This window comes from Equus asinus, chromosome 10, assembly GCF_041296235.1.
Source record: "Equus asinus isolate D_3611 breed Donkey chromosome 10, EquAss-T2T_v2, whole genome shotgun sequence".
Taxonomy (NCBI): Eukaryota; Metazoa; Chordata; class Mammalia; order Perissodactyla; family Equidae; genus Equus; species Equus asinus.
This window is the reverse complement of record NC_091799.1, coordinates 91,992,985-93,146,417: the sequence shown is the minus strand read 5'-3', so window position 1 is coordinate 93,146,417 and position 1,153,433 is coordinate 91,992,985. Positions and strand designations below refer to the sequence as shown.

At 34.8% G+C, this 1,153,433-nt stretch overlaps 1 protein-coding gene across 6 annotated transcripts; it reads right to left on the bottom strand.

Moving 5' to 3' along the window:
• Positions 1-200,838: 200,838 nt before the first annotated feature.
• Positions 200,839-1,110,197, bottom strand: CDH18 (cadherin 18). Of its 6 annotated transcripts, none has more exons than XM_044779466.2 (13): positions 1,109,863-1,110,197; positions 849,415-849,479; positions 507,343-507,826; positions 430,663-430,957; positions 404,636-404,755; positions 325,088-325,255; positions 301,788-301,975; positions 284,786-285,039; positions 273,390-273,526; positions 243,789-243,910; positions 232,589-232,706; positions 211,579-211,830; positions 200,846-203,262 (listed from the first exon to the last, which is right to left on the bottom strand). In XM_044779466.2, the coding sequence occupies exons 3-13, from the start codon at positions 507,568-507,570 to the stop codon at positions 202,772-202,774; spliced, it is 2,373 nt and encodes a 790-aa protein (XP_044635401.1). In that variant the 5' UTR covers positions 507,571-507,826; positions 849,415-849,479; positions 1,109,863-1,110,197; the 3' UTR covers positions 200,846-202,771. The 6 variants fall into 6 exon arrangements, with proteins under 6 accessions (XP_070375945.1, XP_044635401.1, XP_044635403.1 ...); XM_044779468.2 differs by having other exon boundaries at positions 202,421-203,262; positions 211,579-211,724; XM_070519846.1 differs by having other exon boundaries at positions 202,421-203,262; positions 211,579-211,721.
• Positions 1,110,198-1,153,433: the final 43,236 nt, after the last annotated feature.

Below are 1,153,433 nucleotides of genomic sequence, written 5' to 3'. Positions count from 1 at the left end.
TTGCAAAAAAATAGAAATCTAATATAAACTATCTTAAACAATCAATTATTTAAAATAAGAAAAGTTCTGGCTACTGGATTGATCAATTAATATTTAAATTTTCTAAGTATTTTTCCTTCTTTCTTTCCTTTTTTTTGCTGAGGAAGATTAGCCCTGAGCCAACATCTGTGCCAATCTTCCTGTATTTTGTATGTGGGTCACCACCACAACATGGCTAACAAGTTGTTTAGGTCCATACCTGGGACCTAAACCCCTGAACCCAGGCCACTGAAGTGGAGCACACAGAACTTAAACACTACTCCACAGGTCCAGACCCTGGTTGTAAATATTTTCAACAACCAGTCCCCCCAACCCATGTTATCCTTGGCACTCCTCAGCTTCTTGGATTTATCCCCAGTTACCTTATTTCATGATCACAAGATGATTACAGAAATTGCAGGGCTTAAATCCTGACATGGGACTGCTCAAATAAAATTATGTATGTTTCTTCCTTCTTTAACTTTGAAGAGTGAGTAAACATTCTCCAGAAGCTCCCTAGGTAACTTCCGCTTGTGTCTCTGGTCAACATTATGGAACATGCTCCTATATGCCTGCTCAAATCAATTACTAGCAAGAGGAATGCGATATTCATTGGCAGGAGGAATGGAACCAAAATGATTGGATTAAACTAGTGCTTTTTAATCTTCACTAGGAATCACAATCGTCTAAGGAGTTATTGTAAAAAGTGTAGGAACTCAGGGCTTGCCTCCAAAAATTCTCATATGTTTACTTAGGGTCAGGTCTGTGAATTAGTATTTTTTTAAAATCTCTTCAGATAAATCTAGGAAAAACCACTATCTTTGACCCATTGGGTCTTCCATGAGCAGGATATTATTGTCTCCTACCTTGAGGGATATACACCAAACAAATCTTGGGTTCTAATAGAAAAAAGAATGGAAAAATTAACTTCAGCAAGGAGCTAAAAATTCTATCACAGAGAACATAGAATGAGAAAAACAGCTTTTGAGGAAACAAACAGAGCCAGGACAGATGTTTTAAATGAGTTAATAAATAACAGAGGAGACATTTTAACAATATTAATCCTTCTGATGCATGAGCAGAGGATATCTTTCCATTTGTTTGTCTTCAATTTCTTTCATCAAAGTCTTATAGTTTTCCATGTACAGATCTTTCACTGTCTTGTTTAAATTTATTCTTGAATATTTTATTCCTTTTGATGCAATTGTGAATGGGAATTTCTTTCTTTGTTTATCTCAGATATCTCGTTGTTTGCTTATAGAAACGCACTTGATTTCCATATGTTGATTTTATATCTCGTAACTTTACCGAATTTGTTGATTATTTCCAACAGATTTTTGGTTCAGTCTTTAGAATTTTCTCTATATAAAATCATACCATCTTTAAATAAAGATGATTTTACTTCTTCCTTTCCAATTTAGATGCCTTTTATTTCTTTATCTTGCCTAATTGCTCTGGCTAGAGCTTCCAGTACTATGTTGAATAAGAGTGATGAGAGTAAGCACCCTAGTCTTGTTCCTAGTCTTAGAGGAAAAGCTTTCAGCCTTTCACAGTTGAGTATGATGTTAGCTGTGGGCCTGTCATATATTGCCTTTGTTATGTTGAGGTATGTTCCTTCGATACTCAATTTTCTGAGGGCTTTTACCATGAAGGGATTTTGTATTTTGTCAAGTGCTTTTTCTGCACCTATTGAAATTATCAAAATTTCATTCTATTAATGTGTGCATCTCAATTATTTATTTGCATATGTTGAACAATCCTTGCATCCAGGTATGACTCCCACTTGGTCATGGTATATGATCCTTTTAATGTACTGTTGAATTTAGTTTATAATATTTTGTTGAGGATTTTTACGTCTATATTCATCAGGGATATTGGTCTGTAGTTTTCTTGTAGTGTCCAGATGACTTTGGTATCAGAGTAATGCTGGCCTCATAAAATGAGTTTGGGAGTGTTTCCTCTTCTTCAACTTTCTGAAAGACTTTGAGAAGGATTGGCATTCATTCTTCTTTAAGTATTTGGTAGAAATCAACAGTAAAACCATCTGGTCTTGGGCTTTTCTTTCCTGGGAAGTTTTCGATTATTGATCCAATTTCCTTACTCATTATTGATCTGTTCATGTTTTCTATTTCTTCATAATTCAGTCTTGGTATATTGTATGTCTGTAGGAATTTATCCATTTCCTCTATGGAAGAAACAATATTTTGAAATGTCCATAATACCCAAAGCCATCAATAGATTCAATGCAATCTCTATCAAAATTCCCATGGCATTTTTCACAGAAATAGAAAAAAAATCTTAAAATTTTCATGGGACCACAAAAGACCCCAAATAGACAAAGCAATCCTGACAAAGAAGAACAAAGCTGGAGGCATCACACTTCCTGATTTCAAACTATACTATGAAGCTATAGTAATCAAAAAAGTGTGGTACTGGCATAAAAATAAACACATAGATCAATGGAACAGAATCAAGAGCCCAGAAATTAACCCTTGCATATGCAGTCTACCAATATTTGACAAGAGAGCCAAGATTGCTCAATGCGTAAAGGCTAGCCTCTTCAATAAATGGTGTTGGGAAAAGTGAATAACAACATGCAGCATCATAAAATTAAATTCCTATCTTACATCACTCACAAAAATTAACTCAAAATGGATTAAAGACTTAAACATAAGGCCTAAAGCTGTGAAACTCCTATAAGAGAACATAGGGGAAAAGCTCCTTGGCTTTGATCTGGGCAACAATTTTTTGGATATGACACCAAAAGCACAGCAACAAAAGCAAACTTAAATAAGTGGGACCACATCAATCTAAAAACGTTCTGCACAGCACATGAAAAAGTCAGCGAAATGACAAGGGAACCTTCAAAATGGAAGAAAATATTTGAAAATCATAAATCTGATAAGAAGTTTATATCTAGAAGATTAAGGAGCTCATACAACTCAATAGCAAAGACAAATGAAAAATCTGATTAAAAAATGGACAGGGTAACTGAATAGATATTTTTCCAAAGACATCCAAATGGCCAACAGGTAAGTGAAAAAATGCTTTAGCATCACTAATCATCAGGTAAATTAAAATAAAAAACACAATGAAAAGTTACTTCACACCAGTTAGAATGGTGTGAAGAGACAACAGGTATTGGCAAGGATGTGGAGAAAGGAAATCCTTGTTTACTATCGGTAGGAATGTAAATTGGTTCAGCCACTATGGAAAACAGTATGGAGATGCCTCAAAAAATTAGAAATAGAACTACCATGTGATACAGCAATTTTACTTCTGGGTATATATCCAAAGGAAATGAAAAGAGGATATCAAAAAGATAACTGCACTTGCATGTTTATTGTAGCATTATTCACAATAGCCAAGATATGAAAATAACATAAGTGACCATCAATGAATGAATGGATAAAGACGTGACACACACACACACGCATGCACACATGGAATATCATTCAGCCATGAGAAAGAAGGAAATCCTTTCATTTGTGACAACATGGATGGACTTGAGGGCATTATGCTAAGTGAGATATATCAGATAGAGAAGGACAAATACTGTATAATGTCACTTATACATGAAATCTGAAAAAGTCAAACTCATAGAAACAGAGAGTAGAATGGTGGTTACCAGTCAATGTGGAGTCATGGGTGAGGGGATGGGTCAAATGGTACAAATATGCAGTTGGAAGATGAATGAATTCTGGGGGTCTAATGCACAGTATTGTAATTATAGTTAATTCTGTATTATATATTTGAAAGTTACTAGGAGACTAGACCTTAAATGTTTTCACCACAAAAAAAAATGATAATGATGTGATATGATGCAGGTATTAGCTAACACTACTGGTGGTGACCACATTGCAGTGTAGAAGTGTATCAGATCAACACATTGTAACCTTAAACTTACACAATGTTGCATGTCAATTATATTTCAATAATAAAAAGAATGGAAAAAAATATTTTAAAACCAGTTTCTGAAACATGGTATCATGTTGCTTTGGCCAATTTTCTATCCTTCTTATTATCACTATCAGTATGAATATTTTTTAAAAAAGGGAAAACAGAGGAGAGGTAAAGTAGAGAATTTACCACCAAGATGGGGGGAGTATATGAGGCTGAAAACAAACCAAGAACATTAGCACAAAACGAAAGAACGGCAAATAATCAGGTAGAATCTGGCATTTAATAGCCCAGGAGTAAAGTAGTGGTTGACAGCACACATAAATCTCCCAAACCTTATTTCAACAAGAACACCCACTGCCAGAATTCAACGACTGGGTTAGCTGCTCCTTCCATTATTGTTTCCTTTCTAAACATCAGCAGCTCCCTCTCTGTATACGTAATGTTAATGCTACCTTTCCTACCATTTCTCGCATCATTGGAGTACATGCTTCTTCACACAATACCCCAGGGTCATTTTATTATCAAGCAAAAGGGATTTATATCCTGAAAAACAAACAGAATGGTGATGGTAACACACACCTCCACTCGCACTGTAATAGATGCAGCAGAATTAAAGATTCTTGAGACTTTCAGAGCTGAGACAGTGGTTAATGACATCCCCATCAGGGTTAAATATTGACATACACCATCTGTTTGGAAAGAATTCAAAGAAATTTCAAAAATTCATGTAACTTAGCATGATAAAAAATTAAATAGAAATTATGTGCAGAAATTGGAGAGCTAAGAATTAGGGCAGAAAATAATTAAGATGGAGTCAAGAAAGAGAAACATGCACAAAATGAATAAATATATGAATAATGAGGAATATTCAAAAGAGTCTATGGACACAGGCAAGGCTAGAAATTAGAAATTATCCCTGGCTCTGTGTGTGTGTGTGTGTGTGTGTGTGTGTGTGTGTGTGTGAAGAAGAAAATGTTAAATTATTATTAAAATCTGTGATGTTATACAATTATACATTTTTATTCTTAATAAATGTATCTACACCTTTGAACCTTTTTATGCTCTTTTATCTTTTGAATAATGAGGATTCAGACATAATAAAGTCACTATTTAAAACTTTTTCTAATAATAAATTCTCCTTTAATACATCAGGAAACCACATCAAAAGTTCTGTTTTGTTAAGATACAAAAATCCTCAAGACCAACATAGGCTCAAAAATCTGACACTTATAACAAGGATATGAATTTTCTACCTATTTCATTTCTAGCTCTCCTTTTGCATTTTCTTTGTGAAATATTTTGCATCCATATTTCCTGTTTTTACAGTTAAGATATTTATCTCTTTTAAACTGTTTAGTCTTAAATTAATGATATTTTAACAATTAGATGAAATAAATCACCTGCACATATTTCTTCAAAAGTAGCATTCAGCATGAGGTAAGCATTTACTACGTTAAAGGAAACCACATATGAAGCAAAACATATAAAAACGATAATAGAGATAAAGTTCACCCTGCTGGAACATAAATCTGCATTAATTCAATTTCATTTAAAGACAAAAAAGAAAGAAAAGAAAGACTATACTATATGTTTATTATATTGTTATTTACAAAAGCTTTATTTGAGGACATATCTAAATATCCATTCAAAAGAATTATGGTATATCTTTATGGAGGAATCTGATAGGGTCATTTGTGAGACATTTTTAGGGTGATGTTGAGTGACAATTCTGGAGTGACATGACATGGAGTGAAATCTGGGTTTGCTACGTACTAGAAACATGACCTCGACACATTGTATACACATCTATGCCTCGCTCTTTGTCCTAAAATGAGGGAGAAGAGTAAGTACTCACTGTCACCTATGGTGGTATAAGGAGTAGTACTGTTAGTCCCAAAAGGCAGGTCGTCACAGACTACTTAATGATAGAAGAAAATGCTCATGACATAACGTGAAATGAAACAACAGAATGATGGAATAGATCAGGACCTTGTCAAATTTCAATTACTTACTTCTTTAAGCTGGAATATATGCTTCTTTGAATATACCTCTTGAAAACGTATATATTTATGTTTATGCTTTAAAACATAATAACTAGAACATCATTTCAGAACACAGAAACCAAGCCCAGTTGAAAAGTTTGTGTGTATATTACTCTTTATTTTTTCCATTTGTGGCAAAAATATCAAGTGACATCTAGACACTACACTTTTTCAGCCATCAGTTAAGAATAGGATTTGTTCACGTGTCCAAGCTGTTCAGTGAAACACAGCATAGCTCCCTTATTTTTCTTCAAGAGTTTACTAAAGTCTCACAGTCAAGCCCTTTGCTCACTAAGAGGTGGTTCTGGTAAATGGTGTTTTGAGACCATTTATTACCTCCAATGGGGCATAAACATTTGACCACAGAGCCATCCAAAATCATAACTCTATCACGTCACTTGAGGCAAGTTCAGTGGACAGGTCACCCCATATTCTTCAGTATAAAGAGTAAACAAGGAAGTAGAATTTCTAGAAAAAGTGAGTTTCCATAGTTGTATATAAATACTTCATGATATCTACCCTTGTTAAACTATGTTTAATGGTTCTTCATATAATTTGGCTAAGAGCCACAGTTTTTAAAACTATCTTTTCATGTACACATACACAAAAATTAAATGCTTGGTAAGTCTCAGGAGATCTTCACGGAGATTTGCCTGAGGTTCCCGTGTGAGCCTTATAGTCTACACGTAAACAAAGAGGCAGAGATACACTCAGGAATGTGGCATTTATGTGAGAGATGCAAGCCTGAATAATCGGCTTAATTCAAACCTTTCATAATTCAAATCTTATCCTAATAAAGTCTGTCAGATGTTTATTTCAGCTAAAGTAGTGGAATCATGTGTCAACAGTATGAAAACTGTTTGCAATTTCTTGAGCCTGACAACTTCAAAATTAATTAGTTTTTGACAAAAATTTTAATGTCTAGGGATTCACGTTATTCCAAATGTTGTGCCTAGAGCTGTGCTTGATATTTTATAATATACTAATGCAAATTGGCCTAAGTCAATTTCTCATAAAACGCAAGTGGCAATGCATATGAACTTGACCAAAAGGGAAAATAGAAAAATACTAACAATGGTTATATCTGGAAGATAGGATTAAACAAGGCTTCTATTTTTTTATAGCTAGCTCTTTTTTGGGTGGTTATTTTCCAATTAATTATACAAATTAAAGCATTTTATTAAGTGTTGGATAAATAGAAATAAAAAGCTAAATGGAATTTAAGAGTAGCCTAACCAGGATATTCAGTATATTATATTCTGTGAAATGCACAGACACACACATACACAAACTAACATGTAATGAGAGATGTCACTTTTCAATGAAGATTTTTAGAAGTATCTGTCCCTATACAGTTAAGATATTGAGAATTTCACTGTTAAGCATCATGATCTTTAGTACCTCTTGTCTGTTTCTGAAATATTTTTCCCTACATCAACTTTCACAACCACTGCCTAGTTTCTAGAGTAAACAAGTTATACCTATAAATAATACTTCTAGTGTGGATGTCAATGGTAATTACATGCTCCATGCTGAAAATTTTAGGACACTTGCTTCCATTATTTCCTGTGCACTGATGTCAATTTTCCTCTGTAGAGGTGTTCAAATGGTTATAAGTGTTTTTATACCCACGTGTAAAAATTATATTTGTGTACACATAACCACACAGCCACAGAAACTCTGTCCAAGATGTAAAAAGTCTTAGAATCTTAGGCATCAAAATGTTTTTCGTGGTGATCTATTTCAAGTCTTATTCATTGTGACACACTGAAGAGAAAACAGAAATATGCACTACTGACCAATGGGGATTTCATAAGGCAGTTAGGATAATGGCAGAAAGGGACTTGGAAAGAATCCACCAATTGGGCGATTTGCTGCTAGGAAAACTTTCCTTCCCATCCACTGGAGAACCACCTGGAGACCAAATCAAGAGATTCTACTTAATCTTTTCTCCTAATCTATGTGATCCTGGATCTACTTGGAAACAGCCAAGTGTATAGTAATTAAGGTCAGTGCCAGTGTCTTCGCACTACATGTTTTCACTGATCTTAGTTTTGAACAGCAGAAGAGTCTACAGCTGTGACTACCTTTCTGAATCTCTGTTAGAAACATGCATTTATCAGTACCCTGGGAAAACTGTCGAGCAGAGTGTAGTACGACAACATTCCTTTAGTTTTAAAATTCTTTGAATTTGAACAAAATGAGAAGAGCATTCCAGACACTCAGACAAATTCCTAGACCAAGACAATTTTTCTCCCTCTGATTTCCTCCTATTGGCAAATCTACACACCTACCCTACTTTCTCCTAGTCCTGTCCTAGATCCAACACTTATTCTGGATTAAATAACTTCTGTTTTCTTTTTCAGTAATCAAGAGAACCACCTTCACTATCCACTATACAGTGTTATATAATATATATTATATAATATATAGTATTTTTTTTCACTCTTCCCAGAGGAAGCCCAATCTCACGGGATCTCGGGAGTTCTAATGGGGCCAGCAGAGGAGTCCTAGGATAAGAAACACCTCAGTGCCCCTAGTGCTGGAAGTACCTGATCTCAGACTCTTGCCTTTAAGGAGTCTGGCTCATACTACCTATCACACAAACTCCAGTATTTTGGATGCCCTGCCTCCCCTCATCAATCAGAGTCACTGTGCTATGGTGCTTTACCCCAGAAGCCCGACCAGATGTGGAGAGACTGTCTCTGGCCTAAAGGCTGTACAGGGGAGGGACCACCTGACACAGAAGCTGGAAGTGAACTGTGAGTGCATGGGCTTCAAATCTGTAGCTTTCCAAGAACCAGAAAGGCCAGGGGCAATGATTTGGGCATCTGGCAGCAGCTGGGGCCCTAGATTGATATCTGCCAAGGTCAAAGGCTGTAGTAAGCTAAATGTGCTGTTCCATTCTAATATGTAGCATATATAGCATATACATTTTTCTTCACATTCTTCAACCATAACACTTTGCTACAGATTAAATGCAGACGCAGAGTGACAATACAGCAGTTTTCTATTATGCCAGGCACTAGAAAGAATTGCAAAGATAAAACAGTGACATTCGGTTCACCAAATTTTTTTGTTTTGGAAAATGTAATTATTTTCCACAAAAAATAATCCAAGATGACACTCATTTATCATCGATTCTCTCTATATACATAATTGCTATTTGCATTTAAAAATTGAGTAGGAGGTATAAAACCATAAAAAAAAAACAAAAAAGAGGTTTAATTCTACGTGTTGAAAATAAGAGAAGAGACTCCTCTCCTTCCTTTTCTTAGACTTTTTACTTTAGAAAGCTTGCAACTATAAGTTCTTTTTTTGTCTCTGAAATTTATGTAAACCCTTTTAAAAGCTAAATAAACCTCTTGCTGGCTTTAGAACTCAGGACTGTCTTTTTCAAGAACCTGGGAACCATCCCTTTGAAATGTGATCATCAACGAGATAGAGCCCCTGTGTCTCAGTTCTATGGGAGGGCCAGAGCCTAACTTCCACGGGAGCCTCTCTCCAAGTTGCAGTACAGTCATGTGTCACTTAAGGAAGGGGATAGTTCTGAGAAATGTGTGGTTAGACAATTTCGTAGTTGTGTGAACATCATAGAGTGCATTCACACACACCTAGATGCAATAGCCTATTGCACACCGAAGCTGTATGGTACTGACCTAAGGGGACTCCATCATATAGGCAGTCCTTTGTTGACCGAAAGCTGTTATGTGATGCATAGCTGTACTAGATTTTGTGATATTTTTCCATTGTATAAAGACTTAATGGTCATTGCAGGTTACCAAGTGAATCTAAGATGACCTAAGAGCGCCAAATGTTCCGTTACTTTAGGACTAGTTGTGGTTCATCTTGAGGACCTGTATGTAATGGATTGTAGTTGCCTGGCTTTATAGACAGGTGAGATTGCCTTCCGCCTTTGCGTCTCTCAGCAGACAGCTTGTGATGCTCATCGCTTTCTGGCCTAATGCTCATTCAATAATAAAATTATTTTCTTTCTCTCCTACCTTTGGAGAGCTTTCTGGGTTGCGAGGAGATTTGGTTTTAATTACATTTCTCTAACAAAATAAAATCATTATGGAATTTAACGGCAATCCTTTTCTGTTGTTTATTTTACATGAAATTAATATTCTCAGATTTTACAAGGAAGTATGTTGGTCGGGGGGAAGGTGAGGAAGGGAGGGGTAGACTTTCCATTTCACAATGCTCAGCTTCTTCTGTTGGTTTCATCAATACTCAAAAGTAGAGCTTAAGGCACCCTGAGAGTTTGTCTTCTTTCTCTCTTCCGTTTTCATTTAAAAGTTCCATTTCCTTTGCCCTTATGGTCCCTGCTCAGGTTGACCATTATTATCTGTCTTTCTCTTCATTTTGAGATTGTCTTGAAAAGTCTATTTGGCTGTTAGATTCACTAGATCCTCAAGTTTCCTTTTCATTCCCCCGTGGGTTGGCGTGTGCAAAACCCTCAATGCATATCATCTGCTGGTCTTAAATTGGTCACCTTCAGTGAGTACCTCTTGGCTCTGGGGGGATTTTCTCACTCACAGGAGGATAAGTGGCCCATTTGCTTGGGTCTGCTTTCTTCTGCACAGATGCTTACTGAATATATGCAGTCATCTGTCAGCGGGTTATTTTGTTTGTTTAATTATCTTAGTTACTTTGTTTAAGGGGGGAAATCAGGGAGCTCAAATGCGTTAAAAATCTAAGCTGACACCACTACCATCTGCCCAGTATCCTCAAGTCTTCAGTTTTATTGAGGAAACTGGTGTCTTTTTCTTCTGAAATTTAATAATTTCTTCATATTTTATATCTCCTAACTTCTCCTTTACTGTCTTTTGACAGTGATTTCCTGTTTCTTTTTCCAAAAGCTCAGGCCACTCTGATTTTTTTCCCCTTGTAAGAGGTGTGATTTTTATAGCTGAAGGCAGAAATCTTCCTTTTTATTATTAATATTCTTTAAGAAATTTTTGGTCTATTTCTTTAATTCTTTGCTGAAATTCACTATCTCTATTTTACTTAAATTTTTTCCAGTTCAAATATCTCATTTATTTTTTCTATTTAATGTTTTACTCTTTCTGCATTGTTATTTTCTTAAGCTTTTCTTCATATCACTGATGATGGCTTCAGTGTTATTGATTTAATTCTGTGTGCTTCAAATGCAGTTTATATCACTACTGCTTTTATTATTATTTAATTTATTTCCTATAATCCTTCAATGTATTTGTCATGTCCTTTATGGTTTTATCAAAATTAAGATTATTCTGCAATCTCTGTATTGTCTATGTTAACAGATATTTGTTAAAGGCTATATTTTTTAAAATAAAATCATGATTTTTATACAAATATAATTTGAATAAATATCAAAGATTTGTTTAACTTATTAATTAATGAGGGAACCAGTAAGATGTCACAGTTGGTTCAAAGGAAAACACACACACACATAAACACAAACACATATATTTGGGCCATTAGCGGTACTGAAATAAACTTACAAATAGATACAAAATTTGTCAGTATCCACAGGGCAGGAATGAATTGTATGCCATTGGCATTTCTAGAGACTAGAATCATTTGCATTACTATCAGCTTTCTACATAGATTGCTAAAATAACTCAAAGACAATGAAAAGCAGAGATAATCCTGAAAGGTACAACAGATAGGACATTCAAAAACTTTTGTTCATTTTTAAGTTTTTCCCAATTTAGAAAAAAAAATCAAGAAGTACTTGCCTTAATACTTTCCATGTTTTGAAATAATTGTTATAAATACTTTTTTACATTTTTTCTTGATTATTATTCCCCCTCCTTTTTCTTTTCTTAAATATGTATGGCGTACTCCATGCAGATTGAGATAGGAAAATATTCTATCCCTCTATATAATATTATATCCCTCTATATTTCACATTAGTTATTAAAATGTCTAGGTTATTTTAACTGTGTTTTATATTCATTTCACTTTACTAGGTGTCAGAGAGAGACAGAGAGATGAAAAACACCCTCCTACTTCTCCATCTTTTAAATCAGCGTCTAAGTGGTTCAGCAATCTTATATTATAAAGACAGAAGCCAATACAGAAATTTACCTTCTATTTTGTATTGGCTTTGTAATGTTTTTACAAAGCTTCTTTTACCCCTAGCTTCTTAACTGTTAGCTATTGGAAGAGTAATCTATCTCTTCAATATATGACCATGGCTCCTTTATACCTGCAAATCCCCATTTTGTTAGGACCAATGAAAATTACATACAGATACAATTGGAGTTGAGGAACTGGGAGCTGTCTTTCAGGATGCATGTAAGAAATAGCCTTTCAGTTAAAAATAGTAATTCTCTTCTTGTTTAAGTGGCAAGTCTTGGGATTGACAGCTTTGATTACTCCTAAAGAGGAAAAGTCCTCCTGTATTATTTGGAGTAGAGAGAATAATTCAAATATTGAGCTTAAGGTGGTACCTAATTCCTGAGCTGCTGAATAAGTGTTGGGAGGGCAGCCTGTGCTTTTGAAGAGGACATAGACATAAATCCGATGGACCACCCTTCTGTTGTAGAAGTCTACATAATTATTTTCTTTTTCCCTACCTGCTGAAGCCCACAACTTCAGTTCAGTCCATGACTAGAAATATATTTACAGGTCTACACATTCTACAGATAAAACAGATTTATTCAGCTGCACTGCACATTTAATATCTGCTATACCAAAGTATTTATACTCTATCTGAGAAAAACACTCATAGGAGTTGTTTATAAAGCTTTGAATCATGAAGTTGTGAAACATTTGGATTATGTGGATTAAAAAAATTATAAATTCAATGAAATAAAATCCCCAAAGCTATTCTCGCAATCTTTCTAAGATTCATAAACCATTTTTAAACATAATAATGTTAATATAACCTCTTTCACTATGAAGGAGCATCTGCTAAATGTTTCCAGGAAGGAAAGAAAGAACTTGGGGTGATTTGGGAGCATAGCACGAAATCAATGCCAATACAATATTGCCTGTGTAAGAGCTAATAGGAAAATCGGTTCACACGCACATTCACCAGAGAATGTTTGAAAATTTCTTATAAAATCCAGATTATGACTGCAGAAGATGATAGTCAAAGGAGATTTTGCACCTTCAAAGATACATTTTTACACTGTTCTTTTATACATAAAAGAGTTGAAATTAAACATCTAAAGCTATAAATACGATTCTTAAAAGATTACATTCTATTACATTTCACTTTAATCATTTGAATCAAATAAATTGATGTATTGAGCAATACATCTTTGATATAGGTAAAATATTAATCACATGCAAAGTACAGACATATGCTAATAAAGCCTACTCTCACGCACACATACATACACACACACTCACAATCACATTTATTTGGTTTGCTTCATATTCAACTACGCAGCAGCACTAAAAATTGAAAAGGGCGCCCATAATTGTAACAAACACTTCACAGAAACAAGCTCTTTGGAATAGCATATGGCGTCTTAATTCAAATTCACTACAGGATAAGGAAAGCGCTTCACAATGGAGCATAATGGAAAATAAATAGGTATCTAGGGGTTTTTAAGTATAAGAAAAGACTTTTGGATAAGAAGATAAAGATATACTTAAACACATGAGGCAGGCTACACATCTTTCTCCCCTTGGAAGGAAATATCCTAGGAATATTTTAGTTTCATCATTACACATTTAGCTGCACTTCCTCTCCTTTTCATTCTTTTTTCTTTTTATTGCAGTAATATTGGTTTATATCATTATATAAATTTCAGGTGGATATAATTATATTTCAGTTTCTGTGTAGATTACATCATGTTCGCCACCCAAAGACTATTACAATCCATCACCATACACATGTGCCTAACCACACCTTTAGCCCTCATTGTTTTTTCGTACTTTTATACTTTCTCTCTCATTTTTTTGTTTTCATCAGGCACACTGCTGGGTGCTAGGGATATAAGCCCCTACCCTCAGGAGGTGTTTATTCTGTCAACCCAGTAATGAAGAATTGTATGAATTCAGTAATTTAAGATATAAGACCACCGTAACATGAGGCAGTTTTAACAACATATTTTTTTCTTTAACAATATGCAAGTGAAGTTATAAATGTGTTATTTAAGGTTTCTATAGTTTGTTTTTTTATATGGAAAATGAGGTTGGCCCCCACCCTGACAACCTGGCAGAGTTGCTATCAATTTTACTGCAGAAAAACACCATTATACGTCAATGTAGTTTGGGTCATTGTAAGTACAATACATAGGTGATGAGTTGTAATGATAAATAGTTGTACAGCTTTACATGCCTCCACAAGCATTGTGCTAGAAGTCATCTGGAAAAGCAAAATAGAGATGAATATTTTCAATCTGGTTGAGAAAAAATATAATCATAGTAAGTTGAGAACTGTCACAAAACCATATAAAAACCCCCCTAAGATCTAAGATTTTTTATGAGATCTTTAAATTGCTTGCATAAAAGTCACCTGTTTTCCTGGTTAAAGTGTTGGTTCCTGTGCCCTGATGTGGATTTACTGAGTTAGCATTTTTAACAAGATTGCTAATAGGTTTAAGTACTGACAAACACTTAGCTAAATTCTGGGAGCTTCTTAACTGTGCTAGGAACACCCATTGTGGAAAACAGATCTGTGAAAGACCTTTGAGGACATACTCAAGCTCTCCCAGGTTCAATGTCCTCCCTCGATATACACGCTGGCTCTCCAGGAAGTTGCTTTATTTCAGTGATTAATTGTCAAGGCGAAGCTGGACCTGCTGCTCCATATAGTTAGGAAAGCTCAGGCCTCGATGGCCCTGGTGTTCTGTGGGTTGGCCTTCTCTTAGGGACTCTTATGATCACCTCACGGTCCCCCCTTATCTCTTGCTTTGACTGGACACCTCTGAATGGTCCCTCAGCAATGCTCTTCTGCGTGGGCTGTGGATTAAAATCTCTCCCCTCTGTTTCCTCTGTCACTCTATTGACATTTTCAAAGGAGCATTCTTTTACATAACCACAATTCAATTACCACCCTCAGAAATATCATATTTATACAATACTGTGATCTAGTACGCAATCTGTGCTCAGATTCATGAAATTATCCTCATAATGAACTTGATAGGCATGTCTCATTGTTTGATTCAGGATCCAAGCAAGGGTTAATGTTATTTTGGTTTATCATGCCTCTTTATTCTCCTTGAATATAGGTCAGTTCCTCAGCTTCTTTTCTTTTTTTCTTTCTTGACACTGACGTTTCTGTAAAGTCTAGGTTAATTCTTTTGCAGAGCAATGTGACTGAATTGTTTATTTGAAGCGCAGCTTGTCAGACTCGTGTAATTTTGTCCTCAGTGTCCTGTGTAGTCAAAGTATGTTCGGGTAGAACTACTGAGCAGGAGGGCTGGACAGTTAGATTTAAGCAGGGCTGGGATTTTTGTCAACAGAATATTATTGGGGAAGAAAGGAGAGCGCGAATTGGGGTAATTCTAAGGGCTTCGTAAGAATCAACCATTGAATCTAAGCTGGTAAGGAGGAAAATGAGAACAGGGAGGGAGTTGTAGATAGGGATAAGTTGCTGAAGATAGTTACCTGGCGTTCTCTAGCAAACAAAGGAATTTAAGAATTTAATATCAATTCCTTTTTTGTTTTTTGAGGAAGATTAGCCCTGAGTTAACATCCACCACCAATCCTCCTCTTTTTGCTGAAGAAGCTTGGCCCTGAGCTAACATCCGTGCCCATCTTCCTCTATTTTATATGTGGAATGCCTGCCAGATCCTGGCTTGACAAGCAGTGGGTAGGTCCACACCCGGGATCGGAACCAGCGCACCGTGCAGTGCTGAAGTGGAGCATGTGAACTTATCCACCAAGCCATGGGGCCAGCCCCAATATCAATTCCTTTTGTACTTGGGGAATTCCAAAATCTTTCTGATAAATTGATATTTTATAGGTTTCTTCTGTGTCTATCTATACGTAAATATTATGTATATATAATCCTTGTCATTTTAAGTGATATTTTGAGATGGGGATTATATATAGACAGGTAGATAGATAATTGTACTAACCACATATTAGTAATAGTCCCACTATTATTATTACTATTATTATCTACTATTATTATCACTAACAATTGCTGGATAAATGTGTCTGATTATTCCAATCATTAGACATTCCAAATAAAGTATTGCACTCCTCATAGCCCCATTTTGGAAACATATATGGGCCTTTTTCCCTTTTAATGGGTTAAAAAAATTCTGAACTCTCTACAAGTAAACCAGAAAAACACTCGTTAGATTGATTCGAATATTTATATTGTAACATGTGAGCCTACATAGAGAACTAAGGATAAAGCATTCACTCTCTGTTCTTCTGGCTATATATTCCTATGGAACACATTTTTTTATGGTATTAATCTTAATATTCATCCTTGATCAGGCAATTGACCTTCAAAAGTCTGTAAGAAAAGATAAACAGTGGTTAGGGTTCTGCTAAGCAAGTAGGCAATACTGAAACATCAATCAATGCCCAATCTGGTAACTTCTTTAGTTGGTTTGTCCCTTTAAGATATTTGTGTAAAAGATATACATTTCGATATTGTTAGCTGTTTGGAGCACATAATAATCCTGGCTTTCAAATCAGTTATTAGTAGTTAACTCTCCTATTGCCGGAGCTTCAGGAAGCATCAAGAATTGTCTTATTTGGGTTTAGTCACTGTTCACCATGGCATTTCCAGAAATAATGTGTCAAAAAGTTCTACATAGCTATTAATTATGGCTTTATTATTGGCTGAGAAAGAGCTATAGAGATGCTAGCAAACACGGTTGAATGCAATCATCACCATTTCTGCAAACTGACTTTGTCTTTACCACTGGACTTCGTCCTTGGTAGTTGCAGGCGTATAGACATTTCCTCAGGCAGCAGAAACTCAGGCGTGTGCTGAAGCAGGCCTCTTTTACCATAGCCATAGCTGTGTGGAAGATATGGCAATTAAGTGATATTCTTTAACTTGGTGTGTGTCTTATTCATGAGATTTCAGCAAATCAAAAAAATATCACATTTTTTCTTTTTCCCTGGACAATTCTATATCTGACTTACTGCAAAGTGGTCTCCTAGCATCTCACAAAATTCAGTCCCACTCTAAATGACTGTATGACAGTTTTCTCATGTGCATCGTGATGAAGAACCAAGCAGTCCAGAAGCTTGCTATTCACAAGAAGGGAATGGATGGAAGGCATGGGGCAGCACTCGCCCATGTCCCTCACCTGATGTAGGTGAGAAACAAGTTCAGAAGCCTTAGTAAATGCTCATGTGAAAAGAAGAGAGGCTCTTTGGAATTTCTGCTGCCGTCTTACAAGAATCTGCTCCTAATATATCAATCTCCAGTTTTTCTACCACCTTCATGAAAGGTCATAAGAATGACCCCGGCTATGAAGGTTTTCCTAGCTTCCTTTCCACTTAATTAAAACCAAATTTGAGAAAAACAACATAAAATTATTTAGAACAGGAGTGATGCTTTTACGTGTAATGAGGTAAGTTGTTCAGCTATCAGATGACTTTCTGAATTTGACTAAATTTAGATCATGATCTTTATATTGCAACTATGACAGATTGCTGTAACAAGAAGAAGGGAGGAGGAGGAGGAAGAGGTGGAAAAGGGGGAGGAGGAAGAAGAAGAGAGCCAGGAGGAAGAGCAGGAAGAAGAGGAAGAGGAGGAAGAGAAGAGGGAGGAGGAGGAGAACGAGCAGAAAGAAGACGAGGAGGAGGAGGAGGATGAGGAAGAGCAGGAGGGAGAGGAGGAGGAGGAGGAGGAGGAGGGAGAGCAGGAGGGAGAGGAGGAGCAGGTTGGAGAGGAGCTAGGAGATAGGCAGGAGGAGAAGGGGAAGTTGCTGTTTTATTTCAGGTTCATTATTTCTCTTCTATGCGAGAAATTGTACTTGGTAAAAAAAAGATAATAAAAGACAGGAAACCCTGCTTTGATGGAGCCTCCATTCTAGAGGAGAGAGAGAAATTAAACAATTATTTAAATACATAAATATGTTATTGTTTGTGCTAATTACTGTAAAGAATATAAAAGAGAAAATTACAGAGAGTGACTTTTGAAGGAAAGCTTCTTTAAAAGGTGTTCGGGGCAGGTAAGACCTGTTTAAGAAGACGACCTCTGAGCTGGGATGTGACAAATGAGAAGGAGTCAACCACATGGAGTTCTGGAAAAGAGTGTTTTCAGCACTCACATTTTGTGTTGATCAAGAATTGAACATGAAGAGGTGGAAGACGGAAGAGCATACATGCTGAGAGGAGGAGTAACATGAGGATATGGGGCGAGGAAGGCCAGGACGAGTTCCTGGAGAACCTTGAAGGCTGTGCAGGGGAAGAAGTTTGACACACTTGAGTTATTCTAAGTGCAACAGGGACACATTTGATGGTGGTTTTGTTTTCTAGTTTTAGCAGAGGGCTGATAACATATGATTTCTCTTTCAAAAGAATCATTATTGCTACTTTTTAAGAAGGGGAAGGATAGTTTGGGACTCTTTTAGATATGTTTTAGCAAAGTAAGAACTGGAGCTGTGTTCTTGGTTGGTAAAAGAGGAATTAACGATACAAGAGCTATTTAAAAATGCATTTTGGAGTTTTAAGCCAAAGGTACTTTTTAGTGTATTAAATATGGGTCAAGGATTGAGGAGAAGGAGAAAACAAGAATGAATTTTGGATTTTAGGTAGAAAGCAACTGGATATATAATCTTGACATTAAAGGGAGAAGAAATAGTGGGGGTTGAGGGAGCCATTTAGAAAGGACGCACACAGTTTGAAGTGTGAACTGACATCTAAGAAGAGATATCAATTGGGAAACATTAGGGAAGAGGTTGGCAGATGGGTATATGAAATTAGGAGTCATTAGAACGCTTGCTCATAACATTTTAATGTAATTTTAGATTTTGTTTTGCAAATAAACATATGTATGAAAAGTAAATGTAGTATGAATGCCTTGATGTTATTTGTTATATTTTAGTAATATTAGCATTGGTCATATTTCTAGAATGTGCCAGCTAGTGATTGTCTTCTTAAAATGTTCCACTTGCCTTTCATTGCGGCTTCTGGATATGTTGGTTAGACTAGATACCAATCTTTTTGGAGCTGTATGCTGCAATATGTTTTGGACATGATTTGATAAGAGAAAAAAGGATTTGGTACTACTTGGTGAGAGAAGGACATGAACATTTATTTACTGAGAAGTATTTAAAAGAAGTGATCATTTACTATGAAAAAAGACTGAATTATTCAAAGATAAAATATTACAAGAATCAGATGATTTATGGTGATAATGTATTTACTTATCTGGTTTAGAAGTAATAATTTTACTATACAAAACTTAATCTAAAAATTTTTATCCAAAATAATAAGAAAATGTTCTACAAAAATAATATTCATTACTAATCTTTTGTTGTATTTCTAAAACGAAAGTCACACACATATATCCAGGTTTTAACGGATTTTCTCCTAGAGTCATACTACAAGCCTTTACATATGCTTCTAGAATATGCATTTTAATTACTGCATAATATTCCATTCTTTATCTGTATCATACTTTATTTAAATACTTATCTTGACTATATACGTTTGTTTCTGATGCTTTCCTTCTATTATACATAATGATAATTACAATTATAAAACACTTTGCATACTCTTTAGATTAAATCCTTTGGATAAGTTATTGCAAGCACAATTACTGGGACAAAGGGTTATTTGATAACTATCCCCAAATTACCCTTCAGAGAAGAGAGCAGCAAATAAGAAAATCTGAGAAACAGCAGAATTTCTTACAAAAACTTAGTTATTGAGAAAAAAAGAAAAAAAACAGCCAAATTTAATTTTCATATCTTCTCTACACACTAAATAAGTATTATTTGTTAATTTAGAGTAATTTGTTTAATTGTATTTATCAAATGCTTTCTTAATCTGAGTTACCTGGAAAGTGAAATCTGAGGCAGAGATCTTCAGCGCTATCGCCTCACTAACCATACAAACCTAGAGAACACGAGAAGGGAACCGGAAAGGAAGAAAGGAGGGAGGCACGACACAGGAGGGCTGTATCAAGGTGCATGCTACTGTGAGTGAGCATTGTCCAAACCACAGTCTCATATCATGTTAGCCATGTAAAGTATGTCTCAGGAACACCAATCATGGGAGAGAAAGGGAGAAGGATTTACCTACTGCGTCTGCTCTTCCATTAGTAAGAGACATATCCTCTTTCTATTAACTCCTCCACCCTCCCAGGTAGTAATATAAGTGGTTCACGTAACGGCATGAAGGATGAGACCTAGGAAATCAGTTGAGAAGCATGCTGAACTGTCATGAAGTCAGGTGTAGTCAGGCTGCACCTGTGTCCACAAAGAGCTAATTAGGGCAGCTGGAACAACAGATAGGCGAGGCAAAATAGATGTAAAATGCTGTATTTGATGTATCTGATGCAGTTTACTCCCTGTATCCCAGGGCCCACTCATTCTCTCTATTGTAGTAGGATCCCATGGTTACAATATGTCAATTCCATTTTTACGAGAAGAAGCCCTCACTTATTTTACCAGAGTAGGAGTGAAAGTTCAATTAACCACAGCATGCCCTTCAAGGTAGCAGCCATACACAATAACTGAAAGACTTTAGACTGCGACATTCCCCATCGTTGCAGCTGGCTGCAGGCTGTAATTAGCATCCATCACCTCCTTCTGCTCCACCACAGGTTCTAGATCACCCTAAGTCGTGGTCAGCAATTTGCCTGGTCTTGATTACTTCCTATTAGAGATATTTAGACCTCAATCCCCCATACGACAAAATTCTTCATTACCTTGAACTTAAGTGTGCATATTTCAAGCACTCCCTGGAGCATTCAAGGGATGCTTGGAGTTTAAGATTCTCAGGCTTGTCATCCGTATGCCCCGTTCCAGGTTTCAGTCTCACTCATTTCTTTTCCAGAGTGCCCTGACTTTGACATAGCAGATCTGTCAAAGCTTCTTTGCAGGTCATCCACATTTTTACTTTGAACTTGGGTCTGATTTTCAGTACAGACTTGTCCATAGCTATAGAAGATGAGGATCTGTGTAAAAGTTACATTAGAGATCTATGTCTTCCTAATTTGGTTGAATTTTGCTGCTCCTAGCCTAAGATTTTTATTTTCAAAGATTTTCAATCAGGCAACCGAAGCCAGTCTTCCTTATACTTATTTCTCCCAAACTGGTCAAGTGCACAGCAAGTGGACATGACAGTGGTTCACTTTCCTCCTTACACCATCCTACTTAAGTTCAAGTGAAAACTACAATAGTTGTGATGCCATTGAATGCTAGAGTTTATCACCACGCACTTACCTCCTTCATTTAGATCCCCATTGCTCTTCTGCTTGTTAGTAACTCAAGTGCAAACTGTCGTCCTGAGGATCTGCTCTATGGGGTTATTTCTGCTACCAATTGTCTTTGCATGGGTTACCTACAAAGTAGAATGTGAAATAAAGGACGTGTGTGCTGTTACTTTACTAGGACATATAATTCCATGGAGTAAGAGTCAAAGATCCCATTTTGAGCTGTTCACAGTGTTGCTCAGTCCCAACGAAACTGCAAAAAATGTATCTCAGGACTCTCAGCTGGGGAACAGAGAGGGGAGGAATTTGTCTCCGGGATCCCATTTCCTATCCATCTAAGTTTCATTTCACATGACTTTGACTTCACAATCTCAGATCATATGTGTTTGAATACCAAGCAAGTTCGCATAGTGATGTCAGAAAGAACTCTGGAACAAGAAGCATATGCCATTGAAGTACAGCATGGTATCTCAGGTGGTGACTGAGGGAAGAAGTTTGGAGCCCACCCAGAGATGCTTACCATAGCAACATCTAGAACAAGAGATGGGTGAGGAAGAGAGGATCAGAAATGGCACAAGATGTGCCTCATTCAAGTGGTTTTTGAGTTGAAGAGTACTATATTGCAGAGCTGAGAATTGAGTTTAGACTACACAAAGCTGAATATTATGAACTTGTACCATTTTTTAAAATTTGTCAATCTCATCCCAAGGCATTGTCCATTTGGGATGGGATGGAGTGGGACAGTTACATAAATTCATCATTGAAGAACTCTCTCAGAGGTTTGTTCCAAAATAAAAGTGCAGAATGATGGCTGCATGGAAGATTTCACTAAAAAAGTAGAGCTTCTACAAACATGAGATGAGATCTGAAGAAAATAGAATGTGAAATGAGAACAAAAGAAGGGCATTTACAGAAAACCTTGGACAATGGTAATAAATTTATAAAAGTAGGATATATTCTCAAGTGGTGTTATGTTAAAAATAGAACAGTCCAGCCAAACTACCAATTTGAATTTTTATTTTGTAAGTGAATATTGTTAGAAAAGAGTTAAACTTTTCTATATTTAGAGGACTAAAGGACAGAATTAGATCACACAACTTGTGGGACAGGTTGTGTTTAAATTTAATCAGTGTAAAATTCTGGGCAGAAGCGAATGCCAAGAGAACAAGCAAATTGTCATCAGCAGAACCACCCTTGATGCATTTGCTCATAAAATAAAATAATCTATTTATCCCGTTTTTGAGGCAAAACATTATATGGTTAAATGTTAGAAGTAATCTGTTTTCTTAAAAGTCCTGTTGTACCATGATTTATACCTTACCATTAAAATTTTAAAAATTGTTTATTTTTTTAGAAGATCTCAACAATTTGGGGCCTTAGAGCATAATTATTTTTTGTAGGTCAAACAAAGAAGAGAATGCCTCTATCTCTATTACAACCATGAAAAAAAATTTGTCTTCAACTTGTTAATAAAGACTGTGGAGTGGGGACAATCTATATTGTTTGCCGTACCTCAAATACAAACATCAGTTGGAATTTAAATATCCTTCTGTGTAAGGTTTGCCTAATGAAATGTAAATTCATGTGGTGGTATCAGAATAATATTTTTAATCTTTTATTTCTGTTAAGTATTAAGACTTCTTGCTGTAAAATCTAGATATAGGGTCTCATGATCCATTGCCACTATGTTGTTTCGTCAAGTGACTTAACTTGTCAGCTTTCTAGCCAATAACCCACATACATTTCATCTAGAATGTAGAATGTAGACTGTTACCATTAATGACTTGTAACATATTGACACAAAGAACAAAAATACATTGCCTTTAGAAGAAGAAAACATTTTATAGAGAGAAAGCATTAGTTTCTGAGTCCCTTGGGAGACAGTGAAGAAAGGAAAAAAGGTAAGAAAGTAGTGTAGATGAGAAGAATACTTCAGTCTAATTTTCTCTTAGGAGTGGTAGCGTAGGCATAGAAACATCCTGTCTTTTTGCCCAGTTTAGCATGGTTTTACATGTTGGTGCCCTCCAAAGCCCCTGACCACGGAGGACCAAGAACTTGCTTACATCACTGGGGCTAGCACAAGTGGTTTCCCTGACAATCCACACGCCCTTGTCACTGGATCATTTGAATGATCCCACATGCAGCACAGGCACTTTGGGAGGAGGATGGGGAGCTGTCAGGGATTGTCACCTACCTCATGCTGTGGTTTTCAAGGAGAAACGATTCCATTTCCCACTCTGATCCATATCTGAGTAGATTCCAGCTGGAAGCTTTAAAACTTGAGATGCCTGAAAATAGGACACAGTCTTTGTCTATGGAGAGATCTGGGACTTAAAGGAGGAGAATGAAGTTATGCAAAAGAGAAGCCAAAATACAGCAGTGAAGATGGTTGGAATCCCTGGGATTTTTGGCACTGTGAGTCCCTGACATTCTATAGGAAAGGCCTCCAGCCGTGGGCATCAGTATGGTTTGGATGCATGTATGAAGGAGGGCCTGAGTGAGGTGTCATCCACAGAGGGCTTGAGGATTAAGTACGTGAAAGAAGGAGCCAGACAGAAAGACTATAAGCAGCTTGGGGACCATCAGGGAAATTCTTCTCACAGTCGGCTGAGAGGGACATGAAACCTTCCTCTTTTTAACGGCAATGTGATTCTATGGTCATTGCCTGCTTCCTGCATAAGGGGTCTTCGGTTAAATACATTTCTCAGACTTTTATACCCCGTATGTTAAAATAGCATGGTAAGTTATATCAGGTATTTAAAAAAGGATGTTGATTTAAATTTTACTTTCTTCCATGGTTATAGAGAAATTACATTGATTAGAAATTTTTACAAATCACTAGGAGGATTTTATAAATTGTTCATTATTGTTGTTATTGTAATATTTTGAATCGATTCCTATTTACACATATTTTAGCCAATATGACCAAGTCCTAAACAATTGACATAAATATATCGAGTGTTAATTCAAAATCTCAACTACCTAGAAAATAGTGTACTGCAAGGAAAACTTATTATGAAAGCAGTGTTTTTCATTTTCTAGAACTTATCAAATTGTTACAAGCATTGCTCAATTTTCATTAGTTGAATGAAAATTATCGTCTTTACTTATCATATCTTGAAGAACTATCCATATCCTCATTTTAAGTAATTTTTCATCTTTTTGTGAGAAAAGTATATAATTGAATAGCATACATTCCTATGCTGTCCTTGAGATATATTTTGATTCAAACTGTGTGCATCAATTTTTATCATATTAATTATATCATGACCTATACTCCTTTTACTACATATTAAGTTAGCATACCAAAGTGCAACAGGTCCACAGTTAAATAAAATATTTGAAAATATATATGTAATGTTATTTTTCTAGATAGAATCAGCTATATCAGAATAAAGGCCCCTTACTCTGATATTGGATTACACAAATAAATTGCATCAAAACAAAAGAAAATGATCCCTTCCCTTTATACTAGAACAGTTACAGGGAAGATCCTTATCAGGCTGCCTGATCACGTGCTCATCCCTGAATTGGTCACACGAGTGGGGGATGTGGGTGATGGAATTGGCCACTGGATTCAATGCTTTACCAGAAAAAAATCTGAATGAAAGATAGAAGTTCTCTAACAAATAGAAGGTGATATTATACATGTACAAATGTGAGAGGGAAGAGTGTTGGGCAGTCAAACGACAGCAATGGTGTTCAGTCAAGTGACTTAACCTCATCTCCAAACCAATAACCTATCCACCCGCAGTTCACCAAGAATGTAGACTGTCGGCTCCCACCATTAGTGACTGCAATAGTGGATTACCGTAAAGAATAAATGCTACACTGCAAATTAGAAGAAGAAGCATTTCATAGGGACAAAGCACTGCTGCCTCAGATAAGCACAGTAAATGCATATTCATGTTGTGACTGTAGGGGAGGAAGACATTTCCTCTTCCCAAATGTGGGTTCGTCTGGCTGAAGAAGGAATTAAATTCACATGAGACAGAATAGCAAGAGAAAATTAAACAAAGCTTTATGAGGAACTATGGCCAGGGGCCTTTCTTCCCGAAGGAAGAAAGGGCACTGAAGAAGTGGAGTGCACATAGTGGTTATATACCCCCAAACAGGGTGTTTCACACGTGATTGAAATGTCCCTCCTACAATAGTCACAAGATTTCTCTGTCGGCACAGTGCTTGATGGACACAGCAGGTAATGGTCTGCTATCTCAGAGGGCATAGCAGGAGGCTAGTCGATTGTCTGGAGCTGGGCATCACAGGTGAGCGCAGCAATCAGTTCCTAGCCTAAGGAAGGATGCTTAATCCTTACAGAAATGCCAACGTTGGGAGGGGGAGGGAAGTCAGTTACAGGAAGTTACCAGAGAAGCACAATAAAATGCAGATTTAAGTCTTTGCCTTTGGTATTGATTAAGAGTTTCTAGAGAGAAGGTCATCTCCTTTCTTCTTCCTGGTACAGAGAGGTAGGCACCTTTACAGATAGAGATTTACCTTACAAATGTAAATGTGTCCTAACAAAGGGCAAGTTCCATTCCTCAGAGCCTCCTTCCCTGTCCCAGTTTATCAAAAGCAATCAGCCTCAAATAATCCTGATGCCAAAGAGACATATCTTGGGGTGGCCAATTTCAGGTCCCTACATGACTATTCTCTTTAATAATAAGGCAGAACTCAGAGAGAATGCAGAGGTGGAGCCTGAGAGGGGTGGCAGGGAAGAGCAATACCCAGAGCATGACTGGAATAGAATTAATTGTTCCAAAGGAGCTGAGATTAAGAACTCCATGACTAAATGAATGTAAATGAGCATATAGGTACATATTTTATGATAGAATAACAGCTCAATTTTAACTGTAGAAAGAATAATTAAATAGGACACTGAAAGAGTTACATCTCCTCAGCTATTTAAAGTGCTTTCTGAGTCACCAGGCAGCATAGCACTTCATATTTCCTAAAGGACAGAGCATATCCTTGATAAAGGATCTTTCATTCATGAAGCAGTTGGCAAAGTTAATATTCGGGCTTCAGAAAGAGAGTCCAAAGATAGTCTATCAAATTGAATGAGTCGATGGGACCACCCACTCAGGAATTCATTTGCCCACCTAATTCAATGATTTATTTTTTTCTCCCAACTCAACACAGTTGAGGCCAAAATACCTTCTTTCTAATATCAAAAGCGTATAGTACATAATGTGGATAATGCACATTAAATGATACTTTTCAATGGCTTTTAGTTTTAAGACTTCTTTTGCTCTATTTGACCTTCTATCTCATAGTCACAACATTGCCATGACTAGCAAATGGTCCTTTTTTATTGCTATAATCATTGAGGCTATGCCATATGCTTTCTAACGGATGAACATGAAAAAAGTAAAACTAATCACAAATTAGTTTCAGGGATACTGTTCTTGGCATAGAATAGACTCCATGAATCTTTTGAAGCTATTTCAACTCACAATGTACCAGCTTTTGTAGATTTAACTCTCAGCCTATCCTATATTTTCCTGACCTTGAACACTTATTAACATTTTATGATTCTGGAATAGTACTTACTCCATAACGACCATACTCTTTTATGATCTATTATAATAATAGATTACACAATTATTTTATAGGATAATATATTAAAATCCTCTGAATTTTTAAAAAGCCTTTGAGCAAAATGTGAATAGGTCTAACAAGGTAAAAGAAATGACCTAGTTATGTTTGCTTAAACTCTGCCGTGTCTCAACAAAAGGGACACCTGAGTCAGCAAAATCTATCACTAAGATGAAAGACTCCTTCTCAGCCCACCAATGACTGTCCTCTATCTTTGGGCTGGTAAGAGGAATTAGTGTCTCTGTTTCTACAAAGAAACCATTCCTTCTTATCTCTATCCTAATAATTAACACACTTACATAACGCGAGTATTAAATTTTCTTTTGTTTTAAATAAAAATGTGTTTCAAAACAAAGACCAGAGCCTCATAACGATTCTTAGCCTTTTAATATGATATACAGCTACTAATATTGAATTTCATAATCTCTAGGAAATGAGCATAAATCTTAGAAGTTGGCTAAGATTCTTTCTGGCTTCATGGTTTGGTTTCAGGAGAGTGAAATGCAGTAGGTTCAAAGCCGTCTCTGGAGGAAACAGAGCAATAAAATTGTTAATCATGTTTGTGGCAAGCAGAAATGCAAAGCCTCTGAAATTATCAGAAGACTTACATCTAAATGAGCATAAAGATGAAATAGATAGAGGTGCATAAAATATTCCAGGGACTTTTTACTATTATGTTCATTAGAGTTCCAGCTTAATGCATGCTTTATTGCCCAGAAATTCATTTCATTTGCATTTTAACTGGGTTTTAGTCAAGTTAATCCTTTTTCTTCCCTGGCTAAGAAACTATTCAGCAACTACAGCAAAATACTGAAAGAAGAGAAAGAAATTGAAATAGGCTACTTATATTAAAACTTAAATTTGTCATAGTTTACTAAAGAAAAGAGGTGTCTATACCAAGTTCACTAGATCACGTTATTTTAACACCAAAATTGTCTTGTGTATTAGACACTTGTCTGTTAGATGACAATAAATTTTATTCATTTATGCTAAAGACTTAATATCAAAGGAGACTGAGTTAAATTCAACATCTCATTTTTACAGGAGTAAAACCTATACAACAATCACACATCTAGAAGCGTGCAATTAATTTTCACAAACCGCAATGTGTAATACCATGCATCATTTAAGCAGTTGTGTAAACAAAAGAGCTTTTTAAGTTGTATTTTGATAGTGCATGCCCCCAGTTCAGTAATATGTTGGTCTAACAGAAAGAGAAAACTTTTTTTTTCATGACAAAAGTGAGCTCATTTCCTAAATCCTAATGATTCGAAGGTCCACATGGAAAAAAATAGTTTAGTCTATGTGACAGTATATTAAAAAATAAAGTGAAGGCAGCACCTTAGTAAAATGGCCCCTTTGGGCAAACAAACATCTTAGCAAATCCCATAGAAAGCAAAACCAGTAAGAGGGGAACAAACCAAGCCTTCAGACAAACGGAAATGTTCTTCATTATTTATTTTGAAATATTTAACATATATATTTATAAAACAAAATATAGTGTTTTGAGCATAACTATCCCATATCTATGGAGAACCATCTCTAAATTTCCTTTTAATAAAACTTTCTTTTAAAATCTGTGCTCTTTCTCAAGGAAGCCTGAAAATTTGTTTTCTCCCTCACTAACATGTGAGAGATTCCTCCAGTTTACTTGCCCTAAGCCATCATTTCAAATTTGGGATGACTTCTTATAATGTTTGTTGATAGTAGATGGTCTGTTTGGAAGGTTTGCTGCTGTTAAGTGCTATATTAAAGGAAAGTTTTTGGAGCTGTCAATCATTTCAACCATGAATCAGTAATGGTAGATTTGGGGAAAGCCTTACTTTCTTTTCCAGTCTACCATTGCCTTAAGAAAACGGTTTTGAAAGATTAACAGATGTTAAACAGAAAGCCATGTTTTTCATCCATCTTCGTTCCTGCTGATTGATTGTAGACACAGAGGCAAGGAATTTAAAAGAAAACAAAGCCAATCCAGTGAGTGTTAGATGATCTTTACGAACCAATTGATTTCCAGCACATTCCTGGTCATAGGTGAAACACAGTCCTTATTCTAGTTATAGCTCTATTCCTATTGAGAAGCTGATGGAAACATCTATTAACCAAAATGAAAGCATTTCCACTTTAATTTATGGAAGGATGGACTTCCATTGATTAATAAGAGAATTTATTAAAAAACATGCATTTATCTTTGCTGTTGTTTTTATAGGAGTGACTCCTGTTTAAAATGTACATAATTATGTTAGTCAGTAAAGGTACATTATCATCAAGCTAATTGTCCTAAAATTCTGATTGAAAACAGCCTGAAACTACATTACACTAACTTCATTACATTTTTAAATGGTTTAACTCTATCTATCCATCTATCTATGGATTCATCTATTTATAGGATTAGCAATTTACGAGATTTGCATCTACCTTTTATTTTCAAATTTTGCTTGACCCTGTATCCCATGGTCTCACAACTTTCTACAAAATGAAAATATCTCTGCTAATATTATCTTCATATATCTTTCTAATGTGGGAAGTTGAGGTGAATTTTGTAAGACAAGTGCACTTCTTGTGAGACTAGAGACAGAGAGAGAGACAGAGACAGAGAACAAAGGTATAAAAACCAAGTCAGGAATAAAAAAAGAGAATACAAACAACTTATGCCAGCGTTTGAAACTCTAGATGTAATAGACACATATTTATAAAAAATTAACCTTCAAAAGCAGATGAAAGAAGAAATAGAAAACCTGAATATTATAGGCTTATTATAGTTAAAGAAATTGCATTAATAATCAAAATAATCAAACACATACAGGCACAGACAGCTTAGATGATCTCATCGCTAAGTTTTATCAACCATTTAAGGTACAAGTAATTCCAATATTTTATAAATTATTCTAGATAGTTGAAAAAGAGAAATCATGTTCCTTGTCATTTTAGAAAGCTAGCAAAAACTTTTATACCAGAAACTGAAAAGACAGTTTTAAATAAGAAAATTACAGTGTAATAATATTGATGAACAAATGTGAAAATAAGCTCTGAAAATATCAGTAAACCAAATCCAACAATGTACTCAAAGAATAGTACATTTTGACCCAGTTTGATTAAATGTCCATAATGGTTGGTTTAACAACAACAATCTACTGATGTAACAGATATAACTTGTAGATAAAGGTGTATGTTTCAGTTTTTTACTTTTGGGAAAGTTATTTAAGTATTTGCTCATTAATATTTCTTGTAAATATTCTGATTCTTAAATTATTTATGCTTAAGTAATCCTATATAAAGAAATATCATAGAAACAAAATATATTCACTTAAAGTAACATTTGATTATATCTATATGTATCAATGTATTTGTATAAGAAAACATATGCAGTAAGTCTTCAATAATTTTATAGAACTTCATAATATTTAATAAACATTACTGAGCTTATATCTTTTAGTGAATGTAACATATGCAATAGAAAATGAGTCCCCAAAATTGTAAAATCTGAGATATGTTCAAGGGGTTTATGTTTTCTTTATATCCTAAAATCTTTCATTGAAAAACAAATCACTCTATAATTATTATCAAAGAAAAATGTCATTCAAATAATGTTTCCAAAACTATGACTAAAGTTAATCATTAATATTAGCATATGAGAAAGAACAATTAAGTAAACTTCTACAGTTCAAACATAAATCTGTTTTTCAAGGAAAAGATCTTATCCAAATTTGAAATCAATAGAGGTATTTCCAAAGTCCATGGCAAAGTGTCACCTTTAATGCTGTGTAGACTGTGTTGGAAGGAAATTATTACAATACTAATTTTATGCTCCCTGTTATAAGCAGATTTGAACAACTGCAGACATTTCCTGAGAAGGCCTGTCCCTATATTATTTATTGCATAGGGAGTTAAAGAAAAAGAGGGCTTGCTTTCTTTAGGAAGGTAGATACCACTAAAGTTAATTTCCATTTCCATTTCTGCCACTCAGATCTATCAATCAAAATAAATACTTCATCATTTGGAAAAAATGTGTGTGAGGAGTTAGTATTGGTAAAAAAAAAAAAAAAAAGCTTCTTCCTAGACGCCAAGACTGGGAAGAAAATATGCCACTCCAACAGTTTGCTACTGATGTGGATCAGGGCTGCCCCAGGGAGAGAAGCCCAAGGCATCCCGGCCTACACGTGATCTGTATGAACCGATTCATATCTACAGTTAGGAGACCACACAATAACCAGATCCCACCTGCACTGATACGATTTAATGATTTTTTACATCATCTTTCCTTTGTCTAGTAAAAATAAATCACGTACCCATGCCTTATAAATTTAGCCCTAACCCTCAAGACATTGCAGCCCTTCACTGCCTGTGGGTCCTGGCCCCATGCTATTCTCTGAATAAAGGAGCACTACTACCAGACCTTGAGAGTGAAAGAAACCTTTCTTTCCACTCTTTGGCTTGCCGAGCCCGCATCACTACCACATAAGCTAATTGTTTGCATCAGATTTGTTTATAATTGTGCTTTTTCTCAGCAAAAGATTGATAAATTCTGTCAACAACTATTTTGCCAAATTGACAACTAATATCACCATTATTTTACTCATAAAATGCTTTTAAAAACTTGGGCATGCTTCATGTTGTATTTTAAAGTCCAAGACCTCTGAGAAATTTTACAGAAAAATAGGTAAGCTATAGCATAAAGGAATAGAAAAGGCATTGGTCCATGCAAACAAAAACTCAGACTGGATTTAAGTGTTTTTAAAGTTATAGGTGGTATTCAGAAAATCAGAAGAAATGAAGAAGAATAAAACATAAAAGAATGTGCCAGATAATGTACAATACAATTACCCCAGGGCCAAAATTAACTTAGCAAAATAGAATTATAATGGAACATATTTTAACTTAAGATTTTACTAAATTAAAAAATCACTTAAGGGCCAGCGGGGTGGTGCAGCAGTTAGGTTCAAACGCTCTGCTTCGGTGGCTTGAGGTTCACTGGTTCACATCCCAGGTGTGGAACTATGCACCACTTACCAAGCCACGCTGTGGCAGATGTGCCATATATAAAGCTGAAGAAGATGGGCACAGGTGTTAGCTCAGGGGCAGTCTTTCTCAGCAAAAAGAGGAGGATTGGCAGCAGATGCTAGCTTAGGGCTAAACTTTCTCAAAAAAAAAATCACTTATAATATTAATATTTGTTATTCAAAATTTTTCCAAAGTGGGCCTCTAAGTTAAAACTAGGGCACAATTCAGTGTATCATGATATGCTCTTAGCAGCAAAAGTTGACTACAAATCAAGTTAAAAGGTAAACTTTGCTTGGAAATAGAAATATTTCTAAATTAATATTTAATAATTTTTGATAAGTAAAGGCCTTAATCACTTTTAAATCCTAAAAACAATGTTAAACCAAAATACTTCATACTATAATGAAATAGAAAAAACATTTCTGTACTTTGGATTAATTAAATGTTTAACCCCAACATTATAGTCATGGAAAAAAATAAAAATTAAAAAGTTTACATAACAAATTTTTTTCCTCCACGAAGAATCTTATGGAATTTAAATAACCTTGCAGATTCCTGCTATTGGACACTATAATAAAGGTATTCAGTTTAAGAAGAATGAAAGTTATATGTGCCATGATAGGATAAAAAAAGAAGTTAAATCTCTTTTTATTCTATGTTCAGAGAGAATGACTAACCAGTGATGCTGATCAGGAAACAGAAATTTGGCAAGGAAATTAGCACACATATCCTCTTGGAGCCTATAGTTAATGCCTGAAACTGAGAATTGAAGAGTTTTGCAGACTTGCTGATTTGTAGCTGTCTTTGTTTTGGTAGTGGGGATGAGAAGAGGAAAATATTCTGCAGAGAGAAATGACAGTTGCCTCAGCCTGGCTGTAGATCTTATTCATCATCAACTCTTTATTTTATGCCTAATTCTGTCTGATCTCTGTGCAATAAGTTGGTGGGAAAGACAGTGTAGAAATATGAGTTCTCTAGAAATCAAATCGAAGATGCCTTGACATCTAGATAGTATTTAGTAAAATCATATGTAATCTTATGATTTTCTTGTATAAATAAGTTAATTTCTCTAAATTTATTGACTAAGAATTCAATGGCTATTTCAACCAGGGAATAGTCCAGTCCCTCGCAGGATTGAGTCAAAAATGTTTTATAATATGAAATCAAATGTAAAAACATGATAGAAAAAATAACAATAGTTTAGACAGAATTGATATCCTGTTACCAACAAGACCTCATTTAGAAAACAATCTCAGATTTCTGTCCAGCAGTGCTGCAGGTACTTCTAGTTCTCAATTTTCTGTGCACATGGGGGGCCTACATTTCTCAATTCCCTTGAGGTTAGTGGGATACTTGTCCAGTACTCACCAACGGGCTGTTGACAAAAGTGACCTGTGCCATTTTAGGATGAGATATTTAAGAAGAAGTGTGAGATTTCTGTGTTCTCTCTTAGGCCTCTGTGGCATTTAAGAGTCCATGTTTTGAAACAGAGGAGCAACACAGTAGAAGCAACTGAATTACGGAGGCACCACATGAATACAGCTATCCGAAAAGTTACCAAACTCAGACTGTATTTTGCATGAGCAAGAAATACACCTCTGCTGAATTAAGCTACTGATATTTGCTTTTGCAATGCAACCTGGTCTATCTTGACTAATCAAATGTCTCAATTCCAGAAGATTTATTTCAGTCTTGCAATCTGTTTTGCTCACCCCGGGCCCTCAATTTGATGACATTTAATCCATTTCAACAAGTATTAATTTTGTTACTCAAATATATTATGTAAAGTGTAGCCATAAAAAAGGCCACTCTTTATAAAGGATAATGCTTATGATGGAATATCTAGAACAAATTAAGGCCATGACATGAAGTTGTTTTCAAGTCCTTGGCCATTCCAGTAACTTCTGAGCTATAATATATTCCACAACCTTGAATAGAATATCCTTCTCCATTCTTTATATTTATTAGGATAGTTCCTGATCATTAATCCTGAAAGGTTTCTATGACAGAAGCAGACAAGTATGATGATTTTAGTGATCCAAAGTACAAAAGCGAAATGGAGTGTTCAATAGATAAACTATCTAAAGGATCTATCTGTTACAGGTTTTGTATCTATCAATCTCTCCATGTTATTTGCTCAGCTCTTGAAATATCGTCATCTGTTACTTGCAGCACATCTGCCTTCATAGGCAGGAATATTTCTATTCCTAGTACTCATTGTTCAGCCTCTAAAGCACAAGGTCCCTGATTTTTAGCCATTAGTGTAAAAATGCACAAATCTGACTTGACAGTAACAAGTATGCTTCTGGCGAGGCTATTTTCTCTCTGAAAAATCGATGTTTGATATACAATTTAAAAAGTTACTAAATTGTGGAAATATTTGGTAGTGAGAGCATTTCCAAATTTCTTTTTTTCCTCCCCAAATCCCCCCAGAACATAGTTGTATATTTTAGTTGTGTGCCCTTATAGTTGTGGCATGTGGGATGCCGCCTCAACATGGCCTAATGAGCAGTGCCCTGTCTGTGCCCAGTATCCAAACCTTGGGCCCCCAAAGTGGAGCGTGTGAACTTATCCACTAGGAAACAGGGCCAGCTCCCTCCAAATTTCTTATGTGGTATATACAGAGATTCTACTGAAGCAGACCTGTCATTGAACAAACATGCCTCTTTTACAGGAGAGCTAAGAACTTGAACTAGAAGAGTCCTGTTATGGTTTTATTTTTTGAAGAGTGAGAAAGACATCAGTTTTCATAAAAAAATTTCCCATCATCTTTTTGTCCTCATCTATAGGGAAAACAAAAACAATAACAAAAAGATGATCAAGATGGGTCCTATAACTTGATGGACTCTGTGTCCCCGTAACCAGAGTTTTGAGATGAAATATCAGGTTCACCTAAAGTAATGAATGCTCCTTGCATATCTTGCATGGAAACATGGTCCCTTGTTTCAAAACAGAGACACATATGATTAGAATAAATTCCATATTTGCTCATTCTGCACATAGGAATGAGAACAAGGAGGTGACAGTGTCTGCAGGCATGCTGTAACCTCAGTGGCATGCCTCAGTGGAGATGTTAAGGCAGTGGAAATGGGCTAGATATGAGCTAATGGCATTAATAAATTTTTAGACAAGTCTTTATCTTGGAGACCCGATCAACACAAGACAACAAACCATTTTTGGACAGAGCAGACAAAGTTTTCTAAATAGGGGACCTCTTGGAATTATGCATGCGGTAGGATGTGGTTCTTCTGTTCTGGATAAACTATCTAACTTCTGCCTAGGAGGCTGGGAAACACAATCTAGGTTAGAATGATGGCTGGATTGAATTAAAGAGATGGCTCCAATTTCCACATAAATTGAAAAAAATAGAAAGTCAAGGTAAACTTTGTTAAGAAAACAGATATAGAATGTTAATATAACAACATTAGATAGACTGGTAGATCTTTGAAACCACAAATTTAAATCCAAACATCCTACAATTGTAGGCAAAATCCTTAAAGCATTCCTCAGGATTGATTCAAGATTAGTGTTGGATGGGTGAGTCTTGAGTGTGTAGTGAAAAGATCTTAATCCTCGAAACAACCAGTCAGTCAAGGCTTTTAGAAATCTATGTCATAGAAACTGATGGGCAAAATGGAGGTAGTATTTAGGTAAAGGAAATTTCATAACATGCAGTAGTGTGGTATTTCTAACTAAAAGATACTAGAGAAGCTGGTTTTTTAAAAAGAAAAATGGAAATAAGATACCTATTCTTAACTTGAAAATTATGCTAGGAAGCTAATAACATGCGTTGATAAAGCTAGGTGTATTTAATGACTCATTTTACTTGTATTCATTATTTGATTATTAGATATGACTCAAATTTACTTGTATTCATTATTTGCTTATTATAGGTGTGATTATTATAGATGTGATTATTATTTTTAGATATATTTTAACTTACATCATGTCTTATTCTAAAATAGATTTTAAAGCGACTTGCAAAAACACATCATATAAAATAAAATGACATATCCTAAATCTAGGAGTGGAAGAAGTTTGGCAAATAAGGGTTAGGACAGTTTGGATTCAAAAAATGTTATATATACATCTAGGCACCTTCAGTGGATGAATATCTTATATCTTAGCTCCAGGCTTTCTAGCAACTGTCTCAGAAATTTATAATTCATACAATTCACCAGACTCATAAGGTTAAAAAAATTATTTTCCCTGTAGCATTCTACTTTTTTACACTAAGACTCAGAAGGAATTTCTCACATGAGTCTTCAAGTAGACATGAATAATGTAAGCAACAATGTGCTCAAAAGACATGATAAGAAATGAATATTAAATATGAAGTGCCTTCATTCTATAGAAGACTAACATTAATCATGAGAAGTGATAATATTCAAACAGAACTGGTATGACTCAAACACACAGAATGCATTTAATGCTGTCCTGCATGCCATTTTCTCCCAAGGATATGACGTTTTTCCTTAGGGATGATTAATGGGTAAAAGATGATGTATTTTCCAATAACTCTTTTTTGAACCCCTAATAATGGATGTCCTCTGATTGGAACCCCTCGCCTTTATTTTCACTTAAAATGTAGGTAACCTGAAATCTTTAATGCACAATGGAATATTTTATTCCAAACTTATTTAGTGTTGGCTTACATTATAGAATAACAAAGAGCATTAGGGGGCTTATCCAAATTTGGGGGTCTGAAGATTTTACATACTTGGACACTTCTTTACACAAATATATCCAAAAATCTCATTTTTCTAAGTTAAAGAGATTGCGATCATGTGAACACATTGCTGAGACCTCACCCAAGACATTGAAGGGCTCATGAGAGTTGGGATGTAGCTCAAACTTAATTAGCTATAGGTCTGTCCCCGAGTGCATTAAAAGTCCTCTTGACATTATTATTTTCAGAAGCACCTTCTGCTGCTTTCTTTGTGATGAAGTTGTGGGGAATCACAGGCGAAGAAAATGGTTGAAAAAGTCATTCTAATATTGGTGTGAAAAATTGTAGACATTAGGTAAAAACTAAGAAAACACTCTGAATAAACTAAAGGCCTTAGTGAATAATAATGTATCAGTATTGCTTTATTATTGGTAACAAAATAGCCATACAAAAGGAAGGTCTTAATAACAGAGGAAGTTTTCAGGGGGAGAGAATATATACGAGAACTCTCTGTATTGTCTGCTCAACTTTTCTGTATATCAACAACTCTTCTAAAAAATATAGTCTATTAATAAAAAATATTAAGGTAATTGCACTCAATAATAAAAAGATAAATAATCTAATAAAAAACGTCAAAGTATTTTAATAGATATTTATCTAAAGTTGTACAAAAGGCCAGTAAGCACATGAAAAGGGGCCCAAAATTAGTTAGGGTGATGCAAATCAAAACCACAATTTTATACAAATTCACACTCACCAGAATGGCTATAATAAATGAGACAAGGTGATAGTTACTTTTACACATCTATTTGACTGAATCAAGGATGCCCAGATATCTGATTAAACATCATTTCTGGATGTATCTCTGAAGGTGTTTCTGGATGAGATTACCATTTGAATTAATGGACTCAGTAAAGTAGATGGCCCTCTCCAATGTGAATGGGTATCATCCAATCTATTAAGGGATGGAATAGATCAAAAGGCCTAGAAAGTTGGAATTCGCCCCATTTTTCCTGCCTCGCTGCTTGAGCTGGGACTTCTCATCTCATCTTCCCCTACCCTTGGACTGAGATTTACATCATGGTTCTCAGGTCTTTGGAATCAGACTGGATTATGCCACAGCTTTCCTGGGTCTCCAGCTTGCAGACAGCAGGTCACAGGTTTTTCGGTACCCATAATTGCATAAGTTAATTCCTTATAAGAAATCTCTTTCTATATGCTTTTGGTTCTGTTTCTCTGGAGAACTCCAATACAGACAGTAACAAGTGTTGACATAGATGAAGAGAAATTGGAACCTGCATACATTGCAGGTGGAAAAGCAAATTGGTGTAGCTACATTAAAAAACTGTTTGACTCTTCCACCTTAGTCAGGACTATTCCTGTTGTGGGGGTTCTTTTTATCCAGTTTTCAGTTTTATACCCAGTGTAATTTTTGCAAAGTAGTTGTAACCTGGTTGTGTTCATGGGGAGAGATGAGTTCAGAGTCTGCTTATGCCACCAGCAGCATTATACACAATAGCCAAGACTCGGAAGCAACCTAGGTGCCCATCAAGGGACGAATGGATAAAGAAGATGTGATATTTATACACAATGGAATACTACTCAGCCGTAAGAAATGATGAAATCTGGCCATTTGTGACAGCATGGATGATCCTTGAGGGTAGTATGTTGAGTGAAATTAATCAGAGGGACAAAGTCAAATACTGTATGATCTCACTCATAAGTAGAAGACAAAAACAACGACAAACAAACGCATAGCAATGGAGATTGGATTGGTGGTGACCATAGGGGAAGAGGGGGAGGGAAAAAGGGGTGACTAGGCTCACATGTGAGGGGATGGACTGCAATTAGTTTTTGGGTGGTGAACTTGATGTTATCTACAAAGAATTAGAAATATATTATGATGTACATCTGAAAGCTATATAATGTTGTAACCCAATGTTACTGCAATTAAAAAAATAAAAAATTTTTAAAAAACTGTTTGGCAGTTTAAAAATAGAGTTGCCATATAATCGAGAAATTCCAATCCTAAGCATCTAGCCAAGAAACAGGAAAACATATGTCCACACAAAAATCAGTTGCTTTTCTATACTCCAATAATGAACTTACAGAAAGAGAACTCATGAATACAATTCCATTCACAGTCGCAACTAAAGGAATAAAGTACCTAGGAATATATTTGACCAAGGAGGTAAAGGGCTTATACAATGAAACTTATAAGACATTACTGAAGCAATTGATGATGACATAAACAGGCGGAAAGAGATTCCATGCACATGGATTGGAAGAATAAACATATTTAAAATGTCCATACTTCCCAAAGCAATCTACAGATTCAATGCAATCCCAATCAAAATCCCAATGACATTCTTCATGGAAATAGAACAAAGAATCCTAAAATTCATATGGGGCAACCAAAGACCCTGAATTGCTAAGGCACTCCTGAGAAAAAAGAACAAAGCTAGAGGCATCACAATCCCTGACTTCAAAATGTACTACAAAGCCATAGTGATCAAAATGGCATGGTACTGGTACAAAAACAGGCACATAGATCAATGGAACAGAACTGAAAGCCCAGAAATACAACCACACATCTATGGACAGCTAATCTTCGATAAAGGTGCCAAGAACACAGAATGGAGAAAATACAGTCTTTCAGTAAATGGTGTTGGGAAAACTGGTAGCCACACGCAAAAGAATGAAGATAGACCATTATCTCACGCCATACACAATAATAAACTCAAAATGGATCAAAGACTTAAATCATGAAATCATAACACTTCTGGAAGATAATATAGGTAGTACACTCTTTGACATGAACTAAAAAGGATCTTTTCGAAAACCGTATCTTCTCAGACAAGGGAAACAACAAAAAATAAATAAGTGGGAATCCATCTGACTAAAGAGCTTCTGCAAGGCAAAAGAAACTAGAATGAAAACAAAGAGACAACTCACCAATTGCAAATAATGTATCTAAGTGTTTAATCTCTGTAATATAAAAGGAAGTCTCACAACTGAATAATAACGAACACAAACAACCTGATCAAAAAATGAGCAGAGGATATGAACATTTTTCCAAAGAAGATATACAGATGGCCAATAAACGCATGAAAAGATGTTCACCATCACTAATCATCAAGGAAATGCAAATCAAAACTACACTAAGATACTACCTTGCATCTGTTAAAATGGCTATAATCACTAAGACTAAAAATAAGAAATGTTGGAGAAGGTGTGGAGAGAAGGCAACACTCATACACTGCTGGTGGGAATGCACACTGGTGCAGCCACTATGGAAAACTGTATAGAGATTCCTCAAAATACTAAAAGTAGAACTACCATACGATCCAGCTATCCCACTAGTGGGTATCTACCCAAATAATTTGAAATCAACAATCCAAAGTAACATATGCACCCGTGTTCATTGCAGCACTATTCACAATAGCCAAGACATGGAAATATTCCAAGTGAACATCGACTGATGAGTGCATAAAGATGATGTGGTGTATGTGTATATATACACTGGAATACTACTCAGCCAGAAAAAAAAGACAGATTCATCCCATTTTCAATAACATGGAAGGACCTGGAGGGAATTATGCTTAGCAAAATAAGCCAGACTGAGAAAGACAAAGACCAGATGATTTCACTCATATGTGGAATATGAACAAAGCCATGGACAAAAGAAAACAGTTCAGTGGTTACCAGGGGAAGGGTGTTGGGGGGGAGGGGCGGGCACAGGGAGTGAAGGGGAGCACTCGTGTGGTGAAAGTCAAGAAATAAGGTACAATTGAAATCTCACATTGATATAAACTATTATGAACTCAAAATAAAAAAAGAGATAGAATGAAAAAATAAATAAATAAACAAACCCCAACAGTGCCTATTAAGTATTATGCTCAAGAAAATCACTAAGTCCCTCCCGTCATCAATCCTCTTTCACATTATTGCAATAGATGGAACATTAAAAACTTGCTAAGTTCCCTTGAAATGTTCCCAAAAATAAGTTCCCCAAAATGGTTCCAGCCTTTTGTGTAATGTGATGGCTGGAGAACGGCTGACCTGTCTCGAAGGAGGGAATGAATCCCTGACTGAATGTCTAACCCCTAACTGTATCTGCTCAAAGTCTAAATACAAAGACATCCACTACTTCCCACTAGAAAAGACTTACCGCCATTAGGAAAACACTCTCTTCCACTCTGCGTACCAAGGCTGGGCTAGATTCAAGGATATATAATGTAATTATACATTAATTTTAAGAAAAAACTACAAAATTGATTATGAAAGTGACTACATATTTAAAAATGAGAAAAAAATCACAACACTTTAAACTTTTAAAAGTCTCAAAAATTCAAAAGCTAGAAAAAAATAGCATATTTTTACTAATTAGTTGCCTGACATGCCTCTATATCAGTTTTTTCAGTGATTTTTTGGCTACGTACTGATAACCCTCTACTATGAAAATGTTTTATAATATTTTCTTTAAGAGAAATAGAAAAATATTTCATCCTTTCCTTTAATATAATTGATATATTTTTATTATTTATACTGATGGTTTACAAAAGTTGCTTTTGGCCTCATAATGAATTTTTTATAATATCATATAACTTTTTGCAATTGTTACTAAATTTAGGAAAATCCCTATCAAACATTTTCGATATATGAAGTGTAAGATTTGAAGGTGTTTCAAAATTTCCTCTTCAGCGACTAATCTGAAGTATTCACTCATTAACTACTTTGTTTTTAATATCTTCATGGAAATGATATTTTGTTAGTTTTATGTTACCCCCTTTGGTGTTGGTCTTGTATGTCAAATGAATCATATTTTTAAATTTTTGACGTATGTTCTTATGATTCTTTTACATAAATGGATTCACAAAAGCCAAACGTTATTCATTAACTGTTTTTGGAAGTTATCCCTTTGTCTTAATGAATTACTCTATTTAATATTACCTAATTTTTTCTTACAATTTACTTCTTAATATCAAAATGTTTTCTATTGATTACACCACTTGCATTTATCATTATTATTTCATATTCCACTTATCTTTATTTTTTATTTTTCTGTCAGGAAGATTGATCCTGAGCCAGCATCTGTTGCCCATCTTCCTCTATTTTATGTGGAATGCTTTCACTTAAAATGTGGCTTGACAAGTAGTACGTATGTCCTTGGTTGTGATCTGAACCCGCGAACCCTGGGCCACCGAAGCAGAGCACACAAACTTAACCACTACACCACTGGGCTGGGTCCTATATTCCACTTGTCTTTTTAATCTAAGTATTTTCTACTGTTCTTCAATAAACAAATAGGATACCTTTCATAAGTGTCCAAATCAAGCATCTGTTATTTCATGTTTTATTAAAACATTCAAAATGTTTTTTAGAATTGCAGTTGAATGACACATTTGAACTATGTCAACTTTTTGAATAAATTGAGCATTTTATTTGTGTTTTGGTTTCACTTCTTAGATTTTGAAAATATGTTTTGGAATGTTTAAAATGGTTTTCGTCCCATATTGCAAAGCCTGAACAGCTTTATAGTGGGCAGATAATCCCATTACACTTAAAAAATTAAAAAACCAAATTGGCAGCTAGATGAGCTTGTAGGAAGAATACGTAAAAAATTGCAAGGTAGCAAGAGCCAACAAATTTAGGTACTGGAAAGGCAACTTTTCTCCAATTAGATCAAGAGAATGAATGGCATAAGCACATGTTATATAAATCCTTGGTTTCACAACTTTGTATGAGTCAGAAGTCCAGGCGTAGAAGTGTTTCTGGAAGACATTCCAACATCAGGAAGCTTGGCAGTAACTTAAAAATAGATGGAAGTTACTCTGAACGTAAATGCATCAGCCTAAATCCTAACTAACTGTGCCCCAAATCGTCTCCCCTTTGCTAGATCTCCAAATAACCATAGCCACTTCAAAGTCACCCACGAGATGAGAACTGTGCAAACTAGGCGCCAAAGTTTAAAGAGGCAGCATTCTTAAACAATTATGGTCAAAATCTTTTCTTTTGCATATTTTATAAAAATGTGCTTCTGTGAATCCATTGCCAGGATCACTTAGCTTCAGAGCAATGAGCTGTAGGGAGTGAAGGGTCACTCATGAGAAAAAGGGAGGAATCTTATAAGCAGAGACTGAAGTGAATGTGGTCAAATATGAATATACTTAAACAGTATTTTGAGTAAGGATTAAAGAGAACTGGAGTAACCCTGGAATAGGCTCTAGGAGTCTTTGTATCTTGAGAAATTTTTACTACAGCATTTAATCTAAAAGAATTCCCTATTAGGTGAAATGGAGAGGAGATTGCACCTGACTTCGGCAGCCGTGGGTAGGTGTATTAGAATTTTATTGTTGTTCTCTATTAGTTTTCTAAAGCTGCATGACAAATTACTAAAAAAAGTAGCGCCCTAAAACAACACACATTTGTCATTTCACATTATACGTGGGTAAGGAATCCAGGCACAGTTTAGCTGGCCCTTGGCTCAGGGTCACACATGGTTGCAATAAAGTTGCCAGCTGAGCTTCATTCTCATCTGGAGGCTAAACCAGAAAATAATCTGTTACCAGGTCCGCTGAGGGTGCTGTCAATATTCACTTCCTTGTGGCTGTATGACTGTGGTCTTCAGCACCTAACAGTCAGCTGCAGTTCTTTGCTGTGTGGTCCTCTCCATAGGCAATTCACGGCAGGGACGATTGCTCCTTGAAGGCCAGCAGGAGACTCTCACTGTCTCTGCTCTGCTAACAGAGAGTCTTATATAGAGTAAGATGTGGTCATGGGCGTGACATCCCGTCACTGGCATGTTTCATGAGAAGCAGGTCACAGTTCCTACCCATACCCAGGAGGAGGGGATTATATAGTGTGTAGCACCAGGGTAAGGAGATATAAGGGGATGTCTCAGAATTCTTCCTACTAAAGTATGGAGATTATTGATTCACAGTAAGTTTGTGGTTGTTTAAAAAAACTACCTGATAGTAACAGGCACCATACAGCTAGCCAGTGATATTAGGGGCTTAAAATCTGATTAAGTTTGAGGGGAAGAAGTCAAGTTTGAGGAGCATTTGACATCTGTTAGCGAAAACAGAGAATCCTTATGGAATGAGAGCACCTGAAATCTCACCCCATATTTTCTTACTTTTCTTTTGACTTTATTAAAAATATTATATACATTTTAATTTAAATTCCGCTTTTATAGGATATCAATAAGAATACAGTCTTCTTCTTGAACAGCTTGACCATGGCACGTTGATATTTGAGAAAAAAATACAATTGTGATGGTTATTTCACCAAGAGGACCTGTGAATAATATTAAGTGCAAGGATCTGTAAATACTGCCTCACTATTTCCTTGAAGAAATCAAAATGAAATCTGAGTAGAGAGGTTGTATAAGAAACGCAAAGAGTATTGTGGAAACAAAGTTAATGGAATAGTTGATTCTGCTCATATGTGTCCTAGCAGCTTTCAAATGGAGATGAAATTTAGATTGAATTCTTAGGATGGGATAAATGGTGAAAAAGTGGTAAGAGAGTATTACAGAAAAAGGAATTAGGATGTGTAATGGCTAGTAGATTGAAAGAAAACATCTTACTTGAGGTATATTGAAGAGTTAATTGTGATTTATGTTTAGGAATTAGAGGAAAAGTGTAATAGATTTAACTGTTAAGCTAGATTGGAGGCAGTTCAAGAAAAAGAAAACATTTTCAGGTATAGAGTAGAAATGTATACCTTAGACAATAGGATTTGTGTTAAGCAGTGGCTGGATAATATCTATATACTAAAAAGGCAATTAATTAGCATAGGAATAATACCTAGAAAAGATGGATTTGCAAGTAGGGAAAAATTAAAAAGTAATAGGTATTTATATTTTTGTCTAGAGAAAGTTAAGGAGCAATAAAAAGTTGCCATTGCCTGATAGCTGAAGAATTCCTTAATGATATTAGAGAGGTAATGGGCTACATTGAATAGTTGAAAAAGCACTGAAGTTATAACCAGGAAGATGGAAAGGGAAAGGGAAAAGTTTTTCTGCATGCAAAGAATACCTGAATCTAGTCAATATCTAGTCTTAGCCATGTGTAACGAATGACTACTGGAATTTCCAGTAGTTAACATGAAGAATTTTAAGGCAAGTTCCCATGGATTTCTGTGTTGCATTTACGTGGGTGGCCAGAAGTAATATCTGTCAGGAGTTCTGTTCATAGATGATGAAGGAGTGGAAAAAAAAAGTCACTGTCAGTTGGGAGGAAGAGGAAGAATAACTACGGGTAATATTGAGCTGGAAGACAGTTACTTGGCTGCATGGAGCAAGTCAGAGGGAAGCATCGAGGATAACCCTTATGTTTGCAGCTTGAGCAAATCAGGACTGGCAATGTCGTAAACAGAGAGAGACTCAAAAGAGGATGAGCAAATGTGGTGGGCACCTACTGCTGATATTTAGGAACATACATCTAAAAGATTGGACTTGAAAGAGAAAACTTCTGATTCAAGATTGATAAAAGAATGAGATGCAGTTATGGTTTAAAATGAATCTGCTAGAATAACAAGTTTTTTTATTTAGCTTTCAAAAATTACCTTTGCAAGGGTGAAAACGTCTTTTTTTGTATTGTTTTATTTATAAAAGAATTTATATTATTTTTATATCCTTATTGGGTTAAATGAGGAAAAAGTGGGAGTGATTACATCGAAGTGGATGAGAATATTGAACCTTCCGTGAAACCTTGGTTTAGAACTTAAGTGAGTATACACAATTCTCTACAACAAAGACTTTAACAAGTGCATCCTTTAGAATGCACATACTCTGAAGATTACATGCTATAGTCTGCTTTGGCTGTCTATCGCTGTGTGACAAACCACCCCAATATTTAATGATTTAAAGCAGGGGATGGCAAACTATGACCCATGGGCCAAATCCTGCTTATGGTTTCTTTATACAGCCTGCGAGTGAACGGTCAATTTTACATTTTTAAAGTATTGCAAAAACCCCACACAAAACAGAAAGAAATGTCTGACAGGGGCCGGCCCAGTGGCACAGCGCTTAAGTGCACACGCTCTACTTCAGCGGCCCAGGGTTCGCAGGTTGGGGTCCCAGGTGTGGACATAACACCGCTTGGCATGCCATGCTGTGGTAGGCATCCCACATATAAAGTAGAGGAAGATGGGCATGGATGTCAGCTCAGGGGCAGTCTTCCTCAGCGAAAAGAGAAAGATTGGCAGCAGTTAGCTCAGGGCCAAGCTTCCTCAAAAGAAAAAAAAATCTGACAAAAATCATATGTGGTCCCCATATACACTTTTACATAAACATTTGCTGACAACTGGCCTAACATATCCACACGTGTTCATCATGATTTTGCAGATCAGGCAGGGCTTGACAGGGGTGGCTCCTCACTCCTAGCTGGAGTGGCTAAAACAGGACTGGAGTGTCCAAAATGGCTTCAGTCACATGACCAGCTGTGGGTTCCTGATGTTGGCTTGGAAGCTTAGCTGGAGCTGCCAACTGGAAGGGCTGGGGACTGGGAATTCTTTTGGAACTCTCAGTTGAGAGGGCTTGTATATCTGGACCCCTCACTTTCCATGGGCTTTTAGGGCCTCTTCCTGTTGCTATTTGAGCTTCCTCACAACATGGCATTTGAGTTTTAAAAAAAGAGCATTCCAAGAGAGGTGACAGCAGGGGATGCAGATTTCTTGAGACCCAGCCTCAGAAGTTACAGAGCAGCCCTTTCAATCCTTTCTGTTGGTTGAAGACCATCACATTACAAGCCACCCTCAAAGGGGAAGGGAACTAGAACTCACCTCTTGATGGAAGGCATTGCAAAGACTATCCCTCTTTAATTTTCCAAACAGTCCTCAGAGTAAATCTATTATTGCAAACTCTAAATAAAGCAGGAGAATTTTACACAATTTAACAAATAAGATGGAATTCAGTTTTGGTGAGAAGATTCAGAACATATAAGGGTAATCTGACTTTTATGGTGTTATGTAAGTATTTCTAGATTCTCAGGCTTTCTCCATTTTTTTTTTTTGATTCTAAAAAAGAGTAAAAGCTAATCCACTACTTTGAATTTGTGCAATAACTTGTTTCAACAACTTCTCCATTTATTTTTTTCTTAAGTCTCAAGTAAAGGATAAATCACAAAATTTGGAATTATAATTTTATATTAACATACTAGAGAGGTATTTCTGTCAAGATTTGATATGACATTTGGAACTTAAAAGTTACATGAGGGTGTATATTAGCTCAGGAATTGGTAAGACTAAAAACAGAAATTCAGAGACAAAATACCAACAGTTCATAGTACAGATTGCACAGTAAGTCACAAGACAGAAAATTATTAAGGGCGATTAGATATCCTTGTGAAAATTAAGGGTTTAAAATTCAAGTTTCTTTATTAAATATCTATATTTTTAGGTTGTAGACTTTTATGCTTTTCTTTAAAGTTGTTATATGTAATTTCTGTATCAATTAATAGTAATGGTGATAAATTTATGGAAAGGATATTTAAATATTTTCTTTTTTAAGCATGTTACACGAAATTATGAAGTATGTTGTTAGTAAGTTGGGTTTGTGCTGGACCTTAAAACAAAAAAGAAAATCACTGTTACTTATCAAAATAATTTTTTCTGCTAACATGACGAGTTTTACATTTGTGTAAAGTCATAATTCCTATTTTCTATAGTTGAGAAGTAGAACTCATTTTTAAATAATACAATTTAAAGTATACATTGGAAATACACACACACAGAAATGTTTGTGTTGTGTGTATCCCTAAGAAGAAGTGTACCTATGAACAAAAAATTAAATATCACATAGATAGTATTAATACGTTTCTTATTAAAATTCAATAGAGAGAAAGTTATTGATTTGCACACTAATCAATTAGCCTGCCACAGTTCCATATCTGCCAGCAGAAGACTCGAGACTCCTGGGTCAGAGACAAAGGACTGTATTATTATACTAGAGCAGGCGACATGAGCTTCATATTCATGTTGTTCCCCATGCACCACAAATCCCATGGAAGCAAGGCAGGTGAGCCTAGATGGATGCTGCAAATGTGATGTGTATCACAACTGAGGAGCCCTGAGCTTAGGAAACAACAAACGTTTATAATGAGATGCCAGCAAATCTGCCCAAACTTTGTCCAGCGGGAAGATGCTATCTTTGTTAAACTTTAACATACCTTCCTTCTGCTCTTGAGGGAGATAGTATCTCTCGTCTTATAAGGTTATTCATTATACAAACATCCATAAAAAGGTAGTCTAGAAAAAGGCTATCAGTGTCTCTGGTCACATGATGTGCAGAAATGCGAGAGACCCAGGGAAAATTGTCTTCCAATATAGATTATAGTCCTCTTACTCTTCAGTTTAAAACAAGAAATGTGTGTTTGTGCATATAAATACATGATACAATCATTTAATTTTCTAAAAAGATGGGGATTTGATGAATAGCAATAGCAGTATAAACTCATAAATTTAAATCAACCCTGGATATTGGGCTTTCACATTAATATATTAGCCTCATTACTGTAGAAATGTAATCTTGGAATATCTACCTCTATCTTAGGTCACTACTATATTTAAAAAATTGCTTCCCCTATTGGTAGAATAGTTTTAAAATTCAATGGAATTTTTCTTATGGGATATGGATTAATGAGTTGGAAGTGTATTGACTCTGAATATCTGATTTGGAATCACTTTATGGAAATTAGATTGACAATAATAATGTAATAAATTATCATTTGTAGGAAATTAAACCTAACTAGTCACCTAGACCAGTTGAACTACTGATTAGTGAACAAATATATGATTTTCTTATAGTTTGCTTCAATTCGTCTATGGAATATGTGTTTGAACAAAAAGAAAAGTAAGGGAGAAGCTGGAGAATGTTTATGTGATTTTGTGTCTTCTAAAATTAGTGTGACGATATAATTTATTGTCCAAACCAAATCATTTTGAAAATGTAAGAGGATGATCTTAATTATTATACATTAGATATAAACCTGGATTCCGTTAAATAGGCCAGGATGTAGAACTACTCCACTTATAATCTCAAAATTATATCACCATTAATATGATTTGATTTTTGCTGTAAAGGATCTCACATAGATATTTAATATCAATGGATGTGGGGTTCTTATTAGAAAAGTCTGGAAATGACAAACATTTTAAAGGAGGTGTCACGTCTTTAGTATATATTAGAGAATTAAGAAGATTCAATGTTTCCTTATTTCTCCCTATCCCAGTTCACTTCAACTCTGTTTGAATATTCATAGCTTACATCACAAATTCCATGTTTATTGCGCACTTTTCTGTGCCAAGAACTGTGCTGTGAACTTCCCATTAATTGTTTCATTTAATCCTTACTCCATTCTGTCATAGCAGTTCCATTATCTTCATTATTTTATAGGTAAATAAACTAAGCCTCAGAAGACTAAGTGATATGCTCAAAGGCCCACAGTGCATGGGGGTGGAGCCAAGCTTCGAACCCAGTCAGTCTGACTCTGCAATCTGTTTTTAACAGCTGTACTGTGTGTGATGTATGTACTGTCTTAGTATCAGCAGGTCAACTTTGTTACTCAGTTTGAGATGGATAATCACTAGGGAAAAGCACGAGCAATTTTAGTGTTTAATCAATAGATGGTGGGGAAATAGTTGGCCATTTAAATTAGTTCATTTAGCACAAAGCAGGCGCAGAACAGGTTTCTCCTGCTATCTGAAAGTTTGTTTTATGCCACTTTGCTTTTAGGAAAGACCTACACTAGTACCTGTTTTTGCTAACCAAAAGAAATACGAAGAGGATTTTTGCTTTTACAAAAAAAAGACAAAAAGCAAAAATAGCGTTTAGCATTAGTTTTACGGGAGCTCTATAGAGGCTAAGTAGTCAAGCATACGGTCGTATTTCAAGACCTCCACATTAGCCACAGCAGACGATGGACCTCGACCTTAGTCATCAAGACAGGTGGACACAGAAGAAGGTGTAGATATTGGTGATCTGCTTGCCCTGATGGATTCAGATGACTACGTGATGTTAATAGATTATCCTCTTACTCTCTCTCCCACACTCTAATCTTCTATACTTCTCACCACCCCAAATCCTGACGATCCAGCCTAACACACCATCATCACCACCGCCACCTCTCAGCCTTCGAGTGTGCTCGCTGTCTTCTTAATTCTGGTAAGTGAACACCGCACATATGTTATTTCTGCTTTATATAGGCTGTGTATTTATCATATAATTCCTGCTTTTACTATATGTTAGTGCTATTTTAGATTTTATGTGTTATTTGGTATGATTTGGTAGGAGTCTGGGAATGCTAAAAATCATTTTCTATATAAATTAATGGTAATGGCTTCTTTGCTTTACACCATTTCACTTATGAAAGTTTCATAGGATCTCTCGACTTTCGAATAGTGGGGGAAATCTCTAGTGACAAAGATGCACTCAGCCATGGATATTGATGAGCCAAAGTGAGTTGAAATGACTAAGTTGTTTGATTTTTTTGCTTTAAACTAGACATAGTTTCTCCAGATTCTGAAATATGGATCTCGTTACTTAGGTTTACCAGCTGAATCATATTTTGATAGTGAATGTGGAAAATTTAGCCAGTGACGAAAAGATAAAATCTACCTGTGGGAAAGAAAAAAAGTGAAATCCTCTTGAAATCACCCATTAGTTTTCTGCCCCCTCTATTTATGCTGATTTAGACCTTAATCTGGTGGATAAGACCATGAAATCAAGATGAGAACTTACAAACCTGAGTCAGTTAATGGAGAATTTTATGTGTATATTCACTGCTCACTACGACTAGGTCTAGAGAGTTAGTCTTTCACTTAGCTTCAAACACTTGAGAAGAAATCACAACAGAGCCCAGTCCAGATGGCTAATAGTCTATGAGAAGAATACCAACATGGGCATCAATGGACAAACCAAAACAGAGCTTTGATCATAAGGACACCATACAAGGGGGATGAGGAGTAAGGGGAAAATTCTTCTTCTTTGTGGTCTCAAATTAACATCTGTTCAAATTAGATCCATTAGGAATGCATGTTGCTTCATGGGGTCAAACTAGGGTCTGATTAAGTAATTTGATCACTCCGAATGCTCAATTTCAACTAGAGAGTGATAAAGGAACAGATAGGAGCTGCCTCTCCTCCTGCAAAAAGTACGTACTACTCTGAGCTCCACATCTTGACATCTATGTAGAAAACTATATTGGAAACTAAACCTGAAATAATATGATTCTGACATAAAAGAGACTTAAAATCACTAAGTCTAACCAAAAAGCAGGTAGATCAATTGGGACTGACCTCCCTTCCTTGGAGACAACCCTATTAATAAAACACATCTGTAGCCAGAAGAGGACCAGAACAAGCACAATTATGGTGCAGCTTGTACTCAGTCTCATCAAAGACACTTCTAGTACTATTATCCCTTGAACCTGACACCTACTTTTAACATTTCCCTCCATAATTCATAACCCAAAGTAATCTGTACCACTTTCTTTATCTCATGACTTTGTTAGATATACACATAACATTTAAAAGTGATTCTGTTATCTATTATTTCAGTAAAAATTCTCATCTGAGCAAAGATGGAGCTTGCGGATATAAAGGTGATGATTGACAGAGTCTCCACACTGAAGGTGATCATAGTCTTGATGGAAAATTAACTCAGCAATTACCATTTTGCATGTTAAGTGCTGTAATAATGCTGTGCATAGGATCGAGGGAACAGATGTGCAAGATTTCCCATGAGAGATCATGTTTAACTGAGTTTTGTAGTATTAGGTTATTCATACAGAATTGGGAGAGCTGCGTTTTATTAAAAGGCACTAGTCTATACGATATAAATGCATGATACTAGAATTTAAGTTTCACAACAAAGTTGGGATCTCTTTTATTTACTAAAGTATCCCAAGCCTATAAAATTGTCTGACATGAAGTAGGCATTTGATTAATATTTCTTGAATGAATGACAAAATATGGTGAATTTGAGCAACCACAGTTAGTTTGATAGTGCCGAAGAAGAGCTATTGGGGACAAAGCTGTCTCTGCAGCATAACGATAGAAGGCAGAAGGTGATGGTAGATAGAAAGGGCCAGGTCAATGTCCAGGCCTGTGTTTTGTTGGTGGTTACCTCTCTCTGAATTGGCAAATAAACTTGGCTCTGCAGAGTTAGAGGTGGAAAGTTAAAGATAAAGGGAATAAGACAAAAAACTTCCTCTACTCTATGATTCCTCAGATCTGGAAACTTTACTGGGTCTTCAATAACCGCAGAAGTTGTTCAGAATCAGAGGAATCTATTAAGAAACCATGATGCTTCCATAGTTTTAATTCTGTCACTTAGTAGGCTATAACTTTATTGGGATTACAAGTGAAAATTAGAGCTATAGGAATCTTCATTATTTAAATGTGTTTTTTCCCCTTATTTAAACAACAAAGGGGCAAATGTGCCATAGCAAGCTATGTGAACTTTATTCTTAAATTGATGGAGACCCATAGAATAATTTCAAGCAGAGGACTGGTATATTCAATTTCATATTCAAGGACAGTGAATCTAATTACAGTGCACAGGTGAAACTGAGGGGAATCCAAATAGAGGAAATGGAGTGAAGCACATTCATTAGCTTATTCTTGAACGACATGTATTGACTACTGAATATATGTGATAATCTGTGCTAGCCACAGGGATCCAGGTGAGAACAAGGCAAATAATCTCCATGTTTGTAAGGTTTATAGTCTAGAGGGGCAGAGATATACTGAACTACTGAGATTAAGTCTGATGAATGCTAAAACCAAGTGGAAATAGAGAACACAATGAGAGTATGACAGAATAATCTAAAGTCTTATATGAAGATATAAAATAAGTATATAATAAGATATAAATTTCAGTAGAAGTTACCTAGATGGAGGAGAGGAAGAGGGTCCCAGGAAAAAGGTATAGCACAAGAGGCGACCTTAAGAAAAGAAATGAACAGCAATGACTGAATTACATATAGTGTGGGGGGGAACTAGTGAGGGATGAAACTGGAGAAATAGACTGAGAAGAATGTAGAATTTTTTCTGAAGTCAAAGAAATGCTATTAGAAGAAGGGCAAAAGGGAAAAATGAATGAATGTAGAGCAAGTTTTTAAAAGCTGGGACTAGGTTAGACAAGGATTGAGTGAGAAGTGATAGAAAGAGGTAAAGGACTTTTAGATATGTTGGTGTTAGAATCAACATGTATGCAAATTGGTGATTGGAATGAGAGTGAGTTAAAACTTGACTTGGATATTAAAGGGGGAACAGAACTAATCATAGAGACTTGTAAAGAAGACAGATATGTTTTGAACATAGTGAGTCTAAGATAACCGAGTTGAGAAGATGTTAAATAATCAAACCGTAAGAGTGCAGAAGTTAGAGTAAGGTATAGATCGATTTGAAAGTCTTTGATACACTGATGTAAATCTTTTTAATGGCAAATGTTTAGATTAATTAGCAAAACATATAAAATGACAAGGAAATAGTGCCTCAGACAAAACTGGGAATCCAAAACACCTGCAATAAAGAGGGCTAAGGAATAGACATAGATGTTCACAATGGGTCCTCCAGAGAAACAGAAATAGGAGACATATATATATATAACATTATATATAACTCTCTTCTATATCTATCAACTATCTATCTATCTATCTATCTATCTATAAATCTATCTGTATATCTATCTAGAGATTGACACATTTGTATATATATATATACCTACATATATATATATGTAGATGGGTCTGTTTCTCATGAGAGCTCTTTTTCTGGCTTGCAGACATCCACCTTCTTGCTATTCCTCACATGGCCTGTCTGTAGTGCATGTGTTGGTGGAGAAAGAAAGAGAGAAGGAGCTCTCTGCTGTGTCTTCTTATAAGGACACTAAACAAATCTACATCTCTCTCTATATATAGATGAATATATATATAAAGAAATTGACTCCTCAAATGATTTTGCAGGCTGGCAACTTTGTAATTTGCATTGTGCTCAACAGGCAGGAGATTCACATAACAGTTGATGTTTCATTCTTAAGTTCAAAGGCTGGAAACTCAGAATTTCTGTGTTGCAGTCTTGACATGCAATTCCTTTTTCTTTGGCAAATCTCTCTGGTTTGGCTGAGTCCCATCCATATTATGGAGAGTAATCTGCTTTACTCAAAGTCAACCAATTGTCAGTGTTAATTACTTTTAAAAAATACCTTTACAGCAACATCTAGTCTCATGTTTGACAAAAAAACTGTGCTCTTAATCTAGCCAGGTTGACATGTAAAATTGACCATCACAAGGGCACATCATGATAGAAGAAGGAAACGGGATATCTTGGTCCACCGAGGCCAAGAGTGAGCATTTGGAGGAGAGAGTGGTCAAAAGTGTTGAAGAATCCTGAAAGGCCAAGTAATTCAAGTACTAATAAGCATTCTTTGAATTTATGCATGTTAGTGAGCAATAGTAAGAGCTTAGAGCGCCAGAATGTAAAGCTTGATATAAGGCACCAGCCACGGAGATGGACAGATTTGAGAGAGCTTATTTGGTAGCATCTATGGGACTCTAATGAATGATTGAGGCTGGTGATGGAGAGGAAAACATCAAGGATAGCCCCTGGTGTTAGCCTTGGTGATCAAGCTGAATGTAATTCACTAAGCATCAAATGCAGGAGGTAGATAGATATGGGAAGACAGAGGGTAAATCATGTGTTCAGTTTGAAATATATCAAATTGTACCTACTTGTGGAAGATCTACTGGAGGCCACTCAGCTTTGGGAATTAATGAGCTTAGACAGAGAGGTATGTTAGAATAAAAAAGAGAAGAGGAAAAGGCCATTGTCTGGGGACAAAAAACATTAAGGAATGGGTAAAGGAAAAGATAGAAAAAGGCGGAGATGAAAATCCTTTTTATTCTCTGTGCTGTCATATTGTGCTGGAACTACAAGTATTTACTTTATTAAAACCCACATTATGGAGGAGATATAAGTCTCTATCAGTATGCAAATAATAAAAAATATTATGAAATATTACTTCATAATAAAAATAAGCAACTCACTCAAATTGCTTGTTAAAAGATTGAGTTTAAAAGACAATTTTTCCTTGCTCTAATAGTTAGATTTTAATGTCTTAATTTCGAGAAACTTGATGTGGTATATAGAATAATGCCTCTTCCTCAGGTGTACACACCCTAATCCCTGGAACCAGTGAATATGTTACTTTCAATGACAAAAATTAGCTTTGTCCATAGAATTAAGGTTTCCTTAAAATAGATTATCCTGAATTATTTGGATGGGTCCAATATGAGTAAGCTCATGGTCTCATGCAGTGAAGAAGAAGGAGGGAGAGTCAGTAAGAGAAAGACAAGGATAGAAGAAGAGGCAAGAGAAATCACAGCGTGAGAAGGATTCAACTCACCATTGTATGTTTGAAGATGCAAAAGGGGGTCATGGCCTTCATTTGACAACCTGCAAGGAAATAAGAATACAAATAGAACCTCCAAGAAAGAAGGTAGCCCTGCCATCACCTAGATTTTAGCTGAGTGATACTGTGTCAGAACTATGAGTAATAAATACAAATTGTTTTTAAGCCTTTAAATTTGTAATAATTTATTATGGCAGCAATAGAAAAATAACATATGTATATTTAGTTTATTTTTATGGACAACACGTTATGCTTATGATATACCAAATAGTAGAGAGAGGAAAAATGTTAATTAAATACGAATGCTGGCTGACACAAATTGGCAATCATGCCACTCCTATCTTACACTATGTGTGATGAAAAGTGCACGATAGTGCAAAATTTTCTGAGAATAATCCATACATAATGTGATTTTATATCAGAAATTTTATTTAGTAGAAGGAAGACATAATTCCATTTGTTCTAAAGTTTTGAAGAACAACCAAAGCCACAGTCTTGATAATCAGGATAGCACAATTGTTTATGGCATATAGTTTATCATGTCTAACAAACTCTCGCTACAATGAAATAGTGCAGCCAATTCCATTTTTCAGCAATAATAAGTTTTTGTTTTACCCCAGGGTTCTTGGACCAATTCACTCAAGTATAGATTGAAATGAACTTCAGGTCCTCAGATTCTTAGACCTATGATACTGAAGTCATTTCCTCTATATAACATGTTGGCCTTTCTTCTTTTTTTCATTTTCTGTACCCTGTATTATTTATATCATACTTGTCCAAAATAGAGAATACTGGCTACTTTTTATTAGGGAAATAAATCATTGCTGAGAAGTTGGTGTACAGAATATTTAGCTCATTTTAGTCTATTTGCCTGGAATTACACTGTGAAATTGAACTGTGTGAAGACAGATTAGTCTAAGTTCATCTTCATCGTAACATTTATAGGACAAGAAATGACACCAAATGTTAATATTTAAGGCTCAGTGTGTTTTCACTGCAGGCGATGAAGTCAACATGATTTACTTTTCACTTTATTTTTAAAACCACTAAGAACTTCACAACATTTGAAAAGAGTGGTTTTCACCAGTTTATGGAAACAATGGCCCATTATTTCTATTCTTCATAAATTCTATCTTCAATATCTCTTTTTTATCTCATACTGTCAATGATTTATTCTTTCTAGGTAGGAAAAAATGAGCTGTCAAAAAAATCCCATCATTTTTCCTTTACTTTGTGCAAATCAAGACATGAAAACTTAATTTATTTAAAAATGTGAATACAGCCCGTCTCGCTAACTAAGGCAAAGTTAAATAAAACTCTGGCTTTCCAGAAGAAGTATAGAAATTTCTTTTTTATTTCTACACGTACTTTCCCACACTACCAAATATGACCTTATTAGATCCTTTGTTCAGAGTGGTTTACAAATAATTTAATGTATTATAATTGATATATTTATCTGTTGGGTTTTCTGAAGTTATAATAAAGATTTCAGAATTTGACCTCTCCCTCAAAGAACTTGCCATCAAGCTCAAATGAAAAGAGAAATATATAAAATGAATTTGTAATCTTCGATGATATATAGTCATAGATATTAAGGTCTATTCTATTAGAAAGACAGAGCTTGTGTAGCTAAGAATTTATCATGGTTTTTAAACCCAGGCAAAGAAAATTAAATAAAGTAGATGAAGGAAACCATTAGATTTTTTCCAGCAAAGTCACTCACTGGATTAATTCTAAGTTGATGCGCTTGTAACACCTAAGCAAGCCCTTTCTGCAATGTTTATCCTAGGACATTGACAGGTAACTCTAGATGTCTGTCTCTCCCTTGTGGCTTCTCTAGGTCACATTTATATTTTCTTTTCCTTTGGATCCCTGGTACTTAGCATAAAGCAACCCTTATATTGTATTCTCAATATATGTTTTGGAAAAGCCTTATGCTAACCCAGGCTTAGAGTTAGGGTGGAATTTGAACCACAGGTTTACCAGGACCCTGGAGATACTTTGTGAGCCTTGAGACAAGGAGCAGCTTGTTGTACAATCTCATATACACAGACTGGTGTACCTTCCTTGTCTTGGATTCATGGATCTCTTTAGGTCAAGTTCTCTTCGGGAATTGTGAAATTCTGATCATCACACCAGGGATCTCTGGTCTAGTTCCACAGGAAGAAAATAAAGTCCTGCAGTCATTCTTTCTGTCCAAAAACCCAGACAGTCCAAGAATTGGGACCAATCCTCTGGTTCTACCTGCTCCCACAGCTGCTCTGCTAGTTCAGGTGTTCTGTGTTTGACTTATAGATGGAAGTTAGGGAGACAGGCATGAGAAGGGGGCAGCCATCTTTCTAGAACCACCTCTCCTTCTTCAATGTCTCAGCTCTTTCTAATTTTTAAAAAATATATCCCACTTCTGCTTTCATCCATCTTTTGCAATTTATAAAATCTGACCAAATAAATTTTGATTTAAAATATATGCTATTGTTTGACATGGACTCTACCAAACTCATTATGTTGCAACAATACATTTAGGAGTGATTTGCCCAGTTGTAACTAAGGAGGAAAGGCCAAAGCCTTATAAGTAATACTCTACAAACACCCACATTACATTCCAGGTTTTCAAAGGAAGTTCAGAAATAAAGGAAAGAAGGGGGCTACAGTCAACATCGTGTTCATGAAAGAGATGATAAAGCCCTGTATGACTTTATGCTCTCCCACCACAAATCCTGAATTCCTGAAATCCTACATTCTACTACTACTTTTTCACCCACCCTAAATCACTTTAGAAACTCTGCCTTATTGTCTGACCATCTAGCACATCAGCAGCAGCTGCTGGATGCAACCTTCCCCCCTGCTTGAATGTGTATTGCTACTTAAGCTACCTGACCAGCTTCGCCTGAGCCTCAAGGTAGGCAAAAGAAAAATGAAGACATTTAAGGGGACTAGCCAACTGAGAGAAAAATTATAAGTGATCTCTCTTAGGAGGTAATATCAGACCTACTGAAGTAGAGCCAGATGAAAAAACAACGACAACATTAAATTAAAATAATAAGAGCTTTCTGAGAGCTTTGGAAATTCATTTATTAAGGATTATTCTGTTGACACTGAAGGGGAAGAGGGTATGAGTACAAAATTTAATTAGCGATTTAGATAGGGATCAGAAATTTCTCAGTAAAGAGCCAGATAGTAAATAGTTCAGTTCTTGCTGGCAGTAAGGTCTCTATTGTAACTATTTAACTCAGAGGAAAACAGTCATATTCAATACAGAAATGAACAAGCATGGCTATGTTCTAATAAAACTTTATTAACACACACAGGCAGGGGGCCAGACTTGACGATTGAGCTGTAGATTATCAAGCTGTGAACCAGATGAACAAGAAATGAACATATCAAAGCCATGGAAATCCTGGAGGAAAACAAAACTTTTGAGTTTTGGAGACCAGAACCAGAAAATCTTAAAAAATATTCCAGAAAGTGGAGTAAAAGCTGGCTCTAATATTAGAGGAAAATCCTTTTGTCTTGAAGATAAGCCTAGGTCTACAGGTTGATTTTACTAGTAACAGTGGAAATCTGAAAGGAGCTGGATGGACATCTTAAACTATGAGATAGGAGGGTTATGGATTAAATGCCAAGAATCCTGTGACCAGATAGCAATCTTTAGATTTTCTTTCTTTGTTTTTTTTTTAAATCTAGAACATAGATGTTTTAGTTTCCTTAGGGCTGCCATAACAAAATACCACAGATGGGTGACTTAACAGAAATTTATTTTCTCACAGTTTAGGCTGGGTGGCCCAGGACAAGGTCCAACAGGGTCTGTTTCTCATGAGAGCTCTTTTTCTGCCTTGCGGACATCCACCTTCTTGCTATTCCTCACATGGCCTGTCTGTAGTGCATGTGTTGGTGGAGAAAGAAAGAGAGAAGGAGCTCTCTGCTGTGTCTTCTTATAAGGACACTAAACCTGTCAGATCCAGGCCCCACTGTTATGACAGTGTTTAACCTTAATTACTGTCTTAGAGCCCCATCTCCGAATACTGCCACTCTGAGGGTTAATCTTCAACATATGAATTTGGCAGGGGGAAAAGTGCATAAACATCAATCCATAACAGTACAGATATTGTAAACAGGTAGTACTAGAAAGAAAAGAACTGTGTAATTAGTGTTAACTAAAACATTTGAAAAAGGGAAGACAAATCTTAAAGTAAAACTTAGTCAAGGCTTGGAGCTAAATATAGTATTTTAGCAAAGCCTTAGTTTTGTAGGATATGGAAATGGACAAAAGAAAAAATATTAACTTAAAAATCTCTTTGGTAAGTAGGTGTTTAAGGGAAACATTTTAAATGGCTCATTTGATGTAGTAGTTTTGGTTGTGTTGGGGAGAGTAAATATAGGGGAGAATATAGATATCTTTTGTGCCTGTAATAACATAGAAATATCTACTTTGTTATGATCTTTGAGATAGTATGCAAATTAGAAAGAAAGGTACAGGAGAAATTACCAATAAATATGGAGACAAAATAGGGTAAATAGCAAGTTGATCAAATCTGAAATAAGAAGATTTAATAACAGAAGAACACAATGTAAAATAATAAATCTGAATATAGAAAGAAAACAATGTTACATAAGATTGATCTAAGTGCTCATCACTAAATTCCCTGAAAATAATTTGTCACATAGCTTTTTAAAAACTCATTTCTTTTTTTTTTATTGAGGAAGATTAGCCCTGAGCTAACATCTGCCACCAAGCCTCCTGTTTTTGCTGAGGAAGACTGGCCCTGAGCTAACATCCGTGCCCATCTTCCTCTACTTTATATGTGGGACGCCTGCCACAGCATGGCTTGCCAAGTGGTGTCTAGGTCCACACCTGGGATCCGAACTGGCCATCCCCAGGCTGCCAAACTGGAATGTGTGAACTTAACCTCTGTGCCACTGGGCCAGCCCCTAAAAACTCATTTTTATATTGTTTACAAGGAACATTAAGAAACGAAATGCTCAGGAAAGCATAAAAATAAAAGGTGTGGCTAAGACAGATATTATATAGCTTTAAATTTATATATAAGTTTAAAAAGTTAAAAGTATGAAATAGCATTGATAGTAGTGTCCATTAACGGTCATAACACTACCAAAACAAAGTACCATCAACAAGGTGGCCTAAAATTACAACAGAAATTGATTCTTTCAGAGTTCTGGAGACTAGAAGTATGAAACCAGTGTCAGCAGGCCCGTGCTCCTTCTGAGTCTTAGGGAAGAACCTTTCCTTGCCTCTTCCTAGTTTCTGGTGGTTGCTACAATCCTTGGAGTTCACTGGCTTGTAGAGTCATCACTCCAATTCCTGCCTCCATCATCATAGTATGTTCTCCCTCTGTGTCTGAGTGGGGCCACCATAATCCAGTAGGACGTCATTTTGATTATATTGCAAAGACCGTATTTCCAAATAAGGTCGCATTCACAGGGTTGAGGGTTAGAGCTTCACCATGTCTTTTCAGGAAACACATTCAGCTAAGAACAGTTGTTAAAGGTGTTCTTTCTCAGTGATGGAGCTTGTGAGTGTTCCACATTCTTTATTTGGACCTGATGATAATTTGTGAAATGTCCACAAGGAATATAAATCAATGGGAATTAAAGATTGCCCTTTAGAAACAAGTTGAAAAGATTCACATAAGATTTGAATATGATTCTTTAATCATATATAACTGATTTGTGAAAGTTACACATATGCTTTCAATATGAATAGAGGAGACAAAAATATGCCAACTTGAGATTAATCTGCAGTATGAATTTGGTGCACAGCATTCAAGTCTTTCCCAAAAACAGAAAAGAAAAGAGACTATAGCCCTCCCCACCACATCTGATATGCCATCATTTAAATGGAGAGTAATTATTATGTGGCCTTGCTTGTAAATTGATGAGCTGTAATGGAGAGAATTTAGGATTTATCTTCCTAGACTCTCCCTTTATAAAATATAGATGATATTCTTGCAAGTTACTATTTGCTAAGACTCCCCATGTTCCTGCATTGGGCAGTTTTTCAAATTGTAGTACATGGCCAAAATTCATAATTGTCAGATTGAAAGGAAACAGCACTTACCTTTTTTATGAAAATAAGTTCATTTTTTTATTTTTGGTGTGGAAGATGGGCCCTGAGCTAACATCTGTTGGCAGTCTTCCTCTTCTTGCTTGAGGAAGATTGTCCGTAAGCTAACATCTGTGCTAATCTCCCTCTATTTTCTACGTGCAATGCCACCACAGCATGGCTTGATGAGTGGTGTGCAGGTTCATGCCCCGGATCTGAACCCACAAACCCCAGGTCGCTGAATCAGAGCACATACATCTAACTGCTGCATCACTGAGTCAGCCCCAAAAGTTCCATTTTTAAAGTCTCATGTACTGTTTCCCCAAAATTTGGTTTTTGGACATTAACTAACTTTCTTGGATGCTAAGTACTATTAGTTGACAGCAACTGTGTAATTTCCAAATCCATAAGAAGCAAACTCTGTCTTTTTGGTAATATGATTTATAATTTTACTGTCTTTAGAGAATTTCAGTAAAAGGGAAGCAATAAGAGAAGATAATTTAAGGGGATTAATAATTTTTCAAATGCCAGAGGCCAAATTATAATCAAGTTTTCATACATTTAGTTAATTAACACTTGGAAACAGACTTAATTTATGTGGAACTTAGAGTACTGTTAATAGGTTAGACACGTGTAATTGCCTCTAGTACCTATAATCATCTTGATGCATAATTTGCATGGATTAGGATGAAGATAAATGATCTGGAAAAGCATTAGAATTCCAAAAATCTTGCTAAATGTTCATACCAATGTTCAGGTCCCTTGAAGAGCACTCCAGTCTGTTCATTTTTAAGAGCCCTATAACTATTTCTCAATAAGATAAAGTAAACTTCCCGCTATAATTGATGTCAACATTGTATTAAATAACAGGAATCTACTTGTTATTTATAGAACGCAGTGAAGAGATAAAAATAAATTACGTTTCAGAAAAGCTTAACAAAGTCCTATTATGTTCAATAAAATGTGGAAAAAATATAAAGCTCACTTGTTGCTCTTAAAAAGTGTACATGTAGTTGGTAAGATAAGATTTGTTCAACAGTAAATAAAATGTGTGCTGACTCAATGAGACAATGTCTACAAACCAGAGACGATAAAGAAATGTTAACTCTTTTAAAAGTATCTGGAAGAGTTATATACTTGTAGTTCTTGTTATGGTCTGCATTTTTGATATCAGAAATGCCGGCTCATGTATTATCTCATTCAAAGGTAACACTTTGAGTAAAGGAGATATTCTAATCTGAATGAATTCTAGAAGTTTCCATCTAAGAAATAAACCACTCTAATATATTCTACATAAGTTGTTCCTCATTGCAGCGGGTGAAATTCTCTTCATATTCTGTCATATTTCTAATTCTTCCTTCTCTTTGTCATTTTAATAAGAACCAAAAAATCCTTTAAGAAATATCTAACCTGTTTCTATCTTTTCAAGTTAACCTTAAAAACCTGGTTGGTTTTAAAAACTTTTTAAAGGATAACTTTGATCTATTTATAACTTCTACACTTTCCAGTTTTCATCTTGAAATTAATGGAGCCGTGCCCTACTTTTTATTTCTCCTCAAAATTTTACCATCTTTTTTCTTTTTTTAACAACTGGTCTAGAATTAAACAGATCTCCATTTGGACTCCTGCTTCGTCACTTCCCAAAATATTCAACTATTACTACCCACTCTCTCCCTTCTTCTCCAGGATTAGAGTCTTGTGCCGCATTATGTTTTAGAAAGAAAAACCTCAGACTAAATTTAAAACAATGTTTTTTCGTTAGTTACCTCATGTCAGTGAGCAGAAAAGAGACAGAAAAAAAAATAACAAGTAGACAGTCCTCAGGCAGAAATCTCCACGCTCTCTCCTCCTCTCTGCCTGCAGAATTCCAGAAAAGATGAAGTTTGCTTTGCATATTGAGCCTGTCGTCTTTATTTCTCAAGAATTTAGCATGATCTTGATATCATTTGGGGCAAGAAGACTCCCAGGAATAGCAGGAAGAATTTCAGAATGAGAGCACAGTGTGAAGTCTCCAGACTCCTTGTCTGACTTTCTGTTTCTCCATGTTACCTCCCTTTTGTGTGGAGCCATTATGGCTTGTCTTTGAACTGAACTATAGTCAGTTCAGAAGCCTCTGCTGTCTTCGTTTAGGATCACAAACTGAACTGGTCTGTCTGCTACCCCTCTTCTGCCATTAATATTTAATCTACAATTATCTGTATGGAGAATGAATGTTCTGTTTTTTGTTTGATTTTGTTGTCTAGGCTAGATCAAGTTAATACAGACACCTTGCTTTCCGGGAGCGGAGTCCCACTCCTGCTGTTTGTGTTCTGTTATTATGGTCCTGCTCTGTGAAACAGATTTTTGAAAAAATGGAAATGGTACGCATGGGATGGCCTGAAATTGTATGGATTGTCAAGCACAAATTTATCTCCAGTCACATCACCTAGTCAGGAACTAAAGGCTGGTAACGGAGGCACACATGCTTTCTCTGACCCTCCAGTCACTGCCTTAAACTCTCCCTGTACCCATGAACTGCTCTGAGAGACTCTTAAGGCTCTCTCCATAAAGACCTAGAATAAGAAACTCAGAATGCTCAGGGTAGTATCTAATTGTTTGTTAGATATGGACCACTTGAGTAACTGGAAATATTAGCTTCACCATATGAAATTGCTGATTTTATAGATAAAAATGGCTAACAACAATTTCATAAAATTTAAATTAATAGATCAAAAATGAAATCATTCCTTAGAGTAAGTCTAGGCAGCCAAACTTGAGAGTTGAGGAATTGTTTGAATTGCTAATCTAGCAAGAAATTTATTAGATCATAAAAGAACCAAGTATTATTCAAAGGTCACTTTGTTTAGATTTCTGGGATTCCTAGTAAAGAGCAACAACAACAATGATTTTCAAGCTTCGTTCAAAAGCCTAGAAGACAAGTGTTCATTTTCACCTTCCTGTAACAGTTTAGGCAAGGAGGAAAGGATTATTCTATGGAATCCAAATCAGGCTGAATGAAACCCACCATCAGAGTCTCTAAGACCTGCATGACACATAGAGACCAAAATATCTCAGGGCTTCTGATAGAGACTGAGAACCCACTGAGCAAATACTGACCATAGGATACTTAGCGGATTTTACTTTGTAATTGTTCTAGTTTAATGTTGCCTTGTAGAAAGACCTTTCCTTCCCATTCCCAAAAGGAACACCTCCACCCCAACTGTCTCCTCTGTCAATATGGCGGTGATAGCTGCTATCCACTGATTCCTAGCACACCAAAAATGAATTATATTTTCCTTAAATCCACTGCTAATTCTGTTATACTGGGAGTCATACCAAATATTACAAATCATCCCATAAATTATGATACGCAAATGCACTCACAAAGTGGGGAATGATCAAGATCTAATCGCTCCTACTCTAAGTAGCCATTTATATTAGTGCCCATGAATTTAAGTGTATCTCCCTCTAACACAAAATACGCTTGCAAACTGAAAAATAGCCCATAGCAAGAGCCTTTGATAGCTCGCTCAAGTCACTATGCTAGTTCTCCTTGTGTCAAAAAATAATGCAGCCCACACTTCCTTCATGCCATGAGGTAATCCAGCTATAAGAGAAAATTAGTTCTCAGAAAAAGTGTCCTGACATTTTTCTCAATCTCTGTAAGCTAGTTGCCCACATTTGTTCTGAATAAAGAAGGTAAAAGTACATTTGTAACAGCAAAGCATTACGGCTATATGAATTACTAGACTGTGTATTTTCTTCTCACTGTATGCAGGACATGCCAGTAAAGGACACAGCCTTAATTTAAAATTTTAATATGTGCTATTTATTTCCATAACAGAGGCACAAGGTATAACTATGTGATAAGCTTTTATTTCTAAACTCCTATGATATAATATTTCTTTCCAAATACACGACTGCCTTCATAAAAGTCTCCATAAAAGAGCATATGTAAGCCCAACTATCGTGTCATGGTTTGGAGGGTTATACTCCGCTTTGGAAGGGACTTCAAATCCTATGGAATATTATTTTTCATGTTTTCGTTGGAGACAAAGCTTGACTTGGAGAGTAGAATTGATTGTCAGAATGAGCCCAATTTGATTTCAAATGAATCTATTGTGTCAGGGTGATATAAACTATCATTTAAAAAATTGACAATAAAACAAGTAAACTGATTTTTCCATGGTTTTCATGCTAAAAAATGAATCCTCTTCTATTTTCCAACTGTGTAAAACTTTTATTTATATCAAATTTACTAGAATTATATGGACTTGGTCTTATCTTCATTCCAGAGGAGATAAAATATTGCCATTTTTGATGAACCACTATTATCAAATACAGTTTGGGAATGGTCATTTAATCTGTTATATATCTCTTTGCCCAAATGTATTACGTCTATTTCTCTTTAACCTTAATTTTGAAAATGACTATCAAAAATTCCTTTCTTTCCTCTTAAAATCTGACACATTTTACTATTATAAGTTTCATCTCCAGCGTCAATAATAAATAACTTGAGCACTCAATTTTGTTCTATTAATAATTTTAACTCTAAATGTCATGTCCTATGGAAAATGCCTCAGTTTTTTGTTGGCCCACAGCAAGCAATCTTACGACTTCAACACTCAATGTTTAATTCTAAATGACATTTCATCACTTACATTTTTATAAACTTTTTATTTTAGTTTTAGATTTACAGAAAAATGGCAAGATAGTACAGAAAGTTACCAATTACCACATACCTAATTTCCTCTATTATGAGCATCTCACATTGGTATGGTACATGTGTCACAATTGATGAACCAATGTCTGCATTTTTATTAATTAAAGTCCATTTTTTATTTTTATTATTATTTCTTTACTTTTAACCTATTTTTTTTCTCTTTCAGGATCTCATCCAGGATATCACAACACGTGAGGTCATCTTGCCTCCTTAGGCTCATTTTGGATGTGGTCATTTTCAGACTTTGCTTGTTTTTGATGACTTTGAAAGTTTTGAGGAGTACCAGTCAGTTATTTTGTAGAGTATCTCTCAATTGGGATTTGTCTGACGTTCTTTTCATGATTAGTGGTTGTGGGGTTTTGGGGAGGAAAACCACAAAGGAAAATGACATTCTCATCTCATCATATCAAAGGGGTACATTGTCAACAGAAATTACCACTGCTAATGTTAGCTCTTACCATCTTGCTGAGGTTGTGTTTGTCAGGTTTCTGCACTGTAAAATTACACCTTTTTTCTCCTTTTCCACGCTGTACTTTTTGGAAGGAAACCACTATGCACAGCTCACACTTCAGGAGAGGGGAGCTATGCTCCACCTCTGTGAGGATGATGTGTCTATATAAATTGATTGGGATTTTCTGCATGGGAAGTTAGTCTATTCTCCTCTGTCTGTCTGTTTACTTATTTAATCGTTTATAACAGCATGAACTTATGGTTGTTTATTTTATACTTTGGGTTAATCCAATATGATTTCATTAATTTTGATGCTCAAATTATTCCATCCTTGTCCATTGGGAGCTCTTTCAATTGATACCTATGTCTCTCTGACATATCCTCATTTGTGTGTGTGTGTGTGTGTATGTCTGTGCGTGTGTGTATGTGTTTAAACTCTTCCTTACTTAGGGTCATGAGAAGATGTTCTAGTCTCATCTTATATATTTCCTGCTCCAGTCCTAGAATCAGCTCTTTTTCCAAGGAGCACTAGTTCGTTTTATTGAAAAATAGTATTACAAAACAAAATTTGGGCACAAGGTTTGTTCATTGTTACTGGTGACATCATTTATTTTTTAAAAGTTCTTATTATATTATTGACAACAGTATAATAAATTATGTGATGGTTTTGGCCTAATACAGTCAGATAGATATCTTATATGAAGGAAAGAGCTATTATTGTGAATGCATGCTATGTGATGTTGTGTAATGCAACTGATTTTTCATATATTGCTTTCTACAGTAACTAGGCAATGAGAGATCTTTCTTTGATCTTCTATTTGTTGTTTTAAACAATGAGATGTTTCCAGTCTGAAAGACTATAATTGCCTTTCTTTATCATCCCCCAATTCACACTTAACACAGAAATTACACAAGAAATATATATAAAACAACAGCTATTGAAAATTTCCACAAAATAATAAAGCATTGACGTATGTTTTCCATATTGAAATTTGGGCTATGTTTGGGATTACTCAGGCTATTGTGTGTCATAGTGAATTTTGGTAGGACATTGCTTATCTTTTGAAATCCACTGTCTAGGGAGACATAATATCTGGAAGAAGGCAAAGTAAAAGTGAGCTACCTGAACAGGATTCCTTTTTCCCATCATGATTAGTAAGAACAAAATACCTAGCAACTTGTGGGATTATTGAATTATATATTCAATAATTATATACACACACATGTGTATTTATATACATGTATACACATGCATGCATACACACACACTGTCAATCACTTTAAATTTTAAATTTGTTCCAAAGTCACAATAGCTTAGTAAGGCTATCCCTTGTTATACCATGAACCATAACAAAACACTATTTTTTTGTTACCAGTAATTTTTTTTTTCTATTTTTTAGCTGATAATGTAGGATATTCTAGGAAAGAAAGGTCATCTTGACATCTTCCAAGAAACACTCTGTACTGGATCAAATATAGTGATTATAATAAAGAGGGGGAAAACTGTATCAGAGAGGATTTGAACAATAAATGTCACTAAAAGTGGTAAAATATCGTCAAAAATAGCATGTATACAATTTAGAGTATTTTGTCTAAGGAATAGCAAAATTGAGAATGTATATGCAGTTTAGACGATCTTTAGATCAGCCCAATTATATCAATTGCTGCCTAGGATGCTGAGAAAGTCACCCACTGCTCATGAAAGTTAAAAAAAATAGGCAAGTAAGCATGCAAATACGGTAAATGATCATTCAGTCCATCACAGTGGACACATAATGGAAAGGACATGATCAACGTGGAGTGGTGTTTTGTCTGTAGGCAGTGGCTTGATTACTATAGGACAATAGGAGAAAATGAATCATATGACGTATTCCTTTTCTAGGACTGACATAAAAAAGTAAACTGAGTAGATAAACAACGAAACTTTACTGACTCGTACTTTTGGAGGCTATAGATCCAAGACGAAGATGTTAGCAGGGTTGATTTCTTCTGAGGGCTGTGAAGAAGAATCTGTTTCACGCCTCTCCCCTAGCTTCTGGGTGTTTGCTGGCAATCTTGACATTCCTTGACTTGTAGATGCATCGCCCCAATCTCTGCCTTCATGTTCACATGAACTTCTCCCTGTGTGGCATTCTATATGGGTATCCATGTCCAAATTTCCTCTTTTTAGAAAGACACTAATCATGTAGTATTAGGGGCCCACTCTACTTCAGTATGACCTCATCTTAACTAATTACATCTGAAGTAACTCTATTTCCAAATAAAGTCACATTCTGAGGTACTGGGGGTTAGGACTTCAACATTTAAATTATGGGGACACACAGTTCAACCCATAACAGATGCTTAATCCTGAAATTAGGTCTGCCTTTAGTCTTTCTGAGAAAGTCATTCCAACACCCTGTTTTCATAACATCATAGGTTACATAAATTAGTGAAATATTAAATATAAACTATTGCTTTAGTCAAATGGAAATTTGTCTGCCTAACACATTAGCTGAACTTTGGTACTTTTTTATTTCTGTGCACACATGTTCTTTTTTTTCCCCCCAAACAAGTTGGTTTGCAAGTTAAGTTAGGGATATTCATGTGAACATATGCATCAGTGCAGTAATGAACTAATATATTTTCTAGCCAGCTAAGAATTTGGAGTTCTGGCTTATATCTAAAGAATTTCTTTGAGCTAAGAAACAGGATATTTTTTGTTCTCATTAGCAAAAGCTATCTGTAAAAAGCTTGTCTTCAATAAGGATCAGCTTTAACTTTTATTCAATTTTCATTTCAATGTTCTCCTTCACACAACCAAAGAATCATATAACCTAATATCAAGTAATCTTGCATATACACACAGGATTGAAATCTAGGAATTGTGATATAATTTGAAAGTTTAAGATAGGATGCCTTAGAATAATGTAAAAGACTTCATAAATGATTCTAATTTTAGGAGGAAAGAGCTTTGATCTTGTAAGAAAAAAATCAATGTATTTTTTTCTGGCATTATGGTTTTCTAAATTTTTTAGCTATGCTCTGTGTTTACTTCAAAATGAATTCCAGGTGCTTTGTGATGATGTGGAATAGTTATTAATGCTAAAATAGCTCAATTTAGAGTCACATGAGAATTTCTTTGAAGAACAGCTTAAAAATAATAAACAAGGGAGAGGTTTAAAATGGACCCATCAGGAAGGTGGATACAATCATATTTTATGCCTGAATCAAATGTTTGTCTCTAATCTTCCAAGAATCCAACCTAAAATAGAAAACTTCATTAATTATATAATTAATCATGTCCACTGTGTAAAGATATATTCTTGGTGCAGAATTTAGAAAGAAATTTGATCCTTGGACTTTCATATTATTTTCAAAAATGTCTTTAAATTTGGCACAGTTGACATTATTGAACTATTCATTCACCACATCAAAATATTGATTAATGGTGTACTATATGAGAGATACTGTATTGACAGCTGATTACCATAAAGCACAAGATCAGCAAAGGTCCTTATTTATAGAACCTGAAATCAGCCTACCAGGCAACACTGCTAGGTTGGTTGTAAAGCAGTTTTACTGAAGAAATATGGCAGGTAGCACTTATGAGGGGTTCATAGATTAGCCTTGAGGAGTCAATGCAAACTTCCCAAAGTAAATTCTCTACACTGATATCTAAGGCAATCTCTTTGTAAAGGAGGTTGGGAGGGTTGGAGATTATTCCTGCACTGGGAACAGCCAGAAGTCAGAGAGAACTGCCTTGTGGAGGAGATGGGATTAGGTGATTGCTGTCATCCCTTGCAATTCCAAGACATTCTCATGCAAATGAAACTGTCCTTGGTAGAAGAGATAATATCCTAGTAATGAAAGTAGACTGTGTTTAAAAGTGTTGTTCCCTTCTTGAGGCACCTGTTTAGTGTAAAACTATCATTGTTCTGGATGCATTTGGAGTGCAAAACAACTAAGAGTTTGAGAACTAGCATAAGCAGAAAACTGCAGGTAAGAATAAAATATAAGAGTTATAGTTTTGAGACTGAACATGGGAGCTGAGTTGTGATAAAAATGGTACCATGACCCATCCTCCAGCCAAGTGAGTGTATGTCTTCTGCATAAGCTCAAAACCCTGAAGAAAATGAGCATTTTATAGTAAAACCCAGCCAGGGCTCAAGACTCCTTTTCCTCATTTTCCTAAGCATTGCTTACCTGCTTATCACCAATTCTTTTACTGCAAGGAAATATGAAATCACCTAATTTCTCGTCACATCCACAGTTTGGATCCTGGGTTTGGAAAGCATTGTTGAGATCCCAAAGGTCAGTCTCTACTTGTCTATGTCCACAAATTGTCATCTCGATAGAGACAATATGACTGGGCATCTACCTACCTTAAAACTGAAAATCTGCATAGTATGACTCAGTAAGTATACGTGTGTGTTTATTCATTTTACTGTGATTGCACAGAAATATATGATGAGGGATTAATATTGTATATTGATTTTTGATGTCCACAATATGAAGAGATGTATAGTAGTTGTCACGATTATGACCTCTGCTTTTTCTCGTTAAGTGGGAATCAATGTCTTGTTCTGCTGGTTGGCATCTGCAAAGTGGGCCAAGAAGCAAAGAGAGCTTCTCCCATCTAGGAGAAGATTCCTTCTCCCCAGCACTGGAGGAGAAATAGCCAACATGTGGTTTACTAATGATGAACATTATTTTTTCTTTGCCTTCATACAGCTGTGGTTAAAAAGTATAAAGAACAGTTTCCTCTGGGTGGAAAATACTCTTTGTCAGGTCTTGAGAATATGTTCTGAAATAGTGCCCGTGTGTGTGTGTGTGTGTGTGCACACACACATATGTGTACTATATTTAGTAAGGAGGTATAGTTTTAAAAGCATCTTTATTTTTGTTTTTCATCCAGCGTCCCTCAACTCTATTCTGAGGCTGTACTCTATCCTGTTCCAACCCAGGAAAACCCCAGCAAACTCCTTAATTTCTTGCCTTATTCATAGGAAGTAAAATGTTATACAGTAATTTTAGGTCATAAACACGGTAACCTAAAGTGACCAGTCCTGGGTCATCAGTTCAAAACTGTGAACTTTAAACTTACCCTAATGCAACTTGCTAACCCTTTTCACAGCTTGGGGCTGTTATCCTTAATGGTAAATACAAATTAAAACTAAGAGGCTACATGAGCCCTGCTGCAAATAAGCGGAGAGACTCCCCCATTGCTTTTCTTAGAGCATTTACTTTAGCAAACTTGTAAGACCTTACTCTGTCACTCTGAAATGTACGTAAATCTTTTTAAAAACTAAATTAGCCTCACATCAGCTTTATGACCTAGGAATGTCTTTCTCAGTGACCTAGGAACCATTCCTTTCAAATGTGATCATCAAATAACATAGAGCCCCAATTCCTGTGGGAGGAGCTTAAATGCTGAGGGTGCCTGGCTGCAAGTTGCACACATATTTCCTATCATAAAGATAGGAGAAGTTTATTGTTCCTTTGGATGAAGCCAATTAGCTAAGAAGAGATCACTCCAATTACCGTGTGAATTTAGGATGATCTATATGTGACAAATAATGTGCTCTCAGGTCTATATAACATGAATGTGATGTGCCATGTCTGCTTGGCTATCTATATAAATGGGGACAATTTTATGTGATCTTTGCAATCTTTCAGCAGATTGCCTGGGATGTGCATCACATTCCAGTTTAAGCCTTGTTCAGCAATAAAATTGTTTTATTTCTCTTCTACCTTTCTGAGAAAGTTTTTGGGGGTGAGAGGAGATTTTGTTTTAAGTTATGTTTCTCCAACACTATATACTGGCTCCTTGAACTGGGGGAGGCGAGTAAATGTCCTTTTCCCTGTATCTTAGTGTTTCTCCTCCTTGTTCGGCTGTTAACCGCAGGGCAAGGTCAAGTGGAGCAATACAGTGAATAAACAGCTATTCCCAGGTGGGTTTGCTGGCAAGATGGCCTTAGACTCTCTTGTCTTGGCCAATGGTCAATGCTAACCTTTTCTCTCAACTGGAAACTTTCAGTACTATTTGTCCTGGGCCATGCTTCTGGCTAGCCCTGTATTCCTCAGTCCTTGTATTCATGTATGCTTAGTACGACCATGTTCCCCATAGAATTCTAGAAACAGGGGATAGGACAGTGAATAGAACAGACAAAACCCTGCCTTCGTGAATCTAATATTCTAATTTTAGATGCCATTATGGGTTTTTAAAAGATAAACTGAGGCATTATTAAAGTTTTAAGAGTTTGTTTGAATCAGGCAGTGCCAAACCAGAAGTGGTTAGGTATGCTCCACTGATAGAAGCTGGGGAAAGACTTTTAAAGAGAAAAAGCAGAAGTAAAGTGAGATAATTATTAATTGGCTATAGCTTAAAGTCTATAGTTGGCTGTTTGTGATTGGTTGTCTTAAGATTTCGATTTTGAAACCTTGAGGGACTTACAGGTTTCTATTTTAATTTGCTTAAGAAGGCTGCCATGGCATTAGAGCCACCTGTCTAATGGCCTCCTTGCTTAATTTGATAGGGCTAAGAGGAAAAGAAATTAAGAAGAGGAGGGAAATATGAGTTAGTGGGGAACACAGGACAATTCCAGGTCAGGTGGATAGATCTTAACTTTAGTCTGGGGAAGGTAGTACTCCTTACATTCTACAAGATTTCTTTTCATCATTCACTTTAAATTAAGTAGAATTCTAGGCTTAAAAATGTTCAATCACTAATTAAGAATTAAACCACACTGGTCATGTTAAGAATAGAAGCAATAGAAGGGCAAGGGAGGAAGGAACCGAATGTTTCTTCTCATTGAGATTGATGTATTAAAGTCATTTGCTTAAATTAGGAAAGTTAATGCATGAGCATTCCATGTTTTATACACAAGAAGAAAGAATCAAGATTCTGAGGGTCTTGAAAGATTACAAAGCAGGTACGGCGTAATGAAAGTAATGGAGAAACAGAGCAGGAGGAACATAAACCTACCGTTAGAGGCTGTATATTGAAATGTAGCATTTCAAATTTGAGCTGTGTCCTCCAATGACAATATCCTGGCTATTCATAAAGAAGTAATAACTGTAGAACTACCACTGAGGAAGAAGAGTGGGGGGCTTTGGATGGTGTATTAGTTTGCTAGTACCACGGAATCAGTGGCTTAAACCACAGAAATGTATTTTCTCACAGTTCTGGAAGCTAGTAGTATAAGATCAAGGTGATGGCAGGGATCTGTTCCTGGAGCCTCTCTTTAGCTTGTAGAAGTCTGTCTTCCCTCTTCATCTTCATATATCCTGTTATGCATTGAACTGTGCCCTTCCCAACACCCCAATTCATGTTGAGGCCCCAAACCCCACTGTGATAGGGCCTTTATGGATGGAATTTTAAGGTTAAATGAAGTCATAGGGTGCGGCTCTAATCCAAAAGGAAGAGGAAGGGACACCAGAGTTCTCTCAGAAGAGAGGCCTTGTGAGGACTCAGCAACAAGGCAGACTGCAAGCCAGAAAGAGATTGAATTGGCCAACGCATTGATCTCAGACTTTGAACCTCCAGAACTGAGAGAACAAATTTCTTTTGTTTAAGCCACCCAGTCCATGGCATTTTGTCATGGCAACTCGAGCAGACTACAACATGCTATTCTTTCTGTATGCGTGTCTGTGTTTAAATTTTCTCTTCCTATAAATATACCAGTTATATTGGATTATAACTTCTAAAGTTAAGATCTATCCACCTGACCTGGAATTGTCCTGTGTTCCCCACTAACGTTTTAACTTAAATATCCCTTTAAAGGCTCCTTGTCAAAATACTATCACATTCTGAGGTGCTAGGGATTATAATTTCAACATATGAATTTTGGGGGGACACAGTCCAGCCCATGAGAGATGATAAGGAATATTGTGTTGTGATTCGCAGTTATTTTTCACTCTATCTCATACCATGTTTCCCTATAAGTGGAGCATATTTCCAATTGACTTTATCCATGAGACTTCACTGGCTGATGGAATGTAGGCAGATGAAATATACTACATTCATGCCAAACCAGAACCTTTCAATGCACTTACACGTTTTCTCTGCCTCTTGAAATTCTGCCCCCTGCCATGCATACAACATGTCCTAAATAAGGATTTCTCCTTCAGCATGTATTTTGGAATGAGAAGGCAGATGAAGCCAAGCATCACCAGCAGAAGCCAGCCAAGCAACATCTGATCTGCAGCCATCCTTTGAAGTGAACAATAAAAACACGTTTGTTTGTGTAAGCCCTAAAATATTTGTGTTGTTTGTTTCCCTAGCAAGAACTGACTGAAGAGGAAACGTGTACAAATACGGCGAGCAGCCACAGCAAACACCTAAAATATATGGCATAGGCTTTCATTCTGGATACCAACTCAGAGCAAAAGGCTATTGAAGTTCGCAACCGTGTTATGTATCAGAGAAGCTCTGAGTACGACCGTCACCTGTAATAACTTGGAAGGCAGAAAACTTGTCAAATAAATTTGTGGCTTTGGAAAATGAGGTTTTACCCAAGAAAGAATATTGGCAGCATGAATTGTTCATTATTAGATGCATTAGATAAATAATGCATAAATTAGATTGGCTCAGGAAAAAAAGCCTGCTTACAAGCACGGTTTTTAAAAAATGAGAGAATCTAGGATATCAAGACTATAAGAATCTGAAGAAACAACTCCTTCTTAATTCTAGCCAGTAAAAGAACCTCCAAACAAAAATCAAGGATGTGGTCATCATATTCTGTGTTAAAATATATGATTGGATTCAGGTTGCACTTAGAAATTTTATTCAATTAAATAAAATGGCTCTAGGGAAGAAAGCAAGGATATTATCCCATGGAAGCCTGGGAAACCCATGATATCTCTAATCAGATAGAAAGACGTGTCTACATGCATTTGAAGCTGACTGGAATCAACTAGTAAAATATTTTTAAAAATTGAATGTGCTGTAATGCCTAAAATCCTACCAGTCTAGATTAAGGAATATTGTGACTGTTCAAGATAAAAATACACCCCTTGGGATCCCAAATTACTAGGTATAGGAAACATACTTAGAAGACCGCTTAATCCCCTCAAAGTGAATATTCTTCATTTCTTTTCAAATATATCCAAGGAGGTTGATAGACAAGAAATAGCTTTCCATAGGACAGAGTCAAGAGCCATGGAGAATACCTCAGGCAGCTCCTCCTATAGGGTAAACAAGACTCTAATGAAGGAATAGTTCATGTCTCAAGAATAGAGAGACTTCACAACTTTTGCCTGGTCTTCAGAACTGCTATTGGCCAGTGACTTACATATATCTACTGTTTCCTGTTTTCCAGATGTGACAATTTATTGTAGGTGTCTTATTACTGTTTCACCCTTGTATGCTTTGTGCATGTGTCTGTGTATGTGATGGAAACAAGCACGATCTTATCCTTTCAGTTCACAGATGTTGAATCAAGTGAAACTGCATCCTGACCTCACACAGATGATGAAGCCCCAAATTTTAAGTCTGATAGAATAATTGAATGAAGAATTTGGAGCTCTTGGAGGGGGTGACTTTAACTGCATGAAGGGAAAACAAATGTTTTTCACCAAAGGGGTAGACTGTGGATGAATGTAATAATTGTTCACAGTTCTCTGTTCTCTCTCTACTCTTGCCATGCTTCTCTGGGTGTTGGATATACTTTAATGACTTAGGGCTTAACCACATAACTTGTTTAGGCCAACGATGTGTGAACAGACAGAACTTTCTCCACATCTGTTCAGAAGCATTCAACGCACTGGTGTGATTTGGCTCTGTTTCATTTTATTCCTACACTCACCCTTGAGAATAGCACATCCCAGATATGGGCAGTTCTTTTGGCCTAGGTTCAAGAATAGAACTCATTAAAGAAGAGCAGAGTCCAGAAATACCATAGCGCATGTACAATCTCCAAAAAAAAGCTTGTGTTGCTGTAACTGTGATTTGAGGTGATTACTTCAACAAAACATGGTTAAAACAGATAAATCATCCAAACAACCATTCAGGCACAAATTCAAGAAGATGTGTCTTGTTTAGGTGAAGAGAAAGTCAACGTCTAAGGAAATGAGTAGTAATGACCAAGAGTTAATAAAATCTTGTCAAAGAAGAGTCCTTGAATTTTGTTGTATAACCAGATGTCATGAACAAAAGGAAAAAATAAAGCTGTATGTTTTGAAACAGGCCAAAAAAAGTGCCATTAAAACTCAGGGTGACTTGTCTGGAGTGTGGGAGAGTAGAAAGACCCTCCACCTGAGTTTACAATAGATAATGCAGGATTCTTGGGTGAGAGCAGAGTTTCTGCGGGTTCTTTATGAATACCTACTTATATCAGCCTTTAGGTTTAAAAATAGAGCAGCAGTTATACTTCAAAGAGCAGGTTTCTGACTCTGGGTCTTGAGGTCTTAAAAATCGACCTTCCAACTATGTTATGAATTCTGAAAGTGTCATTTTTGCTTAAATGCATGATTACCTATGATTCTTGCTAGTCTGACTCTTGTTTAAACCTTGTATCTATGTGCCAAGCTTTCATTGTTCTACAGCATAGAGTCTAAAGTGATCAGTACTGTTTTCCTTGGTGATGTATTAGCATCATTAAAGTGAAACGACACACTGAGTCTGAAAAGAAAGAGAGAAATGCATATCTCTTGCCTTGGTTTCCTCTGTTTTCAAAGCATTGTGCTTCCAGTTTTGCAGAAAAAAAATAGCTGAAAAAAGACTTTAAACGTTTTTGTTTGTTTTTTTATTTGATAACCCATTCTATACAAAAATCTATATTCACATAAATTTTGATTACTCTTAGCCAAAAGTTAATCATAACAAGAGTTGACTTTTCACCAGAGTCCCTTCTCTTGAAAGATCAAGGAAATTTTATTAGATCAAGCTTCATGCATAGACTGTGTTGGAAGCAAACTTTCTTTATGAAGTTCTTCGGTTATGATAGCCAAGGCACCTGGGAGACCTACATACCTTATCTCGGGATATTTCAGCCATTAGTAATCCTAATGTAAGAACAATTACCTATAAAATACATTTCAAATCAAAGATGGTGAACAGTGGATAAGGAGTATGAACAGAGTGAAGTTGTTGAGTAGGAAATCAGCAGTGGAAGGAATGTCCATAGAGGCAGATAATTTGGTTGTATGGAAATAAAAGTAAGAAAAACTTATGTTCATGGAAATAAAACTAAGGAAAACTTAGGTTCATGTGTTAAACTTGGATAAGGGAGACATTAGCTTGACTGTGTTGATATCACCATGTTGGAGGAAAAGCTCTCATGTGGGGTTAGAAAACTACAAGCCAGTAAGATACAGCACATCCAGTGTCCAAACTGAATGCAGTTGACAAGCTGAGCTGGTGTCTTTGAAATTGAGCTTTCCTCACAAAACTGACAATTAGAACTAGCTGTAGCCAAAAACAATGACCTTATAAGAAATGAAAGTATGTCACAGACCCTGCCAGAGATGATGCTAAGATGTCCTGCTAAAACTAAAAGGGTCTAGTCTTTAAGTAACCTGGTAAGTTTCTCACGATGATGTAGCCATAAACTTTAGTGATGTGATAGGAGCAAAACCAGCTTGTCCTAGAAGAAAGAGCAAAAGAATGATGACAGAGGAAATACAAATTTTTAAAGAAAAGTAGTTAGATACAAAGTCCTTTGGAATGCAACAACAAAAAAAGGAAAATTTATTTGATAGCCAATTATATTTCCTTGACTTTTATTAGCTTATTAATTACTCCGATGAAGCACAAGCCTACTTAAAAATTACCTTGTTATATATTAAAATAGGAAAGCAAATTTAAGCACGGTAACAGAAAGATTTAAGTAAAATTTAAAGCTTTTAAACTTCTATATCTTTCAAATTAGTCATTGGTTTTTATTTGTAGTGTTTATGTTTTAATATTCATAAGGAGAAGTCCATGAAAAATATTAAACCTTGAATATTTAGAATAAAGATGCCTAAGCAGATGACTTACTGTTATCTTTTGAAGCTAATATTTTTAAAGATTTTTTTGTTCAAACATAAAACAATTTTACTACTCAGTATATTAAACCTTTTTAATCTTTAAAAGATATATATATTTAAAAAGCTTTATTGAAATATAATTTACATAACATAAAACTTACCTGTTTTAAATATATGATTCAATGATTTTTAGTATATTTACAGAGTTGTGCAGCCATTAACATAATCTAATTTAGAAAATTTTCATCACCTGAAATGAAATCTTGTGCCTTTTATCAGTCACTTCCTTCTCCCCTCACTAAGCCCCAATCCATGGCAGCCACAGCTTTACATTGTGTCTATAGATTTGTCAATTTCATATGAATATCTGGAAATGTATATGAATAGAATCATACAGTATGTAGTCTTTTGTGATTGGCTCTTTTCACATGGCATAATGTTGTAGCATGTATCAGTACTCCATTCCTTTTTATTGCCAAATAGACGTATCACATTTAATTTATACATGCATCAGTTGATGGATATTTGTTCTGATTTCTTGATAATTATGAATAATGCTGTTATGGCCATTCATGTACAAGTTTTATGTAGATATATGATTTTATTTCTCTTTAGTAGATATCTAGACTGGAATTGCTAGCTCATACAGTAATTATATATGCAATGTAGAAATACATTTTTATGAGTGAATTTTCTTTTTGTGAGATTACAGAAAAACGAAACCACTCTCCCCCAAAAATCTGCAGAATAATTTTTTCCGAGAAACTTTATAGGACATTTTCAATCACCCATAGCAATCTTGATGTACTTTTGAAATTTTTTTAAAAAAAGGAAAATTAAGGAATCAATTCAGAAACTCTTAAGTTTCAAATCTAAGATGGTGGCTTCTGCCAAACACACATTTTTGTCAAAATAGCATTTGTACTTGCTGCAGGTTCTCTGAAAACCTAAATGACAAAAATGATCACGTAAGGTAGTAATTTTGTAATTTTTTGGCTGAGTGGCCCTGAGTCTATTGGCACCCAACAGTGAGGAAAATTATTTATAAACAGCCATATCACATGCTAGACCAAAGTTTTGTACTGCCTCAAACTTTAAAAGTATTGCAAGAGTGTTAGTGTGACAAAGACTTTCCTTTCTTGGTCAATTTTTACCAAATCCAATTTAAAAGTTAACTTTTTTCCTAATAAAATCAATCTCATTATATAGCATACTATTATTTTTATGCATCATTACCGATTTATTAAAAAAGTGTCTTGAGGTAGTATATAAACCAAAAGGGTGTAAAGACTTTTTTTCAACATTGATATATTTAAAGGTATTATAGCGAAAATCTCCTAAGGTTGGAAACATAGAAATCTTTTTACTTTATAAAATATACGTAGTTCTATAAAATGAGGAATTATAACCGTCCACTTACCAGATTCCAAACCAGTGACTGACTAACCACAACAGATACTGGTTACCTAATTCTATTCATTCATTTTTGAGGGGCAAATCTCTTTTTAAAGTCCTTTCTTTTATTTTAGTGAACTGAGTTGACGCTAGTGATGGGAAGAGAGGAAAAACAATGTTTACTTATTTTCTCCATGCTTTAGGCATTATTTGTTACATTAAATACATTATCCTGATTTTCAAGATTAGTAGGTCCCTAGCGGCAAGGTCAAAAACGTAATCCAGTGAAAGGCCATATATCAGAAATGGGATTTGTTGCAAGAGTTTGAAAATAAAGCAGAATTTGCCCTAAGGTGTATATATTTGTACTTAGATAAGATAGGCAATTTATTTTGAATTTCAAAAGTCAGTAAAATTGGTCTGAGAATGATGTTTCTCAACTGGGAGCGATAAATCAACAAGATTGAGGAGAAGACTCAATCTCCTCTCAAATTAAGTCGCAAGACTGAAGGCTAGTTAGGATGCAGCCAGGGAAAGGCATGTCAAAGGTGTTGACGTTGTTGACCTGGGTGTTGGTGGTGACTATCTAAAATGCAATGTAGAAATCATGCCAGTATCACTAAGGCTTTCATACTGATGACAAGAAGTGCAATTGAAAAATCCTATTCTCCATTAAATCATCAAAATAATTTTTCCACAAAACAATGCCTGTTTATTTTCAAACTCCTCAAGTCATATACATTAGGAATCTACAGCTCTTTGTATATCAATTATACCTCAATAAAGTGATTTAGCATTTCTTAAAAACCAAACTCAAATTTTTCGGCTATTGATTTGTTATGAAGTAAATGCTATTTATTCGTTAGAAAAAAGCATTGCTTAGTGAGTACGAAAAACTTTCTTAAATGCTTCTTGCCTTCTTCCTGTTCACTCATGATTAATTCATCTCCAATGCCTGTGTTCTCTCTCTCTTTGATATTTACTTCAAATCTCTTTATTTCAATATACAATGTCATGCTCTAACATGTCTACCAATACTTCTTATTTATTCATAAATCTAAAGCACCAACATTTCAATGGCTTTAAATAGAAAGTTTTACAAAGATAGATGTAATATCATGAAATCATGAATTATATAATATATGCAATATATATGGTTCATAATGATTTTTTACTTTCCCTTAGAATTGCACAGGAGCAATTTCTATTTGTCTCAGGGTTTTCGGCTAATCAATTTTCTCTACTTTTGACTCTTCATTCCAATTAGAGATTTTTAACCTGTAATACATTAATGATAATTACAGATATTAAGCTATTTTTTTATTCATCATCTTTTTCTCTTTGTGTTATTTCTTAACATGAACACACACACAAAAACAAATAAAAGCCAAACTCTAGCACAGATGTTTTAACCTTAGATACTTAGGGATGGGCATGTGAAAATAAATCAATGCCTTGAAATGATTTTCTGAATTTGTATTGTATTCCCTTTGGAAACGGTTCCACAGTTTTCATAAGATTTGCATTGGTTAGTGCTCCAGCCATCTGATTCTACTTTGAGGAATTCAAGAAGCTGTGCTGGTTTATTTTATTTATTCATTTATTTATATACTTAGAGAATAAATACTCCAATTAATGTCTAACCATTTAAAAATTATAAAGCAGTTCACTGAAAAATTCTTAAATATTTTCCTTTTAGAAAAAATCAAGGATCTTACTTTAGTGAATACTAAATTCTTCCAGATTGCTTTTTCTTTCTTTGCTCTCTGTTGGAATCTGGCAATTCTACTCGAATGTCATTGAGATTGCAGCAATTAGCTTTCTTTTATTTCAGAACAGATGTTCTAAGTGTTGGGTTCATTTGACATGGGTTGGGATTGCGATATCACAGCTGTTATAATTTAATTCTGGTTAGGTCAAAGGCTTCATCATTATCAGCTCAAAATATTCATACACTATAATAAAACATACACGTATTTCCAATTAGATTGAGTTTCACTTTGTCATGGTACATTGTAAACTCTACAGTCTCCCACTGCCACATATGGTAGTATGGGCTATACTTTGACAAGTCAATATTCATTTCCATGATTACAATATGAAGAGTTTTGTTTGTACACATAACAATCATTACTGTTTGATTTTTATTACAATACTGAGAGCAGCTGATTGAAAACAGCAGGAAAGATATGTTTCTGCATTACTGTCTTATTTCCAGACAAGGGACACTCTAAGAACCTGTCTATATAACCAATTGTCTGAATATTTTCTTGTTAGCCACAAAAAATTGATATATAATTTCTAAAAACCTGTATTGTTCACCTATCACTATTCAAGTTTCTAAATCAGAGAGAAGTTGATAATTAATTTTGAACAATACCAGATTCAATTCAAAAGGGCTGTTTGTAGGATGAACATCCACAAATGATTAATTTCCATCTCAAACAAAAATAATATCAACTGCTTTGAAATAGATCATTCCTAACCTAAATAAGTTAGTGCAATCTAATTTAGTGATTAGGATTGTTAATATAATTGAATTGACTGCAATTTTCTGATTATTTCAGTCTTAACCACTGAATCAGATCCAATCTATGTTGACACAATCCATTTGTGACAAGTGGCTATTACTATAGCTAAAGGAACAATTCTGTGTTTTAAGGAAGGGCTACTTTTACCATTCTACAAGAGCTTTAACTATGCAGTGCTAGATTAGTATACTTGTTTATATAATGGAAATATAAGATAAAAAAATGTACTAATTTCCCTTCGTATGGGGAGATAGAAGATGCAACTGGGTCAAGTATACTATTAGCCCATTTGAGTGAAGCACTTGAATAGTGTTCATTTTGACAGCAACCATAATTGGGACACTTTGTAAGAAAGCATTGTTGCTCTCTGTGAGGTAAACTACTAAAAATGCGGTAAATTGTCCAGTGATGAGGGACGAGGCTGTAACAGAATTGCCGGGAAAGCATTCTAAAATATCCTGTCTTTCACCTCTCTCCTTCCAACAAAAATGATCATTCTCTGAGGTATATTGCAACATGGGACATTAATTGGTTTAGACATTAATTGACTTGTATGTGCCGTGCGTTCATACTCTTTCTTAATATTACCCAGATAAATTATGAAAGGGACTCCTTGAACTTGTGAAGACACGATGCATGGGTAATCCCTGGATTCCACCTCACAAGGGGTAGGTAATATGCAGTCTTCTTCTACATAGTCCCTGGAATCACCAGAGAGCGGGAATAGTTAGCTTGAGTCACAATCTGTTACTTATATTGATATCTTTCAACAACACACCCCTCCCACCCCCACAACCATCCCTATCACCACCCACATACACATACATGCACATCTTCTGAGAAGCACTCTTTCAAAAATCCTTTAGTTTTCATTGACAACAATTAATATCATTGATTAATTCCTCAAAACACTTAAAACTATTTATATATTCAGCCTTTAGCAACCTCAGGATCCTGGCATAAGTGCGTTATCGATGTTGACAAATACGTTTTTTGAAATTTTATATTTATGTCCTCTCTAACTTTATCTCTCTTTTTCTAATTCTGTCCCTATCATCCAGTTGTTCAAGTCTATCCTCTGCCGTTGGAGGTCGGTGAGGCACATTCTCACTCTCTTATCCTACAAAGTGTCTCTGCAATCTGAAAGCTATCCCTGCTTTTTATACTCGGAGTTTTCTTACATTCTCAAGGAGCTTGCTTCTTGCTATGATATATTAAATCAAGTTCTTCCTTCCTAATACATCTTGCCTATCTCCCATCCAAGAATATAGATTCTTCCTAGGATATTATCATTAAAATATAATGATAATAATGAAAATAAATAAAATTCTCCCTCTTGACAGTAAATTGATTTCCATCTTATACCTTATTTTTCTAGGTCTCCTCGTTGGCATACTTCTTGAGAGTATTGTCACCCATATTCGCTCAACTTTTGAATCTGCCTTTTACTTATCCGTCCCCCATTGGCTAAATGCAGCTTCTACCATCTATTTTATTCAGTATCTTATTGCCAAATCAATTGGCAATTCCTCACACTTCATCTTATTAAATATTTCAACAGAAACCACTCTTTCTCTTGCAATAATCTCTCTTGCATTCTGGGAAATGATACGCTTCCTTTTTCTATTTAACATGTGTGGTTCATTCAACTTTACCAGTCTCTTCTTCTCATTTCCATATCTCATTGGCATACCCTAGATCTTTGTTTTCTTATCTTTTATACTCTCTCCTTAGGTGAAATAAGCATGATGCTGCTTTACTCAACATGCTATGTTGATGTTTTCTAATTTTAACTCTTTCTCCTAGATTTTTCCTCTGAGCTTCAATCTCGTTTATTTAAATCTCTGCTTGATATCTCCATGTAGATGTCTCTCATGCATCGGAAACATGTAAGCAGAAATCCTGACTCCTCTTCTCAAATCTGTTTGCTCTTGAGCAAACCGTATATCAGAAAATTCTGCCAGAATTCATCCAGTTATTCAGGGAAGAAAAGTTTGAGCCCTTTTGCACTCCTATCTCCCCTTCAGCCAGTATATCCAAGGTTCAATATTTCTTATATTTAAAAAAATATTTTATCTATAATATGTCCACTTTCTCTGATCTCGATTGTCACCATCCTGGTCATATGGGTTATTTCAATAGCCTTCTAACTCAAACACTAATATTTGTCGTGATTCTTCCAATCCATTCTCAACAGTGTAGCCAGAATAATGCTTTTACATTAATAACCAGATAATATTATTTTCAATTTAAATGCTGTCTTTTGTATTTAGAATAAAATGTGTACTCTACCTCAGGCTATTAAAGCCTGCTTGATCTTTCCCCGTTTACCACTTAGATCTCATCTCAATAGCATTCTCCAATTCTATTATAGTCTAGGCAAACTGTCTTGTTTCTTCCACATGCCAAAATTTTTCTCATTATTTTACATTTTTCTCTGCCTTGTAAAACTTCCCCTACTCTTTGTTTAATGTGACCATGCTCATTGGTTTTCTGGTTACAATCTCAACATAATTATTAAGAGTGTCCCCTTTTCCCTCAGAAATGGCTCAGTTTGGACAAATTCTTTACTAAACTTGTTTTTGCAAAGCAAACTATTATTATTTTTCAAATCTCAAAATAAATGTCACTTCATCAGAAAACTTGTCTGACGATCTTTTATAAAACTTTCCCCAATTAACAGAATCTTATGCCTTATTCTGTTTCTCCTTTAAGCAAATATTTTAATTACCGTATATCTCATTAAGTTTATATAAGACTAGAAGACCCAGAATTATTTTAAATACCTCTAGGAAAGCAGCAACATTGCCAGACTAAGATACATTGCTTTTCTATCACTCGTAATTTTCATTGTAAGCTTTCTGAAAGAATGCTTTGAATCTTAGTCAACATTTCTCACTCTTGTACATATAAACAACATAATTATAAGCAAAATAAATTGACGAAAGTATCCCTAACCCTTCCTTGAATGCACAGTTCAAATTCTCCAGTTTTCATTTTGATTCACAATAATTGCTATCCATATTTTCCACACAATGTTGCCCTCCATTCTATGAAGAGAGTTGACAAATGCAGAGAAGGAAGGAAACCATTTTTTTCCCCCCAAAGATTACTTTATCATTGTTTCCTGGGTTTTAAACTAAACCACTGGCACACATTTTCAAGTCTTGGTATTGGCACTTTCTTAATTTTAGCATAAGTTGTCAATAACCAGGACTTCTATTCCTCCAAATAGTCTTGAAATATCTTGTGCAGTGAAATGTCAATGGGAGTAGATTTCCAGATCGACCTCTAACAACTAGACATGCTATCACATGAGCTTATTCTCTAATTGTACACACCTATGTCAACACCAAGTAGAGCTGCCTCATCACTTTTGCTTCCTACGAACTTCAGTCAGTTCTAATCCTTCTTTCTTCCCCTGAGCCCTGTAGACATCTCTTCCTCTCATTTGCAAGTTGAAGGAAAAGTCTCTTTCTTTTATGCTAATTAATTAAATAATTAATTAATATGAGAGGCACTAATATGCCTGTGAATTCCTTTCCCCTAAGGGCTGAGACAGTTTGTCAAATAATACACCTGACTCCACTGATATAATGACATGTGAACAACCCGATTAAATGTGCCCATAGGCAGACAGTGACAATTACTTCGACTTTGTACTCAGAGACTGCTGCCTGGACCACAGCAACAGAAGGCGCTATTAATGAGACAATGGATACTAAGTTCAGAGATGTTACAGTGCAAAATATAAATGTGCATTTTAGGATTGGTAAAGTAAAAGATATCATTTGTTGACATTTTTCATTGGTCAACTGCCCCTTCGGACTGAAAGTCACATCAGGCTGTGTCTATTTTGTTCACCACCTTGAACAGCAAGATGAAGTTAGTGCCTGCTATGTATTAATTTCTGCGTATGCATTTGTTGAATAAATGTATAAATGAACCCACATCTTGGAAAACGTCCACAAATTGCTAATTTGTTTTATGTAGTTGCTCCTCCACATGCCTGTCTGGGTGAGCAATGTTGGACAGGTTTCCGAGAGACCAAAGAAAAGACCCAGAGACAGTGAATGGACATGTGGGTTTATTGGGAGTTACAGGGAAGGTCCAGTGGCGGCTGGCTGGACAGCAACGTGCACCAACTACCGCCCCCTGAGAGAAGCTGGCTTAAGTAGGCACAGGAACGAAGGCTGCATGCTTGCCAAGGGGGATCATCCCTGTATGACCTGCATTCCAAGGACCAGAGCCCCCTACCACCAGCACCCGAGGGCCTCTGTGTTGCCTCAGACTGTGAGGGTCTTGGTGCTAACTCTCCCATGAGAAAGCAGCTGGGTTGACCAAGCCCAGGACTGTTATCTTCATGAGTCCTGGCACATAGCCCAGACAGGAGCCTCAAGGACACATGATTTTTAAAGGGGCACACCAGCTAATGCCCCTACAGTAGTGAAATTAGAAAAAGCACTAACTAAAGTGAAACCATCTCAATGGTAGCGCTACAAATTTTCTTAGATAAAATTTAATTTTTTAGTGATAAGGATCTACTATGAAAAGCAAATAGTCAAGTACTCTCCTTCTATATATATTTTATAGTCAAATATTGTCAAATAGTTAAGTATTATATATAGTAAAGTGCTATATATAATGACTATTTGGCTATATTTGACTATAAAATATATTTTTATATATATGTAGATATATAGATAAATGAATGTAAAGATAAATAGGTATATAGTTTTATTAAACTTCAGCATAAGCCTTCCAATCAAAATTTGGAAATTTAACGGCTAATGTTATAAAATATTTTTACCTTATAAAACTGCCATAGAGACACTTTTAAATTCTACTCATTAATGTAACTTTGTAAACTGGAAGAATCTAGTTATATCACATAAAGGAATCAAAAACAATATGAAAATTTTGTCCCAGAAAAGTTTTGTGAATGTTTTGTAATTGCGATACATTGCTTTCTATTTAAAACTCTAATAGTTGTAAGCTTTGTTTTAAAAAATTGGCAGTTGGAATTTTACAACCAGTGGGGACTGGTGAATTCTCACAGAAAGATGTGTTTTGTTGTGTACTTAATGATACATCTTCTCTCACCTCACAGAAGAGAAACTGCAGGGTTTTACCCTGACAATGTCACAGCTGTTTCAAATTCCCGCACTTAGTCAGTTCCCAGCTTTTATAGCTTGTGCAGCTGTCAGCAGCAATGGCTTTTTCTTTGTTAGGCAAGGAAATGTCTAAACTTATAATTAGACCTCGGTTATGAAAATGTAACTAGTTAATCACAGCTTTCATTAGGGCTTTTTGCATTCCAAAGGGATTTGAACATAGCCAAGAGTGGTGGAATACACCAAATAAATTGAACTATTTGAATTATTTTAGAGTTTATTTTCTAATTCACATAAAAATGTACTTCTTTACCATATGACCCATAATTATCATCTGAACTAATATTTAATATATTTTAATTATCAAAAATGTTTACATCACCTGTAACATCATTGTTCCAACTTGACCCCCTTTCTGGAATTATTTTAATTACATCACTGAGATATGTCTAAACAAATAATAGTAACAATTTATAACCATATAGCCATCAGAACATTGTCATACTAAAGTACATTAGTAGATTATATTAATATAAAAAAACTACAAAAATAATGAATTTTAAATTAAAATTGAAATTTAATATGACGGTTTATGTTGCTTAAAGGTAAATTATTGTTAAGTTTCAGATTACATTGAGTTAATTAAGTCTAGGTAAAGTGTGATTTCTCAATTTTCCACTTCTTTCCTCTAATGAAAGTTTCTGAAACTTTCATTACTGTGGAATGACCTTGTGCCACTTGTATTTCATTCACACTAGCTTCATTCATGAATTAAGTCTGACTTATTTTTTTTTTTTATTAACATTGCTATTTGAAGGTACCAGCATAATTTTAAAGGTGTATCAAAGGATACAGGGGCTGGCCCCATGGCTGAGTGGTGAAGTAGGTGCAATCTGCTTTGGAGGCCTGGGATTCATGGGTTCGGATCCTGCGTGTGGCCCTACATGCTGCTCATCAAGCCATGCTGTGGCAGCATCCCACATAGAAGAACTAGAATGACCTACAACTGTGATATATAACTAGGTACTGGGGCTTTGCGGAGAAAAAAATAAAAAGAGGGAGATTGGCAATAGATGTTAGCTCAGGGCTAGTTTTCCTCACACACACACACAAAAACCCAAAAGACAAAAAACAAAAACAAAATTTATCAAAGGATACAAAGATAACTTGGCAGAATTTTGTTAAAAGATGGTTACTTAAATCATGTAAAATACACTCAAAGGAAATTTTAAATTATCCTCCAAACAAAGATGAATTCAATTAAAACATTTGCAGATAACTTATAGGTCTCTAGGAATTTGTCCGGAAGCCACAAGCTTCTTTTATCTTCTGCCAGTTTTTAATCACTAAAATGGCTTTTCTACTTTTTATAGGCACATTGAATCCATTGACATTCTACACTTCCTAATCAGGCAGCGTTTTCTTCTCTTCCTGTCCAGCTTAGGTTTCAGAAATCACAAGTTCAATGACTGTATTGAAAATACTATAAGCCCCTTTACCCCTTTTTACCTTTCTGTTTGTTTTTCACTTGATGAATAAAAGGAAAGCAATGGAATATATTGGAGTATATGAAGAATCCATCTGGTTTAAAAGTAATACAGGCCGACCTTGTTTTTCCCAAAGGGCCCATTGTGCCCTGTTGAGCATGCATTGTACATCTGCTTTAAACATTTACTATGTCCCAAAGACAAGAATGATGCCCTCAAAGATAGGGATGTAGCGTCCCCCCATATTGGCATTTCTTTAAGGATAAGCACCTCTTCCTGGAAACTCAGGATTAATTACACACCTGCTGTGCTCACCTTGTGACCACTGACGTGCTGTGCCAGCTAAGCATCTAGTGACAGTAGTAGAAGAGATATTCCTGTCATATGTGATCTATGCTTGTTGTTCCAAGACAGCATATAACCACTCTGTACATTCCACTTCTTCAGGGTGTGCTTCCTCCCTTGGGGAAGTGAGCCCCTCCCCCCCCACTGGCTATAGACCTCCAACCTGGCTGATAATAAACTGACCCCGATTTTGATTTATAGATTGATTATGGATTATTTGTGTCAATTACGGATTTGCTTATTTGGCAATCCGCTAACTGTGGCTGAACTCAGCTTTCTATTTTTTCCAGGTGAGAGTTAATGGAGAAAATTTCACCAAAGCCGGAAAAGTTCTGATCACAAAACCCAGATGAGCCCAACACACCAAGAGGTTCTACTAATTTTCCCAGGTCAACTCAGGCTTTGAAATTACTTTTTGAAAATGTCCTGTTCTTCTGTAATCTCTCCTTCAAGACGCACAAGGTCAATATATTCTTCTGTCACCTAAATCATAGATACTATAGTAACAATCGGAAAAAGCCAATCCCTTCCGTCTTCCTTCTACAAATATACGAACACAAAAGCATTCCTACATCTTCAACATCCTCTGCTCCTTTATTCCTGTTTCATTAAAGCAGGGGTTGGCAAAATGCAACCCATGGGCCAAAAATGGTATGCCACCTATTTTGGCAAATAGAGTTTTATTGGAGTACAGCAATGCCCATTCTTTGACCTATTGTGGATGTCTGCTTTCCTGATAAAATGGCAAAGTCAAGTAGTTTTAACAGAGGCTGTTCCTCAAAGCCTAAAATGTTCACATTTTACGGAAAAAGTTTGCCAATTTTCACTAAAGCAACTAACAATTCTCATGTAATGTTGAACTTTAAAATATTCCTTTTGGACTTCAACTTCATCAATCCTCTCAAGAACTTTTTGAATTTATAATACATTTATTTCATTTTATGTTCAGACATTTTCTCCAGAGTAGATCCTGTTTCCTTTTAACTACCCTCAAATGTCTCTTATTTAAAACAGCAACAACGACAATCATCAACCAACTGACCCTTGACTATATATCTCCCTGTAGCTGTCATAATTATCTCTTCTTCTTTCAAGCCAGCATTCTTCAAATTGCTTTATTCCTGACAGCTATGGTTATCACTTCCCATTAACTCCTCTGCTCAGTATAATGTGGGTCTAATTTCCAACTTCAACCTAAACAATTGATGTTAAGCTCACTTGCAGCCTCCATCACCTAAGAAATTGTTGCCAGTCTTTTCTACTCATCAGAATCACCTGGAGGGCTTGGTAAACACATTGCCAAGCACAGATAGTTTACTAAAATAAATTTGTAAGTAGCTGCCTGAAAACTGACTTTTTCCATCACAGTAAGCAGGTAGAACAGAGTAGTGGGGAGAAAAGGGTAGTCTCTCCACTGGGCAGAATTTATTTGCGTGTCTATAGACACTTATTTGCAAGTCCCACTGATTGCCTACAATGTATATAATTGTAAAGCAGCTCAAAGACAAAGAAAGCCCAGGGCCCTCACTGAATCAGAATCAGAATCAGAATCAGACAACTCAGAAGAAAGTGCTCTAAACAATGCATAGTTTCCCTTTGAACCACAAAGTTTTTCCTATGGCTTTCCTACCCCAATTTTTAAACCATTTTTTAGAGTGATTATTTGATTGTGACTGTCTTGCATTCCTACACAAAATTGAGTTTTCTAAGAGCACAAATCCAATCATTTTTGTCCATCCCTTCATCCCAGCATAGTGTTAACACAGTGCCTTAAACACAATAGGTGCTCAGTAAATATTATTTAAAGGAACAATAACCATATTGAGCCCATTGAAATTGTTGAGTGCAAATTTAACTAATATTAATTGATAACATTAACTCCATTCAACTCTTGACAAAGAATATGAATATAAGGATGATAAAATAGCAGTTGACAGAATAGATGAAAAACAATAAAACTAATAAGGAAAGTTAATATATTGAGGTATATAAGGAAGCCCTTTTGGTTTAAAATTGACTTGGCCTGAACTTGTTTTTCCAGAACGGCCTGACTTATGGCCTGTCAGGCATGCATTGTACGTCTGCTTTAAAAACTAAACAGTATCCCAAAGCAAAGAATGTTGCCTTCAGTGATAGAGATGGTTACCTTCCTTCCATATCTGCCTTTCTTTGACGATAAGATTTCTTTCCCAGAAACTAGGGTCAAATTGACCTGCTAAATATGCAGCAAACTATCTGGAGACTGTAGTAAAAGAAGAAAAGAAAGGTATTCCTGTCATGTTTGATGTATGTTTTTTGTTCCAAAACAGTACATAACCATGCTGTATCTCTCACTTTTCCAAAGTGATTTCTTCCCTGATGGAGGTTACACTTCTGGTCTACAGTCCTCAGATTGGCTCATATAATAAACACACCTCATTTTTAATCTTAGATTGATTATCAGTTACTTGTATTGACACGTTAATGTCTAAGATCATGGCTTTTAGAGTTAGACAGGTTCAATCTAGCTCTGCTATTTATACACACACACATTTAACACTCAGTGGCCAACTAAATGATCTTATGCCAACTATATAAGCAGAAAATAAAAAATGAAACTATCATATATCCCAACACGTGACTTTACTGTAACAACCAATTTCTTATTTCTAAATTGGAAATCTAATTTAGAGTTACAATTTACAAAAAAGCATTTTGTTTTCATGCATTCGTAATTAGATATGACAAGCTTTGTGACAAACGTTCATGTTATTGAAGATTCTTATTCAACAGTGATAAATATTCTAAAGGTTAAGCAAGAGTTGTCAAACATCTACAATAACAGGTAAACAGAGCACAGGCAGATACAGCTGTGTGACTATCTTCCACCTACACGGAAAGACATGCCTAAGTTGTTGCTTTGTCTCCTTATTCATCATTCCCACCAATTTGTACCTTTGTATATCCCCTACCCACTGTCAAGGAGAAACAAAGCCTGACACCAGGTAAAGACAGTAAGACAGATTTTACTCAGTACTACTGCGAAAAGGAAGAGGCCTCAGTGTAACTTGGGTTCAACTCTGATCTGTGCAGAGGTGGCTGGGTATTTTCAAGGGAGAATGAGGGAGTAGACAGGGGGAATGGCAGCAAAACAATTTATGGAAGTAGAAAACTACAAAAAAAATGTAAAAGTTCAATAAGATAAGACTATCTGTGTGTGCTAACTGGGACTTATCAAAGTTAGGTTCCTACACTCCCTTAGAGACTGGGAGACAGGGGTCCCATCTTTCTTGATGATTACATTTATAAGGGATAGCTTTCAGGTCCTTGAGAAAGATACTTTTGGGTTGTAAAATATACATGTAAATCTTAAGGGGAAAGAGGAAGGATTTGCAATTGCAGGTTTTCTAAAGTTCATGTTCTAAAAAGTAGTCTAAGAAATAGATCTGTGGTCTATTGTCTGGTGTTGGCTGGAACAAACAGTAAATTCTCTTGGCAGCTTTGAGCTTTCCCAGGCAGGAACTCAAGGATGGCTGAGTTGTCCAAGGACATGGCCTTAGGTCGTTAGAAACCGTGCTAGAGTTGGGTGAGGGTGGGGACGTTGAGGGAGGCTTTCCTGCCAAGAGTTTTTGTAGTTCTCATCGCTCTTTATTTATTCCTTTGCCAGTTCTGCTGTATATCTGTAGTGGTTAGAATGAAAGTTATGTACTTTATTTTAAATAGTGAGGAAACTTCCTGAAATTATGTGAAGACAAAAACCTACTTTTATCTAGAGCTATATTCTAAACCATCAACTTCTTCTAAAGGAAGGTTTGTTTACTCTCTTGTTTGTTTCTTTGCTGAGTACCCGCAAACTGAACCTGAAGGGGTAATTCAGAAGAGGGGCTTCCATTAATAAATTTGTTTGTATATTTGGGAAAATTATTTGAATGTCACAGAATAAATTTAGGACAAAGTTATGAGAAGAAAATAGGTGGCAAGGCAATGAAAGGAGCTAAGGAGACAGTGAGAAATTAGTGATACTGACCCTGATATCAGTTTCCCTACATTAAACCCAGCATATATGGGGTTAAAACCAAAATATTCTTTCCCTGCTTACTCCCTGGCTTCCTGGCTCCTGAATCCACTATCCTCCATGGAGACAGACACCACCAAGGACAAACACCTGGGTTCATTATCTCCTCCCCACAAGAAGATAGAGGCTGGTGGGAAAGCTGCTGAGGCTCCCTCCTCTCTGCAAGTAGTCTCAAGGCCAAACACAGGCTGGTGGCAAAACTCCATCCACCAAGGCCATATGCTCCTCCTCCCTTCGCTAAAACCCCAAATAAAAACCCTTCCTTTTAGCTTCTCAGAGAGTTTGGGATTTCAGCATTAGCTGCCCTCTCTCCTTGCTCGGTGCTGTGCAATAATAAAATTCCTACTTTTTTCCACTACACCCAGTATCAGAGATTGGCTTGCTGTGCAACAAGTGAGTGAACTCACTTCAGGTTTGATATCATTAGGTCACTAATTCAGTTCACAGTCAGTTTTATACTTTACATAGGGTAGTCAAATCTGTCTAACAACCATAATCTTCCTGGAATTGTCAACAAAATGCTTGAGTTGTCTGTGTGTGTGTGTATAAACAAATTAAGATAAAAAAGATTTAAGCTTCAGTTCTGGACCAATGTTCTGTGAGATGTAATAACACGCTTGGTATTCTAGCAATCCACAAAGGGCCAATAGCTGAAAAATAATCACAAAAAATAATGGTGATTATTTTTCAGTGGTCTATGGAGTGGCTGTGTGGTTCAGCTGAGTTTGGTCCCACTTAGGCTTGCTGTTGTTTCTGCGTGGTGGGTTTGCTGGGAGGTGGCGATTTGTGCTTATTCTTGCTTGATGACTCAACGCTCTTCCTCCTGTCTCTGCTATCCCTCAGCTGGCTGGTCTGGGTTTGCTCTCAAAGTGAAGGCAGAGAATGGAAGCATGCAAAAACTCTTGAGACCCAGGCTCAGAACAGGCACAGTGTAACTTCTACCACATTTTCTTAGTCAAAGCAAGTCAAACTTTTGAGAAATAGACCCCTCTTCGTGAGAGAAACTGTAAAGTTATATTTTAAAGGATGCAGAAATAATAGGACCATTTTCAATCAACAAATACAACCTGAAATAGGAACTGTATGCACTGTTATTAATACCTTAACTAATACAGGAAGTGGTGTCTTGTATTGGGCTTCCTATCAATGGTTCAAGAGAGTTCAACTCTGCATTCATTGACAGAAAGCTGATAGCCTCAGATTATCCAAGGTGGAAGTATTAACATTAAAGAAATAATCAAATACAACAAATCAGGCCTTTTTTGTTTGTTATTTTGTTTTGTTTTATTTGTGGATGTCTCGTTGTTAAATATTTGCCAGCATACTATTGGATTCGTCCATTACCAAAAATCTAAAATTTATGGCATAGTATTTGGGAGATGGGAGACACAAATAAACAAATAAAATTGGAGTTTGAAAAGTTAGAGATTCAGATGAGGAAGTTGAAAAAAATGGTAAAACGGAAGCCTCTGAAGCCTCTAGATATTGTTGAAGTGATTTTAAACCCTGAAGATAATGGCATGCAGTGACTATTATAGGTTTTTACAAGATAGAAATGAGCAGAGACAAGAGTTGGCTAGTTTTTGAAGAAAATAGTTTCCAGAGATGGAAGGCTTTATGAGACTGGAATCATTGCAGTCTGGATCCATTAAAGAGCATGAGATAAGATTGACCAATTTTTTAGCAACAAAGATCCAATGAAACTTCTCAACTTAAAGACATGACAGCTTTGCAGCCTCCAGCTGTCATAAAGCCCAAGCACTTTGCTGTAACATGCAGTACTCTTCATGTTGCGTCTCCTTCTCTCCTTTCTAGTAGTATTTTTTCCCTACCTTAACTTCAGTTATTCCAAAGGACTTTGTGTAAAGTGATCATTTATCACTTATGAGCTTTTTGACGAATAATGTTTCTCTTTGGAATGTCATCTTTTCAAACCCTAAACTGCTAAAACAGTTATTCTGAGGATGACACAATTTGTCTTGTCTAAAATTATTTTCTGGCCATCCATGAATAATTTAGGTAATTTTATAACAATATATTATATTGAAAAGTTGTCTTGAATATTTTTCCCACTAGTTTCAGAGTTTCATAAAGGTTGGGCCTGTCCCAAATTCATTGTTGGCTGTAGAGAAGAACATACATTAGATACTCAATAAATATCTGCTGAATTAAAAAATTAGAGATAATGTATATGAAAGTATTTCAAATATGTTATTTTACCATACTTTTACAATAAGAAAAAAAAACCACTACCAAAATTTGTTGTATTGTGTCACTATTTTATAATAAAAAAAGAAAAAACAGAAGGAAAAATATATATATATTATATTAAGATACTGATATATAATTTATATTAATATATTATATATTATATGACATGTAATAAAATATATAGTATATAATAAATTAATATATTGTATGTTAATACATAAATAAATTAATATATAAATATAACAAGAAAGGAAAAAAAAACCAAAATCCAATAGTGACAATTGTTATAAGCAATTGATTGCAAACAGATTCAAATCTGAGAAATGTTAAAACATGAAAAAAACGGTTGTTCTGTAATCAAGATATTATTAATGTCATAAGGATTGCCTGGCCCCTCAAAAAAGGAATGAGCTTCATTCAACAAACATAGAATTTAATTTTATATGCTTATCTTTTCAAATAAAAGAAAAGCAGTTTATGTTATTAGAAAATATGAGTACTTATAGCAACATTGAAATGAAATATTTCAAATCAGATGTATACATCAAAGACAGAGATGTGCTATATTTGTAAACATTTATACATTTGCAAATACATGAAGTGTATATTACATGCATTCAGTTCAATGTCTTCACATTTCAATGCCATTTAAAAGTGAACAGTTTGAATGTATTGAATTTTAAAATGACATATAATGCACTCCTTGACTCTAATGGATAATCATTAGCAGGTTTTAAAATGTGCATTATCAGGTTGCAGTCTATATTTTTTCCTAAATGATGGAATTAGTTCTACTGCCTCATTGTAATTGAGGTGAGTAGAGGAGAAAAGTTTTGCAGAAATGCAAATAGTAATTGAGTTGCTGCTGTGAATCTTCCACAGCAAATAACAAATCCACTGGAAATCTGATTCCATGAAGGTAAGCAATGTTTGCTGTGATTTTCATATAAAATCCTTGAAATACCCAGCTGCTACTTTTTATTTAATTGCATAATTTGTTTCATAACTAGTTTTTCCTTCATTTTCCACAAAATTTCAATTCTAAAAGAAATGCTCTGAGGTACTAACCGTGGTACAAATCCCATTAGTTTTCAGGCTTTCATTTGCCACACAAAGTTCAAGTTGAAGGAAAAAGAAAAATCCAACTGGTTGATGGGATGGCAATATTCATAAAGTATCTATATGTGATCTTCACTTTCTAAATGATTCTCAGGAAATTAGTACTGTTTGAAATATTCTGAGGACATTAAAGGAATTTTCAACATGCTATACTGGCATGATTTTGTTCATTCTCCCAAGAAATACAGAACAGCAACAAAAAAAGGAAAAATAGCTAATTTGGGAATATTTTTTACAAAAGGATCTGAGTGTACAAAGATTTTTTATTTTTGAGCATTTTAAAATATATTTTTGAGCATTATTTTGATCATTTTAGATCACTAAATTTATTTTTTCTTTTAGTAATTGAATGTGCATATCTTTTTAATGCATTGTAGTAATTGAATATGCATAGTTATTGAATATGTGTATATAAGTAATTGTAATACACACACAGACATATAGGTATACAGATAAACAAGTACACAGATCCCCTTGGACATATGAACACGCACACAGATTCAAATACATGCTGTAAAACAAAGCTGAATCCTGCTCTGAATAATGTAGAAATGTGAATTTTGCTTCCAAAAGTAATCATGAGTGTTACAGACAGTCTAAAACCCAGCAAGTGTATGGAAAAAAAAAAGCCACTCAGGAAAATTCTTAATATAATACTTAAAAGTTCAGATATTTTATATTTTGCAGATATGATTATAATTTTGCGATGCAAATTGTTTCCTTCAAATTCCTTATTTCTTTAAGTCTCTAAGAGTAAAAGTCAAGAGCAATCACTATATATCTTAATCTCTAAGTGTAAATGTAACACGCTGTTAAATTTAATATAGGCGTAAGTTTAGGATATGGTCTTTATAGCACAGAGGGTGTTAAAAGATTAAGGAGCCAGGTCATACTGGCCAGATTCCAATATCCATGAAGTTGTGATTACGTAGATTATGGGACTGTACTTTTAAATAAAACCACCATACATGTGAGACAGCCCTTTAGTCCAGAGCAGAGAGGTCTACGCTGGGACAGTGTGCTACATCAGACTCCACATGGTGGCTTGTCCACCACACTGCCTCAAGTTTCAGGTTGTCTGCTTTAACTGGAATGAAACAATACACTATCAAGTAAGGAAAAATTCTTCATTAACTGTTAATTCAAGGTTCTAAGACCTCTGATTAAATCTTGTTTAGCAAAGAGTGGAACTATGTGGAAATGAGCTTTCTGCAGGTATGTAAAGTTGATAAGAAATTCCCCAGAGCAAGGAACATTGATTATAAGGGAAAGTTTGTGTAGGTTTAGTTACGATAAACTACAAATGAAAATAGGAAATTCAAAACAAAAGAGAGGATGGTTCCTAGGTGATCAATGTTGCATACACAATAGGTTTGGTTCAAGTCTATTTTTTTAAATAGATTAACAAGGAGGGATTGTAATTAATTCTACAAAACTCATAGTCTTTACCTATGTTTATGGTGATATTTCACATCTAGGGTTGAAAAATCAAGCAAAATGCAAACAAATATAGATAATTAGGAGTAACAATTCAGTATTTAATGTGTGAAGCATTCAAACATAAACATATATTCTGTTTATTAGAACACATTTTCAATTTTTGCTATGATTATGTAGGGGAGCAGAATTTGTTACCCCCAAATGTGTCTCTCTGGCTTGTTTATTTTTTTATTTATTTTTTATTTTTATTTTTTTAAAGATTTTTATTTTTTCCTTTTTCTCCCCAAAGCCCCCAGTACATAGTTGTATATTCTTCGTTGTGGGTCCTTCTAGTTGTGGCATGTGGGATGCTGCCTCAGCGTGGCTTGACGAGCAGTGCCATGTCCACACCCAGGATTCGAACCAACGAAACACTGGGCCGCCTGCAGCGGAGGTGCGAAATTAACCACGCGGCCATGGGGCCAGCCCCTGGCTTGTTTATTTTTAAGAACAAAAGACTCAGGAAGAAACTTTGACCTTCCCCCTAACTGCCTAAAAGAATTTAAGATAGGAAACCCATTACAGGAGGGAGTTATCATCATAGATAACTATAATATAACATCAACTGGAGTGGTCGACAGAGTGATACCTACTTTGATCATCACCCATTTGATCAAAGTCCTCTCCATGTCTCATTGTCTCTGCAAGGCATGGCAAACACTGGTTTACCAAACATTTGCTTTTCCGTCTCCATGTGAATTGCCTTACTCCCCTTTGAAGTCCCAAACCACTATTCCCAACATCATCCTTTGTCTTCAGCTGAAGATGGTATTTAAAGTGGTGGCTTTGGCCATTTTGGTGAGTTACTCAGTAACATGTATACATGGTTTCTCCCATGCATATGTGTTATTACATTTATTTGATTTTCTTCTGTTGTCTCAAGTCAATTTAATTTAGACCAGCCAGAAGAACCTAGAATAGTAGAGGAATATTTCTTCCTCCCCTTCAGTTATCCAGAATATTTTTTTATTGTATCACAAATGAATAAAAGAAAATCTTATCTGAAACCTAGAAAGAAGTGAGTTAATTGGAAATAGGCTAAATTCAACTCACAATCTAGCTATATGTTAAAGCAGAAATCCATATAGAACATACATAGAATAATAGAAGTTTTAAATTTTATACTTTTAGTACAAAATCTGCTTGTTTATTTCATTCAAGTAAAAGTAGAGCATTAGTGAGAGGAAACACAGCAAAAGTCTGACACAAGGGAGATTAGCAGATTATCACAATTTGGGTTCTCAAGAATCAGTTTCCAGATGCTTGATTGGAACAGCCAGCTGAAAACCAAAACAATCCAAACAATGTGATTCTTTGGCTATAGCTTCCAGAAAGACTTATGCAAATGAAGAGAGGGCTTCATTTATGGGAATCAGAGCTATAGATACTGAAGAGCAATACCTGATGAAGACAACCAGAAGCCGGCCCAAATAAAGAAGGACATTTGATTTGGGCCATCAGAACAGCAGTAATTCATTGAGATAATACTCCAGAGTTACTCCCCAGGGGAAGAAATATTTGCCTAAGAACAGAGGAATCAGAGAAAAGAGAATTGCTTTTCTTCCCTTCCTTAATATCATCCCATAAGACCTCAACTAAAAAGAATGTTGGACTCTTGGCATCTTGACCTGTTTTTACCTTTTTCTTTCTTAGAAGCTTGCTCGTTAATCCTTAGTACCCAAGGAACATGAGTACTTATAAGTGTTACCAGTTTAACAATGCTATAGGTGAAAATGTTTTCCTATAAAATAAGAGCAGAGAGGCAATGTCTATATTTATTCTTTGAGGATATTGACCTACTGAATAACAATAACCATTACGGAAGTCCTTGTAAAAGAATCCAATTTTTAGTGATCTAAGATTATGTATAGAAATATAAATAATGTATAGGATAGACTAAGTGCAGGACAGTAAGGAAGACAGATTTAGTTTTCTCTAGTCACTGCCTTCTAATATGCACTGTCTTACTCTTTCCTCAACCTTTAAATATATCTAGGACAGACTCCAAATTGGTTTACATTTTAAGCTATAAGGATATTCTTTGTCCAAGTCAATCTATCTAAAAATACCACCCAACATCCAGTTAAAAGTAGCTGCCAGCCCTCTAAGCTCAAGGACCAGAAGAGGAATTTTGTAAATAGTAAACAGAATTTAATATTGTAAGTCATTATATATGTATAAAGATGGAACGTTTATACGTGGAGCCATATATACTAAGCCTCCATTGTGCCTTACTTAATCTGCCCAGAATTCTTTACACAAACTCAATAGACTTTAAAAGAAAATGTTGTAAGCAAATATCATTAATCAACAATATGATTTTTGGCCAATGTAAAATTTACCATCAAGATACTGCTAGCATCCTCTCTAACATGTTCCTATTATAGGACACAGTAGAAAGGGTATTGATGAACACGTATCAAATTCTGAGCTTTAGTTTTATCTTTTAAAAAACGGGACATTTCTTTGTAATCTTGAAACTCTCTCAAAAAGAATTGCTTTTTAAATAATATTTGTTTCCATTAAACTTCATTTTAAATAATCAGTTTTCTACCATGTACTGTCTATTTTTTTATGTTAATATATTTCAAAACTTTCCTTGTATTCAGTCCTGGCAGTCAAGAATACTGTGCTTAGCTTTAATGGTATCTTATTATTGCTCTGTTTCTTTTCCTCAATGTGAGTTAAAGGAAATGATGAAATGACCAAAGAATCAAGTGTGTTCAACCCCAAGAAGTTCTTGAAATTTCTTCCAACAATCAGTAGTTTCCACGTTTCTGCCCTGTTCATAGTGACATTGATAGAACACCTCCCATGACCTGACGCCACCTCCTGACTTCCAGAAAGGGAATATTAGAGATGCAGGGTTATTTTCCTCTGAATGTGTTCCAGACAATGAATACTGTTGACTTCATTGAAAATGATAATCCAGTCCCTTATTTAAAACTGGGAAATAAAGTGACTGAGAATGATTACCCTTTAATTAAAGTTTAACTTCTAGTGACCAATTTGATGGGAATCAATACAACAGCGGGACAGTCTTTCTTGACATAATTACCCCGCCTTGCTGCAATTATATTGCATTTATAATCTTGCCTGTTTATATGCTGTTAGAATTGTGTAGGGTGCTTTTGCCTGAATTCCAATGAGGATATATATTTTTTTAATTTCCATTTTTAAGATCTCTGCATCAGCACCTGGCTCATACTGCACTTATCTGGGAATAAGAGTTTCATCGGATGAGAAACTATCTGAGTAGGTATTAAAGGGTGCATCTATAGTTACCTTTGGTAACACACAGCCAAATTAAATGAAGCCTATTGTCGCATTGAAGCCAGCACACTATAATTTAAAACAGAAAGTGAACAATAAATGTCCATTATCAAGATGAAACCAGAGAGTAAAAATCACTATTCGTGGTTGATAGTTTTGTGCCTTTCTATTTTTAGTTTAATGAGATCTAAAATGTGAATGAACCTACCTTTAAGAATATTTGAGATAAAAATGAATTTGCATAACGAGTCATGACAAACAGGAAAACTACATGCATTCCTGATCATTTTTTAATGCAAACTACATAAGGATATATTATAATTAAAAAATTCACGATAATAGATTTTTATATTATAGCTACTGCAATTAAAATAAAGGCCAAAACAAATCTGGTGGCTGCATATCCTTATGAACTTGCACATTAAGTGCTAATTAATAGTACGTGATAGACAAGTTTTAAGTCAAAATTTGAATGCTTTCCATGCATTAATACCTCTAAAAGTATAAGTCCTTATTTGGTGGGTAGATTAACAGAAATAAAGTCCCATTCTTTCTCTTTATAGAGTTAGAAATAGCAATACCCATGGTCAGACAAATTCCACTCCAAATTTCTATTCCAGCCATTCAGTTTAATTTAAATTAAAAACAATGATTAAGACAATCGAATTAGGAAGTTCGTGTTTCAATTGCCTTTTGCCTGTCTTCTCAACCAAGGAAATTAGAATCACTTTTAATGTGAAGAGAAAACTACCAAAACAAAATTAAACCTGGAATGTCAATTCATTGTCGTACGTACAAAATCTCTATGAATGTCTCAGCTTATCAGTTTCCTCTTTGTTTAGTTATTAATTTATTCAAATAATATTCCTCAAATACATTTTCTTCTGAATAGGACATCTAAAGGCATAGAATATTTAGCTCTTTTAGCATCTTTTTGGAATGCATTGGATTTGTACTAATATTTTCCTATTCGTGGACACCAAAAAATATTCACAACACATGCAATTTATTTTATATGTGCTTATCATCCTTGATAAAGCACAAAGAATAATTTATTCATTTATAGTTTCAGAAATAGCATTTCTACAATTTATTTCTGACTTTTTTTCCCTCTTCTTTGGTCATCATATTCTTTTCTTTCTAATACAACTTTTTTTTAAGAGAGAAAGACATATTTCACACCCATGCTTCCATAGTAGTGATTTTTCCACTTTCCTGAAGTACTACTCCAGAAGACTTGCCAGATTCTCTATGCCCCCCACTCCAGAAAATCTTCTCCAAGATAGAAGTTTGTCGAAAGAACACTAGTGTAGGAATTTCAGTCCTCGCCCCCCCTTTTTTTTGAGTCATCCCTGTCTTCTAGGCCATCCCGAACAGAAGTGTTGTTCTTGGTGGGTTTTAACAATCCGTTTACGGGAAGATCTAGAGACTTATTCTGCCATTAGCTTTATCAATATTAAAATAATATTTTGTTTTCATTGACCCATCTTCTATCTTATTTCTTGTAGCTTCTAGTTTATTCTATTGCTTCTGTCATTTAAAAATTACCTGTCCTGCAGTGTTTTGAGAGTTACTCACTTCCATATTCATTGCTACAATTTGCAATTTTTATTTAAGTCCTATAAATATCTGTCAATTTTTATCAAGGTAATTATAAATGTTTTTATATTCCTCATGATATAAACAGATGATATAAGCAGATATTCCAATAGATTATATTAATAAAATACCTATTTGACAATTATCTACTTACAGATAATTTCTTTTATTGTGAACTATTGTATAATGATATTTTAGGATTTCTTGACTCTGGTTGTTCAACATGTTTAGTTTTTAGTTAATTCCATATCATTTAAATTATATTTTTGCAATATGCTCTAATATATGGAAAATCCAATCTATGTTTATTTTTTAAATAATATTTCCAAATTTTAAAATATTTTTCCATATAACCTTTGAAATAGTTGGTTAAATTCAATAGTCAGTTAAATTCAAGTATTTGTTTTTCTTTACATTTTTCCTTCCTACTTTTTCCTTTATTTCTTTCCTTCCTACTTTCTCTCATTTTTAAAAATACTGATTGACTGCCTATAACATCTCACTTGCTGATGTGGACAATTGCGAGACAATGATGGAAACATATAAAGCCCATGCATTCTAGGAGCTTTATTTCTAATGGAAAAGGAATGCCAGTTGGGGTAGATTATGGAGGATCTTGAATGCCTGAAGCTTGATTGCAGCAGACGTCACCAAATCATTTGTGGAATATTCCAAAACCAAATCTATCATATGTGAAGTCTTTGGGCATTATCAGGTACTCCACCTGCAAGGTCGTGAGCTTGACAGTACACTTCAGCAGTCTTGATGATTCTTCCCTCCACCCATTTCACTCTCTAAGCCAGTTCCAGCCACCAAGTTAAACACCATGAGCAAAACCAGCCTTGGCCAGAACATGAGCAAGTGTGATCTTTCGGGTTGGTTTGGAATCAGTGAACTGGAGCTGATAGGAGAGTCTATTTCCAGTTGTTGTTGGCCACTCAGCAGGTTTGCCCTGTCAGGGGAAAATTTTGCTTCAGCAGGGAATCCAGTGAAAGATCACAGTGACCATTGTCTATGAGAAGGGGAGAGAGCTCTACAGCAAAGACATTCATGAGTTGGTGGCAGGCAAGATTAGGAAGAAGATTAAGGAGGATGACACTACAGTCGATGCCATTCTCACCCTAAAGATGATCTCTGCCAAGTATTTGAAGTCCTATCACAACTTTAGCAAGTGGGGCACCCTAAGTGATATCGAACTTGAAGCGAGTTTGCTCACCCATTTCACAACAAGCCAATCTGACACTGGGGGTAGCGAAAGAAAGTAGGAATTTTATTATTGCACAGTGCTGAGCAAGGAGAGAGGGCAGCTAACACGGAAATCCCAAACTCCCCAAAAAGCTAAAAGGAAAGGTTTTTATTTGGGGTTTTAGGGAGGGTAAGGGGACCATATGGCCTTGCCAACTGGAGCTTTGCCACCAGCCTGTTTGGCCTTGAGACTACTTGCAGAAAGGAGGTAGCCTGTGACCCTGCTGCTCAGCAGCTTTCCCACCAGCCTGTATCTCCTTGCAGGGAGGAGATAATGAATCCAGGTGCTTGTCCTTGGCTGTGTCTGTCTCCAGGGATGATAGTAGATTCTGGAGCCAGGAAGCCAGGGAGTAAACAGAGAAATAGTGTTTTGGTTTTAGCTCCATATATGCTGGGTTTAATGTAGGGGAACTGATATCAGGGTCGGTATCATGAGTGTGAGTCAGCCTTGTGTGATCTGTTTGGTAAACCATTACATCAATAATGAGTCTCTTTCAGATGAGAAAACTAATTCCTTTCTCACTTCCAAACCCTTTATTTCCTCCCCTGCCTCCTCTGCTCTCCACAAATAAATAATTGGGGAAGAAAAAGCACAGTAAGGCATAGAAAGATCAGAGGCGTTTAATCCTCACAACCCTATGAGGTGGGCATTATTTTCCCCATTTAACAGTTAAGCAAACTGAGGGTCAGTGATATGGAAGCTAAGAATAACTGGTCTGAGGCCAGCAACTGGTGAGGGACACAGCTGGGATGGGAACATGACTCTCAGGGACCCAAGTATTTGCTCAAAGTTACAGTGAAGTGCCCTCCACTTAATCCAACTCACCAGCTCCAAATCACGGAAAGAGAAAGATTGTAGTGAACGTGCCATGAAAGGTATCCATGAGGAGAACTGTTAAAGGCAGAAGGGCCGGACAGCACTTCTGTGGTTGTCTTTTGCACAAGTGTCCTGGGAGTTTTCAGTAGAAAGTCTGCTGAGATGGATGGGGGAAGGGATTTTAAAGTGGTTCAAAACAGTCAGAAGACTTGGCTGTGCTCTCCTTCTTCCAAAGCAAGTTCTTTATCGTCAACCAACCAACAAGTGTTTAATGACGCCGAGCATTGTATTGGGTACGCTGTACTAAGTGTAAATACAATGATATAGACACAGTCTCTGTCAGTTCATGGTGCAAGATTTAATCTTTCTCAGGAATTACTCCATGGTTAAAAATCAAATCTGGACTTAGTTGTGAGTATCATAATGAACATTCTTTAAAGTTAATATTTTTTTTAAAAAAAACTACATCCCAGATTTATCGTGATATAAAATTTCTTCTTAGTATTAACTTCATTGTTATTAATAAAGAAGATTTACTTTTGTTAAATTCACCTTACATTCTCCTCTTCTGTGTTTTGAATAAAGATTTTTTTGAAAAAGAAATTTTAAAAAGTTAGGAAGTGGAAGAGCAGTTATCTGGGTAAGAGCTCTAGATGACTAAGAAAGCTTAGCTCACCTCCCGGACATTTTTATTAAATTTGGAGAGAACAACAAAAAGAACCACGTTTCCACGTAAGACGTCATTGCCTTCCAGAAGAGGGAGTCAGGACCACGGAGAGAGGTCTAGACTGGAGACATTTCTTCACCGGAAAATTCAGCATCCACTCAGGGCAATATCCAGGAAAATAGATGCTACACAAGTACTTATTAAGTGCAATAGTGCTACAAAAATGTCACCTGGGTCCCATGAGCACACCTAATATGACCCGCTGGCCTAGCCTGGCGTGCCTCCTGGCTGTGCTCTCCTCATTCCAACATGCAGTGTATGCAGCTCTTTTTCAGAGGGCTGCATTAAGGCTACTGAACCCACATTCAAGGACACCAGGAAGTGCCAGGGAATCACACCCTAGAAGGGTGGCTTTGAGCTCATCACTGACAGGTGCCACTGTGTGATGCTCAGCTTCCGTGTCTTGAGGACAGACAACTCCCGAGTCTTAATTTGGACAGCTCTGAGTCTTAATTTATACTTCGCATTGATCAGGTAGATGGTAATCTGCCTGACTCTTCTCCTGCTTCTCCTGTCCTTTCCTAGTTTCTCTTGGAAGCACTTCTTTAATAAATCACTTGCAAACAAATTTTCATCTTAGATACTGCTTCTGGTAAACCCAAACAAAGACATTGTAAATGTATATTAAACTGAACTACATATTAAATTATTTCCTTCCTCTTACTAAATAAATGTTATGGCTTCCAATTGCACATAGAATAAAGACCTAAATTCATCATTTTTCCTGTGCTATTCAGATGATTTGGCTATAGCTTATGTAGTCTCACCCACCTTTTGCCCTTCTCCCTCTCTCTCACTAGATTTCAGCAATACTGGTGTTTTGTGGCATAGTGAGACACATAAAGCCCTTTCTAAACTCAAAGCCTGTGTATATACTATTTTTTCTGCCTCTTCATCGTGCACATCATAAACATCACATCTTGAGTACGTCTAGGGTGAGTTACATTATTGTTCCCAATTATTCTCTTTCTCCCTGTAGGGATACTGTTAATTTCCATCCTTGCCATGTCTCCCTATAGGCAGAAGGCATTTCTACACCCATCCTTAGTGTTGACCATGTGATTTGCTTTATCCAGTGAAATGTGAATAGACTCAATGCACTCCTTTTCTGAGAAGAAGCTTTAAATGAGCTTAAATGATTTGTTTCATCTTCTTGTTCCTGTCTTCTGCCCTGAGAAAATGTCTAATCCTTCAGCCTGGTCCCACAATGAAAAGGGCTGTGCAGACAACCAGAGTGAAGCAAAGGCCAAAAAAGGCCTCAGAGGCTAGCAGAACCAGGCAGAACCCAGCAGAGTCACCAGCAACAGCTGAATGAGAAACTAATTTTCGGTTTTTTGAGCCATCAAATTTTTACATTGTTTCTGTATCAAAACCTGACTAACAAGAAATTTCTACCAGGATTCAAATTCAGCTGTAGCATCCAAACCTACTGTATCTACTGAACCTGGAAGTTAGTAAAACAATGGTGGTGAGTATTTGTTGAAAACTACAAAAATTATGAGCACAAACCAATAGCTGGCCTTTTGTTGAGAAAGGATTAAAAGAAGGGAGTGCAGAATTTATGGAACTTGTAGGATTGGAAAAATGAACGGATTCTTGTAAATTATGTGTAAAAAATTTGAAAAGTTCTATTATTTACAAAGGCCTATTAAGACTCAGAATAAGACTCCGGAGGAAAATGAATTCAAAAGACTGTCTACTATGCTCTTTGTTAAGATAATTGATGACCTTAATGTGGCCCACCAATACTTATTTTAGCTGCACAAAATGGCTCAGGGAAATAAGAATGGGGCTATAGTCCCACAGAAGCCTAATAGGCTCAAAGTATTTCTAACCAAGTTGAAAGAGAAAGAGAAAAAGAAACATCAAGAAAGATTCTCAAAGAGAATCATAGATATGACTATTGGCATGTGATTCTGCATGAAATCAACTAGATTTTTAAATTTTGTTGATTTTTAAAAATCAAAAATGACAATGCTATATATTCCACTAAGCTGTCGGATGATTAAGAGAGACTGTGACTGTTTGATATTAAAAATGATATTTTGTGTGGATTACTTTCTATCTCCAACAGGTTCGAATTAAAAAAAATTCTCAGTTTCTAGTGATGATATTCTCCAAACTTCAGATGTGGACAAGAAGTGGAAAAGAGAGGATCTCCCAGAGGGCAGGAGCAAGAGCCACAGAAAACAAGGGGCAAGGTACGTGTTCCAAGGAGCACAGGGAATTCATGGGCCTAATCAGGGAACATTCCTTGCCCACAGGGAGTGGGACCCCAGGATATCATCCCAGTGGTATTTCAGAATTGCTATAGACTATTTATCTTTTCTTGTCTGAATGAGTTCATTTTGGCTATTCTGGATTATTGTCTATTGTATTTGAGAAGAGTTAGATAATTTGTATTTTTGGTTGCTAGCCACCTGAATGAGAAGGAGATTCATCTGGGACTGAGGTAGGTTAAAAATCCCTGGACTTTGAGCCTCAAATCATGATTGGATGAAACTTTTGGAGTTAATTCCCTGCAGAAGGGAAGAGTATATTTTCATGTAGAAGAGAAATGGATATTTATGACTAAGAAAGCAGACTGTGCCATATTATGTTATTTTCTCCAATTATCTCCTCCTTCCCCTGTAAGAGTATTTTATATCTCATCTTTGCCATGTCCCATTGTCAGGTTTGGCTATGTGCCTTTCTTTTCCCAGTGGATTATGTATATGTCATATCTAAAGTTTAAATGTGTCTTTGTGGATTGGTCCAACCTTTTTTTCTTGACTTCTTCATCAGAATAGGGCTGCTTCTTCTGCTTGAAATCCAGAATATGAAGACATAAGGAGCAGAGCCAAATAGACTCACTGCCAATTTGCAAACTCATGAGTGAAAGATAAGTGTCTGTGATTGTAACCACAGAGACTGTTACTACAGAAAAATCTTTTTTATAGACCAGTCTATCTGATAATAATTTTTGCTCTCATATTAGCTTGTATCTTTTTTGTTTGTTTTATTGTAGTTCTTACCTAGATGTATAATTATTTTATCCACTTATGCATTTCTTACTTTAATTGTATCACCCACTAGACTACATGTTCAATGAAGATGAACTGCTCTTTTCATTGTGATCCTAAAGCCTAGCACAGTTACATAGCAGATATGCAAAAATATTTGTTGAAGTAAGGCATAATTAAAACAATCTTCTCTTTCAGAGTGATATCACTCATATGGAAATACATATTATTAATACACACCACTCACTTAGAAGTTAGCAGTGTATTAAAGCAACTCTTCAAGGTTCGTCTTTCATTTTGTTTTGATTTGGATATGTTTCAACTTTATTTGCATATATAGAGTTCAAGGTCTTTAAGGGCAGTGACCGTGTCTCATATATCTAATATTATTTGTATTCCCACACGCAAAGAACTTTTTAACAGTTTAAAAATGTTATTGATTATTTTTACTCTGAAAATAAAGCTGGCTAGTCTCTCTGATATCATGTGCCTGCAGATGCTTTAACAGGATTCATTTTTTTCTGATCGTCATCCCTAGAATTTCCCCGGATATGAAAGAGAAGCATCTCACTGAAGTGATTATCAACTGACATGAAGAAATATTATGTCTCTTCTCTGAAGCACTTTCTTCATTGCTTCAGTTGTTTCTTTGTTCTTTATCATTCATGGCCGTTCTGAGTCTTTTGGGCTTCCACTCATTCCATTATGGAATTCTGAATACTTCTTTCACTAGGATCTCAGCCCCTGTAGAGAAACAAGCTGGTAGAATAATGACTGGTTATGCTTTCTGATGATATCAACCAATCGTTTATGAACCACACCATGTTCACATCGCAGATCAAATAACATTTTTCTTCTTTTATATATTTCAGCTAGGGGTGGAAATACATATATATATATTTTCTAATAAGACTCAGCTAAATATTCTCAAGTTTCTCCAGTCAAACTGGTCTTCTTCTGCATGTACACATATAAGTACGGATTTATATTATCTGAATAATAAAATATGCCAGCATTGCTGAAATTTGTACGTGTCTTTAGGTTTCTAGCTTTGCACAAATTAATTCATGTGGTCTTCCCAAGAACTCTATGAGATAGATACAAGTAGAACCATTTTAGAGATAAGAACTAAAAATTATAGAATTTAAATAAGGTTTCTAAAGTCATGCCATGCACTTATACAAGCTGTGACCCAAACTAGTGAATTCTATACGAAATTTAAAGATCTTTTGATAAGTCCACTTGCGGCACTATTCACAATTTTTACTATAGGTAAATCTTCATGGAAATCATTGCAATAATCTTTGCTTAGCAGAGGAGGAAGAAAAGTTTACCATTTTCATTAAATAGAAGGATCTTGAACATTGAAGTAATTTACCTGAGATAGACTGAATTTCTATTCTTACTAAACAAAAAACCAACTAGATGTTCCTCTCTTAGAGAAATATATTCATACCTGTCCAGTTGACCATGTGTTTTGTTTTAGTCAATAAAATATGTATGGTGGTAAAATATACCACTTCTAGGCAGAAGCCTTCTGAGGCAGCACGTGGATCATTGCGTTCTCTTCCTTTTGCCTCTGAGATTGTGGAAGCCTGTGTTTACACTGAGGTCCCATCAACCTTGATCCTTACTGATTTCAGTGACCTGTGATTGGCATGCAGAATGTGTGCCCCATAACCTTTTTTTTAAGCTATTAAATTTGAATATTTCTTTATTATAATAGCATGACTCAACCAATCAAGATAACAGAGAACATTTTTTTGAAAGTTCACGTAAATGTACATAAAATTTGTGATCATCAAAATAAACTCTCTAAATCTCAAATGAATATATTATTGTAAAGCTGGGTGTGCTAAATTTGGACAGAGACCATGTTGCACTGTGCCTTCTTAACCTCGATATCCTATGGCATAGTGCTTGATGTAAAATATTGAAAATTAATTTATTTTTTATTTATTTAGATTAAATATAATCAAGTGTGCTATTGCAATGTGTGGTATTGCATACACTATGAGTGTCAAATTTTAGAAAATAAGTATAGATCTTAAGAATGGTAAAATAGATGAAAATGCATTTATTTATAAAATAACCAAATCACATCTCAAGGACGCTTCCTCACGCATGCTGAATATGTTTTCATGAATATACATAAACAGGAAAAAATCTACATCCAAACTTTGGTTACATGAAATAGGAGAACTCTCGTTGTAAAAATTACTCAGTGAATTATAATTTACTAAAACACTCATACATACAAACATATTTTAAATAAAATTTATCCCAAAATACAAAATGCTCTAAATAAGACTCTGAACATGTCTATTGAGACAGAAGTGTTATGAACTTTGAATGCATAAATTAGTTTTCAAGGCTTCAATGGCTATTAATAATTTGTTTTTAATTTAAAATATATTAGTACCATTTAAAAAAAATCAAAATGGCTTTCCTAAATCACAAATATGCCCTATACAATATACATAACTTCTGTTCAAGAAATACATGAGCCTGTCGTCTCCATGAAAAAAGGTAATCAATCATTTTGCCAGGCTTTATCAATGTAAATTTTCCCAAATGAGTTTAGTCAATTGAAGAATAATGAGTTATGTATTTACAGGCAACTCAAATAGACAGAATCTGTGTTGCTGAATAGTCCTCAATGAAAATAGTTGCAACAAAAGATACTGGAAATTGTGTTGCCTATGGTGCCTCTGATCATTAACCTGTGGATGTTAGGAACCACTCACCACGATAGACGTGGTCTTTTTGACAGGAAGCTAGAGAATTATGAAGATATAAACATCATTATTAAATCATGCTTCAATATGAGCGTAGGAGAAGTAAATATTAATGAGCCTTTTGTGAATAAGAGATTAATTTACTGTCAAACAGACATTCTTTTCATAGGAAAAAGGCAGACTCATAGAAATAAAAAGTCTACGCCATAGGCAAATGCCTCTGAAGTACAATTAAATGACATTACTATTGAACACAGCAGTGGTAACTCCAGAGGGATTTTGATCCATTGCCTTAGTACTTGCAAAATGAGAAATGTTTGCTGGTCACTGTCTTGCTTTCTGTTTCTCCCAGAAGGTACTGTGTCTGCTAAGTCCCGCGGACTTCTGCGTTTGTGCTTTTGCTTCTGTGAAACTGTCTAATATCAAGCCCTTATGTCAATGCCTCTGCATGTCATGCAGGATTCTACATTTTTTTTTTCTTTTCATCACAAAGTTCAAAAGTTTTTTGAAATTTTATATCCTTTCGCCAGATAAATGGGCATACACTAAGACCCTTCTCACAGGTATTTTCAAGGAATTCACAAAAACCCATGAAGTCCATTCATGTATCATTAAAGAAATCCTTGATTTGGTGGTATCAACTTTGTGTGTTTTTTTTGAGGAAGGTTTAGCCCTGAGCTAACATCTGCTGCCAATCCTCCTTCTTTGCTGACGAAGCGTGGCCCTGAGCCAACATCTGTGCCCTATTCCTCTACTTTATAGGTGAGACCCCTGCCACAGCATGGCTTGACAAGCAGCGTGTAGGTCCACACCTGGGATCCAAACCAGTGAACCCCAGGCTGATGAAGCATAACGTGTGAACCTAACTGCTGCGCCACCATGGTGGCCTCTCCACTATTTTTTAATCCTGTTCAGGTACTTGGCTAACTGTTAATGTGAAGTTCAACCCCCAGACCCAGGATGCTTGGGATGACTCTGGATTTTCACTCTTGTAGCACTGACATGCAGGTTATAATGAATTGAAAGAAATATGAAATAATAACAGTTAGGTTTTGCCTGGTTCTCAGAATTTTTCACTGGGACACCTCTGATTGAGGAGTTGCAGTTTCACTGGCAGGTATGGCCTTGGCCTGTGTGGCCAGAGGGTCTGTATGCAAAACATGGTATGTAAAGAAGTCTAGAAGGGAGAAATAAATTCCCTGAGCTGGAGTGGTCTTTACCTGCTTCAAGCTTGCCTCTTTTCAACAAGAGAGGGAACCAGTAGGGTGAAGTGCCTGGGAAACTATGCTTGACATATTGTGGGACATCCCAATCCAACTCTTTTTCTCTGAGTTGCTTTGCTTTCTTTACAGTCTCTAAAGCTAAATAAGCTGGTGTAAGGAACATATTGCCAGCTCCAGTGGTCTAGTGGTTACAATTTGGTGCCCTGACTGCTGTGGCCCTGGTTTGATTCCTGGTCAAGGAACCACACAGCCCATTTGTGTATTATCACACTGTGGCAGCGGCATGTTGCCGTGATGCTGAAAGCTATGTCACTGGTATTTCAAATTCCAGTAGGGTCACCCATGATGGACAGGTTTCAGCAAGGCTTCTAGATTAGACAGATTAGGAAGAAGGACATGGCCATCTACTTCCAAAAAAAATTGGCCACGAAAACCCTGTGAATAGCAGCAGAGCATTGTCTGATAGCGCACCAGAAGGTGAGAAGAAGGCTCAAAAAGACTGGGTAGTGTTCCGCTGTGCCGTACACGGGGTCCCTAGGAGTTGGAATCAACTCCAAGACGTTAACAACAAAGGAACACATGTCCTCAATGAATCTTTTGGTCAATTCTAAACCAATTCTAAACCTAAATCCACTGATACAGATGCGATGGTCCTGTAGAAACTTTTAAATACAAGAATGCCAGTTCTCCCAAATATGTCTCTTTTGAAATTCCCCAGACATATTTTGGAATTTTAAATTTTTAAAGTCCATGCTAATAGTACTATACACACTTTCTTATATTTCTAGGATGAGTGAAATTATGCTGCAGGATTGTATTAGGGATGTATCTACTAATTCCCAGATCCACCTTCCATACTAATAAAACTGTTCACTCCAGAAACGCGCTGAAATACTGAGAAATTGCAGAGTTGGTTGAAGCCTGATAAATCCAGCTCCTTTTTCCTGAAATCTGACCTACAGTGGAAAGGGGGGATATCCTGGCAGTGAGAGATGCAGTGGAAGGGTCCTGATAGCTTGAGAGGCCAGAGCAGCTGTGACAGGTTTGCGCCATCGTGAGGAAGAAGTGCAGACTGTGAATATCAGAAGTTAAGACAGACCGAGTTCAGGGAGAAACTGCAATTTCAGTAGACAAATGTCGAGAATCTAATAAAAGTGAGAAGGAGAGAGAACAAGAAGGAGAAAGAGAACAAGAACGAGTGCTTAGCTATTTCCTAGAGATGAATGCTTTTCCTTATGACTTTCCAGTTTCCTATTACAGATACTCTTACTATAAAACATCTTTCACTTAACACTGCCTGAGTCTATCTCTGTTTCTGTAATTGGGGAAAAAAGAGTCTTACTATAAAAAAAAGTCATTTTATGAAATAGTTTGTGTTTGTGTTGGATCTTTAAAGTCAAAAACTGAGAAGCCTGAGTGAATTACAATGGTGTCTAAAGGAAATCATTTTAATAGGCCTTGCTCATTAAAATGTTTTTCAGTGTAATAAATGCCACTCTGAGCAACACTATGGTAACAGCCATCAATCTTTGTTTTTGACTTAGTAAAGAGACATATCTGTTTTTTAATTCTTTTTCTTCCTATTGAATCCTTGGTTTCCTTCAATATACAGAAATTATAGAGCTGATTATACTCGATTGCAGTTATTTCTTGATATATGATATTGTAATTATTTAGTTATTTGTCTCTCTTTATAAATGGGTGGTATGTTTCTCATGGACAAGATGATCTCATTTATTTTGATGTGTGCAGAATTAGCACAGGGCCTAACAGATAGAAGATGCTTATGCAATATTTATTGAATGAATAAATTATTTGTCCTATTTGTAAATTTATAAACACATTTTTAGTACTCATTTCTAGGGAATTCATTTCAAAATATAGCTTTTTTACACAAATGGAAAAAAATAGGTTACTATTCATAGACATACAGGTGTGAAGAAACGAAATGGGGAAGGAAACACATACCAGGAAGTTATTTTTCTTTTCCATCCGCTAGGAAACTTTGGCACTCATTCTCAACATTTCATTCTCCACAGGAGAATATATATTTTATTCCTTGTCTTCCTCCACGTAGTTCAACAAACAATGGAGTTTGTGTCAATCACTTCCTGGTTGGAGACTTTTCTGAAACAGTGCATGAGCAATATTTTAATAAATAAAGAATCCATCCAGCTTACCTACTTTATATATATATCTCACGAAGAAATCCAGACAAGGCAACCTTTTTTAGTGAGATCAATGTTAACGAGTTTAACCTTTTCACTCCTGCAAAAGTCGAAGGAAATCAAGAAAATGAGATCTTTACAAGTGATGACCTAGAAACAATATTTTTTGGGGAGGAAAGGAGGATTGTGTTGATTCATACATGTAAAAAATTTATCTTATAAGTAGTTTAAAAAAATTTTCTCTATTGCAATGAGTAGTAATGAAAATTTAACTCTAATTAACAATGTAGACCTTTATGATTATGTTGATTTATATTCCACTAGTTCTAGTCTATTCCACTATTCCACTATTACTATTGCCAAGCTTAATAAACCTGATAGTACTCTGTCTTAAAAGCCAAGAAGGTTAAAAGAGTAAAACAAAGCAAAAAAGAGGTAAAGACATTGTTGAAATTCAGGGCGACTCATTATAGTTAAAAATAAAATATAATTTTATTAAAATTAAAGCAGAAGGTCATTAGGTATGCAAACATTGTATGAGAAATATGGAAGCTCTGGAGATTTGTTGCCCCAATTACTCTCAAAGAATGTACTCCTAAGCAATGTGAAGGTGGGTCCAGTGGCTTTACATTCTTAACGCTTATCTTCTTCTCTGTTTCTCATATTTTCTTCCCAAGAGGGAAGCCAATGCTTAATAAAGTGTGTGTATTCGATGTAAGACACACATGAGTAGTGTGCTGGTAACTGACTTTGGAAGAGGAAAAGCCCTGTATAAAGCTTTGCAGCACCTCCACAGGTACACACAGAGACAATATTGTAGCTTCATTTTGACCAAATTCTAACTCATGTTTTGCTGATTTAGTATGTTGCTTCTTATAAATAAAGGGAAAATATTGTAGAGTTTAGTCAATTCCAATTACCTGGTGTTAAAAGATAAACTGAGGCATGTTAAAAATTTTAGAGATTTATTTGAGCAAAAATAGATTTGAATCAGGAGCATCCAGTCTAGCAGATAGAAAGGAGCTCCAAGGAGCTTCATAAAGTCAGAGACTTTTTTTTTTTTGAGGAAGATTGGCCCTGAGCTAACATCTGTGCTCATCTTTCTCTGTTTTATATGTGGGACACCTGCCGCAGAATGACTTGTTAAGCGGTGCACAGGTCCGTGTCCGGGATCCAAACCAGCAAACCCCGGGGCACCAAAGTGGAATGTGCAAACTTAACCCCTATGCCACAAAGTTATTGCAAAGTTACTTTCCTTTAGGAGATGTCAGGAGTTTATCCAGCAGATTACCTAACTGGTGCTGATCAGGTGATTCCTGACTGACTGCTTTGAGATATACAAATAGCCAATAGACACATGAAAAGGTGTTCAACATCATTAATTATTAGAGAAATGCAAATTGAAACTGCAAGGAGGTATCACCTCAACAAATCACAACGGCTATTACTAAAAAGACAAGAAATAATAAGTATTGGAGAGGACGTGGAGAAAAGAGAACCCTTATACATTGCTGGGGGAATGTAATTGGTGCAGTCACTATGGAAAACAGTATGGAGATTTCTTAAAAAATTAAAAGTAGAAATACCATATGATCCAGCTATTCAACTTCTGGGTACTTATCCAAAGAACATGAAAACACTAACTTGAAGCGATATATACACTCCTGTTTCATTACAGCAATATTCACAATAGCCAAGACTTGGAAGCAACATAAGTGCCCATCAACAGATAAATGGATAAAGAAGATATATATACAACGGATTACTACTCAGCCTTAAAAAAAGACAAAATTGTGCTATTTTCGACAACATGGGTGGATGTTGAGGGTATTATGCTAAACAAAATAAGTCAGAGAGAGAAAGACAATTACTGTATGATTTCACTGATATGTGGAAGATAAACAAACAAACAAATACACAGATATTTAGAAGAGACTGGTGATTACCAGAGAGAAAAGGATGGGGTGAGTGCCAACAGGGTAAAGGAACATGTGTGTATGGTGATGGATGGAAACTAGACTTTTGGCGATGAACATGAGGCAGTCTATAGAGCAGCCGAAATATAATGATGTACACATGAAATTTACGTAACGTTATAAACCAATGTGACCTCAATTAAATAAATATGTAACTAAGTAAATAAATAACTAAGTAAGTAAATAAATAAATAAGTAAATTAGAAAGATTCTGTTTCTGGGAGAGTTGAGGCCAATTAAGCTTCAGTTTTGTGATGAGGGACTTAGCATAAGTGACCTCCTTTTGGGCCTGCTCTCTTGTTTTTAACACTAGAAGAGTTTAATTTTTGGAGAAGAGTTGCTACAAGTACTTTTTATATCCATTCCACTTTCATTTTATCGAATATCTAATTTCTTTCTGACTATGAATTAAGATCCATTACCAAGATAAAAACATGATGAACTCTAAGTTTCAATGCAGGAAATTTAGGAAAGACTTATTATTAAGAATAAAATATATCTACATATTAAAGGTAACTGGAAAATAACTGGTTGAAAATGCACATCTCCAATTTTCTTTCTTTTCTCAATTTGTAGGGTTATTGTATTATGCAGTTAAAACAGTACAATACTTTTTGAAGTAGCTTTCAAATGTAGACAAATTTGCTTTTTAATCACGTACAATGGTTTAATCCAATTTTACCATTTACTGAATTAATTTTTAACTCAGTATAAAATTCCTTAAATGTTAGCACATGATTAAATAGCAATTTAAATGAAAAGTGATTGCAAAATACCTTTTAGTTCTTAGGAGAAACTTTTTTTTCAACTTAGTGTCTTGAAAGTAGGGCTTAGAAAGCAGAAGTGTGGTTTCAATGATGTTTTATATTTTATATTCTTTTAATCTGCTTTTGATTAAGTTGAAAACTATATACAGTTCACAAATAAACATGTGAACATGTGAAATATTGTAGGATATATAAGCATAAAATAAACTTATCTCTAGATTACCAAAAGCGATATATTAGAGCAAATTAATAATAAACAAAAATCAGAAAAGTTTTGTTTTCCACATCATTAAGAATATCTTCAACAGGACGGCTGTGTTCTATCTTTCCCAGTATATGGTTGGCTGACTTTTTTTAAATCTCCAAGTAGATGTGTTTTTTGGATCATAAATAACCTGCAGCTTTGGAAAAAGCAATAACCTGACTTCTATCAGAGTCTTACTTCATTGCACTCGTTTCCTTCTGCATGGCCCTAAGATGAGGAGCTCAGACTTGGGTAGGAAATGTTTCCATTTTCTTATATTATAGTTTTATCTGTAATTTCAGGAACTGATGTAATTTTTTTTAAAAAAAGTCACATATTTTTCCGCTGGAGATGTTAGATAATGTAAGTGCATGCTCCGTTCACAATTGAGAACTTAGTTTCTTTGCCTTGCAGCCTTCAGATGTTGTAAATCCACATATTTCTTTACTATTACAGTACCCAGAAATTCTGTCCAGCATTATTTTTGGGTTTCCTTACAGAACTTTCCTTCATTGCTGAAAATCACCTGTAAAGCCCTCTGCTGCTCCATGTTATTGACGCCTTCTTGCATACTAAAAACGTGTTCTCTTTATCATTATGGGAAGATAAGAATTGCATCTTTGGACAAATTGAAAAGGGTGCTCCCTTCTGGCAAGGCTAATATAAGGGCTTATGAAGCTAAGCCTGGGCTGGAATTTACTCCTCGGCTGGGCACTAAGGTGCATTGAACCACATGGACAAGTGGCCCAGTCTTCTAAGTATTATTTATAACATACTGTAGCTTTGAGAAAAATCTTTTCTGTAGCCTGATTTTTAAACTGGCTACTATATGGCTGGGGAGTACTGGAGTAATGTCAACAAATGAGTGACAAGTATCCAAGCATCTCTGATACAACTCATAACTTTTCTCTAAATAATTCAAATTTGATGACTTCAGGAACCTGAGAGGTCTTCACATGCTTGCTAAAAAAAAAAAAAAGAGAGGAAAAAGACAAAGACACTTCTATTTTGAAGGGACTACAGCTTTTTATTTAAAGAAGATAAATTTTATTTGCTTCTACCACTGCTTAGGAGAGAGCTGCGTAGGGGTAAATTTCTCCTTTCCTCCATCTTTAACTCACCAGTCACTTGGAAACCAAAGTGCAGAATACCTTACATTTGCCCTTCTAGATCTACCATCCCTCACCCTGTCCCCCTTCTCCATCCTGCTTCCTGCCCTGTGAATCTGACCTCTGTGCACTGTAACTGTGAAATTTCTCACTCTGTAGTTTCTGATGGTGTTTGGCCAAATGGTACCCAAAGCAGGAAATGAGGCCAAGGAGTTTATTCCCAGTCTGTGCTGGCAGTTGCTTCCAGCTGGCCGAGGTCCAACTGAAGGTCAAATTCGCTGTTACTACATGACTCTCCTCTGCCATATAATAACCCCATTTCCTCCAGTACCAGGGATCTGGTGCCTACAATCCTATAAATAGTGCATGAGCTGTAATATCAGCAACTATTTGAGGTACCGTGTATACACACATGAATAGGATTTTGGTACATAGTCTTGGAAATCTTATGATATCATGAAACAAAATATTATAATATCCATTTAAGTATTGAGATATGTAATATAATAATTTTTTCTATTATGAGGAGATGGGAAACAAACATTAAGAAGGAGAATTCTTTTTTAAAGCAATGAGATTTTCACTTTTTATTCTTGAATTTGTATGATTTCCTCCTCTTTAATAGCATTGTTAGAAACCTGATACTTTAGGTTTAATAGACATGAAAGCCATTTGACGTTCGAATGATGCATAAACTCTTTCCTACCTTAAAAAATGAGTGTTCTTTTTGGATACATAAAGTATTGAATGAGATTATATATATTGTTGTTATTTTGATAATTTGTCATTTATTATGGATCCATGACTATTGGGGAACTTTGAACCATTGGTGCTTGTAGATATATAATAACTATAAAATATATTCTTGTATTTAATTCACTGAAGACTACTTTAGTCACTTAGAGCTGCCTGAATTGTGCATTATCAGGTTTTTATGTATGATTTCAAATTAGATATAAAATAGTAAGTGGACTGAAAGTCAACTACAAATCTGTAGTCACCAAGTCTGGCATTAAGGTACATTTTATAGCATGGAAGATATTCTTTTTAAATTACATGCAAATGATAGTCAACATTCCTAATTTTACTCTAAGTTCCCAAGATACACTTTTCAAATCTATTTCTGGAATTTTCTTACTTCTTTATAAGTATGTACTGTACCTGATTTCTGGAGTTAAACATGCAAGCAGCAAGTTTTGCACCTTTTAATTTTTGCACTTTTGAGACCTTTGTTCTTTAGAAGCCTTAACCTACTGGGGATGCAATGTACATAAATGTTTATAATAATATCTGATTTGTACTAAAATAGAGGTGAAAAGCCTATGGGAACAATAACAAGCAATAAATGTACAGTATTAAAAATAAAGTTTGCACTCCCACCAGCAGTGTATGATGGTTCCCTTCTCTCCACATCCTCTCCAACATTTGTTGTTTCCTGTCTTGTTAATTATAGCCATTCTGACCGGAGTGAGGTGATATCTCATTGTAGTTTTGATGTGCATTTCCCTGATAGCTGATGATGTTGAACATCTTTTCATGTACCTGTTGGCCATCCGTATATCTTCTTTGGAGAAATCTCTGTTCAGATCTTTTGCCCATTTTTTAATTGGGTTGCTGGTTTTTTTGTTGTTGAGATGTTCTTTGTATATTTTGGATATTAACCCCTTATCTGATATATGGTTTGCAAATATCTTCTCCCAATTGTTAGCTTGTCTTTTCATTTTGTTGATGGTTTCCTTTGTTGTGCAGAAGCCTTTTAGTTTGATATAGTCCCATTTATTCATTTTTTCTTTTATTTCCCTTGCCCAGTCAGACACGGTACTTGAAAATATGCTGTTAAGACCGATGTCAAAGAGCATATTGCCTACGTTTTCTTCTAGAAGTTTCATGGTTTGGGGTCTTACATTCAAGTTTTTAATCCATTTTGAGTTGATTTTTGTGCATGGTGTAAGGTCATGGTCTACTTTCATTCTTTTTCATGTGGTGCAGCCACTATGGAAAGCAGTATGGAGTATCCTCAAAAAATTAATAGATCTACCATATGATCCAGCTATTCAACTGCTGGGTATTTATCCAAAGAACTTGAAAACACAAATGCGTAAAGATACCTGCACCCCTATGTTCATTGCAGGATTATTCACAATAGCCAAGACTTGGAAGCAACCTAGGTGCCCAAAAAGGGATGAATGGATAAAGATGTGATATATACACATAATGGAATACTATTCAGCCATAAAAGAAATGATGAAATCTGACCATTTCTCACAACATGGATGGACCTTGAAGGTATTATGCTAAGTGAAATAAGTCAGAGCAAGAACGTCAACTACCATATGACCTCACTCATAAGTAGAAGATAATAACAAGGACAAACAAACACATAGCAACAGAGATTGGATTGGTGCTTACCACCGGGGAGAGAAAGAGGGGGAAGGGCAAAAGGGGTGATTAGACACACGTGTGTGGTGATGGACTATAATTAGTTTTTGGGTGGTGAACATGATGTAACCTACACAGAATTTGATATATATTATGATGTACACCTGAAAGCTATATAAAGTTATAATCCAATGTTACTGCAATAAAAATAAATAAATAAATAAAAATAAAGTTTACAGAACAAAACTCCAATAGTGGACTCAAGAAATGAAGCTTGGCTTACTTGAAATTATTGGCTAGTGACCTAGAATCTACCAGATGTAATAAAAAATAGAAATTATACCTTGTCTTTAACCTGAATTGACTGAGAAGTATTTCCCTAGACTTGCACACTCAACAAGTATTGGAGAAAGGGTAAGGTAATATATTCTGCCTGAACAGTCTAAAAGGATGAACTGAAATTTGGGAATGAAGAGACCAGTGATGAATATTCATGTCACAGTGAACTACTGGAGCAAAACATAGAAGGATGAGACTGGACACTGTTTTTGGAAAATTACACATAAAATCAATTTTAGGAGTGCATACATTGCAAAGGGAGGAGCAATGAGAATGTTAGTATCAACTGCCACAATATAAGGAATGTTCTGTGTAAATTATAATATGCTGAATAAATGTTATGTATTTCAATTATTTACATCAAAAGATTACTGTAAAGATTAAATCGAATAGCATAAATCATTTCCATTTGATCCTAGTTTCCATTTGATCCTAGGAACTGATGACAGATGATGTAGAATATTTACGTTGGAGTTTTACGAGTCAATGGGAGAGGAAAGTAAGGATATTTTTCCATCCATCTTAATTGAAGGATGCTCAATAAGAATATTATTTTCTGGCATTTTTGACCTGTTTTATGCATTGACAAAAGCATATTTCTGCCACTAAAGGAAGGCTTCAGGCAAAGAAATGCAGATGATAGCATTTGGAAGTCAGTGCAGTGAAATGCTAAGGACCAATAACCAGCATATGAGCAGTGCCCCACCAGTGCTGGCCACATACCCCTTTCTTTGGAAAAACTTTATATAAGTACTTGCTACATATACACTAATTTAGAAATAGAGAAATTAAATGCAGGCACAAATGACATAGCAAAACAATTAAATATATCTGCAGATTTTTCTTAAGTTGCCTTTTAAAAATTATTTTAGGTTGAGTTTTTTTTAATAGAAATATTTATTTGAAGATGTTTTAGTAGACTTTGTTATCCATTAACATATATACTTGATTTCCTGGTCATTATTAACGCACAGCAAAAAAATAGATTTGAAGTCTTCAAAATGTCTTAGAGATATTTTTATGGTATATGACAGTGTAGTCATTTCTTTTCTTTTTAATCAAGATTATTTCTTTGCTCTATCTCTTTACGATAAAAAACTTTCCTCTATTTCCTAACTTGGGTGTTTTTCACATATAATTTGCTAGAGCTTTTTGTTGGCGTTGATTCCCCCTCCCTCTAGCCTACTTATTCTCAAATCACTCACAATAGTCACTCAAACATTCCACACAATTACATTATTCAATATAAACATTATACAAAACCGACAATGTGACCATCCAGGAAAAAGAAATAAAGAGCTGTAAATTATGTTTTTACATCCTTATGGAAATTTCTAATCATGATATTTGAAATTTTAAGACATATTGGTAAGTTTTTCATCTGACTGGAAGTAGGAACAAGGCCAGATGATGTTTACGTTTTATATAATGAGTATGTTTTCACTCAAAATTAATGATTGTTTAAATATAATTTTGTATTATTCAACATGACACAAGAAGTAGAATTTCCATATGTGTTAAAATTTTCTGATAAGGAAACTCTAATCGTTGAGTTTATAAGAGAATATGAGTTGCAATTTTTAGTTGCAAATAGTGGGAATTTACTCAGGCTGACTTGAATAGAAAAACAATCAGATAGGAAAATATCAGATATTTTATATAATCAAGGAAAGACTGGAGAGCCAAGCTTAGGAAAAGGCAACAGTAGACAGCTCTGAGGGCTATGCATAAAAAATTACTCAACAGGGGCCAGCCCGTGGCCAAGTGGGTAAGTTTGCGTGCTCTGCTGCTGGCGGCCCAGTGTTTCGTCGGTTCGAATCCTGGGCACGGACATGGTACTGCTCATCAAGCCACACTGAGGTGGTGTGCCACATGCCACAACTAGAAGGACCCACAACTAACAGTATACAACTATGTACCGGGGGCTTTGAGGAGAAAAAGGAAAAATATAAAATCTATAAAAAAAAAATTACTCTACAATCCCACTAAGGAGCCTCCACCACAAGTAATGAACTTCTGTCTATTTGTTTCATTGAATGATGTATCTCATGATTGAAAATCCCAGGAGAATGAGTCAGATTGATTTAATTTAAGTCTTTCACCTCCTGTCTATGTGAAGGAACTAATACTGTACTGAAAGGGAAAATTATAATTCTCTAGAAGGAAATCAGGCTACTGTATCAAAATACAAACAAATGGATACTAGATCATAGATAAAGAAAAAAGTCTTCTTACATGAAAAAGAACTTGAATCCTCTTCCTGAAACTAAAACCTAAGCCAATTAAATATGAAATAGAAGAACTAAGAATAGTTCTTATTTGAGTAGAAGACTTAAGCCAATTAAATATGTAAACCCCAACTCTTAATGTAATATCCTTGGGGAAAGGGGACAAATTTAGAAGCAGGTTCTTCTGTGGTAATGGACTGAGGTTAAAAGCGGTTCATGATAAATATCCAAAACCTGTTTAAGACATGAGCTAGTATGAGTAAGAGCCACTATGTTGATTGCATCTATAATTCTGTCACGGTATTGAGGGTTAGAATCCTAACACTTTGGCTCTTCCTTGGCCTGGAAAAATGGTTGATATTGCATATATTTTACATCTTGTGTATTGCATGGAGAAAAATGCCCAGATCATGAAAGTCATCTACCATGGGAACAGGGAATAGGGATTATGGGAACAAAGATGGAAGAGTTAAATTCTGGATTTTGTTGCCATTTCTGTTTTCCCTTTTATTCACATCCACAATGAAAAAAAATGAATTCTTTTTAAATTACTCAACAAAAATGATTCAGTTGAAACCTGTGGATATTCATGCAAATCTTATTTCTGGTCTTCAGATAAGTATAAAATGGGCACAAATTGGTCATGTTCTTGCATCCAGGCCTATGTAATATGATACTGCAGATTCTTTCCTGAAGAATTGGAATCTATTTCTTTACCCATTGAACCTGGGTATGACTTGCTTTGGCCAATGAGACATCAGCAAACATGAAATAAGTAAAAGTTTGGAAAGCACTTGCACACTGGACATTCTCTTTTGTTGCTCCTGGATCTTGAATACATGAACCAACACATGAACAACTCTGAGCTACCTTGTTGGGTGATGAAAGACACATAACCTAGTTGTACCTTCCACCTCAACCAACAACCAGCCAACCTCTAGAAGCAAAACTGCTTCATTAACCATCAGCTGAACACAAGTGCTTGAGTGAATCCAGCTAAGCAACCAAGTGATTCTGGCCCCAATTGCCAATGTGGGAAATCAGGGGCAAAATAAATAGCTGTTGTTTAAAGCCACTAAATTTTGGGATGGTTTGTTTTACAGGAAAAACTGACTTTATACAATCTGTTATGGGTTGAACTGTGTCCCCACAAAATCCCTATGTAGAAGTCCCAACACCTAGAACCTCAGAATCTGAACTTATTTGGAAAAAGGATTGTTGCAGATATAATTACTTAGGTATATAGGTCACAGTGGAATAAGAAAAGTCCCCAAGCCAATATGACTGGTGTCGTTATAAAAGGGGGAAATTTGGACGTGCACTCAGGGAGAATGCCATGTGAAGATGAAGGTAAAGACACTCAGAGAGATGTTTCTACAAGCCAAGGAATGCAAAAGATTGCTAGCAAACTACAAGAAACTAAGGGAGAAGTGTGGAACCAATGCTTGCTCACAGCTCTCAGAAGGAAGCAACCCTACCAACACTTTGTTCTCAGATGTCTAGCTCCAGAACTGTGAAACAATAAAATTCTCTTTTTTAACTCATCTATTTTATGGTACTTTATTATGGCTGCCCTACCAACTAAGACACAAGCTAAACTTATTTTTTCCCTGAAATCTTTTTCGTTACTATTTTGTCTGCCCAGAGAATTTTCTCACTTTCTCTTGTATTCAAATACAAGAAATAGCTCTACTGTTGCCTTATCAGAGATTCTTTGACCACATAATACAAATTGTCCTTCCTCCGAACACTCTCTATGGTCTACTTTTATTTTCTCCATTATACTTATTTCTATCTGAAGTTACTTATAATCTTTATTTACCTAGATTTTAATTTCTTCTACCAAAAAAATTAGCTCTATGGGAGCATACCCTTGTAATGTCTTTTTTATTACTGTATCCACAAGACTTAGCATATAGCATGTCCTTAATAAATATTAATTACATAAAATAATACTTAGAAAAGCCAGAGAGCATTTAAATAGGTTATCTCATAATTAAACTTTTAACCTTGTAAGATATTTTCCTTCAAATAAACTCTGGAATAACTTCATCATTTGCACAGAATATGATTGTTTCCTTAGAAATCCAGTAGAATTTACATATAATTTATTAGTTATATAGCTAGAAGATCAGTCTTTGGGTTTTCTTTTCTCACTTCTTACAGATAATTTTCTCCTAACCATTGAGAGGCACAAATATAGTCTCTAGAATAATTAAAATATTACTAATTGGGATATAAAGTGAGAGTCAACAATTGACAAAATTGAATCCAGAATAAGTTCCAGAAAGGCCTGAGGGATGCTGGGAAAAGAGATTAGACGTTAACAATGAACTAGAAAGAGTGAAGAATAGGAGAAGAATAATCCTTTGCATCCCTTCATCCTCACTAAGATTAAATAAGAGACATCTGAGGACAAATGAAGGTGAAGGGAGATGGTGGGTGACATTGGAGAAGAGGGTAGTGGAAGTAAGATAGGAGCAGCCAGAGGATCATGCTAAAAGAAAAAACAGAGTCAGAATTGGCACACTATTAAACACCACCTGGACTATATCCTCCTAGTGGGAAATAGAAGCGATACTGTAGATTCAATAATTTTCACGTCTGTGAACACCACACACAGCCACACAGATGGTAGTTCTTGACATGGACATTTCACTGTTGCCTGCTTGATTCCTATGAATCTTTCAAGAAAAAAATCACCTTCTCTCTCTCTGTCTAAATGACCCTCTTTCAAAATCTCTCCTTTGAAATGGCTCAGGATGTTTCAAACATCTGCCCAAAAACAAGTTGAGTTCCTGAACACCCAGAGGAGTTGTTGTAGAGTAAAAAATGAAGCTAGAGTGGATTAAGATTGTAAACATACAAACATCATTATGTTTCTAGTATATGCATAATAACTATTTGGATAACAATGGGAAGAAGACGTCATTTTAAAAAGATACTGATCCTCTTAGCACAAAAGAAAATGTACAGATTGGTCCATGACCATCAGTTCTGCTCTTTCAAACTATGTAGTCTTCTCTTGAAGCAGCTATATACAGAGATGGTAATAAAATAATTCATTTTAATTTAGAGATTGAGCCCATTCAGAGATATGAGATATGACACGGAATGATAGTTACTCCCTCTCTACATCTTACCCCATTAGGTAGAAGTAAAATGCATTTACCCAAAAATAATTCAATCCCAAAATTGTAACCATACTTTATCTTAGAAGCTTTTAAAAATTACCACCTAGAACTAATGCAGTACTCTCTGATCCACTGTAGTCCAAATATCTCCATTTTTAAAGATACTCTTTATGTTGAAATCGCATACCATGATGGCTATTTTTATTAGTTTTGCAGAACAGAGGTGCCATCAAGCTAAAGGACTATTAAAACCTCTTCCTCATGAATCCATATACACTAGAAGTACTTTAGAGATTATGTGGTTGTGAAGAAGGAAGTGTACATTAAAAGTAAAAATTTAAAAAAATTATATTTCATCTATGTATATCTGTATATATAATATACATATTATATTTGTATATATCTATATATACTATACACAAATTTGATATATATAATTCAATATATACTGAATACACACACACAATTCCATCTTTAGCCTTCACAACAGATTTAATAATTTTATGATCTATTTTGAGGGATTATAAACAATTGGATAGGCCCATTCTTACAATGGTACAGTATAAACCAATTTAAGAATAAATTGCAAGACATTATATTATAAATTTTACTTTACTGGTGCAGCCCAATGGACTCCTTCTTGGAAACTACAGCTTTAGCCATAGAAATGTTGAGAGTATCCTCCAGTATTTGATTATTACTTATTAAATTTTATTTATGTCCTACTCTATTCCCCAAGTAGAAATTTTTAAGAACAGAAGTAGAAGTTCTAATATTCACTCCTCTCACACAGGTTTATTGCATATAACCCCAAGGATCCTACCTCAAAAAGATATAATCTCAAAAACATCCTGTCCTTTTGAGAACATAATTTTTAATTTTAGAGAATTGTTTAAACCACCATGCAATTTTAAAGCATATTTTGGGTTGCATAACTACTAGTATGTAAGAAATTAGTGTCACTCATATTTGCTGAAGGTCACTAGTTTAATTCATTAAAAATCTAGATGGGTCACTTCAAACCAAATCAGATTAACAGTTTTGTGCATGTGTGTGTATTTTGTCAAAAGTTAAAATTTAAAATCTATTGCTGTTTTAAAAAACAACAGTACATTTTTATTATGGCTTGCTATAAAAAGGCTCTCCTTAAGATTCTTCATTTCTAAAAACCTCTTCATTTATTTGTTTTTTTGTCCTTACCAAAGCTTGTGAAAATTAAAATTACACACACACACATGCACACACACACACACACAGGAAACAGACGTATAGATACAGCTATAAATATATAGATATAGATACAGATATGACATTTTAGAGAGCATTGATGTAGATTCTGGCATTTTTGAAGGACAAACATAACAATAGCCATTACTACAGAAGTGATACCTTTAATCTGGACTACAGATTTATTATGGAAAATCTAGTATATGACCTTCAAACTAGTATTTCTATATCTTCAGTGTATAGCTTATAAAACTGTAACATACCTATTGCTTACTAGGATGAACTCAGATCAAAACAATTTGAAAAATTTCAGTTATTTCCCAGTCTTTATAGCTTATAGCATTTATAAAATCCATCCTAGCCTATGTCCACAAGAGTGACTATAGCTGCCATCTTTATAATGATAAACAGTAGGAAAATCAGTTATGACTTATTGACACTTTGTTCTGCACAGTTAGAGAGGCTGTCAGACTGCACCTGGAGAGCAAGTTTCCTTTAATAATGCATGTAAACAACATGGAGATGCCTCACAGCAGGTAGGCATTGGAGGGAGTCATATGTAGGGATAAGAATAACCAGTCTATCTTTTACACTATTCTAAAACTATGAGATTTAGCTAATATTTCTTGGTAGGAACATTTTGCTGGATCCCCATTGTCTACTTAGTTTGAAATACTGACGTGAGATTTATATATTGCCTTACCTTTGTAAATAACACCCAGATAGGAAGGAAAGGGACCTGAATTAGGTAATAGCAATAAAAAATTGAGAAATATTTTAATATAAGAATACTTACAAAATCATAGTCTTCTGCATTTGGTCATTGTTTTGCTACATTGCAGAAGAAGAAGAAGAAATTCAGGGCAAGTTGAAGGTTTCAAATTCTGTAACTCAGTACATGATAATGCTAGGCACTAGTACATAAATTGCACTAGGAAGTGCATAATTTAGGGGGAAATGTCTTGCTTTTATATTTGTTGAAATGTGAGTTTGACATTTTGGTGTGATGCCTGGTTGCCAAAGATGATCCTAATAAATAATATTAATTGGCTTCTTTGTTCATGTCACTGTGCTGTGTGCTACCATCACTACTAGCATCATTGCCACCACTACAAACACAGATGAAGAATAGGTAAAAATATATTTAACAATTGAACATCTGTACAGAGATTAAACAGAATGAAATCATTGAATGATGAGCAGTGCCTGCTGGCATAGCCTATTGGTCTCTAAGTCCAGAGACTGAACTATCAGTATGGGTAGGAATTTAGATTCTGTAGGAAAATGTGAACTGTGATGGATAACAGGAAACTTATACATTAAAGCAACCCCATAGTGATATTCCAATTCATGGAGAAGAGGCTGAACAAGACTAAGAAGACCACTCCCATTGCCACAGCTGATAAGTCCAAAGCTGCATGCTTAGCTGGTGTGGATGGAGGCCCACCCTTGAGAACCCAGCCAAGCAGCACAGTGTTCCAGGGAGGAATTTTTATATCACTTGTGAATGATAGGAAAGGTCTCCCCGTACAAAATATGGTTCAAAATGGGGTTTGTTGGAGGCGACCATAAGCTGGAAAAGGAAAGAAAAAAAAGAACTTCCCACTCACAAAAAGCTTGCCAATGACATTTTTCAAATCAAAAGAAGAAAAGAAATATCCCCCCAAATTGGCAAATAAGATAAATCATTTAATTAGAAAAGAAGTCTAAGGCATGTTGATAAACACTTAAACAAGTTTATTGTGGGATACAGTAAAAAAACAGGAGAATAATAGCATCCATAAACTTGAACAGTAAGTTAAATAACACAATTAGATAGATTTGAACCAAGAAGTGGATATGAAAAAAGTCAAGTACAGGAGGAAATATTTTTATTGAAACAAGAAATTCAACATATGGGCTATATTATCCTGCTTAGTCCTCCCGAAAATGCAGCTCTCTTGTTGATCAGATGTTGAGATTGAGGCACTGGAGGTTAAGGGCAATAGTCAACATCATATAACTAGAGGGGACAGAGGTCGGATGCTAACTCAGGTGTCACCGATTCCAAAACCCATGTTATTTCCAAAGCTCTATTACCTTCCTGTGGCATAAAATTAAGTTGAATTTATAGGACTAGAGCTTATACACGCAGTCTCCATATATACTCTTGGAAAATCCCAGTTAACAGAGTCTAGAAAATGCATAATAACAATGAAAAGCCTTATGCATCTCTACTCTCGTAACACCTATTCAAAACCTGGTTAAGCACACAAAGGAAAATAGGAATCATCTTGCATATTTTAACCTTCACAATGTTTTGAGCTTTTCTTTATTCCAGCCACTAGGCTAAAAGCTGAAGGACAGATTGAGCAAAATAGATACCATCCTTTTATAAGCCCACAGTCTCAGAAGGAGGCGAGATACTAAGAAAAATAATTTTGAAATAAAGTTACAAATGTAGTGAGTGTTATATAAAATACAAGAGGCAACACAATGAAACAGAGCTCACTTGCATGAACCCTAGAAGGTTTTGTAGTAGAAAATGCTCAATCTTGATGCCTTTGGGGTGAAAATAGTAAATATGAGTTCATAGACTGTGTATGAGGAGGCTGAATCAAAATGACATTGGTGAATACTGTCCCTGGGACTCTAATAATAATGTAGCAATTATGGAACATATCCAGCTCCCTTAACAGGAAAAACAGATGATATATCTAAGCAAAAAGCAAGAGATGATTAAACCTGTCCTGTCAGGTTAAGTTCAGAGAAGTATTGCCATCAGTTATAGCTCAAAAAAGACTATGAATAATAGAGTAACTTTCCGAAACTGAGGAAAGGAATGATGAAGGGGCAAAAGTTAGGGCATTATGAACAAATATGTGGATGGAGTTTCTTCTGAGTAAGGACAGCATCATGAATTTTTTAAAAGAGTTTTAAACCATGAGTTATCGATAGGAAAGAATGTTATTAGTGCAAAGGAGTATTGCGTTTGTTGTTTGAAATTGGGGCCCTGTAAAAACTGTGAGAAGTGCACTGGCAGTGCATTACAAAAAAAAAAAAAAAAAACCCACAGATGAAAGCCAACTTAATGTAAAGGGAGTACGGTAAACCAATTTGAACAGGAAAGTGAGAATATGAAATAGTTTCTGTTGATTTTCTTTTGAAAGAAAACACTTTTGGAAAGGAAAATTATTGGTTTTAGTGCAACGGTGTGATGGTGTCACAGGCAGGGAAGAGAAAATGCAACAAGAAAGAAGGGAGCTATATAATTTCAGTACAGTCATTATCTTTAGTTAGAAATTTGCAAAGGTGGCTTTTAAGTAAAAAGAAATTGACCATTAAAGAACGGTGTAAATGATTGCAAGTCTAAACAAATCCTTCTGAAAGAAATCTTGAAGAGCTTTCAAAGGAATAAATAGTATCCTAAACAGAAAATGATCTCATGAAAAAATGTTTTATTATTCTTCTTTCTCCTTCACTCTTGTTCTTTCTCCTTTTCTCTCTCACACCACCACCATACACCCTGACACACCAACACCCACATGCACATACATTCAAAATTCAAATGCAGTTTTCCTTAAGGAATATCCCTTAAAAGCCTATTTCAAATTTAAAAAAAAAGTGATATAATCGTTATAAGATCTCCAGTTTTAAAATAGTATAACTACTGTTTGATAAATGCATATTTTCATTAAATGGGAATATTTGACTAACACTTCCTAACTTAAAGTTATCTTAAAACCATTATGGGAAGCAGAATATTCGTCCCCCTAAAATGCCCATGTCCTAATCTCCAGAACCTCTGAATGCATCCGATTGCATAGCAAAGGGGAAGAAAGGTTGCTATATGACTGACTTTAAAACAGGGTGATTAAGTGGTCTCGGATTTGCAGGGTTAAAGCAAGAAGGCAGATGAGATGGGGATGTTGGAGTCCCTGTGGTCCTGGTGGTGCCCTCTCACAGCTACTCTCCTCAATCATCACAGATGAAGCAGCTTGAGCTGGGCCTTGAGATGCAGTGGTCCAGCCTGAAACAGAGTGAGGGGCCTTCCTGGAGAGTTGGTGGCTGGGGGGGGGGGTGGGGGGGTGCGGTGAACAGTGACAGAGTTATAGCATGCAGGTGCTGCTGGTGATGGAAATGCAGCCTTTGCACTAGGACAATAGGAGAGGAGAATAGAGGAGGTCACTATTCCTTCATTTTTATCTGCAGAAGAGCAGGCTATTGGTGCAATCTGAACCCCACACAGTGAAAGAATGGCCTCTGCCCCAGAAGAGGAAGCTGATGCACTTCTTGTTTGGGGACCATAGAGCTCAGATGGCTCTCAGGGCTCCTGAGGAGCTGGGAACTGGTTGATTCAGCATTGCCTAGTTCGAGGGGGTAGGAAAGAAAAGTTTAGGTAGTAAAAGAATCCCCAGGGCTGGTGAGGGAAGGATATTGGCTCAGGGAAGCCTGGGGTATCAGGGAGAGAGAAAGCCTTTCCAGAACGCAACTCTGGCGTGGACCAAAGCAGGGGCGGGAGCCTGGTCCTGTGCTGGCCCTACTTCTGGATTGGAGAAAGTTGTCTCACCCTGCCTGTCCCTTGGCTTTCTCTGCCGGCCATGAAGATCCACCCCAACCCATCACAACTTGAGTGCAACTCCTGGAGCTAAATGGCCTGGGTTCAAATCCTGGGTCTACTCTTTAGCAGCCTTAACACCTTTGGCAAGGTAGTGAATCTCTTGGTGGTTCTATATGAGGGGCGTCAGCATCTTCAGCTTTGTGCTTTGGTTTCTTTCTGAGAACAGGAGGTGGAGGGTGGGAAGTTGGTGAACAGAACTCAAATTAATAAGTTACTCTAGCACAAGTGAAATATATGGTTTCATATTAAAGAAATCAAATACTTTTAGTCATACAAGTGTACCTTGGTGAATATCTGATATTTGCCAAGAATAATAAAATGGTCTCAGCCTTTGAGAGATCAGATCTGTAAAAAAGAAATAAAGACATGATGGAAATGATTTATGATATAGTGTTTACTTGCTACCTGTAAAGCTTTATAATCTAAAAAAAATAAGTAAAATTTATTTTTTTTCAATTACAGTATCATTACAAATTTTGACCAGATAAGGCTACAAATAATCAATTTTATGACATGTGAAAAAAAGGGGTGAGCCATAGATTTCAAAGATGAATTGATATCATTGAATACTTTAATTAGTGTGGTAGACAGTCTCTACAATAACCCCCAATGATTTCTCTATCCTGGATTCATGTCCTTGTGTAGCATCGGCCCCTTGAGTGTGGCCTGGACTTATTTGACAAACTTTTAAAGATGAGAATACCATATAAATGATGGAATGCCATTTCTGAAAACAGGTTAAAGGAAAAAAGACTGTGCTTTTCATCTTGGTAACTCTCTCATTTATATGGAAAGAGAGAACAGAGAACAAGCAGGAAGGAATATTCAAAGATGTAAATGGTGGGTCATTTCCCAGGTTTTAATACAGAGATGAATCTCTGGTAGGACAGATAATATATTCACATCTAGACACATATTAACAAAAATGCAACTGTTGGGAAGAGAAAAAGGATGTTTAATTTTGAAAATGAAGAAAAATAGAAACAAAGGAAATTGGATCAAGCTAATAAATGTCAGGCAAAGAGAAAAAACAAACTTTGGTAAATGCAAAATTAAAAGATAAAAATAATTATATCAATCAACACAACAATGTTATCGGTTTTAAGTATATTATATATTATATATATATTAATATATATGTATTATATATTAGATGTATGTGTGTGTCTTTAATTTGCCTAATCTAGACAGAGTATCTGAGATTGGTTTAAACATTTGTAAAAGTACCAACTCAAAACGATATTCTACTATATAATTCTCTTGTAGTTTTATAGTTTAGAATCTTGAAAAAGGGTAGTGTCCAGGCGGGGGAAAATCCTCTTCTTCCCTCCTTGTGTTCTTATGGCTGGACTAACAGTAAAATTGACACAAGACCAGATTAACAGGAGAAAAACCCAGTTCAATACTTACGTATTGGAGATCATAGAGAAATGATAATTGAAGAGTAAACAAAGCAGGCAATATATATATATATATCTTTTACACAAAGAAACAATAAAGTTGTGAAGAATTGATGGGACAAAGAAACTTAGGTTTGGGGGAGGTGATTAATGAAGAATTTAAGCAGAGTTGAGGCTTGAGGTAGTAAATCTGCAGGGTTCATTTCTGCAGGCTTCTCAGCCCTGAATGCCCCGCAGTGATCAGCAGGCAGGGTGAGCACCTTCCACAGGAGAGATTATTTCCTGCTTTCAGGGAAACAGAGACAGGAGGTTGAGAATACCCTTTTTACTTCTCAAGTAACTTTCATTCAAAATAAAATAATCAATATGCCATTGTGAGATATTTTGGGGTGGCCTGCCCTCGGCCCCAATAGTAGTAATTCTAAATGTTTTATATATTAGCAAATCTTGATTTTTAAAAAAATAAAGATTAGAGCACTACAAATTTAGAAAAATAATAAGATAAATAACTTTGGCATGTCATGTTCAAAATCCTATATATAATAATAATCAGTTTTATAGAACTTTTGGAAAGAATTATAACTCATATTGAAGTGGTATTGTTACCTGTAGTAAGAGAACATGTTTATCATACAACTAATAAAAATTTCCAAGATATTAATTAATGCTGAAACATATTGAATAAAATCTGAAAATCCACAGCTGAACAAAAAACAAGTGGAAGAATCAACAGCCTAATAACAGAAGCTACCTCCTTAACCTGGAAAAATATAATCATCCCAAATTAACAAAAAACACTCTGCATCATGATGGAATGCTGGCAGCATTACCTTTGAAGTTGAGAATAAATAAACTAGCTTACTATCATCACTCTTAGTTTTCTTTCGTAAGTTTATCCAATATAATGAGCATTACATAAAAGCAGGAATTATGAGCAGGATTGTATTGTACAAGAAACATTAGTTTTCATATATATTAGAAAATATAGTTAGAACACTGACTGGGTGGGAATATTCCCTTAGAAAGAAGTAACTGAAAAAACCTTAAACTATCTAGGTATAACCCAAATAAGAAATGTTAGGGGTTTTTATGAAGTGAATTATAGTTTTACAATATAAGAGATAATTGTATGTGTGTGTAGAGTCAGAGAGAGCAAAAGAGAAACACTAATAAATGTCTGACATGGAAAATTAAAGAATGTCCAACAAAGAAACAGATTGTGAGAGAAAGATATGTAAAAAGAAGAAAAATGAGAGAGAGCAACAGAAAAGGAGAGAGAAAATGAGAAAGGGGGAGAAGGAGGAATAGACGCTATTAAGAGAAAATCACAGAAAAAGGTTGTGATTGGACAGAATGTGATAATAAAAGGAGATCTCTTCAATTGATGGGAAAGAGTTTTATGTTTTATTCTTTTTTTAATTTTAATATTATAATTTTTCTGTTTTTTAATTTTTATTTTTTTCGGATGTACATCATATTTCAAATTCTGTATACATTACATCATGTTCACCACCCGAACATTAATTATAGTGCATCCCCTCACATGTGAGCCTAATCACCCTTTTTGCCCTCTCCCCTCCCCTAAAGGTAACCACCAGTCCAATCTCCAATGCTATGTGTTTTTTTTTTGTCGTTTTTATCTTCTACTTATGAGTGAGATCATATGGTATTTGACTTTCTCCCTCTTACTTATTTCACTCAGCTTAATACCCTCAAGGTCCATCCATGTTGTCACAAATGGCCTGCTTTCGTCATTTCTTATGGCTGAGTAGTAGTCTATCGTGTATAAATACCACATCTTCTTTAACCATTCGTCCCTTGATGGGCACCTAGGTTGCTTCCATGTCTTGGCTATTGTGTATAATGCCGCAATGTACATAGGGTTGCAAGAATCTTTATGCCTTCGTGTTTTCAAGTTCTTTGGATAAATACCCAGCAGTGGGATAGCTGGATCATATAGTAGATCTATCCTTAATTTTCTGAGGGTACTCCATATTGCTTTCCATAGTGGCTGCACCAGTTTGCACTGCCACCAGCAGTGAACAAGGGTTCCCTTCTCTCCACACTCTCTCCAACATTTGTCGTTTCTTGTCTTGTTAATTATAGCCATTCTGACCGGAGTGAGGTGATACCTCATTGTAGTTTTGATTTGCATTTCTCTGATAGCGTTTTATTCTTAGATTCTGAATTTCGCAAATTTTGTAGTAACTATGCATCAATTTTACAATTCAAAAAATAAATAGGATAAGTTTTAAAACAAAACAAAGTTGCAAATTTTGTCAAATGCATCAAAAAATAGTTGTATAAAATCAAAAAATGGCAAGAAATGAAAGACCTGAGTAGCAAGATTTACATGAGCACATAAACAAGAAGAAATTACAAGACTGCAGGAATTTATAAGATGCAGTGTTTCCTTAGGTAAACATTCTCAGATCTGCTTGCAAAGTTTGAATCTTGTCGCGTAATTAACTTACATGAGGAGGCAGAAGGGGAAATGAGTTTGCCCAGGTGGACATTTTCACCCAGAGCCGAAGACATTATTAGGCATAAACGTATACACACATCTTCTCATTTGGAGCGTCAGTTCTAGTTAATTTGGTTTATGGCTCTGCTTTAGAGAAATGACAGTCCTCAAATAGAGATTAGATGCACTGTAATAAGTTCTTTACTGTAATTTAATACTTTCTAGGAGGATTTGATTCCCCAATTGGTTCATCTGCAGGTTTTGTTTATCAAGATGTATGCAAGATCTTGTAAACAAGTCACTACCGCCCCCACTGAATGAACTTTCAAAGGAACATTTACAGGAATATTTATAGACACATAAAAGCTGTGAAGGAGAGGGCATCATCTCTTCTCTGTAACTTCTTATCGTAAAATGATCTCATATTGATTTACATGTTAATAGACCTATTTGTAATCTTCATGGAATAATTCTAAGCTTCAAAAAACATGCAAATCTAAGGTTATCATTGGACAGAACTATTCAATATTGAATTTGAAGTAGGAGGAATATTATCAATGATTATATTTCAAAACATTCAAAATACTTGATGTGGAAGAATACCATCTAAATGAGAGAGCCCCAGCTGGGGCCCCTTAAGCTTGTCTCCCTATCATCTCTCCTCTTTTGTAACCACTTGTGAGGTCTATTTAGCCTGTGCTGCACATTTATTTCAGCAGCTGTGTTAATCCTAATGAGCAGATGTAAGAAACTGATCCTTTATGATATACTCACAACAGCTTTCAATAAAGCAAGAAAATAAAATTAGACAATTCTGACCTCTGAATGAGCTTTAAAAAGGTAAAGAGAAGAAAGCCAGAAAGTTGGAGGAATGATGGATAGTGGAAGTCATCTTAGAAATGTTATATATGAAGTACCCATAGGGAAATACAGCTGGAAATGTGCAGACAAACAAGGTCTGTGATTCAGCAGAAAAATCTGCTTGGAGTTCATGATTTAAAGACAATACTTATTTCTTATTGTTTTCCACTTTATTTATTACCTCCAAAATAAGTTAATGCAACATACTGTGGGATCGTTATGAGGATGATTAAGATATTTTATACTTGACAAATTAAAGAAACTAATTTAAAAGGCACTGAAAGTGGGCCCATCATATATTATAAAGAGATTGCTGCCTTTTAAAATGCAAGACCTAAGGAAGAGAAAATTAAAGTCAAAATTCTCTACTCTGACACTTTTCTATAACTTAGAAAAATCATACTCCACTTCATTTAGTTGAGGAGAGGCAAGCATTTTTTAATGTTTAACTTCTCAGACCACACTCAACGTTAAATCTGTGCTTTAACCTGCACCTCTGGGCTCTCAGTTCTATGAAATGCTGCTCTTCTGCAAATGCCTGCACCGAAAATGAATTTTCTCTTCCTTTTCAACTCAATTCACTTAGAGCAGCGGTTACAGGGGAGAGGGAGAGGAAAATGTCACAAAAGTACTGAGTGTAGAAGAAGCTTAATGAGGAACCACAGGGGGTGGGGAGAAGGGGTCAGATTAAAACAGGAGACTGGGGGCAATTTCTCTCCCTGCACTTTGCACTTCTCTTGTGACCTAGCAAATTGCTAAGACGTTTGACATGGGGACCCAGGTATTTTATCATGTATATTTAAAAAAAAAAATTACTAAAAGTGATGAAGAGAAATTTAAAACCTCTCCTTAAGAAACATTTTCTGTATATTTAGTCCACTCGGAGAAACTGAAAGTAATCACAGTCTCTCTAAATTGCAGAGTACATACAAAAGTGACAATATAGTTGGTCTTACGAAGATAATAAATGACACAATAAAATACATGATGTGATAAATATAGAGAGTTCACAGAAAGTGAAACTATTCAACCCTAATTTGTACCGCCATTTTTTTAAATCAATAAGTAAGAAAAATGATACTCTACATATAAAGGAATAAACGCTACATAGGTGAGGGAACCACAGCTATGGCATCCTCCCGTGTATTTGTGTGTGAGCATCTGTGTATGGTGTGCTTCTCTTAGAATGAATGATATGGTTAAGTATGGGTGAGTGTGCATTGAACAGGGGAGCATCTGTGAATAAACTTTCTAGTTAACGTAGTTGTTGAATTTAACAATCTTTGCTCACAAGAGCCCTAATCTCTCATCCATAAAACATTCTTTCTAACCTCAAGATAATTGGTATGGAAAATCCATGGGACCTAAGATCTCTACTGAACTGATACTATGTACCAATTTTTCCTTTTCACCAGAACAAATGGGACTAGTAAATCATGACTACTGACAAATATCCACTGACCCTCTGCTATCAGCAGCCTCATTTCTCCCTGATTCTAACAGGCGAAATGATTATAACCGTTAGTTGCTAAAACAACAGTACCATCTCTCAGAGCTCCACAGGAGTTCCTTTCCAGTCCTTATTCCAAGAGGCCCCTTTAGCAGTCATTGTCAATTTATAATATCATCATATCACTATAACGTGATGAGTGTTTGGGTTTACTAAAAAGCCTTGTAAGGCAATGCAAATAAATAGGTATGTAATGCCGGTAAATTTTCTTCCACAAAACAAGAAGTGCATTTTGCTTTTGTGGTTGAAACTATGAAATACACTCGATGCTGGTGCCAAAGTCTGATAATAGCAATCTGCCTTATATGTTGGTGAAAATTACTGATTTTTGAAGACAATTTCTTTTAGATCATAAAGTACTTATTCCTAATACAGCAAATTTCTCCCTGAGGTCAAATGAAATTCTTATATTTTACAAGTAAGTTTTAAATTTACTTGTCAATTTTACTCTACCTCAATGATGATTGTTTTTGAACCAGTTCTGCCAAGCACACTGTTCTTTCCATATGTGTTCTAAGGAATAATATCTGGAAATATTTTTTTCTTTGACTGTTGTTTAGGGATCAACTTTGCTTTCTCTTGTTCATATTTGTAGATTTAGAAATATATACATCTTTGCTTCTCATAAGGAGTTTGTAAATGTCCATCTTATGAATTTCAAACTGATGCCACAGTACAAGCAATATTACAGTTTGAAATTCTCTTAAATTTTGGGAATTGCCACCCACTGTTCCCTAAAAGAATTCAATTGTAGACTGGAAAGTCACCTTCTATTATCTCCTTTCTTACCACCATTTTGGTCGTTGTTAAATGGGAGTTCTCAGCCTTAAGAACTTTCAGAAAACAAAGAAAAAAATTAAAACTTTCCATCATTGGTTTGCATTTCCCTGATGATTAGCGATGATGAACATCTTTTCATGTGTCTATTGGCCATATTCATATCTTCTTTTGAGAAATGTCTGTTTATGTCCTCTGCCCATTTTTTGATCGGTTGTTTGTTTTTTTGTTGCTAATCAGTGTGAGTTCTTTGTATATTATGGAGATTAACCCTTTGTCAGATAAGTGGCTTGTAAATATTTTTTCCCAATTAGTGAGCTGTTTTTTTGTTTCAATCCTGTTTTCCCTTGCCTTGAAGAAGCTCTTTAGTCTGATGAAGTCCCATTTGTTTATTCTTTCTATTGTTTCCCTCAACTGAGGAGTTACAGTGTCCGAAAAGGTTCTTTTGAAACTGATGTCAAAGAGTGTACTGCCTATATTCTCTTCCAAAAGACTTATTGTCTCAGGCCTAATCTTTAGGTCTTTGATCCATTTTGAGTTTATTTTGGTGTGTGGTGAAAAAGAATGGTCAATTTTCAATCTTTTGCATGTGGCTGTCCAAAACTTTCCATCATTGGGCAAGAGACTGAAGCAATGCAGAAAATATCTGGATATTGTTAAGAATTACTGTTGAAAGAGAATAGTAGGTTTATGAAACCCTTTGATTGATGACTATCTCTTGGTCTTCTGATTTCAATCCTGATATAATCAAAAATTTCTGAGCATATTCTGTTCCAGAAAAAAGTAGGCACTCCATAGTCTGAGAGATACAATAATAGAAGTTTTAAGCTGGAAGAACTAATTGATGATCTCTAAATAAACACTGAGAATGGAAAAAACACCACTAAAGAGAGAGAATGGCAAAACTAAGTCACAATCCTTGATTTAATGAATCACAGATTGATGAGAGTGGCAAGATATCAGAATAGATTGTTTTATGAATGGTTTCTGAGTCCTTACAATGTATTAGATAATGGTTAAAAATTATGTTGGTCCACTCTAAGAATTCCTGCACAATTAACCCAATATTTAAAAAGGAAGACAAAAGGTGTAGTGTATACTGATTTTCATAGCCTTTGAAAAAAATCTTTGTTTTTCTTTATGGAGAAGATGGAGAAATATTTGTTGGCTGATCGTAAAGTTAGGATAAAAACATAGATTTTTCATATAGAAATTTCCATATCTCTGGAAATTTGCTGACTTTTAAAAAAATTAGATAAAACAATTTTATAGTCTTGTGGTAAAGGATAAATGATGAAGAATTTTAAAAAATACTTAAAAGTCACAATAGTTCGAAAAGATTTTCATCATTAAATATTAAACCACACCTTTAAACAAGTTAAACAAAAATAATGTAGTGTCTTAATAGTAATAGAAAATATGTTACAGTGCAGAATAAAGAGTCTCAAAATACATTCTAGTATGCATAGGAATTTAATATATAATAGGACAGTATTTTATTTCTGTGGGAATAGCACTTTTGCTGAAAAAATAGTCTATGTATCTGGAAACATGTGTTTGGAATTTTGCTTCTTACCATAGAGAAATCAATGTAAATTTTATGAAAGGTAAAATACTTAAAAAAGAATCAAGAGTAAAAAATAAATGTTAGTGAGATAAATGCAAACACTAGGGAGAGGGAGATTTAGAAGTAAGAGAAGAAACCCTGAAGCAAAGATATATAATGTTTGACTATACAAAGCTTCATACTTTTTAATTTAAATTATACTGTTACATAGCTTCAGAATAAAGTGATTAGTAAATGCTTAATAGAGATACAATTTTGATATTTATATTATCTAAACACCTGTTACTAATTAAGAAAAAGATACAGTGTGATAAAAAATAATTGGCAAAAGATTTGAATTTATGAAAAGGGATAGTCAAAGAGAATCCTCCAGCTGCCAAGAAGCCTAAGGAAAGATGCTCAATCTTAGAGCTTGTGAAAGAAATTGAATAAAAATAACAGTGAAATAGACTTCCTATACTTAGGAAAAATTGAATAAATAATAACACCCAGTGCCTGCAGGAATGTGACATTCTCATCCATTGCTGTTGGAAATGTACATTGGTAGAGTAGTTTTTAAAAGCAATCTGATAGTAGCAATTAAAATTAAAACATATATACGTTAGTCATAAACTCCACTTCATACAAGAATCTATAAAAATGAAAGCATCACTATGTAAAATTATATAGTGATGAGGCTGACCCCATGGGCTAGTGGTTAGTACCTTCCGCTTCAGTGGCCTGGGTTTGTTCCCCAGGCCCGGACGTATACCACTTGTCAGTGCCCATGTTGTGGCGGTGACCCACATACAAAATACAGGAAGACTGGCACAGATGTTAGCTCAGGGCGAATCTTCCTCAAGCAAAATAGATGAAGATGAGCAATAGATGTTAACTCAGGGCAAATCTTCCATGGCAAAAAAAGAATATATATACATATAATGATTATTTTGGCATCTTTAGTAGCAGCAGAAAGCTGGGAATTCTGGAATATCCATCAGTGGGAAAAGGTTACATAAACATTGGTTCATTTTAATGGGAAACATTATACAGTTATTAAATATATATATGTAATCAGCAGGCTTGGAGGCATTTTTATGATATTTTCTTAAGTGAGAAATACAGCATAAGAGAAGATAATACAGAATGATATCATGTTTACTCCCAAATCCTCATATATAGAGAGAAAGTGAAGTGTCAACATCAAAAATGCAATGACTTGAGCGATGAGAATGTAGAGTATCAAAGATAAGGAAGAAAAAAAAAAGACCACTGAATAATGGATTACTGCATCATTATGAAGTTTAAATAGATGTTACATGTCAATAATTTTATGAAAATATTGTAAATATATAAAAAATAAATGTGTACATGATAAAGACTAAAAATTGACATTGACAAATGAAATGTTTGACTACACAGAATGAAAATCTACATAATTTTCTGAAAGCATTTCTGCTTTTTTAAAGCAGTTTTGTATTATAGTATCAAAGCTAAGTAATAATGGAAAAAACATTGTACAATGTGTTTATGTCTTCAGGCAGAATGGAAAGTTTCCACTGCAGCACTCACTGCTTCTCAATCTTTTTCAATGCCATGAACACAATTATAGATGTAATAGCACACCTGTTAATTATCCAAAACTTGAAGAGGTAGCTAATACCTGTTGAACTTATTAAACCATTATTTAAATAAAATACAGAAATACATGGATAAAACTTTCGAATTAGTTTTGATATTGGAAAACAACATTACAGGATTAGAGTGTTGGGTGAATAACATAGGAAAAGACAGAGGGAGTTCTAGCTGGAGGCTGTGGGTCCACAAGGATTAGATTTGCTCAGAAAGAAGACTTCTTTTATAGACTTGTTGAAACCAGATCAGTTTGTAGCGGGCACCTTTTCCCGAATCATAAGGCTGCTGTCATTAGAAACCAGCTATGGCAGTGCTCCCACATGACCCATGTCAGAGTACATCCCCCAAGTCAGCTGTAAATTCAGAATAAGCATGGCAGAAGGCTGCACACAGGACCCTGTAGAATGGCTTTTGCCACATTGGGCTCCTGTTCCCATCTTCCCTGGCAAGCCCTTGTCTCCAAATGTAACTCGGAACTTGATAAAGTTCGTGAGTTTCTGCTAGGTGAGTCTTCTCATGAAGATCTTGGCCCTCACCAGCAATAAAACCTTTTGTTTTCCTCATTTTGGTTTTCAAGAACACATTTCTGTTTATGGAAGAAGATACCATTATTTGCCGATAATTTCTAATGCTAATATTACTTTTTTTTCAAATTTTTATGGTCATTCCAATAAAAATAGAGTTGAAAGAGTGGGATTAGAGTTTGTATTCACATTTTGATCAGGAGTCATCTCAGCCAAACTTCTTTGAATATCTGTGTTGGAGACATGACATCATTTTCTGTAGGGAAATGATATTTTAATCATTTTTTCAGCATCGAGTTTTTGGCTTATGATATTACCCAGGGTGCATCTTATATCCTTTATATGGTTCAAGTGAAGTACTATAAACAGACATTTACTAGATAATAAAGAACGGAAATAAGGGGCTGGCCCCGTGGCATAGTTGTTAAGCTCGCATGCTCTGCTTCAGCTGCCCAGGGTTCATGCTTTCAGGCCTACGCACTGCTCATCAAGCTATGCTATGGTGGCATCCCACATACAAAATAGAGGAAGATTGGCCAGATGTTGCCTCAGGGCCAATCTTCCTCAGTTCCCCGCCCCCCCCAAAAAATGGAAATAAGCAAGGGAGTATCTCTTGTTTCCAGCTGTGCTAGCTTAATGTACACCTTAGATAATCAAAGAGAAAACTGATTGACTATTTTAATGTAGTAAAAGCTGCTTCTAAATATATATGTACATATATGTATGTATACATATGTATGTGTGCGTATATATATTTTGACTACACGAATTATCTGAGATAAGAGTATTTAGCCTCTCAGAATTGGAGTGAATCTTACCAGTCATTAGGGTCAGGCACTCTCCCACAACAGTAACATGTTTTATATCATCCCTGACATTTGAGAATTAGACTTTCTTTTGAAACAACACAATTACCAGGAGGTATGACTTTAAGAAGCATACATTTCTAATGTTAAAGAGCACTTAAATCTTTTTAATGTTGAAATATTTTCTCCCTTTGAACTTCTGTCCATCTGTCCCAATTCATTTAGTTGAGACATCCAAAGTTCATCTGTTGCCTTATTTGAAAATCATTGCATTGCAGTAGATCTCAGGTCTTCACTTTTCTGTAGGAGAAGCAGTTAAAATAATTGAATATTTTTATCTACTTCTCATACAATATGTTTGCCGTCCAACACCTATCCTCACAATTCTGTATTCTATGGTTTTCTTAAACTGTAGTAATCAGATTTGGAAGTGCATGGGTCTTAAGCCATGCATGGTTCTCAAGACAACCTTGAGATCAGGAAAGTGGGGAACAGAAACATGGTAGCTTGAATAATGATCCCTTAAATGATACATAAAACCTGATCCCTGGAACCTGTTAATGTTACTTTATATGGAAAGAAAGGATTTTGCAAATGTTATTCAGGTAATGATTTTACAAGGGGGGCATTCACCCAGCCAGGACTTAAATGCAATCACACGTACCCTTATGAGAAGGAGGGAGAGGGAGATTTGACAAAGAACAGAGAAGAGAAGCAGCACTGTGATGGAAGAAAAGGGAAACAGAGCCAGAGAGAGAAGATGTTATACCACTGTGTTGTGGGCTGAATTGTGGCACCCACAAATTTACATGTTGAAGCTCTAACTCCCAATAACTCAGAATGTGACTATATTTGAAGATAGGGCTTTTAAAGAGGTAATTAGGTTAAAATGGGGTCATGGAAGCAAGCCCTAATCCAATAGAACTGATGTCCTTATAAAAAGAGAGATTAGGTCACAGAGAGAGAGACACCAGGCACATAATATGCACAGGGACATGCATGTGAGGACACAGTAAAAAGGAAGATGTGTGCAAGTCAAAGAGAGAGGCCTTAAGGGAAACCAAACCTGCTGACACCTTGGTCTTAGACTTTAGCCTTCTAAGTTGAGCAGAAATGCACTTCTGTTGTTTAAGCCACCCCATGTGTGGCATTTTGCTGTGGCAGCCTTAACAAACTAAGACAGATCGGTTTTGAAGCTAGAGAAAGGGGCCACGGGCCAAGGATTACAAGAAATGCTGCTTTAGATGCTGGAAAAAGACAAGGACGTAGTCTTTCCTCTCTGGTCTCTGGAGAGCATGCCCGACTCTGCTGATACTTTGATTTCTGCTCAGTGAGGCTCTAGAAGTGTGAGAATAAATTTCTGCTCTTTTAAGCCAGCAAGTTTGTGGTAATTGGTTACAGCAGCCACAGAAACGAATATAGGTAATACACTAGAAATAGACAGCTTTGACTCAGAGACACAAACAGGCCTGAAAGAATGGGTTCCCAGGGAAGATAGAACAGAATAATCCGAAATTCAAGCACAATCTGAACGTGATTAGCATACAAATAGAACAAATGCTATTTTGTGGCAAAGATAAGATGTTTTATTGATGGAGTTGATCCTTGAATCTTGGGAAAGATGGGGACATTTTCAAGTGTGAGTGCAATTTGAATTAATATCCATGCCTGTTGCCAAGGTTTAGGTTCAGAGACAGTGCTTTGGGGAAAGAGATTCATCAAATGCTTATGAGATGTCAGAAGCCCATCCGTCCAGACAAATTTAGGAATGATTCTGCCTCCCAGGTTGATAACTGTCAGGCAAACAGAAAATAACAACAGAGGTTCTTCATAAAGAGAAATTTAGTGAATACTGACACCACAAATGCATCTTTTAAGATGCAGGATTAGGGGCCGGTCCTGTGGCCAAGTGGTTAAGTTCGCATGCTCCACTTCCATGGCCCACGGTTTTGCGGGTTCAGATCCCGGGCACGGACATGGAACCACTCATTAGGCCATGTTGAGGTGGAGTCCCACATACCACAACTAGAGGGATGCACAACTAAAACATACAACTAGGTACTGGGGTGACTTGGGGAGAAAAAGCAGAAAAAAAGAATAAAGAAGATTGGCAAGAGTTGTTAGTTCAGGTGCCAATCATTAAAAAAAACCCAATAAGATGCAAGATTAATCCCAAAGAATGCCACCACTCATGAGTCTTAGGTTATCGATTTCTATTCAGACTGAAGGCTCTTGGGCCACCACTGATAGAGGTGAAGAGGGTGGGGAGACTATGAGTCTATGACTTCTCATTTTGACAAAAATCTATTAACGCAGTCAGGATCCATGGGGATTTTCCAGCCCGTGTCTCCCCTTGTTGAACTATCTTCAGCTGAATTTTTCACATCAACTACTGTCAATTTGAGCCTCACTCATAAATTTTTGAGACTCAAAGGCTTATATTTACATCATTGCTCTAACAGTCATTTGTGTTCTTCAAATATATTTCTGGCTCTCCATCTTCAACAGGCATGGTCAGATTGTACTTCCCTTCACTTCTGGAGTTCGATGTGACCATATGATTTGCTCTGACAAATGAAAGTGACCAGATGGAACCCTGAGTTGCAACGATTCCATTTGCTGTCTAGGAAATCATGATGCATGGAGTGTTAGGCACCCTGAGACTTGGTCTTTCAAGAAGGAAGAGGCAGAGCAGAGCCTTCTCCAAGCTATTCTTGATGGAAATGTGAGAGCAAGAGAAAAATAGTGAGATTTTTAATTTACTGAGATGCTGAGTTTGTTTGTTATAGTAAAATAAACTAAGCTAGGCTGAATAATTCACACTGCTAAAAATTTTTATTTTTGATTTTAGGCTACAATTCTAAATTAATAAAATTATTTTTCTTATAATCATGTAATTACTCATTTTAGCACTTATTGAAAATAATATATTTTATATGCACATTTTTCTGTTTTTAATCACATTCTATTTAGTGGAATCATAGTTCATATTGAAAAACATCCATTGAATACAATTATAGCTTCAAAGCACTTTTATAGACTCCTCAGAAGTAAAGGAGAAACCTTGTACATGCTTTATTGAAATCAGTAGCATCAGATTTTTTTAAACGACTCACATCTATTCACTTCCTTTAATAAAAAGAAAATATTAACTTTGCTCCAGGTAGCTTTCTTTGAGTTAGAGATAAAGGTTTTGTAAAATTGTGTTTTATTTTATGTGTCATATCTATAGAAAGAATATCAAAGTAAATAATCTCTGATTCTCCAATCTTTGTCTCTGCATCTCTCTGTTTCTGGCTGTCCCTCTGTTTTTCTCTTCACACCCACAACATACACACCCAGGGACATGCATACTCATACATCTATTGACATAGACTAGTTCCTATATCTGATCACAGCAAAAGGGAGTCATAAGGATGAGGACCATATCCACCTTGTTTACTCTTTCATACCAATGTATTTTCAAGGCTTAGCACAGGAGGGAAGGAAGAAAGCAGGGAGGAGCAAGAGAGGGAACAGAAGAAAGGAGAGAAGTTTGGAGGCAGGAAGAATTTGTTTGAATTCCACAACAAGAACACAGGAAAAACAGGGTGGGAAGAACATGGGTCGAGTGTGCTCAGCAGGACTTTATTTGACACACACATCTATATTTTTTAAGGTATTTAATCCTTTCTTTAAGGTTTTGCAATACTAGTTAGATCTAAATTACACAACCTCTTAAAAAAGTCTCAGCATTGGTGTTTCTAGAAAACAGCTACAGTAGGTAAATTGGGTTTTACAAATAATTTAATACTTTTTTTCAGTTTTTGGTGAGTAAAATTATCCCTGAGCTAACATCTGTCACCAATCTTCCTCTATTTTGTATGTGGGATGCTGCCACAGCATGGCTTGATGAGCAGTGTGTAGGTTTGCTCCCGGGATCCAAACCCAAGAACCCTGAGCTGCTGAACTGGAGGATGCAGACTTGATCACTATACCATCGGGCCAGCTCCTAATCCTCTTTGATTCAGTCACACTCACACAAGTTTTGAATGGAGTGAAAGTAGAGAAAGGTCACCCTCTCAAGTTTTACCCTTGCATAAATTTAAGTATTGAGTGCAAAGGAAACAAAGTAAAAGATGTAGGCCAAACATTAAAAATCCTGCACAATTTCTGGATTTTATAATCATTTTGACCTCCCTGTTTTTTAACTTACAAATAAACCTGTTAATTTTTCTGCTTCTGGTATAGTAGCATAAATAATATATATTGAATAATTAAATGGCAAGATAAGTAATGTACACTGAATAATTACTTGAAGAAGTATATATAATACTAAACATCTAACAATTTAAATACACCAAATTTATTTTTGCTTTAGTGTTATTTTAAAGACATTAAAAAAAACCCTTTTTTTGAACTCAAGAAGACACATAATTCTTCAGTGTATATGATATCATCTTAAACTAAAAGTTAATAATGTAGAACTAAGACATAATACACCTCATGTACTAAACTGCCAGACTAGAATCATTGAGTTGAAGCAATTGCCATAGCTGTACAAACAGCTAAATACAAAAATATTGGCTTTTATAACAACAAAAAGGGAATTTCAAAGCAACATGAAAGATGTTCTTTTATGAAATATTAAAACATAATATTTTATTTATCTATAGAGGGAATTTCTGACACTCATAAATTGAAGCTCATTTCAAATTTTGTCATATTTAATGTATGTCATACATCATGTACTTTTAATTTATTTCAAGTCATGCCTCAATCCAAACAAAATGATATGCATTTTTAAAATTCTATTCTTAAAGAAGAAAACAATCAAGTGTAAACTTACAATTTGATATGCTAACCTTTTAAAACAAATTCTACGTTCATCACAGAATAAAAGTATGATGGGGAATTTTCTAATTTTTACCAGATAGCCTGTTATTCATAATGTTCTTCAACATGTTTTTCATTTAAAATAATTTCTTGAAGCTATTTTAAAAAGTTGCATAGAGGGCTCCATTGTTATTTTTTAGATGAGCCTCGTAGTCTATTCTTTGTATATACTGCAAAATATCAGTATTACAAGTCTTCTTTGCCTTAATTAATGCTTTGTGATTTCATCCACCTGGCTGATATAAAAAATGCTATTCCTCCTTTTTTAATCTTCAGTTTTCCAATATATTTTTCCCATACTTAATATATCATTGCTCATGCTTTTATTTTAAAATTTTCCAAATCAATTTGTTTTAGGTACATCCCTTATATAGGACAAAAATTTCAGATTAGTGTTGTTATTATTCTGAACTGAAATTTAATATATGAATCAAATGTTTCAATTTATTGATATGACAGTATGTTTGAAATTAGTTCCTTTTAAACTTTTATGCTCTGTTTTCTGTTTTTATAGTTTTTTTAACTTTTATTTTGTGACATGTTTTCTACTAGTTAACTTTATAATGATACGTTTATATAATAACTTTATCCATTAGGATTAAGCTCTCTATATTAGTTCCCTGGTATAAGCAGAGAATAAATATTTCCTTTAACTACATGATATGTCATAATGTTTACCTTTACAATATTTAATATTCTGATAATTATATTACTTTATTTTTCAACAAGAAGCGATCACCTTGGATTCCTGGCTATGACAGAGCCACCAATCAACACACGTTAATTTTCTACTTTATCTCATATTTTTATTAATTGCATCATTTCTATAGAGTCAATGCATATATAGACTATTCTATTCTGTCATTCAAGGATATATTTGTTTTAGTCTTATTTCTAAAGGTCCACATATTCAATACTTCCACCAATATCCTTGATGAAAACAAAAGATGAAAATTATTTTTGAAAACTTAGCTAACCAAATCCAATAACATACAAAAAAAGATAGTTTATCATGACCAAATGCAGTTTATTACAAGCATACAAAGTGATATAATACTTGAAAATTAATGCAATTTACCATTTCAGACAATTTATTAAAAACTCATATAATTACTTAAACATCTGACAAAATCCATCACTTATTCCTGAGTAAAAAAAATTTCTTAGCAAATGAAACATAGAAAGAAACTTCCTCAGCCTGATAAAAGGTATCTAGGAAAAAAAATTGATAGATAATTACATATTATATTAAATATGAAAGAATGAAGAGTTTTTTTCTCTGTTCTTGTGAATAAGACAGGATGTCTCTCTGACCATTTTTAATCAACATTATAATTGAGATTCCAGCCAGAGCAATAAGCCATGAAAAAAATCCAATGGTATTTACAAAAAAGGTACTAGAAGCAATGAATGAATGTGGTAAGATTGCTGGATAACATATGAAAGTATAAAAATTAACTGCATTATAAATACCAGCAAGAAACAACTGAATTAAAAATTTTAAATAACACAATTTATAATAGCAGCAAAGATTTGAAATAGTTGGGGAAATTTTGGTAAAATATGGGGAAAAATTGTACAGTGAAAATTACAAATCACTGATAAAGAAATCAGTGACCTAAAACACTGGACAGATATATTGAGGAGGCTTAATATTGTTAGGATGGCAATTCTCCCCTAATTAACCTATAGATTCAATTCAATCCCATTCAAAACCCCAGATTTTTATCTTTATTTTTGTGTAAATTGACAAACTGATTTTAAAATCCATATGGGCTATGAAGGACCTTTCATAGACAAAACAACTTTGAAGAAAAAAAAAAATTCGGAGGACCGATATTCCCTGAATTCTAGACGTATTTAAGAATGTGGTGGTTTTGTAAAGATAAAGGAATAAAATAATGAAACACAATGGAAATTCCATAAATAAGCCCCCCCACATATTTAGATAACTGATTTTTAATAAATGTACCAAGGCAATTCAGTGGAGAACGAATAGTCCTTTCAAGGACTGGTGGTGGAAACCTGGCTATCCATATGTCAAATTGAAACCTTGAATCATAGATTACGCCTCATAAAATTAACTTAAAATTGGTCACAGACCTAAATGTAAAGCCCAAGATTATATAAAAACATTAGAAAATGTTTATGAGCTTGGGTTAGGCAAATATGTTTTAGATAAAATACCATCAGAAGCACAACCTATAAGTGAATAAATTGACCAATCAGATTCATCAGCATTTAAAAAAACTTACAGTGACCAAAAGCAGAACAATGGTTGCCTAAGTACATGGGTTTGATGGATATGTTTATTTTTTTATTGGGATGATAATATCATTGCCGATAATTATGTCAAAATTTACCAAATTTTAAACTTTAAATATGTGTAGTTCATTGTATGTCAATTATGCCTCAGTAGTGATATTTTCAAAAATATACATTAAATAAGGGCCCCCTCAGACAAAACAAAATTTAGAAAGCCAAAAGAATTCATTATCTGGAGACCTGCACAACACTATAGAAAATATTACACACATTTCTTCAGGAGGAAGGATTATGATATCAAATGGAAATTTGAACTATACTAAAATTAGTAGTCCTGAGAATGGTGTAAAAAAAAAAGGTGGGTAAACATAGAACACATTTTTTTTTATTTTAAGTCTATGAAAATAATTTACTGTCTAAACAAAAGGAAATAATATATTGGGCTTATAACACATGCAGAAACAAAAGTGAATTAAAACTTCAAAAATTAGAAAGGAAGAAATGGAAATTTGCAACTGTAAACTCCTTAAACTAAATATGAGATGACGTATTATTTGAAGTCAGACTGGTGACAATTAAGGGAGATCATAATCCACAAAAACAGGAATATTGAGAAGGAATGCTAGAGGAGAAGAAGAATAATCAAGGATCGTGTTGTAATCACAAAAAATAGGGAAAAAGAATAAAAGAAGAGGCATGTTGAATGCTGTACAGACATTAATTAATATGAGGAATAAAAGTTGGCGTTAAGATTTAGCAATGAGGAAGTTATTGATGTCCTGGGTCAGAACTGTTTCTCCAGTGGTGGAGGCGATTGTCAGATCGGTGTGATCTGAAGAATGAAGGTGTGGTGAGTACATGTCACCCTTTCAAGAAACTCAGCATCAAAGGAGAATCGAGAGAGTGGAGATCACAGTGAGAAGTGTTGGAACCAAGTGAAGTTTAATTTCTTTTCAGTTTTGTTAAGATAGAAGAGAGCCGAATGATGGTGGAATTCAAGGAAATATGGGGGTAACTCACAAGAAAGTAGAGAAGATGGTATATGGAGCAGAAGTGGGTTAGCCTAAAATCAAGATAGGGCTACCTCCATAAAAATAGAGAACTAGGTGAGGCTGGATGTTGATAAAAATGTGCTTTTTGGTTTCCCTTTTTTTTGCAGGGGTGATGAGAAAGCTATTTTATTGGTGAGGTGATGGACGGAAGTATATACATGGACAAGATGCTAAAGAAGCACAGAAGAGCAGAATCCACCTTCCTGGGAGAATGAAAGGTTTCAGAGTTGATAATCCTGGGACTTGATAGATTAGCAAGAGGTACCAAGGAAGAGTAGAGGAAGCAGGTGTATAGAAGAGAAGAAACAGTCATTCGAGGCCATGGCAGATTGAATAACACATATCCTATAAAGTGAATAAATGTATGAATTCAAAGTATCATTCAAATATAAATAATATATAACTAATTTATTCTCTACTTAATTTATACTGTCTTATTTAGCTGTAACCAGCCTTAAGCAGCACTGTAGGTAGATTTTAAGGCAGTAAATAACATTAGTTTCCATTTTAAACTCAAATTTTTCCAGTCTCAACATGTTGTTTAATTTGTTACAATAATGTTACTTTGGCATGGCATAGTTTATAGACGAATCCATAGTTTAAAAATGAATCTCTCACTAGGCAAACAGCAAACAAGCTACCTCCCACAAAACTGAAGCAATGGACACCCTTCTACGGCCACCAGCACTGCCTCTTTGTGGTATTCTCTTTTAAACTGGAAGGAAGACTTAAGGAAAGCTATGGGACTCCTAGCTCTATTAATTATTATTTTTGTTATAAATAAATTATTTTAATACTGTTAACTTTACTTTTCTAACCTATAAAATAACATTTACTTGGCAAAGCTACTGTCAAGAAAAATTAACATAACTCACGTAGGTCTCTTGGAAAAGAATGGATCCTCAAAAAGTTAATTACCTTCTCATTCCTTTATAGAAATAACTTGGGTTACATTGTTTCTTTTTTTTAGAAACTCTGTCTAGTTCTAATATTCTATTATTGAAAATAATAAGATAGAAGAGAGAGAGGAAAGATATTGGAGAATAAATGGATCCCTTTTATCTCCCTTGGCAATGTTCCACGACTATAATTCCTTTAATGTAATGTAATCAAAGAAATAAAATTAGTGACTTGAAATTTTGGCAATTTCAAATTGTTTTGTATATGAGAAACTTCAGGGATAAAAGCATTAAATGAAAATGGTGGTGCAGATTTGTTTTCTTTTCCAAATGAAATAAATCAGGATTATTTCCACATCCAAGAAGTTCCATTTAAAAAGTGTATGTACACTATTTTAAAAAATTCATTTGCAGCTTAAAAACCACATTCTAAGAGACATTTTATTGAATTGATTAGAGCAATTTAAGTTGTCAACTACTCACCAGGTTAACGCAGTTCCTCAATGTTTACCCTGGGATTCCTGCCTCAGCTTTTGTTCTTTCTAGCAATATCGTTAGTGGATGTCATGCTAAGATTCATGACACAGAGCATGACAAGAGACAGTGCTACGAACACTTAGAAAGATCCAGTATTTCAAAAACCAGCAAAATATCCCAAAGTACTGTGTTCTTGCATGTAGAAACACAGAATATAAGACCTACGCTTACCAAAACTATTCCAAGAGTATATCATTTGGACATCTTATTTAAACCAAATTTCTTTGAAACAAGTTTCCACCTAAGTGTTCTTGGTTTATTAAAAGAGAAAAAAAAATTAAGTCCCCTTTACTTATAGAACTATTTTATAATTTTCCTTACTCCAATCTCATGCAATGTAACCACTTACTGATACTGTATAGATTTTAAGGTATACAGTAGACAAAATCTGTATTTAAGTATTGGTTCTACCATTAAATAACTGTACAATATAGACATCGTTTAACCCGAAGTTTCGACTAACGCAATCATAAAATGGCAAAGTGTAACTATAAATGTTGTTATAATTATTAAATATGAAAAGTGTTAAAGAAGGCTTTGCAAACTATGGGAATATTTATACATGTTGTTAATAGTAATATTATTAAATCTGTAGCAATATTCTACTTGCTAAGGTTCATGGAATAAATAATACGTGTCAGTCTCTAAAGCATAATATAGGAATTCAACCAGCCAGGTAAAGGGAGATCGTAGTTGACCAATTAACAGCAGGTAATAAATCTAGCAAAAGACTTGGTCACGGTAGCATATACTGGATGTAGGTTCCAAGGAAGCGCAAGGTACAAGGGTATGAGGTTGTTAGAATCAGGGATCAAAATGAGGAGAGCAGCAGCAAAACTGAGAATGTGAAGAACTGTTCCCCTCTGATAAATTTGAAATTCTCGCATTTCCCTGAAAAGGAGAGTGAATCACACAATGAAAGTAGGACATGAGTGGGTTTCAGTTGTGTGGGAATACAAAATATGTAGAGATAGATATGCAAGAAAATAGTCCTTAATAGACTATATTTTCTTAATATTAAAAATAAATCTTTGTTTACTAAATGCCAATTTCAGTTTCCTGTCTAATAATACCAGAGAATGACAATACAGGGCATCCCTAACAAGAGACTCCTTAGTTTGGATAAACGCCAGCAATGTTGTGAGGTCACGGTCTCCTTGAGGAACAACTCATGTATACTGATTCCTTCGATGCTAATAAAACATAGATTCCATTGAGAGCTATGTATTCCTATATACAAACCCTGAGTACTTTGAGTAGGAATTCTGAGATTAAAAAATTAGAAGACCACTGTGATAAGTAGACTCCAGGATGGCCACCACTAGTCTCTACCTCCTTTATTAGTTTTTTCTACTCCCCTCCCCTTGAGTTTGGCCTGGACTTATAGGCCTGAGTCACTTATAACTAATAAAATATAACAGAAGTGATATCATGTCACATCTTAGATTAGACTATAAAAAAATCTGTGGTTTTCATCTTGATTTGTCTCTCTCAATCTCTCAGACTGTTTGCCTTGGTAGAAGCCAATTGTTGTGCTGTGGGACAGCTGGCTGCCATTGAGTGAAACAGCTCTTTGCAGATGCCCAGGTAACAAGAAACTGCAGCCAGCAAACAATCATGAAGGTGAGCTTAGAAGGAGCTAATTTCCCTCCAGTTGAGCTTTTAGATATATCCAAAGCCCCTGCCAACAGTATCACTATAAAACCATAAGAGACCTTGAACCAGAGGGAATCGACTAATTGAAACCCGGATTCCTGACTCAGAAACTCAGAAGATAAATAGTTGCTGTCTTAAGCTTAAATTGTGAGATAATTTTTCATGCAGCAATAGATAACTACCAACCATGAGTTAAAACAAAGATATTTTTCATATGTCAATCCAGTGTTGTAAAAGGAGAAAAACTATGCTGATTTTGCTTCTTGATATCCTTCTCAGTGTTCACTCCCTAGCTCTAAATAGCAAACAGTGACTATGAGAATTTGGACAATGGAACACTGATTTAACATCATTATAACACCAGGAAAAGAAGTGATTGCAGAGACAAGCAGGAAATTGACCTCTGGAAGAGAGGCCAAAGGATTTATGCCATCAGAGAATATATGGCAGTCATCACTCTGAGAACACTCCTTGAAATGCAAGAAGTATTATATACCTCTTGGCTTATGCTGATATATTCAGGCTTCTTTTGAGATTATTAGTCCTAAATAACATTACCCACCAAAATATAAAATTCATTGTCAAAAAATTTTATCCTCCACAAGTTTAATTTTCTCTTGGTGACTTTTAAAAAAATTGACTGAAATTTGACTACTTAAATACGATCTTAGTGTCATTCAAGAATACCAATCCAAATACAAAAAGCAAATTAATTTAGGGGCTGGCCCCATGGTGTAGTGGTTGGTTTCAGTGTGCTCCATTTCAGCGACCCAGGTTCGTGGGTTCGGATCCTAGGCATGGACCTATACCACTTGTCAGCCATGCTGTGACAGTGACAAACATACAAAACAGATGAAGACTGCCACAGATGTTAGCTCAGGATGAATCTTCCTCAGAAAAAATAAAAATTGAATTAATTTAATAATCTCTCCTTGAACCATACTTTTTATATTAATATCCTCTTATTTCCATTATTTTCATTTTCAGTCTTGTTTTGAAAAATATTGCACTATTTTGTTTCTGTCAAAATGAAAAAAAAAACAAAACTAGTAACAGAAAGGAAAAAAATCTACATATCAACTGTCACAGAATTACAGATTACCAGTTTTGCAAAGGAATTTCCACAGGCCACTTTTGGCAAGGAACAATCATGAGATGTTGGTGAGCAATAATTTGACATATATGGAATAACTCTGCTGATGGTGACTTCTAAGTATGTAATCCATTTCATGGTTATAACGTTTAGATTTCTCACCATTAGGATAATCTTCATAGTTTTCATTTGGAAACTGCTTCCATATAGCTCCTTATTTTTCTCAAGAGGGTAATTCACACTGTCTGGTCTCTTTTCCTTACTCCTGGATTCAAATATTTTAAGGTAACACTTGTTTTGCATATATTTTCCTCAAGAAAAATTAGAATACTGGGAACTGAGAGCAATACTGTTTTCCAGAGTTGGTGACCACTGGAGATTTATCAAACATTACCATTTTTTTATTATCACATTATGCTGTCAATAATGATATGTAAGTTTCAGTTAGATATACTGGGTTTCTCAACACATTGTTGGCTCTTGTTATTCCTGCCAAGTAAATGTCCCAGGTCTTTTTTATGCCAATTACTACGGAGAAGACATACAGTGTTCTTGAACATGGGCAGGTTGTTTTAAAAATTTAACGCACCCTTAACAAATAACATTGCTATGGATTCCCATCAAAATTGAAGTTATCTGAGATTATGTAAATCTATATCGAGATTATGCCCATGATACATCTCTCAAAGCTTTCAGCCATCAATAATAGCATTCAAATTATACTTTAAAATCTTGGCCGACATATATGCTATGGGACATTTCAGAGACTGTCAATTCAAAATGAATCCCTTTTTCTAACAATTTCTACAACCTATTCAAATTTGAGTTTGCCATCAACCTATGTTACTTTTCAATTTAAGGCCCTGAAATCATACAAGGTCAAGCTTAGATTCAAACCCAAAACTGCATCCTGCAAGCATATCAGAGATTCTTTCTTCAGGTGACTTTCCTTGGATCTCTTTCTTCATCTGGAAACAAAACTAGAAGACAAGCAGAATAAAAATAAATAGAGAATTGCCAGATAGTGGTCTTGAAAGCAAAATTATGAAGTTCTAACAGCCTATTAAGAGAAGGAAGCCAGCTTGAGAATCAGTGGGATTACTATATAAAGAGGATGTAAATGAAGTTCTTTCACATAAAAGGGAAATTGCGAAGAGACGAAATAGATTTCTCTCAATTGCCTTGCCTGAGGAAAATGTCAGGGAAATTCCTACACTTGGATCATTCCTTGAAATGGGCAATTAGCCATATTATGCTGACTGGTGACATGCTTTTGTCAGTGATTTATAGTTTAACATAGATTAATCATTTATGTACTAAGTATGTCCAAATGCTCTTATTAAGCTATCAATTCTTTTTTGAAAATGTGGAATTCATATTATCTGGTACTTGCAATCAGACTTTACAAGTAGAAGGCGTTCATTTGAGTTGTTTTTATTCCATCTTTGAGAGGTGAAATGTCATAGATGATGTATCTTATTTCAAGGGAAAAGGTAGTACAGGAGAAACGCTGAATGTCATGTCATTTAGAAATTGCAAATAAATGTCATCCTTTGTCATGAATCATGTGATTATTTCTTGACTCTCCAGTCATTTAATTCACATATGAGATTGTCATACTTATTGGTAAACAGAAAAAAATATCAAAATCTTAGTTCCCCAAATATTCCTCATAGGATCTATATTAATTTTCATGCTATCCAGGTAAAATACATATAAGATTTACAATATAAATAATTAGCCACCTAGTTTCAAATATTAAACTGATATTAAAATATTAGTGGTCATAAATGTGTACTAACTACTCCTGTTGAAAGACAATTCTCAATGGATCTCTTGCATTTCTGATAATCTTGTGAAGAAGCGTTGACAGCTGTGTTCCATGTTATTTCATTTCAAGGATGTTTTTATAGCAAATAGCCTTGGAACATAAATATAGTTTCTCCTTCTGGAGCAATGGGCATATTTGTGTTTCCTGATCAGGATAATGAAAATAATGCCTCTCTCTAGGGAAATTCTGGGCAACTTTGCTCATAGTCCCCTTATAAATTGGGGGATTCCTAAACCTGGGATTCTTCAGCTGTGACTCAGGGTCACTGTGTATGCAGCTTCCAAGTGGGGTTCTGTATATTGCCCCGAGAGAACTGGGGCCACAGGCAAGGGGAACTGATGTGAACATGAAACTCATGCCACTCTCTGTGAGTAATAACCTTCTTTGTCTCCGACCTAGGTTTCTTGTGTTTTCTGCTAGCACCTTTGAAACTGGGATGCTAAATTTTTAGCTTTCAAAGAGATTAGAGCCTCAAACCTTCAGAGTTTTTGACAACTCCCTCAAGTTAAGACCTGTGCTGCATAACACTTCCTTTAGGTTTCAAACTATGCTTTCTGAACCATACCATATAACAGGTGGGACAAGAGTTCAGTTTTCTATTTTTCATCATGATACCAAGAGTTCAGTATTCATCACCAAACTATTATATTTACTGAGAACTATGCATAAAGCTGAGAACTCAAGCTTTTCATTTTTCTGAATCATGTCATTTTGTTATATTAAAACTTTCATGGGGCTTTATAGATGGAAAAGTAATTTTATATAAATTATCTAATTTAATCTTCTCTCAAAAACTAAGTAATATTATCACAAACAAATTTCTGATAAGAGAACGAGATTCAAAAATGTAGTAACCACATAGCCAGGGACACAGAGTTAATAAATGGTATCTTCTGATACCCAAAGCCTTGCCTTTTCTCCGTATCACAGGCTGGTTTTCTGTTGTTTTTTTTTTAATAACTCTATACTTTCTGATAATATATATGAAGAAATTGTCTAATATATACCTCCATAAAAGGATTCATGAGAATTTAGACAATCTACAGGATATTTTGGAATTATTTAGCACTATTATCAGAAGAATGCTATTTCTGGGAATACCTGGTATTTATGACAGTGAAAGCTATTGTTGAAAATTAAAAAAGTAAGGAGTCTGGCCCAGTGGCATAGTGCTTGAGTTTGTGCACTCCACTTCGGTGGTCCAGAGTTCGCCAGTTCCAATCTTGGGCATGGACCTACACACCGGCTCATCAAGCCATGCTGTGGCAGGCGTCCTACATATAAAATAGAGGAAAATGAGCACAGATTAGCTCTGGACCAATCTTTCTCAGCAAAAAGAGGACAACTGGTGGCAGATGCTAGCTCAGGGCTAATCCTCCTAAAAAAAAAAAAAAAGAAAATAGGAAATCATAAAAACGTTAATAAGAAAATATGCTATTTTAAATAATAAAGAGATGAATAATATTATAATAGTTTTATTATATTTTGAAATAAACGATGATGAAATGACTGTCTTAAAACTAGTGTGATATAAATAAAACAGTAGATGGAAAAGTTTTTTATCCTTAAATGTAATATTTAGAAAATAAGGAAATATTAACCTAAATGGTCAAGAAATTTAAAAAAAGAGCAACAAATTAACTCTTAGAAAATAGAAAAAGAAATAAGTTATTAGAGAAGAAATGAATAAAATAAAGAAAAAATATGGAGATACAAAGAAAAGAAGGAGGAGAAGAGGAGAAGGAGAAACCAAACTTGGTTCTTTGAAAGGAGTAATAGTATTTTTACAACCCCAAGACAAATTGAAAACTAAAGTACAGCTGAAATTAATAATATATGGAATATAAAATAGGCAGGATTACAGATTGAATAGATATTAAGTAGAAAAACATCTTGAAAGTAAACTGAAAATAAATAAATGGGTAATTTCCAGGAATGTATACATTACCAAACTTTCTCAATAAAAATATAAAACCTGAATTTCCTCATCAATACTAACAAAATTGAATCATCAGTTTAAATAGTAGTCACGGAAAAATCCATACACTCTGTCATTTTTATGAAATCATCAAGAAAAAGATTGTTCTAATTCTATAAAATTATTCTAGTTTATATAAAAGAGGAAAAAGCTTACCAAGTCACTTAATGATTCTAGTAAAATCTCCACCTCTTATTCTCTAGGTGATTGCTGATGACTCATAATCACATTCTCGATAAAAAAAAAAGGGGAAAGAGAGGCGAATTGAAAGGATGGTGCAAATCCTGTCTGTCAGAAATTATAAACTTGATCAGAAATTATAAACTTTCCCACGTGCTCCATAGTACATCTCAGCTGAGGACTCATTGAGCAGAAGAATGTCACAATAAGGTTAGGGAGCATACCCAAACAGTTTGGAAATATATTTCTTCTTGAAAGATCCTCTACTCCATCCTTGCAGTTGGGAGATGACTATGGTAGGAGTCTGGACTCACAAAATGTTGCCAATAATTGAATGCTTTAATTTCTTCTCTTTCTCTACGTTAATAGGAGGATCATAGTGGAAATTTCAATGACAGAAGTGTAGTGGAAATTACAGTTCAGTCTTTAAACATATATTCAAATTAATGTTCTTTTCCCCCCATGCAAAATGTTGGGCCCAACAGTAATATGGACGTTGGCAGTGAGATTCACACTTACTACTGGTTGCAGTATTTTATAGCATTTGCATTCCCCTGTGTCTGAACACTTCCAGAGTCTAATGGAACTCCAAAAATGAGCTATCCTTTTCTATCCACATAGAAACCATGTATGCATTTCTTCCTACATTAACTGATGATTCCTAATATTCCATCTGAGAACATTTCCCGCTTGCTGATTATTCTATGCAGGCCACAGCAGCTGAGTTTTAATTTAAAGCTATAGCCTTCCTATTATTTTGTCTGTAAAATCTGCTCTGTCTTCCTCTTTCAAGTTTCCATTCCCCTTAAGCCTTTCATTTCCTGCCATTTAGATATCCACCCAATCTGTGTATATTTTGTGTATTAGGGATAGAGTTAAAATAAAACTTCTTTTACTATTCATATCTGCTAATTTTATTTATTTTAAAGATGTGTTTTCTCTAGGAACTAAAATTTCGCTTGATCCGCTTCTGTATTGATGTCACTTTGTATTTTTCCATAGAATAGCTAATCTGGCTGGTTCACATATCCAGTTGTAATGACCTTATTCCAAGCTGAAGGCTCACTTAGATTAGTAACTCCAAGTCTCTTGGGCCTAGGCTATGACTGTTAATATTAATGCTAATGTGAAGAACTCCTATTTATTCAAGATCCAAACCTTATGACACCAAGCATTTCACTTGACAAAAAGCCTGTAAGTAAAACATGATTTGCCTCCATTGCCCACATAAGAAAACTGAGGCTCCAAGAATTGAAATAATATGACCAACTTAAAATACTTGGAAATAGAGCCAATATTTGGACTCAAATCCGCCTGATTTTAAATCATATGTGTCTTTATAACAATCCCCACTAGTATCTTTATTTTTATTTTCATCCATAAACAATTACATGTGTCTTTTTTTTCTGTATATTTAAAGATTCTATAGTCTTGACAATTATTTTTCAGATATGTTTGGGTATTTTTCATAGTGTTTACATATTAAATATATCCATGTACAGACTATTGTCCTATACAAATTGAAAATACCTTTCATGTTAATACAGAAATGAGACAGTTTGATGATTTTCATTGTCAGTAAACTACTTTTTGCTATGAAAAGTTTTGAAAGCATTAGGGACTTTTACTGAGACTCAAATAAATATATTTCTAATATCATCATTACTGTACTATTTTAATTGAGAAGTAGATGAGATTTAAGCATGTTTAATCCACCTCAGACCACTTTAATTTTTTTGATTATGACCTAGGAATCCTATGAAAGATAATGTATTATTTTCAGTAATTATTGATCTTTCCTTGATCTTGTCTCCAGCAACAGGCATTAAGTTGTACCAATTCAGTGTAAACTCCTTCCGGATGTTTCTCTAAAGTAAAACCATCAATCGGGATTGTCAGGAATAGTCTCTTAACTAATCAGAAAATCAGATGGTAACAAGTAAAACAAGGGATGGGTTTTCTTCCCATTAGATGTGTTCTTAAGTTGAGCAGAGTCGCCGTCAAAACTGAGCTATTAACACTCACCCTGGTTTCAAGATCCTTTCCTAGGCCACGATGGCAGATCAAATTACCTACTGTTACTACCATTTCCTATTACAATAATGTAACTATAGAAACCCTTCCCATGGATTTTCTGTTTTTCACTTAACAGTTGTGCCAAAGTAGGGTACATTCATACTTTGCTTTCAGAATGAGGTAACAATATGAGTTGATTTGACATGTAACTCTTAATGATTTACCAAACTATGTAATTCCAGACATTTTTATATCTTCCGGAGAGAGAAGTAAGTAAAGTCTGACTAAAGGTATCGTCTAAATGATTAGAAAAAGTTACTTGCAGAAATTTCCCAGGCTTACCTTCCATTGTGGCTTTTATTTCTCAGGATTCCTTCTGACTTCAAGGTTCAATGGTGGATATTTGGAAACACAAGCTTTAAAGTAACACTATGGTATTCTCTTTAATATAGCAATTTAAGGCTCGATTTAATATTTTTTCTCATGAAGCTGACCCATAATTTTTTGCTGAGGAGGTCTTTTGGATCTGCTGATAAATACTCCCTTGGTCCACTTCTGTGATATGGTTGAATAGCAATCTACTCAGGGAGAAATAATGGTTAGACCCTTGAACTCTCAGAAGAGAATTCAATCATTCATGCAACAAATATTTATTGAGTGTCGACCATATGCCAAACATACCATTCAGGTCACTTGCATTATATCAGTGAATAAAAAGACAAAAATATTTGCCTTTGTGAAGCATATCAGTAGGACTGCAGAAAGTTAAAAGAAAATACTGGGTCTGCAATTATCTTGCAACACAGAACATTCATCTCCAGGCCTTTCTCAAAACTTATATTCTCAAAAATAGAGCAACACAATATTTATCAAGCGCATGGTAGAGAGAAATAATCTTTGTATTAGTTTACTAGGGCTGCTGTAACAAACTACCACGAACTCGGTGGCTTTCACGGTGGCGGTGTATTGCCTCACAGCTCTGAAGGCTCGAAGTACAAGATCAAGGTGTTAGCTTTGGTTTCTTGTCTTGCAGAAACATCACCCCATCTGCCTTCATAATTGCATGGTGTTCTCCCTGTGTCTCCTCACATTGCCATGCCTCTATATGGATCTGTTTCTGTGTCCAAACTTCCCCTTTTTAGGTTACCGGCTGCACTGGATTAGGGCTCATTCACTCATTCCCAAGACACCATTTGAACTTGACTAGTTATATCTGCCCAGACCCTCTTCAAAATCAGTTTACAGTCTGAGATACTGATAGTTAGGACTTCAACATATGGATTTTCAGGGACACACTCAACTCATAACAGTGTTTATAGAAGAATATCTAGATAGGATTAAGTCATCTTGTGTGCTTGAACCATGGAAGTTGGCATCTGCCACCTCTCTAACTCCAACCACAGGAACAACTTTTCCTAGAACATGTTTTGACTTTATGGTATTATTCTAAATTAAGGGATTTTAGACAAAAATATACAAATCTTTGTCATATTTACTACAAGGAGTTTATGGGATAGTTATTAACTCTGCAATGGTGTCTAATGATGCAGCTGTGATGATGCATCTAGGACACTCTTTAGAGGTCTTGGTATTAAGAATATTCGTGGTCTTAAGATAAATATTTGATGGATATTTTTTGCTTATAGAAAATGTAATTTATATAACCAATAGTGATTTTGTCTTTTGGTTTCTGGAAACTACAATTATATACTTGATTTGACTGAGCTATTTTTCAGCAGTGTATTGGCCATGTACTAACATTTCTGTATTTATTTCTGTCTCCTTGCACTGATCTCTCTTTGCTCAACTATTTTTTATCCTGATGTAGTGTATACATTTTTCATAATGTTGTAACTCTCTTTTGGATAAAACAAGGTTTGTAAATAACATGATAATTATTCTAAATAAAATCACAATTGAACCTACATTATATGAGTAATGTACCATGTTTTCAGTAAATGTATGTGCAGAAACCTATTATTCATTTGCAAATTGTCTATTATCAAAACTTTGATAAACATTTTTACTATGCAATATATCCTTTTGGTATTTTAAATATGTGTTCACTCATGGCTGAAATAGTCCACTTAGTTTCAAATTTTTCTGGTTTTCTTTACAATTGCTTCCTTTTAAACAAGATGGGTCTTTTTTTAAAAAAGAAAAAACAAATTGGCACCTGAGCTAACAACTATTGCCAATCTTTTTTTTTTTCCTGTTTTTTCTCCCAAAATTCCCCTATTACACACCTGTATATTTCAGTTGTGAGTCCCTCTAGTTATGGCATGTGAAACGCCACCTCAGCATGGCCTAACAAGCAGTGCTATGTCCACGCCCAGGATCGGAACCAGTGAAGCCCTGGGCTGCTGAAGTGGAGCATGTGAACTTAACCACTCGGCCACAGGGCCGGCCCCAAGATGGGTCTTTATTCAGGATTGTGGAAAAACAATACATTTCTGCCCTTCTCAATAGACGATATCAGAGAAGAGTTAGAAAAGTACCTCCAGCACATTCCAGGAGCCATTAGTCCAATAGTTTCCACCTTCCTTCATATCATTTGGGACCAATGAGATGAATTCCTCTACCACTCAACACTCAAAGTCTTTACAAGTCTCTAAATATGTGACTCAGACATGCTTAAACACATCACAGCATCAAAATAGTAACTGCCAAGAAGGGCACAAGAGATGTAAGAGTGAACTTCCATTCATGTGCTGCATATCATTTTAAATTACATCTAACTAAACTCAAATGACATAATTACACACACATAGATGTGCATTATTAGATAAGTTCATATCCTAAACAATAAATTCTAACAATTATAAACACCCTAAATAGTCTTTTTTTAAATTAACTTTTTTAAATGTGAAAATAACATGCACCTGTGTGCTCAATGTAAAAATAAGAATACAATTGTGTCTAGAGTAAAAATGCTGCTCCCTATTATGTTCTTCTTGTATTTCTGCAAGCAGTTTAGAATATATCAATATTTTTTTTATTTATATGCATTGGTATTTAATGATCTTGATGTGTGAATGTCTATAGTTTTTTCATGATACTAATGGAGCAAAACTACTAATTGCCTTTTCAAGCAGCAATAAGGTGCTTGGTGATTCCTCCATTTCAAAACATTTGGATAAAACCACCATAATGTTACCTAATCAAAATCAAAACTTATTTATGGTTATCATTGATCTATTCCCTCCAACCCATTAGCTGCTCAATATTTATTGTGTGTTTACTATTTAATATGCTTTTCTTATTGTTACTATTCTCTTTTCTCTATTTTATTCTTGATCTAGCAAGTAATTTTAAATTACTATAATTCTTCCATTTCTAACATGTGGTAGATTTTATATTTTTTTAATCAAAATGCCAAATTAAACATTAACCATGCCTCTCAAAAAAAGACCTTCAGGAGGCCCACCCAGTGATGCAGTGGTTGAGTTCACACATTTCCCTTCAGCAACCCAGGGTTTGCTGGCTCAGATCCCGGGTACTGACCTATGCACTACTTGTCAAGCCATGCTGCGGCAGGCGTCCCACATATAAAGTGGGGGAAGATGGGCAGGGATGTTAGCTCAGGGCCAGTCTTCCTCAGCAAAAAGAGGAGATTTGGTGGCAGATGTTAGCTCAGGGCTAATCTTCCTCAAAAAAAGAAAAAGACCCTCACTTTTGCTTTCAAATCTCCAAATCACACCCTTTCATGTGTTTAGTTAGAATAATTAGTTGTTATATTTGTAAGCTAAAATTATGTTTTTTAATTTGTCTTCTTTTTTTGTAATTCTTAGATTTCAGTTTAGATTCATATAAATTTTTTAGATTTAACTGCAAATATTTCAGTTTCTGCTCACATTCTTTTTTGCATTCCTTTTTTCCCCCACTCTTTTAAGATCTTTTCTCATTTATTGTTATACTAACCAGGTTTTTTTTTTCCCCTCTCTGAATTATTTTCCTCAACCAATAAGTTATGTTGTCTTAGTCATTCCATATCTAAAATATATTTTTTTTACCCTTCTCGTTTATGATATAATAAAATACCACAAATGACATTGTTATGGGAGACATTTTTTGCTGAGTGGGTGAAATTAACCAGAGGGACAATCTAGTGAGGGGAAAGTAACTATACATAAGAAAAGAGGTTATTCAGGTAAGATAATAGAAAGAAAATAAATCAAGAGAGTGTATTCATGAGAACTGGAAATGTCAGCAAAACTTTACCCAGAAAAATGGCAAATATAAGATGATAAATCAAAACCACAAAAACAAAGAGCAGTAAGAAGCAGAAAGACAGAACCACTGCATGTTCTGTATTTCCCACCCCGCCCCCCTGGCTCAGCCTTGAACTGGTTAAAAATAAGGCAGGAACTCAGCAGGAGTCTTTAGGTAGGACTATATGTGTAGTCTCTCCTCTTGATGGCCCATCAAAGGAATACCCTGAAATGCATTATGTATACACATCAATTGCAATTGACCTGTCACTCCATTTTCCAGATGAGAAAACTGAAATTCAGAGTTAGTTAACAACTACCCCTAAATCATACAGGTGAACAGAATACCAGCTATTCAAAGAAGCACTTGGTCTTTGCAAAAGCAGCATTTAATATGAAGATAAACATTGACTTCCACAAGGTCAGATAATATAGTTTCAAACAATTATTACTTTTCCATCCTTTCTGCAGAACAAAGACAACATTTGACAGCAATCTCTCATGTCACTCAATGAGATCAGTAGCTTCTGAATACTTGGAAGTTTGGGAAAATATTGCAACTAAAGGAAAGTAACGATGTGTGATATAAGATCAAGTAAAAGGTAAAAGGATGCTTGAAACAACTCGCTTCAAAATATGAGAGATCTGTGGGACTATGCCTCTGGCTCGAAGAATTGCTGGAGGAAAAGTGTGATGAAAAACTACGTTCTCTGCTCCTTCAGTTCTTTCTTCAAGGAAGGCTCAACAAGCTGAAAATCGAAGGAAAGCCGTTCTTACCAGAGATTTCAATCAGGGAGTATGTCATAGGTGCTTGGATGCTGGCCCTATTCTCACCATCCTTTTTTCAGTAAAAGTCTTTTATGGATGATACAGATTTGAGGTGGGGAGGCTGGGGAACACTGTATTAAAAGGATTCAAATGTCAGTACACTTGCTATTAAAACTTCAAATCTTAGCAGTTGCAGATGCAACCTCAGTAGACTGTAATAAAATATATGAGCAAGAATGAACAAATAATAATTTTCATGTAGGCATGCTGCTATTCTTATTTATTTGTATCTATATATATATACATATATATATATACATATATAAAACCATCTGGATTGACATGTAACTATACAACTAATTAAACACACACAAAGTTCAAGCAGTATTATAGTCTGACAAATGATTGTTTGACATGGTTAAAAATTAAAATTGTGAACTGTAGAGTATGGGTCATTAGTTGGAATTTTGGGAGAGAGAGAGATGATGTTGAGCGGAAGGTAAGTTTTTATTATTTTTTTTAGTTTTAAATCAGATCATGCTCATTCAAGAAATGTATCTTTTCCTACCAAAAAAAAAGAATTAAATTATTCCACAGCTGAGGAAAGTTTGAGAATACTAAGAAAATTAAGGAGTAAAGGAAAAGAAGTTCACGAGGATAACCACAGAAAAAGTAATTTTCACAAAAAAGAGGAACTATGCATTTTAGAGAACGTATTTCTTAAATGCCAGGATGATCTGTGCTATGGAAAGTGTTAAGAAAAATCCACTGATTGAGCAAGTAGGGCTTGAAAATTTCGGTGACTGAGGTCTAAAACCCTGACATTAAATTGATGTGGCCCTTCTGATAGAGATTGCTACTGGACAAGAGTACGAGAGGATACAACAGAAATTGATGGATGCTGTACAACATGAGTACAAGGGAAAAAAACACGAATACATAATCAGTACATAGCACTTTTAAAATGGTTTTTGCTAAATCTCCATACAGAGTGCTTGGCAGCTAAAATTAAACCTACTTTATATACAACTGATATATAATTACTGTTTTTTGTGTTAACGATCTGTATATGGTTATCATTTTATGATATTGTTTTAGTAGTTATTCCTTCTCATTACAAAGGCCCTCAATTTATCTAGTCTTCAAATACTTATTAAGCATTTCTTACCTATTTGGAAGCCAGAACTGTGCTAATCCATCACTTTTGTTGAGATTCTAATGCCCAGAATGGGAAAAGTACCTGAGCAATATTCTTGAGGAGATGTTGCCTAAAACATCTTATCTGTCGGAGTGGAATACATATTTATAGTGTTATAAAAAAATCTCAGTTTAAAAGATAGTGGGAGGATATTCTCTCAATTTAGATACTCAAGAACTTAACTGCATTCTAGAAGCATGTACATGGTAAAATCCATGAGTGATCCCTTAATATGTTTTAAGTTCCTAAACAACTGCTTGGCAAAGGATGCTGTGTAGTCATTTTAATAAGATGGTCTAATGCCTTCAACTTTTTTCTTTTTCAGTGCTAAAATCTCAGATAGAAACAAAATATTGCCACAGCATAATGGGAGAAAAACACTGCCTTCTTAACCAGCTATGTGGTTTTAAACTGAGGCGAAACATATTATTCTCTAACACGTAACTTGACATTTTATTCCACTGTGTGCAGCACTGAAAAGTAGCTGGGTCTAAGCACACATGGTTAGTTTTCCCGGTTCTGCACGGGTGATTTGTTAAGACAAAATACTACTTATTAGAAATGGAGGATAGGGGCCTGCCTGGTGGTGCAGTGGTTAAGATCGCACGTTCTTCTTTAGCGGCAGGGATTTGCTGGTTCGGATCCCGGGTGCGGACATGGCACCACTTGTCAAGTCATGCTGTGGTAGGCGTCCCACATATAAAGTAGAGGAAGATGGACACGGATGTTAGCTCAGGGCCATTCTTCCTCAGCAAAAAGAGGAGATTTGGCGGCAGATGTTAGCTCAGGGCTAATCTTCCTCAAAAAGAAAAAAGAAAAAGAAATGGAGGATAAATTAAAGACAAGTTCTTGACATCTAAGCCAAAATCAGTTATGTTATGGTTAAACAAGGACACCAAACTCAAAAGAGAGAAAATTGAGGAATCATAGCGTTAGAAAAGATTCGTATAAGTGCATAGAATCATTATTTTTATTGGAATCAAGTTATAGGGAGTGGGTGGTGTGGGAGTGGGGAAGATGCTATGAGTAAGATGAACAGTACATATATTTTATTGAAGACTTACGTGTAACATGGCAAACTCTTGGATCCTGCACTTATATTAACCTCATTCCGTTTTTTTTATATTGAGGTTATGATAGTTTACAACATTGTGAAATTTCAGTTGTACATTACTATTTGTCAGTCATCTTATAGGTGCGCTCCCTCACCCTTTGTGCCCACTCCCCACCCCCCTTCTCCCTGGTAACCACTAATCTGTTTTATTTGTCCATGTGTCTATCTTCTACATGAGTGGAATCATACAGAGTTTGTCTTTCTCTATCTAGCTTACTTAGCCTAACATAATACCCTCAAGGTCCATCAATGTTGTGAACGGGCTGGTTTTATCATTTGTTATGGTTGAGTAGCATTCCATTGTATATATATACCATATCTTCTTCATCCAGTCATCAGTTGATGGGCACTTGGGTTGTTTCCACGTCTTGCCTATTGTGAATAGGGCTGCAATGAACATAGAGGGGCATAAGTCTCTTTGAATTGTTGATTTCAAGTTCTTTGGGTAGATACCTAGTAGTGGGATGTCTGGGCCATATGGTATTTCTACTTTTAATTTTTTGAGAAATCTCCATACTGTTTTCCACAGTGGCTGCATAAGTTTTCATTCCCACCAGCAGTGTATGAGGGTTCATTTTTCTCTACAACCTCTCCAACATTTGTTATTTTTTCTCTTAGTTATTATAGCCATTCTAACAGATATAAGGTGATATCTTAGTGTAGTTTTGATTTGCATTTCCCTGATGACCAGTGAAGATGAGCATCTATCCATGCGCCGATTGACCATCCATATGTCTTCTTTGGAGAAATGTCCGTTCATATCCCCTGCCCATTTTTTCATCAGGTTGTTTGATTTTTGTTGTTGAGTTGTGTGAGTTCTTTATATATCATGGAGATTAACCCTTGGGGGATATATGATTTGCAAATTTTTTTTCCCAGTTGGTGGGTTGTCTTTTCATTTCAATCCTGTTTTCCCTTGCCTTGTAGAAGCTCTTTAGTCTGATGAAGTCCCACTTATTTACCCTTTCTATCATTTCCTTTGTCCAAGTAGACATGGTATGCAAGAAGATCCTTTTAAGACTGACATCAAAGAGTGTACAGCCTATATTTTCTTCTAGGATTTTTATGGTTTCAGGTCTTACCTTCAAGTCTTTGATCCAGTTTGAGTTTATTTTTGTGAATTGCATAAGAGAATGTCTACTTTCATTCTTTTACATGTGGCTGTCCAGCTTTCCCAACACCATATGTTGAAAAGACATTCTTTTCTCCATCGTATGCCCTCAGCTCCTTTGTCGAAGATAAGCTGTCCATAGATGTGTGGTTTTATTTCTGGACCTTCAGTTCTGTTCCATTGATCTTTGTGCCTGTTTTTGTACCAGTACCATGCTGTTTTGATTACTATAGGTTTGTAGTATAATTTTAACTCAGGAATTTGTGATGCCTCTAGCTTGTTCTTTTTTCTCAGGATTGCTTTAGCAATTCGGGGTCTTTTCTTGCCCCATATGAATTTTAGGATTCTTTTTTCTATTTCTGTGAAGAATGCCATTGGGATTCTGATTGAGATTGCATTGAATCTGTAGATTGCTTTATGTAGTATGGACATTTTAACTATGTTTATTCTTCCAATCCATGTGCATGGAATGCCTTTCCATCTATGCTGTCATCAATTTCTTTCAGAAAAGTCTTGTAGTCTTCATTGTATAACCTCAATCTTTTTTTATGTGGCTTTCGGTGTATCAGCTACAACAGATCAACTTCTGAAAATGATTGACCATTACAGAATATTTTATCCAGTGAGCCTGCTGGAAAAGAAGCTATTTTACTCAAAAATAGCCTCCAACTAAAATTTCTAGTAAAAGTAATTTGCCATGGACCAACCACAGTCATTTCTGCCTAATACAGGGAAATTTGATATACTCTTCAGTGAAAGAGCACAGGTAGTGGATATGTCTGAAATCCACTGTTTGATTCCCTTGGAAATATTTCTGTCATCTAGGTACTATAAATCCTAATAGATTTGTTCATTTTGGAATGACAAAACCATACTGTCTTTTACTTTTAAATTAAGCTCTTATAATCCATGTCTGATTTGGTTTTTTCTTACTAGATCAAGAGAATGGAAGTAATTCTGTAGCAAATGCACCCTGCAGACCGAATCTATGGAATTCCAAATAAGTCTTTTGGAAAATTTAGTTAAATTCAATAGGTTGTTAGTGGAACAACTGGTTTGCAGTTCAACATTATCAATATGAACTATTTATGATTCTGACTAGAATTTTTTTCACATAAAGTTCATCCAGTTGAATAAGTTCAATTTTAAGCTACTATAAAACTGACTGAGCATTACTTTGACTGTCTTGAACATATATTTTCTTTCCTTCTAAATTTGGCTGTGCCATTTGGAGTTTTACACTTGATATTCTGTAAAATAAAATTGAAACATCTTTAACCATCTGGTAGTTTTGTGGATAATTTAACATAAATCCACATGTGGCAATTTATTTCAAAGTAGTTTCCATTAAACACTGATCTTTAAGTATTGGAACTCCATTTTTAAGTACAAATGTGTTGTAATTATACATCTCCAGTTGTCCATAGGCTTTACTATAATTGAGGTAATTACAGTCAATAAAAAGATAATTTGAGACTCTTTATCATTATGGAATTGCTGTTGCCTACATGAGGTGGGTAAAAAATGGTGACCCAATATATCCCCAGTTGCTGGAACCAGGGGAATATTTGAGAGGAGTACATAAAGATGGCTTTTTTCAGGTTTTATTCAGTTTAAATTTTCTTCTTCACTAGAAAAGACCTTGCAGCCTTTATAAACTCTCATAGCCCCTTGATAATTCTGATAGAGGGTGAGCTGTGTCAGAGAGGGCTAGTGAGGGCATTCGTAAGGGGTAGACAGCAAATTCACCATAATATACTTACTCACATCTAGAGTAAAAACATTCAAAAGTAATGAGCATTGGGAAAACATTTGCTATATCAACCGAGGAATTTCAAGAGAATATTATTTTTCTTTAATTAGTATAGACGGAATGATTCAAGGAAATGAGCAATTCATTTTGAATTGCTCTAGCAATCTAGCACACAGAAGAGCAGAACATTAAGTACCAGATAAAAATGACTTCAAAAAAGGTTGAAATAAATTCTTTCAAGTGCTATTGAGAATGGAAGAATTTCACATAGGAGCATGAACATGGACTTGACAGTAGAACCACAGTGCATATTCCTTGTAGTGAAGAGAGTTATGTAAAATGTGGGGTATTAACTCTCTTTACTATTAATGAGAAAATGGAAAGTTCAGAATTTGTCTAAATATCTTAGAACAACTAGGAAGTGGAAACATTTGAAAGCAGACAAATAAGAATTCAATAACACATATCTTTCCATCACTCTGCACAGACTTTGGATATATGCATGTGTGTGTTGGGGGGGGGGTCATGTAAATGCATACCCATCATATTCTCCCATTTTCGGCTTGGATATATATTATATATAATATATCTCCACATTGTAGATGCAACACAATCCATATAAGAAATTCCATGTTGAAATTTTCTTGACCAATGAATCATTTGCTATTCTGCAAAGATTCACCACTACCTTTGGCCTGCAAAATTCTGAGTAAAAAATACTTTGTATTGGATAAAGAGCAAATTTGTATTTAACCTGCTGTCTTTGTTTAATAGGACACTTTCAATTAAAAACAATAATAATGAAAATATATTCTTTCATTAGATAATAGTCCATAAAAATTTTTGCCTCATACACAATATCCTAGTTCTAAAAATAAATATCAGTGGAGCAATACAATATTTAATGTAGAAATTGTACAAGGTTATTTTTATAACAAGCTAAATATAATTATTATCAGCATATCAGAAGCCATTATCTGTACTCGAAATAGTGATGTGTTTGAAATTTGCACGAACTGTACAGTGCTTATATTAGCATAGTGGTATGAGTGTGTGTGTGAGACAGAGGATGTAAATAGTCCAATGACAATTATGACCTCTGTATATTTATTTACAATGATAAGTCCATTAACGATGATTATTCAAACAAATGAAATACTCCAAATGTAAGCAGAAAAAGATAAGGAGATAATTGTGCAAGGCAATTGCATTAGAAATCAGACTACCTAGGATTCTTAACTTACTTGCTGGTTGCCAGAAGATGAAAACAGAAAAAAGAATACTAATAATAAATACTTCCAAACTTTCCTGAATATTAATATACTACATTATAAATCATTAATAATGGATGGGGAGGAAATAGGAGATACTTATAAGCACTTTGGCTTAAATAATTGTAGTTGGGAAAATGGTTCGGAATCCCTATGGGGGAAAAATACATATAAAATACATATTGCTCAAAATATCATTATTACACAATGAAAATAACAATTACCTGTCTTCTCTTTTTTCCTGTAAATTGCACTTGTATCTCAAATAGATTTTGTCATTACTTACTTTCTTGGCACGTCTCCTTCAGTAGATGGTGCTTTGGTTTCAATGGGAGGGAGGTGATGGCCAGACACCTTTCTTTAGGTGAAGTTAGCAACTGTTGATGATTAATGATACACCTGTAAATTCATTCAAGGTTGCATAATTTTGACATTCGTAGATCATTTCTTCCTCTTTTTTATGCTGAACAATTTTGTAGAAATCTTTTTCCCATCACCTGTTATTTGGCTATTATTATTATTTGGTCATTATTATTATTTGGTCCTTTCAAGTTGGATCTCAAGCTCATTCTAGAGATTTTAGGTTTTATTTTTTTTACAGCTTTCTTGAAACATTATACATTTCTAAGCAGCCCCATTTCCTTTAGTTGGAAAGTATTAGTTTGAGGCCACAATTTGAGTACTTGAGACCCTCATTGCTAGTTGGTTGATCATCATTTTTTTGCCTTTATTCATACTCGGATTACTATTTTATTTAAAGATAAAAGACATGAATCCACACTGATACTTCCAATTTAAATTTAGTACTACAAGGATTTTGCTCACTTCTTTGATTTTACATTTATGTTTTCTTCTCCCCATGTTAAAAATCCTGTTCTCAACAGCACCAAAAGTAATGGATTTATAATTTCACATAACCATTCATTTTTATTATTCATTTTTATTCATTATTTTATTTATTTTATTAAAAAATGAATAAATCATTCATTTATTTTATTATAAATCTCAATACAACTGAATTGAAGCTTTTGTTCTTATTTTTTAAATTTATATTGTTGTTTTTATTTCTCCATGTTATATCCCATTATGGATATATATTCAAATTACCATCTTTTAAAATCACTTGTAATAATACTACTCTCTATGGATATAATAAGAAACAGAGATACATTTTGTTTCATTTATTCCCTTTAATTTTTATGATTTTTGATTGTTTTAATTTGATAATTATAAATATATAAAATATTTTAGCTAATTTAAAAGCAAAATCTATAAAACAAGAAATACGCAAGAAGTCACCATTTATCCCTTCTACTACATTCTCTCTCTTTACAAATAAGCGGTCATTTAAATATTTTTATTTTTATGATTTTTTTGCATTTTTATAGAAACATATATGAAGATGTATGTTTTATATATTTTGACAGTTGACTTATGTGCCCATTTCCCTTTATACGGTACGTTCTTGAAGGGATGAGCTGTTAATCATCTTTTTCTCAATGTCATTCCTAATTATCTTGCTATCAACACCACTTAATAGAGTGTGCACTATTTAGTAGGTGCTTAAAAAATGCTTCTGTTTTGAAAATGACTGAATCATTTCACACAGACACAACTTACGTAAAAGAGAATTACTTTGCAAGAACGTTTTATTAAGAGATTTCAGGGGATGTGAAAGCAAATTCATCCTCCTTTTTAATTTAAGGGTGAATTCAGCTAATTTGCTGGTCAGGGCAAATGGCTCTCCACCTTGACCCCAGCAGCCCTTTAAGAATGAGATCCTCTTCTGGGACTGGGAAATGCAGTGGTTTGTCCAAGAGTAGGAGAGTAGTAACTCATTTTCTAGGATATTCCAGGCAAAGCTGAACATAGGGTAAGTGATGCCAGAAGAGCAATTCACCTTTTAAGGAGGAACTTGGGTACATTATGCTTTAGGCCACACTTCAAATTTTTGAATGAAAAATTGATATGGAATAAGTTTAGATATACAGAAAATTTGCAAAGACAATACAGATAATTTACATAGACTTCTCACAGGTTTTCCTCTAATGTTAACCACACTTTAGTTTCACACACTTTGATTTTGAACACTATTATATTTGCAAATCTTTTTTCTATACTAAAATCTTAGGATTTCTTCCATAAAAATACCATTTTAAATGATGCTGGTATATGAAGATCATATCAGTAATTCAGCAGTGAAAATTTCTTGTAAAATGTGAAAGATGAACCTAATTTGTACGAAATCCAACTTTCCATTGAGTGACAATATAATGAACATCCTATTATCTATACCTTAGATTCCTGTCTTTATCTGCTCTGTCTCCTTGTCTATGATGAACCTAAAAGCTTAATGTGGAGAGAAGTCACGTATGGGGAAAGTCTTACACTCTATGATTTATACTTTTTTAAAAAACATTCACTCTCCTTCAAAAATATACAGAAAAATATACCTTTATTCCTAAAGGTCAAGTAACTTTTGGGATACAATATGCTATTATACCATGGTTTTTATATGGACACAGATACAATATTCGCCATTTATCAATTTGCTACTCCCATTATAATAGCATGATTCTCTGGCTTGTTCTCCAACCACAGTTGGAACAGGGCTCAAAGAGTCTTGATTGAAGGGCCCATGATGTAGCTTGAGCAATGAGGAAAGAAGATGCCCAAGTTAGCAGAAGAAATAAAACATCATGGTTTCAAACGATAGTACTTTTGATATATTTTCTGGAAAAACAAATAAATAAATATGGGATAATCTTCACCAGAATAATTCTCTTTATGCACAAGTTCTTTTATTTAAAATTACTAATCATCAGAGAAACAAGTAAATTCTTTCCTGAACAATCAGAGGTGAATTCATAAATGCTTTGATGTTTTCTTTCCTGATGATGTTCCTTGGCATGCAACCATGACATACATGCACCTATGAATATGTAGACCCTGTTTGCAATTGTACATAAATATTCATTTGTATATGTTTTATTATACTAAATCTTTAACCATAACCATATATTGCTGTCTTCAAAAGGAAAATGTCATCATGGTAATGACTAGTATTTGTGTGTGCATACAACTGAGAGAATTATGTGACCAATTACTTCCACAATGCATAGTGTGAAGATATTTTTATGACTTCGTCACATTTAATTTTTTTGTGCCAGTACTCTATTTTTAGGATTTATTTTTCTTCTTCTGCATTCTATTTGATAATGATAGTACATATATAGCCACTTTTCTAAAAACATCAAGTAAAAAACATGAACATAGTTTGCTCATGGTTAAATTTAACAATGAAGGAACATTAAAAATTATCCCTGTCCTAAAGGCAGGATGCTAATTTAATAGTCAATTAATGTGTTTGTTAATTTCCATTCTGAGGCCCATCATAGATGGTGAAAAGTTCCTCATTACAGAACATAATTACCCTCATTTTTTAAATGTCAGGTTCTGGGAATAATTTCTGTCAAATAACAGAATACAGTAAAAAGTATTTGATGAAATATATTCACTGTTCTGCTATGTATGGACAAAGGGATTACAGACTAACGTAAAAGATGTGGTCTTAATAGATCACAGCTTCTTATTTTAATATGATCCTGAAACTCATGCTACAATCCCTAACATACAAAGACACTCATACTAAGTCTTCTTTGAAGAAAAGTTGCCTGGATTAGACATTAGGAACTGATTTATGGCTTGTATTTTGATCCCAAGTTAATAAATATTAATTATTTTACTTTCTAAGAGAAATGCAGAGTACATAAATCAGCCTTTCACTGAGACAGAAATTCAGGTCTCAAATCTCAGCTTTGCCAGGAAAAGGAAAAAAAACTATAAGAACTTGGGGAATATTTTTTACCTGTCTAAATCCCTATGGAAAATATTAATACCTAACTCATCAAGTCATTAAGAGGATTAAGTAAACTAATCTTTCTATATTGTCTAGTACTTGATTAGTTTTCCAGAATGCAGAATGCTTCATGTCCCTTCTAACCCATTTCATTTACAACTAAGTTTTGGAACTAGGTCACTCAGACTGTTGAATATGCCCAGCATGTGCATTTTTCCCTATTTAAAACCCTCAAAGAATGTGGCTGTCTTCAATCACAGGTAGCCAGTGCTGAGCTCTGCCACGTCTGAAACACTGCAATTACAATGCCATAGAGTTTCACATTCTTCAACTGGGACCAGTAGACTGTGTGGCTACATTCTTAGCATTGCAGTGTTACCAAGTTTAAGAAATATTCAATTAATCAGAGGAGAAAAGTAACTAAACTTAATCTAAAAATGCTAAAGGCATAAAACATACCATGTTTAGGTATAAGACACATAAAACTGCCACTGCCACATGTATTAGTGATATTCATCTAGGACTAAATCTAAAATATCTCAGATACAGTCTGTGAGTAATTAAGTTATCCCAGACTTGAGAATGAAATTCAGTTGTGAACCATATGTGTGAACAAAGAGCATGAAATTGTTTATCCAACAGCCAACTGGCATCTACAAAAAACTGCACAAATTTTGGTATATAAGTGAAAAACTAGAGTTTACTTCCCACAGAAGGGAACATCTGTACTGAAAACAGGAGCAACAAACCCCAAACTGACAACAGTAAATGCTTCAATAGTGCAGTGAAGGAAAAGTCAAGTGAAGGTTGTGTTCAGCTTTCTTTGCTTTTTCCTCGTTCTAATTTATGTATTGCATTTCAATAAATAGTTTTGTTTGATGCTATCATTGATAAGCAATAAGATATATTAGAGTATATGAGGAAGTCATTTGGTTTAAAACTAAATTAAGCCTGATTTTGTTTTTCCAGAAGGGCCTGATATGGCCTACAGGGCATGCCTTGTACATCTGTTTAAACATTTACGATGTCTCAAAGCCAAGAATAATGCCCTTAAAGATAGAGTTGTCTCCCCCCATATCAGCATTTCTTTAAGGGTAAGCTTTCTTCCCAGGACCTGAGGATTAATTACTGACCTGCTTTAACTCACCTCGCGACCACCGACTTGCTAAGTTCACCTTATCGCCGCGGATGTGCTGTGCCGGCAAAGCATCTCGTGACTGTTGTAAAAGAGATAGTCTTGTCATATGTGATGTATGTTCCTTGTTCCAAGACAGTGTATAACCACTCTGTACACCCTGCTTCTTCGGAGTGCTTCCTTCCTCGGTGAAGGTCACTTACACGCTATAGTCCCCAAAGCTGGCTCATATAGTAAACTCACCCCAATTTTAATTTACAGATTGATAATGGATTATTTGCATTGACATCATGGAAGAATTCATCAACATTGTTAATTTTCCTCATTCGTTCACACACTCCTTACTTCTTTATGCCCTTTCATTTTTCTAATGTGGTCATACGACTCTATCTAGGAAAGTTTGTGAAAGACTCTTTGGAATTTAGGAGTTCTGAGAAAACTCATATGCAGTACTCCCACCAGTACATAAGGTTTAGTTGCTTAATGGTCTCATAATCCATTCAAGATGGTGAATTTGACATCTTAGTAAGCACCACTTACTACTTCAAGGAATTATACGTGACGTTGGATTGCACAGACGGCAGTGAGTAATTACTCATTTTTTGTCCTAACCTGAAAAGTAACCAGAGATACTGAAGAATCATTAACAATTTATGGCAAAATTAAGTCAAAATTTCAGAACAGATTCACAAGTTTCAGCATGCAGAGGTCATAAATAAATACTTGCATCTGACTATGGAGTGCAAACACTGAATTTTCGAGTGTTGTCAGGGAATCTGGAAATGAGCATGTCAATGAAAGAACTAAAGTTTCTAGGTGTGCATCCTTTGGAATATCCATTCTCTTTCATGGTACCGATGATTAAATGTTAAAAACAAAACACCATAAATTGAGTGAAGTCAGATAAGGCAATGAAAAGAAAAAGCTGTAGAATTTTTGAGATCTGAACTTACTTAGAGATCACATGGCTTACCATCCTCTTTAAAGATGAGTAGACACACTCAGTAATAATAAGAGTTGCATTACACCATGTAGCTTGTCATCAGGGAGATAGGACTACAGCCTTGTTTCTTGGTTTCAGTTTGATTTTTTTTTAATCCATCATGCTGCTTTCATATTATTATTTGACTATTTGGCAAGATACTATCAGCCATTAGGCATTTGGCCATTTATATTACATGCCTGCTATTTATGTTTGGAAGCTAAGTTAAATTGAAATTGAATCAGTGATGCAGAGAACCAGAATCCACAGTGTGAGAATGAAAAAGAGTTTTTCTTTAACCCAATCACTGTTAGGTAGCTTGTGAGTTTTCTTTCATTCCTAACTTTTACTTTCCTCTCCTGTAAAATAAAAAAAGAAAATAAACTACAAAAACAACTTTTCTGCCTATGTCAAAAGCTATTAATCATAGGTATTAATCAAAGTTATTTTTATAAGTTGTAAGGAGCTAGACAAATACTTTTTGCGATAATGATTATGTGACATTTCATAGGACTGGATACACCCTAAATTATTATAAAATAACAGATAGAAGTAACTGGAGTTCTGAAAAGGCAAATAAATTATGGAATATTGAGAGCAATCTCTAACACACACACGTAAACATCTATTTAATGAAAACTCTAAGAAATTGAATTATATGAGTGTACACAGAATTCCAACAGATACAGCATTTCCCATTGCATACTTTCATTCTCATTTCATAAAATGAAATCTCATTTTACTTCAGAATGGCCATTTTCCAACACTTGTGGATTAATATTGTCACTAGCTCCTCGGGGACACATAAAATGACATCCCATAAAAGTTTGACTTCTTTGGGCAGAGAGCCAAGTTTCTTATTCTGTTATTATGCAAGTGCTTTGAATTCCATTGTACAAATGCTTATGTAGCACAAGCTGACTATGATGGGTGACTAAATGAAATTGGCATTGGTTGACAAGGGATGACTTTCTCTCTTCTCTGCATGCTGTGGTGATTTAGTATTTATTCTAAAAGTTAGATCTTAAAGATCCAAGTGGAGATATTATTTATTGACCGTATTTTCCATCAGTAGTAGAGATACTCATTAACTTATTCCATGTAGAATATAAAATTGTAAAATATCTGACCTCTTAGTTCCATTCACTTTTCTGTTAAATAAATTTTAGTAGAAATTTTTGACATTTTGAGCGTGGTAATGGTTTAAAGAATATACACATAAGTCAAAACTCATCAAAATGAATATTTTAAACATGTGAACTCTGTTTTGTGTCAAGTATACCTCAATAAATTTGTAAACTTAAAAAAAAAGTTCAGTAGCCATTTGGAACCAAGTGAATTTAAGATTCTCATGATAGTTTTGCGGGTGGAAAAAAGACAGAACATAATAATTTATTTTGCTTGAACATAAATGATTTATTTAATTCATAGAATATTTGGAGATATAAACTAGATTTCCCTTTAGGCCTAAAACTGTGTCATACATGGCATCAGGTTATTTAAGCAGATTATGAAGAAAGGGAAGGAATGGGTGTATATTTGCTCATTCTTCCTAATGTCGAGGTTTGGGCGATTACTCAGATCTACACCATGGGTTGCTAAGTAGGGAGCAACACAGTAGCAAGACACAGTTTGTGTCTACTATCAATGAAGCCAAATAGGTTCTGCTTTTCTAATACACAAAATGTTTTTTCCTGTTTAACGAGTTTATTGGTTCATTTATTAAGTGAGCCTGTGCAAGAGTACTCTGAGGATACTACAATCAAGATCAATATATTTTGGTTTGGAAAGAAAATTTTTCCTCTTTTGATCTATGAATGGAGGGATTATCTCCAGAAAGTTCAAAACAGGACATAATTTTTAAGAATATGATAATGTTTAAAGATGGAATACACTAAGAGATGATACATTTTTCTAATGGCTGTATTGATCTATACCTATGCTGATTAACATGGTAGCCACTAGCCATGAACACAACTATGTAAATTTAAAATCAATTAAATTTAAATAAAATTAAAAGTTCAGTTTCTCAGTTGCACAATAGTATATGTGGCTTCTAGCTACCATGAAATTTTTATTATTGATGAATATTATATTGAATAGCACTATGACATAGTATCCAGAGGTAAATTATCAGTTATTTTGGTTACAGTGATACATTTTCAATAGAACATTTGACACTGTTGATTAGAAGGAAAAGCATATTAATTAATCCACCAAGTAAAGAAGGTTACGGGATAGAGCCTGCCTTTCCAACAAGGCAGTGTTCCTAAATTTCATAGCAAAGCCTCAATGAGAATAGGAATATTGCTAAGGGATAAAGCATTAAATACATTTCGTGAAAAACTGTTTAGAATACACATCAAAAATTTGACAGTTGATATTGTGCTGCCTTCATGCTTACAATGCCACAAAAGTCATCTTTCTACATATTATAATATGGAATTTTCTGACCATAAACATCGAGTGCTGGAATTAGTTGTTAAAGATGACATTTACGTAGAATCCAAATATAAATTGCAAGGAAACAGCTCCATATTTCAGGTAATTGAAAAAAGTTTGAGGGGCTGGCCCCGTGGCCGAGTGGTTAAGTTCGCGCGCTCCGCTGCAGGCGGCCCAGTGTTTCGTTGGTTCCATTCCTGGGCGCGGACACAGCACTGCTCATCAGACCACGCTGAGGCAGCGTCCCACATGCCACAACTAGAAGAAACCACAACGAAGAATATACAACTATGTACAGGGGGGCTTTGGGGAGAAAAAGGAAATAATAAAATCTTTAAAAAGAAAAAAGAAAAAAGTTTGAGAACTTGTTTTTATTTTAAATAATAAATTCTTTCATTTGTATTTTATTTAAAACTGTTTATTTTTGTTTAAAAAGGTACGCACTTATCCCCAACACACTTGTGTTCAGTAATACTGCTAATCTCTTTTTACTACTAAGTTGTTGCTTGATTTCCTCAGATGTTCTACTTAGACAATCAAATGTTCTCAAGAAAAGGCAGTTTTTTCCCTGCAGTTCTTGTCACTAAAAGTCTTTTTTTCATTTTTTCTTGTCAGGCCTTCCATATATTGAATAGCAGACTCACTAAATAGTGTCCTACTCTTGTTCCTAATAGATTTCACAATGAAAATAATTGTTTCTACCTTCATTTTAAGTAAAGAGGTTTCATTATGTCTCTTCTGTCCTTGGTTTCCGAAAAGGTTTTATCACGAAAGACTGTCGAAGTTTATCAGATCCTCCTTGCACATTTTTCGAGATTGTCATGCTTGTGCGTGACTGTGTATCTGTTCATAGCTTGACCCTAAGGGACACATGATATTGGCCTTATGTCAAAATCCCCCTTATCTCTGGCCCCAAAAAACTGAAGAGAAAGAATTAAATAGGTTAGCTGAGGCCTCCCTTGTCCTAATTGGTAAAGAACAGGAGACTATTTAAAATTCCATCCTTTGTGTTTTCAAAAACCAGACTGAACAGAAGAAAAATTGTCAAATAACAATATACTAAAATAATCAAGTACTAGAATTGAATTGCCCAATACAGTAGTCACTAGATACATATGGCTACTAAGCACTTGAAATGTGGCTACAATGTCTGAAGACTACATTTCATTTTTACTGGTGAGAATTTGGTGACTGAATTGAGATGTGTTTAAAGTGTAAAACCTACAGCCAGTTTAAAAATATAACAAAAAATAAAATAAAGTATTTTATTACTAGATATATATTGATTGTATATTGAAGTAATATTTTGATGTATTTGATATTTTTTGATATGAGTTAAATAAAATATATTGTCAAAATTAATTTTACCTGTTTCCTATCACTTGTTTTTAATGTGGAAATTAAAAAAATGTAAAATTACTCTTCTATATTTATATAAATACTCATATTTATACATTACTCTAACATTTAATTTCACACTGTATCTCCATTGGATAGCACCAGTGTAAAGACAGAGAAAACTAAACCTGATGCCTAAACCAACAGCCAGCAAAGCAAACAGACTATATTTGCATATAAACGGCGTGGCAGTATTTAAGGAGATTCAAGCTGAATCACATAAAAACTTTCTAGAGCTTAAAATCAACAACAAAAACCATAACAAAACAGATGAATTGGAGGGTGGCTGTGACTATCATATGGACAGAATATGGTGAACATGACGATCAATTTTTAAATTAGTGACCTCTGATACCAACTCAAAGACACATCTAAAAACTTAAAGTAAAAATACAGAGAGAAAAATATGAAGGAATAAGAGTTTCAATAACTCCTACACGTTAATAAAAATACTGTTATGACAAGAAAAGAAGCACATGGGAGAGAGAAATAGCTGAACAAATAATGGAATGCAATACATACAAGATGGAGAAATACTCATGCCTTTAGTGCAAAAGATTGAAATACTGAAAAATAATACAAACTTAGACAACACTGTGAATATCTTGAATTCAAGAAAATTTGATAAGCTGCTGAGAGAAAGAATAAATTATGAAAACGAAAAAAAAGAATAGACTATTTAGTATCAGAATTCTCACTTAAAATACTAAAAACTGGACTTGAACAGGACACCATCTAAAATTGCTACTGGAAAAAACATTTATTCTTTCTATTATATAACTAGCCACTTTTCAATATATAAAACATCACATCCCTTGAACTCAGAATAAATTTTCTTGCATACCCATGGAATATTTAAAAGAATATTTATCAAATCACTTGGCTACAATCTTTTAAATGTTCAAAAATTAAAGTCATATTCCCAGATCATAATACAATAAATTTAGAAATATGGTAATAAAAATATGACCTACCATATTACACACTTAGAATTTGAAAATACATGACTAGGTAACTCTTTATATTATTTTAATGGATGAATATACTACTGCATTAATTTATATGATTTAGCAGAGATTTGTGGTTGAAAATTGTAGGGAGTTCTAATTTTTCATATGTGTACACACATATATGTTCAGCACATGAAGAACTTGAGTATAGGAGATAAGAGGGGCCTCAAAGTTGAGCCTTCACACTCTTTTTGTGAAAGTAAAATTTTTACATGGATTCTTAAGTAAGGAGAATGCTCCCAAGGGAAGCATGAGCTATGATAAGAATTTCCCCTATGGAGTGATAGTAATCAACTATTGCGAATGCTAATTGCTTTACGACCCCCAAAGATCCTCACTAAAAGTTGGCTATTTGCCTCATTTACCTGAATGTTCCAAAAAAATAGAAACAAGTGATGGGAATAAATATATTCTCAACCTAAATTTATTGGACACGGCTCACCATTTCTTTTGCATTTACTTTCTTTTAATTTGAAGTTCGACACAATTATAACAACTGGTTTTCTTTTGAGATATAGCTGGCATGATTGGTCACGATCCTTGGAAGAATTGTTCTGAAATGAGAGTTTTAAAATAAGAATGTACAAATGCAAACTAATTCTCTTCCTGGCAACAAGGGAACACGATATCTTAAAAAACAAAAAAGTTTCTTTGCACAAAATACTTCAAATATTTGATAAAAAACAAAGACCTACTTTTAAAAGACACTGCTGAGCAGACAATTATATAAAGAAAATCTTCACAGGCTCAAAACAATGAAAAAGCATGGATCCAGGAAGCAAAACAAGTCCTCTAGCCAGCAGCTATCCTATGGGCTTCTGTCACTCACTGATGACCTGGAAATTATATTTTAAAGGACTACAGGGAGACGGGAGAAAAAGCTTATTGTCTCATGTAGGTTGGGAATTCAGATTAAAAACTTTCTCATAAATCTAGGATGAAGAAAAGTGAAACATCAGTGAAAGTAAGAATTAAGAAAAAAATCACACTGTAAAAGGACATAGGAATGAGAATAGTCCATCACAGTTTTGGGTCTCGATCTAAGCGAATTAGGTGAGATTAACAACAATCTGCCTCTACAAATTGGTAAAACATATCCTAGCTGTAAAGCAAGGTAGGAAAAGGACCAAAAATGCAAGCATCGTCAAACCAAACAGATTATTTACTTTGATATAGTTCCTGGTTGACAGTAACTCTAGTGCTGGACAAGACAACAACAACAAAAATCTTCCCTTAATCTACATATTCCAGTTTTTTATTAATTCACGGTGAATCACTTCAAATTTGGTGGTTTTCAATATCAACAATCATTTATTTTGCTCACAAATCTGCAATCGGGGCAGAATTTGTGGGGACCGCTAGTCTCTGCTCTTCAGACATCAGCAGGGTCACCTCAAAGACGAGAAGACCAAGGATTATGGAAATAAAAAATACTAATTAAAATAGCTACAATCTATATATTTAAATAAGCAGAAGTGCTTATTGAATGTATGATAGAAGAATGAGTGTATTAAAAATGACCAGTCACTCTTGGTTTCAGCTCTAACATGTAAGAATTTTGGAAATCATCACTCCTATTTTTATAAGAAGAAAAAATCTGAATAAACTAAAAATCAATGAATTTTCTTGGATCTGTCAGAGAAATGAGGCCTCAGGACAAACTGCCACACAGATATCCCGGGAGACATGCTGATACAAGGAGTAACAGCCAAAATTTGCTTGCCTGGATCAGAAGCCGTTGGAGTAAAAATTGGTAGGGACACTTAAATGGTCATTTTGACAAATTGCTAGAAGCTGATTGTGGACTAGCATGAGCATGAGAAAATCCTGAGGCCTCAGTCTTGGGGGGGTCTGCAATTTTGTGAGCTTTACCTATAAGAATTCCATTAGGTTCTTTCATTGAACAGCCCAGAAAGATTTCCTGCTGGCTTTAGCAAGGTGAGGGAAAAATTAACCATTGAGAAATAAACACAGAGCCTTCTTTGTAACAGGAGAAAAGGGAAAAAAAAAAGGTTTTATCAGCACTTTATCCTACCTAGGGGAAGAGCATTTATCTGACTCCATTCACCTCTAGGCTAAGGATAAGGGAGGGGGAAGCTAAGAAGCACTTCTGAAAAATTACAGCCCAGGACACAGAATAACCAAAAATGCCCAGATTTAATTATGAGATTGTAGGACACTTCCTGTTCCCCACATCTTACCACCTTATCAACAGGGCTATAGTATAATAACAGTGGATTACAATCTAAAGAGCTGCAAGACACAGACTCTTTTGAAGAAGGAGGTCAAAACAATAGGAAAGATGGAAACAAGAACAATAGAGGATTTTGTGTTCTCTGGCATGTGCAGGTAACACAAACAGTAAACAGCGTCCAATTCCTGACCAGATTAACACAGAACCTCACAGTAAAGGCCTACCTACCTGAGTTTCTGTTACCCAATCACTCATATCTGGCTCTCAACCAAAAGTTATTAGACATATTGAACGATAAGAAAAAAAACAATCTGAAGATACCAAGCAAGGCTCAGAATCAGACTCAGTTATGACAAAGTTTCTGGAATATAAAAGAATTACGATTAATACATTAAAAGTGTTAATGAAAAAAGTAGACATCAGGCAAAAACAGAAAGGCAATATAAGTCAAGAGATCCTGTGGATATTATAAGGATAACAAAGGAATATTATAAACACTCAACAAATTAGATGAAATGGAGCAATTCCTTAAAAGATGTAAACTAATGAAACTGACATGAGGAGAAACAGATAATTTCAATAGATATGTCTAATAGGAAATTTAATCAATAATTAATAAACTTCCAAAAAAGAAAGAACCAGAACCAGATGGTTTCACTGATAAATTCTACCGAATGCTTGGGGAATTAATGATAGTACTTGTTGACAATCTGTTCTAGAAAATAAAATCAGAGTGAGCACTTCAAAGCTCATTTTATGAGGTCTTCCTTACCCTAAGACTAAAACCAGATATTGCAAGAAAGGAAAACTACAGACTAATATATTTCTTGAACATAAATTCCAAAATCCTCAACAAAAAAGTAAATTGAATCCAATGTGGTCTATACAGTTCTGCCACGAACTATCCAGAGTTTGCACAGACTCTGCAGGTAAAGGGCACAGCCCCCAATAAGACTGCTCTCAATTCAGACACCAGCCACAAATTCAGGGGTCCCCATACCATCTGCACTTCTGACTAAATGGCTACAAATTCTAAGATTCCCTTAACTTCATCAGATTTTATAATTTAGTAGAGTAACTCACAGAACTCAGGAAAATGCTACATTTTCAATTACTATTTTACTATCAAGGATTCAAATTAAGAACTCTCAAATGAAGAGAACTATAGAGAGAAGCCTAGGAAGATCCCAAATGTGGAAGCATCATGTCCTCTCCTTGTTGAATCAGAACATGCCACCCTCCTGACACATCAAGGTGCTTACTACCAGAAAATTCAACTGAGTTTTAGTGTCAGAGTTTTTATTGGGTCTCATCATGTAGATACGATTGATTGAATTATTGTCTAAGTGACTGTACCCAATCTCCAGCCCCTTCCACTCCCTTCAGTTTAGGCTGATGTCACCTGGCTCAAAGATCCAACCCTCAAATCACATTGTTGGCCCTTCTGGCATGGTCAGCTCCCACCCTTTGTTCATCCTGAAACTATTTGGGGGCCTCTGTAAGTCATCTCATTAGCATAAATTAAGGAATGATCCTAAAGGCCCACCGTAAATAACAAAGACCCCCCCTATCACTCAGGAAATTCCAGAGGTTTAGAAGCTCCATCCCAAGAACCCAAGACAAAGACTACACAAAGTCTTTATTATACAGCAGTATACAAAATTACCAAGACCAAATGGGATTTACTTCTGATTTTCAAGATTATTCCAACATTAGAAAATCAGTCAACGGAATCTTTTATATAAACAGGCGAAAGAAGAAAAGCTATGTACCCATATAAATTGATGCAGGAAAAATATTTGACAAAATCTGACACCCTTTATGATGGTTAATTTTATGTATCAATTTGGAGAATTTTCCTTTTTATAAAGATTGGTACCTGAGCCAACAACTGTTGCCAATCTTCTTCTTTTCTGTTTTTTTTCTCCCCAAATCCCCCCAGTAAATAGCTGTATATTTTAGTTGTGGGTCCTTCTATTTGTGGCATGTCCTAATGAGCGATGCCATGTCCGCGCCCAGGATCTGAACCAGCAAAACCAGCAGAGGGCGTGAAGATAACCACTCGGCCATGGGGCCGGCCCCTGGAGAATGTTTTTAGATGAGATGGTGAACTTTGAGTAAACAGATTTCCTTCTCAGTGTGGGTTTCCTCATCCAATCAGCTGAAGGCCTGAGTAGAACAAAAAGACTAGCATCCTAGAGCAAGAGGTAACTCTCCAGCAGAATGTCCTTGGACTTCATCTATACGATTGGCATCCCAAGTCTCCAGCCTGCCACCCACACTGCAGATTTTGGACTCACCAGCTGCCATAATTGCTTGAGTTAATTCCTTACAATAAATCTCCTTCTGTCTCTCTGTCTCTCTTTCTCTCTCTCTCTCTCTCTATATACATATCCTATTGGTTCTGTTTCTCTAGAGAACCCTGACTAATACGCCCATTTATGAAAAACACCCTCAGCAAACTAGGAATAGGTGGGAAGTTCCTCAACTTTATAAATAACATCTACCAAAAAACCTAAATTTAACATACTTAATGGCGAGAAATGGGACACTTTCTCCCAAAAAACAACAAGGTAAGTTTGTAGAAAAGAATTAATGTAGTAAACCCAGGACTGCTTTCCTTACAAAGGCCTGCTTGCAATTTGCTCCTGGCTGTTATCTGAGAACTTGGATTTTGGGAGACTTCCCACAGTTTCCTATCTGGTAAGCATGGTTTACGTTACTTAAACTCTTTGTGCAAAAATATATGGTATATACTGAACATCTTCTTTACTTCTGGGAGTCTGGAATTTTGTTATGTGTAGGCAGAGGATGTATGCATGACCAGTCACCCATGAATACCTTGGGCATTGAACTCTAACAAGCTGCATAGCCAGTAATGTTTCATACCTTTTCTTTCAACTAGGTGAGCCATGGTACCAGGTCTCACCAAATAGAAAGTGAGTGGATCGGTCTGTCTTTTCCATGAAGGGAACTGGATTCAGAGGGTCCAGAAGATGACTCCATGACCTAAAGGATATCAGAGAAACAAAATGGAAGGTGACTGGATTCATGGGTCACTGCTTGGGAGACATGCAACTACATGTCAGGGACACTTACCTAGACTTTACCAGAGCAAGAAATAAACTTCTATTCTGATAAACCACCGACATTTGGACTCTTGTATGTTATAGCATAGTATTGCCCTAATAAATACAGATAAACCATTATAAGAGGGTGGGGGAAAGATTTGTATCTTGGAAGGCTAACATTTGAAAGTAAGGAAATCTTAATTCAAATGAGTTAAGTTTCAAACTTAAAATGGTTGATAAAGATCAATTTAAAAAGCCAAATAAAGCAGAAGGAATTTTAAAGAGCATGAAGCTGAGAGCAGAAATTAGGAAATTAAAAAGTATACTAGGGGAAGAAATATGAAAATTGAATATTATTCATTAAAAATGATAAAATTGGCAAAATTCTTTCAGGTTTGTTAAAAAGAAAAGGGGAGAGGCAAAAAAACATTTTAGGATAAAAAGGAAATAATGCAGATGCAGTAGATGCTAAAAAGTTTGTAAGACAATGTGAATATCTTCTTGCTAAAAATTTTAAAACAATAAATGTCCAGAAAAGTGTAGTTTTACCAAAACTCACTCAAGAAGGATTAGAAAATCTGAATATTCCTATAAGCATTAAACATTTGAATCAAGAATTAAAAATCTCACTCTTCTTCACTTTCCTCTCCCTCGATGTAGGCCCAGATAATTTTACAGATGAGTTCCATCAGGTTTTCAAAGAATGGATTTCTCAACTCTTATTCCAAATAATAAAACTATGGTAAAGGGCTCTAATTTTTATTCTGATGCTGGAATAACCTTGACATCAGAGTTAGAAAAGGCAATACGAAAAATTAAAACAGTAGGTAAATGGCATTCACAAATATAGATACAGAAAACGAAGTCAAAATACCAGCAAATTGAGTCCCTCAACTTTTATAAAAGAGTAATATATAATATATACTTTGGATCTCTTTTAGGAATGCAAAGTTTTATTAACATTTAAAAACTGTCAATTAACAGGCTAGAGGTGGAGTACTCAACCTAGCTAGATTTTCTCTCCTGGTGAGTGCACCCACTCCAAGACACTATGAGTGCCTTTTATGCAGAATTCCCTTGGTTGACATTAACCTGACTTTCTAGGAGATTCCTGAGAACTCTCCTTGAGTAGCAACTCACAAATACCAGAGTGTGAACATCAGAAACAATTGTTTCAACCAGGGACAATTCTTTGGTATGATTTTTGCTCCAAAGACCCTCCTCCTACCAGGATTACTGACAATGCTAAATGCTAAATGATAAATGTGCCAATGCTAAAATGTGAGCTTTCAAAAAAATATATTAGGGAGAAAAAAATCACGGAAGAAATTATTATTCAATCGAATTAAGGCACAAAGATAAATATTGCTGAAATTTTAAGGAAAAGCAAAAGACAAGATAGTGGCTACCATTGGGAGAGTAGAAAATAATGTTATTGGGCATATGCTCATAGGAGATTTAAATATATTAATTCTTTATTTATACATGTATAAATATTTATAAAATATGCATATATTTCATGACTAAAAATTGTCATGAACTAGTAAATCCGACTCTCATCAATGACTATTTTTTATCCCTTGAACACAGTCTCTTCCTGGTTCTTTAATGGTTAGGGAATCAATGACTACATTGATGATAAGTTCAGCAGTAGAGCACTCATGATTTGGTGCATTGGGCTCTTTCATAGCATGAGAATATATGTGTTTGGTAACCTCAGGGAGCCCTATTGCAATCTGAGAGCTCTTTCGGGGAATTACAGGGACTCTATCAAGTATCAAAGCACCAAGTTCTTACGCAATAAATAATAAACACCCAAATATAATAAATACTCAAAGATCACCCAATGCTTGGAAATTCTTAAACTGAATAGATACAATGCAGAATATCAAAGAAAACCTGGCGTCTCCTCCAAATTCTGTTTTCCTTTTCATCCTACTCATCACCCAGGGACACCTGATTGTTAATTGTTATTCACCCATTATTAATTGTGATAAGACTTCTCTACTGCTGTTTTTCTAGTTCAAAATATTTTGAAATATCTCAAAGTATTCATGGCTCAGGGTTGAAACTTTTCCAATCATTTTTCCTGGAAAAGCTTAATGTTCTGTGGGATGTAGGAAGAAGTCTTTCAAGGTAACTTCACATGGGATACATAGAAGATTCACAAGGAACTGGTAAATGTTATTATTTCTGTGCTTCTTGTAAGATCTTGTCTACTGCATGTTGTGACCTGGATCTGAGAACAACTGTAAATTTTATGTTCCCAGATTGAGGGTTAATTCCTCCTTTAATGATTTGATTTCGATTCCTAAAATTTCTCCCTCAATATTATATCAGGGTAGCTTTATTTTGTTTTATTCTTTCAATTAGTTTTATTTTATTTCTTTTTTGAGGAAGAATAGCCATGAGCTAACATCTGCAGCCAATCCTCCACTTTTTGCTGAGGCTTGACAAGTGGTGCATAGGTCTGTACCTGGGATCTGAACCGGCAAACCTGGGGCTGCTGAAGTGGAACATGAGAACTTAACCGCTGCACCACTGGGCCAGCCCCGGGTAACTTTATTTTTCCTTCCAGTTTCTAGCTGAAAATTCAGCCACTGCAGGCTTTCCTAAGGAGGGATCCTTGTTGAGTACTTTTTCCTATTACCAAGAATTTGCTTTCTAAAGGTCATACAGAAAGTGACTGCCATTACTTATCTGTCCTGCTTCGCTAAAGTCTTTTGTTGTAATAATATGGATAACATGGGGCATTTTCATTCCTCAAAGAGGTGTTTTTTTGTCCCCCTTTTTTCATTTGATTTGCCAAACTGACCTTTGCCAGCCCCAGTGCTTCATGATAGGCAAGTGTTTTTATTTAAAAGTATGACTGAGTACAATGAAATCCTTGCCTTTATGCTCTATAATGCCCCCTAAAGATTCTCAGTTCCCCCTTTGCCATGTGAGAAAATCTCCAACTCCAAATATTCTGACCTCCATCTACCCCTGGCTTTAATCTCCTAGGCATGGTCACTAGCATTTTATAACACAATTCCTTATTTACTTTTCCTTCCCTATGGTCAAGTTCTGTTCTATAGTAAGTAATATTGTCATAACCTTCATTTTGGGAAATAAAAAGTTCAGTTCCCCTACTACTTAATTTTTTCTTCCAAAAATTGAGTGTAACCTGGCTAGGCTTTAAGAAACCACTAGCTAAAAGCAGTGATGAAATGTTCTGGGAGTAACACTCTTGGGAAAATGTGCAATTTCACCAGCACTCTGATTTTTTTCTACTTCGCTTTTTAAATTCTCCTTTTGAACTTCTTCAATGGTCTTCCTGGTGTAAAGGCTGAATGAAAATTTGAGAGAATAGTCCTTTAACTAACTGACAGAAAAATAAGTAGCTACTGAAGAAGACTTCAGAGGGATTTCTGAAGAGTCCTAGATGTCAAATTCGTTTGTTGAAGCAAAATAAGATTTGGGAGAGAGAAAGCAAAAAGTGTGGAATTCTGTTATTTTACTTAATTAGTGATTCCTCCCTTTTTATGAACAAAAGATGAAGCTGCCATTTAACAGAGAGGGGCTGGTCTATGATTGGGACATAAAGGAAAGCAGAAATTCCCTCAAAATGTACTCTTGTTTCCAATAAAACCTGCCTTAATATTCTTAAGTTGCTCTGTGCTAATAAAATACAACAATGTTAACTTTCTCAAAAGGAAGTTATGTTTCATGAAAACAAATATTTCTTTTCCTATCTGTGGAATATGAACTTTTATGGTCTGGCAGGTGAAGGATTAACCTCTAAATAAATCACGTTTATTTTATTCAGTATCTCCTCAAATAGGAACATTCTTCTTTGATTGAAGTTGGAGAATAGACTCTATTCTCTATTTGGAGATATAACTCTATCAAAATTAATAATGTATGAATGAAAATTCACAACCTAGTGCCTCTGGGTTGTGTGTAGAATAAAGGGAAAAGTCGAATTTGAAGGAGATGGTTTTCTTCTAGACCCTGCTTCGTATCTACCCTATTTAAGAATTTCCGAGCACTGGATGATATTTAAGTGTTTATTATATTTGAGTATTTATTAATTATTGTATAATAACATGGTGTTATTAGACATGATAAGGTCCCTATAATTCCCTCAAAGAGCTCTCAGACATTATAGAATTATGTTTCCTTAATCATGCAAAATATACGTCATGGCTGGGGCCAACTCGGTGGTGTGGTGGTTAAGTTTGCACACTCCTCTTTGGTGGCCCAGGGTTCACAGGTTCAGATCCTAGCACCGCTCATCAAGCCATGCTGTGGCTGCATCCCACATAAAGCAGAGGAAGACTGGCAACAGATGTTAGCTCAGGGCCATTCTCTCTCAGACACAAAAAAAGAAAATAATATGCTTCATGGCTATGCTAGTGAGGTTTGTTTCTCTTGAAGTTTAAGTTTTCACAAACCTCCAAATATTCTTGCTCTAAATGGTTCAATTATATTTTTCAAAAAAATCATAAGAATTAAATTTCATGTTTTTAAAATAATCGTATCAACAAGAGAAACTGATTTGTACTAAAAAAGATGCTGAAACAAAGGGGAAGTTAAGAGTAAGTCTAATTTATAACACAATTCTAATTTATTAGTCTAATCTGATATTTAGATTTTTGTGTACTAAGGGTGTTAAAGGAAATCCAATACACATAGTGAAATATAGCAATTATAATCTCTTTTGTCTTCTGCATGATGAAAAGAAGGATCGAATGTGCTCAAACTAGAATGATTGTTTTCTTTTCCTGCTTGATGCAGAATACATCCCCATGCTAAGACTATGTTGAAACTTTGCAAAGCCTTCATAACTGTAATATACAATCCAAGTCACAATTTCCTGAGGGAAAGCTTGCGGGAGCAAGAAAGAAACCATAATAATAAGAGTACTCAATTTGCCAAGAATTTTACTCATTTCTATGTTTCACACATAGAATCACATCTGGTATTCATAACAACTTTGTGAGGTAAATATAAAGATATTGTTATTTCTATTTTAAACTAAAGGAGAATTAAAACAATGTTTAAATTTACATTTAAACTTATACAAGTAGTCATAGTCACAGATTTCTGACATGTTCTAAATCTTAGACTCCTTAACCTGAGGTTTTTTCTCCCTGGTTAATCTAGGTATAGATATTTTCAGGTAATATTTTCCAATTTAATATTTGAATTCAAGACATTGATTAGGAATCAAGAAAGCTGAGTCTTGACATGGTTTTTCCAAGACTATTTGCTGCAATAAAGCATTTCACTTTCCTGTATCACTCATTCCATCTAACTGAAAGTGAGACAGCTACGGATGGGAGGGACAGCTAATTTAAGACTGCGAAAATGAAAGAAAATGACAAATGTTGATGGGAGGCAAAGGAAAGAGTGTATATCTTTCCATGCCTTAGAATTCATAATCTGATGAGAATTTAGTGAAACACAAACGAAAAGAAGCTTGAGCATTGTATCTCAGCCTAAACTCTAGTTAGTGTTGTCCAATGGATTCTGACTCCCAGTGACCGTGTGTCCAGGAGAGTGAAGCCCTGCCTGGTCTTTTTGTGCCATTGTCTCACCTTCTGGTACTCTTTTAGACAATGTTCAACTGCTATTCATAGGGTTTTCATGGCCAAATGTTTTGGAAGTGGGTGGCCAGGTCCTTCTTCCTAGTCTGTCTTGGTCTGGAAGCTCCACTGACACCTGTCCCCCATGGATGACATTGCTGGTATTTAAAATACTGGTGGCAAAGCTTTCAGTGTCATAGCAACTCGCAGCTGCCACAGCATGACAATTGACAAACCAATCAAACTATTAGATAGTATTAAAAGAATGTGTAATGTGGTATTTTATTGATATGCTAATTGCCATTTATTATCATTGTATGACCATTGTGAAACTTACGTGCTATTGAAAAGAGAAAACTTCACTTAGGTGATGAAATTTTGGAGATTTATTCAGTGTTAGTTTTTCTGAAAAACCAATTTTCAAAGTTTTCTTTTAGTGAAGGGAAGGATATCCATGAAATTATACTTATTCTTTTGAAAATTATAATTATACTTTAAACTTTTAAAACATAATATTGAAGATGCTTTGTAAAGAGTAAAGCACTATTTTAATTTCAATGGCTCATAAAATAGGTCATCGAAGCCATTTAAAATATTAGAAATAAATTTTACATGAACAAAAATAACCTTTCGCCCCAGCTATCTTTGGAAGAATGAAGAAGGATGCCTTCCGGGAGACTGGAAATACATAGTGTTTTGAGAACTACAAAACCAAACCCCATCATGGATTGAAACCTCCAGCTCATAGGAAAGTGACTGTCACAGAGTACTTTTCTAAATGCAATTTTCTTTTATTATTTTATGGTGAGGAAGAGCATGATTAGCGACAGAGGGGGAGAAAATGCTTTGAAAATCAGAACCCTGAAAATAACATGATAACGACTTTCTGTTTCTGAAAAACATTTTCTTGAATTTGTTCTGAAAAATACATTAAATATAGCAATTACTCAAACATAGCCTTTCAAGGGTTGTAAAAAAAAAGGCAAGTGAATGTGAAAGAAGAAAAGGTGAGAAACAGAAGATATAAAAGAAGAGATTCCAGGCTGTCTACCTGTGATAATAACAAATCATTGAATCTTCATGTTGTATGATAGTCACTTTTTGAAAATAAATCCAAATGGAATTTTTATATCACGAAACATTAGAGTATGTGACATCTTTTGTGTTAATTATTAAAAACAATTTATTTAAAAATAACTGGTGTAGTTTTATTAAGGCATCAGTTTGGTCTTTGGTATTTGGATATTACTTCTTTTTACTTCAAAAATATTTTTATACCTATAACAGTACCTATAGAAGATAGACACATTTATCCAGTTAAGAATAAATTTATATGAATAAGTATTCTTCTCGAAAGTATCTCTCTTGCCCTCATTTTAATTTATTTTTACTAGGATGAATAACTTGATAAGATTAAGTGACTGCAACATTCAAACCCTGAAATGTAAATTAACTATGGCTCTTTTTTTTTTTTTTTACCTTCTCAAGATATATTCCTGAAATAGACAATTATCTTTTGGAAGTAATTAAAGTAGTCTAATATTTTTTTCTGTAGGTACACATAACTCTATAATCTTTCATTAATATATCTTTACAGAAGGATAGACATTAATGAAAGACTCAGTTTGCTAAAAGAGAAGTCTGATCATGGTCACTTTCCTGTTTGCGGGGGAAACAAACTCAATGACAGTGGTTAAAGAATAAGTTCCATTCAGTCACCTCAGATATAACTCTAACTTCTCTTAACATCATACATTATCATTATTTCCCTGCATGAATCCTCTATTCCACATAGAGAAATTTCCTTTTGTCCTTTTGTTTAAACTTCTTCCTCTGCTTCTGCCTCCCTCTGCACTTGTATCATTCCCCCCGTCCTATAGAGTAGTACATCAGTGTTCCACATCACTGACACAGTTTTGATGTGATCCTGCCACCTTTCCTAGCATTGTATCCAAGCCTATATTAGAACACTTGCCACTTTTTGCTACATATTACGTTGTCTATAGCTTTTTACAGGTCTAACTCTCAAGTGAGAGTCTAGTTTCGTTGATGATAACACCTATTACTAAGACATTTTTCTTTACATCCCTTTCGGTGCCTTCAATAGTATCTTACATATAGTGTGTGTTTAGAAAATCTTACTCTATTAATAAATGTTAGATTGTATGAATTTCTGTTTGAAACTAAGGCATTTGAAAAGGCACTTTGAATATAGAAGTAGATGATTTAGAGTAAAAATTTGATGCATTTTGACATAAGAAAAGATGCCTTGATGAAATTATTAGAGTGACACTAATTATTATAGCCCATTTTCTTACTTCCCAAGTTGATATCACCGGACAATAAGACTAAACCATCAGATGAACCCAGCTTAATCTATAGATGGCGTGTGCCTTCCCCATAGGATATAATTTCGCGAGACCTTGAATGCCTATTTTCTCCACTCGCTTTCACTTAAGACTTTAAAAAGGAATCATTACTGAAATAGGTGTGATGTCTTTGTAGTGTTGAAGGACAAAGATCCTTCATTTCCATAGATTCAGCAAAATGAATAAACGTAATCATTCCTCACTAGCCTAAGACCATTTTTTTTGCATCAATGCTTCAAAGAAAGATATGTTTTGTTGTTCTCTGATCTCTTCCCTTATTAAAAACAAAACACCTCACTACATCTTTCATAGGTATAAGTCAAAGTTAAAACACATCTTTTGACATGTTAAAAAGTGTTACTATTAATATTTTCATTTAAAAAATCTGTTTGGAATCTTTAAAAAAGGGAGTGAGTTGTGTGCTAGTATTATCTTCAAATGGTTGTCAGCTACTTTTGGCGGTAGAGTTCATGAGATTTGTACTATTATATCGCAAAAAGATTTACCTTCTGTAGATGAGGTAGAAAATAAAAGTTGAAATGGTTTTGTTTCCTTCAGATAATATTTAATTTGCCTTTAATCCTAAAGGACAAAAAAAAAAGAGAGAGAGAATTTGAATTTGAGTACATATCTCCCAAGAACTGTTCTGAGATTTGTTCTATTCTTGAAATTGAAAGCCAAGTAAGTTAATTGAATGCTACCATACCTTGAAGCTAAGCACAATTTGAGTTGGAAACAGGGCACTCTTCTCTCTTTCCAGAATAATCAGCTTTAGAGTTCTGATTTGTTGAATAGCTGTACATACTAATAAGCAGATGAAGACTTACCCCCAAAGTGTTGGATCTATGCACGTTCCAGTGTACCCATTACCACGCTCAGTTAACTTGTGCTTCTTGATGGCTGCTGAAATGAATGTCTACCTGAATTTCTGTTTGTTTACCCTATACATTCAACTAAACCAAACAGGAAGCAACAAATCAAACCTTTGGGTGCAGGTGTGTAAGAACAAATAAAACAATGACTAATTGTATATTTAAGCTATCTTTATATTGTTGAAAATGGTGGATTCAATACACTTCTCTCCTTCTACCCAGATTTCTGACTACGTTTTAGTACACTAAACATCGACATCAAAGCATTTCTTAGTATTTAATAGCCACATTGTGTCCATTGAATCATTATTTCTAAAATTTTAGATTTATAACTATTTGATAATTTTGTCCACCCTGTGTAACTACACCAGTGAATCAACTCCAGTCAGTGATAGCACTGAAGGTTAGTCCAAGGTTGGATACAAAATAAAGGCCAAAAACTGTTCATTAACTTCTAGCTAAATCTTCCATATGTTGGGTACTAAAATTTTGTATGTATTACTTATTTAAATCATATCACTATCCAAGTCACTGTTTTGAATATTCTTTTACATTCCAAATATTCTTCAAGAAGATATATGTGCATGCGTATATGTGTGTATACGGTTATGTGGATGTAATGTCTCTTAGAATATTTTCTTTTTTGAACCAGGTTATAGGAAAGTCACAACTTAACTCTGTATAGAGACTTATTTCAGTGATAGTTTCCTCTTCAATCTCCTCTTCAAATCTATGTTTGTACAGATTTGTCATAGAAACAATTTCTGATGAGAGATCTTTAGTGATTTCTGCAAGACCTATTAACTTAGTGTTTGCACAAAGAATATTTGGAATTTATAAATTCTCATAAGAAACACTTTGGATTAAAAAACTTGTAACTATGTATATTTCTTCTAATTTAGCAGCCACCGTTTTGTAGAGGGTCTGTCTGTAGAAATTTATCTTATTAGAACAAAGGAAATTGATTCAAAGTCATATTTTATTTAGATCTATAAATATCGACTAAGGCTTATAAAATGCACCAAGTCACATTAGTGATTCCATAGCTGATTCTATGTGGAAGCACATATGATTCCACAGCTGATTAACTGTGGCTAGTGAATGCTCAGAGTCAAGGAGCAAATTCTTTGCCCACTAAACACTGCGAATTTTCTTCTGACATTCACAAACTGCAGATTGTAAAACAAGGCATTGGGTGTTAAATGACCTCAGTCCATTTGCAGAGTATTTATATATCCTTATTTTTTTCTCGACTCAAAGTAGCAAAGAAAATAAAAATGAGACCCAATCCATACTTATAATACTGATATAATTGCCTTGTTTCAGAGTTCAAATAAAAATAATACTTGGAATGCTTTTATTAACAAAATTCTAAAATACATTAACATGGAAACATAATATTTCAAGCCTACAGAAGCTCCATTTTGCCTTCATATTAGATTTAATACTAGGGGCTTAGGAGCAATTTATTATAATTATAATGCATAATAAAAACTAGATGGGTCTAGGGTGCTTTTTCTGCAAAATCAGGGAAATATTTTACTACTCAAAACCATGCAGAGGTCCTTGGCTTTTACGTAAATGGTTAAATGTATACATACATTTTCATCTTTTAAACATTCATCTGCAAAGTTATAGATGAATATTAAAAAAATACAAAAACAAAACAAAGCCATGGATAGTTTATCAAAAATCTAAATCCAAAAGCCTAATAGACTTTGAAAATCTGGCTTTCCTAGTCCTCTGTGCATAGGAAAGTCGAAACACCAGGATCCACGGTACTTCTGGAAAGGTTTACCCTTCTTTCAGGATGACTGTAGTCCAGCATTAGCATAATAGAGTATGTGTTTCCAGAGGTTATTCCCCACAGCCCCTGAGTGTCTCTTTTGATGTAGCTTCATACTGGAATGCACGCCATTGAGATATAAAAAATGATAAAGCAGCATCTGGAAAGCTAAAATGTTGTAAAAAACTTAAATTACATTTTATTCCTCAGGCTTAAAACACAAATTGAGAATTATTCAAATTAAATTTACTTACTTCTCATACCTCAAAACTGTAAAATGATAGCAAAGGGCAGTTTCAAGCAGAGGCAAAATTCAAAATTTTGCGGATAAGTTGAATCAGACAGAAAATGTAATATCACTTTTGAAGACACTAGATTATGATAAATTTAAAGAGTAAAGAAAAAAAACTCCTCTTTGAAATAATTCTTAATTTGTGGGTTTCAGGATTCCAATTTATCTGAAATACATAAAGGTGGTCATTTTTGGAGAATAGGACCATTACACTATGAATTCTTATAAGACCAAGTGCAACCACAGCAAAATATTATCTAAACAACTTAGGGGGAAAAAGCAAAGAAATTCCATGAAAATTAGCTTATCATCTGGGAACATATCAAAATAATTAAACTTATGTATTATACGTTTAGTTAGCAGTTACTTCACCGTTGAAGGTTTTATGATATTCTCCCATGACAACGTAGTATTTTACTCCAAATGCATGTAACTATATATTTATAAGCTAACGGAATTAAAAATTAGATAGTATCTGCAAGCATTAATGTAACAGAACACGTTGCAGAGGGCAAAGCATTTTTACAGATGCTTATTGGTCCTCACACAGCCCTGTGAGGTAGGCAGGGCAGTTTTTGCCATCTTTATTTTGTAGGTAGGGATCTTGAAGCTCAGAGACTTTGGTGGAAATGTCCAAGGATAAGTGTGAATCTCCTACTTTTTGCTCCTAGTCCTACACATTTTCCTGTCTATCTCAAATATACAAGGGGCTAGTTATTCAGTGAAGTGGGGAATGTATGAACTTGTGTAAGGAACAAAGGTAAGTCAATCGTAAGTGTATGAATTTTAAGACTACATTGCTATCTTGTGAGGTACATATTTTTTATGACTGCCCATGTTATAAGCAAGCCAATCAGACTGAAGCAAAAACCAATAGCATAATTTTTGACAGCTAATTTTAGGTTTAGAAATGATCCAAACAGCTGATTTAAATGTACTAAAATAAAAGGATAAAAGAATAGAATTCTCTAACATTTTGCACAGGATAAAGTTTACAGCTGTTCTTGAAGTTAAATCTTTCCCTGACATATTGGATTATCTGAGTATGTCTTAAACTATTCATTGTATCCATTTAAAAAAAGGGGGTTCTCCTATTAAAATAAAGGGGGCAGGCAGGACAGAGACAGTAGTGCCCGTGCTTCAGAGCAGCACACAACTGGTGCACAGAAGTTGCATACATTATAGTTCAAGCAGCAAATCCCCATGCTCCATCAATTTTGTATGGAGAAAAGAAGTGGGGAGGGCAAATGAAACTTACATACAAGTCCATGATGGAGTGGTCTGGTATCCCGGGTACACCTCATGTAATTTAAATACAAGACAAAGCTAATGAGATCTGTCACCATAACAGAGTGTGGGTGTTGAGAGTCCACCCAGAAAAGTGGAAAAAAGAGATTGTGATTACCTTCACAAGTTTCATTTTGCAGTGTACCACCCCTAGAAATCAGAGTCGTAAGTGATTTTGAATCTTTCTGTTTAGTTTTGCTTTTTAAAAGAAACCACAAAATATTGAAACAAATATCATTGTTTGGCTTAATTCAGGTATTCTTAATTAAACAGTACCACAGACTTTATTGAGCAATTGAAAATATACACAAGGAACAATAGCTTTTTCTCTGTATTTTTTTTTTAATTTGACTTTCTTCCGATTAAATAACCCAGTTTCGATCATGAAAAGGGCACTTGTTTGTACAGTAGCTGTGCACAGCTTGCTCAGTTCCAAGTACTGTTTCCAGGCTTCTTCCTTGTCATTGCTGAGGTTATATCTCCACTTGCTCAGGAAGCAAATTCTAGAGTGTTCCAAGAATGGGCCCCCTAAGTTGTTCTTTCAGATTCTATTTCTCCATAGAGTTCAGCTAACTTTTTAAACTCAGGTCCCCAGTCTCCAAGGTAGTGATAATCCTGGTCTGATTGTGTTGTTGCTGAATCCAGGGAGCTGATCGACCCAGCTTCCGATCTCTGGCCCTCGTAGGCATAAGTCTGAAGAGAGTCATAAGGGGGAACGCTGGGATCTAGGTCGGCTTCTGCCAGTCTTTGCTTAATAAATTCCTGAACATCTATACTTTCCAGGGTGGACAATGTCTGGTGTCTGGGGGTGAGGTTCACTTCGGGTATGATATCTCTCCGGTACTTGAGCTCCTCAGCAGCGGACGGATTCCTCAAGGCTGTGATGTCAAAGGCCTCGGTGTCCTCCTCCCCGCCCCCCTCGTCATCATAGGTGACCACATTCTCCCGCACGTCCTCCTCGGAAATGATCAGGGGTTCTTTTTTGCTGCGTCTCAGGGTGATAAAAAGTACTACAATTGCTGAGGAAAAATGCAAAGAGGATGAAGAGTTAGACAAAAAAGAAGGAAACTCTTGAAGATTTGACATCAGCAATTTCCAACTCCTGTCGTCAATTACATTTCATTTCAGCTTGCAGTGTAACACAACCCTGGTCTCTGCACTCTTTGAATAACACTTCAAGATTTTTTAATATCTCAAAGAATGTAAAAAATGATTATCCCTACAAAACATTGGGAATCACTGATCTTATGCAGTCGGGATTCTTGGCTCGCATTGCAGTATAACCATTCAGTGTTTACGCAGAGGGACACAGATGATGGAAAAGCAATATGAGATTTTCACTGGAAAAATAATATTATGTGAGGTGGTCTACATGTAGATGCTTAACTTTTGTAGGGAGATACACTAAAGGCAGGATATTTTCGGTTTCTGTAAAATAGGAAGGAGCTCCTACATTAAACCCTTTACTTTTGGTGCTTTGTTGGAAATCAAAGCAGGAATATTTTATGTGGTTGATCTCTTTTGTCCATAATATTATCATGCATTAATAATTGCATTTCTATATCAAATTGCAAAAGATGTTATTTTATTTGTACACAATTTATGTTTCAGGAATTTTCCAGTTTGCACAATTCTCTTTACATGACTTCTTTACTTTTCCTTTTGTGTGTGTGTGTGTGTGTGTGTGTGTGTGTGTGTGTGTGTGTGAGAGAGAGAGAAAGATTGGCCCTAAGCTAATATATGTTGCCAATCTTCTTCTTTTTGCTTGAGAAGATTGTCCCTGAGCTAACATCTGTGCCACTCTTCCTCTATGTCATATGTGGGCCGCTGCCACAACATGACTTGATGAGTGGTGTCTAGGTCCATGCCTGGGATCTGAACATGCGAACCTTGGGCTGTCAAAGCAAAGGGTGCAAACCCCACCACCACACCACTGGGCCGGCCCTGGCTTTTGCCATTTTTAAAATGAGGAAACTGAGACTCAGCAAAGATTACATGAGTAACTATGATATAAAGTCTAAGATCACATAAATGGCAGGTGGAAGAGCTTGGGCCATGATCTACAACTTCTCACATCCAAAGTGACAATGTTTCCATTACCATATTCTGCATTATTTTAAAAATATGGAATAAGGAGCTAGGTGACCAGTATGACACGAGTCAGAATAACTTTACCAAATTCAGTGGATGAGTCCTTATTACTAGTATGCTCACAACCATTGGATGCATTGAGAGAAATGGGTCTTGCGTACTTTGCTTTGGCCATTTTTCAGTAGTTTCAGATCACTCTATTAAACCATTATTAAGTAGGAAGAATTACCTCACTTCCACTTTGTGCCATTAGGCCTCAAATCCTTTACTTCATCTCTACAGACTGTTCTCTTCTTGGCTAGCTGATATTCTAGGCTTTGTGATGATAGTTATTAGGTTCATTAGTATTTTAAACATTCTTTACAATATAATAATCAGAAGTACATTCATATGGCATGTATGGTTGTCAGATTTAGCAAATAATGCAGGACACCCAATGAAATATGAATTTAAAATGAATAAAAACAATAAAAATATATGTATATGTATTACATATGTATAACATGAGATGAATAACGAAAATATATGTATGTATATACACACACACATACATATAGTCAACTACGTCTCATGCAATATTTGGGACACACACATGCATATGCAAATACTATATGAACACATATATGAAATAGATGTATATGTTTGACAATATTATTGCATGGGACATACTTATGTTATATAATATAGCATAAAAAATATATATCATAAGTATATTATAGCATTATATATATATATAGCAGAAGTATGCCCCATGCAATATATCTGTAAGTATATATGTATGCATATATGTATATATATACACACAGACTTAGAGATCTACAGATATATATTTTATCTGAAATTCACATTTCTATACTGTATTTTGTCTATCTATTTATATCTCTATTTTGTATTTGATTCGGCAATCCTAATTATATGAAAGCTTTAACACATGGTTGTAAAACAAACACCAGCTTAGCCATCCCCTGATCAAGAACATTCCTGGCTCCCTCAAAACTGCCCTTTTACCCCTTACCTCTAAAAAGTAACTTTGATTCTTACTTCTGTTATTGTTTCTTTGCTTCTCTTTATAGTTTAACCCCTCTTGATGTCTACTCATAAACAATATAGATGAGCTTTGCCTGTATTTTACCTAGATACCAAAGTGTACATACCTCCTTAAGACTTGAAAATATGGAGAGGAAGAGAAATAGATTTTCAAGCCAGATGTGGAAAGGGTCATTATGAGAGAGAAGTCTACTATATGTCAAAAGAGATAGTCACAGTGCACTGTGAAGAAACTAATTTTGCAGAGAAAAGGCAAGTGGGAGCCTATGAGAATAAAGGCAAAAGAAGGTAAAACACCTTTAGCGAGGGTCAGAGAATCATGTGGAAAATTATGAAATAAGAGGGTCCTGACAAGGTAAGGGGAAAATGCAATGGGGGAGATTATGGCAGACACAGGGAAGCACTGAGTCACTGTGTTGGGAACAGAGTGATTACAGAGAGCTGAGAATGAAATGTGGATGCTATGCATGGCCCTGCGTCACAGATACTATGCTACAGAATAAAATAGTTTCCCATGCATGTTGCTTATGCTTCAAAGACATTTTTTAATATAGCTCTTTATTTGGGGGGTGGGGAGACCTTTGCTGAATGCAGTAAATATGCCTTAGTACCTCACTGTTTCCTTAGTGTAAATCCAGCCTCCAGCTTTCTAATCCAATGACCCAAGCAGCCTCCTCAAGTAACTCACTTCATTCTATTGAGAGGTTTAGATTTATCGTCCACTATCTACTTCTGCACATCTTTATGATTCAGTGAGGAGGCTGTTCTAGATTAAAATATCTATTTATAAGGACTGCCTAATTTATTATCGTAAAATTTCTTTTGTCAATAAATCAACCTATTTTTCTTTATGTTGACATGGTTGGTCGTTGATGTTAAGGGAATTTATGGGCATGCGTAACAGGGAGAATGTGATCAATACTGTTATTGAAGTATGGAGGTAATTTGCATCCTTCATCAATATTAGTATCATATTTTTCTAAAGAAACATAGGAGATAATGCTGGGTTTATTATTAAGATAGTTTATATTTGCTTATTCCCCCAAATTTAAGAAAATATTCTTGATATATTTTGACTCAAAATATAGGTACTAGTTAAGTTTGAACTTTGAGCTTTTATGTCTATCTCTTTTCCAGGTATAGATAGTTATTTGCCAGTGACCAAGGATTCCTAGATTTGTTACATACCTATTTAATATACAGATCAGCATATAATTAATCATACAATCAGAGATACTTTTAAAGGTGAAAGGGGATGTCATTTATAATTACATCAGGACATCAGGACAAATATGGACATATGGCCCCTCTAGTAAGAGGCAAATTCAAATCAACTCAGAGAAGACTTGGGAAACTAGATGAGAAGCTGTGCCCCTAATTAACTGCTTTCATTCGTGTCTGTTCAGTAGATGTTTCTGGAGCAGACGGCACAGAGTAGATACTCCATAAACAATTCTTATGTGGATGAACAAAAGAATAATCTCTGTGAAAGTGACAATGTGGGATTGTCTTAAGAGAATCTTCATGAATAGTAATAGCCTCACTAGAAAAATAATTTTAAAATATATTTTTTAAAATCAGCTTATGGTTACTAATAATACCAAACAATTAATTTTTTAATGTTTGAAAACCAAACTAAATATTTCCCCCCAAATCCCAAGACCAAATTTAAGACAATGAGTGAAGATAATAATTATGCATATAGATTTGAGAGTTAAATTCCTATTTAAAAACTGGCAGTCAGATGGGTATATTTAAATGACCCGTCCCCTGACAGTCTATCAAACCAGACATGAGAAACAAGGTACCTCTTCTTACAGTGGGTCATCTCAGAAAATATAATATGTTAGAGTCATGGTCTTATAAAAGGAATAAGAGATACAGAGCTTGTCCTTCTTTGTTCAAAATTATAAATGATTTCTGGTATTTTGAAGTTTGGTTATATTTTCTAGACTTAAACATGAACAAATTTTTTGAGATGTCTTTATTCTAATGAATATTTTATTCTTGGTTAGTGTATTTTTTTCTTCTCTTCTCTTCTCTTTGAGTTTTGCCAGGATTTTAAACCCACTTGGTTCCTTTTATTTAAGAAAATTAAAATGAATTTGTGTCATTAATTTATTTTAACCATAAAGGAATTCAAATTTGCAGAAATATTTTTCTAATTATTTTCTCATATATGTTATTTATTTCTGTATATTATCATTGCAGTGCTTGGAATACTATGGGGTTTCGAGTTTTCATAACTTAAACTGTCATACAACCTCCATGTGAACACATTATGTACTGACTCCCAACAGACTGCCCCCCCCAAATACTTTTCATAGCAGATTTTTTACTCCTAAATATTACTCAATTCTTTTTTATACCATCATATATTAGTAGTAAATTTGGTAGAATGAGGTGCCCCAAGTCAAGGAGATTACTTTTATTAGCTTCTTTAGTGCTATTGGTCACACCTGATAATGGCTCTTCTCACCGAAACTTACTTTTTCAAACCAAGGGGAGCCCACAAAGTCATTTAAGGCAGCTCTGATGACGAACAGGTTGGCAATTATCTCCTCACCAATTCCACTTCCTCTCCTAGTCCTTCTCTCTCCTCACACCAAATCCAGCCCGGTCCCCATCTATCAGGAAATATATATGCAAGAGTAGGAGCAACGTAGGTGGCGGACTCATCTAGGTCACCCGCTTATATGTGATGTGTGTGCTGAAAGAGTAGCTGGCAGAGGTCACATTCAGATCCTGATTCAACGATTTGTTGAGTTAAGTGTGATTAAGGTTTGATCTGCCAACTGCCCCGGTCCCCTTGGCAAGCGATGGGGTGAGATGGGGAAAGAAACGTCAGATCTCTGGAAGGGAAAGAGGACTATAGCTACCTGCTCCTCCAGCACCAAACTCTGATTGCATCCTGAAGGCCCACTTTAAATTCTCCCCTACCATCCCCAAAAAATGTAATCCTGATAGAAGATAACCCAACCCACAACATGCACATCTACAATTTAAAGTTGGGTCCATCGCTTTTCTAGCACCATTTTCAGATAATCAGTAAATACACAGCTGAAGTCTGACCATATTGTAAAATACTAAATCATATGTAACCTACAATAAAGCATAAATAAGCACCACAGAATTTTACAGATGACTAAGGTCCTTCTAGTTGAAAGTTTATTTTCACAGATTTGGAAACAGAAACAAGAGTCTGACTGAGTTGCCTGAGGTCATGTGGTTAATTAGTGGCACAACTAGCTCTGGGTTTATGCAATCGTACTCATTTTCACAAACAAATAGCTAATAGTTAAAATATTTTTCAATACTAAAATATTAATTTCACAATTTGTTTAGCTGTTAGGGTTGAGTGTTATTTCAAAATTACAAGTTCTAAAATAAAGTTGTGCAACCTCTGGTGTTGCAGAATTTTTTTTTCTTTGAAAATTATGAGCTTTCACAGTAACCAATATTATTTCAAAATTACAAATGACTAGATTCTAAGTCTGTTGGCTAAATATTTTCTGAATAACAATAAACCCTTGCAATGTCATGAAAAATATAAATTACATTATAAGTAATGTAATTTTGTTTAAACCCAAGCGTAGGAAATTATTCTATATCCTTTGGATAAAACTGCAAAACAAATTTGAGTTTCAGGAAAAATTGAAGGCATAGACGTATCAAATGGCAATCTTTGTTTCATTAGTCCTGAGGGATAGCATAAAATTTTTAAATGTCCTCTTGTTTACTCCAAAGGGGAAACGTTTTCATAAAATTGATTAAAGGAAAGTATTGTTTCATGAAATAATAAAATATTACTTTACATAATATACCTTACATGGTCCTGTATATTAACATTTTTCAATTACTTTTTAAACTTTTATCTTAGTTCACAAAATAGTTTTATGATGATAAATGAAAACAAAAGCCAAAGGTAACAACTGAACTATAGTTCCCCAACTGAACTATCTTTCAGAATAAGGACTCTAGAAGAATTTATATTAAAGTGATGGAGTTCTACTCTTTGTAGTTTAAGTTAGGAATTCTAGAGGAATTAATGTATGCAGTTATTTTATTTTATTTTTTTATTTGCTTTATGAGTTTTTGTTTTAATTTTCAAAGACAAAAGACGTTAATATGTTAATATCTAAAGAAAATAACATTGGTGACCAATCAATATATAAACAAATAAAATCTAGAAAGCGTGATTTTCCTGGCTTCCTTCTCCATCATGCTTTTACTATAAAAGACTATGTACTGCAAGGAAATAGTTCTTGTTATGGTATGTCCAATCTCCATGCTCCACGTTGCTAAGTGCAACTGATACTTTTTGCTATTCAATTTATTTAATTTCTGAGCAGCTTTTAACATTTTTGAATGTCTGTCCTCTTTAATACACATTTTTTCCTTTGACTCTCTGGACATTATACTTTACTAATTATCTTCCTTCTTTTCTGCCTTCTTCGATCTCTCTGGTATCTCATCCTTCTTGACTTAGCACATTGCAGTTTATCACAGCTCAGGCCTAGTCTTCTGTTTCTTTCTTTGTACCGTATTTTTTTGCTGTAGCGACTTCAACAAAGTGCACTTCTGGTGTCCCCCAGCTCAGGGGAAATCACGGCCCACACTCACCAAGAGATGAAAGGTGTTCTTTGACACTGTTCTAACTCAGCCACATGTTTACCCAAGACCATCTTTTTTGGGGAATTTTTTGCTGTGTCATTTTTGGCTCTTGGAAACTCGTTTTAAGAAAAAGACATTATGTTAGACACATTAGATATTTGCTCACTGACATGAAATTAGGAAAATTGCAGTTTTCATACAGAAACTCAGACACTTCCAGTAAATATTTAGTCAAGATTTTGATAAATATTTTCATCCAGGGATCTGCATCATGTTATCCAAGATCACTTTCGATTTCACTGAAACATCTTGACATTATCCACCTTCTTCCCCTCCGCTCTCAGTATGCAAGGCTAAATGTCGCTGTGTCTGAGCGAGACGATTGCATCGCCTTCCTAATCCGTCTGCCTGCATGTCTTTTGCCATCATGAGATCTATTCTCTACTTCATTCATAGGCATCCTTTATCAAAATGCAAAGTTTATGATGGGACTCTCTTGCTTTAAATCTCTCTTTACCCTCCTAGAACAAAGACTAGCATCTTTGCCGCGCCAGCGAAGCCCCAAACTATCCAAGTAAATATCCATTCTGCTTTTCAGCGTCATTCTACCTTGCTCTCCACCCGCTCTGTACCAGTAATTTGTCTTCCACCCCGGAAACAAAACAAGGAACATTTCTTGGAAGAAAATGTCTGTCTCACCAAAGCATGCAGTTTTGTTCTTTTTTTTTTTTTCATGTTTGCACAGAACTAAGAAAAGAGCAAAAGATAAGGCTGCTAAGAGAAAGGTAGAAGTTGGGGGAGACTGGAAAAAAATATGTGCCCACTTTGAACTATGGGGCAGAAAGATTCTTTACATGTGTCTTTCTTGTTATAAAAATCTAGATTCTCTGTCTTGTTTTAAACAGCAATGTTAAGAGTTTATAGTAATATCAGCTTCAAATGCGGTTGTGCGAAGATTTAGCCTATTAAAAAGATAATATATAATTAGAAAAAGTATTTTATTTTTTATTAAAATGAAATGTAATGCAAATCTGTAATGAAAAATTCTATTAAATTTAATAAAATTTAATATTTCTAAGGCCAAAATTATATAGATTTAGTACTTTAAAATTCCTCTAACATTGATGATTAAATAATATTTTAGACTGATAGAAGTTTCTACCAGAAATCTGTTTATTTGGTGTTCAGATTTATTGTAGAATGATATCACTTATGTTCTTTGAAATAAATTGTAAAATCCCTTTCAATATGGGATTCAGACTATTTAATATCAATTCTTTCTAAAATAGATTCTTTACAAAAAGATTGCTCTCAAAGTCTATCTTTTCCTCTATTTCAACTCTTTCATCACATTCGAATCAAATTATTTCTAGATTAACTATGGTATTGAGAAAGTTAATTAAAAGGACATCTGTGCAGCTGTGTTTTGTTATCCAAATTATGCGTTCCTAATTCTTAAGTTTTGTCAAAATGACTGTCCCTCTCTGTCTCTCTCTGTCTTTCTCTTTCCTAATGCACCACTGGCCATTGTAGGGTACCATCAGCATTGCCATCATACAACATTAGGATTTACAATGACTTACCCAGGAGAATGACAACACACAGAAGAATAGCGATTAAGGCTCCTGTACTCAAACCCGCCGAGGACAGGAACGCTTCTGCATGGCAGGTCCGCACGCGCCCATCTCTCTCGCATGCACAAACCCTGATGGTGAGGGTGCTGCTGCTGCTGAGAGAGGGGATTCCACCATCAGAGATCATAATGGGGAGATAATACACATCCTGAATAGTTCGACTAAATCTCCTCCGCCTTGTCAGAATGCTGGCTGTGTTATCTATGACAGACATAAGCAAAACAAAATGTACTTAGTAAAGTTGCCATTAAAGATTCACATTTCCTTCAATGGATTAAATGGCTATGTGTAATTTCTTTTTCAGTTCATGAAATGGACAAGGGAACATGACGAGGTGATTATTAAAGCATAACTAATATTGGTTCTCAAATTTAGAAATTATTTTAAAAGTTAATTGAGCCCAAACTAAAAGAGAGGGGAAATAGTGGAAGACAGAGGAGGGAGGAAGCAATAAACATTTTGGACATGGACATAATAGCCAAAGGATTAAAAAGGATAAAGATAGCTTAAAGCCAGTGGATCCTAAACTTTGGGAGGAGCCAGTAGTCCTCAACCCAAACCTGCTGACTCTGAATTTAATCTGTGTTTTTAAACTATTCAGGTGATACTAATGTACGAAAAGTTTAAGAACCACTGGTATAGACAACATATTTATGGAGACACCAGATCAATTGATAAAGCCTTTTAGACTTAGTCGTAATTTGAAGCACTCTTGTCGTAGTGGGCAAACCATGGTAAAATTAATGATGAATAAAATAGTTAATTCTATTTTCTATGTGCTTTTTAAAAGCTATGTACTATAGGAAATGCTTGCATGGTATATTTTGCTCAATTCACAAAACATTATAAGGGAGAGGATTTTAAATTCCTAACATTTTTGGGAAAATTATTTTTACTATAATTAATACTTTAAAAATAAATAACCTGAGTCCCAGAGGGTAAATTGCCCAAAATCACAGAGCTAGTGAATGATCAGGCTACAATCCCAATACATTCTAGAACTCTCTCAAAGCCACAATGTTGTACTGCCTCTTCTTCAGCAATTCACTTCCAACTGGTATTGATGACCTCAGGTGCACACAGGACATCATTATCTTGGCATCGTTATTCCCCATTCCAGGCCTATTAGTCAAAAGACCCTTCTGGTGAATACTTGGATGTGCAGCTCAGATCCACTGCATGGAAGGACTTGTTACCCTAGCTGTAAATCACGACCTGGCCCAAGGTCACACCCTTCTGGAATAGCACCTAATCAATGATTTATTGCTGCAAGGTTATAAAGGTTAAGACATTTCTGCTGAATGCAGACAATAATAAAGGGCGAGTTTTGTTCCAGAGCTTTCCCATGGGGTCAGCCACAGACACATTACAATTGCATGGCAGGTCGATTTCTCACTCTGCCCAACCATTCTTTCTGCTGAGGTCCACAGATGTTGATCCTAAGGGCACACATCCTGTCCTCTAAACTCCAATTCAGGGTCAGCTTCCCAGAGAATCAAACCTGTGACCTCACCTATGAGTTAATTACTTTTCGCTAAAAAGTAAGTGGATCATTAGACAATTATATTTAAAGATTCATTTTCTCATATAAATTTCTTTTATTTTGAAAATTGGAATTGTGTTACATATAAGTGTGTCTATGATAGTGGTGATATAATATCCTGCAGCTATATTCTCCTGATTGTACTTTGCCAAAGTAATGCAATAGAAAGATAATAGATTTTTCAAACATTAAATGTAAAACATAATAAAACACATGAATTATACATTACCTATATAAATTTTATATATATATACATATATACATACACACACATCCATCTGTCAATCTATCTATCCATCTGTCTACCTATCTATGTTGTTGGAGGTTTATTATGGAGTATAAATAATCTAACAAAGAACTGAAAAAGATTTTCTTACTTTGTAGAAGACGAACTATAAAATAGTATCAATGGTCTATTCCGAAGCAGGTTTCAGAATAGAGAAAGAAAACTAGAGAAATTGCAACGTGTGTCATATAAGAGTACAACAGTCACGCGTACTCTCCCAGAAAACTGAAGCTTTGAAGAAGCACAGCTATCAGGTGTAGGATGTTGCATCGTGATTAATACAAACTTGTCTATATGTACAATTTGTTATTTGTCTTTCAGGATAATTATCAGAAATGTTGCCTTTCAGTATAATTATCAGAAATGCAATCAGAAACAGGATCAGCGACAAGAAGAAAGTCAGAATACGTTTCTGGTGCAGTTTAAGTTAAATAGAAAGTTCTCAGACATGGAGACATAAAAATGTTCTTTCTTTTTTCCAACTGAAGCTTTGACTTTTGAAAAGAAAAGAGGATTCAGGAAGCAAAGATCTTCCCATCTAGAAAGGCTTAGCACAGCACAATAAGGAGCTCTTGACAAGGGATGTTGTGTACCTCACTGGAACTGCAAAAATGTGCTTAGCAGAAGACTCACTGACCTTGAACAAGAAAACTCTGAACTAAAATGAAAGGAGTAAGAAGATATATACACACATATGTAAACATACATATATACATATATGCATATATAATTTTGAATATATATATATATACAGAGAACAAATATATCTTGTTGAAACTGAAAAATTAGGTGACAAAAGCAGCAACAAATCTCTCAACTTGAAGTATAATGTTTAAGAAAATAAAAGTATTATAGAAAGTCTTGCATGACTTCCAAGTGGATAAAATAATTGAAATGAGCTGAATAAAAGGTAACCATAGCAGAATGGAACACCTGTGGATGAAAAATACCTATTATCAATGTCAAATAAAGGACAATCTCTAATAATGTGTACACAAGCTTGGTTCCTCATTCTGACACTCAGCAGTTTGGATGAAGACAGAAGCTTACAGAACACTTGGACATCAAGCTCATATAGCTAATACATTGAACTAGGATTTAAGGAGATTTTGAGCAGCTGGCACAAAGATCTTAAACTAACAAGACAACATGAAATCAGGATGTATGTTAGATGGCAAACTCTGAAAAGTATCAAATGGGAGAGCTCTTGAGTGAGATCTATTATTTTGAAACATATATATATCTGAATTTATATCAATATCTGATATATATATCATCAGATATATAGATATATATGTATCTATATCATCTGATATATATGTATCTATATCATCTGACATCTATATATGTATCATCTGAGATATATCAGAGAGAGAGATATATATACATATCTGAATGGAGCCATAAGGCAATAGAGAGGCCAAACAAGCTCGAACAGTCCCAGAAGCATTCAATAAAGGTATTGAATTTCTATGTATCTCTCTATTGAGAAGACTTAATTGGAATACTGTGCATATTTTGGGTTCTACTACATTCAAAGTGATACTTTAACCCAATGGAGTGTATTTAGAAGAGCTTGACTGAGATGGCAAAAGAGTTACAAAGGGGCGGGCCCAGTGGCGCAGTGGTTAAGTGCGCACCTTCCGCTGCTCGGCGGCCTGGGGTTCGCCCGTTCGGATCCCGAGTGCAGACATGGCACGGCTTGGCAAAAGCCGTGCTGTGGTAGGCGTCCCACGTATAAAATAGAGGAAGATGGGCATGGATGTTAGCTCAGGGCCAGTCTTCCTCAGGGAAAGGAGGATTGGCAGTAGTTAGCTCAGGGCTACTCTTCCTCAAAAAAAAAAAAAAAGTTACAAAAATATGTCATATGAAGAATCTTTGAAACTACATCATGTGAAAATTCTACATGTCACATATGAATTTAGGAGACCAAAGGATCTCAGATATTGTCCCGAAGTTGGGGAAAGTCTCTTAGTAATGACTGTCTTTCTGAATATAATCAATATATTCCTGATACTCTCAGCAACTATATCTTCAGTGTAATGTAGAAATAGCCTTGAACATGTTTTAATCTTTCAAAATAAATGACGGTACATTCTTTATTTTGTTATATATCCCATTTCTTGTGCAGAAAAGAATATGGGCACATAGAGGAGGACTGAGAGAGATTGTCATGCAGACATTTAATATCTGACTCCTATGGATATTTAAAAATATCACTGTGATGACTGTGAAAGAATTGAAATTTGGAGTCCTTTGAAAAGCAATAATAATAACAAAATTCATTCTTGTAGCTGGAGGAATTCCAGAGATTTTATAATTGACTGATAATTTTGTGGGGAGCTTTCACAAAAATAATTTAAGTGAAACGTATTATTGGATAGATAGATACACTTCTAATCTCTATATTTCTAAAGGACAGAAGGCTACAGATTAGGATAGCATAATACAAGTTTCATACTGCCTCTAGAATTCAGATATCATTTTCCTGAACTAATAATGTCATTATTTCTTTGTTCAGTATCTTGGAAAGTATTGAGAGATTCTAATCTCTGTGCCACTTTTGTAAACTTTAAAACAGTTTAATTTAAAATAAAGCATGTTTTTAAAATAATTCCTGGCGAAAAACAAATCCCATACTAAAGTCCAAAATTACTTGATATCTTGGAAAGTATTGAAAGTATGTATTCTTCAAAACCCTTAAATTATTAGATACTCTGTACTCTCTGCCATTTCAATGGATTCCTCGTTTGATAATGCAAGCGTAAAGATGTACTTTACCTGAAGCACAGCCTAGCAGATGATTAAGATAATATTTCTAAATGTATCAGAATAGCAAAAACATTTGGAATCTGCACATATGAATCTTTAACTGGTCTAAATTTTTTTTTAATCTGTTTGAAGAGAAAGCTGGTAAGCAATTTCCACCAGACAGATAAATACGCATGGCTTAATATTGTTTTCATTTTTTCCTAGTTTTCCAGCAGCAATAAGATCCATTCATAATTTAACCATTATCAGAGCCCAAGCATGAAACAAAATGCTCTTTTGCTTTCCTGCAAAGCTCCTTTCACATAATAGGTACTTGATAAATAACGATTTGAATTACACTCAGCAGGAGCTTGTCTTCTGTTACAGTTTTCTTCTTATGTTGACATGTATTAAGAAATTAAAACTAAAATGAGCTGGCATATCTTGTAAAACTTCAGCAGCATGATCTCCTCATGCTCTCTACTGAACGTTTATTCCTTCTTTCATGTTTCCTGACTTCCCTTTCTTTTAATCCTAGAATGGCTCTAATCTCAATTTTCAGATTCTGCCTGTACATTTAAGTTTGTAAACACCCTCCTGGCCTCATTTGTGTTTCTGCCAAACCACAAATGTATGATCCAGTATATCATTATTGTCTTATTTGTACCATGAAACGCCACCCCTTTGACCATCTGCCACACTTCTTGATAATCTTTAAATCCCAGACAAACGCAACCATCCATTGTCTAAGTTTTCTGTTTTCAGATTCATAAAAAATGCTGGTAAAATAGTTATAATCATCTAAATTGATGAGACCAAGTATGAAGAGAAACCAAGACTATACCCTCAAAGAAGATTAGTAATCGGCGTGTGACTATCTATACTTTATCAGATGTCATACAGTAGCTATTCTAAATTTATTTTGCCATTTTCTTTTGAGCCCTGTTCTCCCACTCACAGCAGAAAAATATCTCTTTCCAAAAAGAAGCTACCATCTATTACCAACATTTTAAGACCACATTTGAAACTGCGCAATTCTTTTTTGCTATTAATTACGTCTATCTGTGCTATACAAGACTCTGTATATTAGAGACCTAAAAAAAAGAGTATAAATACGTATTGAACAAAAATGTGAATCTTGAAGAATATCAGCAAATCTGCTCATGAATAACACATATTAATTTGCATAAGAGTGTAAATTTAGGTGGAGAGGGAAAGAAAAAAGAAAAAAGAAGCTGTTTAAAATAGAAATCCTACCCCAAATTCAAAGCAATTCATAAACATATCACAAAATCACAATAATATAATAAATACAGAAATTGCAGAAGTAGAGATAAAAGCAACAGTTTACCAAAAAAAAAAAAAAGTAATATGAACTCCAAGAGAAACCCTCCACCCATTATTTATCACATACCCTTAACAAACACTATTATTTTTAGTAGGGAATAAATGAGTCAAAGTAGAGAAATTACGTTTGAAGTCACTACAATCATCCACCACATAATGACGTTTCAGTCAACGACAGACCTCACATAGGAGGCTGGGCTCATAAGATTAGTACCATATAGCCTAGGTGTGGAGTAAGCTATACCATGTAGGTATGTGTACATACACTCTATGATGTTCGCATGGCGAAATCACCTAAGGATGCAATTCTCAGAATGCATCCCCATCATTAACAGACGCATGACTGGATATTTATAAACACTGAATGAAATTGTAAGGATAAATCCTTAGAGAGCTTTAAAAAGAGAACATATAATCTTATTTTTAAAACTGTTTGAAGTTTCCCCTGCCTGAAGGCAGAGGTGGAGCAGATGATGCCTGTAGCACTCTGTGGGTCTCAGCAAGGAGGGGATTAAGGCCCAAGAGCGTAACTTACATTTCACAAATAGAAAGCAACACAAAATGGCATGAAATAGTAAAATTTGCTATATTTTTATTTTGATTTTCTACTTTCAGGTTTTCAGCTTAGTGAATATGAGTCAGTTAGCCTTTTATTTTCACTGTGAGTAGCAGCATAAGAAGGTGAGAGCAGGTGTGGGCTGGCACACCTATTAGGAAAAAACATGTCAAAGTAAAGAAAAAATCAACAAGTTAAAAATAACTAAGGAGAGAATAAAAGCATATTTTTCTATCTAGAGCAAAAGATCCACTAAAATAAATCCTTACATCTACAGGTTCCAGTTGGAGTCAAGACTGCACACAGATTGATTGTTGCCTTCTCGGTAGTCAAGCTTTGAGTCTTTACCTTCGCGTAAAGAATAGTGTGATTCTATCAAGTGTGACTGGTTGAATGTTAGGAAGTGAAGACTGAGATTTGACTGGGAGGAGAAAGGAGATCCACGGTGGGAGAAAAACAACCTGGCCCAGCCTCATCACTGACAGTAGGTGAGTGACCCAGCAGGCACAGCTGCTCCCACGTCCACCAGAGGATGTTGGAGGCTTCATTTGTAGCCATATTCTCAGGACAGACTACGTGTGTGCTATTTTACTTAGGAATGGGAGAACTGCTAAATGGTCTCTTGAAGCCTGTGGATAAAGTGGAATTTTAAATGGCTATACTCTCGAGAGAAACTAAGCACATTACAACACCAGCTGTGATTTCTCATTTAAAGGACAAAAATAAACTATGCTACCAATCTGACGATGCCAAAGGAGTACAAAATCAACATAAAGTCTCTCATGGTTTCCAATATGTAGCAAACTAAATAACTGCGTTTCACTACCAATGGATTGTGAAAGCTGAAAAAAAAGGCCCCTAAAGACATCTTTTAACAGCTACATGGTCAAATTTGAAAATATCCCTTACCTTAAACTCAATGCATGTAAACTCAAAGTTAGATATCCTTTAGCAAACCCAAATAGCCACAAGGGGAAAAAAGCATTTTCCGACATTGCCTTTCAAGTATTTTGCCAAAAATCATGAAACAACTTACAAACAACATGCCTTTCATTTTGTGAAGTAGAAATGAATATTGCAAAGAAATAATAAAAAGTAATATAACCAAGGGAAAAAGACAATCTTCAAAATGCTGCAACAAGGTGAAAATGACAGTCTACAGAATTTTTTGTGTAATATGATTAAAATTGATAATTTTTAGTGGTTTGCTCATTATTTTAAAAAGAACGTGTTATTTGGACTCATTCATTTTTAAAGAATGGAAGTGTCTTCAAAAGGATGGAAAATATATATCTAAAGAAGAAAACCTAGAGACAAATATGAATAGTTGATGTTCTCAATAGCAAATGATCGATAAAATCGTAAGGATTTTCAAATTTGAAAGGCACATTGAATGTGATTTACAACCCTGCAAAAAGAGATACAAGTATATATACATAGTTATAAATGATCTCTTCCCCCACTAAAGTCTGTAAGACTTACAAATGCACTTGACAATTAGAATTAAGCCTAGGAATTAGACTGCCAAATCTCCTTGCTTCAAATAAAACCTAGTCCCTCCAGAGGCATCATAAAAATCAAGAAGCAGAACAGGCTTACCTTGTAGTCTAAAGATGATTTTATATTGGGGGATTAGGTTACACTTTTATTTTAGAAAATAAATGAAAAAAGCTATTGTATGCACTGACTCCTGATGTAAGCCTATATTCATAGACTTTGCAACATTATAGCTATAGTTGATTTGCTATAGATACTTCATTAAGAAGTTGAAATTATACAATGGATTTTTTGGAGCTAAAACGGAAAGTTTCCCTATCACAATTTAAAGAGAAGGTAGTTGTAAGAAAAACTACATTTAATCAGGAAACAGTTCATGCTTTTGTTGGTGTTTTAGAGTGGTATAATTTTAAAATGTTGTCACAAAAATTATCTTCTGGACTCTGGTTTTTAGTTTTAAATAAAATTGTGTTATTACCAATATATTAGCTAATGATAAAAATAAGGTCATTATCAAATAAACAATACACATCTTGTGGTATATGCTATAAAAAGAAAATAGAAATTCTAAACTTGGTTATGTTCCTAATCAAAGTCTTTAGTATTTAATAGGTAAGGGGCTATAATTCTTCCAGATAAATATTGAAGATTTCTGGTTAGTACAAATTTTTCTATCCACCAAAATTTACTACAAGAGCAGTGAAAGAATTAATGCTAAAACATCTTTTTATTATTATTATTACTATTTTTTGAGAAAGATTAGCCCTGAGCTAACATCTGCTGCCAATCCTCCTCTTTTTGCTGAGAAAGACTGGCCCTGAGCTAACATCCATGCCCATCTTCCTCTACTTTATATGTGGGATGCCTGCCACAGCATGGCTTGCCAACTGGTGCCTAGGTCCACATCCGGGATCCGAAACAGTGAACCCCGGGTGGCCCAAATGGAATGTGTAAATTTAACCACTGTGCTGGGCCGGCCCCTAGAACATCTTCTTTTTACAGTACAGAATATAGCACAATGCTTAATACTTAGTGCGTTGTCAATAGTGAATTAAAATGCCTGTGTCTCTGCTTTACCACATCTCCCTGGCTAGATTCTTCTAGCTGATGTTGCATTCTCTCATCTCTATGCTGTCTTCCTTCTCCACCTAATTGAGAAGTATTCTATGATTTGCTCTACCTGGTGGAACAGACTCTATCTTTTAAAAAGTCAGATCATGTTCCACCTCTTTTAACAATACAACTTTTAGGGATCTCAATCAAGTAACTCGTTTCACGGCCTTCGATTGCCAGTTACTTTTCATATCATCCTTGTTTCGCCAACTAGATGGCAAGTCCCTTGAAAGAAGGAACTGTGTGTCTTAATTCCTCGCATTCTGGATAGGTTAGCTCACTGCCTTAGAGACGGTAGACAGTGTGTATCACCATAAAGATTAAGTGGCAGGAGAAAAACCACATTAATTCAAGAGCTGACTACAGAATCTCTTTTAGAGAAAAAACATTGTTTCTAACAAGAGAGAGTACCAATGGTGATGAATATTAATATAGTTTGAGGCTGGAATAGAATATGCTGTACAGACTGCGTAAAATGTCAGGGAAGAGGATAGGACTGTGTGTATGTGTGTATTTCAGGTGTTTTTCTGCAGTTTTAATTAGATACAATAAACGAGTATATTCTTATTGAAAATCTTCAAAGTGTGTTTTATAGACATTTCTTAAGATCTATTATATTTTCTATGATATTATTATTATTGCTTTTAAATGGGACTACACTCTGCAGTCGTATCATTATTTCTTTTCAATGTTTAATCATATATTGTTTATTTTATACACTGTATTTATCTTTTAAGGCATTCTTATTTTATCTTATTTTCATTTGGCTGCCATAGCTCCAACTATTTTATCATGGAATTTTGTTATAATTGATACTTAGTTTTAATATTTTCTGAGGAATTTGGTATTTTAAAGTACTCTTCCATAATTGTCACATGGCCATTATCTTAGACAGGAAGAAGATTATTTTATTATAGTTTGTTTTTTCAAATGTCACTACAAGATAGTCCATTGGCTATTAGCTTGTAATTTTGTAAATGAATACTTCAGCACCATTCATTCTCTTTATAATTTAAACGCATTGTCTGTCAATTTGTAAAGTCATTTCCTTATCCATCAAGTTAGCGAATTTCTCTGGGATCTTATACATATTATTTCAATCTTAAATCCAAATATTCCTTCACTCAGGGTAATTTCTTCAGACACTTGATTATTATTTTTCTAACAATTTATTTATTTGATTTTTAGTTATCTACAATGTGCCCTTTATAACTTGTAGCACTTTATGTGTGATTTCAAATTCTTTAAATTTTGATCACTCTTCATAAGAATAAAGTAGTAATAATTGTATCTAACTCCGCTTCACAAAAGAAGAAACTGAGACACACAATAGTAGAGACTTGCCGTGGTCTCACCCATAATTAGCAGAGAAATCAGGTTTCAAACAGAGGCAACATGTTTTCAGAGTCTAACTAGGAAACATTCTTCTATGTTGCTTCTTTCTCTCTTTTCTTTTAATTTTACAAATGTTTATTTAAAATTTCCCTAGGTCGGGCACTGTGGTGGAGTTAGGAATACAGCAGCAAATAAGTCAGACAAAAATCCCTGTCCTCATGGAGCTTATGTCTAATGGGGACAGAGCCTCCAGTGTGACCAGTGCTATGTTTAGGGAGGTGCAGGTTATCATATGGGCACATTTGTCCTTTAAATAAATGAGTTTGCTTGGGCTGGTGATGGTTGGGTATTGAGTGTTGGGTAGCTGAAGTCCTGGCCAATTTGCTATTATGGGCATTAATTTTTTCCAGTTATGATTCCAAATGTAGATAGAGAGAGTGCTCCCAAGACTTCGATGAAAGGAGAAAGTGACTGGATGTTGGTAGATGATAGGAAACAGGAGACATAGCAAAATGCCACAAGATTCAAAAGAGCAAAGAGGGGGCCCAAGGACACTGACCCCACCTCCCAACTCAGCTTTGAGAGGGTGTGGAGAAAGGACTGTTCTTTAGGGCGGTGTTGCTTCCTCTTTCATCTTTCTGATCACTAATTCAGTTTGCAGCAGTGTTCATTTCAATTTTATCATCTTACCAGAAGTTTTATATTGGCCGTATTTTCATGCGTCAACCCAAAAAGTCTTGTTTAGATATTTAAGTATGACTTTCTCTTTCTAATATTAAGTACACCTCGATATATGCTAACTGCCTCTGTCCTTCTACTTACTTGACCCCTAAGAAATCCTACCCTCTGCCCCTTACTTAGAGTTCTGATTCCCAGGGATTCCTCCAGTATAGTAAGGGATAGTGGGTAGACTTGAGCCAGCACCTAAATAGCTTCTTGTGAATCTCTACGCCACTCTGCCTTAGAGGTGACTTTCAGGATCCATCAACAGGCCAATTTTATTTAGCTGGACATGTTACCTCAGTAAAGATTTAGAAGAAAGAATGAGCTTGAAATCAGTTCTTAGGCTATAATTTCTTTCAACTCTTCTCCCTTTTAGGTATCCACTAAGCTGGGCTTCTCTTTCACTGCACTCTGTACACCCAGATTTTTGGTAATAAATAGTTTGTACTTTAGGGAGAAGAAATGCAGCATGCTTGAAAGAGTAAGAAGGAAAATAAGAAACAGGAAAAAAAGGGAAAAATCAGTTGAAATGGCGACTAGCACAAAAAGTGACAACGCTGTATACCCCATTCTAATTCTCAGAAATTTTGGAGAGGATTTCAGTTTTGCTCATTTCACAGGAAGGGGTTCAGAACCAATTTTTATTAAATTTTAAAGAACATACGTCTGTAGCATATCAGTGAACATCTGGGCATCCCGCGTCTCAATAATAATTAGATTATTGCACAGGGTCCTTTCTTCCAAGCCCAGTTTATACCCCAACTATTTAATGAGACTGTTCCCAAATGACTCTTCTTTTACAAAATGTAGGTCTGAGTAGAATAGTAGATTTTTGACTGACCCATACTCTCCTTGATATCAAAGAGAAAGCCTGAAATACCCAAGAAAATATCTGTTTAATGGCATTAGAGAACTGCTGAGGCAAGATAACTAGAGGAGTTCAGATTCCCGAGAGGGGAAAATGTGGAACTGCTGATTACAGTGTATCTGCTTATGCCAGGAACTAACAAGAGGCTGGAATTCCAAGCTGAGGACAGAGAAACGGAAGGTTTCTTACAAGTCTCCTGGACCTGCAATCAGACTGGAAATTGATGGGCCTTAACCACATGGCTAATTTTCCCTGAAGATATTTGTTATTGAAAGTTTAAATTGGAAGCTAAATTGAAAATTGAACAGAAATCTCAAACTCCAAACGCAAAAGCTCTAGAAGATGAAGAAGAGCTTTTCTTGCCATCTCTTCACATTGAACAGACAATGATTAAATCAGAGTGAGTGGTCCTAGCACGCAAACAGGTTCTCAGTTGAAATCCCTAGAGGGTCATGCCCCGGAACAGGGACAAATCAGAGACCAACCAAAGCTAAACAAAACTGCAAATTAACTCCACTCTGATTAGATTACAGTATAATTGCCTCTCCAGCTGCGTGTCAGAGAAAATAGTGAATACTCTGAAGAAATATATTATCATGTAAGTCTCTTCTAGGTTGACACACTACATGTGGCACCCAACTGAAAAGTATTAGACGTATCAAGGAACAAAACCCTAGGACCCAATCCTGTCTCTCCAGTGCCTCTGACCAGAACAAAAACAAAAACCTGTCACCTTATTGAGATATTAAAGTTAGCTGACAATAATTGTAAAATCATTAAGATTAATATGTTCAAGAAAATAGAGGAAAAGATAGAAACATAAAAGGAAGGATGGAGAATTTCAGCAGAGATTTACATCTCTAAAGGGAGGAAATGGCCGTCCACCAAACCAGTGAGTGCCTGGACCACATGTTCTTTGAATGGATATATTTGCTTTGATAGGACTCTTCCTTCCTTGGGCATAACAGCTCCATGCTGGTGTTTTCTATCACTATAATCCCAGCATATGTCATGGTGAATAATAAAAAGTAGGACCCAAATAAACTTTTATATAAACACATTCAAGAAGACATTTGTTCTCCAATGTTTAGATAAATTAGCAGATTCTAAATTAATGAGGGATAAAACATATGGCAGGAAAGATCTAATGAAGATGGAGACGATCTGGAAAAACATGGAACATTGTCTTAAATTTGATTATTTAGCAAGCAGATCTGGTGGTAAATCTCATCAGGGTATGGATGGAAGAAGAAGATCCTCTCAGCTGGTATGAGGACATTAGCTAGCTTATATGATTCTAGGCATAAATAATATTAAGGTATCTGCCTCAGGGATAAGCTTAATATACATATACGAATAAGTTATAATAAATAAATAGGTGTTTTTTGTAACTGTTTCTAGTAGGAATTAGTCCAATAAAGTGTCAAGAAACACAAAAGGATTGAGATTTTACTATATCCACGTGCTAACAAGTTAGCCTGCTACAATTTTATGGATGCTGGCAGAAGTCCTAAGACTCCTGGATCAGACACAAAGGACTTTTATTACTCATGTCACAGCATATATTATGAGCTCTTATTCAGAACAGCCTTAGACAACAGAGTGTCCTTCTCCAGAGCGGAGGACAGATTCGTTTATTACCCCATATAATAAATATAATGACTACCTCTGGGTGGAAGTCCAGCCTGATTTTCTTGCACCCCATGATAGAAAATTGGGATTACCTAATTTAAGATTCTTCTGCTGTGAAGCAAACCCACTGCACACCCAGATTGCACCTGGGCCACCCCATGTCACTCCCTTGAGAATCTGGAGTCAGAGGAATCAGAGAAAACGTGAAGTTCATACTGCTCCCCATGTGATGAGAAATTAAGTCATGTATCTCTGACCCAGGAGTATTGAGCCTTCTGCTAGTATCTATAAAACTGTCAAGATGAACAGTTTAGCATGTAAGTAGGGTATAATCTCAACGTCAAAATGTGAATGCTATTATTCCACATCTTCAACAACTACTTGTTGTTGAACCATTGACAGTCCCAGATTTTGTTTTTATTTTTGGCCAAAGGAATGCATGTAACTATTACATTATTGTCTTTTCATTTTTATGATTAAAATCATTAACAGTTTTGAACATTCATATGTTTATTTACTATCTTTCTATTTCTTTTCTGTCAATTACTTATTACTATCCTTTAACTGTTTTGTTTCCTAAATGGAATGTTTATTTTATTTTGTGAGATGTTCTAAATGTATTCATGATACTAATCTTTACTTGTTTATATATATGGCTATATCTTACCCCAGGTTATGAGACCTGTTTTTAAATTATATTTAGGAATCATTCGATGCAGGAATATAGTAATTTTATCACATGTTCCAATATTTTATGAATGTGATGTTTGTATATTCTATAAGAAATCCTCTCCAACTCCAATTTTACAACATTAGTCCACTACATTTTCTTCTAAAATTCTTAAAATGCTGCTTGTTCAAGTGGTTCTTTAATTTCTGCATAATTTATTTTTGTGCATGTGTTTAAGGAATTCTAATTTTAGTTTCTCTAGATATATAGCTAGTTGGTCCCTTTTTATGTACTTTTTGGATTATCCTTCTGACAATGGTTAAAGATGTTACCTGTGGGGGCCAGCCCAGTGGCTTAGAGGTTAAGTTTACAGGCTCTGCTTTGGCAGCCCGGGGTTCGCCAATTCCATCCGGGGTGTGGGCCTATGTTGTGGCAGGAGTCCCACAGATAAAGTACAGGAAAATGCATATGGATGTTAGCTCAGGCCCAATCTTCCTCAGCAAAAAGAGGAGGATTGGCAGCAGGTGTTAGCTCAGGGCTAATCTTCCTCAAAAAAAAAAAAAAAAAGCAAGAAAAGAAATGCTACCTTTGCCTTCTGTCAAGTTCATATATTTATATATAGATTTAGATATCTAATCATTTCATTTCAGCTCTCTCAATTTGTTCTCCTCATCTATTTGTCTATTCCTATACTACTACATATTTAAGGAGTATGCCATTGTATGCCAGTCTCAGCATACCCATAATCCACAGCGGGGCTGGGTCAGCCCTTGTGATTCTTATTATAATTGCAAGATGCCCTTCAGCCACAACTATCAGGAAATTTTGAAAAAAAAATATTATTCACATTTCTTGGAAATTACAGGGCACCCCTGGGGCCACACAGTAAGGTCTTGGGTAGAGAGAGAAAGAGAGAGAGAGAGAGAACATATGGGCCTGGGGTTCTGCTTTTATTGAGGTCAAGAGTTGGGGCCTAGGGTATTGTGGGCTTGCTCTCTTTTGGAGTATTTAAAACGTGAGAGCAGGAATTTAAAGTGCAATAAGAGAAAAAACAAGTGGCCCAAACGGTCAGGTATCAAAATCAACCAAGAACTCTAAAGCAAAGGAGTCTATTTGGTGGGGCAAGGGGGAAATGGGGCTGGCTCTTTTATCTAGTCATGTGGCTGGCAATGTGTTTATTCAAGATAGCCATCTTTGAAGTGGATGCCTGTTGGAAGTGGCTGCTTGGCAATCAAAGCTTAAGTCAGGCACTTGCCTTCCGGAAAAAAAAAAAAGGAAAACCGACTTTCAGGGCTTGTACTTCATTCATCTTTATAATGTCTCAATATCTGTTAGGAAATGCCTCTTTTCTTCTCTAACTATACACCTTCCTCATAATCTTTTTCAATACATTCTTGCTTTCTTAATACTTTACCATTTGCATTTTATTAACAAATTATTGAATTCAGTTTATGATTAAAATTATATTTACCTTACAGATTAATATGAAAACTTGAGTATTCCGATTCACTAACATAGATATTCTATTTTTCTGGTATAGTTTTATATTTTAAGTAACATTGCTTTTTATAATGATGAAATTGAACATTACTTATTGGATATTTTTTCCTCTAATGATATTAGGTATTTTATTGATTTATTTTTGCCATTTTAAATTGTATCTGACTTGCTATTTATTCATATTTTTAAAAATAGAGGAAATTTATTTATTTGGGGCATTGATTAGTATTCCAAAAATTTGAGAATCTATTCTATTATTTCTTAAGATGTTTCCATAGATGCTCTTAAATTTTCATATAGACAATTTCATCATCTGTTGACAATGAGAATCTTGTGTTTTGTTTCTACTTATTATTGTTCTTATTTGTTTTCTTCATCTTTTTGAATTGAGGAGCACATTCAGTACAATGCTGATTAGTTGTAGTGACTGACGTTGTAGTAACCTTATCCTGAGACCAGAAGAATCGACCAGCTGAACCTGTCAGAAATTGCTGATTCTTAGAAATGTGAGCTAAATAAATGCTTTTTATTTTAAAACACCAAGTTTTGGATTTGTTTTCTTTTTTTAGTGATAGCTGTTTCTTATGAATCAATAGCTAAATATTTCTAACTTTTTATATCAAACTTCCCATCTCATTTTGAATTTGGTATATCTCTTGTAAGCAGCATATAACAATATATTTTTTTAAATATAATGAAATATCGTTGCTTAGGAATGATACTTAATCCGATTGTGATTATGGTATTTTGAACTAATTTCTACTTTTTTTTTTCATTTTCATGCTTCTGCTTTACATCTTTTATTCTCCTTTCTGAGCTTCTGTTCTATTGATGAAATAAGCCTTATTATTTAACTTTTCAAAATCTTTCCTTGCTTTGGAAATGACAGATTCTTATTCAGTGTTAACACTTCAAGTTTTAACATACGAAGTAAAACATTAATAAAATATTAAATAACATATGAAATAAAATATTATTAGTTTATTAATATTAATTGTGTTTTTTCTTTTCTATTATTTCTTGCAGAGATTCTGAAGGCCAAGGTTGATATCATATTTGCCAAAATTTTAGTAGATAAAAATAAAAAGTTTTTCCTTAAGTATTGGAAAAGGTCTTTAATAACTGTCCTTCCTTAATTCCTGATAGTTTACCACTTTTAACTAAATATAAAGTTGACAATAGGAAATTATTTTCCTTCAGTATTTTGAGGATATAATTTTTATCGACTTCTGTCACCTATTTTTTTTGAACCAGGAACCTACTTTAAATCTAACTGTCATCGCTTTTTATTATTCTGCCTTTTATTTTCGATAGTTTTAATTTTTTTAATTTAAAAAAGTGTTCTTATAATTTTTCTTTACTTTCATCTATCTGAGCTTTGTTTGCTTGAATTAATGAATTTTACGTTTGACTTGTTAAATCTCTTTGCACCCAGTCTAGATATTCTACTGCCTATTGATTTTTATTGTTCTCTCTCTGTATGTGTGCATGTGACTATACATATACATTTACTTGTTCATGTACAGATCTTCCTCGACTTACGATGGACTTAGATCCCAAAAAACCCATCATAAGCTGAAAATACTGTAAGTTGGAAATACTCTAAGTCGAAAATGCACTTAGTATACTCAACCTCCCGAACATCATAACTCAGCCTAGCCTACCTTAAACGTGCTAGAACACTTACATTAGCCCACAGTTAGGCAAAATCATCTAACACAAAGACTATTTTATAATAGAGTGTTAAATATCACATGCAATTTCTTGAATACTGTTCTAAAAGTGAAAAACAGAATGGCTGGCTGGGTACAGATGGTTGTAAGTGTGTCGGTTGTTCACCCTCGTGATCACGGGGCTGACTGGGAGCCTCAGCTCGCTGCCCCTGCCCAGCATCAGGAAAGAGTACCAAATTCATATCGCTAGTTCAGGAAAAGATCAAAATTCAAAGCAGAGTTTCTATTGAGTGTGTACTGCTTTTGCATCATTGTAAATTTGAAAAATCATTAAGGTGAACCATTGTAAGTTGGGGCCCATCTGTATATATGTGTATATATGTCTATATACAATTAAATTTTAAGTATATGGATGTAAATTTATATCTATATAGTTCTCTATAGATCTAAATTTATATATATTTCTATACATAGTGTTATATAATTTTCTACATATTCATAACTGTAGTTTATATATAATGTGTATACATACATGTGTATATATAATTAAATTTTAAATTTTTATTTCTGGATATATATTTACATATAGTTACGTATATAAAATTAAATTAAAAATATTTTCATATAGTCCTATGCAATTTTCTATTTACACAAATACTATAGTTTTATTTTGACAATTTTAAAAATTATTTTCATACAAATTTATTTTATTTCCTTGTTGTCTTATTTCATTTAATCACTTCTTGCTCTTTTTAGTAAAGATATTATTAATTTTTTTAATTTTGAGAACTCTAAACATACTTATATTAAAGTGTTTTTGTCATCATTTATATATTTTGTACCATTCAGAGTGCACTCATTTTCTGATTTCTCATTTCATTGACCTTCTTTTAATTATTTGGTTTTCAGGCTTATCACAAACAACAATATGTATTTCTCTCTCTTATTTTGGAAATGTCTTCTTCTCTCCACTCACTCTTTGCCACACAGCAATTTTAGAAATGCCACTAAACCAGTGGCTTCCCGGTCACTCATCCTGGCTTGAACGTGCTGTCTACTTTTTACTGTTCCCAGAATATGCAATTCTTGTAAGCAGTGAGCACAGAAGAATAATGGTTTTAATTTTTTTCTCCCAGATTTCTTTGTTTATGTTCTGGAGCAGATAAATATCTATTAACTCATATAATGCAATGCTCAAGCTACCAAGATCCAGCAGTCCTGGATTTGTGACTCTTACTCCTTTGTGTTTTTGTTCTGGTTGTCTAGAGAAGTATTTGTATATGCAGGAATGTATATATATATATATATATATATATATATATATATGTATATATTTATTTTGGTATGGCTATTCCACTTTTCATTTCATTTTTATACATTATTATCCATAGCTGCCTTGTGTTTGGAGAAAAGTTCATTTTGACTTAAACACTTTCACATACGGTATCATTAATTCTCGCAATGCTACAAAGTGGGTATTTCTAACCACAATTTATGGATGTAAAAACTGAGGTTCAGAGAGGTTAGGAGGCTTGTCTTATCTAGCGCAACCAAGTCTATTTACTCAAGCACATGTTTTCAGCTAGGTACTCGTATTACTGTTTCTCAGAAAATTGCTGTTTTTGCTATCTAAAAGAAATTATTTCTGTGTTATTTACAATTTCGTCAATTCTCAAAAATTTAAAAACTAGTCTTACAAAATGATTAAAACATCTTTTCCCTTATACAACTGTCCACAGGCCTCTCAGACTTGAGATGGTGCGGCTGATTTAAACATTCATATATATGGTTAAGATAAGTGTTAAGAAAAATTACATCAGCATTATAAACCCTTTTAAAAGTATGTATATATTTTGAGGGGAATTTCTTAAATATGAGTTCACAGCACTGGTTATGTTGTCAAATTACTGAATTAGGACCTTTTGAATATATTCATTAATTAAATCCACATATTCCAAATGTAATCATCTTGAATGAAGAAATTTTAGTCACTCAGGTAGGGTTTTAACAACGGTAAAATTCTCTTGTTTTTCTAAAATACTTTTGGAGTTATTTAGGTTAAATAGGTTGAATATAATATATCTTTAAATCTAAGTCAAATTTTCATTATACCATCAAATTAAAATTACTTTAAAAATGTAAAATAAAATCTTTAATGAAATGGAAAAAATTGAACTGAAATATAAGTATGGGTATCTAGATGTGATCTTAATCTACAGAATGTTGAATACTCCCCAAATTATGTAATTATTTGAGTACAGGAAAATATGAATTCATTTTTTACATATTTAGTATAGTTAATTATATTAAGTATATTTGAAATTATAGAATAGGATGGTCAAATGTAAATAAATACATACTAGTCAATTAAATACAATTTTCACACACAAACATGCACAAACACGTATTCCCACAAGGATCTGACCACAGGGCTAGTTGAAACAAGAGCGGCAAACAAGCTTTGTATTTTCATATAAACTTTGTAACGGCCACCCACAATTTGTTATCCTTGTTATAATTTAAAGAAGCTTAGGGATAATGGGAAAAATGTTTTAGTGGGCTGTCATTTAGTGATATTATTTTTCCTTACATTTGAAAATGCTTCTCCATGAAAGGTACAGAGAGGTAATTAAACGCTCACTCTAAAATATATGCACCATTGTTTCTTTCATGTGATTCTGAAGCAAGCGTTAAGTCCCAAATAACAGCATATTCATATAAACATGATCAAAGATAGTTTTGGGAAGAAGAAAATTGATGCTAACCAGAACACTGCACAGACTGAAAGGCTTAATCTTCCCCTTATGTACAGAAAGTAAATTTACACAACCTTGAGGAATCCACCAAATAAGAAACCTAGATCACAATGAATCTTTTCTTCTTATTAAATTCTTGTGTTCTTTTTTCCCACACAATACAGAAGGTTAAACAAAAATAATTCAAAAATTTCCAAAGCACTCTGCAATTATGCATATTTATCTACCCATATTTTGGAAAATATTCATAATAACAAGAGGAAATATAATTTGTACAGCACATCTTGATAGCCTTGCTAATGCAAGATGATTTCAAACATTACATTTCCTTTCCTAACTGTCCCTAGGACATATTTTTCATTTTTCCTAATTTAAATTTTTTCTACCTCCTAGCAGTTGCAGCAGCTCTCATAAACATGTTTGTCAGCTAAGATTTCTTCTAAAATTTGCCCAAGAGCATATTACATGTACATTTCTTGTTTAAAGGGATGCTTCTGTATAAAACTCAATGAAAGCTATTTGTACATATGGCTCAATTTTAAATACAAGCTATTCACAGATCATAACACATTAACATCAAACTGACTTTGAATGCTGACTTGCAAGCTGTTCATGGAATATAAGAATAAGACAGAAGTGATCAGATCTATTCCGTATCATGACAGTAAAGATACCACAGAGATCAAAAGATATAGGTATTCATGTTCACCTTCATTGTCCTTTAGAGTGAAATTTGGGTTTATAGACAGCCGTTCATCGAGAAAGAAGTTAAACCTCGGTCCATTGGCAAAATCATCTTTATCAGTGGCACTGATGGTATGAATAACCTAAAGAAAAAAACAAATACTAAATAGTAAATTTAATTTGGCTTACTATCTTGATTTTAATTATAACATTTTCAAGTGTTAACACAAAAACCTTTTTAAAAGACATCTTTATCCACTTTGAGTGTTTTCAAATTTATCTATTAAGAGTACCAGTTAATTTGCTATCCCTTGCATTCATTTTAGGAAACATATTATGGCACAATTTATAATCATCCACACTTATTTTCTACCACGGCACAAACATTTATACTTTTCTCCTTTATCACTCAGTACCTTGGGGCCAATTTGCTGTAAGATTTTGTAGGAACACCTGTTTGAGGAGACATGAAGTATTGTTTGCACAAATATAAATATCCCAGAGTTGATGCATAACAGCCTTGCAGTATATGCTGGTCTCAGTCAGTAAATGCGAAAGCAGTGGAGGCATATTTTTCTACTGTTTCAAGGGACCGTTGAGATCATAATCCAGCCCTTGTATTTTAGAGATGAGGAATTTGAGTCCCTGAAAGATTGTGATACACCTCAAATCTGTAAAATAGTGGCAGAGGCAAAACTATACCACTCAGAGCTTTTTTCAATACTTCTCTTCTCTAGAGGTTGAGAGAAAGCAATTCTGAAATTTGAACTTTACGCACATTAAGGAGCAGAGAAAGTTAGACTATATAAAGAAAATATTCCATGTGGCATAAGAGCAGAAGACAAATTCCAATAGCTATAGCCATTACGCTCTTAAAAAATAACTATCCAAACAGATAAGCAAGATAATATTTTCCTCTTTTAAAAATTAGTGTCCTACTGCTTCAGTGTCTGCTTTCCAGGTTTTCTTTAGAGAAATTCAAAACAAAGAGAGGTAAAATAGAGCCATAAAAAATAGTATTCCATATATGTGAAATATAGTATGTCCACTTCACAAACTGACATAATTTCTAAGACCATTTTATTTGATTTCAGCCATTTCAATATTTTACAAGTGAAATAATCCACCAGAATGAATCATAGTTAAAACCTAAACTCCTCTCCATGTATTGAGTCCTTTAGTTAGTGAGGAGAGGAGGAGGAATGTAAAACCACTGAGAAGCAGTGGTCAGTGAGAATAAAAGACCAGAAAGGCACATGTTTTCATGAAGCGAAAGTGAAGAAAGTCCTTCAGGATACGGATGTGATCAATTTCCTCCACACATTTACATAGCTCATTCCTTTATATCCTTTCCATCACGGCTCAAAATTTACTTTCTCAGCAAGAGATCCCGGGTAAAAGGCCCTCCCCGCACATCTCCCAAGAAGTCTCTATCCCTCTTCTCTTACGTCATTTCCCTCTGTATTACTTATTTATGAGCTGAAAATTTACACATATGCTTATTGTTTGGTTTCCTTGTCATTTAAAGTACAGGTAGTCTCTGGATCAATGTTTTTTCCGTTTATTGGTTTAGACTCTGAGTAGGAGAATAAATTGATGGATAATCAGAAGCAATTGGACCTTTTTCTCACAAGTGCATGAAAAGCTCCGTAAAGTTCAGAGTGTGCATGATCTGAGCAACATACCTACATTCTCCACATGTCAGTTACGTAATATAAAATTAAACTAAAAACAACATAAATGTTCAAGATTGTGTTCAGGGTTAGGTGAAATAAATATAGATTCCTCTTTTGGAAAATAAATGTCCTCTCACCCCCTCATCATTCATTGTGATTCTCCAACTTGCAGTTCTATTTTCTCCATGATACCTCATTACAAACTGACACGTGCAAGTTCACTTCTTATCCTAGAAGGTAATTTTGGATGGGATTGGTGGAGAACAATTAATTTAAATCAACTGAGCTATTTTATGTTTCCTGTTATTACTTCTTTGGGACAATCCTTTTCTTCTCATTTCAAAGTTAGTTTATAAGTTATTTTGAATTTTCTTAATATTTTTATAAACATGAGCTTATTCTATTTGTTAAACTCAAATATAATTCATATTGCATTGTGTTTACTGTATTTCTGTTATTTTTAGCACAAAAATCCTTTCCATTATTACACAGGTAATTTCAAATCTGCAGTTACCAAGAAGCTCACTGATGGCCAATTTCTCTTCCTCGGAAAGAGTTCTCAGTCTCATCTATACAGCAAATGATGAGTTGATGATACTACATTTTGTTTATGAGTGAACCATCCTGAACTCTTGTAGAATTGTTGGTCATACACCTATAATTAAATATTTTTCCATAATATTTCTGAGAAATGCTTCCAAAAACCTAGAATGTTGGTCTACTTTTATCTAGAACTCTGATATATTCTCTTGATGAGGAAGCTATATGCAATGTTTCTGTTTTACTAATCACTTTTTCTCTTTTATTAGGAAATAGATTTCCGTTTATTGTTTCCTCAGACTTTTATTAGGAAACATACCTAAGAAGTTCACATGTTTATGATTTTTAGAAGATTTAAACTTTGGGTAGATATCTAGAGCAGGTCTCCACCATCAATATTTTCTACCCTTTTGTCAGAATTACGATTCATCTGACTGTGCTCTCTGCGCTCTCTGTGCCGTTGCTTGTTGATGTACAATCCATAACAATTTATTTTCTGACTCTCATTCCTTCTAACTGAACTTAGATGTTTTCTATCATATACACATTATGTAATTAGTGCATCAAGTGTATGATTATTTTGAAATATCTGAGAGGAACACAGTTACAGATTTATTCTACCAAAGGGAGAAAGAAATCCAAATTGATAGTTGGTATTTATAAATAATTGCCAACAGAATTTTTTGATAATGCACATTAATAAGGATTGACTTTTGGCAGAAAGTGATTAGGACCAATTTTGTATTTCTTTTTTCAAATAAATTTATCCCCTTTTTAAAATATGTTTTCCATAGTCTATTACTTATAAGCTTCTTTATTAGGAAAAAAAGAAATACTGTCACAAATTTACACAAATTATGTGGTCTTCTATTAGGTAAATGAGCTAGTCCTAACTAAACATTTAGATTAAAAAGGAAGTTCTATAGAACACGAGGTATTTTCTTTAAATTAATCAATGAGTTTCTTTTATAATATAATCTCAAGTGGAATCATAAATTGATTTGCTGCTAACTTTTGTTAGTTAAATGAGCTTGATCTTTGACATGGTGTAAAACCTCTACGGATTTAGTTAATTTTTTTCATACAAAGTTGTATCATTAATAATTGGATGTGATGTGAGCAGAGGCTGGTGTTAGGTAATAAAATATTTTTTATATGTTATGCTTCCTAAGCTTACTTCTTAAAAAAGCGGTAAAATTTAATATGAATAAGATAGAAAGCATTTCCTTCATTTATTTTTCAAAGTTTCCAGGTGTGGGCACATCGCAATTATTTTCAATTCACTTTATTTTGGGAACTGACTTCAAATTTCATGTGTGCGTCATTTTCTTTTTAATATATTTTCATGAAAAGTGCCTAAAAGATATTTTTCAGAACAGTAAAATATATTGACTCAGAGAAATATATTGTTGCAGTTTATGCTGATACCTGCATTGACCTGAACTCGGCTGTTCTATGTGTTCTAAATCTCTGCTTTCATAAAAGACCAGTCTCTGCCATTGCCACATGCTGTTATGTTTAGATGCACAGCATCCATAATAGAAATGTCTGTGATTCTAAAGCAATTGTCATAGAAAGAGGAAGTATGGTACAGCTGGGCAGTACAAATACGCTTCAGAAAACCCACTCCACAAATTATTATTTCAAAAGAATTTCTTATTCCCACTCCAACAAAACACACAAAGGTTTTCCAGAAACGCTACCAACAGAAGGTTAAATGAGCCAAAGATTGCAAAATTAAGCAATAGAAACATTCAGACCATTTGTTCTGTAATGAGTTAATCAGACAAAATGATCAGACTGATTGGCAATGATTTGTTTAAATAGGGGTGCAATAAATAATATTTAAAAATGAGTCTTTTATCTCCTCAATGAAAAGTTTAAATTAATTTTCGTGAAACAGTTGGAACAAATGCTCAAGCAAAATAAAGACTGCAACTACCTTGTAATGACATCTAAAATCATACAATATTAAAGACAGCAATGATACTAAATAGGAATATAATTTTCGAACATAAAAAGAAGTAATCACATAACTAAATCTATATATGTTAGAACTTAGTGGTGCTAAGTCTAACGATTACTTTCTGAAAACAGTAACAGTTATATAAATAAGAGAGAAATACATTTAAATAGTTAATGGGGACCCACAGGAGAAAAAAGAGTTTGTCACAAATTTAGCCCTCTCTAAAAGTGGAATGACTTTTCATGTGAGGAGAATAAAGTAATCCACATTTAAAGGAATTTGAGACTTATCTAGTCATGTACTCATCTAATCTCAGGTTTGGAAGAGCCCTGAAATGTTGACAATTGTTCATTTTAGAGATGAAGAAAGCACTTGTCAATGCCATATAAATAATTTGTCAGAAATGCTACAGAGTTTAGGTGGTCAATGTAGAGGGTAAAACAGAAGGACCCAGGCTAGTAATGTCACACTGAGAGGAGAGCATGGCCTAGAGAGAATGTCTGAATAACTTTCACATGAGCAAGAAGTGGACAATATGGGAGGTCAGTGGAAATAGTCAAGGTCACAGGCCAAGAGGAAGACAGTGCAATCCAGAAAACTAAAGCTGGCATTTAAGATTCGGGAGCAGATGCTGACGTCAACAGGAGAAACATCAGCTGACTCAAGAACAATGGCTGAGTACCATTGGCCTAGATTTTCAGCGATTTCACCTACAAAGTTGGCTGTGGATTAGCAAGTGTGCATCACTCCTAATACAAAATCACATTTTGTCTTTGAAGTTTTGAAATTACCTTGAAGTCAAAATAAATTATTTATTTATACAAATTTTCAAAAAAGAATAAACTATCTAAAAAGAAAACATCTAAAAATGGCTGGTGTAATCATTAGCTTATGTTTGGACTTTTAATTTTTTATATCACATTTCAAATGATCCAGCTTTGAATCTTTTGAATAACCTATGAACCAAAGAAATAAAGATTCAGTGAAGAAAAGGACTTAAGTTTACTAAAGATTGTTATTTATAAATCAAGTAATTACTATTTAAGAAAGGTAACATTTACTTCTAGATATTTTATTCTATTAATATGATAGTGAATGGTATAGTGTTTAAGTTTCACCTTCTAGCTTTTTGTGATATAAAGAAATATAAGAAATACATCTATGTAGATCTTATATTTAGCAGAAGTGTTCATTTCATTCTTAAATTCTACTAGTGTATAGCAGTATTATCACTATTATTGTTAACGGATGTTGAACTTTACCAAAAGCTTTGGCTTCACCTATAAAAATAAATTTTAATTTTTCTCCTTTTCATTTTAAAGTATTATTTCTGGTGGATTATCTTTGACAATATTTTATTTATGATATTTCCATCTATGTTCTTGAGAAAGAATATCTATAATTCAGATTATAGCCTCAGGTTTTGATATCAAAGTTATGTTGTCATCATAAAAGTGGGTGGGAAATAGATTCCTCCTGTTTTCCTTTTTGATACAGTATATTTTCATTATCATTCCATTTAAATATTTTAAATTTTTATTACTTCGTTGACTCACAACTTATTTAGAAGTGCCTTGCTTTATTTCCAATGGACATTTTTAGCAATATTTTGAGTTAGTTTCTAGTTTCATTTTGTTTTAATAAAGAAAAATATTGAGGCCAATCCTTTGCAAATTAATAAAACGTGTTTTTTGGTTCTGTATATAGCAAATTTTTCATCAATGTTTTGTATAAATTTTGAAAGAATGCATAATCTGAAGCAGTTCAGTACAGTACTCTATATTTGTTAAATGGTAAAGTTTGTTAATTGTGATATTCAATTTTCAGTATCCTTACTAAAATTTTATGTGAATATTCTATCAGTTCTGGCAAAAGCATACTAAAATTCTCAACAAAATAATGGGCTTATCTATTTTTCTTTATATTTCTATCAATTTTTGCTTTGTTCATTTTGAGGCAATGTTGATAAGCATATAAAAATTTAAAATTGTTATTTCTACCTGCTACACTGTTTTGATCACAATGAATGTGCCTTTTTATATCTAGTAACTTTTCCTTTGATAAAGCTTGCCCATGTGTGTGTGCAGTTGGGTGAGTATGTATATAGCAATTATTCAAGTAGTTGTTTGGTGTATCTTTCCATACTTTTTCTTTCAAACTTTTTTCTTTATTATATTTATTATGCATCTCTCATAAACAACATTTAATTGACTTTGTTCTTATTTATTTTGACAAAAGGAGTATTTTAGTTTGAGTATTTAAGTGATTTTATTTTAACATAAATACTGACATATACTTCTTTAAATTTACATCATTTTATTTACTTTTTATTTTCCCCATATTCTATATTTATGTCTATTTGTTGATTTTTTTAATAAAAAAATTACCATGGCATCTACTTAGCTATTGTAATTTTGTGTAATAAAACTTTCAAATTTTATATTGTCTATTATGTGTTAAAAGACAAACTATATCTTAACAGCAAATATGAAAATTGATCATTCTCACTTTGAGCTTTGCAAACGTCACAGAACTTGATTATTTTGGATTACTTTAGAACTAGTAAATTCATTATAAACTTCGTATTTTATTAGGATTACATTTTAGTTTTGAAATATGCCCTTCTAGAATCCTTGAAGCCAAGTTGTATATGAAAAGCTTCTTTTGCCTTTACCTTTGTGTTGTAAAACATAATAAAGTAGAATAAAGTCACACACAACAATTTTGCAAGTGTGAATTATTTTAAAAATAAAAAATATTTTATAGCTTAATAAATACAATTAAGGTCAAGAAATAGAACTTTAAATATTGCCTTCTTTAGGATTAAGTATTTTTATTTTCAATTTCTATTAACTTGTTAGTTACATTGTCTTTTACTAATTTTATTACTTAAACTAGAAATTACAGCATGCATTCTTGACACATAATATTGATTATAAATTAGTAGTTTATCAATTTCCCTCAAATTTAAGGAGTTTAGAATATTTTTCCTTATTTATGATCTCTTGTTGCCCTGTATACTATGTATATTTTAAATCCTGGAATTTTTCTCTCTTTTTCTTTTGTGAGGAAGATTGGCTTAGGGCCAATCTATTTTGTATGTGGGATGCTGCCACAGCATGGCTTGATGAGCGTTGTGTAGGTCTGTGACTGGGATCTGAACCCACAAACTCTGGGCTGCCAAAGCAGAGTGCACAAACTTAACCACTATGCCACTGGGCAAGCCCCTAGAAAATGTTCTTTTGACTTCTATTCACTTATGAATAACCTAGTTTTAACAATATATTTATTAATTGCTTTGGTCATTAAGCATTCTTGCCCCTCCAAGCTACCAAAATGGTTATTTTCCTTTTTCACACAAGAAAAGCTTTAATGTGTGGCTTACGGTAACAAATTTTCACATTTATGTTTGCCTAAATATGAGTTTTAATTGTCTATTTTTGAGGAAGATTTTTGTTAGAAAGAGAATTCATGGTTGTCAGTTTTTACGTTGTGGCTCTTGGGAGTTACCTTTTCAGTGCTTTCTGGCTTTTATTTTTCCTGATGAAAAATCATCACTGGTGTGGTTCTTTTAAAGGCATTGATCTTTTCAAAAATGTTCATTTGATTTTACTTTTAATTAAGCTTTCTATATTATTATAATGATAGATTCATATGCAGTTGTAAGAGATACAGAGAGATGCTGTATACATTTACCCAATTTCCCCTACTGTTAACATCTTGCAAAACTATAATACGATGTCATAACCAGGATATTGACATTGGTGCAGTCAAGATACAGAACATTTTCTTCACCATAAGAATCCCCCATGCTGCCCTTTACAGCCAATACATGCTTCCCCGCCCCCTCTTCTCCTCCTTAACCTTTGATGTCATACATTATGAAAGCTTGGTGCTATTAGTTTCTTTTTTCTCACTCAGCAGAATTATCTGGAATTTCAGCCAGGTTTTTGCATTTATCAATTGTTTATTCCTTTTTATTGCTGAGAAGTATTCCATGATATGAATTCACTGCAGTTTAACCATTCACCCATTAAAAGATATCTGAGTTGTTTCCAGTTTGGATTCATTATGAATAAAACCTATATAAACATTCATGTAAAGTTTTTGTGTGTGAATATAAATCTTCATATCTCTCAGAAAAATGTCCTAAAGTGCCATTTCTGGAGTATATGGTAATTGTATGTTTAGTTTCTTAAGAAATTGCAAAAATGTATTTCAGAGTAGCTGTACCGTTTCACACTTCCACCAGTAATGTATCAATGACCAATTTCTCTGTATCTCCCCTGGATTCTTTGTCACTATTTTTCATTTGGCCCCACACATCTAACAGGTGTGTAATGATGTCTCATTGCAGCTTTAGTTTTCATTTGCCTAATCATTAGTGACGCTGAACAGCTTTTCATTTGTTTGTTTTCTATTTGTAAATCCTCTTGAGTGAAATGTCTGCTCATGTCTTCTGCCCATTTTTAAATTGCATTTCTTTTTAATGTTGAGTTTTGAGTATACTTTTTATATTCTAGGTATTAATCATTGATTGAATATTTGGTTTGCAAATATCTTCTCCTACTCTCTGTCTTGTCTTCTTTTCCTCTTCACAAGGTCTTTCACAAAGCAAAAAATTTTAACTTAATCAAGTCTAATTTATCGATGTTTTTCTTTTATGGATCATGCTTTTGGTGTCAAGTCTAAGAACTCTTCATTTCAGACTAGATTCATGTTATTTTTCTAAATGTATTTCTTCTCTTGCTGTTTTAATTTTATGAGTTTATTTCTGAAATTTTATTTTAATGCATCTAGGTGAAGTTATCTTTGTAGTCAGTCCCTTAGTTTTTTGTTTTTGTTTTTCTCCATGCTTCTTAAATGGTTAACTTGATGTATGCCATCAGTATGGAAAAATTTTCAGCCATGATCTACTCAAATATTACTTCTGCACAATTCAATTATTTAATATCCCTCTGGGAATTCAATAATTTATATGTTAGATCTGCATGTCCAATATGTCTTTCATATTCTTGTTTCTACTTTCTATCTTTTTTGTCTTTCCATGCTTCAACATGGATATTTTATTCTGACCTATTTTCCAATTCACTTATTTTCTCTTCAGCTATGTATAATCTGATATTATTACCAAGAATTGAGATCCCATATTCAGTGGCTATATTTTTTAAAATCTAAATTTCCATTTGAGTATTTAACATTTTTCTCATCAGTTGTTCTTTTATAATGTATGTCAAGAAAATAATTTTGCAATATGCACCTTCACTTCTGACATAACTGAAATGGATTTGGGTAACTCGTTCTTTTGCAATGTATGTCAAGAAAATAATTTCGTAATGTGTGCCTTCATTTATGACATAATTGAAATGGACTTGGGTAAGTAAAGAATTATATATATGTAACATAAAATTTATTGCTGCTTTTAAAATGCTGATATAGAAAACTATTTAAGCACCTGAAGTGATATCTTAATACATTGTTAAGAGTATAAAACATATAACCTATAAATACTTCCAAATATAATTTTCATCCATTTTGTCCTCATTCATATTTTCCAATTTTCTTGTGGACAATGAACATGAGAAAACTTCATGTAAAAAAGAGTCCTCCATTTATAAATATTTAAATACTTTCCCTGGGTTTATTAAAAACACATAAGCAATGATTACTTTAGTAAGTCGCTATTGCTTGTCCGTCATACACAAACACACAAGACAATGTTTCTCAGGACTATAATTTCATCACAATTTTCAGGGTGATTTAACGTAATTTGGGATGATATATTCATTCTGGTTTAGCAAAGATAGTAAAGCAGACTATTTGACTCAGCTGGACCTAGAGCCTTTCTACCTCTCTGGATTCATCTGAGGCAAACACACTTTAAGTTACCCTGCATGGAACGTATGCTTCTATTTAATTTCTTCCCCTTAAGTCTGGGTGTGGCTTCTGTTGGCCTTCTGACCAATAGAATGTAGGAAAAAGTATTTATATATCACTCACCTGATCATGTCACATTATACAAGACTGTCCAGTGAGACTGTCGGAGACTTACCAGAGAGACTTTCCTTACTTGTTTGATGAAGTAAGTGGCCATATTGGGGAAGCTCATATGGCAACAGACTGTGGGTGGCATCTCAAAACTCTAGGGAACATTGAAGAGCTGGGGAAAATCCTGAAGCTCTCAGTTCTAGAGATGAAAGTAACTGAATGCTACCAACCCCCATGTGAACTTGAAAGAGATCCCCAAGACTCAGGTAAGAACACGATTCTGATTGATACTTTGATTCCAGTCTTGTGAGACCCCTGGAAAGACCTAGCTGAGCCATGAGTAGAAATCTGACCTACAGAAACTGTGAGATAATGAATATGTGTTGTTTTAAGCTTCTAAGTTAGTGTAATTTTTTATACAACAGAGAAGACAAATGCATATCCCCTTCCAGTATCTCAATTGCCTTATGGCCTCAGGCACACTGGCTTTCTTTCCAAATTGCCATGTTCCTTTAACCCGCCGCCATGATACATCTAGACTCATGTCCCATGTTCAAGGTTTTCTCTCCATCCTTCACTCTCCCCACCTCCTTAATACATACACAGTCTTCACGTTGTTAAAACCTAATCATCTTTTAGTACCAATATCAGTCAATAGTCACTCATATGTCACTCCTTCAGACCCTTCAAAATAAACCAGGCCCCTCCCTCTTCCCTACTTTAGTCTCTAAGCTTTATTAGGACAGGGAAGTTCACTGTTTCCTCCTCATTTAATACAGGGCTGTATACAAAGTATTCAATATAATTTTATTGGTATGATGAATGTGTTCATGAATGAGTTCATTTTTTGAATTATGTTTGGGATCTGGAGAAAATGTATTTTCTATGATTCTCAAAAAAACCTACTTGGTACTTAAAATAAAGCTTTCTAAAATTATATTCGCTTAGCACAAAAGTAACACTGGGGGCTTTTGAGGATTATACCGAAGAATAATGGAAATAGAGCTGCTTGTTTTTCTTCCACTCAAATGACAGGAAGGAAACAATTAACTTACCTGGCCAGGCTTAGAATTTTCACAGACAACAATATCATATTCCCTGGCAAGTTCGGGTGGATTGTCATTGACATCCAGAACTCTAATGCCCACTGCGACATGGCTCAGCAAACCAGGATTGTCTGCAAAACACACAGGGATGTATTTAGTATTTCCGTGCACACTTCAGAGGTTTGGTTGAAAACAAATCTCCTTAATACTGTAGCTTGTCACTAGCCCCATATGCCGCAGCAGGGCTCTTGACAAAAGACAACTTAATGATGGCACTCTTTGCTAGAACTCATTAACTTACAGAAAAATGAAAAATGAACACCAAGGCATGACGCAAATGCTAAAATGATATTTTGTCATATCAAGGAAATTACATGTTATTCAGGAACTGTAGCGGGAGAAAGTTGTCAGAATTCACTGTCTGCTGTCGAGCTGAAGGCATGAACAATTGGTTTCATCATTAATCTAAGAAAAGCAGCTGGTAAAAAATTCACGTAAGTTTTAAAAAGTTCAAGGTTTCAAATCAAAATAAACTTGGAGAAAATAGAAAGTAAAGTTCTTTAAATAAAGGATCATTTTCCTCTTATAGGAGAATATATGGAGTGTGTGATGTTAAGTCATACTGGGGAAAAATAAAATTTAAATCAGCACTTAGCATGAATTCATATATAACTCTGGTAGATATCAAAATGTCAGAGTTAACACTTCAAAATAGGTTTTAAATGCAGTCTCCCCATTTTTCTGTAAGTTTATTAATTCTGAAATGTAAGAAAAAGGCAAATATTTGATTGATTTTACATGTCAAAGCTATAAATGCAGAATTCGTAGTGGGAAAATTAAATCTTTTTTTTTTATTGCTGACATTTCTGTCATTATCTGAAAAAAACCCAAAATTAAAATTATAATAACAGACTAACACATTAAAAAAAACTAGTGAAAAAAGATATAAAATTTACACAAATTTATCAAAGCAGAACACGAGAAGGCAAAAACTAACCAGACTCCTAATGAAAAAGAGAGAATAAATATATATACAGAAGATACTAAAAATAGTAAGAAAGTGGCTGGGTTAACAAGTGCCATATTTGTTTCTAAAAGAAATAGAAAATCAGAGTAGTACTCTAATAATAAATGAAACTCAATTTTTAGGTAAAAAAATAATTTTTCCAAAGAGAAAACAATCAGGCCTAGTTAATTTTACCTAAAGTTAAAGAACCAGGTAATTTTAGTCTTATACATCTTTTTTCCCAGAAAATAGAGGGAGAAGGAAATACTCTACAACTTTTTTTCTGTGGCCTGAAGACTTTGATATCAATAGCAGATGCTCCCACTCATGAGAGAGAAATTTCAATAACTTAAATAAAATAATAGCAAACTTAGTCCACTGGTGCGTAAAAAGAAAATCTATCTTTAGCAATTTAGTTCCAGGAATGCTTGTTTAATTCAGCATTAAAGGAAGGAAGGAAGGAAAGAAGAAAGGAAGGAAGGAAGGAAACAAATTTTAAAAAGTACAAAAATTATCCACAAACTTAACGAATCAAAAGAGGGACAAAAAAGCACAGATGTCACCTCAACACATATAGAAAAAACAAGAAATAAAACACAATATCCATACATTCTAAACAGTATAAAATAAAAACAAACAAAAGACTTGTTAGCAAACTAGAAATAGAACATGCCCTCTCAAGCTGATTAAGAATACATTAAACAAACAACAGGAATAAAAAACGACAATGTATATTATTCTTAGTGGTGAAAAACTAACGAGTCAATAAAAATACTGTAAGACACCTAGAAATAAAGCTAATAAAGTATATGAAACACCTACACACAGAACACTTTTTTGAATTTCATTAAAGATCTGAAGAAATTAACAGCTATATCATGGACGTGACTGGAAGACAAACTATCATGAAGTCAGCCTTTCCAAACTGATGTGTAAATTCAATGTAATTTAATACAAATCCAACGGGAATTGCTCCTAGAAATTGAAAGCTGATTCTAAGATTTCTAAGTACTAAGATTATTCAGACTTGTATAGAGCAGCTCAATAAAGGATACTTGCCCTACCATTTGTCAAGGCTTGTTATATAGTATTAGAACTTAAGACATTGTGCCAATGTCAAAAGATACACAAACAGAAACAGAGAACAGAACTCGGGCACAGGTCCATTACATAGAGAAATTTAACTTATAGTAACGATGTTACGGCAGACCAGGGGGGAAAGTACAGATTTATTAAAAATGGTTTTAGTAAAACTTGTTATCCATGTCTTCATCATCATTGTAAAATAGGCCATACATTATACTAAATCCAAAAATACATTTTAAATAATTAAGGACTTAAGTGTGTAAGGCAAAACCATACGCACTTTAGAGCAAATATTAACATATAATATATCAAGGTACAGGAAAGTTTTCAAAACACAAAATATACTAACTATAAAGAAAGCATTGATAAACTTGATTACATTAAAATGTGATATTTTTAAAATTTCTCCAAAGAGGAAAAAAATGTTACAACATGAGTGAAGATATTTGCAGTATATATAACTGACAGAAGATCTAATCTCTAATATATAATACAAAATATTGATTCAATAAGAGAAAAGAGCCAGCACAACATAAAAATGGGTAAAATTAACGACAAATATGTAACAGAAGAGGTAATGTAAATGGCAAATAAATATATGAAATGTTTTTCAATATCATTAGTATTTATAGAAATGCAGGTTAATCAAAATAAGTTACCGCTTAACACCAAGGAAACTGAGACATTATTAAGAAGTTTGACCACATTCCTCAAATGCTGGATTAGATATAGACCCATGGGAATGCCAGTAAATTAAAATGAACCACATGTAACAACTTGTGCAGTTGTATATTCTCACGTCCAAGATCCAGCAATTTCCCTGCCTTGTATCTGTGGGAAAACTCTTGAACCCATACGCCATCAGCACAATTAATAGGAACACCAACAGCAGGAAAATACAAATGTCTAACAACCGCTAAATAAATACACTAACTGTGATCCATTTATATCAGAGAGAAGATAAATGAATCGCAGCATGGCCACATGGGGATCAATCTTAGAAACAAAATGCTGATTAAAATATTTTCTCAGAAATGTCTCAGAAGACTGCATCCAAGTACAGTAAAATTTCGTAGAGCTGGAAAACAACACGCAAAATTAAATGATTTATTGTAAAACTAAATAAGATATTGTATATGACAATGTTATTAGTGACACTAATTCTTAAGTACAGCTATGTGTTAAAATTTGTTTATTATTAAACTTTGCAATATATTCTTTGTAGATTTGCATACTATGTTCAACATATAGAAAAAAGCTACAAAAACATCTTGAAAGTAATATAGTCTGTTAACAGCTTCATATATAATTAATATTGGCATTAAAAATATTTTTGTCTCTGCACAGTGAGTGATAATGTGATGCTTCTATATCATTATACTAAACAATTTAATATCATATAGAGAAAATAAATATATTCACTAATTTAAAGTTACTTAAATACTGATTTAAATATTTGCTTATTTATAGTGACTTCTGTTTATGAAGACAAGCCACCACTACAACTTTTATGGAAGCTAATATTGACCATTACTTGATTTTTCATAATATTTTAAAACTAAAAGATAACATTTAATCCAAGTTCTCATTTTGTAAGTTACAAAACTGAAGTTGACACGGTTTAAATGACTTATCTTGGCAAAACCAGGGTAATGATCTATTTCTCTTGCCTTACTATTGCCACTATATAAATATCTCTCTTCTGCTGTAAATATTATTTATGATTTTTTTCATGTATTCCTATATTTCTCAACTAGGTATTTGCTTACCTTTTAAGAGAAGAAAAAAGCAATCTGTTCTAGAAATCTAAGGAAAGAACAATTTTATTAGTTCTAATCATTGTATTAGAAGCCTTAATTGTCCCTGAGTAAATAGTTCTGTGCTCCTTTTCTGAGCACAGAGTCAGGAGCAATCTTCATGCAGTCAGAAAAAATGTTTCATAGGATAGGACAAAGGAAAGACTACATTTTAAGGAAGGACTAGTATAAAACAATAACTAAGCGTGTGACTATTCTCAATCTTCACTTTCTCACTGTTCCACCTCCGTCTTGCTCATGCTGTCCTCTGGAACTGGTATGGCCTTGTGCCCATTTCATTCTTGGGTACAGGAAGTTAAATCCTTCTAGACAGAAATAAACTCTCTCCATGTTGATTCAACATTATTTTACATCTTTAAAGTACAATTAATATTCCATCACTTAATGATTAAAAGTACTGTGTTGGGATCAGACAAATACCACTTTGTCTGTAGACTTCCTACCATTAAGTGTTCCTTGGAGAAGCTGAACTGAATCTAACCTCATTGTGGATGTGACTAATGATCTGCCCGACATGCACTGTCAGGGACAATCACAGGAGATACTGATAAAAAGATGTCAGAGTAAGCTTAATGGCATTACTGATGCAAATTGAATAATTGCTGTCTGTTTACTAGAAGTAGGACGATGTATAAAAACTGTAGCTTTAATTTCAGATAATTAGAGCTGAAAACCCACTGGAGCTTGTAGCCACTTGTGGCTTACCTGCATGCATTCTGGTATTTTCCGCTCAATAGTAAAATTAGCTAATTCTATATTAGTGACTTGGCAAGTTCGTTAGGTTTCTATTTTTTATTTCTCACAGTCCTTGGGTTAATATTTTACCCTTAAGTATCAATCACTTTACCTATAAAATGTGAATATATTCATGTGTGTTAGAAGCATTTTGTTATGACAAAAATTGGATAATGTCCCTGAAGTTCTTAATGCAACATTTCTGTTAATGCTATTATTATTTTCATTTTCATTCTTCATTTCTAGAAATCAATTTTAAGTCTTTATGATGGCAGAGTAAATAAAATACTTCAGAATCAGACAAATCCAAATGTGAATCCCCTTTCTATCACTCTTCGGGAACATAAACTTTGGAAAGTTATATATTATTTCTATGCCACAATTATTTAATCTGTAAGCTGGAATATGAGTTATTTGACTTGCCAAATTGTGTTTCTGAGAAACAATTAAGGAAGCTATGTAAACTTTAAAATACGAAACTTGGGAGAGAGCAGAATGCATATTTCAATCCTTTCTGAAAATCAAACACAAAACAGAAACAAAAAATAAAATATATACCATGATGACAATTCTATACATGTGATTTCCATCATGACCACACTATATAAAAATCATCCATGTTTTATGCAATATCAATGAAACAGGAGTTCACATCAGCAGAGTGTCCCCTATGGAGACAGTGATGACCATGAATGGTACTCCAGTGCAAAAGTAAGCTTGATGTTAAGATATTCAGAGGATTTTCTATAATTTGAGGAATAACTCATTTTATCCAGCAAATTCATTTGAAGAGTCTGATATGTACATACCACTATGATCGACTCTAGAGAACACAGAACAATGAAATAAACCACTCCTCTAGATTTCCCACTATCAATATGGAAGGGAGAAAAACTAAATATTGGTATTTTTTCCATTTTCTTTCTTTAAAATAGTGACTTAAGTGTTTAACTTAACTTTACCCCAAAGTCATTACTATTTAAATATGTGCCCCTCTGAAAAGCTAAATCATGTTCATTAGTATATATAGCACAGTTTACTAGATTTCTAAGTATTCACATTCTAAAGCTAGTATTAAATAGTTGTCAAATACATAAGCAGATCAGTGCAAATTTTCTTGTCAATATAATGTAGATTTCACAGATTATTTTCCTGACAATGTGGTTTTATTCTTCTTTATGAAAATTCACTCAAAATGAAAAACCTTATATCTTACTATAATAGTAAATTACACTGATGATGAATTTAATTAAATAATCACATTTACAGCTGTTTCATAAATGCCCATGCTTATAAAGATGTATTTATAAATTGTATTTTTTGGTCTGTGTTTTTTTGATTCTTATTAAAAGATTTCATTATAGGCATATACCTACAAATCAAAACAGTCTGTACTCTTGTGAATTGTCATGGTAGACTGATGCTAGAATATTTTAAAATGCTAGACTAATCTTTTGCTTATTAAAAAATATGTTTCTACCATATCCTTAAATAAATACATAAAAATAAGTTTTTCAAATAAGTATTCAAATGAAACAAATTTTCCACACAATATATTTATTTTGAAATGAAGACAGTTTTGCTATTTTTACTTGAATTTTAAAATCTTGCATATGAAAGTCATATTTAATTGTTAGAAAAACAACTGAGATAAAAGAATATAAATAATAAATAATAGAAAATCCTTAGTAATATAAGTATTTAATCTATTTAAGGATTACTTTATGGATAAAATTATCACCATGCCTGGTACGTGCCTGGTACCCTTATGTCCCTTTTCTCTCCTTCCTTCCTTCCTCATATCTCATGTAAATACTAATTGAAAAGTCAAATATTGTATGTAAAATAATTTAGCATAATGGATAAGTGAGAATATATGCCTGATATCTAATAGATTAACCCTAAAACATCTTTTCCTTATAGCCAAATAGAAACATTTAAAGTAAAACATTCTGTGAAGTGTATGTGATAGAAAATTGAACTGACCCTATACGTTTTAAATCATTTACTTCCTTCTTAATAGTTAAAAAAATCTGATACTCGTCTAGAAAACCTTAAAAAAATTGCAAAGCATTTAGAAACGTGTTATCTAAAATTCATTTCATGTACTTATCCAATTTTTTTATCAGTGTACTGTATAAAATCTTATTTCTTAACGGTCTGCTCATCAGAAAGATCCCAGATTGAAGGGAATTACTGTAAAACAAATCTTGACCATCTTAAGGACATTATTTCTTTCCCAGTTACTCATAAATCCTCCAATAATTCCCAATGTGTCTGTAGTATTATTGCCTGAGACTAACCGAGGTGGAAACTTCAAAAGTTTAAGTCATGTCTTTGATGTTAGGAATGAACACTGTCTTTGTTCTGTAGCCAGAGCTGTAAGGTCAAACTAATTCACCTCCAAGAATCACTGGGATGATGTAAGAATATGCTATTGATTATAAAATAAATTGAAAAACTTTATTTTCTTTTATCTCTTTTAAAATGCCACAATTGGCCCATTCAATTGTAAGAAAGAATATAACAAATGTCACATTTATTTTCTAATTCTTGTCATAATTCAGTTTTAACATTTATTTTCCAAGTTGGTCATTTCATCCATAATGCCTGTGAACTCTTCCAGCTTTCATCTTTGTAGAGTTTTCCAAATTCCTCTTGTGATCAACTATTGTGCTGTCCTTTGAAGTTATATTTGCAATTATATTTTTTGATGCTGCCTAGAACTTAACTAATAGAATGGATCACCATTTTACATTCTTTTTCTTTTTCTGGATGAGCAATGTAAGGATAATAAGAATTTTCTTACCAGATACAATTGGCATCTAAAAGTATTTTTTTATTACAACAAAACAGGAAAACAGGAAATCATTAATAAAAATGATGCATATATATTTTACACATTTGTATTAAAATATTTGAGTGCCCAATCATTCTCCAATCTCCAATCTCTGGATGTAGGGATAAGGCCTTATCTCTAAGAACTGAGATATCATTCAGCTGCTTGGGGTTAATGTCATCAGTCTTATAAAAAACACAAGCACAGGAGTGACATCAGCATCATGGCAGAGTGAACGTGCCCAGGATCCTCTCCCCTCCAGCATACAACAAAAGCAGACATCTATACTCCAACAGAGGACATCCTAACACAGCACAAAAAAGTCAGAGAGACAGCCATACGATGGAAGGCAGAGAGGCTGGAGGCCCCTTGGAGGAACTGGAATGGGGTAGGAGAGAACTTCACTGGTTCCCCTAAAGACTGCTATCCGTGACCATTGGAGGATCCGAGAGGGAATGAATGGGGGAGGGGACATTCATTCACAGGAACATGAAGGGCCCCTGAGGGCCCATGCAACCTACAGGGAAGACCTCTACTGGGGCGAGAGCTTTCATGGGGGATGACCTCATCAAGCACACACCCCAGAAGAGAAAATAGTGAGAGCAGAGTGAAAAAACACAGAGTGCATGCAGGAGAAAATGCCCTTCCCCTCACCTGCCTTGCACCTGCTCCACTGCCTGGGATCTCAGCTGAAGGCAGACAGCTCAGAATATGCAGCTCTTGACCCCCACCCAGTGGTGACAGGTGGTAATGTCAAACAAATAATATCAAGATACGTGAGATCCAAGCCACCTCCTCTAGAAATATCAAAAATTATCTCAAATCTTCAGATCAGAGAGTAAACAAGTATCCAGAATTCATTCCTGAGGACACAAAAATATGTAAGCTAAATGACAATGAATTCAAAATAGCTATCATCCAAAAACTCAATGAGGTAAAAGAGAATGTGGAGAAACAATTTAATGCGTTTGGGAGCTACTTCAGAAAAGAGATTGAAACTATAAACAAGAATCAATCTGTAATATTAGAGATGAAAGACACAATGGAAGACATAAAACAAAATACGGATTCCCTGATTACTCAAGTGGACATCATAGAGGCGTCATAGAGATCGAAGATAACACGTTGAAATGCTCCAGACAGAGGAAGAGAGAGAACAAAGACTAAAAAGAAATAAAGAAAGTCTCCAAGAAATATTTGACTCAACTAGGAAATGCAACATAAGAATTATAGGTATTCAAGAAGGAGAAGAGAAGGAGAATGGAGCAGAAAGACATAATAGCAGAGAACTTCCTAAACCTAGTGAAAGAGAGGAAATCCATGTGAAAGAGGCTACCATATCTCCTAGATATGTCAATGTAAAGAGACCTACTGCAAGGCATAAAATAGTAACACTGGCAAAAATGAGTGACAAAGAAAGAATACTAAGGGCAGCAAGGCAGAGGAAAATAACCTACAAAGAAGCCTCTATCAGGCTTTCAGTGGATTTCTCTGCAGAAACCATACAAGCTAGGAGAAAAAGGAAGGACATATTCAAATCCTTAAAAGACAAAAATTTTCAGGCAAGAATACTCTATCCACCAAAAATATCCTTCAGATATGATGGAGAAATAAAAACTTTCCCAGCCAAACAAAAACTAAGGGAGTTCATAGCCACTAGACCTCCCCCTACAAGAAATCCTCAAGAAGGCCCTCATGCCTGAAAAAGAAAACAAAAGGGGAGAAAGGGCACACAAAGCACAGAGTAAGGAGATAAACAGGTAGACAGAATCAGAATAGGATAGCAAATACTTAAGCATAATATTAAAGATAAAAGGAAGCAAAACACGAGAAACAAAGATAATCTTGTTATTTTAACCATAAACTCATAACCCAAGATGGAATAAGATGTGAGAAAAACAACTTAGAGGGGAGGAGGAAAGGTACTGAATTGGCTTAGACTAAGGAAATAAGAGGCCATCAGAAAAGGGACTACCTTATACATGAGATTCTGAATACAAACCTCATGGTAACCACTAAACAAAAAAGCAGAACAGAGATACAAATAATAAACAAGGAGAAAACAAAGAAATGCATCATAAAAAACTAGATAATTCAGTGGGTAGACCAAAACACCCAGGATGAGAAACAAATGAAATGCAGGAGAACTGGAAAATGAGTTATAAAATGAGAGCATTAAGAACTTATACATCAAGAATTAACATAAATGGATTCAATTCTCCAATAAAAAGACACAGAGTGGTGAGAAGGATTAAAGAAAAAGACTCAAAAATATGCTGCCTCCAGGAAACACATCTTGGTTCCAATGATAAACACAGGCTCAGAGTGAAGGGAGGGAAGACAATACTCCAAGCTAATGGTAAACAAAAGAAAGCAGGTGTCACAATACTTATATCAGACCAAGTAGACTTCAAGATAAGACAGATAAAGAGAGACAAAGAGGGGCAGTATATAATGATCAAAAGGACACTCCATCAAGAAGAAGTAACACATAAATATCTATGCACTCAACACAGGAGCACCAAAGTACATACAGCAACTATTAACAAACCTAAAAGAAAATATTAATAATAACACAATAATAGTAGGAGACCTCAATGCTCCACTCACGTCAATGGATAGATCATCCAGACAGAATATCAACAAGGAGACAGTGGAATTAAATGTAAAACTAAATCAGTTGGACTAATAGACATATATAGAACACTCCATCCAAAAACAGCAGAATACACATTCTTCTCCAGCACACATGGAACATTCTCAAGGGTAGATCATATGTTGGGAAAGAAGGCAAGCCTCAACAAATTTAAGAAAAGTGAAATAATAAGAAGCATCTTTTCCAATCAAAATGCTATAAAGCTAGAAATTAATTACAAGAAAAAAGCTGTGAAAGGGACAAAGATGTGGAAACTAAACAACAAGCTATTGAACAACCAATGGATCATTGAAGAAATTAAAGGAGAAATCAAAAAATATCTGGAGACAAACGAAAATGATAATATACCATACCAACCTATATGGGATGCAGTAAAATTTGTAGTACGAGGGAAATTCATTGCAATACAGGCACACCTTAACAAACAAGAAAAATTCCACATAAACAATTTCAAATTACACCTAACTGAATTCGAAAAAGAAGAACAAACAAGCCCAAAGTCGGCAGGAGAGAAACAATAAAAATCAGAGCAGAAAAAAATGGTATTGAAACAAAAAAGGCAGTAGAAATGATCAGTGAAACAAGACCTGGCTCTTTGAGAAGATAAATAAAATTGACAACCCCCTAGCCAGAGTTACAAAGAAAAAAAAAGACAAAGCTCAGATAAACAAAATTAAAAATGAAATGGGAGAGATAACAACAGACACAAAAGAAATACAACAGATTATGACTGTTCTATGAAAATCTGTATGCCAACAAAATGGACAATCTAGAGGAAATGGATAAATTCTTATACTCTTAAACCTTCTCAAAGCTGAATTAAGTAGAAACAGATAATCTGAATAGATCAGTAACAAGGAAAGAGATTGAACCAGTAATCAAAAACATCCCAAATAATAAAACCCCAGGACCAGACAGCTTCCCTGGGGAATTCTACCAAACTTCAGAGAGGATTTAACACCTATCCTGCTCAAGCTATTCCAAAAAATTAGGGATGATGGAACACTTCGTAACACATTCTACGAGGCCAGCATCACTCTGATACCAAAGCCTGACAAGGACAACACAAAAGAGGAAAACTACAGGCCAATATCGCTGATGACCATAGATGCAAAGATCCTCAACAAAATTTTGGCAACTCACATTCAGCAATACATCAAAAGGATCATACATCATGATCAAGTGGGATTTATGCCTGGGAAACAGGGTTGATTCAACATTCACAAATCCATCAATATGAAACACCACATCAACAAATTGAGGAATAAACACCACATGATCATCTCAGTAGATGCAGAGAAAGCAATTGACAAGATCCAACAACCATTTAGGATAAAAACTCTTAACAAAATGGGGATAGAAGGAAATTATCTGAACATAATAAAGGTCATATATGACAAACCCACAGCCAACATAATACTCAATGGACAAAAGCTGAAGACCATTCCCCTAAGAACAGGAATAAGACAAGGATGCCCTCTATCACCACTCTTATTTATATGGTACTGGAGTATTTGACCAGAGCAAGTAGGCAAGAGAAAAGAATAAAAGGAATCCAAATAGGGAGTGAAGATGTGAAACTCTCACTGTTTGCAGATGACAAGATCTTATATATAGAAAACCCCAAAGAATCCATCGGAAAACCAACGGAAATAGTTAACAACTACAGTAAAGTTGCAGGGTACAAAATCAACTTACAAAAATCAGTTGTTTTTCTATATTCTAATAACAAACTTATAGAAAGAGAACTCAAGAACACAATTCCATTTACAATTGCAACCAAAAGAATAAAGTACCTAGGAATAAATTTAACCAAGGAGAGAAGGGCTTATAAAATGAAAATTATAAGACATTACTGAAAGCAATTGATAATGACATAAAGAGATGGAAAGAGATTCCATACTTATGGATTGGAAGAGTAAACATAGTTAAAATGGCCATACTACCCAAAGCAATCTACAGATTCAATGCAATCCCAATCAGAATCCCAATGACATTCTTCATGGAAATAGAACAAAGAATCCTAAAATTCATATGGGGCAACCGAAGATCCTGAATTACTAAGGCAATCCTGAGAAAAAAGAACAAAGCTGGAGGCATCACACTCCCTGACTTCAAAATGTACTACAAAGCCATAGTGTTCAAAACAACATGGTACAGGTACAAAAAGAGGCACACAGATCAGTGGAACAGAACTGAAAGCCCAAACTAACACTGAACATCTACGGACAGCTAATCTTTGAAAAAAGCTGCCAAGAACATGCAATGGAGAAAATACAGTCTCTTCAACAAATGGTGTTGGGAAAACTGGACAGCCATATGCAAAAGAATGAACGTAGACAATTATCTCATGCCATACACAAAAATAAACTCAAAATGGATCATGACTTGAAGTCCTGAAACGATAAAATTCCTGGAAGATAATATAGGTAGTACACTCTTTGACATCGAACTTAAAAGGATCTTTTCGAATACCATGTCTTCTCAGACAAGGAAAACAAAAGAAAAAATAAACAAGTGGGAGTTCATTAGACTAAAGAGCTTCTGCAAGGCAAAAGAAGCTAGGATCAAAACAAAGAGACAACCCATCAATTGGGAGAAAATACTTGCAAATCATATATCTGACAAGAGTTTAATCTCCATAATGTATAATGAACTCTCACAACTGAACAATAAAAAACAAACAACCTGACCAAAAAATGGGCAGAGGGTATGAACAGATATTTTTCCGAAGAAGATATACAGATGGCCGATAAACACATCTAAAGACATTTAACATCATTATTCATCAGGGAAATGCAAATCAAAACTAAACTAAGATACTTAGTGTAGTATTACTCCTGTTAAAATGCCTATAATCCCAAAGACTAGAAATAACAAATTTTGGAGAGAGTGTGGAGAAAAGGGAACCCTGATACACTGCAGGTGGGAATGCAAACTGGTGCAGCCACTATTGAAAACAGTATGGAGAGTGCTCAAAAAACTAAAAATAGAACTACCATATGGCCCAGCTATCCCACTACTGAGTACCTACCCAAATAACTTGAAATCAACTATCTAAAGTAACATATGTACCCCTATGCTCATTGCAGCACTATTCACAATAGCAAAGGCGTGGAAACAATCCAAGTGCCTGTCGACTGGTGATTGGATAAAGAAGATGTGGTAAATATATAATGGAATACTGCTCACCCATAAAAAAGGCCAATTCATCCCATTTGCAACAACATGGAAAGAGCTGGAGGGAATTAGGCTAAGCAAAATAAGCCAACTGAGAAAGACAAAGACCAGATGATTTCACTCATATGTGGAATATGAAAAAACACATGGACAAAGAAAACAGTTCAGTGGTTACCAGGGGAAGGGGGGTGAGGGGTGGGCACAGGGGGTGAAGGAGAGCACTTACATGGTGACCGTCAAGAAATAATGTACAACTGAAATCTCACAGTGATGTAGACTATTATGAACTCAATAAAAAACCTAAAGCCCCCCAAAAACACAAGCACAGCATCATCTGTGAAGCTCAAAACTGATTTATTCCAAGTGAAGAAATAATAGGAAGATATATTCAAAACAGGTTAAATATAACAAAAATTTTGACTTTCTATGAAATTCTCTGAGATTTTATAATTATCTCATTTTTCTCCTAAATTGCAGCTTATTTTTAGCAAATCATTTTCATCATGTCTTAGGAAAACTTTCAACTCATGCTACACATATCCTGATTCCATTATGTACATTCTTTTGTGTAATATTTAAATAAATTACATAACTACAATGATAAGTTTAACAGGCTTTGAAGTTTAATTCAGGAAAGAAACTTCGTATTTTGGCCAGGAAATAGCACCTCATACCAGACTAGCCTGCATGTCTGACTAGCATGAATGACTATAAAACTGAACAAAATATATGAAGCTACTGTCCTCAGACCTGAAAGGCAGACAGCGAAAAACCATGCTCCGTGAGCAAAGAGACACACAAGCTGAGCCTAGGATTGCCTCCTGCTTTGATAACATATTCATCACGACCAAGTGAGATATATCTCTGGAAAGAAAGGCTGGTTGTTTAACATTTAAAAATCAATAAGCATAATTCACTACACACACATATAATTATTTCAATAGACAGAAAAAATCAACAAAACATAATACATATTTTTTGTTTAAAAAGGAAAAAACACACTCAGCAAACTAAGAGTACAAGGGACTTCCCTAACCTGGATAAATGCATGCACCAAAAATCTACAAGTGTCATCATTCTTATCAGTGAAAGATTGAGTGCCTTAACCTAAGTACCAAAAAAAAAGGCTGGGATGCATGCTCTTAGCACTTCTCTTAATCATCGTACTGAAGGTTATAGTCAGTGTAATTAGACAGAAGAAGAAATAAAAGTCATATCGATTGTAAAGTAAGAAACAAATCTATATTTCTTCACAGAGCGTGTGATGATCCATTTAGAAAAACCAAATAATCTACAAAAAGCTGTTAGAACTAATGAGTCAGCAATATCACAGGATACAAGTTTATATTAGCATTTCTTTCTATAACAAGAAAATAAATATTTAAATATTGAATTTATATAACATGAAAAACATGTAGCCAAATAAAATATGTTCAATATTTGCTGAAACCTATAAATATTACTAAGAGAAATTTAAAATATCTAGATAACTATAAATATAGTCACGGAGAGTCAAATGCTCATGCTTTCTAGAGAAAGTCTCACTAATTATTAGCATACAGTTGATTGTGGGCACCACCTAAGTAAGTTTTACATGAAATAAATCAGTTAAGAGAGTGAGTTTACTGAATGTATTTTAATGGTGCTTCAATAGTAAAATCATTTTCTAGATGTCTACATTTATAAAAAATCTCCAAAATGCATCCATATTCATATGCAAAATATTAGAACATGTTTTCTGTAGACTTTCTTTAAATTTTTACAATTTGCAGTAACATAAGAGCTGAAGCTTTAGGACAGTTAATGTAATCTTGGAACTGAATACAAACATGTTTTAAAGTGGAATTTTTCTGCATAAAATGAAATGTATTGGTTAAGAGAGCTGTAACTCAAATATTTAGGGTACATACTAATTTCTGGGTCAATAATTGATTGCAGTTATATATTTATTAAAAACACATGTTAAACCTTCTCTCTTTGAAAAACATTTGAGAACACTTCTAAGAATATATCAAATGCTCTTGGTATGTGCACCCAGGTATATACGTAGAGAAGTTTTTCTCATTTGCAATAGGAAGTACGTACAAATCATGTCATATCAGCAATATTAATCATACATGAAGCTACTAAAAACTGAAAACAACCCAAAGCTATTGGAAGTTGTATGCATGAGTTAAAATAGATTTATTTTCTCATCATAGTGAAAACGAATAAACTTCAGCTGTAGTTCTCCACGTGGATGAATCTTAAAAACACAGCAATGAGAAAAAAATTCACAAAAAGTGCATATTATATTAACCTATTTATATATATAATGCCCATGAGCCAATAAATATAAAGATGCAATTACATATATAAATATTGATATATAAATGGCCTAACTGTATTTGATAAAACTATAAAGAAAAGAATGGAACAAATAATACAAAATTCAGTATTGCTGAGCTCTGGGACAGCGAGGCATGTGTAAAGCTTATTCTTGGAAGTGGGTGGCTCTTAAATTGGCCTTCATTTGTAATTTAAACTGACCATATACTTAAGATATCAATACATTTAATATATATTGTAATGTCAATTGAAATGTATTTGGTCCAATTATTTAAATTTATCATATATTAATGAGGATCAATGTGTGCACACACAGCTACACCATATGTGAATATACATCTTCATTCATAACTTCAAATTATATTCTGATTACCAACTAAGCATAATTTTCATAGTTTTACTTAACAATGTCTTTCTTTATGGTTGTATAATTTGTATTTTTATAAAACTTTCTCTAAGCCAAAGTCATAGTGATGTTATCCTACATTTTATTTAAAGTTCAATGTTTATCTTTTATATACTGGGATTACTTATTTTGTATGGTTGTGAGGTAAATAAATAAATTTGCTTCCATTTGGATGGCCAGATGGCATCGCTCCGTCTTCACCTGTTTGTTGAAATGTTCATCCATTCTCCCCTTTAACCTGCAAACAACTCCGCCCTGTAGTAATTTGGTTATATGGTGCTCAACGAATATAGCTTGCAACAGCATAATTTTTCTTTTCAAAATTGCTATGCGGTTTACTATGTCATCAATGTTAACATATTTTTCTTCGTATGCTTGAAAATGATATATATTCTTTAAATTTATTGCAATATATATATATATAGCAAGTATCAAATGCTTTTATTTTATTCTTTGAAACACTTTGTCATTACTAACTCTTTTGTCTGCTTAATAAAATATTTCTGAGAGAAGTTTGTTAACGGTTTCCTCCAGGATTATGTTTGTGTTTATTTTGAAGACATTTTATTAGGTGTATACAAGTTTTTAATGGCCACATCACTCTGGTGACATATATGCATGTCAATATGGAGTGACCCTCTTATCATCATGATAGCTTTTTGTTTTAAAACATATTTTGTCTAATACTAACAGATCTGCCAGATTTCTTTTGGTTAATATTATATATTTTTATTGTATTCTTTTATTTTAAAACTTTCTATATCTTTATATCTCATATGTGCCTATTACAAGCAACACAAAGATCTTTTTTTTCTTTCTTATTTCACTTCGCTATGGTACTGTTGTCTTAACAGGAGAGTTTATTCTATTTACTTCACTTTGGTTATTAATATATACTTTTACCACTTTGTACTTCAAATTTGTCCTAATTTTTCTGTTTTTATCCTTTCTAATATTACTTTCCAGTATATTGTTTAAGGTTTCATTCTTATTACATTTTTCCTCTAATTTTAAATCTGCATATTAAATTTCCTTTATTTTTTTAACCCAGAAATCTTAACATGCTTGTAATACCTCTGGAAAATCTGAGAACAATCAACATTTTTACTCTCTTCCTGAGCACTATAATAATGTTTAAAAAATTTTTTTTATAATTTATGTTTTTTGAGGAAGATTAACCCTGAGATAACATCTGCCACCAATCCTCCTCTTTTTGCTGAACAAGACTGGCCCTGAGCTAACATTCATGCCCATCTTCCTCTGTTTTATGTGGGATGCCTGCCACAGCATGGCTCAACAAGTTGTGCGTAGGTCCTGGCGAACCCTGGGCCACTGAAGCAGAATGTGTGAACTTAACCGCTGTGCCACTGGTCCTGCCCCTATACTAACTTTTAAATGCTTTAATTCCAATCAAGTCTTTCACAACTTTATGTCTCTAAGTTATGGTGATGATAATGATGATGATGATGATAGTGATGCTTGTGTTTTGTTAATCTGTCAAATTTGACATTTTGTTATGTCTTTACAGAGAAAGGTTTCCTCATGTGTACCATTTTCTTTGTCATCATTTCTTAGTGAATCTTAGACTTTCTTTTTGAGATAATTTTCTTTCTTTCTAATGAATTTTTTAATAACAATGTAAACTTTCTCAATTTTGGTTGTTTGAAAATACTTCTTTTTTACATTTGTCACAGAGTTATTAAGAGTTATTAAGTTATTAAGGTGATCTGAAATGATATGTAAGCGCAGTGTACACAATTTCACATCTTCATCCCTCAACCCAGAACTGAAATGAAAACAGAAGCTATGCTTTATCTTTACTGTTTTTTGGCAGAATGGGTGTGTGTGTGTGCATGCATGTGTGTATGTGTGTGTATCTTGGTTCACCTATTATGAAAATGTCATGCTTTGGAACCTTAATTTATTTGGGAGTGTTTTATCTTACTTAAAAGACAGCTACATGGCATTATTTATGATTTAAAAGGAACAATCTTGCAGCTTTCTGGATAATAGATTAAAGGAGGCTGGGGTTGAGTCCAAAAGACAATTTAGGAAGCTATTTCAATACTCTAGGTGGGGGTGATGGTTGTTTGAACAGGGTGGGAGTGATGAAAATGGTACAAACTCGTTGACTTATAGGTATTTTTTAAAGTACAGCTGACAGAAGTTTCTGATGAATTGAAAGTGGAGCGTGAGAGAAAAAGAGCAGCCAGATACGACTCTGTGTGATTTACATAAGCAATCTGAAGACTATCCCATCATTATTGAGATGGATAAGACCTTTGGAGGAGCAGATTTACAGAGAAATTGGATTTTGAGGAAAAGATTTACTTGGATCTTGTTGAGTTTGAGACCTCTGAGAGGAGATACTAGGGTGGCTAATATGGAATTCAGGGAGAAAGTATCCAAGCTGTTGCAGATTTAAATTTGAGAGTTATCATTAATGTAGATGTTATAGAAATCCATTAGACTGAATGAGAGTACGTGAGCAATAACTCCAGATAGGTGCAAGGTCTGAAAATCAGGATGCCCCACAATTGAATGAATGGAGAGATAGGGAGGAACTAAACGGCACACAGAGATAGAAGAACCAGTGAAGGATGAAGAGAGTTAAGAGAATGTTGTATCCTTAAGCCAAAGAAACAATCTGCTTCTTGAAGGAGTTGTCAATTCTGCCAAATGCTGCTGCTTTGTTGAATAAATGGAGGAATGAGAATTATACTTTAGACTTTGCAATATGTAGGACAAGAGTAATTTTGGTGAAGTTGTAAGGACAAGAGTCTTTTTAGAGTGGATTTTAAAAAACACGAAAATAGCACAGACTGTGAATACAGATGACTTTTTCAAGTTTTTCAGTAAAAGGAATGGAATAATAGAGTTGTATCTGAAGGGAACCACTAGACTGAGGTAGGTTTTCAGTTTTTGTTTTCTTGAGTTAATTTTATTTCCAGATAATAAATAAAGCCTATTTTTGAAGATAGGAAAATTATATATCAGAGAGGGAAAAATGAAAATGCAGGAAAGAGCAAAACTAATTGGCAGGCAGTGTCTCAAAGTGAATCAGAAAGGACAGGATTTAGGGTGACTTAGAGGGGTGGCCATAAATATGGCATGGGGAGTTCATTCACAGTAACCTGAAGGAAGCCAGATTTATGTGGGAATAACACTCTTAGTACTAGTTAGGTTGGTAGATATGAAGGCAAGAATCTGTGGAAATCTTTTACTGATTGTTCTTATGTTGTAACATCAGAAAAGCAAGACTATGCGATGCATGCAAGGAAATTGGAAGAGGCATTGAAATTTGAGGAGAGAGGAAAATTATAAAATAAATACCTAACAGCAGTGTATATTAATTATTTCAGTTATTCGAGTTCCTTTGGAATAAACAAATTTGTTCTAATTCTTCTAGAATTTGATACTGAGATTACGATAGTGCCATTAGTAAACTCTTAAGTGCATTGACATATCATGTAAATGATGACAAAAGTTAGAATGTAGTAAATATTGTAAGTGCCTCACCAAACTCCTCGCCATGTGTAGAACCCAAGAGATTGGAATTGACTGCAAGTGAAAATGAAAATAAGGGCCTTGATGGTCTTGAGCCAATGTGGATAACCCCATACCTTTTGCCATAGTAATTAGTGCAATCAAGGGCACATTTCATGTATTAAATACAATTTTTAAAGACAGTGAATGGAGATTAGTTCAAAAAGACCTAATTGGAGCAACATTTTGAATGGTTATCCAAAGTGACAATTTATCTTACCCTGGCTGTAAAAGAGGATGAAAGTACCCTCAATTTATGGTGGCATTCATCCTGTTAATATATTACAAGTTATTATAGTACTTTTTGCTTGTTACTGTAATATAGCAATACTAAAGCAAAAGAAGAGATAAAAAGGAATGCAGAAAAGGAAAAATCACAGAGAAATGGAGATAGAGATCTGATCAGAGTAAGCCTGAAGCCTAATTATCTGAACTTTATACGTACATGGGCCAATAAATTTATTTTAAATCTTAGAAGAGACTGAATTATTTTTGGATATTTTGTAGCAATCTGTTACACAGCAACAGGGAACTAACACACTGATATACAAATGTATAAACAAATACTTCATAAAAGCATTTTATTTATTACTTTTGAACATTGGTTAAAGCAACACCAATTTCTTTGTGTGCTATTCCCTTTGTGTGCTAAGAAAAAAGTGCCAATTAGGATCCTTTTGTGTGCCAAGGGAAATTGCTAATATGAACACATTCTTGAAAGGCAAATTTCATCTATCAAAATAAGCACACTGACAATAGCAAAATAATGCGTAGAAGCTAAAGCTTCCATTACTCTTCAGTAATGGAATTTTGCACTGTTAGGTGCAGCTGCTAACAAAAATTAACTTCACACTAAAAGGCAACAAGGAATGAGTTCATAAAATCTAAATTTAATTTCCATCACCTGAAGTTAACAATTGGGTTAAATTAGAAATTTGTGAAGCCTAATCTTTGAGTATGTTTGCATGAGAATTGAGGAAAAAAACAAGAAAGATTCAATGAATAAAGAACATGTCAACATTGGTTTCTGAACTGAGTTATGTATATAATCCGTTTAGAGAAACAGTGAAACAGATCTGAAGCAAATACGATATCAATGCTCACAGCAGTGTTGTTTAATTTATGAACTCTGGTGAGAGCAGAACCTTTTGGACTCATCAAAAATTTGAAGTGACAAATAAAAACGGCAAGCAATAGGATATATTGGAGAATATGAGGAAGCCATTTGGTATAAACCTAATTCGGCCTGACCTTGTCTTTCCAAAAGGGCCTGACCGAGGCTGTTGAGCATGAATTGTATATCTGCTTTAGATATTCCCTATGGCAAGAACAAATGCCCTTGAGATAAAAGTGCAACCTCCCTCCCCCTCCCAACGTTGGCGTCTCCTTAAGGATTAAGCATCTTTCCTTAGGCTAGAAACTGATTGCTGTGCTCACCTGTGAATGAGTTCATAAAATCTAAATTTAATTTCCATCACCTGAAGTTAACAATTGGGTTAAATTAGAAATTTGTGAAGCCTAATCTTTGAGTATGTTTGCATGAGAATTGAGGAAAAAAACAAGAAAGAGCTCACCCAGCTCCAGACAATAGACTTGCCTCCTGCTACACCCACCAAGATCGCAGACCCACTACCTGCTGTGTCCATCAAGTGCTGTGCCAACAGGGCAATCTTGTGACTATTGTGGGAGGGACATTTCAATCATATGTGAAACACCCTGTTTGGGGGTATATAACCACTCTGTGCACCCCACTTCTTCGGTGCCCTTTCTTCCTTTGGGAAGAAAGGCCTCAGGCCATGGTCCTCAGATTTCAGCTCAGAATAAACTCACCCAAATTTTCATTTATAGATTGGTTATGGATTATTTTCATCAACAGAAGAAAGTAGCTTCTCCTCAATTTTGACTCCCTTGGAAATTCAACTGTTATGCAAGCAATGAATGAATGATAGAGTCCCATTTTGGTGTTTTAATCAGGTGGAATAAGTTCTCACATTTAGTACACAGAACAAGGAGAAATAGGATACTTTAGGTAAAATGGGAAATATAGAGTTTAGCAATCATTGAACTGTATAGTAATAAATTTGTTGGGCAGTTAAGGTAGGTAGAGAAATGAGGGGCAAAGAATATTCATGTGTTTAACAAAATTTCATTAAATAAGTTCTATGTGTCAGGAAATTTACTAAGTATTATGGAATACTATGATAAACAAATTTAAAATAAACCTGATTCCTAGACTTGAGTATTCATAATCGAGTAGAGCTGAAAAATATTACAATAAAATGTGATATGTGCTCTATTTAAGGCTAGTAAGTGATATTGCTAGATTTGAGACATGCATACAGGTAAAGCATAGAAGGGAAGGAGATATAAAATTTGCCTGAGAAGCTGAGGAAGATTTCACAGATGTTGTGACATTTGAAATAGTTCTTGAAAGCAAATAGGTGTTTATAAAGTAGAACAAAATGAGAAGAGGGCATTGAGAGATGAAAGGTTTACAAAATTTTTGAAAGAACACAGCATGTTTGAGTATTTGTAACTAAAAGCTTGATAATCACTTTTCAGAGGATTAAGCTGAGAACAGAGAGAGTCAAGTCTTATAAAGGAAAACCACATACTGTCTGATGTGGAGTTTATTTCTTAGGCATTCAGGACGTGTGTGTGTCTGTGCGTGTGTGCATGCCCATGGGATTAATATTAAATAGAGCTATGGCATACATCAAATTGTGATTGAAAATAATATTTCTTAAACTTAATTTACATTAGCATTGCATAGGTCAGAGGTTCTCAAATTTGAGCATGCATGAAAATCACCCAGAGGGCCTGATAGCCAGGATACTGGCCACAACCAGTTTCTAATTCATGGTGTACCCAGATATTTAGTCAAACATTATTCTGTGTGTTTCCCTGAGGGTGTTTTTCGATAAGATTAACATTTAAGTTGGTGGACTGAGTAAAGCAGATTGTTCTCTATCTTGTGAGGGGCCTCATCCAATCATGTGAAGACTGAATAGAACAAAAGCCTGATCCTCCCTCAAATGAGGGAGAATTCTCTTGCCTGATGGCCTTTAATCTGGGATACAGGCTCTCCCTGATTCTGACCTTTAGACTTGACCTGGGGCATTGGCTCTGAGGATTTTGAACTTCCCAGCCTCCACAGTTGCCTGAGCCAATTCCTTATAATAAATCTCTTTATTGGTTCTGAAGCCTATTGTTTCTGAGTCCTACAGTTCCTCTGCAGAACCCTGATTAAAACAGATATAGTTGGAAACAATGCATGCTAACCTTCACTCATCTATCACCTCAAGACTGAACCCATGCATTATCCTCTCTATGAAACCTTCACTGATCCTCTTAGAGAGATTAAACTACCATGGTTTCATGTTTTTCTAGCCCCTAAAATCTTTATTGTCACCTTAATTATCCATAATTCAATCATCTGCTTACCTTGTTTTCTGCTTTAGACTAAAATTCCTCAAAGGCAAAATAATGTCCTCAATATCCTTAGTACCTAAAATACGACATTGCTTAGAACATATTGTTTATTAATACATCCTGAGTGAGTTAATTAATGTATACTTTAGGATGGAAATGATAAAGTACATCCTATCAAAGAAGTCGAATAGTAGCTAAGAAAGTAGAAAATTCTTAGAGGAAAGAGAATGATTAATATAGTCAAATATCACCAAAAAAACTCAGACAGGGATAAGAAATGAAAGGTACTCATCAGATTTAGCTATTAGGAGGTGATGACCATAATGTCAGTTTCTGAAAAGCAGGGGGACTAAAAAGTTACATTATCTTGAGCTGAGTCATTAATAAGGAAATGGAAGGAGATGGGTGCTATTTACCCAAGAAAAATATATTAAGATCTATTTATTGAGTGCCTACTAGTGGCACTATTTTACTAGGGAGTCATATACAAGGAAAAGTAAGCCGTATCATACAAGTTTGGAAGAATATTTATTATCCAGTAAAAAGAATAACCCCCTCAAATTTTTACAGGTATTTTAGGGTCATGGTAAGCAGAATTCTAAAGATGGCAGCACACGATTCCCATGCATTAGTTATTCAACCAAACACTAACATAGGAACTACCGTTAAAGGATTTTGCAGATGTAATTAAAGTCTCAAGTCAGTTGATCTTCAAATACAGTGTTTATCTGGATGGGCCTGACCCAATCAGGTAGACACCACTGAAAGCACAGACTTTCTCCAGCTGGTGGCAGAAGAAGAAGTATTCAAAGCATGAGAAGGATATAATACCCCGTCGCCTTTCTAAAGAAGGTGAGTGCCACGTGAGAAGGGATACAGGCAGCCCCTAGGAGAGAAGTGCCCCAGCTAACAATGTGGGGAAAATGGAGACTTTGCATCTGCATTCTCAAGGAAGTGGACTGCTGAAGAGAAGAATGAACACTGAATCAGGTTCTTCCTGAGACTCTCCAGACAGGACCCCAGCCCAGCTGACCTATGACTTCAGTCTTGTCAAACCTTAACCAGGGAACCCAGCTGAACCCACTTGGACTTTTGACCTACAGAAATCGTGTGGTTATTTCTTATACAACAATGGAACAATGATGGAAATTACCAAATAGCTAAATTAGGGATTATGTAGAGACAAGGTATTGTTACCTGTAACAGAAATATTCCACAGGTATTTATTTAGAAAGTATGCTTCCCCTAGAACTATGATATGTGATGAGAGTACAACATTTTCTGTTTCCTTGATTGTAGATATTTATTGAATTTATCTAATTCTTCATGTATTCTTTAGAATCATGAAAATAGTCTAATATCCCAGAATAAATTTAAAAAATAAACCTCAATCAGTTAAAACACCTGACTAATATTTAGGTTCAATGAATATCAGCTTCCCTGGGAGGCCATAATAGAATGAGCATAGATCTAGGAACCAAAATATTTAGATTGATATTTTGTATGAGTCTTAGTTTCCTTATCTATAAAATGAGAATAATACATCTGTTCTCTCTATTTCACAGGAATTTTTGTTAGGATGCCATGTCTGTAAAAGTACAGCATTCAAGTGCAAGACAGCTACTAGTTATGTTTAGCAGCAGCAGTAAAAGGCATCATGGACCAGACCTGTTTTCTGCCTTCACCAGATTACTGGGCAGCTGAATAGTCACTTTGACCTAGAACTGTAGGACAAAAGAAGGCAGAGCCAAACACCATGTCCTTAAGAGCTACATTGCATTTGGGTCCTACCTGCCTGCTCAGAGGTCTCCCCACTATTTATATGACACCCTATACTCTCACAGTGGTCCTGAAGCATGAAGTCTGTTCACCTGGAAGAAGGGACATTGTGATTTTTTTGTTTTTGTTTTTTTGTGCACAGAGGTGCTTTGCTCTTATTCACTGTTAAATCGTGGTGCATTGCTTCATCTGCTAAGAGGGGCACCTTTCTCTTACTTGAACAACACCCTCATAAGGCTAGAAAAGTACTTTAAAACATTAACTTCCACATGTAATTCCACAGAACAGCCTCCTCAAACTTACATAAAGAAGATTTTAAAAATCTGATTTCAACTCTGCAAAAGACACTGTCAAAAGAATATCAAGACACAGAGTGTGAGAAAATATTTGCAAAATACATATCTGATAAAGGGCTGTTTCCGAAAGCATACAAAGAACTCTTAAAATGCACCTTTAAGAAAACAACCTGATTAAAATAATGGGCCAAGGACCTTAACAGATACCTCACCAAAGAAGACATACAGACAGCAAATAAACATGTGAAAAGATGCTTCAAATATATGTCATCTGGGAAATGCAAATGAAATGTCACTATATACCTATTAGAGTGGCCCAAATCTGGGGACACTGCAAAGGCCAAATGCTGACGAGGATGTGGAGCAATGGGAACTCTCATTCCTTGCTGGTGGGAATGCAGAACGGCACAGCCACTTTGGAAGATGCTTTGCCAGTTTCTTACATAACTAAATATACTCTTACCATATGATTCATTAATTGCACCTCTTGGTATTAACCTAAAGAAATTGAAAACTTCTGTCCATACAAAAATCTACACATGTGGTCCAGCCAAACAACAAAATATAACTGAGTGCTAAAAGGAAATGAGCTATCAAGCCATGGAAAGACTGGAGAATCCTTAAATGCTTATTACTAAGTGAAGAAGCCAGTCTGAAGAGCCTTCCTACTGTAAGATTCCAACTATACCACGTTCTGGAAAAGGCCAAACTGTGGAGCCAAGAAAAAGATCAGTGGTTACCATGGATTGGGGTGGGAAGAGATAAGTAAGCAGAGCTTACAGACTTTTAGTACAGTGAAAATACTCCATATGATATGATAATGATAAAAACATGTCATTATACATCTGTTCAAACTCATAGAACACCAGGAGTGAACCCTAAGTTAAACTACAGACTTTAGGTGATGATGATGTGTCAATGTAGGTTCATCGACTGAAGCAAAAGCATCACTCTGGTGGAGTCATGTTGATCGTGGAAGATGCTATACGTGTTTAGGTGCAGGAGGTATTTGGGAAATCTCTACTTACATTCAGTTTTGCTGTGAATCTAAAACTGCTCTAAAAAACTTAGGCCTCTAAAAAAAAATCTGGTTTAAAAAAAGCATCAAGTACATTTCCAAAACAGAATATACTAAAAAACACTTTGATAACTTAGCTGGTGTTGAGGTTTACAAACAATCGAAAGCTTGTAAACAATTGTACATGGAAGAGCTCCCAACAATATTTAACAGGCACTTAGGCCAAGCAATCAGTGCATGAATGGGCACTTTTCTAAACACATATCTCCCAGTATGACTATAAAAACTATTGCTCATTCTTTCTACATACCTGTTTATGATTAGGATTAAATTATATTTTAATAATCCTCATTGAGATGTCTCTAAGGCTTTTTTATTACCATCTATAAAATATAGGTAACACAATTTACTATACTGTTTGACTTAGTAGATATGTATTAACTCATTTCCCATATGAACTACTAGCAAATAGTAAAAGAAAAAAAAAGTACTTAAGAAGTACATATTTAAGATGTTACTTTAGTGAAAACGGGCATTTCCTTTGGTAATGATTGCAAATAATATAATTTTCATGGCAAACATGGACTCATGTGTATTTATAAATTAGTTTCTACTTGATGCAAATATTATTTGGACTGAGGTGAGATTTGGAAGCAAAGTATGGTTTCCGATTGAAATACCTCTAGAGTTGAGCTGAAGTCATTTTAAAATAAATGTCTGTTCTTTTCTGACAAATGAAATTCTCTCAAGGGGTTCTTCTCTTCCATCTTCAATACACTGAGCCTGTTGCCCAGAAGGGCTGCGCAAGCTTTTCTGAATCTTTTCAATGTTGTCATCACTTCTTGGGTACATGAATCTATTCATTTTTTTGTTTTTTCAACTAATTTTCAATGAGCCCTTATCATTTGACAGGCATTTAATTGTCCTTAAGTGCCTAAGAATGCAATTCTACACTTAGTCTAGTTATTTTTAAAATGAAAATTACCCAGAATGATCACGAATGAACCCACTCGTGTATTCTTTATAACACTCATTTAAAAGCAATAAGTGAGGGGCTGGCCCCGTGGCCGAGTGGTTAAGTTCGCGCGCTCCGCTGCAGGCGGCCCAGTGTTTCGTTGGTTCAAATCCTGGGCGTGGACATGGTACTGCTCATCAAACCACGCTGAGGCAGCGTCCCACATACCACAACTAGAAGGACCCACAATGAAGAATATACAACTATGTACCAGAGGGGCTTTGGGGAGAAAAAGGAAAAAAATAAAATCTTTAAAAAAAAAAAAAGTAATAAGTGAATGCTTATTTTCAAAAAGAATATTACGTTGAAAAAATTGTTTAAATGGAAGTCACTTGAGCTAATTTTGCAGATGCAAAACCCTGAAAAATTCAGGTAGAACAGAAAAGACAAGAGTAGTCTATTGATTTGTAACAAAGGATGTTATAAAAGTGCATAAGCCACAAGGGGCTATCACCCCACACCCACTAGAATGATTAAAATAAAAAATATATATAATAATAAATTAAATATAAATAAATTAGAACCCTCACACACTGCTTTGGGGAAAGTAAAGTGTAGTCACTTTGGAAAACAGTCTGTCAGTTCATCAAATGATTAAATATAGAGTTTCCATATGACCCAGCAATCTCACTCCTAGTTATATACCCAAGAAATGAAAATATGTCTACACAAAAACTTCTGTATTAATGCTCATAGCAGTATTATTTATAGTAGGTGAAAAGTGGAAACAGCCCAAATGTCTATCAAGGGATGAATGGATAAATAAAACAAGGTATATCCATACAATGGGATACTTTTTAGCAATAAGAAGGAATGAAGTACTAATACATGCTTCAATGCGGTTAAACATTGAAGACATTATGCTAAATGAAATAAGCCAGTTACAAAAGACGACATATTGTATAATTTTGCAATACGAAATGCCAATAATAGGAAAATTTATTGCTAGAGACTGAATGTTTATATTTCCCCAAATTTCTGATGTTGAAACTTAACCACCAGTTGATGGTATTAGGAGGTAGGGTCTTGGGGAGGTTATTAGGTCATGAGAGTAGAGCGCTCGTGAATGAAATTAGTGCCCTTATTAAAGGGACCCCAGAGAACTCCCTCGTCCTTCTACCATGTGAGGACATCCCTAGAAGACAGCCCCCCATGAACCAGGAAGCAGGTCCTCAGCAACACCAAATCTGCCTGTCCTTGATCTTGGACTTCCTAGTCTCTAGAACTGTGAGAAATAAATGTTTTTGAAACACCTAGTTTATGGTACTTTGTTATAGTAGCTTGAACAAACTAAGATATCTATAGAAACAAAAACTAGATTAGTGGCTTCCTGGGTTTAGGGTACAAGGGATGGGGGGCTGGGGACCAAAAGATGATGACTAAAGGATGTAGAATTTCTTTTTGGAGTAATGTAAATGTTCTAAAATTGATTGTGGTGATGGATGCATAACTCTGATTACACTAAAACCCACTGAATTGTATACTCTAAAAAGGTGAATTTTATGGTATTTGAATTATATCTAGATGAAACTTAAAAAAACTTTAATGTTTTATCCCTAAGGGCAAAAGAGAGAGAGAGCAAAATTTCGTTTTACATAACACTATTTTCTAATGTGAAATATTTCTAATTAATAATATATTTATGTTTCTCTCATGAATACATTGAAACCTTTCCCAAATGTATGCATAATTTTTGCACATGATTCTAAACTTGGGATAACTGGTCCCTTAGGTTTATTCCCAATATGTAAAGAAAGACTTCATTGTCATGACAATAGATCTATTTTCTTAGAGTTCTATCTTAGTTTCATTTGAACACAGTCATGTATATCCTCTTGAATTCAGAGATAATTACTGATATTTATGCTTGTTTTTTCTGAACTCAGGTGTTTACCACAATGCAATATTCTGGATGGGGATGGAACAAGAGTCTTACTCAGCTATATCTTATATACTACTCTTGAAGAAAGCTTAGACTTGCCTGCAGAAATTCCAACATTTATTCTTTTATTGTAAACTTTCTAAGTGTTAATTGAGGCTTGAGAAGGAGTATCACATTGACAAAAGTATTCCCATACAATGATAGATTTTCATTTCTTTTTCTTCTAAACTACTGTACGTGAAATCTTCTCCTTCTAACTCCTTGTTGGCTTAAGTAAGATATAAGCACATGACAGAGGAAGTCTCCCAATTACGAGGTCAACCAAATACTTTGACTCAGAGATGAGGATGAAGTGTTCTTTGATGCCAATTTTCCACCCCTATGGTGGGATTAAAGTAAAGAAAAAAGTATAAAAGCATTCACAGCATCTGGCAATGAGTTACTGTATCTAATACATTCTGTGCATTCTGCCAGATCCTGGGATCAAAAATAAAAATGGTGAGAGGGTTACTCTTGAGAAAATCTCAGTATGAGTTTTCCTGTACAAGTGGCATCTTTTTCTATGATACATTAAAGTTAGTGAGTTTACCTTTTTCTGAAGCAGCAACTGTGATGTTGTACCACGGAGTTTCCTCTCTATCAAGAAGCTTTGTAGTCTTAATGATCCCAGTGTTGGCATCAATGTTGAAAAATCGGTCATCTTCAGCATTGTACTCAATGAAGTACCTACAGAAAAAAAACAGACAAATCATTTTATTTGATGTTGTAATAAAGAAAATAAAATGGAACAAACAGCAGTATTAAATCAAATATATTTAAATATTTAAATGCATATTTTTAATTTTTATATTTGGCTCTTAAGATTTGCCTGGCAACTTCATATTTGCACAGAACTGACATCAACTATTTTTACCTGTCAGTTAATGCTTAGCTCAATTACTAATTCAAACAATTTTTTTTAAAAAGCCCACTTACTAAAATTCCATGAATAGAACAGTGGATTGTATCTAGCAGAAACACAGTGATTAATAAGGGGGAGACAAAATATAGGACATTGGAAGAAAAAAATAAATTGTCTTTAATGAAATTTCTGTTATAGGTACAAAATTTTTAGGATAACACGAGATGTCAGAGATTGATTTATCTTGGAGTTTCATTATAATTGAGATTTGAAGATAAATATAAAGTGAAAAACAAAACATTTTAGTCAATTGCTATTGTATCTCCATCACCTGGTGTTTAGTGAAAGAATGAGAAAATAAATAAATGGGAGGTAGCTTGCATTATTGGCCACAAATCTTCTTCCCTCTCCCATTGATGTAATTTTTCCTCATTCTCTCATGTTAAGTTTGACTTCCAGCTTTTTTTGGCAATAGAATGAGTTGAAAGTGATGGTGTCCTGTTCCATATTTGGGCCTGGGTTCAATGAAACTTTGCACATTTCCTCCTATACTCCGCCATTGCCATAAGAAGAACATGCCAGGCCTAGTCCAGTGGTCCCAGAAAGAAGATGAGAGACACAAGGGCAGAGTTGTCCCTGTTCATGTTCCCCATCCTAGAGTAGAACTACCTAGTAAATGAGCTGATGCATGATTGAATGCACTGGAGAGAAGCAGGGCTGGCAAACAAAAGCCAACCTACTTTAGCTGATGCTCAGCTAACTCACAGACACATACACTATGGTTATAAATTACTTTTTAAATATACTTATGACTTTTGGGATTTTACATTATTCAGGAGTAGTTACTTAACGTAAATATGAATAAATAATATAGTAAACAATCATCAGATGTTCTAGAAATGTTCCAATCTATTTATAAAACTACTTAAAGAGATGAGTGTTTTCTTCTTTCCTCAAAACTTTAATACTTCTCCCCTCTTCCTTAATCTCATCTCAAGTAAAATTTCCTCTAGATCTGAAGAATAAAAATTAATTGATCATGCAAAAAGTTCTAGTGGAAGAATATTTGAAATATATGGAACCTAAGTGCAAAGATCCAAATTAAAGAAAAGGCTTGACTTGGTTTAAAAACAAATGTATTGCTGACTTCAAGCTCTCTGGATAGATACCCAATAGCGGAATAGCTGGATCATATGGTAGTTCTATTTTTAATTTTTTGAGGAATTTCCATACTGTTTTCCATAGTGGCTGCACCAGTTTGCATTCCCACCAGCAGTGTATGAAGGTTCCTTTTTCTCCACAACCTCTCCAACATTTGTTACTATTTATTTTAGTCATTTTTGTCATTCTAATGAGTGTAAGGTGGATATCTATCCAGAGAGCTTGAAGTCAGCAATTCCAAAAGTCCTATGCACCCCGATGTTTATTGCAGCATCATTTACAATCGCCAAGATGTGGAAGCAACCTAAGTGCCCATCAACAGATGATTGGATAAAGAAGATGTGGTATATATATACAATGGAATACTACTCAGCTGTAAAAAAGGACAAAATCATCCCATTTGCAACAACATGGATGGACCTTGAGAGAATTATGTTAAGTGAAATAAGCCAGATAGAAAAGGGCAATCTCTGTATGACTCCACTCATATGAGGACTTTAAACCTGTGGACAAAGAGAACAGATTAGTGGCTACCAGGGGAAAGGGGGGGTGGGGGTAGGCACAAAGGGTGAAATGGTGCATCTACAACACGACTGACAGACAATAATATACAACTGAAATTTCACAAGATTGCAACCTATCATTAACTCAATAAAAAATTTTAAAAAATAAAAAAATAAAAACAAATGTAGGTTTCAGTGTGTCCAGGCAGACTGAATGAGATGGATGGCAAGGGAGTGGGGCAAGCAAGACGTGTAGCACATGTTGAAGAGTTTCTACTGTTTTAAGAAAGCAATGGGGAAATAGCAAGCAAAGGAAATAACAGATCTATCTATGATCTGGAAAAATCACAGTAGCTACTTTGAATCTTGAATTGTAGAAAGTTAAAAACAATTTTGGGAAAAAAATTATGACATCTTGGACAAAGGTGGAAAAAAAGAAGGAAATGGAAAGAAGTGTATAAAATAGTGCTATATATTAGATAGAACCTCTAGAACTTTTTGTTGGAGTGACATTAGTAAAAGGGAGAAATTACAATTGACTCGATTTTTGTGTGTTGTGTGTGTTTGATCTACACAAATTCTGTAATTGATAAGCCCAATACTGAGCTGGATAAAGAGGTAGGGGAAAAACTCCTTTTGGGAGAAAAAGAATTTGGGAGATATCAATGATTTTGATGTTTTGTGCTTTAGATGTCAATTAGATAAACATATAGAATAAAAAGCAGAGAATTAAATATGGGTGTAGAATTCAAATGTGCTTTCTGAACAGGAAATATAAATTTGAGATACATCAGTCTAAATTTAAAGTAATGAGAACAGTATAATCTCATCTAAAAGAGAATTGTAAGAGAAAAGGAAGTGAAAGATTAAGCGCTACAACACCTAACCTTTTGAGTGTAAAGCAGCCCAGCTTATATATGAAAGAAAGTACTAGCAAAAAGAAAGGAACAGCCCAGGAAGGAAGTGAAACTGGGAGAGTGATGTGTCATAGAAGCCAAGAAAGAAGAATATTTTAAATGGACAACTATAGTGAATTCTGTTAAGAAGTTGAGTGAGATTAGAAACAGTTAATTGGATTTGGCAAGATGGAGATCATTGGTTAACTTGAAAAGAGTAGTTTTAATAAAATACGAGAGGATGGGAGTTTTATTACAGTGGATTCAAGAGTATATTGAATGTGAGTATATGAGGGCTATGAGTCCTGACATTTTATTGGATACCATTCCCTGAGAAAGAGATCAGAAAATGGTGCCTCACGTCATCAGAGAAGTGGGATGGATAAATCAAATGTTCTGATATGGAAGATATTAAGCAGTGTCTTCAGTGAAAGGAATGATTATTTTGAAAGAAGGGAATATCCAAAAAGTTAAAATTCATGAGAAGGTGAGCAGGATTGGGTTCCAGAGCACAAATATAGAGATTTCCATTGAAAGCAATAGGGGCACTTCTTCCATTTTAGAATGAGTAAAATCTCAGACATTGGATAAATATATAGAATAGGTGATTGTAGTGATAAAAATATCACAAAATTCATCATAGTTTTTGGAACAGAGGAGTATAAGTGTAAGTGAAATACAACCCTATGTCTCTCATAGGAGGTGTAATGTGTTAACAGGGTATGTGGAACATATTGCTAAGATGTGAAAATTTATATGAACAAACATGGTAGAAGATATTAATAGCACCACGTAGACCAAAACTATAGAACACGCCAAGAAATCTAGGAGCTCATTTAGGGAAAATAACACCCAAAAAGAAACAAAATATATCACTTGTAAGTGTGTGATCAAAATAAGGAATTGACCACTGTGCATTGATTGTTCTAATAATAACTATACGTTTATTGAAGAAAGTTCAATATGAAAAAGCAATTTAAACAAGAAATACATATACAAAGCAAATTTGATTCAGAGAAGAGACACTATAAAATCTTCAGGATCCAGACACTACAGACGAGTGGGTAAATAGATCCAGATACTACAGAATAGTGGGAAAATGGTAGGTCATTGGGCTTTCCCAAAGCTTTAGGCCACGGTACACTGAAACTGATTTATTTCTTTGACTTCAGTTCACATCACAAAAAAACCCTTGTGATAATATCTCTTCCCAAGAGTCCTGAAGCTGAGGATGAGGGCTGAAGTGCTTAGGAGATATGAGAAGTCTTGTCACACGAAAGGATAGCATCCTTTAAAATGTAAGCAGTTGGCAACCTTGTTATTATATCATCTAAAGTTAGTTGCCATTAACCTGTCTTCAAGAAACTTTCCATTTTGGAGTACTCTAAGAACAATGGTTTCTGTATCTGAAAGTTGGGCTTAAAATTTAAACGTAATTTGACCTCAAAGTTTCCTGCAGCAACATTCAGCAAAGCTTGGATTATATTACTATAAATATACCCTATGAAATATAGCAGAACACGCCCCACTTTAGAAATCTGATCACTTTGGACCTGCCAATCTGGAAGAAAAGGCGGTTTCTTATTTTTTAAGCTAAATTAAGAATCTGAAAATGTGTAGGCTATTGGAGCAATCTTCCCTCTTTTAGACACTTCACATAGAGCTTTATAAGGTAAGTGCTAGTATTAGTGGTTAAGTACTTTTAGATTAAATATGCTTTTCATTTAGGTTAAAAAATAAAAGTTATGTTTAAACATTTTTAAAAATAGTAGGTATAATGCTAGGCATGTGTATCACACTCATGTAATTTACTTCTTAGCTTTCTCTGCCACCTAATTCTCTTGGGAAATCCATAATGTAAGGGTAAGATATTGGAGATTGCTTGGATCCAAAGAGTCTTATTCACAAAGTTGAAATTGAATTTTGACTCAAGGAGAACTAAATAGTTCTGCTTAACTAACCCTTGGATTTCTGCCTTAGAAATAGAAATAAAAACTCAGAAAAAGGGAAAACAGAAATGTGAGAGAAAAGAAACCATTCAAAACTATTTTAGGGGATTAAATATAGAATCATTCAATGCTCATTCTTTAAAATTAAGATGTGACATGGGTCCATAAAACTGTTTATCAAATAACAAAATAGATTTAAATATTCTCAGTAGGTGACTTTTCAAATAATTTTAATAATAAAACCTAATTGTTTCCTTTCACAAACCTTCAAAAAGTAAACCCATCTTAATACCTGATGAAGTTAATTATGAATATTTAGATATTTTTGCCAATGCTGTTATTAATTTGACAATTTCAGGGATATCCAGCAAGTTTAAAATCACATAACCATTTGCTTAGACAACATAGGCCCTAATTTGGGATTAATGAAAAAAATCTGAGAAAGTCTTGAGGATTATTTTTTAATGTTCTAGTCCACAGCTACCAAAAATAAACCAGTGTAAACAACACTTAGAGTATATACAAGCAAACAAGACATTTGAAGATATTCTTTAAATTCTCCTTTCCCCCTAATATAAGACTGAGAGTATAAGGATGATACGTAAGACAAAGAGGAAATACTTATACATGTATATGAGTTATTTACAAAAGCCATCCAATAAGAAGTAATATATGCTAACATTTACGGAGCACTTACAATGCACTACATCGTGCTTTAAGTGTTTTCTAAGTATCAGTTCATTGCATACTTAAGACAACTACGTGAGATAGGTAATTTTTTTTTTTTTTAAAGATTGGCACCTGAGCTAACAACTGTGGCCAATCTATTTTTTTCTCTTTCTGCTTTTTCTCCCCCAATCCCCCCAGTACATAGTTGTATATTTTAGTTGTGGGTCCTTCTAGCTGTGGCACGTGGGACGCCGCCTCAACGTGGCCTGATGAGTGGTGCCATGTCCACGTTCAGGATCTGAACCAGCGAAACCCTGGGCCGCCGCAGTGGAGTGCCTGAACTTAACCACTCAGCCACAGGGCTGGCCCCCAGGTAGGTAGTATTAATAGCCCCTTTTTACAGAGGAGGGAAGTGAGGCACAGTGTGATCGAGGATTTTATCCAACATCAAGGAGTTAGTTAATGCAAGGGATTAAAATGCAATTTGTCTACTAAGCAACATTTATAAGTTCCTTTATAAAAAAGTAGACAATATTTGAGGCTTTATCTATTCAAAAAATACTTATTTGAAGGAGTACAAGAAAGGAACAAGAGGCGTGCAAAAGAGAAAATAGCAAGATCTGAGAATTATTTAGACATATGATTTAGTTAGGAAAACAAGCAGAAAACAAAAAGGAAAGGAATATTTGCAAACTAATACAGTTGATGCACAGAGATTAAAATCAGAGGTCATAGTAAAATTCTAGGCCATATTGGGCTTCAGGAAAGACATTGTTTGATCAATCTTGAGGGCTGAGTAACAGTTAACTAAAGAGCTGAGCATCAGAGATTATTTAGAAAGTATGAAATATAATTTTATGTGAGACAGAAAGAGAGAGAGAGAAAGATATCTTAGATCTGGTTTCAGAAGTGGGGTGGCATTTTTCAGACCACTGTCCCTCTGGTGTTGGCTACTAGTCTAGTAAGAGAGAAAGAGAGAGAGAGAAGCTTTATGTTTTAGGCTGTAGATAGGATACAAACAGAAGTTCTCTCCTTCACCCACCCATTGGTGTGCAAATCAATATCACTGCTCCTATACACGGTGTTACACTTGAGTAATATGACCTTACTTTAAAACATTCTTAGGTGAGGAATAAGAATTCAATCCTATCGTCAATTAAGTCATTGAGAAAATGTAATTATTCTCTTTGTAGAAGAGATGACTAATGATATTTAGTGGGAAAAGTGCAACTCACAGTGCATTTTTGAAGGCTGAAATGCCTAGTTAGGAAAAGGAATAGCAAGAGTGTTTAATTCTCAGAGAGCTTTATACATGCCCTGGACTCTTGAAGACAGAAGAGGAAAGAAGAATGCATAGGGGGGCTTACCAGGAAGAAATTTTCCAATTTTCAGGTATTTCACAGTTAATAACCTCTTCAGGCCACTGAAAAACATCTACATTCTTTTCTTCTGTGTACAATAAGTTGCAGATCCTTGCCTTGATTTGTTCAGAAGGTAAGGATAAATTCTATGGAGCTTTCTTTCTAAAACAGATCCAGCATATTTCCTTCTGATTGCTTTAAAGTTATTATTCAAGGAAAATATTAGAAATTTTAACAATAAGTAAATGTATAGATAAATTCAGCTTACAGGTTAATGTGAAAAAAGTCAAGATGGGGAAATATAGTCATTCATGTAATTCATACTACAGCTCTTCATCCTATGAAAAATGCTAAGGGGGGACTTCAATAACTTTCTTTTTCTTGTACTAAATCAAGCAGTGCTATACGTCTTTGACTTTGCAATATGGAGAAGCTCTGAAATTAAGAACAGTTTTGTTCCCGAGGTGCTGGAGTTAACGTGAGACTTCACTCTCTTCAGCATCCCTTTTCCCCAGTGTATGAAATGCATCTACACAAATAGTAGACCCCAGGTCCTGGCATTTAATCCATGGCTTTCTGGACGTGTAAAACCTTCATCTGTTTCCTACTTTGTGATACTTGATGTCCGTAAATGCAGTTTTCAAAAATTACTATTACTAGTTGAAATATATGACAGGCAGCATATTGCGGCTTTAAAGAAACAGAGTTTTGGAGTAAAGCAAAACTGGATTTAAACTCTGAATCTGCCACTTTATTACCATGTAAACTTGGCCAAATTACTTTCTGAGCCTGTTTCTTCACCCGTAGAATGAGACTAATAATACAGAATTTTTAGGGTTCTTACAAGGGTTTTTGGCCTACAATATAAATCCCCTGACCCAGAGAGGGCAAACAATGAGTAGTCACTATTTTTAATAGTCACAGGATATATGGTCACATTACCAGAAAGTTCTCTAGCTTCTCACGCTCCACATAGGATTGCTCATCTCTCAATAGCTGATTAGGAAATTCCAAATTCCATTTGCAGAACGCTAGCGAGAGAGTGCAGCCTGTCTAAATCAAGGGCTTCTTCGCTGCTGGTAAACAGCCTGGTTCTGATTTTATTTTTGAAAATGGTGATGATTATATTGCTGCAAATTGCACATCCTCCTTTTGAGTTGAAAGAGACAAAACCTAGACATAGAACGCTCTTAGAAATCTGAAGAGTCTCACTAATAGTTTAGAAAATTGAAATACAAAGACTGAAGTCAGGAAGCTTTTCACAAATGCCTGGAAGACTCAAACTCCCTTTCATTATCAATTCTACAAACTTGGAGTTAATTGCATTTCAGGGCACATTGCAAGGTATATCTTTTCAGTGTGCATTTCCATAATTAGTACAAACATTTGATCCCTGAGAAAGGTGGAAGTATAAGGCTTGCTTTTGTGCTTGTTAATGTTTTCTGTTTTTTATTCACTGTTTGCACCTAGAGGCCCATGTGAATGACACATTTTTATAAAACCAAGAATAAATATTATGGAAATTATGCCCCCAAAGAGCCACTATGGAGCCTAATTATCTTAAGGCAGCTTAGAAGGATTCATTTCAGTTGTCTAACCAAAACAAAGCAGTAAGAATAATGCATATGCTAATAGATTCGTGTTCCTCAATGTTAGCATTTGGAGAAAATGTACTAATTATCTGCATCCCAACGACTGAGAAAGTATATGCAACATGTTCAATTAAATACTCTCAATAACATGGAACAATTACAGAGGCAATTAGTAATATCATAGGATAATCAATTATATACAATAATTTCTTTTATTAAATAAAACATATATTTTGAAATATTCACATGCCTATGCATGTATGTGAAACATACATACTGGTATTCACTTCCCAAAAATATGTTTTCAAAATTTCTTTCCATGAGTACTATTTTTACCAAGTTATCAGCCAATTTGGTTTACTCTGTGTCAGGGTTTCTCACTCTCATTTTGGACCAGATAATTCTTTGTTGTGGGGACTCTTCTGAGTGGGAGGATGTTCAGCATCACCCTGGTCTCTACCCCCAGAGAATAGCAGCCAGCATTCCTCCTCCAGTTGTGACAACCGAACACATCCTCTGACATCGCCAAATGTCCCCTGGTGGAGGGGATTTTGCCACTGAATGAGAAACACTGTTCTGTGTAGAATGGGTCAATTTATGTGTGTTGCAATACATAGAGCAACACTGAAAGAAGTTTGTCCTTGACCTCAAATTTCCTCCCTTGGCCTACCGTTTTGGCACATATATTCCAGTCGTCATAGCATTTTGAAAATTCATTATTATTAATTTTCAAATGCGTCTTCCTGTCATTGTTTTGATTAAAGTTACTCCTACATCTGTTTCCTTTTCTACCCCCATTGACATTGCTGCCAGACAACATTTCAACACATCAGCTTAGCAGCAAAGTCTTTTCATGATCTCTCTCTAGCTTCTCTCTACAACCTCATTCCCACACAAAGAACCTAAGCTCCTCAGAAACACAACAACTACAGTTCCCGTCTTTGTCCTTCAACGGTCTAATTCCCTAACTTGGGTTTTGAGCTTCAATTCATCTTCCTCAATTCACCTTGTCCAGAATAAGTTGGGCACACTTGCTCTGTGCACACATTTATGATACCTTTATCTCCCTTATCAAAGCATGTAATTATTTTCAAGTTTATTTCTCCACTGGACTTCAAGTTGCTCTGTGTGTGTGTGTGTGCATGCACGTGCTTAATTTCTTTATCATGAGAACTATTGTAATATTGACATGTGATATGTACTTTAAATATCACTTCTAAAAATGAACATACCTTCCACCTCTTTTAAGTAAAAATCACAGAATATATCCTTAGTATCAAATTTTAATTTTCAAAAGAAAGTCTTACTAATGTTTATCAAACATTTTCACATCAAACTAACAGCATGAAATGTTTTTATTCTCAAGAGGTGTTGGCTCCTTTGACAAAGAATGGCCACATTTCTAAATATCCTTTTAATGCTACAGTTTTTAATAGAGTTAGACAAATTTTACTTATTGTTAAGTATCAAAAATGTCATTTAAGTGTTGGCCCAGTTGCATAGTGGTTAAGTTCATGCGCTCAAGTTCGGCGGCCTGGGGTTCACGGGTTCGGATCCTGAGCTCAGACCTACATACCGCTCATCAAGCCATACTGTGGCGGCATTCCACATATAAAATAGAGGAAGATTGGCACATCTTTTAGTATGTCATGCAGGAAAGAGGATTAAAGCTTTCCTTACATAACCAGAGAGGTGTTCCTTTTTGTTTTTGTTTCAATTATGACAAAATCAAAGAGCTGCAGAAATGTATAAAACTCTTTAGTTACCCTGAATTTATACCCTTGGATAATCCTAAGGGCCTAAAAAGTTGGAAATCCTTAACACGTCTATCTCCTTTTTCTCATCATGTTCTTATTCTTACTCTCTTTACTTCTCATCCATTTTCCCAAAGGCTAAAATGGTAAACATTCCCCTCAGTATCTATGTTTGTAAAGGCTCTCAATTTCCTTTTACATAAGCATGATTGTTTCCATTTTTTAAAAATGCCTACCGCACCCATGCAATGAGAGAAACAATTTTCTGTACACAAATATATATACATTCAACGTCCTGTTCCATCTGTGAGTGCAGAAACAGCACCTTGTCAATCGGTAACCCCTCTGTCATATTGAGGGCAAGAGCAGGACGTTGCTTGAAGAATCAGGAAAGGCAGAGTATACAAGATAATATGCATAAACCCAGTTATAGAAATTGATCGCTGGGGGCCAGCCCAGTGGCCAAGAGGTTAAGTCTGCATGCTCCATTTTAGTGGCCCAGGGTTTCACTGGTTCGGATCCAGAGTATGGACCTAGCACTGCTCATCAGGCCATGCTGAGGCAGCATCCCAAATAGCTCAACAAGAAGGATCTACAACTAGAATATACAACTATGTACTGAGGGGCTTCAGGGAGAAGAAGAAGAACAAAAAAAAGAAGATTGGCAAGAGATGTTAGCTCAGGTTCCAATCTTTAAAAAACAAACAAAAGAAATTGATCTCCAAGGGATGAAAGTAGAAGTCAATAGTCTTAGTTGTTCAACCAGAAGAAAGCCCACAATGCTTGTGCACTCCATTGAATGCTGTATTTTAATGAATTTTTTGGTGAGGAAGATTGTCCCTGAGCTAACATCTGTGCCAACCTTCCTTCACTTTTTATGTGGGATGCTGCCACAGCACAGCTTGATGAGCAGTGTATAGGTCCACGCTTGGGATCCCAACCCACAAACCCCAGGCTGCTGAAGCAGAGTGCACAAACTTAACCACTATGCCACTGGACCGGCCTCAGCAACATGTATTGTTAATTTGATAGAAGCTCATCTGCTACATTACTCAGTTAAACAATCAGTTGATATAATTTTATTATATTAGTAGTAAAATAACATGGAAATAAAATATTTAAGTATTATTTTCTTCATTTTAAATTACTTGAAAGGCAATAAAAATGTTTTTACTTCTAAAAGGTGAAGAATACCATACCTTACTAAGCTGTTAGCACTGTCGGGATCTTGTGCCAAAACTGTGCCAACAACAGTCCCGATCTTGGCATTTTCATAGACTTCCATGATGTAGGAAGGCATGGAAAATAGTGGTGGTTCATCTACGTCTCCAACAATGATCTTCAGCATGGTAGCATCTTTAAAAGGACCCAAGTGAGAAAAGCGAAAATCAAGATGTGTATTTGCTCCTTCTATGTTGAGGGTATATGATTTCTTTTTCTCGTAGTTCAGCGGCTGTGGGGAAAAATAAAATAAGATTTCCAATATTATGATTGTCATCACTTTTCATAGGAGCATTTTTTTCCCATTTTTGAAAGAAACAAACATGGATAGATTTAAGTTAATCTCTTTTCTTTTAAAAACAAACTATGAAGTTTGTCGACAACATCTACAGCAGAAATCATGGAAACTGGAGTCAGAACCATTTGTGAGTTTTCACACAGCCATAAACATGATGGTAACTAGGTACAAAAGGATGTTTTCCATAGGCAAACAAATATTGCTTTTTAGAGATTCTCATTCTTAGTCTCTTCTAATAACTTCTTTATAGCTCCTCTTGAATTTACACTACTAATCTTAAAAATATTTGCTGCTAATTTGTTAAATTTACAATATAGACCATTTTGCACTGAATTTATCTTGTATCATTGATCTTTATCTCATCATCTGACTTTCACCTTGCTGGTTTTAAACATGGTATCTTACTTTAAAATCTGATAAATTTTTAAGTTTTCAATGTAACAATATTTTCTTGGAATTTTAGGAAAAGATTTTATAAAAACTTTTGAATTTCATTTTTGTTGTTTTAATTGTGTTAATTTTCTGTTTTGCTGGTAATGCTATTTCATGTATTTGTCTTTTTGTTCTTTTTCTTTATTATATTATGATTTGATCAACTTGGTTTTTAAATTATAGCTTTCTTTTTGTTTGTTCATACCATTTAATTTTTAGCTTTTAGTCTATATTAATAATTTCTCATAATCTTTTAGTTTTTTAACTATTTTTTAAAAATCATACAGTCAATATATTCTCTTTTTCTATTAATAACATATGATAGGAGTCATGAATTTGACTTAGCATACAATAATGAATGAAGTCAGTTTGATGTTTTGTCCCAAGGAATATATGGTTTATTGTAGCATATAAAGTAGTAAATAAACATTTACAGCACTGTATATTTAGTGCTATAAGTCATACTAGGTTTTATGGAAAACATAAGGATATAAATTCAGATACAGGGGTACATGTGACCAACTAGGTAATATTTCCAAGAGGAAGTCTCTTTTCAGATAAGAACTGAATATTTGGAAAGTGTTAAAATGATGCCTATAATAGGTTCTGTGATCCAAAATGAGCTCAGAGTTAGGACTGACAATGTCAAAACTCTCCATGGTGATGTTAGTACAGGTGATTCAGAGACCAGACATTTTTATTTTAAGCCTGGTGAAGTATCCATTGATGCTGGTCTCCCTAATTAATATCCATAAGAAGAAGCAGAAAAGATGTTTTTTTCATCCTTATTTTCTGCCACCGATTTTGCACTAGCCTGCCTCAATTTTGCAGTCTTCTTTGTTGACAGGACAGGAGAATGATCATTCCCTTTGGGGGAATTCAGATGTTTTCCTTTACCCTAAGGGCCCAGGAGAAGCAGATTTGAAAGTGTGCCCTCAATAGGATTTTATAAACAGAATGATCAGTTCTACTGATGATAACTTCCCTTATCTCTTCTGAATTGCCTCGGAAAATTGGCTTTCACATAGATTGCAAATTGCATAGAAGGAAAAACAACCATTTAATTTCCAAACCAGATATTAAAAATCTAGAACCTATAATACTTCTCAGGAACATGGATGAGACAGGGCCACTCTATTTTACAAGTTTTTCTAAGACAAAATAAAAATTCTAAAAATCTTAAAAACTCAAATTCTCAAAAGTGCACCATATATACAATACGTATACATTTATATATGTCAAAAAACTACGTATTTTAGATTTATATATGTTACAAAAGGGTTAATTGATTCTGCAGTTTATGACCCACCGATTGGGAGCCATTTGCTTCTGAGAGAATTTAAGCTATTAGTGATTTGCCAAGGTAACTAACATCCATCTTGTTTGGGGAATTGCACAACTCCTAGTTGGACCCACAAATTGACTGCACTTTTTCTTTCCTTACTCTTCTCTCCTTAAGATTAGTAAATGGGAATCTGTCTTTGACCAATTCTATAAATCTCATGCAAATTTAACTAACTTACACTAGAAATGGGACAGACTTGCTGTCTATCAGGAATTTGGTGGATGGATATGGTCCCCCTTGGTGCAGAGGAGCAGGGACTGTCGGAATCCGGGCATTTCACTCTTGAACAGCAACACCCTTAGCAGGTTTACCATTTGTTTAAGGACCATATCATCTTTTAGAGTCAACCTGCTGCATGTGGTAGATTTTATAATGACTAAGCTTCTTCTCTTTGAACATGAGTCTTTGAGACCTTAAAACTGAAAAATGGGATTTGTTTACTTTACTAGAGACGTTTAACATTCCTTTCTCATCATAACATAGGATTTCAAAACATTCATCTCCATTTATTCATTTTTGTAGGCTTTTACATTTTTCTGACTCTCAATGAAATTTGTGGAGGTAATTTTGGCCACTTCTACCCCATCAGATATTATCATCAAGCTGTGCATCCAATATGACAGGTATCTCTTTGTCCATTTTTTAGCAGATCCCTTGGCAAGTTAGATGTCATTTATCTTAACACTAACCTACCTACTGCTAAGGTGCAGGCTGTTTCTGTGGGCACATGGATTCATGTTTATGATCATCTCACATATCTTTAACTTCTCCAAGGCAGGGATAATCATTTTGAAGGACTTGTTTGCCAGGACTGGCAGATGGATGAATAGGGACCCATCTGGAGACACTAAGGAATGAAAGGATTATTTCAGGTTGGGACAGGAATTTAGAAACAGATAAACTATGTAAATAGAAGTAGTTTAACAACCTCATTTATGAAGAGAACCTGACAGTGCTGAATTGCAAGTATAGAAAAACTGGGAAGAAATTATACCCATTTATTAGAGAGAGTATATAATTTAAATTATGTTAATTCTTTGTTTTGTATTACAACTAAAATAGTATATAGAGATTGGATTAGGATTAGAATGATTATTTTTCCTATTATGGTAATCCTGGCAAAGCTTTCCAAATACTCATCATTCACACATTTTAAATCGCTCTTCCAGTAATTTCCTAGTAATCTTTTGCTTCTGGGAAACTAGAGGTCTATCTGTGGGTTTCACTTTCCTTAATTACCAGTAGATTTTTTTCTTTTACCTAAAAATAGATAAAAATAGTATACCAGGAGCAGTGAAAATTGTTCATCTAATACCTGGTTTTGATGAGAAGACAGTGGAGGAAAAAACTTAAAAGAAAGAAAAGAAAATTTATCCAAGTTATTGACGTACCATAGAAAGCAATAACATGAACTGTCTGGCTGAGAGTTTATAAAACACAAAACATACAGTTTTCCTGTCTTAAAACAAGACAAAAACAAATACAGAATAACTCCATAAACATGAGGCACACTATGAACTTGACAAGGGCAGCTGTAGAGCCAGACACTGCTTGTGAGCATGAGTTTTTTGTTTTGTTTTGTTTCTAGCTCTATATTAAAATGCCAACCGTTCATGCATGTAGCTCTTTTGGGCTGGATTCTGACAATAATCATTCAGATTGAACAGCAGATTAAAAGCCAAGCTAAAGAAAGAATTGGAGAAAGAGTTCTTCCTTTTAGAGCTACTTGAAGGCTGTTTGAAAGAGTAGGTTTCAGTCTTTGAGAATTTGTTTACCATTATTTACTCCATAAATTTTGCCTCATTGGGATATTTGGTGTTGGGGGTGGGGATTGATAATTTGAACAGAGTTAATCCCATTGAACAAAATTTCAGAGCTATGTCAAGTTTGTCTTTTTAAAATACTGCAAGTCCCACAACTAGAAGGACCTGCAAAGATATACAACTATGTACCGGGGGGTTTGGGAAATAAAGTAGGAAAAAAAAAAAAAAAAAGGAAGATTGGCAACAGTTGTTAGCCTAGGTGCCAATCTTTAAAAATAAAATAAAATAAAATAAAATACTGCAAGTCTGGATTACCATTTCAGTGTTTAATATGAGAAATAGGTAAGCATATGGCAAAAGTGTTCTACTGGAAAGCAATATATTAATGTTTAGGGATAAAAATTCCAGGAACATTATCAGATTCTTTTTTCATTTTTATAGAATTTGTTTTAGGATTAATTCCCTGGACCAGTCTCAGTTCTGGTTTAAGCTCTGTGAGTTGAAAAACAATTCCCACATGATGGACGCTCACACTTAAGTGCTATGATTAGTGTTGGCAAATTTAGTAAATTAAAATTATTTTAAGTGGAGTATGTGTCAATAATCACATGTGACATCCTTATACTAAGAAATTATTTACCATTTATCTGAAATTAAAATTTAATTAGGTGCCCTTTATCTAGCAACGCTAACTATGATACAATCATGAAGATCTTACTTGGCGATTAAATACATCAGCAATATGTAATTACCAGCAAATATAACATGGATATGTATTGGCTTTCACCTTTGAAAAAATCAAATCAGCTTTAACCATACGAAGTTGCTAATATCAACAGTGTATGACATACACAAAAGGTAATTTCATATATAGAATTTCATGATTCAGCCTAACATATTTGTTTTTCTAACACTGAACCATCCAAGCATTCCTGGAATAATCCCACTTGTGATGTGTTTTGTTTTACTCAAAGCTGTTTATAATGGTTTCTCAGATAGTCATAAATGAGGTTGCTTAATATTTGTATTGGTTTATTACATTTTTGTCTCAATGTAATTGTATTAATTTCCTAGTTGCCATAACAAATTACCATAAACTGGGTCCTTAAAACAACCGAAATTTATTCTCTGGCAGTTCTGGGGACCAGAAGTCTGAAATTTGGCAAGGCAGAGTTCTCTCTGGAGGGTTCCCGGGGAGAATCTGTTCCTCACCTTTTCTAATTTCTGTGACTACTTTGGCATTCTTGGTTGGGAATTCACTTCGCATCCTTATTCAACCACTTGCAGGATGAGACTCCAGGGTTAGGGTTGAGAAATCTCAGTGTTGCAGCAATGGACCATAAAGACTTCTTTCTGGGGAGACCTAGAAGATTTCCTAATTCATGCCCAGCACGGAGGCAGTGACCAGAGCTGTGAACTCAGAGGGCAGAACCACAGAATGTTATTCTCAGGACTTGAAACCTAATGGAATTTGCTGTGCTGGAAGGTAAACTTGTTTGGGACTAGCAACTTCTTTATTCCTTCTGTCTTCTTCCTTTTGGAATGTCAATGTCTATAACTATTATCCTATGCCTGTCGCACTGTTGTATTTTGGAAGCAGATAGCTTGTTTTCTAGTTTCACAGGTCCACAGATGAAGAATTTTGTCCTGGAATAGAACCTATCCAGAGTATCACCCATACCTAATTCAGATGATCTAGATGAGGTTTCAAACTTGTGATGATACTTAGATGAGATGTTGCACTTAGAATTGATTTTGTAATGAATTGAGACATTTATGGATGTTGGGATGGAGTGAATATATGTTATACACAGGATGGACGTGAATTTTTGAGGGTTAGAAGGCAGACTGGAGTGGGTTGAATGGCGGCACCCCAAAACATATGCTTATAGCAAAAGATGCAATTAGCTTATATAGTAAAAGATGAAAGGAGGAGCTTCTCCTGGATTATCCAGATGGGCGTTGAATCCAATGGCAACTGTCCTTAGGAGTGAGGCAGAGGGAGATTTAGCAGAGAAAACAGGATGAGGTAATGTGACCACAGAGGCAGAGATTAGAGTGAGGACGCCACAAGCCAAGGAATGCCTGCTGCCATCTGAAGCTGGAATGGATTCTCCCCTAGAGTCTATGGAAGAAGCGCAGCCTTTCTGACATCTGCCTTGACTTCAAACTTCTGGATGGCAGAAACGTGAGAGAATGCATCTGTTGTTTCAAGCTTCAGTTTGCTGTAATTTTTTACAGCAGCCCCAGGAAACTAGTATAAGATTTATTTGCTTTATATGAAAACAGTAGAAATTTCATTTTCTTTGTTTTTAGTGTGCCGAAAGTGTATAAATAGTATCAGAACTGGAGAGGTAGTTCATTCACAAGTTTCTTTTTTATATGGAAATCAGTTTATATGCATTTTCTTTTTCTTCGAAGTTGCTTTTAGCAACTTAGGCAAAAATATTCTTTACATGAAATTTGTGTAGAATTAAGAAATTGTTACCCTTTATTCTTGTTATTTATTTTCTCTAATTCCATCTGGGTTTCTCAATAAGATTAGTTAAGGTTTATTTGCTATATTGCTATAGTTCCAAAAAAATCAAAGTTTCTAAATTAAATATATTTCTGTTTTCTAACCTCCTTTTGTCTTATTAATTCATCTTCTGCTTTTATTCTCCCTTTCTATCTTCTAGTAATAGATTTAATTCATCTAATTTTATTTTATTTTCTGTCTTTAACATATTTAGGATTATGAATATACTGTGAGAAGTAGTTATTCTGTATGGTATGATTTCCATATATATTCTTTTTCCTTGTCATTTTTTTCCTAGAAATTCTGCAATTTTGCTGTGTATTTTTGTCTGTGACGTGCATGTTGTTGATGACAAAGATTACTGTTGTTGTGGTTATTGGTAAACTTCCAGGTTGAGGAAATTTTTTGTCTTCTAATTTTTATTAAATTTTTGTTGTATTGCATTCGGATGAGAGCATTTTACCTGTACTATTTTGACTTTTGGGCACTTATTGAGATATCCTTTGAAGACTGATATATGGTCAATTTTACTACATGTTCCATGAACACTTGAAATAAAATATAGAACTTCAGAATACAGAGATGTATATATATCAACCTCCTTATGAATTATGTTATTGAATTACTCACATTTTTAAAACTTACTTTGTTATGGACAGAAATAGGTGTATTATAGTCTCCTTCTACCTGTCTGGTCTTATACATAGCTTTTTGTATATATTGTAATACAAAAATATTGTACTACAATATTTTTATTATAATACACATATTAATATATTATTATTTTAATAAATACAACAATTAAGTTAATTATTATATAGAATTAAATTTATATATTTATAATACAAATATTGTATTACAATATTTGTGCATTGCTTTGTGAATGTTGTTGCTATGTAATATACTGCATAAATATCTACCCATATTGTGTACACATTGTCAAGTGCTCCCTTTAGAATTATAAGGTCTCTTCTGTATTTTTATGATTTCAACAAGATAGGCATTAAAATCACATTTCTTATTTCCTTTTTTATTACTCTTTTATTTTAATTTTAACGTCTTTGTTTCACATGTCTCCAGTTTTGTTGCATGAAGTTTTCATCTTTCTGTTTTTTACAAAATTTTACAGTTTTGTTCTAGTGACTAACTTTATGCTTTAAAATTTAGGTAATATGCTTAATCTGTGTTTCTTTTTTCTTTTTAGTGGGGAAGATGATTTACCCTGAGTTAACATCTGTGCTCATCTTCCTCCATTTTGTATGTGAGATGTGGCCACAGCATGGTTTGATAACCAGCGTGTAGGTCCGCACCTGGGATCAGAACCTGCGAACCCTGCCACCAAAGTGGAGTGCACAAACTTAATCACTATGTCACTGGGTTGGCCCTTGTGCTTCTTTTAATGATAATTATTAGTACTCTACATAAAAAAGTGATTTAAAAAAGTGTTTATTTTTTCTCCCACTTTGCTTACATATTATTAGCATTTTTTAACTCTGTACTCTTAAGTATGCTTATAGATCTAATATTTAAATCTTTGGCTTTGACTTATATTTTTTGATTCCTAGCTTTTACTATTGAAGCAATCCATGAGTTTATTTCACTTTTAATCTCACTTTCTTATTATAAGAGGTATTGTCTGTACATTTTTAGGACGCATATTGTTTACATTCTGATCCATCCCCCTGGTCCTGATGTTAATTGTCCCCAGTGTTCCGCTTGTAGTTTTCCTTTAGTACCCACAGCTATTTTCATTAGAGAATGTATTCCACAAGACCATATTCCCTCACTTATTTAATTTCAAAATTGTCTGCCTGTGATCTCCATGCTTGAAGGACAATGTAGTTGAACACAAAGCCTTTGATGCACATTTATTTTCTTGAGTCTCTGGTGTATTGCTCCATACATGGTTAAAAATAATCTCCCATGCAAAGATCTTCCTGACCCTCCTCCATCTTTGAAAAATTAGCCCTTTTATCTGTGAGCTCATAACAATTTAAGTAAACCTATGCCACTAGCATTTGACATCTGGCATTACAATAATGTTTCATGTCTACTCAGTTTTCCCTAAGAGAAGAACATTATCTAATTCATCTTCCTTTCCAGGTATCTGGCATAACTCCTAGTACATGGTGGGTGATTAATAGCTCTTCTTCAATCTCAAAATGCAGCTGTGTTTAGAGTACAGAAAAGTGCTATTTCGTGGTTTACATTTGAAAGATGAAAAATTCTATATTATTTCTAAAATACGAATAGGTAACACCTATGTGGGACCTAAACAATAAATATATATTAACTCATTTAATCATCATAACACTTCTGTGAGGTGTAATTGTTTCCCATGTACAAATGAGGAAATCAAGGCACAGAAAAGTTAAGAAATTTGTCCAGGGGCAATAGCCTATAAGTGGTATACTTAGGATTTGAACTCAGGCAATAGACTCTATAGTTTGTGCCCTTAAGCACTTTGCTATACTGTCGAAAATCTAATTAGCACATAAATAGTGTAATTTAACATTCCATATTAATGACTGTAGATGAACAGATTTTTAGTGGAATGTAATGAACTCCCTATTAGAAGACACATTCATGTATCAACCTTCCAAGTATTTCTAATAACATTGAAAATGAACTGATAACTTCATTAACTCCATTAATTCTGGCTACCAGAACTATGAGTACCTTTATAATTTCCATAATTCACAGACGCACAGACCTATGAAACTGAAATGCTTTTCATGCAAAATCCTTTATCAACTCTGCTCCTACTAGAACTGCTTATTCTGGTCTAATTTTAACTTCTCCAGGCAGTGGGGCTTCTCTCCCTTTTCTGTAGTTACTGCTCAAATATCCGAATGCACGTTGCTGTCAATGAGTTGACTTCAATTTTCATCTTATATTTTAGTTTCTTAATTCCATCCTATTACTCCTTGTAATTACTTTTACAATTCATTGCTCTTTCTAACTTATAAAATGATACTTTTCCCTCTTTAATATTAACATATTTCATATTATTGTGGATAGTTATCATCTTTCCCATCAATCTTTTTCCAGCCAGCTCTACATATTTGGGACTTTTTAATTGTTTCACATTAATCATTTCTACTATTCATTAAATCACACTAGTATATTCCTCCTCTAGAACTATATAATTATCATAAATAGAAGGATACTGAAAATAGCATTTAGCCAAGTTGCTCTATAACTCAATTCTTCTTGGAGTTGAAGGAGGTCTTAAAATTCTGTTTTCTTAAATAATAAGAGAAGAGACTCCTTATGATCTCTTCTTGGTTCAGTTTCTATATTGGATTCATCATCCAGGTTTTCGATTCCAGGAATAGGAGGATAATAAGGGGGTTGATATCAACAATTTTTTTTATGCCAGTTTTATTGCCCCAGAGCTAGCAAGGTTTTATGGAAGCTGGATGGATTTCCTTCATAGGTAGGGCTACTGAAACTTTGACATAGTTGATATCCTCCTGGTATTCTTTTTTTTGTCTTTTTTTGTTGCTAAGGAAGATTCACCCTGAGCTAACTTTTGTTATCAATCTTCTTCTTTTTTTTTTTTTGCCTGAGGAAGATTAGCCCTGAGCTAACATCTATGCAAATCTTCCTCTACCTTTTGTACATGGGTTGCTGCCACAGCACAGCTGGCGAGTGGTGTAGGTCGTCCAGGATCCAAACCCACGAACCCAGGATGCTGAAGTGGAGTGCATAACCTTAACCACTATTCCATGGGGCAGCCCTGGTATCAACATTTTAATACATGAGAAATGTCAATTCTACCATGCAAAAAATGGCCAGATCCTGGAATAGCGACTGACACTATTATTAATTTTTGTTTCTAAAAAAAAATGTAGATTCTGAATGATAGTATTTTGCCAAAACAAGAAAATGGCATCAATTTGAAAAATATTTCTTCAGCTTGGCTTTCTTAATATGCCACAGTGTTTGGTCCTTGTCAGAGGCCTTTACTGGCTGGTAGACATTTGGTGGAGACTAGAACACAGTATAAGCTTTCTTATTAAGCTTTCTTATTATAAATTTCTCTATGCAGAAGAGTGCAATGCTCATTCAACATGTATAATTCCAAGGATATCAATACAAATACATATAACATGTTTGCTTGCTGTCATTTTGAGGCTGGGAAAATAAATGGAAAGATTTTATTTCAAATAATAAAAACACATATATTATATAATATATATAAAGTATATTTATATATTACATAATATTTAGATATAATCATATACAAGCATGTATGTACGTGTGTGCATGTATGTGTGTGTATTCCAGTATATCCACACATATTAAAACTTACCAATAGCCTATGGATATGGTTAGCTTAACTCATGAGAATGCTTCAACAGATCATTAATTTCCAAGCAGTGCACAAATTATATTGTAGGAATATATGTGCTAAAACAATCAACATTCAAGGTACTTTCACTTGATCTATCCCTCCAGGTTCACAGCCATGCCTCTAGATGAACAATAAGAACCAAAGTTGCCCAATAGCAGGTCTCCCTCAAAACATATTACAAATATAGTAATGGATTTCATTGAATTGAAACTTATACTCTTCTCTCTTCAGCTTCCGACTACACAGGAGAGCTACTCTCCAGATATTAGAATCTTCTAAGAATAAAAATAGCATCTGGGTTGAGATTTTTGGTAATAAAATTCCTCATGAATGTTCAGTTCTTGTAAATAGTTCATTAGAATTAGAAACTTGTTTCTTCTTATGTACAAAGTATGCTCCAGCGTTTGCCTGGATGTGCATTTGCAATGGTTCAGGATGCCTTATTTATTGCTCTTCATGGTCTATAGCCCCAAACTTTAAAATCAAATGGCAAAGAACACCCTGATTCTTAATCTGTCATTCAATGTCAGGCAAAGTAATGACATAGAAAAATTAAATAAACATAATCCACTAAAAAAACAAAACTGTAGTTATTTGGAATAGACCTGGTAGTGTAATAGTTGAACACATTTCATATTTTTTCCCTTAAGATTGCCTTAAACTTTTAAAATGTACTTTTATAACTTATTATGTTTACTCTACGATCCATGTCAAATCATTTGTTAAATGATATGGTATAATGATCTTTTACACAATATAGAATATGAAAACTTAAAAAAAAGAAGTACCTGGTTGCAAAATGCTTAACTACTGTAGTAGACAGGGATACACGTGTGACAGACATAGATGCACATTCATGGGAATTATCAGTGCATTTGTAGTAAATTAAACAAAATAAAGTCTTCCTACTCTATCAGACCTAGAAAATTTAGGAGGGATATGGAATCGCTACATTTTCTAAAGCAAGAAATTTGTGAAATGCCTACTATGATATGTAAAACAGAAAAGATAATCTAAAGAAGAATATCTGTGACTGAAATACATCTGGAAATGTTGCACTACAAGGACAATATTGTACTTCAATTCTGAAAAAGAATCTTGTACAGAAGAAGGAAGAGGAAGTGGATTACCAAAAAACATGACTGACAGAATGTGCATGCGATATAATACACACAGGATATTTCATTCTTCGTGTTCTTACACGTGAACTGGATAACATGAAACAGAGGAGGACAGCAAAACAACCAAATGGAGTGGTCTGGAAAGTGTAATTAAAATTTGGTGCAAATAGACGAAGAAAGGAAGACAAGAAAAAAGGTAGATATTGAGGTATTATTGTAATTATTAGCCAGATACAGCTTAGAGTACTATTTTCACCTTATTTCATCTATTTTTTTATATTTATTTTTTGAGGGAGATTAGCCCTGAGATAACATCTGCTGCCAATCCTCCTCTTTTTGCCGAGGAAGACTGGCCCTGAGCTAACATCCATGCCCATCTTCCTCCACTTTGTGCGTGGGACACCTGCCACAGCACGGCTTGACAAGCAGAGTGTGGGTCTGCACCCGGGATCCGAACTGGCCCATCTCAGGCCACCAAAGCAGAATGTGCAAACTCAACTGCTGTGCCACTGGGCTGGCTCCTTATTTCATCTATTTTAATAATCATTTTGCAAAGTGCTTAAGTAAGAAAACTGAAGATTCAAACACTTGAGAAAATGTCACAGATCTCTTAAATGGCAGGCCAAAATTTACATTTGGTCTGACAGTACAGATCATATTTTCCACCCTTCTTCATTGACTGAAGACAAGTTTAAGAATTTTTTGGTTTAAATTAATAGGAATTGTATATGCAGTTAAATAAGCTTGAAAAAGAAAACTGATACTACAAACAGTATTGCCAAAAGTCTGGACAGCCAATAGGGTTGGAACCTCAAAATTAAAACAAAACAAAAAAAAGTTGGAGCCACTGCTATAAAGAGTGCCAATTGATATAGGGATCCCAAGAAGAGATTCTGAGGAAGGCTGTTAAGAAGTACATCCCTAGCTACAGAACTTTATGTCAGAAGAAAGAGTGCATCGACTTACATTCATCCTTATCTTTTTTCCCCTTTCCACCCAGTCAGGCTCCATTAAACAATGAATGAAAGTTATCAAAGTGTATTTACAATGTGCCACTTCATGGACCAGTGAATTTAACTTGGCAATTTTCTGATGAAAGAATGATATCGACAGGAATGTGCAGACGCTCCTGGAAACTGATTTATAGAATAGTGCTGATTTTGATCTTTGGGAAGATTAGCTGTTCTGCCTTGCTGGCTAAAGTGAACTGCCTTAGAGATTAAGTAAGGGACAGGTTTCAAAGGACTGTTTTATCCATTTCCTCCCATCTCAATGAGTACTTCTTAAAAGTTAAAGTCGATTGAGTTATATAGTTTAATTTTCAATTTGTAATTATTTGCAACATAAAATATATAACAATGAAGTAACTCTGAGACTGATAATCCTAATTTGAAGGATCAGAAAATCGATGAATGCAGACATTAATGTGCCTTAGAGAAAGAAAAGACTACATTAAAAATAAATTCAGGGAAAGAAGTGAAAGACAATTTGAAGTCGTTAATTGTCAAAATCATTTTTAGTACATCATCACTAACTGCCCTTTACACAATTGAGACAATTGTCTTCTTGAAAATACCTATTGTATGTGTGTGTGTGTGTGTGCACGCAATATAGAATGAAGAATATTAATTAAATATATATGCACACATATGTGCATATACCATTTTGCCTTCATTTCTCACAAATAACATCAAATTCATTGAGGCCACACAGGGTGGTAAGATACCCATCGTTCTCAATCCTATAATAAATACTTGTGTTTCAGATAAGGTGTATATTCAAACCATGTACCACCACCTTCACTTTTTGCAAATATGATGTAATTTCCTACTTTATAAAGACAATGTTGCTTAATAGGCAAGGACGTCCCCCTGCCACCACACACACACACACTCCAGCTAGATCATTGCAAATTTATCTTCAACCATTTACTTCTCCCTCCTGTTTGATTTTCTCAGGAAAGGTGGCATACTATTATGGGTTCTTTCCAGCTGTGATCAAGATTCTATACAGGGCCATCTTTACCTCAGTGCATCTTAGTAAATCAATGATCCTCTCTTTAGTGTCCTCAGTTTCTTGTCTCTATTGACCGTTTACCCATCTGCACAGAAATACACTTTCAGTCTTCCAACTTACAAGTAAAATCTTCATTTGATCATGTTCTCCTTTATTTGCTTCAAAATATTTCTCTTCTGCTTTATCACAAAGCTTCCCAAAGAAGATGGTGTGTTTCTCCTTTTTTTTTCCCTCCCATTTCATTGGTTCCCATTTTCTTTCCACTACAATAAATTTGTTCCTTTCTTGTTTTTGCAAAGAATAATTATATATTTTTCCATCTAAATATTTAAAAGGAGTAATTGTTCAGACTCTGAAGACAGACTCCTGAGTTCAGTTTTATTCAATGAATTTCTACTTAGGTATGATTCTTCATCTCTCTGTGACCAGTTTCTTTAGCTGTGATGCGGTATCTGTATCATTAGTGAGGATAGTAACACACTCTGTATCATAAGGTTCTAGTGAGATTTAAAGAAATGATAATAGGTGTACCGACTAAATAAAAACTTAGAAAAAGTGCTCAAAATCCGTCCTGACACAGAGGAAACACTTCACAAATGTAAGTTGCTGTTACTATTATTGTGATGATAATGATGATGATTATGATGAGCTAAAAACTACTAGTGACAATCACCCTGTCCTACCTTTTGCCAAATCCAATTCATATTTATAATCCTGTTTTTTTTTTAAGTTTCTAGGATATTTCAAATTTTTAATGACTATCTTCCTCCTGTATAGCCTTCCTTTGGAATTTCCAATGCGAAAATTCCTTTCTATTTTTTGAAATTTTCTTCCAAGACTTTATTGCTTTCTTGTCTTCTGTTTGTTTCTTAAACACTGGTGCTCCCTAGGATACCAATTTCACCTTTCAGAAAGAATTATTCACCCATTTACCTGGATTTACTTGAGTGGAGAAGCCAATCAAGGAATGAAAAGCAGGCAATCCTCTCTTCATCTTCTTTTTTTAATTAGTTAATGAATTTATTTAACATTGGTGGGGAGCTAGCGTCTATTGCCAATCTTCTTTCTTTTCTTCTTCTTCTCCCCGCAGCCCCCCAGTACATAGTTGTATATTGTAGTTGTAAGTCCTTCTAGTTCTGCTATGTGGGATGCTGCCCCAGCATGGCTTGATGAGCAGTGCTAGGTTCGCCCCCAGGATCTGGACAGGTGAAACCCTAGGCCACTGAAGCTGAGCGCGAACTTAACAACCCGGCCATGGGGCCGACCCCCTCTCTTCATCTTTTTATCTATGTTACATCCATTAATTGCTCTAATATTTATTGAATGCCTACTCTGTGTCAAAAAACATGCTAGACATTGGGAATGCAGTGATGAGTTAAATAATCTTGTCATCATGTCGTGTACATCAACAATTAATCAGAAATATGAACATCAAATGAGACTTTGTCTCATTTCCTGCTTAGGTACCATCAATCGTTCTCCATTGGGTAAAATTTAACAAGATCCTGTGTGCTCTTATACCTACTGACTTAGTCTCTCACTCTTTCTGCTCCAGAATCAATGATTTTACTTGGTTCCTTAACGTGCCATGTTCCACTCACCTCAGATTCTTGGTGCATTTTCTTTCCTCTTTATGGAATGCTCATCCTTATAACTCTTTACCTAACTACCTCTTAAGTTTCTTTCAGTTGTCTGTTCAACCATCACTGACTATCAGGCAGGATCAATACCCTAGATTTTGATTTCCCAATAGCACCGTGTAACTCTTCTTCATAGAACAGCTTTCATTATCTATCTAAGATGTATGTGATATTTGACTTATGTCTTTCCAGTTCCACAGATTGGAAGCTTTTTGTAGGCAGACACGAACTCTGGCTCTGCTTATCCTCACATGGTTCATGTGGAGCATAGCAATTGGCATGTAAGAGGCCCTCAAAATACACATATTTGTTAAATAAAGATATGAAAGTTGACTCTTTTTATTATCACATTTTTGACCCAGGTTTGACAATCTCTGGAAAGAAAGATTAAAATGAGAAAATATTTTAGGTGAAAACATCAATATTTTACATGGACCAGTGATGACCACTGCTCTGGAAGTATTTACTCACTCTAAGTTCTACTTTGCAGGCCCCTTTTGAAGTATCCGAAAGACAAGTTAGCCCTCAATTTTAAATCAATATAAAATTGTGATTATTGGAAGAATTAATGAGATTTTATATAGTGCAAATAGAAAAGTATATACGAAAGGCACAAATAGATAACTAAATAGATAGCTAGAAGATAGGATGGATAGATAGATGTAGATTGATACATTTCAATAACTACAATAGCACATCAGGATACACTTTCTCAGCCTATGTTCTGAACATACTCTACACTAGAATGATTTGGAGTACTTATTAAAAGGCCAATTCCTCAGCCCCACTCCAGTCTTTCTGAGTTAAAATATATGAAGCTAAGGCCTAGGGATCTCAATATTACTAGATTTCCAAGCTGAAATTGTTAAACATTTAAAGACTGAGACACATTGCATTAGGAGTTACACTAATGCTTCTTTGCTAATTGTCTGTGTTCCACTTCATTTCTACAAGGACACGGGCGTTATGTGCTCTTAAAAGCAAAAAGCAATAGATTCAGGCCAATGACAAATTCTTAGAAATAAAAAAAGACTGAGGGACAAGGTTAATGGTTTCACTAAAGCTGCCTTTATGGATCCACGACGGTCAAGCAAAATCCTGTCTCCTAATGCGTGTTAGCTAAGATGGTGAAGGTTTTTACAGTAGTTAGAAAAAAGTTTCTTAATGTCACTTAGATTAGTACAACATAAAGTAATGCCATTAATAGAACTAGCATTCATGATAAATCTGTTATTTGAAAACCAAGTTCGGGGGAGCATATTCATGGTGTATTCTACATCAGATCGTCCCTTATAACAAAATATATTTCCTAAGGGAAGATCCAAAGAGTCAGACAAAACCATAATTAAAATGAATACACATCTCAAAGAGAAAATATGTTATCATTTTAGTGACCTAGCAAAATGGATTATTCATACCTCTGCCAAATTTCCATTCATGGTAAAATGGCTGAGTTGCCTAAATCACTAACGGTATGTTCTTTTTACCTTCTTTAAGGAAAGGATCCCTTCTCTGGTCTCTTTGTCGGTGGAGATGGAGAAAATCCCGACACCATCACCGTTAATGATGGAGTATGTCATGTCAGCGTTTGAACCAGTGTCTGCATCATTGGCCTTGATTTTCCCAACAGCTGAACCAACTTGAGCTGACTCAGGAACATAGAGCTGATAGTGCTCTGAAAAACATTTCATATTAAACTTATTTGATGATAATAATCATATTACAAGAAATAATAATAATCATCCTAGCAATACAAATAATAATTAGAAATAATAATCTTACAAGAAAAAGACATGAAAATATTTAGACCACATATTCAAATGTATATTATATTAAGTAATGTATAAAACTGATTGGTTTTCAGATTTTAAATATTAGTATACTACCCAGTAATGAAATACTGGATTTATATAAATTTTAAAATATATTTAAAATAGTCTACAGGAAAATAATTTGTAGATATCTGGCTATAAAAATTTTTCTTGCTCTACATCCAGACGCAACAGAAAAATAGATAAGGGAGGTCAAGTTTGCATTTTATATTAATCTAGTATTAGTGTAATCCCCAATACAATTCTCCATCTGTGTACACTGTGAAGTTAAAATATAAAAGTGTGAGAACTTGGAGTTCAAAGTGAAACAGAGAAAATATAGGTTATTTGTGAATATGATTATTATTTTGATCAATAACCTTTAGTGAAATTTATAAGCCATGACAAAGAAAGAGTCTATATGTATATATGCATTCATTTATCACGTATTCCTGGTTAGCGTCTAAAAAGATTTTGAAGTGGTTTTATAATAAAGTCATAAATAAGATAAAGTTATTAAAATTAAAAAAAATGACCAAATTAAAGGATGGGAAAGTAAATATAATGACTACATAGAATGATGCAATATTTGTGATTAGCATTAATTTTGACTATATATTGTATAGCTGACAACATTAAAATACTACTGATTCTATAAATTTCATTATCTTATCTGCAGAAATATGTTTTTCATTATCTCCTGATACTAAATGTTTACACTAAAAAATAAAAAAAATTTCAAAGTATGTCCTGATACTAATTCCTGTAATGAGAGTTCAGATAAGTCTTCCTATAGGAACACATGAAATAGACATTAAGAAGCATAATGTCCATGTCATTACAACCGTTTTATTGATAACTTAGAAACTACTTATTAAACCAATTTCTTTATTATAGCAAATTTCAGACAGCAATATAAATAATAGGAACCTTGAATTAAAATGTAATTTTATAAAAGAATTTCAACCAAGACTAAACTAATAGTGATTTAACATTATACATGGATATAATCAGACTATATAGATAAGTGAATGAAAAGCCTCTATGAAAATAATTTCTCTGAGCCAATATTTTGTTAGTTGTGGTATGATAACAATTCTTTTGAAGTTAATATATCTGGTAAGTGTATGGAGTATTCTAATTTGCTTCTAAAGATACAATTGTATGTTTTAAAGTGCTATGTGTACATGCTAAGGATTGACTTGTGTGTGTACATGTGTCTGTGTTTATTCATTATTCAACAAAGATTTTTCCCAGTTGTACAAAAATTTGAGATGGTACTTGACATAAAATATTAATTTTTAGTTCAATGGTCCTCACCAACATAATATTTCCCAGGTATTTCCCACCCTCCACTGTGAAACACATGATCCCCTGAACTTAATCATGTGTTTTCATCAAGATCTGCCATTTTTCTAAAGACTCTATCCCTCTTGATACTGTTAATTGATCTGGGAAGAGCATGGCCCACATTTTTAAAGGATTTCACCGTTCTTTCTCACAGTAGATTGGTGAAAAGGTAGGCAGCTGATTCACAATGATGCAAAGAGAGTACATTCTCCAAAGTGTTCTAACTGGAAATAGGAAAGAATTTTAGTCTCTCTTTGGTGACAAGGCTATGAAATGCTGGCAATGGCCATGTTTCCAAAATTTATGTTGAAGAACTTAATCTAAGGACACAAATTCAGCATCAGAGAGAAGCCATAGTAATTTTCAGAATCCTTGAAAATATTACGATTTTCCTATGCAGCTACATAAAATAGGACTCAGTTCTGTTCAAAAATATACATAGACAAGTTACAAAATAAACAAGAATACACCTCATGATTTTTTCCTGAGATAGAAAGACTAGGAAGTCAAGTTCCTAAGTGCTATGATCTCTAAATTCCATTACTTCCCATCATATAAGACTCGCAAAGGACTTCCAGCTAGCTAAGACTGCAATGATGGCACTCACAATCAAAAGAATCTTAGTACACAGAGATAAATAAGTAAATCACAGAATTATTATGGTAGTAGTATTACAAAGCAGGTTGTTTCTACAAAGAAAGTTGCAAAAACCTGTACAAGTAGGTCATAAAGATTCATAGCCCAGAAAACTTTTAGGCTGCCTTACAAGAGGAAGCATATCCCTGGAAGAAGAAGATTATGTTAAAGGAAGAATTGATACTTGTCGATACATTCTAAGGACTGCAAGTATAGTAACTCTTCCGCATGCAAAATGGAGTATATTAAGATTAATACTTTAACATTTTCTACACTCTCCATATCGTTCAGAATTTATGAATTGTAAATTGTGAATTAACCTTCAGGAGGTAGCTTCTAAGATTGTCCCTGATGTTCCCTATATCAATGCCCTTGAGTAATCCCCTCGCCTCAATTTGCCTAGATACAGTGACTCACCTATAATGAGTTGATTATAGCAAAACTAATGGGATTTCAGTTCCAACATTAGATTATGAAAGAACTGTGGCTCCCGTTATGGGTACTCTCTTCCACTTTCTCTCAGATTGTTCCCATGGGGGAATCCGGATAGCTTGTTGTATTGAAGCCCTGTTGAGTGGACCATACAGCAAGGGACTAAAACCTGACAACAATCATGTTGGTAAGCTGGAAGCAGAAACCATCCCTGCATCACCCCAGGCAAGCCTTTGGATAAGACCGCAGCCCCTGATGCCAGATACACTGGGATCTCATGAACCTGAATCTGAAGCACCCAGCTAAGTCAAATCTAGATTCCTGATCTCCAGAAATTGTGACATAATAAATGTTGGCTGTTTAAAGCTGCTAAATTTGGACTGATTTGCAATACAGCAACAGATAATTCGCACAGAGCTCCACTGCAATTGTCAGTGATTTGCCAAATCCAATGGACACTTTTCAGTTCTTGTCATCCCGTGAGGAGATTACATTACACAAGCTGTGTAATCTTGTGGTGCTTTGTGTAATGTTTGGGGAAATTTAAACACAAACCGAAACAAAACAAAAATTCAAACAAACAAACAAAAAACATGATAATACATTTATGCTTGGAATACAGTATTGAAAATGTCTCAATCTCCAGATATTATTTTATAAAGAAATAAATGATTGCAGTCTCAGCTAGTGCCCAAGGTGAACCATTTATCATAAGCAAATTCTCAGCTCATTCTCTCAGAGGATACCATATCATCTAGTAATCACACTCCTTGGTCTTTACCCAAAGGAGCTGAAAACTTACCTCCACAAAAAAACCTACACATGCATGTTGATAGCAGCTTTATTCATAATGGCCAAAACTTGGAAGCCAGCAAGATGTCCTTCTGTGGTGAACAAATAAATAAACTGTGGGACATCTAGACAATGGAATATAATTGAGTGCTAAAAAGAAATGAACTACCAAGCCATGAAAAGACACGGAGGAACTTTAAATGTATATTACTAAATGAAAGAGGTCAATCTGAAAAGGCTACATACTGTTTGATTACAATTATATGACATTTTAGAAAAGGTAAAATATAAAAAAGACAATAAAAAGATCAGTAGTTGCCAGGGGTGGTGTGGGGAGAGATGAACAGGGGGATCACAGAGGATTTTTAGGACAGTGAAAATATTCTGTGTGATTCTATACTGGTGATCATTATACATGTGTCCAAATTCATAGACTATACAATATCAAGAGTTACCCTAAGTTAAACTATGGATTTTGTGTGATTATTATGGGTCAATGTAAATTCATCCTTGGTAAAAAGAAGTACAGGAGCTGGCCTAGTGGCATAGTGATAAAGTTCGTGTGCTCTGCTTCAGCAGCCTGGGGTTCACAGGTTCGGATCCTGGGCCTGGACCTACACACTGCTCATCAAGCCATGTTGTGGTGGCAACCCACATACAAAATAGAGGAAGATTGGCACAGATGTTAGCTCAGGGTCAATCTTCCTCACCAAAAAAAAAGTACAATTCTGGTGATTGATGTTGATAGTGGGGGAGGCTATGTAGATGTCAGGGCAGAGGACATATGGAAAATCTCTGCACCTCCTCTCAATTTTGATGTAAACCTAAAATTGCTCTAAAACACATAGTCTTAAAAAAAGAGGATTATCTTTTAGAAATAGTAATTAGGCATGAAAATGAAGATGCTATGATACAACTCAAAAGAATAATTCTAAGTATGCTGTATACTCTAAAAAGTGTATAATACAGACTGTAAAATGCCCCAAATTATTCAAACTGGTAAAACATACAATACTAAAGTACTCACAATGTCTCCTAATCACTATAAAATAGCTTATAGAGAATATTTCTTTGTAAATCAAAAGAAGTTTAGGATATTTTCCAGGAACACCTAAGGACTGAATGAATAGCCATATCTTTAAAAGAATACTCTAGGGGCTGGCCCCATGACTGAGTGGTTAAAAGTTCAGGACACGCCACTTCGTCGGCCTGGGTTCAGAGGTTCCGATCCTGAGTGTGGACCTATACCACTCCTCAGCTGTGCTGTGATGGCATCCCCCATATAAAGTAGAGGAAGATTGGCACAAATGTTAGTTCAAGGCAATTCTTCCTCACCAAAAAAAAAAAAAAAATTACTCTAAATTCCAGAAGAATGAATATGGTGAGCCTCGTTTCTTAAAATTAGCTGTATTGAGGTACACTTGATATAGAAAGAACTGTATGTATTTAATGTATACAATTTCCTGAGTCTGGACATATGCAAACACTGGCAAAATCATCACCAAAATCAATATAATAAGCATATCCATTACCTCCCAAAGCTCTCTTGTGTCCCTTTGCTTTGTTTTTTTTTTTTATAAGAACATTTAACATGCAATCTACTCTACTAACAAATTTTGAAGTGCACAACACTGTATTGTTAACCATGTGGCACAATAGATCTGCACAGCAGACCTCTAGAACATAATCATCTAGTATAACTGAAATTTATACCAAATTTATACCCATTGAACAACTCCTCATTTCCCACAGAACCTCTGCTCTTGACAAACACTACTGAATTCTATGTTTCTATGAGTTTAACAAATTTTGATACCTCGCAGAAGTAGAATCATGCAGTATTTGGCTTTCTGTGATGGACTTATTTTACTTAGCATAATGACCTCCAGGTCCATCCATGTCATACATGGCAGGATTTTCTTCTTTTTTAAGGTTGAATAATATTCCATTGTATATATAAACCAAAACAAACTAGGTATGGAAGGAAGGTGCCTCAACAGAATAAAGGCCCTATATGCTAAGCTCACAGCTAACATCATATAATGGTGAAAAATCAAAAATTTTTCTCTTAGATCTGGAAGATGGCAAGGTTGTCCAATCTCACCACTTCTGTTCAGCACTGTACTGGAAGTTCTAGCCAGAGAAATTAGAAAGAAAAAATACAAGGGATTCAATTAGAAAGGAAAAAGTGAAATTATTTATGTTTGCAGATGACATGATTTTACATGTAGAAAATTCTAAAATCTCTAGCCCCCCCAAAAAACTATTAGAATGAACAAATAAATTCAGTAAAGTTGCAGGATACAAAATCAACACACAAAAATTAGTTGTGTTTCTACACTAACAGAAAACCAACTAGAAAGGGAATTCAGAAAATAATCCCATTTACAATAGCATCGAAAAGAATAAAATACTTAGGAATAAACTTAACCAAGGAGGTGAAATCACTGTGTACTGGAAGTTACAAAACATTGATGAAAGAAATTGAACAAGACATGAATAAATGGAAAGACATTGTTAAAATGTCCATACTACCCAATGCAACCTACAGATTCAGTGCTGCTATCCTGATTAGAATTCCAGTAGCAATTTGTCACAGAAATAGAAAAAAATCTTAAAATTCATATGGAACTGCAAAAGACCCAGAACAGATATAAAGCAATCTTGAGAAAGAACAAAGCTGGAGGTTTCACACTTCCTGAGTTCAGAATATGTTACAAAGCTACAGTAAGTAAAATAGTATGGTACTGGCATAAAGATAGACATAGACCAATGAAACCGAACAGAGAGCCTAGAATTAAAGCCAAGCTTATAAGGTCAATCAATCTTTGATGAGGTGCTAATAGTAAAAAATGGGGAAAGGATAGTTTCTTCATCAAATGGCATTGAGGAAACTAGACTTACACCAGCAAAACAATGAAATTGGTCATAACTTTACACTATACACAAAAATCACGTCAAAATGAATTAAGAACTTAAATGCAAGACCTGCAAATGTAAAATTCCTAGAACAAAACATAGGGGAAATCCTTCTTGACATTGGTCTTGGCAATAGGTTCTTGGATATGACATAAATGCAGAGGCAACAAAAGCAAAAATAGCCAAGTGCATCAAACTAAAAAAGCTTACACACAGAAAAGGAGACAATAGTCAGAATGAAAAGACAACTACAGAATGGGAGAAAATATTTGCAAATCATGTATCTTCTAAGCAGATTATTTTCAAAATACATAAGGAATTCGTACAAGTCAATAGCAAAAACGAAAAACCTCGTTAAAAACGGGCAAAGGATTTGAGCAGAAATTTCTTCAAGGACATGCAAATAGCCAACAGGTTTATGAAAAGATGCTCAACATCATTAATTACCAACAAAGCAAATCAAAACTACAGTGAGAGATCACGTCACACTGTTAGGATTGCTATTATCAAAAAGTCAAAAGATAAAATGTGTTGGCAAAGTTGCAGAGAAATTGAAATCCTTATACACCGTTGGTGGGAATGAAAAACAGTGCAACCATTATGGAAAACAGTATGGAGGTTGCTCAGATAATTAAAAATAGAACTACCATATAATCTAGCAGTCTTACTTCTAGATATATATCCCAAAGAATTGAAATTAGGATCTCAAAGAAATAGCTGTATTCTCATATTTATTTCAGCATTATTCACAATGGCCAAGACATGGAAACAACCCAAGTGTCCACTCATATACAAATGAATAAAGAGCCTCTCTAATAAGATAAAATATATAGCAAAGGTGATATTCTGGTGAGAGAATTATAGAATTAATAGAAGATGAAATTGCAAAAAAGCCCTAGAAATATTATGATAAAAGGAGATGAACTCAATGAGCTTCGGATGTCTGATAATAAAGATCACCAAGAATATAAAAAATAGGGTTACTAGGAATTAAATAATTTTAAAGAAGCCAAGATCTTTGGGACTAAGATCTTTCTAGAGTAGAAAGTATATACTATAGGGCCTAGTATGCATTTAATGCTTAAGTATTTTATTAATATTTGTGTTTAACATAAATGTAAGTCACATGTACTTTTGTAACTTTAATCCTCCAATATAATACTTTTATGTCTTGTAACCTTTTTCGTATAATGTGACTGACCATGGGAGGAAGTATATAAAATTATTCCTAAATAACAAAATAGATCAGTCAAAACTTACTCTAAACACTAATTTTAACAGAAAAACATGCAAATACTAATCATGAAGAGATATACAGAATTAGCATTAAGAATTCTGATTACTGAGAGCCAACATTCCATAAATAATTAGGCATTATCAACTCGGAACAATAATAATAATAATAATAATAATAATAATACTTGAACCTTCAAGTTCACGTTACTTTCTGAGAATTGGTATCCTCTATAGGAGTAAAGAATACTTGGGAGAAATTATAAAGGTTATAGTTCAAAATGTATTTAAAAATTTTTGAGTAACAGCCTAAAGTTTTGCCTATCCATGAAATGACTCAATCACTTAGAAAGAATCAGTTTATTATCTAGAAAGAATGTGCTTTTACCTAAATAAGATTAACAAAGGTCATAACTCATAGAATCTTGGTATACAAGGTGAATGATCTTTTGCCTTTCTGTATTATTTTTACTCTGTAATTACTCTCTCTGGGAAAAAGAAACATACATCCATCTTGGATAATTTTACAGTACGGTCTAATCAGCATTTCTACTGTTGCCAAAAAATCCCTCAGAGTACTCTGCTCGAGTTCACAGAAAGGTTATACACTGTACGTGTTATTCCATTTCCAAGAGGATTAAAAAAAATTGCGATTAAGATTTCACACGCATGTATAAACACACACACATAAACATATATACCCACACAATATAAATTTGCAAAATATATAAAATATTGCATGTATGCTTGTTATATAGTATCTCCATTTATCTATTAGCTTGACAGAGTGGAGAGAGAAAAATCATGTATTCAATTCTCAGAAATAAATTTTATAATTGGGTTTGTTAGGACAAACACAAATTTAAGCCAAGAAACACAATTCTTAATTCTTCCTGTTGAAATTAAGAGGAGGGTTTTTTTCCCCAGCTCCCTTCCTTTTCTTAAAGCATTTACTACAGAAAACTTGTCATATATATGACCATATATATAAAATATATCTTGAATAGCTACAATGTATTTATGCATTTAAAAACTTCATAATATCATAGATATAATTATAGATCTAATTGATATAACGAAGAAATTGATTTAAACAATATCTGTTACAGAACGGATAATAAATGAATAACAAAGCCATAGGCAGGATAGAGGAGAAGCTGGGACTCAAATAACTAGAATGTAGGGCTCTACCTTGCCAAGATTTTTGCTCCAAGTCTCTATTTTCTGCTTCTTTCTGCAGAAAACTAAAAAAGAGATCGTTTTAAAAAAATAAAAAGTCAAGTCATTTAATACATTTTTTTAAAATCCAGGAATTCATTTTTCAAATTCTTCAGTAAGAAAACAGTCATATGGTTTACATGTAGCTCTGCTTTTATAAAAAATAATTATATTTAATAATTATGCTGCCCCAGTACGCGCATAGTAAATAACTTGGTATTCGCATACACAGTCTACAGCAGAACCACCCTAGTTATTGTTTGAATAGACTTCAACGATGAAAGGATTTTCTGTCTGAACTGTGGAGCAGTAAAGAATCACCGAAAAAGGGTCCTTCGTGGTAAAACAAATTTTTGCTTTGCTGAGGGCTGAAGTAGGTAATAACAATGTAAAATTATGTGATATGAAACCTCCTCCCAGAGCAAAAAAAGTGTCCCCATTTGCAGCTTTATATGTTGTACCGAGATGGGGAGATGGTTCGGCAGAGGAGTAAACTACAACCAGCCGACTGACTCACGCCATCTAGTAAGCTCTATTGCTGCGTCCATAGCTTTAGGATTTATTTTGGTCTTTATAATAAACAAATATCACCAGGATGTGTTTAGTTCTGGATGGCGTTTTAATATGAAAATATGTGGAAATATTTTAATCTGAGTTTAATCTTTTTTCTTTCCAACCATGGAAATTTTGTTTCAAAATGTTTATTTTATTATTTTTGTTATTTTTGAAGAGGTATTTACATTTCGTAGTTTTCCTCTCTGTCGTCTCCCACATAAAAAATACTACCTTGCTGCTTATTGTATAAACAGCTCTTTTTTCTTCATTTTTATATCATTGTTTTTATATTATTATGGGTCCATTTGATTTTTATTACATCCAAGACTGATCTTAATAAAGCATTTCCAGTTTTCTAGAACTCCTAATTTATTTTCTACATCTCCTTTTGCACATCACCATGGTTTCTGGTTTTTTAAAAATTATTTCAACAAAAATATATTTATATCAGAAACTTCAAGCTTTCTTTTACTTTTATATTGAAGCTATTTTTGTTTCTATTCTGTTAAAAATGATAATTAGTTTTCTAAAAAGAATATTTGGTGCACATAGTTGGTTTATCCCCAGATTTCTGGACATCTGTAAGATTATCTTGTTTTTTGTTGTAGAAATTTTATAAGCTCCTAACTTTTTGATTTTGGGACACAAAAGGTTTTTATAACCTTCTAATTTCATAAATTATATATAATAATTATTATTGTAACTATTATGCTTTTTAAATACCAGATAATTTTTTCCCTAATATATCTTTTTCTTAAAGAAATTTAATGTTTATGCAGTAATATTGATCAATCATTTTATGTTTAATGTCTTTGTTTTTTTAATCTTTCCCTCTTCTAATGCCATAAAATAATCTTGTATTTCTTTTTTTTCTTTCTTCCTTTTTTTTTTTTTTTTGGTGAGGAAGACTGGCACCAAACTAAGATCTGTTGCCAATCTTCCTACTTTTGCTTGAGAAAGATTGACCCTGAGCTAACACCTGTGACAATTTTCCTCTACTTTGTATGTAGGATGCTGCCACAGGATAGCTTGATGAGCAGTGTGTAGGTCTGTTCCCAGGACATGAACTCTGGGCTGCCAAAGCAGAGTGTATGAACTTAACCACTACACCACCCGGCTGGCCCTGGATTTGTTTTAAAGCATAAATAGCATATAAGTCTTTAATCAATTTGGTAAACCTTCAGGAGGTCAATTTACCTACTTTCACAAGGATGGCCAATGATAGCAATGCCTTTCACTTCCTAATATATTTTAATCTGTAACTTCAACTGGACATATACCACGCCCCAGGGTACACATGGCTCTAACAGTATTATTTGTCACTCCATCTTGGATATATACCCTGCCCCAGGGTATCCATGGAGCTGCTTCCTGAGTGCTCCACCAAGTCCCCCAGATCTATCTGTCAAACCAAACGGAGGTTGATATGTGTTTTGTCAGCCCTTTCCCAATTAATTTTTTTAAAGTTCTTAATTATTTATGAATTTGTATTCTTCCATATGAATTGTGGGGTCTAAATTGTTGACTCATTCAGTAAATGTCACTTGCCTTGTGCCAGCACAATTTCACTTAATTGAAATACAGTAAACAAAGCAGACAGAAATCCTCATGCACATGGAGTGTAGGTTCTCACGAGGGAGAGAGACAGCGGGCAAGATATGTAATAAAAATATGTGGTATATTACATAGTGATAATGCTAAGGATAAGAGATACAGCATGTTTATTAATCAGCTCTTTCTGTGTTGATTAATCACCAAAATATTTCAGTAGCTTACAACAACAAATATTTAATTCAGTCTTGCATTATATGACAACTATGACTGAGCTACAATTCTGCTTGCACAGCTGCAGTTCCAAATGAATTTTCATTCCAGTATATGAGTTGAGAAAGCAGTCATTGGGAGGGAAAGATTATGAACACAGAATGAAACCACTGAAGTGCATTTAAAGCTTCCCCTCAAACATGGCTTATGGCATGTCTGCTCATATTCCGATGGCCAAACAAAGTCATAGGTAAAGCACAAAGTTAAAGTAGCAGGGACATATATGCCACCTATAGGAAAGCATAAGAGAAGGAAAGGAACAAATAATATGAACATACAACACAATCTGTTCACAGTCCACTCTCTAGTCACAAATATCTGTACACCTCTTACAGCTAAAATCTACTTACTTGCTCCCTGACGCCCCAAATCTCTTTAAACAATGGCACCAGTCTTGAATTTCAAGGTCTTGTAATATAATCAAATCAGAATGTGGCTCTTCTTGACCCAGAGAGCACTGAATTAGGACAAATTATTTGCCCATCACAACTTCAACATATAATTGGGGATGAAAAAGGATAAAATGATAGAAATGAATACGCTATTTGAAAGAGAATGTCAGTAGTTCATAATAACTCAGAAATTATTCTCTTCAATCATTGCAAGCGTTTCTGTCCCTAAGGCTTATTTAGTGAACTCTTTACATTTGCATTGTTAGCCCTGAAAGTCATGAAATTTCTGATTTCTTCTTCTTCTTTTTCATGTCTATTAGAAAATAGACAATTTTTTTTTCTTAGCTCCTCTCCTGCTTGTAGTATCTTATCAAATGCGGTTAACAATCAACTTACACTACAGAGAGTCACTTTTAATACCTCTTCTCCTAAAAGTCATGGCTTCGTTAGGCACAATTTTCTGCCTTCCAAGCTATCCCAGGAAGGCGTTACCAAAGCAAACCAGTCATTTTCTATCATCCTGTAAGCTTCACTTTATACCGTTTTCTTCTTCAAACACAATTCCACATACTTCGCTGTTGTTGTGGTGGGTGGTGGTAGTGGTGACAGAAACTTGGCTTCTAGAGAGAGAGTATAGAATGCACAATCCCTTTGTTTATTAATCAACTTCTGCTGTATCAAGAGATAACGCCTGTATCTCAATGATTTTCAAATGCAGACATTATTTCTTCTCACTTTACATGAGAGCTCCGGCTTGGTGCTGCTCTGCTGGGTTCTGCTGTGCTCGCCTCTATCGAGCTTCACTGTCTTCTCATTAGGCTGAAGGAGTAGTTTCTTTCTAGGTTGTGTTGTTATCAGAGCAGAGGCCAAGAACAAGAGAAATTAAGCCAAACCAGGCAAGCTCATTAAGCTTTCCTCTCAAACGTGATTAAATGGCATTAATGACATTTACATGACATTTCACATGCCATTGACCAAGGCAAATTAATTGGTCATTCCCAAATTAAACGCGAAAATATCTTCTAGTTATAAGAGAGCACAGCAGAGGCAGTGAGAGAATGAATAATTGTGAAAAAAGATGAAATCTACCAGGGCAGGTAGGAGAAACATCAAGTACTTGAGGATGAGAAGTCAGTAAAATTCTATTCCAAACAGAATTCTCTAAGGAAGCAAGACAAATGAGAATGAATATTGTGTAATGATTGCAATCTCTGACACAAACATCTTAAGGAGTTTTCCGAAAAGGTTCTCTGAATAGTGAACTCATTCTCTTTGTTTTAATGTATCTTTATTTCATCCTCATATTGAATGCAATTTAGTAAGTTCAAGATTTCTAGAGAAAATTTTTTTTTGCCCTTCTCATCAATTGTGAAGATAATTCTCTATTGTAATCTGTACTCTATTTTTGTTGGTAAGAAGCCCACTATGTGTCACACTGTTTCGTCTTTGGTTTCAGAATTTTAAACCTAAACACAACACATCTAGGTGATAAGATTTTTCCACCTTCTTATGACTTCTTATGATTGTTTATATAATGATTAATATATGTATTTATTCTTTTTGGGGTTCTTTTGGTGAGGAAGATTGACCCTGAGCTAACATCTGTTGCCCATCTTCCTCTTTTTGCTTGAGGAAGATTGTGGCTGAGCTAACATCTGTGCCAATCTTCCTCCATTTTGTATGTGGGATGCTGCCACAGCATAGCTAGATGAGTAGTGTGTAGGTCTGCACCTGGGATTCAAACCTGTGAATCTGGGCCGCTAAAGCAGAGCATACGAACTTAATCACTAAGCCACCGGGCCAGCCCCTGTATTTATTCTTGAAAACTCTTAGTCCAGCCTTTTCTTTTTGTTTTTTGAATGCTGTCTCATCATTCTCTTTGGTGTCTTCATCTGAAACTCTTATTGTAGTACGTTGAAATTTTGTTTTCCTTATATATGTTTTGAGCCCTTTCTTTCCTTTTTTCTTCCAATTTTCTCTCTGAGGCATTCTGGCTAATTTCCTCAGATTTTCCTTGCAGTTTACTTACTCTATATTCAGTTTTATCAAATGTCCTATTTTCCTAGTTTGCTTGAGTTCTTAAAGTCAATGTCTATGTTGTGGCTTCTGTTGACTGATAAGCAGAGTTTTCCATTTTCCATTTCAGAGCAAGCCCTGGTTTCATGCCTGACATGTAACTTTAGTGATATTCTTAATAAATTCCTGTAATTATACACTTCTCCCTTTTCCAGGGCTAACAAGCTAAGATGCCAGCTCCTGGGGTCTACATCCTGCCTTATATTCCCTCTGGGCTTCCACAACATCAGCTTGCCAATTTGCCACTTGCTGTGCAGGTGTACTCACACCACTGCAGCCATGTGGAAGTATAAATTAAAGTCTATTGGGGGAGGGGGAATTACAATTCTATCAGTAGAAGAACAGGCATAATTCCCTAGACTCATCATTCTAGAGTATGATACTTAGGCTTCACTGAACTCTACGACAGAGCTCCAGTGGAAAGGAACCCTGACTCCTCTAATGTTCTCTATAGGTTCAGAGTCAGGGAGACAGGGAACACTGGCACACCTATGCAAATATGCAACAGAGGAAGCTCCCCAGCTAAAAAGGGGGCTGTGCTAGAAAGAAAGAGCCTCTGCAGCTGGTGCCAGCTTATAGACTATAGAGCTAGCTCATATCTACTGAGCCAGCTGCTTTCTAAACGACTGAAATCAATGTCCAGGCCCACTACAATGGGTCTCTCCTCATTACTCTAAATTTAAGTTTCTTTTTCATATTAGATACCTAATTGTTGTCAAAGCAAAATATTGGTAGTCTACACAACTATACTACAAACCTGGTTTACTCTTGGCAACTATAAAACACATTCATGGTGGGCCAACTTGTGGCACAGTGGTTAAGTGTGCACGTTCTGCTTTGGTGGCCTGGGGTTCACCAGTTTGGATCCCAGGTGCAGACACGGCACCACTTGGCAAGCCATGCTGTGGTAGGCATCCCACATATAAAGTAGAGGAAGATGGGCACGGATGTTAGGTCAGGGCCAGTCTTCCTCAGCAAAAAGAAGAGGATTGGCAGCAGATGTTCGTTCAGGGCTAATCTTCTCAAAAAAAATTGCTTTAGGGTAGAATTTTCTCTTATCCAACAATTAAATATATTGGAACAGTTATGATTTAAATGCCTGGATATGAAGCTTAGATTTGCTGAGATATAAGGTGGTACACTGGGAATCATTGAATTTTAGGTACCAAATTATTTGTAGTATAATAATAAAGTCTTTTTTTCCCCCCTTACTTTGAATATATGTGAATAATTTCTAAGTTATATTTTACCTAATTAGCAAATTTTAAAGATATCTTCAAATAGTGCTAGTATTGTCTATTTTAGTTTTAAGACTATGTAATTTTACATGGCATAGAGATACAGACATTGTTATTTCACATTTTTCTTTCTCAATGTACCATAATTTCATATGCCATATGTGATCCTTTTTTACATAATTTCTTAGACTGCATCACAAAATGCTAATGATTAACAAGTACATTTAAGAAAACTTGGTGGGAATAATAAAAGAGCATTTGGTTCATTGAAGCTCGTCCCTTTTAATACACTTTTCTCCCAGGATAGTATTGATGTTAATTGCTTTTAAAAGACCTTGTGTCTTCGCTTCCGTAACTTTGCCAGGTGAGCAAAGAAGTTATTCCCTAAGATTATCCCCAGGTCCCAGTCTACAAAAGCTGTAATCATTCTGATCAGTACGTTTTTCTGACTAATTACTATTTTTCTTACATGAATAGTATTTACTTGAGAAATGACTCCCTATATACGAGATATATATTTATTCATAGATGATTCTGGGGGAAAACTGATTGACATGTAAGTCTTTGGATACTGTGATGTCTAACTTATCCAGGATGACTGATATTATTGATACGATTAAGCAGAGAGTTTCTAAAGCTCTACTTTAAATTGTTTTATGCAGATACAGTTTACATTGGAAATGTTACTCTAAAATTGAAAAAAAAGATACACAAGGAATATGGGATTTTCCTGCATCCAAGAAACTTGTATTGAATATTGATCATTAAGAATTATATTAAGCTCTGCCTGCAATGTTTTTAACACATGAGTAAAGTAAATGACTAATTTGACAGCTATTTGAATGCCCCACATTAAAAGGACAGTTGTCCTATATCAGAATCTTCATGGTACTCTGGAATAATATCTTTAAAATTGCTTAACCCAACACATTCTGTGTTACCATATGTCAACATGCACTACTGCTAAGGTGATTATTCTGTAAAAAGTTTTTCCTCAAAGTAATGGTATGGTGGGCCACTTTTCTTTTTAACATTTTCTGAAGCATAAACATGACTGATAAAAAGTGGAAAGACAGTAACTGTATAAATTCTAATTGAAAATCATTCCTATTCTTTTTAGCATTCTGTAAAGAATTAGAAATTGATTTGTAAAGACTAACTAGTAACAAGAAAATCATTTCTAAGAAGTATATGCCTATGACCATAAACATACATATCTATACAAAACAGAGTAAGAGAAAAAGAATTAATCCCTAGCTTTGCTATAGCATGCAGCCATACAGATTGAAAACAAATCATAAAACAATTAACATGTTACGACTGGTAAGTTTCTAAAGAGAAAAACCTCAAATTATCTCAAAATGATTGACTTTAAAATTAGAAGAATGTCACAACCTTATTTATTTTTAGTTATTACCTTGTCTGAAAGAAATGTTTTCTCCAGTTCTATGTATCTTGTTTAATAGAATAAATATATAATAAAAGAATTTCGATTGTCTTTATTTTATATACTAAATTTTGTAACGTAAGATAAACATACTTTGTCTTTGTCGAGGCTGAATGAAAAAAATATTTATAACATGCCAATAATCTGTTTTCCTATTCATTAGGAAATTAGAGCTTTCTTTCAAAATTTATACTTTCAATTCAGCTATGTGGAATATCACATTGATATACTATTCATCTAAGTTTCTTCCACAATGTTTCAACTTAAACTTCAGTGGGATGGTCTTTCCAATCTGGATATGAGGGCGTGATATATATCTGACGAACTTCCCCATAGAATACAGCTATCAAAGCTACACAATACCCATAAAATGACTGTTTCAAGTCACTGGAACACATTCAATGTAGAAAGGCCTGGATGAGGTATGATCCTTGAGAGAAAAGAAGCATAACAGGGTGAGTTTTATATTCACAATGACTCAGTGCATTTGTAAATGTTCAGTGCTAGGGGAAAGAGTCCAAGAAGAAATTATATAGTTTGTGGAGACACAGGTTCATGTTCAGGGCTGGCACGGTAGATAAAATGAGAACAAAGGCTTAGAGAAGAAGAAATCTCAGAGAAATGAGCCAAAAAATCTGAATGCAATTTTCCTGTGGTAATGACAGATACGTACACTATAGTTGTACACATAGAGACTCCAAGAAACCAAGAGAAAGCAGAGCTGGAAGGCAAGGAACTAAGCAAAGGTTTCAGCAGCCATGAGTCACTGGGAATCCAAATTGGTAAACACTTGAGATTTCAGCTGATGCTAGAGAAAGATTAGTTTTCAGGAGTAAGAGCTTCCCAGGAACAAGGGAAAAATGAAATAGACTAGTTCTAACAAAATTAAACTAAATTCGGTAATCCAAGAAAATAATTCCACCCGCTCTGGAGGAAGATGACATAGTCAGAGACTTCTACAATTGTTTATACACAGTGTTCAATCAACAATTCCAAAGCATCTTTAAAAATGGAAAATGATCAAAACCGAGAAAAAAACAATCAATAAAATGACCAAGACCTGATTTTGATATTGTAGTTATCATAAAATAATTTTGAAATAACTATGATTAATGTGTTTAAAAAAATAGAAAAAAGGTGGAGATTTTTAGCAGGACTCAACAATAACCAATGATTTATATTTAATGCATCAAGTAAAAATTATAAAAGTTAAAAAATTCAATGCTGTAGGGTATATCTAAAAGATTTAATAGATGGGGTTAATTAAAGAATGAACACACTGGAAAAGAAGATTAGTGTACTAGAAGATGGGTCAATATAAAATATCCAGGTTAAAAAAGAGTAAAATATTTTAAATATATGGAAAAAAGACTAATAAACTGATGGTTAATAGTTAAAAGACCTAACATGCATCCTTTTGCAGAACCAGTGGGAGAGAAGTGAGAAAATAAGATAGAAGAAATATTTGAAGAAAGCTGAGCAAAGTTTCCCAGAACTAATAAAAGATAGCTTAAAAATTCCTTATAACTGAAAAGCAGATTTTTAAAAAAGTAAATACCTCCTAGGTGCATCATAGTTAAACTCCTGAAAACTAAATAGAAAGAATATCTTAAAATAAGAAACATCCTTTAAAGTAAAATAAAGTGATCTACAGTAAAGCAACAATAAGACTGATAGGTGTTTTTTCAACAGACAAGAGGGTAGTCAGCTGACAATTAAATTACGTCACTAATTATTGGAATAGGAAAAATTCTTCAAACTAGAATTCTACTCCCAGTGGAAATACCCCATTAAAAAAAAGTAGAAAAACAATGTTTAGTGAAAAACCAAAAAACAAAAAAGGAAAGAATACATTTACAGTAGCCCAGCACTAAAAGAAGCAGAAAGAGATTTTTTCTTAGAAAATTTAGAATTTCCTTTAGAAAAAAAAATTATTCTAGAAGGAAATAGAGAAATTCAGGAAAGGATAAATAGCACCAGAGAGGATAAATTATTATTGACTTAAAAATAATTCTTTACTATTTACAACAAATAAACTAATGATAATATTTTACAGGGCTTAATATATAAGATGACAAAAATAGCAAAAACCAAACAGGTATAACAGTGTTAAACAGTTAAAGTTGTTCATTTTTCAAGCTATAAAATTGCAATTTAAGATATAATGCAATAAATTGTAATAGAGTAAACATTAAAGAAAAATAAAAGAAAGCAAAATAAAAAAATGTTAATGGAGGAGAAAATGAATGGAGTGAAACACATGAATAAAATACAAATAAAATATGAAAGGAAAAAAAAAGGAAAGGAAAGAAAAAATTAAACAAACAGGAAGATGGTAGACAAATAGAAACTTATCAGTACTTTAATTATAAGTGCAGTAAATCAAATAATAAAAATTATAAAACCAGATTAAAATAAAACAAAACAACAAATACTTAGCTTAGTAGCTTACATGAAACTTTTAAAAAATAAGACCAATATAGTTTGAAAGTAAAATGATGGACAACATAACATTTAACCATTAATGAACAAAAAAGAAAACAAAAGTGTTTTATAGTTATATTAATATCAGGCAAATTGGACTTTAGTTATGAATCATTATTAAAGTTAAAGAGAGACATTTCACAATGAATTATTTTCAATCCAAAGGAGGATAACATAACCTTCAATCTGTGTACTCCAGTAATACGGTTTCAAACTATATCTAAACAAAACAAAACAAAAACTAATAGAAAAATAAAAGGATAAATCGAAAAATCCAGTATCGTAGTGGAAGACATTAATATACACCCCTCAATGGCTGACAATGAAAATTCTGTATAGCTATAGAAAACTGAAATGACATAATGAATAAACTTGAACTTATTTACATATGTAGAAATCTAACCCTGCAGCTGCAGAATTTACCTTCTTTTAAAGCACATAGAGATACTTATCTAAATCAAGTACATGCTAACATCTAAAGAAACCCTCTGCAAGTTTCAAAATATATGTCTGTAGCCATTAAAAAATAAACTAGATATCATTTTTTATAAGTATACTAGAGAAACTCTAGCTTGCTGATAATTAAAACATACACTCCACATTTTGATGGGTCAAAAGAGAAGTTTTCTTGTTCGTTTTTTAAAACTCCTGTTTCCAAGAAAATAAAGCTAAATATATTATATACCATTTAGATTTGTTTTCATGAAAATGAAAATGATAAATTAAAAACAGTGATCTTTCTTCTAAAATGTTTTGCTATCAACAAAATCATATCAATGTCGGTATCTTCATTTGTGATATTTTCTTTTTCACTGACATTAAAACTTACACAAACCAATTGAACAGCCTTCATTTTTAGCATTACGGGAAATATTGCCATCTATTGAATTTTTAGGACTCGCTCCTCCCAATGTTACATTGAATTATATCATCTCTAGTCATAAGCGGGCTTAATTTGTTGGATGACTTACAATTTGCAAGCATTTCAAGTTCTTGGGCAAGTTTTGTTAGGTAATCAAGCTTCTACTATTTTGTTGTGATCAGTTGGCATGTGTCATTCTTCTTTCCCCAACATGGTTATCTACTCTACAAGGGCAGTTATCAAAATACAGCTCCTCCCATTTAGGGTACGGAAGGTTTGCTTTATGAACTTTCATGAAAGTTATTGAATTTTACATGCAAACTCTTTATACAAAATAAAAGATGTCAGCGACTTTTTACATACCTAAGAATAAATTAAGCAATAACTATTAACATAGTTAAAACCAGAGAAGGAAATAGTAAGAAGCTTAAGAAGTAGAATAGATTCCTTTCAATAGAAGAACTAATATTGAGGAGTTTTATACCTTGAGATGTTTTTCTCTCAAGAACTAGGTATCCTTTGTGTCTTTAGATTAAGGATTCAAGCCACAAATGGGCTGATTTGTTCGCTTTCACTGTGAGTCTTACAAACAGCTCCCTTTCCTGACACTTTCCCGCCCACATGTCCGCATTACCGGGAATTGCTCATGGCTGTGCTCTTAGTTGGGCATGTATTATGCAGTATTTACCCTCCCCTACTGCCTCCCTGACACTGGCAGGCAACCTGCTTCAGCCTGCATCTTTATGTGCCTCATATCCTAGACCACTGAGCTTATAACTCCCTAGTGTAGAGACTTTGTAAAGCAAATTATTAGGCTAGTTCACTCTCTAGCTCTCAAACACTTACTCAAAGTCTATTTACTTTAAATTAAGATGCAAGATATAAAAAGCTGACTCACTTTCTCAGGCCATGGTAGATTAACAGAAGAAAGAAAAAGAAAAGAAAACAAATGCTTTGAGGGAAGGTTGTGCGAAGTTTTGAGTGACAGATGTTTATACTAGAGTCAGTGACAGTAATGGTGTAAGAATCATGGCTCAGACAGATGAAGAGAGAAAGAAGTCCGCAGGTGAACTGTAAAAACATCATATTTGAAAGAAAACAATTAGACTACTGGATCCATTTAATGCCTGGGTATGATCTTTATACAATTTGAACCGTCTATAAAATATCTGCATTTCATGGTGCTTCACGAATGCAAGTTCTCATAATATATCATTTTTTTCTCCAAGCAGTTTACAGAGTTTCCCATGATATAGCTAAGCATTTGGTGAGTTACAATGCTTCTGGGTAAATTAAAGAATATCGTACTGTAAGCCACTCTTGTCGTGGTGACATCATATCATTCTGAAAGCAGCAGTGTGTTAGCACATAATCAAATATCTTTTAAACAAACTAGAGTGTGAGGTTCTGGGTGTGCACCGCCTCCATTGCAAAACAATTAACATGCATCCTGCAGTGTGGCAGGATTGACATCTGTCAGTTATTCTGCATAGACCACTACTGATGGAAAAAGGTAGATCTTGTTAGATATCATGAGTTCGCTCAGAGAGTATTCATTTATTCTGTGTCCTTGTCAGGTAAAACAATTGTTTCACCATGAACTGATGCTTCAACAGTAACACTGTTATTAATCAAGTTACTAAAATTAGGAATACACTTCTCTACATTCATCGCAACTACAATTTTCTATTGATTTCTAAAACCAATTATAATGGACTTGTAAATTAAAAAAAATAGTTTATGGCGAGAAGGAGGAAGAGAAAGACCGGGAGACGCTATTTGTACCATGATCAAACATTTATTGAGTGTCTATTGTGTATACTTGAGTTTTCACTCTGCTGAAAACTATAATGTTAATATGCATCTCAAAAATAGTAGTGGTAGAATCTACTCAAAAATAATGTAGACAAGTTGGTGTTGAAAATTCTCATCAAGTTTACATTCAGTTGAGTTTAGTATTATGATTCACTACATCTTTAAGAAAATCTTTGAACTTCAATTTCCTCATACTATGAAATAATAGCACTTGTCTTATGGTGATATATTTGTATATGCATGTTGTGTGGACTAAGCGATAAAATAAATACAAAGTGTACTATAATTTGTAAAATAACTTAAAATTTAATTATATTTTATGGTTTAATATAATACAGATTTACCTATGATTTATAATTTTCTTTCAAGCATACGTTTTTCTTGGAGCACAGGCCACATGAAGGAACCACGTCACATAATCTTATTACTAGACGCAGTATTTTAAGGTGGTTTTACCTAACTGTGAATTTGACTTGTATGCTTCCTCACAATGGGAGTTTGCCAGAATACTTAAATTCAACTCATTCACTTAGTAATCATTTACCCAGGGATGGGCACTAATCCGAAGACTTAAGTTTACACAGACAACTTAAGCATTGTTCTTACTTGGACTTGTAGTGAGGAGATGCATACCTACAGAAATGCACATTACATGAAAGTGCATGGGACAGGGCCATGCAACAGGAAACAAGAATTAATTAACTCTCTGCTAATTCTGCAACAGAGTTCAGAGAAATTCATGAGAGGGTTTTAAACAAAGAAATATGAGTGTGGAGAATTCTGGGCTGAGTTAAGGATGTGTAAAGTGTTATTGCGTTTTAGGAACAGGCACTGATTCATTGTGGCTAGACCTGGAGTGTACTGAGAAACGTGAAGAGATAAAGCTGGGCGAGGCATTTGGCACTGACTTGTGAAGACCCTTCATCGATAGCACATTGTCTCCTTTATTATAGTTTTAACATCATGTGTGAGAAGGACATAAGGAACAGCTTCTCAACAGGGTTTTTATGATAATTAAAGATTATTCTATAAAATGTCATCCACAGCTCTGTTACATTAGAAATGCTGAAATATATTTCTTTCCTAGTCTGAAGATGTCATGAACACCATTTCGTTCCAAACTCACAGAACTGACACCTTCTCCCCATGAATTGCCTGCTGGTTTGAGTTCTCCACTCTCAAGGCACATATTCTATTCTGAGATCCTACTTTATTCTATCAGCTGTGCCCTGCTGTTGGATGGTGTGTGTGTGTGCATGTGTTTGTGTGCAGAGCATTCGTTCATAACATGAAGGATTTTTTAAAAATTTTAGTCACAAAAGGTACATGTGCAATTATTTTGTGTGAGTAGAATACCGATATCAAAATGTATTTTGAATATCTCCATAAAGATCTTAGAAACACACAACTACTTCCTCAAAGTCAGGATATCATTACTTAGCCCCACTACATCATTTTTAATATTTAACTGTGATGCCAACTGAAACACATATCTTTAACACAGAAACAATTATCTACCAGATTCAGGAGCCAATAGGTGGAGTGACTTCTTTAGCCCTGTGTATAGAAGGGAGACCATAAAGCATGAAAATAAAATATTCTCATTGAGATAATAATAACATGACATTATATTTTCAAGTATTTCATTGTGATTTACATAAATGAACAGTGATAAGGGCAAACCATAAGAAAAAGGTACATACTCTGAGGAAACCGTGGGGGGTTGTCGTTGACATCGGTCAGGGTGATGTTGACCGTTGTCGATCCTGAAAGCCCTCCAACTTGCCCAGCCATGTCTTTGGCTTGAATGACCACCGAGTAGTGTTCTCTGGCTTCTCTGTCCATATTATGTAAGGCAGTTCTAATAACTCCTGTAATACATATTTTAAACAAAACAATATGGATTATACATTAAATGAGAAGCAAGAGATTACATTACATTAAAAGAAATATCTCTCTCTCTTTTTCTGTTTTCAGAATTTTTTTTGTTTGTTTTTTGGTGAGGAAGATTGGCCCTGAGCTAACATCTGTGCCCAGCTTCCCCTATTTTATATGTGGGACATGACAACAGCAAGGCTTGATGAGCAGTGTGCAGGTTCTCATCTGGTGTCCAAACCCATGAACCCCTGGCTGCCGAAGCAGGGCATATGAACTTAACTATTATGCCATCAGGCCAGCTCCAAGAATTGTATTTTTAAATGAAATATTTTTGAGAGGAAGCTAGCCTTCTGAGACAAATAGTATCTTAACAATTGTACCCAAATCGTCACATTGAACCATTTATTTACACCACATGTTCCAAACCGTTCTATTAGTGGCAAATTAAGATACCCATCTCTTTGTGTTCTTTAGGGTGGATGGCCCCTAGAGGGTGGCCTTGCAGCCCGAGCTTTCCCCTTCTTCTGGTGTGCTGAACATTTCGCAACTTGTGCTCCTCACAAGTGTCCACTGAAATGATTTGAGCAGAGGTTAATTTTCCTCTTTTCAGAACAATTTATATAGCTTCCTGACAGGGTTATCAAAATGAGGCGATGGAAAACATTGAAAGAGTGTGGACACTTGAACAAAGATTGTAGGTGGGAGGCACTTTAACATTTATCAAGACTATGAAACTTACTGTTTTTGTCAGGAAATAACAACTCGAAGAACTAGCTTTAAGTACATAAGCAAACTAGGGAAAGTGATGAGATCGATTCCAAAAATCACACATTAAAGTCACATTCTTTGTCTGATAATAGTGCCAAAGGAGATATTTAACACGTTTTTCATGAATTAATACTTGGATTCAATAAAGAGATAAAAAAGTTATATATTCACATGTAATTATGCATAGTACACATACATGTAACACATAAATTACACCAACATGTAGTATACATGTAACACACATATAATTTACATAGCTTTGTCAATAGATCCTTTAATTTAAAACTGAAACGCATTTTCCAGAGGGTCAAACTTACCCTAGAACTATTAACTATGTCACAAAATTAAAAAATCGTCCTCATGTAGATGAACCATATTATAAATAAGTATAAATACATATGTATAATATACATTTGTATTATACATGCATATAAATTTGCAACTCCAAACATAGGTCAATATTTAACAATCACCTTTTTAAAAATCACCTTATTAAAAATATTTGGATCATGTCACTTTTGAGAAAGACACCAATGGTTTCAATCACTCACACACTTGACTATTGCGCAATTCATAGGATGACACCAATTATAATAACTGTTGACTATTGAATTTAACAAATACTTTTACAGATAACATCTTGATAAAATGAGAGAAAATAAGGTTGTAGGGGCCAGCCCGGTGGCACAGCGGTTAAGGGCACACATTCCGCTTCGGAGGCCCGCAGTTTGTCAGTTCGGATCCTGGGTGCAGACATGGCACCACTTCGCATGCCATGCTGTTGTAGGCATCACACGTATAAAGTAGAGGAAGATGGGCACGGATGTTAGCTCAGGGCCAGGCTTCCTCAGCAAAAAAAAAAAGAGGAGGCTTGGCAGCAGTTAGCTCAGGACTAATCTTCCTCAAAAAAAAAAAAAAAAAAAAAAGAGAAAGAAAAGAGGGTTGTATATTCAAGTTAAAAAATAGTCTTTTAAAAGTGGGAAGGATTCATCAGTCAGTAGTTTTGAGTATAGAACACTGAGCCACTACTTTTTTTTTTACCTAATTGATTGCCTGTATAATGTCTTTGAAAGAAGAACCTCAGGCATCAGGAAAAGAGATCCCACAACTTCCAAAATTTGTGAATACATAATTGTGGGAATGCAGGAAAACTTTCCTGAAGCTAAATAGAAATGAAAATTATTCTTATCAAAAAATTATAATAATGAGATAATAAATGATTCACCTAATTCATGTATATGAAAAAGCCTCAAGCATCCTTATTAAAAAGAACAATGCTTTATCACATAAGATAATTATATAAGAAGAAACTGAATTGATGCAGAAATGAACAGGCTAAGAATTTCTGAAAATATTTCATGAAACAAATGTATACTTTCCAATATTTGGAAAAAAAGTAAAGATGCCATTCTGAAAAGAATACATTGTAAATGGGAAATGCCTCTGGTGTGTAGCAGTATTAGATTATTGTCCAGGATAATGTTTTACAGTGAAATCATTAAAGCAATATTTGCAGGATATAAATATATAAAAGGAATATCCATCATTACAAAGTGAATGATGGATATTCCTTTTATACTATTTGAATGTCATTCATTCAAGAGGCTCAGAGAAGAGAAATCAGCACGACTTCTGTTTTATAGTACAGACTTTAATAACTCATTGCATTATCTCCCTTCTTTTATAATATAGCTGCTTCTGCCACAAAATGGAAAGAAAGTCGTCAGCAAAATTTGCCTTTGGAAAGAAAAGAGCACATCCAGAATTGACACATCCTTCTCAGAAATGATTGTCTAAGCATCCATTTAAATTTACAGTTCTCTTGAGGATAGCTCAGTTGCATGTACTTGGCTATGACCTCCCTTGAGGGCATATAGGTACCACTGGGAATGTTCAATCAAATTGCCATAGTAACATGAGCCTAGTATATAATAATCCTCCTCTAACACGTAGCCCAGATGCTTGTAATTGGGGTAGCCTAGAACACAGCCAATGCATAGTAACGTCTTTTTCGCTTTTAAATAGACTTTTTTTTTTCAGAGCAGTTTTAGGTCCAGAGCAAAATTCAGAAGAAAGTATAGACAGTTACCTTACTCCTCTCACCCAAACACACGGCCTCCTCTACTATTAACGTCACCCAAGGTCCATAGTTTACAGTAGGGTTCACTCTTGTTGTTATACCTTCTATGGGTTTGGACAAATGTGTAATGGCATGTATCCACCATCATAGTATCACACAGAATAAGTTAACTACCCTAAAATTCACCTCTGCTCAACTTATTCATCCCTCTCTCCTCTGAACCGTTGGCAACCACTGATCTTTTTACTGTCTACATAATTTTGCCTTTTCCAGAATGTCATATAATTGGAATCACACACTAGCCTTTTCAGATTGGCTTCTTTCTTCACAATAGGCATTTAAGGATCCTCCATGTCTTTTCGTGGCTTGATAGCTCATTTATTTTTAGTGCTAAATAATATTCCATTTTCTGGATGTATCAAACTTTGTTTATATATTCACGTACTGGAAGACATTTTCGATTTTTCTACATTTTGGTGATTATGAATAAAGCTGCTATAAACATCCATGTGCAGGTTTTTGTGTAGATAGAAGTTTTCAGCTCCTTTGAGTAAATATCAAGGAGTATGACTGCTAGATTTTATGGTTAAGAGTCTGTTTAGTTTTGTAAGAAACTGCAAACTGTCTTCCAAAGTGGCTGTCCTGTTTTACATTTCCACTAACAGCGAAGGAGAGCTCCTGTTGTTCACATCCTCATCAGCATTTGCTATTGTCTGTGTTTTGGATTTTGGCCATTGTATTGTGTAGTGCTATCTCATTGTTTGAATTTGTATTTCCATAACGGCGATAATATTGAACATTTTTTCATATTCTTATTTTCATACGTATGTCTTATTTGGTGAGGTGTCTGTTAAGGTCTTTTGCCCAGTGTTTTCTTATTGCTGAATTGTAAGAGTTCTCCGCATATTTTAGATGACAGTCCTTTATCAGATATGTCATTTGCAAATATTTTCTCCAAGGCTAAGACATGGATTCTCATTCTCTTGAGTGTCCTTCACAGTGCAGAAGTTTTTAATTTTTGAAGTCCAAATTATCAATTATTTCTTTCATGGATCATGACTTTGGGGTTGTATCTAAAAAATTATTGTCATACCCATGATCCTCTAGATTTTCTCCTATGTTATCTTCTAGGAAATTTATAGTTTTGTGTTTAGTACTTAGGTCTGTGATCTATTTTGAGTTACTTCTTGTTAAAAGTGTAACATCTGTCATCTTTTTGCATGTGGATGTCAATATTTTCCAGCAACATTTGTTGAAAAGACTGTCTTCTCCATTATATTATGTTTGCTCCTTTGTCAAAGAGTAGTTGACTCCATGTATGTGGGTCTGTTTTGGGACTCTCTATTCTGTCCCATTGATATATTTGTCTATTCTTCCATCAATATCACACCATCTTGATTACCATAGCTTTATAGTAAGTCTTGAAGTCAGGTAGTGTCAGTCCTTCATTTTTGTTCTTCTCCTTCAATACTGTGTTGGCTATTCTGAGTCTTTTGCCTCTATATACAAACTTTAGAATCAATTTGTCAATATCCACAAAATAACTTTCTGGGATTTTGATTGGTATTTCATTGACTCTATAGATAAAGCTGGGAAGAACTGACATCTTGGCAATATTGAGTCTTTCTATCTTTCCACATGGACTATCTCTCCATTTATTTAGTTCTTTGCTTCTTCCATTAGAGTTTTGTCGCTTTCCTGTTTTCCTCATATAGATTTTGTAACTTTTTTGTTAGATTTATATCTAAATATTTCTTTTGGGGGAAAGCTTACCTAAATGATATTGTATTTTTAAATTAAATTCCACTTGTTCATTGCTGGTATATAGGAAAGTGATTGGCTTTTATATATTATCCTTATATCCTGAAACCTTGCTAAAATGCTCAATGGTTCCTGGAGTTTTCCTAGATGCTATTGATTCCTTTGGATTTTCTACATAGACAACTATATCATCTGTGAACAAAGACAGTTTTATTTCTTCTTTACCAATATGCATAGCTTTTACTTCCTAAGAAATATTTTGTTGCTTTAGCTAGAACTTAAGTTATGATATTCTAAAGCAGTGGTGTGAGGGGACGTCTTCACCTCGTTCCTGATCTTAGTGGGGAAGCTTTCAGTTTCTTATCATTAAGTATGATGTTAGCTGTAGGTATTTTGTAGATAGTCTTGATTGATCAAGAAAGGATCATTTGAGGGGCCAGCCCCATGGCTGAGTGGTTAGGTTCACACACTCCACTTCAGCAGCCCGGGGTTTTGCTGGTTTGGATCCTGGGAGTGGACATGGCCCCACTCATCAGGCCATGGTGAGGCACTGTCCTACCTAGCACAACCAGAAGGACCTACAACTAGAATACACAACTATGTACTCGGGGGCTTTGGGGAGAAGAAGAAGAAGAAGAAGAAGAAGAAAAAAAAAAGATTGGCTACAGATGTTAGCTGAGGTGCCAATCTCCAAAACAAAAAAAAAGGAAGAAAGGACTAATTGAGAAGGATGAGGAAGAATCTCTCTATTCTTACTTTGCAGCACAGCAACTTTTAAAAACTGGGAATATACTTTTTAGCAGAAGAGCTCCTTAACACTTTTAAATAAGAATGCCTTTCCTAGTTCAGATTGTGGGTTTTTCAACAGTGAATGATATGTGGTGTCACTGAATGAATTATTTCTTAAGTAAATTTATTTCATTCATGTATTCTATCTGGATTGGTTAGTAAGATTAAAAATATATAAAATACTTTCTAATTTTACAGTTTAATGTACTGATATACTTCCTGATTGCTTGAAGCAGATGCATAACAATGGTTCAAGCAGGCTTTAACATCCCTTGTCCAAGATCACACCATTCTTCAGAATGCTGCTGGTCCTTTATCCCTCTCACTCACAGTTCATTTGGCAATCACATCCTCTCAATGATTGCCCCAACATCCATAACAACTACCACAGGTGATTCCAGTGCAAGTGGGTCAAGATCATACTTTGAAAAGCCACAATTAGATGAAATTTTACTATTATGTATTTATACATTTCTTCACTTTTTATCTCCATCTTGTCATGCCAATAAATGCAGAGATGTATGGGGATACACACATGCACACAGACAACAAATAATATACAATGATAATATACATTTTACAAAACTGTGAAGCCTAAACTCATGTATGAGACTTAGATAAACTATGTTTACACAGTGGAAGTAAGAAGAGATGATTCGTTTGGCCTTTTCTGCCGTGTATCCATGTACCCAGTAATTGTAATATAACTTATCTTTGTCATGCAAATAAACTTAATAAAGACATAGTACACGACCTTTTCATTAAGCAAATTTGTAAAGAAAAAAAAATACAGCAGCTAAATCAGTTACTATAAATTATTGTATTGTTCATTTGTTTAAAAATAAAGAAAATTCTCCTCTTTTCAATACATAGAAGGTAACTGGAAATGGCAAATTCTGAATGTTTGTCGGATATGCTTCACTAGCAATGTTTACTCCAAAAATTTTAAAAGGAATTGTTGCCTCTTATTCTCCTGTGATGCTGGGTTGAATCAACAGGATGTGATTACCGTTGCATCATTTTGTTTTGTTTCTTATTACTTTCCTGGTAAACAATTGTAGGTGCCCCACTGTCTGCAAACTACCTTCTGACTATTGCTTCTCAATCACCTTGATATGTTGGGGCTTGTACCTGGGAATTACTCTCTGCTGAATACAAGTTCATAACATTGAAAACTCATTTGTGGTTATAAACATTACTCGTTGAACCTGTCTCACTGGCCTACCCTATGTACTTGTTCCCTGACTGATGATATTCATATGTAGCAAGAGATCCTCAAGAATGTTTTCTTGCAATTTAATCAGTAAAAAGAATTTAAGATGGAAATGTGCAAACCTGGTTCATTAGATAATACCATAGAAGACTGCAGAATAAAATGCCTAAAAGACTAGGACAAATAAACAAGGAGGCACATTCAAATTCCTACAGAGACTTCCAAGGCACACATATATATTTATAAGAGGAATTGGTAAGTCTTCTTTCATGTATAAACTACACATATACATTTTGACTCAGTTGCTTATTTTGCTTCTTAATTTGCTCAATTGCTCATTCATTCAAAGGGTATCATGTCATTATGTAATGTCTATTAAAATATACTGGAGTCCCAGTGTTTCTCTAGTGGGGCAAAAGGGCTACTTAATAACAAAATCACATGGAATGCCAATTATTATGCAACTTCAGGGATGTCATCTTAGACCTACTGAATCAGAATCTGAAGGAGTGGGCCCAAGCATCAGTATTTGTGACAAGCTCTTTCCATGATTCTACTGATGGTCAAATTTGAGATATCCACCCAGAGTCGAGAACACATGATATCTGGCCTCAAGGTTCTCCTCTTTCCTTGGAGAATCTGTTTATTTAAAATAATTAATTGCTGAGAGGTTTAGAAGTTTCATTAACCATTTTCTATACAGTGACACAGCATTTTGACAGTAATAATCCATCTTTCCAACTGCCTGATTGTGGTGATCTAGGTACCTGGAAGATTCTTTATGTTAGCTATTCAATTGCTATTTGTTTCATCATTTAGTATATCATATGCTGTATCTATTCAGCTACACATTTTGAATGTTCCCTACTAACTTTGTAAAGATAATGTGCTTCCATAAATTCTTGTCTACATTGAAAGCAAAAACACTTAGACATTGAATCTATCCATCAGCAACACAGTTCAGACATCTGTTTGCTTCATTCATCACCAATTCAATGTATGCTGAATTTGTTTCTGCTTTGAATAAAATTTGGGGTATGGAGACATATATGACAGAGCTTACAACATTAGAATGTTATAATTAGAACATTGACTGATAGGGAAATAGATATGCAAATCTGGAAAGTTAAGTAATACAGAAAATACATTTTATTAAATGGCAAACAAAACCCAGACTTGAGAGGTCATAGTTATCAAAATGGACGAGCACAACCACAAAGTACTTTGGGAGAAGGGCATGTTTCTGGGATATGGAAGGATGGATGGAGAGGCAGAGTACCCACGGAAAGAGGATCTGACATGAACAAAGGTGTAGATCTGGAATCTGGATCTGGATCTGGAATGTGTATGGCTATGTAGACAAACTGGCTTCATTGGAAAATGATTGAGGAGAATAGTAGAGATTAGGTACTTAGTGATTAAAATACTCTGAATATTTGTACGTCTTGTTCCTTAAGTGACTGAATGTTGGAAAAGCTCTGTTTCTGCCCCTGTGGAAAGTCGAGACTGACTAAACTTCACTATTGGTCAGTTGTTACTGGCTGTGGCTGAGCAGATGCACAGTTATCTTTACAGTAACAGCACCTTCGAAACTCTAAATTTCCAGTGGGTAATGGACTAAACTTCACATTTTTATTTATATTTTTGCTATACAATTTATCTTATTTTTAAAGAAAATTGTATAATATATGATATGAAACATTGGCATCCCAGAATTTTTTTTTAAAAAGACATATTTAGCTTTAAGCCATGACTCATGGAATGAACAATCATAAATTCATGAAGGTAGACATTTTTATGCTTTAGTAGGAATATTCAATTTTTCCTCCTCTACACTTTTTCTCTTCCTACCATTAAAATTGATGATACAGCATTTTCTTTCTGCTGAGGAGAAAAGGAAGGAGAATTCACAGGTTTTGAGTATGGACTGTGACACAGCCACTCCCTTCAGGTATATATCTCATATATTTTTTTCCCATACATTCCGTAAAAGAGAAAGGTCAAAGTTTAAATAATTCTTCGTAGATCAGAAATTTCCAAAACCTGAAATATAACACAGGACTTCCTGACGTTAAAATCCTAATGCCACAGGTGTTAGCTCAAGTAATTAAGATCTGGAATCTTATAAAGTCTATAGGAGAAGCTTGGGATATTTTGAAAGAGAGAGCCAGAAAGAGAGCAAGAGAGACAGAGGAAGAGATAGAAAGAGGAACATCACCATAAAAGTAGGTATTACCTTCTCTAAGGATTTGGGGGCATAAATTGGACAGATTCAAAGAGAATGTAGCTGTATTGATACATCATTAAAGATACTTCTGATTTAGAATGTTTCATTTCCATCTTTCTATTTTTTTGCATTTTGTTTATTTTTTTATCTGTTATTAGTGTTTCAACGTGACCTAAAATTTCACAAGATCAGTCTACCTAGTTAACATACTTAATAACCACACTTAGGAAATCATAGGGCTGCTGGGGAATTTGTGAAGGCCAGATATTCTCTAGACTTTCAGACTTTCAGCATAACTACTCCATTCAGCAAAAATGTGCTGAGACAGGACCATATGGAGGAAAATAAACTATAAACTTCAAAAAAATTCTTATCTTGGAGTAAATTCCAATGGTGGTGATGATGATGATGATGATGATGATGATAGAACTACTGACAGTTATTAAGTATTTATTAAACATTAGGAAAAATGCATTATGTTGATCATCACACTAAAGCCTCACATCAATTACCTATGGAAGTTATTCATATGCTCCCCCTTTTATCAAAGAGAGATTGTAAGAACAGAAAGGTTAAGAAAATTGCCCAAGGACAGAAAGCTATGATAGAGCCAGTATCCAATCCATGCAACTAGAATTGCGTTGTCTGTTGTCACAAACACTACCTTCTGAGCTCTGCTTCTTTGTGAGTAACTCAGGGAAAATACTACCAAATATTGTGTAATAGATTTTGGAAGGATGTCTGCATCTTGGCAATGTGGTTTCAGAAGCAATCTCTGTTTTTTTTGGTCAGTTTCGGTTGTAATACCACTGGAATCAAAGTTCTGATTATAATCAAGGAGATGTCAAAAAGATGGCGAATAATCCTGGGGAACTGAAAGATCTGACTCCAAAAGCTAAGGATTCGGTCTTTTGTACAACAGAAGAAAGAGTAAGAAGCAGAAACTGAAGATTAATCTCGCTCCAAGACGCCATTAGCTGTTTATGGTCTTTTTGCGGGGAATCAAATACCAACAACACTAATCAGTGTTGGCCCATGACTACTTTGACCAATACAGTACAGTGGAAGTTTCATTATGGCAATTTTTGCCCCAGACTTAAGAGTCCTGGGAAGTTCTACCTTTGTCTATGCAAACTCAGAGCTCTCATGGAAATAGTCTAGTTACCCTGCTAAAGCGACCACATACAGAGGCTGTGAGATGGAAAGGGCAAGGGATCCGTCTGAGCCCGGTCCCCCAACTCTTCCCACAGAGGCGCTAGGCACATGGGTGAGCTCTTCTCTGAACCTCCATGAGTCCAGGTGTCAGGTGAATGCTACTGAGTAACTAAACTAATGCCACATGGGTCAAGAAATTGCCCAGATAATCCCTGCTCAACTTCTTGACTTCCAAAGTCACTGCTGTTTTGAAGGCTCTGAATTTTGGGGTAGTTTGCTACACAGCAATGGCATTCAAATGTGGAATATACATACACAGAGATACACACACACGCGTATGCATATACACATGATGCATGTCTACACAGACACATATATAGAAACATAAAAACATATACATACACATATTTATTCCTCACAGGGAAATAAATGATACTTAATATCTGGCTTTCTAGATCTACCCCTAACACCATTAAATCAAGATTATATATTTCCTAAATACTATTTTCTCTTCTCTCTCTCTGTCTCTATCTCTCATTCTTTCTCTCTCCCTGTCTCTCTCTACTCTTCTCTTCAGAACTGAAGTCCATACACACACACATATACATATACAGAAACACACATATATCAAATATTTCAGCTATAGTACGTGTAAATATATTTCATGAGTCCAGGCAAACACGATATTTGGAGGACAAAGAGAAGAGGGAAAACATAACTGATCTTCATATAATTGATTTTCAATGAATAATGAAGTTGTTAAGATTCTTATCATCTGGGAATTTGTACCCTGGGTAACAATAAGATTATCTATGATATTTATGGGATTTTTTTAATCAAGAGAATTAACAATATAATTTCAAATTTTTTTAATATCAAATAAAATATTTTATTAATAGATATTGAATGCAGAAATACTTTAACTTCAATATAAATGTATGCTTTGGAAAATAATAATAAAATAATTTTAAGAATCTAGAAATCTGAGCTCTGCTTCTTTGTGAGTAACTCAGGGAAAATACTACCAAATTTTGTGAAGTAGTTAACTATGATTTTCCTAAAATAGCTGTTCATGTGGTTTATAAAAATCTGATGGGCTCAAAAAGAAAACATAAATACGAAATATTAAGTTTATTGTGTAGATATATTACGCTTTATTAAAACATTAATGTATTTTTCTGTTATTTGGCTTCTCATTTTTTCTATAATTTATTTTTTTCCTCTTCATTTTTTTGCTTATGGTGGTTAAAATGAACTCGAAAAGGTAAAATGCTTTATATAGCATTTTTTTGTTCACAGCTACTACTTAAGAAAGGTCACTTAATATGACTGTATCAAAAACATACGGAATATTTGTTGTTGAGTCACCTATATTTAAAGCCATTTATTAAGAAAAAATACTAAAACATTGCTTTATAAATATACTCATACACCGACGACCATCTAGTTCTATTAGTCATGATATACTTGACAACATAGGCCCTAAGTTACTCAAAATTGACAATTTCTCCCCTAATACCAATTCACGTATTGTGTCAACAGCTTTCTTGAGTTTTAAAAGAAGGTTTTATTTCCCTTAGAGTATGGTTTTATTTTATAATGCATTATATGGTACTCCAATAATCTAAGAAGATATTGCCATTTTCAATAAGCCGTTTATAACATTATGCATGCTATACATTTGAATATATATATGCATATATTACATATACATGTTATATATGCCACATATAACAAATATGCAGTACTGAAACTCATATATCCAATCCCTAAAATTATCTTTAAGATTTTAAGGGTATGCATATGTATATGTTGTATTTCTTTTGGCACCTAATTTACCAAAGTGCCTTGGTGTTGAATCCTTAAGGCACTTGCAAAGAATTTAAGTGACTATTAAATTTTAGAGAATAAGAATTAGAATGTGGCCAGAATGGTTGTAGTGTATACAAGGAGCAGCATAAGAAAAGTGCCAATGTAATTGAAAAACAGAGTAAAGTAATCCCTAGGCTTTCAAGAATGCTCCAGCATTCTTACCGCCTTTGATCTCTTAAATACAAATCTAAAGTGAAAACATAACAAAATTAATCATTTAACCACAACACTACCTGTATTTTCCTACAAACCTTAAAAATGATAAAAGAGTAACATGTTTGGCAGTGATTGGAAGGAGATATTATACTGATTGTGTATCTCTGATTAATACACAATTTAATTTTAGATGTCTGTTATTAATTTACAAATTTATTATTAATTAATAATTTATCTGTCCATTGTGGTTCCAGTATTACTGAGAGGCAATATGGCGAGATCACGTGAACACGCAAACAAATTACAAATACCGCTTACAAGTACAGAGGCAGGTAACATAAAGTAATAGGAAGATTAAGTAGGTCAAAGAAACATGAAAATTTTATATAAAGAGTCTCATTTCTGGGAAATAAGTTTCCTCATGTGTTAATCTCTTGTCTGCTCAGTTTGGGTGCATGTTAGCATTTACTCGATGTAAGTGATGCAGTAAATTAATCTGGTGCCCTATTTAACTAGTGGCTAAATGGTAATAACAGAAGGTACAACATGGAAGAGTACTATATTCTAATTTAAATGATATTCTAAAAACATTTGAGTGCTTGTTGAGTTATGTAAATGTAAAATGCTGTTGTTTTTACTGCATGATAGCAAAATAGGATTCATTATTACTTGATAATCTGAGGCACACCAGCTGAATCCAGCAATATATGAAGAGGTTTTTGCTCCTTTGATGAAGAGAGTGAATAGAAAGCCCTTAATACTTGAAAGAAGTGTCTAGAAGAATTCTCTTATACGATTTGCAGAGTGGGACTTTTAATCAGTATCTGAATATTTTCATAGGAAAGGATTTCTATGAAAGAAAAAACAGCTAAGGAATAAACATTGAAAACTTGTTTTGCTCCACCAGGCTATACAATTTTACCGTGTTTTCCTAATATTTGGATCCGTGGAGTAATATGTTGTTGATTGGTTAAATTGAAACCATGGGAAAGGAAGGAATGATTGGAAACTAATAAATATGTCATTCTCAATTACTGGGAACATAGGATAATTTAACATGTTGCCCCAAAAAAGTATTTGTGTTAAAAAAAAAAAAAAAACAGATTATTGAGAATCGACTCCATGGTAGAAAAAAATGGAAAGTCATTATTTTGCATATGTTGATTAGAGATGTGAACCCCCAAATAGTAAAATCAGACAGATAAAGAAAAAAAGGTTCAGCCAAATATTAACTTTTACTTTATTTCCGCAGTGATGATAATACCAGATCATAAACTGGTAGATTAGTGAAAGCTAACAGGCATAGAAATTCTCAGAACTCTCCTTGTAATACCAGATCATAAACTGGTAGATTAGTGAAAGCTAACAGGCATAGAAATTCTCAGAACTCTCCTTGTATGTATTGTGACTAACATAAGCACCATTTTAATCTTTGCGTAACACATGATAGTACAGTACCTGTCATGTAAAAAATGAAAAGTATACAGTGCTTGAATTTCTGTTATTCTTGTGGCAAATCTCTGGAAAGAGTTGTCTATATACAGTATGAAACAGTCACTGGGGTGGAGATTTGGGTGCAGGATATTTATTAGGGATCAACAGCGAACAGAAGGATCAAGCCTGAATGGATAGAGGAAGACATTAGTCTGGGATGCAGGTGTGACAAAGTTCAGGCTAATGCAGCAATGATATATTGCCTGCTTGAGTGTCCGGCCTTGGGCTGAAATAGTTAGGTCTTTATCCATTCCCTTTCATCAGTCCCTGCAGGAAGGTCATCCCAGAAACCACATGACATCAGCAAGATGTCCATCAGCACGTGAAATAGATGTTGAAGTAGATGACAGCCGGGAGTGGGGTGCTGAATGCACTCCCCAAGGTGGGCTGTAAGTCCTTCCTTAAATGGGGCTCATGGTCGTGCATCTGTGTCCACCATGCAGTAATTCTAGTTTATCGCCCCTGATTTCCAGTTCGAGCCCCTCCAGTCCTGACTGAAGCTGTGTACTATACTGCAAATGTTCACATGATCTTACCTTCACTAGCTCTCCTGTTGTCAGATCCATTGGATAACGTCTGTCCTCATCTCACCATAAGCAAACTGGCCACCCTTCCTAAAGATGTCACTTTCTTCTCTCTCTCAATTTTACTCTCTTGTGTTTTGTATTGCCATAATACTAACTTAATTATTATCATTATAGCAATTTGCTTATTAATTTGGACAAGTGTTTGTCCTTTTCCACTAGAATAACAGTTCCACAAGGTCAAGGATTGTTGTTTGTTGTGTTTTCACTGCTGTGCCCTCACTGCCTAAAACAGTTCTGAACCCATAGCTGTCCTCAGTGAATCTTTCCTGAATGAATGGAGTGCTTCAAAATCCACAGAAATGCATCATAGTATCAAGTTTTTGGTTTAGAAAAAAACTAGAACAGATGTAAAACAAAGTTACCAAATTTATTTCCTTTGGATATTAAATGTATTAGCTTGCCATGGCTGCTATAATAAAGTACCATAAACCAGGAGGCTTAAAAACGAAAATGAATTGTCTCACAGCTCTGGAAGCCAGAAGTCTGAAATCAAGGTATTGGCAGGGTCGGTTCCTGCTGGGCTGTGAGGGATGCGTCTGTGCCAGGCCTCCCTCTTTGGCTTGTTGATGGCTGTTTTCATGCTCACATGGCATTCTCCCTGTATCTTCAAATCATCTTCTCCTGTGTGTATCTCTACGTCCAAGTGTCCCCTTTTGATAAGGACACCAGTCATATTGTATTATGGCCCACCCTCTACCTCACCTCAGTTTGACTATCTCTGTAAGGATCCTGTCTCCAATAAGGTCGCATTTTGAGGTACTGGAGGTTAGAAATTCAACATAAGAATTAAGGGATGGGGGCAATTCAACCTATGACTCTAAGCAAAAAAATAAATTATACCAAGAAAAAATAAATATATATTGAATATTTAAGCCTGTTCTTTGATCCTATATTAGTGAAATCCTTTAAGCAAAATTATGAGTTAGTTTGATCAAAGTGGGGCTGATAAAGGCACCCTAAGAACACAGATAAGAAAAAATGTGGAAGAACATTATGTAACAGAAAAGGTGGCGATGGATAAAGAGCTTTGTGTGGGCAGTCTGAGGGATGTAAGGATAGAAATTGTACAAGCATATGGTCATGGAGACTGGCTTTGAGTTCCTTTATCCCATGAGCTATAGAGTCATTCATTCCTTCAACTAGTAGTTACAGAATGCGCACTAGAATCCAGGCTCTGTCTCAGTGGCAGACAAAATCACTGCCCTCATGAAGCTGACAATCTAGAGAGGGCAGATAAGAGAAAAGAAAGTAAAGATAATTATCTACTTTTATATATAGCAGATTAGGTAGTTTTAATTGCTGGGGGGAGGGAATGAAGCATTTGGTTTGGGCTTACAGTTTTTTTCTTTTTTCTTGTGAGGAAGTTTGGCCCTGAGCTAACATCTGTGCCAATCTTCCTCCACTTTCTATGTGGGACGCCACCACAGCATGGCTTGATGAGTGGTGTGTAGGGCCATTGAAGCAGAGAGCATGAACTTAACCACTATGTCACTGGACCAGCCCTGGGCTTATAGTTTTAACCAGAACTGTAATAGTGGTTCGTTGGAGTTAGCTAGTACTGGCTTACACAGTTGATTGCTAAAATTGCAAGAATTTGGAGAGCCAGTTAGTAAATATAGCCATTACTAAAAATTAAATTACATAAATTTATAATTCAACATCATATTATAAAAATAAACCCTGAAAATTCATCACTTTCTAAGTGAATTACCATATTCTACTATTATTTATGCTCTTGATGTTATTGATGTCTATTTTAACTATATGACAGAAATACTATAAAACGACGTGCTACTGCTCATCCCTTCTCAACTTCAAATCCAGTAGTGTCATCCTGGTAATTTGAAAATTATTGGCAGTGGAACTATTTTCAACATGAAAGTCAGCAAATGCTACCAAATCAATCAGGTTTAATTTACCAATTTAGTGATTTTCTAGACTTGAGACAGGAAAGAAGCAAGTATAAGTAAAACATATTAAACTCAAACATGTAGCTATTACATTGTAGTAACACAAAAAGTTAAAGAAAAATTATCCTAACTAATTAAAACTATTGTTCACCTGAGCAGAAAAAAGAGGTTCATACAATTGATGAGCAAGTGAAGTTTGTATAAACATTTTTTATCTATATGTTAGAGTAAACAAAAATATCAACCAACACCCAAGCCAGAAATAAACTCCTTTGTCAATGACATGAGCAACTTCTTTGCTGAATCAGATAGTAATCAAGCATTTATTTACAGTAGGATTTTGTCAATATTCCTCGCATTGCAACAATAGGTTGTGTGTGGATGCAAGAGTGTGGCAAAAATCAATGCAAGCATTCTGTAAGAATCAATAGGCCTGTGGAATTTACAATACAGTATAATGTACATTTTATAAGTGTTTGCAAATTAGGTGCTACATATCTTTTATGTCAGTAAAATTTACAGTAAACATAAATACATGCATATATGTTTCTGGTTGTTAAATATTTACTAGCACACCACTGACTATTAGGGATAAATAGACTTGAAAGAGGTGAAAGATAAAATGTTGCAGGCAAAAAGAGTCACAAATTCAAATATTCTAAGGTGGGCGCTTTCCAGCTTGTTTCAGGGAAATCTGTGAGGTCAGCATCTCTAAAGCAAAAATAACAAGAAGAGGAGAGGAGATCAGAAAGATATGATGAGCTAGATCATTTATAGAAATATATATTATTGTAATGCTTTTGACTTTGACTCTGAATGAGATGGGAAGCCAGTGGCAGGTTTTGAGCAAAGGAATGAAAGATCTGATATATTTTAACATGTCTGCTTTGGCTGCTGTGTTGGGAATAGACGGGGTGGAACAAGGGTAGAATTAAGGAGATAGGTTAAGAAATAATTGTGATAAAGTTAGTTAAAAGAGGAGTGAGGAGATGTGGTCAGACACCAGGTATGTCTTGAAGGTAGTGTTTGCTGATGAAATAGATGAACAGTATGAACAAAAAACAGGAGGTGGTTGGAGTTCAGTAATTCAATTTTGGATGTGCTCTGTGATATGTGTCCTAGACACCCAGGCAGAGATGTTCACTTGGCACACAGTTTGGTGGTGTTTAGAGGAACAGTCCAAACTAACACTATAAATGTGGTCAGCATAGAGGTAACAATTAAAGCCATTAAGCCTGATGAGATTAGCAAAGGAATAAGTATATAAAAGAGGCTCAAACATTGAACACTGCCATACGCAGTGAGTTTGGGAGGAAAGGTGCAAGCAACACATAGCCCGTGATCATTGAGAAAGGAAGAAAACCAAGAGGGTGTGGCATCCTGGAAAAGTATTTCAAGGAAGAGAAACTGATCCAGTGTGACAAATCCGATTGTTAAGTCAAGTATGATGTGGCTTGAACATTTTTCATACACAAAATGAATTAGAGTCAGGGGCATTATCATGGGAAAGGTGGCAGCCAAATCTCAACTTCCTAGTAGATATGAAATAACGAAAAGGATCTGTGAGGCATTTTGGAGTAAATTTTTAAGGACAAGACAACTGATTAGAAGTGGAGTGTGACGGAAAGGGAATGATTCAAATGGCACTCAGGCATTTGGCTTAAGGACTTGGGTCAGTGGGGAGGCCCTCTACAAGATTAGAAGCGTAAGATAAAGATCAGTGAAGAGAGCGTTAATTCATGGCTATATTGACTTTTATGTGCTTAAGAGCTATCTATGTGGAAAAGACTGATGCATAGTCGAACACATGGCATTCAGCAGAAAGGTCTGGGTTGGCCAGTCAGGATAATAACAGTTATAAAGAGATGGCTGGATATAAACCCACTCTTGCCCAACGTAATGAAGAAAGGGCCACTTATTACAAGTATTGGTCTAAATTGCTCTCTGTTGAACCTTCAATTCTTGCACCATATACTAAAAACTTATCAATCAGGACAGAAAAATTTTATTTAAAAAAATGTAAGTGAGATAAAATCAATCTAATATTAAAGAATATAAAACCAAAAAAGGACTATTTTGACTGAAAATGACATTGCTTTCCTCCTTACATAAATACAGCTATGCAATGGACAGGATTGGCTGAATTACTCCTTTACGTGAGCACGGTATAAACCAGGTTTAATTGGAAAGTCCAATAACACTTCGACCATGCTGAATTTTCCTCAATCAAATTTGGAGGAACTTTTGCACAATATAAGGATCATTTAGAGATATTTAGAAAAGTAGACGACATGTCCCAAAAGGGGAAGAAAAAAGATTTGTAGAAAGAAAGTAATTTAAGAAGGGGGAAAGTAGATCTTTAAAACATTTTTTCAGTTACTGATTTAAACTGTTCATCCATATCCCCCTTCTGCCACTCACTTATGGTTATCAATCTGGTCCTTCCTTTGTGAAGCTATATCCTACAAGATAACTGCCAACTAGAACTAATATGATATATAAACTCTGTCCTATTGTAGCTTTGTATTTTTAATATTGTTTCTACATTCCTGAAGTAGCATACAGGGTTAGCAGAAGTGCATTATTTTTTGTTTTTTTTGTTTGTGCATGTGTACTCTTTTTGTTTTGTTTTTGCAGCTAAGGATGCTTTATTGTGTGAGGTAGACCAGAATCCTATACTTTGGGAGTGACTGCTTTGTAATTCTCATACCAGCATCTTTCTTCACCCAATTACCTGCCATTCAATACTTTTTCATTTTGTTTCTTATTAGGCGGACCGGGCAGAAAAAGAACTAGGCACCTAAGGCAGCCTCTGAAGTAACTAGAACAAACACTGCATTAATCAGTGCAATGTATTGCAGACTGAATATAAAGATCTGGTTTCCTGGAAATATTTGGGAATTCTTTGTATAAAGTTATTTAAAATTTGAAGAATGAGTTATATTAGAGAACAAGAGAATAATCAGACAGGATTATGGAACGAGGACTGAACTAGGAAGGGAATTAACATGGCAAATAATGACTGAGGAAGAAAGGCTAAATGAGGCATTGATTTAGTTATTTAGAGACTTTTCTATTAAAGTAAGCCCAGAAATCATATCACTTTTGTTGATTTAGCACCTTTCACTGTTTATTTTAACGTTATTCACTCTTTGGGTTCCAGAGAACCTATAAATGTCTTTCCAGGGATTCAAGTACCATTTATCAACGTTACTGCATGAGCTCACCAGGCAAGAGTTTACACATCTTGCTTTTCAGCATTTCTCTTTCAGAAATAATTCTAAAAGCAATGAACTAAAGAGAGAACACCAGATGTGAGTGTAGGTAAGCCATAAGCCTGAGATATTTTATGCAGATGGATAATTGAGAATGTGTATCAAGTGAGGATTTTGACATTTTCCCAGTTAATTTAGAAGCAGCAGCATGATATACTTGAAGATAACTCTTTTTAATTTTACTCCTTTCTGATGCCATTTGAGATCTAAACTGATTCTCAACTTGTCAATTTTTTCTTTGCTTTGTTACAAAAATGTCTATTCAAGCTCCTGAGTTTAAAATAAAATATTTTTACTTCTTAAGCTCTCCTTTGTAGTAACTTTAGCAAGGTCACTGGACCAGCCATTTCTCAAACTCTGAGGCTATTTTCAGGTTATAGGCTGAGTCAATAAACTTTATTATATAGAACAAAAATATTCAGAGCTTTGTTGAAGGGCTTAAGACGTGTCTTAAGAAATCTATCATTTTATTCATAAAAACTGAAGAGAAGATAATATTGTCTTTTTGAAACAATGAAGAATATAGCTAACCATCATCTAATACTACATTTAAAATCATCCAGATGCTTTTATTATTATCAAAATTTATATTTGTAATGGACTATTTAAAAAATATCCCTTATTCAGCCATAAATAAAGAATGAAATTTTGCCATTTGAGATAACATGGACGGACCTTGAGTGTATTATGCTAAATGAAATAAGTCAGATGGAGAACTCCACGTACCACGTGACCTCACTTATATGTGAAATCTAAAAATAACAAAACAAAAGACACCTCACTGCTACAGAGAACAGATTGGTGGTTGCCAGAGACAAGGTGTACGGGGTGGGCAAATTGGATGAAGGTTGTCACAAGGTAAAAACATCTAGTTATAAAATAAGTCGGGGATGCAATGTACAGCATGATAACTATAATTAATAATACTGTATTGCATATTTCAAAGTTGCTGATAAAGTAGATTTTAAAAATTCTCATCAGAAGAAACAAAATATTTGTAACTATGTATGGTGACAGATGTTAACTGGACTTATTGTGGTGATTACTTTGCAATAAATACAAATTTTGAATCTATGTTGTACACACAAAACCAATATAACGTTAGATGTCAATTATACCTCAATAAAAATAAAATAAAACATCTGTTATTTTCCTTTAATATGTGAAAGTATTTACTGTTTCTTTTCTCTATTTTTAGCTCCACTATTTGGTCATTAATTGCATGCTTTAGCCACTGGGGTTTTCTCTTAGCTACATTTGTAGACTAATTTGCAAAAACAACATACTTTGACAATATAGTATGGTGGAGGTCTAGGGGTCTGGAGTCAGCTGTCTGCATTCAAACCTTGGTTCCACCATTTCCTCAAAGGTAGCATGGAAACACCAATATTACATATTTTATCTGATTAATGTGAAATTACATTAATTAACGAAAACATTTACAACAGTGTGTATCACATAGTAAACACTCAATACAGTTATCATCTGCATTTTTAAGAAAAGTCATTTCTGTTTCTCCGTTTTGTTCAAAAATGGGCATTTTTTTTCCAGAGCAATTATGCAATTCACAGACTTCACAATTCCTGAACTGTTCTCTGACTTGTATTTTCCCCTAGAGAATTTAGAATGGTGAGCTATTTGTTTTGCTTACCTGAGCATCAGCAATATTTCAACCTGTAGTTCTGGAGGTTTGTAAATTATTTGTTTGCAATTCCAATTAGAAACACATCTTCTAACCCTGTTTTCTACAAGTTGACTACATTGAGCTTTTCTCATTCAAATGTACAGGAATTTTCCCTTCATTCTCTCTGATTTTCTTCCTGCTAATTCTAAAGCCTGTGTGCTACTCCCAAACCCAGCGCTATCTCTTTTCTTTAGAGTTTCATGCAATCCCACCTATAGTAGCAAGCTTTTATTATATACGATCATGAGTCTATTTATCTCTAGGGATGTGTGTATATACAGAATTATGAATACCTCCCATGTGCCAAGCATTATGTTAAATATGATTTTTGCAGCTATTTCATTTAATCATCTTATGACCCAGTTTCTTACTTATCAAAACTTAGATTTATAGAACACTTAAAAGTCTACCGTTTTCCATATTTTCTCTTTAATTTGAGAACCATCATTTAAGTAAAGAAGATGAACTTTACTGAATGTGTCCCACGCTCTCTGTATTCTGTAGCCACATGCCCTCCACTGAATGCCTTTGCATGCATTCTCCATTGACTGCTGTCTTTCTCTGCTTCCCAGCAGGCTGCAAAGATTCCTCTACTGCTGGAAGCTTCTAAGTAGAGAACACAGTGGGATATTGTACATAGTGGCCAGGGCAGCATATTCATTTACACAGCATTAATTGGCCTCCAGTGTGCTTACCAAGCTCCTCGCTCTAAATAAAGAAAATCATAAAATTTCCATATATCCTGGTCGCTGTGATATCTCTTTTCTCCATAGTAGATTTATTATACATTGCCTTCAGATTTTACATTGCAGCCCTGCCATCAAACAGAATTAATAACAAGGCAAAGGTATCAACACAATCTCTATACGTCAACAGACATGGAACACAGTCTATTTCTTCCAATTGCATTTTGTAAGTTAAAAGAACCAAATTCTAACAAATTAGAAATCACCAAAATAACTTAGTTAATTCATTTAATGAAGTAATTAATTCAGTGAGCTTTGATTGCATTATCACATATTAAGTGCTCAGAATACAAAAGTGTAGAGAAAATAGTGGCAAAAAAATGTGCTTACAGAGTAAATGGCTTGACTTTTCTTCTTTTACATGACATATCCACGTTAGCTCAACCTTGATTATTTCAAACACTCTTTTAAAAATGCATTTAAAGAATGAAGCATTGAGGGATGGGATATCTCCTAATTAATATTTAAATTATTTTCTGGATCCCAAAGTGTGTAAGCAAGTCCTGGCAGAAACAAGTCAGAGCCCCTGAGTGTGATAATACTGCTCCAGTAACGTCTTACTCACACTTTGAAACCTTGGTCAAATTCAAGACAAACCCCTTCCTAGAAGTATGCTTGTAAAGGCATGTAGGGATTTAAGTTAAAGTTCGTATTTTTCTCTTATCTAATATCATATTAAGCTATTTCTGCAGAACTGTTTATAAGTGTGAAAAAAAGCTTATGAATAACTATATTTTGATATATAACAATACTGTTATTTAATAGAGCAAGATGATTGTTTTCTTTTCTTTCCATTTCTACACTAGAACTCTAGGCAGTATTGAAAATAGTGTATCAATTGAACGCTTTAACTATATTCCCTGTATATTTAATTGGATGGAAAAATGGGGAATTATCTAACATTTGTCCTGGAAATGTAGAGAAGATCAGGATTTAGAAAAGGAGGGTAGGAATTAAGAATATTTAGATTCCTTCCTACTTTGCAGCATCTCTCTCCAATGTATAATATGTATTTTTTTATTCTAAATCTTTTACAACCTAATAAATATGTTCTATTTTATATAACAAACCAGAATATGTGGATTATCTTTGGTCCTCCTTGCCAAATTCTTAACTCTACTGATTCTGGGCATATACTGTAAGAAGAAAAATCTTTACACTCCATTGGGTTTATTCAGACACATTGGAAACTGGTTCAACACTATTTAACTTTACCCAGCAGTGCTTATGACAAAGTTCTACATGTAATACAAGTATGTGTAATACAGAATATATGCTCTTAAAAACTCAACAAAAAAAAAAGAAGAGAAAATAATATATCAATCAAGAACAGGAGCTCTGCAGACAGACTAAGTCCAAATGTTATTCTCATTGGTTAACAGTATGGCCTGAAGGAAATTACTTTTCTATGACTCAGTTTCCTCCTTTAGAAAATATAGACCAGGAGTTCCTATACTGTGATGGACAGCAGTTAGACTTTGGGTGGCGAAAACGATATAGTCTTCATAGACGTCAAAATGTAAGGATGTACACCTGAAATTTATATAATCTTATAAACCAATCTCAATGAAAAATGTAAAGATATTGGTTAAAGTAAAAGAAAATACACTAAACAAAACCAAAAAAAAGCATGGAGGGAGAAGCGATGGATTATAGTACAGATCGTGCTAGAGATGAGCAGATTACTGAGTTCCAGGCACACAGGGGAGACAGATTAATGCAAAATAAATAAAGGAGCTTCAGAAAAACAGCATGAAGCTGAACACTGGTCTACGGCTTATCACAGAAGGTAAGTCTAAATGTGTGTGGAAAATCAATTCTTTTCATTGAGGATGTTGATTTGAAAGTGATGTTATTTGCTTCTTTCCCTATTTCTTCATTTTGATTGTTTATCTTTCAGATAATTAAACATCATTTAAAAACTAGAAAACATCAATATGGTGGAATGTCTAATGCAGGTTGCTTACTCTGGCAAAAGGGCAAGGGCATGGTGCTGTTTTCTTAATAGTATGGATGATCATTGAAAATTATAAGTAAAAGAATTGATTCTTCTTGTCATGAAAAAAAAATAGCACGTGCAAAGCATTTAGAAAACTGCCAAGAAAAGCAGGAGAAACATCATAAGCAAAAGTTAGCATAGTTCTTATTGTTTTTATTATGTTATCGTATGTCAGGATGACCAAACAATATAATCAGTTTAGTGGGAAATATTCTTACAAAGATGTTTGGGTGAACATTGCTCTTACAATTTTTATAGTCTTTTAAAGTTTACGAAGTTTTGTAACATAAACAATCTGATTTTCAACTCAAAATGGCCCCCTGAGATGACAAGACAGGATATTTACACATTATTCTTAATTTATTGATGAGGACAAAGACACAAAATATCAAGTAATTCGTCTGGATTAGCTAATAAGTGTTTAGTGATTGTCTACTGACCATTGATGCCAGATTTATTTTTATAGAGCAAATGAACGATTGTAGCATGCTCCTTACATAGATTAGTAGGGCCACCTAACCAGAGTTACCTGTGGGAGCACTTTATGTTTTACTATAGGCAACTTTTTTGACATAAGTATATCAGATATCCTTATTGATGTGTGATCATCAGGTGATCCTCCTTAAATTATATAAAATAAAATTTACATATGCAAATACATATGGGAACTCTAAAAATTGTCTTGTTTTGGTTTGATTGCTATGTCAAAGATGTTGCTATTGTGATTTTTTTTTGGCAAGGAAGACTGACCCTAAGCTAACATACGTGCCAATCTTCCTCTATTTTTGTATGTGGGATGCCGCCTTAGGATTACAAGCTGCGAATTTACAAGTACACCCAGTTCTGGAGCTTAATTAATAAATATTAATCACCTCTTTAATGGTTCAAAAACCATGCACAAAATTCTTTTCCAACCCAAAATGCCTGATTCTTTTTTATTCACATGATCTGTTGTGAAAGCGTTTTACTTTATTTTCTATGTTTTGTAAATGTTCAGTTCACATGATGTATCTTGAGGGTATAAAGAAAGTTATTTATGATTTAAATTTTAATTATTTACGTTTAAAAAGTCTGACTAGCAATTCTCATACACACTGCTCTCTCTAATATCTAAGATGTGATATCAATATAAATTCAAACTATTTTCATTTATAAAGAAAAAGCTACATAAAATTGTGGAATTACCATAGTCACTAAAAAAACATCCACAACTCTGTGCCATACGTACTGTCTTTCATCTTCTGTCAGAATTTTCTCCTGCTATGGTCGTAGTTACTCACATGTTAGTAAAACATATCATTCAGAGAGAAAGAACAAGAAAGAAAGAAACTGAAATCATGACGATGTATATTCTTAGCCAAACCTCTACTCCTCTTGGCATTCTGAAGCCTACGTTTTCCTTTGTATCTTATCTACATAACTATGGATTTACCTTTTATAAGCAATGTTGAGTCTTCTCTTTCAGCCAGAAACGATAGAATAAATACCATCTCCTCTCAAGCAAAACTGAGAGAAAAGACTGAATCAAAACCATCTGTGCCTTTTCTCTTAATGGAGTTTTGCTCCTCTGGGGAATATTAAAGGAGAACTTTTGGAAATGTACAAATTGCTGGTAGATTGTTTTTATTCCTGTTTAGATTGGACATACTAATAACATTGCTGATGCGCCTAATCTGCCCCCTTATTTGATACCATACCTGTCTTGTCCTAGTCTCCACATTCTTGATTCAAATGTCTTGCTCTAATTGCTCTTTTAATTCCATAGCAATTACCACTTTCTAACATTCTACGTAGTTTTATTTTTATTATTTATTGTCTGTCTTCTCTTTACCACCCCCGACACCTAGAATGCAAGCCGGGTGGTCATGGATATGGACTTGTTTTGTTTGCTGATGTATTCCAAACACCTTAGTTGAATACTTGACATATAACAAGTTGTCAGTAAATACCTGCTAAATAAAAGAATAACTGAATAAATGACAGGATAATCGTTAATGATGTAGATAGCATAATAACCAGAAGCACCATAGTTTCTTTCAAAATTCTTAGACTTTTGATATTCAGAATGTAGCACTTGGATTCACAGCATCAGCACCACCTGGGAGCTTGCTGGAAGTGCAGACCCAGACCTGCCCATTCTGAATCTACATTTTCATTTACATCAAGCCTTCCTACCTTAACTGCACGTCGTTGAATAGAGACCACAATTGCTCCTCTCATGCAGCACATACAGTCATTTGTTAGTTTGTTCCTCTTTTGTCATATTTTATAGGAAGTAATTCCTCCCCAACCTTTCTCTCATCAATATTAGAGTAAGAGAGTAAGTGCATGTAGATCAAATATTTCTTTAGTGTGTTTAAATATTTACTTAATATTTTGCATGAACTATGCAAGTTAAAACAGTTCCTTTCCATCTAACTTGACTGATAAGAGACAGCTGAGAAAGTTATACACCACTTCATTTAGGTGCAAATTTTATTTTGAGCAAGTGATTACTGACTGTGGCTCCTGGGAAAGAGGGCAAAGTGAGGAAAGCAGTCACTTAGAACCCAAGTGAACTGACCACAGAAATGTTCTTATAGGGGAAAATCTACTCAACGCTGTAAAAGTGCCGTCCAAGCAACATAGCTTCCAGTGAGTAATCTTCAATGCAGCTGGAAAACCAAATGATAGAACCAGTCGTGGGAGGGAAGTGTAAATTTCTTCCTAATACTGTGGCATGTGTCATAGAAAACACATAAATACCATCTTAGCTTTACTTCACCAACAAATCCTAATGGGTAGGGGCCATAAGACAGATGAAAGCAATGTGTTCAAAACCCGTTTCTTGTGGTGTGTATCTAAATCACTCTGAATCACCTACATCTGGAAGCCTAAAGCTAGCAAAGCTACAATAAACAGAAAGCAGATAACTCATTAGAACTGCTCTTCTTTCTCCCTATAAAGTTGAGTTCAAGGTTCTTCTCTGAAATTGTGGGTCATAGCTAGGAAGAAGTTTTGATATAATTATCCTGTAGAAGTTGTGATAAAACAGATACTGAAATGCAGATCTTCTGTATGTGGATCCTCTGAAAAAAATCACAAAAATAGAAAAATTTTTATACAATAAAACAATAAAAAATAAATGAACAGGATATCTCTCTCTTTGCTTGGGTTTGTTATGGTCCCAAAAGTATCTTTGCTTCTCTAAGGCTGCCGAATCTCTGAAATAGTAATGCCAAGTTATATCAAACCAGCTTTCAACTCCCAACCTTGGCAAGGAATTTCAATAGCTTTTCATGAATAGTGTTCAGCCCCCAAGAGAAGTCATCCATACACCTAAGACAATTTCAGGCTGGCTTAGCACACTGGCCAAGAGCCCATTCTCTGAAATGAGAATGGCTGGGTTTGTATCAGGCTCTTTCACTTAATCCTTTGTGACTTGGTTAAATTACTTACCCTCCCTGTCCTTCAGTTTCCTGATCTGTAAAATAAGATAATAGCAGGGCCTTCTTCATAGTGTTATAGAGAGGACACAAGGAAATGAAACACAGAAAACGGTTAGAACAGTGTTTGCATTTGGTAACTACTCAATACATGTTATCTGCTGTTACTGTTGTTGTTAAAGATATAAGCAATAGGTTATAGGAAGTCAAATAAAGCAGGGTGTGAGACAAAAGTTGACTCTGAAAATTACATAGCGTGGTTAGAAACTGCTTCTGGGAAGGTTAGATTTGATCCCAGAAGAGAGAGAATGAACTATGGGCTTGTCTAAACAAAAGCTTTGCAGGCAGAAGTGATAGTAAACGCAAACTATCCAAAGCTAGAGGGAGCTGAAGAAGTGCAAGAACATGAGGAGTCAACGTGTCTGGGGAAGAATGTATATGGGGATGAAAGTAAAAGGAGAGCAGAGAGGTAGAGCAGTCTAAATCATGCAAGGCACTGCAAGCCCTTGAAATGGTATTGTCTTCCATTTTGTGGGAAGCATTGGGTGAGTTTTTGGTGGAGAAGGTATGGGAGGCCTTAGCCATAGGCTGAGCTCTGACATAAACAGTAGTGATTTATTTCTTGCTCATGTTACACATCCTTGGATATAGGTCAGCTGTAGTTCTGTGCCTCAAGCCAGAATGGAAGAGCAAGAGAGATGGAGGTGCTTCTGCTGGGAAGTGGCCCTATCACTGCCCTTCACATCTCATTACCCTACAAGTCACCAGGCCCAACATCTCCATAATATCAGAATGGGTATGCTTTCTCCTGAGAATCTCAAAGTAACAGGTATGGAGGTATATACACTTGAGAAAAAGAAAGGCACAGGCGAATGTAAACAATAATACCATCGATTAAATTAACATGAGTGTGTGAAGTTTTAAAGGATCCCTCAGTTGTTTTGTGGAGAATGCAATACATGGAAGCAAGAATAGAATCAGGAGACAAGATGGGATGATACTGAGATCGTGCATATAAGATGATCTAAGATATTAGAAATAGAGGTGAAATGAAGTGATTGGACTGAGGATAGATATTGAAGGCAGAGTTGAAGAGATTCACTGGTGGATTGGCTGAAAAGTGTGGGAGAAAGGAAAAACTCAGGATAACTTTTCATTTGTTTATCTGTTATTCTTTCTTTGTCCTGAGCAACTATAAGAATGGACTTATTTATTTAGGTGGAGAAGATTGGAATATAAACTAAAACACAGCCTATATAAGAAAAAACACATTCTGGGGCCAGCCTAGTGGTGTAGTGGTTAAGTTTGTCCCCTTCGCTTAAGCGGCCCAGGGTTCACAGGTTTGGATCCCCAGTGTGGACCTATGCACTGCTCATCAAGCCATGCTGCGGTGGTGACCCACATACAAAACAGAGGAAGATTGCCACAGATGTTAGCTCAGTGACAATCTTCCTCAAGCACAAAAGAGGAAGATTGGCAACAGATGTTAGCTGAGGGCCAATCTTCCTCACCAAAAAAGAAAAAAAGAAAAGAAAAGAAAAAACACATTAAAAAAACACAAAATTCATTATTGACTTTAAATTAAAAATTTAGAAGCAATAAACTATAGCATCAATACTGAAAAATTCAAATCAAATAAATGATGCAGAAAGCATGTTGAAGCTTTCTCATAAAGAACAAAGAAGAAGTTAAAAAAGAGCAGATATTAAGAAAAGCTGATACAGGGCCCAGATTTCACTATCTTATAAATGGCAAAAAAATCTTTAAAAATGACAAAATATAACACCTACAATGTTCAAGATAGAAGATGGGGAGGAAGAGGAAAAGATGGATGAGGATAAGGTGAAGGAGGAAACTTCCTAACTGGAAGACAATGGATTTTCCGATCAAAAATGCTCTTAGTTGAGAGTAAGAACTATAATAAAAGGGAACAGCCTTGAAAGTCACTACTGCAAGATTTTTTTTTTTTTTTATGATTTCAAGGTTAATTGCAGACTTTGTCATATTTACAACCCACCTCCCCAGGAAAGAAGTGTGGTCTCACAAGATAAAGATAGAAGAGTTATGATTCTCATTGACATTCCTAACGTAAGGACAAGAAATGCAAAATTTTGAATCCCTTAGGCTATTAGAGATTGATGCAATTTAAGCAGGGCTTTTGTAGTGGGCCCTGGAGGCCAGCCCCAAGCAGGCTGAGGCAATTTAGAAGCAGCAATCTCCTCTCTGCAGCAGTATTTACACAGGGAACAGGCCCAGTAAATTGGAGGGTCAATGTGCCTGAAAATCTAGGGCAACTCAGACAAGCCACGGATTGATCACTTCCCGCTGGCTCCGCTGCTGCATTCTCTTTGACTAGTTTTGCGTTGATGGTGATACACCACAGAGGACTGGGGGGCCCATCTATCGTTTTTGAAAATTCTAGTTTTACTTGACAGTCTGAGAAAATTGAGAAAATCAATACACTATTCTCATTAGATCGCTTAGGTGTGCATTTGTAATTGAAATATCTGAAACCCCAAAATACTCGAAAATTGAGTTATGCGGGCAGAAAAAGATGATATGATATGTTTTAAAGGTATCTGAGGACAGAACTATAAAACTGTTTATTGCAATAGAGTCTCAGATTCTGGAACCAGATCTCGACATATCTCAGCTAAATGGCATGTACAATTAGTTAATGTCTTAATTATACAGGGAAGAAGCCAGATTAGATATCCTGGAATGTCTCCTAAGTAACTAAATATTACTAATCAACTTTCACATTTTGCATGTTTTGCTGTTTGTTTTCGGATTCAGTTCTTGAACCAAAAACCAGGCTCTGCCTGATCAAACCTTCCTCTTTTGTCTTTTAACCCCGTAGCTATTCTATCGATGTTCACATCATTTTGGACATGAAATCTCTTTGTCTTTGATGCTGAATTATTTTATAAGCAGATGCGAATTTTTTTTCACTCATTTAAATAATGAATTAAAAAAGAAAACTTAGCTTTGAAACAACAATATAACACTTTTAGTTTTATGACTCCTAATATCCTCTTTCTCTCTCTTATTCTTTACAATACATTAAATTTTGTACATGCAGTGATTAAATCATTTATATATTGGTTTGCATGTAATGAAAAAATTTGCATTATTTTCTCACCCTAGTTATGTCTTCTTAACTTGTTTGCACATTTGACTTACTCTTCCAGCAAGGACAGTTTTATGGCAAAAGCTAAATTAGGAATTCACAGTGAAATACGTCTCAACCAGCGCCCCCCGCCCCAAGATATTTCCTTAATCTACAAATTTCCTCAAGAGTTTTCAATTAAGGCAGGAAGAAACAGCACATGACATGGAAATCTATAAACCACTTGATTTGACCTACACATTAACAAACCCACATAATAAATACTAATACTAAACCAGCTTCTTAGAAATCTTTGGATATCCACACAGAAAAGCTTTTGCTTCCAATACATTTGTAATCGTAAAACAAAAAAAGTCTTCCAACCAAGATAAACTAAAAATTTTCACTAACAAATAAATATGTAACTCCTCTTTTATGTTATCCCTCTAATATATACTTTCTAAATCGATGTGGGAAGGGTGAATGAAGGAAATATTTTCCAGAAAATATTGTAGGCATAAAGTTGCCAAAAAATATCTCTGGATTAAAAAAAAATAAAAGTATTTCAACAGCATTGCTTGTCAAAGACATTTTTTCCATAGCTAGTTATATAAGTAGTTCTAAAAAATTGTTAAAAATATCAAGACCTGAAGTAGAAAGACCTAAACACGATGTGGTCCATATAGATGCTGAAATACAATGATGTACATCTGAAATTTACACGTTACAAACTAATGTGACCTCAATAAAATGATTTTTTTTAAAAAGGGCCTGACCCTCAGTGTCAGCATCCCTCCTGTTCAGTGGTCAGCACACCCATCAGTAGCAACAGCACAAGAACCCAAGTTCTGTCAAAGAAGATGTTAAGGGAGAATAAAAACTTTAACCAGAGACAGGATTTCACCTAAAAGACTTTCCGAAATGGAAATTCCGTATGAGTCTCATAAAATTATAAGATAAAACATTTCCTTGTTTCTCTAACCTATGATGAGTAGCCCCTTGAGCACATTGAGGGACTAAGCTAAAAACATCACCCTATGTTTTTGTTTTCATTTGAAAGCATAAAAGTCTGTGATAAACTGATATAATAAAACAAGAGTTGTGGGTCAAACCCAGAAGATAATTGTAAGAACTTCAGAAACAGACAGGAATAAAGTTAGCTCTCTGTCGTGCTCTTTTATTAGCTCTGTGAATTCCCTTAACCTCTCAGAATCAGAGTTTCCTCATTTAAAGAATGGAAAAATAAGATAAAAATTTTTTGAGGTTTGACTAAATTAACTTATATAAAATTCTTTGTGAGGTTATAAAATTTATCTTGGAATAAGTAAGCACTTAATAAACCATAGCTATCAATGGTATTCATGTTGCTATTAACATTTTATTTAATTTTTCATACAATAAAAGATACCAGCCTTTTATGTGGTAATTATGACTTACTATTAGTTTCATTACTTAAATTTCATCTCTCTTTTTAACATTTTTATCATATTCACATAGTGAAAGCAAATGATTAAAGTATAATTTTCTTTAGAAGTTTTATTTTACTGGCAATTTTTATGTTATTAGCAGTGTCTATTTAATTTATTACTTCCTAATGACAGACCAAGAATATGATAGAAATTTACAAGAGGTTAATTTAGCAGAGTAGGGAGATTTAACTCAGGCTGATGGCTGAAAACAGTTAGGATGAGTTTCCAAAGAAGTCACCAGTTGAAGTGCCTCTGAGACCGATTAGAAAAGTAGACATTAGCCAGGTAAAGAAAATGGCGGAAGGAGTCAGGCAGTGGAGCGGCCATTCTACAGAGATGCGCAGCTATCATATAGTAGAGGAAATATTAGAGCAAAGAGAGTTTTTGTATGGATGGGAAACATGATCCCAGAAAGGCAAATGAGACACAGATCATAAGAGGGTCTGATATAAGCTGTAAAAAAATGTGACTTCTGAGGTGGCCCTGATGGCCTAGTGGTTAAAGTTCAGCACTCACCATTTTGGTGACCGGGGTTCGCTTCCCAGTCGCGAAACCACACCACCTGTCTGGTAGTTGCCATTCTGTGGTGGCGGCTTACACAGAAGAGCTAGAATGACTTACAACTAGGACACAACCATGTACTGGGGCTTTGGGGAGAGAGAAAAGAAAAGAGGAAGATTTGCAACAGATGTTAACTCAGGGCAAATCTTTCCCCGCACAAACAAAAACAAAGTATGAGTTTTATTTCTGAAGGTGCTGCTGGGGGAGGTCAAGATTGGTGTTTAAGAAGCAAAAATTGAAATGATTGGATTCTGATTTTTTTTTTTTTAAAGATTTTATTTTTTCCTTTTTTTCTCCCCAACGCCCCCCGGTACATAGTTGTGTATTCTTCGTTGTGGGTCCTTCTAGTTGTGGCATGTGGGACGCTGCCTCAGCGTGGTCTGATGAGCAGCGCCATGTCCGCCCCCAGGATTCGAACCAATGAAACACTGGGCCGCCTGCAGCGGAGCTCGCGAACTTAACCACTCGGCCACAGGGCCAGCACCTGGATTCTGATTTTTTGAAATATAAGTCTGGAATGTAGAATTATTTTCCAGATATAATATAATACTTTATATTAAAATGTAAAGTATAGATTGAGAATTCTGAGACCACTGGTAACAAAATCATTCAGAGGGACCATGAGGGCAAGATGCCATATGAGCTAAGGAGGTATCAGGAGTGGCAAAGAGGAGGCAAGTTACATCTATAATGAAGATTGGAAATAAATGTTTTCTTTAAGTGTAGACAAAGGATGCATTTCTTTTCAAGGAGAATTGCTAGATATTGAAATGCCTTCATACCTTAGGACAGTGGATTTTTGAATGACCTAGATTTGACTTGTAACCAGAAACCAAATTACTTCTACTCCCATTATCTCTTTACATCGGCTTTGCGGTCTAGTACTTTTTTATGATCCTGAATAAAACCTCAGATAAGCCCTACAGCTTTTCAGGCACTCCATACAACATATATTATAAATAGTTCATTGCTAAGGCATAAAAATTCCAGATCAGGATATTTATTACATAACAACAATCTGGTCAAGAATAGCAGACCCCAAGCTTGGATCTGCTCAAGGCCTGTAAACCTCCAATGAGACATGATCTAGATGGTTTTTTCTTGCTACATCATATTTTCTGTATTACCTAGTTAGCTGCTATTATAAAGCTCTCCAGAATCTGACCCAAAGGAAGTGGGGGACTCACTACAAGTAACACAATCGTACATGGCAGAGTTAGCCATAATCTTGGGTTGGTGCCTTCTCCATCACTGATGCAACCTTGCAGGATATGTCCCAGGGACTATTTTTGCAGACCTGCATTGGAGTTTACCTTGACGTAGACACTGCCCAAAACTTCTCCAGCACCTCACTTAGCACTTGTCTCTCATCCTTTGGGTCAAGGGAACCTAACGCTCCTCTCATTGTTGGTTATTTTAACCTTTTAGTCAGTCTCCTTGAGCAGAATCCCCAAGATTGTCTTATTTTGCTGTCCCCAGAGAGCGCATTCATCTTGCCGGAAGTGAAGGCTTGGCTTTCTCTCCCTGCCACCTTAGCCTATGGTGGTGTAGCCTCTCCTGTGGGCCCCTAGGGTCCTCAAGCTCTGGTGAGCATGTGACACGCTCCTGCTGTGACTGCCTTAGAACTTCCTTTACTTGGCTTAAACTGAAGGCTAGTGTTCCACGTCTTTGCCTGGGAAGAAATTGGAGGAAGTGGTTGATGGGCAGTACACTGCCAAAGTCCTGTAATAAGATCCTTTCTTCCACATTTTCAACCATCATTTCTCTTATAGGAGGCAGCTGTATGACTGATTAATGTCCCCCAAACGACACTTGAGTCATTTCTTTTGGAAGTGTTGTGTAGACATTTCCTACTTCTCATTAGCGAGGGATGAAACAGCACACTCTTGTCTTTCCTCAGCCTCTCTTCAGAGGCCTCTGTGGAAACTTGGAGACAGTAGGAGGAGGGTCACTTACAATCTGTTATAGGATCTTTAAAAATAAAATGTGTGTACTTTAATCCTAGTTGGATTCCTATGAGTTCTTTTGGGGGGTGGTGTCACGGGGAGGAGGGAAAAAATGACAAAATATCTATAATATTCTCCTGCTTCTCTTGTATTATGTAGCTAAAAATAATTCCTGCCTATATTATAGGCACTTGAAAATACTCTGAAATATGTAAATTATATGTGCATATATGAAATTGATTTATGTATATATGCGTGTATACATGTCTATGAATGTATATGTGTGCATATTTTGATTATGCTAAGACTATATAGACACACACTGGTATGTGTATGTATAGGTATATGATATTGTGCATATGTGTGTATGTATATGTGCATACATCTAGACACATTCCATGAAGGAGACAAGAAATAAATATCATTTACTCAAGAACAATTCCATTTCATCTTCCACAATCAACCACTGCATTAGATAATTGTATGCATTTGTATATTATAAACATTAAAGTTGTTGCATAATGGTGTATATATATATATTAAATAAGAGAGAGAGTTTATCTCTAAATCATGTCTTTCTTAAAATTGCTTTTGATTAATACTTGGGAAATAAATATATTATTTTGTTCATTAATATATTTTCTAATGTTTAAGTTCTGTTGTTGTATTTAAGTCAACGTTTTCTTCCTCGTATATTTAGTAAATTAACTCTCTGCATATTTTCTATACATGGGCAATGGCAGTGGCTACATCATGCTAATTAAGCACCACATTGGATATCTCCTCTGAAATTGTCCTTCCACATATTTGCTATAAACCTTTCAAACTGCAGGGAAAAGTGACAACAACCCCCAGAGCTACACGCTGTGATTGAGAGAATCAGTTATCCTGGTGTCACTGAAAGAAAATCAATTCATGTGTTCTGTCATCCTTAGAAAGTACTCTCTAACACGCTGTCAGCAATAAATTTTACAGGATTTCCCCAAAGTCTATTGCTCCTTCTATTTGGGATTAAGATGAAAGCAAATTGATTCTTCTCATACACAGAGGAAGCATGAGAAAAGAGATACTTTTAGTCTCCTCACTTCTTTTTTTTTACACTGACAGATTTCTCCTGGCTCATAAGGTAAGGTCCTCAGTAATTGAAATTCTGGCTGTGAAATATATTTAGACATAACCAACAAGAACGCAATTTCCCTTAGAGTTACCTTCCATGCAAGTAGGCAGAAAATTTATTTCTGAGTAACATATTTCTGAGTACATTGAAAAAAAAAAATAAGGCAACTCTGTCTAACATTTTAACTGGAATTGCTGCCAGGATATCATGTTTAATTTTATTTCACTACATCTCCCAAAATCTAGTGGTAATCATATTTTTGTCTTTTTCTTTAATTGAATGAACAAATTCAGAATCAGCAATTAAAATGTTTTAATAAACTTTTTCTTAAAATATAATTCCTTAATAGAGACAATATTTTAAATCAAACTAAGACAATTTGCAAAGAAACAGCCAACTATAGGTGGATTATGTTGCCATTTATGTTGCCACAAGTTCTATTGAGGCTGCCTATAAAGAAAGTGTGGAGATAGAAATACATTGTCTTCCTCTTTTGGGGCAGCATAGATATGTAGAGGAATTTAAGAGAACTATTTCAATTGAGTTAGAATTTGCTAAAGGTGTATAAATACATAAAATGCCAGGTGGGAGTGACCAAAGTTACCAAAGAAGAAAAGAAACAAGCACTCGAACAAAAATAGAAACTGATGAAATATTACAGAAAAAAATTAGATTTCTGTTGACAAATATGTGTATGTATGCTGAACACTCTTTTGACATTGGTACAGAGAATAACAAATGGAACTGACTTCTGTAAAGTATTATAGAGTGTCGAGTGCTAGGTTTGGTTCCAAGTAGAATACTAATGTCCAAATTAAAGATAGATGCTGCAGTGACATCAGCAACATAGCTGAATAAGGCATCCTTTGCAGTATCCCCCCTCAACAACAAGATATAGCATCCATCCATGGACAAAAGTGTCTTTGTGGGAGCTGTGGGATTCAGCACCATATGCAAAGGGACCCTGGAGGAATCTTACCTAGCCATGCACTGGGTAATAGGCATATAGACCTCCACCACAGCTGTGGACCCTGCAGTGGCCCATGACCTGGCTCCAGCCCCTCTCAGTCACTATCTGGGAGCCCCTGGAGAATACTGTCTTAGACAATCACCTCCAGGTGAGAGAGTCTCTGTGAAAGTCCAGGTTTCCAGCAGACAAGTTCCAGCACACCACTGGAGAAAAAAAATTATGAGTTTGGACACACTGGAGAGGGTAAGAGGAAGAGTCTAACTTTACCTGAGTCATCCCTCCCTCAAGGTGGCATAGCTCAGTGCCAGGTGAGACCTTCTAGGCCTGAGATTTCCCCACGGGGAAAAGTGAGGCATGTCAGTGAGTTCCTGGCTACCCCAGCTGCCAAGAGGCTTATTCCTCCCCGAACTCCCACCCCAATTCAGAGTGCTGAGTTATGAACTGCATGATTGGGGATGGGAAAAGGTTGAGAAAGCAGGAAATAGGACTATCAGAGAGCATTAAAAGGACATGGGTCCTACTAAATCCATCATAGACTCCAGCAAGAAGCCCACCAATGAGCCACTGGGGATGCCTCACCCATATTCCCTCAAATGGCCCTCAGGCACCCTTAGCACTAAACATGCCTCCCCCACCCTCAGAGCTGGATGTCTGTGCTCTCTCACAAAGGTGGCAAGAAGGAGCTTTGGCAGATGGCTAGTGAGCATGTGCAGAAAGCCAGCCCAAATCTGCAGGCCAGGAAGAGACCACAAGCTTGAGCTTTAGCTCACCCAAAAGGAGGCTGTCAGCACTTGCCCTGGTGCATTGTAGGATCTGGAGAAGGAATACAAGTTTAAGCACTCTGCCACAAGTGGGAGCAAGTTGTGTAAAGCTGGCATATCCACTGAAGGGCTTATAAAGCCTCAGCATCCCTAGTAAGGCTGACAGAAGGAATTTCTCTCCCAAGGTCATTGAGTAAAGACTGGAGGAGGTGATTACTACTGCAAATGCAAAGACAGCATCTCAAGACTTCAAGGAATGTGAAAAATCGAAGAAACAGGACATCACCAAAGGATCACAATAATCTTGCCAATAGCTGATCTCAAAGACATCTGCAATTTACCCAATAAAGAGTTCAAAATAACTGTTTAAAAGAAGCTAAATTAGCTACAAAAAAATATAGAAAGACAATTCGGCAAAATCAGGAAAGCAACATATAACAAAATGAGAAGTTTAACAGAGATAAAAATCATGAAAAAAGATTCTGGAGCTGAAGAATACAATGAAAGAAATGAAAACTGCAAAAAAAGAGAATCAACGGCAGAATCAATCAAGAATAATAAAAAAAAAGTGTGTATATTAGAAGACGGGAACTCTGAAATTATCCAGTCAGAAGAGAACAAAGTAAAACAAATGAAAGAATGAAGAAAGTCTCTGTGACGTATGGGAAAATACCAAAAGAAATAATCATCAAATTATTGGTGATTTAGAAGAAGAGAGGGAGAAGGAGCAGAAAATGTATTTAAAGAAACAATGGCTGAGAACTTTTCAAATCTGTGGAGTGATTTGGATATCCAAGTTCATGAAGGTCATGGGTCACCAAACAAATGTCATTTAAAGATATTTTCTCCAAGACACATTATAATAAAACTGTCAAAAATCAAAGATAAAGAGAATATCTTTTAAAAAATAACGCTTGTCACTTATAAGGAAAACACCATAAGGCTATCAGCAGATTTTCTAGAAGATTCTTACAGGTCAGGAGAGAATAGGATGATATATTTAAAGAGCTTGAAGAAGAAATTGTCAAGAATACTCTATCTGGCAAAGTTGTCATTCAGAAATGAAGAGGAGATAAAGACTTCTACAGAAAAACAAAAGCTGAGGGAGATCATCACCACCAGACCTGCCTTCCAAAAAATAAAGAGTTTCTCAAGCTGAAATGAAAGGACACTAACTAGTAACATGAAAATATACAATGCACTGTTAAAGGTAAGGAAACAGTCAAATTCAGAATACTCACATACTGTATTATGGTGGTATGATAAACACTTTAGTTGAAGGTTAAAGTACAAAAGTAGTTTAAAAATAACTATGGCTTCTATAATTTGTTAACTAATGCACAATATAAAAAGAGGTAAATTGTGATATCGAAAACATTAAAAAAAAAAAGGGAATCAAGGGTAGTGATCTTGTGTATGACTGAAGTTGTTATCAGCATTATACCTGTAGATATTTTATGTAAGCCTCATGGTAACCACAAAGCAAAAACCTATAGTAGAGTAGAAGAAACCTTCACAAAAGATGAAGGAAGGCAATCAAAGCACATCATTGTGGAAAATCATCAATTCATGAAGGAAGGCAGGAAGACAGGGAGAAAGGAACAAGGGAACTACATAACAGCCAAAAAACAATACAACAGTATTAGTAAGTTCTTACCTATCAGTAATTACTTTTAATGTAAATGGATTACATTCTCCAATCAAAAGGCAAAGAGTAGCTGGATGGGGAAAAAAAAATAGACCCAACTATATGTTGCCTGAAAGAGACTCACTTCAGCTTTAAGGGCCCACATAGGCTCAAAGTGAAGGGATGGATAAAGATATTCCATGCAAGTGGAAACCAAAGGAGAGCAGGAGTAGCTGCACTTACATCAGGAAAATATAGACTTTAAGCCAAAGTTGGTAACAAGAGACAAATAAAGCTGTAATATAATGATGAAGAGGTCAATTCATCAATAGGATATAACAATCATCAATAAATATGCACCCAACATCTCAGCACCTAAATATAGTAAGAAAATACTAACATATCTGAATGAGAAATAGACAACAATACTATAATATAGGGAACTTTAATATCCTACATTCAATATTGATAAGTTTTAGCAAATTTGAAAAGATTAAAATCATACCAAATAGCTTTTCCTACTACAATGGCATGAAACTAGCAATCAATAACAAGAGGAAAACTGAAAAAATCACAAATACGTGGAAATTACACAACACACGTCTGAACAACAAATCGATCAAAGAAGAAATAAAAAAGGAATTAAAAAAAAATCCTAAAACAAACAAAAATGGAACACAACATATCCAAACTTACGGAGTGCATTAAAAATAGCTCCAAGAGGGAAGTTTATAGAGATAAATGCCTATATCAAGAAAAAAGAAAGATCACAAAAATAACCTAACTTTATGCCTCAAAGAATTAGAAAAAGAACAAACTAAGCCCAAAGCTGGCAGAAGGAATGCAATAGCAAAGCAGGAAATAATGAAATAGAGACAAGGAAAACAATAGAACAAAATCAATAAAACCAAGTCAGTTTTTTGGAAAGATAAATAAGACTGACAAATCTTAAGCCTGACTAAGGAAAAAGGAGAAATTTCAAATAAATAAAATAAAAAATGAAAGCAGAGACATTACAGTTGATAACACAGAAATACAAAAGATCATAAGAGAGTACTATGAAGAATTATTCAGCAACAAATTGGATAACCTTGAAGAATGGATAAATTCCTAGAAGCACACAACCTACCAAGACTGAATTATGAAGAAATAGAAAATCTGAACAAGATGAATACGGGTAAGGAGATTGAATCACTAATCAAAAATTTCCCAAAAAAAGAAAAGCCCAGAGCCAGGTGGTTTCCCTGGTGAATTCTACCAAATATTTAAAGAGGAATTAACTCCTATCCTTCTTAAATACTTCCAAAAAACTGAAGAGGTGGGAACACGCACAAAATCATCTTACAGAGCCAGCATTACCTTGATACCAGAGCCAGAGAAGGACAATACCAGAAGGGAAAACTACAGGTCAACATCCCTAATAAATGTCTTTGTAAAAGTTCTTAACAAAATATTAGCAAACAAAATTCTACAGCACATTAAAGGATCATACACCATGATCAAGTGAGATTTATTCCTGGGGTGTGAGGATGGTTCAACATACACAAATCAATAAATGTGATATATCACATTAATAGAATGAAAAGTAAAAATAAGATGGTTATCTCAGTAAATGCAGAAAAAGCATTTTATAAAATGCAGCAACCTTTCATGATAAAAACTCTCAACAAATTGGGCATAGAAGGAATTTACCTCAACATAATAAAGCATATATATGACAAGCCCATAGCTAACATGATACTCAATGATGAAAATTTGAATTCTTTCCTCTAAGAGCAGGAACAAGACAAGGATACCTACTCCACCACTTTTATTCAATGTAGCACTGGAAGTCCTACCCAGAGCAATCGGGCAAGAAAAATAAACAAAATGCATCCAAGTTGGTAAGGAAGAAGTAAAATTGTGATGATATGATTTTATATATGGAAAATCCTAGAGACTTCACTAAAACGCTATTAGAACTAATCAACAAATTCAATAGAGTTGTAGGATGCAAAACCAACATACACAAATCTGTTGCATTTCTATACACTAACAACAAAAACATCTGAAAAAGAAACAAAGAAAACAATCCAATTCACAATAGCATCCAAAAAAATTACTTAGGAAGAAATTTAACCAAGGATGTGAAAGATCTGGAAACGGAAAACTAAAACACTGATGACAGGAATTGAAAGAGACACAAATAAATGGAAAGATATTCTGTGTTCGCGTATTGGAAGAATTTAATATTATTAAAATGTTCATATTACCCAAAGCATTCTAGAGATTCAACACAATCTCTATCAAATTTCCAATGTCATCTTTCACAAAGATAGAGAAAACAATCCTAAAATTCCTATGGAACCACAAAAAACCCTCAATAGCAAAGGAATCCTGAGAAAGAACAAAGTTGAAGGCAAACATTTCCTCATAAAATTATATTACAAAGCTAGAGTAAACAAAACAGTACAGTATAGGCATGAAAATAGACACATAGACCAGTGCAACAAAATCAAGATCCCAGAAATAAACCCTCACATATAGAGTCAACTAATATTTTACAAGAAAGCCAAGGATACTCAACTGAGAAAGGATAATCTCTCAACACGTGGTGTTGGGAAAATTGTATAGTCATATGCAGAATAATGAAATTGTACCCCTGTCTTACACTACTCACAAAAATTAACTCAAAATGGATTAAAGACTTAAACATAAGACCTGAAACCATAAAACTCCTAGAAGAAAACATAGGAAAAAAGCTCTTTGACATTGATCTTGGCAATGAGTTTTTGAATATGATACCAAAAGCATAAGCAATGAAAGAAAAGTTAGTAAGTGGGATTACATCAAATTAAAAAGCTTCCACACAGTAAAAGGAACAGTCAACAAAATGAAAAAAGTAACCTACAGAATGGGAAAAAAATTTTAAAATTATGTATTAGACAAGGGGTTAATATTCAAAATATTAAGGAACTCATATATCTTAATACCAAAAAAAAACTATTAAAAAGCCTAGAGGAACTGAATAGACATTTTTCCAAAGAAGACAAACAAATAGTCATCAAGTACAGAAAAACTGCTTGACATCACTAATCATCAAAAATACAAATCAAAACCACAGTGACATAAAATTTCACATCTCTTAGAATGGCTATCATCAAAAAGACAAGAGATGATAATTGCTGGCGAGGACATGGAGAAAAGGGAACACTTGCGCACTCTTGGTGGGAATGTAGAGCCACTATGGAAAACAGTATGGAGATTCCTCAAAAAAGGAAAAATAGGAATACCATACGATCCAGCATTTTTCACTTCTGGGTATACATCTAAAGGAAATGAAATCAGGATCTCAAAGAGCTATCTGTAGTCTCATGTCCATTACAATATTACTCACAATAGCCAATATATGGAAACAACGTAAGTGTTCATCTACAGATGAATGGTTAAAGAAGATGTGGTATATGTATATATGCGTCTATGTGTATATATGTACACACATACATACAATGGGGAGTTATTCAGTCATGAGAAAGAAGGAAATTCTGACATTTATGACAACATGGAGGAAACCTGAGGACAGTATGCTGTCTTAAGTCAGATAAGACAAATACTCTAAGACATCACTTACATGTGTAATATAAAAGAGCCAAACTAATAGAAACAGAGAGTAGAATGGTGGTAGCCAGAAGATGGAAGGTAGGGGAAATGGGGAGATGTTGGTTAAAGGGTACAAACTTCTAGTTATAAAAGATTAATAAGTCTGGGGAACTAATGTGCAGCATGGTGACTATAGTTAATAATATGGTATTATATTCTTAAATGTTGCTTAGAGAGTACATCTTGAATGTTCTCACCACAAAAAGGAAATGGTAATTATGTGAGATGATGGACGTATTAATTAACCCTACTGTGGTAATCATTTATCAATAAATACATGTATCAAATCATCACATTGTACACCTTACACTTTAAATAATGTTATATGTCAATTATGTCTCAATAAAGCTACAAAAAGATAGATGCCAATTTAGCTTTATGTGTGTGTGTGTATGTGTGTGTGTTATTAGTGAGTAATCATTTATTCTTACAACTACCTAGTAGCACGTATGGTTAAGATAATTATGATGAAAGAAACGCAAACAGCATGGTATGGGAATGAACACTCAGGACAATTAATATATTTTGAGGTTTGGAGAAATTAGCATTGGTCTTGACTCTTGAAGGATACGTAACATATTAAAAATCAAGGATAGGATAGCAATAATCATTTTTCTGTGAAATATATAAAAGCTAGATCAGAATTTAGTTAATTAAACCTGTACTCTCTTGTGCCATCTACCTAACTAGATCAAAATCTATATGTATACCTAAGAGCATTTTACTTGGGAGGAAATATATTTAACAAGGAAAAATGATAATTTGTATGGAAAATAATCATTTGACATGATAAATTTTAAAATAAATGAATCTGTATTGTGTGTAGAAGAAAAGAGATGCCAGTTTTAGAATAAAGGTGACCCTCCAAATAAACCTTTCAAAATAAATCCCACAATCAAGATTTGGTATCATCAATGCTTCATATAAAAGCCTTATAACGTATTCAAATACTCTTACAAAATAATGTTGTTTTTTAAGACATTATTTGAAATACAGATTAAAATTTATAATAGAACTATTTATCAATTTGTTCTAATAAATACGTTTTGGCATTGTTTGCTAACTGTAACCCATGGTCTCCAAAAATATTTAAAGATTTCATTTCTTTTAAATATTGTGAAGTTAAAAATAATTGATCTAAAAGATAGTTTTAGTTTTGCTGAACCAGCTTTAAATGCATTTTCCAACTGAAAGGCAAAGTATCATTCATTTCAATAGAATATCTTCTCTATCTACAAGAGAGTTGTGCTTTGAAACAACCTGAAAACCATTAACTATTCTCCTTATTCTGGGCAGCTCATGCTTCCTGGGCTAGGTGAGGAATGGCAATTTCCCCTGCAGGAGTTTGTCCTTTCTAATTCTTAGTAGAAAGTTTGCAGTTTGTCCTAAGGGACCGTCTGTCAGTCAACTGAGATTTTGAGCAAGAGGGCCTCTTACCATGTAGAACTCTTATCACTTGTGTAAGCACCCTACCCAGGGAAAATTGGCACTGGAGAGGATTGAGGAGGCTTTCTATCTAGAATTAGTCTATCTGATCATTAGAAGATTTCCTTCTTTCAGAACTGAAGCTACTTTTGCAAATATTTCTAAATTCATGTATGATTATTCTCCTGCATCAAAGTTATTTCTTGCTGTTACTTTAGTTCTTTTTGTACTGAAATTTAGCATCTACGTTTGCATTTATTTATCTAGATATGATCATTTTATGTGTGGTGTAGGAGCTCACAACATTACATTCTTCCCATCAATGAATGACAGCATGTACGTGTCACATCAACACATATGAAAGTTTTGTATAACACCTCATAATTTGTCAGGGAGGTGACTTACTACAACATTGGCTTTTGAGTAAAACAGTTTTGTGTCTCTGTGCAAGTTTCTTAATGGGACCTAGTTTTCCAGTCTCTTAAAGGGGAATAACAGCATGTACTTTCCAAGCCTTCGGTGATATTTACTTATGTAAAGTCCGCAAAACGTCTGTGAAGCTGTCTGGAATATAGAATGCCTCCATGGTGCTAGTTATTAGTACTTTTAATTATACAATTGCTGATAATAAATAGTACCAAGTATAAGTAAATTTCTTTGGTCTGGTACATTTATTTGATAATTATGAGCTTCTAAATAGTTTAACATCTGTCTTTTAGAAAATCAAGTTAATATTTTCAAGTCAAGTCAAATTCTTTCTAAATTCTATATTTAAATGACCAGAATGACTGTGTACAGAATGAGAAGTACCTGGGGGGGGGGGGGCTATAGTACTCAGCTCAGCGCCTTGTTAAGTTACTTTATTGTAAACTCTTTCTGGATTTTTATGGCATGACTTTGGATCAAAAATTCTTTGAAGCAAATAACTATCAAAATAGTTAAATTACTATGTGTGGATCTCGTATTAAATAAACAGTGAATGAGAAACAATCTAAAGCACTTGACAGTTTGATCATTATGAAATGAACTGTATCTGCAGAACATATTCCAAATATTTTCAAAGTATGACAAGTTGTTGAAAATTATGACAACCTAGTACCGTGCATATACTCATTCCTTATCAAATTTATTCCTTCTTAAGCTGTTGATGGTGTCAATATCACATTAGAAGCAGTTGAGAATTTTATGACAAAACTGGTTTTTTTTAGAGGGGAGCATTTAACTTCTTATCTTTCGAAGTTCTTACTTCCCACTATTCTTATTGTTATTGTCATACTGAAAAGATTGTTTAATCACTGTAAAAGAATTCAAAATATTAACGAGCTTTCTTGTGGTGATCATTTCTCAATATATACAAATATCAAATCATAATGTTGTACACCTAAAACCAACATTAACAGAGAGAAACTTTAGTTTTCAAATTTCTAAGTGGTTTCATGTCACACTTTTCACAAGAATTCTAACAGCATATTTATTAATTTTTTGGTTCTTATGAATAGTTTTAAAATGTAAATAAAATACATTTTCACCTCCTTATGAGCATTTCTCATCTTTCACAGTAAAGTACTGAGAGTGGATTGGTAAGGATTCCCAGAATGCAACAAGTGCAAACCAGCCAAAGAACAGAAGGCGGAACCAATAACTGTTTTCCATTTTTCTCTAAAAATGCAATTAAGTTTTCTGGCTTCCGCTTAGAATATACAAAGTTAGCAACAACATTGGTGTCACAAAAACAACAATAACAACAACGGCAAACATTGGCTAATCAAAAAAATAATAACTTTTTTGATCACTTCAGAGACTCGGGGTTGCAGGGGAAATTACAAGCTTGAGAAGGAAGATTGGATCTGCACATGAGTGAGGATTTAGAAGTTCTAAATAATTCTATCAACCAGCTTGAGTTATTTGATATTTATAGAATGCTCCACCCAGTAACAGAAAATATACATTCTTATCAAGTGCACATGGAACATTCAACAAGGCAGACCATAGAGCAGGGCCATAAAACAAATCTTAATACACTTACAAGAATTGAAATCATACAAAGTATGCTCTCACACTAACAACATTAAACTAGACATCAATAACAGATATCTGAAATATTCAAGAGTATTGTGAAATCGAACAATACGTTTCTAAATAACCCAGGAGTCAAAGAAGTAGCCACAAGGGAAATTAGAAAATAGTTTGAATTGAGTTAAAATTAAAACACACTATTTCAAAATTTGGGCAATGCAACTATAGGAGTGCACAGAGAGAAAGTTAATAGCAATAAAGGATTACATTAGAAAGAATAGAACAGTTCAAATCAACTATCTAAGATTCCACCTTGAGATAAGAAGTATAAGAGCAGATCAAACCTAAAATAAGCAGAAGGAAAGAAATCATAAGGGGCAAAAATCAATAAAATTTTCAAAAGAAAAATAAATAAAATAAAAAAGACAAAAAGCTGACTTTTTAAAAAATTCATAAAATGAATAAAACTCTAGAAAAACTGGCCATGAAAAAGAAGATACAAGTTACCAATATAATAAATAAAATATGGATATCACTCCAGATACTACAGAAATTAAACGGATAATAAGTAAATATATGAACAATTTTATTCCAAAAATGTAGATAGAATGGAAATTTCTTGAATGACACAAACTGCCAAAGCTCATTCCAGATAAAACAGATATCCTTAAAAGCCATAATTCTATTAAAGCAATTATATACGTAGCTAGCCTTTCAACAAAGAAACCCCAAAGCCCAACAGTTCCTCTGACAAATTCTATCAAAATTTAAAGAAATACAAAATAGTAAGTCTATACTAAATAATCTTCCAGAAAATAAAGTGAGGAATGCTTTCCAACTCACTTTAACACTGATGTCAAATCAAATGAAAACTCAACAAAAAATCAAAACTAGGGACCAATTTTTCACATGAACATAAATAGAAAAGTCTCAGTAAAATATTAGCAAGTCATAGAGAACAAAATATAAAAAGAATAATACATCATGATCAATGGAATTTTAACTCGGAATGTAACGTTGATTCAATATTTGAAAATTAACCAATGTGAATCATCATATCAATAGGCCAAACAAAGAAAATCAATATGGTCTTCTAAATAGGTACATAAATAGCACTTGATAAAATTCAGTACCAATTAATAATTAAAAAAACTCTTAGAAAACTCAGAATCGATGGAAGTTATTTGGTCATTTCACCAAAGAAGATATACAGTGGTGGAAAAAAATAATGAAAAGATGCTCAACTTCATTAGTCATTAATGAAAAGATAATTAAAACCATGATGGAATATAAGTATCTATTAGAATGGCTATAATTAAATTATTTTTAGAAATGGTATTATCGATTGCTTCCAAAGATATAAAGCAACTGAAACTCTCATATACTGATAGTGGGGAGGTAAAATCTTTCAGCCACTTTGGAAGCCCAGGGATATTTTCTTACAAAATTAAGTATATACCTACTATACAATTTAGCAATCCCACTACCAGGTATTTTCTCAAGGGAAGTAAAAACTTACGTTCATGCAAAAACCTGCATGTAAATGATTATAGTAATTTTATTAATAATTGGCAAAACCCCGACTATTCTTAACCTAGTAAATGAATAAACTATTATTTATCCTTATAATGGAATATCACTCAGAGATAAAAAGAAAAGAGTTACTGACACATTCACTGTGGATGATTCTAAATGCCTTTTGCTCACTGGAAAAATCCAGACTCATAAGACTATATACTGTATGAGTTCGTTTATATGATATTCTAGAAGAAAAGACAAAACTAAAAGGATAGAATACAGATCAGAGGCTACCAGGACCTGGGGTGAAAGGAATGGTTAACTCTCCAGGGACAGGTGGAAATTTTGTTCTACATGTTGATTACACTAGTGGCTACATGAGCACTTCTTGTCAAAACTTTCAGAAATGTTAATCAAAAAAATAAAAGAATTCTACTTTATGTAAATTATATCTCAATAAAAATAGAGTTACAACGTAGTTTTATTATTTTATATGGAGTCACATATTACTCAGATTTTTTGTCTCAGACTCTTGAAGTTATGAAGAATAAAGTTTTCAAAACATTCAACTTCACCATATATTTTATTGTATAAAGGTACAGAGATCCCCCATATACTCTTAGGCTCACTTAGGCATATATTTAACATTGTATAAAAGTACAGAGATTCCCCATATAACCTTAGGCTCACTGATGCATTCCCTCCCCCACCCCCGCCCCCGCAATGATGACTAACAACATCTCCTCCCAGTGCGATACATTTGTTAAAACTGATGAACCTACATTGACACATCATTACCATTCAAAGCCCAAAGTCTTCCAAAGTGGCTGTACCAGTTTTCGTTGTCACCATCAGTGAAAGAGGGTTCCTATTGCTCCATATTCACATTTGGTAATGTCAGTGTTTTAGATTTTGTGCATTCTAATAATGTGTAGTAGTATTGGATTGTTTTAATTTGCATTTCCCTGATGACATATAATGTGAGTTATAACATGTATTTATTTTGGCCAAAGTACAGAAACTAATTAAATAATGGATATGGATAAATATTAGATAAATATTGTGGATAAACTGAATTGGATTGGATAAATACGGATAAATATTTTGAGAAGAATTCCCTTAATAAATCAGTTTAAATAACATATAATCAATCTGCTAATCTCTTCTTTCATATGGAAAAAATCACTGTTTCCAAACTCTGGACTACCTGAAAATTCTGTAAATTTGCTTTATCTTTTAAGCTATTCATAAATGCTTTCAAAATTATCAGAATTCCATATTTATGGAACACAATTTAATGCAGTTCAACCTATAAAATATATTTCATCATCAAAAATTTTGCCCCTAGTTTGTAATGAGACATTAAATAGCAAATGACTGATTTTTTTAGGAGGAAAAATACATAATGTTTTATGATTCTGTTACTTAATCAATTATATAGTAAACTAAAAATATTTTCTTAGTTATTCTAAATGTTATAGTTTTAGAAATGCAAATAATATCTACCATTTAAAAATCTTGAGTAGTCATAATATTTTAAAAGTTTGAGAATTAATACATTTTGAGATACATATATGTCCCTACATATTTTCTCAGAGTGTAAGTAAGTCCACATAAATATAATTCCTCTGTAGGTAGTTTTTCTTGAAATAAATTATTTAAATAATAAATAAATACATCAGTATTACAGATATTTGGATTAGAGGAGAAAGGAATAGGTCAGAGACAAAAAACTACAAGTATCTTGAAGTTTTGGACTTGGAAAATAACTCATTTTCCAAGATGGTCAACATGACCTTGGCTCCCTGGTGTTATTCCTGTGATTATGTTATTTTAAGTTGTAACGAGATTTTGCAGGTGTAATTAAGCCTACTAAGCATTTGACCTTCTTCTGATAGGAGGGGTATGTAGGTAGGCTAACCTACCCAATCACCTGAGCCTTTTAAAATCAAAGAGATTTTTCTTGGACTGGTAGCTATAGTTGTAGTGAAAACAGAGAATTTTGAAGTTGAGAAGGATTTGACAGAAGAGAAGTATTTTGTTGCTAGATTTGAAGAGTAAGGGGGCATCTTCAGATGGAAGGGCCCTGAGAGTAGCCTCTCAGAGCTGAAAGTGTTCACTGGCTGTTGATCAGCAAGAAAACACGGGCCTCGGCCCTAAGATTGCCCAGAACTGGATTCAGCCAACCACCCAAATAAGCTCCCCCGCAGAGCCCCGGAGCCTCTGGGTTAGAGCCTAGTCAGCTGACACCTTGATTTCAGTTTTATGAAACTCTAAGCAGATAACCCAGTGAAGCCCATCTGGACTTCTGACCTAGAACTTTAAGAAAATACATGGTTATTGCTTCAAGCTTCTTAGTTTGTGGTAATTTATTAAGCAGCAACAGAAAACTAATACTAATAAAGTAATGGTGAAAAAAAAAGAGGAGATTGAGGATGCAAAACCCATTTCCTGCGGGAGGACAAAAAACAAAACAGTAGGAATTGTGACAAGCATATTGACTATATGATTATCCTTTAGGTTTTGAAAGAAATTCTACTATTATGTTTCTGTTTATTTGAACAGTACTTATTTTTGAATCCTTTTAATTTTTTTTTTTTTACTTTTTGGATTCCAATTAAATACACCAAACATATTACACACCACGTATTTTAAGATCATACAAGGATTGAAGTTCTTGGACAAATTCTATTTCTTAAGTTACTTTTGTAAAAAAGACAAAATGTAAATGATAGCATATAACATCCCTCAGTCTACTGAGAAATCAAAAAGAAATATGACGTCACATTTATAAAAGGTAGTTGATAGACCAGAAGACGTTTCTTTTAAAATAAAACAATATTCAAGTTTCTTCTCCTTTTTACTTATTTGCATTTCAAGAAAACTAGTGAGAGAATAGATTTTTGAAAAATTAGGTAAGTGAGGTTTAAATGCAAAGTCTCATATTGGTAGATAAATTATTGAAAATACATTGCAAAATGGAATGAAAATACAATAAAATACACAGAATGACCTGCAGAACTGGGTTTGGAAGAAAAAGACTTTATCGAAAGTAATTCCATGTTTTGGAGAAGAGGATGATTCTACAAGGAGAAATGAGACATCTCTAAGCCTGATTCAGAAATATGCAAACTCAGATGGACAGTGAGTAATGCACTTACCGCCTACCATCTGTCCGTAAGTTTAGGGATCACCTAAGGCTTTATCCCCCAACTCCCATTTTCAGAACCTGAGTTTAGACTGCAAATTTGGGAGAAGCCAAAATCCAGAGGGGATGACACAATAAGTCAGTGTTTTCAGTTACTTCACCTCAGGAGAAAAAAATAATTAATAATAAGCACATCTCAGCTTAAATTCAAATTCATGTGTGTGGAGACTCCCATGCCCACTGGGTGACTGAAAATATATGGGATCCAAGAAAATACAATCACCACTTTGGTTTACTTTTTCACTGATTTTTTTTCTTTTTACATGTTTTGAAATCTTGACTTTTTTTTACATATTGCATATTTACAGATGTTTTAAATCATATACAAGAGAGCATGTTCTTTCAAAAATAGGTCATTTTTTTACACATGAAAATATAAGCATTTACCCAGACTGTTCAAGATGCTATTATGTCTTTAGACTTTATCTTGATATGCTGGCATTTATTTCTAGCTAGCATATGCTACTCATGTGAATAGTGGTGCTGATGAAATGCCACATGGATATTTGGAGGAAAAAAAGAACAAATGGGTCACCGAGTCTCCCAGCGTGCTGTTCCTGACTGTGTGTAATAGAGGTAAATATCACCATACAAGAATTCGTGCTGTGACTCTATGCTGTAATGCCATAGATATGCAGTTTATCACTTGAAAAGTACATAATTGCACAGCTTGTATTATTTCTACATCCTAGCTCTAGAAGCTTGGAGTCCCCTCCCCTGTTTGATAAATTACTTAAAATGTCTTCTCCATTAACTATTTATTCTACCTTCCCTACACAATTCCGAATAGTATTATGAGCCATAAGCCAAATACCACTCTATCTGCCCTATTTTTCTCTATCCATGCATTAATTATGAGCTTTTGTTTTACCTGGGACACGTAAATTGTGTGAAATTAATGCAAAATGTGCAGAATGAAACAAAATATAGCTGTAACTAAAATTAGAGCACACTGCACTTACGCTTCCTTTCCACAACAAATCAAGCACTCTGTATGGGAGAATAAGGAGGCAAGCTTATCTAGCTGGCATATTTTAGAAACAATGCAAAGTGAACAAAAACAACTTGGGGAAATTGTTGAAAAAAAATTAGGGGAATGAATATATCTACTTTAATTCCCTATTTTGTTGTAACATTGGTGAGAAAAGATCTAAAACTCTGAGAAGCTGGAAATTACACGAAAGACCTCATCTAATAGTTTTGTGGGGGTTTTTTGGCAGATCTTTAAATATTACAATAATGCAACTGTATTAAAAGTAACAAAACTAATGCTTTCCAAGAATGATTCCTTTTATATTCCTAATGGGCATTTGGGTATTTTTGGAAACTTTCAAATGACAGAATTTTATCAGAGGAAAATACCATTGTGAGGAAACAAAATCGTTCTATCCTCTTGTATAATTATAATTCATAGTTTTATTTTTGCAGTGTTAAAATATACAAAATATATGTTGACACTAACTATTTTCAAATAAGTATGAATTTGCTCATCCCCTGTACCTTTAAATTTTACGAGAATTATCAAGTCTTTTTAAGCATATGAACATTGATTGAGGGAGTCTTCAGATTTTGAGTGCTAGTACATTTACATCCTAAATTCTTAGCCTGCTAGAGTGGGCGTGGGAACAATTTTAAGCCAAGACTCTCCTAAACCGAACTTTCCAAGTGACTACTGGAGGAAATTAAGCTTGAGAGATAATCTCTGAAGGATAGAAATGAGACCATTGTTTAATGAGTAAGGGTCAATGAGTAAGGAAATGGAAGCAACCACATCTCCCTCTGGAATATTTCGCTTTACATTATATGCTAAAGGCATTACTAAGTCTTGGGCTGAATAAATCTCTTTAACTTTGTTTAACTCCAATTCTCAATTTATTTGACCAGTGAACATTTTTTTCATTTCATTCATTTTCATTGACCATATTAATATTTCATATGAAATATTTTGAGAATTGATATTCTATGTCACAAAATGGAATTCTCTCAAGCAGATTTTCTTTAGCCTTGAATAAGGGGAACTTTATAAACGGGAAAAAAAAATGTTAGATACTCCAGTATTTTAACTTCTGCATATAGTTCATGGATTTGTTGAGAACAAAAAGACATTTAAAATTTAAAAGTAATAGTTATAATCAGTATTTAGACAAGTTTATTTCCTGAAATCGATTCTACAGAATGAATGCCAAATATGACATGGTCTATTGAACCATGCAATAGATCCGGGATAGAATTCAACAGTGGAATAAATTACTGAAGTAACAGAGTGCAAGAATTTCGAAGAAATGCATTAACCTCTGTGAAGTAACTTGCATTCAGCAACAAGTCATGGCATGTTAATCTAATGGAATCTTAAAAAATGTGGTGACCTTGATTTTAATAACGTATTTGACATGATCACTCTATTAGCCCTTTAGACAAATCAAGAAATTTGTTCCAGAGAAAATACTATTTAGGGACACTCAAAATATCCTACATTGATCTCCCATGATCACATTTTCTTATGGGAAAATTAATGTGAAACTCAAGATAAATTTCTAGCAGGATTTAGACAGACTTTTAAGGATTCATCAGTTCTGTAAAATTTATTATTTTATTTGTGATTAATATCTTGACATAGTTAGAAAGTTGATCAAATGTGTATACTATGCAAAATTGAGAGAAATTTCAGGTTCATTAAATCAAAATCCAATCTAGGTGGAAAAACTGACTATCTGAAAGGATGAAAAATAATGTGAAAATTCAAACCTAGGTATAAAGAAATCAACCGCATATTTTTCAAAATGGCTTCAATGTATGTGCAAAGACATTTCAAATGTTTAATTAACTATATAGTCAAAGTGAGTCTTTTCTGTGAAGTATTGCCATCAAAAATATTGATGCCATCATAGGTTGCATTGAAATAAGCTAACATTAATTGAACGTATCCTATGCATGAGACACAATGCTATATCCTTTACCACATTAAATCAGTTAATTCTCAAAACAAATCTGAGTTTGGAATCATTATCTCCATTTTAGAGCTCTTGAAACTAAGACAGAGAATTTCTGTAATTATCCTTGAAGGCAAGGATCATATCAGGTTCTTTTCTCTGTATATCCATACGTAGAAGAATAAATGACATAGAGTTAGGTATTCATAAATGATTGAAAGAATAAATGGCTTGAGAAAATCTAGACATGAGCAAGAAGATTGCCATAAGGTAGACAACTATCATGATAATTAATAACTGGTAGAACATTTCCATAAAAAAATTGTTAACATTTAAATGTTTATAAGGATAAACATTTAAAAAGAAGAAAACCTTAGAACTACACTATCACCTCTCAGGAATGTTGTAGAAAGAATTTACATAAAATTACTTAATTATGGTAAGTACGATCCATTTCATGTATGAAATAATACATTATATAATTATATAAACTATCTCAAAAATAAATTTAAAAAGTTCTACAGTTTGAATTTTTAGGTTCACTTTTGTTTTCTGGAGTAAAAATTACTTTATGTATACATAATAAACTGGGAATGGATTGTCAAATAACCAAAATACATTTGTATTTCATTTTCTAAAAAGATTTAACTTTAACATTATCAATTAATAGTCATATAGTGACTATGTGCGGCTCAATGTTTTTCTTTGTAGAATGGACGACTGAAAGACATCTGGTAGTTTAATAAATGCTTCTTCTTATCAGCAACTGTCAATTATGTTGGTTAGGCAACAGTTAATGTACAGGAATAGAATTCTGTGCTTCCAATTAAGTCATTATAGATTTTCATTTAAAAAGGCAAATTGTTTTGATCTTTAAATTTTCAAAGCTTAGGAAATACATGTTATGAATGAAAAGGAAGAACATATCAGGATATTAACATGAAAAACAGGTATTCTTCTGAAAATAGAAATTATTTGCACATGGAAATATGGTATTGGATAAGGGAACAGTGAGGAAGTTAACCTAAGAAAGAAGTGTGATTACACAATGGAAAGAATTATTATTATGGTAGCGAGAGTTTAAGAAATGTCTTGATAATACGGAGCTTTAGAATTTAAATATTTAGCAACAGATATTGTGATAGAATATGTCATACAAAGACCAGTGATTTTGTATGAAGAACATTATATTGCTATGCAGGGTGGGTTGAGAAAAGGGAGTCTCATTCAAGTTGATAGTATTTAGACTAGTGAGAAAAGCTAAGGAAGATGTAAGAATGACCTTTAAGAGAACTAAAACAAAAATTATCCATCTCATATTTTGCAAGAAAAATGGTATATTTTGATGACCCATCCTAGATGATGAATGCAAGGAAATAATCAAATATATCGCCCAATGTCTGCTCTGGGAGAACAGATGGAATATTACAACACAAGCCAACGAAGAAGACATGACTAGAAAATCATTTCAGGAGGAAGTTATAGCTGTTGTATTTGAGCATGCTGAGCTTGTGCTACCAGTAAAAATAAAATTTAAGGAAGTTGTTTTGTAAGTAGATAGAAATAGCTGTAGGTTAACTCTTCAAAAATCAATTTGATTGAAATCAATCTCCCAAAAGCAAATTGTTTTTTGGTAAAATGCTCTGCAACTGAAGAGAACTAGAATACTTCATGGTCACAAAACCGGTGAGATACAAGAAGTAAGGGCAAACACTGGGAAGAAGACGGAGATTCTGAGCTTATATGGGTCACTAGATGTAACAAAAGCTATTTGTACCCTTTCTAAGTTTCTGTTGAAGGACTGGGGAAGGTACACAAAGAAAGGGAGAAATGTACCAAAGAAAACTTTATTCTGTATCAAGTAAATCTTGAAGTCTAAAATTACGGTATGAATTAGCACTCAAATATGTTGTTTTAAAACGTTGAAACCATCAATCTCAATAAAGTTTCAAATGAAATTCTGATTCCTTAATCTGTTGCATTGGGATAAAATATATTTTCCTTTTTAAATTAGTAATTAAGATTTCTCTGAGAAAACCACTTTATCTCCCCAAACTAAATTGATAGATAACAGAAATAATAAAATAGTATAATATACGTTATAAGTGTAGAATTAACAAGAACATGTATTTATGATGACTCAAGTACTTCATATTTTATTGATACAAGTAGATCAAATTATATCTTACTATATAAAATAACAGTTTAATGAATTAAACATTCCATACTTTATTGTCAATATTATTTTGTTATTTGAAAATGAACAAATTTAAAATGTAATCAGCTAATTATTAAAATAGATTATGTGTTGGTCTCATTTTAAAAACATAAGAGCATCTTTCAGGATTTCAAAATCTAGCATTTTTCATGAGACTTATAATCATAATGTATGTTGTTTAGGTAATAGTGTATATAAGTATACACACATAAACTAGTTTAGTTTGCTGATCCTGAGTGGCATAAACACAGGAATAATATTCAAAGTAATTAAACATGCTTAAATATCATAATTACAGATAATGTATATAATATCCAGTATAAATAACAGATAAATGTATATATGTATATTTATTTTATTAAAGTATCTCCATATATTTTTACTTAAATATCCTGTTTTGCAAAGTTTTTATATTCGAATGTCCTCATATTAATGAATTATTTTTATCTTATATTAAAATTCAATTGATAGTTGTTCTAATCTTAATGTGGCTGATATACCAAACAGGCACCCTTACAAATGCCATTTACAATAGGAATTTACTCACTATGCTAGAGTACCATTTGGTTGTATTTATTACTCTCTAATTAACCATGTGACATGCACAATAATAATAAAATGATAAGTTTAAACATATTTTGGGTATTCAGTTTTACCAATAATAATAAAGCTAATCAAAAATTATAAAACATTTTCTTTCAAAATTATGGTTGGTTTATTGATTTCCTTGGGATAATGACAAGGACTTTGTCAATGTGAAAATATAAATTGAAATACTTAACATGAGACAAATTATCTGAAATGACTGCTGGGGTAATTGCAAATTAAAAACCCTTATGTGTATTTATATTTTACTTTTACTATGCTTTTTAAATGACAAATACTGGAATATTCTTTGTGAGTCTGTGAGTGTGTGGTCTTTGAATGCACTTGTGAAATCATTTGAATATATATGGTTATAATATTTTCACCCGAACTTTTAAATTGGTGTAAAGTCCTTATTAATATTCTATTAGATCCTATGATTCTCATTAGCATTGAAAAACAAATAAGATGATAATGACCTTCCATTTACTTTATATGTTTCTTTATTCTTGTAAGGCATTAGACTAGTATCATTGAAAGACCTGTTATAGTAATTTAAAATATAAATGCTATCTATTTAATTAATAAGAGATAACTGTCTATCAAGAATGGCTGCAGAGAATTATAGTTAGTATTATATGAAATAATTAAGACTTATCAGCCTAGCTCAGTTTTGAATAAAATAAGTGAAAGTCAAAGAGATAAGAGTGGTTTAAAAGATGTATGAATGAAAGGGATTTTTTTAAATAATTGAACAAAGTGTTGTAATGAATGATGTTTCTTAATTGTCAAAAATAAGATGTGAAGGTGACTGCAAGGTGCACTCACATTATAGTCTCTGACCGGGTGATATCTCAGCCATGAAGTGTTCTTACCAGTATAAACACTTGTTTCCTTGTAGTCACACTGCATTTATGTAAACAAATATTTTAGTAATATCAATTGTTTCTGGGTTTTTTTTTGAGGAAGATTAGCCTGAGCTAACTACTGCCAATCCTCCTCTTTTTGATGAGGAAGACTAGCCCTGAGCTAACATTCATGCCCATCTTCCTCCACTTTATACACAGGACGCCCACCACAGCATGGTGTTTGCCAAGTGGTGCCATGTCCTCACCCGGGATCCGAACCGGTGAACTCTGGGCCACTGAAGCAGAAGGTGTGAACTTAACCACTGCGCCACTGGACCAGCCTCCTCAATTGGTTTTAAACTAGCCATTTTGCTGTAAGCCATAATTTTTTTGTGAGGCTATATTTAAATAAGGAATAAAATAATATACCAAAAACTGAAGCATTAAATATGATTATTTTCCCACTCAGTAAGTTTTTCATGATGCCTTGAATATAACACACACTTTGTGTTTACATAGACATTCATACGACAAAATAACTAAATTTTCAGAACAGAACATTAAATCAAGCTTGGTTTGTGCAATCTTTTTTTTTTTTTTGAGGAAGATCAGCCCTGAGCTAACTGCTGCCAATCCTCTTCTTTTTGCTGAGGAAGACTGGCCCCAAGCTAACATCTGTGCCCATCTACCTCTACCTTATATGTGGGACGCCTACCATAGCATTGCTTGCCAAGCGGTGCCATGTCCACACCCGGGATCTGAACCAGTGAACCCCGGGCTGCCATAGCAGAACATGCGCACTTAACCACTGGACAACTGGGCCGGCCCCTGTGCAATCTTTATAATGGTTACATTGCCAGAGGAAAGGCAAGGAAAATATGTATTATTGGAAAATTTAATATATCCCAATAATGTATGTCTATAAATTTATTCATATATATATATATATATAAATAAATAAATAAATAAAAGGACCAAAGCAACAAGGTTATAGGATAACAAGAAGGACAAAGAAAAAAACCAAGTGGTGTATTCATTATTCAGCAATTATTTACTGTGTGCCTACTCTATGCCAGGCCTTGTAAAATTACAGCGAATATAGTGGTTAAAAACAATTGGCAGGGCTGTCCTGGTGGTGTAGTAGTTAAGTTTGCATACTCTGCTTCAGTGGCCCAGGGTTTGGATCCCAGGCATGGATCTACATACTGTTCATCAAGCCATCCTGTGGTGGCATCGTGCAGACAAAAAATAGAGGAAGATTGGCACAGATGTTAGCTCAGGCACAATCTTCTTCAAGCAAAAAGAGGAAGATTGGCAATAGCTGTTAGCTTAGAGCCGATCTTCCTCACAAAAAAAAAAGGAAAGAAAGAAAAAAAAGAATCAATTTCTATCTCCTGGACCTGAGTGCCTAGGTATCTGTGGGGATCTGATGGGGGCCTGAGATTTCCATGTCTAAGAAGTTCTCAGGCGATGCTGAATCTGCTGGTCTAGGGCCCAGCACGTTGTAAAGTGCTGAAATGGGAACCTCAACACATCTGGAAGTTACACTTGAAATGAGGTCCGAAAACTGAGCGGGAGTGAACTAGGGAAAGAGGGGAGGGGTAGATTTCCCATAGGTTTGGGGAGCAATACTCATAGAGTGAATTCTATACAAGGGAGTAGCAAGGAAGTACAAAAAGAAGCTTACGTCAGTAAACTCCACGAAGATAATGCATTTCATTAAAAATTGCTGAAAAAAATTTTTTCACATAAAATATGGAAAATATTTAATAGCTTAGGGTAATTAAAATTGTAAATGAGATATGGTTTCAATATAAAAATTTTAAGTAATAGCAAATTCTCTTAGTGAAAAGGGAAAAGAACATTACATAACCAGTATATATGCATAGATTTTAAGGAACACAAACACTTTCAATAAGGAAGGGTGAGGAATGTTAGCCAAAAGTTCATGTTGGTGCATTGAAGGGTGGTTAGATGTGTGGCTAGAGAATGAATCAAAGATCATGACATGAAGGGGGCCTCTGTGACATTTAGGACAAATTCAACTTTAATCTCTAAGGACTGGGCCATATTGAAGAATTGTAAGTAGCTGCATAACATGATAAAATATACATTAAAAAGCTCAATCTAGAGCAGTGACATCAGCATCATGGTGGAGTAAACGCTTCCCTTAGAGTCTCCTCTCTAGGATATAGTGAAAAAGACATTCATCAACCAATAGAGGACATTCATACAGTACAAAAGATGACTGAGAGATTCACACAGCCACATATCTGAAGGTGGAGGTGCTGGACCTCCCTCCTTCTGCCCCCAGCTCCAGGAGGCAGGGGAAGGTGGTAAGGGGATTTCCTCTCACTCTCAAGTGGTAGCAATCTAGAGCCTAGGACCTTGTGTGGCAGCTGGCACGGGACCCTGAGAGGAGAAGGGGGAAAAGTCAGCCTTCTGCAGGAACACTTGTGCTCTCAGAGCTGCCTGTGAGCCTGGGGTAATGCTCCACACCAAGGCAGCTAAGCAGTTATGTGGGCATCCACACCATACCAAGCAGCCCAACAGGCAGACAATGAGTGCAGAGTGGGGCCCATGGGGTCACACATGTGAAAGAAAGCACCTCTCGGCACCACCTGGTGCACCAGCTTGACCAGTCAGCCTGTGCATATGTGTGTAAAGCCATGGGCAATGGGCAAATGCAGACAGACCCTGTCAGCATAGCTTCCAGTGGACAGGAACACCTGGCAGGGGTCACAGAGGGCTCAGAAAACACAGCTCCTCCCCCCTCACCCAGTGGTGGCAGGTGGAGACTGCGACCAGAAACTACCAATATGTGATGGTAAAACCCCACCCCATCAAATAACATGAAGAGGTGTATTAACACTCTAGACCAGAACGAAAATGACAAGTACCCAGAAATCAATCCTCAGGTCACAGGAATTTACAATCTAAATGACAGAGAATTCAAAATAGCTATCATAAAGAAACTCAACAAGTTAAAGAAAACTCAGAAAGACAGTTTAATGATCTCAGGTATAAAATTAATGAACAGAGGGAATTGTTCCCAAAAGAGACTGAAATTATAAAAAAAGAAAACTCAGAAATGTTGGAGATGAAAACCACAATGAATGAAATTAAGAAAAATCCTGAGTCCTTAAAGAACAGAGCTGATATTCTGGAGCACAGAATCAGTAATTTAGAGGACAGAAATATAGAAATGCTGCAAATGGAGGAGAAAGAGCTAAAACTAAAAAGAAATGAGGAAATTCTCCAAGAAATATCTGACTCAATTAGGAAATGTGACATAAGGCTTAGATGTATTCCAGAGGGAAAAAGGAACAGAGAGCTTGTTCAAAGAAATAATAGCTGAGAACTTCCAAAACCTGTAAAAGGAGCTTGAATCACATGTAAATGAATTAATAGAACTCCTAATTACATCAATGTAAAAGGCCTTCTCCAAGGCATATATTAGTAAATCTGGCAAAGTCAATGACAAAGAAAAAATATTTAGGGCAACAACATAGAAGAAAATAACCTACAAAGGAACCTGAATCAGGCTTTCAGCAGATTTCTCAGCAGAAACCTTACAAGCCAGGAGAGAGTGGAATGATATATTCAAAATTCTGAAAGACAAACTTTCAGCCAAAAATAATCTATCTAGTGAAACTATCCTTCAGATACGATGGAGAAATAAAGACTTTCCCAGATAAACAAAACCTGAGGGAGTTCATCACCATAAGACCCCCCTACAATCAATGATGGAGGCCCTCATGCTTGAAAAAAAAGGAAAGGTTTACAAAGCCTTGAGCAAGGAGACACCTAGACAAACAAAATCAGAAAATTGCAGCTCTGCATCAGAACAGATTAGCAAACATTTAATTATAACCTTAAAGATAGAGGGAAGGAAAGCATCAAAAATAACTATTGTCTCTTCATTTTAATCATAAACTCACAACACAAAACGTAATAAGTTATGATAACAGTTTATTTAGACAAGGAAGAGGAAAGGGATGGAACTTGCTTAGACTAAGGAAATAAGAGGCTATCAGAAAATGGACTATCTCATCTACAAGATAATTTATAAAAACCTCACAGTAGCCAATAAACAAAAAATCAGAATAGAGACACAAATGATAAATAATGAGAAAACCATTATAGAGAAACACCAAACTGAAATGGCAGTCAGAAATACACAGGATGAGAAACAAGGAAAATACAGAAGGGGAAAACAAGTGATAATATGGCAGTATTAAGCCCTCAAATGTCAACAATCACTCTAAATGTAAATGGATTGAGTTCTCCAATCAAAAGCCACAGAGTGGATTACTGGTTAAGTTCAGTGCACTCCACTTCAGTGGCCCAGGGTCAGTTCCCGGGAATGGACCTACATGACTCGTAGGCAGCCTAGCTGTGGTGTTCATTCATGTACAAAATAGAGGAAGATTGGCGGAGATGTTAGCTCAGGGCAAATCTTCCTCAGCAAAGATAAAATAAAATAAATCCAGATAATAATATTACAGCATTTATAGAGTTGTTGTTAGAATTAAACTAAAGCACTTGGAAGAATGCTTTGAAAATAAATAATAACTTCCTTTTCCTAATGGGAGGGAACAACTCCTCTCATGGCAACCTGCTGATGTCTTCAGTATTGAGAAGATTCACTGGAGAAAACAATGAGTCATAACTCTTCATTTTCTCTGAAGTAAACTACCTGTGCTCACAATTTTTCTCTATACGATTCTCATAAGCATTTTAATCCTCAGAAATGTTAATGAAGGACCAAGTAATTTAGTACAATTTTCTTTACTGGTTGGTGGTTTTAATTCCTTTAAAGTTCTTTTTAAATTCAAGAGAGCTTATGAAAGGTAAACTCCACAGGAATAGTTACGTGGGTGAGAAAAATCAATACGATAATAATATAGATATTATCTGACAGAAAGATAAGAAGCTGTAAGAAATATGTTGCTGATACCTGTATTGAAAAACAGAAGCATAACTTTATAGGGAATAGAGATACTGTTAATGATAATATTTGATGGCACTATTTGTTTTTAATCTTCTGGTCAGGGGTATTTTAAATGCTAAGATTTTTAGACAAACTCTATTATTGTAGAAAATAGTAAAGAGTGATCAAAACAGTTATTTTCAGAAATGACTTTTCTTAAGAGACATATTACTTGGGACATAATTAAATGAGCCGTTTCTTTAGGTGATGCCCACTACATTCAGCCAAGAATAAGGGACGATTTAATTCATTTAACAGTAAGCAGTATTATGTTATGTTAAGGGATTTTTTTTTTTGATTTGAGACACTGAGTAGTTAAGTTCGCACGCTCTGCTGCAGGCAGCCCAGTGTTTCATCAGTTTGAATCCTGGGTGCGGACATGGCACTGCTCATCGAGCCAGGCTGAGGCGGTATCCGACATACCACAACTAGAAGGACCCACAACTATGAATATACAACTATGTACCAGGGGGCTTTGGGGAGAAAAAGGAAAAAAATAATAAAATCTTAAAAAAAGTATAAGTTAATAAAAAAAATATATATATATATATATATATATATATAATTGGATGATGAGTCTAAGTAATATTACCAGGAAAGTTGAAGCTGAACAAGCTGGGTCAAGTTCCATTCCAAATTTTATTAAATCCATCTCAGAGGGAGAACAGTTGTCCACTTCCCTCTTTTGGACACTTTACATCTGGAAGTATGAACATACTTATATAAAAACAGAAACACAAACACAAATTGGACTGCAGGGACCACCATATCAATAGGTCCAGTCTCCTCAATAGTCAGTACAAGGAAATATTTAATGTTTCCAGGCTATTTTCTTTTCTTTTCTTTTGCCTGAGCTAACATCGATTGCCAACATCGGGGATCTTCTTTTTGTATGTGGGTCGCCACCACAGCATGGCCACTGACAGACAAGTGGTGTAGGTCCATGTCCAGGAACCAAACCAAGACCACTGAAGCGGAGTGTGCTGAACTTAACCACTAGACCACCACGGCTGGCCCTCAGGCTATCTTCTCAAGCTGCACGTTCTCCCCACAATTCTCCACTGTTTTAAAGTCTGTTCTGAGCTATGGTGACTAAAAACTATAGAGGAAGTAACCAAAACCCTATTTAGAAAACTAAATAAAATATTTGTAATGAAAGTTAATGATGGAACGCAATAATTAAGAGTATTTTCCTTCATATGCCCATATATTTTGGATTTGCAAATTATCTGGCAACAAGAAAATAAGAAAAATGGTTTGGATATATTTTAAAACAGACTAAGGAAGTCTTGAAGAAGCAAAATACAATCTTTGATAATATTAATAGATATTTAGTATTCTTGAGTCTATATTTCACTAGCTTAACAATCATATTGCTACAGTAACCAGTACATAGATTCTCAAATTAATTCATAATTAATCTATATGTGTGGGGGAAGTAATCTTTATCTTTTATTCCTATTGCCTGCTACAGCCTCTGGCACTTTGTGGGAGATGAATGTTTATGAATGTTTATTGAATGTTAATGAATATTTATTGAATAAATGAATGACAAGAGCAACTATGCATGATTGATTACATAATGTAGTAAGGTGAGAAGGCTTAGGTGACACTTTAAGAAAGACATCTAGAGGAGAAATAAGGAAAAGAGCTCTTGCTACAGCTTGAGAACACTGCATAACAGCACCTAGGACAGGGTCTCAAACAGGAGGCTCAGGTAATTAGTGTTGATTGAACTCAGAGCTTTGTTCTTGTATTCCATTTGATTGCCTGTGGGACAACACAATATCTCTTTCCTGGTGTGTGACTGTGTGCACACATTCATGCATGCGCGTGTGAAAGGGATGAATAATAGAATCATAGCCCCAGCTCTGTGTGCGCATAGAAAGCAATGCAGCAATTTGCTGGAAGGAAACACTCATAATTATTTTTTTTCTGTATTGACATTCTGTCTCCAAACTAATGATTTGTTTATTGAACAAGGACACATAAGAGGCATAAATTGTGGTTATGTTGTATCTTTGCTACAAAGGATAATTTTTAAAATATCTCTGCAGTGTTAAATCTAAGGATGCAGGGCTCTTGAATATTAAATATCATCTTGCTATCCAGAAAGAGACCAATGAATGATTAGTGATCTGTTTATACAACAGAAATAGCTAGTCTACTCCATGTAAAATTTAAGAGACATTAAAAGCCTAAAAATGCATTCCATATTTTTTGCCTGACATACATTCAGTTATAAAAATAGTCACAAAATTGCAATTATTGTTCCAAAGTTCATTGACAATGATCCAGGGGCTTGTCCTTTACACAGGTTTCCACATTGCAATCAGCATCCTGGGGATGCAATCAGGAAGATGTTAGTGCCCTCCAAGTTGACGCTGTGGATTACTTCAACTCTAAAAGCCTAAGTCTGAAGTTATTGCAAGCACCAGGTACAGCACCCACTGACTGTGACTACAAGGTAAATTTCCTTATGTGTGTGAGGAAGATAAACAACTTCTGGAACTGAGTTCATCTTAACATTATAATCCAAACCTGGAATATAGCCTCAAACTTAAAAGTCAAAATATAGTTGATTGCACTGCTTTGTTTACCTACTGTCAAATAAGATTATATATTTTGACGTTTATTTATTTATCCATTGCTGCATCACTTTATTGCAATTAAATTATAATAATTCCTTGGTATATAAAGAGCTTCACATGTGTGTCTCTGTGTGCGTCTGTATGTGTATAAGTTCTCTAATAGTCACCTCTACCTTGACAGGAAATTAGGGGAGGCATTCTTATCCCCATTCTACATGAGAGAAAACTGAAGCTCAGGATTATGAAGTGACTTAACTGGGGCACATGGGGAGTATACCGTGGAGCAGAATGCAGCTCTCTCATCTGAATCTGGTTCCATGTTTGCTCCTCTATAAACTTGTACTTCCAGAGCTCACTAGTGATTTTTTCTTTTAGATGTTTTCTGTAATCAAAGAAAATACAGTATTGCATCCCATTCAAGTAACTGCCCCTTTAAAGTGAAACACTGGAAGCAAATTAAGAACCAGAATTTTTATTCGAATTTGGGGGATTTTTCTTAACCCACATAGTTTTCCATGTTCCCACACAAAAGACTATTTAATTACTAAAAGCAAATCAAGTGCTTTATTTCATAGATTTCAAAAATCAGGTAACTATGCAGGATCTGTGTTTCAGTTAGCCATAATAGATTATTCATTCTTGGGGTAACCGCATTCCTTGTAATATATAAATATCTTATGGGACAAGTCAGTCTCAGTCTCATTACTCTGTTTTGCTATGATCTAAAAATGGTTTAATAGGATGTGGTAGTCACGATTCCATGGAAGTTAATTAATTTTTAATCAAGACTATTAGCTTAAGTATAGATATTTTTCATCTCTCTAAAGTTTTCATGTAAATAAATTCTCCAAAAAGTTCTTTTTTTAAAGCTTGTATTTTGCTTTGGAGGTTAAAAATACATTCATGATTAATCTAGGAGGAATTGTACGTATCAGTATACTTTATTGGCAAGATATGCTACTGAGAATAAGGGGATGTTGCATAATCAACATAAGCTTTACTGACAGAGAGGGCTGAATTTGTCTAAACACTGTCACCACTGACAACATTTTTCAGTTGAATCCTGTCTTGAACTTGATTTATCATCTGTAAAGGGATCACAGGAGCCACCCAGTTGTTTCCAGTAAGACTGAACATATTTACTATTTATAAAAGTGGCTTCAAAAAAGGTCAAACACATTTGTCCTATTCTACTGGGAAAATGTGATGGACATTGCTCATTTGAACAACTGTGAGGGCCAGTTTGGAAGTTTGTTTTTGATTCCTGGTAAATTTTTTAAAATCCAAAAGGAAGATGCTTTCAGTAATTTAGATCCTGATGTTATTGCATTAACTGAACAAAACTTAACATTTCACAATCTTGCACATACAGGGAACGCAGCAAATACTGACTGAATGAATGAATCAGAATCTTACAATGAGTAATTTTGCTTTTGTATGAGTAATAGAAATAACTGAAGGCTCCAGTTGAAACACATGATATAATGCCTATTAAAAAAAGAAATGTCCAGAAAAGCAGAAAATATCACCTGTTTTAGGTTCTAAAAATATGACCTCTCTCTCACATGTCCCAATATTTACCAGTTGCTGTGGGTGATTCTATGACTTTTCAAATACAAAAGGAAATTAAATCACATGGTTTATTTGGAATGAGAATAATTAGGTATAGATCAATCTCAGTTGTGTATTTCACATAATTCATGTTAATAGAATGACATTAAATTGCTACATTATTTAAATTGTACTTTTAAATACAAATTTGCATATTAAATATGCATTCATTTTGACTGTAGGCATATTGGTTATCATAAGTGGTGTATATTTCAATACTTAACACATGATTTAAAGAATTCCATTTTACTAGTCAGGATGCTAGCAAACTATAGTATGGATCATTTTACTCAAGGTTTATTTATAAATCTGAGAATATTTTCTCACATATGATTGAAAATCATTAGAAGAAATCTGACACAGTGGTATAATTGAATACTCCTGAAAAAAGCCCCTAGCTTTTGAACAAAGGAATAAAATATAAGGCCAAAAGTTCAATATTTCTAGAATAAGAGAATACAAAAAAGTTTTTCAGCTCACAAGAAAAATGTAAAACCTTTCACTCTAATGACTCCCATGATGGGCATGGTAATAAAAAGGTTTTGTCAAGAATAGGAAACAAAAAAGTCATGTGGGCAGCCTTGAGTGTATTCCATGAGTTCCCAGAGAGGGAAAGAAGAGTCAATCCATCTAAGTCTCTTTTCTTTTTTAATCCTTTTTCTCCCCAAACCCCCCAGTACATAGTTGTATATTCTTAGTTGTGTGTCTTTCTAGTTGTGGCATGTGGGACGCCGCCTCAGCGTGGCTCGATGAGCAGTGCCATGTCCACGCCCAGGATTTGAACCAACGAAACACTGGGCCGCCTCAGCGTGTTAACACTCGGCCACGGGGCTGGCCCCCATCTAAGTCTTTATGGTGCTGGTTCAGTGACCCATTTTCATCTTCCTCAGATGAACATGGGCCCTGTCTAGGCAAGCAGTTTCTAGTCTTGTCTGCTTCAGGTCTCTTAGTCAGGGATGCCTTATGGATATCCACATGGAATCTTTCTTCTGTCCGTGGCAAGTGAGAACATTTTTAAATACTGCAGCTTCTTCATCTCAGATAAATTTTATCTATATCTGCTTATGTATGCCTGTCTTATTCAACTCAGGGACTATTTTATCAGTTCCTTAAAGAGCTGTATTCATTTGGGAACCAGAAACTCCAACCTATATTCCAGAACTGGTCACATTCTTGATAATGAGACTATATGGTGAAATGATTGACGTGGACCCATATTTTAAATTATGGAAGACTTCTGAAAATATATTATTTGTCTCATCTATTTTCCTAAGAATATTGTTACCATTTTTTAATTTTGCACATTGAGGTCAAAGACTTGCTATTGTTTAGTTTATAGCTCACTGCGTCATAATTTAGCAGATATATAGAAGAATAAAATCTATGATAGTAATCCTGGGAATCCAAGGGTCAAGAAAGAAATGGTTTTCCATATTGTATATGTCTAATTTGACTCAATAAATAACAAAATATTTCCAATAGTTTGAAAATGATCTTTAAAAAAACTAGATGGAGTGACATCAGCAACATGGTGGAGTGAGCTGTCCCCTGTTTGCCTCCCCCTTTTGAACTAAAACTAAACGGACATTCATTGACCAATGGAGGAAGCCCACACAGCACAACAGGACGTCTGAGAGGCACAGGCAGCTATACATCTGAGGGAGAATTGACTCGCCCTCTGGGAAGTGGTGGAGATAGGTGAGACTCCCTGCCCTCCCCTAGTAGCCCTGTGCATGCACAGGAATGCTTGCCAGCCTGGCATGAGTGCCCTTAAAGTGGGAATATGCATAGGGGTGACTGTAGGAAGAGATAGCAGTAGCCCTTAGTCCACTCATGATTCCTTTCCCAGTGAGGGAGAGCCGACTGTGACCCTGCTCCCGCTAGGATCCTGGTCTAGCAAGGAAGCCCCACCCACCAAGCACAGTGGGCCAGTGAGACCAAGAGCAGAGACAATAGCAGAGACACACCCTGGGGCAAGAGCACTCCAGACCCACAGCAGCGCCCATAGTACCCATCAGCCCTGAAAAAGGGAATATGCCCCAGGGCAACTGAAGGAAGAGGTGGTGGCAGTCCTTAGCCCAAATGTAATTGCCTTCCCCCTCCCCCAGGGGAGCCCCCCATGCCCCTGCAGCCCCAAGGAGTGGCCCTAGCTCATCCTGATGAGGAAGCTCCAGCCCCCATGCACAGTGGCCAGTGGGAACAAAAGCAGACACAGCAGCAGATCTACACACTGGGGCAAGTGAACTCCAGGCCCACGTGAGTGTCCATAGTACTGCTGAGCCCAAAAAGAGGGAATGTGCACCAGGTGACTGTAGGAAGAGGCCCCGTTAGCCCCAAGGAGCGGCCCTAGTTTGGTCCTGGTGAGGAAGCCCCACACACCAAGCACAGTGGCTGGTGGGACCGCAAGCAGAGACAGCAGCAGATGCACATGCTGGGGCAAGAGCACTCCAGGCCCATGCAAGTGCACATAGTACCTCTGAGCCCTGAAAGAAGGAATATGCCCTGGGGTGACTGTAGGAAGAAGCGGTGGCAGCCCTTAGTCTGCTGGTGATCACTTCCCTGGGGGGGGTGGAGCCCACTGTGCCCCTGCGGCCCCCAGGAATGGCCCTAGCTTTGTCCTGGGAGGGAGCCCCACCCACCAAGCACAGTCCCTCTAAGCCTCTGAACACTCTCCAGGCCAGCTGCATATTCTAGTCTCCAGCCCTACTCTCCAATACTTTCTCCCTTTTGCCCATTTAGAATCATCCTTTTTAATATTCCTGAAGAGAATGTGTTACAAATGTGAAAAATGGAAAATGTTGAGGCAACATAAAGATTGAGAACTACCCCTTAGATATAAAATGCTATATACTTAAGGAAGATCGGATAGAGAAAAACTAATTCTAAAAATCAAATCTATTTGCATGAGAAGTTCAACTTGCCTGACTCTTCAGTGAACTTGGAGAAGCCTGAGGTGTAAATATTATCTACAGTATTTACATACAGCCATCAAGTGCTTTAAACAAAATACTGTTCCTTTGGGTTTCCTGCCCTTATCAATCAGCTGCATCTAGTAGGCGATCAAACAGTCATCTGGAGAGAGCAGCTCCCCAGTGTTTGCAGGACTGCGGTGACGTGAACAATGAACCATTTTGACAGGCATAAGGCTGCTGCGGGATTTGTTTTCAAGTGACGGTATTAGAGGGAGCTGAGCATTTCGAGTGTGTAAAGGCAGTGTTAGTAAAACCCTAAGCAAAACCATAAATGCTCAGCTAGCAGAGGAAATGCCACATATAAGGCATCATAAATATTCATTCACATCAAGGAATGCATGAATAAATGCTTCGAGAATGTAGAACAAATTTCAACTGAGGTCCATAACTGTATTGCACTCACACACACACACACACATATACACATATAATTTATCATTATATAAAATTTATAATTATATATAATTTATAATTTTATATATATATCAGAGGGCTTTTCAAAGCTGTTTATATGACCTATTTGCATTTATTTTAATTTTCTGAGGCAAATCTCATGTACAGCTTCTTCGTAGGGAAGGATTGGGACCATAAAGCCCTCATTTCTTAAGACTTAAGTTACTCCTGCTACGGATGAATGCTTCACAAACTAAGAATGACAGTCTCCTGTGGGTCTTTTGCAAGCACAGGTGTGCCGATGGCAAAGCCTGCCCGTCAGTACATTTCGGTGGACTCCAGGGCCTGTGCATATATTTGTGTACCTGAATATTCCCAGTAGGAAGCACTTTTATTTTTTTCTCACAAGAACAGCCTGTGGGTCTTGTCACCATTATAACAGTTTCTCTACAATTCTCATTCAGTGCAAATCCTTAGTTACATTAGACTCAGAGGAAGAATTAGGAAATCATTGTTTTTTTTAGAAAAGAGTAAGAAATTTGAGAGACTCAAGTGGGGAAATATAGTGAGAAAAAAAGCTGAAGAAGGAAAACAAGCAAGGGTCAAGAAATGCAGATACAACAAATAGTGATTGTGGTGAGTAAATTATTGTAAATAAAAATTCTAACTGCTAGTAGAGATCAGAAAAGGATGAGAAATAAGCTAAAATATTAAAATGCTTAACTAAGCTGTGCATGTTTTGAGAAATAATTAGTTAGCAATGTGCGAAATGTATGTATTTTAAAAGTTGGCTAAGTGTCTCTGTGAAGGAAGGACATTATTCTTAGGAGAAAGCAATCTCCACTGTACTGTCACTTGGAGAAGAGTGGAGTCCCCTTGTAGGCATCAGATGAGCAAAAATGAGGTATAAGAAGGTCCATATTTCTCTGCATAACAATAGACTTTTTGTGGAACATTCTGGAAGATGTTGAAAACGTGGAAACAAGAAAAAGTGGCCTAAAGAGTGAAAGAGAGGGGACTCCTTTGAAATACAATGGCAGTTTAACTATCCTATAACAACAATTAATGAAGAACTTGTAATATTTAATTTCCTGCTTCAAGTTGATTACTTTCTGCAAGTTGGTAATTTCCCTCAACCTTCAGAAAATTCTGGTTCCCCTAGAATCCTGTGTTAGCAGTGTTTCGGGCAATGATGAAGTGGGGACTCTGTTCTCCAGCAGAAGTAGAGAGAAGATAGCAGCCCTTAGAGCTGAAATTGGGAGTTAGGACATGGCAAGCAAAGGATAAGTTCCTTCCCGCCTCTTCTTTTCACATCAGGAAGCTTCAGAAGACTCGGGACAACACTTTTCTTCCCACGCTTCCTGGGATGGCAGCTTGAGCCATTTATTTGGATTGAAAGCAAAGGCTTATCCCAAAAAGTTGGAAGAGTTAGGCACATAAGACCAAAGAAAAGGAAAATGAGAGAGAGAGAAGAAAAGAATAGAAAAAATAAATATTCTCAAAAATCACAATTTCATTATACTTTTCTGATTCAAATGTTCAACCTTTCTAAATCCAATATGTGAAAAACAGGAAAAGTTTTGAAAAATGAAGTAATGATGGTAATAACATAAAATGAGAGTTAAGAAAATTAGAAACTGGTGTTATTTGGTAAACCACCCTTGCCAAGTCATACTTTATTTCTATAAAAATAAATAGTGTTGCCTTCTGTACATCACACAATGCATTAATCATTACGGAAGATACAAAGATGAGTAAGAGAAGTTCTCAAGGAGTTTGCATTCTAGGAATTCAATTTTCAATTTTATACATATAAAACACTGATTCCTATCACTTTGATGGGGAAAGATATCACTAATGTTTTATAGTCAATGAGATTAGTTTTTTCCCTTTCTGGTAACAGCTGGTCAATTTTGTCACAAAAAGTTCATGTTTGCGAAAAAGCAGATTCAAATGGTTTCATTTCTTTGCTTGCTTAACAGCTTTAAGTTTAATTTACGCAACATAAAATTCACTTAAGTGTCCAATTCAAGTCGATTCAATTATATGGATCCATGTAAGGCTGTGATGACTAGTTTAACTGACTAACAAAGAGCACTAATCTATAATTTTGTTTCTTTACAACTATACTTATAGAATTAAATTTGATAGATATTATTAATTCTCTTCGTGTCAATGGGAGATGATGACCTCCTTGCTACCGAGTAGTAGAGTTATCTGACATCTATTGTGTCTGTAAGTACTTTGCTGCTTCTTGATGATAGCAAATTATTTTTCAGATATGCATTATCAATGGAGTACCAGAGAAAACTACCTTTGGTTCCATTGTCTGGTTCCCCAAAAATCAACGAGTAACATAACTTTTGATAATTCATTAAAATCAATATGAAAAATCTCCTCTTCCAGTTTTGTATTAGCACTAAAACTGTAAAATGGCTACTCCTATGCAGAAGGTAGTGTGCTTTCTCTGGAACATGGATTTGGGGTTGAGAGGAAGGAAAGCAATCCTGGCAGCCTGCTCTAGAGCTGCGTGGGCCGTGCACAGTGCTGTGAAGGTGTTTTTTCGGTTTGCAAAGCACATTTCACAAAGGTCTAGGTATCAGCATTGTATAGGTGTGCACATAAAAACAACCTAACCAGAGTGACTTCACTGCCAGTCTTTTGCTCAGCAATCTTTTACCTGTGACTTTTATCTTGTGTGTATGTCACATGATCACAAGATGGTTGCTGGACTTCCAATGATTACAGGTGTTTAAATCCAGACGAAGGGAAGCCCAAGGAAGGAAGCATTCATATCTATATGGAGATATCAAAATTTTCCTAGAAATCCCCAGTTGTCTTTCCTTTATTATTTATTTATTTATTTTTGAGGAAGATTAGCCCTGAGCTAATACCTACTGCCAATCCTCCTCTTTTTTGCTGAGGAACACTGGCCCTAAGCTAACATCTGTGCCCATCTTCCTCTACTTTATATGTGGGACGCCTACTGTAGCATGGCTTGACAGGTGACGCATATGTCCGCACCCGGGATCCGAACCAGTGAACCCTGGACCAACGAAGCAGGACGTGTGAACTTTACTGCAGCGCCACCGGGCAGGCCTCTTGTCTTTCCTTTATATCTCACTGATTAGAACTATGTCACAGTAACTAAAGGAAGGCTGGGAAATTTAGCTTTTTAATTATGTTGCTACACTGAACATAATCAGAGTTCTGATAGGAAGGTAAAATGTTGATCTTGAGTGGACCAACACTAGTGTCTACTATAGTTCTTTGATTCTTTATTTCTTAAACACTACTTAAAATGGACTTTTTGTGCTGTTAACCCCTATATATTCCACTGCAGTCCGGGAACTATTTAGAATTCTTCCCTAAAGAAGAGAAAGTGAGCTAATGTTTCTTTCAGTAAATTGATGATATGACACAGTTTTGAATTAATACATTCCATTTTTCTCTAAGAGGAACAAATTCTTTAGGACTGAGGCTACTAATTAGGTGCTTTTGTCTATTATGCAGTCAGTTGTAGGAAAATTATTTTAAAATGTATCTGTAATTATTTGCGCATGCAATTATTATTGTTATTTTCATTATATCAACTAGGAATGGGTTATGTAGATACTGTAGACCGTAATTTAAATATTTTAACTTTTTAGCTATTAATAAACATAAAATATTGCTTTTGGTAAAACAAAACTATTTTCAAGTAGATTTTCATATGGAATTATGTGAAATTAATATTGAAATCCATAAAACCTTTAAAGATGATTTATATCTTTTATCCAAACATACATAGCGAACTTCCACAAACAATTGTTTTGTTCATTGTTGAAATGAAATAAATTTAAAGAGGTTAAATAGAACCAACTGTTGATGAATTTAATTACCTCACTTACAATGGAGAAAGAATGTTGGAAACTTTGTTTTCAGTTAGATCCTAAGAAACTTAAGAAGGTCTTCCAGTGAGTGCATATTTATAGCTGATTGATTTCTGCTACAAGATGCTAAGGAAAGGTCATTTTCAAGAATCAAAGCTATTGTAGGTCAAGACCTGCACATTAATGACAACTGTTTCACAGAGAGCAAGCCAATTTATCTCAGCTAGAGACTATTCTGAATTGAGACAGTCAATTCTGAAGATAAAAGTTTGGTTGTTTTATCGTCTAACATTTCCTTTTAAATCATTATTCCAAATTTTCTAAATGTAGATTTCCCTTATTTATAATGTTTGTAAAAGCTTTCTTTAAAATATCTGAAAAGGAATTTAACTACATAAAAGTTGATAAATGGAACTTGCACCTGAAAAAGATTTGTATAGTTATGTGGACTAAAAAATTCTTCCAAACAAAATTATTATGTTTTTTACTTCAGATAAGACTATTTCAAACTCTTAGTCTGAGCACTACGTAATTTCAGATATTCTTCTCAATCTTAAGTGAAATAGAGGAGAACAAGAGAACTTTACTAAGTATCTACATTTTTTTCAAGGATGGGGCTAAGAGTACTGCGATAATTTTCCCATTGGATTTAGGCACTATCATTCTAAATTTATATATAAGGAAACAGAAGCATAGAATTTAAGTAACTTGATCAATTTACTATGATACTAAGTAACATCTTAGGATTTGACCATGAGGTATCATTTTGGAATAAACCTTGGTATTTTGGAAAAAGAATAAACATGAATTACTACATTATATTAATTAAACTATAACATGACAAAATATCTTAATCTGTTCATAGTCAGGTCAACTAAACAGTTTGTTTATTATATTTCCAACAGTGTCTTATAAAAATAAGTAATGATATTATCTGTGCCTTTAGAACTGAGAAGTACCGTTCAATGCAATGTGCTTTATTTGATGTCAAGTGTCCTGTGCCCTGTGGAACAGATGCTATTAGTGCAGAAGAATTTGACTGAGAAGAGATTTGAAACCCAATATCTACCCTTTTTTGACACGTAGCAGAAACTACTCTAATGCTAAAATATACTTGAAGTGTTGAAGAAAGCAATATCTGGTATGCTCTCCGTAGATAATTAACATGTAGTCTTTCTAGTCTTATTATTTTTATGTACCTGAAAATTAAATGTAGTATTTATCAACAGAAATGCTTTCAGCTGCTATATTTTCCAATTAAATATTCATTCTTTAATAAGTAAAAATATATAAAGATTATAATAAAAATGATTCACAAGTTAAAAAGTAAACACATCAATATTAAATGCATAAATGTCCTAAAAGTCTTTATTAGGTGTGTGGCAAAAAGCCACTGTACACATGATTTATGCAACACTAGTAGTGACCATTGCTGATGTGTATGTTTCATGCTATTTATCATCAAAATAGCTGATATTCACCATTGTTAGCATGTAAACGATCATAAATAAAGCTTAACTAAGATTTTGTAAAGCCGCATATCCCTCTGTTTTCCCTGATATCAGGTTTTAATCTAGGTTTCCATGTTTCCAGAGGTGACTATGAGGAGGACTCAACATATTTGTGTGAAATAGACACAGGCAGAACTTAACACATATGCAATATCTAAAATAAGGTGAAGTAATTCATAAGTTATTGACTATGAAATAGCTAGTAGAGAGAATCATAAATGGGTAGAAATGTCATGACCATTAAGAGATTTGCATTCTCAGTTAAAAATGGCACACCTGCCTCTTGTGTAATTCCCATTCTAAGATCCTAAAAAGATACATGGTGGATTTGTGGCTTTGTCTTTGAGCTAAGTCAAGAGAAGTAGTTCCTTTTTGTAGCATTGCAACTCAATCACTCAGCTTCTGCTGTCACCATCTGACAGAAATTCTGCAGTTTCTAAAGAGGTATAGAAAGCTTGAACACACTGATTTATTGATTTGAGAAAGATTAGACTTGAGCTAACATCTGCCACCAATCCTCCTCTTTTTGCTGAGGAAGACTGGCCCTGAGCTAACATCGTGCTCATCTTCCTCTATTTTATATGTGGGAGGCCTGCCCCAGCATGGCTTGACCAGTGGTGCCTAGGTCTGCACCCAGGATCCAAACCAGAGAACCCCGGGTCGCCAAAGCAAACTTAACTGCTACACCACCGGGCTGGCCCTTTGATTTATTTTTAGTCCAGTCTACCCTAGATTAACTGGACTAGGATTGAGATTAGTGTTAATAAACAACCAATGAGCCCAGATTTCTCTTGACTTTGGTTCTCTGCCACTTCATAAGGCTCACTCATTCAGCAGTCTTCCTCAAAATGCCTTGCTTGGGTTAGTTGTTTTCATGAACATTGAAATGGTTCTTTCACTTAATAAATCTAAAAGTATTTTCCTGCTGAATTAAAAATAATATATTCAAATAAAATTATCCTCATTAAGCCTACACTAATAAGCCTTCTTACATGATTCTGGCCAAATATATTATATGTCTTCTATATTTCATTGTTATCTCTAGTTTATTCTTTCATAGTCTGCATCTTTCAAATGGTAATGTTAAAATATCACTTTTTAATGGGCATTCCTCTTCTGTTGTTATACATTACGCAAACATCATGAAATAGTTACCTCAGCAAAACTTATTTAAAACAATAAATTATTCACAAGATTTATATTTCATCATCCTGATTTATGGAATTTCAATGTAAAACAATACAGACTTCATTAAACCAATTATGTACAATATAGTAACTCAAGAGTCACGCAATTCATTTCTCTGGATAACGTCATTCATAGACGGTTTACATAATAGAAAGCAAGTTTCATTGGCAGCTCATTATTGGAAATCATCGTAAGTACCCAAAGGTACATTTTAACAATGGAAACAAGGTGATCCAAAGTCCTGATCTTAACCATAAGCACTCACAATTCTATTTGGGCACAAACTTATTATATTTGTTTCATATTACAATTAGTCTGCATTGAAAGTAATAGGAAACATTTTGAAATAGAGTCATGACAAATGAGAGGATAGAAGAAAAGTTATACTATTAAAATGTACCTTTATAAGTAACTGCTATCCCAACACTTCTTGTGTAACATCCCATCCATGGCAACTGATTCTTTAGTTTTTACTGTTTTATCTGTATTTTATTCCAGTCATTTTAAGCAAGCACAATTTCAACTAAATTCATTCTGAGGATGTTTAATTACACAGTAATAGGTCTTTTAAGCATAAATTACCAAAAGATCTTGGCTTTGGAGAGAATAATGAGTATTTGGTTTTACAAGCCCACTTAGCACTTTCTACAGACAACTGTCTAAGAGATTTGCATATTTAAAGAATCTTTATACTAGGACATATCTTCAGAGATTCCCATGATGCTTCAGCCACTATAATATTGAAATTAAAATGTATCAACATGGAGACATGTAGTTCATTCAATAAATCATTTCGCTTAACGAAAGGAGCAAAGACTTGTAAGAGAAAGAAAATTTCATAGAGCAGTATTCCAATTGCAGTTTATTTATGTTCCAGATAAAATTTTGTTGTTTAATGAAGTACTTAATTGACCTATAATAAATATGTATAACCAAATGCAATTTTGTTTGACTATTATGTTACTAATATATTTTCTTCACTAAAGCACACACTACAGCAGAGTCCAACACTAGTCAAATCTCATCCTCGGTGGCTTGCTTTATCTATTCAAAGTGCATACACACATAGACACACAAACACACACACACACGCACTCAAACACATGAAAACATTGGTAATTGTTTTTTAACAAGTTCAACAAGTGTATGGAAATTTTTAATAAATCTATTTAATATGCCTATAACTCAGCAATACTCTATTAAGTAAATATAATATTTATTTATAAATAAACATTTGGCCATGTAAAGCGACAGTGAATGGACTAAAGCCATGTGTGTCTGCACATGCGTACATGTGTGTGCACGCATGCTCACGTATGTGCGTGTGTGATCTTAAACAAGGTAATTGGAACATAGCGTCCTTGTTTCTTTCCTCTAGGGAGATGCATATTTAAAGGGAAAAATATACTTCTTTCACTTACAAAACAACCACGGTTATTGGGAAAAAAGGACAAAATGAGCAATACTAAGATCAAACATTGTTTTAAGATTGACAAATAATTCTAAACCCTCCTACCAGAGCAAGAATGTGTACACGTACGTATGAACATTTTTGTCCCATAACCTTGATTATTTGGTTAATAAACCTTTTTACTTCTAAATATTTAATAATATCTTGGCACTAAAAGAATTTGCATATCTCATACTTATTTTAAGTCACATTATGTTATTTATTTTTATCATCTCCCAAGTTCTGTTTTTTACTTCATTTAATTATGTATGATCATTTATATTATACTTATAATGTATATGAGATATGGATACGTATGTATGTGTATATTATTCATTTACATATCTGTATACATTCTTCATTGTTTTCTTCTTAAATTATGGGAATTCAGAGGTTTTGCAGCATGTCTGAGATCTATTCTTACCCAGTGTACTTATGTGTTGAAGCACACCAGGCAAAGAAAGAAGGTAAGTCATCTGGTCAAATCTTCTTGTAAACATGATGACAACACTCCTAGTAAACAATCTGGTGGTATTAGGTATTGGGAGTATGCTGTTTAGAGCATCTTTTCAGGTGGATGTACTTGATTGCCTAAGATAATGGTTAACAAACCTGGAATCTATACACTTATGGATCAAGGTTCCCCGAAAAATGTGTTGTATGCTATGTATTTACATGATTATAAAGAGATGTTTATGACTAAACACGGCTCTATTTTGTGTTAGTTATGTTACTGTGTCCTTTACTTGAAGATCCCACATGTTAACCTGATTCAGAGTGTATCTAACATGACCAGAGGATGTAGGGAGATGCTGGAACATCCTGGATCTCTCTCTGCTTCATCTATGTCTCATGATACGTATATCTTTGAAATTATTCATAAAACTTGAGACATTTCTTACTGAACATTTGGCTTCATTAAAAACGGGTTTATATTTAGCCAAGTTTTTATTAACAAACTGTTTCTTAATGCGGCCATGAGCTTTTTGTGGTTTTTAGATTATGCTGCTGTAACATAACCCTACAATGCATTATTGAGTACCCTTCATTTCATTTTGGCATCACATAATATAATATGATATGATTGTTTTGTCCAGAGAAAAGAGAAGAAAGAGAGCAGAATTCATATTTTTCCTGAAAAAAGTGTTCATATTTCTTTGGCTTTATTTTCAGTTAATTTCTTTTACATAACACAACACATGAGGGCTAAAGAATTCCCTCAATGCAACGACGTAATGTAATGTCATATGTACGTAATGTCATATATATATCACTTTTTGTGACAATCAAATTCAAATAAAGTATGGAAAAATGTACTCTCTTTGGCAAAGAAGTAAAATTAATATGTAAACAAAACAAATAATACACTTGAAAATCTCGTTTTATCTAATACTTCATAGTTGGAGTGCATAACCGAGTATTATGTAACAGTCTGTATTAAATAGGGAACATTTATTTAAATGTAACAAATATGCAAAGATAAAAAGATTTTTACTAGTAGCAGTATAAATAATAAATAATCAAAATATGAAGGAAAGCAGTTAATTCATCTTCAGTTATCCAATCACATTGTTTTACAAAAGTGAAGGCATTCCTAAATGTGCTAAAATAACATCTGATGTAGAAATGTACACGGAAATAAGAATAGGGCTTTCTTTTATCGTAGCATGCATCTGCGCACAAATTATACGTAAATGCACTAACCTGTTTTCGGATCTACGGAGAAGTAGGGTTGTCCCTGGAGAATACTGTAAACCACCCGAGCGCTATTTCCATAGGTAGGGTCATCGGCATCAGTAGCTGTCACCTGTAGAACAGAGGTACCTGTGCATTCAGGAAAACAAATTTTAGTGTGTGATGGCATTTAGCACATGATTAACTTGTACATAGAAAAAGATTATGCTGAAATATCTACTGAGGGCTATCATGGATGTGTCCTATTAAATTTAATTCTTACATTTATCTGTCAAAAATATTCCTTGCTTTCTTTTCCTGCCATCAACTGTATCAAATGAGGATCCAAAGTAGAACCTTTGGTCTCTGATATTTTAATATGGCTCTTTATGTGCTAATACCATTGTGAGTGGGGCTTTTTTTCTTTTTTTAAAGATTGGCACCTGAGCTAACAACTGTTGCCAATCTTTTTTTTTTTCTGCTTTTTCTTCCCAAATCTCCCAAGTATATAGTTGTATATTTTAGTTGTGGGTCCTTTTAATTGTGGCATGTGAGACACCACCTCAATATGGCCTAATGAGCGGTGCCATGTCGGGGCCCTTGATCCAAATTGGTGAAAGCCTGGGCCACTGAAGCGGAGTGCGCGAACTTAACCACTGGGCCACGGGCTGGCGAAGGGGCTTTTTTGACAATCACATAATCAGGGTTGGGATGGATTGATGCTCAAGAATCAAACTGGTATTAACTAAGGAGTGAAGCCAAAAGTACGGTGAGGGTGCACATTGCATTCTACATGACTATTCAGAAAAGTGGCGGGATGGTTTGTGTTTAGGTGGGAAGGTGGGTGAGTTGACGTTAAATTATCAGTGGCATCAAGATAGTACATTCAAGTCATTTTTCATCATTTGTGGAGTGATTTCATCATTCTTATTTCTTACATGGACTATTAATGCGTCTCCTAACTCATCCCGAAGGTTCAGATCTTATTTCTTCAGGCTCTTATACACAGTACCGACATAATTATCGTCTACAATTGGTATCAGGACATGCCTATCACACTGGATTTTGAAGATTAAAATGTAATTTATAAACTTCAAAATACCGTATTTTGAGGTAGCAAAATTAGTGGATCTATTATGTTGTTTTCGTTATGTTTACCACTTTTAAACACTATTTGCATAATTAGATACATCTCTATCAGATTTTGGTTATTCCTAAATGAAAACTAATCTAAGTGTAACATGACAACCATCTATTAAGGGCTATACAACCTCATTGTAGAATTAGGAGGTGGAGCTCTCATTTATTCAAGAAATGTACTTGATGAATCATCTAATAGTGCATACTTGATATTTTATTCTGCTAACTAGAAAAATTCTACCTACTAATTTGGGTTATGTATCAAACAAAAATATTTCCACAATCAAGTGAGCCTGTATGAAATTCTACATTCATTTTGGCACTTGACTCTGGAAGTACTAACAATTTTCAGTTTTTAATTTTAGTAATTACTTTAATGATTTAGGTGTAACACACCTATTAAGGGTCTAATATCTGTTCAACTACACAGTTTTTACTTCCATGCTGAAATTCTGACACAATTTTAAGCAAAACTTGGTCTGTGCCTTCAAGGGACCCTAGAAAACTTAATAGAATTAGTAAGCCAAGTTCACCTGACAACCCTTGTTAGTAGATCATAAATGTCCATGGATTTTTAATAACAAATGATGATTCTGACCTCCAAAGAGTATTTTTACACTGAGAGTCTAAGCAGAAATATGAGTAGCAATTATGCATACTCAGAAGGGAAGGACTGTGTTAAGTCTAAAAGAAATTAATTATGGATAATAAAATATGATGGCAACACCAAATGCTGGCAAGAATGCTGAGAAACTAGGTCATTCAAACACTGCTGATAGAAATATAAGTGTAGAAGATTCTTATAAAACAAAACACACATTTCCCATACAGCCCAACAAATTGTACCCTTGGGCATTCATATTAAAGTAATGAAAACGTATGTTCACATAAAAACCTGTTTACAAATATTCACAGGGACATTATTTGTAGCAGCCCCAAACTGGAAATAACCCAGATGTCCTTCAATGAGAAAGTGGTTAAACAAATCATGGTACATTCATACTGTGGAATACTACTGAGTAATTTGAAAAACCAGACTATTGATATATGCAACAACTTGAATGAATCTTCAGGAATTATACCCAGTGGGTAAAAAAGACCATCCCCAAGGCCAATCCCGCATATACTGTATGATCCCATTTATCTGACTCTTTTGAAATGATGATATTTTAGAGATGGATGACAGATTAGGAGTTGCCCGAGGTTGGGGAGGAGGGAGTAGAGGGAGGTGAGTTTGGTTAATGTAAGGGCAAAATGAGGGATCCTCGTGATGCTGGACCTGTTCAGTATTTCCATTATGGTGGTGGATACATGAACCTACACAGGTGATAAATTACACAGAACTAAACACACCCGCATATACACATACAAGTAAAACTATGGAAATGCAAATAAGATTGGTTGATTAAATCATTTCCATAACCTGGGTATGATATTGTTTTATAATTTTGCAAGATGTTACCAGTGGGGAAAATGTGGTAAAGGGTACAAGGACTCTCTCCATATTATTTCTCACCACTCCATATGAATCTATGATGATCTCAAAATTAAAAGTTTTAAAAAAAAACAAAAATGTCTTCTTGCCTTAGTGCTAGTCCATTCTTAGAGAGTCTTATCTGGGCTTGTGTGAGTCTCATGAGTTTTTTCATTATAGCACTACACTTTCTGGCCTGATAAAACTTTCCAGAGCTAGTCACATGTAGGCTATCTCTTCCACTGCTAAGTATAGAATATGAAGTTATAAAATAGTAAGGTATAGAATATAACAAAGTTATAGAATTTTAAGGATTTTCCTATGATGTCACAATACTTGTTCCATCCCCAACATTCATCTCTCCAGATTGTTCTGATTATACCAGTAGGTAGATATTCACAAATACAGCTTGGTTTAGGAGGCATTTTCATTGGTACCTAATTGAAAAAATTAAAATCTGTAGTAGGTACTCAGATCAGGCTCTAAAATTGTAAAAAGCCCATATAGTAGCTAGAACGTTATAAAACTCTATCAGTCAAATCTTTGATCTGATAGGAAAAATACTCATAATACTGGGCATATAGGGATTACTTGGATTCAGAAAAGAGAAAACAGTACAGAAAGCTATAAAATAAAGGCTATTAAGAAACCTCACTTACAAAATCCTAAGGTTTTGAAACTTGCTCTGGCCACGCAATAACGACTAAATCTAAATAGTTTTTAATGTCTTAAAGGAGTTCCCAAGCAACCATTCGATGGAGCAAGCTGAGAAAGACAGTGGAAGATCACACCTCCTTTGTGGTGATAGGCTGTGTCACCACACAAAAGAAAAACAGTGCTCTGCCTGGCTTGAGGTGTCTGCAAAATCCAGCCTTGTTAAGTGAAAGCTTTGAAGCCTGAACAGAGTGACAAGTGAAATGGAGACCAAGGAGAAAAGGAGAAAGAAAAGAAAGAAGGGTAGCATACTGGTGTTGATTGACAAAGTGATGGTTTAAAGTAGCAGAGGGAAGTGAGCATAGTAGAAAAAGGGTTCAGGGCAGAAAAAGAAAATATAATTACTCTCTTCTTTGGTCAAAAAGTATGGTCATTAACAGCTACACCTATCTCTGCACAGTAGGTCTCACAGGTATTGGGTAATGCTATTTGTGTGTGAAGTGAGGAGCAGCAAATTACCTCTGTCACTGTACTTGGTGGTGGCATCTGAAGGGATCAGGCTACCACTTGGAACACGCTCATCGCTGACTAGTTATGCACACATACATGCACAGCAAGCCTGACCAAAAGTCCACCTGCTGGGAATACAGCAAGGGTAGAGAGAAACAGCAGGGATGGAAAATAAATCCCTTGCTCAATTGTTCAAGGATTTCTCACCGAGAAGAACTGATAAGGAAGTTTCAGGCCAAAACAAATATGTGCACATACTTATCTCACTCTCTCATTTATTTCAAGTCCAAACGGGAAAATTATAAGAACCACTGGTGCTTTGGGAAGTTCTTTTATATTAGAAAAATATTTTATTTTCATAAAAATATATCAATAATCAAAAAATTAGAACTCTTCACAGTTTGTATTATGGGTTGAATTGTTTCCCCTCCAAGTTCACATGTTAAAAGTTCTAAACTCCAGTCCTTCAAGAGGTGGCACACTTATTTGGAAATAGGGTCACTGTAGATGTAGTTTATTAAGATGAGATCATACTGGAGTTGTGTGGGCCCCTACTCTAATATGAGTGGTGTCCTTATAAAAATGGGAAATCTGGAAACAGACAGCCACACACACACAGGGAGTAATTTATGTGAATATGAAGGCAGAGATTGGAGTGACACTTCTACAAGCCAAGGGAAGTCAACTATTGCCAGTAAACCAGTAGAAGCTAGCGGAGAGGCTCGGAACAGATCTTTCCCCAGTGTCTTCAGAGGGTGCCTGGCCCTGCTGCCCGCCTGACCTCAGACGCCCAGCTTTAGAAACAGCGAAGCAATAAACTTCTGTTGTTTAAGCTACCTAGTCTGTGGTACTTTCGTACAGCAGCCCTAGCAAACGAATACAGTGTGTTACAGAGGCAAAGAAATGATGTTTATGCTCAGAATTTACAATTGTTCTTTAACTGAATCTTGAAAAGAGTTTGAAGTTACAAGTCCAGAAAAAAAATGATGGATAATTTCCTATGCTGTTTGATGCCAGATACGTCATAACTGAGATAAAATCAAAAAGTTCATTTCACAAGTAGAAAAATTAATTAGGTAGAAATTCATGTATTTGATATTTTTTTTTTAACAGTAGGCACTACTAGGGATCTATCTGTTTGAATTTCTAAGTAAATTAATGAGTTATATTGGTTATTTTAATGAAGAACTTTTACCCCTGGTTAAAAATTTAAGTGAAAAAAAAATCAATGTTTACACATCTACGTCTGAGAAAAATTTCCCATGTTATACAATTCAATTCCTTTACTCGTGCTATGTGCCCTAACTGCATATGTAGTAGAAAAGGGAAAATTATTAACCTCTACAGAGCTAGACTTCCAAATTAAAAAATATAAAATGACGCCTTAAAGTCAATTACTCCACTAGAATATTAAGATAAGAATCCGATTTTTTCTGGAAATTATTATATGGATTTGTCAATAGATATTAAACCAACAGCCCTTCCCCATATAATTGGCTTCCAATCAAAGAAAACTTTAAAAAGTGCTATACAAGCTTTCTTAATTTTTACAACTGTTTCCATTAAAAACAATAACCAAAGAAACACTGCATTTTAAAGTTTCATTGGCTATTCAGTGTACAATATTTTCCTGTTAAATATTTCCTATGGCACACACTCAGCTGTTCCCGTCCTAGGGATTAGTGCCTCTCAGTTGATGTTTTATACAAATCTGAAAAGATTTAAGTACATAAAAAAGCTTTCAAGATATCTTTTCTACAATAAAACTTAAGTCGTGTTTCCTTTGGGGATTGCCCTGTGTCATTCTTTTCATTTGGTTTCCTTTTGTATGACTGCTTTATAAATAGCACACATTTTGTAAAGTTACGTATCAGTGAGAAGCAGAGTGGACTTTCTCAAAAGTCTCTAAAGACCAATTTGAAATATTTAATAAGGCATTTTAATACCAAGCAAATATTCTCTGAGGTTGCAAATCGTTATGCATGACTTGTCATGGTTCACAGCTCTGTTAAAATCTCAAGTGAATCAGTGTTGAGCAAGAACTTTGAGTAAAAATAAGCTGAAGATTTATGAAGGCAGAGAATATCTCTCTGAAGGAATCTCTTAGGGCTTAATTCTCAGAAGATTTTCCCAGAGACTGTGAAAAAGCAATAGTCATCAAGATTCAACTTAAATTTCATTCCACACAGGAGAACTATAATTTCACCAACAGAGCAATAACACAGGATTCCAGTCACTGTGTAATTTCACAGAGCTTTGAGTATTCACCCAAGAGTCATTGGATTTAAACAAAGATCCTCTGTAAGAATACTTATGAAACATCTGGGTACCAAAACAAAAACCGCTATTGTAACTGTATATTTTAAATTATGGCTATTGTTAATTTCTGTGCACCCTCAATTGGATTCTTTTAATGGAACTACCTAATGTCAAATTTCCTATTACTCAAGTAAATTTTATATTATATTCCATAAATGGAAGAAAATTGATTAAGGAAATAATGTTTATTTAGTGCCAATGATGTAGGAATCCCTCAGCGATATGCTATTTAATTTAATAATGAGATTAACCTATTGAGAAAGTGAAATTTAATGCCATTTTACATGGGGGCATTGAGGTTCAAAGAGGTCAAATAGTTGACAATTGGAAAAGGAAGAATTCCCGCTTGGTCCTGTCTATTTTGATATGTGACATTCTTTCTCATATATTCTGTTGCTCCACCCAGTTATGACCTGTTTAATGTACCTTAATAATTACAATATCTTCTGCCCCATTTCTTGTGTGTTTCCTTGGTGGTAAGTAATGGCAGTCCAGATGCTTCTGCATGGGGCGAGGCAGCATTATACTTCACCCACCATAGCCAAAGGCCAAGTGAGTAAATATATTTTGTCAAATGAAGGTGCGTGGTAGAATACTTAAGGGGAAGCAGCCTCTGGAGACCGACAACACCATTGTGCTCTGCTGCAGCCTTACACAATGCTCACAATTCTCTTATGCAGAGCAAAGGTTGCAGTAAAAAGTGACTGGACTGACCTTATTCCCACCAGTCTTATATATCTTCTAAATACATTTTCATGATGCTCTCAGATTAATTTCCTATCCTGTTCTGCTCTGTTTGCAGGAACCTAACACCTGCCATTGACATTGATTAGCGTTCCTTATCAACTGAACAATGGCAGGTGCTAGAAGGAAATTGAAAAACAGAAAAAAATAAAAAGGCATCTCTCTTTCTTTCTTTCTCTCTCCCCTCATCCCCTCTCCCCCTTTCTGCTCTGAGTGGTGTCTCTGGCCGTGAAGACATTTCTTCAGTGGTTGAAACTTCCTCTCAGTTGCCACCCTTCCATGGTCCATGCAATAAAGCCCAGCTCCTGGGGTCAGGTAACACTACTTTCCCAGCTTTAGGGATGGTAGACTCCTTCACTGGTTACCTCACAGTCCAATATTTGGCTTTTCAGTTCTCCTATCATTTTTGTAATTTGTTCCACATACTTAGCCCCTTTTATTGAACTATAACTGGCAGTGGATTTGGTTTTCCTGGTTAAATTCTGCCTCATACAGAAGGTATTAACAGGTTTCTTCCTAACTATCTTTCATCCCTTTTCCGAGTAATGACTATACATTACCAAATATAAAGGTTAGATTCTTTACTTGATTCTAATACAGTTAGTATTTTTAAACAAGAATCTAGGTGTTCTTTACATTCAATAACTTGAAATTATTCAACAAAATGGAATCTGGCAAATATATCGTTTGGAGAGTTGTTCATTGTCTGCAAAATAAAATGATGAGACTTCAGAAGAGAATTTTTTAACATGGAGGAAAATTCATACATATGTATAGTGTATAGATATCCATCTATCTGTAGATACAGATATATAGTGTTAAACCATTCGATACTTCTTAAAGTATTCTACCAGTTATTTTCCTGGTTTAGCATATGTGGTAATTAAGACCATTCCATTGTTGCTGATTTAATATCAGTTTCTTATCAAAAATTAGAATTTGTATCTATAAATTGCTTTAATTTTCACTCTTTGGAAAGATCCCACTTGAAAAATAAAAGTTAACAAATTTAGCATTGCCCTGAATAATGAAATCTTATTTCACCTGAATTTTCCTTCAACAATAATAACAAAAGCAGAAACAAAACCAAAACCAAATAAACAATGAAACAATAACCACTCTAAAATAGAATACCAGGGATAGAAACATTTTGTCCTTGTTTGCTCACAAAAGTTGTCAATAATATTTCAGAAGAGTTTCATAAAGTAATATATATTCATAATATATATACTAGGTATTATATATGCCATGTTTATGTAAATATATATGTATATGTACACACTACACACACACTAAATGACATTTAATCATTGAGAAAATAATTCCAATTTATTTTTTACTAGTTACCTGGAAAAACTGATTTGTAAAATATGATAATAGCACAGTCTATACATTTTAACGTAAGCAAAAATAAAATAAAACAATACAGATATAAAATTAAAAGCCTATCTTTTTAGCTGCCAAGCCTACTCCCACCAGATCCGTTATTTGAATGTAGCAACTCTGTCTTTGCCCTCTACTTGTTCTTTCACTATAATAAATTTTCTGATTCTATCACAATTGAAAAATACTCATTAATACACCATAATTAAAGATGAAAAATGCACTGCATTTATATTACCTCTGAACACTGCTTCTGAACATGCAATTTTAATTACATTATTAATTTTAAGTATGCTAGTATTACTTTTATCACTATAGATAAAATGATTAAATCCTTATATCTTGCTTCATTAATTTCAGGCAGCAAATACTGGGCCCTAATGATTTCTGAGGAAATATATATAATTCAACAGCTTTTCACCCTTGATTTTTGTCAGCTATGTACCTGAGGTCCTTGTAGTATACAACATTATATTACGTTCTTCCTCTACAAAAAAATTACTTTTATGCTTTTACTATGATTTGATTTGAGAGACTGAATATACAGTGGACAATAGCAAGACCCCATATAAAAATAAAACTCTGACCCACATTCTGCAACAACCAGCCCAAGAAACTGACTCTATCTACAAAAAACAGACCAAGAGCCAGGCTACTATCTCTAAGTCAGACTTGTAGGAAGTCAGATCACTGTCACTAGCAACAATCCAAGAAGCCAAACAATAACATTTAATCCCAAATGGCCAGGACTTGATTAATAACTTTCAGTTTCGCTGATTTTTTTCCCCCATTTCCAACTTAAGACCCATAAGATAAAGCAAAATCTGCATCCTTAACTAATCACATAAGACACTCTGCTTCTAGTTAGCCCACCTACAGCTTCCCCAGTCCATCCTGGGAAGTCCTTCCAATCATGCCATCCTGGAAGCAATCCCCTTTTGTCCACTATAAATCCTTCCCACTCCTCTGCCTGCTTTTAAGTCTTCGCCGAAATGCAAGTGGTGGTGGTAAACTCTCTTGCTATAGCAAACTGAAGAAATAGCCTTTGCTCCTTCTCATTTGTTTGATCTTCATTTAATTCCACAGATTATAAGAAATCAAGAAGTAATAAGCACTCTTTGATTATATAAGAAATTATTCTCTCCAAAACTAATTCATGTGACTTGAATAACTCGAAAAGATGCAAATGCGTTATTTCTAAGCTTTTGTAAACAAAATGAGAATGTTCAAAGTGTCAAGATCAAATGACTTTTCAGAATTCTTTAGTGCGTATGGCATATTTTTTACTCATTTTATATATGCAATATATTCTTCTTTCTAGACGTACTGTATAGCTCACTATTTTGTTAAAGTTAATAATATTATCATTATTAGAAGTGGTTCTTAATTTTTCCTACTCTTTCTATGTCTGAAATTTTCTTAGTCCTTTCATGTTTGAAAAATCTTAATTTTCTCTAATATTTGATCAATTATCTTTCTGCTGGAATCCAAGTAGAATTTTTATACAGTTTGCCATTGTCTTCTTATTTCCATCATTTCTCATAAAAAGTATAATATAGAAAAATGTTTGTCCTTAAAAATGTATCTCTTTTATTCTTACATGTTACTATTTCTTCATTATCCAAGGTAATCCTAGATGTAGATTTTCAAATTAGTTAATTTATTAATTTTCCCGTTTGGTGTTTATTTAGATTTTTTCCAAGTTGAAGATTCATGTTCAATATCTTTTTTCTTTCACAATGAAGGTAAGACATTTTCAGTTGATCATCCACGTCTGTCAATGTATCTTATATGTTTTTCTATTTCATCCTTTTTGTTCTACATAATGTGAGATGTCTCTGGCTTCTTTTAGATCACCAACTTAGTCTTCAGCTATGTCCATTACATTATGTAGTCCATTGATTATTATTTGTTTTAATTTCAGTATCTTATCTTTAATTTTAAAATTCTATTTTCTGTTCTTTGAAAATTTTATTCTTCATTTCAATCTGCTCTTGTTTAATGAATGCATAAAGTCTCAGATTTCACAGTTTAAAAAAAGTAGATTGGTAATTTAAATTATTTTCTTTTATCTGAATTCTCTGTTTCTTTGTAGTAGATGATTGTTCAGTTTTATTTTAATCCCTGTCCTTTGAATTGTTCCTTTATCTTGAAAAAAAAAAGATGAATGAATAGACCAAGAAAATGTGAGATACATATATAATGGAATATTATCCAGCCTTAAAATAAGAAGGAAATCCTGCCATTTGCAACAACATGGATGAATCTGGAGGATATTAAGCTAAGGAAAATAAGCCAGACACAAAAGACAAATACTGCATTACCTTACTTATATGTGGAATCTAAAATATTCAAACTCATAAAGTAGAGGGTAGAGTGGTAGCTCCCAGGGGCAGGGGGAGGAAGAAATGGGAGATATTGGTCAAAGGTACAACATTTCAGTTGTGCAAGATGAATAAGTTCTAGAGATTTAATATACAGTATGGTGACTAGAGTTCACCAAGAGGATAAATCCTCTTAATTTACTAAGAGGATAGATCTTAAGTGTTCTCATCACACAGGCACAAAAATTTAAAACAAGAAAGTGGTAGCTATGTGAGGTGATGGATATGTTAATAAGCTTGATCATAGGGGTCATTTCACAATGTTTACATATATCAAAACATCAAGTTATACATCTTAAATATATACAATTCCTATTTATCAATTATATCCTAGTAAAGCTGAAAAAATTAAAATTAAAACTAAAAAAAGAAAGTGAGTTAAGTTCTCTGTTGAATAGGAATGCTACATCTTAATAAGTTTGGCTGGATGGGTGTGTATACTTGCCAGACAAGTGGAAGACTCTTATGTCCCCAAAAGGAAGAGTAATTTGCCTCAGAAGGGACTTTGTGACATTTGCTTACTGGTAAAAGTTGTTTTACTCTTTTTTGTTCCCTTTTTAAGTGGATCTTTGGTTTACTGAAACCTATTTTCTCCTTCATTTTCGTGTTCCAATACCCCCATGTGAGCCATCCTTAGGAAAAAAAAAATCATTAAAGGTTTTATGGTAGAATAAAAATACACATTTTCTTTGTATGTACATAAGAGGTTTAAAAAAATCTTCCTTGTCATGAAAGCTTTAATTTAACGATTTGCCCTAGTGACTTTCCCAAGTCCTTCTCTGTGTTCTTGGATTTACAAGGGATTTCTTGCACAGAACAATTTTCACCTATATAGCTTATGGCTATAAATTTGACTTGTCTCTTTTTCTCCATTAATTCAGTTTTCAATGCTCCAGGAATTTTCAGAATCTCTTATCCACTGTTGGTACCCTATCTTGTCCTTATGATTTCTTTCTGAGATATTTATGGTTTCTTTTAGGAATATCCTCTCTGACATGTCAAAGGGAGATATGTCAGGAAGAGCAGGTTAAGTTATGTTGCAGTAACAAACAATCCCTAAATTTCAGGGGCGGTAAACAACAAAAGTTGATTTCTCACTCACACCGCATGTTATGGTTGGACTGGTGCTACTTTGCTAAAAGTTCTCTTCCCTCAGGGACACAGGCTACTGAGCCACTACCCTCTACAAAGTTGCTGTAGATCAGCATTGACAACGGTTCTTTTCAATCGAGACTATTACAGAATGTTTTGGAATTAAAACTTTACAGTAAAGTTATATAAGAATATTTTATATTTGTAGTTCTTGTTCTCTGGCTCATCTACATACAATGTTTGTTTCTGCTTTCTCTCTCGATGAATAGAAAAACTAATTCTAAGTTGAGATCAAATTATTTAAACGTATGATCTAGATCATTCAAAATACAGAGAACATAAACATATTGCACGCATGCTACTCTAGTTCAATACATACAGGTGAGTGTATGAAAAGCACCTGATCAGGTGAATCAGAGTACAGACAGTAGGGTCCTATGGGCTCACTAAGCTGGTTGTTTTGTTATAATATATATACAATTAAAGATTGAAAATTAAACCTGGTGAAACAGGTTTATGAAACATTGCTTGGAATCACTATGTTCTCTGTGTATTTGTCAGTTGCAGTCTCATTAGGTGTTTTAGTCACACAGACCCTGAGTCAGAGTGTAAATTTAGTTACAAAGCAATTCCAAACCCAATGTTCTTAATCTCTTTGCTGAAAAGAAAATAGAGAAAAGTTCCCATTCAATCTCTATTTGTTAATTGTATTTATATTACCGGATACTTTACATTAGAGAAGTAAAACATGATCTCAGTAAGAAAAATAAACACAACTCTAGTGCCATTTCCTTTAAAAAAGTAATCTTAACAGTGTCTTGTGTGTCTTTCCATAACTCTATCTCTGCTCATTCCAGGGTCTAATAGGTAGTCATGTATATATTAAACAGAACACCATGCAGCTTTTTCTGCACATAAAAATATGTCATGGACATATCCATGCCAACTAGGTAAATACAATTTTAATAGCTGCATGACATTCCACATTGTTTATTGATGCAGATTTAGATTCTTCTAGTAGTGTTACTTTATACTGCTGCATAACAATTGGGTAAAACAAAAGCCATCACATATTCTTATATTTGTGTTTGTTTGTTTGTTCCTTGCTATACACATGTGATGCTGTGATAAGCTTCCAGAGCAGTGTCCCCTTCTGAAGGGGCACAACTTTTCCAATATTCCATGGCACTTCAGTGTAACACAGCAGTGGAAGATTTAAAGAGATCATTTAGCTCGTGAAGGCGAAAAAGGTCTAGACTGACCTTCACAGAGTTCTCTCCCTCCAATGTATGGGAGAAAGAAAATATTTCCCATTTACTAAGGTGGGAAATGAAATGTAGCTGAGAGAAACTCAGTGGGTCTCAAGAGAACCTGCAATTAAGACAGATGGCAGGAGGCCAGGACTATCAAGCACTGACCACTGAAAACCAGTGGGAACAACATCTCAAAGATGACAGCAGGAATCTATGAGGCCCTGACATTGCTCCTTTTCACTGGGCCACCTCTTTCCCCCTGGGCTGTTCCCTTCACCTGATTGCTGTTCCACCACTCTGTACCTGACTCCTACAAAATGGAGAAAACTAAAAATCATGTCTCAAAAAAGAAAGTCAAACTCCACAATAGAATTAGAAATCAAGTTCAATTAAAAGTTGAATTTATTGCAAATCGAAGCTTTTAGAAGGAAATTTAGGCAGCATATACTCAATATAGTGATTTTACACTTAAAAATCTTCTTCAACTTATAAAACTTCACAATAATTTCAATTTATGAAATTTTAATAAAATACAGGGGCAATAGCATATACCAGCTCATATTATTAGTGATAATTGAGTAACAGTAAGTATCTATTATGAGACTTTTGGTTTGACCTATTTCTTGAGTAGGAAAGAAAAAAAGAAAGAAACAACAACACAACAAAGGTGGTCATTATTAGGACGAATTTATATAAAATGTTAGTAAACTTTTGCCAATAATAAAAATGATTTTAATAAGTAAATAACTATATCCATGTGTTTGTATAACAAAAATCAGGAAAAATATCACATGGAATAATTGTTCTGGGCCTCTATGAAAAGTATATATAATTTGTGCTTATTTTATATGTATTTTATTTATTTATTGACTATTATGTTTGCAATATTTTTTAGGTACACTGTGAAGAAATGAAATAAAAAAAGTTTAAGGCAACTACAGACCAGTAAAATATCAGTAAAACTTCAAAGTAATGTATAATGCAAGGTGGTAAGTGATAAAGTAATAAGCCCAGGATGCTCTAAGATGGCTAGAAGTAGGAATTTTAAGTTATATTTGTTTTTTAAAAAGCCATTATCTCCTTCAAGAGAAGTGTTAAGTTCCAAAGTCAATTGACACATCTGAATGTTCCACTGGCTACTATGAAAATTTCACCTATTACACTTTTTACAACTACGTAAACATATCTAGAACTGCCAAAACTCTGATTGGTTTGCTTTGTATTCAAATTTCCTGCACTGAGGGGTAATGTATACACCCTCATGTATGTATGGAAATCATTCTTTGTATACACTTTTTTAAAAACACGATGTGCAGAATTAAGTTTTAGGAATTGGGTCCAGTTTATGGTGAAAGAATTTATCTATTCCAGTGAAGTATTTTCTATTATGAATTGATCAGTTTTATTGGGGAATTCCAAGTCCAGTCTACTTTCATAAAAAGTAAAAGGAGAAACTAAGGAATCAGCAGGAGCATAAAATGTAATCTGGTGGATCACATCAATTATTAAATAAAGGTGAGAGACTAGATTGGTTCATGTGACTTTTCTTGAATTTACAACTAATTTAATCATGTACAGGAAAATAAAATTAACCACTACCCCATGAAGCAATAATGCATTTTCACCAGTTATCAGAAGAATGATGTTCAAAAAATGTTCTGTTGTTAGTGTTGTCCAGTAGATTTTGACTCTGTGAACAGCACAGTGGAACCCTGCCCAGTCTTTTAGTGCCATCCTCTCACCTTCTGGCGCTATATTAGACAATGCTCCACTGCTAAACATAAGGTTTTCATGGCCAATTTTTTCAGAAGTGGGTGGCCAGGTCATTCTTCCTAGTCTGTCTTAGTCTGGAAGCTCTGCTGAAACCTGTCCACCATGGGTGACCCTGGTGGTATTTGACATATTGGTGGCATACCTTTCATCAACACAGTAACACACAGCAGCCACAGTACGACAATCCACAGATGGATAACGTGGTTCCCTAACCTGGAAATGAACCCGGGAGGTGGTGCTGAGAATGCTGAATCTTAAGCACTAGACCACCAGGGCAGCCTTCAAAAAATTAAGAGGCTATATTTTAACAAAAATTTTCCCTCAGACAAAATTGTAGGTCAAAAGGGTCTATATGAAATTGTTCAATAAATATTTACAAAACAGCTTTTCAAGTGATGTGGTTACAATTATAGAATATAGCAAAAATAAAGTAGTAGAACTCCTGAGCCTCCTCTTAAACCCTTAAATATTCTGCTTTCACACTCTTGAAATGCTGCCCTAAGAATGCATATGAAATATTTTCTCCCACTCCACAGATCTCCTTTTCATTTTGTTGATGGTTTCCTTTACTGTTCAGAAGTCTTTTATTTGTTGTAGTCCCACTTGTTTATTTTTGCCTTTGTTGCATTTGCTTTTAGTGTCAAATCCAAAAAATCACAGCCAAGACCAGTGATGTTGGCAGTTAGTCGTAAGGCTAAAGCTACTGATTGAATGAATAGGCTAATAGTTTCATCAGGGAGATTACCCCCTGTGTTTTCTCCACAAGTTTTACAATTTTAGGTCTTACATTCAATTCTTTAATCTGTTTTGAGTCAATATTTTGTGTATGGTGTAAATAGTGGTCCAGTTTCATTCTTTTGCGTATCAGTGTCCAGTTTTCCCAAAACAATTTATTGAAGAGACTGTCCTTTCCCAATTATATATTCTTGGTTTCTTTCTCAACAATTAATTGACTATATATGCACGGGTTTACTTCTGGGCTCTATATTCTGTTCCATCCATCTAGCTCTCTGTTTTTATGCCAATACCATATTGTTTTAATTACTATAGCTTTGTAATATAGCTTGCAATCAGGAAGGGTGATGCCTCCAGCTGTGTTCTTCTTTCTCAAGATTTCTTCAGTTTTTGGGGTCTTTTCTCGTTCCATACAAATTTTAGGATTGATTTTTCTATTTCTGAAGAATACGTCCTTGAAATTTTGACAGAGATTGCATTGAATTTGTAGATTACTTTATGCAGTACGGACATTTTCACAATACTAATTCTTCCAATCCATGAACACAGAATATCTTTCCATTTATTTATGTCTTCTTCAATTTCTTTCATCAATGCCTTATAGTTTTCAGTGTACAGATTTTTCACCTCTTTAGTTAAATTTATTCCTAAATATCTTATTCTTTTCAATGCTATTGTTTGTGGGATTGTTTCCTTAATTTCTCTTTCTGGCAGTTCATTGTAAAATGGATGATGTTTTGAGCCACTAAGTTGTGGATTAGTTTGTTGCAAAGTGATAGCTCACTAACACCAAAAAAAAGTTACGGGAAGATGAGAATAAAAAGTTATGAAACTTGGAAATTTTTGTCCAATATATGATTCATTGGTTATCGTATGTGACTCCTCATAGGCATTCTAATTTACCCTGTAGAATTGTAGTGTCAGCCTCACTTTATTGAAATGATCTCATTCTGAAGATTATGCCGCAGAGTAATGATTTTAAAATGGCTACTAGAATCCTGGAAGACAGCCAGGGTGAAGGTCCCAAGATATTTGGGCAGAAATAAATCAGGCCCCCAACAAGCAGCACAATAAAGTAAGGACAGCTGGTGTCTTTTCTTGTTGCTTTGCAACAAAGAACACAGCAGCAAATAGAAACGGGCCTGAGGTTAGAGATTGGAGGGGAACAAAGAACATATGTAAAAGACAAAGGGAGTTTTAATACATCTCCAAAGATAAGGAATCTTGCAGAGCTTAAGAGTCATACAGTAAAACTTCATATCCTATTTCTTATATGCCAAACTGTTTCAGTACTTCACTGAAGTTACACTTTATAAATTATATACTCATGATTTTCATAAAATGCAATATTTTCTCTTCAACAGATTAAAAACCATTATTTTAATCTGTCATAATTTTTAAAATGTTTTTAAATAATGTTTAGTTGTAGGTATATTTTATTACTATTCAAAAGAGAATAGGTAAAGATTTATATACTTTCTTATCAACATATTTCTGTGAAAAATAAAAAAGATGTGAAATTTATTTTCAAGCAAATTGGATTGTGACCTGGTGTGGTTTTCTTTGAAACATTTTCTAGATATAAATTAATTTTTTGAAAATTTAAAGTGACTGCAATACAACCAAATTTAAAATTTGTACTAAAAACTCCTGATTCCAGGGGAAAGCAAGACTATAATTGCTGAAGTTTGGGTATACTTATAAACAAATAAAGAGATAAAATTACTCATTGTTTTAAAGAAAAGAGATTTATCAACACACATAATTTAAAGAAACCCTTTACCAGATTTTCTATGATAATAATATATCAGTGTAATATTGCTGTCTTAAGACTCTTACAATGCCCTTTCCATCTGAGAATGGCAATGCTGTTTACAAATACAACTTTATTCCTCCTATCTTCATTTCTAAAATGTCACACATGCATTTGAATGTTGATTCCCAAAACAAGTATAATTTCATCTCATGGTTATTTTCCTCTTTGCGCCATGACAGTTAACATTATTAACTTTTCATTTCATATTCTTAAGTCTCAGTTTTCAAAAACTTAGACATTTAATATAGTTATAAAACCAAGTTAAAGAAGTACTTCTATAGGATAATTTGTAGGTAGTGGTAAAGTCATCAAGGTTGGAATGATAATGTACTGCATACCACAGAAAAGCAAATATTAAATGTGCAGTGATAAAATGCATACAAGTCTCTTAATGGGCCCATTCAGGTTACATTTGCCCTTCATAATATTATAATGTTATTCTGTCCACAAATGTTCCCTTTCTTGAATTTGGTCACATTTTTAGGTAAGTTAAAAAACATCAAAATGACAGCCAGCAGCTTTAACAGATGCCCATCATAATTCAAATAGTCTGTTTCAATATATGCTATAAAAATTGGCATATTTTCTTTTAAAAATGAGAGCCATAATGCCTCTCAAGTAGCCACATCACTACTCTTCTTTCTGTGAGTACAATAATCTAACTTTGTTTAGTGGTTTTCCTGGCTCTTTTCATAATATCATGCATTTGAATATGGTAAGTAATATTTAAACATAAAAATGTTTAAATGGGCAAATAGTTTGGGGTCATAAAATATATGGCATGAGGATTTTAACACTATGGGATTCTCTTTGGAAGTGACTCTAAATGTAACAAATATCATTTCTCTGAATCCACGTTTCTACTTTGAAACGTTTTCATTCTTTTATCTAGCATGTTTCCTACAGCAGTGGCTCTCCATTGAGGGCAATTTTGCCCCTCAGAGAGCATTCAGCAATGTCTGAAGACATCAAATATGGCGCTAATGGGAGGGATGCCACTGGCATCTACTGGGTATAATCCAGGGATGCTGCTAAACATGCTACAATACACAGCACAGCCCATAAAATTATCTAGTCCAAAGAATTATCTAGTCCAAAACTTCATAATGGCAAGGTTGAAAAGCCCTGCCCTAGGGAGATATGAGTCCTTAGATAATAACTGAAATTACATGATGTAAATCAAAGAGATAAAGAAAAGCCTTATATTGAAACATGCACCTAAAATTATTTCAGTTTATTTTGTATCTTTCTTTATTAAAACATCCAGAATGCCACAGATTTTGCTGATTATTACCCACTGACAGAAATATACAACCACATTATGCTTTTCACACTGGCAACATAGCACACAACAAGCCCTTGGAGGGCTCCATGACCATTACTTAGCACAGTGGATATACAAAAAACAATAATTTGATACAAACTTGCTCACCCAGGAAGTCTCTGGTGGTGCCTTCTTTGCCTTCCCTGTATTCTCATTGCACATTTTGCTAAGCTCTACAGAGAATTCATCATTTGCACAATGATCCTGCTTATTCACTCTTAACACACACCCACCGCCCCCCCCCCCCCCATACACACATACACACCCACACAAACCCCTAAGTCAACTATAAACCCACAGGGAAGAGAGCAATATTTTTCATCATTGTATCCTCTATGTGGAATGCCCATTTTTTTCCTTGTATGACAAATCCCAGTAAGATTCAATGTAATTCAGTATAAGATTCAATGAGGACATCTTCTCTAATCTGTACGCTGGGCTTCCTGTCCAACTTTACGGTTCCTCTATTTTTTGCTTATATCAAACAGCATTCTGACATTTTCTGTTTATATGTCCTCAGCATGTTCAAATTAGGGGCCTTGTTTTATTACTGGCCGCTATCACAGTTCTCAGCACATGAAGTACCTTCACTCTCTCCCTCTCTCAGAAAGAATTAGAGAAATATAAGGAGATAGATTTTTTTAAATGACTGGATGAGTCAAAATCCAATTAATGAGTATATGGTAAAAAGAATGATCTTATTAGACACTATATGGTGAGAAAATTTTGTCATCACCTATCTACACTATTGTTAGCCTCTATTAGTATTAAAAACTGATGTGGCTTTAAGTTAAGCATAAATATTGTTAAAAATTTCTTCCCTTTTTCTGACAAATCTCCATTTTACTTTTCATCATTTCATAAATAACATGCGTATACATTATTTTAGTAAAGAACGTATTTCTCTCATACCAGATAAAGCTGCAACCCATTTCTTTAGACTGACTTTTACCCATGTGCATGTGTGTGCATGTTTCCTTCAGGTGTTTCCTGTGTATGTGCACGTGTATTCTGCAACACATCTTTATTTTCTAACATAATTTGGAACTCTTCCACAAGGATTTCTGAAAACTTCTTTCTCACTAAAATAATATAGATCTTTGTATGTCAACATAAATAGTTTGAATTCATTCATTTGAAGGCTGCTTAGGGTTCCTGTATATGCTTGAAGAATCATTTATTTGAAAACTTCCTTATCAGTGTACTTTAAGTGTTCCAATTTTTCACTACTATGAACAATTCTTCAATGGGCAACCTTTTACATACACCTTTGCATATCCATGTCAGTATATCTATAGAATAGTTTTCTAAAATAGAGATTGTTCAACAAAAGAACATGTTCTTTTTTAAATTTTGATAGATATGGCCAAATTCCCCTCCAAAAACTATGAAAATTCACCTTTCTGCTAAGCATTCCGCACACTAACAATCTTGTGAATCATTAAACTTCCACACTTGGTAGGTGAAATTGGTATCTCCTTCTTCTTTGTGGTTTCTAGTAATTTATAGTAGTGAAATTTGAGGGTTTTCCTGTATAATTAACATGGGTCTATTTTTCCTGTGAATTTCCTGCTAATGTAATTTCCCCATGTTTATTTGGTTGTAGTGTATTTTTTCTTATTATTAAAAATAGCTCCTTATATAATAAAAATTAGTCCTTTGTCAGCCCTGTATGTTTCTAAGTATTTCAATTTATCTTTCCTCTTAGTAGATTTAGCGTAATTATTTGACATCTATATTTTCAAATGTTTATTCATTTAAATTTATGTCATTTCTTATTGGTTATTGTATTCATATCTTACATTAAAAAGTCGTTCACTACACTTGTTTGTTTTGTTTTTTTAGTGGTTGTGTATTTATTCAAGGATTGGAAGTTTCCGTTTTTATAGTCTAATCATGGATTTGTTTACCATTTACTTTGCCCTTAAGTGAAGGGAAAAATACACTAACTCTCATTGTCCCACATCATGACCACACCTGGTCCTCCATCTGAACTCCACTCCTTAGCTCAGTTAACGGGCTACTTTCCACTCCAGAAAGTGGCCCTAGACTATTTCATTTGCTTCATTGTCCACACCATCTGTGTCACAAAGACTTTTCAGAGATTTTTCAAAGATTTCAAATCTTTACAAAGGTTTTGGTACATATACCTTTCTGGAACCTGCCTATTGTCTTTCTCCACACTATCTTTGATATATATATTTTGGGATTGTGAGAAGGATTTTCTTTGCAAAAGCTGTTTCTGTTGGACTCCCTGGGGATTAGATTCTAGTATTAACAAATGGCTACTCCCTCACTTCCAGGCAGTTGCAGATCAATTTTCCTCTTTATGGTATGTAGTCATCCCAAAATCCTGTCTCTTAAACAAAAGGAACAATATAAGAATATCAAATCTAGTCTAATAAATCAAGAAGGAACCCTCACCACTGGCTCAGTAAACTGAATGGATTCTGAAACATCCAGTTTTTTGGTTAAAATTATTCCACAAATAACTTGATCCAGATTTTAAATTTTTAACTATATTAAAAACTGGGAACTCAAAAGCTGAATCTCTGCCTAGCTTAGACATATTTTCCAGTTGCTCTTCTTACTAACCATACGATCTTGGGCAAATTACTTGATTTTATGTATCAGTTTCATCCTCTGTAAAACAAGGACAATCATAATGCTCCCCTCATGATGATACAAAACATGAAATGATTGCAAACGGCATGCAGTGCCTGGCACATAGTTAGTACTCAATAAATACTCGTTGGAGCTATTTCAGTGATGATTATCCCAAATGCTGTAGTATTCTATAGTCTCAGACTCTGGCAAAACTAACTGGTTGTTTTGTGGCAATCAATTTTAAATTTTCTATAGAACTCAAAGTCTACATTCAAAAGATCCAATGTCCTTTTATCCGCTGATCAGCACCTGTATGGATACAATTGATTCTACAGTTGCCAGGAAGCAAGACTTCGATTTCTGAAATCAACTGTCAGCTACACCACAGGCAGAAAGGAAAACTGCTGCCATAGCAAAATTGTCCAGCATCACAATTATCCAGTGGAAAGGAAAGGAGTGATGGTTTCCTTTATCATTCCCACATCAAGGCACTTAATGGAAAATGGCATCACTGTTTCTTATCTGATGCTGAAACTTTTCTCACTATTCCTTTGGATTCAGCATTAGGTTCAATTCGTTGGTTACTTGGTCCATGTTAAAACATAGAATTTGTCTAAGTACCAATTCAGACTCAGTGTAACTGTATGTATCTGAAATCCAACTAAAGAGCTTAAATAGAGAGCTTTACTTTCTTAAGAAAGCTCTTGAGATCGGCAGGACAGGGCTGGAGCATCAGTTCTGTGACAGGATCATTCTCCCAGGCCCTTTCATCTTTCTGTTTCATCTCCCTTTTCAAGAGGCTCTCATCCTTATGATTGTAATTGGCTGCTGCATTTCCATACCACATCTGCATTTAGGCAACTAGAAAGGAAAATGGCAATGGGTGAAATATGCCAAGTGTGTCTTTCTCTCAGGATATCTATATCTTTCCTGGAAGCTCCACTCCATTGGCCTACACATAACATCCTACCATCTAGAATTACATCACATGGCTATTCTTAAATGGAAGTAAGTGGTAGGAGGTAAACAGTTAACACTGCATCGTATCACTCTGAACAAAACTGAGTTCTCTTAGTAACACAGAAGAGGAGGTTGAATGTTAGTTACATAATTAACAGTGTCCACCTAAAGGGAAGAAGCACGATCTTACCATTTGTAGCAAATGCCACATTTTTGTGCATATGTGTATAGTCAGCAGGGCTGTCAGAACACTCACCACCCTAGATCAGCAGATGCCTTGTCTATCAGGACTAGAGTGAAATCCTCCAATTGTTCCTCCTGCTTCCACTCTCATCCCTGAAATGCCTTAGAATGAAGGTTGGTGAATTTTTTCTGTCAAGGCAATATAGTAAATATTTTAGGCTTTGTGAGCCATAAACTCTTGGTTGCAACTACTCAACTCTGCCTTTGCAGTGCTCAAACTATCAGAGCTAATATTTAAACAAATGGGTATGGCTTTGTTCCAGTAAAACGTTATCTACCAAAACAGACAGCAGGCTGGATTTGTCTATCCTGCCATTATTCACTGGTCCCTCCTCTACAATATTACTAGTTTTTGTGTTTGTTTTTCTGCTGAGGAAGTTTTACTCTGAGATAACATCCATTGCCAATTTTCCTCTATTTTGTATGTGGGTTACCACCACAGCATGGCTTCACAAGCCATGTATAGGTCTGTGCCTGGGATCTGAACCTGCGAACCCCGGCCACTGAAACAAAGCACACAGAACTTTAACCACTCAGCCACAGGGCCAGCCCCACAATATTACTAGTTTTTTTTCGTTTGTTTCTAAACTTGTAGTCAATGCAAATATCACTCATCCTTGAGCACACAATGTAAAGTGAATTTCTCCTTCCACTAAGTTTCATATCACCTTTTATACATTCATATTACAATATGCATTAGATGCTATTATGATGTTCTTTTTCCAAAATAAAGAGTTCCCATACACACACAATTTCTAATGTTCAGCCTAAAGCTTGCCACACTCTTTCAACAGAATCATGCCTAAAACCAAAATAGTAGAGGGATTTAAAGCCTACTCTGCTTTGTCCTTTTTCTCTACTACTTTCAAGTACTAAATATTTCTCCCTCACTCACACACATCACTGTAAAAGAATTTAAGAATACCTAGGTATTGCTCATCCCTATCCTCCTCTCCAAGCCCTAGATGAGGAATTTAAAATGTCTTGACTTGTTCCCAAGTCCTCAAACTAAAGCCTTTGCTGCAATAATTCCTTTATGCTTCCTGATTCTTAGACTGTGCAGCATCCTTTAGCATCGTCAAAGTACCCATTTAGATTTAACTGTGTTCACACACATGCAAATATTTCAGGCTGCATTTCTGATAACTTTTTTCCTCTTTGTGTCATTTTCTTTGGCTTTTCCATCTCTGTTCTGATTCACTTCAACTACTTTCAATTTCAACTATTTTCTCAAATATTTTTCTAGGTAAGGTCGGTGGATGATATACTTTCTGAATCTTTCTGCAAATATTACTTTCACCCTGACAAATGAATCATGTTTTGACTGAACAAAGGATTTGACTTTTCTCTGTAGGCTGTAAATGGTATTCAACTGTCGACCAGATTCCAATATTTCAAGTGATAAATATGACATGAATATATTTTTTCCTTGGTCGGTAATTTAAAACCTCTGAGTGGTAGTAAAATTTTCTCTTTATATTTAGGCTTTAGGAACTTTGCCAGGATTTACCTAAGTTTTATTCTTATTTGATTAACCCCTTCTGGAATTCAGAAAGTCTATTAAATTTGTAAATTCAGTATCTTCTTCACCTCAAGGAAAAAATACTATTGTTCTTCTCCTTCATCTTCTCTTTTTTGCTCTCTGGGAACATATGTTATTCAAATGATAGCTCTAATGAACACATCCTCCAAGTTTCACCTTTTTTCCCATCATTTCCATATTTTTGCTCTCTGATTTTTAGTTATCTCTTCCAGTCTGGTATGTTCTCAAGTTCCAGGACAATAATTTGGGTTTTATCAGTGACCATTCATGCTTTAGTCCATATACTGATTTTTTTATTGTTTACTTATTTGTGGAAAACGTGGCTGTGAGTTACAGAAATCTCCTTGTAGTGCTCTTAAAACACGAGTGCTCTTTTTATCTACTGTTCAATACACTGTCTTTCTGGGTAATGGCTGCTCAACAGCAATCAATGTTTTTCTCTCTCTGGTGCTCTGCCCCCTATTGTTATGGTGGTTTTCCTTGTGCTCCTTGGGGTTCCTACATAACTTCTGGAAGTACCTTACCAGTGACATCCTCACAAACGGTGGCTTCATAGAGCTCTTTGCTTTTGTCAGACAGAAGGGTACTGGCAGATGGGCGGTCAGTCCTTTGACAATGCGCTAAGAGGAAGTCTGTTCTAGAGTTTCCACACAAACTCTCACCAGCCAGCATTAACAGTGTTGAGCTCTTCAGTCTCCTGTCAGCTTTCCTTAGAGACCAATGAGCTTGAGTGACTTTTGGGCCTCTCCACAGCTCTCTGAGGCTGGTCCTTGTGTTCTCCTCTGGTCCAGAGGGAGCCAGTTTGGTAACTGCTTTCTCTCCTGAGATTCTGGTCAGGAAGAACTTAGTCTCCCTTTCTAACCTGTGTCCCCAACTGTTTCAGGAACTATCTGCCTAGTTCAAGAGAACTAAAATGGGATGGAGTTGGGAGGGGAAGAAACTATAATCTTCCATTGAAAAACCATATGTATATGCGATGAAGGATGCTGACTAAACATATTGTAGTAATCATTTCAAAATATACAAAAGTTACTATGCTGTACACCTTAAACATATACAGTGCTATATGTTAATCATATCTCAATAAGCTGGAAAAAATTTCCCAAATTAAAAAAGTAACCAACCTTATGTATATGATTACATAAAGTGATATGACTAATGACTAAAATAACCTTAATTTAAAATAATATGCATATATATATATAGTAAACTTAAATATATAACATCTTTGTTCAAAAAATGTGTTCTAAATTCAAGCTTAGAGTCTCACAGAGCTAGTCAAAAAATTATCATAGCGGAAATTTATTTTAATTACATTTAAAAATTCATCATATGAGATAAAAATAAAAGAAATGACTAGACCACAGAAATCTGTGAATGGTGGGACAGCCCCATATCACCAGAGTGACTGGAAACCTAGATCATAATTTATCAACTGCAGTGTAGGCTTTGCATGCAGGACAACCTGGAGTCAATTTCTTCTCAGTCATTTTCTAGACAAGTGAATTCAGAAAACTTGCTTAAGTATTTTGTGCCAGTTTTTTATATCTTTAAGTAGTATTCAAAATACTTCATAGAGTTGTATATTTTAAAATGTTATGCAAATGCTTAGAAGTACCTGAAAATTTTATTGATGAATGTAGCTATTACTTGTACTATTAGTACTATTATAATTTGGTCATAAACTGCAAATTTAAAAGATGTAGCAAGAGATTTTAGACATTATACTGTTTTTCTTCATCTATGCAAGTTGTCGCCTTGAATGTGGCAGTATGATCTTAACAATATACATGAAGAATTTATGTGGTCAAAGAATTTTGTCAATTAAGCAAGAATTGCAAGTGTTTTCCCATTTATCTTAGTTTTTTAAGATTAAACCATTACTTACACTTGTACATTCAGAAATTCATTTTAATAAATGCTATAACAGCTAGACCCAATGTTCTTTAACACATAAAGCCACATGAAATTATTAAAATATTTTGGAACATCTTGAAATTCCCCCCACCACATACACACACACAATTCAAAACTGGTCTTCAAAAGACGATTTTTGGGTCCTCAAAAATACAACTGCCAAAGTATAAAAACGATTGCCCTTACCCATGTCTGACATTTCTGGCACAGTAACGATATACGGTCCATCTGTAAACTTTGGAGCGTTGTCATTAATGTCTTGCACTTTGATGATAAACTCAGATTCAGGTTCAAGAGGCTTGTTTGTCCGCCGGTCAATAGCTTGGGCATGAAGGACATAGTGGGTTTTCTGTTCTCTGTCTAGGCTTTTCGTTGAGTGGATGTCACCTGTGGTATCATCAATGATAAATATAGTCCCTGCACCTTCTCCAGTAAGGATGTACTTGACAGATCCATCACCTTTGTCAGAATTGGAGTGCAACTGTAAAATACAAATGGGACAATTTAAGATGCAATTATATTCCAATCTCACGTGGTGTTCTCCGAAAATTCCATATCTATAATTTAATACGTAGTTTGATTACGACTTTTCTTCTCTCCACAGTATTCTGTGTGTTACTAGGATCATTTATTTTTCTGAAGTTTTCCTCCACTTGGTATTAATATGGATATTATTAATAATTTTCATCATTATCTATAGAAGAGATCCAATTTGGTTTAAGAGAAATTAATAAACAATACTTATTTTAAAAAAACAATCCTGTTGTCATTCTACTAAATCAACATTTTACTAACTATACAGAATAGAATTGGGAAAAGAAATTACCAGTAAATCATTGCTGCCTTCCATACCTGTAGGAATAATGTTTTATGTTTTTTTAACTTAATTGTTCACATTCTATTTCAACCTTAAATTTAGAAAAACAAATTAGATGGGACAAATTGAGATCAAAATTAATTACTAAAATTTCCACAATAGAGGCACTTATTCGTTACAGAGGCATTAATTTATTAATTTGAAAAAATAACAAGAATACTTTCTACATCGATTGTTTAGATTTAGAATTAAAAGAATATACTACTTGTGGTAGAATATTTGCATTCTTTAGAGATTATGAAAATTTAACTTAAACAGTAGTGATGGATTTAATCAATGTCAGTCCTAATTTTTAATTAAGATACACTAGTAAATTCTCACTTATTAAAGCTAAAATGATTGAATACTCTCTGAACAGATATTAGAAAAGTAATATTTCAGCAGAAAAGAGGTCTTCAATAAGAAAGATAAATAATATATTAAGATAATCATAAACTACTTTTTTTTCATTTAAACTTCAGTAAATGCTTTTAAACAGTGTATTGCTTGTACTTAACACTCTACTATAACTTGTGACATCAATATTGAGTTAAACATTTCCAGGAATGTCACTACTACACAGTAGCAACAACTGTAGCATTTTCTCAAATTGCAAACATGTATTTGAAGAATTGTACTTCCCAAGAGATCTGAACAGTTATCTTTCATATGAAACCTTTCTGGTCACAAAACCTCAGCTACTCCCCTTTTGCTCATTTCTGACACCTGGAAACATTGAAAAAATATAACTTTGTTCACATAGCATTTTGGTTTCTTGCCCATAGTAAAGTGAACATTTTCAAGGTTTATTTTGAAGTCTCTGAAGTCTTAGAAGACATTTTTAAAAAGATAAAAATATAAAAAAAGATAATACACTATGAAAGAAGGACTATTTTTAATGGGAAAAATAAAGGCAACTGAAACATAAATGATAGTACAACAGGAATAATTTTACTTCTTTAGTGAAAACACAAAATCTAAACAGGGAGAAAATTCTGATGAGAATCACTCAGCAAGATTCAACAAATTAAATCATTTCAAAACTGCTTTTTTTAGAGTTCTTATAAAAAGGAGTAAAAATATTAGCAAAACAAGAAAAACATAGCCTTTAAATGTGTACACTTTGTTAGTAAATTAACTAGTAAATGCAGAATGCAGAATGAGTTATGTGGAGATGGTTGTATGCACACATGAAAATGTATTTATTTATTTATGTCTCTTGACATATCATTTTAGCATCTAGAAGTAAAGATTTATCATTTATGAAGCAGACACCTACAAAATATCAATACAGCCTGTTTCATATTCTTCAACATTGCTTCAATACATAACCAAAGCATAGCAAAGTAAAGAAACAAATTCACCGAGCAAAGGTTTCTAAAACCTTTTCTGGAACAGTTCCTATTAAATTAGCAGATGGTAAGATAGATTTACCAGCTACTGCTATATTATATACAAATTATAAATCTGTATAAATAAACTGATAAAAAACAGTTTTGAGGAAAGTACTATGCCTTCTAACAACTAATTTCAGAAAGATGTGACAATTGACACATCTTCAGGATATATTTGCATACTCTTCTATGTTTTTAATGAGGTTAATTTGATATGATTTAGTTTTGGATTAAAGATTTGTATAACAAATAACTAATTATATTTAAAGAAGAAAGGGCTTATATATGTAGACCAGCAACAGAAGTACGTAAATAGTAAAGTTGCCAATCTAATTCATCTAGAAAAAGATTATATACTCTATGGTTTATACAGATACTGGTTAAGTAATTCAGATTTTAAAAATGCCAGTAATTTTATTGCTTTATATTTTAAGACCTGAATCTGTTTCCTATTTATAAAGGTTTTAGAATTAATAAATCACTTAGGTTAAGTATTTTAGAAGTTATGTCCAATTTGAAAATAGATGTGCAATACAACCAGTGAAATGTAATTTAGCAGTGTTTATATTTTTGGATAACATAGTAAAAGTTACATCAAAATATTATAAAAACGTACTTGGATTATGTAAGTTGTCGATAATACTTAGCTTGAATATTTAAATAATGTAGATGATCATTTTATAGTGGATTTTTTAATCTCTCAGCTGGCCCGGTGGAATCTTGAAATGATTAGTTTCCATGTTACACTAATGGGAAATCATCACAGTACCATTTAGTCAAGTGATTAATAGTTTATATGATTATGATGATAACCATTCGTGAAGCAACAAAGTGATCTACCTTCAGATTACCTCTTCTCTACCATATCCATCCTCAAATCTTCAGTTCTGTTTGCAACATACCCTCTGCAACAGAGGTGGCCCCTGAGAGAAACATTGACTATATTGTCTTATGTTGCTTAACAAGTGAGTTTTAAGATACTAGAAGAGCACATGTTTTGTATTAGGTTTTGTAAGGCAAGAAACGATGAATGAGTGAATGAATGAATGAATTGGGTGAGCAGTAATGGTAGTAGTAAAGGTAGAAATCAAAACATGGAGAGAAGTCTCTTAGATAACAGTTAATCAGAATAAAAATGTGTCATCTTGGAGTGTGGGCAGCAATGAGACACCAATGAAAGAGACTGGAGTAGAGCATGTTAAGCAGAAATACTCTGGATATAGACATGGTACTGATTTAGTAACCAGTAAAATATTACATTGTACATTTAGCCAGCTACATGTATTTAAGAAAGATTTCTATCATTTTTTACATTGAAATATGTAAAAATCTTTGGAAGATAAAGTTGATTTTAGTCCTATACGATGAACTCCTTTTAGCAGGCAGTTTAGAAATACAACTGAGAGAACAGTAGCAGGGTCTTTTCATAACACACAGTGGTGGGAATATACTTTTAGAGTCATGAGGTTTTACAAAGTGAGTGGCGTTTTTACGCTGAAAGATGGATGGTATATTGTCCTAAAGCAAGAAGTGATAATCTTTACGTATCTGATCACATAAAGTGGGGTTAATTAATTGCTTTGTAAAGAACAGAAAAAGGGAGGAGAATGAAGAAAGAAAGAAAAGAACACATAGTCACCTGAGTAAAGCAAAATGAACACTTCTCTGGCACTACTTTAATAAATTGTCTCTGTCATAGTGTTACATCATAACCTATGGCACTTAGAAAGCTAATGTGACTCACATGAGTTCCCCAGAAAACTATTTATTCACCCTGGACACATTAGGATCAGGACCTAAAAATTTATAGCTTTCAATCTGATGCAGAGTTCCTCACTAAGATAATATCCTATCCCTCAGGGAAGAATAACTTTAAAAGGTTAAGAAGATGGTGGCAGAGTAATTAATTTCGAAAGTTGTTTTAGTTAGGACTTCAAGCTATGTTAAAAAGATAGGTCACTGACTTAAAATTGTAATAATTTAGGCTACATAATTTACGTACTTTTCTATGAGTAGGAAACTTATATTTACAATATTCCAGTGGAAGACAGAATTAAAGTCAGAGATATTATATAGTAATTCCACTATTATTTTCTCCCACACATAAGACACAAGTGATACAGCATGAGAGAAATGTGAGAATAATAGGAAATACAAGTTATTGAAACTTATTATGCACCATTTATTCCAGAATGTGTTGTATTTTAGCTAAACTATAAGCAGATGAAATAATACTCAATTGAACTATTTACAAGTGATGTGAAGGAAAAAATATCAAATAATAACAATCTCTCAGTAACTAACACATAAGTCTATTCATGAAAAAAATGCATAACCATCAGTTTTAATGATGCATCAATTAACATGTAAAAAGTTAAGTTAAAAAGACTATCAATAAAGCTTCATTCAACCACAAAGCTAAAGTTGATTAATCCAAATGTTACAAAATTAGATGAGAGTAAGGAAATAAGCTATGCATTTTTTTAACTAGAAGCATCAGAGGTCTTTGTAAACATTCAAAGTTCTCCTGTTCAATTTTGGTTTTTAGCTTCTAATTTCTTTTTTTTTTTTCCTGAGGAAGATTCGCCCTGAGCTAGCATCCATTGTCTTCCTCTTTTATGTGAGTTGCTGCCACAGCATGGCTGCTATCTATATAAGAATAAAAATTCTTGATTATTTGAGAGCCAAAAAAAAAAAAATCTAAGGGTCCAGCTGGAGGGAAATTGTTGTATAAATGATGAATCATCATGAAAATAATACTATGAATATGTTGGCTCTGAAAACTATCCAAAATTTGTCATTAATTGAGAAAATCATATTGTGGAATAATATGGAGGGTAAGATCTTATTTAGATAAAAAGTATAAATAACAATAAAACTACATATGCAGTAGTATATTCCTATTTATTAACATGAACATATAGAAAGTTAGGGAAAAATATAATCCACGCAAGTTACACTTGATGGAAGGCAGAAAAAGAGGCTCCAGTGCAGTGAGCTGGCCAATTTCCTTTTACGTCTCTTTTCTAGTTTAATTGCTTGAATGAGTATCTATTACTTTTTTATATAAATATTGAGATTTTCTTATTAAATGAGGGTTCTGGGTTTTATTTGGGCCAGTTATGTAGAAAAGTCACAATATATTGCAACCCTCTCTCAAAATGGTAAGAATCTTCAGAAAATCTCAGATACAACCACATTCCCATGCATAGCCTCTAACCTTTGCTTGGTTCTCATTCTGAGATGCTTACGAATTTCATCTTTCTTCTGGCCGTGCTAAATTCTGTCCTGAATTCAGCTGTAACTCCCAGGCGATTCAATTAAGTTGCCCAGGTATGGCTAGGTATCACTTACTCAACTGACTGCATGTCTTGTTAAAGTCTGTCTTGGAGCTTTTGGATTTGTATCCCTGCCTATCTGTCTCACATGCTCCTCAACTAAGCCCTGTAATTTCTTCCTCTCTATTCAGCTGTATCTCTGGGCTGTATCAACACAGTCCTTGTGTTTACTCTAGGTTTAAAACCAATTCAGTGTAATTGAATAGAAGAAAAAATTAATTGCATCCCCAGTATGAAACAAGCAATGTGCTGAGATGAATCAGACAGGATCCTCTGTCCTCAAGAAGTTTTTAGTGTAACAAGCAAGAAAGAGCAACAGAGCCACAGAGTAGTCAATGTTTTGATAGAGGCATGAGGTGAACCTAACTTTTCCTTGCTGGGAAGTTTTCCCAGAGGAGAGGACATTGAGTCTCGATTTATAGTTTTATTTCTCCATTCCCATAAAAGAATGAAAGTTATTCAATAATTTTTTTTAATTCTTATCAAGCTTTTCCTTCATCATCTGCATTCTGGATTTAACCCTATCACTCAACAGAAATTGTTTCAAGGTCACCAAACATCTCCTAGTTATGGAATAATATTTTTTTTCTAAAGGAGGGGAGTAATTTAAGAACATGATAAAGCTAGCTCAACACAAGAGAGCAGAATGCAAAACTCTCAAATATGAGATCTTAACTCTGAAAATGCAGGGAATGGGAATGGAAAAGCTTTTTTCATGGAGAGAGACTGTGGACTGAGGCACAGTGAGGAAGACAGTTCAAAGTGTCTTGCTAAGTTTTTTTGTGCTAGAGCATGGCGTCACTCAACCCAGAGTTGAGGCCACATAACACTGCATGTTGAAAAAAAACCGCAGTCAGCTATGGTGCATGAATTTTCCTCTCAGGTACGCTTGTTTAGAATGAAAATGTTACTGAAAATTTTTTGAATCATAAAGTCCATGTTACTCAGTTACAAGCTTGAAATCATTCTTTACCTCCTCTTGTGTTTCTTATCAGATTGAATAACCAGGGCTATCCTACTCTCCTCTCAGTCATGCAAGATGAAATTCTATGTATTAATGATTTTTCTTTCTCCACTTCTTCTCACTAAAATCTTTCTAAGTTCCTGTGACTCGATCTATGTAAAATCTCCCAGATGCCCCCCCGTCCCTTCATCACAGTTACCCTGAGTTAATTGATGTCCTCATACTTTCTGACAAAGATTATTTCATTTATCTCCTAAGAGGTCTCATGACCTCTCTTCCTGTTTCTGTCCCCCCACAGTCCATTCAGACTACAGTTCAGTGTGTTATTTCTAAAATTTGAATTGATCCCTTCCTGAATAAAACACTTGAGAGCTTCCCACAGCCTTCAGATGGAATACCTCCTCATCTGGCTCCTGTCTACGTGTCTAACTTAACCTTTGGGGACTTCACCATTCACACTACATTTCAGCCAAACTAAACTGGATGATCTGTCTCCTAAAGTGACAAAGTGTCCACACCTGATTCCTTTCAAAGGAGCCATTTTCCATTTATCTGCCCAGAGGTAAGTAGTTTCCCATCTTCTGTGAAGTTGCCTCTGACCTTTTCATTCAAATAAGCTGCCACTCCTGTGTGATGTGAAGGAATCTTTTGCTTACCTATTCTTCAGCACTTACCACATCAAGCTCTGTTTTCAGTGAAATGCTCCATTCCCCCCACTTTACTTGCTTCTCATTGAGGGAAACAACCACATTTCATTCATTTGCATGTCTCCAGTATGCAACACACATCTGATTTTCAATAAATATTATTAAAGAATGAAGTATGATGATTGAAGTTTTCTTAAGTAATTTCATGATACACTAAAAGATCTCAAATAGGAATAAACAAACAAATTTAAAAGTCACAAAAAAAGAGTCAAGATATTAAAATAATACCAGGAGAAAACTTGGCTCAACAGGAAGGAATCTAAAGGTAGTCAGTAAAGAGGTAAATGTAAAAATAGTATGCTTTTTAAAAATTCTCAATTTAAAAAGACAATTGATTTTTAAAGTAAAACTAATAACATTGTAAGATGGGTTTTATAAGGTAATTTAATGAAAAGTATGACAGAAGTAAAAAAAAAAAATGGAAGTGGCAACTCATTGTAATTATACTGTCCTAACGGCATGGCACTGGTGAAGGAGAAAGTTTGAAGGGTGAGGTGAAAGCTGGAAAGGAGGAAGTGTCATGTGTGAAGTGGGCAGAGGGAATAGTGTAGCAAATATGAAGTGGCATATGTGAAGTGGTACAATATTGATTCCAAATAGACTTTTATATGTTCTTAATGCATATTGTTTAGCACTAGAACCAACACTACAAATTAATAAAGTGATGTATAACTAAAAACATCAATGGAAGAATTAAACAGAATTCTAAAAATATTTTTGAATAAACAAAGATAAGGTGGAAAGGAACATGAGAGAACAAAACCAAGACAAAGTAAGGACAAAACAATATTGCTGATGTCTACCAACATTATAAAACATAATATTAAATATAAATATATGGGAGTCTTCAGCAAAAAGGTGGAATAAGGACCTCTAAAATTTTCTCCTCCATAAGAGCAATGAGAATACTGGCAAAAATTGGGAGAATCAACTTTTTCAGAGCTCTGGAATTAACCAAATTTGCAGTAACTTGCAGTATACCAGGGAGAATGTAGGAAGAAAAATAGCTGAATCTTGGTATGAACAGTGAGCTTTGTGGTGTTTTAATGTGTCTTATTCCCATCCTCCCCGACAGCTCCACAGTAGCCTTAAAAAGCAACATTCTGGAATACCAGGAAAAACCCACGAAGAAAAGTCCAGGACCAGATGGCCTTACTGGTGATTTCTACCAAACACTGAAATAATTAACATCACTCCTTCATAAACTCCTCCAAAAAATAGAATAAGAAAGCATAATTTACAACTCATTGTATGAGGCCAACATTATACTGACACTAAAACCTGATAGAAATATGATAAAAAGAGAAATCTACAGATCAATTTACATTATAAATATAGACAGAAGAATCCTCAACAAAATACTAGCAAATTGATTCCAGCAAAATATAAAAAAGAGTATACACTGTGATTAAGTATGATTTATGCAGACAAACCAAGGTTGCTTAAAACATATCCAAATCAATCAATATAGCACAAGATATAAGTATTATAAAGGACAAAAATTATATAATTAACTCAGAGATTCAGAAAAAACATTTGACACCAAGAAACTCTTTCACAACAAAAACAATCAACAAACTAGTAATAGAAGGGAACATCTTCAACCTGATAAAGTGCATCTACAACAGACTAACAGCTAACATCATAATTAATAGTAAAAGACTGAATGCTTTCTTCCAAGGATCAGGAGCAAGACAAAATATCCACTCTTGCCATTTCATTTCAAGCTCGTACTGGAGGTTCCAGCCAGGGCAATTAAGAAAGCAAGAAAAATAGATGCATGTCCTTTGGAAGGGAAGAAAAATACTCTCTCTATTTGCAGATATGATTTTTTTGTAAACAAAATCCTAAGCAGTCCACCAAAAATTAACAGAGTTATAAAAACAAGTTCAGCAATCTTTCAAGATACAAGACGAATATAAAAATATGTTTTCTTTTATGTATTTATTTTTACTGAGGAAGATTCACCCTGAGTTAACATCCATGTCAATCTTCCTCTATTTTGTATGTGGGACAAGGCCACAGCTTGGCCACTGACGAGTGGTGTAGGTCTGAGCCCAGGAACTGAACCCAGGCCACTGAAGTAGACCACACTGAACTTAACCACGAGGCCATGGGGCTGGCCCTTAAATTTTATTTTTATAACCTAGCAATGAAGAATCCAAAATTTAAATTAAGATATCAATTTAAAATAGCACCCAAAACAGTAAGATATTTAGTAATAAATTTTAACAAAAGTAGAGCAAAGTTATATACTGAAAACTATAAAATATCCCTGAAAAAAATTAAAGAAGACCTAAATAAAATAAAAGACATCCTATGTCCATTGATTGGAAGCTTTTATATTGTTAATATTGCAATATTTATTTATTGGAATCTCTACCAAAATTCCAACATTTTTTGGAGAAATTGACAAGCTGTTCATAAAACTCATATGGATATGAAAGGTAACCTAAATAGCCAAAACATTTTGGAAAAAGAAACAAAGTTGGGAAAATGGATATTCTAGATTTCAAAATTTATGACAAAACTACAGTGATCAAGACCACGTGGTACCAGGATGGAATAAACTTATAGATGAGTGGAATAGAAATGAAAGTTCAGAAATAAACCTGTACCGGTAAGGTCAATTGATTTTTGATATCTGTGCAAAAACAATTCGATGGAAGAGGAAATTCTCTTTTTAACAAATTCTGAAGGACAACTGGATATGCACATAAAAAAAAGGATGAAATTGCATCACAAGCTCACATCACATACAAAACTCAACTCAAAGTAGATTAAAAAATAACCTATATGTAAGAGCTAAAACTATAAAACTCTTAAATAAAACATAGGTATAAATCTTTGTAATATTGGAGTAGGCAAGGTTTTCTAGCTATGACACCAAAAGCACACACAACCAAAAGAATAGATAAATTTAACTATCAACATTAAAAACACTGATGCTTCAAAGCACACTATCAAGTAAGTGAAAAGACAACTCACAGAGTAGGCAAAAATATTTACAAACCATATATCTAATAAGAGTCTAGTATCTAGAATTTATAAACAACACTTACAACTCAACAATAAAAAGACAAATAGCCCAATTAAAAGATGGGACAAAAAATAGAATACACATTTCTCAAGAGAAGAGATATGAATAACCAAAGAGTAAAGGAAAATATGACCAACATCGTTAGTCATTAGGAAAATGCAAATTAAAACCAAAATGAGTTATCACTTTACACCCACTATGATTGCTAAAATTTTAAAAAGATAGGAAATAAAATGAGTAGGCAAGGATGTGGAGAAGTTAGAGCCTTCATACATTGCTGATGGAATTGTAAAATGATATAGTCACTTTGATAAACATCTGGCAATTCTTCAAAACGTTACACATAAAGTTACCATATGACTCAGCAATTCTAAGCTTAGGTATGTACCCAAAAGAAATGAACACATATAACACACAGAACCTCTAAACAAATGTGGTTGCTAGGGCTGGAGGTAGAAGGAGAAAAGAAGAGTGACTACTAATGAGTATAGGGCTTCTTTCTTGGGGTGATGCAAATATTCTGGAATTAGAGAGCTGAGATAGTTGTATGCAACTTTGTGAGAATTAAGAGCCAATGAATTGTACACTTTAAAAGGGTGAATATTATATTTTGTGAATTATACCTCAATAAAAAACTAGGAAACTATGTAAACATACTAAACAAATCAATTAAAAGGCAGCAATTATTAGATTGAGTTAAAAAATAAGATCCAACTACATGCTGTCTGCAATAATATACATTAAATGAAAATAAATAAGAAAACTAAAAATAAAGGATGAAAGATGATATAGAAGATAAGTATAAGCACAAAAAATAAAAATTCGTGAATATCAAAGTATATTTTAATAAAAAGTATATTACTAGAGTTGAAGGAGAAAATTTCATGATTCATCAAGAGTATACAAAAATCCTAAATATGCATAGACCTAATTAGAGAACATGAAAATGCATAAAGCAAAAACTGACATAATTAAGAGAAATAGGAAATACACAATCAAGGTGATAAATTCAATACATCACTGTTAGTAATTGATGGAATAAACATACAAAATTTATAAAGGATAGAATAAAGTTTCACTATGTTATCTATCAATTTGACAAAACTGACTATACAAAACAGTAGGCTCAACAATAACATGAAACATATTCTTTCAAGTGCATAAGGAATGTTCACCAAGAGAGATCATATATTTGATTATACAAGTCTCAATAAATTTTAAAAGAATTAATCTTACAAAGTATGCTCTCTGATGAAGATGGAAAAAACACAAACGAGTGAAAATAATATATTTAGAAAATGACAAATAGTTGGACTAAAATAACACACTTCTAAATAAACCATACGCCAAAAAGAATTCCAAAGAAGATTTACCAACATTTGAATTGAAATATAAGGAAAACACAATATATCAAAATTTGTGGAATACAGCTAAAGCTATGTTTAGAGAGAAATGTATGGTTTAAATGTATATATATTTTAGAAAAGGTCCAAAAGCAGTGATTTAAACTTTCACATCAAGAAAAACATAAAAATAAGAGGAAATTAAACTCCAAGAAAGTAGTCTACAAAAGAAATACAGATAACAATAGAAATCAGAAAAGTGAAAAACAAACAAATGAAGACTATTTAAAAAGTCAAAATGTGGTTGTTAGAAAAATTTCTTAAATTCATAAAGTCCTAGCAAGACAAAAATACTAGTTTTGAAAATAAGGAAAAATAAAACAATGTACCAATATCAAGAATATATAAAGAATACCATGACAGATAATATAAGCATTAAAGTAATATAAGGAAAGAATAAAAAATAAGTTTCTGCCAAAAGTGTTAACTCATTTAAAATGGACAAATTCCTTAGAAGTCCAATTTATCAAAACTGACTCACCAATCTGATGTCAAGATGGTAGTGCAGGTGGACTCTGAACTCATCTCCTCCCACAGATGCAACAAATTTACAACTACTCTTGGAACAATTACACCTGAGGGAGACCTGAAAACTGGATAAAAAGAATGCCCACAACAAAGGACAGTGCTTACTGAGGTGGAAGAGACAGAATTTCCTTTCTGGAGAGAGAAACTCCACCTTCTAGCCATGGCACTTCATGGCTGGCCAGAAGCAATCCTAAGGTGATAAGCCTTCCCTGGAGGAGTGGGGGATCTGAGTGGGGAAATGTCACCACAATAAGCAGCTTTTGGACTCAGCACAACCAAGACAAGTGTCATAATACCTGGCTTTGCTGGCTATTAAAAACAACTAGGAATACCCCCAGAAAAGCTTTAGAACATAAAGGAAAGAAAAGCCTGTTCTTAAAGGGCCCATGCACAAATTCACCCATTTCAGAAAGCAACCTAAAATCACCAGGAATAAAGGTGCACAGTCCTTTGATGAAAAGAGACTCACTTGATAGGCTCTGGGCACATCTTGGTGAGAGGTGAGACCTCCCCAGGCTGGGACCACCTCCCAAGGGACTGAGAGATGGGGAGCAGCCGTTATAGTGACCTAGTTCAGGAGTGCTGACACAGAAGCTGGCAGAAGCCATTGGAGTTCTTCCCCTGGCCTATTAGCCCAGGGTCTGCCCCACTCACTAGACCACCAATTTAATCCAGCTCAGCCAGGGCAGACAGCGTACCCTAGGGACAGGCCCTACCCAACAGCAAGCCCTCAGTAAATTGTGGGCCTGCACAGGCCTGGTGCCTGGAAACTGCAGCCAAGTGAGTGGGTCCACCTCTGTGGACCAGGGTGTGCAGAAGGGGAGAGTCTGCGTTCATGAAGTGTGTGGGGTCTCTTAACTGGGGTGACTGGGTTCACTTAAGTGGGTTGGGGCATGAGCATGGGGCAGGACTCTGTTGACAGCGTGTGTGGCCCTACAGGTGGTGGGGCTTCTCAGTTGCAGGAGACTTGTGCTTCTCAAATAGCCACGTAGAGGATTGGTCCCACTTTCCAAAGCCTGAAACAACTGGTTGCTCCTATGCCTGTTGCTGGCATCACTCAGCTGCAATCCTGAGAGAGCTGACAAGAGCCTTGCAGGCCAGAAGCCTAAAGCTATTGGAAACTCCTGAGCATAGCAACCAGCCACATTGGGGTCTTACTCACTTAACAGGAAAACTGAAACAAGAATGTGCTACTAGAGCTTGCAGTCAACTGTGCTGTGGCACCCCCACCCAATAAAGTGGGGGACTGTAGCACCTGCACACAGTTGACCATTACAAACCAGCCAGACATGGGGACAGCCTACCCTCTCCATGTACCTGCAGCAGGAGCAATCCTGCCACAACAGAAGGACACACACAGCCCACACAGGGGGCAGTCCTGGAGCATTGGGAACTGATAACAAGAGGGAAGCACACTGCAGGGCCTCATAAGGCATCACTTACATAAAGCCATCTCTCCAAGATTGGGAAATGTAGCTCACCTGCCTAATACACAGATATAAGCCCAGAGAAAGAGGCAAAGTGAGAAGACAAAGGAATATGTTCCACGTAAGGGAAGAGGACAAAACCACAGAAAAAGAAAGAAACAAAGCAGAGATAAACAATCTACCGGACAAAGAGTACAAACTAACAGTCATAAGGATGCTCACTGATCTTGAGAGAAGAATGGATGAATCTAGTGAGAACTTTAACAAGGAATTGGAAAATATTAAAAAGAACCAAATAGATATGAAGAATGCAATACTGGAAATGAAATATTCACTAGAGGAACTCAATAGCAGAGTAGATGATACAGAAGAACAGATCAGTAGCTGGATAAAATACAAGAGGAAATCACTCAAGCTGAACAGATACAAGAAAAGAATTAAACACAACTCGTACAGTCTGAGGGACTTCTGGGACAACACCCAGCACATGAATATCCTTATTATAGGTGTCCCAGGAGAAGTGAGAGACAAAGGGGCAGAGAATCTATTTGAATAAATAATAGCTGAAATAAATAATAGTTGAAATAAAAATAAATAAATAATAAATAATGATTTCCTAAGGAAGGAAACAGACATACAGGTATAGGAAGCACAGAGAGCAGCAAACAAGATAACCCCAAAGTGGCCCACACCAAGACACATTGTAATTAAAATGTCCAAAATTAAAGATAAAGAGAAAATCCTAAAAGCTGAAAGAGAAATTCAACAAGTTACCTACAAATGAAACCCCATAAGGCTATCAGCTGACTTCTCAGCAGAAGCCTTACAGGCTAGAAAGGAGTAGCACGATATATTTAAAGTGCTGAAAGGAAAAACCCTACAGCCAAGAATACTCTACCCAGCAAGGTTATCACTCAGAATGGAAGGAGAGATAAAGAGTTTTCCATACAAGCAAAAACTAAAGGAGTTTTTTAGCAAGAAACTAACCTTACAATAAATGCTAAAGGGACTTATTAAGTGGAAAAGAGAAGACCACAAATAGGAATAAGAAAATTGTCAAAAAAAAAAAAAGGCAACAAAATCACTGGTAAAGGCACATATACAGTAAAGGTAACAGATAAACCACCTATAAACCTAAAATGAATGTCAAAAAGCAAAAGTACTAAAATTATCTATTTCCATGATAAGAGGGTAAGAGATACATGTACCAAAAAAAGAGGTAAGATATGACATCAAAAACATAAAATGTGGGAGGAAGGGAATAAAAGAGTAGAGCTTTTAGTAAGAGCTCAAACTAAACAGACCATCAACTTAATATAGATTGCTAAATATGTAGGTTCTTATATTTGAACCTCGTGATAATCACAAAGCAGAAACCTATAATAAATACACACAAACTTAAGAGAAAAGAACCCAAACATAATACTAATGAAAGCCATCAAACCACAAAGGAAAAGAGCAAGAGAGGATGAAAGGAACAGAGAACTACCAGGACACTGAAAAAAGCAACAAAATGGCAATAAGTACATTTTATTGATAATTATTTTAAATGACAATGGACTAAATACTCCAGTTAAAGGCAGAGGGTGTCCAATTGGATAAAAAAAAACAAGACCCAAATATATGCTGCATCCAAGAGACACACTTCAGACTGAAAGACACTCACAAACCAAAAGTGAAGGGATGGAAAAGGACACTCCATGTAAATGGCAATGAAAAGAAACCTGACAAAACAGATTTTAGAACAAAACCTGTAATAAGAGATAAAGAAGGGCACTACATAATGATAAAGGAAATCATCCAACAATGGAATATTCCTCAGCCATAAAAAGGATGAAATCTGGCCATTTGCGACAACCTGGGTGGATCTTGAGGGTATTATACTAAGGGAAATAAGTCAGAGGGAGAAAGTCAAATACCATATGATCTCAGTCAGAAGCAGACCACAGGGGGCCGGCCCCGTGGCCGAGTGGTTAAGTTTGCACACTCTGGTTCGGAGGCCCGGGGTTTCGCTGGTTTGGATCCTGGGCGCAGACATGGCACCACTCAGCAGGCCATGTTGAGGCGGCGTCCCACATGCCACAGCTAGAAGGAACCACAACTAAAATATACAACTAGGTACTGGGGGGATTTGGAGAGAAAAAAAGCAGAAAATAAAAAGATTGACGACAGTTGTTAGCTCAGGTGCCAATCTTTAAACATAAAATAAGAATTAGAACACAAAACAACAACAAACAAGCACATGGAGACAGAGATTGGATTGGTGGTTACCAGATGAGAAGGAGGGAGGAGGGCAAAAGGGGTGATCAGGCACATGTGGGTGGTGACGGATGGTAATTAGCCTTTGGGTGGTGAACATGATGTAATCTACTCGACTCAATATATAATGATGTCCACCTGAATATTACGTAATGTTGTAAACCAATCTTACCGCAATGAAACAAATTTTTTCTAAAAAGACTTGCTCTCTACCCACTCTTCAGGAAAAAAAAAAATGACTCAAAAACATAGGATAAAGAAAAACCTTGCTCTCTCCTCCACTCCTCAGGAAAAAAAAAAATGACTCAAAAACATAGAAAAAGATAAATTAATTATATTTTAAAGTAATTGCTTTTATAATCTACATCCTCACCACAAAGAAAACTCTAAGCCAGGATTTCACAAACTCAACACCACAGATAGCTTAGAGCACATACTTCTTCACTGAGGGTGGCTTTCCTGCACATTGTAGGATGTCTACTAGAAGTCTTGGCCTCTACCCGCTTTATGCCAGTAGCATCTCCTACCAGTCTCTAGACGTTCCCAAACGTCACTTGTGAAGCAAAATCACCACCAGTTAAGAACACGTGCTTGAGGCACAGACAATTACCCCAGTGAATGCTTTCAAACATTGAGGCAAGAGAAAATATCAACACGACCTGGTCTCCTTCAGAAAATAGAGACCGTTTCCCAACATATTTTACGGAAACAGTATTATTCTAACATTAAACTAGGAAAGATATAACCCAATACCCCTTATAAAAATACATGAAATATTTTTCATCATACATTAGCAAATCAAATCCATTATATAAAATAAATAGTATACCATGAGCAGGCGAAGTTTATCACATTAATAAAAAGTTTGTTTTACATTCAAAAACCAAACAATGAAATTAACCACTTTAAAACAATTAAGGAAGAATAATTATATGGTCGTCTCAATAAATGTATAAAAGGCATCCCACAAAAGTCCATGTGCATTCATGGTTCAAACCCGCAGCACACTAGGAATAGAAGGAAACTCACAACCTATAAGCAGCACTTACAAACAGCTAAAGCTAACACCATACTTCATTACAAAAGATAAACATCCAAATATCTTTCCTGCTAAGATTGAGAAGGCAAGTATATCTATTTTTACTACTTAAAGTCAACATTGTACTGAAAGTCTTAGTACAATAAAACAAAACAGAAATAAAAAATAAACAACATAAAAAACTATATAGATTCGAAAGGAACAAGTAAACCTGTCTGTATTCACAGATAACATGTTTGTCTAACCAGAAAATACCAAGAAATCTATGTACTTAGACACACACACACACACAGAGTTACTACTCTTCTGGTGAATTTAGCAAAGTCAAAGGATTCAAGGACAATATTTATAAACAATGCATTTCTACACACTAGCAACAAACAAAAATAAAATTAACATTAAGCAATACCATTTATGATAGCATCAAAAAGCCAAAATACTTAAGAATAAATTTAAAGAAAGATGTGGGAAGTTCTCTTTACTGAAAAGTACCAGCCATTGCTAAAAAAAAAATTAAGAAAAGCAAAACAAACAAAAAAAGAAAGCAAGCTATAGCATATTCATAGTTTGCAAGTGTCCACAAAATTATCTTTTTTCCACAAAATCAATCCAGAGAATACAGAAATTTCAATCTCACCATGTGCTTTTTCCTAGAAATTGACAAGCCAATTCTAAAAATTATATGGAAATTGCCAATGATTTATAACAGCCAAAATAGTTTTGGGAAATAAGAACATAATTGGCAGATTTACATTCTTTGATTTCAGGTATCACAAGAAAACTACATTGGTATAAACACAGACATACAGATTAAAGGGACAGAATAGACAGATCAAAATAGACACCCCCTGCACATTTATCATAACTTGAATTTCAACAGAGGTTCTCCTGTAACTTAATAATTTAATTTAATGAAACTTAATATAGTAATTTAATAGGGACATTTCTTCAAAAATTCTAGGAAAAGAGGCTGATGGATCCACAAAATTCTAATAGCAGGATGCCAGCTAAGAAAATTTCGGCTGCAAAACACATCCTAATTTTTATATAAAAAGAGAAGGATGATGCAGACTGCAGGAAAAATCAATCCAGAAGGTGGAGTCATGAAAATTATTCCTATACCTAGAGACTTTATTAAGGAACTTCCAGTATTTGCCTAACTGAATTCCAAAATTTCTAGGGAGCAGTTGACTCTTTTGTGTGTCCAATTTTGTCCTTTTTGAATATATCCTGGTTTTCTTATGCCTATTCCATCGATGTGTGTGTGGTGGGTAAATAACTTGTCTTTATAGATTCAGAGAACTACGGACTAAGACGAACTGTATCTGAGGATATGCACTTAAGGACATATAGCCAAAGAGCCTCATCTACACTTGGACTTGAGTTAGATGATAAGATTCTGGACTGTGAGCTAACACTATAATGGGATGATACTTCTAGGGACCTTGGGTGGGGGTAAGGGTATTTTTCAGGAGGAATATGAATCACTGGGGGGTCAGAGAGCAGACTGTGGTAGGCAGCTATTGGAATTACCCAAAATGATGACTATCTCCTGCTATTTACACACTTATGTAATTCTCTATCCTTAAGTGTGGGTGGGACATAGTAAATCTTTCTAATTAGATAAAAGTGATGGGTTGTCATTTTGAAAAATAGGTTATAAAAGGTAATGGCTTCTGTCATGCTTACCCATTCTTGTTACCTATAACACTGTTGCGCTGTCTCTCTCTCTCTTTCCTTTTTGATGCCCTAAGGGAAGCAGACTGCCATGCATGAGAATCCCTACCAAGAAGCTCACATGGCAAGAAACTGATGTCTCCAGCCAACAGCCACCGTGGATCTGAGGTCTGCTAACAGATAGTGAGTGAACTTGGATGCGGATTTTCAAAAAATTTATCCTTGAGATGATTGCAGCCCGTTAGACAACTTGATCACAGCCTGATGAAAGACTCTGAATTAAAGACACCCAGAGAAGCCATGCTTGAAGTTCTGACTCAACAGAAACTGTGAGATAATAAATATTTGTTGATTTAATGCACTGAATGTTTGGAAAATAATTAATCCACTAGCGATGCATAAGATAAGAATGTATCTCAAAGCAGTATTCTAATGAAATAAGGCAAACATAAAAAAAGCAAATATGTTGGTTCATCTGTAAAAATGTATAGACCAGGCAAAACTAAGCCATAGTTAAAGAAATCAATGACTGCAAAGTTTTCATTATCTTGATTAGGATGGTTTATAGGGTTTTCAAATGTCTTCAAAGTATGCACTTATTCTATGCTCATTATGCGTCATGTACAGTGTATCTCTTTTTTATTGTTAATAAGTACGAAAATTTATTAAGCAACAAGAGCATACTGCAATGGTTGCTATATAAAAACATAATTGTTGCTACAGGATCCCTGCCATAGAGTTTATAATTTAAAATGAGGTACAAGAAGAATGCTATAATCCTACCTCAAAATTTCCTTAACTTAGAAATGGCTATTTTTCAAACAAGTTAAATAAAATGACCTATTATTTAAGTACAATGTTAAAAAGGCTTTGACCATGATCCAAAGAATGTTTTACATGTACTCAGGCATTTTTCACAATTATATTAGGTTTGGTAAGTAAAAGAGCACTTAGAAATTTGGTAAGGACAATGAATTATGTCATATTGCCTTGTAGGACTTTAAACTTTGTTAGAAAATAAATGTCTACCTTCAAAAGTAAAGGTTTATGTTTTTCTATAGCTTACTAGACAAAGAAATACTCAAATTATTTTCCATTCTGTATTCTCTTTGTGGGATCTACTTAGATAATCTTTAAGATGTCCCTTCTATTCTCTTATAAAACTAGTGTCCTACAGTTAACTAGTTAGCATCTGGGGCAAACTTTGGAGTGATAGAACCTGACTGTCACTTTGTTTTCTACAAAAATATAAAAACTACATATATTTTGTACTTAGGACACCCTTCCAATATGTCTATGTCCTACTAATGTTATTTTACTTGGAAAAATGGACTTTGCTGATGTGAATAAATTAAGGGGAGATGATCCTGGATTATTTCAGTGTGCCCAATGTAACAAATGTTCTTGTAAGAGAAAGGCAGAGGCAGGGGAGTCAGAGAAAGATATGATGACAGAAGCAGAGGTTGGTGAGAGAGAGAGAGAGAGAAAGAGACACACAGGGAGACACATTTGAAGATGCTATGCTGTTTTGCATAAAGATTTAAAAGTGGGCTACAAGCCAAGGAAATCAGGCCACTTCTTAGAAGCTTGAAAAGAAACAGGTTTTCCCAAGTCCCCAAAAGGAAGGCAACCACATTGACACCTTGATTTTAGGACTTGAGACCTCAGAACTGTAAGATCATAAATTTGTGTTATTTAAGACACTAAGGTTGTGATAATTTGTTACAGAAGTAGGAAAATGACAAAGTTGCATATGGCACATATCCTGCTAAAAGATTAACATACATTTTCTTACAGTAACTCTATGAAGTAGACATTATTATTATCCACATATTTTTTAAGTTAACAAAGTGAATCTTGCTGTTGTCAGTTAATTTGCTCAAGGCCACAAAGCTATTAAGTAAGAGAATGTAGACTTGAACCCCTTAGCTTCAGAACCTGGATTCTTATACTGTAGCCAAATGATCTTATTGCATATACACATACATAAGTATTGAAAAATCTAAATGTACAAACTGTAGATACATTTCCACATCTTCTGCAATAGACAAACATTAAATTTCAAACTTGTTTAAGATTAAACAGTAGTGGTCTCCTCTTAAATAAATCACAATTGAAGGCCAATGAATTATTGTGCAACATTTCTACCATATTTCTCTTCTGACATTCATTATGCTTCCTGTGTAATTTAAATAGATCTAATCTATATACATGATCATAGGGCACATATAAGAGATTCTTGTGTCTGCTTCATATTTCAGCAGCTATATATTGAACACTTACTAAGCACCGACTAACTTGAACAGCTATTAAGGAACAGGCAATATAAAAGTAAGTGCAAATTCAAGGACAAACAAAATGGCATTCATGCTTAAGTTCCAGAGCCTACAGAACAAGACCAGATAAGAAGTCTGAAGAGGTACATAGGGCTCAGGTCCTTGAATGCCATCTAAAGTAGTTTAAAATTCTTTCTGAAAAAAGAAAAGATCTGCACAATTATTTTGACCTAGAAAGGGAGGTAAAGAGAGACAGCAAAGAGAGAGAGAGAACGAACGCAAATGACAGAAGCAGAATTGAATTTTAGAGATAAAGCAATGTGGAATTTTATTTACAAGGACTAAGGCTGTATAAAATGTAAGTTAAGAGGCTACATTAAAAAATTTCAAGATGCAACACAGGACAAGTACTGTATGACATAACTTATATGTGGAATCTGATCAAGTTAAACCTATAAAAAACAGAGAGTAAAATGGTGGTTACTAGGGATGAGGAAGGGAGATAAGAGCAATGGTGTTTAAGGGTACAAACTTGTAATGAGCAGTAAATAAGCCACAGAGAACTAATGCATGGTATAATGAATACAGACAGTAATATTGTACTATAATTATGTAATGTGATAAATATTATTACATCGGAAATCATATTATAATATATAAATGTATCAAAGTAACATGCTGAACATACACTTACACAATGTTGCATGTTAAATTTATTCAATAAAAAAAGATACAACACAGGGACACATTAGAGACACAGTAAATAGGCATTACATCCAAAATTTAGAAATGCATTGCTTTTATAACATAAGAAACAGGAAGGGGTAAAATCAAGATGGGCAATTTGTTATCTATCTTGGGGACTGGGGAGATAATTATGTCTTTTACAGGTTAAAAGTAATATGGGAGACACCAAATTGTAGGCGAGGGTTTTAAAATAGAAGATGATAGAAATATGATGATAGTTGAGGAAAACTGAGTTTTGAGCTATCTATAAACTCATAAGTGGATCTAGGAAGTTGACAGATAAATGAGACACTAGAAAACAAAAGATATGGATTATAAACATAAAGGTTTTCATAGATGGTAATTAAATCCAGAAAACAAGTAAGAACTGAGAACATTTCTAAAAACTTGAAACCATCGATATTTAAGGAAAAAGCAGATAAACACATAGACACACACCCAAACACACATGTATTAAAAAGAGACAGGTGAAAGACAGAGAAAACTTTCTGAAGAGTTTTCTGGAAAACTTTCTCTATTCAACACGATCCAGGGTATTAATCACTTGGAAATACTGCTGGTCTTCACAAAGCCCTCCAGAACAACAGAAGTGGGAAGTGAGAGAAGCTATAGTAGAAAAATGCCTGGATTTCAGAACCTCCCAGCTAGGGCTCAAAATCCCTGGAGCCTGGACAGGAATATCTGCGCACTAGGGTGGCAGCCAAAGCCTGAGTGGCAGACACTGGGAGACAAGGCAGAAATAGCAGAGAATGGGAGAAGCCAGTAGCCAGAAGGGGGAAGGAGTCAGACTGGACCAATAGGTGGATTCCCATGACAACAAGGCTGTGAACATGAAGATGCTTGGAACAGATGCTACACTAGCTCTCTGCCAAAATTATAGGGAGAGAGTTGAGTTGAAGCATTACAGGGCCAGGGGCATGCCCATATTACCAGCTGAGATAGATGCACGTGCAATGCAGCAGAATATTTCACCACATGGGGCCCACAGAAATACTACTCATTAAAACCAAGTGTGTCTTCACCACAAGAACAAAAAGTATAAAAGACATGAAAAGGCAGAGCATCTCAAATGAGAATCAAAGTTGAGAAACAACTGATTTTTCATGATCAAAAATTGCAGATGTACAATCAGATACAGAAAAATGATACTGCGTATGAAACAATTAGAGGAATAAAGAAGGCAATTACAAAGATGCTGGAACAACAGAAAACCATCAAGAATGAATAGACATTTGAAAAAATACCATCTGGAAATGAAAAACATTATAGGAATAAAAATTTTAGTGGATGAATTAAACAGTGAATTTAACATAGTACAGGAAATAACTGAATTGGAAGGTAAGGGTATACTGAACAGTATCAAATGGGGAGGAAAAGCAGCTTTACTTTTCTACCTCCCAAATGTAAGCTTACGTAATGCTGTAGTGATCGCCAGGAGTATCAGATTTTAACAGGCTTATTACTTATGCAGAGGAGGAGGAATATCGACTAGAGTAAGAATTCAGAGAGATGAAAGCACTGGCAATTGTTTATTTCTTATTTATTTACATCATCTGTTCATATGTATTGAGCATTGAAGAGAAAAGGGAAAAAGAAGGGAGGGAGAGAAAGAGAAATGGATGGAGGGAAGAGAGAAGTGGGAGAGAGAGGGGAAAAATCTATGAAGGTACCAATGATAATCCTATGGTCAAATTAAGAAAGAGGAAGGAAAATGGAATAGTGAACAGTGTTATGTATTGTCAGTGGGCTATTTTAGAAAATAAGTAGATATAGAATGGTTGGGTTATATTTCATAAAGAAAGCCTATAAACATTTCTGTTATGTGGTAACAACAAGCTGTTTGTTTTCCTGATTGTATCATATGTTTTTATATAAGTAGATAAAGAGTAAATTGTATAAAGAGTGTATGTACAAATGTATAAAATGTAAAGTATAAATTTTAAAAAGAAAACGCAAATATAAAGCAAAAACAGGTTTATATGGATACCTGTGTTGTTTTTTTCTCTCTCTCTCCACAATGTATATTAAAGGCAATATAGGTTCATAGGTAAAAAGCAATGCAATTTGGGTAAATTAGCCATTATAAATAGAACTCAAATGCACTGCCATGCTGGGATAGCCAGTGTCTAAGCAACCTGAGACAACCAATGGAAAAAAGAGGCACATAGGTTGGCCTTGGGCCTCTGTGTGCTTATCCAGAGTATCTAAAACACACAAGATAAAGAATAAGGCATTGTGTTTAAAAGACATATTAAGGTCTAAATTGTTGGCATTCTTGCAGGTGAATTAGAATGAAATAATATTGAGATGAAAGTTCCTTTCTTCCTCGATCAAAGAAGAAATAGATGGGGAAGAACCAAATAGATATCTTATTATAGCTCTACATTGTCATGGAGGCTCATCTTTAGTTTCTGCGACAGTTCCAAAGTCAAGTAGGTTTATATTTGAAGTTTTTCAAAATATTTGGCCCTTTCTGAAGATTGTTTAAGAAAATAATTAAAATTGCTAAAATTAATACAACTTTAGCTAGACTACTAAGAAAAAAGAGAGGACAAAATTATCAGTATTAGGAATGAGAGAGGACAGCATTAAAATTCTAAAACTAGTAAAAAGATAATAAGAGAAGACTATGCACAACTTTATTCCAATAAATTAAGTAACGTAGATAAAATGAATTCCTTGAAAGACACAAATTACCAAACCTCACTCAAGAAGACAAATAATACAAATAGGCTTGCATCTATTAAAAAAATGGAATTTGTAGTTTAAACTTTCCCAAAACACAATCAGTCATCCAAACAATACAGCGTCAGGCCCAGATGGCTTAACTGGTAAATTCAATCAAACATTAAAAAAATAAAAATCAAAACAATTCTACCCAAACACTTCCAGAAAATTGAAAAAGAGGAAATAAAATGCTTACCGACTCATTTTGTAATTTCGCCATTATCCTGACACCAAAGTAAGACCAAGATATTACCAGAGAAGTAGAGGAAAATATCTCTCACTCATGAACATAGATAAATTCAAAGAAAATACTAGCTAATCAAATCCAGCAATGAATGAAAAAACTACATGACTAAGTTGAGAATATTACAGGAATGCAAGGTTGACTTAACATTTGAAAAGCAAATGTAACTCACCATATTAACAAAGTAAAAATTAAAAAAATACAAAAATTGCAATAAACATACAAAAAGCATTTTCCAAAACCCTACATCTATTTCTGATAAAAGCTATTAACAAACTAGAAACAGAAGGAAGCATATTCAATCTTATAAATACCATCTATGCAAAACTTATGTCTTACTTCATGAGTAAATTTGAAATATGGAATGCTTTCTCCCTAAGATCAGGAACATGACAAAGGTATATGCTATCATTACTGTATTTAACATTTTACTGGAAATTTTAACCAAGGAAATAAGGCAAAAACAAAAAGGTCTCTGGATTAGAAAGGAAGAAGTAAAACTGTATGAATTCACAGATGATGATATGATCTATGCAAAAAATTCTCTTGAATTTCAAAAACGCTATTAGAACATATACAGTTTAGCCAGATAGAAAGATACAAGATCAAAATATAAGAATCAGTTTTATCTCTATATGCTAGTAATCAATAAACAAAAACTGAAATCAAAATATATTATTTAAAATAGTATCAAACTATTACATGATTAGAAACAAATGTTGAAAATATGTGAAGGACCTGTACAAGGCTAAGAGAAATTAATCATTGTTATGAAAAAATAAAGAGAGCCTAACTATAGGGAAAACTGTGTATATGGGTCAAAAGAATCACTATTTTTAAGATGTCTACTCTCCAAAATTGATCCATTGGTTTAACATAATCCCATTCAAATTTCCAGTAGGTCTTTTTCCACAGATGAACTACCTGATTCTAAATTTCAACTGGTAATGCAAAGAACCAAGAACAGCCAAAATAATATTGAAAAAGAGAAAAAAAAATTTTGGAGGATTAACACTACCTCACTTCAAGACTAATTATAAAAGTATAGTAATCAAGACAATGTGGTAAAGATAAAGATAGGCAGATACACTAATGAAAAACAATAATGTGTCCCTAAAAACAACCATAACATATATGGCCAACTGATTTTCAACAAATATGCAAGGGCCATGCAGCACAACACCAAAATCCATGATCCTAACCTTTACGGGATAATATCACTAAATATAAGTTGAATACTTTATTTAATTGAATTATCACAGCACCACTGCAAATTTGGTTTTACCTTCTTTTTTCCTAGTGAGTGAATCTAATATCAGCTAGATTTAGAAACTTGTATAAAGTCATTGTTTTAAGTAGAGAGTAAATTACTGTAACAAATAGGGGGAAAATACAATGTAAGCTTAAGTCTTTCTCTCCAGTCCAGATGTAGGCAACCTATTCCAAGCAAGGCAGCTTTGCTATCCTCAATGACTTTCATGTCTGGGTCCAAGACTTTCATTTCTGCTTTGCCATGTCCCAGCCAAGGGAAAAGAAAGTAAGAGAAACCGGAAAACATGCAGACTGTATTCCTCTTAAGGGCCTTTATGAAAGCCACACATATCACTTGTACTAACTTCCAATTCCTGAAACTTTATCATGGCCACACAAGCTATACAGAATGCTGGATAAGGTCTTCCTCTGTTGTTTGACATACAAGGGGATGTTTATATCACTAAAATGTACAACAGCAATCAGATATTGGGGCACAACTAGCAGTCTGTCCTCATCATTATACAACCAGCAATGCAAGGCTCATGGAATTGAAAGCTTTGTCTGATTTCAAAACACAAGTTCTTTTTCTTTCACAATATGACAGACTAAAAAGTTCAGTGCATTTCACTCTGTATGACACATCACTGTATAGATGCTCCATATAAGAATGGTAATTTATGAATTCTGTATAATGCCAAGAACTCAGGCATTTTTGATAAAGACGTAGGAGGGACCTGTTAATGCCTCCTTTTATATGACCTTCTTAGCTTGTTGTATTCTTAAACATAACACACTTAGCTACTTAACTTAAGGGGTGGGAATTAGGCAGTATCTGTTTAGTCCTGTCCTGTGTAATGATCACCCTCCACAGAGGGCCTTTGGGAATGGGCCTTTGGCATTCTAAAGTAGGATGAGGAGGGTAAGATCTTCTGTTGCCATCCCTCTCTGCCTCAACCAGAACACCTAAGATTCCCTCTATTCCTCTGTCCCAGCCACAGGGAACCTCTGCCCCTGTATAGTGGAAATGTGAATCAGCGGAAATTAGCTGATGCCACTGCTGTAACTACCAAGCTAGGAAGGTGAATGAGCTGAGGAGGGAAACAGACTGCAAACCCCTGCTGGTTCAACAAATAATAATAATAATGATAATAATAATAATAAATAATCTGCTACCTGATTGTCAACACGTAACTGAAGTTTTTTGGTTTCGTTTTTTTAACCATCAATCAAAGTTATCCGTGTCTTCATGTACCACTTCCACTTTCACCGATATGGAAGCTATTCATCATTTAACTGAGTATAGTTACAAATACAAAACTCACCTGCTCTAAGAGGTCTTGAGCCTAATCGTATAAAACTAATATCTATGTGTTTCCCTGTCAATAAAAAGGAACAATAAATCCTTATTCTGCCGGTAATTTTCCTGACACAATATTTTCATTCCTTATAAATCAATAGAGTTGTTCATGTTCACAAGTTATTTTTATACTGATTTTATCAAAACATTAAATTCTGTTGTCACTATCTTCTATGCTATTTTTTGCAACATATTTAAATATATCTGTTTTTTAAGAAAAAAATCTTTATCTTGGAAATTCTTTACACTGCTTCTAGATACTTTTTTCCTTGGTTATCTAATCTACAAAATAGCAGAGCATCACACGGCCTGGTTCATGATGACTCTTTTTTCATTTCTGCTTCAATAACTTCCCTGAAGTATGATATTCCATCATCAGCTGCAAATTCACTAGAGACAAAATTCACCTATTTTTTTTTCTAGTTTCATTGTAATCTCTTCCTTTCTCTGATGTTTTCTACAGGGCTGTAATTTCTAGATTGTTAATAAGGCCTGCTAAATTAAAACATGGGCTATAGTTACTTTCAAGTCACATTTTGCACTGGTTTTGGACAAAGGTTTGGTCATGGAAAGTGTTACCATACAAATGAAGAAGTTTATACTTCTTGGTAGAGAATAATGCTACAAGTGATCAAATAAGGCTTGCTGAGGGTTTTCTTATTGAAAATATAATATTTTCTTGTTGAATGATATAAAATTAATTCAAGCAAATCAAAGATTTAAAAGGCCTTTAGAAGAAAATCTCACAAATAGTCCATTATTTTAAATCACATATCAGAAAAATTATTTAAAATTTATATATGACAGCAAAAATAGGTACCATTAACCCTATAAAAGATATTGGAAGATAGACATATGTGTATGACTTAGAACCTTCTTGAAGAATTAATTATGATCATCATAAAAGACAAAATAACAAAAAAGATATTGTACGCAGTACCAAAATGCTCTAAAACTGGGCTCTGTGTAAATGCCAAAAGAATTGATGAATACATTTAACTAATTGTTGGATTATTTATCTTGTTCATATAAAATAGCTTTTACTGAAACTGCTTTAAGATAAACTGCCTTACAGAGTGAAGACCCATTATTAAATGATTTGATGTCTTCATATTTTTTTCTTTCTCAACATTAGAGTTTTTAGCATCCAAATTAAACACTGAAAATAGACTGAGTCCAGAGAGAATTGTAGGTGAAAATAGAAAACACAATGAGAGCAGAAAGGAAAGAATGGTGGCAATCTCTCATTTTAAATGAAAAGCAAGAGGAAGCATCAAATTTTATATATCTGTAATGTTTTAATACTTTCTGCATTTCTTTGCCACATCTAAGACATCCTTCATTAACATGCACAGATATCACATCTCCAATATCTAGTGAATATATTTCTCTCCATCTTTATAATCAGCCGAATTCTTTTCTGTAAAAAAAAGGTATATTCTGACCTAACGATCTATTTTCAGTTGAAGTATTAGGTTAGCAAGGGGCATATTAACAACAGAATAAAAGAACACGCCTTTCCATAGTGGTGAGTGAGGACAAGATGGACTTTCACGTGGTGTAGTCTAGGTTAGTGGGTTGTGATGCAGAGAGAAGCAAACCCAAATTTACGTAATAAAAAGCCATGTCCTCAAAGACATAATTATACCACAGCTGAGGCGACATAGCAGGATGCCAATCAAGAGCCTAGTTCCAGTGGCAGAATTTTGGAACTTTTATGAGGATACCTATGTAATCTGGAACAAGTTATTTAACTTCTCTGTGACTCAGTTCCCTCCACTGTAAAATGAGGATGATAAAAATTCTCTCTAACTCATAGGTATGCTGGATCAAACTCCACCCCTAATGACATAAATGACTTTTCATCCAGCTTTGATGTAAGCTCTGTGTGGCGAAGGCTCCCTAAATCTTCCTATAACTTCAGACCTTCAGTTTATCATGAATGCTTATGAGGACTAATTTTTTACTTTGCATTGCCTGCATGTAGCAAGAATATATTAATATTTGTTTATATAAAATATTTAATTTCACTAAATGCCTCTCTGCTCTTGAGAGTAGTTTAGTATTTTGTATAGTCAGAGACTTTTGAATATGACATGTGGTTCACAAATGTAAAATGTATTGGAATGAAAGTTCTTTACTGCTCTAAGCTGCCATAACTTCGTTTCTGCCTAATTAATAGAGACAAATCCTGATAAAACCCTTTTGAAAGGTTTCACTGGTTTATGCATCAGAATTACAAATTAATCTGCTGCGCTCCCATAAGTAACTTGAAGGCTGGATGCGGCCGTGGAAAGAAAATGAAATTGAGTCTGATAGGCTTCTGTGCACATCCTGACTCCACCATTTATTAATAAGGCCCACTTAGATAAGATGTCTCTTAACCTCTGCCAAATTGGTTCTATAGAGAGCTATGGACGTGGAAATATCAGACAAAATAAAATCATGAAAGACATAAATTAACATTCATAAATCTCATATATCTACACATTAATATATTAGACATTTTCAACTTTCAAAGCAGTGAGGGTGAAGAAAAAGAAAACATGACTAGATTTTAAATAACCACATCTCCCAGTAACCTGAGTGCATTGGCTGTTGCTCTTACATTCCAATTTTAATAATATTTCAACTAGAAATTCCTGGATGGTAAGACCAAACATTTCTTCTATCAAGGAAAGCTCATTCCCCAGATGGGGCTGCATGCAGTTCTGTTATTTTTTCTCTCCTTGTTCTACCCATCTCCCCAGGGTTTTAGGAATAGTTCTGTTTCATTTCTTAGAGTCTGTTATGAATTGTGTGGTCTTATCTCCATGTATCATGATTACCTTGTGCATTAATATAAAATCATGACATTGAGCACAAACAATTACATCCTCCTTGAATTTCAGACAAGAAGACGTTTACTAAAGGATTTGAGAACAATACAAGTTCTTTGTGAGTAATGGGACTTTTATGCATGTTAAATTACTTATAGGCTACTAACATTAAAATGCTCTGTTCTATTTATCGAATACTTATTTTTTGCCAGATACAATCCTGTGCCCTTTATATACAAAAATCATACAGGTAACTATGATTTTATTCATTTTATAGATGAGAAAAAACATATTTCCAGCTTTTGTACTCAAAAATTTCATTCATTTCTTCATTAAATATTTATTAATACATTTTAATTATTAAAATCAATAATTTGCCAAATGTATAACATTGCCACATGTACAACACTATGCAAGCTTTGAACAAATTTATGCTTTTAAAAAATGTGTTTTCTAAAGTTTAAAATATGGTGAAATGGAGAAAAAACATACAGAAAAACTAAAGTTAAAAGAGTGAAAATTCCAAAAAAGTGTAAGAATATTTCCAAATTTCATACTACAGACAATAACTAGGAAACATCTAGAAAAGTTACTGATTTTCATCTCTAAAAGCCAAGAATTCATCTTACAATGATCAGACAAGAGAACTCATCTGTGCCCAATATATGTACAATACAAATTCAAATATTCAGGGAAGCATGTGGGCTGTAATGGATAGTATGGATTTAGTGATATTTTATATTTATTCAGCATTCATTAATCACAAAGTAAACATAGTTTCAATTTAAAATATTTTACATTTAAGCATCTCATAAATTCATTTTATTTAATTGAGGTTAAAGAAGGATTAAATTAGGATTAAACTGTTTCTAGATAAGAGTTAAAGAAAAAATGTCCTTTGATCAATAAATTTGGGGAAAATGGGTTGTGGAAAGTTAAAACCTTTTTAAAGAACTAAATGTCTGTCATGTAGCATGTGATGATGAAATGTTTGCAAATGAGTGAACGTTTTATCTTGGGTAACAGAGTGAATCCATAAGCTATTTGGCAAGACAAAGGACACAAAATAATTTTGTTCATGTTTTTTGAGAATCAAGAAGACAAAATATAAAGTAATATTTCCCTCACTTCCTTGCAGACATGACCCTCATCCTGTGTGTATGTGTGTAGCACATCAAAGAACTCATATTTTTCAAAACATTCTTCATGGCATTTTGAGGTATTTTGGATCTCTAGGAAGTATCCTGTACACACCCTTAAAGACCAAATATCTCTCTTCAACTTGCATTCTTTCTTTCTTCAATTCAGGAAGAAATTATTAATTGCAACTATACGTATGTGCATATATAATTAATTGTATATGCATATACAATGCATAATGCATCTTATATGTTATGGTCATTATTATTATATATATCATATTATATATTATTCTCATGTATAATATTAGTTATATATCTAAACTATTTCCTGTATTTAAAATGTTTTTAGATATACAACTATATAGTTTAATACCATATATAATTATATGTGTTTAGTTATATATAATATATAATGTGCTTAATCAAAACTATGTTCTTATGTTCACCTACTTTTATATTATAAAATACCATAAATATATAGAAAAGTATAGACAATAAAATAACGATCTCCATTGAATATGCTGCCCAATTTTAATAAACAAAATGTTCTACCAGATACATTTGCAATGTTTTAAGATAAAAACCCACAAAACGTTAAGATGTAGTTTATTCTCCATATTTATACTGCCCTAATCTATGTTCAACATTCTCATGAATGTCTTATATTTTTCTATATACAAGTGTATCCTTAAGCAAAATATAACACTTTTTTCCTTGTGCTCGTTTTTATTAAAAAGACATCATTTTCCACATGCCTTTCTGTAACTAGAAATTTTCAGTTATTATTATTCTGACAACTGATCATGTTGAGACATGTAAGTCAGATTCTTTCATATGACAGTACTCTTACACAGCATTCCATCCTGCAAGATTGCCACGTCCTGTTTATCCTTGCTCTTTTGTTTTAGATTGTTTCAATTCTTTGGCTATTAAAACAACGCTCAAACATATTTGTACATTTCCTCTGCCCACATGTGAGTTTTCCTTGTAAGGGGATTGTAGCAGAGGTGAACCTTTAACTTTACAATATGTTGCCAAATTGCTCACCAAAGTGATTTCTCAATTTACATTCCGTATTTATAACCTAGCAAAACAATTCCATTTTTCAGACTTTGCCAATATTGACTATTGATTGTACAACTCCATGGTAAGTATGAAAGAGAATGTCAAGGACTTTAGCAATGTTCTGACTTCAAACTCAGTTTTCCCACCTACGGCCACAATCCATGTGATAAAAATGACTTCTTTTCAGTTTGTATTTAAAACTTTGCAATTATTGTTCCTCTGCGGTATCTTTTCCATCTTGGAATACTCTTTTTTTCTGCTAGCCATTGGAGATCTGTGAACTGCTATATACTATACAAAGGTGAACCTTAAGCTATGAAATGAGCAGGTTGAAAAATGAAAGCTCTCAGCTATGTTACAGAGTCCAGGTGAGTGTATATTCTTCCCACAACTACCACCAAGAACTGAAACGATCCGATTCTGCATAGCGTCTCTAACCAAATTTTCTATCAATTCATACTTCCCTAGCTGGAATTCTGCCTCAGGGCTTTTGCACATTCTGCTCCATATGCCTGCAATGCTCTCACACCCAACATATGCATAGCTCCCTCTCTTCTCCTTCAGGTCTCTGTGCAAAGGTCACCTATTAGCAGATTGTTCTCTGACCATCCTAATAAAAATAGCATCCCCAGCCCCAGAACTAGTCCCCTCTCTGCTTTATTTTTCTCCATATCAATTCCCATTATATATCACACCATATGCTACTTTTTTAATTGTTTCTTTCCTGTCTTCCAACTGGAATGTAACCTTCATAAAGGCATCCTATATTTTGTTTACTGCTATAACCACTGCAGCAAGAATAGTGCCCTGCATTAGACTATATGATAAATTAGTATTTGTCAAATGAATGAATGTGTCCAGCCTTCATGACTGATTGATCACATATGGTATTTCTCAAGTTGGAGAACACAAAGTTTATTGCTTATCTAGGATAGTGCCTGGAACATAGTAGCTGCTCCATTTATATATGCTTAATAAATAATGAAAAGTACAAGTTCTTGGAGTAATATGAGTTTATATCAGAACACGTTGAACCCAAAGCACTTCAAAACAAAAGGCAAATGAAGATATGCAGGAGACTAATAAGTACAAATAAGAAATTAGGAAAATCCTAGATGGCTGTTAAGAAATGGCCCTGGGCTGTAAGTATGCATATTGTGGGAAAGACTGCTAATTTCCCCCCTAGGATGCCTCCTTACTTCTGCATATTAATGGTAAAGCCCCTGGGTTTTAGCTGGGCTTGTGATTATCCAGCTAAAGACTGCAAGAAGTAGCCTCCCAAAATAGTGGTCTCAGGTAGTCAGACTTCTTATATGGGCCCTGGCTTCCCCCAGTGTGAGTGGCCCAAGAGAACTGGGATGAAATTACAGGGCCTCTGCAGACCTGGCCTCAGAAGTCACACAGCAGCACCCTCACCACTTTCAATTAATCATAAGTGAGTCACCGACTCCAGTTTAGAATCAAGACTGAGTCACTGAAGTCAGCTTAGAATCAAGACTGAGTGAGTCACCAAAGCCAGCTTAGAAGCAACTCTTAAGGAGAAAAATGACAAAGGATTTTCAGACATATTTTAAAACTCCCATAGGCACAATTTGTATTCGTGTGTATACACACCCATACACACATACCTACACAAATATATGTGTGTGTGTATTTGTTGTTGTTATGGATGTTTTGCCTGTTTATTTATTGATGGACTTACTACCTCATTAACTCAGAGAGAATATTTATCTTTCTCATTGTTGAATCTCCAGCTTCCATCCAAATATATACAAACAAAACACAAAACAGTAGCCATCCCAGAGATTTTGTGAATAAATGAAACTAAAATATTTCAGCCTGACTTTCTTCATCTGTCAAATACAGATTAAAATAGAGAGATCATAGTGTTTTCACGAAGATTAAACAGGTTGATATATGTGAGGAAATGTATGTAATATTTATAAAAGCACTTAGCCTAGGCTCTAGCAGGCATTTACTAAATGTGGTTACTGCCAGAATCTTGAAAGTCTAAATTTTTGAAATAGTGAGTGTTCAATAAAAACCTTTTGAATTTTAAGACTAATTAGAGACAAGGAAATCAAGCCAAATACCGAACATTGAAGCAACAGAAGGAATGCTCCTTTGGAAACATAAAGAAGCAACCACTGTGTGAAACTAAGAGTTTATGGAGGGAGTAGTGGGAATAAAATCTTACTTGGAGTTTCCCAGCAAAATTATTAAAATTACTGTTATGATGGAGAATAACCTGAAATGTCAAAAGTGAGGAATATCATTCTCTCTATACCAGCCACCATTTTTTGATCCAAGTGACTTCTTTTATTTTCATTGTAAGTCATTGTAGCTAAGTGAAATAAGCCAGATTCAGAAGAACAGACATCACGTGATCCCATTTAGATGAGGAATCTAAAATTGTCAAATTCATAGAAGCGGAGAGTAGAATGGTGGTTACCAGAGGCTGGGGAAGGTGAAGATCGAACGATGCAAAGATTCAGTTGCGCAAGACGAATAAATCTCAGAGATCTGCGGTACAACATAGTGCCTAAGGTTAACAATACCATATTGTATACTTTAATTTTTGCTAAGAGGGCAGATCTTATGTTAAGTGTTCTTATGACACACATAAAAATAAATAAAGAGGTCTGGAGGAAGCTTCTGCAGCTGGTGGATATGTTTATGGAATTGATTATGGTGATGGTGCCACAGGCGTAGACGTATCTCCAAAGCCTGCAAGTCCGACACATTAAATATGTACAGCTCTTCATGTGTTAATCATACCTCAATAAAGTGGTTTACAAAAAGATACTAAAGATATAAATTGAAGACTTTTATGCCAATACTCAACAAATTATATAAAATATGAAAATAACAAAATAAACCAGCTTCAAGAAGAAATAGAAATATATCTAATAATGAATTAGATTTGTATTCAAAATCTTTACCACAATGTAAACACCAGATCAACACAGAAAACAAGATTTTCATTGCTGAGTCCTTTCATACTTTCAACGAAGAATTAATATTATCATATAAAACTTCAAAGCACAATTATTACTTTGATCCCCAAATCTGACAACAATATTAAATGAAAGAAAATTACAGACAAACATCCCCCATGAATATTCTCAACAAATTCAGTACTAAATGAAAAGGATAAGACATAATGACCAATAGGTCAATCCCAGAAATGGAATGTTTGTTTAATTTGTGAAATTCAACCAATATAGATCTTCCCAGTAAGTGAATAAAGAATAAAAATCATATGAATACTCAATAGATTCAGAAAAAGCTTTTGAAAAATTCAACACACATTTATAATAAAACAGTAAAAAATACAAAGAAACAGAAATATCTCATCCTGACAATGAGTTTCTACTAAAACCCTAGAGCTAAGACTATACTAAATGATGAAAGACTGAAAGCTTTCTCCTCAAGTTAAGAAAAAAGGCAAGGATGTTCCCCCTCATCCTTTCTACTCAAAACCACACTGGCAGTCTTCACAGAGAATAGGAGAATCTATTTAGAAAATTCTAGAGGCTAGCCTCCTGGCCAAGTGGTTAAGTTCGCACAATCCATTTCGGTGGCCCAGGGTTTCACCAGTTCGGATCCTGGGCACAGACATGGCCCACTGCTCATCAGGTCATGCTGAGGCGGTGTCCCACATAGCACAACCAGAAGGACCTACAACTGAAATATACAACTACGTATTTGAGGAACTTTGGGAGAAGAAGAAAAAGATTGGCAACAGATGTTAGCTCAGGTGCCAATCTTTAAAATAAAAAGGAAATTCTAAAGATCTACAAAAAATTTTCAAAGTTAAGTGCATTTAGTAAAGTAACAGAATAAAAATATTTTCAAAAATGCATTTCTATCTAACAGCAAAAAGTTAGCAAACCATATTAAACAAAACAATGTTATTTGCAATAGTATCAAGAAAGCAATATAATTAGAAATAAATTTAATGAAAAGAGTGCAAGACCTCTACACTGAAAACTACAAAATATTACACAGAGAAATTAATTACAGAAGATTCAAATAAATTAAGCATTATGCCATGTTAACAGATTTGAGGACTAAACATTGGTTAAATGTCCTTTCTCTCCAAATTTGTTTATATACATATAAATTTATAGTACATAAATATATAGTATATAAATTTAACATTTATATATAGTATAATTTATAGTATACTAAGTTTCAATATATAAAAATTTGTAGATTTATAATCTCAAGTTAAAATCTCTGATTTTCATAAGGAAATGCAAAGACCTAGATTAGCAAAAAATATTTTGGGAAAAGGAAAAAGACAAATTGCAGGACTTTGAAACCAGGACCACCCGACTTCAAGACTTAGTTTTAAGCTATGGTAATCAAATATGTGTCAATGAAATAGAATAAGAGAGTTCAGAAAGAGACACACATATACACAGTCACTCAATTTAGAAAAATTTAACAGAGAGTATATTCCTTAACAAACGATAGTGAAACAACTAGATGTCTATACAGAAAAAAAGTGAACAAATCCTGCTACAAAAATCAATTCAAAGTGGATCACAGATGCAAAAGCTAAAACATAAACCATCTAAAAGAAAATACATGGTCAAATTTGGAGGATCTTATATAATCAAATAATTCTCAGACAAGACCAAAGAAAACACTAACCACATAGGAAAAATATATAAATTGGATTTTACCAAACTTAAAAACATCTTTTCTTAAGATGCCATCAAGAAAATGAAAATGCAAGCCACATCCAGGCAGAAAATATTTTTAACACATACAAAGATCTTATATTCAGAATATATAAAGGATTCTTATAACTCAATAATAAGAAAATAAACCTCCCAATAAAAAATACGCAAAATATTTAAACAGATACTTCATAAAAGAAGATATAGATACAATATGTACCTAAAAAGATGTCAGCAGAGAAATTCAGACCACGATGATATACCTCTTCACATGTGATAAAATAGCTAACATAAATGATTGGCAACTCCAAGTGCAGATGTAGAGCAATAGGAATTGTCATACATTACTGAGAGAATGGGAAATGTACAAGCCTTTTAGAAATAGTCTGGCAGTTTGTTATAAAGTTAGATATACGCTTACCATATGACCTAGAAATGTCACTTTACCCAAAGGAAAGGAAATTATATATGCATAAAGACTTGTATATGTATAGCCATAGCAAGTTTATTCATTTGAACTTGAAACTGGAATCAACCCAAATGCTCATTAGCAGGTGAACCGATAAACAAAGGTGATATACTCATAAATGGAAACAAATTTACGATAGGGATGAAAATTGAAGATAAACTGAGCAAAATATTCCCGAACCAAAAGAGTACATTCAACATTATTTCATTTATATAAAATTCTAGAATAGGCAAGAAAAATCTATAGTGACAGAAATCAGGTCAGTAGTTCTCAGGGGGAGGGAAGCAAGACAATATCTGAGGAAGTAAAAATGATCTCTATCTGTGCTGCCCAACTGAATTACAGTGTAGGCCATACATGCAACTTGAAGTTTTCTATCAGACACATTTAAAAAGAGTAACAAAGAAACAAGTGAACTTCATTGTAATAATACATTCATTTAACCCATTATATCTAAAACATTATCATCACTTCTTGAAATCAAAATAAAAAAATTATCCATGAGATATATTCCATTTTTTTTCCACACTAAGTCTTCAAAATCTGATACTCATTTTGTACTAGAGAACATCTCAGTTTGAACTAGCAACACTTCAACTATTCCGTAAACACTTGTGGCTACAGTAGTGAACAACACAGCTCTATACCTTGATCAAAGGATGGTTACTAGGGTGTAGACATCCATCCAGATTCATTGACCTATATTCTTAAATATGTGAGTATTGTTACTTGTAAACTATGCATCAATTCTCAGTAAGTGATAATAATAAAATACCGTGATGTTTGATGTTATTGAAAGACTAGAAAGAAAATTGTCTAATGAAATAGAATAAAGATATATATATACACACACACATACACACATGTGAGAGAAAATGTAAACCATGATGAAGATAAAAATCTCAAATCAGTGAGGAAAGTGAATGAGGTAATTAGTTAAAATTGGTGCCAAAATAACTAAGTGTCCCTTCCTTGGAAAATATAAACTTAAAATTGTTCATACAATACCCACAATGAATCTGACTGGATTAAAACTTAAAATATAAAATAAATATTAAAGGACTACAAGAAAGATTGATGATTTGGGTTGGTCTGTTAAGCATAACTTGTCATTTCTAAAGAAACAACAGAGGAAAAGACTGATGTTGACCCCAAATTATTAACATATTTTTATATCAATAACAATAAATATCAGTAAAACAATGAAAAAATAATAAACCTAGGTCAAAAAGCAATATATTTTACCACTAAATGGTAGACTTATTTTATATATATTTAATAATTCTAAAATAAAAATAATAGTTATATAGGCTATAGAAAAGTGATAGACAATACAGGAAGAATAAAGATAAATAAGTCCAGGAATATAAGGTATGGCATGGTAACTATAGATAATAATATTCTATTGCATATTTGAAAGTTGCTAAGTGAGTAGATCTTAAAAGTTCTCATGACAGAAAAACAATTATAATTATGTATGAGGACAAATGTTAACTAGACATATTGTAGTGATCATTTCACAATATATACAAATATCAAATCATTATGTTGTATACCTGAAACTAATATAATGTTATATATCAATTACACCTCAAAGAATATATATAAATGGTCAGGATATAAACAAAAACAAAACCAGGGGCCAGCCAGTAGCATAGTGATTAAGTTCGAGTGCTCTGCTTCAGCAGCCCAGGGTTCTCAGGTTTGGATCCTGGGTGTGGACCTAGCACTGCTCATCAAGCCACACTGTGGTGGCATCCTATGTAATACAGGGGAAGACTGGCACAAATGTTAGCTCAGGGACAATCTTCCTCAAGCAAAAAGAGGAAGATTGGCAACAGATGTTAGCTCACGGCCGATCGTCTTCTCTCACACGCAAAAAAACATCCAATTTCGTATTTGGTCAGAGTGCACATGCTCGAATCCATCTCAAAGTTTCATATATTTGGCAATAGGTACAAAAAGCCATCAAACCGTGCACAGCTCTTGAGCCAGTAATTTTACTTTTACAAAATCATTTATAGAATTGTGGAACAATAACATGTTTGCTTCCACTCTGAGAGACCAAGTCCTTGTCTTTTTTGTTATTTTGAAAATGACCATATATATTTCTACCTGCTTCATTCACTTTAGACATTAAAATCGGTCCCTGATCTAACTGGAATCGTCTGCTGTGTGGCGTGCATCTTAGGTTTCTACCTTGTCTCTTGTCAATAGTTTCAACTCACTGAGCCATTGTCCTTTTATTGCACCACATTAGTTCTTATCACTCTTTCTTTTACTTTGTTAATTTTTCGAAAAGCAATAACTATACTTTCTATGAACCAAAAAATTTTAAGTACTTTATCTGCACTAACCAACGTTATTTTTTCAATACCCCTAAAAGATTGATAGCCCTACACAGTTTAGAGATAAATTAACATGGACAAAAACTTAAATAACTTGCCTGAGGTCATACAGCTAGTAAAGTGTCCATGTGTCGGAGACATGACTCCTGAATCCACGCTCTTAAACTCACTGACACTTGACTCAGGTTGTAACACAATCCTTGCCATAGAAGAAGTGTCAAATGAAAACAGACTTAAACCAAAGTTGGTTGCATGATAAGCTTCATTGCAATATTCGATACAATAATGAATCACTGAAAACAAACAAAACGTTGCATCATAGTTAACTAGATAAATTATAGTATATTTGAAAGTGGAATATTACCTAGCAACAATGCTTTGTATCAATATATTTACTCATGGGAAGATTATTTAAGTTTTCCATCATAAAATAGGAAACTAGAAATAGTTTGGGCAGGAATGAGCCTATTTTTCAACATAAACATGTCTATAGGCACAGAAAAAGCTCTACAATGGCACAGAAAAATGTTAATGAGAGATACTTTTGAAATATATTGCAAAACATGATTTTAAAATTTTCCTTTATTTTTCTGCATTTTTCAATGCTCTTACACTGAAAATATTCATTACTTGTGAAATGAAAATGAACAACATGTATCTATAATCATAACATGCCAAAACTAAGTAATCCTTACATGTACACTGTGATCCTTTTCTAGTAAAGTTCAGGAACTCAGTAATAATGAATATTCAATTCTGTCTTTGTACGTTAAAAAGCAGTGCAAAATATAGTGAAACCTGTAATGGGAACTTGGCACATTTATAAGTACAGCAATGCTCTCTCTAAAATAGGAATGAGAATGAATTCAGAAGAGAAAAATTTACAGCATTCACAGATTGTCAAAATAGTGTTCTTTTCTTTTTAAAAATGTAGCAACAACTACACAACAATAAAAATGATAAGGAAAAAATCACTAGGCCTCAGCTTTCTATTCATGGTAGACTTTTAAAATTATATTAGACCAGAATAATCAGTTAAGGAAAACAAAAAGAAAATAATAAAGAATGCTAAAAATAACACAAAAGGTCTTCAGTTATTTCTAAATTAAGACGGCCCTGCTGTGTTGACACTGATGTAAAAATGTCAACATAACGGACTCCTGCGCATGCACCGAGTGCTTTTCTTAGTGCCCTAAATTGCTATATGATACATTAGTCTGCTTGTATTTGACTTTACAGAAGTAGAGCAATTGCTTCACCTATATTTTGTAAAGCAAATCTATTAAAGTGAGAGTGATATTTTCTGGTTTGCTCATGAGGTTTGCCGTTGCTATCCCAACGTGGGTCAATCAGTTCTACGAGATATTGACCTGTACCTCCGATCAGTCTCCTTGAATGTACAGACTCTAACCCTAAAAAAGGAAAATAAAATAACCTAAAACGAAATTAAAGAGAGGGAAAGAGGATAGCATAGTACAGGCTCCTACCACTTCTACAAAAAGCCACCTCCATGCTCCTGATACCACACATTTGTACTCTAACTCTTCCTTGTCCTCACTGCCCTCCACACAGACACTTAGCATGTCACTTAACCATACATTGCACATTAGACACTACATTAGTTGAAGTACAGCTAGAGCTAACCTTAGAATCCCAGTGGGTTACCATGACAGAGGTATATTTGCAACTCACATAAAGTCCAGCCTGTCTGTGGCAGTGGTTGGAGGGTTGGAGGGGGTGCATTCTATTCTGGTTCCTTCCACCTTGCAGTTCTGGCATGACTTGGGGACTCAGGGCCCTCTGCTGGACCATCTGCGTTCCCCAGGCAAAGAAGGAAAAGAGAGGACAAGATCCCCTGTGGAGGCAGCATGAATGAATCCCTTCCAGTCTTATTTCATTCGAGAGACATAGCTATAAATAGGAGCAGGACTGGGAAATGCAGGCAACTGAGGGGGCCTCTAGAGAAGGAGGGCAGGAATCTTTGTGGGCAGCTAGCTGTCTCTGGCACACACCATTTCACAAATCTAAGATCTTTCCACTTTGGGCTGACCTGGAGAGAAGAGACATTTCATTTTGGCGTATACCAAATTAGGATGGTACATGGCAAAGCTTGCGAAACTTGCCTGTTTAATGAATAAGTGAATATTGGAATGAAAAAGAGCATTATTTTTATTAATTGTCAGAAATTATGAGTATGTGCTTGGCTATTAGTCCCTAATGTGATTTGGGTAAATACCAATTGAGATCACTGAAAAATATAAGAATACTGCTTAGGGCAACTTTCTGCTGTGAGCTCTCAATAACTCCAGTGGTAGAATATTAATTACTATTTTTTGCAAGTTATTATCTCACACAGAGGCTTATATTCACACCTAGAGCAGTTTTCTGAAATAAGTATGCCATGTAGTAGGATGTAGAATTAATTGTCACCAATAAAAAATTGTCACTGAAAAAATCAAAATTTATACAAAAAGTTTTTTTTTTATTTAAGGAATAAACACTGGAAAAAAAACATATTGGTGCTAAGATAAATTGTGTAAACGGAACCATAATGCAAAAGTTTTCTCTCAATTACCTTTTTAATTGTATCTCAGAAAGCAAAATCTCTCAGAATAATTAGAAATAGCAACATTTATGGCTAAAGCAAGAAAGAAAAATCCATGAAATAATAAAGGAAACAATATTTATAAAATCTGAATAAGCAATCCAATAGTAGCTATTTAAAAGTACATGCATATAAAATATAAACTATATCCTGAAGCAGATAGTTCTAGAACATTTTAATATCCTCAAGAATAATTTGCACGGCAAGCCATAGTAAAACAATGCAAGAACAAAGTTAATTTATTTTAAAATAAACTATCTTGCTTAATTAGAATCTACAGTGAAAAATGTGTATTTGTGTAAATATAAATTGTGACAAGTATCACATTAATAACACGTAGTGTTTCATTACAAATTTTTAAAAAATTCACAAGGCAGGATAATCCAAGATTTAGTAGCCATAGAGTATTATAAATCTCAGTGCTAGAAATAGTTAGAAAACCTAAGGTTGTAGAGAGGAATCTTTGATATACGAGAAAGTTACAGCTGCTGAAAAGTTTAAGGATTGTACAACACACAGTACGTTTAGCCCCACCCCCACGTGTGTAGGGTCTCTGCTATTTTTATTCATCTTCAAATTTCACTACAATCTTTTTAGTCTCAGTATGGGAGTTATTGTATCATTTCAACAAGACATGATACTCTCTGAATATCCAATATGCAAATATACCAAAATCTTTCTTCAAATATTGACAATGAAAAGATCAAAAATCCAATACATATATTACAGACAATTGAAATATAATCATATTTTATAGGCTACAATTTCAAACTTGTTATGCAATAAACCTAATATTCTTAGAAACTTTAAAACTAGAGATATAAATGACTATGCATTTAAGAAAATATCTTATATGTCTTCTAAAAAGATATCATCCATCATTATTTTATTACAGTTGGAAATCAAAATAATGTATTTTATACAAAAATACTGGTATCAATAAGTTACATACCTGATATCATTAATGTTTAAAAGTAAAAATATGTCCATTCTGTGACACTTACATTAGCACTAATTTATATTTTATCAGTATTCCTTATTGTAACAGTAAACTTTCTGTTCTACTTGTGATTACTGTTTAACGTGGCTTGTCCCAAATGACTGAATGATGCCACCACTGCATACTGACAGTGTCTCTAAGACTGAAATAAAGCTAAGAGAAGTGAGACAAAGCAAAATGAAGACTAAATTAGTGTGAGCCAAGCTTGGATCTAAGACCACATAACAAAAGAGAAAAGATAAAAGTCTGTCATGAGACCTAAAGAAAAAAATCTAGCAAGAAGAGCAAGAGAAAGAGAAAAAGAAAGTGAAACAGAAAACTTCAGACAAAAGTTCAAGGTAGAGTGACAGAAATTAAATGGATTTAAATATGCTTCCAACAAACGTCCAATGAACAGCAGTAACTTGCACTAAAAAATTATTTGTAAAACCAAAATGAAACAATTAACTTTTTCAAAAGTTATGTCTGATAAATAATATTTATTTGTATTGGATATAGCACCTATTAATATTTACCAGTTTGTGGAATGTCTCAATCTCTCTCTGGCTCGGTCTCATTATTGTTGAATTTCTACCACTCTTTGCCTACAATTAAACTAACACCAATGGAAAAACTGCTTAGATGGTGCTTACCATTTTGCTTATAATAGAGTAAGCAGTGAAAAAAATGGAACCTCTCTATTATTTTCAAATCCTCAAATATTCTATTACTCTCTGGGTGCTGAGAACTCATAACCAAGCAACTTCAGCTGGGGTTGGAATCTGTCTACTTTGGAGACACATGGATAGAATTTTCAAGAAGGCCATAGCTGAGATGACTTCAGACAGAAAGCAAGAATTCATTCTTGCAAACATTTGCTGAAGTTTGTGTCAGTTAATTCAAGATATCATTAGATTCTCCATGATAAAAATAAAACTTCAACTGTTTGGTGAGGAAGGAACTTAAATAAATACATGTAACTGGTGGAATGTGTTATTCTTAAAACATTTCAATCTAATAATATATTCTGGGGATCGTTCCACATTTTCATTGGGTTGTGAAGTGGATATTGATAATTTATCACAATTTATGTCCATTCCAAACTTTCACTTAGTATCTCCACTTATGTGTTTTGTCATTGAGAAGGTTCATGTCCAGGACTCAAATGATGTGAGACATCTAATTTTGTATGATGATGATGATAACATCACCAGGGCCATTGCTCTGTTTTTGGTTTCAATTACATTCCAGGTTTTTCATGGACTGAATGTACGAGCAGAATACCCCTGCTATCCCTTGTGTCTTCTTTACTGTCTCTGTAAACATCCATAATTTTAAAAAACTCTAATCAAACTTTTCTATAATATACATATATATATAGTGTGTGTGTGTGTGTGTGTGTGAAGATCGGCTCTGAGCTAACATCTATTGACAATCTTCCTCTTTTTTTTTCCTTCTTAAAGCCCCAGTACATAACTGTATATCTTAGTTGCAAGTCATTATAGTTTCTCCTTGTGGGATGCCTCCACAGCATGGCTTGATGAGCGGTGTGTAGATCCATGCCCAAGATCCAAACTGGAGAACCCCGGGCCGCAGAAGCAGAGGGTGTGAACTTAACCACTGGACAACAGGGCCAGCCCCCTATTCAATATATTTTAAGAGATAAAACCAGAAACAATGGAAACCAGGAGGCCCATGTTTCAATTCTGGTTCTTCTTTTTACTATACGTGTCAATTCTGAAATTTTACTTACTTCTTTCGACTTTCCTTTATTCAATGCTTATAGACTTTCTACTATGTGCCAGTGCTTGGCTATCTGCTGACTATCCAGAGGCATAGGGCGAACAGAAGATACATTATATCTGCACTTAAGGAGTTTAGAATCTAGTGATGAATCCAGCTATTCAAACACAGATGATTAAAACATTTTAATATGCTAAGTTCTATAAAGGAACAATAGAAGTTGTTACGAGAAGAGATAAAAAGCAAGTGGAGCTGAGAGAGCTAAAAGAACGAGTAGCAATCGACGAGGCTGGGAATGCATCCAGAGGCCAGACCATGCCATTTAGTCCTGTTACGAATTTGGAATTTAATCTAAATGCACTTGGAAGCCACAGAAGGTTTTAAACCCTAGAATGAGCAGACCAGATTTCTGTTGATAAAGGATGAATCATGATGCCGGATAGGGAAGAGTTCAGATGGTGCAAGAGGGGAAGAGAGATACCAATCAGGAAGCTACTGCAGCCTTTAAAGTGAGAGATGGTGGTAAAGTAAATTAGAGCAGAGAGGGTTGAAATGAAGACAGCCAGACAGATGTTAGACACATTTTAGATGAGGAGCTGACAAGACTCACTAACAGATTGGGTTTAGGGAGAGGTAAGTGTGAAAGAGGTGTCAGGAATGATTCTCAGGCGTGTTGCTCAAACACCTGAGTGCACCGAAGTGTAATTACTGAAAAGAGGATTCCACAGGGAAAGAAAGTCTGAGCCGAGGTGAGGAGAGAGACTTAGAAGCCAGTTCCGTACAGTTTAATATTGAGATGGCAGCAAAGCCTCCAAATATAAATATTAAATTCATATTAACTATAGGAGTCTGATGCTCAGAAGAGAGGTTTCAGTTAGAAACATAAATCTCTAAGTCATCTCTATTTAGACCATGTATAAAAGTCAGTTTCCTCATTTGAAATGAGGATGGTACTGTGTGTGGTAGTAAACAGTAATAAGTACAAAATGCCAGCCACATAACACTGGGCACAGATATCAGATGTGCGAGCCTAATGATATTCCTCCACCTTCATAAAGGAAAAAAAAAATAATATATATATATATGCTGTTCAGCATGCATTTAGTCGGGACAGGAAAAAATATTTCTCTTAATGAAAGTTGTATGCTTTGTTCTTTATATTCAAAATAAGAACTGTGTGGCATATATAATATTATATTATGTGAAAGCACGTTAACTTTCTGTAAGTATCTTTCCTTAACAGCCTTCCCATCACTTGTAACTGGATAAGCTACTCACTCATGCTCACTAAGTTGAAAGGTAACTTCCAGCAGCATCAGTCAAATCCTGTAGCTGCACATGACAGAATTTCTGTTTCACAGGAACAAAAACACAGTTCCAATCCCAACTGGCTTTCAGTTACAGAATTTTGAAAGTAATTATCTGACACAGCAGAAGCCAAACAGTGCTCTATTTTTATTTTCCATTTCAAACTTCAAATGTGAATCAGATTCTCACAAGAAATGTGACAGAAACAGGAGGAAAAGAAATAGATTTCCTTACTCATTCATTTACACCAGTTGAAGCAGAGTCAATACTCTGAAAAATTCAGCAAGATGTTTCCCACTTTTCCACAGCTCTTGTTCCAGCTTCACTTTATTTTGTGCTATTCCACAACAGACTACTTTTAGAGAGATATTAATGAACTTAAAATTGATATATTTATTTTTAACTACATATGACAGGTAAATAGTTATATATCAGGCATTATTTGGTGTCTGAATTTTAGTTGATTGGAACTAAAGAAGCTTTATGTCACTGCCTTTTTATTGTCATGGCACCAAGACAAACTGGATCACAAATGCATGATAAAATACAACTTTATTTGTTAAATATCTGCAAAAGTATGACAACAGACATTAGAATATAGAGTTATATGTTAAATACAAAACGTTATACCTTAATGTAAACAAGTAAATTGTTTTCTCTTCCATAGAGATGAACAAGCTATGTAGAAACTTCACTTCTACTTTAAATGAAAGGCAAGTCATTCAGACATTTATACATAGAGGAACTTGGGAATACATCAGACTATAAGCGTGATACTTGCAATTCATTTCACTGCTGTTTTAATAGACATTACAGCATTCAGAACAATGCACCCCTTTGACCATCCTGGTGTCTGGCTCTGGGCAATCAATAAATGATAATTATTTCACTTCTTCAACAATACTACCACTGCTCTCTTTACTATGAAAGAAAATTCTATGATTCTATAATTCTTCACCTACTTTCCTGATCATATTTTGCTTTTTCCTTCTCAAGACAAAGCATATAACTTGGAGAAAGTAGAGTTCGGACAGTGATCTGGGCCTATAATTTGCAGTAAAATGATTCCACTTGTTACCTACCTTAAGCCTAAGACTAAACTAAAGTAGTCACAGGTTACTAACATTTTACTCACTCCAAAGTACGTAGTATAAGTAAATATTAAACAAATTTTATGTAACTGGCTGTAATCTGTTAAGGGGGCATTTGAAGTCATTCTATGAATATTCCGGGAACTGTGTCAGGAGCAAGTATTTATTGCCCCAGAGCAAAGGTGACCATAAAATTCATCATCAACTGTTCACTATATTTTATTATGGGAAAGCAGGTGTAAACCAGGCCCATCAGGGGTAAAAGAGAAGCATGGTTGACTTAGAAAAATTCGAGAATAAAATCTTAGCTGCCTTTTACTCTCTCGCATTCATTGTGGATTTTGTCAGTATTAGGACCAGGAAAATGAAGAACGTTATAAGTGAAATTTAAGATGAGGAGAACAAGGGAACAGTCATAATTTGTCAGCAATTTAGACTTAGAAAAGACAGAGTAAAACATATAAAAACCAGGGTCTCAGTGCTGCATTCTTGAGTTAGGAGAAGGTCTGAGAATGAGGGTTATGGAAGGCTGCTTGATAACCTGACTCTCATCTGGATATATTCTGGAAGGAGGTAAAGCTCCATTGCAATACATTTTTGGGAGAAGGATTAGAGATAACTCTGTACACATGGAAAGCATTCACCTAAATAGGAAATGATAAATTTAGTAATAAAATATCCCCTATTTTAGGTAAGTTCCAAGATGCTACAACTGGAAAAGTGGGCCAGATTCAAATATAATCTTCTTGAAAAACATTTGAATATGTATGTAGAGAGGAACAAAATCTCTCTCAAAATCCAAACAAATAATCCAGATTCAACCATAACCCAATGAATTCTGTTTCACTTGAAATAGTGCTACAAATAGCACTACATCATGAAATAGCACTAACTGTAACTAACTAGATTTAATAGCATATATTAATGGCATTTATTTTTTAAAAGCCATGCATGAAACATACTGGTAGAACCTGCCTCCCAACAAGATAAATTGATAAATAGGGTGTTCACACAGGTAAATAAGGTAATTCAACGTCTAAAATGTGTGCTAGGCTTCTGGTTCAGACAAGATGGAGTAGCCCCATTTTTTCCTGTTCCTTCCTTATAAGCACAATTATAAACCCTGGAAATGGCACAAGAGACAATCATCAGTGACTTCTGAAAGGTGGTAAGAAGAAGGTGAGCTTGCCTGTGACCCAGTGTCTGGAGGAATAGGACAGCAATAGGGTGTCTTGTGTCCTACAACCCAACAGAAGAAAGCCACCCAGACTTGGTGTCTCTTGACACCCAATCCTGATAACAGAAGGAACATATGTAAGCTCATTTCTCCCCTGGATCAAACAGAAGTACCTCTGACAACATCAGGTAAGCAGACAATTTCAGAGTGCTTGGGAGCTCCATGAAGAATAGACAGCCAGTGGAAGCATTCTGCTTCCTCATAGAATGTCAGACACCTTTTTTCTACTAAGAGCTCCTGAGACAGGCAGGCACAGTTGCTGGAGAGACCAAACATCAGCTGTTCTGGTCTAGGAAGCCTCTTTGACTTCATGGTCTTGAGATTCTCCATCCCTATCCAAAGACATCAGGGAAGCTGGAGGTCACCAGCAGGGAAATTCCACCATACCCCTCTTCCACAAGAGACACTAAGCAGACTGGCCTAGAGAAAACACACTTATCCCCCTCAAGCAGCAGCATCTGGGATGAATCAGGACCCCAGTGATTCCAGATAAATGAGGCAGACCAAAATAGCAAAAAGCACTGAACATTTACTGCCATTTGAACCACAGTCCATAAAAGTAGGCCAAGGTTCACATGCTAAACCTAAACTTGCTAAAATAGCACACTTAAATAGGACTCAGAGTTTCTGATAACAACAGAAAAAATGTCTAGGAAATAAAAATTTACGTTATATATCAAGAACCAGGAAAATCTAACTTGAATGACAAAAGACAATCAACCGATGCCAACACCAAGGTGAATCAATTGTTGCGATTATCTGATAAGGATTTTAAAGTAGCTTTTATAAAAAGCCTTCAATAATAAATTAAAATTTCACTTGAAACAAATGAAAAAGTAGATAATCTCAGCAAAGAAATAGAAGTTATTAGGGGCCAGCCCAGTGGCACAGTGGTTGAGTTCGCACATTCTGCTTCGGCGGCCTAGGGAGTGCCAGTTCGGATCCTGGGTGCAGATCTACACACCTCTTGCCAAGCCACGCTGTGGCAGGCATGTCACATATAAAGTAGAGGAAGACGGGCAGGGATATTAGCTTAGGGCCATCAGGGCCAGTCTTCCTCAGCAAAAAGAGGAGGATTGGTGGCAGATGTTAGCGACCAGCTATTCTTTCTCAAAAAAAAAAAAAAAAAAAAGAAATAGAAGTTATTAAAAAGATAACTAAATAAAAATTATAGAATTAGAAAACACAATAACAGACAAAAGATATCACTCAATAGGTTTAAGAGTAGAATGGAGAAGGCAGAGGATAGAATTGGTCAATTTGAGGACAGAATAATAAAACTCAACCTTAAAGCAGAGAGAAAATAGTCTGTAAAATAATAAACAGTGCCTTAGAGACCCAAGGGCTAATAACAAAGGACTCAATAGATGTATTCTAGTAATACATCCCAGGAGGAGAGGTGCAAGGTCTGGAGCTGGAAGAATTTTGAAGAAATAATGACTGATAACCCCCCAAATGTGGTTAAAAACACAACTTACAGATCCAAGAAGCTGAGAAAAACCCAAACAGGTTAAATGCAAAGTAATCCACACCATCCTTTATCACAATTAATCTTCAAAAGAAAGTAAAGATAAAGAAAAAGTGTTGAAAAGAGCCAGAGAGAAACGATGCATTATCTACAGAGAAAAAACAATTCAAATGACAGTGGATTTCTCCTACGAAACCATGGAAACTAGAAGGTAGTGGTACTATTTCATTTTGCAAGTTTGAAAGAAAAGCACAGTCAACTATGAATTCTATACTATAGACATTTCCTTCAAGAATGAAGAGAAATAAAAACATTCTCAGATGAAGGAAAACTAACAGAATCTGTTGATATTAGATGTAATCTTATAGGAAATTCTTCAAACAGAAAGAAAATGACAAATGAAGTAATCTTGAAGCAATAGGAAGGCAGAGCAATAAGAAAAACAGAAATATAAATAAATACAATAGGTTATCTTTTCCTCATGAATTTTGTAAAGCATATTTAGATATTGAAGTGAAAATTATAACACCATCTGATATCCAAGACTGCAATAATTTAAAGCGTGTCGTTAGTGCCATCAGTCAATTCCAACTCTAGCAACCCTGAGTAAAGCAGAGCAGAAACCCTGCCTGGTCTTTTTTGCAGTTCTCCACTGTCATTCATGGGATTTTCATGGCCAATTTTTTGGAAGTGAGTGGTCAGGTCATTCTTCCTTGTCTGTCCAATCTAGAAGCGCGTATACCACATGCTGAACCTCTCCATCATGGCTGACACTACTGGTATTCGAAATACTGGTGGCAGAGCTTTCAGCATCACAGCACCACACTACCACCACAGTATAACAGCTGACAAATGGGTGGTGTGGTTCCCTGACCAGGAAACAAACCAGGGCCACAGCGGTGACAGCACAGATCTTAACCACTAGACCACCAGACCTAGTTAATATTTTAAAGTAAGGAAAATAAAAGGACCAAAATGGAAGTGAGGTTTTCATAGTTACTCAAAGTGGTAAGATGTTGACATCAGTAGACTGTTATAAATATGTATATGATAATATCTAGAGCATCCACAGTGGAAACTACACAAAGAGGTACACTCAAAAACATTGTAAATTAAATGACAGTCTCTTAATGTTCATGTAACCCTCAGAATAGTGTGAAAAGAGAAACAGAGAAATGAGAACCAGAGAAAACAAATAGAAAAGGTATAATAAATACACTCCTATTCATTAACATATTACGTATTAACAATTATGTTAAAAGTAAATGTCTCAAAGATAACAATAAGATAGAAAAAGCACATGAGATCAAAAAACACAATCCAACTATGTGCTGCTTACAAAAAACTAACTTCAAATTCAATTACATACATAGATGTTGATATACTGTATAGATATTGATTAAAAAGTATAATATGTATATATTTTTTTCAAGGATCCATGGAACATTCACCAAGATAGACCAAATCCTGGGCCATAAAGCAAAATTCAGAAATTTAAAATGCAGAATGTGTTATATGATTTAATGGAATCAAACTAGAAATGAACAGGAAGACAACAGAAAAGTCTCTAAATATATGGAAATTTAAGAAGACATTGCAAATTATTCATGAGTCAAAGAGGGTCTCAAAGGAAATGAGAAATATTTATAACTAAATGAGAGGAAAAACACCATATCAAAATATGCAGAAGGCACCTAAAGCAGTGCTGAGAAGAAACTTCATAGCTAAATGCCTGCATTAGATATGAGATAAACTTTCATATCAATAACTTAAATTTCTATCTCAAGAACAAGCAAAAGAATGCAATATAAACTTGAGTAAATAGAAGGAAAGAAACAATAAAGATAAGAGAAGTCAATAAAATTGAAAATAAGAAAAAATATAGAAAAATCAATGAAACAAAATTCTGCTTGTTCAAAGAAATCAATTAAACTGACAAACTTCTAGGAAGACTGAAAAATATTTTTTAAAAAGGAGGAAGAATAGAAAAATCACTAATTCATGAATAAAATATGGAATTGTTAACACTACAGATACTGCAGCCTTTTAAAAGGTAAGGGGATACTATGAAAACTTTATGCTCATATATTTGAAAACTTAAAAGAAATCGACCAGTTCCTCAAAAACCACACACTGCCATGGTGAAACAGAAGATCTGAATTGGTCATAACCATCAAAGAAATTGTATTCATAATTAAAAAGGTCCCGATGGTCGCTTTACATTGGATGTTTTCACTGGATAATTCTACCAAATATTTAAAGAACTATTAATACCAATTTTACAAAGTATCCTCCAGAAAATATAGGAAGAGGGGTCATTGCTCAAGTAATTTAATGAGCCAATATTACACTGAAAGCCAGTACAAAAACAAACAAAAAAGCCTACTTATTAATATTTCTCATGAAATTGAATGCATTAATCCTCAACAAAATATTAGCAAACTGAATCATCAGTGTATAAAAAGATAAAGTGGATTTAGACCATGTATGCAAAACTGGTTCAACTTTTGAAGATCAATGAATGTATTGCTTCTCGGCCTTTTGGCTAAGATCAAGTGAAAATCAATGAATGTAATCAACCATATGAATAAGATAAGAAAGAAAAAAGCATATGGTCATATCAATTAATGCAGAAAAGCACCTAGCAAACCCCAACATCCATTCATGACTAAAACTCTCAACAAGATAGAAATAGAGAAGAATTAATTCAATATGATAAAGAGCATCTATAATAAACCTACAATTAATAGCATACCTAATAGTGAAGAACTGAATACTTTCTCCCTAAGATTAGGAGCACAGCAAAAACGTCATCTCTTACCACTCTTATTCAACATAAAACTGTAAGTTCTAGCCGATGCAGGAATAGGGAAAGAAAAGGAAATAAAAATGCATACAGATCAAGGGTAGAATTATAATTCTGCCTATTTGTGGAGGACATCATTATCTATGTAGAAAATCTACAATACAAACAAACCAAAAAATCCTATAAATAACGTGAGTTCAGCAAATTTGCAGGATAGAAGATGAACAAATATACATCAATAGTAACAATGAACACGTAGAAACTAAAATTAAAGTACAAAGTCATTTACAAACACGCCAAAGAAAACCATAAACTTAATAAATGGCACAATAATAAAACATGCACAGGATGTTTTATGTACTGTATGCTGAACATTGCAAAATGTTGATTAAAAAATCACACTAAATAAGTGAAGATATCAGGAGCAAGAATTAGAAGAATCAACACAGTAAAATTTCGATTCTTCCCAAATTGATCAATAAGTTTAATGCAATGCCTATCAAAATTCCAGCAAGACAATTTATAGACATAAACAACCTTATTCTAAAATTTCTATGGGAAGACACACGCTCTAAATTAGTTAAAACAATCTTGACAATGAAGAAAAATTGCTGTCTTTGATATTAATGCTGGTTATCTAGCTACAGTAACCAGGAAGGTGTGTTCTTGGTTGAGAGGCAGATAGATCAATGGAACAGAAAGGATGACCTAGAAATAGGCCCACACAAATATGCTCAACTGAATTTTAACAAAGGTGTGAAATCAATTCAAAGGAGGAAAGATAGACTTTTCAATAAATTATGCTGGATCAACTGGATATCTATAGATTAAAAGAAAATCAGCCTTGCCCTAAACCTCACATTGTATACAAAAGTTATCTCAAATTGCCTTGTAGCCATAAATACAAAACCTAAAACTATACAACTTTGGGGGAAAAAATAAGGAGAAAATCTGGTACCTGGCACAAGGAGAAGAATTCTTAGACTCAGCACCAAAAGTATGATGCATAAAAGAAAAAATGATAAATTGGACCTTAGTGAAATGAAAACTTTTTTTTCATGAAAGCCTACATGAAAAGAATTAAAACATAATTTAATAAATCCCTAGAGACTGGGAGCAAGAATTTACAAACTACACATCCCACAAATAGTGTCTAGCACATATAATGAACTCTCAAAACTTAACAGTTATAAATAAAATAGAAAATGAACAAAAGACATGGACAGATATTTTGCCAAAGATACAAGTTACAAATTACAAAATACAGATTACAAATACAGCTATGCACCACAAAATATTTCAGTCAACACAGATTGACTATATGATGGTGGTCCCATCAGATTAGTACCATACAGCCTAGGTGTGTAGTAAGCTATCCCACCTAGGTTTGTCTAAGTACACTATGATGTTCATACAATGACAAAATCGCCTAATGACACACTTCTGAGAACGCATCCCCATCAAGTGACACATGACTGTAAGCACGTGGAAACATGTTAAATATCATTAGCCATTAGGAAAAAGAAAATTAAAACCACACACGATATCACAACTCACTTATCAGAATGACCAACATAAAAAATAGCAACAACACTAAATGCTGGAGAAGATGTGAGGAACTGGATCACTCATATATTTCTAGTGAGGCTGTAAAATATCACAACAACTTTAGAAAATGGGCAGTTTCTTAAAAAAGTAAATATCATACTACTATGCACCTCAGCAACTGCACACTTATTTATCCCAAAGAAATGAAAACTTTTGTTCACACAAACACCTATAAATGAATGTTCATAGCAGCTTTATTTTTAACAGCCCCAGATGTCCTGAAACAGATGAATAGTTGACCCACCTGTGGCACATGGAGTCATAGGCAGCAAGAAAAGGAAAAAACTACTGATACATGCATCAATTTCAGTGAATCTCCAGAGACTTATGCTGAGTGAACAACAGCAAAGACCAAAAGGTTACATATTATATATTTCCATTTCTATAACATTTTTGAAATGGAAAAATTGTAGAAGGGAGAAGAGAGTAATGTTTGCCTGGGGTTAGAGATGAGGGAGCATGGGGGAGATGAGATGGTGGCAGGAAGAAAACTGGAGCATTACAGAGGCAACATGAAAGATCTCTGTGGTATTGGAATTACTCAGTATCATTACGGTGGTGGTGGGTATATGAGAACCTACCCAGATGATAACATTTTTATAGAACTTAATACACATATATACACATGAATAACTACAAGGAGACCTTCGAATATCTGAATAAAATTGGTGGATTGTACCAATACCAATATCCTGGTTTTGGAAAATATTACTGTTGGGGGAAATTGGGCAAAATTTATAAGGAATGTCTCTGCATTATTTATCACAAATACACGTGAATCTGTAATTATGCCAATAAAAATTTTAATTAAAAAAAGTATACTTAGTTAAAAAAACATAACCTATGATGAATTTCTAGAACTTTGGAAGTACTCTTAACTGATAAGCATCTTTGTTGTTGAATTGGGATGGGGGGAGAGGCATGGACAAAATGAGTCCCTCTTACTAGCATGAATAAAGTTCATTTCTTCATCACGTAAATTAATTTAGAAGACATCTTAAAGCAAATTTAGAAGACATCTCTAAAGGTCATCATATTTGTCTTCATGCTTTTCCAGAATTAAATTTAAGCTGTATTAAATGTTGAGAATCAATTTCTATTCATTCTAAAACTATCAGATAAATCTTAGTGTCTTTTAAAACTATAATTTTCTTCTGCTAATTCTTTAATTACAAATGTTGATTAAATTCTATATTTGGATGTTCAGATAAATACGTTATAAAGCATACAAGATATGATAAAATAACTTAAGGAATTATGGACAAAGGGGGTGGAAAATAGCATTATTACATAGCCTATGTAAACACAACTATTTACTGATGTGAAAATGTATGAAAGTACTTTCATTGCTGCATTAGCATCCTAGGGGATTTTTTTCCACTATTGCCTAAGATCTAACACAATGGACAACAGCGAAGTCAATATCGTAGTTATCAGTAGTGACTATTTAGCTGGCTCTGATAATAATGCTGACATCATACAGTATTTTTGCATGTTTGTATAGCCCCAATATTTGGCACATGTAAACTCTGCAAACCACCTATCATTATCAAAAAACACTGTAACTTAAACAATATACATTTTCCTTTAAACGAGGTTTCCTGAAGTCTTTCTGCTCAAGGTGGGGGGACGAAGCACAAACTTTTTATTTCTTCTTCTCCTTGAAGGCTCATTAAACTATAAAAAGTGTTTAAATATGTGGAAGTTAAACATGGAGACAACAAGAACAGATTAGTGGTTACCAGGGGAAAGGAGGGGTGGGAGATGGGCACAAAGGGTGAAGTGGTGCACCTACAATATGACTGACAAACAATAATGTACAACTGAAATTTGACAAGGTTTTAAACTATCATAATCTCAATAAAAAGTAAAAAAAAGTGTTTAAACCCAGGGCCTGATGGTTGGGTTCAGTGCACTCTGCTTTGGTGGCCCAGGTTCAGTTCCCAGACGTGGATCTACACCGCTCATCAGTGGCCATGCTGTGGCGGCAACCCACATACAAAAATAATAGAGGAAGATTGGCACAGATATTAGCTGAGGGTGAATCTTCCTCAGCAAAAAACAAACAAACAAACAAAAAAAGATTTAAACACTTTGCCAAGAAAAGTTTCTAAGGGTTGCCCTCAACACAAAAGATATTTCAGTGAGTTCTTCAAAGACAAATTGCAAATGACAAAATAATGATTGATATAGAAGGAGAAAGGAAACCATATCTTTAAAAATGTGTGGGAGAGCTCCGCTGTGCAGGACTTAGGCCTGTCTTGCTTATTTTCTGAAAAACTTAGGAGTCAAAAATGCCAAGTAGGGGACAGCCAGGTGGTGCAGTGGTTAAGTGTGCACGTTCCGCTTTGGCAGCTCAGGGTTCGCTGGTTGGGATCCTGGGTGTGGACATGGCACCATTTGGCACGCCATGCTGTGGTCAGCGTCCCACATATAAAGTGGAGCAAGATGGGCATGGATGTTAGCTCAGGGCCAGTCTTCTCAGCAAAAAGAGGAGGATTGGCAGCAGTTAGCTCAGAGCTAATCTTCCTCAAAAAAAAAAAAAAATGCCAAGTATAGTGGAGGCTGGGAGTGAGATGTAGTTCTAAAACATAAAGGTAAATGGGAAATTATAGGAAGAGTAAATGACAACTCCAAACAGAACACTCAACAACTAGTCACAGACCTCTCCCAACAATAGAGCATATTCTTAGAAAAACTAAATGCTAAAATTTTTAACAGAAACGTGAATTAAGATGTCTAGGAGAAGCAAGCTTGGGAACTAGGGATGAAGCTTGCCCAAACTCCCGCCATCTATCTCAGTGCCTTCTGAATCCAATGGTATGGTTTTCTACACCCTCATTTGAAAAAGTGGGAAGTAATTGCAACCTGTCTATAGTTAACGAGGGAGGGAATAAAGATGTCAGTATTTTACATATGTTAAAAACACAACCAAGGGAAAAGCCATAAAATTAATGATAAAATGATATGGAGAGAAGACAAAAAAACATAAAGTTAGTAAATCAGTAGACCCTCATGTATCATAGTGGAAAAATCAAGATAAAGTCTAGTCATGTTAAAATAAAAGACTAAAATATTACAAGAGTGGTTTTTATCTGTAAGGAAAGGAATGGTAGGGAAGCAGAGGAATATGAATTTTGTTTTAACTGCTTTTTTACTATTTGCCTTTTCCCTCCAAGTGCATGTATTATATCAATAGAAATGAAAATAAACATAATAAAATAATAAAGGTGATATGAAGATGTACATAGAGAAAAAAATACTCAGTCTCATTTAACAATATATTTTTAAAAGAGGAAGAATACTTTCATTTAGAACTTTCATCCGATGAAACTTCTTGACGGGCACCTAAGTTGCTTCTGAGTCATGGTTACTATGAATAATGCTGAAATGAATGACATGGAGGGACTTTGAGGGTACTATGCTAAGCAAAATAAGTCAAACAGAGAAAGACAAACAGAATATGATTTCACTCATATGTGGAAGATAAAACAAACATACAAACACATACGAGAGAACAGATTGGTGGTTACCATAGGGGAAGGGGTAGGGAGAGGGTGAAAGCGGTAAAGGGGCACATATGTCAGTGATGGTAACTAGACTTTGGGTGCTGAACACGATGCAGTCTATACAGAAGCTGAAAGATAACGACATACACCTGAAATTTACATAACACTATAAACCAATGTGATCGCAATAAAATTTTAAAAAATTTTAAAATAAAGTGAAAAAAAAGATGTTTCAGTGTTATTCAAGACCATGCAAAAAGATTAAGCACATCTATGTTGCATTAAGATGATCACTATTTTACCGATGCCAGTTATTAAAACAAAGTAGCAATTTCTAACACTATTAAAGATTGTTGTCACTTACCCATTATTAGTAAACTGAGCCTAAAACCTGGCAGTTCTGAAAGACACTAATTTAGGATCATTTCTGTAGCTTTAAAAATATTGATCTCAAGGTTCTATTTTCACATTTCCTGACTTCATGGATCTGGTGCACAGACTGGGCCTAAGGACTTTTTAAAACTTCTCACTTGATTCTAATATCCAAACAAAGTTGAAAACTACAGCTGTATATCTTATCCATATTTGTCCCATAATGATGTATACTAAATCAAAGCTTTGTTTTTAATACATTAACACAAACACAGCCTATACTTATCTTGTTATTTTCAATGTGTCTTAGAGACACTAAGAAAAATGCAGCTGCAAAGTGTAGACTAGAGATAACTTATATGCAAATTAACAGCCCTCCAGAAAGAGTCTTTAGTCTCCACAGCTGCACCACATATTGACGCTCCTCCCCCTGGAAACATAAATATTTACTTAATGTTGTTTATGCTGATAATCGATGTGTAATTAGATATCATTTTACCCTTCTTTATCTAAACAGTTATAAAAATAGTAATAAAACTGAAAACTCCTCATGGTCAATTTAATTCAATGGAACAATAATAACAGGGTTCAAAGACCAGGAGTAAAATGGCAAGGCTAGAAAACAAAAAACATAAACCCATAACATAAGTCGTATATAAGAGAGAAACGTAATTCCAAGTAAAATATGTATGTCTCTCTTATAGCATTTCCTTTCTGCTTACTGTCCTCTTATTTTAATTAAAAGTAGTTTATATTGCCTTGAAAACTATAGACGTGTTTAATACTTCTCATAATTTTGATAGAACAATAGAAAGAACCCATGCATGCAAAGCAACTAATGAACTGAACAAGCAATTACCGAGAAGACGAGATGTTTCAGAACAAGTTTATGAATCATTACTTTCAGCCGTGTGTGTGTGTGTGTGTGTGTGTATATATTTATATATATATATAAAGTACTAATTCCTTTCTTCAAAAAAAAGTGGGCATTGGAAAAAACAGTGATCTCTAATTTTTCTGAGTTTTTGTTTATTTTAAAACAGGATGAATGATATTTAACATATCCTGGAGACACCATGGATAAAATAAAATAATGAAGTAAAACAAAAGTGAAATCTATTAAATTTTCCCATAGAGTGTGGGAATTATATTAAACTATGTGCTGGGGGTGTATGTGGGTGTATACGTAAATATGTCTTTTATGGACCCCCAACTTATTTTGGAAAAACTGACACCCCATTGTGAGACTTTTGGTAGAAAACAGAGTTCTGTCTCAATTACGGAAACTTCAGGAGCGAGACTCTGCATCTTCTCTGCTTGGGGCAGCCAGCCCTCTAAGGGACAGATCCGATATTATTCATGGCGTGTTATCAAGAACACAGCGGTAGGAGCAGTGCCAAGTCCGGGAGCAGAAGGGTCAATGGCAATGTTCTGACCCATTTGTTCCCAGGGTATCAACTTGGCTGCATTTACAGCCACCAGCTCCCTTGGTTCCTGCTTTATTTCAAATGTGACTCACTGGCTGTTCTGCCAATTCTGTGAGTTATCCAGTATCCATCTGGAAAGTTACTTTTATGCTTAAATTACTCAGAGTCAGATTCTGTTGCAGCAAGAAGGTGATCCACTAAATTATGCCTTTGAGAGCAAGTACCCACTCACACACCAACATATACATATACATTGAACAATAACAAAGTAGGCTATTTGAAACCAGAGAAAAGAGAGTAAGACTTCACTCCTCCAGTGTTCGTAATATTTTTACATATTAGAGTTAGGCTGTTAGATCCACAGTGTTTAATCTTGTCCGGTATGCCTATGATTTGATGTGGCCTTCACAGACTCATACTTTTGTATATATTTTATACATGAGGCCACATTTCCTTCCTGATCCCTCTAACCCTCCACTGTCTGATATAGGAGCCAATAGCTACAAGTAGCTATTTAAATTTAAAGTAATATAATAAACATTCAATCTCTTAGTTGTTCAGGCCACATTTCAAAAGTTCAATAGTCACATGTGGCTACTAGTTACAATAATGATAGTGCAAATATAAAACATAACCATGATTGCAGAAAGTTCTGTTGGAGAGCACATTATAATTCAGTCTTCCCAGTGTTTAAACCAGAAATCCAGACAGTTATTCGAAACAGATTAACTGTCAGTCCAGCGTGGTGCTTGAAGAGTAGTCCAATAAGGCTCAAAGAAAAGATATATACCTTTTCTTAAAGTGAATTTATCTTCTTTTATATTTTTATATTTTCTTTTTTGTTTGTTTGTTAACAAATTGGTTTCTTTTCAACCAAAAGACTCTAATTGATAGGAAAACTAGTACCTAGAAAAGGAAAGTTTTAAAGACAGACCCTAAAATGTAGAACTGACAAATATTCGGGCACTTAAAATCCCTCTATATCTGGCTGCAAGCAAGACAATCCTTTTTATAACAGAGTATAGAAATTGATTGAACTGTTGCCTGCGAATCTTGGGACTTGGACTCCACATACTTTATGAGATTGCAGCTTTAGGGGATTGGTTAGAATCCTAATCACATCATTTGTATCTCTGATTCTACCTGTGCCTGGAGCCTGTCTACTCTCAGGTATGCAAGCTGGTAAATTATTTCCTATTGTTAAACTAGTTTTTCCTTCGGTTACCAACCGATACAAACATTGTGTCAATCACTAAAGCAGATGAGAAGAGTTCAGGATGAGTAGCATGTTGAGGTATATGCAAATTCTCACATGTTCTGGATTATTGGTGGCTAGAAGGCAACAAATAAAAAGGCTAAATAAGACGAACAGGTCTATAACAAACACAGAATCCAAGGAGTCACATTAGTTTATAGCCTTCTTTCTCTATCACTACTCAATCTTCTTGAGTCTGGGTCAACCCCCTGGACACTGCTAAAGCTGTTCAGGAGAAAATAACTTCCTAGGTAAAAAATTAACTGTGAAAAATACAATTTTCTTTTCTCAATTTTTAAAGGTTTTATGGTTATTTTGGAGTTTTTAAAATCACTCTATTGATGTATAACTGACATACGAAAAGCTGTACATATTTAATGTATACAACTTCATGAGTTCGGAGATAAGGATTCATCCATAAAACCATCACCACAATCTATGCCATAAACATATGTATTACCTCCAAAAGTTTCCTCCTTCCCTCTTTGTTATTACTATTATTTGTTGTAAGAACACTTAACATGAGATCTACCCTCTCAGCACATTTTTATGTACACAATACAGTGTAATTTTATGCTCATTCGAGCATCAGATTTCTTGTCTACTTCCTCCTCCTTGAGATTTTCTCCTTCCTTATCTACTGTGATTCTATTTCTGCTCTCTTGTTTCTACTTCTTCTGTAGAAACGCATTTTCAAACTCTTTATGTTGACCTAGTTTTTTCTTTCCTCTCAAAACATTATGTTCCGTAGAATTCCATTCTGAGTCAGGAGTTCATATATGTTTCCCTAAAGCTTTATGCTTGGCTTCAATCACCACTTAAACCCTAGCATCTTCCATTTGTACTCTTTAGCCCACATCTTCCCTCTAGTGTTCTACGTCCGTCTATACCTGCCTACCTGCATGCCCACAGAGCACCCTGGACATAGCCTGTCTAAACCTAACTCTATCACCCTCACTCCCAGACAGGATCCTCCTCCTTTACTCTTTGGTCCCTCAATTTCATGAGAAGCCTGCCAACCATTTTTAAACAGTCCTGCATCCCTATTTCTCACTCTCAATAGACATAAAATCTTGTCAATTCTACATCCTAAAAAAAGTTTTAGTCTGTTTTCTCCTTTCAATTTCTTTTGCAATTACTAAACTCAAGTCTAGACTTGTACAATGGTAAAGCATCCTCTCTGCCTTCAAACTGGTTCTAAATGCCTCACGTCACTTCCCACTGGAAAATCCTTCCATTCATTCCCAAACATTTCTGGATGGGATATATTCTCCTTTGAATCTCCTATCAGGACTCATACTCTGTAGCCCATCAGGTTCTCTAGCTTCATCCTTACTCTCACTTCTTAACATGTACTCTGTGCTCCAAGTGCTGTTCCTATATGTCCTCGAATGCTACTTATCTACTTTTGATATGTCATTCCTAAAATTCCATTGCAGCTCTCTCTTAAACAATCCATTTTACCTGTCTCATTTTCTATTTATAGCAAAATATTAGTTCAACGTCTTCCTCTTCTGAGGAGCCTTCCCTAAATTGGTCTAAGTCAAGAATGTCACTCTTCCTTAAGTATATCACACCATCATCCTCTGTGCTTAGCACTGTTATCCTGCCATCAGCATTGTGATGCAATCATTTGTCCTTGAAATTGCTTATTCTTCTTGCCTTCATTGCAATAATTATTGGGACTGCATATTTCATTAGTATAATCTCTAAATCTAGCACGATGTATGGCATGCTGTTAGTTTTTTATAACCATTGAATTCCTGTTGAATCAGTGACATTTGAAGCAAAATCAGAGCCTTACAATTATCTCATTCATGCCCCTTATTAATGTGCACAATAAGACTCTGTTTGAAAGTTGGGATTTACCAAGGTCAAAAAATTATTTGGTAGAAAATTCAAGTCTACCTGTCCAATATTCCTTCCATTATTTCTTGTTACTTATATATGCGTTGCAAGTATGTCTTAGGTGTCATCCTGATTCCATAATACATTATACACTACATTAATCCATTATCCCTTCAGTCATCACGGAAAGGCAAATAAGCCAACTATGCTCTACTACCCTTTTTTGTATGATATATTAATTTGTTTACAGAAATTAACCTACTTTTGCTTTTCCCGAAATTCTTCTTCCCCACAATTCAGTTACTCATAGAGAAGCAAGAGTGATTGCTTAACAATCAATCAATCAAAACATTAATGCCACATACGTTCCTTCTTAAAAGTTAATAATGTCTTCACATTTCTCTAAATATGAAGCTCGTAATTATTTACTTAAAAGACCCTGTAACACCTAGGCCCTATTGTGTCTAGCCCCATCTCTTTCCTTTTTACTGCTTATTTCTTATATTGTAGGCACCCAGGTTTTCTTTGAACCTCAAATGCACAAACTCCTTCCCATCTCAGGATCTTTACATGTGCTGCTGCTTCACCATGGACACTCCTCCACTCCCAACACTCACACACGGGCACTCTGTCAATTTGGCCTGATTAGCTCCTATTTATTTTCAGACATCAGCCTGACTGTCCCTGCCTCAAAGATTCTTCCCTCATCCTTGAGCTAGGTTGTACACTATGCAGCAAGTACAATTTTCTTTCATAATCCTCATCACAGTCTACAGTTGAATATTTATTTGTGTGACTGCTGGTTTAAGGTCAGTATCCCCCAATAAATCTGCTTTGTTCCTCACTGAATAAACAATGCCTAGCACAGTAACTAGAACTGAGGAGGTGCTCAATAAATTCTGAATGAATAAATATGTCCTAAATAGTCTTCAAACTTTGTCAGAATAAACTCAACTTTAATTAAGCTATAGTTCCAAACAATGCAAACCAAAGAAAAGGCCATTATTAAGTTAATATATTTTTATTTTTTATATTTTATATTATTTAATTTTTAGTGTAGAAAAAGATTTCACACAGTATCTTGTTTAATTTCTATGAATATAGTGACAAGTAAATCATATATAGAAAACAAATAATCCTAGAGGAAAGAGATTGATCATATTTCACTCTAATTCTTGTAATAAAATGCTTGACATTTTCTTCATGAAAGTTAAAAAAACAAAATCTGGATGTATTGGATGAACTTCTAAGCTCAACTTTCAAGTTAAATGCCTTTTATGTGAAGTCCAGTGCATTAAATCTTCAAGTATTCATTGGATAAAAGTCAATAAAACAATGAAACACATTTCCTGAGAATAATTTAACATCTACGATAAAAACTATGCATTTGTGTAGGACAAATACATGCTTAAAGAAATCAGTCTATAATTAGTTATGAAGTACAATAAGATTTTTGGAATGCATATTTCTTATTTTTTCATATTTTGGGATCATTTGGGTTTTCATCTCTACTTCTGTGCATGAAAATATTAAAGCATGGTAAAAGAATACTATTATTTACATTCAGAAGAGATATTATGAATATTATGTAATCCACATCTTGGTTTTGTGCAAAGAAAAATCTGAGGCAAGTTATGACCATAAAAAAAAGCAGATAAAGCTAATAAAGACATGGCTGTTACTATAAACAATTAAAATGGTATATAAAAATTAAAAGTTAAAACACAATACAACAAGCTAGAAACAATGAAAGAAAATTCACTGGGGAAAAGGAAGAAAGAGAGGACTTAGTACCAGGTAGACTATTTCCACCTGGCAGCCAGCCTGATGCCTCTGGATGAAATTAAACTAGATACAGGCCCTGGGCACCAAGAATTTGGTGTTTACATATCCTGAAGATTATAAACCATGACTTTTGGTCTCTTCAAGGTATGCTATGAGAATGGAGATACCTGAAGAAAGCAAGACTATTTGATGTTAACACCATGAAAGGAGAAATAAACTATCCATCCACCAGCTTTAAAAAAAGTAGCAAGGAAGCGTGTGGTCTGTTAGGAGTTCTTGGTAGAAAAAAAGATTCTTGCAGTAAATTGAAACCAAAATCTGCAGCATAGGCGAAAGATATGTTTTATTTTTTAGTGTTGTTGGTGTACTTGTTGCTGTTTACATTAAATGTATGGACAAGAATCAATAGTTAAGAATTAAAAAGTTGTATCTATTACAATTCATGGAACCAATTGGTTACCAGGCAGACATAAGATAAGTGGCTCTTTATGGATATTTCTCAAACTATATTTTGGAGGAATTCCACCGAAATCCCCATTAGCACTTACCACACACCATTGAAGACATGTGTATGTAAAATCTAAAAAGGCATCTAGGATCATGTCTCCAAGATGGATAGTGAACAGACAAAAGAAGTATTTGAATTCATCAAGCACACACAGACAAAAAAATAAAAAATTTGAGCAAGATTGTCAAATAGGTGGCTTGCAATAACGAAAGTCATAAGAGAAGAAACAGAGGTCAAAAGGAAAGGATGGGTCATTACATCAAAAGGAGAAAAGGAACCAAAAAGAACTAGAAATTTAAAATATTTTAAAGCTAATACTCATTTTTACATCAAAGAATATGCTTAACTATTCAATTTAGTTGAAGAGAGCATTAGTACGCTAGAAATAAATTTGGCAGAAATTATATCAAATACAAGTTTCATAATGAAACAGTAAATGAGGAAGAAGAAAATTCAAAGAAATAATGGATGTTATATAAGTATAAAAATCCTAATAATTACACAAAAACCTACTGATTCCAGACTGTTATAGGTCGAAGTGTGTACCAGCAAAGTTCCTATGTTGAAGTCCTAACCCCCGGTACCTTATTTGGAGTTAGGGTCTTTACAAAGATAATTAAGTTAAAATGAGGTCATTAAGGCAGACTCTAATCCAATATGACTGATGTCCCTATTAAAATTGAAAATTTGGACATGGAGATGCAACTATCAGGAGATCACCATGTGAACATGAACAGCACCAATTACAAGCCAAGCAGAGAAGCCTGGAAAAGATCCTCCCTTCAGAAACCACAGGAGGAATCAACCCTGGCAACGTCTTGATTCCATATTTCTAACCTCCAGAACTAGAAGACAATACATTTCTATTGTTTATGCCATTTAGTGTGTAGTACTTTGTTATAGCAGCCCTGGCAAATTAGTACACAGACCAAGAAAAACAGAAAGCAAAAAACAATTCAGAGCCTGGACATGTTAGTGAATCTACAGACCACAAAGGACACAGTAATAATTCTGAAGTCAACCTAAGACAGGGAGAATAAATTTAAAATGGAATTACAGCAGACTTATCATCATCAAAAGCAGAGTACACCATATATCTTCCATAAAACAATAGTGGAAAAACTCATCCTAGAATCCTGTACACACACAGAAAAAATGGTTCAATAAAACAAGAAAGCAAGTTTTACTGCTCATAGGCTGAATGGTAAAAAAAAAAAAAAAAAAAAAGGTAATACTGGAGGGGCTAGCCACACAGCCAAGTGTTTAAAATTCTGGGTACTTTGCTTCAGTGGCCCAGGTCCACGGGTTTGGATCCCAGGTGCAGACCTACTCCACTCATCAGTCATGCTGTGGAAGTGTCCCACACACAAAAAGTAGAGGAGGATTGGCTCGGATGGTAGCTCAGGGCAGATCTTCCTCAAGCACAAAAAAAAAAAGAGGAGGATTGGCAATGGATGTTAGCTCATATATATATATGATTATTATGATATTATGATATTATAATATTATGATATTATTATATATGTCATATATATATATTTTAAACATATATATATGTTTAAAAAAAGAAAAAAATAACAGTGGTATATATGTAATAAGAAAATCAAACCAGGAGAAAGGACAGCGGTAGAAGAAATGAAGAACAAAGATATTGGTCAACCTGGATAAATCTAAGACCAAATGTTTAAATGATTTTAATAAAAATGAAATACCTGGAAAGTACTTTTGAAGAAGAAAGAAATGAGATACTAGACAAATACAATAAGAAAAAGTGGAAAGTAATTAGTGTCTAAACATCCTTAATTCTATGTGTTGTCTAGGGTAACTGTAAAACTATCAACTTTCAACTTATAAAGGATATCTGTTAAAAAAAATAGGGTACAGTCATATCTCAGGAAAAAGTAAACTACGAGAAGTTTGATATAGAAGTAAGGGATAGTCAAAAGGTGTTAAATATGTTAGACATAAACTATACACTTTTACATAATACTAATCATAATAACAGTAAGAAGAATAATGAGTGGCTTAAAAACAACTTGGCACAGTAGGCATGTAAAAAGTAGAAAACACAACAATGTAATCAAAATTTGATCATTCTATGTCCTTGTTGTTTAGGAGGTGGGTAGAGATGTTAAATTGTGACAGGTCAAGGCAAGAAAGCCTGCAAAAAATTAAGACAAGCACAAATATCAAAAACATACAGCATAAAACTTCTAAAACAGTAGAAAGAAATTCCAGTAGAAGTCCATATAGTAGAACAAAAGGGGAAAAAACAAAAAACATAGTGAATATAAAATACAAAATAAATTGGTAGTAATAAGTCCAAGGGTATTAGAAATCACAATTTGCATAATGGAATAAAATCATCGCTTAGAAAAATAAATTGTCAGTAAAATAAATATTGTCAAATAAATATGTCAATAAATTGTCACAAACAAACTAAAAGTTAAAACTACTCTGTACGTGTTATAAACAGACACATCATAAGATACACATATAAAATATCATTACAGTGATATAATAATTTGGACAAAATATTCAAAAACATTTTGACCAAGAGAAACATTAAGGATGTTAATATCAGATCAGTGCTGGCACTATTGCCATTTGGGGCCGATAACCCTTTGTTGGGGGTGGGCGGGAACTGTCCTTGGTGTTACAGAATGTGTGACAGCATCTCTGGCCTCTACTAAGTAAGTTCCAGCAGCACCACATCCTTACTTGTCACAATCAAAGATCAGATCCGCATTAGAACTTTCATGAACCCTTGGCCTTTTTGCCTTATATAGGCCCTTTTTTCAATTAAAACAATAAATTCTACTTATAATTGTATTTACTATAAAGACTAAATATAACTCAGCTGAATTATACTCGTTTTCATATTTTATTCTGCTTTGAAAATGCATTAAAACATTTTCCTGGGCCCTTTAAGTATCATAGACCTTAGTGAGTAGGCCAACTGTAACTAATAGACAATTTAGCTCTGGCGAAAAATTTCTCCAGACATTGCCAGATGCCCCCAGGAGTCAAAGTCACCGCTGATTTAGCATCACTTATACACACACACACACCCCAATATATACATGGGTGAGTGCATTTGTATAGTAATATGAAGTTCACAATGTAAGTAAATATATATGTTGTGTCCATATGTATTATGACTTTTTAAAAAATTCTAAGTACGGCATTAAGAAATACATTAATTAAACATTTAAATAAAATATCACCTAGTCTTTAAAAATATAACTTTAATGAAATCTGATTTCTCAAGAAAAAAGTTCTAAATCACTACAAATTAAACAAGTATACATCAAATCAAATGACTCTTTCATGCATCCAATTTCTTATAGTACTGGATCTAAGTAGTTAAATTTGCATGATGACTATTGAGAAAGTTCTATATCCGTATGGAACTGTATGCCATAATTAATTTCCCATGACATCATGTCATCACATTGTCATTTGTACAAAATTCAAATGTCATGTTTTGATGCACAATGTTTTCCATTTCAAGGCAGCTATGATAAAAATGTTCATAAAACTATCATCTTGACAATATTAGATGAGAATTTGGGCCTTTCTTTGCTGTGCATTTAATTTTTAATTCAGAGTTTATGATGATACTAAATCTATCAAATATTTTTTTTCTGAAGCCTGAATCTTTCCTATCCTTTTTACATGGTTTATTCTCTCTTTTACCTCAAAATCACTTGTTTAATTTGAAACTACAGTGCTTCATATTAAAAGAGATTTGAAGGTTGTCTTTTAAAGAAAAGAAAAAATATAGAATAACAGCCATAACAGTAATGATGACAGGGGAATTTCATGTACTATATACTAGAAATTGATTTTCATTAAAGAATCAGATAGCTTACAATTTTTTCTTTGGCACAACCATCACTAATTCTGTGGACATGAAGAGGTCACTTAACTGTTTCAAGCATTTCAAGTTGCTTTCTATTACTTAAGGAATTTGGCAAGATGATTTCTTAGTTCCTTTATATTGCTAGGATTCCTTGATTACCTCTGTATGTTTATTGCTATAGTTTTTAATAAAGCAAGTTGAGAATAATTATCTACCATCTACACTTATGTACTCACACACCCACAGGACATGGGTGGGGAGGAGGTGAAGAGTGGTCGAATTTTACTAACTAAATTCTTAGTAGATATGGGCAATATCTTCTACGTGTTATGGTTTATATCTAGAAAAAAATCCAACAGTTATAAGCAGATACACCACAAAGGTAGGTAAGTGATAATGGAGAATATAATTAACTTGTTTATTCTGCAAATTTTTAAGTTCTTATTAACTTTTATTATCCAACATATCTTTACTGTCAATACAGCCCCAAATCTAACATAACGTTGTTAATAGATCAGCTATTTTACCCTAAAACACACTGCTAAGTAAGAACACACTTTTTGGTCTCTTACTTCTTGTTTGTGATTTTTTATTCCATTCTCCTTAATTATTAAATAATGCAACGTGGACAATATCCACTTACAAATATCCTGGAATAAACACAGAGTTTCCTTTGTATCTTATATAAGAATGCTTGGCCAGTTAAAAAAATCATGTATAATGTTTTCAAAATGAAAACAGTGTGTATTTATGGAGCAGAACATCTTGCTAATTACAAGCAGTTACCACTTGAAATATATGAAGCATATTGCTAGCAGTAGTGTGTTAATAGACCTTTTCAATTTATATCCTTATTTAAATTCTACCAGTTACATACATTTACATGTTCCCAACATACACCAGTAAGAGTCAACACACTTTGCAGTTACAATCTACACATATAGTATATACTGTATTGATAAATATGAGACTCATATTCAATACAGTCAATGGCTAGTGGCTAAAAATAGGAATTCAGATGTATACCAAATTAGAATTTCTGGTCTCTAACAAATGCAATTCCATTTTTACACCATTCTTATTATTCAAAAAGTAATATCTTCTAACACATCTGATAAATGATAGATATTAAGGCCTGAAGAAAACATTTTTATCTACTGCTACTAATTCTGAACACCAATAGCCTCAAATTTCAGAAGAATCCAAATCAAATAAAAACATACTTTCAGCCAAAAATGCTAAGAATTATCATATTAAAATAATAAATTTCTATAAAGCATAAACAAAGTCAAAATGCAAATGGCAACTGTGAAGAAATCATTGGTAATTTATATGACTAGCAAAGAACTATTGTACCTATTATATAAAGAACTACTGGTACTGATAAACTAAAAAGAATAACAAAAGAATCTAAAATCCCGGGCTATGAAGAGTCGTTTAGTAAAAAAAAGAACTATTTCTATTCCCCCAATATGAAAAGATGATCAATTTCACTCATAATAAGAGAAATGTAAATTAAAGATACACAGAGATGCAAATTTTCACCCATTATATTTCCTAAATTCCAAGTTTTACTATCTCATTTGTTGCCATTACAATATAGAAATAGTCACTCTTACACATCACTGGCAGAGGTGCAAATTACTAAAACACCTATGAGGGGAATCTAGTAATATCCACCAAAATTAAAGATTTATTTATCTTTGAATCAAAATCCCACTTCTGGAAATCTCTCCCACAGATATACCTGTAAGTCTGCTAAATGATTTGTGTACAAGAACGTTCATCACTATTGCGTGTAACACAACAAAACAACAATAAAGACAAAAACACCAGAGCTAATAAACATTAAAAGAACTATGGGGGAGGGACACACCCGTGAAAGTGTAACAACCTCAGAAAATTCTCTCTTCCTTAAAAGCAATGACTAGTGAGAGAGATTTTTGTTTTAATAATTTCTAATAAGTATCACAACCATTAACATAGTAGGGCTACAAAAGGTTATAGTTTAGGGAGTACTTCTCAGTGAGTCACCATAGTTGACCATTACAACAGGCACTGAGATGGATCCTGTGTGAGTAAAGATGAAAGAGTCCCAGAACTGCTTCCAAGGTGTTCACAGTATACTAGGTGAGGCAGATATCTTAACCAGGGGCTCACAGACATTTCTTGTAAATAGTCATCACTAAACATTTTAGACTTTGCGGGCTTTACTCTCTCTTGCCACTACTCAGTTCTACCATTGTATCTTGAAAACAGCTATATACAATAAATAAATGCATGAGTGTGGCTGTACTCCACTAAAACATTGTTTATGCAAACTGAAATCAGGGTTTCATATAATTTCCATGTGTCACAAAATATTATTTAAAGACTTTTTTCGACAATTCAAAAATGAAAAAAACTGTTTAGTATGCAGTTAATACCAAAACATGCAACTGGCTGAATTTGGCACACAGGCCGTAGTTTGACCCATAATCTAAGCTATAAGCCAGACTTTCTAATATATTTAAGTTAGTAACAGAAATGTAAAGCAGCATCTCTCAGTTTTACATGTAAGGAAACAGAAATGCAGGGAAATGAGGAGACTTGCCAGTTGTAACACAGATAATAAGCAGAGAAGCTATAACTCAAACCCAGCTCTTTGTTCACTAATCATTATTATCTCATGAAGGCGAAGTGTCTACTCCAATGATAGGTATGATGTGTGACATGCATTTTAGGATGTGTGTGATACTTCATATAATATGTTCTTACTTATAATGGGGTTCATTCAGCACTGTTCATCTTTTGAGGAATGAAAAATAGACTATATGGTCTGTGTTAGTTTTTCCATGATTTTTGGAAAAGATGGGAACGCTTTTGTTTTAAAACTGTAATGACGTTATCATATAATTTATTCCAGAAGAAAGAACTTATTTTCCAACAAACGTGCTATTATATCTTCCTTGCCTTAATCCTTCAATTATTTAAAAATATCTTTAACAAGTTCATGAAATATATAAAAAGATCTTTAATTGGAGCCGGCCTGGTGGTGTAGTGATTAAGTTCGTGCACTTCAGTTTGATGGCCCTGGAGTCTCAGGTTTGGATCCTGGGCGCAGGCCTACCATCTCTCATCAAGCCAGTCTGTGGTAGCATCTCACATAAGATAGAGGAAAATTGGCACAGATGTTGGCTCAGGGCCCATCTCCCTAACACACACATGCAAAAAACCCAACAAAACATTCTTTACAGAATTAGAACAAAGAATCCTAAAATTCATATGGGGCAACAAAAGACCCCGAATTGCTAAAGCAATCCTGAGAAAACAGAACAAAACGGGAGGTATCACAATCCCTGACTTCAAAACATACTACAAAGCTACAGTAATCAAAACAGCCTGGTACTGGTACAAAAACAGGTGCACAGATCAATGGAACAGAATTGAAAGCCCAGAAATAAAACCACACATCTATGGACAGCTTATCTTTGACAAAGGAGCTGAGGGCATACAACGGAGAAAAGAAAGCCTTTTCAACAAATGGTGCTGGGAAAACTGGAAAGCCATATGTAAAAGAATGAAAATTGACCATTCTTTCTCACCATTCACCAAAATAAACTCAAAATGGATCAAAGACCTAAAGGTGAGACCTGAAAGCGTAAGGCTTCTAGAGGAAAACGTAGGCAGTACACTCTTTGACATCAGTATTAAAAGGATCTATTCGGACACCATGTCTTCTCAGAGGAAAGAAACAATAGAAAGAATAAACAAATGGGACTTCATCAGACTAAAGAGCTTCTTCAAGGCAAATGAAAACAGGACTGAAACAAAAATCAACCCACTAACTGGGAAAAAATATTTGCAAGTCATATATCTGACAAAGGCTTAATATTCATAACATATAAAGTACTCTCACAACTCAATAATAAAAAATCCAACAACCCGATCAAAAAATGGGCTGGACACATGAACAGACATTTCTCCAAAGAAGATATACGGATGGCCAATAGGCACATGATAAGATGTTCATCATCGCTGATCATCAGGGAAATGTAAATGAAAACTACACTAAGATATCACCTTACACCCATTAGAATGACAAAAATATCTAAAACTAATAGTAACAAATGTTGGAGAGGTTGTGGAGAAAAAGGAACCCTCATACACTGCTGGTGGGAATGCAAACTGGTGCAGCCACTATGGAAAACAGTATGGAGAGTTCTCAAAAAATTAAAAATAGAACTACCATACGACCCAGCTATGCCACTCCTGGGTATCTATCCAAAGAGCTTGAAGTCAGCAATTCCAAAAGTCTCATGCACCCCAATGTTCATTGCAGCATTATTTACAATAGCCAAGACACAGAAGCAACCTAAGTGCCCATCAACAGATGAATGGATAAAGAAGATGTGGTATATATATACAATGGAATACCACTCAGCTGTAAAACAGAACAAAATCATTCCATTTGCAACAACATGGATGGACCTTGAGGGAATTATGTTAAGTGAAATAAGCCAGTTAGAGAAGGATAATCTCTGTATGACTCCACTCATTTGAGGAATTTAAAAATGTAGACAAAGAGAACAGATTAGTGGCTACCAGGGGAAAGGTGGGGTGGGGGGTTGGCACAAAGCATGAAGTGGTGCACCCACAACACGAATGACAAACATTAATGTACAACTGAAATTTCACAAGATTGTAACCTATCATTAAAAAAAACCAAACTTTAACCAGGCCTTGAGATAAATCCAAGAGACATATTTATATGGTAGTTTTGGTGTTTGATCTCTCATGGCCAATACATTCGAGAAAAAAATTATTGATTACAAATTATACATATATATGTACAATTATATATATATTTATGCATGATTGGTATATGATTATACATATATATGTATATGTATCCTATCTGCCATTAGAAATAGATTTATGATCATGGCCTTAGCCACACATAAAGGTCTTAGTAGTGAAAAACATATATTGACCAATGTCAACAAAATAAATTCCCTCATAATAAATCCAGTCATTGACAGAGAAAAGTCTAAGAAAATTATCATAAGACAAGGGAAGTTGGTATGTATCAAAACACTGAGGCTTGTGCTCTTATCGAACGTCCAGTGACTATTATTTTATAATGTGAAGTATAACTACGGTATACAAAATTACAATCAAGAGCTCAAGGAGAATTTAAAAAATCATATATGACACATCTAGAAAAAATATTAATACCAGAACTGCAATGCATGATGATTATTTTATTTCTGTTGAAAAACTTCCTGCTGGCATTTCTGTGACAGAGAGGTGGAAAGGAGACAATTTTCAGCTCTTTGGAGATGTCCCTTCTCAGGCTCATAGAAATTGTAATGATTCTAGTTTTTGAATATGAATTTGTTTATTATCTATTTATAAGTGTTGGATATAAATTTACTTCTTAAATAAAAATAATGGGACAAGAAGGAATTATTTTCAGCACATGTCGATTGTTGAGCTTTGTATTTTTTAATTGTCAAAGTTATGTATATAAGTACGTATGTATGTGTATACGTACGTATTTATATTGGAGGGTGGTGGGTGAGAGGGAAGAATCTGTACAATTAAGTTAGAATTGCTCACAAAAGCAGATTAGAACAGAGAGAAACACTTTGATTGAGGTGCCCAAGCGAGGCAGAGATTAAGAGAACAACATCCTGGGTGTGATTCCTTGTATTTCTTCATCAATACCACAAACAGTAGAACAGATCCTAATTTCCACAGAACCTCCACACACTTGAATGGTTTCACAGACCTCTGCCACCTCCTGATGGGTAAAAAGCTCTCAAACATATGTTTCTTGGCACCCAAGCTCAGAAAGATCGCTTGGAATTGATCTACCTACTGAAGCTTCATCTTTCATTAAAACTAGGTGAACAGAGAGAAAATGAGAAGTTGTCTTATCTCTCCCTTCCTCTTTCTGGCAAATTTTATTTTTGTTTCTTAGTTAAATAAAAATGACAAGAAATAGGCATAACAAAACCTTTTTAATAATAAAATATTTTTTCCTTTTGGTGTACTCCTGAAGGGGAAAAATTTTTTCTGTTCCTTTTTTTCTCCTTTTCAAGGATTGAAAGGATTATAGAGAAAGAATTTTGAAGTTCATAAGAAAAATAACTTTCAAGCAATTCAATATATTATGTTTTAATTTTAACATATTTGTTTCCATTTACTTCATGGAATACTTTGTAAGGAAAAAAGTATATGATGAAGTTGATTCTCTTGTCTCATTTTAATATGCATATAAGAAAATGATAGAATTGTTTCAGATCTTTTTTTGTGTTCCATATTTTGACTCCACAGCCCCTGCCTTGTACAGAAAATACAGCTGCAACCCAGTCCCTGTTGGACGAGGGGTGGAACAGATGGCCCGTGATCCTGTACTGCCTACACATTAGAGAAGCACCAGGATTTGGATGGAGTACAATTTTTTTTAATTTTTTGTACTAACAGTGCTAAAGTGAAAATAAATAGTCAAGCAGGGAAATGGAAGTCACTGAGGCTGCAGTCCCGGAGATTCCACTGCTGTGCTTGCTGTTTCTCCCATAGATACTCAACAAACCTAAGTGTGGCTGCTTCCAACCATCAGTAATTCATCAGAAGATGGCTTCTCTGCTTCTCACTCGATTCTTTTTAATTTTGTTTTTTTTTTTTTTTTTGCGCGTGAGGAAGAATTGCCCTGAGCTAACATCCGTTGCCAATCCTCCTGTTTGTTTTTGCTTGAGGAAGATTAGCCCTGAGCTAACATCTGTGCCCATCTTCCCCTACTTTGTACGTGGGGTACCTTCACAGCATGGCTGATGAGTGGAGTAGGTCTGCACCTGGGATCTGAACCAGTGAACCCTGGACTGCCAAAGCAGAGCACGTGGACCTTTAACCACTGAGCTATGGGGTGCCCACCCCTCCCATTCTTTACCCTGGAGGCTAGATGACACATCCTTAAACTGCCCTCTATTACTGAGCACACAATTTCCTAAAGTGTTTGACAAGCCATGATACTGTCTTACCTGTATTTTTGACAGAAAGGGAAGTTAGACTGAAGTTACTGCCCATTTCATCAAATTCATTCTTTTGGGAATTTTTAAAAAAGTGTACACCCAGTGTATTTAATCTACATTTAAAATTTTTCAGCATTGTCATGGAAATTAATTTGGAAGATTGGAGAAATATCCATATGCTTTTAAAGATTTACTTGAATTTGAATACAATCTCTGTAATAACTAACAGAAATGTATTAAACATCATGATACAGTGTTTTCTTTTTAGCATCCTGTGCATCAGCAATAGATAGTAAAAAGTTTTAAATATCAGTGTATCAGTAAACGACATTGTGAATTCCAATATGCATTCACAGTAATAAAGACAAAATGACTTAACTCTGTGTCCAGTTAACTGTTTCCATTTTACGTGAGAGAACAGAGAGAGCAATATGCTGGTAAAGAGCACTCAGTCTAGTACATATGGACAAACGTTCAAGGGGATGTGACATGATTGGTAAAGTTCATTTTTTACAATCATTATTTTGAACTGTTGACTATAAGTAATAGCATTCTATAATATAATGCACTTCACGTTCCATGTCTCTCAAATCCAACTCTAACTCCATCCTCATCTCACCCCACAATTTCCTAGAAAAGGGGAAGAAAAGACAATGAAAACTTACTTTTCCAACATATTGTGGATCTGGTCCCATATGTTCTTCTAAAACAAAGAACTGATTCCAAACCCATCCCCTTTTGGGACGATGGTGGACTTCGGTTTCACCCTCAATGTGTTTGGTTTGGTTTCTGGTCACCTTGATGGAGCTGTGGTGAGCAGTTCCATAACACCTCTGCACAAAACAGAGACACACTAGGACTGGACAGATGCAAGATGTGCTCGTAATTTTCATTGTAAGATAACTTTCCAGCTAACAGTTTTCTTTCTTTTCCTTGTCAGCTACAAATGCTTAGTGAGCATTCAAGAGAGAAGCCAAAGCATCTTTTGGAAGGAGAGTCCAAAGTAAATTGTTTGGCATGTCCATGATTTAACTGCCCATCAGGGAAAGGTCAGACTACATTTACATCCTGAAACACTTGGAGAACCAAAGCTGTAGTTGTCTGATTCCAAATCTTCACAATAGGTGAACACGGGCAACCATTTTCTACCTAATGGAAAAAGAGAAAATTATATACATTACAAAACACGGTAGCTTAAGTATTTGCTTTGAGTGCAAATTATACTATTTTGTAGTGTGATGCTGACAGGCAAAGAATATAAACAAATTCTTTTGGAAATACACACATACATACAGATAATCATACATAGGTTTGCACACTGCACACATTTTTCCATGGAGACCTCCCTATCTCTACTGTTAATTCTCAGTTGTATTTATATATATGTATTTACATATATGTATATATATATAATTGAGGCTATTTATATATATGTATTTACATATATGTATATATATATAATTGAGGCTATATATATTCTTTGAAACAATGGGAATGCAGCCCTAGGGAGGGATGAAATGCTCAGAAATTGACCATGAGTATGTGCACATGTCTGAGCATAGCATGATCTCTTACAATACGTGATCTATTAGGGACTCCATGCAAAGTACACATTTTTTGTTTGTTCTTGTGTTTATTTTGTTTTTGCTAGATGTGATACAAATGCACTACACAAACCACACATCAGTTACCTACGATATATGACTGAGTGAGCTTCCACAAAATACTTTCTAGGGTTGAAAATTGTCACAGACCATCACAACAATCAAGCAGGTCCTTAATTTGCTGCATAAGTAAAATAGAAGAAAATAAAGCATAATAGAAAAGAAGATGGCTGAAAAGACTGTATGCAATTGAAAGTTACTCCACACTTGGGGATCAGATTGGCACAACTGAATCTGAGTGAGAACACCAATTGGCTGAATCATATCTTGCATGGATTTGATAGGCCTGAAGATAATACTCCCGAGTGCCATCTTCACATATAGGCAAGACCAAGACGGATATTCAAGCTTGGAAATGACACCACACATAATTCCAGCAGCTATGTAAACAAAGGTGTAAGGAAGAAAAGAATGGTGCCAAAAATAAGAGGTGAAAATTCTTTGATTTTCAAATAAGAAATGTTGATGACTTGGAATTAGGTTTTAGTATAATTGAGCAATCGAGCAAAACTTGAGAATCGTTTCTAGAAGACAAAACACAGGATTTGGGAGAGAAAAGGAGAACTCTGAAATTCTTAGCTTACTGAAAACTGTGTAGTAAGTTTTGCTGTATTTTTATGTATGTGTGTTTCAATATGTGTTTAGAAAATTATATTGATTCAAGATTATCACTGTTCCATCTAGTAATAAATATTAGATGAATCACTTTCTCATTCCATAAAATTCACCCGTATAAATCAGCACAAATTGAAATGTAGCTCTAAATGAATTACAAGGTGGTTCACATGACAATACGGATTATTTTAAAATTGAATATAAAGAATCAGTCAGCATAATTCTTTCATACAATTGAGAAAAATGTTTACACTGAGCAGGGAATAAAAAAATCACAAATCCCAGAGCAATCTGCTTTTTTCTCAGTGTCTCTCCCCATAAATTAGGGTTAATAATAATGCTTACTTCACCAGTGGTACAAGAATTGTATTGGATTAGAATTGAGATTTCATTTTAATCATCTGGCAAATATAAATTGAAGTTGATAATGTTTTATGAAGGCAAAGACACATTTTTCATTAATTTAAATTAAAATGAATCAAACACTCTAACAGACAAAAAAGAACAATATCATTCTAGCTCCAACTTGGGACAAAATACTGGAAAGGAAGTGAAAAAAGAGATTTTCTTGTCTTTTTTTGACAATTTACTTACAACACGAATTTACGTGAACCATCTAATTTCTCTGAGTCTCAATTTTCTCACTTACTAAAATTTGTGGCTTGAATAATTACTTTTAATATTCTTTCCAGCCTATCCAATAAGTTATTTGGATAATTTTATATTAAAGTTTTTTATTTATCAAAAGATTCTTAATTTTCAATCACAGATTACAAAAAAGAAACCTAACTAGTCTTTCTTCTTAGAAGTCAAGTTGATGAACATATAAAAAGTGTTATCTTAATACATTCACACCATTTGGTGTGATTTTTAAAGGAAATTAACGTCTCTGGCCTTTATGCTAAGTTGTTTAACAAAGCATAATTCAGGAGTAGAAGGTGAAGAGAGTGGCTTTTGTGATGCATTATAGATATGTAGAATAATGTTTTCTTTACAAGAATGATCCTGTGTGGCATTCCAAAAATACCTAAATGCATTTTAATCTACATAAGCATTATATGTTTATGAATCTCTATTATGACAATTACCAAAAGTGATAAATAAGGCTCTGTGGACGAAAGAGCAAGAATAAACATCACTACCATACTTTTGAAAGCGATTTCATTTACTACATAGTAAGAGGACAGAACTCCAAATATGCACGTTTTCTGCTCTACTTCGAGAAATTCATCCCTGCCTAGGTTAGAAAGAATTAAAATGCAAATAATAAAATAAACCATTGATTGAGACTAAAACAACATAAATATGTTGTAGACATTTATCATTTTTTTACTAAGCAACATTCAAAAACCCTTCCTGCTTTCTTGGAACTTCAATATTTGAATTCTGATGAGCACAGTCCCAAGTTTGATCTCTGAACATCTATGGACGAGATACGTTCTTCTTCTAACCTTTCAGTTAGAACTTGCACCAATGACATATGCATGTTAATTATATGCTCCAACACCCTGGAGCAAATGATGGATGGATGTAGGGACACTGAGAAATTTTTCACAGCGGTGGTAAGAGTCTCAAGGTCCAGATGTAACAGTGGTGAGTCCAGCAGTTCTGAGGAACAATGTCCAGTGGCAGGGGCATGAATTAAGAATCATTCTAACTACACAGTTACAATGACAAGTACATGAAATGTTTTCTTACTGCCTAATTTCTATTGGTTCTTATTTCTTGCCAAACCTGATTCTTAAGGCCCCTCATCAATTTTCTTCCAATAAACTTATTTTACACAAAATACACAATATTTTTCCAGTAAATTTATTTGCTGCTTTCTATGGCCAAAGTTGACTTCTGTTTGAAAATAAGAGCTTTCTCTCATAAAAAGCATCACTGTTATAATATTCCAACAAAGTAGTAGTTTCCAAATAATGCATTGCATGCAATAGTGTGTAAAGGAGACCTCTCACCTCTGTTCGGTACCTAATCTAATGACTTAACATTGCTTCCAGAGACTGGTCCCCTTGCTTCTGTAACTACTCCCTCTTCAGTAGTAAAGTTAATTACACTGTACTATGAGTCAAGAGGCATGACCTCGAATGTTCATTTTGCAGAAAACTACTACATTTCTGTGAACTTTTTATTCTCTGAGTTTCACATTTCTCATTTATGAATAAATACATTCACTGAATTATCTTTAAACATGTTCAGCTATCTAATTCTTTGAATGTATAATTTAGTAACCTGTGTATCATTCACAAATGGCTTTTCTTACTTACCCAGAGTTACACACATCACCCAAGATTAAACAACAAGCCACTCTAAGTTCCTCAGTACACTCACCCCCGCAGAGATCTCTGAGGAAACACCATTCTCAAAGAAAAGGATTCTCGCATTTACCCCTAGTGATATTAATTGCAACTCGGGCCTTTGAATTAGTTCTTAATTTATAAACCTGGGACTCCAAAGAGGTCTAGAGGATGCCTCTATTGCCTTTTGTTAAAAAGAAGATTCCTTTGTTCCTTTTTCTAGACTTGAAAATATCTTCGTAAAATATACTCTGTCAACTTTATTTCATGAATTGTCATTCCATTCTCCCTATATGTGGGTGACATAAGATAGTATTTCATGTGTTCAAAAAATCTAGGATTGTACTTGCCACCAACTCCTAAATTCTAGCATTATATAAATGACAGGACTTTATCTGACTTTCACAGAGCAAGCCTAGCTTAAGAAGGAAATGTCAAAGAAAAAATATAACGGAAAGTCCACACTTTTTGGAATTACTTTCATTGTGAGATATTAGGTATCTTTTGTGGAAAAGTACATATCAGTGGGAGCACGGCATCAGTACACAGAAGCGGGGGCTTCCCAAACCTTTGTCAAACCTGTAAACCCATCAGATTAGAAGGCTGTTCTTTATATGAGGTGACTCATCTTAAAAATAATGGAACTTAACTTTTCCATGATGAATAATTTAAAGCCATCATACTGTCAGACAGATTTAAATATAAGGAAATTGATATTATGTTTGCATACTGGAGTACTTAAATAAGGTGAAAGTTACAAATGATGAACAAAAGCCATTTTTAAGATTAATTAATAATTATTTATTACTTACCTATGCATGCATGCATATGCATATGTGTGTGTGTATGTGTGTTTGTGTTTGTATGTGTGCACATTCAGGACATTCTAAAACCTTAAAGTTATCCTTTGGGTTTGTGATTACAGGCATAACTCCCATTGCCAATAAGATGCATTCTCAGCTATATGCCTGACCCTGGAACTATGGTTTCCATTATTTTCAGATCCAATGATCAACAGTATCAGTATCACTCTCTTGTTCTAAGTGAAGTTCTTGTTCAATTTCTAATGATATTGACTTCTGAATTTTTGTTTTACCTTCCTATCCTTTACCTTCTATTTTTACTATTTTATTCATAACTTTGTTTTATTCTCTCTCAATTGATAATTTATCTGTTTAATACTTAATTTTGCTCTTCTCTATCTGTGTCAATTGGATTAAATAGCTCTTGCTTACAGTCAAAATGCAAATCCTCATACACAACATGGAATTGTGGAGGGCTTCATCTAAATTTGTTGCAAGGATATTTTCTAGGTTGATTCCCAAATCAATATTTTCAATTTCAATATGACCATTTCAGAATATTCTCATAGTTCCAAGGTTTGGATATAATAAATTTCATTTGCTTAAAGTAGGTATATATTTAAACATATATAATATATTTAAAATTATCTTAAAGTGTGGCTCTAAAATATGAAATATCTAAATAACATAAATCAGAAAGCATTAATTTTTGCATATTCTGTTTTTCTGTAGGAAATTTTCATTTAAATTCCATGGAGACAGTGATGAAAACACTGTGTGCACATACAGGCATTACTCCCTTCCAGGGCTCATTAAACTCCATTTGCCTTAAAAGTCTTACTCTCCAGCCTTCATTTAGTAAAACCTATCCTCCAAGGCCTAGACTAAAAGGTGTTTCTCCATAAAGACTTCTGTGTTGGGGAGACAATTCTCTTTGGATCTTTTGTGTTTCTGCACATCTTCTGAGCAAGAGGCATTGACAGCTTTGTTTCCTGCTATCTTTTCAAGGATATTTGTATACCAAACAGCCTTGGAAGAAAGATAGAACCTCCCTTGGAGACAGAGGGTGGATTTGTTTTCTGACTGGATTGTGAAGATAATGTCTTCCTCCAGGACAAAGATTGGAGAAGGGTGCTGGCTGGCCTCATATATGACGGGGATTCCAAAGTTCAGGGCTCCTTAATCATGACCCAAATAGAGGTTTCGTGTGGCACACATCAGGGCTGCGTTGTTTTACCCCACAGCATGTGAGAAACAAGAGGAACTTATGCTGCCTGCTGCTATTGGTAATAGAGTCTTTTGTCTCTGACCCAGAGTTTCCTATCTTCTGGCAGCATCTATAAAACTGTGGTAGCCCAATTTATTAGTTTGAAAGTAGGGTAAAATCTTAAACTCTTCACTTGACAGACTGGATATCATAGTTCAACGCAACTGCTTGCTTCTCTAAATTATCATAGCATTTACCTAATCCTTTCTTACTATTACAGACTAGCATTCAAAATATTTATATAGCTGCTAGTTAACTTTCCCTTTGGATCAGATTTTTTTTGAGTTCTCACACCATGTTTACCTATTTTCCATCTCCTGTGTTGGCTACTGAAGCACCTTTCATAATGTCGCCAATAAGTAAACATTTGTTGAGTGAAGGAAAAAACAAATGGGAAATAAATTAATTCAGGGTTTGTGCAGCAAGAGTGGTATTAAAATATCAAATTTCAACTTAGAATATTTAATGGTAACAATGTGAAAACTTTTTAAGAGCATTAGTTAACATTATACTTTGTTTTCCATTTAAAAGCCTGTCACAATCAAAGACGCATTAAGTACTGGATAACAAAGTTACATTTTATCAATAAAATCCTGCTTTCTCACTAAGTTCCTTTTAATACAGAAGAAATTAGGGAAGTCGTTCAAACATTGAGCCAAATGTGCATTAGTAAACTTTGCAATGGCATATACTGTATGCTACTGTGAATAATATCTTATTCACTTTATGTAGTTCAAAATACATGTATGAACATTCCTACTATGTTGACTAAAAAATATATATAGAATTAAACAGAGACCATTCACATGGTCACTATTCTTCTGTCTCAAGATATACTCCATTATCATTAGATTAATGCAAACATCTTTATATAGAGTTGAGTTTTATTTTAATATTTTATATTCCAGAAATTATACATATAACTAGGAAGAGCAATGCCCTGAAGGTAAATACAAATGTAAGATGATATTCATGATACTGGCACATTTGGCCACAATAGCTAATATCATAGAATTACTTCCAATTTTCAGGTTGCTGATTCTAATAATCTTAATGCCTAGTGGACATTATTGACAAAATTAGAAAACAAAAAAAAGAAGAAAGTGATGGAACCAAATGCAATGTTTCCTTACTTATCTGTATACTTCAGAGTGTTGAATAGATGTTTTGAATTTCTTCACGTCTTTCAAAAGTATTTCCACCTATCACACTATTTTATACTTTGTTTATATTCTTCTACACACAGTCATGCATCAATTAACAATGGGGATATGTTCTGAGAAATGCACCATTAGGCAATTTCATTGTTGTGCCAACATAATAGACTTACACAAACCTAGATGGTATAGCCTACTAGACACCAAGGCTATATGGTACTAATCTTGTGGGACCACCACTGTATATGTGGTCCACTGTTGATTGAAGCGTAATGACATTACATTATAATATGACACATGATTGCATATACACATGTATATATATATGTGCCTGTGAATGTGTGTGTATATATAAATATTCATTTCACATGAAAGAATTTCATGAAATAAATTTTAAAATGGTTATTCAGTTTGCTTTAAAATACCAAAAAATACTAAAGAAATTGTACTGGAATAGAGACCTCTAGTGGCCTCACAATCTGGTTTCTATCACTGAGCACCCTATAGGTCTTGCCAAGCATACGTCCCCCTACCCCATTGCCTTAGAACAAAGACTACATTTCCTAGCCTGACTTGTAGCTGAGTATGGCCCATTTACTGAGTTCTAGCCAAGGGCACATAAGCTGAAGTACTGTCTATTAACTCCTCAGGAAATTTCCCTAGAAGACTGCCAATATGTGCCTTATCTAGTCTCTCCCTTTCCACCATCTTGACGCTTGAATCCTGAATGGGATGACGAGAGCTCCTTTGGACCATGAGAATGAGGGTCATGGCCTGGAGATAGAGGAACCAAGCAACTTGAACTCAGAGAACGCTTTAGAGCAGAGCTGCCACATGAGCCTCTGGCTGCCTTCCTCTGAGATCAGTTAAGGGAGAAAATATTTCAGTCTCTTTAAAGCCACAGCTATTTTGTGCTTCTGTTACTCAGAGCTGAACTTAACCCTAATTTAATGACCATTGAGCTGAAACAGGATATTTTTCATGGCTTTAGATTTGGGGGAAGGACTGAGAAATAATTCACGGAGGAAAGAAAGAAAGAAAAGAAAAATCAGAGGAAAAAAAACATGGGAAGATGAGGGATGACACTCTATTTTAATTCCAGAGAACTTATTTCCGGTGATGGTCTTCTCTGCAACTTTTATCACAATTATTAAAATGTGCAAGTCTTATTTTTCTCTCTTTCCTCTGAAGTCAGAAACCATGTCCTATGTTCTTTCTGGGTCATCTACAGCACAAAGTACTGTGCAATGCAAATGGAGGGGGTAATACTTGTCCAAAGGACTCCCTCAAGGCCTCTCCCTTTGAAATCTATCCTTAGCTACATATAATCTCCTTCCCTTCCTGCTTGAAATTCATCCAAGCCTTTGTAGTGTGTCTAGGAGAGAATCAAATAACTTTCACACAAAATTCATGCCTTTTCAATATTTGGCACCTTTCCATTTGCTCTCACCTTCAGTGTCTGCCCAGGAAGCACCATGACCCATTCATATTTTACCAGGCTCACTGTCTCCGGACTATGCTGTGCTCTAGCCATCCTTTATGCAAGGTGTTTCTTCTAAATGTAAACCCCATCCCATTGTTTAAATGATGAGTGAATCACCAGGCCCCCACGTGAGTCTTCAGAACCCATCCGCTCTGCTCCCAAGGCTGCCTGTTGTCCCTATTGTCTTGAAGGAGCTCAGAACACATCATACCAAAATATGGTACTCTAGCATATAAATTATTTTAAGTTAAAGTCACGTGAAAAGGAACAGGTGCATAAAGGGCACTCCGACCTTCCTCAAAGCAGAAGATAAAATCCCCACATAAAAGATGTCCTCCCTATATCAGAAGGTAGGGAACAGTCTCATCACCAAGGATGGGAAATCAAGGCTAAGCGAAATCTGTACAAAGAAACCTTGCTAAACTAACTCTTATCTTTCTAGTCACTTCTCTATCCACACAACTAACTAGCCCAAGCCCCTTTGCCTTGTCAGTTTTTCACAATTTACTACACTTTGTCTAATTCAGTTATAAGTGTCTGGCTCAAACTGTTTCTTTGGATCTTAATGTCCTTGCGCAAGTCCCATATTAGGTAAAACTTATATTAAATAAATTTATATGTTTTTCTCTTGTTAATGTCTTATTACAGAAGCATCCGTCAAGAACCTAAAAGGTAAAAGGAAAGTTTTTTTACTCTGCCACAGTCACATTTATCACAGGAATTATGCATTCCCTGGTCTATCGTCCAAACCAGACTACAACCCCCTGCCAGAATTTAAATTTAATCTCTATATCCTCAGCGATTAGCATAGTCTGGTGCTCAGTTAAGAATCAGTTGAATGAACAAATAAAACCAGGTTTGTGTTGTATCAGTTTTCAGCATCCCATCTAGTTATCATGTGACCTTAGCCAAATTTTCTCATATGTAAAATAGATCTAATAACCTCGTGGAATCTCTGTAAGAATTAATCAGAGTTGAGAGTTCCTGGATGACTCAGTCAAAATCCACCACCACTGCTGGGAAAATGAACATCAAAGTATGCCTCTTAAAAGTAAGAGTAGCATGCTCTTGACATGAAATATTATGTTATATGCATCATTTGCATGTAGTAATGGAATCATTTCCCATGATCTGGATATAAAAAATATTTTAATTTAGATTTTATATTTCTTGAAAATCAATTAAAGCTAAACATTAAGAGAAAGTATTTGCATAATGTCTTGATAATGAATATTTAATACTTGTGTGCCCTTTCTCTGAGCTCTAGTTTTCTATCGATATAATGTATGGTATTTGAGTAATTAAAAAATGTTTCCCATTTGTTTTGAAAATATACATTTTAAAAAGTAACTATGTAAATGCCCCAATTGATGCTGCCCAAAAAACTACTTAGTTGGGTGTATAATAAACCTACAATGGAATTGAAGAAATTTAGCTTCTCTTTAGTATGTTTTCTTCAACCATTTCTATAGTAAACTGGCTTACCTTTTCCTATAAAATGTAAGAATATGATTCTCTTTTTTGGCAGCTATTTCAGTTGCTTTAATTTATTTGGAAGCTTGTTGGCTTAATTAAAACATAATATATAACATCTCGATTCCTATTTCTAAGAAAATTAAGTGTTAAAATATTTTAGGATGCCAAATTTGTCCCAAAGTTTCATTTAAAATATGGAGTCAAATCAATTTTGAATTAAAAACTGTGTTACAGATAGTTTTCCTCAGAAAACGTACATCTGTATGAGCAATAACATTGTTTAACTTTTGAGATATTGCCCTTCTGAATTTTAGTTAATGAGAAAATTTGATAAAATGTCCCAAGCAGAAAAAGGTATGTGTGGTGTTTTCATACATATACATAAAATATTACGGTCAAATGGTCTGATGACTGATAGATCTTTATCTCTCTATTCAGTTTCAAATTTACTTCCTACCATTACAATCATACTCTTACCAATATAGTCAACTCTTACATCACATTGCAAGCTTATTATATCTACTTGGCTACACTTTAGCCCTAAGACTAACACTTTAGCCCTATGTGCTATCTGCCTGAAGAAGACAAACAGATATGTGCACTGGTGGCACCACAGCTTCACAGTCTCCAACCTTGAAAGGTTCTCAGTATTCCTTTATCCTACTACATCACAGAAACCATATTATTTGTACAGTTTTTCTAATTATAAGCCACTTGTCAATTTCCGTAAACTACACAAACTTCTTAACAGACCAAGAAGACATCTTATCATCAGCCATCCCCCCCTATAAAACTCTGACTCTATATGCTCAAGGATTATAGTAATTTGAACACACAATGCTTGTTCACATGCAGTTGCATGCTCTGCTTCTTCTAAATGCATCTCACAACTTAAGCCCTTAAAACTTGTATATTCATCTTTCAAACACAAGCACCATTCCTTTTCAGTCTCCCCAGATTGCAACCCCCTACTACATGACTTAGGTCCTTCCTCTTCTCCGCACCCATAACACATTGTAAACAGCATTTTATTTTGTATTATAAAATTTTACCACATTTTTTTTCTCAAACTAGACTGTGAACTTCTTAAAAACAAGATGGGTATTTATTGTTATTTCTCAAATATTTGGAATAGAGTGAATTAAAAAAAAGTCCTTTGCATGATTTTCCGAATCATCCAATAACCAACATGAACTTAATCTAATAGTTTAAAAAAAACTTAAATCACCTAAACTGCAATAGAAGCTTTCAGAGAAATTTGAATTTTGATATGATTCGATGATTTATAATAGATCCAGTATTGCCAACATGAAACAGTCTATTGTGGATGCAATACTGCAGGAAAATTTGCCACCTGCTATTTTGTATTCAACAAAATATTTTTATCAAATTCTACTACATGCAAATTGCTGTACTATGGTCTTTCAGGATAACAAGATAAAAAATGGAAATGAAGGCAGCCCATAAAGTAACCAGTGTTTGATAAAAGAAATAGAACATATGTGAAAGGGAACAAAATTTGCCACCACAAAATCTATCTCTTTAACGTGAAGATTATTTTAACCTGATTATTTTTAAGAAACAAAAGACTCAGGAAGTTTTTCTTGTTACCTCTCCCTTAATTGTTTAAAAGGATTCAGATAATAAAACCTGTCTCAGGAAGCAAGCTCTCATCTTAGCATAACATGAACCTGGTGGTGGACAGGGAGGAACCCAGAGAAGCCTGTTTGTTGGGTTCCCCTCTATGTTCTTCTGTTTCTGTGCAGCCAAACACTTGTTTTCCAAATGTTTGCTCCTTTTCCCCTACCTGAGAATTGCCTTCCTTCCCTTTGAAGTCTCCCTCCAACCCTAACTTGTTCTTCGTCTTTAGCTGAAGATGATATTTAAGGTGAGAGTTTCAGCCACTTTGAGAAGTTACTCAGTTTTCCTGGGTTTCTCTCAGATATACACATTATTAAACTTGTTTTTCTCCTGTTAATCGTTTCACATCAATTTAATTCTTAGAGCAGCCAGAAGAACCTAGAAGGGTAGAGGCAAATATCTTCCTCTTCTACATATAAAATAACTAAAATCCCATATTGCTGTAAAAAGTTGTATGCTACATTATAATGTGTATGTGCATTCTCATATTCTTTATTATTTGATTTTCACAGGAATACTGTGAGGTAACTGGAAAGTGATAATATACTTAAAAATGTGTGAATAAAATGCAAAAAGATTTGAGATGAGAAATAGCATCCTCTAAATTTGAGAGAGTTAAGAAATTTTTAGGAGAACACATCATTTCATGTGAGTTTCATGGGTTTCACTCAAGGATTTTGATTTGAATTATTATGAAACTCATTTAATCAGTTATTTTTTTCATCATTCAGCAAAGATTGAATATCTATTATGAGCCAGTCTCTGCTCTAATGCTGGAGATTACTGATTAACTAAAAATGGGTGTTCTTGTTATTATATTATGTTAGGGTTGGTTAAAAAAGTAGAGAAATATACAAAATTTTTTGGTAAAAATATGTATTATGGAAGGAAAACAAAATGAAAAACAAAAGAGTGTTTTAAAGGCAAGTGAATTTAGGGAACTTCAAAATGAGTAGGCAGAAAGAAGGCCTCTACTGTGGGCCTAATATTTGGAGATCTGAATCACAAAAGATCAGATGTAAATATGTAAAGGATAATCATTCCAGATAGAGAAAACAGCAGAAGCCATGGTTCTTAGTTCAAGATGAGCTTACAAAAAGCAAGAAAGTGAAACCCAGCTGTGCTCAAGGATAGTGGAGCTGAGGTTGGAAAGGGGTGAGCTATAGCATCAGAGACAGACAGGTCTAAGAATACCAAGAGCCTTTGAGGATACTGGATATTTCTGAGGCAGTGTAGCCCTATGGATAGGAACACATGGCTTTTCTTTCTTTCTTTTTTTTTTTTTTTGAGGAAGATTAGTCCTGAGCTAACATCTGCTGCCAATTCTCCTCTTTTTGCTGAGGAAGACTGGCCCTGAGCTAACATCTATGCCCATCTTCCTCTACTTTATATGTGGGATGCCTGCCACAGCATGGATTGCCAAGCAGTGCCATGTCCACACCCAGGATCCGAACCGGTGAACCCCAGACCGCTGCGCCACCAAGCTGGCCTCCACATGGCTTTTTATTATTACTATTGTAAAAAACACATATATGAGATCTCCTTCAACAAATTTTAACTGTACAAGATAGTATTGTTCACTATAAGTACAATGTTTTATAGATTTCTAGAGTTTTTCATCTTGCATGATCGAAATTTTTCATCTGGCATGACTGAAACACCCATTGAACAGCAACTCCCCATTTACCCCTCCCAAAGCCCCTGGAAACCACCATTCTCCTTTCTTTTTTGATAAGTTTGACTACTTTAAATACCTCATGTAAACAGAACCATGCAGTATTTGTCCTTCTATGTACAACAAGCTTATTTCACTAAGTATAATGTCCTCAAGATTTACCCTTGTTTCATCCATGTTGTAGCATACAATAGGACTTCCTTGATTTTCTTGGCTGACTAATATTCCTGTGTGTGTGTGTGTGTGTGTGTGTGTGTATACCACATCTTCTTTATCTGTTCATCCATTGATGGCATTGATGGACGTTTAGGTTGTTTTCACCTCTTGGCTATTGTGAATCACACTGCAATCAACATGAGAGTGCAGATATCTCTTCCAGATCCTGTTTCCATTTCTTCTGGATAAATACCCAGAAGTGAGATTGCTAGATCACATGGTAGTTCTATTTTTAATCTTTTGAGGAATCTCCATATTGTTCTCCATAGCGGTTGCACCATTTTACATTATCACCAATGGTGCCTAAGCAATCCCTTTCTCCACATCCTCGCCAACACTTGCTATTTTTTGCCTTTTTGGAAGTAGCCATTCTAACAGGTGTAAGGTGATATCTCATTGTGGTTTCAATTTGCATTTCCCTGATGATTAGTGATGTTGAGCACCTTTTCATGCGCCTATCGGGCATCTGTGTGTCTCCTTTGGAAAAATGTCTATTCAGATTCTCTGCGCATTTTTAAGAAGATGGTTCTTGATTGCTAGAGTTGTATGAGTTCTCTAGATATTTTGGAAATTAACCCCTTATCAGATATATGATTTCCAAATATTTTCTCCCATTCTGTACATTACCTTGCATTTTGTTGATGGTTTGCTTTGCTGTGCAGGAGCTTTTCAGTTCAATGTAGTCCCACTTTTTATTTTTACTTTTGTTACCTTTGCTTGTGGTATCATATCCAAAAAAATCATTGCCAAGATTGATGTCAAGAAGTTTACTGCCTAAGTTTTCTTCTAGGAGTTTTACACTTTCAGGTCTTACATTTAAGTCTTTAATGTACTTTGGGTTGACTTTTGTGTATGGTGTAAGAGAAAGGTCCAATTTCATTCTTCTGCATGTAGATATCCAATTTTCCAGCACAATTTATTAAAGAGACTATCTTTTCTCCTTTGTGTATTCTTGGTACTCTTGAATATCAGTTGGGTTTATTTCTGGGTTCTTGATTCTGTTCCATAGGTCTATGTGTCTGTTTTTATGCAAGCACTATACTGCTTTGATTGGTACTGCTTTCTAATATGTTTTGAAATCAAGAAGTCTGATGCTTCCAGCTTTGCTCTTCTTTCTCAAGATTGTTTTGGTTATCCGGGTCCTTTTTGGTTCTATATGAATTTTAGGATTTTTTTCCATTTACATAAAAAAATGCCCTTGGGATTTTGGTAGGGGTTGCATTGACTCTGTATATTGCTTTGGGTGGTATGGACATTTTAAAAATATAAAGTCTTTCAATGCATGAACATGGTAGGTCTTTCCAATTTGTGTCTTGTATTTCTTTCAGCAGCGTTTTATAGTTTTCAGCGTATAAATCTTTCATCTCCTTGGTTAAATTTGTTCCTAAGTAGTTTGTTATTTTTGATGCAATTGTAAATGGAATTGTTTTCCTAATTTCCTGTTTAGATTGTTCATTGTTAACATATGGCAATGCAACTCAATTTTGCATGTTTGATTTTATCTCCTACAACTTTCTTGCATTTGTTTACTAGTTCTAACAGGTTTTGTGTGTGTGTGTGTAATCTTTAGGTTTATCTACATATAAAAACATGTTATCTGTGATTAGAGATAATATTTGTTTCCTTACCAATTTGGGTACCTTTTCTTTCTCTTGCTTAATTGCTCTGACTAGGACTTCCAGTACTATGTTGAACAGATGTGGTGAGAGTGGGCATCATTGCTGGGTCCTGTAAGCATTCTGAGACAGAAGAGACAGAGGCCAGTCTCTTAGGCAGTGCCCTCAAAAGATCAGAACATTGGCGATAATGGCCCACTTTTTCCTTGCCTTCCCCAGAGAGAAGCTGGGAGCTTAGAGTTTGCTGCCAATTGCATGGTGCTGTTCCAGGAGGAGGGATTATGGTGAGAGGGTGCTACAAATTTTCCTACTGACTTTTATGTGTCTGTTTTCACACTTGCCTGGAGTGCAGGAGGGTCAAAATTGGTTTCTGAAATTCTCATGACGGGAATTTGTATATTGTTGAATCAGTGTCTCCAGCGGAGGGAGGAGGATCTGGGGCTTCCTATTCTGCCATTTTACTGATATCACTCAGGGCATTTGACTTTATACTAACTGAAATGAGAAGACACTGCAGAGTTTTGAGGATTGAATAATATAAACTGATTCAAAAGAACACTCTGGCATTCATGGGGAGAATGGAATATGGGGGAGTAATAGGATTAAATGAAGAAGTTTGAAAACTACTTCAGAAGGGCAAGTGAAAGATGATGGTAACTAAGAATAAGGTACTAGCATGGGGGGGATAAAGATTGATAGATGGATTAGCTAAGACTATATGTTAGACTCTATGAGGGTTGGATTAGAAGAAAGATAAAATTCAAAAAGAATCATAAGAGGTAGAGAGTAACTGGGTAAGAATGACGAGTTCTGTCTTCAAACTTAGTAAATGTGTGCTACCTATGAGGCATCTGATAGGAGATGCCACTTGAGTGGGCAGCCAACTAAACTAGCCTGGAGCTAAGTGGAGAGGTCAGGACAAAAGGTATTAGCAAAAAGGACAGCAGGATATTGACGTAAGTTTATTCCCGTGAGGGAATAAAGTCATGTTGGAAGAGACTGAAGCTGAGAAGAGTGTAGGGCATAGGGTTCAGTACTGGAGACTCAACATTAAGAGTTAAAATCAGAGAATCAGGAACCTGTATAAGAAATAGAAGAAATATGTAGTATGGTGGGGGGACAAGTAGGGTATCATAGAAGCCCAGAGAACAAAGTATTTTAGGGGGAAAGGATAGCACACTAATTAAATCAGTCTTAATTTATACAAGACCCAGATAACATCAACCTACCTTTCACAATGAATTTATGTTAATATGTAATTATAGAATGAGGCACAGAAATTAGCCTTTTAAATATAGATACTGCATGCCACATAATGGGCTATAAGCTTAAAGCCATTATCTTATTTAATTAAATTGTTTTGTGATCATTTTCTATTTGAAGACACTAAGACATACCTTTGAAACAGCTTGCCCAAGAGATGAGATTTGATGACAGTTCTATTTGGATTCAATGTCTTTCTCTAACACTGGACTTCAAGACATAGGCTTGAATCATTATGCTCTGGTCTCCTTGCCATTGGTCCTTGAGATGTGAGTTATTTGCCTTCTCAGAGCTTCAGTTCCCTGGATGTTGAATGAGTGTGATAGTAGTTACCTACCCTGTGAATTGTAGTTAGTACTATATGAGCCAAAGAAGATAAAGCACTGAGAACTCTTTCTGATTCATAATAAGCCCTTGAAATGTGTTAGTAAGTAACATTACTATTTTTATAAGAAGATCTCATTTCAGCATTTGACTCATAGTTATCTTTATTACACTTTACTCTTTTTTTCTATCCACAAAATTTAAAGATAAAGATAAGGAAGGCCTTCTGGTTATCAGATCTAGTGTACTAGCCTAAAATTAAAAAGTAAATGTGTGCACTATGATAAGCAACTACACATAATGTTTAGGATAAATGTGATTTTTCTTCCACATTACCATTATCTATATTTCTGCCAGCTTAGAAAAATGAAAGTCATACATATTCAAATGTCTCCTAATAACTTCAATAAGATAATGAGCTTATGGTTTAAATGAGTCTGATTCTCCTTTCCTTGCAAACGAGGATAAACTCTAGACACAACCTCTACATAGATGGAGTTTTTAAGTGGCAGAGAAATTTTCTTTTGAGATGTTGATTTATGGTAAACCAAAAGGACATAGGAAAATTGTAGAGGACCATCCTCAACTATTTTGTTATCAGTCTCTCAGACCTATAAAAGCAAAATTAACCCTAATGTTTTCAAGGTGTTACTAAATTTTGAGAAATTAATAGAATGAGACATTAAATATCTAATTTATTTAGTGTGGTTAGAAAGTAAAGGGTTTTACTTTTACTATCTGAAAACTCATTGAGCTTTTGTCTGCAATTTGGGGTTCATATTCCCAGTTATTGCATCAGCCTGTTTATGCTATTTTATAGTTTTTAGCAATTAGAGAATAAAGTAGGTAATATGTTTGCATAATGTAATCATTTCAAAGACTAACTATAAGGAAGGGTCTCCTGGTTGTAATAAGTCCCTGTGGACATTCCAGTTAACTCTTGTTGGCTACTAAAGTATGACTTTGTTGAGTCATGGCGAAAACAAAACAAGAAAATTGTGTAATGTTCTCCAGAGTATTGTTAGATAACTTGCTGATATGTTTACGTGGGGAATCTGCCACATTGTTAATACAATCACTACCTTGTGGTCCTATAAAAATAAAGACTTTTCAGCTGATATAGTTTTATTGGGAATATTTAGAAGCCATTTATATTCACTTTGCAAATAATTAAGTGTATATATCTAGATCTAGATTTTTATCTTGAAAACATTTATTGTGATGATGATTTTACTACTTGCTATTATAAAAGTGTTACCTGCTCATGGTAAGAAAATAAAATAAATAAATAAAAACAATATAACTGGGTATAAAGGGAAAAACAAAAAAAGAATAAAAAACTAAACACAAAAACCCTGTCTTTCTTCCCTTGACTGTAAGTTCTACTTTCCATACATAAAAATTAATATGCATATATAGTCTTGAAGACTTGAAAATACATCACAGTAACTAACAGCTATATTGACAAACAGAGCATAAATGAAGTAAGAAAGCTAAATTGACATTCTTTTACAGTAACAAAATCATGTTATATTAGTATTTTGTAATTGCTTTTTGCCATAACATTAAACGCATTTTCCATTTACTATAGATCTAACTTGTTATTTTTAATTACTGCATATCACACAGTTGTAAGAATGCATGATAATTTAAATACTCGCTATCTTACTGATGAACATACAGACACTGTACCCTTGAAAAGCAGCATATACTTTCTCAAATCAGTAGACAACAATCCTCTTTCATTTCAAAAGATTAATTTAAAATCTGCAAGTTTAAACCAAGGGAAAATCAGGCTTTTAGTTTATTTTAGAATATTCTGTGTTACATGATGAAAAATAAAAGCAATCTGTTTATGTATTGTGTCTCTATTAGTATGTACATGTTGATAACTAAGCTCATTTAAAATGTGCTTAAATAGGAAAAAAAGGATTATTCATACTATTTCACCATATCATGTAACTTTGTAAATTATCAAAATAGAGAGTAAATTCTTCATTATATACCCTGTCCTTCTTGGAGATTCTATCTGGATTAGCCAGGTGGTAGACCTGAAAAGCAAGGCTGATCTGAGTTTGAGTCTTGACTCTGCCCCTTATCATTAGTAAACTGGGCTATCTAGGCAAGCTAAACTTCCACTAGCCTCTGAGGTTGCATACTTGAAATACGCATAATAACAATTGTTCAGTAGTAATGATAAAATTATTACTTGAGATAATATCTCCAAGAGCCTTATAAATCTCTCAGGTGCAATTAGGAATAACATGGTTGTCATTATTACCAGGAAAACAATGATCACTCTATTGTCTTCCTTTGGGGGGGATAACCAAACAATTGTGGAACATCGTCCTGCAGGACTGGATCATGGGGATTCACATGTGAGCACATACATCCAACCAGGAGAGGGTCATGAGGTCCTAAAATTATTTGTTTCACATCTGCTCTAATAGCTATATTGAAATTCATATATTCTTTAGTTCCCATTATCTGTGTGAGGAGCCAAACTTTTTATATTCCTCAGTCCACGCACATGAAGAGAGGCAGAGAAGAAGAAAGAGAAATCCTCTTGTGTCTTTTTTATAAGGACAGCTATCCTATTGGATCACTACCCTTATGATCCCATTCAACCTTAAGTACTTCCTTAGAGGCCCCATCTCCAAACAGAGCCACACTGGGGGTTAGAGCTTCAACATACGAATTTTGGGGAACACTAACATTCAATCTCTAACAACGTGTAATCCCTAGGATCTAAATTACATGTAAGGGCTTCCAAAAACTATAGGAATGAACCTAAGTACTTCCCATGTGCTACAAGGAAGGGAACGGAGGCAAGGAACCATTTAAAGAGATTTCAGAAGCCAATGGAGTAATTAGTAGTAAATCTCAGCAAAGATAAACTTTCTGAGGGTGGGGGTGCACAACCAGGGGTTAAACCTTAGCTGCAATGGGACCTTGAGTGGGAGGAAGGTGTCAGGTTGGCACAAAAACCCTCCTGGACCCTGTATGGTTCAGCAGAGCAGAGGAGGCAAGACTGCACCAAGAATCACACACAAACATGGTAGATTTCCTGAAAGCAATCTGTCTCTAGCAAGGGATGAAGAGTCTTAAATTGTAGAAACCAACTAATTCAGACAACTATAGTGCTAGTCCCATAAATATATGAAGTTATAATGTGAGAAAACAGTCTCTCTTTTTTTTTAACCCATGAAATCATAAAAGAAAAGAATGTTAAAAACCAATTCATAGGGGCTGGCCCCGTGGCCTCATGGTAAAGTTCGGCACACTCTGCTTCCATGGCCCAGGTTCAGTTCCCAGGAACAGACCTACACCACTTGTTGGCAGCCATGCTGTGGCGGTGATCCTCATACAAAACAGACGAGGACTGGAACAGTTATTAGCTCAGTGACAATCTTCCTCAAGCAAAAAGAGGAAGATTGGCAACAGATGTTAGTGCAGGGCGAATCATCCTCAGCAAAGGAAAAAAAACAAAACCAACCAATTCAAAAACTTGAAATTGTCTACATGGCATGAACATGATAAGCAAAGCAGGCAAAGTGCTCAATAATCCTACTCTCCAAAATTGGGCAATGTACATAATGGACAATTCACAGCAAGAAAACATAAAAAAAGTTTTAAACATTTTTAAAAAAATCATCAACCTCACTCAAAGCAAGAGACATGGAAATTAAAACTACATCAACATCTAATTTCTCACTCAATAGATTGTCAAAACTCCAAAGGTTTGCTAACTTTTTGGCAAGCTTGTCGGAGGAGGCGGCCACTCTTACACATTGCTTATGTTTATGTAAAATAGATTAATCCTTTGAGGACAATTTGTCAATTTCTACAAAAATTATAAAGCCTATATTTCTTGACTAATAAATTCTACTATAGTACTCTGTCCTACAGATTGTTAAAACATATCATTTAAAATTGAAAAGAAGAGTAAAAGGTAGTCAGTATATTCTTTTCATGTCATAGGAGGAACGGCTTTCATAAAATTTAACCACGAACACAAGGAATGATCTAGGTAACATTTATGTAATGTTTAACACCACATTCAATGGAAATGTTTTGTTAAAGCAAAAGTTTACCTGTTAACATTTACTTGTTAATGTCTATCTACAGATAACTAGTTAAAGGGATTATGACAGGTCCATGCAAGGGAACAACAAACAGCTCTTTACGTATAGATATAGAAAGATCTTCAAGATACATTGATAAAAGAAGATAAGTTTCTGAATAGTGTATAAGGTGTGCTACTGACTGTTTTTAAAGAGTGGGACAAGGAGCTGGCCCAGGGGCATAATGGCTAAGTTTATGCACTCTGTTTTGGCAGGCCAGGGTTTGCAGATTCAGATCCTGGGTGCCACTCGTCAAGCCATGCTGTGGTAGCATCTCACATAAAATAGAGGAAGATGGGCAAAAGATGTTAGCTCAGGGACAATCTTCCTCACTAAATAAAAAAGAAGAAGAAGAAGAAAAGAGAGGGACAAAGTATGCATTTATATTCATTTATATTTACTTCTTTATGCAAAAATATCTTTGAAATAATATGTGATAAATTTACAGTATCTCCTGTTTGGAGAAGAGTGGAAATCATGTGGCACGTACTGGATAGGAAGGAGACATTTTCCTTTATATATTTTATTTTTCCTTTTTATAATATTTTAAGCCATGCCAAGGAGTTATCTAGAAAAATTTTTAAAATGTTGAAATAATAACAATGTTTGGTGCCTTCCCGCCCTTCCACTCACCCATCCATGTGTGTAAATAATAATAAACAAATGACAGCAAATGGAGCATCTGGTGTCTGAGGTGCTGTGCAGTTCCCAGCTGTGCTGGATCCTCAAAACACAATATGTTTGCCAGTAATAATGTTTTAATAATTACTATCCATTTTAGCTACAACAGATAAAATTGTGTGTTGATTTAACCCCACTAAAACAAAGAAAGAGCTTATCAACTATTATGTAGATTAAGAAGTTACTATATTTGGGAAGCCAGATTGTAAAAAAGAAAAAAAATATATATCTTTCAATTTGATTACTCATTTATTTTCAAGGTGGTTTCTAGATAAAGAGAAGGATTTAGGGATAATGGTGAAGAAGGCAAAGTTATTCTTTTCTTTATTGAGAGGAATTGCATTTGCTTAGAGCCAAAGGAATGCCCACAGCAAAACACTTTTCCTAATAATTGTCTGAAGCTATCACTTTGTTTCCATAAACATGTTAAATGAATTCGTGACATTTCTCAGAAGTAATAAAAAATAACATGAGTCAGTGTGCATGTCTTAGAATTTCACTGCTTAAATCATGTTCTATACACAAGAAGCATCAGCTTCCACTAGGAGCTGATTAGAAATGCAAATTCCCAGTCTCTGGAGATGCGGCCAGGTGTCTGTGTTCCAACAAGCAATTCTGATACTCTCTAATATTTAAAAAATCCTGCCCCTATGTATTATATCCCTGAAATGACAGTGAAGCCTATCTATGATGAAAAATCATGAGCAATCTTCCTATAAGAAAATATAACAAGAGCGGGCGCATGTGTAGATATGCACTACATCTCTATTGAGGATAGATTGCACATCTTCCCAATACTAGACAGTTTGCAAATATATTAGGTTCAAAGTTGGGGTGATTGATACAAAGGTTATTAAAAGACCACTGTTATGGGCTGCATTTTGTCTCCCCAAAATTCATACATTAAATCCCAACCCCCAATGCCTCAGAATGTAACTTTATTTAGAGATAAGGTCTTTAAAGAGATGATTAAGTTAAAAGGAGGTAGTTAGGGTGGGCCCTAACCCAATAGGACTGGTATCCTTTTAAGAAGAGGAAATTTGTTTTTCCCTGTGAAGAGACAGTGAGCAGGGGGCCATCTACAAGCCAAGGAGAGAGGCCTCAGGAGAAAAACTTTCACCATCACCATGAGGTGGACTTCCAGCCTCCAGAAATGTGAGAAAATAAATTTCTGTTATTATGGTGGCCCTAGAAAACTAATACAACCACCAACTCAATTTTTTTCTTCTGAAAGTAGCAAAATAATTAGTCCCAGATTAGAAAATTGAGGCCATTAATTCTGCCACTGTTCACAACTGAAGCATGAGTAAAATGTAAAATTTAAACTATGTGGTTTAAGATTATGTTTGTGAGGCCCATCTACCATTTGAGACTGATGGGAATTTATGCCAGTAAATTACCTTCTCTGAGTCTTAGTTTCTTTAGATTGAAATGATGATATATAGCTGACATAAACTGGATGTTGTGAACATTAAAATAATAATGGCCTTAAAGCACAAAGCATAATTTTTTGGACACAGAATGGCTTGGAACCACTCATATATGTTTTCCTGGTGGAATGTGATGATGAATGTAAACCAACATACTAGGGAAGGAACATTCAGGATCAATATTTTTAAATAACAGTGTGTTGTAAATCATGATTTTCTTCATGATAAACACCAGGAATAAACAGAATATCTGACCAGCTTAAATAAAGCATCTGAACAAGAATAGAATCTTTGCTAATAAGGCAATTTCCAAAAATACCTCTCAAGCACACTTAAGGAATTCAGATTGAGTGACAAATTTTATACCTCAGTTAGATTAGGGAAATAAAGATTCTAAAAAAGGAAGATTTTTATTTTCTCAATTCAAGGGACCTAATTTCAAGTCTGAGATGATTTTTTATTTTGAATAATTTATTTAGAGAGCATAAATGTAAAAATGCTTAAAAATCTATATAATATTACTTGAAATCAGCAATTCCAAGAGTCCCATGCACCCCTATGTTCATTGCATCATTATTTACAATAGCCAAGATACTGAAGCAACCTAAGTGCCCATCAACCGACGATTGGATAAAGAAGATATGATGTATATATATATACAACGGAATACTACTCAGCCATAAAAAAGGATAAAATCATCTCATTCACAACAACATGGATGGACCTTAAAGGTATTATGTTAAGTGAAATAAGCCAGATAAAGACAAACTCTGTATGACTCCACTCATATGTGGAAGTTAAATATGTAGACAAAGAGAACAGATTAGTGGTTACCAGGGGAAAGTGGGGGTAGAGGGGGTGGGCACAAAGGGTGAAGTGGTGCACCTACAACACAACTTACAATAATGTGCAACTGAAATTTCACAAGGTTATACACTATCATAATCTTAATAAAAAGTAAAAAAAATAATCTATCTAATGTTTAGTGGTATGATATTTATGTTAGTACAAGAGTATCATGTAATTTCCTTGTTTTTTCTTTTTTAAAGATTGGCCCTGAGCTAACATCTGTTGCCAATCTTTCTTTTTTTTTCTTCTTCACCCCAAGTTCCCCAGTACATAGTTGTGTATTCTAGTTGTAGGTCCTTCTGGCTCTGCTCTGTGGGACACTGCCTCAACATGGCTTCATGAGCAGTGCTAGGTCTGCACCCAGGATCCCAACCAGCAAAACCCTGGGCTGCCAAAGCAGAGCCGGTGAACTTAACCACTTGGCCATGGGGCCGGCCCCTACGTGATTTCCTTGTTGATGAGAGTTCAAAATCTGAAGCAACTGAACAATTCTTTGTATAGTTCTCTGTGGGCGGTCTTACATTTCCAATATATAATAATGTTCACTAAAATATAAAGTACTCAGTGGCATAGGTAGAATATTTAGGTCTGTTATAAACCCTTCTAGGGACTTTATTTGATAAATTGAGTTATAAATCAAGTGGTGGCTAGATAGTCAATATCACTACAGATCAGAGCATGTAACAAACTCAGAATTTTCTTTATTGTTTTTTTTCTTTTTCTCATGGTTGTATTAGAAATACCAGGTTGTCAAAAATATGCATATTTATGCAAATTATAAAGCCCATGCTGCGAGAAAGTAGAGTTAAAGTTTGATAAACGTTTCAAAATTAATTGGTCTTGTTTTAATTACATTAAATCAAACCATTATTCTTACCAAAATGGAAGAAAAAGCCTAGCCACAGCCCTCTCATTTTGCTTGACTGTAAAATAAAATTACTAAGGACAAACAATGCAAAAAATAATTAAAAACAATTTAATCTCATATGCAATAAATTATATAATAATTAGAAATTTATTTTACAAAATGTCATATTTAGAAATTTGACCTCAAACCAAACTCCAACTGAAGACACTAAACTGTCTAAAAGCAGAACATCGTTGCAATATCATAGAATGAGAAACTCATTTGTTAGACACTCAAGGATAACTGTGCTCCATTAGGTGTTTCTCACACTCTCACTACTTACTGGAAATTTATAACAATCTGTCTCTCATCATCCATTCAATTGTTTTCAATGACTCCAACCATCAGCAATTTAAATTTCTTGCCTGGATTCAAGAATCTCTACAAGACCCACCAAAGAATAGCTTTATTTTCTAGTATTTCTCAACCGGACCCTTTGCTCTGCTTGGTCCATTACATTCAGTATTGCTAAGATGAACTTTGATTACCTCAATTATTACATGTTTGCTCATGTGTTATCCTCATCTTCTGTTAATTCTATATATCCATTTCCTTCAAAGATGATCCCAAGTCTTATCATCTCAAATTGCCTTCACTCATTATTTCTCATTGGCTTAGAAATTTTATTTTCAACTTTTATAGCTGTTTTAAGCAATTTCCACATATTTGCATATAATTTTGTTCTAGTTCATATCATTTGCTTTTTAAAAAATATATAATTTTTGTATTGGTCTGATTTGTCCCTTCAACTATATGGCATTTTTTAAGGTACGCAGTGTATTTTATGCTTCAAGGCTCTGTTGCTCAGTTTCTGAGTAGGGAGTGTTTTCAAAGACTTAGAAAAATAAAAATTTTTGAGTATTAGTGTTATACGAGCTTAAGTTATCAAAAAAGCCCATTGTATTTTAGGAAGAAATTAGCTTATTTATAAAGATGATTGCCATTGAACATGTGGACATAGGTACTAAGAAAAGTAAGCTTAAATATTCATAATTCAGAATATACTCTAAACATCTGTTTTTAAATTTTTAAATTTTTAAATTTTTTTTTCTGCTTTATCTCCCCCCCCCCCCCCGTACACAGCTGTATATCTTAGTTGTAGGTCCTTCTAGTTGTGGGACTGAACATCTCTTAATAACAGTAAAAATAAATTATTTCCTAAATTATTTACCTCTCTATTCTGAGCTCATAATTTTCTTTGTAAGTACCCATCAGGTCGACTAGTAAATCTTGATGTAAACCAAAAGCTCTTTCCATCTGAAATCTGGACTAAGACTTTATTCTATATTTCATCAATGGATGGGTAGAAATAACTAAACTAATAAAAACTATTATTTCATCATTTTCAAAAGAAAGATATTCTATCCTATAGAATGCTATTAAATCTGTCTATAGAGAGAAGCTAGATTCTTCATAACTGAGGGTCTCAGTGCCTCATATGCTTTATAAACCTGCAAGTAGTAGTAATTGCCTACCACTGGGGGAGAGTTGTAGATGCAAAATAACTACTGAGTTAAAATTTCCCTTTGGACATCAATCTAGGGGCTGCAGGATGTAAGAATGCTTGTTGTAGGAATATCTGAAGGAAGAGAATCAAGGTAGGGACTAACCTAGACTCATGACCTGAACCATGTTTCCGGGAGCAGTGAGGTAGCTAGAGTTGAAAAACCAGAAGGAGATTAAGCTAGAGAGGTGAGGGAAGGGCAGATCATGTAAGGGTCCCAGGAAGAACTTGGCGTTGAATCTGTACGAGGTGGGTTTAAAGCAGAAGAGGGGCATGATTTGCTTTTCCTCAGGAATTCTTCAGCTCTCTATAAGGACAAAGAGGAACAAAGACAGAAGTGTGAGGACCAGTAGCCAGGAGAGAGATAAGGGTATCTTGGACTTGAGATAGTGAGAAAGGGTCAGATTTTAGACATTTGGAAGTTAAAGTCAAGAGAATCTGTTGATAAATGTGGAGAGTGAAAAAAAAAGAGATGACTCTAAGATGACTCCAATACCCTTGAGCTGAACAATTGGAAAAATTGTGTTCGCATTTACTGGAAAATTTCTAAGGATGAAGAGTGTTTTAAGTGTATGGAAGGAAATATTAAGAGGTCAGTATTCTACATGTTGAACTTGTGGTATCTAACTGATCAGCTCTTGGAAATGATTAGTGAGCAGAAAAATAAATATTCAAGCCAAGAGTTCAGAAAGAGTTCTAGACTGGAGATATAAATTTGGGAGTTACCAGAATGAAGATAGTTGAATTTTTGAAGCTGGATAACATCATTAGTGGAATAAATGTAGATGGAAAATGGCTCAAAGGACCTAGCCCTTGGATCCGTCAATATTTAGATGAATAGGAAATGGGGAGGTCCTATCAAAAAGGCTGTGGAGGAGAAACCAGGGAGGTAAGAAAAAACAGAGAGAATATGGTAACCTAGAAGCCCAGTGAAGAGTATGCCCCATGGAGGAGGAGAGCAGTCACTATTTCAAATGCTGATATTATTTCAGATATACTACTTTATGCCCCTTCAAGAGGGAAATTGTATTAACTGTTTCTATCCATTCAGTCCCCTGAATGGGAGCAAAATATAACACCCCAAAACATGCCTCTTTGGCACAAGGACTATTTTAGGCTGATTATTTTTAAGAAACAGCAGACACAGGAGAAGCTCTGAAAATGGAGTAGAAGTTACTCTTTTGTCGGGAACATTTACATTTATAAGGGATATCTCTATTTGGAAAGGCCTCTCTCTGTACCAGGAAGAGAAGGATGACTCTAAATCTCTAGAAACTCTTGTCAGTGGAGAAGGCAAGGACTTAAATCCAAATATCAACCAGAGCCTTGTTTATTGTGCTTTTCCTGGTAACCTCCCATAGCTGGTTCCCCTTCTCCCAGACATCTTCTGTCTTCAGCTGAAGATGGTCTTTAAGGTGGTGGCTTGGGTCATTTTGGAGAGTTATTCAGTTTTCCTGGGTTTTTACCATGTCTACAGGAGTTATACATGTTATTAAACTTTTGTTTTTCCTCTTGTTAATTTTATTTTATTAAAGGGGGGGTCTCAGACAAGAACCTAGAAGGATAGAAGAAAAATTATTTTTCACTCCTACACCCCTAAAAGGTGTGGTGTGAGTCAAGTAGAGATATTCTGTTAGTACATACATATGATCCAAAATCACCAGAACAATCTATTATACTATCTCACCAGATGCAGAAGGTAAAGGTACTTTTTACTAAAGGTCACTTGTGAGGTAGGAAGACATTGGCCTAATGATGGATACCCTGCCTTGTTTTTGACCTGTGCGTGCTACTGACATGTCTCCCAAATAATTTCCCTTTTTAAGAAGATTCATCCATTTAACACGTCAGAATCTGCTTTACGTCTGTGTGTTCTTTATCTTAACACCACATCCCAAATTCATTTCCTCAGCTCACATTGTTTAACTGTTTCTTGAACAAACGTATTTTAGTGCTGCAGGCAGAGTGGTGTAAGCAGAACAAAATCCTAGAGAAAACAGAACTGGACCAGAATCTGAGCTCTACGACTGCATACATGTGACTTTAAGCGAGACTTAAACCTCTGTATCAATGCTTCCTGAATGTAGGATTTGATCCATAATTTCAGGGCCCAGTACAAAATGAAAATGTGGCCTGGCCCCAGCCAGTGGTTATTTTTAAATGTACCCAGGATGATGAGGCCAACATCACTGAAATGATAGTTTATTACTCATAGTTCTTAAAGTAGGAGGACGTGCTGCGCCATGCAGGGGGACACGAGAGAACACTGAGGTTGGCTGGTGAGAGAGAGCAAGGCAGAGAGAGAGCAAGGGAAACTGATAGAAAGGCTTTAATGTGGTTTTCTAGGGAAATAATGGGAGAGGCAGGGTAAGCAAGCTAGTACGTTAAGATTGACTAGCTTGAAAGATTTCAGTGGGCTCCTAGTTGTGAGAGGACTGGCCCTGGGCTGATTTGGGCAGGAGAATAGTGTCCTGCAGTGCAAGACAGAGCAGGTTGGGAAGGAGGATATAAGCTTTGCATTGATAACTCTGCATATGGAAAGCAGGGAGTCCTTTGCTATCTCTGGGAATGCACTAACCTTGGGAGGAACAGTCCCTCCCTAGTCAGCAAGGCCCCAGATGTCAAATATCAGATATAGAACATCAGATACAGAAATTAGAAAACACTGTTGATAGAGTGGGGAAGTCAATCTCTCCTCACAGGCCCAATCCACTGCAGATGGTGGAATCCCAAGTGATGACAATCTCTTCCACAATGAAATGTGCTTCATACCTGGATTGGGGTGTTCAGGAGACCTCACTGAGTCTCTTGTCAAATGTCCTATCCATGGCACTGCCACCTAGGAGAGGATGGCCACTGACTTCTCCTCCTCCCCAAGACAAATGGAATGGGCCTGACCCTGCACCTCCCTGTGTCCAGGCCCAGTTACCCACTGGGACAGAAGACAATGATAGAATAGGGTCCCCCCTCCTCCACCCACCAATGCAACCTAGTCATTGTCCCAGGCAGAAGGTGGCAGCAGTCTCAGAACGGGAAAGAGGGGCATAAAGCCTGGTGGGGCACAGGTCACTAGAAGGCAGGGAATGGGCAGCCACCAACCAAGCAGCTCAAAATATGCGATGCTGTGGGAGGCAGGATGCAGTGTCGGTGATGCTCTAAGTCCCAGTTCATGCTCCGTTGCCCCGTCAGACTTCACTTATAAAACAATTGAAAGACAATATTCCTAAGAATTTCACAGAGCACTAATTTCCAAGTGTAGGAACCTTCTGAGCACAGGGCCCTGTGTGACTGCCCTGGTTGCATACTCGTGAAACCAGTTCTGGATCCACGGGGCAACTTTTATGTCATACCTCACGTCCTCTAGACCTAACTTTATTCTGGCTCTTGTGTGGTAGTCAGCTATGCTCAAATGTAACCTAACCAGCATCTTGCCTTAGATGCTCAGCATATATCTCATTTTCTATCCCAGGATTTTCTGCCACTCTTGCATATATAGACATTACGGCAACCAACTCAGCTATTCTGACATATGCACAAACTCAGAACAGCAAGAAAGTACACAATCAATGAGGAAGTGTTAGCTGATGGACAAATATTCCCTTCTTTGTGCCCCTGGGCAGACAAGTCTGAAGTGGAGATTTCTCCACAATCCCTCAGAACCCCAGCTGGATGAAGCCACAGTTGCCCACAATGACCAGCCCCATAAGATACCCTTTGACTGACTTTCTTTCCTGACCTGGGTCATTCTTCCCATGCTTGCACATGTTCCTTACAACGGCTTCACAAAATAGACTATCTGCACACAAGCCCTTGAATGAAGCCACATTTTTTTTGTAGGAATTCTGAATAATACTATAAAATATATGAAGTATTTTGAAGGATAAATGAGATAATATATGTAAAATACCAAAAGACCTGGCAAATTACAGCCTTCAGTGTCTTTGAGTTCTTGATCTTTTCTATTTCATTTTGAAAAGCTGCTTGATGTATAATCTACAGCACGATGTGCAGAAAATGTAACTTTTGTTACTTAAACATAAATTCAACTTAATTTCTACTTCAATATAGAATTTAATCAAATCCTGGTAAATTCTGTCTATGTAAATGAAAATAGTCTTTTCTAGATTTGATCCTTCTCAAGGTGACAGGTGGAGGAGGATGGTGGAAGAGTACCTACTCCCAGGTACTCAGGGAGTCAGCTCCTCCCGAGAATTCCACATCCCCAGCCGGTCTCTGGCCCTGTCTCCTTGCAGGCCTCTCTGTGTCCTCAATGTCTCTCAATACTCATCAGTATTTCTGGGCTAGCACTTCACTCCTTTCTGGGGTGTGGGAAATTTGGCTGATCTCAGACAGCTCCCATGGGCTGCAGGAGACTGAGGGGAGCGGGTTGGATTCCTACCCTCTTTGTTCTTTATGCAATGCTGCCACTTATAGTCTACTGTCACTATGGTGTGTTGGTATCAATGGACAGAACTTGTTTCCTTAGGATCCAACTAGGAAACAGATTATGTCTTTGAATCACCAAATGCGGCTCCATCTTTCAGTTGTATTTCCTAACCATGCTCAGGGATAACAGGGATCATGACAATTTTTCAGAGACCCCACCAGATTCTAACTTTACGCTTCCTCGTTCACTCTTCTCCCTTCCATAGCCAGTGGCATCTATATCAGATCTGGGTATGTGGGGGAAAAAATCCCAAAACAAAAACTTCTCACTGCTTAAGACATAAACTTGTGGATTTGAGTTCTCCGGGACTTCTCTTGAAAACAAAAAACGAGCCTCTTAAAAAGCATAAAGCATTTTCCCTCTACAAAATTAACTATGCCTTGAGGCGTTTCTATAATAAAACTTAGAGAGCAATCAGCCTGGAATGGGGATTGTGCATGAAGAACACATAATCAGTATAATCAAATTATTATCCTGTCAAGAAGGAAACATGTCCTTACAGAACCCAGCATCTAGGAAAACCCAGCAGGCATTTAGTGACTGCTCAATTCAGCCTGGATGTGGAAGAAAGGCAATCTCGAGCTGGAGGGCACTGGGAGGGGAAGGGTCGCAGAAGGGGTTCTGAAGAAGGAGGGAACTCAGCTAAGTTTTGTCTAATAATGAAGGCAAGGAGGAGAGCACTCCAGGTGCAAAGACAAGCTGAATAAAGCACTGGTGTGTGGGGAACCTACCTGGTATCAAGTAAGCAAGGCAGCATTTAAGGTGTGGGGGGAACGAGCAGGAAAGAACCTCCTATTCTAGGTGCAGGATTTCTCAGAGGGTACCCACATCTCAGTGTGTAGGAGCCAGTCTCATTTTATCCCTGTCATCCTGATGTGATGATTAATATCTCTCCTCTCCACACTTAAAAGTATCTGGTTTAGGAAATAAATTATAGAGTCATTCTACTCAATAGGCAATCCAAGCATGTATTTAGCACAGTAAAAATGCACACGTAGCCAACACTTGTCCATCCCCTCAAGGAAAACATTTCCATGATATAATTCGATATTTAATAATTCTAGGGGCTGGCTCAGCAGTGTAGTGGTTAAGTTCGTGTGCTCCTCTTCAGCAGCCTGAGGTTCACAGGTTCAAATCCTGGGCTTGGACCTATGCACTGCTTCTCAAGCCATGCTGTGGCAGCATCCCACATACAAAATAGAGGAAGATTGGCACAGATGTTAGCTCAGGGACAATCTTGCTCAAGCAAAAAGAGGAAGATTGGCAACAGATGTTAGCTCAGTGCTAATTGTCCTCACCAAAAATAAAGAAAAACTAAAATTCTAAAAGATTATTGAAATTGACATTACAGAAGAAAATCAGATTCTCATTTTACTTCTTGTCACTTACTTGATAGTTTTTTTTTTTTTTAATAATATGTGGGACTACTTAGGAAGAACTAAATAATCTTAACTGCATAATCTTACCATGCCAGGAATATATCTGAGACAAAGTTTTGCTGAATTGAATGGGATTAAATATACAGATATAAGATAATTAGAAAGTAAAGGGACACACAATGAATTGAGAGAAAAAGATTCAATGTCTATATAAATATCTTCTCACCATCCATCTTTTTACATTTTTTGGAAGCCTTCTGGAATATGTAGCATTTGCCACATACCTCAAAGATTTTGTGTATAGCAAAAAGCTTGGAATACAGGCTATTCCCTGATGGCTTACTAACTGATTTTATGAATAGTATATTGCTCTATCAACGTGATTTAATTAGAAATGGTCCTATCTTAGAGTATCAGACACTAAATGTGATATACATATGATGTAGTCAACATATAAATACAGATTGAAAATAATCAGTTTATCTAAATTTATATTTAGTGCTGTACCATATAAATTTAATTACTCTACCAATATATATGAGTTATAATATATGTGTTACCAATATATATAAATATATATATTTACCAATATATGTAAATTTTACTAATATATATAAATTTCAAGTGAAATGTAATAATATTAGGTTTTAGAGAGACAAAATTTAATAATGTGTGATAATCCATACATTTTTCTCCATCTCTTTCCCCAGATTCACCACTAACTCCTATGTCTGTGGAGATCCATCTCTTGGGCTTTATTTGTGATAACCTGGACACTGAACTATGTGGAGAGCCCTAGAGAAATCAGCATGATTAATATTTTTAAAAGTAGAGAATTACCATCTAGAGACGTACTATAAAAATCTGTCATAATACAAGTCCTCAGAGAGATGCATGCTAGATTACACACATACACAAAAAAAACTGACCTTACCGTATTTTATTTGGGGTTATATCCTTTACCCATAGAACATTGGCTTAAAAACAAATTGGGGCATGATGTCAGGTGGAAATCCACCACCTCATGAAAACCACGCATGTCATATAAATAGAGACGAACATAGCCTTAGAGTCAGATAGAACCACACAAAGTTAGAATTATCCTCCAACATAAATATGTGCCATTTCCATAAATGAACTCCATCTCCATGGCCATTGTTCCCCAGTACCCAATCCTGGAGGCCACAGAGTCCAGAAAAGGGGATAAAAACCATGCCACACCCCATTCAGTCAAAGAATGAGGATCCCAGCTCATGTCTGCCCCACAGGCCTGGAGAATGTGGATGGGGAAAGAGAAGAAATAGAAGGAATAAGGGTAGGGTAAAGACAGAAATAGATTAAATTTGATTTTGAGTTTCATGTTTTCCATTGGACTTAAAAAAATAATTTTAAAACTGAAAGTGGCCATAAAAATTAAAAATATGACCAAACATCATTAAGGGACAAGAAAGTTAGAAATGACAAAGCAGTTGTGAAGGCAGTATATGGAAAAAATAAAATGACTTTTGTTCATTTTATTGTACTATGCCAGATGCACATTGGTATGCATTCTTAAATACCTTTTGAAAATAAGCAGGAAATTAATTAACTAAACACATCCATTAAAACTTAGTAGTGTCAGCCCATTTTTAAGGAGTAAACACATTAATCATCCTATCAGTTGTTTTTTTGTAAGGAAGATTGGCCCTGAGCTAACATCTGTTGCCAATCCTCCTATTTTGTTTGAGAAAGATTGTCACTGAGTTAATATTGTGCCAATCTTCCTCTATTTTATGTGGGACTTCCTCACAGCATGGCTTGGCAAGCAGTGCCAGGCCTGTACCTGGGATCTGAACCTGTGAATCCTGGGCCGCCAAAGCAGAGTGTGTGAACTTAACCACTACACCACCGGGCCAGCCTCATCATGCTAGTTTTTAAATAGTAATCTGAGTTTTTGGAATAACAAGATGTTCCTTGGGTCTCTTTCTCTTTCATTAATACTTTACCCCGTACAGTTGTGGAGGTAGGTACTCTCCAAGACAAGTTAGTGTTAATTTCATTCTACATACTCTGGAGAACAAAGGGGTAATTATGAGCGTCTTCCGATTTGACCTGTTGAAATTATCCACCCAATTGAATATTACAGGCATCTTTTGATTATAAACACAATGCACAATGAGTTTCTTTTTCATTTTCTCTACCAAAAACCAAATAATTTTCCTTTGTAATATATATATTTGCTCTGATTTCAATAATAACAACTCTATCCAGAATTGCCCCAATAAAACTTTCAATCTCACTTTATGACTTGTCCTTAGAGGAGGCTGTAAGGATTAAATGAAATAATACATTTCATAAACTGAAAAGGTAGTTTACATAGAAATGGATGGCATTAGTAGTTTCACACAGTTTGTTATTAGACAATACTAGATTTACCTTATTTGGACTAAGGTGTTTGCAGTTGCTAACTGGCAGTTCCATTTAAATTCAAATGTCTAGAAAATCCTGTTATACCATCTCCCCAACTTTGAATGGGCAAATCTATGTTCAGTTTTCATATCAGTTGATGTGGTTCCTGCAAAACTTGCTAGAACAAGTAATATATCAATATTGCAATTTCAGAATTATAATTGTTAGTGCTATTTACTTAGAATTTTTCATGTGGGAAAGTCATTCTTCAGATTTTAAGCAGCACACAGAATGTTTTAACATTAAATTCCAGCATTCTGAATAAAAGTTTATGGGTTTGTACAAACCATTTGACAAACAAATGAACATATTAATATTAGTAACGCAAAAATATGTCTTATCTGCACAAGCATGTGAAATCTTAAGAGAGATGGTTGATTCATAACTCATCGATAACCAATGCACACTGTGCCCAAACTTTGATTTGATCTCCTAACTCCGTGAGGAAGGTCAACATCATTTTAGCCCCATAGAAATCATGCAGTTCTTGTCAAAAAAGCCAGTGGATTTCCACTGTCCAAATAGATTTTATTAGTTCTAAATGAGGGATACATTTTGTTGCTTGAAACTTGATCTGTTTTGTGCTTTCCCAATATAGTTTTGGGAGAAAAGAGAGTTTTTCTACATATTCCAGAATGAGAGGTTGACTTTTTTTTTGCTCTATAATATATTTTTATGAGTGTCTTCAACATCTCCTTTTGGTAATGTTTGATTTTTAGCTAGCATAGATTTGGATTTTATTATATAATATTCTGTTAATTCAGCTAGTGAGTACTCTGCTGTTATATGAGATTCTGAGACTTCCTCAAATGATTGCATAGAATAACACTTCTTCAACTAGAAATACTCCTTCCCAAGGGCAAGTTTACTTTTTCCTTGTGCTAGAAGTCTAGCCACTAGGAAAAACCACTAATCACTTCCACTTTAAGGGTAATGACTCAAAATGTCTAAAGGACCAGGCATATATAGTAAAACAAGTAAGCGATGTGAATGTGGACTGTGGAAAGCTAGATGTTGCGTGGATAATGGTTCAGCCCAGTTTGCTCCGCATAACTGTAGAAATAATGTCAGCCCAACAATATCCGCCAGAAGATCACATTTATCCCTATATACCTCAAGTTTGTTATCACTGTTACACATTTTAATCAGCTTTCCTTTGTATGCTTCTTTCACACAACACTAAATCTCATATTTTGAGTTCATTATTATTATTATTATTCATAAAATTATCATCATCATTGTCTTTGACATTTATTGATCACTGTATTATATGTAGGACACTAAACACTTGGCCTGAATTATTTCTTATCTTTATAATAATCTTATTAGATGAGTAGTAATGTATGATTCACAGACTTGGCAAGGTTAAAAACTTGCCAAAGATCTGAAACTAGTGAGCAGAACTCATTCTATCCCAGGATCACATGGCTCCAAAATTCAAAACCCAAGTTCCTATACTTTTTTTTAAATTCAAAGAAGAGTACCATAGTTGTATTCTCAGAACCTAAAGCACTGCCTGTCATAAAACCAGCACTCAGTAAATATTAAAGAATTAAAGAATGACCCTTAGTAAGGATGCAATACGGAATCAGTATACCAGTGGTGGTCTAGGGCATACTCACACTCAGAAGTATACCATTTCTCCAACACATCATTATGAAATACATCTTATTTGAAAATATTTAAAAAATTAAAAATATTAACCCTGTGGCTGAATGGTTAAGTTCGCGTGCTCTGCTTCAGCGGCCCAGGGTTCGCCGGTTCCGATCCTGAGCACAGACATGGCACTGATGGTCAGTCCATGCTGAGGCAGCATCCCACATGCCACAACTAGAAGGACCCACAACTAAAATATATAACTATGTACCGGGAGTCTTTGGGGAGAAAAAGGAAAAAATAAAATCTTTAAAAAAATAAAATAAAAAGCATATTTAAGAAAATATTAAAGAATTTGGAGTTTTTACCTAAAAATCAAAATTTCTAACTTCTTTAGGAAAATCTGGAGATCTGGTGAAATTTATTCTCTATTCAGTTTGTCAATGATCTCTGCAAGCTCAGAAGGACAGGCTCACATTAGAGCGGCTTGTACTCACCAGGTTTCCATAGTCTTCTCCTCTTTAGTAGCCTTCAGGCTACTGAGTTTGGGATCTCTCCATGTCTTTAATAGTACCTTCACGACATCTTTATGAAAATACAACATAGTATTTCATGTTTCTATAGTAACAATCCCAATGTGACCAGTCATGCTTTCCTTTTAATCTCACCTCAAAGAAACATAAGAATGAAATCTAATTCTCAATCACATAATCTATATTTACTATCATAGTTGATAGAACTTTCTTCCTTTTTATTGTCTTGATCTTTACTTTTGACTCATTCCTCATTAACTATATATTTACAGATTTTTGGTAGAACATGTCTTTAATCTATTAGGGGAAAAAGGGGCAGATTTAATATAAAGAAAGAGAAGTAAAAACATGCTTGTTAAGTTGGATTCTATCACATTCTTTTATTTTGATATATCTGCTTACCAAATACCCACAAGACCTTCTCTGCAGCAACTTATTTATAGGAATATTTATTTTTATAATGTTTATAGGACATAACACAGACAAATGGAACAAGACGTGCTGAAGCTCAGCTCTTACACATTTTACTGTTTACTGTTGTGATTTAGAAAAATGCTCAGGACGAGGTAGGAGCAGGGGGCTAGGTATATTCTCTCTCTCATCAGAACTGCCCCTAAAGGATCTCTGTAAACCAGCGATACTCCACCTTTAGCTTGCATCGGAATCACTCAGAAGCTTTGTTAAAAAACATAGCTCATGGAGCCCGAGATTTCGTCAAGTGAATTCACAAGTGATGCTGATTCTGCCCATCTCAGAAACACCACCTGATAACCATCGCAACCAACTAGAATCCTTTTAAGGGTGTCTTATTTATTCTTGAATTCCCATTATATCACATTGTTTCTCACATATGGGAGATGCTTAATACATGACTGTTGAATTAAGGCTTTGACATTGTGACATCATAACATTTGGTTAATAGGGTTTCAAGGGGCCTCAATTAACAGAGGATTCAGCAACTGAAGAAGAAGTGCCTAATTTCATCTGTCAATTTTGCCTTTTTCTTATGTAACTGGGGAATTTCAATTTTGTACTTGAAAATATATTCTGTTTCTTCTTCCCTAAAGTTTGTATATATAATTATAATTTCTCTTTTGAAATTCAAGTAACGAAAATAAAATTAGATCCACCAAATTGTTAAATCTAGGAGGAAGAATATGTTTAACTTTTAATTTTTATTTGTATACAACATCTACTTATATTTTAATGTCTTGTATTTTTAAAACTTTACAATTAAACGGTAGTTTAATTAATCACTTTCATTAAAAAAAAGAATTCATGAAATATATATTTTCCTATTAACTTTTTATTTTATTCCTTAGTAAAGACATTTTAAAAAAGAATCAAATTGTACTTTTGTCTTCCTTTATATACAGACTATATCCTAACTTTAACAAGGCAGCTAAAATTAACAAAGTTATTCCTTAAAGTGCAGTCTATTATCTTCCCAGAAGTTCAGGCAACAATGGGCTCGTGTTTACCAAAATAGTGTATCTTTCCTCCTGGGCATCCAGTTGTGTTACATTTCCTCCCCCTTTCTTGCAGGTGTGGCTGTGTTCACTAAGGTCTTGCCAAAGGAATGTGGCTGAAAGTGGTAGAAGCTACATACACACCTAGCCCATAAAAGACTCCCATAGGCTACTGCACCCTTAGAACAATAAGGTAGACACCCAAGATCAAAGGAGCCATCTCTGAATGACAATATAGAGCAGAATTACCCTTAGTCTCAAGTGGTTTTTATTCGAGCTGGAAATAAACTTCCATTGTGCTAAACTAAGATTGTGGGATTTGTCTCTTAGAGCTGCTAATATTCCTCCAACTAATATCAAAATTAGTACCTTGTATTGGAGTCCTATCATCATAATATGAAGTAGCATATGTTGGTGAAATTATCACCTGCAGTAACTTAGAAGGCAGATAATATGCCAAGTGACATTCTACATCTAGAGGAATTTGTTACAAAGTCAGGTGGACTGTGATGGCTATTAATGGCTGCCTTCACAAAAGTATGAGAATGCAATTAGCTCAGTGAGTATGTCTTTATATTTAAGTACAGATCAAAGGGAATAGAAAGAGCATGGTGCTATAGAAGTTTGTAAAACTGACTGTAATATGGACCCCAACAACTGAAAGGTACATTTGAAAATATCTTAGAATTTAAAAATAAAACTTGTTAAAACCTGTAGGTTGAACAAAATAGCATGGTTTGCATAAACAATCAGATTAAGAGTTTTCTCTCCACACTCAACTTTTTTGTTCCAGATCACCTCAAGGTAGCCAGTATTAATTTGAGAGAGGAAGGTGCATAGAGGTGAAATGTAAGGAAATAAAAGAGAGCTTAGAGTTTGTTTAGGTAATAACCTTGCATTTATTGTCATATGAAAATGATTAGAAACCAATCCATCAGAAGTTTTTGAGGAAAGCTTACTGACAAAGAAACAAAGAGCCCAGACTAAAAACATTTGGGCACTCTGAGGCTCAAAACAACCTTTGGATCCTGAGGCTGGTGCATATAGGTGGCAGGTTGTGAGAGTGATTCTTCAGGTTATGAAAAGGATTCACCAGAGCCTGCTTTAGATGTAGCCATGGAAGAAAAAAGAGAAGGAAATATCATGTATAAGGTGAAGCTAGGTACCTTATCCAGAATAACGGACCAGAGAGTTCCTCTCATTTGGGAGGATCTGAGTCTCATCTCCAGGAATACATCAAAATTAATGTAGACTGGGAACTTCTGCTTGTCTCTTATTTTCTGACCTTCACTTTGGGTGGATGTATTGGGTGGGAGCCTGGGATAGTTTTTAGACTTTGATCTTTTGGAGAAGACTATTGCCCGGAGATCTCAAATATTTTACATTTGGGATGCACAACCCTCTCCTTTGGGACGGCATGAGTATGTTTTACAGGGAAAACAAAGATCGAAACACATGTTTGTTGACAAGAAGGAAAAACTCTGGTAGGGATTGGTTCATTTTTCACTAAATTTATGTTCCAGTTTTCCCGGGCATATAGCTGGACTAACTTCCCAGCCTCCTTGAAGTTAAAGATGGCCTTATGACTCAATTCTGGCCAATAGAATCCAGGTGGAAATAATAACTCATTTCTACACATGGCCCATAAAATCTTCTCTTGTGATCAATGCTCCATTTGCTCTACCATATACAGGATGAACAGAGAAAACATTAAACCCTTAGAGGAAGGTCGAGCCACAAGACGGAAGGAACTATTCCCTGAATGACTGTGGGAGCAGAGGGCCTCACTGCTCCCAAAAACTTCAGGTGAGTAAAATAAAATCACCTGTGTTAAGCAGCTAGGATTTGGAGTTTATGACTACAAAGCAAGCGTGCTACAATTCTGGTAGGATTTAATTTTGACTAATAACTAATCTGAACGCAAAAAACTATAATATTAAATGTGCTTAAAAGTGGGGGAAATAGTCACTCATTCACTATTATGAAAGCAATCCTGGGAAAGTCTTTCTAGGTGACAGTATTATACAGTATGCCATAGAATTTTAAATGGGTATGTGCTTTGAGCAATTGTAATTATGGGAATTTTCCCAAAGAAGAAAAATTTGAACAACTGTGCAAGAATATAAACACAAGGATGTTCGTAGCAGTTGAAATAAGGACCCAAATAAACCAAAAGGGCCTAGCTAAATACTTCACAGCATGTGCACACAGAGGAATATAATGAAGCTACTAAAACCAGTTCATGTTTTTTTTTTTTTTTTTTTTACTGAGTTGTCCAAAGCTGCCGATGTGTGAAGCACACATGCCTATAGTAACACAGATTGAAAATACAGGTATTGTCCATTTCCTTTTTATAGCTTGGAAGTAAAACCTAGAATAAGTACATAGAATGTGTTGATTATTGCAATAGAAAATTTCAGAGTCATATTAAGTCATGAATCTAGGGAATTCGGAGAAGTTCTTTGGTCCTAAGAGGCAAGTGTCTGAGGATAGGCTCTGCTAACTGCTTCACATGAAATCTGGGACAAGATGCTTGACTGGGAATTAATGGCTAATCTCGACTGTTTTGAATGTTATATCTCAAAATCCATTGCAAAGTGTTTCATCCAGTATCTGACATACATTAGATGCTCAAAAAGGCTTATTATTAATATTATGATGATGATTAAATACCACTGTTATTATTGACCTGGAAAGCACAAAGAAACAAATTTATTAGGTGTAAAAAGGTAGTTATAGAGCACTGAGTGCAGTATGTTCCCATTTTTTAAAACTTAGGTGGATAAGAAAATAAAGGAAAGTTTTCCAAAATATTTTTCCCATTGAGTATGGGAATTGGGGAGGACTCCAACTGGTTCTTTATAATTTTAATTATTTTAATTTTTTGACAATTGCTATTATTTTTGAGAGAAAGAGAAAGAGAAACAGAGACCAAATGTCATAATATTGCAATTAGATGGCTAACTTTAATTCATATGCTCAAAATACATAAACCAGCAGTGCTTCAACCATAATTCTAAAATATACTAATTGAGGTACTTATATAATGAATTCATATTATGCTTTGTTGAAATGTCACAACATAAAAATAGGGCATGTAAAACTATCATGAGGAACTCAGGCAATATAACTTTTCATGCTGGCTTGTACAATTGTTCCATCTATTGAAGAAAGAGCTATGAATATCATCACGCTCCCCAAGTTATTTCTGTAGCTGATGGGAAGGACAAAGTCAAAAGACCCTACATGTACTGGGCACTGTGTTAAACAATTTATAGGCATTGTCTCATGTTCAAAAAGGAAGGTATTACAGACATGCATTTTATCATGAAAAAAATCAAGAATCAGAAACATTAAGAAACTTAACTACAATTATATCTCTTATAAGTGGCACAGTCAATGTAATAAATAAGAGCATATTTTGTTTAAGGGTCTATGATAAATGTAGCCTCATACCTAAAAGGAATTTTATGAAACCTTTTCTTTTGGCGCAAAGTAAGAATTTAAATTTTAATATAAAAAACCCTATTTCTCGCTTAGAATTAATTTTGAAATTTTCTGAATTTTTAAATAAGTACTATCCAAGATGATCATATAAAAAGAAAACTTTGTGTCTCCAACGTAATACTACAAATTCATTTGTTCATGCATTCAAATATCCACCACTATAGGTTTTCCCATTTGAGAAACTAAAGAAACATAAACTTGGATATGATATTAATTTTCCCTTCTGACCCAGTGAATGATATCCTAATATGATCTTCTTTTAACTGAAGTAGCTTAACTGGCTTAATACAATAAGTGCTTTAATCTAAGCAGTCAACTGAAAAAACCAGCAAGTGTAATGTTGTAAAGACAGATATTTACAGGGTAGAAGAATGCTGTAAGCGAATTGAAAAACTGTGCTAATTCTTAAAGTGAAAAAGAAGACTTGTAACTCTTTAAAACCATTTTTGCCAACTAACTGCTTGTTGTTTTTTAACCCCAGCATAAAGGGGTAAGAATTGATACATCAAACACTGACCTTACAATTCCCAAATTTGTAAAGGAAACGATAAAATAGAAAAAACATGGGCCTGAAAGTTCCAGGTTACTATCTAAAACTCAGTTCTGCCATTTATTACCTGTGTGTCGTTGGGTAAATTTCTTGAAATCCTTGCTTTGTTATTTCCTCCAGTGTGAAAGAAATAAAATCTAAAACATAGGATTGTTGTGAGTATAACTAGGACAGTCCACACGAAGTGTTCACCATAATTTCTGTAGCGATGCTGTGCTATAGCAAACATTTTGTAAATTTTAGTTGAATTGCTTAGAAATACCAGAATATTAAACTTCTGATAAGGAAATGGAATATGTGTGCATGACAGAGAGATTGTAGATATTTATGTAATATATTCGATTTGTTTATTAGTTGTTTCTTTCAAAGATACAGATAGATCTCCTAGTTTGGGCCTATCTTGCTTGAATTATTCTACGATGGTCTCTTGTCAGTGTTGTATCTGACTTCATGCCTATTTAGTACTTAAATAAATACTTAAAGACATATTTACATCTTTTTAAGGTGATTTCTAATGGAACCCTATTGCTACCAGGTGAGTTAAAGAAAACAATTTACACAATTTACCCAAAGCCAAATCCTAATACATTGCTTTTTGGGAGCATTGAAAGGATGAAACCTCGTATTCATATATTTAACATGGCAGAAATAACGTTTTCCCAAAGTGTAGCACGAGCAAAGCTCCTATTTCTGGAAAATGATCAAACAAACCATCCTGTTCAAATGAATCTCTATGTATATTTAGATCTCTTTTTCTTGTCTACTCTCTAACTGCCGTATGAACCAAACACTTAATCTCCATTCAGAGGAAACAAGACATGAAATAATTCAGAAGTCATGGGGGAAAAAAAAAGTCACAAGCAGAACCTTAGCTATATTAGGAACCCAAATATATTAAATTAGATTTTATTTAAATTAGGCTTCCAAACAACAAATACTATCCACACATACTGAGGTGAATGCAAATTAAGTAATTTTTAAACAAGAAGAAGGCTTTTTAGAAGCCCTAAAATGAAGAGTAATTATACCCATTTAGGTAGCCATCAAATCCATAGGATTTAGCTTTCAAGCGAATTAAGCATTGAAGAAAGATAGATTTATTTGACAGTTTGTTGAAGAGCTCCTCTGAATTGCAGTATTTTTGGTTGATATGCATGTGTACAAGACCAACTACTTTGAAAATGAAGTGCTGTGAAAAATGTCAAGAGATCAATTTGGTATAATCATTGCTCTGGACTTAAGCACTATAGAACGAAGTACAGTAAATTATTGAAGTGTCTCATTTTGAAGGGCACATTAAATAGCATTTAATTATATCTGCTCAAAACATGAAGGAATTTTTAATGCAACATCCAAAATATCTCAAATTAGAATGAAAAATCTGTTCGAAACATTTGTATGCTCACAGAGAAACACGAAGAGTCTCAGAACTTTCCAAATAAAGATTCCATTAACTCTCAAAAGGAATATTTCCTATTTAGTGGCTTATCTATTGCTAATCTTACCTCTAAATTCTTATTGATTGTGTCTGCTCTAATTGTTGACATCTCAAACAATTTCTATTTACTCTTACTTAGCATGATGCCTATAGCCCTGCAGGGAGCCCCTTTGAATTCACACACTTAATTACTTCCTTCTCTCCAGGGAAGTGTTTTTCTGGTAAAAGGAGAGGGTAAAGAGTTTATTAAATAGTGCCATAAACTAGACAGTATTATTAAAGAAGGGATGTATATAAAAAAAAGAGAGCAGAAGAAATTTTAAGAAAAATTATCTAAAACTTGGAAATATGGCAATGAGAAGATACAATGTCCTTGTGATGTCTTACTTTAATAGAGTGCACAAAGATTTTGTAAATATCTAGAGGAATCTCTCTTTGTCTTATGTGCTATTTACTATCGATTAAAGGTCAATACTCTGTAAAATTACATGATAACTTGTAGATGTTTTGTCTGGTCAAATGCAAATGGTTCTGTTCATTGGAAAAGATAGCATCAGAGGTTATGGTTTTATTGTCCCAGAGGACATCAATCAGTTTAATATCTAAACAAGTAAACTTATTTTAGTCCGACATTCAATTTTTAAATGCTGATAAATACCCACATCTTCAAGCGTTCTTTGAACCACCTTGATTATTCTATTATATCCCTCACTTATGGGCTTAATCACATTTTATACATGTTCATTCTGTACTATGTAATAGTTATATTGAACTGTACCGGGCAAGGAGATGAAGATGACTAAACTTTTGGTATTTTTAAATATAACCTTCATAGTGTACCTTTACTATTTTGTAATATATTTTGAATATCTGAATTTAGGTCATGCCATATCCTAATGTGAATATTAAAATTTTTAATAACACATCATCATTGTGATTGTCAATATTTGATCTTCTGCTATTCATGCGTATGCTCAAGTCATATGTGCACCTCACATTACATAAGTCTTACAGTACTATTTTACTTATCTTTGAGAAGATAACTGCACATTTAAAAAAATGCTCACAATTTACTTTTTTATTGCTGTTCTTTTGAATCTATGATATCTCATTACTTCACCATGAAAATATTCTAAGCATAGGAATATTCCATTAGTTTTCATTCTCCATTGTATATAACATTGGGGTAAATGTGCATCCAGTAATGATTTGATTTGTGTCTATTACAAAATATATGCAGAAAGTCCATGCCAACTTCTGTAGGTGTTTTATTTCAAAAGTTACATCAAAAAGTTTAATTTTCTTATGATAATTAAATAAAGTGAATTGTATAAGATAAAGAAATTCACACACATTCACATTGTGAATATTTTGAGTACTTTGTGAACTAGAACAATAGGTTGGATTTATGATATAAGTGGTGTAAGTAGAAATTATGTATTGAAAATACAAAACATAAAGATTCATTTCACTGTTACACTTTAGTTTCACATAGTCTGTATCTAAACTCTCTGAAGTCTAATACCTTGACAGCATGGCATCAATATATACTCATTGTGATATAAGTGAAGATATCAAAACTTGGAAAGAAGTAATAGAAGATTTTTCATTAATATGTGATCTCTGCCATCTTAGAAATAATGCCCTAGGACAATATCAGAACAGAAGATACATATACATGAACATGGAGTAGACTTTACCATATGTAAGCAATCCCTGATAAAGAAAAAAGGGAGAATTGTGAAAATTAACTCAATTTTATCAGTTATAAAGATATCATTGGATGCATTTTATTATCTTTATAAACCTACAATCACTTATATACTTAGTATTTTCAAATTGATAACAGGAGTAACATGCTATTGAATACACTTAATCCTAGAAAAGAAAATGTGTGCTTTGGCTTTTCAAGGTAGTTTAACCCTAAAGTACAAAAAAATGACCTATAAACATACCCTGCTTATCAAATGCTTCAGACGGCCCAAAATGCAGATTAGAGAGCCCCAACCTAGACTCACTATCTTTGGGCATCGTCTGGAAATTACATTTTAAATGAGCTCTTCAGATGATTCTTTAGAATATTTGGAATCAAATGTTTGGAAACTAATGTTTGGAATCATTGGTCTTGAGGAATGGGATACACAATTATTTGAGACTAAGATTGAGATCAAATTGTGGAAGGCTCTGCTATACCATTAGAGTGAAATGTTCAAGGAAATTTAAAAAGAAAGTAATGAGCAATTTATACTCTAAAACCAGATCACGGGCATTCAGGACCTCACATAAGGACAATCCATTGATCATTTACTACACCAACAATGTCCTCATGTTTTTTCCCCTTAGGTATTTGTGATTTATTTGGCTTCTAAGCCTGAATTTTGCCCTTATATTTCTAAAGATTTAGAGAAAGAGTCATAACTGTTTTGTCCAGTATTATATTTTAAACTTATTTTTTATTACATGAATTTATTTTAATGCATCTAACGAGAGGCATAGTGTTGTATATACTGAGACACAAACATCTAGGTTACCGCTTAATTCAAATTATTTTGGAATCGGGCATTTTCATTCGTCTTACAATTTCATATAGTTCAAAAAAGGTAAGTACTTTTCATTTATTCTATGTTACGTCTTGCATATAAAGACTACATATTTGAACATTAAGTAAGGTTTGAAAACGCCATATAAACTGATTCTGAAAAATAAAGGGTTTTAATGTTCAGTTTTTAAGGCCAAATATATTTTGTAGTTGAGTTTTTACTTCTAAATATATTGCAGAAATAAATCTCAACTTGTAAACATACAAGATTAGAGAGTTTACTAAAGGAATATGCTTACTCTCTAAAATATTGAAATAATTCTATTGCTTAGTATAATGCTGTTATTATAATATATGATATTAAGCTATTACTCATGTCATCTTTGTTTAAATTTCATTTGACTTTCTGAAACATGACTTAAGGAATATAATTTGTTCTATGTATTTTATAGTCTATAAAGTGTTTATTTCTTTTCAATGTGTGATTATTTTTATGTGCAGTAAAGCACAGGTTGTCAGTTGAATATGTTGAAATGTATAATCTTTAAACCTTTTACGGGGAATTCTGTGAGTAGTACATCTTTTTCTATATATTTCCAACTGACAGTCAATGGGAAGTTAAAATTATAGCTACAGTTGGAGCCCATGTTCTACTAAAACGTCTGAAAATAAATTCTGCAGCAAGCTTGCCTGCTTCAGACCATCCTTTGTTATAAAAGACTGTTAACAAAATTGTTTTCACTAAACCTTTGAAGATTTTGGCAGTTGCGCTTCTGAGATAAACTTAAGACCTATTAATGGAACAGAGTGAGAACAATGAAAGGAGAACTCAACAGTCCTAAAAGAAACTAGAAATGTAAAAGGGTTCTTACATACTGACTAACATAGCAACTAGTTTTTCCCTTGAGGCTAGTTCCTATTTTAAGTTGAAATCTATCATTTTGTTTCTTACTAATATGAATTCCTATACAAAATATTCAAATCATAAAAATAGAAACAAACCATCTGAAGAGGAATAAGCATATTGCACATCATTACTCTTATTGTATGAACAATAACAGATACATAAGATCATAAAAGAAATACGGGAAAGGAGTACCATAAATACTGTAAACTACTCACATAAATTTGAAAACACCTATAACAATGTGGGTTTAATAAAATAGTATCTGTGTGAGTGTCCTTCTGTGTTCTTGTGTCATTTCATTGCCACTTGAAAGAAGAGGATTATTCCTAGCAACTTTCAGTAAGGAATTTCAAACACTTTTTCTTCTAATAACTGCTCTCTCTCTTTCTCTCAAAGGATTCTTACCACTAACGCAGCTCAATATAACCAAACATAGCAGAACACAGCAAAGCTATTAAATAACATCATTTATAAACAACTGACTATTGAAAGCAAACTAGGGGAAGGGATAATTTGCAATTGATACTCCACATTGTCAAGATATTGTGTATTTTTGCTGTGTGATTTTGATGTTTCAAGATGTGATAGCAGCACAAATAAAATAATAAAGTATTACCAAAGAGCTATAAATTTATACCACATTTCTGCCTCCTTTTCTCACTCTCTACAATACTATAAGCTAACAGAGAAGATTTAAAATTTATAACTTGAATGAACTCTGGGGCTAGAATACTGAAGTTCAAATTCTAGCTCTATCCCCAACTACCTCTCTGGGGGAAGACAAGTGGCTTAGTTCTAATTCCGTCATCTTTATTTGTGAAATGCATACAAACACAGCATATACTTTGGAAGGCTGTTGTGACATTAACTTAGTATGGCATCCAGCTCATTTTTAACAGTATTGAAGTATTAGTTATTACCAGCAAATCAGAATTGCATATGGCATGATGCCTAAGAAGGGACAGTAAATCTGTAATGTGCTTCATATGCATCCAGGAAAGACATGAAACTGGAATCATAATTGATCTTAACTAGACTAAACAAAGTAAGAATGACATCGAAGTTTCTACATTAGAGTAAAAAATAGTTACGAAAATGCACTGATTTTGTTGTTTACATCTTAATTGCCAAAGAGCACATCATAGCTCAGAACAAGAGCTCTGGCACTAGAAAGTCTGAGTTCATATCCTTTTCCTTTACTGACTAGTGTTATCTTAAGTAAGTCACGTTTTTGTCTCAGTTTCTGTATCTATAAAATGGAGCTCAAGATGGAACTGAACTCATAGACCTATTGAGAGTTAACTCATGTGAAGCGAATACAACAAAGCCCGAGGTGCAGTGAAGGTTCAGTGAAAAAGACACTCTATTATTAGTATGATTGCTATTATTAGGAGTAAATAATTTCACGTTATCTCATGTCATCTTCAAAATCATCTCCCTGAGCCAGCCCTGATGACCTAGTGGTTAAGCCCGGCCTGCTCCGCTTTGGTGGCCTGAGTTTGGTTCCACGTGTGGACCTAAATGACTCGTCTGTCAGTGGCCGTGCTATGGCGACAGCCTACATACAAAATAGAGAAAGACTGGCAACAGACATTCCCTCAGGGTGAGTCTTCCTCAGCAGAAAACCAAACCAAACAAAAAAGTCATCTCCCAATTGGCAGATGAGGAAAATCGGGTTCAGAGAGACAAAACCATAACTGATTCAACTGGAATTTGAGCTTGAGTCTCTTTGGCCCCAGAAATAGCCTCCCTCCATTACATCAGCAGATGTCAGGTCATTTGGGGAGTTGTTGGGGGTGGGAGTTAGCTGCTGGAGACTCTTTCAAGGGGTCTGGGAGATCAAAAGTATTTTCATAACATTAGTAAGATGTTATGTTCCTTTTTCACTTTCATTTCCTCTTAAGTGTGTGGTGAAGTTTTTTTTAGAGACTATAAGACATGTGATATTGCAACAGATTGAAAGCACAAAGAGATATGTGAAATGAGTTGCCTTCCATTAAGTCAGACAAAGAGATCCGTAAATATGTAAAATAATGCCAATTTTCTTGCTATTTTTTTTGGTGGGGGGGGAATACAGTTATTTTCCGTAAAATAGGTGCCATGATAGCATGCGATGAATTACTGTTATTTTATGGAATTAAAATAAATACTTTTATAATTTCTTACTTTTAAGTTCTTATATAGCAAATATTGATAGATATAATCCATATCAACCAAAGCTTTCGAAGGTCTTCAATAAATTTAAGAGTGTTTGAGAACTAAAGTTTTGAGAACCACTGTACCACATCATTTTATTTCAATCACCCACACAGCAAGTACAACAGGTATTTCAATCAATTATTCCCAACCATATTTTATTTTGTTTTGGGTGAGGAAGCTTTGCCTTGAACTAAATCTGCTGCCAATCTTCCTCTTTTTGCTGGAGGAAGATTGTCGCTGAGCTAACCTCTGTGCCAATCTTCCTCTATTTGATGTGGGATGCCGCCACAGTGTGGCTTGATGAGTAGTGCTAGGTCTGTGCCCTGTATCCCAAACATGCAAACCCTGGGCTGCCAAAGTGGAGAATGTTACCTTAACCACTACACCACCATGCTGGCCCCCCAACCATATGTTTCTTTGGAAAAAAAAACACCAAAACTGCTTAACCCACATCCTTGGTTAAGGCATCATTAATTAACACACTGCTCAATCTTCATTACCTAAGACCGGGCCCAAGATAGGCATCTGAATCAAGCTGGCTAATCATATTCTCTCCTGGGAATCTAGAATTTAGATTCTGATTGATAAAGTAAATTAGATGACTGCAGGTACTTAAAATTAAAATTCACCTAGTATATGATCTAGCATTGGTGATATGGAGAGCCAAAGCCACATACAAGCACCAAAATTATGCAGGAGACAGCATGAGCAAGCAAAGAAACCTAATTGGCAGAAAGAATCAAAATCAGAGAGGACAGGGAGAGAGAAACAGAGACAAGAGGCAATCATTTCGGCTCCCAAATAGGAAGAAGAAACGTTGATTACTAACATCCAGTCCCAGGCTTCACGGGCCAGTTAACATGACTTAGAATGCTCCGGAGATTGGCTGTGTTTCCTGGTAATCTTTCTCTATTGGATATGTGTGTTACTTTGCGAATGTATCTATTTTAGTAACACATTTTCATTGAACTGTAACACACATGTAGAAGGGCATACACATTTTAAATATACACATTAATGATGTTTATAAAGTGAAAGCATTTGTGTAGTTACCACCCAGGCCAGTAATTAGAACATTACTAGAATTCTAGATGCCTCACAGATGCCCCCTTCAGGTCATTGGTCCTCTACCAAAGGTGACTTTTAACTTTTATCTCTATAGATTACCTCAGCTGTATATGAACTTGATATCATTAAATGGGATGAGATGTTATCTTTTGCGTATGGCTTCTTTTACTCAACGTTATATATATGAGATTTATCCATGCCAAAATATATAGCAATAGTTTTATCTTTTCAATGCTATGCAGTGTTACTGTTATTATTAGGAGTAAATAATTTCATATATCTCATGTCATCTTCAAAATCATCTCCCAATAATTTTGTGAGGTACTGACAGAACTAATCGGCAGATGAGGAAAACAGGATACAGAGAGACAAAACCATAACTGATGCAAATGGAACTTGAACTCGAGTCTATTTGGCCCCAGAAATATCCTCTCTCCATTACATCAGCAGATCTCAGGTTGTTTGAGGTGTATTGGATGTATGTACCAGTATTGGTTTATGCCTACTCCTGTTGATGTACATTACATTGCTTCTAGTTGGAGGCTATAATGAATAATGTCACTATAAACATACATGGACCTGTCTTTGGATGCATACATGTACATGACTTTTGTTCTGTGATACATATACATACAGCTGGAAGCAGAATAGCTGAAAATATTCCCAGTTTTACAAAGTGGCTGTCCATCTTTTCTTACGGGTTTGTAGGACTTCTTAAATATCCTGATATAAATGTTTTGTCCTATATATACATATATTTTTCTGTGATTTGCTTTTTCCTTCTCTTCGTTGTGTTTTGATGAACAGAAATCTTAATTTAAAAACACTCCAATTTATTAGTATTTTCTTTAATACTTAATGACTTCTGTGACTATTCAAAAAAATCGTGGCAATATTCTCCTATGTATTTTTTCAAAGCTGTTTTAACATTCACATTTAGATCTACAATCCATTCAGATAGAATTTATTTTTGTATATAGTATGAGAGTCAAGGTTCAATTTTTTTGTGAAAAGTATATTCAATCGATTTAGGACCCTTTATTAAAAATACCATGCTTACACCATTGCGTGGTGTAGGTACCATCTATGTCATAAGTCAGATCACAGTACATACGTGGAATAATTCTAGTCTCTGTTCTATTCCATTATTCTGTTTGTTTGTTCTTGGATCTCTATCACGCTATTCACTGTTTTACTATGTATTATATAATTAGTTTCGATACCTTAGTGCTAGCCCTCTAACCTTTTTCTTCTTCAGGATTGTCTTTGCTATTCTTAGATATTTGTATTTTAACATAAATTTTATGCACAGCTTTCCGATTTGCCCAAATATGAAAGTGCACACACACTGCCAGATTTTTTTTTAAATGGAGATTTCACTGAATCTACAAATATATTTTGAAAGAATTGTCATATTCACAACTTTTTAATCCTTGAGCATGGTATGTATCTCCTCTTATCTATGCCCTTTGTTTTCTCTCTGTAATGTTTTGAGGGATTTTGTATTTAGAAGTCTTACATATCTTACACTAGATATATTCCTAAGTATTTAATGTTCTCTGATGTACATGTAAATGATACTTAATTTTAAATTTCTAAATTTTAGCTGGCATGTAGAACCAAATAAAAATAGTGTTTACATTTTAGGGTTTTACCAGCAAATCTGCTAAAATTATCAATTTTAATTATTTATCTGTAGATTCTTTCGAATTTTTTATGTACATAGTCTTCTTATCTTCAATAACATTTTTGTTTCTTCTTCACCATTCCTTACATTCGTATTTCATTTTCTTTGCACTGGCAGGAACCTCTATACAATGTTAAATAGAAGTGCTGATAAGACATTCTGAACTTGCTCTTGATTTCTAGAGGACCTGAGTTGATTAATGCTGTGTGTCAACTTGACTGGTAAAACATTTCTGGGTGTGGCTGTGGGGTGTTTCTGAGAGAGATTAGCATTGATTCAGCAGTAAAGAGGATCCGCCCTCACCAGTGTAAATGGGCATGATAGAATCCACTGAAGGCCTAAACAGAACAAAAAGATGAAGGCCAGGCAAATCAGCTCTCTTTCTTCTCAAATTGGGACATCCATGCTCCTGCCCTCAGACATTGGGGTTCCTGGTTCTCAGGGCTTTGGACTGTAGACCTTACACTAATGACTCCTCTGGTTCTCAGAACTTTACATTTACACTGAATTACACCACTAGCTTTCCCAATTCTCCAGTTGCAAACAGCATATGATAGCATAGTTGACCCTCCATAACTGCATGAGGTAATTCCTGTAATAAATCTCCTTTTATATATCTATATATATTCTATTGGTTCTGTTTTTCTGGAAAATCCTGAATAATACAGGAATGTTTTTATTATTTTACCAATAAATATAAGGTTTGCTTTAAATACTCTTTACCTGGTAAAGGCAATGCCCTATCTAGTTTGCTAAGAATTTTATTATGAATTGGTATTATATTTTATCTAATACTTTGTCTTATCCATTGGGAAAAACATAAAATTTTTCTCCTATAATCCATAAAAATTTTGAAATTTGAGTTTCAAACTGACACCGACCATGTCCTTCTGAAAGAAACTCAACTCTGCTATTTTTATACGTTGCTTGATTCATTTTGCTACTATTTTTAGGATGCTTGTATTTATGTTTACAGGTGATACTACTGGCTTATGTTTTTATTTCATTGTAATATCATTACTTAGCCTTAATAAACCATTCTTATTTTCCTATTCTCTAGAAAAAATTATCTAAAAATGCTGTTACTTCAAATCTAAATATTTGGAAGACTTTGCAGCTGATGCCAATAGGCCTAGTACTCTTTAGCAGAAGATTTTAATGGTATCTGAATTTTTAAGTAAAAGGATCTCTAAGTAGAATAAGGAGAAATAGCAATTTATACAGATTTTTATAAGGTCTTAAGAGATCATGTGGTCTCAATCAAAAAAGATACTGTGGTTTTAAAATGCACACTTGAAACACAGAATCTAATAAAGAGGAATGTGAGATGTCAGACTATGTCCAAAACGCTGTGTTTGTTCCAGAAGATTATGTGACAGATGTATGTGTTGACATTTAAGAAGAAAAAACTTGCAATGAAAGATAGAGCTATTAACACGAAAAGGTCAAATGGATACCATCTAAGAGTCTTCAAAGGATAAGTTCCTATATTAGTTTCCAACTGCTGCTGTAACTAATGACCAAAAACTTGGTAGCTTAAAACTACACAAATTTATTATTTTATAGTTCTGAAAGTCAGAAGTCCAAAATGAGTCTTACAGACTAAAACCAATTTATTGGTAAAGCTGTGTTCTTTTTGGAAACTGGAGAGAATCGATTTCCAGCTTCTAGAAGCTGCCTGCATTCCTTGGCTCATGCCCTCTTCCTCCACCTCAAAACTTACCACTCCAATCTTTGCTTATACTATCACATCTCTTCTGACTCTGATCCTCCTACTTTCCTCTTATCTGGACCCTTGTGATTACTTTAGGCCCATCTGGATAATCCAGGATATTCTCCCCATCTTAAGATCCTTAAACACATCTGTAAAGTCCTTTCTGCTGTGTAAAGTAATGTGTCTACACATCCTGAGGATTAGGATGTGGACATCTTTGGGGGACCATCATTCAGCCTACCACAGGTGAACTTGTTGAATATATAAACATTCAATGGCTAAGCTCAGTCCAAAGAAGATTGGCTTATTGAGAAATAATATAATTTTGACATTACACAGAACATGCAGTCATCTCACATTAATCAAACTCAGGATAGTATTAGTCTAGAACACCAAATTACATACTTAAAATATCATATAGATTGCAATACTTTTCACAGAACAACTGCTACAGTCATTCCTTCTGGATGGACCCATGTAAGAAACCAATTTAAAAAACATAAAAATTTCTGAGTTAATTTAGATTTGCAAAAAGAAGATTTAGTTACATACTAGAAAGCATTACTACTAATGGAAAAACATAATAGTGAATCACCCATTTCCACAACAGTGGATAGCATCCTTAATAAGACCGCACTATTGAGGATTCATTACCAAGGATTCTTTCTTCTTGGTGAATTGGATTTCTAACATGGGCATCAGTAATCTTTGGCCTTGGGGTCTGCTCTCTGAATTATTCCATTTTACCAGTCCTTCTAAACGATAGTCTTCAATATATTTGTATCCGCTTGCCCAAGAACACTTCTAACTCATTAAAGTGATAGTACATCTACAAAACAAAGCATGTGCTGATTTTCTAGTTTCACTTTCTAACGTCAGTAAAATTTCATTTATTTGAGAATTCTTAGCCAGAGAGGCAGAGGAATGGGTGTTGGGCTGAAGTGCAAGTGGGAATCTTTACTGAGTCAAAAGTTCATGAGCATGAGCACCATCCTGACTTTTTATGAAAAACGGTTGTGGGAGTTAGAGACACTAAATCTGGATGGGCATTGATTTATAGATGTGTTATGTACATAAATTAAAAAGTCTCACATCCAAAAAAATTGTAATTTTTTGACTCAGTAAAAGGAAGAACTCACAAAACAACTCGATCAAGCTTCCCTCAGGAGATAATTGAGTTACCTGTGATTAAATGCCCTCAAACATTAACTGGATTGTATTTGGCAGTAGGCTAATAGAGAAGATTCGAGCATCAGATTGGTGTGAGGTCCCTACAACCTTTAAATTTCTCCCAAAGCTGAGATGCTCTGTTTTCAGAATAGAAACAACAGCTTTGGAAAAGATACAAACTCCAGCCTGGGCAGATCTGATCTCCCTGTTATATTTAAACTTGCTTTCTAACTGACTCATACATTCACCAAGAGAATAGAATGTAATTACATATTTCATGTTTAAAAGTGTTTCCTAGGAGCAAAGTAAGAAAGAAAGACTCTTAGTAAGAGGAAAGACCAAAAAAGATGAAGAGTTACCACAGATGAAGTGCCTGAAAGGGCATTGTCCTGCCTACATTTTATCTGGCTGTCTTTCTAGATAACTTCTCTGTTCACTGAGTCCTAGCACATTGTGGGAAACGAGGATGAGTAGTAAATGCACAATTGGATGGATATCAGAGAGGATAAGAAAGCAAAATAAAAACTATTTAATTTTCTATTTGATATAATAATCAATGTTAGGAATAATAAGGGATTAACTCCATTCAAAACAAAAGTTAGAAGACACTGCTTGACTTAGCTAAAAAACCACAGAGCTAGAATTCTACTTGCTAAGGTATACAGAGGACAAGATTATCTTTAAAGTCTTGTAGTTAATATTTGTTTACCTTTAGTAGGAAAAATTAATGCTGTGATATATAGCACTCTTTACTTTCTGAGATATTAAAATAATAAATAATAATGAAATTTAATTTCACTTTTTCAGGATAAGAAGTGGTTGGAAACAAGCATTTGTAGGCGGCATAGTCTTTGTGAGGCTACTACCCTTATAATTATCAATTATATTGCTTAAATTCTTAACATTAGCATTAAGCATTTGAGCTAAAAGATCATCTCAATGATCTGTGACCCCCATGAGTCTTGCTCCTGCTATTTAAGTACCTATGTAGTCACCTCTGACATTGAGTAGGGCCAAGCACTGTGACAAATAACGATATTATATAAATGACAGAGTGTGACTTTCAAGACGGCTTCTGCCTTGCATTCTCATGGACTGTTCACTCTAAGGGAAGCCAGCTACCATATCATGTAGACAACACTCAAGCAGAAACCCAGCTAAGAAGAAACTAAGGCTTCCTGCCAACTACCAGCAGCAAGTAGGTGAATGTGTCTTTCAGGCCCAGTCAAGATTTCAGAAGATGGAAGCCCCTGCCAACATGTCTTGAAGGTGATGTCATAAGAGAACCTGAGCCAAAACCACCCAATTTAGCTGCTTCTAATTTTTTGACACACAAAAAGCTGTGAGATATTAAGCATTTACTGTTATTTAAGCTGTTGAGTTTTGGAGTAATTTATTATGCAGTAATAGGTAACTGATACAATATAAAAATATATTTGTGTAACTATGCAAATATGTATGTAAATTATGTTAACCAATTCACTGGATCAGTACCATGGTGACAAAGTTCTTCCCCAAATAGCCTTTGTGAATATCCAAACTATTCCTAGAATCAGCAAATTACTTAATCCCATAGGGGGACCTCAAAAAGCAAGGGTCAAACTGGACATTCAGGGCCACAAGGACTGACACAATTTAATAATGACTTTAAAACCTATCCCTACAAGCCAGCCCTATGGCATAGTGGTTAAATTTGGCACACTCTGCTTTGGTGGCCTGGGTTCAGTTCCCGGGCACCAAACTACACCACCTGTTGGCAGCCATGCTGTGGCAGCCACCCACATACAAAATAGAGGAAGACTGACACAGATGTTAGCTCAGGGTGACTCTTCCTAAACAAACAAACACAAAGTATCTCTAGTTTATAAGTAGAGGTAGTATACACACACACACACACACACACACACACACGATTAAGCTTCACAGTACATCAGGTTCAAGAAAAAATGAGCAAGGGAACAAGGGTAAAGGAACTTCAGTCTTATTCTATTTAGATAATAGCAGAGACTAGTAAAGGAAGTTTTATTGAAGTTGTTGTGACTCTTCAACACATGTTGATTGTTGTTGTTTTTACTAAATTCTCTTTTAGGAAATGTTAATGTTGAAATTTGGTAGGGAATGACTTCTAGTGAAAACATATATATAACCTCTTTGTCTTTTTAACTCACTATTTCATATTGAAAACTCCTATTATAAGGGTCAGAGGTGGGGAAAAATGCTCTTACTTCATAGCAGGAACTTGCTTCATGAACCTTTTCAGTTTCTGTTTTGTAGAATTATTATCATTTTTCATTTATTATATTTTTAAAAATGATTTTTTAATAGACTGTAGAGTAAGATATTTTATTTTTATTTTTTATAAAAGGAGAGATGCAAAGAGTCTCTAATTTCTAATAATCCTAAAACACATTAGGATAAGAATCAGGAATCACTAGATATTTTCAAATAGGATCTATTTTATTTTTTATTAACTTCCTCTTTGAAGTGAAAGAGTGATAGATCTTAATGTATGCACATAAAAATATAAATTTGTAATTACTTGAATATTTCCATGCAATTATTAAATGAAACTGATATTTTTATAGGAATATATGCTTTTCTGAAAAATTCAGAACATCTTCATGAGTTAATATTAGTATTCTATTCACCTTCTTAATATGAGAAATAGATACATTACATAAGTCACATATTAAGAAAATGACAACATATTAGTTCTTTAGTATTAAATAAAGTGCTAGTCACATCCAAAAAAAAACAGCAAGCAGGGAGATTTCAAGTTTTATAACTTGAATTATTAAAGCTCATAATTTAAATTCCCATTATAACTTATTCCTTGATTTTATGGAGATATTTTGCATTACTAGAGAAAATTAAGAAACCATATATGAATTGTCCACTATAGAAAAATCAGAATATTTTGTGTCGTCATATAACTTTTTCCAAATGAATTCCCATTTATCTTCACAACTGTTTGAACAAATATTTGGGGGCTAGAAAGTCAGTAAAATTTGACCTCTGAACATTTCTTTCTTTCAGACTCATCCAATGTTAGTGAATACCAAAAAGTAATTTATCACTGTGTCATGTTTTCCTGGAGAATTTCTTAGGGGCTTGAGAAGAAGGATGAGGTTAATCTTAAGCCTTGAAAGTCCCTGAAGGTGAATTTTTCTCTTTGATGTGCACAGATAATTCTGTCCTTGCTGAAGATTTGCTTATGGATCTTTGTTTTCATTGCCAACCTTTCGATTTTAGGGAGCCTATAGAATATCTTCATTTTAATGGAAACTTGGGTCAAAATGTCCACATTATTCTAGACAGTAGATAGTTCAGTCTCAATCTAGACTATGTTCACTGTTGGAGTCAGCTGAACTTATGGGGAAAATACAGCAGAAGTAGCAATGGAAAACAGAATTGAGATTCTCATTGAGATGGAATTTTAGTTGGAATGGACAGATTTTTCATAGAATATATTGCAAACTGATAATGACCCCCAATAAAAGTCTCTTTGCAGGGAGCCTAAGGAGACTTCTTGAAGAAGAAGCAACAAATGCTGAGCTTGATCTTATTAATGTCACATTTTTAATAAAGGAGTAGTTTATCTGAAGAAAGCTAAGGGCTTCGACCTGGGTGTCAAAGAGCAAAGGGCCCAAGATTTAGAAATGACAAGTTCTAGATCTCCAGCAGTTCCAAATGGCCCAGCAATGACACTCCTGGACATTGATCCCAGAGAAATGAAAACTTACATTCACACAAATACCTATAAACACATGTTGGTAGTAGGGTTATTTGTTATCAGTTGAGAACAACTGAGTTGTGGACAACTCAGATGTCCTTCAACAGGTGAATAGTTCCACAAACTGTGGTACATCCATACCGTGGAAAAGTACTCAGTGATAAGAAGAATCACCTACTGATAAGCACAACACTTGGTTAATTCTCTGGGGAATTATGCCCAATGGAAAAAGTCAATCCCAAAAGGTTATATAATATATAATTCTACTTATACAACATTCCCCAAATGATAAAAATACAGAGGTGGAGAACAGACTAGTAGTTGCCGTAGATTAGACAGGCAGGTGGAGACGCCCAGTGGTGGTGGATGCACAAACGTACGTGCAGTAGACTGAAAAATGGACTCCAAGAGATATGAATGCTCCAATCCCCGAAATCTGTAAATGTTGCCTTATTTGGAAAAGACGTCTTTAAATTAGGATGTCATTGAATTAAGGGTATTAAAAAGAGGTGATTATCCTAGAGTATTTGAGTGAACCCAAAATACCATCACAGCTGTCTTTATAAAATAGAAGCAGGGAGAGATTACATACACAAGAGAAGGAGGTAATGTAAGCACGGATGCAGAGATGGGAGTAATACCACCCCAGGTCAAGGAACAGCGCCCGACACCAGAAGCTGGAAGCACCAAGAGCAGATTCTCCCCTAGAATCTCCACAGGGATCACGGCCTTGCAGACACCTTGATTTTGGCCCAGTGATACTGATCCGGGTGTTCTGGCCTTCAAAAATCTGAGAGTTAAATTTCTGCGATTTTAAGCCACTGAGTTTGTGGTAATTTGTTACAGCAGCCATAGGAACAAAAACACTGTACATATGAAGAAATTGCATAGAACTAAACATAAATACACATACACAAATTAGTACATATAAAATTGAGGAAATCTGAGTAAGGTTGGTGGGTTATATCATTATCAATTTTCTGGTTCTGATATTGCACTACAATTTTGCAAGGTGTTACCCCTGGGGGAAACTGGTTAAAGGGTTCATGGGATCTCTTTGTGTGATCTCACACTTGCATGTGAATCTATATATATATCTCAAAATTAAAACAATTTAAAAAAGTGGTAGAGTTATTTCACTAAGAACTATTAGAAAAAAACCTGAAGAATATTTTCATGACCATAAGCTATGCAAAGATAGCAAAACACAACACAAAAACATGTTAATCATAAGGAAATATATTAAATTAAATATATTAAAATTAAAAAATGTAATTCCTAAAAAAAAAAAAAAACAGCATGAAAGGTAACCCACAGAGTGGGAGAATACTTGCCATTTAAGTATGTGATAAATTACTCCTATACAGTATAAAGAGTTCCTACAAAATAACTGAAAAGCCATTATGTAAAAATAAATGAGCAAAAAGTTTAAACAGAATGCCTTCATAAGAGAGCATATCTAAAAGACCCATAAACACACAAAACGATTAAATTAATAGTCAAAGAAATGTGAATATACCATAATGTGATACCACTGTATAGTCACCCCAATGATTACTATTAAAAACTAAGACATTACCAGCTATTCATTATGTTGTAGACAAATTGAAAGTTTTTTACACTGCCCATGAGTTTAAATTGACGCATCCATTTTGAAAACTGTTTTGCACTATGTAATAAAGTTGAATATACACATTCTCTATGATCCAGTAATTCCAGACACACACATACATATATATATATACATACACCCACAGAAATAAGTACATATATGTACCCAAAGATACATACACACATGCTTAGAGCAATAATATTCATAATAATACTAAACTAGAAACAACCCAAATGTTGTTCTACCTTTGAATGATTAAGTATTCTTGTAATGAAACGTAGCAATGTTACAGAGCATTAATAATGAAATAATTACAATTATGTGTACCACCATGGATGAATCACTCAAAAATAACGTTAAATAAAAAAAACAGAGGAGAAAGTACATAGTAGTGAACAAGTCTATTTATATGAAGAAAATATACAAAAGGGATTGAACTGAATTTACAGATGGGAGATATTTTTATCCTTGTTATTTTAGATTATAACACCCAAGAGTATGCTATATCTTAATACTTATTGAGTATTTATTCCCTTCAGAAAAAATTTTCAGGCTTCTCTATTCTTTTATATAAGTCATGCAAATTTTTGGTCAGATTATTTTGTTAACTATACATATATATCAATCATAATTGCTATTGTTAAAGAAAACTTCCACTTATCTCATTTTTTAATTGGTTACTAATGATGTGTAAGCAATATATTCCAAATTTCAGAATGCATTCCACAGAATTAATCAAGGGTGTATGTAAATACAGAGCTTTATGGAAATTCAATCTGGTGCTGTTTATTGAAAATATATGAAAAATGATTACTAATAGAAGGTTGTTTAAATAAAATGGGTACAACCATGTAAAGAAATAATGAACCAATAAAAATGATGTGTGGGGCCGGCCCTGTGGCCAAGTGGTTAAGTTTGCATGCCCTGCTTTGGTGGCCCAGGGTTTTGCCAGTTCGGATCCTGGGCACGGACCTAGCACGGCTTGAGGCCATCTTGAGGCAGTGTCCCACATAGCTCAACTAGAAGGACCTACAATTAGAATATACAACTATGTACTGGGGGGCTTTGGTGAGAAGAAGAAAAAGAAGGTTGGCAACAGTTGTTAGCTCAGGTGCCAACCTTAAGAAAAAAAAAAGATGTGATGTATGAAAACCTATAATTATGCGGAAAATGAGGAGAAATCATTACTAAGTGAAACAGCATGTTACCAATGTTATGTATGGAATGAGTCCACTTAAATATACATAATCGAAAAAAGTCTGAATGTATATATACTAATTATTGACAATAATAATAAATTAGTGTTGTGGTTATGATCACTTTTGGGTTTTTTTTGACTATCTGTTCTCCTGAGTTTTAAAAATAAACTTTACTTTAGTACTAAGATTTTACAAGCTATTATGTTTTTATTGCAAATCTGCCTTTTCCTTTTTTTTGAGAATAATACATGCATTTTTAAAAATATCAATAAAGGCTTTGTATAAGAGGGACCTTCCAAAAATATCATCTGAGTAAGTGGAGGAATCAAAAACAGACTTTGCAATCAAGCAGAGCAGGTTAAAATACTGGCCTGGCTCTTATGACCTTGTGCCTCGAGGAATTTATTTAAATTCTGTGACAATTTCTTCCTCCATAAAATTTGTAAAAAATAATGATGTAAGATTTGGTGAGTATATTATTATCTAGTCTTAAAAAAATTATAGTTAATATCACTACTTTTGTCCTTATTATTAATATACTGGAGAAACCTTCCACAATCACGTTTTGATACACTAATGACTGCATTCTCTAATTAAAACTCAACTCATTACACTTCTAAAAGTAGACATTTTGCTTCATTCTTATAATTACTTTTTAAATGCCGTTTATTATTTCAATTAAGAAGAAACTGTTTCGAGAAGAAACTGTTTCAATAATTCTATAAATTTAATAGTTATAACAGAAGGAAATATATAATTATGCATTTTCATTTTTCTTACTTTATCTTTTTTGTTCACTCTTTCCCAGAAATCTTTCTTCATCTTAAAACGAGCCAAACTAATTATCCTTTAATTTATCTACTTATATTTGAATCCTCTACATTAATTGCATTGGAAGCAAAATGAGCTTTAGAGAGTTGGTCTTAAATCTGTTACAGATAGTTCCAAGTTTCAGAAATGCTGGACTTCTCACTGAGTTGGGAACAAATAAGTATTTCCGTAGGATGTAGTACGTCTTTGAAATACAATTTAATATTTTAAAAAAAATAAATGTTCAGATAAAAAGCATTAAAATATCTATAAGATAAACTGAATATATTTCCTGGTAGAAATTGAAATATGAGATGCAAGTCCTTTATAAATAAAATATTAGACTCAAAAAGAAACCCAGTATCAATATTTTTTATATTTAATATTATGGCACTTTGTCAAATAAATAATAATCGGCCACAATCACTTAATCATTGGATAAATATTTTTTCACATACATTTAAAGCATAAAATGTTTCAGGTATAGATGGTAGTATCTCAATCAAAAGCCAAATAAATAGCATTCAAAATATTTTAATATAAAGGAATAATTAGTCTCTGTCTCAGAATAACATCACGAGGCCCTAAATAAATTTTTACACGTATCATTGTCTTGCATAGCCCTATTAATTTTTCTTGATTCAACCAAAACATGCAAATTAGGCCATCACAGTGTTAATTCATTTCTAGTCCTTATAAAAATATTAGGGCGATACTGACTTTAATTTTAACATGCTAATAATACTTGATTTTGTCACATGTTACATGTGACAAAACATATATGGAAGCAGTATATAAGAGCAGTGTGGTGGTCTTAAAAATACAAGCACAAATTTTCTAATCTTCCCCCCAACAAGATGATGGAGATTCATTCCCCACCCCTTGAGTGGGGGCTAATCTTAGTGGCTGATTTCTATTTAAAGATTTGGCAGAACTGATGGCACATCACTTCTGAAATTGTTACAAGAAAACTTCAGTTATCATCTTGGGTCTTTTTCCCTCTCTCTTGGATCACTTCTTCTTGGGGAGGTCAGAGGTCATGGTGTGAGCTGCCTTATAGAGAAGCCCATGTGGCAAACTGCTGGGGACCTCAGTCCGACAACCAGCGAAGACTGAAGCCTGCAAACAACTATGTGAGTGAGCTTGGAAGTGGATTTTCTAGTCCCAATTAAGCCATGAGAGGAGTGCACGCCCAGCCAACCACAATCTTGTGAGAGACCCTGAGCAAGAACCGCCCAGCTAAGCCACTCCCAGATTCCTGGCCCTCAGAAATTGTGTGAGATAATATTTGCTGTTTTAAGCTGCCGAGTTTACAGAAAACTAATACAGGTAGTAAAAATACAGAATTTGGTGACATAACTGTCTGGGTGCCCAGGTGACTGTACATGTTAGTTTTTCTCTCAGAACTTTAGTTTCCTATTTTCAAAACCAGGACTTATTTTCTATATCTTGCAGAGTAATTCAGATGTTTAGTGTTATCAAGCATCCAGTATTTTATCAAGTAAATGGGCACATAGAAACTAATCAATAAATAGTTCATAATAACTATTCATCATAATTCATCATAATCAATATCAATAGTTCATCCTAAGCAATATTATGATTTTACCATTGTTATTATTATTTCAAATATTTTCTTTTTATGCTAAAATACTCAAAATAGAAGAAATAAAGAATTTAATTGAAATAATTCCTTGATACCTCTGCACAACGGCTTTTCGCAACCAGAGTTTGGCTTGGATAATTTTAATATATCTTCCAAACCTGTACAAACTTTGACAAGCTAAGAAAGACCTGTAAATCCAGTCATAGAAGGCAAAACATCTCCACATCATAATAAAGCATTAGAGATTTTTAAATTGAAAATTAAAAGAAAAGTGTTGTCATAGCCTTTTGAGCTTCACAATTTCCAATTTTATTTTGTAGGTTAGAATTTTCATTTTGTAGGTGATTAATCTTATGACTTGGAATCACACACTCTCTCTTCTCCCTGTCAAATAATGCTGAGGAGAGACTGTGCTTCCTTATCTCTTAGCTTCTAACTGGTTTTGGAAAGGCAGGTGAAAAAAAGGTTATGTGTCTTCTTATGAACACCATTTTTGTAGTTACTACTCAATATAAGGACATCAGGAACATTTTTATGGATGTAATCAGGAGCTTCAGCCCTCATCCTAGTTTTTTCAGTAATGCAAGCAAAGTTTTTTTTTTTTTTTCTCTGAAGGACTGAGCATTTAAACCATCTGAACAAGATTTTGCAATATGTAGACGGAACTCATTAAAGCACTGAAAAAGATTCTGCTTGTCTCTAAGATAAAAACAGAGAATGTCCCCATTCTTCCCCTTGCTTCAGAGGACACAGCGGGTTCCTTCTAAAGCACATTTTGACAAAATGGACAGTGCTTTGGAAAAAGTTACAATCTTCTTAACCATCTAACCGTCTTTTCGTCATTCGCTGAATAAGGCAATTGAAATACATGATACTTGGATGACTTTGGTACTATACATATAATTTAATGTTTCCATATCATAAGAGGCTTTATCCAATAAAGGACATAATCTAATAGCATACAGGAAAACAGAGGAATTTATATGTGTGACTTCAAGTTGTCAAAATTTGTTAGGATTGAGACTCTGGGTAGGCACTTGAGGATGTAAGATACAAGTGTGTGTGTTTGTGTGTGTGTGTGTGTGTGTGTGTGTATACATATATATATGAATATCTCTTAGGAAAACATTAGAGAAAAAGACCCACAAATCTCTTGATACATAAGTTTTCAGGTACTGTGATATAACACTATTGCTCTGTGTTGAACTCCAGCTGTGCAAATTAGCTAGATATATAAGGTTGGCTAAATGCATACTAATTTTGGCTTTTGCTTTTCTCATATGAAAAACAAGCATTGGATTTATGATCTTGAACTATCAGTTCTCAGTTCTATCATTTATTGATACTCGCAGTTAATTTTATTATGATCTAATTATGGTACGCATTACTTTCCCAAATTTATGAAAACAGATTTTTGCATTGTTGAGGGAGGCGATCTTTAATTCCTTTGAGAATATTATGACAATTGTGCATCTGCTTTCTTGAAAAATACAGATTTACAAAAACGACCACAAAACAGAACACAGTCTTAAAGGCAAGTCTGAAAGATAACCATATGATTTATGAAGATCTTGTAACTGCAAATGGTTTCTCACTGAGAGATGTTTCTCCATACTGATACAGGACTTCACTTTATATTATTGAAGTAGGAGATTTTGAAAGGCGGGGCTGGAGAAAGGCAGGGAGAATTCTGTTAACAATTGGAGATATGAAGAAAGACGAAGTTCAAGTGTTCCAATTTCCAACTTAGAAATTGGAAACTGTTTCCCAAAGAAGGAGCTGGATAAATAACGGCCAGGTTCTCTAATAATACTGGTGCTACGTTTTAATTACATTTTGATTTAGGTAGAATCTTGCAGGTTGGCTTCACGTCCTAACCACATTCATCACATAGATTTTATGAAATATGTTCCAAATTCTAACAGTGGCTTAACAAATGCACTTGCAGAGCACAACCTGTTTGGAATTTGGGGCTGACTTGTAATTCTTTATTTTTATTAGCAGTTCATTAAAAATATTGGAAATAGGACAAGGAATGAGTTATAATATATTGAGAACTATGGCAAATTTATAATAAATTTGCATGATTGTTATGTATGTTTGTGATTTGCAGTTTAGTATAATAGTCACTTTTCAGAAATTTTTCTGATCTTTCATCAAAAAGATTCAGTAAACGCTAGGCAGAGGTAACTAAAAAATCTGAGAGTTTATTTCTCTACCTCTATATACTTGTTTATAACCTTTTAAGAAAGTTTCTTAGGTGATGGGAAGTGTCAGCATAGACCAATTGGTCTGAGGCCATGAAACAACTGTATTAAAATCAACAGGACTTGTGAATTATCAAACATGAAGGCTGGGAGAGAATCCAGTAATAAACTGCCAAGGAGCAGTTAGATTATATAGTGTTTACTGCAACTGGTATTATTCAAAACATTTTTCTGAACAGGGAAACAACTCTAGATGTAAGCACTAAGACTAGTCATCCTTAATAATACCACTAGAATTTTTTTTAAACAATTACATTCTGAAGCTAGTACACTTATCTGTAAGAATTATCAAATCTCTAGTCATTAACATACTCCTCAACAATGTGGGTTTTCAGAAATTAAACTTCAATTTATAATCTCTAGGGATAGTGGAAGAAAGAATTCCTTAATTAATGAACATCTAATCATCTGAAAAATGAAAACCAGATGTCAATAGTTCTCATATCTAGTGATATCAGATGTAAAAATAATTTTAAAAAACTTGATGCAAATTCTATTACAGCAGAGATTTCATAGGACTAATAAATCTAATCCATATACATTAACTATGTCATTCTTATAATTAAAAAAAACTTCAAATAAACACTGTCTATCCCTTGATCCTTCCTATTAATATTAAGTTTAAATGTGTAATGTTTTAAAATTTTAAAGGTTTATGAAAACTACTAAAGACAATTTGAAATTTATTAAACTGAATATATCTATATCTATATATAAAAATATATAAAATCATTGTTTACCTTATTAAAGATATTTCTCCCTAACATAACCAGGACAATATAACCAGTGAGAAGTTCTATACCTTGACAACAGCCTCATTGGAACCCTTTATCCTTTTATTGCAAATATTAGTATCAAAATGAACCATTCACAACACCCAAGATTCTAAGACTTTGTACAAGATAGTTTTGAATTGCTATTCAAACCTGTATAATTTCAAGCAACATTCAGAAAAGTATTCTAGCTCATTCACCTATTCAAAATACTATGTCAACAGAAAATATGGTCAACAATGCATCATTCTAGGATCAAATATTAAAGAATGGATGCTTGAGAATATAAATATTTCCATAATTGGACCAAGGGTGTGAAAAAAAACTAAACCAACAACCAATCAAAACACAACTCATCTCCCCAAGTTTGTCTGTCTCTCTTTCCCTCTAAGCTATCATATACACCAGGTGTCAGGAGTTGGTAACTAAAGCACAGTGATCTATCTCTTTATAGATGGATAAAGATCAATGAGAAAAGGGAATTTCCAATGTTTAGTGATTAATGATAAAATAATAGTGATTTGTCTACCATAACATGCCTGAAAGTTAAAGAGACCATGAAGATTGTTCAAAACAGTCCATTAATTCAAAGCAAAGATTCTTTTTTTGTTTGTCTTTGTGGCAAACTTTCCCTCAATCAGTTCTTAAAAACACCAGTACAGTGAGATATCTCCATTTGGAAAAAACCCATGGTTATGTATGTTTGAATGATGCTGTCCACTAAACCCGCTTCTGTAGATTGACAAACAATATACTTTGTACTTTGGTTAGAAATCATAGTATTATGAAAATTTAAATAATTTTATAAAGTTAAATAAATCGTGATGATAAATACATTTTCACTGACTTTTTCTCTTCTATAATTTCTGATAATTTTCTTTTTTTCTTTCTTTCTTCTTCTTTTTTTTTTTTTTTGAGGAAGATTAGCCCTGAGCTAACTACTGCCAAACCTCCTCCTTTTGCTGAGGAAGACAGGCCCTGAGCTAACATCCACGCCCATCTTCCTCTATGTTATATGTGGGACGCCTACCACAGCATGGCTTTTGCCAAGTGGGGCCATGTCTTCACCCGGGATCAAAACAGGTGAACACCGGGCCGCCAAGAAGCGGAACGTGCCAACTTAACCACTGTGCCACTGGGCTGGCCCCTTCTTTGTTTCTTTTAACCACAACCAACTGATCTAAAAAAAATTGGGAAAAGCATAATCACAAAATGAATTGCTATAAAATTATATCATTGTAGTTTGCCTTAATTAATTTATTTGGTGAATGTACTAAATTTCAAGACTACATTACTTTTTTCAACTTTATAAATATCATAATTTTCAACCAATTATTCATTCAATATTTAGGAGCAATACTTTAAAGTTTGACTCAAAATAAAATAACATATTAGCAGCCTGACATATATGCTTTAAAGTCTCTGTAGACAAGGAAGTGTTAGTCAGAAATGTCTGACTAATATATAATTTGCCTTTATTATTTCTCAATGATGTATCCTAGCAACAATGAAAAGTTAGTCTTTGCTTTCTATTCTTCTTGGTAACGAAATAAAAATCTTGTTTCAGAAGGATGATTTACTATCATTATAAAAATTGTCAGAAATACCTGATCTCTCATTTAAATATTTTTGATGAGTAAAAAAGTCAATGGAATTAATATGATTACATGTTTAATGGAAAATGAAATTCAAGTACTCATACGTTTTAAAGCAAGATTGTTTTGATGAGTTCTTATATTGACAATAACAATGTTTCTTATAGACATACACATGAAAACTTTAATCTCTTCTAATTAAAATATTTTCCTAGAGGATGCACATCTTCCATAATCTTAACCTGAAGTTATATACATACTGTGAGAAGTCAGGAGAAAAAATTATATCTATTATATATATTAATGATATATATTAAGAAAAATGTAGACAAGTGAATCTAAAATAGTTATAAAAAATATTAATATTTTCTGTAGTAAAATTTTATTCTTCTAAAATGAATCTCTATAATTTTTGGAACTTTGCTTCCTGGCAGTTGGAGGGTATGGAAGCCTTAAAAAAAAATTCTAGAATTTATTCACGTCTTTCCAGGGTGTTGACAGCTCTTTCATAGAGCATACAGCCCATGCATGACAAAGACACAGGCAACCAGTGGTCAGTCCTGTGACCTATTTTCACGTGAGCTGAGATTTTCATTTCTTCCAAGTAAACAGTGGTATAAGGACAATGATTTACAGTGGTAAATTTAATTACATTTTGTCAGTCCTGAATGCTAACACAAAATCTAACGTTGAATTCTGCTTGTTGGAGAGCAGTTTTCCCTAAATCCAAAATGGAATAAAAATACTAATGTCTGGTTATTAGGCTGGACATTGATGCTAAGAGGCAGATAAGTGCAGTGGGTAAGGGCAGTGTATGGTGTCAGTTGGTCCGACCTGGGTTCACAGCCTGGCTCGGCTGCCTATTAGTTCCAAGTTGTTATTTTTGGTGTGTCTTTTCACTTCAGAAACATCAGCTTTATTAACTACAAAATGAGAATCGTAACAGTGCAGAGAAGAGAAATTGGTATTTTCTACATTTATTGAGAAAATACAACATATGATGACATCGATCCTAGAGAACTGGAACCTAAATTAGTCAGCAACTCCACAATCTTTTTTTTAAAGTTTCTCTGCCACCTAAATGACAAACAACAATTCTATAGACGTGTTGTGAAGGTAAATGAAACAACGCCAGTAAAGTGATTTCCTACATTTCTGTTATAATGGAACTCTTTGGTGAATATTATTATTATTCTAATTACTATTGCATTAGAAATCTGATGCCAAAGATATCCAGTAGGTGAAACTGCAAAAAAAGAAAAAAAACACACACAAGTTGATATCTGTCTGAAGTAGTTATTCTCATCCTGCACGATCATCTACTTGGGGTTTGCAGGAAATGATTCTAACAAAATAGAATTGTAAACCTATTTGGTGCTTGTTTTGAATTTGCCTTCACTGAAACAGTCATTGTAACAGAAGAGAGGCGAACATCATCTCCAGCTATTATCAGTCTATACAACTCCTGGCAGATACATATGGCCTTCCCCCATAGATTACATGGTAGCCAATATATAATGCATTCAGTAAGCCAAATACAACAGGTATGGTGTTGGGATGACTGGTGCCCTCTTTTGTTTTCCTTTTGGGGGAAAGATACTACACTTTAAAACTCAAAATATATGTGTTGAAACGCTGCCATTTTCCTCTTCTCTTTTATACACGAACACTTTGGTTCAGTCTGCAAGTTCATTCTTGCTGTGGCAAACATCCTTTAGGGGTCCACTCAATAGATTTCCTCTCCTGCTAATGTATCAGTTAACCTTTGAAACGTAGATAGTTTATTTTCTTCTGGCGAAATAAATCAGTTTCAATGTTGCTCAATAAATGTGGCCAAAATGGGACATAATAAGGAGGAAATGTGAAAAGTGCTGCTTGCAAATTGGTGTTATTTACACTTATTGAGGAAATACAATATATGATGAAATATATCCTAGTGAACTGGAACCCAATTAGTCAGCAACACCACAATCATTCTTTTAAAGTGCCTCAGCTACTTCAATAAAAACTACTCTATACAGGTTTAGATGACCTAAGAGTGCAAACAAGCACATCTTCCTTAAGAACGCAGCAGCAGTGGCCTGCGCTCCATTAAGCTCTGTATTATGAACTGATGTCGTGGGGGTTTATTTGCTCTTCCTATCTTCAGAATCTGACTGTCACAACTGCACCTTTGTATATAAGTTCACTTACTATGGATTTACAAATGGATATGGTCAGAGATTTTTCTAGGCAATCAATCAATACTCCTTTACTTATATTAATAATTAATAAGCTTTACAGGCATGATGGGAAGGAAACCAGGAGGCAAAATAAGTATTCTAAGAATGTATTGTACTACAAAAGGCAAATAAAACTACAAACAGGTCTGAAGGTAATGCATGATATAATCAACTATTCAAAAGTACTTATGTAAGGCCCATTATGTGTCCTAGGAATTGGAGATGAAAGAGCCACCAACCAGAGAAAGACATCTCTATTTTGGATCTTACAGTCTGGGAGGTGGAGTGTAGACAGATATTAACCCAATAATCATGTAAACAATCTCATCAAATATTCTAAATTCTAGGAACAAAATATACAGTGAAAACATATAAAGGAGGATTTACCCTGACCTGGGGAAGGCGTCCATCTAGTAGTGACATCTGAGCTGCTGTGTTAAAGATAAGCGGATACCTACTAAGTAAACAGACTGGAAGCAGGGGGAGCATTCCAGGCAGAGGATAGAGCCTCTTCAAATGCCTGTAAGCACAAGCAGCTGAAAGAAGTTTACTGTGGCTGCCTCCTGAAAGAGCAAGGGATGGGGAGGGGGAAGTCATTGGGAATAGAAGCTGGAGACCTAACCGGGTGGCAGCTCCAGGCCATCTTTTAGACTATGTTCTCATACCAAACAGGGAGAGGCCATGGAAAGGCATTTGGTAGCTCAGTGTCATGATTAGATTCACATTCTCATTAAAAACCTCTCTGTTCTCTTGGTGCAGCAAGGGATGGAGGCAGGGGAAAGTTGAGTACAGATAAAATAGGATGGTTATTTGAAAGAGGGTGTGAATGATGAAGATAGAAGGGGATAGATCCCAGTGATCACTAGGAGATAAGATCTGTAATGGCCTGAATGTTTGTGTGCTCCCCAAATTCATATATTAAAGTCCTAACCCCTTATATGATAGTATTTGTAAGTGGCGGCTTTTACGAGGTAACAGGGTTTAGCTGAGATGATGAGGATAGGGTCCCCATGATGAGATTAGGGTCCTTATAAGAGGAAGAGACACCAGAGGTCACTCTCTCTGCCAGTTGAAGACACAGTGAGAAGGCAGCTGTCTGCAAGGTGGGAAAAGGATGCTCACCAGAACTGAATCTGCTGGCACCTTGATCATGGACTTCCCAGGCTCTAGAACTGTGAGAAACAAATGTTCTATAAACCACCTAGTCTGTAGTATTTTGTTATAGCCATCTGAGCTGAGTAAAACAATAGCCACAGAAGAAGTAAACTGAATATAGGAGTAGGGACTGAGTTGCCAATGGTTATTTCTAGATAACTTTCTTGAGCAATAGATGCCATAGAGAAAAGGAGCCACGGAAAAGCCTACATTTAGGTTGGGGGTTGAGGGTGGCGGCAGTAACCGCACATTCAGATGTGGTGGAACTTGAGTTGCCTTTGAGATTCTTAGTGGTGTCAGCTAAGCAGCTAGATTTCCAGCTCTAGAAATCAGAGAAGGCTTCTAGGTTAGCGAGGCTGTTTGGGAGTCGTAGATTCAGGATAACAATTAAAGGCATTGGTAAGAGTGCTCAGGAAGAGAGCATAGAGTAAGAAAAAAAGAAACCAAGGGTTGTCTAGCTATTAACGGCCTTTCAACATTTAAAAGCTTTGTAAAAGCAAAGTCAATTGAAACAGAGCAGAAAGGAGCAAAGGAGGAGGATTGTTCATTGACCTCACACGAAGTTCTCTTGCAGAAGGCAGACAAACATATCCGTGTCCGAGGCTCTGAGAGACTAAGGGAGACGAAAACTGAAGAGTGACCACGGATTTAGTCACCTGGAGGACACGGTCACCTTAAATAGAATCATTATAGTGCAGCAATGAGGCCAGATACTGGATGATTGGGTTGGGAATAGTGTCAAACTTAGAGAATAAAATCAAACAACTATCTGGCTGAAACTAATTTAAGAGATCATCTCCTAGTTTCTCTATGTCAATGTTCCTCTTCATCTTAGAAATGTTATTCCACTTGCAAGTAAGGAAACAAGAGTTGAATTATTTTGCTAATAACCTATTCTGTGTTATGAATTTATAGGCAGCAGACGCTATGGGACAGATAATGTGTGCATGGAAGAATGATGAAAAATTGCATGAAGGCAGAGATGTTGGCTTGAGCTTAGCCTGAAGAATGAATGAATGGCACACAGCAAAATGTAGTGGGTAGGAGAGAAGGCTAAAAGTGGTCAGGGTCATGAGTCACAAAAGAGGAGAGTGGATTCTTCTAACTCTGAGAAGGCCCTGAGCCATGAGGGTACCTCAAAGGGATGACCAGACCCTGAGCCTGAGGAAGTAGCTGGGTCCAGATGATTCTCAAGGGGCTTGAATGCCAGAGAAAGGATTTTAGACATTTCTTAGAGAGAGTAAAGAGCCTTTGAAGCAATTGGTCACGAAAGTGGCAGGAAGAATATGAGTATTTTAAAGAAAATCAATCCCTTTTGCCCATCACTGTGGAAAGAAAGAAGGAATTGAGAAAATGATGGAAAAGAGGTACTCATTTTTTAAAAGCAGAAATGGATGTATTGAGTGTGTGTGCAAGATACTTTCATATTTTATACTAGAAAAGAATCGGGCTCTTCTTACATTAGTCACTATAACAAGGATATTTAAAAATATGAACAATTTAAGTGAAATGATAAGATCAAAGAAAATGCAATGCTTGTCACTCTCCTTTTCTTATGAGATTTCTGATTCTAGAACGAGAAAAATACAACTGGATCCATTGAAATAATAGTTATTCTTATGTTTTGGGAAAGGTATTAAGAGGGAGCGAGGGAGGGAGGTTAAGCTTGCAACAGGAAAGAATTAGAAAGAGACTTTCATTGAAAATGCTAATGAGTTCCCAGGGTTCTTGATTTTCAGTGAACTTGACTTTGCTTGGACTCTTTGATCATAAAACAAACAAAACTTTTCTATCATAATTGCAACCTGGGTCTGAAATTAGAGAGGAAATATGAGGAATTTAGGAGTATGTGCCTTTAAGATTAGAAAGTGATTCCTCAAAGGTATTTATATACAGATAGATTAGACACGATGCCCATCTAAAAAGAATGAGTGATGCTGAGCTAAGATGGAGAGAAGCCCAGCATAAGCCATAAATCTGAAACTCTAGAGAAGCATCTGAAGTAATATATTCAATTTTTCCCTTCCTGATACAAGGAAATTATGACATCATTGGTGGCTCTTTTTTGATCCTGAATTAGACTAGGAATTTGCAGATTTAGAGGATAAGGAAGCAACTGAGGGATGTTACAGGGATAGGAAAAAACAAAACCATCTGCATGTGTAGTAGAAGTAGGGTAAGAAATGACATGGGGACAATTTAATTCTTGTTGCTTCTGTCAATATATACGTCTCAAAATACTGAGAAGACCATTATCATACAGCACGTAATGAAGTTGTGTCAAAATGTACTTAACTCATTAACAAGGAAAGCAAATAAATGACTAAACTGGTTCAAAACAGACGCAAAATAACATGGAATTGTATAGTCACTGGGGGAGAAAGGAATCCTATGACACATTTGTTATGTTGATACACAATTTCATAGTGTCCTGCAGGGCAAAAATAACATAATCTTCAGTATCTTTTACTGTGGAAAATAGAGAATCATCCATTATACCAGTTTTACAGTAATGTCAAATGTCTGGGCCCAGATTAATTACTCTGCCCAGTCATATGATCCTTTATGCTCCCCGTAAGAAAATGCAACTAATGTAACATTGATCCATCAGGTAATCAAATACTTGCCTATTTTCATAGTTAGATATATTCATCCATCTAAATATAAACATATATACACTAATAAATATTTTAGGTTTTTTGTGTGATTATTATTGGCAAAAGTGGTTAAAAATGTGAAGGGCTAGCTAGTAAGATAAAGGAGAATGTCAGAAATAATAAAAAGCAATTTGAATATTACTCCTACTTGAGCACCCAGCAATACTAGACTCTTTATGGTTCATGAATCATGTCTTGCCACAAGAAATGAAACAAAATGTCAAGTTTCATAATAGCTGGAGTCAACGCCTCTGGAAAGAAACACTCACATACAGAAACACCATCACATTTTCTGATAAAATGAGTAATATGGTAATAGAAGTAAGACAGTCACTTCAGTTTTTTTTCATGGTGATATCATTGAAATTAATCTTCCTCTACTACAGTCTTATTGCTTTTTCCCCCCTATCAGAAGGAACTAATAAAAATCACTTATATGAACTACGTGATAGAGTCCCATAGACAACCCTGGTGGCCTTGTGGTTAAGATTCGGTGCTCTCACTGCCACTAGGGTTCATTTTCTCGTCAGGGAACCATACCACTCCTCTGTCCATTGTCATACTGTGGTAGCTGCATATTGTTGCGATGCTGAAAGCTATGCCACCAATATTTCAAATACCAGCAGGGTCACCCATGGTGGACAGGTTTCAGCGGAGCTTCTAGACTAGACAGACTAGGAAGAAGAACCTGACCATCCACTTCTGAAAAAATTGGCCATGAAAACCCTATGGACAGCAGCAGAGAATTATCTGATATAGCACGGGAAGGTGAGAGGATGGTGCAAAAGGACCGGGCAGGGTTCCACTCTGCTGTACACAGGGTTCCATGGCACAAACAACGAACTAGAGACTCACAAGGAAAGAATCATTTGTGCTGGGCAGAGGAGAGTAAATACCCTCTTAGGAAACAAGTGGTATGGGAGAGCTTTTATGTTGCACTAAAACATAACTGTCTTCTTTTAAGGAAAAAATAAGAATTGGCATTTTTGCCTGAGTCTGCCTTTGATTTCCTAGTTCCTTAAGAGATTCCTTTATAAATTTACTTTTGAGAAATACTGTCTTGTCCACTGGTCTTTCCCAATTCATTCTTAATTGCTTCTCTTTCCTCTACCACCTTCCCTCACTAGCATTCTAAATTCTTTCTTCTGCTTGCAAGGTTTAAGACCTCAGACTGCTTTGCTTTTATCTGTCTGCACACATGATCCACTTCAGTCACCCTCTTTCCTTTTTAGCAATTAAATTTGACCTTCCAGAAGCTCAAATTGCCCAAAATTAGTGTCCTTATTTCCTGTCCTTTTTGTTCCCCAAACTTTATTCCTGGAACTCTCAAATGGTAAATACTTCAATCTTTTTAAAATGTGAAACCATTTGTCAGAATTGGAGTTGGAAGTTTTGGTCTTTCTCATCCCACAGGTTGTTTCTTGGGAAAAAAAGGCAAAGAGAATTCTTCACACATCTGACAGTAGTTGTCAATGGTAAAGAGAAATGCATGGTGGGAAAGTGAAGGTCTCAGCCTTTGACCTCAGGCCAAGGCCAGCTAAGTTATGCCAATGGCACAAGGGGGTTAAAGGTTGATCTGTGTGGGTGGCATAATGTTACACTTTAATCTGAAAAAGGTTGACCATGAGTTGACAGATTATTTTCCATATTCTTATAGTCATAGAATATACAAATCTTTGAATGCCAGTAATGGAAGCGACCTTAAAAAAGTACAAACTCCCTCTCAGACAAATTCCCCTCTAGATAACTTCACTGAGGGTGGTATTTAATATCTGACAGGGCACTTCACATTTTCACTATTTCCCAAAGCAGCCTGGGCCATTTCCATCGGGACTGCACTATTTAAATGTATCCCAAATTTGCTTTTTATAAAACCCATCATTTGAAATAAAATATTACTTTTTTAAAAAATGGAAATAATAGCATTTCAATTGTTTTAAGACAGTTAAGCAGATATATTAAATGGCTCATGTACTCATGCTATCTTATACAGATAGCTGTGTTTGTATATATATATATATATATATATATGGATATATGTTTTGTCTTTTAATTTTCTTTTATAGTTCTTTCTTTTAATTTCCTCATTAGATATATCCTGATTGGAAGAATATTCTAATTGGAATCCACTGGATATATTTTGATCAAAGGAGATATTTAATAAGTGCCTGGCCCAGTGCGCAGATTGTAGTTAGGGCTTAATAAACATCTATTCTTTATTTCACTCATTAACAGAATTTTTGTTTTTGATTTCCATTAAGCTTACAAGTAATAAAATCGTCTGTTTACCCTATAAATTACTCTTTCCCTTCTTTTAAACTTCTGAATGATTTTCAGATGTATTCACGTTAAACGCTTCAAGCTATTCAGTCCAATGTTATTGGAGGAAGGGAGCTTTGCCGCCTACCTTTCTCTCACATTGCACACTAGCTTCCTAACTAATTTTCCTGCTTCTGCCATGTCCCCTTCTATTGTCTAATCTTAACACAGCAGCCACAAGGATCCCTTTAAGTCATAAATCAGATCATATCACTCCTCAGGTGAAAGCCATCAACAGCCAACAGTCCTTTATGCTGGCACAAAAGATGCTACAGAATCCGACCTCCAGTTACTTCTCTGACCTCCTGTCTTCCTACAGTCCAGCTCATACACTGCATACCCACCACACACACCTCCCTGCACATCCAGAACCCAGCAGGTCTACGTTTCTCCATTTAGGCCCCTCTAGCTATTCCTCTGCAGGAGAATTTTTCTTTCAGATATCCACATGGATTATTCCCTCCTCTTGTCCAAATTCTTGCTCCATCCCTACCTTCTCAGTGAGACATCTCTTGACCCTGATACTTAATACTGCAGCCTGCAGCTCCACAGTCACCTTGGACCAATCCCCATGCCCCTGCTTCTTCTCCACATTTCCCCCAAGAACATATCCATCACCTTCAAAATACCATATGATAGGCTTATTGTTTATTTTCTGTGTCTCCCAGCTAGCAGCTAGAATATAAGATCCATGATCCATGAATTCAGGGATGGCTGACCCCATATGTCATTGATGTAGCCCAAGTCCCTGAAATAGTGCCTGAGACTTATTAGACACACAACAGTTTGTGTTATTTTTTTCAATCAGGATTTCACATTTATTCTTATACCATTTTATTTTTGTTAAGTTCTTGCAATCATTCAAGTCTGTGAAGTCAGTATTAATTTTTTGATCTTATCCAACATAAGATAAACCTAGCAACTTTGGTTAACTTGCATATTTTATTTAGATGGTTTCAACAGAATTTGCTACTAAGAATTCTGTTTCTCACAGCTAAGGCCAAGTATAGAGCTGTGCAACACGCACATGTTAACTAAGATGGCACCATTCCTATAAGCAATCTTCTATGATCATTCTATTAAAATACTATGAATTAATGATCGGTGCAATCCACATCTCCTTAAAATGTCTCCAAATTATTTTGAGAAAATCCATCAGCTGCATGACTGAAATCAACATGTATCATGTCTATATTTTAGCTTCATTTTACTAGTTCCTTGATAACATATTTTTTTTTAGTTTGATACAACTGATTCATGGTGACATCTAAAAATTACCACTGCCTTTTTAAGAGTTCACAAAGTAACTGTGGATTTTTTAAAAACTTTTGATATACAGTGATTAGAATCCACTTCTCTATGTGTTTTAAAAAATGGGAAATCCTTTTTTGTCAAATATATTATGGACTTTTTTCATTTTCTTGTATTGCTCAATTTTGTTTCTGGCAGGGAGGATTTAAAAATGCATGTTCTTTTAGAATCATGGTCCTTAAGATTTAAACTACTTTTAGCAACTAGAGGGCTCAGGTTCCTAACTGAGCTAGTCTAGAAGAACAGAAGAGACTTTAGGTTAAGATTTTAAAAGCCTGGTTTTACATTCTTGTGTCCCTACTTAATGGTCCTGAGACTTGGAAAATGTCTCTGAGGAGCAACTTCTTCATATAAAGGCAGGAAGTGATATCCATTCGATTTACTTCTCACGGGTCAACAAGAGTAACAGACTCAGATGCACACCAATACACATCATATTAAAGCAAAAACTATTGTAAGCTCTTTGAAGGAAGAGCACTACATTATTTATCATCACAGTTTCTCAGTACTTAGAAGAGTGTACAAGGTGATAGTCTAAAAATATATGCTAAACCACAATGCACTACATAATGTGGTCAAAAATTCAATTTTTATTATTTAGCTCTTTGATGCAACTCAGCACATTTGAACAAAGCCTCTATGATGGGCAATTACTAATAGGTATAAATCCTTGTGTAGCTGACATACAGAAGTGAGATGGGGAAGAAAGACTAGTAAGGGAAATCTTGTCTTCAGGAACTCAGTATTTTATAGGAAAGTGAGCAGTACTATAATTCTCTAAAATAATGTGTGCCTTAATGTTCCAGTATGATCTTTCAAATGAGGCAAATTTCATGTATGGCTGAAAACTCGTATGTATATGAGGACACAAGTATATTCTGTCAAAATATGTCGGTGTCAGCCTGAATCTCTGATTTTAAAAGAGACAACTTCAGAAAATGAAGAACTTGCAATATGACAATTCAACTGTTGCATGTTCATACACTTCAAGATAATGTGAATGCACATTTACCTTTAAAAAAATGATGTAGCATTTACTGATTAGATTTCATTGCACTCTGTCATCAGAGTTAATTATTTATTTCATATATAAGAAATAAGGCTTTAAAACTCTGTTATCATACATAAAAATCTTGGGAAGAATTCAGGCAACATACGACATGCCATGATAATTTCTGTGTCAATGAGTAAACATAATCCATCAGGCCATGTGCTTAGGTCTTGCTCTAATGTATCAATATTCAGACACACATTAACACAGACATCACATTTGTTTGCTCAGTAGTGCAATAATAACTGCACTATCCATGTCCTCCAACAAAAATCAACTGTGAAAATTACAGGAGATAATGAATAAACAAATATTAACGATTAAACAAATGAGATGAGAGGTTTTAATTTTTTTCCACAATTACTTTATCAAAATTAGAGCATCCCTTGAAAAAACACAGAGAGGTCTCAAAAGCACCATGTAAGTAAAGTTAAAGTTAAATAAAGTTTTGTCTGGGGCAGTAGACCAGTTATCCCATTTAAATTTTTACAGATGTCAAGTAGTTTGATGGAAGAAAGGATACTCATTTCTACTTTGAATATGTGATTGAAGATTTGATCCAATATGAGCAAAAAAGTGGTGGTATGAGTATAAAGATGAGGAGATGATTACAAAGTATAGGCTTACGACAGGTTTTCTGGGTTATGTTTTCCTATACAAAAATGGAAACAAACAAAGTGAAAAAAAAAATAAGCCTATAAAAGACGAACCACATTAAAGTGTCTTCATCTGAATGTTAATTCCCTTCCCTTTTCTATTACATTCAGAGAATAGACATTTCTATATTATGAGGAAACAATGAGGCATAATAAATGGCAAACTCTGCATTAGTAGATCACTTTTAGGTTCTAATTTATCTCCCAGAACCAATTTTAAAGTAACTGCAGACACAATATTAAAATATTATTTTCTGTACTATAATAATTGTACTATTGTAATAAAACTTTCTGGTTAAAATCTTGCTATTTTTGAAAGCTATAATTCATGATATCCTATAGAAAATCCTATTCTGCCCTTCATTGTCATTAGATCATTTAGCTACCATAAAATTACAAGCAAAAGAATCATTTAACTTAAGCCATTCTGAATAAGAAATAATACAAAGAGACGACAACTCACTGAGTTCAATGTGAACAAGTATGACTTGTAGATTGGATAGTAAGAAGCATCAGTTTTGGTCCCAGCTGCACACTTAATATAGACGCCATCCCTACCACCGCCTTCTCTAAAATCACCATTTGTCTAAAGTGTCTTCAAACAAATTGTTCTTTATCAAATAATACTCATTAGACAGGATATATAATCTTACTTTTCCCAGCTCTGAAATTAAGGGGCAGAGAACAAAGTAAACACACACACACAACCACAGGGGGATTTACCATGAGACAAAAATTTCATTTCAAAGCAATGGGGAAAAGAGAAATCATTTCAAAATGGTGTTATTGAAAAGAGAAATCATTTCAAAATGACAATTGGTTAGTCATCTAGAAAAACAAAAATTAGGTTACTTCCTCAAAGATGATACAAAAATAAAATCTTTGGAGAGAAAAACAGACATACACAGAAAATGCACTTGAAAACCAATAGGAGAAACTTTTTTGATGTAAGTCGGAAAGAACATTGTAATTATAAACTAGAAAACACAAAAATCTTGATAAACCTAGGTATATAAATAAAAAAATAACTACACACAAAAAGCAATGATGACAACTTAAAGCCGAAGTCAGAAACAAACAGAAGAAACATTTTCAATTCATCTCATGGACAAATTGTTAGTTATCTTGAAACATATACAACTTCTGAAAAAATAAGAAAAAAGTTAAAACTCAACATAAAGTTGTGCAAAGAATATAAAGATTTCATCACAAAAGGAACGTAAAATCTCAAGAAGAGATGTGCAACCTCAGTCATAATTTAAAAAATTCAAAATTAAAACTACACGTTTCACCTATTAAATTGGCAAAGATAATTGTTACAGACCATGTTGGTAATAAAGTGTGAAGATAGAAATTCCCACACAAGAATTCTTCAGTTTCAATTTTTAATGCAATTAATATCAATGGATAAAGCCCATAAAAAAAGGCTCTTTATAGCTTTCAATAATTTTTAAAAGTCTAAAAAGGTCCTGAAACCAAAACTTTGAAATCCACTGGCTAGAGTAAAGGTTTATTACATTTATCTTGGCTTTTGTTAAGGAGGAAAATAATACCAATGTCAGGTCATTTCTAGGAGTGTGAAGGTAGAGGGCAGAAGATGGACAGTCTTGCTGAATTAACACAGTTTCACAGATGAACTATTCTTCTCTCAGTGAATTGTCACAACTAAGCTCAGTTTGCAAGGAGAGAGCACTGTTTTCACTCACGGTAATTAATCTCATCCCTCTAATATAAAATAAACTGTCAATGCAAAGAACTTACAGAGGAGTATAAACAAAAACATTTCTTGTTCTGTTCATGTCCCACGTGCATGCTGTTTTAGCTCAGTCAACCGAAGCACCATTAATACTTCTCTCCATCAGGTTGTGATATGGTCAAATGAGCTCAAAATTACTACAAAATGGTGCTTTTAAAAAATGATTGAAATGTTCACAAATGCTAAATATAGAAGCATCAAACTTTTTTCAGTTAAAGAATTTTGTGGATACTACAGAAGATCAAGGCTGTCACGTAAGCATCAAATCCTATCATGCAGCGTAATATTATATTTCTGAACATGTCAGATCTATGTTTTTGACATAAAAATCAACCCAAACCTCCTCCGTCTGTTGTTAACAAGATCCTTGTCAACTTGTGACAGAAAAATGTAAAATTACTGAGATGTGTGTACTTTAAAGAATTTACTTTTAATCTTACTTCTCTGCCTGGGAATTGCTCTTTTATCTTTGGAAATTTGTTTAAACTCTCTGTGTTTAATTTTACTAGCCTTTGAAACATTTATTTTGTCATTATTCTCCTGAAGAATGCATGAATAATTATTAAGGAAACAAAACATTGAACCAAAAAGGCATTATACGTCTTCTTCTTGGTATCATTAAAATTACCCAAGATGTTCCTGCATTGTGAGCTATTTTTGAAGAAAGTAAAGAAAATTGACTTCCTCCAAATTCATTATAGATTGCTCTATTTTTAAGTAATTGACTCAAGATATCACTTCTCAATTTTTTAAATTTAGATTTGGTGGCGGTTTTAATATGAATTCTGTAACAGTCCTCCAATAGTGAAGTGGCATCTCTATACCCTCCACTTGGATCTGGCCAGACTTGAGGTTGCTTTGAGCAATAGGGTACAGCAGAAATGACATTGTGTGACTTGTAAGGCTAGGTCTTATAAGGCTATGTAACTTCCTCTCTACTTTTGGAGTTCTGAGACACCATGTAAATCCTTGGACTGCCATGTTGTAAGGAAGCCCAAATCACATGGAGAAGCCATGTAGAGGCATTCCAATGGACAGGCCCAGACAAGCTTAGCCTTCAAGTTGTCTTAACCTCAATCCCAGACATATGAGTGAAAAAACCTTGAGATAATTTCAACAGCTAACCAGCTAGGTAACCCCAAGCATTTCAGGTCTCCCTTTATGAGGGTCCAGAAAGATGCAGAGCAGAGATAAGTCATGCCCTCTGTGCACTGTCTGACTTCCTGATCCAGAGAAACTGTGAGCATACAAACAAAGTTTGTCACTTGATACCAATAAGTATGGGTTGTTTTGTTAAAATCAATATAGATATCCATAAGACATCATTTTCCTTAAATATCTTTGTCACTTAGGTACGGGTTGAATTTGCTTTTCCTCTGTTACTGTACCTCCAATTTCATACATACAGCAGAAAAACGCAGAGCCTATGATTCTAGACTCTGGACTCTAATGAAAATATAAGAACACATTCTCATAGAAGTTATGAAAAAGCTGGATGGTGTCTGCTCCCTGCACTTCTTACCACCATATCTCTAACTCAGGCCAAAGAACTGAAAGGGATAGTATACAAACTGACAATGCAGTTACTTGTAAAGCTCTAAATACCATGTTCAAAATTCTTTAAAAATCTGAAACCATGCTTCAAGGATTTCCCGTTATTTTACAGTGTACTCTTCTCAAATGAAGAGCTTGTGAAAGATTCATATTTAGACTGCAGAAATTCTGACAACTGCCTAAAGATGCTGTTCACCTCTTGTGGAAAAGTGACTGCAGATCAAGTGCCACACCATCCCCCAGGGAAACACAGTAGTTATAAGAGTCGTGTTATGTGATGAACCAGCAAGAAGAGTGTGTTTTATAGTGAAACTATTACATAATTATTTTCTTGGGGGCATTGCCACAATTTGGTTTACATTTTATCCTATTGAATATAACCGTCTTACCCCAAGTAAACTTACAAATATAATGGTGTTTTAATCATGAATTTATAAAAAACATTTATTAGCAGTAAAAGAAAAAAATTATCTTTAGTTGATGAGAGGAACAATTATAGGAGAGGTGTGCTTCCACAGGTATGTTCTCCCAACATTGGATTATTTTCCCTAAATCAACAGTCCATTATATATGCTCTCTTCTCTTCCCATACTCAGGTTCACTTTCTATCTTTAAAATATCCCCTTGAATTGTTTTCTATTTTTTTTCCTTTTTCTTCACATTCTTAAAATGATAGCACTTCAAATTTTGATAGGACAATAGGAATCAACTAATGCAAGGTTAAAATTCAGCTAAGTATAGGAAGAAAAAAGTAATGTAGATGAAGTCAGCTGGGTGAGCATAAGAGCACAGAGTTGAAGAGATGGAAGAGAACTGGTGAGCCCATCCAAAGCCTAACAGCATGGAGACCCAGCAGATCCTCAAGTGGAACACACTTTCAGGACTTCCCACATACTCTCTCTAACTGGCACAGTGCCTTTAAAACATATTCTGCCTAGACTTGGAGAAGCTTTAGAGATTCAATAAATCTTTACTCTCAATATCATTTGTAAGATATTTTAAATACTTTAAAACTATAATAAAAATAAAAGGTCATATATGTTTTATACCAAGTTAACAACATATAGACAACCACTCATTCACTGTAAATTAATTCCAGCAAAGTAACTTTTGCGTTGACCTGAGAATAAAGCTGCTTCAATCACCCCTGTTTACTTGAAGAATTTCCTGAGTTTGCCAAGTGTGGTCTGAAAACACTGACTACACGTAATTAGTTATTTTTGGTAATCAAAATGTTCTCAATTTTGTAAAACCAGAACATAATTAACAAAGCAAAAGAATACTTTTGAAACTGAGTTAATACAACACTTACATTTTTATTCACAAGCCCTAGTTTTCAAGTTCTGTATCAATCAAAACTGTCTCCTTTTTCTAACTGAATAACTCTACAAATTATAGGTAATAAAATTGACTCTCAAGTATGATTTTGTTGGTTTGATTTTTTTTTCTATCCAAAGAGACTACAAAAAATTTGGTATAACATGTAGTTTCCTTTTGCTACCAAAATGAAAATCAGTGATCCAATTTCCAAATTTTATTTACTTTCTTTTTGTTTTCCTTAGAGATTTCAGAATTTCATGGCTAGAAATCATATTGGTCAATTCTTTTTAAAATAATATAAAAATATAATAATATTTTAATATTAATATTTTAATATTAATATTGAAATACTATAAAATAGAATAGAAAATAACTTTTATTTTCAATATAGGAAATATCCTCATAAACAAAGCCATATTTAAATGAAGGAGCCAAAATGCTAGACCACAGTCTAATTAACCTAAACATTATGTCATTCAGAAAAAAGAAAAAAAAGGAAAACAAACATTAAATGCATTATTACAGTATTGCTTTAGTCATTTGGCATATTATCGGTCTTAGTGTTGGGAATTTTACATTGATTACTTCTTGTTTTATGACTTAATATTGACAGCAATGTTTATTGAGTGTTAATCAAGTAATCAATAACTGTGAAGGGTTTAAGATTTCACCCTGCTTGTAAGCTAAGTTAACTTGCTTATGAGGTTTTTTTCAGTGGTGGCATACAATATGGGATTCCTCACTCAGAGACAAAGGACATTATTACCCAGGACACAGCAGGCAGCATGAGCTTCATGTTCACATCAATTCTTCTTGCCCCACAAGTGTCACGAGGACCATGTGAAACAGCTCACGTGCATGTTGCACAGGCTTATACATACTGAGGAACTCCAAGCTTAGAAAACCCGAATCTTTTAAAGCTAGCTCCTAGCAGACACGTTCAATCTTTCCCCAGGATGGAGACATTATCTTTATTATACTGGTTAGGAAATAAATCTTTCCTCTCCCTCAAAGGAGATGAGATCTATAGTTCTATCTATTTCTATCTATTCTATCTCTGATCTAGGGTTTAGACAAGGATGTCAATACCTCTTGCTCAGAAGATGTGCAGAAACGTGAGAGACTCATAGAGAATTGTTTCTGATAACATATACCAGGTAGCATGCTAAATGGTTTACCTCAAATAACTCAGTTCACCCGCACAAGACTCTAAGTTAGTTTTGACTCTTGTATTCACTGTACAGAGGAGGTTAAGCAACTTACCAATCAAAAGGCAATACAGTGGTGGAGCCCTGAATGGAACTCAGGAAGTCTCCAACTCCAGATATGGAACTCTTAACCACAACATTAAATGCATAAATGTAGTCAGTACCTTAGTAATAATAATAAAATATTTCCTTTAATATTAAAGATACATGATTCTGAAATAAAGTCTGAAAATATAGATTTAGGAAACATTATTATGATATACTTATTTTAGTAAAATTATAGTTTGATGAAGGCCACTGCAAAATTGCTTTCTAATGCAATTTTGTCAAGACTATGTATAAAAAAGTTATTTTTAGGGAAAATGTTACAAATCTGACATGCAGGAAGAAATGCTTGAGAAATGGAGTCTCAATTTATCCCTAGAATTCTGAACAATTTATATGATGTACACATATATTTATTGACCTTGTAAATAAATTACAAGTGTCTGCTCCGTCTCTGATCCAAGAGATGCTGTGCCTTTTATAAATTCAGCTTTATTGTGACTCTGAGCTTTTAAATAGAAAATTTGGCCACTAAGCCTACAAGAGATTTCATGTCTATTAAATCCATTCTATTTTATTGTGTTTATTTGAGATAGAGCTATTTATTTACACAACTCACTCTTTGATCATGCAGAGCTCCTGAAAACACAGCACACCAGGCCCTATGCTGCATGATTTATTGCCATGGAGAAGCTCCAGCAATACCCAAACACTGCGAGGAGGACAAAAGCTACTTCAGATTACCTGCAAAGAACCCCCACAGCTTTCAATGGCTGCAGTCCAAAAACACTTAAACTGAATTAAATTGCACCCAAATATTTAAGACAAATATTATTGAAACAGGATTCGACTACATATGCTGCTTGCCAATATATTTTCTGGGTTTTTTTGCAGTACTAGAAACTATTGATACAGATGAATTAACGTCTACAAGCAGTTAGAACAGGGCCCAGCACAGAAGGCATTGTGTAAAAACTACATAAGAGTTTGTTAAACAAAATAAAAGATCGGAATCCTAGACATGGCCAAGGCTAAATACTTGTGTATTTGATTTAAAATTGCCAAACATTATATAAATTCACATGGAAAAATAAACGATTTTCCTAAATGTTTTGTAGAACATAGAAAGCAGTATACTCAGCTACACAATACTTGCATGCAAGCAATAGAATTTTTTTAAAGAAAGAAATGAACAATGGCTAAGAATAGCATAAGAGAGCAAAACATTTGGAAGAGATGCAGGACTGGGCCTGGGAAGATAAGAGCCTAAAGCTGGCATTGCAATGAATCATCTGTCAGCTGAAGGCAAATCTTGACCCTCAGGATCTGTTAATAAACTCATTGACTTCTTTACTGAGTATTAGGCTCTGAAAAGCTCTTTCCACATGTTACCCTTTTTAATCCTCACCACGGTCTTGTACATGGAGACTATTATCCGATTGTACAGCTGAAGAAATTTAGTCACAGGCCATTCCAGAAACTGGGTTGAAAGAGACCTATAGCATTTTTCTTCAAATGTTTTTCAGATTTCAGCCTCACATACAAGTGATTTCCATCCTTAATTATATAGTGGAAGTGAGCTTCCATAAAATTCCTTGGGATGTCATTCAACACTATAAAAACTGTTTTCTAACTTTTTATCATCAATGGCAGTCTGTAGGCGAGCTAAGGATACATCTGTTCATATTTTCTATAGTCAACGGAAAAGAAAAAAGGCCTGACCCATCGTTGTGACAAACAATCTCATAGTTCTGAGTCCCCACTTCTTCTTATCAGTATTAGACCACTCAAGATACAGGCCTTTTAGTCAAATTACTTAATCGTTTAGGTTTAGTTAGGCAACATATATAGCTATTGATGGCACATAAATACTCCACGCCACATAGGAACAGAAGAGCGCTATCATACACATGGACACAATAGGCATCATGAAAGAGACTGACTCACAAGATTGGCTCAAACATTTTCTGTGGGAAATGGGAACAAGCCATAAGATGGAAGAAATATTAGTATAAAAAGAACGTTAGGGGGACCAGTAAACAAGAGGAATTGGGAGTAAGGTTGAATATGTAGGTGGCACCGGCATAGAGTAGACAGGAGGCATGATGGGTGCTGTTTGGGTATTCTCCCTCATTTATAATTTGCTTTGTCAATCAATGTTTAACTTTGCTGGAGACATGTTAGATCTCCACAAGTATGCACAAGCTTCTGGGTTGCAGGGAATCTGATTTTCTGTAACTCACCCAAGGTAGGCCTATACTAGTTACCTAACGAATAAGTGGATGAACAAATTAATGAACATCTTGACTAGTTCTCAGCATTGTTCTCCTTGGATTCTGAAACCCAGAAACTGGCAATTATGTGCATGGTAGTTAATGCATGATTTACAAGGACTCTTAAATCAAGCAAGGCCCTGATATATCAGAGCCTTACATCTTGGTGTGCTAATGTGACCATCTTAAGCTGAGTTCTGTAGCCTAGGCCCAAACTCTTATTTGCATTCTTTCTATAGTAAATGGAATCAGCCAAACTTATTTATATATGTTGAAATTTCATATTATATCCACAAAGGTTCATCTCAGGATTCCCATATTTCCAGTGATTTACTGAAAAGGAAAGCATGATGGTTTTCTGTAGCAGGGATAATGCTGGTTAGGCTCCTCATTCACAATCAGGAGTAGTGACTGAAGTAGAAACTTAGATGGGAGAAAAAGGTTCAGATGCCTAATGAGAGTGACAGAGTAAAAGATAAGAACTGTGACTAACATTCACCTAGAAGATTTAGTGTACGCCAGGGAATATTCAAAGCTGTTCGCAAAGATTACTTCATTTAGTCCTAAAAAAGCCTTAAGGGTCACATCCTGTTTTCACACCATCCCAGTTTATGGATGCCAAAAATGGAACACAGGGAGGCTTGATAACAAGAGGCCTCCTGTGCTGCTAAGGAAACAAGCTGGATGAAAACCAATCACGACTCCACAGCTACATTTAAAAAACAAGCCTTGCTTGTACTATGTAAGATCATCATATATTTAAAGAAGATCATAGTCATCACTGTTTACATAGTAAAATAATTTAAAAATAAAATAGTCAAAAAATCCATATCCTAAGATATTTTTGTAGTTAAATGACAGAAACCCAATTAAAAACCTATAAGAAAGAAAAACACATCTGGGAAAAAGAAAAATCTTAGAATAGAACGTAAATCCAAGAAAGAAAAATAAATCTGAAGATGAAAAAGTGATCAAGGCTTTATGATGGACTACATCTTGACAGATGTAATTTAAAAATATGCTGAGTCATGGGTTGGTTGTACTCAAATACTGAAATATTCAAGTAGACAGATAGTATTAGACGTACAATATCAACAAGCTCACATAAGATACAGCATTTAGATAAGCTACATTACTAATTTTGTCATATTTAAGAATTATTTAAATATGTCATGATCCTTCACATATTTGATTAATAAAATGATTTCTATTAGTTCAAATACAGGATTCTTCAATGATCATTTTGCATCTTTGCAATCTAATCTCAGCTGGGATTTCAACTGTCAAAATAACTTCAACTTAGTTAAAACGCTAACACATATCTACGGCTAAATTTTTCTAAGTTTTGTAGGTCCTCAATAGGAAAAAACTAATTCATTTCTGACTCCAAAAGTAAAATTTTATTTTCCTCTGAAATTAAGATGTACTTTTAAAATTGTGATGAATTTGTTTTCCATAAATGTGATCAAAATTGAGTCCTGGATATTAGAGCTATTGACGTTATTCCCTAACGACAATTTCTCTGCTTTAAATACAGGCATTGGCTCCTGTAAGCTTTCAGAGACACGGCATTCTAAAGCAGAAAGTCTAAAATCTGTTGGTGGTGTCTGACTACAGATCAGATACAAAAATGGCCCCATTAATATTTTTTATGTGGCATGTGCCTGAGAACTGGTAAGCTTTTCAAGTCTCCAAATGGAAAAATGCCACATGACTAACACTTTTTAACGCAGAGTAAAACATGAGAATTTTGTTCAGAGTCTCTTTCTCTAAGTCTTTCATGTATCTTTTTGCTTTTGTATTAACTCTTGCATCCAACATCTCTTTCTTGGCCTCTGTACCCTCTAACTGACTTTTTGAGTGTTTCTCTCCCTACGTACATATCTATACCTTCTTTTCTCCCTTTTAAGTTTTATTTTCCCCCTTTTCTCTCATCCTATCCTCTGTTCTGTGTCATCTCTCTTCCCCTTTAAACAAAGATAACTCCAACTTCCTCATTCTATCCTCTTTACTCAGTCTCTCTTTCACTCTATTAAAGTATATATTTTTTGGTGGGAATTGAATTTATGGATTAAAATTTATAGACTAAAATAGAGCTAGAGTATATCACTTTGCAAACTAATAAGGATGCACTGTACATCCCACATTTGCGACTCTTGGTTCCCTGATAATCTATGAGGATGAGAAAGCAGTAAGCACATAAGCCCAGACTGCTAGGAATACATTTCGGATTTCATAGTTAGATAAATTTTGACATAGGAAAGGCTCTGTTTCATATCCATGTGCAGACATATTTACCATGTCACATCTATTTATGAAAAAATGTATATTCTTTATCTTCCTCCCTTTTTAAAAAAAATCCTGGCTCACTCATTCTCTGCAACAATTCTATCATAAATCTATATAGATGGCCATGCCAATACTATGGACTTCTCAATTTCTTGACTTCCATTTCTCCAAAGATATTCTTTTGCACACTACCTCAACTCTTCTCTAATGCTAGATCTTGTCTTAACAATAATTGAAACTCTCAACATGCAGGCATCACTGCTTTCCCACCATCCCCAATCGCTTTGCAGCTCCTTCACTTTATTACCCCAATTTTAACATTTTTTTTATACACGGGCACTTGAGCTAACTTCCGTTACCCATCTTCTTTTGTTTTCTTCCTTTCTTTCTTCCTCTTCTCCCCAAAGCCCCCCAGTACATCATTGTATATTCTAGTTGTGAGTGCCTCTAGCTGTGTTATGTGGGATGCCACCTCAGCACGGCCTGATCCGAACTAGTGAAACCCTGGGCTGAAGCAGAGCATGCGAACTTAACCACTCGGTCATGGGGCCAGCCCCCTAACAATTCTGTATCCATCCCTGAAATTATAGTCCAATGATCCTACCATCTTTTCATAGTACCTTTCATCCATTATGTCCTAACTTTCCTTTTCACTCCATGTACAGTTATTGAAAGTATTTCCTTGCATACATGCTCAAACCACTTGCTTAATTCTCTTCTCTTCAAATACTTCAATGCATCATTTGACTAAATAATTAACACTGGTAAAATTTACCTCTCTCTTCTCCATGCCTGTGCTCACGCAACTAGAAATGACTGATAAAGAATTCACATAGTCATCTGTACTGCTTTCTCATTAGGTTTATGACCATTACCCTAAAATGGGCTCCCAATACTGTAGAAATGTTACAATCCTGCTCCATTCAATATCCTTCTCTACTAGCTGACACTTTCACACTTTCCCCTATCTTAAATCTCTACCACTTTTTCCCCCTCAGCTAATGATCATATTTATTACTTAATAGAGAAGAAATAACCTGAAGAGAAATTTGATGACCTTCCACCACATTTCCCTGCCTGCTTACATCTATTCACATGTTACCTGCCTTCTTTTTTTATTATCAATAAACATATTTGTGTTCCCATCAAGTTCCAAGTAATCTACTTGCACACTAGATTTCATTTCTTTTACATTCTCAAGAAAAGCACCCCTCAATCAGTCTCTCTTGCTCTTCCATCAGTTTTCTCTTTTCTTTAGCTATTTAGTCCAGTATATGAATATATCCAATATTGACCCAAGTTCCCTTTCCAGCTATTGAACCATATCTCTATTTCCCTGAAAGCAAAACTTTGGCAAAGAGTTACTTATACTTACTATCTCCATGGTGCCTCCTTTTTTCTTTTGTACTAATTGTAGGCGGCATTTTGCTATCATAACTCCACTCAAAGTGCTGTTGGCAAGGTCAGTGATCTCCATACTGTTAAATCCAACTGTCGGTTTTTGGTGTAATTCTTCTTGACCAAACAGGAACATTTAAATAGTTGATCCTTCTTTCTCATTTCAAATTTCTTCTTGCTTCCAAGACAGTAGAGTGCCTGCATTTTCTCCTATCTTACTGGAATCTCTTATTAGCCTCCTTTTCTGTTACCTCTCCTGATCCTTAAAATTTCGAAGAGGAGCAGTATTTGTACCTCTTTACTTCTTTTTATCATCTGGGAAAGGGATCATATGTATTCTCATGGCTTTGAATAATAAACATATATTGTTGCCTCACCAGTTTGTCTCTAGTGTGGATCTATCTCCTGAATCAGACTAAAATATTCAATTTCTAATACATCATATCCACTTGCATATCTAATACCACCTAAAAATTTGATATTCCTCACTCTACTTCCCAAGCCTGTTTCTCTTGAATTCTTCCCCATCTGAGTAATGTTTTAAACATCTGATTTCAATAGATCTAAGTTCCATGAGAACAGGGACTATGCCTCCCATTGTTAAATTCTAGCTCATAGGATAAAAAGTGGTAAAAGAGGTTCAAATTATTGTGACAAATAGAAGAATAAATGAGTGAATGAATTAATGATTTCAGAGACATTAGATTTGGGAAGAGTTTAATGTGTTGGACTATTTTTACATCTTTCAAGGTAATGGAATAAGGTACATCTGAGTTTACATATAACACTCTGCTGCACTTCAGATTCCTAGAACTAAATATCTTTTAGTGATGAAGATAATCCAGTGGGTTCCTGTTCCATCCTCCTGGAATGTTTTGATATTCTATGCACTAGCCTTCACTTTCTAAGAGGTATGGAAAGGCCATTTGCAAACAGATGGTTTCCTAAAGAGTTCTTCCTAACAGTGAAGCCTGAAGCATGCCAGAGGAAATGTTTAAATTTTTTTTTAAATGACCATTTTTACTTCCATTTCATAATAACTAAAAAAGAACCTTGACGCGCACAAAGTATACACTGGAGGTGTTGATTAGAGAAAATGTGGCTTTGATGTGTGGATACAGGGGATTCATAGGCGGCCCCTCAACAATGCAATTTGGCCACACGTAGAACTGCTTTTATTTGCATGGGCATCATTTTTTGCAAATGTTTAGACAATAGTTTTCATTTGATCAATATATTTTTAAACTTACACAGAATAATGACAGGATTAAAAAGCACTAGACCCATCAAAGTGGGTAAGCTCAGGTCTTTCCTATTATACTTTATCCTAAGACCTAAATTCCTCTGTTAAAATAATCCTGGGAAAATTGTGGGGAAGAAAACCACGGGTTCCATAATATCATGAATTTATTTAGCATATTTTCCTATGCATAAGGAACTTTCAAAGACACAGTTTAATTTATTTTCTTGGCCTATGATTATGTCTTTATCTTCAAACAGCCCTTCTAGTTTAGAAGTGGGAAAACAGAAATTAAGTTGTTATTCCAGGCAGGGTTCTTTTTTTTTTTCTTTTATTTATTTATTTTTTTAATTTTTATTTTTTTCGGATGTACATCATATTTTGAATTCTGTATACATTACATCATGTTCACCACCCGAACACTAATTATAGTGCATCCCCTCACATGTAACCCTAATCACCCCTTCTGCCCTCCCCCCAACCCCCTTCCCCAATGGTAACCACCAGGGTTCTTTTTTTGTCTGCATGCTGTCCTACACCTTCAGAAGGGAAGGCCGTTCAAAAAACTTTAAGGGGACTCACAGTTCATTGGTAACACACCTGTTAATGAGCAGCTTATTACATCTTGATGGCAGCATTGCATTTAATTGTCCCAAACTGGAAAGATGAGTATCAATAGGCTTTGACTTGCCTGCTTTTTGTATCCTTCACTGTATTTTCTACGGGCATTCTTAAATAGGCTAGGCTATTTGAATTATTTGGGGGTATTATCTTACTAAGGAAGAATCTTAATGTGTTTGTCATTCATAAACACTGAGCTAGATTTTAAGGACTGTCAGGATATCCCCTGCTCCCACTCTTTCTGGATGTCTTCTCAATGATTGTTTCTAGTGATGATTTTTTTTTTTTTTTCCTGATCAGTCTCATTTGACCTGTTAGCATTGTTGTTCTAAATGGTATAATTGGAATGTCTGCTATTTTCCAGTCTCTGTATATCACATATAAGATACACTGTATAATCATAGTGATAGAAACTCGGGTTTCAACAATCCATATGTGTCTAGTGTAATACCACATAGTGTGCTAATCCTATGACACTTTCAGTTCTAATTCTGTTATTCTAAGTAACCCAAAAAGTTGCTTTTGTTTTCCACATCAGGCAGTTGATTCAAATATAGTTTTAAATGTTTGGGTTTTTTTAATCATTTGTTGCCTTGCTAGTTTTAAACATTTCTCCTTAGGCATAAAAAGGGCACAGAGACTTTTTATTTTTCAACAGAAATCCTGTCCAAGTGAAGGTTAAAGGGCATTTCTTTTACTTTTAAAAGAATGAATTACAAATGTGACTTATTTCTCTGGCTACAAATTTGCACAAAATGTTGAAGAAAATAGCAGGAATGTTCATAAAGGAAATCCTTTAACTCAAACTGCTCTGAGTTCTGTTTTTAACCATTGTATATCCTGTATTTAAAAGTTTGAAACAATACAAAACTGATTAAAAATAATGTGCTCTACGCTTCTGTAAAAGGAATGATCAAATAGCTATTCTAATGCTTTCAGTAAAACGAAGTTAATAGATGTTACAACTATGACACAATTTTGCTTCTTGGATACCTTTTTTTTTTAAAGAATAAACAAAACCTTGAGGCTCCGAATAATACAAATGTTTGCGTTTTTGGTAAAATGGTAACATTCTTAAGGTCTTCCTGGAAATTTTAAATAAAATAGCACTAAAGCTATCTTTAATACACTTTCCTGTCCACAAATGTATGTTAACTTTATTTACTTAGCACGTGAAGACAAAACTCCTTTTATGTTAAAAGATTTAAAAACAAAATATAGAAACTATCAAATATGTCAGTTCAAATAAGTCATTAATGAATATAGATGTAATAATAATATATAGATATTGTGACTATTGTGATCTCAGCTTCAAATACACTTTGCATAGGGTAATAATATCACTGTAAGTATCAATACGACTATGTATGCTATTTTACAGTAATTATATATTCTGATGTGATATTACTGCAAATGGTTAAAACAATTCTTAGAAAAGTAAAATATTAAAATAAAATGTTTTAATTAATCATTTGATTAGTTTCAAACATCACAGAAGTTTAGAAAATACCAATATCAAGGTTCTAAATATCCACGATTAGACTGTGGAGGAGCAGAAACGTGAAGAGTTGAAGTTAGGAAGGGTCTATTATAACAAGATAAACATAGTTACAGAAAAGAGCCAGTTCTGGATACTCATCACTCATTCATTTGGTTAGGCAGTGTTCTTTCATTCTATATAATAATTTCTCTTAAGCACTTGCCATGTAATGTGAACTAGCTTTCTTAACAAGAAGTTAGCATGGAGGTGTTAAGTGGGGTAGTGAAGATATGATTTACCTAAGGGCCTGATGCATGTGAGGCACAATGGTTGAACAGGGTTAAACTAGATGCCAACATGGAAAATAAAAAACCTGAATAATATAGATAGAGTATAAATACACATTAGAATATTTTTTCAATTATTTTTGGTTACAAATAAGTTTTAGATAGCAAGCCAATATGCATAAACATACAAGCATACATACATGCACACAGATGATATACATACCCACACCTAGAAATACATACATAAAACTTGTAAGAAAACATAAGAAAAACGTAACTAAACAGTACTTATCCTCACTAAGGGCAGTGCATATTTCTCAGTTTCTTTTTTTTTTTTAAGGGTGGGGGGGGATAAGACTACTACTAGTATTTGAAATACTAAAGCCTTTAAATACAAGAAAGTTCTAGCAGCCTTTTATATTTTGAACGATGGGTATATAGACCCTCATTTTGTGAGTCACTTTAGAGATTTAGAGAGCATATAACCATGAAGCAGTGAAATCCAGGAAACATGGGGACATCCCAAGACCATGACAAAAGGAAGAAAGAAGTTTGAGAAGATAGGGACCCAGTGATGGGGGGTTACAGAAAACTTAGTCTGTTGTCATGATTACTTTTATTCATATCCTTTGGATTGTAGCCTTCCTGACAGAGAAACCCAGTCTATTTTTAAAGATTATTATTGGTATTATAATTATTACATCAGACATCCTAGATTGAATATTTAATCAAGAATGATAACTTTCAGTAGTAAGATGCATTGTCACATAATGTACTTTATATCCCATTAAGATACATAATATTATACTCTGATTTTATAACTAGAAAAGTTAAGTAAATATTACCAAAATAATTTGCAAAAGTCATAAGAAATTCCAAGAATTTGCCCTTCTATAACTCTTGTAATATATATTTTCCAGATACCATATTCAATGTCTTAGAGCAAACTGGTTTTTTCATGTCATACTTTGTATCTGGAATAATTCTCAGGACATGGTGTGTATATCTAGATATTTTTAGATGGCATTGACCAAAATTTTTAGAAAAAAGTAAACAACCTTGCCTATTAAATGCCTTTTACAGTTACAAAGATACTTTATTAAGAACACATTTTCATAAAAAATTCACTATTAGGTATAAAAGATGAATTTGATTTTTTAATGTTTTTAAACACATTTTGAGCGTGTCTTCTTTACTCATTTTTTTAAAGTTAGAATTAGGATTAAAGTGGAACAGCTTCCTTTTATACACCAAAAAAAAGAAACAGATTTTTAAAGAAGAGTAATAATTTCAGATAAAAGCAAGTTCATTTAATAATTAGACTTTCATAATTGAAAATCCATTTTTTCCCCAAAGGAGATCAAAACATTTGCCAGTGAAATTCATTTGAAATGAGCTTTTCAACAACAACCTGAAAGTTAATTTTACCTCTTTCCTACTTTAGACCTACCAGTGATAGATAGCAAAGTTTTTTTGTAAATTTGGTGGCATGATTTTAAATATAATTCATGAAGTAACTGTCTCTTTCATTTATGAAATTCAATAAAAAATTCTAACTTTCTTAAAATTGCAAACAACCAATAAAGCCAGTTTAGCATGTTATTACATTTTTAGTATTTACTTTGTATAAGTATATCTATTTTCTTAGATTATAGCCCAGATTTATTAAGCCTCAAAGTAGACTTTACCACTGCATCACTGATGAAAAAGTGTCTAATTCTTTTTATTATCATCAAGTATACTGAAAATGGAGACAAATTGTGATACAATTTTCTACCCTAATTATATTTGCAACTGTATGTGCACTAATTATGAATTAAAGCATAGGGTAGAAAAGTACTTTGTTGCTTAAAGAGTGATTAGACCTAAGATACTTTCTTTCCATTCTTGGGGTGGAATGCAAATTTATATATTGGAAAGCAAAGCTTTCATTTCAAATAATGGAGTGGTATATTATTAGCGATTATTTTGAATTATTAAAATTAGGACTCTAAAAAGTGCTCACAATATCGTAAAATTTCCATTAGTTTGTGGACTGGAAAAAATGTTATCCAGATAAAGGGAACTTCTATTTCACATAAACTCCTTATATTGTACTTTTATGAAATAGTAAATAAAAATCAATAGGTTTATTAACTTTAGTAATTCTCTTTTCTAATTACATTGTTTACTCCAGTTGTACAGGCAGAAAGCATAGCTCCCACATCTTTGACAAGTTTTGAGTGATTGTGCAAGAAATGCTGAATGCTTCCAATATTTGCCTCTTCATTTATCAACCTGGCACTGTTTTCCTTTCTATTTATATAAAGTCTTGTACTTTTTATAACTTTTTAAAAATTTTCATAACATAATACAGAAAAAGGAAGCTCATTACAGAGGGTTGTTATTTAGCTTTTTGAAGATGAAATCTCCTGTATATGACAGCCAATCAATATTAAACATAAATAAATATTATAGTAACAATAATATCTAAATATGTTTTTCAAGTCATAAGATCCAAATATTGTAAAAATATAGCCTCCAAATGTCCCCATCTCCTTCGACATCTCCCTAGTCTAAATCAGGGTCATCTCTGTCTTAAGTCATCACACTATCCACCTAACTAAAGATCTTCCATCTACAGATATTGCCCCCAACCTGTTCTCTACACATCAACTCGACCACCATCTTAAAAATGTGGATCAAATGGTGTCACAACCCCTTGCATGGACGTGCACTTAGAAAAAGAGTCCAAATTCATTATTTGGCTTGCATAGCTCTGCATAAGCCAATTCCTATGTACAACTCCAAATTTCTCTCCCATTATTTGGGCCTTACTCAGGCAGGTTTTTTTTTAATTTTTGTTTTTGTTTTTTCATTCCCTGTAACTTAGCAAGCCTTTTACTGAAATGTACACTTACTGGCCTATGGATCTAGAGAATTCTTTCCCTAATTCCTTCTCCTTTTTCATGGTGCCCGTCAATAACATCACCTCAGCAAGGGGTTTTCTAACTACCCTGCTTAAAACGAGGCTCCTTTCCCAGTACATTTTCTCCAAGTACCCATTCATTTTCTTTATAGCACTTACAGACAAAAAAATGTCCAATTATTTTGTATTTGTTTGCTTATTTTTCCCCAAGTAAAATTCAAGAGCCAGAATGCAGGGGCTATATTTTTCTTGTTTACATCTATATTTCCAATGCCCATTGCAGGATTCAATATATTCTCCTCAATATATTCTGCCCATAATAAAAAAGAGGGTGTAAACAAAGTTCTAGAGAGAGTAAACAGCTTGGCAAAGTAATACAATAACTATTTGGTTGAGATAGGATTGAATGCAGGTGGTCTGACTTCACTGCCCATGATCTGAACATCTGCTCTGGACTGTCTCCTAATTGTGTTTAAGAACTCCCTCAACCATCCTGTCTAACTGTGTTGTATGACACGTGAGGACAGAGGAAGTGTTACTGATGTATTTGCCTAAGAACGCGTATCAACCTAGTTGAGAAACTGACTGATATGAACGTCCTGTCTTCCCAATCATGCTTATTTCATTACATTGTCCTTTTTCCCTTCAACCTGAACTCCTGGAATTTCATATGAGCCTAGTGATGGCAGTTGTGTTTAGGCCCAGGGCATTAAGACATGATCAGCAAAGTGGATTTCAAATGGGAAATAAAACATATAAGGCAGTTAAACAATGGTTCAACATCAAGAAGTATATTAAACTAGGGATCAAGATTATTAAGATCCATGCCATGGGCAGAGCTCTTGTGCTGAAATAGTACAGAAATTTCAGGAGGATACAGATTCTTTTGGAAGAAGAATTTTCAGATTTCAGTGAGGCTATTTCCCCTGAATTGAGTCAGATATGATTTCTCTTCAACAGATTCTCATCCTAACCTAGAGTAAGGTAAATCTGCCTTAAATTGCTTGAAGGCTTGGCCCTTGAAGATAAGTGCGATCTACCTCAGCCACTGAATCACTGACAGCTCAATAAAGAATGCTGCCATTGAGAAGTGCCTCTCTGGCCCTAGATTCATGTACAAATAAAATACCTTTCTTTATTGTATCAGGGAGCTATATTTCCATAAAGTATTCAAATTTGCAAAGGAAAATATGTCCATTCTAAAACTCTCTTAAGGGTAGCTTTAATCCTTGATGTCTGGATTTTAATCTGGCATTTTACTAATATTTCCCTGAAACAAGACAATCTGCAGGCTGTGTCCTTCCAAATGGATTCAGGAGGGCTGATAGATGTCACCCTTCTTGCCTCCTTTTGACCTGCCCCCTTGGATGCTTGATGGAGACAGAGTAAGATATGAGACTTTGATTTGACATCAGCCCAAATGCCAGACAAAAGTTTGAGCAGAAAATGGACATTAAGATAGAGCATGAAACAAACCTCAAGAGCACAGCCAGTGTCAAGAAATACCCTGATCCTCAGAGAGAAGCAGTCAAGGCAGCAAGCAGTTGGACTGGATTTCTTGCCATTGACAGGGAGTGATTACTAGCACACAGCAAATTCAGGATCTGGAGATGGGATTGAGTGACCCATGTCACAGATGGTAAGACTACAAACTCTCTGCTAGGTGACCCACATGCCCCAAGATAGTATGATGTCTCTTTAAGCTTCATTTTAGATCATCATGAGCTCATTGTAAAGAGACAGGTTTACAAATGATGATAATAATTCAGTAATTTATACATTGTGTTTACATCCTCTCATTTCATCTTGATCCTCACAACAAGACCATGAAGTACCTGGGGTGGAAATGCTTATAATCCTCATTTTTCAGTAAAGAATGTAAGAATCAGAAAGGTTAAAAGCTTTGACAAGCATATACAGTTGCTTTGTGGTGATGTTCAAATTCAAATGTGGTCTCTTGAATCCAAATGCCATTTTCTTTCCCCTATACCGTCTCACTTTAAGTAATTCAGTTCTCAAAGTGAATTGGAAGGAAACAAGAAGCTAAATGTAATATTTCAAGGAGATATAGAATGAATCCAAACATATGAATCCTGAGATAGAGCTCAGATTGTAAATAACCAATCTTGTCAAGATACGAAAGCCATTCCAAGCTCTAAACTGAGATGTGATTTAAATGTCATATTTGAATAACAGTCCTCTGATCTATCATCTGTCATATATTTCAAGATCTAATTTTAGAGAAAATAAAAACAAACAAGTTAACCCTTTTTTCATGCTACATAGAAAAATTGTATAATATCCCACGAATCTTTGAGAATCAGAAACTATAGTTTCCAGTAAATATTTTTAAACATTTTAATTTCCTGCTGCCTGATCCATTAGAGCATTACAATGTTCTATTCGTAATTAAATAGTAACATGAAAAAAATGAGCAAAACAAATACTTAAGCCATTCCCTTAAAGAAAAATATCCAACTCTGTGCCATTTGTAAAAATCTTATTACTTGATAATTTACAGAAAAGAAATTCTACAAGGAAGGAGATATAGGCTGATTTTCTTTTCAATAGTTATTTTGTATTACTAACAAGCAGTAGTTACATGTTTTCATCCTGACTTCAGTCATTCCAACTACCCCTATCATAAAAACCAAATTAACTAATACAATCAATAAAATAAAATAAAATGATATTCACTTATAATTTAAAGATCTAAGTGAGTTGAAGAAGTCAGGATGGAAGCACCACTTGACATTTTTTCCTTTTTTCTTTTCTACTTTAGTGTATTTCTCATAAGCTCCAGGTGACTGTTCTGGTATCACACTAAACCTCCTAGTAAGTAACGGAATTTCCAATAACACATTTGTTATCGCATTTTTGTTTTGTCTTTACCTAAACACCTAACTATCCTATGTCATTTGATATAATGATATTTGGCTGGAAATAGAAAATGGGCAAAGTTTGCCTATTCAACCTTAATTTAGGATGTAGGGGGACAACTCTGGACTTAAATAGGTAACATATAATGCTCAGGAAAACCTGAGTCCATAAACTGTGCATATAATTTAATAAAGGAACTAGATTCATCATTTTCTAATACTAATATTTGGCTTTCAGTGGTGATTGCTTAATAAGACTGGTGTAGAAGATTGAAAATATATGAATCCTCAACCGTTTTCAATATTGTACACACTGGGAAAATGCACAGTACTTTATGAGGGTAGCTTCTATTTGTAGAATTCATTTTCCTGTCCTTAGCCCATTTCACTCAATATTTTAGTTGAAAATGAACTACCTGCCCAATTAACAGCTCTATATTAAGCTGGTATGTTTACTGAACTGGGTATGCACAGGATATATCCATTTCCTCAATTTGTGTTACATGTGCCCAGATGAGCTAGCGTAGATTCACTTTTCTCTACTCTTTCCTTCTAACTATAACTAAATACCCTGGAAATAACCTCCCAAAATAACTATAAAAGGACCCTAAAATCTAGAAAGACAGAGTAACTAGCTAGAGACTTCAGGACTCAAGGACTGGCATCACAGTGAATTTCTTGGGTTTTCTTTTTATTTACCATTAATCTCGGCTTGAGCACCAGAGAAGCCTACAACCTGGAACCATCAACAACAAAATAAGAAAAACCTGCCTTTCTGTCCAAAAGACCATGAAAGGAGAAACCCAGCAGACACCAAGTGGGGAGACTTCATATTCATTTCACACCCAGGGCAGTGATGGGGCTGATCCTTTCTCAGTGGCAGCAGAGCCTGGGGTCTCTGGGCTTCCACCTGAGGCATGGGAAGACCCAACCCATCATCTCCACCAATGAAAGAGAGAAAACCAAGTCTGGTGGCTTCTTTCCACAAGGCCTCCCCCACCTGCAGGTGGGACAGGAAAACACTACGTGACCTGCAGGCAACACCATCAGCAATCAAGCCAAAGACCCATATGCACCAGTAAAACTGAGGTAGATAAGAAAATATCACAAGGAATCTGAAAATTAAATTGGAACCATAGACCACAAAGAAGGCCTGAACATACACATAAGCCTAAAAGAGCAACTGCTGAAATAGTAGATTTAAACAGGATCGAATCTCCTAACATAATAGTAAAAATATCCAGGCAGGATGAAGTCCCAAATCTCTCATTGTACCAAGAATGAAGACTTTCACTATTTGATGATAAAAGACAATCAACTAACACCAATACTAAGATGAGTTAAATCTTGGAATTACCTGAAAAGGATTTTAAAGTAGCCATCATAAAAATTTTTGGAAAATTACAAATTCTTTTGAAATAAATGAAAAGATAGACAATGTCAGCAAATCAATAACAGTTATAAAACAAAGCACCAGATGGAAATTACAGAACTGAAAAACACAATCAGAACAACAACAGAACACATTGGATAGCTTCAATAGTAGACTGGAAATGACAGAAGATAAAATCAGTGAACTTTAGGACAAGTCAAAAGAATTTACCCAAACTGATCAGCAGAGAGAAAACAGACTAAATGGAAATAACCGAGACTCAGGGATCTATGGGATGATACGGAAAGATCTAATACCAATGTCACTGCAGTTGCAAAAGAGGATACAGCGTGTAAAACTAAAATATTATTTGAATAAATAATGGTGAAAACACCCCAAATATATAATGCATAATTTGAGAAACTTATTGAAACCCACATAGGATAAACCCCAAGAAATCCATACTAAGACATCAGAATTAAACAACTAAAAAATAAGGACAAGGAAAAAGTCTTAAAAGCAACCACAGACAAAAGAGCCATTACCTACAAAGAATATCAATTTGAATGACAGCACATATCTCACCTGAAACTACAGAGACCTGAAGAAAGTAGCAAATTTTACAAGTGCTAAAACGAAACAAATGTCAACTGCTAATTCAATATTTAGTGAAACCATCCTTCCAGAATAAATAGGAAATAAACACATTTTCAAAGAAGTAAGCTAAGAGAATTTGTTGTCAGTGGACCTACTCTTAAATTATGGCTAACGTAAGTTCTCTAAACAAAAAGAAAATGTTAATGGAAGAAAGGGAAGAAAAACAATGGAATGGGTAAATACAGGGGTATATGCAGTAGACTGTCCTCCTCATAAGTTTTTAAACCACATTTCTTTGCTGAATCAAAATAATTACACCACCCGATGTAGTGTCAAGTGCATGTAGGGGAAATATTTAAGACAATTATATTTAAAAAATGGGGAGAGTAAAGGAGTAAACTTGACCAACATGAAATAGAAAACCTGAAAAGTCCTATAACCAGACAAGAAATTGAATTAGTAACTTTCTCCCAAAAAACAAATCTTCAAGCCAGGATGGCTTCACTAGGGAATTTACCAAATGTTTAAAGAAGAATTAACACCAATTTTACACAGTGCCTTCAGAAAATACAAAGGAAGAGAACACTTCCAGATATATTTTATAAGACCAGTATTGTCCTGATACTAAAGCCAGACAAAGACAGTACAAAACAAGAAACCTACAGACCAATATCTGTCACGAACTAAGAAGGGAAAATCTTCAATAAAATATTACAAAATTGAATCTAGCAACATAGAAAATGAATTATACACAATAATCAACTGAGATTTATTCAAGATATGCAAGGCTGGTTAAATATTCAAAAATCAGTGTAACCTCCACTTTAACAGAACATAGCAAAAAGTCATGATCATATTGACTGATACAGAAAACATATTCAACAAAATCCAAAAGCCATTCATTATAAAGTACTTTAGAATCTAAGATTAGAGGATACTTCCTCTGCTAGATAAAGCACATGTATAAAAAACCCACAGCTAATTTTATGCTTAATGGAACAGGGCAAGGATGTTTGCTCTCCCCCCACCAATTCAGCATAGTACTGCATGTTTTAGCCAGGGCAATAAGGGAAGAAAAGAAATTAAAGGCATACATGCTGGAAATGGCCTAAACTTCATACCCTATATGAAAATTAACTCACAATGAATCAAAGGGTTGAATGTAAATATAAATCTACACACTTATGGGGAGAAAAAGATATTGGAAAAAATCTTCAGAATACATATACACACACACACACATATATACATACATGAAGAGTTCTTAGACTTAACCATAAAAGCATGATCCTTAATAGGAAAAATTGATAAATTTGACCTCGTTGAAATTAAAAACTATTGCTCTTCAATAGTCACTGTTAGCAGGCTGAAAAGACAAATTACAGGCTGTGAGAAAATATTTGTAAACCACACATCTCCATAATGGCTTGTGACTAAAATATATAAAGAACTCTTAAGTCTGAACAGTAAACAAAAACAATCCAGTTAGAAAATGGGCAAAAGAAATGAACAATCATTTCACTGAAGAAGACACACAGACAAAACATAGGCATTTGAAAAGATGTCCATTATCATTAGCCATTAAGGAAATGTAAATTAAAACCACATGCAATATCACTACACACCTATTAGAATGGCTGCAAAAAATACGCTGACAAGGATATGGAGAAAGTGGATCACTCATCCATTGCTGGCATGAATGTAAAATGGTACAGCCACTCTTGAATGCAGATTGGCAGTTTCTTTAAACTATAACTACTATTACCATACAAAGCAGCAATTTTACTCATAAGCATTAACCCCTGAGTAATGAAAACTTGTTCATGCAAAAATCTGTATACAAACATTCATAGCAACTTTATTCATAATCAAAACGTGAAAACAACCCAAATGTCCTTCGACGGGTGAATGATTAAACTGTGAGTTACCCATACCATGCAATACTACTCAACAGTAAAAGGGAACGCACTATTGATACATGCAACAACTGGGGAAGACCTCAAGGGAGTTATACAACACCCTTGAAATACAGTAATTATAGAGATAGAAAACATCTTAGTGGTTGCCATGTGTATGGATTTGAATTTGGGACATGGCTATAAATAGTTAGTATTAGGGACCCTGGATGACAGAACATTTCTGCATCTTGTTTGCTATTATATTTACATAGAGCTACATATGTGATAAAATTGCAGAGAACTTACATACATACATACACAAATGAGTGCATATATAACCATTACAATCTGAATATGTTTTGTGGATCGTATAAATGTGAATTTCATGCTGTACTATATGCATGCAAGATGTTAATATTGGGGAGAAATGGTGAAGAGTATATTGGATCTCCTTGTACACTTTTCAACTTTCTATGAATCTATAATTATTTCAAAATAAATGTGTAGATAAAATGTATTACATGGGCCCAAAGTTGCTCAAGAACTCAAGCAAATTAAAGCAAGCTAGCAGACTATGGGAAATTTACTCTGCATTAAAGTGGTCGAGAGTGCTCTTCTCCATAATACGTATATCTAAGCAACGGGTCCATCTTTACATATGATTGAATGGTTGATGTACTTTGTAAACATAAGAAAGTCATATTTAAAAAATAAAAGTAAGCATAGCTACATATGTGGAATCATAGATTACATTAACCATAATCAATAAATTATATTTTCTCAGGATGTTTCTTCTGTAGGCATAAAAGAAATGACACTAAATCTGTTCTTAATATCTCCAAAAGACTCTACTTCAAAATGGCTTTTCCTCGGTCTTTTACTTAGATCTGAGTGCTGTATTTAGAAAGAGAAAAACAAGTTTTGATGTATGTGTATTTTTTTCCCTTACGGCTTCCTAACAAAAACCCATCTATGTATTTGACAGATTCAAGCTAACAGCCACTTCACTTCTTCCTGACATGATCTTTGGCATAGAGGCATATATGTGTGATATCTCACTCTTATTTTAAAGTGCTCAACAATATTTAAGTTAGACCTGCACCTTCACAACTCAGTCTTGTCCATTTGGAAACCATGTGTAAGTTTAGGATTTAATACTATTCCCCCAAAATTCCAAAGAGAACATAAGAAGGCAACATCTCTCTCTCTTTTTAGAATTTAAGCTGTCAAGAAAATATTTAAAATAAGTACATTATTCTTTTTTTAATTGAATTCCTTTGTTTTAATTCTTCTGGAAAGTAGGGAAGGATTATTATAATTTTTGGCTAAACCAGAACACATCAACTTTGATTAATAGATAAAATATGGGTACAAATTATTTGATCAGTTTTGATCTACCAACTGTTTCTAGTTACAAAAGGAAGAAAGCGTAGGTTTATAATATTCTTTAAAAAGTAACTATCAAGATAATTCTATTTCGTGACATGTGGAAAATATTAACTACAGTTGCGAAAATATTTTGTGACCAAATCTTTTCTCTTTACCAATGATCTCTGTTAATTACTATCTGGAAGTTAAGTTATCAGATAAACCACACAAAGTTGATATCAAGAAACAATGCAATGTATTTAATCTCAATCATAAAATTGAGAACTCTATTGCAAAGAGCTACTGAAAATAATAAACATTTGATATTTAATGCATTATTTTATATTGTATATAAATATTAATACATGAGAAGTAAATATTATTTTCACTATAAGATTTAAAAGTATTTGTCAAAAGTTTGTCATCCCACATATATGTATATATGTATGTGTGAGTGTATATGTATATATATACATATATATGTGTGTGTGTGTATATATATTTTTTTTCGTGAGGAAGATCTGCCCTGAGCTAAAATCTGTGCCAATCTCCCCCTATTTTGTATGTGGGTTGCTGCCATAGCATGGCTGATGAGTAGTGTAGGTCCTTACCAGGGATCTGAACCTGTGGACCGGGGCCACTGAAGCAGATCACACCAAACTTAACCAACTACGCCTCTGGGCCAGCCCCCACAAACAAATATTTTTAAACCTACACTTCTCTATTAAAGTCGTATCACCATGCACAAAATAAAATGAACAAGATACTTTTCCTTCACTTGGACTGGGTTAATTATTGCTGTGGTTCAGTGAGAGTGATAGGCTATTTTAAGAATGAATCAGTTTAACTCACGCTCTTATGCACCAAGTATATTTGATTAGATCTGGGGTAAATAGGTTTCTACTTCAGTGTCTGCTCCTTTCAATCGGCTGTAGCAGACTTGAGGACAATTTTGAGAAGAAACCCAAGCCTCATTGGGAAAGATTAGAGATGTCTTCCAAGTGTGTGAGACCCAGAGGGCCATGGCATACCATCCAAGTATTTCTCTCTTTGGGTAAGACATTTAAATGCCATAAATATAAATGAGGATGAAGGCTTGTATATCTGTGATAGAGTAAACTTCACTTTACTTAAAAGTAGAAATCATAAAACCGGAACAAGTGCATCGTTTAAAGGATTGTTATTCTATAAGGTTCAGTCTTTGTATTTTCCCTAGTATTTATTCCCTTTTTTCTTTTTTAAGAAAAATATATTAGTAATTGACAGCATATTTGAAATGGGGAGCTTTATGTTTAACATTATCCTCAAGAACTTGTCAGGATGTATTCTAATTTAGAGCTTGCTGAGGTTGTGCCTGAGAAACCTAAACTGAGTTCATTGGGGATCTGATATCAAAAAACAGTGTTAATTATGTGACTTTATTTTACTGGGTACAGAACTCTGGATTAATACATATATTTCTTCTAGAAGTGCTAAAATTATTGCATTGTAAGGACATTTTGACACTTTGCATCTTAGGATACTCAGTGTGTTTCAATTATGTAGTGAGGGTGGGGTGGAGTGGGAGGCAAGTTTCCAGCTGTTTGTTATCATGATCCCACTTTGCTTTTGATTTCTCACCATTCAGAGGTATCCAGATGGTTATAAATATTTAGGAATCTGAGGCATTTCAAAGTCATGAAATCTGTTACATTCTAAATACAAATGCAACTTACTAAATTTCAACTCACTTATTTGAAAATCAAGAACCATAGAAGCAAACGTATTCATATCAGAAAAGATTCTTTGTTATTCTCCTGTATGATCATCCTGATTACTCTGTCCCAATTTCAAACTGCAACAGAGGCTGAACTGTAACCTAGTAACTCTACTTCCCAGATTAGTGTTCCAAGACTTCTGGTTTACTGACCCCTTTCTCTGTCTCCACCGCCTTGCTGAGGATCTGAAGCCAAAATACATTTAAGATGCACAAACATCATGCCAGTACATTATCTCTCCATAACATGCTTCATTCATTACTAGCACATGCAACCTCTGGTTTATTTCCTAGAATAGGCAAACATGAATATACTTCAAAGCAAAAAGTAGTTTACTGAAGTAACTTGTGAAATTGTATTTCACTGCTTGCAGTGTATTTTATTTTTAAGCTGCCAGTATTTTTGCAATACATAGAACTGGTCACTACATAGCAAAGTTAGACATTCCATAGCTCAAAATGGTCAATGTATATTCAAATCAAATTAATATATGTACCTACATGAGAGGAATGTGGGGGGAGATTCTGACATAGAGAAACGAAGATCCGTCACAACAGTGAAATTTAATTATAAGGTTGTTCAAGTGTTTGAAACCAGAACTTCTAAAACAGAAAATAAATCTATGGGAATTTCACCATCTGAATTGAGTCATAAATATCTGCTTTATCCACTTTCACTTATCTGACAGGGAAATAAGATTGGTGAACACATATTTACCTATATTACCAAATATAGCAATAACTTGGGTTATATTTTCAAAAGACTCATCTTCTAGGAAAGAATTTGATGAAGCTGTTGTGCTCAAAATATCTACTGTTGGGTTCCAAGGCAGAAAGGTATGCACAGTACACACAGATTACTTTGAAAGAACATTAAATCTCAGCTGTATCCTAAACTCCTAAAATATCTGTGATTAAAAATATATTCATGAATATCCTATGAATTATTTAGAAAGAGAGCATAGTTAAATATAACAAAAATACATGGAGTCTGTGAACAGAATCAATATTGAGTATAAGACGAAAGAATAAATGAGTGTAATAACCACAAAATTAATTAATTAATTAATTCATTCATTCATTCATTCATTCATTGGAGTACTGCTTATAGCCTTGCTACTGTTTTACTTTATTTGGGCTCAATGCAATGGGTGGCAACAAAAATAAATCCTTGTAATTCTCTGGCTTATTAACTATACTTGTGAATTTTTATTATATTTGATTGATAGGCCTTGTTGGTAGGCAGAAAAGTTCAAATAAAAAAAATCAAATGATTGGAGTTTAAAAACAATTACAGACCAACACCATAACTAATGAATATCTCATATATTCTTGTCTGCCAGAAAAATGAATTCACTTTGCTGTTCATCTTTAGCTTTGACATAGTGATATACAGCTTGTTTCCTGAAGTAGATTTAATGGTGTAGATTATTTTGCAGACTAGAAAAGAGCACAGAAAATCAGTTTGTTGCTTGATGTCATCCTGACATAGCTTTTTGTCTTGCCACCAAAGCAGAACTGGAGGATTAGAGTCTAGTCAAAATATCAGAATGTTTGACTGCTTTGATTTTTGTCTGCTATGAGTATTTGCGGGTGGGTGAGTGGGTGTGGGGAGTTAAATGGAAGACATAATCAATCTAGTTATTGGAGTTCTCATTTTATCTAGGAAAAGGGAAATCTTTTAAACAAAAGAGTTGAGGATTTAAAAATGAAAACTATCAAAATCACAGCTATCACTTTAAAGTATTTCTTTTTAGGAGACTATGATCAATGAATTCATAGATTTTGATTCCACCACATCTTCGCATTCATTTCAGGTCCTATGACATTATCTGCACTTAGTAAATACTCTAAAAATACCACCCAAATCTAACATGTGGATCATTTACGATCCTAAATTGACATATATGAACAACATACATTGCTTTTCAAAAAACTATTACTTACTAACTTCACTTTAATATAATAAGTTTAATTTTAGGAAAATAGGTGAAAAGGCTGGAAACAGTATTAAACTGATTTTTGTTTAGTTTTATAGACGTGTGCATTAACACTGTGAAGAGAACCAACAATTAAGATTTAAATCCTATAAAAGTATATTAAATATAAAAATTAAGAGAAATGCTAGACACATCAATCCATATTTGGAAGATGACAAAGGTCTTATTTGGTAAAATGAAAAATATGCCAAAGGGGGCTGTCATATTTGGGAAACAGTCCAGCACAACTGTAGATAAACCCTACAGAGACTTATACTAAACATGTCCTTAATTCATAAATATGTCAGAACACCGAAAACCACCCAGCATTTAAAGAAAACACATGGCAGAAAGAAGAGACCAAGATGATCAATCTGAACAGATTTCTAGAAAGTAAATAGCATATATATATTCTAAATAAATATATATTTTCAAACTGTCTTATTTTTTTCAAATCCATTCACATTTGAAGACTACATCAACCAAAACAAGAAGCATCTATTAGGAAAAGTGGTAATCTCAGAAAAAGGCATCCTAGGGAATTAAAGATATTCTGTAAAATGCATAGAAGTGAAGTTTAAGGGAATAGTGTTTAAAGTGCCCATTATTTGATGATAGTGTCAAGATGGTAGAGAAATGGAGGAAGTAAAATCAGTTGTAGCATTATAGATGAGCAACAAAGAATAAAATGCACAAAGTGCCTATTTTAACAATTTTACAATCCGGTGAAGGCAGTGAGATAATTTAAATTTTATCCACCTCTCTACTGAGAATTTATTGTAACCTCTGCTTGCATTGATTTTATACTATTTTTTTAAAATATCCTAAGAGGATGGTTAAAGAGATAGTCCCATTCTTAATTTTAAATATGATAGAGTGGTCAGGCAAGCTCAAAGACAGGGGCAGCAGTAACACCTAAATTTATAACATAATGAGTACTACTACTTGCTAAAGAATTTAATGGAATGTATAGATAGCAGAATCAGGGATGAAAAAATTAAAGTAGAATTAGAGAAAATTTGGAATGAACAGGAAAAATAATAAGACACAAACAGCTACAAATCCTGGATGAATAGCTCTATGCATACAAGTGTGTACACAGGTTTATGGATCTATTCATCTAGTAAATAAATTTGCTGACCACAATGATACTCTCTCCAAGAAAATATGCCACTTAGAAATACATATTTTAATGAAACATTTCATCACAAAAAACAAGTTTACATATAAAGTTTCAGATATCCTAGCACGTATACACTGCTTTATTTTTTCTCAGAATATCAAATTCTGAACATACTGACATTTTTATAATTTAAAAAAATGCCCACCTCAGAGCAGCACAGTAATTCCATCATAATTAGTTGAAAACTGGTTATATAATATCTTTATTTATATTACTGTGGCATACTTGTAAGGAAAAATAAACTTATAAACTAAGTTTTATCACATCAAATGAAAAATCAAATGATATCATTTGAAATGTAGGTTTTCTTTCTTACTTGAAAACCAATCCTGTGCATTACTTAGGTACCAAATTGAAATGACCCCGAGCTAATTCTTTCCATACCCTCTTACTAAAAAAACTTATTTACATAATGAAACAAACATATGCTCAATTTCAATCTTTTTGTCCTGTCCATTCTCTAAACAGTTATTTATTTGTAGTAGGGAATCCTAAATGTAACACTTTGATTACATCCTTAGGCTAGAAAAGCAGGTCATAATAATTTTTAATCATCAGTAGTTAGTGTTAAATATATTTACTAATAATAAACATTGTTTAATTCCATGGTGAGCCTGTCTATAAATTTCTGCACAGGGTCTCCAGTAAAAGTGTATTGAAATATTTAGTGATCGTTTATATTCAATATTGGTTGAATTTCAAATTATAGATACTGTGAAACTATTTAGTATTATTCTCCCTTAAATCAAATAGTTATCAAATCTTTATCAAATAGTTAACAATATACCTAACAATCCTTTTGTAATGTGAATAGTTACTGTCAAAAGTTCAGTATTTAGCATATCATGTACCTTATACTTCTTTATAGTGGAATATTTGTGATGTTAAGGAAGAATATATATATGTAATTTATATATATATAATATAATATATAAATAAATACATATGATTTCTCTTTTTCTTCTGCCTTACCAATCTATTGAACAATTGTCAACAGTAGCTCCAGAATAAGAGAAAGACCAGATGCAGACATTGTTGAGTTAGTCAAACAGAGGTAAATTATTTCATGATACAGGAGGAGGGCATGGCAGTCAGGCCACATAGTGGAACAGTCAGCAACATTCTTCAAGGGCATTTTTGCGAATGATCTGACAAAGTGATGCCATATCACACTGTTTCGGAAGTTTAAGCATTCTCCAAAAAATATGACAACAGAATATGATGCAAAACAGAACATCACACGTGAGTTTACGTCCTGTTTGTTACTCCCAGTCTCTCAAAACTTACATAAACTGGCTTGAGTAAACTCCATTTAGAGTTGAAAGGATGAGTGTCTATTACTGGGGGATCCTTAGGGTCATGCTAACAGGCTCTTAGTCTTTTATAATGACTATTTTACATATCCTTTTCCTCTTTTACATTTTGGTCTTTTTATGTATTCATTCAGCCAATATTGCTTGATGGCTATCTAGTTTCTGGCAAGTGCCAGGCACTAAGAGCCCAGGGTAAGAATAAAGATCTAACCCCTGGCCTCATGTAGCTTACAGTCTCTCTCTGAAACTTCCTGATGGCAGCTGTAGTCCCTTGTATTTCATTTCCAGTGCAAAAGAGACCAGTGCTGACAAGTTACTAGGACAGTTTTCCATCTACTTGCTATATTTTGAAGTAAAGCTCATTTGTCGTTAAATATCATGGAGTTTCAAAACCTTAACAAATATGATAAATATTGATGTAGAGTAGGGAATCATATGCAGCTTTATCCTTAGACTATTCATGGGTGTTAATCCTTCTCAGAGATTTTCACACTTCAACTCTTCTTGTTTTCAGTTGTCATACATAATTCATGTAAGACTCTCAAGAGCAGAAAACTGTGAACTAAAGAATACCTTAGTAAATTTCCAGTAGTAAAGGTGGATATACACCTGTCTAACTTATTTACACAATAAAATTTATATGTCTTCATACACATATCTATAATTACTTATATTACCCCTTTAATTAAGTTCTATTTCTGCTCATTAAAGGTCTGGAATATTCTGGAGAAAAATAAAATCTGTTTCTCAGTTTGGTAAAGTGTTGAGAAGTCCCTTTTTATGTTTCTTATGTTATAGAAATTAAGAATCTGTAATCTCTTTTATTGACCATTTTAAGGAGATCTCAGCACTGGGGAATCTGCATTTAATTTGACCAAGAATGAACAAGAAAATCATCGAGAATCATTTTTTTACTTTTGCAGTGATTTCAGTCCTCTGAAAACATAAATATATATACTTATATAAACATATATACTTATATAGGCATATATATGTATATATGTTTGAAAATATATATTAATGTTTGGAGATATTACACATATATATGAAAATATTTTACCGTGCAGAGACTAATTTGTCTATTGGTTATATATTTTATGCACATATATGGGTTTATTTAAAAGTATCTACATAATCTTTTCATACCCCATCACAAGTTTTAAGTTAAGATGTGCATTGCAGCCAGCTATGACCAAAGCGTTTCTATTTAGATATATGGACATGTTTTAGTTATCATTTATCACTGGATATGAAAGACTGGCTATATACAGAAAGAAATTATCAACAAAACTCCAGCAATCTAGTATTTGATTTTTAAATAAAAACATGTCTACAATTTGTTTAAAAGGCAACCTTGGCATTACTCTTTGTGCACTTAAAAAGAATTGCATGCGTTTTCTTTCTTTTCCTCCATCATCCGTTATAGTTGTGAGCTGATGTAAATAGAGGGCCACTTGTTTTCAGAGTTAAAGGGCTCATCCGAGAAAATAAAATCTGTATTCTTATTAAGGAGATGTTTTCTACTAAAATGTGATGTGTGGATAACTGAAATAGAGAAACACTTTATCAAAGATTGTGATGCTTAAACATTTTATTGGAGTCCATTTTAAGGCAAAGCATAGTAGACACAAAAGTATGAAATAAGTCTTTTTCTCTTCTTTCTGGACTCACAAATAAACTGCTTTGTTAGCCTTCTTCGCTTTTATGAAAGGCCATGTGATGACTGGCCAGCCCATTAAGTTTTCCATGTGAGATGTTTAATACTATTTCCCCTTCACCCGACTGAATAGTGACTTCCACGGTGAAGAAAGCCACACGTTGATGACGGCAGAGTTTTAGGCACCCTAAGTCCCTAAATGACTGTAGTAGAACAAATACTCTCAACCACTGACCTGGAACCATGTTGGGCTGTTCAATAAAGACCCTAAGTATTTGTGCCTAAGACTATGACCAGCCACAGGTAAGCTTCAAAGCCAGACTGTAAGCTACCTGAGGTCAGGTGTTCGGTCTTTAACATACCCTGTGCTCTTACTGCCTAGTACATACTTGGCACTTGATAGGCTCCAAGCAATATTAGATTATTGGAAAAATGATAACTTTGGCATAATTTTAATACCATTAATTACAAGCAAGGCTGAAATTCATAGTGTACATTCTTTGTGACTACATTCTTTGTTTTGTCTGTTGCCTATTGTTCTTTTTGATTTTTTAAATTCCAATGTGTGTATGCATTATTTATATAGTAATATTTCTATAATCATGATTACAGGTCATGGGGTTTTCCAGGTTTTGGCATTATAATAAAATTGTTGGCCTAGCATCAAGATTGCAGTAAATACTTTATTAGCCTCACTTGTTTTACTTAATTCCTTAGGGTTTTAAGTTTATATTTTTCTCAAACTTATTTTCCTATGTAATATTTTTTCTAAACATTACAAGATTATATTGACCCTTTCTCCCACAAGTATCATAAATACTTCATTATAATTCCTTCTGGTTTTCTACAATCTTACTTTTTATAATTGAGTGCTAGTGCATATTATTTTGTTTGAAGAAGTAAGATTTTAATTGATATTTCCAATATTGCCATAATTTAGTGTAAGATATATTCTTTAACCTCAGTGTGAAGATTCCTTGACTGTATGATAAATGCTTATGTGCAAAATTCTTTACTTATGGAATATTTTGTTACCTTAATTTGTCTCTCATCTTACATCAGTGTCAGATTCTAGTTTTTAAAGATAGAAACACATATCTACAAGTCAGATTTATTATTTAGAAACATTTAATAAGTTAAGTTGAAAAGACAATACAACATGAACTCAGTGATAAATCCCTATTTAATGGATAAATTAATTATCTATAAATAATAAATGCTAAACACATAAAGTGATAAATCCATAAGTTAGAAAAAGTCAGAAAATTAATTTCCTTTCAAATTATTTGACATATTTGTTCCGGTATCAAACTCTATGTCAGAGAGCATTATCCTATGTTTTCCAGGAAAATCTTAAGGAGATTCAGTGTAATGCTTAAGTATCAGAGAATACTACTTAAAGTTTTCATTATACACCATCCGTTTAAAATAATGACTTTCCATCTAATTCACCAAGCAGGAAAGATATTATTGAGTTGATTATCCTCTCTCTTTTGTGGCTCATTGCCGCTAGGTAATGACAAAAGAATACCTTGCATTTCCTTGGATATTAGATTTTTAAAATTTATTTTCTTATCTCAAATTTAAAATTGACCGAGAACTATTGCTATTAAGAGATCTGAAAAAGCAACAAAAGAGAAACAGTAATAATAAGCGTTAGCCCGCATGGTCAGGTGAATATCTACATCCCAGTTCAATCATTTAGGTTACACAATTCCTCACATAAAATTATGGGTTTACACAGTTCTCATTTGCAAAGTCTTTAAAAAACTAGATTGTTTCTAGAGCTTCCACAATATGTTTTCATGTTTTCCAAAATGTTTTCATTTTCCAAAAATTCTTAATATGATGAAAATTATTAAGTGGGTTTTATTCCAATCTAACTTTTCACTTGAAGGAATAAACTAAGATGCTGTTGGAGAGTGATAATTGAGGTGTGAAAGAAAAAGACCAAACGTTATACCGAGAATTTTCAAAGGTTTATAAAGCCTATTATTTGATTGAAAAGCTTTAGAACTAGAACATGATGGAATTCAAGGAAAGGACATATCAAGAATGTTTCCATATATCTTTCTAGAAAATGTATTCAGCCAGCTGACTAGTCAATGACAGTACACAAAATTGGTTAGTCATGCAGATAACCTGAAGAGAACTTGAATAAAAATTTTGAAGTATAATATGGAACTATATATCTAGAACCCCCCAAAAATTCACGTTTTTGGTAATTCCATTATAGGAACTGAGCTTGAAAGAATAAGAAATGCAAAAAAGTAATGAATAAAAATGACCATAGCAATGTTGGCAGTAGTGGTAGAAATAAACTAAAGAGCCAAACATCAAGGGTTGGATAAACACATTTTGATATGTCCATTCAATAGATAAAGACATTAAATTATACTACATTGAAATATTTAAGGCTACTGGAACATCCAATGGTGTACTATTTGGGGTAAAATTGTTTTAAAACCGATATATGTACATTATGTAACATGTAAAGTGATTCTACTTATATGTGTTTTCAAGAACATTCAGTGTTTTCAGAGATTATCTTTGAGTGGTGGGATTGTAGGGCGTCTTTTTTTCATACTTTATGCATTTCCTACACCTGCATTTTAAAAAATAAATCTGTATTACTTTTATGTAGACAAATAAAAATGAACAATGCAAGCATTACAGTACTATAAGCTATTCTACAAAAATAACTTCAATTCCCTAGAAATTTACAATAAATAATAAGTCCTATTTGAATATAAGTGAACAGTACAACAGTATCTGTCTACATGGGACTATAAGGTAGGACCAATATTAAAAGATTTTCTCCATAATTCTGACAAGCAAGAGAAACTCTTTATTAAGAATTTAGAAAGATCTCAAACAATCTAACTTTACATCTCAAGGAACTAGAACAAGAAAACAAATTAAGCCCAAAGTTAGCAGAATGAAGGAAATAATAAAGATCAGGGTGGAAATAGATGAAATAGAGACCTGAGAAACAATAGAGAGGATCCAAAAAACTAAGAGCTGGTTTTTTCAAAAGATAAAACTGACAACCCTTTAGCTAGACTAAGAAAAAAGAGAGAAGAATCAAATAAAATTAGAAATGAAAAAGAAGACATCAGAACTGATTCTATAGAAATATATAAGATCATAAGAGACTACTATGAACAATTATATGACAACAATATTGACAAATTAGGATAAATTCCTAGAAACACACAACTTTACAAGACTGAATCAGAAAGAAAGAAAAAATCTGAACTGACCAAAACAAATAAGGAGATTGAATAAAAACCTCCCAACACAAAAAAACCCAGGACCAGACAGCTTCACTGGCTAATTCTGTGAGAAACTCTAAATCCGAATCCTGCTGTATGCATAATTGTTTAGATGGCTCGATGCATTTAGACAGACAGTATCTAATTTTAGAATATTTTAAAAATCTCACAGCGAACTCTCCTAATACAGATGAGCATTATCAAAATAATTTTAATGAGTAGACTAAATAAACAGTATTATATATTAGCAATGTACCTACTGAAGTTTAACCAGTGAGCTAGAATTAATGGGATTGACTTTTTAGGGTTTTTTTTCTCTCTGGAGATTATGGAAGGATAGTACAAACACTGCACAGAGATCACCAGTTTCACTGTCCTGAGGGCTATATTTCCCCACTTGGTTAAGTTTAAAGAGGGAGAGAGGGAAAAAGAAGAAGACTAGAAAAAGAAAGTCTTCTTACATTGCTGTGGGGAAGAGAGTGTTACTAAAAAGAGAACAGAATTTCCTAACGTATTGTGCAGCCATGTCAATAAACAGCTAAATCTCCCTCAGCAACACTTACACATTAGAGAAGGTGTGCATGCAGTACAATGAAACATACAATTTTGTTTCCTTTTTCCACAATGACAATAACCTACAGTAAATACTGAACAGATGGTATGTGGCTATCATAAAAAAACCAATGCATCTTCAGGAAGAGAAAATAAATTGATTTTCTTAGTTTGAACTGACTACTATACATTCTAATTTGATTTACACATAAAGACAACAGAAAAATCACTTGGTATGTAAGCGGAGGTTACTGGTCATTAAAACATACTGTGTTCTTATTTCTGGGCAGCTGTTCTGTTCACGTTATTTAATTTAATTGTGATGACACATAAATAATATATCCAATGAAGCACTTTCTCAGAGAGAAAAATATGTCATAATTTTATGGATATTAGTTGGGCTTCTAATCTTTAATCACTAAAAATATGGCAGCGTGAGAGAAGATTAAGTGCCCATAAATCTGGATAGGAAAGGGGAAAGTTTATTACATTTTAATATTACATTAGCTATACACATAACTTTATATTCCAATTGGGTATTATAGATTTATTATTTTCCTCTATATTATATCTGAAGAATGGAAAATGATATATTTAGCAAATCTATAATAATCAAAAGATCTAAAAAAGTAGCAAGATTACTACATCATTAAATAGAAGCCTCATTTTTTTCTTTTTAAATATAGATTCTCATTATTGAATGTTACACATTGAAATGAATTCAAAGAAAGATTGGCCTTTTTAGATAAACTTTCTTTTCCATTAGCAAACTTCAAGTTATTATTCTTAAGAGTTGTATGCAGACTTATTCACATAAAATCAATAAGGAAGAAATAAACAAAGGCCATGCATTTAATTAATAGTCCCGATGAACTATTTTAAAGTCATTTTAAAATAGTTTCACATTTTGAGAGAGTTCATTTTAAAATAAAAGATAATAAAGACACCTAGGCAATGAAGAAATACAACTATATTGAGTATGCATCAGACCTAAATGTCAAAATATAATTGAATGTACTAATTCCAAACCAATTAATTAAAATGTGTATCATCCACATAATAAACTCACTATCAGGTGGGGGTGACATACAAAAGAAATTATTAATGTGATGTTTGCCCTCAAGCAGTTTGTAGAACACATAGGTTGTAAAAGAAAAAATAGGTAAGAAAAAGACAATAAGAAAGGAAAAAAAGAGAACAAATGCAATAAAAGCTATTGTAAACCAAACAGGAGAGATTTAGGACATTGACCAGTGATAGTCATTGAAATGCAGGAAATTCGGTTATCTACAAGATACACTAATGACAAAAATGACAGAACTGGAAACAGATTAGAGAAGAAATATTCAACTATTATTTTACACTTCTGACTTTAAACAAAACATGGTGCTGGCCAATGTTATAAATAGAAAAATCAAATGATGAAATTGCCGGAATAGAAATGATGAAGACCCAGGTTTTACTGAGCGCCTTCTGTACACTGGACACTGCCCTGTGCTAGAAACATAACATTTTAATCCTTTCAGCTAGTGTTGTGCATATATTACAAATAGAAAATTAAATAATATGCCTGGGGTGATGCAAATATTAATGTAATCAAGCTTCAGAACAATTTCTGACTGATTCTAAAGCTCATCCTCTTTATTTAAAATACATCCTGTTGGTGTCAGAAAAATAAAAGAAGGTAGAGCACATATTATTTATATTTAAATTATAAAGTCAAGTCAATATTCTTAGATCGCAAAAGAGTTGTCCTAAATAGTTTATAAATGAATATCTTGTTAGAGTGATGTATGTATTTAAAAATTTGAGAGTGTTATCTACCTAGTAAGTTTGAGAGAAAAAGCAAATCAGCTTGGTGGAGAAGGTCTGTTCATTGCTAGAAACTAAAGATCAGATCAGAGGTTAAAGGGCAGAGCTAGATACATACAGTCATAAAATTACCTGAATGAGAACCATGAAAGTTGATGAGCTGAACAAGGGAGTGAAATGATACAGACCAGAAGCAAAGGGTCAATACAAGAGCACTGAGAGACAACCGCATAGCCAAGGTGGAAAAAATCAAAGGGATGCAAAAGAGAGATAGACAGGAAGAAGCAAATCAATCAATGAGCAAACAATAATAAATTATAGTACAAATTATAAATAAATAGCAAAGAAAAACAAACAAAAATGAAACAGTAAGTAATTTTCCCCAAATTGGCTGATACTACCATGGTCCAGTAGCCTTTATGTTTAGAATGTATTAATAAGAAATATTGTGCATTTGGATATTTGAAATTAAATTTATCCATAAGATAGGATGTCCTTCTGTTCCAAGATATATGCTAAGCATTTTACACTTTTGCATAACCATTTGATCATTTAACATCACAATTGAGAAGAAAATCAAAAATTTAAAATATAAACAAGAAGGTAAATTGGTATATAGTAAAATTGTTATATAATACAATTCTCTACAACTCTAACTTATTATCTCAGGCAGTTGAAAGTAATACCATATTACTTTCTCTTTTAAAGGATATGTAGTTTTGTGGCTAAAATGATGCCAACTGTAAAAGATCTAACTGAATAAAATTAAAAGCTAAGCTCACTAGGCTCACGGGAATACAGTTCATAAGAATACTTTTTGAAGATTCTTAGCAGGAAAAATAAGTTTTGATATATTTATTTACACTTTAAAACTCATGTTTAAGCTTGAGAAGCATACTAGTACATTAAAAAGACTATCTGCTCGGGGGCTGGCCCCGTGGCTGAGTGGTTAAGTTCACGCACTCTGCTGCAGGCGGCCCAGTCCTTGGCTCAAATCCTGGGCATGGACATGGCACTGCTCATCAAACCATGCTGAGGCAGCCTCCCATATGCCACAACTAGAAGGACCCACAACGAAGAATATACAACTATGTACTGGGGGGCTTCGGGGAAAAAAAGGAAAAAAATAAAATCTTTAAAAAGAAAAAAAGTCTATTTGTTCTGTCATACAGGACCAACTTGGTATTTTAAATAATAGTGAAAACAGTCCAATTAGAATTTCTAGTGAAGATACCTTGATATATACAGGTAAAGCAGACAACTTTTTATAATAATATAAGGATATTGAAAATGGCATGATTCTATTTTACAGGAAAATAAAATTTCTTTTTAAAATTTGTGGCGTTATTGCAGATTCCATCTCTAACTGCTAGGGCATCTCTTTCGTAGTTTAACATGATGCTTTTAAGACAACATATCAAATTTTGAAAAGCATGTTCACTGATAAAATGCAAGTCTATCAGACAATCAAGTCAAATTTCTGATACTCAGAATGTATAATACAACAAATGTCCAAAATGCTTGTCCATAAGTAAATATCTTAAAAACAAACTTTTTTCCTAATATAAAATAACCACTAAATCAGTATTTCATAAAAATGGTTTCTCATTTCTCATTAATTCCAGAGCTCATGTTTAAGGATGAATTATACACATTACTTATAAACTTTGACAGGAAAAGAAGAAGAAAAAAAAAACAGTTCCCCAGCAAAAGTTTGGTTGGAAGTGAGTTTAAATATATTATCAGAGCTTTCTTCATAGGAAAGCATGGTACAACTATTTGGCTGTGCCCGGTATAAGCACTACAAAAAAGAGAAAAGTGTTGAAGTTAAAAAAATAAAAAAAGCAAACAGTTTCTTCCTGGAATCCAAACTGCCATCCATTGGTGGTTAATAACTATCTTTGCACTAATTAACAACAGATGATACAAAGAAAAGGTGATATTCTTCTCTCGTCCTTATGGTGGCGTTATCTACAAATGGTATTTCAACTCTGATTCATGTTATTAAATACAATGAACAAAATGAATGAGCTCATTTATTTTTAGCATAGCCTTTGTTTTTCTCATTTATATATTATCCTCACAAGTTGCAAAGCATAATTTTTTCTTCAGCATGTGAAATAAATATACTTAGTACCTTGTATTTATATTGCTTCTTACCATCCCACTCGGAAAACTGTTAAAGTAAATCAATGAAATGTTCAGGGAATGTCAAAATTAACAAATCCATAAATTCAGAAATTCAAACTTCTAATCATTAAAAGTCTGCATCTACCGCTGAAAAATTGTTTTAAAATATTCAGAAAAATAAAGACGGCTTAATATCCCTACACATCTGCCAGGATGACTAAAATTAACAAGATTAACAATAAAAAGAATGAGTCTCTTACAATGAGGTGGGAGTACAACCACTTTGGAAAAGTATTTGGCTGAATCTATTAATGTCAAACATATACATATCCTATAGCACAGCATTCTATTTTCTGTATATACCCAATAAAAAGGCACATATACGTTCTCCAGAATTCAAATATGAGGACATTCATAGTTGTATTATTTGTAACAGCTAATAACTGGAAACAGCCCCCATGCCCTTCAGTTGTAGGATGGATAACTTGTGGCCTATTCATACAATGGAATAATCTACACCAATAAAATACCAATACACTCAAAAAATGGATGACTTTTACCAAAGTAATATTGAGAAGCTAAACACAATGGAATAATACTATATGATTCTATCTATATACAATATAGCAGAAAAAATTAATCTATATTGTAACAAGTCAGAAAAAAGAGGTTACATTTAGAGAAGAGGAAGGGACTGTGAAGATTTACAAGGAAGGCTTCCGGAATCCATGTAATATTCTATTTTATATAGATGGTAGTTACCTGTTACCTGGGCACGCTCAACTTTCGGTAGTTATTTATCTGAACACTTATGACTTGTGCACTATAGTCTATGTATGTTATACTTCAATTACAATTTTTAAAAGTTTACTTTAAAAAGTCGGACTTGTTTAAATTTTAGTCTATGAATACATTTCTCTTATATTTTATGGGATATATTCTGTGCTATGTGCCAGGCAGTATTTTAAACATTGGTGATCCAAAGGTGAATGAACAGGCAAGATCCTAGTTTAAGTAGGGCTTACATTCTCATTGGAGGTAAGAAAAAGGAAATGAGTAAACTAATAACTAAAGAGTATCACTGAAGAGCATGAGAAAATAGGCTAGTATGATAGAGAGCTACTATATGAAGACATTATTTTTAATAGGATGAGATTAAGCATGAAGGATAAAGAGGTAGCCCTAGAGAAGTATGAGGGAAGGACATTTCAGACAAAAGATGAACACATTTTAAATATATTTTAGGGGTAGAATATATAGACCTTGGTAGTGATGTGAGGAATAAGGATGAGGAAGATATAAACAATATCTCTTAGTTTTCTGATTTGTGTAAATGGTGGCATCACTTGTGAGGACTGAAATATGTTAAATCTCAGAATCATAAATGTGTAGTGGGGTACTTTGTTAAGGATGAGAGTTAACCAGAGCACACTTAGGGGAATGTTCTGTTAGGAAGGGATACTTTGATGATGAAGCCAAATAAGGGGAGGAGTCAGGGAGGGTCTGGGGAGAGAAACCTAACAACAGCATGTGGATAATAACAGGGGTGTTCCTTAATTACAATTTGGTCAGAGAAAAGGGATTAGAGTATAGATACCAGTTTGCACACAGATCTGGTGGAGGTGACATGAGATATAATCGTCCCATTTATTTTAGAAATTTTATAATTGTAACGTGAGGCAAGGCCATCAGCTGAGATCCAGGGTCAAGGGGGTATGGAGGCTGGGTGGTGGAGAGGCATGACAGATGGAAGAGGACAGGACTCCATTCTGATTCAGCTATTATGAAATGTGCTCCATTGGGCAAATCTGTGAATTTGTATGAGTTCAGTTTACTCTCATACAAAATGAAGCTAATAACACTTGCCCAACCTACAGAGGTTCCAGGAAAGACTTCCAGTTAACATGGCTAACTGTGTACATACAAATTATAAACTCGGAAGGGATAATTCAATGATGCAGCCAAGGGAGGGAGGGTCTGGGGAGTTATATACTTATATATAATTATAAATTTAAATAAATCAATGTTAATTAAAATCTGAGGTCAAAGTATAAATTAGATAATTTCTATGAAAATTTTCAGCATATCAAGTCTCTACACTCTATAAAAAATTATACTAAATTCACTTTTTATCCATTGCAACATTTTGCCAAAATGTGCTACTTATATATTTCATAAAATTATCATCTCCTTACGTAGCAATTTTTTAATGAAATGCAATAAATTGGAGAAAATGTACTGGGATTAGAGGAAAAATTAATACACAGAAAAGTAAACCGTGACGTTTCCAGGGGAAATGTGTACTTTGATAAACATCTGAAGGGCAGGCTCTGAGTTGAGCATTTAGATAAAGCAGAAAGATCAATAACAATTAAATACAATCTGAAGAAATTCTTATTTTAAATATTTTATGTCTGTTAGAAAATTGTAGTTTTACAAATAAAGCTTTTTTTGTTGTTCATAAATTAGAGAGATAAACACACATTAGCTAAGAATGAACTATTCTTGTAGAGTTTATTGATTAGAAAAATCTAGCCTTCTCATTGAGTTATGTGTTGCTTTTTCATTTTAAATGTTTGGCATTTGTTTTTGTTTCTTTTTTTTTAGTAAGAGAATGGGTATCATTTCCAGGATGCTGACAGAGTGTCCTAGTTAATTTCTTTCTGAAAGCCACAGTTTTACACTCAGAAGAGTCAGCACTTCAGGATGCTAATACCAAATTTGTGTTAAAAATACCTTTTTGCATACATATGAAATTCTTCTTAGAATGGACTGGAAATGGAGTGAGATGCTTTCTCAGAGAAACAAGATCTTCTTAACTGTTACATATCTTCAAACACACGAGAGTTGCCTTTGAAGTTGGTGAGAGCATCTCATCTGAAAGGGTGACTCTCGCTTCAGTAATTTCGAACCAGTAATGTTCATGTACTACTGATTCTTGTCATTTCTTAAGTTTTTCCTTCTATTACTCAGGTGACTACCAAATGGCTCAAAGTAAATTTTTCTTAATGAAGCTTCCAGAAATTCTGTTTAAAACTCTGAAACAAATAATTTTAAATTTCACTTTACAAAATGTATTCAATAAATCCAGAAAAGAAATGGTCTTATATATCAGAGATAATGCAAAATGTCACAGATTTTGGCAATCTACATAATTATAGGAAAAGATTTGATAAAAAAATAACATTCTCTGCATATATATATTATTCTCTACATATATATACATATATTTACGATATATATTATTCTAAAATTTGTTTTCTCAGCGCTTTAGGGTATACAGCAGGCAGAGTAGTAGCTAAGCAAATATTCACGAGCTTTAAAGTAGCTTGAATGATCTAACTGATGATTGTCACCAGAAACATTTCAGAGAAGGAGTGTGGACTTAGTCTGTAGTATTAAAGGGTTTCAGGAAAAATAGATGGTTAAAATATTCAGCTATATTCTTTAGGAGTCACATAAGGTATCTTCGGAGAAAGGGGTGAATGAGGACTGGAGGGGATCAAAGAGAATGACTGGTAGAATCAAGAATGGTAGAAGGAAGAAATAGGATGTTTGGAAATATCATCATCATATAGAGTTGAAAATCAGAAAACAGAAGAAGGAACTACTATGGACTCTATTGTGTAACCCCTAAATTCATATGTTGAAGCCCTAACCCAACAATGTGATGGTCTTTAGAGACAGGCCTTTGGAAGGTAATTCGGTTTAGATGAGACTATGAGGGTGTGGCATTCATGATGGGAATGTACCATTATAAGAAGAGACACCAGCTTGCTCTCTCTCTGCCATCTGAGGACACAACGAGAAGGTGGTCGCCTACAAGCCAGGAAGGGAGCCCAAAGCAGGGAACTGAATTGGCCAGCATCTTGGACTTCTCAGCCTCTAGAACTGCGAGAAATAAATTCCTATGGTTTAAGCCACACAGTTCATGGTATTTTGTTATGGCTGCCCAAGCTAACTAAAACAGGAACACAAACAAATTAAGAGGGATAAGATTGAAGAGTGAAAAAAGGGATGCAATGTGACTGGACATAAAGACAGAAACAGCGCTGAAAACAGGTTAAGAGAAAGAGACAAGTAATAAAGATAAGCAAGAATCAGATTTATATACCGATTTCTACAGGTTTTGATGATCTAATGTCAAGTAAAACTTTGTTGTAGAGTAACCTGAATAAAATAACACATTTACTTTAAAAAAATAAAGTTGAAAAAAACAATGGGTACATATCATAATATTTCTATATGTATATATATGTTTAAATATATGTGTTTACACACATTACATAGATGCACAGAGAGGTTGCAGATGGATAAAAAATTACAATTTTTGGATATTTCAGCTGAGCAGGGATTAAAGAAAAGGAAATGGAAGTTATTAATCTTTCTAATCATTTGACTTGTTATGCTGAGCACCTACCACTTAAGGAATTAATAAAATGAAAACAATAAATCAGAAAAGCAAAACATATTAGAGGAAAATAAAACGGCACTTGATTGTATGTAGGGATGGACATGTGTCTTGGAGTCAATCCTGCCTCTGGGTGCCCAGCCAGGGCCTTTGGAAGCAGATCAGGGCACTCAGACCAAGATGATGGAAGTTCAGATAAATAACTTTTTCCCTGTTTAACAGTTTTGAGCTGGTTAAGCAATATCTCAGTCACTTATTTAAAAAGTAGTTACATCAGTAAAAGAATACAGAATTCTATATTCTCATTCTAAATCCATCTTTGTTAATCATACCAGGTTATATCTTTATACTTTCTAAGCTAAAGAATGTTCTATCATAATTAACTTTGCTTTTTTTAAAAGGTATTGCTCAGAAGTTGAATAAATATTTCCTACACTGCAAAAGTAAATGGGGAGAGGGTTATTTATTTTGCTGTAATTCTATATTTCACTTTGTGTGTTAATGTTCGCATTGCTACATAAATGAATAATCTACCTAAGGCAGTTAGACAAACTAATGCTTTTTAAAGTACATTTGGACATAGGAAGAAGACGACCAGTAAACTCATATAAATAGCAGTACAATATACTTACTGGAAAAAGAAAGAATACACATAGGGTACATTATTTTCTTTCATTTGGGATAATTACAGCTTACATTCTCTTTTAGGAAACATCACTCAGATTTGATATTATAATTTTCCATCAATTTAGTGTCAAACAATAAATCTTAGGTTAATAGTGCAATTACTACATATTCAATAATATTCTACACCTTTATTCTCAGAAATTTCACATGATATGCTGTTTATAAAACAAAGGCAGAACTTAATACACCTCCTGATGCTAGCTATATTGGTTCCCTATTGTCACTGTGTCAAAGTATCACAATTCAGTGGCTTCCAACAACACAAAGTTATTATCTTACTGTTCTGTAGTTCAGAAGTCTGACAAGGGTCAGGTCAAAAGTCTGAAATGAGTTACAACTGAGCTAAAAGCAGGGTATCAGCATGAGTTCATTCCTTTCTAGAAGATCTAATTGAAGAATCCATTTCCTTGCCTTTTCCAGGTTCTAGAGGCTGCCCAAAGCTCTTGGTACCTGGCCCTCTTCCATATTCCATCCAGCAATATCAGATTCAGTCCTTCTCATGAGATATTATCTTGACCTCCTTTCTGTCTCTTTCTTCCACTTTTGATTACATTGGGCCTACCTGGATAATCCAGGATCATCTCCCTAGTTTAAGTTAGCTGATTAGCAACCTGAATTTCATCTGCACTCTTAATCCTCCTTTACCACATAACATAACAAATTCACGGGTTCCATGAATTAGTAACTGAACAACTTTAGGGGCCGTTATTCTGTCAACCACATTAGTCTTCAATGTAGTCACACACAGCACTTATACATTATTTAAATTGTTGTAATTTCTCTCAGAAAACTGAGTTTCAGAAGTTACATCACTTAATTTAGCTGAGATTATAAACATTCTAAATGAACAGTGGTTGATAAAGTGCTAGTTCCTCAAGCTGATTACTGTCCATTTAGATTAAGAAACAGAATGTAATCATAAAGCCATAAGGTTGCTTATGTGTGTGTAATGTGTCTTGGAATACTTGTATGTGAGAACACTTTAACTGGTGTGAGTATCATTGATATACTCTACTAATATAGTAATCTTGCATATTTGCTTAAAGATCAGTTTCACAACTTTATCGTCACTTCATACCTGCAGCTGAAACTGTAGATTTATATTTGTATTTACCTTGTACTTCAAATGGTGGATATAAATCACTAGTAGGTTGTATCACTAGTAAAAACATACAATCCCTTAATTGGATTATTGGCAAAAGGAAACTTTCGCATCTGATCTGCTCTTCTTTTATAATTATTTGTAGAATAATTTGGGGTTGGCAAAAGGGAACACTTTCAGTTATCACTAAATGAAATATATTTTATGTTGTAAATTTATCAGATCTGAAAAGCAATAATTGTAACATTAGACTTTAGGTAAAGCCAATGAAAACATTAGAAGAGAAGAACTATATTAATGAATAAAGTCTCCAGATGATTAAGCTAATAATTTTGTGTCAATATCCTTTGGACATCAAGAAACTTTCCAGTTGTTTCTAATGTCAGGCTCACATTGACTCCAAAATGATTGAGTACTATAAGCAGATAAGTCTGAAAAAAGTAAGCAATTATAATGAATAACGTCCTTCAACGATGACCATTTTTTAAGAAAAATAAGGAAATAAATTTTTTATAACTAAAATGAAAATGGCCAGAATGTGTATGTTGAATATGTGTTTATACATTTTGGAGACTTTCCATTTCAATAATTTAAAATGTTTTTGAAGACAGTCTCTTCCTTGAAATCCATCTTCCCCTGGTTTTCAAGATACTTCACTCATAGGGGTTTCTTCCCCCTTTTCAGCTACTTCTTCTCAACTTCTTGTGTTGCTTTTTCTTCATTTCCCCAACCTATAGATGTGGGGTTGCTCCAGGTCCTGCCCATTGTGTTTCTGCATATTTTCATTCACATTCAGTTTTTTCACTTTAAATGCAGTCTAAGAGTGATGATTCTTGATTTCCTCTGAACTCCACGCTTGTGTAGTCAATCGATCCCATGCCATCCCCACTGGGACATAATCTAAAAATCTACAAAGCTCAGTTCTTCATATCTACTGCCTGCCCTCCTTCCCCCATCAAACTTGCTTCTCTCCAATTCTTTCCCTTCTTAGGGAATAGCAACTCCATCCTTTCAGTTTCTCAGGATACAGCAAACAAAATGTATCCTTTACCCTCACGTTCATCCACCACTCCTACATCCTATACAACACCAAGTCCTCTCCACTTTATTTCAAGATAAATATAGACTCCAACCTCTTCTTTCCACCTCTACTGGCTTTCACTCTGGTGCAAGTTACCATCATCTCTCCTCAAAATTATTGTAATAGCTCTATAACTGACCTCCCTTCAGTCTAAGCACAACACAGTGGCCAAAGTTTCGTGTTGAAATATCAATCAGATCATGTTACTTCTCTACTCAGAAATACTGAATGCCACCTCAATTCGCCTAGGAAAAAATGCAAAGTCCTTACACTAATCTACGGGATGTACACATGATCTGATTTCCATTATCTCTTAAGTATCCCCTCCTCTGTTCCATTTCCATTATTTCGCTCCAGTTAACCAGTCTCTTGCTATTCTTCGAATAGGTCAGGCATGCTCTCCTCCCAGGACTTTTGCTCTCGTTTCTCACCTTCCCTGGAAGTTGTTTTCTCAGATATCAACACTGTTCATAAGCATATTTCCACCAAGGCTTTATTCAAAGTCACCTTCTTGGTTAGGGCTTCATAGAAGTAATAGCTAAAATATCAAACCACCACCCATCTCTTCAAAACTTTTGTTCCACATCTCACTTTTATTTTCCCGTCTTAACAATTATCATTTTCTACAAGTAATATAAAATATCACTTCCCTTCTTTACCATCTCTCTTCCCAAATAGAATGCAATATCCACAAATGAATTTAATTCAGCAAAATAAAATCTAATATTTAATTTGGCTTTATTTTTGCTTTAAAAATATAAGAAATCTTCTAAAATTAGAAATGCAATCACTAGAATTGAAAATCTCACTGTATAGTTTCTCGGAACTGGTTTACTTTTTAATCAATAATACAAGGCTTTCTCATTTATTGCTATGTTAAATTGAACCAATCAGCCAATAAGCAGGTTCTCCATAAAAACAGCAAAATTACATACAACCAAAAATTTTGTTTATATTTTCATAGCTCATTTAAATTATATCACATATTGTAGCTAGAAGGTACGCAAATAATTTTTTGTTTATATTTTCATGGCTCATTTAAATTTACATCATACATTGTAGCCAGAAGGTACTAATTACACATGTTTAAAAATATAGATAATATAACAATACAGAAAAATTTGAGGGATATACACTTTTGTCTCAATACATTATTCAACTAAATGAATTTTCTTGAAATCTTTTTTCAAACCAGAGTATATATAAAATTCTGCATCGTTTGATATATTCAATTTCCGTAAGTTTATCATTTTATAGATTGATACAAATTCTTAAATTGATTTTAACTTATTGAGGGATTTCTTCATGTTTTCAATACTATGGATTACCTCCTAATGATTTATTCCCAGAAGTTACAGGTAAGGGAATCCACCTTTTCCTGTCACTGGCACTGGGCTGCAAATTGTTTTTCAAAACGGGTATATTAATTTTCACTTGCACCAGAAATAACTGTAAGTAAGAGTTTTATCACACCTTTGTCAACATTGGTTTCAAAAATTCTTTGTAAAATGATGATTCAGTAGGTTAAAATGGAATCTTGTCTTCATTTAAATCCCACTGATAACTGTGAGTTCAACCTAGAAAAGACAGTTTTATTTAAAATACTTTTGGCATTAGGTAGACTGACAGAAAATAATTGGATCAAGTGAAATTTCCAGTCATATCTGATTGTGCATAGCTATATATGCCATATATATTGACCCTAAAGGCCTAAACATAATGACAATAAATATCTATTTGAAGATCCTTTTGGTCACCTAAACAGAAAATGAAATGGAAATGAAAGTTGAATTCCTCTTTTCAGTGGAGGCATCTGCAAAACCTGAAATTATTTTACTGGCAATTCATCTATTATAGTCCATGCAGCGCAAGTAAAATATTGAATAAGTCAGTCCCGGGGAACTCAGATAAGTGCAATATTTGCTTTATTCAAATATATCACTCAAATACTTTTAGGGATCAAACTTTGTTCTTTATTCCCAAATTACCAAGAAGTTGCCTAAATTTACATAGCCCAGCTATATAGAAGTTTACATATCAGAATTTTCTGTTATCTATAGGACAACATCCAGGTATGTGAGGGTACCCTAGAGCAAATAATCCTCTTAAACTTGCCTCCACATTTCCCCACTGTCTATTTATTTTCCTGGAGATCTCTTCCTAGAACATGCACTACACTTAAAATCAAAACACTATCAGCAATGATAGAGATACTAAATTGTTTAATTTGTGTTGGCCTTCTCTTTATACTTCATTAAAAGAACACCATTTTAATAGGGGATTACTGAAATGAATGATGGCATATCTATACTATCATATGAAATAGTCAAAATGTATAACCGTCAATATGGCAGGGGCATCAATCAATGTGCAGTAGCCTACCTGACCCAATGAAAAGAGAAAACTGCAAACAAATGTGTGTCCCTAACATTGAACTCTAGTTAAATATTAAGACTATGCATAACGGACTAGTAGATTCTTGTTACAAATTCATGAATTCTTTACATACTCATGCAGAAGAGTGATCATTCTATAAAATGAGGTCTATATAATTAATCAAATTGTGTGTATTTTATCTAAACATATGTTTGTGCACATATACTTATGTGAATGCATGTGTCTATCTATATAACTTTTCTTTAGTTTTAAATCTATGTTAATTTCATAATTATAAGTAGATATCTATATCACTCCATTCATTTAAAAATCACTTAAGAATACATGCCAAACTGGTAATACTGGTTACTGTTAAAGAGTGAATTTCAAGGTGTATTCTATGTTTTACATTTCTGTATTTTTACAACAAATTATAAATGTCGATAATACATGGAAAGATGGAATTAAGAGAGGAAATTGAAGTTTACATAGAATTTTAAATCACATATTTCAAAGTGAAAATGTTCTATTTCATCCATGGAAAACATTTTAAGAGCTAATGCTATCATTTCTTATAGGTATTTTTTAACTACTCTAGAATAACTGGAAGATTTAGCATGCTAAGTCAATTCTCATCAAATAAATCATCAAAGACATTGAATTTATGATAGTTTACCAACATTACTGTAGATCTTTATAAAACACAACCCATTTAACACCTTGTATTATTTGGCTCTCATGTCTATTCTTATTCCCTTTTGCCGATGAGGACAAGTGGGCTACATACAAGTGACGTGTGACACAAGTAATTGATGGCAGGCTTCAAATTCTGCCATGTTTTCAAATCGTTAAGCTCAGTGCATTTTTCCATTGTGCTACACATCACCACCAGTTATGAACTATACTTTTTAAACCAAATGTTTTCCTTTTACTTCTGGAGTCTTTGAACATTATAAACTACCCAAAGCACATGGAATTACTAGAATGAATATCCTCTCCTAACACCCAAGACATACACATACTCCAAAAACAAACAAATGAACAAACATAGTGAAAGCAATTTCAGAGTGGAGAGAATCAGTACCTTTCATTTATTTATTATTTATATTAAAGGGTCATCTGAAAAAAATTAAAATGAAATTTATCTTCAGCCTCATCATTGTCCTTTTCTCAGTATTTATTTCCTCCTATTCCCACAGATGTGAGCATGTGACAAAAAACCCAGTCTCTGAGTTTACAGAAGAAATAATACTGATAAGCTCACTCATACTTTTGTGTCAGGGATCTAATGAAACACCTGCAAGTTCAAATCCATTATTAAAGCAAGAAAAAGGTTGATTTTAGAGCACCAAAACTGAACTACACATGGGCAGCTGCCTACTCAGTGTGTACATGACCCTTTTCTGTACACATCTTTTGGTTTTTCCCAGAGCAGTGGTTTTCAAAGGGAGAAGAGTGCAATTTTATCTCCCAGGGAACAGTTAACAATGCCTTGAGATATTTTTGGTTGTCACAATTTGGGGGTGCCACTACTAGCATCTCGTGGGTAAAAACAGGTATGCTGCTACATCCTACAATGCACAGGACAGCCCTGGCTTCATGACAATTATACAGCCGAAAATATCAATAGCACCAAGGTTAAGAAGCTCTAATCTAGAATGTAGTTCTATAGACACAGATAACACAACTACAAGAAAGGCAGATAATTAAGCAAGGTAAAGAATTTGAAGTCTTCTACTTATTTTAAAAAAAGCAAAATAACACCTTACACACTCTCTGTCTTTAATCTCAAAATCTCTTTCTCCCACTTTTCACTCGACTACCCTGCATCAGATAGAGCATTTGAGGGGTAGACAAGTAAATTTTGCCAGGTCAATAAGTTCAATATGTTTTGTCCTAGATATGTTGAAGTGTAAATGCATGTTCAGATTTTAAAGGACAATTATATCAGGTTGCAAATATATAAGGTATACTTCAGTCTTCTAAACATCAACAAGCCAAATGCAGGACAAGTGGAACACACAAACTTGTAAATATGTGGCTTGTATTCAACAGACCACAAAAATCAACAAAAAGCATAATAATGACATTTATATAAACCAAACGAAAAAAGTACTTTATATTCACTATATATCGCACCCTTCATCTAAAGAAGTTATAAATTTGGACTAAATAACCTATTCATTCTCATGATTCTATTATATCCATCTGAAATAGGTCATCAGGAAGAATAATAATTTCCAGTTTGCTCAATGTATAGAATTTATTCAAGCACTGGTTGCTATTGACCATGCCTCCAACTGTTAGAGTTAATTATATTCAACATTCACTGGATAGAGTTACAGCTAGAGTTTCCTGTCACTTCCCTTCCTTCTACTATTATGTTCTCCTTTGCTATTGGGTTATCTTCAGTTGGACATTTCTGTTGCATCTAAAATAGCAAATCATCATTTTCTACCTCCCCTTGTTGTCAGGATAGGAGATCAAACTTGTTCAGGGGTATCATGTCATTTTTCCCCCCTTAAGTTAGCTATCTCTGTGAAAAAGCCTCAGCACTATGGTTTATAAAAGACTTATCCACCAAGGCCCATTAAATGAATGCCTTATTAAGTGAAGAAATGGGTTGACCTACATGAGGTTAATGTATTATCAGGAAATCCAGAATTAAATACATAACAGGAGGCTTGAAAGAAACAGAAATGATAACTGGTGCTTGGACCAGTGTTAGACCACAGAACTAATTCTCTACTAGTATCTCATCCTGTCTTCCTCCTCCCACATCCAACAAGGTACAGACAAGAGCTAGTCTGGACCTCAAACTCTTGATTTAGAATTAAATATTTTCTCTGATAGGACAAGTCTACTAAAACAGAGGAGTTCAATTACTGCATAAGGAAAGCCCCCTGCTTTTAAAAATCTGTAGGTGATCTCGGAGTGGAAAATAAAGCTTCCAAAACACAGTCAGAGACTGTAGTTAGATATTTTTTTTTTTGGCTGCATAATAAAATCTTTCTCTGATCTGTCTTTCTCAGCTCAAAGCAGTGATGCCATCACCTGAGAAAACCAAAGACCATAATAATTGTAGCTAAGATTTTATTTTAGTATTTCTTCATTTCTAGCAGGGCAATAGCAAGGAAGATTTACCTTTGATTAATCTGAAAGTTCATTAAATACAACAGTCATTGATATAAGGAAATACTTTAATAACTACTTAATAAAATTCTATTTTTTCACCTGTTACATATGACAGGTTTTCCTAGTTCCACATTTGTACACACCACACACATACACACATGCACACACACAGAGGCACATAAACATGCGTAAAGCATAATTTTACTTTGTTTATAAGACATGAAAATTAAGAAAAAATAATCGTTATTTCCAGACCCCAACAAATCAGGTTCAGGAAGTTAAGACAGGGAAATGAGTCAGAGTTAACAAACATAAGGGTATATACCAAATAAAGTGTGTTGCTGATCACAGGAGCCTACCTAATTCCTTTTCATGCATCATTTATAGTGCCCTTCAAAAGAAGTAAAAGTTTCATCATAAGATTTAATAAGCATTTATGGAAGCAATTCACAGAAAAAAAGGAATGAAAGACAGAAAAGAGAAAATGAGCCGTGCTCTGTCTGCTGCAGCTTCAGTGCTCCGATATCATGTAATTTTAGAGGATACTGGAAAGGCAATAATTAAAAAGCACTATCGAAATTACAATTTCAGCGTCCCTGTTTCTATTCTGACAATGCTTTCCCTCACTTTTACAGATAGACATAAATGACAGCTAATTTTGATGCCCTCACTATTCAAATGTGCCTTGCAGAGTATCCCTCCAACTTCTTCAGGGTCAGGGCAGATAACAGCACATCCACAGATAAACATAAACAGAGACCCAGCTAGATTATCAGACTCACATCTCACAGGCTTTATGGTAACATTCCTGGATAAGAAAATACAAAAATGTATTCTAGCGATAAGGCTGACGAAGCATTAGCTACAACTTTCCCATTCGCACTAGATCCTGCGAAACCAACCTGAGAGGAAGATTTCACCAAATATTGTTTTGACTCCGAACCGGGTAAGCAGCCCCATTGCACAAAAATATTAATGTCACTACAGAGTAAAGTGTCATTTATTGAAGCCTTACCTTGGCTGACTTGCCCTAACTGGTGGTAAGGAACTTAATTTATGAGAAGCAGCGAGGGGACTTTCGCAGTGCTCACGGCACAGCTGCTCGGTCCTCGGAGAGCCCCAGACCCGGCTCCGCGCTCCTCCGAGCCCGGCTCCGCGGCTCCGTCTTCTGCAGCCCCGGAGCGCGCCTCTGATTGGCTGCCTGCGCCTGTCCGCCTGATCCTCTCCTCTCCCTGTCTCTCCTCCTTCCTCTCCTCCCCGGCTCTCCTGTCCGCTGCTTTTCCCTCTGCCTCCTTCCTTTTTTTCCCCCCTCCATCATACGTACTTTGGGGGCTGCACCAATTCTATGGCACACAGAATGGACACCCTTTAGCCCCCTCAGCAAGGTCATGTGGAAAGCAATGCCATTAACAATAATAGCAAAAGAATCAAAGCCCTGGACCAACGGCATCATCTTTAGTACCACAGCTCTTGAAAAATGATGGCCAGGACTCCGTGACAGTTGAGACCATCAGTTTTCTGCGGGGGAGGGGAAACTGGGGGTCGAGAAGGGGTTTGGCTGTCAGATGGAGGGGGAGTAGACATCGGGAGGGAAGGAGAGAAAAAGCAGGCAGGGCAGGCACTGATGTGGCAGGCTGGTAATAAATTTTCCTATTTCCGTGCAAAGTCGTCACAGCCTGCTAAACATCCAACTGCTGGCTCATTCATCAGTGATCCATAGTCCGGTGGTAGCCGTGAGATTTAGCTTGAGTAATGCCCTTTAATGCCTTACCCCAAAGTACTCAAGGCATGGAGGGATTATATGAGATAGAGCTTTCTCTTGGAGGTCAGCATTATATTTGTGAAGATGAGTGGGAACTGCAATGCCTTTGCTACCCCCTTTACGTGTGCCAGGAAAACTCTCTCTCTCACATACACACACACACACTTCTCACCTCTTATTACTCCAGAATAAATTAAAACAATTTGTAGTATACATAGCTTTTGATAACAAGGATTTCAGGAATCATTGTATTCAAAATTGATGTGAACAGCTGAAATAACTTTAGCATTTTCTCCCAACACAATGTCGCCCATACTCACTAAGAACCATCAAGCATCCCTATTTAAGGTAGTGTAGTAAACAAGTGTAAAAGTTTATCTAAATTGAATGGCTATTCCAACAGTCACTGGCAGATATATTAAGAATTATTCAAGACCCTCTGTCATTGCAAGCACTAAGAGAGCAGCATTACTTGCTTTGGTTAGTTGATACTATAAATGCTCAGGTTGAGAGATTCAAAGGAATAAAAAGACTTAATCATAAGAGAGGTGGTGTGATAGAGAGAAGAGGCCCTCTAAAGGTCAGAAGACATGGATTCCAGTTCTGGCTCAGACTTTTCTCTCTACCTGAACCTGTGTAAGCTGTTTCCCTTCTCTGAGCATCAGGAAGTTTCTCTTTAAAATCTAGAAGATGATCCTCACTTCAGAGGGGCCCTGGGAAAATTAAATGAAAATGTGTCAATTGCACCTAATCTATGGTAAACTTTAATAAGAGTTAGTGAATTTCTTATCATCCCCCTCTTTTCTCTTCTCCTGCCTGGAGAAAGGTCAAGAAGGTTGAGAAGATAAAGTAGGTGGTATTTCAGAGACATTTAAGGGCCTAAGAGGGAATGTTTTGAATCAACTAGAGTTGTATTTGACTACATTTATTTAGGCTGAGTGATGTGAAAAGTGGAGGGATGTAATTTGGTTTGGGGTTTCCTATGATTAAACAAACCAACAGAAACAATGACAGAAGCACTTGGATTGGATTATTTCTAATTGTGAAGGAAGTACATGCTTAAGAGTGCAGTTACTCCTAAGGAAGATGTTAGAAGTCAATTAGAACCTGGAAATCTCCAAAATCTAAACTCTGAGGGAAAAGCGGAACAGGAGCAATAGCATCAGAATAATGAGCCAATGCTGTGTTATATTTTGTATAGCCTCTCTAATGTAGATTCTGATTTAAATGAAATCTTCCTTGCATAGTAGCCAAACAAAAGTTCTCATTCATTTCTCATTATGGAAAAGAATCTATGTCAAATCTCTCTGTGTTGATGAAGCCCTGAGAGCACAAGGAAGGGCATAGTTATGATAAATAAAGGGGATATAAAGAGAAACTTTTGTCTGTCAAAGGTCATGTAGTTTAATTTTAAAATTTCACATATGACGTTCTCTAGAGAAACCTAGCTCTGTTTATTTGAGTGCCTCCAAATGAAGGAAATAAAATGTTGTTTGCCAGCTTGCTACTGAAGCTTGTGCTGAGGCAACAGCGATGAGCATCCTAGGGATTCACTTGAAAACAAAATGTGTTTTTGTTAGCCTTCCTTGGTGGTTTTCCCTGGATAAGACTGTAATAAGCACATCCGGTGGACAGTCATAATAGAAGTCAACAGGCACTTGCCCCTGAGTGGGATGACATGCAGGGGGATTTGTCAGCATCACCAAACAATGCAATCCATTTCTAGAAAAAGAATCCATTCACGAAGAGAGGATTTATATCTCTGAGACGTCGCTCAGATTAAGGGCTCTAGATTCTTCACAAACCCAACAATGCAATGTACCCTGGATTTAAATGACTTCCGAAGTTTGATATTCTGAAACCGTGCCAACTTTCCCTAGCCACTGAAAAGTGAACCTGTTAGCCACTTAGCACACCTCTTATATTATCAGGTGCAAAAGAAGAAAGTAAGTGAACTAATGTGGAACATGCCGCTTGAGGCAAGCCAGGTGGTCGGCATGTGCTTATTTTCTCCTTATGTCAAAGATTACTTCAAAAAACTGGACAATGTATCAGTCAGCAGAATTTATTACCGAGCTAATCTCTGAAACTGAAAGCACGGACACTTCTGATCCTGAATACCCACTTCCGTTACCTTGGGAGAGTTATAAGAATCATTTTCTCTGGTGACAGAGAAGCATCCAACACAGGATTGATGCTGGTCAGACTACAGAAACTGGAAAGATAAAAATGTAATGCTAAACTGTGATCGTTCGCTGAGAGACAGACTCAGGAAATTGTCTCTTTAGATGTCATCTCATGCCCAATTTTACCCCGAAAATTCAGGAGGCTATGCAGTGTTTTAAAACATAAATAAAAAAGGAATGTAAATGAAATGGACGAGTATCCCTGGTTATAATTCAGGGTTTAGAACAGTCAACTACACAAACATGGTGCCATGATTTTTAATTGAAATAATTACTGAAATTACAATAATGACACTAAAAGTGATCGAATTTTTACGTAAAGAAAACATCTGGTGAAAATGTGAAGTGATACACGATTTCCTTTGCAGCTATTTATTTAATATGCTTGAGTGACAAACACTGCAGATTGTATATTTTTGTTCAAAGAACAAAAGAGGAAACTTACATTGATAAAAATATTATCTCTAATTGTGTAATTAAAGATGGCTTAATAAAGTTAAGCTTTCCTCATTCTGTTATCAAACATCAGATTAAGAACTGCAGAGTGCTGGGAAAATATTGATGCGGGACAATGAAGAAAAGAGATCTATCAAAAATATTTCAAAGTTAACTATAAACATAATTAATTTTAAAAAGTAGTGCCAACCTTCCTCACAATAATTAGATTAATAAATGCACTTTTTAAAAAAGCTTTCTTCAGTGCATGTAAAATATCAAAGAACCAATGAACTTCTTTGGGTCCAATGGGACAGTATTGATAATTGACAAAGGAAAAAGAAAAATTCCTCAACTTCTATAGTACATACATTTAATTTCTGTAAAATAGATAATTGTTGCATTATAAATGATAGAATGAAGACACTGGGGCCCAGGATAAGTGAAAATTTGCTAGTTGATGGACTCTGGTTTTAAGTGATTAATTCTTCGACAAAGATCACACAAAGTGCATGCCAAATTTTAAAAATGTCTGAAATGCTGTTGGTAAATTTTGAAGATTTAGTGAGAATAAAATAGTGCAATAAAACTGGAGACAAGCAAACATTTTCCCAACTTTCAACACTTGATTGAATGTGGAGTCTATAAATTAGAAATTATTGAACTAAATGTGCAACCTGGCAAAGTTACAAGGTGATTTATTAAAAAGATGAGTGACCACGAAGGGAAGAAAATGGTGGGGTCACCTGAGTCTGTATCAAATTCACATGAAAGCCATTTCAAAATAACGCCATTGCTTTCTATGACAGACATGCTAGACAGGAAATAGGGGAAATGAACATGATATGATCTTCCCATATGTTATTATATTTCTCATGATTTTATTATAGCCTACATGGAGAAGCCATAGTGCAATTGTTCAATGTAGCAACTGGTTAAGGCACCATTCTCAGAGGTGCTTTCCTGGAGGAAAAGTTTCTAGTAGTAAGCTGCAGAGCTCTAACTCAAACCTTATCATGGCTTTTATTAATACTGTGAGCAATGAAGTCATCCATAGAAATTCTATACAAGAAGCCAGCATATTTGGATGAAGAAGTGGAAAAATTGTTTAAGGGTCTTGACTAACTTGAGTGTCATCTTAAATCTAACAAACAAGAAATACTACAGCTGGATCCAAAAGTATGAAAGTATTAAAAATGTAGTGGAGCAAAATAAGTCAGATAGAGAAAGACAAATACCATATGATTTCACTCATATGTGGAAGATAGAAAAACAACAAAAACAAACGAACACATAGATACAAAGAATAGGTTTGTAGTTACCAGAGGGGAAGGTAGGTGAGGGAAGGGCAAAAGGTATAAAGGGGCACATGTGTACCTTGATGGATGGAAACTTGGCTTTTGGTGGTGAACATGATGTAGGGACACAGAAGCTGAAATATAATGATGTACATCTGAAATTTATCTAATGCTATAAACCAATGTTACCTAAAAAAATAAATGATATGATACTGAAGGCAAGTCTTAGAATCAAAACTTGTGAATAAGAGGTAGAGATTTCTACTGACAATAATTGTAATATAAGTCAGTTATGTGATATAATCGTCAAAAATGTAGAGATAAGCACACGTCCTTAATAAAAGCAAAGCATCAAAATTGGAGTGGTGATTATCTTGACTCTATAATATTGAGAATTTACCTGAAATATTGCATTTTAAGAAGACTATAGCTAATTCTGGTCCTTTTAAATGAATTTATGTTTTTGTTACCCACATCATGATACGTTCATTCAGCAGACAAAGCTAATATATTTTCTAATTCCTCTCTCTCTCACCCCTGGGATTACCCCTGCTTCTTTCTTTCCCTGTAGCCCCCCAACCTTATTCATCCTGTGGGGGTCAGAACAAAGGTCACCTCTTTTGAGAAAGCACCTTGCTCAAATAGGTTTGACTGGTCCCTACATTTTTGAGGCTATAAAATACTTTTAAAAACTGTCAATATCTCACTTTAATAAATGCTGTATAGCTGGCAGCAACGAGGCATAGTAGTTAAGAACATAGAATCTGGAAACAAACTTGGGAAGCTATATAATTAAACATGCTTAGTTCCTTCTTTAGTAAAAAGTCTATAATAATATTACCTATCTCTTAGACTTCCTAGGAAGATTAAATATGCTAAAATACATAAAGTTCTTAGAAAACTACTAAGCATATAGTACCTTGCATATAAACTTGCTTCCCTTGTCATTATATGTTTGCATATCTGTCTTCTAATTGAATGCAAGCTACTAATGAGCATCTGGTATGTGGTATGTCTAAATGCAGCTTGGTGTAATGTAGATAACTCTACGGTGGAGTTGGGAGACCCAGGGTCAAGCCATATGTCTACCACTCATATTAAATAGAGAGCTGCTTACCAGCTTGTTTTACTCTCTGAACACGCTACCTGACTTGTAATTTGAGAAAACAGCCTCACTTTGTAGAGCTGTCACACTCCTTAAAGAGTTTTATGCATGCAAAAGGGTCTAGCACAGTCCTTGTCATGTAAAAGGCTTTGAATAAAGGTTAGTTGAATCTCAATTTTAAGTGCTCAGTAAGTGTTAGATAAATCACATTTGCTTTCTATGCTCCATTTTGTAGCATAAAAAGATTAATGAATAAATAAACTTTTACCTAGAAGCTTTTTATTAAATGAGAAAATGTAGTTTTCATGGAATGTCCTGCGGACAGCACAAAATCCTTGCATTAGCCCTTATGTTTTTCTTGTCCTCACCACCAGGACCAGCTGTACAATTTGATACAGAGTGAAAAATGAAAATACAGGGACTTGTTTAAAAAATTAAGATTTTCAAGATGGCCACAAGGCCATTCTGAATGTGGGAGTTTCTGTGACAGTATAGGTTGCGTGCTCATGAAGCAGCCCTACTCACCACTACCATCAATCCAATAAATCAAACTCCACTCATCTTAATTTATTGACAATCCTCAAATCATCCATTAAGCTCAATCTCGTTCTTCCCATTCATATGATCTACTATATTCCACCATCATCTCTTGCCTGAATTTTGCTATGTAGGCAGGTAGGGTGACTGTTAGTTAACATGAGGGCTTAACTTCCATGCCATTGTGATGCTACCAAACTATATAGTGAGGGGGTGAGAGATAGTAGGAGAAATTTTAGTTGCTTTTGTAATTTAAATGTAGGAACAGAGAAATCAGAACAGGAGCCCAATGTAAGGAAGCAGTTGGTCTGGTGGAGACACTGTCTACACTTTCTAAGACTTAAAAGGTAACCAAAATGTATTGGTTGAATACATAATGGTTGATTATCACTTTGCATGCTAAGTTGCAAGAGAAAAAGCTGTAGCAAATTTGTAGTTATAATCCAGAAAGATGTAATGAATGCCTTTAACTTGGTATAATAATAGAAAAAGGAAATATATAAGTATTATAGATGTTTAGAGAAATAATTAACCATAAGATAATGGAGCTAAGAAGGAATCAAAGTTTTCAAACATGGTCCTGGAAAAGAAAGTGGCACTGTCATTAGTAGAAAATGCGAAGAAAATAGTAATATCTGGTTAGGAAATATAATAGATTCAGATTGGAATATGCTGATGTTGAGGTGTTAGCTAGACATTATGAGGAGTTATACAAGAGTCACTTGGCAATATGAGACTTCAGTTTGAGAAATAGTTTTGAGCGGGAGACTTAATTTTATGAGTCATCTACAGACAATAATACTAATAATGTAAGCTGTTACATCCCCCAAAGAGCGAGAGAACAGAAAAGTTCCTACAGGATCAATGATAAAGACATACTAGGTGGTAAGAGAGAAATAGAGAGAGAAAAGAAGGGATGGGAGATGAGAGGAGAGAGAAGGTATTTAAGAGAAGTCAGAAGAAGTGATCAGAAAACACTACTAAATCTTAAGTTGATATAATTTTAAAAAGTCATTTTAGTAATTTTAAATTTCTATCACTGGTTAGTAAACAGAACTTTTCTCATATTTGCAAAAGCTGGTGATGTAAAAAATTTGAAAGTCCTTAAGTGTGGTCACTATGGAAAAAAAGTCTAACTAAAAATAGATCAAATTAACTCTCAGTATAGTAGAGATTTGCATATTCTACAGCATGAGAAATTGTTGAATGAAATTCTACACTTTCTTTTTATTTTAATACATGAGAAGCTTGATCTTCATTTGAGAATGTGTAATTAGCTATACTTTATCATTTCCTAGCTTATTCAGAGTTGCTTTATAAAAGGATTTCCAAGTAGTCAGCATGTACAATTATCCATACAGGAAATTAAAGGTTGTATTGAAAGCAAGAAATTGAAATGTGAAATCTCTCCCCTTCTCTTATCCTGAATATATAGGTGTTTATGTGTTTGATTGCACAATAGTAAGGGTATCTGCTATATATTAAAAGTTATTTATATTGCTACCCTGAAAGTAAACTTGGATTATTACATAAAGCTTGATTATTTTTAACTCAGAGAAAAATTTATAGAGGCCATCAACCCCATAAAGAACAGAATAAGCTAAAAAGAGAACAGGGTCTCTGATGTATTACCTAGGAAGTATGTGCAAAATAAATTTCCTATTGCCAGTGTTAACTGGGGACTCCAGGATGATTGATTAGATGAAAAGGGATTTTATTTACCTATATCTCAGGATGCTTTTTGCTATTATTCCTTTCCTTTCTTTTTGTTTTACTGCAAGTCAGTGTGTGTGATGTGCTGAAATAACTTCTCTGTGGGGTACTTGCGTTGGACAAGTCCAGTCCTTTTGGTCACCCTAGGCTGTAAGAACTACACTACAGGCTCAGGAGAGCAATGAAAATGCAGGCTTTAAATTCATTGCCCTGCTCAGCATTTGGCCCTTAGAGTGACAACACTAAAATATAGGTAGGGTTACGTTATTCCCAGAATACTGAAGTTCTACTGAAACATATGTGACAGCTTCGAGTCATTGCCAGGAAGAACTGTCATTGCCCTTCTTTGCCTGTCTAACTATTCCTTAAGCTTCCCTTATTCATATACTATAGTTGGCAGTTTTATACACATTGTCCCGAACCATATGTTCTGTCCATCATTACTCACTAGTTATTACTCACATCCATGGTTTCCTCATCACATTCTTCCAGCCAGAATCTCTTTCCAAAGCCTCCTAAGTCTTTCTAGCACTTTTCCACTATGTTTTGAATTTTACTCTACACATAACAAGAATCCACTGGTACAGCTTTTGTATTGAAATAGCATTGATCCCATTTAGTCAACCATTTCTGAATTTCCCCAAGAACTTTACTGAATATATTGTATAATAGAGTTCCTTATTGTAAAATCCTTATGCCATTTTTTTTCCAAGGGAAATTGAAAACAAATGCTTAGACTTTGGATAGAAACCAACTTTGGTCCAATTCTGGCATTGCCACTTATTTAGTGTGTTGACATTGATAAGCCCTGGCTCTCAGTTTGCTCATCATTGACAGCATAAATAGCAGATTTCTGGAGGAGATGTGGTGATTACATATATTGAAGGAGATAATTTATGTAATTCACCTATTACAGTATCTGGTGTAGAGTATATGCTTAGTAAATAACAATTATTAAAATAGATTCACTCTCTCAGTTGTTGTTATGATTTTACCAAAGTATATGTGTATAAATGGCCTCTTCCTACATGTTGATAAGTTAAAAGTGACTGCACCAAAGAAGAGAACATAATACAAAAGAAAACGATTTGGGGTGATAGCAATATGGTTCATTTGTTGACATCTTGTGCTATTGAGATTACCTACTTCTCTGAAACGTGAAAGGCAGGACTGAAGAAGGGATCTGCTGCCATCCACAATCTGTTCAGGGAAGATATAGATTTTCTCTATTTCAGAGTTCCAGAGGACAAAAATCAGAGCCCAGAGATAAAGGGGATTGGTTTGCCAATGACGGATACTGTAGAGCACAACAGTGAGTATGTGAAACAGAGAAAAGTCAGAAAAGGAACCCAAGCAAATAGAAGCAATTCACCTGTTGGGTGTGTTTCTGGCAAAGTTGTCACTATTTACATTGAAATTCATTATTGAACTTAATTACGTTAGGACATTATCAGTGTTGCTTCTACCAAATTTTGACTTATTTTGTCTGAAATAAGTTAGAATAACCATACACTGCAATGTGGAAAGAAAGATGAATGTGCATTAACACAGTTTTAAAGGATTCAAGCTTTTTTCCCCATGTTTCTAAAGTTGAAAACGTACCACAAAGACTACAAAAGTCATGTGAATCTTTAATCCTTTATGTGTATGTGTGTGTATGTGTGTGTGTGTGTTAGAGAGTTATGTGTGTAAGATAAAAATAAGCATTTTCTATTATAGTTTGAAGTTGCTGGAGAAATATCATACTACTCTACAAATTGTTCTGTCTTTAAATTTAATACATAGACCTCAAATCATTAAATGGAGTTTCCTAGTAATTGTGTGATATTGCTTATTTTTAAAAAATTTTCCAAGATGACCATTTCTCAATTTTCTCTTCTCTATCCTACAACATTTTTTTCTCTTTTCACTGTCCATGAATGACTTCATATCAGTTTCATTTACAAAACAGAAATAACCACAAAATAACCTTTTCTTCTCACTATAAAATCTAGCAAACTGCTTGCATCTTTCATATTATGCTCATATTCTTAATCTTTCTTCATATTACAATAAGAAGTCTACTCATATACAGCCAACCATTTCACTTTTGCTCTTGATCCAATATGCTAGATATTGTCCTTGATTTCTCACTATTAATCCTAATCCGTCAGCAAGTCACAATGTTCGGAATCTGGCTGAACTGCTTTTCAATGTCTTCACCGGTCCAAGCTGCCACTCCCTCTCATCAGGATTCCAGAAACACCTTCCTAATGTATCTCCTGTTTCTAACAAAAAAGGCAGAGTATCATGCCAGAATAAAATCATCATATTTTGGTAGTTGAGCATGTCCCTGATCTGTCTTCTTCTTTTCTGTATATGAAAACTAAACGAAAGTCTAAATTTCCGTCTTCTTCCGCTTATATAATTGCTGCAGTCAGCCCTCCCTTTAAAGGGAGAGACAGATTGGAGAGAATGCGTTACCCAATTATATCGCAAACTAATGTATTATATGTTCATTAACCAACTTCATTTTTCATATCTATGAATGGACTCAAGGATCAGGAAGGATTTAAGGAAAACTAGAAACAGAAACAAGGAAATCTAAGATGTGAAACAAGTAGTAACCTTGGAAATGAATAGATAACCCTCCGGGATAGAACACATTGATAAAGTTTGAAAAATACAAGTGTCCTGGATAATAGAACAGCCATACTAAAGAACACACTGTTCATCTGGAAGAAAAAGGCTGAGAAATTTATTTCATTGAAGGGGTGACTACAAAGAGATACACTGTATGAGTGTAAGGTTAAACAGGTGGCATATAAAATTTTGCTACTTGGAAGGAGTTCCAAAAAACAGAGAAAAAATAAAAATGAAAAAAATAAATCTCAATAGTGAATAAAATGAATAAAATTTCCCTGTAACTCAGGAAAAATATAAATCTTTAAGCTGACGTAGCCCACCAAATTCTAAATTAAAATTATGAAAAAAACATGCATGATAATTTCCAACAAAATTTTAAAATGCCAGAACTAAAGGGAAATTTCTAAAGACTTTTAGATTAAAAAAAATAAATAAAGTAGATTATCTATTAAGGAATGAAAACTTGACTGACATTAGATTTCCCTCCAACAGTGAAAACTAGGAGACAGCAGAACCTAGTCTGAACAGATGTGTGGATCCAGCATTGCATAGCTTACCTTATTATTATTCAAAGACAATGGCAAGATATTTGAACATGAGAAATTGCAGAAATTTTGTTCACACATGTATTTTACATAAATATATGTAATATGGATATATTTATTAAAAACATACATATTAAATTGCTCTGAGATTGTACCGTAACCAAATGAGAAACAATGAAAAATGAATAAATAAATAAAAGAAAGACAGTGACGAAAGAAAGCAAGAAATACTGGTCACAGAACAGATCCAGACAAAAGACAAAGGAATCATTAAGTTCATCTTTTCTGATTATAAGACTAATCTTAGCCTCCCTGGACCAGTCAAATCAGATTCCTTAGTGTAGATGCCTGGAATCTGAATATTTAAAAGCTTCCTATTAATTTATTCTTATGATTAGACAAGCTTGAAAAATGACCATTAGACCTTGACACTTGAAAGATTTTTCTTTGAGCAACAATTTCAAAGACATAGGATTTCACAAATGGACTGGAACTGTTTATTGATTTGTCATTTTAATAAACTCAGAAAGCATGGGAAAATAATTAGATGCTAAATCAATGTAAAACCAAAGAACTTATACACACAAAATAATAACATGACTAACAAAATTGGAGAGGCAAGGTGGAGGGGGGTAAGTATATACATTTCTTCATCTTTATAAAGGACAAGGCATCAATAGACAGCAACTAGAATTGGGAAGTGAAAAAGGAGAAATTTAAATTTTTTAAGACATAGAAGCATAGACTAAAAGAAATAAAGGCAGTAAGCGGAAGGGGCTGGAAGGAAATAGATGGTTTAAGTGTATTAAATTCCTTATCTTTTAATGGTAGGGAGTTGACACATAAATGGATTTTTTTTTAAGTTGTGAGTATAAGAAATAATTATATTGTCTACCAGTAGAATTAAAAATAGGAATTCCTCTGGGGGATGGTGCTAGGAGGAAGAACTTTTCTTAAACATTTTGAGCTGTTGGTATTTTTAACCATGAGAATATCTATAATTTCTAAAATAACAACAACTCAAATATTGATTAAAAATTAACATTGGGGGGCTGGCCCCGTGGCCGAGTGGTTAAGTTCACGCGCTCCTCTGCAGGCGTCCCAGTGTTTCGTTGGTTCAAATCCTGGGCGGAGACATGGCACTGCTCATCAAACCACGCTGAGACAGCATCCCACGTGCCACAACTAGAAGGACCCACAACGAAGAATATACAACTGTGTACCGGGGGGCTTTGGGGAGAAAAAGGAAAAAAAATAAAATCTTAAAAAAAAATTAACATTGGAAGTAAATAAGTGTTAATGCTCAGATTGATGAAATATGAATTTACTTTTAATTTTCTCTTTTTCAACTCACTGTCCATATGTTTCTCAATTGGCACGCAGTATTTTATAACTATAAAATGAACTATTATAATTGTGTGGTTAATCATTATCATGACTTTAAAGAGGTAATGTTGGTTTAGACATTCAATGAATTACAGTATGTAGCTGCTATATACATGATAAATCTGTTGCATAAATGAGTAATTTCAGGAATATGATACATTTCTAATAGAAACGTAAAAATAAAATGTATTAAATATTTCCTTTTAAAAATCACAACAAAATGTATTTTGTAACAAAGTTATCTTAGACATAAATGTGCTGAATTTATAAGAAAAACTTACAAAATTTGTGGAAAGACCTTAAAAATACATTTTTTGGTGAAAAATTAAATGTGTCAATTCTAAGGTAATTATTTTAGGAACTTTACATGATCACAACTAAAATTTGAGTGGAATTTTTTTAACTTGGTAGTGGATGTTACTTTTATTTCAAGATTGATTCACTGGAGGTACCAAGACAATTTTGAAAAAGAAAAGTCATATTGAATTGACCTATAACTGCCAAATATATTTTGAATGCGAATTTTAAAGTATAGCTTATACATAAGTAAAGATATGATTCAATGGATCCAAAATCAATTCAGAAATAGATAAAAGAGGATACAAAGCTTTAATATGTGGCAAAATGCCACTGAAAATTAGAGAAAGGAAGGGTGCATTATTCAATTAACTATAGAAGGTAAATTGACTAACCATTTGGAATAAAAAACAAATCCTGATTCTGATCTAGCACATACTGACAATATATTCCAAGAATAAATACTTAAAAATCATAGTGTTGATTTAGACATCTTTCCATAAAAACACAGTACTGGGCTGATCTATGCATGACAAATTTGTTGAATAAATGAATGATTTCATGTAAAAATGAACCCATAAAAATGTTGAGGAAAAATTATGGTTAAATGTCCATAAAATACTTGAATGTAGAAGGAATTTTTAAGCCAGACTCAAAATAAAGAAAAAATAAAGGAAGATTTCATGGAAGAAAAAGAAAAAAATACCATAGTGAATAGATCAGAATGAAGAAGGTAGAGAATGGCAGGAGCTGAGATCAAAGAGGTTTACTGAATAGTTTGAAGTGAAATGCTTTACTGGAAATAGTGGTCCGTGTGTGTTTGTGGGTGTTTGTGTGTGTGTTGGGGGGGCACAGATCTCAAACTAAGGTTTTCAGGACAAATTAGGCCTGCCATCCATTTCTGTATGGCATGTGAGCTGAGAATGTTTTTTATATTTTCTAAAAGTTTAAGTAAGAAGACTATTTAGCAAAATGTGATTATATGAAATGTAAATTTTAGTGTCCATAAATAAAGATTTATTGAACACCGTCATGCCCATTTGATTATAGTCTGTGGCTGCTTTCATGCTCCAACAAGAGAATAGAGTAGTTTTGACAGAGACCATATGGCCCACAAAGCAGAAAGCATTTACTATCTGGCCTTTTACAGAAAAATTTGGCTGACCCCTGGTGTAGACACATTTTTCAGCAGTTTTGCAAGCCATATCATATCCCATCAATTTGATAGGCAAAACTTGACCAATTTTTGTATATAAATATTACCCTAAACTTATATGAATTCTAGATATACATATTTTTTATTGTGATGATAATGCATAGTTGCTTTGGGGATGGTACAATATACAAGTGTAGTCATATGTGAGTATTAGAAAAATATATACATGTAGAAAATCAGTGTACCTGCTTTTGAGAAACATCATCACTCACGTTTGCTATTCTTTGGGCTGCACTGAATTTCTGAGAATAAGCCTTTATTTTCCATTGTAATTAAACTAAACATTTAATTACATTTCCAGTATTCCATCAGCAGAAACAGATCTATAAATGTGGAGAGAAAAATTATGAGAGCTGGTCTTTGATATCGCATCACAAACAGAGCATGTGATGGGCAATCTGTTCTCTGATAATACATAACAGCCACCCTTCCCATGAATGTTAATTCCACTAAAGTGTTCAATTACAATACACCATTTTCCCATTTTTAGCTAATATCTATCAGTTAAAGCCCAAGATCTTGAAAGTATATCATATTTACGATAATACCCTTTCCCTCAGGGTTTCAATTTCCAGCACAAGAGAATTCAATAAGTGAATGGATAGTGCATGTCAAATACAAAGTTTGCTGCCAAGCAAATAATGCCCTGCCTATGCTCAAATTTGTATCAATAAAATTATACAAACACTTTAAATTTTTATTTTATTTTCAGTAGTCAATATGTCTAGAGCAATTTGTTAGGTGCTATGAAAAATAAATGATGTCTGCTCACAAAGTACTTATAGTGATACATGAGATGCAGTCTTGTAAATGCGAGGATGGAAATAAGGAAAACGTTATGTCCAATGAGGGATGTTAGTGTGGAACAGTATGTGTCACAGAATGGTTTTCTCCCATCAGCTTTCCTGGAGGGCTACGCCTTAGTACATTAACTAGATTCCAGAATCTGTCCTTAGGTCTACATACTCAGAAATCTGATGCTCTTATCAATTAAGAACAAGTCCATTTCTCAGGAACAAACTGCCATTAATCGAGTTTACAAGACTGATGAATGAAATTAGAATGGTGATGGATTAATCTTTGTCGAGAACTATAACTGCAAAGGAGACCAAAATGGTGAATTCTTACATGAGTGTATTCTCTCTCTGTTGAAAAAGGAAAACAAATCATTATGTAAAGATAGCTTTGTGTTAGGGCCCAGCCGCAAAAAAAGTGGAAGATTGGCAACAGATCTTAGCTCAGGGCAATCTTCTTCAGCAAAATAAAATAAAAAGTAAGCTTTATGAGAATAGAAGGAGAGCAAAGGAAGTTAATACAATCATTCAACATTTAATGGCATCAAACTAAGATAACGTAATTCATCTTTCTTCAAAATATGGTAACAGCTGTCCAGGTCAATTCCTCATGGATAGATAATGCTAATATGTGCTGCTTATTCTTTGTTTCTCTGGTTGGTAATACCTGATTCTCAGAGAGACATTCTTTATTTTTAAAATTTAAGAAATTTAATATGGTTCCAATTATATTTTGCTGGACTGAGATCTATTCCATCCTCTTCTCGAGGGATGTGTCAACAGAACCTTTAGGTACTTATACAATAAACATTGGAACAGTCTGTATCCAGATTTAACCACAAATGTTGGAAAGTTGTGTATACTTTTTAAAAAAACTTTCTACCATTTCTTTAGATCATTCCTATTTGACTTTGCTACCCTCATTTCACCAAATGAATGTCTTACAAAGATTAGTATATCATTCATTCCCGTGGACATATTTTAATCCTTATCTTATTTGAATTTTCAGTAGCACTGACCGTGCAAAACAAAAAAAATGTCCTTAAGCAAAACAAACCCCTTTTCCTTAATTTTTAGACAAAGTACATTTCTATTTTTACTCCCATCCCTCCAGTTGCTTTTTCTCAAACTCCTCTGCAGACTTGCTCTTCTCTATGCTTAAATGTTGGAATTCTTCATGACCATCTCCTTTGTTTCTTACTCAGTACTCAAACCTAAGCAATCTTGTCAGAGACCAGGGCTTCACATAATTTCTTTATGCCAATGACTCTCACATGTGTTTCTCTAGGCAATGCCTCTTCTCTGACCTGTATATTCAATTGTCTACTTGAATATCCCCTTGGATATCTCTAAGGCACCAAAAACCTAGCATTCCAGAACTGAAATAATGATTTCCTTATCCTCAAAACCTGGCTTTCTCCCTATAATTTCTATTTCAATGAATGGCACAATTATTGATTTGGTCACACACTTCAGGAACCTAGGGATCACCTTTTATTTCTCCCTCATTTCACCCTCCACCAACATCTAGTTTATCATCATACATGACCATTTTTGCCTCACAAATGGCATTTCAATTCCATCCACTGCCTTCCATCTCAACAGACATATTTCTTGTTGTTGATCTTCATCTCTCTCCTAAATTACAGAAATAGTTTCTTCACTAGTTTCTGCACATTAACTGTTATACCTATCCAAATCATTCTTTTCAATATATCAGAGCTATTTTTAAATATGTCTGATGCTTATTAATCACTTCATTAACATCCTGTGATTGATTCAACTGTTTTTTAGAATAACGAGGGAAGTCCTTACTTTGACATTCAAAGCCAAGTCTCATTATTTATTGTTTGTTAAGAATCTGAAATGTACCTAGGGCAATGAGAGTTAAATATTTATAATTGTTCAATAAACATTAAAATTGTCTGAATCATATACCTTCTGAAATAGGCTCCATGTAGCTACATTGATGGAGTATTTAGCTCTAAATAATGGAATCCAAAATGACTTCAAAGATAAGTTGGCATAGGCAGGATAAGGAGAATTTTGTTATGAAAAGAAGTTGGAGGAGACATTTTAGTCTAGGAAAAGGACACATGAGCAAAAGTACAGTTAGTCCTGTAAAAGGTTTTGCTTGGACCAGGAGGCATCAAAATTGGGCATGACACCAGAAGAGTAGAATTTGTACGGTTCTTATCTAACCATTTTCATGATTGTCACCAGAAGTCTCCCTGAAGCAAATTCTTTCTGCTACTTTATAATAATATAACAAAATTCCTCTGTAGTCATGGATTTAGATCCCAGAAGATTGGACAAAATAAAAAGAGACTTTACTTCATTCTCTTACTTGGAGGACACATCAAGAGGCTTCCTAGGCAGACTAAAGTCAATTTTGAACTTCCAATCTGTATGTCCTCACAGAATAATATCTATAACAACTCTTACATTAGTCATTAAAGTAGATAAGAATATTTGAGTAAATGCTTGATTAAGACAATGTCAAAATGACAACTAAATACTTCCGGTAGTTGTAAGAAATATCGTGTAGTCTAAAAATATGTGTGCTACGTTAACTGCACACTATATTTCTTGCCTATGTCAATGAAGCTATGCCTCAAGAGAAGAATAATTGTGGTTCCTGTGAAATTTGAGTGTGTATTTGAGAAATCATTGAAATTTCAATGTTTCAGGTACCATCCACATTTGGAGAAAAAACTGATTACAAAGAGATTCTCCACATTCTTCAGTTTGTGCTTTTTATTCTTAGAAGTTAAGGTTTGACTTCCCAAAACAGATACAATGAAGACTGAAACTCATTCTGAATTACCTAAAAATCTGCAGATAAGGAAAAGTTAAAATAAAGTTACCAGAACTAATGTTATTTAAAAACACTAACTATAGGCACCCTCATCCAAGGTACACTATGACTGTACCTTCTCTGATGTGTGTGTATTTTTTTTTTTTTTTGGAAGTGCTTTGTAAGGAGTTGAGGTGTATTATTTGGGGGCAAGAAGAAATACTGAAGAATCATCACAGATCACCCCTACGATCTCAAACAATGTCTAGCTGAAATTAGCTATTTGGTTTTTCATTCTCCAAAATGACCATTAATTCTCAATGCCTTTGATATTTTTCCCACAAAGATTCTTCATGAATTGCATATGTTTTCCATAATCAACAAACAACAATCATTTGGAAGTGCTTCCATAGTATTCAGAGCTTTTTTATATCCTTTAGCTGAATGACAGAACTACAGATACCAAGTAGGCTTTCGAAAAAATTTTCTATGACCATAATGTTCTAGCATAATAGAAGTTTATTAATATTTTCTGCTAATAAGTCACTATTTTTATAAATGTATCTAAAAATTGAAAACTAATAATTTATCAACTTTCACATGTTGATCTTTACCTATAAGTATCTATATTATATACATATAAACTTGTAATTTGTGAAGTTATAATACTGCTCCTATCACAAAGGCAATGTACATGGGAGGGGGCACTTGGTAGTCCAAAGGCAGTAGAATAATGTCCTCAGGGTCCCTGGTTTGACACGGGGAATGCTCTTGAGCCCTCATCTCACAGGGCTCCTCTCTCACTGGGCCTTCTCTGTAGTTCTAAGGACAGCTTATATTAATGGGTTAACAGCTATGACCCCGGTAAATTCTGCACTGCAGCTCAAAAATAGAGCTTAACTTAGATTGGTAACTAACTAATGTAGCACGTTTTTGAAACTTTTTTGTCTAGGACATTAGAGAAGAGAGAGATTATTTTCACTCCCTCCTAGTACCCAATTCTGTTTATTTATATATTTATATTGATTGGCTAATAACATGATGAATTTTTTTTGTAGATATAATCTATATCAAAAACAGTTAAGGCTACTACTTTATCATTTCCTCAATTTAGCCTCACACATTTCAACACGGATATTACAAACAAGCCTCAGGGTACAACATGGATATTTAAATTCACACCTATCAAACTATTTCTACATACCAAACACCTTAAGGAAACCAAAAATTCCCTTTGTAACTACATTATTATAACTATATTTTGAGACCTAAAATTAGGTGGTCACTTTGTTTCATACAGTCAAGTGTGATTTGATATGCTTTCCCCAAATGCTGTTAACAGTTAGGAAAGTTGTTTATGGTGAGATCCAAAATATTTTTAGATTACTTACTTAAGTCAATAGATATCCTACTGTTTAACGTGCCATTTTAGAGAATGTATGCCACTGTGGTTGTACAAAAATGCCAGTGACAGAATATTCACAATGTGTATCTGATACCTAGAGAGGACAAGAGCAAGGGCTCTCCAAATATTCCAGAGAGGCCCAGCACTACCACGCTTTTTAATTCAATGAAGTCAAGTCCAATGGTTAGTACTCAGCTTCATTTCAAAATGTTTACAAGGGAAGGCTCTGTGCTAAATCCTGCCTACCATTTTAGGATACAAGGAAGAAAAATACACAGTCTCAGCTGGCAAGTCATCTATGGTATATTGAAGGAGAGAGAAAAACAGAAGGTGAAGGTTTAATATTGGCCATATGATAAATATTGTTATGATCGGATAAAGTCAGGATGAGAGCTCTTCCAGAAAAGGCTTCGAATCCAGTCTGAAAGAAATGGGTGGGAAGAGGGAGAGTATGAGATAATACTGATAGATATCTCTGGCCTCTGCCCCCAATTCGTGGCACAGGGCTTCTAAAACTTGTGATTTCCTAGTGATAAAAGCACTAGGAGCATCTTTTGTTCTATTGAGGTGACTCTAAGTGAGCTCCTGGATGACTCCGGCATGGGAGTTCGTCATCGGCAAGACCAAGCCTTGATTAAAAGCTTGGAATTTGCAGCCCTGTTTCCCCTCTCCCCAATCCTCCAGAGGAGAGAGGGGCTGGAAAAGGAGTTTATAACTGATCATGCCTATGTGATGAAGCCTGCATAAAAATCCCATTAGTACAGGATTCGAGAGCTTCCAGGCTAGTGAATGCATCCACACCAGAAGGTGATGCATCCCCACTCCTTGGGGACAGAAGCTCCTGTACTTGGGACCTTCCCAGACCTTGCCCTGTATCTCTTCATCTGGCTGCTCATCTGTATCCTTTATCACATCCTTTAATAAACTGGTAATGATAAGTGTTTCTCTGAGTTCTGTGAGTTGCTCTAGCAAATTAATGGAATCTGAGGAAGGGGTCATGGGGACCTCTGATTTGTGGTCAAATGGGACAGCAGTTGTGAGTAACCTGGGGAGCTACTACATCGATAGGATCTGAAGTGAATTGGGAGCCATCTTATGGGACTGAGCCCTTAACCTGTAGGATCTGACACGATCACCAGGTAGATAGTGTTAGAATTAAGTTAAATTGTGGGACACCTAGCTGGTGTCGCAGATAACGGCTTGATGTGGGGGAAAACCTCCACACATTTGGTGACCAGAAGTGTCAGAAGTGAAGTGTTTTGTGAGACACTCAGGTGAAAAAAAGACATAGAGGGGAAGAACTGGGGTTTTCCTTACATAGGAGGTGAAAAACTGAGCTTTTCTATTACAGAGAAAGAGAGAGACTTAACTAACAGGTAATACTTATATGTGTTTAGTATGTGTCAGAATATTACTAAACACTTTAGAGTATTTACTGTTTGATTTTCGTAACAACAAAATGAAGGAGGTATTATTCTTATTCTTTTTTCATGGCTAGAACTGAGGTGCTGGGAAGTCAGGTAACTTGCCAATGTCACAGAGATATGGGCCCAAGTGACCAATCTGGGCATTCTAGATCCAGAGTCTATGCACTTAAACACTCTCCTATTGGGCCCATATTACAAAGATACAGGCAAAGATATATTTAGATATCTCTAGAGATGCAAAGATGATTACAGTAAGTGAACTGCTTGGCCCAATATCCAATAGCAATAGACATAGAACTTTTAGACTCCACGGCATGAGTTTCTGAAATAAGATTCTGTTGCTCAGAATAGGATGAATATGTAAAGTATAACCACTTGGAAAATTTTTGTTTATTGAGCCTTGTTTATGAGTAGATATGATCCAGAGATTATGTACATAAAATAAAGTAAAACATTTTGTATTATAAAGAATTTTAAATATTTGGGTGTGAGGGATCTTAAGAAAATACAAGGGATGAGATATTCATGGTATGTTAAATTTTTTTACGGAATAGGATTCCTAAAGCAATATTGTAAGGTTATAGATGCAATTAATAAAAACACTGAAAGTGAAAAGAACCAACGGTCTTCATCCATGGAATGAAAATGAGTATCTGGAACACTCAGATCAGGCAAAAACAGTTTTGGCACATTAGGTACAAGACCATTAAGTGAGTCATCTGAGAATAATGCATTGTTAATGAATTTGAGGAGGTGAACAATGCTGTGGTATTTTCATGGTATCAAGCACCACGAAAATATCACTAAACAAGGAGTGAGTATTGTACTCTTTAGACAATAAAATAAGAATGTCATTTGATGCAGAAAACAGAGTAGCTAAAGTTAAGGAACGCTTGCTTAAAATTCACATGGAGCTGTGACTGCTAAATGAATGAAGTTTACATACTTTTTCACTGATGATATCTGGTAATATAGACTCATTATAAAACAGCACATAATCTGTATAAGGGTTTTAATTGAGTGAGAACATTGGAGAATAACATAAACTATTATAAGCATTTGGGAACAGCTACATGTTTTTTCAGTAAGCAGAAGCCATGCACACAGCAGTTGATAAATACTTGCTTAATAAAAATACTGTGGTTAAGGGGAGTTTATCCCCAGAAAATAAGCACTTTAGGGATATCACAAGGCAATTGACTTTTCAACACATCACATAAAGGGAGATTCTGTTTTGCAGAGGAGTAATCGCGAGGCATCTATTATTCTATCCTTACTATTCACGTCTTCCTCCACTGCTTGCTAGTAGTCTGTGTTTCACTGAAAACCTTCTATACTCATAATTTAAACACCACAAAACACCCTGGATATCAACTACATTGAGTTCATATTTAGCGAGAATCTGTTGTTTCTCTATTGCTACATTATGTGTATTTCATGTGCTGGTTTTAGTGAAATGATTCAATGAAAATAATAATAACGAAGTAATGGGAAGGCATGGGATTTGCCAGTGTAAGGATTATGGAATACATTGATTCTAAAAAATTTAATAAAACTGACTCTGTTTTTACTGCAATGTTTATATGAATGATGTTATCATCTTCTCTTGAGGGGACCCTAGAAATAACATTTTTTAAAAGCATTTAATCAAGATCTTAAATAAACACACAAGATTTGGCAATAAGTGTAGGACAGATACAAAAAGACATTCTTTGCTGCATAATTTAATCAGATTCAAACCATTAATATAGAGGGTCAATTAGCTCACTGACCCCTTCCAAATATTTTCCTTAATATGATTTTATAGTTTAAAAGTAATTGTTCACTTCAGGGAAAGTTATAACAATTTAAGCAAATCCTGAAAGAAAAGGGTGAAAGATGAAAATTAAACATAAAAATTCAATGGACGCCAAAGCTTTATACCAGAGGTAATTTAAGTTTCATACATTTTAATATAATTTATTAATGGAAGATAACACAAGCCTATTTTGAAATTAGAAAGGAAAAAATATCATATATATAAAATTGACCACTTTCCAATGGTCTGCATCTCTACAGGAGTGTAAAATTACTATCTTTTGTTATCTTTCTTAGAGCTTACAATATAGTAGCATTCATAGTTGATACAAACCAACTAAGTTAATGTAAGTTTGCATTAGAAAGGTGAAGGATGAATTTCAGCTTCTGTAGAAATATCCAAATTTTCTTCCACAAAATATATCTTTAATATCTGCTACACATTTCTTTTTGCTTTTTCAAATTTAAAATACACCAAGCCTAATAGAATATCTTTTTCCCAAATGTCTGCTCTCTCTTGGAATTTCTCTATCAATGATGTCATTATGATCTGACATCTTCTATTACATTTTCCTTCCACTTCCAATTAATTTGTAAGTCATATCTCTATTTCAGAGGTGCCTCTCAAATCAATTCCCACAATCTCATAGCCACAGGCTTCAGCTTTCCTTTACTAGGACACTTATCATATGTCAGTTGTGTGTAACTGTACCTGCTGTTCCTTTTATCCACTACTCTCATTAAATTGTTTATATTGTTCATTGGCTAGGGTTCTTAATTGTAGTAAAAGAGATCCACTCAAGCTAGTCAAAGAAGAAAGAGATTTATTAAGTTGTATAGATGGCTCACAAAATAATGGGGCTAAAACAACAGGCTGCAGGCAGAGCTTCCATGAAGAAGTCTCAAAACTCCACCACAGAACTGGGCCATGGAAGGAGCAACTTCAGTCATGATCATGAGACCAAAGTACTCCAGAATCCTATTGCCTTGGTCTAATCTAAGACAACAAAACACTGCTTGCCTCCCCTAACCAACTCAGTTCTGCACAGCCTCCCAGTAGTGCAGTGATGAGAGAAACTTAACTCCCACTTGAACTCTTGTTGTAATGGACTCTGGGAAATGCTGTTTTTAGTTTTCCAACGAAGGCAGTCCAAGGAGGGACGCTAGTTGGAGTGGCTGTTGAACAAATGGATTCATGATATCCATCACATATTGCAAACAAAACTGTATTTCTGAAAACCTAATCTAATCATGAAACTACTATCCTTCTGTCAAAATATTTTAACTATTGTCTAAAGGCTAAAATACAAACTTGCTTATTAATTTTTCTTTTGATAATGATTTATTTGCTCAAAAACATTCTTTAGAGTCCAATTTTGCTTAATATTTTTCTAGGCTCTTATTCTAAGAAATAAGATATGGCTGTCTTGTATCAAAGAGTTTAAACTGTAGGTAGGATGCTACGTAAAATAAATAATAGGTGAAGTGAGTCCAGGATCATATAATGATGTTGTGTAAAATTTCCCATGAGTCCTGAAAGGAGTATGCGAGCTTGAGAAAGGCAGAGGTGAGAAAATTGTTCCAAGAGCAAGTGGTATTTCAGCAAATTTTTGAACCATAAACATGCACTGGCTTGGTTTCCATGAAACCACGATATAGGGAAAAAAAGAGGAGCAGAATTTACAGACTTGGGCAAAGATATAAGGGTATGGAATATATAAGAGAATGAAACAGTTAGAGAATGGTAAGTCCTTAGGAATGACTAAAAATTGGTTTTATATGTTGACATGATGAGGTGATAATCAGATGAAAAAAATTCTTATCTGCTCCACCCAAGAGTTTAAATTGTGTCCTGTAAGTGGTGGAGAGCCATGGAAGGAGTCAAACTTACAAAGAGATGAACGTAAGTTTTTCCTGAGGATATTATGGGGCATAGACTAAAAAACGGTGAGGTTAAAGCCATGCAGAACATTAGAAGCAATTATTCTAGGGCCAGATCCAAATTCACACAGTTTTTTGTACTGGAGGGAGTCAGTGCTTTATAAACACAGGAGGATGTAATAGCATCATGACTTGCCTTGGATGGTCTTCAATATTATGGCTTATTTCCTAACAGTTTCACTTATCCTATTGCAGTGGTTGTGAACTAATCATCTTTCTTGGGCCACATCTTTTGTTTCATGCCTTTGTATATTCCTCTCCCTCTGCCTAGAATAGGCTGCCACTCTACTCAGTTTTCTTTCTAACAAGATACAGCTCAGACAGGCTTTGCTTTGTAAATCTTCCTTCACATTCTGAGGCAGTGATGGACATGTCCTCTTCACTGCATGAAGAATTCTGCCTTCTTTCCTCAATAAAAGCACAGATCTTATTACACTGTAAGTATTTGTTTGTAATCTACATTCCCACTTGGCTATGAGTTTCTAGTGGACAAAGGCTATGTCTTAACTTGTGCAATGCAGCAGATTTCTGAGAAATGTAGAAAATTCATATAAATTAATGTAAAGTATACAAATTTTTCTAGGATTCATAGGGAAACCTAAGAAAAATACCAAGATAATTAACATGTCAGAATGTCTCCAACTTCTCCATTCTCTGTTTATATTTAATTGGTCTTGTTTCCATTTAGGAAACATTGATAGAAACATGTAAAATAGATTCACATACTTCCAAACTTGTAGGCATGAAAATAATAAAAATAACCACAGTTTAGTCATTTGGTTAATTAGCAAAGGCAAATCAGCATTTTCTTTTAGTCTTTGGCCCAACCTAACCAGCTGATGTTTCCCAAATACAATTTGCTTTTCCTTTCAATAGAAGAATGTCTGGTGAAGGCCCAGGCCATTTTTAACTACCGTAATTTCCTCTTAATCAGTTTTCTTGTCCTAAGCCTCATTTTCCTTTAATCAGTTCAGACATTCCCCATTGTTAGTACCAATTCCAAATTATTATGTTTAAGCCTGCTTTCTAAGGTAGCCACTCAGAAAATCTTTTTATATCACAACTTACTTTATATATTCCTTCCATTACTATCCATTTATCAGTTGGTTCCTTTCCCAAAGTAATAAATCCTACTAGGAAATATGTTCTATTAAATATCCACCACCCACCAAGTGCAATAGAAATATTATTTTTGAATCATTTCCCTCATAAAAGGTAATCAAAGAATAAAATATTCTAAAACATTGCTGGTTTTTCTATTCTATAATTTTACAGAAATTAAATGTACACAATTCCTTCTTAAGCAATTTAATTTTTTTGGTTCATGTTGGTAACCTGACCTGGGATTGTTCTTAGAAATATATTTTAGGAACATGTTGCCTTTCTGTAATAGGAGAACATATTGGAGAAGCTTGTTGTATGAGAATGTGTGGCAAGGATCTGAGGCCAGGCTGACTTGATCTTTGGTCAAATCATGACTTTACAAATTAGTTGCTTTGTAATCATTGAGGAATTACTTATAGCTTCTAAGCTTTAGTTTTCTCAAAGGTGAAAAAAAAATGGATAACATCTTTCTCATGGCATTTCTGTGAAGTTTAGAAATAACACATGTACCAAGCCTAGAAACTGTAGTCAGCAAATATTCATTGAACATAAAACTTATGCAATAATATGTATCATTTACATTTATATATATATAAGCATTGCAATTCTAGTTTTCCATCAGATAGCAAAATATAAACGTCTTTGTTGTCTAAGTTGGAACTCTTCTTATAACAGCCATATTTAGGTTAAAATCAAACACATGTTTAGCTATAGTTGGAGACAATACATGCCAGGTCAACGTTAGGAATAAGGTCAACATTGTCTATTGAAAATAAAAAGGAAGTTCTAGCTAAAAAAATAGCCTTACGTAGTAGTATTTAGACCTTAATATTAGAATCAACAAAACAAATTTTTCTTTTATAAACATAATGCTAATCATCTCAAGTTGCTTTTGTAAATGAATGAATCTAGATAATTTTATATATGATTAAATCAGGTTTTGAAATATAAAAATAACTCCCTATCATTCACGTACTATGCATGGTAGACTTTTAGGTTAATATATAGAAAGGATGTGGAAAAAGTTTGAATAAAATATAATAATACATATATAATCTGCTAGCTTTTATCTGCTTTGAGAAGTGGTTGTATGTTTAAAATACATGATACTGAAGAAGAATTAAAGTTTAGTTGGAAAGATGGGGAAGGAATTTAGCGTTTATTGAGAATCTACAGCACATCACATGCAGTGCTGGACGCCTTTACCAACATTAATTAATTGGATCTTCGAGCAGTGCTAAGGCAGATAGTGTTTCCCCTGTTTTATGCAGGGGTTAAGGGAGCCCTGTGAATTCAAGAAAGTTTTCTCTGGCAATGTAGGTGGTAAGTGGTGAAGTGGATTTCATCTGTTTAATTCCATTACACAATTCAACTTCCCTCACATGTGGGAGTTTGGCTTAACTTTTATGACTTAAAATGTTGCTTTTAATTTTCATATTGTGGTCTTGAAAGAAAAATTGTTGGACCAGTCTGATCTAAGATAGGGTTGTTAAGCATCAGGAAATACGTAAATTAATATAATTGAACTTGTTTTCTTCCTTTGGGGAAGGTTGGATTAATATTGGTGATCTTCCCTCTTGTCTTAAAATGTACCCTAAAGTTTGCCAAATATTTGCATAATTGATGGAAATCTATTTGTAGGGTAATGATTAGTTAATATTGCTTAGTCTATCTAGAAGTATTTTGAGATGCTATAATAGTTTCAATTCTTTAATTCCTCAATTTTATACATATAAATAGAGCAGATATATGTATATATAAATCTGTAAACTGTTTAGTAAGCACAGTGAAAACTTTCTGAATTATCATAAAGTTCTCAATATAATACCAATAAATTAAAAGGGTAATGTATATTTGTCTTTTCTTTCTGGAGAATAGTTTCTGGATACCTTCTAAAAGACTAAATTGTTTTGATTATTCTCCAGAAACATTATATAGATAAAAGAAGATTAGAATCAACAAGTGCTAACAGAAATTCCATGCACTCTTTCTACTGTTTTCTCGTTTATTTTAGATAATAGAATATATATGTATGTAACTCAGGAGGTACTTTTACTATTAACTTCTACTCTTTCCTGGGTAATTTAAAATGATCCAACATGTTTACAACATCTGAATGGTCACATAAATTTTCAGACAAGAGCAAGTGATAGTTTCCCTATAGCTGAGAGTGAGTTTTAATTCTTTACAACTACTAAACAAGAGCTCTTTTTGGTCATTCCATGATGGAATAAATGTATCAGTTTAAATTAAAGAAGCCCCTATTTTCCTCTACATCTTTTCAAGAAATCATCTTTTGGACCCAAAATAATAGTCATTTCTTTTATTCATACATTACCCTAAATTATACAGTTTGTGGATTATATCTTGAAATTCCAAGCCCCTCATCAATAACTTTTAAACATTCCCTTTTTTTTCTTCTCCCCAAAGCACCCCAGCACATAGTTGTATATTTGAACTGTAGGTCCCTCTGTTTGTGCTGTGTGGGACACAGCCTCAACATGGCTTGATGAGCGGTGCTCTGTCCACGCCCAGGAGCTGAACTGGCAAAACCCTGTCTGTTGAAGCGGAGCATATGAACCCAACCACTTGGCCATGGGGCGGGCTCTAACTTTTAAACATTTCGCTTGTCACTAATAGATTGTCTAAGGGGAAAAAAGGAATTTTGTCATATAAACAATATGATATATCAGTCCATCAGTTTATGGGAGGTGACTGTTGCAAACCTCAAAGAAATCTTCACTGTCGGAAACAGGTAAATACCTACAGTAAATTCTATTCTTAAGGATGCAGGGTCAGAAGTGTTATACTTTGTTTAATTATGAATTGGATAGGTATGCATTTTTGTAATTCCGGTTATTAATCTTTTTTCTTTGAAACATTCTCATTAGAACATATAAAATGCTTGGCCATCCTCCCAGAAAAATTCCTATATTAGCAGGTCTTGTTTTTCATTTATGTTTAAATTTCAAAGATTACAGCAAAATTATTGAAGTTTGGCTTTGATGCTTACTTAAAACAGGAATGTTTCCATGTGGTGATGAGATTATCAGTTCTAATTATTTGTTGGAAAATGATTAATGGCTAATTTTTAAAATTACTTTTCTATGAAACAGAATAGTGAATTTTGAAGTTTATTATTTGGAGAGTTCAACAAGGGTATGTTTTCTAATTGTATTATTTCTAAAACATGAAAGAACTGTATTAGGTTCTATTGCTACATAACAAGTTACCACAAATTTAGAGCTGTAGAACAACACAGTTCTGTAGGTAGCAAGCCAATTTATGGCATGACTGAGTTCTTTGCTCAAAGTATCACCAGGTGGAAATTAAGCTGTCTGCTGGTCTAAGGTCTCATACAGAGGATGTGGGCAAAAATCAGCTCCCAACTTTATTCTCAATGTTGTCAGAATTGAGTTTCGTGGAGTTATAAGATTGAGGTCTCTTTTTCCTTGACGGTGTTCAGTTGGGGGCCACTCTCAGCTCCTAGAAGCTGCTTACATTTTCTTTTTTACCACATTGTCCTCTCCATCTTCAAGCCAGAAATGGCAATTTGAATCCTACACTTGCTTCAAATCTATGACTTCGTCTTCTGTCCTTAGCTGAAGAAAACTCTCTGTTTCTAAAGGGCTTATGTGATTAGGTCAGGCCCACCTAGATTACCTCCCTAACTTAAGTTTAATTCTGCCTTATAACATAACCTAATCACGAGAGTAAAGTCCAGGTATTATGTAGCACCAGTACAAGAAAGGGGTGGAAATCTTAGAGGGCATCTTAGAAACCCACCTTGGAGAGTGAGTCATAGAGCTTCTAGAGCTTCTCAAATTCTACAGCTTCTCAAAAATGATGCTTTATAATAATGTCATGTTAAAGATAAAACACTAGTGTGAATCATTCATAAAATGTATCAGTTTTGGAACTCCTTGAAAGCTCCTAATGGAGACAATGTGTATATATTCTAGTTATACCTTTATGTATGTTTTTAATCACTGTGCAAAAGAAGGAGACAATTAAAAATAACAAAGAACAAAACAAGACAAAAAAAGTACACATTTGTTTTGTCTTATAACTGAGTGTTTGAATGAAATTAAAACAAACAAGAAACTAATAACTTATCTATTGTTTTCCCTATGGTAAATATTTTTTCCCCTAAAAGTATGTATGATTCTAGAAATAAAGTCATAAGGACAATGGTTTCTTTAAAAGATTATTGTTTGTTTGTTTTCTTCTAAGAATTCTGTTTATTTCCTGACTTAATAAGCTCTTAGTCTAAGAGGGGTTATGATGAACCTTTTGGTCAAAGTCTTCCAGTCCAACAGAGGGCGCAAGACAAACGTTGGTCATTACAGAAGTCCTGTATTGGGTAGGAATGTCAAGGACCTTGTATCACCACCTTGCTCTGTCATTGGCTGAGGGCCATCCAAGAAGGATATGACTTCAGCTCAAAAGATGAAGTGGACTCTCTAGTTGTTAATAGCTGCAGGCTGTTGGCTAACCTCCCTCCATGAAAAATTCTGAGAGGACACCTCAGTATGTGCTATATTATAAAATAAAGGATCTAACTTGCATGTATAGTGTTCACCCTAAGGCTATCTTCTTAGAAGCACATGGATAGAAATGTTATGTCTCTGGAAACAGTGACACGATCATAAGGTACATACACTGATTGCTAAGTTTTTCTAGTATGCAGTAATAAATATTTGCTTCACGATCTATCAAAAATCGTTGTTGCAATGTTACATTGTGAGGAAAGTGGGAAGTAGTCCTGGATAAAGAAAATGCTGAGTTATGCTTGCAAACATGTACTTAACGGATATTGGTTAACAATGTAAGAAATTCGGACATGCTGAGATGTGGTTGGCCACAGAAAACCTGGAGATAATTATTCAAATCCCAGTGAAAGTTATATAATGTTAGGAATTAGGAGGTGAAACTTACAATGAATGCTAGGCAACTTGAACGAATGTGACTTTTATGGACCAGCTACACCTGCACAGACACAGAAAAGTAAAGTTATAAGAAAGTTGTGCAAATATTGTGAAATCATTGGGCTGACCTAATATAACCACATTTGCTCTATCAGAAGAAATTTTGCTAGCAGTAGGAAGAACTGACTATTTAAAGTGGAAAATTTCAAAACTGACATTTGGCCCATCCATCTGCTTAATACAGAGGACGTGAGTGTCTATGTGCATTTCCTCTAATTTCTGTAAAATTCACAGAAGCCCAAGAGACCCATGAAGGGATCTCAGCGATATCATTATTGCTATCTGTGCATGAACTGCCTGAGTTTGCTCAAAGGAGATTTATAGATGAAACAGTTCTGGAATTCTGTAAGCTGCTCTGATCTTTATTCATTCTGGTTTGTGTTGGACCTAATTTTATCTGTGAAAAAAAGGTTGCTACACTTGAATTCCTATGATGATAATGACCTCAGAAAGACCCAGGATTCCTTAATCTGTAATGAGAAGAAAAGAAGAACGTGGAAAATTAATGGTTTAAAATGTTTATGTAATAACAAGATTTAGAAGGAGCTGGTGTCATCACAGATTCCTGGGTATGGTATCAAGTACAACAGACTGGCAAATCTAAAGTGGCAGGTAACAAAGAGGTAAGAAGTCCCCAGTGATCTCATGCAATTTCTGAGATCTCTAGGGAGTTGGTTAACTTCTTCACTTACAGTTCATAAAGTGAGACCTTAGTTTCACCTCTGCTGATCCCTCTGTTGCTGTTTCTATTTTCTTTAATTGGAAAGTCAGGCAGTGACACTGGTTATGGAGAGAATCCAAGACACTCATGCATAAACTACTCGGTGTTTTTATAAAAAACAAAAAAAATTACAAAAACCTAGAGCAACAACCCTTGAGAATCTTTAGTCTTTGACATTTGTAGAGAAATAAGATTAGGATAATTAATTAAGGTAAAAATATATATTTCATAGTCCACAATTCACCAATTTCCTTGCACAGAAGCAATCGACTCTTAAAGATGAATGTATTTTTAGAGACCATAGAGGAGAGATGAAGTGAATTCACTTTCCACCAATAAACTAGACAGGCTAGGCTCATCTATTTCAAGGCAAACACAGCACCCAACATCTGTGTTAAGGAAAGATGACATCTGGGGAATGTTAGTGGTTGATATTGAGAGCCAGAAAGAAAGACAGGGCAAGGCCAGCCTATCAATGCACACAACAGAAGCCATTTTCCTAAATGCTAGACTGGGAATATATGCCCTTTATGTTTTTGGAGTTTATTTTTTTTAGAATATTGTCACTTCTGGATCTCTGAGTAAAGAATTTGAATACAGTACCTAATAAAATCTAATGAATCAAAATGGGTTTATATATACACGTATAAAAAAAGTTTAGAGGAAAGAAGAACCCAATGAATGACTCAGACAATGAGGTTCTACTAGACATCTTGAAAGAACAAGATCTTTTTCAAAAGAATGGACAAGATGGATTTTGCAGAGAAGGTAGGAATACAACTAGCCTTAAGGAGAGGATAAGAAATTCTAACAAGAAGAGACCAAAGAAATGGTTAGTGTGGTAAGCAGAATAATGACCTCCCAAAGATGTCCGTGTCCTAGTCTCCCAGTTAATTAGTCTAATGTTTATATTGAGTGTACAGTACTGTTATGTTTGCTTGCGTGTATAATTGCTTACCTCCACACCAGCCCAGCTGCTGGAAATAGTAGATGAGGAATCAAGGTTTAGAGAACTTATTATCTTGAAGTTTCCAAATCAATATTTGAACTTAGGTGTGTGTGTCTCCAATCTTATCACTTTGCTGCCTTGTTGCCTTTAATTCAATGTGTCAGGCTCTGTACTAGATATTTGAACGATCTGAATTATTTGGAGTTATACAATTTCCAGCAACATATGATTCATCTGCTGTCAGAAGCTAAGTGTGCCCTTTGAGGGAATTGCACTCAAATTTGACAGTCTATCTGATTTACAACACTTGGGTGATGTTCCTTTCTCTGAAAAGTGGTTTCTTTCATTTTAATAGAATCTTAAAGACTTCCATGTAGCAAGTTAGAAAAAAAAACCAGATCTAACACGTTTTCCTTTATCAGATGGATAGAAGAAAGCTAGATTAATTTGTCCAGGGTCAAATAACACATTAGTAGTAAACCTGTAAAAGTTCCAGGGCTCCCTAAATCATCCTTTGGTTGTCTCTTAGTTTTGTGAGATCAGTATGCTGAGATCTGCTTTATAAAGTTAGAGCTCTGGAAAGTACTAAGGTTGAGAGGTTGGGCAGGAAAGGGAGCACAAATGACATTTTCCCTTGATATTTTCCTTGCATAAGACCTTGAAGAACAAACCTGCCACCTTTCCGCAGCTCTAAAGCAGCCTTCATTTTACATGCAATGCATGTCAGTTAGAGGTTCAGAAAGAGGAAGCGATTAATGATATTTCTTTTAGTGACAAGAAGCTGCATCTGTCTCTTTTTAAAAAATGTTTCCTCTTCTACGAAGTGATGAGGTTAAACTAGGTAATCTGTAAAACTTGTCTGTCGCTTAAATGTCTTTGTATTGTGGACCACAACTATCAGAGAATATTGAAACATCTGAAGGACAGGTGGGTCTCTCATCAAACAGACAGAAGTGTAACCACCGTGTTTAGCTGTACCATACTACCCAGACCACTGCAAAACAGATTTGGGAGAATCAAATGGGATAGAATAAACGGCTCACCAGAAAGAAAGCAGACTGTCTGAGATTTGTAGTCTCAATGTTTCACTCTTCAGAATAAAATGACTTCAACACTTAGATTCTAGAGTTGTTTATGCCTAATGTGGCCACAGTGTTCCCATTTCCTGTCCGATATGAAAAGTTAAATCACTTATTTTGGAATGGTAGAGCCTAATAGCAACTGATAAAATTTTTTTTTTGCAATATGTCTGTTTCCACAGACAATCAGGTTCTTTATATTATGCCATATCATTGGCAAACCACGTATAATGAATGTTTTCATTTATGTAAAGCCTAATCCATTCCATTAGTGTTAATAATGCTTATACAATTGAAATGTAGTCATGTAAGTTGTCCTTGATATATAGACATGACTTTCTATGAACGAACATCAATTAGTGGCTGTGTAATTCTAAGCTCTTCATGGTGATTAGATGTTATTCTAGCGAAAATGTAAACATAAATGCAGGACAAATTTTTATGTATATTTACTTAAATATCCTCTGATCCTGGAGTGGCACAATATAAAAGAGGAACCTTATGCAAGAATGACACAATTCTCAGAACTTACATAAAATCGAAAAGAAGGACTTACAATAAAACAGATGGCTGCAGAAGCAGCTGCATAGTATCATTTCTGAAGTGTGTTAGACACATATGTGCATGGGAATATGGAGTGTGTAGGGGGAAAGAATTGTGACTATATATGAAAATAAGAAATTGTTGAGTTTTGGCTTTTCTACCATGAGATTAAAATATGAGGGTCAGGGATTAATTTATCTTTAAGTACTTTTCTAATTACAAAATGAAGGGAGACTATTAGTCTTATATAAATATTTTTTTTAAAATGCACTGTGATACCTTTCCTTTTCTTGTTTACTTAAAATCATTGTATGGTTTGGATTATTTTTCTGCAAATTCCCACACATATGCCAAATCCACAGTGTTTTGAAATCACGGTGTGTGATGGTTAATTTTCTGTGTCAACTTGACTGGGCCGTGGGGTGCCTAGATATTGGCTTAGACATGATTTCTGGATGTGTCTGTGAGGATATATCTGGATAAGATGAACATTTGAATTGATACACTGAGTAAGGCAGATTGCCCTCCCAATGTGGGTGGGCCTCATCCAATCCTCTCACGGCCTGAATAGAATAAAAGATTGAGTAAGAAAAACTTCTTTCTCTTTGCCTGATTGTGTTTGAGCTGGGACAGTGGTCTTCTCCTTCCTTCAGACTTGAACTAGAACTGTACCATGGGTTCTCTTGGGTTGGGACTTTTCTGTTCCATAGTCATTGGACCAACTTCTTATAATGAATCTCTTTACATATATATACACACACACACATATATATCCTATTGGTTCTGTTTCACTGGAGGACTCTTCAGCTTCCCTTTCATACATTGGAAGACCACATTCATGCCCATCTGAAGCTTTTCTTTATTTTGAAATAAAACATCTCTAGTTCCTTCTTCCTGATAAATTCCAAAACACTATACACCTGCTTACTTTCTGATTCAAGGTCCTCTTCAAACACAAGACGCTTTAGAGGACACAGTATTTCCGTTGTTCTGTTAGAAGCCCAACACTGTTCAACTAGTATTCAAGTGCTCCTGCTCTTCTGAGGGTCTTTGCAGTAAACCATGCAAGCTATATAAGGTTGATTTGAATGGCCAATGAATATAAGTGCAAAAACTGCTTCCACGTGGAGACTAAAATCCATCACATGATTGGTCATAGCTCCTTCCCTTTTTTCTGTCTCAGTGATTGGGCTGAGAGTAAAATCAGTAAAATTTACAATGAGTAAAATCCCTCTGCCTACTCACATTAGACACACTGGGTTAGTCAGACATAAACTTGTTTAGTGTTAGCCACTGAATTTTGCGGATTTATTACCACTGCATAGATGAACCTATGCCGGCTGTTACATTCCTAGCATGCTCATGCAATCTCTTATGTGCTGGATTTTATTATCATTTATTTTAATAATAATGAGCCAGATACTATATTGTTAGGAGCTTTGCAGATGTTAGAACACATAAGTTTGCTTTTTTTTTTTTAAGAAAATGAGTCTCAGAAATATTAAGTAACTTACTGAAGGTGACAGAGCTGGGCGTCAAACTCTGATGTGTCTAATGCCCTTTATAATTTTCCCTAATAACCATTGTTTGTTGTTTTTGCTCTTGCTCCTGGTTTCACTTTATAATAGGACAGATAGAGTTTTGTGGTTTAACATATTTTCCTCTTGTGTTGTTTTTTGGTTGCAGTTGTAGCTATTTTTTGTTGAGGTTTGAGAGATAAAGAGTATTTAGCAACTTGACCCTCAAGACAGTATATTAGAAAGTCATTAAGGCATTTAACAAAGTCATTCATAAAAACGTTATTAAGGTAGCGGAGAAATGTGGACTTAAAAAAAGTGTAATAAATTAAATGCAAAACTGTTTACAAAGGGTGTGCCCAAAGGTTGCTGGTCCACAACTTTCTACCTGATGAAGTGCCTGAGCTTTAGTGTCAAATAGCTTGGGACGGGAAAAAGTGACAACCTCTCTACATATCAGGCTCTTTGTTCGCACAACGGAAAATTGTAACTACCTTATCTGTTGTAAGGATTAAATAAGATAATGTAGGTAAATTATTCAGCCTGGCAGATAATACACCCTCAGTACATTTCAAAATGATAACTTGAAAAGAAGAAGGAAGAGGAGGATGATCAGAAAGAAGGAGGAAGAAAAGGAGGTGGAACGAAGATTTGTCTTTCGGCCACCATGTTCAAAGCTTTTAAATGACTTGAGAGAGCCCTTAAGGTGTGTCACATTGATTTTGGATGACTCACACATATGCACATGTGCAATTTTTTAAAAACATTTTCTGTATGTATTCAGCTTAATAGCAATCAAAAGGGGGCTGTGGCTTAGATAAACAAAATATAATAAAACCAAATGAAATAAGAACTAAAAAGATGCAGGCTGCAGGCATTGAAGAGCCCCAGAGGTAGGGAAACAAAAGTGCTTATGTTGGGCTTCTAACAGAACAACGGAAATACTGTGTCCTCTAAAGCGTCTTGTGTTTGAAGAGGGCCTTGAATCAGAAAGTAAGCGGGTGTATAGTGTTTTGGAATTTATCAGGAAGAAGGAACTGGAGATGTTTTATTTCAAAATAAAGAAAAGCTTCAGATGGGCATGAATGTGGTCTTCCAATGTGTGAAAGGGAAGCGGAAGAAAAGCTTCTAACTTCAATGAACAAACAATTTAGGGAGTGCTGTTTATTGCTCATTCAAAGGGAACATTTCTCAAATGTTAGAGTTATCTAAGTGGAATCCCAGGAAATAGTCATCATGAAATATGTTGCCTCATGGAGTGGTAAATTCCTTGTCAAAGACAGTGTAGGCAGTTGCTATTCTGCCCTCTTCTGAGACCAAAAAGAAAGGTCAGTATGCACTGGGAGACTGAGCCAGTCGCTGTTTAAGGATCCTTCAAACTATGAAATAATAACACGATTATCTTTCCATATATCTCTATTCAATGTTACTCACAGATGCTCCAAGTATTTATTCAGCAGTTACTATGAGTAAGGCACTATGAGCTGTTGGTATATATTCATCATTCCATTTAACTTATGAGAAAAGTAACATTATCTTCAAAAAAAATTAGGAGAGAGGTACAGAGAGGTTAAATAGTTTGTGCCTGATCACAAGCAACTAAATGGGGAAGTTGATATAAGAACCCTAGTAATATGATTCTAAAATGTGGATTTCCCAATTATTTTCCTTCTAACCTGTAAACAGTGTATTAACCTTTCATGATGCCTTGCATATTTTACCATAATACAACGATAGTACATTATTGAGTCATCGTTGCATGATACATCATCAGGACATAATACAAATCTTTGATTCAGTTAAGCTTAGTTCTTTCTGTTATATTGCCATACTTTTCATCTTTATGATACCTAGGTACGAAAACTTTATTTACAAATCAGACCTAGGTTTTAGGAGATTCTATTTTAGATGTTATTAGTTTTGTCTCACAGATTGCTAATATCTCATGCTACATTTCTCTCCTTTAATTAAATGACTCAACAATATGAAGTTTGCTTTTTGAAATGACTAAGCATTTCAGGATGTGCTTTTCTTTCCCTTTTCCAGGAAAAAAATATTCCAGTTGCTTGGCTTATGTGATGAAATAAGGCAGATAACATTCACATGGAAAAGTGTAAGATGAGAGTGTGAAAGTGATGGTTAGATGGTTCCAATGATGATCTTGGTACTTTTGTACTATCTAAATGCACTTTTAAAAATTTGGAGGAATTCATTATTTTATCTTAAACAGCAAATCTTTCTTAACTGCTGGCATAATGCTGTTATATCCTTTCCGATGAGTCAGCAGTTGCAATGTCAGTACATTAAAGAGCATTTTGCAGATGAAAAGAGGCAGAATAATAATTCTGTTGAATATAACCAAGTAAGCTATATAATACTTGGTAACAGATCATTCCTATTAGAATTGGGGGTTATAAATCTGTAATACCATATGCCTTTGCTATTTAAACAGCAAGAAGTACACTATGTTTTATGGAAATACAAGTACAGATACTTAACCATATCTAGAGTGCACATTTATGGATGTAGCACCTGCATTTATGCATGAGTGAAGTTGTAAGCAGTGTCAGCCAGAGTTCATGGCACATGAATACTTCTCGCACTTCTCTGTTCTAAAGCAAAATGATGCTCCCTCCAGCCAAGGTTTCCTTTTTCGCTTAGTGACACAGGATGAGGAGTATTGTCCTACTATGGATGAATAAAACTTGAAGTCAAACTTCAATAATTAAACTTATTTCCTGCATAATTTTTATTTTAACATTTATTGTGTTTATATAACCGACTGAAAATCTTTGGACAGAATCCTCTGACTTCTGTATTTTGAACTTTAGAAGTTCAATAAAGAGTTCCCAGTAACAATTCTATATAAATAATGAATAGATCAAGATATCAAGGAAAAATTCTCCTGAGATTTAGATTTCTTATCTGAGCAACAACCTTAGAAAATGGCATACTTCAAATAAGATAAAACCTGCTACTTTTTAAGAAAGAAAAAGTTTGGAACCAGGAGACATTATTTTTTTCTTGCACATAAAAATGTTACATGGCAGCTTATTAAATAGCGTAAAACAATGGCTATGATAATGAAATATTTAATTTTCAGGAAAAACAATACATCATAAAAAATTTAATTTTGGTGCCAATCTCCTTTTAGCAACACTTCATTCCTTTCTAACATCTTACTGTCTTTTTAATTTTGTATATGCTCATTTAGGGTATGGTTTCTCGGTCTCAGCACCATTAAGATTTTGGTTTGGACACGTCTTTGATGTGGGAAGCTGCCCAGTGCCTTCTGGGATGTTTAGCAGCATCTCTGATCTTTACTCGCTAGATGCCAATGGCAGCCCCTCATCATGACAATAAGTCATGTCGGCAGATATTGCCAAATATTCCAAGGGGGTGAAATCCTGCCTGGTTGAGAACGACTGATTTAAGGCCAACATAGTCTGACCCCACCCTTCCACATGAGAGCTGAGATTTTTCTTTTGTGTTCTTTCTCAACGACCTTCCCCTACTGCTTGTGTCTCCACTATATTTTAACTTCCATTTCTTTACCTTTATGGAAATTGCAAACAAACTCCATCTATTTGAAGGAATCACCCACTAGCCTCTCTCCCTGCTGCTATGGTGGCCCCACAGTAGGACACGGAGCTTGCGGAGGGAATGGAGACTAGATTTCCACCATGTCTTCCCACTGGACAAGGTGTAGCTGTGCCGTGCACTCACTGGACAAACTTTTTGGTGCTCTGTTTATAATAGTATAACATACCATTGTAAATGGATTGTGTAGAGCTCAGAAATTAATATCTCTATAGTGACAACATAATAATTGGTGGCTGTGTTCCCAGGCCAGTCTTCAAGAGTCAATTTACCCATACATCAGTTGAAATCTCTGAAAGGGAATCTCTTCAATTCTGCAATCTGGTGATAGGAATCTATGTGGTACAGTTTTAAACGAGGAGATGTCACAGAAAGCTGACTTTCTTTCCTCTGATCCAGTTTGATAAAAAAAAAAAATTTAAATCAACATGGCTTAAGTTTGATATCTATGCCATTTATTCAACTCCCTAAAACTTGTATTTATGGAAGTTCCCTGAAGTTATTCTTTGCTTATTCTCCACACTTGAAAACATATGTTCCTTAGTGGTGCCAAACTTGGAGAAATGTCAGTTAGCAAGTGAAAGGAGTGACATATAGACTCTTATTCCCTGTACATGAGTATTAGCTAATAAATATATTCATAAATACATGGTTGCTGACTACATACTTTCACAATCATTTGTATTTTAAAGAAATGATTTTTGTAATCCCAGATTCTGTCTAGTCTTTTTTTTAAAAGCAGAGTAACACATTTAGTGTTTATTAGATGCAAATCTAATCTACCAGGTGTGATGGTGACCGAACAGGTGGTCAAAACATGATTAATGCCCTCAGGAATTTTTGAAATTTAGAGAAGCATTGATAGAAATAACTGGAATAAAATAAGTTTAGCCTGAGAAGTTTCCTTAGTAAGATATGCCCTGTAAATAGTTGTAACAGACAGGAATAGCTATGCACATCTTCGTCACCTCCTATAGCCATCCTAAGTGTGACTGGCCTAATCATGCACTGTTCACCCATGTATTCAGTTCTCATCTGCTAATTATGCAAAAACAGAATTGAGAAGATTAATTTAACCAAAGAGAAATGAAGCATTTAAGCGTTACATCACTTGTTAACCCTTTCCAAAAATATAAAACGTTTTCTTGGCATCATGTTATGGTGAAGATGTTACTTTACCTCTGCCTTGAAAACTCTCATGACTGAGTTAGGAGAGAAACTTGGATTGGAGTTTTGTCCCTGTTCCTCCAACTCAACAACTATATAATGTCTTTTTATCTCTTCTATAATTTTTGCAGAAAGTAAGTGTAATAGGATCAAATTTCTTTTTATCTGAAACATTCAGAAACTGGCTGAACTCACCGATCCTGACACTTTCTATAATATTAAGGAAAATTAATTTGCCTAGATAGGTTTATTTTCTTATAAGAAATTAGGGTGTATGGTAAGGATTGCCAGATTGCCTATTGTCTCCTTATAGCCGTAGTGAAATTTCTCTTTCTTCTTTTTTAGCTGAATACGTGGCTCCTAAGAATACAGATTATATTTCCTGTACTCCCTTAAACATAGGTAGAGCTATGTGAAAATTCCTGGACAATGATTTTTAAGTGTAAACAGTGCATGCAATATGTGGCAGGTGTCCTTCATGAGAGGGTGCAGTACTCTTGTCAAACCTTCTTCCTTGGGCTTGGCTGGAAGTGATGGCTAAAAAACAGTCAACTGCTGTTGGCCCAAAGCTTTTAAATCCCCAGCCCCAGCTGCAAAAGCTGTGCACTGGGAGTGGGAACTTGGTCTTTATGACACTTGAAGCACCAGCTTTGGACTGATAAACTCTGTACCATTTTTTCTTGAGAGAAGATTCTGTTAAAATATTGAGCTTTTTGGTGATCATAAATAATACAAGCAGTTTGACTAGTCATGACAAAAGCAGGAAACTGGGAAAGAATCATGTCAAGTTTGAGGCATTATCTTTGGCTTAAGGCTATAAACTTTTCCCTTGAGTAAGGGAAGCACACAGGTCACAGAGCAAGCCCTCAATGATTCTTCTTACCTCTGCTTATTGACCCAAGTGATTGGTCTGAAAATGCTCACATAACACCTAGGACTGCAATAGATTCATAAAACCTAAATATTTATTAATAGTAAATATTAATTATGGAACTTTTATTTTAGCCACGTCAGTTCTAGTACCTTGAAATCCTTCAACATAGATAAAACAATTCTTATATTATAGATAAAACAAATAAAATGGTTTTGGGTAAGCTGCCAAATAACAATGACAATGAGAACATCTTAAATTCACTAAATCCTCCTCAAATTCCTTTCTCTGTACTAGCCAACACCAATGCTCTTTATATCATTAATGTTTTATATCACTTACCCACATAGCAATCACTTAGGAGTGGGAAAAATTATGATCCCTGTTTAACAGAAGAGGATACTTTGTTTTAGAAAAGGTAAGACACTCAACTAGACTCATGTAAGCCATTAAAAGGCAGAGCCAGAATTCAAGGCATATCATCTGATTCTACAGTCTAGGTGATCTTGCTACCTCCCAAATCTGCTTCCCTTGTCCTCTTTCCCCTTCCTCCTCACCCTGCCATCCCAAGGTCATGACTGGATATTGATGGATTAGCATACTCTAGATATTTTCTCCTCTACTTTTATAATAGGCTCCAGACATTACTTGTTTTATACAAAAAGATATGTTTTAATATTTACTCACTCTCTTACTACAAATATTTTTCTACCTTATTCATTCCACCAAAGTGTTCAGCAGTTACCCAAGATCCTAGTGGGGAAGATTGTCCAAAATTTCTCTGTCAATATTATCCCATTCCCGTGCTATAAACATTTGTAACATCATACATCAATGTTGCTCTTTTTCCTTGTTCTGTCATTGTCCTATTTAGCAGCTGATTGATTCGTGTTAAGGTGATAAGACTTTATAAACATTTTAAAGACTTTCACAAAACACTTTGCTGAAACTCAGAGTTGCAATGTGTCTGCTGACACTTCAAGGCACCATCAGCTGTTGAAGGAGCAATCATTTTTGGTTATTGGGCTTTTCAGTGCTCCTCAAGTTGTGCCCATCAGTGTCTGTCCCTGTGCCACATGCAGGTTTCACAAAAGCAGACATGAGAAACGTAACAGTGAATGATTCCCAGGGTAGATCACAAATTTGTATTAATGACTTTATAAATTTTGAATTCGAGTGTACAGTAGTGATTTGACAAGGTTGTACTGTAGGTCCAGGGATAGTCTCTTTGCCCAAGATATTGCTACTTTAAAAAGAGTTAAGGTCTTGCAAAAATAGGAAACAGAAAGCATTTATGACAGCAGATTATTTACGATCTAGACTTCACTAAACTTATATTTATCTACATGATTGATTTATTTTGTATTAGGCACTTCTTAATTTATGTGTTCTAATAATATCAACAACTCTTGTTAGTAAAAACATCTTTAGAAGGAATCTTAAATTACTTCCTGTCTAATCCAGTCTAGAGATATGTCTAAACATAATGTCAAAGATAGTCCCATAATCTTCCTCAAAACTAAAAATACTTTGCAGCATTTACAATTACCACTCCCTCTACATGACCTGTATGCTCTATGCAATTCAATTCTCCCTTTCTCTAATTCCTCTCTAGAAGGAATCACAAAAATTACTAATTTAACAGATAATTAGTGAGATAGTCTCTAATACCAGAGAGCTCACTTTCTAGTGTGGGGAGAGGAACAAAACATAAACATGTGTGTGTGTGTGTGTGTGTATTCACATGCTATGTAGAAACATATAATACTGTAGATAGCATGAAGGAAAAAAGGGATAGATAAGAAAATAGTGAAGGAGCTAGCTGAGAATGGTGTTTTTTAAGATAATATCAAGATCATCTCACCTGGGAGAAGACATTTGAACAGAGACCTGGAAAAAGTGAAGAAGCCAGTCATGTTGGAAACAACAATTAAGCCAGAGTGAACAGAGAATGTGAGGCCCTGAGGTAGAAATATCCTTAATATTTTATGGAAAATCAAGGATGACACAGTGGGTTGAGGAGGAAATGCTGAGCAGAGAGAGTACAAGATGGAGGGTAGGTTGTAGGCTATTTAAGGATGTTGGATTTGATTACGTGTACAGTGGGAAGGAATTTGAAGGTCCTCAACAAGGAAGGGATATGATTTTATTTAAATTTTAGAAGGATCACTCTAGCTACTGTGAGGATAGTAGACCACTAAGATGAGACAGCAGAAGGGCCCCATGGCCTAGTGGTTAAAATCGATGTGCTCCACTTTGGCGACTAGCTTTGGTTCCAGGCGCTAGACCTACACCACTCATCTGTGGCCATATTGTGGTGGCGACTGACATGCAAAACGAAGGAAGATTGGTAACAGATGTTAGCTCAGGGCCAATCTTTGTCAGCAATCAATCAATCAATCATTCAATAAAGAGAGAGAAGAAAAGGCAGAAAGGTTAGGATGCTATTTTAAAAGTTCAGAGTAGAAATTACAGTAACTTGAATGTAAGGGGTAGCTGGTGGCAATGCTAAGAAGCAGTCAGAATCCAAAAGTATTTTGAAGACAGAGCCCATGGAATTCATTAACAGATTAATATGAGGGGTTAAAGTAATACAGGAATTCGTGATGATATCATGTTTTCTGGCTGTAATAACTGGAAGAATGGAATTTTCTCTATCAGAATTACTCTACCCACTGCTATAAACATTTTAACATCATACTTCACTATTGTTCCAAATCTATATTATTATAAATCTACTACATTTACTGAGATGAGGAACACTGGGGAGAAGGCTGTCAGGAATGGGTACAAAAAAGAGTTGGTTGGTTGTATTAATTTTGACATCCCAATGAAGACAGCTAAGATAATTGGTGCATATGAGCCTATAATTAGAGGACATGGTTGGGTCAAAGATAATTATTGTGCATTTGGGAACCAAACATTTATAAAGGTGGATTTTGAAGAAGATATATGAAGGAGACTGAAAGAATTAGCCAGTGAGGTGAGAAGAGAACGTCCCAGGGGTCAAGCAAACAAGAAAAAAAAAATCAAGGATGAGGAATCAACACATATGCCAAATGTTGTTAATCGGTCAAAGACGGTAATGATGAAGAACTGACTGTTGGATTCCACAGTGCTTTTCAAAAGCAGTTTTGGTAGCTTTCTTGGAAGAAAATTTAGATGGTGTTTGTTCAGAAAGGAATAGGAGAAGATAAAGACAGATAACAATGAAGAACAATTCTTTACAGGAATTTTGCTCTAAGGAAGAGTGGGAGGAAAATGGAGCAGTAGGTGAAGCAGGATATGGAAAGAGGGGAAGAGTTTTAAAAGGTTTATATGTTTATCAGGTTTATATGTTGATGAGAATAATCTACTAGACAGGCAAAGTTAAAAAGCAGAGGGACCGAATTAGGAAAGGCTTGGAATTAGATAGGATTGTGTTCAACCAATGAAACAAACAAAAAATGGTAGAGGGCATATACAAGAATGCATGAATGCTGGCATATTTTGTGGTAAAAATAATTTGATGAACATCCACAAATTCTTAAGCGAAAACAACTTACCAGAGATACGTGTTTTACATTGGAAATAACAGCTAGCCAATGAATAATACATGTGGAATTATCATTTGAACTTTAAAGCACTTCAGCACTATTTTCATTATTAAATGCAAGAATAGAAAATACTATACCTGAGAGATAGTTAGGGAATCCTTGAAAGAGGTGAGGGAAATATTATGCTTTTAAATTGCACAGTTAACTGGAACACGTGTCAGAAACAAAGGTTTGCAGTCTTATTAACCCAAATTGAAAGTAATTTAAAATAGAACTCTAGCACTCAAGTGAGCAAATGTTTGCTTTCTGATAGTCTATTGTTAAAGTTTGAAAAGTGCAATCTCTTCAAACGGATTTTGAGTCTGCTACTCAATGCAGAGAAGCAATTAGGAAGCAGAGTATTAGCAAGAATCACTCAGAAAATAAATATTTACTGTCAACCTTACAGATGTGAAAAGTCCTGTTTCCACATATAGTTCTAATTGGATTTAAGCAGTTTCCTAAGTATTCTATTAAATCTTTGATACTCTTTGGACAAATTACAGTGATCTATTTTTTTTTAAGCTTTAAAATTTAGTAAATGCAGTTTAGGGCACTAATTATGTAAAGCTAACTAAGAATATTTAGTGAGACTTTCTTTCCGGGTCCCTTTTAGTATTAAGTGATTTCAATGCATAATTTATGAAACATTTTTCAGCAGTGTAGATAGTCGGAGCTTACATGTTAATAGTTAAGTTTTTAATACTATTAAAATAATTCTATATAATTTTAATGTTTTCAGTCATTATTGAGAAACTCTTATCTAAAGTTTTATTAAATTTTTACTTCATCTTTTCCTAAAAATAGGCTGAAATAATTGGATGTGATAAACATAAACATTAAGGGTTAAATCTATATTCCTTTCAGCACTTGGAGCTGTGCTATATTTTCAGTACATTAGTTGCTGAAGAAGGAACCAGTCAAATGAATTAATACTTTCTTTCTTGGTGCACTCAAAGTGCTTACAAATGATTTAGTGTCTCATAAAACCAGTCTGAGGAATGCTGCCTCATAAAATGCCTAGGTTTTGAAAAAAATATTTGGTATGTTGTTAGTGAGAAGACAGACACTAGCCTCTTGATGTAATAGTAGTCTTCATTATAAATGCAGAGTTTCTACTATGTATCTCCCCTTCTATTAGACTGTTTACATGTCTTACTACATTTAGATTTCAATATAAACCAGAAGCATAGGTAATATTACACCCACTTTTCGGATGCAAAATCTGAGTCTCAGAGAGTGTCTTAAGTAATTTGGCAAGAACTTCCAGGCAGTAATTAAATGACTGAGCCAGGATCTGAACTTCAGTTGGCTCTTCTTTCTGCAGGTTCCCCTGGCTCCCAATAGATGATCACAAATTTCTAGTCCTTACCGTTGATCTAGTCTACAGAAGTTAAAAAATCTTCTGGTTTATTATCATAAAATACTTAGCCACTCCCTCTACAAACATGGTGGCATGTTTGTACCCTAGGAAGTGCTTTATTAGGGCTATATATATTTAATTTCTTTTTCACCAGTTCCTTTTAAATACAACATGGATATCAATAGGACAAAATTTCAAAGCAGAAGCAATTTTGAAATAAAATATTTCCTACAATATCTGCATTTTTTAATGCAAGGTATTCATACTGGTTTAAAAAACATAATTCAAGTAGTTTATTTGCTTATAAAATGTGAAGTACTCAGAGCTTTTCTGAAAATAGTATTTATTGTTTCATTGTACTGGCACTATAAGCTGATAATCATCAACTAACATACAGAATTAACATGTATTTACTAAGTGAAAGATAAGATTTTAGGGGCAAAAAATTGATAAAATAAAACAAAATAATAGCTCTAGCTAAAAGGCAGTCCTGAAATACCATGGAAGGGAGAGTTCTTGAAGGATGTGCCTGAACTCAGGCCATCACAGAGCTAACGATGATTAATTTGGCCCTAGAGTCTCAACAAGACAATGAAGGCAATAAGATCTTCTAAGAGCAGCCAGAAAGTCTTGCAGAAAATAAATGATTCCCATACAAGAAATACTAAAATATAGCAAGTTTTACAGTAAGTCAATGTCAAAAAATAACAACAATGTATTCCATGTTGATCGAAGACGAATCTCCCTTGAGCAGCACATGTCTACTCTTGGCTCTACAGCGATATTTTTATAGTCATGTTAATAGACCTCATTGGATTTTAACGACACCCGTAAAAAACATGAATGAAACTTAATTTGGGGGAGAATGGATGTATTACCAACCTTGACATTGTAATAGGAAAGGTCTTGCCTGCAAGCTTACTAAGAGTAAGCAGCAAGCAGAACAGAACTGGACAGAAAGTCAGGACTATTGACATGCTCAAGTTATAAAAAATTAAGGGAAGAGATACCGTTGAAACATAAGGAATTAGCAAATTTAATTATATCAATTAAAGTTGAAAATGTAACTGAAAAAAGACCCAAAAAATAGCCACAATGATTGAAACTGTAAAATGGAGGAAAAGTAAGTATGGAATATGAGCCAAATCCTCCCCTGTCAAAACCGGATGTAAACAAATGAGTAAAATTGATTAATCTAAAATAGTCGTACATACCCTGTTATTTATGGATGTGAAGGTAACTCACCCCTTACCACCAAGATAGATAACATATTAGAAGTCTGGCCTGTGGGCGAAATGGGGCTTGGGGGTCTTTTCCTTATAAAGGTTTTTATTGTATTTGGTCTTTAAAATTTATTATTTTGATTTTTAAAATGCTGAATGGTTGTTCTGTTGCATAGCTCTCTTTGTTCTCCTCATGCTGATGCCAAACATCTGTGACACTACGGCCACTGCTACTTGAAGAACATGGATACTACAACAAAAAGGCAAATGTCTGTGGCAGTTTCTCCTAACTGTACATATGCCCTGGGTTTCTAAACAGACAACTATAATCATCCTGTGTTGGGAAAGGATAAGAACTCAGTGGTTTCCACATGTTTCAGCTCACATTTTTTAAACGTAAATGCATACATTTAGTGCTTTAAATGAATCATTAAACACACATTTATATACTTTTACAAGCTAAATATCTTATAATCCAAAATATTGCTTAATTCTGACAGAGAATAATATATCTATATTTTTTGCACAGATATAATAAGACACTGCAAGATGCTTCATATTATTGTATTTTTCTCCTAAGGTCAATAAGAAAGTTAATGCTCAGCCATAGTCAGTTCAAGTAGAGTGTGGGTGAAATGTCAGTTAGGCAGAATAATGACAGTCCCTTAGTAACCAAAATAACACAAAATAATTACTGATTCTAACCAAGGCAGTCTTATTTTTAATCTATGAATGTCAGGACACAGTCTGGCATTTAGCTCTCTGGAACAATGTCTTTCTTTTTCTTTTTTGGGGAGAGGCATCACGGGCAAGGCTCTTGCTCTCTGGAGAGCCCTCTCTTGCAATTTATAGTGATCCATATAATTTTAAAAGAGCTGGAGTCTGAAAGGCAGCAGAGTTTTGTAATAAAAATGCACTTTGACTTCACCACACTTGCTTATTATCCAGAAAAAAAAGATATGATCAAAGGGTATTATATGTCTTCGACTATTAATTGTGGCAAGTGTGATTATAATTCATTACAAGAAGACAAAAATCCTTTTCTCATACAATAGGGAGTAAAATTGTTTTCCTCTTTGGGGGCTTAAGGCATAATTTAGCTTTGTAATAAGGAAAGTTGTAGGGTATGCTGAAAATTCCAAATCTGAAATACCCCTGTATTCTTGCTAATTTTTCTGCAATGAAGTCAGAGAGTCTACTGGTATGTGGCTGTTCTTCAATGTAATTATGATGATAACAGAGTTAGTTTATGTTATATTTCTTTTATAATATTTCTACCACTGTAATTTTTCCAAAGATTTTTCTAGATAATTATATATTTCTTGAATTGTGATTTTACTATGTTAAAATAAAGAATGTTTCTAAGGAAAAATGAGAATTGCAAATCTGAAGTGTTTTTATAGGTTCATTGTACTTCTTTAAAACATTTCAATGTTTTACTAATAAAGAGAATTTATAGGACTTTGTGACTGAAATGAACCATAAGCTCGTGACTCAAACAACTGGAAGTCTAGTTGTGCAAGTCAGCAAAACATGGTATTCACAGACTAGGTTGGGGAGGTGGGGAATAATGCTATGAAGTCTATGAGATATATACATGTAAGTGTATTCAAGAATACCTGGAAATATGTGTGAATTGAAAAATAATTAGGAATGGAGACATGGATTTAGAAGTAATTAACAGCTTTGGAAATTATTCCTTTATCACAGGAGTCAAAAATGTGGACGTGATCAATGTTTCTGATAGGGTAAATGTAAGGCGAGAAGCATCACTCTGATGCAGGGGAAAGCACAAACAGAAGGGCTGGAGAGAAATTCCAGATATCATTGTTTGGGTTCTCTCATGCACCATGGCCTCAATCAGCTCTTACCCTTGGATTTTCAGTCAGGCTGGCCATTAACAATGAAAAGTTTTCTGTCTACTACACACACAAGTACGAGTTCCACAGGTCAAAATAGATGAAATTATGGAGGAACTCTGTCCAAAGGCCATGGTCAAATCTCTGAGACATTGAGAATCAGAGAGAGCTAGAGGAGTGTAGTGTAAGCCTGACAGTTGGGTTGTCCTTTCTTTATGATGCAAGTGCCTGACTTCAGTTTTGATTGCAGAGGCATCCACTTCAAAGAGGGCATTCTGGAATAAACACATTGCCAGCCACTTGACTAGACAAAGAGCCAGGCTTCCCCACTCGCCCACCCAGCTGGGGCTTTGTTTTAGAGATCTTGGTTGATTTCGATTACTGGCTATTTGGATTACTTATTTTTTTCTCTCTTCCTGCTCTTTAGATTTCAAATCATCAATAAACAGTGAGACTGGACAAACCCCTAGGCCTCCACCCTAGACCCCAAATAAAAGCAGAACCCCAGACCCGTGTGCACGTTCTCTCTCTCTCCCTGAGACCTTGCTGTGTGGCCTCAGCTGCGCCATGTAATTTCTCACACTTGTAAGTAATAAACCTTTATTTTTTTCAAAGTTTCCTGATCGTTATTGCTGAAGATATCTTGCAATCATAATAAGAACAATAAGAGCTGGTCCAGTCACAAGAATGGTTATCAATAATCTGAGACCAGCACAAGACAACAGGCTTTCATTTGGAGTAGTGACTGAAGTCTAGGGAATTGAAAAGTGAAGGTGGGCTTGCCTGACTTCGAACTTTTATCTGGAACTCTAGAGAACTGGTATCTCAGGACTGCAGTGCAAGATGAGAGATGAAGTGTCCATTAGGGGCTAAATGATGCTATTTCTACAATTCAGTTTCAACGTTAGCCCTACACCATAGGTGTCAATGCTGGGAAGATTCCAGTTCCAAACGATATAACATACATTAAGTTACCAATAGAATGCAGATTGGGTACAGACAAGAGTCTTCATTTAGTGTTCCAAATATGATAAAGTTCATTTATGTCAGAGAAAATATACTTAACTAACAAGGTTACCAACATGGATGCCTGTATTTGTGTACTGAATGTTTCTTCAATTCTAGAGTCTTCATAGAACTCATTCTTCAAGTCATTAGAGAAGGGGTTATTAATATCCAAATCCTAGAAAAAAACTATTGAGATGTTCATGCATAAAGTTCATAATATCTCTTGCCTGATGACTTTCAACATAAATCAATAGTGTCTCTTGTTAAATGTATTACTTAGATAGGTTTAACCTTTACCAAAAAAAAAAGAAGGAAAAGTTTCTCATCATCTACGAGGTGCTCTAGTTTGACTCTCTCTGAAGAATACCACGGAGAAGAGAATAAGTTTGAAGAGGACACACTAGCTATGATGTTGTTCCTGTGGGGGGATAAAATATATGAAATTTATGAAAGGTTTTAACAATAACATGTGTTGTTTTGTCTTTAAGGGGGTAGATTGTATAAGGCTTCCAAATCCTTACATCACAGGCTCCTATTAAGTCTCTAAGAAAAAAGCTCATGAAAAAAGCAAAGTGGTATGGCCAGCCAGAAAAGGATTTAAATCCACTTAGTTATTTTCACGTTGTTATTTTAAAGTTTCTGAAAGTTTTTAAAAATGGGAAACCTCCTATCTTTCTCATTGAGCACTCTTCAGGCTCCTTTTCAGGTTTCTTTCTCTCTCACATATTTTCCATAATTCCTTGGTGAGCTCACTCAGTCTAAGGGTTGAAATACCATCTACATGATAACCACCCCCAACACCATTCCACTTTCCCCTAAAATATTCTCCCCTCTCCCAGCCTTATCTATCTTAGTTGGTGCTAATTGCATGCTTCCAGTTGATCAGATCGATTACCTTGGAGGCATCCTTAATAACTTTCTTTTTCCTGTTTCTCACAAACACTAAAAGGAATCTCATTAGCTGTGCTTCAAAATGTGCACAGAATCTGACGACTTCTTACTAACTCCAAAGGTACAGATCTAGTTCAAGCCACCAACTCTCACCAACTCTCACTGTCCCAACAGGTCTTTCAGTTTCTACTCTTCACTTTTACCCCCTCCGTACTCATTTCATTCTCAACACGACAGCAAAAGTCATGCTTTTAAAGTAAATTAAACCATTTCACTATTCTATTCAAAATTCTGCAGTCTCCTAATTTCAGTCTTAATTTCAATTAAAAGTCATAGTTTTTTCCATGACATACAAAGTCCCAAATGGACTGGCCTCTGATTTCCTTTATAATTTCATCTCCTAATACTCAAACTTCATGTACTCTACTCTAGCCAGACTGGCTTCCTTGTCTTCGCTTGAACATTTCAGATGTATATTTGCTCTGTCATTTCTGCATGAAACTCTTTCCACCCAGCTATCCATCTAACTCTTTCACCTCCCTCAACTCTTTGTTCAAACATCACCTACTCTGTTCTCTGTATGTAAATTCTGAATAACTTCCCAATAATCTGGATTTTCCTTATCCAAATCTGTTTTTTATAGCATTTCTCATGTGCCAATATACTATTTTTCTGTCTATGGTGTGATGTCCAGATCTTCTTGAAAGAGTCATTAACACAGTTCTTGGAGCTTGGGCTGTCAATAGCTCCTTTCCAGGAATTGTGCTTAGCTGAAGAGAATATTCTTGCCTAAGCTCATCCGTCCTCCCTGTGGACATCCCACATTCTATGGCTGGTCATGAGTGGAGGGAGGAAATAAAACTTGGGCACCTACTTCAAGGTGGAGCAATGTTCAAGAGACATTCCCGTGCCAAAGCTCCTGTGAGACCCTTTATTAAGACTGTGGTGCAGTTGAACTCTTCTCTCTGCTCCATCCTACTTCCTTCCTTCCTCCTCTGGTGTTGATCCCTAGGGAACACCCAAATAAATTCCCTGCAGATGATTTTCCATATTAGAGGCTGTTCTGCACAGAACTGAAGATAAGATATGTACTATATAATCTATGTGTTTAATACGCTTATTTTCTATTTTGCATCACCCTCCCCTAAAAATCTGCTTTCTCTGGGCAAGATGTTACATCCCCAACTATCGAACACATAATAGATGCTCAATAAGTGGGTGTCATGTAGAAGTGCTCAAAATATGACCTGGATAGAAGAATGAACAGATTTACTACAAGGATTAAATTAAATAAAGGATTCAAGTGTTCAAGAAAGAATGACATATATGTGGCATTTACTGTATGGTAATGTCTTTTTTTTTCCATATCTTATAATTTCAGCTCCTTTTTTTGTACCCAGAATGTGATGATTCATAGTATAGCCAGGCAGGTCTCAGAAACTTAAAAATTATTTTCATCCAAGGAAACTCCATTTCCTCGTGAGGAACTTCTGCATTAGGAATGTCTATATTTACATGCTTAGGGTCTCTATACTGCCAACTAAACATCTTTTTCTTCTGCTTTATATTTCTCCTCTCCCATATAGTTCCTGCTGCATCATAGCTGCTGTAGCCTCTAACTCAAGTATACTCATTGCTTGACTTGTGTGTGGTCCTTCATGACCCACCTCTGCCCATTGTATTTACTGTGACCAGATTGTCTCTCAATTCTGCAGATTCTTTGGAAAAAGTATTTTCCTTTCTGGCTTTTTCATATATTATCAATCATTCTATGGATTGACTGCTTTGAATCAGGTACCTAACTGAATCCAATCTGCTGTGGCCGGATGGAGCAGGGTCAGGTAATATAAACTTGACTGTCTAAAGTTGTGTCTGAGGTCAGAGCATGGCAAAAGACAGGGTCTCTATGAAGAGGCTGCAGATATAGTAGCCCTGACAATGGACATATGTAGTAATACTTTTGCTTCAAAACACTCTCAAATGCAACATCATCATCTATACTTCTCTGAGAGACAATCGACACAGCAAACACTCTTGTTTTCTTTTATTTTTCCGCGTAAACCTAACAAAGTTGTGATGTTATTTTATGTAGCCAACCACCATCAAACGTGAGAAAATAGTCATTTTAGACACGCGAAACACCTATGTCTGACTTATTAGCAATGGGAAATATAAAATTCCTTTTGGGATCAGTTCAAGACTATTGGCAAGCAAACTCAAGCACGAAACATTCTTCACTTCTTAAATATCCTCATGTTCATGTTTGGCAGCCATACAAACTAAGTTTTAAGTTCCCAAATACTGAATTCCAAAAACACCTATTCTTTCAGTTGGGTTTTTTTTTATGATTATTGTAGAGTCAGCTTATAAGTGTGAGCCAAGTAGAGAGTGAGTCTAGAAAGGATGGGTTTTGTCAATAGGCAAGTGAGATAAGTTCTGCAAATTCGCTTGGAAACTTTCCACAGCAGGAAAGCATATGGTATATTTTAGTGGCTCCAAGTATTTGTATTCTGCAGCCATGCTCAGAGAGTCAGGTAAGTGTGCATTTATAAAATAAGTAAACAAACTAACCCAACAATTGGCTTTCAGGAAAGCCTGCTTTATTTCAGCTACTGCTGTTTCAGAGATGTCGTTCCTTTGACTGAAGGAAATGGATTGAGTGAATTTAGAGAACGGTGTAGAATCACCCCTACTGAGTTAACATAGAGGTTCTCTTTTGAAGGAATCTGGTGGTATTGGAGACGACATTTAGACTTTCATTTTTATCACCTGACCTGAAATAAAAGGTCCTTTATACTAGTGACAGGAATATATAAGCACCTGCTTCTAAGATGATTATGAGCAATAGCCAGGGCTGTCTGTGGGAAAAAAAGGAACTGGCTCTTTGCCAATATTAACTAGGGCTTGCACATGGAAATCTTCAGTTTATTGCTAAATTTAGAGTCCAAAAGGTTTCTGTATGCTCTACATTTACTAATATGCACTTTCACATGCAGGAATAGATGAAGTGTTTCTCAAGAAATAATCTTTGCCCTCGATATAAGTTTTCACTTTATTTTTTAAATTTTTTGGTCTCAGTTCATTTTGTCTAAGTAAATATGGTATCTGATCCTAAGCATATGCATCAAGCAGTCTTTAATCTTCTTTCAAAGGAAGCTAAGAAAAGAATACCTTCTACCCAGAATTGCTGAGACGAATTGGGAAGATAAAGAGAGTAGTTGAGTTCCATATTCTCAAACAATACTGTAGTAGCTGCAGTTAACTTCCTTATTTTTGTGCGTAGACCTAAGCTGTCATCCAGGAGTAAATGACAACCACTGGACTAAAATGTCAACTTCATCAGGACAAAGACACAACTTGTCTTATTTTTGCTAAGCACTGCATCCCCAGTGTTTATTTAGCATAGTGGCCATCAGACAATAAAAGCTTCATAAATATTTGTTTAGTATGTGAATCATGTTTTATCAATTCCTATCATGAACACCTGGTCCACATAAAATCTCACGATCTCAAAAGAGGAAGAGATTATTAATTTATTCCAATCTTTGGAAAGATCCTAATTTTTTCTTCTGAATACACTTTGAATTGTCTTTTAGGAATAATTCATGTAAACATTCTATTCTATAATTTGGATAGTTTTTTTATCCTACTGCACCAAAATTCTTAGTTTATATGAGAATGGATATACACCCTCTTTATTAATGTATTAATTTATTCACCCATTATTAATTCATTTAAAATGTTCTTGGACTGTCCGTCATGTGCCAGACACTGTTCTAGGCACTGGGGTTACAAAGCCCTGAACAAAGACTGCTCTTATGAAATTTAGGGTCTATACTTAATTACATATTTAAAATGATATTTGTCACATTTAATTACTTTTCCATAGTATGGCTGTAATTTATGTGTGGATGATATCTTAGGTCTATATAAAGACAGAGAGGTCAACTACATTTCCGATGTTATTCTTTGAGAATATAGAACTCAACTCTCTTTACCTTCCTGATCTGTCTCAGCAATTCTGAGTAGAGGATATTCTTTCCTTAGCTCTCTTGAAATGATAAATAAAGACTTGTGTGCATTTAGAATGTGGTGTGCTGAAATCACATTTACTTACACAAAATATATGTAAGTACTTTAAGATTCTTAAGCAATTTCCTTTTTCTTTTTACTTGAGAAAGATTCTCCCTGAGTTAACATCTGTGCCAATCTTCCTCTATTTTGTATGTCGGTTGCTGCCACAACATGGCTGATGAGTGGTGTAGGTCCACACCCGGGATCTGAATCTAGGCCACTGAAGCTGAACTTAACCACTAGGCCATGTGGCTGGCCCCATAATTTCCTTTTTTAATCATAGATTATGTTTAATTGCTAAAGACTCCCACCACTGTCAAATAATGAAATGGCCTCATCAGTCAATGGGAAGAGAGCCTTTCTCAAATGGGTATATTGTAAAAATGAGGCAAACATTTAATTAAAAGGAAAAAGCATTCTTCAAAATAAGCTTATAACAATTATAATGGCATAATAATTATTAAAATAATGCTTACAGGAGAACATGTTTCAGAAATACATGCCAAGGAAATGTAATTAACATAAATGAAATTCAGTGTTTTATGTAAGGCTAACTATCTCTTAGTGACTAGTTTCTTCTTCAAATAAATAGCATCTTAGAAGCTCATGGCACAAGAAAGAGATTGAGAGATTATTATAGCTCTGGCCTACACTTTATTAAGATAAGAAATACGTATCTTTTAACAAAACCTTACCGAAATCGAAAGGTCTTGATCATAATGTTAATGCTTAGCTACCACTCAACTGTCAGAGATTCATATTGTTTTGTCGTAAATGAATATGGACATTGAATAGCATTCTAGATTGTATCAGAACTGATTTCTCTCACAAACCCGTGAATAAAAAAATACATAAAAAACACCATAGTTGTATTCACACTATTTTTATGGCATGCCTTAAAGGAAACAGGAACTATTGCATATCTTTTTTTCCTAAGTTTACTATTTAGAGAAGGTTAACCTCAGTATTATTAAGTAGCATAAATTAATTCATGAGCACCATAGTGGAAAAAGTCTGTAAGTTTTAGGTATATATAAGGAAATTGTAAAGAAGAACTAAAGTTCATTTTCTTCTTGGGAAAAATTACTATTGAAACTTACTGGATGCAAATTTTGACTTCAGGCTACATCTATGGAAGATAAAGATTAAATATCTTTCTTTCACTGTAATAACATTCTATAGTACTACATACAAGTTGTCTAACCAAAGGATCATAGTATGAAACCACACATCCCCACAAAAAATTAAACCAAAATATGGTCATGAAGAACAGATTACAATGAAAAGCAGATCTTAGAGAAGCAAGTTCTCATGATTTGAATTTGTCTTACAAGCTTTTAAGTGTATCTACATTATTTATGTTACCTGAAAAATATAACATGGAAAACTCTGGTTTACAAAATAGTCAACTAATATACCCCCAAAAGTTTGCTGTAGTTGTAACTGTTATTAAGCTGGCCCAGTTGGAACTCAGTAAATTATTAAGACTCATAACAACAACCTGAAAATCACAATTAAAAGGACATGAATAAAGATAGCATTTGGTATCCTTAACTAATAACTACTCAGTTACACAAATATACAAGTTTATGCCATAAAATTATTCATATTAATTATGAAATTTTGAAAAATTATGAAATATGCATAATAGAAATATGAACTCAGCGTAGGCAAGCATGTGTTATTTAATGAAATGTACTAGTGTTAAAACATGAAATGTTACTTTTGAAATTAAATTATCCCTTTTAATCTAAAGAAAAATATTATGGTAGACTACTTATATTCAACTTGTGTCATTTAACAGGGAATTACATTCTACTCTCTGTGCTCAATTCTATATAAGTTAAAAGCAATTCAAGTAATATTCATCATACTATTTAGAATATATCATAAATGGCTCTGAAAGAAAATATAAAAAATACTTTAAAGAAACATGCTTTATGACATGGTTGGCAAAAATCATTTTTTCGCCTAAGCTAACTTCGTTCTAGCAAAATAATGCAGGAAGAAAAAATGTATGCTTCAAAACAGAAGATTAATTCACATTTGACATAGATTCAAAACTTATGAAAAAATGTCTCGGGCTTTTTTTGTGCATGCACAGAGTTCTAGGAAGTGTACTATATTCAATCAATTTGACTTCAAAATTATTCTGTTTTCATTAATTGTGGAGGAGCATTTACTACTAGAACTTTCATAAAAGATTTACCTATATATCTCCCTCAACATCTTGCCTTAAGTAGTACTCAGGTAGTCCCATAAAGAGTTGTTAAAAAGAAAAACTAAAGATTTCAGGAAAATATGCATAATATCAAAATTGTGATAAAAAATAAATAGCACCCAACTTCAGAGTACCTAACTATATAAAGCAAGCATTAACAGAACTGAAGGGAGAAATAGACAGCAGTACAATAATAGTTGGGGACTTCAATATCCCCTTTCAACAATAGATCAATCATCCAGACAGAAAATCAATAAGGAAACACTGGACTTAAACTATACATTAGACCATATAGACTTAAGGGATATTTATAGAACATTCCATTGCACAGTAGCAAAATACACATTTTCCTCAAGCACATATGAAACATTCTCCAGGATAGATCATATTTTAGGCCACAAAACAAACATTAATAATTTTAAGAAGATTGAAATCATATCAAGCATCTTTTCAGACCGCAAAGGTATGAAACTAGAAATCAATTACACAAAGAAAACTAGAAAATTCACAAATATATGGAGATTAACCAATATGCTGTTGAATCACCAATGGGTCAAAGAAGAAATCAAAAGAAAAATAAAAAATTATCTTGAGACAAATAAAAATGGAAACAAACCATACCAAAACTTATGGGATGCAGCAAGAGCAGTTCTAAGAGGGAAGTTTAGCAATAAACAGCTGCATTAAAAAAAAGAAAGATGCTAAATAAACAACCTAACTTTACACCTTAAGGAACTAGAAAAAGAAGAGAAAACTGAGGTGAAAGTTAGCAGAAGGAAGTAAATAAAGATCAGAGGAGAAATAAATAAAATGGAGACTAAAAAGACAACAGAAAAGCTCAATGGGTTGCTTAAATTGTATTACAAATTATATTTTATACTCCATAAAAATCAGCTAGAGTAATATATTTACAACTCATGTATGGTTTTAATGTGTCCTTGTGAAAACAAATGCTATTTGCCATCAGTTAAAACTCTCTGTAGTCTCAGAAACGATACTACACAAAACATAGTGACAAATAATCTCTGGACTTCATAAATTCAAAACACCATGGTTGCAAGTTAGCTATTTGATTTAGAATGTAACACAAAAGCCTGATGACATTTTTTCTCATTTTATATAAAGACCAACTGAAGAGTAAAAGATAAATTGACTTTAATCAGGAAAAATTGGCAAATAAAATGCCTCGTCACTGCTATTTATCTTGATTCATAGGTTTCTTGCTCGTAATAGGAGTCTGTTTTAGAAGAGAAACTTTTGCTTCTTTATGGAATGATGTGAGTTAACAACCACAATTTCATTTATTATGATTAGGAAATAAATTACCTTCTTTTTAAATTTCTGTATGATAGTTATATTTACAGACAAGTTATTTGACTGAAAATTTTTCTTCAATTATCAAGCCTATTGTTTGACTCTTCAGGTACCTATCAGCAAACCACTTTTCTGAAGACCTTGATTCTTCTGCTGACAAGAAGGCTGACAGGCATGTGACCCTACAATAGCCAATTAAACCTTCATTCTCAGTTTTTAGAAGAACCTCTGTAAAATAAAGACATTGTATGTGCTCAGCTTAATGCATTGGGCTGTTGTTAGGACCAGTTGAGATAATACCTATGAAAGCATCTTTGTAAATTATGCAATCATCTACAAATATAAGGTATAGCAGTATGTAATAGATTCCCTCACAAATATAATACATATATTAATTTTTCTATCATGTGTTAGTAGAAGTAGTTTTGGTATACGTTAACTTTAGGACAGGGAGTAATTTTTTCATGTAAAAGAAGTATATTTGTTGGTCCTTCGGATTAAACTTTCCCTGAAGGACTTGAAATATGGGGTCCCCGGATTAACATTGAAACCAAGTTAGTTTCTCCATGTTGAATCCATGTCACTGCACTGTGATCCTTTCCAAGCCACAGTGTCTTGCTTCAACGCTCTGAACATTAAGAAAATGACATAGTTTATTGTGCTAGCCACCCCTATGATGCTCTCTTCCTGCAGGTTTATGATTTCCAAGTTTTTGTCAGAATATTGGAGAAACTTTCTCTTTAATTTTTGAGTTGATTTTACGTTTTATTTCTCTACTAATTTTAAATTAACTTTTAAAAATATTCTTTTCTTGAGTATCTTTGTTCATTAAAAAATGAAGAAGTAATATATATAATAAATTTTTACTCAGGAGATATAATTTGTGAGTTTCTCATTCCAAGGGCTTATGCTAAATAGATACAATTAATTTGGTCTAGAAATTTAAATGTAAATTCACAAATAATATTATACACAATTTAACTATGTTAAATTAAATAATTTAATTATGCTAAGTTAGATCATTTAAAAATAGTTTTCTGGTAATTTCCCTAAAATAAATATAATAAGCAAAATACCTTCACAATAATTCAGAAATTTATAATTTTATTATAGGAAAAATGAAATATATTAGAAATTATCACAATATTTTCTTGAGACCTTAATAAAAAGATATTTAATATCATAAAGGCAATTCTCATAGCGCTTAACATGAATTTACTGATCTTTCAAAATATATTCAAATAATCACATGAAACTCACTGGAAGTGACTTTAAAATGAAGCTGTTTTTACTTATTGCATTTTCAAAGTAGATTTATATACTTTTATAAAATATGTAAAAATTATGATGATGAATGCTGGAAAAACAATTTTACAAATCTGTCCAGGATATAGTAACAAAAACTGCATCAACTGAGAATAAATTCTAAATGACTAAACTAGAACATAAATTGTAACTTTGCTTAAGTCCTGAGTCAGTATAAATTTCTTTGGCTCCTTTGAATCTGAAACACTTGAAGAAACTTTTGAAAATGCAGAGCCATGGGACCCAGACTTTCTCAGATTCTAACAGAGACGTTTGGAATCAGGACTTTGGGGTTCTCTCTCTCTCTCTCCTCATATTCCCAATGTTTATGATGTACAGTCTCATTTAAAAACTACTGAGCCAGTAGTTTTACTGAAATGGGTGAAGGAAATTAAAAGGTAAAAAGAAAAAGTAAATAAATAAATACAGTGCATTACTGAGCAACAACAAAAAAGGAAGCAATTAAGAAAAAAACACTTGCAACACATAAGCCCAGAGGGTCTTATTCAGTGTAGTTAAATTTCATGAAGCGACTATTTCCTCATAAATTATAATGCTACACCAACATTGACTACTGCACTTTTTTCTAGCTTGGTCTATATCTTTTAGCTCAAAAAAGTATGACAAAAATATAAAAACACGTAAGTACTTTCAGCAATTTCATAAAGTCTTAGTAATGCTGCAGGAACTAATGTACTGACAATTGAGTACATTTTAAGTAACAATAACACACAGCTTTAAAAAAAGAAACTACTGATCTAGACACCCAAGAAAACACTAATCTTTGGAATTGTTTAATTATCTCAATAAAATATTCCTGATATTTAACTTTCAATTTATTTTTTATTTTGTACAATGTTATCAAATGTACAACATACAATGCATGCCTCAGAATCCCAACTCCTGTTAATTTGGGGTGGGACAAACCCAAAGTAAATATATCCACCCAGACAAGGTTACTTCCAAAGGATTCATATTAAGGTTGTTGATGAAATTCAAAAGTCTCCATGTAATACCAGAAAACACTCCTGTATGTAATGTAAGTTTAATCTAAAAGAATCTCCTTTTGTTTTTTTCAGCAAAATGTCCAGTGACCGAAACATCATAATATATTTTTCATACTTTCCTTTATTTAAAAGAAACAACACCAAAATGTAAGTAAAGAGACTTGGCAAAAGGAGAAAGGAAGATAATATTCGAGATGCCCAGTAAAAGTTTTCTGATTTTGCTGGGGACAGAAAACATAACAATATTAACAGTCAAATATGAAAAAATATCATAAATTCTGTCACTCTCAAATTAAATTTATCTTTCTAATAGCAGGTTATACCAACATTGACCATCAGAAACATGAGCTAAATGTACAGGTACTTGTGCCCTTATATATTCAGTAGCGTTCCTAGTTACAGTGACATATCAATAGTATTTGGAACATTATTTTTAATTCCTTCAGCAAAAAAGAAACAATTTGATATCTAACTGAACATATGAATTCATATTAGATGTTCTTCAGTCACTTTAGACTCCTTCTAAAGTAATAAATAATTAAGGAGAGAGACAAATCTCCTATTTTTGTTAGGGTCATAATGCAGCCCTATAAATAAACCTACAATTTATTTTCTTGGGTTTCAAATACTGGCAAAAAGACAGAACAAAGCATAACAACAGAAAAGAGGACAAAAAATGAAAAACTTTGCCAAAATAGTGTCTAACATGTGTAGGTTATTTCTTATTTACTTAGGAACAAACTATATATGAATATCTACATAATGGTAAATATGGGGATATTCATCATTAATGAGCAAACTTTAATTTATAGTTGGGATAAAAATTACTTAGCCCTTGAGCACTAGAAGACTTTCATTTAATTAAAAGAAACTAATGGCCTGAGTAGCTATGCTACAGTACACGCTGAGTCTAAACTCATAATTGGTTTGATATTAAAAATAAGTAGATAGTATTAATACATTAGCAAATTCACTTAAATAAGAGTTTTCAGTGGTTAGCTGAGACTTACAACAAAGGCCAAAGATAAGTATGTTTTTAACGAATGCCACATCGATAGTGTTAGAGAACTGTTTTGGATGGTGAAATATTTCTCATTATTTTTATTATTGCATTTTTTTGGTGAGGAAGATTGGCCCTGAGCTAACATCTGTTGCCAATCTTCCTCTTTTTGCTTGAGGAAGATTGTCACAGAGCTAACATCTGTGCCTATGTTCCTCCATTTTGAATGTGGGATGCTGCCATAGCATGGTACCATGATCGGTGCATAGGTCCACGTCTGGGATCTGAACCTGAGAACCCCAGGGCCACTGAAGCAGAGCATGTGAACTCAACTACTATACCACCAGGCTGGCCCAGTTGTTATTGTTTTTAATGATGCCTTCAAAACACCCCACACAGGTAAATACAGAAAAGAACTAAATAATGATTTATTATTCCTATAAATAAAGTAATTATCTAATTTTATTGATTGACTTTCATATGTTGAATCATCCTTGCATCCTAGGGATGAATCCTATTTGGTCATGGTGCATAATCCTTTTAGTATGTTGCTGAAGTCGGTTTGCTGATTTTTCATTGAGGATTTTTGCATCAAAATTCCTAAGGGAGATTGGTCTGTAGAATTCTTGTAGTGCTGTCTGACTTTTGTACCAGGGTAAATCTGGCCTCAAAGAATGAGTTAAGAAGTGTTTCTTCCTCTTCAATTTGGAAACGGTTGAGAAGGATTGGTATGAGTTATTTTGTAAATGTTTGGTAGAATTTACCAGTGAAGGTCCAGGGGTTTTCACTCTCAGATTTTTGATTACTGACTCAATCTGCTTACTAGTTATAGGTCTGTTCAGATTTTCTATTTCTTCATGATTTAGTATTGGTACATTCTGTGTTTCTAAGAATATGTCTATTTCATCTAGGTTATTGAATTTGTAGGTATACTTGTTCATACTTCTCTTATAATCCTTTTATTTCTGTACAATTGGTAGTAATGTCCCCACTTTCATTTCTGATTTTACTAATTTGAGTCTCGCTTTTTTTCTTGGTCCATCTAGCTAAATATTTATCAATTTTGTTGATTTTTTCAAGGAACCAACTTTTGATTTCACTGATGTTCTTTATATTTTCCTACTTTCTAATTAATTTGTCTATGCTTTATCTTCATTATTCCATGCCTCTGCTAGTTTTGGGTTTGGTGCTTTTTGCAGTTTTTTAATTACTATGGTTAGGGATTTTATTTGAGAGCTTTGTTTTTTATGTAAGTATTTATAGCTATAAATTTTCCTGGTAGCACTGCTTTCACTGCTTTCACTGCTTTCACTGTGTTCCCTGAGTTTTGATAATCGTGTTTTCATTTTCATTCATCTCTATTTCAGAATTTCCCTATGATTTCTTCTTTGACTTATTGGTTGTTAAAAGTATGTTGTTTAATTTCCACAAATTTGTTAGTTTTCCATTTTCCTACTATTATTGATTTCTAACTTTAGCTCATTGTGTTTGAAGAAGATACTTTGTATGATATCTACCTTTTTAAACCTATTGAGACTTGATTGGTCGCCAAACTATGGTCTATCTTGGAAAATGCCCCATGTGGACTGAAGAAGAATATATGTAATGTTTTGGGGTAGAATGCACTATTCCATCCAGTTGGCTTATTGTTTAGTTCCAGTCCTTTCTTTCTTGTCTTCTGTCTGCTTGTTCTATACATTATTTGAGGGTGAAGTATTGAAGTCTCCAACTATTATTATAGAACTGTGAATTTCTCCCTTCAATTCTGTCAATTTTTTATTCACATATTTTTATGGTCTGTTTTTAGGTTACTTATAATTGTTTTATCTTCTTGCCATACTGAACCTTTGATTAATATGTAGTCTTTCTTTGACTCTCATAAATTTTTTTGATTTAAAGTCTATTTTGTCTCATATTAGTATAGCTACTCCTGTTTTCCTTTGGTTGTCATTGGCTTGGAATATCTTTTTCCATTCTTTCACTTTAAACCTATTGAATTTAAACCTATCTCTGAATCTAATGTGAGTCTCTCAAAGATAGTATGCAGTTAGATCATGGCTTCTTATCCATTCCGCCAATCTCTGTCTTTTGATTGAAGAGTTCATTCTGCTTACATTTAAAATAATTACTGATGAAGAAGGACTTATTCTGTCATTTTGCTATTTGTTTGCCATATATCTTCTGGCTTTTTTGTCCCTCATTTCCTGCATTACTCTCTTCTTTTGTATAGTTTTGTTTTTTTATAGTGAAACATTTAAATTTCCTTTAGTTTATATTCTATAGCTATTTACTTTGTGGTTACCATGGGGATTACTGTGGGGACTACATCCTAAAATTATAATACTCTAGTTTGAATTTATATCAGCTTAACTTCAATAACATACAAACACTCTGTTCCTTTATATCCCATTCCCAACCCATTCAGTTGTTGATGTCACAAAATTACATCTTTATACATTCTTTGCCCAAAAACATAAACTAATAATACTTTTAAATACATTAGTTCCTTAAATTATGTAGGAAAAAAGTGTGGAGTTACAAACAAAAGTTTTAATAATACTAGCTTTTAGACTCATTTTTTTAAAAAAAAAATGTGTTAGTCTCTTAAATAATATAGAAAACAAAAAGTGGAGTTATAAACTGTTGTTACAACAATACTAGCTTATATAATTGTTCTTGTACATATGAGAAAACTGCTGATAATCTCATTGAGGATTCCTTATATGTAATGAGTTATTTCTCTCTTGCTGCTTTCAAGATTCTCTCTTTGTCTTTGTCTTTCAAAAGTTTGATTATAGAGCCAGCCCTGATGGCCTAGTGGTTAAAGTTTGATGTTGTCCACTTAGGTGGCCCAGGTTTGGTACCTGCTCTCAGAATCACACCACTGGTCTGTCAGTAGCCATGCTGTGGTGGTGGCTCACATAGAAGAACTAGAAGGACTTACAACTAGAATATACAACTGTGTACTGGGGCTTTGGGGAGAAAAAAAAAAAAAAGAAGAAGAGGATGGGCAACAGATGTAAGCATAGAGAGAATCTCTCCCAGCTGGGGGGGAAAAAAAAAAGAAGTTTGATTATATCAGATCTCCATATGAGTCCCTTTGAGTTCATGTTACTTGGAGGCTGTTGAGGTTTATTTTCATATCTTTCATCAAATTTAGGAAGTTTTCAGCCATTATTTCCTCAAATAATCTCTGTTCCTTTTTCTTCTCCTCCTTCTGAGACTCCCACAATGCTTGCATTTGTCCATTTCATGGCATCCCACAGTTCCCTTAGTCTCTGTTCACTTTTCCTCAGTCTTTTTTCTTTCTGTTTCCAGACATGATTATTTCCATTGTCCTATCTTCGAAATTGCAGATTGTGTCTTCCGCCTACTCAAATCAGCCTTTGAATCCCTCTAGTGGATTTTTCCTTTCAGTTATTGTACTGCTCAGCTCCAAAATTTCATTTTGCTTTCTTTTTAGGTTTTCTATCTCTTTATTGATATTTCCATTTTGTTCATGCATCATTTTCCTAATTTTATCTACATCTTTCTTGAGCATCTTTAAGAAAGTTGTTTTAAAGATTTCATCTTGTATATCTGCCATCAGATCTTTTTCAGGTATATTTTTTGTTGATTTATTTCTTTCCATTGGATGTGCCATACTTCTATGTTTCTTTGTATGCCTTGTGATTTTTTTTCTTTAAAATTAGACACTCGAATCTATTAATATGGTTTGCTGTTTTTATTTTTGTTTATTGTCTCCATTCTTTTGATTGTTTTAGGCTGTTTCACTGAGGATGATCAGTCTGAGGTGTAAACTTCGGTTTTCTCAGGTCTTTGAGTCTATGCCTTTCCTGGGTATGCATGGTGACTTTCAATATCCCCCATATATGCAGTTGTTTTTTAATGTTTTGTTCTTTAATGATTATAATGTTTAATGTTTGGCTTCCAAAAGGGGAAAACAGAAAATGAACAAGGGAAAAAAGGGTGTTGGTTGTTTAAATCCCAGAGAAGTCACTTCAGCCAGAGGTGAAGGTGCAACTACAATGGCTGCCTGCCTGTCTATCTGCACCCTCTGAGATCTAAAGCAGCAATAAGGTATCAGAGAACACATCCCAGATGGTCCTTTTTACTCACCCTGGCTCCCACAAGCTGCTCCAGGAACTGAGTGCACAGCTGCCTGCCATGGACTGGAGGGTAGGGGATGGGTAATTGCTAGTGTGCTAAGGGCTGAAATCAACCTAAATTAATTGAAATTTACAGTTCAGCACTTCCTTTAGAAATTGCAAGTTTTCAATAGACTCCAGAATCCCAAAATAGTTACGTCATAGAGACTCTGCCATGCAGTTGTTGGCTAGGTGGGGAGACAGGTTCCCAGTGCTTCCAGCTTTGCCATCTTTCTCTAAAGCAATGCTTTTTATCTTAAAGGAATGTTGCTTTTTGAGGCATCCTTCTTTACAGAAAACTTTCTATAAAGTTTTAGTCCTACATTATGGGTCATATACCACAGAATACAGATTTTCAAGTGGAAAGGCACTGGAGACTATATGGAAAAAGGCAAAGACCAGGAAACAAACATCAAAAACAATACTATGTAACGTTTTTGGATACAACGTATGTGATAAAGATATGAAAACATGCCCAGCAATAAGAAATGCAACTTCAAGACAACAAGGAGGAATTGCCAAGAAAATGGTGGACAAATGGCAGACTTTGGCTTTATCTATATTATTTCATTTTTTCAAAATAGAAGTCTAAAGGATATCTGGAAAATTCCTAATACCTCTTCTTTCTGAGAAATGATAAATGGTTGTTAGCTATACTATTTTTTTAAACTATATGTTTATAATATTATTATAAATAAAAATTAAAACAAGGATAATAAAGAATACTAAAATATTTCAAATATCTATTATCAAAGATAAGATTGTATTGGGAAGATCACTTTGACTTGCTGATCAAGTTGTTAATTACAAAATTATCTCACAAATCAGCAAATTTTTGATGGAGCACATCATTAAAACAATTAAAATATGCAGGTCACAAATTGATTATTTTTGTCCCTCTAATAACTCATTAGAAATAGTAGTTCATTGATTTGATTGATAGCTTGGTCCTAAAATGTGATAATAAAGAAATAAAACCAAATTCACTAAAATAATTTCTTCATTCTGATTAACTACAACTCAAAATGTCTTACCAATACTAATTTACCCCACAAATGCTCCTGAACGATAACGTTAAATTGAGGCATGTGAGCTAGTAATCAAGGAAGAAAAGAAATTTTGCTTTTTTGTTCCAGTCATATTGTTGCTCAGTATTGTTTTAAAATTTCACTGTTGCAAAAGATTACAAAATGATCATATTTTAGTTGTCATTTAAAAACAGGTAATGAGAAACATTATTTCCATTATCCAAACATACCAAGCTCGCCTTCATGTCAGAACCTTTGCACATGCTATGCCGTCTATCTATGATGCTTTTTCTGAAATGCTTCAATTGGATTGCTTTTGCTCATATCTGAGATTTAAGTGTCACTTCCTCAGAAAGGCCTCTTGCTCAGTCTATGCAAAGTCCTTTTTTCCCACCCAGTCTCTATCTCATTACCTTGTTTCATTATCTCCCCAACATTTGTTGTGTGAAATTATGTGCATATTTATATATTTGTTGGTCCTTTTACCTCCCTCACTAGAAAATAAAAATTGGTAAGGGAAGGAAGTTTATCTTTCTCATTTCCTAATGTATCTCAATAGTCTAGAACTATTATGACATATGGCAGTTTCTCAAAAAAAAAAAAAATCTGTTCAATAATGTAAATACTAACCTGAAGCAAGTTTTTAGAATGGAAGAAGCATCGCAAAAAAATAATAGCAGAAGGTAATCTTGGTGAAATAAATTAAAGACTGTTTTGTGGCTTTCTGTTATTGCTTAGGTATGTCATACTATTCAACAAAATAAATATCAGAGGCAGAGAAGTAAATGACTGCCATTTTCATCAAGTTGGATATCAGGGAAATTAACAGAAAATTTATAAAGCATATTTTTGCAATTACTATTCTGCAATCCTGGAAGTTAATCAAGGGTAGGGATAAAAATGTTGGATGGTCCTCAAGTATAGGAGATAGTGCAGGTCACGGGAGTAAATGAGATCACTCTGGGAGAACATGGCTAAGAAGAGAAGATCCTTAGGGACAGAGCTTTGAGGTGCATGGCAAAAGTGAGGCCAGCAAATCAACTGAGGAGTAAAGAAGAAATAACTTGGCATTCTGTAGTCAGTGACAGACAATTTTAAGTGTGTGGCATTGGTCATTTTAGAGAAAACCAACAAGAGCTTATTGGAGTGGGCAATTAGATGATCATTGATCACTATAAATGAAAATCACATCTGAATCTTAGAGCCGGAGTGGTATCAGTGAACATAAAACTGAAAAAATGACTGCTAGGGATATGGGCAAAGAGTTGATGGGATGCTGTCTCTGATTAATTTGATGTAAAAGAGAGAAAGTAATAAAAGCTTGCACCAAGATTTTGGCAATGGGTGAGTGAGTCCTTACTCTATCAACAGATGCAATCAATTCAGAAGTATGAATAGTTTGCAGAGAATAAATGTAAACATGGAGCAATAAACTGGGAAATAATTTAATATTATACTTTTATTTACTTCCAGTTAAACCTCTTTAAAACTCTATAATTTCGTATCCTAGAGAGAGAGAAAGAGCATATAAAACCGTACCAATTATATCTCAACAGAAAATAATTATTTAATCAATTCTTGGTCTAGTGGTTAATACTAACTTCTAATAAAACACCACTCACCAGCTTATGCAATGCCATTAAAAAGATCCTTTCTCCCATTTTGCTAAAATCTTAGGTGAACAAGCTTAATGTACTCGTTCATCCAGATTTGTCTAGAGAATAAAGGTGTAATAATTTCTTGAGGCTATGTAAACAAATCCAAAATGAAATTGAGATTTGAAATTAAAGTGCAAATCACTCATCTCGGTTATCTGACTATATCAGATGAAATTTGCCCTTTAAGAAATAACGAGGAGCAATAGACAAATCAGAATTTCAGATCTGGAAAATATCTTTAAACTTCATGCAGTATTATCTTTTCTTCTCTGTTGCCACTGAAATAAATCAAAAATCCTGTAAAGATTTAGCTAAAGGTTTAATTCCCAAGAAATGTGATGCTACATTCTTCCTTAGGTTGGTTGGGAGCAATATAATTCCCCCCAAATTAACAAGATAATTATGTTAAAATGACTTAAGATGAACAAGGGGTACTGAGACAAAATCTATCTTTCAGTTGTTATAATTTTGATATAACTCCCAAAATGATTGTGTTTGCTCCCTCCCATGTTTTTAATCCTCCTATTTTTAGTGCATGTTGATGCAGCACTAGGAAATATAAACAAGCCACCTTAGTTCTTTAGTTAGAACTCAGAATTCTTGAAATCTGAAGCAACAGCAATCTGACTGAAGTGCTGTTTTCTTTTAATGTTTAACAAACACGTGAAATACAACAAATTAAAATGTATTGCCCTTTCCTAACATCATTAAATTAGAAATCTGGAGTCTGATGGCTATCAAACAATATGTAAACTGCGATCTAATAAAATGTGCTGCCCTATTGCTGTAATATTACTAATTATTTGGAAAATCTGAGTGCTGTAAACTGATTTTGTAAATTGCATGGACACGTACCATACGTTTCTTTGAAATATTTTTCTCTCACATAGTAGCATTTTAAAGTATCACATACTGTCTTGTGAAACATTCTTTTGGTATCTCAGGTCTGCAGCCTGCCTTCTCTTGGAATTTAGATGGATTTCTCCATATTATAAGCTAAAGAGAAGTCACTTGCCAAATTGGAGGTCTACACCTTAGCTGACAATCTCCTTAGAAAATAAATTGCGAGCTAATATGTCTTGTTATTAAATTGCTATTTTTAACAAAGCTAATGCAGGATGCCTAATTTGGGAAATAACGAGATTCCCAGATTCTCACAACTGTTGTTTCTATCACTCTTTTATCTCAAGTACTATGTTCCATCTTAGATCTTAATATGAATTGGGAGAACAGTGAAGCAGCAATAAGATCCTTGAGGAAAACTACACAATAACTGAGAACCGAGTTGAGATGTGGATATTAGGGAACTACATTTAAGAAAAGGAAGCCTTAGCCATGTTAAATGATTCGCTCCATAAATTTCTCTTCCTATGTTTCTTTTGCCCAATTAAAAGAGGATTACTCTACTCCTCAGTGTATTTGGGATTAAAAGTGCTTGATACTTTCAGTTACACGGTGGGTACGATGGGAGGTAATTGCCTGAAACTTTTAATAGAGTAGAAGATTAAATATTCACACCTTTGAAATATTCCTTGAGATTCTACTTCAACTGAGACAACTAAAATGGACTTCACAAGAACACAGACGTCTCAGAAATGTCCAGAAAAGGAGAAAGAATGGTATAATCATAGAAAAGTGGTGCTTTAATACAAATCAATGCTCTTTAACCAAAAAAAAAATCCCCCACAAATTCTACCACAAAGGTACAACACGCATGCTATGAAGAGTTCACGATGATTTTGTGAAGGTCTGAAACTCCAGAGAATTCAAACTATTTTTAAAAATTCAAACAGTATCGGGGCCGGCCCCGTGGCCGAGTGGTTAAGTTCACGTGCTCCACTGCAGGCGGCCCAGTGTTTCGTTGGTTCGGATTCTGGGCACGGACATGGCACTGCTCATCAAACCACTCTCAGGCAGCATCCCACATGCCACAACTAGAAGGACCCACGCTGAAGAATATACAAGTCTGTACCGGGGGGCTTTGGGGAGAAAAAGGAAAAAAATAAAATCTTTAAAAAAAAAATTCAAACTATGATTTCTTGTAGGAAATGGGAAACTTGGCAAGTTAATCTATGATTATTAAAAATTAACTTTAGTGTTTTGGCTGGAATACTAGTATTTCTGTGAAATATTGGCAGAAAGGATTTAAAGTATTTTCATACATCTATAGACTGTTACAGCTGAAAGAGCATTAGAGATCATCTATCTGCTTGTTTTACAGATGATGGATCAGGAAATGATGTTTGTATTTTTGTTAATATGAGGATGACAGAAATTGAGTCATTAGCTTTTAAGCATTTTTTCAGTGTTTTTTCATTATCGAAGCAATTAGGAAGTGTACATCAAAACCTAGAATCATTAGTTATCAACTTCAGAATGCTCTAAAAAGTTAAGAACTAGTAATAATATTATTTGAATTAAGCATTTTAGGTGAGAACAGATCCAAATACCAATGTTTAGCAATTCATAATCTATATAGTTCTGCTCTGGGTTCGAACACTACTGAATACATACAATTCCATTTCAATCTACTTTCATTTTCAGTGCACACTTTCTTCATGTGTCTACCTTTTGAAATGTCAGATGAGTCTTTTCTTAAATATACCCTAGCATCAAATTCCCACTCACAGTCATCTGAAATTTGAGGGAAATATTCTTAGGTGAAAGTAGCATTTTTAAATTTTGCTATTGTAAAACATATTTTGTTACTTGATCTAATATTTTTTATTCCTTTCTCTGAAAATAATTTTTTGTCTCTTTTCATTTTCCTTTTTCCAGTGAGGGTGGGGAGGGAATGCAATGTTCTTCTCTCTATGCATACTAAAAAAGTCCTGTAATGAATTTCATTTTATGTATATTTCTCCTTGAGGACAATTCAAAGTATTTGCAGTGCAAAGTTTCACTGAATTTTCAACCCCAAATTTTATTTATTGAATAAAAGGAATTTACTTATGGTGGTGTTGAGCTAGTAGGAATTGTGCTTAGTAATGGGACGTGTATGTAATTTTTCTTAATAAAATATAAGATTGCAAAATGTCTAGAATTGGAGAGAGAAGCCATATATGCCTGCTTATATTTGCCACAGTAAAATTTGACTGTACTAGAATAGTCATGCTTCAAATAGACAGCATTTGTTGCAAACAGAAAGATAAGAAGGAAGGATAAAATAAAGGGCAACAAGAAGGGGAAAATGAAAAGGATGAGAGAGAAAATGAAAAGATGATGAGAAAAAAATAATAGTACTAATGGACGTGCTTATCTCATTTTCAGGTGCATCTATATCCCTATTGAAATGATATTCAGTCTGAGATTGAGTGAATGCCTGGGTAATTCTACCACTTACCTTGCAAACTTATCATATAAAACCAATCTCTTTACCTTAGTTGGGACATCATTTTGAAGGATACATTTTCCAAAATGGCCATTGATGTTGGGCTGAATTTGCTTCAAGAATTCAGAAACGGCCTTACATATAAACCTTGCATCAAGTACTAGAGCCTTTTTTGGCTTGAGCAAATTGTGTGAACATATTCAGGATATGATAATTAGCTGTTAAGTTTATCAAGCCTTCTCTTCCAGTATTAACTGAAACATAATAATGGCAATTATTTATAGATATACAAATATACAGCCGGAATATGGATCATACATTTAGATGCCTCTGTTATGCAATATCTAAGTTCTTATATGTGCATGATTATCATATGTTCTGTCTCTTGCATTTATTTCTGAGTGCTTTTACTTGTGTTTTCTTCTTTTTTGTTTAATAGCTCAGGATAACGCTTATACACAATACAGTTTTTAAACTGATTGCTGACCCACTATTGACTACTTCTTGAAAATAATATCTTGTGTACAGATTTGCAAATAATTGCTTTGGGCTTCTGGGACAAAATAGCTAAATAAAAAATCTAAATATTCCTTGAAATAAGTAAGTCAAATAATGAAGTAACATTCCAAATTAACTATTACAAAATAACACATTTGCATTTAAAATAAACTTTAAATGACAGGAGAGAGCTGCAAAATAAGACTCAATAATGATGCATGCTCTCATTTCTCTTTGGATAACACATAGTGCTTATATTTGTGCTTTCAAAATTAAGCAGAAATATGAATGACCTTATAATACACTGCAACATGAGAATGTTTACATAGGTTTTAATGCAATGTTTTTGCATCTATAAGGCTGTTAATTTCTTATTTCTGTGTATAATTTCTACAGTAAAATATTGTGAAGGGTATGATTACTTAAACATTAAAATAGCAGAGCCATACTTATTATACGTGTAATATTCTTAGAAAATGCACTATTTTAATACGTATTAACTGTATTAATCATTTACTTTTAAGGAAAAAATAAAATACCTATATATATATTTTTTTTTTCTTCTTATTCTTCTCCCCAAAGGTCCCCAGTACATAGCTGTACATTCTAGTTGTGAGTGCCTCTGGTTCTGCTATGTGGGATGACACCTTAGCATGGCTTGAGAAGCAGTGCTATGTCCGTGCCCAGGATCCAAACTGTGGAAACCTTGGGCCGCCAAAGTGGAGTGCACGAACTTAACCACTTGGCCATGGGGCTGGCACCTAAAATACCTATATTATTGCAATTATTTTCCTTATTAGTGAAGCTATACTGTGGTTTTATTTTCACATACTTATATAGAAGGTTCTGAACCTATACAGATTTGTTTTCCCTGGGATGAGAAATTGGATAGTGGAAAATAGGCTGAAGAAGTAAATCACTCATGATAGCCTGCAGACAGTGCATACTCACTGCTTTTTTCACTTCTATAGGCCTATAGGTCTAGATCATTACTTAGGTTTTTGTTGGCCAAACCAAGAAAGCACAAATATGACAAATTTCCCATTAACTTCTTGGGTACTGGACTTCATTGAATGAAAGTGACATTAACCTTACCGAGTGGTACAACTCTGTAATGACAGAGTGTGGCCACCAGGTAGGACCTAAGCATTTTAGGTGGGGACAGAACAGTAAAGACTAAGAACAGTAGAATGCAGATTTCAATATTTTCGATTTCACATGAGGAGAAAGCTAAGTGACTTGTACTAAATTCAATGTGGGAGAGTCACAATAAAGCCTATTCGGTTTCTACATTCAAAGTCTGTGGTCTCTCTAATGGAAATTTTCCCTGTGTTGATGACAATTTAGGTAAGATCACAGTGGAAAAATACCTGTTATGTTATAATAAAAATCTTAACCTATTATATAATCTGCCATTTTCAGAGATACAAGTAATTCAATATTTCAAAAAAAATCTGACAGTCTTTTCCTCACTATTTGGACTCAAAAATCAATCTGTGTTCTAGGGGGCTCCAAACATGGATATATTTTATTATATAAGAATATTGAATAATACATATTTATTACATAATTTTCATTAGCACATATTTTATATCATATAACACATATCGCATGTATCATTATATATTATATAATATACAAATTTGCACTTGTATATCAGGATTTATTAAAGGACTCTCATTTTTGAGTGTGTGTGGTCTGGAATTTGTTAGATTTCCTAGATAATTGAGATGTTCCAATCAAAGGAGACAAAAATCATACAGGAAGATGGGCATGAATGTTAGCTCAGGGCCAGTCTTCCTCAGAAAAAAGAGGAGGATTGGCAGCAGTTAGCTCAGGGCTAATCTTCCTCAAAAACAAAAAAAACTAAACCAAGTTTTCTTTTGGTTTGTTTGTTTGTTTTGTTTTCATGTTCAATTACCTGAGATGATTATATAGCGGAGCAGAATTTGCCACCTTAAAATGTGTCTCGATTATTTTTGAGGACAAAAGACTCAGGAGGAAACTTTAACCTTCCCCTTACTGCCTAAAAGAATTTAAGACTGAAAAACAAAAAAGAATTTAAGATGGAAGACCTGGTCCAGGAAGGAGTTATCTCCATAGATAATTATAGTATTATATGAACTAGGTGTGGTAGACAGGGAGGAACCCAGCAAGGCCCACTTGACCAAAGTCCTCTCCATGTCCCATTGTCTCTGCACGGCATGGCAAACATTTGTTGACCAACATTTCCTTTTCCATCTCCATGTGAGTTGTCTTCCTTCCCTTTAAAGTCCCCAAACACCACCCCTAACATCTTATTTTGGCTTTAGCTGAAGATGGTATTTAAGGTGGTGGCTTTGGTCATTTTGGAAAGTTACTCAGTTTTTCTGGGTTTCTCTCATGTATACATGTTATGAAATTTGTTTAATTTTCTCCTGTTATTCTGTCTCAGGTCAATTTGCTTATTAGACCAGCCAGAAGAACCTAGAAGAGGAGAGGAAAATTTCTTTCCCTCTACAGTTATAAAATATAGAAACAAATTAATGCAAGTTTCATAATGAAATAAGAAACTTGGTTATTCCTTTAATCACCTCTTTTAAAAGAAACTACATCAATAGGCATTAAAATAAATTGTCTTTAAATAGATTCCAAAAGAAAGGAACAGGACAAAGTTACGAAAACAAGTGCAATAACTAAATAATGTGATCAATTAAAGATAGAAAATTTATATGAACATTGTGCATAGTTTCAAACTTCCTTAACTATATGCATGAGTATTTGATTTCCCGATGTATTTTCATAAATCTCTCAAGTTTGCATTCCTGACTTCTTTATACCTTCCGAAAGAGTTACATATCTTAAAAGAATATTTTAAAATATTTACATTTCAAAATATGCTTAGTATCTTCACTTAGAAGTGAAGGTTACTAAGGCTTTATCAACTTTTCAATATCAATTTATTTTGTGATAATTGATAAATTTTTATTTTATGGGCAATACAAAAAAGGTTATTAAAAAAGAAAAAGACATAGATTAACAGTCTTTCAACATTATATCTTTCATCAATAAAACATGAGTTATACATCTTTATAAAAATAATTTGTAATGGTTAGCAAAGAATGCCAAAAACATCAAATTCCAATTGGTTTGAATTGTGCTAGGTCTTTACCACTAAGCATAATGGAACCACAATCCTGTGCCCTTGACACTAAAGTTGACATGAACTCCCCCCTGCACCCTCTACTCCATTAAAATAATATTAGAGGACCCCATAAAAAAGGTTATGTAGGCAAATGCTATGGGTCAGGCTGCATCCCTGAATCTTGGAGTATACAAACTTAGAGTCCAAAATTTCTCTATGAAACAGAGGTAGAAGGATCCTTACAAAGCAATTCTTGAGTTTAAGGTTTGTTTTACACTTACATAAACCTTGGCATGCTGCACTTGTCAGAAAAACTTCATAACCTAACAATAACCTTTCACTATCCTTTATGTAGTGTTGTCCAGACAAATTGTCATGCTGTTCAGCTGAACAAGACTGATGACACAGCAAACTGCAAATGCAGAGCTTAGGAGAATATACCCCTTTCAACGAACTTCAGGCCACTCCAAATCACTTCCCTGGGCTTGGATGGCAGTAGTCCCTCAAGGATTCTGATTTACAGGCTGTGAAATGCCAAAGATACAACTCCAAACATGAAAGAGTGTTTCTGAAAAATTAAACCTTTTCTTCTGAATATATTTTTTAAAAGTTTGGAAGAAAAATTTAGAAATACGGCAGTCTCTTCAATGAAAAAAGTAAAATTTTGTTTACAAAATCTGTTATGAGATAGAAATGTATTATGAATTGTGGCACTTTCTAAGCAATCTTACATTTTATCACCAGAGTAATCATGATTTTTAGTCATTTTTTAATTAAGAAGCTTCAAATATTTGGATATTTTAGCCAGAACGAAAACCAAACAATTCCACTATGCTGTTCTCTTACAGTTGCATAATATTGAGTTTTTAATTCAGTGATTCATTTTTAAATAAGATGTCAACTGCTTTAATTGCTTAAAATAGCAAGCCCCTTAGGTTGAAATTTTATTCTGTCATTATAAGTTGGCCAGTGGATGGAGAAAATATAAGACTTTCAATGTCTGTGTATAGCTTTTTATTAGGGAACAAAACAAAGTCTTCCATTTCTTTGTATTTTGTCAAACTTTTGAAGGACCGGAAAGATTGAATTAATAATCACTTATCACTTCTGCTTAATTAGCTTTACTAATTCCTAGTAAGGAGAATGAGGGAGCAGAAGATTAAGGAGGAAAGTCAAGAAGAAGAGAGCAGCCAGATGGACCCAGAGATTTATAATTTAGTAGTGCCTTAGTGCTGTGATGCTGCCCACTGTGGAGTGAAGATGTCCACATATGAAGGCTTATCATGTGAAAGGAGACTATCTGTTTGAGAAGAAACCAATAGACTAGAAAATGTTAGTTCGACTTTTTGTAATTTTGTTGTCCAACAAGCATTCAAGAGCATATATATGTGTTTGTGTGTGTGTGTGTGTGTATAGTTCCAATAAGTGGTAAAAGTTTTACATATATGCAAATGTACACATCTGTACATACACACACATACATGCTAGACAATCATATAACCCTCAAACCCTCTTCTGCATCATGGCCTTTATGCCTTTTCTTTATATAGATAATCACTAATATTTGGCCTTTGGCCACTTATCTTATTCTCTTTATTACTTTGAACTTCCTTGAAATAGCAAAGTTAAAAGTGCATTCAAAATATGTTTTCACTGAATAATCAAAGCATCCTGTGATTAACTGGGAAGTAACATAATTTAGTAGTACTGTGCAGAATTTCATTAGGAGAACTTGTTAAGAACAGAGAGCTAGCATAGCTCTAGAGGTTACACAAATATAGAGGATTAAGATACATGACTAGGATACTAATGTACACATTCAAGTGCTGTGACAGGGCTGCTCAAAGGCAACAAGAGTACAGTGATCCCACCTTTATCTCATCTAGTTCAGGCTGTCACTAAAGTGTTCCTTACAAATTTTGAAAGCAATAAGGAGTAAATGTTCTTAAAATGATTACGTATGTATTTTGGACTAAAATAATCAGTATATCAATTATTTTTTTAAGTCGAGGTTATAAACTCTTGTAAGCATTGATTTTATAAAAAGGAAAGAAAATGAGGAGGAGAGGGAGGGGAAGGGAAGAGAGAAGAAAAGGTAAAAGAGAAAAAAGTTACTGTGCCTGTATAAATGAATGATATGCAGAGTAACAGAAAATATCGTTCATAATTAATACCCAGAATTGTGAAATCTTTCCTGAATCTATTCAGGTAAATCTGATTTCTTCTCCTCTTTGCTAGGATTCAACCATGTCCATGTCCCTAATATTGCATTGGTTATCCTTTATTTAAAATATATTTATATCATTCCCTCATGCTAGAATATGAATTTCTTAAGAAGAATTTCCTATTTTATTACTGGTACCAAGCACTGTGTTTGCTGCAAAATAGGTGGTCAGTAAATATTTACTCATTAAGTGATTAAATAATTGACAGAGCAGATAAACATGTTTTCTATTTCATTTCTCAGCAAAGATTAATGGTTTTTATCTTAACTTACATGTGGTAATAGAAAGTCTTACTGTGATTTGTAATTTGAAAGTAAGGTCAGTAGTCTTCAAGCCACTTAATATTATTAAAGGTTTATATTTGGATGTGTTTTTTGTTTACAAAGATATCTCAAATTTTCTCATGCAGACTTTATTTATTCTAGTTATGGTAATGCTTTTGAGGAAACATATTGGATTCAATCAGCTGATGGTGTTTAATCAATGTGTTTTGCCAAGATGAAGGAACGTCAGTTCATATTACACTGCACACACACATGCACAAGTTACAATAATTTTTGGAAAGTAGTTTTCTGCTATTCATGAATTCTACAAAAAACAAGTTGTGATATAAATCCTTCATATAAAGATATGCTTTTTTTTCCATTTTCAAATCACTAAATATTACTCTGTAATTTATACGAAACAATATTACTTGAGACAGCTACTAAAAATATTTTTGAAAGTGATTTGTCAAGGATAAAGTTTAAATTTCAGAAGAAAAATACATGCATCTGCTAACATACTATTTTTCTCAGTTATTTGTATGTTGTTACTTATTTTTGCAAGTTACATAAGCATATGCTGTGAGAATACACTACAGAACTATTCTAGCAGTTCAATTTTTTGGTCCTTTAACATGAATATTTCCCACTAGTATGAGTTGAATTGTGTCCCTCAGAAAAGATACATTTGGGAGGATGGAGGGGTGCTAGGCAGAGCACAAAGGATTTTTAGAGCAGTGAAACGACTCCATCGGGTGCTAAAGTATAATACTATAACATGTATAGATACACGTCGTCATACATTTGTCCAAACCCGTAGAATGTGCACCACCAAGAGTGAACCCTAATGTAAACTGTGGGTTTGGGGTGATAATGATGTGTCAATATAGCTTTATCGGTTTTGACAAATGTGCCCCTCTGGTGGAGGATATTGATCGTGGGAGAGGCTATGCAAGTGTGACGATGGGGGTATACGGGAAATCTCTATGTTTTGCTCAATTTTGCTGTGACCCTAAACCTACCCTTAAAACAAATTATTAAAAAGAAAAAGTATGTATTGAAGTCTAACCCAAAGTATCTCAGAATGTGATGTTACTTGGAAATAGGGTTTTTTACAACAGAGGTAATCAAGTTAAAATCAGGTCCAATATGACTAACGCCCTTATCAAAAAAGGAAAATTGGAACACAAAAAGACACAAACAGAGGAAGGATGATGTGAAGACACAGGGAGAATACCATTTGCAAGGCAGGGAACACCTGAGACTACTAGAAGCTGGGAGGAAGGTATGCAACAGATTCTCCCTCACAGCCCTCAGACCTGCCAACACCTTGATTTCAGATTTACAGCCTCGAAATGTGTGAGACGATAGATTTCTGTTGTTTCAAGCTACCCAGCTTTTGGTATTTTATTGGGACAGTTCTAGGAAACTAATCTACTGCCTTTCTCAGGATTTAGTAAATATGTTTCCTTGTTTTGTAAAAACAAACTCTATACATTTCCAACAAGTAGAGTACAATTATAATGCAATTAATGAACAAAGAAAAGGCCATGGCACACATTATTTAAACAGGGATTTGAAGTCAATGCTAAATGTGCACTTGGAGATGGAATAGTCCAATTAGAGGCTGCTGCAGTTTTGGGTTGGGATTTAAGTGAAAGAGATTTACTGAGAGGGGAAAACAATAAGACTGTGAGGGTCTATTAAGCTGAAGTTGGAAAGCAAAGGCCTTATAGGTCATAAATATCAAAGAATGAAGAACAGACTCCTCTAACTGGAATGGTGATGCTCTTCACTGGAGTTCATAAAGCCAAGGTGTCCTAAATATAATTATAGGGAAGAAAGAATACATGTATATAATTGGTCACAATAACTCAGTGAACCCTGCATTTGGCAAAGTTATAGATATTACAACTAAATCATTCTAATGTATAGGCAAGAAAATAAATACTAGTAAAAGGGAGTGGAAGATTTGCAAATAATCACCCAGATATTAGATGGAAAATATAGTTCAAGGAGTTTTGAATAGACACCACCACCATTACTATTCCCAATCCAGCAACATTCTGTGTATTAACTCCTATTTTATGGCAGACATTAAACTTAGGAAGTTAGAAATGCTGTTTCACTTAAAATAATTCTCTGATACACTCACATGATATTTGACTCCCTAATATCCATTTGGAACTGACAAAATATAGACGTGATTGATGTAATGGTATTCTATTCCCTTCCAGAAGCTGTTTTTGGGGTGTTCACATGACCTGATTCTGGTCAATAATTTCCAATGACTGTCTTGCTAGAAATTTCTTGAAATATACTTTCTCAGTCTTAGTGAGAAAACCTACAGGATTACAGATTATTTCTTCCTCACTGGGTGTGACTAAGGAAGCATTTGGTTCTGGAGGTTTCTGGCAGGTAACATCTGTCCATGAGGGAAGCTAGCCTGCATGGACACTGCCAGCATATAGAAGAATGTGCAGACAGGACAGCAGGAGAGAAACAGGGCCAGAACACAGATCGGCTCAGGCGAGGAGTCTAGAGCATCCCTGAACTCTCTCTTTTGTAAGTTATTAAAGTTCCTTATTGTTGAAGCCTTTTTAAGTTGGCTTTTCTATAACTTGTAGCTGCAAGCATAGTAACAAAATTATTCCAATTTTATACATGAACAAAGCAAATTCAAATGGTGAGTTAAATTGCCCATAATCACGATGCTAGTAGCTGGTCTACTGTCTTTAATCCCAGTCTTGCATGATTCACTACTCACTCTTCATTCCTTTCTAAAGAGATCTGAAAGGAGTCTTGAATCCAACACTGAAAAGTATAGATTTATTATGATTCAGCGCCCCTCTTGGCTTTTGAATAAAAAATGCTTGACAAAAACCCAGCTTATATTGCTGGTTTATCTGATAGCCTTGGAAGACAATATAAGAGAGAGAAAAGAGATTGCTGTATATTTCTGAAGAATATAAAGATGTTTTGAAAAGAATAGGTCCCAACCTATTATGCTTACTTTTTAAAAAACTTTAAATTTTATAGCTATGGTTTAATGAAGAATATTGAGTAATAATTTAATTCTGAATATTCCAGGTAAAAGAAGCCCAACAGTAGGTTTTTCTTTTTTGTTATGTTTTTTCAATTCTAGTGTAAAATACAACATGATACCCTGGTAAAATAGAACATTTGAATTATCTTTGTAGGCTTTCCTGAATCTCTTTATCTTGTTTTTTAAACTATGTGTTAATCATCTGGTCTAATGGCAAATAGCAAAATTCTTCAGTGTAATCGTAACAGAAAATCTTGGAAGATTACCTCATGCATTTTCTTCCCAGTTTGGTTCTTACGCTAACAGTTGAATTATATAAATATTTCTTCTAGTGTTTTGCAAGATCAACAAATAAAATGCCCAGAAATTAATGCATTTAGTTTGCCATTGTTGGATTTTGATTTAGATTAAACATTTCACGCTAACATTTGGGATGATTGCTATTTACATCGAAAAATGTTAAAAATTGAAACTCCAGAGTTTCTCAATTCAATCTGATTCCTATGTTTAAAGTTATTAAGATTTTGGCACAAGTTATACAAAGAAATATCACTTTGTCTGGCATATTATTTTATCGCAATTTCATTGTTGTTATAAAACCTCCCTAGAGCAGAGTAGTGGCCAAATATGCTTAGTTGGATCCTAAGTACTTGGGCTAATAAAACTCTGCTGCCTGTGAAATACTTTATTTTCATTTAAAATATTAGGTCAGTTTTGCCACATATTACCAGCTTCATCGTGACATTAGAGCAATTAACAGACAATCATTAAGAGATATTATTTCTTCCAATGTTCTTAATTGTATGTCCATGTCGTGAATTTGATAATGTCAAAGCTTTTGTATCTGGTGATTAGAAATGCTTTGAAATATATACGTGAAAGTATTTGACTTGTCAATAGACTAAATAGAGTTCTTACACACTTTAGGGTAAGTGTGACAGTTTGAAAAGGTCTATAAATAAAACAGAAAATAAAGTACTATAAAAAAGGATAAAAAGATACAAGAATGTGAACTTCATTTGGATCTTTGGAAAAAACTGTTTATATTTATTAAACAGCTTGTCTTTGGATAGTAGTTACAAAGAATCTTAGTGAATTATGTAAAATAGGAAAAGTGTTACACCATGGGAAACTATTAGGGTGTTGAAACTGACAAATAGAAATGGTAAGCAATAGGATATATTAGAGTACATGAGGAAGCCATTTGGTGTAAACCTAATTCGGCCTGACCTTGTTTTTCCAAAAGGGCCTGACCATGGTCGTTGAGCATGCATTGTATATCTGCTTTAAAACATTTCCTATGGCAAGAACAAAGGCCCTTGTTATAAAGGTGCAACTTCCCTCCCCCTCCCAACGTTGGCATTTCCTTAAGGATTAAGCATCTTTCCTTAGGCTAGGAACTGATTGCTGGGCTCACCTGTGACCACCCAGCTTGAGACAATAAACTTGCTTCCTGCTGCACCTGCCAAGATAGCAGACCCACTACCTGCTGTGTCCATCAAGCGCTGTGCCCACAGGGCAATCTTGTGACTATAGCGGGAGGGACATTTCAATCATATGTGAAACATCCTGTTTGGGGGTATATAACCACTCTGTATACCTCACTTCTTTGGTGCCCTTCCTTCCTTTGGGAAGAAAGGCCCTGGGCCACGGTCCTCAGATTTTAGCTCAGAGTAAACTTTCCCAAATTTTCATTTATAGATTGGTTATGGATTATTTTTGTCGACAAAACACATGTGTATTTGAAACTGTTTAAGGGAAGCAATTCCAAAAAATGGATGTAGATGAAAAATGAACGAGCTTTCTTTCAAACTCATGAATCTGTGCCATGGACCTAATTCTAAAATAGAAAACTGAAAGATATTCATGATCTTCAACAATTCAGAAATCATAATGTGACGACAAAAGTTAAGGAAAGCTGAAATTTTAAAAGTTAGATTGTTTGTTTTTATTAAAAACAACAACAGCATAAAGCAAGCACGTAGGTACAGAGATCAGATTGGTAGTTACTTTACGAGAGGGGACGTGGGGAGGGACAAGGGCGAAATGGTGATAGGGCACATGTGTATGGTTGTGGATGGTAATTAGTCTTTGCATGGTGAATATGACTCAGTCTACACAGAAACTGAAATACAATGATTTCAATGACAACTAAAATTTATGTTATAAACCAATGTTACCTCAATAAGAAAAAGTTAGATTATAATATACAAAAAACACTTAAAGGTGTAAACATGACCATTTAAAATCATTATAGTTTAGCTAATAGTCTAAGTTTTTCTTAATTCTGGATCTCCTTGTTTAGGTTATAACTGCTAATTCACTTGAACTCTCTGCGTACCAGTGATTTCTTTATTCATTATTACAATCTGGTTGTTCTGTTTTGTTAAATAATTCTTATAAAGATTATCTTATAAATCAATAACGATCCCCTATTTTGTATTTTTGTAAGACTTGTATACTGGATTTATTTAAAATGAAGAAATGATTCATCAAATAAAAAAATAAAACTTTTCAATAGAAATAACATGCAAATATCACAGTACCTTGGTGACATTAAGCAAAGGACCCCCAGATTAGGCATAGCCAGAGGTGCAGTTACAATGAATAGGAGAAAAGACCTAGGCAAATCGAGGGGTTTTGTTTTGCTGCCTCACCATGTAATTTTGGAACCACAATTTTATACATGAAAAAAGCAAATTCAAAGGGTGAGTTAAATTGCCCATAATCCCAATGCTGGCTGCTGGTCTGTTGTCTGTAATTGCAGTCTTGCATGAATCATTACTTTCTGCTAACCCACCTGACTGAAAAACTGTGACAGGACTTCAGTATCAAGGGGATTGTATTTTCCTTCCAGTGCAGGGTGCTGCATCCGTGTAAAACACCACAGAACATTTCAACAGGGGGCATGACAAAGTATCAGGCAACATTCAGGTAGGCGAAAAACACATGGCCCACCAGCCCTTGGATGACAGATTGTTACTCTACATGACTCCACTTGATTGAAAATAAGCTTTCCACTATATTGGAAAACATAATGCTCCCCTCACAACTGACATAAAATTCTGTTTCCCACATTGTTTTACAGACTTGGGAATTGGTATTTTGCTGAACCAGGAAAATAGACCAGAAGGCATTATCCTTGAAGCATAAATAGAGAAGAAAGTCTTACAACGCTTTAGCTTAAATTGTGAAATGACGAAAATGGCCTAAAGAAAAAGTATTTTGAATTTTGAAACGGTCTGCTATTAATATATCTCTAAATACAGTTTTAAATGTTTGTGCTCTTAAAATTAGTAATAATCTTAGTAAAATTAGAGTTCAGATAGTTTAACACCACTGTTGAAGGTGAATCGTCTTGATAATTGGTATTAAAAATTTGAATCATCATGGAAATATTTATGCATATCTTTCAAGGTCGACCTCACCTTGATCTCCTCCATAGATCCTTCCTCTCAATCATTTATAATAAGTTCTTTTTATTTTTATTTTGCTTGCCATATTTTGGCAAATAGAGTATAATTTACTTAATGGACCTCCCCAATGCATGATATAGCATTTTTTATACCAAAGAGTGCAAATGCATGAAGAAAGTAAATGAATGTTTATGACACTGAAATGGAAAGAATGACTAATGTAATGTGTTCACAGATGTTAAAGTATAAAATAAATCTGGTTGAGATTACATTCATTGTGGGAAAATCCTTAAATAGAATTCACTACTACTTATGTAAAAAAGTCATTTTAAATCTAATTTCTTGTATACTCATTTAGATCTGCACTTTTTTTACTATGGTAAAATATGCATAAAATTTATAGTTTTAACCATTTTTATGTTAAGTGTAGAATTCAATGACATAAAGTACATTCATATTGTTATACAACCATTACCACTATCCATCTCTGGAAATTTTTCTTCTTCCCAAAGTGAAAACCTGTACCCACTAAACAAAAACTCCCTGTGTACTCTTCTTAATGATCTCTAGTTACCTGAACGTGCAAATAATATAGACACATAAAATTATTGGATATGTATTATATGGAAAAGAATGCCACAGGGAATTCACTGGTTTAGAAGTCACATTAGTAATAGTGGCATTATGTTAATCTATACATGTTGATACTGCATTAAATTTAGATTTTCTACACAAAATACTGAGAATTAAACATTTATGGTCAGCTGTTTTATACCTTGCTAATTTACTTACTGATTGAAACTATCTGAGAGTTGCTTGGGTAATCAGGAATTGAGAAGCAGATAAGTGAGCCAGTAAAAGGTGAGCTGCTTTTCTCCTCAGGACACTTGGCAAGTCCTGGTGTAGATCACGAGACTAGGAATCCTAGAATAGGGAAGGAGCAAAGAGGCAGAGAAGCCAATGAACTTCACAAAAGTTTGCAGGGCAGAGGAGATTTAAAAACTCCTAGGGAAGAGGGTTCATTCAGAGCAGCAAAAACTTCTAGTATTAAAGAGGCCAAAATTTTAAACAGACAGGAGGCTAATCCCCTAGAAGCATTTATCAGGCCTCAGCTGTGCAGGATGAGAGCCTAAGAAGCTAAGGAGAAACCACTGAAAGCAGAGTGTTATTAGCAGCAGGGTCCTGGAGCAAAGGAGACAAAAAACTCAGGATTTTCCAAATAAGAGGGACCTAGTAAATATTCCACGCTCTCGGTTGAGACTCTGAGAGGTCTACAGCTTAGAAGCAAGCCGGATTGAAATATAAATTGACTATTATAAAAACTGCAGCCCAGCCTGGAATCAGCTCAGTCAGTACCTGATTGGATTAAAGTAACATTTTTAGTTTATCTGCCTACTAGAGAATAGGGTAATAAATCTTCACTAGAAAAAAGTAATAGTATTCATGACTTCTACAATTTTCAAAATTGCCAAGCCCAAGAAAACACAGAAGCAATAGGAACAGACCCATATATAACTCCACTATTGAAGTTATTAGTAATAGACTTTAATCAACTGTGAATGTGTTCAAAAATTTTTGAAAGGAATGTAGAATTTGGCCAGAGCACTATAATCTATGTAAAAGAACTATTTGGAAATTCTAGAATGAAAAAAATGAAGTAGTTAAAATAAAGAAGTAAATTGATGATCTAAGGGCCAATTGCAAATAAAAGAGAACTGTGAACTGGAAAATAGACCAATAGAAAATATACAAGCTGAAAAACAAAAGCAGAAAGAGTAAAGATTTTAAAGTGATTCAAAAAGGAGATCTAATATATGTTATATGGAAATCCAAGAAGCGAAGAGCAAGAATGGGAAAGAAGCAATAATTGAAGAGAAAATGCCCCAAAGTCCCTCAAACTATTGAAAGCTATCAAGCCATAAAGCAACACTTTTTTTATACAGTTGAAACCCTGAGCAAGATAAGTACTCAGAAAACTCCATGTAGGCCCATCATTTTATATATACATATATTTTATTCAGAAAAGTCATATTTTTTCAAGGAAATGATAGGCTATTTAAAACAAAAAAACTGAAATGACAGACCAAAGGTATCTTTAAATTGCTGAGAGAAAATAACTGCCAACCTCTGCTTTTATTCCCAGCACAAATAGTGTTAAGTGTGAAATGAAATATAAATGTTTTTCAGAATGAAAGTAGCCACTCATTAATATAAACTATAAGGGGACTCATTTGGCCCAAGAAAAATTATACCAGAAGTAAATAGAGATATATAGAAATAAGGAGAAAAATAAAACATAAATACATGTGAAAATATAAATGAATTTTAATTGTATAAAACTATCATAACAATGCATATGGGTTTAAAATAAATAGAGAATGAAAAGGCATGCAAGACACTAAATAGACAAAAATTCTTTTAAGATGTCAGCATGTTTTTGAAAATGATATTCACATTAAACATAAGAATTCAATTATGCATTTTAATATCTGTAGTTTATCAAAATATTTACCATTTGCTAAAAAAGATCTATAATTAAAATGCTAAAAGAAAGGGAAATACAATTATTTTGGAAGGCAAAAAGAGAAAAAATGTTGCCTAAAACAATAAAACAAATGGGGCAGATAGTAAAACAAAACACAAAACCAAATTCAGAAATTACTTTACAGGTAAATGGAACATATTCATTAGTTAAAGACAAAATTCATCAGAATACATAAAAATAACAATCAACTATATGATGCTTACAAACGTCAAATTTAAGAGCAGCTTTTGTGTAGTATAGATAGCAGTCCTTTGTCATTCTTAGTATGACAAACATATTACCAATTCAATTTTAATACTGATTTTTCAACAGCTTATCTGGTTATACAAACATTTTTTATGTTTGCATATATGTCGACCTTTTTCTGGATGAAATTTTTGTTTCTTAGGTAAATCTTGAAAAATTAAGACTATCTCTTGATTGCACATAAACCGTTTCTCCCAAATTTTCTAGCAACAATTTCATTTTAATTTTTGCATGTTAATTCTTCGAATTTCTTCTAGATCAATAGACCATTTCCCTGTTCTGTTACACTATCCATTCTTTTCACTGAATCAAAACAATGACTTTTACCTTATATACAATTATGCATATTGTAATCCATTTTTGGATGTTCTAGTCTGTTTCACTGCTTTACACGTGTGTTTCTTGCCAATGTGGTACTGACATCATTAAGAGGAATTTGCAGTATGTTCCAATGACACATAAGACAATACTCCTGCCTAGGCCCTCTTCTTTTTAAAGTTTTCTTGGTTGTTTTAAAATATCCATTCTTTAACATATAGTTGATTATTTTATCTAAGGACAAAAATAACTGTTGCAATTTATTGAAAATGTATTGAGTTTATATGTTAATTTTGGGGAAAGAGACTTTATGATAGTAAGCGTTATATATCTTGATATTGTAAAGTCACTTTTCACTTTTTCTGATGTAGTTTTATATCTTTCCATCACATTATATAATTTCTTTATGTGGGTTCTATGCCAACTTGTTAACAATAATTATGTTTTATTTTATTTCTGCTTTGAAGAGAAGAGGATATACTTATAAATGAAAATGGGAAATAAAGTTAGAAGAGAGGTAAAACTTGTTTTATACAGCTTACTCATTTAAATTTTCTGTACTTTCAAAAGTGCTTTATTGGCCATATATGATAAATCATATATTCAGCAAAAATAAATCATTCTCTCTCTCCTTTTCCAACTTTTACATTATTTTATTTTGTTACTCCAATCAGTAGAACTTTAAAGAAGGTTTTACATAGTATTGAGACTAACAGCTAGTCCCTCATAATGTTTCTCATTTTAATTTTAATGATTTTAGCTCTTAGGGCTGTTTTATAGAGGGGGAAATAAGGGGCATTTATTGTATAAGAGAGATTTTTGTTATGCATGGTCACAAATACCACACATGACTAGAAAAATGACCTTTCTTATTCTTAAAATTATTAGCCACAAATATTAAGGTTGGCCAATACTATTTTAATCTCTTCCAATTCTAAAATTCCATCATATATTCATTCTCTTCTTTCAAATGAGACAGTATCCTACCTTTGGAATCCTAGAGTAAGAAATAATGGCAAAGATAATGGGGTAACAGAGTATTTATTTTGTAGACAAAACTAAATTTCATCAAATATTTAGAGTGAAACATAAAATGAAATCAACATTTAGACACTTGGAAAGATGTTAATATTTTGCTAAAATTTCAGTCATTTTCCAGATGTCTGGCAGCACATAAGGAAAACAAAGCACTCCGTGAAAAACATAATCTCAATTACACCAAAATGCCATTTTACCACTGATTTCCAACTTTTTTAAGAGAAGACATAATCACAAGTTGGGTGATTGTAGAGATTAAAAAGCTTGGCTACTAAGAACAGATTATTATAGTCATTTTAATGCCTATCCCATTTTATCAAATACTGAATTAGGTGACAGTGAAAGCTCCAGCATTTCTGTGCCTGTACTATGGTCATTTTGTTATGACCAAAAATAAATATAACGATCTACTGAGAGCTTATTAACTCCTGATAAGGAGGTATTCTTTTAAAATTGAAAGTTATTTTCAGGAAGAAATTACTATCATCCATGTTTATTCTTCTATCCACATAAATCGTATACCTATCTATTTGAACTATTATTAATTATTAATCTTTCTTTAACAACATTCTTCTAATATCACAAAAAATTACGGCCCATAAAGTTGCACCTAATTTTGTTCATTAATTTCTAATTGAAGCTATAATTACTACATATCAAATGACAGGAAAGTCTTCATAAAAAATATTAGAAGAGATTACTTATTGAGTGTATCCATTAGACACATTTTTCTTGGTTTTCTGATGAAATCAAGAACTTTTTCTCTAATTTTCAATCATCATTTTTATTTCTGGAGAAAATATTGGATATTTTAGGTCTATTTCTCAATAAACAAAGATTTTTCCAAAGAAAAGAGAATCTTATAAAATATATAATACAAATGTGAGGAAGAGAAAATACTTCTTGGGTAGTGCAATTGGAATATAATTTTGAAACTTTTGTCTATTCTTATATCCTTTTGTTTAGTATGTGAAAGTTTTATTTTAAGAATTGCTGTATTCCCTGAGACAACGTTTCAAAATTTTTGCTCAACGAGAAACATGTATTGAGTTACAATTATAATAACGCTCTGCTGTTAAACCCTAAATTCACTTAGAGCCAGCTGGATATTTATGTATTTTAATTTCCTCTTATACCTGCATACCTTATGTTTAAAAAGGATTTTCTCTCTGGAAGTTTATTATTTGTCACCATTGTGTATACTGATTTTGCTAAAAACTGTTTATTCGTCTGCTGCATGATGAGTTTTGCTCAGGTGTTTATGTCAGAACATAATTCCATAGCATCTAAAATTAGCCTTAGTTTTTGTACATCCAGCCTCCATTTTCTGATCCTTTCTTCCTCGTTGCTATGCATTGTCCAGCTTTCAAAAGTCCTTAATATCCTAATGTGCTTCATGACCCCCTCATATCACCACTATTATTTGCACTGAGGAAAAAAATGTGTGTGGGTATCTATCATTTACTTACTAGTACAGATTTTACTTTATACTTTAACATATTTATAAATAATTACTTAATTATAATTCTAATTGAGGGAGTAAATATATATTATAATCATATGGTTATAACTGTTTATATAAATCTGAGAATTTTTCTGCCTGTAAGCTAGATGGCATCATTAAAGAATAAAATACCAGACTCCTACAACCAGTAGGAATTGTTGCCAGGGTGATTGAGGAAGAATTCATAAACAACCATTTTCTGTAATGTGAAAGATACTCTCATTAGGAAAGCTTGTGGTAGTTTAGAAAACTTCCAAGTCACCAACAGATTTAAAAGGAATGAATTTAAAACTCATTCATTTAAAAAGAATGAATCTACCAGTACACTGAGGCATCTGCTATGGCCACCTTGAAGAGGGTGTAAGAGACACTGCTAATTTCCACTATCGCTAGGATTCATAAAGCTTAAAAATAGAAGCATCATTAACTGAAACCCTGGAAATACAGGCAATAACGACTGTTGTAAGAGTGGGATTTGAATCATTGAAAACAAGACTAAGAAGTTTCTGTAGTTTGTATACCAATGGCCAGACAGACTGAGCTGCAGACCAAGCTCCAGTTTAAAACACAAATGAAGACTGATGAGAAATACACAACAAGCCAATCTGATGATAGAAGAGCTGGATTACCAATGCAACAGATGAATCTCCATTATACATTGCTGAAATTTTACGCAAGTTTCTTAAATGGGCAGAGTTAGAAGTTCTTAAAATCAAAAACAGAGACCAGGGCTTGAAAATTCCCTGAGCAGACACAACCAGTTTAGTCATACAAGCAAAGCCTAATTTGACCTATTTTGCAAGACTAACTTGACCTGGCTCATTTCTTGCCTGTGCCTCCGGAAATCCTAAGTGAAACTTAAACTGGTACCCAGAATTTATATGAGGCAACCACAACCAATTCCTTATCATTTAAGAAAATTCTAATGTTATAACCAATCACTGTGAAGGATAGTGGTCACCACCTCCTCACTATAGAAGCAGTTTTATAACAATATACCCCTGAGCCTTATTCCATGTTTTGGTTTGAGTGCTCCTGGTTCGAGAACTGTCTGTTTGGTGTGTGCACATTACACTTTTACTAATTACGGGTTTGGTATTTCATTGGTTTTGCTTCTGTCATTTCTGAACTTTGACAAAGTAAACATAAGAACTAGGCTGAGATTGTTTTCAGGCATTATCTGTACTATTCATGTGTGTGTATGTGTGTGTGAGCGTTCATAATTGAGTTGGATGTGAGGAATGCACTTGTGGAAATAACTTAAGACACTGAATATGTGTTCCCCTTCCCCTTAAAGCCCGCTATGTTGTAATTCCCACCTTCTTCCCTGACTTCCCTGCTAGCAAAATCAATGGATGCCTTCAGCAGAGATTATGGCATCATCACCCTGGAGTTGAGCAAGAAGAAATGTAGTGTCTGCCATGGGTTGGATGAAGATGTGTTGAGCTGAGTGCCAGAGGACCAAAAGGTCCAGAAGCTAGAACTTGTGTCAGATTCTTGCAGAAACAGGACTATCTGAGGTCTTGGTCAGCAGTCACTGTCCAACACCTAGATCTAAGTGAGGTTGAGGCTGCCTCTCCTATTCCTCTTGATCAATCACTTAATTACACTTACCTTTGACTCTCTGGAGACACCAGTTTATGGATGATCAGAAACTAGTAAAACCAGAAATAGAACAAGGACGGATGGAAGGAGGGGCCCTTGGGAAGGCAGTGAAATTGGGGAAGGGTTGGCGAACAGTCACAGGGGGGTAAAAATTCTTTAAGTTAGCTGAAAGAAGAGATTATATTATAAACCACCTGTGATTTAAATAAGAGGAGGTAAGATTAAGTACACTTCCCAACAAACAGCATTAGTTCATTGGTTTTTAACCATTAAATTTTTTAGTCTTATAGTGTTCTGGAATAGAGCACATACAAACACAAAAACATAAAATCCTCTATGTGCCTGAAAACTGTCTCAACCAGACTGTCACAAATTAATATTTTCAGTCAAAATTCTAGTATCCAGACTGAGCATTCCAGGAACTCAATGCCTTAGAAAATGCTTTGGAACAAACCCCATGCCTGTTTTGCTGTGTCATGTGTCCATTCAGTACAGACAAGAATTATTTGTAACAGCTCTTGTCAAATTGTTGGCTTTTAAGCAATGTAGTGAAACATGTCTCTCTCTTTAGTCTTCTCTGTTTTTGCAATAGTTGATTGCAGTGCTCTTCAAAACTGACAATTTGCTTGAAATACTTTCAAATACCCTCTTGAAAAGTAATTCAGATTCACATATCACCAGCCAAAACGATTTATAAAAGCCAAATTTGTGAAAGGAGAACACAAAAAAATTAAATAGGAGGTAGATGAATGATCGCACTTTCAACTGAGATATTTATGGAAAAATATAAATTTCCCATTGTTTAATATAGAATTTATTGTGGCAACTGTGTGCATATGAACCAAAAGAAAGCAAACTGAGAAATAAATGTTAACATAATTAAATATTACTTTAGAGACTGGAAATTAAGTTGTACAAAGTTAGTTCTGTTTGGTTCATGAAGCCTCGGTCTATGGTGTTTCTTCTTTCTGCTTTTTCTCCCGGGTGAGTATTTGTCAATCTTGAGGGCAAATTATAATCGCCAGGCTCACCTTAAAACAAACTTAACATTCAGATCCCACTCTCAGACCCTAAGAATCAATTAGTTTCAGCTGAGATGTGAGGGTACGCGTAGTTTTAGATATAATTCATATATGTACATACAAGTAAGTCTTAACTATAATACACACACACACATATATATATACTCATACATATAGATATGTCAATAGAGTGTTAATATATTAAATATCTTCTAAGTTTTTCTACATACATATTTATACTTTGTATATATGTATATACATTTTATATACATACACAAAGTATACACGTATATTATATACTTATATATGCACATACATATGTGTGTGTATAGATACATAAAAATAGACATAGATTAGATATACAGATGTATTTAAAATCATGCTTCCTGTGAATTTCGCAAGGCAAGTTAAATGACATTAACTGCTAAGACTAGTAGTAATTAATTAAAAACTACCTCTATTGAACAACAGCTATGCACAAATTTCTCTGAGCCTTGTAATGAAGGGACTAATGATATGGAATATAGTGTATAAGCAAGAGTGGGAAAACACAGGTGTTAATCCCCGCTCTACTACCAGCTTTGTAGGCACACATATTAGCATTTATGGGCCATGATATAAACATTTCTAAAGTGAGGGAATGAGAGTATATCAGTGGATTTCCATTGTTTTCTCTGAAAATATTAGTCTGTTCAAAATACTCCAATACCTTCCTGTCTCTCTAGAATTAAAAAACAAAATGATTTTATAAGGTTGTAAAGGTCCCACGCGGTCTAGGTCCCTGAGATGTTTCTAACTTCACCACCTCTTTCCTTCAACTCTGCACGGTGCAGTCCTCTTGTGTTCCCTGAGCCATCAAGAGTGCTACTCCAGTGCCTGGGATAGATTCTCCTCAGGCATTGGAGGAGGTTGTCGAAAGGATGTGATTGCAGGTCACCCCCGAGCTGGACTTGGGCAATCAGAGGCTCCTCATCCCCTCTGCTGTCCTTGGAATGTACGTTCTCCTACTGTTCCCACACAAGTAGCCACTTCAAGGATGCAGCCTTGAGATGGGAACGTGTAATTATCACCATCTGCATGGCATACATGGCTGAACCCCAGTAAGGCCTCGATATAAACTCTTAAGATTCTGGTGGGTGGGTGCAGAGATCTACTCATCTTGTGGCTGTCCAAGACAAGCCTGTTTTAAGTTGCTATGTGAATTCTCTTAAACCTCCCACCTCTTAATCACTTTCTTTGGTCTCTCCGTGCCCTTCATGTAAGCGGACCAGTTTCAAATTTCATCCCGGGAACTCCAGAGGTTGCAACCAACATCAGGTCTCTGAATGGTTAACTCCTTCACTTCTTGGACATCTTTACTCTAATGCCTTCTTCCATAAGTCTTGCCTGAGTATTCTGCTAAAATCTCAATCTCCCCCGATGGCCACCTGTGCACATGAACACACTCCCTACACCATTCATTGCTTTATTGAATTTCCTCAGGATTTATCTTCATCTTATGTGTTTTGTGTCATTAAGCTTATTTGCAACGTTGTGCAACCATCACCAACATCCATCTCCAGGACTGTTTATCATTCCAAACAGAAATGAAACCTATTAAACAATAATTCCACAACCTCCTGTCTCCTCAACCTCTGTTAACTTCTACTCTACTTTCTGTCTCTATGAATTTGCCTATTTTAGATACATAATATATGTGGAATTATGCAATATTCATAATTTAGTGTCTATCTTATTTCACTTAGCATAATGTTTTTAAGGTCCATGTTGTAGCATGTATCAGAATTCCATTTCTTTAAGGCTGAATAATATTCCATTATATGCATATACCATGTGTCGATCCATTTATCTGTTGATGGATATTTGTGGTGATTCCACATTTGGCTATTGTGAATAACACTTCTATGAACATTGGTATAAAAGTGTGTGCTTGAGTCTGAGAGCAGATTTTTATCTGATTTGTCTGTTATGTCTACAGGGTCTATGATAATGTCTGGAATAAGTAGTTGTACTTTTGTTTTCTACTCTTTTCCTTTTTCTGTTCTGTTCTGTGTCCTAGAAGGCTGACATCTATGGTTATCAGAACAAAATACCACAACCAATGCTTTAAACAACAGAAATTTATTTTCTTAATGTTCTGAAGTCTAGATATCCAAAATCAAGGTGTTAGCAGGTTTGGTGTCTCCAGCGTCCTCCCTCCTTGACTTGCAGATGGCTGCCTTCTCTCTGTGTCCTCACATGGTCTTGCTAATGTGTGTGTCGATGTCCTAATCTCCTCTTCATGTAAAGACATGAGTCATGTTGGATTAGATCTTCCCTATGTGACCTCATTTTACCTTAATCACCACTTTAATGGCCCTATCTCCAAATACAGACACATTCTGAGGTACTGAGGGGGTTTGGACTTCAACATATAAATTGGGGGCAGGGGGTCACAATTTAGCCCACAACAACCCCCATGTCAAAACAATCACTGAATCTCCCCAATTATTTTTTCTAAATCTGTCCCTCAATTAAATGAACTCATCCCTGGCTCTGCTCCCAATGCAGGCCACAGTCATCCTTGACTTGTCCTCACCTTCCCTGCTAACCGCACCCTGCTCACCTGGATCCCCTAAACGGTGCTTCCCCAGGGCCATATGCCTGCTCCCTTTGATGAGGATTTTAGGCTGGTTGCTTTTAAAACTGCAGATGAGAAGGGGGCTCTGAGGAGTGGAATTTGCTTTCCCTTTGATGAGAGACATTTGCATTTGTGAAGCAGGTCTCCATCTGTGGTGGGTGTCTTCCTCTCTGCACCAGGAGGAAGGCGGGATGGACTTATCTCTGGAAACTCTTAATGGGAAGGCAAGGACTTAAGTTGTTTACTGTCTGGTAACCTCATGTAACTGACACCCCTCCAAACATCCTCCTTTGTCTTTAACTGAAGATAATATTTAAGTGGTGGCTTCTGCCATTTACTTAATCCGGTTTGATCTTTATCTAAAAGTCATAGGACCACCCAATAACCAGACCCTACCAGTACTGATACCATTTTAACAACTTTTTTTTTACATATTCTTTTGTTTGTCTTGTAAAGAGATAACTCACATACCTATGCCTTAAATTTAGCCCAACTCTCTACTCATGTTTTCAGCAGCAGCTCTGACAGCCAGTGGGTCCTGTCCCCACGCAGCAGCTCTGACTGCCCATGGGTCCTGTCCCCATGCTATTCCACACTATTCTCTAAATGAAAGAGCACTACTGCCAGAACTTGAGAGTCCAAGAAATCTTTCATTCGACTCCTCGGCTCACTGACCCTGCATCACCTTCTGCCTGGTTGCATATGGTTCCTTCTGCTATCAATTGGCTTTTACAAATCCTGCACTTCTGCCGTTATCACCAAGCTCACATGTCACAGTTTTTAGGTGACACTCTGGTGGCTTATCTGGTAGTGGACTCAGACTGCAAGGTTCAAAGCTGTTCACAAGATGCAAACCTCAGGGCACTTATTCAAACGCTCTATGCCTTAGTTTTCTCATTCATAAAAGGAATTGATAATATCTTCAAATGTATGTAATGAGAAATAAGCTATATAAACCATATCAATTGCTTAGAACATAGTCTGGCATTTAGTAAGTTGTAAGTGTTAGCTGTTACGACTCATTTTGATACCAGTGTAACACAAGGTTGACATAAAGGACCCCATATTGTAGGAAAAAAAACATACTGCAACTTTGAAAGACCTCTGATTAATTAACGCAGGTATACTATGTAGATTTTATGGCCCTTCCCAGCTGCTATAAGTTGATAACTTTGTTCCTTTGAGTTCCCTAGGAATGTGATGACCCTGTGGGCAGAGAGCCTGTATTGATAGCTATCATTAATGACAACTGAAAGATCAGGGTATAGGGTGTTGCTCCATTCTCTGATGCATCTCCAGTAAAACAAAAGACTATCAGGAACTAAGCCCAGATGTCTGACCCACTGGAGACAAGCCCCCTACATAACTAGCCTGTAGTCTTTGTTCTGAAAGATGATTCTTTCAGACGTTAGTCAGCCATCTTCCCCCTTGCTAGCAGGCTGTAATAAAAAGTCTTTTCTCTCCTACCACCTTGCCTCTTGATTATTGGTATGTCTTGCAGTGGGCAGATGACCTCCCTTTGGGCCTCTCATAAGGGTAATAACAACTTAATCTTTCATCTACCTCCATAGATTATTACTTTGGTGAAGCCCAGGAGTGGGTTTGCCATGCTCACTGCAGTGTTCCTAAAGCCCTGTACTGGGCTTGCACACAATACGCATCTAATATGTATTGTTGGAATATATCCCATCCAATATATATTGTTGGAATGAACAGTGGCACAGGCATAGAGCAACCTGGCCCTTTATGATTGGACTGGGAATGGTAATTGAGACTAGTCCTAAAAACAACACTGAAGAAAGAGTTTAGGGGTGTGAGTTAGAAGTAGACATCCTTTGACTAGCGAGGGTTCATACTGAGAAACGTTGTCGGGGAGAGACACAGTCACTGTAGTTGAAAGAACATTTCCTTCTTTGTAACCAGCTCCAACAAGCACACTGGAAAGAACAGCAAAAACTTAAATATAAAAAAGAGCTGAATTCATAAAGGCTTTACATTTAACACAATAGACTTATGTGTTGTCGTTATTTGCCTAAAAGCAGTGGAGTAGAGCTGAAGGAAGGGCATGAGTACCAGAGCTGAACCAGCAGCCAAAAGCAGCTGGCAGACTTAGCAAATACCTACTTAACAGGTAGCTTTCTTCTAGATCCTCTCAAGCCAGATCCCAAGTCCACGTAAACTGGTTTTGAATGTGAGGATGTATAACCTTTTTGAGTTTCTTTTCTTATTTCTTAGTATGATAATTTAAGAGGCAATTACCTTAGTGTTTTTTGTTTGTTTTCTTCGTTTTTCACAATGACAAGAGATTGTTTTCTTGAAGACTTGATTATTCCCCTCCTGCTTTGCTCCCTTCCAGCTTCAAAGAGGTTTTTGAATGATAAAAAATTTATTAAGAATGAAAAAAGAAAGGCTTTTTGTTAAGTTGTTTTCTAAGTATTTAGAAATGCAAAGTAGGAAAAGTCACTTGAAACTAGTTACTTGTGTTACAAGATGAGGCAATATTTTGCCATGTTTCTGAAGGCAAACCGAATTTGCCACCTCAAAATATGTCTCTGGCATAGGATATTTTAGGCTGATTATTTTCAAGAAACAGCAGACATAGGCTAAAACCCATTGGAAGTTACCCTTTTGTAAGAGAAATTTACATTTATAAGGGAAATCATTTGTAAGATGTCGCCATCTCTGTACCAGGAAAAGGAGGATGACCACATTTCTAGAGACTCTTATCAATGAACTGGCTTAAATTTACATATCACTCATACCATCTGCTAATGTGCTTTGCCTGATAATCTCCTATAACTGCCCCTCTACCCCACATCTTCTTTTGTCTTTAGCTGGAGATGGTATTTACGGTGATGGCTTGGGTCATTTTGGGAGTTACTCAGTAATACACATTACTAAACTTCTGTTTGTTTTTCTCCTGTTAATCTGTCTTTTATTGCGGGGAGTTCTCAGCCAAGAACCTAAAGAGTAGAGAGAAAATTACTTCCCCCCTCTACATTTCTTAATACTGTTATATAATGTAGATAACTGAGGCTGAGAACTGCCAGATCTTCTTCACCACGGACGCCATGTTTGAATACATTACCAAAGTAAGTAATGTACAAAAATTAACACTTGATTATTTTTTCCTTGCTAACTTTGGATCACCTAAAGATACACAATTGCTAATCAGAGCTTCCAGTTAGAAAAATCTACTAAATGATAGAATTGTGTACTTTTAGCCATTCAGCTTGTATTTTGGTGATTATATCATTTTACTTACACTTTTGAAAATGCTGAATATTTTTTCAAGGATTACTTCAATAACCCTTAGGGATTTGGGTTTGTAATGTGAAATATAAGAGCAGTTACTTTAGCTACTATTTATATTAACTTCACACCCAAGGTAGTGGCGGAATAATAAAAAAAGAATTGAGAATCTGGAATATTGAAAATGCACTTTTCCCTAATGAAATCTACTTACTCACAGCAAAGTGAAAAAAAAAAAGGATGTTTTAAGAAAATTATCTTCTTTGAGATAAAAGCTTAAATTGCCTACATATGTCTTCTGATTTTTTTTCCTAGTACTTTGATGTCTTATAATTAAGGATGAAAGATTCTTATTTTTTTAAATTAGTAATTAACAATTGAGTTAGGTCAGTCTTCTTTTATCTGTGTTGGTCATTGCTTTCAACTGCTCAAATAGTACAAAAACGATTAATTTTACAATTACAGTTTATATAACAGTGATATTTTTCTTCTTTAATTTCCTTGATTGTATTAATCCATATATACCATCTTCCCTTCTTGAGGAAAGAAAGGGAACTAGCAAAGCAGAGCTAATTTCTTACTTTTGTACAAAAGATTTTCTTGTCTCTTCCTAAATGCTGTTTATACCTTCAGTCAAAGATTCAGAGGAAGTCCCAGCTGATATACAGGCATTTACTATGCAAACAGGCTGAATGGGCAGATTCATCCAATATCTTCTTTATTTTATTTGGATGGAACCAAGTAAATGTTAACTAGTCTAGTTCCCTTCCTCAAGAGCATAGGGAAATTACATCTGCAGCCTCCTTTGCAGTTAGGGTGGGGCTGTGTCACTATTATGGCCAAAGTCATGTAGGCACAAGTGATATAAAATTCTTCTAATCCTCACCCTTAGAATCATTGTTCACACTCTGTGTCCATCTAAATGCTGAAAGCAAAGAAGTTCAAGATAGAGAAATTACCCAATAGAAGAAGCTTGGATTCCTGAGTCACCCCTTGGAGGAGAGCTGTCCTGAAGGCTGGTTTACGTACACCACCCTCCAAGGTGAGCAAGGCATACATTTTAAATGGATTAAGCCACAGAGATATGGGGATTTATTTTCAAAAGCTAGTGAAAATTTTTCTAATAAAGCACCTACCATGTGCCAGCCACTTTTCTAGGAGCTTCACATTCACACATGACAAAAACTATAAGATAATTACTGGGTGTACAGAAATAGCATCTAATATCTGAGCCTCAATTCTATAGTGCCCCTTGCTAAAAGATGCAGCCATTACAAATAAGTAGCAGATTCATAAAAGATTCTGTTTCTCTCTCAACTAACATTACTAGTAGAGATCATATGTAGCAGGGTATCACAGTTATTTCCTACTCTAAAGTGTAAAGGAAGAGATGATTACTTGGAATGAGCTTTGATAGTTATTAACTAATACTGATTTCTTACTCTGACAAGCAGGGATTTCAAATATACATTAAGGTCACAGAAATCACCTTAGTTGAGGAAATATATTTACATGAAATGTATTCTTGAAATTATAATAGATGTGTAAGCTTTAGTCCCTTTTACATTTGCTAGAATTTTGACCCAACTATGTTTTCTTTTAAGTCATAGCACTATTCATCGACATAGTAGTATAGTGTCAAACACACTCATATAATTAGCCAAATGTATGAAGAATTAATACTGCTTTACTGACTAGTATGACTACAGTAAATTGGTAAATAAGTAAGAATAATTTAGTTACATTGTTAGTAGTTAATATTAAAAACAATACAACCATTCTTTATAATGCAAATTATTCATGTTCTCTCTCCCAACACACACATACATATGTATACCTTTTACTGTTGGCTGAAATATTAATAAGGTAAAATTGTACTTGTGGGAGAATTTCAAATTGAATTGTGGAGCTGGTACTGCAAATATTATTTTTAGTGCAATTTGAAGTTTTGCCCTGAAACTGAGAACCCAATGTGATTAGAAACTTTCTATTGATTTTTTTATTAAAATTCTCATGAAAAGCAGGCTGCTTTGGCTTAAAATAAGACACAATAAAATCATTGGAGACTTGTTTCTTCCCTGTTGTTGGAGAACTCATTCCTTCATTCTAAAAGCGAAGGTGAACACAAATGTTTCTAATATGCTAAAGATATTTTAACAAATTCTTCATTTTACTAAATAGTAATATTTTTAAAGATTTTATTTCATTCTGGGAAATACTGAGTTAAAATCTACCACATTGGAGCATTAGGAGATAAACTGCTGGCCTCTGTTTTCAGTGGTGGAATGCCACAGTATTGCCATTTATTGAAAGAGGAATTATATGCATCTTCCCCAATCTGGGACTCTCTTGTTCTCAGCTAGCATATTAGTCCTTTCTCTTTTTCTTTTTGTTCTCTGTCTATAACTGTGCTTTCAGCTTGCAACTTTATTTAAAATATTTTGTATTCAAAATATGCAATATTTCTCTCCCTATCCCCAAACAAAAACAACAAACCACTTCACACTTCTGTGTCTGGCAGCCTGATTGCATTCTGATGCCAAGAGTGTGATTTCAGAATTTAGCTGTGATACACAAGGCATGACAATAAAGTAATGAAAATGGTTTTCTTAGGTAGCTCTTGATCAAAGGATTTTAGTAAAAGGCATTTTAAAAATGTTATTAGCAGTGGCAACCTCATGGGTTAGCTGGAAAATAAGAATGTCAATGGAAAAGTTTTCCTGAAGGTTTCTTGTCAAATGGTAAGAGAAGTAAGAACTCAAGTAAACAATCTTGATAATCATAATGAATTTCCAAGGGGAATATTGAAGGAGGGAGTAGCAGCTACAGCAGTCCGTCTACAGAGCAGGAGAGAACACATGGAGAGAGGAGATGCATGGGAACACAGAGACGGTTATGGAGAACGGACTTAATGAGAATTTTGAGACCAAAGAAAATCTTTTTAAAGTGTGTTTTCTGAAATTCTCCCTATGTATTTTGTGATGTAATCCCTTCATTCTTTTCCCTAAAAGTCTTAGGTTAAAATATACATAATTATTGTTGGCTGCTTGGAATTGTATTGTCTCATTTTGGTTTGTTGTTGCTGCTTGACTTTTGTTGTTTCTGTTTCAGAAGTATGCGTGTGTTGTGCACGTCTTTAAATGGAGGGTTCTTGGCTCAGGGTTGCTCAGGTCAATCAAGAGAGTCAACTTATTATTTCCATCAAGGGGAGCAGAAGTTGCAGTAGCCATTCTGACAAATAATTTATATCTAAAAAGTAACCTGAAAGTATTTTTGGAAATAAGGAATAGCATCCTGATTTGCACCTCCAGCCCAGTAATACGAGCCTTGTGGCCATCTAAACCAGTCCTTCCTCCTCCTGTTCTCATCCTAAACTACTATCAAGATATAACTGGGAGGACAAAGAGAAACCACCAGATGACCATTGCAAAATCTTTCTTCAATTAGAGGTTCAGACAAAGATAAAGCCAGGGGAATCTTTCACTAAAGAAGAGGATCTTTTTTTTTTGGTGAGAAAGGTCGGCTTTGAGCTAACATCTGTTGCCAATCTTCATATTTTTGCTCGAGGAAGACTGTCACTGAGCTAACATTTGTGCCAATCTTCCTTTATTCTCTATGTGGAACGCTGCCACAGCATGGCTTCTTGAGCAGTGTGGAGGTCCGTGTCTAGGATTGGAACCAGAGAACCCTGCGGTGCTGAAGCAGAGCACGTGAACTTAACCACTCTGCTGCTGGGCCAGCCCAAGAAGAGGATCTTTTTAATGATAATACATTCAGGGATGATTTAAGTACAACATTAAGAACAAAGATATTTATCGAGCACCAGCTATGCCCAAGGTGCTGAGAACAAAACAGACTAAGTTTTGCTCTAATGGAGTTTTCTTTCTAATGAGAGGAATTATAAACACTAAACAAATGCACAAATGAATGTCTTGTAAGTTGGATGATGATGTGGGTTTAAAGAGGTAAGATACTGGGTAAAGAGTGGCAATGGATTTAATGGTGACCTTCAGAGAACTGAAGGAAAGAAAGAAGGGAGCCATTCAGGCATTTAGGGAAAAGTTGTTGGAGACAGAAGTAACAGCAAGAGGTTGGGATGTGATGAGACTCTCAAAGAGCAGAGGGTAGTTGGAGTGCAGAGAACAAAACGGAGACTGATGCAAGGTGAGGAAAGGGAGGCAGATGGCAAAGACCAGGGCTTTCATGCTTAGTGACCTTCAGGGTTTTAAAGATAAGATGAGAGGAATTGGGTTAAGCCTTAGAAGGATTGTTCTGACTGCAATAGCCTGGTGGAGGGCAACTGGAAGAAGGAGATGAGGGAGGAGCTATTTCAAGGGGCGGTTGAGAGATGATGGTGCTTTAAACTGTTTGATGAGATGGCATATATCTTGATCTTAGGGCCTACAGTATTGCTGATGATTGGCCTAGGGAGTGTGAGAGAAAGATGTGACTCAACCATAACACCAGGCTTTTCAACGTAAGTAACGGGAATGAAAGCATTGCCACTTGCTGAGAAGGAGAAGACTGAAGGAGAAGCAAGTTCCATGAGGTTAGAGTGGTGTGTGTGTGTGTATTGTGCAGTCAGTTTACATTTAAGATTCTTACTAGACACTGTATTGGAAAGGTTGAGTGGCATGTTGCATATGAGTCTAGTTTTGTAGAGAGAATCTGATATTTAAATAAATCCATCATAAGTCTATATGGGATGCCAAAAAAGTGATAGATTAAGACAAGTTCAGAATCCTGAACGCTGAGACTCTATAATGTTTACACTTGAGAAAAGAACCAGCACAAGTGATTGAGAAGGAATGACTATTGAAACAGAGGAGACCACTGGAAAGTTCTGTTCTGGATGCAACAGAAGATCCAGAAAGATGAAGCAAGCAACTGTTTATTTAAGGAAGATAAAAATTTTTAAAAATGTGGTTTTGACCCAAAAAAGGTTGAGTAATTATTTCGCTAGCAGTAGGAGATTAAAAAGTCATGTTAACAAGTAAAATATGATTTCTCATGTGGGAGTAGATTCTAGGTTCTTCAAAAGCAAATTCACATCCCAGATGGCAAGCTGTGTCAGCCCTTAGGGAATTCAGGAGAAGTAAGTAGTCACCACTGGGAAGGAGAACTTGGAGCCAAGGAGCTTCCATAACCCCCAGTCTCCCTTCCTCCCTCCCCAGGATCCTCCCCCCACTTTAGAACCTGCAGGAACCTAAAATTATGAAAAATCCATTAAGGTTTGTGAAGGGACAGATTTGTAGCAGAGGAGAAGGGGCAGGGGTATGTTGCAAATTGGGAGAGGGATGGGGTCCCTAGAATAAAAACATTACAGAGTCTGAGAAGTGGAAGGAAGTTAGAAGTACTGGAAAGTCAAAGAGTCAAGGAATCATCCATGTGCTACACAATGTACAAATATGTAAATGTTGAGACTTTGTATTCTTATAAACCTCCCTTGATGCTTCTGCTGCTGCAGGGAAGAAAAAAGTGATGCTGCTGAACTAAGTGGCAGACTCGTATTCAAATCGTGGCCAAACACTGCTTATTGCCTTGTAGATTCTTTAGGGGAAGATTAGAGATGGATTCCCCAAGCTTGGAAGTCTATGGGGAAAACTCTCCCACTCTTCCCATCCTCTCCCAGTGCTGACTCCAATAAGTAGCATTCTATCCTCCATACAAGAGAAAATGAGTTCTGCCTCAAGGATTACTATAGATTTATTTTTGTAAATTTTGGGCTGCAATGAGGATATCCAGAATTTTCAATTTGCCCACTCAATTCTTCCAGAAATTTCAGGAGGTACACTTTGCTTTGGTAACTAGGACAGGAGTCCTCATCTCTCACCCTTTCTCACTACAGTTAAGCTGTCAATTTTAAATGGAATTGTGATGATAAAACTCAAAAGAAGGGAAAATACTTTAAGATTTGCTAATGACAGCATGATTAACCAATTTCAATTTTATCTTTCTAAATTACTTTTTCTTTAATATCCCATGAAATTAATGATTGCCTGAAACTTCATGGAGAAGTGGCAAAAAAGAAACTATACATTCATCATGACCTGACAAATGGGAGAAGATAAAATGAAGTTTGCAGTTCAATGAAGACCAGATCTGGAAACTGGAATTTAATCGAGGAAATAAGCTGTTTTAGTTATAGATCTGAAAAACCATATTTGGCAGGGAAATAAGCAACTTTTCCAGAAGGAAAGTTATGCCTGTGGATCTCTTCGTAAAAAATAGAATAAGCAAGAATATGTTTTTACCCCTATTAAATTGTAGCTGAAAATACAGTCTTTTAAACATATCTAGATCTTACTGGAATTACATTTTCACTTGGATAAAAAAAAATTTTTGACTTATTTCTTAGCAAGTTACCATTGAGGGGTATTTGATTTTATTTCTTTTCAACTTTATCATTTAACCAAATCTGTTTTACTTTTAAATTTATACTTTAATTATTTAAATAATTATTTAATTATTTAAAATATTTAAGTACAACAAACAACTCTTTCATACTCATATCTACCTCTAGACCCATCAGTTCATAGTTCTTCCAAATAGGTTTGCAAATTAAAAGCACATAAATATACGCATATGCTATACATCAAGAAAAAAAAATAGTTATCTGATTTCACCTCATTCTAAACAAATTATTTTGCATTGATAAGACATACCAAAAAAAGTGATACATGACTAATTTTCCTTCAATTGTTTCTAAAAAGGAACTTCACTCAAAAGCTGAAGGTGGAAAATATGCTTCTTCTTAATGAGATTTTATTAAAATTACTTGTTTACTTGTGCCAGTCAAATCTGACCTTTCTAATACAGTATTTGTTTAGATCTAGTGGAGATAAATTGAGTGCACTGATTCTCAATTAAAGATCTATTAAGTAATAAGTAGGATGTAGTTTTATAATCACCTTCAGGTGATAAACAACATTTATCACAAGATCAAAACATGTTGACTTAGAAGAGGTGAATGCAAATGAAAATGGGAGAGATTTTAGAAATGCAGTGAACAGAATTATAAGATGTGATGCTGTTAAATATTTTAAAATATTTTTAATTTCTTTTGATTGACTGGTGAGTAATACTCTGTCATACATATCCGACAACAATTTTAAGGCATTTTATGAAATACATTAAAGTATTTTTAGTTCAACAGGTAACAATATTGAAGACACAGGTATTTCAATTTCTTTAAAGAATAAGTGGAGCAATCACCCTTTTTTTTTGCTCCTGTTTTTTGTTTTTAATTTACTATTTAAGAGAAGGAAAATAAGTTTTCTTCCTCTGAGGTCAAGTATGAGGCCATAGGAGGTGTGTGTAGTGGGGGAGACTATGCTAATAACACTGCTGCTAATTCCTCTGTAATCCTACTTAATTATCTTATGCAACTAATTCCCAGAAAGGATCAACTTATCAAAAAGAATTAGAAAAAATGAATGTCACCAGTATAGGGTGGTATGTTAGTAAGTTGTAAAAAGGAAACTATGTTAAAAAATAGAGTCAAAGAAAACTTTTGTGAATTGTTTCTTTTAAATTGTAAATTAGTTTTTCAGAAAAATATTGTTGAGAGACTAAAGCAATTACGTGATGGTATTCATATTTTTGTTTAACAGATAACAAAAATATGAATAGAAGTGTTCATATCAAATATTATAGAATAGGCTGTTTGTAACTAAAATTCTTCAAATAGCTTTATTTATATTTACTACAAATTGTAAAGAGAAGCAATGATTATAGGCAGATTATTTTGTAAACACTGTAATTTAACTTTTTAAAGTAGTTTCTGTGAAATATTTACTAAATATACCTGTTATAATAATATACTTTTAACTAAATTTGGAAACCTAAACTAACTCCATATCAACTTTAAGATAGAATGCCAACAATTTAGGATGTCATTCAAGGTCTCTGTGTATCTCTCTAGTCTTATCTTCTACAGTTTGCAAGTAGTACTGTCATATTGATTAAGGCATAGTTTAAACATATAACTATGAATATAAAACTAAAAGTAGAAAACTTCTCAATCTTTAAATATGTGTTTCTCCCTAGAAGAAATGACCTTTTCTCTGTTCTCATTTGGCCAGTGGCCCAGACTGCCTAATGGCCCATCGTTCAATACCGGAAGCAAATATGTCCATATCATCCCAGGAGAAATTAATTACTCTCTCCATTGTGCCACCTTGAACTGAGTACACATACTAGGTTCATCAGTGCACTGTCTGGCAATTATCTGTGATCTAATCATAATTTTCTCCTTTCACATACTAACTGTAGAATTTATAGTTATTGAATGAGCAAATTAGTCAATAAATAATCAACAGAGGTCTTTAAAATATTCTATAAAAGTATTTCTTACAGCTAAGCTCTATATAATGGAGTAGCAATGTCTCAATTTGAGGTTGGAGATAAGGGGATTCATCCTTCTCCATTCTGAAGCACCATTGCATGTGGCCTCTCACTTGTGATCCTGGAAATTTCCAGCAGAGTCCGTGAAAACCTGAAGCAGTGGCTTGCATTGTTGGATCAGTCTTATTATTAGGAAGAACTTGCTTTGCTGAAGTGACTTTTACCCCTACTTCTCTCTAGAACAAAATTTGAGACAAGATTTTGCATTGTGTTCCACTGGTTGCTTTGACGCCTAGATTTCTCTGTTATAAATCCAGGCTCTTCTCAGACATACCTTAAACACTTCTGTGCTAGTTTTTCCTACACATGGTTCTTCCACACTACAACTGAATTTATGGCCCTATTCACAGTTCAGTATAAAACATTTTGAACTCTAACCACAGTATAGGTATCTGTTTGTGTCTAATCTGTCTTACTTGAGTTTGGGCTCTTTCAAAGCTCCAGAGAAATACTCTATAAACTTACCTATCTAGCTGGCTAGCTAGCTAGCTATCCATCTATCATCTCTTTTGAAAGAACCAATGCATGCACAAATGAATGAATAAAGGAAGGGATAGACAATCAAAGAGAAAATGTGCAGTAATTGTAAGGAGCAGAAGAGCATATATCGACTTTTCTAGGGCAAACTATGTTAATAGAAATTGTGTATCTGTAAACTTAGGTAATGTAAGCCAAATCATGCACTTAATGTGCACATTCATTCTTTTACTAAACATTTATTTCACAAATACTACTATCTCAGGCACCGAGTTAGATGCTAGACATAAAGCAGGGCAAAAAGTTCATGAAACATGAGAAAATACAGTTGTTGATTATGGCATTACACATGTGCTAAGTAGCTAGGGATTTTTATTATATTCTTTGATTACTATAGCATAACAGCATCTAATTGAAGTACTACCAATGCAATATAAATATACTCGGGTCTTCTTGGGCAGGACCTCTGATTTTATGACTATTTCACGACAGAGAGAATAGTCTGAACAATATTAAAGAGTCCTAAATTGGTCTTGAAAAATGGTTATATCAGCTCTAGCCAATTGTAACCAAATAGACATTTCAATTGAAGAGAGTATATCATTAAACCCATTTGTAATACTGGTTCTCCTTGAATTTCACCATTCAATACTCAAATGATCACCATTTACCGGCTATATTGATTTTCCCCCTGAATTGCCATTCAAATAGAAAATTTGAATTTTCGTAGAAAACATGACAAATATTTTGATTTACTGTTGGTTGTCACTGCTCATCAAACAAGTAGGTAGTTGATACATCCTAAGATTTGTCTGAAGAGCAACATTTGTGCATTCACGAATGGAAATCTGGAAATATTCTCCCATCGCTTCCAATACCTAATTTAGTCTAAAATGTAAGGTCAATTGGGAAATTTTAATGTTTTATCTTTGCAAAGCACATTGTGCATACAGGAGGGGAACATCATTTATTTGTGAGATTTTTGTATTATTCTCCCAGGTGTTTCTGTGACACTTCCAAAAGCATTTATTTGCAAGAAAATTAACTATAACTTGATTTAATTTTTAAGTTATTTTGAAACTCTTCTCAAGAGTTTCCAAGTCATTGATGTTTAGAAAGGATTAAATGTAATAAAATTGACTCACAGGAGTTCTTTATGTTTCTTTTTTACTTAAAAACATAATGGATTCATGACTTCAGCATCTTTTTAATTAAAGCTGGTTTTTGTTGAAAATTATGTGAGCCTACAAAGTTTATTACTATTTGTATTTGTACAGTAGATATTAACCGCTGTTGTAGGAAGCAGCAAAAACTTTCCTCCTTAAAGAAAAAGATGAGAATGGGGGAGTAAAGCAGGTGCAAGACATAGCCAGATGGAAATTATTATCCGTTAGCTTGCAATCAGCATCCTAGAAGAAAAGACTTTAAAAAACGTGAAAAGCTATCGTTTTCTCTTCCTGCTACATGAGTCTAATATTGCACTCCTGCACTTAAATACACATCTCAGCAGGTCTCCAGCTTTGGGAGGAAAATTCTGATGATCATACAGAAAACAGAATCATTGAAAAGTTCATGCTGAAGAGCAAGGCTGAATTTCTGTTTTTCTCTTGTCAGTAAGCTGCTGCAGAATGTTCTGGAAAGTAAAATTAGCTTAAAAATTCAAAATAAAACAACAAAACCGAAAGTTCAAAAATATTTTGCTAAATCAGTACTATCATGGTATATACTTTTTTAAAAACCCTAAATCCAAGCTGAAAATAGGCTCCATCATCGTTACTGTAACTTCACTGTCAGCAGAAGACTGAGAAACAGCATTGTTTATTCTTCACCCCTCCTACGATGAAGCATGCAGAGAAAGGAATTTCATTAGAAACAGGCAACAGTGGAAAGGGTAAAATAACTTTCTGTGGTCTTCTCCATATTGTATAAGAATCTCAAAGCAATTCTGCTCCACATGTCCCTGGTTTTATAGCTTCAGGGAACACTATCCATAAATATGCAGCTTTGTCACCAGCAAATATAACACCTACATTCTGCTGATTTAAACTGAGTCATTAGATGTATGCCTTTGAAAGTTTAAGAAATCACTTTTCTTTAGCCTGCCTTGCTGTTTCTCCGTGGCTCTTTGTGAAGAATTTGGAGAATAACGTGTGAATGCTATTCACAGAATAACTGATTCTTTAGCAATGGGCTACAAAATGTCATATGTTATCGAATAGTTTCAGATAGTCAGTGTAAAAGAAAACAGATACTTCACCTAAATATAAAGAAACTATTAATTCCTAAAATCAAGAGAATTTCGGAGCTCCAGAAATGTGTTTATTTGATACCCATAGTTTCTCTATGTGGCTGCTTAATATGGAATGGCGGTTTACTTAATAATTAATTACCATTTAAATGGCTCAACTTATAGTGAGTTTCACCAGATTAATTCTCTACTACTTTTACTACTATTTGAGGTGATTCTACTGAAGATATTAAATTATATTGCATACAATGTATATACCAAATGCAAATGTTGGACTGTTTTAAAAGCACATTATGCCTTGAGAATATCAACATTTCTCTAATCTTATATGAATAGAAGGTATTTATTTCCTACAATATGTGTGAAAGGAATTTATTCCTATACGATAAAATATTTAATTGTGGAAATTCTTACATACACTGCTCTCTAATCATGACAGAGTACTTTATATTCTTCTTTAATATTTTAAAATTACGAGCTACTGAAGTTTAACTATACCTAAATTTAATAACACCTATATCTGTGCTTATATATTCAAATATATAAATTATATTTTATATTCATATTCACTTTTATATATTTACATAATTTGAAATATTTTATTTTACAAAATATGTGGGGCCGACAGCCTATTGTACTGCAACAAGATGGGGAAGCTTAAGGAATGTCCATGGAATACATGTATATAAGGAATATACGTGTATAAGGAATAAATATGATGTGGTTAAGAGTGGAAGAAGACGCTTCCAGGATCCTGCATCAGTCTGGACAATGTGTCTGCCAGAACTCCTGCTGTGAGGAATTTATTTGACCAATAGCCCCAGCTGCTGTCTCTGAACTCCTCCCATGATAATGCCCGAGGACTTAATTCCTGTGGTCAGCTTCCAGACAATGCTTGAGGACAGCATGGGGCACTGAGGCAGGCCTGTTCCTGAGGGAAACTCTGGCTCCTGATACCCTTGCTGAAACGTAGAGTCTAAGACCTTCCTTCCCTCTCTTTTTCACAGGGTTTCAACCTGTCCCCAGACTGATAAGTCTCCCACACACCTCCAGTTTTTCCCTCCATTTCCCTTCACAGACATCTCCTCACCCCCACAAAATCTCTTCCATGTCTAATCCCATCTTGCTGTCTGCTCCTTAGGCATCTGCACTAACACAAATATGATGGGAAAAACTATCTCAGAGTGAATTGTTGAAGAAATATTTTGAGTTTCCATTTCTGCCCTGGTCCGTACCAGTGAGTGTGCTAAGTACAGACTGTGTTCCCTCAGAGAGTTTACCAACCAATAATGAAAATGAAGAAAAGGTCACTTTGAATTTTGAATTTATAATAGCTATTAGAGGAAGCAGAAATTTGTATACAATTAACAACACCCAGACAAATATGACTATATATTTAAACATTATTTTATGTGGACATATAAGACATAAAGAACGAAGCCTTTCTGAGAAGGCAAATCAGAGCCTTGTAGGGGAGAGACCTCCAGAGAATCTTCATTTCTATAGAAGTGACAGAAGGCTATTTGAGGAAGGAGAGCCAAGAAGAAGAATCCAGTCATGATAAAGAAGAAGAATTTTTGTTTGCTGAGAGGGAACTTTTATATGTTTTTTTTTTACTTGTCCCATAGAAAGGCACAAAATAGAGTATTTTAAATTGATACGGAGAAGTAGATCGATATCTTTGAGGTACTTGTTTATGATCTAAGGAAAAGAATTGTGCCAAAAACAACCAGAGCATGTCTTTCCATCTGAGGAAATGAGATTTAAAGTAAGAAAACAGGGGCTCTAACTCAGTTACATCTAATACAAGCTGTGCAAAATGACCTTGAATACCAATCTCCTCAGGGGAAATACAATTGCTGTGAGGATTAAAAGAGATCATATTCTGCAAAATTCCTATCTTTGGCCGCTTTTAGGGCTGAGATGTACCCGTCCATTTTATTCTTTGCTAAGCTATATCTCTACAAAGAGATGTGTTGAAAGTAGGTTTATCTGGCAATAAAAAGTGAGAACTCAAGTTGAGTTCTGGCAAAAGTTTACTGGAATGTAGGTCTTGGGGAGGCAGGAATTTGTGCCAGTTTTGTTTACTGATGTATCCTAAGATGTAGAGTAGCACCCGCAACATAGGTAGTGCTCAATAAATATGCATTGGATTAATAGAAAAACAAGGAGATGCCCTTGAAGCAGAAGAGTTTGGTTGATAACTACCTCCTACCTAGCAATATCTGGTACATGACTTAAGTAAGGGGTATTATTAGATTTGAAATATTAGAGTGGGAATTCTCTTTGTAATGGTCCTTGGATAAATGCCAGGTGCCTAGTGATCATGTTTATGTGGATTATCAGAGTTTACATCACAAAAAATGGGGTTATCAAGAGGAAGATGGTTTGTGATCTATTATTGATTAGCTATATTCTATTAAGGGAGGTATCATGAACGCAGTGTTACCAAGTATGGAAATAAAAGTTTCCATATACACAAAATAAACAAACAAGATCCCCCCATACACACACCTCAACACTGCATACAACACAGAATTGTGCCAGATGGTTTTTTTAATTTTTAATTGGCTTACTATGAAGAGGGAAATATGTGGTTCAGGAAAAACTCTAAGAGTAAATGTAACTAAAAATGAAATATTGGCTCAACTATACAACTCCGTGTGTGTGTGTGTGTGCGTGTGAATATAGTTGCTCTCAAAATTGTGTTGATACTTTTTTTGAGGTTGTCTAGGTGATTTTCTATTTTCTACATTATGTTTTATTTGGATAAAAGGTTTCATACACTATAATATATTCATATTATATATAGAATATATGTTTGAGTGGGTTTTTGGTTGGTTTTTCCACAATTAGATTTTTACATCCTTACAGAATGTTTTCCTTTAAAATTTCTGTACAGACTTGTCTTTAGATCAGAAAGTTTGCTGCATGAATACATACGCCATGAGTAGATTGTTTTGATCTACCAGATCAATCTTTTCTTTTGTTGTTGTTGTGGCAGGAACTTTTCAGTGAGCATTGTACTGGATTCACTTCACGAAGATCACTTCAGTCAATCGCTTTCTTGACCCTGAGGACTCCTGCTACTCAGCTTTGATGCCACAACTCCTTCATAAGACACTCTTCCTCCACTTGCACAATGACTGTGGCCCAGGTCAGATCTGACATTGCCACTCTGTCCTATGGATATTGTGGATCTTTGGTCTTCTCCTGGGGAAGAGAAATTGCCCTCGCCTCCCCTAGATGATCAAGTCTCCAACAGGCTACTACTAGATCAGCGTCAACTCACTCTATTCTTCCCAATGGGCATTTCTAGAAGTACATTTCAGTATCACTCCATTTCCTACAGTAAAATCTTTTTCTAGTAAAGTCACTTCTAAGTCTGTCACTAAACAGCCTTTTCATCCTTCTGAACCTCGATTTCCTTCATCTGTAATAATAACTCTCCTATTCATCTTACAACGATATTGTGAAGATAAAAAATAGATAATATGAAGAAAAAAGTCCTTTCAAGACAGTATATGAAGATGTAGTGCTATTATCTTTAAGAAAACCTGGCTAAAATGTCTCTGAACTACAAAGGAATTCTTCTATCAGAAAAGAGATATACTTGGTAGAAGTTTACAATCGTTTCTCTGTGATATGTAAAATACTACAGTATTAACCCATCCAAACTGGGGCTGCGACTGAGCTTGTTTTTACAGTGCTGCAGTGTTCTGCCATGTTTTCTTGGTATAAATCAATATGTGGACCATCATATATTGATGAATCATGTCTTTTGCAACTCCTAAAGGGGAAGTTCGTTGTCATGCACTTTCTACCCCTGACAGGAATCAAAATGCTCTACCTACAGGAACAGCTGAGTTTGTCAGCTTATCACCTTACTAACTTTTAAGAACAAAATGTGGCCTTGCAAGTTGTGATTCATCAGAAACGGTACTATAAGTATTCTTATTGATTGCTATTATATTAATGTATTGACTTAAAGTGTGAAAAAGTGTGAAATTTTAGAAAATGAATTTCCTTTTTTTTTTAAAGATTGGCACCTGAGCTAACAACTGTTGCCAATCTTCTTCTTCTTCTTCTTTTTTCTTCCCAAATCCTCCTCAGTACATAGTTGTATATTTTAGTTGTGGGTTCTTCCATTTGTGGCGTGTGGGATGCTGCCTCAGCGTGGCCTGATGAGCGGTGCCAGGTCTGTGCCCAGGATCCGAACCAGCGAAAACCTAGGCTGCCAAAGTGGAGCGCATGAATTTAACCACTCAGCCACAGGGCCGGGCCCTAGAAAATGAATTTTAAGGCTTTTAAAAAGATGTGTTAGACTCTGCAGTATTTTCCTCCCAGACCACCATATTCAATGCAAACATAGTAGATACTTTTCACGATGCTTGTCCAACTTATGATCATTAACTCTCCCTTCAGAATGGATCTTCTGTAAGGGAAGAAGTCTAGCAGTCAGATTTGAAAAAAATCACCCAGTCATAGTTGATTGGACCAAGAGCGGACTCTTGAGAACTGCTGAACCAGTAGGATCCTTAATCCTAAAAATCTGAATATTTAGATTTGAGATTCAGAAACAGTCCCTGCATGTATCTTGAAGCATCCAGAATATGAAAATGAAATAGCTGTTATTCAGCCTTTTTCCACTGTGTAGATAAAGGAGTAGAAACTGTTGGTTGAGACACACACACAGAAAGAGAGAGAGAACCGCAGATCAAACAGAAATAAGAAAGAGACAGACTCAATGCGGTAGACCGAAAAATGCTCCTCCAAATATATCCACATCCTTATCCCTGGAAATTGTGAACTTTATTTCATATGGAAAAAAAAAGGAGGGAAAATCTTTACAGATGTGATTAAGGGTATTGAGAGGGAGAGATTATCCTGGATAATCCAGATGGGTCTTAAATGCAAAGATATGTATCCTTATAAGATGGAGAAAGATGAAGATTTGACATACAGAGAAGAGAAGGTAGAGAAGAGAGAGATGTGAAGAGGTGGCCTTGAAGACTGAAGTGATGCAGTCCCAAGCCAAGGAGTGCCAGTAGCCACCAGAATTTGAGAGAGACAAGGAACAGATTCTCTCCTAGATCCTCCAGAGGGAGCCTGGCCCTGCTGACACCTTGGTTTCAGATGGGCAGTAGCAATTGAAGATTTCTGATATCCAGAACTACGAGAGAAGTTATTTCTGTTATTTTAAGGCACCGATGTTTATGTCATTTATTATAGCTTCCACAGGAAATTAATACACCAGTGACATTCATTTAGTCTTTCCAGTTTCTTTCTGGGGTCTGCCTAACTTCCGCCCTTGGGTTCCACGGTCCAAGAAAATAGACAATAATTTCACATACAATACTTTTTATCTCATATTATGTTCTATTACTAACAAATGACACAAATACATTAATATACTACATTAATCCAATTTAAGTACATTAACGAGGAAACAATACATTATATACCAGAGATATTAGGTGAGGTTTTATAAAGGCTTGGTCATGTATATTGCTTTGATCAAAGACATGTGAGTAGAAGTGACATGTGCCTCCAATGAACAGAAGAAGCTTGAAGAGATATCATGTGGTTGGAATCTTTCTATTTCCATCTTCCATAAGATCAGCATAATATATCCAAAGCTTAATGATAGGAAGAAAATTAAAATATTTATAATACATTACAGAATATATAATGCTTTGAAGAATTATAAAGGATCATAAACTTTTATACTGGATAAAGAATATAATCTTTTTGGATGGATTACTAAAAGCTCAGGGAAAAAAAGATATTTTTGATGGGTCTGAGAAATGACAAGAATATATAGAGCTAGACTTAGTGGAAAGTATACTGAGAAATAAATTTAGTGAAAATGACATTCCTATCATTGAGTGTGTTTGGGAAATGCAAGTAATACACTTTGGGAGAATCAGAGGCATCTATATGAAAATACGTGGATATAAATCATAAAAGTCAGAGTTATCCAGAGAAACAGAAGCAATAACATGTGTATATGTGTGTGCGTGTGTGTGTGTGTGTAAAGAGAGAGGCAAAGGAGGGAGGAGAGAAAGAATTTATTTTAAAGAATTAGCTCATGTGGTTGTGGGGGCTGGTGAGTCTGAAATCTGCAGGGCAGGCTGACAAGCTGCAGACCCGGGCAAGAGCTGATGCCGCAGCTCCAGTTCAAAGCCAGTCTGGAAGCACAATTCTCTTTTCCTCAAGGTACCTCATTTTTTTCCCTCTCAAGGTTTTCAACTGATTAGAATAGTTCCACCAACATTATGGAAGTTAATCTGCTTTACTCAAACTCTGCTGATTTAAATGTTAATCTCATTTAAAACATATCTTCATGTGACAACTAGACCAAATATCTGTGTACCATGGCCTAGCCAAGCTGACCCATGAAATTAACCATCACAGATAGGTCATGGTATACTTCTACTTAATTTAATAATTGAGAACCTTTGATCATTTTTGAGTGGGCAGGCCCATGATCAGAGATTCAGGAAGAATAATCAATTGGTAAATATCAGGAAATTTGTAGTGAAGATGCTCAGTTATCTTTTACCTCCATTTCTTCTTTCTTAACCAGTCTTACCTCAGTGTAAATTATATTTTACACCTTTCCAAAACATACTCTGACAGCTGTATATGCAATATTCTCTTATTCTTAATATTATAATACATATTACATATTATTCTAAATATTGTCTTAGCATAAGAATAGTTTGTTTTTAATTTGTGTTATTCAAGAATTTATAGTATACCATTTTAATTACCTAAGTTGACTTTCAAATAGCACATGTATCTTCAAGTGTAGTGCAGTCAGCTCATTCCAGAGCATTTCTGATTCCTCCCTCCCATCTCTTGTGCTATTGCCGTTAGTCGTTTCATTCATCTACAAGCTAAAATCACTCTATCATTATTATTCTTTAATCAAACCACAGGAAGGGAAAGAAATAGGGAGAATATTAAAATATCCCAAGTAAAAGGTGCCTATACAGCATTTTATTCATGGATGTAGAAATGAGGTTGAAATTTGAGATACTCTATAAAGAAGAATCTATTATTCTAGAAAGCATATAAGTTATGGTGTAAGATAGATGGAGGAGTCTACATGACTCTAAGGCTGAGCTGGGTGACATCAATAGTAAAAGTGAGGTCAGGAGAAAGAGTTGTTATCTAGAAGTTTGGTTTGTCACAGATGATAGATTTGAGGACATCCTGTGACAAAGATCGAGCCAGCTTTTTGAATTATTAGAACCTTAAGGTCGGAGTATAGATTGAGGTTTAGAAGGCAATTGCAGCAAAGGGTTTATTGGGTACAACTTATATGGGGACATGACATGGTGGAAAAGGAAATAATGAAAGTAAAAGAGACACGAAATGTGTACAGTGAATTGAAGGGGGAGGATTGAGAAAGAAGATAAGGATAGTGCAATGTCGTGTAAGTCAGGAAAGGGGAGTATGATAGGAAAAAATATTAATAAAAATATTAATTCATGTGAAATATCAAAAGTAAAATTTAAAAATATTTTAAAGGCAATTAGAAATTTTATATGGAAGAATCATATCACAATAGATAGGTACAAACCTGTAGAATAGATAAATATCCATAGTGAAAGGAGAATTTTCTTTCAAGGTGACTTTCCATTCAGATAGAGTGAGAGGAAGCAAGTGATTTGGAGTCTCGACATAAGCAGGAAGGGAAAATTCAGTTAGGTTACTGAAGACAGTCTGAGCATTATAATATCTAACGCTGCAGAAATAACAAGAAAATATGTTCAGAGAAAAACTTTATCTCCTTTAAAATTTAGTTGTCTGCTTTAATCTCATGTCTAAATTTGACTAAATTGTAATCCAGTTAAAATGAGGTCATTATGTTGGACTCTATCACACTACAAATAGTATCCTTTTAAAATGGGGAATTTTGGACAAAGACATGCACAGAGGGAGAACACCATGTGAGCATGAAGGCAGAGATCCAGGTTGATGCTCTACAAGCCAAAAGATGCTAAAGATTGACAGCAAACCACTGGAACCTAGGTGAGAGACATGGAACAGATTCTTCTTCCCAGTTCTCCATCAGAACTAATCCTACTGAGACCTTGATCTTGGACTTCTATCCTCTAGAACTGTTAGACAATATATATTTGTTGTTTATGCCACTCAGTTCATGATACTTTGTTAAGAGAGCCCTGGAAAAATACAAATTTTGGTACCAAGAGTGGGTTGCTGCTATAACAAATACTTAAAAATGTGGAAATAGCTTTGGCATTGGATAATAGAGGCCAGAAGAGTTTTGAGATGTGTAATTTGAAAAGGTCTAGATTTCCTTGAAGAGACTGTTCATAGAAATATGAATATTAACAACGATTCTGGTGAGAACTCAGAGAAAAGAGAAGAGCTATAGAGAAACTTCTATAGTCTTGGAGAATATATATATTGTCATGAACAGAATATTGCTAGAAATATGAATGTTAAAGATGATTCTGGTAGATCTCAAATGGAAATGAGGAACATGTTATTGGAAACCGGAGGAAAGACAAATCTTGTTCTATAGTGACAGAGGACTTATTTGAATTGCATTCTGTTTGATGGGAAGTACAACTAGTAAGTGATGAAACTTGGATGTTTAGCTGAGGAGATTTCTAAGTAAAGTGTTGAAGGCATGGAGTGGCATTTTGCTGCTTATTGCAAAATGCAGAGGAAAGCAGTAAACAGAAGAAACTCCTTAGCACAAAGAAATGGCCTTGAAGATTTGGAAGATTTCAGCTTACTCAGATAGTGTGCTCTTGAAACAGAGTCAAGGGCATAGCCCTTTGCTAAAGAGATTAAGTGTGTCGTGTGTGATCTGATCAACCATCTCAGTGGAAACCAGCAACAGAAATATGGCTATTCAGGAAAGATCTGTGGAGGATCCTTTTTAGGGTGTCTTGGACCTCTGTGAATTGCATGGAATGCTAACGAGACTTTTGAGAATTTTCTAAGGGCAGAAACACTGCCTACCTAGACTGACAGAGACAGAGATGGGGTGAAATGAAGGAAGAATGACTTTGAATCACTAAAGGAAAAATTTCTGTGAGGGTAAATCCATGGATTCAGAGAGTAAAGCCACCTCCTTGAGGTTTCAGAGGACACGCTGCAACTCAGGGCATAGGGAACAGGGCTGTCACCCAAAGATGAGGTTGGGAATGTGGTACAGCCCAAGTCCTAGAGGGCTGGCTCCCTCCCCAGTGAGCCCAGGAAGCAGGGGATCATCAAGCCAAAGAGGAGTATTCCCAAGCCTTAAAATCTAATGGAATTCGCCCTGCCAGGTTTTGGACTTGCTTGAGAATTAGACTTCCTTTTTATTCCTTCTGATTCCTCTCTTTTGGAATGAGAACATATATCCTATGCCTGAGACATCACTGTATTTTGGAAGCAGGTAACTTGTTATCTGCTTTCACAGGTTCGCAGGTAGATAGCAATTTTGCTTCAGAATAAATCATATATCAAGTCTCATCCATACCTGATTTAGACAATACTTAGAAGAAATTTTAAACTTTAAGTTGGTACTAGAATGAGTTAAGTTATTTGAGGGTTTTGGGATGGGGTGAATATATTTTGGATGTGAGAAGAACATGAATTTTGGGAGATCAGAAGACAGATTGTTAATAGGATGAATTGTGGCCCCCTCCCACAATTCATATGTTGAAGTTCCAGCCTCAGGACCTCCAAATATGACCTTGTTTGGATACAAGTTGTTTATAGAGATAATCCAGTTAAGATGAGGTGATTAGGGTGAACTCTAATCAATCCAATATGACTGACATTCTTATAAAAGGTGGAGATTTGGGCACAAACATGCACAAGTGGATAAGGCCATGTGAACATGAAGACAGAGAACAGGGTGCTGGTCTACATGCCAAGGAAGACCAAAGATTGCTAACAGACCACCGGAAGCTATTGGAAGGGCCTGGAACAGATCCTTCCACACAGCCCTCAGAGGGAACCAAACCTTGGTTTGATCTTGAACTTCCACCCTCCAGAACTGTCAGACAATGTATTTCTGTTGTTTAAGCCACCTAGTTTACTGGTACTTTGTCACAGCCATTCTGTCAAGCTAATTTAATGTCATATGGAAAAACAAAACAACAAAAATCTTGCTTTCCTTCAAGAATTCAAAAATGTGCAAAAAAAAAAAAGATATGCAAAGATGCTTGGAGTCATTAATGACTAAAGGATATATGTTAAAAAATACTGAAATTTATACAACTTCATTTAATAATTGAATTTAATTCTTATTTTTAATTTATTTTGAAATATCTGAGAGTTATAAATTTATAATGTATTCTAATGAAGTTTTATTAGCCTATTCCTTTTTAATAAGTTATTTTTAATGTGTAAAAATATGAATGCTTCAGAACTACAAGTAAATACAAATTAATGGTATTGTATTAAATATTTTTTGTATATTTACCTGAGAAATATTCTCATTTCTCAATAGTAAATACTATTCCTAAAGTTATTCTACATTTTATTCTTCATACAAATTTTGTGATTTTTTTTTATTTTTAGATTTTATTTTTTTTCCTTTTTCTCCCCAAAGCCCCCCGGTACATAGTCGTATATTCTTTGTTGTGGGTCCTTCTGGTTGTGTCATGTGGGACACTGCCTCAGCGTGGTTTGATAAGCAGTGCCATGTCTGCGCCCAGGATTCAAACCAATGAAACACTGGGCCGCCTGCAGCGAAGCACATGAACTTAACCACTCAGCCACAGGGCCAGCCCCCGTGATCTGTTTATTTAATGTGAAGAAGAGTATTATATCTCAAGACCTGATGCTGAAGAATTTTTGTTTTGTTTTTAATTTTTGTTTTATTCTCAGTACTAAAGATAGTTTCGAGCTTCTCTCAAAAGTGCCCTTCCCGCATTTGCCTACTAGCACTAATTATAACTAAACTTTTCCCCTCATCCTTTTTGAGATATAACTGACATAAAACATTCTCACTTTAAGGTGTACAATGTGTTGATTTAATACACTTATATACTGCAAAGTGATTACCACCACAGTGTTAGCTAATGCCTCCATCAAGTCACATAATTTCTTTTTCTGTGGTGAGAATATAACTAAATTTGTGCTGTTCATAATGTGCTTCATGGGAGTGAAGGTGGCTTTCTTATCCATTGGATTTGATTTAATTTCATTTGATTCAATAGTCAACACCCTTTCCGAATGTGTTGACATGTTAATCTGTGGTATTTTCAGTATTGAAATGTATTCAAAGTGGAGATGCTTTAATCCCTGAAACAACTGCCTGGTTTTATTGTAATGGGAATAGAGGAGTTGTAAATCCCCTTTCCTCCCTCTGCCCCCTAATTTCATATGGCTACTGCATATTGCTTTAGTTTTATTTTGTTCCTTATTGCTATCCAAGTCACAGTCACAACTAATGAGCTTCATGTACCGATTTTCTATTTTATTATGGAATGGTTACTATTGCCTATTGACACTCTGTATAACCTGATACACTTACAAGAACACAATCTTAAGCTAGTTCTTATCTATAGAGTTCATAAGAAAAGTAAATTCTACAACTTTAGACCCTTTTTCTAAATGAAAACAAAACAAAATTACATTAACAAGTCACATGGTAAAATAATAGACCCTATAATTTTCCATTTTATTTTCAGTACTTATTTTATGGGGGAAAAAAGGCAAATCACAAGAAAATAAGTCAGTGTTAGATATGTTTATTTTAGAAATCATGTAAAATTTCCAAGATAAAATTGAGTGTAAGAGACTCAACAGAATTTTGTAAGATTCTTAATTTACTTTTAACCACTGATATCAACATGATCAAATGATGATTCTTGTCACCATCTCTGCTTTCAAGCCATATTTTTTTTATATTAGCCTATTTCCTTTTGGGGTTTGTCTTGATCTGCTCCTCTGAAATCTTTCCTCTCAAGGGCACCAATGACCTCTCTTTTGCCACATCCAGTGGCCCCTTCTCTATCCTCATTTTAGCTACTCTTTTCTTCTTGTATTGTTTCTTACAATCTGGCCATTTATACCCAGTGTCCTTTGTGCTCTCCTTCTTTCTGACCTAAAGCTTAGTCCTACATCCTCCATCAACTCTCTAGGTGATCTCATCTATATCCACGGTGATACTCTGAATCTTTGTCTCTAGCCCCGATTCCTTTTTTTTGCCTTCCGCATGTGTGTATCTTACTTCTTACTTAATATGTCCATTTGGATCTATAGCAGGCCTCTTAACATGTGCCAAACAGAAATCTTGCTCTCCCCTTCTCTATGTCAAGCAGTTTTACTCTGTGTCTTCTGAATATCAGTTCATGGCATCAGTATTCACTGTGTTGTTCAGAACTTAAACATAAGATGAATCCTTGATTTCTTTTACTCACAGCCCATATACATTCCATCAACTATATGCATGTCAATCCAATAACCTACGTATTAGTCAAAGTTCTCCAAAAGAACAGAACCCACAAGATACATTAGTATATATATTATATATAGAGAGAGAGATTTATTTTAGGTAATTGGCTCATGCAATTGTGGAAGTGGCAAGTTTGTTATCCAAAGAACAAGCCAGCTTCATGGAAATTCTAGCAAGAGTTGATGTTGCAGTCTTGATTCTGAAGGCACTCTGGAAGCAGAATTCTTTCCTCTTCCTGCTTTCCTCTTCCTTTAGTCTTTTCTCTTAAGTCCTAACTGATTGGATGAGGACAACCCACATTGTGGAGAGTAATATGCTTTACTCAAAGTCTGCTGATTTAAATGTTAATCACACCTGAAAAATACCTTCACAGCAACTTCTAGACCAGTTTAACTGAACAGCTGGACACCATATCCTAGCCAAGTTGACACATAATATTGATCCTCACAACTGACAATTTACTAAAACTCCTCTGATATCACCCTAGTGCAAATGATCACCATCATTCATCTGGATCATTCGATAACCACATTTTCACTTTTACCCAACCCTCCCCATGGACTCATTCTCTACATATCACCTGGAGTGAACTTTTAAACTTTATATATAGCTACAATCATGCCATCCTCATACTTAAAACCTGGGCTTCCCTTCACCTAATTACTAAATCTCAAATCCTACAGAGGGAGATTGGCACAGACATTAGCTCAGGGTGAATCTTCCTCAGCAAAAAAATAAATAAAATAAATAATATCAAGTCCTTGCAATAGGCTATGATGTCATAAAGGAGTCTTCTCCATCATCCTCTGAATTCTCCTATCCTACCACATTCTTTCTCATTCACTATACTCCAAACACACATGGCATTTCTTCATGTTGGCAAACCTTATTCCCTTTTTAGGGCATTTAGTCAGCTGATCTCTCCTCTTAGAACAGTCTTTCACAAAGATTTTCATATGACTGGCTGTTTTTACCCTACAGGATTCTGCGTGTGTTTTGACAAGTGAAGTGCTTTTCTGGACTTCCCCCTTAAAATAGTAGCCCCATCCTCTCAACTTAGTCACTCTCTATTTACCTACCTATCTGAAATTTATTATATGGTGTTATATTATATTAGTTATTTCTTTATGCACTTATTTATTGTTGTGTATCACTAGAAGTTAAGTCCATGAAGACAAAGGCTCCTTCAAATATATTCCTTCCTCTATCTCCAGCACTTTAAACAGTGCTTGGCATACTAGAATTACTAAATAAAATTGCTGTTGAACAAATGAGTGAATGAATGCCTGCCACAAAAATATTTTTTATTACAGTCAAAGAAAAATAGTTTTATTTATCACAATTTAATTTAAATCCTGTATAACAAAGTTTTAGTAAATGGGATAAATAAAATGTAAGCTACTTAAACTTCAATTAATTAAATATACATTAAATAACAATCTTCTATTCTGAAAGCAGTTTCCATTTTAATAATTATTTCCAACAAGTGCTAGTGCTCTTTTTGAAAATGTTATAGTCAAAAAGAATGATTTTTTATACTTTTGATATAGACAGACTTTTATTTCGGTATCTTAGGCATTGTTTACTATTACTTATGAATTCATTACCACTGTTCTTGACCTCTTTGAGGAAAAGCTGAAAAGTAAAAGCTATTGTTTTATTTATTTATTCATTTATTCATTTCTAAAAGTATGCACACATTTTTATAGAGCTTGCTTCTAAGAGGATCTCATGGGATCCTAACAGTTTAAAGTATTTTTAAGTTCAAGAAAAGCATAATTTTGGAAACATGGCTAAAGGGAGAATTCTTCTGATTCATTTTCAATTTTACGAGACATAAATGATTACATTATATTTACAAATTCTCATTGTTTGGGTTTAATCTGCATATGTTGTATATTTATTAAGGTTGATTCAAAGGAAGAGTACTTAGGGATTTGAAATTACAGAGATTGCTTACTTTCCACTTCAAATTTTTAACATTTTATACAAACAAATATAAGGAATGTTTACTCCAAAGCATTGCGACTGTATTAAGAGGAAATATACTGATTGCATTTTTACACCCTCCAGCTCAGCCAGAAGTATCATTAGATTGCACTATTAAAGATAAAATAGATTCCGAAAAAAAAGATGGAATAAGGAGAGATAAAACATTACAAACCCTTTAATCTCTGTAAATAGTTTTTTCTTCCCAATCTTTATTACAATAGCCTAAAGTTGAAAATATTCTAGACATAATAACAAGATATACATTTTAGTATAAATTTTAAATTTTGATAGATTTTAACAATGTATACATTTCAAAACCGTATGTTTTGAAAAGTTTGCTTTTGTTTGTTTTTCCTCTCATTTTCCCTTCCTTTTATATAGACCTTTTTCCTATATTCAGCCCCAGGGGAGAAACTATTTTTGTCATTTACTCTTAGAACTTTCCCTTTCCATTTTGAACAAGATCCAGAAGGATTTTCCAATAAATATATATAGCAAGATATTAAAATGGGGCATCTACATTTGTTGTTGCTGTTGTCACAAAGGCTGAAAATAAATAGGAGGTAAAAGCTCCTGCTTTCCAATGTGAATTGCTTGACTGCCTGTACAGGACTTGCAAAGGAGGGTTTATGGTCCTTAGAGAAACACTCAACTTCAGGAGTTAAATTAGTTCAAGCTAAAGCCACCAGATAAATAAGAGTGTATTTGAGTGATACGTGTTTGTGTGTGTGTACTAAATTATATTTTTTAAAACTTGTTTTGCTTTTTGCTTTCTACTTTGTCTTGCTTAAGTAAATGATTGTGTCTCATTTTTACTAAAAATAATATCATTATTACACAAAAAGGAGATGTGAAAATATTTTTATCTTCAAATTGTAAACAATTCAACTTAAAATATATAATGACTTATAGTTGCTAGGACCAGCAGCATCCCTGGATAAATGATCTGAGATTGGGTCCTTGTTTTTACTGGGTTGCGTATGTTCAGATCAAGACAAGCACCATGTCCTCCATCCACTAGGCTTAAAGAAATTGAGTTTCTTTTTTTTTTTTTTTTTTATTAATGTTATGATGTATTACAAGCTTGTGAAATTTCAGTTGTACATTTTTGTTAGTCATGTTGTGGGTACACCACTTCCCCCTCCGTGCCCTCCCCCCACCCCCCCTTTTCCCTGGTAACCACCAATCAGATCTCCTTCTCAATATACTACTTTCCACCTATGAGTGGAGTCATATAGAGTTCGTCTTTCTCTGACTGACTTATTTCGCTTAACATAATGCCCTCGAGGTCCATCCACATTGTTGTGAATGGGCCAATTTCGTCTTTTTTTATGGCTGAGTAGTATTCCATTGTGTATATATACCACATCTTCTTTATCCAATCATCAGTTTCTGGGCATGTAGGCTGGTTCCACGTCTTGGCTATTGTAAATAATGCTGCGATGAACATAGGGGTGCAACGGACTCTTGAGATATCTGATATCAGGTTCTTAGGATAGATACCCAGTAATGGGATGGCTGGGTCATAGGGTATTTCTATTTTTAACTTTTTGAGAAATCTCCATACTGTTTTCCATAGTGGCTGTACCAGTTTGCATTCCCACCAACAGTGTATGAGGGTTCCTCTTTCTCCACAACCTCTCCAACATTTGTCGTTCTTGGTTTTGGATGTTTTTGCCAATCTAACGGGGGTAAGGTGATATCTTAGTGTAGTTTTGATTTGCATTTCCCTGATGATTAGCGATGATGCACATCTTTTCATGTGTCTATTGACTATATTCATATCTTCTTTTGAGAAATGTCTGTTCATGTCCACTGCCCATTTTTTGATCGGGTTGTTTGTTTTTTTGTTGTTAAGCAGTGTGAGTTCTTTGTATATTATGGAGATTAACCCTTTGTCGGATAAGTCGCTTGTAAATATTTTTTCCCAATTAGTGAGCTGTTTTTTTGTTTCAATTCTGTTTTCCCTTGCCTTGAAGAAGCTCTTTAGTCTGATGAAGTCCCATTTGTTTATTCTTTCTATTGTTTCCCTCAACTGAGAAGTTACAGTGTCCGAAAAGATTCTTTTGAAACTGATGTCAAAGAGTGTATTGCCTATATTCTCTTCCAAAAGACTTATTGTCTCAGGCCTAATCTTTAGGTCTTTGATCCATTTTGAGTTTATTTTGGTGTGTGGTGAAAAAGAATGGTCGATTTTCAGTCTTTTGCATGTGGCTGTCCAGTTTTCCCAGCACCATTTGTTGAAGAGACTTTCTTTTCTCTATTGTAGGCCCTCTGCTCCTTTGTCGAAGATTAGCTGTCCATAGATGTGTGGTTTTATCTCTGGGCTTTCAATTCTGTTCCATTGATCTGTGGACCTGTTTTTGTACCAGTACCATGCTGTTTTGATCACTGTAGCTTTGTAGTATGTTTTGAAATCGGGGATTGTGATTCCGCCGGCTTTGTTTTTCTTGCTCAGGATTGCTTTAGCAATTTGTGGTCTTTTGTTCCCCCATATGAATTTTAGGATTGTTTGTTCAATTTCTGTGAAGAATGTTCTTGGGATTCTGATTGGGATAGCATTGAATCTGTATATTGCTTTAGGTAGTATGGACATTTTAACTATGTTTATTCTTCCAATCCATGTGCAAGGAATGTTTTTCCATCTCTTTATGTCATCGCCTATTTCTTTCAAGAAAGTCTTGTAGTTTTCATTGTATAGATCCTTCACTTCCTTGGTTAAGTTTATCCCAAGGTATTTTATTCTTTTCGTTGCGATTGTGAATGGGATAGAGTTCTTGAGTTCTTTTTCTGTTAGTTTATTGTTAGTGTATAGAAATGCTACTGATTTATACACGTTAATTTTATACCCTGCTACTTTGCTGTAGTTGTTGATTATTTCTAATAGTTTTTCTGTGGATTCTTTGGGGTTTTCTATGTATAAGATCATGTCGTCTGCAAACAACGCTAGTTTTACTTCTTCGTTACCTATTTGGATTCCTTTTATTTTTTTTTCCTGCCGAATTGCTCTGGCCAGCACCTCCAGTACTATGTTGAATAGGAGTGGTGAAAGTGGGCACCCTTGTCTTGTTCCTGTCCTCAGAGGGATGGCTTTCAGCTTTTGTCCATTGAGTATGATGTTGGCTGTGGGTCTATCATATATGGCCTTTATTATGTTGAGGTACTTTCCTTCTATACCCATTTTACTGAGGGTTTTTATCATAAATGGGTGTTGGATCTTGTCGAATGCTTTCTCTGCGTCTATTGAGATGATCATGTGGTTTTTGTTTTCATTTTGTTGATGTAGTGTATCACGTTGATTGACTTGCGGATGTTGAACCATCCCTGTGTCCCTGGTATAAATCCCACTTGATCATGGTGTATAATCTTTTTGATGTATTGCTGTAATCGGTTTGCCAAAATTTTGTTGAGGATTTTTGCATCTATGTTCATCAGTGATATCGGCCTGTAGTTCTCCTTCTTTGTGTTGTCCTTGTCAGGTTTGGGGATCAGAGTGATGTTGGCTTCATAGAATGTGTTAGGGAGTTCTCCATCTTTCTCAATTTTCTGGAACAGTTTGAGGAGAATAGGTATTAAGTCTTCTTTAAATGTTTGGTAGAATTCTCCAGAGAAGCCGTCTGGTCCTGGACTCTTGTTTTTGGGGAGGTTTTTGATTACCGTTTCTATTTCCTTACTTGTGATTGGTCTATTCAGATTCTCCATTTCTTCCTGATTCAGTTTGGGGAGATTGTAGGAGTCTAGGAATTTGTCCATTTCTTCCAAGTTGTTCAATTTGTTGGCATATAGTTTTTCATAGTATTCTCTTATGATCTCTTGTATTTCATTGGTATCTGTTGTGATTTCTCCTCTGTCATTCCTGATTTTATTAATTTGCGCTTTCTCTCTTCTTTTCTTGGTGAGTCTGGCTAGGGGTTTGTCAATTTTGTTAATTCTTTCGAAGAACCAACTCTTTGTTTCATTGATCCTTTCTATTGTCTTTTTTGTTTCAATATCGTTTATTTCTGCTCTTATTTTTATTATTTCCCTCCTTCTACTGACTCTGGGCTTTGTTTGTTCTTCTTTTTCTAGTTCCGTTAGGTGTCGTTTGAGGTTGCTTACGTGAGCTTTTTCTTGTTTAGTGAGGTGAGCCTGTATTGCGATGAATTTCCCTCTTAGGACTGCTTTTGCTGCATCCCAAATGATTTGGTATGTCGTGTTCTCATTTTCATTTGTCTCCAGATAATATTTGATTTCTTCTTTAATTTCTTCAATGATCCATTGTTTGTTGAGAAGCGTGTTGTTTAGTCTCCACATTTTTGCACCTCTCTCTGCTTTTTTCTTGTAGTTGATTTCTAGTTTAATAGCGTTATGATCAGAAAAGATGCTTGATATTATTTCAACTCTCTTGTATTTATTGATGTTTGCTTTGGTTCCCAAAATATGGTCAATCCTTGAGAATGTTCCATGTGCACTTGAGAAGAATGTGTAACCTGCTGTTTTTGGATGAAGTGTTCTATATATATCTATTAAGTCCATCTGGTCTAATTTTTCATTTAATTCTATTATTTCCTTGTTGATTTTCTGTCTGGATGTTCTGTCCATTGGTGTTAATGGTGTGTTGAGGTCCCCTACTATTATTGTATTGTTGTTGATGTCTTCTTTTAGTTCTATTAAGAGTTGCTTTACAAATTTTGGTGCTCCTGTGTTGGGTGCGTATATATTTATAAGTGTTATGTCTTCTTGGTGGAGAGTCCCTTTTATCATTATATACTGTCCCTCTTTATCTTTCTTTATCTGTTTTGCTTTGAAATCTACCTTGTCTGATATTAGTATAGCGACACCTGCTTTCTTTTGTTCATTATTAGCTTGGAGTATTGTTCTCCATCCCTTCACTCTGAGTCTGTGTTTGTCTTTGGGGCTGAGGTGTGTTTCCTGGAGGCAGCATATTGTTGGATCTTGTTCTTTGATCCATCCTGCCACTCTGTGTCTTTTGATTGGGGAGTTCAATCCATTTACATTTAGAGTGATTATTGAGACGTGGGGGCCTACCACTCCCATTTTGTGTCTTGTTTTCCGGTTTTCTTCAGTTTCCTTTGTTTCTCGTCCCATGGTTTAATCTGTTCTGATGTAGAGCTGCTACTGTCTGTTGTTGTCCTTCTACTTATCTCCTCTGCTCTTGGTTTTGTAGCCCCTTTCCTTTTTTGGATTTTTCAGGAATGAGGGTTTTCCTGAGGATTTCCTGAAGAGGAGGTTTTGTGGCAATGAACTCCCTTAATTTTTGTTTATCTGGGAAGGTTTTTATTTCTCCATCGTATTTGAAGGATATTTTCGCTGGGTAGAGAATTCTCGGCTGTAGATTTTTGTCCTTCAAATTTTTGAATATATCATTCCACTCTCTTCTAGCCTGTAAAGTTTCTGCTGAGAAATCTGCTGATAGCCTGATGGGGGTTCCTTTGTAGGTTAGTTTCTTTTGCCTGGCTGTCCTTAATATTTTCTCCTTGTTGTTGACTTTTGCTAGCTTCACTACTATATGCCGTGGAGTTGGTCTTCTTGCGTTGATAAAGTTTGGAGATCTATTGGCTTCTGTCACCTGAAGATCCATCTCCCTCACCAGATTTGGGAAGTTATCAGCCATTATTTCTTTGAATAGGTTTTCTGCCCCTTTCTCCTTCTCTTCTCCCTCTGGTATACCTATAATCCTTACGTTGCATCTCCTAATTGTGTCTGATAATTCTCGGAGAGTTTCTTCATTTCTTTTAAGTCTTGCTTCTCTCTCCTCCTCTGCCTGCAACAATTCTATATTGCCATCTTCCAAATTGCTAATTCTTTCCTCCATATTATCGGCCCTACTGTTCAGAGCATCTAGATTTTTCTTAATCTCCTCTATTGTGTTCTTCATTTCCAATATTTCTGTTTGGTTCTTCTTTATCGTATCAAACTCTTTTGTGACATAGCTCCTGAACTCGTTGAGTTGTCGGTCAGAATTCTCTCTTAACTCATTGAGAATCTTAATGATGGCTGTTTTGAAGTCATCGTCATTTAGGTTATATATCTCATTTTCTTTGGGATTGTTTTCTGTGTATTTGTTGCTTTCTTTCTGTTCTGGAGATTTAATGTATTTTTTCATATTGCTTGATGTTGTTGATTTGTGCCTCCGCATGGAGATAGAGTTTAGTTGCTCCTTTCACTTGTTTCAGCTGCTGCGGTGGGAGGAGCAGCTGTTTATATTTCACCAACCAGGAACCCTGTCCGTAGTTGCTACCTGGGCCTGGGCCCCTCTTCGTAGCCACAGTGGCCCTTTGGATTCCCTCCTCTGCCGTGGGGGCCGTCACAGGGGGGCTTCAGGCTGCAGGTGCCTACTGTTGCAGCCCACCTAGATGTGCTCTCTCCTTGGGGTCTGCAACGGTGTTATGGGCTTTTCCAGCGGCCAGGGGTGGGATCACTTATATTTGTCGCTCCGTTGCTGTCGGCACCCACCAAATCTCACTTGTCCTCTATGGGTCGCAGGAGAGCTATTGGCATCTTCTACAGTCTGTGGTTGGTACACCTAGCTATGCTGCTTTTGCCCTGGGGTCTTCCAGCCTTGTGGCTGGTGGCTGGGTGCCTTCTACTGGTGCTGTGCAGAGACTTTCCCTAAGGCTGCTGTGAGCCTGTAGGGTTTCCCCCTAGGCTACTAAGCTGGGTCTCTGGAACTCTCTCCAGCCCCAGTCCTCTCTGAGATCTCTGGCAATCCCTAGCCTCATGGGGTGGGCAACGGCAGCTGGGGGTCGCCCCGCCCTCTGGGATTCTCTCCGGGCCTCTCCCGGAGCCGTGAATGTTCAGCGTGGCCCCTCTGCTAACAGCAGACAGAGAGTTTTGTCTGCTGCCTGGCGGAGCTCCGGCGCTTCCCCTCCGGGTTGCAAAACCGGCCTTAGAAAGTTCCCCCCGCCCCGGTCCTCTCCGAGATCTCCGGCAATCCCTAGTCCCACGGGGCGGGCAACGGCAGCTGGGAGATCTCCGTGTCCTCCGTGTCTCTCTCTGGGACCCTCCGGGCGCCCCGAGCACCAGGCTGGGTCTCCCCGCCAATGGCGGGGAGAGACTCTCCCCGCGGGCTCAGGTGTGCAACTCCAAAGTTTCCCTCTGCGTTTAGGAGTAATTGCAGGGGGTTTAGGTAGGGTTCTGGTCACCTGTTTCCACCGTCGCTCCTCTGTTGTGTTCTCGCTCCTGCCCTAGATGTGTGTGGATCCTCTCGGGGCGTCCGTTGGAAGAAAGCCGCTTGCGGGTACTAGGCTGCCTGTCGGGGTCGGAGAGTTTTCACCTATTTCCACATCCTCCCGGAGGAAAGTCCATCCGCCTTCCGATGTATAGTCGCGTGGGTGTCTCAGACGTCCTGAGATGCTGTCTGGATATCCTTTGTCAAGCGATAAGTGTCCAAACAATTGTAGACTCGAAGGGCGAGAGACAAAGAGGACTACTCACGGTGCCATCTTGGCTCTTCTCCCCAGAAATTGAGTTTCTTAATTTAACTATTGCTCTATCTCCATTTTGATCAGTCAACACATAAAGTATAGGAGCAGCCCCTGGTCAAGGTAGTCTTTACAGAAGCTGATTACTTTAATGATATGTACTTTCTTATTTCTGACCTGGTCCTCCACGGCAGCCAGACAGCCAGAAGGTGAAAAAAGCATGGAGAAGTAAACATAGATGTCATGATCTGGGCCCGGAGGGAGATATATCACTATCACATTCATATGCTAGAACTTTGTTCAGTGCAATACTTTATGACAAAGGTACCTAGTAAATCTAGTCCCTGTTTGAGCGGGCAATTCCCTGCCCTGAATCAATACTAAGGCATATTGGTGGATGATCATATTCTCCCAGTTTCCTCCATTCCATTGCTTTGATTGAATTCTTATTTACCTCTGAAGACACCATTTCTCTTTGACCCTTTCTAGAGATTAGATTTTAAATTCTCTCAACTCTTGTGCCATAGAATCAAAAGGTAAGTCTTTATCCTCATTGTTCATTGTTACCTTAAGACAATTACCATTCTGCAGTTCTTTTACTATATGTAAAGCAACAAATGAGAAAAGAATAAAGCAAAAACAACTAAGCAATAAGTGAGCAAACAATAAACCAATAAGTGAAAAACCAGCCTTGCCTTTTTTTGGACAATCTTAGCACTTGACTCTATCACCTTCTTCCTTTCCCTACTTTTTGTGTGTATCCATTTTCTAAAGACTTTGCTTCATGCTTTCAATTTTACCCCCTACCAAAATTGTTGATATTGTCATGGGTGAACCAACCACCATCTTGAACCCCGATTTCTCTGACTACCTCAGTTTAAGTATCCTTGTCCTTCACTTCACCAAATATATCTTGCAGGAATCAATTTACCTCCAAAATCACTAAGTAAATCATTTCATAGTCTGCCTGCAATCCAATGTCCTTTCAGTCTGCTTGTTTAAGTACTCTTCTAGTTCATAGTTGCAAAAATAACAATAATAATAATAATCTTATGTGTAAATTTCCTTGCTTCATATTTTGTTGTTTTTCATCATTTTGTGGTTTACTGAGGCCACTCAAACTCTAAATCTATATTAATCCACTTAGTGCCTTTCTCTAAGGTCAAGCTGCCATAAAACAATCATGCAACAAGACAGAATTAGTGTTGCTATAAATTTACTAATTTCACCTCTGTTTCAAATAAAGTCTGAAGAGCTCATCCGTTGCCATAACTCAGACCTTCTCCAACCTCCCCAATATCCGTACCCTTCCTATAACTATCCTCTCACTTTAAGCAAACACTCTTACCTCCTACTCAACAGAGAACATAGAAAACATCAAATGGGAAATTTCTGTTTTTCTGTTTCTAAACACAAATGCTCATCTGACTTTTCATTCATTCTCTTCTAGTTTCTTCTAGTTTCAATAAAGAAAATGTAATTTCTCTATCCCCTACTTTTTCAAAGACCCTTACACAATCAGTTATCCCTCTTGTACTTTCAAAGGATTCTTTGCTACATGGTACTGCCCATCCAAATCTGAACAGGATTAAATACTTCTCAGCATAAATGCAACAAGGATGTCAACAAAAACAATAAAAAGTTATCACCATATCTATTTTCTTTCTAGCAATCATATTGTCTGTCCCTTCACCTTCACAGATAAACTTTTAAAAACATTTGTTTATACTGAAATTTCTCAAAATGTGCTCATCTCCCATTCATGCATGAATCCTTTTCAGGGTGGTTTCTATCCTCATGAATACATGAATACAGCTCTCTATGAGGACATCTGTATTGTCTATTTCGATAACGCCAATGAACTTTTATATATTTATGTTACTTTATTTTTGAGCAGAATTTGAAACTGCAGTTCTCCTTTTTGAAACACTCCCAATACTCAGGTTGTTGGACACTATACTCTGTTGGTTTTATGTCTTCTTCTCATTTGATCGTCTCCAAAGGGAGATATCGGGGTGGTAGGGCAGATGTACACCCAAGTTATGTGACAGGTGGTATTTCTGATACTGCTTCAGTTGTTAGTCACTTCTATTCCAAGCAAAATAATATCTAGAAATGAGAATGAAAAACAGCCAGAGTTGTATATTGGTACTGTTTCTATCTGAATCTACACAGAATACCCCAAGATGGCCTTCATTTCCTTTTCTGAGTACTTGGCGAGGAGGACACATTTTTGATGGATACTCATTAATGAGCTTGGGAAACTAGAAGGATCGTTCTTTCTGTTTCAAAAAGTCTATTCTGCAAACCTTGGCCAGCATAGTGTAGTCTGAGTCATCCACATTGTCTTAGTAATTTCTTTGCCATCTAGGAAACTTTGTCTTTATTGTAAAAATGAAGGAATGTAGGAAGAAAGAATAGAGAAGATAATTAAGAAAAAGAAGCTTAGGATGAAAAGAAGATAAGTTAAGTTCCTAAGTGAATTTCATTTTCACCCCTGCTATATTTATTACAATTCAGAGTTGCCCACCCATAGAGTTTTAGAAGCGAATATGTAATTATCTGTGAAGCTTGGTAAAAAAGGATGATGACTATATTTTACTTTGGAGTTTTTTTATTCAGTGGATTTGGAATAAGTTCTAAGAATAGACATTTTTAACCAGTTCTCTGGGTGATTTTCATGACAATGGTTTGGGTACTTTAATTTGAGAAAAACTGGGTTAAAGAATTATAAATTTAACCTGCAAAAGAAACTGGTGGAACATTGTGATACCTCTTCAATTACTTGAAACTGTATTATAAGAAAAAGAATAGCCGAACCATGTATTTCCAGAGTACTAGACAAATCTTAGCAGGAATGAGAAGGTAGATATGAGATTGTAATAAGAAAGAGATCTTTAATATCAGAGATATAAAACATTGAAACTGGTTCCTTAAAAAAAATAGAGATATCTTTACACTATAATAAATTGAGATGGACATAAGGAAACAAAGAAATGATTACAGTCAAGGAAGCATTTGCATTTGGAGAAAGGGGAGAAGCCGCATTTGGGATGGGGCACATGAAACAGATTTAGAGGTGTCTGCCACAGTTTTACTTCTTGATCTAGGTGATGGTTACAAGGGTAACCATATTTTTCTTCCCTATAATAATTCTTTAAGTTTTATATTTGTTTTATGTGGTTGTATGTGTTTTAAAAATATTTACGTAAAGACTGAATAATTGGCCACTAGTAAGAGCTGCAGTAGAGAGATTCAGGATGTGGCTCTAAGGAAACACCTAACTCCATTGTGATCCTCATCATCGAAACACATGCTTAATGCTTTGCAGCTGGGCTGCTTTCTCTAAACTGTAATATATTTTGAAATAATCATATTGACTAAAGACAGGAGACTCCAAAAGACTGTAATTGTAGTTGTGCTTTTAGTGCTGGTGAGGGTGTGATTTCATAAATTTTATTTTCCTACGTGTAGGTTTCAGTTTTTTGATGACCTCATCCTGTCTTCATAGTCAACAGGTCGTAATCAAGAGGATCCAGAAAGTTTCCTCATAATTTGGATAATTTATGAACATATGAATGAAGGTATAATACTTAAACATCTATAAACCAACAAAGAAAATGGTCTCAGTGGAACCATCACTGGAAATATAAGATATCACATGAGTTCAATATCAGTAGTTAGAAACTTTTTATAAATGTCAGCAATTAGAAATTTCATGAATAGCCATTGAATCTAGGACTCATACTCAGCCTAGTAATTAAATTGTATTTACTCTTAGAAAATTATTCCAAGAATGTTACTGAGTGTGTCGAACTAGAAGTTAAATAAAAGATTAGAATCAAATAAACGTTAATGCTAAGGACTCTTTTGAGTAAGTGAGAAACTTTATATGTTAGGTTCCAGAGCAAATTAAGACACTATGAACAGATAAATTCCTTTAAGACATTCTATTCTCAATATCGGCATTCCTTGAACTCCGTTATTGTCTTTATTATATTGCACATTTGTTTACAGAGTCTAATATCAGAAATAAAGTGGAGTTCTGGAGCACTTTCCTTGTAGACTTAAAGATTAAATTTCTCTCTTATGGATGCAGAGTGAGTATTGCATTTTCAGCTGGTTAATCCTTATAATCTATTGCCCAATCTCAATTCCCACAAAAAATAAAAAGCTTGTTAAAAGAAGATAAGAAGTTATCTCCTCACTGAGGGCTAATTCTGAGTCTCTGAAAAAAATCTTACTCTAGTGAAATTCTCACAGAAATTAAATTAAATGTAAAAATGCACTTAATAAATACAAGATGGTTTTAGAGATTAGTACTGAACTGAGATCACCACAATGCCCCAGTTAACTCAGTTGGAGAATGCCATTTGTGAGGCCAAGATCATCTACAGTTGTAGCTCCCCAAGGGCTAATTAATTTTGCTTAGAGAAAAGTCGTTTCCTCTTAACTGACTTCAATACAGACAACAGTTGCACAAATACGAGTCAGTTATTGCAAACAAGAGGTAAAATAGATTTGTATAGATCTTTTTGATAGATTTGTATAAATCAGTGATTTTTAAGTATTTTGGGGTTATAGATGTCAAAATATGATCTGACAAATGTTGTGGCCCTCTGCCTAGAAAATGAACTTACACTAAATTATGCATACAATTTCACACAATCCACAGAACTCTGGAGTCCATCCATAGGTGCCTGCTGTTTAAGGTTCAGAACCCTGAAAAAAATATCTTCAAGATTAGAGGAAAAAATAAATAAAAACAAAATTAGAACATCTATTAAGTTTGGAGTAGTCTTATTGTCATATAGAGAGAAGGGCATATTAATTCATATAATTTATTTTAGAAATACCACAAAGGTTATTGAAGAATTACAGCACTTTCTTGAAGATCAATTGAAAAAGTACCCAAGGTGGCGATTTATTCATTTTGATTTATTTAATCCAACAATCTCCCTTAGGCTTTAACACATGGACAGATTTTAATAAGAAAGCATTCTCTTGAAGTTAAACAGTGGGAAATCAAGAGAGTGATGTGAATTCCCTAGGTTCCCTTACAAAGAGTAGCATCCAGATCTATCTGTTGCTTGCCTCATGAGAATATTTAATACAAAAATTAGGAGCATTATCACTAACAAACCTGTCTGCAATTTGTTCTCAGTTATCCAAACATCAACTTGTCTCTGGTTGTGTACCAGAAATTTCTATCAGACAATTGATTTCTAATCAGGAGTGCTTTTTATTTCATAATTAATAATTAATTTTCCTAATTATTAGGTAGGTATGGTAGAATGCACACCAAAGTCTATTTCAACTTCTAAATGCACCCTTATGGGCTAGAAATCCAAAAGCTGCGTTGTCACACTTTGTTGCATTTAAGATTTAGATGACTCTCTTGTAGGTCAGGTTCTGGGTACTTTTTGACCATAAGAACAATTTACACAAAATCTGAGTTCAGAACTTAGTTAAGGAGAGAAAGAGGGCTCTAGACCTCCCGATTACTAGTAACAATTTTAGGGGTTGCAGCATAGTTCTGGAGCTAACAGAACTTAACAGGAAGTCTGAGACTTCCAGAAATCCAGATTATAGACAGTTAAAGGAGAAGAATTTGGAGCCAGGAGCCGTAATGGCTCTCGTGACTCAGTGGTTTCCAAATTTCCTGGTGTCTAAATGGCTCAAAAGTAGCAGCTCCCTTGGGAAAATAATTCTAGGTGCTGTTCAAAGAGGATTCAGACAGTCCAGCCTAGAGTCTGTCTTCTCCATCTATCTATTATTTGTGTAAGAACCTATCCCTGCACTAGCTTCCCTTCCACTAAATTTATCAGTTTACTTTTTATTACGTGCATCAAACACTGTTTGATACACATGACACAGAAGCAAAAAAAAAACAAACCAGTGATAGCATAATATAAAATGTTGAGGTTGTGTATTTGTCTGCTCAGGCTGCCATAACAGATACCACAGACTGGCTGGCTTAAACCACATAATTTTATTTTCTCATAGTTCTGGAGACTAGAAGTACTAGGTCAAGGAGCCACAGGGTTGGTTTCTGGTTACGGCTCTCTTCCTGCTTGCAGAAAGCCACCTTTTCTCTTTATCCTCACATGGCCTTTACTCAGTACACGTGTGGACACAGAGGTTTCTGGTGTCTCTTCCTTTTCTTATAAGGACACAGTCATTTTAGATTAAGTTCCCACCTTTATGATCTCGTTTAATCTTATTTACCTTCTTAAAAGACCTGTCTTCAAATATAGTAAAATTGGAGGTCAAGCCTTCAACATATGAAATTAAGAGGGAATACAATTCAGTCAACAACAATTTGTTTCTATATTACATATCATGTGATGCTTTAAACACGCACACACACACACGCACACACGCACACACACTCCTACTCTCTCTCCACCTGAAATACACAAGACTGTTACCCCCATTTTACCCTCTGCTCACTCTTCCAAGAATAGACCAGGATATTTAGCATGAATGACAACCACTGTTGTCAGTACTTTTGACCTTGGAGAGAGTTGATTTCTCTCTGTGGTTAACTGCTCTATCTCTGATGCCTATAAGAGTGGCTGGTACTTAATATATGCTCAAAAATATCTGTTTTATTAATCAATGAATAATGACTGCCAAATCTTTATCTTCCCACATAAATTATTTTCCTTCTACATCCTTCGAGAGCTTTCCTGACTTTTTAATGTAAATAATTTGCCAAAATTTTAGTAACAGCATATCTAAAAATAAACCAATAATATTTGCTTTTATCATAGCTACCTATGGGATAGATATCAAGGCTTAACATTACCTTTTTCTTCTTATTCAAGAACCTGTGAGTCTGCCCGAAAACTACATCTCATTTTGTTCCTCCTTTCCAACTGCTTTTAGAAAGAAAACAAAACAGAACCCTAGTGCCATTTAATCCATGTGAAAATTTTGTTGGCTCTACTTTGAAAATATATCTATAATTGATCACATATAACTACCTCTGTTTCACAGCTCTAAGTCCCTATACTTTCTCTTTGATTATGGTAACAACTCCCAAAACATATCTCCCTGATTCAGCTCTGTCCTTTTCTAATTTGTTCTTTGAGAATGAACCTGTTAAAATTAAGTCCAAACGTGTTACACCTTTCTAAAAATGCCGCAATAGTTTTCCTTCTCGCTCATGTTAAAAGCCAAAGTCCTTCTTGTATTCTCCAAGGCCTCGCACCATGTGGTCCCATTCACACTCTGACTCCAGCCTGTTTTCCTGCCTTTCCCACTTGCTCACTGCACTCAGTCACCAAGGTCATCTTGCTGTTGGTAAACTACTCACGAACGTTTCATTTGCTGGTCTTACTACTTACAGTATTTCTCACCAAGTATCCACTTGGCTAGCAACTTCATTTTCTTCAAGTTTGTTCTAAAGCTATCATGCATTAATAAGCCTTGTCCACATAGGATTTGATTTCTACAAGGGAAATTTTGCTTACTTGCTCTTGAGCATTTACATTATGTGAATGCTCTTTGAGATTGTCCAAGCATATTTATGTCCCCATTTGTTCTACATGAAAGTCAAAATATCTAAAATGACAACGTTAATGCTAATTTTCTTCTATATTTGTAGAAAATATGTCGTGTTTCTATAATAAAAATCATGCAAAGAACCAGGCAACTACTTTTCATTTATCTTCTAGAGATAAATTTATGTTAACGTGACACAAACGTATTAACTTTTGGTTTTTGTTTTTGGTTAAAGCCCATATATTTTCTTTTAAAGTATCATGAGGCTTACTTTACATTTCCTTTTATTTTCCTTCTTACAAAATATATTAATTTAAATGTAGCCCATAAAAGGACAAGCAATAAAACTTAAGTTTGGGATGGAGCATGTTGAAAAACATGACTATGGGTACTCAAAATACCAATACATCTAACTTACATACTGATATGCACTGTATAACAGCATGGGGAGAATGAAATCTTTGCCTTGAAGAATTTAAATATTATTTTCTTGTTATTATAATGTCCAATAGGATATAAATGACCTAGGGAGAATCTAGAGATCATGAATATCGTTGAAATGTCTGTTTCTGTTGAGTACAGCTATTTTATATCTCAGATCATTTGCTTTGTTAATGCTGAATATGTGATGTAGTTAAAATCAGTTAAATAAAATTCAATGTCTTATGTAATTATAATATTCTTTGTCTATGTAGGAGTCGATTTCTGTAAGGAGGATTTGCTGACTTGCTCTTTATCAGTTCCATGTTTTGAATGCTATGTGAGATTGTGTAACTATTTATAACTCACTATGATTAACTTGGAATTTGCAAATTTTTAGAGTTATGTGATGTAAAAGAGGAAAGAATTAGAATAGATAGAATAGCAACGTTAATAAAGAACACTTGTGTTATACTTGACAGTCTATATTATGGGAAGGAGGTTAGGGGAGGAAAAGAATAAAATGCTCTTGATCTTGTTACAATAGTAACAACAGTAAAAATTAAATCTGAGTTGAGAAACAAGTGAAATTTTTTCCAGCCAGGTATACTATGGAAGTAATGTAATAAAGTGTTTGTCAAAATTGGTTTGGTAATCCAATGAGGTTTGAAAATCCTATATGCTAATTTACCTATACAAATTTTTCATTTGTGATTAGCCAAATAATTCTTTGAAACCTGCAGTAAAAGAACATATTACATTAATTTAATTATTATGGCTGAATTTCTTTTCCTACTCTAATGCGTGTAACTATATAGCATGTCTTTCCCTTATCCAAGGCCCAGGTCTGACCTAGGATTGGATAACAGTTGAGGGGTAACTTTTTTTTTTAAAGATTTTATTTTTTCCTTTTTCTCCCCAAAGCCCCCCAGTACATAGTTGTATATTCTTCGTTGTGGGTCCTTCTAGTTGTGGCATGTGGGACGCCGCCTCAGCGTGGTTCGATGAGCAGTGCCATGTCCGCGCCCAGGATTCGAACCAAGGAAACACTGGGCCACCTGCAGCGGAGCACGCGAACTTAACCACTCGGCCATGGGGCCAGCCCCGAGGGATAACTTTTGGTATTGCAGTTCAAAGCAGATGAAGTGATAGGAACATCTTTTATGGAAAATTTGCTAAAAGGAAATAAACCTTGAAGATGGAAAAGTTTTGACTGTATTATAATTACTTGGCATTAGGGAATGTTTTTAATATCTTTCCTTTCTCTGTTTCCACTAGTTCACTACTGGTTTGAAACGGGAACTTGGATGGAATAAAATGACCAGTAATACACACTAAGCACTAAAGAAAAAACAGTAGGACAAGAGAAAGGGGGATAATAAAGGATTGAAGATGTTTGATGCCCATTAAAGGGGGGACAAGGTAGGGTTCAACAAGAATAAACAGATTTCCCACCAATGAGAGGAAAAGTTGTCCTCTGGGAAGGAGGATCTGGGATGAAAATCACTACTTATTTAGGAGTCAGGGGAAAAGTTGGACTAAGTAGATGGGCCAATCCAATATACTGACTCTAATCTGAAGATCTGTCGATTAGAAAAGGTGATTCAAACTAATGTAGAGAACTCTGTTCTACATTTTTCTGGATTCTGTCCAGGTGAGATCAGCTAACAATAATTGCCAGTAATTTTATTGTCGCCTCTTCCTCGGTCATAACCCAAGAGTGGTTATCATGAGACAAACTTCAATCAAGATAAAATTCCTCAGGAGCGTTTCCTTTCACATCCAAAGAAGTGGAGGAATTTAATTCTTCCTAAAGAGACTGAAGAGCATTGAGTAATAGGGACAAGTTTAATCAACTTTCAGCACAAATCCTATTATTTAATTGGCAGGGTGTTTTGTTATATTCTGAGGAATCTGACTTCTCTTTGCCTTTACTTCCTAAAACTTGATTATGGTCAAGGCAAACCTATTTATAACTCCAAATCACTTTTTCCTTCCTAAGATCTATAGGGTAGAAACACTACAGTTTAAATCAGACCTCTCTTCAAGAATCTTACTTCAATTCAATAGTCACACAATACTTAGCTGTTTCACCTACTCAAACATTCTACTCAAGAATGAAAATTGAACCAATGTAAGCAATACATGGATTCAGATAGCTTTCTTAGGAAAACAGGAAAAGGGTAGGATTGGTTGGACCTAATCATAAAACTTTGAACTATTGGTTTTACCACTACTCTGCAGGATTATGCCTTACCTTACAAATCTATGAAGCTTTTCTTACATAAAATTTTCCACATGAACATGGAATTATAACTTGCAAATACTATGTAAAATAATCCCTGTTGTGTTCACATCACTTGACAGATAATATTTAATTAAATTTGGTCTATATTTTAGGAAAAAAGTTAAAACCACGATGGAAATGGAAAGAAGGCCTAAATAGAAGTAACATCAGAATAAAGGACTAATGAGCCTGAGATGGAACAAGCAATGTTCTTTAAAGCAGCACTCAACTTTCAGTAACAATTTTGTTTCAGTTATCTGTTGGTATGTAACAAACTGATGCAAAATTTAGTTGCTTATAGTAGCTCAGAAAACTAGCCTGAAGGCCAAATTAGGTTCAACAGGTGTTTTAGGTTCAACACCTGTTTTGGTACACCTGTGAGCCAAGAAAGGGGTTTGAATTCTTAAATGGTTATAACACAGAATATTTTGTGAAACATGAAAATTGTACGAAATTCAAATTCTTGTGTCCATTAATGAAGTTTTATTGGATCACAGCCATTTCATTTCTTTACATATTGTTGGTGGCTGCTTGTGTGTTACAGGACAGAATTGAGTAGGTGGCAGAGTAGTAGCAGGTCAGAGACTGCATGACCCACACAGCCTAAAATATTTATTATCTGGCCCTACCACTTTGCCTTCCACTGGTTTAAAAGAATACTGATTTATTAATTTTTGTGCTTCCGTGGGTTGACTGGACTCAGTGCAATAGTTGAGGTCATCTACATGATTACGTGCAGTTGGATGCTTGGCTGGTGCTAGAACATCCAGGGTCTCAAAACCCACTGGCTCTCTGTGTATTTTCCCTCCTAATTCAGCAGTATTTCCAAAGCTTTTTTTGCAGCATGGAGGCTCATTTCTAAAGGGGAACATACCTAGAGAACACATCTCAATGTGCAAGTGCTTATTGCACATCTGTCTCCATGTGCTTGCTAATTTCCCAGTGACCAAAGCAGGAAATGTTGCCAAGCCCAGAGTCAATGTGGAGATGACTAAACCAAGGCTGAATACTGGGAGTATGGTCCACTTGGGCAAGCAATCTAAGAGTCTCTTGTAATTCTTATTTGCACCATATTAGCATTTTAATTACCCTTTTTTATTCCACAGTAAGAAAACTTAATTCATATTCAGTTTTCAAAAGTTAAAATCAGGCTTCTTTGGGGTCAGCCCAGTGGCACAGCAGTTAAGTTCGCATGTCCTGCTTCTCAGTGGCCCGGGGTTCGCCAGTTCGGATCCTGGGTGCAGACATGGCACCGCTTGACAAGCCATGCTGTGGTAGGCGTCCCACATATAAAGTAGAGAAGATGGACATGGATGTTAGCTCAGGGGCAGGCTTCCTCAGGAGAAAGAGGAGGACTGGCAGTAGTTAGCTCAGGGCTAAGCTTCCAAAAAAAAAAGATTTTTTTAAAAATTAAAAAAAAAATAAAATCAGGCTTCTATTTTGAGTCCAATTCAATGTTCTGTTGTTTGTACTGTCTGTCACTTGACTTATTTCCTTGTGTATTTTGTGATTTTTAACTCTGAGCTCATTTTCCATGGAACTTTATCCATGGGAATTCTTTTGAGCATGCAGAGTTCCTTCAGAGTGATTTGTATTTACTTACATTTTTTTTTAAACCAACGAGATCAACTGAATTGAAAATGAAGAATTCTTAAAGCTAGCTTATCATTACTAGTTATCAGGGAATGTTTTTTCTTTTCACCCAGCTCTTCATTTTGAGACAGATGGTTTTTCCTCATCTAGCCTGGGGTTAGAGAAAGTGGCCTTATGTTTGGGGTACTCTCACACTGAAGTTATAGTCATCTGAACTCCCAACTGTATTTAGAAGTTCCACTAAAAGGCTTACGACCTTGAGCTAGCCCCACAAATATATAAAAAAACAAAGCTCAGTTTCTGTAAGTTTTGTTTTATACTGCCCTCAGGGCAAGAAGCTGGTTCCAGTAAAATGCCATTTCCCTCTTCTTTCTTGCTTTAAATTAGTTTTTGGTCTCAGGATTCCTTGTTTGCTTGCCAGCTCACTGATGCGATCACCAAGTTGGTTTTCTCTTTTTGATTTTATACAGTGTTTTTAGTACTTTTCAGCAGAAGGATAGTCATGGTGCGTATCCCATCCTCATGCTGGAAGTAGTGAAGATTATTTCTTCTAAAAATGTTTCCAAATAAATGTTCTTAGAAAAATTTTATACATATATAAAAGAAGAAAGAATAATGTTTTGTAGCGTCTTAAATTCAAACATTACGAAGATTTTATAACATTGCTTCATCTATTCACAAATCTTTTAAGGTATTTTAAAGAAAATCCCTGACTTTATAACACTTTAGCCCATATATTTCTACAAGCGTCTTGGAAAAATATGGAGCTTTTCTTGCATCACCACAATGCTCTTACCATACCTAACAACATTAAAATTAACTCCTTTGTATCATCTAATATTGTGGTCATTTTCAAATTTCTCCTATTTTCTAAAAAGAAAAACTTTTTATAGCTTATTCAAAACAGAATCAACGTTCACATTTGTATGAATTGTCTCATTTAATTTAGAACTGCTTCCATCCTTTGCTTTTTTCCCCCTTTGTCATGTTAAAAATGGATTTTTTTTCCTATAGAAAATCTAATATTTTTGTTCATGCACTTTTTAAGCAACTTCAATCTTGCTTTTCTCTTTCTCCATATCTGTTCATGTAGCATCACCATGGACTATGTTTCGCTAATCCTGTGGACATCTCTAGATTCCTGTCGTGCTTGGCTCCTTGGCAGCAAATGGGCACATACGTGGAGCCTTATCAGTAATCACCCCAGTAGAGGAAACTAATATTGAGTGAAGAGCATGAAATGAGTATGAAGGCCAAAAGTTACATAGCAGAAAAATACATTTTAAAAAATGGCTAAATTTTTTTGAAATAAATATATTGCTTGGCAAACATACAGCATCCTACAAAAAAAATTCAAAGTGCATAATTTTTTTATTTTTTTGTTTTTGAGGAAGATTGGCCCTGAGCTAACATCTGTGCCCGTGTTCCTCTATTTTATATGTGGGACGCCTGCCACAGCATGGTTTGATCAGCAGTGCCAGGTCCATGCCTGGGATCCAAGCCAATGAACTCCAGGCCGCCAAAGTAGAGTACACAGACTTATCGGCTATGCCAGAGGGCTCCCCCACAAAATGCATACTTTTACATAAAAACTCTGATCTTCTATAAAAATCACCCTTTTAAATATGGAGCTTTGGGCTAACATATGTGAAATATATTACATAAATATGAAGCATTAGTATGGATTAATTTATTTGTACTATTTATAAAAGGTTTACTATGTACACGATAGTACTGATGATGATAGAAGCCATCAATTATTGAAAACTACTAATAGATTCACACATATTGATTAATAACCCAACTACGTAATAATCATTGTCTCCTTTCTGAGTTCCAAAGTGTTAATGAATCTATAGATAGTTACACAGGTATTGAATGGTGGAGAAAGCATTTAAACCCTGGCTGGACTGTAGCATATCTTTACTACTTTTTGAGGACCGTGTTCCTTACCTTACAGAAACATATAATTAGAAGAAAATATCAATAATATCTTGCAATATATAACATATATTTTTCTGATTTGAAAATGAGCTAATTTCCAAAATCTCTTCCTAATTTATCCAGTGTTTCTTAAATGGATACTAGAGGGAAGAGTTTTTCATCTTCTGATATTGATTCTCCATTCTAGCAGATAAAATAAACTAGTTAGATGTGAGCCTGGGAGCAGAATCATTCTTAAAGAGTGTAGGATAATGCACAAGTATTTTTTTTTTTTCGTTTTGTGAGGAAAATAGGCCCTGCACTAACATCTGTTGAGCAGTGTGTGTAGGTCTGTGCCTGGGATCTGAACCCATGAATTCCAGGCCTCTGACGCAGAGCGCACAAACTTAACCGCTATGCCACTGGGGCAGCCCCCACAAGTATTTTTCTTTATATGTGATTCTTCAATAATATTAAATGTAATTATCAGAAAAAAATGAGTCCAAATCATCTAAGTATTTCCATAAAAAGTTTTCTTCTAAATTGAAGTAAAAGTTAAGAACCTTTTGATTTATATACTGTCTCATGTTGTTGTTGACTTTATGAACACAATGTAAGCTTCATTTGTTCCATTTTTACAATTGTAGCTGCATTTCTGCCTCCTGATTTCTTCCCCAGTGAGTGGATAAAGTAAAATGGAATACAACAATGAATTTGTTCGTAACTTAACTGCCTTTACATCCTTTGAACCAAAAGTGATTTGAGGTAAAAGAGTTTTTGACATGTAATTTAAATCCGTACCAGATAAGTGAATTGACTAGGGAGAAATCATCTTAGGAAAAATTAAGGTCAGTGAAAAAGGGAAGCACATTAGAAATCTTTGAAAGGAAACATTCTCCATTATTTGTTCTGTGTAAATGTGACTTGGTAAATGCATTTTGTAATTTTAGAATGCATGTTTTCTCCTTGATTAAATGTGTTATCTTTGCTGAATAACACACATATCAATAGTTAACTTAATTGCAGAGATTTAACTAAATGTCTACTAGGTGCCTGAGAATGTACCCCACTCTGAAGATGGAGAAATGACTAGAGGACAGCCTTTAGTATAAGAAGATTTACTTAAATGCAAATAGACTTTACTAACAATGACAGCTTAGCAAAAGGCTTTTGGGATGTTGACTAAGTGCTTGGATGTTTTGAGGATAAGTGAAAAAATATCCAGTTGAATATTTTAGTGTTTTCAGTAAAGATTTACTTCTGTAATGAATTTCAGAAGAGGAGATATATTTCTCAAAAATAATGTCTTGATTTTAGTTGCTCTGATAAGTCTTATAAAACATCTCTCTCTGTTACTATATTTGACTTTAGTTGCTCATCATTCTCATCCTCCCTATGATCACTCATTTTTCTGAAATCTCTAGAATGCATTTCCTGTCTATATTTGTTTGTGTGTGCACAAGTATGGGTGTGTGTGTGAGAGTGAGCAAGAGAGAAGTTGATTGATGGATTAGTGATTTATATCTTTGACAATTCAATCCAGAAAGAGAGGGAAAGCCTATAAAGAAGACTTGAACAACAAAGCACCATTTAGAGCAAGTCAAGCCCCTGTTAGAATTCCTTTAGGGAAGATAAATACCTTTTAAGATATTTGCTATTTTCAGACAAAATTGCAATTAAATGGCACAACCATTTCAAGGAAACAGGCATAGCATCTCCTATATTGTAAATGGACTTAAAATCAACCTTAAAATCCAAAATTCTTGATGAAGCTAGTTCAAATTAGGACAAGGAGAATAATAATAAAAAATTAACACTCCAAAACTGTAACATATTTAATGTTTTTATTATCATAATCTACCTATACTTATTTTTATATTACAGTGCCAATTTTTTTTTTATATTTCTGAATTCTACTCCAAACTTTATAAAACATTATAGTTTATCTCATAGGATTTTGATAAATGATAGATATCATGTATTGCTGGATTCTGTTTCAAGAATTAGAATCAATATGTCATCCTAAAACTGTAGGGATCAGAACTGGCCACCCCGAAATGTATCTCTTTGCTTTGGTTATTTTTAAGAACAAGAGACTTTGAAAGTAACTTTGACTTTCCCCCTAACTGCCTAAAAGAATTTAAGATAGAAGGCTTGTTCCAGGAAGGAGCTAATACCATAAGAAACTATAGTATAATGTAAAAGAGGTGTGATAGAAAGGCACCAACAAGCCCATTTTTATCAAGTTCTGTCTCTCCACTCACATTGTCTATAGGTGGCCCAGCAAACATTTGTTTAACAAACATTTGCATTTCCATATCCATGTAAATTATCTTCCTCCCTTTTGAAGACCCAAACAACTACTCCCAACATCTTCTTTTGTCTTTAGCTAAAGATGGTACTTAAGGTGGCAGCTTCAGCCATTCTGACAAGTTACTCAGTTTTCCTGGGTTTCTCCCATGTATACATGTTTTTAAACTTTGTTTGATTTTCTCCTGTTATTCTGTCTCATGTCAATTTGTTTTCTTAGGCTGGCCAGAATGACCTAGAGGGTAGAGGAATTATCTTCCTCCCCCACAAAACATTATTAAAAATTGAATAAATAAGGAATGCTTTAGAAAATAGCAAAACTGTGGATTTGTATATACAAATTTTTAAATATTTTTGTCATTTAATTTTTAAATACTTTAAATGTTTCTTAGTCCAAAAAGCATCCAGTAATTGTTTTTAAAAAGATTATATAAGTAATTTTAAGAGTAACTAGATGGAACCATAGCTCCCTTTACTGGTCTTGAAGAATGATGTTTTTTGTATTTGCTATAGTTATAAGCCACACATATGAAGACAAAAATCTCCTTTAAACAATCCCCATTAGTGATTCGCATTGTTTGATTATTAGAAAATTATTGTCACAATGGATACATTTCAGGAACACTCACTTCCAGTTGAAAACATCTGAAAAGTGGGAAACTAGCTAACACAAGGTTGACCTAAGGGAAGCCATACTGTAGAAAAGAGGCCATGTTGTAACTTTGAATGACCTCTGACTAACTATCCCAGCTGGATTATGACCTCTGTTAGTGCATATACCTCCCAGCTGCAATAAGATGATAACTTTGTTCTTTCGAGTTCCTTAGGAATGTGATGATCCCCCAAACAAAGAGTCTCTGCTGATAGCCATCCCCAACAAAAACTGAAAGATCTGATGTGGCAGCTCCTAGTCTGTAACAGCAGAGGGTCAACATGCCTAACCCTCTCCCCTACAACCCACCGGCCTATGTAACTGCTTCAAGATTCTGTGCCCCCCTTAAGATGGTTCTTTTGGACTTTAGTCAGCCATCTTCCCTCTTACTACCAAGCTGTAATAAAACACCCTTTCTCTGCCTCCATCATGCTTCTTGATCATTGGCTTTTGTCTCGTGGCAAGCAGATCATGCCCTTTTGTGCCGTAACAAGTGTTTAATGGGGTAAGAAAATCTGCATTTATCCCTTGAGTTTATACACATAGGACATATTCTGTTCTCACATTGAAAGGAGAGAGTCGTTACAAAATACCTTCTCAGATTTTGAATTCACTCACATGATCTTGTGGTTTTGCTTTTGTAGATTGGGATTTTGAATGTTTGGGATGATGGGTATAAAGGGAAGGCAGAAATTGAGAACTTTAGAACTAGTTTTATGTAAAAATGCAAGCAAAGAAATTGAGGTTTCTGTTCCATCTAAAATTTAAAATAAATGAATTAGTGGAATAGATGAATAAACAAATAAACACATAATGAATAAATAAATAAATAAAAGAGAACTCTCTTGACATTTCCAAGAACCACATGGGGTACAGAGTAGACAATGATGTTAGTCTGGGCACCACAGGAAACAGATGGGACACCCAAAGTTGGGATCATTCAAGCAAAGTGTACTTACAAAGGACTTTTTACAAAGAGACATGTAGCTGTGCAATAAATGAGCTGCCACCACTCCTAGGCCCAAGGGAACAAGGTAGAGAAAGTCATACAAGGAAGCCCCCTTTAAGTGAAGTTGGTACATCAGTCAAGGGACACAGCCACAAAGAGGCAGACTAAGGGGTGGTGGGTAGAAACAGTCTGATCTCACTCTACTTCCTCCTTGATATTTCCTACCACGGCACCAATTGACTTAACCCAACAAAAGCAGAGGAAAGGTGCATTCCATACTGGTCATCTTCATGAGCCAGGAAGCTGAGTTAAAAACGTGGGGTGTGGATCTGAAGGGGCCAACAACAAATACCTATCCCAGAATATTTAAGTGTATTTTGAATGGATAAATGAATGATGAATAATAAATGACAAGTTCTCATTTGTTGTAGAGGGTTTGTTACCAAAAAATTGTAAAAAAATTGGTCATTTATTTCTCGAGGTAAATAAATGCATTCGATGTTTTATTTCTGTATAGGAAATTATCACGATAGATGAATACTGTAACAAATATTTATCAGTATTAACATTTAAACAGTATTAACATTTAAACATTTTTAGGATTATACATAAATTTTAGAATTACAAATTTAGGGTTAAACTCTTCTAGGGATGTGTACACACACACACGTATATATGTATATGTATGTATACATGTATAATTATCTTAAAGAAACCTTAAGTTCTTTCATGCATTTTTTTCCATTTCCTTTGACAATCTGAGGACCTCCACACAATTTTAAAGTAATAATACTAAAATTACTTCACAAAGCAAGCAAGTTTATCAAGAGTGCTAATTAGAGATGACATTTGCGTGTGTGTGAGGAAGATTGGCCCTGAGCTAACAACTGTGGCAGTCTTCCTCTATTTTGTATTTGGGACATCCCCACAGCATGACTTGGTGAGTGGCGTGGAGGTCTGTGCCCAGGATTAAACTTGTGAAACCCGGGCCACAGAAGTAGAGTGCACAACCTTAACCACTATACCACCAGGCCGGCACCAAGAGATGATATTTCTAAAGATGCTGATCAATGAACACTGTGACTTCAAAATTAAAAATCAATGATGAATTTTTCACACATAAAAATTGTAATAATTTATTTTTGCTGGGCCTGTCCATATTGGTCCAACTTGCCAAAGTATAGCACACTTTAATGTATCACTAATTATAACAAGGCTTAAAATGAACCAGTCAAGGAAATAAATGTATACTTTTAAATTAATCAGAAATGGAAAAATTAATCATTATTATTGAAAATGATACAAAATTCTGAAGTTTATATAATTATGCCTTGAGATAAATAGTATCATCCATTTGCAAGAGGCAGACATCATTGGATAAAACAATGGACATGATCAAACACTTGCATAAGGTGATATTCCAAGCTATAGGATCTAGTGTGAAGCAATAGACTATATAAAAATAGAATAATATTACAAAATATAGTAGAGTTACAGTGGCATATGTCTCCTTCAAGGAGAAGGGTATTCTAGTTTACTTTCAAATGACACAACTATTAAATAAAAGGGAAAGTTGCACCATACTTTCTAACTTCTTTAGGTAGAGGTAGGAATTTTTAACTTTTCTAAAAAGGTTCCCAAACCAAGGAGAGAGCATTAATTTGGATCGTATTCTGTCAAATGCATTAAAATTTTCAATACATTATGTTCAGTTCCAAGTCAAGGAAGTTGTTTCTTGGACAGCGATAACAATACTTCTGTTTTTCAGATCTTACCTTGGGGGTAGATTCTTTCAACTTTAAAAGCAGAAAATTTTTATAAGTGTTACTCTAAGTTTCTCAGAATATTTTGAGTTAATTTAGCGCCTGATCCTTCTCAAAGTTTGTTTGCCCTCACGCACTTTAACCAATCCAAAAGTAATCCTCTCTGTTACTAAATATTATCCAAGTCACTTAGATAACAAACTCAGTAATATGTTGGCAAAAAGGCTAATTCCTGTTTTATTAACTTTTTAATTGCAGAAGAAAAGTAAGTAATGAATAAAGTCAGAATGGCCAGTATTTTTAATATCCAGACTAATCAAAGAGCCTATTTCTTTAAACTCTGGTGTTTATATCCAGTAGTGTGACAATTTGACTATGTATTAAACAATGAGAATTTTTAAAATGCAATTATTTTAGTGCTATATTTTAATCAATTTTGACTATATATTTATATATTTCTCTTTATAATCAACTATATCTTGGTCAAATTAAACTATTAAAGTAAGCTTCTAAGTGTAAAATAAATAAACTAATATAATTATGTAAAGTTGTATTTTAATAGCACATTAAAAATTTGGTGGAAAATATTACCAAGCATGCAATTAAAATGGCTTGACAAAACATAGAAATAGAGAAATATTCATACTTATCCAAACACTTTTATCTGATTTAGTTTGATGTTCTTCTCTACATAGAACTGGAATATTTAACAAGAATTGCCTATTATTACCACACCATGACCAATGGATCTATCACACGCTTTTTCCAATTAAGGCCAGTTAAGGTATGTTGAGAACTTTTATATCAATAGCATTGTATAAATCTCTCCTCTCTGAGCTTAGACACTAAGCAGCTTAAGATTTTTACTAGTGGCAGCAAAGGCTGCATTAGCAGTGCACATTCCTTAGGGCTTGCTTTTCTCTATTCCATTATCTTTGTCATGTTATTCTGTTTGCTTCTACATGTGTTTTTACATTATTCCTTTAAAAAACCAGTTGTGGACTCTACAGGTTGCAATTTTGAAATGTCTTTGAGACTGTTTCTAGAGAGTCCTGGGATCCATTTAGTTTAAATGACAGACTTTTAAGTGTGACATGTGAGACCACAGTAGTTTTCTTGTGAACTCAGTCATGCAGCAGGTTCTGCTTAACTTGCCACTATTTCCTAGGAGAAACGGGGGCGGTGGGAGGTGGGAAGGAAGCCTTGAAAGCAGTAATTTCAAAAAGAGAATATAGAGCAGGAATATCAGTGATTTTTCTCAGGGAAACGTTCATTATCTGACGGGGGTACTAAACACGAACTACTGGAATACTCAGAAATTCTTCACTCAACGAATCCGCAAGTGCCTAATATGAATGTTATCCCAGAACGTAGGAGACTATTATAGTTTAAAATCCCCATCGCTGCTGCCTTTATGGAGTTTATCACCCAAAGCAAGTGATGGACATTTGTAAATAATAAGTAGTCAGATACATATATAATAATAATAGACAGATATATCATATAAATATACAAGTACATATATAATAACTCTACATCAAAATCACGGGGTATTCTGAGTGTACACATGAAGGAAACTGCTAAACAAATTTCAGAAGTCATTTTCCCAGGAAGTGTTGTTAGCACGATGTTCTGATCAATGTATAGGAATTAAATAAATGAAGGTCCGGAGAGAGCAGTCCAGCCAGAAGACCCGGAGTTGCAAAGGAGGAAGATCAACCTAGCCTTAAGGCTTGAAGCTGGGGGTGGGGAAGAGGAGGCTGAAGAGGTCTGGAGGGGATAGAGAATGTAGGTTAAGATTCTCTGTCTTTATTGCAAGAAAATAGGAATCCATAGAAGGGTTTCCAGCATGAAGGCGACATGGGTCAGATTTGCATTTTGAAATGTCACTGATTGGAGAGTGTAGATCAGATTACTGGGGATAAGAAAAGCCTGTAGTTTGAACAAAGATGATGGATTATTATGAATAACTAATCACAGCACTAGAATCTAGATAAAGAAATTATTTCTGGGTTTCTAATGCTTAAAGTATATAATCAATGAAAAATAATCTATATTTTACTCACTGAGAGGAATACCTTTGAGAACAGAACTGAAACCTAGAATGACCACTAACAACATGATAAAATGTGCAAAAGTAATCCACGATGTGGGGAAGTTATATTTACTACATTAGGAGGCATAAATCAAAATATAATATGTGGGAAAACCATTTGTTTTAAAGTAGAAAAGAAAAGCAATTTTTAAAGAAATGTTTTATATGGCATATTTCAAAATATATGGAAGAAAAGAAGAGTGTAATGAACGCCCATGAACCGATCACTCAGCTTCAATAGTTTCCAACCCATGACCAATCTTGTTTTATGTATACATCACTTACTTCTCATTCCCATCCAAGGTAAGTTTGAGGCAAAAGGCAACATTATATGAATTTATGTGTATTTCAGTATGTGTCTCTAAGTTACAAGAATTCCCCTTTTCAAGCATAACTACCATCAGAACCTTACTACCCCCAAAATGGTACTTCTCTTATCTGATATTACATATCTAGTTGTGTTCACATTCTTTCTCTATATTGAAATATAAATGCTCGTTTTCTTTGTTGGTCTATATTCTTAGTTTGAATTGCAATTCAAAAATTTGCATACCCTATTCAGGATGCCTCCAAGGACATTTTCTGTTACTTTAAAGTCTAATTGTTTTACTAGAATGTGTCTTAGTGCTGAAAATTCTCATTTGACTTCCCAAGGAACTCACGTTGCTCTTTCATTATGTAGTTTCAAGTCACTTTTTGTTTGTTTATTTCAGGAAATTTTCCTGGATTTTAATTTTTGGTATTTGTTCTGTTCCATATATTTGGTCTTCTTCAGGGAGGTCTAACATGTGTATTTCATTTTACCTTTATTCTAATTCTTAACTGAATTTATTCGCTTCCGCTTTCATATCTTTCTTTTCCCCAACTACCTCATTTCTGATCTTTTAAAGTTCTGATTTATGTTGTTGGCTCATAACATTTTTTTTAATTCCCTTTAGCTCTTTTTGAAATATTAGGCTATATTTTTCATTTGCTTTCTGAGCATAAATTTCTAACACAGTTTCTTCATTTGTAGGTGATTAAGCTCTTTCTTATTCTTTTTTTTTCCTATAATTTTTAAAGGACAAAGCTACAATCTTTTTCAGTGGCTCAGTTTTAAGTGAAATGGATTTTCATATACTTCAAAGAAAAAGGAATGGACCAATGTTGCTTTTCTAGTTTCACTACTCTAAAGTTCCCTTTCTTTTCTTCAAGACTAAAACAGTATCATTCAACTTCTGGAGGTCTTCGTCTTTTCATCTGAACGTCCCTAATTCTTTGCTCATTACCCTATCTGGCTCATTAGGATTCTACTCCTCAGCTTTGACTTGGGAGAGCACTTTAGTTTGTTAGTTCCCAGGCTTCATCCTCCCAGACAGCTGGACTACTTGAGCACTATTGACCTCCCTTTATTCCACTGCACTCATTGAGAATTGGAAACCTCAAGTCTCGCCAACCACCACAACTACCACTTTCAGGTGCTCTGTTAGGATTGCCCATTGAGTTTTCCAATGGGCACATGTTGATGATTTTCAGTTCTCTCCCTCTCAGGGCCATCATGATTTCCTTTTATTTAATTTTTGATAGCAATTGTGTCTTGTAGCTATTGGTGTTTATCTCAAACCATTTATATTTTGGGCTCGTGAGAATGAATTGTCACCTAGTTTTGTTGTACATATTGTCCTACTTGCTGTTTTTCTCTTTATGAATGGAATTCTAGTAGATTAACAACATATGCCACTGTCAATGACATCTTCTCAGAATATTAAACTTATATTTAAGTTTAATATTTAATGAAAACATAAAACATTATTAAACTTATTAAAACAGTGTTTTAATTTTAAAGTACAATGCAATAGTTGATTTACGTAAGGATCTGTAGATGAGCTTATTATGGAAAGAAATCATACACAAGTCCTCTATTCTCAGTTCTGAGTCAGATATTTGTAAAACAAATAGATACCTTCAATTGAGTGTGATACACATTATTGAGCAACTACTGTGTGCAAGTAATGTTCTAAACAAATGAGAGAAAGCACAGACACTCTCTACAGGTGTTTCAAATTCCAACAGGGAAAATACATATATCCACAATTAGCTCATGAGAAAGTAATTAGAAACAGCTAAATGATTCACTCCTTTGGGACAGAATAAATGTTAACATAGTGAAACATGCTTATTTAAAGCCTTGAGAAAAATGAAACACTATGCAACCAGTACAAAAATAAAGATGAATGTTCCTTAACCTAGAAATAAGTGAACTCCGTATTTCTAAGGAAAAACAAAATCTGTACAAAACAATCAGTAAAATATAATCCCATTTTATTAACTACAAATATATAATGAAAATATAGATGAGTATTTACCAAAATAGTAAATAGTAATAACCTCTGAGTAATGGGATTAGAGAAATATTTTACACTTTTATTGTACTAGTCATATTTAGTGGACTAATTTTTAGCAGCAAACACCACATTTAAAAAAATTAGGCTCTTTCTATTTTTACAAACCATGAAACACTGGGAAATCAATGAAAAACCTTTTTGCATGTCTGTCAAAGTAAGTAAGATAAACTTGTGATCAAGATAGTCTAGACATTGTCTGTTCAAGGTATGTAAGAATGGATCATTTGCCTATGGATACAGTTCAGTCCTATTGTGCATAAGGAGGAGGAGGAGGGAGAAGAGGAAGAAGGGGAGGAGAAGCAGGAGGAGAAGACAGCACAAGCAACCTATTCAAGCTCATGTACTACAAACCACAAACTCATCAGCATGACACTAGAAGTCATGACCTTATGAACCCAGCCACCACCCTCCTGCTGCCTTCTGCCATTCCTGATAAAGCTAAGTGTCAAACACAGTTTCTTATTTTGGCTGATATTGTTGTCGTGTTTTCTTCCATTTAAAATTTGTGTCTTAGGCTAATTGTCACCAAAGGAAGCATGGATCCTATGCTATACTTGAATGTGCATCCCTTTCAAACTAGTTTATCAATGTTGTAAAGATGGGCTAGTCACTCCGCAAGCAGTTTCCTGGACTTACAGGTAAACTCTATTTCCCAAAGCCTTTGGCATCCTTCTAGGGCATCAGGACTTTTTCTCACCAATGGAATGTGAACAGAAATTCTGTATCACTTCCATTCTGGGGCAGTTTAGAGGAGGTTGTATCTTCATGTCTCTGTCTCTATCTGTCTGTCTGTCTGTCTGTCTCTCTCTGGTCAGCCACCTAGACAATGCAGGGCAGAACTCAAAGTCTTCTGATGAACATGGAAGAGCCACAGCTTGGATGGAGCTTAAGGTACATTCCCAAATGATTCCATGAAGCTAATCCTCCCTGCCAACTTCACTGGACTGTGCTGGGATTGACCAGCTGTCTAAGCTACTGAGTTTTGGGAATTTTTCTACGAAATAATTACGAATGTTATCCTGACCAATACAAAAATTTTCAAAATAATTTTTCTGATACCTGGTTGCATTTTCTTGTATTTAATAAGAAAGAATTCCTTTAGCAGGATAAAATATGAATCAACCGTTGCTTTCTGTTTTTCATTCACCAAGCTAATTATTTTTGCTTGCTCAGCATTGCTTTTAAGGATTGCACAGTTTAAAGAAAATGGAAATAATATATGTTTAGTCTCTGTAACATCTTCATGGAATGAATCATTTTTCCAAAGTGCCTTTTCTTATTCTCCCATAGGGTTAGAGTAGAAATGTGAATTTCCACCTTTTGAGTCTCTCAGTGAATTCTGCACAAATCCTTCACCTTTAATTTAATGGAAGTAAGGTAAAATACAGAGCTAAAAGTAGGTGGAAAATGTTTAAATACAGTTTATGCTTTATATAAATTTACAAGATAGATATAGGCCTATCTTGCTCCATGTGGTTATTTTAATTCAAGGATTAAAATGGTGACTTGAAAAGTTCTTTAGTTTAGAAGGACCCGAACTCTGCTAGCTAAAAATTAGCCTGTCTTATTTTTTGGAAATAAATTAACTTTTCAGCCTAAGAGGTGCTGGTAAGTTAATTTGCAAAATGTTTGCAGTGCCCTAGGAAAATTATCAATTTATATTAAAAACTAGCAGAAATATTATATTTTGCCTGCAATCATAAAAAGGACCATTCCAAGTAAGCTTATTTTGGTATTTCACTTTTTGAATTTTGAGTTCCTCTCCATTTCTTACTTTAACAAATAACCACACTTTGAAAACTAAAAGTAAAATTCATATGATGGATAATATTGGACTTGTGAGAAGCACCAAATAATTTAACATGAGGTTGTTCTGGTCTATGACTTTATTTGCTTAAAAATATTAAAAATACAATAGTATAAGTTTCAGAATTCTGAAAATATCAACTGTATTTTCCTACAGAGGGCCGCACCGGCAGAAATACAATGGCCATATTAATAGATCAGAGGAGAAATATATATGGCACATCTGCTATGACCTAAGCCTTATTATCACAATATCTCGGGAACAGACAACTAGGAAAGAGGTGAACCAGGGAATTTCGTTTGTATATTGGAGTTATTATCTAATTCATTCCTATATATATCCAATTTAGAATGAACTATCCACTTGAAAATATGAGCACCTAACATTTCCATGCAGACAACTTCAATTTCTATGGCTAGTTATTTTTCCTCTTCTCATCAGTTGTGATGTTTAATTTTGTGTTTCAACTTGATCGGCCATAGGATGTTCAGCCATTTCATCAAAATTTTTCTGGTTATGTCTGTGAGGATATTTTTGGGTGAGATTAACCATTTGAATGGGTAGACTGAGTAAAGCAGATTGCCCTCCCCAATATGGGTGGCTCTCATCCAATTAATTTAAACCTGAACAGAAGAAAAAGATGGATCCTCCCCCAAGTAGAGGGGAACTCCTCCTGCCTGACTGCTGAAGATTCAGAGCAAAATTAAGGGGAAGGTGGAGAGATTTCCTGTGTACCCCTGCCCCCATAGATGCATAGCCTCCCACTTTAACAATATGTCCCACCAGATTGGTGCATTTGTTACAACTGATAAACCTACATTAATACATCATAATCACCCAAAGTCCATAGTTTACCTTAGAGTTCACTCTTGGTACTGTACCTTCAATGGGTTTGGACAAATGTATAATGATACATATTTATCATTATTTTCCCTGCCCTAAAGATCTTATATGCTCTGCCTAATCATCCCTCCCCCCACCCACCCACAATTATGGCAACCATTGATCTTTTTACTGTCTCCATAGTTTTGCCTTGTCCACATGGTCATATAGTTGGAACCATGTAGTATGGAGCATTTTGGTTTGATTTCTTTAGCTTAGTAATATGCATTTAAAGTTCCTCCATGTCTTTTCATGGCTTGATAGTTCTACTTTAATATTGTATTAGCTATTATGGATCTTTTGCCTCTGCAAATAAACTTTAGAATCAGTTTGTTGACATCCTCAAATAACCTTCTGGAAATTTGGGTAGGATTATGTTGAATTTATAGATCAAGTTGAAAAGAACTGACATCCTGACAATATTGAATATTTCTATCCATGGACATGGACTATCTCTCCATTTATTTAGTTCTTTGATTTTACTCCTCAGAGTTTTGTAACTTTCCTTATATAGATGTTGTACATATTCTTTTAGATTTATACTAAGCATTTCATTTTTAGGGATGCCAATATAAATGATATTGTTTTTAATTTCAAATTCTACTTGGCTTTTGTTAGTTTATAGGAAAGAAGCTGACATTTGTATATTAACCTTGTATCCTGCTACTTTGCTATTATTGTATATTGGTTCCAGGAGTTTTTTTTGTCACTTCTTTTGCATTTTCTACATGGATGATCATGTCATCTGCAAATGAAGGCAGTTTTATCTTCCCTTCCAATCTTTATACTTTTTATTTCCCCTTCTCATCTTATTGCATTATCAAGAACTTCCAGTCCACTGTTGAAAAGGAGTCGTGAGAGGAGGCATACCTGCATTGTACCTGGTCTTAGTGGGAAAACTGAGTTTCTCATCAAGTATACTGTTAGCTGTAGGGTTTTTGTAGATATTCCTTATCAAGTTGAGGTAGTTTTCCTCTATTCCTAGTTTATTGAGAGTTTTTACCATGAACGAATATTGGATTTTTTTCAAGTAGTTTTTCTTGCATCTATTTATATGATCATGTGATTTTTCTTTCTTTCTTTCTTTCTTTTTTTTTTTTTGCTGAGGAAGATTTACCCTGGGTGGACATTAATATCAATCTTCCTCTATTTTGTTTTTCTGATATGTGGGCTGCCAGCACAACATGGTTGCTAACAGAGCAGTGTAGTTCCACACCCAGGAACCAAAGCTGGGCCACCGAAGTGGAGTGCACTAAACATAACTATTAGGCCACTGGGGCTGGTCCCTGATTTTTCTTTTTTAGCCTGTTGATGTGGTGGATAACATTAATTGATTTTCAAATGTGGAATAGCTTAGGAAAGATAAATCCCACTTGGTCATATTATATAATTCTTGTTATATATTGCTAGACTGAATTGTTAATATTTTGTTGAGGATTTTTGCACATATGTTAATGAGAGATATTGATCTGCAGTTTTCTTTTTTGTAATATCTTTGTCTGATTTTGGTATTAGGGCAATGCTGGTCTCTAAGAAGTATTCTGTTTTTATCTTCTGAAAGAGCTTGTAGAGAATTGTCATAGTTTATTCCTTAAATGGTAGAATTCACTAGTGAACTCACCTGGGCTTGGTACTTTCTGTTTTGGAAGATTATTACTGATTCAATTTCTTTAATAGATACCTGCCTATTTCGATTGTCTATTTCTTCTTCTGTGAATTTTGACAGATTGTGTCTTTCGAGGAATTGGTCCATTTCATCTAGGTTATGGAATTTGGCAACAAATACATTCAATTTTTGTCAGACAATTCTTTTTATCTCCTTTACTTTTGAAAGGTAGTTTTGCAGCATACAGAATTCTAGGTTGGTGATTTGTTTTTTTTTCCATTTAGCACTAAATATTTTACTCCACTGTCTTCTTACTTGCATAGTTCCTAAGGAGAATTTAGATGTAGTTCTTATCTTTGTTCCTCTACAGGTAAGGTATTTTTTTCCTCCATCTACTTTCAGAAACTTTTCTTTATCCTCAATTTTCTGTACTTTGAAAACGATGTGCCTAGGTGTAGTATTTTGTCTTTTATTTTGGTTGATGTTCTCTGAGTTTCCCAGATCTATAGTTTGATGGCTGACATTAATTTTGGGAAATTCTCAGTCATTATTGTTTCCAATATTTCTTCTGTTCCTTTCCCTCTATCTTTTCCTTCTGGTATTCTCATTATGTGTATGTTACACAATCCTTAGATAGTCTGTTCTGATTTTTTTAGTCTTTGTTCTCTTTGCTTTTTGGGTTTTGAAGAGTCTATGCTATCCTCTAGCTCAGAGATTCTTCCCTTAGCCATGTACAGTCTGCTAATAAGTCTACCAAAGGCATTCTTCATTTCTGTTACAGTGTTTATAATCTCCAGCGTTTCCTTTTGGTCCTTTCTTAGCGTTTTTATCTCTCTGATGACATTGTTCATCTGTTCCATGCTGACCACTGTATCCATAACAGATCTTAGGATATTAATCATACTTGTTTTAAATTCTTGGTTAAATAGTTTTAATATCTCTGATTTGTATGGTTCTGATGCTTGAGCTCTTCAAATTCTGTCTTTTGCCTTTTGGTATGCCTCCTAATTTTTTTCTTGATAGCAGGACATGATGTACCCAATAAAAAGATCTGCTGTAAATAGCCTTTTAGTAATGTGGCACTGAAGTGAGCGGAGAGGGCACAGATCATATAGTCCTATGACTAAGTCTCAGTCTTTTAGTTAAAGTTTGCCTCTGTGCCATGAATTTCACAAGTGTTTCTCAGTCTTTTTTTTCTCCCCCTTAATTGAGGGCAGATGACCAGAGCTAGCAGGAGTTGAATATTTCCCTTCCTCAAGTTAGTTAGGCTTTTATAATACCCCAGCAGATTAGGCCCTGGTTAGTTCATTTCCCCTGAGAGCAGGTGTTAAGAAGCACATAGCACTCTGGAATATTTCAAAATTGTTCCTTTCCTCTCCCCATGCTGGAAGCACAAGGAAAATTTTCTCCAATATTTACCATGTGAACCTGGTAGATCTCACAATGTTGTGTTGGCCCCTTTATGAGTGGCTTCCCCTGGAGTTTTTAAGTCTCAGACTTGTCCACATTGAGCCATGAGCAATTTCTCAATTATAGTTTATGTTTTACTACTCTGGCACTGGTGCCTACGGCATTTTCCATTTGTGAGTCTCTGCTCCGGGAAGCTGTGACTCCTTGTATTCACTTGTCTGTCTCTCCACTCTTGGGGTCAGCAGTTTACTCTGTGTTCTCTTCTTTCTTACAGATCCAAGAAGAGTTGTTGATTTTCAGTCTGGTCAGCTTTTTACTTGTTGTTAAGATAGAATGGCAATGTCCTAGTTCATTACATGTGGAACTGGAAACCAGAGGTCTGGAACAACTTTTTGCTGCCGTTAGAGCCAACCTGAAAAATTGACTCTTAGTTCCAAAGCCTGTGGAATTTCAGGCTGGAACTTACACCGTTGGCTCTCCTGGTTCTTAGTCTCAGACTTGGACAGGAACTAAACTGACTGCCTCTCTTGAGGCTCCAGCTTGCTTACAGCAAATCTTGGGACTTAGCTTCCATTATTACGTGAGCTAACTCCTTATAATAAGGGTGTAAGAGATATATCTTTGTATATGTATATCCCGTTGTTTCTGTGTCTCTGGAGAACCCCAACTAAAACATCATTCTTTCCCATTTCCCTTTCCTTTATTAGCCAATTAAAGATAAATGAAGTAGCTTCTTTTAAGTTCTAATTAAGAAAAAAAATTGTGAAATACCTAGAGCAGGTGTGAGAGCAAACCTTTCTTCAATAATTAGTGTAAGCAGAATTTCTCTCTCTTTTTTTTTTTTCCTAAAGAAATGTGTCCTGCTTTTCTCACACACCAGGTGGCAAAAGAGTGAGTGGAAAATATGTAAGAACAGCGGGAATGTGCAGACAATAATAGTAATACCTTCCCCTGCATTGTAATTTGTAGTTCCCAAAGCATTTCCACATAGGCTTGAGTCACACAAAATAACTATAAAGTGGGGAGACTAGATATTTTCATCCTTTAAGGAGGAGAAAAGCGAGGCATTGCAAAGAAAAAGTAAGTGGCAGAACTAAATTTTCAACCTGGGTCTTCTGTCAATAAATCAAGTGTTCTCACAATTGAATGACTCTGCTTGTGGACAGAGCTGCATTAATTATATCTTTCAAGAGGGAGTTGACAGTTACTCAAAAGAGAAAGGACAAATAAGACCTAGTGGATTTCCACTCCAAAAGGCAAGAGTGATGATTTAAACTTAGAGAAACTAATAGCCACGTAAAAAATGTATGGCAGGGTGAGTTGTAGGTCATTGAAAAAGGCCCTTAATGCATGTATTCAAAAGGAAAAGGGATTTCAACACGTACATTAATGAAAAAGTAATAATTTTAAACAACAGTGGTAGCAAAAGTCTATGTTTACTGAACACACATTAAATCTGAAGAATCTTACAGGAATTTTTGCTAGTTCTAAAAATAATTCGGTATCAAATATTATTTATTTGAACATGGTTGTTAAAACTGAGACTGAGAGATTAAATAGCTTCTTCAAAGTATGTGACATCAAGAATTGGTTATTCCGAAAACAAGAAAGTGTTCCTAAATTGAAAGAAAAACAACCCCCAAACCTTTTTTGAGAAGTTTAGAATTATTAAATAAATTGCAAAGTACTTAGTTTCTTTTCTTCTTTGTTATAAATGTAGTATTTAGAACTTACATATTGAAAAGCAGGAACTAGCAAAATTAGATGCTTCTGTCACTAATTGTCTTAGATTTCATTCTCCAGGAACAGAACTTAAGACAATGACTCACGTAAAAATTTATTTATTAAGGGGCTGGCCCCGTGGCCGAGTGGTTAAGTTCGCGCGCTCCGCTGCAAGTGGCCCAGTGTTTCGTTGGTTCGAATCCTGGGCGCCGACATGGCACTGCTCATCAAACCACGCTGAGGCAGCGTCCCACATACCACAACTAGAAGGACCCACAACGAAGAATATACAACTATGTACTGGGGGGCTTTGGGGAGAAAAAGGAAAAAATAAAATCTTTAAAAAAAAAAAATTTATTTATTAAGAAGAATTCCCAGGCATTTAAAATTGGTCATGGAGATGGGAAGTGGGATTAGGAAGGGAAGAAACCAAGCAAGTCACACAAAGTCCCACCAAGGGTAAGTTTGGCTCAATCCAATAGGAGATATTTGGAGAAAATGTTAGTCATATCTCAGCATTCTTTAATCAGGGATAATTATTCCTCTGCCCCCCTCATTCATTGGTTAAAAGCCAGAGTGGACAAGGAGAGGGGGCTGCAGTTCTAGATTGAAGACCAGGAGGGTTATGGCGGCCTGAGGGCAGCTCTCTGAAGAACAGAGGCAGGTACTGGCTGTTGGAGGGGAAAACCACCAGAAGTCAGCTGCTGATGTACACAAAAGTGGAAAAGTTAACCATGGGGATGTGGGCGGAGCACTGATACACCTATCACTCCAGTCAAGCGGATTATTCACTAAAACTTTTACAGGAAGCACAGGAGGTTATCCATAGTCACTTCTCCACCTCCTTCACTGAGGCTGCACCTCTACTCTACTCACGGATCGCTGATCATTTAGGACAGTTGTAGAGACAAAGGGAATCTCTCCTGGTACATTTTCAATTCCACAAGAGTGCAAATCTCCTAAGGTAAATGTAGGCATTCTAGAGAGTTCCTCTAGTCTATGCAGCTCAAACCATAAGAAATCAACAATATTCTAAAGTATGCTAGGCTGTTACATTGGTGGCCCCCAAATGAACATCTTGTGTTATCCCTGCTTACATTGTCTCTGGGCCTGGCTATGTGATTTGTTTTAGTCAGTGGGCAGCAGCAAGCAAATGCACAGAGACTTGACAAGCATTTGTGGATTGGGGCTTGTCCTCTTAAAAGAACCCCTTTTGGTATCCAACCACCAGGTTATAGTAAATCCCAGGATTTCTTGCCGGAGAGAGAAGGGGCACATTGAAAGGCAGTGGGGGATGAGACACTGCATAGAGTGACATCTCAAGAAAGAGCTTTCCCAGCTAAATGCAACCATTCAAGTGAGTCCAGCTAATAAGATAAGGAGTAGAATTGCCCAGACAATCTACAGAATCCTAAGAAATAACAAATCATTCTTGCTTCAAGCTACCAAATGTTGGTGTGTTTTGTTACATAGTAATATATGGTTAATACAGCTTTCGACCTATGGAAATGGCATTTTCATATGATTGAAAATAGCACCACCAAAAATAATAACCATACTGCTTCTTATTGACAGTACCATCAGTTATCCAGGTTCTACTTTGGTTAATGCACTCTGTTCACATCTTTCGGAGTTAGTCCTCCAGATAACCTATGCTATGGGGTAGGTGTTAATGCCTAATCCCAGAGCTGAAGAAATTGAGTCTCAGAGAGGTTAAGTGACCTGTCTAAGGCCACAGAGTAATTTGCAGAGTCGCAATCCAAATCCATGTTTACCTGGTTTCAAAGTCTATTCTTTGCCCACTGTGCCACAATCTGCGCTTCTGCACAAGGGACCTTAAACATAGCATAAATTGCAGTTAGGACTGCCCATTCGACAGAGCAAAGAGAATGAGCATGGATTATTGGCTTGTACAAACCTGTTTCTAAAAATCCTTTACATCTAGGAAGAAAAAGAATAAACTGGTGAAAGTGACCCTCAATTCCTTCCAAATGAGAATATTCTCATCTTAAGGGTTAATAGTGAAACTGAGAAAACATTACATTTTTTGGTAGTATGAATAATTTGCATAGTTTTTTTTTACTTCAACTTCACTTGTAATGATGAGGAAATACAAATTTATAACTTTTCCGAGTATAATGGCAGTAATATGATGTTGAAGAGCAGAGGATATGGAGCTAGAGTGCCTGAAGTAAATTCTCATTCTTTCTCTCAGTAGTTCTGTAACCCTGGGTAAGTTATTTAAACTCTCTGAGTCCTCAGTTTCTTCAACTGTAGAATGATGTTAATAATACTACTTACCTCGTTAACTTTATTAATTGTGGGAATTAAAACAATTACTATATGTAAAATGCTAAAAATAGTGCCTAGCATAGAGCATACTTTGCATAAGTGTCAACTGTTATTATGATTATTATAGTTATGGTCATCATTATTATTAATTTCCTTTTAGAAGTCGAAATAATCTTACATTCCTAAGCACAGAACCTTACATTCATAGATACAAAACCACTTGAAAATTTTGTCAGAAGTTTAGTTTCAAAGTAACTATTTGGTATAATGAGTATAACAGATTTGACAGAATAGAGAGCTATTTTGTTTAAAAAGGATAACTTTAATGATAATTTTACTAATGTAATTTTAATACACTGATATATGTATATTTATCTTTTATCTTATAAGTTCATCGTAGTGTGGGCATCATGGGTAAAGATGCTTTCCAAATAGAGAAAAAATTAAAATTAAAACAGGAACAAAAAAGTAAAATCAGTAACAACGGAAATGAAAAGGAAAGACTGTAGCTTTTGATGAAATGGCGCCATCTTAAGTAGCCATTTCCTTGTCTGTGTTTTCACAGACCCTTTGCTTTCCTTTAATAAAATGTTTCGTGTGTTTCACAGACATTGATTTACAGGCAGTTTTCTCTTTAACCCGACTTGTTCTCTGAATCCAGAGACTGCTTACTCAATACTGTGACTTTCTTGCTGAGAGGCAGCTTGGCACTGAGTGTCAGTTCAGCAACTATTTGCCAAATAAAAGAGCAAATGAACTATAAGCTTTATGATTCATTCCTTATTAGACAGATGATTCTTTTAGTTAATATTGATTTTATCTAATAAATCTTCCTCAAATTTACAATATCAATGATTGTTACTGTCAGTAATAAAAGACTGACTTGCATGAAAATATATACACTAAATTCTAAGTATTTTTTTCTTTGATTGACATTTGGAAACAGTTATCCTTAAATCCTTGGGAACAAGAGAGGACAGAAATCCAGGGCGTTGTAATGACAGAATGCTCTCAAAGCCATCGATTTCCTAACATAGTTTTAACGTGAGGGAACACTCATCTAACGTGAGTCTTCACAAACCATATGGATACTTTCCCAATTATATGTGAGAGCTTTAATGAAGGTATTTTAATGGATAGGCACTGAGACACAAGGTAAAACAAATAAAGTAATTGTCATGCTTTGATTATTAACTTACATTCAGATCATCAGTGGTACTATTCTTGATCTATAAAACCTCCCTAATGTCAATGGTGAAATCAAATACATGCCTTATTCTTTATATCTTCCTCATATAATGCAGCTCTCTAAATCTTCTCTCCTGCTTTGTTTCTTCTCTATCTCATCAACAATCAAAAAAAAATAAATAAATCTCCTAAACTTAAGGCACCTAAAACTGTCATTCCACCTCTGCATATCAGAGATAATAAGCTTCTGTGATAATAATGAAAATGAGTGTAAGTTTATGTGTCTGGCTTTCTGTAATTCTCTGAGCAGCTCACATCTCACGGTGATTTTGTTAGGAGAGAACTGAGGTAAAATATATAGTAAACTCTTGAGGACGTTTATGTCTTAGTAATTAGTTGGTCTAATGAAAATGTTTTATATTTTCCTGTTCCCACTATTGAAAAAAATCAGCAAAATAATTTCTCTTTAGAAGTCACAATATCAGAAAATCAATGTGATTTAAATTAGAAAAAGGAACCAATCATGTGTTTTAATGGAGGAGACACTGCCTCGGGTGAGGAATTCTTCCCTGTTCTCAACAACATAGTTATGTGACCTTGGACAACTTACATAGGCTGTCTGGTCCTCAGTTGCCATATTAAAATACGTCTTCCTTCCCAGAGAGCGAAGAACTAAACCTTACAACTCCAAGTTCAACTCCAGATTCAAATTCTATTAATTTAAATTTCACCAAGGAGTTAGTTACAATAAGAACCACACATAATTTACTCCATCATTGATATATTTATTATATTTCTCTTTCAGCTTATTTCCCAAGAGATATTAAAAAATTCTCAATAAATAGCAACCTCATTCATCAATTTCTCTGGCTCAAAACCTTAGAGTTGTTCTTGACTTCCCTCTTCATCTCCCACTCCATATCCAATACAAAAGGAAATTCTGTCAACTCTATCTTCAAAATAGGTACTGAATCATATCATCTCTTATCACCTTCACTAACAACACCCCCTTCCACATTCTACTATATTTGGCATGCAGAGTTACTGTAGCATCCTAAATGATCAATTTACCCCACTTGCCCCCTCCCAATATACTCATAATATAGCAATCACAATGATTCTCTGAAAAAAATTATATTGTGCCACTTCTCTGCTCAATGCACTCCAATGCCTTCCCTTATCATTCAGAATAAAAGCCAAAACCCACACTATGACTATGAAGCCCTGTGTGTCTTTGCATCCTCTAGCTCTTTGACCTTATCCCAAGCACACATCCCTGTGCTCACTTTGCTTCAGCCACACAGGGCCTCCTACTGGTCCTCAAACAGCCACATTCTTGTCTGAGGACCTTTCCTCTTACAGCCCCTTCTGTGGACATCTTCAGAGCTCACTCTTCACTTCTTTAAGGTCTTTGCTCAAATATTACTTAATCTGAGAAGATGCCTCTGAACACTTTCTGTCAAATAGAGCAATGTCCACCATTCTTTTATACCATACACTGCTTCATTTATTTATTTTTTATTGCATGCACTGCCTTACATATTATACAAACACACATAAATTTGTCTTCTGTCACCATCTCCCTCCTCCACTAGATTATAAGTCCCATGCTGGCAGCAAATTTATGTTTTGGTCTATTTTATACCCAGTGACTAAAATAGTGCTGGACGGCCAGTTGGCATGCAAAAAATATTTTGCTGAAGGAAAAAATGAATGAAGAGACAAGAAAAGGAGAAAAGAAAAATGTGAGAGGAAACAAAAACAGAAGTAGAAAAGAAACAGAAAGGAGTTAAGTAAGACACATCTATTGAAAACCTTTAGTCACAGATGGTGTTGGGAAACCAGATGTCCACATGCAAAAAAATAAAGTTGGGCACTTACCTTATACCATATACAAGTATTAACTACAAATTGATCAAAGACATAACCAGAAGAGTTAAAACTATAAAATTCTTAGAAGAAAACATAGGAAAAAATCTTTATGACATTGCAGTTGGCAATGATTTCTTGGATATGATATCAAAAACACAAGCAACACAAGAGAAAAATAGATAAGTTGTATTTCACCCAAATTAAAAGCTTTTGTGCATCAAAATTTAAAAATTTGTGTGCATCAACAGAGTGAAAAGGCAACCCAGAGAGTAGGATAAAATATTTGCAAATCATATATCTAATAAGTGATTTCTATCCAGAACATATAAAGAACTCTTCTAAATCAACAATAAAAACAACAAAGAAAACCAGACAACTCAGGTAAAAAATAAGAAAAAATATTTGAATGGATATTTCTCCAAAGAAGATATAAAATTGGCCAAAAAGCACATGAAAAGATGCTCAGCACGACCAATCCTTAGGGAAATGCAAATCAAAACTACAAGGAGATAGCGCATCATGCCCATCCGAATCACTATTATCAAATAAAAACAAATAATCCCCAAATAAACAGAAAATAACAAGTGCTGGCAAGAATGTGAACAAATTGGAACACTTGTGCATTGCTGGTGAGAATATAAATAGTGCAACCACTACGGCAAACCATATGGTGATTTCTCAAAAAATTAATAAAATCACCATATGTTCCAGCCATTTCTCTTCTAGGTACATAGCCAAAACAAATGAAAGCAGGCACTTAAACAGATATTTGTAGACCCATATTCACAGTAGTATTATTGACAATAGCCAAAAGGAAGAAGGAAACCTAATGTCTATTAATGGAAAGATGGATAAAGAAAATGTGGCAAATACAGTCATGTGCCGCATAACAATATCCTGGTTAAAAACATACTGCATATATGACGGTAGTCCCATAAGATTAGTACCCTACAGCCTAGGTATGTAGTAGACTATAGCTCTAGGTTTGTGTAAGTACACTCTATGACGTTCACACTGATAAAATCACCTAACAACACATTTCTCAGAACATATCCTCATCATTAAGCAATGCATGACTGTACATAAAATATAATCTAATTCAGCTTTAAAAAGGAATTCTAACACATGCTACAACATAGATATTCCTTGAAGACATTAGATGAGATAAATGGGGCTAAGCCACAATTTTCCCAAGATTACACATATAAGTTATAAAAGGTTGATTCCAACCAAGATGTACTTTGGATACAAATTCCATGATCATTATTCTTTTCCCTGTCTAAAGCGAGCAAGGAAGCAAAGAAAGAAAAGAACTTCTTTTTTGCAGCTACCCAGTTCCTAAGTGATTTTAAAGTAATACAAGAAATATTATCTTTTTCTTTAATTGGAGCTGTTCTCCAAAAATGCTATATAATTTATTACAATAAATTTGGTAATGTGTGTAATTAAAAGTCTGAGAAGTTGAAACTTGAGAATATTGTACTTTTTCATAGTAACACCAAAATAGCAACCATTAACATTGATTTTTGCACAGTTTGTTTATAGTAAAATATACATGGCCTCAGATGTTAGGGATTTTTCTTAAAGATAAACAACTTCAAAAGAAATGTGCTTAATGGAAGTAACCAATATTCTAAAGCCTATTAAAATATATAATTATACTAGAATTAGAATATAGAATTTTTATGTCCTAAAAATTGCCAACTGGATAGAGAAAGCAGATATGCTGAGGGTTAATCCTCTATAAATTGTTAAGAGAAGAATGCATTGCTAAGAAATGTCACAAATTGAAGTAACTAACAAATATCTATAATATTTAGTTTTGTGTATTGTACTTTGTTATCCCTATTATGCTTTTATTTTATAATGAAAACTTTTATAATAATATATAACGTTTTGTAAAAGTTTCATTTAATTTAATAATGTAATTATCTTTGGCCAAATAGTATCCTTAATTTCTAGTGTGGTAACAAATAAGGAAACCTCAATTTGAAGCCATAGCGTGCCAGTGTGGTTCAAAAAACTGAAATATTTGACTCAAATTCAGTCAGCCAAATAAATGTTAGAGAATGATTCACATATTAGAAATTTCTTCATTCCACTGATCATTCTCAGTTCTTTATGTTAATCATTCTTACTCCAGATCTACATTTTCCCTAGCCATATTGGCACCATGGTTGACCACTTCAAATTCTTAATCATCAGTTTTTTCGTCATCATCACCATCATTATCATTGTCATCACCTTCATCCTCATCATTTTCAAAATGTACCACTTAACTGTGTGTTAAGAACTGTCTTAACTGTGTGTTAAGAACTGTACTAAGTACTTCATATATGCCTACGAGAAAGAAATTATCATTCCTTTTCTGCCATCACAGAAAGCTTAAATAGCTTGTTTAAAATTAGGCAGATGGTAAATAGTGGGTCCAGCATTTTAAATCCAGTTCTCACTGACTTATTGCAAAGTCCTCCTCAGAAACTTCCATTCACTCATTTCCTTGCTATTGGGTCCAACTCAAGTAAAAAACCCATTTACAGTCTAGGCTATTGCAGCCATTTTATTTCTCTGCTTTTCTTCTTATTTTGGCAAAAAAAAAAACCCCACAATTGCTTCACCTTCTTTTCTTTCTATGCTAAACACATCCCCGTGTCTGTGAAGGAGATGTACTTCCAACTTTTGCAAAGCGATCTCTTGAAGTGACTTTTTAGTCACTTTCTTTCCACCTCCTTTGGGTCTTTGCTCCACTTGAGTTCTTTTTCCTCTGTCTTCAGCTGCTTGCTTTCCTCTGGTATTAGTTTCCAGGGATGGCGAGTCTCCTGTTGAATCTCTGACTGCCTGCATTTCTTTTTTTAAAGCTTGGCACCTGAGCTAACATCTGTTGCTAATCTTTTTTTTCTTCTTCCTCTTCTTTTCCCCAGTGCCCCCCAGTACATAGTTGGATATTCTAGCTGTAGGTCCTTCTAGCTCTGCTCTGTGGGACACTGCCTCAGCATGGCTTGAGGAGCGGTACTAGGTCTGTGCCCAGGATCCCAACCAGTGAAACCCTGGGCTGAGGAAGCGGAGTACGTAAACTTAACCGCTAGACTATCAGGCCAGTCCTACTGCCCGCATTTCTTATTCAGCAGAGCACAAAGACTTCCTCCTTATTCTACCTAAATAGCTTTAGGAGAATATCATAAGTGACTTCCTAATTTTTGAGTCACTTGGCCTGTTTTTTCATTGTCATCTCACTATTCTTGATCATTGGAACATAACGATTTTCTTCTCTTAAAGTATACTTCTTTACTTTCCCTAATAAGTCCCCTTGTCGGTTTCCTGATATTTAATAATGCCTTTTTCTTTTACACCAAAAGTTTAAATGTTGGTGGAAAATATGTTCTTCTATTCATTGTCTACGTGGACATCTATTCTGATGGTTTTTAAAATCCTATATAATAGAAGACATTCAGATAACAGTAGTTAGCTCTCCTGGAGAACTTAACATGTGGGAGATACTCTTATTATCTCTATGTTACAAAGGAGAAAACCAAGGCATAGAGAGGATAACTTACTGACATAGGGTCAAAAAAACTAGTAAGACACAGAACCAAGGAGGATAATAAACAAAACAAAGAAAGAAAGATTGCCTGATCCTAAACTCAATTTCTGCCACATGCCTTCATCTTAAATCAGCCAATCTAAGATTGAACTTTTCGTACTTACCTCAATGTTTTTCTTTTTCCTGAAATGCCAAGTTCAGTTACTAACTGTGCAAGTTATTTATTTATTGTCTCTCAGCTCCATGCCTACCTCTAAATACAGTTGTTGGTGGCTGGGACTGGCCTCTGCAGACTTAATTTCTTATACTCCTTTACTCTTTGACTTCTTCTTAGTTTTGGCCAAATGGAAGCCATAGAGGATGAGTGGAATGTGTCAAATAGGGAGACGAGGTTTCTTCTGTTAGAGCCTGTTGGCATCACTTCAACAGAGCAGAGAGTAGAATCAGCCCCTACCTTCTTTGAACACTCTTGACTTTGGATTTGCTGAGTCATCTCAGACAGACCAGCAACAACTAAGAAGGGCCCTCCTCAGTGGTCCAGGTGTAAACAGTACTGAGCTCTCCCCTGAAGGAATGAACATCAGCCCTATAGGGCTTAGCCTCAAAATCCTAGGTTCTGCTTATTCTACTTATCAACCATCGAAATGAAAGCTGTTTCTTGCAGTTATTAATTACTGAATTACTACAGTGCATTCTTTTTACTTTTACAGCCTACTAACCTCTAGCAACAAATAGTCAGCCTTAATTTCCCCTGACTTGAAATATTTAGTATATTTTCTGTCTTCCTGACTGAATCCTGACTGACACCCTAGCAGTGGCACCACTTCAGAATCACCCTCATTCCTGCTACTCCCTCACTATATCAACCAAGTCCCATCCACTATACCTGGCTGGTATCTCTTCAATCTGTCCTACCCCCTAACTTTCCCAGTTGCTGCCTTAGTTTATGTCATTTTTTTATCAGTACTCTAGATTGTATCAATCTTCCACCTGAAGATTTCCCAACCACTCTCCTCACATCACTTAAGAATATACTTCATACTTACTTCCATATTGCTAAACAAAAAGAAAAATATTTGATAAAGCCATAATTACCATTGACCCCTCCTGATTCACAGCGTGAATTTAAACCTTCTTAATAGGGAATGCGAAGTCTTTCATCACCTTTCTTTCCCTCCTTCTATAAGCACCAAACTTTCTAGCCTTCTCTCTGAAATTCCCATCTATTTTTGGCAAACATATATACTAATCCTTTGAGATCTAACAGAAATGTTCCACCAAATGGTAAGCTCCACAGCACCATATGCCTACCTTTGCACTTATTATTTTTGCATTTTTCAATCCATATTTCACTACCATCTATGGCAGGGAGAGCTCTTATGTTGTTCCATCTTTGTAAGCTTGAAACTTCACAGCACATTTGAAGTATGTGTTTAAAATGTGTTCATTGAATAAGTTAATGACTTTTAATGGTTATTTTATTAATTAATCATGTATAAAAAATAGAGAATAAAGTGAGGAAAATTGTGATACACTGGCTTGGTTTATATACTCTGAAGTTCATCTACTCCTCTTAAACACTTTTTCAAAAATGAGTAAACACTGATGCCTGGAAAATGTCAAAATATTATCCTATCCAATACCTTCCATTAGGTAACCCTGCTTCCCGCTTAGCTGTACTTTTAGCCACACTATGTGCAAGCCCTTTGGACCAATAAAATAAAATTTCTTGCTGTTATTACATCTCTCTCATCCTTATATCTTTTCAGAGATTGTTATCTTTGTAATGAATTGATCAAGTTGACCAATGGTTAAAATTATCAGAATGACACTATAAGCGTGGAAAGCCATAGACAAATTAAATCTAAAAAAAGAGAAGTATTTACATTTATACATGCAAATCTAACATTACTGATGGATCAGTTGGTTAGAGAGACAGAGACTCTGAACTGGCATACAGGCATAACATAAAGTTATGAATGTTAGTGGACTGAGGACCAGAAGGGTAAATGAGCAAAAACTATGAATGGAACTTATTACCTATTACATTTTGTGAGATTTTCCATTTGTACTCTATACCACTCTGAAACTTTGAAGCAAAGTTACACAAGAAAAAGAGTGGTTTGCTTCTTGACTACCTAGATATAAGAGGACATTTTCCGCAACACTTAACACCTCCTTGAATACTAGAGTTGAGTACACTGATCTGAGATGCTAGCAGGGAATTTTCTTCCTCCCCACCACCCCGTCAGCTTTACCTGGATTTGTTCTCCGAGAGACCAAAAGGCAAGTCTAGATTTACATTTCATTACCATAACTTTAAGCCTGATTTATTTTTTGCCCTCTAGGTTTGTTATCCCTAGTTAAAACTGTCAAGTTCAGTTTCAACTTTTTAAGTTTGGCAGGCTGCTTTCAAAGCCTGTAGTCGGTTTGGCTAATAAATTAAATAGTTGTGATTTTTAAACTAGTGTATTATAATGGAAAGGAAAAAGATCCAAAAGTGTAACTGCAAAGCTAAAAGTCTAAACTAAGTAATACACAGAAGCCTACAGATGCCTACATCTTATTCAGAAGCAGTCAGTTTTCCGTGTATACAATTATCATTACAGCCTGAGAATTGTATTTCATGAACAGCCTAGCATTCAGGGAACTAGAAAATTCAGCTACTTGAAATTATCCATTGTTTTCTCTTATTATAAGAAAAGAATTTTATTATTTTGAGCAATAAATCTATGCACTATTTGAATGCATTTATAGTATCCATATTTATTTATATTATATGTCTATGATGTATGTCTGTTTCCAGCTAATAAAAATACTATTTTTTCTTCTCAATGATGAATTTCATTGTAGGAAAATTGATTACACCATATTCTCACATTTAATTAGCTATAAAGATTTCAGAAAATTATCTGTAGGTTTACACATTATACACCCTGGAAGCAGAATTTATTAAATGGAATCAGTGCAAGCAAAATAATTATATAAAAGTATGAATTATGACCAAATTTCTTGAATGTATAGATAGGTTTTTTAAGATATCTATGGTTGAGTATAATATTTTAGTATATTTTACTCAGTAAATATGTTATCTTTAAGAGAATTTGTTTTTCCGCCAAAAATTTATGAATGACAAAATATTATATGCTTTTATACTCTGATGAAGGATAACTGTAAATACATATATATACATAAAATATATATTCTAACTCTAATTATTTGACAAGTTAGGGTATATTCTCAAGTGGTTCATATATAGATTACATCTTTTGATATTTAATTTATGTTATCGTGAGGTCTTTTTAAATATTAAATCAATCACTCTCACTTAACTACCTAAAGAGGGGTTTGAGGATTCCTGAAGCTGAAAAATATAGGACATTCCAATCTTCCAATAATTCAACAAAATCAAAAACAAGTTGAAATCAGATGATTAGGAATGTGTTCAAATAGTATATACCGTGTGACCGTTATGCGACATCATGAACATTTAGCTTCCTTCCTGGAAGATATGGACATCGCTTCATCTTCTAAGTCAATGAGTGACAGAAGAATGTAAATCTGCATAGAAAGTGAAAGACTGACAAGCAAGGTGTGGTTTCCAGGGTTTGGTTTGTTTGTTTGTTTTTTGTTAAAATTTTTCTTTCTGATATTCAGCCCCAACAACATTATTTTGACCAATCCCAGAGTATGTTTTCATAATAGGACATAGTTACTGTGCTCACTACTTTGCCAGAAAATTTTCTGAATTCTTTACATATATTAGCTTCTTTAATAATCATGAATAACTATTAGACAGCAACTGTCCTTATCCCTATTTTACAAACAAGAAACTGAAGCACGATGACGTGAAGTTATTGTCCAAGATGACACAGCTAATATGTGGGGGAGCAGAAATCAAATGCAGATAATCCGATTCTGGGTTCTCTGCCCTCAGACACAACACTGCTCTGTCTCTCAGTGAGTATTAAGTTTGGAGTCCTGGAAAAGGTAAGTCAATTGTTTCAACCCAGAGAAAATTAACTTCAACTGAAATCAGAGTTTTATATACTTAATAAGAGCAATATACCAATAAATGGGTTTTAACATTCTATTTTTATGTTTCAATTCATATTAAATAGCGTTTGAACAGAAAACAGTATTTCTACAAGAAAATCTCCAGCTGGAATCTGGATTGAACACTTGATAAGAATGTAAATATAGGTAGTTTAATCCTACATTCTTTCGTGATCTGAAGCATGGTTGCTTGTTACTCAATTCATAGATACCTCATCCACAAAATCCTCAGAATTGCAGCACTTTCAGAAGCATCGTAAGTTTGCCGCAGGACCTGCATCAAGCCGTGGAAGCGCCCTGCAGTACCACACTGCCTGGATTCTAAGTGAGCGGTGTTGGCATGGGGAGAGGAATGTTTAACAGCACAAAGTGGAAATGATGAAGCACAAGATCCACGCCCTCTTCTTCACTTTCCTTGCATTGCATAGCCCTTTTATATCTAGAATTTGCAAGAAATTAACAACATTTTCTAGACAATAAATCAAAATATCTCAAGGAAATAATTCTCTAAGTAGAAAATGACAAAATTTTCCATGAGTTTAAATTTTGTGTTCAACAAATATTCATGAGAAGCTCAACCTTCCCAAGTACCCTTGGCATGAAAATTAATAGACTCATGAAGTTATAGTTGGAAGAAATCGAAAGTTTCCTCACACAAATACCACTCACAGTGAGAATGATCATGATTTTGTCCTAAGGCGTCCAGCCAATCTTGCTCTGTGCGATTGCTGAGTCCTGAAATTTTGGCATGACATTTAGTCCTGGCGACTATTAAAGCCAGAAAACTGTATGACAGTTTAGAGAGCAAAATGTATTACATGTAGGATAAATGTATAAAGGGGATATTTAAATGCAAGATCAGAAAAGCAGCATCAGAAATCTAGGATCAGATGCCTGCTTCATAAGTTCTAAAGGAACAAATACTTTCTTTTTATAAACATGATGCCCAACGTTTCATTAAATCAGAAAATATCTTCAGATACGCACACTTTCTCGAATGTAGTTAGGTAAATACATCACCTTTTGTCCTGTTTTCAGTTAAAGATAAGAATCAAGGAGATGGAATCGATCCTTAAAAAACATCAGATTTTGACGCCTGGTAGATTGAACATCAAGCTTCGAATCAGCAATCAGAATATAATTGCTGGGTCTTTTACTTACAAACTATGAGTTTTAGAAAGAATAAGAATCTTGAATATACGTATCAGTGACTCCATACGAAAATTTCCCCAAGGACTCTGTTCATATGCCAGAAGGATATGATAATATTTGCTTTATGTGACATGTTATGTAATATTCAGCATTTCAGGAAGTAGTGTAATTGAAAGTGCTTTGTAAACTAGTAGGTGCTACACAGATGAAGGTGATTATTATTACTCACTTGTGGTATTTGTATCAAAAGAAAATCATACGTATTTACAAGGGCTTCATTAAACTATAAAAGTGTTATCTCATGATTTGAAATGGAGCATATTTTCTCTCATTGTTTACCCCTATTCTAATTGTATTAGTCCCCGAGGGTTGCTGTAAAAAGTACCACAGACTAGGTGGCTTAAAATAGAAATTTGTTGTTTCACAGTTCTGGAGGCTAGAAATCCGAAATCAGGGTGTCAGTAGACCCAGTCACCCTCTGAAGACTACCGGCGAGAATCCTTCCTTGCTCTTCTAGCTCCTGATGTTTGCCAGCCATCCTTGGCACTTCTTGGTCTGCAGATGCATCACCGCAGACTCTGCCTCTATTGCTTATGTGATCATCTTCTCCCTGTGTGTCTTCCCATCCAAGTACTGACCAGGCCCAACTCTGCTCCTGACATCAGACGAGACTGGGTGCGTTCATGGTCGTATGGCTATAGACAAGTGTGTCCCTGCTTTCACACGGTGATTTCCTCTTCTTATAAGGACACCAGTCATACTGGATTAGAGCCCATGCTAAAGACCTCATCTTACGTTGATTACATCTGCAAAAATCCTATTTTTAAATAAGTCACATTCATAGTTATGGAGGTTAAGTGTTCAGTATACCTTTTTTTCTTTTTTTTCCTAGACATGATTCAATATTTAACATTAGAGAATTTAAAATAGGTTTGCATATGCATATGGGAAAATACATACTTAATGTAAAGATTTAAGTTTTTTTTTTTTTACCAAGTCAGTATTTATTTAGTACTTTGTACATACATAACACTGTACTTATCCTTTGGTATACAAAATGTAAAATAGCTACATATAATAATGAATAATTTTAAATAAGTATTATAGGATAAGAAAAAATAACTGTATAATATGTTAATAAAGTAACACAATAGAAAATAATAATAGAATGGGTTAAGCAAGTAAGATATCCAGGTCAAGTAGAACTTAACCTAGACATTAGATTTGCTGTAATTTGATTAGGAAGGAGAGACAGAGAAGCACATTCCGTGAAAGAGGAAAAGTGCAGAGAATAAAACAATCCGAGTTTTCAGGGAAAATGAAGATGCTCGCCTGATGCACAGGAAGATATTTTAAAATAAGCATTGGGAATATATTCAGGCAGCTTAGAGGGAATCCAACGAAATGGGAAAAAGTTTGAACTTCATTCCTGAAACACTTGGGAAGTAATTAGAGATACTACTAGAGGACAGGAGCATGATGCAAAATCTCAGGGACAGAAAGTATAACAAGGAGGCTACTGCATTAATCTAGTTCTAAATGCTTCTACTGATAGCATATGCCCGCAAACTCTGTGCAATGAGGTTTCCTGGAGCACCACAGTGAACTCAAAGAGGGAAGCACCCTAGGATATTTTAAATTTCCAGAGAAACACAGGCACATCTGCAAGAAACCCAACAATCTACTACTCTTAGGATATTCAGACTCATATCTTTAATAAGCAGAACTAATAGGCTTTTTTGCCTGGAGTTGCTGTAACAAAAGTTACCGAGACACAGCTGGCCTCATGGCCTAGTGGTTAAGTTCAGTGTGCTCTGCTTCAGTGGCTTAGGTTCAGTTGCTGGGCTTAGAACTCTGCCACTTGCCAGCAGCCATGTTGTGGCAGTGACTCACATGCAAAGTAGAGGAAGATTGGCACAGATGTTAGCTCTTTCTCAGCAAATCTGGGGTGACTCTTCCTCAGCCAAAAAAGAAAAAAAAAATTACCAAAACACTAATATAGTCATGAACCAAAACAGTGTAGGAATCTCTAGAATACTAATTAAACTAAAGAACGTATTTTTGTTTCTTGATGTACAGCTCTCTGTAATTTTATATGCTTCTTCATATTTTCCTTATCTTATTTATTTACATTATTCTTAATTATAAACCCACATTGTTTTACGTGGCACTGGTATAAAACTAGTCAAACTCCTTTTTTTTCTGGTGTTTTTGTCAGTGAAGACAAGAGAAAGGATATTTTGCCCAAATGCAGTAATCTCTGCGTTTACTTTAATAAATTTTACCCCTCTATATTCAGGTCTTTTTGGCATTTTTCTAAAGTCGGTTCCAATATTATTGTTGTTACTTTTATATTTTAACTTTACCCATTAGCTATCAATTTTCTAGATAAATATACATATTACATATTGCTACCTCATCCATTTGATTCTTGGGTCAACTGTAACACACACACCTATGTTAATAATCAAAGTACATGTGATAAACAGATCTTTATTTATGATCCAGAATTTCATCTTTACAATATATTTTATGGATTAAATTGATATGTATATAAAATCTAAAAGAAAAAATTGCTATTGATTCCAAAATAAATGGGAGATTATCTAAATGAGTCTATGTAAACAGAAGTAGGGCACTAAGGACAAACAGTCAGTTTGTCAGAACCCAGGATAGACTTCAAAAAAAATATTCCTTGTTCATTACAATACATAAAATAGGTCTACATTATTTCCTTTCTTTCTTTTAGTAATGTGACTATCCAAAAGTAAGCTCTTAAAATGATTATCCATGACATTTGAAAATAGTTTTTTCTTTGAGCTCTCTGTCCCTCCCAGCAAATGTTCCTGATGCTTGCCTGTAGATACCCACCCCCAACCATGAGAGAAAACAACAGTAAGAGGAGAGTCATCAGTAGCAATACAAATCAAAAAAACATCAATAGTTTTATTTTACAGTCTTGCTCCCACATACCTACTAGCATTTTTTCACGTTTCTACTACACATGGAGCTCAAACTAAAATCAAGTTGAAGTATTCATCCTTCCTGATGCACGCCAACCTCAGTTGTTCAGCTGTACTTCCATTTACACTGTTCGCTATTTCTAGAATGCTCCTCTTACATCAGTCAATACTCAGTCAAAGCCCCCTTCACCAGCTCCACCCTTATTCCTGGGCATGAGTAGCCGTGATCTGGATCCACTGACTTTAGAGGCACTAGCTCTGATCCTATGCCAGGGCAGCACTTCTCATCATCGGATGAGGACTCCACGAAGCTAGGGAGACATGTTCAACAGGGGTCTATACTTTACACCTAGACCATATAGATACTAACAAGACAACAGAAAGGACAAAGATATACTCCAAGGCCAAAGACTTTGCTAAAGGGAAAGTGATTGAACTCTTTGTCTAAACAAAAACTCTAATTATACTCCACAAAGGAAAATTTTTAGATAACAAACATCATTACGAAGTCTGCATAAACTCATTTCATTTTCATAACATCTCTGTGCTATAAGTATAATAATTATTCTCATTGTACAGAAGGAAATAGAAACACAATGTTTTATAAAAACTTCCCCAAGCCATACTTGTTGTGTGTGTGGCAGAGCAAGGATTTTCATCCAGGAAGTGTGCCCCCTAACCAGAACTCCTAAGACATATGGTCTCTGGAAATAAGACTTAGAAAATAGAAATGTTGATGTCTGTTTTCTCAATTTTGGAGCATAAACTAGCTGGACAAAGATAAGAAAAGAAACAAGATCACAATAAGAGAAGGAGCACAAAATATTACACTTTCTAGAACTGAGATATAATTTACAGATTACAATTTTCAAGAATTATGGCAGTCTTTTTTTGATAGTGTGCTTGCTCACTACATAATTAAGAGTACGATTTTAGGGAAAAAAACGACTTAGCCTCCAGGTTTATTCCTTTAAGGAAGTGATCCAGTACTAACTAGAGTTATGCATTTGTTGACACATCTTTTAACTGTCTGATTTCCTTATAGTCATTTATTCCTGAGTTTGACTTTTTTTAATCTCACAAAACAATATACAAAAGTAACTGAAATGTCACATAGAATCCTTCCACTTTTGGAAAATCATTATTATTATAATAATATTTCCCCTAGATTTATTCTATTTATTTAAGTAATGCGTCTGAAAAAATTAACTTTTAATAAAACTCCTTTGATGGTCATTTAATCAAGACTACATATTACATAATATTAGAAATTTTTCTCTTGTAATTTCTGGATGAGAAAGTTAAAGAATTAACCAAATTTTTTTTGAAGGATGAAAATCATTATTCCAGAGAGGATTCACTGCTCCTTTTATATTCAGTCTGTATGACACAATGTAGTTTTTCTGTATCTGCTTCTGTTTCGAAATTGTAGAAGTTCCACTGTCACAGGAGATAAATTGAGGTTCTTTTAACTAGGCCCCTGTGACTTTCAGATTCTCTAAAATCTAGTTCTGATTTTGAACATATAAAATTACTTTGGCAGAAAGTTCCCTCTCTCTTGTTTCTAGAAATATGGGTCAAGTATTTAATCATCAACCAACCACAGGTATTTAACAAGCGCGTATTTCTCATGATAAAAGAAAACCCTAGGGTTATTTTATAGTAGAGCAGGTTATAGTATTCCTAGTTCAAGTAATTGTGAAATGTTATTGTATTCAGAATACTTGAATTCTTGTTGGAGAGGGGACCCTTATATCTGAATATCATATTGTTTTTATATTTTAAACCAAATTCATAACATGAATGTGTTGCAAATGATTATATTAGTGGGCACCACTAAGCTTGGAATTTGACTAGGCAGAATCCTGGATTTCTTTTTCCCATTTTATTTCAAGGTTTATTATTACAAAATCAATTTGTTTTAGATATACTATCATTAATAGTGATTTGCTGTTTTCTGTAAATATATTCTATTCACAAGCCTTTTGGTTAAATCTTTGCTGATATAACAAAATGTATTTTTTTTAATTAAAGAACAAATGGTGTTTCTCTTTTTTACTGACTTGGTGAATTATGATATAAAATCTTGCCCCAAATTTTCCACAAGTTTATTTTTTCTAATTTGCAGGAGTTTGTTTTGAAATGATTATACAGCATTTACTGAGAAAATGGCAATGTGTTTGAGTATTCTATCACAAACATTCGTCTAATATAGAAACATACATTCATATAAATACTCTCTGATTTCGCTTCCCCTCACTCTCCTCCTTGCTTCTGACCCTCAGCCCCACAGTGTCCTTCTAACTACTTATTAAACATGCAAAGTAAAGCCTTCGTATTAAGAAGAAACTCTCCTTATACTAAGAACAAGTCTTCTTCTATTTGGATACTTCCTTCCCTCATTCCTCTCAGGACATTGACATCGTTCAAACGTCACCTCATCAGGGAAATCTTCCCTGAAAATACTATTATAATATATGCTCATGAAGTCACTGTCTACCTTCTTACTTTATGTTATTTTTCCTCCACAACCTTTTTTACCTCCTATGACTTATTGTTTTCCACAACCATAAGACTATCTTCACTGAAGGAGCACAATATTGACCTTGTTCTGTTCACAACTGTATTCATACATCTAGGGAAAATGCCTGGGATAGAGTGGGTTCTTAATAAATATTTGCTGAGTGAATGGATATGTTGGTGGACAATCTGCTTCCTACATCAGGAAAGTAGTAGATAAGAGACAAGATTTGCATAATATCTCAGCTATAGCCTGTTAATATCACTACCACGACCATGAATATCACCACACACACCCCCAAAACACAAACACAGACACACATTGAATATTTGTTGAACTGAAGAAACTCCTAGGTTCACTACAGTGTGTACTAGTGGAGAACACAAGATATTACAAAGCAGTTGTCATGGGTTTTCCATAAAGAATGTTGAGCACATGGAAACTTAGAGTTGAGTGCTTGCTCCTGTCATGGAGAATTCTGAAGGTAGTAGGGGTTCGTTTGAGTTGCCTGTGTGTGATGTCAAATGGCAGAGAATCAGTGGCCATAGGACAGTATGTACCTGGTGTGGAAAGAATGAGTGAAGTTCCTCTGGAAAAGATAGATGCCTATAGAAGGTGGCACATCCTGAACCACCTTCAAAGGCATTTGCTCAACAGGCAAGGGTGTCTGAATTAGCTGTGAAATGGAAAGTTTTAAGTTGGAATAGAGTGGACTTGGAAACATTTGAAAATAAGTTCTTACTGCCATAAAGAAACATTCTTACTGTAAATGAATGGAAGGTTATGGGATCTGTCCATGGTCCTGTCAGGGGATGGTCAGTGATACGACAGAACGTGTTTGCAGGAAGTGATGGGAGATCTTCTGGATCTTGGACAAATTCAATAAACTCTTGTTACACATATGTTACATATTTTGCATCAAAAAGCATTTGAGTCTTAAATTTGTTTCAAAAAAAGACAAGTAAAAGTAAATATTAAAGAAAACAGCAAGATCCACTTACACAAACACACTGGCTGTTGGGAAGCAAAAATCTGATCCTTAAAAGAATATTTTTAGATTTATTCACATACTAAATTAACTATTTTAAGTGAAAGTGTATAAAACAGCAGCTGGAATTAGCTGTCACTGTTGTGAATAAGAACCAAATTATATTTGACAATCAAAGTTTCAGCTTCAAAGTGATCTTGGGTGATTAGTATAATTAAAAGCAACGAACAATGTGTTGACTTCATTAGTATATTGTTTATTCAAATTAGTCACTTCTGTATTGATGTGATTTATGCCACAGATACACTGCAATTAGAACATTAAGGTCATGATAAAGTTGATGAAAGACTTTACAACAGTGAAGTAATTATCATTTTAAGGGAAATCTTAAATTTAAAATCATAGAAAAATAAAACTCTAAAAACTAAAATCACTTTAGAAAATATCAGATCTTTTCTTATTGCTTAAATTAGCCTTTAGTAAACTAAGAAATCAGTATCAAACATGTAGCTATTTATGGCTCCTTAAATAACTACAATAAATCATCAGTTGTTTTCAAGTAGCAGAAATATTTAGTACCATAATCTCAAATGTACTCAAGCCACTAAAAATATCTAAATTATTATGATAGAGTCAGCGGAGGAGAAAGACTTTAGATATGAGTTTTACTGTACTATAGTTATACAGTACATAAAAGTACATACATTAAAGATTTGTGTTGAAATATATTTAGTAGGTTTAGTTACTAGAAAATGACCTCTCTGACTATGTATTCCTACCTATATTTTAATTTTTATTTCCATCCATTTTATAATGATTTTTAGTAGATTCTACTTTTACAGATGGAAGTGAGAAAGTAGAAACGTCACACAAATTCTATTGTTAGATATTATTACTGATGCACTTATTTCAATACAAACTAACATGGTGAACTATAGATTTTTATCTTTGAAACCAACTATTTAATCTCCGTACTCAATGCACACAAGTTAAATTTATCAAGTAAATATGCATGCTTACTGTTTATTTTTTTATTCTAAATTAATCTAGAAAATATTTATAAAAGATCTAATGTGTAATGACACTAATATATGCTTTGAATATTACAAAATTGTTGATTCACTCTGTGATGCTTTCTCAATAAAACGTAAAATATTAGTAGAGAGACATGTTATTCATATACCAACAATTTTTTACCTGCAATAAAAATGATGCCATTTGAAAATATGTGAAGTCCCCAAAGTAGGGTAGTGATACTGTGTTTGTCAATACATTGTATGGAGTGGTAATGCAATTATTTCCAATGTAGTAAAATAACGTCTTTTCCCTTGAGATCTTCTTGGAAAAATGTACTTTCTCCTTTAAAGGCCACTCCTTCCCCTGAGATCCTTCTGGTTACCATTCTTTACTCTCTTGTCCAATCATTTATACCATTGCTCTTCTAAATATTCAAGCTTCCTCATCACTCACAATTTGGTGGTTTCGCTGGAGGCTGAGGCTCTTCATGCCAAAAAATAAACACGTAAATCTTTTCTTCATTCTTCATCCTCTGTAGCCACCACCATCTATCTCATCTTTTCTTCTTAAAGAGTATTTCACTTTTATATATATAACTCTAACACTGCATTTAACTTTTAACTACTCTGGCTCCTGCCCTCAGAACCCACTGAAACTGTTGAATATAAATTTACTACTTACATTACCAACTTGACGCTTTAATATTTGATGTCTCTATATTCCCTCCCAGCCTGATCCACTGCTTTTCAGTGCTTTCTGATGCATCCACTTTCAGTCACTCTCCTGACCTCAACTGAATTACATCCAACACACTTTTCCAAACACTCACAATCTCTTTTGTTAACCGCCTCTATGAGCTTTAAACTATTACGTTCAAATCACTGGCTGGATATAAGCAATTGTCAAGATCTCACTCACTCTGCTCCTCTCAGTGCAACTGTTCTCTTACTCATTCATATCCTAATCTCTTGACAACTATTTTCTTCATATATACCAGTTCCTCCCATTTCCACCTTCTTTTCATACAAATCAGATCCCATAATTAGTGAAACCCAACTCCACTCTTGCCAATATCATCTACATATTGGTTCTACTTTGTCCCTTCCCTCCCTTGCACGACCCTTGATGTAACCAATATTCTATTTACATGGCTCCTAGACTTGTGCATTCTATCATAATTTATAAAAAAACATTCAAATTGAGAGAGGGGTCATTTGTAAACTTATGTTTTTCAACATCAACTTGGCTCTCAAAACTGCCCTGAAATCTTCTATTTCCCTGGACAGCTCTCCAATCAATTGTTCTCAGAGTTTATTTCAGTACTCTTTTACTTTCTGCAAATGTCCTAATCCAGCAGGTACGCACACATGATCATAACGTGACTGAGATCCTACTTCATAAAGACATTAGAAGTCATCAGGATTCAAGAATTAATTCTCTCCAAAGTCACACAAATGGAACAGTGTCTATCATCATCTTTGTTTCCTCCACTCCATAGCCCCTCCAAATTGGTCATTCTACTATATTTTGAATCCTTTTCATTCACGTCTCAAAAATTCTCCCTTTCCTATAAGTTCAACCTCTCCTCCATAGCCTCTTCCTCTCAGTGGTTAAACACATACAGATGTCTTCCACGTAACCTAGCAAGCAAATATAAACCTTCCTAGTCTCATTTTTCTCCACAGCGTTTTCTTTGCCACGGGCATAACTCGTTCCATTTCATTTCCAGTTCACTCCTCAACCCACTGGAGTCTGACTAAACATCCTCACCATTCAGCTGGCATTGTTTTTCTAAGACTATCAAATAATTTCTTTACCTAGGTCCAGTATGTATCAAGCACCCGTCTTTCTTGACTTTGTAAAATATTTGACAGTATTGACCTTATCTTCATATTGGAAACAATCTATCCTCGGCTTCAATAGCAAAAGCTGTGTTTCATTTGGTTTTCCTCCTTCCTTTTTGATCATTTCTTACTAGTTTTTTTTAATTCATCTTTTTGCTAACCCCATCCCCTCACAACGCCATACCACTCATCATCTTCTCTCTGAACATTTCTTTTGGCTAGCAAATTTTGTCTTCAGAATAGAGGAGAAGTACTGTGTGTCCAGAAGTGAGTTTAATGGCTTTGGCTGCTTTCAAAATTCTCTTCTTGACCATAACAGAATGGACACTAATCTTTCTCATTAAGCTGTATAGTCACAGTCTCTGCTGTAGGACATGCACTTAAGGTAAGTTAAGTTAGGTCAGTTCAATTTTATGTAGGTTCCAAGAATAGAATGATAAATTAGTTGATAGTTTATCAGTATAATTTTTTCCAAATATGGAGGCTTCTACTACTTAATTTTCTATGCCATATGGGGATGTCAATGAAAATATGGGAGAGAATAAACCTGGTGCATAGTAAAATGCTGTCTTCACAGATCCTGAAGCTTTAATTTTATGTATAAGTGTATAAAATCAGATTGCTAATTAAAAAGTTATCCCAGAATTTAGAATCACATGATGTTTACTGAAGTCAGAAAAAGGCCCTTATCATTGTGTTGTGCACTTCACGTAAACCTCATCGAGGCAATTTAATGCCCTGTCTCATTGAATATTCTGAATCACCACAAGGCCCCAGAATCCTAAGGATGTGTCCTGGTTATGATTAGCACATTGGGACGATCTGCTCCCCACGTTCTTCCATTTAAATCCAGGGGTTATTTCAGCTAGAAGACAAGGACAGGAACTCAACAATGTTTGCTGTTATTGACATTTTTTGTTACTATTAAAAAAAAATCTTTATTTTGGTCACTTAGGTTTTCTTGGAATTATTCTTTATCATTAAAATAGCTCTTTTTCTATTTCAGTAACCATATTTCTTATTTCCTAACAATAATATATAAAACTGTTGGCAAATGTGAAGGCCCCATCAGATTTACCAATAGTTTCAATTAAAGCATTTTCCTTTTCTAATTCAGTAAAAATGTTTGTCTTTTTTCCCCCTCTCTCTCTCCAACAGTCTTTTTTTGGACCAGATTCTTTTTTCTCCCTTAGTTATGTGTATTTTCACGTGGTTGTATTTCTGGGCAAGGAGCCAAGATTGGTGCAATTTTTGTTTTTTCCTCACATAGTGTCCCAGATTCTGTTTTGAGAGGAGCATTGTAAATTAATAATATGATTACAGTGTTACTTCCATTATTTATTTTCTGTAGAATTCAGCACATTAACGTATATTATTTGCAGTACTTAGCTCTGAATTAGGATATAGTTTGATTAGTTTCCAGGCATTGCAGTGATAAGCATCTATTTCTTTTTCTTTTCTTTAGTATATCCATCATACTCATTATCTTTTAGAAATGTGAAATAGAACTGGTGAGCTTTTCTAAACTCATTAGACACTAAAGTCCTTTATAATCCAGGTTATACGATATTCCATTCATTAGGAATAATACTTTCCATTCATGTCTCTACTGATAATTGTATGCGTATCACAGAAAACCTTTTGTGGACCAGTGTAGGACACTGAGAGATCCGTTACACTGGGAATCAGGGCATCTGAGATATAGTCCTGCCTCATCCACTAAGATACTGAATGATCTAGAGAAATGGAATTGATGACTCTGGGCTTATAAAATACTGGGAACACCTTAAAATATATTCTCAAAATCAAATGTCCCCTATTCCTTTGACACTTAACCCAAAAATAATTTGATAACTCTACTTCAGGAACTAGAGAATCTGGGCTTCCTAATGTAGGGATTTATTACTGCCTAAACCATCTTATTGACTACAAACAAAAATAAACTCTAGTTTTCCATTGTTGACTGATGACCACCTTATTAAACCCAATAATCTATTTAGCTATTACTGAATGTTTTTTGGTATGCTTACATGTCATACATATGCCTTCATTTCATATATGAATGGACTTTATTATTATTATTTACTATTTTATCTGTGAGATTATGTTTAGCCTGATCCTTCAAGTTTATTCAGTTTAATAAGGTAAGTTTGATCATTCCAGGTTTTCTGGGAATAGGTTGTATTTTCTATTACATACTGCTGAACTGAAATCCAACAGATCAAAGAGTTTCCAAAACCGATCTTATTTATTTCAAAAAAAAGAGGAGGAAAGTAATTAGACACTCTTAGTATGATAAAAATTTGTTTGGAAATTATCCTGATGATACAAATACGATAAAAATATACATAGAGAAGAAAAAAGGAGGTGGAAAAAGTATGGGTGTTAAAACATTATTACTCAAGTAAAGTAATTATTCAATGTACTTAGCAGGAGGTGAGTAACACAGGGCCCCATGAGTGATTGGGGTTTGTATTCAGGTTGTTGCTTGGCATTGTAAATTCCACTCATCCTTGGCCATTATAGTCATTTGTTGAAATCTCGTTTATATACAAAATCTCTCCGGTACACAAAAATTAAAATCAAAATTATGATAATAAGTAATGAATTGAGTAACTTTAAAAAAATGTCATATTTCAACTTTAGGGGGTTTAGTTCCCCCTAGTGGTAACTGAATGATCAAAATTCAGTGAAATTCGGAAAGCGCTCAAAAAAGTAGGTTCAAGTCACTTAGAAATCACTTGATAATCTCCTCAATTTACAAATTTTGAAACAAAGCCTAGAGACTATATCATTTGCAAAGATTAAAAGGCTACATAGCAGCAGAAAGACTTGTTCTAATTTCCAGACTAATGTTTATTGAGAATAAGTAAAACCATTTTACCTTATTTGTTTATTTCAGATTGTCAATAAAACATTTTCAATATCATAATTTTAATATATTTATGACTATATTTTCAAAATTAAAATGACAGTAATAGCAGTAACTTTTTAAGCCACATCAGTAGATTTCTATTGTTAAAAAAGAATAGTTACTAAAATGTAAAGAGTAAAATAATAACATGCTAGCTAAATATAAATACTTAAACTCTTCTAAGAGTTTATTTTACCAAACACGAGCACAAGAACTTCAATATCCACAAGACTAAATAGCAAAACAAATAAAGCAATTCTAAATTCATCTTACTAAAGTATTTGAAAAAGGTTTTTGTGTCTCTCATTATTTTTTTGTAAAGGGGGCTCTATTGGTGCCCTTTGCTTGCAGACTGGGGCTAGAGGAGAAGAAGGAAATTTGAGGATGGAATTTGATGATTTTTCTTACTGTCACAGATGATCTATATGTTTCATTACTTTAAGAACTTAAATCCTCAGGCAGTGGGTTCTTGAAGAGACTATGTTAAACCTACATATCTGAAAGAAACATAACTATGTTACAGATATAACTATGACATGTTGAAAAAGAAGAAAACAGAATCAGTGACTAATTAGCTTTAAATCATAGTTATTAGCTTTTGTCAAAATGCCATTAAACTTATTTTTTATTAGTTTAGAATGTGCACCCAAAATTATTTTGAATTTGTCTATACTTTGAGCAATTTCAACATCTCTGTATCCATTGATGTTTTTACCATCAAGACTCTATTTTTTGACTTTATAGCAGTCACCATACCAAATGGGATGTGATTTGCTTTTGACCTATTTATAAGAGCTATATTGAGACAAAGACATGTCACATGGATATATTTTACTGGGACATGTAGGCAATATTTTTATTGAAGTATAGTTGACAAACAATATTGTATTAGTTTCAAGTGTACTACACACCAATTAGACATATATCTGCATTATAAAATGACCACCCTGATAAGACTAGTAATCATAAGTCATCATACAAAGTTATCACAATATTATTGACTATAGTCCTGTGCTGTACGTTGCATCCCTATGGCTTTTTTATTTTATGACTAGAACTTTGTACCTTTTAATCTCCTTCATTTACTTCACCTGCCCCCAACCCCTCCGCCCTCTGGTAACCACCAGTTTGTTTCCTATGTCTATGAGTCTCTGTTTTGTTTGTTTGTTTATTTTGCTTTTAGATTCCAGACATAAGTGAAATCATATGGTTTTCTTCTTTATTTGTCTGGCTTATTTCACCTAGCGTAATACTCTCTAGATCCATTCATGTTGTCGTAAACGGGAGGATTTCATTCCTTTTTATGACTGAGTAATATTCTATTGTATATATGCCACATCTTCTTTATGCAGTCCTCTATTGACGGACACTTAAGTTGCTTTGATGTCTTGGCTGTTGTAAATAGTACTGCAATGAACATAGTGGTGCATATGTCTTTTTGAATTCGTGTTTCTGTTTTCTTTGGGTAAATACTTAGAAGTAGTATTGCTGGATCATATGGTAGTTCTATTTTTAATTTTTTTGAGGAAACTTCATACTGTTTTCCATAGTGGCTGCACTAATTCACATTCTCACCAACAGTACACAAAGGTACCCTTTTCTCCACATCCTCGCCAACACTTGTAATTTGTTGTCTTTTCAATAATAGCCATCCTGACAAGTGTGAGGTGATGGGTCATTATAGTTTTTATTTGTATTTCCCAGATGTTTGAAGACAAATATTGTTAAGAAGAAAAGATAGTAAAAATAAGACTATTTTGAAACATTTTATTTTATTTATGTAATATTTAAAAAGTGGTCTTAAGCTTCATATGCTACGTTAGTTAAAGGATTCTTTCTAAAGAAAACAAAAGAATGGGGAAGATGAGACTATTATATTTGTAATTTTGATTTTGATAAAGAGTGCTATATTTTAGTTTAGGAAGGCTGCATTTTACAGGTGATTAAATAACCAACCAGATTCTTCAGTAGAAATGAATATATATCTAGTAGATGTCAGTCGCAAATATAACAAATTGATATTGGATTAATCAAGTTGACTTTAAAAATCCTGAAGTTAATGAATATCTCCACCTTCTCTAAGAAACTTAGAACATGTTTACCTGAATTCATACTTACTAGTGGCTAGGCACTGAATTGCATTCCTCCCAACTTCATAAGTAGAAACCCTAAGCCCCAGTGCAATGGTATTTGGAGACAGGGACTTTGGGAGAAAGTCAGCTTTAGATAAGGTCATGAGGGTAGGGCCTTCATGATAAGATTAGCGTCCTCATCAGAAGGCACACTAGAGAGCTTGCTCTCCCTCTTTTTTTCCTGATATATGAGGACACAGCAAGAAGGTGGCCACCTAAAAGCCAGGAGGAGAGCCTTCACCAGAAACTCACCATGCTAGCACCTTGATCTTGGCTTTCCAGCCTCCAGAACTGTATCAAATAAATTTCTGTTGTTTAAACCACCCAGTCTATGGTATTTTGTTAGGAGAGCCCATGTTGACTAAGACACTAGTCCTTCATATCATTATTACCTAATATTTTAGTTCCGTCTAGTTTCCTCAACTGTGTGTGTAGGTATACATATATATTTATAAAATAATACATATATTCTATACTTATAAGGAGTAATATACATTTACTATATGTTAGTTAAGCTTATTTGTATATCTTTACATGTACAATAATTTTACAATCCTTGCTCATTCACAGGTTTATGAGGTTAATCTCCTTGTATCTTGCACTCCTTTTGTTCTATTTCAGTCTTTTAATAGTTTTTTTAAGTAGGTACATTACAGTAAAATTCTGTGTTAGAAATTTTGTTTATTTTTTTTTTTTTTTGCTGAGGAAGATTGGCCCTGAGCTAACATTTGTTGTCAATCTTCCTCTTTTTGTTTGAGGAAGATCCACCCTGACCTAACATCTAGGCCAGCCTTCTTCTATTGCATGTGAGTTACCACCACAGCATGGTCGCCGACAAGCAGTGTAGGTTCATGCCCAGGAAATGAACCCAGGCCGCTGAAGCAGATTGTGCTGAACTTAACCACCAGGCCATGGGGCCAGCCTTGAAATTTTATTTATTTCTCTCTCTTTAATGACAGCTTATCTAGACCGATATTCTATATTGGCAGATATTGCCCATCTGCCCATCAGTAAATAATCTTCTATTATCTTGTTTGCTCTTTATTCTGATGAGAAATTTATCTTTCATTGTATGTAATGCCTTTATTTTCTGACTTTTTTTAAGAACTTATTTTTTTGTTTGGTTTTTGGTATAGGTTTACAAAATACATTTAGGAACAGATTTATTTTATTCAAGTTAGATATTTTTCTAAAATCTTGGTATCATTTCTTTTCGGTTTTTCTTTTGGTTTTTTTTTCCTATTCTGAAAAATATTAGTGGTAAATAGATTGCAAAAATGAATACAATTCTCACTCCTCCCTGAATCCTTATCATCACAGTGTAATTTTTCAGGGTATCAAAATGTAAAGTCTATCTCTCTACCTCTTAAATCAGATCTGTTGTACAGTCTCTTTTCATCCATGAAATGTAGTGGAAATGACGTAAATCCAGATGTAACTGAGGCCTCAAATTCTGTGAGCATTTCCATCTCTTTTCCTCTCTCTCTGTCTATATCTCTGTCTCATCTGCATCTACCATGAGAACAAGCCTATCATCCTATAAGGTGATAAGAGAAAATATAGACTAGAAATAACTCTTAGCTGAGGCAATTCTACACCAGCCAGCCCCCAGCTATTGCATCAGATGACCACAGATGCATGCGTGACCCCACTTTAAACAAGGTGACCAGGCTCATGTAACCAGGACTACCCAAGCACTCAGAGACGTCTGTCCTGAATCCTCATCAGTTTTCACTTGGAATACTTCTTATGTCATATTCTCCCTAATGTTTCCTCTGAAACTCTTATTAATTATAGTCTATGCCTATTCTTTCAGTTCTCCATTTATCCTAACCAGTTTCTGACACTCTCATTTTATTTCTAAGTGATGCACTCTGGGTAATTTCCTCAACCTATGTTCCTAGGCATGAGTTCCCATGTCAGCTATGTTTAGTAACAATCTTTCTTTAATTGATTCTTAGTTTAAACTCAAGACTACAAAGGAAAAAAAAGAAACCAAAAACATAAGAGAAAATAATGAACCCCAGATTCATAAAATCTAAGCCATAGAGTAAAAACCAAGGACCTGAAGATGCAAGAAGATAGTGATTGAATTATCAGATGCTAGAGTGAAGTCATGTTTTCTAAATATAAACCTTTAGTTACAATATTAACTTGATATAAAATGGACATTTATTTAAATTAGCCACCAGAACAGAAATTTACTCTGTCTTCCAACATCTACATTTTATAGCATTCATCGAAATTTGACATTGTTTTCTGTATATCTCTAACAAATTGAAAACCACCTTGAAATTTCTAAGAAGAACAAATTTTTAAAAATTTCTTTTATTTATTATTATTAAATTTTGGTGAATAAGATTGGCCCTGAGCTAATATCTGTGCCAATCTTCCTCTATTTTGTATGTGGGATGCTGCCACAGCATGGCTCATTAAACAGATGTAGGTCTGCACCCGGGATCCGAACCCGGGAACCTCAGGCCACTGAAGCAGAGTGAGTGAACTTAACCACTAGTCCACTGGGCTGGCCCCAAGATTAACTTTTGAAAGTTTATTTTCCTGGATTGGAAATCCAGGAAAAACGGAGAAATAGAGATTGGATTTTCTTCCACCTTGAAACAACAAAAAAATAGACAAAATTTATGAAACTATATATTTCAAAATACTAGACATCACCAATGAACAACAGGGACCCCTAAAATACCAGAAATAAACAAGGCAAACACAAAAATGGTCTTGAGAGAGTTTCCAAGAGACTGTTCAAGGAAGGGAACATAGGAGAATTCCAGCAGATTCCCTGAATTGAGAAGACAGAATGGAGAAGTCAGGGAGAACCAAATGGCTAGAGACTGTAGACCAGACTATTGGTGAAGAGAGAGCTAGAAAAAAACAAGACTCCAGAAATCTGCCACAGGCAATCCTAGAGAAATTAGTTGAGTATTAATAAGCACATGCATGTAAGGAAACTATCAGATGGCAGGGACAGAAGCAGCAGTCAGGGCTAGAAGTGACAGTGATTGACATTCACACAGGGCCGAGCACAGTTTCTCTTCCTACTAGCCACACTGGAAATCCTTCTGACTCAAGGGCCTTGAGCTGAAAATTAAGAAAGATGTTGCCTCAGTAGGGGGGAACAATAGCCTGAGACTAAAGGCTGTTCTGGACCCTCACAACACCTTGAAAACAAGACAAAAACAAGCAAACAGTTTTCATGTGATTCAACTGCATCACAGAAAACACTCAAGAATATTTACAGAAATACAAAACCATCAAACACCCAAAAGAGTAACATTTCTAATCTTTGGAATCCAATCAAAGATTGCTGGGAACGCAAGATGTGGCAAAATATAGTTCACAAATAAACTGACTCATAGCTCTTATAAATATTAGAGTTAGCACAAAAGACTTTAAAATAAATACAACAAAATATAATAAAACTTCCATATGTTCAAAAATAAAGTAAGTGTATGGAATATATAAAAAGGCCTATATTGTATATCTAATGATGAAAACTTCAACATAAGAGACAAAAATTCATTGGATGGGATTATGGGTAGAATAGATATTAGGGAAGACAAGATTTGTGAACTTCAGGATAGAGTGATAAAAGTTATCCTAAATCAAAAATAGAAAGAAAACAGTTTTTTTAAAGAGTAACTGTAAAACAACATTAAGAGCTTAATGTAAATATAATTGTTGTTCTTGTAGAACAAGGGAGGGAGCACAGAAAAAAATATTTGAAGAAAAAAAGGCAGAAATGCTCCAAATTTGCTAAACATTATGAAGCACAGATGAAGAATCTCAACATATACCAAGTACCAGAAACATTAAGAAAACTACAACTTGAGAGAGTTTCTAGTCTGCATTGCATTCCAGGAGAAGCCTAGTGGAACTATATTACCAAATTGCAGAAAACATATGCTAAACAAAACATATTAAAAACAGTTAAATAAAACAACAACTCTAAACTTTCTAGAATAAAACATAAGATAAAATGTTCATGATCTTGACTAAAGCAAAGATGTGTGAGATCTGACATCAGAAGTATATAATCTAAATCTATCTTTGTCTATCTATCTACATGAAATATATGATAAGAGAATAAAAAGACAAGTGACAAACTAGGGCAAATTATTTGCAAACCATTTTTCTTACAAATAACTTGTATTCAGACCACATATGTAAATTTCAGACTCCATGATAAAGAAACAGGCCGATAAAAATTAGGAAAATATTTAAACAGACGTTTCACCATAAAAAGATATATGGAGGCAAATAAGCATCTGAAAATATGCACAACAACATGTCATTAGAGAAGTATGAAATAAAAGCACAATGAGATACTTCTCCCCGCCCACCATTAAAATAGCTAAAAATCAAAAAGACTGATCACATCAAGTGTTGACAAGGATGGGCAGGAACTTGAACTCTCATACCCTACTGGTGGGAATGTAAAACTGTACAATCACTTTGAAAAACAGTTAACATACGTTTGCTATATGATGTAGCCATTGCACTCCCTGATGCTTATCAAAGAAAAGAGATAGTACATGTCCATATGAAGAGTCTACGTGAATGGGCATAGCAGCTTCATTTGTCATAGCCAAAATCTGGAGACAACCCAAATGTTTCTCAACCGATGAATGGTAAGAAAATACTCATATATCCATACAATGGAATAGGACCTGGCAATAAAATAAGTAAATAACTGTTGGTACATATTCCAATATGGATAAATCTAAAGATAATTATGCTTAATGAAAGAAGGTAGACAAAAAGCAGTTCTTGCCATATCATTCTATTTATAAAATTTCTAGAAAATAGAAAGTAATCTATAATACCGGACACCAGATAAAAAGATAAGAAGGCAGAGAGGACTAAAAGGGAGGGATTACAAAATAGAAAGAGGAAACTTTTCCAGATACTGGTAATGTCAACTGCCTTGATAGTGTTGATGATTCCACAGTTTTTACTTATTTTAAATCATATCAAATTGCATACTCTAAATAGGTGTAGTTTTGATGTATTAATTATACCTCAATAATGGAGTTAAAATTATTTACAATTAAATGAGAATATGAAGACATGTGATAATCCTTCGGTATATCTTCTTCGTCTATAACCTCCCCTCACCCCCGCTTGTACTATTGTTTAATTAAGAATCTCCTAGATCTGGGTCTTTGGAAATTGATATCTGGCTGCAATGATGCACACATTTACTAGGCAAACGTATTAAAGAAAAACATGCAGAGAAAATGGACTTCCTGAAAGGAGAATTTATAATGTTAATTAGCCTAAATTGAAGCAGCAAAAGTTATGTACTAGAAGAGCAAACATCATTGGAGTATTTTAAATATGAATTTGAACACAAAAGGGGGAAAAAAGACAATAAGATGGTTGCTAACACCAAAGGAAAAAACAAAACAATAGTGTGTATCCAAGTGTGGATTTAATTTGTTCGATTTTTTTTTTTTTTTTTTTTTGGTGAGGAAGATGAGCCCTGAGCTAACATCTGTGGCCAATCTTCATCTTTTTTTGCTTGAGGAAGATTGACCCTGAGCTAACGTCACTGCCAATCTTCCTTTATTTTGCATATGAGACACCATCACAACATGACTTGATGAGTGATGTGTAGGTCTGTGCCTGCGATCCAAACCCACAAACTCCAGGCTGCTGAAACAGCAGCCATTATGACGCTGGGGCAGACTCTAATTTGTTAGATTATCAAGACAACGTTTCATGCTTTTATTTTACCATGAAAACAAACAAAAAAAAGAAGGCCAACATAAACTGTAAGATAATTTAATTTGCAACATACAAAAATGGCTCTTAAAATGATTTTTGATTCAAATTGTGTGTAAGAATCAATTACAAGGATATATATGGAAGCTCTTTATATGCTGAAAGCAAGTGTGCATGGAAGAATTTATTTTCTGCATCACTTTGAAGAATGCTTCACACATAGGTATTTAAAAATGCTTATTGACTGGACTTGATAGATTACTAACTTTATACATGATTTTGCAAAATTTGATAACTTCCTTCTATGTTTTCAACTGATGGCTTGAAGATTTGCTAAGTATGTATGTAGCAATCTTTGAATTATTTTACAAGTTCAGGTGCAATTTAAAATGGGCTAAGTTCTAAAGCATAACACTAACAATAGTCCCTACTTATACTGTTTTCTACTTGGATCCATTTTAACACCCATAAAATGTAGTCAAATCCACGCTATCTTCCATTCCCTAGAGGCTCTACCAGGGAGGGCTGAGGATGTGTCATCTACTAAAGGCTCAGGAAGTTAACGTTTTAGTCCCAAACTCTGACTTCTATTTCGTGTTGCTTGTTTGGAAAAGAAAGAGCTATTGATACTACCTTAAGAATAGAAAGATATTCTGGAAAAGTTTAATGACATAGCAAAAACACTAACAAAGTTTGAGACAGCAGAATTACAGAGAGATTTACACATTTAATCAAACAGTGAAATTGGGAATCATATTGTCTTCCTATTTTTCCCTTGATGTAAATAAGTTACCAATTAAATTAGAACGATATCCAAATAGGTTATTTATATCATTTTTGGAAATCTGAAAAAGGTTTATCCCATTTACACTGTACTTTTGGGAAATAGATGATGAAAAAAAACACTGAAAAAAAGATATCTTTATTGAGATATTTATATGTGTCATGTATCAAATTATTAACTTCTTAACCTTTCCAAACAAACTTTTTGTTATTGTTGTGTTTTCGTTTGTTTGTTTTTGTAGATGCTATCATTCAGAAATAATTCAGGGGTTTTTGTTTGTTTTTGAGGAAGACTGGCCCTGAGCTAACATTCGTGCCCGTCTTCCTCTACTTTACATGTGGGACGCCTACCACAGCATGGCAGCCAAACGGTGCGATGTCCTCACCCGGGGTCCAAACCAGCGAAACCCGGGCTGCCAAAGCCAAGCATGCGAACTTCACTGCTGAGCCACTGGGTCGGCCCCCAGAAATAAGTGTTTTAATCTTTGTAGCTTATAAGTGCCAGAACTGAGATTTGAAGTCAGGTCTCAGATCTCTGACACCAAAGCCTGTGTTCAAGCATGTATTCTTTGCATTATGTCTGTCCTAGAAGCAGATGAGAAGCTGGATGTAGTGCTTCACAAAGGTCTGGGTGCGTGTGGTGTGTGGTTATCCCACCAGTTGAGAGAGATTTTAGGGATAAAGTCTTGTAGTTACTTTGATGGCAAAAACGAGGTCCTACCTCCACAAAATAATCCTTCCTAGTTCCCCAGAGTCAGTTTACGCATTTTAAAATATAAAAATCCTTTTTATTTAAAGGCACTGTTTAAACTCAATAAATATTGTTACCTAAATCTGACTTCTGAAAGATTAGTTAGCAAAAAGTTGGAATGCCACAACTAGAAGGACCCACAACGAAGAACATGCAACTATGTACCGGGGGGCTTTGGGGAGAAAAAGGAAAAAATAAAAAATCTTTAAAAAAAAAAAAAGTTGAGGTAAGTGGTGGGAGGGAGGGTCAAAGGGGTAAAGGGGCTCATGTGAATGGTGATGGATAAAAACGAGACTATTCGTGGCGGGGCTCATGTGAATGGTGATGGATAAAAACGAGACTATTCATGGCGAGCATGGTGCAGACTATACAGAAACTGATATATAATAAGGTACACCTGAAATTACACAATATTATAAGCCAATATGATCTCAATAAAATAATTAAATTTAAAAAATGTGAAAAAATACCAAGTTGAGTTACTGGAAGGTACATGTTTAGTCAAGGATGAACATGAGATGCATTCCATGTGCTGGAACTTCCTCTCAGTCAATCTCTAATTGCAAAGGGGCCTAATAAATCTGGCGCCTGTTTGGGCCAATTCCCAGCGTTAAAACTACACTAATGGAAAATCACCTTCAATCCATAATTTGGATTTAAAAATTGTGAACATTTTGGCATACATGTGTTATCTACTTATTTTGATGGAGTATTTTATAGAAAATCTTATCTATGAAGAAATTTTCTTCTAAATAGTTTAGCATGAAGCTCTAAAAATTAAAGATATTTTCTTACATAACGACAAGTATGAAACCATTATTATAGTTAATAAAATTATCAGTCGTTCTTTGTTACCTAACCCTGTCTAAACAGAAATATCTCTGTTTGCAAATAGAGTTTTACATTCTTGTTGTTCCAAACAGAATCCTGAATCCAAAAGTGAAACTCGATTGAGACGGTCTCTTAAACTTTTAAGAAAATACAAGTTAATGTCAAATAACTGAATAAATCAGAATTCTCAAATGAAATAAATATACCATTAGAATAAACTCAGGAACTGTGTTTATCCCTGTAACCTGGACCAATGAAACTTTATAATAGAAAGGGACCTGTTCAAGAATCAGCATTTGGGAAGCCCCACTTCACTCTATCCCTAATTATCAAATGATGAGCCTGAGGCCCAGAAAGGGTATATTAATTACTCAAGATCACACAGCTAATAAAAGTCAAAAAGAAGAGCTTCCAGTAATGCTTGGAACTCTGGACTCTCAGTTGAAGATTTTTGACATTATTCAGCTGAAAACATATGACCAGTGATTGAAATGTTGACCATTATACAGTATTTAAGTATTTTGCTCAGAATATAAATATTCAAAATATGACAATTTCAACATATGATTGAGAAAAGCAAATAAAAATAATTTACCCTAAATTACCAGCTACAAAATATCTAATAACAACCTCTGTTGAGGGGGTGCTGAATCTTATGTTTGAAATTTTATTTTGTGTGTTCTAAGCTAATATAATAGAGAAGTTTTCAAAATCAAGCTCTCAATCAAAGCAATGACACATAGGCATGCAGTAAATATTTTTCTGTTCAAAAATGTATCTTCGATATGATAATGAGTTCTTTTGGGAGATTATCAGACTTGTCATCTGCACTCAATGTCCCTGGCTCCATGACCACACTGGACCAGTTTCATAATTTCAACGGCAGAAAAAAACAACTAAAAGATATTCAGATAAATTGCTTACTTTCACGATGATCAGAAAATCTCAATTTTTCAATAGTTTTAAGAAGATTAAAGAAATTAATTTAAGCGTAAGAAACGGACAGAATCTCATGTTTGGGACTAGGTAAAAACAAAAATAATAAAGTTTGCTTATGATGATAAGTAGATGCAATATTATGTTTCTTGACGCCTTATGATTTTCAAAACTTCTGAAGTAAGAAAACTTTAATTGAATTTGAATTACAGAATGTATTTCTGTAATTTACAGAATGCATTATGTTATTATCAAATAAATTTTGTCACTTGCAAGGCCATTTTCTCTGCACTCAATTTTTAAAATCTCATACCAAGAGGGTAAATGAAGAACCTAGTTAATCTCCCAAATTAAGGCCAAAAAAATGAGAGAGATCTCAACTTTTTTTTCTTCAATTTATTGAGCCATTAAGCAACAGATTTGATATTTGGGTCTAACTGCATAAAGCAATAGTTTGACAGGAGACCTCTGAACTTAAAGATCCTAGGTTTTGGCTTGGTATTTCACCCGCTGATTTACTGGTGCCCAGGAGTTACATTAAATCATAACTAAATGGCCATTTGTTAGTAGATATGTCTTCAGTTCTGCACAATGGCTTTTCTTGTCCTTGCAGAGCAGGCTTAATAAATAAAAACCTACACTCATGCTAAAATTGGTCTCAAACTTTATTTTACCTTCTTACAAAACAATCTGGATACACCATTTTTGCAATAATGTTGAAATAGACGGCATTATGTTGTAGTATTTTCTAGTTTAAAACAAGTAAAGCCATATCAAAGGAGGTTCTAAAACATTTTTATATCCCCATAAATATGGCTGGATTTGAATCCCAACACAAATGTGACCGAAAACAATTTATTTTTCTGAGGTAAAATAGAAATCACAGTCATGCAAAGGTGCAAAGAACAGGTGGCAAACAGGCTAGTTGTGATACAAGAGAAAGTTCTAAAATTATAGCCAGAAAACCTAAGTGTGAATGCCCACTTGATCTAGATTGAGTTGTTTAATAAGCTGTTCTCTAAATAAATGGAGACATTTATACCTACCTTTTCAGATTTTTGAGAAAACTCCCTGAGATAACCAACGTACGTTGTGGTGCCCAGCACAGCACCTGACATTCTAATTACCCTAAAATGCTGATGAGGTTGAAAAAGGTGATCTGAGATAGGCCACAGGCCCCTTTTTAAGCATGCCACACCACACGTAAACTCACGTACATAGATAAAGCCCAATAAAAACCTTCATGGGCCTGTCGTAGAACAGAAATCCTCATTATTTAAGTCATTCCTTGGCAATTACTTTGTAGGGATCTCTGAATCTTAATTGCAACATGGAATCGAATTTCAAAAGAGAGTAATGGATAGTTAATATATCAGTAGCTAATAATATCACCATTTTTGATTTACAGATAACAAGACTAAGAGAAAAGGACACAGTGTTATTGAGATGCTGTGATTGTTGTTGTTTTAAGGGGGGGGGGGGAGCCGATGGCGAGCTGGAGAATGACTATTGCGATTTGAGGAAGGTTGAGCAGAATTATATGGAATTATGGAAAATATCCATAGATTCATAAAAGTGGTGCTAAATACAAAAGGTGGTACATCCAAAGGACAGGGGCTGACTATACATTTTGGCCTTGAGTTACTTCTATATCAATTGTCGCATATGTAATTAACAAAACACTTACAAATGCAGCTGTGTTTTCTAAATGATCCACATTTCAGTATGATTGTTTTCTATCCTTTTGTACTTGTTTTTATTTACTTCAAACTCTTTTGAGTTGCAGATCTATTGAGAACTTAATGAAAGGTATGCAAACTCTAGGCAGAAAAACGCATAAAAAAACAAAATTTTTCATATATTTTGAAGGGATTTGAAATAGAAGCGCTAATAGTTTACCTGAAGGAAGGCAGGAAGTACAAATGGAAAGGAGATAATCATGAATCCATAATTAGAAGAAACCAATAATTCTACATACCAGAGTGCCACCACCACAGTACATATCTAAGTGAGTAAAACCTACACACTTCCACATTCCTGACGGTGAGGAGCAAAGGGTTGGTGCCATAAGGACCCACAGTCAATCCAGGCTTAGCTTCTTCAACAATAAAATGGAGACAATACAATCAAATTATTCTAAATATTACATGAAATTGTGTATCCCAATCACCTAGTAAGTGGCTTAGAGTGACATCCAATAATTTATATGCATAAAGTGAAAATATCGGGCATTTGGGAAGTTTTTCTTTAACTAAGGAACCGTCGTATGGTAGGTTAACCAGCTACTCTACACCTGGAAGCTCAGCTCTCTTTCTTGAGCTAAGGTCCGCCCAACATCCTTCGGGTATTCTCTCGGTGTTCTCATCCAGTGGAGTCATGTCAATTACCGTTCATTCCTTCACAGTCAATGCCTTCTCAACCATCCAGCCTAACAATTTGTTAATCTAATAAACTAGTTCATGTTAATGAGCCAAGAGTCAAGATGTTCCTCCCTCATCTGTCACCAAACCTCTACTCTCTTATACTCCTTTGTAAATTTTAGGAGGCATTCTATTAAACTAATTCTTCACCACTTTCGTCCCTTTGTTGAACTCAATTAATAGTTACTAACCTGTCTAATGCTGAGTAATGTGCTTTCCCCAGAGGGAGGGGAGTTTCAATTGGTGAGGCAGAAAGGTAGAAAACAAATATAAATAAATTAAGAGCACTCTCCTCAATTCAGTTAGCTAACTACAGTTGTGAAGATAACAGACTCAGTAAGAAGGAATTGGCATTCTGTAAGGGCGAGCCAAAAATACATTTTTTGGAAAAGAACAATTTTAGTAGTTTAAATCACAGCACTTAGGCATTATGACTTCCCAATAATAAGTAGAGTTTAGTAGATAATTATACAATTAAAATGGAAAGTAGTAGAATATTTAGAAATAAGGAGATGTTTGAGGAAATTTGCAATTGACCCAAAGAAGATATTATACTTCAAAAGGTTCATTCATCTTTTTGAATAGGTAATTAATTCTTTTACTTTATCTTCCAAGGAAGTAAAATTGTTTATAAATACACGCTAAATGCTTTTTATTTGATTTATGTAAATTAAACTTTAAGTGTGTGATCACTGAAATAAAGAATGTTTTTTATGAGGTTATTTTGTTAAGAAGTTGAAGTTTTTGGTGAGATTTGAACTACTGAAGAGATACATTTAATGCAGACAAGAAGAAGGCTATTTCTTCCAGGAGACATGTTTCAAAGAGATGACACTGTGGAGTACCCAAAAGGGATAAGTACGTGACTTCAAGCCACGTGAATAATGCTGCTCACCAACAAATATGTAAGAAATTTGAAAGCATATAATCACGTTCTTCCTCCTAAACTGTCAGCTTGATTCCATCCCTCAGAGGACGGAGGTGCTTATAAATCTACAATGGCTACATGAGAAGAGAAAAACGTTCATCTAGAGGCACAAGCACAAACTCTCCTTGCCATGGACCCTACTGTCCAAACAACGGCAGCAGAAGAGCTGAAACTGTCAAGGACTACTTCTCTCTCTAACAGGGTAGTCCCTGATGTTCTGTTTCAGAATTACTTCTCTCTGGAACAGAATACATACATCTCAACATCTGCAACTAGAATCCCAAGTTCTTGCCAGTTCAAACCAAACACACACAAGCAAATCAATCCCAGTTGGCCCACTGTAGGAGGAGGCCCCATGCTGATTGTTTGGCATCACTTGTTGATAAGCTTTACTCGTCTATACTTAAGAATACAAGTGTAAGCAAATGTTGAACTTAATATAATCACATTTTTTTTGTTTTAGTTGTTATTTTTAAATAACTGTATAAAGTCCTATAAAAATCATGCCATTTCCATTTTATCGAGTTCTGGAAAGTAATAATCATACCTACATCATAGGGTAATTTCAAGGAGTAAATGAGTTTACAAACCTCAATAACTTACTCGGCACCCTCAGTATTAGTCACATGTAAAATGTAGCCATGGTAATGAGTACAGAATTATACAAACTATTACATATTGCCTTTAGACAATTTACTGGGTTTCTTTATGTAATCATATAAAGAACTCTTATTGGACTGAGAAAGACCTATGGAAAAAAAAACCTGAAACTACTATCAAGTGAGTACAGCAGACAGATTATATATTTTTTCTAATGTAAATTGCATAAAATAGTAATTGCAGAAATTTATAGAATAGAAATATATTCATACATTTTTGAGACGAGCAAAGGGAAGAGTAAATATTGAATAAGTTAATCAGGTAAACATGCGTTACCTAATTTTCCTATAATTGTAAAAGAAAAAGTAATCCACTGAAAACGGTATGAGATCAATTTTGAGTGTCAATATGTATAAATCATGTACTCACATTCATTTCATTTAAGTAAATAAAAATTATTTATCTGATTGTCTACCAACCTGGGGATAATTTTTCAAAATTACGGAACAGCCCTTAACGATTTTATAACTTAGAATGCAGTTTGCAGTTTGACTCCACTAATCATTCAACAGGTGTATTTTGAATTATATTATGAAGACAGTTTGATCATTAATGTAAGGTAGACATGTGTCTTCCTGAAAATTGTCTTTTGAGGAAAATTTGGATGAAAGGTTTCCTGTTATAAGGTACAGGAGAGCAGTAGAGTATGAACATTCTTCTGAAAAGTAAGTCTATATTATGTAGGACACTGCTGGATGTAAACCAGAGATTTAAACAAAAGGATGTAGAGTGAGAGGAAAATTACAAACATAGTAACCAACTCAGTAGCAAAAATTGCCTCTTTCAAGGATATTAATCCTTAGTCTGTCTTCATTCATTAATACAGACATTGTCTTGATATTTAAGCCCTCGAACGTTATGTTTTACAACACAGTTTCATGAAGCACTTATGAGTCAAAGTTTAAGAGACATTTAATATAAGGTCCACATAAAGACATGATTAGGCTTTAACAGGCAAAGGCAATCAGTGTAAAATCTCTTCTTCCAGTTCTCTCTCTCTCTTTTATTTTATAAGTTGCAATAATGTTTTAATCTGACAAATGAATTTAGATTAAATTCACTTGGTGAACCGTATCGTATTCTTCCCCCTTACATTGCATAGATCTCTGATTAAATTGGACCTAAAACTTGCACTAAAATTAGAAGTCTAATTAAGCTTTACCTTACAAGATAAATTTTGTGATGTTCTACCAGCTCTAATACAACCCTTTCCGAAGGTGTGTGATGGAATTTAGCTCCCACGTGCAGAGCAAATGATTCAGTGTAAATATAATTCTGTTTACAATTACCTACAACCTTAAGGATAATACTGTAAAATAGAAACATAATAAATAATTTAATAATAAATTATGCATTAAGCTTTTAATTTTCAAAGTTATGCATTTTTAATTCACATCCTAGGGCATAGAAAATGATGTGAATTTTTTCACAAACACACACACACTCTGTTTTTCCTGTAATGATGAAGTACACTCATGACGATAGGTAAAGTCTGGTTTATTTGTAATAAAGTAGTTTATTTATCATTAAGATAATTAAGCCATGTATGCCACAAAACCTTTCATAACACAGTTTCTGTATGTTGTTTGTTTTTACTCCCATGTGTTCTTGCATCCAAAAAGGCATTTTCAAACACGCTTTTTTTGTGACACAAATAAATTCTGAACCTATATGATAAGAAAACCCAGACTTGCTCAGTTTCCAACATCATCAAGGTTGTAGTGTCCTGAGGGAGGACTCTGATCCCTCAGAGAAACCATATGACAATCATTTTATTTCCATCACATTTTTAATATAACAGAAATTACGGAGAAAAATTTACCTTATGCTTCACTTTAAGAATGTTTGGTGTTATATTTTCTTCTTATAAACTGCTGTGAATGGGTTCTGAAGGGAAGAAAAAGAAAAATATATGAAAAACTTTTCAACACATATCATACAAATGTATGCATAGTTATAAATAATATAAAACACAGTTATTAAAAATTTCTCCATACCAATCAAGAATCCACTTTATGAAAACATAACAGGGGATGGAGAGCAAGTACACTTTCTGAAGAGGTAAAATATGGAGGGGCTTGAACTGTTAGATTTTTGGGGGGCATTTTTTTTTGAGACAGACACTCCAATTAGAATGTCACTTCTCTCTGTTGTGCACCGTGTAATTTTGGACAATTCAGTTGTGTTCTCTGAACTGTTATTACTTCAACTAATTAAGATAGATAAAATATGCCCCTCGTAGAGGTCTGAGTATTAAGTGCTATGATCCATTTGAAGCACTTAGTATTGTGTCTAATGCACAGTTAATATTAAAATACAAAGTATTAGTAGTGATGATAAATAATGATAAAATATTGGTGATAATAGTAATTATTAATAATATGTATTATAAGTTCAATAATGAATGTACTGTGATACCAATACAATATGAAAGACAAATCAGACTAGAAAATTAAGAAATAGAGTTTAAGGTAAACTAAAATGTGATGTTTATAACAAGGGAGTTTTGTAAATCAGTGGGAGGTGTATTATTCTAGGATTGTGATAATTAGGAATTTAATTAAATTAATAATATGTTTTCATCTTATAATGTGCACAACATAATGTCAGTTGTATTGAAGTATCAATACTGAAAAGATAATATTAAAAGAAGAAAAACGAAAGACAAGTGTGTGATCTTAGAGGGTAATGAAGGCTTTTCAGAACCTAAAAGCAAATTGGCATAAGAATTCTTATTAGATCAAATCAGTTTAAGAAGTCCTTAGCTGATAATGTGATTTGATATGACCTCTATTTCCTAAAATGTTAAAAATGACATTTGTAAAGATAAAACAGATGCCTCAAATATTTTAGGATTAAGTTAACAGGGATAGATTATTCATCTGACAATTATTCCTGAGAACTTATCTGCTAAATACCATTATTTCTACTGAGGATACAGTGGTGAACACAGGAGATAAAATCACCTGGCCATGTGGTGCTTATATTTTGGGGAGCAGGAAAGGTGGAGTAGCAAAAATGTATACCCTAATAAGTAAATATCTATTGTATGCCAGATCATCATAATTGCTATAAAAAAATCAACAATGGGGCCAGCCTGGTGGTACAGCAGTTAAATTCGCATGTTCTGCTTTGGCGGCCTGGGGTTCACCAGTTTGGATCCCGGGTGCAGACATACGTACAGCTTGGCAAGCCATCCTGTGTCAGGTGTCCCACATATAAAGTGGAGGAAGATGGTCAAGGAAGGTAGCTCAGGGCCAGTCTTCCTCAGCAAAAAGAGGAGGATTGGTGGCAGATGTTAGCTCAGGGCTAATCTTCCTCAAAAGAAAAAAAAAATCGACAGGAAGGGGTTAAGAATTATTGATATTCATCCAAGGAGAAATGTCAAGATAGATGACTTTGACATCTGGAAGAAATATTGGAGCTGAAGAAAACTATTGGTAACATACTGCGAGTTTGAAAGTGATAACATAAGGATGGATTATAAGTGGAAATGAAAGTTAAAGATTGGTCTCCTTAAGGTCAGAATAAGGATAAGGAGCAATCTTTGAGAAAGGAAAATGTGGTGTGATGTCCTGGAAGTACTGGGAGGAGAAAGAGATTTGAAGTAGTTTGAAGATCTCAATTATCTATAAATCCTCTATCTATCTAGCTATCTAGCTATCTACCTACCTACCTATCTATGTACCTATCGACCTATCTATCAAAGCAAAAACTCTCAGATTCCTTTGGCACACATACTACTCAGAAGCTTCAGGCTCCCTAAACTGCCTATAAGTGTGTTCTCTCTTGCTTATATTTTGGAGTTCTAAGCATTTCAATATGGCCTTTCCTAAAATAAGAGGTAGGTGGAACCCAGTGTGATTGATTTCTAAGTTTGATTTTAGGAACTAGTTATGACACAATATTCAGGTGCCCTGCTGTTAGGAGGGAGAATCACTCATTGATAGTGCTTGATGCGTGGCACCACTACCACTCATGTGTGCCTGATTTGAGTGGAGGAGCAACAAGGGTTTCCAAGGAGTAATTTTTCAAAATTAAGTAATTTGAATATTCTATTAGAGAGAAACTCCCGTGTGAGCACACAGAGATCTATTCATGTGTGGCTTACATCTTCTGCCAAGGTCAGCCTGGGTCTATTGGAGATGAGGCCTAGAGCATATGGCTGATCATTTCATCTCTGCTCCACTGCTAGCACAGAAAAAGCAGCACTCTCTTTCATGTGTATGGCTAATGCACAGGACTGACTCTAACTGTGACACAGTCCCCTAATTTAACTGTTTAAAATCTGGCAAAAGAAAATTATAGTTGTTAGCATATTTTTAACTTAACTGTTTAAAATCTGGCAAAAGAAAATTAGTTTATAGTTGTTAGCATATTTTAAAGATTTTATTTTTTTCCTTTTTCTCCCCAAAGCCTCCCAGTACATAGTTATATATTCTTCATTGTGGGTCCTTCTAGTTGTGGCATGTGGGATGCTGCCTCAGCATGATTTGATGAGCAGTGCCATGTCTGCACCCAGGATTCGAACCAATGAAACACTGGGCCACCTGCAATGGAGTGCGAGAACTTAACCACTCGACCACGGGGCTAGCCCCTATAGTTGTTAGCATATTGAAGACTATGCTGTCAACCAGGAGATATCACCGTGAATAACAACTCCATCTTCTGTGTTGCGTACATTTATTGAAATCTAAAGGAACAATCCAGTCAAATACTTTCTACAAAGGATTTATAATATTTTGTCCTTATTAAGAAACATATATTTCTCTTTCACATTAAATCACAGAATCTTGTCTCTATTTCAGTTATTCCTATGTGCCTAATATTTTTAAGTGTAACAAGTATTTTAGAGATAATTTCAAGTACTCATTTGCACTTCTAAGCTCTTAATTTTTATAAAGTATACTTCTAACTAGAGAAGGAATATGTTAGAAAATACTTACGTAGTCACATAAAATATATTCTTGCTTACTATAGAGGTGACTGGCCGAAAGCTATTCATACTATGTTGCAGTCCAATGGATTTCAATTGACTCCCTAAATTATAGGCTTATTATATATTTACAAAAACTGAACTCTCTGCAGGTTGCCCAAAAATAATAGAAAAAGAGGTATTGCAGCATAATACAACAATACTATAATCTTCTGGTTTTATTTTATGTTATTAAGAGTTTATTGTTTTAGAGCAGTTGAAGGTTCACAGAAAAATGGAAGAGAAGGTACAGATTTCCCATATACGCCCCACCCCACACATGCATAGCCGTTATCAACACCCCTCGCCAGAGTGGTACATTTGTTACAATTGATGAACCTGCACTGACACATTATGATCACCTGAAGTCCATAGCTTATATAAGGTTCACTTTGGGTACAGTACTTTCTACTGGTTTGGACAAATGTTTGACAAGTATCCATCATCATGGTATCATACAGAGTACTTCATTGCGCTAGAAATCCTCTCAGCTCTGACTATTCATACACCTCAACCCCTGGCAAACATTGAATATTTTATAATTTCCATAGTTTTGCCTTTTCCAGAACATCATATTGTTGAAATCAAATCATAGAAGATTTGCTTCTATCACTTAGTAATATGCATTTAAGTTTCCTCCATGTCTTGTCATGGTTTGATAGTTCATTTTTCAGTGCTGAATAATATCCCATTGTCTAGATGTACCACAGTTTATTTATCTGTTCCTCCACTAAAGGACATTTTGGTTGCTTGCAAGTTTTGGCAATTATGAATAAAGCTACTATAAACTTCTGTGTTCAGGTTTTTGTGTGGAAAGTTTTCCACTCTTTTGGGTAAACACTAAGGACTGTAATTTTGGACTGTATGGTAAGGGTATGTTTAGTTTTGTAAGAAGTTGCCAAACTGTCTTCCAAAGTGAGGGTATTCCCACCAGCAGTAAATGAGAGTTCCTATTGTTCCATATTCCCACCATTGCTGTTGTCAGTGTTCTGGAGTTTGGCTGTTTTATGTAGAATGTATCTCATGTATCTTATCTTCTAAGATAAGGGTCTGATATTCTAAGTGTTTTATAGATTCCAGTGTATGGTATCTCATTCTTGTTTCAATTTGTATTTTCATGATGACATATAATGTAGAACATTTTTTTCATATGTTTATTTGCTATCTGCATGTCCTCTTTGGTGAGAAGTTTATTAGGTTTTTCGCTCATTTTTTAATCAGACTATTTTCTTACTGTTGAGTTTTAAGTGTTCTTTATATATTTAGAATAAAATCCTTCATTAGATAAGTCTTTTGCAAATATTTACTTCCAGTCTGTGGCCTGTCTTCTCCTTCCCTTGACATTGTCTTTTGCAGAGCAGAAGCTTTTTATTTTAATGAAATCCGGCTTATCAATTATTTCTCCCATGGAGTGTGCCCTGATGTTGTTTCTAAAGAGTCATCAACACATCCAAGGTCATCTAAGTTTCTCCTACATTATCTTCTAAAAGTTGTATAGTTTTGTATGTTTTGTATTGGTTTGTGAACCATTTTGAACTAATTTTTGTGAAGAGTGTGAGGTCTGTGTCTAGACTCATTATTTTATATGTGGATATCCAGTTCTTCCAGAACCATTTGTTGAAGAGACTATTTTTTCTCCATTGTATTGCCTTTGATCCTTTGTCAAAGATCAGTTGACTATATTTATGGAGGTAAGTTTATGTCTCGTCTTTCTATTCTGTTCTATTGATCTTCTCATCTATTCTTTCACCAATGTTGCACTTTCTTGATTACTGTAGGTTTGCATTAAGTCTGGAAGTCAATTAGTGTTAGTCCTTCAACTTTGTTATTTTCCTTGAACAGCATGTTAGGTATTCTGGGTCTTTTGCCTCTCCATATAAGCTTCAGAATCAGTTTGGTGGTATTCACAAAGTAACTTGCTAGACAATTCTGGGCTTTTGATTGGGGTTGCATTGAATGTGTAGACCACGTTGGGAAGAACTGAAATCTTGACTATTTTTAGTCTCCCTATCCATGAACATGGACTCTCTCCATTTATTTAGTTCTACTTTGATTTTGTTCATCAGAGTTTTGTAGATTTTTTCATTTAGATCTCATACATATTTTGTTGGATTTATACTTAAGTTTTTCATTTTTTTGAGTGCTAATATAAATATTATTGCATATTTAATTTTAAATTCTACTTAGTCGCTGATGGTATATAGGAAAGCAATTGACTTTTGTATATTAACTTTGTATCCTGCAACCTTGCTATAATCACAATTAGTTCCAGAAGTTTTTTGGGAAATGATTTCAGATTTTCTATGTAGACAATCGTGTTATCTGCAAACAAAGACAGTTTTATTTCTTCCTTCCCAATCTTTGTACCTTTTATTTCCTTTTTTTTTCTTATTATGTTAGCTAGAACTTTAAGCAGATGTTGAAAAAGAGTAGTGAGAGGGGACATCCTCGACTTATACCTAATCTTTGCAGGAAAGCTTCAAGTTTCTCACCATTAAGTATGAAGGTATAATTTTTTGATTGTGTCTTTTAAGAATCATGTCAACTCAAAGTAAGAATTCGTGCTTTTCTTTTTCTTCATTTTTTTTTTTAAGAATCATAATTTGTCAGTAAGAATCCCAGAAAAAAAATGTATTTGAAGATTTCTGTTGAAGTAAGCTCCTCTCCTCAGGTCATGTCCTCCTCCCAGGAAAGCTCGTATTCGATAACTGATTGTCACTGAGACTTCGTCATCATAAAGACTTGGTCTTCTCTTTGGAAGTACTAAAGGGTCATTCCATTATCAGAATTCCCCATGTAGTCTTTTGAGACTTGTTTGCAATTACCTCAAAACTTTACTTCTTCCTCTGCCCAATCCTACTTTTTTCTTCTCTTTCTTTACAGATATTTTCATGTAAATATTACTGGGCAATTAATCTCCTGCACATTAACCTCCATTTCATAGTCTTCTTCACAGGTAAGTCAACCTGCAATAAGCCCATACACTCTGCAACTTTACTGAACATATGGTGGGAAAGCAATAGGTTCTGAAGGCAGATTATTTGCTTAAGAACCCAGGTTAGGTATATACTAGCTGAACGACTGTCAGCAAGTTACTTATCTTTTCTGTTTTGATAAACTCTGATTCTTTGAGCTAGAAGCTGCCTTGAATGGACTTAAAATAATACACTCCATGAGTCAGCTGAGTCATAAACATGCATAGAGATGTGATACATCAGCTTATGTTTGGGGTCAATTTATTGGGGAATTTCCACAGGAATAATTTGAAATTAAGGCAAAGATTTACCCACAGAAAGATTTATTAGAGAAGTTTTTGTGAGGAAGAAAAAGTTGAAAATTATATAAAATATTTAAAATTAGAGTATGGTTATACATAGCCAATAAAATTATGTCTCAGAAGATTTTAAGGACATGGGGGAATGTTTATGATAAAATAGTAAGCAGGTACATATGAATATTACATAGTTGATACCAGAAAACATGTACTATGCATAGAATATATCCCATCTACACCTGGACCTGATTTAGATTTTGGACTTTGAGCTGATGTTTTAATGGAATAAAACTCATGGGGACCTTGGAAGGAGTGAATATAATTTGCATGTCAGGTCTTGAATTGTTAAAAGTCAGAGGGTAGTAAATTTCTCTGCCCTGCTGTACTGGCCCTGTATAATCCTCTCTGCATCAGTGTGGGCAGGTCCTAAGAATATGACAGGATAGTCAGTTCCTGATTGTTAAGTTACATCAGACTCCTGTATAGCAGGTTGATTCTCCTGCTAGTGTTGCAGAAGTAGGTCGCCATGTTTGCTGAGGACTTGAGGACTACCTCTAGGAATAGAGAGAGATGCCTGGCTGACAGCCAGCAAGAATATGGGGTTTCAGTCCCACAGCTGCATGAAACTAAATTCTGCCAACAAAGAATAAGCTTAGAAGAAGATTCTGATCCTCAGATGGCATCATAGTCCCCACCAACTCATTGTTAGCCTTAAGGGAGCCAGCTAACTCAGGCCTGGACCCCTGATTCACAGAAACTATGGGATAACAAATAAATATTTTAACCCACTAAGTTTACGGTAATTTGTTCACAATGATAGAAAACCAATAAAACTACCTTCAAAGTGATATTAGAAATGAGTGAATTTCTAACTCCACTTTTTGACTTACATAGTTAAATGTAACTCCATTTATTTTAGCAACCTCCAAAGATTTTTCCCTTCTGTATTATCCTTTTGAGAAGGTTAATATTTATCAGTAGAACTTTTTTTTTAAACTTCAGATACTTTTAGTGTTTTCACTTTAAGACAGGCAAAACAAATTTTGAGAAAAACAGAATGAGTTCAACAAATAGAGCATTTTGAATTTAAAAATAAGGCACTTTACTTAAGAAATGCTTTTATAATCTATTTGCATTGATCATTATAATGCATCCTTTACTTTGATACTTGCAATGTGGAAACTGACTTATTCCATCAATAAGGATTGCTAACAAAAAGTCATACACTCAGAAGTTTAACTTGTACTTGCAACATAATAATGACAAAACAGAACATTTTGACTAACTCACATTGGAAAGTCATCAGCAATACCACTCCACTATGTAATATAATTAGGAGTGCAATGAATAAATAACCCTTTGCTCCTTGATACAAGGTGCTACTCGTTCATTAGTATAAGGGTCATTTGTAAGCCAATTTTGTTATTACCCTGAAACGACATTGTTGTTAAATTGTGATAAAGGGGAAACCATAAATTGGGAAAGAATTTTAATGGTCATTATCTTCATTAGCTAATGAGATGTGCTAATTATGTTCTTAAATGACAATGATTTAGTAGCCCTGGCATAAAGGGCTCACAGAGCAATAACTAGGCCAGTCTGTTTCAATGTGTTTTCACAGTGTTGGAAGGCACATAATAACTGAGAGCCATAATTATGTTATGTATAATATTATTCATTAAAAATGTCTAAGTTATGTCAGATTTTATGTTGTTTTTCCATATCACATATTTACATAAAGTCTAGGATACTAAAATTGTGACAGAGAAAATTGCATTAAGGCTGTGCTTCTTGTAGTTTGATCCCTAGACCCCTGGAGATCCCTGAGACCCTATCAGGAGACGTGTGAGGTCAAAACTATTTTCATAGTTATTAAATGTTATATTTACTGTTTTCACTGTGTTGACAGTGGCATTGATGGTAAAAGACAATGGTTGGTATAAATGCTACTTCCTTAGCATAAATCAAAGAAGTGGCTCCCAACTGTACTAAGATTTATTATATTCTTCAACCCTATACACTTATAGGAAAGAAGAAAGAAAGAAAGAGAGAAAGAGAAAGGAAAGAAGTAAAGGAAAGGAGAGAGGGAGGAAGGAAGGTAAAAAAGCTCACTTTCTCCTAGATAAAGGAAAAATATATAAATAAATGTGTACCCTTGAGTACATATCATTTTCATATTCATTGTGAAGAAATAGGAAACACATATGAAGCATTTCTGCTGTGGTGTGAAGTGTGATGCTCAGCTCCAGGAATAGTGTATGTGTGGTTGTTTTGAGTTATGAGCTGTGAGCTAAACTAGCTGCTTTTTTTCAGAGAATACTATTTTTACTTGACCTAGTGGTCAGACAAACTGTAGCTACTTATATCTGCCTACTTGTGACAGTTCCTTGAATATGAAGAGAAGGAGCCTGACACTTTAAAGAAAACTCATGGTATTTGTTGCCAGATTCAATATTTCAAACAAAAATTAAAATGTTAAATAACTTGTATCTATCCCCATGAGTTTGACAGCTTTCCAATTCATAAAGACTTTTCTGATGAGACTATTGGTAATATTAGCAAATCTGATTCTTTATTAATAAAATTTTTCAATACTTGGAAGATCCGCACATCTCAGTGAACTAATATTTCTCCAATGACCAAGGCATAATGTTACAAAATCATGAGTAGATAAAAGATTTTTCAGTTGTTGACTTTTAGTGTAATATCAAAAAGCTTCACAATTATCTGAAAAAAGATTAAACTGCCATCTTTCTCAACTACATATCTGAGTGAGGCCAGATTTTTTTCCATCTACTTCACCTAAACAGTATATCATAACAGATTGAATGTAGAAGCAGATATGATAATCCATCTGCCTTTTGTTAAGCCAAACGTTAAAGAGATTAGGGGAAAAAAAGTAAAACAATGGCAAAATTATAATTAATTTAAAAATTTTCTTTTTATTTCTAAAATAGTAAAAATTGACTTATATAAGTCATATAAAAAAGATCTTTGGGACTTCAATTTCAAGACTCTAAGGGGTCCTGCCTCACTGTAAATTGAAAATCCGTAGATGCTGACCTCTTGAGGAAAAAAATATTGAAGAGTAAAATAATATAGTTATGAATGAGGTTTTAACCTACATGAGCATTAAATTAAATAAGCTCAATTCTGAAAGTCGTGATCATTAGAAATACAGTGACTATTTAGCAATATGGAAGAAAAAATGTATTTGCCTCTTTGCTGGAAGTTGGTATTGCTTGGGTGCTAGGAACAAGACTGAGATTTGATATGTCCCTTCAATTTCTGCTGTAAAAAGCCTGCTTCGATGATAGGATAAGACTAATCCAGAATGTTTTTAATTAAGTGTTAAAAATTATTTTAAAATGCTAAGTTGAGAAAGGGCAATAGTTTGAAATTAATGCTGAAATAATTACAAAAGATTTGGAGTAAATTGGACAAGATGAGGAATTAATTATGTTATATAAGTAATTTCATCAAAACAGTACTGCTGTTAGTATAGCATAAGCAAAATCAATGATTTTATTTATGAGATCTAGAGACATACATTTAGTTAAATTTAAAATTAGAAAAATACTTTCAGCAATTTTTATCATTTTAATATTTTATATTAAATGAAATACAACTGAGTAGGAAAAATAACTTTTGCAGGAATAGACATTGTCTTCAAATATGCTTTTAGTATTCGATTTTTTAAAGTAAAAGTTACAAGTGGGAATTGATTTTCTGTGGTTTTAAAAGAAAAATTACAATGGTTGTTCTATTGTCCATACATACTACAAATATGCACAACTATACAAAAAAATAGAATTCCTTTTCCAGAAATAGGGCCAACTAGATTTCCACAAAGCAATTCAAATTCTGGGGAGAATATTAGAGTAAAATATTAGACACACCCAGGATCTGGTACCAAGGTACGAAATATTCAGATAGGAGAGTGAGCCATATAGGAATCTATGAGGTATTTCTCAGTGATTCTGCATATTAATACGTATGAACTTGTGGGGATCAATCTCTGAGGACAAATCCCAGGGCCTTCTCATGGGGAGACACCAAATAAGAAACAGGCACGCAAACAGACAGACAGCAAAAGAACAAACCCACACACACACCCACTGAAAGGGCTACAGTTTCAGAACAATGTTGAAGTAGAAATATAACAACTCCCTCTGCTCCTAGGACACGAGGAGGAAAATAAAGAGAAAAGAAACAGAAAATTTCCCATGAGGATTTATAACATGCCCAAATTCACAATATTAGGTGTGATAGTTTTTTGTTTAATCCAACATCAAATATTGTATATTATTGATGATAATAAAATAAGTAGAAGTAATTCTTTAGCTAAATGCAAAAAATTGTCATGTTAGATTAAAAAGTATAATTGAAAACTGTTTAAAAGAGATTTACCTGAAACATAAAACTGAAAAAATGTCAAAAATACAGAAAATGATTGGTGTGTTGCTATTTGCACTACTAATAACACAAAAAACGTTCATTTTAGGGCAAAAGAAGAAAGCATTCTTTGAGATTAAAACAAAAGAACTGGGGCCGGCCCAGTGGTGCAGTAGTTGAGTGCACACGTTCTGCTTCGGCAGCCCGGGGTTGGCCGGTTTGGATCCCCGGTGCAAACACGGCACCACTTGGCATGCCATGCTGTGGTAGGCGTCCCACATATAAAGTAGAGGAAGATGGGCATGGATGTTAGCTCAGAGCCAGTCTTCCTCAGCAAAAAGAGGAGGATTGGCAGCAGATGTTAGCTCAGGGCTAATCTTCCACAAACAAACAAACAAAAAAGAAAATCAAAAAAAAAAAAGAACTTAGTCATAATAAAATCTTCAACTAACAAGAAAGAAAATGAGAGTGTTAAATCTGTATACCCCTATATGCAAGTTTTTCTATTTTCACATCCTTGAAAAACAAAGATTGAGTATTGTAATGATCCCATTTCTCCCCAAAATTCATCATAAGCTTCAAGGAAATTCCAAATTATTTTAAGAATTTAACAAGCCACTTTTGAAATGTGTATGAGTATTCAAAGATTCAAATATAGTCAAAACACACTTGAACAAGAAGAGTAAGTAGGACAAACTTCCTCCACACAGCAAACGTAATTTTAACACTAGGGGAGTTATTTCAGTACAGTACTGGCATTACCAAGGCAAGTAGACTACTCAAACAGAACAGAGAGACCAGAAAAAAATTCAGGCATATGTGGATACCTGATATATGACAGGGGTGGCATTAGCAAAATGAGATGAACTTTTCAATAAATAGCACTTAGATAATTGGCTGAACATATAGGAAAAAAAGAAAAAGGGTCCTTACATCATACACCAGAAAGTAAGTCTCCAATTCTAGGTGGATTAAATAATGAACTCTAAAAGGAAAACTTGTAGAAAACAAATGAGGGGAATGTTTTTATGCTTTCAATGTAGGTAAAATTTCCATATATATCACAAAAGCCCCCAAAGGCAGAGAAACGCATAGATAAATTCTAATTTAAATTTAAAGATCTGCTTAGCAAAATTCACTATTTTTTGGAAAGTGAACACAAGTAACATATCATATTGATATTTTCAACACAAATAACATATAATGGATCAGGAGGCATTAAATACAAGAAGAAAAAAGACTAGAAAACTGCTCTACATCATTAAGCAAAAACCCAGCAAACTGATTCCTAAAATAACAAGAATTATTGAGCAGGCACTACATAGAAGAGGAAACAACTATTCCATAAAAATATAATAAATTTAATCCTTATTAATAACTAGATAACTCAACTTGACACCCCTTACAAACAAAGTACATTGACAATAAAAGTTAGCAACATTATGGACAATGGCCTAATTATGTACTACTGATGGATGTGAAATCTCTACTTATACTTTGGAAAAAAAATTGGTATTATTTAGAAAATTTACTCCTAGCATTCACTCCAGAGAGACTCACACAAGTCCACAAAGATAGAAAAAGAATGGGAGGGAGTTGGATGAAAATCAGTCATATGTCCATATCATGGAATGTTTTTTTTTTTAATGTGGCAGTTATACAATGTGATACTATAAAGCAGTAAAAATGAATGAATTACAGCTACATAATCAACTGTAATGATCTCAGGGGAAAAAAGGAAAAAGTATCCATATCAATTTATTTACATCAATTTCAAAACCAAAAAAAAAATGGATTCCAGATACAATTTTGTAAACCTATAGAGAAAAACAAAGGAATTATTGACACAAAATTCATCTTACTGTTTACTCAGTAGCAGAGGGAGGAAAATGAAATCAGAGAGGGGCAAAAGAGATTCTGCTAGTCAGTGGATAAAGGAATTATCATTTTACTGTACTTTATTCATTACACTCTTTTAAAATATTGTAGATATTAAATATTTTATATAAAAGTTTAAAAAAGGAGTGAATGCATTATCTGGTTTGATTATGGATATGGATGTTCTGCGTGAATAATGTCTAATGATGTTAGACACGATACATTGGCAGTTCTCTTGCTATGGGTGTAAGATGCCATTGAAATGATAACAAGGCATCATGGCGTGTAGTGGTCCACTGTTCTTCATCTCCAGAATTGCATGTTCTTTTCTTAGTAGAGAATATTTTGTTGATTCTATTTTCTATTTGGAAGAAAAGCACAGCCAGTAACGTTCCTTTTTTTCTTGCTGAGTTTCCACAACCTATAAAAGTAAAATTCCCTTGAATACTAAACAAAATGAAATGATGTTTTAAAATTACACGGTTCAAGAGGATAGCATAAGTATGTAAAATCAGTTTGCGATATTCTCCATGGAAGTTTCCCCAGTCCTTAAAACCTAGCAGAATGTCAAAATATTTCAGTCAAATTGTCTCACGTTTCAGTGGAGAGATAAGGTGATTGAGATAATGAATTTTAAAGCTGAAAAAACAGGAAAAATTTTATGCCGTTATGTAGAGAAACACACTAGCAACATTCACAGAAGTCACTTTTTAATCAAATTTTCCATTCTTGTGTGGGTTTAAGAGAAGGATGCGGAAAAGCAATATGAGTATACTCCATTAAATTTCTCTTCTTCTGTCACATCTGAGCAATAGTCACGTTTTCACTGACCATTCAGAGACAAACGAATCTTACAGATAAAAACCATTCTAATAGGAAAAATAATTGACCTCAAAGAGAATTCATGGATTTGATTTCTTGTTCTGTCAACTGTATAACATAAAGATGTGATCTTTATGATCAAAAATTTTGTCTAAAAAAATTCTTTCCAAATTACTGAATTTTTAAAGAGTTACAACCACCCCTTATTCCCTCAGTTACTTCTTATTCTCTCAGTTATTTTGTAAATATACCAGTCGGATTTGAAATCTAATCCTCGTTTTACTATTATTGTTACCAATATTTTCTGGACATTTTTCACGTTTTTAGTGGGATCAAAAAATGATCCATCTGCTTGTCCATATGCTGAAGAAGGGGACTTTATGATTTTTGTCAGATGTGAGTTCTTTCATTGTTTACTACTGCCTGAGGAAAAGGTCATGGTTCTTTAATCTTCTTTATATAACTATAAAAATATAAACATATTAAATTATGTAGAATCAATTGTATATTACTTCTACCGATTCAGAGGTAAATCATTAAAATATATTTCTTTTTTAATCTCAATATTTATTTTTAAAAAGAATTAACAGCAATACAGAAATACTCAAAATGTAATAAATTAAAATAATTTTCATAAAAGTCTCATTATTATTTTAATTTAATAGAATGTGATTGTTTGCCTAGACTATTTAAAAGACTTAATGCTAATTACAGACATGGTATTCCTCAAACTTAAATGCTACAATCAAACCATCGACATTCAATACAATAGCGAACATTGCCAATGATGATAATATCCTTGACGTATTTACTAGTTTGCATATTGAGTTCTTCAGAGATTCTTAATCAAAAAGTGATTTAAAATGATCTCAAGGAGTAAAATTAAAAATATTAACATTATTACATGATCACTTCAGCAAATAATTTTTAATTGTGAATGATGGCTTTTAAAGAGAAATGCAGATATGAGTTAAGTGTGAACTTAATTTCACACTATGTGTATCAATGTACTATCAAAATTATCACAACCGTTTATTACACTAATTCTAGAAGAAAGATGCTGATCTTCCTTAGATCACATAAATCTGGCAGTTAGTAATATGCCTATTTTGATTGTCTATATAACATATCACAAGGAGACATAACAACAAAAAAACTATAAAACAGGGAGATCTTATTAGCTATCAAAAATTTTCTGTGACCAAATTCCTTATTTAATAATTAACTTTTTATTCATAAAAAACCCACAGATAATAGCATAAGTCCTTTGTTTTTAAATTTCAAAACATTTGGTATTAAGAATGTGTGGCTTTGCAGTGAGGCACAATGAATGCTTCTTTCCCGGGCAGAGGGATATTTGCATGCTCAGTGGGGAGCTGAGCTGAGATATTCATCAGGCAGAATCTAAATTCTCCATTTCACTGGTTGATGAATCTATTGGGACATCTAGTTCTTCCAGGAATGATTTGCTAGTGATAAGAAGAAAGATTTGAAGACAAGAAGATTGATACCAGGATATATTTGGAGAGTGTTAAATGAGAAGCCCATTGTGACTTGAAGATAGGATCTAAATAAACCGGATTCAGTCCAAGACAAATGTTATTATTACCTGAAATTTACCTAAGAAAACGCAGTATCTGTCATTTACATCAGAAGATATCTAACAGGCAACTTTGAAATTAAATTTATTGTATATTACCTCCTTAATGTTTATGCCCTTTTCTCTAACCACATCTCCTATTACAGACAATATTTCTTTACAAAGGAAACTTTTTTTTTGGTTAATATATAGAAAGGAGAGTTCTTCCTTCATAGAATGATATTCCTAAAGGTCGAGAAAAAAGTCCAAGGAAAATAAAAGAAACTCTCTTTTTTCTCTGTGAATGTTAATTGTGTTTTTCCTTTTGTGGAAAGAAAAACTAAACACCTTAGAAAAACTATCTTTTTAAAAACAGATGTGCAGTTTTGTAATTAACCTGACATATACCATTTCTATTTGGCAGAAGAAGCATTTAGAATTAAAATGCAAGTTTATTTCCGAATGCCCAGGGAAATAAGGTACAGAATGGATGGAATAGATTACAGAAAACTCAGAATATGGACTTGATCCAGGGCTGGGGGACTGTGAAAACTGTTTTTAAGTTTTTATATCCAAAAATGTAGACAGTTGAGGTTATATTTCTAAAAAGCAAAAGAAGAAAAATAAACAGAGAGATAAATTCCATCATTTTATCTCTGTACCACAATAGATTGACATGAGTAACTGGCAGAGCACATGACTCCTTCCTTGAAGACCACTGTTATTGAAAACAAAAGACTAGAACATGTTTTGTGCAGGGGAATGACAAGACAAGGTTCGTAGTCTAAAAAAATTCTCTTTGGTAACAATTTGAATATGAGAGAATAAAAAATGAAGACATGAAAATCAGTTAGACGATAGCCATAGCACAGAAGAAAAAGATATAGGTTAAATGAATACAGTGGAAAAGAAGAGGGGAAGATATATTTGAGCCATATTTAGAGGGAAAAAATACAAGATTAAGTGAATTAATAAGGGAAGTTGTGAGCTGGGAGATTCCTATCACTATCTTTCAGATTTTTGTCACATAATTGAGTAAATTAATAAAGAATGACAGAACAAAATTAGAAACACGTTTGGGAGTTGAGAGGGGATCATAATATATTCATTTATAAGATATCAGTCTGTGGTACTTTGTTAGAACAGCTCAGATGCACCAAAACAGAAAATTAGTACCAGGAAGTATGGGTGTTGCTGTAACAAATACCTGAAAATGTGGAAGCAGCTTTGGAACTGGGTAATGGGTAGAGGCTGGAAGAGTTTGGAAGATACAGCGTGTGCATATATATATATATAAAACGACGTTTTGGTCAATGACAGACTGCATACACGAGGGTGGTCTCATAAGAGTAGTACCATGTAGCCTAGGTGTGTAGTAGGCTATACCATCTAGGTTTGTGTAAGTGCACTCTATAATGTTCCCACAATGACGAAAATGCCTAACAATGCATTTCTCAGAACATCTCCTCATCATTAAGTGATTCATGATTGTACAAGGAAATGTCATTCAGCCATGAGAAAGAAGAGCATTCTGCCATTTGCAACAACATGGATGGACCTTGAGCACATTATTCTAAGCGAAATGTCAGACAGAGAAAGAAAAATATTGTATGATTTAACTTCTACATGGAATCTACAAAAACTGAACTTATAGAAACAGAGACTAGACTGGTGATAACCAGGGGCTGGTGGTGGGGAGAAAAGCAGAGATGTTGGTCAAAGACTATAAACTTCCAGCTTATAAGATGAACAAGTTCTGGGGATCTAACGTCCAGCATGCTGATTATAGTTAATAATACTGTATTGTATATTTGAAAGTTGCTAAGACTGTAAATCTTATATGTTCTCACCACAAAAAAACAAGGGTACTGGGGCTGGTTTGGTGGCACAATGGTCAAGTTTGTGCACTTCACTTTGCTGGCCCGGGGTTTGTGGGTTTGGATCCTCGGCATGGTACTACACATAGCTCATCAAGCCATGCTGTAGCGGCATCCCACAAACAAAAAATAGAGGAAGATTGGCACAGATGTTAGCTCAGGGACAATCTTCCTCAAGCAAAAAGAGGAAGATTGGCAACAGATGTTAGCTCAGGGCCAATCTTCCTCACCATAAAAAAAAAAGAAAAGAAATGGTATTTATGTGACACAGTGCAGATGTTAGCTAAGGCCACAGTGGTAATCATTTTGTAGTATGTAACTGCATCCAATCAACACATTGTACACCTCAAACTGACTCAATGTTACACGTCAGTTATATTTTAATAAAGCTCGGAGTAAAAAGGGGGCATTACCTGGGTTTCAACAAGTCAGGTAAGTCCTGCCCTTTGCCAGCAGAGCCATGGGGAAATGCTACCTCCACCTGGATTTCTAGGGATCCAGCTGTTGAGGACTGCAGACATTATACCCAGACAGAGGGCTGCCTTGAAGATGAGGCCACTGCAGAGAGCCCAACTAGGGCAATGTTCAGTGGAGACATGGGGGCGTGGCCATCCCCTTGACCCCAGACTAGTAGAGCCGCCAGTGTGCAATTCCACCCCAGGGGAGCTGTAGGCATGCAACTGCAACCCACGAGAGCTACTATGCGGCCTGTGCTCAAGCAAAGCTAAGGGAGTGGAGACTCCCTAGTGTGTCCAGAAGGCAGGAATTCCACTTCAGTGGGCCTTAAGGTTTTGGACTTGCTCAGGACTTGTTACCTTCTTTCCTATTTCTCCCTTTTGGAATGGAAGTGTTTATCTTATGCCTGTCCCACCCTTGTATTTTGGAAACACATAACTTGTCTGATTTTACAGGTTTACTGCTGGAGAGCAATTTACCTTAGGATGGATCATGTCACCCATATCTGATTTAGATGATATTTAAATGAGACTTTGGGCCCAGACTTTTGAGCTGATGCTGGAAAGAGTTAAGACTTGGGGCTATTGGGAAAACATGAATATACTTTGCATGAAAGAAGGACAACAAGTTTGGGAGGCCACAGGCAGAATGCTTTGATCTGAATGTCTGTGGATCCCCAAATTCATATGTTGAAAACCTAATACTGAATGTGATGGTATTAGGAGGTGGGGCCTCTGGCATGTGATTAGGTCCTGAGGGTGAAGACGTCACTCATGAATGGAATTAGTGTCTTTATAGAAAAGATCCCAGAGAGATCCTTTGCCCTTCTGCCATAAGAGTATATAGGAAGCTTGCAACCTGGAAGAGGGCCCTTACCTGGCCACGCTGGCATCCTCATCTTGGTCTTCTAGACTCCAGAACTGTGAGAAATAAATTCCTATTGTTTGTAAGCTATCCAGTCTGTGGTATTTTGTTTAGCAGCCCAAACAGACTAAGACAATGACTAGCTTTTTGTCTGTTTGCTTTGTTTCAAATAGGATGACTTTGAGTGGAGGGAAGGCTCTAACATAGATCCAGATGGAATGGATGAACTTTTATTTTCTTTATTTTCTTAGATGAGAGAGAAAATGATTTCTCTGCAGAGAGTCAGTGTAGAACAATGGGATGAACAGAAGGTGAGAGAATCACCAGGACAGCAAGGTCCTACTGGTTGGAGTAGAATCAAGCGGAATACTACAAAAATAACATAAAGCATATAACATTATTTCCTTTATAGAGAAGATAAAACTGGAGCTAAAATGTAAAATAATTCTATTAAGGTAACATACTAGTAAATACCACTAGGTCTGTCTGATTCCAAAGCACATTCTTTTCTTTTTTTCACTGCATCTTTCTACGATTGCATGTTCTGTATCCCTACCTAAGAACACTAACCTGTGTACAGGAAGTAAACAAAAATTAAATTCAATAGAATAATTTGTTGATGTAAACACTGCAAGGATTTCCAAGAAATTTTAAATGGTCACTATTATTCTCTATCATAAACGTTTTTGTCCATAGCATCTGAGGTCAAATTTTTTCAATGTTGATAGCTAAATTCCATGAAAATGAAGTAAAGTGAATGTACCTGGAAAAACGCTAAAAATAAGCTAATAAATGGATTTAGCTATTTGGATTCAGAGAATTTACTATATACTGATAACCATTTAGGTTTGTGTAAAAATACATTTTATTTAGGAAAACAACTGCTGTAATAGAACGCAAATCAGCATCTTTATTGTTATATTTGCAACCGTTCTCTACCTATCTAGGTAAGGCTTGTTAATTATAAAGTATGAAGTTATGAGATAACACCAGTAAGTGCTTTATTTATGAATAAATGAAGATACCGCCACTAAAAAGACAAATATCAGACCCTGTAATATAGAGTATGTTGTCTATAAAGATTAATATAACATGACCTTCCTAATTCAGAGCCTTGTCTTCTTGCAGGTTTGTCATACTGGTTTTATGAAGTTGTTCTGATGTTCAAATAGGTTAGTGCAGTTTACAGTAAAGAGCATATGTTTATGAGGCTGAGGCAGATAACATGGGGATATTAAGCAGATTTGGTTTAAAAAGCAATATGCATGAATAGCGAAAATAGTCAATTGGAGATCAGATTACTGACTGAATGTGCCAGTCATTGTGACTTTCAATTGATGGGTGCAATGAGGTAATGAAGAAGCACTATTGCCCAGTCATTGATATTTCAAGTTTAATATGACATCTAGTTTTTTATGTGAAATTTCTGAATTATCAAACCTTGACAAAAAATTTAAAAAGTTACAGCATAAATCAAACAAAATACATTGTCAGTATTTGTTGGCTTATCTATTTGGGGTGTCAGTTGTCTATCATTAATGCTGTCAGTAAATAGGTGGCCACTATGATGGACACCCACACACGGAAATACTGCTAACCTCAAAGTTATACTAGGACATTACATACAAAATGGATTAAATTAAGCATCTGCATACGTCAGTTGTGATAGGTTGAACTGTGTTTTCCAAAACCACGTGTTCACATCCGAACCCCCAGTACCTGTGAATATAACCTTAGTTGGAAATAGAATCTTTGCAGATGTAACCAAGTTTAGATGAGGTTGTTAGGTTTAACGCTAATCCAATAGGCCTGGTGTCTCTAAAAGAAGAGAGTGACACAGACAGAGATACACTACATGACTGAGAAGACAGAGATTTTCAGTGGTGTGTCTATAAGCCAAGGAATACCAAGGATGCCTGGCAACACCAGAAGCTAACAGAAAAGCCTGAAACTAATTTTTCCCTAGAGCTTTCAGAGAGAGAACAAATCTGCTGACAACTTGATTTTGAACTTCTATCTTCCAGAACAGTGAGAGAATAAAGTTCTGTTGTTTTAAGCCACATAGTTTGTGGTACTTTATTACGGCAGAGGTAGGAAATTAGCACATCCATCTCTGATCCAGAACACTTCATGTGTGCATTTGGGAGAACAGTAAGCAAGATGAATATCAAAAACCCAACATGGGGAAAGATTGAATGCTTTGCCATTAGTCACAGGCAAGACATGGACGTCTGTACTCACTGCTTTCACTCAACGTGGCACTATACATTCTAGCCAGTACAATAAGGCAAGCAAAAGAAATAAAAGCATCCATACCAGAAACAAAGAAGTAGAACTATCTTTATTTGAAAATTATATTATTTTCTATGTGTAAAAAATAAGAGAGCGTCACAGAAACTAATAAGCAAGTTTAGCAAGCGGGCAGGACTTCAGATTAACACAACAAAATCAATCATGTTTCTATACACCAGCTGGAAACAATTAAAAATCAAAACAGAAATCACAATACCATTAACTATAGGATCAAAACTGTGAACTACTTCAGGGAAAATATGACAAAAATGTGAATGATCTTTACAGTAAAAGCTACAAACATTGCTGCGAGAAATTGAAATCCTAAATAAATAGACATATATTATGTTTATGTGTAAGAAGATTCAATATTTGTAAGCTATCAATTTTCTCAAATTGATGTATATATTTAACTCCAGTCAAAATACTAGAGGGCTTTTGTTGGGTAGAAATTGACAAAATGATTCTAAAATTTATATGGCAATGCAAAGGACCATAAGTAGCAAATAACTTTGAACAAGAACACTTTTGGAATGTGAACGCTATCTATTTCAAATGTTATCATAAAGCACAGCAATCAAGGCAATGTGGTATTTACAAAGGAAAGCCAAATAACTCTCCATAATGGGATAGAGTCCAGAAATAGAGCCACATATAAAAGGGAAACTGATTTTCAACAAAAGTGCCAAGGCAATTCAGTGCAAAAAGACCAATTTTTTAAAAAATTGGTGCTGGAACATTTGAATATTCATATTAAAAAAGAATATTATTGGCCCACATCTTGCACTATATACAAAAATTAATTCAAAATCCATTATACATCTAAAGGTAAAAGCTAAAAGTAGAATATTTCTAGGAGAAATATAGTAGAAAACTTTTGTGACTTTGTGTTATATATGTTTGTATGCATGTATCTCAGGGACAGCACCAACAGAACAAATTTTTAAAGAACAAACAAAAAAACATCAAAATTAAAAAACCTTATCTTCAAAAGCGATTCTTAAGAGAATGGAAAATCAAACCATAGATTTGGAGAAAATATTTGCAAAGCATAAACCTAAAAAAGGACTTGTACTCAAATATCTAAGGAACTCACAAAACTTAATAAGAAAACAAAAAACCCAACTTATGGACAAAAAAATGGCCACAAGATTTGAAAAGACACTTCACAAAAGTATATAAGTAAATGACAAAAGAACACATGTAAAGATAAGCAGCAGCATCAATCTTTAAGGAAATGCAAATCAAAATCATGATTAGCTCTATACACATATCAGAATAACTAAAATTAAAACGTTGTGTCCTGGCATGTGTTAGCGAGAATGTGAAGAAGCAGGAAACCTCATACACTGCTGTTGAGAAAGTAAAATGATAGAAACATTCTGTGAAACATTTTGATAGTTTCTTAAAAAGTGAAACATATTTCTACAATAGGATTCAGACATTCCACTCCTAGGCATTAATCCAAGAGAAACAAAAGCAGATGTCCAAACAAAGACCATAAATAAATGTTCACAGAAATATGTTTGTAACAACCAAACACTAAAAAAAAAAAACCAAGCAAACAAATGTCTACGAACAGATGAATGAATATACAAAATGTGGTATATCTAGCTATGTGATGGAATAAAACTTAGCAATAAAAATGAATAAAGAGCATGGATAAATCTCAGAATAACTCTGCTGAGTGAAATAAGCCAGACCTTTTTCTTCACCCAAAAAACCGAAACCAAAAAGCAAACAACCAAAAAATCCATGTACGATTCAATCTATAGAAAATTTTTAGAAGTCAATCAAATGAATAGTGACAGAAATCTGACCAGTGTTTGCCTGGGTCAGAATCAAGAGATTACCAAGAGGCATGTAGGCATTTTTTGAGGTGATGAATATGTTCATTATCTTGATTGCAATAATGGTTTCATGGATGTGAGGAAATGTCAAAAATTATCAAATTGTAAACTAAATATACACAGTTTATAGTCCCTTGATTATACTTAATAAAAATATTATTAACAAATAAGAACTAACGTCATTTTCCCAGATCAAAGTTAGGAAGATAAGAATATGGAAGTTTTAAAAAAATGCAAAAGCAAAAAATAAACTTCAGTATCTTACAAGAACACTCTTCTAAAACATATTGTATTTTTGGATGTTATCATGTGTCCTGGGAACAACTGTTCTACAATTTATAGAAACAATGTTTGGAAATACTTAATTAAACAATGTTTAATGTTATGTAATTTTTTAAAATGAGGACTGAACCTTTAAGATGCTCCTTTGTATTGCCATTCTCTAAGAGGACTATACAGATTGCAATAATTTTCCAAATCTTTTGACCATGAATCATTTTGCTTGCCATGATTATTATCATTTCTCCAACAACTGTTTCAAAGAACACGGGAGTATAATTCTGTTATTGTCACTATATCTGAAGAAAACTGGGTTTACTAATAAGTAGTATACCACAGGAGTCTGAACAAAAGGAAACTCTAGTGATATTTTTAAAGTCAGCTTTTCCGAGGACACACCTGAGGAGGAATGATGCTTGGACCTGAGAATGTCTATTCCATTTGACAGTTAGATGAGACAAGCTCTCCTTTATGACATTTTGTGCTAAGATTAATTCAATTAATTTTCTTGTTCTGAGTCCATTAAGAATCATTAAAATTATTATTTGGGCTTATCCTAATAGATTTTCTAAGAGGCAGAAAAAATGATGATTAATCAGCATGCATATCACAGTCCTCTTTTGATTTATTTTTTTCCCACTGAAATTGGAAGGATTGACATGTGAGTTAGGCTTTATTCTTCTTGTGAGTTATGGCTATCACTCTTCTAAGACCAATCAACTTACAGTCTGTAGGAAAAATTAACTTTTCTCCTGGACCAACACTTAGTACCAGACCACAAACCGACTTGACCTCACCGACTAATGACTTTCTCTGAGAATCGGCTGATTTAGCCATGGAGTTCTCCTTTTTAATTAACATTTTTAACTAACACTTTTATGACTTCAAGTTCTCAGAGACTAATTATTATAGAGTCTTATACAGCAATGTAAGAATTTGAAGTCAAGCTGCATTTGGGACCAGTGAGCTGTATTCTGTTCTATAGCCCAAGTTAATTCTAAAGGATTGGACATGGCTTGTAACGTTGTACTACCATTCATTTTTATGGGTTCCTTGAAAAACTCTTCCAAGGAGAAACAAGCACGAATATTGGTATGTTTCATTTTATGTTTGGGACTCAATTCATCATAAAAGTTATTTTTTCTAGACAAAAGTGTGTCTGCATTTTACCCAAAATGTTGTATTACAGTGATCTGATCCCTTCTCGTAAAAGAGAGTGCACTTTTTGCTTTCGTTTGGATTTCTAGTGGTAATTATTGCACAAATAAAACACAGTTTGCAGACTCCATCACAATTAATGAGCACCAATTTCAATGATAATCTAGAAACTTCAATTATACACTTTATTTAGAGAATTGAATTTTCTGAAGACTAAACTTTGTTACTAAGATGAAGAAAATTTATCTTATATTTCAATTCCAACTGAATCAGTATACTTAATGATATTGTTTTTAACAATATTATATGAAATTGTATCAATATATTTACTTCCCCTTGTATATTTATGTTTCCTATTTTGTTTGTTTTGTTTTCTTTTTGTTTTTTCTGAGGAATATTAGCTCTGAGCTAACATTGGCCACCAATCTTCCTCTTTTTGCTAAGGAAGATTGGCCCTGAGCTAAGGTCCATGTCCATCATCCTCTACTTCATATATGGGATGCCACCACAGCATGGCTTGATAAGCAGTTCTAGATCTGTGGCTGGGATCTGAACCTATGAACCCCAGGCCACCGAAGTGGAGGGCGAGAACTTAACCGCTATGCCACAGGGCCGGCCCCTATGTTTGCTATTTTCGACATACTAATTTTTACCACCTATTACGTACCACATATTCTATTTAATGCTAAAAATACAGATATTAGTTAAATATCATCTGTGGACTGAGGGAGCCTAGAGTCTAATGAAAGAAAAGATATGTAAGCAAACAATTATAAGCAGTGTATATAGCAGCCCTGTAATAAAAACATAAATGTGGTGTTAGAGTGATATCTCTGAAACGTCATTGTTTACTTTGCCACTATTGTGAGTAAAGCAAGTACTTTATAAATTAAAATCTTAATATTAATGGAGACAGACAAGTTGAACATTTAGTCAGGTAATTGTTACACATAGCAGTAACAGTTTGCTTGCTTTTTTTTTTTTTTGAGGAAGATTAGCCCTGAGCTAACATCTGCTGCCAATCCTTCTCTTTTTGATGAGAAAGACTGTCCCTCACTAACATCCATGCGCATCTTCCTCTACTTTGTATGTGGGACGCCTGCCACTGCATGGCCTGCCAAGCAGTGCCATGTCTGCACCTGGGATCCAAACTGGCCGCCAAAGTGGAGTGTGTGAACCTAACCGCTGTGCCACCGGGCGGGCCCCAGCAGCAGTAGTTTTCAATAAGATACACCTATCACTAAGTTGCCATTTATAATACTAGCTAAATACCAATACCTATTTGTATACTGATGCTGAATAGAAAATAATGACTTTTATTGTGAGAAAAAAGGGCAATGATACTAGTACTTTGAATTAATGTTCTATATATTTCAATTGCAAAAAGAGCATAAGAGAATTACAGGAGAAAAATTGATACATAAAATATAAACCTTGCTATTTGGATGTACTTCATGTTAGAAAAAGTTATCCCTATTTTGGGGGGGGGATTCTTGATTGAGAAGATATTCAAAATTATGGTGTGCTATAACCATTTCATAATGTGCCCTGTGTTAATGTAATTGTCTAGATCTACCGCATTTTCATCTCGACATCGGTGACTGCCCTGGGATCCCAGAGTGGAAGCGATTCAGCAGATCAGCTTGCACAATATTTCTCTATTTCCTACCTTCATCTCTGGTGGCCAAGTTCACGATCCAGCTCACTGAAACTATTAAGGAGATATTCCCCCAACACACAGTGCAGGGTCTGTGCCCTGAGCATGCTGATTGGCTAAAATAAAAATCATTCACCTGCATCAACCTGCATGAATTCTTCTCAGTTTCTACAGCCTAGGTAATAGCTGTTTTTAAGATTTTTTTTGTTCACCTAAGTTGAATATATTTCTTTTAAAAATCAGTGAGCAAATTTCATTGCTAACCTGGACTACATTTTTACCCACTTTTCCCTTTGGAAAAAAAATCCTTAAAGTTATTGTGCATGAACTGTGATTCTGTGCCTAAGTGGATTGATATCTGTATTAGGCAAAATAATGCAGGTAGAGGAGTGATTTTTTTTTTTAATTTGTAAAAAATTTCACTAACTTTACTCGAAATAATACTTAAAAATAATGAAAGTTCAACGTACTGTATCTAGACTCTATCGTCACCAGATCAGAGTTGATCACAGTCTCGGAGTCACACACTTTCAAATGTTAGGCATTTATATGTCTTTTTATAAAGATCTAAAAAATATTTATGCGAAGTTGAATTGAGGGATAAAACTGTGCTGCATTCTCCACGGGTTCCTGTGATTCTAATATTTGATTACTTTTCTGTTTATTATAAGTTTCAAAAGTAGTCTAAAACTTTTCCACTTCTATTAGAGTCCTAAATATTTTCTCAATTTTAGTATTGTGAAAATTCCAAACATATACAAACATTAAAAGCTCAAAGCCTCAGAATTTTGCTGAGGTCTACAATGTCTAGATACTTGGATTTTCAACTCAAATAATATGCCCTTAACACACACACATACAGACAGACATATACACCCAAATTGAATTATCATGAGCATATAACAATAATAGAAGCAACATTCTGCAAATCTGATTGGAAATATTAGCTGGTTTGATAGCTTGAATAAATTTTTCTTAACACTATAGAGCAAGAAGCAGTCACATGAAACAAGTCAGCATTATGTCTTCTCTGTATCACATTTAAAATGTAATAAAATATATCATGCATTTGTCATGCCATGGAATAATAGAAGATAAATGGCCTTGGTGAAACTGACCTGAACAACATTTGTTTTCAGAAATTTATCCTTGTGCAAGCAGCTGAAGCCCTTGTAGCAGTTTGTGCACTTGATGTGTAAAGCATTGCATAAGCAAGAAAGCATTTCACAAGGTCAGAAATGAAACACATCTGAACCTGCTGTTAACATTCAGCAAAATATACTACAGATATTCTGGAATCATTTTTTTCTGTTACTGTGGATCAGATGCCATGCAACCTACATTGAAAATGAAGGCATAAATTTCATTTCTGTAAGAATACACTTTACAATATAAAAAGAATGAACTGTTACCAATTCAGATGCAGAATCAGCCTGCATTGCATCTTCTCAGATGACTGAAACCTCTAACTCTGATAGAAATCATTTATAAGGATTTGAGGGTGTCTGCGAAAGTGAATGTATCAGTTAAAAATATGGTGAAGAAAATTTAGTTAGAATCAAACTGCTTCATAAGAGACAAGCATTTCCTTTCTAAATTCACAGTAAAAAAGTGTGACCAGTGATGCAAAATAATGGCCACTGAGCCATTTTTTTTTCCCTCCTGATCAGACCTGTCATTATTCTTATGCTAAGGGTAGCACAACCCCACTCTAATTTCGCGGCAAATATGTTGGTACATCATGAGATCAAAAATAACTTGGCTGTCAAGAAAGAGAGACCTAAACAAATAAAAACAAAACAAACAAAAGGTAATAGGAAGGGAAATTTTAAATTTTATCTTAATGGATACTTTATTTTGACAGTTAGTTTTATATATATATATATATATATAATGTGTACATATAATGTGTGTATATATATATATACTGTGTATATATATAATGTATATATATGTAATGTACATATATAACATGTATATATATATATATACACACCACACATACACATCTACCTACATTCAGATGGCGTATAATCCCTTTACACTTAAAAAGCAAATAATGCGGATTATATTCCAGAAGAATGGAAATTTGTGAAGCTTTCATATATTAAAATAACTACAATTAACATATATTTTAAAAGAATGGTTCTTCACATTTTTTAAGCTCAATTTTACTTTTCCAGAAATTAACCAATTTTTTTCATATTTAATGAGAACTTTTTTTAAGTTGCGATGTTATTTTTAGCAATATCATAAGAATTCTATTGGATATCTTGTCATAGTACCCATATCATGTCAAATTTCTCAACATTCTATCTAATCAGCGGCATCAGTTCATGATCTCAATTAATTGCCATCCTTCCTACCCATAATTACCAACGTTTGACTAATCTTTCTTCTGCACTAGAGCTATATTCCAGGATCCAATATCTCCACAGTAACTCATTTAATATTCACAACCACCCTTGTCTCCAACTTAAAAACAATAATTATGAGATGATAATCATGAGCTAATTATGAGATCTTAACTCACTCCCTCAATGACATACAGATAGTAGTAATTTGTTGAGCTAAAACCTGAGTTAGAGAAGTCTAGCTAAAAAACTCTGTTCTTCACAACTACAAATATGGTCACTAAAGGGGGCAGTGTCCGCATGTCCTGTGGTCACCTTAACTTACATAAATGTTCATGAACCTCTATTATGTCTGATGAGTGGTGTAGTCTACAAATTTAGTGCCTACTTTGGGACTTTCTAACCACAGGACCACAGTCAACATCTTTGTCTCTAAGGATCTTGGCTTCCTCATTTGTGAAATGAGCATAAAAACATCTAACTTCTTAAACCTACTCGTTTGTAGTGACATCATATGAGACCTAGAGGAAAATATATTTTTAAAAATATCCTTAAAAGTTTGCTCAAATTTAAAATTGTAGTAGTAATACAATCAAAGGAGACCTACTGAGCAGATACACATTAACCTGTAGATTCAATAAAGATCTAACAATAAGTAGAAATACCAGAAGGAAGGAAAAATGTAGTGCATTTAAAAGGAATAGGCAAAGGGAAGCTGCAGAAAGGAGTATGTAGATAGCTGTTTGTATTTTCATATCCTCATCACCTAACCCTGTTGCTAATATTACTGTATACTCATAAGACTATTGAAGTAAACAAACCTAATTCTAGAATTTTAAAGATGACAAAAAGTAACATAATTGCACCAAAGGACTTAAGGTGTCTTGCCCGACTGTTCCCCATAGGCAGGGGGAAATAACCTCTTTCTTCCCTCTCACCTGTATTCTACATCAGTGCTTCCCAGAGTTACCCTGTTGCTACCAGAAGCAGAAGCACCTATGAGCCTGTTAGGACTCCAGGGCCCCACCTGGACTTAATGAATCAAACCCTCTGGGGATGAGTCCAAGTTAACTGCGTTAACAAGCTCTCTGGGTAATTCTTATACACTCTAAAGTCTGAGTGTCAGTCCTCAAAACACACACCTGACATCAAAAGAACCATACTGATTGTGCAGTACAATAAGAGGTGTGTCAACAGTGCTTATGTAGCTTTCCAGCTGGATTCCCACTAGGTGGGGAAGAGCAGAGACGGCCATATTTATTCAATGAATAGTCAAATGCCTGCTCTACACTTAGACCTGGGCTGAGTGCTGAGGTCACAAAAGTGAACAAGGCATAGGCCCTACCACTGCATAACTCAAGTAATTCACTGTAGTAATGCAGGTTCCCAGATCAAGACACCTCATCAAACCTAGAGGGATTAAAATAATTCCCAAAAGGGTGATATTTGAGCAGCATCTTGACAAGGATGCCCGTGTTAGGAGATAATTTAGTGAACAGTGATTGATTGGAAAGTCAGTCCAAGCAGAAGTAAGATGGTCAAAGCCATGGCAGCGTGAGGAAGTTTGGCTAATTTGAAAAACTGACAGTAGTAATCTGATAGCTAAAAACTAAAAACAGTTGCGAAAGTTGTGACATAGGAATTGAACATGTGACTCAGTCCAGAACAATGCTGTATTCTACGTCACTGTATAGAGCTGGACTTGATTCTATGTTGCTTATGGGAGTCACTGAGCCATTTCAAGAAGACTGGCGATGTGTTGAGATTCCAGTTTTACGAGTAGAATGTAGGATGAGTTAGAGGGCAAGACTAGATGCAAAAGGTCCAGTTAAGAAATTGAAATGGACAAGGGAAATGAAAACACAGTTCTGAGCTATGAGAGTAGTGGTAACGGTGAAGAAGGAAGTCTGGCTTCCAGAGGAATTTATTCATGCCAAGAATAAAATTTGTAATATAAGAGAAGATGTATTCTTGGGAGGACACATGTTTAGTTTGGAGCAGTCCAAGTTTAACATTGCTTGGGAAATAGTGAATCAGAGTTTTTAATTTTAAGGAAAAGTCTGGGTTAGAGATATTAATTTGAGATCCATTGGCAAATGGGTGATAGCTGATGCCATAGGGATTGATGATAACTCTCAGAAAGATGGACAGCCAGAAAAGAAGACTGAGAGAGTCGGACTGGGGAGGAGAAGGAGAATGGAGAGAGTTCAAGTGAAGGAGGGAGGGTCTTGAGAGGGGTGCTGGGTAGCTAGATATAGAAAGATTATGTAAAGTTTAAGAAAGGCAAGAACCAAAAACTGCTTTGAATCTGACAATACAGACACCACTGAAAACACACACAAAAAAATCAGTTCAGCAGAGCAGAGGAAGTCGAACAAATATTTCAAAAGGTTGAGGAATAAAAGGAAGCCATGTGGTCATATAGAAAGGCATAATCTAGAAAGGGCATGGATTTGATTTGTCTTATTTTTATTTCTTGTGAGAGAGTAGTTTTTAAAGTCTACTTGTTAAAAGACGGGAGGATTTTAAACAGGTTTACTCCACGTCAAAAAGAGCTAGTAGAAAGGAAAAATGGTTAGTTTCCAGAAAGAGGAAATAATTAAAGATACAAGGCAAACCGTCAAAGCACCAAGCTTTGATTCTTCATGATAGTAGGTCCCCAAAGCAAGACAGTTCAAAGCAATTTGTCAAGGCACCCATCAATCCCAAGCAGCCTTTATTTTATTTATTTTCTCATGGGGTAAATTCTTAAGTTCAGAATATCTCCTCTGGACCTACTGGCTTTTCTAGTCTTATTGCTTACTCTGATTCACCTCGGTGGTTTGACCTCAACTGTTCTGTAATTTCTTTCATAGCCTCTTCTTTGTCATGTCACCATATCCAATTTTTAGAACTGTTTGGTTCAGTAACTCTCTGAAGAGTTCAAATGCCCTCCTTAGTTGAAGCATACTGAGGCCAGTACTGAATCTTCTGCAAAGGTCAGAATTAAGATATTGATACTGATGTAGAAATTACAGATCTTTCTCAATTTATGATGAGGTTATGTCTCAACCATCATAAGTTGAAAATATTCTAAGTTGAAAATGCATTCAATGCATCTAAACTACTGAACATCATAGCTTAGCCTGGTCTACCTTAAACGTGCTCAGAACGCTTACCTTAGTCTACAGTTGGGCAAAATCATCTAACACAAAGCCTTTTTTATAATACAGTGTTGCGTATCTCATGTATTTATTGAATACTGTATTAAAATTGAAAAACAGAATGGTTGGATGGGTGCAGAATGGTTGTAAGTTATCGGTCATTTACCCTCGTAATTGCGGAGCTAACTGGGAGCTGCGGCTCGCTGCCACTGCCCAGCATCACGAGAGAGGATCATACTGCATATCACTAGCCCAAGTAAAGATCAAAATTCAAAATTTGAAGTACAGTTTCTACCAAATGGGTATTGCTTTTGCACCATCGTAAAGTCAAAAAATCATAAGCCACACCACGATAAGTCGGGGACGATCTGTATATCAGACATGGATGGAGGCATTAGCTTTTGGCAGAAAATGAGGGGTTCTTTGTTTTTTACTTTAAATAGTTGTGAGAAGGCAGGGTAAGAATGAATATGGACAAATGGAGAGGCAGTAAATTCTCACTTGATGGTTCAATTTCTGAGATTGGGAAACCATGTTGCTGCTAAGTGTAATCAGAATTGAGGATAGACCATTGCTGAACTAGAGAAATAAAGGAGAGAAATGGCTCCGGTCAAATATAGAGAGAATGATCACCAAGAGCCCGGACTGCCTTCCTAAAGTTGTGAGGGCATTATCTTCAATTTCATTTGCCATTGTTTTTGAAAGGCCACTATAGTATGGCTATGGATGTTAAGGAGGCCAACGACAGTTATGTTAGTTTCCTAAGGTTGCCATGACAAAGAAGCACAAACTGAGTGACTTAAACAACAGGTATTTATTGTCTCACAGTTTTGGAGGCAAGAAGGGTGAAATCAAGGTGTCAGAGGGTCATGCTTTCTCTGAAGGCTCCAGGGTAGAATCTGCCCCATTCCCTTCTCAGTCCCTGGCATTGCTTGCAATCCTTGGAATTCCTCGTCTTACAGAAGCATCATTCTATTCTCTGCCTCCATCATCATATGGCATTCTCCCTGTATGTCATCAGATCATTTTCCCTCTGTGTATATCTATCTCTGTGTCTCCTCTTCTCTTCCTATAAGGATTCCAGCCATATGGGTTTAGGGCCGACTCTATGACCTCATCTTAAGCTGATTACGTCTGCAAAGACCCCATTTTCAAATAACATCTCATTCACAGGTCCTGGGGTTTAGTATATATCTTTTCAGAGGACACAACTCAACCTATAGCAGCTGCAATGATTGAGCTGGAGCTGTGAGGGTGTGGGTAGGAAGAGTGCAGCCAAAGATATAGAAAGATGACAATGGCAGAAGAATGTCCAGAGAAACATATCAATGAGTTAATAGGGAAGAGAAGTGTGCTGAATAAAGAAGAAAGGAGACTATCAGAGTATTAATCGCTAAGAGAGAAAAGAATTGCCCAAGGAAGAAAAGAAGTTGTATGACGAATAATCAAGGTAGTTATGCTTATGAGGGGTATTTGAAATCGAAGTTTCCACGGCAAAGAGAATTTTCATATGTTATTCAATAAGTAAGATAGAGTTATAAATTTTAAAATACAAATGTATTACTAACAAATTTTAGAAAAGAGTTTGAAATGTTTCAGAAAACCAATGAAAACAGTAGTAAAATATTGGTTTTTAGCACGACTGAATTTTTTTTTTCCAAGGAAGAGCAGCCCTGAGCTAACATCCACTGCCAATCCTCCTCTTTTTGCTGAGGAAGACTGGCCCTGAGCTAACATCTGTGCCCATCTTCCTCTATTTTAGATATGGGACACCTGCCACAGCTTGGCTTGATAAGCGGTATATAGGTCACACCTGGGATCCGAACCAATGAACCTCAGGCCACCAAAGTTGAGCTCATGAACCTAACCACTGCACCACTGGGTGGGCCACATGACTGAAATTTTTTGAATAATTAATTTAAATAAACCACTTATTTTGATGGATTTTATATTATGCACATATTATAAATCTGAAGCTCAACGTATAAAAATCACAGGAAATATCAAAACCTAAAATAATTGTAAAGAGGATAGAAGTTACTGTTGGTTGGCTTATGGTATCTTGGGTTAGATTCAACTTCACTAATGTACATAATTACATGATGTACATTAATGTACTTGTTTTCTGTTTTTCTTTTCTGCTTGAAGAAGATTAGCCCTGAGCTAACACCTGTCGCCATCTTCCTCTATTTTGTACGTGCATCACTGCCATACATGACTGACTATTGGTGTAGGTTGGTGCCCGGGATGCAAACCTGTGAACCTGGGCTACCAAAGTGGAGTGCACTGAACTTAGTCACTATGCCACGGGGCCAGCCCCATTATTTGCACACTTTTGAATCTTTTCTGTTGTCTTTCTCCTAATTAAATGATATCTAAAAGGTCCATGATACATATTTTTTAATCAATCCATTTTAATTGTTAAATAATAGCATGGGCAATTTACACATACTTTGAGTCATAGCAAATATCCACTGCTTTAGAGTCAAATATTTACCACTTTGCATCTCTGACTTATGTAAGTTTTTGGTAGACAGGAAACAGTTAAGAAAGCACTTCAATGCCATCGTTGATCCTCTTATCTACCTAAAATGGCTATTTTGTCTAATAAATAAGAAATTTTACAACGAATAGCCCATGAGAGTTATCAAATATTTTTCCATTTTCCTTGTACTTGGTTAAGCCTCAAAGATGAATTAATGTATCCTGTTAGCCCATGACAGAAAAACAATCAACCAAGCACTGTGTACCACAAATACATACTGTTTGCTTTAGTGTGGTTCGTAGGTTTTGATTTGGTTTCCCCTTAAATGGGAAATGATAAGAGGGGATGCTAAGGGATAGTCTCCTTACCTTACAGCTAGATGTAATGGTAAAAATTTATTTATGTGTGATGACAATATCTCATAACAAGGAAAGTAGCTTATCGATCCCAACAAAATGTATACTATATTATTTTCTGAATTTCAAGTGGTAACAGTATTTAAACCATGTGGTAGCTGTCTTCATCCTATTTGTCCTGTTCTTGTTTTTCATGTCTGTTGATCTTATCTTGTTTTAAAATTTTCTACTATATATACGTTTTGTCAGCAGAACCACATTCTTTTGAAGAAAACAATTTATAAATTAAAGGAAAAAATCAAAGCATTTTAGCTTAACCATGTTTAATCCATTCCCTCTGTCTCTCTCTATATCTATATCTAGATAAATAGATAGATAGGTATTACATAAATTTCCAAAAAAATTACAGGAAATATCAAGTAAACATATTAACCCAAAGGCTGTGACTTTAGTTTGGCTGTTGCACATGATTAATGTGTAATTATTCAAAGTAAACTTTGAACTCTGAGTGTATGTGTGTAATTTTAGATTGTCCATTAATTACAGTTGTTACAGGGCAAGTTTTCTCCAGTTAGGATAAAAATAGCACATGCGTACTTTGAAATGCACCTTAGGCATTGTATATGATTATCTTAGGACAACAAGACTGGCGTCAACAAAAAGAACAAGGTGTTTGTAATCTTATACTATTTTGTGTAAGTTTGTATATCAAATTCTAGTATCATGGACTTTTAGATCTCTGGGAGGGACTTATTATATCAGCTTATATAATCTTGATGGCAATAAACAGGAAAGACTTTGATTGGAGATAAGGCAGTGGACTCAACAGAAAATGAATAAAGAAAGAAAATAATTTTCAACTACTTTTTCAGAAGATTACCAATTATGTAGAGATTATAGGGTAGACAGGTTTGAGAAAAATCTCCAAGCACCTCAGATACATATATATTGAGATTCACAGTGAATTATATTCTCTAAATTTATAATCATACTTGACAGGAGTAGATCAATCTGCTGAAAAATTTCTATAATAGATTGTCACTAAATTCACAGTACACCCACTAAATTTTTATAATAGATTATAATGTTGCTAAATTACTTCAAAATCAAAGCAGTTTCTATGACCCTAAATCTACTTCAGCATAACATGCTCTAGATAAACTAATTTATAATATATGTAATATATTATTCTTTAATGGTATTTTGGCGTCTTAAATTTACTTAACTTTTACACACATTTTAAACATTCTGAACTCAGATATGATTCCAGAAAGCATAGTCATTCTCTCCTGGTTTGAAAGGATAATGTCACTATGCTATTTAGATACTCACCATCTTGCTTAAATTGAGATAAATGAGTAGGGGACTCTTCAAATTATTGATACAAACACACAAATCTATGTAAATACAGATTGTAATACTTAAATAAGTAATTATTATTAATTATATACATGTATATTATATTTATATCAAGATGGAGAGATAAGTGGGTAGATCCATTTATATATGTTCTATTATGCCCATTTACCTATCTCTTGTCTTACCTGCAGAATTTCATGCAGTCTTTTAACAGAAAGAAATTAGTACATGTTTAAATATGTAATACATTTTGAACAAGAAATTATTTTAAAGGAAGTAAATGAAGAAAACAGGGCAAAGTACAAATAGAATAGTGATAGTTTAAAAATTCAAAATGTTAGTACACAAAATACATGATAAAGATCACATAGGTCTTTTCTCCCCCTCACTTCTATTTTGATGAATTATGGTTTTAAGCATTTTTACGCATTGCCACTTATAACAATTTCCCTCTGAGAGAAGAGCTCTCCTCGCTTTCCTTGAGGAAGCTGATGCATAGAGAGGCTGAGTCACGAGCTAAGTCATGCGGCTGGCAGGTGGCAGAGGCTGCCTTTAAATTCAGCAAGTCTGATGCTGAAGCATGATCTCAACCAGTACAGAGGTTTCAAACTATTTCCTAGAGGAAGCCCATGACTTAGACTTTAATTTTTACTTCAACAAAAGAAACAGAATTCATTTAATGAGCCACAGCGTCCATAACACAAAAACAGGCCAGTTGCACAGGAGAAATACCAAGACCGTAAAAAGCAGTACCCCATGAATCTCCATATACCAAATACTGCATAATATAATATAAAGAGTCTCAAAAGCATTGTCACAGTGAATATAACTAGTGCCCAATCACTTTTTCTTACAACATCTTTCAGCGTAAGCAATGACAATTCTAAGACAAGGAAAATTAAGTCAGGAGAAGGGTACGGGGTGGTGGTGATCCCAATAAACCCCTTCCTGGAGCTCTTGTTGAAGTCATGGCTAATTTTATCGGATGAAGTATGGAATAAGAGGGTTCGCTACAGACTGCCCTATGAATCAAACACTGGAGAATACTTGTGCAGCAGTGAATTTGAGATCATTCTCCCTGACAATACCTGTAATGCTTTTATTCTGATAAGTAACTAGAAGGCATCTATCTTACCAAATTACTGTAGCCCTATTATTCTATAGTCATCTGAGCTAACCAGCTGTAGGTTTTTTGTTTTGTTGTTTTTTTTTTTTTCCATAGGAAGATGAAACAGAAAGAAACTTGCCTGGCTAGAAAACCAGCCCATCTCTGCAATGAGGTGTACTCTGGGCAGGGCTGGGACCCTCCTTTAAGTTTTGAAGCTACCAGATAAAGAGGTGTGGTCAAAAGCGTCATAATTCAGTTCCATAGTGGGAAAAAGCAAACTATATCTCTCTTGTAAAATTTCCCAATTAACTAAAGAAAAAAAAGCTATCAAAAATTTAATCTAGAAAAATACAGTTTTGTTTTTCCATACCCCATTAAATATATTTACTTATGTAACTAATACTACTACAGAGAATGCCAAAAGAAAACCCAAGGTAATTTCTAGTGACTTCTATCAAAATTGAGGATTCTAGGGGAATCTAGAAGATTGAATTCTAGAAGAGCTGATTGATAATCCTTCCTTTGGGCAGGTTGTCTACTCAATGAAGCAAATTGCCTCATTCTAAATAATTAACTCATCGAGAATAATATAAAGGCATTAAATTTCAAATTTAAAAGACAGAATGGGAAGTACATACCCATGTACTCAAAACGGTTTTAAGATTCTTAAAATTCAAAAGTGTGAATAACTAGTATCATTCATTCAACACATATTTATTGAGAGCATATTCTATGTTAGGCGCTGTTCTGAAGATACAGCAGTAATTAAAACAGACCAAGATATCTCACCTTACACTCTGGTGAGGCAGACAAACAATAAAATTTAATGACAAGTAACCCATGAAGTAAGATACACATGCTAAAGTAAAAAGAAATAAAGTGTGAAAGAGGAATAGAATGTCAGTGAAGATGCAATGTTAGGTATGATGACTGCTGAAGGAACTGAGGAAGAAAGCAATTTGGATAAGGGAAAAGCATTTCTGGAAAGGGAATAACATGCACAAATACATCTAGACAGAGACATCTTGGAGTTTCAAAGAAATAAAAACAAATGAATTTAGTGTGGCTGGAGCAGAGTGACTGAGGTGGAGGGTAGTAGGACATGAGGGGTGAGAGATGGAGAAGGCAATGTAGAGAATTATGAAATGCAACAGATTTTGAGTTTTACTCTGAAATGGGAAAACTGACTGGTTTTGAATAGGGCAGCAAAATGGTCTAAGGTAAGTTTAGATGAAATGTCAAAACTTGTGTCAACATTCTAGGGAGCGATAGAGAAAGCATGGAGGTCCGTTAAGAGAACGAGAGCGTACCCAAATTGAGAGAGAGTGATGGCCTCACTCTGGTTGGAAGTGCTAATAGAGGGAAGTTGTCAGATTCTGGAAAAGTTGAATGTGATTTGGCATCAAAATAGAAGCAACCAGGCTGATGACAAGCCATTTGGCCTGAGCATCTGGAAGAGAGGATGAGAGTTCCTAAAGTTAAAGCCCCAGAACTCTCAATGCAAACTACACATCCAAAAAACATAACAAACAAACAGAACAGATGAGTTATTTCTAGCAGATTTCTCCTCTAGAAGATATAAAACATAAAAATGTTCAAGGCAGAAGACCTACGCTTGTGGATCAACATTTCTTCCTATATAGTTTTACAAAATAATAGCCTGGGAACCTTAGGTTTACAAATAAAAATGAATATATTTTAGATAAAATATAGGTTAAAGTGCCTTAATTTAGGAGAAGTTAATAAAAATGTGTTTTTCTACAACTGGGATTTAGCCAAACCAGACAGGACTATTCACGTGAATTCACAAAATCAAATAATTGTCCAGAATTGAAGTTCACTATTCAACATAGTGAAAAAATTTTTATGGAATATTTGCAGTTGAGATTTTGTTTTTTTAATCAATTCTGCACCACGAAGCTAAAAAATATCTTGGATCTTTTCTGTTAGGGTAACTGATTCTTCGTTTCTAGAGCAGGTAAGTATAAGCTCCCTAGTGGTTAAGAGCTCCATTCTCCCCAATCTCATTTACACAAGTTTTTTCATAGAAAACTGAATACATAATAGGATCTGAGCCATTCAGACATTTCCACATAGATTGAAGTGTGTGTGTATATTTCCCTGTAGAAAATAAAATATTTGAACATCAATCCTTTCCCATCTTTTCCTGCCATGTATTCCCACATTAACAAGGACAGGATATATATTCTTCCAGCTAGAAGCTCTTGTCATACCAGGCTTTGGGAAGGTAATTGTTAACACACCTTTTAGGGTAAATGGAGGCTAGGACTGGTTTCAAGTTACCACTATTGATAAAAGCTCAGAGGAAGAACATTTTCATGTAGTCCTTGGATGCTGAGATTTCACATATTCTCAAGAATAAATCAGTCAGTCATTAAGAGAATATAACATCTCCTCAGCCTGTCTTCCTTTTCATAACAGGCTAGCCTCCCTGGGCTAACAAATGAGCACACAACTTATGAGATGGCTATGCTTTTGAACTGGTATTTCCCAAGTCTATACTAGGTCCCAACATCTGACTAGTCCTAGGCGGATGTCATGAACTACCATTCAACAAGACTCTTCTCCATTAAAATAAATTTTAAACAACTGATTTTTTTTTAAAACATGTCTTTTTCTCCATCTCAGACATAAACCCACATAAAGAAGTGGTGCTTCCATGTGATATGGAACATGTAGAACAAATAAAAGTTAAACCCCTACAAGATTAATCTGAGCATATTTCATTCACCTTAATAAAGAACACTGAAGGAGATATGCTAGAAGGACTTTTTTAAAGTCTAACTAAAAGAGAGGTAGAAAACACAGAAATAGCTTATTAGAGACAGGCTGATGCGATTCTTACAGCCTGATGAGGGACTTTCAACTCCACTGTGTCACCTTCCATGAGCATCCTTTGAGAAACCCAATGCTAACTTATTCACGAAGGTAAGAGCAGAGTCATTGTACAGGTTTCTGAGTAGGGTTAAGCACAACAGGGGAGGCTGAAATTTTCCACTGGTGTGCGTGAAAATATATTCGAACTTCAACTTATGTTCATTTTAATTTATCCTTTTAACATTTCTATTTTGGTCTATGCTACATAATTTGCATAATATATTAGTATAGCAGTCTATACGTATAATTTATCATTACAAAATATACATGTATTGGAGAGCACATTAAATTGTTGATTAAATGAGTGCAATCAAGAAGTTCTGAGGACCACCACTTGGAGCCTTGGTTCCTGAAAGTCTATGCAGGCAAATGCTAATTCTGGCTGCAGTCTTCTCTAGTCCACGGGAATGAAGAAGTAAAGGAAAACATCTAGAACATGCTTCAATTTAAAGAACTCAATTTGCAATGGTGACTTTGTGACTCTTGAATATTAAAATGTTCATATTTATGAGATCATATTCGATGCCAATTTCTTCTTTTTTCATATTTTTAAGTCCTTCTCTAGCAAAGTAATTATTGGTAACATTATTATTACCAGTAGAAGTAGTATTTAGTAGTAGTATTGCTAAAAGTATTCTTTAGAAATGACTTAGGCTATAAAATCCCTAAGCAAGGAACCTTTGCAACCAGACATATTGTTCATTCAATTTTCCTAATCTACCATCCTTCCCTGCACTATTGGCTTTTGATCCTCTGCTGATCGGATTTGCCTCATCTAATCGCTGTATATGTTAGAGACCGTGCACTTTAACTTGACACTAAATTAGTTTGAGACTTGAATAATTTAAAATGTCAAGAAGCAGCATCATTCCGGTAAATCAAATATGATGTCTGTATGAGAGAATTTTAACTGGGGAGACAGTTAAACCATGGGTTCCTCAGATGTTCTGGTATGGAAGATTTTTTTGTAAAGCCATGCCTAAAAGGGCTGAGGGGGGACCACAGACGTGTGTTTTTGACAGTTGGATGAAGACTATCTTAAACCTCTCCTGCCTAAGGTGGCTATTTTCCTCGCTATGTAAAGCACAAAGCTCAGTGCTCAATATGTCATTTTCTATATTTTAAAGCACCGACCTAGATATGGCATAATCTAATCGGTTGAATAAGTCCAAAATGAGAATTGTTTGCAGATCAGCATAATTCACAACTCAGGCTCCTTTCTGTTTGATTTTCTATCTAAACAAAAATGCAAAGTTTATATGCAAGATCAAGGATAGGTGTGGCAGACGATCCCTGACATTTCCCTTTGGTCTTCATGGAATAACTTGAAGGTGCACCAATATTTTAAGACTGAAGCAGCCCAGGTGTCTAGAGGAGTCTGGAATTGTGAGCTTACTACCTTTACAGTGTGTTAGTCTAGGAAATGTAAGCACTTAGTGGACAGTATAAGAAAAAAACATTTTCATGACACAGTTACTTCCAAGTTATACTGCTTATCTGAGTCTATTCAAGGTTTCAGAGCATCAGGCAGGGTTCCAGACACCAAATATGTGGATGACTTGTTCCAGAAGTGGGAGCCACTTGGCTTTGACCCTGACTCTTCTCAGACTTCTCACCTGAGAACTGGGGATAAACTGTCCTCAGGCATACAATGATAGCACAGTTTTTCTAAAGTGACATCAACTGTATCCACCTCTGTAAAGGGTCCAAGTTCAGCCAAGGCAGAGAAGACAATTATTTAAGAGAACAAGAAGTGTGATGGTAACAATTATATTTTAGTAATGAACTCTGGGGTTGTCATATTTCCATTTGTCTAAAATGTAATTTATATAGATTTCTTAAAAAAAGTTGTTAAATCTCTTTGCAAGCACAACTTATGGCTGAACATGCTGAATTATCTAGTTTACGTGTGAATGTAAAGGGGCCAGCCCGGTGGCACAGCGGTTAAGTTCGCACGTTCCGCTCGGCAGCCCGGGGTTTGCCGGTTCGGATCCCGGGTGCAGATGTGGCACCACTTGGCAAAAGCCATGCTGTGGCAGGCGTCCTGCATATAAAGTAGAGGAAGGTAAGCACAGATGTTAGCTCAGGGCCAGTCTTCCTCAGCAAAAAGCGGAGGATTGGCAAATGTTAGCTCAGGGCTAATCTTCCTCAAAAAAAAAAGAAAAAGCAATACATATGAATGTTAACATTTATAAATAATGTTCCTAATGCTCCCCCCATACTTAGAGCTTTTGCTTCCTAACCTGTCATATTTTTTATAATATTAGCTAAGAGACCTTTCCTAAAAGTGTAAGCATGTTCTGACATTCTCCATTCCTTTGAGAGTCACTTAGCTTTTTAAAGGGACCATATAAAAGAGTGGCAATGTATAAGAGGAAAATTCAGAAAAGGTGTATTTTTGAACAAAAAATTACAGAAGTTCAAGTCCCAAGAGATACATTTTTCACAAATCCATATAGAAATACAGAACATAAAGTTTAATGATGTGCACCTGTGTGAGACTGGTTAATTTAAGAAAGACTCGTTGGTTTGTATATTTGCTTGGTGTTGGGAATGAAAGGATGAGTAAAAAACAAGGTCATTACCCTCAATGAGCTTACAGCCTAGTTATAGCAAAAGAATTACTCGAATAGTCACCCAAGTAAGTATATATTTAACCACTCTGATTGAGGAAAATACAGGATGTGTTGAGAACACGTTAACAGGAAGACCAATTCTAGTCTTGCAGATCAAGGATGAATTCTCTGAAAAAAATGGCATTAAATTATGTAATATAATGAATCCTAAAGTATAAGAATCAAAAAGACTCTTAAAACATTCTTAAAAGATTCTTAAAAGAATCAAAAAGAAAGAAGCCAGAGTGGCTGAAGGACAAGTTCAAGGAGAGTATGGAATGACAGGAAGTCTTTCATCCTAACAGCAATGGAAAATCCATTGAGATTTAGGGAGGGGAATGACTTGAATGGATTTATGTTTTAAAATCATCTTTTGGGCTTTAGTATTGAGAGTAGATCTTGGGGAGAAGAGGGTGTGGGGAGATTTGTTAGTAGACTATTAAGTCAGGGAAGATAGATAATTAGGTTGGTCTCAGATAATTGATCAATAAGAGACATCCAACATGCAATATGGTTTTTGCAGATTTTCTCTCACATCAAAGAAAACAAAACTCTAAACAGTCATACAAATTAAAGTTAGAGCAGCACTACAGAGGCGATTATCTAACACACATGTTAAAGATAAGAAAGCATTAGTGCCTTAAGAGATTAAAGTGAAATGCTTGGATTGCATTTCATTTACATGCATCGCCTACCAATTGGAAGGTAAAAATTATTTAGGACATGGAAGCTGAAAAGGAACTAAACAATATTTCCTTTCCTTTGATATATATTTATTTCATATTAAGCACAAATATCCCAAGCCATAAGCCAGAAATAGGATACAGTGTGATAATTATTCAAGAACTTTCCCTAACACTCACAAAATACTCTTCACTATGGCAGTATCTGTTGACACAGTCTAACATTATCTGATCTTTATTTTTCCACAATGATCAGTTTCAGTTTTACATTAGCCTTAAACATTGATATTTTTAGCTACATAGACATCAATGAGAAGTCAGATTTATTTAATTTGGAAGTAAGAACACTTATTTTTTATTGCCTTTAGCTAAAATGAGTTTTTTAGATGAAAACTGCACATTAGGATGAAAAGACTTCTTTTTTCTTTCAAAGCAGTATACATTAGAAATGCCTAGAGTTGTTTATTGGCCTCTGAAGACTCTGCTTTTGTTGACTGATTTTCAAACTATATTTCACAGCAAACTGTTTATGGAATTTAAATCTGTTAAGTTTGTATAGTTGAAAAGTCAAAATGAGGATTTCTGTCTTATTTCTAAAGCATTTTTGTCTGTGGAAATAAAAACAGGGAAGGTAAGTGGTTGCACTGATTTAATAAACTTTAAAAACACCAGGAATAGCTAAAATAAGATGAAATAAAATACCTAAATACACAAGGATTAGAAAGCAGCAAAGAAGTTGCCTAGAAAGTTATATTTTTTCATCTTTTTTCTAAATCATAAAAGTCTAAAAATTTGTGTGCTAACTCACTTTCCCTTGAATAATGAGAGCGCTTTGTACCTCAGCCACAGGAATCCACAGCCCATTGCACCCAGATATAGATAACTCCACGCCTTCCTCTCCGTGATCTGGCATTTTGTTGTGTATGAAACTCAACCATCAAAGATGTCCTTTAAATCCCCTGAGGCTATGACTTTCATACCTAGGAGTAATAAAACTGGGGTATTTATTTAATTTCTTGACATTGGATAGAGGGTTGGCTCTGATCTAAAATGCTAAGTTAAATGCCAATTCTTAAAGAAATTAAACATACATGTGTCCACACACACACACATGCACATAAGAATTAACTGTTGAGGGTAAAGAATGTAAGACAGGGTGACCTGCTTGACGATATTCTTCCTAATACAAGCCGTAAAGGGAATTGCCTTGTTCAAGAGTTGAAAGAGGGAAGAATGAGAAAAGAGCATGCAGGATCTTGCACTGAACAAATACACGTCCTCCCTCACTCCCTTCATTTCTGCCTCTCCACATTATACAAACCTACTTCAGAATACTAATTGTCTAAATAGGCTAGAAACATCTATGTTTTAGTTCCTCTGGTGGGTTGTAACCAAAATAACGTGTGCAAAAATCCAAACATTAAATTAGTGTTCTTGGTACTAACAACTATAACGATTTAAAAACCTTAAGGAAAAAATATATAAAATAAAACTCCACAGCTGACTTGATAATTTAATTATGAAGATAATTCCTGGAAAGATTTTTTTTCCTATTGGACAATATCTGAAGACAGTAATACTGCTGCCCAAATTGTAGAAAATAAAGTAAATAAATTATCTTAGCACCAAGTGAATTATCATGTCACTATGTGACACGTGACAGACTTCAGCACAGCAGAAACATCTCCCACCATTTCTTGATAGTAATTTTACACAACTCACATTGCCCGTGTACTTAGAAAAACCATAGCTATATAGCAATGGTTTTGAAATATGTAGACATTGTTTTATTACCGCTGCTAATTTAGCTTGCATCCTCATATGTAATCACTGCCATTTCAGCATATCATTAGCCCCAAATCCTTGGTGTCTTTCTTCCATTGCATTGGATTCTAGTATTTCTATCTACTTCTTCTTTCTCCCTCTATTATACACATAAATGTGTTCACTCTGTCTGCTTGTTTTTCTCTCTGTATCCTCTAATATGACACAGTAAAAGGAATATGGACTCTGAAGCCAAAGGAATCTGGATGTAAATTGTGATGCTATCTCTTAATTATTCTGCAAATTGAGGAAGATGTCTAACATTTCATTTCAGAAGAGAAGGAAATGAGGGAGGACATGTATTTGCTCACTACAATTAAATAGGAAATGCATTAAATGCTTAATAAAATACATTATAAACAGTAGATGTACTACAAAGTTTAATTCACTTTTCTCCCTTCTTTTTGCTAATTGTGTTTAGGTGTCTTCTTTTCTAAAAATAAACTAGGTCCAAAAACCTCAGCCTTCTCTCACCATGCACTCCATTCAATAATACAAAATTCCTCTGTGTCATTTCGTCTCTAAACTCCCCAAAGCACATAGACTGTACTTGTTGCTTTCGTGCCTCATTTACCATTATTACTAGTTTGCAATCCAGACTTTATTCCTTTATTTGGGGGAAAAAAATGCCGAGCAGCCAATAGTAGAATGTACATCATTGATTAAGCACAGACCAGGATTTTCCAGCCAGAATGCCTGGTTCAGATTCCGGTCTCCATAATTTACTTGTCACGAGACCTTGAGATTTTTACTTCATTCATTGTGCCTCATCTGTCATAAAGCATGTTAAAATGACATCACTTTATATAAATCTCTTAGAATAGAGTCTGGTACAGAGTAAGTATCGATTGTGTGTTATTATTGTAATTGTTCTAATTCCAATGACTTCTTCTCCTTTGGACAACTTCATTTTCAGTATTTGACACTCTCTGTCACCTACTTCTTGAAACTCTTCTTTGCATTTACAATACACTTGAATGCACTGCCCATTTTCTTCTCTCTATTCTTTCTTCTCTTCTGGCTATGTGCATTCCTCTGTTTCATTCCCACAATACTGGTTATTGACACTCTGTCCTTGCCCTTCTGTTGGCCTCTCTGGATTGTCATGCCCTCAGTATATTCTCATTCTGTAACTTCATCTATAAATTATATCTATTGACAACCACATATTCATCCCAGCCACTCTACAACACACCGATTCCTATATTAATAACAATATCAAGCTGTGTTCCCTCGGTTGCTTTAGAAGCCTTGCTAAATTCATCAGTCATAAAACTCAATATTTTATATACCCTGCCCCTTGAAAATTAGAAACTACTTTCACCTGTCACATTTCTTTCAAGGAATCTTACTCTATCTCATTGTAGACACCTAGAAAATGGTTCCAGCTCCCTGCTTACTGAACACTCTGCAGGGCTGCACTTTCCCACTCCCTTGTGTATGGGTGTTGCCAAGTAAATAGTTACGTTCCTTGAGTCTTGAGTAGATGTGACGTGTCATACTTAAGAAAGAGCATTCTCTTTCTCTCCATTACAGGAACTGTCAACTTGCAAGATGATGGATATCCCATCAGCTTGGGTAACAGCAAAACACAGGGACTACACTTCTCAGCTAACACAATGGATGTGTGATGAGCAAGACATAATTATTTACTGTAACAGACCATTGAAATTTTGAGATTGTTTGATTCTGCAGCATAACCTAGCTCACCCTGGACAGTATCTTGACTTTCATTCCTTTCTGATGGTTAGCTTCTCTAAATAAGTTGGCAAGAGGCCGCATTATTTATTTTTAAATCAATTCTTTTAAGTTAAAAATAAAAGCAGACAGAAAATAAAAAAGTCACATGGGTTGGCATTTGACTCTGCATTTTTACTACTTACTAAGTTCTTGCCATTTGAACGAAGAAATGATGTCTTGTTGATTCATGCAGTAGCCATCCAGCACTCACTGACTTACATGCCCCAAGCTTACTTCCCTAATGCTGTCGCACTTACATACGCCATGTTAGCCACTGTTCAGAAATGTTCCTGGTCTCCCTCAAGTCTGCCATGTTAAGCCACAAATCCTCTGCATGGCTGCTAATCCTTTAATAATCAACAGGAATTCATATTCTTTTACTCCCCAATTATTAATTTCCATTACAGTCTGAAAGATGGTTTAGACAAACCTGAGAAACCACATTCTCATTTTTCAAATTTTCTCATGCTGTCCCCCAAATCTGAGGATTATTCACCATCTTCTTTCATGTTTCTAAATTTGAGCTATCCTTCACCTCATTTTTAACTCTCTTTTTTTAAATAAATTCTTCTTTATTTCTTCCTTGTACAGCTCTGATCCCCCTAATTTTAGACAAGGTAATTATTTATACTCTGCAGTGCTAGAGCAATGCCTTCTACACAGCAGGTGCTTAAAAAATTGTCGAGAAAAGGAAAGAATCTACCCTATGGTTTAGGAGATTTTTATATATGCAGTAGGTACATACTTGGTAATTAGAGATAATTTTGTGTTGATAAACAATGCCTTGCTTAATTTCACAATACAATGAAAATTTGCAATTTAAGTAGAGTGTGGGTTATGCAATTAATACATTCACCAGATACTGAAGAATTTTAATTGGGTTTGAAAAAATATTTTCTATTAACTTTATTAACTTAGATATAACTCATTTAACCCAGACATATTGTTTTACTGAGCAAAAGAACTCCACTCATATATGACAGTTCTCTTCTGCCATCTCTCCTTTTATTAACTGCCCCCCACCCCCTTAAGCACTAATGCCAGAACTAAGACAGAACTATTTTTATATCATTTGATTTGATGCATTTCAAGTAAATTTTATATTCATTTCTTTTCTAAAAATAATAAATCTAAGTTTGTTCATGTTTTTTCCTTGGCCACATATCTGCTGCTCCTAAATTGTATTAAAATAGAGTCAAAAAATTGTATCCACAGACCTTGAACATAAAATTATTGAAGATCAGACTTGTGCAGCAACTGTTTACTGACCCAACCTGATTCTACCCAATATCCACTCTAGGTCCCAGTCAACAGTTATCTAGAAGTGAAAAAAATCACATCATCTTATTCCCTTGCTTTGCACTTAATATTTTGCTTAATACCATAGAAGCTTGACACTCTAGGCTGAATCACTTACCATGAAAGTCAACTTCTAACGAGGCGGTACACTCCTGGATGATCTGCCTCCTGCCTCCCTCCAACTCACTACGCCACACTTGACAACTCTCTCTTTCTCCCAAACAAACACAGGAAGTTCATTCTCATCGTATAGATTTTGCCCTTGCATGTCCCTGTGCTTGTGACTCTCATCCCCCAGATCTGACATCTTTTCATAATTCACAACTCAAGAAACTATCATTTCCTTGCAGACACTATGTCAATAACCAAGAGCTCTGCATCATAGCTCCTCTTGTGAGTGTGTCTGTATGGGTATGTGCTCATGACTTGCCACTCTAAACATTATCTTATTTTTAGGTTTGTTACTACTGTTTACCTCTGCCCCTAACAAGAGTGTAATCTCCTTAAGTGCAGAATCTGTTTTTTTAATTTTAATTTTATTTTTTTCATGACTTCATTCCCAGAGTTAGGAATAGGCCTGCCATACATGAAGGTCTCAAGAAATACTTGCTGAATGAGTAAATAGCATGCAGACAGCATGGTACAATTAAAACAAACTTAGAATGGGGGGCAATGTTAATCCTGACTCCTCTTCTAACCATCGGTGTGAACTTTGGCAAGACACACAAACTCTTCAGGGATTCAATTTTGTTTCAATAAAGTGAGGTGGTTGAGTTAGACACTTTCAAGTTTTAATACTTTTCCAATATACTATGATAGCCTTTTCTCCTTTTGAAAACTGTTTATTCCTTGAGCTTCAATATTATTCAATTATTAATTGATCGGAAATTTGTAAATTTATGCAAATGACATCATTAAGGTGGGAAGTGACTAAAAAAGCTGGAAAGAAACAACTGAAAATAGCAAATTGAGTTCTCTTATCACATTATAGCTAAGTGATTATGATATTGTGGTTGTAAATTAATATTGTAATATCATAGTATTAAGATTATTCCAATGCTGGCTGGTGTTATGGCCTTAAAATTTTTTTATTTTGAAGAATACACATAATTACTTAAATTTAATGAAAAACATTGTAATTTAAGGCAGTTCTTTCTCTGAATAGAAGCTGTCAAGTTTATTAAATCCGAATTAATTGCAAACTCTTTGACTTTGCAATGAGATAGGGCACCAAGTAGAGCCCTATATTTAACTTGGACATGTATAAGTATTTTGACCTTGGACAAGAGAGGAAAGAAGAGAAAAGAGATGATAGAAGAGAAATAAGACAGCAAATAGAGACAGAGAGAGGGGGGAAAGAGAAACAGAGAAGCATTTCATTCATTCTTTAATCTTTATTTTTTTGCATTTCATTTTGATTGTGTACTTGTGCTTTTCCTTAAAGAGAATATTTTAACAAATTTTATGCTATTCTCTATTTTCATTGCTGTATATTTTATGCACTGATATTTTTTCTTATTAAAGATTTTAATGAACCCTTTTCTTTTATGAATGGTAGAGAGTTCTTACAAAGACAAAAAAAATCCTACAAGAGACATCAGAAAGAAGCCACAGATTTAGTAAAAAGAGAATGAAACCAATGTTTAGACAGCAAAATTAATTTTCTATTAACAGTAGAAAACGTAATAAATTATTAACCTACTACTTTTGTCCGAGATCTCCCATCTGAAATCAGTAAAATGGTTTTGTTTTTGCTTTTAGAATTTTATCATCTTTTTTGGAGAAGCATGTAATCATGCAATAAATGTCCAGGCACATCTTTAAATTTCAGCAAATGTCAGAGCAGAATGAATTCTAAGTGAAGCATAAGTCCTTGTTGACAGCTGTGTAAAAAGCATTCTTTAAATGCAACTTCATATTCCTTGACTTGGAAGTACAATTGAGATTATTCCAAAATAAAGACACCTCTATTTAAAATTTTATATTAGAGGATAAATCTTTTTGTTACTGCAGTTCCTCTATCTTAAAAAAAAAAACATGCTATTCCTATGTTTTGGCTTTTAAAAAGGAGCAACTTAAAATTACATTCAGTAATTACATTCAGTAATTACATGTTAAACATTATACTTTTACTAGTACAAATATTGTAGATACAAAAGGATTTTCATTGCGTATAAACAATTACCAAGAGAATGTAGTTAATTGAGATAGGCATGTGCCTGGACTAACAAGTCTAACTGAACTTAAATTAAGTTCAATATATGCATATATCAAAATGATAATCTTGAATGACAACGTATTTTACTTACAATAAAATATTACGTAGTTGAGTGGATCATGTGACATATTCTGCATTTTGTAGTAGATAAGCCTATTGCTACCCACGAATGTAAATATCTTCCTACAGAGGTGATGATAATGGCAATAAACTTCCAATGCATTGTTTCAGAAAATATTCGGAGAATTGCTAGCCTGTGCAACATTATACTTAAAAGTAAAACAAAATTACATTTATGTTAAAATAATTTTGAAAAATGCTGCATGGTATATTCTCTGCTTAGACCTTAAAATGCAAAGTAGTTTATTAAAGGCATTGAAAGTACTGAAGTAATGGAAACTATTTCGTTTTTAACCTACAATTTTCACAGCTTTATTGACCATGGAGGTGCTATCATTGTTGCAGTTATTGTTTTGTTTGATATTTTTGATTTTGTAACACCTATTAGCACCTGCTGGAGCAGTAGTGGACCTCTGGGAAATGCCGATTTAACTTCTCTTCTGCTTGGAATAGCAACACACTTTCCAGAACTCCCTCTACCTGCTCATCTGTTGAAAACTCCCCTGCTCTGTTTTACCACTTCCTTATGATCCTGCTTTGTTTTTCTTATTTCTAGCTCTCTTATTTACTTTATATTTTACTATGGTTCATAATACCTGTTCTAGCATTCCTCTGCTAGAGATGCTTCAATTATTCGCTTTTTACCAGAGGAAGTACATATATCTTAACTGGGAACTTGAAGCCCTTCATGTTTTACCAACATTCCATTTGATTTTTGGGGATCTGTGATTAAGGGAAAATTTGAACACAACTCGTCCCAATACTTGTGTCCTTTCTCCTCTCTATTCTTTGTTGATTCAATTTCAAACCCATATTCACTTCCTCAGACACTACCCACACTCCAAGACTCAAAGTGAATGTTGCCTCCTCCATAAGTTTCCCTGTATTCCTTATTTCTCTTCCAGAACTCATCTATATTTTTTATGTTTTTTTCTATTTTCATATTCCCCTATGAATAAAAAAAGTTAATGCATCACTACTTTTAGACATATTTGCATTTTTAGGGACTTGACTTGCACAAAGATAAAATACCTTAATCTTAATGATGAGCTCTGATATGGTAGCCAAAGAGAAATTGTGTTAATATTTAAGGTATATGAGATGACTTAGCATCTTTCAGATTGCTCACTCAAATTTGGCTATACACATTACTTTCTCAAAAATGGTCTACAAAAGTGCACATCCGTTTTTGTGATATAGAAACTCTGTATAGCTGGAATAAAATGTTATAGAAGAACAAAGTCAGACCTAATCATTGTGAGAACAGTCAATGTGTGTAGCTCTCTCTCTTGTTCCCAGTGTGGGGGCCTGGAATCGGCCACCCCAAGATATGTCTCTTTGGCATGAGTATTGTTTGGGACTGGTTACTTTTAATAAACTGCAGACAGGAAAGCAACTCTGAAAAGCAGAGTTTACTTACCCTTTGTTAAGAGACATTTACATTGTAAAGGAAACCTCCATCTGTAAAGGTGTCTCCCTCTCTGTAACAGGAAGAAGTGGGGATAAACTTATCTCTAGAGACTCTTTATCAATGCCAAAGGCAAGGACTTAAATCTGTATCTTGTTTACTGTACTTGTGTGGTAATTTCCCGTGATCAACTCCCCCTCCACTCCCAACATCCTCCTTTGTCTTTAGCTGAAGATGATATTTAAGGTGGTGGCTTCAGCCATTTTGGCGAGTTGCTCAGTTTGCCTGAGCCTCTCCCATGTTGTGTTTAATTTTCTCCTGTTATTCTGTCTCATGTGAATTTAATTTGTTCTCTGGCCAGAAGAATCCAGAGAGGGTAGAAGAAATGTCTTCCTCCCCTACATTAGTTTGATGCTGTTATCACTTATCTCATTTTACATTTTGATTCTACATTTTAATTAACCTTGATAAAAACATGACAAACCTAGGCTTTTGATATATGACTGTATGTTTGTTACATTCTAATTCCAAAGCCACTCGCTAGAAGTTCATTGCATTGAATATACCAGGATGTTATGGAGACAGTGCTGCTTTATTAGTGTGAATTGTGCCACGTTAACATTGCTCCATTTTTAGTTGTTGTTATCCCATAACGTGTTTGCATATGCTCTGTTCTCACAGAAAGACCTGAATGAGCTTGTTGGCAGTGAGCATTGACAGGGAATGATACATTTAAGAATCATAAAAAAAATCAAGAGCCAGGCAAACTTTGAAACTCTTTAGTCCTCATTTACCTCTAGGTACTTTTGCTTAGATAGATCTTGGTTTTCTGTAGGAATAAGTCAAAGAATAAGATTATTTCTGTATTTTCACACAGAAAGTACTATGTCACGCATTGCTGAGGTGAGCCAAAAAGAAGTGACTAGCTATAAATGTAACAGAGATGAATTGCACAGTCAGAAACCCAAAGTGTGAAACCTAAAACTTTCCCTAAATGAACCTAATTTTGTTCTTGAGCCCCTTTCTGTTTGGTAGAGGAAAATTTACTGTTACTATTTTAAGGTGTTCTAGTTACTCTCATTTTAAAACAATTTCAGTCAGGTAAATATTCAGTCAACTTCAAGTACCTTCATCTCATTTACTGTCCACAGATTTCTCCCCAAGATTATTCTGCTTCTCCAGGGTCCTTTCCTCTCTAAAATGTTGGCTATACGGTAAAGGGGCAGGCATGCCCTCTCAGTCCTGTCTCTCAGGTGGTGCCCACTGTCTTTGCTGCAGACACCTCTCCCCTCTGATTCTGCAATACTGGGTCTTCCCTAGGGGAAACAACGCTGGCTCCCTTGAGCAGTGTCTGCTGTAGGCAGCACTAGTAGTTTGTTCCACATAGCCATGGAGGGGCATCTCTTTGTCCCCTGAGAAGCCTCTTGAAGCTGCTTGGGGTGATGCATAGGAAGCCAGCTGTGGCTTTCTCTTGACCCATGGAGACTCATTGATTCTTAGTATATATTTTATAGAAGTCCTGACTGGTATTTTTTCTTCTTTTCATTGTCTGCTCTCACTCCTTGGTTTTCTCTTTTGCCCTGGAAATGTCAAACATATTCTCCAGGTTCTATAGCTCAGCATACTCAATGTGTGGGTGTTAATTCCTTATGCTTTAGAATCACATTCTAATGTTAAAGAGTTTCCCTGGAGCCTTCTCCAGCCACAGAACCATGCCTAGGATTATCAACAGCCTTCTGAATCACACTTCCCTCTACTTTCTTCTTCTCTGGATTCAAAATTCTTTTGATCCCTTGCCATTGTCTACTTCCTCTGCAACTCTGAATGAAATTAGCATGTCTGATGGCAGGGACATGAGGTGACATTTGGGGTTTGGTGTCTTTGTTCTCATTTGTAAGCTGCTTCTAGCTACCCACTCCCTTTTAGCTTGGGACAAATGGAAAGAAAAACCAGGCAGAAGCACTGGGAGAAGGAAAATGTCACCTCAGATGAAATGTTATCTCACTTTAATAAAAAGGCCTTAATTATTCTATAAAAAAGTGTAATCCTCTCTCCTATTGTTTCTGTGATTATTAAAATTTACTTTTCAGGCTTCTTCCTTCCATAAAACTATGTTGTTCCTTTCTTCCCTTCTCTTCCTCTCTTTCTCCTTTCTTTTTTCTTTTTAAAGATTTTATTTTTTTCCTTTTTCTCCCCAAAGCCCCCAGTACATAGTTGTATATTCTTCATTGTGGGTCTCTCCTTTCTTTTTTTTTTCTCTCCTCTCCTTTCTTCTTTTCCTTTCCTCTCTATCTTTTCCTTTAGCTGTGTTTTTGAGAGAATCAGGGCTATATTCTCCTATACTTTTAAGAGAAGCAAAGACAAGAAAGAAGGTAGTTGCACCCAAAATCATTAATAAAGACCTAATAAAAACCCAGAGATTATTTACTTATAATCAAGAAACATCCATTCTCAAACCTCTCCCATCTCCCCAACACGGCTAAAATAAATCCCTGTTTTCACAAATTTACCCGAAGCCTCTTCTGTTCATACATCTTTTTTTAAAGATTTTATTTTTCCTTTTTCTCCCCAAAGCCTCCCAGTACATAGTTGTGGGTTCTTCTAGCTGTGGCATGTGGGATGCCACCTCAACATGGCCTGATGAGCAGTGCCATGTCCATGCCCAGGATCCAAACCGATGAAACCCTGGGCCACTGAAGCGGAGTGTGTGAACTTAATCACTCAGCCACAGGGCCAGCCCCTGTTCATACATTTAACTTTCAAGTCTTACCTGATGTATATTCCATACTTATTTTCCCCAAGCATAGAGATGTTGTGCCTTATAAGGAAGTCTCCATGGCTATAGGCTTTAACTGAGAATGATGTGGATCAAGGCTGCCCCAGGGATAGAAGCCCAGGGCATCCTGGCCTACATGCCGATCTATATGACCAGATTCATATCTAAAGCTATATGACCACACGATAACCAGACCCCATCTGCACTGAAACCATTTAATGACTTTTTACATCATCTTTTCTTTTTCCAGTAAAAATATGTCACATATCCATGCCTTATAAATTTAGCCCTAACCCTCAACACATGGCAGCAGCAGCAGCTCTGACTGCCCATGGGTCCTGTCCCTATGCAGCAGCAGCAGCAGCTCTGACTGCCCATGGGTCCTATCTCCACGCTATTCCACACTATTCTCTAAATAAAAGAGCACTACTGCCAGACCTTGAGAGTCCAAGAAATCTTTCTTTCGACTCTTTGGCTCGCTGTCCCCACATCAAGAAGAAGCATGCAGCAAAGGTCCCATAGCTGACAGCATTTTATGTGGGGAAAAAAGGACATGGTTGAAGCGTGGATCTCAACCCCCTACTGCAAACAAAGAATCTGAGGATATGATGCTGTATCCTACATCCCTGTAAGAAACCACTAATTTTGGCTGAGTCCTCATGAACGTGTGTCCACATGCCATTCACAATAGAAGAGAAAGAAAATTGTAATCGAAGTCCCCTAAGATCCCAGAAAATAGATGTAAGTTGCTCATATACCATTGTATTTAATTTAACATAAAAAATCCCTGTTTTGTTGTCAATTAGATACACGGAGAAACTTTGCTCTGGAACCTCACAATACTATGACTTTGGGAAACATCCTTAAGTCTTGAAGCTTCAGTTTCCTCCTCTTCAGCGTACATGTTAACACTGTCATAGTGTCATGGTCAGGATTAGATGGAATTGCTTATATAAAGTACTAAGCCACACCATGCACAAAAATGCTTAATAAATTTTGACTATTTTAAACAAGACTCCCTTGAAAAGTTAAAGCTGAGTTATTAATTAGAACATTCTAAACTGAGACCGAGGCAAAGAATAATTCTTCAAAGAACACAATGAATTGACAAAAAGTAGCTTGACAAAGCAAGGCTAACTACTCTGTTTTGGTTTTCAGAGCGATGCTTTGAAATTACAGTCTTCATAAAAAACTGTTATGCTAACTCTCTAAAATAAATACAATCATCAAGACAATTTGCAAGACACCTGCCCATGACTTTGATTCCTTTTGTAGCACTGCATATCAAAACATTAAAAGTAAACATTTATTTTAATTAATATAAAAATCTACATGGAATATCCTTTGGTGCCACAACGAGTGTTATTAATGAAATAGGTCAAAAAGAAAAGCAGGCTGAAATGGTATGACACAGATCCTCTTTGTCATACAATCTGCATTTAATCTCAGATGTGAATAAGTACTTAAAAGTAATTCATCTGGTGAATGAAAACGATTGAGCACTGGAAAACTAGCCAAGCATGGACAAAATTAACATATTTTAATACTAGCTGTAATCACTGGGATGACATATCTTAAACCCTGTATTTGTTCATTGGAATGTAACTTAGCTGTACAGCCTGTAGCGCATTATACCAATATTAGATAGGCGCCTGGTCTGTAGACTTAAGAATTATGTGAAAGGGTGCCATTTGTGAGTGCAATTTCAAGATTTTTCTTCTTTAGTCCTTAACTTGGGTCCTTCATTTATAATTCATGTATATGACATAGGATTTGCCTTTAAGAGATGATATTATACATTTTTAAAAGCAAGTGATTCCCTTCTGTTTCACAAGAACGCATTGGCATTAAACAGTGCACAGGCTGCTTTTATCAAGAGTTGTGTTTTGTATGTTTTATGTGCTTGAAATCCAGTATGGTACACTCATAGGAAGATATGCTTTCAACTCAGTTCAAATAACAAATCATACCGAACTGACCGCATTCTCACCCTTTGGCTTTTTGACATACATCATATCAGAAAGAAACTCCTTTTCTCAAAATCCAGTAGAGATTGTGGCAATAGACTAACTCAGTGTTTTGTTTTTTATTTTTCATTTATGCATTTGAGATGTGTCCTATTTTTTTTTCTCTAAGCCCTATAGCAAGCAACTGCTGTTCTAAACACTTTTTAGTATAATTATTTGCAAGCACTGGGGACTATCTAGAAAATGTATAACACATATAAGAATTCATTTTTCTTTTACAATATCTACAATTCTGGTGCTGAATATCTTAATTCATTTGAACATTTATAATGCAAAGTTTTATGGGAATGCTTACATAGCTAAGTTTATGGAAAATGGGTCAATTAGTGCCTTTAGAGCGATGTGCTACTGAAATAAGGTGGCAGCATTGATCCTAGTTCAGGCCTATTCGTTTTTCCAGTCCCAAAATTTCTATGGCTAAAAGGTTGCATGTTTAAAAACAACCAGCTACTCTCCAAACATATCATATTAACTTAAAGGTAGAAACCAAATCCACCAATCTCTCAACGTGTAAGAGAGTGGATCAGTTCAAATCTGAGTATGAATTTATGGATTTTACAATTTCAGTAGACACTTTCAAATCCTAAGACCTGGTCAATTCACTTATAGGGGAAAAAAATCATGACAGACTTCTAAATGAGCCAAAATATTATTGGAGGTCTCCAGTGGAACACTAGTCATTTTCTAGCACAGTCCTTCAATAATCTGATTCTACTGGAGGGGGGGGAGCTCTATGCTCTATGTTCATAATCTAAAATTAAACAAATGCTGTCTGGTTGAGCCAGCAAATCTGCCAGCAAAAAAGGCAATTTAACTTAAGTAAAACAAAACAAACAACAGATAAAAGCAACTTAGCATCTATGAGTGCATTTACTTCATATTCTTTATCTATGTCAGTGTATAAAACTTCGAATTCTCTTTGAACTGGTTGTTAACATCTTACCCATTCCCTTATTAATGAGTGAAGTAAAATCTTTGTCTTGTAATTATTTTATATTTGTATGATAATCAGCATTTACCTTTAAAAACTCTATCCTTTAACGATTACTTTCTCTGAGCCCTAGCTTCCTCTATCTATATCTTGAGAATAATAGCTACCTCCCGGTATTCAAAGAACTGAATGCTTATGAGGTATGTGAAGTTCTTAGTTCCCTGTTGGCAGTGACTTGATATTAAAGTGATTATTAATATTTTGTTCTCTTTGATGAATACCCTTATTCTATTTCTTTCTCCATTAATGCAGTCTTTAAGATCCTTCCTCTATGTGGACATTTGGGCACCTCCTAGAACTGAATCCTTCCACCCCTTAGTATCTATTATAACCTCTATCATATCACAATAACTTGTTCAGGCATTTTATCTTTCCTAGTATATTATATCCCACTGGAAGACAGGCATAAAACAATGCGTCATTTTTTTTTCATTTGTCCCATAGTCTTCACACAATCTATCATATCTTAGATATTCAATAAATGGAAGACTAAATGGCAACAAATAATGATCAGAGCAAAACAAATATTTCTCTGGCTCCCCTTGTATCTACCGCAAGCACATGCCCCTCAGCTTTCTTAGGAACCTATACAGGATCAAGTCTACTTTTCCTCTTTTTTATTTGTAATCCATTAGACCACCTACTCCAACATTTAAATATGCTTGTCTTTTCCATCTTAAAAACAAAAATCGCCTTTCTGAAGATTCAACTCCACCTCCTCAGCTGACTCCCTTGTACCACCTTCCTCCTCTTTACAATTAATCTTCTCCCTTGTTGACTGTGTTTGCTTTTCATTGGCTTTTACATCCTTTGCAATCTGTTTTCTACTCCCAATAATACGTATAGATCCAAAAGCCATGTATAAGTTCTGTGTTGGCCCTCATTTTAATGCGGCTCTCAGCAACATTCAGCACCGCTGAAAACAGAAAACACTGTCCTCTTTTGGCTCCTGAATGCTATTCTCAAGGATTTCATCCTGCCTCACTGGGAACCTCTTGGTACTCAGTGCTTTCTCATTCACCTCCACCCAGGTTTTAAATGCTCGGGCACATTTCTAAGCCCTCTTCAATTTTGACTGTACATGTTCTTCTTAAGGATTCTTACTCTGAGTCACAGCTTCTTTAGAATAGCAGAATTTGCTACCCCAAAATGTGTCTCTTCAGCTTGATTATTTTTAAGAACAAAAGACTCAGGAAGAAACTTTGACCCTCCCACCAACTGACTAAAAGGATTTAAGATAGAAGGCCTGGTCCAGGAAGGAGCTAATACCACAGATAACTATGGTATAATGTGATTAAGTGTGACAGATAGGGAGGAACCTAGCAATTTGATCCAATTCCTTTCCATGTCTCATTGTCTTTGCAAGGCATTGCAAACATTTGTTTACCAAAAATTTGTTTTTTCATCTCTAGGTGAGTTGGCTTCCTCCCCTTTGAAATTCCAAACCACAACCCCTGACATCCTTCGTGGTCTTTTTCTGAAGATGATATTCAAGGTGGTGGCTTCTGCCATTTTGGCAAGTTACTCAGTTTTTCCATAACATGAGTTAAAATGTATGTATGTTATTAAATTGGTTTTATTTTCTCCTGTTAGTCTGTCTCATATGAATTTAATTCTTAGACAAGCCAGAAGGACCTGGAAGGGTAGAGGAGTATTTTTTCCTGTCCTCTATTTCAAATACCATATATAATCTCATCCAAGTCACTGATTCTCAACTTTATCTACATTAGAATCACTTGTGATGTTTTTATATCATACATTTGTATGGTCCCTTAAAGGCCAAGTATATCATGTATCTATTACATAGGGCATCTATATTTGTGTAAAGTACCTGAAATGATTCTCATATATAAACAGATTTGAGAATCCCCAGTCTAAGTGATCATCTACTCTAGAGGCTTGAGTTACCATTTATATATTAAAGAATCCCACTTGTCATTTCTAAATAAGCCTACCCCAATGATCTTTATATTTATTCTTGGATGTTGTGTTCAACTTTCCAAATCCAAATTTAACTTCAGCTGTAAACAAATGTGGTAGCAACAAGGAATAGATGATTAGAGAAAAAAATCTGAATGAATCAAATCATCTCATGATGTGAATTAATAATTTTTATAAAGTAAAAACATATTTTCATTATTAGAGTTTTGAAATTGAGCATAAGTATGTTGTCATTTAAAAAACAATTGCATGATCAAATTAACTATTATCCTCTGTATACGATTATCTTGGACAACAAATGAGTATTCTAAGCTATATTGATACCACTATGTCAAATGGATTGGACACTCAGTTATAGGTATGAATGATACTGTTTTTTATCTGCAGATGTTTAGCTATAACTGCTTTTTAAATGAAAATTCAGAGAGCTATAAATATGCATGATGTGCTTATAGTTTTGGTAAAGATAGGTCATATTGTACAAATTTTAGGGTGATCAAATATTAATGATATTAGCTATTTCCTCTAACCTCTAGATCACATTTATCTCTACAAACATAAACTGCTTTAATAACCACTCTTCCTCCCTAAAAAGGTCAAATAGCCAGGAAACATTCCTGATGGCTTCAGTGAGGATTTGCAAATGCACTGGGCCTTGAATAATGCATATCAGAGAGACAGTGGATACAGACGGTTTTATGGCAGGAACAAAGTGGATGAACAAACGCACACAAATAATGGATCATTACTGATCTATTTCTTTTGAAGTCATATTGAATTTTAGGAAGTTCCAATATCTGTATTTTAAAACTTTCAACTTATGAAAGTTTCTGTTTGATCAAGCTACATATGTGGCCAAAATATACAGAAAACGTACAGAGGAACAAGTGTTGACAAATTAAACAAATGTTGTCTTTAATGTTCTGCAAAATAACCTATAGGAAAAAAATGCTAATAAAGAGTAAACCTTGAATATTAGTCTGTTTCTATACGATATGTTTTAGGAAACCCAGGTGATGATACTTCGTAAAGCTAATATATACTTGTTTCAGATAGCACGCGCCATTGAAGCTACAGTAGATTCTGGATATTTTAGTGGATTAATATCTGCTAAGATCAGTATCATTTCTCATAACACAAAACTTGCAACTAAAATTCAGTTACAAATAATGAAAATATAGCTTTATCTTCGTGACTCTCAAGTCAAAAAATATTTAAAATAAAGTGATAAATAGATCTTTTGTCATAAAATAAATTTGTTTTTGTCACATTTTATCAGAATTTTATTACTTCAATATAAATTTAATTATTATGTTTCTAATAGTTGTTTAAATTCATTATCAGACTATTCCAATGGAGACCTGCTCCTGAAGTAACTGTCTTGAGTAATACAATTAAATAATCAAAAGGTATGTTTTTTGAGGATTGTTGATATATTATAGAAGTAGAATTGGGCAATCAATTCTTAAGTGAAATATTAGTTTCCTACAGAGTTCTCCACAGGGTGTTTCAAGAGAAAGCATTACTAATATTGGCATATCTTAAAGCTCATATTCTACAAAGTATACTTTGGGAAATTCTGGCCCAGTGATACAAAAGTTTGAGCTAAGGCTAAGAATTAAGAGTGGACATAAGGAAAAGATTATGGATAGAAAATATTTTTCTTTAACTTTTGTCTACTCTGAGAAATCCAGGCATAGCAGAATGAAGATCTGAACTTCTATAATTTGAAAAATCTTCTTGTTTATTTGTCCTTTTATATATAATAAAATAGAATACCTATATGGTAAGTATAGAGGAGGAAAAATAATTTTCCCTTTATCCTTCTAGGTTCATGGCTGAGAATCCCCCATAAGAAAAGAGAGATTAACTGGAGAAAAAAAACAGAACATGTATGCCCCCTGTATACTTAGGAGATATGGAGGAAAACTGAGCAACTCCCTGAAATGTCTCAAGCCATCACCTTAAATATCATCTTCAGCTAAAGACAAAAGAAGATGTTGGAGGGTGGGGGAACCAGTTATGAGACACTCTCAGGAAAAGTACAGTAAAAGAAGGTAAAGTTGTTATGCAGATTTAGATCCTTGCTGTCTCTAAAGAGAATAATTTATAGAGATTTAGAGTCATCCGTCTCTTCCAGGTACAGAGAGGGAGATACCCTTACAAATGGAGATTTCCCTTACAAATGTAACTGTCTCTTATCAAAGGGTAACATCTACTTGGTTTTCAGAGTTTTTCCATGTCTGCTGTTTTTCTAAAAAATAACCAGTTCAAGATAATCTTTATGCCAAAGATGTATATTTTAGGATGGCAAATTCTGTTATTTTCTTTTTCTTTCCTTCCTTCCTTCCTCCCTCCCTCTCATCTTGCCTTTTTCTCTCTCTTTCAAAGATTTCATTCAAATTTATATAGAAAAAATAAAAAGGGATTTCAGTTCTCATCAAGGTTCCGAAAGTGATGTGATTACCGAGTGACCACCAGCAAGCCTTTCCATCTCTTTGTGCCTACAAAGATATGAAATAGATTTTTTTGAAAGGCCCCTGTAGATTCAATATTCCATAACAATGGTGGTTTTCTCCTTCATCTTGAAGCTTGATTATTAGGATGAACCACTAATTTTGACTCTGACATTTCATCAAGGCATTTAGTAGATAGACAAAAAGGACCGTCCAAGAATGACTCTAGGAGCACTTTCTTAGCAATGTGACAGTTGAGAATGGAGGCTGTTTCTCCCTCCTTCTGCAAGAGCTGCAGTTGAGCCCCCAAAACCCTAATTTCAAGGTCTTATGCATCAGATATTCTTGGTAACAAATTTAAAGATTTGATATCCCAGTTCAAGCTATTTGGTGCTCATTTGCATATTGTTTTTTGTCTTGTTTCTCAGAACACTCTCAAACTTGCCCTATAAAAAGAAAAATGGGAAAGGTCTCTGCTGGAAGAGAAGCCTACAAAACATCCAGCCCTACGATGTTTCTAGTTATGCTGCAGATCAAGCTGGCGCTTCCACCGGCACTCTAGAAAATGAAGGTTGTGGGCGTCTACAGGCCCTTCCACCCACAAGTTCTAGTCTGCAAATGGGTGAAGTCTGCTTTTGTTTAGTCAAGCCCTTTATATGGGATTCTTACTATCTGAGTTTATTTCTAAACATGATTATTTGATTTCTATCCAACACATTTGATCTCAATCATTCCTAGAACTGTATTATTTTTAAGTTAGACTGTTTAACCTGCACTCTTATTTAAAGGTTAGATACTTGTTCCAACTTGCTCCTAATAAGATTTAAAACTGCAGGATATTTCAAATTTTTTACTCTCAGAATTAACACAATGTCTTTTCATCTTCCTCAGCTGCTCCAACTATATCATCTACTTTGTCTTTTCACTATCCCTAAATGGGTTTATTGATTTTTACTCCTTTCAGACTAAGACTTTGGTGATAAGAATAGACATTTAAAATAATTCTTGTATTGAACGGTCATTCCTGGCATACACTCAAGTCTGTGCTTCACTTTGACCATGGAGCCTATTATCTAAGAAAAATAAAACACCAAAAAAATTAGCTATATGGTAGTTCTATACAATATGTATGAGAATTTGTCTCAAGACATACAACTATGACAATACTAATAAGAAACTCATTGTTGTATGGGTACCACATATAACGTAGGGTATCAAAATATCTTTCCTTTTTTTTTTTTTTTTTTTTAAGTTCAAGCTGATGGATAAGCATCAAAAGCCCTCCCATTTGTCCTGATAATTCTTGTTATTTTTAATGCTTTTTTGGTGAGGAAGATTGGCTCTGAACCAACATCTATTGCCAATCTTCCTCTTCTTTTTTTCCTCCCCAAAGTTCCAGTGCATAGATGTATATCCTAGTTGTACGTCATTCTAATTCTTCTATGTGGGACACCACCTCAGCATGGCTTGATGAGTGGTGCCAGGTCTGCGCCCAAGATCCGATCCTGTGCACCCTGGGCCACTGAAGTGGAATGTGTGAACTTAACCACTCATCCTCTCTTTCCCATTTTTAGAGGTAATCTTTGTCTTAATGATATTACGAACAATTTCAGGTCTTTAATTCAAATGAGGCAAGTTTGATTAAAAGACAAATGCTTTCAATATTTTAAGAATTTAACTGGCATCAATTGTACTGGTATGATTGTACAGGTCTTAAAGGCAAGTGTCTGCTATAGTGTCATGCAGCAATTTGTATACTTTGACCCTAAAATAGTCCATCTATACCTGGAAAGATTACCTTTTCTAAACAAGCAGGATCATCTCTGGAGGAATCACTTTGTAAGGAAGGATACAATTAAAACTCATGGATGTAAATAGTATAAAATTTTTTAAAAAATGAGAGTTTGAGTAGAGATTGATTACTGCCCATTGGTGGTGGGAGTTGAGAATATCTTTAAGGGGAGAGAATTAGAATTATATCTTGAATGAAAAGGGGTTTGGTTAAATGAATACGGGTTGAAGGGTAAGGAGGAAGCCAGTCAGTTGCATTATAAGGAAAAATTCATTTTATAGAATTGTAATTCATGATGAGAAAGGAGGCAAATGAATTTAAAAGAATAAGGTTTGGGGTCAGATTTTGGAACATCTTGAATACCAGGACAGGATATGGGTAGGGAGAGGGAAAGGAAGTCTTTGAACATCTTTGGGATAGATAGTGACATAATCACTACTGCGTTTCCAAAGTATTAATGAGACAACAGTGCTTAAGAGGCACTGGACAAAGTAAGATGAGCAACAGAGAGATGATTCAGAGATGGTTTTAATAACTCATGCAAGAAGGATTGATTGAAGAAAAATGTCAGTCAGTGAGAACAGAAAGGATGTGTGGGTACCAAAGAGATGACAAATGTGGAATCTAAAGAGCCTGGCAGCTAAGTGTTTATGGGATCAAGGAAGATAGTGGTTAGATTATAGAATTTGATCTAGTATTTATATGTAATTTATCATTCAAAGAAACTCTACCAATCTCCCTCAACACACACACACATACAACCATCATCTCACATACACACACCAATGCCCCATCCTACAGCTCAAGAAAGGGCAAATCCATTCTTCTATCTTTTCAGACCTAAAGGCTTGCAGATATTCCAGGTTCCTCTCTTTTTATCTCACAAACATTGACTCCAGCAGGATATACTGTCATCTCTAACTTAAAAACACAGTGAGAATTTGTCATTCTCATTGACAAAACTGCCATTTTGGTCAACGCCATGATCCCTTCTCACCTGACCAATGGATGATAGCTTCCTAATCTGTCTTCTTGATTCCTCTCTCTTCATTTTACAATAGGTAGGGTGAACCTTGCTCAGATCTTCCATGGCTCCCATCATATCACAGAGAGAATCACAGCCCAAATCCAACAGAGCCCCTCCATGACACCTCCCCATTACACCCTTGACTTTATTCCCCATTACTCTCCCCTTATCTTCTCTAGCCAAGGTGACCTTCTCACTGTTCTTCAAACATGCCAACTACCCTATTGCCTTAGAACATTTGCATTTGCTCTTTCACTTGCCAGGTATAATTTGGCCCCAGAGAGTCACAGAGTTATCATCATTATTTCAGACATTTTCTTTAAGGTCATTTTCCCAGTGAGGACTTTCCTGATCTTACTAAAAATGGAAAACTTTCAGTGCCTCATCACTCCCTGAGCCTCATAGCCATTTTACTTTTCTTTATTTCTCTTATCATCATTGGATATATGCATGCTTCAATTTGCTTCTTTAATTAATTTTCCGCATCTTATCACTAGAATGGACAGGAATTTTTATCTGTGTTGTTCACTGTTATATTCCCAGCACCTAGAAGAGCCTCTGGAACATAGTAGAATATTAGTAAATATTTGTTCAGCAAACAAATGAGAATTAAAGTGTGTAACCAAGCAACTGAAAAATATGTAGGAAAAACATTAAATCAGACTTACAGAAAAAGATATTAACAGCAGTTTTCATTTGTATATTACTTTACATTATGAAAGAATATTTTAAAAACCGATTCAATTTACTTTTAACAAATCCACATCTTAAAAATGAGAAAGCTGAGGTACACTGCTTATAAGATCTGTATTACACAGGGGGGCTTTTTAGAGAGGACAAATTAGACATGATAGTAAAATAATGGTGACCATAATGAATGAACTTATGCATTACTAACTGTTTCCTTTATTAAAATGTATTCCTGTTAAGTGACAAAAAAAGGACCTCTTCCTCATCTACTTTAGATCTAGGAATAAATGTGCGACTATGAGAGAATTATACAATCTTTTGCTGACATCTAACCTTCCTCTTGACCGTGTCTGGATATGAAATGAGATCACATAGCATGGAGCAGCAATCTCAGTAAAAACAAAAGACATCTATTAATTGCTTAATTGCAATGTTCAAAGACAAACACTCAGGCAAATCTTTGCCTCGTAGACAATTACAATGGAGAAGAAAATACTGATGCAAAATGTACGTTTGCAGGAGGACATCGGAATCAAACCATCAAACTGATTAATGAACAATCAGTGAAGTCTTAGGGCCTATGGGCGGCAAGGCAAACGTTTTTCTTTTCCTTTTCAGTGTATGTTGGTTATTTGGCATGAGACTGCTTGGCAGTGCATGTGTGTGTGCGGGGGGGGGGGGGGGGAGGGGGGATCATTTGTTGCTGTGACAAACATAGGAAAAATTTTGACTTGAAATGAGCCCAAGAAAGAAACTTTGAATAGTTGACTAGAGTGTAGTGAAAGAAATAAGGGAATTTGTACCATACTGAGAAAAGAGTTCAAAAAAGTAAGAATTCGCAATGGAATGTAAGACAACACAAAGTTCGTGGAAGCGTTAAGGGAAGAGACAGAAGGGATGAGACATTGAAAGCTTCTAGACTTCAGTACTTTCTCAGGGAACATTAATCTGAAATACTTGTAGTCTCCTTTCTTTTGGAAACAGAATGGAAACCATTATTCCTGACCATTCAATCTCAAAAAACAAACAAAACAAAACAAAAACTCATTTCTTACACATACCCTGAAGCTTTTACTTTTTCTGATATAAGGTCCAAAAGCTATATATATTTTTGCTTAAATGAGTAGAATTATTTTTTCAGAAGATATTTGATCTCTACTAATGTTAGATTCTGTTTTAGAGATTTGTATTAACATTTTAAAAAAAAAAACTACTCACTGAAATTAGCTATCATGAAATTATCAAAAGTGAAGATACATAAATGCTGATATTTACATAGACTACGATTTCATACATTACGCCATAAATAAAGAAATAGAAGTAAGTGTTTGGTGGTGTCATAAGGAGCAAAAATAACTTCTCAAGGTCATTTTGAATTTCTTTTGTTTCTACGTTATCACTGAAATTTTAGACATCTACATCGATCAGCACTACACTGGGGATAAGTGTTTTACATACTATTCTGCCTTTTTCAAGATAAAAGGTCAAATTATAGTGTAATGTGATACAAGCTCATATGCAATATACATCCCTGATAAACATGCAGAACTTACTGAATACTCTAGAATCTCTGTCTTTTTGCCTCTAATCTTCAGAATATACTGGTTTATTTTTTAAATTGAGAATAATACATGGAAAATCTTTTCATCTTATTGATGAAAGAAAGTGTTTGATCCAGTAGGCATTAGAGTTCAAATGCACAGATAAAAGATAAAACAGAAGATTATTGAAGAGAAGTTCTTGGGCTATGTATTCATAGTAAGTAAAGACATGAAAAGGATGTAATATCAGTATATCAAGCATTGGGAATACACAAAGATTACACGATATAATGTTTCAGCCACTTATCTATGAATTTAATGGATGTTATTCTTTCATATGTAACACCCCATTGCAGGTGTCAAAGTTTCAAAAGATATGTCAGAATAAATTGTCTCAAAGCCAGGAAGGAATCATATTAGATAACTATTAACATAGAACAAATAGTGGGACATATTTTCAACTCAATTTCTGATCCTTTAAGAAGAAATGAACTACAGCTAATATAATAAGCCTTGAAATTCTGGTACGTAAAATTACATTCGCACATTTTCACATATAGCACCATGCACAGCAGTTTTCCTGGTTTTTAAGAATGTACCACACCTGAAATTTATATAATGTTATAAGCCAATGCTACCTTAATAAAAAATATAAATAAAATCTTATAAAGGAAGTGCCACAGTGGGCCAAGGTCAAGCAAGCAAGCCTGACATATACTTTGAACATAGCTCGCCTAGTCCAGGAGAAGAGATAGTGAAGTCTGTCTGCAACGAAAAATTGAGCCCTTATGTAATGCTTTTATATTTAGATAAGTCATTTCCAAAGGGTAAGACAGGGCCCCATGAATGGGCTTCCTTATTTACTGATCTCTTCTAATGTCAATTCTTATGTTAGAAAACAAAAGCTTTTGAAGTTGAAGCATTCATCTCACAATAATATCTCGTACAGGTTACACATTAAAGATGATACTCAACTTTTCATTTTGGTATTCACAATGAAAAAAAACCAAAAAACTAAAACAAAATAAGAACTGACGATTTTTAATATATAAATTTTCTGACACATTTAATTTAATTTAATCCAGAGAAACCAAAGTCCCAGAGATTTTTATTCCAAAGAATATTAGTATTAGAAAATGATAGGAAAAATTTCAATTTTTCTATGCAAAATGTATTCTATTTTCTGATCATCAAGGTGAGCAAAATCATTATCTATAATATCACCTCATAAAGGTACTTTTGGAGGTATATTATCATTTCATAAAAAAGTACTTATATTTTGTTAAAATATCATCCGTAGCTTGCCAATACATTCAAAACCATTCATGGATTGCTTGTCTTGTGCAGGCTTTCATATCATTGCTATTCGTTGTGCACTGACAAGTTGACTTGCCAAATCGCATGACTTCCATGGGTTTGGCTGTACAGGGAGATCTCTTTAAGAATCTGTTGTTATTCATAGGCCCTCTGGAGGCAGACACTTCATCATAACTCTGACAGAAGAATAAGATATAAGGAAGTAGCTCAGAATTTGGAAAAAAAGAAAAAAGGAGAAGAAGAGGAAGAAGTAACAATTTTTAAAACTGAACTACTTACCTGCTGCTTTCAGAATATTACTCGGCCTAGAGTGTTCCTGCTTTGCAAAGTTTTAGCTTCTTTATAATGAGAGAGGATAAAGCAACATGAAGGCAGTTTAGACTATCTCAAAGGACTTACAAATCTTTTCATTTTGGAAAAGTAAAATAGGAGTTTTTTCAAGCTTATTTCCATCAAATCTTTGCTTAAATGTCAACTTTTCAGTGAGGCTTGCCCTGACCATTCTAATTAAAATTGCAACTTCCAACACAGTCTTTACCCTGCCTATCTCTTTATTTTCTGACGTTCATCCTCTTCTAACATATTTAACTTCCTTATATTTGTGTGTGTGTATTTTCATTGTTTGTTTTATGTCTCTCTCTACTAGAATGTGAACTCTGTGAGGGCAGAGATCTTGTCTATTATGTTCACTGGTGTATCAAGCGCTTAGATCCATGCCTAGCACATAGGACGCATCCAACAAATATTCGCTGAATGAATGAATAAGAGCATATAAAATGCTTTCCCAGCAAATAATTTATTTTCAGCATTAGCAACATTAACAGCAGCCGGTTATTTATTTTAAGGGTTAAAGGGATGTTACAAAGACAGTTTCTTCATCTATAAAATTTTCTGAGCTCTTCTTAAATCTATTTGTATAATTGATACAGCATCTCGCTTTTTGGAAAGATTATTTCTGCTTGAAGTGCCTGAAGAGATGGAAGCACACACCATCTGACTGAAGCCAAAGATGTGGCTTTTTCAGTACATCTAATTATTTCCTCGTATCTTTTTTATTTTCACTATTGTAAACTTTATGAGATCTATGTTGGCTGGATCATATCACTATGAAATAGCTCAAAATAATTTTTTGACCAGCTGATATATGAAAATACAATTTTGGCAAATGAAAGATAAGATTTAGTAGTGTCAACATAGAATGGTTATGAAATGAAAGTCCATTGTGAAAATGTAGGACTCAAGGGACTGTGGCCTGCCATCTAGTTATGCTGCTCCTAGATGGCTATCAGCAAGACAATATCTTTTTTTTTTTGGTGACATCTTGTTATGGTATTTCAAAGTTTTATGCAGCACTGGAATGTATGGAACCCAACAATTCCACTGAAGCCAACTTTCCTAAAGAAGTTAAACTGGCAGTGACAGGAAGCAACAAGAGCTCCTCCCCTCTTTCACGAAGCTGAAGCTCAGCAGCTTAAGTCAACTGGAGAGTGACTCTCAAATAAACTTATAAACTGCCACATAATCTTATTCAGCAATATGGAGGAAAACAATTGTTGGACACTCACTACATGACTGCTGATGTCTTCAAAGACTGACAGGGATTTTTTCCCCCAGTTTTTATGATAATGGTATCATTATTCCTATAGCACGGATGGGCAAATAGAAGCTTAGTTAGAGAAACAGAATTTTGACAGGATCCAGATAGTGAATATGTGGTAAATAGTGGATTTAACTTCACATCGATGTTACTTCAATATCCATGCACTTTCCACAGTATCTCACTACATTCAATTACCAAAAAATGCAATAACAATCTATATGAATCACATTCAAGTAGTTAACTGCATATAATTATCTTAATTTAATATTATAATTTTCTATATATGAATATGAACTTACTTTCTTTGTATCCACGTTATTGATGCAGTTTATACATTTTGATTATTCAGAAATTTTTCTTGCATAACATCTAATACAATAAGGTGGGATTTACAAATTGAATACACTAAAAAAATAGCTCTAGTTATGAACACTAATAGGAAGGAGCCTTCTTATGTAAGCCTTCATAGCTTTTTTTCTCTATATACACCACAAATAGTAATGAGGTAATTTTTCCCTTCAACTCATTTTTTTCCCCCTTATCATTGAAAGAAGGTCAGAAACAACAGCAGTGTGATTTATCCTGGCCTTGTCTGTCTTCCCTGGAATACCTTCTTCTCATACATGAGTTAATTATAACAATCTCTCCATAGCTTCTCTATTCAACAGCTTAAGTTCGATTTTCCACTTTTTCTTGTGACAGCTCCTCTCCCAGTGTCCAAGAATGTGTGCTCAAGATTCCAGTTTGCAAACATGTCCTTGTCACTAGCATGAGCCTTTTCAGAGATTGCTTTTCAGTAAGACAGATATCTGACCTTATCATATTTTAAGTTATTAATAAGGTGTTATGCACCATTCCTTGTGTTTTAATTAAAATACATTAATGAATTAAGTCAACTCAAAATTTATAAAAAGAAACTAATTCCCCCTAGAACAAATTTAATAAGGAAACAACAACATACGTACAGCGCATTCATTTTAAATCCTATTTAATTTATCATCCGAATTCAGCCTAATTGTACTGAGAGTCTTTTGTTAGGATATCCTCTTCTGACTCCACCGGAAACCAGGACGTCTGTCAGAAGTTCTTCCTGATGTTGTGTCCTCACCCTTCAGGCTGCTGGCAACAGCGTCTGGCTGGAATTGCTTATCATGCAACAATCAGCCTCTACCATCTTCGTGAGAGTGATTCGTTTCCGTGACTATTTCCCAGCTCCTCAAAACTGTAATTTGTCTTTTCTGGCACTCTGGATCAGCTGTGCCCCGAGAGTTCCTGCCTCGTTTCATCCTCGCTCCCACAGGACTGAAGAACGGGAAAGAAACCAGGCGGGTTTCCCCATCCCCGAAGCTTCGGGAGTCCCCTGCCCACCGTCGTTAGAGCTCTCTCGTTCTTAAAAGTTTCTTGATCAAATTGCTTTTTCAAAAAATTTTATTCTTTTTCAGGAAAAGTGCTTTTGGCTTCCCGCTTCTATCAGCTGTAAAGTTGAATTCTTATTTAAAGAAGGTGTAACGACATTATTTTTATCAGAAGTTAAAACAGCTCATCGACTTTGGACATAGAGTTTCCAGAAGTGTTTTTGAGATCGTTTTAAATCCTCAATAAAGAACAAAACATTATAATACATTAAAAAGAAGGGTTTTAAAATGCGACAGACCAGTGGTTAGTGGCACTCTGCTGACCAATGATATAAAGAGCTGTTACTTTTAAATTTCACATTAACTGATTTAAAATGAGGCGATCTTCCTTATTTGGAATCTATTTTTTTTACACATTTTATGTTAAATTTATCCAAACTATGTATTATGTTATTCACACTGTCTATGAACTTTAATCATATAAAATCACATCTTTATTCTCTCACTTGACTCCAGAGCCTTTTAATCTTTCCTTCAGCAAAGAATCAGAGATTCTGTATAGAAGAGACTTAGTGGAGGCATCTTGGATAGAAGGACAAAGAGAGGGGGTCAAATGATTTGGTTGCCATTGACAATGCTCCTATCACATCTTCTAATAACAGACCAGCACCTCCTTGCTGCCCGGTGAGAGCCAGGACCCATTCACATGGAAGTTATGTTTCCCACAGCTGCTCTTAGGCAATGACTGAGCTTGACAAGTGAAATAAGACGGGCCATTCCTGGAAACACTCCTCTGAGTCATGACATTGGCTCAAGGACTGCCTGATAGCCATTCTAGAATTTTCTTAGAACCACACTTCACTTCTTTCCTTTATTCTTTAAGTTAGACCTCCACCATGGTCTAAAGGCTGTCCTGGATTTCTCCAGTTCCTTTCTCCTTTCCCCAAATGAATGTCCTGCACATCTAACTCCCTGTTGCTGCCAACATCTTACACAATCTAGACTAATGCAAGTAACAGATTTTGCAGTTGTGTTAAAGTGACACCTCACGTAAGACTGAGAAATTATCCTTTGTATCAAAAATGGGAGAAGGCAATCTGGCTTTGCCCACAACACACCCCTGGCAACTCCAATGGCATTCTCTATAAAGGCAACTACATGCCTTTGATCCTTTCATTTTCATTCTCTGGGCTTTTCCAGACCTGACATATCTTCTTTGAAATGCCACACTCCTCTGCAGGGAGCATTTCACATGTGAAGTCAACATAGCATGGACATGAATGGGAGATTATTTTCTCTTTTGATTACAATAGCCTTCCTTGAAAGGCATGGGTTGGCCATAAAAATCTTACGCTTATTTGGCTTGACATTTAATTCTTTTGTAAGATCTCTTACTCTGGGATTGATAAGGAGCTTTGGAAAGTGTTTATTGCTTATTAATTATGATTAGGACTACTTTTGCTGAATGAACAAAGAATCTACTCTATGGTGCCTTATCCTAATTGGAAAACAATATCTTAAGATAAGGGAAAATTATTTTTAGATATTTGTAGCTAAAGATTTATGCATCTGGAGTTTAGCCCACATATATGTGGAAATGCAGTGTCTAACATTTACATACAACTCATAGCCAATGTATCTTTTTTTCTTTTTTTGAGGAAGATTAGCCCTTATCTAACATCTGATGCCAATTCTCCTCTTTTTTTTTTTTTCCTGAGGAAGACTGGCCCTGAGCTAACATCTGTGCCCATCTTTCTCTACTTTTTATGTGGGACATCTACCACAGCATGCCTTGCCAAGGGGTGCCATGTCCATACACGGGATCTGAACCTATGAACCCCAGGCCGCCAAAGCAGAATGTGTGAACTTGACCACTGCACCACCAGGCCAGCCCCATCCAGTGTATATTTAATTATAATGCAGTATTCACACAGGAAACTGATGGACAGACAAGAGCAATGGTATCCACACAGCATTCTAAATCTGCCACAGTCCGAACTGTGAAACTTAGTAATGCTACAGGTTGAATAGCACAACAGATATGGAGTTAACTTCCTACCCTAAATACAAAATATACTTTATTTGCAAAATATGTCCTATATTAATTTAAAATAGGAATATTGACACATCCATTTTCTAACAAAAGCATTCAAATTTGTTTGAAAAACAAGTAGGGAATTAAAAACAGACTTTTGAGAATAAATCTCAAATGCATATGGAAAAAGAAAAGCTAAGATGACTAAAATATATATTTAGTGAAGAATAAAGGGAGCAATTCACATAAAATAAGTATTTATCAAAATTTTTAATAATTTAGACAGCAGATGGATGAAATCAAGAGTAAAGCGGATTTTCTTTATCAGATATTAAAACACATTATCAATTGAATTAAAATCACCTGGTGCTGAGGCAGAAACGGTCATATCATTAGAACAAAGGAAGTGCTAGAAAAATAGGGCCAAACATTCCTAGATATTAAAAATATATGTTATAAATATATAACTCAAATTCAGGAAAAACGAGCTAATTCATAAATACTGTTAGGATAACAGATTAGAAATTAAGAGAAAATACAACTATTTACCTAACACATTATTGGAAGAAAAAATTCCAGGTGGATTTAAATATATATATTCATAGAAAAGGAGGATGGGTGATGTCACATAGGCTTAAGGAAAATGATAGATATGTAAGTCTGACTCCAAAGGCAAAAATAAATAGATAGAGCTATTTAACAGTATACATTTAAAAATAAAAATTAGAAAGACGAGGAGGAACGAGGCAGGCAAAATGCTATAGACATATTTCGGGTAATTGGGAAAAAATAGACTTTTATTTTTATGGAAGACAAGGGATTAACAAATTAACAGTTGAAATACACACACACACCCAAATCAACACACATGTGCCAAATACTCTGATAGGAAAATGTGCAAAAAACAGAAATGTGGATTCAAAAAATTTGCAATTCATACAAAATAGTTGAAGATAGGTGCTTCCTATGTTACAGAAATTGTTGTTGGTACTAGAGATAAACACTGAATAAAACCAAATAAACTTCCTACCAGTGGATCTTACATTCAAATAGGAAATTCGCACAATGTAAAATTGGCCAATGAAATCTCGGCCAAATAATTCAAAGCCCTTTATAATGACAGAAAAAAATACTTTAAATGACATTCTATTTATTTTTACGGTAGTAAATGATAAATGTCTGATTATAGCTATTCTTTTTTTTTGTTTGGTGAGAGAATTCATCTTCATGCATTGTTGGTTTGAGTTTTTACTAGAGTTAACTTTCCTCAAAATACTTAGAAAAGTGTGTAACACTTGGTCAAGCAATACCACTTACCAGGTCAGAACCTGAGAAAACCATTCAGATACGTTCCAAGTTATATATTAAAAAAGTCACACAATTTTGTAAAAGGTGCAAAGTTGCAATCTAAATGTCCTGATACGTGTTGTTTATCTGAAATTGAAGCAATAGGTGCACATTTTTGTAAATTAGAAGATGGTGCCTACATATTTTAAGTATTAGTAAAAAACAGATTTCAACACTAAACATTTAGTGTGATCTCTCTCTCTCTTTTTTTTTTTTTTGGTGAGGAAGATTGACCCCAAGCTAACATTTGTTGCCAATCTTCTTCTTCTTGCTTGAGGATGATTGTCCTTGAGCTAACATCTGTGGCAATCTTCCTCTATTTTGTATTCGGGTCGCCGACAGAGCATGGCCTGATGAGTGATGTAGGTCTCTGCTCAGGATCCGAACCTGCGAACCCTGGGCCACTGACACAGATCGTGAGAACTTAACCACTATGTCACGAGGGCTTGCCCAAATATTTCCATTTTTAAGCCTGATGCTCAATTTGGAGTGATTTAGTAGCCATTTTCCTTTGTGCACATTTATATTGTCTAATATTCCTATCAATAGCGTGCTTTTCTTATTTAATAAAATCATAAAGGTTTTCATAAGAATGGCAGCTTATGTTGAAGCAATCTAGTAAAACAATCTAGAGATTAGAATTTGGCTTTCAGATGCAATGTAAAGCATTTTGAAGCTTTGTTTTTACAGCATTTCTGCCTTTTGAGAGTTCATGGTGTTCTCACATTGGAAACAGATGAAAGAATGATCTTTCTCTTAGGACATATTTTCTCTGTAAATTGTGGCCTTTAAATACTTCCCATTCTTTGAACTTTGGGCTCCTGTCATTTGCTAAATTATGTGAGGAGAACACCAGTGTCTAAATGTTTTAGCTACATTTGTGAGCCAGACGCAGTCTCAGCAGTTTCTATCATACATCCATTAAACTTCAACTAGGAATATATATTAGTCTGTTTTGGTAAACACGAAGATCCCCCAACAGTTTTCTCTAAAACATTTCATAGTCAGATATTTTAAAAATGTAACCTCAAGTCTTTTAAGAACCATAATATTGAGACACTCAATAAAATATTTGCAAATTAATCCTTCACATGTTTTCATCAATAGTCATCTGTGGATAAAATAACCCAGTGAATATTAATTTTTACTATCTTATAAAGTTCAAATGTAGGTTATTATTTATAGCCTTACTCGTAGCTTTTGGTGAATATTGTGGGATATTGAGGAAATCAGTAAAAAATTCATCCTATATGTTATTTATCATTAATAAACAGTAGTTTAGTCTGAGTGTATTTAATACAAAATTTTGAATTAACAGTATTTAAATTATTATAGCTTTAATAAACCACTAGATAAACAAGAAAGTAAGACTTGAGAAGTTAAATGCTTAAATCCAAAACTACCTATTCTTTCTCCAGCTTAAAAAGATAACGGACCTTTGTGGCTAAATTGCATCTCTAAAAATAAATTCAAGGTTAATCCTTGTTCTAGATGAATTAAAGATGGGCAACCTCTTCATGTTGGCACAGTTTTTCTGAATGTGTTTGAAGATTTATAACTGGGAATCCTGCCCTAAGTAAACACATTTGATATGTGAACATGGACTCTTGGCTTTGGCACTTTCTGCTCATCTGTTAAGTTGGCATCATTCCTACTTACAATTTGGTTGGATTTTGGCCTTGGGGTGTAGGTGCCAAATGGCAAGATTTTAAATAAGACAGTACATATAATGCCTCCCTGTTCTGGGTGGATTATCCCTTATAACTGAATCCAGCAATAGCATAAAGCCTGGTTTTATCCTTTATCACAATTGTTGGGCATGTGTTCAAATGACACAATTAGCGGATTAAATATGCTAACATCATATTTTTATCTGTCGGTAAAGTCTGCCATTTTTAGAGATGATTGCTTTGAAAGTTATGTTATTAGTATTATTTCCATTGTTATTATTTTACATTTTATAATAGCTAAAGCTTCTATATAGATCTGCATAGTACTTTTTTTAAATAGAAAATAGCAAGAACTGCAAAGATGTCATTTGCCCTCCCACCCACAAGAATCTTAAATATAAGATACATATTCAAAGACAGATGCTTTTAAATCATAAGACTATCTCACCTTGAATGAATTTATTTTAATATTAAAATTAACATACAATAAAATACTAACAGACTTTAAAGTTCACATATAGATGGAATATATAAAGAACTAAAAGTCAGCTCTAATAGAAGAGAGTAGAGAAATGACCTCAAATTTTACTTTTGCAATTCTCTTCACCAGTATAACTTAGATTACAGATTGTTCATATACTCATTCTTTCCTAAGACAAATATGTCTAAGTTATTGATGTTATCAATTCAAAAGAAGTTTAGTAAGAAATTGAAGGACTCACTCCAAGTGTTTTGTGCTAGTATAACATAGAAAACATTAACCTGTATGTCATCAAACTCAGAATGATAAACCAATACATTACTTAATTACTGAAAAGCAACTTATGAGAAAGAAGTCATTTTACATCAAAAGAAGATGATAAGTAGTGCCACCCTGTATTAAACATAATATGGTCAAATTTAATGATGTCCTCAACTAGATTATTCCTATAACAATTTCATAAGATATTAAGCTAATTGTTCATAGATTTCATATATGTTCTTATTGAAACCATGAAAACTATAAGTAACTGTTGAAGGTGTCTATCCTTGGAAAGAATGTAATTTAATTTGGAAGTAGCTTGACCTTCATGTACTGAGAATAAACAACTAAAACACCTTGATTTTCTATTAACCTCAAAAAGCTGGCTAGTTGGGAAAGCAAATATATTGAAGACAAAGACCTAAGTGATAAATTTTGGTTTTTATACTGAATCGATATTGTCTATTTTGTTATTAAGTTTATCAGTAAAAAGCTTTTTTCCCATCTAACCAAGACTTTTCAAATTATTTTAAAGTGCAGTATTGTGGGTTATCTACATTGTGATCAGGCTAATTTAAATGAGAAAAAATTAAAATATGGCTTATGGTATATGCTCAATAAATACTAATAGAATGAAGAAACTAGGATAAAAAAAAATACCAGCAAAACATTTAGTGCAAATGTAGCTTAAGCAAAGACAATTTTAATTGACTGCAAACGAATAACATGAGGGAAATATTACTCCTTGCGTTCGTGCCAAAGCCAACTATGCATATTTTATAATCTAGTAAACGAGGGAAATATAACTATCTATTCTTCCTTAAAGGTAAGTTAGCAAATAAATATCAAAGAATGTAGTAAAGTTAGACAGAAATCATAAACATTTACATTAACTGCAATTTTCTTGTTTGGTCTAGAGACGTGATTTACTTTTGAGAACTACACATATAACTCATAATATACACTATACTTTCAGCAAAACAAAATCACAAACAAACAAACGCAGAATACATAGGACACTGCAGCATAATTTCTAATTTTAGATGGGACTGGGAACAATGGAACTTTTAGATGAGAGTGATAAAAGGGAACAATAATCAAAGTGAATCTTGATACAGTGTCAGGGAAGCATCTGAACTAACAGTTACAAAATGTCCTCTCTTTCTCTCTTCCTCAAACTTCCCCAAATAGCAAACTGTAGTCATTTCCTTTTCTTTGGTTCTATCCTAATGGGTGGTATCAGATTGCATGTGAAAACTACACAGTGAAGATGACTCCATTGCTTTCAACTGGGTTAGGTGACTAGATACATCGTTGGCAAGGAATTAAAAGGAGAAGAGTGTATTGGGAGAAAAAATCAGTTTCTTTTTATGCACATTGAGTTTGAAGTGTCTCTGGGACTGTTAATAGCTATTCCTGGCAAGAAATTAGAAACACTGATCTAAAGAAGAAATATAGACCTGGAGAAGAATATTTTCCCCCTTCTAGTCAACTACCAACTATAAATTGAGCATTGTAAATTTTTGTCTTTAGCCCAAAATGTTCCCTTGAACCAAGATATTCCTTGGTGTTCTACATTCTCCATATAGAATTGGAAAAAAATTTGCCGTATTGAAATAAAGTTGGACTTTAGTGGGACATACAAAGGAAATAAAGAGGTGAGAAGGGAGATTGGAAAGCTATGAAAAGAGTAATTGCAAAGGAGACCCTGCAGTTTTATGGTGGAAATGCGATCAAGAGGAGGCTTTACTTTTTATTCTGTTCTGTTTATGTCTGCCTGTACCACATTTTATTTAGTCTCAATGCTATCCTAATGGTTTATCATCCTCCCTAGCCTGGATTACTTCAGTGGCTTTTTATCTCAACACTTCCAGCTGGTCTCAGTAACACTGTGAAAATAATTTTAAATGCATTCAAATTACGTCACTGTTCTGCTGAAAAGTCTGCATTGTCTCTCTTACCTAGCAGACCAACACTACAACTTCACCTGTCCTAGAAGCATCCCCTGCCCTCTCCTGGAGTGTCCCTGCTTCCCAGCCTTTCATACTTCTGTATATAATGGTGCCAGACAAGCTGACTCTGCCTGAAAGGCCCTCCTTCCTTTGTCTGCCTGCCTAACTCTGACCAATTCAAGACAGAATCTTTTTCATCCCAGGCAGAAATAAATGTTGCCCTTTTTCAGTTTCTGAAGCATCGGCTAAGTATCTACATAGCCCCATTCATCACTGTGTGGTCATCATTTGAAACCTGATAGTGAACAGGATTGAGTTACTGCTTTGCACCAGCTCCTGTGCCAGGCACTTGAAAAATAATCTCTAATAATATCCTGAGTTGGTCATCACCATTTTCATTTTGCAGAGAAGGACACTAAGACTCCAAAAGATTAAGTAGCTTTACAAAGATGATACAACTTGTGTTTCACAGTACTGAGCGCAGAACCCAGGTTTCCCCATTCTTTCCAAGATTCCATTCTCTCGTTTCTTCCATAATAAAGAGGTAGAGCTCATTGAAGTAAGGAGATGTTTTCATTATTTTTTAAATATTTCCTATAACAAACAAACCAATGTATTTTGGGACCTCAATAAATAATTATTGAATTTATCTAATCATCTAAATGAAACTGGTAGGTAAGAAAACAAACACCACGGTTATACAGGTGTGTGTGCACACACACACATGCTGAAATAAAAGATAATAATAGATCCAGAAAGCTTTCTATTGATCATCGAGTTCAGTTATTTACCTTTAAAAAAATTAAAAATAGAATAAAGACATTCTATGAAGATATGTACTTTGTACCTGGGGATATATATTTGAGAAAACTGTTGAGCACTGTGAGTATAAAAAGTGTGGACTTAGTTTATGCAAGCAATAGAAAATAAAGAGAGAGTTGTTTTCATTAAGGGACATAGAGTTAGTCTGGCCATTAGAACATATGTTTTCAGATTCTCAGTTTAATGTCTTTTAAACACTAAAAATTGGACAATGATTGTGTATAGGTTTCCTATATCTGTATCCATACCACAGTCATATCAGTTATATAGATCGTATGCCTGTAGTGATTAACGTTCCCTGTAATATGTACTATGTAACTATTTTCAATGAGAATTTAATAATGGTATTAACAATATGAATGCACAAGTAGCATGGTATTTGGGGAGACCACTGTTATGTGAACCCTGAACATTAAATGTTTGACAAAGAATAAATCAGTAGCTATTTAATGACTCAAGGGTAAGTGGGAATGTTTTCTGAGGCTAGACTAGGCAAAGATTTAGATAAGTGTCTTCCTAAAACAGAACAAAGTTTATAAAATTTACCCCAGAATATCTTCCGTGACCCTATTAATTTTGGTTGGTGGTTAAGAAAACTTGATGCCTGATCTCCTGCGGGAAGACTTGCATAATCCAACACTACTAACACACTTGCAAATATTTAAATATACTGTTTCTTTTCCTAATCCTGGTTTTAAATATGTAAAAATGATCAGATGATAGATATATGTCTAACTGCTAAAATTTATATTCCTATGCTTCTTGTCATATTTACTTTATCATCAAGAGTAATTGATTCTCTCTGATAAAAGAAGTAAAAATGAATGATCCCTAGTAATTAGGTCAAAATTAGCTCCCCTTCCCAGCTTACAAAATTCACAATCACTTCGGTATTGTTTTCTACAACATCCAGACTATAAATCGTGTAGTTATTTTTGAATCTTGTCTTAATGCCCAACCATAATCCTGGCAATCATCAAGCTTGTTTGCTTCATTTTCTGTTCTATTTTTCTGTATTATTAAAATTTCTATTTTGCCTTTCTTCCATTTCATTTAATTTGAGATTCCCTAATTATAGGCATCACTTTGATACTTCTCTAGACCATTCTTCTCAATGTGAGTGTAGGTCGCCCTTCCATCTCCTGGATATTAAATAATAAGTTCCATAGGATGCTCTCTGAACATATTTTTCCTATTTTTCTTTTTCTGTAATTTATTTGCCTCCATAGCTTCACTGGAATAATCAATTCAAAACTCCAGCCAAAGCAACTTCACTGATCATGATGATGAGAGGAAATATAAATAATATACACAACAACCTGCTTGATTACTCCAATTGAAATGTTATAGTCCTCTCAAATTTATCTTGTCCAAAACTAAATTCATGGCCTTCCAGAAACACACCTCCTTTATCTCCAGTGGTTCCTCCTATCTCGTTTCACAAGATAGAAAACCAAGAATGGTGATTGATATGTCTTCCTTGTTTACCCACCACAACCACTCAATCACCAAGTCCTGCTGATTCAACCTCCTAAATAGCTCTTGAATCTGTCCACTTTTTTCCTGTCCCAATGAAATATCCTTGTCTAAGTCACATTAACTATCTAAATGGCATCCTAACTAGTTTCTCACTGTCACTAGTGCTCCTCAACAATTCATTCTCCACACAATGTACTTCACTTATGCCTGTGAGAAGCAGTGGTAGACAGTCTGAATTCAGACTGCATAGTTTGAAATCAAGCTTGGCCACTTACTTGCCTCATAATCTTTGGCTAGTTATTTTACCTCTTAATGCCTCAATTTCATTCTCTAAATATGTGTTAATAATAATAACTCTTTCACAGGGTAGTTATAAGGAATAGTGAGCCATAAAATGAAAACACTTAGAATGGTTCCTGACTCTTGTTAAGTGCTCAACAAATATTGGCTAACATTATTTCATTGAGTCCAGACATTTTAATTTAATGCCTACTATGTAGAAAGTATTGGACTAATACCTGTGGCTGAGCAAGTGGGGCTGCATGGCTTTCCTCCAGAGTGATTTGGGGCTCCTTGGAATTGCAGGACACTTGGAGCATGGCTATAGGTACTGATTCACATAGAAGGCCACGCTTTTTCTAGTTTCTAGACTAGACAATGCGTGCCCATAAGTTTTTCTATCAGCTGAAGGTATTGTAAGGTCTGCACCCTCAGGGTGATGCTCTGCCACTTATAACCAGCTTCTAGTGCCTCTTGGGATGCTGATGATTAACCTGACAGCCCCCAAGAACTAAGTGGTATGGGTTGCTAACACAATGGGTATGATGATGTGTTTGAAGGAGAGGAGTAGATTGAAAAATAGTAACTGTTAGATTGTTTAAGATTGATCTCCTACTGGTTAGCTTCCCAGGAAAATAAGCGGCCTCTAGCAAAGCTCTGGGGCAAAACTGGCAAAGACCCTGGGTTTAACACAAACAAACTTCAAGGATCCCAGGCCCTGTAACACCAGAGGAGAGGCTGGGACTTCTTCCCATCATGAATGCTGACCTAGCAAGCACTGCCACTGGCTTGCCAGTTCACATAATTGCGACCACAGCATTGAATCCCAGTGTCTGATTATACCAAAGGAGGGGTTGGTGCTATACCTAAGCTCTAATACGGGGCTGGCCAGGATACGGTCAGAGCCAAGCTTCCACCATGTTGCAGTGCTCTTGTGTCATAGCTCCAATCATAGCAGAAAACTGAGGTCTAAATTTCCCTAATTGTGCAGCTCTATAGTCCTAGAACTCAACATCAGGCCATTTCCTCAGACTCTGAAATGACTATGTTAGATCTTTGCATGCTGCCCTAGACTGGACAACGGGACCACGCTCCCGCTATTTCTCTAAGTTTCTCCTGTGAATGCTTTTCCAGCAGACCTCGAGGGCGTGCTTTTTCCCATTCTCCCCGGTTCACATCACAGGCAGAGAAGGTATTTGACACTCCATTTTTCAATGGCAAATATACTGGGTACAGAGTTTATAGGACAATACTCACATTTGCACATTCCCTCTTCACATACAATTAACTCCTATACTCTTATATTCTTCATATGTTGATGCTCCTATGAAAATACGCATAAAGGAAATATAAAGTGAAGTAAAAACAAAAAAATGTGGTGATTCTTTATTACATCCTTAATTCTCATCTTGCTAACAATTGTCAGGTGACTACAAAGGTAACATATGTTCTTTTCTTTCAGAATCACTGATTTAAGATTACTCTTACTTGGTTGTTCTCCCTCAATACATCTTTTCTTTGCTTCCACCAAGACAGAAGTGTGTTCCCAATTCTGACTGCACATTAAACACAACTGGGGAACTTAAAAAGCATTGATGTCTAAGCCCTACTTTCAGAGATTCTGATTTAATTGATCTAGGGTGGGGCCAGGGCAAAGGCACTTTTTATACTGTTTCTTAGATGATTCTATGCTGCAATAGGAAATAAGAACTGTTGACACAGAGTTTAGGACTTCAGTAGTGTAATATGTGAGCACTATATTTCTTATTATAGACAATATTGAAAGTTTCTCTAGGCTTTTGTATTATGAGCATGATATATCCAGAAGAGGATGTGTAAGAACTTCAGTATTATAAAATGAAAAATTATTTTGTGCCCCCAGGACAAAATGGAAGAGCGAGGTTGTGGCTTACATTGGAACCACATTTTTAAAAAATTGGCTAGAGACTATTTCATTAAGTGTGGTCACTTTAATTTCTTTGAAAGAATTATTATTTTTGTTAAGGCTGTTCTTAAGATCAAGAGATATGACTAATGTCTAGGACGAAGAAAAGCAATATTTCCCTAAATCTAAAAGCCAGAGGCAATGGGCACAAGGCCATAGCAGCCAATGAAAAACAGAAGTAGACAGAAAACACTTCCAGCATCTTTTACATGCGCTCATTGACAGGGAAATGCATCATCGCTTTATTTTTTGAATAGAGTGAATTTATTTTAATGTGGCAGTTCTACTTTTAAATTGAAGTAAAAAAATGTACCTTTTTATACCATTATCATCTGGCTTTGGAGAGGCAGCGCTAAAACTTGACAAATTTTAGCTTTCCAGTCTGAACATCTAACTTTGGCACAAAAAGCAGCGTGTGAGCATGCCGTTCTGGCATTAGAACAAACAATGTCCCAATCCTAGTGCCAACAGCAAGTGCGCATTTCAAGCCCTATCCTGGGAGCTGGCACGTAATTTCATAAATTCATTGCCCTCCATCTGTGTATTGTCACTCAGCTCCCTAGTCAAGCAATAGGTAGAGCTTCAATGACACAGATGATGCCCTATGTTCTCTTATAATTTATTACTCTTTGAATTTTCAGAACAAAGGTCATATTCAGTACGAACCTATAGGAGTTTGCTTTCTTTTACTTTCCCTTTCTCTCATTATGCTTGACTTTTTCTTTTATCTTGGGACTCAGCTTTCACAAGAGTGGGAAATAAATCTTTTCTTTTCTCCTTCTACTCAGCTTGCCCTTGACTGCTATGGAAACCAAAAAAAGAGCTATAGAAATCCCAAAAAATTGATTTTTTTTTCCCTTGGATGGAGACTGGGGGAGTTACTGAAGGTTTTTTAAACCCCAATATAGGTTGAAATGGCTAAAAAAAGGGAAATGTAGCCTCTTCTTAATTGAATCCAAATTATTTTGGCTGTTACAGATAGGGAAAAAAAAAGAGAAGCTGACAACATCTTTCAAACCCATCAATATAAATATCCTACACTAATTTCAACCAGCAAAAAGAAAGAAATAAAATGAAGAACGACACAATGTTATCTCAATAAAAAGAAAGAGGGCAATTCACTTGCCCTCTTTGCACCAGCAAATTGTTCTGTTCTCAGAAAATGCTAGCTTTCAAACAGCTTCTCCATTTGTTCCATTTATTGTGAAATACAACGTTACTGAGTGATCTTTTCTGATGGTTAATAACACCGCAAGTGTGCCCCTATTCCACTGTGCAAAGGAGTTCACTGCAGAAGAATGACTGGGAGAAAGGCTCATCAAAGAGAATGTTTGTTTCTGTTTTGAAAGCATCTCCTCCAGTGCTCCACTTTGCCACCCTATGCCACACATGAGTTGCCAAGAGCTTCTTTCACTGTGTGCTTATCCGGTTGTTAATGAACAATGTGGTCATCACTGACTTGGAAATCATTTGATGTTAGAAGCAAGAAACAGATAATCACACTAGAGCAATTTACAAAAAATGAAATATCTTTTAATATTGAAATTCCAGTTTTTATTAATGCCTTTTATTTACGGAGATATATAGGCTGCAAAGATTCCCCCAGTAAGTAATTAATGCTGTCTCATTTCAAAACGACATGGATAAAAAATTTACAACTAGATAAATTAGTTGGTCATTATCATTACCATCATCACCATTATTGTATGTAACGAGCATGATTCTAATGGATTTGAGTCTAATAACATGTTTATGTCTTTTATCAACCCTATGTCATAGTTACAGTTATTACTTTAGAGGTTAGGGAACTGAAGCCAAGAGAATTGAATCAACTAGTAGGTAGAAGAGCTAGGATTCATATCTAGCATTCTTGGACTATTACCCACAGTCTTACTTCTAACTGTGACTGCAAAATAATTGAAATCATTCATTCACTCACTCATAAAAGATCCACCTGTACTAGACACTGTATTAAGTGTTGAGTATAAAATGTTGAAAAGTCACATGTGAAGCTTATGTGCAGTAGCCATTGCTATGACAGATACAGGAGAATGACACACTCAGGTGTATATTTTCAGATCACTCTTGTAACTTCTTAGAGAATGCTTTGGGAGGGCCATAAGAGTAGGGGGTGTTTATTGGAAGACTGTGGCCTCACTTCAAGCAACCGATTATGCTGATAGATGAAGGTGGAAGCGGTTTGTGCATTGGGGAGCAGGGAGGGGAAAGGAACTTCCTGAAAGGTGTTAAGGTAGAGGAAGGATGGAGAGATATGACAAGGAAAATAGAATCAAGAACAATGACTGGGATCTTGTTTGAACAACTGTGTGGTGGGTAAAACTATTTGTGGGTGAGAGGATAGAGGTGGATTGGTGGTCAGCAGTTCCCTCTTGCACAAGGTCCATACATCTGAGACATCTTTTCAAGTAGAGATGTCAATTAAACAGCTTATAAGTGAGCATGGACACCAGAGAAAAGGGAAGGCCTAGGTGCATATTTTCTAGGCTCAGAATATGGAAAAATGGGAGGCAATCTTTGAATTTTACAAGATGGAAAATGACAAAAGCATGTTTTGATAAGTGGTAGGTGAAAAAGGCTGATTAGGCTGACCCCATTTGTCACTGAGAGTCAAAAGCATGGAATATACTAACAATTCTTTCTAGAAATGTGCCTGTAATGGGGAGAAAGAAATAAGAAGGTAACTAGAGAATGTCAAAAGTATGTCTTGCTTGTTACAAGACGGAATAAGCAAGCTCACATGCTAATGAAAGGAAGATTCAGTAGAGTGGGAGAGAGAGTGCAGTAAACAGAAGATTCCTAAGGAAGGGAACCTTTGAGAACAGGACAGATGATGAGATTCAGAGGACTAAGTTCACACACGGTTCACACGTGGAGAAGGAATTCCTTCTCTAGAGTAAGAGGAGAGCAGTGGGAGAAGAGGTGCATATGAGTGTAGGGTTGAAGCTTTGGTGATAGGACTATGAGGAAGGCTTCTATTTAGTCAACAGCCAGCGTGTAATAACTAATATTTAATGAGGACTTGCTATATCCCAGGCATATCCTAAAGCACCTTACAGGCATTACCCACTTACATGAGGAAGGCGATACTGACGACTTCCTTGTACAGGTGAAGAAACAGGCATAGAGGAGATAAATACTTTTTGCACGATCACAGGACAGGATATTAACTGAAACTGTCTAATTTTAGTCTATGCTCTTACCCGTTAAGTTACATGGCCTCCTGAAATAAAGCTATTAGTGGGGAGAGCAAATCCTGATTTTGTAAGAGGTGCAACAGATTTGAGAATAAATGAAGTGAACAAAAAAAGAATAAATGAAATGATCACATATAAAGGTTGGAAGTCAAGCCTGCTGAAAACAGCAGGAAATTTCAATTGAAAGTAGTTAACAATTAACTTAGTTGTGTGGTGATTTCACACAACACGTGTGTACATATGCATGTTATTTTTTTCATTGGGTAATACTACTTGTAAGCATGATATCAAATATAGTTGCTTCTTCCAATTTTATGATATATAACTGAGACATTATGCAGGCTTTCCTCATATTTGTTTATTTTTCTTATTTTTAGTGTTACCCAACAGTGTTCAAGCCATTAATCAATTTTGATTTTGTTTGCTTTTTGATTTTTCTTTTTTTCCCTGTAGCAATTTGTCTGAAATTAGATCTGGACTCTGTCACCTTGACATTGCTGTATCTAAGAGATTTTAGGCAAGATATTTTACATTTCAAGCCTATTTCCTCAAAGTGGGGTAACAATAGAACTTCATAACTAGGTCACTGTGAGATTTAAATGGAAGATATTAAAGATGGGAATAAATGTCAGTATTGTTGTTGATGATGTTGCTATAATTAGACTCCTATTTTTCTTCCTGCATCCCTTTTTGTCACTTTCCAACCCATTTTTCTCACCTCAGCCAAAATGATATTTTAGAAATTCACATTGCTTCTATCTCACTATACCTAAAACAGTTTAGTAGCTTCCCATTGCTGTGAAGCTGGAATCTAAAATACACATTCTCTGTCAGACTCTACATCTTGGCCTTGCCTACTTCATAGCCCCTAACTCTGTGTCCTCACTTTTCATGGCAGCTTTCAGTCCCGAGCTATGGATGTGTCATGCTTCTTCCCACCTCAGTGCCTTTTCACATGGTGTTCCCTTGGTTTGGAATGTTCTACAGATCTCCAGATCCCAGCTGTCACCCCATCGTTGTACTGAAAATTCTAATCCTACTTTTGAATACTTTACATCGGAAGCAAGATCTGTCTGGCTCAGAAATCTGTGCCCCTGATCACTAAACCCAATTGCGTCAACTCAGGCTCAATTCTGGAGACATGCACAGAAGAGACAAAGTCAGTGTTGAATGAGATTATTCAGAGGGGGCTTTTGGAAAGTCAATATCTACTGAGGGAATGAAATGATTAGTCAGAATTCAGGGAGGCTAACAGTTATAATTAGAGTTTCTCACTATCTAAGGTAGTTAGGTCTCTGCACTGGAGTTCTGGATTAGGATAGATTGGAGGACATCTTGGGGCTTGAATTCAACCTAAGAAATTCCCTGGTATTTTACAAAGAACCACGGTGACTGAAACTCCTCACTTATTTCACAAACCAACCTCCAGGGAAAGAAAAAACTATATGAAGAATTAACTTCTGAATGTTCCTTCATAAATAATAGCCACAATAATAATAGCAATTAACATAAAAATCTATCCAAAACAAAACTGATGACATGTTAATCTGACATAAGAATCAAATTAATTTTACACACATATTATTTATTTCATTAAATGTCCTAAAATGAAGTAAATTTAGTAAGTAGCATTAGCTTTGAAGTAAACCTCTTGGGGACTATTAATAACTTAGAATTACTTTTCTTGGTATTAGCATGGAGTACTTTGCAATGTCACAATGAAGAACTTCATTTTTAATTCTGCTTAATTAAATTAATTTAAATTTAAGTAGCTCTATGAGGCTTGTGTCTACCATGTTGAACAGCACAGGTCAAATGTTTTACTTTGTAGTATCATCAGTTATATAAATATGTATCATTCATATCCTTGCCCTCTTTCTTAGATTTTCTGAATTTCCTTTGTCTCAATTATTCTGAATTTATAATCAAAACCACTTCTTTTTATGCCTGCTTTATGAAACTCGTTTAACCTTTCTTTTTGGTGGTTCCTGAACCTGTGCACTGGGGACAATGATACATATTGTTGGATCTGCATTCATTTACCTCATGTGGGATTGTCAGGATTAATTTTACATTGTTTGGTAAGCAGACTTGAGATGAGTCACATAATAAAACTGACAACTGATAAGAGCAAGCTAAAGGATTTCTGTATTTTCATTACTCTCCTAGACTTGCATTACTCAGAAAGTGAAATAAAAAAATTATTTGTAACACTTTAGAGACCACAAAAAAATAAAATAGCAATAGTTCATCACGGAGTTCCCCAGTGCTTTGATCTATGTATGTACATGAACATTCTTTATAAACAGAATCACCTTGGCCTCCACTAATGGCTGTGTCCTTCACATCAATTTCCCAAGGCAAAGAACTTGTTTGTCAGTTTCTTGGTCCATGGACTGTAATTTCCTCCTTGCTGGTTATAAATTAAGATAAATCTTCTTTTTTTGAGGAAAACTTAACCTTGAGCTAACATCTGCTGCCAATCCTCATCTTGTTGCTGAGGAAGACTTGCCCTGAGCTAATATCCATGCCCATCTCCCTCTACTTTATATGTGGGATGCTGCCACAGCATGGCTTCATAAGCGGTGCAAATGTCCATGCCGAACTGGTGAACCCCAGGCCACAGAAGCAGAGCACATGAACTTAACTGCTGGACCACTGGGCCGGCCCCAAGATAATATTCTTAATTTTTTCTTTTTTTTTTTCAAGTCAGTCTAAATGTGTTAAGATTTCAGTGGAGACATATCCCAGGAGAAAGTATTCTGCAAGGAGCTATAGGCTACCAACTCTGTGGTGGGAATAGAGGGTGCTATGCTGGCTTTAATGTAATGTGGAAATAGGCCTCAATGTCTAAAACTACAGTCATAGAAGATTTGTAAACTTCATACTTTTTAAAATTCATTCAACGGATGTTATCTAAATATCCATTATGATTTAATAATGTGATAGGTTCAAGGTATAAAATGGCTAATAAAACAGGCAAGAACTTACAACCTAATTGAATGAATCAAATAGTAAATTATTCAAAAATAAACAAATTCATATTGAAAAATTATCTTGAAACATTTCTCTCTCTCTTTCTTCCTTCCTTACCTCCCTTTCTTCTTTCCCTTTCTTCCTTCTTTCTTTTGCTATCGTTTTAGTTATTTTGACTTCCTTTCTTACTTTTCTTTCTTTTTGGTGAGATGCCTGCAATGCTCTGTTTAGAAGCCTCAATTTTTTTCTTCTGTATTTAATTTTGTTTCTAATACATAAACATGATCATCACAGCTATTTATAAAATGAGTACAAATCAACACTGAGTAAGCACCTAAATTCCCCTTCTATGAATAAAGAATGTGGGCATTAGCGAATGCACTTGGTGATATCTGCTTGTTTAGGCATATTCTCTTTTGTGTTTCCAATTTCTAAGTTGTATTTCAAATTGTTTAGATTGTAGAAAAGTTGTCAATGAGGAGGTGATAACAAATCTTATCAAAGATGCTCATTAGTATAATCCAAAACTCATAAATAGAAACATGCACATTTAGTTAGAATTGAGAGTCCAAACAGATAAAATAAAAAATAGAAAATATTACCTTGTGAAGATGAAAGTAAGAACTCCACGTGTGAAATGAATTAAAAAAATAAAATGTCTAAATCTATCGGTGACTTTAGATTAGATGATAGGGAATATATAAATATTAAAGGGAATCACGGCAGTGCACAATAAAATTTTCAGTCCAGTATTTTATTTTTCCATATCAAAAAGGCACTATGTCTTATTTTAGTTTGAGGAGCCACATACTTCAGGGATGCAGTTTTATGACAGTTAAAAGCAAACGTTGGTTTCCAGAAATTGAATGACGTTGGGAATTTGGTTCTGTCATGCAAGTGTCTGTTTTGGGGTAGGTGTTATTTGATTTTTTTTTGTCTTAATTAAAAAAAGAGGAGAAAAATGAATTACCTTTCCCTGATGTTCTAAAATAGCACACACATTGTGTCCTTCGGATGGTAGCTCACATCGTTTGTGTCATTGTGCTTAAAATATCAGAATATGTAGAAAAAGTTTAGCTTTTTCTAAAGTGGTCTGTTCTCTTCTTAGGGTAACAAAGATTCTTCTATAAGAAAGTAGCAGATAACTGTCATATTTCAACATTTTTAAATGCTGCTCTGCCAATAGAATTTTGACAGAGCTGAAAAAAAAACAAACTCAGAAATGAATGTTAAATATCTACCCCATCTTACACAATCATTCCTGTACATGAACCTGCAAATTGTTTACTTTTGCTTGACTCTTTTTGCCCAAACTAAGACATTTGAGTATAAATCTGATTTCAAATAAAAATTGGCAAAATATGTTTAATACAGTATTTAATTCCAAGAGATCATTCTGGGTTAATTCTTTTATTAGCATAGACACATCTCCTTTATCTTAGTTAATTGTAGGCTGTCACAGTGAAAGCTAACTCTTTACTTAGATGTCTCCAGCTTAGTTACTCACATCTGAAAATATAGACAATGTTAAATTGATGCCATCGTTGAAATATTTAATAAATACAGGAAGATAATAGCTGTGGCACACAGAGCAATTTTGTGGAAACGCACTTGATACTGAAGACCAGCAGAGGCATCTAGCAGTGAGTAAAAGAAAATGTCATGAGTTAGATTTCACCGTAGTGAAAATCACAGTGTACATAATAGCATATCCTTTCTTTATGCTGCAATATATAGATGGGGAAAATTAAAATTAAAAGGGAGGATTCAGACTTTAAAAAATTGTTCTGAATATTTCTAATGAAGGACATAGTTATTGATAAAAATGCTATGACTCAGAGGAAGCAGCTGGTATTAACATTCACGAGTTACCACCTTCCAATCTATTAACTTGTCGATCATAAATTTCCTTCTTTAAGCTTATGTTTGTTTAGGTTGACATCCATTCTTCCTTAAACCTTAAAACAGTGAGGATGGGATAAACGTTGTGTCTGAGATCACACACTCTTTTCATTCTCCTGCAACAGTTAATGCACTTCTCAGTTCGCTTTGTTAACCGATAACTGTCCTGTCTTTGAGGACACAGTCTCCAGACAGGAGGCTGGGGACAGATGGTAAAGCCCAAGCACTGATCTAGGTGGACATTATCTTCTTTCTTTTTTTTCACAGCCAATCTTATCAGTCCTGTATCATTGTATCAATTTCATAGAAAACTAATGTGTACAATGTTCAATTAATTTTTGCAAAACCATCCAAAAACTGGACATTAAATCCAAGTATGTTATTCCAAAACTTTCTGACATCATTAACGCCAAAACCCTTATGCTATAGAGTCTGATAAAGGTCTTCAATGCAGTTGAATGGGACTGAAACCTACCACAATAGTGAGGATTTAGACTTTAGCACAGGCGCAATCTGCAAGTGGGTACCGATCTGCTCTCAGTACCCGGATGTCTTAGTTAGTCTGAGGCTGTCCTAGTAAAATTTCAGTAAATAAAGGGTTTAGATAACCTTGCAATACACATAAAAACAGTAGAAAAGTTGTCTTAATTCTCTTACAGTGTTCAAAATATTAACCTACTAAGAATCTTCTAGACAAGACTCTGTGAATATACAACTTGGCTGAGTGTCACCGATGGTTCATTTAGGTAAAAGGGTATGCTGTTATATACCATACTCCACACTTTTTGGACATTCTACATAAACTGGGCGTTATTAAATGTTGTTAACTCTAGTGGCATACCTAATGATTTTGCTTAAGAAACTTCAATGTTGATTTCTTGAATTAAAACTGTAATTAGAACTATAAAACATCTCTCAAATATAGGATACTACCAGCAATTGTGCTAGTTTTCTTAGATTATATAGCTTTTTTCTGTAATTGTTATCTATGGATTTCTTTTAATATTGCTAGATCTCATAACCATGTACATCCCTTACTTATTCTGTGATAGAAAATAGGTTATAGACCCATACTGTGGTAATTTTAAGTAGAATCACTCCTAATAGTGAGAAACATCAACTTAAGTTTTTACTTAGCAGCTATTATATTATCAGGATCAAACAACAAAACAAATATGGCCACAACAGAATATTATGGACACACCAAAAAGCTATGAAATCTTTCTCTCTTATTTCATGTAATGCTATATAGGAGATGCTAAATAGACAGACAGTAGAGACTAAAACACCCATACATACCAAAGATATACTCAGCAAAACTCTGAGTAGACATACTTAGGTTAAATTTAATTGGAAATAAAACATGATTAATGGCATATGTAAATGTGGACTTGGAGAGATTATTTTAATGTATCTTTAAAATAACTTTCATGCCTGTAGGTAGGATTTTATTTTAAAGAACAGATTCCACATACAGCCATTAAAGATTAGAGAATTAAAACATTAAAGTTGGATTATTAATAGTATTTTAAATAACAAAAATAAGAAAATCAACAGTAAATTATCCTTGATTATTGAAGAAAGGGTATGAGAAAAGTGGAGAGAAGAAAAGGGAGGGAACCAGCCAGCTCTAGGTGGTGACCCCAATTGCTGAAGCAAAATTGGCCTCCTGGATGGATACTGAAAAAAAGAGGTAATATGATGGTGCAATTGCAAAATCTTCCAATATCTGAATTCCATAAAGCATCTCAAGTGTTTTATTGTTTTCTTTCTGTGAAAGATGGACTGTGGCTTCTAATGATTGATGGCGAAATGCACAAAGTGGATATCTTTGCAAAATGAGGAAAGAAATAACATCTAAAATGTAGCATCTCTTAAAAATATACTTGTCAATTTAATAGTATTTTTGATGGGTGAATCAAAATTGTGTTAGAAATTAATCTTTGAACTCAGCTTTTTGTACCACAGCTAAGTATTGAGGCTCTGAAGTAAGTCAAATCTGGGTTCAAGTTCATTTCCAAGAATCTAAAGTTATGAGATTTGGGGGAGTTATTTAAACTCCTAAATTTCACTTTCCCCATCTGCAAACTAGAATAATAATACATATCTCAATGAGTTGTTTGATAGATAACACACTCCTTTTAAAAGTACTTCTTATGGTTGTTGTAAAGATTAAAAATGTTTGCATGTATATCATTAACTCACTCTCTGGTGCACAGTAAGATCTTAATCACAATGTTTAGTACTTTTATTTAATAAGTAGCAGCTTCATTTTTACCCAAATCATGAAAACAACCTTGTAGAGAGAAACTACGGTGGGTTAATTCTATGCCCTCAATACATAGTCAGCAATTAGTTAAGAAGTTAAGGTAATTTTTTTTAATCACTTCTCATTCCCCACCAAATTTCTGGGCTTGGCACGAATCCGATCCACTTTCTAGGATGACAGAAATAAATGATTTTTAACAAAACTCATAATGGAATAAAAAGACATAATATTTTAACTCAAAAAGGTAGAGGGATTCTACTGATTGTCATGTAAATAATTGACTCTGGACAATTATTCTACAGCAGCCAACAGAAATTATGTTGGGCTACATACTGAAGGGATCTGTTATGGGGGGAACTGTATCCCTTCAAAATTTCTATGTTGAAGTCTTAACTCCCAGTACCTCAGAAAGTGGCTGCATTTGGAGATATGGTCTTTAAAGATATGATTAAGTTAAAATGAGGTAATTAGGCTGCATCCTGATCCAATCTGACCGGTGTCTTTATAAGAAGAGAAAATTTAGACACACAAGAGACACCTGGGATGTGCATGCACAGAGGAAAGATCGCAGGAAGACAGAGAGAGGATGACCATCTGCAAGCCAAGGAGAGAGGCCTCAGGACACACCAAATTGCTGCCACTTTGATCTTGGACTTCCAACCTCCAGAAATGTGAGAAAATAAAATTCTGTTGTTTAATCTACCTGGTCACAACCCATTGAAATGACTCCTAAAGACCAAAAAAAGAAAGACATGGGACCTGGTGGGGCAGAAACTGTATGGTTTGGGAATAGAAATGCAAGGATGTGGAGGAGGTGGGACTGGAGGGTCTAAAGATGAAAGACTCATTGAATCAACTAATTTAAATTGTACCTCTCCTGCCTGCATGGTGCCCCCACTCCTCCCCTCTCTCTTATACATTTTCCACATCATTGAGCACCTTCCAACATACTATATAGTACATTTATTTTTATCTTTATTGTCTCCTCATCCTCAATAACAGGGAAGGCCTGGGTTTTAGTTTGCTTTTCTAATTTCCTTTTCAATGATACATGTTCAGCCCCTAGAAAAGTATCTGGCACTTAATAGAAGATTCAAAAAAGAATAAAAAATGAGAGCCACCAGAGAGAAGAGACAACTTCACGGGTGGCCCTGAAAGTTGAAAACAAAGAATCAACTGTATAGTAGCTGGAAAAGACCCTTCCGAGTCAGCAAAGGTGGAACCGATATCAACTGTAACAGAGAGCAGCTTGTCCTCACATAAAGAATTATTCTGCAAAGTATATCGACTGATTTGCTAGCAGAAAGAAATTTTACCCTTACTCTTTCTGATGTTAAGGATTTATAATGGAGTTCGTATTAGAATAATTAAAAATAAGAGGTAAAACATAGACAATGAAATAAAAAACATATCAATTGAAGCAATTATTATGTAAATTTGTTTGCAAGTCATTGCGTTTTAATATTGAAAACCTTAGCTATGCTAAGATGAAATACATTATGCATGCTCACTCATTTCCCAAATTTAATCCAGTTAAGAAGACAAAAATAGCAAACATGAAATTACTAGAGTCCAACCAAGGAATTAGCCAATGACTGGATAGTGTTGAACTATTTGAAGGCAATATAAAATTTCAGATTGTGTCATCAGAGAAGTGAAACAATACCTTTTGCGTCAACAGAGAAGTGAGAACTTAGGTTTTTATTTACACCAGCAAAGATGAAAAAGTTCCTGGTTAAAGCCACATAAGGGAGAAAAGATGGGCTATATGTAGGAAATGGATTGAAGAGTTTTTTATTGGAGAATAGTGGTGTAGAATGCTGGATACTAACTAGTCAATTCATGGAAAACACTGGTTTCCACAGTAGAGAGTAGGAACCCTTGCAGACTTATTTAATGGATGTCAATCATGGTAATGCATTATAGAAAGCCCAATATGATAGTATTTTATGACCAATAGGAAGACTTAGCAGAGAAGGAAATATGTAAGAAAATAAATCATCCTCACTTATGGGAAGGTGAATGGGAGCAGCAGAGCTTAAGGGATGAAATCAGGAACACACAAGCGAGAAAAGCAATAAGAGCCATGTCTTTGAATATCATCAAGATCAAGCAATAAAAACAAACCACTTCAAAGAGCACTGGTTTCACTCTTTTCTAAAAAAAATCAAATGCCAGTCATGTGTGCATGACTTTATTGTGGGTTATATTATAATTACAGTCTGGACTGCTCTTTTTCCCCACTAATGTCAAGGCACTAGCAAACAGTTTCGTTTCACTTCCTCTTCTGCTATAAGTCATTCAATTTTTCTCATCAATGCTGCTGTGACCATATGTCATCCAAGCAGGGACACTTCTATTAATACTGTGTTGGGCCAGCAGGCATAAACTGGACTATTCCACGCAAACTAGGAGGTGTGCTTGTCCTACCTTTTATTCTAACTAAGCTATCATTTGCCTCTCTCTAAAACCCCCTTTTTAAGTACACAGGCATTGTTAATTTAACAATATTTTCTTTTCCAAATTTAGTTGCATTAATCTTTCCCTATATTATAGCCATCATTCTAAAGTAGATTTGGGTTTTAAATGTGTTGTGATGATAGAAAATATTTTATACCTGTGATATATTTACGCTTGGATGTTCTGAGTGAGCACTGTTGAATCCATTCACAGGCCAAAATATTCAAACTAAAATGATATCTAAACATTAACCATTGAAGTACTTTCCAAATTAAAGTTTAACCATTATTTGTAACTCCCCATATGTTTTAGAAACACCGTGAGTGTACATCAAAGAAACTATTTTTCTAGGAATGTTTTTCAGAGCTTTCAAAGGCTGACAGAATCGCTGCTTCACTTGGAAATTGCTGAAGAGATCCTCTGGAACTGAAATGTGGAATATCCACCATTTGTGTTTTGTTTTGTTTTGTCTCATTTTTCCAGATGCCTTTAGTGACTGCATGAGTAGAGAACAGGTTCTAGCTGATCAACAGACATAAAATGCATTGGTTAATTTACTATTGTATTGTAATGCTCTTTTGGATATATTTTTTCTCAGAAACCAATAAAAAGTGGCAAGTTATTGAAAATAGGTTTGTAAGTCACCTAATTACAGAATGTAATTTGTAATAACAGAAATGCACTTGCAAGCATAGTAAATAATATGAAAATGTTTAACTACTATGTAGAAAAGATAATGATTTTGCATGATTAGAGAGAGTGAGAATAATAATGTCATTATCAACATGATTATGTTACAGAAATCGATACGTAGGTGAGAGTATCACAGTCTGGCAAGACTAACCTATGAAATAATAGACCTAAAATTTACGTGAAAGTTAATCAAAAACATAAACAGCAACTATATGGGGGAGAAATTGTTTGATTTAAAATGTTTAGTCATCAATTTTTTTTCTATTTTAAAAGTTTTTAAAAAATCTGTTATGAAGAGAACTGTCAGAAGCTGCATATATTTTTATATTACTTATTTGACCATGTTAAATGGTGTTATGCTTTATTATATATAGCATTTATGTTATTAAGGTCTTTTTTGGATTGTATTTGATCAAGAAATCCAGAAAAACACTAACGGTCGTATGTTATATGCTGTTGACATTTATAAACTAGAGAATTCCCTTAGATCAGTCTGTTCTGGGCACACCTGATAGAGGGGGGAAAAGCAAAAACCTTTGTAAAAAGTCTAAGAGACTATTTCTGGTTGTTCTGAATAATCCTGATCTAAGAGTTCTGAGCCTCAGTGCCTACCTCTCTCTCCCAAAAGACCGAGGGCAAACAGTTTCCAAACCTTCATAACAAGCACCGTGTCAGCACAAGGATCCTGGGACCTCTTTAGGCTAAGCTGGCAGGCTTTTGAGAATCCTGATGCTAACTAGGATCTTGGACTTTGCAGGATGAGCAACAAAATGATTTGTGTTTCTGTTCTCTCTGCCAATACAGATGGGAAAATCCTATGGCTCGAAGGGTTTTGCAAACTTTTGACTTGCTGACTGTCATCTGATCAAACTAGTGATAAGTGAAAGATCAAGAGCAAGATATTTTAGATAAGTGGAGAGAAGTATACTTTTAATTTTCTTTCTCTTACTTTCTCTCTGATATGGTGTGTGTGTACTATTTCCCACAGTATAAAATAAAGACATTATGTAAACTTTGTAAAAATACAAGTGTAACAGCTATGTAGCAGAAAATGTAACTATATGCAAATCCCATGTACATCCAATCTGTGCACATTATTTTTTCCAAAGTGGAAATTGTGTTTTGCTTTTAAGAATAAAAACAACACATTTTTATCACCTAAAAATACAGAAAAATATTAAAAGGAAAAATAAAAATCTTACTTAATTCCATAACTATTTTTTCTTGTACATAATTTAAAAATAATTTTACACATGCATGTATGTGTCTCTGAATCTATCATGTTCCCTTCATGAGAAGAAAGCTCCATTTGTATAATATTCTTGCACTTTCTTGGCCCCTTATCCATTCATCCCCAAGCGAGGAGATGTAACTTGACCTGACTCGTGAGCTGGAGTTATAAAATGCAGAAAGTGTACATTGGTCTATACCTCACTCTTGCTTCTTAGAGCTAGCTAGTCTGCAGTGAACATATTTTGATTCCTATCAGTCATGCTGTCAGTTTAGGGGTCAATGAGCTCTCCCCAATTGGGAGACTATCGAGATTTACTAAAAACTTGGTAAATCTATCCAAATTGCAGATTCAATATTAGCAAGTCAACTTGACTACAGAAGTTAGCCACATTCTGTACCATCAATTTTATCAGAGATAAATAGGATATGTTGGCCTCTGTTCCTTTCGTGTATCTTGCAACTGATTGAGAATCAGAAGAGGAATGAGAAGTACAATTTTTGGACCACAAAAGCCATATGATGAAGTTATCAATATATCCACCCACCTCTCTTTACAGATGAGAAAGTAAAGGCACAAAAACCTTAAATATCTCCAAAGACATACAGCTATCAAGTGGAAAAACTTGGATTCCAATTTTTTAATATAACCTACTTCATATAACTAATCTCCTATATATGATATCAATTTGTTTTCAATAATTTGGTGTTAGAAACAAATAGTATATATTAGCTGAAGACTTTAAGTCTTTCTGTCTTCCCCTCCATTTTATACATTGCTGAAAGCTACAGTTGTCCCAGGATTTTTTTCTTATAGAGAAGTCAGAAGTTCTAAATTATATACTTTCTGAGTCATGCCTATCATTGTCATTCTTCACTTTTTAAAATATATTAATCTTACTTATACACTCCATGCTCTGGTATCTCATCTCTTTTGCATCAGTTAGATGCTTAATTGCTCTTACTTTGAATCCTCCAATCCAGGAGTCAGCAAATGTTTCTGTAAAGCACTAGATGGTAAATATTTTTGGCTTTGTGGGGCATGGTCCCCACATGTTGCAGCCGTCATGGATACATGAAGACTTGGCTCACCGGGTATAGTTTGCCAGCCCTGCCATAATCTCGAATATGATTCTGTCTCACATATCATTGAGAGACTCTCATATTGTAGGCAGATTCTAAATCACGGTATGGTAGTTAGGAGTATAGACTTTGAAGCCAGAGTGTCTGCACTTATCTCACAATTTTACCTGAAAATGGGAATACTAATAGTTTCTGCATCACAGAATTATTGAAAGGAGAAAAATGAATCAATAAATATGAAATAATTAGAGTAGGGCAGACACATAAATGAGCTATATAAGTGCATGTAACTATAAATATTATTACAATCAATCATTATTATTTGTATTCATATTTCATGTTTAATGTCCTATTAATATCAAGTGTAACGTGCTATTGAATTTCCGCCATTTCACAGATTTAGTCACTCTGTATCAATTCATAGAGCTTTGAATTATTTAAAATTTGGTCTACGTTGTAGAAGGACAAGAACATTCAAATTCATCACACATAATAATTTCATAGTTGTTCTCTAACATTGATTACTAAAACCAAGAAATTCTCTGTTAGCTTCCTTCTCCTCATTCACAATAGGAACAAACTTGAATTTATAAACTTTCCATTGCTGAGCCATTTTTTTATACCCAATCTCCCTTGAATGTGAAGTGGTTTTATTTATAATGACTATGTTTTCAAAGCTCTATAACGATATAGAACTGCGTCAACTGTCAGGGATAGAGAGTAAGAAAAAACATTAATTATTACCATAGTAATAAACAGTCAAATATCCAATGTATTTAGGCTCCAAATAAAAGTGCCACTATTACATAAAATCTAAACCAACTCTAATCCATTTACTATTCAAAACCACAATGACAAAATTTATTGTAGAGAAATGTAACACTTGTATTTGCTAAAATATTTTTACAGAAAAAAATTATATTCTCCTGAGAGAAGAAAATAACACCATACTGTACAGAAATTGTGCCCTACATTCATTGTCTCCTTTTGAATATTTCCCTCAATACAACACAGTGATGGCAAGTGTAATATTAAATAGCTGATTTTTTGATTCATTAGACAAGTTGCAAAATGAAAAACCTTTAAAATAAAGAAAATGTAACTATGATTTTTCAGGACAGATGACTCTAGCATTTTAATATTTTAACTCTAGCATTTAATAATGTTAAGGGGAAGAATTTTACAAGATAAACAATATTCATTTTTTAACACTGAAATGATCCTTTAATTCCACAATATAGCTTGTCTCTATCCTTTAAATACCAAGAACTTTTGTTTTCTATTGTATTTTGTATGCTGGGAACTCACTTTATGTATATTTATATTCTGTGGAAAAATTTCCTCAGACCTCATTATTCTCTGTACATAAATGAAGAGATAGTGAATATCATTTTCCTCTTTTTTATAGATGAGTATGCTGAAACTCATAAAAATTAAATAACATGCTCAAGGAAAACATGTCTTATGGTCATGGAGGCAGGACCTGAATATAAGTCTTTGGTTCTAATGGACTTGCTCTCAGCTACTACTTTGAATTTATTCTTAAAAAAAACTACATTAGATAGCTTTTACTATTTCAAATAAAAACAAAAATAACATTCTTTTTCAAAGAAAATCAACAAGAGTATGTCAACACTGATGACATATTTACTTACACATATGAGTAAAAACAAATCACTCTACTTGCAAGACAGTGAACCTACTGAATTTTGGTTCAGGACTTTTCTGCTTTCTGATCACTTTTGATTCCACATTCCATTTGCAACAGAACTTACTGCCATATTCTGGAAGAGACTAAATACAGCAGAAATGTATACCCACCACTGGATGTATTCTTCTCCAACAAACTCACCTATGGAGGTACGACATTTAAGATTTCTATCATAACAACCGTCAAGAATGATATTCATACAGTCATGACATTGAAAATCTTCAACAGACACACACAAACATATACATATACAAATTAGATCTAATAGGCATATGAGATCACATAGGTGTCTCACCATTTTGTGCTAACAAAATCAAGAAAATGAATAGACACGATTTATGAGTGACATAGGATAAAGATAGTTTGGCCTGGTAATTGTTTGATGACTCATAATCTGTAAACTTCTAAAGTAGAATGTTCTTTCAGTGGGTAAACTCGATAAGCCCCATATTTGATCTGCTTAATTACTCATTTATAAAACTATGCAACGTTTTTCTGAAGAATGTACTTAAATTAAAATATGGCATAGCATATGTTAGTGAAAGGTCTTCAGAATTTCAGAATGTTCTAGTCACAGGTGTAGATGATCCCTTTTGTCTTCCCCGCTTCTCAGCTCATTTCCATTCACCAGCTTCCTCAGGTAGTAACTAAGCTGATTTATTGGACTAGTAAGTGACTAAGTTGTCAAACCTGAAAATATAATAGCATGTTCAGATTTACACATTGAATCACAGGTCAAAATTAAACATCATTTGTTATGCTAAAGTTTTAATCTGTCAATTTAACTTAGGTTTGAAGTATATTTAGCAAAACTCTTGTTTTCTATGTTTTAAGGTGAAATAACATGTATGATCATGTTCATAAAGCCCCAAAAATTGCTTTCTACATGATTATTTTATAAAGTATTCCTCAATGATAATTATTTAATGAAGTTACTACTTAAAAAGAACAAATCATAATAAATGTTAAGTGTAAATATTCTAATGTATAAATTTTATTGTCTCATTCAAAGTTTGTAGTAAAAGCAGTGAAATCAGGCATATTAATTATTTTATCCACAAACATATTAAAGTGAATAAAATCTAATATTACCTTATCTTATAGATTCATTAAACATCATTGAGATGCACTGAATTTTCTTAAAAAAAATGAATATAAAGCCACCATCTACTTGAAAAAAGTTTCAAACTTTGTAACTTTTCTCGTCTTCCATTTCCAGCAATATCATATTATTGTTTTATAGTGAATTTGGATCAAAATACGTTGTGAAACACTTAGACATGTTTCTTTCTAACACTTCAGTGAATTTCCAGATACAATTACTTTCCATTATTAATTAAAAATGACTCATATATTACTTGAATTAAAAAGTTATCCAACTTCTATACCCATGGGGTGCCTGTGCGCCTCAAGCTGGACACCAGCGGACGAGGTGCTCTCAGCTCATGCTCATCAAGTTTGGATTGTTATTGAGGCAAATAAAGAGAGAAAAACTCAATACTCATGACAAGAGAAAAGTTTATTAGTGGATAGACTTTTTATTTGACTATGGAGTTTTGCTTTTTTGACTAAATTACTAGCCCACGAAGTGCCCAAAACATAATTTTCAGAAGTTAATTCATTTCATATAGATATGTAGCCCTGAAAAGTTCAACTGAGTCAAATTGGGAGATAGGTTATTAATCATCTCTTTATGTCAATGATGATTTATTTTATGTCAGATGGAAAGATAATGCAAGCCACACGGGTAACATTAAATTTTCTAGTAGCCACACTTATAAAAGTAAAAAAGGTAAAATTAATTGTGACGTTACATTTAATGTTAGCAGTTATATCCAAAATATTATCATTTCAACATACAATCAATATAAATTTGTTAATGAGATCATTTACATTCTGTTCTTCATACTAAGAATTGAAAATTCACATACATTTTAAATTTACATCACATTTCAATTTGAACACTAAATTTTCAACAGTTGATTGGAAATGTAGTCCTACTAAAACAATGCAATTGCATTTAACAGAAAAAATATTTTACATTACTTCAGTTTATATATTAAAATTTAAATTCCTTTAAATTCAATAAAGTTAGAATTCAGTTTCTCAGTTGCATCAGCAACATTTCAAGTGTTTAGTAGACAGACGTGCCTATTGTGTTATGTGCTATCATACTGGACAGCATAGTTCTAAACCAGGTAACAGGACAGAAAATTTGAGTCTATTTCTAGAATAAATTATAATTTTAAATAAAATACAGTCATGAATATAATATTTTTAAGTTTATGAACTGTCTGGTCTTTCTATAGCATTAGTCTCTAAAATACATTAGTATTCATTATAAACCAGAATGATTATCCTGTAATAATTGTACAGCAATTCATTCTTCCTTAAAATATATACAGATACATAATTGCCATTTTTGAAGTGATTAATTATCTTTGAAAAATTTTAGTTGAAATTTTATTAATACAATATTATTCAGAGATTCAATCTATGAAACGGTCACGTCTAAGGAACAAGTGAGCACCATTTCAATAGTTATGTGACAGAAGCAGAGAACACAACCAAGAGCCTCGCTTTGTCTAACAAGAAGATTAGTAGATTCTCAGAAGGGAGAGGCATTGCAGCTAGCATAAAAAGCAATTAAACAAACCACAGAAAACTCACTGATCGCAGCAGCCCTGATTCACCCAAACAACACAGCCATCTGATATGGACCCTGTGCTTGAAGGCAGAACTAATGCAAAGATCAAGAAACAGAAAATTAAGAATTACATAGACGAATATTAAAGTATTTCTGTTTGCCCTTCTATTATTGTTTTTTCTGAATCAGTATAAATTTTGTCAAAATGCACAAAATTGATGATAAAATACAAAATTAAGTCCACATAAAGAAAAAACACTGGGGAGAGAGAAGTTGGAAACAGCAGTACAAGAGAAAAAAGAATAAATTACTGGAGGAAGTAATGGGAATGGATTACTCAAGCTCAGGTTAAAATTAATAAAAATGTGAAAGAATATATGCACGTATACTGCTTTCAGGAAATTAAATTACATGCAGGAAAAACAATTCTGTGGTTCAAATCAAAGACCAAGACTACTTAATATTGCTACTGAGAAGTCACTCAATCTCTCTCAACCTAAATTTCTTCTTCTATAAGATGGCATTGATTGAAGTTCAGGATGTCAGGAATAGAAGTAATATAGGGCCAAGTAGTTGGAGCCATTCCTTAATAGCAGGTCTACTAAATAATAATAGGTAGCAATAATTGAAGTCTGACAACATATCTTTAATTATATTCTTACTGTATATTCTTATATCCTTTCAAATAGCTCATGAGATTAAAATTATTTTCCTCGTTTGAGACAAGGAAATCTACAGATATTAAGTATCAGGCAAAATTATCTAACTAGTATGTTGTAGAAGAGGGGTTTAAACACAAGTAATACAGAAACCCCACTCTGAAACACACAGCATGCTGTAATTTAGTGCAAATTCATACTCATACCTCAGAGGCATGTTTAATTTCATATTTTAATAATTAAATCTTCCTAGCCATAGTCTAAAATGAATTTATCAAAGAAAACCTGCTCTGTAGTAACTGGTTAAAGTGGGAGATTGGTGGTCACCATTTTTGATCAAGTAATGATGTCTCCTCCTCTGCATATTTGTGTAGATCAGTGTAGGTACTCCATTATATCTATGACGTAGGGTTATAAGCCAATGCAAGTGATATTTACCAAGTCAATTCTATATTAACATCAATTTTGTTCAGATATGTAGTACATTTGCACAAGTTTCTTGCAACTTTAAAGAGCATAGTTTTTTCCTACAGAATACTCATAATCAAATTACCTGTATTTATAATGAAACTCTTGAATTGCAGTGGCTCATACTAGAAATCACTGGTTTCTAAAAATAGAAATCTTACTGATAACAGTCAGCAAAGCTAATTTTTATTTATTAGGTTGTAAAGACAGACATTAATGTAAAAGTACAGCTATTCAACTTGTTTTCAATAATCTATTAGTTTCCAATCTTTTGGATTGAGCATACAAATTTTATATTTTTACAGTTTGTAAAATGTGACAAGGGTAGAGGTTGCTGAAGTAAAGTAGATACAAAGGTTATCAAATTATAGAGCCAAAGAACGGAAACTGTGATTGTTGGATCATTTTACATGGACACTTGAAATGCATTCATTTATTCATTCAACACCCTCAGCAAATATTTATCAAGCACCTTCTTCCTGACAGCCACTGTGCTAGAGTTGCTGTATGGCACAAATCAGACTGTGCCTGGAAACAAACTGAATTTCTTGTTCTAAGAGGTTATAGGACATAGGTAAGGACCACTGTCCATTTCATCAGAGAAATGACAACTTTGTGGAGAGGTTAAAGGAGAAAAGGAAATAAGAATGGAGCACAGACCATGTTAGAAAAGCCTGGGACGATAATTTGGCAGCAAGTAAATACAGCACAGTACACAGGCAAGTGATTCTTCTTTCTTTTTTTTGTATCGGTTGAAGGATCCAAGTATAAATTGTGCATGAAATAAACTATCATCAAGTTTTTAAGTAAATTATTTATATATATTTGTTTTGAGATTTCCAGGATTATTTTTGGTTGGGGGAGAGGACTGAATTTCAAGAAATATTAAAGCTTGGATTTAAATACTCAACACTCTTAACAATTCCGGGTATATAATCCCAACTCTAGACTTAACTACTCAACCAGGTCTCCTTTCTTACATCTCCAACAACCTTTAGAATATTTCCACAGAGATAACTCATAGTCAACATGTCCAAAACTAAGCCCTTGCTCCTCTTACTGCCCAAAAGCAGCTCCTAACAAACACCAATCTCTGTCAAAAATAAGCAAACAAACAAACAATCAACCAACCAAGTAAGTCTTCAATCACTTATAGTGAAATTCTGAGATTCTTTCCTCTCTTCAGTCACCATAGGCACCCAGACAGTACTTCTTACTTATTCTTCGTCCATACTGACTATTTTTCTTTATCTTTTTTTTGGTGAGGAAGATTCACTCTGGGCTAACACTTGTTGCCAATCTTCCTCTTTTTTTGTATGTGTGTCACCACCACAGCATGGCTTGACAAGTGGTGTAGGTCCACATCCAAGATCTGAATCTGTGAACTCGGGCTGCTGACGTGGAGTGTGCCAAACCCAACCACTACACCATGGGTCTGGCCCTCAAAACTGACTTTTGAATTTTGTATCTCTTGAACTTATCTCAATTTCCCCTACAAAATGTCATGATAAAATTCTGAGAAAAAAAACAGGAGAAATTATATGTATGTTTTCATCATTCTTCAATATTTATGAATTGCCGTATATCCAGGACAATGTCATTTTCAACTGTTGACGCAAAATAGTATTTCTGAAGTTGTTGTAAAAAGACCAAATTTTTATGCTAATTATTTCGCTGAACTCTTTACACTTACTCCTAAATGGTCAAAATAGTTAAACCACAATTAATTGAATGCATACAACATATACAACACACACATTTTCAGGTATTCATTTAACAAAGAGATATCAGTATTAATTGCAGTCTAATAATGCAAAGATAATAGAATTTGAATAACTTGCTCATATTACATAACTGATAAGTTTCAAACTAAGTTACACCTTACATCAAAACCTGCGCTTTACATACACCGTAGCATGAATGTCAGGGTGGTTAAATAGGTCTCTACTGCTGTTTCCTCCACGTGATTTCTAAGTGTTCATGTGCCAGAGGAGAACTCTTGATTTCCATGTCTTCAAAACATGGTTTTCTTTCACTCTTTCTCACATGAGGCATTTACACAAATATGTCCACAGTGGATCAAATTATATAATTAGGAGACCTTGTTTTCTGTTCTTCTTTGCTCACACACAGTCTTTCAGCAAGTTCTGATCAACCTATCTATAAAATCTACATGTTACTCACTTCTTTCTTCATTACTAAGACACAAACCCAGATCCCATCATTTATTATTTGGACTATTCCATTGCACCCTTCAAATTTCAATTCACCTTCAAAATTCATTTGCTCATATTGGCCAGGGTCATATTTAAATTTATAAACTCTATCACATTACTCCTTTTGCTTACAACCCTGTGTGGCGTCTCAGTGGACTAGGGGTGAAATGTTCGCATCTTCCTCAGATCTACTAAACTTTCTGATCTGCTTCTGACTACTCTCTCCATCTTCACCTAGTACTTTTTTTTTTTTATCACCTCAAATGCTCCATTCTCACGTGCTTTCTGTGCTTAGAACATGCCAAACTCTGCCTTACCTCATGACATTTGCACTTACTTTTCATATATCTGGAAAATTCTTTCCCTAACTCTCTGGGTTTAGGCTTATCCTCAACTTTCAGCTCTCCACAATGTCACCTACTCAGAAAAGATTTGCTAGTCTGACCTTACTAATTATCCCAGGGTTCCTCCTGTTTCCTTCACAGAATATATCTCAGTGTGAAATGATCTCTTTGTATATTTGTTCACTGTCTACTTTCCTCCTGGATTTAACATGAATCCTACATTCATTTCTTCATTCCTGGCTCTTGGAGGAGGGCCTGACACATAGTAGGCTATCTATCAATATTTGCTGAATTCACGGATGAAAGTTCAATTTCATTAAAGAATAAACTTTTTTCTTTATGGGAAAACACATAGAAACATACGTGTTTCCACAAAGAAATATACCCACAGAAGTACTGCTGCAAGTAGAAGTATATATTTTAATTCTAACACTCAGCACTGAGTTGTTAATTTTTACGTGATATTTTCAAATAGAGTAACAGATTCATAAATAACTCAGGTTAATGATTTATTTAGTTCACGGTGTGAAACTTTGTAATTAATTTTATATTTGAAATCAATATTCCAGCAATTAGCAAGGCAAGTAACTTACATCTGTAAAGTTTGGACAAGGGCACATGAAAGTAGCAAATGCTTAGGCAATCCTGAGCATTTTCTTCAGTTACTTACCATCCACACAGTTTTCTGCTATCTGATTCATGCTGCAGTAATTCCAATGAAGCATGTCTTCTAAATCGACTCCCAAGGGAAAGGGTCATATATTTGATCTTCTAAACCTCATCCAATATCTTAAAATGGCTTCTGGAGGATTTCATAAATTAATATTTTATCATATTCTTACTTTAAAATGCCACACCACGGCATAGCATAAGAAAACAAAAGTAATGTGGAGGTGCACCCTGAAACACGAATAAACAATTCTAGGGTCAGCTACAGGATGCAGGTTATTTAGCATGGGGGAGCACAAATTATTTTGTCATTTTATTTTATTGACAAAATAAAAGTTCAATAATGTATACATTATAGTAAAAGGTTATACATGGGAAAAGCGCCACAGAAAAGAAAAGTAACATTCAATTCTATATGTTAGCTTCCAGTTCATACCTTAAATGAATTCCTCAGAAGTGTGTGGCTAACAAACCAACTGGTTTCCAATATTAATGCCTGAATTTATAGTTAAACAGATTGCCTAATAATAAAAAAATGTATTGAAGAATCATTTTTCTTAAGGATTTTTCTTGTACGCTGTAATTTGCTGACAGTTTGCAAGCCATGAAGTATATTTAATAATTTAGCTTTTTTGTTGCTCCAAAGTATGCAGTATAAATATAATAGGAGGGCTGTAGACTTAAATTTTCTTGTCAACGATTTCCACACTTCCTAGATATTTATTTTCCTGGAATTATTTAACATTTCCTTTTCACTCATTATTAAGAGCAAATCTTTGGAATAAAATGTTTAGTTCAGCAAATATAGAATATATGGCACACAAAACTAATATACATTTATGCTGTTAACACAGATATGATTCCCAACAGTCCATTTCCGTCATTATAAAACCCAATTAGTTACACTGTATTCCAGAACATAATAAATGAGGTGAGACCACATCTTGGTCCTCAGGTCTGACAAGCAGAGGAAGGGATTGCTTTAGTAAACAAACTCTAGAATACGCAGCTGATTTTGTTTTATGAAAAAACTCTCTGGCCAAAAAGTTGATGATAGTAGTAAGCACTGTTTCCTTAATGTCCCAAAGAAAGTCTCATGAAATTAGGGTACTTGTTTGTGTCACCAATCATATTCCTGCCAATGAAAAAGACCAACGCTCAACTCTAATAGTCAACATTTACCAAGGACACACTAGGAGTATCCAACCTAGAGACAGATACCAAAGCTATATTTCTCCTAGATGATAATCATGTAATAAGAGTAATTACAGATGGCTTTCATAGTTCTGATGACATGCCAGGCTCTCCTCTAAGCCCTTTCTGTGTATGAACTCATTTAATCTGAACCACAACCTTATGAGGAGGGTTATCTTCTGAGAAGTATATTACAGGAAGAGACGCACAGGCTGGATAAGACTCAGCCCCTGGGTTACATTATCTCTTCCTATATATTTCCTCCTGGGGAGATTCTGTTAAACAAACACACAGGGCCCATATGCACACAAATGTGCAAAGCTACATTTTCCTGTACATATGCTAAGATGAAGTCTTCATTTCTCTACAGAGGAATTCTGAGTAAAACATTTAGGTGAGTTTTTATTTTTATTCTTCTTATTTAGTCTACAAAAACACAAGAAATCTATTTAGAGCAATCGGATATTTCAATAATGTATTGTATAATTAATAGTAACTAATTGTAAAATGACTTAAGCTTAACTGTGTATACGTGTGTATACACAAGCATGCACAATTACATAAGTGTATATACATGCATATGTATGTGTGTGCTATGTATACACATCGTACGTGTGCTATCACAGCCTGTACAGTGTTGTGACTGATATTTTAAATTCACAATTTTAACCACTTTTATTGTTCTTTATTTATATATTGATTTTTCAGAAAAAAAGGTACAGACTCACTTTCTTTCTGAAAAGAGATAATTAAATGAGAAATTTTTTGTAACATATGGTTTTGTTTTACCCAAAAGCAGCAGTTACTCTCTCTATTCAATTAATTTCTTGTGAGTTTTGAGCACTCAGAGCAATATTGAACATTAACCAAGACAGCAGATGATAACAGCCCGGAGATTCTCACCTCCAGTGGCTGCAATTGGTTTAATTAACCCTAGAACAACATGGTGGCGATGAGATCAGTGGCTGTCATGTGACTCCTTTGAAGATATTTCTACACAGCCTTGGTTTTCAATACACTAAATTTGCTGACTCCCCACCCCTGCAAGAAGTAAATGGTTCATAGCATCTTGAAACGTTTTTTGCATACTTTTGGTACTTGCATTGGCAAAGGCTAAATCCATCTACTAGAAATGATAAGAGTTCGGGACATATTCTTTATAAAATATCTACCGTTAATTCAAAATTAAGCAATAATCCCATCAGTGGAAAATGAATGTACTCCAACGCTGTACTCTTTTATATAATTGATAGTTAGATGTTCAAGTACTAAAGAGAAGACAATTTAAGATTTTGTTTATTCCCTCAGGACCTTTTATTGTAAAAAACTGAAACATTTACTTGGAAAATGACTCTCAGATACAATTCCTCAAAAAAATATATTACCTGTAGTAATATAGTTTCACAAAACAGAAATAGGATATTTGCATTTTTGTCCAAGTCTTAATCATAGACCAAAATCAAAATTATTTCAAATCTCTTTCCTTACGTCATTTAAACAGTCTGCAAGAAACTACTGAATCTTCTCACATCATAAAAATCTTCGACTATTTTACTGCTCCTTTCTAATTTAGTGTATACTAATTCAGAACTATGATACCTTATTTGGCATTTTATCTAACCATAGTAAGTCAGCAAAAAAATACAAATAGAAAAGAATTTTCTTTTTCTTTCTCTATGTAATACATCAATAATTTTGTATGGTTACCAGCCACTTTTCATAAAAGCAGAAATTTTTAACTCCTAAAATTTATCTTATAATTCAAATAATTTCCTAACAATCCAGGTGTCTTTGGTGTGTGTATGTTTTACAGTGAAGCATGATTGCTCTTTCTTTTAAGATGTGTTCGCCAGCAAGCAGCAGAGCATCCATCAGTATTGTCTTCAAAATCGCTGTGATTTTTTCTCTGCATAACAAGGAACCTGGGGATAGCTTATACTTTTAACACTGTTATCAAGGACACAGGCCCGTTTTAGTGATGTGTTGTATCAACCTCAGCGTCTTCACTTGTGATCCACTCGCTGTCATCTGATAGGCGCAAGATTGCTGATGTAGCTTCATGCACCATAACCATATTAAAAAGCAGGGAGCAGGGAGGAGGGGCAGCCGAAAGGCTCTCTCATTTCCGCTCTCAGACAAGGAGCCACTTTCCCAGAAGCCCCCAGAAGATTCTTCATTGACCAGAACAGAAACACAAATCCATCTTTAACTGTGATGGATGCAGAGAAAGCAATCATTTGGTTTTCTTTTTACACTCTAAAGGTGAGAGGAAGTGTGGGGAAAAGGGTTGAGAGAGGATTTTTGAATGCCAGTCAGCACTGTCAAGTACAATGAGATAATTTCCATAAGAATGTTTCATTTAGGACTAAGCGCTGAAACAAATATGAAATCCAGAGCATTCCTGGATACTAGGTGAAGTTCTGTGAAACGCTATCCTCAGATTTATATATCTTATTAAAATATTTAAAAATTATTATCACTTTTTAAAGATCAAATATTTAAAATGGACTAAAAATGATTTTTGGACATGCTAATTGAAAAAGTTGCAGAATCATGTGTTACCACAAGGGGTCTCACAGATGACCATATTGGTTCAAAATTCACTATATAAAACTGAAGTTCAAACCCTGGAATAGCTGAAATAATGAAATATGGTGAATACAACAAAACTGAGTGTAAATGCATAAATAATATATACATAAACTTAAATATATAGATAAATACATATATACAAATATACATACATGCATATAAAGATTTACCAAACACAACAAAAGCACCATATTGGTATTATTTGAGGCCATCTGCTTTATACTCATACCCATATATTTAAAAATATTTTATCTGGTTTCTATGGTCAAAATTATCTAGCTCTCTTTCTATGGATAAGTTTAGCATGGAAACTTTCTTACAGAAATGAAATATCACTGTAATAGTTCTCCTGTAGTAGATGTTCTAATTTTCAAATGTGTGTGGTATTAAAATTCCAGGAGGGTGCTGGCCCCATGGCAAAGTGGTTAAGTTGTACTGCATGCTCTGCGTCTGCGGCCCACAGTTTCCCCAGTTTGGATCCTGGGCATGGACCCAGCACTGCTCATCAAGCCATGCTGAGGCAACGTCCCACATAGCAGAACTAGAAGGACCTACAACTGGAATATACAACTAGGTATGGGGCGCTTTGGGGAGAAGAAGAAAAACAAACAAAAGATTGGCAACAAATCTTAGCTCAGGGCCAATCTTTAAACAGAAAAATTCCAGGGAAAAAATAGAATTTACTGCGTTGTTGGATAAAAAATTTTGTTGTTCCAAATGTATTTGCAAATTCCCATTACAGTCAAATTGATTGAAAAAATAGCCCATTAGTTAAGTTGCTCATGGTATAACTAGTTAGGAAAATAACATAGGTTATGATACTAAAACGTTTAAGACATACAGATCCCTTAATCTCTCAGGAATTAAAGAATTCATGTAATCGTGTTTTGTGTGGTATGTGGTAAAATAATTATTTCAAATAAAATTTTAAAATATGCTTTAAAAGCATATTTTTATAAACTTTAATAATATTAATCTTTACACCTAATATAATTTTATATTTATTTAAGACACATAGGCTAATCTATATTCAATTAATAATGTAAGAAAAATATGTTTTTCCATAAATGAATTTTTAAGTTACACATAATATTTGGCTTTGCAACCAAATTCACATTAAACTTTAGCTAAAGCCAGTTTTAACAGTAGAATAAAAACATTGTCCCCTTTTCTCTATACTTAACCCAAAACTAGTGAAAAATTAAGAACGTATCCTCCGTTTTTAATGAAAATCGACATTCACAATCCCAATTACAACGTATAATGCCTGAGAGCCCCCATTCACAATTTACAATGGCTGAGAGCAGATGAAGAAATAAAAAGCAATGTAACCAAATGGAATAAAGTTAGGCTTAAGTTCCTGTAGAGGGAGATAAATTGTGTGAAGACACCAATTCACACCACAGTCTTTAAAAAGCTCACCAATCAGGTACCTCTCACAACAGAAGTCAGGAGGTTGGTGGGAAGGGTGTGTAAGTTTAAAAACAAGGTGTTGGTTTGAAAGTCACTTTACGGAGCAGTTAGACCTGAAATCCTCACCAACACCACTTCTCCTGTCACTGGAAGAGGAAGAAGTTACATCTTCTGGAGAATGAAGTTGAACAAGAGAAACTCTGGACTTGGAAACACAAGCACAGATAAAAGAAGCAGTGATATTCCAAATGAAAAACAGATTAAATGGGGGTCTATACAGTGAATAATTGAACTGCTAACCCCTTTCTCAAACTAGGCTCTAGAAATCTTACTAGCAGGCTTCTACCCACTAGGTGGGAGATTAAATGATCCTTTGATATGGAAGCTATTTGAGAGGAAAGGCCACAGATGTTGATAATTGGGGAGTTCCAACAAAAAGCCTTGCTTGTCACCTGGTCACCCTATAGGATATCTCACCAATTTACTACCCTTCCTCACTCCCACCATTATCCATATACACTCACATACACACTCACACATACACAACATGATATCTTGTGATAAAGATTTTAAGAAGTCTTTATTAAATTGAAATAGACAGCCAAGTATGACCAGATATTTGTCGAAAGTCGCCATTATGAAAGACACTAACCAAAATAAAAAAATACAAAGTACAGTGCAGAAGAAATAGCAATAGTACTTGGAAGAGAAAAAGAAACAAAGGAAATACAAGTACTACACTCAAAGAGATGTGCAAATATATTACATCCATAAAATAAAAACAGTAAGCTGTAGAAAATGTAGGACCAAAATTTATCCTCAAATTTACAAAATAATAACAGAAATATGAAAATCTTTAAATAAATTGGAAGATGATAAGATCTTCAGATATTAGAAGACAAAAGATAAAGATTATAATAGGCAAGAACTTTGAAGGGTCAATCCAGGAGGACTACAAAATGACTTATTAATAAGAGTTGTAGTAAGAAAAAAAGATGAAAAAGTGTTTTTAAAAAATAGTTTTTGTTGTTGATTTGTTTTTTTCCGTTTTTTTTGTTTGTTTTCAATTTGTTTGTTTGTTTGTTGCAGGATTGAAGAGAAATATCCTCTGCCAAGGCTTATTACTCTGAAATTTCAGAACTTTTTGGATAAAAAATTCTGAGAGGTAATTCTGAGAAAAGCATATTAGTTCTCATCTAATGGATCTGAAATAATAAGGCCGCATGCTTTCCCACCAGCCACTGTTAAGAAATGTGAAAGAAAGAGCAAAGAAGTTTCAGAGCTACAGTTTTACATGATCTCTTTGTTCTTTTTGTAAGGAAAATATTGTAATTTCTGCTCGATCAAAATGAGAAAGTAAATCAAGATGGAGGAATATACAAGTTCTTGACAGTACGAAAACCAACAGGAAATAAGCAGAGGGAATTCTCAGCAAATCAGAATCCCAGCATTACACTGTGCAGTGGGCAGATTCCTCCGTCTGTCATGGATGGAGCAGGAGGTAGAAGAGCATTGGAAAGGGTGTCCCAGGACACATACACTTGAGAACCAGACAAATCAGATCATCTGACAAACATCGCTATCTAGAAAATTCTATTGAGACAACCATTGGAAACTGGAGAGTATTAAAGACTTAGCTTTAGGTTAAAAAAAAAAATAGCAAATAAAAAAAACAATATAAGACAAATATTAACTCCTAAAACAAAGAAATTTAAAACAAAATTCTATAGGAAAAAAATATAAAGTATAATTCTGCAAGTCTCAACAGTAGAAAACATTTATATAGTCATGTAAATTGAAACTTTGAATATGACTTAACAAAAAATTATGAGGATGAAATGACAACCAGAGGTATATGTGCTAAGATAGTTAAGATCTCTGTTTACCGCAAGAAGTTGACAAGTAATGTCTAAAATTGACAAATCAATAGATAGAATAAATAGTTAAAAGAATTTAAAAATAGTTACCTTTGGTGCACAGAAATCTTGAGATGAGAAATTGATTTTTGCAATTCTTATTATAATTCTTAATCTTAGCAGTTATATTTTACATGATACATTATTATATTACATTGATAAAAAGAAAAATTGATGCAATCCCTTATATTTAGCTTGAAATTTGGCGATAACTACTACTATTTTGAATTCTGGTATTTTATACTTTAAAGAACTAACTGGTTTCTTTATATAATTTGGTTTTTTTTAAATGGTTTGATAAAACAGATGGTTTTAGGCTGCTATTTACAAGCACTCTCCTGCAAATAACACATTTTGTTGTTGATAGACTTTATGCCAAATAGATGAAAATCCAAATTGAGTACAATGATAATTATAATAATTCTCTTTTTTGTATTGATTTTTGAAAAACATACTTATGTGCTACACAATAATTTTAATCAAATGTTAGGCAATATATTATAGTGTGCAGCTTCATTTGGTCTGAACTCAGACTACATTGGTCAAAATTCCAGCTCCCTCGCTGTCTCTGTGACCTTGGCCAAGTTAGATGGCCTCTTTGTGTGTCCTTCCTCTCACATTTAATAATGCAAAGTTAATAGACCAGAATCATAGTTTTTGTGCAAATTAAATTAGATAATTCACATTAGGACCTTAGAACTGCATTCGCAAGAGATTTATAGTTATTAGCCATGATATTATCGGTTTCAGGACAAGGCATTTGGAGTCTGATGAAGAGCAACTTGAGAAAATTTGAAAAATTATTGCACTTTTTATCCTTTTCACTTTCTTTCCATATTTTGTCATTCCATCTTTATTTCACTCTTAAATTCATTCATAAATATTCATTAATATTTTTATCAACAAAAGTTTAAAAGAAAAAACAAAAAGTTTTCTTGAGCTTTCTACCTTTCATTCAATTGTATCACACTGTACTAATTATACTCACACACTTTCACCTGTATATTATGAATATGATTGATAGTAACTTAATACAGTCAAAATCATCCCTATTGTAGGTCATTCTGAAGGGTTAGCTAGTCCATCAGATGAGTCCTGAGCACATTCCCAGGAAATCCACCAACTGTTGTCCATGCGTGCTTTCTGACTCCTAGCAGGATCTCCAGCCCTTCTGTTCTAAAGTAATACTTAGAATTTTTATTGTAACATTTTCAAATAAAACTAAAATAAATACCAGTATGACTTTTAATGTTAGGGATTCTTAACTCCTTTTTGTTTTGAGGAAGATTAGCCCTGAGCTAACATCCACCACCAACCCTCCTCTTTTTGCTGAGGAAGATTATCCCTGAGCTAACATTTGTGCCCATCTTCCTCCATTTTTTTTATATGTGGGACACCTGCTACAGCATGGCTGATAAACTGTGCATAGGTCTGAGCCCGAGATCCAAAAGGGTGAAGCCTGGGTAGCTGAAGCAGAGTGCATGAACTTAATCACTGCACCACTGGGCTGGTCTCAGAAATCTTCCACTTCTTAAAGAAACATAGGCTGGGAACATTTGGCAGAAATTTTAAGAGTATGGGTTCTTGTGGAAAATCTCCTAAATCTGACCTCATCAGGTTATTCACCTCTTTTAAGCCTCATCTGGCTGATTCAGATAATGGATTATCATAGATTCTATCTCATCAAATTAGAGAAGTAATTAAATGAGATAGTGCTCGAAATGCTAAAATAGTATTCACACAATACTAATTACTTATTAATTTGTAGATTAAATTATAGTAACCACAACACTACAGCAACGAAAACTTTGGATAGGCTTCTAATTATTTTCGTTTTATGTTAAAGTTTATATGCAGGAAAAGAAGTTAAAAATCAGTACAAATGCTTTGGTACAATCACTAAAAATGCCTCTGAATTTCTTTTATTTATACTGAGGTCAAAAGATTTACCTAAGAATTTAGGATAATTGCACAGTAGAGAAAAAATTCCTTAGAAAGTATCCAATTTCTTCATTTTACAAAGGAAAAAAAATCTCTGAAGACAGCCAGGGCACTAGAATAAACACAGCATATCATCTTACAAAGTCTATTTTTCTTTAAGAAATATTTGGGAAATGGAGAGAAAATGCTTTTCATTAAAACATATATGATCATTATGTTAAACCTATATTTCAAGAAAATTTTCAAACATGAACAAGAACTCTAAGACTTTCTGTTTTTACCAAATTATTTCACATATTCACTCTGTGATTACTGATACCTTGTGAAATTTTTGAGAACTGTTAGGAGTAGCGGGTAAACTTGGTCACACATTAGGAGTAGAGTGGACTTCATTCTAAATCCCACTTCTGTCAGTTTTCTCCACAGGGGCATTTTCACTTTATACTTTCTACTGAGTTCCTATGCATAAGTGAGAATAATTTATACCCGTTTCTTAGGTAAGCACATGCTGTAAACAGGACAAGATTTGAATGTAGTCCCTCTGGGTTGCTACTGAAAATGCAAATGATATTAGAAATGGAATTGAGCTCAAAGAATTGATTTTAAAACTAAAATCACTAAAATTAATCTGCTGCGAGGCTGGCCTGTGGCATAGTGGTTAAGTTTGGTGTGCTCCTCTTCAGCTGCCCAGTTCGCAGATTCGGATCTGGGGCATGGACCTACACTGCTCATCAGCCATGCTGTAGCGGCAACCGGCATACAAAGTAAAGGAGGACTGGCACAAAAGTTAGCCCAGGGCTAATCTTCCTCAGTAAAATAGAAAATAATAATAATCTATGACACCAACTAAGAAACCATGGAGGTGGCATTGAGCAAAAGAGCCAAAGTATAAGAGCCAGCATCTAGGCTTAGAGGATGGTTCAAATGAGTCTATGGTCACAAATTCCCAGTGACATCTTTAAGTAAATCAAATGAAGAAAAGTCACACGAATAAAATTTATTATATACTTATATCCTGATGCATATTACCATCAGGGCTTGTTTAGGTAAATTTATAAATATAGAGCTGACAATATAATACAAGGCATATTGTGATAACTGCCTAAAATTAAGTACAAATAATGCACAAAGGAATTATTGAGGAACTAAAGATGAATTCTGACTCATTTGATGGGAATGATATTCAGAGAAGAATGAGAATTAAGATTAGACTTGCAGCATTTTCAAATTTCAATACAGAATTAGGAAAGATCTTGAGCAAGAATAAAGATGCAATTATTAGAAAAATACAGGACACATGTCAGGAAGTATAAATAGTCCTATGCTTCTGAAGCTTCTTGTATGATACATATATTATATTGAAAAATACTTTATGGAGATAGAAATGAAGCATTTATGGCAGAATATGGAGGGTCTTGAGTGAGTGATGCTATTTCTGGTAATAAAACTAATAACTACAAATTTTAATCGTGACAGAAGAAATCTACCTTGAGGAAAAAGGGTACTTTGTGTATAAATGACCATGTTCACTCATCATGAGGATCAGATTGGCCAATCCTAGGAATTTATAAGCCGACATTATTCCTGGCATTGATATGTTTTTGTGAACAGAAAAATATGGAGGAAAAGTAGAAAAAGATTATCACAAAAACATATGGCAACGGAGAGCCTGAGATTTTCAATTTTGAATTTCTCTTTAATTTTTGTATAGAAATTCAACAAGAAGTTGTCTCTAAAAATAACATCATGGCATATCTCTTGGCAAACTACCTCTCAGTTCCGTATACTTGTCTCTTCCACTTCCTTTTCACTTTCTCAAATTGTGTAAGTTCAAAGAAAAATGTACTAGAATTAAAACTTCTAAAATTCTTCAGTTTTATGCTATACAATTTAATCTTCATCTTTGATCATCTACATAAAAATAGACACAAAATTTTCAAAGAGCAATTTTCATAAAAATAAAAATTTAAACACCTTTATTAATATTAAACAGATGTTTGTTCTACTACTCTTTGTATTTTTCTATATTTTTAAAATTTCTCAAGAAAGATCCATCTAACTTTAAAATCATAATACTTTGGCTATGTTCCACTACAAATGGCCAGACAATACAGGTTCCCTTAAAAGAGAAATGAGCTTATTTCATCTAATATTTTATAACATTATAAAATTCTTACACATTTGTTTTTGGCTATCTCCATTTTAAGAAAATCATCAAGATACAACATTTTGTGGAAATTTGAACATATGAAGTTATCTCTCTTCCCTCTCATATTTACCTAAAGTAAAATATCCTTTTCATGAGGTACTTACACTATAAACAGGAAAGTCAAGTGAGGATATGATGAGGCAAAATCAGAGAATGACTTGAAGTTGAAGTGTTTTGAGTCTAGAAAATAAACATTTGGGGATTCTGAAACAAAGAATTCATCCTGTCATGTTACATCATTAGATTGTCAAATGACGATATAGATATAATTCAGTACGTTTTTAATTAGTAATTCCAAGACCTTGCCTCTTGCCAATTAGCTCTTTTCTATTTCTCTCTTCTTTTCTGTTGCTTCTCTCACACTTACTGTCACCGCCCCATTATCTTTAGGAAGCATAAAAATAATTTTGTTAATTTTTAAGAAATGGTTGGTGTTGGCTATACAAGGTCATGACTCAAATTTATTGACACTATTTAACTAATCCTAATGTTTCAGGAATAAAAAATTGTGGGCAGTGATGTAATATTTAGTATTATTCTGGAGTTGCAAATTCATTAATTGAAAATTGCCACTTTTCTAATTAGAAAACTATCATTTTATTTTTACCCAAGATGCTGTAATATAGAACATATTTAAGCATAATGGACCACAAGTAATATGCATTATTCATTACTTCTTTTGCTGCCGTGTCTGCATTTTTCCTCAGGTATAGGGAAAAATAAAGCAAGGAAAAGTAATAAGAAAGAATTTCCTTGAAAAGTGCAAGCATTCGTAATTTTCTCAGCATCTAGATGGTAACAGGCAATCCCTCAAAGGGAACTATACACGTTTTTACTTAGTGGAGATAGAATCTTCTATCATCTCCTAAGGGAGAAGCCTATAAAATATTGATGTTCTGGAGGGGAGTGTAAAATAACACAAACGCCCTTCCATTCCTTCGCTGATAGCTCAGCTTCCTTATTTTTTGAGCATGTTCTCATCCAATCTCTCTCCTCAAGGGAGACTGTGATATTCTCCTTTGCTGTCTCTGACTCACCCCCATTTTTATTCAAACTTCGTATAGAAGCCTGCCTCTCCGCAAGGTGGAAAAGCTCTACAGCTGCCTCCCAGCCTCTCTCCTACCCAGGGGGATTCAATTTAAGGAGAAGTCGGGTCAAATAAATTGTCACACTCTTTAAATTATTGTTTAAGGAAACAGGTGAGCAGACAAAGAAGGAATAGTAGTGTTCCCTCATTTTAGAGGTATGGACCCACACTCTATTCTACTTTCACAGTTCTAAGAGAACTGTTTATTTCTTGAATCACTAATTTGGCCAATTTAATTACTTAATCCAACAAAGGAAACCACTACTATAAATGATAAACTAATAATTATCTGTAGTCAGGTCTAAGCTGAATGACTTTGGTTTTTTATCATGGTTCCTCTTTTTTCTTCACTGTTTTTGAAATTTCTTACGAATTTCACATAGGAGTGGGAGACAAAGGGAAGATGTAGGTTTTTTGTTTTTCTACCAGCGTGCTGTGCTAAAGAGAGGAAGACTGAGCTACTTCTGAGCAAATAGAAACTGTGTTTTGCTTAAACTTTAACATGATGGGGTATTTTGGCAGTAACTATGATATTTATCCAAATATTAAAGTAAAAGGATACTAGATAACTCTTGGTGACAGAGTCATTATATAAGAAAGGTTTTACTATTGTTTTACATAAAGGCTAATATGTGAAATGATAATGTCAATAGTAATGTACGTATTGGTTTGTTCAGCAAAGTCATTTGATAACTGTGAAAGCTCGTTCCAAAGGAACCTCTATTTTATATTTTTGATATAAATGTTGCTCCTTTGTGTCATTTCTTCATTCCTCACAGAACTTTCTTGGAAAATTGATTAGTTCAGGTGTAGACAATCCTTATATCAGGGGCAAAAATAACTAGGGAGACAAAAATGCGTAATTATTTTTATAAACTTTTTCAGGATTTATTTTAGTAAACAAAAGCTGCACAGAATGCATACAACAAATTGGGTGTAAAATCAAGATCGGGTGTTTTTTAAATTTATAATTTGGCTCAAAAATGAGCAAATATCAGTTATGCTCTATGAAGAAAAACAACACTTAATCTCTGCCATGTCACAAAGATTCAGTTTACTGGACACTTCTTATGTGCCTAACGTAACATTACACACCTTACACACATTGACTCACACAGTTTTCATAGCATGAGGTGGGCAGCATCATTGTCATTAGCAGATGAGACAACTAAACTTCAGATGGCTTAAGTGGACAAGCAATGGTCACGCAGCTCAGAGGTCTTTGATTCCACATTCTAACCAAAATCTATCATCTCCAAACACTGGTATTTAACTAGGAAAGCACCATGCTGCGACTGTGAGGCTGAGGTGAGATTACCCATGTGTCTTAGCAAGTTTGACCATTTACTCATTCCACGCCCTTGTGTAGTTGCTTACCATCCACCTACCTTGGGCTCCTCAGGTATAAAACCATCTCCCTATAACCCAGATTTAGTTCATCCCACATACATGTGATGATGCAAGAAACTATTTGATTCTTAATACAATTGGAATAAATATCTTTGTTTTTTATCCTTCAGGGTATTAAAAACTGAAGTTAAACAGATGTAGAGCCAGAAGTGAATATAAAATTGACAAAGAGAATCAACACCCAAAAAAGAAATAGAAATCCTCTATGACTTCAACTCCACAAGGGCAGTCATGTTGAGTAATTAAATATTTTTTCTCTCTTGGTTTCTGACTATTTTGCTATTTTTTAATTTTATATTTTATAATAACACAGTGCTTCCATCTAAGAGAAATATGGTAAGTCTCTATAGGTACCATATGGAAAAATGCTAAATGTTACAAAAATGCTTTTTAAAAAATGACAATAAATTTCTGTATCTTTTAAAAAATGACAATAAATTTCTGACATAAACATCTGTATATGTTTATAGCAAGGAATGAAACCTGTTTGAAGGAAAGCCATACCATTTGATAATTTCTATATATGCTATCTACTTCTTCCCTCCTATTTTGCAGTGAAATCTACTTTCTAACAATTCTTATTGAATAATGTTTAAAACCAGTTTAGTACAATTTAGTGAGAAAAGGGTGCCTACAGAAAAGCATCACATATACCAGGCACTGTGCTAGAAACTTCCCATGACTTGTTTATTTAATCCTAATAACCGTCCTGTGAAGTGATATTTGTCTGATTTTTTGTAAAATAAACAGTGCTTTCAAAGGTTAACTAAATTGCTTGCAAACTTGTAACCATTAAATGACAGAGGTTAACTATATACTGGACACACTAGCTCAAAAATTCCTCTGTGACGGGGCTGGCCCCATGACTGAGTGGTTAAGTTTGCGCGCTCTGCTGCAGGAGACCCAGTGTTTCGTTGGTTCGAATCCTGGGCACGGACATGGCACTGCTCATCAAACCACGCTGAGGCAGCGTCCCACATGCCACAACTAGAAGGACCCACAACGAAGAATATATAACTATGTACCGGGGGGCTTTGAGGAGAAAAAGGAAAAAAAAATAAAATCTTAGAAAAAATTCCGCTGTGACAACACACTTTTGAAATACATTCTGATTTCCTTGTGCATGCATAGTTTTGAGGTGGTTACTGAACCATATCGAAACTAGAAACAGAAGGAGGGTTACAGAGGTAATTAGTTAAGGTGTTAGTCCCTTAATTACTAACTCTCAATTTTCCTAAACTACTAATTATTCTTTCCTAGTGTTCAATCTCATTCAGAGCCTAGTACTATTTTGACGTTGAGACAGAGGGATATTTTGGTAGGCAGATGGGAAAGTTAGGGTACTTGATGATGGGCTTTGAGTGGTAGCAGAAGAACAGTTAGTACAGATTGCAGTTAGTAGTACTAGTACAGTACTAATTAGTACAGATTGGAAGTTAAATCGAACGATTGTAATACATATTTGCTGAATTTGTAATAAGTGAATGTGACTGTATTAGTTTGGTTGCCGTCACAAATACCACAGACTGGGTGGCTTCAATAAAACAAATACATTTTCTCACACTTCTGGAGGCTAGAAGCCAGAGGTCAAGGTGTCTGCAGGTTTCTAAGGTCTCTCTCCTTGATTTGCAGATGGCCACCATCTGTTTATCTTCACATGGTCTCTCGTCTGTGTTGTCTGGTCCTTATTTATTCTTCTTCTAAGAACACCAGTCCTATTGGATTAAGGCCCACCCTAAAGACTCTATTTTAACTTAATTCCCTCTTTAAAGCCCAAATCTCCAAATACAGTCTCATTTGAGGTACTGGGTGTTAGGGTTTCAACATATGAATTTTGAGTGGACACACTTCAGCTCATAACAGTCATACTGCTAAGTTCCATATTGAATACAAAGAGAAAATGAGTAAGAATTTGCCTTCAAGACGTTTCCAGTCTGGTAGGGAAATTACTGTCTCCAACAAGAGTCTTATTCCCAAACCATGCCATCCTATAGATGCCAGATAAATTTTCTTTCTGTAACACAAACTCGTGATGCTCCTTCTTCACTTAGCTATCTATAGTGTGCTTCTATCACTTAGAGGCTAAGTTTACACTTCTCAGCATAATAATTAAGGCCCTGATTCACTATTTCCATCCTCTCAGTATAGTAGCCTCATCTCCCATGGTACCTTCTCAGTCCCTGGAACTCTCTCGATCAATGGCCACCCATCAACATTTTAACAAGACTGGATATCTTCTTATTCCCCTCCTATGCTATAATTGCTGCTTTCATTTACATACAATTTCTTCTACCTTGAAATGTCTTTTCCCGCTTCCAGTGTAGGACAGGCTGCCATCTGGTCTTTATAATTGTCAGTCTTTTTCTTGAGACTATATTTCTCAGATTTTCTTGCAATTATATATAGATACATTATTAATTCTAGTCAAGGAAATGGGAGTACAATTGACATGGGCCGTTTATGAGTGAAGACTTTTTAAGGAAATGTTTTGTTCTCTTTTGCCAGTCAGATGCAGAGAGCAAGGACTCAAGACATGGGCCTGGTTTTCTGAATTACACAGGGAAAAATGTCACCTATGACATGGGACAATCCACAATAACTATAACATGAGTGAGAAAAATACTTCCATTGTGTTTGAGGCATTACATATAGCTAGGTCTACATGTTAGTTCATTCCAGCCTTTCAAGCAATATATCCAACTACTGAATTCTTATTTGTATCTCGAAAATCAGCTTAAACATCATTTTCCATGTAAAATTTTATTCCAAATTTTCCCCTTCTGCACCACACACACTCTGTAAATCTAGAAATAATTAGCAAATATAAGACATTATAAAGAAAGAATCAACAGGATTTAATGATGAATTAGGTGCTCTGAGGAGATAACGAGTGAATGGTGTAGGAATGGAAAAGAAGTTTCACATTTCTAAGTTTAAAGTATAAGGGAGATATTTGAGGGGCTGAGCTGATAACTTCAAGCTTTGACCTACTAGGTTTCAGGTGGAAATGCAAGTAGATTTATCTAACAACTATTTATAAATATAGAAATGGTGGGACTAAATGTATATTTATGATTAATCCTTTAAAAAAATTTGGCAAGTTTGTATGAGAAGATGAAACATACAAGGGAGAAATGTGGAGAAAAAGGGAATATGGCTGAGAATAGGGTCTAAAGGATTTTAAACTTTAGAAAGACCAATTAAGAAGTCCTAAGACAGGGCCAGCCTGGTGGCGCAGCGGTTAAGTTCGCGTGTTCTGCTTCTGGGCTGCCCAGGCTTCGCCAGTTTGGATCCCAGGCGTGGACATGGCACTGCTTGTCAAGCCATGCTGTGGCAGGAGTCCCACATATAAAGTAGAGGAAGATGGGCATGGATGTTACCTCAGGGCCAGTCTTCCTCAGCAAAAAGAGGAAGATTGGCAGTAGTTAGCACAGGGCTAATCTTCCTCCAAAAAAAAAAAAAGTCCCAAGACAGTGTTGTACTATTAAAGCAGAATAAATAAAAAGCAAATTTACAAAGGAGGAGTCTAACATGAGAGAAGTTGTAAAAGTTCACAAAGATTAATTAAAACCATTGTGTTATACAACCGTTAGTATCAGAATGTAAGCTCTCTAAGAATGGGGATATTTTTTTTTTGAGCTGTCATATTCCCAGTGTCTAGAATAGTTCCTGACACATAAGAAATGGCCAATAAATAAGGTTAAATCAGTGAACCAAAACCTTTGGAAAGGACAGTCTCATTGAATTTTGAAAAGAGACATTAGATTATAGGGCCTTTCGGAGAAAAAAATCAGATGGAGCTACTTGAGTATGTTTGTTAATGTGGGAGTTTGAGCCCCTGTGAAAAGTGAAGCTTTGAAAAAAGTGCAGAACATCTTGAAAATAAATTCCCTGCAGAGGCCTTAACAAGTAATAAGTGAAATCATGACGGAATGGACTTCAACAGCAAGTTGAATAGAATATTTTATGATATATCTTATGAGCATCTGGTGATGTGGAGGATAGACATTGTCATAAAGCCAACAGGTAGAAAATTGTCTAAAATAGAGAAGAGATTTAATAAATATTTGCTGATTTATATCACGTTAATCAATGGAGTGATAGAAGAGCTGTCAATACAAATGGAAATACGTTTATGTCTGGTGACTTAAGTCTTCTCTGGTTACTGAGAATAAGAAGCTTACCTAGGTTCTCCTAATTAGACCCACCACCTTGAGATTTTTATTCAGAGAAGAGCCATATAAATAAGGATAATTTTCATGAAATAAAAACACCATGAAGGTTGTCAGTATGCCAGAGCAGCTTCAAGCATTCAGGGGAAGCAGACGTAAAAGTGCCTATAAAGGATCTATGGGCCTCTTCCCTACGGAGCGCTGTAGGTGTGTGCCTGAAAACAGTTGGGTCATGCAGGAGGCAGTCCTGTGGCAGGGAGTGGTTCATTGGTCCTGATGAATAACCACTGCACTATTTCTCTGGCCATCCTGGGGACTCTCCAAGCAAGCTAAGGCCATTTAAGAAAGTAATTTCTTTTTTCCTTAAACCAGCTAGAATGGATTCCATTGTATGGAAAAAAGAGTATATCAGCAATTCAAATAAAAATATAATTTTTGCCTATTATATTGACGTTCAAAGTGTCTTAAGGGGATCACACGTTGGCATGTCAGTGCCCACATCATTCAATTGCTCTAGAAGGTCAAGGGTTAACTCAGTCTTGTTCTGTTTTGTATCCCCAAGGCTAAGAACAGTGTGTATATGATACGTAAAAAGCAGTTAGTAAATACATGCTGCAGAAGTGAGCTAATGAACTAATACTTCCAAAATTCATGTCCATAAGGGACATTCTAGCAGATGTAGCTTAATAATGGAATGTTACCGTTACCTATACCCCTAACCTCAGGGCTGCAAACCACTGGTTACCCTATGTGAACTAACAAGCTCAAGTCTGCCTAAGGCAGGTCCTACATCTGATATTGTTACAAAGACTGACAAGTCAGAACCCTTGGCTATTCCAGTTGGGAGCATCTTCATATAATGCTTGAGTATAGCCACTCTCCACAGTGCACTATGATGCAGGGTCAGTAGAAGAGAGGCTCCGCCTGCCACTCCACTTCCAAACAACGCAAATTAAATGTCAACAATGGGAGTCCAGAGAAGAAAAATACCAAGGAAAATATCTAAGATACTCAAGTGTCACAAATACCTATAATACAAGTTTTAAAAGTGATAAAAGATTGGCCAAAGATAAAATCAAATAAGTATATTTATTTGGGAATCTACTATTTTTTTATGAACTATATCTATCATCATCATTATTATTATCATTATTGTTAATACTACCTTTTAGTTGGGTTAGCCTAAATATCTCTTTATTTCCAAAGATTTCAAATTAACTGTTATATGTAGAAGCTTATGATGTACAACTGACGAAACTGAGATTTCAATCTCATAACTTAAATATTTGATTGTATATATTTATGGTGCTTAAATTACCTTACTTATCTCTGATGTACTATCATATACTATTTAATCTACATAAATAATTGCAGGTCAGAGGAAGAGAAAGAAATTGAAAGATCCATTTCACCTCACTTCCAGAAAATGAAGTAACAATTCAAATTGCCAGGAACACTTGTTGTTAATTGCTTCCATTGATTATTCAATTGTGTTGTGGGAATCCAGCTCACCTTCCCATCCCCTCTGCAGTGTAAAGTGAGGTATGATTTGATTCATGAATTCTTAAATTGAAACTGAAACCATACATCCCACGGTTATGCCCCTGTGAATACTGGACAGCTTACCTCTTCTTAGCTTAGCTTTATTTAATTTCCTTTCACTGTTCCAATGCAAATAAATGTGACTATTATCTTTAAACATAATCGGTCGGTAAAAGTGAAACACACAACACACTGTAGCTCTTTCATTGAATTTTCGTTGCTCCTGAAGTCAGATGCCAAAAGTAAAAGAAACTGATATTTAATACAGGTTTTCATCAAAAGGTATATGTGTATATGTGTTTGAACATATATATTCACAATACACACATATATATTTTTTTTGATACAAACTTGCTTGGATTGATTCTTGCAACAGATTTTTCCTTTGTTTATTTCAAAGGATTCAATGCCAAAGAATCAAAATATGTCACTAAGGGAGGTGGTTATACTCTTACAATAATTCCTAATAAAGTGTTATTCCATAAGGAATACTTAATTTTGAATTAAAAAATAGCAGCTATACTGAATTTTAACACAATGATGCTGATTTAAATAGAAAATAAGCCTAAACGCAGAATAGACCAAAAAAATCCTCAAAGAATATTAAATATTTTCAGATGATACTAATGCTATCTTTAGGCATTGCTAACAAATTGCTGTGTGAACAAAGAGGGACACAGGTTTATGCGTGTGCTACATCGAGACAGTCTAGTAGCAAATCACTTAGAAGAAAAAAAAGGCCCAAGGTTAAACATTTGAGCTAACTGTGACTGCAAGATATTTTTATTTAATATGAAGACTATATAGTTTCACTTTATATACGTTTTTGTAATTCCCATAGCTTGCTGCTTAGAGCCTGAAAAGAATTAGTTCTTAATTACTATATGTGACAATATAGTAGAATAATCTTTCTCTGTCTTAAAAAATGTATCACAGAATTTAGAAAAAATATTAATCATAAAATTACTTTTGTATTACGGAGAAATTATTTCGTGTTCTAAGACAGAAAGTTACTGATAAATAATTTATGGCTAGAGGAATTAATGTTCTCATCTACGGGTAGAGTGACTTTGTACTTCAGAGTAGATGGAATAATAGTGTTTTCCATGAGTGGTCCCTTGATTACAATGAAAACTGATACTGTCAATTTCATCAAGATTAAACTAACTTTAGAATGTAGTCATTTGAATCCAATGTTCTGTTAGTGAATAAGCTTAAAATAAATGAATGTTTTGCCAAATGCAGTGCAATTCAAATCCAGTTTGGATGTTTTTTAGGTACATAAAAAATAACTCCATTAATTTGTTTTTTTGAATACAGATAAGTTTATTCATGTTCCATGAAAAAGGATTAATAGAATGGAGCAAATGGTAGCCTTACAGGAAAAGATATCAATTACTTGAAGACAAAACTGATATATATTTGAAAAATTCCTATGTACATAATAAATAAAATCACAAATAAAATGTTCTCATTCTCTTGCTGTACCAACCTACTTAAAGATGTTACACTATAAAAAAATTTAAAAGATGCTAGTGTGAAAGACAAATATAAACTTCACGTGGAATATAAGATTTAAAAGGTATTTCTTGACAGTATGAAATAAATATGAACATTTATTTGCAGTGATATTTAAAATTGCTGATAATTTCATTGTCATGGTATCAACATTTTAAAATTAACAAATCAAATAGGGTAAAAGCACATGTTGATATATAGTTCTTTTGCAGGAATTAAGCACTACTCTTTTTCACATACATCAAGGAATATATTTTGTTTAGTATCAGATTTTTGTGGGCTGAAAAAAATCTGCCTGCATTCTTATATTTGTGGAACAGGAACCACTCTTTGAAAATAGAAGAAATGGGTAGCAGATGTAGATAGGAAATAATTCATCAAGTGCCTTCACACCACAAGAATCTTCTTTGGGGATTGCTGCCCATTATTCTTCAGAAGTAAAGCTAGTCCATTAGCTGTTAAACTAGCATAAATTGCAGAATTCATTCATGAAGTCAACAAGGCTTCACCTTAAACCCTATTTAGACCTGGCCAAAATGATAATTAATAAAGACATACTTATGTAAATGTATTATAAACCAACAGGGAGGGGTTAAGGCAACTAATAAATCAGTAGTGAGTGAGAGCAGTGAAACAAGGTGGGTTCATATAAAATCAGTACAAGAGCTGAGAAGAGTATAGCTCAAGTTTCATATTTCAATAACTGTCCCGAATTCTGGTCAAAGACACTGACATGAGCAGGAGGCTGTAACACGTATCCTCTATTGCTCTAAGTTTATTCTCCTTTGGCTACTTAACACTGCTTTTTATCCCAGCCTATTTGTATATCTTCCACTACCACTGTTTTTCTAGAACAATCTACAGTTGTTTAATTAAATTTCCTGAAATTCCACTGTGTTAAGGACTGTATGTGTGGAAATACTGAAAAGCAATTCATACAAAGTTATTTGTAAAATGAAAATAGTAAAATACATTTCAGTTCTATTTCTCATTTTAAAATATTCATTTTTTTTCAATACTAAATAATAGTATTCAACAAATGCTGACAAATCATCAAACTCTTTTTTATTTTTTGAGGAAGATTAGCCCTGAGCTAACATCTGGTGCCAATCCTCTTCTTCACTGAGGAAGACTGGCACTGAGCTAACATCTGTGCCCATCTTCCTCTACGTTATGTGTGGGATGCCTACAACAGCATGGCTTGCCAAGCGGTGCCATGTCCACACCTGGGATCCAAACCGGCGAACCCTGGGCTGCCAAAGTGGAACGTGTGTGTGCACTCTCAAAACTATTTATTATGTATATTTGAACTGGTTTTTCCAGTAAATGAATCACAAAACTTAATCTTCTCTGTAGGGCTCTTCTCCTAATGTTAGTAATATACACATATGTGATCAAAAACAGGAGTTAGGTGAGATATTGAGGGATCAATATAAGCTGTCAGCAGTAACACATCAGACTAAACACCTGTAATATTTTTGGGGACTCAACAGTCTCCCATCAGCAAATCTCACCTTCACAATAACTAGAAAAGCAAATGGACGCTGTAGGGAATTGTGTGTTTTGGCAGATTTTTACAAACTATGTAATAGTGATGTATTCTTCACAAATTGTAGACTCCTCTTTTGAAAGGAATTTTGGAGGCCCTCTGAATCAAGAGTCTTCACACTTGTTTGATCAGAAACCACAGTAAAATTTAGATGCATGAGACACACTCATATTCAAAACAAAATTTCATAATTTAATGTGCAATGCACTATTTTCAGCTTATTTCTTCTCTTTTCTAGTTTATAAAAGTACATTAGTGGCAAAGTCATTAAACTGATTTCATAATCTTAATCAATTGCAACCAACAATCTGAAAATATTGTAATAGCGCCAACTCCATTTTACTCTTGATTTAACTTTGCATGGCACAATTGTGACGCTGTTAAGATGGTGTTGCTAAAACATGATCTGAAGTAAAATGTGCACTCTTATAATAATGTGATTCCTAAGCTAATCTGTCCACATTTCTTGCCTACTTTACTCTGAATATTTGCAATGTGTTCAAGATTCAACACATTATCTCCAGCCTTGTAAATAATTAAAAATAACTTGGGAAATTATTCTTTAAAATTAATATATGCCTTTTGAAATACTCCCAAACATAGGGTGTTGTCTGTTGAAAAGGGAAAGAGTAGATACTGTACAAATTTTCAAAGCTTTATATCTACTAAGTATTGCTATTATATTGCTATAAGTGCATATAAACTTTTGTTTCTCTATTTCATATTCCTCATTAATTGTATTCTATTAGCAAAAATAATGAATTTATAAACACAACATGAAAATAAACAAATTATCCATACTCAAGTTCTAGAATTCAATTATTCATTCATTAAAAGGACTGAAGGGGGGCTTTCCCCGTGGCGAATGGTTAAGTTCGCGCGCTTCGCTGCAGGCAGCCCGGTGTTTCGTTGGTTCAAATCCTGGGCACAGACATGGCACTACTCATCAAACCACGCTGAGGCAGCATCCCACATGCCACAACTAGAAGGACCCACAACGAAGAATATACAACTATGTACCCAGGGGGCTTTGCGGAGAAAAAGAAAAAAAATAAAATCTTTAAAAAAAATAAAACAAAACAAATAAAAGGACTGAAGGGTATTCATTCAACAAATGTCTTTAGAGAATACAGTACAGAGTTAGAACACACCATTAGATCCTAGGTGGTAGTAAGATTAATGGGACATGATCTGACCTTGAGAGTTTAAACTTTGAGGAAGGACACTGGAATAAACTGTTATAATCTTATAGTAGACTCCATTGGAGCATGTACAATGTACAAAGGTAAGACAGTGACTATAGTAAAAAGTAAGTGGTATAGGTTAAAGAGTCAACACATTTGGGGTCATGACTTGGTATAGACCCTGATATCAGTTTCCTCACATTAAACTCAGCATATACAGGGTTAAAAGCAAAACACTCATTCCCTGCTTACTCTCTGGCTTCCTGGCTCCAGAATCCACTATCCCCATGGAGACAGATACCGTCAAGGACAAGCACCTGGACTATGTCCTCCCGCAAAGAGATACCGGCTGGTGGGAAAGCTGGTGACCAGCAAGGTCATGAGCTCCCTCCTCTCTGCAAGTGTCTCAAGGCCAAAGACAGGCTGGAGGGAAAGCTCCCACCAGCAAGGCCATATGCTCCCCCTCCCCTACCTAAAGCCCCAAATAAAAACCCTTCCTTTTAGCTTTTCGCGGAGTTTGGGATTTCAGCATTAGCTGCCCTCTCTCCTTGCTCAGCTCTGTGCAAAAATAAAATTCCTACTTTCTTCCACCACACCCGGTGTCAGAGATTGGCTTGCTGAGCAACAGGCGAGGGAACTCACTTCAGGTTCGGTAACAGACTTAAGAGACCACATTAGAATATTTACCTCTGAGGGATGGGATACATCCCTGAGTTTCTGCCTAAAATATATGTAACATCTCCCTTTGAAGGAAGGAAAACAAAGATGAATACAACAAGAACCATAACCAGAGAACATTCTACAGGATCTGTCTCTGGCTTAGCAGAACTGAGGAGTGAATTTTGAGGGTGCAGTTAGAACAAGTGAGCTCAAACTTTCTAAACCTGTAATTGCGAGCTATTAATTTCTAATACTCTGATGTTCTCCTTTTAACTGGCTTCCAAAACTTGGGAGAAGCAAGCATATTGTTTTCTGAAAATCAGATAACTCCTTTTACTGATTTCATCAGGACTCTGTGAGCGAAATTTCACTGAGTAGATATCAATGTGGCTAAGCGACCTTCAATGTGTGGAAAGACAAGACATAATTTCTGGGTCACAGAGTTTTAGGAAATTATGCAGGAATAGCAACTAATAGGAAATTAAGGCTGGAGAAATATAGTCTGGGTAGAGAGCACAAATGTGCTGAGACACAGAGGCCTGAAAGAGTCTGGTATATCTGAGGCCTTTCCAGAGTTTCATTTTGCATAAGTTGAAGAGGGAAGAAGAATGGAAAGTTAGGCAGGGTCTGTCACAAAATATCACAAACGCCAGGCTACTGAAAAACAATGGAGATCCCCTAAAAGACAAAAATAGAAGCCTGAGAAGACCAGACTTTTGTTTATTACAAAGTTGTTCTTCTGATAAATACGCAGACCAAAGTACACCATTCTGTGAGTTTCCAAAGCCAAAGGAAACTTTGATAACTTTAAAAGTAGATACAGTTATTAATGTGGGAAATAGTCTATAAAAGGAACATTAAAATTAAGAGAAAACCACAGGTAATTGATTTCACCTTTATACATTGCCTTAAGACGCACCAGAATCAATATCTAAACTAATGTCTCTATCATTGTGTGTCTGGGTGCTGTGTGTTTTCATGTGTAGTCATGCATCCCTTACTGACAGGGATACGTTCTGAGAAATGAATCATTAGGCAATTTTATCATTGTGCAAACATCATAGAGCGTACTGAAACAAATCCAGATGGTATAGCCTACTACACACCTAGGCTATATGGTACTAATCTTATGGGACCGCTGTCATATATGCAGTCCGTCACTGACCAAAACATTGTTAAGCAACACATGACTGTATGTGTAAAATGGTACTGGGATGGTATGTGTGTGCATGTGTCTGTGTTTAGTTTCAAAGAAGGTATTAGAATTATACAAAGCAAGCAATCAAAATAGAATCATTTAATTTTGATTTGAAAGAACACAATATAACTTTCACATGAAAAAAGGCTAAACTGTTATAGCTAAAAGTTCAATTCCAAACTCAACATTTGTAAGAGTCCAGGTAATTCTCTAAGAGTACTGAATTCTCTTAACTTTCAGAATTTCAAGGATTATTTTTATCTTACTATTTTGATTTCAGAGAATCACAAGTTGCAAATGAGAAAACAAGATGAAAGGACTATTTAGATTAATAGCAAATTCAGAAGTACAAGTCTCTAGATTGCCAAGCTTAAATTATTATCAGTACTGTTCATCGAGCTGTTTTATCTGGTGCTTACTATGTGCATAACATCAATAAAAATGATGATTAAAACAAATGTTTTAGGTGCAGTAAATGAGGTTCCCACATCCAAAGGAATAGAAATACTCAATGCAAAATCTTAGTGGAGCTGAATACAAGCTCCTTGAATGCAGAAACTTCTTCTATCTTGTTAGCTGTTATGTTGCCAATATCTAGAACGGTGGTTGCATCACAGGGCTCCATGGTATTTGTTGAGTGGATGAATAAATGAAACAGCCCTGGTAACATGGTTGGTTCATCATTGTAAAACACTGTTATCAGCATCCTGGTAATCAACACCACGGATATAAGGAGAGGAACCTAGCTGTAAACAGCTTGGCCATTAGCACCACTCCTTTTGTGTCACAGAATTAAAAATTTTAAAGTAGAGAGTCAATTGAGGTATCGATCTTGACACATGATGATAGAAAATACAAGTAGCTAGTACTAGTAAGACATAGCCCTCTAACACCTTATATAATACAAGAATCATGGAAATTGTACTCCTCTGGATGGAAGATGCTGGAAATCTGCATCTGAGATAAAGAGTTATATGTGGGCATGAGTTATTTTTACATCCAATATCACATTAAATGGCATAATCTGACAGCAGATGATCCTGAAAGGCTCAGTTAGGTAGAAAAGAAAGTTATATCTTAAAAATAACAGTCTCCTCCTCTGAAAGTGTCATTTCTCATAAAATACAGAATAGGAGAAAAGCAAAACAAATGATACCAAACTAAGCAAAGAGTACTTGCTGCCTACCAAGATTTAATTGGTCTAGCAGTTATTGACTGTTGCCGGAAAGGAGCCTCTCAGGAAAAGCTTGTACATCTGACAATGAAAGTCATAGGAGAAATAATGACTATGCCAAAGAAAAGTGTCAGCTATTGATGAACTGGCTGCATGTGGGCAAATATGCAGATTCAATGGATCAGATATGCAGACACTACCAAAAGTAACTCAGGGCTTCTTTTACAAATTACCATCAAAATGAGTGTTAATAAAAATGCATATCTTTTGCAAATAAGAGTGTCTAAGAAACTAAAGGGAAAATTAATATTTTAGGTTCTTGCTTTAAGAGAAACAAACATCATAACTATATTTTTGGTATCCCTAAATTATATTTAACAGTGAGCAATAACAATTTTACTCTCGGTGATTAGTCATGACATAGTCCATGCTCCAACTGTCCTGACTGTAACATGTCTTTGGACCACTCCAGAATGCTTTGTGTCTGTGTGTGTGTGTGTGTGTTTCCAAAAGTATTTAATTGAGAGTGAATGATATGCATCTATGGAGTATTTTCCTTGAGGGAGCATACATTAGGCTGTTCTTTAGGCCACTAGCAGCCAAAATTCAGAATAATCCATCTAAAATTGTGTGTCTCTTTTTAGCTTAGTTCTTAGATAGCACCTCCTCCATATCAGTCTATGCTTTTATAGCATTTGTCTGTTCACCTCATATTTTAGTTAATTGTATATTCATTTCTCTATCTCTAGTTGGTAAACTGTTTAATCAGAGAATTCTACTGTTGGTCTTTGGTCTTGAGTGGTTCTTAGCAAAGGCTAGAAAGTATCTAACTCTTTCTTTAACCCTCTCTCCCCCACAAATGTAAATACTCGAATTAGGTGTCTAATTGGAAGAATGGTAGGATTTGCTTTCCATCCATCAAGCACTCATTGAGCCCAGTAACTTTCTAAAAGGTGAAAAATATACTTGGGGAATGGAAAGAATTCAATTCTAATTTCGGTTCTTTCTTCACTTAATTTCTCCAGGTATCGGTTTTTACATTTGCAACAAGAGAGCTCTGGATTATAATTTATAAAAAATCTTTTATATAGAATCTTCCAATTCTAATAGTCTAGTATTCTTCCTTTATCGCTAGGCATTATAAACCAAAAAAATAATTTCTAATTGTATTACAGATATTTGAGGAGTTCCTACCCATATTCCATTTGACCATATCTATTGGAGATGTGGGTAATAAGACTGAATATCTGAATATCTGGAACAATTCCTATTGTAATGTCAAATGTACTCTCGGAATCTGTATGAATTACTTTAGCTGCTTGATATAAACCACCCATTTGCTCAGAAACCAAACTTTGCAAGGTGTAAGAATCTTTATCAGAAAATCATGCAGTGTTTGTTTGTGTAAGTCAGTCAATGGCATGGCTTTTCTTGTGTGGACTGTTCAATAAGGAACCTTAAAATAAAGTGCTTAAACATACATCGTACACAAAACACTCCATGGATTTTCCAAAGATGTCACAATCATTTTACATGTTCTACTTTAATCTTCTTGAATAAAAATGAGATACAAATCTCAAAGACTAATATAACTTGTCTGTGATTGTGATGGTTGAGAGACAGCAAAAAAAAAAAAAAAGAGGAAAAATAGATTAAAGTTTTAGAAGTTAAACAGATCTTAAGTTAAACATTAAATAACACTATGCTTTGCAAGGAGCCTACGTTTAGTAGATTTGAAATTTTTTTCTCGTTTAGTTGTAAAGACCAAGAAAATAATACCAATGTGGCCACAGCATTTGTGTACAGCACTTTGTATAAGAACCAGGGATTCAGGATTGTGTAACATGTGGGAAAAGAATTCCCATGATCCTGTTGGATTTGGAGATTTAAGCAAAATCTGCATCTGAGAGTAATCAAATGATTAATTTCCCTAAAAGGGAAAAAGGCATAAATGATTGGTGGTTGAAGATACAATGAAACTTTTGGTGCGAGGATAACATCCTTTGGGATAAAAAAACAAAACAAATTCTTAAGAAAAGGGTTCAAATAGCGTTAAATGTCTTTTAGGAGACTACATCTGAAATAGTAGATTCGAAAATCTTCATCCACGCATAAAGTGCTCCAATCTATAGAAAGTTGGCATAAATTCCCAAATAACAACAAATTCATTTCAAGTACTGTGCTGACAGGCTTGAGCACAGATGAATAACTGAAGCAGGGAAGTAGAATTGTATATCAAGTATTGAACTCAATCTATGTGAAAGAGTATTAATCTAAGCATAAATGAAACAGTACCTTATATTTTTATTTTTATTAAGTTCATATTTTCAATTAGAAATATACACTTGAGAAGGCCTTTAATTCCTTAAGAATAAAATAGGTTATTTTTTAATAGAACACATTTGTCTACTCTTCATTTACTAAGATTAGGAAACTTAGGATGTAGGTTGAACTGGTGGCCATTTCAATCTCTTCCCTAATAGACTGAGGTGCTATAATTCATCTTACTCATTCCTGCGTAGTGCCTAGCACTTACCAGGTATTTATAAACGTGTCTGAATAAATGAATTAGTTAAGGGAAGTTCATTCTATGATCAGAGTGTTAAGTAACATTACAGCTGGGATGAAAAGCCATCTTATTTTTTTTGCACACATTTATACCTTCAAATTAGATTCCCTCTTTGTCATATCTGATTACCTAATCCCTGAGATAAACTGTGAGATTCAAAGATCACCTGTTGATTGGCAGTGAGAGAACATGTAATTCACTGGAATTTTATTCCTCACCATCAACAGTTAAGTCTATGGGTGGCTCACCCGAATCAGATATGGTGTTTTAAGCTCTCTTTTGGCCATTGCTGTTCAGTAAGACTTCATTTGATATGAAGAAAAGAATCCCAAAGTAGACATGCAACCAGTCTGACAGTTAAGTAAAACCTAAACTATTCCATTTATTTGTTGACAAATACATCAGCAAAAAGCAAGAGTTGCTTATAAAAAAATATATTATTCATTTATATACAATGGTCATTTGCAGATAGAGACACAAATATTAAGCTTTGCTGACCGTCTACAGCTTTCTCTCCAAGGCAAATCAAATCTGTATGATTCCTGGTCTTTTTATATACTGCTTTTAATATGGTAGCATTTTCTTCATTCACAGTTGGTGCTGTCTGCCACCCTGGCCTTCTAAACACAGTCTTGAATTAAAAGTAACGAAGATAATGACTTCTGGGTTACAGAAACAGCTGTTACAAAGATCAAACATTAAGACATCATTTAGAGTTTATTTCCCTACGTCGTACACAATTCTAAGAACTTTGATTATCTAATTTCTTAAACACTACAGATTAGAAAAAGAAAATTAAAAGGAAGAAGGCTAAAAAACATGCAGAGCAAATTCCCTAGAACAAATAGATACAAATGCACATCAGAATGTAGTCATCACACTCAATAATATTTAGTCTTGATAATGGTTTGAAGTGTAAAACAAAAATTATTCTACCATTTGTTAAAAATGGCAAGGAAGAATTTTACTCAAGATTATTTCAATAGGGGTCAAGACTATTGAAATAGGGAGAGAGACTGAACTCAATGAGGAATACAATAAGGACCAGTGGGGATTAATAGCCAATGGGTAGAGTAAGGGAGTGGATGGAAGATTACTAAGAGCAGCTTGGTTAGGTATGGAGGGCGGGGGAAGAAGAGCTTAGCTGGATATCAAGGGTGAGAAGATTCTCAATAAAGGGAATTTTATCAGGAGTTATCAAGAAAAGGCCAATTTAGGCTTTGTACTTTAAAAGAGGTCAGAGAATCACATAGAGCATTTGAGAAAAATGTTTATTAAAAATGCTTATTTCCCCCACAATAATGCCAATTCAATGGCAGGTTCCCACTATGTAGCAAATGCACTAATCCAGAGAACTTTACTTCCTAATGATACTTCTCATAATTTATTAATACATCAACTTAAATAATTATCTTTAATTTTTCCAAAATTCAAAAAGGCACATCAAAGAAACATTGACGTTTCTGGGTGAATTGTCATAACCATTATTTGTCCTTCTGTGAACAAAGTCACCGATATTTTGTGATGGTTTAAATGTGTAAAGAAAACAGGAAATTAACAAGAAGGAGGTAAATTAACATTTGCCTTGGATGCAGTTTTGTACATATCACCCTTGGAAAACAGAAGGAAACTTGTTATGAAATTTCCTGACTGTGGCTGAAGATTTTTAGAAGTTGTACAACTTGTTTCGCAGAAGTAGTGCAATCTCCTAGTTAAAGATGGGTTGATGAGATAAACTTCTAAATTTCCTTCTAGCCTTCTACTTCCTTATCCTGAAATGCTTTACTTTGAATTTTTTCTTCTTTCCACTTTCCTTCTATTAATTTACACTTTTTTCTGTCCTTCTTTAATTTCATTGTCGTCCCTCCCTTCTTTCCTTGTCTGTTCCAATATCTTTCTTCTGTTTTTTTTTTTTTGGCTCCATCTTACATGTGAATATTTTAATGGTCATTCTATCTCTTCCCTACATCCCAACCTTACTCATTCCTTATGCATTTCCCTGATCTTGAACTGAATGACTCATTTTCAATTTTATATACAATTATCATGTTAAAGCTACATTAAGCTTATTTTAAGCTATATCACTCATCTTTGACTCATCTCTACTCTGCTTTGTAATGATGAGGTTGGAATTCTGAAAATAATATTTCTGATTTTTTCAGATGGCTTCCTGTTAAGTTCCACCAATATGGGGTACTAGATTAAAACTGGCAGGCAGGAAGATCGAGGAAAAGGCTTGTTCTTTCCTTTTTGCCTGCTCTTCCTCTCAGCATCACTCTAGCCTCACTCCAGCCATGGCCCTTCACCAAGCAGTAGCAGTTTCCCCTGTCTCCAGTAATTTGGTCCTCCAGGAACCAACATCACTGTGTCCCTTCAGAAGTGCTAGCACTGACTGGGAGATATTCAATTCCCAATGGTGTGGACCGAAATTCTGCGGTGTCCCACCCATGTTCTTCTGAGGTCCCAAGAGTAACCAAGCAGTGCCTCCTCATCAGAGTTGGAGCCCAGCTCTGCAAAGCCCCTTCTCTAAGATCCTGTGCATTAGCTGCAGCTGCCTGGCAATGCGTTCTCAGAGAGCTAAGTCTCAATTCCCCAGGGCATCTTCCCTAAGTTTCTGGATTCTGGAAGCCCCAACCCCTTCCCTTTGTGTTTCAAGCCTTAGGGTTGTAACCCCACTGCACTTTTGTGTTTATTTTGATCTTTCCATTTTTTAACACCTCTTTATCCAATTCAATATACTAAATTCTTTCTGTTACCATATTTAGTGCAATTTCTCTGTTCCTAACTGGACCCTGAGTCTGATTCTATATTGGTACCAAGCATAATCCCAAGAAACAAAACCTCATAAATGAGATTTGTGGATTGGTTTACTTGTACCCTTGGTTTTGAACAATGTGCTGAATTCTTCATCAAAGGGAAATGAGAAATCAGTAATTCCTGGCATGCTATGCATCATGATTAGTTAAACTGTCACCTGTGGTTGATTGTGATCAAGTGTCTAAAGCCACTGGCAGAACCAAGTGTCTGCTCTTGATGCATATGGGCTAGGATATCTTCTTCTTACCATACAGGAGAGCATGCAGAAAACAAAGGCAAGCTCAAGGCTTTACACTCTTAGCTTCGCTGACAGACAAAGGACAAGAGATCTTCTATTTGTCCCTAAAAGAATTTATTTCACTGAAAATCAAAATTTGATTGTGTGATTTGTAGAATTAAAAGTTAAGTCAAATTCACAGACTCTCAGGGCTTGACAACCCAAGGCTTGGAAAAAGAGAGAAGTATTATGGCATGCCTAGAAGCCATCTTATTCCTTTGTTTTTAATACTGCTATACCTACTAGTCATAACACTTCAGAGAAAGGAGAGTTGTATAAAATAATGACTGTATTGTACTTTCCAGAAGGGTAATGTTATCTTGAAGCATCTGCATAGACATGGTGGAAGAGACAATGGGCATTGTTACAGCTGTGCAGCGAATGTTGATTACATGAGAAGAGATTCCCCCAGCAACCTAGGAAGCAGATGCTATGTCCCTCTCACTTGACCTGAGATAGCAAGTGAGAAAGTTTGTGAAAGGCACTGATTGGCCTTTAAATAGAGGGAAGGGTGGGTGGATCTACTGCAGCTAATGGCTCTGTATGTAGTACTCGTTTAATTTTCTTTTGTCGAGTCTCCTCACTGGCATCAGCTCACTGATCCAGAGGAGTAGGGCCCGGTATCCATTGTTCATCAATGTCCTTCTCTTGTCGACACCACTCTCCCCCACCAACAGCATTGGCGCTCCAGTTCCATTTATTTTCTTTTGTTTTTATCAAGTTCTATTCTTTTGAAGAAACATGGCTTTAATTCTATTAATCATTTATTTGAAGAGCAAATAGCATCATACCATTTGAAAATGTTTCCCTTCTATTTATTCACAAGTGAGCTATTTTGAAAGAAAATATGAATGTTTTGGGGGTATTTTCTCAAATCTACTTTAAACTTTATCTTTGAAATATCTTACTTTAAAAATAATTATATAACAAGGAAAATGTAACAGACATAAATTTTACATACAATTTTACTGTCCTCGAAATGATCTCTAACCTTCTTCAGGTGTGACAAATATGCTTTCCTTACCTTATGCTAAAATTTGTAAAACTATTTTTTTTTTCATTTTCTGAAAATTTATTAGCTATAGCCAAAGAAATCATTGTTATTTATGAGAAAAACGCATTGTGATGGAAATCCTTCTTTACCTAGAGAATTATGCATTTCAAATCATAAAAAGAGAGTATCACAGAAAGGTATTCCTGTTGGGATCCTGCCTGACACTTATCAGACACTACAAATATGTACTCATTTTCTTGTCACCTCTCTCACTGATGCTGGGAAGATAAATACAGTACTTGTTTTCATCGACTCCTTATAGCTAGAAATGGCATGTGATCCACTTCTAGGGGGTATAAGCAGAAGTTTGCAGGGGTTGGAGTGAGTGCAAGAGGAGAGTTTATGAAAAGCTGTTGCTTTTCTGACTGATCACAACAACAATCACAACAATGAAGAAGGGACAGGTGTAACTGGCAAAGCCCTTCCCTCTTGTCCCTATTTACTGCCCTGAACTTAGACATGATGTCTGGAACTGCAGCAGCTATCTTGAGAACATGAAAAACAAGCACATGGAAAAGGCCAAGTAGAGTTTCCTCTTATATGAAGCTAAAAGAATTCCTAACCTCTACAGAGAAAAATCATGGATGATTTTCAGGCCACTATTTCATGTACCTGAATAGATCGGAGTAAATTTATGACACCACGAACTATTTTGCACATATATTGAAAACTTGATAAAACATGTCTTCTTTCGTTAACTTGATATATCAATTTGGTTGCTTATCGATGTCATAACTCCCTTACAAGTCTCATGCCTAGCTTACATCTCCTCCATGAACTAAAAATCTAATTTCTATTAATATGTAACATCTTCTCATTCTCTACGCTGTTTGCTTTTTTTGCTTGGAAGCAAATTGTTGAACATTAGGTAGTAACTTTTTCTTTGGAAAGTTAGTACAGATGCTGGAGTTTTAAGATGTTTTTGTTAATGCTGAATAATAAGATAATATTAATTTTATGTTTATTATCTTGTTCATGACTTTGGAAAAATATAGCTATACATATATACCCAGGACTTCAAGTAGGTTATGTAGACATTTAAGAAAAATAATAAAGATTCAAAATTTAAATTGTAATTCAATATAACATCTTTCTCAATGTGGATTGATAGTTCTATCTTTGGTGTAGATCATATTTTTAAATATAATACCTCTTTCTTTTTATTGTGTCACTGGGAGTAAGATATTAAAAACATCTTTTCAAAGGTAGAAAAAGTGTCCAAACTCTATGTGTACATGTTTATACATATCAGCATTCAGACACACTTGTAGTGTACAACTAACTCTTGTAGACCTAGCTAGAATTAAAATAATATAATCCATATTTTATAGGTGACTTCAAAATACTCTCACAAAGACTAGGGCAAAAATAATCAAACTTCTTAAATATCTTTCAAATTTCTATGCAATGAACAAAAACGTTAGGATATGTCATTTGATTGCTCTTGGTAAAATGTTGATAATTTAATACAATCTTTTCTGAGATAGTGTCAGGAGTATTTGCTTTACTTGCTAAATTTCAATCCTATGTTTTCACAGGCAATTTTGAAAATCAACACAATGGTATGCATGAGACTTTTTTTAACTTGCTGCAACATGAATATATATTTTAAAGTATATTGTTTCAACAAAAATCTTATGTTGTCTGATTTCACATGGGATTGTATTTTATTTTGAGTATTATCCACAGCTTTCCACAAAATCTGTCTCCTGACATTGATTGATTTTGGAATAAAAAGGCATGTAAATACATTTGCCACCAATGCAAAGATAAAATGAAGCAAAATAACTCATATCCATGGAAAATTAACACAATTTCACACATACAAATGCAATCACACTCACACACACTCACACACTCACATACTCTCATCCACATGCACACGAATACACATTCTGAACCCATCTCTGATACCATGGATGCAGCTGCTGCAGGGTATCTTCTCCCATTTCCATCTTTATGCATCGACACATAAACCACAGGTCAGAGACTTGTCACCCTGCTGTGTGCTCCCCTAGCACTCAAGATATGTATATGAAAAAACTCATTATTTTTTACCATAATTACTTAATAATATTTATATTTCTTACTACTCTGTAAATTACCTGAGAGCAGGGCTCGTGCCTGTTTAGCTCAATGCTCTAGCTTCAGTAGATACCATAGTACAGGCACATAGTAGGCCATCAGTTCATATTTGTTGAGTGAATATAGATCTTTTCAGATTTCACTGAGAAAGTTTGATTTATAAGACAGATAAGTTCTTACAATCTAATGTTTGGCATGGTGACTATCATTAACCGTATTGTACTATATACTTGAAAGTTGCTAAAAGAGTAGATCTTAAAAGTTCTCCTCACAGAAAATGGCAATTATGTAAGGCAACAAACGAATCTTATTTTAATCATTTTGCAATATATACATGTGTCAAATCATTATATTTTATACCTTCTTAAGCTTACACAATGTTATATGTCATTTCAATACACCTAGAAAAAATTAAAATTAAATTTTACTATATCTCAAAGTATGTGAATTCAAGTTTAAAACTGAACTTTTATTTTCAATTCATTTCAAGCTGAACACTTTCACTATGGAGTTAATATCACTGTGAGTTGCGTTAATGAAGATTAACATTTTATAATACAAAGAATAAATTATAGCCATGAAAAACTATATGATCAGAAAAACATAATCAATTAGAAGAGCTATTGTTCTTCCAGTTTACTTCTATACATGGTTCCTTAATAAAACTATGTAAAGAAATATATCAGCCCCTTATGCTAATGATATCCAATTTGCAGTGCTTTCAAAGACAAAGACAATAAAAGTACTAAGATTTTACTGTGTGGATAGTTAGAAATCATCTGGAGTCCCTGGAGAAAGATATTTCCCAGAGTTTGAGATAGCAGGTGCACTTAAGAATCTGTAAAAATATACACAAGGAAAAAATAAATGTTTCCAAAAGTAATGGATATCACCATGAGATTGCTTCTTGTTAAAATGTTCAGCGTGTTAAATAGGGTTGTAATATGCATTTTCTGTATTATTTTGGAATATTTAATTCTTCCATAGAGAGAAGGCCACACACAAGTTGGATGAGACTCATAAGAAAAGTTAAGTTTATATAGAAATTAATTTAGTAGTTTATGACAGTCAAATTGCATGGGATATGTTAACTATATAAAATGTCTAAGCAAGGGGCTTGTGAAACATGGGCAGTATTTATATGATTTATTAAACGCATATATAAGTTAGTATAGTAATCTGTAAAATACTGGGAAGATAAAGAGAATTACAATGTAACAAAGGAGAGAATAGGAAAAATCAAATAATGATCATGCTAACAACTGGGCTGATGACTCTGTCCGCCCACATTGGCCACCCTCTTGGTGAAACCAGCTGTGACCCGATGTACTTGTGCCTGTGTCTTACCATTAAGGCAAGCGTGTGTCATTAGCTCTGGGGTGCCTTCTTCAAACTCAACTCTGTATTCATAAACACACCAACAGTGTGGAAGGCTGATGCAGTAGAGAGAGAAACAGGATGCATTAGTTTCGCATAGTCTAGGACTCAGGTCCCATAACCAACCTTCTCTCTTCTGTCTGTGTTTGAAATTGATGTGATATGAGCATTTTAATTTGATTCGTGAGCCTTTCTCTTCTATGACATTTGTGATGGCTTGTCTTGTGGTGTACCTGCAGGCTGTAGGTCCATCAAAATAATTCGAGAGCTGCTATAATTTTTCATCTTCATTTCCTATCTCAGACACTGCAACATTTCCATCCAAGCAATCTAGAAGGAGGTTATGCTATCCTTTGCTTAGTTTTAGTGAAGAAGGAAAAAAAAGTACATATTTGGCTTACTTGTGATCAGCATTTCAATAAAAGAATCCCATTTTTTGTTTTTTGTTTTTGTTTGTTTCTTTTTTTTTTTTCCCAATGTAAGGAAGAAAAAAATATTAAATTGTTTGGTTAGGAGCTCTGATCCTGATCAGCTTGCCTGTGTTTGTTTCCCAGCTTTGTTGTCCCCAAATTCTGTCTCTTCGAGCAAATTAATATTCTCTTCAAACTTCAATTTCCTGATTTAAAAACTAAAAGTATGGGCCGTCCTCATGGCTAAGTGGTTACGTTCATGCACTCAGCTACGGTGGCTCAGGGTTTCCTGGGTTCGGATCCTGGGCAAAGAAATGCCACCACTCAAGCCATGGTGAGGTGGCGTCCTACATGGCACAACCAGGGGCATTCACAAGTAGAAAATACAACTATGTACTGGAAAGCTTTGGGGAGAAGAAGAAGACAAAAAGAAGTTTGGCAACAGATATCAGCTCTGGTGCCACTCTTTAAAAAAAAAGAAATTCCCTTGATGATTTCAATACTAGTTCATTAACTTTGAATTAAAAAAATTAAATCTAATAACTGATCCTACTTCCATAGCAATGGGAAAGATTTAATGCAAAAAGAGCCTGAAACATGGAAGCATCCAATAACAGTTATTATCTAAGGGAGAAAAAACTGAATACTTTTTAAACATGGCAAATAATTTAGACCACCATTATAGAGAAGACAGCACTCTTTTGAAGTGGAATAAATATGATAAACTTTTTCGGGCAGTGACAGAGCATGTTATAAAATGAATCTGTTGTATTCTAGAATGGCAGCTCTCGTACGCGCTTAGGCCATGAGCAAATTTACTTTATATTAGAGCTTCTTCTTTTGATTTGTCTTCAGTAGGGTAAGGATGGTTGACAACAAGAAGTCTAGGCCAATAAATTTCTCCCTTATCAATAAGTTTAACTTTGTTTTAAATTAGTCTACTTTTTATTAATTTATTTATTGTAATCTCTATAAAAATTGAGTTAGATTCCATTTATATTAATTCTGTTTTCTGGAAGGAACAAGGAAGAAATTTATATAAAATAAAGATGACAAAAGTAATTTAGCATCCTACAGGTAATCTATCATATTCATATTTTTGAGGATTGTTGTATCGAAAATCATTTAGCACATTCCAAAAATGATTTCTGCAGTCAAATAAGTTTCAGAAATAGGATCAAGGTATATACCGTTTTATCCCATACATAGAAAGAACATGAGAATAAAGAGAAACTTGCTCTCAAGGATTATGCAGGGCTTGGGACTTTACCCTACTTCCTAGCTAACCAGCTAACTTATTACTGTTTCACTGTTTCATAGATGTTGGCAGAAGACATGAGACTCCTGGGTCAGAGACAATGTGCTTCATTACACCTGGCAAAAGCAGTAGCCAGAGCTTCATGTTCATATGTGCTGTTTTCCCCATGCACTCATGGGAGTAATGCAGGGCCCATGCTAGGTGACTGTTGTTTTAGTAAGTTTGTGCTGCTGTAACAAAGTGCCAAGGACTGAGAGGCTTAAAGAAGACATTTATTTTCTCATAGTTCTACAGGCTGAGAAGTCCAAGATCACAGGGCCTGCAGGTTTAGTTCTTGGTGAGCTCTCTCTTCCTGGCTTGTGCACAGCTGCCATCTCACTGTGTGTGTTCTGTCTTCCTCTTCCTTCAAAGGCATTCATCCCATCATGGGAATTCTACTCTCACAACCTTGTACAACGTAATTACATCTCAAAGGCTGCAACTCCAAATACTATCACATTGGACATTAGGACGTCAACATACAAATTTTGAGGGGGCACAAACATTTAGTCCATAACAACTGTACATTCATTCGGTTGTGTTACTGGAGAGGAAAATTGAGCTTAAGAAATCCAGTGCTTTTATAGCCAGTAGAAACAAGACTGCATTTTTTCAAAGGGAAGAAGTTACTTCATCCCTCATGTTTGCTTGCTGCAAACACACCCTGGTAAATGTCCCAAATGGTGGTCAGACCTGTGCATTTTTGTTCACCCAGGAAGAACACACAGGGACACTGATGGCCAGTTGGATCCTGCCTCTCCTAACACAAGCCAAATCTTAGAGTTGAAGAAATCTGTCAGTAGAAAAAAAAGTCCCTATACTCCTCTATTTCTAGCATCAGAAAGAATAACTGGCACACCATAGGCTCAAAAAATATTGATTACCATAACTGAATACTTGAGGAAAAGCCATTGGACTTTGCACTTAGAGTACCATGAGGAGGCTGCCTATGGCCACCTACACACTGTTGGGAGCTGGGACTTACTTGAGGAATTACTGGAGGTTATAAATAAGGAAGGGGCACAGTCAGATTTACATTTTGGAGCAATAGCTTTGACCTCAATAGGATGATGGATGCCAGGGGAAAAAGACAAAGGCAGGGAGACAAATTAAGAAGCTATAGCAATAGAAGGAAGAGATGGTGATAAGGGTCTAAACTAGGGAATTACTACACAGGACAACAGGGAGAGTGAGTTGAGCAATATTTAGAGAACAATCAGCAAAACTTGATGCTTGATAGAATGAGACGAGAGGGGTAGAGACTGAAAATGCATAGTATGCTCACTTGGACAGGAATGAGGAATTCAGAAAGAGTAGTGGAGCTTTTATAATTTGATCCCTTGAAAAAGCTCTGTCTTATAAAACAAACTCTATTTTAGTTTTCTGATTGATTTCATATATATATGTATTTCTTGACATCTATTAAAAATTAAACATTTAAATGGTATCATTATAAAAGTCTTTCTATACAGCAAGTTTTCTTTCTTAGACCATCAAAATACATAGTTAAAATGAATTCTCTCTTCTAAACAGAATCTTTCCTTTCTCATCTTTTTCACTATTAATTCTGTGATCATACAGGTGAGAAAACTGTTCAACTGTATGACTTACCCTTTAAAAAATAAGCAATTTACTCTCTAGTGATTATGTGCCTGATAACTTTGGTTTTGATAAATTACATTTTGGATTATGTTTCTAAGTCCAGCAGCTTTCTTATATTTGGTTATGAAGACAAAGCAAATTTTAATGATCGCTATAAATAACATGTCATTGATTTCAACTAGGAAGCTCAGTAGCCTCCTTTGCCAAAACACAGTAAAATTTTAGGGAGAAAACATAGAATTTAATGGAAGAAATCTATGCATATATGTAGAAAACATATACATATTTGCATAATTTTGATCATTTAGTAAATGGACGTTCCATACATTTTTTTAATGAATGAATTAATGTGTCTCTTATTTTATGCAGCTTGCTGTATTCTAACATTAATATGCTGTTCCAGGTAAATATACTTAATGGAATTAACCTCCTATATTTTCAATGGTTTAAGGGAAAACCATGCTGCTTTTGTATCTTAAAAAATGCATTCATTTTATTGTAAAAAATGATTGTCCAATATATTTTTGGCAAATGGGAAGAGTTGAGAAGGGTCTGGTTAGTGTGGTAAGATCCTGGTTTTAATTTACTACTTGTAATATTTCTTAAAACCTTGAAAGTGGAGGCTGACCCCATGGCCTAGTGGTTAACTTCAGTATACTTTGTTTCAGCGGCCCAGGTTTGGTTCCTGGGTGTGGACATACACCACTTGTACACAGCCATGCTGTGGCAGCAACCCATATACAAAATAGAGGAAGACTGGCCCAGATGTTAGCTCAGGGTGAATCTTCCTCAAGCAAGAAGAAAATTAGCAACAGACGTTAGCTCAAGGCAAATCTTCCTCAGCAAACAAACCTGAAAGGAAGATATTATGATTCTTATTTTAGGCTCCAGGGGCTAAGTATCTTGTTAAAGGCATATAACAGTTTGTGGTTAAACTGAAAGTCAAGCCCTAAGATTCAAACCTCAGTATTTTCTACCATTAGACCATTAATTGCAAGCAAATAATCTTTTGAAATTACATGTTTTAAAATGTAGGATTAAATATGTCAATATTTACAAATACCTAAAGCCATTGCCTGGTGAGTCTAAGTGGTTCTCTTTGTGTTGGGAGTAAAAATTTTGGATTTCTCTGAATAGCCTGGACCTGTCTTTATTCACAGAGCAGTTTGATTGACATGTTTGATCAGTCCATAGTGTTAGTTAAAAAAAAAAAAAATCAGGTTACACATTTATACAGAGCCAAGAAACTATATTAAACCAAAAATTATAATTTTGGAATTCTGTTTATCCACTATTCCTCACCTAACAAAATCTATTAAAATGTAAGTATTTATATGTTCTAAATGAATTTCAACTGATAAATTCTGAGTTACAGGAAGCGAATTTTAACCATACTTAAATGTTTTCGTTGTTGTTTGTCTGCTTTTTATAGGGGAAGATTGCCATTCTGGAAATTTTTTTTCTAAAATTAGCCTTTTTAATGATAGTTGCAAATATTTTCCCCCAAATTTTTATTAAATATTTGTATTTGCTCATTATGTTTTTTTAACATGCAAAAGTTTTGATATTTTGGTACTCAAATTAGTGAATCTTCTTTTTATTGTCAAATTCCTAAAAGCAGAAGGGGAAATTTAGACAATCATTATCTCTCCAGCCTCATCACGTCCTCTTTTTTTTATATTTCAGGCCTTAATAAATGCTGAGGCTTATTACTCATTGGACAAACATTGTGAATATTAGGCATGTAAGACCAATTTTTTTCTCTTAAATTCCACCCTTTACCTTACTTCCATTTCCTCGAATAGTCACATCCTCTCTTGCCTCTTGGTCCTTTCAACACTGTATCTTCTGACTAGAATTCTTTTCCCACCACATCCCACCCTTGATAAATTCCTCTCTGTTTCAGACTTCAGGTTAGTCGCATGATCCAGAAAGGTTTACCTAGACCTTCCAAGGACGGACTGCCTGCTTGTCCTATACATTTCCTACAACATCACACTCGTTTACTTCCTGGTGACCCACAGGAATAATTAAGAATGAGGAGGGCCTGTTCATTCAGATCGTTTTTATCCTCAATATGTGGAATATAATAGGTAGTGACAAATATATATAAATGGGTGTCTACAATTGAGATGTTTGCTTTATGTATTTAGTTATATTCACACATGGAAAAAAGTCATAAGCCATATCTATTGCAGGTAATTAGACTAAATTAGCATATGTGTTGTTAGTGCAAATTATATTACAATGAAGGGGTAGATTTAGTGAAAAACTAATGAAGCTTAAGTTTCAGGTCCCCTCAGTTGTACTAATTTATTACAAGGCCATATACTTGAATTTTAAATTTTGCATTCTTTTTTCTGAAACACGCACCTAAGGTTGCCAGATTTAGCGAAGAAAACAAGATGCCTAGCTACATTGGAATTTCACAAAAATAGCAGAATAATTTTGAGTATAAGTATAACCCAAATGATATTTGAGACATACTTATGCTGAAAAAAATTTGTTGTTATCTGAAATTCAAGTGTAACTGGAATTCTTTTATTTTATCTGGCATCCTACAATGCAGAAACGCCCTCCACCACGACCACCAAATTATATAAGCTGCAGGTCTTACAAAAGGTGAGTCGGCCTCTGTTGTATTGCTATGACATAAATTTGAGTTATCAAATGTTCAAATTTGGAGCTGAGCTTTAATTATTGTCATTGAACTTTAACCCACAAATATATATCTTTTGAAAAATTAAGTTAACTGGATAGTTGTTTTGAATGCAATTTTTTCATATTATACATCTTATATAATTAATTATATTACTCTGGTTAAGTTTTTATAGAGATACACCATCATCAAAATTGCCAGACTAAGTCACTGAGAGTCACTTAGATTAGATTAATATTTTCAGTTCGTGATTGTGTATGGAGCCTTACTTTGTTCCATGAACTGCACAAAACCTTCAGATGCAAGATAAAGAAACACAGTCCTGATTTTTTTAAATGTCTGGAAAGATACAATAATGCCATACGATAGACATATCAATCTAAAATTGTAATACAAGTAACTCTCATTGAATGCTAGCAAAAGACCATTATGTTCTCACTCAATAGCCAAAGAGGCTTGATCATTTTGGGAAGATAAGCACATACAATCATTGCCAAGCAATACATAAATAACATCCCATTCTGTTATATTTTTCTTCAAATAAGGGCAACATGATTTTCTCCTATGTCCAGGCTTCTATGCTTTCAAAAGCCCTCCTAAATGGTAAGTGTCACAGTGATATGAGACTGCATTTTGATATTACATTGACAAATGGGAGGATTTTAGATTTTTTTTGATCTTTGAAGCAACCCAGAAGTATTGTGATATTTATAAAAGGGCATCTCTAGTCTAGCCCAAAATGTCATAGAGAAGCTTATAAATGCCCAATATTTGAATGTTTGCCCAATAAGTAATAAGCCTCAGCATTTATTAGTGCTTGAAATATAATCTCAAAATAAATGAAGTTCCGATTATGAAAATCCATCGATAGTGCTTATATTATGGTTAATTCATATAAAGGATAGTTCTACTAGACTATCGAAAAAATCTTGGCCATAGATTATGAGAAGTGACTAGTCCATCCTTTACAGATATATTAGTAAGGGTCCTGACTCAGCAAAAGTCAGATAGCACAGTCAAATTAGGATAATTTGAGAAAAGTTTAATGAAGGAACTACATACAAAGGTGTGGGAAGGGGTAGTATTGTATTCTGAGATTAGTAACAATCGAGCTTTTACCATCTTAACGCCAAAGAATGAGGGGGAGTAGTTACTGGATCCCTGAAAAGAGATTTAGATATAGAAGTGGCCACTTTGAGAGGAGCAGTAACCTGTTACGGGACACAGCTAGCTAGCTTAGGGTGCCCTGGAAGAGAGAACCTTGGTAATCAATGTGCCGACCTCATTCTCCTCCCTTCTTCCTATCTTTTGGAGCTCCCATTTGGCCAAACCAAACTTGAAACAAAAGGGGAAGGATTTCTACTGATGTCACTGATATAGAGAGGAGACATCGATCCAAGGGCAGAGAGCAGAGAGGTGTGGTAGGTGGCAGGTCTGGAAGAGCAAAAGGAAAATGTATACACTAGACGTCTGCAAGGGAGAGCAAACATTCAAACTCTATTATTTAACTTTACTTCTTCATTCACATACATACGATTAGGTTTTCTGATACTAGAATCCGACAGTTGGGCAAGTTTGGACTAATTTATCAAGAGACTTGGAAGAATATAAGGAATGTCTTGATGTGAAATATTGGCTATGAGACACACATAAAATTCATGTTGGAAAACTGTATATCCCCATAAAGACAGCCACCCTCAGAGGAGCGACATTTAAGGTATAATGAGGGCTTTAGGTGACTGCTGTTTACAGCAGAAGTTCCAATTGCATTAGGACATCACGGGCCAAAAAGCAAGCAAGCAATCAACCAAAAGGGAGCATCTTAAGTATAAGCACCAAATTAGAACTTTCAAGAATAAATTCTCCCCATTGTGGGCTGTGACAAACACCTGTCTACTAAAATGGAGTAGGTCCCCCTCATGGCTTGCCTTTGATCATTTGTTATAGGCTATCACAGTTTATATTAGCACAAATGTAAAGCCTCAGAAAAATAAAACTGGAAGAAAAATCTGATATTCAATAATTCTCTCAGAAGGAAAAATGCTAAAACTGGAGGTTTTTATAATGAATCATATGTCTATCATTTCTTGACTTGTTTGGTAAACTGGAAACATATATCAATATTTAAGGAGACTAATTTTAAACATATACAATGGCATAAATATATTATTTTACCTTTATAACACATATATTTGTAGATCATGTCTCTGTGATACCAAATGGAATGTCTAATGAAGAATGCAGGTGCTAAGATTTTCTCTATAAAGAAGGCAGTAAAGGAAATGCTGTGACTTTGATTATCAATTAGAGGACGATCCTTCATGAAAGAACTGAGTTTTCATGACTGTTGGGCTGGTATTTGCAAAATAGATATGCCTTGAAATTTAGAAGAGTTCCACAGAATTACGTGTACATGTTCTCGCATTATACAAACTAAAATACATTTGTAATATTTAAAGCATTTAAAATATTATTACTGTTGTAAGAGACTGAGAAAAAGTCTACTTTTGAGTACAAGCAGATTTCAGACTTGGAAAATGAAACAATGACATCTGGTTCTAAAGTTTCCTCTCAAAGCAAAGCAGATCAAAAAGTCAAACTATTGAAATAGTGTTATAGGTTCTTATTTTATGAAAGAATATTTTAAAGTTTTGACTTGCAGGATACAAGGAAGACAATGTATCACGCTAAATAGAGGATTGAGGAGCTGGCCCCGTGGCATAGTGGTTAAGTTTGTGTGATGTGTTTTGGTGGCCTGAGGATCACAGTTTTGTATCCTGGGCAAGGACCTACACACCACTCATCAAGCCATGCTGTGGCAGCGTCCTACATACAAAATAAAGGAATACTAGCACAGATGTTAGCTCAGGGACATTCTTTCTCAGGCAAAAAGAGGAAGATAGACAACAGATGTCAGATCAGGGCCAATCTTCCTCATCAAAAAAAAAAAAAAAAGAGGATTGAAAAATTTCAAGTTAAGCTGTGTAAAATTGCTAGTATTCAACCATTCTGAGTCATAAAGTAGATAATTGATATAAAAATGATAGCTGATATGTATTGAGTGCTTTCTATGTGCCAAGCACTATTCTCAGATCTTCATATGTCCCCACTCATTCAGTTCTCCAAAAACCTAAATAAGTTGGCACTGATAGTATCCCCATTTTACAGATGAGAAAATAGACACAAACTAAATAACTACACAGACAGTTGATGACAAAGGTTGTATCTGAAGCCAGCCAGCGTGGATACACAGCTGTGCTTTTAACCACTACGTCATGCTGTTCAAGTGATGGAGCACGGGCAGATATGGACTTGTTTAAACACCACTGGGTTATGATATGTGCTGCTTTGAAATGCTGTCCTTATTATTCTGTTGTAAGAGTTTCGAGGGTCTCCAAGTCTAAGAGTGTGACGACGAGCCAGTAGATTATCAGTTTACTATAAGCAGTACCTTAAGATAATTAATTTAGAGACAGTGGCAATACAAGATAAGGCTGGACAGAGGCCAGAAGGTTAGTTAAGAATTTTGGGGAAATGTAGGCCTTGCCTAGCACAGTGACTATGAGGAATGGGAAGGGAAATATACAAAGAGGAAATGCTGCAAAAGGAATATAGGGCTTCTGCTTGAATATAACAGTGAACCAAAGAAAGAAAATAAATGCTCAGTTTCCCATCCCAATTAACTGAGAAAATTACCTTAAAATTGTCAGAAATGGAAAATAAAAGAGACATGTTGAAGAGTATTTTGGGGGCTGGCTCTATGGCCCAGGAGTTAAGTTTGGTGTGCTCTGCTTCAGCGGCCCAGGTTTGGTTCCCAGGTATGCATGTATACTACTTGTCAGTGGCCATGTTGTGGTGGTGACCCACATACAAAGTAGAGGAAGGCTGGCACAGATGTTAGCTCAGGAATAATGTTCCTCCGCAAAAAAAAAAAAAAAAGAAAAAGAAAAAAAGAAAGAAAAAAGAATAGATTGAAATTGAAGTCATAAAAGAAAAGAATCATAAATGTTTTATACATTAACATACCATATAGTCATTTTAAGGTTTTTTTTAAAGAAATAAAATAAGTATGTATGTAATAAGGGCTTAAAAAATGATGGATTCTATTATTCTTTATGAAAGGTTATAAATTCCTTTCTGAAGCTGAACGTGAATACTTGAAATCTGAATGAGTGCCATGACTATTATTCTCCATCCAGCTAAGTTTCTATTTCAAAGAGAATACATTTTTAGAAACATTTACTTTTGATTTGTACAAGAAATTCTTCTTCAATATTTAGGAGAGGAAAAATTGAAACACTAGTATCTTGTTCTCAAGATTGCTAGTAAATATTATAACACATTTCTCCTCAAAATATTAATATAAATGTTGTTCTCCATTATGTATAACATTTAAAAAGGGAGCCGCCCTGTGACCAAGTGGTTGAGTTCGCCCGCTCCGCTTTGGTGGCCCAGGGTTTTGCCAGTTTGGATCCTAGGCACAGACATGGCACCGCTCATCAAGTCATGCTGAGGCAGCATCCCACATGCCACAACTAGAAGGACCCTCAACTAAAAATACACAAATATGTACCAGGGGGCTTTGGGGAGAAAAAGCAAAAATAAAATCTTTTAAAAAAATAAAAAATAAAAATCTTGCTTTTTAAAAAAATTTTTAAAAAGTGGACTGAGATGAACTTTTACTTTCAGAATAATGCTTATATTCATATAAATAAGTACACGTGTGTGTGTGCACACATGTGTGCGTGTGTAACATTTGGGAGACTCTACCACATTCATACTATTATTTCAGAAAATTCAATTTACTAAAAATAAATGTGTACATTTTAGCAGATGCCTGAAATTATACTCAAACAAAATAAACAGAAAACTTAACCACAGGGAACTTGTCACATTTGTGCATGTTTTTCAAGGCCAGGCAGTGTCTTGCACTTGAAGATGGTTGATAAGCGCTTCTGGAAAAAAATAAAAAGGAGATCCAGGTGATCCATGGGATAAATTTGCTAGACAGGCATTTCACTGTCATGAGTGGGTTTTCTGTTACAGGTCTGACAGTAGGTATACTTTTGTTTTCATTTTCATTGTTGCCTTCCACAACACCATGAAATACAGGTCCTTAAATGTACTAAGTACTTGTAATACATTTCTAGGCTAAATATATCCAAAGTCATATTATTCACAGGGACTTACATGTCTCCTCTCTGTTTTCTCTAGAGGAAATTTTTCTTAAGACTATGACTACATTTTTTTCTGCCCCAAACTCTGTTTTGAAACATAAAGATGTTCTAATTTGCTTTTCTAACGGAGTCACATGCTCCAGAGAAAAATTACTAGGGTGAGTACAATGTTTAAAACACAGCAAAGTTAAAAACACTTTGGTTTAACATGTCTATTTAATATGTCTATTAATATGTCTAAATATTTTTTGAAGTATTGGCTTTCGCCAGAAAAATTTGCTCATGATTGAATTGCATCCTAATTTGGTCTTGTGCTTTTGTAAACAAAATGGACAAAGATGGGGGCTGAGTGGTTAAGTTCACGTGCTTGGTCTTTGGCGTCCCAGGGTTTCATCGGTTGTATCCTGGGCGCAGACATGGCGTCACTCGTCACGCCACGTTGAGGTGGCATCCCACATGCCACAACTAGAAGGACCCACAACTAAAAATATACAACTATGTACTGGGGGCATTGGGGGAGAAAAAGCAGGGGGGAAAAAAGATTGGCAACAGTTTTTAGCTCAGGTGCCAATCTTTAAAAAAAAAAAATGGACAAAGAAATGGCTACTTTATGGGTCACGAGATTATATTATAGAAAATATACTATAGCAAAAACAAAACAAAACAAAAAACAAGTTTAATTTAATTACTTGAGACTTTTCAAATTATAGGGAAAGAAAATGTATTATATATAGCCAGGAGTTTAATTATTAGAGAAGATTCCTTCACATTTGGGACATGATTTTCCTCTGGTGCTGGCACTATACATTTAAACTTATGTTTGCTTGTTTGCTTGGTTCTGTGAAGAGATTCCTTATGAACGTAGACTGTGTGGAGATCAGGCTAGGATTAGCAAAATAATGAGAACATAAAGAAATAGTCAACTGACAAGGCATAGAAGGCATAATCAAAGGTATAGGATTTGAACTTTGAAAGTTAGAACTTCAACAATGAGGAATGCCACCTATTTGGTCTAATCAGAGATCACATTTGACTGAATCTTCTCTACCAGAAGTTCTCTCTCCTTCGATAGTGACACTAGATGCAGAGCAATGGGACTATTGTTGCTATCCTGTTACCCAATGAAGGCCAGCCAGAGGACACACTGGAAGGGGGAGGAGAAAAAATATGGGTGAAATTACAGAAACAAGTCAAAATTCTGAAGTATCACAAGCCGCTGAGCTTTTTAGATTTATGGAAATCAGTAACTTCTTTGTATTATTTAATTCAATTCAAACTGTGTTTTCTCTTAACTTAGCAAAAAGACATCCTAACTGAGGAGACTGAAACAGAAGAGCCTCGAGTTTATGAGCAAAAGCAGGATCTAATAGACCAAGCAGATATTGACAAACCAAAGGGAAAACAAACAGAACCAAACTTTGCAGTCAGCACAAATGAATCGGCTTGCGCTTCCTCTGTGATTCCATCATGGGAGATGTACTTGCAAATGTGTGGCGGTTGTATGGAGATAAGGAAGTGTATGTGAATGGGTAGAATTGGTAGTGCAAGTGAGTGCAACATAATCAGCCAGAGATAACTAGATAATCATATGTTCTTTTGAAATAGTAAGGCTCTGTTCACTGAGGATCTATACCAAACCATCTTCTCTCTCATCTCACTTTTTTTTAAGGTGATTATCAAGGAGGCAACGGGGCTAAATGTAGACATTGGGAATACAATGAAAAAGTGAAACAGATGAAAAAGGCATGATGGAAGTTCAGTCATTCAGAAAGCAGAGAATAGACATGTATGAGGATGGTGATATGACAATACCTTGCATTTAAAGTATAGTGAGACATTCATGTGTCAAATTCTGATAGACAGTGATAAAGTTGTGTTCTGATGGCAGACAAGAGGAGACATTTTAAGATCTTCAACAATGGGATGATTGCTGAAACGGGATGAATGGGAGAGTGAGAAGATGGAGGCAAAAGGAGTGCTGAAAAGAAAACCTTGGAAAAGAACTATATTGAATTTTAGGATGAACAAGTAAAATCTGAGAAGGAAAATGAAAGAGAAAAATAAAGGAGAAAAGTAGTAAAACTCAGAGACATTAAAAGTCAGGCATCAAATACTGTAAAGAGTATAAGTAAGGTGAGAATGAGAGAGAAGACATTGCGTGGGTTAATTAGTTGATTATTGGTGAACGGATTGAGAGCAGTTTCAGCAGAGTAGTAAATGAATAGTGCAATCCTATATGCAAATGACAATGAGAGAATAGACCAAAAAAGAGAAAAGGCATTGAGTGCAACTATGCTTTCCAAAAGTGTGTGAATGATGGGCCAGGCCTGATGGTCTAATTGTTAAAGTTCCACAATCTCCACCTCGGCAGCCTGGGTTCACTGCCCAGTTGCAGAACCACCGCACCTGTCTCTCAGTTGCGATGCTGTGGTGGCGGCTCACATAGAAGAACTAGAAGGACCTACAACTAGGATATACAATGAAACACTGGGGCTTTGGGGAGAAGGAAAAAAGAGGTGGCAGGGGGATTGACAACAGATGTTGTTAGCTCAGGGCAAATCCTTCCTTGCCAAAAAAAAAAAAAAAAAGTGTGAATGATAAGATGGAATTAGCTAGCCCAGACAGTGTACATGTGGTACTAGATTGCCAAGAACAAGTTAAGACCAACAGTGACGCTTATAGATATAAAGGGAGGAATCAGTGAAGAGAAGACTGAAGATACAATGAAGAAGGGATGATCAGTACATTCTAGAGATGGGACAGGATTGCAGAAGGAGTTCAGAAGGAAGCAGTTACAGCTGTCTATAATAACAACAAGATAATCAACATAAAGAATGATATTTCCAGACAAACATTACCAAAACAAAAAAAATTAAGTCTTATAGTCTCTTTTCTACTCCCTATAGAAAATAGAAAATATGGGTAGTAATACAAAAATATTCCATTCCAAAACATTGTATAAGCATAGACCTCTGCTCCTATAAAAACTGAACTAAAATTTAATTTAAAACGTACGTAACACTTTCACATTATATTTTTAAAATTTTACGTTAAATAATACCTGTCAAATATACACAAAGCAATAAATAAATCATATTACTGATTAGTATGATTTTTAGAAATAATTTTATAGACTTAAAACTAAATGAAATATTGTGAAGGGCTCTTTCATTAAATTTATTTTAATAAACATTTTAATATTGTTCTACTGACCAACATGCCAAATTATAGATATTGTCATATTTGTACAATTTGAGTAAATATAATGTTGACATTCTGATCATAATTCTTTTTCGCAAACTATTGTTTCTCATTTGAAACTATTTCTCAGAGAAACTAATGCCTTGATTCATATTTTAATCCCAATTTTACATTAATATAAATTCAAATACAGTTTTTACAACTCTCTATAATTCAATAAAACGCAGAATACAATGTACTTGAGGAATTAAAGCCTGAGGCAATCATTTAAAATATCAATTGTTAATTAAGGTGACAAACTGTGCTGACCAGTCGATCTACTATTTTGTTATGCACTTCTAATTTTAAATCTGTAATTGTGGTTCCACGTCTGCTAATAAAGATATAAGAAAGCCATGGTTTCAGTCACACTTACAGGGCTGTTCAATCACTGCCCTTGAGAAGTCGGCGTTTCTGGTTTCTAATATGTGTCTGTATTGATCGTCTTGAAGGAGAGGCAGTTTTCCTATTTTCTAATCATTCTTAGAAATCTATAAAGATTTAAAAGTGTTCTAAATTAGGCACTATTGGTTTTCCTGCTATTTTCATTTTCGGTGACTAATGAACATCAAAAATAGGAAGATCATTCCCTGGTAATTACTGAAAGTAAACTGATTTATTAGACTGTGACTCTAATACAGGAATACAATGTGGAGTACGTGATTGCTATTGTTATATGGGATTGAGAAGTTCTTTACCAGAAAGTCAATAAAATCTTGCAGACTTGCAGTGTTATTTGAATCTGAGTCCTCTGTTGCTATATAAATTATGTATTAGCTATCATAAAATTATATCTCAGATAATGTTTACAGCCAACAAATTATTTTACATATTTTTAAATAAATACATACTGGATAAGGATTAATAATGACAGTACAATTCAGAATTTCATTGTTTCTCCAATCACTATAATTGTCTCTGTATTCAGCTCTTGGTAGAGAATATGAGTAACAGCTACAACTTAGCTTTTACTTTTCTCTAGTTCCAGCTGTGCACAGGCAATCTGATTGTTAACAAGTTGTCCTTTCACTACAAGGAGCAATGCATGATCAGTGACTCTAATCTTAATAGTATTTTTTCCCTTGATTATATCCCATGTGAGGCATTGAGTTCTAGATTTTTAGGGAATGTTTCTCTGCTCAGCTCTTTCACCGTGCCCGTCCTCATAGACAGATAATGAACCAAGCTTATTATTTTGGCAAATTTAAAATCTTAATAGTAAATTGAGAACAGGATGTATTCTACTTTCCTAAGTCTCATAAAATTATCAGTAAATATCTTAAGAAATATTCCAAAATTATGGTTGGTGAATAAATGTAATTTTGCCTTGTTGCAGGAAAAGGAGAGGAATAATAAGAAACGGATGATGTCAGAATTAAAGATAGGCTGGCAATGTTTTATAGACTCAAAAATATAAAATTATAAATATCATTCATCAAAATAAATGAAAATGAAATTAGTCAAACTAAAGATTAGTTGATTCAGTGACTATATAAGTCAATTTGGCTATTGTGCATACTGTTGTAGTGGCCACCAATATTCTTCATCTCCAGTTCTAAAGCCAATTTTTTATTCAACATATAAGTATTTATAATCTACTATAATTCTTAAAAGTCAAAGAATGGCAGTAATGGCTGCCTCTATCTTAAAAGAAATAATAGTGATTAAAAAGACTCACGTATAATAACAAAAACTGTACCTTTTCATACAAGTTTGAGAAGACTCCACTTCATATTCAAATGTGATCCCTCCATCCATATTTTAAAAGTTCAAACTAAGGACTTGGGAATTAAACTTCTGGGATATAGCTATGAAATGGATAGCAGTAAGAGGTAAGAATTGTTTCAGGAAAAGTAGCTGCCAAGAGGCTATGGCAATCATCAGGTGAAAAGAATTGGACTAGGGTAATGGCATCAGGATGGAAAGAAGTGCAAGGTTTTAAAAATATTTTGGAGATAAAATTGGCATTCAGTGGAATATAAGGTCTTGTTTACCGCTATACCAAGAACATTGATTAACATACTTATTGAATGAACGAATGAACGAATAAATCGATGAATAGATAATAAGGTGATTAAGTGGATGTATATGACAGTGAAAAAGAAGGAATGGAGAATCATGTCTGACTTGAATAACTGCCTATAAATTAATGTCATTTATTAAAATATGGAGCAATAGAAGCTTCTATGAGGAGAGATGATGGCTAACAGTTCTAGTATTGCTCTTTCTTATTTAATTTTCCACTCCTTTTGCGGATGGTATTCCTCTATTTAAATTTTTAAAAATTATTTCTCATTGCAAATATGATCAAAGTACATTTCTCTAGTTGACATATAACAATGCCAGTGCATCAAACTTAAAATCTTCTGCACAGCAAAGGAACAACTAACAAAATGAAAAGGCAACCTATAAAATGGGAGAAAATTTTTGCAAATCATGTATCAGATAATTGGTTAATATCCAAAATATATAAAAAACTCATGCAACTCAATAACAAAAAGCAAGCAATCTGATTAAAAAAGGGGCAGAGGTACCAAATAGACATTTTTGCAAAAAAAGATATCCAATGGCCAATCACATGGAAAGATGCTCAACGTTGTTAACCATCAGTGGAATGCAAATAAAAATTACAATGAGTTATCACCTAACACCTCTCAGAATGGTTGTCAACAAAAAGACAAGAGATGACATGTATCGGTAAGGACGAGGAGAAAAGAGAATGCTTGCACACTGTTGGTGGGAATGTAAATTTGTTCAACCATTATGGAAAAAATTTGAATGTTCCTCAAAAAATTAGAAATAGATCTAACATATAATCCAGCAATTTCATTTCTGGTTATATACCCAAAGTAAATGAAAACAGGGTATTGAAGAGATATATGCGCTCCCATGTTTATTGCAGCTTTACTCACTACGGTCAAGATATAGAAACAAGCTAAGTGTCCATCAACAGAGAAATAGATAAAGAAGATGTGGAATATATAGATAGATAGATATACAAGGAAATATTATTCAGCCATGAGGAAGAAAGACATTCTGCCATTTGCAAAAACATGGATGGACCTTGAGGGCATTACACTAAGTGAGATAAATCAGACGGAGAATGACAAGTGCTGCATGATACCACTTATATGTGGAATCTGAAAAATCCAAACTCACAAAAAAAGAGAGTAAAATGGTGGTTACCAAGAGATACGGTTGGGGGATAGGACAGATGTTGTTTATGGGTAAAAACTTGCAATAGGCAATAAATAAGCCCCAGAGATCTAATGCACAGTACAGTGAATATAGACAACAATATTGTGTTATAACCATCAAACTTTCTATGAGACTAGAACTTAATTATTCCAACTGCTAAAAAAAAGCTAATTATGTAATGTTATAGAGGTGCTAATTATTGCTACAATGGCAATTGTATTATAATATATATGTATTAAATTAACATATTGTACACCTTAAATTTATACAATGTTATATGCCAAATACATTTCAAATAAAACATTTTAAAAAGTAAGAACATATGTAATAATGAAAAAAAGAAATAAAAAAGGTGCCAATTATGTGGCATCTCTTTCTCCCCTTTTGCTGTCGTCCACTCTTTTAGAATCATTTCCCCAAGGATATCATGATTTTTTTCTTCTACCAATAAATATGTTCCTCCATCCTCTTAGAATATCACTGACCCCAAACCATATGGTAAACATCTACATATTTTCAATGTCTCCAGTTTCTCTAAAAAGCCTTTTCTCTATTCCCCAGAATAACTGGTCAATTTCCTCCCCTGTAAAGTATTTCCTAACAACCTTCATGAGCACAGTTTAGAACCCCTGTCAAACCAGGATTTCATAAGATACCAGTTCTTTAAGCTTAGACTGACCAAAGATGTCTCAGGTCAATGAATAACACAATACAGAGACCGTTGAACTTACCATGCCCACATAGCAACAGTTGATTAAATGGTTCTCTTAAGTAGAGTGGGCAGAAAAATCAGCAAAAACTGGCAAAAAGATACACGTCAGGATGATAAAATCAAAGGGCTAAATTTCAAACATGTTGATCAAGATGCATTAAAACTGTCATTGGAATACTGGACAAAGAATTCAGAAATGCTAGAAATCGGTCAACCTAAAGAAGACATTATTATTCCCAAATACTGCATATTTCCTTGGGTGAAGTCAGCTCAGCACCATCATTTTCCATCCTCTTCATGACACAGGATGTAACAGGAATAGTGGCAACCTCATGGCAGCAGGTAGCGGACAAAAATGATTTTTACCACCAAATGAAAAGAGAAAGATGGTCAAAGGAATGTAAAGTGATAAGAAAGATTCAGGGACTTTGCATGATATTCAGTCTGAATTGTACACTGTGAACAATCCACAATTATCACACATCACAGGCATTGCGCCACTGCTGTATTTTTCTGGGAAAACTCATTTATTCTACTCATTTTTGTGTGTATTGACATTTAAAAGGCCATAAATATTTTTTAAACTAAAACTAAAAAGATCCAATCAAAAAACCCCATTTAACTGAAGTAAAAATTAAAATATTCTAATCTTTGCCTCTGCCCTTCCAGTTCCCCAGAGGATGCTATTAGACATACTTTTACAAAAGTAAAGTTCCGTCAACATGAAATGCCTCTTCTTTAACCTTTTCACTGAAAGTGCCCTTTCCAGTTTTGCTCTAATGGATCCCTGGGTCTCTCTTGAGGACTGACTGACTTCCCCTACAGGGCTCCCAAGTGGTAGAGGATTTCTGTTATGTTTTATTTTTGTTTCCTCTATAATCCTCTTATCACTGAGCCTGCAAATAGAGTAAAATTTGTGTCCTCCTCGCTCCTCATTGCTTTTTCCGGTCTATTCTCCATCCTACACTGAGAGCTGAATCCCATGTTATCAGATGTTTTCACGCATGATCCTTCATTATTGCATCATCTATTGATACCCTGGTCTCTCTCCTGTTCTTGATGTCTTTAGCTCCCACCTCACTATCAAAAATGACAGGCAAAAGCCTGTCAGAGTTTTCAGTGATTTCAATTCTCATTGTGAATGGAAATTCTACCACACTTTGGCTCCTCAGTTTCTTAAGTACTATGAAATTGTCTTGCATAATCCCCCAGCCACTCAGCTCCATAGTCACGACCAAGACCTTGTCATTACCTATAATAGCAACTCCCCCATAATCTTAATTTCACGCATCACAGTCTGTCAGCTCGACCTCCTGATTTCTTGCTTCTACTCACTGCCTCAAGCAACCCCACTCTGATAAGCCATCATGCCCCTGGGATGTATATTTATTGATCCCACAATATTTTCACTTTCCCTCATCAACCTAATATTTTTCTCTTCCATAAAAACCAAGCTTAAACTCCATGGTCAGTTGTTTTAATGACTCCCTTGCATATACACTCAACTATACCACTCTTCTTTAATTTTGTCATACAACTTGTCTATACCCTAACCCTAGTTAAATAACTCTTTACTAATCCAGTCCTGAATCTGAGCACTGACATAGCTGGAGAAAAACACATAACGATGTTGCTGTGTCTCATTTTACATTCTCTTAAGGGAATACATTTTTCTATTCCCTTCTCTCCCACTCTCTTAAATGACTATTATATACATTTTCTACACTCCTCAAACATTCATCTCCTCCCTCATACTCACATTTAGCTGATGAACTTGCTCCTGAATTCACTGAGAAATGAAGTCCAATTCCCTGTCCTCAGATCTATGTACCTGTCAACATTTACACTTGCAAGCTTTGCCTTCAGTCGTGTTGGTATGTCAAAGGCCAGCCCCTCCACTTATGTACTGTTCCCAAAGCCCTCTCACCAGAGTCTTGAACTCTACACAATATTCTGGTGCAAAGAAAAAGGTTCCTCTTCTTTTGAGTGGACTCAGCCCTTTGCTGGGGTACAAGTGCTGACAACGAGCCTGAGTTCGATTACAGCTCCCACTTGACCCTTGGGCTCAGTACCTCTATGCCCTACACAACCCTAAGGAGGGGACTTCTTTCCTGCTCAAGAACATCCCTCTGGTAATCTACACTCTATCTCCAGGGCCATCAATTTCCCTTCTCTACTAGATCATTCCTATCATGCTGTTATTTATTCTGTCCTAAAAATATAATCTCTCTTGACCCACCTCCTCCTTTCAGCTCCCCCATCATTCCTATTTTCTGCATTGCAACTAAAATTATTTCAAGAGTCCTTTATACTCTTTGCAGCTCTACTTTTTCCTATCCCTCTTAAATCCACTTTAAATGGACATTTTCCTCCTTCACTCCACTGAAACTATTTTCGGTGAGGTCACCAATGTTCTCTACCGATAAAGGCAAGGCCAGTTCTTAGAACTTACGTATCTTTATGCAGCTGACCTTTCTCTCTTCCTGTAAACTCAGTTTCATAAATCCTGTTCTCAGTGTGCTTGATCCACTCCCGGCTCAGCACTGTTCATTGCTACCATACCACAGTGGTTCAAGCCACCATCCTACCTAACTTGAATTATGACAGTAGCTTCTGCACCAGTCTCCCTGTTTCCATCCATGCCATACTTCAAGGGTATTCATTACAAATCATAGTAATTCTTTTAACATATGTATTGATTAAGTTATTTCTCTGTTCACAACCCTAACCAGTTTCCCATTTCACTCAGAATAAAAAGCAAAGTCTTTACTTACAATCCTTATGAAAAACTGATGGCTTTATTAACACTCAGATCTCATTTCCTTTCTCTCAAACTTGCTAACTCCATCTTCTATCACAGGTCGATAACACTGATTGTTTTCTCTAACTTGGTTTCTCTTCCCAAAGCTTTTTCCATAATATAATGCCTCATCTCCTTCAAGTCTTCACTCAAACATTATCTTCACAACGAGGCCTCTTCTGACCAAAATGTGTAGAATTACTTCTCTCTCCCAGGTCTCCCAACCACCTACCCTGTTTTATTTTTCTCTTCAGTACTTACTGCTTTTCCACATATTATATTTAATTATTGACTCTCTTACTTTCTAGAATGTTATTTCACTAAAAGCGGGAAGTTTTTGTCTGTTGTGTTTATTGCTGTACCTTCTCAAGTCCCTAGAATAACGCTGCTCATAGTAGACACACAATAAAAATTCATTGAATTGATTGGAGTCTATGTATCAGACACTATTCTGGCAACTGCAACTATAGTGCAAACAAATCATCTTTAATCTAATACCTTCATAATTTTCTGATGTATTCTAGTTTATATGTTACATGATTTTTTTTTCTTTTTGCTGACAAAGATTCACCTGAGATAATATCTGTTGTCAACTTTCCTCTTATATTGCTTGAGGAACATTAGCCCTGAGCTCACATCTCCTCCAATCTTCCTCTATTTCGGATGTGGGTTGCTGCCACAGTGAGGACGGTGAGTGGTGTAGGTCCATGCCTGGGATCTGAAACTGCCAACCCAGGTCACCAAAGCAGAGCATGCCGAGCTCAACCACAATGGTACAGGGCCAGCCCCAAGACTGTTTTATCTTAAAAAAGAAGCTTGACATATGCTATTATATGACAGCTCAACAATGATGACAATAACCAGCAGAACTATCCTTAATGATAAATTTAGAGGGGTGAGGTTTAGAAGTCTGTGTTTTTGAAGTTTCCTAATAATAGTGGATGATTAGTGTTTAGGCATGAGTTTTTAAATTCTTTATATTCCATGTATAGTCTATACATTTCCTAATGAGATATTGCCTCTGAGTTTTGCTCTAAAGTTTCTTTATTTAAAAAAGAGACTAATGTGACCTATGCACTTGGTGTGATAACTATGTACCAGTGTAGGTTCATCAGTTGTAACACATGTACCACTCTGGTGCAGCGTGTCCACAGTGGGTGAGGCTGTACATTTGTGGGAAAAGGGAGCATATGAGAACTCTCTACTTTTTGTTCAGTTTTGTTATGAACCTAAAAATACTCTATAAAGTAAAGTTTATTAATTAAGAAAGGAGAGAGAGAAGCAAATATGATTGTGGATTCCATCTGGAAATGATTATGTTTGGCAGTTATACACCACCTCTGACTTTGAATCACAGGAACTGAGCTAAGGTGAATGAATGTCCTTGGCAGTTAGAAAAGTTTAAACCTCAATTTTCTGAGGATACTCCATACTGCTTTCCATACTGGCTTCACCAGTTTGCACTCCCATCAGCAGAATAAGGGTTCCCTTCTCTCCACATCCTCTCCAACATTTGTTGCTTCCTGTCTTGTTAATTATAGCCATTCTGACTGGAGTGAGGTGATACCTCATTGTAGTTTTGATTTGCGTTTCAGCTATCCCACTGCTGGGTATTTATCCAAAGAACTTGAAAACACAAAGGCATAAAGATACATGCACCCCTACGTTCATTGCAGCATTATACACAATAGCCAAGACTTGGAAGCAACCTAGGTGCCCATCAAGGGACGAATGGATAAAGAAGATGTGATATTTATACATGATGGACTACTACTCAACCATAAGAAATGATGAAATCCGGCCATTTGTGACAACATGGATGGACCTTGAAGGTATTATGCTGAGTGAAATAAGTCAGAGGGAGAAAAATCAAATACCATATGATCTCACTCATAAGTAGAAGATAAAAACAATGACAAAAAAACACATAGCATTGGAGATTGGATTGGTGGTTACCATAGGGGAAGGGGGGAGAGGGGAGGGCAAAAGGGGTGATTAGGCTCACATTTGAGGGATGGACTATAGTTAGTTTTCGGGTGGTGAACATGACGTAATCTACACAGAAGTCGAAATATATTATGATGTACATCCGAAAATAAACAAACAAATGAAAAAGAAAAAAAAAAAGAAAGAAAAGTTTAAACCTCAACTTCAACCAGTGTGTTACATTTGACTTAATTGTGATGCCTGAATTATTTGTTATTAAAACATATCAATGTGCAATATTATTTTGCACCATTTTATTACATGATGTGGGAGCCTTTTTATACATACATATACATGCAGTATACATCACTAAGGTTTTACATCCAGCTCTTCACTCAATTATTTACACAATAATTCATACAAGAGTTATCAGTAGGCATTAACATTACAATTTTAAAGTAGAGAAAATAAGCATTAATACATTAACTCTCTCAAGGTTCTTTGTATGATTAGTTGTAAAGATGAAATTAAAACGTTAAGACTATCTAATGCCACAGGATGTTTATACTCTTAAAGTTGTATTATACTTACTACAACTGTATTGGAGTTTCTGAAAAATAAGGAAAATATCAAAAAGAAAATAAAAGTCACTCGTTCAATAAAACAAACCATTGACATTTCAATCTTATGTCTTTCCAAATTTATGCTGGACTCTATAATTTAAAATATTATGATAATATTTATATTATTTTGTGACAGAACTTTTATACTTAATTGATTTTCAAATTGATTAGGTCTTTCTCTTCAGGAATTTTTTTTTTTTTTTTTTGAGGAAGATTAGCCCTGAGTTAACTACTGCCAGTCCTCCTCTTTTTGCTGAGGAATCCTGGCCCTGAACTAACATCCTGCCCATCTTCCTCTACTTTATATGTGGGACGCCTACCATGGCGTGCCAAGTGGTGCCATGTCCGCACCTGGGATCCGGGCCTGTGAACCCCGGGCCGCCGAGAAGCAGAACATGCGAAATTAACCACTGCACCACCGGGCCGGCCCCTCTTCAGGTATATTTTGAATGTCATCCAATTGTATGAATGTGCCATAGCTTCATTAATTTTCTGCTTTAGACATCGTTTTCTTTCTCCTGTTTTACTATTATAAATAATATAGTGATTAATAATTTTTCTTGTACTTATAACATTTTCACTTCCCTAGTATTTCTTATCACATTCTTAGAATCAATTTATACTGTTAAAAATTCTTTCATCCATCCATGCGTGTTTCTGCGGCTTTCTAAATAAACCCCTAAAGTATCTACCGAAATGTGTTAATTACCAGTTTCAACAACAGTGCTTGTGTTCTTAAATTTTTCCAAAACTAGGTATCATTATTTGTTTTTGCTGGAGTTAGGCTTCATAAACTTACTTGTTTCAGATTCATAGTGAGAGGAAACATCATCCATTAGATTATATGCCATCTATGCTCTTTTGGGCTTTTTTAATGTGCTATTCCTTTACTTCTTTTATCTGCCTCAAACTTCGCCCTATTGATTTGTAAATGCTGCTTAACAGTAAGCATATTATCTTTTTGCTTGCCACATAATTTGTGAATCTTTTTATCCTCTGAGTTTGTGAAAGCACCATTACACTTTCATTGTCATTGATGCTGTTTTGTGAAATCAAGAACTTAATTTTTATGTAGCCAGATCTTTTGGTGTCTTGTTTTTGTGCTTAGAAAGATCTTCTTAATTCTAAAACAAGATTCAACCAATTGTATTTCTTATTATTCTTATGATTTTTACATTTATTTCTTTAATCCAACTGGAATTTATTTATCTTTGATTTATTAATCCAGAAGTTAATATTTGGTTCTAAGTTGGTTTTAAGTAATTTCTCCAGCTCTAATCATTAATAATTTTTACTCCTTGTTGGCAATTTTCTCTCCATTAGGAACTTGAATCACTTTTTCTAAGCCTATACCCTCCTCTTGCTTACTTATTTCAGAGACTGAGTTCTCTTTGCCTTTCTGAGAAGAAAGCGCACATGATACTCTGTTCTAGGACTATGCTGGCCAGTCAGCTCTAAATTCTGGAACTTAGGAATAGGCTCCTGGAGACTTAGTCAACTTATTTAATGTTGGCCAGGCAAACCACAGGACTGGAGACACCATTTTCCACATGAAGAAGTTGTCCTTCATGAAGAGAAGATGAAGATGAACTTCTCTTCAGATGATAGAGAAATGAATAAAATAAATGCCTATAAAGAAATGGTCAGAGATCTTATGCCTCGAGGAGAAAAAGTTGCCATGGCTCCTGGCAGATGTTCAGAACATTTGCCATTTATTAGAGAGGAGAGCAGGCAGGGTTTGCTGAGAAGTATCATTTCGTCATTCCAATAAATTCTGCGTTTTCACTTAACATAATGGATTCTTTCCTTTGTAACCAAATAATCTCTAATTAAGACTCACTCATTTATACGAAAGTATATTTCTTGGATTTTTCTTCTCATTTATTGTACTCTGTTCTTATAAAGGAACTACATTAGTTTAAATAGCATAACTTCTCAGTATGTTTAAATACCAAGCAGAAGTCATCATATTTTTTCTATGACTATATATATATTCAAATATAGTATATGATATCTTTATATAATACCTTTTAATATATATATATATATATATATATTTCCAGGAAAACTTCAGCATCATTTCATCTTGTTGCAAAGTCAAAACTAAATCCATTAAGATTCTAATTATATTCTAATGTGTAAAATAATTGAGTAAGATTGTGCATTTTTGTCATATTTAATTTTGCATACAAAAAATTAAAATGTTCCTGTATTACTTTTTAGTTTTTCATTGTGCAAGAATCCATACACATTTCATCAAAGATTCAACAAATATTTATTGAGTTCTGAAGGGGAGGAAGACATTTCCTCTACCCAATGTAGGTTCATCTGGCTGGGGAATGAATTAAATTCACATGAGACAGAATAGCAAGAGAAAATTAAACAAAGCTTTATGAGGACCATGGCCCCGGGCTGTTCTTCCTGAAGGAAGAAAGGGCACCAAAGAAGTGGGGTGCACAGAGTGGTTATATACCCCCAAACAGGATGTTTCACATATGATTGAAATGTTCCTCCCACAATAGTCACAAGATTGCCCTGTCTGCACAGCGCATGATGGACACAGCAGGTAGTGGGTCTGCTATCTCGGAGGGCATAGCAGGAGGCAAGTGTATGGTCACAGGTGAGCGCAGCAATCAGTTCCTAGCCTAAGAAAAGATGCTTAATCCTTAAGGAAATGCCAATGTTGAGAGGGGGAGGGAAGTTGCACCTTTATCTCAAGGACCTTTGTTCTTGCCATAGTAAATGTTTTAAAGCAGATATACAATGCATGCTCAACGGTCACAGTAAGGTCCTTTTGTAAAAAATAGCAAAGTCAGGCCGAATTAGGTTCACACCAATGGCTTCCTCATGTACTCCAACACATCCCACTGCTTGCCACCTCTACTCATCAATGCACACATGGGATAGGCCCAGGCAAGCCAAGCAACCTTCCAAAATGGCCAAAACCACCACCCCAAATATCATATCCAGCCAAAACACAAAGGAGGATGCTGGGGGTGGGGGGGAGTTAGTTACAGGAGTTTACCAGACAAGCACAATAAACAAATGCAGATTTAAGTCCTTGCCTTCCCCATTGATTAAGGGTTTCTAGAGATAAGGTCAAAGAGACATATCTTGGGGTGGCCAATTCCAAGCCCCCACAGTTCCTATGATGTTCCTAGCCTTGGCCAGGGCAGTGGATAGATAATTGAACAGGATAGACATACTCCTAGACCACAGAAACTTGATGTCTGGGAGGAAATGAAGACATTAGACAACCACTGAATGAGATGACTCTGGAGAAGAAGTGAGTCTAGATGATTCCAGCCTTCTAGGTCAAGTTAAGGGTTGCAGTGTTCATAAGAAGAGTAAGGAAAAGTCGTTGATAGGCTTTAAGCAGAGAGTGACATGATCAAATTTGTTTAAGATATATTCATGAATACTTATATTTTGGTAGCTTTCTTTTTTTGGCATTATAATTTCAACTGGTAAGTGCTCATATGTAGGAAAGCTATTGATTTAAGTGGGTATGTGTATTGTTTATTTGTTGCAAGCATAAGTTCCAAAAGTTTTTCAACTTTTTATTTGAATATTCTAGGGAGATAATGTAAATTTATATAATAATAATATTGCATATCTTATATATACGTTTATGTATATTTATACTATATATATCTAACAGTGAGAATAGGCCTCTTTATTTTCCCTAAGATTGCCTGTAGTTTGTCCCTGTTCTAGTAGATATATCTTGTGTTTTCCTATTACATTAGTCTGCTTTCAGTCAGGATAAAGGAAAATGTAATGAGTATTTCAAAAATAAATATATTTAATACAAGGTATTAGAGGCTTACATAACCATTGGGATGGTTAAAGTACTGATGATCAGGTAGATCATTAGGAGGAAATTTAGATGTGCCTGGAATTATGAAAGTTGTCACAATGATTCCAGCTCACTGCAAAAGTAAATCACCCATTTTTCAGGAGAACACCTTAGAAGAATACCATGAGAAGTGTCAGCTGTTTATCTCAGCTACTTTCTGGTAACAGAATTCGAAATTTCCTTTGGGGGCAAATTCTTGGCCTACTCTCAGTCCTTGAGATTTAAATAGGCCCAAACTTCAAATTCTGTTCCTAGAAGTAAAGATGTTACCCATGACTGGCCTTAAAAAGTTGTGCATTCTCTTGGACATAGTGATTGGTTGAGATTTCAGCATATTACCAAGTCAGATCAATTAGTCTGCACTCTATAATTTTACTGAGATGAATATGTTCACTGGAATCCTTTACTTAAAAGAAGGCAATTCTTAGACTCATGCTAAGAGTCACCATCATTGTCACCACATGGAAAAACTGTCTGACTAGAAACCCAACATAAATGAAAACAGAATATAAAATTGGCAATAGTCAGATTTTGAAGAATTTTTTGAACAATTGATTTCAGCAATTTTTGGAGCTAAGTTTAGAACTGTGTTTCTCAATTATATTATCCAGTTTTGCTTAAGCCAATTGAGTTGGATTTCTTCATTTCCACTGAAAGAATCTCAATTATTATAGTTATTAAGTGCACTTTTTATATTCTTTTTAAAAAAGGCTTGACTTTCTATTATTTTAATTAGGATTTCTGCATCTATATTACACATTTAGAATATTTTGTGCTGCTGTTTTAAAGTTTCATATGATGTTAGGATAATAATGTTACATAAATTGTAAAGTTCTCTTGTTCTCTGTTCTAGAAGCTTTTATTGATTGATATTTAAAAAACTTAAATAACTTTAATGTAATACTCTCCATTACCAGACATCTGTTTGCAGAGAAAGTCTTCAGTGATTTTAAATTATATTTCAGGGTTACCATTTTGTTCAGGTTTTCTATTTCTTACCGAATCTATTTTTTAAATTGTTATTGTTCTATTCACAGACTTTCAAATATATTAGCTTACCCATTGATTATCTAACTCTTCCTGTGTTTGTTCCTGCTTTGTTTTTAACTTACAGAATTTTAGGGATGTTATAGTAGTTTTTCCTCTATAGTGTTCAATGGATTGCTATATAGAGAGAAGGAGAGTGTAGTTAGAAGGCCTAGGAAACAGTATTCAGTGGGAATGGCACTTATCTATTTTCCCTATTAAGAAAAAACAGTAAAAGCTAAACCTTTGAAAAGATCATATGATGGACAGATGTCAAATGGGAGATTGTTGCTAAGGTGTCATTCTGACAACAATCCACTTGAAGCTAATAGGGGTGGGTGGAAGGAAATGAGCATTTCTACCCTCTAGTTAGCAGTATCTGGTCTGTCTCATTCTCTCCTTCATTTCAAGCCTCAGGCACTTGTGACTCTAGCTGTTAATTTCTTTCTCCGTTATTTTCTCTATCCTGACACAACTCTTCTCATTCTGTCACTACTACTACACCAGTGTTTTAAGGTTGACTGGTGGCTTGAGTTAAAACTTTTTATTCTGTTGGCTCTCCATTCAAGATGACATATGTGTAGTGGTTGCTGGTCATTCAAACAACTAAATCATTTCTAACAAAAAGGACAGGATCCCAGTTATCTTTTCTGAATATGACACTGGACATGGCTTAAACCCCAATATGGATAGCAACACAGATCTGACTTTGCTTGGAGACGAAAATAAAGGTCAATAGATTGCTTAGAACATCACGTAGCCGTAAAGCCAAGATCAAAGAGATTGGGGGTCAAAGACTATTGACATGGTAAATACTCATTAAACACTAATGATTTGCACACTTTCTCTACTCAAATACATTTAAATTAATAAGAAGTGATTTTTATTCTTTCTATTTATTTAAAACAGGCTGTGCCTTAATTTTTATCACTTTGAGGATTTATACTCTCCTTTCCCCTACAAAAAGGAATTTCAGTTACAAACCTTACTAGTTGAAAGACATGATTATCTATAAGCTTTAAATAGCTCAGTATATATAATTGTCCCAGTTACGTTCCTCAAAAATGTTCCACTAATTTTCCTCTTTTTACTAAGAAATCATAGCTACTTCTGGAATAAGGATGTAAAAATTCATAATTTCAATACGAAATTTGCCAAATCAAATGACAGCTAAGAACATCCTATCTAACTGATAAGATGTGTGTATCATATATTTTATGTGCCATACAACCCAATTTCTAATTTTAGAATTTTCAACATATAAAAAATAATTATGGATTTTTTAATGTATCCAGTCTTTGTTATATCTCTAAGCATATTAACTGCATATAATTTATTAGGATATACCAAGAGCTGTCTGGCATCTTGGCTTCCAAAGTATTGTAATGGCATATCAGTACTTTTAGATTTTAAACAGAAATTAAAAAAAAAAAATGAAAACAAGAAAAACCTAATTGTTTATTATCAGAAAATCTTTAAAAGTATAGGAAATTTAAAGATGAATACCATATGATATTTTTCCGTGATAATAACCACTGTTTTATTTTCTTTATATTGTCATAATTCACACATAAACACACTGTTAGTACAAGCTTAGCATAAGTAGTTTCAAAATCTGTTCCTGTGAGTTTTGAGAGAATGATTATATCAATTTAAAAAATGTTCTTGATAATGCACCTGCTTGTTTGTTCCTTTCAATAGTCTCTAAATTATCACATCAACCATATCAAGTAAAAACCAATGCACATTACGACTTTGGGCACACATGGCTAATATTTTTGAAAGACAAAATTTCTCATGTTAGTCAGATTTCTGTGTTTGTCAAAGTGAGATATATATCTTTATGAGTTTAATCTATTTTCTTAGTCTCTAATGATTATATTTTCATATTTTATTGCTATCATACCTACAAGGAAGAAAAAAGTAAATTTTCTTTCAAAGTCATATATACAAACACAACTATCACTCACATATTAGCTGAAATTTCCTATTATTACCATGAATACTGGCAATTTGTGGAGCAGGTATTCAAACATTATAGATCATGAGTTCTATTTTAAGTGTTGGTTAGTATGTTAAATGCCAAGAAGCAGGCATCTGTCTATGCCATATATTTATATTAACTTTTTTATAATGCATTTTGAATTTACCTTAGTGGTAAACATAGAGCATGATCAATGATTTATTTGTCATAATGTAATGCAAAGTAACATGATTTAAATGTGATTTAAAGTGTTTATAAAAGCTTCTTATGTGGAAGCCCAAAATCTTTTAAAGGATGAGGAAAAACTAAATATGTTAATTGTGTGCATGTACATATATGTATACATATATATATAGTGTGTGTGCATTATAAATACTTGCGCTTATATGTAGATATCTTTGTAAACAACATAAAGGTTTACCCACGTGATTGCCTTCTATTTCAAATCAATACAACCTCTCAATGTTTTTTTCTTCATATATCCCCTCTCAATTCTTCCATCTATATCTATCTACAGAAATAATGTGATGTCATAATGAACATATCCTGCTTTTCAGGCTCATTGATGGAAAATTTTGCTTCACTTCCTCTTTAAAAACATCTCTTTCTGTTTTCACAGATTAATTTGAAGATAAGTTGTAGAAATAAAAATGGGTTATCTTGTAGGGAAGAGATGCCATTGTTAATAGAAGAAGCGTAGAGTGTGTATGAGTATATTTAAACTACTGTATTTTAAGTTTATTGGAAACACATATGAAAGAGTTGTCAGCAGAAAAGTGATACAATAGATTCCACTGGGCCATTTGGAATCCTCTTGCCACTGAACCTATAGGCCATGCAGGCGTTTATTCTTTTGACTGAGTGACCTTGGTTATCAAAGGGGAAGTATGTTGCTGTCGCATAGTGAGTGCAGACAACATTTCCGGAACCCATGGGATCTTCCCATGCCTCCTTGTGGTCTCCAGTCCTATTGTAAATGTGAGTGGAAGACTAGATAAACCTAAAATAGACATGACTAACAAGGACTCTGGCCTTCAAGATGCAAGTTTTGGGTCATTTCATAAAGTCAAAAGTCCTGAGAAGTTTAAGTGATGTCTAAGATCAAAAGGAATACAGTATGGAAAAGTTGATAAATAAGGTATAAAGACCAACTGTGGTCTTGCAAACAATGGCTGAAATAAAGACTATAGAATAGTAAGTTTCACTTACTATACATATGCATACATTAAATATTAAATACTATATATTATGTCCATACATTTGCATTTCTATTATTAAATTTTACTCTATCTTGTTTTCCTTTGTTTTACAAACATTTTTGTTGGTGGTGATCCTCTTTATGATATAATGTTTACGTTTCTGATTATTAAAATGGTATTGTGATCAAATTAGAATGAGCATGGATGTTATCCAGAGATACAAAAGCAACTGGTGGGTTTTAGATCTCCTTTTTTGACAAGGAGTTAGCATTTTTTCATTAACATGAAGGAGGATTCATTACATTAGATGGGAGCATGTTGTTTTTCTTGTTGCTGTTTTCACATTTGAATATATGTAGAAGTTCTGTGGATTGATGTTCAATAGTAAAGAGAGAGCTCATAGCAGATGTTGTGTAGTAGATTTTGGCAAACTTTTTCATGCTTTCTATGTTAACTTCAGTATCTCAGAGGCTGGAAAGCTAAAAACTGTATTGCCTAGATTCTGTTACTTGGATTCCACAGAAGACATGGATTTTGTCCATGAGGTGTATTGACAGGAAAATTGCAGTGATGGCGAGGGGGTAGAGGACATTCTTCTGGGAGCAGTTGTGGCCGAGAGCCAGGCTGGAGCAGACAGGAGTGTTTGCAGGGCTGGAACAACCCACATCCTCGGACCACGCAGCAGTTTTGAGTGGCAGGCAGCTGATATAGAGGAGCCACTAGCTGCAATCATTGCAGTTTTCCAGACGTCTCCATCATCACTATGATAAGCAGGGCCTTGAAACAAAGTGTCCTGTGGTGGGTCTGAATTGTCTTATCTCACCCTCCAGGGATGTTGATGCACCTAATTTCCTGTTTGTTAATCCATTCTTAAAATACATGAAAAACTCAGAGTTTTCTGTTTCCTACACTGAATCCTGATTTATATCAACATTTTTTAACCATACCCATATATCAATAGGTTTCAGGATTTATTTTCTATTTGTCAGGGAGAAGTATTGATCTCATGGGACTAGATCAATAACATTTATTTTATAAGTGATAAGCAATGTGATTGCTTTTGAAAACTGAATATATAAATCTCCAGATATAGATATAGGCACAGACGTAGACATAGAGATAGATAGGTATACATATAGATTAGTTATTTGTACTCTCTCCATAGTCATAAAAGATCAGATTTCAGCATTTGGATTCACTAAATCCTAGTATCACGATGTAGCCACAGTATATCAAAAGGCTTTTCCTCACCCTAAGGAAAATTTCACAATGCTTTCAATATTTAACTGCCTCAATTATACATTTGTAGTTATGAATATGAAATTATGAATTATGTATCCATATACGTACTATTTTATTAAATATTACATAGCATTTTAAATCACATGACAATGTTACAGACAACATTCCATGACAATATTTCAGATTTTGATAGCACAAAGATAAATAAAATATGTTTAATTTTCATAGATTTTTTTTCCACTTCAATTCAAGATTCTAATGTCAAACCTGAGCATGAGACACTGTGGTGTCTCCTCAAGCTGTTCAGTGAATTTGGACTTGCCTTTAGTGATGGCATATCTCTCCTGGGCTGATTGGCTGTCCTGCCTGTCATTTCCATGCATGCCATTTCTTTTTTATACCTTGCACTTCTGAAAATGTCATATATTTTGTTTCAGAAGAAAGTATATTTTTATCCTTTTCAAATTTCAACGTTAGTTTAATTTCTAAAGACATATCTTAGAGCTACAAAATGCATTGATGGATTTCTAAATGTTTGATAGTCATTGAAAATACTTTTATCTGTCCTTAGGCATCATTTATAATTTTGAAGTCTGTAATAGTATTTTGACTAGGTCTCTACATACACATGCAGAATAGTACACTCATGTTAAAAATGCTTTGGTTCAAGAGGGAGCACTTGAAGCATTGTCATGTGTCCTTTGAGGACACTTCTGAGAGGTGAGCCAGTCTTTCCCTATGTCCGGCATGGTCTAACATGCAGGGAAGTTGGATCCTTTGAATCTTACTGCATAACAGGAGCTTTCAAAATTTAGAGCAAAGGATGGTATCACCAACATTGTAAGGTAATTTTATGATGGCTTTCCATCTATTAAAACTGTTTCTTTTCTAAACTACTCAAGACAAATATCTATGCTGTATCTAGGACTCAAATAAGTTTGTTGTTCTTTTTGTGGTGGTGGTTGTTCGGGTATATAGGCAATCGATATGTATATATCTATGTATATATTTATATATGTATGTATATATTCATATATACAAATGCACATATATTCCTATACATACATTCGTATACATATGTGTCATACACATACATACATATTCATATAGATACATATCCTAGTATACAGGGTATAGGCAACCCATATGTATATATTTATGTGTATACATTGGATTGCGTATACATATATATATATATACACACACATATGTATTCCGATATACTTTATTAAAAAATTAAAATTACCTGAGAAGGAAATAATAAAATTAGCTGTTCTTAATTTCTAAATAAAAGTCACATTCATGTAAATCTAAGACATCAGGGAAAGAGGAAGATGTTGCCTGAAAACATGTCTTCTCATAAAAAATATTTACTAAGTAGCAATTATGTGTCAAAATAATGTAACAAAGAAAATGTGGTTTAATTTTCATATATTAATTTTAGTAACAAACTGTGTTTCCTACATCTATATCTCAATATTACCTCTTGAATGGGGAATTCGAGTTACTGAATACTGACTCCATATCCCCTAGATGTGGTTACGAAGTCCCCTGCCCTTTTTAGTTAATAGTATTGTGTGCCTACTTTGGAAGGGAAGCAAATGCTTCTAAAAGATAATATTGTAGTTATGTTTAAAGATGGCAGATTTTAGTAAATTGAGCGTGACAATATAGCTAGTAGTAGGTATTGAATATTTTGATAGTGAACTAGCAAAATTTCCAAATACTAATAAACGATTTCTACACAAATTTTTAAATAGGTAATAGTAACATTGAGAGTGCTTTTCTTGTAAAAACAGTCTTGTAAGACCTCAAAGGTTTGGATTACTGATAGTCTGTAACCTATTTGTTAAGTAAATAGTTTACATAAATCACAAAAAAAAAGTCACAATTTTTCTCAAAGTTAATTGAACTTCTAGAGCTCTGGTTGAAATTTCATGGCAATTTGTTTTGAAACAATGTGAAATTCTATAGCTAACGAAAAAAGCGTGAAAGACAAAATAAACCATGGTTACTGTAGAAATTGAAAATGTTAATTTTTCTTTAGGCTCTCTTTAATATTTGCATGGGTCTTGTTTGTATTCTAGCATTCATGTTATCTTCTCAACAAATAGATTCAACTTTACTAAAATGTCTAAGGAGAACACTGGAATAGTGTTTTCATACAAACTAGAAAGGTCTTTTTCTATATGCTCCAACCCATCTGAGAGAGCTTTAAATAATCAGTATTATAATAATTGCCTCTTACTAAAGACTGATAGATCAACACTTTTTTGATAGATAATAGTTTGGACTTCTAATATGCATACATCCTTCCCAGGGCATTTTTTTGTGATAAAAAGACTAAACCAATTAATGGCAATCATTATACAGTATATCACTTATAGAAATCATAGCATGTTCAAGGACATCCATGGTAATGAATTTTAACTATTTCCTTTTTTGTAAGTGATGACCAGAGAGATTATATGACTTTCCAGGTGAGAGAACCAGAAAAAGCCATAGTTTAATTCTTGTAATTCCAGGTACAGACTTATTTCCATTTCACCATTCAGCTTTAGTATACAGAGTTGGGAACACTTTAGGTAAATAATCAAATAATGAAGATAGAAAATGGAGATAAGATCATAAAAATATGTTGAACTCAGAGTAGCTATCATGGACAAGTGTATAAAAATCTAAACATTAGTTCAAGAAGACGGTAAGTAAGTACGTCTTACTTACTTACTTATTTAAATGGAGGCTGAAATTTACTCAGTGATTAACAGCCTGAAGTTTGAGGCCAAGCTCTAAATCTGCAAAGTAGTTGCCTGACTTTGGGCAAATTATTTTATTCTCTATGATGTAGTTTTCCATATCCATAAAATTATTTAACATTTCTAACCTCAAAAAATTTGTGCAAGCAAGAAATGAGAGTATGAAAAAGGCACAGCTCAACACATTGTACATAATGAACACTCAGTAAGTTTCAGCTCTTCCCAAAATTACTTACACACTAAGAATAATTTTGGACCATAAAATGTTAAGTGATGAGCTAGTCTTAACATTTTGAAGTGTTTTAATGGAAAGCAAGTAGATCCTCTCACAAAATTACAAAAGGACTTCAAAATAATACTTATTTTATTTACATGGCACAATTATTTGTAAATCTAAAAACATAAGCAATTTTAGTGTTGACTGAACACATAACATTTTTTATTTTTTCAATGATTTCTGTAAGTTAGGATTCTACAGAGAATTAACATTCTAAAACTGTCTGATTTTTTCCCCCTATAATGTTTAGGTATATTCTGTAGTTTATTATTAGTCTAAAAAGGTTTTAGTAAACTGAGTATTATGTAAAATTTTTACCGTTGTTCGTATATTGACTTCCTGAGTTGCCAATTGATATTTCTGCCAGAAAACCAGGAAACTGACAAAATGACATGATAAGGTTAGCAATTCTTAACTTTCACAAAGGAAAATTTCAAGCAAGAGGACTCTTCTAATAACAATTAAATTATGGCTCTTTCCTTAAATATTGGATGCCAGTTGTCATAATATCCACCAATCTCCCTATTCTTTCTAACAATTTCTGCTGCGTTAGTCTTATATTTATTTTGTTTTATATAATAGAGTGGTCATGTCTTATTTTCATCTTATTCCAGATTGTATTTCTTTCTTCCTCATAGAAAAATCTGAGCATGTCTACCTATTATTTTTTATAAATAAATCATTATATTTATTATGATTATTTATGGTTATGATTATATTTACATTTATATGATTATATTTAAAATGATTATTATAAATAATCATTATATATGTATATTCCTAAAGCCATACAGCACCTCCCTTTGGGGGTACCGTCTTATAGGTCAAATTAACGAGTAGCTTTAATTTTTGCCTAAATAAAACTGTAATAAAATATAGGCATACGTATATATATATCACAACAATACACTTTCCAAAAGCCCATTACAAGTGATTATGTGATTGTAGGGTGCTTTGGTGTTCAGTGTCACCTTGACCTTCTTTAGGAAAGACAATCGAAAATTGGCTGAATATAGGCAAGGTTAGCATACAAAATTAGCAATGATTTAGTTGTTTAACTTCTATAATTCAAAATAACACATTTTACCACTAAAGTTATTTTATATTTCTTTAATTTCTCCTAGAAAAATTGTGGAAATGTTACAAGGAATACAAAAATGAAGTGTATACATGAAAAACTATAGATTTTTTCTTTATGGCATCTTAAATGTTATACATGTGAAATGTCATTGGCAAAGTCCCATTTTTAGGCTTATTTAGGAAAAATTTATCTTTACATTTGACAAAAAAGATTATTCTTGGCAAAGTTCTGTATAAATAAGTATATGGCATAATCAGAGAAAGAAATATATAAGCTGTAGTTATGTAAGATATTTCAAGTACCTGTAGTTATACAAAAATTACACATTAAGAATATCAGAATATATTAAAAATGTTAAATTGAATTTTTAAATTATTAAGTATCTTCATGCCTTATTTCTTCTTAGTTTTATCATTAAACCTTCCTGCAGTAATATTTTGATAGCTCATTTATGCCTCGATGAGTCTTTCTGCATTCATGTTGAGCATGATTTATTTATTTAGAAGACTAAACTTTGAAAAGGATAGATCTATAATGACAGCCCCTAAGAGGATAGCCAGTGTTGGATCACAGAAAGTTAAAATACATGTAAGTAGACCATAAAGAGTTAAAAACAGAACTGTTTATGTCATATACTTATGGAAATTCTTCAATGTCAAGAAACTGTATGAAATATTTGGGGTCTGCTTTGTTATATTTTTCACCCTCTCTGTTTCCTATTTGTGGATATAAGCATAGGTCCCCAAATGAGAACAAACGGTGGCTATTTACTCAGAGCTGGTGATAGCCAGCAAGTCAGCTCCCATCATCTGCTTTGGCCAGAGACTCAAAGGCAGGCAGGAGAGTCGAGAGCTTTACAGTGAGAAAAGTGGAGGCTTCCGGTATGCTCTGAATGGAAGCAGTTGAATGGAGAAGCTGGAGAGGGGCTAACTAGAAGTGGGGCATCTTATATAATTGGCTCAGAAGCAGATTTGGCCCTCTCTGTAGATCCTGAGTTGGAAGCAGGAGAAAATTTGGAATCTGGCCATCATTGACCATGTCCTGACTCTTCTGAGTCAACTGTTGCAGACTGCGGTTTGGCTCGTTGGGCTGGTTGCTGCAGTCTGTAGGTCAGAGTTCTGTTGTCATATCTGGTCAAGCCATTACCCTCTTGTACATTCAGTCTCTTGTATTACAACTGAAGGGAAACTAGTTATACTATTATTTTGCCAAAACAGAATCATTTCTTCAGAGGTAAATAAATAATTCTAAGTAATTTCCAATTTGAAGAGTATGAAATAAACCATAAAATTAAAACAAAACAAAATAATGACATAATATTTAAAATAGTGCTGAGTATAAACATTAGAAGCATGAAGCAAGAGGGTGAGGGCAGAAAGGGAATAAGGCCAGCAGCAGAAGTGACAGTGATGACAGGGAGTACTCAAAGTGTTAATAAAATGTAAAGTTAAAAAAGGCAGTCAAAAGATAAAAGAGTTGACAAGGAGACCTAACAGGATTTTATACAAATTCAGTTTCAAGATGGTAGTACATTTTTTTTTGGTTATTTTTCTTCCTCAAAATTGTCTAAAAATCTGTAATAACATTGAAAAATAGAGGGTCAAATAATCAATTTTCAAGGAAAAAGGAAATTGGTCATAATTTCAGACCACATCCTTGAAGCACGCCTATCAAATCCCATCAAGAGTGTATTAAAGCTGAGAAGAACCCCTAATCTATAGCCCTATCTCCTTACATGAACCCCAGTTTAAGTTCTGGATGGCCTTTCCCTGGCCAGTTTCCTTAGAGGAATGCAGTCCAGGAGCATGGGTGAGTCTGGAGGAGGAGAATGTCCCTATAGAAAACTGAGTCATCAGCAAGGAAAGGCCAACACAGGGAGCAGAAAGGTAGCAGATGACAGGCTATTTTCACGAACCCACGGGCCTGAGCCTTGTCTGAAGGAGCCTTCAGGGATGCAACGAGGGGCGCAGGGAACAATAGGGCATCATGACAGCACCTCAGATTTAAGGTTTCTGTTCGGTGCCACCCAACTCTTGAATGCAGATAAATGAAAGGAAATGTAAAAGTAGAGCAAGCGAACAAATATTTCAGGTTAAAATCTCATGAATATAGCATTGTAATTTTTTTCTTTTCTCTGTAACTTAGTACAACTTGACCTTGGTATTCACCATTTTTTCTCCATTGTGTGAATATTTGGCCTTTCAAAAACTCTGGTAACTCAGTCTCTTCTAGTTTGAAAGTCTCTTTTGGGAAAACCCTCAGTCAAAATCAAGGTTCTCTCCTATTCTCCTCTCCTTCTCTCTTGTACTTAGACTTTTTGAAATTCAGTTTATATTGTGTAAGTTTAAACTCCTTATGACTGTGTTCATATGCCTCCCGAGGCAGCAAATGTCAGTGGTCCAAAGGAGTAGCACATGGGAGCAACAAAAACGAAAAAGAATGCTTAAACAAATACCTGGGTCGGGATTAACTTAATGTCTGCTTGAGAAGTAAAACAATAATATTGCAATAATGGCGGACTATTCAAGAACCAACTCCATCTGAGTTTGAAGACTGCAGTTGTTCATCTTCCCCATTTCTACGTCTGAGGGCACACTGTTTAACCTAGAGAACCTTCTGCTTATGACACCTGCCCACAGAAACAGAGAGAAGCAACAATGGAGGAAAAATTATCCAGGAAACAAAGAAAGTGTTTATAGGATACCAATACCTCACCATAGTGGTCACAAAGGTACTGTTGATATAATCTCTCTTTAATAAAAGAGATCTCAAAAGAGATTAAAGTGCCTAAAAGAAAGACTATGAAACATACAAGAGTTAAAAATTGGCTTTGTATAATGTAGAAAATAAAATAAAATTATGGGAAAATACAACGTAGAAATAAAGCATATTAGGAACAATAATCTCCGTATAATTAGTAATGCATCTGAATCCTTTAGGGAGGATGAAGTACAACTTGAATATGCCACAAAATATATATTTATATGTTGGAAAGAACATAATAAATTCCATATTAAAGAAAATGATAAATATGTCAAACAAAAATCCAAAGGTGGATAATTCATATGCTTGAGATTAGAAAAAACAATGAGACAGAAAAACATAGAATTAAATAATGAAATAAAATTATTCTAAAATAGATATAAATCTGAAGATTGAAAGAACACACCTTATACTAAAAAAATTAATGTAGAGCAATTACTACCAAAAATTTTCCTCATGATATTAGTGAACTTACAGAGGAAGAAGGAATGCAAAGCTTCTGGGAAGAAAATCAAATTAGTTAAAAACAGGAAACTATCTTCCGATTTCTACAATGCAAAACTTTATGCTAAAAACAGTGGTGCACCGTTTATGATGTTTTCTCGTAAAGAGTGTGACCTCAAAATTTTATATTTAACCACATTGTCTTTCTTTTTTTCTTTCTCTCTTTAAAGCTTGGCATCTGAGCTAACATCTGTTGACAATCTCTTCTTCTTCTTCTTCTCCCCTGTCTGTGCCCAGGATCCGAACCGCGAAACCCTGGGCCGTCAAAGCGCACTGCGTGAACTTAACCGTTCAGCCACGGGCCGGCCCCCATGTTGTCTTTCAAATATGAAAAACTGGGTGGATAAAATACCCAGGGCAAATTTTTTTAGGTGAGAAACTAGTTGAATAAATTCTGCCAACCAAAAAATAAGGAATTCTAGAATCCAGAACACTTCATCATTTTAAATATATGATTGGACATACACTCCTTTTAAATATATAATTGATGAAAATTGTGTTAAATATTTAATCTTTTTAAATATACAAACAAAGAAAAATTGTGGTAATTCTTATTAGAGCAAAATTTTACAGGAGTGGGGGCTGAATTATAAACATGCTCTTGCTACTTATATTTCTGTGGCATGGAAAAATTGTGTGCTCTTCACATCGTGCATTTAATAAAGGTTAATTAGTATCTGCTCTGCTGAAGACTCTATTCTCCAGGAAATAAAATAGATATCATTAACTCATGTACCTTTCACTCTTTTTTGTGTGTTTGAGGGGGTGGCAGATAAAGACAATGAACATAACAAATAAGTAAATTTTGTGGTATGTTGTAAGTGACAAGTTCTACAGAATAAAAAAAGGAGAAAAGGCTCAGAGAAATTGCAGGTGGTTGTGCATGGGTAGGGGATTGGAGATTGTTCTGGTGGCCTCACAGAGAAAGTGATGGTTAAACAAAGACTTTAAGGAGAATGAAGACAGTAAACATTCAGAAATTTGAAGGAAAAGAAAATATCAAAAGGAACAGCAAAGCCAAAGCGGGTGCTCATGTTTGAGTGAATGGCATAAAGGCCTTACAAGCAGGGTCAAACTTTGACTTTCTCTCCTCTTTCTAGATGGGGAATCAACTAACACTGAGCAATTTTAAAATAGTAGTAGAAAACTGAAAGACCTGTTTTTGTTTTTGCTTTTGCTTTTGCTTCACTTACCACTCTCTCTCCAATGAAGGCGGATGTTTTAAGAAATGTGCCTAAAAATTGAGTGAAAGAGCCCTTCATGAGGAAACATTCTATCTTGTCTAAAAGAGAGATTATTTACTTGCATATAGGAAAATCTCATTTACTTCCATATCATGTGGATTAAGAAATACTAGCTTTATACTCACGTGATGATGAACAGGTGAAGACGATAAATTAGTTTTTGGAACAGTTGTAGTAATTCTCTCTCTCGTGTATGCGCACGTCAAATGTTTTTGTGTGTCTAAGTTCTCTCTCCTCCTTATATGAGGAAGATAATTAGCTGTATGCAGTGAAATTTTCCTATCTATCTGAAGCCACTCTTACATGTATTCCATTCATCTTCTATTTCTCCATCCTCTTGGGAAATTTTAGACATTATTTAATCAAAATTTCTGATATATGAATAGAGATGCTTATTCATTTTAAAAGAATTGGCATTTTATTTTGATAAATAGATGACTCTGGAAAGATTAGAGTGATTAAATTAACTCTAATATTTTTCACCAATTTTATCACCATGTAAATATAATGACAATATTTTAGTTAATAGAAGATTTGAGATAACTTCTTATGATTTAAGCATTTAATCTATTTCAGCTCTATGGTAAGTTAACATTATTTCCACAGGTTATTACAACTAAGGTTTAATTGACTAAATTTGTAAGAATGGATGTATCTAAAAATATTTAATATTATAGATATTATAAATGTTACGCTGAAATTGAATTTCTAGGTCTTCAGTCAACTTTAACGCTTTGGACCAGTATTAAATCAAGTTAATTAAGAAATCATTTGGATACCTGGACACTTTCAAAATAAGAAAATGATGAAAACAATGGTCTCTAAACATAGTTGTAAATTAAATTCCCCATTTCTTGTTTTTATATATAAAATGGTTGTAAGTTAACAGGAGGTTTATTTTTGAATGTGTGGATATGTGGGGCTTCTGTACTGAGCATGGGTTCAGTTTCTAGGTTTAATTGCATACTCTAGGTTCCTGATTTAGAAGTATGTTTCAAACTCTTCACAATCTTTCTGTCTGCTTGCTTCAAGAAATAACAGATGCTCAAAGATAAGTTTGTGAAAAAATTAAACAATATATCTATAAAAACAAACAGTTTGCTTATCAGAACTTGCTTTAAGGCCCTCACCTCACAGTTTCTGCTATGCTAATCAGTTATTATGCCATAACATCTACCCAATTGCAATCTCTACCTTTACATGACAGATTCATATTCGAGTCCCATAGACTCTAAAACTCTAAAAATATTCTGCTTTAATATCTTTGTTTAAATCATTACTTAGACCCTGTCATGGTGGTAGTCTTCTTCTTCTTCTTCTTTCCTTTTTTTTTTTTTTTTGGGCTGAGGAAGATTGGCCCTGAGCCAACATCTGTGCCCATCTTCCTCTATTTTATATGTGGAATACCTGCCACAGCACGGCTTGACAAGTGGTGCATATGTCCACACCCAGGATCTGAACCGGCAAACTGCTGGCCTCCAAAGCAGAGTGTGCAAACTTAACCACTATGCCACCAGGCAGGCCCCAGTCATGGTGGTGTTCTTCTTTAGTGTAGCAAATCTAATAGAGTTAGCTTGGCCTGATCAACAGGTTTTATAGTAGACTTTTAGACATCAATAGTCGACAAATGCATCAAAGACAATTTGTTAAATGAATGTATGAATGGTATCCTATGCATATAGAAAATTAATAAATGCCTAGATATATGAATGATGAATCTGGGGAGAAAAATAATTTAAATTTTCTGTAAACTAACAAATTGCCATCTCAAAGTATACAAATATATCCTTATATCAGCAATGCCTATTTTCAATAACATATGCATATGCCTATTCCCCTCATGCTTACTAAAAATAATATTGTGAACTATTTCAAGTGTGTCACTCCTAGGAGGATATGCAGTTTAAAACTGGAAAACACAGTTATAGATATAGATATGTATTTTCTAGACTTATGCCAGGCTTACAACTTGTGTCATAGTGTACTTTGTATAAGTAATTTTGAAAAATAATCACTGTGATTTTGTTATGCAGAAATGAAACATTTTAATATCAAAGGCTGGAAAATTCTTATAAATATTCCTTCTACAGTGCTGTATTCACTCAAATAATTAAATTGCTAATGCTGTTTTCTAGAGAAATACATTTAAATAATGACTTTTTAAAAATAGTTCAAATATCATTATTCCTATTGAACTGCTTTGGTCCTTAGAAGTTTTGGTAACATCCATTAGGTAGATTATGATATGAGTTTTAAAAAATAGAAATTGTTTTTTGATCCTCCTGTATAAATGATTCACTAACAATGGCTCAGCTCTTTCACTTGCACATTCTCCTAAGAAATGCTGAGTCTCAAGGAAACAAGTTGTAACCTTTAACACACCAAATATCCCTGGACTATGAAAGTAATTATAGGGGTGAATGGGCCAGGGCACCTGGGGAATTGGGCAACTCAACTCTCCTCCAAATTATCTTGAATACCTGGGGTAAAATATAATAGCCAACATCTGGTCTGGAGAGTAAACTTGTGACAGATTATCAAAGGAACTGCAAGACTTAGATATGCTTTGAACATGGGCTGCTCTTTCAGGAAGCATGCTGTAAATGGATTTAAAGCATCATTAGGCAAATATTTTAGCACAGTTAGGAAAATTGACTATACAGCATCAACTGTCATGAAATGGGAGATCCTACTGCTGTGTGAATGTGTCAAAATACTGGAATGGGTAAGAGTATGCTGAAATTTGGACACACAATTCCTGTGACAGTCATAAGATAAGTGCCTAAAATATAAATCCAAATTATCCTTATGGAGGTTAATTAGGTATAATTTAAATATTAATGTTGATATTACAAAGTAATATTTGATATTTAATCAGTTAGATCTGGGCTAAGAAAGATTTTGTGTGTGTATATATATATATATATATATTGTTATTGCTGTTGTTGTTAGAAAGATTGTCACTGAGCTAACATCTGTTGCCAATCTTCCTCTGTTTTGTATGTGGGACGCCACCACAGCACAGCTTGATGAGCAATGTGTCGATTGGTGCCTGGCATCAGAACCCATGAACCCCAGGCCGCTGAAGCAGAGGTGCAAACTTAACTGCTATGTCACGGGCCGGCCCCTAGAGTTTATATTTTTAATGTGTTTATTTGCTGTGGCCCAAATTTAACATCACTAAACTCAATTGGCCCTGGAGCAACAACTCAACCATAACAATGACAAAATTCTAAAGGATTTGGGCAATTTTAGTCATTCTTTTTCAAATGTGAGTATGACATTATAGAGGGAACTGAAATGTCATCTCTGTCATTAACTAGCTAAGTGACCATGAGTTGTTTTCCTAATCTTAGTTTCTTTACTTTTTACTATAGAATATGATCTCAAAATACTCTCTAGCATTACAAACATGTAAAATTGTTAAATATAAATAATCAGAAAATAATAAAAGCAAATATTCATGTGTATTTTTATTACCTGCCATATTAATGGAAAATGATGACACTGTGCAGATAGATACTGCTCTACAGCTTTTGCTCTATACAGCTAAGAAATCAACCATTTCTATAATTTATCCTCATGTTACTAAAACCTAAAAACTTAAGGATTTATATACATATATAACCCATTAAAGATCGAAGAGGAATAGCCTAATAGTACTTGTGCCTATTTATAAGGATTAAAGAACATTAAAGTTGAATATTTCTTGAATTAGTCAGCCCACCCTGAGGTTGAACTTTCCTTAAAAAAAAAATTAGATACACACATACACATCTTATTATTTCAAGGAAACAGCAAAAAAGCCTGGATTAAATAGTAATGTTAAATAACAAGTAATATTTGGCATTAATTAGAAAGTCATATAAACTTGGCAGAGAAAAAAGAAAACAGAGGGTATATAATTTAGGAAAAGCATTTCTGACATTGTTGTTCAGAAATGTCCTTGTCAGGTTATCCTAAATATTACCAAACCTACTTTTAGGTTAGACTACTTTTCCCAAAAAAGACCAGACTGTTTAAAGAGTGAAAATTTGCTTCCTGCATTTCACATAATCCTTCTTAGAACTATGCTAAAGGTGATTAGTTTCATTTTTCAGTGGAGTACTTTCTTCTAAATCAAGAAGATGGATTGTTTAGGTGAATATGCATGACACACTCAGCCTATAAAAGTATGAGTAAGGGAGAGTATAACATACTGGCAGAAGTCAAGGTTTATTAGCAGCAACCAAAAACCCCCTTGATGTTTTACTTCTTATTTACACATTAGTGAATGCCTGAAGGAAACCCAGTGCTGTCAAGGATGATAGAACTGGAGTCATTATCCATGTTTCTTCAATGAGTTCGTTCTAACGTGCAGATTAATGAAGTGGGGCAAAGAATAATTAGCTGGGGGGAATTGGTATAAATGCCTGCTAGCTACAGACATCCTTTTAAAGCATGGATGAATCTGTTTTGTAAATTGTATTCATTCAAGCATTGGCTCAAAAGACAAATAATTGTGAAGTGTTTGAATTTCTATGATAAATAAGATCATGAATTTGATCTTAAGACAAATAAGGCATGTAATAAGGTGAAGAGATCCTTGAAACAATCTTGGGAAATGATTGAGTCGGGTCTCTGGAACAGGTTTCACAAACTACCTAAAAGAAATAGGAGAATCAGTCAGGGCTAGTACATATATAAACTGATAGTGGGTATTTTGATGGGTTGACATTTTTCCCTGACAAGTTCAGAACTTTAACTGATCTTAGAAATGTCAGAGAGGAACTTAATAGGCACCTCAATGAAAACATTAACTACGTAATTAAAATTAATGTGATAAAATTCTCCTTTTATGAGAAAAAGGTCAATGCTACCCTGATCTAGGGGGAAAAAAAATGGAATTCACGCACACACAAAGGCAATTACAGAACTAAAGTTGATGTAGGACTTCAAGGAGTTGTTTATCAGCTTTCTCAACTATTACTCTCATTTTAATTCAAATTTGAGTGATGAGGTAGTATAGTGTCATAATATCTATAATCTCATGGATAAGCCACAAAAAATTCAAAGCAAGTTCAAGTTTCTCAACATGTAATAATCTAGCTCTTCATATCACGTTTTTCACATTTTCCCCACCAATGACACAATGACATTTAAGAAACTTTGATATCATATAGAAGTGAAAATCAAGCCTGAAACTCAATGATTAAGGCTCTTATATGTTTATTTCAATGTTTATCCCATTATTCATTAACCTTCAAAATAATAAGAAGAGCAAACATTTACTGAGCTCCAACTATGTGATAAACATTGAACGCTTACAGCAACGAGAGGCATGCTAAGTCGAAACACTCATTCGCTTAGGTAGCAAGAAGCAAAAACTAGATTCTATTTATTTTCTGGAAGTTTCACAAAAGAATTTCAGCCTTTGATTCCTTGTTCATTTCTGTGACTTTTTTAATCAGTTAAAGAGCTGCTTTATGAAACTCATACTGATTTTGTAGTGTTTAAGTCATATTTAATAAAGTCGTGTGTGTGCATAATTCAATATTGAATAACATAATTAAAAGTTACTTTGTGATAAATAAATGGATTTACACAGGTATTTTGAGCAATTACCTTGAATAAGAGTTTTGAAAAAGACTCCATGAAATCAAGATTTTTTTCTCACAAGTAGCTTACAATCCAGAAATACAGAAACTATATCACATAATACACATAGCATAATACAAGAGAGATTGATATAAGTATTATGAGACCAAAGTCTTCAAGTGCAATGAAGCTTTGGTAGAAGTAGAAATGAAAATAATTCTAGAGGAAGTAAGAAGCCTTAATGGAAAAGATGAACAGTTAAACTGAATGTGAAAGACGGAGACTTTGGCTGGTAGGAAAAAATGAACTGAAAAAGAGATTTTAAGCAACGGCACCAGAGAGAACATAAATCGAGAATATGGGGGAAATATCAGATTGCCCAGCAGATAAAGTACATGTAGATAAAGGGCAGTAGAAGAAGGAGAAACTGTTCAGTAGAGAAAAAAATGTAAAGATTCTAAACAGAAAAGTGACATGATTAGATTTGTTGTTTTGGAAGTGCTCTTCAGGAGAGATTGGAGAAATGCTGGAGAGATTCGTATAGGGAACATTCATGAAAGAGCCAGAGAGCATTATATTGTTCAATTTAACATTTCCTATATATCAGATTAACACAATACATATCTCAGTGAAGGTGAGAAAGCAATGACTATTTTTGTGGCATTATTTTTCCAACTTAGCATCACGGTATATTTACTTATGTACATTTCACAATTTCAAATATTACATAATTTCAATATGTTATAGTAACAAATTATTTAAAGTTAATAATTTTCTTTCATACGCAGGCATATTTCATGAAGGAAACATAAAAAGATATAATTACAGAGTCGGTTTGAGAGAGATTTTAAATCTGATGTCATGAACTGGTGGACTGTAACGTGGATCTGGCTTGTAGACACATTTTCTACACATTGTTTCACAAACATTTCAAAATTTCCCATGAAAATAAAGAAGTTCAGCTTCTCTTTAAAAAGAAAAGAAAAGAAAAGAAAAACCAGGTTATTTGGCAATACCGAGCCCCTATTTCCAAATGGAAGCAGTCATTGGACCTCAGACAGACTGATACTCTCTCCATACTGGGAATACACTCACCCATTAGAGAGACCACATCTTTCCTTATAGCCTAACATTTAACACTTAGGCCACCACACTCTCATATGTCCCTGGCCTGGCCTCTGCTGGCCTTTGAATTGTGTGTGGAAACTGTGACTTGATACTAATCTATAGTGTACAAAAAAAGGTTCTGGGATGTATGTGATCCTGTGACCATAACTGGGTGTTTAAGTTACATAAGATCTTAGTTCCCATCTGGCTAGAATGTTTTACTGCCTTCCTGTTGTGAGGATGCAAATTGCCACGTTGGGGAACCCCACATGACAAGGATCTGCAGGTGTTCTCTAGGTGCTGAAGGCAGCCTTTAGCTGACAGACAGCAAGAAACTGATGGCCTTAGTCCTATAACCACGAGAAAGTGAATCCTGCCAACAATCATTTGGGTTGGGATGTGGATCTACCAGATGAGAACCTGGTTGACACCTTGGGGGTCGCCTTGTGAGACCCTAAAATAGAGGACCCAAGTAAGCCACACCCAGACTCCTATGGAAACTATGAACTACTACAAGTGTACTGCTGTAAGCTGCTAAGTTTCAGGTAAGATTCTTATACAACAACCAATAACTAATACAATAGTAATGTTCATTTCTTACATTAAAAAATATTTACCCAGAGATGCCTTTCTATCTCTAAAAATACAGAGACCCTCTATTTTATACCACTAACAATACTGAGGTTCCTCATTTACAGAAATCTGCAAACATATGGGGATCCATTTATCATTATCTATAATTATTGACTCAAATCTTCTTATAATTATTTTCGAGATCCCTATCTTCTCCACGTATCAGGAATGGCAGGCTAAAGATGAAGCAAATTTTTATTACTTCTTCTACCAAGAGGTGAGCATTGTTTTTTTTGTTGTTGTTTATTTTTAGTATTCCCATTGTCTTCAAATTGTCTGGGCCTGTGACTGCTTTAACTGACATAATGTGACTAAAGTGATGCAGTGTCAGGCCAGACCTAGCTCTGAACAGATTGCTGTCTTCTGATTCCTTCCTTTTGTAGTCCTTCTGTCATGCTGTAAGGAAGCCCTGACAGCTTTGTGGAGTATCTCACATAGGGAAAAAGTGAGTCCCTACAACAGCTCTAGCTGAGCTCCCAGCCATCAACCAGCAACAGCTTTGCCAGCCATGTGAAAGAGACATCGTGAAAGTGGATCCTCCACCCCAGTGTTGAGCCAGCTCAGATGACAACACATAGAGCATCCATAAGCTGTCCAAACAATTGCCATCAAATTGCAAAATCATAAGCACATCTACTTCTCTTGATTTAAGCCTCTACATTTTTTGGTAGTTGGTTATACAACAATTACACAATCAAAACGTAAGGGACAGTGTGAATATCCTCAGTACTTAAAAATGTAATTGACCTATAGAAGCTTTGTCTATATTTATTGAGTGGATTCATGTTATATTGTCTCTTCTGTTAATGGAGATTTATAAGAAGTTATTTAATATAAAGATATGAAATTCATTAAAAAAACAACTTTTGAATGGAGATGTAGGTTTGATACAGATTTTCATCAGAAAAGATTTGTATTTGTAAATGTAGTTAACTCTGAAAAAAAAGGGAAGAATTTAAATTCGGGAAAGCTTAGATATCACCACAGAAAAAGAAAATAACAAAAGAAAGAAGGCTGAGCAAAATAACGAGTAATGGCAGAAAGACATGGACAATTCTGTATCCTAGCTTTATCTTTATTTTTAAAGGACATATTTTTATTACTCCACTTTCAAACTGTAACCAAGAAATATATAACGATATTTGAAGAGGAAAAATAGATTATTTACCCACTGTGTAATGTTTACTTTTGTTTATTTCTTTATAAAGACATTTTGAGCCTACTCATTTAGATAATTTTAGTCAATTATATAATTTTAAATTATTAATCAACCTAAACATTGTATATCATTTTGTAGACAATACCTAGACATGTCAGAATTTTCATTACTCACATTTGACAATAGTATGGAGCCTGATCATTTACTAGGAAACTTTGGCCACGTGTCTTAATGTTTAAGTGCTTTCAATTTATCAAGGAAGAAAGCATTCAATAAAATAATATCACTATAAGGAGTATCATTGGGTTTAGTGAAATAGTGGGGAGATTAGAGAAGAAGAGAGGACATCACAAAATTCTGTAAAATTCCTCTGCAAATTTTGCTTTTTTATGCAATCCACTTACCTATATCTTCAACTCTGTGAGGATAACAAAACTTTTCCCAGGACACACTACCCTTTTAGAGTGCAAGGCTCAGGAATTCATATACAGGCTAGTTAGTTCGATGTGTGGGGTCTTTCTCTAAATTTAGTATCTAAACTTCTACAGTTTTATGAATGTGCTTATATTTGTTTTATCTGAGGAACTTTTGCTACTAAATTATATTAGTATATTATTTACTTTGGGAAGTCTTGCAGTAATGAAACTGGTCTAACCCAGTGTGTCCCAAAGAGATTGACTACAGTTGACTTTATTTTAATTGCAGAAAACTTATTAACCATATAAGGAAGCAATATTCTATGGTACACACTTTTGGAAATAATATTTTAGGTGAGAGAGACTTCAAAATTAAAGATGAGTGGTTAGCATGATCCTCTGGCAAGGACATGAGGTTTGCAGGTGTAAAAAAGCTAGATTTATATAGCTCCTCTATCTATGATCCTAGGGAAAATTGCTATTTTCTATAAGTCTCAGTTCCCTTGTTAGTAAAATCAAATTACATTGAAAATTAAACAAGATCATTCTGAAGAAATTCTTTATAAACTAAAATGTAGTATATGAATTTTCATAGTTATCATCTCAGTTATTGCATTATTCTAGCTCTGCCTGAATAGCAGAAAGTTAGCTATGTACAAAATGTCACACCTTCCCACAAAGCGATTCTAATTGTTTGAATCTCTTCTTCTCAGTGTTAGGAAACCTGACTCCCATCATTTTCACGTATCTAATTTCAGCCTCTGCACAAAAGTTTTGTCTTGAACAATGGCAAGGTCATACCTTGTTCTTGATAGGACACTCAAATCCTAACCACAGCATTTCTCCCTAAGTTAATGTATAAATTGAATGCAATTTTCATAAAAAACACCATCGGGATTTATTCCCCAGACCCACACAAGTTGACTAAAAAGGTCCTCTTCTTTGAAAGCTTAGACAAGCAGGAATAGCCAGGAAACTTGACAAAGAAAAGTCATGTGAAGGTGATGGCTAGCCATTGAAGATGTTAAAACAGTGTAGTATGTTGTTAGAATAGAGAGAGAATCCAATGGAACAAAATAGAAAATCTAAAAATATACACAAGTACATAAGGAAATTTAGTATGAGATTAAAAGATGATATCTCAAACTAGACCTAAAAACATATTTATTAAATGGTGTTGAGATAACTGGATAGCCACACGGAAAAAGATGAAAACTGAACATATCCTAACACCTTGCACCAGTATAAATTCTAGATAAATCTCATCTAAATTTAGAGGGGAGGTATGGCAGACTGCAGTGAATTCCAGATAGGATTCATAATCCAAAAGAAAAGATTAAACTATGTACTTGTATTATAGAGAAGTTGCTTGGAAATCCCATAATGAAGTTGTAATAAATGACAGACAGAGAAGATACTTCCATTTTATATTATGTTTATATTACAGCAAAGGGTCAGCATGCGTTTCATATAAAGAGCTTCCAAAAGGAGAGAAAATACTAACAACCCATAACTGGACAAATGTATAGTCACTTCAGAGAAAGACTTACAAACTGTCCTTAAATATAAGAAAGAGAGTTAACCTATCTCATAATAAAGGGAACGTTAATGAAAGCTCCCAACGAAGCTATTTTTTTACTTACAACACTGGGGGAAAATGTTTGACAATATATTCCACTATCTAAACCACAGGAGAAACAGGCACATTTATACTTTTGGTGGAGCTTAAAAATGGTGTCACCTCTAAATAGTGGATGGGATTATATTCATTTTATAATTACCAAGCTTGCTAAAATTTCTAATTAAATATAAGATAATCATACCATCTGCAAATGAGCTTTTTAAAAATGTTCTTGGGGCCAGCTAGTGGTGCAGCTAAGTTTGCACATTCTGCCTTGGTGGCCTGGGGTTCGCTGGTTTGGATCCCAGGTGCGGACGTGGCACCACTTGGCAAGCCATGATGTGGCAGGCATCCCACATATAAAGTACAGGAAGATGGGCACAGATGTTAGCTCAGGGCCAGATGTTCTCACTTGCTCTTCATAAGTGCATTTCATTTAGATGCTCTGATTAGGATTTCTCATGCAACACTGAACAAAAGTGGTAACTGTGGACTTCTTTTGTCAGTCTGGATTTAAAGAGGGTACATTTACCATTTCACTGTTAAAAATGTTCATTCCTATAAGACATTTTGTTTGTTTTAGACTTTTTGTTTGTTGGTGAGTTTATTTTTATTTTGAGTGTTGGATACCAATCCTCATCTTTTTATAGTTGGTTAAAAATTTTGTATATTAAAAAATTATTATTTTTGTGAAGCTATTTTTAATTTCTTATTTTGATGATGGATTTCTTAAATCAATTTTTCATTCTTAGAATTAGCTCAATATGTTGTTGCCTTTTGTGTGTTCACATTTTAAGATTTTGGTATCTATATTCATGATTGAATTTAATCTGTGGTTTTTCTTCTTTACATGTTAAAAAATGTAAAATTGCTGTTATAACCTTATATCAAGGTGACATATTCCATATGACTGTAAGTTATTTGAAAATAAAACCCTTGGTGTATTTCCATTCATCTGCGTATTCTCTCCTTCCATCTTGCTCTAACGTGCAAACTAAGGTGTTGTAAAAATTTAAAAAGTGACCCAGCTTACGTGCTTCTCCTCTAATGAGCCTTGGCCTAGATAGTTTCCGAATCTGTTCCTCAGTCACAAATGGTCTCTCCTTCCAAAAAAATCTTATAGCATATTGAACCTCTATTGGTTCTTCATTTTCTTTCTTGAATTTTGTACAATAATTCCATGTAGATTTCCTTAAATGTTTGATAGAGTTAATAAATAAATGAATGCCACAGACAGCTAAAAAATGTTTGTTGACAGTAAGTAGTAAGCTCAGGAACAAGTTTTCTCTCTTTAAATGTTAATAAAATGGAAAAGACTTAGAGATTCCATGGTGCTTGCTAAATGTGAGGAATCTGGGGGCTGTAAAGACCTTCAATTTTATTACACAAGTGGCCTAAGGTAACATGAAAAGCTTAAATTATGACAAGGGGATAAATTGGAAATTCAAAAAAATAAATGAAATCTTAGGAGGAACAGTTATTTGTTTAATTTTCATTACAAGGAAGTTCCACTTTCTGTGGAAATGCCGTTCTAAAAATCACCTTGATAAATTCTCTCATAAATCTATTATATTTTCCCACGAGAACAGGTATATATTGGAGTTTTTACCAAAGGTCAATGTTCTGCATCAAATCAATGTTAGAATGATAAACAATGCATCATAAGCACAGATATTCAAGTAACTTTCAATATTACAATATGAATGTAGGCTTCAAATCTTACGAGTAGGGAGAATTGTCCACATTAATCAAACATAGTACTATCAACATATACAGACAATTAAAATGTTTTCATTAAGTGAGCACACAAATATTCTCCTTTTTCCTTTAACATATTTAGAAGAATTTGGAGAGTTAATTTGAACACTCTATATTTTTCTAAAAATTTTTGCAGCAAATTGGCTTGATCATTTTAATCTCCTAAAAAAAATATTTTTGTAGCAAATAAAGGAATTAAAAAATCTATCTGGATTCCAATTAAAGAATACTTTAAATCTAGCCACTCAGTACACAAATATATATATTGGAGGCATTCGTGATGATGATAATGAGGATAAAATTCATCATGATATTTATATAGTACTTTAGTCGTCAGGATGCACTTTTGCAAATATTAATCTTCTTTTAATATTATAGAGTAGGTAGTGATGCGGGGTCGGTGAGCCGAGGAGTCAAAAGAAAGATTTCTTGGAGTCTCAAGGTCTGGCAGTAGTGCTCTTTTATTTAGAGAATAGTATGGAATAGCATGGGGACAGGACCCACGGGCAGTGAAGAGCTGCTGCAAACATGGGTTGAGGGTAGGGCTAAATTTAAGGCATAGGTATGTGAGTTATCTCTTTACAAGACAAAAGAAAGAATATGTGAAAAAAAGTCATTAAAATGGTATCAGTGCAGGTGGGGTCTGGTTATTGAGTGGTCCTATAATTTTTAGATAAGAATCAAACTGGATTAAGCAAATGGCTGAAGCCACCACCTTAAATATTATTTTTAGCTAAAGACAAAGGAGGATGTTGGGGGTGGAGAGGGAGTTGATCATGGGAGATTACCACATAAGTACAGTAAACAAGATGCAGATTTAAGTCCTTGCCTTTGGCATTGATTAAGAGTTTCTAGAGATAAGGTCATTCCCCCTTCTTCCTGGTACAGAGAGGGAGACACCTTTACAGATGGAGATTTCCTTTACAATGTAAATGTCTCTTAAAAAAGGGTAAGTAAATTCCACTCCTCAGAGCCTCCTTCCCCCATGCAGTTTTTAAAAGTAACCAATCTAAAATAATCCTCATCAGGTAGAATGACTATTATATACACTTGGCAGTTTAAATTATTCCCCTTTATACATATCCCTGCCTCTGATTTTAAAACAAAATTCTTCCTTCACCCTCACTGTATTTTCTAGCTACTTTCCTACATATCTCAACCTCTTCATTTCCAAAATGTTTGACCAACTATCTCTTGCCATATTCCTTGAGAGGCTGACTCACATAGGAAAACTGAGTCTGGGAGAGGGAAAGGACATGGCCGGAATCACAGGAATCACATGCCAAGTGAGTAACAGAAACTGCTATAATGGCTCAGCAAAAAGAAAGCCCCAGTGTCTTGGATCAGGTTGCTAGTTTATCTCCTTTTATTATCACACCGATATTAGATATTAAGCACAGTCATAACGATTTTTAAAAAAACGTCAAAATCTCATTCCTTGTCTTCAGTATGAAGAAATTTAGAGAGTGGGGATTTTAGGCCTTTGCTTTGATGATAGATGACAAGGATGATTTTGGTGGCAAGTGACATATCTATGAGCTAACTGCATGAGCATAAACCGAGTATGTTTGTTTGTGTGTATAATTAACACAAGTTTATGGCACTACCTCTTACGCCCCACCACATAACTTTCTTTAGAGTTATGCTGAGCTAGTAAGATGATACAGTGCTCAATAAAACATGGAATTAATAAACATCAGGGAACTTTAAAGTGACAAGTGAAAAGAAAAGAAGATTTTTCTTGTTTGAATTGTGTTTCCCAGTGTCTTGTTCACTAAAAATCCTGGCTATCCCAAACTGTGTGAAATTTTTCATGGGCAACTTGGGATTAACTGGACAATGATTTCCTGCACTCACTCATACTTCATGAGTATTTCCTCCTAAACAATCTTCTTGAAGATGACTACATGCCACTGTATCAATAATATTTATGATGGAGAGTGAAAAATTTTAAAAAAAAGAACGCTAGGAAAATACCAACGTAAAAAGAGGAAAGAGACAGCAATGGAAAGGTAGGAAATCTTCGCGCTTAACATATGGTGTGGCATACGTGTGCCCAATATGAACTTTTGAATGAACATTAATATGAGCCAAAGATGAAATGAACAGATATTTGTTGAAAAAAGCGAATGAATGAATTAGGCAAATGTATATTCTGTATGACCTAGAATCTAAATCTTAACAGTGGTAGTGTTTGATAGGGGAAGAAGAGGGAAGAGAGTGAGTGACCAGTTAAAAAAAAAGGAAAAGAAATCCAGAGTCATGACCATGTCTTCCTAAATGCTACTGAGAACAAATGTTCAAATAATATATTAGTCTTGCACCAAGCAAGCAGGCTTAACACTTCCCTTGTCATCTGTCCACTAGTGCTTTGCTTCCCAAGATTACGTTTCCATTTGTCTTTCCCATTGGAAACATATAATTTAAATCTTACCTCGACACCCGTGCTTGTCTGCTACTGATATGTTTTACAATGTTGAATAAGACCCAACAATGCCCATTCGGCAGGTTTTTTAATCTAAGTCAGTCCAACCTGTTACACTAGGGTTATGTAGCTAATCAAACCCATCTAGAAAATGTTGGCCAATGGCTTTTTTCCAAATGCCCACCTTGGGATGTCTTTCCATATATAGTTTAGAGAATGAGTACTGCCTAATTGACTTCTTTAACGTCAAAGTTAGCAGCTTCCCCCAAAGGATGGAAATTCTGTCTTAGAAACGATGATAATTCTATGTTTTCCTTTGCTGGGTGTTGACAGACTTCTCACTTTCTCATGTATAAACATTTACATTTCTATCATCAGCAAAGCCAGGAAATAGATGAAGCTAAGCTGCTTGACTAATTGAATGGCATTAACGTAGTAATTAAACATATTAAGATCCAGATTGATAGCCACTGAGTGAGTTTAACGACTAGCATATTCATTTTAGTTAATCTGTCATTAGACCTTTAACATAATGGGCTTGACAGAACTCAAAGTTATTATTTTTTACATTTTTGACATATGGTATATTGTTATTAATATCACCATAAAATTACATATTTAGCAGTAAATGATAACTTTAAGAGGTTTGCCATACTCATCATGGTGGCTATATTATAATTTGGAATTGCTTTCATTTTGTGGAACATTAATGAAAAGTAGGATTAGCTGTGGAAAAATTCACTGTTGGCAACTTTTCATTAGCACGTTAATCTGTCTCTTTTATGACCTTCTATGTGCATAGGAGTATAACAGCCTTGGAGAAACTCTGGAGTGTTGAAAAAGTAGTTTAGAAAAGATCTTATAATCTCATAAGGAACAAATAAAATGCAGCTAAGAATCAAATGGAAAATATAGTAAGATAATTTACTGCAAACAATATGCAAGGTTCTATATGCAAGGGACTATAGACAAGGGACTATAGACAAAATTGTAAACAGGGCATAAGAGAGATACTAAGGAGAATTATTTTCGTAAAATTAACCTTAGGCCCACTTTTCAAATTAGGCAGGTGTCATTCATTGGGAAATAGAAAGTGATGAAACATTAAGGATTTGTGTCAAGTACTTGGGCAAAGAGGGCAGCATGCAGAGGATGGAGAGATTAAGGAAAGCTGAGAAATCTATAATTGGTATTAAGAACCAATTATAGATTCTATTTTCTTTCTACCTCTATAAATTTTTTTTAAATTTTCTCATTAGCTTGTGATACAATCAGGAACGGATATGGAATGTATAAGACTATCATTTGTCTGAATACCTACAATAATTTATAAATTTGATGTATTATCTTGCTTTCTTTTCAGTTTCCCATAAGCATGTCCTAACTCTGTAGAGATAGGAAACAGAATTTGCAACCTGGTTTCAAAAGGTGCTGATGAATTATTGATTTTCAAATAATGGAAACCATTTGTATCATTAATTATCTTTTTTCTACAAAATTCATCAACTAGAGTATAGCTTAACGGACAATCTTGACAGAATAAGAATTTAACAAAAACATATGGAATTTAAAGAATAACTTAGACTCTTTGATTGTGAGAAAGAAGAATTATAGATATTTTTGTGTAAGTCTAGGAATGATGTCTAAACAATCTTGATTATGGTTAACATTTACTCTTTGATGATTGCCTCAGGCTTGGGGACTAGGCTATAACCAACTGAACTAACATCCATATTCTATTATATATTTTATTTACTAATAACAAGTTATTAGAAAAATAAGTTTAAAGTCATGGATATAGAGAGAAAGCATAAAACTTTAAAATTTATTTGCTTACATGTACTTTCCTTTCTGTAAGAGGTGACAATGACATACGAGACAAAAAGGGTACAATGAATAATCAAATAGGATAGAATAATTAATTCTATTCCTAAAAGCAGATGTTATGATGGATGGAATAAGTTTACTTAATGGACATTTTTAGTGAGTATATTAATATTCCAGATAAAAAAGTAATATGGTTTTCAATTAAAACCACTTTATTTCATCAACAATGATTATTAGTAGTAAGTAATTTGAAGTACAAAGCAGGCAAATGATTTAAACCTGAGAGTCTGAATATTGGTAAATATTCAATAAAAGATAATCCCCTTCATTTTACTTACTTTGCTTTCATGCTGAGGTTATACAAATATTTAATGCCTAATCCTTACTTGTAAGGTTCTTCCAGTTTTTAGGAAGGAATTACAAGTAGAAAAATGTAAATATCCTAATTGTCTAAAAGTAGAAGCAAAAAGTTACAATTTGGTTAGAAAAATACCTAGGAACCTGAGAGAAAAGATATTTTTGGGGCAAGAGCCCTCTGTTGGCAAGTGGGCTTGGGACCTAGTATAAGTTACAGACACATACGCAAACATCATGCTCAATTCCTTTTAATTGTAATAAAATTAAATTTTTTGACAATGAAATAAATTAAATAGAACTGGAAAGAAACCTCTGTGAATAAACAACTATATTCAATGTGATTGATGACTCCTACGAACAATTAAAAATGTGTTATGGAATAATTTGTGTCCCCCCCTAAATTCATATGTTGGAGTCCTAACCCCCAAATACCTCAACACATGGCCGTATTTGGAGATAAGGTCTTTAAAGAGGTGATTAAGTTTAAATGGTGTCTTCTGGGTGAACTCTAATCCAATATGACGGTGTTCTTAGAAGAAGAGAAAATTTGGACATACAAAGAGACCCTCAAAACACGCACAGATCAAGGGATGACCATGCGAGGAAATAACAAGAAGATGGCCATTTACAAGCCAAGGAGAGAGGCGTCAGGAGAAACAAGATCTGCCAACAACTTGATCTTGGATTTCCAGCCTCCAGAATTGCGAGAAAATAAATTTCTGTTGCTTAAGCCACCCAGTCTGCAGTATTTTGTTATAGCAGCCCTAGAAAACTGAAAAAGGATGTAAGCCACTTGACATCAAAACCATGTCTCAGGGCAGGCCTGGTGGCATAGCAATTAAGTTTGCATGCCCTGCTAGGGCAGCCCAGGATTCACCGGCTTGGATCAGGCCCCGACCTACGTATTACTTATCAAGCCGCGCTGTGGCAGCATTCCACACATAAAATAGAGGAAGATGGGCACAGATGTTAACTCAGAGGCAATCTTCCTCAGCAAAAAGAGGAAGTTTGGCAGCTAATGTTAGTTCAGAGCTAATCTTCCTCAAAAACCAAAAAGGAAAAGTCTCATGCTCCTTTTTAGTCAGCAGAGCAATTACTATTAAAGGTGCTCAATAAAAATACATTGATATGATTTAAGTGATATAGTTAAGAATGAATACAAACAACTGATTAAACTACTGTTTATGTGCATTGTTTTTAATTATAGTTCAGTGCTCCTGAATATAATTCTTAAGCAACAATGCACTTACATATTTATGGTAGTGAGGATAATATATGGATTATCCAAAGGGAACCATATGGAGTTTCTTTTCATTTGAAAGTTGAATAATATTAATGTGGGGCAGCATGAGATGAATCTGAAATGTTATATTCTTCCCTAAAGGCAAGAGAGCACCTTATTCTCCATTTCCAGAACCTTTCAGGACCAATAAATTAACGTCAAAAGAAAATTTGTCTCTGAACAGATGTTCTCGGATAAGTCTAAAACCTTTCATGAAGTGTTTTTCATTATAGACATGATTCATGATTGAAAAGAACCTTATTTCTAATTTATGTGTGCACACTTGAAACGCTTCTATAAAGCACGTGGGAGAATAAAACTCAAATCACCCACAGCCATATCAATAATTCTGTTGAGTATGACTTCTAACTCAATAGAGATTAATATGCAACCAATGAATCAAAGTTCTTGTGTTTTACCTTCTTTGAAGTAGCATTTTGCCTTGTTTTCATGCTAGACATGAAATTGCAAGATGTCAGAATTTAACTAAGAATATTCTCCAAATGCCTCATCTTAATACACTAAAGTTCATTTCTCTGCACAGTCACTTAATGTGGAAGATCTTTGTGCAACAGACAATCACTGTCTTTGCAATCTTATTTCAAGCATTACCAAGTTGGTATGTTGTTAAAAACTTTAATTTTTACTAATGCTGGAAAAATGTTTGCTCAAAGCAGATTTCCTCATGCATTCCTGTTGCAAATGTCTTCTTCTTTGCCATCGGCTGAATTGACATTTTAATTGGTCTATAAGTCTGTGAAGAATGCTTGCTGCAAAACCAGCATGTTCTCAGGCAAGTCCTGCCCGCTGGTAACAGGCTGCGTGCTGACCCTCTGCAAATCCAAGTTTAGCTGAATCCACGTTTGAATCCTTTCCATCAGAATTATGACAGTGAGAAACTGTTTTTGAATGACAATTGTTTTACTCAATGTAATCTAAACAGGAAAATTTTTATAAAATAATTTCTCATCATAGAATATTATAATGGAAACACAAGCAGGTATTCTAACTTTGAAACAGTGAATACTATACTTTAAAAAAAAGTGTGTTTGCCTGTGTATGTGACAGAAATAGAAGCGGGGGAGAGATTTGTGTATGCACAGTCTAAGTCAAGGTAAATTTATGCATTTTGGTAGGAATTCAACTTCTTTGTACTGAAGTTTTATATTTATTCCTGTATTCCTCCTATATGAAATGACCTTTTCTTATCTATCCAATGAATTTGAGAAAATTTAATTGTAAACAATGTTACTCAGGCTCATTTGGGAAATTGCGTTTAATCCCACTAAAGCTGTATGTACTCCTAGAGTTTGATAGTGATGGCTTGCAGATGGGGTTTTTCAATATTTTTAGTTGAAAAATATCTTGGTTAAGAAACAGATATGCCTCATGAAATGCAATGGAATTTCCAAGGAGGAGAGAGACAGATTACTTCATGAAGAGAGGTGTTTTGGTTAAGGAAAATACATAATTATTATTAAAAAAACAAAAAAGAAACAGATATACCTCATTCCAAATTTAGTTCCCAAGAAAATAAATGCATCATAATCAGTTCTCTCAGGTTCAGGTACATATTCATAGGCTGTACAGTAACTATTTTCAGTACATGTGCTAATTAATGTGTATTTTTAAGTATTATTTTTTTATTAAAACCAATGATTGTTTACTCAATTGATTTGGAAATCATGGAAACCAGTGGCCTCTAATCTTGGAGAGCACATTTTTCCCCCATATTTGTCTCCAATGTACTTACAGCTAGCTACTCCTTTATCAATAAAATTTGTATAATATTATCATTAATATCTCAAGAGACAGTATATTTTTCGTTGAGGTTATTTGTTAACAATAATGGACATAAATTCCCATCTGAAACTATATTTATATACATATGTGTGTGTGTGTGTGTACATAGAACACATATATCTATACATTTATTATACATATTTTAAAGAGATTGAGTAATCTTGTCAGATTTCTAAACACATTATAAAGTAGCTAATGACAAGCTTGCTATAGGAGAATTGTGTATTTTTATTTTTTTACTTTATTATAGCTTTATTCTAGAGTTAATTGCCAGAATCTTTTTAAGCTGCTTTTAGTTTTATAACATTTAGATTAGCTAAATCCATCTGGGGAAAATCATCAGAAATCTATGCACCATGGATATGTAAGTTCTGCCGTGCCCAATACGTTGGAAAATGGATTAGCGAGGGATGTCTGCCAACCACCTTCCATGGAGTCCCCTCCTTTTCTAGAATACTGGAATACTGTTCAGAAAGTGTGACCACAGGGACTAGAGAACCAAGGAGGGTACCAAGGTAACCTAGACAAATTAAGTACGGTCATGTGCCACATAACAACGGTTTGGTCAAAGACAGACTACAAATATAATGAGTGCCATATAGCCCATAAGATTAGTGCCATATAGCCCAGGTGTGTAGCGGGCTATACCATCTAGGCTTGTGTATGTGCACTCTCTGATGTTCGCACAACGGTGAAATCGCCTAACGACCTAACGTTTCTCAGAATGTGCCCCCATTGTTAAGTGGTGCACGACTGCACTAATTTTTTAAGACAAAACTAAGGATCAGTGGAAGTATCAGTATCATCCTTCACCACCACAGATTCAATTCATGCCAGTGATAGAGATAACATCAAAGATTATCTATTTCTTTTTCCTTTTATTTATCTAGGGCAAGAGGTGAACTGAGAAATATTTTTTCTTTTCTTTTAAGACAGGTGAAAATAAGCCATTTCACTGATCTAGTTTTTAAATTAAAAGTAAAATATAACGCTATATGATAATAGCCATCCTAATGGGTGTGAGGTGATGTCTGATTGTAGTTTTGATTTGCATTTCCCTGGTAGTTAGTGATGCTGAACATCTTTTCATGTGCCTGTTGCCTATCTGTATATTTCCTTTGGAAATATGTCTATTCAGATCTTCTGTCCATTTTTTAATCGAGTTATTTATTTGTTTTATTGTTGAGTTGCATGAGTTCTTTACATATTTTGGATGTTAACCCTTTATCTGATATATGATTTGCAAATATCTTCTCCCATTCAGTAAGTTGTCCTTTCATTGTTGGTGGTTTCCTTTGTCGTGCAGAAGCTTTTTAGTTTCATATAGTCCCATTTGCTTCTTTTTGCTTTTGTTCCTTCACCTGAGGAGACATATTCAAACAAATATTGCTAAGGCTGGTGTGAACAGAGTTCTGCCTATGTTTTCTTCTAAGAGTTTTATGGTTTCAGGTGTTACATTTAAGTCTTTAATCCATTTTGAGTTAATTTTTGTGTATGGTGCAAGATAGTGATCTGGTTTCATTCTTTTGCACGTGGCTGTCCAATTTTCCCAGCATCATTTATTGAAGACGCTTTCCTTTCTCCATTGTATGTTCTTGGCTCCCTTGTTGAAAATTAGCTGTCCATAAATGCATGGATTTATTTCTGGGCTCTTGATTCTGTTCATTAATCTGTGTATCTGTTTTTGTGCCAGTACCATGCTGTTTTGGTTACTATGGCTTTGTAGCATATTGTGAAATCAGGGAGTGTGATACCTCCAGCTTTGTGCCTTTCTCTCAGAAATCCTGTGGCTATTCAGGGTCTTTTGTGGTTTCATATAAATTTTAGGATTTTTTTGTTCTATTTCTGTGAAAAATGCCATCGGGATTTTGATAGGGATTGCACAAGAAATAACAAGTGTTGGAGAGGATGTGTAGAAAAGGGAACATTCTTACACTGTTGGTGGGAATGTAAATCGGTACAGCTATTATGGAAAATAACATGGAGATTCCTCAAAAAATTAAGAATAAAACTACTATATGATCCAGGCATTCCACTTTTAGGTATTTATCAAAATAATACCAAAACACTAATTTGAAAAGATATATGCACCCCTATTTTCATTGCAGCTTTATTCATAATAGTTAAGATATGGAAACAACCTAAGTGCCGATCAATGGATGAATGGATAAAGAACACTTGGTATACACATACACAGACACATGCACACAAGGGAATACTACGCAGCCATAAAAAAGATAAAACTTTGCCATTGTGACTACATGGATGGACCTCAAGGGTATTAAGCTGAGTGAAATAAGTTAGAAGGAGAAAGACAAATACTATATGATTTCACTTGTATGTGTAATATAAAATAAAAACAAAACAAATGAATAAACAAAACAAAAACTCAGAAGCAGACAACAATTGATGGTTACCAGAGGGGAAAGGGGGTGGGAGGGGGGTGAAATGGGTAAAAGAGGTCAATTATATGATGGCAGATGGAAACTATACTTTTAGTGGTAAGCACACTATTAGTATATACATGTCAAATTTTAATGTTGTACACCTGAAACCTATACAATGTTATAAATCAATGTTATCATATCAATAATTTAAAAAGCTGTATGAGATAAACCAAATAGCATTTTAAAGGGTGTTTGCTTCTGAAGTGGCTATTAAATTGGTTGGAAAGATTAAGGGATGGAGTTGAGTAAAACAGGGAGTTGGAGAGTGGTTGAGTTGGAGAACTTGGGGTCCATCAGCATCTCTTACACTGCACTGTGAAATGTTGATTAATAGTTCTTTCTTTAGTAAAAGGTAGCTTTCTACATGTTTTAAAACTTTAGATTTCATTTCTCATGCACTCCACTTCAGTGGCCCAGGATTTCAGATCCCAGGCGTGGACATGGCACCACTCATCCGGCCATGCTGAGGCTGCGTCCCACATAGCACAACCAGAAGGACCACAACTAGAATATACAACTACGTACTGGGGGGCTTTGTGGAGAAGAAGATGAAAAAAAAAAGAGATTGGCAACAAATGTTAGCTCAGGAGCCAGCCTCTAAAAAAAAAATATATTTGAAATAATGATTGCAAGTTACTTAGGTGTGGCTTTCAATTTTCTTAGCTAGTCATCTGAATACCCTTCTGTCTTCAAACTCTGAGAAATCTTTTTGTGTTTGTTTTCTAGAGAGTAGAATAGCTTCATTAATACCAATATGCACAGTCATGTGTTAAATGCCTATGCAGAGGAAGACAGTGTGCTACAAATCTTACATGTGTTACAGTTAATATTAACACAGTCTCTCAGGGTGAATACACATATGCCCATTTAACAGATGAAGAAAAGGAACAAAAGGCTCAGTAAGTTAAATATCACTTTCAAAAAGATAGTTTTTAGGTGATTACGCCCAGGATTGCCTAAATCTTGTTATTGCTCTTTTTTTCATCTTTGCCTACATTGTCATCATCCCACACCATCTGAATATTCTATAATTTCTCAGAGCATTAGACCTTCACAAATAAACTAGTATCTTGCAATTAAGCACAGGCTCTAATGAATGCCTGCAAACACGATTTCTGCAAATGAAGAGTAGAAGCCTCATTTGTAAGCCTGGAAATTCCAAAAATCATTTTGTAAAGAAAGGAAGGACTATTGTGATAAAAACTAAATATCCATAACCCCATACCTGCATGTAATCTATGTCTATATAACGTGTTGTGTTGTTTTTTCTCTTTTTGTTGGTATGTGTGTGTGTATTGATTACTCTAGAACTGGCATTTGGCTCCCTCCTCTATATAATTCCATTTCTCAAAAGAACACTGGCTAACGTTCTCATTTTCTTGGTGTAGGGGAAGGAGGAAGTGACTGTATGGTGATTAGTTGAGACTTTCTAGCTCAACATACGATCAACTAAACATTAAGTTCTGTGACTTGACATTCGTGTTTTTTGTCACTGGTTAGACTGACTTGAAAAATACGGTTTTTGTTAATCTATGTAGTGACACAGAATTTTACATGATTGCATTCTTTGTATGCCACACATTTTGGTAAATTGTAACTTTGTATATATAGTATTATATGTAGACATGCAAAACTTTTTAAATGAATTGGCTCTTCTTTTCATTCTTCCACAGCATAGAACTATCTTTCCTTGTTTCAGATGGCGGGGGATTAGTGGTCACTTTGGGGATTTAGAGAAGAACTCTCAAGAGCAAAAAGCTGGTAAAACTCAGCTTTAACATGAAAAGCAGGATTTGATAGCAAGTTACTAGGTGTAAGAAAGAGGTGTTATTGAGAGAGAAAGGATTTTCCAGTTTCCTTTATCACTCTTTGAGGTGTCAACAACCAAGCCCAGAGGTCTTGAGTCTGTATGTTTAATGCATTTGGAACATGGAGCTCCTGGTTAACCAGTTGGCCTGCTGTTCCAGGTCCGAAGGAGGCCCAGGAATGATGGGAAAGAGAAAAAAAGAGGAAGAGAAAACCACAAAATCCTTAGAACTAACAGTGTGTTTTCCTTCTGTAGGTCCTTGCCTGGGGAGAAGGTCATGTTCTTTAGAAGACTGAAGGTACCCTGAGGGTTGATGTGGCTCATGAACCTATTTGGGAATTTGACAACAACACAAGGAACAACAGAACTAATGATGTAGCATGGTCCGACCCAGACTCTGTGATTAGCTCTGAAATTTAACTTTATAAAGACACTCCAGAAGCAACTGAGATTATGACTGGGGAAATTTCCAGACATGTTGACAATAGAATGACTGAGATGTCTTTTTAGGGAATGTTGCTAACTAAATCATAATGTCACGGACCTAACAGTCATCAGAGCCAGACCTCTAGGGGTGAACAATGTCAGTAGTAGCTGAAGGGAGCTCAATTGAGACTAGAATCTCCATGAATTTGTCCATGCTGCACTTACACTAGCCATAGAACTTAGCCACAAATGTCTGTAGGCAGAAAAGGGACTTCCTGCATACTAGAGGGGATGGATGACACCACGATCCAGGATCCCCATTCTTCCCAGTAACCACCATGAATATGTCTCTCACTCTGTCCTCCTACAATTCACCTAGGGAACAAGGGAAAGAGGGAAGGAGGCAGCTGGGGAGCCTGCCACCTGGGAAATGGAGCTCCTTATGCATATTATGACCAAAGAGGCCTATTTAAATTAGTTGATCTTACTGAGCTTAAATTATATTGCTCATTTTGACAAAATTATTTCTCCAACTAATAATCAGCAAGGGGATTTTGTGAAGAAAACTACATCAGCAAAAAAGTAAAATAATTGTATTTCTTTTGTTCATCTCAGGTAAGGTGTGAGGTGAATCTATACCACAATTGTTATATATACTCCCACCACACGCACACACACACTCATATACAAATATATACTGAGATAAGATCTTAAGTGGTTTATTCATCTACTTATATTTAGGCAATATTTTATGACTCAGAAGTTTTCAAACTCAGGATTATTCTTCCTCTGAATTTAAAGAAAGGACAAGGAGTCTCCTATTTGACAATGAGAATAGCAAAAGACAGTATTTGTCAGTTTAGAATGTTATAAATTCAGATATTTTCTTCTAGGTTATATTTTCTTCAAATTGTGAAACTGTCCTGCTCAAATGTATGTATGTATTTGTATATATATGTATGTGTGTTCTCTTTTATTATGGCATTTAATAAATCAACTTTAAAATTCTGAGTTTAATGGAACAATGTTTAATTGAAACTTTAATGGGAAAAAGGGCACAGGCTCAGGGCCTACTTCCCACTCTCTCAGCAGTAATGAACTTTGAGAAGAAAAATAAAAAGTGAGAGAGTAAAGTGTCTACATACAACAGCATGGCTTCTCTACAGTGTCCAACATGTGTGAGTTTGTGTGTGTGCGTATGTCTACAAATGTACAAATATCCACCCCACCTCCACCTCCGCTTCAGGTTTCAGATTTTAAGTTCTGCTGATTGTAAGTTATTGTCATTGTATCTATAGCTACTCTTTACTTTCTTATACAGACCAAAGCAGCCACCAACAAGTGTTTTCTTTGCTACAATTGTCTACCTTCCCCAAATTTCTCTTTTTTTTTCCTGTACATAATGATAAAGTAATTTCTCACTGATATTTTTATTATATTGTTCTTCAAGTCAGGAGGTTTCTTATACTACAGTATTTAAATCAAAACTGCCAAGCTCACATGACCTCCATCAACTGAGGTTCCCACAGTTCTATAATCTTCAGCATTATTTCTAAAGACAAGTGTGGTCAGAAGTCCAAGATGATCAGCCTATTATTTTTCACATTACTTCTTGTTGTCTTTTACCTAATATTACTTCAGTATGTCCATACTATTTCTTTCTATGTCTTTTGTCTACCAATTTTCTTTGACAATTCATTACCTTTAAATCTTTCAAAAAAAAACCTAAAAGTCTCAAGCCATCCAGAAAGTCTCCTAATAGTCTTTAGAATATTTCTCTGTTTAGTTAACAATAAATCATCTTACTCTTAATATTCACTGCGTTTTAGATTATTGTGTGAATGCTCATTCAGCTTTGTAATATTTTAATATTATTTAATAAACAATCTTGTCCATCAGAGACTTGAAATTTCCCTTTGTGGGTGAAATTGTGTCCCTGCTAATTCGTATGTTGAAGTGTTAACCCCAGTATCTCAGAATGTAACTTTATTTGAGGTAGGGTTTTTAGAGAGGTAATCAAGTTAACAAGAAGTCATTAGGTTGGTCTCTAATCCCATATGACTAGTGTCCTCATGTAAAGGGAAAATTTGGAGACAGACAAGCACACAGGGAGAAGTCCCTGTGAAGATGAAGGCAGAGATCAGTATGAGGCTTCCACAAGCCAGGAACTCCTAAGGTCTCCAGCAAGCTATTAAAAGCTAGGTGACAGGCATGGAACGGATTCTTTCATAGTCCTCAGAAAGAACCGACCCTGCCAACATTTGATCTTGCATTTCTATCCTCCAGAACTGTGAGACAATATATTTCTGTTGTTTAAGCCACGCAGTTTGTGGATGATGGTAGCCTTACAAATTCATACACTCCTCAAAGGAGGAAAAACGGCTGTCTACATGTGAAAAACACGCTGCCCTCACAGCGCAAGCAGTAGGCATGCAAAAAAAGGATATTTTTTGACTCATTTGAGTATTGAAATAAGCTGAGCCTTCATTTTATTTAAATAAATATAAAGCATAAAATTTGCTGATTGTAGATTTGTAAATCAAGTGAGTAGAGGCAACAAAAAGTTTGCTACACTGAAACAAAGTCTACATAGATGTATTGTTTTCCATTCTTGGTTATAAAGCCTAATCCATTATCAACATTATTTGCCTTTTCACAATATTCATGAGTTAAGTACATTCCTTTTGGTGGACTATTATCCATTTAACTTTGCAAAAGTTAACATAAATATCTTATTTTCTGTAGCCGCCCCTGACACAGGAAGGGTTAATAATCACTGGAAAAAGCTTGCCAACAAACTGTGACCCGGAGGTGAGAAGGCCGGTTAGCCAATGACGGGTAGGACCCCCTGGGGGCAACCTAAGCCAGGCGGCCGCAGCCCGGGGGCACAGATGGAGAAACGATATCGATATCGGGAGCAGGAGGGACCGTTGCCTAAGAGACCTTGCCTGCTCCGAGATAAAAATATAGGAGCACAGCAATAACATGATAATATCAAAACAGAGGCCAAGGGAGGGCTCCTTGAGAAATCACTGAGAATTCTTGGCACTCACTAATTACTTCATCCAGAACACCTGTGTATGTTTAACAGATGTAAGCTATGTATATATTGAAACGCTGGTTATAATAAACTCAGAGTGGCCATCAGCCCTCTCTGCATCTATCCTGATGTGTACATTGGATTGTGACACCGACATTTTTTTCATGTAAATAGGCATGCCATTTTGCTTTGTATGATGACTCCATCTGATTTTCATTTTTTTATTTTTTGGAATTTTTTCACAGTACTACCCTTGTAAGAGTTGACACAATAAAGATTGCTTAATCAGAATTTTATATTAATCAAAAGTTTACATGGCTGGTGTTATTAATTTCTGTAGAAAATCTTAAAGGACACATATTTTGCCTTAAAGTATCATAGATTTCTGTATATAATAAAAAAGCTTTTGAGGTCTTAAATGTAATTTAAAAATTTTAAATTGTGAACGACACACACACGGACACACATACACACACATATATCATTTTAACGCCTTATTGACTTTTCAATATTTTCATAACGAAAAGCACCTCGAATATGTGAAATACAATTAGAGGCTAAGACCTTATAGCAGCTAACTCATTCCCCATTCATTGCCGAAATTAAAGCACACAACTTTGTAGGTAGTAAAATAAAATAAAAATAATAATTAAAAAAACTTTGTTAACTGAACTCATTTTGCATGAGCTGATATTAGCTTTTGCGAGCTATGGTTACCCTTTAGTATATGCATAAAATTGTAATATGAGTGGGATTTTTTTAACTAAAAATATTTTATTAAATAAAGCTTGATATTCAAAGATATTAATTTGAGTGCCTATATATCATATAAGGAGAAGCATTAAGGAAGAATCAAATAATACATATTTTTTAAAAGAAATGAGCATGTATATTTATCTACTATACCTCAAAATAGAGTTGCAAAACACATATGCAGAGCACACAATTGTCCTTATCAGTCTTCATGGGACAATATTTCAATCATTTATGAGCAGAAAAAGGTGATTTTTTTTTTCTTGTCTGTCTCAAAAAAAATTCAAAGTTTTCTTCATAACTGAAAACCAAGTTGTTAAATCAGTCATGGTGATTTTGATTTAAACAGATCTGCCCATAATTGAATGTTGTTCTCTCTGCACTCCATTCACCCACGTTCAACATCATTACTATCATTAAATTTTGTATCTATTATACAGTGTTGGAATAAATTCCCACATTCTCTTTAATAGAAAAAAAGAAAGGAAAGAAGGAAGAAAACATTCTAATCTTTAAGAGTTTTATCAAAATTAGCCATTGGTCTTTATAAAAATAAGTAGTCTAGATTATTCTTTTTAACCTTATGCTGTATTTTACAGACCCTTAATTATTACACATCATGCTTCCTTTTCTTTGCCTTCTAAAAATACATTAATGAAAACTGAACAGCAAATTATTTAGTATATCATAGATGGCTATCTTCTGAGCTCTTTGTACTACCTTACTGTTAATATATATTAACATTTTTTTGTGTGTGACGAAGATTGGCCCTGAGCTAACATCTGTTGCCAATCTTCCTCTTTTTGCTTGAGGAAGATTGTCTCTGAGCTACGATCTGTGCCAATCTTCCTCTATTTTTTATGTGGGATGCCACCATAGCACGGCTTGATGAGCAGTGACAGGTCCACGTGCAGGATCTGAACCCACAAAGCAAAACATGCAAACTCAACCATACACCACCGTCCAGCCCCTATATTAACAATTTTTTTATTGTTTTTTTCTTAAGACTTACACTTTCCTGTGACTATAGCCTATCTTTGATCAATCTAAACTCCCTGATAATGATAGCATTTTCTCACCGTACATTCTTCACTTGGGGTGAAAAATTATTAAAAATATACTGTCAAAAACACATGGATCAGGGAAAAATCTTCATTAATAACCACTTGGATATATCACTATTTCTCAACAGAAATATACCAAAAAGAAACCATTTCCTTGTTCATTCATTTTGTTGGCAGATTTCAGTTCCTTGTATTCGCAGGACTGAGGTTCAGGTTTGCTTACAGTGTGCCAGCTGAGGATTGTTTCTAGCTTTTAGAGACCACCTTCATTCCTTGACTCATGCATGGTACCTTGGCTTCATATTTGAAGCCATCAATGGCAGGTCAAAGCATCTCAGGCTTCAAATCTCTCCTGCTTCTTCCTCTGCCGCCACATCTCTCTGACTGATTGCTTGCTATCTGCCACTTTTAAGACCTCTTGTGATTACATTTGGCCCATCTGGATAGTCTGCTTATTTTAAGGTGTGTAATCGTAATTCCCTCTGTAAAGTCCCTTTTGCCATGTAACTGTCAACACCAGGGATTAGGGTCTGAAGATTCGATTTTGGAGGGGAGGACATTAGTCTGCCTATCACATAAAGGCTTTCTGAGGAGTCTCCCCGACATCTCATGTAACTGAGGTCTCTCTCTTTTGACCGTCGGGCTTATAAACTATTCCCAGCTCTGGGATATGTTTTGCCTACCAATGACTTATGGTCCTTTCCTCACCTTTCAGTCATTTCCTCTCAGACCAAAGTGCAAATATTTGGCAGTCTCTGTGCAGCATCTTCTTTGAGAAGTCTGTCCCGTAATTTCTAGCCTTCATTACCCCTCCAAATTCTAACTTCTGTCTCCTTTTGCATCCAGAAGATTGGGCTGTATTTTGCTTTCTCCTTCCTACATGCATCCTGGAAAATACCTCACCTCACTTGTTTCTCTTTTCTCAGGGACCACAGTCTTGCACTGTTTATTATGCAATGTCTAAAACCATTACTTCATATATTTTGCCTAGTTTTCTAGTTTCATTTTTTTGCCACGTGAGGACAATTCTTGCAGCAGTTCATCTTTATAAGCAGAAACGGAAGTCCAATACATGCTGATTAAAGAAATTTTTCCTATGGTAATTTTCACACTACATTTTCTATAATATAGTAACCAATTGATTTGTTGGAGAGCATGATTTATATCAGCCTGATTTTTTATATTGATTACAAAATCCAAAGGATTGCAGAGAAGTTTGGGTTTAGAGGGAAAAAAAATGTTTAGGCAAAAATAGCTCCCAGTTTGAATGGCATTCTGCTGTTTTCATAAAAATAGGTAGTGAGGATGTCAATATTGAATATATCAAAGACTTGCAATCCCAGTGAGAAAAAATAAAAACCCATCACAGTTTTGAATAAAGGCTGTATTTGCTCAAATATTGGTTTTGCACAGCGATGTTTAAGTTTTAAACTACATATTTGTGTCTTGGAAAATCCTTTTTAGTTGGAACTCTCTCAAGAAAAATACATATTGCAAGTTTGAAGTTATCTAGTACCTAATTCCTAGGCACCCACTTTTCATTAATAAGGGGGTTTCTGATAATGCATGCTATTTCAGGAGAACCACCAATATCCTTTTGTAGATTAATGGATTGTATTTTAAGGAGGACACACTTATCCTGTATCAAAAAGGGCACTTAAGATTCTGGCAAATATCAATAATCTCGATCGTGGCTATAATTCAGCACTCATTTACACATTTTTCCTAAGTGTTGAAACATGGAGGGATTGTCACAGATAGTATTCATAATTTGAGGAATAAAGCTAACCACCAATTTGTTGTAGTGTGGTGGTTTTTGTCTGTACCATTCACACAGAGAGACTGCCTCTCTCCTCGCACAATGTTGTCAACCCTGCTTCCATATCAGAACCACCTGCAAATCTTAAAGAAATACTCGTACCTAATCTAATCAGGATAAAGAATGTGAATAAATAAATCTGTCTACATGGTACAGACATATGCCCAGTGTTAAACACTACTTCTTAAGTGAAAGGGAATTAGAGCTAAGCAAAAAGCCAAGTAAATTAGCATCTAAAAACCTAAATATTTATATGTCTGATAATCCACATACAGCTGGGACTCCCTACTTCGTAAATTTTGTGGCTTTGTTCAAAGAATCAATTGACTTTTTGCAAAGACCATGAACACTACCTGGATTTATTTTCTTCTATCACTTTATTTTTAAATAAAATAATTTATGTATGTGTGACTTCCTTTGAATGAGCATCTGTTTATTATACTATACATAATTTTCTTTTCATTAAAAGACACAATAAAATTTAAATAGTTTATAGACTGTTACACTATTCCTGGATACAAAACAACCAACTTATCTTAAGTTTGTTTTTGTTTTTTTTTTAAATTGGCACCTGGGCTAACAACTGTTGCCAATCTTTTTTTTTTTTTTTTTCCTGCTTTTATCTCCACAAACCCCCCCCGTACATAGTTGTATATCTTAGTTGCACATCCTTCTAGTTGTGGGATGTGGGACACCGCCTCAACGTGGCCTGATGAGGAATACCATGTCCGTACCCAGGATCCGAACCCTGGGCCGCCGCATTGGAGTGCGCGAACTTCACCACTCAGCCACGGAGCCGGCCTCTATCTTAAGTTTTAATTTCAATGAGGAAAAAGGACAAATAAATCAAATTACCAAAAAAAAAAAAATGATCACCAGAGGTTAAATTATATTTTTAACTATAAAGTATTTGACAAATAGCTACCTTTTCTTTTCCTCCACTAAAAATAACTAAAAGTGTTGCCAGTCCAATCATTCTCAGAAAGAAGCCGGTGCCACTAGGTCTCTGCTCTCCTTTATATCTCACTGTTGTGGCAAATCCTTCTATCCACTCATTCAATATTTAATGAACAGGGACTGGACCTCTGGCCTGCTGGTTAAATTCATGCACTCCACTTTGGCAGCCCAGGGTTCGCTTTTTCAGATCCTGGGCACGGACCTACACACCACTCATCAGGCCATATTGTGGTGGCATCCCACGTAGAAGAACTAGTATAACCTACAACTTAGATATACAACTATACACTTTGGGGAGAAAAAAAGAAAAAAGGAAGATTGCCAACAGATACCTCAGGGCCAACCTTCCTCACCAAAAAAGCATAAAAAACAAATTTAATGAACATATTTGTTGTCCCCAGAAGAGTTTATAGTTCAGCGAATATCAAGGAAACAGCTAAAGAATACGATAAGAGAGATGTTTGGTCAGAATAAGCTTCCTAATGTTTCTGATTGTGTCACCCTGAGTGGCACCTGCAAATTAGTACTGGTGCTCCACAGTGCATCTGACGAGGAAATGGCTACAATGGGAGTTAAAGGAGGAGCTTGGTAAAACTGAGTTAGATTCCGCCCTGCAAGTTGTTACAGTACGTAACATGTTTCAGTGAAGGCTTTCAACGTAGAGAAAGTTGACAGGGTAGAACACACAAATAGGCAGGAAAGTAACTGGAATTATTACAACTTAACCATTCAGGAAAATTAAGGGAGCACCATATTAGTGGTTCTGCCTTCATTCTGCTTCAAATGAATATGGTATTTTTGATTGTTAGAGCTAGAGAAGATACGGAGGAGGGATGTGAATATGGGAAAGCTTTCTTCTCCATAAAATAGTCAGTTGGAGCCTTGAAGTTCTAAATCTGCAAGTCACTGCTTCTGAATTGGGGAGAGCTGCTTAGCTCTCTGTTTTGAACAGTCATACTCCATGTGGCAGGTTGGGCTTGCTGTCTTCCCTCTCGTATTAGCCACTGATCTCTCTCAGAACCTGCTGTGTACCAGGCTTTAGCCCATCTCATGGATTACTCTTTTTCTCATATAATCTTATAGTAAAGCATAACAGTATTGATAATTTACACATATAACTCTTCTCAAAAAATGTCTAATTTCTTCATGCACATATTTTGTGTTATAGCTGCAAATTCTCAAAAGAGAACAGGATAATGATATGTTTTATTTTCCATCTCACCACCTAGCACAATACATTAGAATGCCTAGGTGATTTCCTGCTGGTCATTTAGCTAAACACTCACCCACTTGCCTACCTTTATTGTAGCTTCAACCTTTACATTGACTACTCATGGAGCATTCATACTCCATCTTACCCCACAGATCCAGCCATACACTGTTACACTTATGGATGTGGAAACTACAAGTATGATCAACTTTTGAATTGCTAGCAAATTAAAGTTTGTGTTGGATTGAATGAATGGTAGAGAAAAAGGAAGAAATTGCACGAGATTTACCTGAACGCTGATTCTTGGTCAGAGAAGGAAGGGAAATTAAACATGAAATACAGTTAAACAGTGTGCCCATTCTAATCACAATTAGAGCTCTCTACAACAGACAGAGGTTTAAAACAGATTTGAAAGGATACTCAAGATACCTACATTATAACTCAACTAGCATCTCACAAGAAGCTGGTAATTTCCCAGTAGCTAGCCCAGTTAGTTATCAGACATTAATGTTTTTGTTAACACACCTAGCCTTTTGAATGTCTTCTTTACCCATATTTTTCTTATTTGTTTTAGAGTGTGTATATGGGTTATGTGTTTGTAAGTATTTATATGTGTGTAACTGTGTATACACACATATAATTCTACTGGGGAGTTACTAGTAGATAGTTTATTAAAAAGTATAATAATTTCCATAGATAAGTATGGAATCAAGCTCTTGTAGCAAATGCAAACACTGAAAAATGTTCCATTCTACAATCAATGCTTGCTTTCTATTTTTTTTTTCAAATCAACCCATAGTGGCTCCATCTCTGAGATCATGTGGTAATATGCAAAAGTCTTTGCCACCATTTACCTTATGCCCAGTTTGAATTGCAAAGACCTCTAAAGTGACCCCTTACATTATATTTGCAACCAAGTCTATGGGATTTTGAATAGCTTAGGAATTACACTGTCAAATCAACTCCAAACATTCAGACTTGGAAACCTCTCAGTGAATTCCAGTTTTTTTCCACTTAAACCCTGAACATTACTTGTCCCTTAGGATAACAAGTAATGATTCACATGCACAGTTGAATCATCCTGGGTCTCAGCTCCTGTTTCTCTTTATTACTAGGACATTTGGGAAGAAGGTCAAAAACGTTAAATAATACATCATTTATGTTTCCAAAAATGTATGCATTTATATTAAGTTGCAACAAAATGTTTATGATTACAGTATAGCAATTGTTATAGAACAGAGGTATTTCCATAACTCTATTCTATTTCTTACAACAATGTTAACATCACTTTAAAATTATTATTTTTTTATTGTGGAAAGCACTGAAATCTATCGAATACTTAAATTTTACACATATAATGGAACCCTATTGTCCTATATGAACTAATAGTACATTGACACATTTCAAAATATATGACAAAATATATGTTCTATATATTATGATTTTATAAAAACACAAATAAAGGAGAACTGAAGGAAATAAAAAACTTATTGATGCAACAGGGATGATTAAACTCTTAGGTATAAAAGATATTATGGCTGTAAGTCATGAAAAATTAAACACCTTATAATTCCAATACTGAGCATCTAGAATTAAACTAGCACCAAAACTAACATGCAAAAGGAAACCAATGCCAAAACGTTTTTCATTGTGTGGAAAAACTTGAGAAAAAAATAATTTTTTGAAGAATAAAACCATGGTAAAAAATCTGTCCGAAGTTTCTACCTTTGTGAAATATTTCTACGGTCCTTTTCTGTGGCAACAAAATGTGGTTACCTCTGGCTACAGCAACTGAGAGTTGTGGGACCCTAGCCCCATCATATCCCATACATTTGAGCAGTATGAGGTCATATTTACTAAAAATCCATTTGAGGGTTTTGGAAAGGTTTAGGAACAGGATTATTTTAAATGTATAAGTATTTCCTAATAGAGCATAAAAAGTAATCTTTCCTTTGGGTTTAAAGAATGTAATTTGAGGACCATCCTATTTTTAATAGAAAATACACTGCTTTTGACTGATAAACCCATAGAATTATGACTTTACTTGCCAACAGAAAGAGCAAAGTGCAGACATTGATGGACTAAATTCCCCATTCTGCTAAAATGTAGAACAAATAAGTGTGAATTAAGAAATGGGCAGAAATTCAAAATCTGCAATTCACAAAATAAAATGATCTAAAACAAGAATGGAGGGGGCAGAGTGAGAGCTGGTTTCAAAACTACTCCTAATTAAATTGATCAAAGCTAGTTGTCCAATGCATTCATCATGTGGATAAGCTGGATGCTCTAAAAGGAAATGGTGCTTTTATCTCTTGATTTCAGTCTGTTCTTCACAATAGACTCCACTGCATTACCCAATATATCAATGTTAACATTTTAACTATGTAATTGCAATGTTTTTTGCCAGGAGTACACATGCCAGAATGAGGGAATATCAAGCTACTAAGTAGCTTGACCTTTTGGTCTTGCCCAGCTTTGTGGCTGAAAGCATATGTGGCTCTAGTAGCATCTCATGCAGAATAATGACAGAATAATCACTGGGGCATGAAACCACAACCTGTAGGGAGTTAATCATGACCATTAATCTCTGCCACATTCTTCTATTCTTTGAGGACGGGAGCAGTGACAGAAAGAGATTTCATTTTGTTTACTGAATATAAATGAATTTCAAAATCAGCTTCTCCAATTCTTGGTAGAAGTGCAGAAGAAAACAATATTACATACTAGCTAATTTGAAATTGCATATTATGTAAAATTGATAATCACTTCTGCTGAAGAATATTTGATCTTTGTGCTGTGGTGGTCTCATTCTAGGACTCAATGGATGTATATCATTGCCAACATCTTATCATCAAAGATCTCACGCACAGACATCTGTAAAAAGTATATGAAAAATAAATTTTCCTGATATCAATCTTCATTTGAAATAAATTATAGTCATGAAACTAAAGAGAAAATAGCTTCCTTTTTTTGAAGCCCGGTGCTGCCTTTCTAGCATTGTCTCAACCGTGAGATTGCTGCTGATACCCACGCAGAATTAATGTCAGCTTGCAGCTTCTAAAATGCCGTTGATAATATTTATTGCAAAGAGTCCAAAAGAGCTTTGTATGTTGAAACCAGGAATCATAAGAGCTTATGACAATGTGCTTTTCATAATAAAGCAATGGGAAATTTGTTCCTATATTTGCAGTTAACATAAGTTGATGGTTAGGGCTTTTGAGCATTTGGGAAAGTACATTTAGAAAATCCTAGCAAAGAGTTTGACTCTGTTGGTGGCTAAATAAAACATTTATGTGAAGTAAAATAGCTTTTAAAAGCTATTATTATATCTCACTCCCTACCACCATCACTACACACGCATACTCACCAGAAAATAATGAAGACCATGACAAAGAAATTTGTTGTGGAAAGAAGACAGAGGTTACCTTGAAAATTTCCTGATTGGAGACCTGACTTTGTCCCTTATAGCTTGCGTGAGTTACTTAACCCATCTGTCTCACGTCCCTCGTTTCCAAGCTGAAAGAACTGAACTAGCTATTTTAATGGCTAAACTGTCTAAATCTTTATTTCTTTAACAAAATTAACAAATTGCCTAAATTTTAATGTCTGAACCAGTTATATTAATATCTATTTCTACTCCACAATAGTATGAATAAGTCCATCTGATTTCACTAAAGCTTTAGTATTGTCCCACATTGTTTTGAGTGTATTAGTTGGTGGATGTATCAGAGAGGCTAACAACGCTTCAACCTTAACCTGAGAAAGCATGTAGACTTGTGTGTTCCATGAGTACACACATTTAAAGCCTCGTACCTACTGTTTTACCTGACTTGAAAATAGTAACATCAAATAGACTCATCAAATTCCAGGTAGTAACAAATTAAAAGAGAAATTCAGCCTTACAAGAAAGGAATAAAATGCAGAATAATCTTGAAAAACTTGGGAATCACAGATTACATGCCAACATAAACCAAATAAGGGCCAAAGTAACCATCATTACCATCATCATCATCATCATCATCACTATTTATTATTGAACACTATGCATCAGGCACAGTTTTAAGAGGCTCGTATCATGTCACATATAATGTCATAAAATTCTGCACTAGCTCTACAATTTTGATATGTTTGTCCCAATATATTAATCACACTTTGAAATGATAAAAAGTTTTTGAGCAACTGCAAAAAGAGGAAAAAATCTGTACTTGAGTTACAGTTATGCTCAACCTGATATACTGGGAGCACGCTTAAATGTGGCACAGATCAGTTGTCAGCTATGAACGAACATTTAGGATCACCAGTAAGAATCAACTTCAGAATTGCTTCTAGCAGAAAGTAAACCATCAAATCATTCAGCAAAATTTTAGAGCTATATTCAGTATGAGGATAACCTCAATATCAGGGCTGACAACCTTGGTCGAATATGTACCAATAAAAGCAATCGATGGTGGAAAATATGGCACTTGACTGTCTGAGTATATTGCCCATCTGAGGCTCCTCATGAAAGCTTCAAATCATTACAGACATCAGTGGTGATAGAGCGAGCTCCACTCTCAAATTCTTGATTCCAAGTTATAGCCATTTGGAGTGGGGCTATGTGTTATTTGGTACTCGGTACATAATAATCTCTCTACTGGGATAAATACTATCCTCCTGAAAGAAATTCAAAACCAGAAATGAAAGCCTATTTGAAGTCAAAACAAGGTAGAAAATTCATAAATATGACAGTGGAGATTTTAATAGTACTATCAAGAACGTACTAACATTTTCAGAGCCTTGAGTTTCATTTGGGACTGAATGAGTTTTTGGACATCATCTTAACATGTACCAGCTTATCCAGAAATACTTTCTTTGTGTATCAGACATGAGCACATTGGTTTCACACCAAATGCTTGAAACATTAAATTATACCATTGAAACTATTAAAGGTCTGCTGGTAAAACAGGTTAACAGGTGAAATAAGAATGACAGATAATGACAAGATAAATGCTAGTCTTTAAACGAACTTATTTACAGATTTGCCTCTCACACAATGAAGTCAAGGCAACTTACAAAAAATGCAAACAAAATTTATGTTTAAAATAATTAAAATCCTATATGAAATAATAATTTAAGATAAAATTAGGATCAAGTAAATGAGGACATGTATATGCCATCACAGGTACCTGATAGATCTCGGCTCTTAGAGTGTCATAGTAATGAAGCAAAAAAAAAAAAAAAAAAAAACACAATGTAATGTGGTTCTATTATAAATCTCTTCAACATTCTGCTCCTTTGATAAATATGATTTCTTCCTCCATGATATTTTTCTAGAAAGAGTGGCACACAGAGTTACACACTGTAGTCTGAGGCAATGTGTCAGCACACTGAGATGGCATGTGGAGCATTAAATGCAGATTCACATTCTTTGAAAATCACAGGAAAGACAGCAGGGGAAAAATTATTTTTAAAAGTGTGAATAGGAACTTCCTTGGTTAAACTGCCATTTTTTTTATTTTTAAATTTGGGGACATCATATACTTTTTTGAGCCTCTAATAAAAACAATCAATACTCTCTTCTACACACCACACACGCTAGATTTTATTTGTATGATACATATGCCTTATAAATGGGTAAAACAAATTCTGAACATACTTGACTTTGAATATTTAATGTATATTTTTTGAGTGAATTTAGCAATGACTATCAAATTTGACTAGTCAGTAAGCTTGATGTTATGAATAATTGATTCAGAATATTGGTTAAATAAGAAAAATTTATCTCTCTAAATAAAGTAAATAAGATATCATAATTGAACCAATACATTTGAGCACCTCCTCCTTGGACTGAGTTTTAAGAATATATCTTCCACCCCACGGTAAAATCGTTAAAAAGATAAATAAATCAGCAGGGGACTGTTATACTATACCTTACAGGAGAATCATGTAAGAGATAACCATGTGGGGGCTGGCCCCGTGGCCGAGTGGTTAAGTTCGCGCGCTCCGCTGCAGGCGGCCCAGTGTTTCGTTGGTTCGAATCCTGGGCGCGGACATGGCACTGCTCATCAGACCACGCTGAGGCAGCGTCCCACATGCCACAACTAGAAGAACCAACAACAAAGAATACACAACTATGTACTGGGGGGCTTTGGGTAGAAAAAGGAAAAAATAAAATCTTTAAAAAAAAAAAAAAGAGATAACCGTGTGGAGCGATTAAGGACAGAGTCAATATTTTAGTTTCAAATCCAAGGTTTGACATTAATTAGCTTTGTATCTCTGTCCAAGTGATTGAATATCACAAAACCCAGTATATATATTACACTGCTAGTTGTAAAGAATTTAGCAAATGATAGGTAAATAGTAAGTGTTAAATAACATCAACTATTATTATTTTTATTAGTAGTAATAGCAAATGCTAAATAAACATCAATTATTATAGTTAATTATTATTGTTAGATAAAAGATGAGAAGAAAATGAGGGAAGTAATTATAAAGGATCCATGTTACAGTCTTGTGCTGATGATTTTTATTACCATAATAGTTTATATAATTAGGATTATACAAAGATATATCATATAAAAAACATTATAGTTGCTTTTCCATAAAAAACTCTAATCCAGCTGGATTTCAATCTTTTAGATGGTGTAGGGTGAGAATCCAACTTTAGGGGCGAGCCCTGTGGCATAATGGTTAAGTTCCCACACTCTGCTTTGGCAGTCTGGGGTTCACAGGTTTGGACCCTGGGCATGGACCTAGCACCGCTCATGAAGCCATGCTGTGGCAGCATCCCACACAAAATAGAGGAAGATTGGCACAAATGTTAACTCAGTGACAATCTTCCTCAAGCAAAAAGAGGAAGATTGGCAACACATATTAGCTCAGGGCAAATCTTCCTCATAAAAAAAAAAAAAAGGATTCAGCTTTATTATTCTACAGACAGAGATATTTCCCTCTACCTTCTACCAAGTATTTCATGCCTTCCTCATTGATTTATGATACTGCTCATAATATACTATGATTCCATAATTACAGGGCTCCAGTTTAGAGATCTTCAATTTGTTTCACTGGTTTATTCTTATGCCAATTCCACAACCTTCTCAATAGGATAAACTTGTAGTGTATCTTAATATCTATCAAGAAAATCTAGACTCTGCTCTTCTATTTTAAATACATTTCATAGTTCCAATATCATATTTGTGTCTGGGTGAATAAAGTAACTTACTGAAAAATAATTTAACATCTTTTTGTTTGAGCTTTCAAATACTCCAATCATGCATGAAAATATAGGTTTACTTGTTAGCAAAACTTTTTCTTTATTTGTTTTAATAAATAGCTTAAATTATTTTGATAATATAAATAATTGTACAAAATATAGCACAAGTTATTAGGAAGTGACACAATCTATATATTCTGCTGTTAAATAGACACTACATAAACATGCATCCAAACAATTAGACTAATAGTTAATAGTTCTTGTAACAGAGTAGCAGATAAAAATAATTAACTGATTAACAAGTTTATTCTGCATTTCATGTTGTTGTTAGAAGTCTAAATTTTATATATTTGCCCTTTTTTCTCACAATTCTAATAGTGTTGTCTCAATTCAATGCCAATCTTTTTAGTTTTATGTGTTATGTGGCAATATTTATGTCTATGAAAACAATCTTTTGCCAAATTATAAATTATTTTTACATACCTCCTCTGGTATTTTCTCTTCTTTTGCCCCTGCTTCTCCCAAACCATGGCTTTAAAGCTGCTACTCTGAAGCCTCTTTCACACCTTTGACATGAAAACTCAGAGTTTTGCCAGAACAGAAAGATTTTAAATTGCTTTCAGATAAAATGGCAGTCAGAGAAAGCTGCTTAGAGACGTCAGATTCATATTCTACCCTCATCACAGTTCCCAATTTGGGTGACTATCCCTGGTCACTACTACCTGTGTTCCAGAGTTCACTCTAGAATGGAAGGGAATTAAATACAATGTCTTCCACAAACCTTACCCTCGGACGACCTTGATCTTTCTACTCTTCCTGGTTCAGTTCATCATTTATCACTTCAGAAATAAAAACACAACACATAAATTCAATTCATTGTATATACACACATGCAATGTTATATTTTTAATTTTTGCCATGATTCTACTATGTGTATCCTGGCTGAATAACTACACAAAAAAATAGAAAATAGAACCTGATTATAGCAAGATTTTTCAGAGGGAACTATTCTCGGAATGTGAAAGCTCATTTTCATTTTGCTCTTTCTGTAAATACTCTAGGAATACAGAGCATACCTTTCTTTTCTTTCAAATGTCTATGAAATGAGTTCTTGAAATTTTTCAGTAAATATGCATTAATACTTCATTTCAATGATCAAGATCAACCAAGTGCAAGGCTTTTCAGTTCACAGGTGATTAGCTTTATTGCTGAACCTATTTCCCTCTTTGTCCTGCCAGATTTGATTGTGGCCAAACATATTACGAACACAGAGATGCTAATTCAAAGAGACACTTACAAATTGGAGAAGTATGCACAAGCACACAGCACAGTTGGGAAAGATTGTGTTTGGCGAGGCTGAAAAAGGAAGCTAGACTCATAAGCAAAGTACACTGTGAGTTACAAAAATGTAGCATTACAGTGAAAAAGACAGAGATTTGCCATCGGCCTTTTCAACCAAGCATGTTGAGAAAACACTTTATTTGTTTTCAATTCTCCTTTTTCCTGCAAGCAGAATACCCACTTGGCTAGTACTGGGAACTTGAAATTGATAAACCACAGGAAGAAAAGTATGTGGCCTTGGTGGCTAGATTTTCTGACATTATCTGCCTCTCTTTGATAGAGGGCAGGGTCTCTGGCATTCCTGTAAATGCCTTCTATCAAAAGGCAGAGATGAATCTGATGAAAGATAAGAAAACAGAAAGAAGCAACTTTATCCAAGGTGTGAAAAAAATCACCACACTTCAGAATGCATTTATTTGAGGATCATGAATTGATATTCATTGACCCAATTTCTATCAGAAAACAAGAGTTAAAATGATTGATAAAGGGAAAATAATGATGTCTAAAATGCCAAGCCACATGGACTGGAATCTTAAAAACAAAAATGAAATCCAAAAGAGCCAGGGAATTAACCTATGTACAAAGGGTTTCACTATTAGCTATGAAAGTGATATAAAATTTGGTAGCATGCTTTGTTGAATATTGGATCATTCTAGTTAACATACTTGGTTTAAAACCTAAGAAGAGATGGGGCCAGCCCAGTGGTGCAGTGACTAACTTTGCACATTCTGCTTCGGTAGCCCAGGATTTGCAGGTTTGGATCCCGGGCGCATACCTAGCACTGCCCATCAAGCCACGCTGTGGTAGCATCCCACATAAAATAGAGGAAGATTGGCACAGATATTAGCTCAGTGACAATTTTCCTCACCAAAAAATAAAAAAAATAAAAAATAGAAGAGTATGTGGGCAATTTTTCCAGGTGAAAATATGACGGTACCTGTTACAAACAAAGTAAAGATTCCATAAACTTATTTTTAGATCAACAGGAAGACTGAAGTGGATTCACTAAGAATTCATTGTGTGACCTCATAGTTACTCTCTTAGCTAGCATTTATTTTTCTTAGGATCCCAAACACTTTTATTAATGCCTGATTATGTTCAATGCCTTCTGTTTTAACAGATCTACAATAGAGAATAGGAAAAAGGACATTGTAATTTTGAATATACATAATAAAATCTTATGTATATTGGAATATATTGATATTGTAAAATAGATTTATAAATTATATCTAATTAAAAAATATGCAATGCCAGTTTAATGCATGCTTTGTGGCTGAAGGACCCAAAATTCTAAATGTGTCCAAATATATAGGAAGCCTATATTAGTTTTTCTTTTTAAATTATGTGATTAACTAATGATCTACAATATTACATTACCTATTATTTTTCAAAATAGCCAGCTTGAAGTTAAAAAATCTATATTTTAAAAAAGTATTTCATTTGATAATAAATATGGATGTTAATACCGTCTTTTAAAGCTAGATTGCATTGGGCATATCATAAAAATGACATCTAAATAATCATCACTTCCCCTTCCAAAATAATTCCATATATTGAAGATAAATCTATCAATACAATAATAATATTTTGGCGTGTGTGTGTGTATGAAATATGTTCAAGGATAATTTTCAAGAAAAAAATTTCTATATGGAGTGACAAATATACATAGAACATGCTGTAGATATATATAGTCAAATATTTTATTTCTTTTTTAAAGGCATAAGAATCAAATTCTATAACAGTGAGGGTAAATCAGTTATGAATTATCAGTTTCTTATAACAATGCTCCTCTCACAGTTAGAAGTGTTTCTTTCCAAATATGACAAGAAAAGCATAACTGATGTTTGCCCAGTGAGGCTAGAATCAAAGAAGGAAAAAACAAGTGAGCATCTCTGTTCATGACTAGAGAATTCTGAAGTGTGTTCAGCAAATCAGCCTTCTACACAGCTGCTCCTGAACTTGACTTACAAGTTGAAATTGTGATTAGTCATTGATCTATAGAATCTTTATTTTTGACCACACTGTGCCTGGGTAAGACAGGTACCAGTAAGCTGATTGTGAGGAAGACCCTAGTCATGATCTTGAGAATCTCAAGTGTACTGCAGTGGTGTAAGATTGAGTACAATGCAACAAAGAGAGTGAGAAACCACTCAGCTCTGGAGAGTTTAGGAAAAACTTAGTAGAGAAATAAAATTGAAACTAAGGTGTAATAGTCAAATGAAAGGAAAAGACATCTCATACTGTATATAACGGTGGTGGAATCTGAGGAAAGAAGAAAGTTCAGGCAGAAGAAAGTTTGTACAAAATACTTGCAGTGGTCCTCACATATAAATCCACAGCTGCAGTTTGTGAAGCTTCACATTGAAATATGACAAATAAAAGAAACAAAATAGTTCATAAATTTAAATGCTTTTTAAAATGTTTGCACTTGAATAACATTTTAGTGTTAAAAATTTGTATTGTGTGAAGTAATTATGATATATACATCATATACATCATAATTATTTCATATAAGAATATATCAATATATATTATTAACATGGATTTAATTACTTATTAACTTAAAATGTAAAATATAATTTTATTATTTCATATACGAATTATGATATATGCACATATGGACATGTATATAAATATGTATATATAATAATTATTTCATATAATAAATACATATAACAATTATTTCATATAATAAAGAAAAACATATATATATATATACATACATAGATACATATAAGGGTGTACAAAGCAAAATACAAACTTTGTAAGACGGGGTGCCTGTGTTTCTAATTTTTATTTTCTTTCCAGGTAATGACGGCAAAACATCTACTAGCTATTGCTTTCTGAGAACTACATTGACTTCCATATGAGTGGAACACTCAGAGATACACCTGAGAAAGTTTGAAGACAGCAGGTTATAGAGGTAACCAGGGGCCAAATAACAGAGACTCTTATATTTAAAATTAAGGAGTTTGCACTTTATCCTGACCCTATGGGGAAACATTAAAAAATTTCAAGCAAGAAAGTGAGAAGATTAAATGCGTTCTTTTAAAGTATTATCTTAGCTACTACATAAAGAGGAATTTTTGTGGGGCAAGACTGAACGAGACATGAAAAGTAGTAAAGTGAACCGTTACAGTAATTCAGGAGACAGCTGAGGTTGTTTCAATCCAAGATAAGACAATAGCAGTGGGGATGGAGAGAAATAGAGATCTAATAGGCTCTGTGGGTACATAAGAATTGTGTAGAAAAGCCTTCTATATTTATTATGCATTTATTATACTACAGCATATTTATCATGTGTGTTGAATTCCTACTCAAAGAAAAGCACTAATCCAGTTTTTTTAACATATATACAGGAAGTGAAGATAAAATATCAATGACATTTTAGTGCATCTTTGATATGAAAATTTTCTAATGCATCTAAAATCTTTGAAATCTATATTTTCCTCCATTTAAAGTGATCTTTAGAGTATATTGACTAATCCAAATACTTAGAAGACAATGATTCTCTCACACAAAATGGTTTGTTCAATTTTGAGATTTATTATACTCATCATGTTTAAAGACTGAACACTAGGTATCATTAAGTTTAGGTAGAAGGACCTGGCAAATGTTAATGTGCAATCAAAAGGAAACTGTAAACAGCAATGTTATTGCAACAATGATAAAACGAATACTGGGCATGTTTGAGAAACTGCCAATGCATGCTAATGTTCTATTGGAAACAAAGAACTAGAGTCCTAACATCTATGCAGAGTGATTTAAATACACTTATTACTTTAAAATTACTTGGCAGCTAGGATTGCAATCTACAGAATTTTAATAATACAAGTAACTAGAGGTTAAATAATAAATCAAAGTTAAAGGTTTTTTCAAGTAATAGTGTCGCCAATAAAATTGTCCTTCTCTAGATCTGAATTTCAATTTTCATTTAATCAATACCCTAGCTAATACTAACGTTATCCATCAAAGAAATATCCATTGTGCACATGCATTCCACACACTGTGCTAGAAATGGAATGGAATTTTAACAAAAGAATCTGTCATTTTAAAGTATATTATTTAGAGCCCTAATAAGAAATATTAGGATAATTTGAGTTGTGCTTAATAAATATACTATTTACAAAGTCATGGACAAGTATAGCAGAACAACTAGGCAAGGCTAGTAATTGCAGAGCCATTTCCTCCCATAGGCTTGAAGAGATGAGAGGGATCTGTTACTGGAACCTTGTAAGAGAAAGTTCTGGAGATAGGGCAACCTTGAGAGGGGCAGTGTTTTTTGGTCAAGAGACACTTCCAGCCCAAGGTGAATCTTTAAGGAGGAAAATAAGAAAATAAATACACTGAATTCACCCTCTTCTCGCTTTCTCCTCTTGTACTGGGGCTTCACATTGGCCAAACCAAATGGAAAGCAGAGGGCAAGGGGGCCTGTTGATGACATCCATCCTTATCAGCATTTCACAGAAGAGAGCAGGGCGGAGAATGTGGAGATAAATCTCAACGAGCAAATGGATGCTACCCAGTACCTCCAGAATCTAGTAGGTAGGTCATTACAGTGCTCAGAGCTGCTTGCTCCGACAGTGGCGAGTCATTCCATCTAAGTGATCAATTCTGTTCTTTTGAGGTCCTTAACAGCTACTCAAAGCTAGAAATGTTTATCCTGAGATACTAAGAATGAGAGGGAATTAGCCAGACAAAGGGAGTAATATAATATCCCAAACTCATGTTTCTCACCCTTCTGTACTATAATACACAGACCCATTTTAAAAGGGAAGAAAACTGAAAAAACTCATAGGTCCTAAATTTGGCCTAAATTATTTATTTAAATATAACTTGACTACATTCTAATATAAAACTACATAAACATATTACTCTTATTGCATAAACTGTGGTATAAAATCTCAACAAAATAACTCACTAACGTTATAAAACACATGCAATTCAGATTAATATTAATGTAATTGAAGGATGAAGTTTCGTGGACACCAAATTGCTTTTTGTGGAATCTAAAGCAAATGGAAATAGCAGAGACTTCTGTATAGATCATGCTCATACAACCAGAGTTGGGAACTAGCTCCATTTTCACTTTTCTTGAAACTATTCAAGTCACTGGGAAGTCCTCACTCACCGATGGTTGTTTTCTGTTCTTTTTTTCCTCTCAATTTACAAGAATGCATTTTTATATATCAAGGTGATCTTTATTCTTACTTTATTTTTCCATGACAATCAGAGCAGTAGTTCTTATGGCCAGTTCTATGGAGAATTTAAGTAAGTACAAACACTGTCTCAGTCAGTTAGAGCTACCACAACAAAGTACCAGAGACTGAGTGGCTGACCAATACAGAAATTTATTTCTCACCATCCTGGAGGCTGGAAGTCTGAGATCAGTGTACCAGCATGGTCAGGTTCTGGTGAGAGTCCTCCTCCAGGTCGCAGATTGCCAGCTTTCCTTTGCATCCTCACACCGGGGGAAAAGAGCTAACTAGTGCCCTGGCCTCTTCTTAGAAGGGCACTATTCCTATTCTGAGGGCTCCACCCTCATGACCCAATTACCTTGTAAAAGCCTCACCTCTTGATGCCATCACATTGGGATTAGAGTTCAGCATATGAATTTTGTGGGGAGACAAGCTTTCAGTCCCTAACAAATAATTTACATGGTAGTTCTAGTACTATGGTGGTTTTCCAGGTGTTTTGGAACATGATCATATTAATCTTCTTTAGGCCATCATAAATATGAATTAAAAATTATATATGTGTTCATATGTATAGACTCAAGATTAAGGAACAATTCATTGCCCCAAAAGCAATCACGCATATATTTTGTGGATTTCAGAAATTTGCCTTATGTAACACAGTGTTTCTAAAACTTATACTGAAACAAATTCCTTGGAGAGCTTCCTAAAAATTTGCTACCTTAATCCAACTCTAAATATCGGGGGGCTGGGCTTATACATTTTAATGGGCATCCCAGGTGAATTTGACGTGGATAATTCACCGATGGGACTTCAGAAAGTATTAATTTAAAGATTCCTTTAGAGTCTGTTAAAAATGTGTTGAATTATTATTCAAAATATTGAGAAAGCAGTGATTAAGTGAATTTTATTAGGATTTATTTATGGTTAGTATTTTTTAAACTAGATTAACATATTAACACAGAACCTTATTTGTAATATTTCTTAAAAATACAGAGCTTTATTATAAGATACCAGGTTTTATTTGCCTGCATGTACAACGGTTATAATAACCTTCAAGATGCCTCCTGCCACCCACTGGGACTCTGAACATGTCCTTTCTGACTGGCAGCTTCTTATTCTCCCTGTCAGTCTTTCACTTCTTAAACTCCTACTCATCCTTTGGCCCCAGATCAAAAAATCACTCCCCAAGGAAGTTGGTCTGATATTTCAGGTTAGGTAACCTCCCCTGAAAAGTCCTTTCTTAGCAGCAGGGATGTTCCCCCTTCAGCACTTACTCACCTCTATTTAGTAACAATTCATGGTGACCTCCAAATATTTCTGGTTCTCCTCCCAGGCATTTAGTGGGATTGCATCTTCCCTGTCAAGTTGAAGTTAAGTGTGGATATGTGACTTGGTTAACCAGTGGAGGGTGGGTAGCAGGAGCAGCTACCCCATTTACATAGAAGCTTTAAGAGCCAGTATGCAGTCCTCTGCTCTCTCTTTCCCAACATGCTCAGATGGTCCCTGCTACCTCAGTATGGATTCCAGATTGAGAACTACATGGAGCAGCCCCTAATTGACCAAACATAATATGTAGCCTAAGTGAGAAATACACTTGTAATTTTAATTCCTTAATATTTGGGGATAGTTTATTAGAGCAAAAATATAATATAGCCTACTCTGTCTGACATAACACAGGTATCATTTTATATTTATGTGACTGATTATTGATTATCTGCCTACCATACATAATTAGGATCCCAGAGGGAATCTTAATTTTCACTACTTACATCTTTGATACCTAGCAAAGCACCTGATATACAGCAGGGACTTATGTTGGGCAGAATAATGATCTTTCAAAGACGTCTACATCCAAAAGCCTGGAATCTGTGAAGATAGTACCTTAAATGGCAAAAGATAATTTGCAGATGGAATAAAAGTTACAAACGTTAAAATAAGGAGATTATCCCTGATTATAAGAGTGGGCTCAATTTAAATGTGTGAGCTCTTAAAAGTTCAAGAGGAAGACAGAAGGGTGAGGGATCTGTCAACAAGAAGGAGGAAGATTCACAGTGTGAAAAGACTAGACCCACCATTGCTAGCTTTGAAAATGGTGGAAGGGGCCCTGTGAGAAAGTATGTGGGCAGGCTCTAAAGGGAGTAACCTTTCTCAGCTGACAGACAGAAAAGAACCGGGGGCTCCAGTCCTACAGCCACAAGGAACTGAATTCTGCCAAAAATATGAATAAACTAAGAAGCGGATTCTCCCCTAGGGATTTCAGAAAGGAATGCACCTTGCTGTCACCTTGGTTTTAACCTGGTGTGGTCAGAGTTGGAATTACAAGATAATACCTTTGTGCTGTTTTAAGACCCAAAGTTTCTGGTAATTCGATATACCAACAATTGAAACTCATACGGAATAAATGAATGAAAGAAATACCAGTAACAAATTTAAATCTGGTTCTTACATAAAACTTTAGTGAAGAGATAAAATATTATCTAAAATGTTTTTTTTAGTGGAGTTTTTCTTATCCCTTAAAGATAAATCTTTCATTTTCATTCATTTAAGAGATTTGGGTTAGAAAGAAGCTTGTTCAGGGATGATCCTTGGTGCTTAACCAGCTCCTAGTCAAAATCCACTAACTAGGTTTTTACTCTTCCAAAGGGAAAGGCTTAAGTACCTCCCTAATCTGTATCTTCTAGCCCTGCCAGGGAAGAAATTGGTCTAATTACTTCAAGTTAAAGTCGTAATTGCCCTTCTACATTTTATGCCATGAGCCACTGTCTTATTTCCACTCACTGTTAATGAAAACAGAGAGAAAGAAGCACTTGTCCTGCTCGGCTCACAGCTCTCTCTGATGCTGATCGTTGCCTCTCACTTAAAGAGCCTCTGTTTTGGCTCACACACTAACAGACTACTCACTGTTTCTTCAGAATCTCACTGTTTGTACACAGGTGACGACATTGTGATGGCCAAAGATGATATCTTAAGCACATCTCCAAACTTGCAATTGTTTTAATCTACTAACTTTGGCGAGTTTGTGTTTTTTTGTTTGTTTGTTTATAAGAGCAAAAAATGAATAAGTCTATGAGTAAGTGGAGTTACATGGGATTTCTTCAAAATATCCTACTGAGTTTTTCAGGATCATCAGACAATAGCCAGGACGTTTATCAAAGATTTGCTAGCAAAATATGAAAAAGATACAAACACAGCCATACTTACCCCCCTACAAAAGCAATGAAACAAAAACTCCCTTCCAGACACAATTTATTTACTTTTTCTCCTCTGGCTATAATTTTATATTCAGGACTTAGAAATACGGGAGAAAACAAAGAAAAACATTGATAATTCAAATGTTGTCAGGGTTTGAAACATCTCAGAATAGAAGATAGAAATTCAGATTAGATACAGAATTAACTAAGAAAATATCTTTAAGTCAAATAATCATCTTGACTTTCTGCAGAAGAATTTAGTCAATGTGAAATTTCATTTTCTCAGAAAGCAGCCTCCATCTTAATACATATTATTTTAGGATTTTTCTGGCCATCAAGATTCTCTGGCAATTTTCCTAGAGATAAATCTCATTTGTTAATTCACTCTGTTATTTTAAAAATAAGCTATTGTATATGTAAGGATTTATAAAACAATGATCTTTATGCTATGGAAAGATTCTAATTTACATGGTAATTTTGAAAACACTCCTCAAAGTTAATCTAGTCATATCTCCTTTTCATTTAAAAGAAAGATTTGTATCATGTTAATGTCTATGATTATAGTTTCTATACAGCCTTTTTTAACAAAGTTGCTATCGTCAGGCTAATTCTTATTTATAAACATCTGACCCAGGCACAGAAGGATGTTTGGTATTCTTTGGCATTGTTACTAAATATCATTAGCACTCTTCTGTGCTTGTGACAAAAAAGAGATGCTCCACAACTTTTCAATCCCTTCTTTCCATGAGGTGGTACAGTCTAAGTTTGATAGCCATTGTAAAGATACCCTGAATTATTGCTGGACACAGTTTTAACATGAGAAAAAATTCTGAGGGGCTGGCCCTGTGGCCTAGAGGTTAAGTTTGGCATTCTCTGCTTCGGTGGCCCTTTTCCAGTTACCTGGGCATGGGCCTACACCACTAGTCAGCAGCATGCTGTGGCAGTGACCCACATACAAAATAAAGGAAGATTGGCACAAATGTTAGCTCAGGGTAATTCTTCCTCAAGCAAAAGGAGGAAGATTGGTAACAGATGTTAGCTCAGGGCAAATCCTCCTGAGCAAAAAAAACCCAAAAAATCAAAGAAGCGTTTCTTTCCATTCTTATAATAAATTATAAAATTAAAATTGTCCCACCTTTACTAAATATGGAGAGATAATTTTGCCAAATTATTTATTTTTATTACTTAATATCAATTCTTTTTGACCTTGAATGTGATTGTGACTCACTTTTTGGAATTGAATCATTGTTCCCAATAAGTGCCTAACTGTATCTTGTGCAGGGGTTTCAAGTCATAACTGTTATTTTTGAATCCATATTCTACAACATATTGTTATTGCCAAACCCTGGTCTTATGATCTTCACAATCTTAAAATTCTCTTTTTTCCCACTTTTTCCCCTCTCTTCTGTACTAAACAAGTCATAATCATTATTTATTTGAAATATCATTGGTGCCTTTCTTTTCATTTATGCTGACAACCTTCTCATTTAATTTCTTGTCAAAATTCCTCAACTGCCATGCTGCCTTACCTGCCATATTGACTTTTTCCAAAACAAACAAACAGCAACAACAAAATTCAGAAATAATGTCTAACATGTACTGGGCATATTATAAAATTATGTAATTTAATTCTGAGAACATACTGTGAAGATAAAAACCCCCTCTATTACAGATGAAAAATCTTGGTGAAATACCACTTTGACCACATTCATAGGAAGATGGAATACAGATTAAATGTCCCAGGTAGCAGCAGGCAAATCTTTGCAGGTAGTAATTCTGCTAGGTGAACAAAGTTAACTCTTGTATTTTTCAGGAAAACTCATTAATTTCATTGTAATCTTCAAGGTGCATATCTCATGAGACTGAACTACGTTCTCCCTTCACACTTAAACTGACAAAATCACTTCTACTATGTTACAGGGAAAACAGGGATTAGAACATAGCAACCTTCTCATTTCTATGCCCATTATCTTATTCTACACCACACTTTGCTGGAAAAGAAATCTGAATCAGCATTTATTCTTTTGTCTTTCACTCCTAAAGAGTGATTGAGTTGTTAGTAAAGCTGATGTTCTTATTCGTACATTCACTAGTTCAACAAATATTTTTCACTGCCTAGTATATACTGGCTACTAGGCTAGTAGAATTTGGATAAAATTTGGATCCTACAGATATTTAATTTTTCAGAAATCTTGCTCCAGCAAGAAGCCCCAATTTTTTTTAAATATATATTTCTACCATTTATTTCCTAGATCAGAGTTTAAAAAAATTATCTTGTATAAAGTTCTAAATAGTAAATATTTTGGGCTATGTGGGCCAGATGGGCTCTGTCACAATCATTCAGTTCTGTTGAAGATCAAATGTCTAGCTACGTACCAACAAAACTTTATTCATAAAAACAGGGAGGGGACCAGAATTGACCCAAAGGTCATAACTTCCAATCCATGTTCTATATATTTCTCTTTAGCATATAAACACACTCGTCTTTCTCATTTTGAAAAGTTTACTCTTCTACATACCATACCCTATAGTTCTTTATCTTCAATATTTATAAATGGAATTGTTATACCCTCTCTCTACTTCCCTACCTCCCATTCAATTCTTGGGTCACTGAAATCTTGCTTTTACTTTTATCTTGGTTGTATAATGCCCCTTTGCAGGGCTAATGGCATAGGTTAGCCATTGCCATACTTTATATCTCCATCATATATGACATTTTTGGTCAGTTTTTCATGTTGCACATTGAATTTTCAACAGATAGAAACAGTTTCTCCAATTACATATGCTCTTCTAAAACCTTGCCATCTCTCCATCAAGAGATAGAATTTAATCCTTTTCAGGTTAATCTGCACGGGCCTGTAGCAATAGAACACTGCAGAAGTGACACCATATGACTTCTGAGGTTAGGTCATAAAAGGTAGTATATTCAAACTATTAACTGGAAGACTTGCACTGGAATTCTGTGCCACCATGTAAGTAGCCCCAATGTCCTGAAGCTGTCTTGCAATAAGGAAGCCCAAATTGCTCACATGAAGAGATCCTATGGAGAAGCCATGGGACTAAATGAAGAGAGAGATATGCAAAGGCATCTCCCATACTGCTACTCCAGCCACAAGGTACCTACAACTGTGTCAGACACCTTCACTAGAACCACCAAGCCAATGCTTTCCCACATTTACAATACACAGAAACTTTAAGAAATACTGGAAGGATGGGTGCCATTTTAAGCACACAAACTTTGGAGTGAGTTATTATAAAGCAACAAATAACTTCAAATTCTCTACTTTCTTGACTTGTAGGCACTAATTACTCTAAATGTCTTTCTGTTTTTCTAACATTCTTTCTCAGTCTACATTACTTTATTCTTCTTAAACAAATCTGATTTTCCACTGTGGTGTTTTCTGTGGTTCTGTCCTCAGCGAACATCAGCCAACACCACGTTTTCATCTGGCAGTGATAAATGATGGTTACTCCCAAATCTTTCCTGAGGTTTCAGACTAAATTCCCAAACGTCTACCAAACTCACATTTATTCCTCCATATATCTCAAAGTCATAATACTGCAGACCAAAGCCATCATTACCACTGCTTTTCAAACTCTTCTTTATATGTAATTTCTGTGTATAGTACTACCATTTCTCTAATTTCCAAAGCCAGAAAATAGGGAGTTATCATGTCTCTTCTGTTTCCTTTACCTCTTCACCCCTCATTACAACCAGTCACTGGACCTTTGTGTTTTTTTATGCTTTTCCCACCTTTTGTCATTGTCCATATCACTAATAGAATATTGCATCTCAAAGGAAAATCTTATCCTCTAACTTTCTGTAAGGAAATCATCAAAGTATTTTAAGAGCAATTAAACTTATCTCATCCTGCCCTCACAACCTGCAGGCTAAGTTGAGTAACCACCCATCAGTGTTCAGAAGACATAAAAGACTTTACATTTACTTAGGCACTGTCTGCTTAAGAAGCAGCTGTGTAAGAGGGACCACTGCACTATAGTCTATACAAGACCCGAAGAGTCATAGGGTCAATCACATTGAAAAGCTCAAAATTTAGATACTTCATTCTCTGCCAAATGGCCATTCCTCTTTTTATTGAAGACTGTGACATAAAACACTTTTCCAAACAGGCCCATTCCTGTCTCTTACTGCTGTCCTCTCATGTGCTCATTCCTATATGTTCCAGCATTACATTTACATAACCCTAGCATAAGATTCATTGTTCGGTCCTCAAGTCATCATATATTCACATAGCTTTTCACTCCGTTACACTTTGGCCTCCTCAAAAGCATCAGTGCCTTATTTGCCCCACACCATTCCATTGGCCCTTTAGTGACTAATTTAGGGACTAAAAGTTAGAAGCTAAGTAAGTGATTTTTGAATAATAAATCTATCAATGAAGGATTAATACATATTTGTGTTCTTTTTAGGATATTTTGTGAATAAAATTCTACTCTAAAATAGATGGAGAATTTTTCTCATCAATGTGATGATTTCAGGCAATCTGTGACATTTTCTGGTAGTCTTGTTCAGGAATATCAGAAGGAGATATTACCTCATAAGTCAAAGAAGGATTGTCAGAAATAATATACCTCAGAGCTGGGAAACCCATTTCTTAAAAGGAAACAAGCATATTTCTTTGAAGCTTTAGAGAGTAGGAATACTCAGTGAAATTCCTAAATTAAAATATGAGAAAGACAAAAGAGTCTATTTCAGGAAACTACTGGCATGTATATTCATATTCCCGATAGTAGTAGACACAAAATAAAAACTAGGTATTATCAGTTTCATGAGAAATATTTTATTAGGTTTTTTTGCTTCACACATAATTTTATAGAGAAAATAAAATAACATTTTATAGAAAATATAAAAATAACATAGATTGGAGTTTGGATGTGAAGAAATCCAAAACAATGTAAGCTAAACAATTAATTGCATCAAGAGATTGGACAACAAAATCCGAGACTAAAGAAAATAAGAATGAGAATTTTCTATCATGATAGTTATATAAAAACATGATGGTGGAGATATACTTTAGGAGCAACATATGTAAAAGAAACTCAGAGATTTTCATTGTCATTAAATTCAATAAATTGCTTTGTAGCCACAAAAAAAATCAGTATATGTCTTCATTAGCAAAAGTGTTGTGTTTCAAATTAGGGAGATGCTACATCCTTTATCCTTCATGGATAAGTCCAAATCTGGACCATTGTATTCAGTTCTAGTTATCATATTTTAATGGCACCATAGGGAAAAACGTTGAAAGGGGAGTGACCAGGATGGTGAAGTTTAACATGAACATAGCTCAAACAAAAGAGGAAATCACATGTAGAACCATGAGACACTTGCTGCATGGACCCAGGGAAAACTGTAAGACCAAGGAATGAAAATTACAGAGACACATACTCTGGCTTGATATGAGTAACTTTATAACAATCAGACACGTTTTATTCAGCTTCCAATAACTTGAGCTATTCAATGAAAAGACAGGATGACCACTTAGTGGAAGATCTGACACATTTACAATTCAATTTAGGGCAAAGACAGATAAAAAAATATATATATATATAATATATGTAAAATATATATCTTACTGTCCAAATAGATCATAAACAGCAAGTATAACTGGTAATTTTTCAACACTGATATTAAAGTAATGTAGCAATGTAGTATACACCATTCAAAATGAAGAAAATTTTGGGCCAGCCTTTTGGCACAGTGGTTAAGTTCACACATTCCACTTTGGCGGCTTGGGCTTCACCAGTTTGGATCCCAGTTGCAGACTTATGCACCATTTGTGAAGCCATGCTGTGGCAGGCATCCCACATACAAAGTAGAGGAAGCTGGGCACAGATATTAGCTCAGGACCAGTCTCCCTCAGTAAAACAGAGGAGGATTGGTGACAGATGTTAGCTCAGGGCTAATCTTCCCACAACAAAAAAAAAAAAAAAAAGAAGAAAATTTTTAAAAATCCCATGGAAGTCGAAGTTTTCACCTATTACGGCAATTGCTTTAATGCTTTGGAAAAGTGAACCTTTATGCTTTAAAGCATGAATAGTAGAGTTCAACTTCCATCCCTCTAAAGTGCAACAAGTAGAAAAATTCTCTTCCATAGTGTTTTGAAGCATGTGCAGAACCATTGCACAATAGTCACTTCCAGGTTAACTTTAGTCCTCCAAAGTCCAAAAATACATTAAGTGCAATATGTCATTTTCATAATGTCTGCCCAGATTAATCCTTTTAAAGTTGGCAAAATCAGAAAAGCACAAGAGATATTTTACATATAATAAACACAGGAGCCTCCTAAGGAGGGTGTATCTTGTTTTATAGAAGGCCTCTGTGGCTTAGCCTGGAGCTTAAGAGAAAGAGTAAGGAGATGAATAGCTCCAGACTGCAAAGTGAAAAGAACCTGACATTCTTTTAAATAAGTCAGGAAGTAATGAATGAGGTAGAGAAATTAGAGAGAACAAGATAAGAACAGCCTCTGAGCTGTCATGAATCCAGGTGCTACCTGTAATGAAGTGGCAGGGTAAAATCTCCGATGGTTTGGTGGTTGAAAACATTACCAATAGGAGTGTCTATATTTCGACCCTTAGTTTGTAGTGTTCCTATGATGTACTCGTCCCCTCTTCTATTTCTACTCAAGTTTAGATTAAATACTATTGTCTGCACAAAGTGACATATGAGAATGTTGTTACATTTTTGGTCTATTTGTGGAAATCTGAGAAGGAGCTGTGTACTTCTCAAAAGGAAATAAAGATTGGTTCTGGATCCATGCAATTCAGAAGAAAAAAGACTTGACGGCCAGAGAGATTTTTCGTAAACTGAGACAGCCTATGTGTGGGCTTGATGCTTTTCTAGGAATTCATAGAACTCATAGAGAAGACTTTGGGTCTCACATTGCCTGAAATTGCGGAAAGTGGGTTGATTTCAAATAAATCCAGCTTTGATAGGACACAGGAAATCCCAGTTGACATCTGGTTTATATATAGTCCATCTGTTCTGCCTGTTACAGCATTTTGGGACCACATTAGCCCTAAATGGTCCCTCTCCTCTGTGAATTCAATTCACTTAACATGCATCATGCACTAATTTGGCTTGCACTTCACTTTCTTGAACACTCATTTAATTAGGACTGTTTTATTTACATTTGCATGTGCTTATATTATCCCTCAGAAAATATTTAGGAACTGCAAAAGTGCAGGGTCAGTTTTATTAAACATGTTGACTTTATACAACACCTACTTCATGCCTTGCCCAGTAGGCATGGAATGAACACTTGTTGAGTTGATGAATCTCTATACGAAGTTAGAAACATTGTTTACAGGCAGATTAAATTAATACACAAACATGCTGCCTTTTTAAATGTCTCAGAAGTCATTCACAATTGTGACTAAATGTGAAATTACTTGGCAATGTAAAATTTTTAAAAAATGGAGATTGTGTTAACAGGTAGGATTTTCACACAGAAAAACTATGTAATTCTGGTTACATTTCTCTCTATTCAAACTTAAAAAGATTATTTGGTAGACATCAGTCCATCATAGTTTGGTAATACCCCTCCCACTGTTAGGAGGAGGATTACGTCAGATCACACACTTAAGCAGTTAGCATGGTGTCACATTCTCTGGACTCCAAATATGTTATCTATTATCATTCAATAAAGCGTCATTCTTGTGATTAAAACATAAATATAACAAGTTGTTATTTAATTCATACATCAATTTTGAAATATCATATGGAATATAATCTAGCAATCTTTTCAAACAGTTAAAAAGTGCTAAAGTTTCAGAAACTATACATTAATTTTATGAAAGACAGTATCTAAATAAATGTCATGTCATTATTTGCTGGTAACGTAGTAATTAGAAACATGGACTTTAACTCTGAGAGACCTATATTCAAGTTTTAACTTGGCTTACCTATCAACTCTACTACTTTAAGGACATTATTTAACCTTTTTAAACACCCAGTTTCCATAAATGTGACTAAATATATCATCTGCTTCACACCTTCCTGTGAAGGTTAAATGAGATAGGATGAGTAAAATGTGTGGCTCAGGGACTCAGTATGCACTCAAAAAGAATTGTTAGGATTTTATTGAAGTATTAATTAATAATATCATTTTTATAATAATTATAAAACATCCAATTTTCTTAGCTCAATCTAATAGGAAAATATCACATAGACGTGAAGGATATCAAAGCTAACATTGAATTCAAACCTGATAACATAAAAATCAAGAAATCAGTGTCTAAATACTTATAAGGTCAAGGTTTAAAAGTTTTCTTGCAGAATCTGATATCTAACCACTAACATCCCTAGTAAAGGAGAAAAGCATTTAAAACTCTGTTGCATGCTTCCTCCAAAGGTAGTAAAATTAATTAGGGAGATGTGCAGGCTGCTGATTCATTTGATTATATGTTACTACCTAAAGTGCAAAATTTCCCTGCGAGGTCTGTTGCCTAAAGGGGTTTTGGTTGATTCATCACCTCTTTCACTCAGAGGGTTGATCATTGTAAATGACTTTATTGACCCATGGCTTGGTTCAGCATCATATGCTCCAGTGAACCAAGCAATAAACAGCTGCTAAGTGTAGGTGAGAAGTCGTCATGGAAAATTCAAGGACTGAATCAGCATTCTCTCTGCCATCAGACTCCTGTGCTCTCACAGATTTCTGAATTTCTTGTTTGACAGGCATGATTTTTAAAGGGACTTGCCCTAGAATAATGCATCTTCCTATGGATTTTCTTGAGTTTTAGATAGTCAAAGAGGGCACTCTATTTTCAAAATCTGTATTCCAAATTCCTGGATGCATAGCCATAATTTTTAAATATGGTGGGGTTTTCTGATTTATATTTGTAGATTTTGAATGGTTTATTATACGTCAATGGAAAGCTCAAGCCAAATACAGTTTGATAAAATCACATATAATATTTAAGGATTGAATCAGTATCTTAGGAATCATTTGATGACTTTAAACACTGTAAAAAGAAAGAAAAGAACTAGCCATTAAACGAAGAGTCAAAGGTAATTTAACAGTAGAAAGACCCAAAGTATAGAAATCTCAACTGCCACCAGCTCCTTCCACCAAGTAGTCCTAACAGATTCCCCCAGGTAGAAGTAGCCTGATCTTCAGGACAGCTCTTTTATTTAGAGCTGCTTAAAAAAGAAAAGAAAGAAAACCTTCTGTCTCCTCCATTAGACCAAGTTTGGGGTGGTTTAGGAATTAAGTTTTACTGTTGTCGAAGGTACACAGGGCATGTTTGTGAAGTAGGTGAACAAAATAAAGAATAAATTCTAAAATTAAATCAGCATCAACAAAATGAGAAGATGTGCCACAGCTTAGGAGAAAACATTTACAAAAGACATATCTGATAAAGGACTATATCCAAAATACACAAAGAATTCTTAAAACTCAACAATTAGAAAACAATCAATCTGATTAAAAAGTGGGCCAAAGACTTGAACAGACACCTCACCAAGGAACATACACAGAGGGCAAACAGGCATATGGAAAGATGCCTCGCATCATAAATCATTAGGGAAAAGCAAACTAAAACAACAATGAGGTACCACTATATACCTATTAGAAAGGCCAAAGAGCAGAGCACTGAAAATACAAATGCTGGTGAGGGGGTAGAGCAACAAGAATGCTCACTCATTGCTGACGGGAATGCAGAATGGCAAAGCCAGTTTGGACGACGGTTTGGAGGTTTCCTATAAAAGTAAACCACTATTACCATATACTCTAGCAATCGCACTCCTTGCTGCTTAACCAAATGAGTTGAAAACTTATATCCACATATAAACCTGCATACAAATGTTTATAGCAGCTTTATTCACAATTGCCAAAACTCGGAAGCAATCAAGATGTCCTTCAGTAGGTGAATGGATAAATAAACTGTGGTACATCTAGAAAATGGAATATTATTCAGTTCTAAAAGAAATGAGCTACAATGCCATGAAAAGATGTGCAGGAACCTTAAATGCGTGTGGAAAAAAAACAATCCGAAAAGGCTACATACTGTACGATTCCAACTATATGACATTCTTGAAAAGGTTATGGACACAGTAAAAAGTTTAGTGGTTTCCAGAGGTTCAAGGGGAAGGAGAGATGAACAGGAGGAGTACAGAGGATTTTTAGAGTAGTGAAAATACTCTGTACGATATTATAATGATGGATACATGTTATTATACATTTGTCCAAACCCATAGAATTTACACCACCAAGAGTGAACTCTAATGTAAACTACGGACTTTGCGTTAATGTAGGTTCATCAATTGTAACAAATGTACCAGTCTGGTGAATGATGTTGATAATGAGGGAGGCTATACGTATGCACACGCAGGAGATTTTTGAATATATGTGAAGTCTCTGTTCCTTCCTCTCAATTTTGCTATGAACCTAAAACTGCTCTAAAAAGTTGTCTTACAATTATATAGATATATAGATATAGATATTGATAGAGATATTTGTAAAAGTAGTGGTTTGGAACAATAAAAAGATCAGTGGTTGCCTAGTGTTGGGGACAGGCAGGAATGAATAGGTGGAGAAGAGAAGATTTAAAAGGAACAAAAATTATATGCAGTAAAAGGTAATTTCTTTAAATAATTACAAGTTCATAGTTGTATAAGATTACATATGCAACTCATTTACTCACTCTTATCTTGTAATATATTTATGATTTCTTTTAGTTATCAAAAAGAAATCCATCGTTTTCTCAAAAAGTTCGAAACAAAATGACAGTCTGTATTTTTTGTCTGAAAATATGAATTATATGATATTATGATAAGACCTGTACCACAAGCATCGAATCAAATATTATGAACAAAAGGGATGTAATGATTTTTATAACAATATTCAAGATTTTATCACAAAAATTTAGAAAATATTAATTATAAAACTCATAGACAGAGGATATAGTATTATAAAAACTAGGGATCTGTAATAGAAAAGAAAATAGGTGACCTACTTTGAGCGTTCACAAATCCAAAGGGTAAAGGAATTTGGTGGGAATTGATTTTTCACTCAAAATAGTTAATATGTGTAATAAACCCTTGAAAAGAGAAATAGAAATTAGTATCAAGAGTTTTCAAATTGCTTGGGGACAAGGAGCAGTATGAGGAACAGAATGAGTTTATTGCTACACACAAAGGAATACTAGATATCATTTTTCAACAAGGCCTGAGGAATCTTCCTAGCATCAGAGTGGGGGAATATTTTAGGAAATGCTTTAGAGCAGTCTTATGTACCTCAGTTATTAAGCAAAATGTAAAGCAAGGTTATTAATTAAAATGTTAATAATATGAAATATATAGAGGCATGATTACCAAAAATTAATTCAAATCACAATACTTTATATAAAAATATTGAAAGACATACCAGTACCACCAAATAAGAAGAATACAATTAGATTTAAATCACAGAATAACTAGCATTGCTTAGTACTTCTCAATCTTTAATATCCCAGCAAATCGCCTGGGGATATTGTCAAAATGCAGATCCTAATTCAGTCGACTCCAGTGTATTTTGGCCATTTCTAACAAGCTCCTAGTTAATGTCATTCTACTGGTACATGGATCATACTGTGAGTAGCAAGAGTTTCTACCATTGTATACTAACTACTCTAACCTAGAACGTTCTTTCTACAACATATGGCAAACCTAACTCCAAAAGTGGAAAGAAGGTCTTATTTCACACTGAGTTGATCATTAGTGAAGGACTTGTTAGCATGGGGGCAAAAATGCATCTGACTCTGCAACAAAGAATATTTTTTTTCTTTTCCCAATACCATATAGTTGTAAAATGAAGGGCAAGGGAGAGTGGTGAAAAGAATATTAGTGTCACCCAGAAGTGTTTTCTCATGTGAAGTTTGTGAGAGCACATATGTGAGGGTATCAGGTAATTGCATTAACAGAGTCTAATATTTATGTGAAAATATTCTAGACAGCTTTTATTTGTTTGCTAAGCATTTTGGAGCACTGTTTCAATTTTTAGCAAAATAGATATATTCTTTCATTCTTTTTGCATATAACAGGCAGGCCTAGAATGTCTCTTTAATATTCCTCCATTTAACTATTGACAATAACTTCAACTTGTTTTTTATATATATAAATGAATAAAATCAAAAGAGGAGACTACTTAAATTCTGTTGAATATTTTTTTAATTAGTGTTCATTGGGTTTGAAAATCTTTTGCTGCTGTTCAGATACCAGTCGCGAGTTTAAATTGAACAGCTGGTTGTGACAGATCTAAAGTGTGCTTAGCATGCATAAAACACTAACTGGTATGTTGAAGAAGTTCTATTGCTTTAGGCAACTCATTTATTTATATGAGGTCTGGTACAGTAGTGGTCCCAAGAGAGCTCCTTAAACTCTTGTTATTAGCCCAAACAAAATGGAAGTCTAACCTAACTCAGGCTAAAATTTGAAATGAAAGAAGTTAGTAGAGAAGCTATATCCAGCATATTTGCCCTACATTCTCCAATTATAGAAAGGACCTTGAGCACTTGTATTCTATTATTATTAATGTTTAAGATACCTACTTAAAGGCAGATTATGTTACTCCATGGATTAAAAACATTTAAAGATTTATCATCCAAAAAGTCCATATTCCTTAGCATAATACAGAATATACTCTGGTAATCTGTTTGCCTGTCTATTTCTCCAGGGCCAACAGCTCACAGGTCCTAATACAGACCCAATATCTCAGCCATGCTGGGCTACATGTACGTTTCCCAACCCTCCACGGTCATCCTGAATATCTTCCCTCCTCCCACAATTCTTTGGGGCATACTTATTACCATTTTAGAGACAACTCTAATATCAAGTTCTCTAGGATGACTTTTCATATTGAGCAAAGATAAAAGTAACTGATTTCTTCTTTATTGTCTCTCACATTTCGTACAGCATCCTGGATTTAAGAAAAATTTTAGCAATTATTACAAATGTTTACCATTTTGGAGTGGTAAAAATTCCCCCAAAACTTTCATTTAGCTCTTCCTTCTATAATATCTTCAGTTTCAGGATCAGAAATCTCATGTAAAGATGTTGCAAATTTATTCATATGTTAAGTACACTTTCAGGAATTAGGAAAACAATCAAAGGGTGAGTTAACAAGACTGAGCCCACTGTGATTCAAATGTAGTTCAAACCTTTACATATCACCTGACCACCATAATCTCCCACTTTGACAGGTCACTATATATTTTAGGTCACCAGAAATTAGCATCACTTCAGAGACAGTGAGTCACTTTCCAGGGATTTATTTTTTTTCTCTTCCATGTATGGTCACCCTAATAAGTGACCATTGGCTCCTTTGAAGAAGGCATGGAGGGAAATTTACAATATATACTTGATGCAGTATAGCTGGTCTTTACCCAAGGGAACCTACCATCTCATCAATCAAGCTGCTCCAGATATGTTTTGTTTTGGGAACTGGATGAGAGGTCATGCTCTCCATTTTGGAAATTCAAGTCATGTTTCTAGTCACAGACATAAAATGTGTTGTTGTAAATATTGAGTAAAATTTTAGCAAGAATAGCATGAGTAATTGGCCAACAGCAAAGATCCCTGACAGTAAAAACATCCTGATCAGGGGCTGGCCCCATGGCCGAGTGGTTAAGTTCGCGCGCTCCGCTGCAGGCGGCCCAGTGTTTCGTTGGTTCGAATCCTGGGCGCGGACATGGCACTGCTCATCAGACCACGCTGAGGCAGCGTCCCACATGCCACAACTAGAAGGACCCACAACGAAGAATGCACAACTATGTACTGGGGGGCGTTGGGGAGAAAAAGGAAAAAATAAAATCTTTAAAAAAAAAAAAAAACATCCTGATCAGCAATTTTTCCCTGCTGTTTATTTGCTAAGTGCATCATCTTAGCCTTGGCAGTTATCTACTTGGCTTCTATTACTCTGGAATCTCCCCATCTGATATACTGATATCAGGGAGCTCATCTCAATGGTGACAGATGAAGAATCAATGGTGACATTCCCCACCATCACGTCTGCACTGCTGTGGATAGCACCACAGATCATTTCAAACAGTATTTGAAATGTTTTGTATCCTCATCTCCTATTTATTTTTCAACGCCTTCATAAAGAGAACATCCTCCAAATCCTCGAGGTGGGAGTGAGGTGGAAGAGAGTAGGGAGGCAATTTGCACATAATAAGTCTGCTCCAACATTCCTATCTCTCTAAGCCTTTGCATTCTTCCTTCTATATTACGATAAACAAGTTATGAGATGTCAACCTCTTTGAATGTAGGTCACTGTTAAATACCCATTTCAGTCAACCTACCAAGTAAACTCTTAGCACTACTTTCAGATGTGCAATCAAACCTATTAAATACAGAACCCCTGTTAGGTCCACCCATATCAGTAAGTTCAGCTATTATATTTTATCATCCTTTTTCTGTTTCTCTTTGAATCCAATACCTCACATACTCCCTGGCCTTTGGCTGATATCAGTTAGCAAAGTCTTGCAATTATTTTGAAGTATAAGTTACTTCCTCCTAGGTCACATTTTGTATGTATTCTTCTAGAGCATGCTGAGCTCTAGAAGAGCTCTGATTCTAATGATGGGTCAGGAGATAATAAGGCAGGGAGGAGAGTCTTGAGGAAAATGAACAACCTTTGTAGGGCAAGTCCATCAGGTGAATTATTATGGGATCTTCAGGTAAAGAAAGGTTAGTCCCCTCTGACAAAGAAAGAAGTCTTCTGTCTATGAGAGAGGCTTAGAGAAACTCAGGGTTTCAAGTTTCTCAGGTTATTCAAATCCATTCTGATGACCTTATTTTTCTTGCAATGATTTGATCTAAATTTAAAGCCATGAGCTTTTGTGTGTGGTTTTTATTTGTTTTTCTGGTTTATCTGTAAGCTCTCGGGTGAAGTTAAAACAATTATTCCGTCTTATAGTCTTGTAATCAGCACTGCAAACAGTGATGGACAGTTTATGACTTGGCTTCTGGAGCTTTGCTTCGGAAAGCACTTCAACACAAGTCAACATGGTTGGTTATTTGATTAATTGGGAAGCCACTGCATTCTATAGATTATTAGTATTCCATTTGCCATTAACAAATATTTCAGTACTTTGCTCATGGCCAAAGATATAATCAAACCAATTCCCTGGACCCAACATTGGTATCCCATTCCATTTCTGGCATCAACTCTTGTGGTATCAACTTTAAGTACCAACTCTTTATTCAGTCAGTGTTGAGTCAGAACAGAAATCACAACAGCTATTTTAACAGAAAGTTGAATACACATCTTGGAAGACTGAAAATGCAAGAAAATAGTGAGGTGAGAGAGAGGAAACGTTGGAAGCAGTTACCACCCTTAAGCCTGGAAGAACAAACAATTTCTTGGTTCTTTTTCTATGATCTTTACAATCAAATAAATGCCTTTAAAAAAATGACAAGAACAAACCTTTAATTTACACTCTCTGTCTTGAAGTATTCCCCACCCTTTTTTTTTTTTTAAATATAGGACTTAGAAATATTTTGTTTTCTGAAGAATGGCTACTTATTAAGGATATAGGAACCTAAAAGATGGAGAAGGGGCCCCCTGGTGGGAGGGAAAGGGCACTACTTGCCTGGTGCTGTAACTGTTGAGGAGGCACAATGAGGATAGTACTGTGACTACTGGAAACAGCTGGAAACAGGAAGCAAATGCTAGTTGAATCAACTGCCGCTGCTGAAGTGAAGAGCACTGTGAGGTAATGCTGAGATGAGCAGCCAGTAAAAGGAAAAGGGAAAGGTCGTTTTCCGTCCTCCTGCCTTCTACCTTCCCTCTAGTATTTCCTTTGCAGAACCTCATAGAAAGCAAGCTGGGAAGGGAAAAATGTTGTTTCAATAGCTTCCACCCCACATTAGAGGATGGAGGGGAATGTGTGGAGTTAAAAACCAATAGTCCAATTACTGGCATGGTTTTATTCCTTGTCTCCTAGATGAGGAACACTTATCTTTTCTTTATTCATCTTCGTAGCCACAAAAATAGTTAAGAATAAATTTTCATAACTATTAGCTGCCCAGAAAATGTTTCTAGAATGATTGAATAAATAGTAAGAAGGCATTTTCAAGCACTGTGAATTCAGAAGCATCTAATGTAAATAAATGATCTTGCTGTTGTTTTCATGCCTGTGATTATGTCAGTCACTCTTCTAGGGTTTTTACCTGTATGATGTTGTTGAACCCTCAGATTATCCCTATAAGATAAATGCCATTATTTTCCATGTTATAAGGAAGATAAAATTCAAACTTACAAATGTTTTAAAAAAAAACCTTTTGTAAGTTTCTAGAGTAAGAGAGAAAATATAACATAGGGCTAAAAAAAAAAACAGCTTCAGAGACAGAAAGACCTGAATTTGAAATCCAACTCTTCATTCTCTTTTTCTATCAAGTAAATTTCAAAATTGAGCCTCAGAAATTTGCTCTGAAAAACCTCTCTTTTCAGTGATAATTTTGCTTCTATGGGTCAAAGTGTTCTGTCCTCAGTAGATTTAAGAAGCCATTTATCAAGAAGTATTCTTGACAATGAATTGGTCAGTTTTCTAGTTCCGGCCAAGAAGTTAAGGTTATATTGATTTATGACAGAAGCATTCAATAACTAGATGGAAGAATGATACCCTGGGTACTTCTACCAGCCAACAACTAAACTTTATGAAAAAAGAATATTAAAAGCACATATATATATTATTAAATTAATATCAAGAAAGGGAATTTCAGCATATAAGTCAATTTATAACAAATAAATATGTCAACCCCAATATCCACACTCAGAGAAGGAGATGGTGACAGAGAAGGCAGTGGCATTTTAAATACATTCCCTATCTGCTCTTTTGCAGGACCTCTAAACATCTTCATAGACTGGTGGTTTATTTATGCTTCAGATACACTCTTATCTGTACATTGTTTCAGGAGACCTTCCAAATTTAATTAGTACGTTAGCAAAATAGTTCAATCCTTTGGCTCTCATTTCAACATCTTTTAAATTCAAATGAATGCTCAAAAAGGGAGCATAAGCATAAGCAAATTTTCACCTTCTTTTCTCTGCCTTACACTGCCTTCTTTCACCAAATACTTTAAATTTTGTTTTCTGAGGGATATCCAATAGTATACTCTGCATAATGACCCTATATTCATCCATAATGATATCTGCAAGAGATGTGTATATATTAACTTAACTACCATAATACAACTTCATGTTGTTCCAATGTGTGGACAGGAAAGCAGGTACAGAACAGTTCAGTGGCATGACTACGAGTTTTATAAGTACCCATCTTCATGTAAGGATTAGAACACAAGAACTTTTCCCTGAAGTGAATTGGCCCCCTTTAGAAGAAAAGAAAAGGGGAGAAAAAGGAAAAGAACTTGGAAACATGACAAAATTTTAAAAAATCATTTACATATTTTATACTTAGAAGAACTAATGTTTTCATTTATTCCTTCAACTAAGAGGCATTAATAAGTAGCATGAACATTGCACTTTGAGGACCGGAAAAAATAAATGCAAAAGATTTTCTTTCCCCTTTTGAATCATACAGTTTGAATAGAAAGATTCTGTAATGTTTAGTAAAGACCAGGTCTTATGTGATTAACAGCAGAGGAATTCTCAAGGATTTGTAGAAAGATTGGTAATGCTTGAATTATTAGAGAGGATAAAGAAGGCCAATCAAATCAGGAGGGTTATCACAGGCAGAAGCTGAGAGCAGAGAGAAAGTGCTTTGGGGGCTAGGGCAAACACAGCTTAATTGGAGCTCTGAGTAACCAGCAGTGATGTCAGAAACTTTGGTCAAGGCCAAATTATGAAGAATCACCATCTACCTGAGGACTTGGGATTTTCTCTTATAAGCAATGTGAAGCAAGTAGCAGCCCCTACACATACATACACACCCTGTCCTGCAAAGGGAAAAAAATAATTTCGCAAGGAAACATTGCCAATTGATTATGGACATGTTTCCTGAAAATCATTGTGTGCCTCAAAATTATTCTCAACATGGCGCAAGGAGTTATTACCAAACGTATATTTCACAAACAGCAAGATATACTATATACCCATTAGAATGACTAAAACCCAAAACACTGACAATACCAAATTCTGGTAAGTATGTGGAGTAACAGGAACACTTAGTCATTGCTGGTGGGAATGCAGAATAGTGTAGCCACTTTGGAAGACAGTTTGACAGTTTCTTACAAAACTAAACACACTCTTACTGTATGAACAAGCAATCATGCTCATTGGTATTTACCCAAATGAATTAAAAGCTTAATGTCCACACAGAAACCTGCACATGAATGTTTACAGCAGCTTTATTCATAATTGCCAAAACTTGGAAGCAACTAAGATGTCCTTCAGTAAATAAATGGATAAACAAACTGTGGTTGATCTATACCACGGAATATTATTCAGCAATAAAAAGAAATGAGCTATCAAGATCCAAAAAGACATGGAGGAAATTTAAATTCACGTTGCTAAGTGAAAGAAGCCAACCTGAAAAGACCACATACTGCATGAGTCCAACTATATGACATTCCTATAAAGGCAAAACTGTGGAGACAGTAAAAGATCAGGGGTTCAAGGGACAGGGGAGGGAGGGCGGGTGGGAGGGAAACTATTCAGGTGGCGCACAGGAGAACTAGCGTAGTGAAACTATTTTGCATATAGCTATAATGGCAGACATATGCCATTATACGTTTGTTAAAACCATAGAATACACAATACAAAAACTGAACCCTAATGTAAACTATGGGCTTTCGTTACTGATAATTTATTAATAATGACTCATTCAATGCAACAAATGTACCATGCGAATGAAAGATGTTAATAACAGGGGAAACTGACAGGGTTGGGGAGATGGAGGTGAGGGAGTATATGGGTTCTCTATGTTCTCTCTTCCCATTTATTGGTAAATCTAAAACTCATCTAAAATATGTCTATTCATTTAAAAAACGTATTTCTCATGTATGTTTGAAACCCATTTGCCATGCCTGCTCTAAAATGCTATTTGTTATATACTACTGTTTACTACTGGATCTTTTCCCACTTACTTTATTTCTGCCAAGCATGGGTGAGAATGGATAACTGGATAAGTTGAGATGAATGGCATTTGTATACCTGGTAGATAAGTGATAACACTCGCTCTTATTTCTACCTATACCTTATCCATTCTGTGATTAATGAAATGTATGTCCTCGTCCAACACATTATCTTCCATTAATCTCAGTAACCCTGTGCCAAAAATCCTCTCATTTACACCTTAGAGTGACTGAAGTTTGGTAAAAAAGAAAGTTTAAGGATTCAGGTACTTGACTCAAGATGCAGTTCTAATGCACAGGAAACGATACCCATTAGAAGAGGCATAATATGGACAAATCTAAGGTCATATCTAAGCAAATTCTAATACAGAATAACTAGAGATAATCATAGTGTCCGTGTTTGTGTGTGTGCCAGTGGGGAGGGAGGGACTGAATACAGTGAGGGTAATTTATTGAAGTAGGAAATGGAAAATAGAAAGCACAAATTACGTCACACAGTAAAGGTGACTACATTTTAATGTTATTCAAACTCTAAAAACAACCATACCCATATATACACACACACTCACATTCTCCCCCAACCATACATACATGAAGTTTCACAAAGACGAACAGGCCCCCGCAAGTAACTTTGCAGAGAATGCAGTTCAGTTCATTGGTAACAACAACAACGACAAACGTAAACAGATTTATGCTTTCTAATTATTGACATCATCGATCTCCATCCATTATATTAAATTCCATAAGAATGAGCTATATCGTTTCCCTTGAAAGCTTGATTTTAGCCCATGGTGTTAGTAGTTACCCATGCCAGTTACTGATTGTCCTACTTTTTACTTCTCTATAGAGCTTTCTCCCCATACCATGAGAACAGTAGAAATGTTACTCATCGGGGTATTACCACTTCTCTACCATTAAATCAAAAATATGAATATTTAACTTGCAGTGCTATATCTTTCTCTTGGTTGTGGGTAAAATTTTGCAACAAAAATATTCATGTACAGTCATTCATGTACACTTTTATTTCTTTGTCTTATTTTCAATTTTAGCCCCTTTCTTCATCTCCAATGCTGTGCTACTTTAACATAAAAGACAATCTCTTTTTAGAAAAGATTTAAAGTTCTAAAATATTTTTAATACTGATTATGTTAAATCTCTAGCATTAGAATTCCCACTCAAGACTTATTACTCAATAATTTACATTACCAAAACCTGATTTTGTGATAAAGAACTACATTATAGTATATACCAATCTTCCAGTTAGACATTAATGATCCCCACACAACTATGTGTATTATGGTAGTTGCATTCAAAATTCACTCGTCTCAAGGTACACGAATTTCTACACAAAGAATAAAACTGTTACGTATTTACTTTCAAAATACCAGGAAAGGAAATACCTGTACCATTTCCATTTTCCCATTTTATTTAAGCAACTACTCTTCTACCTGATAAGTCAATGAGGCTTTCAAAACAAGATTGGAATTCCATGATTAACTACTCAGGCTCTCTCCCCTTCTCTCACTTCTCAAAAGTGATCTCTCTCAGAAAGTGTATGTCACTTCTTTCTCATTCCATGGAGCTGGTACCATTTGATGAAAAGCTTAGCTCCCCTAAATAGATTGCTTTTGCACAGTCACTATTAAGTGTTGACTAATCCCCAAACAAGTCCCGTAGTCAGGGGACATCTTTAGCTGCTGGGGAGGTGGGAGGAATGTGTTTACATTTACTAAGAAAGTCTGCAACACAATTCAATATGCATAGCTTTCAGAAGTGATCCAGAAAACTCCCTTTACCTCCATAATCAGCCCTTGCCTCACCCTCTGTGTATATTTATGAAAACTTCATATAGTGTGACGAAGAAACTTTTTTTGCTATTTAAAAACACATCTCCTACCTGTGTATGCATAATGAAACAATCCTATTATTTTCAATTCTTTTATGTCTGCTTTTGTAGGAACCAAGTAGTATTCTCTTTTAGCTGCCTGCTGTTCTCTTCTCCTGAAAGCAAATTGCGTGTAAGCCTAGAGTCGGCTCATTTTCTCTGTGATGTTCACAGATATTTACATACAATTGTAAAGGAAGTTTCTTCCCTTCAGTTTTTTTCTTATTTTAATATTTCTTATGATGCTAGTTGCATAACATACAATCTTTAAATTTGCCTAAAATGTCATTTTCATATTTCAAGCCATTATTATTTTCAAAGATTAAATATTTTATATACTAGAATATTTTAAAGAGAATAAATTTAGAAAGCATAGGATGAATTCACTTTCCTGTGAAAATAAAGAATTCTTATTTATCTGGAATGTTTCTTTTCGTGGGAAGTAAGAGAAAGCTACTGCAAGCAGCTCTCACATTTTAAAAACAGGGAAAATACTCTAAGAATGCAATATCACCTCTCTCAGTGGTTTGCCGAGTATAACACAGGAAGAAAGAGCCCCCTAATGGTTCAGATATCTACAAAAACAGAGGAGCTTGTACTTTCTCTATTCTTGATGGTTTACTATGGCTAAAATGAGTAATCAGGAAAGACATCTGATACTATGGAAGTGAACAGAAAGTTGAATAAAAGGTCAAATTGAGCTCTGTAAAAATGCAAAGAAAAGTGAGAATTCCTAAGCTGAACTAAGTAAGCTGCTAGATTTTGGATGTAGACAGATGCTTTATATGCCACTTCTAGGACACTTGTCTTCCTCCATCACGTTTACTGAGGAGCACTGATCTGGAATGCAGTAGACATATTCATTACATAGCTGGAAAGTGTGAAATGCTATTTAAAAAAGAACTTCCTTTCTTTTCCCAATCATGAGACCGCTTCCTATTAAGAAGAAGGGGAATCAAATACCTCATAGAGGCAGTTACAGGATTGGTAAGATAACGAAAAAAGAGAATCAAAGTAATGTTGAGGGTAAGCTGAGAAGAATACCTAAATGCAAGAGGCACATAGTTTAAGAAATGATTTTAAAAATCTATATAAAGGAAAAACATGCCTATTATAGAAAAAAATTAGGTATGGATCTTTACATCTACTCATGTTAAAACATTAAGGGTCTCACCAAAACACACAATGCAATTGGGAATTAGTTTTCTTCATTGATATACTTCAATATAACCCATAAAGAAGTGCTCTAAGGAAACTGTGCAGTATAAATAGGTCAGACGATTATTGCTGCAGCAAAAGTTATAGAATTTTAAATAATTTTGTCTATTAAATATAAAAATTACTAGATGAATTAGTTAAACCTTAATTGTATCCTTTGTTGAGATATATCACATTGTTTGCATAAACAATAAGGTGGAAGGATTAAAAACACCATTTTGGATAAGTTGCACAAAAAGTTGACGTAATTAATATAACCTTTTTAAATTATTGCTTTGGATATTATAATAGATTTAAGACAAATGCTGCATGTGCATTTGATATATCACTGCTACTATATACATATATGTATCGTCTACAGTGCCTGCCACCTTCTTCAGTCAATAGTTTGGTGTTAGTTTCTCAAGCATAATACTCACAAGAGATATATATCATCTTTTTAAATGACAATACAAAGACAAAAAATTTCAATATTCTCTAATACACATTTCTATTCCCTTAGTCAAACTGCACTTTATAAAATTTATAATAACAATACAATTACTCCTTTCTGATATGGTTATTATAAATGGAAGTCTCTTGGTAGCTGTAATATTTATATGATCCCAAAGCACTAAAACATTATTTCACATTTGGAAGACAAAACAGGTGACATGAAAAATTGTGTTCCTCAAATATGCAGTTGTGTTTAAAATACAAGCAAAGGTGAAGCATACAAAAATACAGCCATTCAGAGTATATAATATGCCTAACTTCAGCTACATTGGCTCCTAAGTGTGGGCACCCACATTCTTGTTTCAAACACTGAACAACAAATTAAAAAGTTTTGCTGACATATCACAGATAGCAGCTTGATCTTTGATTAGTGGAGTGACTCAGGGAACTTCACTCAAAAGGACAATCAGAGCAGCCCTTGGGGTAAACTATCTCTCTTCATTGGTTCAAAAGCAAATAAATTGACAGCAAAATTGTCACAAACCATTTTAGTTCTAGTAAGGAGAAATAAATCCCTTTTGTCTGATATTGCAATGCTGTCTCTTTAGCAGTTGACATTTCTGACCTGTAAGCCTAAGGTCAGTCAACTACATCAGTAGTGCATTGCTCCAACCCATCATTCCTATTCCATCCCATCACTTTCCCCAAAAAAGAAAATGAAAAAAATTCTGTTTCCAGCAAAGAATTTAATATGTGCAGTTCCTATATATTCATAGACACTTTCCCAGCACATACCATCACTGACACTCATGAAAATAATTGACGGAACTGCAGCTCTAGCTGTGAACTCTAGAACAGCTAAACATCTTCAGAGTCATATTTCTTTGCCTTACTTCAGTACTTTTGTGAGACTAATTGTTAACCATAATAAGACGGTAGTCTAATGTCACATCATTTAAGACACGTCATGTTTACGTTGAAGAGTTAAGACTGCAATCAAAAGACAGATTTAGCAAAAAATTAACCACTGACATTCACTGAAAAGCACATAGTATATTCTATGTCTGCATGAAACATGATAATAGACAGTAAATGCAATAATGGTCCTTTCACAATATGCTATTATTTTTCAAAGTTATTTAACAGTTAAGAACCACATACGTGAATATATTTTAAAGTTGTCACCAAAAATGCTCTTTTTAGTATGGACTTTGCTTATTTCTCTTCTTCATACAGAGTATCTGCTACATAAACTTATAATTTAGTAGTCAAAGAAAAACTTGACATAAACCTGGAAATAAAATACAAACATATTCATATAAACATGCAACAACATATTTCTAAATGCACATGCCTGTGTGCTGCATTAACTTTAACACGTCACTGCAAACTCAGTTTTTAAAACATGCAAAGCTATGATGTCTTTTACTGTATATGACTAAAAAGTCATCCAGAGATAAAAATATAATTTCCTTACCTGGAGCACAAAACTGTTTCTGTTCAATTCTGGAACAAAGTGGGGCTGGAAGGGAGACTTGATTTTTGTTTCCTTTTCAAGATCCTCTTTAATGACGCAGGAGTGAGACGAACTATTCCAAGGTGAAGTCTGCTATTTCTTGCTGGGGCTCAAAGCAGACATCCTCTTGTAAAAGAAAAGGCACCTCAGTAAGTTGTTGACTGGGGCAGCTACGGAGCAAGATATTCAGCACCGGCAGTCACAGAGCGATGCTAGGGAACGAACGTGCACTGCCTCCCTCTCCACCTCGCGTTCCCCTCTCTCTCTCCTTTTCACCCTGACGCTCACTCAGCTCTGAGTCTCAGCTCCTGCTGCTGCCTTACAATCAATCTAGCCTGTCTGAAGCTAATAGTCCTCTATTTAACCAGCCAATCAATAGCAAGGATTCCACTGCTAGTCCCAAGAGTCTTTTCCAAGAGTGGTACAAACAATAAGAGTTTTGCCAGCAGTTTAGCTGAGGATTTTTCATTATTTTATCTCCCTTAGAGATAGGGCTTGAGAGAACAGAGGCTCAAAGCAAGCTTAATGTCATTGCAGATTTTTGCATTTTAAAAATTTACCCCTTCCTATCCAGCTGATGTTAATTTATAATTACACACCTGCTATTCAGCATCATTTGGGAATTACAGAGTTCCATGTGTGATAAAATCTTTTAATTCAAATACATAAGACAAATTTAAGAGCGAAATTGCATACACCAATAAATGCTTTTTGCTAGAAGCAGCAATGCATTCAGTAGGCTGTATGGCTTGGATCAATTAAAGAAGACCCCATTGTATTGATTGATGTTAAAAGTTATTCATTTTATTTCAGAAGAATAGCTAGCTATATTTTTGTTTCTCATATGAAAAGAGGGACAATGTTTGCAGATATTTTTGAACTACAGCCTAAGTCAGACTTCAGTGTATAAAATGTTTCTCAATTTTAAAGCATAAATCTACAAAAGGATCCCTCTGAATGTATCAAATAGAGCATTTCACACCTGATTCATCCCTTCGAGGTTAAGAAGATTTTCTTCTAAAAGTGACACGTTCACTGCTCGACTGCTGTAACTGACCATAATAAAAGAGCACAAAGCAAACCACGAAGACCAGATTGATTTTTCATTTCCCACCTGCTTCCAGGGGAAAAAAAATAAAAGAGCATTGCGGATCAACTTAGTGTTGGTTCACAAACTGGCTCCTGTACACAGAGGACAGGGAGAGACTGAAAAAAGAGGAGGCTGACCACTCCAGATTGGTAGGTAGCAGGTTTAATAAACAAGGGAACTTACATACTAGGCTTGTCTTGAGTGGCCACAAGACCTGACAGCCAGAATCTTAAAAGTATATAGAGGCCTTACGTGGATTCAGTCAGGTATACTGTCAGATGGGCTCAACAACGCCTTCTCTCTCAAGGCTGTATCCTTGAAAACGGCTCCCACTGTGGGAATGGTGGGAAGAATATTTCAAGGACAGGGGAGGAAATGAGGAGCCTCTGGTTGCTTGAGGTTCAGCTCGCTTGTGGGTCAACCTAGGGTCATGTCCTCTCGACGACCTCCTCCTACACTTAGCTAAACCCTAGAAGTGCAAGTTTCTTAATTTCTAATTAGGAAGTGGTTGCTTATCTCAATTTCACACTGCTTGGTCAACCAACCTTTTAGTTACTTTTTCTTTGTAATAATACATTACTGCACTCATTAAAGTAAATTGTATAGGAATGCTTAACTACACCTCAATTCTCAGTTGGAATTAAATTCCAGGCAGCAGTCATTGTAGTTGCCACCTTCAAAATCATATACTACAAGTAAAAGTTTGTAAGACGTGCTAAAGTGTCTTGAAAATGAAGACCCGGTAAGGCCATAAGGTAGGTATGGTCATAGAGTTACACTCAATTAAAACCCAAATTATAAAGTGTTGTAACACTTATTAGAGGCAAACCTCCTTGATTTAATTGACTCAGTTCAGCAAATATTTATTGAGCAACTCTGCATCAGGCCTTGTACTCTCAGTAAGAGAAAAGTAATTAAGTAAAGGAGAGAACAGGCTTCTTTGTGTTCTTGGTATTTTCAATGTACTGAGTAGAATCAGTCAATCTTCCAGGAGTCTACAAGCTGCTGGGGAGATAAAGAGATCTCAAGTAAGCAAAATACATGGAAGAGTGATTAATGGCTTCTTTACCAGTAGTTCAAAGAGCAGCTAAGTTCTCAAAAGCAAGATCATACCTCCCTTAGGACAACAGAAAGACCCTGTAAAATCATGACATTTGCACTGATTCATATCAAAGAGAATTTAAAAAAAAAAAATTACAGGCAGAGGGAAAGGGCAACAGAGGAGAGAGGGATAACATAAGCAAAACCAAAGGGTCAAAGGAAGCCAGAGATGGCAAGGGATATTGGCGGAAAAGCAAAGATGGATGGCAGAAACACGTAGGGCCTAGAAGGTATGACTGGAAGGAAGGGAATGATATGGAGGATTTTGAATACTAGGGTGAGAGTAATTGGGTAAGTGGGAGCCTTTTAGAAATTCTTTTTTACAGAAAAGTGATAAAATTTGAACTGTGCTCTGGGAACCTCAATCTAACAGAAGATTGTAGGTTGCATTGGAATAGGACCCTGGTGAGAGTGAGCAATCACTAGGGACACCATTGCCAAGGTCTCCCTCAAGAGTAATGAAGGGAGGACCAGTGAGCTCACAGTGGGAATGAGCAGGATGAACTAATATTGGGAAAAATTTTAAAATAAGGTCTCTACATGACTTTGTAACCTACTAAGGAGAGAGGCAGCTTAGGAAGATTTTAAATTGTCAAATAAGATGGGTGACTGAAAGGAAAGATGAATTATTACTGGCACAGATTTCTTCTTCACCTCTTTTTTCAATTCTGTTATAAAATTAATCCTTTCTTAATTATATATTTTTGTTGTTGTTGTTATATGCAACTTTCCTACAATAATGTAAACTCCGTGAAGAAAAAGAATTGGAATTGTCTAACCCATTTTCCCCTCACAATTTTTAGAATCGTACCTGACATATGTTAGTCATTCAATGAATGGCAATAAAATAATCTGCATTTTTGGAGTGATTGAGTACTCAATACATGACAAGTTCTGAGCTAATCTGCAAACATTATCTCACTTAACACTGTATGAAATAGACGTCTCATTTTACATCTAAAGAAAGTGAAGCTTCAAGAGTTTAATTACCTTCTCCAGTGAAACCCAACTAATAAGCGTCTACTGAATCTTAAAGCCTGCATTCTTAACAGTGTTGAGTTTTCAGGAACCAGCGGGTAATATAATAGAAAATAATCATCTGAATGTTAATTTGTGGGTCATATAATTAGAACAGGTAGAGGAGGAAAAAATAAATGAAATTAAACCTAGAGAATCAAAGGGATGTATATGGAGGATAGGAAGCTGAAGTGTTCAAGTTTAACACCCTCTAGAGCCAGGTGCTGAGAGGAAAGAGGACTATTAGGAGGTATTGGGAAGAGAGCCAGTAGAAATGTATGTGGAATAGGATTAGCCACTGAGGTAAATTACGGTGAGGACCTTACCACGTGGAAGGAGAAGGTTGGCTGATCTTCTCTGAGGACCCAGCTGAGCCTGCAAGCCATAAATTTCCAGTGGCACCAATTTGTAAGAGTGCATAGATTTCCTGAGCTGTGCTCAGTAGCTTGCATGCCTGAGAGATTGAAAGGATTACTAGAAAGCAAAAATTTGGTTTCTTTTACAAGAAATTTGGCAGGAATGGGAAGAGAGAGATGAGAAGAGGGGAGGGAGGAGGGAGAGAGTCTAATATCTTGCATAGTTTGAGCGTGTTAATAATTGGTGGTAAAAAGTATATTTCTGTACATAAAGAACCGATTAAAAGAGATGACATGAGAAGGAGTGAGATAGAGGTGCTTAATTTATCAAGGTCACAAAGGAAATGAAAAGGCAAGGCCAAAAGATTTCATGGGGGATCTATACTAACAAAGAGGAATGGGCTATTTCTTGTAAGGCAAGAGTAAAGAGATAAGCTTTACATGAAACATTAATCTCGTGAAGTAATTTATCTATTCCAAAAATAATAACAAACAACTTTTTTTTTTTTTTGAGGAAGCTTAGCCCTGAGCTAATCCTCCTCTTTTTGCTGAGGAAGCTTAGCCCTGAGCTAACATACATGCCCATCTTCCTCTGCTTTATATGTGGGATGCCTACCACAGCATGGCTTGCCAAGTGGTGCCATGTCTGCACCCGGGATCAGAACCGGCAAACCCCAGGCCACCGAAGCAGAATGTGCGCACTTAACCGCTGTACCACTGGGCCGGCCCCAATAACAAACAACTTAATGCTCCCAATAACCTACAAGGAGCTGGAGATTTAAATGTGTAAGTAGGATTTCGTTTGTCTTCAAGTTGACGAATCTAGTGAAAAAATATATATTTGTAATTATATAATTGCAATTATATAATTACAGTTATTACTATGAGCAAGTTCTCCAATAAAATTATATGGAGAGCACTAAGAATCATGGAAGTGGAAAGTAACCATATTGGAAGGTGAGCATGCAGGCGTGGTGAACAGAGTGAAAAATTATTCCTCAGAAGATTTCAAAAGGGAGAAGAAAAACATTTTAAAAATGAAAAATAAAAGGGGAAAATATTGAGGCTTAACTTTGGGTTTGCAAGATTTTAAAAGTAGAAAATAGTGTCCTGAAGCGGGCATAGATGGATGGTTGCAAAGGTGGGAAATGCCAATCAGGAATGATGTTGCATTCTATATTAAGAAGAGATCAGAATGAGAGAAAACAGTGAGGTCAGGGTCTATTTTATTCCTGACATTATATTTTTTCCCTATAATTTTGTGAAAACATTGTAGAAATAAAGTAAAATGGGTATTATCATATTTTAGAAAGAATCTTTTTCAACAAAGTGCTGTTAGAATGATGTTTTATAAATAAATAATATTGATACTAATAATAGTAATGCTTTAGAAAGAATATTCACTGACAACAAGAAATAAGGGGAGATTTTACAAAGATACTAGCTGTGGGGATGGAGATGAGGGAAAATGAGCAGTTTTTAGGTGATAAAATGTGCAGGGCTTGAAGAATTATTGAATGTTGGTAAGTGTGAAGACAAAGATTAATTATGGGTCTACTTTGATTTTGAGTGATGATGGGGGCAGAAAGGTATATTTTGGTTTTGGAAATGATGGTGTTGATATTTATGGTAGACATTTAGGTGTAGAGTCCAGTAAATGTTTACTAATTGGGTTTTTGGTACTTAAGCTAGTTGTTTGGACAGAAGATATATATCATCATTTATGTTAGCCAAGAGAATCAAGAAATAATATGTAGAATACAAAGATGAAAAGCAGGAACATGGAGAACTCTGACATTTGAAAACGATCCACAGATACAAGCCAGTGAACGACGCTGAGAAGGGTCGGCTTGAGAAATCCAGAAAATAGATGTTTGAAGAAGCCACAGTGAAAAATGTATCAGGCATTCTCTGGTGCTTTAGAAAGAGCAGTATTGTGTTTTGTATTGTGGTCCATTAGGGTCAATTATAATAATGGAGATGACAGGTGAATGAAACCTATAAAAGAATCAGCCCTGTGATCCTCTTTCCCAACCACTGATTATTTTCTCCCATGTGTTAACCATTCTTTGGATAATTTTATACTGAGTGACTTTACATGCAAAACTCATTGCCAACACATGGGGAATACAATAGTGAAATATAAGGCAAGACACGATGGGACTACAAAGGCGAAATGAACAATGTCTTAAAGCTTAAAAAACAAATATTACAACATGAAAATGAGATAAGCACTTTTCATATAAGAGAGAAACAGAATTCTGTATAAATAGGTAAACTATTTTAAATAGTCAGTACATTGAAAGGATTCACAGTCTGTATTACTTATTGTCTCCAATTACTTTTTGATAATCAGAAATTATACCAGATGTAGAAAAATATGAACTTAAACCCTTGAATTTGAATTTTTTCCAGTTCATATGTTTAATCTTTGGAATTTTGACGAACACTTGTTTTATGAAATAATATGCACTTGTATATTTAAAAAGAATTTGTTGCAGGTATTTATAGTATATTTACATATGAGTCATAAAAACGTTATCAAATACAACTATTTTAATTTTGAAAATACCCTCTCATTTTTGAAATATGATTTGTGCATATCAAACATTAACCTTTGAAGAAAGATTTCCTTCACTAATAATATATCAGGAAATGTCTATACAATGGAAGAGCTAGTTAACAAGTGAATATATTCCTTTGGTGATGGCAAACCATCATTTTTACTTTCATGTCAATATTTCATTTTGTTAAACTCTAGTAGTACATAGTATCTCTACCACTAGTACCATTTGGTATTACTGTTACCTATCTCTGTAAGTTTATTTGTTTTCATATGTATTTTATCTCTCAAGAGATTATAAGCAATTTTGGAGCAGGAATTATATTTCATATATTTTTATCTTCTACAATGAGCCTTTTTATTCTATTAACACAGCAAAGATTCAATAAGTGAGTTTTGAATTGCTATTTTTAAGTATGAGTTATTATGTGTGTCTCGGAGAGAATAACATTACTTAAAAATATAGACACATTATTTTCAAGAAGAGAACTGTCTCCTTCTGAGACAGATCTGATTTTAAAGGTGAGGTCCCCTGAGTTTATCTTGAGTGAGCTATGGTTATCCAAGGAGACAGGTAAATGTCGATAAGTAAGTAATGAGTAGGAATTTCAAGGTGTAGTTGGGGAAGGTGCAGGGAAGAAAAAGGGGTTTGGGTGAAGCAACGTGGCATCAGAGACCAGCTGGAAAGAGGGGCTAGCTTAAAGGAATTGATTGTGACAGAGGTGGCTGAAGCAAAATTTAATTTAAACTAATTACACAACCCCCATCCAATATACCAAAATACCAGAAGAATTGTTAAAATACAAACGTGCAGGATGCATAACAATTGAGACATCAATTCGATTCTAGGTAAACTTAGTGAAGGGGAACTCTCAGGATGCAGGTTGAAATAATGAAGAGATATTTAAAGGAAACAGGATATCCAAAATAAGGGTTTTCCAAGAGAATTTAACCCCCTAGGAATTCCCAAAATGTTGGACAGCCACTTAATTTTTCTGAGTTGTGGGATAGCAGATTCAAGCTAAATTTATTTAAAATTCAAAGTATAGATGACAACAGCTGATATACAAGTTACTGTGGAAGGAACACTCAGTACCCTTTTCAAACTCCTTTTCCAGGTCTTCCTGTATGATTGTCTTGAAAGCTAAAATCTGCATTTTTTAGGCTTAACATCAGATAAGTTGTTGGTGTGTGTCTTCACATCTGCCAATCAAATGTGTCTTCATGAGACTCAAAGTGGAAATGAGCAAAGCGAGATGGATACAGTGAAACGAAGTACAGTGAGGTTTCCATGAATGGAGTGTCTGTGTATGGTTGTTCATAAACTTTTCTCGCTTTCCATCCCTGGATATGTAGCTCCTGAGTGTGCAGAATCTCAGCCTGGTTCTCTCCTCTCCTGATGAGTCTGTGAGAAAACTAATATGCTTAATAAATCCCTAACTGCTAGAATAATTAGACTGGTTCTGTTATCTGCAACTAACAATCCTATAGAAATAAACATATGAACATACGCCATGATAAACCACAGTATAACTGGCTTGTGATGTATTTTGAGATAGGAAATGAGTGTGGCATCATGAATGCCAAGAATCCTTTTGTAATGGTAAAATGCCATATACAAAATATCTTCCCCACTCCCTGAGTTACCCGCTACCCCACCCCTCTACACACACTACATAGAGACAAAGTCAAGGGCAAAAAATGAGTTTGCCATTTCTAGGGTTCTCTTTCTATAAGAAGCAGTCAGGAATAAGAAATAGTAGATGATTACAAAAGACTCGTTAAATGTTTCGGTATAGAGGATTCAACAACAATTTCCCCAAAACGCTAATTTTTAAGCTGTGGTTATAGGAATGCGGAAAGTGGCCAAAAATCGCTTTATACTAGGAATACGTAAACATTTGACTCTTCTAGGTTCAAACAGAGAGCTGAAATGAAACAGAATCAGACAGGCAATCTTCTGTAAAGCAGAAGAATATGAGCCAGGTGTTCCTTCCACATAACAACTTGATTCTGCTTAGAATTTCTCTCTACATAGCTGAGGCCGAGGCATCAGATGGAACATGAACTGATTGATACTAGGAGAAAGGTACATACAACTGTGGGTACTTATAATACTAAGAAGCGTAGTGCAGTTGCACCAGATTATTCCAGAGAGGAGTGTTATATAAAGGCTGCAGCTAGCGCCAGCTTCGAACGCAGCTGAAGCATCTGGTTATTAGTTTGCATATGTTTTGCAGTGAGTTCTGAGCATTGCTCATCTTCAATCGCATTGCTTCTTTCTCCGTGGTCTGTGTTTTCATCAAATTACTTGGACACATGCTGCTTTTCCTGCTCTGGCCTTTCCGCCTCCTGGAAGAAAGAAACATCTTGATGTTGAAACGAATTGCTTTGTAGCATTGTACACAGGTATTAGAAACATTACAGGCTTCAGTGAGGCTGTTAACTGTCTATAGGAATGCTTATTGACTGTGAGTCATTACATAAAAAAAAGAGAGTATCATGTTGTGATCTTAGAGAAAAGTGGACAGTCTTTCGCCAAAAGGTCATGTTTACTCAGATGTTTTACTTTAGTTTGCTTTCTGGAGAAGATTACAGTAATTCTGCAGTAAGAAAATTTTTCTACCATAGGAAGTGTACTGCACTGAAATAAATAATCGTGCTGCCTATCCGATCTAATAAACATTTATGAAGTTTTATAGAACTTAGAGCTGAAGGTACCATTGCAATCATATTCATTTTATTAAGAATCCTTTCAAATACACTTTGAGAGTTCACTCTACAGGCCCATTTACTCTTGAATTATACATATGGAGCAGGAAAAAATCACAAGCTTTCAAGATGTAAAAAAAGGAAAAGTGAGAGTGGAAGTTTAAAGTGGTGGCTGGGAGTTGTGAGTGAGAAGAAAGTTAGAAAGAGAAAAATCAATACTATCACAGGAAAGAGAAAGTATCAGTGATATGAACAATGCTGTCTAGCAAACTAGAAAGAAAACACGAAGTCCAATGTGGATTTCAGGAAGAAATATTTTAAGGTTGCTAGGAAAAGTGCCTGAGGAGACAAATGTACTGAGACATTGAGGCAAGTCTTTTGAAACCTCATACTTAAGAAAGAGATCAAGGGGCTCACATAAAATGTGGGGTCCCCATGAGTTGCTATACGTATTCACACATATATATACTCACACGCAGAATGGAGTGAATTACAATTTTAAGTAAGTACATCATTTAAAGAGACAAGAAGACAATTAAAAGTAGAATTATCGCTAACAGTTTTAAAGCTATAGAAGTTGGTGTTAAAACCTATGAATGCTGAAAAGAGAATGGTGGATATATACACCCGTCTGTAACTACACTTATACCTTGAAGACAATTTTAGGCGGGGAAGAAGTGACTAATTTATGAATTAATTCTAGAAGAGCTCAAAACTTTCTGTCGCTTTGGACCTAAAGTTTGTGGGCTAAGATTGTACAGCATCATCACTGCTTGCACCACCAGAGACTCTGGGGAGATGGTCAACAAATTTAACAACTTTAATTTAAAGGAAATAGGAAGAAATAAAGTTAACTTAGACTGAGGATTGAAATCAACCAACCAACCAACAAACAAACAATAGACAAAAGAAATCAAGTAAATAAATGGGATTGAGGTATTAGGACGTTTACGGTGCACAGAAGTCTTCGTCTGCCTGCAGGTTAGAATTGCTTAGGTTTGAGGGACGTTTTTTAACTAAGAAGAATAATGGAAATTGAGAGATGTATGAAATTTCACACTAGAAATTTGAGCCATAATTGTCAAAAAATTTTGTTCGTAGAACTCTTTGGTTGGGAAAGAGTGTGAGAAGTTATAGCTGAAGCATAAAATTACACTTTTTTTTTTAAAGATTGGCACCTAAGCTAACAACTGTTGCCAACCAACCTCTTTTTTTTTTTCTGTTTTTTCTCCCCAAATCCCCCCAGTACATAGTTGTGTACTTTAGTTGTGGGTCCTTCTAGATGTGCTATGTGGGACGCCACCTCAGCATGGCCCAGTGAGCGGTGACATGTCTGCTCCCAGGTTCTGAACCAGTGAAACCATGGGCCGCTGAAGCGGAGTCTGAGAACTTGGCCCCTGGGCCGGCCCCCAAAATTACACTTTTAATTAAGGATATTTTTCACAGCAGTCTCTCCATTTTTCAGTTATTTTACCATTAAGGATATGAAATAATTCAAAACAACAGATACATGGAGATATTTATACTTGAGTCTGGAATGCAGTAAGATTTTTACATTCAATCTGGCTAAGACATTTATTAAGTAAATAAAATACTAATATTAAAATATTTATTAAAAATAAGCATTCTATATTACATAAAAAGAAATCAAGGATTGTTTCAAGAAATAATTTCTATCACAGACGTCTTTAAATCTTTTGTCAGAAATCTGGGCTTCTGGTAAGAGAGGTCAGAAGATTTAAGTTTATTGCCAATGTTGCCTCTGGCATATTATAATGATTCCATCATTTTTATAAGGATTTAAGTCATTCTCATACTACTGTCCTACTTCAGTTAAAATGTCATCACTCCACGAAGTGGCCTTTCTATGATTACCCACCTACTAGCCAAAATTAATCTCTGATTCCATTGTTAGATATTCCATATTTGTGAGATTATGTTCAATTTTATATAAAACAGCTTTTAAAAGAAGCTAAGGAATCTATTGTGGCCTGATTCTATGCTCTTCCTAAAAATTAGAAATTATCTTGCCTTAACTTATGAGTCCTTGCCTTATCCTTCCTTGACAGAAAGTGTTACAGAAAATGGCAGAAGTTGTTTAGTCTCACTTCTCACACACCCACTTTTAAGAACTGACATTGAGAACTCAGGGGAAAATGAAGCAGGCTGACATGGTTGTGAGTTCCTTTTATCACTCAGTGTGAGGAGGGAGGGAGAGAGACGGAGAGAGAGATTGAGATTCCTAAGGTTATAAAAATAAAGGAGAAATAGAAATATATAAAGAGACTGACATTATAAAAAATCTGAAGTAAAAGAGAAGATTGTCACGGTGGCTTATTCCTAAAACGACAACGAATTAACTTCTAGAAATAAAGGAGAACAGAGATGAGACTGTGCTCTCCAAAGGAATGGGAAACATCCATCTCAAGACTCTCCAGAGAAACAGAATATATATATTAAGGAATTGGCTCACATGATTGTGGGGGCTGGCAAGTCTGAAATCTATAGCACAGATCAGCAGGCTGAAACTCAGGAAGGAATTGATGCTGCAGTTTTGAGAAAGGAGTTTTCCTCTCTAGGAAATCTCAGTTCTGCTCTTAACCTTTCAATTGATTGGATGAGACCCACCCACATTATTAAGTGTAATTCTTTACTTACACAGATAGTCAACTGATCATAGTAGTTAACTACATCTGTGTAATACCTTCACAGCAATACTTACATTAGTGTTCCATTAAATTACTGGGTACTATAGCATAGCCACAAGGACACAAAAACTATCATAATATGCAAGCAGCCTTATGTTTAAATTCTAGTCTGAGATAAGGTGCTAGAGGCACCGTGCACCCTCTTAAGGTGCTAGGAAAGAATCTGTTCCAGGTCTCTCTACTAGCTTATGGTAGTTTGTGGCTTGTAGCAGCATAACTCCAGTCATTACATGGCAATCTCTATTTTTGTAGTCTGTGTCCAAATTTCCCCCTTCCATAAAGATGGGGGTCATAATGGATTACTGGCCTGCCCTACTCCTTTATGACCTCATCTTAACCAATTATGTCTGCAGTGACTCTATCTATAAATAAGGTCAGATTCTGAAGTACTGGGAGTTAGGACTTCAACATATGAATTTGGGGGGAACAATTTAACCTATGACAGAGTTTGGAATGAATTTGTAAAAGAACATCTTCTATTTCTTCATGAGCAATATACTGTACAGCTTCTATTTACCCTAACATATGCAGTCTTCATTCTTCTCCACCCTCCCCTCTTCTCAGAACACCATTTTAGGCTCCTGTGTGCTCTGGTGTCCACAGGTTTTGGTGAGTGGGAAACCCAGGAAGGAAACTAGAATATGGTAGAAAGCGAGGCAAGGATGGAAATTGAGGGTAGCTTATTTACTCCCCAGGCTACCTTTTTGAGTTGTCACCTTGAGTAGGTTGAATCCACCAACCAAATATCACTGCTCCTTTCTAAGATCTTCTCATCCTGACTCTCTCTGTGTTCCCAATAACTGCTCCCATTCCTCGTCTGTTCCAGTCGAGGGCAGTAACGGCTTCTACCTCCACATACCTACCCTATTCCTTTTGGTCCTCTACATAACACCTACACCTTTGTAATTAGTCCCTTTTGAAAATAAACTTTCTTAATATAATCATGCTTTCTGTTTACCATTGGTACCATGGCTGATATAAATACTTTCCAAGTATGAACTATACTATTCATAATGGATAAATAAAAACTGTAACAAAATAATGTACTGTCTAGATTTTATGAATGCTCCATCAATGAAAATTTATGTTAATTCCCTTTCCCAGCCATTCTCCATTTGATGACATTTTTCAAGTTCTATTTGTTGGTGTCTTCTTTTTTTTTATTTATTGAGATCATATTGCTTTATAATATTATATAAATTTAAGTGTACATCATTATATTTTGACTTTTGTACTGACTACATAGTGTTCAGCACCAAAAGTCTAATTGCCATCTGTCACCATATAAATTGCCCCTTTGCTCCTTTCCCCCTCCCCCTACTTCCCTTCCCCTCTGGTAACCACCAATCTATTCTTAACAAATATTAGAGAGGATGTGGAGAAAAGAGAATGCTCCTACACTGCAGTAGGAATGTAAATTGGTGAAGCCATTATGGAAAACAGTATGGATACTCCTAAAAAAATTTAAAATAGAACTACCACATGATCCAGCTATTCCATTTCTGGTGTCCTCTTGATGGTGGTCCAAATTTAGGTCCTCTTAATGACTTTGTCCTCTTATCATTGTGAAATGGCTTGGCTTCCTTGTTCTGTACTTTTTCTGATATAAATGCAAACACCCCAGCTAACTTTTATTTTTCTGCTATGGAAGATTCACATTGAGCTAGCATCTGTTGCCAATCTTCCTCTATTTTTTTTTGTGAGCCACTATCACAGCATGGCTGCTGATAGACAAGTGGTATAGATCTATGCCTGGGAACTGACCCCAGGCTGCCAAAGTGGATCACACTGAAGTTAACTGTTGGCCACAAGACTTGGCCCCCAGCTATCTTTTGACTGGCATTTGCATAGAGCATCTAGTTTCATCTTTTAACTATGTCTTCAATATCTAAAATGAGTTTCTTGTAGACAGCCTATGGTTGGATCTTTCTTTTCATCCAATCTGGTAATGTCTGCCTGTAAATTTATTGTAACTGTCAATATGGTTGAGTTTAAGTCAGCTGTCTCACATTTGTTTTCTATTTGCATCATCTGTAATTTGGTCATTTTTCATTTATTTGTGTGTTCTTTTGATTAATGTGATATTTTTTTATAATTCCATTTTTCTGCATTATTGGCTTATTAGCAGAATTTGCCACCCCAATATATGACTCATTGGCATAAGGATTATCTTCAGCTGGTTATTTTTAAGAAACGGCAGACATAAGAAAAGCTCTGAAAACCTAATATAAATTACCTTTATGTAAGAGGTATTTACATATATAGGGGAAATCTCCATTTGCAGGGAAGGCCCTCTCTCTGTTCTCTGTACCAAGAAGAGAAGGATGACTAAACCTCTAGAAATTCTTATTAATGGAGAAGGCAGAGACTAAAATCTGCATAACAACCATACCATCCTTTCCTGTGTTTTGCCTGAAAACCTCCCATAACTGGCTCCCCACCCCACAGCAACATATTCTTTTGTCTTTAGCTGGAGATGGGATTTAAGATGAAGGCTTGCGTCATTTTGGGGAGTTACTTGGTTCTCCTGAGTATCTTCCATGTATCCAGGAGGTATACATGTTGCTAAACTTCTAGTTTGTTTCCTGTTAATTTGCCTTTTATTACAGGGGCATCTCAGTCAAGAATCTAGAAGGGTAGAGAGAAAATTATTTTTCTTCTCCTATATTAGATATTTCTTTTGTTTTGTATTTTTTAAAGGCATCCAAATTGAGTGAGTGGCATTGGTTCAAGAAAGGACCAACAACAGAATAGAGAGTCCATTCTTTAAGGAAATAATAGTCTTTACAATAAATATTGCTCCGTCAGTATTTATAAACCCAGATAAAAAGTTGATATTTGGCCCTAGATCACACAGTACAAAACAATTAAATTATGATGAATTATAAATGTAAAAGTTAATGAAAACATTTGAGAATATCTTCATAACTTTAGGATAAGCAAAGAATTTAAAATTTTACAACAAAAAGAACAATTAAAAACATTTTTAAATTATGAGTTGAACTTTATTAAAATTAAGATCTCCTATTCATCAAGTGATAATATTAAGAAAGTGAAAAAGAAAGCCACAGACTAGAAAACAATATTGCAAAAAAAGTTAAAAACCTGTAAGATACTAGCACTGACCAGAGATTTTCATTTATTGAGGTATATGGGGTAACTATTCGAGTTCAAAACTGATTGGCTTGACCTAAAAAGCCTGACTTATGGCTTATCAAACATACATTGTACATCTGCTTCAACTATTAAAAGTAAAGAATGCACTCTCTTAAGATAAGAATGCATACTTTCCCTCCTATGCCCTATTGGTAACTCCTGAATGAGTCCCTTTTCTGACTACATGGACCTGTTGTCCTGCTAATTTGCAACTGAATACCTCTTTGAAATTCTGATGAAAATGTATCCTGGGTGTGTTTAATGTATGTTCTTTGTTCTAAAAAGATATTAGACTGTGCTGAAACCCATGCTTCTCCAGAACACCTTCTAAGACCTTCCTGGGTTATAATCTTTACTCTGGCTCAAGTAAACTCACCTTATTTCTCTTATCCATGGAATGGTTATTGATTATTTTGTCTCAACGGTATATTCCACCAGAATGGCTACAATTAAAAGTCTGATAATATCCAATGTTAGCCAAAATAGTAAACAATCAGAATTTGTTACATTGCTTGGGAATGTAAATTGGCACAGGCATTTTAGAAAACATTTTGGCAGTATCTTCTAAAGTTAAACATATTTATAATCTAGAAACCAGAAATTCTTCTTCAGGCAAGATAGATGAGCATTGATGTCTATCAAAGGCATACAAAAATGTTCATAGCAGCATTATGTTTAAGAGCCAAAAACTGGAAACAACCCAAAATATCCATCAGCAAGTGAATACATTGTGATAAATTCATACAGTAAAATATGATATAGCAATATAAAAGACAAACCAAAACTACTCAGAACAACATAAATAAATCTCATAGGTATAATGCTGAACAAATAAGCCATTTACAAAAGGTTATAGGCACAACTAATCTATGGTGCTAGGAATCAGAATAGTGGTTATATTGGGAGGGGTATGGACGCCAGGAAGGCATGAAGGAGCCTTCTAGGGACTTTTAAGGATTTATATCTTTTCCTGGAGGGTGCATATGCAGGAGTACACATAGGCAAAATTTCAACAAGCCACAGTCTTAAGGTTTTGCCCTTTACTTTTGTACTTTACACCTCAATTAAAAAAATAAGAAAATACACTTAACACACATTATGTTTTGTAGAGTTTTTCTTAGAACTATAATTACCTAATGAATTGAGGAATGATTGTTCCCTGATTTGTTCAAAGCTTTACCAAGTATTATTTACCATAGTGCTACCGTAGTATTTGAGCCTCTAATACAACATTCTTGAATCAGCTTTGGCTATCACAATCTTGGTGATTTTTCATTGGGTTCAGGAATTTTACTCTTTTTATTCTATATTATATTATATGTCTGTTTTAGTCTATTGTGATAAATGAAATGTATTTACACATTAAAACACGTTTTATTTTCCTTTTATTTCTCTTTTATATTATAATTTCTACATCATGTTAAATTTTTGGAAGTTGTGGATAGATAAGTTATATTATCTATCAATGTTATATTAGGATAGTTAAGGGGACTTTCTCAATGTTTTCTACAAAAAAGGTAGTGTAGAGTGGAATAGGGTTGAGAGCCCACTGAGTATAGCAATGATTACAATAATTACAGTTAACATGAAATGAAAGCCAGTGGGACCAAAAATAAATAATCAGTCAGTAAATCACATTCAGTTCAAATAATCACAGATTTTGATGAGTCCTTTGAAATAAATAGACAAGATCAATGGGTCAGTGGCTAAGAGTGGCTACTTTAGATAAGATGGTCAGAGAAGGCATCTCTAAAGATGAGACATCTGAGATAAGATACAACATTTGAGAATGGGTATACCATGCAAGGGGCTGCGAGAGGAATGGATGAATGAATTCAATAGATGATGGGCAGGAAAGAACTTAGCATTTTCCTGTAAAAGTAAGAAGGTAACATGATTGCCAACTCCTCAGGGGCAGTTGTGGCTCACATTCTAAAGGAACAGCATCCCTCTCAGGAACACCCTGGTGGCTGACATCATGGTTACTAGCTGTCCCAATGATCTACCCACATTCCTTGGGGTCTCTCTCCCTTTTTACCTCAGTTGATCCTGATCATCAGTCTTCCTAGGAGGATATCTTTGCCTCCCATGGGGAATATCTTCCACTCTGGTGGCTTTATTGATTCCTTCTTGCCTTTTCCAAAAGGAGAGTACTAGGAATGAATTTTCTCCATCTGGTTATGAGCAATAATGCTCGGAAAATAATTTTTTTTTTTAAAAAAAATCATTACCTGTTGTGCAGCATAGCTAGGAATGAATTTCATATCATCAGACATGCCGTGAATCGAAGAACAGACTTTATTGGAGAAATAAACAAAAGTCCAGGGTCAACAAATGAAGAGAAATCATGGCTCCCTCGTCTTTCCTCCATCCACAAAGAGGCTGATGGAGGTCAGAGAACTTTGCTCTAGGAAGGAACCCCTGCCCATTTTCTCTATCCTTATTTTAGCATGAGAGGCAGCTTTTAGTGAAGGAATCAATAAACTGCTTATGGGCAGGCCCATCTAGATTTTGGGCACTGTTTATATGAATTGCTCATGGATCCCCTCTGCCTATCACTTAGAGCCTGAGGGGCCACTAAGAGGTCATAACCCTTCCTGGACATCAGGGGAAAATATCCACTGGTCCCTGGAAATCTAAGGCTCAACTCCAGACAATCTCCTTTTTGCATCACAAAGAGGACTACAAATAGAGAAAGGCACACTGAGATTTATTCCAAAACTCATTAGCATCTCTTACGCTTTTACCTGTAGGGGAATTTTTTTCCCCCAGAACAATGCATATAATACAATGCCTGATATGCAGTTTTTGAAACACAGAAAACTTTCATACATAAATTATATTTTAAGACATTGGACATTTAGAAATTGCACTGACTTCAAGAGATTGTTTACTCCAAGAGAAAGGTACAGTACAGGGGCACAAAAAAACTTTCACATTATCCATCATGATTCATTGCTAAAAATAAAGAAATGAAGTAAATCTGATAAATTTTAACATTAGATAAACTTCACGAGTAGGCGTTTGTAATATTATTTTAAGTATGCATACTTCAGTATGTTTAAAATATTTCTTTAATCCATTTTGAATTAATTTCTGTGTATGTACACTTGAAATTTATACAATGTTGTAAGCGAATATGACCTTAATAAAATACTTTTAAAAATATTTCTATATAGGGGCCGGCCCCATGGCCGAGTGGTTAAGTTCGCATGCTCTGCACCAATGGCCCAGGGTTCTGATCCTAGCTGCGGACATGGCACCACTCATCAGGCCATGTTGAGGCAGCATCCAACGTGCCACAACTAGAAGGACCACAACTAAAATATACAACTATATACTGGGGGGATTTGGGGAGAAAAAAAGGAAAAAAAAATTGGCAACAGTTGTTAGCTCAGGTGCCAATCCTTAAAAAAAAGAAATTCTGTATAATAAAAAGAGCTAAATGATATAAGTTCAAGAGGTTCTGAATATCATCACAAAATTTAAACATATTTTAAGCATATATGTGCCAGTCTTATTCATTTTCAAAGTCTTCCTCAGATAAATTAAATATATCAGAAAATGCTTGAGAAATACATAAGCCATAGTTTTAAGCTGTTTAATCTTTGCTGAACATTTACGCCCAAGCTACCATATGTCTATATCAGTGTTTTTCTGCTTCACTTCATTACATGGTAAAATTCCTGCCACACAATTAAAATAAAACAAACAAACAAAGTTTCCGGGGAAAAGTTCCAGAAATTTAGAGGGATGGTTGGTATGGAGATAACTAAGTAGGAGTGTAGATTAATTCTCCACTGTAAAGGTTATTTGGCAAAGATAAAGAAATTTATTATGACAAAAAAATGTGTACATGGGATTTTTTTTTTTTCTTAATTGCTTTTTCTCCCCAATCCCTCTAGCACATAGTTGTATATTTTAGTTGTGGGTCCTTCTAGTTGTGGCTGTACATGGGCTTTGAAAGATCAGTTTTTAGTGAGAATATAAACAATTTTTAAAAAACATACCCATGTATTGTTTTTGGCAAGTAAAAATTTACATCTATTGATCTAACTCAATGTGTCCTCTTTCATTTAAGGAAAGAACAGATATGACAGACAATGTTGTAAGAATGCTGAAGTCCTGACCATGAGCTGCCTTAAATATTATACAGTAAGTATCCTTGAATCTCATAAGAATGCTATTCTAGAGCATTATGTGGTTAATTTGTTTATATAAAGTAACTTTGTTTCATCAAGTATTAAAATTAGTAGACCTTTCTTGAGTGCCTACTATGTGCTGAGCAATGACTAAGGGCTAGGGATAAAACAATGAAAAAACAAACAAACACCCCGTCCTCGTGGATCTTGCAGTCTATTGGGAAGAAATATACAATGAAATATAATAAATGAATAAAATGTGGTATGTTTGATGATAAGTACTAATGAGTAAAATAAATCTGAAAAATGAAGTAGAGGACATTGGGTTTGGGTGGATTCAATTTAAAAGAAGATGATCAAGGAGAGCCTTGTTAGTGATTTGATACCCACTTGAGAACCTTATATTTCCTTCCTCATAATCTCATCCAGAGAAGTAAATCTTGAGCGCCAATTTTCAGTATCACTCTGAGAATGTTTAGATAGATAGCTAAATAGATATCAGACTGCACATAAATAAAAACAGACATGTAATTGTTCTAGAAAAGAGGAAAGAGCATCAAGAAAAGAGGCAGAGATGAAAAGACTCATATAAAGAATAAGTGATAGGAAGGAGGTAGGTAGAAATGTCATTACTGATATAATAAGAGTCACAGAGGAAAGAAAAATAAAGATGATAAAATAATAACTGGCCATTTCACGGAATGTAAAAGTATATCACCATGAACTAAGATGATTGATAGGTAGTTAAGTAGAATATAAAAGAAAAAGAATGCACAAAGCTAGGCATATTACAGCGAAGTTTAGGAATACCAATGACAAAAGGAATTTAAAAAGCATCTAAGGAGAACTGGTCATGCACAAATGAACAAAAGCTAGTTGTATACCCAACGTTATAGCAGTAAGGCTGGATGCAGGAAGTCAAATAACATGTTTAAATTGTCGAACAAAAGAATTTATAAATAGATTATCTTTTAAGCATAAGGGTGAATTAAATATAAACACACAGTCATCAAAGATTCTCTACCAAAACCTACTTTGAGTGGAGTTACGATTCTAGTGCTGAAATCACATTTTATCATGTTATGGAATACCCACTGTCACTCTACGGAGATTGTGTGGTGTTTCTCTTTATATTGACAGGTATGATGAATTATGTCAATGGATTCCTAATATTAAAACTACGTTTGCAGTTTTGGAATATGACCTACTGACACAAGGACAAAACAATGAAAGATATTCTTTAGGGGTGTAAAAGAAACAGCACCAAAAGAACAAACACCAGTGAGAAAACATCTTCATAGCAATCCAACGCTAAACTCATATAATAGAATCATGGGGAAATTAGTATAAGAGAACAAAGCAGGGTGATTAGGAACTAAGCATTGCATGTTTTGAAATCAATAAATGAAATAGTAATAACAATAATAATAATGATAAGGTAAACTTTCAAACAAGCAGTAACAAGATATAATGTCACAAAGAAGACCTCAATGCATTTTAAGGAAGGAAGAAGTCACAGACTTTTTCATCCATCTTTGTGTAATGACATTAGAAGTCAGTGAAAAAACACAGCAAACACAGATATACACACATATGCACACACTTCCCATTTTCAGGGGAACATAAACCAAAATACTTCTAAGAAATCATTTAGTTAAATAATTCTTATGAAATTAAACAAAAATTAAAGCCATTACTAAATGTCAAATACAAATTTGTGAGACTAGCCATAGCAGTTGATGGAAATAAATTGAGTATTTGAAAACAAACAAACACTTTTAAATTCTGAAAACATTTAGATATAGCCACTTTCTCCTAACTGTCCTCTAAAAGAAGTGTATAAAATAAAACTACATTAACTGACAAGTACAGGTGCACAGGAGAGGATATGACAGAAGACAAGAGATAGCAACCAAGTTTTAGAAACTGGAAAGAAGATAAATGAGAGTTAAATGATTTGGCAGAGCAGAGAAAGCTCATCTTTGTGTGTGTGTGTGTGTGTGTGTGTGTATGTGTGTGTGTGTGTGCATAAAACTCATCAAATACAGGAAAGGCTCAGGAATTAAAGGCACCATATATTGCTGAAGCAGGATGCTCTGGTGGCTGACAACAAGTGATTCTGTTAAAAGTTTATCTGTGGAGCCACTAGACATTGGAATCTCCCAACCAACACTCAGCATCAGATAGTTGGACCTCTCTTGCAGAAACATGGTAAGCTGAGAGTCAGAGAAATTGGATCAGGCATTGTGTGAATTCAGAGCTATCAGGCAAAGTTGAATGTGGTTTAGACATTAACCTGAAAGCAAGGAGATTAATTGAAATTCTGAAGCTATTTCCTCCCTAAACCACCAATATTGACAACCAGGCTTCTACAACACAGGCAGGAAGTAAGAAGTTTACTTTCTGGGGAAGCTGAACAACACTGTGGTAGGTTCAATAAAGGCATCTCAAAGATGCCTTGGCCCTAATGCCTAGAATCTATGAATGTGTTACACTACATGGCAAAAGGGACTTTGCAAATTAAATTAAGGTATGGACCTTAAAGAAAAAAAGGGAAATTATTCTGGATTAATCCAATGGGCACAATCTAATTACATAAGTCCTTAAAAGCACAAAACCTTCTCTGGAAGAAGCAAGAGAGATGAGGCAGAAGGTGAAATCAGAGAGATTTTTAAAAATAAAATTCAATTAAACCATGTAATAGGAAGAGATCCAATGAAAGCCAGAGCTAACATTTTATGACGAGGCCCACCATTCAACGAGCTCCATCTGAAACACAGAGCTTTGAATCAATTATTTTCTGTTTCTCTTTTGATGACTAATGGGCAAACAAAATCAAACATTTGAAGAAATCCTCTAAATAAAAGTCAGAGATGAAAACTAACAAATGCAAAATAAGTTACTGAGAGATACCAGAGAAATTTTGAATAGAAGGGGGTAAAATACTACAAATAATTTCTTTACAATTATGTGAGATGGCATTTCATCTCAGAAACAAGACAAAGCTACTAGAATATAGGAACATTCAGATGAAAATAGAATTTGTTGGAAATTGAAAATAGAGTAGATATTAAAAATAAATGAATATGTTAGATTATTAAAGATAAAAGGAAATATGAGAGCCTAAAAAAAATAAAAGAACAAACTTGAAAGCATAGAAATCATTAGAGTAAATATATAAACAAATTTTCAGAAATGTGGAGATGAGTTTCTAGATTGAAAAGGATCACCGTAAACATCACATAATTAGTGATAACTCACACAGCTTCCCAGAATTTTCAAATAGTGGAGATAAACAAAAGTTCCAAAAATCCTCCAGAGTTGAGAGATGAAAACAGGACCATGTGGTAGCCAAAATTCCAAGATGGCCTGCATGATCTCCACTGCCTGGTGTTACACTCATGTTTAGGTTAAACTATACAGCAAAGAAGATGAATGCTAAGCCTTTGATTAGGTTATGTTCCCAAATAAACCTGCTTTAAGTTAATCAAAGGAGGTAGGCGTGGCCTAATCTGTTAGAATCCCAGTAAAAGTGAATGGGGGCCTTCCCTGAGTTCAGAGACTGTCTTTCCTGCAGGCCTGGAGAAATAAGCTGCTATAACTTCTGTAGCCATGAGGAAATGAGTTCTACCAGCAATTTGAATGTGCTTCCAAGTGCACCCTTCCCCAGTCAAGTCTCTAGATTAGAATGCAGCCAGGTCAACATGTTGATCACATCCTGGTGAAACCCTGAGCAGAGGACAGGATAGAGCATGCCTGGACTCTTGACCCAGAAACAAAAATAATAAATGCATTTTGTTTAAGCCAAGTTTTTGGTAATACCCAGCTTAAACTAATGCAATCATGAATCTGAATAGCACTGGGTATCTCAACATAAATACTTGAAGCTACAATAAAATGGGAAAAAGTTTTCGATTTTGATATTCATATAGGCATTTCAAGATGGCATTAGTAGCAACTTGAGTCTCTACTGGGGAGTGGAAATTGTAGGGTATTTATAAGAAGTGGAATGTTGCGTGGATAAACTATGCAGAGGTGTTTGACTGAATGAAAACTCAATCATGCTATAGATAATACTCTACTCTCTGATCTAAATATTTAGCAGAATGAGGCTACAGCGACCAACTTGATAACAACTAGCAGCTGTGTTACTAGAACTGCCCTGTCAGTGGGAGATAGATGGCATTACGATAATTTGGGTAACAATACCAGATTTCACGAAAGAGATAAATGTTTAAGAATGAATGTTTCAACCTACCACCAGGTCTTGGAAATTATCACTGGGGATTGTATTCTAGGAAAGATCATGCCTGTCTCTGAGACCGAGTACTGTGGGAAATTCTAGTGCTCATCATTTCCTGCTTCCCCTCTTTTTGCATGAATCTGGGACGATTAAACTTTCCTGCTCCCACTGCCAACATTAGGGATCGCTAAATTCTAGCCAATGAGTGAGCAGAAGTGACCTATGTCAGACCTTGACTGAAACATCTAATGACACCGGGAGATGGCTCCTGCTCTCTCTCTTCCTCTGTTTTGTTAACTGGAGAAGCCACGTGCTTCAGAAGGTACAGCTACAGGATAGGGGACCTTCATCAGCCTAGAAAAATGAGTCATCACACAGAAGACTTTGGAGCTCGAATGTTATTGGGAACTTCAGAGATTTTACGAGCAAGAAAGAAACTTTTACTCTGTTAAGCCATTGGCATTTTGGGCTTGTTTATACTGCAATAATTCTAACCTATATTGACTTTTTAACAAGGAATGCTGGGAAGTTATGGAGAATTTAGGACACTTTTGTCAAGATAAGTGTAGGATGGATTTTAAATGGGAATTAGTATGGAACAGATGGTGTAAAATAAGTAGAGCAAGGCAGTGAACTTAGGATGGTGGAGAGATGATTGGTTAATTCAGGTCCTGAATGTGATTTGCAGTGCCCAACAAGTACTTCACGCCGTTATGTGAGGTTGTGCTCTGATTATTACATGAAAGGAATAACAGAAAATGAATGGACTGAATAGCGATTGTGGTAGGTAGGATAATTGTCTCTCAAAGGCATCAATGTATTAATCCTCCAGAATCTGTGAAGATGACGGGTTACATGATAAAGGAAGATTAAGTTTACAGATGGAATTGGGTTGCTAATTTGCCAATTTTTTTTTTAAGATTTTATTTTTCCTTTTCCTCCCCAAATCCCCCCGGCACATAGTTGTATATTTTTAGCTGTGGGTCCCTCTAGCTGTGGCATGTGGGACGTCACCCCAGCATGGCCTGATGAGCGGTGCCACGTCTGCGCCCAGGATCCGAACTGGCAAAAGCCTGGGCCACTGAAGTGGAGCACGCAAACTTAACCACTCGGCCACGGGTTCTGGCCCCTAATTTGCTGATTTTAAAATAGGGAAATTATCTTAGATTATCTAGAGGGACCAACGTCATCACAGGATCCTTAAAATTAGAAGACAGAGACAGGAAAGAAGTTAAGAGCGATGTGATGTGAGCAGGATTCCACCTGCCATAGCTGGCTTTCAAAATGGAGGAAGGGGACCATAAGCTCAAGACTGCAGGTGGCCCCTAGATGCTGGAAAAGACAAGGGAATGAAGGAAATGGATTCTGTTCTAGAGTTGCTCTAACGGAATGCAGCCTGGCCGACATCTTGATTTTAGCCCCGTGATATCCGTGTTGGGCTTCTAACCTACAGAACTGTAAAATGATAAGTTCATGGGATTTTTCAAGCCTCTAAGTTTGTAGAATTTATTATGGCAACAATAGAAAATAAATACAAGCAGTTATATAACAGTCTGCAGGCTGGCAGAGGGAATGGGCTAGTAATATGATATGCCACCGAGAGCTAAGGGTGACCCGCCAGCTGACAGCCAGCAAGAAAACAGACATTTCAGACTTATACAACCACAAAGAACCACATTTGGCCAACAGCATGACTAAATGTGGAAGGTAATTCTTCCTCAAAGCCTCGAGAAAGGTATGAAGACTTGCCAACACCTTGGTTTCAGTCTTGCAAAATGTAAAGTAGAGGACCAGCTGGGCCCACTCGGACTTCTGACAAACAGAGCTGTAAAACAATGAGTACTTGGTGGTGGTGTTGTTTTGTTTTTTTAGTCATGCAGTTTTTGGTCAATTGTTATGACAGCAATAGAAAACTAATACAGTACATGAGGATTGAGTTCCTTTATACTTCCTCTCTCTCTCCTATCTTCTAATTATGGTCAAAAGTGTATGTTACTTAAGTAAATATTCAATATTTGCATAATTATGTCAATGTAAATATCACTCCACAAAAGATTAAATATGATAAAATGTTTTTCTTATACAGATTTTCTTTGAGTTATTAATTGCCTTACCTATTTATTTGCATACTTTTCCATATAAACATTGATTTCTTTCTTTGGCTTTCATAATTCTTTCATGGCATTACCTACTCTATTGTATTGTCTTTTCCTCACTGCCCCCCTTCACTTTGTGCCCAAGCTAGACTGATTGTTATCTAGGACTACGGTACAACTGTATTTTGGGGACTTTTGTTGGGGTGGAGTCACTGTCTCTGGATTATTTATTTTATTTTTTTTTTTGGTTAAGCTTTCCTTTTACTGGAGCATGTCTTCCTAAGAAAGGATTCCATGAAAATAAATCCTTTCAGTTGTTTTTTTCCCCAACCTTGTCTTTATTATCTCTCATCCTTGATTATTAGTGTGGCTGAGAATGGAATTCTTTCTCAAGCATCATTTTCTCTAAGTGTTGTCAAAGTTTTGTCCAGTCTTCTATCATTCAGCAACGTTATTGAAAATCCACTTCCAATTTCATTATCATACCTTTATATTTAAAGTGGCTTTTCTTCTCTCAACTCCATTAAAATTGTCTTTAGTCAGGCCAGAACCAATGGCCTAGAGGTTAAGTTCAGTGCACTCCACTTCAGCAGCCAGAGTTCAGTTCCTAAGTATAGACCTCCACCACTCATCTGTAAATGGCCATGCTGTGGTGGTGGCTCATATACAAAAAGAGGAAGATTGGCAGTGGATGTTAGCTCAGGGCAAATCTACCTCAGCTTAAAAAAAGAAAAAATGTCTTTAGTATGGTGAAATATGAAAATGACCCTTGATACAGATATTTTAAAAAATCAATACTGAATGATTTTTGTATTGAATCATGATTCTATTTCTGGGAAATGCTATTCTATTATTTATGTATTTTCTCCAATCTTTTGCTCTTAATCTCTTTCTGGGGTAGATTTTATTTAACGTGGGCTGCTGTGAATTGTTCCTCTAAGTCTTCTTTTTTCTTATTTAAAATTTTTACTTTAGCTTTGCTGTCTGTAAGACTTTCTCAAAGTTATCTTCAGAACTTTCAATTCAAGTTTTTTAATTTTATATTTTTACTTCAAATACCTTTATTTTAATCTGATTCTTCTTTTTTAATGGCAGACTCTTCCTGTTTGAGGGATATAATTTATTTTCACATCTCTGAAAATGTGTTGGTTTTGCTTTAGTTTGTGTACATTTCTCCTGCTGCATTCATGATCTCTGTTTCCTTTTGCTCATGTTTATAATTTTTGTCCTTTGTTTTGCTTTTTCATGTGGAGAACTTTCTTTTATATCCTGTTTCTTGATAGGCCACTCATATTTTAAATCCTTGATAGTTATCTGTAATATCTTGCTCCTATTTTCTCTGTGACACCCGATTACTACCCACCTTATCCTCCAGCTACAGTGGCTTCCTTACGTTTTTTTAAAAAGAGTAACTACACTCCATCCTTGTGTCCTTTGCACTGCCTGTTCTCTCTGTGTGGGATTCTCTTCCCTGAGGTACCCGCATGGCCAATTCCCTCATTCTCATTACAACTATTGCTTGATTGTCATCTTCTCAATGACACCTCCCTTGGACATTCTAATTAATATTATAACTAATTCCTCTTTCCACAATACTCCTGACCGTTCTTAAACTGTTCTACTTTTTTCTTTGTTCAGAGCACTTATTTTTAGGTAGTTTTTGTATTTTTATGGCTAATGTTTATCGTGGGTCTGCCCCAGCTAGGGTATAAGTTCCATAAGAGAAGTGATGTTCTCACTCATAATGACTAACATATTTCAATTACCTAGAACATTTACTAGACTGTGGTGAGTATTCATTTACTCATTTAATGAATGAATGTCTGAATTAGGGGTGAAGCACTAATGTTATGTAATGGAATAATTTATATACGGGTGGGGCTTGTCACTTTGACAACTTCATGCAATACTGATTGGAGAGGAGAACACCCAAATGTCAGCACTGTCATGACAGAAGCTGGAGTTGGGATGTGGCTATTTCTAAATGTCCCGTTGGTTCCTTGAGATCAACCAACATCTTCCTTGATCATGGTCAATCTCACCAGTCATGTTTTTACAGGTCTTTGGGAGTGTGCACCTAGTGTTCTTGACACAGATTCTCCATTTATATGCTGCACATCTCACTCTTACTTGTGACCCTACCTGGTTCCTCAGCATTATCAACCTTTCAAGGTGTGGGTGACAATCATTATCCTTCTCTTCTGCTTTGGCCTCTGCACACTCTGAACACATAGCAGAGATGTCTGCTAAGTCAGTTAGCACTTGCCTATTTTGCGCTTTTTCATCTCCAGATATTCTCTCTTTTCCTCTTTATCTACATGAGTCTATACCTTCTACACATAGTTACTTTCATGAGGCCTCAAGGGAGAGAAGAAATATATCTGGGAATTCAGTTCACCTGCCTAATTTTAATCTGGCTATTACTGTGAAAACTTTTATTTTTTATGTCCAAGAAGTCTAGTATATCTGAAAGTTAGATATCATTGTTATTATCCTTTTTCTTATTCACATCTTACCCATATGAAATTTAATATCTTTTATTTATGATGGCTCCTTACTTCCAACTTTATCAAAACTTACGTTAAATGACATATTTGATTATCCAGTTTTATTAAACTGGATATAATGCTTTGCAGAAACAATAGTAAAAAATGTTTAAAAAATAGATATTCATAAAAAGGCACCTGAAACTAACTGTGCCTGATTAAAAAGCAAACACAAAATCATATTAGATTCAATTATATCTTTTTAAGTAAAATTATAAAATTAAGTAAGAGCTGATAGATTTATTTTACTCATTTTAATGTATTGATGTGTATTTTTGATTTTCAGTAGATAAAAACTGAAATTGGAGTGTAGATTGTTTTGCAAGGAGGTATAAAATACAATAAACTTGAACTATGAAGATACATAGTATAATGATTATGTTTGTAATATAACTAACCTTCTCCTAGATTTTTACTAGGAAGCTGGTAGATGCTGTTATTTAGAGGTATTATGTAGAATTCTTGTGTCAAACAAAATCTCCCCAATGGACACAAAATATCAAAATGACCTTGACAAGTTTTTGAAATGACTTGCAATAAACAAGATGCTGTTCCATCCTTTTCAGTACTCCTTCTAATTCCTCTGAAACTGTTGGTTCAAAGGCTCACAGGAAGATTGATATAACAACATCAGCCCATAATTATAATCACTCTTACTTTTCAATAATTTGTTATTTCAAGATGCTCGTTCCTCATTATTGAGTGTTCTTTAGTTTCGTTATCACAAGTCATGGTTTGTTTATGATGATAATCCTTTACTTTTAACAGCAATGGTTTTAATTTTAGGAACAGTGATTTTGGTAGAATTTAACAAAAAAAGAAAATAGTCAAAATTAAGTAAGTTAGAAGTAGAATCTATTTATTTTGACTGAATTAATGTATCTCCACAGTTTACTTGGTGATCTGACTATTTTGAAGCCAGCAGCTCTCTGCTTCAGTTCCTCCTGACTTGCTGCAATGATTTATAGGTATGCTAACACTAATTCATGTCCCAAAGTGACAGCTTGAAAGACTGCAAATGTTGCCCAGGTGGTTGATTATCAGAAAAGTTATTGAAATACATGAAGTTAGGTATTCAATGGGTGGTACCAGTAGGTCAAACACAATTTATCACACCTGATAAAAATGTCCTTGGCTAGATCTAGTTACGTTTGTAATATCACTAAATGAATTATATATTAAAGTAAAAAACAGATTGAAGGAGATATTTCTCTGCTTTTGACCTTGGCTATCTGCTGCCCTGGTTGTCATTTGGCAGGTCTACTGTACTATCGCCTTCATTTTTGGGATAAGTTTTTCATTGTGAAAATTTTTAATACATTTCTCAAATTTTTCCATGATTATTAAATATTTATCAACTTTGAGGTAAATGGGTGAATATTTTGGGATTGAGTGATGGAGTGAAAACTTGTTCCATATAGTTGATAATCTCATTTCTATGAGATAACAGTTAAAACCTCCCTGAGCCATGGCTACATGTTTACTAATTCGTAAGAGGGGATTATGTATACATCTTCATGATATTGCACATGCCTCTTCATGATAAAACATGGCATTAGGTATCAGGAGATGGTCCATGCTTAATATTCAGAAGTTTAATAAATCAGAAATTGTTCATGATTAGAAATTCTCAGAAATTATTTAACCCCTCTGTTTCTTCTTGAAGTGATAAGTTTAATTTCATTCAAAGGTAAATGCTAACTATTTTCCAGTTTGGTGGTTGTAGACTGTGACAAAAATTTATTTTCTTAGGCCCAAGAGAGATCATTTTCTGCTTGTGGCTGAAAAGTGTGATTGGAGCAGTATGGTAGGTAGAATTCTAAGATGGCCCACAGAATCCCTGTCCCTGGTATACAGGGTCTGTCCTTGAGTGCAAACGGGACGTATGAACATGATGAGATAGTCACTCCTGTGATTATGTTGTTATGTAAGAGAGAGATTTTTCTGGTGGCTTTGAAGATGTAAACTGCCATGTTCTGGGCCACATGACAAGGGACTGAAGGTGGCCTCCAGGAGCTGAGAGCATTCCCCATTGACAGGGCAAGAAAATGGGGACCTCAGTGCTCTAGCCAGAGGAAACTGAATTCTGCGAACAACCATGTAAGCCTGGAAGAGGTTCCCAAGCTTTAGAAAGGAAGATGACCTACCCAGCTGACATCCTGATTTTACCTTGCGAGGCCCTGAACAGAAGACTAGCTAAAATGTGCTAGACTCCTAACCAACAGAAACTGTGAAATAATGAATGTTTGCTTTTTAAAGCAGCTAAGTGTGGTAACGTGTTACTCAGCAACAGCAAACTAGTACAGAAAGAGACGGTAGATTGACCTAGTAACTAGAGAACTTGTTAGGTGTATGAGGAAGAAGAGTTTAAAATATTTTTACTTCTTCAGTGACAAGAGTCTGAGCTTAAGCTGCCTTCTTATATTCAAAGTTGAGAAATCAATGCATAATTCCAGAAGAAAAGGTTGATGGGAAGATTGTATTTTGAAGTCGGTCATCATAAACGTGTGTTAACATGATATATATCACAGCAAAATTATTTTTGCACATTTTAATACAATTTGTAAAGGCTCATTGATCGAAATATTCTGACTGGATGCTGCAATTAAAATAATTTACAGGCTTTGCTTGATTTAAGGCTACACTAATGCAAGGTCATTAATTCTTGTAATTATGCTCAATGCCATTTTTTATTGCAAAAGAGAATACATATAGCACATGATTGTATGTAGTTATTCTGTAAATTACTATAAAGAACATTTCACCAATGAGAGACTGCTGTTTTATATTATTTATATAATAAACAGGGCAATAAAAATTATTTGCAATAGGAAATAAATCAAGAAGTTGTAAATTTAAAATGTTTGTGCTTTTAATTTTGTTTTCTATGTTTTCTTTTTTATGTAAGATGCTAGGAGCAGGTACTGACTTAGGATTTACAAGTGATAAGGTTGTTAAAATTGTTACATTGATCAGAAAGGAAGGGGGACAATGCATCACAGTACAGTTGCATTAAGAGCTAAAATCTAGATCTAGAACTGACGTGCTCCATATTTTGAGAAAAAATAAAAAGTTTCATTCAATTCTCTTTATATATCTAATATACAAGAGTGATGCTAAAGCATGCATAAAAATGCTTTATTCTGACACACCAAGCAATCTTTAGATAACTTATGAAAGGAATTCCTCAAAAAAAACTGCCAAGAAGGCAAGATATACAAACTCTTAAGCAAATACTTTTCTAATTACATAGGAATTGCTTGCAAAGCAACATTTGTAGCAGAACTGTAAAGGGCTAGCACGATATAAAGAATACTTGTGCACATACTGTGCTGTTTCATAATTGAGTACACTATCCCTTGAAGTCTTCTTCTAGCCATTCTCTTACCCATTACATGCAGGATTTTGAGTTGCTATTCTTTATAAATTTACCATCCAAGGCTATGTTCTTATCAGTACAATGTTTAGTTTTATGTGTAGTCGAACTTTTAATGAATGGAATCATAATATATTTTAAAAATACATTTTCAACCAAAAGTAGGTAGGAGAACAAAAGCAAGAGGGAATTAGGCAAAATACCAAGCAAAATATATGATCGATCAGAGCCTTTCATAATGGTCTTCTGGCTGTCATGGTGACAATGTGGTTCTTCAAAGCTCTACATTTCTGTCTTGAATAGGGTTGTGCTAATCATTCAAAGTTTACCTCTCTCTCTGCTTCATCTACTTTTCATTTCTTTACAATTGACCTACTGAGGGAAATATTCTTTCCTTATCAAAGGCAATAGAGTAAACTAGGTTACTGCCCAGTTTATGTGTGTGGTGCATTGCTATTCTGCTTTAAAGATAACTATGCGTGATTCAATTTTGGGTTTTAGTTTCAAGCTTAGATTTTAAAAAGCAATCATATTCTCAAGTTCATTGAATTGAGCAAAGAGAAAGATCACGTGAATGTCATCATCCATATCATCTATAAATATATGAAAGATTATATTCATTTACTCTATCAACATCATATATGTGTACACCATTGGTCAGATACTTAGGCTATATTGATAACAAGTCATCATGATCCTTACTCTCAAGTAGGTAAGTTACCCTCAAGTAGGTCAAAACATACAGCACAGGTTGGTCAAGTATCACCTCAGGGCCAAATCCAGCCCATCATCTGTCTCTATAAATAATATGTATTGGAACACATCCACGCTCATTCAATAACACGTTATCTATGGCTGATTTTGTCTTACAATGACATGTTATGTAGTTTTGATAGAGATCATTTAGCCCTAAATTTAAAAGCCTAAAATATTTACCAACTGGTCCTTTATAGAAAAAAATTTCTGACCCATAGTATAGAGGAAAAAGCACTAATAGATATTTGAAATTCAATTGGTCTGATGTAGGTATTTGTATTTGTTGGTAGTCTAACTTTCCCATACAATGGTTCTGTTTTCTTAAATTGTCTCCAAATAAACTACTTGTACTCAAATTCCTGTCTCAGGGTTGATTACGGGAAAAATCTAAACAAAGACAGTTGGTACTAGAGGTGGATTCCTAGCAAGCAGATTCTTATTATGTGATTCCAGTACCAGGTCATTTGCTGGCCGCTGGTGAGAGTAAGTTAGGGAGCACCGAACTCTTAGCTTCATAAACATCTGAAGTACTGAGACTATGATATCTTGTGAATTTAGATTGAGTAAAGGTAGGAGGGTTCATACTGGGCTACACAATCATTCTAGAAGTTGAGAAATATTGGAAAATGGCAATTACAAGTGTTTATAATGATTGATGAGGCAACTGTAAGATTCTAAAAGCCCTGAAAGGAAAAAAAAAAAAAAAAATGACAGGCTCATGTAGGCCAGCTATCAAGTCAGAGAATATTGATGTCTTGTCTAAAGAGAGTTTCCTCTTACAAATTAGCCACTTACAAAAGTGGATAAAATTCCAGCCCTCAGGAAAATTTTATGCTAAAGTGTTCATTCTAATGGAGAAGAGGTGAGACCTTGAGAACTGAGGCAGGGGCAACTGGTAGCTGCTCTTAAGAAAGCTGAACCTGACAGATTTGCTTGACTTCTCCAGGCAACAAAAGTGGTCCCTTCCCTTACTATAGAAGAGAGGCCTCCCTTTATCTGGAAAAGATCAAGGATTTCACCTGAAGTGGATGCATTATGAGATGATGCTTGCCCTTCTCCCTATTTTTATTCACCTGCCCACACTACAGACTAGTGGTCCTCAAAATGTAATGTGCGATTCACCTGGAGAGATGGTTGAAATTGAGTATCTCAGTTCCCATCCCCAGGAATTCCAATTTGTTAAGTCAGAGTAGGTTATAAATGTGCATTTTAACAAGCTACTAGCAATGAGGCTGCAGATTCAAGGACTTTACTATAAGATATACTATCCTATACTGATAACTAGGGTCAAGTCTCAGCTTGGCTCCATAAGCACTGTCCTTGCTGTAGGAAGAAAGAGATTATTTGCCAAAGGAGTTGTAGCACCTGGATATATACCTGAAGGCACCAGGAAAACATGTCTTCAAATGACTCTTGAGAGTCCTGGACCTGTGAAGGGGGTAGAGGAGATTTTAATCTGATTAGGGGAGAGTTTATTGATATTGGGGAAACTCTCCCATGATTCAGGATTCCACATCCTGTCAAGGACAATTGAAGCTAGTTCTAACCTGCTGCTGAAGCTGACCAAGACAGCCTGACAGTCTCCTCTTACTTTTTTCTTGCTTTTTTTTTTTTTTCCGTAAACCACTTTATTGAGGCATGATTGACATAGAAAAAAGCTGTACATATTTAATCTATACAACTTGAGGAGGTTGGAGATAAGCATATTTCTGTGAAAATATCACTACAGTCTATGCTATAAACATATCCATCACCTCCAAAAGTATCCTCCTGTCATTTTTATTTATTATTTTTATTATTTGTGTGTGATAAGTATACTAAGATGCAGAAAAAGTACTTCACAAGATTCAACTGCCTTTCATGATAACTCTCAGGAAATTAGGTGTAGAAGGAACTTATCTCAACGTAATAAAGGCTATATATGAAAAACCCACAATTATCATATACTCAATGCTGAAAAACTGAAACCTTTTCCACTAAGATCAGGGATAAGGCAAGGATGCCCACTCTCACCACTTCTATTCAACATTATACTGGAAGTCTCAGCCAGAGCAATTAGTCAAGAAAAAGAAATAACAGGCATCCAGATTGGAAAAGAAGTAAAATTCTCTCTGTTTGCAGATGACATGATCATGTATGGAGAAAATCCTGAAGACTCCACAAATAAGCAAAAACCTGTTAGAGCCAATGAATTCATTAAAGTTGCAGGATACAAAATCAACATAAAAAAATCAATGGCATTTCTATTCACAAACAATGAACTATCAAAAAAGGAAATTAAGAAAACAGTCTCATTTACAACAGCATCGAAAATAATAAAATATTTAGGAATAAACCTAATCTCCAGTCTTGACTTAACCTTAGACAGATTTCTTCCTGACTCTATGCACCTGACCTCCCTTTCTTAGAGCATTTACTTTTTAAAAATTGTGGTTGTTGAAAACTCTTCCTTTGTTCTTTTGAGATGTAAATCTGTTTAAAATCGTCATGCTTTGAACAACTTCATGCAGTTTTACAATCCAGGTCTGCCTTTCTCAAGACCCTGGGAGCCACCCCTTTGAAATGCGGTCACCAAGGAAGATGATGCCCTTTTCTCTCAGTCTCTAGGGAAAAGTAGGAACCTAATTTCTTTCTGTGGGTGCCTGACCCAAGTTATAAAACTACCTCCTGTCATTTAGATACAAGAGTATTCTTTGGGTAAGACCAATTAGCAAACACAGATGGCCTAAGATTTCCCCCTACCCTGACTCCCAGCTCTTAAAAATACTCCCTCCCTTTGTGACGGTGGAGTTGAATTCAGACTGTATTCCAACCCCTATCTTGCATCACAGTAGCCTTAAAGTCCTCCTCACCAATTTAACTGTATCCAGTGCAATTTTGCTTTAACAAAACTTCGAAAAATTGGTAGTTAACAGTAAATCAGGAGGAAATGCCAGAACAGCCTTGGTAGAGTACTGAGGATGGGTTCAAAAGGCTGACCCAAGTGGACATGCTAAAATGGATTAATTATGTAAGAACACAGAATCACCAGTTTATCTATATTCCCCAGAGAGCTCAGAAAATACTCCCCTTACTAAAGTAATATGACATATGCTATGACACTGCCACCAAGATTTTATGTAACGCAGGAGGCCTAAATCCCAAGAAATAGGCCACTCTTATCAAAGGAAGAGGAAGTGGATATTGCTTAGGAAACCCAATAGATATCCATCACAACCAATCCTAACTTATTTTATCTTGCATTTTTGCATTCCTGGAGACCCTATTTAAATATTCACAATAAAAGAAACTATAAATAAACATAAACATAAAATTAATTTTTTATATGTATATTCCAATTATTTCTAAAGAAGATATTTCAGCTTAATAAAAATAAATAAAAATTGATTAAAACATAATCATGATTACATTGTAAAAAAATTAGGGAAAAATTAGAATACATGAAAAGAAAAAGACAACTATGCAAGAGATAAAGGTGTGCATAATATCTTTGACAAAATTAAAAATTAGCTTCGAGCATCTTTATAGCCACGAAAAGACTATAATGGGTCATGTTGCTCTTGTTATGCGAAGTAGGAAGTACATTATTTCCTGTGCGTGGGTATATTAGTTCTCTATTGCTGTTGTAGCAAATTATCACAAATTTAGTTCTTTAACTAACACAAACATATTAACTCACAAGTCTGTAGGTCAGAAGTCCTAGTGGGTAGACTGGTGGCAGATCTCACAAGGTCAAAATCAAGGTGTTAGCCGGCCTGGGCTCCTATCTCCAGGCTCTCAGTGAACATCTGCTTCCAAGATCATTCAGGTTGTTCGCAGAATTCTTGCATCTTTTTCTGGTTGAACTTCCTGTGTTCTCCTGGCTATCATCAGGCAGACTCTCTCAGTTCCTTATGACCACCTGGGGTTCTGGTCACTTTGCCCCCTCCATCTTCAAACCAGTAACGGCACGTTCAGTTCTTCTCATGCTTTGAGTCTCTATAACTTCTCTTCTGCCGAATTTCTTCTGTTCCAGCTAGGGTTCATTCTCTGCTTTTAAAGACCCCTGTAATTTGATTGGGCCTAACCATTTATTCCAGGTGAATCTCCTGATTTTAAGATCCTCAACCTTAATTACATCTGCAAAGTTCCTTTTCCCAAGAAATGTAATGTATTCCTGGTTCCAGGGATTAAGAGGCGGGCATCTTTCAGGGACCATTCAGCCTACCACAGGGAACTTTACCAAAACAGACAAACCAACCAACGCTTTTCTTTCTTTTTTTTTTTTTTTTTGAGGAAGATTAACCCTGAGCTAACATCTGCTGCCAATCCTCCTCTTTTCACTGAGGAAGACTGGCCCTGAGCTAACATCTGTGCCCATCTTCCTCCACTTTTTTATATGCAGGATGGACACCTACCACAATGGCTTGCCAAGCGGTGCCATGTCCACACCTGGGAGCCGAACCGGTGAACCCCGGTCCCCCGAAGCAGAACGTGCACACTTAACCACTGCGCCACTGGGTCAGCCCCCAAACCCTTTTCAAATGTGACTTCAGTGGGGTCATAGTGATCCAAGAAGTAATGTCTTCAGTATCCTTGTGTTATTCATGCGAAACCATTTCTTTTGGCAAGTGTGACTTCCCATACAATCTGATTTCATAACACTAAAATGTTGGGTCAAAGCAAGGGTAATGTAGAGCCTTTTAGAAATAAATTGTCTCAAGATGTGAATATGTGGTACACATAGTCTTTAGACAATAATCCTGACATATTTTCTCCAGCTATCTTTTTGATAGAGGCTAGAATTAGGTAGCTTCCTTTAAAAGTCTATAATACTGATGTGGAATTGTGGTAATTCTATATTGGATATTGATAAATTTGTCCACTTTGTAAATTAGGTAAATAGGAGATGAGCCTGAGCATCAATTATTTTTTGTCTTCCTTTGTCAATAGAATTATGTAGGTCCTATCCCTCAAGCATTAGGTGAACAGAAAACCATGTCTTCTATATTTAAATTGGTTGTATAAATTCATGTACAAAAGTGCTCGAAAATTAGCTAATATTTTCCCTGAAATATTGAAGATGCCTCATTTTCATTCTTTCTAAATGTACTTCAGTTACTGAGAGAATTTAGTATGCTTGGATGATATTTCTGGCCTTTTGGCAAATCAGGCATATCCTGAATGTAATGATAATCCCTACCCAGCAGGTATTTCTAAGTGAATACAAACAAAATTAACTGTGTGCAAATGTTCATATAATTATGGTTTGACATAATGTGAGACAAGACACTTTAGTTTCCTTATTATCAATAGGCAGATTGCAGGCTAATTTACTGACTCCACAGACATAAACAGCTAAATTTTTAGGCACAAAAGACAACAAAATCATGTCTGCGACCATACCTCAACACATTTTAAAAAGAAATCTTTATTTTTGTATTTTTTTACATATTAATAACAGATTTTGAAATATTCCCTCTTCTTTTTAAATCTCTATTATAATCCATATTTTGGTAGTCTTCAATGGATCTTTAAAAATAATAAGGGAACAATCAAGTATTTCCTGTGAAAATATTACATCAAATTAATAAATGTATACAGATATATATAACGATAGATTCTTTTCAAATATTTTCTGATGGCCCAAATCTCATGATTCATAGAATAAATTTGAAAATAAAAGCTGTTAACTAACACAATTTATAATTTCTATTTGCAAATTTGCAAACTGCAATGCCTCTCAAATGCTTTCCTGTTCCAACAATGAATAAATACAGAATATTAAGTTCCTATTCCTCCATGTCCCAACCACCCCACAAGCTGCCATCTGTTCCTCATAGCTAGAGAATTCTAGCATAAGGTCTCTATGAACTGGATGCTTCTGTTTTGTAAAATAAATGGTGGAAAGAGCCCAGAAGTGGTAATTCAAACATATTAGGATCTCATCTCTGCCACTGATAAATGGGCTTCATTTTCCCTTTCCTGGCGGCAGATAACAAAAGTATCCTTCAGAGAGTTGGGTTAAATGCTGCCTCTGGTCATACATTGCTTTGCTGTGGAGAGAGCAACCGCAATGGAGCAACACCATTATTTGCAAGTGTGATTTCATGTTTTTAGTGTGTTCATTTCTTAACCATGTTTCCTAAGTCACATGTGCACTGAAATACAGATCTTTACTTATCATGAAGAATATTGAGGAGCAGAAGCAGGATTTATGTCACAATTATTTTTATTTATAAACAGTAATTCTTTTAGTTCTTATTTTGAATTTAGAAAAAGTAATAAGGAGGCATGAGTAAGGTTAAAATTTTGAGGGCCAGCTTAAATAGAAATATATTTAGGAATGTAGAGTCCAAAATTTGGACTTCAAGTGAAAGATATGATTTGGATTACATAGTATTGATATGAAGAAAGAGTGCCGATAAAGGGCATTATTTACTGGATCTCCTCTTGGCAGGTCCCAGCCTCACATCCACAGGTGTCACCAGCTTTTTCTGGTATAAATTAATCTGACAATTCAAGAAGAGGAGTGATTAGAGCTTTGGATTTAATAAACTGATAAATTGAGTCACACTTTGCAATAAATTGCATATAATTATTTGCATATTATATACATACATATACACACATATAATATTTATACATAATTATATAAAAATATACATATACTGTTATGGCATAATTTGGGCCCTTATTCTGATTCTTTTTCACTAACACATTTGGGCAACTCTTTGGCCAGAGTATGGCTCTCCTACAAAGTCTCCCTATCATCTTTTACCCATTATTCTCATTTGATTCCTACCCTGGCCCAGAGGTTGTGCTGATCCTGTAGGTTATTATTAGGTTGATCAAATCTTCATCTCAAAGCTTTTTTTTCAGTTGTGCAGAGTTTTCATACCACTACAATTTCTAGGATATTCATTCTACAGAGCATGAAGGATTTACGTCTATTTATCTTGATCTAACACTTTCTGTCTCTACGGTATTGAATAAACTTATAAAAATGCAGGATTTTGAACATATGATTCTCTTCGAATAGGAATCCATCCTTCTGAAGACTGCCAAAATGACATTTTCTTTAGCATTTTTTTCCCGATGGATATAGTATATAAATCTCCCTGGTTTTAAATGGAAAAAAATAACTTGAGGTTAAGTGTTACCTGAAAGAAGTCCTTGGTTTCTAGACTGAAATTCTGTTGAGATGTCTCTGGTGTTTCATATTTAACTGTTTCTGAGCCACATAGAAGCAGGAGGACAGGTACTTGTGATATATTGTTAGGGTTGTGTGGGGGTGGGAGAAGATCTCATCCATTTCCCTTATAATTTCCTCAAAACGTCTAATTTAAGAAAGACTTTCAATAAAAGTGATTACATCTTCAAATCAGTCAGTCTTTCCTAACTAAGGTATGCACATAGTTTTATTCAATTCAACTCAGCAAAACAAGTTATTGAGTGTGCCCTACCTATCAGGTGGTTGATAATTGGGAGAGAAAATAGGGGAAATTAGCTATACTTGTTAATCTTAGAAGGTCCATTTGTAATTAGGAGTTGGAAACGTAGCCACATAGATATCATAGATGGGTCACTTTATGGTGGTATTTGCAAAGTGTTATAGAAATAGATGTAGAGCTTCCAGTCTAAGACAGCCTAGGAAGAACGACCTGGCTGCCCACTTCTGAAAAAATTGGCCATAAAAACTATATGAATAGCAGCGGACAGTGTCTGATATAGCGCCAGAAGTGAAAGGATGGAACAAAAAGACCGAGCAGGGCTCTGCTCTGCTGTGCACAGTGTTGTTAGGAGTCAGAATTGACTCAACAGCACTACCAACAAATACTAATAGATGAGGAAGCTATAAATTTTATCCTTGGAGTTGAACATATATTAGCATTAGTTTTTGAACAATGATCAGGAAGTTTCCAGCTGGATATGACAAGGATAATGCAGGAAGTAGAAACAGTACTGCCAGAGAGCTTTACAGATGCACAGATCCTTGTGATCTGGTAATGTGCATTAACAGGGATGGGAAAACTAATCTGGAGTCAGACTCACATCTATTTGTACACCTAAACAAAGAGTTTTTACAGAGAGGCATAACAATGTGATTTGTTTTAGAAAGAATTAGGGATCTTGAATTGGAAGATGGATAGTTTGGATTAGAGGGATCTTGTAATGGTTAGCATAGAGGTAAGGAAGACTTGAACTAGATCAGAAGTTTTGAGGGAAAAGATATATATATATATATATATGTCTGTATGTATAGATACAAACATGCACGCCTCCTTGTTTTATGAGATTGAAAGATTCACCATCAAAAGATAGTGGAACACAACACACTGATACTCACTTAGACAAAAGGAAGAACTGTATGTTACTTACAGCTCAGAAGGAGATAGGCTGCTGGCAGGACCACACAGGAAGTTATCCCCGGGCAGGGGGTGACAGCAAACAAGAGCTGTAAGGGACAACTTACATATGGTGAGCAGAGTGGAGTTAGCCATGTTCCTCGGGTTCCCAGCAGATTGGCGAGTTTGCATAATTTTGTGGGCTCCAGAACAGAGGGCCTGCCTCCAGTTTTTTGGTACCTGGCCCTGGAGAGATTAGGGTGGTTGCATGGTGGTCCAGAATGTGAACACTGGATAAGAGAAACAGTTGGGGTGTGGACTTAATAGGCTGTTCAAGAAGGACCAGCCTCTAGGTAGGCCCTCAAAACTGGGTCAAGACATTTAAAAAAAAAACAACTATATTATACTCCTCATGAATATTTTCAATCTCATCTACATCCTTCTTCTCCTCTATGTCCAACTTTCTCGAGTCATCTTCTTCTCTAGAACAGTGTTTTGCAGACAATATTTCTGAAATTCTGGTATTAAGAAAATTAAACTATTTATTTTATTGGAATTCACAGACACGGAGTGCACAAATCATATTTAAGTAATTTTATATTTTACAGAAAATGTGTGCATGTTCATTACAGAAAGTTTAGAAAATTCACATTGGCATGAAGAATAAATAGAACTCATTAGTGATCATAATACCAAAAATAACTCCTGTTAGAATTTCTCCGTATATCTTTGGTTTTATATATTCAACTATAATTTCTCTGTATGCAGTGTAACTCTTTAGTTCTACCAAAAATGAGAGACTTACTAACACAGAGTTTTATAATTTACTTGTCATGTAATGATATATTATGAATATCTCTTCATATCTATCCCCATTATTTTCCGCTATCATTATAATGGATGTTTAATACCTGAATGGGTCATAATCTATATAACCTCATCCTGGAAATTCTCTTATAAATATCTTTGAACATACTTATTCACGTAAATGCCTCAGTCTACCTTAAAATAGTTTCTGTTTGAAAACGAATCACTGATTCAAAGAGTATGACATGTTTCAAAATTTTTAGCAAGTATTACCATATTTACATTCAGAGTAGACCATCGTATTTGTTACACATTCTCCAATTTGGAGAATATTATTTAATATTCTCAATTGAATATGTGACAAATGCTACCTTATTTTGTTGTTTGGTTTATTGGCTACTAACTAAATTGAATAATTTACTGCACAGGGCATTTTTTCTTAATTAATCAATCAATTAATTGTCCTTACTATACCAATTGAGCAACTCATTCTATTGCTTGGAAATATTATTTTATTTGCTAATCACATACATACAGTTGAGCACGTTTCTAAACTTTAAATTTCATATTGATTTGTCTTTTCATCCATGGCTCCACATCTTATTATTTAAATTATTGTTTTAATTATTTTATTAAAAATTCTTAATAGATTTTAATATCTAGATTTTAAACCTTATTTCAACACTCTTTCTTTCATTGTGTACATTTCTGGTTCCAAATAAATGTTAGCTTGGTCTTCTAGATAACAAAGCTTGAGATGAGGAAAAAGAGATGATATTTGATCTTAGAGGTGCAAACTCCATACTAGGGTAGTGATAGTGAAGAAAGAAGGGGAAGTGAGGCATGGAAAGGTGGGAAGTAAGGCAACAGAATGCATTTCACAGAAAGCCTGAAAGAGCCCACGAGATCTTTTGGTGGGCGTGCGTGTTTACTTAGCACTTGTGTCTCAACAGTACCTGTGGAATTTTAATTTATAGAGGTGACTGAGTAATGACACAGAGGTCAATGCCACTGAAACGAGAAGTTTGTACTTACATTTCCCAAGAGAATGGGGCCATGCCATGTCACGCAAGGTCACATGGGGAAGAACTAGATTTTGGTCAGGAGAAAGAAGGAGGAGAAAGGGAAAAACACAGGTCACAGCTTTTCTTGGGGTTTCTGTGGGAAAGGTGCGGCAGGGCAGGGTAAACATTTTAGGATTGACTAGTTTGAATAATTCTGGTGGGCTTTAGGGCAGAGGGGATGGCCCTGGTTGTCTGAGAGCTGCCCCTCAGTTGATTTAGGGCAGGAGAAATATGGTTTGGTATATAAAAGATAAAGGGAGTGTTTAGGGGTATGGATTCAGAGTTAGCTGGTTTGTATATGAAAGATGGACTCACCAACAAGTTGTTTACTATCTCCAGGAATTAGCTACCACTGGGAGGGGCAATCTTTCCCCAGCCAGCTAGGTACCCCCGAGATGCCAAAACATATAAAATACAGAAATCATGATTAATACAACATAGTCATTCTCTCTAAAGTTTGAAAAGAAGTTGTACATCAAAGTAATCCTCCGGTGGTTATCTTCCCAGGTTTCCCACTTTGTAGGTTGAATTGTGTACCCCCAAAAGATGCTGAAGTCCTAACCCTCAGTACCTATGAATGTGATCTTATCTGGAAATAGGGTCTTTGTGGATAACCAAGTTAAGATGGTGTCATTAGAGTGAGGACTGCTCTGACTGGTGTCCTTATGGAAAGGGGAATCTTGGACTCAGAGACAGAGACCCAGGGAGAGCGCCAGATGAAGATGGGAGTAATGGTATCACAAGCCAAAGAACATCAGAGAGTGTGGGCAGCCCACCAGAAGCCAGGAGAGAGGCTTGGAACAGATGCTCTCTCGCAGCCGTCAGAAGGAAGCAAGCCTGCAGGCACTTTGACTTAGGACTCGTAGTCTCCAGAACTGTGAGGAAATGAATTTCTGTTTAAGCCACTCAGTTTGTGGCACTTTGTTACAGCAGTTCTATGGAATGAATATACCTTATTTCTCATGTTTTCATCTATCAGAGTTCTCAACAAGGGTGACAAGCTCCCTTTCATTTCAGGGTTCCATTTCTGGCCACACGGAGGCTGCTCAGGAAGCCAAACCTCATGGCATGAAGTGGGGCATTTCATCTGAGGCTGGAAATTGTGAGAACACTTTGCCAGGTGAGACGCAGACTGATGACTGAGAGATAAATGGATAACATCAAGGCAATTGAAGAAGGCATCCCAAATATGAGTTCAGTACAAAATCTAAATATAGCTGACAAGTGAACACACACACGACACATTTTATCTAAGAATATTTTAGGCCACGTCAATATTGTTCTCCTTGCCCTCTTCCGTTTTTGTCTTTGGATAGTATTAATCATGCATAAGCAAAGCTATTTTAATATATTAAAAAGATGGCAAAAGTGAGGAACCAGGTTTCTGATTTCTGTCATTTCCCTTATATTCAACTTACTGTATAGATATGAAAACTAACTGACAATTTTGTCCAATGAATAATAAAATTTAA

Coding starts and splice junctions, on each gene's coding strand:
- CDH18 (XM_044779466.2), bottom strand. CDS start 507,570: ATGAAAATTACGAGCACATCTTGCATCTGTCCAGTCCTAGTGTGTCTC. Junction 430,958..507,342: donor ATCCACAATATGTTGGAAAA/GTAAGTTTTCAT, acceptor TGTATTTTACAG/TTGCACTCCAATTCTGACAA. Junction 232,707..243,788: donor AAAATTCTAAGCCTGGCCAG/GTAAGTTAATTG, acceptor TTTTTTCTTTAG/GTTATTCATACCATCAGTGC.